Source organism: Meles meles, chromosome 2 (assembly GCF_922984935.1).
Source record: "Meles meles chromosome 2, mMelMel3.1 paternal haplotype, whole genome shotgun sequence".
NCBI lineage: Eukaryota > Metazoa > Chordata > Mammalia > Carnivora > Mustelidae > Meles > Meles meles.
The window spans coordinates 196,562,105-197,715,537 of NC_060067.1; the positions used below are offsets into that span (position 1 = coordinate 196,562,105).

The 1,153,433-nt window shown below is 41.0% G+C and overlaps 3 protein-coding genes and 2 pseudogenes across 6 annotated transcripts; 4 read left to right on the forward strand and 1 right to left on the reverse strand.

Moving 5' to 3' along the window:
- Window positions 1-48,608: 48,608 nt before the first annotated feature.
- LOC123937449 lies at window positions 48,609-48,988 on the forward strand (annotated as a pseudogene).
- Window positions 48,989-101,963: 52,975 nt separating this feature from the next.
- Window positions 101,964-126,273, forward strand: DCTD (dCMP deaminase). Its single transcript, XM_045998568.1, has 6 exons — window positions 101,964-102,077; window positions 103,610-103,724; window positions 104,103-104,238; window positions 122,191-122,307; window positions 123,648-123,744; window positions 125,001-126,273. Exons 2-6 carry the CDS (start codon window positions 103,617-103,619, stop codon window positions 125,077-125,079), a joined length of 537 nt encoding a protein of 178 aa, XP_045854524.1. The 5' UTR covers window positions 101,964-102,077; window positions 103,610-103,616; the 3' UTR covers window positions 125,080-126,273.
- Window positions 126,274-192,224: 65,951 nt separating this feature from the next.
- Window positions 192,225-790,613, reverse strand: TENM3 (teneurin transmembrane protein 3). Of its 4 annotated transcripts, XM_045997092.1 has the most exons (31): window positions 790,577-790,613; window positions 628,083-628,389; window positions 607,590-607,868; window positions 375,415-375,652; window positions 349,798-350,036; window positions 325,101-325,223; window positions 308,151-308,365; window positions 301,655-301,865; window positions 301,009-301,110; window positions 300,619-300,813; window positions 299,260-299,460; window positions 292,687-292,872; window positions 269,522-269,548; window positions 267,931-267,951; window positions 266,871-267,017; window positions 252,056-252,272; window positions 250,916-251,035; window positions 250,304-250,565; window positions 244,891-245,158; window positions 243,460-243,603; window positions 238,963-239,212; window positions 238,120-238,140; window positions 228,897-229,129; window positions 227,647-227,801; window positions 225,995-226,869; window positions 212,227-212,402; window positions 210,591-210,826; window positions 202,999-203,295; window positions 198,235-199,846; window positions 195,208-195,338; window positions 192,225-193,110 (listed from the first exon to the last, which is right to left on the reverse strand). In XM_045997092.1, exons 2-31 carry the CDS (start codon window positions 628,312-628,314, stop codon window positions 192,355-192,357), a joined length of 8,169 nt encoding a protein of 2,722 aa, XP_045853048.1. In that variant the 5' UTR covers window positions 628,315-628,389; window positions 790,577-790,613; the 3' UTR covers window positions 192,225-192,354. The 4 variants fall into 4 exon arrangements, with proteins under 4 accessions (XP_045853048.1, XP_045853051.1, XP_045853049.1 ...); XM_045997095.1 differs by lacking the exon at window positions 607,590-607,868; XM_045997093.1 differs by lacking the exons at window positions 267,931-267,951; window positions 269,522-269,548.
- LOC123936639 lies at window positions 391,207-392,805 on the forward strand (annotated as a pseudogene).
- LOC123936972 (basic salivary proline-rich protein 4-like) lies at window positions 775,180-792,305 on the forward strand. The gene is made up of 7 exons (XM_045997460.1): window positions 775,180-775,274; window positions 780,570-780,657; window positions 789,936-790,306; window positions 790,396-791,014; window positions 791,216-791,314; window positions 791,517-791,660; window positions 792,012-792,305. Exons 1-5 carry the CDS (start codon window positions 775,180-775,182, stop codon window positions 791,273-791,275), a joined length of 1,233 nt encoding a protein of 410 aa, XP_045853416.1. The 3' UTR covers window positions 791,276-791,314; window positions 791,517-791,660; window positions 792,012-792,305.
- Window positions 792,306-1,153,433: the final 361,128 nt, after the last annotated feature.

Genomic DNA, 1,153,433 nt, shown 5'->3' on the forward strand with positions numbered 1-1,153,433 from the left:
CGAAGGAATGCACCGTTGGCTCCCTCCCCTTGACCCCAAATAGCTCCCTGCGGCAGAACGCCTCGGGTTTTTAGAGTTTCGGGACGGGAAGGAGCTAGAGAGCGCTCCGCAACCTTCCCAACTTCTTGCCGACTTCTAGGGAAACCACAAGACTTTCGAGAGGAAAGGGGTGGGGGAAGCCAACAGCGAGGGCACAAAGGCTCCCCCGAGCCGCACCCTGGGCTACTTGGGAACCCGAGGGCAGTTCGGAGCGGTGGGAAAGTGTGTAAAGCACGGAAAGCGCTTGGAAGCCTGTCCGTGGCGTGTCCGGGGCGGTGTCGCCCCCGGGGCCTCTGCAGAGCGCCCGGCCCTCCATGACCTCAGCCCAGAGGCCACGGGCCTCGCGGCGGAAAGCGAAGGCGGGTCCAGCGGTCCCAGAGCGCCGAGACACGCCTGCCCCAGTCGCCTGCGGGGGAAACTCCAGCCTGACCCTGGGCGGCTACTGCTCCCTCTCCACCCTAGCTCCGCCCGCCACGCGGGCCACGGACTAGAAGGCACCGAGCCTCCCGCCCGGTCTGGCCGCTCCCCTCGGGGGGCCCAGGCCGGCCACCGGGGACCTACTGCCGCTGGCCTCCGTTGTAGGGGTTTAGGACAGCTGGACGTGGACTAATCCTGAAACCAGCCCCTTCCGCCCAGCGCCCGCCGCGGGAAGTTCCCCCACCCCGAACCCTGCTGTGGGCAAGAAGGTGTGGGCGACCACGCTGGAGGAACCCCCCTGCGGCCCAGAGGCCAGGCTTTCCTAGAACCTGGACTGAGTCTTAAATGGAATGTGGATCTCCCCATAGCCCACAAGCATTTCTTTATTCATCCCCAAGTGCTTCCTGGTGGGCACTGAGGAGGGGCTGGACTTCGGGCTCTGGGTAGGACAGTGCCCTGAGCAGTAGGACTGGCAGTGCTGGACACAGACCATTCAGTGCCCCCAGCCCCTTGTCTGGGAGGGCGCCTCCCAGCCCCAAAACCCCTCTCCAGCCTGGTGTACACCGTCCCCCATTCATATTCTTCTGGGTTACTAACAGCTTCTTTTATTTTATTTTATTTTTTAAGATTTTATTTATTTACTTGACAGAAAGAGATCACAAGTAGGCAGAGAGGCAGGCAGAGAGAGAGAGAGGGAAGCAGGCCCCGGGCTGAGCAGAGAGCCCGATGCGGGACTCGATCCCAGGACCCTGAGATCATGACCTGAGCCGAAGGCAGCGGCTCAACCACTGAGCCACCCAGGCGCCCCTAACAGCTTCTTTTAAAGTAAAATGCCGGCAGAAGGTCCCCAGCTCAGCCATTCACCTTTTGGTGTGAATTCGCTTAATCTTGCTGGCTAATGCATAATGACTTCCCCACCTTGTGCAGGACACAGCGTTGGACAGGGGCTTTCAGAGGGTTTGGAACAAAGTCGTTTCTCTGCCTGGATTCACAGACCCGCAGGGGAGGCAAGTGAGCTGGGATTCATCAGGGTGCCGCCCAGGGGGTTTTGGGTAGCTGCTGCCCAGGGGGTTTTGGGTAGCTGCTGCCCAGGGGGTTTTGGGTAGCTGCTGCCCAGGGGGGATGCGGAGTGTTTTGATACCCAGGCCATCAGGGCATCTGTGGTCAATCTCAAAGCTGGAGTGGGGAGGGCTTGGCTTGGAACAGCTTCACGGCAGGGACGGGACTTGTCTTCTCCGGTGAGAGTCTTAGAAGTTGTATTTGCACTTGGAGTAGTCTGCTCCAAGGCAGAAACTTCAACCAGGAGCTCTGGGGAGTTCAGTCCTCCGAAAGAGCAAACCAGAGGGAGCAAGAGGTGGGGAAGGGAGTCACCCAAGGAATTCACTTACTTTGTCCTTCTGGGTCTTCAACTCCCCTCCTGTCGCCCCAGCTAAGCTTGCCCTTAGCAAAGAGCACTCTCCATCTCCCGGTCCCTTGTTCTGCCCCACTCCGTTCATCAAGAGGTAATCACACAAGGCAACCTTCTCCAGTTCCCAGGGCGATGTGATGTATAACATCCTAGTGGGTAATCTTAAGGTTGAACTACCGAATGCTGTGAAAAAAACTAATCTCACACCAGTAAGGTGAGAAGGTGAAGGTGCTTTGTTTTGGACTGCTCTAAACTGGCTCACTTGCATGGCCAAATTTATATCACAGTGAACTAATAACATAATTCAGGGACGCCCGGGGGGCTCAGTTGGTTAAGTGGCTGCCTTGGGTTCAGGGCATGATCCCAAGGTCCTGGGATCCAGCCCTGCTCAGTGGGGAGTCTGCTTCTCCCTCTTCCCTCTCCCTCTGCTACTTCCTCGGCTTGTGCTCTCGCTCTTGCTCTCACTCTCACTCTCTCGCTCTTCCAAATAAATAAATAAATAAAATTTAAAAACAAAACAAAAGCCCCATCATTCAGCAACCCAGCCAAATCATCCTGGTTTTAGCCCTCATTCCAGTCTCCCCACCCACCCGTTAGAAAACATGAAAATGTCTGCATCCTACTATTAAAACAAACAAACAAGCAACCACTAACTTTGCTGTTGCCATAATTTAATTTGTTTCACTGGGTTGAATTACTGCCAAATACTTCTTGGTACAATTTCAAAGCTGATAAGCTTTCAGATAAATATTTTTACCCAAACTCCTAACACCGATGGGGGGGTCCAACATAGCACGCACAGCAGTAAATGGCATTTATTGTTCCATAAATCCTGGAACTTCAAAAAGGGATGCTGAACAGATAAACAAAACTCTAAGGCCATGAAGAGACAAGCTCGCTTCTTCTCTCCCACTGGTTGGCACAGGAAACATTTGGCCACACAAAAGCAGTTAAGATGACAAGCAAGTCACTGCTTTACAGATTCTGTCTTGATCGAGTTTGAACTCTGCTGTTCTGAGTTCACGCACTTACGCAGCACCATCTTTCCAGAGAATTCCTAGTGGTTAAGACAATGAAATTGTATCTGATCGATATTCACATCCATAAAAATAGTAGAAGTATAAAGATTACCCCTATTTGATAAACGGATACATTTAGATTTCATTTAGCTCTCTAGTTGATTATTGGCAAAGAAAGACAGTGTGGTCTGCTGTCCTGGATGGCCGATTTCCCTAGCTGAAGGATCCCTGCCCTAGCCACTGAAAGGTCTGTTCTCTGGAATTCATTTCCCTTTTCTCCTGGCTTTACATTCTTTCTGGTACTAATAGTCTAAGGGGATGAAACTGCTTTAAGCAAAACCCTCACTGTCAATGTCCGAATACTGCGGGGGGGGGGGGGGGTGGGGGGCAGGTAAATTAGTGATATGTAAAATGGAAGTATAGAGGGTGCAAATTATTTCAAAAGATAATTTCTTACGTCAACCCAAATTGAAAATATATATGCGGAGCGCCTATGTGGCTCCCTTGTTAAGCCGTCAGCTCAGGTCATGATCCCGGGGTCCTGGGATGGAGGCCAGCATCAGACTCTCTGCTCAGCGGGGAGCCCGCTTCTCCCTCTCCCACTCCCCCTGCTTGTGTTCCCACTCTTGCTGTGTCTCACTCTGTCAAATAAATAAAATCTTTAAAAAAAAAAAAAAGAATGCTTTCTTTTAAAAAAAGAAAATATATATGCTTTTATTCCAGCAATCCCAGTGCTGCAATTTTACCTACAAAGCTTTTTGGCTCAGGATAAGCAAAGATGTTCATTGCAGCATGTTTGACGATAACGAAACTGGGGAAGCCACCAGTGTCCATGATTAGGGGACTGATTAAATGAGTTACTGAACACCCATACTCTGCAGGCATTTAAAAGGCTGACTCAGGAGGTGGAGCATGAACTCTCAGTCTTAGAGTCATGAGTTCAAGTCCCATGCATGGGCATAGAGCCTACCTACAAATAAATAAAGAGCATTAGAAAACATATATGTGCTGATTTAAAAAACAACAACAACAAGATGTTCAAGATACATTAAGTGAAAAAAGCAAGGTGCAAGACGACACAGTACCCTGGACACTTCCTTAGTGTTAGAGGAAGAACTTTCTGAGTTCTCAGTAAAGTAAGGGAGTTTTTAGAGAGAACGGGGCTGTCTGGGTGGGGAGGGGCGTCCCATCAAAGAAGTACACATGAGGAAAATGATCATCAAAGAAACGGGATGGGGGGGGGGTGCCTGGGTGGCTCAGTGGGTTAAAGCCTCTGCCTTCAGCTCAGGTCATGATCCCAGGGTTCTGGGATCAAGCCCCGCATGGGGCTCTCTGCTCAGCGGGGAGCCTGCTCCCCCCCCCCGTCCCCCCCCCACTGCCTCTCTGCCTACTTGTGATCTCTCTCTCTCTTTGTCAAATAAATAAATAAAATCTTAAAAAAAATATTCTACTAAAAAAAAGAAATGGGATGGGGTAGAAAGGAGCGCCGACGTGACCCCAGAACAGTCCTGCAAGGCAAGGTCTGCTTGTGCAAAGAAACAAACGTGCAAGGCTCCAAAATGAATCTGGTGGGAAAGAGCCCACGACTGGCTGGAGCCACGGAGTTAGGAGGCCGGTGCGATAGTATAGGTATGAGAGAGATAAAGGTCTACATTAGAAATACTGCGAGGGGGTGGATGAAAAGAAATGATCTAGCAAGAATTTGCTGCTGATTAGATTAAGAAGGGCACAGGGACTAGACCAGAAGGAGGAGTCTGGTATGAGTCCAAGATTTTAGGCCGTTAAGAGAGACTCAAGTAGAGAAATAAACGAGGAAGTCCAAAGGGGGATCTGATAGGGGGGTTGTTTCTGGAAATTAGAGATACTCAACAGAAAGTGAAAGGTCAGGATTCAAGCTCAGACAAGAGGCCAGGACTGCAAATGTTTTTTGGGGAGTCCTCCTCCCTGAAAGTCTGTGGAGGGCGGGAGATTCAGGACTGAATTTGGGAAGGGAAACGTCGGTAAGATTTAAGTCACCCGTCTCTAATCCTATGCTTGGCCTCTCGCTCCTCAGTAATCTGATATGATTTAGTTTATCTCTTTGTAAAATGTGGTCTCCATTTTCCGGATGTGTGTAAGCATTCGTTACTAGCGTGTAAATCATCGCTGAGAGAATTCTTGTCGTAACCTTCATCGTTACGCCAGTCAATCAACTCACGTATGGGACAAGAGGAACAGGTTTTCAACATTTTAATACCCTCTGTTTCCTCAAGGAGCTCAGGGATTATATAAGCCGGAACTTCTTAATAAATAAAGAGAATGTTCCTTTTCTTCTGAATTAAACCAGTAGGGTTTTTGTTTTTTGTTCTTTGTGGGTTTTTTGTTGTTGTTGTTTTTGGTTTGGTTCAGCTACTCTGCCACTAAACTGACTGAAATAAATAACATCCCTATGACTGTGACTAGGTAACGCTAATCCACAATTCCTAAAATATATTGTCTAGACGGTTCTTAAGAAGACAGGCATATGGGCGCCTGGGTGGCTCAGTGGGTTAAGCCACTGCCTTCGGCTCAGGTCATGATCTCAGGATCCTGGGATCGAGTCCCGCATCAGGCTCTCTGCTCAGCAGGGAGCCTGCTTCCCTCTCTCTCTCTCTCTCTCTCTGCCTGCCTCTCTGCCTATTTGTGATCTCTCTGTCAAATAAATAAATAAAATCTTAAAAAAAAAAAAAAAAAAAAGAAGACAGGCATGTGATCTTTAAGAATTCCCAGTGATGGGGCGCCTGGGTGGCTCAGTGGGTTAAGCCCGTGCCTTCGGCTAAGGTCATGATTCCAGGGTTCTGGGATCGAGCCCCACATCGGGCTCCTCTCTGCTCAGCGACAAGCCTGCTTCCCCCACTCTTGCTCTCTCTGCCTGCCTCTCTGCCTACTTGTGATCTCTGCCTGTCAAATAAATAAAAATAAAAATAAAAAATTCCCAGTGCTAGGCCAAACCAGAAACCTGGATTACCATAACCACTTTCCCCTACAGCTAATTATATAACAACACCTTAGTTCAACAACCATCACTCCAGCTCAGTAGTAAGCAACATCAACCAGATTAAATTTTACCATGTTCACTGCAGATAGAAGCCTCACGCGGAGCAAGTTCGACGGTTGCTAAGAAGATATTGAACATAGAGAATCTCCATCTTATGATGGAAAGGAACAAAAGCCTAATGCCACATTTCTATGAATGAGGCCCTCAGAGGGTACCTCTTGCATAAATTGTGAGGTAGACTCCTAGAATGGGGTTTCATTTACATTCTTCCTTATATAATGAAATAAGGTTCTGTTTCCCTTTTACCACCTTTAATTTGCCCCCCCTCATCCAACTTTACTGTCAATGGAAAACAGCGTCTTTAAAAGGATGGATTCTATGTATCCTCTCATATGGAGAGAATTTTACGTCTCCCTTCCAACCCCTCTGAATTTTCCATTAAAATTTTTATTTCTGTGCAAATCAAGATCACAATGAGATGGTCACACTGGTCAGAATGGCTAGAATGAACAAATCAGGAAATGATAGATGTTGGTGAGGATACAGAGACAGGGGAACCCTCCGACACTGTTGGTGGGAATGCAAGCTGGTGTAGCCACTGTGGAAAAAGTACGGGGATTCCTCAAAGTTGAAAATAGAACTACCCAACAACCCAGCAAACGGCACTGCTGGGTATTTACCCTAAATATACAAATGTAGTGATCGAACGGGGCACGTACACCCCAATGTTTGTAGCAGCAATGTCCACAATAGCCAAATTGTGGAAAGAGTCCAGATGTCCATCAACAGATGAATGGATAAAGAAGATGTGGTGTATATATACAATGGAATATTACTCAGCCATCAAAAAAATGAAATCTTGCCATTTGCAAGGACGTGGATGGAACTAGAGGGCATAATGCTAAGTGAAATAAGGTAATCAGAAAAAGACAATTATCATAGGATCTCACTCATAGGTGGAATTTAAGAAACAAAACAGAGGATTGTAGGGGAAGGAAGGAAAAAAATAGAGCAAGATGAAATCAGAGAGGGAGACAAACCATAAGAGACTTTTACATATAGGAAACAAACTGAGTGTTGCTGGTGTTGGGGGTGGAGGGATGGGGTAACTAGGGGATGGGCATTAAGGAGGGCATCTGATGCAATGAGCACTGGGTGTTATATGCAACTGATGAATCACTGACCTCTATCTCCGAAACTAATAACACATTATCTGTTAATTAATTTAAATTAAATTTAAAAACAATTATTATTTCTAATTATTATCAGCCTGTCTCCCTCCTCATTCATCCTCTCTCTTCTTGGTTCTCTGATGTTGACCTCGAGGCTGTGAATTTGATTTTAAGAAATTTAGCTAAAATTGGGGTGCCTGGGGTGCCTGGGTGGCTCAGTGGGTTGAGCCTCTGCCTTCAGCTCAGGTTGTGATCTCAGGGTCCTGGGATTGAGCCCTACATCAGGCTTTCTGCTCAGTGGGGAGCCTGCTTCCCCCTTTCTCTCTTCTCCCTGCCCGCCTCTCTGCCTGCTTGTGATTTCTCTCTCTCTGTCAAATAAATAAACAAAAATCTTTAAAATTGGGGTGCCTTGGGGCTCCTGGGTGGCTCAGTTGTTGGGCGTCTGCCTTCTGCTCAGGTCATTACCCCAGGGTCCTGGGATTGAGCCCCATATTGGGCTCCCTGCTCAGCAGGAAGCCTGCTTCTCCCTCTCCCACTCCCCCTGGTTGTGTTCCCTCTCTCGCTCTCTCTCTCTCTCTCTGTCAAATAAATAAATAAACAAAATCTTTAAAATTGGGGTGCCTGTTTGGCTCAAGTGGGAAACCATGTGACTCTTGATCTTGGGGTCATGAGTTCAATCCCTACATGGGGTGTGGAGCCTACTTAAAAAAAAAAAAAAAGAAATTTAGCTATGGGGGTGCCTGGGTGGCTCAGTTGGTTAAGCATCAAGACTCTTGGTTTTGGCTCAGGTAGTGGTGTTAGGGCCAGGGGACCTAGCCCCAGTGTTCGGCTCTGCATTCAACCAGTCGTCAACTAGTCCCTCTCCCCGTTCCTACCCCTTGCTTGCGCACACGTGTGTTTTGTCTCTCTCTAAAATAAATAATCTTTTTTTTAAAAGAAACTTAACTACAATATAATCTTGTAAATGTGTCTTATTTGGGAATATTCAAATTGATTAGGTGGGAAAGAAGGTGGTCTATGGAATAAAACATGTTCAAAGAAACTGATGTTGCCCATAAACACATAGAAAGGTGCTCAACATCATTAGTAACCAATGAAATGAATATTCAAAAACACGAGATACTTACACAACTACCAGATTGGCAAAAATTTTGAAGTTTAATAATATCAAGTGTTGGGGCACCTGGGTGGCTCAGTGGGTTAAGCCTCTGCCTTCGGCTCAGGTCATGATCTCAGGGTCCTGGGATCGAGCCCCGCATCGGGCTCTCTGCTCCGCGGGGAGCCTGCTTCCTCCTCTCTCTCTGCCTGCTTCTCTGCCTACCTGTGATCTCTGTCTGTCAAATAAATAAATAAAAATCTAAAAAAAAAAAAAATAATAATAATATCAAGTGTTGGCAAGAATGTAGAGCATCAGGAATTCTCAGCAATGACAAACGGGAATATAAATGGGTGTAACCACAGTTTGGCTTTATCTAGGAAAACTGAGGATATCCACACCTTAGGACCTCGTGATTCTATTCCTAGTATACCCCTAGAGAAACACATACAGGGGCACCTGGCTGGCTCAGTTGGTTGAGCATCTGATTCTGATCCCAGCTCAGGTCGTGATCTCAAGGTTGTGAGTCTGAACCCCAAGTTGAGCTCCATGCTGGGTGTGGAGCCTCCTTAAAAAAGAGAGGGAGAGGGGCGCCTGGGTGGCTCAGTGGGTTAAAGCCTCTGCCTTTGGCTCAGGTCATGATCTCAGGGTCCTGGGATCGAGCCCCACATTGGGCTCTCTGCTCAGCAGAGAGCCCACTTCTCCCTCTCTCTCTCTGCCTGCCTTTCTGTCTACTTACGATCTCTCTGTCAAATAAATAAATAAAATCTTAAAAAAAAAAATAAAGTTCAGGGCACCTGGGTGGCTCAGTAGGTTAAGCTGCTGCCTTTGGCTCGGGTCGTGATCCCTGGGTCCTGGGATCGAGTCCCGCATCAGGCTCTCTGCTTCGGCGGAGAGCATGCTTCGCGCCCCACCCCCCGGCCTGCCTCTCTGCCTACTTGTGCTCTCTGTCAAATAAATAAATAAAATCTTAAAAAAATTGTTAAAAAAAAGAGTTTGTTAAAAAAATAAATAAAGTTCACAAAAACAAAGAAAACCAAGCTATACTGGTTAGAGATATATACAAAGAGGTAAAGTAAATAATTAACACAAAGGTCAAGATAGTGCTTACTTCTAAAGAGAAGAATGATGTTGAACTTGGGGAGGAGGACACGGGGAGGGGAATTCGAAAGATGTTTTGTTTTTTCACTTGTTTGCTTTATATTTACATTACATGTGCATGTTTTATGCACTTCTCTGTATGTTCGGTTTTTCTCCTTTTGTCTTTCTCTCTCTCTTTCTCTGTCTCTCTCACACTCACACATTTACACACACAGAAATACCATAGTTTGAAGAGTGAGGAATACCCACCACCCGCCCCAACACCTGGGAAACATGCTTTAATGAACAGGTGACAACATTACTTATAATTAGCGCATTTGTTGTGTGGATGCAAACGCCACCCTAAGGCTTATTCTTTCTAAAACAGACTAAGAGTTCCCTTGTTTGTTTATTCACAGATTTGGGGGACATACATACAAAGAGGATCCAATTACCGTAATTCCATAAAATTTAACTATGTCCTTCATATTACTATCCTGTGCCAGAACTTTTTAAAACTGTAATAAATTATGCACAACAGTAACTCTAAGCAAGGAATGCTTTCTCCACGTGCTAAACACTTTTGTTTTAAAACAGCATCAGTCGGTGACGCATCTGCCTTTGGCTCAGGTCATGATCCCAGAGTCCTGACGGGAGCGAAACTTCAGGGCGCCTGCGTGGCTCAGTGGGTTAAGCCTCTGCCTTTAGTTCAGGTCATAATCCCAGGCTCCTGGGACCCAGCCCCACATCAGGCTCCCTGGTTCCTGGGATGGCGTCCCGCATTGGGCTCCCTGCTCAGCAGGGAGTCTGCTTCTCCCTCTCCTACTCCCCTGCCTGTGCACGCTCTCTCTCTTCTGTCAAATAAATAAATAAAATCTTAAAAATAAATAAATAAATAAAAATAAATAAAATAGCATCTTATGGAGATCAGGTGGGGACACCCCACAAGGCCAGCACACAACCCGCCCCACCCCAGCGACATTGTGCCCATCAGCTTTTGTTGTCTTACCTTTCAGCTCACCTCACCTCTTTCTGCATAAAACATCCAAATCTCCTTTTCATGGAGTTGGCCAAAACATCCAGTTGCAGAAGAAAACAAATGCTTCTCTCACCCATTGAATGTTTAAGCACTTACTATGAACTAGGCTCTGAAGACTAAAAGGTGCGTAAGCGCCGGCTCCCTGCTGGACTGCAACGCTGATCCTCATAATTTGTATATTTCCATAGATTGCCCTGTCTATATGTCTTTCAATATCTGTCATTTTGGCAGTTTCATACAGTTATTGTAGTGGTTTTTTTTTTTAAGATTTTATTTATTTATTTGTCAGAGAGAGAGAGAGAGAGAACACACAAGCAGGCAGAGAGGCAGGCAGAGGCGGAGAGAGAAGCAGGCTCCCTGCTGAGCAAGGAGCCCGATGTGGGACTCGATCCCAGAACCCTGGGATCATGACCTGACCTGAAGGCAGCGGCCTAACTGACTGAGCCACCCAGGCATCCCAGTGTAGTGTTTTTAAAATAAGAAATCCCAAGCCATTTATTTCTTGAGACATACCTGAGAGAGTTAGACTTTCCTTTTAGTTTTGAAATATGGAAAAACTGCAGAAAATTGGAAGGACTAATGAGCATTTGTGTATCTGTCTTCCGGATTCTGCGGGAAATAATAACATTTTGCCACATCGTTTTTATTTGTCTATAGACGGAGTACAGACTTTCTTACTCAACATTTTGAAAGTAAATTACAAAGAGGACACTTGATTCCTAAATATTTCAATAGGTATCTCCTAAAAAAAAAAATGTTCTCCCATGTGACCACAGTATTGTTATCAAACCTAAAAGATTAAAATTAACATAATGAATTTTATTTAATATACAGTCAGTATTCAAATTTCCCCTGTTGCTCCAAGAGGGCCTCTCTAGCTGTTTATTATTGGATTCTTTGTTTAAAACAGGACGTGGTCAAGGACACCACATTGTGCTTAATTGTTCTGGCTGCTTAGTCTCCTTTCATCTCAAACGTCCCCTTGCTTCTTTTTTTTTTAATCTTTCATGACAAGGACAGAGAGCCTAAGCCAGCAGTTTTGCAAAACGTCTCACAATCTGGTTTTAGCTGAGCTTCCCGGGATTAGTTTCAGATTAAAATTCGTGTCAAGACAGCTTCACGGGGAGGTTTCAAACTTCCCACTCCCTCACGTGAGGAGGCACGTGTCTCGGGTTTTGTGCTGCCGTTGGTGGGACCCACTGCGTTCACTGAAAGTGGTAACTGACAGGTGCATCTGAGGCCGTCTGAAAGACTTTTCTCCTCCGTGCTTAACAGCTATCTCTGGGGCGATTCTTTGAGATTGCCTGAATATCCTTTTGCCAAAAGAATCTTTCACCGCTGGATTTGGCATTTTACTGAAGATCGTGCTTCCATACATCAATTATTACATTGATGGTTTTCCAAAATGATGGGTTTTTTCCCCCCACATGTAGCAGCCAGCATTTTTTTGTGAAGTGCTTTCCTTATCTCTTTTGCCCATTATTATTATTACTATCAGCATCATTATTATTATTTTAATAATCATTTGGAACCCATGGGATTATTTTTTATTCAGTGTGTCATACTCCATTATCATCATTTTTTATTGTGGTAAAATTTACCTAGCATAAAATTTATTACATTGACCATTTTTTTAAAAGATTTTACTTATTTGACAGAGAGAGAGAGATCACAAGTAAGCAGAGAAAGAGGGGGAAGCAGGCTCCCCGCTGAGCAGAGAGCCCAATGTAGGGCTTGATCCTAGGACCCTGAGATCATCCCAGGACCCTGAGATCATGACCTGAGCTGAAGGCAGCGGTTTAACCCACTGAGCCACCCAGGCACCCCTACATTTACCATTTTTAAAAATACAGTTCAGTGACATGAAACACACTCACACTGCTGTGCAACCATCACCAACATCCATCTCCAGAACTTTTTCATTTTCCACAAATGAACTAAGTACACATTACACATTAATGCCCCATTCTCCTCTTTGCCTAATTTCTGGTCAATGGTTGGTCATTCCTTCAGTCTGGCTCCCATGTCTTCTCATATATCCCCATTATTCTTCCAATGCGTTCAATGCTTTTTCTTCTTTTCTTTTTCTTTTTCCTTTCCTTTCTTTTCTTTTTCTTTTTCTTTTTCTTTTTTTTTTTTTTTGAGAGAGAGAAAGAGAGAACACGTGCATGTGAGTGAAGGGGAAAGGACAGAGGGAAAGAGAGAATCTTAAGCAGGCTCCCTGCCTGGCACAGTGCCCCACCTGGGACTCAATCTCATGACCTCAGCTGAAATCATGAGTAGGATGCTTAACCCCTTGAGCCACCCAGGTGTCCTTGAACACTTGTTTTCCAACACAAGAAGCTAATCCAGGCTTCTTTTAGGCTCTCCCTCTCCCTGAGCCAAAATCAGCTCTTTCTCCAAGGATCCCAGTTGCTCTTAATGGGGAGGTATGTAGAAACTGACATATGGGGGAAGTCACTGCTATTGGAGCACCACCCCAGCCCTCTTAGCAGACACGTGCACATGCCTAGCAAGAACTATACGTTTACTCGAATCCCTAAATTCTCATGCAATATTATCGGCTTCATTCCCATTTTGTTTCCTTTCCATGACTGTAACTCCCTTCTTCAACAGGGAGGAAGCTGACTCTCCTTATCCTTAAAGACACTATATTTTATTTTATTTTTTTAAGAGATTTTATTTATTTGACAGACAGAGATCACAAGTAGGCAGAGAGGCAGGCAGAGAGAGAGAGGAGGAAGCAGGGTCCCTGCTGAGCAGAGAGTCCGATGCGGGGCTTGATCCCAGGACCCCAGGACCATGACCTGAGCCGAAGGCAGAGGCTTTAACCCACTGAGCCACGCAGGAACTCTTGACTCTCCTTATCCTTAATGTATTCATGTATTTAACCAATACCACTGAAGTGAACCAACCCCAAATGCTGCCACTGTGCCTTCCCCAGGGAGATGCACACCCCATGCCTGACCCACCCCCTTCCAGAATCTTCCTTATCTGCTGTGGACCCCCACACACCACAGAGGCACCCTGCTCCCTCAAAAAATGGTCCTCTCATCTGCCTGGGTTCAGACACCCTGGGCTAGGCAACCCCTCCATGGGGACACTTTGTTCACCCTGTTTGTTTTACTCCCAACCCATGCACACTCTGTTCTTACCCCTCTTGGGCTCCAATACCCCACACCATGCTGCCCCTCTGTGTGGATGCCCTCATCACCCCGCTAAGGCTCTGGGCAGCATTTCTTAAACCTAAGAATTTCTTGGTGACCTTGTTAAAAATGCAGATTACCAGCTCCTGCTCCCAGACTCTGATTCAACCCGTTGAAATGAGACAGAAATCTACATCTTCTGCAGCAAGCCCCTCAGTTTCCTACTATAAAATCAGGGTTTTCCATTAAATCAGTGTTTCCAACTCTGCCTGATGGTGAGCATCACCTGGAACTCTTGATAAACATTGAGATGTGGCATCAGACTCTCCAGGGGAAGAAGGAAATGGAATCTGTATGTTTAATAGCACCTGCTTCTCTGGAATAAGTTCTGCGTTACTCCTTTGATTAAGTGAGTTTTGTAAATATTGCCCCAAACTACTCTGAATGATCTCTCTGGTTCTACAATATTTTGATTCTGCCTAATACAAAGTCCTTATTTAATTAGGAACCAATAGCCATGAACTTTAAAGGAAAAAGTGCGACCGTAGACAGAGCAGCTGTAATTCTCCAAGGGAATATATATGAATGATAGATTCAGAACTCATCTTTTACATCTTTGTCAAGGCTAAATATTTCAGATATTTTTACATTTTTAAAGAAACTGCCACTGCAAAGATTTAAGAGATTCCTTAAATGTCAAGGTTGCATGCTAATACTTCTGCACAGCTTTCTCGCTGGGGATATTAAAGTTATGGAACACTACATAATAAAATAAAAACTCCAGACCCAAAGGAAGATCAGCCTTCAGGTTAAAAAAAAAAAATGTCAACTTTCTCAGCAAAAAAGGAAATAAGTCCAGTTGAAAACAATAATAGTGACAAAAAGGGACTGAAAGTGGATCTCATGCTGCTGCACTAAAGGAATGATGTGTAATTTGGAGAAGTTATGGTTAAAGAGTCTGCCGCAGAGGAAGGCACTGATTCATATGGCGTGAATATTAAACTGTCAAAGATTTTCCATACCAAAATGATTTTTCTCTATGTATGGTACTGCTTTATGAACCCTGTTTGCCAACAGTTGTAAAGTTTAAAATCATCAGGTCACTGTTGGCTTTTGGATGTTTTGGTCAAATAAATCTTCCGCTGTAGACTTTCCGAAAAAGTTAACAATTACTGAGCCCTCCTGTGGGCCAGGCGCTAGCCCCGAGGGCTCCCCTCGCACAAAGTCACCTAATCCTTCCATTGGCCCTGTGGAATGTGTTCCAGCAGGACCCCTCTTGGAGAGGTGAGGAAACTGAGCACAGACCATTTCCTTGGATTGCACAGTCTTGAGGCTTTGTGAGGAAGCTGGGACTCAGAGGGAGGGAAATGGGCTCTGTCACCCAAACTCCTGGTGGTGTCCCAGGAGAGTAGGGGGGCTGGTCACTGTGGACAGTGATGAAGAGGACACTGCCTTTCTACTTTCTGTCCTCATTCAAAATTGAGTCATTATGGGGCACCTGGGCGGCTCAGTCTGTTAAGCATCTGCCTTCGGCTCAGGTCATGATCCCAGGATCCTGGGATCGAGTCCCACATCAGGGACTCTGCCACATCAGACTCTGCCATCGAGAGCCACATCAGGCTCCCAGCTCATCGGGGAGCCTGTTTCTCCTGCTCCCTCTGCTGCTCCCCATGTGCGCTCTCTCTCTCTCTGTCAAATAAATAAAATATTTTTTTTAAATCAAGATATTATTATTATTATTTTTTTAAGAGTTTATTTATTTGACAGATCACAAGTAGACAGAGAGGCAGGTAGGGGGAGAGAGAGAGGGAAGCAGGCTTCCCTGCTTCCGAGGAGAGCCGGATGCGGGGCTCGATCCCAGGAGGCTGGGATCATGACCTGAGCTGAAGGCAGAGGCTTAACCCACTGAGCCACCCAGGCACCCCAAGACATTATTATTAGCAAAGGTTTAGGTAGACCTGAGCTAGGTTTCTCACTGTCAAAACAAAACAAAACAAAACAAAAAAACAAAACAAAAACCAAAAACCAAAAACCAAACAAACAAACAAACAAAACTACAAATAAACAACGGAAAGTCTAGAATGAACCCTAGATAACTGATGGAAACATCAGTTTGAACTTGTACAAGTTTAATACAGGCAGATAGGCAGAGAGATAAATTGGAACTATGGATGTACCCACGGGTTTGTACGCACACATGTATTTCCTAACTTGTCTCATTAGAACACCTAGAAACAATGACACCACAGCAGCGAGGACCAGACCCAGCAGCAGGTCTTGGTTTCCAATACCATTCTCTATAAAAGAACCAGGAATCCTTGGAGAAATGGCCAATCCTAGAGCAAGAGCAGGAAAAAGCTAGGATGAGCCTGGAGCGTCTCGTAGTGCCAGAAAGTAATGAAATAAATAATCAAGAATAAAACAATGGGGATATATACACAGACAAGAGTCTATTGTTGTAATTGTGTTCCTTAGATCCCGCGTTTGTCTACTTGGCATCACGGGGCCACACAAATGGCCAAAATTGTTTCTAGCTCCCCTGTGATCCAGTTTTTGTGGGTGTTTTGAAATCATATTACAAACCCTCTAAACACTTCCCAGTCCATATCCCCAACCATCTCCTACACTGATTCACACACACTGAGAAGTCACTCTTCCCCAGCTCTGTACCAATGCAGGGCCAAGTCCCAGACACGGACAGCCCCTGGGGCTCAAAGCCTGCCTGAATTATTCAGATGAATCCGAAAGGGTTTGCCTTGCTTGGTCTTGCCTTCCCCTCTCTCCTGAGTTCACCTCCTGACTGAACCCGGGCTTCCCCCCGCAGCCCTGTGTGGGGTGGTGTGCCCCTTCCTCTTAGGAACTCTAAGTAACACATTCTTCTTTCCATGTCATTAACCTCTCCGTGTTGTCCCTTAGTCCCCCCCCCCCGGAAATGACAGTCTCACTGGTACATTTTAACACGCCAGCCTGGAAAAGCCTACGATGGCCAAAGGTGGAACAATTTGAGCAACCAAATGAATTACATGGTTTTGGATTACAACCCCCAATAAAATAAATATACATGAGTCCAATAATAAGTAAATGATCGAATAAATAAATGTGGAAACGGAACCCATTTTCTTCCCAGAACAATTCCAAATAATTTACACAGCTACTTCTCCCTCCAGGAGATGAAGCCCATTCTCCCCTCCCCCGCTTGAGTATGAGAAGGAGTCAGTGACTCGTTTTAAAAAACAGAGGAAGGAAAAATGTTAACTTCCTAGTGGAGAAAGCTGGCAACACAAAGTGATCGAGGTTAATATATTACTAGTGACGTCATATTGATAACATGTACCCTGATATGACGTCATAAGAAAGGCATTTCACCCTGCATTATGCTTCCCCCAAACCCCTAACCCCAGTCTAACCACGGGAAAGATTTTGAGGCATTCTCTGAAGCACGTCATGGAAGACAAGAAAAGATTGAGAAACAATCATAGACCAGAGTGGACTAAGGAGATACGATGACTAAAATGTATCTCAGGGCGCCTGGGTGGCTCAGTGGATTAAGCCTCTGCCTTTGGCTCAGGTCATGATCTCAGAGTCCTGGGATCGAGTCCCACATCAGGCCCTCTCCGCAGCAGGGAGCCTGCTTCCCTTCCTCTCCTCTCTGCCTGCCTCTCTGCCTACTTGTGATCTCTCTCCCTCTGTCAAATAAATACATAAATAAATCTTTAAAAAAAAAAAAGTATCTCGTTGGATTCTGGAACAGGAAAGTCATCGATGAAATCGGAACAAAGTCGGGAGTTTAGTGAACAGTAATGCTCCAGTGTTCATTTCAGAGCTTGACCGTGGTTTGATAAGATTTTCCACATCAGGGGAGACTGGGGGAAGTGTGTGTGTGAAGATTCTGTATAAGTTTTCTATATAGAAACCTAAAATCATTCCAAAGTGGAGAGCTGACAGAAAGAAAATTAGCTCAGATAAACCTAAGACAGCTTTTCTGTGAGATCATGTACTGTCCTGGGACAGGAAATCAGGCGATATTTCCCTTTATGGATATACAAGTTTTGTTGGTTTTTATTTTGGTAATCTCTATACCCAGCATGGGGCTCGGGCTCACAGCCCTGAGATCCAGAATCACATGCTTTACTGACGAGCCAGCAAGAGCTCTGAGATGTCTTTAAATATGCAAAGATAATCATTGCTTTTTACGGCAGGTAGGTGGATCTACCTGCATGAAAGGAGGCTACGCCATTTGTATCTCAAAATTTCTTCCAAGTCTATGATTCCAGCTTGATAAGAATTTAATTTAACGTAATTCATGCAATGTTGACTAGTAATCTATGAATGCCAGGAAATACCTGTCTTATGATCTATTTTGAAATATTATATATTTTGTGTATGACAATTTTTATTGTATTACACAATCAAACCTCTTGAAATAACATTTTGGGGGGACAAAAAAGAATAACTAGAATTTTTTAAAACTCACAGACAAAAATAGTTAAGTCCTATTAATGCTAAATAATTTTTCCTTAGAAAGATCCCAGTTTATGTCGATGAATAATGCCTTTCGAAAACCCAATATTCTTGAGTGTCTGTTTCGTGCAAAGTACCGTTCAGTACACATGGTGAGCTGGTGATAGTCACAGGTTAAATGCTTAAAAAATATAATTCTAAGACATCATACACTACATTATTCAAAGTATAAAAGGGAGGCGCGTATAAAAACCTATTTAAATATGTAGTACTACCCATCTGTGCACCATCTTTAGCTATACATTTTTGTTTGTTCTTTAAAGTTCAGTGTAATATAGAGGAAATAAAGTCCAGCCATTTGAACAGCCAAATAACAGATGAAAGAGATGGACTCTGAATTGCCAGAAAGGCCAGAAATTTCTCCCATTTTTGGCATGTCCATTGTAACTGGCATGACATGTCCATTCTTGGGACGCCTAGGTGGCTCCGTTGGTTAAGCATGTGCCTTAAGGCCAGATCATGATCCTGGGGTCCTGGGATCGAGTCCCATGTGAGGCTCCTTGCTCAGCGGGGAGCCTGCTTCTCCCACTGCCTGCTGCACCCCTGCTTGTGCTCTCTCTCTGACAAATAAATAAATAAAGTCTTGGGGCGCCTGGGTGGCTCAGTGGGTTAAGCCGCTGCCTTCGGCTCAGGTCATGATCTCAGGGTCCTGGGATCGAGTCCCACGTCGGGCTCTCTGCTCTGAAGGGAGCCTGCTTCCCTCTCACTCTCTCTGCCTTCCTCTCTGCCTACTTGTGATCTCTCTCTGTCAAAATAAATAAATAAAATCTTAAAAAAAAATAAAAAAAATAATAAATAAAGTCTTAAAAAAGAGAGAGAGAAAAAAGAAAAAAAGGTCCGTTCTTCTACCATTGTGGTTGAACGCTGCATAACCTTATGCTTTTTCATTCTATATACTGACCCATCAAAATGTACATCATGGATTATAGCATAATAATTTATAAAACACGCAGTTAAAAATAAATATGGGAGGGGCGCCTGGGTGGCTCAGTGGGTTAAAGTCTCTGCCTTCGGCTCAGGTCATGATCCCAGAGTCCTGGAATCGAGGCCGCATCGCGATCTCTGCTGGCAGGGAGCCCACTTCCCCTCTCTCTCTGTCTCTGCCTGCCTCTCTGCCTACTTGTGATCTCTGTCAAATAAATAAATAAATAAATCTTTAAAAATAAATAAATAAATATGGAAGATTGAGCCCCATAAAACTAATTGGGGCTCAATGGGCAGAGAAATTGCATACTGAAATATTCTTGACTTAAATGCATTCTCTGGAGCCGCGTATGAGCGAACTTTACTCTGGGTGGATTTCCGTCTCACTCGGTAAAGACGGGGCCTGTATTGATTTACTGCAGAAAGGTCGTCCATACCCACAGTAATTTTGTACACAAATACCTACCAGGCAATATACACGTGGTGTTTGCAAACACACAGTGAGAAGTCATGGCCAGTCAGATCTCTGCCGGCTTGGGAACTATCCGGCTGTTCCTTGTTTTTTGAGTGAGATAGCTACAAAGTTCACTCCTATGTTTTGCTTTGGTTTTTCAAAGAAAAAAAAAAAAATATCAGCCACAGGGGCTTTTAGCAGAGAGCTATGGGCCCCCTTTTGAAAAGTCCAAGGTGCAAGCTGGAAGACTCCCTACAAAGGGGTGAGGCAAACTCCCATCGATTGTCCAAGTCCAGCTTTGGGCTCCATCCAAGGGTTCCCGGAGGGTCAATGCCTTTGCTACCCTGGCTTCCTTGAGAATCGGTGACTCGCCGGCTGGAAGGGTCTGTCAACGTCCAGGACCGTTAGCCGGGACGTGCAGGAGCAGGGCCACGCAGGAGCAGGTGTAAGGCTCTGCTGGGGAACTGTGAAGAACGTCCCACCCCCTGCCACTCTGAGAGAAGGGTGGGAGCCTGTCACTCCGTCCCACCCCCTGCCACTTGCAGAGATGCACCTGCAGAGTCTGACCCCTGTACCAGAATCCGCCAAGTTTCTCCCCTTCCTCCTTCTTTTCCTTTCAGTAAATGTGGAACGGACGTGTGCCCGAGTGTGGAGAGATGCGCGTGTACCCCTTTTCCTCAATCTTTTCCAGACTGTATCCTTTTTGCGTACCGATGTCCAGCAACTTTTATTAGGAGCACGGGATGAAGCTGTAGCGACCCGAGAGGAAAGCCTAGACTTCTGGAGCCAGAAAGCTGGCTGGCTGCACGGCATACTGGTTGGATGACCCTAACAGTCACTTAACTTCGAGCTCCAAGGCCCCTGTTCCTTCTTCATGCAGCTGGAGTGAGCAGGGAGCTCCTGTGCCTAAATGCGTCTCACATGGGATTGTGCCGCAAGAATCGGTTCCCCTGCCCTCCTCGTCCTTTCTTCTCCAGCCTCTAACAGGCTTGTCTGTCTTTGCCCTCCCTCTCTCTGTCTTTAGCTCCTTACCCCGACAGGCCATTCGCATTATCTTGGAAGGACATTTTAAAATATTTGTCCTTACTAAATAAGTTTAATTTCTTTACGTTTCTAATTTAGAAATCTCACGATTTCAAGCCTTGCCCTATCTCTGACTATAGCTGTTTAAAAATTGTACTGGACTTTCTTTTTCCCAACATCTAAATCCTCTTCCTAAATTTGGGTATGGCCAGATGTGGGAGATTTGATGGAAGGCAGGGAATTCTTCCCGCCAGACAGACCAGGATAGGTCAATTTAGCCCAGCCAATCAGATGCTCCCGATGTGGTACTGCATTGGGTTCAGCCAATCAGATGCTCTGGTTGTGATACTGGATTGGGCTCTGCCAATCAGATGCTCCCACTGAGATGTGCCCTTCATCTCCCATTGAGAAGAACGAGTCAAGGAACTGAGAGAGCGCAGACAGCCGCAGCACGGTCTGCAGGTAGTCGAGGTCTGGAGCTGTGGGTGTCTTGTGCCTGTGATGGGCCAGGCGTTCATCAGGGGGCAGAGCCCGAGCCACAGATTCAGTTTTCACCGAAGAGTCCCCTTTCACCCTCAAGCAGTTAATTTCCTCCAGTTCCTTGCGGCTTCTGGTTCCAGGCTGCGCTTCTGGAGAGACACCTCCAGAGTGAAGCATTGCAAGACCTTTCTAGAGCCGTCCTCCGGGTTCTGGTGCCATTGCTCTGGGAATCTGTCTCCTACATCGGAGTGACAGGCTACCACCCTTCTCTCAGCAGCCCTCACTGAGCACTGCTGCTTGAAATTTCATTTTAGTCACCTGACTTTATTTCCTTTCTTCTCACATTTTTATTTCTGCATGTGCTCGTTGAGTGTGTGTGCGCGTGTGTTCTTGCACATCTCCCGTGTGCCTGTCTTACTGTTTCTATCGCATCAGTCTTCTCACGGTGAGGTCTGACTTGGAGCCGAAGGTCACACCGTCATCTCTGCTTAATAAACCAGTAAAGCCAACATCAACAGAAAACCCAGGATTAAAAGATACTTGTAGATCCTATAAATTTTAAAAAATACTTTAAGCAGATAAATGCGGTGTTGACTAGGTCCTCACTGCATTTTCTCGAACTTTCTGGGACTATGATTCCAAAGGTAAGAAGCACAAATTAAATAGATGCTCAATCATAGTAGATGTGGTAAGTTTGAAGTCAGAACAGCGGGGCTTCCTTTGTATTTTTCAATCTGGGGCATTGTAACCGTCTGTTAGTGACTGTTTCTTTTCCTCTCTTCGCAGATCGCTGCTCCTGAATTCACCTCCCCCTCAGAGAAAGCTGCCGCCAATGCTAGCTCAGAGGAAAACGCTTCTGCTGCACTTAGGGTTCGACAACATCTCTTCCTCTTCAGGTCTCTGCTGCTGCTGCTGCGAGCAAACTAAGACGTTTCCTGACCAAAATTCAACGTGTAGAAGCTAAGCTCATGGAATCTGACAAGACGTGTGACCTTGGGCCAGTTACTCTTGGCACCTCTGTTTCCTTCTCTGGAAAAAGAAGTGATTGTAATAGTGTCTACTTCGCTGTGTTGTTCAGATCAGTATAAACGGAATTAAAACACATGAAGTGGTCAGACTCGGTCCACATACGGCTTGTACTCAGTAAGGGTTAGCTGTGGTCATGGTGATGCATGTCCCTTAGTTCACCAGGGAGGAATTTTCAGATCTCACAGCTGGCTCTGGGCTGAATTGGGTCCCCCCCAAATTCATATGTGGAAGTCCTAACCCCCAGTGTCTCAAAATGTGACTGTATTTGCAGAAAGAGACTGTAAAGAGGTAATTAAGGTAAAATGAGGTCATGTGGACAGGCCCTAATTCAGTGTGACGGGTGTCCTGAAGGGAAGAGATCAGGACACACACAGAGACACAGACACAGACACACACACACACAGAGGAAAGGCCATGTGAAGAAGACACAGGGAGAAGATGGCCATCTACAAGCCAGGGAGAAAGGCCTTCAGAAGAAACCAACACTGCCAACACCACGATCTTGGACTTCAAGCTTTCAGAAAATACATTTCTCTCTCTCTTTTTAAAGATGATTTATTTATTTGAAAGAGAAAGAGCATAGAGGGAAAGTGAGAGGGAGAAGCAGACTCTCTGCTAAGCAGAGAGCCTGATGTGGGGCTGGATTCCAGGACCCTGAGATCATGACCTGAGCCAGACCCTTAACCCACTGAGCCACCCAGGCACCCAGAATATAAATTTCTGACATTTAAGTCATGTGGTCTGTGGGACTAATGTTTTGGTGCTTTCTTATGGTGTCCCTACCAAACGAATACACACCCACTGCTATCTCAAGTTCAAGCCTTGAAACTGGTTCCCACTCTGGATTGCCTGCCCTTGAACCCTGCGGATGGTCCCATTTCTGGGTGTTCAGGCCTTCCCCCTGGTTTTCAGCCACTCCTTTTGCCTCCAGAACATAAATGCTTTCCAGATTCTTCCTCTTGTTCTTCATTGTATATGTTTTCTTATATTTCCTTTCTGTTACCCATGTCCGTGGCCCTGATTGTGGCTTTTGTGCTGAAGAATTCTGAATCTGGAACCCTAGTTTCATCCCTCACCCCCGAGGTCTATGCAGACTTTCTAAAGGCCAGGACCACATCTTCACAGCTCGATCTTGCTAGCAACTCCATCAACCAGTCCATTGTCTTTTTTTTTTTTTTTTTAGTCCATTGTCTTTTTATCCACACTTTTCCCTCCCGTTTTCCCTCCCTCCCTTAAGGCTTCATTACCTTAAACTATGAAGTCACTCAAGCATCGTGAATTTCCTTCCTTCCTCATGCCTTGTCCCCAAGCCACAAAACCCATTGCCCACAGAGTCTCACTTACTTTTCACCTTCTCCTCATTCCCAGTCGCTATGCAAAGTCAGGACTCATCAGCCCCCGGTCCGATATTCTGCGTTACTTCCAAACTATTTTCCCTGCCTTCAGCTTCAGAATTCATTCTCCAAGGAACGCTTTTCCTAAAACACAAATGATATAATTTTTCTCTCAAAATATCTTAGTGGTTTTCTGTTGCTTAACTTAACAGATAAAGCCAATGTTACTTCCAATGGCATTCACGATTTCCTAGGATCTGTGAAACACCGTTTTTAACTTTAAAGGATATTTTAAAAAATGTTCACAAAATGGCCCAATATACTTTACACCGCCTCTATGTCAGACTATTTAGGAATTGGTATAGATTGTCGATCTTGCAAATAGCCATCATTTAAATGCTGCAAATATATTGCTCTTACCTTCTGCATATTATATAACTTCCCTTCAAAGTAGGTTCCGTATAGTAAGTAAAACAAAGGAAAATTCTGATATTTTTTATAAATGTTATTTTTAGCTTCATGGACGCTCATCCCACCTTTATTTCTTCCCTAGTTTTATGGAGATGTAATTGACATACAGCCTTGTATAAGTTTAAGGTGTGACATTACGGTGTGACTTGTATATATTGTGAAGTGACCGGTATAATAAGTTTGGTTGACATCCACCATCTCATAGGTACAAAAAAAAAAAAAAAAAAGAAAGAAAGAAAAAAATATTTCTTCTTGTGATGAGAACTTTTAGAATTTACTCTATCTTAACAGCTTTCCTATAATTATACAGTGTTAGCTATAATGTTGTACATTTATCCCTAGCACTTAATTAGCTTATATCCGGAAGTTTGTAACTTTTTTTAAAAAAAGAGTTTATTTATTTATTTGAGAGAGAGAGAGAGAGAGAGCGCAAGCAGAGGGCAGGAACAGAGGGTAAGGAAGAAACAGGCTCCCCGCTGAGCAGGGAGCCCGACAAGGACTCGATCTCAGGACCCTGAGATCATGACCCGAGCTGAAGGCAGATGCTTAACTGACTGAGCCACCCAGTTGCCCTGGTTGTACCTTTTTACCCACTTTGCCAGTACCCCCTCCTTCTCACCCCTGGTAACCACAAATCTGATCTCTTTGATTAGTTTTTTTGTCTGATTGCTTGGATTCCACATATAAAGTGAGATCATACACATACATCCATTCCTTTTTCCATTTATCCTTTGGTGACTACTCAGTGGTTCTCATGTTTTGGCCATTGGAAACGTTCATTGCCGCCGTGAGTGTGAGGGTAGATACTCTCCAACACAGAGTTTTCATTTCCTTTGGTTATATCCCCAGAAGTGGAGTTGTTGGATCATACAGTAGTTTCATTTTTAATTTTTTGAAGGACCTCAATACTGTTATCCACAGCGGCCGCACCAATTTTCATTCCCATCAACAGTGCCCAAGAGTTCTCTTCTTTCCACACTCTCCTCAACACTTGTCATCTCTTGTCTTTTTGAAGACGGCCATTCTCACAGGAGTGAGGTCATATCTCGTGGTTTTGATCCCACATTATCCACATTAATTTGTAGACCTGAGCATAATAATTGGGGTGCTTGCATCCCTCCTTCATCTTAGGCGTATTTATAAAACTTCAAGAATGCCATGGTCCTGTGTTCACTATCACAACGGTCACGGCCTAGTGTCATTCCTTAGAAAGTGTCAGGAGTACAAGACTCAAGCCCATTGCAACCAAATGCATTTCCAGTGAGGCTAATGACTCGTGCTTAAAAATTAGAATGATCGGGCGCCTGGGTGGCTCAGTGGGTTAAGCCGCTGCCTTCGGCTCAGGTCATGATCTCAGGGTCCTGGGATCGAGTCCCGCATCGGGCTCTCTGCTCGGCAGCGAGCCTGCTTCCCTCTCTCTCTCTCTGCCTGCCTCTCTGTCTACTTGTGATCTCTGTCTGTCAAATAAATAAATAAAATCTTTAAAAAAAAAAAAAAATTAGAATGATCGTGGGAAATCCCACACGGTAATGAAAAGGAAATGGCACCTCACTTCTATCTTGTTCTTGGGCATTCCAAGACCCATGGGTTCCCCATGGCAGGTGTTCAGCAGACAGAGAACTAATTCTTGGTGGAGAAGGATGGATCTGCGTGAAGAGGGAAATTTTGAAGTTTTCCCCACCTGGAGATAAACAGGTGCACTGACAGACACACTGTCAGCCACTGAGGCAGGAGAGGAAGGTTCTGGATCTTCAGTGTGCAGACCGCCCAAGGAGAGTGGCCCAAGTGGTCCCAATCTGGCAACCAGCACTTAGATAAATGAGAGATTAAAGACAAAAAAAGCTTATCTCTCAGTTGTCTCCTGTCCTCTTAAGGGTTTATTCAAACCTTCGTCAACACATTCTAAGACCACTTTGTTTTACTTTCTAACTTTATTTGCTTTAAACTTTTAAACTATTCTGCTATCATTCTCTAGCAATGGCAGAGAGGGTTTTTTTTTTTTTTTTTTTACCCCAAAGGGTTTCTTTGGGGAGCATTAAATATAGTTTTTAATCTGTTTCACTTGATTTTTATTTTAGTCATACCCACAGGTATATTCATGTATGAATCAGCCTGAAATAATGAAGCTTGAATAATTGTATTTTTTGGAAATAGGTCAGTTCACAGCTACCATTAGAAAGGTAACATCTTGAAGCAATCGTTCTTTCCTGAATGTCGGTTATTAAAACTGTTGCTATGTTACCCATTCCGTGTGTGTGTGTTTTAAGATTTTATTTTACTTTTTTAAGTTGTCTCTACACCCAACATGGGCCTTGAACTCACAATGCTGAGATCAAAAGTCACACGCTCCACAGACTGAGCCAGCCCAGGCGCCCCATTCCATGTGTTTTTAACGTGACACTAGTTTTTAGAAATGTAGAAATGTAGTTTTGGGGAGACAATTTTTGAAGAACAATAACCAGGTTAAAACATGTGCGGAGTTTGGGACCAAAATTCCATCTATAAGATTACTGCCGCTGTACTTCACTTGATTTGAGTGTCCATATGGGTTCTTCCCCAATTATGAACATTTGACTAATGAGCATCCTTAAACAGCAATTCTATATTTGTAGACTGGCCCTTCCCACCTGTGGGGAAGGGGGGTTTACCTGAGACACCTGAGGGGTCATGACATGATGCTGCCACCTGGCGGTCAATAGGGGTAACTTGCATTTACCCCCAAACTATTTTCTCCAGGGCCGCCTACACCCAGTTCCGTCCAATTTTGCTCTGTTCCATAAACAGTTGAGTTTCCGCTAGAACCAGGCATTGTGATAATTATCAGGTGCAGGCCTGCCCCTATATCCTTTACTTTTGCATTTTGCCTTTTGCAATTCAGTTTATTTAATCTCATGCAATTGCTTTCTTAGGAATAGTCTAATTTTCAGCCTTGGCCCTTCCTTCCTCCCTCAGTTCTCTTGTGGTTACCTGAGAAAGGGTTATTTACCTTCTTCTTTCTCAGGTTCCACCTGTTTACCAACAAGACACTAATCATGACTTAAAGCAAAAATGTTGTGTTGTTAGACATTGTTGCAGGAAAAAAGGAAATCACAAATTTTATGATTTTCCCATGAAACTCTCAAGCCCTCAAAGGGGCGCAGAGTTCCACAAAAGTCTTTTCTCACCTAATTGTGTTTGCATCACTTTTATCCACTGTTCCTGAGGCGCCAATATTGAAGAAAAAGATTTATCATTCTTCTCGTCCATTCTCGATTTTCTGGCAATAGTATACGCTGCTTTCCTTCCTTTCTCATCATAAGGCCGGACCATTTCAGCCTGTTGTGGGCTAAATTCGTTTTCTTGAGATCATTTCTAAGCATAGTAATCATTAATTAAACTATTTTTAGGGAAAATTCATTTTGAATTCAAACAGGTAAGTAAACCTTTAGAAAAGTAGAGCACGTCAACATGAGAATTCTCAGCAATTAAAAAGCAGAAATTATGGACTATTTTGTTTATAACATAAAAAATTTGTTATTTCATAGATTAATGTCTCACAGAATGTCTAAATAACATGATTACCTGGACGCATTTAAATTGTGATTGAATTGTAAAACATTTAGAAATCTAAGTAGTGATAAATCCAGTGAGGGTAAATACAGTCAGTAAGGACCAAAGAATTTAGTGAGAATTACACAATTTCAGAATTCCGAGAATTTCCTTAGTTCCACTAAGTGTGCATATGTCTGAAATATCCTTATTTGCAGTCAAAACAATGGCGAAGACTAATTATAAGAAATAGGTGAGCTTCAGATAAATTCCTAGAATTCCCAGTGGAATTGTTTAATCCAAGAGTGTGTGCATTTGTAATTTTGAGAGGTATTGCAAATTTCCCTCCACAGAGATCATTCCAGTTAGGCTTCTATCATTTTTTAAAAAAGATTTTATTTATTTACTTACTTATTTGAGAGAGAGAAAGAGAGTATGAATAGGGGGCGGGTCACAGGGAGAGGGGGAAGCAGGCACCCTGCTGAGCAGGGAACCTGATGAGAGGCTCGATCCCAGGACCCTGGGATCATGACCTGAGCCTAAGGCAGATGCTTTGCCAACTGAGTCACCCAGGTGCCCCATTTGTTTATTTGTTTAATTTCATTTATTTATGTGACACACACTCAGAGAGAGGCAGAGGCAGGCTTCCCAGTGATCAGGGAGCCCAATGCAGCTTTCCAACCCAGGACCCTGGGATCATGACCTGAGCTGAAGGCAGACGCTTAACCCACTGAGCCACCCGGAAGTCCCTGACTTACTGGTTTTATCCTCCTTTTCTAGACTCTCATTGAATATATAGTTGACCTTATTCTGCCTTCTGCATCTTTTGTTCTTTTTCTGGATTTTTTGTCTTCTGTGCTGCATTCTAGACTTCTTCTTCTACCTAACACCCAGTTTAGTAATTTTCTCTTTAGGTGTGTCTAGACCGCTATCAAACTATATTTGAGTAATTAATTTCAGCTATGGAGTTTTTCAATTTTAGTTCTGTTTTTGTTGTTGATGTAATGTTTATAGTTTCTGGTTCCCCGGAGATATTTTCAAGCCCCCCCCCCCCCCCATTTTTTCCTTCTGAATACCTAAAAGTACTTGTTCCATAGTCTGTGCTTGAGAATCCTAACACCTGCGCTGTCCGCCATGAAAATGCGCTTCGGACCTCTGGGTGGGGACCGCAAATGGTTTTCGGCGCCTGCTGCTGTACTCTGATGCTGGTCTCCGCATTCCCGCAGAGCACACGCTTCCCATAGGTTGCTCCCAGCTTGTGACCGAGCACAGCAAGAGCCCTGAGGGAATCCTGTTTCTGGGAGACACAGGACTCCTGGGACAGGTGACTCTGGCTTAAAGACCGCTCCTCCCCTCCCAACATTCTTACTGAGCTTCCTTAGAATTTCACTGTGGCTTAAGACTCTCCCACCTAACCTTTCTCCCCCTCTTCCTCCTTCCTGGAGGACAGAACTGCATTGTGGTATACCCCCCAATTCTTATTCCTTTTCCTTCACAGGCATTTCCCAGAAGACATTCTTGTCTTGGTCTTTGCTTTCTGGAGGATCTGGGCTAACACCAGTGGTATCAGGAATACTCCAAGACAATAGATGATGAATGGGAATTCGAGATCGTTCTGCAGGCAGTCAGGTGGGCCAGGAGGACACTCTCCCCATGGGTAGGTGGGGCCCAAGTAGTCCCTGGCACAAAATGGAGGCTTAGTTGCTAAAGATTTCATCAGTGGTGATCTGAAACACCGTCCCCGTGAAAGGGCTGCAGCAGGGATGAAGGGATTTGAGCAACATGGGGGGAGCTGTGCCCACCAAAACAGTTGGCTGTTTACTGCTAACTGTACTGACGTCCTACAGAGGGGTAATGAGAAACCAAGAGCCATTAACAAGCAGTTAATGGCTAAGTGTGAGCACTCGGTGGTAGCTTACAAAGGGGTCCTTCTCTCCTGCAGTGGGAGAGCAGGAAGTGAAGTATTGGGCTGAAGACAGAGATGTTGGACATGTTTGCATCTTCAGCCAAGGCAGACACAAAGGTTAGGGCCCTGTTGGGGAAAACCTGGGTCTCTGAAACATGGGACGGAGACATCTGAATGGATGCCCTGCAGCTGTTGGCTCTGGAACATTCTCCAGGCTGGCAGAGGTGGCCCACCCTCCCCTAGGAAGAGGTAGCACTTCTGTGATATTGGAAGACACTGCAAAGGCCTTTTCCCCCACGAGACAACCTGGGGAGTCCTGCCATCTCTCCTGGTCGCCCGTGTAAGAGCTAGAGTTAAAACACAGGGTAACTCAGCTGAAGACACACTGGGTATGATAAAGGATGAAAGAGACCATAGACTACCAGGATGACAAGAATTTGCCAGTATGGAGTCCTGGAAGTGAATTTTAAGGGTGATCAATCAAGACTAGTGCAATGGTGGGGTGCCTGGGTGGCTCAGTCATTTAAGCATCCAACTTCTGATCTCAATTTAGTTCTTGATCTCAGGGTCGGAAGTTCAAGCCCCACATCGGGCATCATCCTGGGCATGGAGTCTACTTAAAAACAAACAAACAAACAAAAAAACTAGTGCCATGTCATCCTGGATAAAGAATTTCTTTGGAGGTAAGATATAATACCCTGGCAAGGACCCCTGGCAATGGGGCAAACTCCTTGCTGGGATGGCTCTTGGAAGCCTGGAGAAAGGGTTGACAAAGACACAGCTGAGTGGAAATGCCTGGGTCACCCTGGCAATGGTAGAATCGAAGACATGTAAGTATGCTGGGATGGCCAGGTTATGTGAGGCCAGAAACCACTAACGGGTTATGTTCTACAAGAAAGCTTTCACCAAAGCCATTGAGATGAGCTCCAGAGAGGGGCTGGTAGGAAGTTCAACTGTGGCTCTCCTCTGCAGGCGGGGGCTGATGGGAGGAACTGAGCTCATTAACAGCCACGGAATGATTAATATCCCCCACAGCAATGGAGGCTAAGCAACAGCCCTTACACACCAGATGCCAAAGGGATACAATCACAGTGACCACTGAAAGGTTAGAGAGGAAAGTCAGAGGAGCAGGCCCCACCACAAGGATGTGGCAAGATGGCCGGTAAACTAAGCTGTCTGTGGTGCAAAAGAAGTGGGTAGAAAATACACAGGAGGAAGGGTGATAGGATTTCTAGGATTTCTAGGATTTCTAGGATTATTGGACTCAGGATCTGAGTTGACACTGATAACCCAAAGACTCAGAGGATCAGCATGCTCCTCCCCGACTGTTAGAATGTGGGTTGATAGGGCCAGGTGATAAATGGAGTCCTGGTTAAGGTCAAGTCCACAGTGATCTTGGGTCCATGAAACTTTCCAGTAGTCATTTCCCCAGTCCCTGAATGCATAATTGGAATCAACATACTTGGCAGTTGAAGTAACTTCCACGTTGGGTCCCTGGCCTGTGGGGCAGCAGTTATCAGAGTGGAGAAGGCTAAGCGGAAACCTCTGGAATGACTCCTCTCCCTGATCAAGGTAGAGAATAAAAACATCTCATATAATATTACAATGATGCGTTGCACTCGTCAGTAATTTCAATGCGATAGGATGAGCAAGAGGTCTCAGTAAGATACGTGTGATCTAGAGGGTGGGAAATGAACCCTATCTGTGCCCAAATTTTCTCCTTTTATGAGGATACAAGTCATATTGGATTACAGCCCACCCTACTACCCTACATGCTTCATATTACCTTAATTATCTCTTTAAAGACCCCATCTCCAAAACAGGGTTGTACTGGCATTAAGATAGACATTTAGAATAATGGCATAGACTAGGAAACCCAGAATAAGTCCTTACTTATTTAGTCAAATGATTTTTTGACAAGTGTGCCAAGATCATTCAATGAGAAAGTCTCTCATTCAACGAAAGTGTTTTCAACAAATGATGTTGGGGAAACTGGATCTCCACAAACAGCAACGTCAAACGGATCCTTACCTCACACCGCATAAAAAAACTAAGTCAAAATGGACCAAAGACCTAAACTTAAGACCCCAAACTATAAAACTCATAGAAGAAGAGAGGGGAAGAGTTCTTGACATTGGATTTGGCAATGACTTCTCAGATATGACACCAAAAATTCAGACCAAAAAAGGTAAAGTTAGATAAACTAGATTGCATCAAAATTAAAAGTTTCTGTGCATAAAGGACACAAATAACAGAAAGAAAGGCAACCTACATAATGGGAGAAATATTTGCATGTCAGATGTCTGGCTGAGGGGTTGATATCCAGAATATTTAAAGAACTCCTACAACACAACAAGAAAAACCAAACAAGCCAATTAGGACATAGAGGAAGAGCTTGAACAGATATTTCTCCAAAGAAGACACTCAAGTGGTCAATAAGTGCATGAAAAGGTGCTCAGCATCACTGATCATTGGAGAAATGCAAACCAAAACCCAGTGAGATCCTACCTCACACCCATCAAGGTGGCTCCTATAAAAAAAGAAAAAACACAAGTCTTAGCAAGGATGTGGAAAGATCGGAATGTTTGTGCAGTGTTGGTTGGAATGTCATATAGAGCAGTTGCTATGGGAAACTATATGGCAGGACCTCAAATACTTAGGACCACATATGTTGCAACAATTCTGCTTTTGTGCCTGTACCCAAAAGTAGCAAAAGCAGGGCCATGAAGAGATACTCACACACCCATGTTCACCGCGGTATTATTCACAATTGCCCAAAGATGGAGGCCACCCAAGTGTCCATCTGGGGATGAATGGGTAAACAGAATGTGGACTATCCACACAATGGGATATCATTCTGCCTTAAAAAGTCATGACCTTCTGACACCTGCTGTGACCCAAGGGAACACTGTGGACATCACGCTGAGTGAAATGAGCCTGTCACAGAAGGACAAATACTGTATGATTCCATTTATTTGTGATACCTCGAGTGGTCAAATTCACAGAGACAGAAGTCGAATGGTGGTTGTCAGGGACTCGGAGGAGAGGGGAATAAAGAATTATTATGTAATCGGTACAGCATTTCCATTTTGTAAGACAAAAAGTTTTCTGTAGGTGACAGGTGTTGATTCTGGTGTAATAACGGGGCTACCTTTGATGCCACTGGACTGTACTCCTAAAAATAGTTAGGACGGTGATTCCATGTCAGGTGTCTTATTCCACAATTTAAAAAGAAGAAGCAGATCACAAAATAATAACTACAGTAAAATTCCACTCATATAAAATTCAAAAAATATAAAACTATGCTTTTGTAGGAGGTATAACTGTAAAGAAAAGTGAGGAAATGATTCTTTTTTTAATGATTTTTTTTTTAAACTTTATTTATTTATTTATTTATTTGAGGGAAAGAGTGTGCAAGCGGGCAAGCAGGGAGAAAGGCAGAGGGAGAGGGAGAGAATCTCAAGCAGACTCTGCACTGAGCACAGAGCCCCACGCCGGGCTAAATCCCACAACCCTGAGATCACGACCGGAGCCAAAACCAACAGTTGGACCCCCAACCGACTGAGCCACCCAGGCACCCAGGAAATGATTCTTTAAAAGGTTAAGATAAATGCTTGTTTTTTCCACCAGGGATAGGAAGTGATGAGGGAGGGACTTTTGGGGGTGCTGCCTACGTTTATTTCTTGGTTCAGGTTGTTACCTGGATATTTGATTTATTACTGTCTCTAACGGCAGGTGAAGAACTTGACTGCTCTAGATTACTTTATCAGGCAGTAGTGTGGAAAAAGCAACTGATGGTTTGCCGGAAACCTCACAATCTTCCACCAAAACAGCTCTGGGATTTCTCCTTTCCATTCTCCCTGGTGGGTTTCAGCCTGCCTCATGCAAGCTTGGCCAGCCACGCCCTGGGGGAGGAGGTGGGAGAAGCCACCCGACCTCCAACACACTCGTCCTCAAACTGACCTGGGGCTTGATTTCTATCTCCTACCTCTTCACAACACGACTACATTTATAATTTTTCAGTTTTATTAAAAACATCGGGTGAGTTTTGGAGCCTTCATTCAGTTCAGTGTGGAAAAGAAAGATGTGCTTTAAAAATATCCAGCTCTCAACTCTGCTGTCAAAAGTTTCTGGAGACCCATCAGACATCATCCATATTACGGCTCCCAAGGACGTGATGACCACTCACTATGAGCCTTATCTAAGAGGAGCACGGTGATGGTGGGTGAGAAGGCATGACATGATTCGTTAGTAACCAAGCACCTCTTACACCCAAGAACTTCAAGTAGAAATAACTTCAGGTTCTCTTGAGTATGAAAGACAAAAGTAGGGGTGCCTGGGTGGCTCAGTTGGTTAAGCAACTGCCTTTTGCTCAGGTCATGATTCTAGAGTCCCAGGATCTAGTCCCACATTGGGCTCCCTGCTCAGTGGGGGGTCTGCTTCTCCCTCTGACCTCTCCCCTTTCATGCTCTCTCTCTCATTCTATCTCTCAAATAAATAGATAAAATCTTTAAAAAAAAAAAGACAAAAGTAATATACAGTATGTCTAAAGTGTTTCAGGGCTAGATGTTCACCCTGGGTGAGGAGTTGGGAGGCACTCAGGAAAATCAAGGTAAGTATTGAAGACTTGGAGGAAGTTATTGTCATAAAATATGGTGGAACAACAAGAGAAGAAGCAAATAAATCACGCTATTCTTGCTGGGCGATTCTTAGTGAATGAGTACAGCTACACAGATTTTTAACACATCGCTGTCTATAATTGAGATCAGGGAAGTAAAAGCTAAGAAAAGAGATATGAGGTTTTAATAACACAACAGGCATGATCTATTGGCTGTATAAAAATCCATCAAAATCCTAGAGGAGAACACAGGCAGTAACCTCTTTGACATTAGCCACAGCAACTTCTTTCTAGATACGTCTCCTGAGGCAAGGGAAACAAAAGCAAAAATAAACTATTGGGACTACATCAAGATAAAAACCTCCTTCACAGTGAAGGAAACAATCGACAAAACTAAAAGGCAACCTATGGGATGAGAGAAGATATTTGCAAATGACATATTTGATAAAGAGCATCCAAAATATATAAAGAACTTCTAAAACTTAACACCCCAAAACAAATAATTCAGTTAAAAAATAGGCAGAAAAGATGAATAGGCATTTTTCCAAAGAAGACATATAGATGGGCAAAAGACACATGAAAAGATGTTCAGTATCTCTCATCATCAGGGAAGTGCAAGTCTATTTTTTTTTTTTAAAGATTTTTATTTATTTGACCGAGAGAGAGAGAGAGAACAAGCAGGGGGAGAAGCAGCCAGAGGGAGAAGCAGGCTCCCTGCCGAGCAGGGAGCCCCATGTAGGGCTCCATCCCAGAACCCAGAGATCATGACCTAAGCCAAAGGCAGACGCTTCACCAACTGAGCCACCCAGGCACCCCAGGGAAATGCAAATCTAAACTATAATGAGGTGTCACCTCACAGCTGTCAGAATGGCTAAAATTAACAACACAGGAAACAATAGCTGTTGGCGAGGATGCGGAGAAAGGGGAACCCTCTTAACGCTGATGGTGGGAATGCAAGCTGGTGCAGCCACTGGGGAAAACAGTGTGGAGGTTCCTCAGAAAGTTGAAAATAGAACTACCCTATGACCCAGCAATCACAGATTTGAAGGGGCACCTGCACCCCTTTGTTTATAACATTACCAACAATAGCCAAACCATGGAGAGAGCCCAAATATCATCGACTGATGAATAGATAAAAAGGATGTGATATTTATCACATAAATATATATCACCTTATGTAAAGGTACACACACACAGGAATATTACTCGCCCATCAAAAGGAACGAAATCTTGCCATTTGCAACAATGTAAACTAGAGGGGATAATGCTAAGTGAAGTAAGTCAGCCAGAAAAGACAAATACCAAATGATTTCCCTCACATGTGGAATTTAAGAAACAAAACAGATGAACATATGGGAAATGAAAAAGAGGGCAGACCTGAAAACAGACTCTTAGCTCTAGGGAACAAACGGAGGGTTGCTGGAGGGAGCTGGGAGGGGGGATGGGCTGGGTGGGGGATGGGCACTAAGGAGGACACTGGCTGTGATGAGCACCTGGTGTGCTGTGTAAGCGATGAGTCTCTAATTGGAAGTGTAAACTGATGAAACAGAAAACAAACCACCGAGAAGATTCTAAAACCCGAAGCTGATTCAGTGCAAACACTAGCGAAATGGTAAAGTGTGCAAGCGAGGTGGAGCTGGAAAAGAACGAGATAAAACACCCACACAACACACGGGGACTAAAACGGAGATGCTGCTTGGGAGGAAAAAGAGATTCTGAAAGCCAGAGGAGAATGCTTGTCACAACGTGATGGCAATAAATAGGAAAACGGATAAAATGATTCCCAAAGTAAGTATAACTTATCGAAAGGGACTTGAAAAGCAACAGAGCCTGAATATATCAAGAATCCTGGAAGAATTTTATCAGTGGTTAAAAAAAATCAACCAGTCAACCTGCCCAGAAGTGCTCAGCGTATAACAAAGGATTACCTGGACATGAAAACTCTCTTATATTCTAATTTTTTAAAAAATTTGTTTATTTGAGAGAGAGAGTGAGAGAGAGCTCAAGCAGGGGGAGGGGCAAAGAAAGAGGGAGAAGCAGACTCCCCACTGTGAGCAGGAGGGGGGAAAAGGAGGGAGTGGGGTGTCTTGGGGTCTTGGTCCCAGGCCCCCAGGATCATGATCGGGGCTGAAGGCAGTTGCTTAACTGATGAGCCACTCAGGTGCCCCTAAAGAGTTTTTAAAAGAGACAAAAAAGGAATTCTCCCAATGAATACAATCTTGACCAGAACAGCGCAAAGGAAAGTTCTAAAGAACCTCATTTGTGAACAGTCACAAAAACCCTAAAAAGATTTTGGCAAACTGAGCACCAGCAATATATAAATAAAGGAATTTATCATGAACAATTGGATTTATTGCAGAGTGAGAAGAGAGCTTAAAATTAGAAAATTGTTTCTGTTCTTTGTCCCATTGGCAGATTAAAAGGGAAAAGAATGAGAGCATCTTGGAAAACACCGAAATAGCGTTTGATAAAATTCAGTGTCAATTCATGATAACATCTTGTTTTTCCTAATATAAGAATAGAAAAGAATTTCCTTAAGCTATTTTTCATTTTTCAAGGAAATGAAAAATCTGAAGTAAATTTGGCAAAATGTCAAATAAATCAGAGCACTGGGCCCATAGGTGACCGCACTGTAATTTCCTCAGCTTGGTTTTTTGTCTGTTTTGGTTTAGGATCATTTGGATGTTAAGTGGAAAAACAATTGAAATAATAAAGGAAGTAATGATGTAGAAAATTCACAGAATTGAGCCTGATAAAAGAACAGGTAATGAATAATCCCTAAGAAAATTTAAATAAATGAGAATAAGACAACATTTTTTTAAAAAGATTTTATTTATTTATTTGTCAGAGAGAGAGAGAGAAAGCACAGGCAGACAGAGTGGCAGGCAGAGGCAGAGGGAGAAACAGGCTCCCTGCCAAGCAAGGAGCCCGATGTGGGACTTGATCCCAGGACGCTGGGATCATGACCTGAGCCAAAGGCAGCCGCTTAACCAACTGAGCCACCCAGACATCCCTAAGACAACATTTTAAAAAAGATTTTATTTATTTGTTTGTGCAAGAGAGATTGAAAGAATGAGTGGAGAGGCAGAAGGAGAAGCAGACTCCCCACAGAGCAGGGATCCCGATGTGGGACTCGATCCCTGGACCCTGGGATCAGGGCCTGAGCTGAAGGCAGACAGACGCTTAACCAACTGAGCCACCCAGGCACTCCCAACACAATTATTTTTGTTACCACACTTTAGGTGGTGTCTTTGTCTGTTCAGGCCACTATAATAACTATCATGGACTGGGTGGCTTATAAACAACAGAAATTTATTGCTCAGAATTCTGGAGGCTGGCACCTGAGGTCCAGACACCGGCCGATTTGGTGTCCGATAAAAACCCGCTTTCTGATTCATAGCTGGCCATCTTTTCACCGGGCCCTCACAGGGTGGAAGAGGGTAAGGGACATTTGTGAGGTCTCTTTTATTTTCTTTTAATTTTTAAAAAGACTTTACTTATTTATTTGAGAGAGAAAGAGAGACAGATATCGACAGAGAGCACAAGCAGAGAAGAGAAGAAGCGGACTTTCTGGCCGATCAGGGAGCCCAGTGCAGGGCTCCATCCGTGGACCCCCGAGATCATGACCTGAGCCGAAGGCAGCCGCTTAACTGACTGAGCCACCCAGGCGCCCCTGTGGGGTCTTTTTATAAGGGCGTTAATCCCACTCACGAGGGGTTCAGCATCTCCCATAAGCCCCGACTTTGATACCATAATATCAGACATGGGTTTAAGCACTGAGCATTAGGCTTGAATATGGATTTCAGGGAGACATAAGCAGTCAGTCTGTTGCAAATGCTAGAGAATAAAAGGGTTCAAAGAACTGGCAGACAGAAAAAGAAGAGGTGAAAACCTAGAAAAAAAAACAGAAAAAAATAAGAGATAACAAAATAAGGCAATCTAGAGAAAAAGTAGAATAAAACAAAAGAGCAATTTGAATCCAGTCAAATAGATTTGTGGGAACACGTAAGTTACTTTTAAAAAGAATAAGAGTGGGGGAAACCTGTCAAGCTTGTTAATAGATTGAGCCAAACATTCCCCTTTGCTCCTCAGCTGCAGTGGAGAACTGACTGCTGTGCTCACACCATGGGTCCTTGGCAGTGACCTTGTGGTGGAGCCCAGGGCTATTAGCCAGGCACCACTGCCAAAGGTGGGGAGGGCAGGTGGCAGGCAGCTACCTGCTGGTTATAATTCGGGGGCAAAAGAACAGATGCGCTGACCCCCACAATATCATGCATGGCACAGCATTGCAAAGTAATGGTTTAAGAAAACAGTTCATAAAAAAGTGCTTATTACAAGGACTTGTAGATTTTAACAGGCTATCTCAGTGGCACTGCCATTATTGCAGGTAAGGTAACAGGTGTCGTAAGAACAAGCCAAGCGTCCGTTTTGCAATTACACTTTAGTAGGAGTTAGTACATACTAGTGCCTGTATTTATTCCTTCAACCCCAAATCTTTCCTGAGAGCCTGCTGGAGATGAAGGAGACGCAGTCTCTGCTCTTCTGGGGCTTGCCATATTTTAGGGGAGATGGGGCGCTTGTCTACACTACCAGGCAGACAGGGTTGAGCATGGTGAGCAGGAACTGCATTCTACGGGGTGGACCTTGGGCATCCACGGGCATCCAGAAAGGCTCTGAGGACAAGGTGACATCGCCCAGGGCCTTGAAGGACAGGGAACACTTGCATATGAATAGATGGAGAAAGGGTTCAGACCAAAAAAAAAAAAAAAAAAATTATCCGAATGTTTTTTTCACTTCACAGTTGGATAATTTGCCGGTCACTCATCCCTGGCTTGAGGAAATTGGACATGGGTCAGGTGCATTTGATTCGGAAAGAGGTGGCAAAGTCTGACTGGAGAACCCTTTGGGGAGCCCAGGACAATTAGGGTGAGCTGGAGAATCAAGGAGTCAGTACGCAGGTTCCAGTGAAACACCTGAGCCGGCCAGAGGTGGTCCTGGGGTTCCAGGATGCCCACAACCTTCCCTTCTCCTCTGGCTGCTGGCAATGTGTAAGCAGTAAACAAGAAGGGAGCCAAGCCAGCCCCTGGGCTCCAAGTACAGGGGAAAGGAGTGCGCCATCTCCCTTGTTCCAAGAAACTAATCTAGTCATACAGACTATCTCCATAGTCAAAAGCCACTTCACTTATTGATGAGTAATTGGAAAGATCTAGTAGAAATCTTTTCCTGGACAACTTCAGGATCTTCCACAATACAGAACCTCCTGTATTGAAATCACCAACATTCCTAACACTCTTTCCTATTCACACTCGCCGTTGACCATTTTGAAAGTCCTGTTTCCTAGTGAGCTGGGATAGCGAGGTCTCCCCATTGGGGCTACATGGTCAATGATAGCCAGGAATTTGCCCTGCTCCTGGGCTTCTAGAGAGTTCCATTGAGACGTCCGCTGCCCTCAAGAACAAATATGCCTAAAGCAATCAGGGCTCAAAGACTGACAATAGATTATGAATGAGTCTTTAAAGTTGCTCATGAAATTTTTGACAAGACAAGCTATATGAAGACGTTGGTCATTAGAAGACATTTTCAAGGTCTTTGGTGGCCCATGATCCAGAACCTGTTGCTTAAAATCCTTGGGCTGATTTGTGACAATGTGGACGGAACTAGAGGGTATCATGCTTAGTGAAATAAGTCAATCGGAGAAAGACAACTATCATATGATCTCCCTGATATGAGGAAGTAGAGATGCAACGTGAGGGGTTTGGGGGGTAGGAAAAGAATAAATGAAACAAGATGGGATCGGGAGGGAGACAAACCATAAGAGACTCTTAATCTCACAAAACAAACTGAGGGTTGTCGGGAGGTGGGGGGGAGGGGGGTCGTGAGAGGGTGGTGGGGTTATGGACATTGGGGAGGGTATGTGCTATGGTGAGTGCTGTGAAGTGTGTAAACCTGGCAATTCACAGACCTGTACCCCTGGGGCTAATAATACATTATATATTAAAATACATAAATAAATAAATATCCTTGGGCTGGCAGCATAACATCTCTGCAGAAAAGGGAACTCAAGCCCCACCCTAGACCCAGATTTCCAGGCAATTTGTACGCTCATTAAAGTCTGAGGAGCCCTGGTTTAAATCAAATTACAAAGGGAGTCATAAATCACTCTCCAAACTCCCAGTAAGATCCCCTAGTAGAAGGAAAGCCAAACACCACTCTTTCGTTGACTCTAATATTAATGTTGATACCAAACTGGTCAAGCAATATTCTAACTATTTTCCATGAATATACAAGATTCTCCTAGCTTCCTGGTTTTTCTTCAGTCCTCAGAAAAATTATTGAGGAAATTGAGTCTGTGTAGATTCAAATTAAGCTCTGGTTTGCAATATCCATGCTGTGAAAGTGTATCAAAAGTCAACAAAATACTTCTGATTGTATGATTATGGAGAGTAAAATAGTACCCTAAAAAGGCCTTAGCTTTCCACATCTCATTTTCCTCATTAAATGACTGGATGTTTGTGAATAAGTATCATTCTTATTTTTATGATCCAAAGACAGATAATTAATGAACTCTACTGATAACTATGGAATTTTAATATTTATAGACATCTGTCACTTTACATTTTAAGATGGTCTTACCATATGTGCTGCTTTCTTTTAATTCCAGTAATTAAAGTTTATGAACATATACTGTGAAAATGTAGCTGTGACATTGTGAAGTTGATTATCTGGAAGCTTTCCTACTGATAAACTGTCTATTTTTTAACAGGGAATTTTTACAAAGATGAAACTTGTCTTAGAATCTTGTTCCTTTTTTGTTAAAAAATTTGGTGTACACTTTTCAAGTCTCTTCAGCCTAAAAATATGCCCTATGGCCCTGGGTAGGTGGCTGCACTTAGATTTTACCTATGCTTGGTGTATTACTTACTATGTGAAATGTATCAGTAATTCTCCAGAACTTTTGTCAAATAAGGAAAGCTCGTCAATCCTAATCTTCAGTAACTTTTTAACTTTTACTTCCACTCTGAAGAGTTGAGAAACACAGGTTGAGATATGCCCTTCCAGCTGATTTTGTTGGCCACCAAACCCAGCATCCAATTCATTATTATCTGGTTTATGTGGGTAGAGTTGTTTTTCTCTTTTTGAGCTTGTCTTAAATATCACTGCAGATTGAATTTGAGTCTCCAAATCTAGATTGGATTTGAATCAACCCTTAAGTATTGAAAATAGTAGACACATTTGTATTTAAGCTTTAGCAGACAACAATTTCTAACTATTCTTTTTTAAATTTTTTTAGCGATTTCCAACTATTCTTGAAAAGTCTGTCTTTTGATGTAGGTGAGAGAAAAGAACTCAATCGGTAGACTAAATGTACAAATGGACAATGGCCAGACCATATGTGAAAATAAAATTGACTCAGAGCCAGCAGCAAGTAGCCCAGGAAGCCAGCCCCACCATAAGTAAGAGTCATAGGAAGTCAGACTACTATCTCTAGTAACAGTGCAGGAACTCTGTACCAATTAGTCTCAAATGGCCAAGACTTCCTAACCTATGCTTCCCCAATTCCTGTTCCTGCTTCCAACTTGAGACCAACCAGAGAAAGACCAACCAAATATGACCCCTAACCAAACACACCAAATGCCCTGCTTCTGGTCAACCCATCTCCAGCAGCCCCACGCCAAGCCTGAAACCTTCCATTCTTTCCACTATCAGGCTTTCCCAATCTTCCGCCTGCCGGTGAGTCTGCCAAAACTCCCTTGATATGGTAGGTTTGTAATAAATCGCCTTCACTTGTTCTCCTTTAGTATTTAGTTCTGCACGATCAATATAGTAAGTATATACTGAGTGTCCTCTATAGAGTATATTCTAAGAGTATATTCTAAGAGTCCTCTTAGAGTATATTCTGCTGGAGAAGACCTAAGATCTAGACTCAGCAGAGCAGACAATCTTGTCGGGAAGCTAATATAGCCAAATGATAATACGTAAAACTGAACAGTTTTAAAAAAACATTTTTTATTTAAATTCAATTAATTAACATATAATATATTATTCGTTTCAGAGGTTACATAACACCCAGTGCTTATTACATCCTGTGCCCTCCTTAATGTCCATCACCCAGTTATCCCACCCCCCACCATTCTCCCCTCCAGCAACCCTCAGTGTGTTTCCTATGGTTAGGAGTCTCTTATGGTTTGTCTCCCTCTCTGGTTTCATCTTGTTTCATCTTTTCCTCTCTTCCCCTATGATCCTCTGTTTTGTTTCTTAAATTCTACATATGAGTGAGATCATATGATAATTATCTTTCTCTGAATGACTTATTTCACTTAGCATAACACCCTCTAGTTCCACCAGTGTCCTTGCAAATGGCAAGATGTCATTTTTTTTGATGGCTAACATTCCACTGTATATATACCCCACATCTTCTTTATCCATTCATCTGTCAATGGACATCTAGGTTCTTTCCACAGTTTGGCTATTGTGGACATTGCTGCTATAAACATTGGGGTGCAGGTGCCTCTTCGGATCACTACATTTGTACCTTTAGGGTAAATCCCCAGTAGAGCAATTACTGGGTCATAGGGTAACTCTATTTTCAACTTCTTGAGAAACCTCCATAATATCTTCCAGAGTGGCTGCACCAGCTTGCATTCCCACCAACAGTGTAGGAGTGTTCTCCTTTCTCTATATCCTTGCCAAAACCTGTCATTTCCTGACTTGCTAATTTTAGCCATTCTGACCACGTAAGGTGGTATCTCATTGTGGTACAAAGCTGAACAGTTTTTGAGATAATAGTATAAAATCATGAGGCTGATTATCATAAACCACAAGTGATTTTTGCTATACCATGAACTCCTTTAGGGAGGACACCATGAGTTTATCATTTAACAAAATTCCCAGATTGGCTTAAGCAGAAACAGAAAGTTACTATTTTCTACAGGTGAGATGCCCAGTAGGGTATGGCTTCCAATGGACCTGACTGACAGAAGGAATGGTGTGGCAGGCTTCTCCTCTCTCCAGTTCTCCCCCTAGGTTGGTTCCTTTCTCAGGTGTTTATAGTGCGAACTCCTGATGCCAGTTCCCCAAAGCTCTGGTTTTCCCAACCCCGAGCTTGCAAGATGCTGCAAGCCTTCCATCCTTGGAGCCCAAATTCAATAAAGAGTGCAAGCCTCTCTTTCCAGAAGCTTCAGCCAAGTATCTTTCTGTCATCTTGGATCCTCTAGGGTTAAATCCCCAACCCTGAAGCAATCATGGGTCACATGGGGCAGGTGAGTGGAAAATGGCAATTGGCTTGAGCCTATGTAATCTCACTCTTGTCGTCAGAAGTGGGATCAGCCTCATGCAAAGCCTATAAACAGACTGCAGTAGAAGTGGTTTTTCAAAGGACGCTAAAGTCGTGTTTCCAGAATCAGAGAACACGGAGATGGGAAAATAAAGACTTGCATTCCTTTACTCAACAAAAAATTCTGAATCATACATACTTTTGATGTTCAGACAGGGTGCCAAGCTTTGAGGATTCAGAGACACACTGTTCCCACCACAGAGGAACCCATAATAATAGGGTGGAGGCAGAAAGAGAAGTATACAGATATAAGAGTATCATAAGCTCTGAAAGAGGTGTGCAGGGGGCTCTCTGGGAGGACAGTGAAGTGAAGTCATCTCTTCTAGGGCAGCAGTGAGAAGGAAGAGAAAGAGAAAGATGGAGGTGGGAAGGGGCGAGAGATGAAGAAAAGCTCTCAAAAAGAGGTGATGCCTGAGCTGAGTGTCATCTGCCTGGCATTGTTAGCCTGGCATGTGTGGGGCAAAGGCATTCTAAGGGGAGAGAGTGTCCTCAAATGCACCCAAATCTGAAGATGGGTGGCCCATTGAGGAACGTAAGTAGCTCAACATGACTATAGAGTGTGGTGAAGGAAAGGGGGGTTTGAAACCTGAATGAGTGAGCGGGACCCTCGCCATGGAAGGCCTTTCATACCCAGGGAGGAAGACTGGATTTTATTCCGATGGCAGAGCAAAGGCACTGAATGCTTTCTAGCAGGTTTATGTTTTAGAAAAATTACTCTGAAGAATAGACTGGGGGTGTGCTTTTGGGAAGTGGGGGGTGGGAAGGAAAAGAAGCAAAAGATGGGTAGAATCTGTTGTGGTCAGACAAGATGAGCACCTGAAATAGGTGAGTACCAAGAGAGATGGTGAGGAAGAGACAAATATAAGAAATAATGAAGAAGAAGGGACAACAGGAGAGTTCAGGGTATCTATGGCTTTGTATGGACCCATCCCCAAATGTTGTTGCCAAAATCAACAAACTGATTTTTTTTGTTGTTGTTGTTCAGTTTTGGTAGTTTGGGAAGTGGCTGGAGGACACAGATCATTTCTGTTCTACTTGGCCTCAGCTACAGTTCCTTGACTGAGGGCTGGAGAACCCACTTCCAAGGGGGCTTGCACCCATGGCTGATGGGTTAGTATGGGCTATCAGTTGGGTTGAGAGGTTGAATGTAAGACCAAGCAACCAACTTTTCTAGCTTGAGATGAAGTCGAGATGACACAGCCTTTGGTTCTATTCTTTCTGTGTTGGCACTCATGCTATATCCTCCTACTCTAAGCTCTGCCATGTTCTGATGCATCCTTTGACCCTATGGGATGGAGCATCTCCAAGGTAGGGGTCACTCTGTCCTCACTTGGAATGTCCAGAATCTGAAACCAACCTGATTCCTGGCAGGTAAGAATTTAAGGAGTTCCAGCCTGTTTAGATGGTCTAATATCTTCAATTCTTTTTATTGATCCATCCACGCATTCCAAAAAATACTTCTACTTGCCTTCATTTTGCCTAGTAATATATTTGGTAAGACCTTGCTGTGCTGACTTTTAACTTGATTCAGTAATTGATTCTTATATCTTACGCCCAAGGTTAACCTTGAATTCTACTCATACCCTGATTTCTAATTTCAAAGTTCCTTTTTCTTCTTTAACCCAGGATCCCAGTTCCCCTGAAATCCAGGCTTTATTTGCTCTTATCAATTGGGAATGGAGGGGAGTTCAAGTCCTGTTTCTTAAGCTCACGGGGTCTCAATTATGTCACATGATATTTAAGGTCCTCATGGTCTTTAAGCTTCTGTGAATCACTCACCACATGCTTTTCTTCAACTTTTGGCCTCTGCCCAGTTCTCCTGATGTTTGGCTGTCCCGGCTGCTTCCTAGATCTGTCTGCTCTGACAAAATTTACTCCAGTTCTCAGAAACTTGTGGTTTGGCCCACTTTCTTGGCTTATCCTGGATTCACATATGTTGGAGCTGTGGACACCTCTAGTCAGAAATGCTTCTTGCCTTTCCACATAAGGAAGTTATTCCAGCCCCCAAGTGGGGCCAAGTGGACGTGGGGAGATGCGTCATAAAGACAGTTCCCGCTCTTGAGGCTTATTTGACATAGGGAGAGAAACAGCACAACCCTCGTTAACATGCTGGGTAGAAAGAGCAAGGAGAGCCATGTCTCAGGAGCATGGGAGAGGCTTTCAAGGACATCAAGGAGGGCCAGCTAAAGCGATGGGAGACTTCTTTACCTCTTGTTGGGAACGGACCGCTCTGTTTCAGTGACTTGTCTTCCTAGAGCTTGTTTTCTTTCTTTCTTTCTTTTTTTTTTTTTTTAAGATTTCATTTATTTATTTGAGAGAGAGCAAGAGTGAGAGACCGCAGGCTGGGGGAGCAGCAGAGGGAGCAGGAGAAGCAGCCTCCCCGCTGTGCAGGGAGCCCGATGTGGGGCTAGACCCCAAGACCCTGGGATCATGACCTGAGTAGGAGGCAGAGGCCCAACTGCCTGAGCCACCCGGGCATCCCCTAGAGTTTGTTTTCACTTTCCTCACTCTTCTTTTTCCAGTGTTTCTTCTCTCTCGTCTGGGATGTCTTCCCTGTTCCTAGCTTACGGGTCAAACACAGACAAAGGTGCTCTGAGCTCAGAAACGAAGAGTTGCCAGCTTTTCCACAACACTGGTGTGTCTCTGAGTTCATAGACTCACACAGCTCAGCCAGGAAGCCAGGATTTAAGCTGGGATAGCCTTGGGGGTACAGTTTCAACCAGAAGGGGTCTTACTGGAGGCAACCAAGGTGGTTCCATGCTAAGTGAGCTGGGTCTGCAAATCTAAGGGGTGAGGAGAAGACAAAAATGACCAAAAAGGTAGGTTTGGGCAAAGGAGGAGGGCTAGCTTTCCAGAAACACAATGAATGGAGAATATATCCTAGACCCTCATTTTATGCTGGCTCACTGTGGAGAGAGCTCCCCTCGCGGAGTGATTCATGGACACTTCCATGTGTGCGTCAGGGACTGGGGCAGTGACTTCAAGAGATTTGACTTAAAGAGTGATCCCTCTGTATTTATGCTTTTGATGTACATTTCTGCTTTCCATCACACCCTGAAAGCCCATGGAGGAAGGCACCAGTCCTCTCTCTTTGTTTTCCAACATTTAACCCATTGCTCTCAACAGATAGTTCTTTTCTGTGATGTGAAAGAAAAGAACCAAGAAAAGTTGATTTGGTAGGAAAATAAATTCAGGGCTTCGCTAGGGAAGGAACAGGACCTTAAGGCTGATGATGGGGTAGATGTGCTGGAAAACTTTAAACAGTGATATTCCCCTGAAAGCTGCAGGACAGCAGAAGGAACACGCCCCCCCTCACCCTGTCTGGTTGGAAGACAGTAGGTCCCTTTGGCCTGAAGACTATGTGATAAGAAAGTGCCTTCTCAGAGAGAGAGAGCTTGTCTTCCTCAGGATCTGCTGCACTTTTTTCCTGACCACAAGATTCATAATTAGGGCCCAAAATTAGTGTGACTTGGGGTGAGCTAAACCTTCTAAGGGGAGAAAGGGATACTAGAGCAAAGCAAGTGTAGATCCTGGCTGATGCATCTAGGCAGGACCCATGATTCTGCCTGCGAGTGAACTGTGAGGGGCTGGGTTCATGGTGGGGGGGTGGGAAGCTGGCTAATGGGGAGTTTGTCAGAGTGGGAGCTCTCTCCCATCACTCAGGATTTAACTTCTTGGCAAGAGCCCTGGGAGTCGGGTCTACTACCCTGCTTGGATAGCTCTTAGCAACCTGGAGAAAGCATTGGCCTCTGTACAATGAACAAAGATGGCGGGACTGCCCGGGCTAACTCTGGAGGAAAGAATCAAAGACTGAGAGTAGTGGGTGTGCTAGAGAGGTCTCTTCTACAAGATCAGCTGACTGGGTTTCTTGGGAGGACACTTCATTTCTGAAAGGGGTAAGGAATGCAGGGGTGAGAGGCACCAGCACCAGCATCACTAACAGACTCAGCGGTGGCTCCTTCCGCAGGGCAGGGCTGACAGCTGGAGATGCAGTTACAGAGCTGCTCTCTCTGGTTGCAGTAAGGGTAATGGAATCTTCACAGTAGCAGAGACAGAACTTAATTGTCAGGAGTTAGATGACATGTTTGCTATAAGGACAGTAAGTGTGTAACGACAGCTGGAGTGGAGGGCTCCCAAGAGTGTAGTCTGTAATGGGGTCTGTGGCAGAGTCTATAGGGGACTCTAGAGTGGCTAATAGAATGTGGTGTTTCAGGGCAAGATAAGTGGGTCTTGCTTAATATACTCAAAGTCTTTGTACAATTTTTAAGCTTTAAAAAGAGATCAAGATCTGATGATCAGGAGGTCAAAGTCAGCCATCTCCCATGGAAAGTTACAACCTCTTGCCCAATTTCAAGATCTAAGCTGAGCTCAACCCAGAGCTCACTGTCTGAAGTAGAGACCAGGTCCCTGGCAGGAAGGCCCTGTGTGTACGGTATATCCTGCATGGGTTGTATGCTACTGATTCCCTCTATGCTTCCCTTGGAAACTATGGCCAACTATGTGGGCACCATACACTAGAAAAAGGGGGATATCTGGGTCTTTCCAGGGCTCCTGAGAATAACACTCGGGTTGACACTGATAGCCAGGGAGCCAAAGGTCACAGTAACCTCCCTGTTAGAGTCGAGAAATGTGGGGGTCAGAAAATAAAGTCCTTGATGAAGTCTGTCTCAATACATTGAGCCCCTGTGTCCTGCCCACCTGCTCACCTCCACCTTCCACCATGCAATGGTTGTTTCCTTGGTTCCAGGGTCCATAATCAGGTTAACTACAATTGGCAGCTGGTAGAATCCTCAGGACAGTTCCTTGACTGTGGAATAAGAACTATCATAGAAGGAAAGACCAAGTGGAAGCTCTTAAAACTACCCCTTCTGGCCACGAAAGTAAACACATATTTCAGAGAGATAGCAGAGATTAGTGCCACCCTTGAGGATTCACATAACTCAAAGTCTGACCAGACAATTCAAAATGGCGCCCTCCTTAGAACCCCACTTAACCCACCAGTCTAACCCCTGCGAAATCAGGATGGATCATAGCAGATGGTAGTGGACTATCACAAACCCAATTTTAGCTGTCATTCTGGATGTGGTATCTTTATGAAAGCAGCTTAACTCAGACTGGGAATATGGTGCGCAGCTCCTGACCTGAAAAGTATATTCTTTCACTACCTACCAGGAAGGAGGGCCAGTTCTCATTCCATGGGAACCAGAATATGCTCTCCCTGTCTTGCCCCCGACTATGCACCCACTCTAGTTTATTCTGATTAGATTTCAGCTTTTCAGGAATGGCAGTGAGTATTTGAAGACTGGTCAACTAGTTCCACATATTAAGATAGGATCAAGACCTAAAAAATAGGACAAGCTTTTTAGCTGGTCTATGTTCTCTGTTCTGTGGGCTGCAAACTCAAGAGGCTGTCACGGTCAAAGTCCTCAGGCTGAGACTTTCAACTTGGGAGGTGGTAGTAAATCTACTTCGATGAGTGGGGGAAAGCCCTCCCTCGGAAATTACGTGTTTCCAGAGTCTGCTCAAGGAATTATTGTTGTTTGTAGAGGGCATGATGGCTTCGAGATTACTTCAGGGAGTTGGAGCTCTGGCCATGCAGGGCCCACGGTCCCAGTGGAGTCGCTGCCGTGCACACCATGGCATCTGGAGGTGGTTTCTCACTAATGATGACCAGGCGACTGGGCTGGAGAGGGAGGTCATGATGGCTGCCAGAAAGGACTGGACCCATGCAATATGCTAACCCCAAGGGCAGCTGCAGGCACCAAGGAAGACCCCAATTTAGTCCCATCCATCAGCAACAAGTGAATAGTGGGTTCCATCTGCGAAGAGGGCAATAGTACCGTCATCGGGTTCTAGTTGCACAAAGGCAAGGTTCAGCAATGCCCTATCTGTGGAGCCCATTACACATGGGTGCCCCACCAGTTGACCCACTGAGCCTCAAAATGTGCTGTGAGGTTTCTTCTTTCCAATAACGACTGCCCATTGCATTGGCTCCTTCTCCCATATGATATATGAAATATATATTTCTTTGAAATTGCTGGTAATGAGTTGGTGGAAATTATAAAATGGTTGCTCAAGGTATTAATGAACTTAGGGAAATTGTCTAGAGACTTTGAAATCTTGTGTGATCTTCTTTCCTTAAATTACCTGTGTACCCCAGTGTGGAAAGGCGGTGTACACTCACGGTCATTTTATCCATGCTTTGTGCTGGCAATTTGAGGATATCTACATATTTCACATTTTCCTTCAACACTTAACTAAGGTAAAATGCATCTGTTTCCCAGAAACCGTTTCCCAGAAATAAGATAAGCAGTGGACAAAAACTAGCTAAATTGTCACTTAATTGGTTAAATCATCATTAAATAAACAAGAAAATGCCATTTTATGTAGTGTGGATTTTCAGAGATAAAGAGAATCAAAAGCCACAAAGAACGAGTTTCCCGTGGTTGGACAATGCATCTACCAGGGGCAGATTTGTGCTCTGTTCCTCAGAGCTCTTGTCCAACGGGAAAGAAAGAAATGTCTGCGAGCAGACAGACCTGGAAGGAATAACTCTCTCACTTTGTCTGCCATCGATCTTGTAGGATGTCCCCCAGTGGCCTCTGAACAAGGCATTTTGCCAAGAATTTTCCCCTTCCCCTGTAAGCATAACATCGACCATTAACTCGGAGGCTGGTTTTACGTTTCTTAATGGTTGTGTCCCTGACACCTGGGACTGTCACTGCTTCTTCTTTGCCTTTAGGGATAAAACTAAACAGCTCCATACTTAGAAAGCAATACTTTGCTTTTCTTCCAGAAAACCTTGTATGGATGCTCGAAAGGTCACTGGCTTCTTTGAAAATGATACAGAAGATTTGATGGCTTTGTGTTGTGCAACAAAATTTCAATGCAGACAGTGCACTAGGGACAAAGAATGAACAGATTACTAGTGGAACGAGTATTCAATTTTCAGATCTCATAATCCTAAGTTTTATTCACCCTTTTCTTTTTTTCAAGGCTTGTGTGAAGTCATGACCTTCACAGATCCACCTGTCCCACCATGCACAATTTCACACTCTATGTTCGCCCTGGAATCTTGTGCTGTCCCTGTAGGGACAATGTTGTTCTGAGTCGTCGTTTGTATGTTACTATTTCATTATGGTTTTTCTACTTCAATAAACCATTCTGAGTCACTAATCCACTTTTGTGCAATGGAGCTAAAATGCAACATGTGGGTAAAAACACAAAGGCATGTTTAATTAACCGAGTGGTACCATGTCAATGATTTGGAGGCCCGTAAGCCAGAAGGTGGTATTTCCTATTGACTGGGTGGTGTTCCCTCCGAAATGATCAACACAGTTTGTAGCACATGGGCAACCTCTAAACTCATAATATTTTTAGTACTTCATTGGCATTTCTGTGAACATCCTAGTTTAGCTTACATTTAAAATTTATGGCATGTATATGAACAAAATTGGTTTATAACTTTTCCTTTGCGGGCTGCTCGATAGACCACTAAGGATGACCTGTGGCCTGTGAGCCACACAGCTCTATGGTTTCTGCCTTTTCCATCCCAGAGATTATATCAGGACCTGCCTGTATTTTCAAAAGATTACTTTTCGTAGTTGCCTTTTTTACATTTAATTCTTCATTCTTGGACTTTATCCTGGCATATGAATAGATAGGAGGATACCTCCATGCCCAAAATGTTACCTTATTATCTTAGTATTATTGGTTAAATACTTTTCATTTTCTCCCCTTATTTCAAATGCCACACCTATCATATAGACTTTCTGAAATATCTCAGGCACAAATTCATGGGCTCCACTCGTAACAGTCCTGCACGTGGATCTTTCTTTGCTTTCTGTTGTGTTCATCAAGCATTCCTTTCTTACTCCTGTACCATACAGCCTTACGGAAGCTTAGTATGCTTTGATATTTGGTGGTGCAGGATTCACCTGATGTCTCTCCTATTTTAAAAATTGTATTGGCAAATTTTATTCTGTCCTAAGGGGAATGTATGCATGACTTAGTGGGGTTTTTTGTTGTTGTTGTTGTTTATTTGTTTGTTTTTGGTTTTAGTTTTTTTTTTCTAAAGATTTTATTTATTTATTTGACAGACAGAGATCACAGGTAGGTAGAGAGGCAGGCAGAGAGAGAGGAGGAAGCAGGCTCCCTGCTGAGCAGAGAGCCGGATGTGGGACTCAATCCCAGGACCCTGGGATCATGACCTGAGCTGAAGGCAGAGGCTTTAACCAACGGAGCCACCCAGGCGCCCCTGGTTTTAGTTTTTATTCACAAGGCTTTGGGATATGTGGGGAGCACTCTGAAGCTATAAGATTTTTTTTTTTTGGTCTTTTTCTTTTTAAAGATTGTATTTGTTTATTTAACAGAGAGAAAGTGAGAGAGCACAAGTAAGGGGAGCAGAGAGGGAGAAGGAAAAGCAGGCTCCCCACTGAGCAGAGAGCCCGATGCGGGGCTCCATCCCAGGACCCTGAGATCATGACCTGAGCCAAAGGGCAGACGCTTAACTGAAGGAGCCACCCGGGTGCCCTTCTCATAGTCTTATTATTACTACTCATAGGCATTCTATTAAATGAAATAAAAAGCATTATCTCATTTTTTGACATCTAAGGTGCTGTGTGATAGTGTTCCCAATAGGAAACACTATACGAACCCCTTCATACTGAGACTCTATTTTCCTAGTCTGGGAGGCTGAACATAAGGAACTCATGGAGACATCACCAATCATTGTTATGGGCCAATATTTTTTCCCCAGTTGACTGTGGAAACACTGCCACAATATGCAAATTAAAGCAATTAGGATTCAGACTACATTTCTGGGATGCCAAAACCGCAATCGGAGGGTAAAAATTCAGTCAACCAATCAGTTTCTTCGTCTCGGTGATTTTGAGCCATTTTTCACATCCTCGTCCCCTCCCCCACGCCCAGCTAAATTAACGAATCAGCCAGTTCCGTTTGGGCACAACTTCCAGGAGCACCGTATTAAAACCACACACCTAAGAGAACCTCTGGGTCTTCCCAAGCATCTGCACACTCTGCGCTGGAGTGTCAGAGCACGTGTCTCCCGGATCCAGGTGGTTCACGAAGCCTCTTGTGATGCAGTGATCTGCGGCAAAGGACCCACTGGTGGCTTCGCATTGTTCGTAGTTAATATGATTTGGCTTCTGTAATCAGAATTCGTAAAGCGAAAACGGAGCGGGTACTGTGGTTCATACTTGTGCCAGGTTAGGTTTCTCTGTGGACGTCAAGAGGCTTTTTTTAATGTTGTTTTATGATATTTGTAATTAGCCCTTGAGAAGAAAGACTCTTTCAGACTCTGCAATGATGCATTGCAGATTTCATTATAACAAATACCCATGACCCCTGGTGCCTAACTGTAAACAATGATAGTTACTAGCCTCATTAGGAGACTAGCAGATGGCTTATAAAGTCCTCACTGGAGTTTAAATCCATTGGTGGCTTGCGGTGCACAAATGTTTATCTTTAAACAGTATAAAATATGTCAGAAGGGGTCTGGGTTCTGTTTTCATTAGTATTAATGTATTCTGATCCTAGCAAGAAAAATTTCTTTGATGACATTTTTTGTTTGTTTGCTTGCTAGCCTACTCTGTGTGAAGTGATTCTCAGAATTCTTTTTTTTTCTGTTTTTTTTTTTTTACCTTTTAGAAGAACAAAAGTTTTGTTAACTTCACACTTTTGTCTTTCACTTATTTTACAAATCTTTGACACATTTCTACTATGCGCTGAGCTAAAACGTGAGCGGCACAATGATGAATACAACATTGTAGGTGCTCAATAAATACTTACTGAAAGAAACTGAAGTTAGAAGTTAGTTTTATTCTGGGGCGCCTGCGTGGCTCAGTGGGTTAAGCCTCTGCCTTCAGCTCAGGTCATGATCCCAGGCTCCTGGGATGGAGTCCTGCATTGGGCTCTTTGCTCAGTGGGGAGCCTGCTTCTCCCTCTGCCTCTCCCTGATAGCTTGTGCTCTCTCACTTTCTTTCTCTCTCTCTCTGTCAAGTAAATGAAATCTTTTAAAAAAAGAAGTTAGTTTTATTTTGTATAATAGTGCTTTCTAGCTAAATAGAACTTCAACACTCTTTTCTAGACATGGAGCATATTATTTTTGTCTACAAACATTTCTTTTAAACTACAAAATGTTAGAAATTGGAGAAGGTACCCCATGCTGAAGACCATTCTTGGTCCAATACATATGAAATTCTCAGGAACAATACCTACTCGGATAAGATAATAATAACAATGGTGAGACATTAATTAAGCATTTACTGTATGTTAGCATTTATCTGTGATAAGAACTTTAGTACCTCAATTCTGTAAAGTATAATCAATCCATGGTGATGGTCCTACTTTCCCATTTTATAGATAAGACTAAAGCTTAAAGATATTAATCAAGTTCCCCAAGTTCTTCCAGTGGAAGAGCCCAGAGTTAAATGGAGGCAATCTGATTCTAGACCCCATACAAATTTTAATCCTTATGCATTAATTGCAATAACTTTTACATCTAGACATCCACATGACTACAATGTCCATTCCTGGCCAGCCTCTATGCGGGGGCAGGGGGGTGGTTTCCTACATTTCTTAAGACTTAACTGTTCAGACTTTGAAGCCTGCCTGTTCCGTTAAATCTTGCCTCTGCCATTTAAAGCTGTGTGACTTTGGGCAAGTTACTTGACCTCATTGTGCCTTGTTTTCCTCATTTAGAAACTGGAGATAATTATAATACCCACTCCTAGTGTTGATGTGAGGATTCAATGACAATATAGGCAAAGCACATAAGACAGCGTGTGGCGCATAATACATGCTGTTATTATACATTTAGCTATCACCACTATTACCGTTACTGTGTTATTAAAGGGTCAGTCACTCCTAATTGAGCTCACGATGACCATATAGAGTCGCCCAATGTTGCAACTTCTGACTTTTAAAGATTTTACTTATTTATTTGTCAGAGAGAGAGGGAGAGAGAGCGAGTGAGCACAGGCAGAGTCAGAGGGAGAAGCAGGCTCCCTGCCGAGCGAGGAGCCCGATATGGGACTCGATCCCATGACGCTGGGATCATGACCTGAGCCGAAGGCAGCCGCTTCACCAACTGAACCACCCAGGCATCCCAACTTCTGACTTTTAAAGAGAAGTTGGGAATCTAGATTTTTTCTAGATGTGTGAGCTCTTCCTATTCTAAAAATGTCAGCTCCTAATGCAAACTTTCAATACTGTTGAGCGAGCCAGAGAAATTACGTCTGTGGGTCATAGTCAGCCCTCTGTGGCTGGGCTGTGATCTTTGGTGGAGGAATAGTAGTAGCAGAGACCCACAGAATGAAGGCCAGAGAATGCAGACATGGGGGTGGGGAGGATCTGAGCCACTTGGAATAGCCCAGCCACTAAGCATGTCTCTGGGAGACTGAGTCACTCAGCATCTAGTTGTATGGGCTTAACCTGGTACAACTGGCTTGATCCACTCTACCACATTTCTAGTCGGTAAGACTTCTATTAGGTGCCATATTCCTTACTTACCCTTCTTCTCTTAAAGGTGATCAATTTGAGTCAATTACTTAAAAATAAAGAAGAGTAAATCGAATGATGAAAGAAAGTTATAAGATTTCCATTTCCAGAAACAAAACTCCTTAATTTGTCCACAGAGAAGGTTCTGCTTGGAGTGACTAAACCAGTGTTCGAAATTTACTTGGAAACCCAAGGACCGTATGCCGATTTCCATTTCTATGATGTTATTCCCCAGTGCCTAGGCTCTGTCTTCCATGGGACCCCACTTATGTATTTTAAAAATACTATCTGAATTGAATTCTGTTCATCTGCCAGGTGTACCAGCCCCCGAGTCCTTCACCCCCTGGCTGACAGCAGTCACAGCCGAAGTCACTCTGGCCTCAACTCTGGCCCCCCGGGGCTGCTCCCAACACCTGTTCCAGCTGTTCTCATAGCTTCCCAGGGATGCATTCCAGCTGGCACAAATACCCTGAGATAGGAGCGTGGTTTGAAAAACTCAGTCATGGTTAATGACTATTCATGTTGACTTAAAGAATTGCATAAATAAAGGGATTCATAGGATTAAATAAAGAACACCGTGGGGTCAGAGGCATCATGAAAGGAAACAGAGTGATGTGTGTGTGCCAACCACACCTTTCCTCCATGGTATTGTGTCCAGGAAGGCTGCCTACACTTATCACTCAACAGGGACAAACCATGCACAGTGGATGCCAGTCTCCCTCTTCTCTGTTGAAGAACATCAAGCCCGGCATTGCGTTTTGATGTGAAATAACTTGTTCTTTTCATTGGTAAACTGATTTCATCCTTAATTGCCTACCACGTTCCAGGCACCATGGAGGCGGGGGCGACAAAGAATTTAACAGTGAGCAAGATACGGTCCCCGGAAGGGGAGGTAGACCAGTGAAATCACAATGCAGTGGGGTGAGGGCTAAGAGAGGGGGAAATCAGGGGAGGCTTCACAGAGGAAGAGGCATCCATCTCCTTTATCTTCCTGTGAAATCAGGATCTTCAAATGCAGCTAGCTCTGCTGGTCCGATGCGAAGGCAGAATGGCCAGCCCTGAGGTCTCCTGCAGCTGGGAGTCAGAACTCGAAGGAGGGATTCCCCGGGGAGGCAGTATGATGGAGCATCCTCCACCTCCCCAGGACAGGTGCTACCTCCGTGGCGTAGCGATGCGGGCCCCTGGGTCCCGCGTGCACCGGGGAGGGCATCTCACTTGCTTTTTCCCGACGCCCCTCTTCTTCCATCAGTCTCGCTTAGCTTTGTTCTCATGGCTGGCTGTTGTCCTGGACTCCCTTCTCTTTCCCCTTTTGCTTCCCTCTCCGTCGGGGCACACACTTGACTTCCTCGGGTGGAGCGTTCCCTTCTGTTTCAGGGTCTGGGGGTGGGGAAGGGGTTTTCGGGACCCGGGGTTGCGCGGCGGCTGCTCTTGGCTGCTCACACTCTGCCATCTTCAGGAGAGGGGCGGCCTTGCAAGGGGATGCCATGGGGTGTCTCGCCCGCAGGAGGAGGAGAAAACAAGCAAGCGTCCCAAGAACGGAGTCTGGCTTCAGGGCAAACGACTCACTTAATGGAAGAGGAAAGCCCTGTCTCTTAGGCATCTGTCCCGGCCTGTCTCGGTTCTGGGTGTGGAAGTGAAGGGTCAGAAATAACAAGGGCTCCCCAGCAGCCAAACGTCCAGCAGTTACACTGTTCAGACGGGAAGGGCTCCATGAATATGTCAGACTCAGAACACGGTGGGGCTGGCTTGCACTTGGAGAAATGAGCTACTATTTTGGACTAAGCCTCTTCTTAAAATAGGGAGGCCCACTGGCTGGGATTTGGAGAAAGACCACAGGTTCGCTTGAAGGTATAACGGTTCTGGCTTCCCAGCAAAATGCTGTGAGTGAGTGAGGATGGGGAGTGGGGGAGGGACGAGGGCTCGGGAGCTAATGACTTGAGTTGGAGGGAAAACAAGAATAAAAGACTTGGTATTCAATTTCCATTCCCTTGAAACCCACTGCCCTGTGGGAGCCATCCATAATTAATGATATTACCATGCAACAGTAGGACTATCTCGAGATATGCTAATATTGTGCGCTCTTTCATTTTTATGGCACTTTTTCAAGTATGCCAAAAAACATTAAAAGTTCATAAAAGAAAATAACTTGGCTTAATCATGACTGATCTCATACCTGAAAATGGTCCATGGTACCACAGGCTTACCAGCCATCTGCGCTCATTGGGACAGTCCCATTTTTCACTATCTGACTTCCCAGATGTCTGGACGTTCCAGATAAACCCTTGGGTTTGGGTATTGGCTTTTATCAGAAACAACTCTTGGGAGAATAAATTCAATTTGCTTCCAGAAATTCTCCAAGGAAGGAAATGGACGGCGGTAAATAAGACGCTGAATTTGCCAGCTGATGAGTATTTGTTGTATCAAGCAATACCGACTGACCTCTTGAGCTTAAAATTTCTCAAATTGCAGCTTACATAGAGCAGACCACACAACAGTTGAAGTCATATAGCTCCCACTGCTCAAGCCAACTGTGCCAAAGTTTTGCTGCTGGAAAGCAGGCAGGGCGCAAATCTTTCTACGCTTACACATTTGAGAGGGAAATAGGTTTCTAGACCTTTACATTTATTTTGTTTTTAAAAATGTTTTATTTATTTATTTGAGAGAGAGAGAGAGAGAGCATAAGCAGGGGAGAAGCAGAGGGAGAAGAAGGTTCCCTGCTGAGCAGGGAACCCGATGTGGGACTCGATCCCAGGACCTGAGGATCATGACCTGAGCCGAAGGCAGAGGGGCTTAACCCACTGAGCCTCCCGGGTGCCCCTGTTTCTAGTCCTTTAATAAATAATTCTAGATAGTATCTCTCTCAGCAAAAAAAAAAAATAAAAAAAATCAATAGGAAGCATAATGAGGAGGAAGCCATCACCTGACAAGGTTGAAAGGTAGATTGGATGAAGTCTGGGGCAGGTGGCATTTGCTCATGAAACACTCCCAGTGATCCCCTGCACACTCAGCCTCTGTGTACTTAGGGGGTAACCAGTTCTAGGCAGAAGTGAAGTGGATGAGTGTCCCTTCTGGGTGAGGGCTTTAAGAGTGAATGGGAATTTTCTGCTCTTTACCTCAGTGTTCCCAGAAGCCCCATGTGGGCTGAGGGAAACCAGCAATTTCTAGTGGCCTGACCCAATAATAAGGAGGACACCATTCTGGAGAGCCACCAGGCCCATAGTGGACTTCATGCGAACTGGAACTGAACCTTAATTAAACCCCAAGTCACCGAGATTTCAGGATTTCTTTGTTACCTCAGCGTATCATCACTTATATACACTGTAGACTAAAACAAAAACAAAACGACAAACCAGTAAGTATGTGTTGTGCCCCTGTTACATGCAGGGGGACGTAACAGTGAATTCTCTCCCTGGGGAGGGTTTTCTCCCTGGGAAACTGACTCACCAGTCACTCACTGTTCCCAGGGATGCCCAGACTCGGAGGGCTGGTGATAATCCAATTCAGGAAGATCTGTCACTCGCCACCCACTCTCATGGAGGAAGCATTGGCTCTGGTACCAGAACCTCAAATTAGCTTTTGATATTTCACGTCATTTAATTCTATCTATTTCCTTATTTAAAACAACTGTGACTTTCTTAGTTCTAAGCACACATGAAAGTACATTTTGTACTCGCTGGCAGGTTGGTATCTCTTGAAACACATCATTTGAAGTCATTCTAGATGCTTCGTTGTCTCCCCACATTAGGCTGCCATTAAGCCCTACTATTGTCATCACAAAACACCCAAAGCACCCCATCCTTGCTGTATCCCCACCAATGGGCTCAATTTAAAAACTCTGAATTTTGGGTGGATAGTACGGGTGACTGGGGCAGACCAGAGAAAGCCCGCCATCTTTGAAAATTTCATCTGAGAGGCTTGCTTGTTCGTAGAATTCTTGAGTCCTGTCCCCAGTGGAGCCTAGCCTCAGAAAGAAGGAACTCTATTTTGTTGGCCTCCTCACCGAGAAACCTCAAGTACAGACTAGTGAAACTTGACTGGGGAAGGAAAGTGGAGAGAAGCGAGAGATTAATGTATTCCATTTCTCAAGTGCAAAGAAATTTCAGGGAGCTGTAAAGTGTGAGTACATGTATAACTTTTTTTTTTTTAAGATTTTATTTACTTGACAGACAGAAATCACAAGTAGGCAGAGAGGCACGCAGAGAGAGAGAGAGAGAGGAGGAAGCAGGCTCCCTGCTGAGCAGAGAGCCCGATGTGGGACTCGATCCCAGGACCCTGGGATCATGACCTGAGCTGAAGGCAGAGGCTTAACCCACTGAGCCACCCAGGTGCCCCATGTATAACTTTTTATCTTCCCTCGATGTGTGATTAAGTTTACCAGCTCCGAGTAGTTAACATTTCCACACGAGCTGTGATAGCAACACCTTGTATGTTCATCTGCACATTGGTTTTCAATCTAGCGTTACCTCCAGAAAAAAGAACAAAATCTTACTAAAGAACACAAAATAGCCCCCGATCTAGCATATCTCCAGAAAAGAGAGTAAAATCTTATGAAAGAACATCAAATAGCACCCATACACCAGAATATGGTATTTTTGACAGAATATGATATTTTTGACAGAAACTAAAGGCAAGAGAGTGCTCATTGCTGTAACACACATCTCGCCATTCAGTTCTTCCTACAAACCCTGAAGGTGGAAATAATCCCTGTTTAATAGATGAGGGTACTGAGCCTTGAGAGAATATAGGGACTTCCTAAGTTCTCTCAGCTGGTCCCTTTAGGAAAGGGGAGAGCTGGGGGTCAGGTCCTGGTAGGCCACGGTGTGATGCCCCCCAGCTCATTCCGTCTTCAGACCTCACCCACAGCACCTGGCTCTCTAAAGGAGTGAGGGCATGCATTTTCCATGTGGGTGATCTTACCCCCAAGGGGGCAAAAATTGGTTCCTGGGAAGGGGCCGAAACCTTATTCTCCTGATAAAGCACAAATGTACATAAAATACAGACACAGGGATATCCAGTATACCTGTGCTTTTAAAAGTTCTTGGAGAGGGTGATTAGGAAAAAAGTGTCTAAAAAGGTGCCTTCTGGGGGGCAAAAAAAAAAAAAAAAGTCTAGAACACTGAACAAAGGGAGGAATTCTGAGAGGCATAGGAGGCTAGGGAAGCTGCCATTGTTGCACTTGGTGACCAGGGGCCATGATGGGGTGATGTTCTGGAGCCCCGGCTCCTCCTGCTCTTTCTCACCCTTTCTGAACATGAAGGCCAGAGAAGGCCCAGGCCAAAGCCAGTAACGAGAGTCTGTGGCTAGATCCCAACCCCGACCATTCCCTCTTCAACGTCTCCTGAGAACATCACTGGTGGATTTATCTCCCACACGGCAAGGGCAAAGGGCTTCAAAGAGAGGAACATACCTCCTTTCCGTAAGCAGTCTGGGGACACCTGAAGTGGGGAACCTCCCCACAGCAGAGATTCAAACCCTCCCAAGGATCCAATTCAGGGAGCCTCCAGGACAGGACCCCGTGTGGAAACTTCCAGCTGCTCTCGGGTCATTGGCACCAAGGGTGGGGTAGGCGGAAGTCTTCTCACCAACGAAACCCATCTTCAGGTCTACCTAAAGATTCCTCCACCAAAGTGGGATTTGAAGCTTTACCCCTGGGAGCTCGGGGATCTACCCTCTCACTCCTCCAGGAGACGGTGGAAGTGGTTTTAATGACTGCATTCTTCTGGGTCACTTCCTTGGCAGAGCAGAACTTAGGGCAGGCCCTCTCTGGACCATGGTCCTGCTCAGCTGTCACTTAAAAAATGATATCAGCTGTAGTCCTAGGAACAGTTAAAAGAAAAAAAGGCAAAAAACCGAAATCTTAAATCAGGGCTCCACTCTCTGTGCCTTCTCTGCCTCGTGACAGGGCACAATTGTTTTCTACCAACTTTTGTCTTTATCTTGGAGAAGGGAAAGGACTATTTAAGATGTTTAAATGCGAGATAAAGGAAGAGCTCTGTTAACGGTAGGAGGAAAACTATACATTTAGGTCACTCACTAACACGCTTAAAAAAAATGTCTCCAGTGACCATAAATAATTGGATTTCTTACAGGGGGCACACAATGCTTCAGATAACTTCTTTCCCCTTTATCTGGGTTTTTGATACCTGGTAGGAGGGAGTGGGGGAGAGGCACTTCCCAGCGGATGGAGGTAGATAAAAGGGAAAGATCTAGCAGTTGCTTTCATTACCGTGCTGTATCATTTACCTCAGCCAGGAGTCACTAACATGCCAGGTCACCCCCGAGGTCGAGGGCAAGACGAGGAGTTTACACAGCCACGCGGGGAGTTTGCTGGCTGGGGGCACACATCAAAGTGTGACAACAAACATGAGAAGAAGATTTGTTCGGGTACAGAGATCAAGATAACAGTGCCTTCCTTGTAATATTCTACCACTTTGGTGGAAGGGACGCTTTCTGCTTCAACATCAATTCTTTCCAAGCTTTTGAGGTTTAGTGAGATATCCTGTTTCTTTAGAAGGGAGCATTTCCTCATAATTTATTGTCTCACTAACGTCTTCCTCTGCACCAACTTCAAATCTGAAACAGAAATTTGCGAATTCGTTTTTTCACTGCGATGAAATACACGTAACACAAAGTTTATCATTTTGATCGTTTTTACAGATACGGTTGAGTCCTTTCACGGTCTTGGGCAACTGTCACCCCAGTCCATCTCTGGAACTTTCTATCTTCCTTCACTGACACCCATACCCCTTAAACAGAGCTCCCTCTTCCTTTCATAATCTCATCATCCCCCAGGGCCTGGTAACCACTGTTCTACGTTCTGTCTCTATAAATTTGACGAATCTAGGCGCCGTCCAGGACTTCTGATTCTGTGATGGGTTCGTTGGTTCAAAATGGCAGACATTTTGTGTTTGTGTTTTGTGTCTGGTGTTGCTTCACTTTCTATGATGAGTAGCAGTATGAGACTTCAAGCAATCTCAAATTTCTGCAATGATTAAGAAAACCAGCAAATTAATGTCGCAGCATTAGGGAGGTAATGGCAGGATGGATAATAGAACTCTTGCACAACCACTATTAAGGGGGCATTTAATCATGTTGCACTGAACTGTAAAATACAACAAGGTATATAAGAAACATATGGATAATTTAAAGACTAATGTCCCAATGGATCTGTCAGCCAAATGAAAAAATAGAACATTTCTTGTACTTTGGAAACCCCATGTGCCCTTCCTCCAACCCCTGCTACTGTCCCCAGGACTCATGGTTTGTAACCCTGGCTACACATTAGAATCAGCGGATGCCATTACACATTACTCATTAGAATGGGCAGATATGATACGATATGGTTAATATAATATAATATAATGTTTGATTTTAATATATATATATAACAGGCCTCAGAGGGTAAAACCCACTGTACTAAAGAGTTCTTTAACTTTTAACCTTAAAGATCTTTTAAAATGTAGCCTCTACAGGGCTTGCACATGCTTTGTAAGATTTCTCTGTACGTATATATTTTTGTTACTATAGTGAATGGTATTTTAGCTGATTGTCACCAGTATACATTGGCTTTTGTAGATGAATATTATCCAACAAACATGATATATACTTTTTTAAAATTTTTTTATTTTTAAGAATATTTATTGTTCAAATACTTGTTTGTTTGTTTTTTAAAGATTTATTTATTTATTTATTTGACAGAGAGAGAGATCAAAGTAGGCAGAGAGGCAGGCAGAGAGAGAGGAGGAAGCAGGCTCCCTGCGGAGCAGAGAGCCCGATGTGGGGCTCGATCCCAGGACCCTGAGATCATGACCTGAGCTGAAGGCAGCGGCTTAATCCACTGAGCCACCCAGGCGCCCCGATATATACTTTTATTAATTATGATTTATCTTCAGATCGCTGGGAGTTTTCTATGTGGATACTTGTATCATCTCTCAAGTAATGACAATTTTATTTCTTTCTGACCAGTTCTTCCATATTTTCCGGTTTTTTGGTTTTGTTTTTTGCTTTTCTTACTGTGTGGCTAGGCCTTTAAAATAATCTTAAAGAGAAAGAATGACATTTCTGATCTTCCAGAGAATCTTTTCAGCATTTCACAATTACATATGATGTTTTCTTAGGATTTTTTATTTTTATTTTTTGGAGGATGTCTTTCATAAAGGTTAAGAAAGTTGTTCTTTATTTTCAACTTCCTGAATTTTTATTATGAATGGACACTGAATGTCATCAAATGATTTTTCTGTATGATTCTCATTTTCTCCTTTGAAGATTTGTTATTATGGATAAATTAAATCAATTGGCCTTGAATTCTGAGGATTCACCCAGCAAGAATTTAATACATGGCTGCAATTGGTTTGCTTATATTTCGCTCAAAATTTTTATATCTCCACAGGCTAGACTCACAACCTCTGTTTCTATGCTCTGGAAGAAATGGAAATTATTTATTCCATGACTATTTTGGTAGAACTGAAACTAGTCTATTGAGTCTAGTGTTTGTGATGAGACTTTCAAACTGTAGATTTACTAATGGTTGAGATTTTTTTAAAGGGATGTTTATTAGTTTGTTAGAACTGCCATAACAAAGCACTACAGATCAAGTAGCTTAACTAACAGAAATTTATGTTGTCATAGTCCTGGAGGCCTGAAGGCCAAGATCCAGGTGTCAGCAAGGCTGGTTCCTTCTGAGGCCTCTCTCCTTGGCTCGTAGATGGCTGTCTCCTCCCTGTGTACTCACATCATCTTTCTTGTGTGTCTGTGTCCTAATCTCTTCTATTTTTAGAGTTATAGTTTTTTTCCCCCAGTCCCGTTTTTTGTATGTATGCATGTATATATTTAAATAGATTTTAAAGCTTATGTTCCATAATCCCGTATGAAAGGAAATTTAGGCAGTTTCTAATTTTCCGTATAATACATTTCATAGTAATTAACATAATTGGGGCACACGTGTAATATACATATATTTTAAAGTTTTTATTATTGGAGTATAGTTGACTAAGCCCCACTTCTTATAGAAAGACCTGTCTTGGGGCACCTGGGTGGCTCAGTCAGTTAAGTGTCTGACTCTTGGTTTGGGCTCAGGTCCTGATCTCAGAGACATGAGCTGGAGCCCCTCCCCCCACCCAGGCTCGCGTGCTCAGCCATCTTCTTCAAGAATCTCTCCCTCTGCCCCTCCCCCATAACTGGAACGTTCTCTCTCTCAAATAAGTAATCAAATCCTTTAAAAAAACCCCACCAGTCATATTGAAATATGACCTACCCTAATGATCTCATTTATACTTCATTATTTCTTTAAAGATCCTATCTCCAAACAGTAATATTTGAACATTTTGAGAGGGTTAAGTCTTCAGCACATGAATTTTTTTGGATGGGGTGGGAATACAATTCAGCTCGTAACAGGAATTTTTGTGTGTGGTATGAGTAAAGATTGAGTTTATTTTGTTTTCCATGTAGATAACTAGTTGTCCCAACACCATCTGTTGCAAAGACAATCCTTTCCCTCATTGAATTACTCGGGCACCTTTGTCAAAAAATTTGTTGATCATAAATACATGTGGCTCTAATTTTGGACTCTATGTCTGTAACATTGACCTGAATGTTTATCCTTGTACTGAAACCACACTTCCTTAACTACAGTAGTTTGACAGGAAACCTTGCAAATAGGTAGGTAAGTCCTCCAAATTTGTTCTTTTTCAAAATAGTTTCGGCTCTTCTAGGTCTTTTCATTTCCATATACATCTTAGAATCAGTTTTTCAGTTTCTACAAAAGAAGATTCTGCTGGGATTTTTACTAACATTGTATTGATCTACAGATCAGTTTGGGGAGAATTAACACACTAACAGTATCCAATCCAGTAACCAAGTATATCATTCCATTTATTATGTTCTCTAATTTTTATCAGTAGTGTTTTATAGACTTTTAATATGTATAAGGTATGTCTTGGATATATCTGTTAAATTTATCCATAAGTCTTTGGTGTCTCTATGCTAGTATAAATAGCCATTATCTTAACATTTCATTTCCAGTTGTTTATTGTGGTATAGAGATATAATTGCTTTTGATGTGTGGAGATCCCTTGTGACTCTCATACATTAACCAGTTGGTTGCAGTAGTATTTTTGCAAATTTCTTATTATGTGATTATGTTACCTACAAGTACAGAAAGTTTTACCTTCCCTTTTCAATCTATATGTGTTTCTTTTTTTTTTTTTTTTTTTTTTATGTGTTTCTTTTTCAATGCTCATTTTATTGCACTGGTTAGGACATCCAGAAGACTGTTGAATAGAAATGGTGAGAAAGGACATCTGAGAGAGGGCATCTTTGCCTGGTTCCTGATAAGGGGGAAGCCTTCAGTGTTTCACCGTTAAGTGTATCAGTGGAAATGCTTCTGTAGATACTGGGCCATTCCAGAAGTAGAATGGTCCATTCCACCATTTTCACTGTAGAGGATTTTACTGAGCCTTCTTTGTGGTTGTACATGATGATGTCAAATTAATAGTAAGTGTACAAATTTCTCATTTCGAAGAGACGTTATGACATTCTTCTTTTTTTTTAAATAAGGATTTTATTTTATTTTTTAAAGTAAACTCTACACCTAGCATGGTGCTCAAATTCACAACCCGAGACCAAGAGTCCCAGACTTCACCAACTGAGCGGCCAGATGCCCCGAAGTTACGACATTCTTAGAGAATATTTTCATAAACCTCATTGGGTCTTAGGTTCTAGAACTGCTCTGATAATCCTGTTATATAAAGACCTCTGGGCTGAGAGGATCCCAACTGGACATCACGGGAAAGATTCTGATGTTGAGAGTGGGTCAAGCTGGTGCACAGCGCTAGTGCAAAATTCTTCGACCTCGGTCTGTCATACTTAGGTCTACGTATTTACTCAGTGTTTAGTTTTCTCTTCTCAGGGTTAATTATTAATTTAATAATGGGTTTCTGGTGTGACTAACTACCAGTTAAAGAGAACGATCTTTGTAGTTCATGAATTTTCATGGACCTGCCTTTCACGTTATTCCATTCCAGACCAGATCCAGGTTTTAAAAAGACAATTTTTAGTGTTGATTAAACCTTATAAAAATGGTTTCTTATACAAATTTCCCTTTAATTCTTGAAAGAAGAAAAACCAATAAGGCTTTAAGATGCATGACTTTCCCAATTATTCTTCATTTATTCTGAAAATTAGATTGAGTTTGGTCTTCAGCCAGAATATATATAAAATATGTCCAGCAGACAGTGTCATTTACCTTTAAGGTGCTTATAGATCTTGGTTAGAGAAGATAACTGGGCTTACTGAGTGTTACACAGAAGAGCAAATTATTAAATTATTGCTTGCCAGGGTCCTTCTTTCATACCTTTTCTGGAGGAAAATTGTCAATTCAGAATTTCTCTTATGGGTCTCAGAGGCTAGTAACTTATTGAATGCAGAAAATGTCTTACTTTAAACTTATATGCAAGTGAAAAATCACCTCTTAAGAAGTCTCTAGTGTGATATAATGTGTGGCTTACACGATCGCTGTAGGTAGAGTTAGCTGTATTTATGGGGATGCCTGGACATACATTCTTGGACTTCTCCACATGTCTTCAAGAATTTTCTTCTGAGCCCAGTTCCTGGGGCTTTCTGTTTAGATGAAAGGAAGGATGAATATGTGCCCTTCACTGACAGCTGGAATTATTTGAATTTCAGTCTAAAATTTAGTCTAAAAAGCAAAATGTGCCTGCTTCTCACCTGAGCATTAGAAAAGACTGGAAGGCCCGGAGTGGGTAGCCATTTTGGGGAATTGAGGAATCGTATCTGTAGATCATTGCCTGAGGCAGGGAAACTGAGAATCTGGCTTTTCCTTGATAATTTTGACATCGTTGGTGCTACGGATATTTTTGGAATTCCACCATCTCTGATAGTCAAATCATGATTCGAGGTTACGGTTAGTTTATTTTTTTTTAATTATTTTTTGTTTTATATTCTTTTTTTTTTTTTTTAAGATTTTATCTTTAAGTAATCTCTACACGCAATGTGGGCCTGAAACTCACAACCTTGAGATCGAGAGTCACGTGGTCGGCCGCTGAGCCAACCAGGCGCCCCAAGGTTACTGTTTGTTTAGGGCACACAGGAAAAGGAGGCAAGATGAATTTTTGCTGTGTTTTTGATCCGCAACCGTAGAGCTCTGCGGTGAAACCGTACAGTCAGGCATTCATTTATGGAAAAACGTGCATCTAGCAGAAACTAATCCCTCTGTGATGTCATCTCCCCCCCCATAGAATATTAATACAGGAGATAAGGTTGCATATGGCTTTATATTGGATTCTATCTAAGCCTTTTCTGGTCCATAAACAAATAAAAAGGATTTTAGGACGGTAATGCAATTTTAGCAATCCTGGAAACTTTCTAGTAGTAAGAACCCACATTTGAAAGTACCCAGCCTTCTTGTCTCTGCTCAGATATTTTTAAAACAGTCCTCCCTGAAAATCTCAGATGGTTTCAAAATGCCTCTGGGCCTATGCCAAATGCTAGTGGGAAAACTGGAGGTTCCTTCACTTTTATGTGATAGAAAAAAGAAAACAAAAACCCCAAACATTAGGACTTCTTGTCAAGGGAAACTTGTCACGTGTGCAGGTGTGGTAGGAATTAGCTCAGTCAGCTTTGCACATATAGACCAAAATCTGCCCGTGGACACACAGAATTAAATAAAACAGTAAAAGAAGAAATATTGAGAACTAGAATCAATATTTACTTCACAAAGTAGATATGCTTGGAAAAATTAACTTTGGTCTTGTTGTCACAGTGAGAGTGACTGCTGCTTGCTTTTGGCTCTGTGGGAGAGCAGATCACAGGGTTGCAATTATGAGGAAATGTGCTTCCCTGAGATGTGTACGCATGCTAGGGTAGAAGACTGAAAGGGAACAGGGGGTGTCTGGGGGCCAGCCGGGTCCTTTGTCTCCTGGAGCAGCTGCTTCAAATCCTTCTGGCTTCCGAAGCGAATTTTCCTGCTGATTCATGAACATCGGAAGCCGTGGCTTCAGGGGAGGGATTTGTCTCTTCAAGCTGTACCTTAGATGAGAGAATGTCAGAAGAAGACAGAAGAACAGCTTTCATCCCCTTGTGATTCTAGAAACTACTACTTCTGTTAGGGTCCTATTACCTATGGCAGCAAAGGACACAGAACACGTACTGGCTCAGACAAGATAGCAATTCAAGTTGCCGTTCAGGGCATGTGTCCTGGGGTGGCAAGTGACTCCCTGCTGTATGCATGTTGCTCAAGAACCGGGGCTGACAGCCGCTCTACCATCTTCAGTAAATGACGTCCAAGGTCAGTATGGACTCTGCCATCTTGGCCAGCAGAATGGTGGAATGACAAGTTCACGGTTAGAGATCTTCTCTCAAGCAAGTGAGTAGAAAATTGTACTCATTAATTCTGATCTTGTTTCTTTAGCCAGAGCCGAGTCACTTGGGCACACCGAATTGAAGAAGGCTAGAAAAGGCCAACCCTAGCTCACATGGTCTCTTGAAAGTCTCTGCCCTGGGGCGCCTGGGTGGCTCAGTGTGTTAAAGCCTCTGCCTTTGGCTCAGGTCATGATCCCAGAGTCCTGGGATCGAGCCCCACATAGGGCTCTCTGCTCTGCAGGGAGACTGCTTCCCCCCTCTCTCTGCCTGTCTCTCTGCCTGCTTGTGATCTCTCTGTCAAATAAATAAATAAAATCTTTAAAAAAAAAAAAAGTCTCTGCCCTATACCTTAGGTCTGTGTATGGAAGGCTCTTCACAGAATTCTGCCTCTAAACCACGGCTGTCTCATCCCACTTCCACACACATGCATAGGCTACTGGAAACCCTAGATCTCTGGATCACAGAAACATGCTCTTTGTTTACTTAGAGAACATCTCAGCTCCAGTTCTTAGAAGATGCATCTGAAGTATTTAAGGGAAAAAAGGTCATGATGTTTGCAATAATTTTTTTTGTAACAGCTTTATGAAATACAATTCACCCATTTAAATTGGGTTCCTGGCTGGCTTAATCAGTAGAGCGTGCACCTTGTAATCTCAGGGCTGTGAGTTCAAGCCCCACGTTGGACATGGACATTTTCATCACCCCCCAAAAAAAGCCTTCAGCTGTCACATCCCAATCTCCACACCCCCTCCAGCTCTAGGCAACCACTAATCTACTTCTTGTCAGATCTACTTTTGATAGATGTCAGATAGACCGATAGATAGATACAACCAACGTGGTAGAATGTTAATAACTGGTGAATATAAGTGAAAGATACATAGGTGTTCATTGAACTGTTCCTTTAAAGATTTTCTAAGTTTGAAATATTTCAAAGTAAAAATCGAGGCATTGTATTTCATCAAGTTCAATGAATTCATAAAATCAACTGAGAGTCACAGAAAAGAATTTGATAACAGATCCATTTTATGACTTAAAAAATTTGGCAGTAACTCATAAGCTTGATACATCAGACAACTAATAATAATTTCTGTTCATCAAAATATCTTATTTAAAGAGTTTAAAAGGCTAGAGATACAGAAAAGCAACAGAATATATACACAATCATCCTATAAATCCATAAGAAAAAGCTAGATGATGCACTAGAAAAGTGAACAAAAGTTTTGAATAACAGTTTTACTCAGAAAGGGGATATTTCAGTACCCAATAAACATAAGAAAACAACCTCATTAGTTGTTGGTGACATGCAATTTGAAACCATAGTGGGACACAATTATAAACCACCAAAATGCTCAAATTAAAAACGCTGACACCAGCGTGGGTTGGTGAGGGCTGTCAGGTGGGGGTATGACTTGGTACAACCACTTTGGAAGACAGGCAGGCATTCAACATAAAGTTGAAATTATCTATAAGGACTATATGACCAATTTCCCTCTGATGTATGTTCAGTAACAAAAATTCAATGGAGGAAATTCAAAAGATCTAACTGCCTTTCCTAACTGATTCATGGATCAGGCAGCATCCTGTCTAGCAAGTAAAAGACTACAGAAAAGCAAAGGTTTTTAGAGGTAGCAAGGGAGTGGAAAAAGAGAAATGATTAGCCAAGAATCCATTGTTTTAGGCAAGGTTGTCTTCCCAAGGGGAACAGCAGGGGTCTGTTGGTAAATTTCTTAGTGCTGACCAAGAAGTCTCACGGTGACTGGTTAAAGGTTGCATTTTTGGTGGCGGTGGTGGTAGGGGGGGACTAAAACCATAGTTTGCTTAACTATTAAGTCTTGGTTTACTGACCTGGGACTTTACTGGATGCTGTTTTGGGCCGTGGTTCTCTTTTTAACAGGTATAGACCCAACAGAAAAAGCAGGGCCTTATGTATCAAAATATATCAACAATAATATCATGGCAGTCGGCAGCCCAAACTGGAAACAACCCAAAGCCCATCAGCAATAGCGCGGATAAATAAACTGTGGCCCTATTCTATATGACGAAATGCTACTGGTGATGAAAATGAACACACTGTTGTTCTAACAGCAGTGTGGATTCAGCCCAGACACACTGCTGAGTGGAAGAAGCCAAACTCAAAAGAATCTATCGGTCTACGTAAGCGTCTAGTGTCTGCGAATATACATGAGTCCGTTTAGAAGTTCAAATGTAGACAAAACAGATTTACGGTGTTAGAAGTCAGCGTGGTTGGTACCTTTGGAGTAGAAGGAAGGGATAGTGACTGAGTGAAGGCAGGTTAAAGGAGTTCTGGGGAACTAGTCATCCTTTATTGGGTGGAAATTCCATAGTTGTCTTCATTTGGTTTTCATTCGTCAAGATAAACACATGGGATTTGTACCCTTTTCTGTTTAATGCACATTGTTCTCGTGAGTACTTTCTATGCTCTACAACAACAGAAAGTATGGTATTTTAGAGCCGGGACTGAGGAACCGAGCAGAGTTTCAGCAGAAAAGACACAAATCAGTCACTACCAATGACCAAAGCCTCTACTGATTTCCTGTCATAGCTTCTTAACATTTTTTAAGGTTGTATTTTTTTTTTAATCTCCTCGGAAGTGAACAAACTTTTAAAAGGTTGAATCTGCTTACCTAAAGCTCTGAGATAATGACGAGTGTCACAGGTCCTCACTTCTGCTCTCACGTGCAGACACAGCGATCCCAGGGAAATATCTCCGAAGGGCTTTCTTTATCCTCCTCACTCTTTTTTTTTTGGAACTCTGGGTTACTTTTCAAATTTGCAAATGGCTGCTAAGCACATACGAGCGTTAAGTACATTAACATTCCTCAGAACAAATGTCGGAGTGAATACAAAACCTGTCCCCTTACCTAGAACATACGGTTTCAACAACAACAGTGGTAATTTTTCATGTACCAGAGATGAACAGTTTGGCTTGTGCCTTTTTTTTTTTTTTTTTAATGAATTCAATCTGTTCCTGGTCTCAAGCCTGTAGTATGTGTCTTTCTTTCTGAATGGCTCTCAAAAACGATATGATGATCTGTGGGTACTTCCTTTTACCACCGAGGGTACTAATCTTTTGGAAAACTTGGGAGCAGATGAAAGTATGTATTTCTTGGAGTGGAGATTACCGATGGGTAGGATCCCATTACAATGAGCTTCTGTGGCATTTTCTGTTGGCATTTCTTGTCCCAGTGGAAAGGCTTCCCACAACCTCCTGAAGGGAAATAAGGCAATGTGGGTTTTTTATGTACTTCAGAAAAGCAAATATTTTGTATTCCCAGCTTTGTAAAATGTCAGGTAGATGCATTCTTTTGCCAAAGAGGGTGGTTTTCTACATCAAAAGCTCAAGCTGTGTGTGTGTGTGTGAGTGCGTGCACACACACGCGTCTGTCTGTCCCCTAGCCTGTGGCTGTATAGATATGGGAACATCAATAAAAGGTGTATTTGTCGGGGCGCCTGGGTGGCTCAGTGGATTAAGCTGCTGCCTTCGGCTCAGGTCATGATCTCAGGGTCCTGGGATCGAGCCGCCCGTCGGGCTCTCTGCTCCGCAGGGAGCCTGCTTCCTCCTCTCTCTCTGCCTGCCTCTCTGCCTACTTGTGATCTCTCTCTCTCTCTGTCAAATAAATAAAATAAAAGCTTAAAAAAACAGGTGTATTTGTCTCACTAATTTGTTTTACAAACTATTTTAAAGTCTAATTAATTTAATCTAATTTTAAACCTAACAGATGCTACGTGCCATAAGGGCTGCATGACAAAATGCTATAAATGGTGCAATCGCTAATTTAAAGCAAGATTTTGTAAAAGTATCACATGTGGGATAAAACCACCAGGTGTCTTTTATTTTGGTAGCCGCTGTTTTTACTCAAAAGTCAGCCTACATGCAAAGAAAGGTCCTCACAAAGACTCATGTTTTATAAAACTGACCAAAATATTGATGGCATACCTCTGTTTGGCAGATGCTGGGAGCTTGGGAAGATGGCTGACCGGCGGGCCCGGAGCCCACCCCACCCCATATACATGGTAGACATCCTCCACGTCCAAGTTAATACACCAGAGGGCTAGCCAAAGACGGGCCGAATGAAGCATACGGAAATACCGCCACTTACTCCACGTACTTCTAACGCTGGTTTTACTCCGTCTTCAGAAAGCTATACATGGGGGCGCCTGGTGGCTCAGTCTTTAGGCTTCTGCCTTTGGCTCAGGTCATGATCCCCAGATCTCGGGATCGAGCCCCGCATCAGGGTCCCTGCTCAGCGGGGAGTCTGCCCCTCCCTCTCCATCTGCCTGTCCCCGCCCGCCATCTGCCTGTCCCCCAGTTCATGCTCTCTCTCTCTCAAATAAATAAATAAAACCTTATACAGAGTATGTTCGGAGGGGATGAGTATTGTGGAAAAAAGAAAAGGAGAAGAAAAACTAAAGCAGGGCCGGTGAGATGAGGAGTGCCCAGATGGGGAAGAGGGCAGGTGTGGGGTTAAGCAGAGTAGCTGGGAAAGGCAGGGCTGGCCAGGTGTGGTGGGACCTGAAGGTTGTACAAGATGGGGAGGACTTCCTCTTTAATAAACACACACAGAATTGTGAATAAAACCTTAGTCTTCCAGGGGAATATTTATGTAGACTTACAGGAGGACACCTGGGTGGCTCAGTTGGTTAAGGGCCAGCTGTCATCTCGGGTCATGAGCCCAGGGTCCTGGAATCGAGTCCTGCTTCAGGCTCCCTGCTCAGCGGGGAGTCTACTTCTCCCTCTGACCCTCTCCCCTTTCATGCTCTCTCTCTCACAACACACACACTCTCTCTCAAATAAATAACAATTTAAAAAAAATAAAGATCTTAAAAAAAAGAAAAGAAATTATTACAGGAAATTATTTTAGTTCCTATCTTCTGACTCAACAATTTATCAGAAATGTTTACACAGAAATGCTTCCTAATTATAAACCGCTGTCCCCTTCTCCACACTCTATGACTTCCAGCAGCTCCCAGCACACGCAGGGGCTGGTGCGAGGCACGGGTCCGGCGATGTAAGCTCGGTAGCTTCTTACGTAAATCTGCCTCTGCAGGTGTGCCTCACGAGGAAGGAGAGATTGTCCAGGACTAGAAAGAGGGGTGAGAGGTAGCTTACCTCGAGCCACTTCTCGCTCAGTATAAAGGGATCACGAGGTGCAGCGCCCAGGGGAGGGTTTCTTTCTCATCACTGTCTCTCAGGGCCGCCTCTGATTGGATCTTAGAGCAGCTCATAGCTCACATCAGTGTAGCACATAGACTCATCCCTGAACCAGGCCCTTTCTCCTTCTCGGTCAACCAGCTATAGGTTTGAGAGGAGGGCAGGGCAAAGATGCATGAGCTCCGTAGGGCTGCTGGAACACGATATCACAAACTGATGGGCTTAAAACAACAGAAGTTGTGCACTGTACAAGATGGTCGGGCCAATGGTCAGAATGGAGCTTGAAATGCAGACAGTGATGTTAGGGGTGCATCTGTACAAAGGGAGGACCTTTTTCTATTTGCACAAAGGCCAACAGAGGTTACCTAGGAGACATATAAGATACATTGTTATTTATTTTAAGACCGACTTTATCATTAGTAGAGCCTACATTAAGTTGATTGAAGGTCACCCAAAGATTTTATAGGTTTTATTTATTTATTTGTGTGTGTGTGGGGGGGTGGAGCATAAGCAGGGGGATAGGCAGAGGGAGAAACAAGCTTCCCGCTGAGCAGAGTGCCTGATGCAGGACTGGATTCCTGGACCCTGGGAATCATGATGCGAAACGAAGGCAGACACTTAACCAACTGAGCCACGAAGGCCTCCCCATCCAAAGATTTTATATCTTCAACATTCAAATTACTTTGTATCTTTGGAGTCACAGGGAGATCCAGGAAGCAGGAAGCAACATATCCAAGTTAAAAATCAGAAAGAAATTTGGAAAAAAACTTAAAAAATGAAAGAAATTTGGAGGATAAGACTCAACAGCAATAAAACGATTTAAGCATTGTGCCATTTGACTGATGAAAAATAAAAACACGTTTCAAAGTGCATCTTGAAAACAGGAGGGGAAGGGCCTGAAAAATTCCTGGTGCATTATAGCTGGGAAGTAGAAATTATTTTATCATAATTATTATTACCAACTATACATGTGTATGCTTTATTGACTGTTCCTTAACTTGTTGTTGCTTTTTATCTAATATTTATTACTTTTTTTGTGGATATAATACTACAGGGGCAGCTGGATGGCTCAGTCAGTTAAGCATCCAATTCTTGATTTTGGTTGGCTCAGGTCATGATCTCAGGGTTGTGAGATCAAACCCCGCCTTGGGCTCTGCACTGGTTAGGAAATCTGCTTAAGATTCTCTCTCTCTCTCCCCTTCAGCTCCTCTCTGACTCTTAAAAAAAGTACTTAGAGGGGCCTGAGTGTTTATTGGTTTACTTTTTCGAACATAAAAATTCACAAGGCTTTCACAAGTTTGAGTGTGATCCTTGCTCCACAATCTTATTTTTCCTTGTAAAGTTTTGTTTTATTCAACTACTTATCTTCTACTATAAGGATTTCCAGAAAAAAATACTATAGACTCTTCATTTATGCAGGCCTTTTTGTCAGTGGCAATAACGGTATACTTAGAGTCCCAAAACAGATTCCCTTGTTGTTGTTTTTTTTGTTGTTGTTTTATTTGTTTTTTGTTTTTTTCCAGCCAGCCTAGCTGGAAATTTCCACATATTCTTTGACATTTTTTTTTTCACTCCTAACATTTAAGATTCTTCTTTCACAACATCTTTTGCAATGGCTTCTTATTTCCCCAATGCCACCAGCCTACTGATATTTGGATTCTGGCAGTAACCTCCTAACTAGTTTCCCTAAGTTCAACATCTACTTTTTCTAATATCTGACCTTTATATTGTGCTTGGGTGGTTTTTCCTAAAATTCCCCTTTCATCATGCCTTCACTGTGCCCAAAATTTTCAGTGATGCTCCATCATCACCAGAAGCAATCTCAAAACTCATTTGACTATGTTCATATCAATAAAAGGATCTTGAGCATGCTTCTTTAATATATTTGTGTTTCTTTTAAAGATTTTATTTATTTGTCAGAGAGCGAGAGAGTACAAGCAGGCAGAGTGGCAGGCAGGCAGAGGCGGAGAGATAGCAGGCTCCCCGCTGAGCAGAGAGCCCGATACAGGACTTGACCCCAGGACCCTGGGATCATGACCTGAGCCAAAGGCAGCAGCTTAACCGACAGACCCACCCAGGCATCCCATATTGGTGTTTATTTTAAAATTAGACATGTGTGCTCCTGCCTATCCCTATATTTAAGAGATTTTTTAAAAGATTTTATTTATTTATTTGAAAAAGAGAGAGAGGGAGAGAGCACAAGTCGGGGGAGAGACAGAGGGAGAGAGAGAGAGGAGAGAGGAAGCTTGACTTGGGGCTTGATCGCAGGACCCTGGGATCATGACCTGAGCTGAAGGCAGACGCTTAACCGACTGAGCCACCCAGGTGCCCTTCCAATCATGTATTGAATACGTAATGAAACTAAACTTTTAAAATTTTTGGAAAAAAATTATAAATAAGAGTTCCAATAGTTTTCTTCTGGCATCCCAAAAGATCATTTAATGTGATTCTTTTTGGGCAACGGTGTGTAGGGAGAATTGAAAAAAATCAGAGAGGGGGCACCGCAGTGCTGTCCCGCATCTGTGGCGCTGCACCGTCATTGGACACCGCCACGTGATTGTTCTCCTGGCCTCTGGGTACTGGACATTCCTGTCTAACCTTTCCTCGCATTTACGAAACAAAAGGGACAGCCTGCTGTTACATGTAAATGATGAATCATGAAATTCTACACCTGAAACCAATTTGACCATATGTGTTAACTAACTAGAATTTAAAGAAACCCTTGAAATAAAAAAATGGGGGAGGGGTGTTGGGGAATGTTATGGACCATAATCTTAACAGGATTCTGGCTTCTAAAATGAGGAATTGGGATTCTCTGTCCTTCATGCTGAAGGAACAAAGTATCTCTTTCCCTTGGAAAGAAACAGACTGACAATGAAAAAAAAAATGGAGGTTTTAACTAAGTCTCCATGTTAGCTGAATGATTTCATTTTTCCATTAAAGAACACAGTCAAGGAAAATGTTAAAAGAAGATTCTAATCCTCATGTTTTCATAATTTTGTAGCTTCATAACCAAAAATAATTGGGAACAAGAGAAAGAATTGCTGCTGAAGGATGTTCAGTACAATGAAGTCGTACTGTGAGGTTCAGGAGTATGTTAGCAGGAACGTGAAGACTTTTGCGACTCTTGGCTATTAGAAGCAAGACTAAATTTCCGCCTTGAGGAAGATTCTGATGATCTATAAAATGTCACCTGATCTTGTCACAAATTAGTGGTTCATATGAAACTCATAAAGATGATAGAAGCGGTAGCGCTTGTTGTATAAATGATGAAAGAGAACTTCCTCTCCAAATTTTCAGCTAGCTACACTTCAGCTGGATGCAAATTAGAAACCCTAAGTGAGACCTAGAGTGTCAGAAAATAGGTTTCTCATGACAGTTAAAATGTACTGGGAATTCAGAACAACATCTGTTATTAATGGTTCTACCATAATGCCATTAGAGAATTTACAATCATTAGGGCAACATTCTGTAGACCATTTGAAAATTTGCTTTTTCCTTTCCATGGCCAGATCTGGGGTCACTTGATGCTGAGAAAAATGGATGTTTCATTGTATCACCACCAATATTCAATTTCAATGTCAACCATAATACTTGAATGACCCAATGCCCTGAAAGTCTTTGATACAAATTGTTAACATAGATTTCCATTTAATAAATGTTTGTTTGCAAGCATTACTTGCTGGGCCATGTGGATGTAGAGATTAAAAAGACAGACCTGACACTTAGGAATTTCACAACCCAGCGAAGGGCACAGACAAGAAGGTGAATGAGCATCGCTGTATTATATTGTCTGATAGCTGTATGAACAGAATAGTGTGTCGGCACACAAGCAGATACCTAATCAGACCGAACAGTCTTCTTAGATGAGATATTGCTTGAGCTCACTCCCTCAGGGACAGGAGGAGTCAGCGAAGAAGCAAATGGAAGAAAGTCACTCAGGGGAAAGATAGCAAGCGGTATGTGCGAAGGCAAAGAGTGAAGCAGTAGGGCAAGATTTGGAAATCAGGGGCACCTGGGTGGCTCAGTGGGTTAAGCCTCTGCTTTTGGCTCAGGTCATGATCTTAGGGTCCTGGGATCGAGGCCCCCACTTGGCTTTCTGCTCAGTGGGAGCCTGCTTCCCCCTTCCCCTCTGTCCGTCTCTCTGCCTACTTGTGATCTCTCTCGCGCTGTCAAATAAATAAATAAAATCTTTTTAAAAAATTGGAAATCAAATGCAGTTCACAATCATGGTGCAATGGGTATGAATGGGTGAAAGGTAAGACCAGAAAACACCTTGTAGATTATTCTAAGTATAGAATGTTCTGAGAAGTAAAGGGGAGGTATTCCTATGACTCACTCATATGTGGAATTTAAGAAACAAGTGAACAAAGAAAAAAGAGACAAACCAAGAAACAGACTCTTAATTATAGAGAACTGATGGTTACCAGAGAGGAGGTGGGTGGGGGGATGAGTGAAGTAGGTGATGGGTTTTAAGCAGTGCCCTTGTCATGGTGAACACTGGGTGCTGTATGGACCTGCTGAATCACGATACTGCGTGATTCTAATCACGATACTGCGTGAAACTAATACATAACACTGTAGTTCACTGGGATTAAAATAAAAAACTTAAAAAAAATAAAAAACTTAAAAAAAAACAAAGAAAGAAGAGGTATTCAAAGATTCTGAGCAGTGAAGGGACACGATATCATGTGCATATTAAGAAAATCCTCCTGAAAATAATGTAAGGAGTCGATTCACAAATGGTTCCTAAAGAAGTAGAAAATTTTGGAATATTACAGAAATATTAAGTCGTCAATGAAGTCATCAAAAGTGAACATGGAGGGGCTCCTGGTCAGTTAAGCATCTGCCTTTCGCTCTGGGCATGATCCCAGGGTCCTGGGGTTGAGTTCCGCATTGGGTTCCCTGATCAACACAGAGCCTGCTTCTCCCTCTCCCTGCTTGTGCTCTCTGGCTCTCTCTCTCTCTCTCTCTGTCAAATAAATAAATAAAATCTTTTAAAAAATGAAGATAGAGACTACAGAGGAACACTTAAAGGATATTTAGGCTATAGTTGCAATAGGATATATTAAACAATTTTAAGGCAAGGGAGAGAAAGAAGTCTCAGATAACCCCGAACATTTCACGTTGGGGAAAGGATAGCATCTGCTGAGCAAGGGAATGTAGACGGTGTAAGGTATTTGGGAGAAGGCTCGTATGCGTTTTAGACATGTGTTTGAGGTGCCCATGGATCACACACCGGCAAGAAAATATATCCTTGATTCTGCCGCAGTGGGTGAAAAGGCATGAGTGGGATCCCCAGAGAGAATGCAGAGCGAGGAGACAACTCGGGTAAAGTCTCTGGGGAAAGGTAGTGTTTAAGCAGGGACTGGAGGGACAGGAACCGTCAAGGGACAATACACTTGAGTAGGCAGAGCGATCGGAAGAAAAGGAAGAGACGGTGTCAGGGAAGCCGGTGGAGGGCAGTCTTCGAAAGGGGAGACGATCAAGAGTGAAGAGGAAGTCCGAAGAAATCTATCCCACACTTTCATCATTATTTTTGGACAAATCTAAATTTGCTTATTTATGTGTATAGGAACATAATTTTTTTCCTTATTTCGATTTTATTTTAGCTACTATATACAAAAACACATAAGTTTAAATTTAAATAAATTCCACAAAATACACATCATCACATTTTGTAGCTGTTACAGCTAATAATTACGGCCAGCAGTATCAAGATACATCTTCCCTCTTGTATTCTTCTGGAAATGCCAGAGGCATTTTTCCTGTTGTGCTTGAAGCGAAGCCTAGAACCATATAAAGCAACACTTCCTGAGATCCCCGAGTGGGAAATTTTGCTATAGAAATGAACTCTAATATATGACCGAATGGATTCTTTTGAGAGCTCCTTTATAATGCCATAATATAAGTCCTCGTACTCACAGGTTCAGTCATTAAGGTTTTTATATTTGTCATAATGTCAGAAATTACCCTGAGATGTCCAGAGAGTAGACAGACTTTGAATATGATGGGATCATATTCAGAGTTCTCGACACTGTCACATAAAACGTTGAACCTAAATAATTGAATGAGAAAAATACGTTTAAAAAGGTTTATTCCATCAGGTAAGGTCACCACAGTGTATAATAACCTCAAAAATGATGCTGAACCTGACTCTGGGATACAGGGTCTTCCAGGGCGAAAAGACAAGTTAATTGAAACGCAGAAAATTACTTGTCAGGTGTTGGGGCGCCTGGGAGGCTCAGTGGGTTAAAGCCTTTGCCTTCGGCTCGGGTCATGATCCCAGGGTCCTGGGATCGAACCCCGCATCGGGCTCTCTGCTCCACGGGGAGCCTGCTTCCTCCTCTCTCTCTGCCTGCCTCTCTGCCTAGTTGTGATTTCTTTCCGTCAAATAAATAAAATATTAAAAAAAATTACTTGTCAGGTGTTGTGTTCCCGTGTGTGTGTATGTGTTTGTGTGTGTGTTGGTTGTCTGCCCATTGGCTAGAGTCCTAACTCTTGGCCTTGCCTAGCGTAGGCCGAAATAGAAAAAGATGAAAGATTCGGTTCTGTGTTATTATGACATAGACATGAGCTAAGGAAAAGTTGTTATTGGAGAAGAAAGAAGGGATGACTAAGACGCAAATTCCTTGAGATAGGAATGGGAGAAAACACATGGGAGGATTAGCCATTGGTAAGAAAGGAGGCATTTCTTCAGTTGCTGACGGAAGGGACGGATGGCAACTCAGACGCAGGTAAGTTCGTAAATCTGAGGTTGGGAGGGTGAGAAAGTGATCAGCGGATAGCTCCTACTTTCTCAACCAAGTGTAAGGTAAGGTGGTGAAAGATTTGAGCAGGCAACAGGGAAGGGGGGAAGTTTAAGAGGAAAAAAAAAACAGGTCTCCTGGAAACAGGGACAGTCCTCTTATTAGCAAAAAAAAAAAAAAAAAAAAAAAAAAAAAAAGACACTGGTGTGGTAGGTTACAATGAAAGCCATCTGGGGTGTGGGATCATGAATTCTAAAGCAAAGCCAGTTTTCCCAGTTGTGTGTGTCTGGCAAAGTTCAACTGCCAGGGGGCAGTGTTGGGGCTGGTGGGCATCTCGGTCTGTTCAGAGAAGTGTGTTGGAGGGAGAGAGAGGCTAGGTGACTCCACTGACTGGCCATGGAGCGTAATCAGGAGAAAAAATATGAAGAAAGGGTAGATGTAGATGGAGGGGTCATGATAGATGTGAAATATGGTGGAAGTTCTCGGCCAAGTGTCATAGAAGATGGCAGGTCGGGGGTAGAGTATGTAATGTTTTGAAGGTGATACAAGTTTTGGTGATGTGTACCTGATCATGCAAGAGGACGACATTACTGGAATGGAGGAAAAGGCCATTCTTTGGCCATAGGAAGCCAAGGAAGTGATGGACCAGGGCGCTCGGTGGGTCATCCATGTAGATATTGAAGCTGTCAAGAAAGATCATGAGGGTTGGGGGAGAGGGACATATAAAGGAGAGAGCAGCATTCAGTGGAGGAGAGAGTGGTGCCAAGAGCTGCTGTGTGTCTCAAAGGAGGGAGGAGTGATGGTCTGGAGTTCAGAATCGTCGCCTTGTACATAGGAGCTCAAGGTCAGTTCAAGGTTTCAGTGACAAGGCAGGAAATGGGGCGAGAGCTTGCAAGAAAAGACTTAAGATGGGGGGAGAGTTTTGCTTATCATCGAATGAGGGTTCCAGAGAGCCAAGTGCATCATTCACAAGTAATATGTTGGTTTTATATTAATAATGTTTTCACTAATTAAAAAGAAATAAATTCTCATTTAGGAAAAAATTTAAACCATACAAAAGTATAAAAAAGACAGTAAAAATCATCAATAATCTGACCCATGCTGATAATCACTTTTAAATATTTTATTTATATCCTTCCAGTCTCCGTCCTGCACATGCGCACATGTGTATGTGCATGCATGCGTTCATTACCAAAACCGACGTCACATGACGCGTCTGATTGTGTGTCTTAAAGTCAGTGTAGCAGCAGAGTGCTTAAATACGTGGGCTCTGGAGTCAATCGACCTAAGTTCAAATGCAGGCTCTGCCATTTATTAGCTGTGTGATCTCAGCAAAGATTTTTAAATCTATGACTCAGTCTCCACACTCTTTTTTTTTTAAGATTTTATTTATTTATTTGACAGAGAGAGATCACAAGTAGGCAGAGAGGCAGGCAGAGAAAGAGAGAGAGGAGGAAGCAGGCTCCCTGCTGAGCAGAGAGCCAGATGTGGGACTCGATCCCAGGACCCTGAGATCATGACCTGAGCCAAAGGCAGAGGCTTTAACCCACCGAGCCACCCAGGCGCCCCCAGTCTCCACACTTCTAAGTGGAGATAATAGTAAATTAAATATTCCACCAGTTCATATGAGGATTAAATGAGATCATGTGTATACAGCAGTTTATCACAATGTCAGACACAGTGTAAGTACTCATCTTCTTTCTTTAAGATATAACGAAAATTTCTCATTCTATTAAATATCCTTCAATACAGGATTCATTCCCATTAGTATCCCGTTACATTTATGTACTCTATGTCCATTCCTTTTCGATCACAGTATAACGTAGGAACTAAGGCAGCATTGCCTGATGGCAGGCTCCAAAGTCAAAATGCTTGGGTTTAATTTCTGGCTCTGCTACTGACTATCCCTGTGACTTTGGGTGAGTTACTTAATTTCTATAATCTCAATTTTCTAACCTGTGAAATGGATATATTTCCCCTGAGTTGTTACGATATTTAACGGATACAATACATGTGAAATACTCAGTAAATCTTAGCATTGATGATGGTGGTGGTGGTTTCCAAATACTTAAGATGTTTCCAATGGATGCCAATTGCACCAGATTTTTTTATAATTTCTGGGGAGTAAGGTGAACTGAAAGTGTAGAGCTTATAGTGGCCAAGGGGGCGAGAAAAGGGGGGCTCTGGTTGGCCAATGGACAAAATATATTTCAAGATTCCAAATGGTGCAAATAAAGTAAAACTTGTAAGGTAATAACTAATGTCTTTTTTTTTAGTAAGACTGTTGAACCAAAGAAAAAGGTCAACCACTTCAAGAGAACATGTGATTTGTTTATTAAGTAACAAGACAGACTCCACAACAATCAATCTTGTTATTTTTGAGTCACACCTACAGTGTTTAGTCTCTTCTGGAAACAGGAAGCCCAAAGATTATGTCCCTTTATGATGAATAAAAGTACACACGTATCTATTAATATTCTCTTTGCCTTCGAGCTTTGATGCTAAAAATATGATGTCGCATATGTCGCACTGGTTTTCATGTGATCACTAAACTCATCATTTTCACCGACATAATCTTCTATTTGATGACTCGCGTGCTAATGAATTCCATACAATATCTGGTATTGTCAGAGAAAAATCCTTGTAGAACCTTCGTTATTATCTCAGCTGATGATGCGGGTCTGAATTCAAACATGGAATTTAGCTTCTTTTGAAGCCGTGTGAGATCTGTTTGCTTCACCTTCTGTCCCATGCACGAAGCAATTAGCTTTGGCTCCATCCATATAATACTTTCCTCTAACAGCTTACAAAAATTTGAGAAGAAAAATTATTCCAACTTTTTCAAACCAACTTTCAAAAATACTAAAATCATTGCCCCAGGAGTATCGAAAACGGCAGAAGGCATAACCACCCCAAGCACAACGCAACAGAGGAATTAGAAATTGTTACCTGTCTGGCAAATGTTGGTGCTAAATTGGGGGGCAGGGGGAGTACATGATGTTTTATCTCTTGATGGGAAGGATTGGTGCCTAATAATGAAGGCTGTGGCTACAGGAGGTGAGGGATTGGAATGGATTTTTCACTTCGTGTGAGCGACATTGAGATCCATTGCATTAACTGAAATAAAGGTACGTTTCCAGGTGGTGGGAGGAGCAAACACAGAGACAGGAGACTGCCCGTGAACCCACAGGGGTTGGCCACAGGATGGAGCCCCAGGAGGCCAGGGCCCCCAGACAGGCATGCCCTGTTGGGGGAGGAGCAGGGGAGCGTCGGGGGGGCAGGGAGGGCGTGTGACAGAGCTCTTCTCCGCAGAGTCCCCTCTGGAGAGTTAAATAGCCATCACAACAGTGGTCGCTGTACACTTTGTGACCCTCAGATCTATGATATTTATCTGTGAGGTTTTTTCCTTTTTCTCCCTTAAAACAAAAACCAGTCGTTCTGTGTTTTTTGGTTTCACCCATTTCTCTACCGGCACAATAGAAGAGGCAGGCTTTACACCCCTTGTACACAGACTACAGATAATGGCTTGTATTTGGAGACGTATCAGACGCCTGTTTGCCCACAGAACTGCTTCAGGTGTTGAGTAAACGAATGTGATGCTTCTGCTTCTCAACACACATATGTTTCCCACATCTTGTCTGAGCCTCAGAGCAGCCCTGTGAAGAAAGCAGGGCAAATATTTATGCCATTTTTCAGGAGAAGAAATTGGAACAGAAATGGAGAAACGGGAACAGGTTCCCAGGGTTATTGGGAGTGGGACTAGAATTTGACCCTTGCTGGCTTCTCTTTGGCCAGCTTCTCCTCATTCTGAGGAATCCAAAACACATCAGCAAGAATTGGGGGCACATCACCCTCCCCCGGACATCGCCAGGGCTTACCTGCTTCCTAAATAAGAGTCGCACACGTGTGGGCTTTGAGTCTGCACAGCAGAAGTTCTTAACCACGAGTCCACAGACCACGATGAGGCTTACAGATGGGCTTCTGGGAATGCTCCAGACTGTACGCAAACTGTTTCTGTGCATATTTTTCAGAGCTACCAGCGGATTCTCAAAGGGCCCATCAAATCACCCATCATCTGGGTCAATCTTACACCTGAGTCCAGACTTCTAGTCTTTTCTTCAGCAGAAGATGCAGGTTATTGGTGAAGTCCCATTACTTCAGTTACATGAGTTGTTTCTCTATGCCGCAAGCTTATTAGAATAAATACAAGAGACCCTCCTGGTGAACAGGAATTTGGAGATAAAGCCAGGGCTTGGCTTCCTAGAGGTTTGGCGGGAGTTGCTGCGTCTGATAGATGAATCAGGTCTCCAGGAAGAGGCTCAGATCGTCGGTATTAGTTCTTCGAGAGAGCCTGCCGAAGCTCCGGTTTCTGGGCAGGCATCCAGGGCTACCGACTGAGAACCACATGTGACTGATCCCACGGGAACGCACCCGGGCAAGCACCCCCCAGGTCAGCCGACACGACATGGCCAGCTTCCCCCGAACACCCTCCCAGGGACGATTCCCTCCCGTCTCTATGAAGCTGCTGCTAATTTTGCCTGTTTTTGAACTTTGTACAACTTGAAGGAGAGCCTATTATTTTGTGTTTGGTAGCGTCTGATTATCATCTGAAGCCACACCAGTTATCGCAGCGGAGATAATCTCATTTACTATAAGAATGGCTGGCATGGGACTTGGGAAGGCAAAAAGGGAAACCAAGGCATTGCGTGGGTGCACCAACTCAGGATGCGATTACCGCCTCTAGGACTGCGGGAGCCAAGACGACAAGTGGGGACTATTACCATTTAGAAGACCACGGGGCTGTGGGGTGACGCTCACGTCTCTGAGAGGATGCGGCGCTGCCCTCCTACGAGTCAAAACCCAAAGTGGAAACCCTTGGCAGGTGGGGTGCTGAGCAGGTCCCTGTCCTCTTCCAGCCTGGTGGGGGCCCTCTGGTGCCCCCTGGTGGCAGAGCCTGGCTGGGAGCCCGCTCGCGGAGCAAGGACGGGAGTCCCAGCCCGAGTCCTGGGAGCAGAGACTGGAAAGACCGGCTTGAAGGTGAAAGCCAACATCTAGACAACCTGCAGAGACCCTTATGCTCAAGGTCATGTTTGTGAGATCCATCCACGTTAGGAGCATCGACTGCACATTGTTGCGCAATAGAACTCTTTCATTGTCTAAAACAGAAACTCTGTATCCATTAAACACTCACCCGCCCCCCTTCTCACCCAGCCCTTGCAACCACCTTTCTACTCTTTCTGTGGTTTTGACTTTAGATACTTCCTGTGAATGGAATCATCCAGTCTGTGTCCTTTTGCGACTGAGTGATTTCACTTAGCATGATGTCCCAGAAGTTACTAATTTTAATTAAGTACGATGGATCACTTTCTCTTTGTGGTTAGTACTCTTCATGTCTTGTTTCAGACATTTTTTCCTCACGCAGGGTTATGAAGGTATTATCTTAAATTATCTTCTAAATCTGTGCTAATAGCCGTTGACCATACAGGTCTATTTAATTAAATTACATTGAAAATAGTTTCTCTCTCTCACTAACCACATTTCATGTGCTCAACAGCCACATGTGACTAGTGCCTAATGTATTGGACAGTGTAGAAAGTTCTATCGAGAAGTTTTATGGTTTACTTTTCACATTGGGTTCTGCTGTCCACCTGGAATTAATCTTTGCGTATGTGTTTGGTAGCGGTAAGTTTTAATTTTTTCCACATGCATCCCCAGTTAATTCAGCACTATTTATTTTCCCCCAAAATGCTCTGCAGTGGCTAACTTAGTAATTTATGAAGCCCCTATTTATCAGTGAACTTGTTTATGTATTCTCAATTCTGTTCCATTAACCCATTTGTCTCCCCTTGTGCTGATAAGTACCACATGATCTTAATTACCATTCTTTTTTTATTTATTTATTTATTTTTTATTTGACAGAGAGAAATCACAACTAGGCAGAGAGGCAGGCAGAGAGAGAGGAGGAAGCAGGCTCCCTGTGGAGCAGAGAGCCCGATGTGGGGCTCGATCCCAGGACCCTGGGATCATGACCTGAGCTAAAGACAGAGGCTTTAACCCACTGAGCCACCCAGGCGCCCCAATTAATTACCATTCTTAAATATGTGTTCACATCTGGTAAAACAACTCCTCTCAACTTGGTCTTCTTCAGCAATGTCTTGGCTCTTCCTGAACCGTTACATTTCTGTGCATACTTTTATTTTATTTTTCTTCATTTAAAACAATTGTGAGCTCACAGAAAAGTTTCAAACACAGAACAATCACTCTTTTTCTGAACCATTGGTGATTAAGTTGCCGCCCCACCCCTGAACACTTCGGTGAATTTCTACAAAGACACTCCCCCTGTAAAATCGACCCTCAATATCAGGAAATTGTGATTGACAGAGTTCCACCAATGAAACCTTAGATCCCATTCAAGTTGTCCCAAGGATTTAGTCTGGAGTCATATATAGCATTCAGTTTATGTGCCTTTAGTTCTTAATCTAGAACATTTCTCAGCCTTCCCTCAAATGTTGTGCCCTTGACACTTTCTGAAGATGAGAGGCCATTGAATTTATGGAATGTTCCCGCATCTGGGTTTGTTCATGATTGATCTTTATGAGATCCGGGTCATATGTCTTTGGCCGAACTATCACAGTGCCAATGCTGTGTTCTCCTTGAGTCTTCCCAAATGGTACATGAATTTGATTTGTGCCATTATTGGTCATATTAACTTTGAACCCTTGAGTATGGTGCTGTCTGCCAGTATTCTCCACTGTAAAGTTGGTTTTTTCCCCCCTTGGATTAAATATGCTTGGAGAAATTACTTTGAAGTTATGGAAATATCTCCTATCTCTATAAGCTTTCAATGATGAATGAAGAATTTATGTCAGGAAGAACTGATATTTTCCTGTTGTATTCAATGAGGTGGACTATGTTACTATCATTACTTATTTTGATGCTCAAATTATCACTGATTTGATTGGCTATAGAAAGTAACACAGATGTAAAGTGAATGTTGTATGTCTGTGTGTACGTATTCTCAAACCTTGTCATCTGGGAGGTTCTGGGAGCAGGCACACCCCGATAGCTTAGGCTCCAGTTGTGATAATTTCTTTTTTTTTTTTTTAAGATTTTATTTATTATTTATCAGAGAGAGAGTGCACAGGCATGCGGACTGGCAAGCAGAAGGAAAGGTAGAGGCAGTCTCCCTGCTGAACTAGAAGTCTGGCATGAGACTTGATCCCAGGACAGTGGGATCATGATCCGAGCCAAAGGCAGACACTTAACCAACTGAGCCACCCAGGCGTCCTTCCGGTTGTGATAATTTCCATATCTGTTTATATATTTAAAGTAATGAGGTCACAGTGATATCTTTAATTGATATGCAGGGTCCATCTAGTTTCCCCTTTCTCAACAGTGAGAAACCAGGCTCCTAGCATTTTTTTTTTAAGATTTTATTTATTTATTTGAGAGAGACAGAGAGAACATGAGCAGAGAGAGGGAGAAGCAGACTTTCCACTGAGTGGAGGGCCTGATGTGGGGCCCGATCCCAGGACCCTGAGATCATGACTTGAACTGAAGGCAGAGGCTTAATCGACTGAGCCACCCAGGCGCCCCTGTACTTTTGATATGCTTACTCATTTATCAGTCATTCAGTAAGTAAAAAATCTGTTATCCCTGTCAGCCTCCTCTCCTCTCCTCATGGGTGCATTCCTTACCTCACCTGGGTTTCAACACCTGTGCTGGGCCACCCACATACCTCCCTTCCCCTCAGCTGACACCCAATGCCAAGTGCCCCACTTTTCCGCAAGTGGTGGCTCTCTTGAGATCTAGCACACTGCCCTGAGGCTGCCCTTCCTCTCAGCCTGCAACTCCTGCATGGCCACGCTCCTCATCCTGCTTGGACTTTGACACCCCAAATGGGGGACCATCCCTCAGTGTGGATGTCCTCCTCACCCCATGCTTGTTAGAAAGGCTCTTGGTAATATGCTCATTATTTGTAAATTCTTCTGTACTTATTTGCATATCTATCATGCAATTCCAAAAGCAACATCATCCTATAGGTAAAGCACATTGGTGAAGCCATCCCTTTCCGCTCGGTGTTTCCTTCCCTTTGTGGGTAGCTTATTCACCTGTCGTCTTTTGGTCTGCTCAAGGTGTACCCCTGCCTGTTCAGGGCCAGAGGTTTCTGCCACCCCTACTGTGGCAGGTGGAAGGTAGAGGCATTGGGAAGCATGGGGCAGGGGGAGAGTGCTGACTTGGGGTCTCCTTACAGAGCTTAGTGGCCTCTCAATTACGAGAGTTCTCAAATCTTCTATTGACTGATCCCCCTGACCCATTTTCCCTGTTCCAGAAGGTGGCATCTTCATTCCACTCAGTTGCCCAAGACAGAAATCCGGGAGTCGTTCTTGATTCCTCACTCTCCCTAACTTCTTCACCTGATTCTTTAATTTTCCCTACAACGTCTACCTAAGATCTGTCCCTTTACCTCCACATCTTGTTGGACTCCAGTAACAGCCAACTGACTGGTCTCCTTCCATTCTGTTCTCGGTATAGCAGCTAAGTTCTCCTGCAGAAATGTACAGCAGACCATGCCATTCTCAGGTTTCAATTCCTTTCTTTGGGTTCCTACTGCATTCAGAATAATCGAATCTCATTACCATGGTCTGAGTACTGCCCCTCCTCTCCAACGTCATTGCCGTCATTGTATTTCTCCCCATATCCCAGATTCAGCTACTCCAGATACCAATTTGTTTCATTCCGGATATAGAGCAAGCTCTCTCCAGTCTCTGGGTGTTTAGAAGGAGTTCCCCCAATGGATGGGGACAATTCCCCCCAACCCCCACTGCACAGCTCTTCTCGTGGGTCATAATGATAAGTGAACTTACTTTCTTGTCCATTGTATCTCATCATAGTCCCACCTGGATGGATCTCCATAGGGGCAGAGAGCTGTCCGTTTTCCTCACCAGTGTATTCTAGATGCTGAGCACATAATTGATGCTTAATATGTATTTTTAGAAGGTGTGGTGAAATGGTACTGTGAAATACTGATTTGTACATTTTCCTGTCACTTCCTCTCCCCCCCAACAAACACACGTCTTTTATTTAATTTTTAATTTTTAAATTTAAATTCTATTAATTAACATAATGTATTATTAGTTTCAGAGATAGAGGTCAGTGATTCATCAGTTGCATATGACACCCAGTGCTCATTCCATCAGGTGCCCTCCTTAATGCCCGTCACCCAGTTACCTCATCCCCCCACCCAGCTCCACTCCAGCAGCCCTCAGTTTGTTTCCTATGCTTAAGAGTTTCTTATGGTTTGTCTCCGTTTCTGATTTCATCTTGCTTTATTTTTTCCTCTCTTCCCCTATGATCCCCTGTTTTGTTTCTCCAGTTCCACATATGAGTGAGATCATATGATAATCACCTTTCTCTGATTGACTTACTTTGCTTAGCATAACACACTTTAGTTCCATCCACAACATTGTAAATGGCAAGATTTTGGGTTTTTTGATGGCTAAGTAGTATTCCATTGTGTACACACACACACACACACACGTGTGTGTATATATATATACCACATCTTATTTATCCATTCATCTGTTGATGGACATCTGGACTCTTCTCATAGTTTGGCTGTTATGGATATTGCTGCTATAAACATTGGGGTGCAGGTGCCTCTTCAGATCACTACGTTTGTATCTTTTGGTTAAATACCTAGGAGTGAAATTTCTGGGTTGTAGGGTAGCTCTATTTTCAACTTCTTGAGGAACCTCCATGCTGTTTTCCAGAGTGGCTGCACCAGCTTGCATTCCCACCAACAGTGTAAGAGGGTTCTCCATCTCCGCATCCTCTCCAACATCTGTCATGTCCTGCTTGTTAATTGTAATCATTCTGACTGGTAGGAGGTGGTATCTCATTGTGGTTTTGATTGGTATTTCCTTGATACAGAGTGAGTTGAGCATTTTTTCCTGTGTCTCTTGGCCATTTGTACATCTTTTTTTTTTTTAAACATTTGTATGCCTTTTTAAAAAAATATTTTATTTGTGAATTCCTGTACAAGCTCTAGCAGTTTTGGAGTGGAGTCTTTGGGTTTTCCACATATAGTATCATATCATCTGCGAAGAGTGATAGTTTGACTTCTTCTTTGCCGATTTGGATGTCTTTAATTTCTTTTTGTTGTCCGATTGCTGAGGCTAGGACTTCGAGTACTATGTTGAATAGCAGTGGTGATAATGGACAGACATCCCTTCCGTGTTCCTGACTTTAGGGGAAAAGCTCTCAATTTTCCACATTGGGAATGATATTTGCTGCGGGCTTTTTGTAGATGGCTTTGATGATATTGAAGAATGCACCCTCTAGCCCTACACTGTAAAGAGTTATAATCAAGAAAGGATGCTGTACTTCATCAAATGCTTTTTCTGCATCTATTGAGAGGATCATATGGTTCTTGTCCTTTCTTTTATTAGTGTATTGTATCACATCGATTGATTTGCAGATGTTGAACCAACTTGTAGCCCCGGAATAAATCCCATTCGGCCAAGGTTAATAATCCTTTTAAGGTACTGTTGGATCCTATTGGCTAGTATCTTGGCGAGAATTTTAGCATCCATGTCCATCAGGGGTATTGGTCTGTAATTCTCCGTTATGGTGGGGTCGTTGGTTTTAGGATCAAGGTAATGCTGGCCTCACAGAAAGAGTTTGGAAGTTTTCCTTCCATTTCTATTTTTTGAAACAGTTTCAGAAGAATAGGTATTAATTCTTCTTTAAATACTTAGTAGAATTCCCCCTGGAAAGCCATCCAGCCCTAGACTCTTGTTTGTTGGGAGATTTTTGATCACAGGTTATGGGTGTGTTCAGGTTTCCTATTTCTTCCTGGTTAAGTTTTGGTAGTATATATATCTCTAGGAATGCATCCATTTCTTCCAGATTGCTTAATTTGTTGGCATATAGTTGTTTATAATACCTTCTTGTAATTGTTTGTATTTCTTTGGTGTTGGTTGTCATCTCTCCTCTTTCATTCATGATTTTATTTATTTAGGTCTTTCTCTTTCTTTTCTATGAGTCTGGCCAGGGGTTTATTGATCTTATTAACTCTTTCAATGAACCAGCTCCTAGTTTGGTTGATCAGTTCTACCATTCTTTTTGTATCTATTTCATTGACTTCTGCTCTAATCGTTATTAATTCTCTTCTCCTGCTGGGTCTAGGCTTTATTTCCTGTTCATTCTCCAGCTCCTTTAGGTATAGAGTTAGGCTGTGTATTCGAGACCTTTCTTTTTTCTCGAGAAAGGCCTGTATTGCTATACACTCCCTCCCTGGCTTTGCTGCATCCCAAAGGTTTTGAACAGTTGTGTTTTCATTTTAATTTGTTCCCATGAATTTTTAAAATTCTTCTTTAATTTCCTGGTTGACCCATTCATTCTTTAGGAGGATGCTCTTTAGCCTCCATGTATTTGAGTTCTTCCTAAATTTCCTCTTGTGACTGAGTTCAAGTTTTAAAGCACTGTGGTCTGAAAATGGGCAGGGAATAATCCTAGTCTTTTGGTACCAGCTAAGACCTGATTTGCGACCCAGTATGTGATCTATTCTGGAGGATATTCCATGTGCACTCGAGCAGAATGTGTATTCTGTTGCTTTAGGTTGGAATGCTCTGTATATACCTGTGAAGTCCATCTGGTCCAGTGAAACACACATCTTTTTTTTTTTTTAAAGGTTTTATTTGTTTATTTATTTGACAGGCAGAGATCACAAGTAGGCAGAGAGGCAGGCAGAGAGAGAGGGAGAAACAGGCTCCCCACTGAGCAGAGAGCCCGATGCGGGGCTCGATCCCAGGACCCTGGGATCATGACCTGAGCCGAAGGCAGAGGCTTTAACCCACTGAGCCACCCAGGTGCCCCGAAACACACATCTTTTAAAAAGTCACAGTCTCCTTCCCCAGTTACTCCTAGACCTGGGCCCTTCAGATTGTCAGGGCAAGGCTGCTGGGGAGGGAGAAAAGGGGAAAAAAGGAGATGTGAAGCTTCCAGAGCCAAGGTCCTGAGCTTGACAATAGATGCAGAAGACTTCTCACGAGAAAATTTACATTATCCCTTCGGGTGAAAAAAGGGTGTAAGGTAGGAGAGAACGTCATGTGGAAGGAATGCCAAGCACTGGAGGGGAAGGGAGTGAGCTATGCCCTATGAGTTAGTGTTCTGTACTTGCCACAGCTGTATGTTTATGCATTTGTGAGTTTGGAGTCTTGGAGATGGTGGACTCTTTGCCTGCTTTCTGGTGTGGCACAGGGACAGGAGCAGGGTCCTGGGTTGTCCAGCACAGGGCCAGCACGGTGGGGTTGCACAGCAGGAGGGACACGGGACTGCGCGATGTTGTCGAGCAAGGAGGCTCGAACAGTGCCCAGTGGGGCGAGGAAGCGGGAGCCACACAGAAAGACCCTCTCACTGGCGTGAGGAAGACCCAAGGCTCCTGGAGGCAGAGGAGACTTGCGTCTCCACTGAGGCCTAAGGGGATCTCCGCCCGCAACTGGAGACAAGAGGGAGCCACAGACCTCCGTGGGCAGATGCCCACCGAGGACCAAACACCTTTTCCTCTGAGGCTGCAAAGTTACCTTCCACGGAACATTTAGAAGGAGCCTTTGCTTCCTAGGCAGAAGGACAGGGAAGGAAATGTTGATTTGACTAATTTTAAGCCTTCAGTGACTAAGTCTACATTTCTTCCACTAGGCAACACGAGAGCTCAAGGCAGAGTGTAATCGAAATTCTAAAAATACCAGAAACCATACCTTTTGTTTTGTTCACCCAGGTTTTGTGGCTTGAAATTGTTGTTCAGACTGCAAGTGAGTTAATGCTGACACCTTTGCAGGCAGGAGACCTGGGCTCTGTGAGAGTCTCTCTCCTAGAAGCAACTCTTGCTGTGTGTGTTTGATGGCTAAAGGGGATTGGATATACACTTGTCAGTTTTTTGTTTCCAAGAATTTCTAATGAGTTCCCTATATGATATGACATCTTTTGAATTCAGGAACTGTGCCTTCTACGTGATTCGGAAATGTCCAGAAAATCTTCTGTAGAGGTCTTCCAAGAAGGCATGGGATGCATTTCTTCATGCCTACTCGGCTTCCCTCGATGCTTTTATTCTTCTTTTCTCTGTCTTTGTCTTGGGGTTTCCTAGAGTTTCTTTTTGATTCTTCTTTTTCTAAAGAAAAACAAAAACAAAAAAAAACCCCAAACAATAAATTTTACTCTGGTGTTGACAGCAGGAGGAGGTCTGAGGTGGTAGAAATGGAGACTCAGTTCAGCACTGACTGCAGACAGGCTGCTTTGCCTGCTGACACTCCCTCGCTTATGGATTGAGACTTGGTTTCCCCATCACAGGACTCAGCAAACTCTGGCCAGTGCACAACACTGCTCACCGTCTTCAGGTGTACCTGTTTTCCTATGGCCTATGAGCTAAGAACGGTTTTCACATTTTTAAATGGTTGAAACGAAACAAAAAGAAAACACAGTATTTTGAGACTTGTGAGAATTACATGAAATTCCCATTTCAGGGCCTATAAATTCGGTTCTATTGGAAAACAACCACTCTCATTTGTTTGCATACTGCCCGGGACCGATTCCATGCTGAAATAGCGGAATTATGGGCTCTACTCTCTGGCCTTTTATAAAAACGTTTGTTCACCTCTGCTTTATCTAGAAAAAAGGTGGATAAGGCCTCCTACATCAGAGGGTTGTTTTTGTGTGTGAGGATTAAATGAATACTAGAAATAAAATATGGGGTTGCACCTGGAATCCGCAGGTGCCTGAGAAATGATTCCCTTCCAGCAAGCCTGATAATTGAACCTTATCACATTCCGTAAAACGGTGACTTTTGCATTCGAGATGGTTCTGAAGCACGGCACGGAGCATTTGCTCAGCCAGATCCATGGACAAACGACATGTGCTTTGTATTCTGTGTAGAAATACCTTTCCTTAATGAACCTCCCAGAAGTGCACAAGGATTAATTTAAACCTAAACGCTTCCCCATTAATTTGATAAGCCTCTAATACACAGTATACAAATTACACAGCGGAGTTTAATAATTTAGAAGTGTTGTATGGGTTGCAACACAATAGTTGGAAAAGGCAAGTTTGCTTGTAAAACGTTCCCGCGGGTCCGGGAGATGCCAGTTGCACTAGAAAGGGTTTCTACCCTGCCTTTCCAAGACAACTGCAGATTTCTGTATCCTCTCCCCAAGTACGTCCTGCGTATCAGAAGTTTTATGAGCATCCGGCCACTAGAGAGCACTTTGAGACTAACAAAGCTGAGGCCGGGCACCGGGTCCTCCGTTTGAACCCCGTCCCCCGTCCCCCGTGGCGGTGGCCGTGGCCGAGGGGCCGTGTGCTTGCTCGCTGCGCCATCTAGCTACCCCGATGACTTACAAAGGGCCATCAAGGCTGATGGATGCATTTTGTGAAGCTTAGTGACCCGTGGTAGTGATAATGAAGTATTCTGCAGCCCAGATAACATTTTATTCTGTCACTTTGGTTTTCTGCCTCTAGTGACATCACCTAATTTGGACCTCTTTATGGCGTATTTCTAAGGCGAGGGTTTTAGCCAGGGTCCCAGTTCCCTTCTTGCACGGCCTCTTTTCTGTCAGATTGAATTTCTCTCAAAGAGAAAATATTGCTTGATATTGATTCCAGTGCACGAGATAATTTCAGGTTCTCGCTCGGCAGCTCGTCCCAAGCCCTGTTTAAAATCTCGAAGAGGTTTTCCAAGGCTAAGAGACACTGTTCAAAAGAGCAGTTCTTAAATGTGTTTAAAAGACCCTTGGCTACATTTTCTGATGTCTCATCAGCAGTTTGCACTGATACACTTTCCATTGTTATTACAACTGAACCATATCATAGGGAGTTGTACCAGCAAGACCATCAAGTTTTCTAAAAAGCTATAAAGCTTTGATGTTTTCTGGCCTATTTCTTACTGTGCTCTTAAAAATGTTTAGCTGCTGCTGAGCTAAATGTGTACCTCTAAAGGCGTATGCAGTGAAAAACTCTTCAAGCATCTCGGTGACGGCTGTAATATCTGTCTCTACAACGGGAGGAGGAGATTCTGTTTTCCGAGCATGGGGGGAGTTCTTTGTGGCATGCAGCGTGAATGAATACCACCGACCTTCGGCTGTGCTCGGGCCCGTCAGCGCTGGGGTCCGGCTGCGGACACAGAAGAAGAATGTACTTTCCTGGCCACTGCTTATGAGCCTTCTGCAAAGCCATTCCATTCTGGTGTTATTGTTTGCATCAAAGAGCAATCAAAAAGCATTAGTTCTAGCCCCGTTTCCTAAACCCATTGAGGTGTTTATAAGGATGGGTGTGCAGGGGACTTCTTTGATGTTTGCAAAATTCTAAATAACGTCTCCCTCTTTTGAATGACACTCGGCTTTCAAGTAAAGCATATTTCTGCATGTGAAATGTCGGCTCTAATAATAACCTGCTTAATGCGCCACTGAAATCACGAATAGAATTTGCCACCATTTTTTACAAAAGAGAAGTCCTTTGCTCTATCCGGGTGCCTGGCTTCGGGACCCCGGCTAGCACAGCGGCAGACTGTTGCAAACAAACGGACGGCTTCATAAGGAAATTACCTTCTAAAATGTAAACTTGCTATCTCCCCTTTTGCCAACACATACCATTTGCGAGAAGAGCAAGGGAGGGAATAGCCTATTAACAAAGACTCTCAAGAGAGAGATTCCTCTGGGTTTCACAGGGAGCCATGAATATGACAACATAAAGGAGTGGAAGGCAAAGATAAGGCATTTACATGGGGGTAAAAAGCATTATTGTGTAGATATTGTTGGTTCTCAGCAGCCAGACTTAGTTGTGAGTGATCCCTGTTTTCCCCAGGCCCAGGCACCTGGCCTGGCCATCCTGGAGGGTCTTCATCCCACCGGCGCTGGTCTATTTCTTGTGATGCTTTTTTTGCAGGGGGGGGGTTGGGGGGGCTGAAAGATAGTAGAACACTATCGAAGAGGCAATGTTATCCCTGGGATTTCAGCAAGGACCGAATTAAATAGTACAAAGCAGAAAGATTGTATGCTGTTGGTACGGATCTATTTTTGTTTGCCTGAAACTCCTTGGTTCTCGGGGGCTACGATTCTGTGGCAACATGGGACGACAATTAGGGCAAGCTCTTCTGCTCAAGGGTGAGATACAGAAGCTTCTCTATGTCTGTGCAAACTCTCGTTTTTTGGGGGGGGGCACCTGTGGATCTCGCACTTCTTCAAGCAAACAAACAAACAACAAAACCCAAACTGGGTTATACACAGAATATTGTACTAGACGGAAGTAATACGGAAGGAAACAGGGGTACCGCTGTGTCCATAAACCACCTGTTCAGTGGGCAGAAAGGGTTTTTCTTGAGCACGACAATTCATGTCCTACTTGGGGACAGCTCTTTTATTGCTGTCCTGCCCGCTGCTTCATCAGCGAATGTTGGTTAACCTGCGACGCGGTTTTTACCTCCTCTCTGGCAAACGCTCAGAGAAAACTGGTTCAGCTTTTTATTTTTGTAGCCGCGCGTCTTCTAGAGAGGCTCTCGACCACACCGGTGGTTCCATCCGTAGACTCTAAGACGGGGGACGGACGGTGTGGTGCGGAGGACGTCACGGCAGATCAGCTGTGTGAATGGGGGCATGCCAAGTAATCTTTCCGGGCCACTATTTCCTTATTTGTGAAAAGAAGGGGCTGGACTGCGTGATGGCCAAGGTCATTTCCAGCTCTGTCAATTCTATGTTTTTAAAAAATACTCGGATGCTGAAAGGAGAACATCTTCTTGGGTTTCCGGACAAAAGAGCCCAGGGTGTGCTCGTGCTTGACCTCCCACCACCTCCTGACTTTCTACTTTAATGAATCTGGGTTTATTCTTCAGTGAAATGGCTTGACTCCAGGAGCTCTCGGTGTGATTCTAACACCGTGGCTGTATTGATTTTTTTGCAGGCTAGTGGTTACCGTGACCACCAAACTATTCAATCTCTCTCCTTCTCACAAGGATGACTTCACGAGTGTCGTTCTACTCCCTTTGTTGGATATTTAACTCAGTCCAGGGCTAAGTTGAAGAGAGCATTGCCGTCAAATTCTCTCCAAATGCTTTGTGGCTGACAGCTCTCTACCTTGCCTCACCTCTGGGTCATCGATCGAACACTCGAGGCGACAGAGGTTGATAAAAAACGGGACTTTTGGAGGACTCTGACCTTGTTCTCGCCATGTTCTCCATCGTCTCCTGCATCAAAGTTTGGGATTTCTTACTGTGAACAGCGCTAATACTTATTCAGATGAGATAGGCTTTCTTCCTTATTTTGTTCGCAAGTGCAGAAGATAAAGTTTCATCTCCTAGCATTGATCTTAGTCATGGCTGGATCCTAGATGGTCCTTGCATGTACGTGTAATAGGGAGCTGCCTAAATACTCATTTAATTCTTGCTTTCTCGTTTTAAAGGTTTACCCTCCATGAGCTCTCTGGTTAGCTGGGGGAAGACACACCATGCCAAGCAGGTTATCATATAGCCATTGCCTCCCAAAAATAGTTCAACCGCGGCTTTCATTCACAATGGTTCTTGGCCACTCACCTTGTTACATTAGTTAGAATATACACGACAAATTGAGCCGAGACTTTGATGTCAATAAAGAATTCTACATCCAGCACCATAGTACCTTGCTGATTACTTTTCAGTAGAGTCTATGGTGACCCCCGAGCAGAGGGACAATTTAATGAGGTCGTTAATATTTCTATAAGACCAGAATCTGATAAATTCTCTTCTGGTAGGCACTTTTGCAGAACTAGCGTAAGTGACTGTTCCACACGAAGCATTATCTTTTCTTGTACAACACTGAAAGCTTACACGCTGCTTGACAAATTTGAATTTTAAAAAGTAGGAATGATTGGCACTTGGTAACTTACACAGAAATATAAAGTGGTACAAGAAAATTGCCCATTTCTTTTAGATTTACATTTTATGTATTTTTTTCTTTTAAGAAGTGATAAGACATGTAATTTCCATCAACTTCAACCAGTTATGTATGAAAGAGGCTACAAGTTCAGCTCTGTAGAGGAAAGGCAAGTCGTGGGGAAAGCTGACATAACCGCGAGAAAGCAGACAGCCTTCCCAGCTGCCTTTGAGATGGTTATTTGCAGGGTAAGACCAAGATCCTAAGACTGAGATACTCCATGACTTGAAAACAATTCTGCTTGCCCTTGCTTCCTGATCTACCAGCCCCAAGACGTCGTTTATCGAATGTCTTCCCAGGTCCATTAAACGTAAGGAGAAAAAGGAAGCAGATAATGAGATATAACTAGAGTTTACAGATGAAGACTTCTCTTTATGTGTTGGGTGCTCCAAAATTTTGGGCATAAGGCAGTTATTGTCTGTTCCTTAATTGGGTCCGCTAACGTGTACTGACATACAATCGCAAAGCATTCAGCTCTGGGTATTTGCCAAGTTAACGTCTCCTCCTTGAGCTTCATTATAATTTCGAAGATGTGTGGCAATAAAGATAATCGGGCCACCAACTAAGAGCAAAGATCTCATTTAGGAATCTTGAATTTTTAAACATATTTTTAAAAACGATTTTATTTATTTATCTGAGAGAGAGAGTAAGGGGAGGAGCAGAGGAGGAAGGAGAAGGCGTGGGAAAGAATCTCAGGCAGACTCTCTGCTCAGGTGGAGCCCGATGAAGGACTCGATCCCATGACCCCCGAGATCATGAGCTGAGACGAGACCAAGAGTCAGATGCTCAACCAACGGAGCCACCCAGGTGCCCCAGGAATCTTGAATTTTTTTTTTTTAATGTTTCAACCTTCAGTCTTTATGTCTTCCATTGTGAACTACTGACCTCATATTCTAACATATGTATAAATATATATATATATTTAAAAGATTTTATTTATTTATTTGACAGAGAGAGAGATCACAAGTAGGCAGAGAGGCAGGCAGAGAGAGAGAGGGAGAAGCAGGCTTCCCACTGAGCAGAGAGCCTGATGCGGCGCTCAATCCCAGGACCCTGAGATCATGACCTGTGCTGAAAGCAGAGGCTTTACCCACTGAGCCACCCAGGCACTCCTAGAAATACATATATAGATAAGAACACATATGTCAATTCTTTTCTAGAATTTTCATTGATTCCTTTTGTGGTTTACCAGGTATTCCGGTCATCCCTGTACTCAAGGTTTTTACAGTTCTCTCTAGTTTGGACTGCTTCGTGGAAATATAAACAATTATTCCTCTGAAACACAGAAATCTTGGTGCTTTGCCTCTAAGTGTGGTTGTGGAGCTATGAAAAGCAATTTTTGACCCTGGTGACTATTGGATTAAGAACCAAGATATTCCAACAGGAGACTTTGATCATAACATTTCTTGTGTTCACTGAGCTGGCAATGACGTTCATTTATTCAGCATTTGTTTGGAGGGGGAGAGGGGAGTAAGTCCGGTGAGGGCAAATGCTGGCTTATCTTGTTCAATGTTGGTATTTGCAATACTGAGCATGGAGAGTACTAAAAAAATGATTGAGTGACTTTGTAGATGAGGACACAAACACCCTGAGAATGTGAGTCTCTTCTGAAGGTCCTTTGGGTAGTAAGAAATGGAACTCGAGTTCAAACTTTGGTTTGAGTCCAAATGTGCCCTTCTCCTATTGACAACCCCTGATGCACACACCGGCTGCTCTCCAGGCGCCCTGGCTATTTCCGGGCTGCAGGTCACACCCTTTCCGGGGCAAGTGGTAAGCGGTATCGTGGTAGGACAGACATCCAAAGATGCCATCGCAGCCCCGTTGGAGGGAACCCCCAAAGAATCTCACCTTGACTTTGATTTTTTTCCATTGGGATCCCCCCACCTTCAAGGTCCTGAAATATATTCCAGGTTATGCTACAGATGAGGCATAGATATAACCCACCGTCTCATAAGCCGAGGAGCCAGGCCCAACCTGGGACGATGGTCCTTCCAGACGACTGCCTGTGTTCACCCCTAGGGGAAGCCCCCCTCTCCTTGCTCTTGATGGTGAAAACAGTGTGAGCCTCTGCGTCTGTGGTAGGTGGACAAAGACCCTCAGTTATAAACCAAAATACAAGGTATTAGCAAGAGAGACTTAACACTTACGCTCACACTTGGAGTTACAAGGTGTTAATGAGCAAGATAAACCAAAGAATGCATTTTTCTTCCTCCCCGGCTGCCTGGGTTGGCTGTGGGTGCCGAATAATGGAAACCTCAGGTTCTGAGACTATGAATCAGGAGGGTTTCCTGTATTATGAATGATGTCATCTCGTAAGATGAGAGACTTGCCGTGAAACGCAGGAACATTCAGGATAATGTGTTTGCAGCAAGCAGGATCTTGAATTTATTGCCGAGGGGAGTGTGTGAGCTGACCAAAATGGAGAATGATGAGAAGTAACTAAATTATGTATGACAGTCTTTACAGAGCAGAGGAAGGAAGAAAGCTTAATGATGTTGTGGTTGAAGGACCAGCAGCAACTGGTGATGTATTGGCTGGAGATTGGTAAGAAGAGAAATGGATCTATGAAGACTCAAAGACTATAGATGAGTGTGACAAAGACCAAGCAGCGAGTTTGGAAGGGGGAGGAGGGGAAACCAAGGGCTCCGTGCACAAGTGGCAACAAGCCAGCCAAGTAAAGTTAACTTGACATTAAAAATCATCATTTTAATCTATGTAGCTCTTTCAAGCCTGACTCTTAGCAAAGCAGAAAAAAAAAAAACAAACAACAAAACACTCTATAGTTAATGATGAAGTCTTTTTGTCTTTGATTTCCCGGCATCCACAAAACGCAGTACATAATTTAATTATTGACTCTACAAGCTGGACCATGGAGACGGAGAGTGATGTGTCTGCGGTGGTGAGAAATTAGATAGAACCAACTGTTTATTCTCATCATTCTTCCCCCGTTAGGCTAAATTAATGTAGTTAACAAGCTTTTGTTTGGATTAGTGGCTCAGATCTGGGATGTGCCGATCAGAACTCCTGATTATTACAGTAGCTATTATTTATGGAGTGCTGACGGTGTCCTCAAGCCCTGTGTGTGACAAAAGGTTCTTTTGTCATTCTCTACTCAGGAATCCATGTTCCGCCAGGACGAGGGGTTATAGGTTTGGATAGAATAATGAAGTTCGAGAAAATCTTTACTTCCTCCGGGCCTATGGCTTCAGAAATCTCCCTGATGGCCTTTCCTATTGACCTGCGCCCCCTTTCTCTGATTATTATTATTTTTTTTTTGTAATCAATTGTAACTGTGCGAAATTTTACACCTGGCCAACCCACCGGGGGAAGGCTGAGGGGGAAGGCTGTGTACACCGTGCTGGGGTTAGGAAGGGGTAGCAAGCTTTAGCGCACAGCTCTGGCCCTGGGCCATGCAAAGCACAAAATGCAAATGTAACTTCGAGACATTTGTGCCTCTAGGCCTAGCATCCGGCCCTACCCCTAGTGCAGGAAACTGTGACGCTCTCCCCATCCCCATTCCCCAGGACGCAGGGACACCGCAGGCCCATTCCAGAGCCCTAACCAGGTCTCCTCGCGTCCTGCCCGGTCCAGTTTCGCAGCACTAGACTCCTTCAGGTCGTCTTTTACTTGCTTCCAGAGAACAGAGATTTGCAGAGAAATCGTTAAGGGGACGGCAGATCCGGGGTGAGGGGTGAGGGTCGGGGTGAATGGTGGTAGAAAGACACGCCCCACCAACAACGAAAAGCACCCAACCCTCGGATTCACGGATCTGAAAGACGCAACGATGATCAAGTCAGAGCCCTGGGAGCCGCCACGAGCAGTCTGCGCGGGGCCCAGCACGGCGGCCTCGGGGGCGGCCTCCAGGGCATCCAGGAGCCTGCGCCCGGCCAGGATCAAATCCCAAACCATCCGCCTCAACAAAGGGAGGCAGCCAGCGCGGGAGGAGTCTTTCGGGCGCTGCTGGTCCTGGAGGTCCCCGGCCTGATCCCGGGTCGAGCGAACGGCGTGCCGGGCACCGGGAGGCGGAGGCGACCTCGCCCGGGAGTTCCCCGCCCGGTGCGCGCCCGCCGGGACCCCCTCCCTCGGGCGCGCGGCCACTCGGCCGCGGTCCCCTTCCGGCCCCGCGGCGGCCCCGCCTCTTCTCCCGACTTCCTTTCCCGGCGCGCGGCGGCGGCGGCGGGGCGGCGGGTGGCGGCCTGCGATCGCCCACCGGGAGCCGAGGACCAGCCGGGGCCAGCCCTGCGGTGCGGGTACGCGGCGTGCGCGCCACGCGGGGCGGCCCGAGCGCTGGGCGCGGGGGTGCTGGACGCCCGGCTCGCGGCGGGGGCTCGGGGCGGGGAAGCCCGAGGACACCCCCCCCACTTCCACCCCCCCCCGGGGCAACCTCCCGCGGGGCCCGCGAGCGCCGCCTGGGCGGGCCGGATACCTCGAGACTCGCTCCCTCCAGGAAGCCGGGGGAGGGTGGGAGCGGCGGGACTTCCTGCGCCCACGTGGAGGCTCGGGTTGCGTGGTTTGGCTCGGGTAGGACTCCGAGAGGTCTGGTGGGCGGAGGGGCCTGGGTTCTGTCTCGGCGGGTTACCAGGTGTGTCCCCCTGGAGTAAGTCCCTCCTGTTGCTGCGGCCGGGGTTCGGGGCTCCCCGGAGCGTTAAAGCTGAAGCTGGAGTAACCCCTCCCTTTCCCTCTCTGCGTCCCTCCCACCTCCTGTTTAGTGGCACGTACCGGGCACCCTACGGCGATTACGGACGCTAACCCTGGAGCCGGTGGTGAAACCTGTGCAGTCCAGCACGGCTGGGTGTTAAGAGGGCTTACAGAGTTTGGGCAGCAGAATCAGTGGATAATCATGGGTCCCAGTAGCGACTTTTTCACTGTCCCCCAGTCTGAGGCACTGACCCGCGCAAGCCAAGGACTAGAGCCTGAAGCCCAAGTGCCGGGAAGTTCACACATCCCTTCCGCCCAGATGCTCAAGAATGCTCGGGGATACCCACTCGGTTCTTGTGTTGCCCTCCTCCCTTGTGCTGTTTAGTTTCCCTTGAAAGGACCCCATCCCTTACTGGAAGTGTCAGGGGCTGGCCCTGTTGTAGATCAGCTTCTGCCTTGCCTCTAGAGTGAGCAGAGCCCAGGGTACTAAAACTGCCTCAGTTGTAGCACCTGACACTTTCCATCGTTTCTCCCCATTTGATTCATGCTCAGACGTGATGCTCGGGGTGATAACATCTGTTTTCATCTGGGGAAGCTAAGGGGAAGGAAAAGGAACAGACTATCTGGTTAACTTCAGAGCTGGGACAGCTCCAATGAAATTTGGCACGGATAATAATCCTGTGGGATTTAGGGGAGTCTGTGCAAGATGGGATGTTACTATCTTTTCTAGGAATGAAGCTTCAGTAAGTTGATGTGTATAACCCTTCACAGTGTCTGAAAGATAGCAGATGATCGATCATCCCTCCCTCCCCCTTGTGCTGGCTCTTATTTCCTAAGGGGGGGAGGTGACGGATGAGAACAATTTGTGGCCGGTTGACAAAAATCCTATGAGAAAGCAGTTCATAGATCTAATATTTGGGAATGCAGAACTCTACATGCCAAACCCAAACTTCTGGAGCAGTAACTTAACCTGATTTTTTTCTTAAGGCGAGACACTGTCTGGGACCCTGTGATCTGTGATTTCTGATGGGGTAAATGTCACAGAAATTGTCTGACTTTGCAGCTCCAAAGCTGACATGCGGTTGTGTTGATCTGGAAAGCCGGGGTACCAAAATGCTTTTCTGGACCGCTATTTTCCTTCCAGACCCAGCATGAGTGAAGTTCCCTGCAAAAAACGTGATGACTATTTGGAATGGCCTGAGTATTTCATGGCAGTGGCCTTCTTATCGGCACAGAGAAGCAAAGATCCAAATTCACAGGTAAGTGAGTTTTCTAGAATGTTTGGACACACAGAGACCGAAATAACCTGGAAATGAACAAATCACAGCCGGAAGCGGGTGCTTGGCAGCTTAAAGGCAGAGTAAATCTGTCTTTTGTGCTGAATCCTCAGGTGCTTACATTTTTCTCAGGCCACCATTCAAGCTTCTTGGACCCCCTCTGGGATTTGGGGGGTCTGCTTTCTTTGGCTTGTGGGAGCTGCCACTGAAAGCAAGCGAGGGGATAGAGAACCCTTCACACGCCTCCGGAAGCCGCATGCTCGCTTTGGAGCTCTGCCAGCTTCTGGTTTCATGCACTGCCTGTCCCCGGGCACACCAGCCTCGCCAGGTCACCAAGCCTTCCGGCACATTTCCCTGTAGGTTGGAGCCTGCATCGTGAATGCAGAAAACAAGATCGTGGGCATCGGGTATAATGGAATGCCGAACGGGTGCAGCGACGACCTGCTGCCTTGGAGGAGGACGGCAGAGAGCAGGCTGGACACCAAGTACCCTTACGGTAGGGCCTGGGCTGTGTTTCCTTCTGCTTTCGTTGTTTGGCCTTGCTGGTGCTTAAGTATGCTCTCTTTTTAGTCATCAACAGCTGGGCAAAAGAAAAATCCTATTCAACTACCTTAGCTTGCTGCCCCTGACCCTTTATGCTTCAGAGAGGGTCTGTGAATGGAAAGCATGTGAGTGGTCATGCAGCCTGGCCCGGAGCTCCAGGGGTCCACCGAGCTCTACAACCCCCACGTGTGGATGGCTGACGTCTCTGCGGAGGGCCTCAGCCCCTGGCTGGGGCGGGAGTGGGGTATGTCAGAGGACAGGTTGTTTCTTGGCTACCCAGAAGCAAAGCCAGCTAACCGAGGACTGGCCAGGGCTTCGCTCTGATGAGAAGCAGGGTTCCTTCAGCCCCCCTCCGGCCTACAGAGGAAATCTCAACTCATTTCTGAGAAGGAGGAAATGACTGTGGGCTGTGATGTGGGAAACAAAGGCAGAAGAGAAGTTAGTAAATTTCCTTATGACTTACAGCCCCTGATGAGTCCTTGAAACAGGCGGAGTGACCTTCCTCTAGAGACTCAGCTGCCTCCGTGATAATACTTTGCTAAGGGGCACAGGCAGTCCTAGCCCAACCCCAGGATCCTGTAAGTCTACTTTAATATATAAAAATTCCTTTGGAAATTTCCTGTATCTCTACCCTCCCCAAGGTACATGTTGGCAATTGTCCCCCAAGCATATGACCCTTTGATATACATCTGAAGGGTCTCATGACTAGAGTTTTATTAGCAATAAATGACCTTTTCCTAACAACAGCTAGCCCGCTCAAGCTCCTGGGAACCTTGCTTCCAAAATTCCTTAGAGACTAATGATGCTATCCCTAATCCCTTCCCAATTTGAAAATACATAATGGGCCACTCCTGTTGACCCAATGGCAGCTCTTTCTGCCCACAGGTCCTGTCCCCATGCCTTAACCTTTTTGCACCGAAGGCCTCCCAAGAATTTTTTCTTGGCCAACCGCTTCGAACCCTGACATCTTTCCCACATCAAGCCGGACATCCGGAAATGGATGGTTTGGCATCTTCTCCCTGTTCTGGGGGACGGGCTCTGTATTCCCAAGGCGGCTGGTAGTCAGACCCCAAGCCAGATGCATGGAACTGAAAACGTTTGGCCTGGCCAGCTCTGGTGTCCACCTTTGAACTAGGGAAAGGTGCTTCCTATAATTTGTTGAGTATCTGAGCCCCAAGAAGAACCACTTTAGTGATTGGGAGGGACAAGCCACAGCCTCACTTCACTTTAATTCCCTGGAGAAAATGCATTCCATGTTCTGAAAGAGGGAAATGGGGCTGCTTACTCTGGTTGCTGATTTTTCATAACACGAGGACCTGCGTTTCTGTATGGAAATGAACGGAGTGCCTCCGTTGGGAGTAAAGTAGACGAAGCCCATCCAAACGGGGAAGATTGGGCCTTTAGGAAACGAGGGTCGAGGAGTGATGTAAGATCTTTCTGCTTTGTTGACTCTTCTGTAGTAGGCTGGCCTCTGGGGTTTTCTCTAGAAGAATTCCAAGTCTACACTTAGCCGAATATATGTATTTTTACTAATGTTCCTGGACCTTAATCATGTTAAATAAGCCCCTTGAGTTTCTTTTTAAATTGCTTAGGGCAACTGCTCCGTTTCCTAAAGAAAAAGAAAGACTGCCTGGTGGTGGGGAGGGAACTGAGGATTGGGGGTGGTGTAGGGGTGTGGGGCTGCCCAGAGCTCTGGGTTTTCCAGGAATAAAACGTAGTTCGGTGATTAGGAGGATTTAATTGTCAGTTTCGTCCTTTTAACTCCAGCCCTGGCAGAAGTTAGAACCGTCTTCTCAGCCTTAGCGTTGTAGCTGAGTGGGGCTCCTGAAATGAATAACATGCTAACGTATTTTAGAAGCTTTCATGTCATCCTGATTGTGATTCTGTAAGCTTTCCATAGTAAGGAGGAAAGGAAACAATCTGTTCGCAGGTACACGGCGAAGGTAGTTTTGCACAGTACGGTTCAATGTCCCACGTAGAAACCACGAGAATGAAAAGGTCGATGTGTTTCCGGTCTACACTGAGACGAAGGACAACCATGGAGTTATTTCACCCAGTCCACACAGTGAACCCTCGGGTCTCCTGCTGAAGGGAGGAGTCTGTAGCTATCAGTCTTGTAAAAAGCAGAGGCTTCGTGTAAAAAGATTTCAGTGGTTGGACTGGCATAGACGGGTCCTCCTTGGTTCCTTAGCGGCTCTCCAGGCGGGATCTGTCCCTTCTTCTTCGGTCACTGTGAGCCCCGGGCAGACCATGGCAGTGACCTAGAGGCCAAAGGCTTTGCCGCCAGTAGGCGAGCCCTGACTTGGAGGTGTTCTCCAGTAGCTGATCCTGTTTGTTCTTAGACACTGCCTTTCCCCAGCTTGAAGGCAAATACTGTACAGAGCTCCTTTCCAAAAGGAATTAACAAAACAAAACCAAACCCATGGAGGCATTTGTCCAACTTCAATGATTTTTTTTTTTTTTAATGGCATAGTTGCTGAGTTTCAGAACACTGGTTGTCTGCATTATTTTGTACTCTCCATATGGTACTCTCGGTTTTCAAAGCTCTTTGACCTTGCTCATCAATTATTCATTTTACGTGTGGCTGTGCTAGAATGTAGACAATTTTCTTTCACTAGAGTAGACTTGTACTTTGATGCACCGTAAAAGTCATAGACGGTATTAAATGCTTTCTAAAAGGCATTTAGTATTACTGCCATCGTAATACACATAAAGATGGGCTTTAAGTCTCAATAATGATGACTAGTTTTTTTAAACTGTACACTCAGTCTTGTTTTATCAAGGGATTTCGGGCCACAGAGAAGCACATGTTTGGATCTCCTTGGAGGTGATCGAAATGTTTGGTGATAATTGGCCAAAATGCAAGTTTTTTTTTTTTCTTTTTTTACTTCCATGTTAAGATTAAATTAATTTGAAAAATCAGTGGTAATGTCTGGGATTGGGTGGGCTTGATTTGAACCATTTCTTTCTTCACCGACATTATCGGCAGCCGAGCTGCTGAGGAAGGATAGATGATGTGCTAATCCCCGTAAAGGAGCGTTAGGGATCATCCAGAGTTCTAGACCAGCCATTTCTTTGTTCTTGGAATACATGAGGATCCTCTCTCAAATGTCAGCAACACTTCCCAGACCCCAGTATAATGCTAGTTAAAACTCCCCCTCTCTTTCTTGGAGATGTAATTGACATGTAACATTTTATTAGATTTCGAGTGTTACAGTATAATGACTTGTTATTTGTACACATGGCAAAATGATGGCCATAAGAAGTCCAGTCGACATGGATCACCTTATGTCATTACAAAAAAATTGTGTGTGTGTGTGTGTGTGCGAGGAGAACTTTGAAGATCTGCTTTCCTAGCAATACAATACAATACAATACAATACAATACAATACAATACAAACTGCAATACAATACAATACAATACAATACAATACAAACTGCAATACCGTTTTCCTCACTGCAGTCACCATGCTGTATGCCATACTCCCCAGGACTTACTGATTTTATACCTGGAAGTTTGTACCTTTTGATCCCCTTCACTAGTTTCATCCGCTCCTACCCCCGACCCCGCCTCTTGTAACCACCACTCTGTTCTCCGCATCAGTGAGCTTTTTTTTTCTTTTAAGATTCCATACATACGTGAGAGCATTAGCTTCTCTTCTCTTCTCTCCTTTTCTTTTCTGAGAGAGAGAGCCTGTCGGAGAAGAGGGAGAGAAAAAACCTGAAGCAGGCTCCACACCCAGCATGGAGCCCCATGTGGGGCTCGATCTAATGACCCTGAGGTCATGACCTGAGCCAAATTCAAGATCTGCGGCCTCACTGACTGAGCCATCCAGGGGCCGCCATTGGCATATTTTGAATAAGACAATCCATGGTTGATAAAAGCTCCTTGATGCCAGTAACCCTTTGCATTACTCTGAGTTTTATGAACCAGCATTGGTGTTTGGAGAAGGCGTATAATGTCCCCACAATCTGGGGATCCTGCTTGGACCCCTTGGAGAACCGTAGTAGTACCTCGGGGTCCTGTGCCCACAGGGTCTGAGCCTGCCCATTTTTATGGATGGGAAAAGAAAGGCCCAGAAATATGACGTATCCTTCTTAATGCGACACAAGCAGGGAGACATCTCCGAACTCTGAGATTGGTGCCCTCCGCTACCCAACTGCCTTCCCCATGGGGTCAGGGAATTCAGCTTTTCTGAAAGGCTGCTTGGGTCGTAGCACAATGGAGCACCTGTTCTCTCCCCTTTGCACTGCACCCTTGAGCATGAAGAGGCTTAGGCGAAGTAAACCCCCACCCCCCGCCCTGAGCTCGGGGGCTTGCAGGGGGTGCCCTGACTTCCCACGGGGCGGCGTGCACGGGGCTTGCTTCAGTGCTTTCCCGACGTGGAGCTTGGGAGCCACATAAGTTTGGGTTTACCAGCAGCGTATACAACTTAAATCTCCTTGTTGATTCTGTTAAGTTTAGCGTCATTAGTTTTGATCAGCACTTTGTGGAGATGAGGGAAGCTTGGAATACTTGTAACATAATAGGAAGATGGAGCTTTTTCCGGGCCGTGTCTCTGGAGAGGCATTTTTAAAGGGTGTTTTTGTTCTTCCAACCTTGAGATCAAAACTTCATGAAACTATTTGATTATAATGTAGTATGAGTATGGAAAATGAAAATTCCCCCTGCCACAGAAACTGCCTTTTATCTCGTTCTTTTCCTGAAAAATCCAAAAGCTAGGGTGCTGTCAGTTACATGAAGTGGCAGGAAGAAGTCAGCGGTAAAAGTGACACCTTTTCACGTGAGTGACAATTAAAAAACCGGGAAGCAGCAGATTGATCTAATTTAACCGTATGAAAAAGCTTTGGAAGATTTTTATTTTTGGGAGGGAGTGGTTGCAAGCCTGGGATGAAGTATTCAGCTGACATACTGAGTTCCTTTCTCTTTGTGAAACTCATTAGAATGAAGCACATTTAATCAAAATACCAATTTTATAAAATGGAGGTAAAAATACTCGTGGTAATTCAGAGATCACACCCTCCTTGGGGCTCTGTAACCAATGTTGATGACATAGTTTGCAGACCAGGGAGCTGGAGTGGAATCAACCTCCTTCATCCTGGAGAGCTGTTGTTCAGAACTTGGCATTTTTTAAGTCGGGTTCCCTCTGCTCGTCCAGCTCGCCTGTGTTTTCCTGTCGTGCGGTTTCCTGTTGGTGAGGTCTATGTGGGTGAGCAGGCCTCTTTGCTTGGCCTCCTCTTCTGTCCCATCAATCCAGAAGCCCGGATGGCTTTGCCTGCTGTTTCCCACGTGCCCATCACAGGAGGACTGCGGGTTCTGATGTCCCAAGAGGGGTGGCAGCCTCATTCTTCATGCATCAGGCAGAAATGGAGACGTGGGGCTCCTTCCAGGGTCGGGTCGGTTCCCGTTTCTGCAGGAAAACTCGAAAAACGAGATAGCTCTGGGGAGAGCTCTGCTGGAATTCATTAAGGCATTCTGTTAGCCTGGCAACTTCCAACCGTTTTACCAGTGTGTGGTGGTGCTTCTGTAAATTTCATATTTAAATCTCATCTTTATTTTTTAGAGTTAGCATATTGCTAAGCATGCATAGATGTCATTTTAGCGACCACTTAGCCATTTACCTTACCCCCTTGAACACTGACATTTTCCTGACTGCCACGCACGTGATGTATTTCTTTGGCATCCAAAAGGTTAGTCTTGAGAAACTAATTTATCAAGAAGTTAGATGGCTGATCCTTCTTGAGCTGTAACTTCCTCAAAACTTGTAAGAGCTTCTTCGTAATTAAGATCAAATTTGTTCCTTCAGCCAGCTGAAATTGAACGCCCTCCGGTTTTGTTCGGCAGATCCGTGAGCTTGATGACTTGCTGTTTCTTTGGCTGCAGAATTCTAATTTCACTTGCAGATTCCTGCCGTCCCTCCCCTGCTCGGCCTCCTAGCAGTGGTGGTCCTGACGGTGTGCCTAAGGAAGACCTTTTATATAAAATAACGAATAAAATCAATGGGAAACCTTTAAGCAAGTTTATCCCAGGAAGAAAGAAAGTTCATTATTCTTATGAATCAAGGGGTGAACTCAAGTTTCATTGTTGATGCCTTAGACAGTCGGGGAAATTCAACAGCATATGTGTGAGCCTCCCCCCCCCCAGAAATTAACCAGCTTAATTTAAGAATATTTTATGATCAGGGATAACTGTTTATAAATAGTTTTTTTTTTTTTTTGTTCCACAGTAAATTTTATTTAGGAATGTATAAATAGTCTTAAGAAAAGAATAAATCACGATCAGGGAGGTTGATTTATTTGATTTTTATCTATGTGTTTTATTATTTTATTTTATTACTGATTATTATTTTTTAAGTTATCTCTACACCCAACGTGGGGCTCGAACTCATGACCCCCAGGTCAAAAGCTGTGTGTTCCATCAACTTAGCCAGCCAGGTGCCCTTTTGTCTACATATTTGAATCTTTAGATTCAGGGTTAATTGTTTTTGAAGAGCCAAAGACTACTGTTTCACTAGGAATGTCTAGAAAGCACATACAGAGAGTAGCAAGTTCTGAGAAGCATATGTAGAAAATCATATGTAGGAAAACCTAAAATGCTCATCTGTGAGGATCCAGCCTACTCATAAAAATACATTTGACTGGGTTTTATAAAGACCCAGTTGACTTCATGGAAATTTGTAATACAACCTTACCTAAGGAATCCAAGGGTAGTGATTTTCAAATTAACGAACAGGAAGTGAGCTCAAGTTCATCTTTGTACTATCTTTCAAAATAAAAGGTTTGTTGAGAAACTTAAGAGTATCAATAAAATTTCAGGGTCACATTCAACCCATTTTAGGTTTTAGGTATGTGAGCATGTTAATTTTCTGAGTGCAACTGGTTATTCCTTGTGGTAAATAGAACTTCTTTAATTTTTCAATTTTGTTAAGTCTTTGGCCTAGAACTTTGGGCTGCCATGCAGTGGGGGTGCAGAGAACAGCTGAAATGATGGGTTTTGTTAGTCTTTGTTCTGTTGATCTATTCTATATCTGTTTTTGCTGATTTGGGCCGATCGTCTCTGAAATCAGCCTGAATGACTAAGGTCTTATTTTGCATTGTTTTTCCAACATTCAACATTTTCAACATTTCAACATTAACTTTGTTAATAGTGGTAGAAAAGTAGAATATGTATATATTGTTTGTTCCTGGAAATACAGAATAAAACCGCGTTCCTGGAGATTTTTGCACATATTTATATTGTATAGGACCTTTTAAAATATTTGGATGAGATTTTATATATATGTCTTTAATATGCGTATTATCTAAGAAAGACCCTGCAGTGCTTAAAACATCAATGACCAGATTCCAGGGCAGAATCCCAGACAGGCTTCCGGAGCCTCAGGTCCAGGCGTGCTATGTTTGTACCCAGTGACTGTGGGCTTGCTAAACATAACGTGACATTTACTTCTCAATATCTTTTTGAAATAAATGATCACCGAGGACTCTATCCATGCTAGAATTCTAAGGAAAAATTAAACAATATGGCTTTTTTTAAAAAAAGATTTTATTTATTTATTTGACAGACAGAGATCACAAGTAGACAGAGAGAGAGGAGGAATCAGGCTCCCCGCTGACCAGGGAGGCCAATGCGGGGCTCGAGCTCAGGACCCTGGGTTCATGACCTGAGCCGAAGGCAGAGGCTTAATCCACTGAGCCACCGAGGCGCCCGTAAACAATATAGCTTTGATTGCATTTGATTAGGGCCTCATTTCTCTGCCTGTGGGGCTGAAGGGGGTTCCAACGCCATCCTGGGTGAAAGCTCCCGAGCTGTAAAAAGCTGTCGGTGGGGGCCCCTGGGAGAGCCCCTGGCATAGGGCTCTCTGCTCGGCAGGGAGTCTGCTTCCCCCCCCCCCCCAACCCTGCCTGCCTCTCTGCCTACTTGTGATCTCTCTCTGTCAAATAAATAAATAAAATCTTTAAAAAAAAAAAAGCTGTTGGTGGCAGTGACACAGAGAGGATATGCGCCTGTGCGTGTGGACGAATTACTACGGGAAGAAGCAGGCTGTATTCTCTCTGTCCTTCCAGTGGTCGAAACTTGTGCCAGTTCTAAGATGATTCCAAGTTGGACAGAGACAACGCACAAGCAGGAGGGGGTGGTTGAAGATACAGGTTACCCCACAAACATGGAGATTCATAGACATTGGATGAAAAAAGGTTGGAGGGTAGAAAAAGACACCACATCGAAGTCCAAGAAAATATATGAATAGAGGAGGCAGGTTAAGAACTCTAGGAGACGAGAGGGTGTTCTAAGACCAAACCAAAGGGAGAGGAAGGACTTCAGAAATCCTTTTGTGAATCAGTCAGCATGACAGTGTTTCCTGAAACATGGCATCGGGGAATCGTGGGTTGAGCAGGGAACGCTGGTGAAAGAAGGGAGTTAGAGCTCGAGGGAGCGCTCAGTCTTCCTCCTGCTCGTGCTCTCTGGAGGGTCGGTCCTGGCCAATTAGCAGAGGTGTAAATTTTATCTCTGTGCTTCTTCCAAATGATAGATGCCATAGTAAATTTAAAATATTGAATATGATAACCGAGCATGAATTTTTTAATTCTGCAATTAAAAGACTTTGTTCAAAACGCCATTAATTTTGAGTTTAGGTGAAAGAGGGAAGCGGAATTCCTCACTGTCGTTCCTCCTTCTGCAAGTGAGTTACAACTTTTTAGGAATTGAAATACGCACGGGCCCGCTCTTCTTTGATCCATTACAAGCTGTCTGTTGGTGGTGGGGGAGTTCTCAAGTCACATGCTTCCTTTTTAAAAATCATGACTGTATATTATATCACAATACAGTTTTCAGACGATGTTCACTTGTGGTCATTCGTTCACTTAGCATGTCCCATGCCAGGCACTCTGCAGTAGTGAGCGAAATGCACAAGGTCTGTGTTTTCAACTCAGACTCAGTGATGGAGGTAGACAGGAATGAAATCAACAGAGGCTGTTGAATCTTCCTTTCTGAGGAAGTGACTGTTGGGCTGAGACCTGAAGGACTGGATGGGTTCCCAAGAGGTCAAGGTGGGCTGGTCAGTATTTGGGGATGAGAAGGACATCCCTTGCGGAGAAGAGTGCTTAGTGCAAGCCCTTGGTCAAGAAGGTGCTTGGAGCATTATGTGGGAAGGAAAGGATTTGGCCCACGCTTAGTGGTGAAGGTCCAGGTCGGTCAAGGTCACGGTTGGAGTAATGAGATGAGGTTGGGGACTATAGGATAAGGAGTTTGGATTTACGAGATTGAGTTGGTGTGTAGGGAATGTGTGGATGGTTCCGGACAGGAGTGGAAAGAAGGATGGCAGCCCTGAAGTGACTGGCACGTGTGTTTCTCTGGTGGCAATGGTAGGAGTTTCGGAGATGGGTCTGGGGTGTATTCTAGAAGCAGCCTGAAGAGGGCTGGGTGATGGGGGGTCCTAGAGGGAGAGTGACTCCCGCAGGCAGTTCCAGCTTGAGCACCTCAGTTTGGGGGAAGATTTGGACCCTCAAATGTGGGGTGTCTGTGAGCCCTCCCTGTAGGGGTGTCACCTAGTCAGTTGGGTACGCGAGTGGGGACAGAAGTCTAGGTTGGGGACGTCTGTATGGGCATGTTTGGCATTCGGGTGACATTGGACCATGGAAATGGGTGAGGGGATGGAGGGACGGTGCAAAGGCTGGACTCTGGGCTGGTCTCTGAGGTCTGGCACGCTGAGAGGTTGGGTGGAGGAGGCAGACAAGGACGGAGCCCTCAGGGACCTCGGGGCATGCTCTAAGGAGGAGGAGGGAGCCGTCAGCCTCGGTAAAGGCTGCTGAGAGGTTTAAGAAGGGCAACAGTGTCCTCGGTGTTTAGCGACCTGGAGGTCATTACTGATGCTGCCGCGGGCAGTTCTGATGGCCTGGCAAACGGGAGAGCCAGCAGCAGGTGAGGGGACGGGCCGGCACAGAGAGATGGCTTTGGGCTGTGTGTGAAGACAGAGGGCAATCGCGTGATGGGACCAGGAGAAGGGTTTCTATGTCTGTAGGAGACTGAGGAATGCAGAAGGGGAGAAGGAGGAAGGTCTGCGACGGTGTGCGGGGATGGCCTCCCAGGCAGGTTCATTAGTGGTAGAAGAGGGTCACTAGGTTTTGGGGTAGGGGCTGGGGGGGCAACCGGCAGCCGGCGCAGAGGTCCGCAGAGTTGCAGGGGGGGTGTGATCCACGGCAGCCTCTCGGTGAAGGATGAGGCAAGGTTGTCGGCCGCAGGGAGGGAGGAGGAGCGTGAGCGGTCTTGGACACGGGGGAGTCGGGGAGGAGATTGCTGTGTGGAGTGGATAAGGCCTGCCAGAGTCACGTCCTAGAAAAGTAGGGCAGGGTCACGGCTCCTGTCTCATCTCAGAAACCGGAGGCAGGGGGGTTAAGCCCCATTTTCTACACGGCGAAACAGGATCAGTGAGTTGCCTGAGGCAGGCCCAGTAGAGCGGGAATTAATTAGAACACACACGTCCTGACTCGTCTTCCAGTGCTCGCTGCTCCGTCCCAGTTTACCCTTTGTAAGCTGTTAACGCCAGAGGGAAGCTTGGCGTCTTCATTGGGTGTATTTGCATTCCAAAGCTGTCGAGCCGCGATTCGTGTTCTGTTTCAATTCATGTTTCTGGAGTACGTCTCAGGCATCAAACACGCGTTTCACGTGAACGGTAGGAAGGGAGCCAGGCGCGGCTTACCCATCGAGGAAATGCAGCATTTCCACACCCTCCTCCCTCTGACCTGATTGTGTGCCCTCAGCACATAGGGAAGCAATGTAATTAGAGTTCTGGGGGCTTTATTGTCCATAATGGAAACACCACAGTCAGAAATCTCTTTAGCCCTAAGCACTACCATTGGGGCTAAGTAGTTCCCCCGGGTGCCATGCGTGGCAGCCGGCAGCCTTACTTAGCAAGAGGCAGAGAGGAAGGGGGCAGGGGATGGGGACCAGGGTAGGACAGAGAGAAAAAGAAACGTCTCTCCCACCGCCCAGCTGAGCAGCCCGGGGCTGCCGGGTCTCAGGTGAGCAGCCCGGGCCGGAGAGCTTAGGGAGCACGAGCACTGACCAGGTTGCAATTCTGTGCTGTTCTCTTCACGGACCGTAGTCACTGTAATGGGTCTTTTTCTCTCCCGTGTCACAGGCCAGGAGACTGAGGCTCCACAAGGGGGTTAGGGTCCTAGAACCAGCGGGTGGAGGACGCAGAGCCTGTGAGGAAGCAAGGGGAAGGCAGAGCCAGGCCCCAGGTGCCTTTCATCCAGCCCCGAGGAACGTCGGAGGAGTGGAGATGGGAAGTTCCAGCTGCCCCAGGTGGGGGCCGTAGGATTCGGGGCTTCACTCAGAGTCTGGAGGGTTTGGCCGTCTTCCGAGTGAGTGCCTCATCTCCGTCTTCCCGGGCCTGGCCAGAATGCCTTCCCGCTGTCATTTTCTTCTGCTACAGACCTCCTCTCTGGGCACAGTGCAGTAATGGAACAGACTCCGGACTTTTCCCAGGCACGGGGCTGGCTTCCTCTGCCTTATCGCTGGAAGCTGTGTCTATTTTCAGACTTATTTTCAGACCACAGACTTAACGAGGTCATCATCATCAACTCTCCACTGGGGTTGTGTGTCCCTCAAAGCCAGAAGGTTGTGAGGCCCAGTTCCTTCCGTCTTCCAGATAGAAAGACCACCCACTGCCCAGGGTGGGGCTGGGGGGGCAGCAGTGTCTGATTCTGAGCAGGTGGACGTGGTCAGGTGAGGCAGACGGGCTGGCCCCTGTCCTCCTCCACCTCTCAGCCCGTTTCCTGCCTCTTCCCGCTGCTTTACTTCTTCGCTGCTCCTTCTCTGTGTCTCTAGCCTCTTGCTTGGGGCTCAGGCATCTCCTGCCCGGCGGGGCCTGAGCTCCAGGACTGGGCTCCCCTGCTCCCGCAGCCCGAGTGCCCAGCCCTGTGAGTGCTCGGCCTGCGACCTGAACTCATCACTCCTTGTCTGTGGGACGCGCCTACAGATTAAAACTGTCTCCTCTTCCTTCTACGGCCCAGTGCAGAGGAATAGCTCTGCCTGAGAGGCCCTGAGAGTGAGATCTGCTTTGGAGCATGCCAGGAAGTGTCAGCGACGAAGACTGTAGCTGGGGGGGGGGGGGGTTGGGGGGGAGTTGGGGGGGGTTGGGGAAGCAGAGGCTGCACATGGTCGACGTGGTCCAGGGACGTGTGTGGATGGGATTGTCTCCAGGACGTGGTACGACTGTTGTTTCCAAGTCGTTTGTCCCTCCCTCTGCCCCCACCTTTAGCTCAAATCCTTTGAAAACTCAGATCCTGAGCTCTTTACAGATATGGAAAGTTCAGGAAGGGGAGATACGGTACTTGAGCTTTGACCTTGCCTGGGGACTACATTCTAGCAATGTTTTGGATTTGGGGGAAGCCGTAGTAGTGGACATTGATAAGGTTGGGGTAGTCCTCCAGGGGTGGTGGTGGGCTGGTGGGGGGCTTCAATGCAGAGGCCACTCTGCTGTTAAATTAGTGACTTGAAGGATAGGCACTTCAGAGGCTGGCAGTGATGTACGAGGCCCTGTCAGGACAGCTTTCAATAATTAAGAAAAAAGTAGTTGATATTCCATTTTAGCTCCCGAAGCCCTGGTTGCCTAAATGATCTGTTCCAGGAGCAAGTTCGCGCCCCACCCGTCCATGGACTTTTCGCATCGGTGGGGCTCGGAGCACAGGAAAGAGGGTGCCCGCGCCCCTGTAGAGAGACGCGCCGGATGCAGTGATTGACAGCTATAGGACCCCTTGTTTCAAGAGGTGATGATGAAAAGAATAGAACAGAAGTGGACTATCTTATAAAAATAAACTTCGAGTTATTTTTAGAAATGCACTGGGTCAACTTTGAACTCGGGCCCCCTGTGTCGTGTCTGTTATCAGTTGCAGGGTGAAGCCTCCCACCTTTCCTTTCTGGAAGGCCGTGAGCAGATGCTTCCCAGACCTTGAGTCCTGTCCCTCCCGCCTGTCAGCGAGTGAACCATCCGTGCTCTTCCCCGTGGGTGGCCACCCAGCCCACGAACCTTCAAGGTCAGGGGCAGAGGCGCGTTTCCCCAGAGACTTACCGGGGCTCCTGCAGTCCAGCCTGGAGATTGGCGGCAGAAGGCGGTGCAGAAACCGATCGTGTGACCCTCCGAGCCACCCCTCATTTAATAGGCTGCCCCACGTTTCAGGTCGCCCTTTGCAGAATACCCCTTGGGCCAGAAGAAGTCATTTCTACACGTAAAATTCTGTACCACTAAAAATGGGAGAGTTTTAACCAACACGGAGAGTTTCTGTAACTGGACAAGAACCTTAGTTTTCCTGAGTCCAAATTCTGTCAGGCCCAGTGGTTCTCAATCCCAGCCCAGTAGGTGAGGGGTAGAGGTGATGGGGAAGAGCCTCACTCCCACAGGAGGTGAGGGGTAGAACCACGTGTTACCCCTTAAATTATTTGTGCCATAGTTAGCCTTTGTTTAGCATTATTCAAGATTCTTTCTTTCTTTTTTTTGGTAAAACCTATTTAAGTAACCTTAATAACAGTGCTGTCTAAAATAGATGTTGTCTTAGTCTTGTATCAAATAAGATGGAAGTCAAATCTATAAAATGTTGAATCTCTTAAATCTAGCCAGGATGGAATATATCCTGTTAATTTGTCAAACTTTGAGAGAACCGCCTACCTGAGACAGTAAGGATTAATCAAGCCCTAGTAAGAGGGAATTTGAAAAATACAGTTTTCTAATTATACAATCTCTTCTCAGTGGTCCAAGGTTAATGCAGTTCTGAATTCTGACAGTTAGTAATAGAAGAGAAAAAAAAAGACCAAAGCATATGAATTGTCTTATAATTACCTGAAACAGAGGTTCTCCTTCTGGCAATCAAGAACTTTATATGCACGAATCTGATATTTTCAGCATTTGATTCTTTTCGTTTTAAACAATGGTGAGAATAATTGATAGATTTGGTGTCACTCTGCACTTACCAAATACACTTGTGGTACTTGGAGATGTCTTTTGGTCTTCGCTTAGTCATAGATGCGTAATTCTAGGTAGGTGATTGGCAAATGTGCCCAAAAGGGGACAATTTAGCTATCTTATGAATACTTCCTAGGGACTGTGTACATTTGAAATACCCTGTCCTATGCTTACTACAGGTATAAAAACTGTGTGCGTGTCACGGTCATGCACAGGACCACTCCTCGTTGGTCGGTTTTGGCTCTTATGTATTCGTAGCTCTTGCTCTGGTTCTCCCCGGGCGACACGGGAAAAATGCTAGCACTAGAAAAAGATAAATTTATTCCTTCATTTATTGCTGTCAGATATCTATGGAGTATTTATCATAGTGAGAAAAGTCACAGCGAAACCTCAGACCATCCAGCGCAGAGGCCTGCGGAGAGACACTGGGTTTTACTACATCGATTGACTTTCTGAGAATCTACAAATGCATGACGACTTAGGGGCTGCAGGAGAAAAATGAAAGAGCAGGACTGAACCTTGGAAGATCCCCCGAAAGGCGAGAGAAAGAAAAGGACCCACAGAAGAAGTAGGAGGCTCCACGGTGTCCGGCGCCCGAGAGGGTTTCGAGTGGAGAGCTGTTGCTAACTGGGGGCCCGGCGGGCAGGCGAATCCAAAGATTCACCCAGAGAGGCCCTGGGTTTGGGTGAAGATCAGGCCACCCAGGGGTAAGTGGGAGCTCGCTCCTACCAGCTCACCTGAGCAAACCCTGCGTCTCTCTTCCCAGCTCTCTGTCATGCCAGGACCTTGCAGCTGGCGTGTGGGAGTGGTCACACCGAAATCGGCAGATTTCGCCAATCAAGGCCTTTTCTTACCACCCCCCCATTGTTGTAAATATTAATAACATATTACAGAAGTCAACAGTTTTCCATAGTCATGCTTTTTTAAAAAGATTTACTTATTTTGAGAGAGAGAGAGAACGCACAGGCGGGGAGGGGCAGAGGGAGAGGGAGACTTAAGCAGACTCCATGCTGAGCGTGGAGCCCAACCCAGGGCTGGATCCCGTGACCCCGTGATCATGACCTGAGCCAAAACCAGGAGTCGAGGCTTAATCGACTGAGCCGCGCAGGTGCCCTAAAGTTACACACTTTTTATGTGGCGACCCAGCAAACAGTCACACCTGAAGCACGTGCGTGCATGCACACACACACACACACACTCACCCCTCAGACAGTTTTTAGGAACCGGACTTAACCTTTGCCATGTAGGACGCATTCTGATTTCATCTGTTTTCATTCCCCTGCGTTAAAAAGAGGGAAAAAGTTGTTTGTAACTCACTAAACTGATTTCTTGACCTACAGTTTGAAAAGTATTGGTTTAGCAAAAACCAGAGGTTGTAGATGCATGACAAAGTGAAGAGATGATTGTTTAAAAAATAAATCAGTCTTGTAGTTGGAGGCAGGACGATTTTGTCTTGAAAGGAAGAAGAAAAGAGATCTGAAATGCCGAGAAGATGGCGTCTTGAGAGTGGAGACCAGGGACATGCAGAATGGAGAGAGCCTGAGTCAGGAGGGGCTGGGCCAAGGCTGCCTCTTGCCCTTGGCCTTAGGAGAGAAGGCTCAGGATTTGCTGTCGAGAGCCTGTCTTGGAGAAGGTCAGCTATGCTAGAGGAAGGAGGGAGGAAACTGGACACACAATAGGAAAAAGCTGGGAATTAGATGACCTGGTATTTCAAAATTCATTTTTATTTAGTTAGTTGGAAACGCACTTTGTTGGAGTGGGAAATACAGGAAGGACACGCCTTGTTGAGGGTCACGTAGCTTCGAGCGGCAACTGGGCCTTGAGTACACTGTTTGCTAATTAACTGAATTTAAGTAAAAAAATAAAGATCAAAAGGAAGAACTTAAAACTTAAAAAAAAAGAGTCTCCCATGTGACCAACACTCGGTTGTTCATACAGCCCAGTAGGCCATGTTTCTAACACGAAGCTTTGTAGTTTTCTTCTTGTTTTGTAGCTAAGAGAACGGAATTCTGTTGATGATTCCAAGTTTTATTTCTATCCGCCGCCCTTAGTATGGTGATGTCAGATGGGGCCCAAGAGAATCGGTTTCACGTGGTAATTTTCATGAATGAATCCAGACCATACAATATTCAATTTTATCCCAAACTGCCTGGGATGAATCGGAGGAAGACAACCATTCTTAGAGATTCAAAAGAAGACAGTAGTAACGGTGAGTAACAGACTCAGAAACTGTAGTTCTGGACATTAATACCAACACCGTCAAAAAATATTTTCTGATGGGAAAGCCTCTTCTCAATATTTGAATTTAAGAGGACTTCCTGTATTTCCCAGCATCACCATCAACAACTGGAGTCTGCATCTCCTCCTTTATTCATTCAATAAATATTTAACCCCCATTATGTTCACGGCAGGGCATTAGACTTTGGGAAAGTTACATCTAATTGTTTTTAACAGGGAGCAAGTGTTAATCCCCGCTGGGGTACATCTTGGTCACCAGGGAAGTGGAGGGGGCTGAAGGGGGCCTCTCTTAGGCCAGTGTCCTCAACGCCACTGAGCTGGGGAGCCTTTCTGCTCTCTCCTGTCATCCCCAGGAGAGTGGCTCAGGTCTCTCTGTGGCCGGCCGGCGGGGACTATTCTCTGATGGGCTGTGATCTTAATAAAGGCTCATTGACTAAGCGAGTACATCAGGGTTACAATGTCCAAGAGCTGTGAATTTAAGCTACTCTTCATTTAAGGCTCCCGTGCTCCTAGAAGAAGCTGTTTAGGGCAGAAGGTTGGTCAGTTGGAGAGGATAGGGGTTGGGGGTCCCCTTGAGGCCCCCCATACTTATAATTCGGGCAGTTTTGTATGATTTGGACCACGGCCAGATTGTCATTACAACAAACATTGACTTTGGCATTGTGCGCTTACTATGTGTTAGATCTCTTGGGACTTACCAGAGGGTTCTGCAACCAAGTGTTTCTCCAATGTGTCTGTGCGTTGGAATCAGGCGGGAAATCTCTTAATCCCAGGCCACACCCCGGATGAGGGCGGATAGGTTTGCAAATCACTGCCAGGGAGAGGATAATAGAGTTTTAGCAATGCACCCAGAAACTTAAATACCAGTGCACCAGAGCAATAGGGCGGCCTCCCAGCGCAGGTAGGGGATTCCCAACTCAGACACAGCGGTGAGGACCACTGCCTTGAGAGGAGGAGCACCCTGGTGAGCTAGTTAGGGGGTGGGACACCTCACCAAAGCCCGCGAAGACGGCTGGGCTTACAGGTTTGCAAGAGAGGAGAGGAGGCTGCTCCTTTTGACTGCGTTCAGGCAGATCTGCGAGTGACCTCGGGTCACTCTTTGGGGATCATTGGTGGAATGGGCCATGATAGCAAGAACATGACTTTCCACTAAGTAGCGGAAGCTTTTTCTTACATCAGATGAACCACTGGTTGTCTGCCCGCATCCTTCTCGTGTGTATGGGGGCTGAGAGCTGAGAGGGGAGGGAAGTCCCTCGGGGTGGAAATGCTCTGCTTTACTTCCTGACTCTGCCGCTTGAGTTCGCACCCTGCCCTCTTCACGGTCACGGCCAAGATCCCCGCACGTGCGTACCCACATGCAAATGAGCCATTTTATGTGCGCCATCCCGTACCCCGGGGTCTTGTGGAGCCGTGAGCTATTGCCGTGCTCAGGGTGGGCGAAGATACTTGACCTTGGCCTCTCCTGGCTGCCGCCGCGAACGGTTTAGCGGCTACTCACCAACCTGTCGGACCGCAGTGGCCCTCGTTTGGTATTCTCAGTACTTCCTGTTTCCGGTCAGTTTTTAAGAAACCGAGTCTGTTATTCACGTTTTTGTTGTTGTTTTTGTTTTTTCCCAAAGAGGGGCGAGTGGAATGCTTCAGCCGCATCAGTCAGCTCCTCGGGAGCCGCGATGTTAAGTTCTTCTTTCCTTCTCTCTCAAACCCGCAGTGTGCCATGCCGAGCTGAACGCCATCATGAACAAGAACTCGGCCGACGTGAAGGGCTGCACGATGTATGTCGCCTTGTTCCCGTGTAATGAGTGTGCCAAGCTCATCATCCAGGCAGGTAGGAGTGGGCCCCCTCCCGTTTGTCACATCGGCACCGCCGCCTTCTCGGCACCGCAGACGGGCTTGATCTGAAATCGCTTTGTTTAGATCCAAATTAATTGCACTAGCAACTTTGCAAGGTATTTCCCGTGTTCTGTTTTTGACTGGTGCCAGGTCGTCTAAGACTAATTGTCCTCTGTGATTCTTAGCATGTTTTTAATTTAGTTTGCAACTTCTTAAACTGCCGGCTCCCGAGAAACAACACAGGCCGTGCATATAATTACTGCCAATTCACCGTTCTCCGGCACGTCGTGCATAGGTTAGGGGGAGGGAGAGAAATGAACTCTGTCAGAAGCAAGGTCAGCTGGGAGCCTGTATGAAATTTTAATTTTTATTAATATATGGTAGAGGTTTTAGGACCCAAACATATCTTTGCATATAAATGTCATCAGACTCGAATGGTACTACTGTAAGTTTTCCTTACATTACAGCTACCGTAAATCGACGCCGTTGTACTCTGAATATTTCACCTTTTTCATGCTGTCACATCGGAGATTCGGCTACACTTTGTCGCCATAAAACTCTCAGCTTGAGATTTAAAGACTTATCATGTTAGCCAGATGCGTGGTTTAAAGGGGCTGTTTATGAGGAGCCCGTGGGTCTCTGAGGGGAAGAGGTCCGGCAGCAGCCGAATCAGGGGCCGGCCCCTGGTGAAGAACTTCCTGGGCTCCTTCCTTGGTGGTGCACGACCCTCTGGGAGTTTTCCTCCCCTGGCTGGTACCCAGCTTCCCCGTAGTCCCTTCGGAGGCTGGTGGAGGACAGGGCGGTGTGTCCCCCCTGCCTCCCCCAGACTCTCGTCCCTCCAGTTAGCACTGCCCTGGGGGACAGGAAAAGAAAGCAGATCTGCTGTCGATGGAGCTGTCTGGAATGGTTCTTAGATCCATTTTCGGAAGCATGGAGGGCATTTACCTGAGATTTGTGCCAACACGCTCCACTCCCCTGCCCCCCAGCATCAGCCTCTTGTGTTACGAGTAGTCGCCTTGTGAATAAAGAAATCTGATTGCCCACTGTAAAGAAAATTTGTTAATCGGATCAAGGCTTGACTACTTGACATGTTTTCACTTGCATTTGTTTCAAAAAAAAAATCCATAAAGACCGGAGGGCAGATTAAAAATAATCTGTCGTCTGCTGCATCGGAAGGCGGCAGATACGGGTTGCGGTAAGTGGCCGTTGTGGGCGAGCAGGCTCAGGAGGGGTAATTCATCACGGACACTTCGGGCTCCGTCTGCCCCTGCGTGTCTGTCGCAGTAGCTCTGTGTGTCTGTACTAACGGGGCTTCTTCTGCTGTGGCCTTTGAAGGTATAAAAGAAGTTATTTTCATATCTGACAAATACCATGACAGCGATGAGATGACCGCCGCGAGGCGCCTGTTTGATATGGCTGGGGTGGCCTTCAGGTAAGTGGGAAGAGCTCGGGGAAAGGGTGGGCGGAGGCCGGATGAAGAAATGCATTTGACCTTGTCTGACATTTAGTTTCTCCTCGAGATGCCTGACTTCTACACCTGGAAGCATCTTCTTAGGTGCAGTGGGCTGTGGATCTCGAGGTGGTGTGGGGAGTGGGTTTTCGAGAGCAGTGACAGGCGCATCAGAAGATAATCTGACGGATGATACTGCGCTTAAATATTAGGAGCTTTCTGGGGCTTGGGCTAAATTACTCTAGTAGCGAGAAATTGTGAAATTCATAAGTTTCGTAATATTAGCATTAAACCTTGGTAAATTTTGTAAATGTAACAACTCTGACATTGGAAATTTAGGATGAAAGGAACCTGCTAGGTTGAAACACCAGGAATTCTTCTGACAGCAACATTTTAAATTGACGTCGGAAGTCATTTCGACTTTTACAGTTATCTTTGCTAGGCAAAGATTGGGAGCTATGTTCTCCCGGCACGTACTTTCAACCGTCTTCGATTCATGGTGGAAACTTCTTTGGGACTGAAAGCTTTCAAAGCATTTCCTTTACAGTATCTGAGCTCATCACTGGGGATAGGGTTTATACATAATGAATCTCCTGAACTGTTGTGCCTTCGGAGACTTTAAATCCAGATTATTTACATCATAATAACAATTAGGTATTAACTGTTGACTGTTTTTTTACAAGAATGCAAATAGTCCCCAAATATTTTTCTTTGAGCTGTTTTAGAGGCTACCTGAGTAAATTTTTACATCTGCCTTTTTTGAACGTGACTTTAAAAATTCCTCATCACTAAAGCTAATTTTTTCGTTTGTTTGTTTGTTTTGCTGTTTGTACAAGAGGCAAAAGAAAATTTACCTTTTTTTGCTTTCGAGCGATTCCAAGTTGGCTGCAGAAATTTCCTAGGAAGGAAGATAAATCTGTTGGGAAAGCTAGTAATCGGGTGTCATGTTGTGCGCTAACTTGTTAGAAATCCTTTGACTCCCTGATAATTCATGAAGTCAGCTAGCTGGAGAACATACAGACCCAGCCACCGCGTGCTTTTTTTTTTTTTTTTTTTGTCTTAGTCTTTTCGGGTTTGTGTTCCTCTCGGTATGGTGCACCATAATTGCCTCCTATAGAGATAAGATATCAAGCGAATCCCGGGAAATTTTTTTCCTCCCCACAGTTAAGCCAAAGTAAACAAATTGCTTTAACTACTCGCTGGATAATATCTTGATATATTTTGTTTCTTGTGTTTAGGAAGTTCACACCAAAGTGCAGCAAGATTGTCATTGACTTTGATTCAATTAACAGCAAACCGAGCCAGAAGCTTCAGTGAGTTACATCTCATTAAATCTCCAAAAGGTTGGGATTATCCTCTTCTAAGAAGCTGCTAATACCTTTCATCTTGAAGTTACACATAACTTTTTAATAGCCAGTACAGCAAAAGTAGACATCTGAAGGATGTAAAGCCTCGAATCTTCCCGACTGCCTCTCTGGTCACACGGATTCTGCATCTGTTTGGATTGTTGGTTTAGGGCTTAAAACCAAGGAGCGTGTAGACGCCTTGTCGCGCAGGGCTGGCCTGGGTCCCTCCTGCTTTGTTTCCTGGTTTGCTGGGTTGCTGGTGGCTTTGGACAGCCGCTCCTTGCTGCTATAGGTGCCGGGACGACAAATCAATAATTGTTGTGTTCCTGGTAGGATGAATGGACTCACTGGTTTGAACGTCTGGCCCAGATGAAGCATAACTAACGTGTAGTGCCCTTGAGTGGGGGGGAGGGGGAGTAGGATCCTTTCCACCATGCCATGCGGACGTATTGGCTTCAGGGCATTGAGAGAAACCACCAGCCTCCCACCCAAGCTCTTCTGGGAAGCCATGAGCACAGCTGAGCCCGGGCCACCTTCTCTGCCTCTGCAGTCCTGCTGCCCACGGGGGCGTGGCACGTTCTTCTTCTGGGAGCGGGGACCCGTGTTGGTTTGCACCGCACACGGAGCTTTTGCATTACTTTAGCTGAATAATGGGTTGTTCCTGGAGCAACAGAGACAGCCTGTCTCCCCTTGTCGACCCCCGAGACCACGGCTGGGGCATCAGGGTCACGTGGCTGGAAGTGGCACGTGCACCTGCTGCTTCTACCCTGCGGAGGCATCGATGCTCCTTCACGTGCCACGGTTCACGTCCAAGGCTGCTCGGCAGCCAGGGAGTCAAGGAGCTCCTGTCCTGTGAGTGAGACTTGAGGGAATTCAGACTTGAGGTTGAGTCCAGATCTGTGGGTAACGGGAGCTCCTGATGCTGCCGATACAGTGTCTTCACCTCTCCCGTGAGCCTCGTCTTTAATCTCCGATCATCTCCATTAAACGTGCTCAGTAGCTTTGTTGAGAAAATGGGTTCTTTATCCTAAAGATGATTACCGTTCTAAAGGGCTCTTCTGGTTTCATGAATTGTTATTTTGTCTCTGAGGTTTTGTGCTCTGTATTCTAGGGCGGTCTGTAATGTGGCTCCTCGCCGATATTATTAAAATCTTATTAAAATCTACCGCACGGAAGTATGTTCGTTTTTATATTTTCACTACAGGCTTAACTCTCCGTTTCTGTCACTTCTGTATTGTCCGTGGAACACATCACATGTTTTCATGCTCAGAGGACAGTTTGAGGGACAGGGGGTGGGTGCTTCTGCGGGGTTGATGGGTGACACGTCTCTAGGGACCAGGTTGAAGTCTCAGGTGTGGGCCATCTAATGGGACATCTCATCCCCGAGATGGGCCCCAGGCTTCCCCCTCCCATGACACTTCTGTCTTCTTATTCTCTTTCTAAATCTCTCTTTTCTTTCTCTCTCTTCTCTCCCCTCCAACCACTTGGCTCCCTGCTCTAAAATGCATAAGGCAGAAGGTATGTAGAAGAAAGAAATCGGTAAAGATACTTAAAGAAAGAAAATATATTAGGTTTTTATGTAGCTGCCCATTACGAGTCATGAGCCCTGTTAGCAAGGAGTGTGTAATTTTTATGTCACTTTCGTAAATACGTCTAAGGGCTAATTAGCCAGTAGTGCAGCTAATTTATTTCATGTTGGTACTATCTTACCTTGTGTCCCATTGGTTACATGGAATTTTAGCGGGGGAAAAAACGGTTATTTTTTTCCCTGTTGGGAGGAGCTGAACAAGGAAATATCTTCGCCAAGAAGGAAGTATGTCCACTCACATTTGGCGGTTGGGTTGTTTATGGGGGGATGATCCTCTCAGTGTGGGTATATAAGGCTTCCACACACACACACGCGTGCACACACACACACACACACACACACACACACACACACACGGTGGCTGGACTTGATTTCCTGAGGACGGGAGAGTAAGTAATTATGTCTTAGTTTCTGGTATCACTGCAGGAGTGGTGGGATCTTCCTATCCAGAGAATTCTGCAGATGCCACTGTTCCAGTTAATAGAGGTTTGCTTTGAACTATTGCCTTTGGGAGAAGCATTCCAGAAGGAAGGAGTTTAGAGCAGTCTTCTGCCTTGCAGGCATTACTAGATAATTGGGCAAAGGGAGACTCTATCTGAGAGCCGTGTTGCAACCTGTCACGGCTAATAAATGACAATAAGGAAACCATCTTTCACTGAACTGTTGGCACGAGAACGACATTTAAAAGGCAAAATTTGTGAGTGAAATGATGGGAGCTCCATTTCCCTGACACATTTCACGCTTTTCTTCTTCTTCTTCTTCTTTTTTTTTTTTTTTACAAGTCTGTCCTTAAAGATTTCAGAAGCCCAACAAGACCCACATATAAGCCATCTTTTCCTAAATGACAAATGAGGTAAATAAAGGGACAAGCGAATTGTAGAAGAATTGAGAGGAGCTTGAATAAAAATGTAGGCGTGGATGACCAGTGATCTAAACTTCCCGTGGGCCGGGCATAATTTCTGATCTTCCGACATCCATATCCACCCAAGGATTAAAAATATCTAGGTCGAAGAATGGATTGTTGCAGAAGGATGCAAGGATGCAGGGGAAGTAGTTTTATTGGTGACATTGATAAGAAGTTTCAATATTCGTAGTTCAGTTGTTTCTGTTTTTAAAGTAAGGTCACTTAAAAAATGGTGGTTTCAGCAAGTTATGGGCTGGGAGGCCTTGCCTAATACTCAGTGGGAAGACCAGAGCTCCAGGGGCCAGTGCCCCCTGATGAGCAGAATTACAGATCACATTGGCGGAGGCGGGCACAATATCCCTGGGCCCAGGACTTTTTGGATCCAGGATCACATTTACAGAAAAAGCTTGTCATATTTAGACCAATAGATGGGTGCCCATGAATTCTGAAAAGACCTAGAGCTAGCCCAATTTTTCCTTCATAACTGTTGGAAGGGTCTAAAGCCATTTCACCGTTAGAATATGTGCATCTTCATTCAAGTAGTTGTTGAATGTCTGCTGGGCCTGAGTTGGATTTTCTGGAGGTTTCCTAGTTTTCAGTTCGAGATGACCTCCATGGCTAGGTAACAATTGTTTGTTTGATGAAGCTCAACTTGGCTACCTTTTTTTGGGGGGGGAGGGCTGGTAATCAGATTCACCATTAGTTTCTGACTTAAGCAAAATGTCACCTCTAGAAGAAAACAGTATTTGGGCTCGTTTGTATTTTGAGTGATAAAGTAGTTCTACACCCTGACCCACTGAAGACTATTTTGATTAGAAGTTAAGAGTGGATATAAGGAGTAAATCCTTAAGCGGTGATGGAAGAAAATCTATTTCCTAAACAAGTTTTCTTATCCACATGTCCTTAATTACCACCGACCCTGTTACCAGCACAGGAACTTCCCCCATCGAAATATTTCTCATAATAGGTCTTAGCATGGACATTTTCTTTCTTTTTTAATTTTTTAAAAAAGATTTTATTTATTTATTTGACAGACAGAGAGCACAAGTAGGCAGAGAGGCAGGGGGAAGGGGGAGGGAAGCAGGCTCCCCGCCGAGCAGAGAGCCGGATGCGGGGCTCCATCCTAGGACCCTGAGATCATGACCTGAGCCGAAGGCAGAGGCTTAACCCACTGAGCCACCCAGGTGCCCCGGCATTGACATTTTCAACACTTTGCCACAATATACATAATCTGAAGAACACAGATATAATTTGATTTTTTTCAGGTAATGACGAGAAACGCAAAAGCTGACTTGACATACATCCACGTAAAACGTTTTCCTCTCACATGGAACTCAACGTATTGGTGAATCCAAAAGAACCGCTATACTCATTTTATGCAACGTGCTGTATTAGTATTTCCAAAGTTTGTTCCAACCCATTTCTTCTTTCGTGCTCTAAGACATCTTCATTATGTTGTTTGATGAGATGGAGCCACAAGAAGACAGACGTGCCCAAGGTCGGTTCGACGGCCAACCAGGCGGGTTTGTCATGTGGCTCTCAGACACGGGCCTTCGCCCACACTGAGGAGCCACTCAGGGGTCTGGTCTGGCCAGGCCAGCAGCCCGACCAGGTGAAACAATGCAGAGGGTGCCATCTTGCCGACCTGGCTCTGGCTACCTCTTTGCTAAGCTAGATAGAACACTGTCCATGTGCCTGTGCGCTTTCCCTGGGGTTGAGTGCTCTACTTTTAGTGTCCGTATCCTCTGAGTAAGGCCAGTGGGAAATGGACAGGGGGCAGAAGTGAATGTCTGCGGGTGTCTGGCTCTTCCTCCCTTTCCGAGGGCAGAGATGTTAAAAGATTTTAAAGGTCCTTTGTTAAATTAAATTGAGTTCAGTATTTCCAAAGAAAATGGGAAGAGGGGTCCTCTATTCTACCTGCTCACCACTCAGTCGTGGAATTCCTGAGCGGAGCCCATGGGGCTCACAGGCCTGGAGCTTGGGAAAGGCGCTGCCCCCGTTTGTGGTAGCCAATGGCCAAATCTCTTCTCTTCCACCCCGCGCTCCTTGAACCCCAGTCTATACCTTCGCTCGCCTGCTGCTATTCTGTTTTTAAATATGTTCCTTAATGTGGTATCATGCATGTAAAAGTACCATCTTCAGTGGTATTAAGTACATTCCTGTCTTGCAGCCATCACCACCATCCATCTCTAGAACTCCTTCCATCTTGCCACACTGAAGTTCCGTCGCCATTAAACAGCTAACTCCCCATTCCCCCTTCCTCTTAGCCCCCCGGGGCAACCATCGTTCTTCTTTCTGTCTCTGTGAATTCAGTGACCTTAGGTACATCATAAAAGTGGAATCATGCAGAATTTTCTCTTTGCGATTGGCTTATTTCACTTAGCCAGCAACGCCATCAGGGTTTATCCATGTTGGAGCGTGTGCCAGAACTTTCCTTTTGCAGGCCGAATAATATTCCATGGTATACCATATTTCATTTACCCATTCCTTTGTTGGCGGACACTTGGATTGTTTCCAGCTTTTGGCCAAATTTTCTCTTGAATGTTCCAGTGTTTCTTTACAACCTGGCATCGTCCACTTGGGCCCCTGAGTGCCTCCCTTCCTACACTAGTCACCTAAACATCCTGGAGGAGCTTATGTATATGTAGGCGTTGTTAGGGTCAATTTAATGTTAAATCCTGTTTAACTGTTAGGGCCTGCTTAGCCAGAGCGACTCCATATTGCCTCGGTAGCCATATTGTTGTTTACGTCCACGGACTTCATTCCGGGAATAAACGCACCAGTAGTTCCTGGTATGGTTCCGGGTATCGATTCCGGGAGTAAATGCCTTGATAATAGAAGTCACGTACCTTGGGTCTGCGGTTATGCCCTATAAAACCAGCCTGTGAGATCCGGAGGGGGTCGCTCTCTTTGGAGGCGGCCCTGGCTGGTCGCTTGGCATAGAATAAAGCTTCACATAACTTTCACTTTGTCTCAGTCTCGTTCCCCTGGCGGGTCAGTCTAACTTCTAATGCTTGGCATAGAATAAGACTTTGCATAACTTTCACTTTGGCTCAGTCTCTTTCCTTTGATAACGGACCCCAATATATATGTGTGCGTATATATGTACGTAATTGTGTATATATGTACTTTTTTAAAAAATCCTTGCTAAGAGGCCCTTAATATGCTTTCTTTGCCCTACATCTCTCGATCTGAGCTGGGATGTTGCCTTCTCCGTAAAGTCTCCCCAGGCCTTTCTCAGCTCAAAAGGACTTTTTTCTTTCAAATCCTGCAGTTATTGTCAGCAACAATCTTTCTGGCAATGAATCGTGTGCTGTTTTATGACATCTCTTCTGCTGTCTAGAACTGTTATTGAAACACTTCATTTAACTTCCCGCGTTGCTCTCTTCCCGCTCTAACTAGATGATTCACTCCCCTAGAGCAGGTGTTGTGTATCTTTGGGCCCCACGGCCGCCCCCGCCACGTGTTTGCACTGTACCTCACACACAAGTATGTAATACACACATTTAATACTTCTACTTAAAAGTTATGAACCTGATTGCACTTTAATTCGGGGAAGTAGCAGATCAAGAGCCAGCTTCCTAAATTATTTTTTCTGTACTGATTTCCTCGTGAATGTCTTACCAAAAAATGGTCTAAAAGAGTGTAAGAAATCTTCCTGCTAGCATCCAGGGTTAATGGGCACATTTATCTTTCAGGAGAGAAAGAAGGTTACTATTTAAATGTCTTATTTTTAACTTCAGCGTTTCAGATAAAGCATTCTTATATATGGTTTTGAATTAGGAATTTGGCAATAATACACACTCTTGGCAGAACACCCAGAGATGATGTTTCCATTTAAACCCATCTGATTAGAGGCCGTCTTGGCCTCTTCAGCTCTTAAATCACGACAGAATGCTTACTGTTGCGGGGGTTATTTTAACTTTTGTTAATGAAATTTGTTACATCCTCGGTATTGTTAAAAATGCCATTTGGCCCTCGTTTTTAATGGGCCTTTTGTTCCAGGACTGCTTTCTCCGCACAGCAGCTCGGGGTGTACAGCCTTTCCTACTTATTCTCCTGCCTCTTCCCCGTTTTCTCCTGAATAAGCAGGCATCGGGGGTGCGCGCAGACACCTCTGGAAGGGACAGACACCTCTCAGAGGCTTAAACAAATGGTATATTTTTTCCTCACATAATAAGAAATAACAGAAGTAAGCCTTCGGTGGAGCTGGTTCAGCCGCTCAGCAAAGACCCGGTTTTTGCTTTTGTTTTTTAATTTTATTTATTTATTTGACAGAGAGAGAGAGACCACAAGTAGGCAGAGAGAGAGGAAGGGAAGCAGGCTCCCCGCTGAGCAGAGAGCCCGATGGGGGACTCGATCCCAGGACCCTGAGATCTTGACCTGAGCCAAAGGCAGCGGCTTAATCCACTGAGCCACCCACGCGCCCCAAGACCCGGGTTTTTTAAAAATTTTCACTTGACTACCCTTAGCATTTTGACTTTAGGTTTGTTTGGTCAAGCTCCAGGGGTCTCCACTCCACCTGAGAACAAGAGGATGGGGGATGAGGTGGGCGGGTCCTTGTAGCAGGAAAGCAGAGACTTTCCCAGGAGCCTCTGCAGGCGTTCGCCGGTGTCTCATTGGTCGTGCGCAGGTCACGTGACCACCCTCTACCGCAAAGGGAGGCTGGCTGAGCCCTTGCGTTCCCGTGTCTACAGCGGAGGCTGCCAGGGAGGAGGGGCGTAGGGATGACGCTGGCCACGGTATACACCTTGCTTGGGAAATTGCATCTCAAATTACGCAGTTTACCTAGCTGTTTTTCACACCTTAGGTGCTAAAATATTTGTTGAGTTGGAGAGCGATATCTGGTTCTTGGGAATTTTGTGGACCTTTGTGCTGACTTTCAAAACTCCTGTATAAAAAAATGACTCATTTCTTAGCTGGGAGGAGCTATAAAAAACGCAGGTGCACCCGTGTGTGCACACACGTCCACACGGGCACGCACGCACACACACACACCCCATTTGAGGGCAAATTATAAAATGGAGTTTGTGCCCTAAATATTGTGTCTTTCTTAAGAATGGGGATATCTTTGTCTGTAACCACAATATATTTACGACGTCAGTACACTTAACATTGTTGTGATACTTTAACCATTCACATTCCAATATTGTCAGTTGGTTAAAATTTTTCTTTACAGCACAAAAGTACAAGATCAGTCTAGAGGTTGGAATTACATCCAGTTTCCCCGTCGCTTTAGCTTCTGTGACCTGGAACATTTCCATAGTGCCACTGCTTAAGAGAGCCCTTTCCTCCCGCTGTCTTCCACTAAGTTTCCTTAGAAGCAGCAGTTTTCAAACTTTTTGGTCTCAAGGCCCCTTTCCACTCTTAAAAGGCCCTTTTCCACTCCCTTTATTGGGCAAGATTAAAAACAAACAAACAAACAGAACACCAAGAAACAACTACTGGGCGAGATAAATAAGTCCTAAGGATACAATGCACAGCACGACCATAGGTAACGCTGCTGTATGATATATAAGAACGTTGCTAAGAGAGTAAATCCCAAGAGTTCTCATCAGAAGGGAAGAAAATTAGAATATTCCTTATTTAAAAAAAAAATGGACCCCAAAGCACTTTTGTTTATGTGGGTTATAGCTGTCGGTTTGTACCATGTTAGTGTAATCACAAATGAGTTTTCAAAATGTTTTAATTCATTTTAAATAACAATAACAAACCCTTTGTATGTTAACACAAATGCTTCTTTGAAAAACAACTATTTTCCAAAACAATAAATGATATTTAGGGAGAAGAGTAGCGCTGTCTTACAACTCTTTTTTAAAGAGTTTTAATAGAAAACAGATTCTCGTTTCTGTGAGTATTTGCTGTCTGGTGATATTTTAGTTGAAGCGTGTGAAGAAAATCTGGCTACTCACAGAAACATAGCTGGAAAAGGGAGGAGTATTTTAATAGCCTTTCAGAAAATGTAAATATTCTTTTTTTTTTTTAAGATTTTATTTATTTATTTATTTTTGAGAGAGAGCAAGAGAGATCACAGAGTGAGGGGGAGAGGGAGAAGTAGGCTCCCTGCTGAGCAGGGAACCTGATTCGGGGCTCGATCCCAGGACCCTGAGATCATGACCTGAGCTAAAGGCAGATCCTTAACTGACTGAGCCACCCCAGCACCCAGTAAATATTCTTTATACCCACACCACAATTTGATACATGGTACTTCCCTTAAGATGAGTTGCTATGTGAAATCCTAAACCGTTTCAGTGAACATTTCCTATTATCTGACACTAAAATCCAGTGGTCTATCTTCTACACTAAATCCATGTTTTACCGATGTGTGATACAACATTGGTCATTTGGAGAGGGCCGGTTCACTGAATTAGATAGATCTTCCAAATGTTAACACATTTCATTATACTGTATCCCCAAATCACGTTTATATAAATATCCCCGCTGATCTCGTTAGAAAAGTCTTTGAAGTATTGGGAAACTGTCAAGCTCACAGTGCCAGATACCAAATTTTCCAAAATTCTAACTTCATTTTATCTTCAAAGCTTGAGTTTTATCATTTCATTTGCCTTGAGGTGATAGGCTTACTTCATTCATTTTCAAGAAAACGTTTGTCGTATATGCAAACCTGAGTAACCACGGTCTGTCAGTCTTTCTGGTAAACATGTTCTGAGCCAAGAGGCTAGTTCAGCTTGCAACTCAAACAACTGAGCATGTGCTTTTCCTGGAAACAATCACGGACCACTACAGGTGCTTTGTGCCCACTCCCCATCTCATCCAGGGAATGTTAGAGAGACTCAAGGGTTAAGATTTAGTACAAATAATACTTTTTTTCAGGCTTTGCTAAGAACATTCTTAAGTGAAACGGGCCCATTTTCTCCTTTTCTCCTTCTTGTCTGCAGGGACACAGGTTGGCGCCCACCTTGATTCAGCAGCACTTTCCCCACCACTGCTTTGTCTCATCCATGTAAATATCAACACAGTGAAAAGGGAAAATCACATTTCATTTCAGTAGTGTAATGAAAATAGTTAAGACAATATGGAACCCCTGAGAGAGTCTGGAGGACCATGCTTTGAGAACCACTGCCCTCCATGACAACGGGCACTTGGAACTGTTTGCTGTTGGCTTGGCCCCTTCGTATTTATGCATTACTTGGCCTGGCGACATGGGCTGAGATGATTATTATTATTTTTTTTTTAAGAATTGATCTTTCTCCCCCTCACCTGTAATTTTATATCCTCTAATATCATAGTGAATATGCAAGATATGATTAATATCTTCACTTTAAGAGAAGAAAAAAAAAAAGACCAAACCTTGATATATACCAGGCTAGCTTGGTTTGCTGCAGTTCAACCAATGAAACAGTCCATGATGGTTTTGCAAATTAGAAAATCACATACTCTTTTCTAATTTAGTGCCCCTGTGTTCAAATGCTAATAAAAGATAGTGCATTGAATCAAGTAACAACATCGTATTTCAAGAGGATGGAGGTTTCCTCTGGAGCTTAGCAGCCATCCAGGCAGGCTGCTGGAAAGGTGGGCTCTGAGTTCTCAAAAAAACCTCAGTCCTCTCCTGGGGCCCTCTTCTTTCCTGCTTCCTTTTCACTGAGTGGGGCAATAGTTATTCTAACTCCAGATGAGGCTGATTGGCCATCTTCGAGGTGAAGTTAGGGCTTTTAATTATCTCTGGCAGCCCAAGAAGAGACGAAAAGCAACAGAGCCATCAACACTTGAACAACACGTGTCGGCGCTGATTAGCGCAGCTGGTTAGAGCGAGGACTAATGAGGCCGAGGTCACGGACGCAGCCCCGCAGCCCAGGTAGCCCCGCCGCCCTCCAAACGGCAGCACCCCCTGCCCCCCACCCCAGGCAGCTGCTTCACAGATGCTCACCGCCTTCTGGAAGGGGGCCAGGGAGCCAGGAGCCAGCAGACAGCAAGGGCTCCTTTTGTTTAAAACCAAACAAAATAAAAGCAGGTTCTCTAATGTACCACCCCCTGTGATCCCTCTCTAGGAATATCCGACTTAATTATTCAAATTTAATTTGTTAGCCATTTGGTGGTTAATTTTTTAAAAACCTAATGATTTATTAGCATTTTTATAACAAGCAACATTTAATATCTATTAATGAGAGTTCAAATGGATCAACTATTTAATTTCTTAATGAAATGAATCAGAAAAATATTACTTAGAAGAAATTCCATACTGTGAGATGTTCGCGGCATGCTTTGTGACCTTGATTCCCTCGTCCTACTGGAGGAGTCAGGAGTGGAGGGGAGCAGCGAGCGGATGCAGGGCCCCCCCGGCTCGCAGCGCTGGCATCTGAGAGGGAAACACCGGCTGGGGAAGGGCACAGTGCAACTCTCCTAACCGCCCCCCCCCCCCCGCCCCGACTAACCGCCCCCCCCCCGCCCCGACTTCACAGACTGACGCCCCTGACTCCGCGTCCGCTCACCTCCCTGTACCGCATCCCCGGGATGCTGAGTGAGGCAGCCTGGCCCCCCGTTACACCCAGGGCAGGTGGAAGGAAGGTGCGGTCCTGGGTGGGAAAAGTGCCTGGCAGGAATACGCATGCGCATGACTCCAGCCCTGTGCTGCTGGTGCAGGCAGGGCAAGGAGGAAGGGGGTGGAGATGCACCTCTGTCCGCCCTGGCACATTGTGATGAAATAACTACTAATATCTTTAAAAGCGGAAGGAAGCAGGGGCTGGGTTTGGAAATGCAGCTCTGGCTTGTGGCAGGCAGGAAAGAGGTACTGAGCCGCCGTGGGACAGGTGCGACCCCTCCCTCCCCGGTCTAGGGTTCTTTATCAAACAGCAGCGGCACCCCGATTTCAGAGCGGCACTGGGCATTCGTCCTGAGCGCTAGGCGTGTGGCTACAGAAAGGACTCACTGCGGAGCGTGCCTCCCCCATCTCAGAACACCTGGGTTAATCCCGTCTGCTCAGGTGCGAGGAGGGAGGGGCAGAGCGCCCAGGACAAGCAGGTGCAGGCCCGGGCCCCCGAGCTCCAGACGCCCCGTCATCCCCAGGTTTGCAGCCCGGATGTGGGTCTCCAGGGCAGAGCAGATTTTAAGAGTCAGTCCCTGGCCCCTCCCGGGAGGGGCAACATGCTGCCTTGGAAAGCCCAGTTTAATTAAGTAAAGGATTAGTGTTTCAGCCGCCGGTGGCCGTGGCCGTGAACTCAGGGCTTCCGAACTCTTGAGGTGCTTTGGCCCAGTTAGGAGGCCAGCTGGAACCTCGGTGTTACCTGCTGTCTGACCTCGTGCCAGCCTGCTTTAATGCCCTCACCCTGCCAAAGTGGGGTGATGTTTCAATTTCCAGCCTCAGGCAGTCAGGACTCTTAAGAGGCTTATTGTCTGGGAGTGGGCTTGCTGCCTGTTTGCTCGCTCCTCCTGCCTGTCCTCTCTTGGACACGACGGTGACATTGCTCACCGGCCAAGTGAGTTGTTAGTGTCCCTGGACAACGCTTGGCAGGGTTCCACCCTTTCGGGAATGGCAGCAGGTTTGCAGGGAAGATCTGAGGCTCTGGAAATGCAAGCGGGTCACCTGGACAGAGCACTCGTCTGCGAGTCCGCGCTGGGGGCTGCACCGCGAGGCGGGCACAGTTGTCGCCGGAGGACAGGAGAGTCCAAGCCTCTGGTCTTGCACTTTTTCACTGTGGGTAAGGGGCGTGCCCTTAAGGGGCCTCTTGGGGCTTGCACAGCTTGGGAGGTGGAACCAGGAGGAGAACACGGGCTTCCCAACTCAGAGGCGAGTGTCCTGGCGGGGAAACTGGGCTGTATTGTGCCTTGAAGCTGGCTCCGCGGCTGAAGCAGGCACGAGGGACCCGGTCTGGGGTTCTCCTCCACGGCTGCATATTCAGCCTCCCTTCTACCCTGTTCTTGATGCTCCAGTCTTGCTATTTTGTTTCTGGACACTCTCTCCCAGGTCAAGGCTGCTGCACTTGGAATTTCTCCTTCCTGCACGGGAACTGCCAACGCCACAATTAGCTCAGGTCCTCCTCCTCCGAGATGCCTACCCTGCCTCCCAGCCCTCCTCGCAACCCCACACCCCGTTTCTACTAGAGCACCCAACTGCCTTCTTTCCTCATTATTCTGTGTGTTGGCTTATTTTGTTTTCTACTTGTCTCCCCCAGAACAGCAGGGGCCAAGTCTCTCTTCTTCTCTGTTGACTCCCCAGTGCCTAGAACAGGGCCTGGGTGGGGAGCAGTTCTGAATAAAAAGGCTTTTTAAAAAAAAATTATTTATTTGTCAGAGAGCCAGGGAACACAAGCAGGAGGAACAGCAGGCAGAGGGAGAAGCAGGCTCCCCACTGAGCACGAAGCATGATAAGGGACTCAATCCCAAGACCTTGGGATCATGACCTGAGCTGAAGGCTCCTTAGGTGACGAAGCCCCAGCACTATGGCAGGGCCTGGAGAGGGGAACTGCCAGAGAGGGAGGCTACCTGTTCTCCAGGGACTGGGAATTCAGGCAGGTAACATGATTACCAGGACTGGGAAGGGCCAGAGTGTAACCCATACTAGTTGGGGCCCAGAGCTGAGAACTGGTTCTAAGACAACAGGATAGAGACATTTGCCAGTGATTCTTGGAGCTGCTGCTCAGGGGAAGGAAAGTAGAAGGGCTTAGACTCGGGATCCAGTCCCAGGAAGGCCAGGGGAGAGCTGATCACAACTGAGACCTGTACGGAGAAAAAAAAAAAAAAATTCTGATCATCTAACAACTTAAATACAACCATTTGCCACATAACAAACATTTGTTTCATTACACTGTTTTGGAATGGTGTGTCAGGAGAATACAAACCCCCCCTTTTTTTGCAATGAACAATTTTTCTCAATGACACAGAAGAAATGTTTTCTCAATGACACGGAAGACTAGTAAGTCAGCTTTCTGCTCCAGCCTCCTGGTGTGTGGCCTCTCAGGCAGAAGCCTCGGCAGGGGAACTAGAGTTCACTCCGTCCTGTCAATGCCCCCTCCCTGTTTTTGGATTTAAGCAAGGACACATGAGGCCAAACATATCAGAGACGATCAGCAGCAAGTCTCATGAAAATTGTTCCAAAGCCATGTTAAATATGGCTGCTGCTGGGGGTTCAGAGGAAGGGAGGAATGAATTGGTGGCCCAGGGGATTTGGGGGGGCAGCAAAAGAATTCCACGTGATACTGTGGGCTACGTGTCATTCTGTGTATGTCAATACACATAGAGCGTACAACACAGAGCGAGCCCTAAGGTAAGCCATAGGCTTCAGTTCATAATAATGTATCATTTGAAGAAAAACTGGGGAGAGGCAAGGCCAGTGTTTGGTGAAATTCAGCAGAAGGGCTTGGTAGTGAAATAAGCAAGGGGTGGTGAGTAGTTTTAAGGTTGAGGAAGAAATGGAAAAGAAAGATAGTTATTCCTGAAGGCCAGAAGGAGGGGGGAGATGGGGTCATATGGAGGGAGTCGTGGAGAGTAAGAAGTCAGGATGATGCTGATCAGGGTGTAGGAGCTTGTGCCAAGGGCAGGAAATGTTAGGAGGAGAGAGTGGCCAGTTTTCTAGAAGGAGCCAAATGGGGCCGATGGGGCCCCTGAGTGTTGCTATAACATTTGACTTGTGTCCTCTATCAAGAGAGTCATGTGCTAATCACAGCAGCCAAGAAATGAAAGGAACCCGACAGTCCATCAACAAAGAAACAAAACACGGATTATCCGTACGGTGGACTGTTACACAGTCCTAAAAAGGAAGAAAATCCCGATACTTGTAACCACGGATGAACCTTAGAGTGTTTTGCTAAGTGAAGTAAGCCAGTCACTAAAGGGGGAACACTGTACGGTTGTCTTTATACAAGCTCTCTAGAGTGGTTCAAAGTTACAGCGACAGAAAGTAGAACATGGTTCCCAGGAACTGTGACGGGGTTGGGGCAGGTGGTGATGAGAGCTGTTCAGCAGATACAGAGTTTCAGTCTAGCAAGATGAAAAGTTCGGGAGATTGGATTCAGTAATGTGAATGTATTACTGAATTGCATACTCAGAAATGATTAAGATGCTAAATTTTATGTTTTGTGTGTTTTAACACAATCCAGAACAAAAACAAAACTGGCCACCCCCCTCCACGTGCTGTCCTCAGGGGCCACAGAGAGGGTGAAATTTCTCCTCTGCTTGGGTAAAGTTCTGAGCCGCCCCACCTGACTTCGCCCCCATCCTTCCCCACACACACTCACTCCCCAGACATCCCTGCCCCCAACTCGAGAACACCCTTGCCCCCAGCCCAAGAAGTCAAAGAAACACGCATTCAGCACCCTGCCTCATGCCTCGGTTCCTCCAGACGCCACTTCTCCACCCGAGTGCCTTGGATGGTGTCAAGGGCACCTTTCTCGTTTTGCCCAGCTTCCGAGGACCCTGGGGGGCAGACACCTGCTATGACGCCCCTTCCCTCCCTGCCCCGGCCCCAGGGCCTTCCACCCAGGGCTTGGCCAGATGTCTCGCTCTCGTGGCAACTGTACGATCGTCACGGGGCTGTGCACGGGACCCGGGCTGGTTCTGGACCCCCAGGCTCCAGAGAATTCCAGGCAGAGCAGCTTTTCTATTATCACTTAGTAATTGGAGTTTTGCAGGCTTGGAATTACTGCTAATGGAAAGCAAATGGGCTAAGAATCAAGAAATAAGCACTTGAACAGCCAGCACCACGCAGTAAAGCGAAGAGGCTATTACGCCAGTTTATGTGGATAGAGAACATCGTTTGGAGGAGGAGTCACAAAAACCTCACCAGCCTGTAGAGGCGATGCCCCACTAAGCTTTTCGGTGGCTGGACCCTCCCTGCCCAGGGCAGCTAAGTGGCCGCCCAGGTAGGAAGCCCCCTCTGTAGCATGATTGCTGCCCAAGATCCAGGCCCTCCTCCATGGCAGGAGAGAGATTTAATTTTGTCTTCGCAATCTCCCTGGTACCCGAACCACAGAGAAGCTCTACCAACCCAAACCACCTTACCCACGTTCCCCCATAGACTTCCAGGCGATGGCAGGCCTGCGATGAGGCTTCTGGTGCCAAGAGCCCAGGACAGTGGCTCTTGACTCAAGGAGAACAAAGTGGCTGTAAAGAGTGACATTTCCCGGGGTTTCTGACCCCCGGTCTCCAAGCTCATCTTGCCCTTTCTCCTCCTTGCGGGGGGGGGTGGGGGGTGTCAGCCATCATCCGTTTTCTCCATGGATCATGCCACCCCCTTCCCGGTGCTAAAAGGCAATTTAGTACTCGGAAGCTCTGCCCCAACAGCGTTAGGTTATGACACGAGGAAATGGGAAGGAAAAAAAAAAAAAAACACCCTAGGTCCAAGCTCTGCCCTTCAGGTGTCCTCCTGAGACCACAGGCTGCCCTTGGCTCAGGACGGAGGGCTGTGCGTGGTTCTCGGGCTCAGCCAACAGGAGGAAAACTGAGCCAACCTCGCAGTTTGCAAAAGCCCGTGTGGAGATGCTTGCAAGTTCTCAAGTTCAAGTTGGCCTGTGGGTTCAGAGGCTCCGGGGGGTGACCACCCCGGGCGCGGGCAGGTGCCGGGGCTTCTCCCGACAGCCTCTGGGAGGGGACACAGGAGGGAACGCCGGCTCTACGACTTAGCCCCTCGGAAAGGTGCCTCCCCTCACCGGGGACTACCTCACTTAGCCATTAAATGTCACCAGCCCATTCGCACAGGGGAGAAAATCTACGTCGAGCAGTAAAAACGGCGATGAAATGGAAGAAGTTGTGAAATGACTTTTTTTTTCCAGCAGGTTTGTCATATCTCCTGCATGGAGGGAAATTGCTTTCTGTAAATCTGGGTCCAACAGAACAAAACACCTATTTCTTTCCAGTTGGGGGGACAGCCGTTCTCATCGGCATAATGAAGGTATTGTAAGCTGTGACTTTTACATAGTCTGAGGGAAACCGATCTGCATTCTTGACAGATAACGATCTTTCCGGGATGCGCTGTTCGTTTACGGCGGCGGGAGACCTCAATTAATTTATGAGTGGGGACCGCAGGATGTGACCCTGTGTGCGTAGTCTAGGTGGGGCTGTCCCTGTCTGAATTTATGTTCTGGTAATTTAAAAAGATTTATATTAAGCTTTTCTTTCATTTTGAGAGTAGATTAAAATTCTAATGGAAACCATTTGTATGCATTTGTTGAATTGAATAGTATTTATGGCTGTGTTAAGAAAATGCTGCAAAATTCTGCCGATAATAAAGTCAGTGAAGCAGGAATAAGTGTAAAAACAGGAAGGAAATACTCAGTAGAAGCCATACTGTATTATACAAGTGTAATGAGGGAGAGAAGCCGAGCAGAACGGGGCCGGGATTAGGCCCCCGAATGGGATAGTTTTCCTTGTTTAATGTAAGGTTTTTATAGTCCTTTTATGACTTAAAACCAAATTTAAAATTTGAAATAAGTCAGATTTGTCCTTGCAGACCCTATGGCCATTTGCCCTTTTCCCATCGTTCTTGAACCCCAGCCAGAGGCCGGTACCCACGGACAGGAAGGAAAGTCTAAGCCGTATTGCCGAGAAGATGCTGATCCTGGGGAAAGGAGACAGAGGGTAGCAAGTAAGGCACAAATCTGAGCTCAGGTGCATCGGGCAGGTGGAAAGGGAGCCCCAGCATGATGTGGGCAAGACCAGGAATGTCCCAGTGTGTGGATCTGTCCATGTTCCCAGGACCCACCTTCACTGCCACGGCCACTGGACCAGTGCCTGGATTGGAGAGCCACTGAGGTCCCCTCCACTGAGGTCCTCTCCACTGGCCAGGGCAAGTGGAGGGAACCTCAGTGGAGTGGAGGAGAGCCTCAGCTCTGTCACGGCCTTTCACTGGGCGGCTGGAGGAAGGAGTGCCAATGACACGATGTTCTTGGAACACAGCTAGGCAAAGGCTGTCAGAGAAGTCTCTCTTGTGTTACCCTTCCCCAGGGAAGGAAGCAGGTAGCATCTGGAAGCCCCTTACCTTGTGGGAGGGCAGAGAGGCTCGGCGTTCTGTCCACCTCCATCTCAGAGCCCAGAGAGAACTGCACGGGGGCCCTGATAGCACCTTGGAGTCAGGGGACCCCCAGCATGGAGGTTAACAGTGCTATGGGAGGAGAAAATGGAAATTTCCTGAGAGCCCGCGCCGCTCTCTTCCTGACTGGTTGTTTATTCTCCCCATCGTACGCATGTTCTTTAACAGCGCCGCACGGATGTCATAAAACGCCCTGCGAAGCATTAGAACAGAACTGTGCATTAGCAAATCCCACAGATGCAAAGAGGTACTGCTGTCAACAGAAGTCCGCATGGAAAAAATACGGAGTGTCTTAAGAAAGTCCTGTCTTTTCTCAAAATTGTGGCGAAGCTGGAAATGCAGGAGTTCTGGCCAAGGCATTTTGGGAGGCAAGTAACAACCCGGTACGGCCCCAAAGCACAGGCCCTCCCAGCTGCAGGAGTCTCCCCAGCCTCAGCGTCTGGCCCTTCCCTGCTGTTTAATGCGTGTCCTGTTTGTGAGCCAGGACATGGGTCTCACGGGTCAGCTGTGTACCCTCAGCCGCCAGCACGGTTCCTGGCACGCACGGCATTCTCCGTGTCTGTGGGGCTGACGAATATGTTCTTGGCCCCATTGGGGAGACAACACGCGACCAGGTTCCTGCGGGTAACAGGCCAGAGGCATAAGCCAGTAGGGAGTGTCGCGCTCCTCTCAGAGCCTCAACTTAAACTTCAAGCGACGGGTTGCAGGTCATCAAAATAAACTTCTCTATTGGCCGCCCCTGGCCTCTATGACAACACAGCTTTATAGAATTTAATGAAACTCCTCCAAGCCAATCGCTAGTTCTACACGGCTTCCCGGATTCGTCCTAGAAGGCGAGTGACGTTGTCATCTCTGTCACAGATGGGAAGAGAGCGGTGGGGAGGTCTCATACCTTGCTCGCTAGCCGTGGATTGCTAAGGGGGGGGCAGAGTTAGGGGTCACACTGGATTCTAAGTTGAGTTCTCTCTCTCTCGTTTCTTCACCGGCTCCGCGACCATTCAGTGGACCGTGCCTGGTGCTGTGCTGAATGGAGGAGGGGGTGGGGGGTGGTCATAGGACATTGACTCTGCCCTGCAGAGGGTCAAACGTGGTCACCCAGGACGCCAAGCATTATGGTGGTGGGGATATATGGAAGCGCTCGCGACCACACTAACCCACTGGGGTGGTGGTGGATGGAATCAGGGTTTCCAGAGGAGGGATCCTTGAACAAGTTCTTGGAAAATGAATTATTATTTATTTACTTGGCCAGGACAACCACAGGAATGCCGAGAGTGGTAAAATCTGTGCTCGAACATCACCTGATCAGGGGGGCTGTGCCTGACTCCCCCCTAGAAAGAAAAAACTCATTACCTTTCCTCCACAGCACTTTCAGCCTTTTATTTTTTGTTTGTTGGTTTGTTTTCCAGAACATTCGACCCATGCAGCACACCACATGTGGTAGGCTGAGTCCTGGTCGCCCCAAAGTGGTCATGTTCTAACCCTCGGAAGCTGTGACACCTTAGCTCATATGTAGAATGGACTTTGCCGATGTGATTAAATTAACCATCTTGAGATGGGGAGATGCGCCTGCATATCTGAGTGTGCCTGACACAAACATAACAGTCCTTGTTAGACCGACACAGACACACAGATGTTCAAAGACACAAGAGGATGCCCCCAAGCTGGCTTTGGAAATGGAGGAAACCACTAGAACACGGGAGGCAACCATCGCTGCTAGAAGCTAAAAAAGGCAGAGAAATAGACTCCTGCCTGGAGCCTCCAGAAGGAACCAGTCCTGCGGACGCCTTGATTTTAGTCTTTTTTTTTTTTTCTTTCAAGGATTTACTTATTTGAGAGAGAGTGAGAGTGCACCAAGAATGTGTTAGCAGGGAAGGGGCAGAGGGAGTGGGAGAGAGGAAAAATTGCAAGGAGACTCCTTGCCGAGGGTGGGGCCTGATGCGGGGTCGATCTCACAACCCGGAGATCATGACCTGAGCCAAAATCAACAGCTGGATGCTTAACCCACTGAGCCGCCCAGGCACCTGACGCCACTGTATTCTTAGTGCCTAGGACAGAGCCTGGCACAGGAATGGCCTCAGCAAGTGTTGGTTGAATGAACAAAGACACAGAGGGAGTGTGGGAAGAAGGACCAACGGGGTAGGGATGTGGAGAAGGCCCCAAGGTGGGAAAGGTCACGGTGTGCTCTGCAGTGGTGGCTGGGCTGAGACGGGACAGCTGGGGGCTTGGGAACATTGAAGGAACGAATTCTGTAGCATTGACTCTGCAGGGCAAGAACCAGAGAGGGGTTTTATATAGAATGGGGGCCTGATCATACTTGCTTATTGCTTTTTAAGTAATTTTGAAGTAATTTTCTCTGTTTATTGTTAATTATTGGAAATATATAGGAACATGGGCAAAAAAATAAAAATCACTCCCACTCTCACTTTGTAGAAATAGCCACTGTTAACGTTTTGGTGGGCACTCCTGTGTGTGTGTTTCTCTCTTCCAACATGAGATTATATTTTATACGCTGTTTTGGAACTGGTTTTTTTTTCCTGTAATGTGAGCTTCCCCATGTCATTATTCTTCTAAAAATACGGCATTTAATGACTGCATAATATTCTATTGCAACCACAACTAAATTTATTTTATTTATATAAATATACATATAAAGTTATTTAATGACTACATAGTATTCAATCATACACCCATAACTGATTTCCACTAACTGGACAGTTCTTTTATTTCCCCACTATTTTGTTATTAAAAGTAATACTAGTAGTGTCTGGCAGATAATGCGCATTTAATATTCTGGTTGAATACATGGATGAACGAATGGTCAGAGAACACTGTCATGCATACATCTATATCTCTCTCACTGGTTCTTTAGGAAAAAGATTCTTGTAACTCAAAGGGCTGGGTCAGAGGAGGTACTATTTTTTTAAATGGTTTCGATACATATTGGCCAAATTGCCTTTCAGAAATGTTATAAAAATTACAACCCCCCCCCGTAATATATAAATGCGTAATTTCACTGCATTGATGGGGGTATTGTCATTTTTTAAACCTTCCCTTGCATGTTAGAAAAGTTTCCATGGGGGCTGGAAGGTAGTCGTTAAGGGGTCTTGCGAAGTTCAGACAGGCAACGGTGAGACCCCCCCAGCATCAACCATGGAGGATCTATCCGCGAGGAGACAGCTTGGAGCATTCTGCAGGACACAGAATCAGTAGGACTTAAATACAGAAGGTTGTAAGGATGTTGGAATGAGTCTCAGGTTTCTGCCCCTGGCAGAGTGTTGTTTGGGATTCTGTGTTGCCAGTGACAAGAAAGAACTCTTATTGAGTTAACAAGGCTTATTATTTAAGGCTGTGAAGCAAATGACAGAATCAGAGCTAACACGCAAGGCTCCCCAAACACCAGGATCCCAGCACCATTCAGGCATCCAAGAAAAAGAAAAGAATGCAAAATACCTGCTCGGGATCCCACCCTCGGGGGTGCGTCACTTTTTGTATCCCATTGCTGAAGACTCCAGTTCCATGGAGAAGGGTTAATCTGGTCTACTTTGGGTCAACGATCCATTCTGTGGACAGAGGCAGAGGGACCCTTCCCTGGACAATCCTACCAGAAGACAGAGGGCTCTATAGAGCTCCCAGCAGAAGACCATTTCAATGAATGCCAGGCACGTAGAAGTTCATGGCTGACCTAGCCTTAGGGGAATGCGTTCATGGCAGCTGGCCAGAGCAAACCACAGCTCTGCTTCCTGCGTTTAACAATTCCTGCTCCTGTTTCAGTCTCTCATTGAACACCATAACTCCCTTCTAAGGAAACGAGATGGGCAGAGAGAGAGAGAGAACCCCCTTCTTGACCTTGTTGAGATCCTGGCTCAAATCTTTTGCCCTGTGACCTCTGGCAGCGAACAAACAGTCTTTACCGAACCCCAGTGTGGCAGTCAGCCGACCCCCAATACTTCATGGTCCTTCTGTCACACCACAAAGCCGTTTCGGAGAAGCAGCAGCTGCTCACGCAGAGACAACAGCCCCACTTGCACTGGGATGGAACTATGGGACTAGTTCTCGCCAATGGAAAAACCTGGAATAGTGGTTTTTAGAAGCAGATGTGCTTTCTCCACGCCCCCGACCCTTTTCGTTAGCTTCAAGCAGAAAGGACGTTTGAGCCACAAAATACAAGGATCCTGGGACACGGAGGGACCATGCATGGAAGCTGGCTGTCGACCAGGAGCCCCCACATTAAACTGTTATGTGAGTGAGAAGTAAATGTTGAAAATGTTATAACATTGAAATGTTGGGGTTTATTGTGACTCCCGCTAATTAATAACCTCATAAACACCTCTGGATACTTGTTTAATAAAAGGCTGAGAAAAATTAAAATGAGCAATAAGGCAAAAGAGTAGCATGATTCTTAAAAACATTGGAAATAATCCAATTCTCTTTCTGGGTAAGTACCCAAGAGAAAGGAAAACATGTGTCCACACGAAAGCTTGTGCATGAATGTTCATACAGCCTTACACATAATAGCCCCAAAGTGGAAACAACCCAGTGTCCATCAACTGATGAATGGATAAATAAAATGTGTTCTCCCCATACAATACGATCCAGCAATAAAAAGAAATTATGTATTGATCCGTGCTATAATATGGATAAACCTTGAAAACACTATGCTAAGTGAAAGAAGCCCGTTACAGAAGACCACATATGGTAGGAGCCCATTGTTAGGAATGCCCAAACCAGACAAATCTATCGACAGAAATAGTTTAGCGGTTGTGGGAGTGGGGGGCTGGGTTAGGAGGAAAAGGGGAGTGACTGCTAATGGGCAGGGAGTTCTTTCTGGAGGGATAAAACAGTGATGACACTGCTCGGAAATTGACAGCAGGTTTTTTCCCCCACTACTCTGAATATATTACAAGGCACAGAATTGGATGCTTCAAATAGGTGAGTTGTGTGGTATGCGAATGTATCTCACTAAAGCTCTTACTTTTGTAAAAAAGAGAGAAACAGGGGCGCCTGGGTGGCTCAGTGGGTTAGGCCGCTGCCTTTGGCTCGGGTCATGATCTCAGGGTCCTGAGATCGAGTCCCGCATTGGGCTCTCTGCTTGGCGGAGAGACTGCTTCCCTTCCTCTCTCTCTGCCTGCCTCTCTTGTGATTTCTCTCTGTCAAATAAATAAATAAAATCTTAAAAAAAAAAAGAGAGAGAGAAACAGGGAATAACCACACGATGAGGCCACCATGAGAAGAAACAACTCCACTGACAGCTCATCTTCTCCCGCCCCAGCAGCCCAGGGTCTCCCAGGGCAAAAAAGAGCCAAACGCCAGTTTCCAGAAGACAGAAGGGCCATCTCCCCGCTCCCTGTGAATAAGCCCAGGGCTCCCTTCACGCAGAGGGTGAAGACTCTGGTTTCCACAGGGTAGTCAGGCTTTGTTTCCAATTGATGTATGAATGTGAAGAGCTGACCAAAAGCCAATCCCGAAAGGGCTCTGGAGGACTGTTGATCTTTGCTGGCAAAAGTGTTACAAATAAAACGGCACCTGCAGAGACCCCTGGGCAGGGGCGGCGATGTAAAGATGCGTTGCGTTTGGCGGCATCCAGGGTGCTGTGTTGGCTCACGGAAGTGTGTAACCAGGTTAGAGACAGTTGAGCTGAGAGCAACTCAGACGCGCAAAACCATTCTGAAAAGCATAAAGCCCTCTCCGCTGTGAGCTTATTCCTGGGATGTGGGAACGTTATTTTCATTTGAATGGAAAGAGAAAAATAAACAAACAGAAAGAAACCGGAAAGGATTTTCAAGTATTTTACCGTGAATTTGTACTTTGAAAGGGAAGTAAGAAAACTGAATTCATAAATGACTGATTAAGAACATATCATTGTTTGCCAACAGAGACCCAAACCTGGCAAGTTGGGGTGCCTTAATCTGGGGGGGGAGGGGAGCTCTGCTGGTGCCAGTCATGAAATCAGGGACTCCTCAACCCTCTGTCGTCAAGCCTGCTTGGAGCCCTGAGCCTCAGTTTCCCTCCCGGGCAGCCTGTCACCCCTGGTTTCTGAAGCCCCGGGGAGAACCCTGCTGAAGACAGGCTTGTTTCAGAGAATTGCTGCTCAGTGTCAGACGTCCTCCCCTACCCCCTAGGTTCTGACTGAGGCTAAACGAGGAGACCAGAAGGATTTCTGGCGGAAGAGAGAGGCCTGCGGCACTGATAGGGAAATTCAAGTTAATGAAAGAGAAAAAAGACTGGCTTTGTTCTAAAAAGTACACGATTTTTAAAATTTTGTTGTCTTTCCTCTTGAGGGAACACTTCCTGCTGCCTTTCTTGGGGGAAGAATTCCTCTATTTTATTACGAAAGAAGGACGGAGCCGAAGACTGGTGGGCCTTCCCGTCCTGCTGCCACCTGGCAGGTCAGCGGTATTTTATGGATGAGGAGACTGGGACGGACATGTTTGTTAGCTCTCCCGGGGCCCCAAGTCAAACGCGGCTCCGACCTCCAAGTTCATTCTCTTCCCATCGCTCCCCGCAGCCTGCCCAGAAAAATGGCTTTCCCCTTGTCCCTCTTGTCCAGAAAAAATGAGTTTCCTTGTTTCCTCTGGATGGGAAATGGTGGGAATCAAATTACTATGTTCTAGCAGGAGTTCATATGCTGCCAGTTACACTATTATTTTTTTTAAGTTTCTTAATTTTTTTTTTTTTTTTTTTTTTTTTTTTTTTTTTTAGTAATCTCTCTGCCCAACGTGGGGCTCAAACTCACAACCCTGAGATCAAGAGTTGCATGCCCCTGGGGCACCTGGGTGGCTCAGTGGGTTAAAGCCTCTGCCTTCAGCTCGGGTCATGATCCCAGGGTCCTGGGATCGAGCCCCACATCGGGCTCTCTGCTCCGTGGGAAGCCTGCTTTCTCCTCTCCCTCTGCCTGCTTGTGATCTCTGTCTGTCAAATAAATAAATAAAATCTTAAAAAAAAAAAAAAAAAGAGTTGCATGCCCCTTCATCGAATTATTTTAATCCAGTCTCTCAGTCTCAGGCCTTGTGACTTCCGGAAACTTGATTTCTGGCTTCCTTTCTGCCGTGGGCTCAGAGTGAGGCTGGTGTCCGTGTTCCATGGTGACCTCAGACATGGAACCCAGCGGAAGCTGGAGGGAGGCTCTGGCATGGGATTCCAGCTCAACTCTTGCCATCCTGGGTCCTTGAGGGGATAGAGCACCAAGAGACATTTGAGATTTTTACAGGAAACCAGGAGCCCTGAGATGACTTTTCTCCAGTGGCTTCTCCAGGACATGAGTCTGTGTTAGAAGAACACGGGTCATTGGGAGCTTAGTCACCCGGTTTGAGCTGGTCCGTGTGCTAAACACAGGAATGGCTTCTCGTGCAATGAGACCCAGAGTATGACCAGCAGGTCTCTAAGGGTCTTTCCAGTCTTCGGCCCGTCCTCACACCACGTCTCCAGTGTGGCTGTTTCTTTGGTCTCTCTTAAGCCACTGAAGCCTGCTGTCGCCATAAACACTTAAAAAGTCTTTTTTTTTTTTTTAAGTGTGGTTTTAAAGCAGGGACTCTTCAACTTTTGGGGGGGCAAGGCACCCCTCTGGCAGGCAATGGGCCCTTTTTCAAAATAATATTCTTAAGTGCATAAAATAAAATCCATAGGATTACAAAGGAAAGCAGTCATATGGATAGACAGTTATCACGATATTTTAAACAACTCTTTTGGGATGGAGTAAATTCTTGTTTTTAATTAATGAGTTAGATAAGCTCCAGCCCAGGCTTAAAAACGATCTTCACTTTGAGGTTATGCAAAGGATAAATAGTATTTCGAGATCTCTGTAGCAACGCGCAACGGAATATGAACATGTCTGTGATTTCTGTTGGGATCAAACCACGACCACTGCCGATGCTCCCGTGGTTCAGGGCCCAGATGTGTCGTGAAAGGAAATGGGAAGTGGCAGCTGGGGGCTTGCGACCAGAAAGATGGTTTCCCTGCCCAAGTTGAGGGGTCCCCCTGAATTCACAGTCCTCCTTCCAGGAAAGGGAATGCCTAGCTTTTTTCCCCTCAGGATTCTTTAGGGAAACACTAATTGATTATTGTTGTTCTTGATTTTTGTTGTTGTTGTTGTTTTTTGTTGTTGTTTTGTTTTGTTTTCTTCTTCTTTTTTTCTTTCTTTCTTCTTCTTCTTTTTTTTTTTTTTTTTGGCCTTTTTAGTTATTTCAATGTCCCGATCACTTTGATTACTCTTGTTCATCCTCTCTGCCGTCTCAGATTCCTGCCTCAGTCTTTTGGATGCCTCCCCTTTTTTTAAAAATTTTTTTTTTAAGATTATATTTATCCATTTGACAGACAGAGATCACAAGCAGGCAGAGAGAGAGGAGAAAGCAGACCTCTGGCCAAGCAGAGAGCCCGATACGGGGCTTGATCCCACAACCCGGGACCATGACCCGAGCCGAAGGCAGAGGCTCTAACCCACTAAGCCACCCAGGTGCCCCTTGAATGCCTTCCTTTTTTTTTTTTTTTGGAACGCCTTCCTTTTTAAAACAATCTTGAATTGCGGTGTAAGGGACATTGTATTCGTTTCAGATGCACAATGTCATGAGTCAATATTTATATACGTTTCCTTAAAAAAAAAAAAGAAAAGCCTTTTACTTCTCTTGGTTCTGTAAACACAATAGGAAATCCTGAGAAATCTCTTGGAAATACAGAACAGGCAGAAGATGGGAGTCAGGAGGACCTTCGGGGTGTGTGTTAGGTAATCTCCCAGTAACGGGGTGCCCTGCGGTATCTCTGTGCCTCCCGCCAGTGTGTCCTCCTCAGCTTTCAGCTGCACTTGGTTCCTCCTTGTCCCTGACACCTGGGATATGGGCTCCTCCTGCCCTCTCGTGCCCCTCGTCTGGGAAATCAGGCAGTGGCCTCAACCATTTTTGCCTGTAGAGCCCCTAAAAGACTTCTGAAACACGATGTCATCTCTTTTTGGGATATGCATTTTTAGATAAACACCTCCAGATTTTCATGATACCTTTAAATCGTTCTGAAAGACTTATTTTCCTGCATCTAATGTATTGCCCACCTGGCTTTAAGACCTATTTTGTTAAAACCTTAGAGTTGTATGTTTTAGCTCCTCCGGTTCATGTAACCGAATGACAAAGCTCGTCCACATTTATCATTATTGGTGACCATCTCCGTTCTGAATGCGAATCCTGATGTGGCCGGGGCTCGGAGAGAGGCGAGCGGTATAGACGGTAGGTGGGGACAGACGGCGGGTGAAAGTGTGCAGCTGTTGTCGGGGTCCTTGCCCGGGGTTGGGGGTGTCTGTCTAAAGCTCTTTGCCATGCCCCCAGGGTGTCCTCGGGAACAGTGTAGTCCACAATTGTCCCCTTTTCTGGTGTCCTAGTGGCATTTACACTCAGGGGCAATCTAGAACAAGCAAGAGGAAAGCTTTACTCTGGCTCACAGCAAGGACAATTATGCGAAGGGAAGGGACGGTGTGGGGGGTACAGGGTGGGACCCCATGTTACGTGGGCACAGCGTGGGACCCATCAAGTTTGGGAAGTTGAGAACTAGAAATGGAATCCCTCAAAGAATCCACGTCCACTGAAAAGACGCTGTGAGTTTGATTTCTTTGAAGACTCACGAAATAAAGGAAAGGCTTCGTTCTGCGCTGGGTAACCTCTTTATGGCAGTCATGACGCAAGCCCGCTGCGCTTCCTCATGACTGGGAACCTACCAGGTGGCCGCACCGTCGTGGCTGTTGGGAGACACTGTGCCAGAGGACCGGTTTCCAGGCTGGTGGCAGGCAGGATGTGCGGGGTGGGGACCTGGCGTCCACGCGGAGACCTGAGGCATGGGATGAGTGAGTCAGAGGACAGGAGGGGGCGCTGGGGGTCGGAGAGCAGGCGAGGACCCCGTGGCTGGAGGAGACGGTGTGGCGAAGGATCGGTGGCCAGAGAGCCAACGCCGAGGCCCTGAGTCCCCATCGGCCTGGCCAGACAAAGAGCAGGAAATCATAAGGCAGGTTTCCTCGGCTGCCTGCCTTGCAGGGAAACGGAAAGATCGAGGCCACACGCTACAATGAGTGGCAAGTCTTGAATTACGATCCAGGCATGGCAGCTGGAAGGCGGCGCTGTGACCCCTCCACACCGGAGGTGCTCTTTATTCTCGCCGTTTTTGATTTCAAGGCATTTAATCATGGCCAGTTAATGAGGAATCTTAAGAGAGTGCAAGGTTGAATTCTCTCCACGTCAGAGAAGGAGGAGGTCAGGGTCCAATAAAACACGGCAGGGCAGTCCGTCTCAGATTCGCTCCAGCTTGGGGCGTCGGGGAGCCCTGAATTTCGGCCTCCCGGTGGGTGACCATAACCACACCTTTTCCCCCTTCTCCGTCCGGCCCCACAGTTTGACCAGATGCAGGCCACCCTGCCACCACTCGGAGCCTGTGGCCGGTCACCCGCCCCTTCGCCCAGGTGGCTGCAGCCTGGGGCTTTTCTTCTCGCTTTTGCTTTTCTTTCCAGAACTTGGCACAACAAAGCCGGTCCCAGGAGGAGAGCTCTTTCCCGGGATGAGGTTAAGATTTTTGGCTTAGTTTTAAATAACAATTTGCTTTGCCTCCCCACCGCCCCACTTTACAGAGATAAGTGAAAATCCCACAGGTGGGATTAGCTCTTGCCAAAAGGACAAGAGGGCCCAGGTCTTGCAGAGAAGGCAAGGAGGGGGCTGACCAAGGGGTGGTTACAAGTGGGGGGGGGTTGGTGGTGTGTGGGGGGGAGCTGAGCTTCTGGTCAAGGGCACAGACAGACTCTAGGGGAGCCGGGGCTCGGCAGGAGATGCTAGGAGGGCACCTGGAGAGTTGCTTGAGCAGACCATCTCCAGAGCACCAGCTCTTGCCATTTTGTCTCATAAAGGATGTCAGCTGGTGCCCAGCGTGCGCCGACTCTCCTTCCTGGTTTCCTGGATCAGCTGCCTTTTGGATGCGGGTGAGACCGAGAACGACCCAACTCCTGGAGGGTGTGCTCATCCGAGTGTGGCCGTCACAGCCACGCTCTGCCAGAACCGGTAGTTGGCTTGGGGGTCTGGGGAGGAGGCCTCCTTTTAGCCAGATAGAAGCATTTTTCTCCATTTGCCTTCTGAGTTGTGGGAGAGCCAGCCTGCCTTGCGGTAGCAGCCTGGCTGGGGCGGGCCACCTGCCGAGTCCTAATGGGGCTGCGGGGACATGCCTGCTGCAGGTGTGAGCCAGGCCCGGGGAAGAGAGATGGATGGCAGGGACTCCTGCCTCTCGCCTGCCCTCTGCTCTTCACTGCCATGTGCTCGCACATGGCCCTTTTACCCAGTGCTCCCCCCGGAGACAGCAGGTCCTGAAATAAAATATTCTACCAATCTCCTTGATGGGCCATCCTCCTTGCTCGTTCTTAAGACCGAGACGACGATCTCACAGCCCATAACGCAGACCATGTGCTCAATAACTATCTTTGAACAAATGAGTAGATTATAATAAATGGCCTTGTAGTATCAGATTGCTGGCCTCGGACTCAGTGCCTCAGAAGGTAAGGGCAACAATGTCTTTTTAATACGCTTGGTGAGCCCCTGGCACCCTGGAATAGAGCTTTTCTAAAATTTTTGATGATGATTGTTCATACCGGACCTGTGTGTTCTCATCTAAGGAACGATGGGGTCGTGGAGTTTGGAAGGTAAGAATTATGTGTATCCGTAAGGAAAATCAAGACAGAAAATCTGAAGTCAAAGCATCCTGGAAAATAAACCAGCCCAATACAATAGACCTCTTAACCTAGAAGACCCCTAGAGGACACACGATTTCCCTGTCCCAATGTATTGCTTTATATTAAAAAATTGAGCCAGAATATAGATGGGTTTCCAAGGGTTGCCTAAACAAAGTACCATGACTGAGGGGCTTAAACAAAAGAAGTATATTGTCTCACAGTTCTGGAAGCGAGAAATCGGAGATCAAGATGTGGGCATGTTTGGTTTCTTCTGAGGGCTGTGAGAGAGGCTCGGTTCTGGGTCTTTCCCTGGCTTCTGGGCATTGCTGGCCGCCTTTGGTGGTCCGCGGCCTGTAGAAGGCACACAGTGATCTCCGCCTTCATCTACCCGGTGGTGATTTCCCTGCATGTCTGGCTTGGTCCAGGTTACCCCTTCTAGAAGGTCCCCAGATTGGAGGACAGGACCACACCTTCCGGTCCCTTATCTTAGCCTTATCTCAGCTTAGCTGATGACATCTCCGCCAAGACCCGATTTCCAAATCAGGTCACCTTCGGGAGAAGTGGGCAGGGGGACGTCAGCATATGAACATGGGGGGGCGGGCACAGTCCTCCCGTGACGCAGTGTGCCCACGGCTCTGAGAAGGGGCAGCAAGAGAGACGTGTGACAGCAGCTGGGTGGGAAGGGTGATAGGGGAGGGGGACAGGAGGGAGAGGGAGCAGAGGGGCAGCGCGGTGTCCGGCAGAAGGTGGGCAGAGACGAGAGGGCCTGCCCTGTCTCAGGGCCTGCCTCTATGTTCATTCGTTCATTCATTCATTCATTCATTCACTCCTGAGTCCCTGCTGTTCGCTGGGCAATATACCAGACAGGGAGCAGGAAGTCCATTTCCTCAATGAGCTTCTAATTGAGCACATTTATTGGCTTTTACATTAGTTGAAGTTAAATAAAATTAAAAATCCAGTTCCTCAGTCTCACTGCGTGTATTTCGAGTGTGGGCAGCCCAGACACAGAGCAGCGGCAGAAGCCCAGAAGCTTCTCCTGGATGGGGAGGGGCCAGGGGTTGACGTGGGAACTGCGGAAGCCCGGGGGTTGGGGGTGCCAGGTGGGAAGAGGCTCCTGTCCTCCTCCCGTCCACTGCTCGGGGCACATGGAGGGGCAAGAATGTGAGGAAGGAGTGTGGCTGGTTCTAGAAGGCAGCAGTGAGTGGGGAGGGGAAGAGGTTGTAGGCAGGGCCCTAGCTCACGGAGAATGCTGGCCACAGGACTGAGCTGCTGGGGATTAGAGAACAGCGAGGAAACTAACATAGCCTGACGGCGCTTGGGGGAGGGGAGTAGCAGGCCACTAGGCTGGGTGGCAGGTCAGGCGACCTTGGAGAAGAGTCTACTCTGTCATCATTATTGGTGACGCTCCCGAAACGTCCCCAGAACCTCTGGTTCGGAGACAGAGGCCCCAGGCCGCGCAGACCGGGGGTGATGGGCACTGGCTGGAGGCTGTTGCCCCGAAGCCCCGGAGATCTGCTGTCTAGAAGGCTCCACCGGGCCAGAAGGGGCCGTGAGTCCTTTCCTCACGCTCCTGCAAGTGCTTCCAAATGGGCCGGCTTCTGAAGACAGGAGGAGAAGTCAACATAACCTAGGGAAGTGAGACAGACGTCTGATGAATGATAAGGTGTCTTTCAGCAATAACATGGATAACGTGCTTTTAGGGACGGAATGCAAGCGATTTTATGCATCTCCAGATGGGAGCCAGCACCGCAGACGAGACCTCGGGGATCACTCGGGCTCTGAAGCAGGGCGTGATGGCCAATGCCACCCCAGTATTGACAGAGGGAGCATCCGTGTGGCCGGGACGAACGGGGGTGACGCAGGATCACCAGGCAGCAAGCCACGGGCTGCGCGGACACAGCGGAGGCCAGGCTCGCTGACAGGGCTTCACGCCGCGCTTTGCTCTCTGAATTTTAAGAGCAATAAAGTAAAAACTGCAGCGAATCAAAAGCAGAAATAAGCGACGGGACAAAGGAGGTGGAAGTTGCTTTACTTGTAAAAGAGCCGTGAGAACTGCAGGACAGAGGGCCTGATTCTCCTGCTCTGTGGTCAACTTTCCCGTTCATCGCCATCTCCTGGGGGAGGGGTCGGCTGTGGGCCACCCGGCGGCAGAGAGGCCGGGCCTGGCCTGCACATGTCTGGCCCACGTATTTCCAAGTCCACAGATGATCTGACGTTCTCTTGAGACGCTCTCTGTTTTCATCACCAACACTTCGCACTAACATCCTATCCCTTCTCGCCTGGGAGGGCAGCACACCTTTCTCCTCCAGAATCCTCCTTTGCGTGCATGTTGGGGGAGCTCATTCAGGACACCTACTGGCCCCTCTCCACCCTGGACTCCCTCGGCCGTGGCCCAGGCTGGCGGGAAAATTTGGGACGCGCGGACTGCACACACTTGTCTCAGCTTTGCCCTTCTTCCTCTTGGGAGCATGGCCTGCAGGGGCACCAGTGCTCCCTGCTGATTCTCCAAGGGGCCAGCTCTTCCCTTCCATGGGGCTGGGGTGCTGAGCAATGGTGGGGCATCAGTAACAGGAAGCCCTCCGGCTCCTAGACCTAGCTTATCGGCAATGAGAATGAGAGTTTAGCCTCCAGCTGCCTCTCCACTGCTTGTTATCAAAGGACTCAGGAGTCAGGCAAGAAATAGGAATGCAGTTTTTTTTTTTTTTTTTAAGATTTTATTGATTTATTTGACAGAGAGAGATCACAAGTAGACAGAGAGGCAGGCAGAGAGAGAGAGAGAGGGAAGCAGGCTCGCTGCTGAGCAGAGAGCCCGATGCAGGACTCGATCCCAGGACCCTTAGATCATGACCCGAGCCGAAGGCAGAGGCTTAACCCACTAAGCCACCCAGGCGCTTCAGGAATGCAGTTTTGAGGGGGCTCTTCAAGACCCCAGCACCATGGGATCACAACGATCTCTCCACTCGTGCTCTCCCGGAATCCAGTCTCAGCACGGGTGGGAGCTTTCCAAAGCACAAATCAGAGAATGCTCCTTCTTACCTAAAATCCAGCACCGGCTTCTCACGGCAACTGGAGTAAAACCAAATTCCTGTCCGTGACCCCAGCACATGGACCCGGCCTCTGCTTTCGGGCCCTGGCACAGCTCCCTCTCCCGTTGCACTCAGGGCTCCTGCCGCAATCAGTACAAGGCTTGATAGGGCCCCCGGGAGTTGGCAGTGGCATTCCCACCGTCTGCAATATTCCTTCCGACAAGCCAGCCTCCCCAGAGAGCCTCCTCTCATCTCCTGCTGCAAACTCGTCGGCCCCGTCTCTTCCACAAGATCCTTCTTTTTTTTTTTTTTTTTTTTAAAGATTTTATTTATTAATTTTGACAGAGAGAGATCACAAGTAGGCAGAGAGGCAGGCAGAGAGAGTGAGAGGGAAGCAGGCTCCCTTCAGTGCAGAGAGCCCGATGCGGGGCTCGATCCCAGGACCCTGAGATCATGACCTGAGCTGAAGGCAGTGGCTTAAACCACTGAGCCACCCAGGCGCCCCCCACAAGATCCTTCTGATCCGTCCATAGTGATGAGGGAGCAGGAGGCTGGCTGAGGACAAAGCAAAAGCTGGCACCTTGCACCCCTCAGTAATATGTGTGACATTCCTCAGGCACCTCTAACTGCCCTAAAAGAAAAACAAATAGTTAATTTGCAGAGATCACAATCCTGCAAGACCGGAGTCTCCCTTGGTTTACCAATGTCCTAGAGATTTACAACAAAGAAGCTGTCTTAACAATAGCACAATTTCCAGAGGCAAATAACTCAGTTCCTCACGCCCTAAATAAAGTTAAATTTCTTCTAAACCCAAATCCCACTAACAAGGACACTTGATAGGAGAAATGTGAAACTATCTCTAGATCTCCAAGATAGTGTCTGAGAATCATTCCCAAGCATATGGCCCACTGATATACATCTAAAGTGTCTCACAAGAAGATTTTTACTACTAGTAATAAATAACCTTTCTCCCAACAATAGTTACGCCCTCAAGGTCCTGGAGACCTTGCTTCCAAAATTCCTTAGAGACTAACATCACCCCCTTTCTTCTCACCTACCCAACTCCTGTGTATATAATCAACCACTCCTCAGGATAGCAGGGCAGCAGCTCTTTCTGCCCACGGGTCCTGTCCCTGTGCTTTCATAAACCACCATTTTGCACCAAAGATGTCTCAAGAATTCTTTCTTGGTCATCGGCTCCAGACCTCAGCCCACTGAACCACACCTAGGTTCTAGAACTTCATCAACAGCGCCATAGCGTGCATCACTGATGACATCATCGGGGGTATTCCCAGGTATCCTCACTTTCTGTCTGTCTCCTTCACTAAGGGGGGCGCCTTCTGGTGCAGGGGTCCCGTCCTCTCCAATAGAGGAATTTGCGCACGTATGTGGCTTTTACATTAGCTGGGAGCAGGGCTCTGGTCCTCCCGATTCCCTCTGCAAGCGCAAAGCCTGGCACACAGCAGTCGCTCAGTAAGTCCCCCTGCGGTGAATGGAGGAGATGAGTGTCAGGGAGAAGCAGCGGGTCGCTAGGACCCACTCTGTACTGGGAACCAGGAGCAGGGGGCCTGGCTCTACGCCCGCTCACCACCAAGGAGCCTGCGCCCTCCTGCCGGTCTCTTACCTCTGAGTTTTCACTTCCTGTCTCTAACGAAGGAGGCTTCACTGGCCGCCTTGGGACAGTCTTGGAAAGGCCCGAGGTCCTCTGTGAGGAGCCTCCAGCTTCTTCAGAAATGCGCGCGCCCGGCTGGGCTGGGGGCTGGGGGCCCTCCCCGCTCCCTGCCCCCTGCTTCTCCGCGGGACTCAGTGGGCTGCTGAGTTCCTGAACTTGGAGGGGGGCTGGTGCCGGCCCCAATTTGCAGGCAAAGAAGATCATGAACAAAGCCGGGGGTGGGGGTAGGGGGTTCTTTCGGCCGCTGGGTCTTCGGCGGGGATTTTCTATTTCTTGGGCCTCCCGACTTTTCCCGACCTACAGGGTAAAACAAATCGCGTGCACAAATCACAGCTGCAGCCCGGCCGGAGGCTCGGCGGCGGAGCAGGCGCGATTTTGAATGGGGAGATTACAGTCGCGGCTAATGGAGCAGGAGCGAGAAACGCGTGTCCTGGGCCGGCAGCTCCGAGGGCCCCTTATCACCCTTGGAAAGCGTGTTCTTTTAATGCTAAACACAGTCAATTGCCAACTAGTAAAGTCGCGTTCAGGCCGGCCCCCCTCCGGTCGTCCGGTGACAGGCGGGCGCATTAACAAGTTTCTGCTCATTGTGAGTTTCCTCAGCAGCCCGAGTTGAGTCCGGAGTCCCGTTCCCGAGCCTTTATCTCCCTCGGTACCTTTCGTTGAACCGTGCAATAAAGTCTCCTTTTAGAAGTACAATGCGTTTCCCCCAACCCCATTCTTCTGGGGCTTTTATGATTCACAATTGACAAAGGCCTCCCTAATGGAAATGCAAATTTCCTACCTGTCAGAGACTGAGAATGCTTTCTGAAAACACTGGCTGGCGGCGGAAAGTACATTAGCATCTGCGTTTTATGGGGAGAGGAGCCACTTCCAAGGAACCTATGGGTCGCAAATGTTTATTTGGTGCCGGGATAGAAACCAGGTAGCCCTGGTTGTGTCTCTCCTGGGCAGACAGGACAGATCTCCGGGAGTTTCAAACTTCGTTACCCCTTTGGTTTCCACACCTGCGTTATTCCGATCTCAAAGAACCCTTTGATAAGGTCTTTGATCTGGGAACCTGGGAAGTGGGGTGTCCTGGATCTCCCCTCTGCTTTGCTGAGCGAAAGGCAGCAGAAGTCTAGCTGATGTGTGGCTCCCGAGGGACCGGTCACTGCTGAAGGGGATGTACACCTTTCTCATCACTGTCCGTTCTCTTTGTTTTCTTCTCTCCTTACTGCTTTGCTTTGTGTGTGTGTGTGTGTGTGAAACACAGTCTTTGCCTGGGATTTTAGCGGGGGGGCGGGGGGGAGATGGGGGGGAACATTTCCCGAGGAGCTGGGCTGGTGAGGGGGTGTGCCTGTGTTAGTTTGCTAGGGCCCTTGTAACAAAGCACCGCAGACCAGGGACTCCAACAACAGACCTTCATGGGCTCATCGTTCTGGAAGCTGGAAGCGAGAAAGCTAAGGTAACAGGAGAGCTGGCTTTTCTCTGGCTCGCAGACGACCATGTTCTCCCCGTGTCTTCCCATCATCCTCTCTTGGTGTCTGTCTCTGTGTCCATATTTCCTCGTCTTATACGGACACGGTCATGTCCGATCAGGGCCCGCCCGGAGGACCTCATTTTAACTTGATTCCCTCTGCCAAGACCCCATCTCCATAGAAGGTCCCGTTTTGAGGTAAGGGGGGGTGAGGACTCCACCATATGAACGCAGGATGGTGGAGGAAACACAATACAGCCCACCCACCACTGCCCTTCTGGAAGGGTCCATGGGCCCCCATCAGCCGAGTTCTGGCGGAAGGAGAGTGGGAAGAGACAAGACATCTGTGGACCACGCCCTGCCCTTGGCCCCCTGCTCCCTGTCACTGCACCCGTCAACGAAAAGACTGAAGCTTCCCAAGGACCCAGTTATGGCTTCTCCACCGTGGCCCAGCAGAAGTCCTAATGTTCAGCACAACATTTTAATTATTTTAAAAATGTACCCTCCGCACGAAGGCACCGCCGCAGAGAGCCTGACCAAAGGGACTTTCTCTGCAGAGGGCCCTTCTCTGAAGGAGTGCTGCCCTCGCTCAGGGAAGGCAGAGAGACCAGCGCTCCGGCACTGGCAGGGAAGCGAAGGCAGGAAATCCTCACACCCACTGGGTTGCTCCTCCCTGGTCTGAAGGGCTGCAGAGAGGTGGGACGTGGCTCACTGCCTGCTGCAGACAGCTAGGCTGGCCTCATGTGTCCTCAGGGCACAGGGCGGCCCGGGGGTTCTGACTCCAGCCCTGTAGTATCCTCTGAGGCCCAGTGATTTGTCAAAAATTGAAAGCAATGGAATAACCCGATGGGAAAAATGAACAGTATCTCATTTACTTGGCCATGCCCTCAGAGAAAAAGAGATCGTTCCCTTCCTTGAGCTCTGGAGTTTGCCTAGAGATAAGTAACAAAAATTCAAATTGGCTCTATTAATCCCTCCATGAATGAGGCAGCAGGTAGAGGGGAGCTCCAAAGGGCTACAGAAAAGGAGAGGTTTTTAAGGGTGAGAGAGAACCAAAAAAGAAAGGCAGGGGGGATATGATTTCCAAACAGTCCATCATTTTCAGTAAGGCTGCCTTCCTACGGGGAGCGGAAGGGTCTATCAGGAAACTTTCTAGTGCCACCAGGAAATTGCTCTGGCCCCTGGTTGAAGGTTGCATTTCTGGGGGCTGTGAAAGGGCAGTTAGGGGGCGCCTGGGTGGCTCAGTGGGTTAAGCCTCTGCCTTCAGCTCAGGTCATGTTCTTGGGGTCCTGGGATCGAGTCCCACCTCGGGCTCTCTGGTAGGCAGGGAGCCTGCTTCCCCGCCACCCCCCCCACGCCCCCTGCCTGCCTCTCTGCCTACTTGTGATCTCTTTCTGTCAAATAAATAAAATCTTAAAAAAAAAAAGGGCAGTTAGGTTATTTGCTGTCAAATAAATAAAATCTTAAAAAAAAAAGGGCAGTTAGGTTAGGTAGTAAGTCTCAGTTTGCTGACTTGGGGCTTTGATCCAAGTGACACCATTTTGGGGGTGTGTGCAGGTTGGGTGGGGGTTGGAGCTGCGGCTTGGGCTGGAGAGAGTGAAGAAGGGCGGTTCATTTAGACAGGGGGGATGGTAGGTGGCCAGTGAAGAGAAAGGCAGAGATCCCCATCCTACTCCCACCTGGAGCCTGAGGGCAGCAGGACCTCCCCTGGGAGGGGGCAGCAGAGACCTTAAGGGAGTGAGGGCCCGGAGTGGCCTTGGCAGGCTCTGGGATGATCTGGTGGTGATCTGGCTACCTGGTGGAGAGGAAGAGAGGAGCCACGGGCGTTTGGTTTGTCAGTGAATACACCTAAAGGGGCTGATTCCTGGATTTCATGAATCCCAAAGAAGGGCCCTCAGTTTCAGAAAATGACAGAGGTAGGAAGAATGGGTAGGGGTTTAGCCAGATCTATTGATATCGTGTTTTATTGATTTTTATCTTAATAGTATTTACCTTATAATATCAATTTTATCACATACAGTGTATTTATTATGTAACAACGACATGGCTAATAAAATGACACTGTATTTCCACACTTCAAATACAATAACAAAAATAAATGCACGCTGCTAAATAATGTATTTATTTTGATGGTATAATATTGCCCCCGCGGTGTTTTCACTACGGGGAATTTTGAACAAACACAGAAGGAAATGGAATTTTGAACAAACACAGAAGGAAATGGAACCGTGTGTGTTCTCAGCACATGGTGATGGCAAAAGTTTCTTTTCTGCTGGCTGTCTGCTCACTGGCCTCGGCTAGACTCTCTGAGCAAGGCAAGACCAAGGCCTTCTGGAACCTTCCACATTCGTGCCCGTGTGAGGATGAGGTCTCCTCTTCTGGCTTGGAAGAGCCAGACACAGACCTCTCCCCCACTTTCTGAACCTTAGGGTGTGGAGAGCAAGGTACCGACCTCCCTCCCGCCCCCCGGCACGTGCTTCTGGGAGTGGGTCAGCCGCACTTGGCCTTCACGGTCCAGACAGCGTGCGAGTGGCATGAATGTTAAATAGCCACAAAATTCCTGGCTTGGCTGGCCTTCGGACCTCCAGTGAAGAGGTCCCCAAGCAAAAAAGCTAGAGCTTTGGCAAAAAGTAAGCATTTTATTTGAATTATTCTCTCCGGTTCCCCCTTGACTTGAAGGTATGAGATCGGAACCGTTTCTTAACTGCTCACGTCTTTAATTCAAGCAGGTAAGAACAGGCCTAAACCAATTTGTCCACACCTTCTGGAAAACGTTGCAAGCATCCTACCCATTACAGAGCCTAATTTGTCTTCTTTCCTGACCTCCCCTATCAGGTGGTGTTTTATAATGAAAGCAAATCTCTAGCTGATTGTTGGCAGAACAGTTATTAGCAGGTCCCGAACCAATACACCAGCTGTACCCGGGGGCTGGGCAGAGTCCCTGCTCACGTCCCTTCAGGAAGGGGTTACCCTGAGACACGCATGAGAACATTCTGACGGCAGGATCGAATAACATTCTGGGCGAATCCAGCAAGAGATTCTCTGCTAAATGTCTTTGGGGTGGAGGGTTGGCCCCCAAAGGGAATTCCGAGGTTCCCAGACAGGCACAGCCCATTCGTACAAGTCCAGAAGACGGGTTTCTGGGCAACCGCACAGCCTCCACACCAGTAACTGCACACGTGGCAGTCATTTCTAGGACTCCAGCGCCAGCGATCGAACCCTGTGGTACAGAATTAACCAGAACATGGAGTCTCTGCCGCCGACGGGCTGACCCCTGAGGGCAGCTCCCTGAATGCCAACCAAGCTGTCCTGGAGAGTGGGTGAGAATTAATCCACACGTATATCGGCACCATCTTTACTGAGTGGTTTTAATATAAATGCTGGACACTGTCACTGTGTCAGAAAAGTATTCGTTGAATGAAAGAGTCAGTTTCCCATTTCTCATCATCAGAAGACCTCGGTCACAGGGCCGTTGGATGTTCAGAGGAGGAAGCGTGGTGGGCCACGGGCACCCTGCGCCATGAGGCAGGTGGTAGGGTATCTGTGTGGGTAGGATGCTGCTTCTGACCAGCAGAGACCCGGTTAGCCTCTCACGGGGAGCATTACAGGGAAACCCCTGGAAGTCCCTTCTCAGGTCTCCTATGTTTCCCTGGGGGGGGGGGGGTCTTTCTTCAACTCCTGGGCGAGGTGCCCTTGGTACAGACGTGCTAGGTGTTGAGAAAGTAAGAAGCAGAAGGAGCGAGAGGAGTCTGGGTGGTTAGAGAGCACAGAGTGAGCAAGGGAGGACCCGATGGCAGGTGGAGTGGTGGCCGGGCGGGGCTTCTTCCCGAGATATAATTGACAGACAGCACTGTGTAAATTCAAGGTGTACAAGGTATTGATTTGATACATTTGATACATGTGATACATTTACATATTTTGTTTTATTTTATTATTATTATTTTTTAATATTTTATTTATTTGACAGAGAGAAACCACAACTAGGCAGAGAGGCAGGCAGAGAGAGAGGAGGAAGCAGGCTCCCCATGGAGCAGAGAGCCCGACTCGGGGCTCGATCCCAGGACCCCGGGACCATGACCTGAGCGAAAGGCAGAGGCTCCAACCCACTGAGCCATCCAGGCGCCCCCATTTACATATTTATTTTTTATTTTTTTTTTTATTTATTTATGGGACAGACTGAGATCACAAGTAGGCAGAGAGGCAGGCAGAGAGAGAGGAGGGGAAGCAGGTTCCCCGCTGAGCAGACAGCCCATGCGGAGCTCAATCCCAGGACCCTGAGATCATGACCTGAGCTGAAGGCAGAGGCTTAACCCACTGAGCCACCCAGGCACCCCCCCATTTACATACTTTAATATGATTACCACTGTAGCGTCAGCTAACACCTCTCTCATGTCACATAATTATCGTTTCCTTTTTGTGGGGAGAACAATTAAGATTTAGTCTCTTAGCAACTTTGAAGTTTATAGTACAGTATTGTCTAGAATCACTCTGTGCATTAGCTCTCCGGGGTTCATTGATCTACTGGTTGTGGGTTTATACGCTTAAACCACATCTCCCCGAATCTTCAACCCTCCACCCCTACCCCCTGGTAATCACCATTCTACTCCCTGTTTTTTACCAGTTTGGCCTTTTTTTTTTTTTCCCCCTGATTCTACATGTAAGTGAGATCCTACAGTATTTTTCTTTCTCTGCCTGCTTGTCTCAGCATAATGTCCTCAGGGTATATCCATGTCACAGCCGGAGGATGTCCTTTGTCACGGCTGAGTAGTATTCCACTGTGTACACACTCCACCTCTCCTTTCTCCACCCGGCCTCTTCCATTCCTATTTCCGCAGGATGGAAGTGGGAGTTCCTTGACTTGGCTAAGAAGAGACGGTCCCCAGGCTCCTAACTTCTGAAACTGAATCCCTTTCCTTCCCCTTCCCTCCGCATCCCCTTGCTCATTCTCCCTACCAGCAACTTCCTTTCCCTGCCCTTTGTTCTTCTCCCTGCTTCCCTCCAACCTTCCCTCAGTTCTCGGTCCTCCCTTGATCAGAGAACTAATGAACTGGAATGGGGGCGTTCAGCCTGGTCAGGTGCAGCCTCGCCGGCGAGGACAGGTGGTCAATGAGATAGGAAAGAAGCAGGGCTCTGGTACCCCCTGTGTCTGTGGTTGTGTGGTTATCGATTTCATCGGTAACTATCACTTATGAATAATGTGGCTCTGGTGATGAACACATTTTGAAGGGGAAACAAACAGGGGACAATTGACTTGTTACTGAAAATTAATTAAAACTAGATTCCAGCCGAGGCAAAAAGGAGAAAAATGTCAGAATAATTTGGAGGCACGGTGAAGGTAAATCACAGAGCACTGGATTGAGCAGTGTGTTCGGTCATCATCATAAAGGAGAATCAACATGTCCTCGTTAGTGATTTTCAGACAGAGCTGGCTTGGGCTTCGGGAGCTCATCGAGACCAGATTCTTTTGGATCCTTAAGCTCGCCATGAAAGGATCAGCCAGGATCCCGTATATCTGCTTCAGCAGGGGGTACGACTGTTCCTCTCTTCCCAAATTAAAATAATAATAATAATAAAAAAAAAGAGTGCGTGTCTGTGTAGCTCTTCAGCCTCCTAAGCTGGGACGCTCATGAAGGTTGGCCTGCCCACCTTCCCCATCCCTTGAGAAAAGTCCGTTCTAGGGAAAGCCGAAACACAGGGTCAGGTGAAGCAAGATAAACATTTCTCATTTGGACTTGTCCTCTTTAGGTGATCTTTCAGAAGTCCCAGGGCCCTTGATAAATTCCTTCTCTAGCTCCCATTCCAGGAGCCACCGGAATGAGATAGAGAAAAACCATTGAGAGCAGAGGAATTTGGAGACACCTTTGTTTGTCAAGGTCAAGTGTTCATGGCTTTTCCCGCGTGCAAGGGGCCGGCTTGCTCAGCCTGGCCTCTGGGGCTGCGTTCTGGGTGGCATCTGAGTGAGCACAGGCAGGGACAGACCCTCTCCCTCCCTCCTTGGAAAGCAAGGGCGTTTCTGGTGTCCTAAGCCCTGGGCTCTGTCTTCCACTTTCCCACCTGTGTGGCAGCTGACATCGCCTCTGAACCGTTGGTTCCTTCTGTATACACCTGGGGGATGATCAAGGCATCTACTTCACAGGTTCATTTAGAAGTTAACTGTTAACATCCGTAGGAAGCATTTAGGACAACAATCCCCTTACAACAAGTGTGGAAATGCAACTGTTTCCCCTTACGCCCCACATAGTCTTAACGGAGCTGCACCCTTTGCCTTACAAGGTGGGATTATGCCTTGTATTGTTTTATTTCTCCATTCAAGCAGAAGTTTGGCACCCCGTCCCCTCCCCCACTCCCACCTGCTACACCCCACACATGTTTTTAGGTGTTGGGGCTGGGGCGGTGAAGAGAAAGACAAGCTCCCCTCCATCACGGTGCCGACGTGCCATTCGGTGAACAGGGCAAAGGACAGGCCAACACCAGACCCAACCCACGGGTTCCCGTGGGGACTGTATTAGCAACGAATTACAGCGCACTGGGCGGGTTAAAACAACTGAAATTTATTCTCTCCCCGTTCTGGAGCTTGACGTCTGAACAAGGTGGCCCCAGAGGCCGTGGGAAGGGTCCTTCCTTGCCTCTTCCGGCTTCTGCGAGCTGCCGGCCGTGCAGGGCGATCCTCCGCTTGGAGGTGCAAATCCCCAGCCTCTGCCGTGTCCTCCTTTGCGTTTATCCCGCTGCGTGTCTCTGTATGCAAAGTCCTCTGTCCTAATGAGGACACCAGCCCTGATCCGCGGTGCTGTCATCCTCACTGCAGTTCCCAGCAGGGCCAGTGACTGCTGTCACTGAAGGGTAGCTACTTCTTAGGGTAACTATTTTTTTTTTAAATTTTTAACTTTTTCAAAAATTGAGATCTAATTGGCATATGACATTATATTAGTTTTAGATGTATGATGTAACGATTTGATACATATGTATGTATCAAAATGGTCACCACATAAGTTTAGTTAATACCCACCGCCACACATGGTTGCACAGTTTTTCTCTTGTGATGAGAACTTGTGCGATGTCTCAGCAGCCTGCAAAAACACAAGACCTTGTTATTCACTGTCATGCTGTACACTGAAGTCCTAGGACTGACTTAAGTTCATAGCTTTTGGTCCCCTTCACTCATTTCACTCACCCTAGTAAAATTTCTTTTCAGAATTTATAATATATTTTTTTTAAAAGATTTTATTTACTTATTTGACAGACAGTTGGCAGAGAGGCAGGCAGAGACAGAGAGAGGAGGAAGCAGGCTCCCCGCTGAGCAGAGAGCCCGATGCGGGGCTCGATCCCAGGACCCTGGGATCATGACCTGAGCTGAAGGCAGAGGCTTTAACCCACTGAGTCACCCAGGCGCCCCAATAGAATACATTTCTTTATACATTGATTTTCTTTTTTTTGCCCCCAGATAGCAGGTTTCCATTCAAAGCTGGGACATCTCCACATAGACGACACGCTAAACCTGACCGGTAAACTTCAAAATATGTGTGTCAATTCTAAGAGCATTTGAAAGAATATCTCACGACCAATTAAACAGACTGTCTGGGGGTTGGGCCCCAACACGGGTGTCCTGAAAAGCCCCCCATGCAACGTCAGAACTGAGAACCCTAGTGTAACCCTCGATGCACGGTGGAATCCGAGAGATGCCTTATATGATGGTCTCAAATCACCTGGCCTCACCTGGGTCCCAGGGGATGGGTGATGGGGGTCGATGTGTGGGTCAGTGTGCAGCCTGGGCATTGGGCTTTCTCCAGCTCTCAGCTTCCTTCGGGCGTTTAGGGTGAAGCACGCAGAGTAAGGTAGAAAGTGGGTTGGAGGGGCCCCTGGGGGCTCAGTAGATAAAACGTTTGCCTTCGGCTCAGGTCATGATCCCAGAGTCCTGGGATCGAGTCCCATATCGGACTCTTTGCTCAGCGGGGAGTCTGCTTCTTCCTCTCTCTCCGCTGCTCCCCCTGCTTGTGCTCTCGCTCTGTCAAAGTAATAAATAAGATTGAAAGAAAGAAAGAAAGAAAGAAAGAAAGAAAGAAAGAAAGAAAACGAATGAACGGACTTTGGAAAGAGCCCGCATGATTCTAGGTGCCTGAGGCTTCGGAAACCAGAGGTCCCAGCCCCTGAGAGAGGAGCTGGAGAGAAAGGGGCTCTGAAAAGCAGGTGAGGGCCGTGGAGGGCATTGGTTCAGGCCAGGGAGCCCTGCGGCCAAGGTCCTGGCTCAGAGCTCAGTGCAGGGGCGCTGGCGAACCTCTTCAGCCCTGCTTTCCCATCTGGGAGAGGCAAACAGGAACAGCTCCATGCACAGTGTGCTATAAAACACAAACTCAAAACCGCCCAGAAAGCCTTTTGCACAGCGCCTGACCGCTGTAAGCAAGTTCTCAGTGACCGAAGGCCTGGCAAATTCCCTGGGATCACTTGTCATTCTCTTGGTGAGGCCCTGGGAGCTGCAGAACCGTAGTGGGGTCTCAGGGCACCATCGGCGCCCCCCCACTGGGCCCGGGTTGAGGGTCCTCCGAGGTGGACATCAGGTGAGTGACGGCCTTTCTGACCTTGCCAACGTCAATGCAGACCTCAAGGCCACACACAGCCTGGCTTTGCTGTCTATCTCCCACCGCGGAGACAGGTGAGCCAGCAGCCTCTGTCAACCCCAGGCCTGGCCAGTGGGCTCCCCCCTGCATGGACAGCTTGGCGATGGTGAAGAGGCCAGCCCTGCCCTCCGAAACATGGGGTGACGGGGCTGCGGAGACCTCCTTTTCTGAGCTCCACAGATGATAGGGTGCTCTCGGGGCCACCGCCGGCCAGGCAGGGAGGGCCGGGCTGCCTCTCAGAGCTGGTTCCAGTAATGTTAATAAAGTCCAGCTGTCTCTTCCCCCAGCACGTCCCATCTGTCTTCATTGAAGCATGCTCGCGGTAATTTCATTGTGGGGTTTTCCATTAAAAAGTTTGATTAATTCCATAAATATTAAAATAAGACAGATAATTAGAATCCAGGTACTCAGTGTTACACAAAGCAGTAAAGTCTGCACTAAATTATTATTATTAATAATAAGCACTCACGTAGCCCTGGTAATAAGTGCACAGAAAGAAAAAAAAAAGGGTCCACAATCAGTGTTATTAATATTGTCCCCCAGCCGGGTTGGAGGTGTGGTGGCAGGTCCCTGCGATGGGAGGATGGGGGGCGGAGGGAGTCGAGCCAGCCCTGACAGGTGGGGGGTGGGGTCTTGCCGATAGGTCAGGTCAGCACCTCCATTGACCAGTGACCAGGGACCCCCACGGCCTGAGTTCTCGCGCTCACTTCCCCGGCATCGGCTGCTTCTCATCCCCGGAGACCACATCTCCCACTCACTCCTGCCCCATCTCCTCCCTTGAGGGAGGGGGCCTGTGGCTTCCTGGACTCCCCTACCCTGCGGGGCCCGTGGCCGTGACCGCAAAGCGCTGCTCCCCTGGGTGCTTGCTTGAGAGACCGAGCTAGATAATAGGTGTCTCCGAGACTCTCTATAAATCACGTCGACAAGTTTAAACTATGAATCATTAAGGTAGAAGCGAGGGTACACCGAGTCGATACTGAGCAAAGGAAGGGGGAAACTCTCGGTCCGCCCGAGCCAAGTGCCCATTTCGTGGTGCTCAGTCGCGGCCGTAATTGTCTCACTAATCACTTGATGGTGGCCTTCCCGAGCGGCCACCTCGGAAGATGGGGTGTGGGCTGGGGTGGTGGAAAGTCCTGTTCTTATTTCCAATCGGAGGAGCGAGTCAACTATCCAGAACAGCTTTTCCTTTCCCTTTCCAGACACTTGGTAGAAACAAACAAAAAGGCTCTCTTAGCAGCTGAGCAAACAGCCTGACCTTTTAATGTCCGGGCGTCAGCATCTGTGCCTCAGGTGGACCCGTTCCCTCCTGCTGGGCGGGGCCGGAGGGTCGCTGATGCACCGATGGGACGTGGGGAGGGGCCCCCCGTGGAGGCGAGGTCCCCTCTGTGCACACAGCTGCTGTGTGGTTCATTGGGCAGAGGCGGAGGCCCTGGACAATCTGTTCCCTCCGGGAAGGTACCAGAATGGACCAGGAGACCGCTTCTCCGTTTCTGACCAGCACAGACTGAGGTGGATGCGGTTGGAGCCCTTGGGAGAAAACTCCAGTCTGCGCCGGGGGGTGCTGGAGGGCAGTGAGAAGTGTCCTGGGCATAGGAGGGAGGCAGCTGGCCCCAGGACAGGGGGTCTGGGTGGTGGGTGACTGGGCTTGAAGGCAGTGCCTGGGGGATGATTGCACAAGAGTGTGGACGTATGCACACCCCCAAACCCGGTGGTTAAAGATGGTAAATGTTATGTTATGTATATTTTACTACAATTTAGAAAAAAGTCATGCCAGGCCATATTGGCATCCAAGGTAAAAGGAAAAATACTGTTCCTGTCTTTGTTTTTATTATTTTAAAAAATATCTATTTATTTGAGAGAGAAAGAGTATGTGTGTGTGTGTGTGAGAGAGAGAGAGAGAGAGAGAGAGAGATAATGAGAGGGGGAGGGACAGGGCAGAGGGAGAAGCAGACTCCCGGCTGAGCAAGGAGCCTGACGTGGGGCCTTATCCCAGGACCCTGAGATCATGACCTGAATGGAAGGCAGAGGCTTAATCAACTGACCCACAAAGGTGTCCCCTGATCTTATCTTTATTTAAAGTTGTGGTATTTTGTTCATTTTTTTCATCATTGGATTTTTTCCATTAATCTGGTTTTTAAAAATTTTTTTGTCTTACAATCATATTGATCTTGATTCCTGAGTTTTGGGGCCGCCCCCTAAGTTTGCATCCTAACCCTGGTCCTGTGCTAGAGGGCTGGGACGTTCTCAGAGGTAGGCTTCTGAGGGCCCTTTGTGCCATGACACAAGAGTGGGGGAGGAGGGGAGAAGGGACCTAGGAAAGCCAGGATCACGGCACAGGGCATTCTGGGCATTCTCAGCTCACGGGTCAGATGAGAGCTGGCTTTGCACAAGCTTGTCCCACGATGTGAGCAGGTTCCAAGGTGTTTAAACGTCACATCGAGGGCATGAGTTCAGCAAGTTGAGTGAGATGGGACAAGGTCAAGCCTGACCCATTGCTTTGCAGGGTGTGTCGGAGCCCCAGACCTGTCCACACCTGCTTTTTCTCTAAGAGAAGGATCTCCAGGAGGGAAAAGGTGGACAGCACCTTGAGAAGGGAGAATAAGCTCTGAGATAGGGGAGGGAGGTGAAGGAAAGCTCCTACCTGCTCTTGATTGTGCTCTCCCTCTTGGGAAGCTGGGACGGAGCCGGCAGGACACCCCGAGCTGTGAAAGAGCCTCGGAGAACCTTCCCCGATAGACGTCTGGGTGGGACTGTGGCCGCTTGTCTCAGGTGGAAGAAAGAGAGGAAAGTGAGACAACCTTGTGGGTCCCAGTAAACTGCTAGAACACATCACTCTGGGTCTGTGATCCTCAAGAGAGGATGAATGTGGTAAAGGTCAGCACAAGGTCACCAAGGACAAAGCTGGCCTCATAAATCTGCATATTTCTAGGGCGATTAGCCTCAGAGATGAGACGTGTGTGGCAGTCGTCACGCATCCGAGCCATCCCAAGTGTCCCAAGTCTTCTCCTGCTCCCACATTTACCCCTCCTTCTTTAAAGCACCCTCTGGAATGATCTCATTAATTTCTCTACTTGTTAGTTGACTGCTCCCTCTCCTCTTCCCCTTTCCCATCAGTTTAAACTCCCCAAGAGAAGGGACATAATCCATCGTGCTCAATACAGTATCTCCAGCCCTTGGGACAGTGCCCAGCACATACTAAGAGTTCAGGAAGTAATCGATGAATGAATGCATGAATAAAAATGTGAAATTCAGCAAGGCTTTTGACCAATTTTCGTGTACGAGATGGGAAAGTAACCTGGAAGATACCACATTTATGTGGACAGTTAACTGACTGAACGAATATGGAGTGTTGCCTAATGGATTGTGGGGGTCTCTAGTGGGTTGTCACTGGGCTCTTGGCACCACCCAGTGACTGGTGCTTGGCATCTTGGGACGCCCTCTGAGTGTGGTATTCAGAGCAGAGCTAGTCCCATCACACTTAGGTTAGTGGGTCAAGTTTAACAGAGATTGATGACCCTTTTCAGTGGGTAGGTGTCCAGAGGAGAGTGGCGGATGAGGAACGGGAGAAGGGCAGGCTTGATGGGGGGATGGTGGCTGGAGTGGGTGTGGGGGGCAGCCAGGACAGCTTAGACCTTTGTGGAGGGGGGACTAAACTTATTCTGTGGGGCCCCAGGAGCCAAAGGAGGACCAGAGGTTAGAAGTTACAAGCTTTCTGGGTCAGTACAAGCCAGATGTTCCTAACCACTGAGGCTGGTCAGCATCGGATTAGGAGACCCCCTGGGGTTGAGAGAATCCTGGTCATTGGTGACATCCAGACTGGGGCTGCTCTGGCCAGGAGGTCACCCCTCTATGCCAGGTAGGGCTGATCCTTGCCTCCAAGGAAACTTGCAGGAACCTTGCAGATTTTTTCTTGCAGAATCGGTTTGGCTGGAGCCCACATCACCTGGCACAGGGTCCAGAGGAAGTCTCCTTGAACTTGGGCCATGGCACACCTGGTGGGGGAGGGGCATGGGGGGAGGGGGAGGGGGCTGGGCTTCACCTGACTGTTGAGCAACCTGTTTCTGACCGGAAATAGAGCACAGAGCAGGGGCGGATGCCGGCAGGCATCTGTGTGTTTTACTTTCTACTTCCTGGCAAGGTAGGCGGGTAGGATAGGAAGACAGAAAACAGAAATCTTGACTCTTTCCCTGTCCCTCTTCCTTCCCACTCCCCTTTCTCCTCCCTCCTTCCTTTGTTTTGTGTGCTTGTTCTTTTAATGAACAAAATGTTCTACAAACACAAGTATCTGGTCCAGGAAAATGAGCCTCATTTATGCGTGGGTTTAAATCTCTCCAACCAGAGAATTTTCTAGATTAAGTTTTCTGAGGAAATGGCTTTCTGGCAGAGAGGAGGGGAGGGTTTTGGGAGTTGGAGCAGAGTGAAGGAATTTGTAAGAGGAAAAAATATTACCTTTCTCATCAGTGGTTAAGGTCGTAATATAGCCCAGCAACCTGGATGTGGGCACTTGGGGCACCACAGCCCAGCGCCAGGCTGAGCTGCCACAGCGCCACTCCCTGGCCAACAAAGCTGAAGGACTCAGGTGCCCAGAGAGAGGCAGGTGTGGCATCAAGGCCCTGAGAGGGCACCCGTGCTCCTTATTTGCGGGAATCAGAAGATTAAGCCTGTCCTGGGTCTTTATCTAGTTTCTTTAAGACTTAATGCGTCCACCTGTACATCGGAACTGATGAGAGCACCTCCTTTCTAGGACCGTGATGGAGATGAACCGGGACAAGGAAAGTCCAGAGTGGAGTACCAGGCCTAGCCGCGCGGAAATGCCCACCGCGATCTTTTCTGCAGGAGGGAAGGTCGTCTGAGGAGTTTCGCCGGTCGCCACTAGGGGGAGCGCCGGCCCAGTCCCTGCCTCGGGTCCCCGGACCGGCGCGCTGTGCGTCCGCAGAACCGGGACAGCGGGGAGCCGCAGAGACAGAGGGGGTGGTGCGGGTGCCGGGACTAAATGCGGGTGGGAGGCCGGGGGCGTCCCGCGCTTTTGCAGAACCAGCTGGCGGCGACTGAAGGATTCAAGATGCAGGCGTCTCCTTGCCCCACCCCTGCCCCCCGCCCCCACTCCATGGCTCCAGCTGAGTGAGGACCGTGCTCTGTGCTCCCGGAGGACATCCCAAGACGGGGGACTTTTGCAATGACCTCAATCTATAGATTTTTTTTTTTAATAGAGAATTTTTTTTTTTTTTTTTTTTGACAGACAGAAATCACAATTAGGCAGAGAGGCAGAGAGAGAGGAGGAAGCAGGCTCCCCGCTGAGCAGAGAGCCCGGTGCAGGGCTCGATCCCAGGATCCTGGGATCATGACCTGAGCCAAAGGCAGAGGCTTTAACCCACTGAGCCACCCAGGCGCCCCTCAATCTATAGATTTGACTTGAAATGCATGTCTCCAGGGAGATATCTTCTGGTATGACTGTCTTTCTCAGGCTGCTCCCTGGGAGGTCATGCCAAGTGTTGGAAGCTGGAGCCCTTGTCCATGCAGCAAACGCTCTTGGCATTTACCTCTCTGACCCCACAGCCCGGCTCCTGTTCCCGGCTCTGTGCTGGGACTGCAGACCGCATGTCTCCTTGGCAGGCTGATTCCTGGTTCAGGAGAACCAGGGGCTGGGAAGGAGGAGGGAGAGGAGACTCCCTGTTTCTTGTTTGGTGACTGTTCCTATTGCTGTTGCTGGGGCAGTGGGATTCTGTCCCGTCCTGGGGGGAGCAGTGGCCCTTCTGCTGTGCCCTTCAGCCCTCGGGTCCCAGAACCAGCCTCCTGGCCTCCTTGGTGGTGGTGAGGGCAGCCAGTAGCTAGCTGGGCATCACTCCATCTGGGAGGTCTGTGTTCTTGCTCTGTGGGGGCCCTTATGTCGTTCCCCTACACAAGGGGGAAGTATCTGCTACCTATTATTATCTTTTGGGCACCAATGTCCCTCACCCTGTTTTTTTTCCCTTTCAGCAATCCATCACCCATGTAAGCCATTCTTATGTGAAAGTCCCTCTACGGAAGTCATGTTTCCTGAGTGGAACCTGCTGGGATTTTTGACTCTTGTAAATGGGGGTGTTTGGTGCCGAGGTTATGGCCTGAAGATCAGGGGGAGACTTCAGGCATGTGGGGGGTTACAAGATGGCAAGAGAGGAGCCCAGGGGAGAAAGGCATGGAGACACACCTGCCTTCCTTTGGAAATCGTGTCCAGGGTCAGAGGCGGCAAGTGGGGCAAATGCCCCAGTCAGGGGGCCCAGGAGCTGGTTTTTAAGGTCGTAAAATCCACTCCCCCAAGGGTATTCCTGTGTGCCACACGAAGAAAAAGGTGAGCCTAAGAAGAGAAAAGGCGGAGAAGAAGAAAGAGATGTACAAACCCTTCTTTTTTCCCTTTATCATCAACACAGCGAAGTAGAATACTGGGAGGCATCCTAGCTCTGGATCAGGGAAAGAGAGAGAGAAAAAAGTGGTTCGGGTCATGGGCTCCGTGGGGACAGCAAGGCCAGGCAGCTGCTGGGAGCGGTGAGTCTGGATGGACGGCCACACGGAAGATCTGGATTCCTAAGGGGCAAGTGGAAGAAGATGTCCAAGTCTAAGGGGATCTGAATGCTGGGGAAGAAGGCTGTAAGCCCAACTTTACTTTGAAATTTTGCTGTGGCATTGAACTCTCCTTCTGGATATAATAGGAAAAAAATACAATAGATTTTTTTTTTTTAATAGCCAGACACAAAATAATTTCTACCGCACATTTTCTGTGGTAGGTCATCCGGAATTCCTCTCTATTTATGTGAACAAAGAGATAGTGCCGGGGAAGGCTGGGGGCGGGGGCCACCTTCACCCCTCCGGGCTCAGCGCGAGGCGTTAGGCAGGCGATCTGATGAAACAGATGCGCCGAAGGGGACAGGTTTCGCGTGGCGCAGAGATGGTCTTTCCTGGAATCCCACGTTCTTGCTCACTGTTGAGGGATGTCCTGGAGAAGAAGCAAAGAAAGGAGACGTAAGAGCTTTTAGTCGTAGTCCTGGGGGGACTTAAGAGCCGAAAGGCCTGGGCCTCATTGCTCTAGGGAAGGGCAGGGCTGCTGCTGGGCAGGGCCCCCTTTAGCAGACCCCAGAAGTGCTCAGTGTGTCCAGGGTCAGGACAGTACAAACGGCAGCCCTTTAGGCAAATGGGTCACCGTTCAGGCCTATGTGGCGAGGGCAGGGCAGGGCCTCTGCCCCCATTCCCCCGCATCAGACGGAGCTCACTGTGCGCCTTCTGGATTACAACAAGGAATTGTCTTCCGTCTGGGCGGTGGACATGCAGGAGGGCCCTGTGTGGAGGGCAAAGGACCCCCAGAGCGACTCACCCAGTGGCCTATCCTGCGCCTTCTTCCACCTCCCCTGTCCCATGTCTGGCTTGTGACAAAGCTTCTCTCTGGTCTCCTGCTTCTCGTGTCCCGGCTGTCAGAGACGCTGGCCTCCTTGGGTGTCCTGGTCTTTCTGGCCTGAGCAGGGGTCTCCCTGGACTCGCCTCCCCACCCCCTGGGGAGGCGGTGTTGTCACTCCTCCATCTGAGAAGGAGCGTCTGTCCCTGTCCCTTGACTGAAGATGGGGCCCCAGTGGACACGTGTGAGCGGATCACTCGGACATGAGTTCCTCCTCTTTATACTGAAATCCTCGGTTCCTTCATGTGAACATTCATCACGTCCACATTGTGCCACTTCAGAAAAGATGCACAAATCACGGCACGGTAGGCTCTTGAGGCCAGAGTCCGTGGAAGGTGCTGGAATGCTCCGTGGAATCTGGGAGGATCGGAGCACCCTCAGTGCTTCAAAGACCCACGCCTTTGTTGTTGTTGCTGTTTTAAAGATTTATGCATTTATTTTTAGAGAGAGAAAGCACGAGAGCTCGAGGTAGTGGCAGGGAGGGGCAGAGGGAGAGAGAGAGAGTCTCCAACAGACTCCCCACCGAGTGTGGAGCCTGCCAAAGGGCTCGATCCCACAGCCCTGCGAGCGTGACCTGAGCTGAAAGCAACAGTTGGACATTTAACCACGTGGGCCCCAGAGACCTACCCCCTTGACTCTCTCAGTACCAAACAAAGCCATTCCCAGAGACCACATAAGGGAGGACTCGAGGCTTTGAATTCCCGCTTCTGTGAAGAACCCCGCGGGTGTGTAGGGGCGAGTGTCTCAGGCCGGGGGGATGGGACGAAGGATGTTTTGGGCAGACGGAGCTGATGGGGAGACAGCCTGAGCACTCCCACCCCTAAGAGAGGCGGCCAGGGGCCCAGGGCCAGAACGGTGCCATTGGCGCCATCTCCCCTGGCAGGGGCAGTGCGGCTTCAGAAGAGGCTGCCCGGCTGCTCTAGCAGGCTGCCCTGGGGCAAGGGGACATGCCAAGGGGAGGGAGGCATACGGGGCCCCTGAGAAAGAGCCGTCCACAGCGTGCGTGCACGCCTCTGTGCGCGTGTGCACCTGTGTGTGTGTGTGCGTGTACGTGTGTGTGCGTGTGTGTGTGCACGTGTGTGCGTGGTGGTTTGAATGCAGAAGCCACAGGCCGCTCTCTACCGTCTACTAGTCAGTACGGCTCCCCAGACCCTGGGCTCCATCAGTTGATTATGGGTCCCAGGTCAGCCAAGTGAGGGTTTCTCCACTCAGAAAGGCTCCGAATAATACGGGAAGCACCTCCGGCCCTTCTGGCAGCTCTGCGATGTTGTGCATTTTCACGGCACAGCCCAGGCCCAGACTCCCAGACCCTGGGCCTGGGGCGGCCCCCGTGGCAGGCCGTGCGGGCCAGCGGCTGGGCCTCTGGGGGTCCCGGGGACTCCGAGAAGCTTCCAGTCTGCTCCGCGGAACCCCGTGCAGCCCGATCCCATCTCTGAAGCTCCTTCGCCAGCTGCGGGCATTTCACTGGCCGGGCCCCGGCCCCTGCCAGAGTGAAGACCGAGGAGCCAGGGGCGGGGGACACTCATCCCGCACCGCCTGTACGCAGGTCAAGGGACAGTTTTTACCTTGGAGGGTGTTTCCTTTTCCTCCACAAGCCCTCAGCCTCTGGTCTTGCATGGCGTCAGGGACGAGCCCCGCAGCGGGCCCAGCGCAGGGGCACCGAGGCCAGGCCGGGCTTTTCTTGCGGCGACCTTGGTGGCAGGAGGCTCTTTCTCTGCCCGACTGGGTGTCGCTGCGGGTGGGCTCTTTGCAGGGGAGCAGAGAGGCAGGGAGCAGAGGGAACGTTCCCTCAGGCCAGAGGCCTTCCAGAGGGTCTGCTGCTGTGCTGCGAGGGGTGCAGGCTTTGCCTCAGGGACTCTGTGAGCGGCCGCGGGACGCTTGGGCTACAGCCGGTGTGACTGTCATCTGGATCTGAAGGTTTTCAGTGGGGGGAGGCCTGGGAATCCGAGCCAGCTTCCACCCGATCGAACCGGGTCCCCTCCCACTCCTGTCCCCTGGGAACCTCAGAATGGGACTGTGTTCGGAGACGGTCATCAAGTCCGGGGAGGTCCTACGGGGTGGGGGGGCGCAGTTGGGCCTACCTCCCGTGACAAGGGTCTTTCTAGGGTTGGGGGGACTCTGGGAGACACGCAGGGTGGGCACCCTGTGATGACCGAGACGGAGACTGGACGGAGGCTGCCATGAGCCAGGGGACCCCAGGGGCGGCCGGCAGCCCCCGGAAGCTGGAAGGAGCAGGGAGCGGAGGAGTCCCCCAGGGCGGTGGGAGAGGGCGAGACTCTGCGGGCACCCGGATGGCGGTTTGGGGCCTCGGGAAGGGCAAGAGGATGCACTTCTGCCGTTGAAGCCGTGAAGCCAGCCGGCTTGTGGTACTTCCTTGCGGAAGCCCCGGGAACCTAGCACATCCTCCCCCTCAGGGGAGGTTTGGGTCTGAGGATGGAGACACCGTCAGGGTTTTCCTTAGACTAGGGCTGCCCTATCTAGCATGCACAAAACAACAAAACAAAACAGGATACCCTGTTAAATGTGAAATTCAGATTAAGGACAAACACATTTTTTTAGTGTAAGTATGTCCCAGAGAGGGCATGGGGACATACTTATACTGACAATTATTTCTTACTGATTTGAAATTTTAGCTGGGAGTCCTATATTTTATTTTATTTTTTTAAAGATTTTATTTATTTGACAGAGATCACAAGCAGACAGAGAGGCAGGCAGAGAGAGAGGGGAAGCAGGCTCCCTGCTGAGCAGAGAGCCTGATGCGGGACACGATCCCAGGACCCTCGGATCATGACCTGAGCCAAAGGCCAGGCACCCTAGGAGTTCGATATTTTAAACTTTCTTTTCTTCATTCTTTCTTTCTTGCTTTTGCTTTATTTTTAAAAAGGTTTTATTTATTTGAGAGAGAGAGTGTGCGAGCATGACCGGGGCAGGAGTGTGAGGGGAGAGGGAGAGGGAGAGACAGACTTCCTGCTGAGCAAGGAGCCTGATGCAGGGCTCCATCCCAGGACCCTAGGACCATGGCAGACGCTTAACTCACGGAGCCACCCAGGCCCTGTGGGAATCCTGTATTTTACATGCCACTCCCTGCCCACTGTCCCTGCTTGCTGCCTCCCCAGACTGCCATTTCTCTGGGCCCTCAGCTCACAGAAGGGCCACCGGGACCTGCTCCGACCCGGGCCCAGGGAAGGACGAGGCAGGGGGCCAGTGAGGCCGGCGGAGCTGCCTCTAAGCCCATTCACGCTCCTCTCTCCTGGCTCCTGAGGCCTGCCAGCAGCCTGCAGTCTGAACATCATCTCTACCAGCTGGATGCGAGTCTGGCAGGATTGGAACATACGGGGGAGGCCCAGAGGGGAGCACAATGCCTGCCTCGGGGAGGCCTTCCAGCAGGAGGGAGCCAGCCTCCCCCTGACTCCTGCTGAGCGGCGCTTGGCATGAGCCTCTGTACTTCGATTTGCTCTCTCTTTTAAACGGTCTTCAATTCTCCTCCTGGGGAAGGGAGGAAACGGTGGGGGTGTGGAGTGAATCGGGGGCCCCGGGAGCCGTTGTGTGGAATTCTAAGGAACAGGGATTGTGAGACGAAGGCAGAAATGATGCAGGAGAGCTGGCAGTCCGGAGGGGGGGCGGCCGAGGGGGCCGAGGGGACACCGTGCGGGCTAGGGCCTGAGTGCTGGTGGCCCCATTCCAGGAGGGATGTGTGGGACATGGTAAGGGATTTGGGTATGGAGACAAGGGGACGCTGAGACAAGCCGGTCCTCCTGCTGTGAGCCAGGCCGGCTGCTTTAGAGAATAGCACTGGTGAGGAGAGGCGTGCTGGCACCGGGAGATGAGTGGGGACTCGTGGGTCCCCAGGAATCCCACTTGGGCCCTTGTGCAGGGAGGCAGGGCCTTAACTCTAGACGGAGAGTGGTTCCAGAGCCCTCGGGCTGGTTAGTCCCCTGGCTCCTGGGCCAGGGGCACTGAGGTTTGGCGAGGAGGTTTCTGGACGCTTCTACACAGAAGGGCCCGACAGCCGATTAGGTGGTTAATTCTTGCGTTGCTCGCTCGCCTAGGGACCGAGCTAATGGTGAGTCCCATGACCCACCCGACACAGCGGCGGCGGAGGCTGGTGACGACGAGCACACGGGTGACTTCCCCAAGGCCTGGGGTCCGGGGTCAGCAGCGCCATCACTACGGAGACGGCCTCCCACACCTGAAGCCACTTCCTGGGCCAGCTTCCCACGAAAGCTCTTTCAGCTTGTTCGCTCCCCTGTAAGGGCTGGCGATAACCAGATCGACCTTGGGTTTCAGGCCGGTTCTCTTGCTACAAAACAGGGTCCAGAGGCGAGGGCCTCAGGGCCTGGTGTCCGACCTGAATTCTCAGAATACGTCTTGAGTACTGAGTATTGAGCCATATTGAACCTTCATAGCGAATCTAGTTTAGATTTTGGTGTCAGAGCTGGTTGGGTTCAAGTAATTCTAGGGCTGACATCCAAGAGCTGTGTGACTTTGGACAAGTTAGTTTATCTTTCTGGGCCTCAGATTCTGGGGCTCAGAGAGGGGGACGATCATGGATCTGTCGCACAGGGCGCTCTGTGGAGGGGAGGTAAGCACGGCGTAGCATGCCGTGAGCACTCTTGAGGGTCTGGAGTTTGGGTTTTCACCCCCCAGTCTATCAGGTCACACCAGGGCTGTGTACCACGGAAGCCCGCTCTCTCCCTTCCTGATACCACAGGGGCTTAGAGAAGACCCCTCTCTCCGGAAAAGTCTGCAGAGATCCAAGGCCAACCCCGCCGGAAGGGTGAAGTGTGCAGAAATGGGGGAAAGGGGGATGGCGTCCCCACCTGGTACCCCATCTTCCCAAGGAGAGGGGCTACAGTGCAGGGAGGCGGAGGACAGATCCTGGGAAAGACCGCGTGGTGGTCAGCAGCAGAAGGAGGAGGACCCCCCGAGGGGCAGGGGATGGGGGAGTAGAAGGTCTGGGTGCCAGAGCACAGGAGGGGTTGAGGGAGGATGAGCTGATGGAAGGAACCAGCGCCTCAGGGGGCGGGGAGGGAAGGAGGGGCCTGGAAGGCAATGACCTTGGGGACCGGGAGGCTGGGCAGCTGTGGCAGCCGTAGGAGGAAGAGAGAGATTGTTCAGGAATGGACCTGACCTTGTGAGGCCGTGATTGGAAGCCCCCTTTTGGGAAACCTGGCCAGAAGGGACTGGAGGGGTGCAGGCAAGAACAGAAGGACCTGGGGCCAGAGTGAGGGGAAAACGGACCACGGGCTGGTATCTTGACTTTCATTATGGGGAAGACTTTCCTCTTTCGAGGGTCCCAACCCCAGGCTGGTGCCCCTGCCACGCAGTCGTCTTGCTGTGCCTGGTGCAACTTTGTGCCCTGAGCCCAGCCTGGATGGGAGAGGTTCCCTGCGGCCAGGCTGGTCCCTGCAATGCAGGAATTCAGTTGGCATAAAGACCCACAACTAGAAGCCACTGCAAACCTCAGGATGGGAGTTCCCAACGGTTCCTTGGGCTCCGGCCCGCTGCGGGGTCTTGCTGTGATGAGGGGCCCAGAGATGGAGATGGGGTGCGAGTCTCTGGGTCCAGGAGGCTCCTTATCCCAGTCTCACCCTGGCTCCCTCCAGCTAGGGAGGAATGAAGACTGGAGACTTGGGATTCCTGTTGGGGCCCTATGAGCCATGAGGGAGCCCATTCAGACCTGGGACAGGGGTCAGTCTTAAGTCAGTCCTGTGCTCAGAAGCCTCTAGGAGGCATCTCTGCCCTTCATGGGGCCAGCCAAGAGATGAGGAAGGAGGGAGCAACCCCGGGAGGCGCCAGGCCTGGGGAAAGACTCCTCCCCCACCCCTACCCATGGGAACCCATGGGTCCCAATATGCAGGTGGAGGCAAATGGGGCCGTTGGGTTGGTGTTTCTTGTGGAGCGTGGCTTTCTCATTCCTGGTGTCTCGGGGCCACAGGCACGACCCTGTCACCGGCTCCTGCTTCACTTTGACTCTTAATTAGTTCCTCAGTCATTTAGACCATTTCCTTCTACACCGTAAATGGCTGATGTTTTGAAATTTAAAGTTTATTTTTGAAATAAGGGCCAGTCTTCTGGAGGCGTCCTGGAGGTTTCCTGGAACGGCAGCTACTCCAGATTTCGGCATGCGTCTAGAACACAGACACGGGGGTGGCTTTTTGAACGCATGCTGTCCTGGGCCTCGTGGGGGCCAGGGAGCCAGACCTGCTCACAGCTTGGGTGCGTGCCTCCACCCAATTCTGACCTACCTGGGCGCCACTGAGCAGGGGCCAGGCCAGAGACGAGCGCGGTGCAGCGGGTAGCCAAGCCCCACGGGCTCAGAGGAGTGAAAGGGTGGGGATTCCTGGAAAATGGGAGAAAGTCCACTTAGCTGCGATTTGAGGATGTGTCCAGCACGCCCTGACCTGGGGAGGCCAGAGAGCGAGTGGGTGGGGATCCGAGGTGGCTTGGAGCCTCCGACATCAGGCTTGGAACTTGGATGGTACGTGCAGCAAGACGAGTGGGAAAGGGCACGGATTTTGTCTTGCGGCAGACCAGGCTTGCAGCCCTAACTCCTATAGCACCAGCCTTGGGGCGTGGGCCAGTGCCTAGCCCGGGGCAGGTGGGAAAAGCCTGGAAGGAAGCCCAGCTCTAGACTCTGGCCGTGGGGGCCTTCCCGGACCTTCACCACTGGAAGTGAATCTGGGGTTGTGCAGTCAGCAGCTCTGCCCAGTGGGGTTCTGACCCTGTGCTGCCCTAGAGCAGGGAGGGCCAGGAGCACTAGACTCTTGGGGCCGCCCTGCCCCCCCAGCATAGGCCACATCGAGCCCGGAACCTGGCTCAAGTTCTCGACACGTACCCATTCACCAGACTTCCCTGCAGCCCCACGGAGCCATGATCCCCAATTTACAAAACGGAAACCGCCGCGGAGAGCCCCAGTCTCTCATGCAGGTGTGCACAACTAGTACTCAGCAGAGCCGGGAGACCCCAGCAGACTGGATCCGGAGCTGCACCTTGACCTTCGCCTCCATCCACTCCGCGCCGCACACAGTTCTCCTGCCTGCCACTCGGCCCCGCCTCCCCCAGGAAGCTGCAGGCAGAACTGGGGTCTTTCCGGTGCTCCCAGCAATCCCCGCTCTGCTGAGAAAGAACCCGTGTCTGCCTCCCACCTGGGCGTGCAATTCCAGAGGACAGAGGCCTTTCTTTCCTGGGACCTTCTGTAGTGCCGGTCCCGTGTAGGACTCCTCCTTCGGTGGGAGCCGCTGGGCCTTTGTGTTGGTTTCAGGTGAGATCCACACGTAAAAACCATTGCAAACCATTGGGACGAGGGTGCTCAAAGCATCCTCAGGCTCCGGCCCCTTGCAGGGTCCCCTCTGGCTTTCAGTGGTGAGGTGCCCAGGGAGGGAGGAGGGATCCAGCATGGTGGGCCCTGGGGGCCGCTTATTCAAGCGGATGGCAGCATCTTCCTCCAGGCTCCCTCCCGACAGTGACATCCTACGCGACCTACCCAGCTGGCCAAGCCCTCTGTGGTGGCTGCTATCACCGGGGAGCAGAGGACGCATAACTGGGACAACCTGGGAGCCCCGAGGCTGTCCTGTCTGGGCTTTTGCTGCAATGAGAAACGAAGGTAGTCACCTACGTGTAGACTCTTCTGTATGAGCCGCGGAAAGGAGCGCCGTGGCTCCGGTTCTCTCTGTCTCTCTCAAGCAGCCAAGGACAAGGGAGGCCGGGAGGGAGTGGCTCAGGGGCACGGGTCTGGGCCCACTTTAAAGATGGGGAAGACTGAGGTGCAGAGCCCACAGGGGTCTCCTCCCTTGGAACGGGAGTTGCCTGCCGGGACTCAGAGGCGGCTTTCCGCTGCTGCGGGCCTTCTCCCAGCTGCACTGTCTCTCCAGGGAATTGCTAAGTTTGATTAACTAGAGCACTAATTGGCGGAGGCCGCAGAAAGAGCCCTGAGTTGTGGCGAGGCTGGTCCTGTTTCCCTGTGATTTACAAGAGCCGGTGAGTCTGCGTCCCCATCTTAACAAGCGGCAGAGGGATTGGGGAGGGGCCGCTTTCTAAGAATTCAGAGCCCTGGTTCTTCTCCCTCAGGGAGCATCGCGGCTCACGCGGGGGGCGGGGGCAGGTATGGGTGAGGGGGTGGGGGGATGGGGTTTGGCAGCGAGGTGTAGAGCAGGTTTATGAAACAGGGTCTCCTTATCTGGAGGGCTGGGTCTGCTCGCAGGGTGAGAACTTGATGTTTTAGGACTGGTTTCCAAGCAGCCCGCTGGTGTCAGAGCAGGGAGAAGGTGCTGGTCAGAGGCCCAGAGGGACCTTGCCGCATCTTCTTCTTCTTCTTGCCACATTCTTCTTCCCTGGTGACTCTGAGGGGGTGTGGGCTTCCCTGTGTGTGTGTGTGTGTGTGTGTGTGTATGTGTGTGTCTGTGTGTGTGAGAGAGAGAGAGAGAGAGAAAGAGAGAAAGATCTCATGCCTGACTCTGTGTCCCTATCACTCCAGCCCTCAAGGGGCAGGAAAGGGGCTTACCCTTATTGGTGAGTTGGGCAGAATGAACTTGGCACTCTTGGCTCATGGGGAGAGAAGGGTCCTAGCTGCCTCACCAGGAGGGCCCTGCCCGGGGCCAGGACTTCTCATGAATGGGAGGGACATTACCTACTTGTGGCACCTGGCTAGCAGTGTACTTTTCACGTGAAGCTACAGCCTCCAACTTGGTCTTAATCTAAGGAGATATTTTGGCTTTCATGTGCCAACGTTGGTCCTTTCACTTCCATGGAAACGTGGGTCGGGCAGAAGGGCTGTTGGTTTCCCACAGGCCTCCAAAATGATAGTGGGTTCTAGACGGACCGGTTCTGAAGGCGAGACGCCCCTTCAGAATGCCATTTACAAGTGGCATGCATTAGCTCCTCTGCGTGACAAGGAAGCAGGAGGCCGACTCCCCTTCTTTCCTCCCGCGCCTGCCACGGGGCTGGGCAGACGACGGAGATGGATGTCTCCATTGCAGAGGCCAAGATGAAGGCAGAAGCCCAGCCTGCTCAGGCCTCACCTGCCCTGTGAATCTGGAGCGAGTTCCCTTTTCCAGGCTGTCACTCAAGCACTTTCAGTGAGAGCCTGGCTCCCTCCAAAATAAAACACCGCCCTGAATTTCAATGACCCTCCTTCTGGGATCCCCAGCAACAGGACTGTTCCAACATGGAAAGTAAAAGGGAAACAGTGTGATAGTTCAGAAACCACTGTTTTCGGGGGCTGCAAGTCTCGCGTCGCCCGTGGACAGTTCCTGGGAGGGGGGGGGGTATTTTGATCTGCCCAGCAAGATGAACTTTGCTAAGTTTCTGCCTGGTGCAGAAGGAAATCTTGCCGGAGCAATTTTTGCAAGGACCAGGCCTCAGGGAGGGAGTGCGTGAAGCAGAAGTAATCGTCTGATGTGTGAGACTCTGGGCAGAGCCAAGATGGGGAAAGGGAGGATAATTGGGTTTGGCCTAACTGGGGAGCCGGGCCCAGGGAGGTGGGCGGGCGGCTCTGACTCGGTCGCGTTCTTCACCGACGACGCTCATCACTAGGGGGCGCTAGAGCCCCGCCCGAAAGTGCCCGGCCGGCGGCACCAACCTCCGGGGGAGGCCAGGCGAGAGCCCCTGGCCCCAGGTCCGCCCTAACCCGGACCCTCCTTGGGGTTTGAGGAGAAGAAAGCGTCCCAGAGGCCCTGCCCGCTGTGCCACTGGATGTTGGGATGGCTTTTCATTCCCGCAGGAGCCAGAGCCCTGGGGGTCAAGGGGGCGACAGGGACAGCCCCGAGATGGAGACGGAGGGGACTTGAGGGGAAAATGCTCTTCCCTCTGGTACCTCCCACGTGCCCCTTGCCTCCGGGCTCTGAGCCCCGAGCGTTTCTCTCCTGCTGGGTCACCCCTGCATCTTCTCTGTGTCACTCAGTGGCACTTGTCAATGCTTGGGCCAGAAGCATGAACTCCAACCCACCCCACGCCCCCATCCTCCCACCTGGCTGCAGGGTCAAAACTAGAAATAACGTCATAGTTGAAGTGAAGAGATTTTAAAAATCTGCTTGTTTATATAACCTTTTGTAAGTAAGTTGGGGACAAGCGACTCCAGTTTCCTGAGATGTCCTGGGTCATTATCTGAAGTCCATCTGGCCCACTGCGGACAGCGCTATGGTTTTCTTTCTGGGCCTCAGAAAGATGCATGTTTAGACACAACTTGAAGGGTTGCAACCCAGACAACTTCTACCAGGGTGAAGCCGGGTCGGGGGGCACAAAGAGCAGAGGGCCTCATGCGTGTAGAGACGGGAGTCCTGGGACGAATTCTGTAGCATGTCCTACAGACCCAGCAGACTAGAATCTCTAGAATCTCCCCGGCATTAATTCTGAAGGAAAACATTTGGGATAGGGCGGTTTCTGCACGTAGGCGAAGGCCCTTTCATCACTTCTGTGATAGGAAGTCCAGGTTGAAGGGGGCCTCCAGTGTGGGTCCCCCCCGGCCCGCCGCTGAGGGGCTCCAGCTTCAGCCTTTCTGGCACGGAAGTGGCCATTTTAACTCCTTGGGTATTTAGGCTCCACATTTAATGATTTCATTTCAACCCAGTCAGGGGACCGCTTGTAAATCCTGTCCGTCACATGCAGGGGAGAGTACGGAAATAGCCACTGTGGGTGGGATTCAGGAAATCCTTGCACACGTGTGGAAGGAGGCGATTTCCCTTCCTAAATGCAGGCTGGGTGCTTGCGGCTGGGCCCCGGCTCACAATTCACTCTATAAGCAGGAGGATGTAACTGAGCCAGTGTCTGGCCCTAGAAGTCACAATTTATGCTTCTAATTTTAATTTTCCTCAGCCTAGGTCCCCAAAGGATTGATTAAATTTGCTTCGTGGAACCCATTAACACTAAACTGAATAATGACACTATTCTAGGCTTTGAATCAGTTTCTAGTAAATTCTCTGCACACGGGGACTCTAGGAAGCCAGTATCCCTCCACAACGGAATTTTAAGTCAGTTCATGGATGAAAAGGTTTTTCTCAACTTACCTAAAAGGTATTAGTAATTAACTAATTACCAAGAGCCCACTATTGGCAGAGGTGGTGAATAGGAAACGGGAACTCTGGTAAGAGAAGGACATTCATTATGTGGTTTAAATTAGAAGGTAGAAAACTCGAATGGCTTATCGCTATCTCCTTGGTCCCCTGCATTAACGCTGTGGTTAAAAATAGGTCATGATGACTTATAACTAATTTTTATTTTTTCATTGGCTTCGTTGGATGACCACAGCCAGACGAATAGCTTATGGAAAATTGAGATAAATAGCCTTACATAGGCATATATGCAAATCAGTGGTCATTCTTTTAGAAGTCTTTTGAGAAATTACGAAGTCATTAATATTGCATGGCAGACTTTCTTATCGAAGACGAAGGGGCTGAGGGACCAGAAACATTGGCAGGCAGAGGGGAGCTCACGACACGTGCCCTGTTAGCGGGCCCGGGGGGTTTTTATATGATGAAAAATGTCATTGATGACTCTAAACTATGGCAGCTTTGGAAAGACTAAGCGAGGGAATGAGGGTGGAGTGGGGGCATCTCCAGTGCTTTCCTGGGTGGTGATCTCGGGAGACTGATGCCGTGGACTGCCTGGAAATCTTTCTCACCTTGGCCTGAGCAGCCTCTGTGACCTTGAAAAACATAGGTTTGTCTAAGTCCCTTTCAGGCTCTACTTCTAGAATGTGATGCATTTCCTGGACCGGGGTGCTGGAATGAGCTTGCTGCTCTCAGAGAAAGTGAGACGGAATCTGGGTATTTGTGAAAGGAGGAAGAGCTGAGTCCTCCTTCAAGGCCTGGGGGAGGGGCGCGCGCAGTTCTCTGCATTGCAGCGAGGGAGCTGCTGTGAGCCGCTGCCCCGGTGCTTTGCCCCAGACACGTGATATGGCTCACTGCCTTCCCTGCTTCCCTTTTTGGACTCCTCCGTTTCAAAAGCAGCTCAGACAGCTGTTTTGCTGTTCAGCAGGTGAGAGCAACAGCTTCATTTGGGAGCCGACCGAGATAAAAGGAAGAAAAGAACAGACGGTGAGCCGAGAGCAGGAGGCATGCTTAGTCTGGGTACCACGGGCAGGAGGCTCTCCTCCTCTTTGAAAGTGCTCGAGGGCTGGTGTTTCTAATCAGGGGCTGTGCTTATTTATGTCCAGGTTCACGTGCAAGTGTTAGGTAACGTGTGATGAATGTAAACAGGTGGATAGGAATTGCACAGATGCGCCAGCGGCATAGCCCAGACCCGGAAAATTCTTTCCCGGGTTACGATTTTTACCTACAGTGTTTCTCTCTGCGATTGTTCAGACACGGCTTTGGAGGAGAGGCTTGGAGAAAACGAAAGTCGGAATCCGCCTCGGTTTTTCTGGATTTCCTCGGTGGGAGCGCGTTAAAGTCTAATTTGAGGAGGGGGGGGGGGGGAGGAAAAAAAAAAGACCAGTTTGCCAAGTGGAGTGACCTGATTCTTGTTGGATCAACATGTTGTCACTACAAAGCAAGTGTGATGAAGCCCGCCTTTTCAGAGGAGAATCAAAGCCTTGCCTGCCAGCCTGGAAGTTGCTGACCTCAGCATCCCCCTCATCAGCCGGGCTGTATGTAGATGTAGACATCTCCAGGAGGCTGGGAGCCTATCAGGCCAAAACTGATTATCCTAATCAAGTGTTTTAATTAAGCACTGATTGCCAGGATCACAGGAACGAGGTCTGTTTTCGAGCAGTCATGGGCAGTATTTTTTTTTTCTCTCTTTTTAAAAATTCTTCTTTATGGGGGTCATGTTTGGCTTTGTGGGGGTATATTTAACGTTTTTTTAAAGCAAGCCACGGGAGGAGTCCCCTGTGAAGCGCACAAGGCAGAGCTGGCGCTGTGGCCAGTGGACACAGAAATTAAAAAAAAAAAAAAAAAGAAATGATACTACCGACTGGGTTGCCAATGAATCAGGACCCCCTACAAAGCATCTGTTTGCTTCATTTGCCCTAAAATACACGCTGGCTAGCCCACAATTAAAAAAAAAAATTTATAAACACACACACATTGGGTTGGCTTTTATTGGAATGCCTAGATGCAATCTATAGTCAAGGTATGGAAAATTCAGGTCACATAGAAAGTTAAGAAGGCAAATGAAAAGAACAATACAAATCAGACAAAATTTACATCTCAAAATATCATGAAAGCATTTTGACTGGCTTTGCCTAAAATACTTTGAATATCAATTTTTTTTGTAAGCTAATTCTTTCCATTATACAGTCCCCCACCCCCCCACCCCCAACTCTTAGAAAAAGGTCTTTTGTTTACATATTCCCCAAGGTCACTATTTCTTGTAAAAGCATGTCCAGATCACAAGTCTTTTTCGAAAGAAATAGGCTCGTTATACCTACTAACAAGACACTAATTGGGTTGATTTGACTTCATCTAAAATAAGCACCAAGAGATACCCCCAATCTGTTATTTTTCGGTGCCAGCCTTAAGGACCAGTCCATGTCGAGAAGAGGGTAGGATTATGATTTCACTTCTGTCACGTAGTACAAGCTTCTCATGGTCAATGCATCAGAAACATTTCTGAGAATTTAGACTCAGAGCCTATTTCAACCAAAAGTACTTAACAGCATGCTAAACAGTCCTGCAGAAATTCCATCGAACAGAACTGCAAACGCCTAAGGTAACAGTTAAAAAATAAAATGTAAAACAGAGCCATGTTTATGTGGTTTGAAATCTCATAGTTTTTTTTTTAAACCGGGGCTTCGTAATACTCGCCAAAGGATTTCCAGGATAAAAAATATTAATGCTAATCTGTGCTTTCATTCTAATAAAATATCAGCATTCATTAGAAGATTAATTACTTCGGTATGTTCTACCAAATACACAAAGACAGTAATAGCACTGATACTGTAAATTCAGTAGCTATTTTGAAACTTTCCCAGCCAATCTGTTTAATAAACACGCCTACTGTGCAATTTAGAGTATGTGATACATACAAAGCAGTTAGAAAATTATTTTCAATACATCACTTGAACCTTTATATTTACGACATGACATGTTCACTTGCTATATTTATCACCATTATACATAGAGGAAAACAGTGTGTACTATAGCTCAATGAACTGAGAAATATTTTTCTAAAAATATTTTTGTGGCTGAATTTAGTGCTCACGAAGAGAGATTTGCAGTAGCGGCTGGACCAACCCGGGAGTACAGATGGCCGCTGGGCCCGGGCCGGCTCGCGCGGGTGCGGGAGGGCACGGGTGGCATTTCACTTCCAGCTGGATCGGCCACCCCCGCACCCCCCAGTCTTTCCCGAGACAGAGGAGGCTGCCATTCAAACCAGCTCCCAGGACGGGTGGGGGCCCGTGGACTGACAGGAGCACTTCTCTCCCTTTTGTGTCCCTCTTGGTGACCTGACAGTCCACACCCAAGACTGGCAGAGGGACCCCGACCTTTCCCATCTGGCCCTCTTCCCGCTGCTCGGGTTCTGCTATCTTTCCTAGATCTTAAGACACACGTTTACGGTCATGACTACATCAGATCCTTTCCTTCTCATGCACGTTTCCTGGCGCATCTGATGTGGTCTCTTGTCTCCATCAGGAAATGGAGCTTCAAGGAATGGTTAACAGTAAAAACCCTGTGGTTAATTCTATCCACTCCCCTCGACTTTTAGGGGACGAGAGAGGACCTCTCCGGCCCAGTTATTATATTTTATTATTACTATCATTATTATTATTTCATATCTTCTGCTATATTCCACCAGCCTTAGTTTTCTACTGTGCCTCTCAGTTGATAAGGGTTGAGGACACTGGCCCGATGAAAAAGAGAAGAAAGAGAAAGGAGCAGTTCTCTGATCAGCCACCCACTTAGGATTGCACTGTCCTATCCATCTAGTGATAGAAAGTTGCACATTTTTTTTCCATCCTAATACAAAAATATTAACACTTCTGGACATTATAGGCATAAGTCGTTATATCTCTACAATATAATAATTTATACTGTACAGCTATAACAGATAACAAAAGGTGCAATCCTTTTAAAAAAATCACACAGTTCACATGTTTTTATCATTTTATTTTTAAGTATAAACTTTTTAAACACTTTACATAAATTAACTCCTCTGAGACTAATATTTGATGTACAGTAAATTGTAATTCATATAAAAATCCATAAACAACTTGTCTCACATAATTTACAAAAAAATCAGGGTTTCCTTTGCTTATCAGTGACAAGGATTCTATTTGCCAGTTTTTCCCCCCCAAGGCAAACCACGTTAGCATTGTAAAATCCATTATGAAATCCCCGCCAGAGCAGAACTCGCTTGTGCCAATGTCCTTTTACAAAGCAGCACAGGGAAAGCAGCTGGGTAGTCTACAAACAGTAATTTTGCCCCACATTTTAAAATTAACAGAGATATATATCACATCCTATGCAGAGAGACTACTTCTTGTAAGCAAAGGTCGACAATTCGGTCATATCTGGAAACACTGTATGCATTTTGTTTTTACCCTAGATACAGTGCCTCCAAGGAGCAGAGGGCCTCGTGCAACATGTTCAGGCCTTTTTTTTTTTTTTAATTTTCCTTTCTTTCATTTATTTATTTTTCCTCTTAATACTTCCAGTCCGACTGAGTGCAGCGATATGCATATGTAAACATATTCTTTAAAGCCGATCACCTTTAAGGTCATTCAGAAAAAAAGTTTTTTGTTTTTTTGTGGATTTTCTTCTTCGTCGTCTTCTCGTTCTGATAGCAGTCTGGTTCTCCCGGAAGGCTCTTCCGCGTCGGAGAGTCCGCTTCGGATTGTGCTCCAGAAAAATCCGAGCAGAGCAGAGGCGCGGGTGAGGCTCCGGAGGGACGCGGCGCCCCGCCCCCGGCCGGTCCGCCTGCCCGCGCGGGGTGGCCGCCTGTCCCGGGGCGCGGCCGCCGGCCCCGGGGGGTTACCTCTTGCCGATCTCGCTTTGTCGGAGGAACTGGATGTTGTTGGCGCTGTCCGCCAGCTCGGGGTACTGCTCCACCGAGAGTACGTAGTACCCGTCGTAGCCCTGCACCTTGCCGGCGCTCAGCAGCTGCCGCTTCTCGCCCTCCGTCCAGAGGCGCGCGCCCTCCTCGCCGTCGCGCACGCGCTGCTGCTCGCGCGCCCAGGCCCGCGCGAGGGCGCGCTGCCGCGCCTGCTCCAGGATGCGCGCCTTCTCCTCGTCCAGCGTCATGCCGTAGCGCACGTGCAGCGCCAGCGCGCCGAACTGCATCTCCACGTCGGCGAACCTGCGCGTCCTGCCGTTGACCACCGTGGTGGACTGCGACACGGTCACGTTGATGCCGTTCTCCAGCGCCTTGCGGCCGCTCGTCAGCCGCAGCGTGCCCAGGTCGCTCTCGGGCGTGCTGGTCTTGATGAAGTAGTGCGTGTCCTTGCCCTCGATGGTGAAGTGCAGGTTCTCCAGGTAGAAGGCGTTGTTGAGCACGGCCGCCACCTTGATGCAGTCCTCGTTGGCGATGTTGAGCACGTTGGTCTGCACGCGGCCCTGGCTCACGGCCAGCATGACGCCCTTGCCGATGAGCGACTTGACCGTGGCGAACCACAGCCACGACGGCGCGCCGCCGCCCTTGCGCCGGCTCACCTGCACCTCGGCCATCTTCCCCAGGGACAGGAAGGCCTGCGCTTGTCTCGCCACCTGCTGCTGGACTCCGAAAATGGGCTGAGAAGCAAACAGAGACGGGGTGGGGGCGGGAGGGACACGGTTTAGAGAACATCTGTAGCTCTTGGTTGCCCGGGAGCCAGGCTTCCTGGCAGCGCGCCCGGTCCTGACAACAACCCAAAAAGAGGGGTCTGGGGTGGGGGGACGTCTGTGGAGCGCTCCCAGGCATTTATTAAAAGCTCAGTGGGTTCTTTAGAGATGAAAGGGCTTAAAAACAACTCCGGGTGGAGGAAGGCACTCAAAGGTCCCTTCCCCTGAAGTTGATCCAAATCAGTTTTGAAACGGAAAAAGAGGTGACTTCATCATGTATTAGCTAAGAGCGTTTTAGTCTCTATCGTGGGCACAATATGGTTTCAGCTTTTCTTTTAGTGTCTGGATGCCCCTTTCCCACGCCTATCGCATTTGGGGAACCCCGTTCCTCAGGGTCACTGCGCTTTCTCCCTGGGAGCCCGGGGAGGAAGCGGCCAACACAAAGGTCTGAAAGGCTGGGGTGCTCAGCGCGGGACCACCGCGTCCTACTTCATGGGCTTTGAAATTCCTGTGCTTTCATTTAGGGAACCTCTGTCCTCTGTTCCAGCAAACACAGTTTTCAACTGCATTTCCCCAGTGCTACCTGCAGAAGCGGACTGTACAGGGCCCACGGCGCAGTGGGACAGCTGGAGGGGTGTGTTTATTACTTCAGGGAAACATTAACTTTTTGGAGACTTAGGGACGGTGGTCCATCGACGCTGGCAAATGCTTTGAATTGGGGGCGTCTGAACTCAGCCATTTCTTCTACTGCCAGATGTTTGTCTGGCCGGTGTTTCCCCCCCAAACATCTGTTTCATCTGCAGCACTGAAAGAAACATTTGTTTTTTCTGCACTTGGGGCGGCCTCCAGTGTCTAAGCTGTCCGACCCCGCGCTTCTCTTGACAGAGAACTTGAACCATATTTAGGAGCCTGCCTAGGAAGAAAGTTGGCAAGTCCATTTGTACAGTAAGACTTAAGCGTTCGCAGACATGTTGGAAAGTCAGACACAATTAGGATGCGCCTCTTCCGATGGCTTGGGAAACTTCGATGTGTCGTCATCACACTTTAGCAGTGTAGATATATTTGCAATTCGAAATGTGAAAATGGCTCCCAGACCTCGGAAACTTGACGGGTTTGGCTTCCTAAATGTAAAGGTGACATCTCGAAGAAGGAACTGTTTTATGTGAAGTATGAAACACCTACCAGAAAACAGAGGTATTGGCACTGAATACACTGTGTGTGTGTGTGTGTGTGCGTGCGTGTTTCAGCCATGATTGCTTTTCTCTTTGTAGTCACTGAAATTATAGGAAATTGCTCAAGGGGGGGGGGGATTAATCTTTCTAAGAAACTCTGCACTCTCTTCTCCTTATCATTACGGGGTAACCCAATTTCTTGATCTTTAATTATTCTTGCTCTTAGTTAGAAATTCTAGTGTTTTGTTGTACATTTCTTTCTGATCTCCGAAAGACGGGAATTAAAAGGGCCATTTTCTGAAATGGCAGCTTTGACTTTGCAATTTTCCATTCTTTTTCTTTTATTTTAGTTCTCAGAACAATTATAGGCCTCCTGAAATGTTATTTTCAGGAAAATTCTATAAACACCTAGTTGCAGATGGAGCTTTATCAGAGGACATTTTATTTTTATTTTCAATCTGTTCCCATGAAACACTGTTCAGATTTTAAAGGAGTTGAACTTTGCAGCATTGTTTGTGGGCTGCTCATTTGTAATACGAATCCCTGGCCCTCCCGTTTATTGTATCTTTGCCTTAAGGTCCCAAGGGCTGTAAATGTGCTTTCACAGGGGTTCTCTGTAGAAACCTTGTACTCCAAAACGAGCTCCCTCATTTTATTACCTTCTGATAATGTCTTTTTATGTTTTTATTAGCATCACTAAAAACAGATTTAAGCCTGTTTAACAGGCCCCTGGTTTGCTGCACAGAAGTGGGATGTTTTTCTAGCCTGAAAGAGTCGAAAAAATGGAAAACCGGTCTTTGGCCCAGCTTTCACAAGGGCAGTTTGATTAAATGGGTAAATACGCTACAGCTCAGCCATCGGTCACCTTTTCACCGTTTTGCTTTTTGTTTCTTACCGGTACGTCATCCCACTGCTGACTCTTCACCAGTTCGTAAGAAGGCTCGGTTAAATCAAATTTGGGAACAGGGAATCCAGGAATAGCATTGTGCAGATGGAAACCAAATGTCACCAGCCAGCTGTTAACATCTAGGAGAAGATTGTTCAAAACGAAAGGTGTTAAGAGTTATTCTGTGCTTTCATACGTTGAAATTCTTACCTTTAAAAAAACCCCAGTTCACAAACAATAGCCTGAAGAAGACCACATGTTTGCCTGCCTTCTCCGATTCTGATCCTGCTATTTCCAGACTTGAAGCCACCAGCCTCCATAACGGAGCGATGGCAAGGGCTACGGAAAACACAGTCTCGTAGCTACTCGCTGAGACTAGGCAGAGTGTCACACGTACGAGGTGGCATCCCGGGCTCGTAATACGTGATGAAAAGGGGGAATAACAATGCCCAGTAGCATGAAAGAGCGGCCGCCGAGGAAAACAGAGGGAATTGGTAGTTAGTCAAGACTGGTCTTAAATAGAAGTTGTGTGTTATTAGCTTTCAAAAGCGATTGCCCAAGGATATGCAGCTTCCACAACCCATTTTCTATTAATAAAAACCCTAAATTGAGAGAATTAAAATCAACAGTTGATTCTTAATCAAAGAGGAATGCTGAAAACTGGCAGAACTGGCCAAGGGCACAGAAGTCCGGATTACCATCAGCTCTGACTTCAAAGGCGCACTTGGGCACAGGTGGAGACAAACTTTTTGGGGAGAGAACCTGGAAACCTTTAAAATGGTATTTTAAAATATTGCCATGTGACTCCAAAAGCCATTAAGCTCAGAATAAGGCTTTTATTCTATTCTGAAGGTTATAATGTTACAGAACTACTCAACAGGCTTGCAGCTTTATGAGTACAGTTGGGTGTAGATTATTTTATATATTAAGCACATTGCTGGAAAATTTGAAATTGCATTTCACCTAATATATTTTATGCTGTTCCATCTCTCTTTTGATGTTTTTCAGAAAGTGCTGCTATGGCGTTCGCTGCAGTCCATGTTGCTAGGAGAGGATGGATTCAGGAGCTGTGGGCTTTCCTGCCTTTCAGGCAGCCCCTGTCAACACCTCTTAAATAACCAGTGGTAAACTGCTTGTCAGAATGATGGAGAGCCACTTGCTTCCTATTTCCTCCTCTAGGGCACAAACTCTCACCTCATCACCAGGCTGACAGGTCCTCTGTCCAAACATTATATGGCTATAGAACCAGTGGTATTCTCCCTCTTTTAAAAGGAGGGGTGGTGGTGGTGGGAGAGAGAAATCCCACGTTCATCACGTGGGTAGAGAGTGTTACTTCTTTGGGGGTGTGCGCGTGTGTGTGAGTGTATATAAGATTACTGGGGCCTTATGTTTTGGAGAAAATTCCCCTGAATGGTAGTGTTGGGGGCAAAGTTTCTCCTACTATGAATAATGTCTGTGTAACAGTAAAAACATACAATAAAATCACAGGGTCTTAAGTATGGAAAAGTATTGCCAAAATAATGGGACTCGGATGCCGACGTGTATTGAGAGAGCTGAAGGAGAACCCCATGAGGGTGTTGCTGAACCAGGATTGTGAAAAAGGCGAGTGTTAGCTGGTTCACAAGGAGGAGAGCTATGACAAGTTTTGGCAGTCTTGGAAAGCACGAAGCAGATGTGAAATGAACAGGGGGCAGCCTTTTGAGCTGTACCAAGAACTGAGAAAACAGGCATCTCAGTATGCCTCAAATACTGAGCAAGAAAACAGATAGCCTGAAGGGGCATCTAACACAAGCCAAAACAAAACAGAAAACCCCAAACCAAACTAAAACCAAAAAAAGAAAACAGGAAAGAACCTTCTTCCAGGAAGCATACACATGGCAGAGGAGTTCACATGATCGTCTAATTCAGGAAAGGAAGGTGGGATCAGAAGGATTCAGAATCCATTGAGTGCACAGTGAGCAGAGAAGTCAGGAGCCAAAGGGAATTAGAGCAGTGCCTGCAAAGACCTTGCCTTTCATCCTGGTGGTTTGGTGGTGGCAGAAGTGGGATGAGATGTTTCAGTCAGATCACGCCCGAAACTTGGCAAGATCTTATGACCCCCTATTGGCGGAAAAATTAGCGTGTCTATTAGTAGTGCCACCAAGCACAAACTGGTGCTCCAAATAGCTCGAAGACTGTAGTAAAAACAGAAACGGGACCTGCTGGCGAAGCAAGTGGTGGGAGAAACTCTTCCTTTATTCCCCTGAGGGGGGAGTTAGACATCCCAGGAATGAGATGGTGAATCACACTCTGTTGTGTTTCACGGTTCCTCCATTAGAACCTCACACATGTGTAAAAAAAACCCAACATTACACATATGTAAGGTAGTAATTAAAACAGAATTGCATATATATTATATCATTAAAGGAGACATTATTCTCCCCACTTCATTGTTAAGGGAACAGATTAAAAAAAGTTGTGACTATCTATAAAGCCACATGACTTAAACGAGAGTTGGGATCAGAATTCCAATTTGGGGGCTCCCAAGTTCATCCTGTTTTCTGCAGCCCCATGTCACCTCCCTTCCTTACAGGACTGGATTCCATATCATTTCAGAAAATTGTGGCCTTGGGCATTGGAGATAGAATAGGAAGTAACAAACGATGCCTCAGTTTCCCTTTCTGGTTTCTCTATGGTTCCAGAGAGAAGTAAACCCATTTAAAAGGCTAGGCATGGGGCACCTGGGGTGGCTCAGTGGGTTAAAGCCTCTGCCTTCGGCTCAGGTCATGATCTCAGGGTCCTGGGATAGAACTCCGCATTTGGCTCTCTGCTCAGCAGGGAGCCTGCTTCCCCCCCCACCCCCTGCCTCCTGCCTCTCTGCTTACTTGTGATCTCTGTCTGTCAAATAAATGGAATCTTTAAAAAAAAAATAAAAGGCTAGGCATTTGATTTTGCAAGAGTAAAGTGTAAGGCTAAAGAAAGCAACTCTAGTTATTGTGTGTATTCATATAAGGATTAAAGGAATTCTGCACTTGGAAAGGAAAGAAAAATGCTTACCTGTGATATAATCTTTCACATCATGGATTTTGCTTGCGGGGTTGTTATTCCTAAACATGTAGAGGTTAAAAGGAGCTGGGTCCTTCCCAATTCTCTTCCAGATTTCTATGTCAGGCGTTGTCCATCGTCCTGCCAAAATATCATAATCTCTTTCTCCAAAGTGGATTAATTTTGTGAGTGGGTCATATAAGCCACCATGAAATCCAATTACCAGTTGAAAGTCAATATTGGAGTCGAAATAGATTTCACCATATGCAGTATACTGAATCTGTTTCAGCATAAGCCCATTGCTACTGAAAACAGCCAATGGTGTCCCTGTGTTATCTGATGCAATGTAGAATTCATCCCCACTGCTGATTTCCATGGCAAAGAGATGTCCTTGGAGATCATAATAGAGAGAAGTGATTTCTGAACTCGAGTGGTTGTAGACATGAGTAATCCTCGTGGGATAAGTTAAGTCAGCATAAAAAAACTGCAGATGCTGTCCCAGACTGGTTTTGCTAGACACGCGCCTTCCCAGGCCATCATAACGATAGATCACTGTCCAGCCACTGCCTTTACTATAAACTCGAGTCAGAAGGCCCTTGGAGCTGTACTCGAAGATCTCTGTGCCTCTCTGACGCAGGAACCCATCCTCATCCAACCGATACTGAACATCCCCGAGGCGAGTGATCCTGTCTCGCAGGTCATAGCGAAGAGGTGTCAGACGCGCACTGTTACTTGGGTTCAGCAAATGGAGGTTTCCATTCAGGTCGTAGTTGTATCGCCACATGATCTTTTCATTTAGATAAACAGTCTGGAGCTGCCCGTCAACATCGTACTCATAAGCATACTTGGTAGTGTTGGCAAAGGGCCCTATTTTGATTTCTCTTTTGGTTACCCGACCCATGTTATCATACTGAATTGTAATCCAGTACATGAGTGACCTGAAAATCTCGTACTGAATCTCCTTGATGCGGCCATGGGCGTCAAAGTGCTTTGTGTACGTCATCACCGCTGTGGAGATGATCTGGTTAATATCATAATAGATAACTCCAAATTTTCCAAACTGCTCAACTTTGCCGGAAATGTCATCAAACTGATAGAGATCGATGGGCAGCGGTGTTTCATTGATGACCCCCTGCATGCTGGTCACTCGAAAGCTGTTGTCATAGCTGTAGTCGAACCTCGCATTGACCATCCCATCCTCGCTAAAGCGGAAAATCTGCCTGTCAATCAGGGGGCCGATTTGCCTGTACCTGATGGTGCAAATAAAACCATCGCTCTGGAGGTTGATGGTTTTGAGGACTCCCGCTGTCTCATCGTAGGTAAAACTGACTCTCGTGCTATCGTACAGGATCTCGGAGAGCCTGGTCTGCCTCCGGTACTTGAACAAGACCCTGCGGCTGGTCCCCAAGAAGGCCGTCTGCAGAAGCAGCCCCTCCTCGTTGTAGTCCGTGATGACCGAGGCATTGCTCTCGGGGGGGTTGTAGATGTTGCGGTAGTAGCCGATGGACCGCATGGTCTGCATGGTGTGGCGAGCCACGCTGGGCATGGTGATGGCGGACAGCCGGTCCCACATGTCGTATTCGAAGATGTACTGCCTCTGGCTGTGAAGCAGGAGGACCATGGACTGCGAAGACACAACAGACCGTTGTTCAGTATTTGTGACGCGGGGTGGGGGAGGGGCAGGCGCGGTGGGTCGGGGCTGGGGGGAAGCAAAAGCACATCCTGTGTGACCGCGAATACACAGAAACATTTCGCTCGAGAAAATGATTTTCACTTTAATGGAGTTCTCCTTGACCTTACATGTTGTTAACGAGCCCGGCCTGATTTGCTCAGATGCTTCATGGTGAGGGGCTCTGCAGTTAGTGGCTCAAGATCCATAAGGTGCCACTTGTCACGACTGTACCGTCGTTCTCCTAGGCGTCCACAGCCAAGCAGCAGACTGCCGATGGCTGGGGCTTAGTCCCAGGACAGGCCTGCACAAAGCTGCTCTAAAGACAATGTTTCAAGGAGAAAACATCACAGGGGCAAAGCAATCCTACCCATAAACAGCAATTATTTAGGAAGGTGGTTTTCCCCCCTCATTTGACTGAAGAGTCACTCAAATCATGTTTTAAATTTCCAGCATGTGGTGGGGGGGGGGTGTGCAAAGCATTGAAAATATTACTTTATGAAGAACTGACCCAAAATGAATAAAAAATGGATAATGTGCATATAAAGCACCAACGTCCACAAACATCGCTAAGTCACACGGTGAAGGAGAGCTGTAAAGGCCCTTAATTGAAATACGGATCTGGGTATGATTTTCTTGATTGGTTTGTTTGCAAATTCTTACCTGTCATCTGGAATGACAATAAAATCTACATTTTTGAAATTAGCGAGTACCAAATCTGATTCATGTCTTAGCTGGTGAAAGAATGGTTTCTGGGCTACATTCCACTTTGGTGCTAAATAACACAGTGAATAAATATATAAATTTATTTTTTATTTATTTATTTTTTTAAATATATAAATTTAAACAAGCTCTGCTTATTTTGCAAGGAAGAGCAGAAAGACATGAGACAATCATTTATTAGGGCAGCATGAGAGAAGTTCAACCCTGAGGCTCAATCGTGGATAATGTAGCTCAGTAGTAATACAGAGCATGGGCGATGCTCTCCTCTGCGGAAACTTCCCCCAAACCCCGTTAGACCAAATGCAATGATGGCATATCTGGGGCGATGGGTGTGTTAGGAGCCCTCCTGGGACTTAGCTTTGCTTTCACCAGAGAAACACATAACCCCTTGTCCAAGGCACATTCCCTTTCTCTCTACTGTCCACCATCTTTGAAAGTAGCCTGCATGACGAGTTCTGTAGTGTCTCCTCTGTGGGCCTAAGGGCAGTCTTTGGCTGCTAGCTGTGCAGTAGATGTCTTGAGAACCGTTCCTAATAGTTACCACTATGTCAAGGAAGATTTGGATTATGGCTGAATTCACAGGAATTAGTAGCAGTTGTGTAGTCATTTAAAATCACATCTGATGGTAGTAAAATGTTACTACTTCTTCTATGAAGAAGTCTGGGTTTAGGGTGCCTATCCTAGTAAGGGAATGGAAATGGTTTGGTGGATTTTAGGGATTTGAGAGACAGGATAAAAGCACTTGCTGGCTTTTCTGATCCCCACTGATACACGAATGTGACCTCAGTTACTGACGGTTTCTTCTCCTGTCAGTGGCTCTTATCAGGGCTGTGCTCTCTGTCTCCTTTTAAACATTTCCCCATAATCACGATCAATTTTTAGGGTCTGGGTATTTTTGTTACACATCTCTGGAATGTGCTTAATTAAGTACTTTGGGAAAAGTGTCTCAGGATAACGTGGGAACCCATTCCCCGTTTCTTCAGGAGGAAGCTGTCTCTAGGTTGGAGGGTGACGTGTTTTCCAGGCATGAGGACTGGCTCCCAGGCAGGTATGTGTGCGGGGCGGGGGGGGGGCTTCCTCTGTGGTCTCTCAAGAAATCACCGTTGGAGTAACTGTCGAGAGCGATGATTACCGAGGAGGGAAACTGTCATCTGGTGGGCCGGTCCACTCTCTCAAAGGAGAGTCTCTTCGAAGGGGAGCAAATGAGCACACGAGGTTTGCGAGCGAAGAGACCGGCAAGTAGGCGCCCGGCTGGAAGGGTTCCCGAGTTGGGAGGCATCCGTGGGGAGCCTTGACCCTGACACTGGTTCCAGAAGTCTAGTCTGGGTGGAGGCCGTCTAGAAGTAGCCGGAATGACTGCCGGGCAGCGGGGTGGGGTGTAGTCTGAGGAGAGTTGTGCAGAACGAGACGGCGTGAAGGGAGCATGACAGCAGCGCGGACTTGCGTGTCCGGGGGCACAGGTCACTCCGGCCGATGCGCACAAGGCTGGAGGCAGTGACCGCTGCGTTTGTGACTCGGGCTGCCGTGTGGCTGGTGGGCCCAGGTGCAACAGACATTGGAACTCAAAACAGAACCCTCCCTAGGACTCAAGTTTGTCTCAAGGGCAAACGAAACGTTCCACGAATTTGCTCTTTGGTGGATTTTGTTTTTTGCAGAAGGAAATTACAGGGAGGTGGCCCGTTCCCTGTCCCTTTACTGTGCTTTCATCCCTCTGTACCACAGTCACTGTCCCAAACCTCTCAAAGTGTGACTGAGGGTTTTGCACACGGGTAAGTTTAGGTCTTTTTTGGTATTGTGCTTAGTGCTTAAGGACGGAGGAAAGCCTGCCTGGGGAGGCTTACGCCTTTTATATGCACAAGAAAGGAGAGATGCCACAGAGTGCCCGAGATGCGGCTTTCTGAAAAATAGCCTCTTTTGGAATAACGCATAGATAGGATCTACACGCTTTTTGTGGTCATGCTGACGCTCTGCCGGCAACAGCACAGAACGGACACGTGAGCAGCGCCAACGTGAGGCTCTTTCTCAAATGAAAGAGCCAGCTCGGAGATGATTTACAAATGACTTACATGCTCAAGGTCTAATTTGTGAATGTTGTCGACGCAGAATCTTGGCAGGGGGACAGCGTTACTGCTTGTTTGTTGGCGGCATAAATCACTTAAAAGGGTCTCCAGTAGTAGAACTTAACTAAGGAGAAACTACTTCGCTAATGCAGAAATTCATCACCGCTGTACCAATGCGACTCACGTACTGATACTCAGAATCATAAATGGAGCCCCGTCACAGGCCCCCCCCCCACCGGTTCTCCTCCCCCGCGGGGCTCTGGGCGTCACTGAAAAAAGACTAGTCATCGCTCCCCTCCTCGGACTCTCACCGTGCAGGCATACCTTGTCCAAGTACGTGTAGCTCCACGTTTTACCATCAGCGAAGACCCGGGACACAATCCTCCCCTGGCCATCGTAGTCGACTTTCTCACTAGTCGTGCCCCGTTGGACACTGGCAATCTGGCCGGTGGACGAGTAGGTGACATTGACCGCCATCAGCTTGCTGCTGGGCAGCCAGAGAGTCGGGTGCCCTGACGTGTCGTAGGCAATCCTCAGCAGGAATTTACGGTGGTCATCATAGATCTTCTCTGTCTTTGTTGTTCGATCAAAGTCAACCGAAAGGAGGTTCCTGCCATTAACCTGTTACAACAGAAACAGGATGAGAGCGTAAGTCATGCCAGCCCCTTATTACTCTTCAGAGTCCCCGCTATTGTTTAAACACCATTTAAGATGATCGATTCTCTTTGTCAGTAAATTAATTTAGCAACTTCTTGGGTACAAGTGCAAGGCAGTAGATTAGCAGCTCCTTTAAAAGGTTTCATTAAGCAGAACGACAGCCTGGCATTTGTTCAAAACCTTTTCAATTAGATGCTGTAAACTTAAGCAACTGATAAGAAAAAATACCAAAACGCACTTGCTTTAAAGTTTGTTCGGAAGGTATGGAGGTGGTCAACATGACATCTCCGTAAATTACTCAAAGCCCCTCCCTCCACAAGACCCTGGAAAATAATTGCTCAGTAGATTAATCTTGGCTATATTAAATAAAAACAGTAAATGTGACTCCAGCCCTTTGAGGAACAGTTAAGTAGAAGCTGGAACCCACATTACTGTAAATTATTAATGTGTCTAAATAGCAGGAGGTCACAAACACGATCATTGCTTTTGGCCCCGTGCTGAAATGTCACACGTTTTTAGAATGCCTTTCCCTTTATAACATCTGGCCAACTGGCAGCGACCTCAGATGCTCCACTCCCCCATCTACAGGGTCCGACGTTTGTGCTCAGTGTACAGATCTACTGACGTGCTGCTGTAATCGGGTCTCCGTGTGGCTCTGTGCCATGTCCGGAATCTCTGACCACGTTTGGCGGTCGCCGCCTGGGATCCAAGGCACGCACAAACCAGCCCTTGGGACTGTGATGGGAATGTGGCTGCGGTTACCCTCTACTTTAGAAAACAGTCTGCGGGGTGTCGAGGACCCCCTAAGAGTGCATCTTCTGCAGCAAGACGGCCGCTTTTGGACGGCGATAGCCCGGACATAACAAAACGTGCCCTGCCTGTTGGACTGTTAAACATTAAATGGGAACGTCTGAATTTTCCATGACCACGTCTTCGCTAGAACTTTCAAAATGGACAGCTGCCGCTGATCGGTCACACACGCGTCGGCACGCACGCCACTTCTGCACCAACACCCACACCTACTCGTGTGTGCATACACAATGAGCCTGTGTATTTATGTAAACTCCGGGATGAAACCAGTCTGAGCATCTGATCGTTGACATTAACCCAGCCCCACGGAAAGAGACTCTTCGACCTTGAACTGTTCAGTTGGTGGCTCAAGGGGCGAATCGTAACGTCCAGCATCTGGGGAAAGGTATGGAAAGGTAAAGATACAACACAAAAAGTCATCCATGGAGTGAACTAGGTGAACTGCTTTTGGAGGAGAAGAGCACCCAGACACACAAATCACAGAAGGTGAGAAACGGTGGAGCCTCGGCGGCAATCCGGAGATCTCCACGTGCTGGTTCTGTTCGTGCGGATCCAGCTCCTTGCCGCAGCAGAACCTGGTGTGTAAGGCGTGTGTGCACTGCAGGGAGGAGCCCCGTCTCCGTCCCTGACAGGGTCTAGAGGTGGCAGGACTTTGGGGTTTGGCCCCTCGGAGGCTGTCTGTCCATCTGTGAGGTGCTCGGATGAGAACCTTCAGGCTGTGCCGGTGATGTATCGGCTGGATTCTGTCTGGCCGGCTCAAGGCCATCGGGGTTTCCGTTCTCCTGCGGGGAAACGCCCGCATGTTGGTCCCTGCCTCCTGTGGCTTCTGTGACGCTGCACGAGGTTACATTTGCATAATGCTTTGTGGACCTTGAAGCTACCGGCTAATGCTACAAATATCTGCTTTAAAGCCTGTAGGAGGGTTTGATTTGAGAGCGAATGAACTCAGTACTCCGCTGGCTGGGTCTGGTTCTTCACCTTCTTATCTTGGCACAAAACTTCTGATGCCTTAGGATGAGGTTTTGCACTAAATGGTTTCCTATGGTTCCGGAACGTATTTCTCTGATTGATTTAAAAAACAAAACAAAACAAAACAAAACAAAAAAGGCACAGCAACCTCTGAATGTTTAGGTGTTTCCCCCCTTTCCTCCTTCCGTAGGTTATTTCTGGCTGCACCCAGCCACGTCCGACTGCCTGTGCAGTTTCTGTGGACCTGTGTGGCCCACAGGACAGCCCCATCTGTTTGCATTTTACTTTGTATCATTTTAATTTGTATTTCAATTCTTTATTGCATTCCTTAACCACCCTTGCGCTCTGCGGTGCTGCCTCTGGTTAGAGCAGGAGCGATCTGGATGCAGGCCTGCGAGACTGTGGGGTATCAAAGGGAGCCAGGCAAAGAGCAGCCGGGGCCCTTCTTCCCACTGCCCGCACCCAGCCACCCCCCTCTTCCTCTGGTTCGTGGATATGGCTACACAACCCCAAAGCATCCAGGTGGCAATCACATGGTAGTCCCCGTGTGCCCCACCATACCCAACATGCTGCCATATGGAAACATCTAGAAGCATCGGGAGACGGAACATCTGCATACAAGTTTCAGTTTTTCTTTTCATCTAGACAGACGCCGGTGCAATGCCTTCCTTGCATCCTCAGACCGGAGCAATGAGGAAAGAATTAGCATGGGGCTGTGTTTCCCCCCGCATTCCCAACACGAGCCAAGATTTCAACCGTTCTGACTGTTTCCAGACACCAGTCGTTGTTATTGAATATGTAAAATTTCAAAGATACTAACAGATCTTTTGTTTCCTTTGTTCTTCTCATATTCGCCCAAACTTTCTCCTTCTGGTATTATAAACAAAGTGCAGAAGTCAAGGGACATTTCCACTCTAGGACACAGTTCTACTTAACTGTACCATGATGAAATTATGGCAACGTTTCTACCTGCCCTTTTTTTTTTGGACAATCATAAAGGACCAGCATTGTTCCATGTCCCAGTGGCCTTTTAATAAATAGTTTTAATATAAAAAATATCAATTTAAATTGAATAGTCTATCTAAGATGAAAAACCTTATATCAGACCATTACTGTATCTCCAGGTATATAAAAATGAGTCCAAATGCTATGTTTGGAGATGAGATCACCATCAAGTCTATGTGATACATAGCATTTTTTTTAAGCAAGCACGGAAAATCCCCCATTTTCTAAGATCACATCCAGCATGACTGTGAGGAAATCACAACGTCCGGGGACAGGGTTAGTGATCATCTTCCTTCCAGAATGCTTGAAAAACTGAGGCATAAAGATGTTAAAAAACATCTTTATGTTTAAAGACATCAAGTACCATTGGATTATATTCACGTATCCGGAATGTTTCGGGGGGAGGTGAGGAAGGGCTGGCTCATCACCCAGGACGCTCGGTGACAACTTCACGACGCCCCCGTGTCCCTGTTGGAACATCAGCTGGCTGCAGACTGTTTTGTGTCTCTCTGCATGTCAGCAATGACAGCATGGTACCGTCCCACTCCGGGCTGCGACGCTCGACTTCGAGTGACAAATAGCCCGTCAGGCAAACGTGGCTGGCAGAATTAGATTCAAGTATGCTCTCCCATGCGTGCGTGCTTTTATTTATTTTATTTTTTAATTTATTTGAGAGGGAGAGCCAGAGTGTGAGAGAGATAGCATGAGTGGGGGGAGGGGCAAAGGGAGAAGCAGACTGTCCGCTGAGCAGGGAGCCCTACAAGGGGCTTCATCTCAGGACCCAGGATCATGACCTGAGCTGAAGGCAGATGCTTACCGGACTGAGCCACCCAGGCGTCCCTGCATGTATGCCTTTAAACACAATTTTGACTTCCAAATTCTGAGAGTTTCTTTTTAAAGTGATTCACTATTTTTTTTTCCCTTTAAACATCTGAATTCTGGGCAAGTTTAGAAGATATATCTTTCTTTTTAGAATACCATTGCAGTTGTTTTGTTTTGTTTTTTGGTAATGGATGAAAGGCTGGTTCCAAAGTCCAGCACTGACAATAAATGAGGGATATTTACAAACGCAAGAGGCGGACAAACAATTTTTATGCCTGGGTCTTTTTTTTTTTTTTTTTAAACTTAGCCACAAACAAGCGAGCTCTGGAAACATCTAATCTTTAGTTTGCAATGTTTTCCCACATCTCTCCCGATTTCATTTGCTTGTGATTTCTGACTGTATTTCCCTTTCCCCTTAATGCACATTCCAGAGAAAATGCTCTCCACGTTGCTAGTTTCTTGTTAATTTTCCTTTTCTACACTTTGCTTTCAAGAACTTTTTAAACAACAGTATCCGGTGCCCTATTATGGCTACGTCATCTAGGGAGAGTGAGGTTTGTGTCCAGCAGTCAAACATTTGCAAGGATGGGCTCTTCATATCGCTTCTGCCTTGGATCGAGATGCAGTGAGATAACCCATATTAGAAGGCTGGCTTTTCCTCCTTCACTCACTGAATCAGTATTTGAGTGCCCACTCTGTGTCGGGCACCTCGCTGAATTTAGGCAAATACCTTAAAAATGAAAAGCAGCTTCTGCTAGGAAATCATATAAGGTAAGAGGGGGGATGTTCTCTATTTCAGGAAGGGGACAGACGCAGCTGAGCGGCTCTCCAGGCTGGTCCCGAGGGGCTCGTGGGCCTCGAGGGCCTTTGGTCCTCCCCCCTTCACTTCTCTTCCCTATTTGGGCAGACTCTGGTCCAATCCTTAAACCGGGTTTTCCCATCATCCCTCTCCCCCTAGAATTTCTCCTTTAGAACCACAGAGGAATGAAATTAGCAGTCAGAGCCGGCACATCCAATCTTATCTTGAGAGCAAGAAACCCTCCCTTGTGATCTTGGCATTGTCTCTCTGAGAGCAATCCCAGATGAGCCGGCAATCTCCTCCCAGCGTGGCTGAACAGGCCACTTGAAGCAGGACGTTCTCTGAAACAACTTACGAAGGCCTCGTGGTCCCGCTGTTTAGAAGGAACGAACACCCATGCCCCGGCGCTCTTATCTTTTCCTCTTCCCGCAAAGTGAGGTGTCTGTTTCGTTTTGAATCAGGCAGAGAACCAGAGACACGAGATAGGATTTCCTCTTTTCCGCTACTCTTCCTGATTTCTTTTAATGCCCAGAAAAGCCGTGTTACGAAGAAACAGAGGACACGCTTACACCTAGCTTGTCTCGAAGAAGAGAAGGCAGCTTATTCTGCGGTCAGTTTCCCGGCAAAGCATGTCCCATACTCTTGCCGTGTTTTCCTAACAAGTGTGCTAAGCGGCTCTTTCCTATCTCTATCTTCCCACTGCGCGGGTGTAAATGCCTAACGCACGTCCTGTGGTAGAGATTCTCCCGGTTAGGGAATACGTAATCATGCCTTTCAGTTGTGAAGTATTTTCACGTGTCTCATTTGATTCTGTGACAATTGTGTGACTGCAGGCAGGGCAGGGTATGCTGTATTTTACCCATTATGTGGATATGCTAGGAAGCCTATGTCTACGGCCAACATAATGTCATAACATTATGATATCATCGCAATATTATATTACTCGTATCCTATCTAGAGTATCATGATCTACATAAGGAAAATGAGGTTTCAGAGATGTTACGATTTTTCCCATAAGGTTTATTATTAACTCAAAATGGAGCCTGATCTAGAACCCACATTTTTGGAATTCGAGTCCGTGCTGTCTTCTCTGATGTGCGAGATAGGGGGCACAGGTGTGAGCAGTATCCTCATATCTTTTGGTGAAGGAAGTCCTGTGTCCGAGGGTACGTGTGTGTGTATGTGTGTGCGTGTGTGTGTGTGTGTGCGCGCGCGCGGGCACGAGTCCTCGTACATCATGACCATTACAGGGAGAGCTGGGTAAGATAAAGCCCGTGAACTAGCTTCCAGGTCGCAGTGGCCCAAGGAAGCAGGGTTCCTGGAAAGAAGCCATAGGCGGGGGCAGCCACCACGGATTCCTAGACCCGGCAGAGGGAAAGGCAGGGAGCGGGAGTCTACTTGGATGACAGACCAACCCTAGGAAAGGGATCTGAAACAAGTCAGCAGCTGGTTTTCTCTTCTGTCACTTTACCTTCAACTCTAAAGTTAATCTTCCCTCTAGGGTTCTCTTGCTTTTTCTCCTCACTTCTCTCTTGGCACAAGTCCCTCTCCAGCGTCCCCTCGCTCCTGTCTGCTGCAACTCCTGAGCCAGACGGCTTGGAGCTAGGCCACCCTGGCTCCCGTAGCCTGGGAGATGGGGGAGGTGGGAGCACGTAGCCCTGGTTCCAGAAGGTCATGCATTTAGAGTCCCAAACACCTGCCTTGAACTTGAAGTGAAATCAGAATGTAACCTGTAAGTTGGAGACAGACGCCATGTGACCCACTGATCGTTCATTCCTTTGTTTCTGTTTCTTGGAAACAGCCAGAGACAGCGTGCATTAGCTGTTTCTTACCCTGAAGGCGTGTCAAGGTAAATCATGTTGGCCTCTTATAATAATAATTCAGCCATTTTTTGGTGCAGGAGAAAGGATATTAATGGTATGCTCTGTGTTTTGTTCTCTCTCTCTTGATTTTCAGTCCTTTTTTTTTTTTTTAAATGGCAAAGGGAAGTAATTTTTGGAATATTTGTCTCCATTTATCTGATAAACTGAAATCTGTTTGCTAATAGAAAGAATGAATCAGGTTCAGTTTATAGGGTCTGAAGGTGGTTTCGTGGAACCTGTGTTTTAGTACCTAATCTATGTTCTCCACCCAATCGCTGTCATAAACCACAGCTTGCTTTCTCGATCTATTTGGCCCCCAATGTGAAAGGAAAAAAAAAACAAAAACAACACCCGACAAGGTAATGCGGAGAACATCTTGCAAAGATCAATGACACCAACACAATCAGAAATATCATTACATTTCTCATAAAGACAATATAAATCAATAGCAAGGAGGCAACAGGTTCTGTCATTGATATTCTTCCAAGTGTCCCAACTATACTCTAAAAATAATGAGGATGCAGAGAAAGACTCCGCCTTTCCATGGCCAGCCCATCTCTTAATGATCTGGAAAACTTTCAGTATTTAAGCCCACTCTCATTTACCCTCATCCCCACATTAGGAAGCTGTCCCTCCCTACTGAGAGGCTAAAGGAGAAGTAGATGATGATCGGGATAATATTAGCAAAACGACCATGGACTGACATCCAGGCTAGTTGGGATTGGGCTCCATGCAACTGCCTGATGTCTCAGGGAAGGGCTGATTTTTATATGTTGAGAAAAAGCCTTGCGACAACAGTCAGCTTTTATTCCGAATCATCTACTGGCCTGCCAGTTGCTATACCTGGTGCTGGCGGGGGATCTGCTGTCCCGCGTGTGGCTCTGGGCGGATGACGACAGTGAGGGACGAGCGCTAGGCACCCTCCCTTGGGGACACGGCATCCGCCCACGCGCACAGCGGGGCGGCGTCACCTGCGCTCTGACCCCGCTTACCCGAAGCTTCCGACCAAAGACGTTGACTTTCCCCTGGGCTTGCTCTTTCCGGAACCTCCACTCCACCAGATTTTGCCCGTTCTCTCCGGGAAGACTCATGTTCCGCTTGGCCACCGTGGGGTTCGCCGTGCCGGCCAGAACGTGTGGCTCCGTCTGGTAGTGCGAATCCAGGCCGCTGGCGTAGATGATTCTAAGTGAGCCGTCGTAACCGATCTGGTAGCTGTTTCTTAACTGATCTGAAAAACAAGGAGCGGAAAACAGAAGCTACAACTATGAATGAATCCCTCGGTGGGGGCGTGCAGTGACGGGACATTCCTGAAGTGTTGACCGAACTCCGCGTGCAGGGAAACTAAAAGTACCGAGTGATGTCCTTTTACAACGTATCACAGAAGTCAACAACTTTGATTTCTGGCGTTTTCGTGCTGTTAACAGAATGGGCGGGATAGTAAAGGCAGGCTTCAGGGGAATTTAAAATCCTTCTCCACTTCTTCCTCATTTGCCTGATGGAATAAATGAGGGGTCAGTCGGCACAGATGTGCAGGGCAAGTTCTGCCAAAAGGCACGTATGTGCTCCCTTGGGAGGCTGGTGTGTCTTCACTATTCCTGCCGGGTCTCAGAAGACGCCCATCCCTCTCTCGTTTATTAAACATCTTGTGCAAAGATTTCATACCCGTACATTGTATACCAAGAAGATGAGAGGATATTCCCCTGAAACTGACTTTTAAAAGTGAGCCATCTTCTACTTTGTATAAAACCCCCTCTTGCCTTCGGCTCAGGTCATGATCTCAGGGTCCTGGGATCGAGCCCCGCATTGGGCTCTCTGCTTAGCAGGGAGCCTGCTTCTCCCTCTCTCTGCCTGCTTCTCTGCCTACTTGTGACCTCTCTGTCAAATAAATAAATAAAATATTTAAAAAAAAAAGAGGTTTAGCCCATACTTGTTCATTATTCTTGGAGCTATGACATCACCATTGCAACAGTCACAGTACACAGGCTTTTCCAAGATTGTGTCAAAAAGGAATAGGGCAGGGGGTTCCATCATGAATATATTGGATATACACACCTATGGATGGGATGGCAAATAGGAAAGTCCAGATATTACATTAATGGGCACGCAGAATCTACTATTAAATTTCCAGGGGTCACGTCACACATGGACGGAAATCGCGTGCAAACTCGCAATGTGCTCTGTCTCAAATGCCTGCACTTCCGTGGCCACGAAGAGGACCCACTTCCCCAAACTGCAGCAGATGACTCAGAAAGGGTCTGATGGTTCACAATCCCAGGGTCCTGGAATCGAGCCCCGCATCGGGCTCTCTGCTTGGCAGGGAGCCTGCCTCCCCCCCCTCTCTGTGCCTGCCTCTCTGCCTAATTGTGATTTCTGTCTGTCAAATAAAGAAAATCTGATGCATGTGAAGTTGCAACGAAGTTGCTTTTAGAAGCGGCAGTATGCGTTGGGAGATCTGAGATATGCAAGTATCACGAAATGAACACTACTGGTAGACCCGGAACTGTTTCACCAACACCTCTAGAGGCTTATGTCTTCACCTTCCCTCTTCCAGCTCATCTTAGAAAATGGGGTCACTGCATTCTATGGGCATTTAAGGTTATCTGTTCCCGATCATGCTTTTGGGTTTACCTTGAACCATGGTGTAGAAGGAGTCGATGGAGGACAGGTTCGAAGTGATGCTGACATCCTCTTCACGGCTGGACGACTCGATGTCCACTGTGATAGCCTTGTCCATGTCCCCGTGCAGGTTCGTGACCACTCCGGTTGGAAACGTCACATTCGTCAGGCGACCTTCGCTGTCATAGCTACGTAAAAGAGGCATCGACCAGGCGTTAAAGAGCGAACGGCAGGCTCTCCTGACGTATGGATGTCAGGGGCGGCAATATCAGCCACGGAAATTTGGAAGAATATTTGCCTTTGTGCATGAGCCATGCAGAGTGAGGGCTTCAAACGCACTTTGAAGTGATCAAAAGCCTGTCTAACACAGAAAAACCTCACCACTGAGAGCTAGAGTAAACAGAAGAGCTCTCCACCTCCGCATCTTCTCTGAAGTGCAACCAAAGTCCTCCTGCACGTCTCATTTGCTGTTTCAAAGGGAACATGTTTACTGATATTAAATTCCTTAGTCTTTGCCATATTTTTTATGAAGTAGATTTAATTCACTGTTATACCAGTTTTTAAAGTTTTACTAACTTATGTCCTCCAGTGCGGTGTCCTAGGACTATATGGAATTTTGTAAAATGGTATATACACCTCGTATGCACTACGTAAGAATATCCTTGTCGTATCTTATGGCATCGCCAACAAATGAACATAATAAAGCCATTACAGATTTTCTTATGCCTCCACGTTGACAAACTTTATAATGGTAGAATGGGACCTAAATGTTGGCTGGTGGGGGGGTTCTGGGGGGAGGGTGATTCTCTCGTCTGGCCTGACGTTGTAAGGAAAGGATGAGGTCTTGAATGATGATTTATTATGTTTACTGAAATGCGATGTAGTATTTCCTGACATTTAATGATTAGTTGCTTTTCAATTATACACTTACTTTTTTAGCATGTAAATAGAAGTGGGAACATATAATTAAACGCCAGGATATCTTTTAAAAAGCTGTCCTATAATCATAATTATGCATCATAGACATAACATTTTAGTAAAGAATTGATTTTTGGGTGACTTTTCTATTTGTGGCAGCACCAGAGAAAATTTCAGAAACGATGGTGTGATTTGAAGAAAAAAAGGAAAAAAAAAACGTAGCAAATTCCAGACAGAACACAAGGCACTTCCTTGGGACAGCAGTACACATAGTAAGCCCGGATTCCAGCTTGGTCCCAAGGCTGCTTCATTAAGAAAAGGTCCAAACGAAATGAAATCTTGCACGATATCTTATTTACAATAAGCCCAGACGCAGAATGGTAGAGAAAGGGTCTTCTTAGCAAAAGAAGTTCCCAGCAGAGGGGAAAAAATGTGGGGAGGCTCCCAATGATCGGTGTAAATATGGGGCAACGGGGAATAAGGGTAGAAAAAAGAATTTAATGATATTTTGCAATAAAAGGAGAGGGTTTTAGAGGGTAAAAAAAAGTGGTTTTGGAAACTGTGGTTCATACTTAAGGACAAGATTCTAGGCAATGAAGGTAGAGAAGATTGAGCAAGGGCAGTGCCATGGCAGAGACAGGAAGGAAAGAAGGAGGAGGAGGAGAGAGACGATGTCTGCTGGGGGTCTGGTGAGGAGGTGATCCCATTAATTCCGGGGGGACAGCATCAGTTAGATGGAGGGTCTGACTGACCGGATCTGACAGTTTGCCGTGGTGCTTAGCCAACGGCCGTGCGGGCACTCAGGAAAGAACAAGCAAGCGAGGGAGAAGCAAAGAGAAAGGAAATGCACCGTTAAGTGTAATCATTGTTTGGGCCCATAAAAGGCAGAGCTGAAATTAAAAAAAGCAGCGTCCTTCCCCTCCCCACCAGCCCAAACGCCCCCAGCAGATGAAGACATCAATGAAAGAAATCCAACGTAGCTTATTGCTGTCATTGCTTTTTAAAAGAAATTACTGCTCTTGGAGAAACAAACAAGGTGTAGCTTTGTGTAGGCGGAATTATGGACAAAACCGGCTTAAGGCTCAGTCTTCACCTGAACGTAAATCTGGCGTCTCTTTACATTCCTCCCAGGCTATTGTGTCTTGAAGAAATTAGCATCCTTCCGAATGCTCCTCGGGAAAAGGCAGTCCCTCACTGCGTTCTCCCCCACTCCCCCTTCCCATTTTGCAGATGGAAAAATGAAAACATTCTGCACTTGGGGCCTGCATCAGGCTCCCATGGCATCCGATGACTAGACCATAATGGGGCTTCCATGTGCCGGACCCCAGGGCCATGATCCTTCCGTAAATCACAGAGGCAGCTGCTTTCTCCAGAGGGTGCTGCCTGCAAACACTTCACTGATTGCTTCTTGCTGCCGTCACTCCCCTTGCCCTTTCTGACCCCTTTGCTGGTTGATGTTTTCTAGATCCATTCTAATGGACGTGGGAAAGTCACCTTCCTGCTGCAGAAAGCATTTCTCCAACCTTGGCCTCTGCTCTTTCATTGGCTCCCCTGCCCCACCCCCTGTCCTGCTGGGCAGGCATTTCGAATCCCAGGATGCTGAGAACATGGGGACAAACCATGGGATTCTACACGTCCAGATTCTAACCTATTAGCCTTTGGTTCTCCGGAAAATACAAATGCAAGTAACCTTTGTAGGTGGGACACTCAACGACACAGGATTAAGCCGGGATCTCAGGGGCCCAACTTCCTGGTTGGGCCCCGAGAGTCCTGAATTTGTGCCTTCAGAGCAAGGGCTGGGTTGACAGGAAGGTGCAGGCAGGCTGGGGTGCTTGCACGAGGCAGGTCAGGACAGGTGCTCTGGTTGAAGGACCTCACCTGCCCAGGTCAGGCAGTAAGCGCTTCCCAGACTTGCCGGAAAAAAAAATCAGGGACCAACAGAGCATTTTTATCTAAAGAAGCAATACCCGTTATCCATCCTTTCATAAAGAAGAGGCCACTGAAGCAAACGATAGGAAGAAAGGACCTAACTCTGAGGGTGAGAGACGGTTGTTTAAAAGGAGGAAGTGAAGCTGGCTGAAAAAATTCTCCACATCGTTTGTTTTCTTTTTCTTTTTTTTTTTTTTCGTTTATGTTTTTCATTTCAGCGTGGATCACTGAAAAGTTTTCCCACAGATTAGCACCCAGGTCAGGAGAAACGAAAATAAGAGGGACGAGAGATCTTAACATCACCAGGGGACTCTGGAGAAGGGACTGAGAGAAAAGAAGTAGTCAAGGATGACTTTCAGAAACGGCCCATGAATCCTTTACCTTTTACCTATGGCAAGAGAGGAGGAACAATGCACCAGCCGATGTCCACCTGCCCTCCGGAAGGCTCGGAACCTCGTACTAAAGGAGGCCTTCCCCTCACATACATGCCTCGGGACAGATTCTCTGCTCCCGTGCAATGCTGTGGCTCAAGTTAATGTTGCTTGGCCTTGGTGGTGAACCAGCCAGGCCCAGCTTGTGTATCTGAGACATAGCTTTCTTTTATTAGCCGTTCGAATTTACAATGCAGTAGGCTCTAGGGAATTTGAATAGAACATCAACCTCATGCTCTCCATTCCACTCCTCTGGTCTTGGCCTCATGGCTTCAAATTCATAACACAGCACATTCTTTTAGCTCCCGATTGACCCCCTTCACAAAGGACTCTCCCCAGAAAAAGACAGACTCCCTCAGGCTCTTCACGACCTTCTGCTCTCTCGCTGATGGGATGCCCTTATTTGATGTTTATCTATTTGTTGGTCTTTAATTTTGATTGCATTTTTGCCTAGACTTGCTGTTTCAGCCTTTGTGGTATATTTTTAAAACTCTTTTTAAGTTTCCTAAGCAGCGGGATTATGGACCAATGCCCCAGAGAGTCAGAGCCTTGGCCCCTGTCATTTGAAATGCTGGATTTGTCCTGACCTGAAATTTCCCCTCTGCCCCTTGTAGAGAGAGGTTCCCTACTCTGCATTTTCCCTTCACCATCTCTCAGATACCTCCATCCCCATTCCCACAGCTGCCCTGGATATAAACGTGACTCTTCTTGCCCCCCTCACGTTCACAGATAGCAGATTGATCTTCTGGAACACCACTATGCTATACTTCCCTGCCCCTCTGTGGTTCCTCAACTGAGGGAAACATCGCCTGAGTCGCACTGTAGCCAACACAACATCAACACACTCTTCATACTGCAAATTCATTCCAGTGCAGACAGGGCGCCATTCTCGAAAACCTTTAAAACTCCACGACAAGATTATCTGTTGTTTTCCATGTTTCCCCATAAAATGGGAAAATGTCATGTTTTTACAAATTATCTCCTGCTTTTGAGAAAAATCTGTGTAATGAGAGTGGGGCTCTGGAGAAGCAAGTAAACCAGAGAAGAGAAGCGGTGGATTCAGCCTGGGCCTGAGTTAGTTGGTCTTTGTCAAAGAGGAGCCAAGCTGATGTGTTTACTCCTGTAGTGCTGGTCATGCCCCCTCCTGAACCTTTCCTCTCTTCGCCTGCAGAAGAGTGAAGCTTAACACGGACACTTTATACCCCCTGGTTTCTCCAGCCCGAAGTCGGCCTGCTCTGAGACCGTTGAGGCAGCAGGAGATGTTGGTCTGAGGGCATTCTGGGACCTCTGAAGGGGATAAATGTTCAAGTTAAGTCCGACTTAAGACTGGCCCTTCCCCATCTTTCCGGGGCCACCCGAGGACCAGTGTACTCTGGGGGGTGCTCAGTGAACCCACATTGTCTGGTTTCAGGCTTGTAACACAGCAAGTATGAAGGAGACTTACCTAGCCTGCCTTGCTCCTCTCTGTCCTCCCTGATACAGAGGGACAATGTTCTCTTGCAACCACTGGAGTTCCTTAGGTTCCAATTTCCATCCATAGTTCAACAGCCAGCACTCCCTGCTGCCCCCTAAAACTCCCCTTAATCTCGCCATCTGTTAGGGCAATACTTCTTTCCCACGACGCTAACGTGGTACAACATCTCATCGGCCGCTTCAGTGAAGGAGACCAAAATGACTAACCCTCTCACAGCAAAATGTGGGTGCGAATCCTTCCTTGCTCCTCATTCCTGGCAAAGGGCGTGCACAACAGCGAAAACAGCAGAACGGAGCCCGATCGAAACTTCGAATGGTGGGCTGATTAGGAACCCTAATAGCAAGACTGTGATTTGTCACACGAACATCCAGAGAACTTACATTGACCTATTCTAGAAATGAGTCTGAGGTTTAGACATTTTAACAATTATCTTGGAGACAAGCCGTAATTTCTTTCGAGTTCAGCAACGATATCATCAGTAAGAAATCCGTGCAAATCAGGCACTGGGGAGAAAAGTATTAATTCTCATGATTTCTTTCTTGAGTGCTGAGAGGATCTCAATGAATGGGGTGAGACCTGCACCAGCTGGAGAGGTGACTGACACCTGTTTACATTTCTTTGCTGCCAAGCTGTAGCTCAGTCACAGGTCTTTGCTGTTGGGGGTGAAATCGGACCAGTGCTTTGCTCCATTCAACCAGAAAAGGCAGTGGTTTGAAGTCGTGCCCGTATTCTCCTGTTCTAACAGCTCAGAAAACGAGTTCAGAGAAGCAGAGGCCTGGTGGACCTTTCCTTCCTCACCTCGCTGGTCCAGCCTTCTCTGTGAACACGGAGCCCAGGGATAGATGGTCACAGACGGGATATACTGTTCAGAGATAGAATCCAAGAAAAGGAACCCGATGTCTCTTTCCTCCCACAGCTATGAAGACCACACCAGGGAGTTGGGACAAGGAGATACCCCAGCTTTGAAATTCCTGTGCCTCGAGACAAAGGCATCCAAGTCAGGACAACCCAGAACTGGTTCTCTTTAGGTTGGAAAGATTCTCGATTGGCCATCATTGAGAGAAGGATCATATTTAAGTCCATTCTTAAAACAAACAAACAAGCAACCAACCCACCTTGGTTGTTTATTGACTGAGGAAGGTTGAGATAAGCAGGACTCCTTTGTTTAGAGAACAGGTCTCGGCTTGCTAGAGAGCGGATGTCAAGGGAAATGTGGGCTCCAGAGAATCTGGCAGCTTTGGCCACCAGCCTCCCTACCCTGAACCAATGCCCTCCACGGCCCTCACCTGCTTTTCCCAGCCCCTTTCTCCCCAGCTCCTCTCTCAGGGGCTGGGACCTCTGGCTTCCAAAGCGTCAAGCACCTAGAATCATGGGGGCCTTTTCCAAGGCATTTTCTTTCTTTCTTCCCTCCTTCCTTCCTTCTTTCCCTCCTTCCTTCCTTCTTCCCTCCCTCTCTCCCTCTCCCTTTCTTTCTTTTTTAGATTTTATTCATTCCTCTGACAGAGAGCACAGGGGGGCGGGCAGCAGAGGGAGAGGGAGAAGCAGACTCCCCTCAGAGAAGGGGCCCATCCCAGCACTTGGGGATCAGGACGTGAGCTCAAGGCAGATGCTTAAGGACAGAGCCCCCAGGAGCCTCTACCGTGAGGTCATCTTGAATTGCATATGCACTTACAGATTTGTACAGGGTGTTACCTTTCTCACTAGCTCTACATCACGAATAACCACTGCCTAAACTCATTCCTGGGGTCTTAAAGGGTTAGGATTCTGTCCTCCTGACGAGGCCCTGGTTCACGCCGGAAGTCATGTGACACTTCCGGATACGCAGCCGTTTTGTTTCCCGGGATTAGAACACTCTTGCAATCTTTCTTTTGTCACTTGGACTTTAAGGATCCAGTTTAAAAACCGCATCTGCGGGTAAAGAACTTTCTACCAATCCCTCCGGGCAGCCTTTGCTTTTGCCTTTACTAGAACTTGGCTCCTTTTTTCCTTTCCTGGAGCTGGAAATAGAAAGAAATTTCTTCTAGCTGATGCTTGCCTTATATTCACTAAGTACTTAAAAATTTATTGACTATTCCTTTAGATAAACTACAGTTTTTTTTTTTTTCAGCTTTTGCTGTTTATATACCGCTCTTCATTACAAGGCTCAGAGATGGGAAAATCTTAGTTTATACAAGACTTAAATTCTTAAAGTAGGTTTAAACTGAACGAAACCTAGTTTTTAGCCAGAGATACAATGTGGATTTCTTTACATTAACATTTTCTCAGAAGTTTATATATATTATATATATGTATATATACACAGATATTACACATATATATACACACACACACACATTATTTATGTTTGGGGGTCTCACTGTACAAACTACAAGATTTACCTAACTTCGGGATGAACCAAGGACTGGGAACTGTGTTTTGAAGTGTGTGCACGTGTACGACTGAGATGGGGTCGTGATGGAGGGGAGGGGGGCTATGTGAGGAGTTGGGGTGATCTGAAGCATGGGGATGGCACCCCCAATCATCTTATCTTCTTCACAGACTGCTTTCCCCAACCCTGGGAGCGCATTCACCACACGAGTTCTGCACCTGGAGCCCCTAGACATTCTGAAAGCATTCGAGGACCCTGGCTTACAGGCAAGGGGCTTTCTCTGGAAGGCTGGGGAACCAGGGTAGCCAGGGGTGAGGGGTGCTGAAGCTGCTTTTATTTCGGTATCATGGAGGAGCCAGAGATATTGGATAGTCTCTGGAAAATAGCCCTCTGTGGATCTTCGGTTCTGGGATTGTTAAAAAAAAACGAGCCGTTTGCTTTCACTGGTTGTCAATGAGCAATTTCTTGTCCTGTTATCCAACAAGCCTTTAAAACGGTTGGTGTATATAACACAGTCTTACAGTAAATCATTGGATAATCACTGTGTCAAAGGGGAGCTGTACACACACGGGGCTGTCAGATTTAGACAGTTATATAATTAAAGAGGGAACTCAACACTTTTGGAAGCTGCATTTACTCACTCTTGAACCATTACGGAGCAAGTTAGCACATCCAGAACATTAATTTGCTAAATGGAACACATTGAAAGGGTTACTGTAGCCTTGCAACCGTTGAAACACTGCAGATTATCCTGAGAAAAACTGGAGACATTTTCTATTATTTGTATGTCGAGATCTACTGAGAAAACTTGTATCAGTTTTTACTTGCTGCGATTGCTTCAAGTCCTATGAATAACACACAAATAACTCTATTTTCCTTTCTGTTTTCAAACCTGGACAGAAGGAACTATATCTTAAAACCAGATTGCAGGAGAAAACTGGAGTAAGTCACGTATTAATAAAAGCATTGCCTTCGTAGCGCTCAGGTTAATGTTTGAAACATACGGAACCTACTTTGTTCAATTGCCTGCATATTTTGCTTGTTTGTTTGTTTTTACTGGTGTCTCTGGGAATACACATTCTGGTTAAAAATTCAAAGCAAAATTACTAAACAGTTAAACAAAATAGCAAACATGGAAATCAACCGTAGTGTTTCCCCATGATCTTAAGTGCTCTGATAAAATCTCTTAAAAATCACCCTCCCAAGTCTTAAGTGTTTCCTTCCAGGAACAAAGGAAGCAGAGAACAGACAGAGGGTCGGAAGAGGGGAGGTGGGTGGGAGGATGGCAGAGCCGGGTGATGGGGATGGAGGGGGGCACCCATCCTGATGAGCACTGGGTGGTGCATGGAGTGTGGAATGACCCTCTTGCACCCACGTGCATCTGAAACTAAGATCACACGGTAGGCTGACCTCATGGAATGAAAAATAAAAACTTAAAAAAAAAAAGGAAGAAAAAGAAAAAAAGAAAATAAAGGGTGTGGGGGACACCTAGCACCATTTCTAGACACATATTTGTAAAATGGGCTTTGTTTTGAATGCAGTTTCTGGCAGGAAGAGCATGGCACCATGGTTTCCGGGTTTGAATGTTCAGGCTTGGATGTCAGCGGCTCATCCCAGGCAGGAAGACTGTCCCCATTTCCTGCTGTGGCAGATGCCTCTCCAGCGTCCTTGCCATCACAGGCTCCTGGGGTAACACATGTGAGGAGGGCACACCGCAGCATGGGTGTCAGGCTGTTTAGACAGGATTCGGTGTCAACGGGCACAGCTCATCTCTTCTAATTTGGAGTAACTCATCTCTTCTAATTTGGAGTCGTTGAGTTTTCCAGATCACCTGCGTTTTCCATGCACTAGTTGGAGTCCATCGTCCACCCTCTCTTTACCCTGCCTGTCCTCCCTCCTTGAGATCCCACGTGGACACTTTCCCAGAGTCTCAGAACTGATGTCAGGGGGAGTCATGGGTTTGCCATGGGTGCAGAGCTGAGTTCATTACCAAGAAATGGTTCAGAAGCTCATTCTGAATTTGCTAAACTTGGATGAGGGATGATAAAGCACTCGAATGAGAAGCTAGAGACCCATATGTACCTACATAAATATGTAAAAGCGGAAGCTCATTAATTTACTCTGTACATCTGAATGGAGCTCATGAACAAGCACGGGCAGCTCCACAAATAGAAAGTTCTAAATGATGAATAGATAAGGTTGGTGTGTGATGATGATAGAAAAGTTGATAGAAGATGACAGAAAGATTGCCACCAACCTGCTGATGTATCTGTACGTATCAGTCAGGACTCACAGCATTTAAAAAAAAAAAAGTGTCTTCTTTAACCAGACAGAAGAGCATCAGAAAGCTATGCCCAAACAGTTTGCCTTTTCTGGGGGTGAGCAAGCAGAGAACTGTGAAATGCCATTTACTAGTCAATAATTTATTCTATTGCCCCATTCAATACACCGGATTTGCTTTTGTGTGCATTCAAGTCTAAGAGCTGTGGTTTCGCTTTGGGTCTAAATGTTTCAAATAATACACTTTTAGTAGGTGAGATCTAATTGACCACCCTGAAATTATTCTAGCTAAGGAACTGTAACATGTGATCATTGTTTTTAAATGGTGTGAATACCAGCATGAAATGGTCCCTAATACTAAGGGAAGGGAGTAATGAGGCTTATCACAGTGTCCTCACACATTAGCTAGTTGGACATCCTTTGCACTGCTTGACAATTCAATGGAAGAGGAGATGTTGGACAGGAGGCTTATTCAATCAGTAGCACAGAGTTACTCAGTCCGTAAACAGATCAGTCTACCTCTGAGATTTCAAAGCTGAGTTACAAACCCTCTGGCAGTCTTCCTATCATCCCATTCAGTAGCACATCCAAGAATAATGGCCACTTCTCCAACAAGTCACAATAGGGACATAATCATGACAAAGAACAAGGAGGGAAACAGTTGCTAAGGAGAAAATGCTATCTCTAGTTTTGAGATGAAGGTTCTTGTACTTCGGAAACTATCTGTGTACCCTAAAAAAATCACCGTATTTTATGGGTGACTGATAAGAATCTCAGTTTGGGAACTGGGTTTTCTCTTCCTAGACTCATCCTTTCTGATTGCAGGTACAACAATATACCTCAAACGCACCTGCCTGGGACACATTCTCTGTCTTTACTCCAAGCCATCTCCTTAAGACCAACATCTCAGAAGGCAGTGCCATCAAGATGAAGACGTTTTCTCACTATTACACCAACTGAGGAAGTCCTGATTGTACAAAGCCAACGAAACTTGAGTAAACATGTCCTAGCAATATCAGCAACAAAGAATACAAATTGTTAATATTTTCAGCATTGACTCTTGGTGCAGAGAAGTCCAAACTATCTGAGAAAGTGACTGAGCAGAATTTATAGGGTACTCTTTCCATGAAGCCTGGGCAAGAGCTAGGGATGTGTTCTATCTGGCTCTTCTGTAGAAATAAACATTCATTTGTCTACACTGTTGGTTTCGCTCTCTATTCCTTCGACCAACAAATAGTTATTGGAAGAGTTCTGTATCCCTACAACATTCCAGGAGATGTGGGATCCACAAAGGTAATTAGTTTGCATTTTATAAAATGCTTTCACATTTTATTCTGTACTCACAGCAATACTGTGGCACATGACTGGTAAACTAAAGTTTGTACTGAGAAAAAATTAATAAAAGTAAAACATACAAGGCAAGTCATTGAGCTAATTCTCTTCTTAAAATGTCTTCGGTAGGCAGCACAGCGACTGTACTTTTATCAGTAGGCAAATTTATTGATGCTGGGTCTTCTGCCAGTTGTTTCTGTCCTAGAGAGCTTTTAATCTCAAGGCTTTTAAAGCAGTAGGCTAGAGAGAGAGCCGGGCATGTACAAGTGGGAATTTGGGCTGAAAAGTTTAATTTCTCTTTGCGAAAGAGGGATTTGTGCAGAAAGCTGATTATAAAGCCTGCAGCAGCTCTAGGGACTGGGCTCATGAAAGTCACAGAAAACAGTTGTTTTTCAGTTGGGAATGGTGATTCCCACCCCCCACCCCCGCCCCCAATCTCCTTGTGGTTTTCGTAGAACTCTGACCGTTGTCAAACTTCCAGTATCCCTTTCTTTATAAAGTCACCAAATATCCTTCTCAAGTCGAACTCAGACACGCAGTATTGCACAGATACCAAGGGGAATGTGACAGATACGACTGGTATTCTGGGAGTGCGCCTGCTCACCAAGATGGTGAACACGGAATATGTCTGACCGGGATTCAGACGCCCCTGCCGCCCCCCAGCACCTTCACCCAGTCACGTGTCCAAGCCAGGAGGTGGTGAGCAGAAATTCTCGTCAAGACTCTGCTGGAGAGGGGCTTCAGCTTGCCCATCCATAGCTGCAAATCAATGCACACAGAATGAGCTTCTCTCTCTCAGCAGAGAGGGTGGCCTGAAAATGGCCTTCCCCGCCCTTCTTCTGCGTGCTTACTTTGAATGCGTTTTAGAGTTTCTGAAGCTTAGACAGAAGGGGGCGGGGGGGGCCTTGCTCTTTCACAAGCCAAGTGTGAAAATGTATAGAAAGAAAAAAAAAAGATCACTTGTTATTCTGAGATGATGATTCTGAGTTACGTGGGTTAAGTGCCTTTTTTTCGTTCTGTCTCATACCGTAGCACACTGCTTTGTCAAAATGCAAAAGTGTTTCTTAGACATTTTTTTAGTCATGTCCTTTGCTGCAGACATCTAGAGAACATGTGATAAAAGCACATTTTTTTTTAAAAAAAAGCAATATTTCTGCTCATTTTATTACAAAAATGATTTTTCAAGTACTGGTTTATTAAAACACTCTATTCTCAAATTAGAACCCAAATGTCCATGTGAGTATATTATATGCATAAATATACACAGCTCTATATTTAGAAAAATATTTGCGTAATGCTTCTGGCATTAGTTGCCCTCATTTAACTTATTTAGCTGTGACTTAATAGTTCTACTTTAAACATGATGTGTAATGACTTTATATTGGTGAAGATGTGATTGTGAGGTATTTAAGTTAATCACAAATTTTATTCTTTAAAACAATGCTTGCCCCTTACAGTCACGAGACTGGCCTGCCAACTCTAACTCTACTTTCACTGCTGTGATGATTCTGAACTAAGTCTGGGGTTCTTGGAGAGTCTGTGAAGGGAGAAATAGGTCTTCTTTGTGTACCACACTTTATAAAAAAGGTAGAAATCCTAAATTTGTTTATACTAGTCCAGATCAACTCTGCCAAAGGAGTATATCCCTTTCTCTAATTTTCCAGACTTGATTAAAATGCATTCATAGATCACAAATAAACCACTGTATCAGCTGCAAGAAGTTCAGGTGTCAGCAGTCACCCACACGGTAAACTTCTATGCAGTGTCAATTCCCGGCAACAAGTAAGGACACATTCAAAAGTGGCCCACAGAGCAGAACTTGAGTCCTAGGCTGTACTAAAAACTTATTGCTCTATTTTTTTTCCTCCCTGCTTTTAACTAAACTGAAACCCTACCAATGCCACGATCATTTCCTAAAGGTCTTATTCTCGGAGCAGCTCTCCTGCCCAGTCTCATCTGATGGTAGCACTTTTCCTATACTCTTTTTTTTTTTTTTTTTTTTTTGCCTCTTTGGCAATATAGCCTGCTATCACTTTGAAAATGGTGCAAAGGAAGTGCTTTCCATTAACTTCCAATTTATTCCTTTCCTATTGTGATCCTAAAATGAGCAAAAGGAAAGCTAAGAACAGAATTTTAATGTAATTCAATTGAAAAGGTTTGTTCCTCTGACAAAATCATGCTGCTGGGTAACATTCATTTTATTAAAAGGGAATCTGTCAAAAAAGAAAAGCAATTCAAGCTACAGGAGAACTCAGCTTTATGTATAAGATTCATTCCAGAAAGGTTGTATGGAAAATATTTGTATATTGGATCATTTTTTTTTCCTACTGACTTTTATTATAATTTTAGAGGTGTACTCCTACAAAAAATACTTCTGCTTCAGCATATCATTGTAAAAATCACACCCAGGAACTCAATATTCATTTCAAGGACTATTTTGCATTTGTCAACATGCCATCTCTGTACATCTAATTTCCCCTTATGGTTTGTGTGATGTTAGTGAAGTGAAGAGTAATCGAAAATGATTTTACATATGCGTTCACTGCAAAGTACATATCCCATAAAATATACAATGGCTGATTCTCATTTCATTCTGATTGACCTCGCAAAATGTGGCTGTTCAAATAGCACACCGCCTGGGCCGCCGCTCACATATGTAGTAGGAGAATATAGTGGCAGCGTGAGCCTCATGCTTTTTCATGCACCTTCCACAGCAACCAGAATTTGCTGATTTGCATCTGGTGGAAAGGTCCTCTTGAGTGCAGTTTAGATTAGGTCTGTATGAAGCACAACATTAACCCTTAAGCCGAGGTACACTGACCGCGAGGCCAATGACACGGAAGCTTTTCAGAACTTCCCCATCGTATGGGTCCCTTCTTTTGTCTAATTTTGTCTTCTTTTTTGGAGAGCGAGGGATCCCCAAATTAGAGAAGCTCCAGGTCCCCCCAAACCTGGATCTCACAAGCCCTTTAGATTATATCATTATATTTAGACCACGTGACTCTATCACAGCATTTTATAAGCAGAGCAGAATTTGGGTATACTTACTCGAAAAACGTTGTCCATCCAGTCTCATCGCTCTTGGTGGCTAAAAGGCCACTATTGCCATGGTAAGTAAACAAAACTAATTCTAGTCCTTGAGCGGTCATGCTTTTCAGACATCCATTCGTTCCTATCGTCAACCATATCACTTGGTTATCTGGAGACACCACGCGTACTGGCATCCGATTTGGGTCCCGTCTAATTCTAAGAGTATTACCGCTGCTGTCTGTCACAGCGGTGATATCATTATCATTGCTGTAGCTAAAATTGTACAGGTAATCGCCAGTGACTAAACTTACAGTATATTGGTGAGTGCCATTGATGTCAAAGATATAGAGTTCCTGGTCAGTTGGAGAGGCAACTTCATAAAAGTTCATAGAGTTAAGGAAAGGCTTGTTCTTTGACACGGCCCGGATCCGAATGTTGCCCAGGTCCGCGATGTACAGGGTGCCATCTGGGGAGGCGGCCAGTGAGGACGGGGCACTGAGCTTGGCATCTTTGGCGTAGCCATCTCCGCTCTGGTAACAGTCACAGTTGGCATCATTTTTGCAGTCACACTCGGAAGGTATCCCCGCCACCAGCGAGATCTCCCCATCCGTGGTGACCTGCCTTATCCGGTTAATTTTCTTTTCATCGGTCTCGGTGATGTACAGGACCCCGCTGTAGGACACGGCGATGGCGGTGGCGGATTCAAGGGTCGTCTGGACCGCGTGCTTCCCCACGGAATATTCCACCCCTGGCACCTGGCAGTGCATGGGCCGTCCAGCAGCGATGCGCACTTGGCGGTTCTCTGTGATTTGCAGGACGACATTATTATCCAGGACATAAATAGAGTTATCCATGGGGTTAATGGCGAGGTCAGTGGGCCACTCCAGACGCACCTTTGGAGAGAAGAAACGGCCTGGTTAGTCAGTTTCTGCACCGCGGTTAATTTGCCGGAAGAGTGAATTAGACCGTTTAAGGAAATCACCCTTAATTTGATAAACTGTTTTAACATTGTTCCCTGGAATAGCTACTGTAAAGTAAACTTAAACATTTCGAGGGGAGACAAATGCAGGAAATAATGTTTTAGTTAAAAATGCAGCTTACTGGAAGACTTGCAAGTTACAGCCAAAAAGCAAGCTCTAAGCAGTGAGTTAATAGGTTTCAATGAGATATGAACACGTATGTTCCTTCGGCTGTAATAAGCATCAGACGTCGAGGCTTTCTAGGTTATGAATACATTAGTGTTCTATTGTGTTTTCAATCAGGCCAACAGGAAAGTCCCTCATTCTAAATACAAGTCCCTTGGGACTAATCATAGTGGGTTCTTTCTACTGCTTAAAGAGCTCGTGCAATCAAAAGATTAGAGATTTAAGCTGTTCTGTTCTTTCTGGAATATCTGCCTGCTGCTACTTTACTGGTATTTTATTTCGAATGCTTTAGCATTTCTTTGTGCTAATTGTTCCGTAATCTCACTGAATTCATCAAATGCAGAACCATAGAAGAAAATAACTTTTTATTAGCTCCTGAGATACATTTAAACGGAACAGCTTTAATACCACGAACGCCACACATGGTATATATGCAGTTTATTATGGGGCCATCCCAGACTATGGACTTAGTCAACCGAGACACCTAGAAGGGAAACAAACAATGCAGCTTAAGATTTTAGCTACCTGGCTGATGTGCATGCTGGTGTCACAAGTTAAAGGTCTGGCTGAAGTCAGATCGTTGGAGCCCAGGAGAGTTGATATGATCCCATTTTGATCAACTTTTCTGATCATGGTTCCGTCAACAAAGTAGATCAATCCATTCTTATCAATCGCCATTCCTTTTCCAAGAGAAGTAAATGTGACCAATTTTTTCAAATGAGGTGCATTTTTTTTGGCCCATGATTAAATTCAACGTTCAACCCCAGGGATAATATAGATGATAGGTAGCAGGTTAGATTGTAGATTGCAAATACATTAGGAAAAACCCAACAGAGTCATTTGTAACACACATTTACATAAAATGTAGAAAGGAAATAACTGAAATTTGTAAGAATCTCTACTTGGTGTATGAATCACATAGGTGCTCCTGTATCTTAAATATAAAATTGTAACTTCTGTGTAATGTTGTTGTCTATCAATTACAGAAACAGGTCAAAATCTCTTACTCTGAACTTAGAATAACTGTATTCTAACAAAAATAGATCTGAGCCAAGGTTAGTGTTTCATTGACCTTGTTACAATGAAATTTGCTATTATGAATAACTCAGTACAACAAATGCTTTTTTCCAGTCCTTATTCACATAACAGTTGCCAGCTATAATGAAAAAAAAAAAAAAAGCCCCAAACCAAAAACATTGTAATGAATGGCATAATACATGAGCACGGAGTCATTCCCAACTGGTTTAAAAGCTAGAAACCTTTATCACATAGAATTTTAGCCCTTGTTACCTCCAGAAATTCCTCACAGCAAGCATTTTTTCCCATGGCATAGAAACAAAAGTTTAATAGCTCCGAACTGGGTGAGGACTAATAGCGTTGCTTAGTGATGGTTTTTAAAGAAGCCTGGGACTCATTCATGACAAAGAGATTCCAGGACAATGAAAGAATCTGGACACTTCCTTGAAGTTTAACAGGATGTGACCTGAATAATATGGACTCGTTGCTTTCTTCTTTGGAAATGTGAAAAAAAAGAAATGGAATGATAAAAAAATGCCACGAACCCAATATTTACTGTAAAATCAACTTAGGATTCTAGCAGTTTCACACTACGTGGCTTTTCAAAACACTGGATGTGAAACCGCTTTCTAGAACACAGTTGAGCGTAAACCGTTAGACTCAGCATTAAACACAATCAGGCACTAACTGGGTTTTCTGTATATATATATATATTTTTTTTAATAAAAAGAAATCTTCAAATTGGTAAATGCCAGTACCTTTGGGACTCATGAGGGTTGCTTCAATGGCCTTCCCCCCATCTCCACATCTGGCTTCATCGAACGGAAGGCACTGCTCCCCTGTCCCAGCGACCACTTCAGCATTTTTAGTTAAATCTTTTGTACCCGTAAGTGACTTTGGGCGATAAATTCTGCGGGTGTTAGTGTCAGAAACATACAAATCTCCTGTGACTGGATCGGTTGCAAGGTAGTATCTGTGAGCGGGATTGCTGCTGTAAAAAAAGAAAAGGATCATACGTAAATATCACAAGACAGTTACCCCTAACACATGGGGGAGAATTAAGAGCCGAACAAAACAGATCTTGAGAAACTGATCATAAACCGTTATTAAAGACTGGAAAATGAACAGCATATTTAATAACGACTTCAAAGAATGACTGAGAAGAGTTGGAAGCGAGCTCTGATAGGACTCTCTTCCTCCCTTGCCTGTTGCAGAGGATTTAATTATTAAATTTATTAGCGCGGCCATCTTGAAAATAATTCCCTTTGGAAGGCAAGATGCTTTTAGCCTAAAATGAAGAGAGAAGCAAGTTCTCTAAATCCTTTTGGTTCAATGAGAAGCCGTTGATAAATTGCCCTCGAGTGACAGACATCAAGTTGATTCCATTGGAAGGGTGGCTCTGTCCAACTCCAGTGAAGGAGAAGGTACCACTGATTTCCCTCACTCCTTAGCACAGGGAATTCTCCTGTTTTGCTACAAATCCAAATTCCACGGACACCTGCCCGTCACAAAACGTAGAGTCATGTTTGTCCCGATCGCTCTATCATCATCCAGAACGGTGATCTGATGCAGTTACATTTGTCTTGAAGTAGGGGGTGAAATACTAAAATAAGGTCACTCATGTGGAGGGGGCCGTCTTAGTCGGGGGCCTCGTGCTGTGAACTGGAATGGCAAACCCATCAGTTCTACTTTTAAATTTGTAAATGAAGCTACTCTGAGACCCGTCTCTGAATTTGGTGAGATGTAGGCATTTGTTCACAAAACACAGTGCCTCAATTTTATACATACCAAGTAATGCAACTGTGAAATATTTTATGTCCTCTTGCCTGTAAAGAGTGGTAAGATGGACATCATCAAGGAATGGACGAATTATGACACTTAGTTGGAATTAGAAAGTTAATCTCTTGATAAACACGCAACACCACATTCTTAGGATTAACGTAATTTCGTACATGGTGCAAATAATGCCTTCTGGAAAAAAAATTCTAAAAATAGTTTAAATAATTTGGTGTCCCCATAAAGACGTCAACAGATAGGAATCTAACAGATTCCACATTATCTTCACCATACACTTGATTTTACTCTTTCTCTCACTCTCTCTACACACGCACATGTGTGCGCACACACAGACACACACACACACACACACACTCTTTTCTTGTTTCCATTTATTTTATATGTGAATATCTAAACGATGTAGTATAAATTGAATCATATGAAAATGTTGATTCTAAATAATGGTGTAGTAGTCTTTTTATTACTATTATGTTCTAATGAGACAATTCCCACTACTTAATGCTCTCCCTCTTAAGTGGTAAATACACGTACATTAGGGCCCCTTAAAATAGCAAGTTCTAAGTTTCACGAGTGGGCCTCACATTGGTGGGCGCCCCGCTGGACAGTCACATGTGGAATCTGCATGGAATCTTCTGGAAATCTGAAAAGGCCTATGGCTATGATGTGAATTTACAGGGAAACACTGAGACACACAAAGCCTTGAATACCTTCAGGGTTTGGGTCTCCTTTCTACTCTTCAATATTTTTTGGTGACAAGAGACACATTTGAACAAGACATATTTGAACAAGAAGTCTTGAGTGGGGGAACATGTATGAAAGCGTGAACAGTGAAACAAAGGATTCAAAGGATACAAGTCATCTGAGGTAAAACCATTTCAGACCTACTGGCTTTTAGCAAATGATCACCTTGCCAAGTTAAGTGTTATTATGTCACTATTCTAAATTGATGCCTGAAATTTTAAAGGCACAGAAATACTGGGTTCCATAATGTGGTAGACTGTTACTTGGTAATGAAGCAAAAAGCTACAACATATCGATATAGCCTTCAGGGCAACTTTAAGAGGTTATTTTCCCCCTACAAACAGCCCGGTATGGACAGAGCTGGTCTTTCCGATCTATGGCTGGTGACAGGGTTGCGACTCATTCAAACTGGGTCTATTTTGAGAGACACGATACCGTAGAGACTTCTCTAGTCTCTTTTGATCTCTCCAATTATACACTAATCACAAATAGTCAGATAGCTGGTTATGAAAACACACACACACACACACACACACACACACACACACACACTTCGTTTCCTTGTTGGTTGTGCATCTATGAGCATGACCTCTGGACCAGAATTTTGGGGTCTGAGTCCTAGCTTCCTCACTCATTAACGGTGTGATAACAACAATAATACACATTTCATGGGATGCTGACATGGTGACAGCAGCTAATACAGATACGATGCTTAGAACAGTGTCTAGAACATAATACATACTCAGTGAACATTAGCTATTCTGCACACTTGCTTCTGTCCTGCCCTCTCTCACACCGCTGTCTTTTGCCTTGTAACTCTCTATGGTAGAGAAGTGCTAGAATGACTGTTAACCGCTTCCACCAGGACTGGCTTTCTGAAAATGTTCCTAGGGAAAAAATGACTATCTCAACTTGGAGACGTTCACATTTGTTTCCTTGGTCCTGCTGTTATGCTAAGATCCTAAACTATTAAAACAATGCAGACCTCTTCTTTAAACACCCACTTGGAATTGCTTCTAGAGTAATGATGATAGAGGCAAATGAATAATGCAACCCAATGTAAATTCAGTCGGAGTTAGGTATTCATAGGAAATACCTTTATAAAGCCACAAGGTCACTTTCAAGAAAATAGTATCAAGAAGCCTCTCTTTCTTTCACACGTACAAAGGGTGGAAATGTACCATCTTCAGGAGAGCAAGCTGGGATCTCTTTTTTCTCAGTGTTGAAGTAATATCATCAATCGTTCCTCTGAATTTTCAAAGCCAGATGACTTGGTCTCCAAATGCATATGGTTTGGCTCAAGGACAAAGACCTTGTTTGGGGTACTCTGGGAATATTGAGTAATTTTTCAAGTGGAGGGTAATATGCCGAATTATTCATTTGAATGACACCCAAGCCCGGGATAGGGGGACTTAATCATGAAGTCCTTTTCACCCTCTTTACGAATCTTTTCTAAAATATCTGTTGAAAGGCTATTTGTGGAAAAATCCTTCAAGAGAAACTTCTAGGAGACAGTTTCAAAAATAAAGAATATTAATTCAATTTTTCAATCCAAAGATGTACAAAAACAACCCAAAACTCAGATCATGATCTTCCCATCTATTTAACCCACTTATAAACTGTGCAGAACTGTACAAAATGAAAAGGGAAAGGATTCTCCCTTGCCCCTTCTTATCTCTAATATTCCTTGATAAAAAAGCATATATCCTTTTATATTTTTTATTATGCTATAAATAGGTTCCTATTTATAGACACATATGTACTTTTGTGCAAAAGCTGTTCTGCATCTTGCCCTTTTAATTTCATAGTGTACAAGGGGGAATTTTAATACCAAGCTGTTCTAACTATATAAATCATGGCTTTACAACAAAGGAGAATAAAAACTTCAGGACTCTGATGAAGAATGATGTAAAGAAAGGGGTACCTGGATGGCTCAGTCAGTTAAGCATCTGACTCTTGATTTCAGCTCAGGTCATGATCTTAGGGTTGTGAGATTTAGCCCACATGGAGCTCTGTGCTCAGCAGGGAGTCTGCTTGAGATTCTCTCTCTGCCTCTCCTGCTGCCCCTCCTGCCATAGGCTTGTGTGCACTCTCTCCCAAAGAAATAAAATCTTAAAGAATGATATAAAAAATTACATGTGATTTTTCATGACGTGCCTCATTTTGAAAATAAAACAGCAGATTTTTGAGGTGGCTGCTTGAGCTATAGGACATGAGTCCAAAAAAAACAAAACAAAACAAAGAAAAAACAAAAAAAAACCCCCAAACCGGACATTCAAGTCCAAAGATTTGCTTTGCTTTTACTGACGTCAGTTTTATTCCAGTGGGATAGTAATAAGAGAATGTCCAAAGTGGGGCTTATATTTGCCATTTCCCATCCTGAAGCATCTCCTTCTTTGAAGACGCAGGAATGTCTCAGTCAAGCAACATATGTCTGCCAAATGAAAGCTCTAATTTTGCACACAACTCCATTGTCCAGAATAACAAATGTGGAGAAGTATGCGGTCTTGGAGAAGAGAGTTTACTTCTGGAAATATCCCCCCACAGAATGGCGGGGAATGAGAATTGGATGAGTTCTCTGCCATGCAGCCTAGCGTGGTGGATGAGAGCTGCTTCTGAGAGCCCAGCTCCTTCTAAATGAAAAGAGGGATCAGTACCAAAGCACTAAAGGGGTGGGGGGTGGTGGGAAGCGAGCTTGGAAACTTTCAGCTGACTGCACACAGAGAAGCTCTGACAATATATGGGATGGATCTGGGGTTCAAGGACACCTGATACAAGCAGAGCTTTCTGATAGCGGGCTAGCACTTGCACTCTGGCTTCCTGAAAAGCCAAAGCCCTTGAGAGGCTGGTGTGTGGGCACAAATGGGTGGTGAGTTCTCAGGTCAGTCATAGGTCTCTTGTGGATAACGGGAGGCTACATTGACCGAGGGCTGGAGCGTAGGGATGTACAACAGGGACGGTTTGTGGGAGTCTCTGTTCATCAGGAGAAGCCCCACGGTCTTCTTGTACAATTGATTGCGATTTTCATTTCAAAGAGGCTTAGGATAACATTAAGGTTTTGACTAAGGGTGGCAAGATCAAAGCAAGTCAAGAACCTTTAGTACTCAGCTCCTCCAAAGACTGACCCTGCCCTGCCTAGATGACCGTGATTCCCAAGCGAACTTCTCCACGGACACAGATTCAGTTGTAAACACAGACGAGATGTGCTTACTCATTCTGTCATCATCCAGCCTTCGTAGACTAGAGAGAGATTTGCGAAGAACAAGCTAAGGAAGAGATTTCATTAGCACTTTCATCTTTTTATTGGAAATTGTGCCAGAGCCCTTAGAACACAGAAAAGCGTAAATTATATTTATGGATAACAATAAAATGCCTCTTTTCTGGTGACTGAGACTTTTTATACTTGCAAGCAGGGCTTTGGGATGTGGTATTTCTGTGTCTGTTGGATTTTTAAATACGAAGTCAATAAGAAGTGCTGAATCAAGCTTTTATAATCTTGTATTTAAACTTTAATTGATTCAAGTTCACAGACCCATGATTGGCATTTTCTTTGATCTCTTAATTGGTAATATAAAATTTACAAAGTTGATTTTTAGTCTCACATATTTTATTGCCCCTTAACTGGCATCACTTAATTAATTTAAGTTCCTTTATTTTGGAATTTTAGACAATTGGAACAGAGATGAGCTAAAATGTGTTACCTACAAAAGGAGTTTGTAAGCAAACTCGTACTATAAACCTATAAGGGAGATGTTTAGCATAGCTACGAGATCTTAAAAATTTTAAGGATTCCAGATGCTTCCTTTTATGTAAAAAATTTTGTATGTTGATTGATTAGTATTTATATCCGTTCATTCAAGTATAGCTAGAGACTTTTTTTTGATATGATATCCTGGCAGTGCTTACTAAATTTGGTATGACACAATACTCTCGATTTTAAAATAAAAAGACTATGTGTTTTTATATTTATTTTGTTATTTAATACTTTCATTAGTTATGTCCCTCATTAGTCTAATTAATGAGACTCTTTAATAGTATACGAAACTAGTAAATGACCAGAATCATGCATTTTTTATACTACTTAATCATTAATTGCCTACACTGTTCATTTTTGTATATTTAGATGTATTTTCAATATCTTTTTCCTCCTATTATCTGTTCCTAAGCCCCTCATGACTTTGATGCTAGCCAGCACAGTGGGGATAAAGAGAAAGCCAACAGGATTCTATCAGCTATGATGAGGAAGAGAACATAGGCAAATAGGAAGAAGCACCTGAAAAGAATTTTATTTTTTTAAGCAAAATAGAGAAGCTCCAGTGAGTTGACATATCTTGCCTTTGTGAAGTCCATTTTGATGAATTAGTTATTGAGCAAAAGGAATCCCTATTTTTGTCCTTTCTTTTCTATCATCCTCTTCTTTATTACCCTTATATAGCATGTTCATTCTCTGCCTTCCTTTATTTTATGGGTGGATTTCCTTCCTCGCTAGCCATACTCTTTCAGGTACCTAGCATCTCATGGTTTCAGGCAACAGCTTTCTAACCGATTCTCAAGTCATCCTGAACACTGATATCAGACTCATCTTCCTCGAGGGCCATTTTGAGTATGCCGCCATCTTGTTCAAGGTCAGAAAATGGCTGTCCTACAGGACAGAAGAGCAATTCTTTAGAGCACTCAAGGCCCTGAGCAATCTGACCCTACCCTGACTTTTTACCTTTATCTCTTACTATTTCCCACATGGATCCCCTGCTCCACCCAGGTAAATCTGACTCCTCTTAGAATATGTCTTGCTCATGCCTTTCACAAACCCCAGTAACTTCCCTTGTTCTGTATTCTTTCTTCGCAGCTGCCTCCCACCTCTGCCTTTCTTCCTGTACTTCTGTTTAAACAGACTTCATTTTCAGACCTAGGTCAAATATCACCTTCCAGAGAATTTTCACTTACCACGCCCACATCCCCAGTAATCTTTTCCCCCATAGAATTCCTCTCACAGTATAAGCCCTGGATATAACAAAGTGCCAAAGAAGGATACTGATAATGTTACTTAGTTTGTTACTTATATATCTTGTTTCCCCTACTAGATTCTGAGAGCATGGATTTTCTTACATTATTATTTGTCAAACTGCCTAGTACATGGGAAGTGATCAGTCAACACTGATTTAACAAGCATAAATATCAATATAAAACCCAAACGGTGTATTTTACATGCATGGAGCAAAAGGAAATGCAGGAGCTCACACTTAGCCAGGATAACATACAGGGGAGAAAGGTTAAGGAGGATCATGAGAGAGGGAGCACAATGAGTATCACTGCCCGACACCAAGAGTTAGTACATAATGAGCTTGTATTAGAAAGTATTGTTAATAGTAATGGAGCTCTAACCTCTAATCAATGTAGTTTTTTTCCCCAGGGAGAGAGATTATAGCTCTAAGTAATTTATCCCATGATTGTGAAATAAATCTACCCACGGAATTATCCCACAGAATCCTAGCCATTTGGACGCATAAAAAACTGTGCGGTGTAGTGCAATGAACACGCTGTTCAGAGTGGTTCAAATCCCTGCTCCCCACTTCTCAGTTATGTGTCTTGGGGAAGAAAATGCTTCCCCTCCCCAAAGCTTCCTTGAGCTTCAGTGACCTCATCTGGAACCCCGAAGGACTACTGTTTGGATCTGCAATAAAGTATATAAAATGTCCGGCACGGAGCCTGGCAGGTAATGGCTGGTTTCTGGATTGTTCTTTCCGTATTGCCCCCAGCATTTTCACATTTAGTTGGTGTACGCACATGTGTGTCTTCCCTCTTTCCTCCACAGTTACCAAGAAGGCGAGGCCAGAAAAGTTTTGATATTTTGCTCTGGATTCTAATAGCAGAGCTTCGTGTGCTCAGCAGTCTGGAGAAATTTACTGTTAATCTTAGCACATGATGGAGCATAAGATCAATAGGGCATCTCGGGGAAAGGTCCTGGGGCCATGCCCGGTCATACGGATATACAGCAGCTACTCATCTTCCGGGGGAACCTTGTCTCTTATTCTCTCCTCGTCAATCTCTGCAACACTGTTCCAGTGGGTAATGCTGATGTGCTCATCTCAAGGATGTCACATAAACTATTTCTAATTTTTCCACCTGATATCATTTCATTAGATACTTTACTGGCCAAAAGAGATCCAGCAGGTGCAACAAGTCTAGCTTACTGGGTGAGCTTTACTTTAAAATATATTACTTTTTGGGGCACCTGGGTGGCTGAGTGGGTTAAGCCTCTGCCTTCGGCTCAGGTCATGATCCCAGGATCCTGGGATCGAGCCCCACATTGGGCTCTCTGCTCGGCAGGGAGCCTGCTTCCTCCTCTCTCTCTGCCTGCCTCTCTGCCTACTTGTGATCTCTCTCTGTCAAATAAATAAATAAAATCTTAAAAAAAATAAATTATATTACTTTTTTTCCTTTTTTGTTGCCCCGTGGGAAGTTTTTCCGTCAAAACAGTCTATACACAAGCAAATAAATAAATAAATGAGAAAAATTTTTTAAAGATTTTATTTATTTGACAGAGAGAGCAAGAGAGCACAAGCAAGGAGAACAGCAGAGGGAGAGGGGGAAGCAGGTTCCCGCTGAGCAGGGAGCCTGATGTAGGGCTGGATCCCAGGACCCAGGGAACCTGACCTGAGCTGAAGGCAGACCTTCTCTAGCTAAGGATACGTTGCAAGTAGAATCTGAAAAACTTCTGAGCTCACACACTTGTTTCAACTGTACTCATCCTAAGCTTTGAAGAAAGTCTTTTCCTTCATAATACTGTCCATGAAAACATTACTTCTTAAAACGCAAATCTAGTGACTCTCTCAGCTTGGGAAAATATAAACGACCGCAGTGATGAAATTTACCAGGGAGTTAACAAAGCCCAAGTATTAGGATTCCTTCGTACGGATCCTTGCAAGCCCAGCGAGGTCCCAGTGAACATGATCACATGATCTTACGTTTTTAAAAATTTGCCAAAGTAAAACATTTTTCAGATTCTTTTTCTTAAACAGAATCTCCCCAATTGAACAAGCTTTGGGCCCAATAAACCAGGATCTGCCCTGATTACTGGTCAAACTAAATGTGCCTTGAAGTCTCCTATTCTGCTTCAAATTTGGTTCTGTTCAAGACTGCTCAGATTACGTGAGCCAGTAACTGATGTTTAGACATATATTTGTTCTATGGACATGTTCCTTATAATATTTTTTTGTGACAAAATTTATTTTATTAACCAACTTGAAAATAGCTTTTCAGATTACACTGCAACATGCTACATACGAATGGTTCATTTAAGCAGTTTTCATTCCTTAGATGTTCTGTGATACTGAGTTTCCTCTCTCATGATGAAAGGTTCTTAGAAAACAATGTCAGAGAGTCACATCGACATGTAAAAAGGACATTTGAAAAGACACAGGAACCTTTTAGCAAGATGCTTACCTATGTCTAAAATCTTTATTTCTTGGTGGAAGCAGATAAAAAAGGTGGGGGGAAAAAAGCACAGTTAGAAAAAGTTTCTAAAATATAATGAGTTGCATACTGAGATTTTAATTATTTGAATGGAAAATTGCCAACTTAAGCAGAAATAACACTGGAAAGGAATTTTGTAAGCCAAGGCTTATCAAATAATTTGCAGAATAGGATGATTTTAATAATCACACTTAAATGAACAAGTCAAAGCAACGATTTGTAACTTTAACTTTTGGCATTATGGCTAATAGGTTAACCCAACTTGAAGATCCAATATTCTAATGGGAAGTTATAGTCTTAATATTATGTCTTGATACTGTAGGAAAATATTCTATCTCTTAATTTCAACCCACGTGACATTCTATATCAAGAAGTTATTCTAAAGAACTAAAGGGGTTTAAAAGTCATAGTTCTCTCCTATTGGAGCAAAGAAAATGCCCTGAAATCAGTAAGACATTTTCTATGTTGGGTGACTTTATACTCCTTTATACATTTATGGCATAGAATATACGTGTTGTGCTTTTCCTGACTTTAACCAAGAATCTGACTTCTTTTCAGAAGAATTTTAAACATTGGGAAGGTATACTTAAATAAATAAATTGGTCCATTAGACTAAACACTTTTTCTTATAACGGCATGCTCAGCTTTGGTAACAATCCTAAGTTAAGGGGGTGCCTGTCTGGCTCAGTTGGAGGACCACACAAGTCTTGATCTCTGGGTTGTAAGTTCGAGCCCCATGCTGGGTGCAGAGATTACTTAAAAATAAAATCTTAAAAAAAAACAAAACCAAAAACAAATTAAGGAAAGACATACCTTAGTTCTAAAACACTTGTTACATTTCCAGAAGGGAATATTCGCCGAACATAGTTGAAATCCCCTACATACAGGCTGCCATCGATCCCGCAAGCTAATGCAACTGGGGCTAACAATTTATTACCATCAGCCTGACCATTGCAACTTGGGCACGAGATGCTGCGCCTTCGGCCATTTCCCATGATGCTACTGACAACCGGAGGCTGCTGGGAGATGAACTGGTTTTCCCCATTGCCCTTGTACAGTATGCCTAGAAGACACAAAATGCACTTTTCTTGTAATACAAAGTAGACAGATGAAAAGTAAACATGCTCACTGTAGGTGTAATTATAATTCAGTGCTTTGTGGATATAGACTGGGAACACTTACTTCAAGTTCTCTCGGAAAGAACAAGAACTCTATTTATTTAACCCGGTGTAAAATATCATTTGGCAAAATACAAAGGATATATATGAAAAATGCTGTCTGTTATGCATGTAAGGGGAGGCTGGTGAAAGAAACAAGGGACTCGTCAGCAAAATTAAAAGCCCAAATTGTCGACATCGGTGGTTCTCAAACTTGGCTACACGGTGGGACAGACTGGGTCTGTTCCACTGACGCTTGGATCTCATCCTAGGAATTCCTGATTTAATTGGTCTGGGGGCAGACTTTTAGGAAAACATTCCAGATAGGGCGCCTGGATGGCTTAGGCAGTTGGGTGTCTTCCTTTGGCTGAGGTCATGATCTCAGGGTCCTGGGATCAAGCTCCATGTCAGGCTCCCTGCTCAGTGAGGAGTCTGCTGCTCCTGCTTCCTCTGCCCCGCCCCACTTGTGTGTGCGCGCTCTCTCTCTCTCTCTGCGAGAGAGAGCAAATAAATAAATAAACGAAAAAAATTTTTTTAAAGATTTTATTTATTTGACAGAGAGAGCAAGAGAGCACAAGCAAGGAGAACAGCAGAGGGAGAGGGAGAAGCAGGTTCCCGCTGAGTAGGGAGCCTGATATAGGGCTGGATCCCAGGACCCAGGGAACCTGACCTGAGCTGAAGGCAGACGCCCAACAGTCTGAGCAACCCAGGTGCCCCAATAAATAAAATCTTTAAAAAAAAAAAAACACCCCAAACCTCCAGATGACCCTAATGTGCAACCAAATTTGAGAACCATTCTACATGTTCTTCAGGGAATAGTAAGTTCTCCAATTGCTTAATGATGTTATACTATTATGTATTAATCCAACCAATAAAAATGTGCACCAGCAATATGAATTTCTTCCTTCTGAGTCTATCGCTGATTTTGAAAATGTTAAAATTACTTTATAGAAAATAAATTTAGACAGTAAGTGTCAAACCCCCTATATACTAGAAGAAGAAGAACATTCTTCTTGGTTCTCTGACACGAAGATGCATACACACACAGTTATTCAAAATTCCAAACATAGCAGAGCTGTTATGGTAGGGCAACTTATTATTTAAGGAGAATTCTGCTTTTCGGCATGCAAGTGCCAATCCTATTTAAGAAACAATGTCAGTTTGTGCCATTAGGGTCCTCAATGAAAATCTGAGAAAAAAAAATCCCAGAAGAATATTAAATATTTTCATAGTTAGAAACTGGATTTGAGTGTGATTCTAATTTTATTCACTCGCCATTATTATCTAGAGAGCAGATCAATGGTTTCATCCTGGCCTGAGGTGCCCTGGATGGTCAGCTGTCACTGTTCCATACATATTTCATGACACTTTGCAGAGGGCTATTATCTGTATAAACCGTCTGCTGCTTGGACTTTGGAGTTGTACGTATTATATATTTATTGAATGTTCTCTATTTCAAAGCAGTTCTTCAAGCCAATGCTTATACTTTTTAGCAGCCACACAGTTAAAAGAATCAATCCATGAAAGTACAAACAGGAAACTCAAGAATGCGTTTTTTTTCCTCCCACTTTGGGCTAATTTTAAAATGAAGAAGAGATCAGAATGATTATGTTCCTCTTATAGCTCAGCACATTTTTAGGTGGATTCTATGATTACTTTGAAATGCTTTTTGAGTGATGTAATAATCACAGAAAATTTACATAAAGAAGCCAAAGAAGATCAAATTTAAGGAAAAATAAGCCAAATAAGGCTGGATCGTAACATGTGAAAAGCCTTTTGCCTTGAATCTTCAAAGAATACATTAATGATACCTAAGATCCTTCTTTCTGTGATTATGTTATTTGACAATTATGGAACTCTATTTTCCTGGAAGGGCCAGGTCTGTAAGTTTCATGTGAAGAATGCCATAAGCCAGCCCACTGTTCTGCTCAGCCTGATTTATTCAGTCATTATTTTAAACAATTGGTCCTTCGTGATTCTCCTCTATTATGACGGAAGACAAAGACGAACGTTAGAATATTTACTTCCACGTTCCAGGCCTGCAAACACCTGTCACTGTCTCCATTTCGGCCTTCTCTTTGTCTTTAATACATTTCATAGCTCATCCCCCTTGTCACGATTACAAATCACTTTGTTTATTCAATTAGACACATGTCACTTTGAGAAGCCCCTCCTTGTCAAACGGTTCTTGGATAAAATTTGAAATCATAAGCAGTTTACCCCCTGAATTAGGTTACCTCACATTTTAAAACAACATATATTTTATAATTTATAGCACTTTGTGGAGGACAGAATTTGGGGTAGCCTAGCTTCTACAGCTGACCTGATATTTTAATAAAAGCAAATTATATTATTTTGGTAGAGGATGTGTGTGTGTGAGAGAGAGAGAGAGAGGGAGAGAGAATCTATAAATTTCTCAAATCCACCTGAATTCTGTTACTGTATCGTAACAGTGTAATTCACCACTGTTACAATGTGGGTTTACGGCATGGGTTTTCTGGAGCTCTCTGCCTGTTGACCCCCTACCAGCTCATAATCTCTTGGTGAAATCCTGGGGCTCTGAACTTGACCCTATATGCTCACGATAACTAAAATGTTTCTAGAGAGGTTCCCCTGGTTTGGTTTATAAAGAACTTCTGAAGGAATCTAGCAATATGTCAAATTGTGTGAAATATCATTCCCCATCATTTAATCAGGAGCAGCCAGGGGCACATTGGGCACGTGGCTTTGCATTTTGAAAGCCTGTGACTGTGCCTGGTGTTCCCAACATGACAGACGGAAATAGCACGGCTTCAGACCCCGCTGATGATTAGGGATAACATATGGAGCGTCCTTCTTGGTTAGGAGTCTCGCTTTTCCCAAGTGTGGCTCTAACTATGGGCTCTGCTCTCAACCTTCTGGCACACTCACTGAATGGCAACCCGATGTTCAGAATACAGCTGGACTGGGGGAAGAGCTCAGCCCTGCTGTAAGGTAGGAAATGGGTGGAGGGTTCTTCTCTATCGATTTGCTCAGTACTATTCTCCAGCACTGGCCTGGACACCACGGTACATTCATTACGTTTGGAAATTGAAAATGCACCCTCTCCAGCTCTGACAACAAAATTTATTTTTTTAAATAAAAAGAACAGATATCAAAGTAACATTAATCTGAAAAAGTGACCAACACTCATAAACATTTAGTTCTACTACGTGCTCAATTCAAAATTCCGAACCTTCCAAAAACCTTTGCGAAGTCAAAGCTAGAGAATTTGCCACGCCTGGGAAATCTCCTTTTGGAAAGGGATATTTGGCAAGGGAGGGTAGAGAGGTACTAGCAGGATATGGTTTAGGATGGGGGCTAGAGGAAGTCACCTTAAGGTTCTGCTTTTCTAGAAAAGTACTTAGGTGTAGGCGGCATGAGGGCAAAATGTCAGAACCACAGTGAGGACAACAAAGTTTGTTTAATATAAATAACATTCTTTATGAGATTACGCCGGTCAAGTTTTGTAAAATAATTTGTATCTTCTGTGATATATGAAATATGTGTTGTCAGAGGATATTCCTTTAGAGTGTAAGGTTTACTATGAGTAATCCCTCTCAATCCTTGCTTTCTTCTCAGATTATTCCTTTATTTTTCCTAATAATTACAAAGTAAGAGCATATGGAACCCAATCTGAGCAGGAGAACAATTTTTTTCTCACATATAATTTAAGAAGAACTGAAAAAAGTCTACCTGGTCAGAATAGGCTAATTACTTAAGGGTTAAGATCTATCAGAAATATTTTGGTAAAGTCACATGGATTTTTTTTCTTTACTTTAAAAAAAGTCCCCCTCCCTCCATGTTTGGTAAACCTTCCTAAAGCACTCTCAATCAACTCTGGGCTTACTATAGACACCCCTGGGTGAATCTGTGTGAAGACCACCACGTAGAGTACTTTCAGGGCAGCACCAAAGTCATTTAAATTCAAGCGGGAGAGCTACTTTGGTGATGAATTTATGACGGATTCAAAGTTCACATGAAGAAGATTAGGTTGTTCCCACCTCAGACTTGTAGAATCTTGAAAAATCTATCTTTATTTTTTCTACTAATTCTAATCCTACAGCATGCAGAAGACAAAATGTTGCCACAATCTATTCAAGGCAAGTGATATTAACTACAAACAAGAGCTCACCATTCTGAACGTCCAACACATGATGTTTATCTAATGTCCAACCACCCATGTTGGAAGCGTCTAATTCATAGCCTTGCAAAATGGCGGTCCTCTTTTCCCACAGAGTCAGGTCCAGACATGACTCGTATTCGTATCCAACCGACACTGGGATCAAGACAAAGCACAGTACATCTTCTCAACTACAGGCAGAAATGCATTTTATTATTTTGATAAAACTGCTTTTTTCCACAGTTGTGTTTTAAGACTCTATTTCCACTCATTTATGTGTGGAGATTATTTTTATATGAAAAGATCTGACCACATAAAAGGTGTTTTTCTAAGAAACTACCTTCAAATATTATTTTTCTATTGATTTGATCGGAAACTAGTATTTTTTTCCCCTCACACCATGTCTTTCCCAAGGGGTCACAGCACAACATGAAGACCAGACTGGGCACCTGGTTAAGTAATTAGATCTGATAAATCAGCCCCAGGTGGCGATCAGATGATAACAACTAAAAATTATATTTGCTATCTGAGTAATTAGAGCTGTTTTGTTTCCAAGAGTATTAAAAGTTGGGCAAAATGTTTATGACAAGTCAGGTTCAATACAGCAGAGAAGATAGTATGATCATGACGACATATTCCCATGTTACTACCAGGACTGAACGATAACGCTAGCAGTAAATTACTTTGAACAGGTCACCAATAAAAAGCTTCAGAGTTATTATGAAACATGGGTTTTGAGATTTAGAACAAAGTGGAAGGAGAAGCAGCAATTATCTGATTGATAGGAACTAAGTCGAACCCAAGTTATACATTAATTTCAGAATAAAATATCTAGAATATTCTCTGGTAAAAACTAATAGAACAAAAAGCATCCATTAGTTTTTGCTGGTCTCAACCTGAGCAGGAAGCTAGACCATATATATTTCAACACGCCAATCTCTGATCATGTTGTCCCATCATTCAGTAAACAATGGGTTTTTAAGAACGTCATTCTACCAAATTGATTCCTAGTTAAAAGAGCTGAAATATTTGGGCACAAATACTGTCTGTATCCTTTTGAATATCATTATGTGTTGAATCAACACTATTAGATACAGAAAACATTTAAAAAAGGGTAAAGAAAGCTAAGGAGATAAGGTTAGAAAAAAACAAAAGGTGAAAAAAGGAAGGAGGGACAGTAAGGAAAAATTGGAATCTCATTCAGAACATTTTCGAAGATAGAATTTCAGCCAGAAAAGAAGGGATATTTTCTCCTCATCACAGGGAATACATTCCCTTTTCCCATGGCAGGTCTCCACCAACCAGCTTATAATTCTCCAAGGTCGATCTTACTGTCTTCCTATCTGTTTATCCATTGACTTCCATGGGTGACAGTCGACTTCATGGGAGTTCTGACTTCAAGACAATTTTTTTTGACGCAGAATAGATCGATGTGGAACTTACCAACAGCTTCCGACAGACCATAGACCTTCTGGTTATAGGCGTCTGTTTTATCCCATATAAAAGTATAGGCCAGGTTTGGCGAGGCGGGAAACCACTTCTGAAAGAGTCTCCCTACCACAGCCACCATAAGGTGAACCTTCATTAAATTAAACGGTATGACGGACTGGGTCATGGTGATCTTGAGAACTGACTTATATCCCGCCGCTCTGGAGCTCAAGTAGGAAAGTTTCAAATCTGTTCCTGGAATGGTCGTTTCTTCATGGAGCACCTAGGTTTGCATAAAGTAGAAGCTTCAGACTTGGGTCACAGGTGAATCATTAGCTAACATAGATTTAAAGGAAATGAGCCCAGCAACTGAAATGGGACACCAAAGACACATCTGAGCTGTTACTTTATTCCATAATTAAAAATAACTCTGCTGCCAGCTCAGTTTTTCTCCTCCTCAAAGCTTCTTGTCACTCACTCGGAGTTCATCACACCTCAAGTGCTACTCCTCATACAGGACACAGAGCTGACACGCACGGACGTATTAGCTCAGAGTCACGGCAGATTCTCACTAACCCATCGTTCACCCCTGTCATCCTGGAGAATTCGAGCAGACATTTGTAAGATGGTTAGCCCAGAGCAGGGATGTGGTCTGGGCCAAAGTTCTGGCCTACGCCAGCTGGCTCATTTAGGGATTAAACCTGCGTCTGTGGCCTTGGCAGCTGAATGGTCACAGCCTAGAAAGACAGGAGTGGGAACAGAAAAGACCAATTCCATTGGGTTAAATTGTAGTGAATTCCATACCCACGCTGAAAGGTGATATGACAGCCGCATATTCTCATAATTAGTTAAATGCTGAGCGCGGACTCACTGCTGGTTTTTGATACGATGGTGGATGGACTAAGAGGTCAGAGCTGCATAAATTCTCCCGGAGAGAACAACTAATGAGTTATTGAACACACACAAGACCCTCAATGTATACTTCTTGAATTGAAACTCGACTGTGAAAAGTTAAAATAATCCCTGCCTAAGAATGCTCTCCTTTTTAGATTTTAAAAGATCATACTCTTAACCCCACAATTGACCCATCACTGCGACTGGCTCATTGAACGTCAACAAATTGGTATCGACCTATGCCAAAGCATTTTAGAAATGTTTAATTATTTTGAAAATTTTAATTATTTTGAAAATGTATTTGTGTAGCGTATAACGTCTTTCCCAACAGTGTAGATGCTAATGACCGCTGCTAAGCTCCTATTTGGCTAACAATGGTAGGTCTTCAGAGGTTTCCTACACTATGGATCTTGCAAAGCACAAGGCTGTCTAGGCTCAAGACTCTGCACCAAGAAGTCACCGATCTGTCCACCAAGAATTAAATAACATTCTTCAAGACTTCCCCATATTGGCTGACCAAGATTCATTATTCAGACTGTTAGAAAAATCTTAGCATAGCGATGTAGTGGTCAGTAGAATTCAGCTCCTCTTGCAAAGAACAGTTGGGATTGATGGGTTATTTGTCGTCTCCAAATTGCAATGACTATCGTCAGGCCCAGGATAGTGAGGTTGTAGTGGTCAGTCTGCACCAGAGAATGGGCTGAGCAAACCACCACTGTGGCCGGGGACCAGCGCTGGTGTCAAGAGTGGCGGAAGGCAGTCCCATGGATGAAGAAGGCATCGCTCTGCTCATAGCACCTGCTCACAACCGTGGGGTTTTCCTTATGGAACATGCGCACTGACATCAACCACAGAGACTCTGAAGCCAAATAGTTTACGGCCGTACGGAAACTTTCTAGAGCCGTTAGACTCACAGAGAACATTACATTTAAGATTGACAGCACTTTGGTGCGGCTGTAGGCTACAGAGTGAATAATGTAAATGGAACTCATTGTTCTTCCATCATTGGGGTGAAATATCAGTGGGTTGGCTTGAAAAATGGATTCCGTGACTCTTGAAATGGCTCTGAAAATGTAAGTGATTGAACCCTAAGGCATATAATTTATTTCCTCTTAATTTATTTTCAAAATACTTTCTCATAAATCTGATAGGTTTTCTATATGTAAGGCAGTCTTTCATTAACTGAATAGGTACTTCCTGTGATCTGGTAGGACCTGCTTCTCTAATTCGAAATATCATATGTTATCCCTGATTTTAATAACGGATTATTATCTTTGTCATCATTAAGCTACTTCCATGGAACAAATATCTGTAATTTAGTTCATTAAAACATGTGTTTCTCCTATGTAATTTAACTTGACCGTGTTATTTTGCATTAGTGGGAAAAGTACAGCCAGCCAGGGAGGAAAAATAAACATCAAGCCTATTTTTGCCAGCTGTGTGATCTGTAAGCCCCATTCTTCACCCCATTAAATATTCAGTTAGACACTATAATTAAAATAAAAAGGTAATAAAATATGAGACTTATTTTCTTTACTTTTGTTAGTTTTGTTTTGTTTTATAGTAAATTAATAAATATTTTATCTTATAATAAATAAAGTTACATATCCGGCCTTAAAAAAAAAAAGAAACTATATCTTGTCAATTCTACCTTCCAAATCTCAGTCTAATCTGTTCCCTCTTCTCCACTTCCACCACCATTGTGAGTGTTGGGCCCTCCCCATCTCGGTGCCAGATATGTACAGAAATACAGTGAGGAGTAGTCGGCTCACTGCTTTCTCTGTCTTCTTCTATCAATTACACATTTTGCCTCTTCAGTTAGCTTTAGAGAAATCCAGAAAAGGGGCCATGGGCCCCCTGGTTCCATATTGCGTAAAGAATTCAGTACCATTGTGTGGTATTTTGGGGCCACTCATAATCTAGCCTTAACCTGTCTCTTATATGCCCTATACTTAAGTAGCTCACCAGTTTTAATACGCTATCATTTGTTTTTACCACTGTGCGGTTGCTCTCACATTGTCTTCAATCTGGAATATCCTTTCCCCACTCTGAAGGCCAAGCTCCTCTGGGATGCTCTTTTTGGCTTCCTTAGGAATAGACCTCTCTTTTGAACATGCAGAGCTCTTCCTTCAAATCTGGATCACATTTAGAATGGTGGGAATCCATGTCTTTATTATTCTCTTTATCCTAGCAGAGTACCTCATACATGCTAGGCTCTTAGTAAATTTCTACTAAATGTCTGCAGACATTTGGTGGAATGGGGGAAAAAACCCCAACAAACCCTTCATGCATTCCTGGAACTGTTGACTATTTGAAACCTGTTTCAATGACTCAGTTTGCTAAAAATCTGCCACCTACAGACAGAGCCTTGAGGTTAAATCTATTTAAGGAGTGGCTAAGAAGTTCGGAGCTACTGCAAGATGGCCCCTGGGGAGGAAGTACTACATTGCACAAGGTTATAATGAATTTCCAAAAGCTTTGGCTCAAAGCTGGCTTGACTGTTACGCAGTAAATCATTGAGGTATCTCTTCCGCATTATATTCGCCTGTGAGAGTTCTTAACCTGTTATCCAAGACCTTCTTGGCTCATCTTCTCTGCTCTCTATCTGCACTCCTTTCCTAGGGGATCTCCTCCTATGCTTTCTATTTTTCTGTGTCACTAATGACCCTCAAGTTTACATTTTACTCCCAACCTCTGCCCTGGGCTCCGTTAGCACACATTCACTTCTTACCCCTTCGGCCCCAACTCCCTTTGTCCAATCCATCATCAGTTCTCCAGTTACTGAGACGGTCTCCTACCTGGTCTCCTTGTTTCTCCTTTGCCCCATATAGAATATTCTTAGTGTAGCAACTACAGTGTCCTTTTAAGAAGGAAAGCAGTAGAGGCGCCTGGGTGGCTCAGTTGGTTAAGGGTCTGATTCTTGGTTTTGGCTCAAGTCATGATTTTGTGGTTGTGGGATCGAGCCTCGCATTGGGCTCCATACTCAGTGAGGAGTATCGGCTTGAGATTCTCTCCCTCTCTTCTGCCCCGTGGCCCCTCCATCCTGCATGTGCATGCCCTCTCTCTCTCTCAAATAAATAAATAAAATCTTAAAAAAAAAAGGTGGCCAGGGTTTTCAGTGATTGGTGGTTTGTGTGTCACCCGTTCCCTCAAGCCACACCCGCCAGCCTCTGTGCCATTCTGTGAACAAGCCAAGCATGGCCTTTGCTCGGAGCTTCTGCACTTGCTCCCAGTGCTAACTGCGATATCCTTCTATTTTGGGATTTATTCTTTCATTTTCTTAATCTTTCTGTTGAAACATCAACTTATCAAAGAGGCCTTCCTGGACCACACTTTGCAAAATTGTACCTCCATCAGCTGACCGTGTTTTATCTTTGAAAAGTAAGTCGTATTCACAAGCCGACATACATTTGTACATTTGTTGTCTCTCTTCGCATTAGATCCAAAGCTCCTTGAGACCAAGGAGCTTTGGTCTGATCGGCTTACTGCTTCGCTCCATTCTAACAACGCCTGGTGTCAAATAAATATTTGAAGAGCGAATGGAACAAAGCTGATCTGTGCTGCTGTATTTTTAGAGCCGGCATATTTCTGGGGTGTCTGGGTGGCTCAGTTGGTGACGCAATCAACTTGATTTCGGCTCACGTCATGGTCTCGGGGTGGTGCAATGGAGCCCTGTGTCCAGCTCCGTGCTCACGCCCCTCCCCCCTGCTCAGCGTGTCTCTCTCACAGATAAATCTTTTTAAAAAATAAAGACTACATAGTTTTACTTAGCCATTTATGAATAAAGTCCAGTATTCTTGTACCTAATGCCCTATCTTTAAGACCTCAAGATTTTTCTAATTGGACAGAAAGAGGAAGGAAGACAATCTCCAGATATTTCAGAAGATAAAAGGAATAGTGAAAGTCTGGTTATTTTTAGAAAAGTTATATAGTTTTTCCCCCCTGAGGAGAACAGGCTTTATCATAAATTGTTAGAACGTAAGACTTAATACCAAGTGTTTTCAGATAAAAATGTCTTGAGAAAATTAATGAACATTCGCTGCTAAAAATCATCTTTTCTGAACACTTTTTTAACTTATAATTATAATTAAACAGTAAGTCATTGAGAGTAATGACCACGTATAACGGCACTCGTTACCACGTCAGTCAGGACATAAGGAGCATATTGGTATCAAAACCTTTTTCCAGTGAACGAGTGCATGAACGAAGATGTTATTAGCTGTTGAATTTACGCTGTTAGCTACAACTAAATAAATATATACAGACATAGTATAGCCTGAACAAAAAAGTATTTTGAATACATTTTTAAGAAATAACTAGATATCCTACTATAGTATTAACTATTCATGCACGCGTACACCCACACACACCCCCCCACACACAAACACACCCCTACATGCCCTACATTCTATGTTTCAGTCTGTGGAATGATTTAGGATAGTGCTGGAATTCTGTATTCTTTTTAAAGATTCTTTGGAAACCACATGATCTGAAAACAGTTTCCTTAAAAGTACTGCCTGCTAGAACATTCTACCTGTGTTTCGGGAATAATGGGGCTGTCTTCAGGAGAAGATCTGAAAAACGTAGATAAAGGAGAAGACACGATGATGGGATTTGGCCTCACAAATCCACTCAGATCACAGCTGGGAATGTCATTCTCTTCCTTCTTCATGACCAGGGTATCCATCACATAAAAGACATTCCATGGAATCCACACGGTATGATACTGAGTGAGGAATGGGGAGCGTTCAAAGACCAAAGTCAGAGAGGCCCCACCATTTGCCACCAAATCAAACCTAAGAAAAAACAAGATGACTTGATCAATTATCTGATCCCATACTGCTTCCGCTTTACAAAGAAAACCAACTTTTCTCCCAACCTATATAGGACAGAGTTGCAAATCTACAGGAATATTAAAGTGACTATTCGAGGAACAACCCAGATGCCTTTTACTAAGATTTACCAATTTATTAACATCTTTCCAAATTTGCTTTATCACTTGATCTTAGCCAAAAGGCCGAGAAGTGATCAAAATTGCTTTATCTGTCCACGGAAAATAAAACAGACTGGGAGATATAAGAATGCCCAGTTTTTATACTGAAAATGTTTCAAACAGAGGGAGTGCAGTGGGACTAACGTAACTCACATTCCATCCTGGCGGGTAATAGTGTATCCATATTCTGGGTAATGGAAGAACGAGACATTCACTCCAATAAGCGGAGTTCCATCAGCAGTTAGTACTTGGCCCCTGATGACGGATGCAAGGCTGTGGGAAAAGCAGAAGAATTAAAACGAACATTCGTCTTCTTGGGCCCGCGTTATCATGATTTAGAGATAATTCAACCTAAGCATAAAATAACACGGTCACACACACTTGTTATTCACAAAAACCAGACCTGAAGGAGTCCCAAGACAATGCCCCCTTTTAATTCAGCACAATTCACAGTCTCTAAATGCCTGGTGTTTACCCGGGGTTTTAATTTGTTGCAATCTGGGTTTTGGAGAGTTATCAAGACCCGTAATTTAGAGATGGATTTTTTAAAATTATAAAATGCGCTTTTTCATAAGTCATATATCTGGCGCTTACATGAAGAAAAGTATACCTTCCAATTAATTCCAAGGCAATCCGTAAATCTGCAGGGACCAAGAAGTATAAGATTTAAAGGGGCAATAAGGCACATTTGTGCAACAACTTTTAATCAACTGCTGGGTCTAACTGCATTAATGCTGTTAAATTACGGCAGATCCAGGAGTTCTAGTGTAAATCATCTTCTTTTACTCAGCGAGACACAAGACACCTGCTTTCACTTACTGGTTTATTTTCAGGTCATTACTGCTCTGTAAAGCACCAGTCAAACAGCTTATGCAATCTTATTGCCATGCCGTTAGCGGTTCCATTACATTAATTCATAATTTATATTATTTAGCGAGCTCAGCTAAAAAAAAAAAAAAAAGCTCACTTCTGTTTTGCCTTTTGGGGTCTTTTCACTGCTTCTCTTGAAACATTTCCAACTGTGCTAACAAAATCAACTAGTTAAATGAAAATTTATTGACTCCTTAATGGGATGTCCTGTTACCGCTCAGGTACTGAAATCGACAAAGTACGTGAACTGTGTCAAAAACGCCCGAGATGCAAAGTTTGCTGAGGAATTTGCCGAAAGAGGAAAAACTGCGTTGAAAGGGAAAGCTCGCTCGTCAAATTCACAGTCCTCAGCATTTCGTCTAACGTGCACGGAACTACTGGTGACATGGTTACAGATGGACGTGAAGGAGAAAAGGCATTAACCTCTTATTGAAAGGGCTCTCTCCGGGTATGACGTGGGTGCTATCAGACCCTATAAGAAAACTGATTCGGTCGTAGAAGGACTTGGCCGCTTGCTGCGAGGGGGACTGCAAGCTCTGGCTGATGACGTCCTGAGGGTCAGGCAGTCCGCGGCAGTAAGGCTGGTTTTGGCAGGAGCTTTGTAAGCAGCAGTCGGGGTCCATACAGTCAACGAGCCCATCTGCGGAGAGAAGTGCAAGCCGGTCAGAGAATTCCTCTTGGTACGCGTTTTGTTCGTTGGTTTGTTTTCTTTCAGATCCAGTGACTCTTCCTGGATTCTGAGAGTGATTTCTATGAGGCACGCTTTTTGGAAACAGATAAAATATTAATACAAGACTTGGCAGCCTCTTTCACGTGGAGTCAATGTTTGGATTGGAGACGACGGATTCTGAGCAAGAAATAAAAAATTGCTGATTGTAATAATCTATTAGGAGTAGGAAGGACTACAGATTTGTTTTGAGTCTAATTACGGATGCCTTCTCTATTGTAGAGAAAAATGCAGCCGGAGTTAACACAGGCAGCACCATGGGTCCGTGGTTTGGGACCTATGTAGGGTGAAGTTCTAAAATTGGGGGAAAGGTCAGGAAATGAATGTCTGTGAAGTGAAGCTAATACAATTCAAGGTACAATGGGTGAGATGAGCCAAACACTTTTCAAGAACATAGCTTTCCCCAGGAAGGTATGTTCCAGATAAAGTGAAGGCATTCCTCAAATGTTGAACAGGACCCTGAGCCCTTCATAGGACGGCCACGAAAATGGAGGTGTTACTTCAAAATGTTACAAATGTTAAGTGAGTCATTATACTGGAAATGACAAGAAGCCTACCACAAGAAAACTGACCTACAGTGCTGGTGACATGAAAAGTGCACTGGATAGAAAGAATCTGCTAGCGCCTTCTCCAGGAACATCAAAAGGAAACCACCTTCCACGGCCCATGTACGCGTTTTGTTCAAAACATATAAACCAACTCATTAGTGGACAAAAGTGTCAGGTTATAATGACTTAGTGGCATTATCCCTTAAGATCATTCTCTCACTGACCAGCTCATACATGGATTTTGATCTGCTTGGCAATGACTTTTCTCAGTATCGATTAATAAAAACATTAGTTTCTGAAGACTTTAAATCGTTCTTGAGAGACTGGACACATGGTCTTAAAATCTTCAAACCCAAGTCTCAAGCCTTAGTGTGACCTTATTATGGCAAACTCAGTTGAAAATATCTAGTTGACCTACATATTTTATTTACACAAGGGCTTTTCTAATAACTTCTATTTGGAAAAAAAAAAAAAAAAACACACACCGCACTAGCCACAAAGCTGTTTTGGCTTTAGGCCACTCTTATTAATAGAATATAAGTTTGCTGCTTTATTATCTGACAGCAAACCCAGATGCAAGAAAATAGACTAAATTGAGTTATGTTGTCCAGTCTAAAAGTAGGTCAGCAACAACACAGGTAAGGTCAGAAACAAGAGAGGAGAGGCCCTGGATCAGTGTCCTTAAGTCATTTTGCCCACCTGAAGCAGAATTGTAGTGAACACTTGTGAGTTCTCCCAAAACTCATTTCCTCTTCTTTGGGCAACAGCTGTACACTTTCATTTCCATATCCCCCCATCCCCACCGCTCGGCCTCTGTGCATTGTCCCCTTCATGTTTGGTTCAGAAGTGTCCATTTGACCCAACTTGTCTATGTGGAGTCAATTTCAGGAACCGTTTGAGATCCCTCTCTCGCCCCCAACAGTTGGAGCTGTAAGGCTGTGAGGTTGGGACTCCTGCCTCAATCCAGCTGCCCCTATAGGAGAACCTCCCAGGCAATGCAGCCATCGAAGAAGCAGAGCCAAGAGCTGGAGAGAAAACCAAGAGGTCACTGTGACATCTTTAGGGTTTTTGCAATAAGCTGAACCTGTGATCCTGGGCTTTTCAGTTGCAGAAGACAAGCCATTCTCTTCTTCCTTATACCTGTGTGGGTTTCTGTCACTTAATACCGAAAGAGACTTAGTTTATCTACCAACAACAACTAAAAATCCCTTCACTATTTCCCTTGTAGTTGAAAAATAAGCTTAATACATGAATACTTGAATTAAATTTAGGGTGCTGGACTCCTTTTACATTCATATTTTAATTTGTTACCAAAACGAGTCCAAATTTCTGACAGACAGATCTTCCTATATATTGTTTCCTTATGATAGTTACATAACTTTTATGTAGATGTCTGTTACATTTTTTAAAAAAATGTGTTAATTGGGGCACCTGGGTGGCTCAGTGGGTTAAGCCTCTGCCTTCGGCTCAGGTCATGATCTCAGAGTCCTGGGATCAAGCCCCACATCAGGCTCTGTGCTCAGTGAGGAGCCTGTTTCTTCCTCTCTCTCTGCCTGCCTCTCTGCCTACTTGTGACCTCTCTATCAAATAAATAAATAAAATATTTTAGAAAAATGTGTTAATTATTTGAAAGTGTAGTTTTATTCCTTTGATAAAAATTTAAATCATGTTTTAAGCAAATCAAATGAAACTAAGCTTTGAAATTTTATGTAAATTTATCAAAATACTACTTTCTTAGCCAAAAGGCCATGAGGATGAAAAATATCTCAATGTTTCTCCGTATTTCTGGAAAAAAGATAAAACTATGCTACAGGCTTACTTTTCACGAAGCTATAATAATGCAATACATTGTATTTTTTTCTCTCTCTCTCTCTGTCAAAGAAATAGAAATAGTTATTAAGACTAGGATTTTTAAAGTAGTAGACTATTGAACTAATGCTCCAGTATCATTTCTGGCTTCAAAAGAAACCAATTAAAAAATAAAACCCCTTCAGTAACAATCCGTGATTATATATCAAGACTATAAGGAATCTTCAATTATGTGTTTTAAGATATATTTAAGAGTTCTTACTCCATGACTTCTGAATGGGTGTGCATATGGTTGGGAGAATCATTTAACACAAATATTTTACATTCTTGCAGGTTTTCCCCTTACATTCATTCTTTAACCTAAATAGAAACTACTCACTAGAGAAAGATCTTCCAATTATTGTATTGTATTGTATTATATTTTATCTCTGTTAATCTTATAAATTAAAGGTTAGATGCCCTCGTCCTCTCCCCCCCAACCACGCCACAACTCCAGTATCTTCCTTTAGGCAATAGGTTGCCGAAGAGGAATGCTCTCATGTAGTCATTCATCTTTGTTAGTTTATAAAAAGCAAATGTACATCTGGCGTGTCGTCTGCGGGTCATAAGACTGCAAGAGATTGACACCTTCTGAACTAATCAGCTGGAAATGCATTTTTACAAGACTCTCTGCTAACATCAATCAGACAAAGAATCTCATTTTCAACAGCCAAGATGCAGGGACATACAGTTTGTTATTTTTCTGCAGAGTTTATCAGTAACTTGCCCAAGCAAGTGACGGATGGTTATGAATCTGGATCCCTATAACTTGAGAAAACATTTTTCATTCTTTGTGCTTACATAGCTAGGGCTACCTAATACAACTAACTTGATTACCCACTTGCTCAAATGTACATGGTAATAAAATTGTCTTTGTGGAAAAGCTTCCCCAAATCATTGAGATTCCTTTTAGTACCAGGGATATTCAGTTGGTTTAAATTTATATTGGTATAGACATCATATCTAATAGAATTAATCATGAAAAATCTAAAAAAAATCATAAATGCGCAAAACCTACTGAATAATAAATTCAGTGATCAGTTAAGAGCCTTTCTTTCTTTGCAATATGAGTGGTACTTTGATGGAAAGCAGATAATCTAGTGGATGCTTCCATCCACTCAATCCTGAACATTATAGCCCTAGTTATCATCCCAAAACAGGTTCTCATCTTACATTAGGCTTTCTGGGACTCTAACAGTGGTTGGCAAACTTACTTTGCAAAGGGCCAGGTAGTAAATAATTTCGACTGTGGGCCATGCAGTCTCTGTGGCGCCTTTCAACTCCACCTTTACAGAGCTAAATGTAGCTGTAGACATTATAGAAATGAATGGGTGTGTTCCAATAAAACTTTATTTACAAAAACAGCGTTCGCCCTAGAGGTCATAGCTTGCCATCTCTGGTCTTACTTTAATGTTTCTACCCTGTTCTCTTTCCTTGTATTCTTCCAATCATTCTTGACGTTGTTTCTGGCAATTCAGACAATGCATATTTTGCCAGATTATTAAAACTTCTGACTCCAGGTCTTCTCCTAGGTTATCCCTATGCTGGCTTTGATCTGCTTGTCAAAACTCACATGCTGCTTTCAAGTAGCTATGGATAGCTGAACCTGTTTTTCAAAACCTTAATTTACTGACTGGATAAAAAGTCATGCATTTTCTTTTTCTTTTAAGATTTTATTTATTTATTTGACAGACGGAGATCACAAGTAGGTAGAGAGGCAGGCAGAGAGAGAGAGAGAGGGGAGGAAGCAGGCTCCCTGCTGAGGAGAGAGCTCGATGTAGGCCTCAATCCCAGGACCCTGGGATCATGACCTGAGCTGAAGGTAGAGGCTTTAACCTACTGAGCCACCCAGGTGTCCTCATGCATTTTCTTTTAAGGTATTTTCTTTTTTTACTCAAAAGATAATTAAAGTCCACCACCCTTTCCCGCAGGATTTGGAAGCCCCTTTCCCCCATTCCAAGTTAGAGGTAGAGATAGAAATTCTGATGGAATAATTTATCTGTAGACTTCAGAATTTTCAAAGTGGAGAGGGAAACCTTTCATTACTTCTTAAAGTCACCATTCTGTGACATGCATGAAATTAATTTATTACTGAATAGGAATCATGTTTGACTTTCTATTCTTGTTTTTTTTGTGTGTGTATCTCTCTGTGGGTTTTATCTCTATGTTCACATATGTCTAGGTTAATCATTCTTCGCACTTCAGATCCACAAACTGCTTTCCAGATATTTCCATTTGGATATTATATGGGCACCGAAGGCTTAGTGGGGTCTAAAACACAGCATATCTAATTTCCTCTAAACATGTTGTTTTCTTCGGTATTTCCTAGTTGATGAATGGTTCCACCTTCTACCCATCAAGTCTCTCAAAGTAGAGACCTGAGTCTCTACTCATCCTTCTCTACTCATCTCTACTCATCCTACTGAGTCATCCTTGACTCCTCTCTTCCTTTTTCTCTCTACCTAATCAATTATCAGGTCCTTCTTTTCTTCACCTCAAATATCTCTTGAATCAGTCTCTTTCTTTCCATTTCACTGAAACCGCCCTTCAGGACACCATGCTCATCTCTCAACAAGATCTCTTCAATAGTTGGTTTCCTGGGTCTCAGCCTTGTCCCAACTACTCATCCTCTACACTTCCGGCAGAGTCATCTCTGTAGAAATCAGATGTGATGACTTCACTTCTCTAGCTAAGATACATCCTTTATTTGGCCTCTGCTGCCTTCTGAATGGTTAGAACTCTTTACGGTGGCTTTTAAAAGCTTTCATCATTATTGTTTCCTCTGCCTAGAGACCTCTAACCTGTTCTCCAACCCCCTACTCCCTGGACCCCCGGGCCCTCTCCCCGTTCCTTCAGCCAGCGGCTCAGGCAATGGCTCATGAAGGTCCTTGAGAGCTGAGTCTACCACCGCATCCCCAGTATCTAGTACACGTCTTGGCATGAAGTCAGTGTACTATGTATTTGTTGAAGGAATGGAAGAATGGATTCAGTTCCTAGACATAGTTGGATTGAAACAGATCAAAATGATGTCTTGAAGATGTAGCAAACACCCTCTTGGTTTTCTTTCCTTACCCTTCTCCAACACTCAGCACTGTGCTTACCCTGGAGTCTGGTTTCTTTTTCACCCCAACAGTTATTTCAAATGTTCTTGATTAACTGGACATGAACCAACCACACAATTATAAAAAAGCTTTAGAAGAAAGGATATGAAAGACTACATAATCTTACAAAGGGAAAAGGCCCTATTTCTTTTGGAAGACACACAACCCAGAGTTCCTGAAAAGATACGCCTTGTCAAAATTTATCTCATATCAATGAAAACTGCTGCATGTGAAAGACACATCAACAAAGTGAAAAGAGAAATGAAAACCTGGGACAAAATATCTACAACACGCCAACAGAGAATTAATAAGTAACATATATAAAGAAGTCCTAAAAATTAAAAGGAAAAGTCAGGCCACTAATAAGGGGGGGGGGGAAGGCAAGAGAAATAAACAATTAGCAAAAGAAGAAATACAAATGGCCAAGAAGCATATATAATGATTACCAATCGAATCAGTAGTTAGAGAAATGTAAACTAAAACAATTAAAATGGAATCATTTCCACCCGTCAAGCAATATTCCTACTTTTCACTTGTTGGACAATTTTGTTTGGGTAGGATGATTATGTACAGACTGCAGACATGGAGAAATTAAACACTCTTGTACTGATGAAGGGCATAGTGGTAAAACCATCTGCTGGGGGATTTGGCTATGAAAATTAAAAATTTAAATACCCCTTGACCTAAAAATTTCACTTCTTAAAATCTGTCTAAAAGAAATACTTGTGGGACGCCTGGGTGGCTCAGTTGGTTAAGTGGCTGCCTTCGGCTCAGGTCATGATCCCAGCGTCCTGGGATCGAGTCCCACATCGGGCTCCGTGCTCGGCGGGGAACCTGCTTCTCTCTCTGTCTCTGCCTGCCACTCTGTCTGCCTGTGCTCGCTCTCGCTCTCTCTCTCTCTCTCTGACAAATAAATAAATAAAAATCTTTAAAAAAAAATACTTGTACATTCACAGAAGGATTTATATGCAGATATACACAGAGACAGAAGGATGTACTACATATTTGTCTTACACTAAGAGCAAAAAAAGAAAAAAAGAAACAACCAGGTTATTATTAATAATTATTATTAATGTAGTAGTAAAATTAATGACTATATCTGCATTTCTATTATAAAATACGAGATAGACCTCTGTGTACTGGCTTGAAAAAAATCTCTAAAAAGATAGATTCTTTGGGGAAGTGTCTGTTCATATGGATGCTAACAGACACCTGAAAAAAACATTAACATCATTAGCTATCAGGGAAATTCAAATCTAAACCATACTGAGACACCATCTTACACCAGTTAGAATGGCAAAACTTGACAAGGCAAGAAACAACAAATGTTGGAGAGTTTATGGAGAACACTGGTGGTGGGAATGCAAGTTGGTGCAGCCACTTTGGAAAACAGTGTGGGGTTTCCTCAAAAAGTTAAAAATGGAGCTACCCTATAACTCAGCAATTGCACTACTGGGTATTTACCCCAAAGATACAGATGTAAAGAAGGACCACATGCACCCCAATGTTCACAGCAGGAATGTCCACAATCGCCAACTGTGGAAAGAGCCAAGATGCCCTTCGATGGACGAACGGATAAAGAAGATGTGGTCCATATACACAAGGGAGTATTATGCCTCCATCAGAAAGGATGAATACCCAACTTTTGTATCAACATGGATGGAACTGGAGGAGATTGTGCTGAGTGAAATAAATCAAACAAGGAAAGACAATTATCACATGGTTTCACTTATTTGTGGAGCATAAGGAATAGCATGGAGGACATTAGGAGGAGGAAGGGAAAGATAAGGCGGGGGAGAATCAGAGGGGGAGACGAACCATGAGAGAATATGGAAACAAACTGATAGTTTTAGAAGGGAGGAGGCTGGGGGATGGGTGAGCCTGGTGATGGGTATTAAGGAGGGCATGGATTGCATGGAGCACTGGGTGTTATATGGAAACAATGAATCATGGAACACGACATCAAAAACTAATGATGTACAGTATGGTAACAAGTGTAACATAATAATAATAATAAAAATAATAAAGATACATTCTTTGGCAGAATCAAATTTAGACAGCATCTATCCCATTTAAGTTTAGAAACATAAATGTGCCTATAAATTCATTAAGGAGGAGCAAAAACATACACAGCAAGTTGTTGATAGCAGTCAGCTCTTCGACAATGCGAACGCACTTTGTACACTGCGGCTACTGCTACCAACTCTCCCCATGAGTGCAGACCTCCGGAAGGCGGAGACACGTGGATCAAGGAGACCTGGATCCCGTGTCTGGCCCGTTTCTATATTCTGAAACCTCAAGTAGCAGCTACTGGTACTGGTTGTAAATTATAGAGAGGACATTTAATTCCAGCCTCTGTGGCTTTGACTTTTCTCTCCCTCTCAATCTTATCCCGGTATAGCAGTAAAACCCCGTGTTCCTTGTGTGCCACTGCGCAGCCACTGGGGTGCTTTGCATCGGAGGGCACAGGCTGGACTTCACTTTCTTTGAAAGCAATTGACATTGCTCTAAAAATTCTGTGCAGAGCAAAAGGGTTCAGAAGAACCCAGGTCTCTCCCCTAAAGTGGGAGCCTGTAGAGTCTTTCAAATGCGTAGTAATTTCCCCCCCAGATTATGATCTACCAGGAAAATATATTTTAATGCTCTGAGACTCTGAGTGCCACTCCTGTGTTCTGATACCTGGAATCTTTTCTTGCGAAGTGCTTATGATCTCTTATAATCCTTTTGTTCTTTTCTTTTCTCTTTTCCTTCTTTCCTCCCTCCTTTCCTTTTGCTGCTTCTTCCTCTTCTTCATCTTGTTTTTTAAGCTACCCCCCCCCCCGCCCGTGCCTTTCTTCCCAATTCTGGTACGCTCTATTTTATTTATTTAAATTTTATTTTAATATGTGTTTAGAGAACACAGTAATCCCATCTTCCTGCTAGAACTTTTTAAGGAATCTATTTTCCAACATTTCCTTATTTTCATCTGGTAATCTCCAAACTTAGATGGCCCTGCCCACTCGCCCTACTCATTCTGCTGCTTACATTAACATTTCATTCATTTTTCCACTTCTGGGTTTTACTGCTAGCGCACTCCCACATTTTCTTGCCGTCTGAAACTTCTGTTTGTGTTCTGTCTCCCTCTCTCTCCTGTTTTTATCTTTCTAATTTTCGAATAACCTCAGTTGAATTGTGCTTTTCCTCTATTGTCATTAGCCTCTACTTAAAAAAAAAAAGAAAGAAAAAGAAAAAGTCTGTTCTAGGTCCATTTTCCTGACATATCCCCACAAACTAACACTTCTGAAGGACAAAAAAAAACCCAAAAAACCAAAAACAACCCCCCCAAAACAACAAAAAAACCCCTACCACCACCAACAACAAAAACAACCAATAAACTAAAACAAAACAAAAAAAACCCGAACAACAAAAAACCAACCAAAAAATAAAAAACTATCTAATTACAAGTAAGATGTATCATTCCTGGCACTGTATTTTGGCATGTCCCTATTCTTGCATAAAGGTTAGTATTTTTGTGTCCTCAATTACCCAATCTCTAAAAGCGGACTTGAATCCCATGCGTTAAGAACCTACAGGGGAGCTCTCCATTGGAGGACCAGACAGGGGAAGCAAGATGTCAAAAGGCACTCTAACTAGGAAGATGGGAACATGGTAACAATGATAACATATATTGGAGAAATCATCTTGTTTATGTATTGAAAAAAAAATTTTTTTTTTTTTTAAAGTAGGCTCCACGCCCAGTGTAGAGACCAATGCAGGGCTTGAACTCACAACCCTGAGATCAAGACCTGAGCTGAGATCCAGAGTCGATGCTCAACTGATTGAGCCACCCAGACACCCCAAGAAACTGTCTTGATAATAAGCATCTTAAGTTGCTATAAAGGTAGAATTGCCTCTGGCAAGTTTTTGCATTTTGATACTTGCATAGTGGGGCCACCATATGGGGAGCTATTTAAAATCAAGAAACCCTCTACTGAATGAGATTCTCAGTGGGCACGCCACGCAAAAAAACAGCCATGCTTATAAAAGAATGTAGGGGGAACTGGAGAGTGCTTTGCCATCCTGGGGGTTGGAAAGCGTATGGAGGTTCGGCGCTGCTTTTCTTGTTCTCATGTGAGAAGGCTATAATTCTGGGGAAAAGAAGGAGAGAAGGAATAGAAGAAGATTTCCTCCTGAGAGTGACAGAAGTCTATGAGCTATACGAAGTTGTTATTGGATTATATTCTCTGGTCAGAACATAACTAAATGCTGTGAACAGCTATAATATTCCTGCGGTAGAATCTGTTTTTCTGCCTATCCTGCATCCATACCCCTTTCTTCTAGCGATAGAATGTCAACTGTTCTTTGGGCATGGGACATAATTCAAGCCGATGAGGGTCAGGCTCAGACCCAGGCTTCCTGCAACCATGGAGAAAGGCTGTCTCCTTGGACGGGGTTGTTAAGCTGTGCGATGTGAAGCCAAGCGGCTGGGGGTCATTCTGAGGAAGAGACAGGCAGAGAGAACAGTGCCACCGTGGAAGAAAGCAGAGCTGACAGATGAATTAACCCAGATTTCTGTTACCACTGTGGTAACACCTAGGCGCAGCTCTCTCTGTATTTTTCAGTTATATAAGCTAATAAGTTTTTCTTTTTTTAAAGCTTAAGACCGTTTGAATGGAATTGCTATTGTGCGCCACCAAAGAGTCTCTCCTGGTGAGAATAATAAACACTAGGGATGTCCTTGCGGAGGGGAGGCGGGAGCCCGCAGTTGGGCAAGCTGGGACACAGACGGGGCCATTTTCAGAAGCTGACTAAGGGGGACACTCGAGTAGATACAGAACGAGGCAGCTGAGGCTCACGGTCTGACACTCCAGTCCCAGTCACACTGTACTTAATGGTGACCAGTTCCCAGCTCTTGGCCTGCCTTTTCTCTGATCTTAGCAACTTCACCATCAGAGCGAGCACTGGAACATGAACAGGGAATGGCTTGGCCCAGAGGGAGGCTGACTTTGTAGGTGCAGAAGGAGTAGACGAAATATTGATAAGCCAGGGCTAGGCATGCTCTGCTGATTCTCTGCCCTGAAAGCTTTCTCAAGTAGGGCAGGATATGGTGAGGCTGGGACATGTCACACACAATTACCCAGTCTGGCAACTGACCATTCATTTCCAACTTCTGCTGTGTGATTTAAGCATCTTCTATTTCATTGCCTGCCTTTGTCCAGAGGCTCTGTGCCAACAGCCTCTGTTGGACCCCAGAGCTAGATTTGAGAAGCAGTTTGGGGAGGTATCTGGTTGATTCCATACAGAGTGGGGATCTTTGTCAGGGCCTTTACCGTGGGTCAAAGACTGCCCTCAGTTCTGAAATGCTGGTGACCCTGGGTACATGACAAATTTGTTTATTTGAGCCTCAAAGAAACAAGGCCCACCTGAACAGGAGTTGAGCATCGACTCTTGATCTCAGCTCAGCTCAGGTCTTGATCTCAGGGTTGTGAGTTCAAGCCCCGCATTGGTTCTACACTGGGTGTGGAGCCTACTTTAAAAAAAAAGGAGGGAGTGGCTGCCGATAAATTTCCCTATTGCATTTCACTGGTAGTCTCTTCCTTCCATGCCTCATACCAAATCCCTTCCTAAGACTGCCTTTTCTTACACATTTTAGAGACATGAAGGAGAAATGGGACTCCATGGTCAAAGAGGTGCACCTGTTCAGTGAGATGCAGATGTTGAGGATTTGTAGTCTTAGACAGTGGTGAGGAGGCAAGCCAGATTTGGTAAAGAGAAAGTACATTTTAGAGGGGAAGGAAGACACTTGGTCTAAGAAAAAAATATAATTATTTCCCCAAATATGATGTCCCTTCTAAAAATTTTTAATGTATCTTCTTCAGTTCTGGGGATAATAAGCAACTTTTTTTTTTTTTTAAAGATTTTATTTATTTAGGGCGCCTGGGTGGCTCAGTGGGTTAAGCCGCTGCCTTCGGCTCAGGTCATGATCTCGGGGTCCTGGGATCGAGTCCCGCATCGGGCTCTCTGCTCAGCAGGGAGCCTGCTTCCCTCTCTCTCTCTCTCTCTGCCTACCTCTCTGTCTACTTGTGATCTCTCTCTGTCAAATAAATAAATAAAATCTTTAAAAAAAAAGATTTTATTTATTTATTTGACACAGAGAGAGAGAGATCGATCACAAGTAGGCAGAGAGAGAGGCAGAGAGAGAGGGGGAAGCTGGCGAGAGCCCGATGCCAGGCTCCATCCCAGGACCCTGAGATCATGATCTAAGCCGAAGGCTCAGGCTTAACCCACTGAGCCACCCAGGTGCCCCTTATTTTTTTAAACAAAGATCTTGTTGTACAATGTTGCTCAGACGGGTCTAGTAGCTGTTTGAGTGACGTGCTAGTTAGGGCCAAATCAACCTCTTCATTTGTTCTTCCTCCCTTAGTCACTTAACATGTTAAACTACTTGGATACTTTCTGGCAATCTCACCATTTGACAACAAACTTCCTTTGAACAATGGTTCTATCCCAGCACAAATTAGCATATGTCATGAAATTTTAGGTATGGGCCTTAGTTTAAATATTCTGCTCTACTGACCTCATATAGGGACAACGGCAGCCTTAATGGCCAGATTACGTGCCTTGATTTGGGGTTTGGTGTAGAAAATACTGTCTTTATTCATACAGTCCATGCTTAAGTTCAAGCAACCCTCTAGCTTAGGTTATAAGGCACCAGGGTTATGATCTCAGGGTATAATAAAGCTGGCATTGAGATTCCTTCTCAGAAGATCAGCAAAATTAGGTTAGGGACAGGAATACAAATTATATGAGATTAAGGAAAGAATCCACAGGAGGTCTTCTATCTGCTCAGATTTCCCCTTGGAGAGTGGAGCCTGGAGATAGCATAGTTTCATGCTAATAAGAATAAACAAAGGGGGAACAGGCCAATTCACAGCTGATAAATTCGGAGGCAAGGGAAAACCCTCCTTAGCTGGTAACAACACTAAAGAGTTAATTAGCCCCTAAATTACTCCTCCACGTCTCTGCAGACCTGGCCCTGCAGTTTGCTTCCCTCTGAGAGAGTTTGTAACCTCCTCAATGTAATCTCCTTTCAGAAGACAAAATCTGGAATATACGATCAAGGAGGGAAAGAAGCTCCCCTTCCTCCCTAGGCAATAGAAAACAAAGGGGCAGGGGCTTCTTGGGTAAAAGCAATGAGGAAAGCTGCCATCTGGGCTGCGGTCGGAGAATTAATGCTGCCATTTCTACAAAGCGTGCAGTTAAGGGGCGGGGGTGGGGGTGGGTGGGTGTTGAGGCAACAAGGTATTACTAGTAGGAAAAGCTTTGAGGGCTAAGGACCACCATATCTATCAGGAGGAAAAGGCAAAGAAGCTTTGGCTCAAATTTGTGGCTCAGGTTTCCTGACAGCCCAAGTTTCAAAAAAAAAAAAAAAAAAATATATATATATATATATACATATATATATATGAAACTGAACAGTTTGTTATAAAGGGGAGAATGGCAGTGCGTTGTGTGGAAAATGACAGACATCTGGTTTGAAAAAGATGGTAGGCATATTCTGCGCATGTGCGTGCGGTGTAGTGTGTGCGCATGTGCGTGCGGGTGTAGTATGTGCGCATGTGCGTGCGGGTGTAGTATGTGCGCATGTGCATTGGTGGAATCGTTGTGGGGGGGATTGAGGGTTGGTTTTAGTCCCTCTGCTTCCCAAAGAACAGTAGTTAGATCCACTCTATGTAGGAAAGAAAAGACTGTTCATCTTCCCTGACAACCTCCTATGAATTTCAGCCAACTAAGACGAAAGCAAAAGGAAAAATGGGAGTCCAAGATGCTGCTACTAATGACATACTATTTGCCTGGCGATGTACTAAGTACAATGTACTAAGTACCGACATTCTCTCGCTTAGCCCTTTCAAAAACTCCTTTGTTCCTGTTTCATAGATGAAGCAATTGTGAAGTCACAAGGGTCCAAGGTAGGGTGAAGAACCGACTCCAACACCTGCACTCTTCACAACCCTATATGGCTCCTGTGGGCATTCCCAGAGAGCAGGTGGAACGAAGGAGGCAGGTGGGGAAACAGAGCAAGTGGCCACCGAGGCCCAGCGAGGAACTTTTTTTTTTTTTTTTTTAAAGAAGTTAGGGGTGAACAGTATCTCTGGTTTTGAAGAAGTGACTATGTTCACAAACCAAGGAACAGGGATCCACTTTAACCACCCTAAAGTTCAGGCATTGCTGGCGGCGAACATTTTCACCATTACAGGCCATGCTGAGACAAAACAGCTGACGGAAATGCTACCCAGTATCTTTTATTTTATTTTATTTATTTATTTGACAGAGATCACAAGTGGGTAGAGAGGCAGGCAGAGAGAGAGGAAGGGAAGCTTAGGAACTAAGTCCCTTGTAAAAACTCAGGCCTAAATGCACACCCCAACTGAGCAGCTACGAGGGACACCCATGTCATCACCAGAGAAGTAATCACCAGCTGCCCCTCTTTAATCTCTGAAATGAAACTGTGCACAACAGGAGGAGGAACTACTTCTTAACCATGGGGCCTACCCGGGGTGGGCTGTCCCAATCTTTCAGCAGGCTGTGACGTTTAGGATAAATAGACACCGGAGAACGGCTTCAAAGACGCCGTTTTCTTCACTATTTTTTTCCCACCCGTGCTTTCATCAGAAGAGCTTGGGAAATGCCCTGAAACGTTTGGAATGTTTAGGTATTAAAATACTGCTTTAGAGCTCCCAATTCACAGGGCCGTATATACCGGGATGTGGAGAATCGTCATCTGGAGATGAGGAAACGCGACGGAGGACAATGAACATTATACAGGAGCTGGATGACCTTGCCTTTTCCCTGAATGATAACGATCTTGCATTTGTTTCGGGGAAAATAGGGAGCAAAAATCACTCGATCAGCACTCACACATTTTTCATTCAGCCTAATCTAGGGGGATCAGATTTTCGGGGGCACCAGATAGCTTCGTAACGTACAAACCTGTGGTCTGGCACACACCTGTTGTTACAGCCAGCATTTCTTACCTCCTTCATTGTCCTTGCTGTCTGTGCAGAGAGTCTCCATGGCTACATCACATCCCGCTCCTCTCCACCCTGGCTGGCAAACACAATGCCAGCCGTTTTGGTCCAGGGTACATCTTCCGTTGCTGTTGCACAGCCCAGGACAACCCTCTGTCAAAGGAGACAAAGAAGGAAAACACAAGTGATTTGAGTATGGAACGTTTTCGCACCCAAAATAAACAAATAAGGGACACTTAGTGGGAACAGGCCTTTGTAAACAGCACAAATACTGTAATTGCACATGGATGGAAACAGCAACAGTCTCTAAGGAATCTAGTTCTTATCCAAGTGGCATCTTTGATTGGCCTGACCCTTGAGACACCACTTACCTGTGCAGGACAGAAATATATAGAACGATCCACTAACTAGCCGCGGGCCAGACAAAATTAACTTAATTTTTTTTTTTTTCTTGAGCAAAAGCAACAAGGTTGATTGGTGTGAAAGAGCATCTCGGCGAGATAATTTTAGAATCCCTGGTATTGATTTTTAATCAGTTGCAGACATCACTGGCCGCTCATTAGGACATGCCTTCTTAAAGCACCTTGTTGCTTTAAACAATTCCCTCTAAATTCAAAAGCGTGAAAGTGGCGATGAGGATGGGAACGATGTTAAAAAGAGAACGTTAATTTTATCTGGCCTCAGAGTTGCCGTACATTCATGTGAAATTACAGTGCATTAAGTAACTGCACAAAGTATAGGCCAGTCTTGATGACTATACTTTATGCCAAGAGTACATTCCTTTTCACAGAATAAGCAAAGCCCAGGAAATAGTGAAGCAGCTTAGCATCTATTCTAACAAACATCAGGATTCAGGCTGCATACGGATGGGACAGGACCGACAGGATTTCCAACTAAATGTAATAGCTGTGCATATTTGATTACTTAGGACGGACAAAATGAAATACCATAAGGACCACAATAAAACATTGATAGACTGAACAAAAACACGGTAGTGACGTGCTTCAAGACAGAGAGCGAAGAGTGATATTTTGTGACAATCTCCCTAAGGCTTTTATGCTGTTACCTTTATATCCTATCTTGTCTGCTTTTATGGGCAAGGAGGGAAAATTTGGGAAACGATTAAAATAATTTAATATATCCAAAATCTATAATTGTTTCAGTCTAACATGACATTAAAAAAAAAAACAATTTTTGCCACTTCCTGCTGATGATATCTGGCATGCAGCCAACATGGTCTGTTTATGAGGATGATACTCAGGTAGAGTTTGGTGTTCTAGTCTATGAGTGTGATGTGACGCTGTCAGAAACAAGGATATAGATGCTCCAAAATGGAATAAGAATAATTAGCTGTTAATCAGATCTCTTTGGACGCAATTCTTTATAATTTGATATAAAATACCTATGAGCCAAAAATATTTGCTAGAGCGACGGGGGTTTGTTATCCCGCTTCTTATAATCAGAATGCTACTCTTGTTTCGGTGACAAAATTGAAGGGAATGATCTATTTAAAGATGTTTATTTTATGTCGTTTTGAAAGAATTATTCATATATTGGCTTCCCCTCTTCCACTGTGGAACTTGAAAGGAAAATATCTCAAAGAGACGTTCTGTCTCTTAAGATTAGAGCTAGGAGAAAGAAGACTATTTTGACAGTCTCTTGTGGTAGGGGAAAATGAAATTATATTTATGGATACCATCAGGTCAGGATAAGATTAATTTTGCTGCTTCTTTTCTCTCAGACAATTACCATCTGTATCTATGGATTTTCAATACATTAAAGGTGAGTTTTCCTTCTGGATGTTTTTGTTTTGTTTTTCACGAAAAAGGAAGATTTAATCGCCCCACTGACAAAGAGGCATAGCAGCTGAATGCATGGACACGAGAGTTATTATACGAAAGCCTGGATATTGCCATGAATATTTTCATATTCTAATGAAAAGCACAAACAAGGAATAGAAAATAGGTAATCTGAGGAGAAAGGGAGAGGGAATTTTCTCTTCTGAAAAAACATTTTCCACCTATTTCTACGAGAACTGAAGAGACGAGAATCTGCTGTTTTCTGCTGAGCAATGTTATCATTTCTGTTTTGCAGAGTGCATGGTAATTTTGTTGTTTTTCAGAAAAGAACAGAACGGAAATTATGATATCACATATATTTTGAAACATTTAGAAGTAGCCAAAGAAGTTTCCATATAAGGATGAGACTTCTCTCAACAGATATTAACCAGAATCTTCTTTAGATTGACAATTTCTTATTCTGTGATAAGAGAGTGAGCATTGGTGATTCTTCAAGAGAGAATTTAAAGCTCATTAGCTGAATTGCCAACAATGAAGATCTTAAGGCAGAAAAATAAAAGTAAAATAAAATAAACAAAAAACAGCAAATGTACTGTTATCTTCAGTTTTTGGTTCCAGTGAAAACTAATGCTTTTACATAGGAATGAAATCTGTGATAACCCAAAATTATAAAAATGAGACACGGACATTGAAGTCTCGATACTTTAAATCCAAGGCATTTCACATAATGTAAGCCTGATTTATAATTTACAAAAATATGCATGAGAAACAGTCTATTTTCAAACCTAGAACAGTCTGATACACAGTTATATCGAGATATATAGGTAGATATGTCAACAAAGAGCGAGTATACAGTACCTTTAACTATCTTATCCAAATAGTGAGCTTGAGAAATTAAAAAGGAAAAAAGAACAGACAGACATTTCAGAAGTGTCACATGGGACAAGGAAATTTTCAGAATTTACATGCAAATCGAGTAGCCGCGGTGGACAGGAGACTCACATCACACGACAGAGATGCACTTCGTTATCTTCTAAAATGGCAATATAGTCCCGATTCAGTAAATGTGGTCATGATTCCAGGAAATACTCAGCATTTTCAAGAGCAGTGCACAGGGCAACTGACACTACCTTTCACAGATTATCTGGAACATACCCGCCCGAATCCTTCTGCAGATTATACTTTAATAGCCAAGCGGGACAAATGGAATCAATTCTTTTTACTAAAGAAGTAGGGAAATTTACAACGATGAGAGTTACAAATATACAAACTTTTTTTGGGGGGGGAGACGTAGAAAATCATGCTAATTTTTAAAAGTTTGCTTTTAATGAAGTAGTTTTGTAAGGGTTGCGTGGCTGAGGGCAAAAAGGACAACACGGAAGCCATGGAGGGACCGTGTTTGTGTGTTCTGATGCTATCTTTCTTCAACCCGAGAGAGAAACCCACCAAAATCCTGCTCCCCTCCCCTTCTGTCTTGAGCCACTTGTGTATTTACTTATTTATCAAACTTTAACGTCTCGTAAATAAGCAAAAAAGGGAAGTAATTAAGAATCTTGGAGTAAATGGAGCAAATTTAATACACTATAAAAAGGTATGCATAGATTCTATAGAGAACGATTACCCAGGGGCCCTTGACTATACGTCTGCTGGACGGCGGCGTATTGCGTAGGTAATCTATGATGAAATACAGACTCTCCTAAGATCCTGTTTCTTTTCAGGATTCGTCCTGGAGCAGCCACATTTCTCACAACGGTTCCCTAGGAACAGCCAGGATTAAGACCAAAGTCTCTTCCCGTACCTGTCCATTTAATCTTTCATGAAGTTACAAGCAGGCTATACCTTTCCTCTCGAACAGAGGCATCCATACCTCTCTCCCCTCGCTCAGTGCAGAGATGTTAATATACTCTAAATAAGCCTGAAATCTTCTTGCTTTGTCAAAACTCATACATCTTTAATGATCTAAAATTGTTTCTCAAAGATGCTTCTGTTGATAATTTTTCATTACTGACACATGCAAGTGATAGCCGAACTCGTCACAGAATGATTTAAACTTGAACCTGCAGTTCAGCCACTCAGGTCTGCATAAACAAAACCATAAAAGCTTCTGACACATCTGTACTGTGGATATAAAAGGCTTCTTCACGTTGCCACAGGATTCCGTTAGAGGCTCCTGAATTGCATTTAAACGTTAAGTGTTTACAACTAATTGACCATATATTGCAGGGGAAATTAAGGTGAAGAAGAAACACTCTTAGGTACGGCTCTGAAATGAGAACTTAATGAAAATAACTCTATTTTCAAACGTTAAAATAAAAATGTACTATGGTTTAACATCATGCATGCAATTTCTCAGTGATCCCTTATGAACATTATATAATCTAGTAGAGATTCCTAATAGCTCAAGTTGATGACCTAAACATAAACAGAGTGCCTTATTTAAAAAGGAGTTTCTGATCCAGACAGGGTAGTATTTTTGAAGGAATTCTTAATTCATAAAAATTAATCACACTGATCATAGTTGGAGAGCCTTTTCCTTTAACTTTGGGTCCACTTCAGTTAACACAACCAAAATAAGGAATGCAATTAATTCTGATCTGGATTAGTAGTTTTAAAGGAGGATTATTAGAAATAATCCAGCCCATTCTGTTATGTTAGCAAACAGAATCAATGACCCAAAACAGCGGCTGATTACAGGTAAAGATAGGTTTGTCATTGGGTCAGAAGAAAAACAAAAGTGGAGACGAAATTAGCAAATACATTTAAAATAGATAGCAGGTCAACATTTAGATAACACTTTAAATATTAAAAATATTGAACACAAATGTTGCAAACAGTTAAAACCAACCGGAAGAATAGGATTTGTACTGAGAAAGAGATACCAAGATTTCTGCATTTTATAGCATAGGGAGTAACTGATAGTTTCTTCCTTTCTTCCTTTCTTCCATCCTTCCTTCTCTCTCTCTCTCTCTCTTTTTTTTGAGGCTAATTGTTTCAAACCAAGACAGAAAGGGTTCAAAAAACACCATGTATATTTTGTCCTCGAAGATTAAAATTTCTGATAATACCACAAAAGCTTTGTTCTAGATGATAAAGATGCTAAAAGGAGATGTCAATAGATGAGGTTCAAATAATTATTAAGAATAATAATTGCAACAATAAAAACATCATTATATAAGCCACTACAGGAAATTATCAGAAAAATGCAGGCATGTTGCAAGAAGCCATTAGGAACAATAATCGTAAAAATAATAGAGCATATTTAAAAATTAATATACCTAACAATGGCTGAAATGCACATTAAGCTGCAAAAAAACTTCTCTGAAAACTAATGAGTGTGCTCTGACACTAAAACAAGGTCCTTCCTATTAGACCTACTCACCGAAAGTTTTAAATTTGCTTTATAGAAGAAAACTCTTAGAAACATCAGTTGCTACACATATAAAATGGAACCCCTTAAAAAAACTATTCTCCAGTAAAATGTGCTCATAAAACACTTTCCCTGGAGTTTCAATTCTTTATCTTTTAAAAAGACCCAGGTGGGACACAGGGGGTCGGTATTACCGTATTTCCTGTAAGAGAGTGATTCTTAATCCTTCCGGGGTCTCACATCTCTGAGAAAAGTGGTGAGAGCTAAGGACTTCCCCTGCCACCACCACCCGCAGGACACAATGCAGGTGTGTTCACAGCTCGAAATGCTGTCTGTGATTTCAGCTCTTCCATGGGCTCCGGTCCTACAAATTGCAGACTGTGAGCACCAGGCTGATGTATTAATGATCCCCAAATCTCTAGCTCTGGTCCGGGTCCAGACCAGATTCAGAAGAATGCAGGGGGAGCGCCTAGAGTACTCTGATCCTCGCTCTGCTCCCTGAAAATAACAATAAAGGCTTACTTTGTGTCAGATACTGCTCTGAACCCTCTCTAGCAGGCTCCCACTTAATCCTCCACACAACACTGATATAAATACAGTTGATACAGTGAATACAGATGGAGAGACTGAGGAGGGAGAGCCAGTGTATGTAAGGGCACCGACTCGGTCACGACACCTCTTCTTGCTCAGAGCTACTTTGGAATTATTTCTGACCTAACACAAATTTAAGTAGATAGCTACAAAGCCAGAGGACCGTTCTACTGTCGTCCTAGATGTCTTCTACATGGTTTCCATGGGAAATGGCCAGGTGGGTCTAACTGAAATTGCAGAATGCGGGTGAGTGTCTTTTAAATGTCGGAGCTAGTTCTTGGTCTGTATTATCTCTCTTCCAAAATACATTCAGACACACAGTCATCTCTAGAACCTAACGGATGAAATGACTGCTCGGGTTTCTAGCCCATGCGTTTGGAAGTCCATGGTCTACTTGCTGGTTCAGGTGGGCAAAGATTCCGTGCAACTGTCGATGGGGAAGAAAGTTTGGAAAGTTTGGGTCATCAAGAATATTTTTATTATACGAATAGCCCAGAGACCTCCTGTATCACCCAAGCAAATGGGAAGTACTGTTCCTTTTCACACACTCCCCTCTAGATTTTTCTTTTTAAAAAGAATTATTTCTTTTTTCAAAGCCTCTAATGCCCTTTATTCCCCTCTGTGTTTTAGGGAAGATGGGAGGAGATGGACACAAACTATTCTGCTCTCATTTGTACCCTGTAGTAAGGATCTGGAGTCCTGTAGGTGGGACCTTGGTCATATTTATCTTGAACAGTTTTTAATTCCTAGTACGTGCTCTAGAAAGGAAGAGTAACTTTTTGGAAAGTCTACCTACATATTGTTAGCTCATCTGCTGCTCTATCAAAATTATGGGCACCCACCTCCCTCCATGTCTTTTAGTTATCGGACTCTTTCCTTTTTTCTCACCGAGTCATTGTCATGGAAGAAGTCTAGGAGCATGAACACTAGGGTCAATGTGAAAGGAGAAGACAAGAATCTAGCTGTGACCAGTTCAATAAGAGATTCTGTAAAAGTCTAAGGCTTTCATGATATAGAGACATATGACTCTGAATGTGTGAATCGTCTCCATGAGAAGTATAAACTCCAAGGCCATGCTAATCCCTGTCTTCCCACTGCCTGGCTCATAAGGGAGTCTTAATATCTGCTGAATAAAATGATGAAATGTCCTTATTACATGTGTTGGAGCTTTTGAAGAAACTCTATGAATAACACAGAGGCTGCTCTTCAGAAGCACATGCCAGCAAAACCTCGTTCCCAAAATCCTTCTGCTCTCTTTCAAGCATCTGTTTCTTTCCCCTCTTTCAACCCATCCCTCCTAACTACATACAACAGTATTAACAATAACTACCGTTTATTGTTCTTACTAAGTGCTGAAAACGATGCTAAACATTTTACATGAGAAGGCTTAACTTTCACCACCTTATGGGGTAATAGGTACTTTGTTAACTTCCCTAGTTCACAAATGAAGAAAGAGGTAGTGGAATAACTTTTGGTCAAAATGCTAGGAAGCGGTAAAGCCAAAATTCCAACCAGGTAGTCTGTGACCAAAGTCCATGCAGTTAATAAATCAGCTATAGTCATAACTCAGAAGAATCACAACTATGTACCTATGTAAGGTAGACTAGAAGCATCATCTGTTTTTGGAATGGCCAATAAATTTACTTGAGTGCATGAAAAAATAAGATAAAAAATGTAGAAATCCTTAATTCAACTTTGAAAAAATAAGATGAAAAAAAAATGTAGAAATCCTTAATTCAAATTTGACAATTAAAGGGAGAAACCAGGAAGTAACATTAAAATCCAAACTAATTTAAAATATTAATCTATCGACACAGCTTCATAAATGTGAGAGTACCTTATGTAGACTAAAGAAAACTTTATGATAAGACCTGCTGTAACCGGGAATGCCCTGGTGGCTCAGTCAGTTAAATGGCTGCCTTCGGCTCAGGGTCCTGGGATGCAGCCCTGTATGGGGTTCCCCGCTCAGTGGGGAGCTTGCTTCTCCCTCTGCCTGCCACTCCCCCTGCTTGTGCTCTTTCTCTCTGACAAACAAATAAATAAAATCTTAAAAAAAAAAAAGAATTGCTGTAACCTGTTCTCAAAACCCAAAGTTTGGAAAACCAATAGGCAAGATATTAAAACTGAGAGGGGAAAACCAAGAAAAAATTAAAACAAGTGAGTTTGAAAAATAAAAGAACAGAAGTAGTTTCATTAAGGTATAAATTCTGCATAAGAGAAGTCTTTTGAGTGGTAGTCCCAAAAAAGGTTGCTCATTTAAAGAAGAGGTCAGAGGAGGATATATCTCTGCTTTGGGGAAGAACTGGGATATTTGGAGGGCTACACAGAATGGGATCAATGCCAAATTTGCTTTTCTTTTAGTGTCAAAAAAAAAAATTCTTAAAATCACAAAGAAGAAACAAGGCCAAACCAAGTCGGTTATATATCCATTAGACAGCTCACAAGGGAAAAATACAAATAGTTTATGTATACGTAGTTGCTGGTGTATATCGTTATGAACTACTCTATTCACATTGTTTCTACCATCGACAATATGATTGGTTGGAGCATGTTAAATAGTACAGTATTTTCACTGGGCCACTGAGTTCACGCCTACGTAGAGCCTAGACGCAGGCAAATAGCATGGAATCCAGAAGCTGGAAATGTTTCTCAGTTTAATTACAATAATAAAATCTTAGGGACCTGTCTTCAAGAGAGGATAATTCAATCAGATGAGTACATAATAAAACACAGACATAGTCTTTACTATGGCGATTACCGCAACGTCCTTGGAATCGAGGACAAATTTTTATTTAGCAGTGTGTGTTTCCTTATACTTTATAACCCAGACTTAAAAAATGATTCACATTAGTATCTCATTAAGGTTGTAAGTAGGTATCATTCTTAGATTATTCACTACCAGTTCCTGGAGGATGACAGGAAAGCAACAGTCTGCAAATAAGTACATATTAAATCCATTTATTCCAATCAGTAACTGTTCAAATCAGTGTGCACGCCGCACACCCATTGGTTTGATGTTCCTTAATTGGTACACACTGTCGATTACTGAATGCCTTCTCATAAAGGATTATGGCAGAGATCTAATTTTAAACGCCATAAAACAATTTACTTGGACCCCCCCACTTTAGGTTCTCCCTCCCCATAAGAATTCTCATTCTAAGATTAGAATAAAACATCTCAAATATTTCATCCTGTTTGGAAGAGTCACTGAATTTGAATTTTAACAACTAGAAAGTGAGGAAAACAGTCGGTGTGAGTGTGCGTGTGCTCACTTGTGTGCACGTGTTTTTGGAAGGGATTTTGCTCCCCTAATATGGGCAATACATTTTTGAAAACCTGTTTCGATCCAGCTTTTTTTTTTTTTGAAAATTTACATATTCTATTCCTTTTTATAGATGGGAAATTTGGTAAACAAATTATCTGTACAAATACATTGCTTCTTACAGGCGCCCTACCCCAGCAAAATACTGGATTTCAGTTTGGAACACTACCCTAAGACATTCCAAGGGAGTGAAAAAATATTTTCTTGATTTCTGTCAGTCCAGAAAAAAAGAGACTCATGGAAAAGATGCTATGAGATAAACCCCATTTCATCAAGCCTGCATTGCTGGAAAAGAGCCATTATAACCTACAAAGCTTTGTAAAGATAACCGATAGAAAAATATTTGGTATTCCCCCCTCAGTTTAGAATTCCGCGCCTCGCGGTGGACAACATGCACATAGTGGAAGGAGCCGCGGAAAACTCAGAATGCAGACAGCGCGCTGACTCCCTGACTTTGGCATGTCCACAGTCTACGCAAAGAGATGCGTGTTGTTCCGCGTGTGATACAGGGGCTCTGTGGTCTCTGCACGCGGTGTGATTTCATCCGCCGACCACGCACCTACACCTGTTGGTAGCGCACGTCTCCTTTAGATCTGCACTCTTGACAGAAGCATAACCTCATTCACTTGGATTTCCTAGACTTAAAAATCATCCGGTCCGTTTTGGCACCCTGATTTGGGAACTAAACTACCCGGAGGGGGCTCTTAACATTAACAGATAAAAAATTGTAACACAAACATTTTTTACATTAATGAATATTTGGATCTTTACATTGATAGGATTAACTTGGTTATGACTGTGATTAAAGTGATGTCTGTATAACACTAACAAGACTAGTGGGCAGGAAGCCATAACAATATGGCAACAATATGGCTTATGGGATGCCATAACAATAACCTACAGATCTGATCAATACCAGTGAGTAGCATTTCTGGGCTGCCCTCATTGCTTTTGCCTCTGTGTACAATTTAATATTTAAGAAAAATTTCTAGAATCAGACTTGTAAGTAATTACGTAAGATATATTGGGTCTTCCTCTTATTAGTTTTCTCCAAGACGCCAGGGAAGACCATAAACAGAACTGAACAATCTTTAACTCACCTAAGATAAACTGCAAGTTGTTTGGGGAAAAATAATAGATCGCTGGCTCTTTTCAAAGGCAAATTACGCAGAGAGTAATTTTTCTTTATTTGTGGGTGAGAGAAGAGTGTGTGCAGATGTTTACCTCTTGCATTTTGAGCACTCACTTTGCAGCTACTAATTACCTGTCTTCTATACACTGTTTTTCACCGGTCAATGTCCATATATGGTATGTAGCCTACTAATTTCAGCTGAGGAAAGAACTGGAGGCAAGTCTAAACTTTGGAAAGCAATGTATATGGCATTTTCAATAGTTTACAATTTTCTTAAATTTTTCACAGTACCAATTAGTTTCCCTTAAGTCATTTTTTTTTGTTGCTGCAATTGTTACTTTTATTTTGGCAAACCACGGGTCCTGTCATCAGCTAAAACTTAAATTTTGCTGAATAAATAAAATTTATTACTGAGACATCAATGACATTATTACTGCAGCAATTTCTATGAAAATTCAATCTTTTTGGACAGGTTCAAAGATATTAATTTCTCTTTATCCAGGAGAAAATTAATTTTTGCCTATTCCCCTATACACATACGTGCAAAAACAGTTTAAAGGAGACAGCATAGTCTAGCGCTCAAGAGGAAGGTATTGGGAATGGCTCCCGTGGGTTTTGGCTCTTACCAGCTGGGCAACCATAAAAAAATTAGGTAACTTCTCTGAGCATGGGTTCCTCCAATGGAGGTTTAATTTTACTTACTTATTTACAAAGGTTTTTACTTATTTATTTGAGAGACAGAGAGAGAGCGAGCCACACCTGTGCTTGTGAGCAGGGGTGGGGCAGAAGAACAGAGAATCTTTAAGCAGAGCAGGGAGCCTGGTGTGGGTCTCAATTTCATGACCCAGAGATCATGATCTGAGCAGAAATCAAGAGTTGGCTGCTTAACCGACTGAGCCACCCAGGTGCCCCTCAGTGGAGATTTTAAGAGATTCTATCTGCTGAGGTTGTGAGGATTAAATAAGTATTGTATGCAGGGAACACTGCATTGTGCCTTAGCGCATAGTAAACACTCAATAAATACTAAGTAGCATTAATTAATCTTATTAATAAGAGAGTTTAGAAAGGACCGATGCAGGAAGTAATTGGCATCTTTTTTTTTTTAGATTTTATTTATTTATTTTTATTTATTTGACAGAGATCACAAGTAGGCAGAGAGGCAGGCAGAGAGAGAGGGGGAAGCAGGCTCCCTGCTGTGCAGAAAGCCCGATGTGGGGCTCGATCCCAGGACCCTGAGATCATGACCTGAGCCGAAGGCAGAGGCTTTAACCCACTGAGCCACTCAGGCGCCCCAGTAATTGGCATCTTTTAAGAGACTCTGAAGAATGAAAGAAATCTCACTTTAATTGAAGGAGTTGGGAATTGCCAGTCGCTTTTCTCTTCAAAGTCATGAGGCCCACTCCACCGCAATAATGTCAGGATAAGCCTCCTTATTCTTTACCTCCTCCACATCATTTCCCTTTCATGGGAACATTCGTTATGTGAACTGGCTAATTCCCAGAGTGGGCATAACTCCACTCTCATATCAGAAGTTTTCTTCTTTTTTGTCTCCCATAAACCCTCTGCTAGTGTAGATGCACAGTTTCCAATCAAAATGTGACCCAGCTTTTCGGAATAAACATACCCCAACTTGTCCTTCTAGACTGTGCGTTCCCTCATTAGTAACTGTACTTGAGCAAGGCAAGTCCCTATGTCCTAACGGCGTATAGATATCTTTATAAATATCTATAAATACAAGTCTCTTTTTATGGGAACCACTTGGAAAGGAAGACACATAAATACCCTATTTGACATGCATTTCTCTATCCTTACATTGCAACTTTGCAGACAATTTTTCATTTTGTTCTTTGTTGTCAAGTGTGCCGAGACGATATGATGGACTTGTTGTAGCAGAATGCTGTTAAGTCTGGGGGTCACCATTGCTAAACACAGGAGGAAACCCACTCTCTGCTGAGCCGGTTCCCCGAACAGTTTGTGGTTGTTCCTGTGGGTGACATGCGGACACAGGAAATCCATGCAGTCACAGCAGACACACACGTAGGCTTGCAACTGCGTGGTTTGTCCCTATACTGATCACAGTTCAGAGGACAATGCTTGTGGGGGCAGGTATGTGTCATGAACTTACAGATACCTGTTTTTTTAATGGCAGGTATGTGGTGATTTTTTTTTTTTTCTCCACACACATCAATGCATTTGGAGTGGGTTACTCAAATGCATAATAATCACTCCTGGGGACTCATCTTAAAAGCCAAGAGTTGGGAGTGTGTGTGAAAAACATTATTTTACCCTTCATTGCTCATGGGGGGACTAATTAATGAATATCTAATGCCATTAATTCACAATTAGATCACTTATGTTTAACCACATGCTTTCTATGCATACATATATAAATATTACTTTTGAATAGAACGATAATCATTCAGCACCATAACAATTAAACAGCTGTAACCTGTCTCGTGTGTTAAGTGACAGAGCTGCAGGCAAGCTTCGTAAGCAGATGGTCTTACCCACCCATGCTCAATGTTAAAGACTTTTTAAAAAAAGAGATGTTGACAAATCAGAACAAGTAGGCATAGTTCTAATGCAAATCGGCCAATTTGCAATGTAGATTACCCTAAAAACTAATTTGGTGTACAGGAAAAAATTAAGCTCTGTTGTTAAAGGAAGACATTATAGTACATTTGGATATAGTAGATTCCCCACCAACATAATTATTTGCTAATTTCATTCAACCAACGGAGTTTAATGGAAAAGCAGCTGGCAAAGTATTCATATTTATGGACTTCCTTTGACTGCTCCTTAATTTATCCAAGGCACATGTCGGCTAAACCCTAGGAATAATAGCCATATTTCAGACAGCTGTTTCCCAGCTTCACGGAAGAGGCACTCGAACAGGAGAGGGTCAATGAACCCATCATGAAGAAGAGCAATAGAAAAAAATTGGCTCCAGTCACACCATAATCTGTGAATATAATATGTTAAATATGAAAAGAGAGAAGAGGCATGGCTTCTGTGTGGACTCACACCATAAACACGCTTGTATTTGAAAAAACTGGGAGGTGGAAAGGAACTGTTTTAAGATGGAAAAAGGCTATTTTCAACTTGTCACAGTCAAGGAATGACAGAGATAAATTCTGCCATTGTAAGGATATTAATGTACCGTTGCGGGAAGGAATCATAGCTCTTGAAATTGTGGGCTTCATTCTTCTACCCTTACATCAAAGGGGATGCAAAGTTCTGACTTTTTCTTTACTCCACTGCGGCAGGAAGGCCCTCTACATAGAACGGAAAGGACTGAAGAGCTGTGTGAACACCTCACTAGCTGGTTAGTCCTCCGCAGTCACCTGGCTTGACTTTTAAGGAGAATGGATGTATTTATAACCTGACCCTCCTTACAGTCTTTCTCTTCCTCGCTACCACTGTGAAACAGCTGACAGCATACTACTATGCACCCAGTTTCACTCCCGAATGCCTTGGACCCAAACCCCTCAATAAAAGCCTTCTGACGAACTTGGCAAGAATTGAAAGAATTGAAAGGAGAGTTTTCCATCTTTATTTCTAGTTAAATTGTATATCTTGTCCACTGAGCTTGAAAACCTCCATATAGTAGATTTTGGTGGAAATTCTGGTCTTAGATGGTTTTGAAGAGATGCAGATCAATGAGGTGTTCCAAGTGGAAAAAGACACTATAGTATACTAGTAAAGGAACACAATGGCAGGCGGTTAACAAAACAGTATGATATAATTTGACGTATGACTGGCTTTTCTTGATATCATGTCTCTCCATAAACTTTTAAAAGACAATTTAGGGGCTTGGTTGAGGGTTTGGTTGAGCACTGACTCTTGGTTTGGGCTCAGACCATGATCCAGGGTCATGAGATCAAGCCTCACATCCAGGCTCTGTGCTCAGTGGGGAGTCGCTTGAATTTCTCTCTCTCTCTCTCCCTCTGCCCCTCCTGCTTGTACTTTCTCTCTCTCTCTTTAAAATAAATAAATTTTAAAAAATCATTAAAAAAATTAAATTGACAAGATGAGAAATGAGATTTTAAAAAAGCAGAAGGAATTCCTAGGTATGGGTATATTCATACTCAAAAAATCTGTTATGGCATATAACATTTTAATTCAGACTAACAGATTCAAAAATTTCCCTGGCATAATAATTATAATGGATAAATCATTTCTCCAAGATGCAGAGCACCTACACAGTAAATTATTTGATGAGACTTAAAAAAAAAAAAAAAACTAGCTAGAAAACCAGTAAGTTCACTTGAAAAATAAACACAAGACAGTAAGAAAGGAAGAAATCGGGTTGATCAGTTCTAAAGAAATCAGGCATATTTCAATGATACCTTAGTGATCATAAAACAACAGGAACAATCAGCGTTTTCTTAGATGCTGCTGCAATTTGAGAAACATAACAGTGGATTTAATCCTCCATTTTTCCCCTGAACATACTGTCTTGATAGCCGGTGGCCATTACAGTGAGAGCCGAGCAGGAATCAACTTAATTTATAGCAGCTGTTGAGACCCACGTTCTATCACAGGAAGTAGATCGGGGGAAATCTGTACACAAATAATGACCATAGCATACAATTCATTATTGTATGACTCTAAAGTATGTGAAGCCCATTTTTTCTAAAGAACTCAAAATTCTCATCCTTGTAAGGCCATGTGTAAATCATCTATATGGAAAGATACATGTTAAATCCAAATACATTCACCCACAAAACAATTACTCCATTCAGAACTGAGTTTTAGAAATTAAAAAAAAAAAATAAAGTCCCTTTCCTGAAGTATAGAACACATTTAACATTTCCTGAAAGCGGATAACCATCACTGAGGTTTTACGTCTTGGGGATGTCGCTAGGTTGCTGCTTCTCTTCTCTGGGGATAAATTACAGCATGAAAGATGGGACAGAGCACAAGGGGGACTCAAATGCCGATGTCAACAGTAAAAGTTGTTTATGTCTACAACAGTTACTCCCGTTCTTAGGGGTAAAGAAACTGAAGTGTGGGGAAATAAATCATCAAGATGATGAGAGAACATTGATCAAAGTGGTCTGGGACTACGATTTCACTGATGGTCACACAGCAAATCAGGTGCAAGAGTTATATGAAGATTCGAATCCAAATCTTCTTGAGGATGTGTCGGACTGAAGGATGCAATTCTAAGGGGGCTCTTGAGATCTTACGAGACCTGCGTAGGCAGGTTAACAGAATGAGGATGGGATGCTACAAAGTTAAAGTTGCAAGGTGCTTCACAAAAACTTGGTAGAAGAGTCAAATTTTAACAACACTGAAGCTTTATAGGATACAGGTTGCTAAAGTGAGTAGAAATGAAGAGTGATGCAAAAACCTTCACACGCAGTACAGAAGATGAAACTATGACAGAAACATGGTCAAACTTTTTAAAGTTTCAAATTTCGACCACTAAATTCAATTTTTTTTTAAGATTTGTTTATTTTCGAGAGAGAGAGAAAGAGCGCACATGCATGCGTTAGTTGGGGGAAGGGCAGAGGGAGAGTGAGAGACTCTCAAGCAGACTCCCAGCTGAGTGTGGGCCTGATGCAGGGCTCCATCTCACGACCCTAGGATCATGACCCGAGCTGAAATCAAGAGTCGGAGGCTCAACTGACTGAACCACCCAGGCGACTCCACTAAACTCATTTCTGCTGGTTGATGACTCCTGTAACCTAAGCTCGGAGTGAAAGCCTCCTTCAGTCCCAAGCACCGAGCTGTCCCTGCTGCTGGCGCTGTCTGCCCCACATCAAACCCACAACATCCTGTCCTTTTATGCTGAACTTGGTGCACGTAAAGAAAACAAACTCCTGCAACAGGACAACTGACACAGTGCAGAGAAAAACCACCCAAAGCCTAGGGCAATTAAAATATCAAAACAGGTGCCGGGTGGCTCAGTGGGTTAGGCGTCTGTCTTTGGCTCAGGGCATGATCCTAGGGTCGCGGGATAGAGACCTGCATCCGGCTCCCTGCTCAGCGGGGAGCCTGCTTCTCCCTCTCTCTCTCTCTCTGCCCTTCCCCCCCCCACCTGTGGGCCTGTTTTCTCTCTCTGTCTAATCAATAAAAAAACAAAACTTCAAAAAAAAAATCAAACCAGCTATCATATTGTCACCAACATGTCCTTCTTCATCAGAATGAAGCAAAATGCAGCATCGATGAATTAACTAGTAAAATAAGCATTATCTCTGTGATAGTTTTAAAAAAGATTGGAACCGAGTAGAGAGAGCATTGACAACCCACTAGAGCCTCCCCCATCCAGAAAGGTCAAGTTTTGCCTCTTCAGAAGAGAGCAGAGGGCCTCATTTAAAAGAAGAAAAAGATCCCCAGGAGCACCCGGCTGGCTCAGTCCATGGAGCACACGACTCTTGGTCTCAGGTTTGTGAGTTCAAGCCCCACACTCGGTGTAGAGATTGCTTACAAAAATAAATAAAAATTTAAAAACCCAACCCATTCTGGGGGGATTACAGATTTAGATTACCACATCTAAACTGGGAACTGAATGCACAAGAAAATGAAAAAACAACCTTGGGAGGCCTCCATTGGGCACTAATTTCTCTCAAAGGGAAAAACAGACATCTAAAAATCAGCCTGGTTCTCAGATCATGGGTGATACACAATGAGCTCTGAGGGGGCTTTCAAGGTTCTCCCAGGAACTGCTATTCTCTTTGTCACATTCAATTACTTAGAGTCACTGGGCCTGCAGAGCGGAGAGGCTCTTAAGAACTTGCCTTTCTTGCATGCCCCATGGGAGGCTTTTCAGCCTCTCTGGATTTTTATTGCTAACCAAGTCAGCTTCGAAGAATTTCCTTCCAGTCCATTCTGTGCCAACACACTCCTGCTGACCTGCCCTCCACCATGTTGGATAGATCACGAGGCATCCCTGTCCTCACTGTCAGGGTGTCAGCACCTGGAGGGGAGTAGCAGTTCTGGAATCAGCAAGTAATCCTGTCTTTCTGTTGGCTAATTCCTCTGCACACAGGTACAACTCAGGAGGGAAGAATCAGTCACTGTCACCTCGCCATGAGTTCCAGTTCCCAACAATCACCGCAACAGTAAGAAACATCTAGATGGTGTTTACTTGTGCCAGGTCCTGTTCTAAGTGTTCTTGCACATGTTGGGAGTCCTTTCACACGCTCTGTGACCCTCTGAAGCTGTGCTGTTTTCGTTCCCACTTTATAGATGAGGAAACGGAAGCACAGAGGGTTTAAGCGGTTTCCCCAAGATCACACAGGGATCCAGTAATAGAGCTGGAAGAGAGGCAGACCCAGGTTTTGTGGGGTCTGAAAATTATATAGTGTGTGTGTGGGGGCCCTCATTAAGAAAAAGATTACCAAATTATGAATATGAAATTAGGTACAAGGTGAGGAGTTATTTAGAGGAAGAAATCACAGGGAATTATTTTTCAGCTGATAAATGCCAAAAATGTCAGGAAAGCACACAACATTTTTTATTAAGTGCCTGACACGTCTCTAATAAATGTTTTTCTTTCTATATTTTTGGGCAATATTTTTTCTTTCATTGCCTCTTTTAAGACAGTGATTTTGTAATATTTTTGTATAGAGAGAAAGCGAAGATAACTCAGCCTTTATTCAATGCCATTATTTAACATAGTTCTCATTACTGATAGCTTAGGGAAGTTTCATTGGGCTTCAGAATGTGTTATTATTGATGCCACGTTAATTTTTGGCCTTATTGCTAAGCTGGGAGGACTTTATTCTGTAATAAACAAATCTCAACTACTCTGAATAGATGACATTCATTAACTACTTTGTTGTGATAGCTTCATAGAATATTGTGAGTTTTAGATGATTTCACTCATATGTGGAATTTACGAAGCAAAACAGACCAACATAGGGGAAGGAATTAAAAAAAAAGAGAGAGGGAGGCAAAGTACAACAGACTCTTAACTACAGAGAACAAATGGAGGGTTTGTGGAGGGAGGTGGGTGGGGGATGGGCTCCATGGGGGATGGGCTTTAAGGAAGGCACACGGTGCGCTATGTATGTGATGAATCACTGAATTTTACTCCTGAAACCAATATTGTACTATATGCAACTAACCGGGATTTAAATAAAACCTGAAACAAAAACAAACACAAAAGAATATCAGGACTTTTATATCATCTTTGTCAACATCAGTATTCCACGTCATATAGACAAGAAATCTTCTGAGATGTTTCTATGATTCACAGCTACACTGCAGCGAGCAGCACGTGTGTGTGACTTCACACCCTGATGAACTCAATTTTGCAACACTGCTCCCAGGTTTGTGCCCTCAAAAATGCAAGAATTCGGATACATTGCTCAGAAAAGAAATAATGGTCATAAAGGAGAAAATCATGGCAAGTTTATTATTAACTAATTTCCATTCCCAAGTACATTTCTGACAGGAGAAAAGGTCCCTTTCGATGAGGTATTTTTCAATACATCTGATGGCAAGAGGAATTTTCCACAGACTAACTTCTGTTTCTGAATGATTCTTGTTTCTCCTCCGCTACCTATTTACTTCTGGTGCCGGGCTCCACAGGACAAATTCATAGCTTCACATAATCTCTGACCCTGGACTTCCTTTCACTAGGTGAGTTAGCAGGTGGTACAAATATCCCTGGGTGGCTGGTAATAACAACCACAAATAGCAATGATTTCACACCTCATAAATATATCCAATTAAATCTAAACTAAATGCATCCCCAGCCTGAAGTCTCCTTAGCTGAATCCTCAAAGTGCCCATAGTCACTCCAGGGCCATCCTATACAAGGAAAGGCGAGATGGAAAGGAAGTTGAAGAGCAAAAAAAATAAAAAAAAATAAAGGTCCTAACTGATTTGCAAGTTTTCGATGAACATGTGACCCTATAAACCCATGGTCCCCTTGTAAGATCTTAAAAGGGCTTGTGCAAGTGAGATGCTCTGACCTTTTCCAGTTTGACAATAAATAAGTCACGGGACCTGCCAGGGACCCAGGCAGCTGGCACAGGAGACCCTTGTTGAACGCCTACATCACTCTGACACATGTGAAGCCCAGCGTCTCCCAGAGCACTCATTTGCAGATGTAACGTGGTACACAGGATTCATTTAAGGGAGACTTAAAAAGTTTCAATAAAAATGTAAAAAGATAGTTTCTGTGTTATTAAAAATAGGATCCCCAACTTGGGACATCACAGAAGTTACAAAGAATATTGATTTTGTAATCTAAGTAAAGTATACATCAGAGTGGCCATTCCCTCCCACCCCCCACTGAATTGCCACTTATTTCTAAATTTAACAACAAAAATGCTATTCTTTCAGCATTATCCTGAATTAGAGGATAGAATTAGAACAACAAGGCTAAGCTCTGTCCACACTGGTAGAGTTTTGATCTTTCTCTGTTTTGCGCCCACATTGTTTGGTGGTTAACTCCCCCAGCTTTGTGTATTTCATCTTTAATTTCTAATCTTCTGCATCCCAAAGCCCAGAGCGACCACAGTATTTAATAGAGGGATGTGGAGTACTGTATGTCTAAGTTTTGTCTGAACAAACAAAGCATGCCTTTGTGATCACTAATGATCCCGTTTCCCAACAGTACTAAAGAATTAGAATAAAAACAAATAGCTCCTCTTTTGTAGCTTAAAGGAATTAGGATTTCCCCTAGGCCAAATTTCCATTTGAATTGCCTGAAAGTACATGAAAATCAATGTAGCTCAATAAACAACTCTGTGTTTGAGACAGCACTGGAAGACAGATCCCACAACAGACCAACTGATCTATCCTTTCGTCCATCTTCTTTCCTCCCTCCCTCCCTTCCGTCCTCTTCCTTTCTGAAGATAACCCCTCTCAAAACCCTCAACTCAAACATGGAAACTTCTGGTAAGCCATATTAGGTTACAACGAAATGTAAATTTCACGTTGGATGGCAATTTTCTTTTATTTACTTATTTTTAGACGTCTCGGCACCCAAAAAACATTGTGGTTGTGTCATTTATACTTCTAAAGACTCTTGTGCATTGGACACTAGTTGCTATGCATTTTCACAAGTGATCTACACTACAATAGCCTATTTGATTCTAACAACCGTATGGGGTACATAATATGATACAAGGACACATACTCAGAGAGGTTAAATGACTTGCCCAAGGTCATACTGATATAGTAGGCAGTTAGATATGTGCAAGAAACAAGTGCTTTCCTATGGAAACCAGGTTCCAAACAGCCAGCTGGGTCAGACCCCGGGGGACAGGTGTGCGGTCCCCCCTACGAATGACCATGATCCTACAGTTTCAACACCATGCCCCCATGGAGGAAGCCTGCCATGACAGTTCTGACAAGGACCAGAGAGGGCCAAAAGCTCTCCCTCTCGGCTGGTAGGAGGAGTCCCTTAGATGATTGGCTGTACCCTAGTCATGACTGACCCTAGCTATGACCCAGAACCTAACATAAAAAGGAAAGACAACCCTGAACCCCAATACAGCTGCCCCCTCAGGGCCTGCCACCTCTCCCATCTGGACAGTGTACTTCTGCTTAAATTGCTATTAAACCCTTGCTTGGTGAAGAGTTTGGCTCTGAATTCTTTCTTGGTCCAACTCAAGAACCAAGGCTGGGGAGCCAGGGGACTCAACCATTGGCAACACACTACGTAAATAATGGTGTGACCATGGTTCAAATTCCAAAAGCTCCTTTTTAGTTTCTTCTTTTTTTTTTCTCCCCCAAAAGCTCTTAAACATTAAAGTATTCTGCTTCAAAATCACATATGTTACATACTATTATAACGATGTTAAATTTGGGGGAAAAAAGCCAACTAGGGCTAGGAACAGTTAAGATACAAGTTACTTTGGATAAATTGGAGAGCTGACTTGAAAACACATCTTTTTCATTTCATACTTTTTCTCATTTATGTTACCATTAAATTGCATAAGAAATACCAAAACTCACAGATGAGCTGATCAATAATTGCCTAATGGATAAAGAAAGAAATTCACAAATGGAAAGTAACGGAGGCATGCAAATGCCACAGGAAAAAATCAAAAGCTAAATGAAACTGAGAATGAAAAGGGAATCCCCTGCTTAAATCTCATAATTTTCCAAATAAAGCAGAAATCATCAATAAATTCTGGAATTGTAAGAGACCTCTAGGGACCCTTCAGATAGGGATACTACTCAAGAGACTTAATGGATGGAAAAAGTTAAACAGAATTCCCCTCTTAAAAATACTCCCCAAACTAACAACAAAAACAAACAAAAACCCCAGTGTTTCACAACTAAATAATTATTGCCAAAGCTTATAGGGACCGAGATGAAAACATGTTTTTGGGATCTTGTTCCAGGATTTTAAATATGTCTTCCAACCTGAGGTTCTTCATTCTATCTAACCAGTATTTGAACAGCGTAAGCCCACGTTCTCCATTTCCGTCTGTGGGGAAATGGGAAATCCCAGTCAGCCTCCAGGAGACAATTCACCCAACCACAGAGAGAGCGGAGCCTTCCCTACATTGGTAAGAACCTCCATGGCAGCTAACAATCAAATGTGTTATCCAGGCCCCAGCCCTGCGCCACTCACCCCTTGGGGTCACAGTCTCGCCGGATGACCTCCAGGGCTCTCAGATACAACTGGGTGACTGTAGGGACAATCTCTTTTCAGCAACTGCTGCCAGGAAGAGTTCTTGGGGAAGCTACAGGTTAGTAACGCTCAAAATGTAGTAACTTAGGATCCATCCCTGCCCTGAATATTTAGCTGTATTGCACTCAAGAGCTGGGGATTCTGTGCACAAACATCTGTTCCGCAGAGGCCAGTGTGGCATCTGCCTTGCTTCCGTGGCTAATTAACTCCAGGCACAGGCCAGAGAGCAGTTTTCCTGTCTTTCTCACCAAGAAGAAGAACAGGGAGGGCTGAAGCAACTGAAGTTGCCTTTACATGGACACAGACTCTGGTTTCTGTTAGACACATGAACAGTGAACTTACTGAATTCGCCCAAGACACGCATCTCCCAGTTTGCAGACCTGCCCTTGATCGATACAGAACTGTTCTGGCTTGTTTACAGAGAGATGGCCACATCATATTCCAATGACATCAACTCCTATTTACAAAAGCACTTAATTACAGTTAATATGTTTTAACTTGTTTCTGGGTCCTCTCCCTATTCTTACATCTTTCCTGTCTCACGAGAAACAAAAATAGGAACGTGAGTGTGTAATCATTTGACCCTCCCATGGGTCAAAGGGTGACATCAGGCTAGTTGAGCAAACTATGCTGGTGCTATTACTATTAAACTATGGTAGTGATAATTGCTGGTGGTTAGTTGCTGGGGTTCAATCATGGAACGACCTTCTCTTTATTTACGAAAGGGTTCAACAGTCATAAATGCTTTTTGGGGAGGACGGGAGAAATATTTATTTTAATCATGATACGCTGAAAGTAGATGTCCCTTGGGGCACCTGCGTGGCTCAGTTTTTAAATGTCCGACCCTGGATTTCGGCTCCGGTCATGATCTCAGGATCATGAGATTGAGTCCTGCGTCAGGTTCCGCCCTGGGCATGGAGCCTGCTTGAGATTCTTTCTCTCCCTCTCCTTCTGCCCCCTCTCCCCTCCCCCTCTCTCTCTTTAAAAAAAAAAAAAAGATTTCCCTTTGCTGCATTTTCCATCTGCATGCACCACAAGTCAAAGTCTAGCCCCAGAAAGGAGAAGGACTTGGGACAATGAACTTGATGATTACTATGCCCAATTTGTTGAACACATGATTCAGAATAAGAGGAAAATATGGACACATTAATAAAAATATAAAGACGGAATCTTTTCAGATAGATAGAATGTTCAGTGAGCACTCCAAACTCACAGCCTATTTTACTATCAAAATGCCTATGGTTTTACGAAAGTGTGAATAGTTTATGAAGACAGTAAGATGACTAATGAAGAACAGTCTTTGCTTTCCATTGGGAACTTTTGTTTGCTTCTAACTGTTTAGTTTCTCCTCCATTTCTCTTCCAATTAACCTCCCTGTTTGTAGTCAATGAGATGGCACACAATTTGGGAGAAGACGAAAAATCTGCTGATTTAGGAGTATTCTTTCATAAAGTGGCTGCTGCTTTCAGCCAGATGTATGAGTGTTGAAACTGAGAGGAAATGCACCAACACTAACTATCCCAAAGGAGAAAATGTACTGTGGTTTCCTGGGTAGTTTAAACCTGTGGCTCACAAAGGTCTCCTTTTAAATGTCCCCTTAGGCTTCGCTGTGGACCTATACACAGATTGTAGAAAGCCAGAAAAAAGGAGTTGGATCCCTGCAAGCCAAAACTTGGAATACGTAGCTCTTATAGTCTAAAAGAGCAAAACAGTGATCTGAGGTTCTCTACGTCTTTTAAAGGGTCCACTCCGAAGATTCATTTTTAGACAAAGCAGGTCCTTTATTCCCACATGCTCTTATGGAGTGTCAGAGCAACAAAATAAAATAAAACAATAGAAAATGGAATTGTTAACAACCAGGGCAAGATATGCTAAATTGTTCAGAAAAAACCTGTTACTAACAAAACATCCTGTGTGATCCCAGACAACGGAGAAGTTGTCCAAGAAGAGCTCATCTATAGGAAACTAACCAGGTACTGTTGCCTCAGTCAGGGAGGACATCAACAGAATGATTTATTTAGTAACTGTTTGTGGGCAATTAAATTTGCCTACAGAAAACCTTACAGTACACTTCTTGCTTTTCCAAGCTATATATCCATCCACGTGTTTGCTGTTTTTCCTAGGGTTCACGTAGCCAAAAGTGTAACATTCCCTCCCCCACGCCCCTGCCCCAGCTAGAATCATTTTCTTTCTGAGGGGGATGCGGGTGGTGGGGTCATCCCCATTTGAGGGAGTATGATTAGAGGTCTCTCTCTCCTGCCCTGCCTCTGGTAATGTGGGCATCGTGGGATCTGGGGGCATGCAGCTGTTGGGTATCAGGAGTGTTGCATTATCTTGTGTCCACAGAAAGCGACCCAGATTGTGGTTGTCAACTTTTCCTGCTTTAGTGTAGTTCACAAGTGTGGTTCACATAAACAATAGGCAGTCACGGCCCTGGGTGGCTCTCTTAAGGCGTAGAGGAGGGGACCAGGTGAGAGTTGACACCAGGGGTCTGACCTGTAGAAGTCCACAGGGCTGGTGGTTAGCTGGCATCTAGAAGACTGGATGTTCTCTATAATGAGAGGGTGATTTTGCCTACGGGAGAATCCTTCCCTCAGAGGATCTGGGCTTTTGGTGGTTGTGGCTGACAGACGTGCCCTCTTAGAGCAGCTGTAATAAAAACCTCTCGGTCTCAAATGGGCTTCCCTCAACAGAAGCACGTGTTCCTCGCACACGTGTTGGTGTAGCTCACCGTGGGAGAAAGGTCCATGCTCCATGTGACTGCTCTTGGAGTAGTCAGGAATACAGGAAGCCTGTGCGTGGATTTCTCCAGACACCACCTGATGGAGGCTTTTTCCTTCCTGACAATTAATACAGTCATGAGCACAAGTGCTCTGAGTCTGTGAGCCCTTCTGTGGACCCTCACCTGGGGGGCGGGGGGAGATCACCGTCCTTAGAACAGAGGCCAGGAGTGTCAATAAGATTGGAAAGGACCTCACTTAAAGTTTTGTAAGGATGTGACAATTTATAAAATGTATGTGATTTCAACTTCCCCATGAAAAAATTCCTAGCTAGTCAGTTCCTGTAAGCAAGAAAATGAAGTACATAATACTTAGAGCTGCACCAGAAGAAGATAATCTTTCCAGATACTGAGACTCCCTCCAACAGTTTTACCAAATTATACCCTATGGACACAAAACACCATACCTCAGATTATGAAATTTTTGTGGGACTGTGTCATTTATACTGAACACTGTACACTTTCAAGGAAGTAAGGTAGACATTGATTACCTACGTTTGTTATGTTTTCTTTAATTAAATACTTAAATTTCAGTGACTCAAACAGTAAGAAAGCAAAGGCACTTTAGACCTTGGAAATACGATACTGTGTATGTTCTGGAAACTTCTGCCTCCATGCTAACTGCCTTTTATGTACTTTTATGTACCACCATTTTGATCTTAAACACTTATTTGTTTTATTTACCCTACAGAGTTTCACCAACATCATATCTGAAGAAGGGTTAGCATATAACTTTTAGAACATCTAGCCTTGTGCTCTTCATTCTACTTTACTTCTTGTGCTGCTACAAAATAAAGTCATAAAAAAAAAATCAAACCTCTTTTTCAAAGACCCAAATATATCGACAGGTGCTAAGATGGTTGGTGCTGGAATCTAGGGAAGCCAAAAAGGGCCCCCATGTGGCATCTCTTTTAAAGTGAAAAATATTGCTGTTATGCAATGGCCCTATGGAACACGGAAAACTAATATTCAATGAAAGCATCTTTATAGGAAACAAATGAAATCAGCTTCGGGTGAGTCCATTTTTGCGGCCATCACAAAACACAGTGAGTAAAAAAAATTCCTCTTACTTCGTACTTGTGACAGCTGCTCGAAAAAGAACGGAACTGCCTAGGCAACATGGGCTTCCTTGAAAAAGCAATTCAGGAAATCAGCTTTTCCAAGCGGGGGTGGGGAAACCTGCCCCAGCAACCCTGCCTGCTCAGGGCGGGGGGCGGGGCCTACCGATGGTGCAGTGCTCTCCGTTCCAGCCCTGGCTGCATTCGCACTTGCCGTCCTTGCAGGTGCCGTGCTCAGCGCAGCGCGGGTGGCAGGCCCTCTGGCTGCAGGCGGCGCCGGTCCAGCCCTCTTCACAGCGACAGGTGCCCCCCATGCACACTCCGTGCGAGCCACAGTCCACGGAGCAGATTTCTGCATGGAACAGAGGAAGCAGAGCAGGAAGGGCGGGGAGGGTATCGGGGAGGGAGAAAGGGTGTGGAGTAAGCGGGGCTCCATCTTCAACTCAAAAAACAGAACCATTGAAAAATACAAGAAAAATATTTATAGACTCAGTACGTTTTAGCATCGACTCGTAAGAAATATACATGGTAAAAGTTAACGTCTTCAGTCGTCATTTAATTTCAAAGGCTGCTGTGATTGGGCATAAAATATACAAGAGAATTTTGTTACAAACCCCTATTATATATGTGTGTGTGTATAAACACACACACAGATGTTACTAACAAAACAGAACACACCATTCACAAGGAGAGGAAAATACACAGGTCATATATCTCAGAGTATCGTTTGGCAGCTGAGGGCAAATGTATACATACAAACACATACATCAAGTTAATATAAAATTAATAGAATATTTCAGTGTTGAAGCATGTCTGGTATTTAACAGAAGTTGGGTTTCACCCCTATAGCAAGCATTGCAAAGGGGCTATTTCTACTCCTAATGTTTAAATTTCTAAAATATTCAGAAACTTTTAATTAAAAATAATCTTCTGTAGGACCCACATCGCTTGCTTCTGATACACACACATGCTGGTTAAATAAAAGAAATTGTTGTTCTTCCTATTCAGTAAATTTGTACTATGGAACAGATACAAACCACAATGGAAACCCAGTTTTAAAATATAGGTAACTACTAGTCTGTCACTGGAAAAAGTAGGTCTTGTGGGTACTAGAAATGACCAAAGGACTTCAAAACAGTAACAACAGTTTTGATCTCTAGAAAGAATTCAGAAGGATATTTTATATTTTACTTTTCACATATAAAGTTAAATAAAATCAATGACCTCTTTTTTTCTACCATTGTAAGACCACTGCGTGGTTCTGGTTTCCTTGAAAAAATAAAAATGCTGAACAATAAAAACCCGAAAGCATTTCTAACAACAGAAAATGGACTGCAGCCTTGTTTTTACAAGAAAAAACAGTAACTGTTTATATAATCACATGCTCCTGTTTTCCCTGCTCGCTGCCCAAGTAACATTTCTCAGACACGTTAATTCTGTCTCTCAGTCCTGCAGAATTTTAAACACTGTATCAAGGCACTGTGAGAGTTGTAATATATATTTTTTTAAAGATTTATTTGACAGAGATTACAAGTAGGCAGAGAGGCAGGCAGAGAGAGAGAGGAGGAAGCAGGCTCCCAACCAAGCAGAGAGCCCGACGTGGGGCTCGATCCCAGGACCCTGGGATCATGACCCGAGCCGAAGGCAGAGGCTTTAACCCGCTGAGCCACCCAGGCGCCCCTGTAATATTTCTTATAAACAACAGCCAGGACTATTAACTGGAAGAGAGTGGTACATGTTTTCTCATGCCACATTTTCCATCTCGTTTGAATTAAATTTTTGATTAAGAGATCCAAGATGGTGATTAACTTCAGACGCACAGAACTCAGCTCCAGAAGAGAGAGGTTTCTTTCTGAGGTACCCCTTTTATTCAATCTAATCAATTTTTCATTAGGGTGAAGGTGTTTATCAGCATTTAGCACACTAGCTTTGAGCAAGGTGCGTCAATCTTTGTAATGAACTTATTAATTAGAGTTAATTTAATTGAAGTGGAATTGAAGGGCTAATTAATGGACAAACTGCTGATGAAGATAGGGTAAAGCTCTGTTGCTTTTAAACCTCTAAATTTTCTGATGGAAATAATTCATTTCTTCTCTTTTTGCAGCTTAACCAAATGTTTCTGCAGGTGGAGAGTCTACTCTTATTGAATTTGGATATCTGAAGGTCATTTCCACAACAACAAAAGAGGCAGCTGGTAAAGTGTTTTGCTTTGGGATTCAGTTAGTTAGACATTCCTAATAATGCTGCTAGTAAACTTTCAGCCACAAATTAAGTGACCAGCGATGCTGTTATAAACTTCAAATGACAGCTGTGCCATAGGCGGATAAATTGCAGGCACACGAACCAGGATATTTTCAGAGGGCGAATAAATGCATATTTGGTATCTTCCCTGATAATTCCAAGTAAGTTTTCTGTCTTTCTGCAGCTACTAGCAAAGTTTAATAAAGTCCTTTTTTTCCCGCCCGCGCTTAATTAGTTTCTTCCAAGAAGAGTACTGTATTCATGATTCAACTCTCTATACTGAGAGTTTAATATGGTTTTCTCTTTGCACTGGGGGTGTAAAGATGCACAGGAAGAAGATCTTCGCCCACTATGTCTAGGCAGTCATTTTATATACCGGCAAAATTAGATTTGCAGCTGGCAAAGTAATTATATCAGCATGGAAAATAATCAGTCTCAATATGTAAAATAATGATAGGTGATTTGGGCAGTCAGTTTAATCTTTTAATTAACATCTATACTTTTTTTTTTTTTTTGCCATTCATGGCAGTACTATTTTATGAAGAAGACTGGATTATCTTCTAAAATTTTATTTTTAAATTTTTTTAAAGTAATCTTTATATGCAGTGGGCGGCTCAAACTCACAATCCCAAGATCCAAAGTTGCATGCTTCACTGACTGAGTCAGCTGGGGGCCCCAAGGCTGAATTGTCTTTTGAGCTACGGGGTCAATTACCAGATATCCTTTGTAAAATAATTCAGGTAATGTATTAAATAACATTATATGAAACAGAAAGGACTGTTTCATTATTTCTTTCCTACTCCAATAATTGTGGGAGACAAATTAGAATGGCAATATCTCAAATCAGTATTATTTTATAGCTAGTATTATTATGCTTATTTTACTGATGAAGGCATAAGAGACATGAACCAAGTAGCTTTACTATAAAAATAATAGTATCTATAAATTTTAATTGGATTTCTTTTTTTTTTTTTGGTGGGATGCATTTTTTTGTATAGAAGACAGAAAGGGAAATAAAAACTCAACAGAAATAATTAAATGCCTATTCTGATGCTTGTGATTATAAAATACATTTTTAAGAACAGAGGACAAACAAATTAATGTGTTATTTAAATAAGGCCTTGCACTTTTATGCTTGATCATGTTGGGCGGTGATGATTTCCTAGAACTCTTTAGTGAGGCATTCAAGATCCTCTATAATCCCACTCCTTAGTCTTCGTTTTCAGTCGTTTTCACTCTCATTTGTCCTGTACATGTTATTTCTTCTAGGGGTTATGAATTGTCTAACCAGTTTCTGGTTCTCCAAGCTCTTGTGAATCAACTCGTATTTCTACGAAGCAATAACAAACATAAACCTGTCTGCCTCCAAAAATGTATGGCCAAAAAAAGGAGGGAGGTAGAGGAAAGGGAAGGAAGAGAGGGAAGGAGGGAGATGAGGGAGGACGGAAGGGATGAGGGATGAGGGAAGGGAGGAAGGGAGAGAAGGAGAGAAACAGGGAGGAGGGAGGGAGGAGGGAAGGAAGCAGAGGGAGGAAGGGAGGGAGGGAGGAAGAAGGGGGGACAGAGGGAGGGAAAGAGGAAAAGAGGGAGGGAGGGAGAGAGGAAGGGGAGAAGGAAAGAGGGAAGGGAGGGAGAAAGGAGGAAGAGGGAGGGAGGAGAAATGAAAGTGATTATGTAAGGAAGAAAGTACATCACTTGTCCCTTTGTCCCTTTACCTAGGGTATCTACTTGGAGTGTCAACAGAAGTTTTGCATCAATATCTCAACTTAGCTTGTACACAACTGTCTTTAGTGTGGGCTTCCAGGACTCAGTCTGCAGTCGGTGAAGAACGGCACACACATCTCTCATGCCCACGAGGGTTCAGGGGGTAGCAGTCGTGTCATCCAAGTCTCTCAAAGTGCCAGGGAAGAGTGATTTGCAAAACACTAGTCTTTTTCTTCTTCTTAAAATAAGTGTGATAATTCACTGCCTAGCGGGATTTCTCTTAGGTTAATGCTGTTAGATTATACTAATAGATGAACTAATTTGAATTTCATAAATTTCACAATTGGGGGAACCATAACCAAGCAGTACTCTCATGTGGAAGCTCCTCCAAATCAATGAAGAATACGACGACAAACCGTAGAGGCTAAATTAGCCTACAGGATTCTACCTCCACAGCGACGACCATCATCACCATCACCACCACCGTTTCTACTAATGGGTTATACTTACCAAGTCCTTGCCATGTATAAGGCACTATTCTAAGTGCTTTTCACATAATTAACTCATTTCCGTCTTAGGACGATTGTATAAGGTAGTACTATTGTTGACCCCATGTTACGGGTAAAGAAACTGAGGCATGGAGAAGTATTTTAAATAGCTGATCGAATGCCATAGACCTAGGGAATGGCCAGCCCAAGACCTGAACCCAGGCTCCAGACTCCTTGCTCTTAACCACTCAGTTCTAAACAGGGCTTCAGAGAAGAAGGCATGGAGTGTGTATGGGCTAAAGGATAAAGAGCCACCCTTCCCTGAAGGCAGGACTCAACAGTGTTAAAGGGACCTGTCCTTCTGCTTTCTCCTTTCTCTCCCTTCCCCTCCTCTCCCTCTTCTGGTCCTCCTCCTCCACTTTCCCATACAGAAGCGATCCCCTCCTCCATGTCTTACCTGTCTCTCTCCATCACCTCCCCTGCATCCTGCCTGGTCCCTCACCCCCTCCCAGTTTCCCTGCCTTCTCCAGAGCCATGACCATTGCCCCAGCCCATCTTGGTTGCAGACATTGGGCTCTTCGCATCAACTCCTGTGCTGTATCTTCACCAAGCTCTGTCTAGTTCTCCTTTAAAATGGCCCTCAGATTCATCCTTTTCATGTCTATGAACTCCAAAGGAATTCACGCTCTCAGCACTTCACACCCAGGGAAAGCTCAGACTTGCCTTCCAGCCATCAAATTCTGACTCGTCACCCTCCCTGACATAGAATCAATTGGGGAGTTCTCACATAGGACTCTCATCACACTGGTGGGCGTGCATCCTCATGATGAGTGCGTTCTCTGTTGTCTGAACCATCATTGCTAAGCTACATTCCTCAGAACTGGGCCCCACCCAACCTTGGCCTCCAAATACTTTGTCTTGATTCTCCCGTGTAGGGAACATTATTCTCATAGTTGAATCTTTGTTGATGGTAGTCGTCATAGTAGTAATAATAGTAGCAGCAGTCGGGGTAGCAGCTATGTTTGGAATTTATTCTGGACTAAGCATCGTACTAAGTACTTTATATACTTTAATTCAAGCAATTCCCAAAGCATCTCTGTAAAGAAGGCCCTGATTAAATCCATTTAACAGATGGGTGAACTAAAACATACACTAGTCTGCCTAAGTCTGCACAGCTGTAAGAAGTAGAGGCTGGATGTGAACCCAAGCATCTGATCTCAGACTCTGCGCTCTGCAGTACTTTCTCGGGCTGCTTGCCTCGTCAGAAAATCTCTCCTCCTATATCCACGCTAACCGCTATCTTTACAAGAAGGCAATGAACGTGAATCAAAATCTCCTTGAAAACATTCAATGTGCATCAAGGCAGGAGCGCTCCTCTGAACGTTGATTTTATTTACATATTATTTCATGTGATATGCAATAAAAGATTAAACTGGGATGTATTGGCTTCTAAATATTTCATGTATGTTCAATCTCATCTCCCCAATTAAACTGTATGTAGTCTTCTAGATGAGAACAGAACCTTTTCACATTGTTGGAAGAATGTGGTCATGGAGTTATTTCATGGGCTACAACCAATATTTTTAAAAAAAATAGAATATACTTGGAGAAAAGTATCTGTGTGTACCACTTTGTAAAGCTTTGTTTCACTTATGTGGGTCTAGGTGTACGCACAGGAGGTCACAGTGTAAAACTGCTTGAGGCTGTAGGTCACGGTCAAGAATCTGAAAAAAAAAAGTCACTATCCTAGAGGGTAAGAATGATTCTTTACTCTCATGGGGCTCATCTCCATGCCATGCACAGAGCTACTACTCAGTAACAAACTGACTAATGGGAAAAAAATTACTACCTGCCATTTTTATTACAATCATACTATTATAATTAAAAAATAATTGGTGTCGGACCATTCTGCACATCCTAATATCTGTATCTGTATACTCTTTTGTGATCCTGCTTAGCCTTATGGCGTCAAATACTTTTTCAACTGAGGCTTCTCTGTTACGAGATAACGGGCGTTTTTAAGTCCCCATGCTCTACACAGGCCTTGAGAGTTAGGAAGACGGAGTGTTTTGCACAAATGAAATATTATTCTTCACCACGCTGCTAAAGGAGGAATTTTAATGACGAATTGACCTAGCCTGTTCCTTCTTATAAGGCAATGGAATTTCATTACTTGGAGCATGTATTTCTATAAATCATAACTTTAATAAAATCTATTAAATAAGTGTGTTTTTAGAAATTAAAATATCTTCATCTTTAGCTACACGATATTAAGCAGCCAATCATCCTGCTCTTATGCGCCTTACCGTTTGAGCAGTCTGGGCCAGTCCAGTTAGGGTCACAGGTACAGGACCCGCTCTCCTGAAGGTACGTTCCGTGACCAGAGCACTGGTCTGGACACATGGTCTTCACTAGTTCACAATTGCTACCGCCCCACCCCGGGCTGCAGTGACATTCCCCGTGGATACAAACGCCGTGATTGGAACATCCGGGGTCCAGACAGTCAGCTGCAGTAGACAGAAAAGAGAACAATTTCATAATTAAATCTAGAAGGTGTCTCACATATGTAGTGCATGCAGGATAAGGAATTAAAGCCCAGTCTGGTGTATATGAAACTTCTGGAGACTCAACGTTTTCCGTACCACTTGAAATGCAAAGGGATCATACAATGAGGCATTCAGGATCATGCCATTTAGGTAATGGAAACTCTTGCAAGGATACGTAATTCTCACGAATTACACACATATATGCTCCTGAGATTTCAGGCCATTGCTCTCTGTTCTGCTTAATCAGATAGTAATAAGTATTGGCTCCTCTGTAACGAAATTGTATGGGTTGACCTAATCCACAACCACTGAATCCCCGCAGCTGTGTGGGACCCTCAAACTGTTTGAGAAATAAATGAGTTGCATACTCTCTATCCTTCTTAATTCACTTTAATGTGCTTTAGATGACGAGATTTAATTTAGCAATTTGACTCAATAAAACTTTACACTTGTAGGGTCAATGGCCTGAAAATTTAATTCCAGAGACTTAATTGCATTACTTTCTGTGGGCAGATCAATAAAATCAATTTGATTGAAGAACAGAAATGGGGCTTTTCTGCTTTTGGAAGAAAACAATTCAACTGCACTTTACAGTATAGCATCTTGACGATCATGATTACATACAGTCATAGAACAAGCCCAGGGCGTACTTTTTTCCACTCGCGTATTATGTGAGTGAGTACATCTTCCTCAAGACGCCCAAATGCTAGACTTACAAGCTGGCGTCAGTGTGAAAAACTGTAAAAAACAAAAACAAAAACAAAAAACCCAAAACAAAAAAACAAACCAAAACAAACCTTAAAACACAAAAAAGCGAAGATAAAACAAAACAAAACAACAAGAGTCCACTGCTGGTTTCAAGACACATATATCTGCTTCTTTCCTCAGAGTGGGGGGGGAAAAAAGGACTGATTCACCCGACTGAAAGCAAAGGGGCTCTCTGGCATTTGCGCCTTTTATAGGTTAAAATGTGAACAAAACCATGCGGCCTTAACTAAGGAGATCCAAGCTGCTTTCAGGAGGAGGCGTGTGAGCACATGCACCCGCCTGAGCGAAGACTGCAAAGCTCATCTCCTTCGGAAGCCAAGCACGGGCTTCTGCAAACACTGGCACGTTTACCTTCTTCGCAGTTCTCTCCTTTGTACCCCGAGTTGCAGGCGCAGGAGCCCATGATGCAGATGCCACGCCCCCCGCACTGCGGGTCGATGCACTGCGTGGTGGGCACGTCGCACTCGGTGCCCTTCCAGCCGCTGAAGCAGAGGCAGCGGCCCTTGGAGTACTGCCCGTTGCCACTACACAACACCGGACAGGCTGCTGTGAAATAAGACAGGACAGAGGCATTAACGGCCACCTTCTCGGGCGAGACCCTGAGAGAAAGGCGACGCGTTGTCGGAACGAGGAGTTTGCAGGATTTCTCCCCGTTCCTTTCTGGGCTTGCTGATTTTCTGCATTCCTCATCTTTCTACAGCTTATTTCTAGTGGCTTAAGAAAAGGCTCTAACATGCATACCTCTGGAACAATCCGGACCTAAAAATCCCGGAAAACAATGGCAAGTTCCAGAAACACACTCTCCATTTCCATGGCAATTTCGTGGGCATTCCACCACTGACTCTGAAGAAAAGAGAGAAGAGGAACACTTAGGGTGCGGCTTGCTCCTCACACGAGGTGAACTGTGCCTCTTTGATCGTTTTAGCTTAGCATGGAAGGAATGATGGATGGCCCGCTCCATCACCAAAAAAAGGATTCATTGATCTCAGATTATTCGAGTAGTAAAAGCAAAGCACTACCATCTGAAATGCAGATTTTTTCTTATATTTTATTTTATTTTTTTATTATGTTCAGTTAGCCACTGTATAGCACCTAGTTTTTGATGTAGCGTTCAAAGTTTCATTAGTCAATTTTAATACCCAGTGCTCGTCACAAATGCAGATGTTTTTAACCATTTTCAAGAAGCACCGTGCTCCAGGATACTTCCAAAGAACAGGTCCTCCCAACGCTTCACAGGATGTCACATATTCATAAATAAACGATTTAAAAATATGTCTCACGTTTCAACCTAGGAGTCACTCCAATCAGAGAAGACAACCGAGTTTCCATTCGACACCCTGTTTAGGCTGCAGCCCGGGAAAAAGATGCCTTTGAAGACCGTTCTTACCTATGACGATGGTATTAAAAGACACCTGCTCCGCGTTCTTCCCATCATTGTAAAAAGCCAGATGCCAGATTCCGGAATCCAAGTACTGGATAAAGCCAGCCTCATGCAGACTGACGGATCTCGCCTGCCGCCCTGCCCTTTCGGGCTCTAGCAGATTCCGCTGCTCTCTTGCGATCAACCTGCTGCCATCCAGGAGCTCGACAAAGTCATACTGAGGGGCAGGACAAGGACAGAGGTTTAGTGCCTGGCCGCATTTCAGTTGTAGCTGCTTCTCGCTTTGTTTACTTATTTTATTTTATTTTTTTGTTCCAAAGACTCCCCTCTGCTCTGATAAACAGAATGTCAGGGGGTGCCTGGGTGGCTCAGTGGGTTAAAGCCTCTGCCTTCGGCTCAGGTCATGATCTCAGGATCCTCGGATCGAGCCCCACATCAGGCTCTCTGTTAAGCAGGGAGCCTGCTTCCATTCCTCTCTCTCTGCCTACTTGTGATCTCTCTCTCTCTGTGTCAAACGAATAAATAAAATCTTAAAAAAAAAAAAAAAGGCAACGTCAGGAAATGGTTCCTGATGGACAGGTCCCTCTACGCAGAGCATTTCCATCATCCTGATGATCTAACCACTAACCAGTGATAACCACCATGATCTAACCCTGCCCACTGCACACTGCTGCCGTGTACAAACTTCACAAACCATTTTCCCCTTAGTGGGTGATCGGTTTCCAGAGATAGAGCTAAACCTAGCAACTGATAAAGAGTTGGATGAGTGCAGGCCGTGTGTGGATACAACCATGAACCGGCAACATTTCAAATCTGGCAATCTAATTCTAGACCTGGAGATCCTCTCTTCAGGTCGTCTCCTACTTAATCTGTGTGCAGTGACAACTGTCACGATAAGCACTCTATCCTTACTGAATACTCAATACTGAACCCGAATCCTCGTAGCCACCTTTCTAGGATGGCGTTGGTATTTCCACTGTAAGGATGAAGTAAACCAACCCCTGAGGGGCTCGAGGAGGGTTCGATCCCTTGTAAGCGGTGGAGTTGGTTTGTAAGGAAGCTCAGGGCTTTCCTACCACTCACCGTGCTCCTCTCTGTGACCCTGATATTATCATCCCAGGCACCAGGGACAAACTCATGGCTTTGCCCTCAGTTATGGTGAAACTAAAAACCAGTATCAAGATGCCTGTACATCTCTGTACTGGCCAAAAAATTCAAGTCCAAAAAATTCACCACTCCCGATAATGCAACAACAGAGGCGTTCTGAGGGGATGGCTGGAACTCTGCCCAGTTCTTATTATGAAGTTGATGTCATTAAGCTTAATTTTTGGTTTAGTAAGATCAATCATGAGCACTGGGTAGCTAGAATGCAACTGGAGGATTTAAAGATAATTAAAAATACGGAAGGTGACTGGTAAGAGAAAGGCTCTGTAGCCAGAGATAACACAGTGAGTTTCAAAGAGGCTGCCAAGACTTTCCAACATGGTTTTAATAAACTTGTTGGACAAAAGTTCCTTAAAAGTGGAGTGATTCAGTTTCTATAGACTCTTACCCGGTTTTACTTTATTCCTAAGGGTGAAAAATACACTACAGTGAAATATATATATATAAGTTTATAGCACTATCTCTGTGAATCACCAATATTCTACTTTCTGAGAGATTTCTGAAATGGAATTTTATCAGAGCTCTGTTGGAAGAGAAGTTTATTATATGAATCCCTTAATACAATCAAATTGGAATAAAATCAGCCTTTGGGATTCCGAGATTCATGATTAAATGTGTCGCCACCGAAATGATCGCAGACTTCTAACGTTACTACTGGATAGAATTTAGAATATCTGATTCAGTTTCCAACATATTAAAGTTTTTATTTAAATGTAAAAGCATTTTTTGTTACTTTTTCGTGTAGTAAAACTATCTCATGACATCATGTAGCGATGAGAAATACACACACAAAAAAGTCATAACTCGGTTAGCATTCAGTAACTTTTTTTCATTTCTATCTTACAAGGATGAAAATAATCACTAGTGTGGATATTTCACCTGCAAAAATTTCACTGGAATTGTATTCCAAAATTATCAGAGGAAAATGAATGCAGCATTTTCTAAAGGTGACTGTATCTCAAATAAGCCATTCGTTTTTCTCATCAGGTTTAAATATTTATATTAGCATGGCAAAGAGGCAAGGAGAAGTTTCTTTTTATGGCTCCTTTGCATATAAACATTTTTCTCCTCTGATAGTAAACTCAGTAACTGAAAGACTGAAAGGGAGGAAACTTTGAGATTTAACTGGTCTTTCAAGCTCCCCACCTTCATTGTGGGAATCACCATTTGCATCATACTGTGAACAATAAAATGAGGCTGGGCTTGCAGGGTCTGGAGGGAGGGTAGTGGGGGGTAAGTGGGGGGACAGTAGGGGGGGTAGGCCATAGTGGCTGAGAATCTGCCTAGGCTCTCCTGGAGGGCATTTCACACTGGCCTTCAGGAGGGCTATTCAAATATGTGAAGACAAGTCCTCTATTTAACCCTAAGCCTATATCTACATTAAGTAAACAAATGATACAGAACAAAAATATTTAAAACCTTTGTTCTCCAGGTGTAAAGTATAAAGCAATCACTTATGAACAGACTTGGGCTACTGGCTTTACTCTGTAATGCCTGTTCATTACCTGGAGACATGGATTTTTTTTGTGGGGGCAAGTCTTAGGATCTTAAACTATTTTTCGGATAACATTCAGTCTTGCCACTTTCGGGAAGTGATCATGAAACAAAGGTTAGACTTGATAAAGCTATCCTACTGGTTCATTTCTGAGCAGTTATGCTATCTCCATATGCTTAACTCAATTCAGTTATTAAAAGGATGAGAATTAGGGCATCTGGGTGGCTCAGGTCATAATCTCAGGGTCCACATGGGCTCCCCACTCAGTGAGGAGTCTGATTCTCCCTCTCCCTCCGACTTGTTCACTCTCATAAATAAATAAATAAATAAATACATACATACATACATACATACATACATACATAAAATCTTTTAAAAAAGGATGAGAACTCAATCTATGAATACTTAGCTGTATTTCCTTTTGAAGATTTTATTTATTAATTTGAGAGAGAGAGAGATAGAGCGAGTGCATACTAGGAGGGGCAGAAGGACAAGCAGACTCCCTACTGAGTGGGGAGCCCAATAAGGGACTCGATCCCAGGACCCCGAGATCATGACCTGAGCCGAAGGCAGACGCTTAACACACTGAGGCCCTCAGGGGTCCCATTTTTAAATCAACTTTGTGGTGGTGGCATGGTCTTGCTGTAAATCATTGGCATACAGAGGAAGGAGAGATTTTAGACATCATCTGATCCAACGGTTTCATTTTCTGGACAGACACAGATGCAGAGAAGTGAAGTGATTTGTTCAGGGTCACAAGGTCACAGAGTGCTAGGGGTGTAGGCTTCCAGAACTCAGGTCTCTAGCTACCATTCGGAAGCAGCCTTCATGCAAACGTACTTAAACGATAGTCAGTACACTGTTAACTGTAAAGCGTTAAATTGCTTCCTCAGGCTTCTAACTGTCCAGGAGAATGAATTGGGCATCAGGGAGAAGAAAGTCAATTGATTCCTTGGCAACAATCAAATGGACAGTTTTATAAAGGGTCACAAAGACTTTCAAAACTCAAGTGACTATTCTGAATGGCTGGCCAATTTTAATTATTTCAGGTTGATTTATTTAACGTTCCCCAGAAACAGAGAAATGTTCAGTTTGGGCCGCTTTATAGCATATTTCATGTTTAAACATGGAACTCAGAAACAGTTGTTTGCTCTGCTGATCTTGAATAAACCAGAAGAAGGAACGCTAATAACTGTGGAGCTTCAGAAAAGCTGTCATCTAGTTAAACACATATATTGTGGTAGGAAGGAAAAGTGGATATCATGTATATTGTATTTAAATACCAGAAGAATTATGGGAAAACCTGAAACCGCACTTTTTATTTCCCTAATCTCATATGGTATATAGAACTTGGAAAGAGTCAACCCTAAATCTTTAAATAAATCTTTAAAGTACACAACAATTTTCTTTTGAATTTATTTTCTGGACTGTATAGATTCTGTGCTCACTGTTGCGCGTATTAGCTTTGGAGGTATGTTTCTTCAGTTACAAAAAAAGTGATTTAAACATGTATCTGGTTCCAGTGAAAAAGTTATTTTTCTCTGTTTCACCGGACTATTGATATAAACGCAATCTCTCTGCTTTCAGTGAAGTTAGAGAGATCGACTTCTACTTGAGACAATCTGGTTATTATTTCATGCTCTGTATCACCTACAACATAAACAGGTGTCAAACATAATTGCAATCAGAAGTTTAAACTGGACACGGGCACACAATGGGGAGTATTTATTTTTTGTTAAAGATTTTAAACTTACTTATTTGACAGAGAGAAAGAAAGCACAAGCAGGGGGAGCAGCAGGCAGATGGTGAGGGAGAAGCTGGCTTCCCACTGAGCAGGAAGCCTGATGTGGGGCTTGATCCCAGAACCCTGGGATCATGATCGGAGCCGAAGGCAGACGCTTAACCAACTGAGCCATCCAGGCGCCCCCGCAATGGGGAGTACTTAATGTTCAAGGATCAAAGACATTTACTTTAATAATGTAGATATGAAAAATGTTATCAGAAAAATGAATGTACCAAAGCATGATATTCAAAGATTTCATAGCCATATAATTTATATATGTATACGAAACTTTCTCTGATCTACAGTGACATAACATTTAAATTTCTTTCTCCTTTTTCTTTAAATAAAAGATATGATTCTTTTATTGGTATATGATCAATTTTTCTTTAGAACTTATATTCCTAGGTTATAGAAAAAGCATTTCTCAGAAAATTGCATACTCTAAAACACACCTGAAAATCCTCCAGTTTGCATCTCATAAATCAAATTAAAATCTGCATGGAATTCTATGGGTAAATAAACTGGTTATCAAGTATAACTTCAGGCTCACCAGACTGTCAGTGTTAATTAACCATCTATTACATTTTTGGAATTCCTGTGTGACTAACGTAATAGCTGACCCTAGGAAAAGTCCGAGCTCCAATGTTATAGTAGGTCATTCAAATAATTTCTCTTAGACATAACAGGACCTCTTTTTTTTTATTTTTAAGATTTTATTTATTGGGGCGCCTGGGTGGATCAGTGGGTTAAAACCTCTGCCTTCGGCTCAGGTCATGATCCCAGGGTCCTGGGATCCAGCCCCGCATCAGGCTCTCTGCTCTGCGGGGAACCTGCTTCCTCCTCTCTCTCTGCCTGCCTGTCTGCCTAGTTGTGATTTCTCTCTGTCAAATAAATAAAATATTTAAAAAAAGATTTTATTTATTTATTTGAGAGAGAGAGAGAGAGCAAAAGCAGGGGGAAAGAGAGGCAGAGGGAGAGAAAGAAGCAGGTTCCCCACTGAGCAGGGAGTCTGAACATGGGGCCCGATCCCAGGACCCGGAGATCGTGACCCAAATGGAAGACAGACGCCCAGATGACTGAGCCACCAAGGCACTAGAATAATGGGACCTCTTGGGGCGCCTGGGTGGCTCAGTGGTTTGGGCCTCTGCCTTCGGCTCAGGTCATGATCTCAGGGTCCTGGGATCGAGCCCCGCATCGGGCTCTCTGCTCAGGGGAGAGCCTGTTTCTCCCTCTCTCTCTGCCTGCCTCTCTGCCTACTTGTGACCTCTCTCTCTGTCAAATAAATAAATAAAATAAAAAAAAAAATGGGACCTCTTTTAAATCACAGTTTCCAACTTAAATACCCCGATCCAGTATTAGATTATGAAAAAGCCTACAGAATTACTGATAGCAGCTCTCTGTGACTGTTACTGTGACATAATTTTCATGCAAGCTGACTGACTTTAAAGGTCCTTGAATGTAGGACAGAAGGGTATTTGAGTTGTTTTGAGAACTACACGTAGATGATCAGCCTTTGTTATCTATGGAAATTCTCTTGCCCCTTTATCTGAGGAAATGGTGGTTTGAGTTGATAAAGTTCATATCATCCTATTTATGTTTATGTTCCCATAATTTCTTTCCTTGTATGTCTGGCATTAAGTAGAAAAAATACGATATATTTTCAACAGCATGAATACAATGTTTGAGATGAAAATACCATGTGCATCTATTACATGAAAAGAATAAGATCCTCTGAAATCCTCATAGAATCTTTGTAAACCACTTGGAAAATCCATGATGTTTTCCTAGGTGCTCAGATGATGTTCGATATTCATTCAGTTACTCACAAATTTTAGTACATTTTAGTCCATCAATAACGATTAACGCAAGTCAGGAAGAAAATGCCGTTCTTCCTACTAATTTGAAAACCTCAAGTGTAACCTACATTCAAAATTCTTTTCACTGTAAAAGATCAATACAAAAGTGGTCCAACAGTTAAACAGCTGAACTTCAGAAAGGGGATAACTTTTAAAATGCAAAGTAGCAGTTTGCATTTTATTGACAACAAAGCTTACTTTTACCTGAGTATGGGAAGGGGGTAAGCCTTTTCGGCCATATACTCCAATCAATGCATCCTTCTGAAGAGAGATATTGAATTTAAGAAACTGTGGCTGATCAATGAAGAGCTGGGATCTCCAGAAGACCCCAGGAGGAATCTCTTGAATCGCTCTTCGGCCAATATCAAGTTCTCCAGAATCTATGGTGTTATTTTCTTGGGTAAATCCACCTAATTTTCCTGAATGGAAGAGATCCGTTGAAAAACGATGAGAAATTAAAACAACAACAACCACAACAACCAACGCCCTCCCTTTCTCCCCCCTCCCCCCCAAAGCCTCAAACAACAAAACAGCTTTCAGCTTTCAGAAGTTCTTTTCACTAAATGCTCAGGCATTCTTTCTTCTGATAAATGAAAGGTTTCAATATAATTTTCACTTTAAAAGCTTTTCTGTGAGCTACTGTTGTTCAACGAATTCTGATTTAGCACATTCTTTAAGATATTTAAAGTAAAAATCCTTTGACTTCCCCCAAGGTATGCCTATTACTGAAACTCTTTTCACACCTACCGTCTTTCTGGATCACTTGAAATGTAATTATCTTACAAATATATGTCTTGTTATTTCTTGGGAGAGATTAAGTCTGTTACTAATCAGTCCTTCTAAACATACCATAGCACTGCAAAGTGTAAATTAAGGCAGAATGGATTATGGAGATCTCCAAATCAATCTTTAAGCAAACAACAAAACCAATCAATGGCACGGATTCATGTAGTTCCCTCTGAACTCTGCGTTAGATTGAATAAAAACTCAAGATGCTGGAAAGGAGTTAGAGAACGGGTAGTGGGGACATTAGGCGGGGGAGGGAGGGAGGGATAAGTTCAGAGTCTCTCAAAGATAGGGAAGCAGGCTGCCATAATGTTTCTCTTTCTTTTGGCCCTCACCTCAAACTCACTCATAGCCTCACCAAGCATACTTGCATTACCCCTTTCAATGACCTATAACCAAGAACAAAACCTCTGTCCTCCCTAAGTCCCTGCCAGTTCCTGATTTTAGGAAACAGATCCAAGACTCATATTTTTGGGTATGGCCCCTCCCCTCCCTCCCTCTTTGCTAAGGTTCTTTCTCACTGTTCTGACAGGGCATGTGATAGAGGCTTTACAATTTGCCTTAAATAGAAATAAAGCCACATTGTTTTTTATTCAGAGAAGGCCCATGAAGGCTGAGGGACAGGATGAAACTGGAAAATTATCCTCTGTCCATTCAAACTACTTAAAGTCACAAAGGTGACTTCCTATGATTTTTTTTAATGTTACTCTGAGTACGAATTTAGGTATTACAAAGTATTATGTAGGGTCAACTACAAAAGAGCCTCCAGAGTCGTCAAATGAAAATTTAAAGAGTTTAATTTCAATCACAGACTTGTGAACTATCTTACTCTAATGACAGGAGGACAGAGTTTTCTATTATGAAAAGTTATTAGTTTAACACTGAATCCATGTTTGAGCATTTACCAGGGACATACACGAGATAGAAATATAAACCAAAGAACAGAATCTTAGAGATTGTCTGCTTATCTACCCTGGCTTCCATGGTTTCTGCCATCAAGCAACTAATTATATTGCTGGGAAAACAACACCATGAATTTGATGAGCTTAAGGATGATCTAAAGCCGTATATAGTTACAGGTCAGAAGAAGGTTACGGTATCACTGTAGGCTAGTGGCTGAAAGTTCACAGAAGTGTTAAACTCCGAGGTAAACTTTGAAGGACAGGTAGGGTAAGGTTTTTGACTTGGTGTAAACATCATGATTAAAAACTTGAGAGTGCAGGGGTGCCTGGGTGGCTCAGTCAGTTAAGCGTCCGACTCTTGATTTTGACTCAGGTCATGGTCTCAGGGTCGTGAGATCGAGGCCCACGTCAGTCTCCATGGTCAGTGGGGAGTCTGCTTGAGATTCTCTCTCTCAAATAAATAAATAAATCTTTAAAACAAACAAACAAACCATGGATGTGTAATTGGCTATGTGCTGCAGTTATGGTGAAAAAAGAGATCCATATGGCTAGAAAAGAAGTTAGGAAAACTGGCTTTGGAGTCAGTCAAACTGGGTTTGAATCCAGGCTCTGTCAATAACTGGCTGGTGCTCTTAAGGAAAAAAAATTTTTTAAAGATTTTATTTACTTATTTGACAGACAGAGATCACAAGTAGGCAGAGAGGCAGACAGAGGGAAAGGGGGAAGTAGGCTCCCTGCTAAGCAGAGAGCCCGACGTGGGGCTCGATCCCAGGACCCTGAGATCATGACCTGAGCCGAAGGCAGAGGCTTAAGCCATGGAGCCACACAGGCGCCCTGCTCTTCAGGAAAATATTAAATCTCTGGTTCTAAACCTCATCTGTAAAATGGGGGTGATAACAATGCAATCACAGAACTATTGTATGAATTACATAAGGCAACGTATATAAAGCATTTGGCCATCAGTGTATACTGAGTGAATGGGAGACAGTAATGGGTTTGTCGTGGGAGTAACAGAAGATACGACTGGAAAGGGAGAATGAGATCAGTTTGTGGAAGGCCCTGAAGGCCAGCTTAACAGTCTGGTCTCCAACACGAAAGACACCTTTGCAAAGGCACCCAGATGGCCAACAGACACATGAAAAGATGCTCAACGTCACGTATCATTAGGGAAACGCAAATCAAAACCACAATGAGACATTATCTCACACCTGTCAGACTGGCTAAAATCGACAGTGCAAGAAACAACAGATGTTGGTGAGGACGTGAAAAAAAGGTGCCCTCCTGCACCGGGTGGGAGTGAGTGCAAAGTGGTGCAGCCACTCTGGAAAACGGTATGGAGGCTCCTCAGAAAATTAAAAATAAAATGATACTACGATCCAGTGATCACACTACTAGGTATTCACCCACGGAATACAGAAACAGTAAGTCGAAGGGATACACTCCTCCTGGCATTCACTGCAGCATTATTTACGATAGCCAAGTTACGGAAGGGGTCCAGGTGTCCACTGACCGATGACTGGGAAAAGAGAATGTGGTATACATACACAATGCAATTCCTATTCAGCCGTAAAAATAAGGAAATCTTCTCATTTGCAATGATGTGGATGGACCTAGAGAGTATCATGCTAAGTGAAATAGGTCAATCAGAGAAGGACAAATACCATAGGATTTCACTCTCACGTGGAATTTAAGAAATGAAACAAATGAGTAAAGTGGAAAAAGAAAGAGAGAGAGGGAAACAAACCAAGAGGCAGACTCTTTTTTTTTTAATTTCAATTTTAAGTTTGCACTCATTCTTCTCACCCCAACTTCATATTTCTTCCCTCTCTACTATCATTCGTTTCTTTCTTTCTTTTTTTTTTTAAAAGATTTTATTTATGTATTTGACAGAGATCACAAGTAGTCAGAGAGAGAAAGAGAGGAGGAGGCAGGCTCCCTGCCGAGCAGAGAGCCCAATGCGGGGCTCGATCCCAGGACCCTGGGATCATGATCCGAGCCAAAGGCAGAGGCTTTAACCCGCTGAGCCACCCAGGCGCCCCCCAAGAGGCAGACTCTTAACTCTAGAGAACAAACTGATGGTTATCAGCGGGGAGGGGGCTGGGGACTGGGGGAATAGGCGAGGGGTTAAGTGGTGGGGGGACACTTGTGATGAGTACCTGGAGATGTACGGAAGTGATGATTCAGTATATCGTACTCCTGAAACTAGTATTACACTGTATGTTAACTAACTGGAATTTAAATAAAGACTTAAAAAATAGATACTTGAATTTGACTTAATATGGGCAAATTGTATTTCAATGCCATAAAAGCACTTACTTTTCCTGTGTTGTGTGGTGTATGCCTCTGTGTGTGTGTGTGTGTGTGTGTGTGTGTACATGCAGGCACGTGTGTTTATCGTAGGAGAAACAGAATTCCAGATTACTAAGGAAAGTGCCTTGTGTGATCACAGAGGAGTATGGCAGATATCCAGGTTATGCCACTGGGGTCTAGAATAATTCAGAATGAACTCATGCTTATAGATAAATGTGAATTTGAAGTAGAGTACCCGTAAATGCTGGGATTGTCTTCTACCCGGCCTACCGTCTGCTACAAGGACAAGTGAACCCTTGGTTGCAAAGGAGTTATACGTTAAAGGGAGACCATTTGGCTGAAGGTGAGATGAAGTCATATTCAAGGACATTAAGGACACACAGTAGCCGCAGTCTCCCTGGCTTCACTTTCTGTTGCTTCAGCTACCTGACGTCGGCTGTGGTGTGAAGGCAGGTGATCCTCCTTCTGACGTATCCTCAGAAAGTCAAAAGTAGCCTAACACCACATCACAAGGCCCGCATGGTTTACCTCGCTTCATCTCTCCACAGGGGCATCCCCCCCCCCACCCCATTTACGGCAAACAGCAGGGTGAGTAAGGAGAGTGAGATATTCTGAGAGAGAGAGAGACCACCTTCACATAACTTTAATATATAGTATTGCTGTAACTATTCGATTTTGTGCTTACTTACTGTTGTTAACCTCTCATAGCACTTAATTTATAAATTAAACTTTATCCTGGGTAGGTACGTATAGGAAAAAGCACAGTATATATAAATTTCAGTAGGATCCGTGGCTTCAGGCATGCACTGGGGGTCTCGGAACGCCTACTCTGCAGCTGAGGGGGTCTACCACAGTGAGAAGCCTGGAAGTGGAGGGACGAGATGGGATATAGTTGCCAGAACCCGGGGATGAGGCAGGAGGGGCTGTACAAGGAAGCTTAACAAAACCTCATTATTTACAATCCCACCTCCTCTTTTCTCTTGATGTCCATAACCACGGCAGCTACCGGGCCTGCTTTTCTTTAACTAATAATATAATATTATGATATGCTCCAGGGAATAAAAATTAAAGGGGCGCCTGGGTGGCTTAGTGGGCTAAAGCCTCTGCCTTCAGCTTGGGTCATGGTCCCGGGGTCCTGGGATCGAGTCCCGCGTCGGGATCTCTGCTCAGTGGGGAATCTGCTTCCCCCCACCCCACTCCCTCTGCCTGCCTCTCTGCCTACTTGTGATCTCTGTCAGTCAAATAAATAAATAATGTTAAAAGAAATTAAAAATTGGTTTATAGTAATCCTTGTAATTTTTTATGTATTGGCTCATAGATTATACACCACATCATTCACTGAAATACCAAATATTTATTTTATGGCAGTAATACATATTCACTCTAGCAAAATTAGAACACAGAGCTAAAAACAAAGATTAAAAAAATATAATCCGACTACTCAGAGATTATGTTCATTTTCTCTCCAATCAGATATCTTTCTGATTCATATGGAATTTTAAATACCTGAGGCCAAATGTTACTATACATTTTGGATGTTTCTTTGCAATGACCACCTACATATGTCATAAATTAGTTTTGTTTGTTTGTTTTTATAAGGTTTCTTTCTTTTTTTTTTTTAAGATTATTTATTTATTTATTTGACAGACAGAGATCACAAGTAGTAGGCAGAGAGGCAGGCAGAGAGAGAGAGGAGGAAGCAGGCTCCCTGCTGAGCAGAGAGCCCGATGCGGGGCTCGATCCCAGGACCCTGGGATCATGACCTGAGCCGAAGGCAGAGGCTTTAACCCACTGAGCCACCCAGGCGCCCCTGTTTCTTTGTTTTTTAAAGACAGGGAGAGAGAGAGAATCTTAAGCAGGCTCTGTGCTCAGTGTGGAGGACATGGGACTTGATCTCACAGCCCTGAGGTCATGACCTGAGCTGAAATCAAGAGTTGGAGGCTCAACCAACAGAGCCATCCACGTGCCCCCAGAAATTAGTTTTTTTTTGTTTTCAAGATTTATTTATTTATTTATTTATTTGACACAGACAGAGAGAGAGAGAGAGACCAGAAATAGGCAGAGAGGCAGGCAGAGAGGGAGAGGCAAGCAGGCTCCCTGCTGAGCAGAGAGCCTGATGCAGGGCTCAATCCCAGGACGCTGAGACTGTGACCTGGGCGGAAGACAGAGACTTAACCCACTGAGCCACCCAGGTGCCCCCATAAATTAGTTTTTAATGAAAAGATTAAAGAGAGAAAAAGGAGAAATGGAGCTAACTTTATTGAAGACCTATGGTATGTTAAGTAGTTTCACCTAATTTATCTGTTTTGAATTTCAAAAAAAAATCCATGAGGTTGACATTATTTCGAGATGAAGAGACTAAGGCTCAGAGAAATAAATTACCTGCCCAAAGTGAGTGGTAGAATCAAGATTCAAAGTAGGGTCTGCAGAACTCCAAAACTGTGTGCCTTACATAGTCATCAGTAAAATCTTTGCTTTTTATTAAAAAAAATTATTTTAAATTATTAAGTTTTGAATTTGTCTAATTTATATAAAATCAGATGTGGTAACCCATTGAACCACACCAGAGACTCTGCTTGGGTTTCAGTTTTAGGATATAAAGTTACAGGTTTTTCTATACTTATTTCTTTTTTAAAAGATTTTCTTTATTTATTTGAAAGAGAGAGAGCAAGCACACGCAGGAGCAGGAAGCGGGGGAGGGGCAGAGGGAGAGGCAGAGGGAGAAGCAGACTCCCTGCTGAGCAGGGAGCCCCTACATGGGCTCAGATCCCAGGTCCCTGAGGTCACCACCGTAGCCCAAGGCATATGCCTAACCAACTGAGCCACCCAGATGCCCCTGGAGTTATTTCGATTAGAAAGAAATGCCCAGTTCTTATGAAATAAGCCCTGTCGTGGATACTGTAATGTGAAATTCCTTGAGTAATAATTTATACTCAATTCCTAACAGGTTCTTGTGTTTTGGTTGACTTCCACATGAAACTATTTTTAAAATACTGAATAAAGTAGTAGTCCTTTTCCCCACAAAGACTGGTTGGTACACATGTCATATTTACATAGGGAAGTGGTTCCCATTTGGTCGCACTCATCAAGTTCGTCCATCACTAAGGCTATCATTATACTTCATTGTTATTAGCAAGTCCTATTGTTATTTTCTGAAGCTTTCCTGATCTAATCCACTCAGTGGCGCTGATCCCATGCAGAGCTGCTATAAATGGTTTTTAGCAGCTGGAATAGCACATCCGGGCTCTGAATGCTGGTAGGCATAGAATGGTGCTCATCACAGAACCTTGTTTCCCCAGCCGTCATCCCCGCCCAAGCATTAGCTTTGGAAATAGTAATCAAGTTGTGACTTGCAGGGTCTCAGGTTTTGCTTTGTTGTTTTCTCCATATGCTGATTTCAAGGGGTTAAGGTTTTTCTCACAGAAATGATATGTGTGCCTACCGTTGTATCACTATGTGTGTTCACTTATCCAATTAGTCCCACAGCAATTAAACAGGTGGCTCCTTTTCTCAAAGAAGGTTCTTTCATTTGTGAGACAGAAGAACCAAGGTTGATTGGATGTGCCTGAATGGGGGCAGTAGGAGTTGAGATAATTTTTTTCTTGTCTCCCTGTAATGAAAAAGATTGACTAATCATAACATCATGGCATCTCAGAGTTCAAGTGCCCATGGAGGTCATTTTGTCCAGGAGTCTTCAAATAAGAGGAGTCATACTCCTAGGTATGAAGACTACATGAAGACTTTTTTTTCCTTCCTCCCTCGCTCATTCCTTCCCTTCTTCCTTACATATTTTGGGAATATTTTCAATGAGGAAAGTAGTAGTCTGTTTTAAGGGAATTAATTTCTAGAACCTCAACAATGCCCATATGTAGACTCTCTTTACAACAGAAGGGCATATCTCTCACATATTCAGAATCTTACTATGACACATTGTCTTGAGCATTTAAAGCTTCTAATGTGCCAAACAAAGGCAAACTTGAAAGTAGTTTGTTGACGAAGCCTCCTTTATTTGAGACACTATAATCCCAAGGGAGAGCTTTAGTGTCTTTCCCTGTCTTGCATGTATTTCTATCAAGGACAAAGTGTGGCATTAAGATCGGAATATTTAAGACTGTTGGTAGGTTGTGAAGTCCGAGACATCAAGAGGGAGAGAGAGGATGTGAGGGCGATCTGGCTGCGACATCTGTCACCCCATTGATCGCCAGGGTTGATTCGGCTGATCTGGCTGGCTAGGCGGGTGTCCCCTTCCTCCCTCACCGCTCCATGTGCGTCCCTCCCGAAGCTGCGCGCTCGGTCGAAGAGGACGACCTTCCCCGATAGAGGAGAGGACCGTTCTTCGGTCAAGGGTATACGAGTAGCTGCGCTCCCCTGCTAGAACCTCCAAACAAGCTCTCAAGAGGGAGAGAGAACATGTCTGTTTGGTGACCTCATTATCCATCCTAACCGCTGCCAGAGAACGCCTTCCACCGGCAGAAGTTTCATGACTATGAAGACAACATCCATAAGGTGAGAACTATTAAAGGCAGTGATGCCTTATTCAATCCAACTGCCAAACCTGTCTCTCTGCTATCGCCTTAGAGAAGGAATTCAGAGCTGTGACGACTGCGACAAAATGTATTATTACTTCATTTGAACTGAAGAAATCAGTCAGACTTTTTCTGACAGAAAGTTTCATTTTAATGAGTCCTAGCTCTGCCAGGAAATTATCCAGTATTTCCCACAAATTAAATGAGCCAATTAGAGGTATTTAAAACATATGCTACAACAAAAGCGTTCAAAAGACGCTGTAACAACAAAGGTAAATGAAAAATGAACAGAAGTTCCATTTTCCAAGCCATTCTGTGGATATCGGGTTAAACAGAGCCACTAAGTTAAAGAAAGAGTAACGGGTACAATTAGGAGTGTTTCGCTAAGCCTTGGGAATGCTCTTTACGGATATACTTAACAGAAGCTGAGAAATGGGTGGATTTGGAAGACTTGGGAACAAATACTTTTGAAAGCAGGTAGTTGGGGGCGCCTGGGTGGCTCAGTGGTTTAAGCCACTGCCTTCGGCTCAGGTCATGATCTCAGGGTTCCGGGATGGAGTCCCGCATCGGGCTCTCTGCTCGGCAGGGAGCCTGCTTCCCTCTCACTCTCTCTGCCTGCCTCTCTGCCTACTTGTGATCTCTCTCTGTCAAATAAATAAATAAAATCTTTAAAAAAAAAAAAAAGAGAAAGCAGGTAGTTGTCAGTTCTGTGCTTTCAGTAAGACTGACAAAGACAAGTGACGGAGCTGACGGCTTGCAGACCGCTAAACACACCTTTTAGAAATAGATCACGACGTGATTCTTGACATATGACTAATAAGGATTTCAAACAGTTGAACAGCATCACTCTAAAAAAATCCTTTCCTTCCCATCTGCTTATTTTGCAGCAAGATTTCTTATATTTATGTTTATAAAAAAAGAAACAGGAATAAAACTGATACTGAATCTTTTTCCTTTGCTTTTGTAATAATATCCATCCATGACTACCTGGACTATTTGGGAAAGCCCCCATTCACCTTACTCGGAGAGGTATTTTTCAATACATGTACACTTTTTATATTTAGTAGTTATAAAAATGGTTCACATAGCTATAGAATAATTAGGTTGATTTTAGTCAAATGGGTACAACTCATAATTATGAGCACAATTCCGTTTAAAAGAAAACAGGTTTTCAAAACATTTATGAGTCTTATGGTTGCAGGAAATACACTTTAATTTTAAATCTGTATTCCTATTTTGTCTCAAGGCCCAAGAACGAAATAGCTTGAAGATCACTCATCTAGTCTAGCTTTTCCTCTGAAATAGGACTCTTGCTTTAAAGTGCCCATCCAGTTCTATTTGTTTCTAATTGTTACACAATTTAGAATGAATATATTTTGGGGCGCCTGGGTGGCTCAGTCAGTTAAGCGTCTGCCTTCAGCTTAGGTCCTGATCTCAGGGCCCTGGGATTGAGCCCCGCATCAGGGTCCTTGCTCAGCAGGGGGGCCTGCCTCTCCCTCTCCCTTTACCCTTCCCCCCTGCTTGTGCTTGCTTGCTCTCTCTCTCCAATAAATAAATAAAATATTTAAAAAGAAAAAAGAATTAATTTGTTTTGAATTAAAGTCTTATAATGGATCTTTTCTAAAAGACAGATGCAGACCTGACCTCTTACTATAATCAGAGATGGAGTGGGACATGGCTGACTTTCCTTTACCTAAATCCGCTGACCCGGTGGCTTAGATTAGTGTAACGTTCTTGCAAAAGCCTCCAGTGTGAATGTCAGGGGACGATAGTCCTGTGAAGGGACTTTGTCTTTCTAAATTCTGTACTACGGCTTTTCAAGTCCCGGCTCCTCTCTCATTTGGCCAAGTCAAGTGTGGTCAATCCTGTTAGCGTTTTCAAATGCTCTTCATGGATTGGAACCACACCTGGAAGTCAGCGAGCCATTGACACAGTTTGATAAACTTGTAAATACTCGAGCAACCTTTTCCTCTGAAGCTCATCAGTCCTCCCAGATAAAAGCCAGGACACAGATGTCTTTCATCCTGTCCTGAATTCCAGAACACTTTGGCTTCAGAGGAAATAAAAGGAAGGCCAGTTCTGGTGCTCTCTGTCCTCCCTCACTGAGATCACTCCATCCTTAAGCCCCCGGAGCCTGAACCTGGGAATGATCATAGGAAACGGGAAGGTTGTTTGTAGGTTTTACTAAGAGGAAAAGGAGGAAAAATGGAGGAAAAAATAGAGAGGGCAACAGAGTGCCCTGTAGTTATTCTAAACTCAAAGCGTGTAGGTTAGGAATCAAACCAATTAAAGCCTTCACAGTAAGAGTGAGGTGTACCATGTCTTCTAACACAATAGGGTATCATCTTGAAGATTTTTTTCCAACATGTCCTGTTGCGTCTGAATGTGAGAGCCACTAGCAGTCTTTTTACCTACTAACTGTGAATTTCCCTTTCATCAGTAAGGATGTGTCACAACAGTGTGAACGTCTTAAAATATGGTTGTCAGAGCGTGAACACATAAAGAGGTCACATCCCTGAAATTATTGTTACTCCTCTCCTTCTTAGGTGATCCCCCATTTCTAGGCAAACACATCAGGAAAATTTTTTCCAAAAAGTTGGCATTTTTCAGGTACTGTATTAACCATGCCTTGAACTCTGAGATATTGTATAAATAATGATTTACCAACCCTAGACGTTATAAGGACAAAATGGAATATTGAAATTATACTCGTTATCAGGAGGTTTGGTATCTGTCTGAAAATTATTCTGTGATATCAGAAAAAGCACAGATGCTCAATACTAACTATTTTGCCATTCCAGATCATGACTTTGCTGCCTGCACAGGATGTGAGTAAACAAGCCCATAATTATTAAAATGGAAAGGCCGAAAAGAAATACAACTGTGAAAGTCTAACTCCATTGTTGAGGAGGGTGAATGACAGTATCATCTGAAGTCCTGCAGAGGCACAAATAATGATGTCAGGAAGAAAGGTTATGCATTTACAGACAATCAGTAGCCCACCCTCCAAGCCTATGACATCACTTTGGATTCATACCCTGACTCTGAGATCTCTAAGAGAACGTCTCTCTTTATAAACAACCGCATGCCGTAACTTAGCGTGATGGACAGACAGGGTTGCATCGCAAGTGAGGGGAATTGAAACAGAACTACTTTGCGAATACAGTTTAATGAACACAAATCTGTAGGGCACCTAGTTAAGGAACTATTGCACACTGCAACTCAAATTATATAAACTATACTGAAAAAAACGCAAGGCACCTGCGGCCCTTTTAGCCCATTTCTTCAAATCATAGGCGATCTTCAACTTGCTATAAAATTTAATTCTCTGAAATTGTCCAGTATTTGAGAAAATTCATACACAATGAACAATAATGTAAAGTTGAAAAGCACTGGAATTATTCTGTTTCAACAGGACGAATCATATATATATACACATACACATGTATGTATATATACGTACACACACATATATACATAGTTTTAAAATCTGTGCTCAGGAGTTGAAAAAATTTTTTGTTCATACATAATTGACACAAAACGTTACAATAGTTTCAAAGTACAGTGTGACAACCTGACACTTGTACCCAGCGTGGAGCAGTCACCACGGTGAGTCTCGTTGGCAGCCATCACCTCAAGTAATTACAACCTCCTTCTTGTGATGGGAACTTTTACGACCTACTCTCTTAGTGAGGGAGACAGACCATCAGAGACTCTGAACAACAGAGGACAGAGAACAAACTAACGGTTGATGGAGGGAGGTGGGTGGGGGTCTCTTGGAATGCTCCCTCTTGGGATACTTCTCTTCAGAACCAGCTGCTCTGCTCTGAGAAGTCCAAGCCCCATGGAATGTTCTGGTCAGCAGCCACAGTTGAGTTCCGGCCAACATACAGCAGTAAGTGCCAGCCATGAGAGCGAGCCACCTTGGACTTCTAGCTCAGTGGAGCTTTTAAACAGCCCCAGCTGACATCTGAAAGCAACCGCATGAAAACACCAAGCACAATCACCAGAATTTCCAAGTCCATGTCTAGAATCAGGAGAGCTTATACCAACTGTTCTCTTAAGCCACTGAATCTGGATGCAAGAATAAAGAACCAAGGTAGTCGATGGGCTCAGTTTTAGACCCGTGAAGTTTGAGGCACCTGGGAGACACCCTGATGGAGAAGTTCCAAAGGGACCTGGATGGATTTTGCATAGTTGTCTGGAGCTCAAAGGTAGAGAAATATCTATCTATATATATATCCATATATCAAATATACCTACATTGATTTGGGAGCACGCAGAATGTAACATAGCACAGAAAACGTGACCGAAGCCAGGAGAGCTGATAAGAGAACCCAGAGGAATTCTATTCCAAAAAAGAGCAGAGTTCTGAGTAGAGGCAATGGGGAGGGATCAGCAGGAGAAAGTTAAGTCAACAGATGAGTCAAGTTACTGCCAAAGAGTCAGGAAGAGAGCCAAGGTGAATGCGGTATCACAGAAGCTACGAGAAAAGAACATTTCCATTAGGAGGGTTAGGTTAACTATCATATGCTACCAAGAACTCAAAGATGATAAGGACGGAAGAGTCTTCATTGATGCTACCAAGGTAGCACGTGATAACCCCAGAAGATCAGTTTCAGTGCATGACGGTAGAGAACGAGCCATGAGAAAGGGGTATACGGAAGGTGAGGAAATGAATGTAATGAATACAGATGCTGTGCGCACGAAGGCTGGGTGTGACAGGAGAAGGGACAAATAGGGTAGAGCTGGACTAGGAGGGAGAGTCGAGGGATTTTGGGCTTTTTTTTTTTTTTAAGACGCTGAGAGGCCTCCGTAGGTTCTCATGTTCCCGGCAGGTGTCAACAGTGGGGAAATCTGGAAGACACAGAATGGGATCAAGAGTGCTCGTGGAAACACGAGCCTCGAATACAGGGCAAAGGGAGTGAACGTACAGATCCAGACACGCAGAGGAATGATTTGTTTACAAGAAATTAAGAGAACTTCCTGGGGAGGTTTCTACTTGTTGTTGAACAGAAGGGCCCATCTGTTGAGAGAGCTGGTTTCTGAGGACTGTGGGAAGATCTGGAACAAGGGTTGACAAGTGTGGATGGGAGTCTGCAAGGGGAGCGGAGTAGGGCGGCCAGACCCTTAGCAGTCACTGAGCTGGGCGATGGGTATTATGTACACGTGAGGAAATTGAGGCTCCAAGAGGTTAGGTAACTTGCTCAAGGTTACAAAGTAAATAAATGAAGGAGCTAGGAACTGAATACAGGCCTGGGTCATTCTTTCCAGTACATTACGCTAAGTGAATTCCTTGGTCCAGGGGAGTAATTGTAGTTTCTGGAAAGAGACAGGTATTAGAAGTTAAAAAACCTCATTCTCTTCTCTTCATCCACATTGTCCAACGTCCATCAATTTTGCCCGAGAGCCCACACTTCTGACACTTCGTCTCTAAAACTGGCAGTCATAGATGGTCTCATGGAACATAATAGAAATTGTTTTATATACTAAATACCACTTAGAAGCTTCTGTTTAAATGGGCTTACAAGCTAGCAGGGATTTTCCTGAAGTCTTAACCCTATGACTGTTCCTTAGCGTTGTACTTAGAAAATGAGAATAAAATAGGACTCATTCCTCATTTTGCATAAACAAAAGTAGTGTATTTAGGGGCTGTGACTCAGTTGTCATTATACTTAGCACAGTTAGATCTCCTAGTGAGCTTTGTTCAGAATTCTAAGGCTCTCCTAATGGTGGAAATCTCAAATTTCTAAAGAGATGATGTGATAGGCTTCTCTGGATACTTTAAAAGCTGACATCGTGGACGATGGTGAATGGACAGGGCAGACTCATCACAGAGGTTTAAAACCTGTGATTTTCAGGTACCTCTTCTGTCTTGTAAATACGGTCCCCTCCTGCCCCCCGAACCCCATGGCTGTAGGTATTTAAGAGATACATGGAAGTGTTTAAGAGATACTTGGAAAAATGGAAATAAGAATCCTCACAGTTTAGGGTTTTGGGGGAGGGTGATGCTGTTTGAGACATAATGAAGAAGACAAGTGACTACTAATTAGGTCCCACTTTGCAGACAAGGTGTGAGCCCAGAGCTAGCCTTCCTTTCCGTAAGGAGGAATGCCTATGAACGCCAGTCCAGCTGGTGGGCTGGAGCATCAGTTCTCCAGAGTACCTAACTCATCCTGGGGCATCTGGTGCCTGTTCCTTATGTGGGGAGCTTCTTTACAGGGCTAGGCTAGGCAGAAGGTTCTTTCCTTCCATGTATATATAGTCCTACAGCCTCACGTCAACTGTACACAGTGCATTCTGCGATCACGTCGGGGAACTTCAGTCTCTCCTAGAGGAGGGGACTTTCAGAGCAGTGCTATTGAAAGTGTGGGCCACCATCCTTTGTAAACAGTGAAATTCTGTGAGTAAGCGTCAACCAGTACTTGTTTAAATGGGAAACACAGCAGAGCAAGCACACCAGGGTGCATGTCACAAAATGAGGATAAGCACTATTTTGGGAAACGTATTTCAGACCAGTATGGGCATGGGACAGAGTGTGGATTTCTTACTGCAGTCACAGAGAAGAGTTCAAAACTCTATTCGCTCCGCAGAATTTCTGAAGCTGTATGTACTGATATTTTTTCTTTTTTAAAAGATTTTATTTATTTGACAGGGAGAAAGAGCACAAGCAGGGGGAGCAGCAGAGGGAGAAGGAGAAGCAGGCTCCCTGCTCGGCAGGGCTCGATCTCAGACCTTAGGATCATGACCTGAGCCGAAGGCAGATGCTTAACTGATTGAGCCACCCAGGTGCACCCCCCGACACACACACCATGATGTTCTTTCAAATGCCTGGAACTGCTATGATCTGAGATGGTTTATTCCAACAGTACCCTAAAATCTTCTTGCAGGATCTGAACCACGAAGCCCCTTGACCAAAGTTACAAAGTAAACAGGTGAAGAAGCTAGGATCTGAACGGAGGTTTATGTGAGCGGAGGACCACGGATTCAAGCAGAAGGATGCACTGCCCGGCAGAGTACCAGGGACCAGCACGCGGCTGGGGGAGCATCTCTCAATCCACAGCTCTCTTAGTATTATGCCGCTCAAGTATTGTGGAACTAATTAGCTGTGCTCTATTTTCATCCTCACCATGATAAAAGGCCAGGATGTTGTAAAAGAACACATGCCTACAAGAAGCCTTTCTCTTTTTAGACTAATTTCTTGAGTCTAAAAAAAAAAGTTCCTTCCACGTGTGGTTAGTACGTGCCATCGGGCTCTTTTCATAGAAACCATCCGCTTTAAGAGACAGGCTACATTTTAATCTCTAGAAGCCCAGAATAAACACTCTCCCTTTCTATGCCATCACTTGAGCGAATGGTTCATCTGTGTGTTATCAGTGTATAAAAAATTAAACAATTGTTTTCTTAGCTGCAATTTCCCCCGCCTACAGTTTTCATTCCTAATAGGTCACCAGCTTATAGTGCCATGGTACACGTGGAGTCTTACATCAAAAGGCTCCATACAGGTGTGGGGCAAAGGGTATTTATTACTACCATGAAAATTTAATGTCTTATAGAATTCCTCAGGCTCCCTGAGAAGGAAGAGAAATGCCATAAAGTATTGTTGTTAAAATAAAACAGAAGATGAGAAAACAGAGAACAGAAAAAGGATGAAGGCATTAGTCATGGTGAATGGGTACGTGTCCAATGGCAGCATATATAAAAATATAAATAAATAGATATTATGTTATTTATAAATACGCAATAGCTTCTTTCTAGTCTTGCAGAGAAACTAGCCACACGAGGACGGACATAATTGATGCCAAAGCAGAAAATAAATACATGAGATAGGAAAAAACAAACGGGGAAGAAAAGCTTGGGAAATGCTTAAAGGCAGACAATATATTTACGTAACCAAAAAAGGTATCTTGATCCGGTTGCTTTGAGATATAAAGTATTATGACATTTTGTAAAAAGTCAGAGATTGCCAAGTGTCAAAATACACACACACACACGTATCGAAATAATGGGCAGGTGTATATAATATAAATATATACATGCATATGTACATTTTCCTGGGTGTTTATATAGAAAAATGAAAGGAAGAATTTTCAGACTTCTTAAATTCTGTTTTTAATTCAGAACCAAATGACCTGAAAGTCTGTTAGCCCAAAGTGCAAACTGATGAAGGTTTACAGAAAGGACAAGCAGAAGAAAGGTCAATAAATTATAATCCTTTAATGTGTCTTGTATTTGAAAGCTTTTATAACAAAATTAATACAGTATTCCAACTCCATATGCTAGCTGAATGGAAAAAGCTTAGTACACCCAAGATACAATATATGAGATGGTATAGTGAATTATAGCCTATTTACAGACTAAAAATAAGACAAAATACACACTTAAAGAGGAAAAGGTGGAAAAGCCTAGCCATCAACTCAGAAGGCAGAAAATCGTCCTATTCCTATAGTAAAAAGGAGAACTTCCAATCTTTCAACTAAATGCATAAAAACCCCTCATTAAAAGATGACATCTGTATTTCAAAATCTTTTCCCTCTCCCAGATATAACTGGATGTGACATGGATAAAAATAAATTTATGGAAAAGAGATGTTAAAAGAAACACACAAGACACATAATTCTTTCTCTTACCATTGTCGCCAGAAGGTAATGATACCGTGTTTGTTGGCATAGTATCAGAATTCACTTTTCCATTCTCAAATGTGTCATTTTCAGTCTGCTGTAACTGCCAGTTGAGGCCAAAGAGATGCATTGCTGGGGGCAGAGAATACAAGTTGTTTAGAGGTCTGCAGTTTTTCGGCAGCATGGCAACTTGTAAACATGTTTATAACAAGATTCGAATGTGACGTGAAAATTTCCATGTTCTGAAATACCAGAGATAATTGCATATAAAAATTAGAAAGGAAACAGTTCCTCACACAAATACAGCATAGAGAGCAAGGCAGCCCAGGAGGCTCTTAGGAATGAATATTTTCTCTGCTCTGAGTCCCACTTCTCACTGTCATTTAGGTGAAGGGTAGAAGGCTCTGCAAACGGGGGCTTTGCTTGACCTCAGGCCACTTGCACACCTGTAACAGTTGCAACATCTGTACATTCTCGGGAAACATGATGCTGTTCATTGGGATTAAGGTGAAAAGTAACTACTGGTCTCCCAGACAAATCTGCTGGCCTATGAAATGATCAGAATGAATTTAGATGCACAAAATATGGTAATGTTTGAATATTCTAGACTTAAGATGAGTTTACGACATCCCATTTGTCAACGGTGCAGATGACGCAACATGCTGTGTGTCAGGTAATTTCATGAAGAGTTTCTGATGTGGGTATGATAATTTTAAAGATTTATAAAAGGCTTATAAATGTGTTGACTAGATTTCTTTATTTGCAACATTTAGAAAAGAGACAACCAAAAGACTTTATACATTTATAAATGTACTTAAAATTTTTAATATTTTTTTCTTAATGTATTTGAAATATTTACAAGAATAATCATTGTGATATTGACCACTAATCCCGAAGTAAACTTTCATTTGTGTTCCACAGAACACAGTTTCAGAATTCATCCCTGAGGAGGCTAAATATCCCTAGGGAAACCCAGGGATGAACATACCACCTTATCACAAAGATTTTTTTTTTTTTTGGACATTATTTCCCATTTCACCATATAGATGGTGAAGAAAGACATACAGAGAGGTGAAGAAAGACATAATGTTTAAGAAGTATTGTTAGAAACAGTGTGAAAATCTGTGTGAAACACTGCCAAAAGGAAGCCTTTATTAAATATGTAATATATATAGTAACAATTAAATGGTCAGTGTAAAGAGCAGGGGCATTAGACGGAGTTAGATTTTGGTTTAATCTTCAGTTTAGGATTTAACCTTGGACAAATGATGGAATATTATTAACATTAGTTTTACTAAAAAATGAGGTTGGTTAAACCCACCTTACTTCATTGATGTGAACTTCCTAGCAGGATAGGTCTATAACAGTGTGTTACTGAGAGCTGGTACATAGCAGGACCGTTCTTAGTACATAGGTACTCCATTATTTATTGGCTCCAGATTACTGAACTTCTTTTTAAAAAGATTTTATTTATTTATTTGACAGAGATCACAAGTAGGCAGAGTGGTGGGCAGAGAGAAGGGGGAACCAGGCTCCTTGCTGAGCAGAGAGCCCAATGTGGGGCTCGATCCCAGGACCCTGGGATCATGACCTGAGCCAAAGGCAGAGGCTTTAACCCACTGAACCACCCAGGCTCCCCGAACCGTTTCTTTTTAAAAAGATTTTATTTATAATGAATAATGTTACGCTGAAAAAAAATAAATTTATAAATTAAAAAAAAAGATTTTATTTATTTATGAGAGAAGGACAGAGAGAGAGGGAGGGAGGCAGGCAGGCAGAGGGAGAGGTAGGCTCCTCGGGGAGCAGGGCGCCTAAGACGAGGTTCGATCCCAGGACTCTGGGATCATGACCTGAGCTGAAGGTTGATGCTTAACCAACTGAGCCACCCAGGCGCCCCTAGATTACTGAACTATTTGAAGTCACCTAACCAGACCAGGCTACCTCTCAATAAATAGTTCCTTCTGTCTGTACAGCTCTTTGTCCACTGTAAAATGCCCATTCATTGCTCAGATGGTAGGTACCAATTTTGAGGGGGAGCCTTCCCTGACTGGTTAAGCATCTCTCCCAAGACTGTTTTCAGTCCGTTTTGTATCTCATTTACCTTACACAGTGCCCCATACCTCATAGGTCTTCATAAGTACTGTCAAGTAAATGAAATCTATGTTCTGATGTTTTCAGCTAAGAAAACACTGTTGTGGATAAAAATACAGTAATTTAAGGGAGAAGTTAATAAATATAAGACAAATAAGTAAATGGTCAAGAACAGAGTGCTATACTATTAATAAATAATGACTATATTAGTGTAGTAGTCTATGAAAAGCAGTTGATTGAAAGTCCACTAGAACTTTATATTATTAAAGTTTTTTTTAAAAAGGTTCAACAGTTTGAGGGTATTCTACATGTTTCACATTCATTTGTTAACGACTCCTGATATAAAATTATGCTATATAGTAAGAAGGAGCAAACCCAGATCCAAACATAGCTACATCTACCCTGTGTATTTTTAACAAATGTATATATTCCCCTTCTTAAATTATAATCTGGTAGCAGTTCCTTTCAAGCTCTGGTTTTTTAAGGATTAAGACAGAGCTTAGAGAATCCCTGAATTCACAAATTGTCAACTTGTAAGGAGTTCATATGTCATTTTGCATTAAATTACATAGTGTTTGAGTGGCAAAATGTCAGGAGATTTCTAAACATTTATCACTTCATACATTTTTCAAGGTTTTGGGTATTTCAGCAATTTTTGAATAAAATAATGGGAACTCATTCTACATACAGTACAAGCTTTGACAGACATACTTTGGCATAGCGATGATAAATATTCCGAAAGGGTCAAAGTTTCTACCCCAAATAATATATCACCATTGAGAGCTTTTATGTAACATGAAAAGTCTTCCCGAATGATAATTTGCTTATATTATTGGTTTTAATAGACTTTGGAGAAGAGAGATCACCCATGGGATGATCAGTATAGGTACTGATGTCAAATGTTAGAAAGTAAAGTTACGTTTCTGTCTGGAGAGTTATTTTATTTTACCTTATTTTATTTTTTTTGCCAGATGGGCAATAGATTTATTATATATATATTTTTCTTACAGTAAATCTCAATAAAATGAAATTCCAGTCTACTTAAGATGCTGTATAATGGGAACCACACCAAATAAAATTATATCTTGTTTAACATTGTATTGAAAACAGAGACCAACCAGTTGTCTGGTCTTGGGATAGTATGTACTTTGAAAATCTTGGCGTTTCGTATTTAGTTATGCTCTCACTCACTTGAGATTTTTCTACAAATATATTAGTAAAAGTGACTCCAAAAATGAGAGAGGGGGACACCGAGGGAGGCAGCAATCTCATAAAAGTCAAAAAATGCTAGAGAAATTACTGAGCAATTGGGCAACAGTGCCATATGGGAAGGTCTTGGCAGACAAAATAAGGGAAAATCAGTGAAATAAGACACACAGGTAAATGCAGAAGGATGAGCCCAATTCTTCAACGCCCCGAGGTGGGAAGCAAGATTTGAACCCATGGGAAAGCCTGTGGCGCCATTACTCATGAACGGTGAAAATCTGTCCTTGGTGTGTACACATGACTTAGTGCGTTGGGGAGAGAGTGCCAAGGAGTATCTACAGGGAGCTCTGTGCCCTTCGGAATCCCTCACCCCTCTGGGCACAGAGCTTGGGTGAGGGATATCGGCTGGTGGGAATGTTGTGTGCTAGAACATCACGACACAGTTTTGTTTTGTTTTGTTTTTTTTTTTGAGAAAACATTCATTAAACACTTACCATGTTATCAAATGTTGTTAGTGCTTTACCTGCTTTATTTTTAATCTTCATGAAGACTCCAATGAATATTATTATTACTTTTTTTTTTCTTCATTTTAAATCTGAGAACATTGAGGCTTTGGGGGGAAGTTAAGCTTTCAAGCAGGCACACAGTAGACCTTGCCCTTCAACCCAGACCTTCTGATCACAAAGGGCTTACCCCAATACCCCTGTCTGTTCTCTCAGGGGGCAGTGGAATGCGAAAATCCCTACTGAAGAAAGTGAAGTATACCTTTGGTGAGGGCCACAGGCTTGATGAGGGTTTTCTACCAGATCTAGAAAATGGAAGGCAGAGACAGTATTTGGTAGCGGAGGATGGGCAAAGATTCTTCTAAGTGACGTCTGTATAATCCAGGCACATCTTCCATACAAGAACTTTCCCACTGAATTCTCTTTTGTAGAAGAAAATTTTATAGCAGTATAATCATGAAAATCCACAACAGGCTATTTTGGTTAACTCTAAGAGTCTTTTTTATAAAAGATTTTATTTATTTCTTTGAGAGAGTGAGAGCGAGCATGGGCCGGAGGAGGTGCAGAGAGGGCAGGATAAGCGGACTCGGCACTGAGCTCCGTGGAGCCCGAAGCAGGGCTTGATCTCTCGATCCCGAGATCATGACTTGAGCCGAAAACAAGAGATCGGTGCTCAACCTACTGAGCCACCCAGGCACCCCTCCAGGAGGCTTGAAAACAACAATGTAAAAATTACGTGCGAACCCTATATGTGTGTATTTTAAAGTTATGGAAAGCATTCATGTAGAAATTTAATCTCAGAAAATCTGTTTCTGATACCATGTTTCATAGTTCCGTACTGTTATTTCCATGTATTTCTGGGTAATTATAACGAGGGCTGGGGGCTGGATTCGTATCTAAAATGTTATCCAAGGAAGAAAGGAATTTGTGAGTGACAGCAATAACAATGTATGTCCGCTCAAGTGTGTTTTTTACCTTTGAAGATACCTTGATTCTATGAGCTTGGCTTTTTTCTTTTTTTAAAGATTTATTTATTTTAGGAAGAGAGAGCACAAGTAGGAGGGGGAGAGGGACAGAGAATCTCAAGCACATTCTGCTCCTCGTCCAGAGCCCAGAGTCCAGAGTGGGGCTCGATCTCACGACCCTGAGATCATGACCAGAGCTGAAGCCAAGAGTCGGACACTTAACTGACTCAGCTGTCCAGGTGCCCCGAAGTCTAGTATCTTCTAATAATGTATTGTATGACAGGGGCCATCATCCCTGCTGTCCCAGTGAAATACAGGCAGACAGCAGGTTAGTGACCTACCCAATGCCTTTTAAAAAGTTAGTGTATAAAGAAGATAAAAAAAATAAATGAATAAATAAAGAAGATCAGATCTCTTGACTCGATTTCAGGATTCCTTTTCCTATACTGTGCTGTTGTCCTTCTTATTTCAATTCTTCTGAATCAAAATTTAAAGAAATTTAAAGAATTTTAACACAAATTGTGGATTTATTTCTTTTTTGACAGGAGCACATATCCAGTTGTTGGAATGGGCTTCTAAATACAAGACATTTACCCACTGAAAATAAGTGGCATTTTGCAAAATCATCTGCACGTTGCTATTTGGAATTCGAAATATATTTTCTTTATATTAAAAACCTCAGCCCCCAGTTGGTCTACAAAAGTCTATCTCTATATCCAATAGAAACATATATCTACCTAGCACCAAAAAGCATGAACAAGAATGTTCTTAGAGGCATTATTTGTAACAACCTCAAACTGGAAACCCAGATGTCTGCCAGCAGTAAAAAGGATAAACAAATTATAGTGTTTATCATGTATCGTACCGTATCATTATAGTCAACCCAGGAATTCCACAGACCAATGTAAGTGAATCAGGTATCGCCAGGTGCAATGACATGGATACAGGTCACAAACATAGTAAGAGTAAGAGAACCCATAAAAAAATGAATATTGTGTAAGTCAATGTGTATAGAGTTCAAAAGCAGGTAAAATTAACTGGTAGGAGGAACAGAAGTCACCAGAGGGGGACTAGGTAATGACTGGGAGAGACCACAGGGAGCTTCTGGAATGCTAGTAATACTTTCATTTTTCTATCTCGGCAGTGATTCCACTCGTGTGTTCACTTATGATCTGTATACTTTTCTAAATGTATATTACATTTAAATTAAAATAATTATTTAAAAGTAGGTCATCTAACACATGACATAATTAAAAGATGTATATTTTCACGTTCCCTACACCTTTTCCTGCAAGTGCTCATCCCTGTAAGGCTCCTAGGTGTTTCTCTAGGAAAGACACCGGTGTAGAAGGGCAAGTGACCCCACCAGATAGGAGATAGAGGGAAGAGCTAGGAAAGGCGTGCTTACTGCAAATCTTGGGTGTGAGACGGAAAACAATCTGATTAAACAAATTCACGTGTTGGGTTAATGACTGTCAGCTCCTGGCCCTCCCAGACTGATTCGGAGTTTAGAAACGTTATGGCTTGTCTTGGCGAGGATGTGGAGAGACGGCAAGCCTTGTGCACTGTTGACGAGACTGTGAAGTGTCAATTATTATGGAAAACACTAGAGTGGGTCCCCAAAAAATGCATAAATAAGGAAATAAAACTGGAACTACAATATGACCCAGAATCCCACTCCTGGATATACACTCAAAAGAACTGAAAGCAGGTCTCGAAGACCTATTTGCACAACCACAGTCATAGCAGCACTATTCATAAGAGTCAAGAGACAAAAGCAACCCAAATGTCCACCAGCAGAAGAATGGGTGAAGAAAAAACACAATGGACTATGACTCAGTCTGAAAAAGGAAGGGAGCCTTTGCCACAGGCTATAATATGGACGAACCCTGAGGACATGATGTTAAGGGAAATAAGCCAGTTGCCAGAAGACAAATCATATTTTGATTCCACTTACGTGGGGTATCTAAAGTAGTTCAAATTCCGAGGCAGGAAGAATGGTGGTTACCAGGAGGTCAGGGTAAGGGGAAATGTTTAAAAAGTGCAGTTTTCAGTTCTGTAAGATGGAAAAGTTGCAGAGATCTGTTGCACAACCGTGTGAATATATCACAGGGCTCATGAACTGGCCAGATTTGCTTGTCTACCATTTAAATCCTGCCCTCAATTTCCCTGCTCCCACGTCTTGGTTCCTGTCATTCCTGGCCTCTGGGATGCCACCCCGCACCACAAGTTCTGTCTGATGACATCTCCCAACACCTCGAAGTCCAGTTGAAATGACATTTGTTCACGAGGCCTTAGTGGAATGAGTGACTATCCTGTCGTACCAAAGCACTGGTAGTATTTTACCGAAACATCCCACTTTTTGTCTGAATAAATTTTTCACTTCCTGCCATTGTGAGGAGTGGGGAGTTATAAGAGAAGCAGAAATGGATCTTTGCAGTGAAGGGGTAGAACAGGCACGTCAAGGGAAAACAGAGAGCAGTTCGGAAAGAAAGAGACAAAATGATAGGATTTTAGCTATGAAAAAATCGGAGAGGATGGTTAAGGAAAAGGTTTAATGTATAATTTAGCTTTTTCAGTATTTTGCTGAAAGTTGATCTTGGAGGTCTGGATCTCTGCAGTCACATTGGTTCCTGAGAAACAGGTGACTAACAGAGCCCTGGAGACTGTTAACAGTAAGAAGACGACTTAGGGACACCTTGTATAATTCCTCCCTTTTTCTTGGGGCAGGAGAACATAGATTTCCAAGATAACTCCCAGTCCAAATGCTTTTCTTTATTTATTTTTAAAGAGAGTTTATTTATTTGTAAGAGACAGAGGGAGCAGGGGGAGTGGTGGGGAGAGGAGAAGCAGGCTCCCCGCTGAGCAAGGAGCCTGACTACGGGCTTGATCCCAAGACCTCAGAATCAGGACCTGAGCCGAAGGCAGACGATTAACCAACTGAACCACCCAGGGATCCCAGAACACTTTTAAATGAGTCGCAATATCTAACATTTTTTCATTGACAAACTTAATGAGCACACTTTTAATTCTATCACTCACGTTGATGATAAAAAATTATCATGATATCAACTCTAGAAATAACGCACGTGGATGTGAAGCCATAGGTCATTATCACAAACTATGTTACTAACAGCCAAACGGTCTACTTTACAGACTGTATCTTTCTAGACCGTCTCATGGTATTCTTGGATTCAACCAATCTGAAGATATTTACAAGGAAATATTTCTTATATAATTAAAAAAAATCATTCTAATCTCACTTAGATTTTTTCTGTAGGCTTTCCCAGTTAACGATGAGCAAAAAACGCCTCACTAATTGAAATAATTTGGGGACAATATGCTAGTGAAATTCCATGAGGACATTTTCTTTCCGACTCAAAGACCATCCCAGTGAAAGAAATTACAGCGTACAATCCTTTTACCGCTCAAGGCTGATGGAGATGAAATGAATCCTTGATATTCTAGGATTCCACCTCTTCCCTGCAGGGGGAAAAAAAAAGGGCATGCCATTGTTTTTAACCAATGTATGTTGGTTTGATACTTAAAAGCCAGCATGTGGAACACTTGAAACCAAAATGTGTAATTAAAGAAAATTATATACCACCAAGTAACAAGTTCAGTGCCATTTTTAGTTCTGTGTTGAGAGAAAAGATGCCAAATTTTGATCTTGTCTCTGGGGACCATGCCACTGAAGTTGCTATCACAGCTACTATTATTTCTCCTGGCATGCCTGTGTTCTTAGATACTGCCAAATATGGATGGGAAGGAGGGGTGGTGACAGCTGGTGACAGGGTCCAGCAATCTGCCAGAACCTTGGAGCAAATTACAGGGGATGTTGTGAAGCGAACACAGAAGCAGGCACCCTTGCCATCAGAAACCTGAATGTAGCTTATGCCATGAGAACCCTGACGAGTAACACTCTGAGGTTTTGGCAACCTGGAGTATGGTTCTTAGCATGCCTGCCATTATTGGCTAAATGCTGTTTAATATTACAAGATCAAGCAAACATTCTCAAAAAGGCAAAAAAAAAAAAAAAATCTGAGATCATATGAGAACCAGACTCTGGTAAGAAAAAATGGACTTAAAAAATATCATCCTGAAAATGTTTGCAGTGCTGTTTTGTGTTTGGCTCCAAAACCCAGAAAGTTCATCACAGAAGCAAGGGAAGGTCTAAAGCTTCCCCGTCTTGTAATTCACCTCACATCCACCATGGTCCATTTCCCTCAAAAGAATCTTTCTGAGAAAGATTCATTAGGAACATGTTATCAGGAGTTGCAGGAAAAGAAAATCAGAATCTGACCTTTTATAGTTAAAAGCCGAGTTTTCAACACAGATTGCCTGTGTGGCATCTCATAGAGCCTTTGTTGATATTAAAAGAGAACTGGGTCCCAGTCTCCGTTCTGGCTCAGACTAGCTGTGGGACCTTGGCAAGTCACTGGGCTTCTCTGAGGCTTCGAACTCCCGTTTATATAAATATCCAAAGAGCTTGCACAAAATGATCTCTAAGGTCTTTTCCAGATTTAAATTCTTTGGTATGTCAATATGTTTTCAAATAGAAATATTTAGGCTACATCACTGAGTAGAGGCAAAGACATCTGGCATCAATGTTATATCAACATATTGGAATACCAACGCTGTTGTTCCTTTTTCTAAAAATTTCAAAATAAAATAAAATTGCGCGGGGTCAAACGACCACTGTGGGCCACAATTCTTTTGGTATCTTGGGTTTAAAGGCAGAATTTTAGCATTTTAGGTTTCAATTTCATGAACATATAAATATACACAATGCGCATGTGCCGTGATTAGATTTTACAGACTAAAATAAGAAAAATACTCTTAAATATAGGACAATGATTTGATTTGATACATGCTTACAGAATACAGCTGGGTTTTCAATGTAAAATGAAAGCATCTCATGTAAAAATGCAGTTTGTAACTTGGACCCCTACTGGTCTAAACTGTCATTAGGAATACATAGTTTTCCATAAATTAGCTTTTGTTTTCGATTTCCTGCTGTGTTCATATACATGTTGACAGAGTGTGCGAGGCAATATTTTGACATTCTAATCCATTATTATTTGTTATTAGCCTTCAAGTCTAATATTACCCGAGCAGTCTATATCTTGCTGGCCAAAACACGGTCATTTTATTTATTTTTCTTTTATTTTTTCCAAATACGGTCATTTTAAAATCAATAATTTTCTGGCAAGCTTTCATATTAATATGTACTCAGCTGTCATTAAGGAGAATGGAATGATCTCAACAGGATGTTTTGATATGCAAAGGCACTAATAACACTTGAAGTAGCAGGTTTCTCTGAGTATTATAAGATAACATACTAAAACCATAGGTTTCATGTAAACAGTTTTTCTGGGGGGAGAGCAAAGGAGACAAGGAGTGGCTGCTGATATTTTATATATTCACACTGTGCATTTTTCCTTTCTATTCTTCTTTTTGGCATCATGTCATTAATGGGAGGGTAGAATCACTTTGGCTATTGAAATGTCTTGATGAGACAGTTATTTAGTTATGTAGATTTGCCAGAATATTTGACTCATATTCTTTTGCAAATTAATGTACATTAAAAATTCCACCTCTAAATTGCATTGCATTTTTTCTTTCTTCACTATGTAGGTTCAGCATCACACGTTGAAGGATGCTGTTGAGGAGTTATTCTAGCTGTCTGCTGATGGCCAGCGCAGAGGCTGACAGGGCTTATGAAAATCAAGTTGCTGTGTCTGTCACCCAGGGAATTAAGTCAGGTCTTCGAAAACAGGCTGTTTTCCTAATGTTTCATTAGTTTTTGCTCATGTCCAGGTTCTGTTCTGTGAACGAAAGAAGCATTTCCTCTGCAATCTCATGGAAAGAACAAAGTATTCACCATTATGATGAGCTGTCCAAAGAGGCCAGTCATTATCAATCAGCTTCGAGGTTAACAGTTGTCAACATTAAAGAATATGGCAAGAGGACCTATTTCAAGAACTTCCGAAATACACAATGAAATCATTTACATGATTTATGGACTATTCCCCACATGCCAATATACTGCCTTTGTGGTTGTCACCGAATGTATGTAACAGAAGATTCATTAGTGACAGTTATTAGCAGCTTTGCCATTGAAACCCCATGGATCTACTCATTATTCAAAAGCTGGTTGTACTGACTTAATTTTCATCTGGATTCTTTTCTTCCATAATAGCTTTAAGAGTTATCTCCTCTTTTTATGTAACAAATGTGTACATATGTTAATAATCTACTTAAACATAAAAATTTCTTTGGCTGGTTCTGGCTTTTTAAAAGTCAGATTGATCTATTTGAGAGAGAAAAATAAAAGAGAAACAGGAGGGGCAGAGAGAGAATCTCAAGGAAACTCCCTGTTTAGCATAGAACCATATGTGGGGCTTGAGCCCACAGCCGTGAGATCGTGACCTGAGCCAAAATCAAGAGGCGCACACTCAACTGACTGAACCACCCAAATGCCCTGGCTTGACTTCTTGAAAAAGTAGTAGAATAGATCTGAAAATTACAAGTTTTTGAAATTTTAAGACACTTTAATCTTCATTATTAAAAGATCCAACTATCAGGGACACGGAGATTTGTAGAGGAAAACTGGTGTATTAAAATATGGCAAAATCCATGGTTTGTTCCACATATGAGTGGAACAATGATATACATATGATAATTGTCTTTCTCTGCTTGACTTATTTCACTCGGCATAATCCCCTCCAGTTCCATCCATGTCATACAAATGGTGGGTATTCATCCTTTCTGATGGCTGAGTGATGTTCCATTGTATGTATGGACCACATCTTCGTTATCCATTTGTCTGTTGAAAAACATCTTGGTTCCTTCCACAGTTTGGCTATTGTGGGCATCGCTGCTGTGAACACTGGGTGTTATATGCAACTAATGTCATTGAACACTACATCAAATACTAATGATGTATTATAGGTTGGCTAATTGAACATAATAAAAAGTTAAAAAAAAAACCCCAAAAATGGCAAAATCCAGAAAAGCATCCGCTTCAAAACAGTCCACTTCTCCAAGAGGTTACATTTGCGAGGAAAAACATGATCTGGAAATGTGTGTGTACACATGTGCGCATGGTTCTCAGGTGGCAAATTTAAACACAATCAATGACCCTTAAGGAATCCAGATACAACCAGCTCATACAGTTCGCTGTTCACCATCCACTCATCAACAAAAATGGGGTCACAGTTTCCCTTCTCAAATTCTGTTGCATGGACTCCCACGCCTCACCACTTCCGGTATCTAGAACATAATGGTAACTTTGACGCATCTTATTGGTCTTCCTGGACCTGCTCGCATCATCACGCAGGTGGGAACAGATCCTCGGAAGCCAGTTTTTCAGCTGCTCTCTGTTAATCTGGGCCGATGCGGAGAGCAGGTTTCCTTAGTTATGAAATTCACTATTATTAATGGATATTTATGAATCATTTGTGGACATTTATTTCAAAGCAAAATACAAAAGAAGTTGTCATCTCTGATCCCCAGGATACTTGCTCAGACTGCCAACCTGCTTTTTTATTTGGTGATCTCACGATCCTCTCCTAGAAATAAGTGGCCCACTTTCCTGCTTTAAACATGCATTGCTTCTCTCTATGTGATTCTTTCCTAAGATCATAAAGACTTTCTCTGAAGTAGCAAAAAGCATCTAAAAATATCTTGACTCTAAAAATAAAAAATAATGGTAAAATTTGTGACTATTGAAGACGATTGACAAAATACGGGTTAGGTTTTATGTACAAATGCTATGTAACTCACATGGGCTCATGAACTACATCATGCAATTCAGTTATTAAACCACAAATGTAGTTAATGAAAAGATTAAGGATCTAGAATGAATTAAAGGCCCAGTTGAAGAGACCCATAGCATTTTCAGACTCCTTAGTAATGATTCCCGTACACGGTTTTTTTTTTAATGTACTTATCATCTTTATGATTTAATTGTGAACCATCTATTCCTTTTTATAACGAAATATTTTTACATTTACATGTTTTTTTTGGTGAGATGATTAGCTTAAACATTTAAATACATTTTAAAAGAAAATTTTATAGCACTATCTTAAAGGAAAAATCAACATTTCTTGATAAAAACAGAAGCCAACAGTAAGAATAAATGGAGTAAACTATAAGCAAAATTATTAAAATCTATGTAGAAACGATAGCCAGCAGAAGTGTTCTTTGTGAAGGAAGTATTAAAGAGATGGTTCATGACATACAAGCATCTACTGAGACCTTCCTCGTGACATAATCAGATACGATGGGGTAAGAAGACAAAGGGGAGTACAAGCCTCATTTTGTCCTTCAGTTTTATTGATTTTCCTTCCATTAAATCACCCTTAAATTTGAAATCCTTATGAGAAATAGGGCCCTATGATATAGTGGGGAAAAGTCCCAGGTCCAAGATAAAAATACCTAGATTATGGTCCCTGTTTAAATATATATGGGCTTTAACACAGGACAAGCCACCGATTCTTTACGCCAAAGACTTTTCTTTCTAGAAACTGTGGATAGTAATATTTGATATTTACTAGATTGTTATAAGGAATAATAATAGCAGCGAAAGCTAATTGAGCACTGACATTTTATCAGGTACATTCATTATTTTATTAAAGATTTCTAGGAGCTGTACTATGACTAATCCTGTCTACACTGATGAGGAAGCTCCAGTTTATGGAAGGTTAAGTACCCTACTCAAAATTACATGGCTAGTAAGTAACAGAGGTGGGATAGAAAACCCAAATCTTACTGCTTTGAGAGTGGGTCTGCACTTACAAACTGTTTTAAAAATATGTTGTAATGTAATGTTCTAAAAATGTCTGTTGTAATGTAATGTAATGTAAAAATATATTGTAATGCCAACAGGCAAATTAGACATAGTATTTTTCCATATAAGATCGTGAGATCACTGAGGTAAAGACTAGATCTTCCCTTTGTGAAATCAATGTTTAAGAGGGAAATTCAATAACTGTTAAGCTTAATGGAATTAAATTGACTGTGATACTGGTCATAATTACAAGGAAATGCCTATGAAAAAACAAATTAAAATATGCAAGATGCAAAATTACTTGCATCTTTTTTTTCTCAGAACGAAGCCCCCACCCCCCTTGGGGTACTTGGGTGGCTCAGTTGGTTAGGGGATTGACTTTTGGTTTGGCTTAGGCCATGATCTCAGGGTCCTGGGATTGAGCCTGGCCTGGGCCCCCCCCCCCCCCCCCACCGTGCTCAGCAGGGAGTCTGTTTAAAGGTTTTCTCTTTCTGCCCCTCCCCCTGCTGGTAAGCTGGCATGCTCTCTCTCTCTCAAATAAATACATAAATTAATAAATATGTTTTTCAAGTTTTATTTATTTATTTGAGAGAGAGAGAACAAACAGTGGGGAGGGGCAGAGGCAGAGGGAGAAGCAGACTCCCTGCTGAGCAGGGAGCCCAATGGGGGGCTCCATCCATGACTGTGGGATCATGACCTGAGCTGAATGCAGACACTTAACCGACTGGACCATCCAGTTGCCCCAGTAATAAATCTTTTTTTTTTTTTAAAAGAACGAAGGGCCTCATATTCTAGAATCAAATGTGGTGATTTTCAAGGCAGCCTTGGATGTCCTTCTACAGCTCTGGGAAATGTACAAGAATATGCGGAAGGCTTTCTCTTCTTCAGGGGCACAAAAAGGTCTATGAAAAGTGGTGAAGGGGACAAAAATTTCACTACTGAAGGCACAAAGGGAAAGATCAGTCTGCAGGTCAAATATTAGGGAGAAATGACAATTCCCGGATGAAGTCAGCCGACGTCATGGCGGGCCCGCTGATGAAGAGCCCATCAGGAGAGGAGCCCTGTTCTGTCTCTGGAACCCTGAGTAAGTCCCCAGGGAGGACATTCAACAGGTAAAGGAAAGATTCAGAGCTCTTATCTTCAAAGACACTGAATATTATCTCAAAAACCATCTTGGCATTATACAGAAATGGGTCTGGATAAAACAATGATTGTTCTTTGATTCTGTTTGGTATATGCTTAAAAAGCACAAAGGAAGGGTCTCGAAGTAATGCCTTTCAGGTCCAACTCAGCAATGGAAATTGGACAAGCTGAGCTCTTTGATTAGCAAATGCAGAGCAATGTGATTTTCACTTCCCAGCAACGTTTGAAATGTAAGAAATGTATGTTTCTTAAATTTCTTCAGAACAGATTAATAGAGTACTCACAAATGTTTATTAAGAACTGAGACACCGTTTCTTTTAACAGTTTTAAAACAATCTTCTGGGCATACTTGATAAACAAACTCTTCAAGTATATACGTTTGTTATCTACAATTAAGGGAAAGAAACAATCCAAAAGACCATAAATCAGAACAGACCATACATTTTTGTGACAATTTTAAATCCAGTTGCCCCAACTTTCCAAGTAATATTTCCTTCCCCTTCTAGGTGTTAACTACATGATGGGTTCCTAGCTATACTGACTCAACAAAGAAAACAAATGAATCTCATCACTTTTTTTCTCCCTCTCAGACACATCAAGATTTTATCTTTATTATATCCACAATATATTAGTTTTAATTTTCCTTAGAGTTGATTTTTTGGGGCCACATTTAGACTTATGTGGTCACACTTAAAATCTGTCCTAACATCAGCATGTGTCTAAACACATACTCCTACTTATCATTCAGGCTTTAGCAGGAAAACCTTTCTCTAATGCTCACACTCACTAAGTTCTGCCTTTTATGCAGTCCCCAGTCTCCTACATTTCTCCTTTTTAAATAGCCCTCATGATGACAATTAAATGCTCAGTTTCCATGCCCTGAGATAAAATCTCGAAGAGAGCGAGGGCTGTGTTATCTTGTTCACAGCTGTACCTGTCACAGTGGCTTAATAAATGAAAATTGAATGAATGATGGATGGATGAATGGACAGTCACTTCCTTCTCTGGTGTGACATTACAAAGCACTAACAAAGAAACCGTGGAACCTTAATTTCAAGGAAGAAAGACTAGGTGTGAGGAGTCGCAGACATTCTAACGGTATGCAGAAACAATAAATTAAAAGAGTGGATACATATGTGAGTTTTATTTTACCTGTTATACTATAGGATGAGACATTTGTTTGAATGTAGATTCAATAGAACTTACAGGTGTTACGATGAATTCCTTCCTAAAACTCCTAACCATCTATCAAGTTTGTAAAACATCGTATCTATGCCAGTTACTTTTCCTCTCATTCTTCTGTATGAAGATATTTCTCTCGGAACGTGCCGCTCTCAGTACCACTAATGTAAAAGCAAATGGCATATGCAACACCAATTAAATATTTATGCAATGTAGCACTGAAATGGTAAATATTGTATTATGCTTTCCACTTGTCATTAGGCAGGAGATGTTGCTACATTCCACAAAAATGATAGCCTAAAACACAGAAAACAGCACTGTATTTCACACAGAAGATATTTACATCTGGCAGGAACTGGAATTTAGATGGCTTTAAAGGTATTTCTTATTGTTGCTGTCTTTGGGTGTTTTTCAAGTCAGGGAGATCTTTATATTTGAATGGTAAAAACAGTCTGCGCAAACAGAGTGTTTCTCATATATTATTTACCCGAGCTGACCTCGTATCAAGTTAAGAGTAAAATAAATTATTTGGGGGAAGGAGAGGAGGAGCTTATTTCTGACATTTGTATTAATTTCTTGAAATCGGTGATTTCTCTTTTACGCATAGTAATAAACAATATGAGGATAAACTCCAAACCGAACATTTGTATATTGTGCTAATAAAAGCAACAAAAAATTATAATGTCCAAAAGTGCAGTATACAGCCTTTTTCTCACTTTAGGTTCAACTCAGAAAGTCCCTGATGCAACTATACAGGTTTGACTATAATGGAACTGAATTCCAAGTGACCTCTCAATCTTCGCTAGGTTCTTCTTTATCACATAGAAAACGAATATTTTCTATAAATTAACTAAATTCATATTTTCTATACATTTCTGCAGTTCAGACTGACAGTCAGGATAGAGTGAAAATATAACAAAAGAGCTAAACTCTCTGTGGATGCTGGAGAGCTACATATCTATATATAGATTTATATTGTGAATACACACACATATACACACATACACATATACACAAATGCATACACACATATATGGAAGCACAATTTCCCTCATACAAAGTGCTGTCCTCCATAAGGAAAAAAAAAACAAACACAACAATCTCGAAGGGGTTCTTAGATTTTTCCTTTTTTGAATTCACAGACTCACTGCAGAGTGCTGTGGTGATATGCTTTATCTTATTACTAGTTTCCTCTTCTTCTAGCGGTATAAACGTTCCATTCTAATCTTGCACTCACCACCGAATCAGGCATAAATAAGTTCTTTATTTCATGTGTCCAAGGAGAAAATAAAATATTGATATATTGATTTAAAATTTTTAGTTTATAAGTTTCAATCCTCTAAAAACAGGCAATATTTTTTTCTTCAATATGATGAAATCACATTAGTATTATTAAAAAGCTAGCATTCCATCTTGGGCAAAATGCATTTTCTGAAGGTAATGCAACCGGGAGTTAAGGGAAGAAGCCGTAGTGAAAAATGGTATGTAATTCATTGCTTGGTTATGTTCTATCACCCAATAAAACAGCACTTTTATTACAAAGACATGTCCAAAAAGAAAAAAGCATGTCACAACACATTTTATTTTGCCATATATATTTAAATCGTTGATTTTTCATGAAGCATAAAAGGCTGGCGTGTTTTTCCCTCTGACCCTGAGTTGCATATATATAGCTAGTACCGTAATCAATTTCAAGGTACACAGAGAGGTAAAATGTTCATAAAATGCAAATCGACACAGAAGTAGGACAGATAACTGCCATCGAATCAGAACTGCAATGAACCTAAATTCGACAGGTTATGTTTTGCTAGATCTAGGGAATGCTTATGTTGTTAAACAGCCTTTTTAGCAGACATGTGACAACATCTATTTTAGGAATCAGTTGGTAGCAGCTGTTCAAAGGAAATAAATAACGACACATGTATTTTTTAACCGAAAAGGAATATTGAAAATGCAAGTAGTTCTTTGCTTGACACCGTATGTCAGGAGTCCAGAAGAAAAACAATGCTGAGTTATTTCTTGTTATTAGGAAATAAGCTGACAAACCAGTCCCTTAGAAGTTAAGATATTTGTGGGATAGGGGCAGGGTGGGTTGGGGGGAGGACTATGGAGGGTTTGGAAGGGAAAGGGGAAGCGACTATACCCTTTTTGGAGGTGATGGAAATGTCTACAATTGAGTGTGGTGATTGTTGCAGAACTGCAAATGTTGACTCGTACACTTTAAATGGGTAAACTATATGAGATGTGGATTATAACCCAATAAAGCTGTTAGAGTTAAAAAAAAAAAAAGTGTTGTCCAAGGAATTATTTGTTGGGGTAAACCGGGCCAGAAAGTGAGAAAATATGTTAGCAAAGTGGAATGTGCTAAGATTTTTGTTTTCTCTCATTTTTCTCAAGTTTGAAGAACACGTGCAAATACTTTTGATGTTACTCTACAGGGGAACTGATTTGAATTTTCAGACTCTGCCTATAAGTATAGGGAAATGCTAATGAGATTAAATGGTGTCACTGGAAGTTTGACTTGATTTTGTTGCAGTTTTAAATGGGGCTAACATAATTATTCTGACATTTACTTTGACTTAATTATTTTTCAATAATGTTTACAATTTATGACAATATTTACGGGCAAATTCAGTGTGTGCAACGTCAAAATTTCAAGGTCAGCTCCCACCCAGGAAAAAGAGCATTCTGTGAGGAAAGAATAATCAAGGCTCCTACTCATTCCAAAACTGCACAGAAGCAAAAGTAACCAACAGACCATCCCTTTTTAAATCCACCCTTTGGTGTGTATTTGCTGGATATCAGCCCATCTTTTAATTTGCTAATTTTAGAACAGAAAAAAGAGGAATGAGTAAATTCAGGCTCAGAAAAAATGGCACAAGTATTCCTTTGGTCGGTCTGTATTACTAAATATTGTCATTGAGTCTCCTCTTGTGTTCAGTGGAATTTCCATTGTGTAGATACAGGCCAACTTAAAGATTAACACATTGAAGGAGGATTTTAATTGGGAGTTCAGTCATCTAAAGAAAGTTGTACTGTGACTCTGTCAGAAAGAAGCTGGGGCCATGTGTACATGCTTGGAACATTTGATTTTTTAAATTGGGCTATGATCAATGATGGCATATCTATTTTATTATCTATCAGCTATAACTTCTCAATTCTGTTCACTCTTCTATCCCAACAGTGTTTCATGATCTCCAACCTAGACTAGTTTTCTAATAGCTGGTCTATACCTATGCTGTTAAAATGGTAGCCACTAACCAAATGTAATGATCTGAAGGGGCACATTAGTTTTATAGCAGCAATGTCCACAATAGCCAAACTATGGAAAGAACTTAGATGTCCATCAACAGATGAATGGATAAAGAAGATGTGGTATATATATACAATGGAATACTATGCAGCCATCAAAAGAAATGAAATCTTGCCATTTGCAATGACATGGATGGAACTAGAGCGTATTATGCTAACTGAAATAAGTCAATCTGAGAAAGACAATTATTATATGATCTCATTGATATGAGGAATTCGAGAAACAAGAGAGAGGGTCATAGGGGAAGGGAGGGAAAAATGAAACAAGACGAAACCAGAGAGGGAGACAAACCATAAGAGACTCTTAATCTCAGGAAACAAACTGAGGGTTGCCGGAGGGGAGGAGGGCATAAGGGATGGAGGGCTGGGTGATGGACACTGGGGAGGGTGTGTGCTACGGTGAGTGCTGTGAATTGTGTAAGCCTGATAAATCACAGACCTGCACCTCTGAAACCAATAATACATTATATGTTAATAAAAAATATTTAAGGATTAAGTACTGAGTATGAGGGATATATATAAAGTACTAAAAAGTTCATTCAGTGATAAACATCTGATTAAAGAATAGGAGCCCCTGTAGGGAGAGGAGAAGTAAGAGAAGAAGGACTATTTCAACAACATTTATAATACTGCTTTCCTTAACCTGGGTAGTAGGTACATGAGCTTATATTCTGCTATTCTTTATACTTTGGATCTGTTAGAAACTCTCTATTATAAACTTCGAAAAATAAAAACAATTCTAAAAATTAAAAAAATGGTAGCCACTAGCCACATGAAGACATGGGGACAGAGGGAAAGAGAGAGAATCCCAAGCAGACTCCCTGCTTTGCACAGCGCCCCACTAGGGGCTGATCTCACAATCCTGAGACCATGACCATAGCTGAAATCAAGAGTCAGACCTCACCTGACCCATTCTGCCATCTAACCTTGTGAACTGAACTCTTCTTCATCTTTCAGGCACCACCTGCCAGATCAAGTCTTTCCCCAACATCTTCAGCCAGAGACCCACATTTCCCTTCCCTGCTCTTCTAGTTTTTGTTCCTAAGGCTCAAGTTGCTGTTGAAACTATGTACTCTTGAAAGTGTGTTCATGTGTGACACTTGACCATGAGCTTATGGGAAAAAGCGAATTTGAACCTCTAGCATCTATCAGAGTACCCAGAAAAAATGCTGATCTAAAAATAATTGTTGAAAAACCACAAAAGTACCAGAAGAAAATTTAAGTGAATTAAAAAAAAAATACTGTCTAGAGTGATTAAAGACTTTATAAGATATAATGTGACATTCAGAAATTATAGAGAGGGGCACCTTGGTGGTTCAGTCAGTTAAATGTCTCACTCTTGATTTTGGTTAAGGTCATGATCTTGGGGTCGTGAGATTGAGCCCCATGTCAGGCTCTGCGCTGAGGGTAGAACCTGATTGAGATCGTCTCTATCCCTCTGCCCTACCCTTTCTCCCCTCCCTCCTTCCCCCTGCCAGCTTGTGGGCTCACATGCTCTCTCTCTCAAAAAAAAAAAAAAAAGGAAAGAAAGAAATAAATTATAGGGGAAAACTGATAAATTTAATTACCTAAAAAAATTTGATATGGTATATGGCAAAACACTTATGAACAAAATTAATAACAGATTGGAAAATGTATAGCACATATGATAAATGATTCATATTCTAAATAAACACTGGCAAATTAAAAGGAAAAAAAGGAGAAAAGCCCCAGTAGAAAAATGGGAGAAACTAGGCCATTCTTTCTCTCTTTCTCTCTCTCTCTCTCTCTCACACACACACACACACACACAAACAAATAGAAATGGTCAGTATGTCTGAGAAAAGATACTCTGTAATAAATGAAAACAACAATAAAATGTTTTAGCCTGAGATTGTCAAGGGTCAAAAATCTTGATAGTAAGTAGCATTGGTAGTTGTGTAAACAGGGTAATTTGGAAATAGTCTGGCAAAATGTAAAACACACCCACTATTTTGGTACACCCTTTCAAAGGATTTATTCTGATAAAATATTTGATCAGCCAGAGGCACCTGGATGGCTGGGTCAGGTGAGGTCTGACTCTTGATTTCGGCTAAGGTCATGGTATCAGGATTGTGAGGTCAGCCTCTACTGGGGCTCTGTGCTCAGCAGGGAGTCTGCTCGGGATTCTCTCTCTCCCTCTGTCCCCACCCCCCCACCGCAAACTTGCATACACACTCACTCTCTCTCTAAAATAAATAAATAAATCTTTTAAAAATATTTGATCAGGGTGCCTGGGTGGCTCTGTCGTTGGGCGTCTGCCTTCAGCTCAGATCACGATCCCAGACTCCTGGGGTCGAGCGCCAGATCAGGATCCCTGCTCAGGGGGAAGCCTGCTTCTCCCTTTCCCACTCCCCCTGTTCATGTTCCCTCTCTCCCTCTCTGTCAAATAAATAAATAAAACCTTTAAAAAATAAATAAAAAATAAGAAATTTTGATCAACTGGACACACACACACGCATAAGAAAACGGTCACTGAATTTCTGGGAACTGGTTAAACACAACCACAGCCACTAAATAAAATCATACACATATGATGTTTCATAAGTGACAAGTGAGAAAGCCTCGTACTAAATGCATTAAAAATACGGAACTCCATATGCATGGACAAACATCTGGAAGGGTATACCCCAAGACGTTAATGAGTGGTTGCGCATGCAAGAAGTTCACAGTGACCTATAGGAATCTATTTTTTTCATCCTTTTTCACCCTTTCCTTGTTCTTTGAATGTTTGATAGGAATAGGAAAGACAAACAACAAAGCCTGTTCTCTGCCCCTACCTGCCTTCCTTTCAGAGGTTACTCACCTTGACTCTGCTGAGATAACTTTATCTTAGAGAAGAGACATGCTAATATTACATTCTCCTAACTTCTCACGACCTTCCTGGCAGGTGACAAAGAAAATTCTGGGACAGAATTAATTCCTCAAGCTTTCTCTTTTCTTTCTTTCTTAAGGCTCTGGCTTTATATTGACAGTCAATATGAGAAAAGGGACCTCTAAGGGAATGCGGAAAAAAAAAGCATAAGGACGGCTGTACTTTTGTTAAAGGTTGTGAGGTCAACCTGATGAGGACATCGGTCTCCCCATCGATTCTGGGGTTTATCAGACTGATCTAAGCCGGACAGGCAAAGGTCCCTGGTCTCCATCTATGCTGTACACCATGTCAATAGAAAAGGACAACCTTCCCTGATGAGGAGTGCCCTGTTCTTGTTTTCAAGGGTAAACACAGTCTCTTTGGCCTGAAAAGATGTATCATGCTAACTGATGAACAAATCCTTTACCTGATTTAAACCCAATGAAAAAATCATTGCCTTTGCATATTAGTAAGATTAGTAAGATTCAAGTACAGGAAGACCAGTGAAAATGGTAAGTGTATTTGGGCTTAATTAAAGCAATGGAAGTATGAGAAAATTCTTTGATGATAAAAGTAATTTTTGCCAGAGAACAGTTAAGTTCCAGCACAAGAACGAGATCATAACGAATGTTCGACAAGTATCTGTTGCACTGAGTATATTAACTATATAATTAGTGTGTTTCCATGTGGGGTGAGACAAAATCAGAGGGACAAATGGATGAAAGTGAGAAAAAGTTTGGAATCGTGGAATGAAGTACAATGGGCTGAGAAACAGGAAAACAGGCAGTTTGAAGAAAAGGAACATTTTGAGTGTTTACTCGAAGTCTAATACTCAGCTATATTCAGTAGGGGCCCTTGAAAGGAGGACAAGTCTCATAAATAACAGAGCTAATCTCACATTAAAATGCTATTTATCCCCGCTAATCACCCACTGTAAATAAAACTGCATGGTATCAAAGCTGATATTCCCAATATTGCACATCTGGTCGGCAATCAGAAAGGATGCCTGCCCACAGAGCAACAACACAGACACTGACTGCCAGCCCCACGGAGTTCTTGATCGCTCTGGCATGGACCGTGGTTAAAAAAAAAAAAAATCCCCTACAAATATGTATGCTTAATTTATTACATCCCATTTATGCCTCGTGCATTTCAGAACCTTTTAAAATTCTTTAGCAGCACGCTGCTGACAGATACAGATAATTTATACAATGAACGAGAAGAGAGTCTCTTAATGGCTAGGTATTTTCCAGCTCAATACTAGAACTCCATCTCCGAATACTGATTTTTTGTTGTGATAGTCCTCAGTTACCTTGAGTGTTACGAAAGAGCATAGCGATGGTTCACGAGCGCGGGATCTTGGCCAAGCGACAACCCTCGTGGTACTTGGTTAGAGCATTTTTACAAGGAGGGAGTTAACTCAGATTGAAAAACGACAAGAACGTCTCCTCTCAGATGGACGGCGGCGCTACGAGGTGGTGTATGAAGCCCAGTGACGGGGATAATGAGGTTTTCTCCAGATTCGGTGGGAAAGCGGGCCCCAATTCATTAGCGATGTCTGCCATGGCCAAAGGATCAGAAGTAATAGTATACAACAGGCCCCAGAATTGCCATCTCTGACTCAATTATCCCTAAAATTCCTTCATGCTTTACAATTCTATATTCCTCTTAAATGTTGTGGCTCAAAATGGTTATTTCACTTTCCAAAATACATCATTTACCAGGAGTATGGTAGCTAATGACAGAAACATGTTCACGGCAAAAGCACCATACGACTACACATATGGCTCCATAATACTCGTATTCGGGTCTAGAATTTCAGGGGCATCACAAATTGCATTGTAAACCTGAGGACGCATCACTGGTCGCGGCTCTTGTTGGGTAAACCGTATCACTTGTGATGAACCTTGGTGGACGCCATTAGCATTTCGTTGCGGTCATTTCTGGCATTTACAAAAGCCACTTCCAATAGTCCAAATGCTCATACATGTTACAAAGCAGTTAAAGAAAAGCACTATTTACAACTTCTGTTAGCAGCTCCCATCATTTGGGTTACTATGAAATGAAAACCATGATCAATATGACATCAGAAAAGATGAAAAATCCATATATATGAATGAGTATGTAAGTCATTCACTGTGTTACAGATGCACAGGTCTCTGGAGAGTGTGGCTGAGGCCAGGATGATGGTTCTGAGTGACGAGCTTTACACCGAGATAGCTGAGTTAGCAGAAAGGTGTGTAATCTAGTACAAGGAGCAGAGAGCTCCCCGTCGAATATGCATTGGAGGGGATTCATGCGTAACGTTCCTTCCTGCAAGTGCATGACTGACCTCATGTATAAGAGATGTCACGGACTTAGCCATGTTTCAAGAGGGATACGCTAAACACAAGTTCACATTCTAGTCTGCAACCAAGAATAGACCTTGATTTTTGGGCAAATGCAGCTTTTTTATTTATCCAAATTTGCCCAAAGATGACTGAAGATGCTCTGTGGATTGACAAGGTATTAACTAATCCCTCCTCCAGAAACTAAACCTCTTAATATCCTTCTGGGCCACCTAAATGGATAAAACCAGCAAGACCACAATATAACATCCCGACGTACAGACAAAGTAATTGTCAAACTGGATTCTTACCTATAAAATATGAGAGGAGTATTGCCAGGAGCACGGAGACCCCTACAGCGCACAGGGCAGTACATTTCCAGCTACAATACTTGGAAGACTTCTTGAATTTAAAAGCACTTCTTGATAGGGTGTTTCTAGGTAGTGGCCGAGTAGGCGGTGAATAAACAGAGCCAGAGGCCATCGTGTATCCTGGGGTTGCAGTGCTGAACAGTGGCGTTGTCCCTGTTCCTGTTTTGAATAGGAAATGCCTGTGGAACAGAAGAATCATCATCAGAAGACTCAGATATGCAAACATGTGGGAGACAGACACAGCTATCCATGAGCTCTTCCCTCTGTCTTCCATCTCTCTCATTACCTCATTACCTCTACTTAAAAATATTTGAAATTAAGGAAATATCTTAACCAACTCATAATGGTGACTCTGATGACACAAACTGACTTGTAAAGTACACAGAAGTATTGATGTATACCGATTATTACCGTCCCTTCAAGTAGATATCTTGAGATGCTCTAAGTTATTCTAATAGATGCTCTGAGTTATTCTAATCACACCATTTCTTGCCCAAAACCATTCAGGAACTTCCTTGTATGAACTGTACTAAGAACACAATCACATTCCACTTAAGACAAATCACATCACTTTAAAGCCACATATGTATTTACGACTACGTGAGACCATGTACTCGTATAAACACAAGGATGCATGTTCACGTTGATGTTGTGCAGCCAGATTTATTTTTCTGGAAGTCCACGGAAACATTCTAACCCCAGTCTGCTCTCTCACTAACAAGCACTATCAAGCTTGGCCACAGGCAGCTGGTCAGGTCTCAAGGGATGCAAACCGATTTTATTTTTAGCTTATGTCAAACATAACCGGGGAAGGGGGAGAAAGAGGAAGGAATCGCAGAACACTTCTAAAACCAACCTAAATAAATGAAGGGGTCAGTGAAGCAGGTTTTAGATCAAATACAGAAACAGTCTCTAACAACTGAGCTGGATGGCAGTGGAGGAAATTACCTCTAGAAGCTGTACATTTTGAAAATGTATAAGCAGAAACTACATGATCACATGACAAGAGTGCTGTGTAAGAAATTCTCCAGAAGGGGACCTGGGTGGCTCAGTGGGTTAAAGCCTCTGCCTTCGGCTCAGGTCATGATCCCAGGGTCCTGGGATCGAGCCCCTCATCGGGCTCTCTGCTCAGCGGGAAGCCTGCTTCCTCCTCTCTCTCTCTGCCTGCCTCTCTGCCTACTTGTGATCTCTGTCTGTCAAATAAATAAATAAAATCTTAAAAAAAAAAGGAAATTCTCCAGGAAAGACAGTTAATATAGATTCCTATTAACAATCAAAGTCCCCAAATTAAAGAAAAAAAAGCGCCATGTTTTTCATGGTTTATATTTCCTGTTATACCAATAAGTTACTGTGAATTCACTGTGTGTCCTAACGCGTATTATTATTTTCTCTAATAACATGTCCAATGAGGTCAACAGACTGTGTTCTCTCTTATGTATTCAGGAGGTTATGGGTATTCCATATTGGAATATTCCACTATGGTACAATACAGTTTCTGTGAAAGATGACCATAGATGGTACATAGTTGAATATTTTTAAATTTTACTGCTGATGTCCTTATTTTAATGTATTAGAGAATAAACTGAATATATCAAATAACTTAAGGGGTTCACAGGGCAGAACTCGGAAGCTAGACTACCGAGATTCAAATCCTGATTCACTGCTGACTGTGTATATGTCCTTGGGGAAGTTACTTTATCTCTTTGTGCCTTGGTTTCTTCATCTGTAAAATGGAGACAGTAATAGCTTCTACCCTTCAGGTTTGCTGTGAGGCTCAAAGGAGTTCATATGTGCGGTCAAGTGCTTGGAACATGGCAAGCACAGCAGCAGTGTTAGATAAATAAAAGAGCCAGATTCATGAGTTTATGTTCATTACTGCTTATGAATATTGTTGCGAAGGCTAATCAGGTCCTTAAGTCACAAAGAATCCATTTCTAAAAAAGTACTAAGTGACTAACTGTGTCGCTGGAGTCGAAATAGCGCAAAAGTCACGAAAGTTTGCCTAACACAAGTATAGTGGGAAGAATTCTGCAGTAGAGATCAGATCTGAGTTTAAGTTTTTGGTTGATCATTTCCTACATACGTGATTGTAGGAAGCCTCAGTTTTGTTCTTCATCTGTAAAATGGAGCTAATGATTTGCTTACCTCACAGGGTTGTAAACCCATTAATGAATCTAAAAACGCTTTGTCGGGGTGCATGAGGGGCTCAATTGGTTAAGCATCTGCCTTTGGCTCAGGTCATGATCTCCAGGTCTTGAGATCGAGCCCCATTGGGTTCCCTGCTCAGTGGGGAGCCTGCTTCTCCCTCTGCTGCTCCCCCTGCTTGTGCTCTGTGTTAAATAAATAAATAAAATCTTTTAAAAAATACTGTGTCAGAAACACAGTTAGAACAGATGCAAATGATCAATTGCTACTTCTGTAAATTATACTAGTAACTGTACTGTGAGTCTCTTTTCCAATGTGGAGGTACTCAGCAGGGCAAAGTTTAAAGTTTATAGTCTGAATTAAATGTTACATTGGAAATTGCCTTTTTAAAATCTCCTACCATATCCCTATTCAGCCCCATCATTAAGAACGTGGGCCCTGGATCGAGACTGGGTTGAAATCCAGGCTTTACCTATGATGAGCTGGATGATATCTGGTGAATGACTCAAATTTTCTGCATCTTGGTTGTATCATCCATAAAATGGGAATATGAGTAGTAGTTACCGTGTAGACAACTGTATGACGGTTCAATGGAAGTAACACACATGCCGTGTTTCTATCCGTACCTAAAACAAGCTAAGGGTTCAACAAGCATTAGCTATTTGTCTTTCCAGAGTCACAGACTGCATATTCCAAAAGACCAAAAAGGATCATCTGGGGCCTTCACATTCCAATTCAATAGGTAACAACCTCTAAAACCGATGTTTGTAGAATGAATCCCCAGTTCTACAAACGTGATACAGGAAGTTCTACACATGGGCAGGAATTCCAGAGAAGATGGATTGAACCAGACCAAGCAGGAACCTGATCATTCAGACGAGCTGTGAACCACCTCTTACTGTAAAGGACCGAACAGGAAACACTGCAGCCCTTTCTGGCCGTGCCCGCTCAGGACAGCTGCCATAGATCATACAAAAATGACCGTGTGGGGCTGTATTCAAAGAAAACTTTGCTTATGGACACCGAGATATTAATTTCATAGAATTTTCCATGTCATGTCATGAAGTATTCTTTCTCTTTTTTCCCCAGTCAGTTGAAGTGTAAAAACCATTTCTAGTTCATGATCACCACAAAAACAGATGACAGGCTGGCTTTGACCTGTAGGTGGTAGTGGGTCCCCTGATTTGACTTTTTTCTTTTTCTTTTTTTTTTTTAGGATTGTGCACGAAGAGTGAGCAAGATGTTCAGGAGCCCAGAGGAAGAAACGATTTCCTCGAAGCCATCAGAGAGGATTTAACCAGGCAGCCTGGAGAATGCATATGCACGTTTCTTGGGGAAGACGACAGTCCCAGGCAGCGGACACAGACTGGTCACTCTCCATCACACCCATACTGTCACGCTCTCTTTCTTCAAAGTGCTTCTTATAATCAGTTCTTATTTATCGACTTGCATGGGGGGGGGCGGTTAAAGTTGTACAGTACTCTTTATTTATTAAAAAAAAATTTTTTTTTGACAGACAGAGATCAGAAGTAGGCAGAGAGGCAGGCAGAGAGAGGGGGGATACAGGCTCTCCGCTGAGCAGAGAGCTTGGTGCAGGGCTCGATCCCAGGACCCTGAGATCATGACCTGAGCCGAAGGCAATGGTTTAACCCACTGTGCCTCCCAGGCGCCCCATACAGTACTCTTTAAAGTGAGTTTTTCCTCCTGAAATTCTTCCCCCTCAACCCTCTCCGCTGTCTGTGCTCTACACTTCACTTCTCTCAATTCCAGTTGGCTGCTTCACTGCATTGACCCCAGGAGAGAGGAGACAAAATGAGAAGCAGAAAGAGCCCGGGGCCCCAGCTGGTTTCCTACAGCCCCATCTACTGGGGTACAGCCATAATGTCGGGGAGAAATTCGAGGTGAGACGGAAGGGGTTACCCTCCAGATGAGGAGGGAAATCCTGCAGGAAGGGAGCTGATAAAACACTGGGTGTGGTGCAAAAACAATGAACACTGTTACACTGAAAATAAAGAAATAAACAAACAAACAAACAAACAAAAAAACCCAGAGGCTTCAACAAGGCCCAGGGAGAGACGCCTGCCCCCCGCTTCGTAGGCAGCATCTTGGGGAGCTGCCATGACTCCAGAGAGGGATGAGGCTCTCTACTACTCCCACGCCACGCATGGGGGTACAGAAATAGTGCTACCTGATGAAATTATGGACAGAAACAAGCCGCATTTGAATAGCAACCATCATGGCGGCCCATGGCCAAAGGCAGATTCCATTCCCTTGCCTTAGTCTTCGGTACCATGAAGAACCGCTGGGGAAAAGCAACATAGAGAGGATTTGGGATGTGACCAAAATGTGTGAGAGATACAAAATTTAAGAGATTAAAGGTTTGCCTTAGATTAGAAAAATCTGTCTACTTATTATCTAGGAGGAGGGAAACGGGGAGAGGTTGGATGAAAGCAGATTCCCCATGTCTCAGAAACATGGGCCCTGCTTCTGGCCTCCCTGGTGTTGGAGAAGTGGAGACCACAGAGCGTGTCCACAGAACCTGATGGAAACAGAAACCTGTACCCTAAATGTCAGACAGAGGCCTCAGGAGGCCTCTGGGTCCCAAAGACCAAACAGACAGGTAGAGCACGGAGGTGTCTCCATTGGGGAGAGCTTCCCTGAGATTTTGGTGTCTCAGCAACATTTGTAAGAAGGAGAATTACTGGGGCACCTGGGTGACTCAGTGGGTTAAGCATCTGCCTTCAGCTCAGGTCATGATCTCGGTGTCCTGGGATCGAGCCCCACATCGGGCTCTCTGCTCAGCGGGGAGCCTGCTTCCCTCTCCCCCTCTGCCTGCCTCTCTGCCTACTTGTGATCTCTCTCTGTCAAACAAATAAATAAAATCTTTAAAAAAAAAAAAAAGAAGGAGAATGACTTCTGTGGCTTCAAGAGTAGCTTGGACATCGCAGAGTGTCCCACTAGGCCTGAAGAGGCCACACAGGTGGGAATGAAGGTTGTCCTGGCAGCGATGTAGCCATCAACAGTGAAGGAACAGATAGTTGTGTGCGGGACTCCACCACGATCAAACGAAGAAACAGACCAGCGGGCTCTGAAATTCCGCCATCTGAAAAGCATCCCACGAGTTTTCTGAGGAGAGAATTATTTTATCACCGAATTCACCATCCAGAAACATCTTTCCATGTGTCACTCCGGCCTCTCCGCGTCCCGTGACTCTCTGCCAGGTCATTCCAGCCTCAGGAACATGCTTCTCATGTATATATATAAAAAAAATCCTGCCAGAATTACTATCAAAACCAGACGGTTTTGACCCGGCATCCACATGAGGTTTGGAGAAGAAAGGGAGAGATTTTCTTTACTTCTCAGACCGTATTTGGGAATGAAAAAAGCGAATCCTGTGAGAATATCCCCCATTGTATTCGGCAATAAAGCAGCAGCTTCTTTTTTAACACAGAGCACACGGGCGCAGGCTGATTCGGTTCTGATGTGTCTAATGATGCCCTGCGTGTCGCCTGCCTCCAGTCCCTCCGCGCTCGGGGCCGCCGCTTCACTCTGGTGATGAACTAGAGAGGCGCACTTGAAGACAGACTATCAGAGACTGAGATGAGGAAAATCAATTTCAAAGCCCCGAAGACGGCTGGTGCAGGAGGTCACTGAACACTAACCGTTGCTTTGTGGCTTCGGAATCTTGAGGGGGGGGGGATTCTATTGAACAACAACAACAACAAGCAGACGAGGGCTGGGGAACTCGACCGCCATATCCCCCGCGTAGCCACGCCACCGGCCACGGAAACAATTACTCTGGATTAAGCACAATTAATAACTGCTCCTTTTCCTTCTGAAGTTGAAAGAGCTGTTTCTTTGTGGATCTGCCTTCAGGACCAACCAGCCTTTTCATTTCAGCTTCTGCCTTCTGTCCTGGCTTCTATTTCTCACCAAGCCTGGGAAGGAGCTTTCTATGGGTCATGCCACAAATTTTAAATTAGGAAGGACAGGACTGAATCCCTCCATTCTTTCCTGCTGTCCCCATTCAGACTTTTGGGTCACTGTTAGTAACTCTATCCTGTAGGTTTCTCTGAGGGACTCAGGGGTAATTTTCAATGACTCTTCTGGCCTGCCGGTCCTGTGCAGTCCCCTATCCCCCAGTAGTCCCCCTACCAGAGAACCTTGCATTCTTTCCTTTATGGCCTGCCTGCCTTCCTGTCTTCCTTCACTCCCTCCTTCCTTCCCTTCCCTCCCTCCTTCCTTGTATCCTTCTCTCCCACCTTACCTTCCCTCTCTCATTCCTTCCCTTCCCTTCCCTTGCCCTCCCCTCCTTCTTCCTTCCTTCCTTCCTTCCTTCCCTCCCCTCTCCCTGTCTTTTCCCTTCCCTTTCCCCTTTCCTTCCTGTATGATTTTCTGTGGGGTTGAGAAGTTCTTCTGAGCCCTTACACTTCAACTTCCTCTTCTGAATCTATTTGGCAGAGGCAAAGGTGAGGCGAAAGTAACATTTTCATTCCACGTTTTCTACTCTCAAATGAAACGTCATGGTTTAAATGCTAGATCTGCACAGTGTCCTGAACGACTTCTAAACCTCCAGCCCTAATTCCTACCCGCTCTTCTCTCAGGCCTCTGACTGCTGCCTCTTGTCCTTTGTTTTGCTTTCTTCCCCCCATTTCTTCACAGGGATGTTTCATTCTTTAGAAACTCTTCACTTATGATTGGTTTTGTCTTTCAGAATAATAAACTACAAAACTTACAATCATAAAATTTTTAATGGCAAAATAATCAGATTTTTGAAGTAAATTTAAATGTCCTTTTACATATGATATGATATGATGTTATATGATAGATCAACATCTCATCTCATCAATGCTCATTTGATAAGATCCTGACATCGAGTACAAAATTAAATAAGTTATAATATATAATTAAATTGTAAGCTCACAAAAAATTATAAGATTCCAAGAGTCACTAGGAAACAAATGGGTTCATACTAGTCTTTTGTTTAGAACATTAATATAATCATGTTATTCCTCTAATATCAAGAGCCCGGTTTCATAAGTTGCAAATTTCAGGGACCAAAATGAAAAGCATCCTTAGAAAATATACTGCGTTCCTCAAAGTGGTTTGAGTCATTTCCTCAATGGAGCGCTATGAGAGAAAATAAGAGTCAAAGAGAAAGTGTGCAACCACTGAATGAAATTTTAATTAGATCAACTTCATAGCTGGCTGTCTTCATACAAAAGAGGTTTCTTTTCTTCAATATTTTATACAGTGTTAAAAACCTTTCTAGAGATTAGCAAACAGAGCAAATGACTAAAAAGAGCGTCACAGTGTTCAATGCTGTCCCTGTGGCAGAGCTGAAACCTTTATTAGTGACCTACGAACACCTGGAATATTATTTCTTTTGTGTATAATCTATTACGTCTTATGGGGGGAAAGACACTACTGCCCTGGAGATGTGATGGTTCTCTTGCTCCTCTCAAATTCTTGGTTGAACAAAGAGAATGAACTACTTTAAACTTAACAAGAACCGCTTACATAAAACGTCTTGATGTGTCCTGCTTTCGACTTACGTTTCTAGGCAAATTAATAAAATGTTTCCCTGAACACAGACTGCTTCCTTCAAATGAGGGGCTCTCATTTCAAAGACAGTGTGCCAATGAGAAGAAAGACTGACTATATTTGGTCACATTGACAACCTTTTCAAAATCCAAAGTTCTCACTTAAGAGCTGAGGGAATTTTAAGGGACAGGTTCCTTTTCCTTCAGGCAAAATACAACTTTCTGGATTTAAGAGGCTTATTAAAGGTCTCACAAGATTTCCTCAACATCAAACGACTCTTCTAAAATGATATTTTCAGATCTAAAGCAAATGAATGCCACACTTACGGATTAAATTTACCTGGAAATATATGAAGCTAAAATTAACCACTGAGTTCAAAATAGTTTTAGTCACTTGATGATGCCAAAACAATGGGCGAGTTGCCTAGAAATCATTCTAAGACAAAAATTTGCAAAAACTGTCAAAATATATAAAATTTAATGGTTGTGCATTATCTTCCTTCCATATTGCTCATTACCACTTATTTAATTGCTTGCAGTCTATAATTAAGAATATACTGATTGGGCACCTGGGTGGCTCAGTGGGTTAAGCCGCTGCCTTCGGCTCAGGTCACGATCTCAGGGTCCTGGGATCGAGTCCCGCGTCGGGCTCTCTCCTCAGCGGGGAGCCTGCTTCCCTCTCTCTTTCTCTCTCTCTGCCTGCCTCTCTATCTACTTGTGATCTCTCTCTGTCAAATAAATAAATAAAATCTTTAAAAAAAAAAAGAATATACTGATTAAATACCACAGGAGTTGAAACAGCCTCCAGTATTAATCAGTATATATTTGAAAAACACGATTTACCTGAACCGGGAGAGTAACCACTATCCAAACACTCTGAAAACTTCCAGATAACCTGTGGTTCATTATCACAGTCTTCCGAATTTTCACTCCCAGATCCTGAATTTTAAGTTCCAAAGCCAACTGGATGATCTTTTAAATGTATATTTAGCACTGTGTTTATAACTAATTAAAAAAGACTGAAAGAGCAGTTTACTCAAATGATGTACTTTCGATAATAATGCAGGGAAATAAAAAAAAAATAATGCAGCGAAATACAAAATTTCTGGCAGCTATGAAATAAGAAAACTAAAGAAAGCAGAAGCCTGAACAGAAAATTACCTGTTCTTATTCAAGACCGGGTTCCTGCTTGTTGTCTTTACTTCTTAGCAACTGGTTCTCGATAGGTATCCAAAACCATTTAGTACAGTTACTGACTGGGTTTCGATACCTAGCTATTTGGGAAAGATCTCTCCATCTGTTGAGGATGCTGGCCCTCGTAAGCTCTGGGAGAATGCAGAGGCTGCTGTGAATATTCAGGAAGAAGCCCACCCACACTAGCAGCAGAGGAAGGCTCTAAAAGGTGTTCGGCACCTCCGTTCTTTAACCAGAAAACACTGCAACCAGATTGATGATGGATCACAGGTTTTGGTAAGGCCTGGGGAGCTTAGGTAGCCACTGACAGAAGAAAATCTACCAGGAGTCCATGCCCTACATTACAGCAGCGGTCCTCAAACTTGGGCTCACATCAGAGTCCCATGGAGGGCTTATTAAACCAGAAGATCTCGGTGCAACTCCCAGCTGATACTGCCAGTCCAGAGACCACAGTTTGAGAACCACTACAGTAATGTGTTGGCGTACTGGGTTTTTAGCTTCAGTTTCACTCAAGACTCTCATCAAGATTCTCTAACAAATCAGAAAATCATTCAAAAGATTCCTGCTTATTAGAAAGTTACGGCTGGGAGCTCACCTCAAGGAGTCAACTTAGAATGAATGGAATTTTTACAGTGGGAGGCTCAATCCACTTGACCCCAGCATCAAATGGCTTCAACATTTTTCCTTGTTCTACATCATTTCACTCTTAATTTTTTACTTCCTGAGCAGGGAGCCTGATGTGGGGCTCGATTCCAGGACCCTGGGATTGTGACCTGAGTTGAAGCAGTCGCTTAACCAAATGAGCCACCCAGGTGCGGCTACTTTCAAGTATCTATCATGTTTATTGGGCTTTATGTCTAAATGAGACACCAGCATCTGTTCTCTTTTGGTTCTTTGTCTCCTACACTATCCGTATTTCCACGTGACTATAAGACATTCACCAAAACAATATCTCACTCCACAAGTCTCTTCTTTCGGGGGTTCTCTTTCTGTATTTCGTCGAACTTAATACTTGGATATATAAGTCATGGAGAAGTCTAGCTGATAACTCACCATGGGTATTTACAACTTCCCAAAGGTTCCTTCCTACAGAAAATGCTATTTCTTTACCCTTAAACTTTCTAGCTAGAATTGTTTTTATACATTCTTCTTTCCTCTATAATCTTGGCTTCAATTTACAACCTATATTAAAATTTTTAGGAGGAAAAAAGCTACCTCTCATCCTTCTCTTTATCTGTTAAGAGAGACTTCTGGAAAACTCGGTTATAAATATCTTTAAGGCACCAAACACACATACATGCATACACATAAACATAACCTCTTTACCCCTTTACGCATCTGTTATATTGAGGAGAAGGGAAAGAAATAGAAATATTTCCTGCACAAATGCCTTCTCCTTCACTTTTCTCCTTCTTTGAAGCTGCTGAGGAACAGGAGTGACAATCAAAGTGGCATTCTTAGTACTGGCCAGAGTGAAGGCACACTCACACCCCACACCCCAACCAAGGCTGTAATCCCGGCAGCTTCAGATCGACAAGGGAACAGGATGAAAAAAAAAAACAAAACAAAAAACAGAGCTACCCTATGACCCTGTAATTGCACTACTGGGTATTTACCCCAAAGATACAGATGTAGTGAAAAGAAGGGCCATGTGTACCCCAATGTTCATAGCAGCAATAGCCACAATCGCCAAACTATGGAAAGAGCCAAGATGCCCTTCAAGAGACAAATGGATAAAGAAGATATGGTCCATATATACAATGGAATATTATGCAGCCATCAGAAAGGATGAATACCCAACTTTTGTATCAACATGGACGGGATTGGAGGAGATTATGCTGAGTGAAATAAGTCAAGCAGAGAAAGTCAATTTTATGGTTTCACTTACTTGTGGAGCATAAGGAATAACACAGAGGACAATAGGAGACAGAAAGGAAAAGTGAATTGGGGGAAATCGGAGGGGTAGATGAAGCATGAGAGACTGTGGACTCTGAGAAACAGACTGAGGGTTTTGGAGGGGAGGGGGCTGGACGGATGGGTAAGCCTGGTGGTGGGTATTAAGGAGGGCACAGACTGCATGGAGCACTGTGTGTGGTGCATAAACAATGAAACTTGGAACACTGAAAAAATTAAAAAAAAAATAAAGTTCATGCATAGAAAAAAATCCTCTTACTAAGGTTCAGAGGGAGAATTCGAGCATACTTGAAACAAAACAAAACAAAACAACCACCCATACTGAATCCTCATTATTAGAGTTAAAGACAAAGTTTTTTCTCTTATTCTTTTGATATTATTTTCAAACATGTTTTCAAGGGTGGGAGCAGGAGAACTGAGAAGAGTACTCACCCAGATGAGGGAAGTATAGAGTACTTAGAGGTTTTAATTAACTTCAATTAAACTTAATTTATTTAATTGCTTCAATAACTACTGTGGTCACAACAGTAGTCAACAAAAGCTGTAACTAAAAATAAAAACTAGCAAACGAGATCTCAAAACTGAAAGGGCTTGTGTCAAGCACTGATATAAAGGGAAACAGTTAAGAAGTAATAAAACTTACCTAGAGTGAGCCAATAATAGACTGAACTTTAGTATTTTTCTTTTTTGTGTTTTGATAATTTAATCTCTGAGAATTTTGAAATGGGCGAGTCCAAACACAGGTGTATGTGTGCGCGTGTGTAAATTTTGTAAGAATTGGCCAGGGTTGGTTCAAAATGGATTAATTATTTTTTTTAAAGTTTTTACTTATTTGATAGAGAGATTACAAGTAGGCAGAGCAGCAGCCAGAGAGACAGGAAAGCAGGCTCCCTGCTGAGCAGAGAGCCCGATGCGGGGCTCGATCCCAGGACCCTGGGATCATGACCTGAACTGAAGGCAGAGGATTAACCCACTGGGCCACCCAGGTGCCCCTGGATTAATTATTTTGCCTCTAATATAAAGGTACTATTACTATAAACTTAATTGAAAATGTTATAGTAAGTAATATACTATGCATCCCTGAATTGTAAAAAGAAAATGTTTTTAGAGCCCTACTGATTAAAATGCCTTTTCTTTTAAGTCAGGGGTGGGAGGTTGGGGGAACAGGTGGTGGGTAATAGGGAGGGCACGTTTTGCATGGAGCACTGGGTGTGGTGCAAAAACAATGAATACTGTTACGCTGAAAAAATAAATAAAATGGAAAAAAAAATAAAAAAATGCCTTTTCTTTTATTACCTCTACATTAATTATGATATGCATTTTAAAGAAAAATATTTTAAATAAGAAAATTATACACCCCCAAGTGAGTAATCAACATTAGAATATGAATTATGTGTTTCGATGTACAAACAAAAGGACAAATATGTAATGATTCTAGCTGTGACACAGTGAGTCGGTAAGACTGATAAACTGCGTCTTCATGCTGATAGCGTGTTGCGGTCTCAAATCTATTACACTTTTGAATTGATGTGCTATTATCTTTGGACAACTTCCACACCAGGAGGTGATCCCAGTAAGAAAAATGTCTTAAATGAAAAGCTTATAAACAAGATACATTTCACTGCTGTTACCTGAATTAATATGAGCTATTAGTGGTGGTACAAAACAGGGCTTTGCGACAAAATCTGTTTTTTATATTTTACCCAAAAATTCCACAGTACAAGCATATGAATAATTATATATTTTAGCAATTGCCACTGTATCAATTTGCAATTATACTGCATACACAGACATGTTTATGGAAAGTACAGCGTCGATTTCTGAAAACTGGGAAGAAAAATTCTAGAGTATTCATGTGATCTGTGGGAAGAGCATTTTAGTGAATTCATATTTATTTTTCAGTATTAGGTGAGAAACTTAATACGATATAAAATTTATGTATAACCACAGCTTTATAGAAATATATAGGGTTATAATAGGAAGCAAACTATTTTTATTAAGACTTATGTAAACACAGACATATCTATAATCAAGCACTAAATCATGTTACAGAGTTTGGGAGGATTAGGATTGGAACAACAGGTTAAATACGCAGATTTTTTTCTTTCTTTCTTTCTTTTTTTCCTTTTACTATTACCAAGAAGGCTAAAATAGGCTCACAGTCTTTGTTCAAATTTTAGTTATTATAATGGTGTAGTCATAGCCTCAAATGCACAAATCTATATCAGATTTTTCCTACATGTTTTAAGATTATCAATTACAGCAACTGTTGGCATTTACATACTAAATATATTAAAATTAAAATGGGAATGAAAAAGAACGTCTTAAAATTCCTATGTGCTATTTGAACAAGATTTTAATTATTAATTCATTCAATTATTGATGACCATCTATGCTTAGAACTGCTCAGAGTTTCTAAATAAGTTTGAGAAGGAAGTACGATCTAGATAAAGACAAGAATTTCAAGTGTAGATGTAAGTTTACAAAGAATAGAAGAATTATAGGATTGTAAGATACTGAAGATGTACCTTATTCAATCACATACTAGTGAACCGTAAGTAGCTAAGAAAACAAAACATAAAGCAACCAATCCAAAGAGAGGAATGCATTTTAAATAAACCTTAATGAGCACCTATTTACTCTGCACAAGGAAACTATTCTGATTTTAACTTCACAAAATCCCCACTCTGTGTGTGTGTGTAATAAAATTTCCTTTCTTAAAATGAGAAACTGAGCCTTAATTTGTCAGAATTTATATAGAGGCAAGGGTAGGTCTTTTGGGCCCTAAAATTTATTCTTAACGAGTTCATTATACAGTAGTAGTTTCTATATGAGATATGTATCTTAACTCACGAATAAAACACACTTCCATTTGGACTTACCTCCTGTCTAAAGAATAAGAAAGATACTAAACTTTAATAATATGCAATACTGTGACCATCGTGAAAGCTGCTTTCAGTCCTTTCATGGAAAAGGCACGGATGTCTGTGAGGGATTCCGTGAGAGAAGGACGAGCTCACCTAGTAGACGAGTTGACAGCAACTTCTGCTGCTTGTTTGTGATTAACTAAATACAAGACTCTTGCCAATACTTTGGGATGAGCTGTGCAGCGATTCTGAAAATCTTTTTTAACCACATCAAGGTTTAGCCAGCTAGCTCATGGCAAAGTACCCGAAAGAGTTATAGACCTTAAAAGTGAGTTAAATTTGATGACCTTTTCTGGGAGGACAAGGGGCTGTCAACAGCATGCTACCAAGAATATATTTTTGAAAAAAATTATTAATCTGTCCCTTCAGGTAAAGTAGTATTCAAGCACAAGGAAGGAAATATTGCTTCTTTAAAGAAACTCTTAGTTCAGACAGGATTTTTTAAAAGTCACATTTGGAAATATTCCCATCAATATATTATTTTGTTGCCAAGAACAATGATTGCCATCTATAACAATTTTTATTTTTCTAAACTGCTTAAACGTCTTCAAAACATGGTATGTTAGTGAGTTTGGTCCTTGTTTATTTAAAGACGTGCAAATGTAACAACTTCTAATTAGTTTGCTAGAACATCAGAGACATTAGTCAGGTTTCAGCAGATACTAGATGATCCTACTTGGAATCTAAAAAAAGTCCAACTCATAGAACCAGAGAGCAGAATGGTGGTTGCCAGGGGGTGCTTAGGGGTGGGGGAATTGGGGAGATGTTTGTCAAAGGGTATAAACTTCTAGTTATAAGATGAGTAAGTGCTGGTGATCTAATGTACAGCCAGGTGATTACAGTTATTAACATTATATTGGATACCTGAAATTTGCTGAGAGGAGACCTTGAGTGCTCTCACCACACAGACAGACAGACACACACACACAAAAGATACACCCAGGTGAGGGGATGGATATATTAATTATTTTACAATGTGTGTGTATGTCTGTGTGTGTGTATGTATGTATATATGTATATACATATGTACATATATACAGTGTATATATATTTTAATGTTCAGGTTCAATGTTATACCTTAAAAAATCAAACTGTGCAATCTAAATTGTATATATTTTTATTTGTCAAAAGGAAGTTCATATAGTTGTTAGGTCAAAAACATTTATGTAGAGTTAAAATTTGACATGTGATTATCTTATAAATATATACTTAATAAATATTTATTAAACAAAATTAAGTGACAGACTGAAAGAAAATAAAATTATTTAGCAATGCTGTTTATTTCATTTCATCCTTTCAAATTTTAGTTTTATATACGTATGATAACGTGCATAAGATTAGTACATTGCTACAGCTGTACAATTAATAACTGAATAAATACATGTATTTTGGGGTTGAGTGCTTTTATTTTCTCTCATACGTAATTAACAAAATAGAGCCACTATAAGAAGGAAAGGAATTAATTTCGAACCTGGGATCTAGCGGAGCGCTGCCGCCAACCAGTCACGTGACCTTGGGCAGATTACTAAAATCTCAACGGGCTCTATATGTTTATAAAAAAAAAAATTGGAAGGGGAGGCGAACCGTAAGACTATGGACTCTGAAAAACAACCCGAGGGTTTTGAAGGGGTGGGGGTGGGAGGTTGGGTGAACCAGGTGGTGGGTAATAGGGAGGGCACGTATTGCATGGAGCACTGGGTGTGGTGCAAAAACAATGAATACTGTTACGCTGAAAAAATAAATAAATTAAAGAAAAAGAAGGAAAAAAAAAAAAGAAGGTAAGATCGGGTAATTGCCAAAATTTACTCCAACTGTGAATTTGTTCTGGAATGTAGTCCATATAGTTCTCAAAAGTAGTCGCCACTGCTCCCCGTCCTCTGTCACAACCTTGAGTTTTTCACACTGGTACATTGTGAGACGTTCATAAATACCCACTAAACGAGGGAAAGCATTCAGGATTCATTTTGTGAAATATCACTATCCCACCATGATCTCAGATAATCTCCTCCCCTTAAAATCACTGCTCCTTTTCTGTTTCTTCCTCTCTCTCTGCCTGCCTCTCTGACTACTTGTGACTTCTCTCTCTCTGTCAAATAAATAAATAAAATATTAAAAAAAAAAAAAAGATCACTGCTCCTTTTTTTCTAAAGCAAACCCTGTCTATGAAATTTACTTCATAGCTGAGCTCCTGTAGGAAGCCACCCCAATTAAACAGGAAAAATACTGGTATTCTCAGTCAAAAAATACCTATTTCTGAAGTTGAAAAGGCTATCTAATTATTCACAAAAATTAATCCACATGCCAATTCTTGTTAGCTGTCACTGCCTTTCCTTTACCAAGCCTTTATTGCTTTCCAAGTTATTATTCATCCTTCTAAATATGGAATTGATTATTTTTCTCTTAACTGTATAGCAGAGTAAAAGAATAAAGAAAAGCAAAGAAATGAAAGTACTACTTTGCAATGACATTTCAACAAATCCTTATAAAATCTTTAAGAAGTATTACCAGACCCATTTTATGAAAAAAAAAAAGATAAAAATATATGAGTAATCTGCCTAAGGTTACATAGCTAGTAGAATGTTAAGATTTTAACCCAGATTTGTCCCCAAACCATTGCTTTTTTCTACCCCTTTTCTGCCATGAGCAGAAAGAAGCACTATCATAGTAGTGCAGGGTGTGATTGGAACAAGATGACTTCTACTGGTAATATTCCAAGTGGTTCACAATACGAGGTGAGACGCTAAGAAATCATAAAGAGGGTCACTGTAGAATCAGAGGGGTTATCAAATAAAATTTATTAAGCTTAGCTGGTTAATTGCATGTCCAAGAATGTAATCTTGCAGGCAAAGGAGAAAGTATTCTGAAAATGGTTTAATAGAAAACAGACCTCACCTCAGGTTTGAAGAAAGAAATACAAAAGGCAAAACTTTGTCAAGGGAAAAATGAAGAAATACAGGAAGTGAGAAACAATGTTAATCAGTGATATAAACAGGATGAAATTTTAGAGCAAAACACAGTTTTAAAACTGGACAGAGGGGCACATGGGTGGCTCAGTGGGCTAAAGCCTCTGCCTTCGGCTCACATCATGATCCCAGGGTCTTGGGATCGAGCCCTGCATCGGGCTCTCTGCTCTGCAGGGAGCCTGCTTCCTCCTCTCTCTCTGCCTGCCTCTCTGCCTAGTTCTGATTTCTGTCAAATAAATAAAATATTTAAAAAAAATAAATAAAATAAAACTGGACAGAAATTAATTCTAGGATAAAGATAAAAATCCCCCTGTAGTAGTGATGTTAGGCAGAGATAACACACACAAAGACACAGACACACACACGCGCACACACACACGCATGAAAACACGCATGCGCCCATACACAAGAGGATTGAAACGTTTTCACAGACAATATTAGGGAAGAGTAAAAGGATTTTAAAAAATGCTCACAAAATGGTTGCCGAAGAAGAGGAACAGGAAAAGAGGTGCCTCAAAAATGAGCATGTCATGCTCAGAAAAAGATAAGGATTAAATCACAGTCATTAGCCATGACCAGAGTAACGGCACAGATGGCCTTATACTTTGATCATGTTCAGAGAAGTGACTAGAAATGTGTTAGAAGTAAGTAAGAATTCATTTTCCTAGGTACTAGGGAAATTAAGGTTATCATGTGTGAATATTTTATACAGATTGCTGGTTATCCAAAACCAAACATTATCAGAGTATACAGTAATTGCATTTTGTTGGAATTATGCTTTCAAAAATCACTTAAGGTCTATAGCAAATAATTAATGCATGCTTTCTTGGTGTCTTAATTGCTATTATAAAGAAACTGGTTCACCTCAATTAAACAACATAACACACCTACTCCATTGTACAGTATCTTCATCATGCTCAAAAGACACCTAAAGCTTTAAACACCTTAAGTAAAACTGAGGTCTAACTCCTGACTGATGGGGAGACAATGCATCTATCAAGGCTTGGACTGATTCATTCCAAACATTTACTGCCTTACTTAATTAAATGTTTCAGGAATATGACTAGTTGCCTTTCATTACAATTAAAATTTTTTTTTTCCTTCTCAGGAATGAAATGAGCAGACCTGGGGTTCCTACCTGCAAAAATTCACCTTTTTTCTGTTGAACAACGGAAAGAGTGAAAGAAGCGAGAGAGTTTATTCTGATAGATCTGTGGCTGCAGGCTTGACCTACCTACCCATGGAGATAAATTAGACTGTGACTCTTCCAGTCAGGACAAACACTTTTCTTGTCCGTTGGAGAGAAGAGAGCTTCCTGATGATAAATGGTGTTTACATTTATTCAACTGTTAACTAATTAGGTTATCTTATCCTATGCAATGGTTGTTCTTATTATTTGGTCGTATTTTAAAACCATTTATGGAGCACCTATCATTTGCCAGGTACTTTACTTAACATTATTTCATTAAAGTCACAACGCTCTTTTCAGTACGTAGTACTGTGGCCTTGGAGATCGACCTGAGGTTGTCATAACATGTAGATGATCATATGGATTATTTAAATGATGGATCCAGGATGAAAACCCCGGTCAGACTGCAAAACACAGACTCTTGTTTATGCTGCTGAGCTGTGTTTGTGTCTGAGCTTACGGGTACAGCTGGACAAGACGGTGACAGATTGGACGATGTCCCCTAGCCTATCTACAAACAGATTATTCCTAACTTTCTTTTCTCCTGGAATTCTGCTTCATTTGAAAATGTTTGTGCAGGGGCGCCTGGGTGGTATAGTCATTTAAGCAGAGGACCCTTGGTTTCAGCTCAGGTCATGATCTCCACATTATGAGATCAAACCCGGAGTTAGAGCCCAACTCCCTCCGCTTGAGTATCTCTCTCCCTCTCCCTCCCCCTCCCGCGCCTCCCACTTGTGCTCTCTCTCTGAAACAAATAAATACATCTTTAAAAAAAAGAAAGAAAGAAAATGTTTGTGCCAAGGGATGTCCTGAAGTGTGACCACCACCTGCTGCCCCTCTCCCCCGTCCAGCACTCGCATCCTCCTGGGGGGGCTTAACCCAATCTTAGGGAGAATAGAGACGGGACAGAGAAAGCACAGGAGAAGCATCCGATGGGCATCGCCCAACCACAGGGCTTAGCGGGGTGGGGGTGGGGGGCGGTGCAACACCCGGAGTCCTGGGCTTGCGCACAGTGAGGCTTCATGATGGAACTGGAGGAAACCGTTCCAGCAGTTTTCTGCCCACCTCTCAAGAAGAGGAAGAGAAGGGGCGCCTGGGTGGCTCAGTGGGTTAAGTCTCTGCCTTTGGTTCAGGTCATGATCTCAGGGTCCTGGCATCGAGCCCTGCATTGGGCTCTCTGCTCTGTGGGGAGCCTGCTTCTCTCTCTCTCTCTGTTTGCCTCTCTGCCTACTTGTGATCTCTCTCTCTGTCAAATAAATAAATAAAATCTTTAAAAAAAAAAGAGGAAGAGAAAATGTATTATTTTATTGTTGTAACTGTCTAGGGCTTCTCCTACCCTGTCCTCAAAGAATCTATGCCCCATTCAAAACTGGCAGAGCCTTCTCACTCAATGTCAAGTTTTTATTACAGATTAGTTTTTCTGTAAAACCACTCTGAGAAGAAAAAAAAGATATTTAAAAATAAAACTACTAGGTTTTATTCAGGAGTGTACATCAATATTGACTCCTGGGAAGGACCTCCATTTTAGAGCTTCTGTCAATCCCCAGCCTACTTTTCCATTTAAGTTATCAGCACAATATTTGCTAAGCAAGCAACCTGAGGCAGGTGCATTACAATTAGGTAATAATAATCTCACTTTAAAAATCACACTTTTTGGACGTCTGGGTGGCTCAGTCGGTTAAGCGTCTGTCTTCAGCTTAGGTCATGATCCCAGCGTCCTGGGATGGAGTCCCACATAGGGCTCCCTGCTCAGCAGGGAACCTGTTTCTCCTTCTCCCTCTGCCTCCTCCCTCAAATAAATACCATCTTAAAAAATAAATAAAAATCATGCTTTTGCTTTTCCCTTATTTTATATCTCATATCTCATATCTTAATCTCATACTTTATTTTAGAATGAGGTTTCTATTTCAGTACAGCCGAAGAGCTTTGAAAACAAAAATTTTACTAGCTAGAGAGCTAGAGACACATAGTTGTTCCTTCCTTCAGCAAATTCAGGATCAAATTTTACTTTTGTTTTACATTTTTAGTGATTATGTGATTTACCTTTAAATCTAACATTTTACATTTAAAATTCAAAATTTGAACTTCTTGAACAAAATTTCGTTTGCTATATTAGCCTCAATATATGTTCTCTCTTGTCCTTTTGGTATTGTGAGAAGAAAATAAAAAAAAATATTTTATGTATTATTTTAAGAACCACATATTTAGAGAAAAACAGAAGCTTTTTCTGTGAAGGGGGTGACAAAGGGTTAAATATTTGCTACAAGTTGGCATAGAAACTAGAAAAGTTCAAGTTGAGAGTCAACCAATGACTGTATTCCAACCAATAGCTGTTTTTCTGCTTCCCCTCTCATTTGTTTTTTTTTTCTCTGATTTATCTTAGGCATAAGTTAATATGCAACTTTACTTGTGGGAATAATACTTCGTTGGGTAATAGTATGTCCCTCTGTGTCTGGTATAGTCTCAGTTTACAAACCTGTAAAAGTTCTAGTGCAATTGTATTTATGACCCTTTCTCTTTTATTTTGATTATTTTAATATTTTTTAAGGATATTATTTATTTGTCAGAGAGAGAGAGAATGTGCGTGTGCCTGTATGAGCACGGGGAGGGGTAGAAGGAGAAGCAGGCTTCCCACTTAGCAAGGTGCCCGATGCTGGATTGGATCCCAGGACCCCCAGATCATGACCTGAGTCAAGGGCAGACACTTAACTGACTGAGCCACCCAGGTGTCCCAAGTTCTTATAACCTTTTCACTCTTAGACTGTCTGGTTTGATGATAAATTAAATGGTTAGCACCGCACTTAGACACTGAATTGGGACAATAGCTTCCTGAATTAATCTCATCTTAATGAGACAAAAGTTTTTATGCCACAAATTGAAATGAGCCTTAAATATAAACATCACCAGGCATGTCCTTATACATCATACCTCCTTCTTCCTCTTTCCTATTACTCTTTTTTTTGGGTGTGGGGGAGAGATTTTATTTATTTATTTGTCAGAGATAGAGTGAGAGAGCACAAGCAGGGGGAGTGGCAGGCAGGAGAAGCAGACTCCTCGCTGAGCAGCGAACCTGACTCAGGGCTTGATCCCAGGACCCTGGGACCACGACCTGAGCCGAAGGCAGACGCTTAACCTACTGAGCCACCCAGGTGTCCCTTCTGCCTGTCACTCTTACAAATGCACATGTGTCCCTTCACAGGGTCTTTTAAGAAATACTGTAAGTTCCTAAAGGTGAACTATTTCAAGAGATCGAGAATCCAGTTGATTTTTACTATTCATTGGCATGTAATTTTAGATGGGTTAACAGGGTCTGCTGTTGTTGTTGTCTGTTTTTAACAGAGACGGTGAGACTCTCAAAGATTCATTAAGAATTTCTCAGCCCAGGCCCAGATCCAATTTTGACACTGGTGTTCAGTAACCTCAGCCTCATTTTTGCACCTCTTTCCACACTCTGTGATATCTCCTCCGTCCCCCAAATTGTCTTTAACAAAAGGATATGGCATCATCCGTAAACTTAAGTCACTGGATTACCTCCCCAGGGATATTTTATTTAAAGCTCTATCTGCAATTATGGAGCATCTAACTACTTACTATCTTGTTAAATGTAGTTGGTTATCAGCATGCTGGAGAGGGTACCATTTTTCACCAGGAAAGCTTTCCCTGGTATGATAGTGCCACAACGTGAAGGTTGCTGCCTAGGTTTCGAATAGGAAAGGATGACTGATAACTGAAACCTGTACTGATGTCTTGCCTTTCCCTAGAACCATTTAGAGTTCAGTAGGTAATACTTCCGTTTAGGTCTTTTTTTTTTTTTTTTTTTAAGATATAGCAATTGATCTCACATTAAAGCAGCCCAGGACATTTCAATATTTAAATAAAAATGCAATAATAAAGAGGTAATTTAATATGCAATATCATACATTAATAATTAGCAAAGCATTACTGCACTGCAAGGTAAAGAGCTAGGGGAACATAACTAATGAACTATCAATGCCAAAGTGGACTTCATAATAAAATAAGACTTTAATAAATCTTTTATTAAATGGCTACAAATGAACCATTTTGTTAACATCTAATAGGAAACTACTAAGCTACTTAATTCACATATATAAATGAAGAACCTGCAGGCAATTAACTTCACAATTGCGGAAGGTCAGGGCTCCCAGTGAGAGTTGCCGTTCCTTCCACCTTTCAGGGCTGCTGCTGCACTGGGTCGAGGCCCAGCTTTTCCTCAGCGGCTCTGTACTCTAGCAGCAACTCTGACCATGCTCTGAAGCAGCCGAAGTATAAAATAAACAGAGGATGACCTACAGGCTAGCAAGTGACCTAAAACTAAATCATACAAAGCATAAGAAATATTGAGTGCCAAGAAAAGGAATCTGGAAGGAAAACTATAAGCGAGGATTGGTATTATAGAAGGGTGCTGAGTGGTATTTATTGAAGATGATAACATAATAAGGAAATGCTTAGAAACTGCAAATGCTTGTCCGGGTCTGGATGTGACTCTAGGAGATCTGAAACTCACTAGAGATTATAGACCAGAAAGGCTCTATTTACCGAGTGGAAATGTACAAGTACACAATAATATCGATTGTCTCCAGCAGCAGCAAATGTTAAATTCATTAGACAAAGGAAATAAACATTGTTATGGAAGCAAGAAACTGCTGGTGAAAAAAATAAGTGCTTTTAATAAATCAGACCAGAAACTGCACTGAAACAGGACAAGGTGCGAAATCTTTGATGTCTTCTCTACCAATTCGCATAGACTAAGTCTACAAATTACCAAGAGTTTCGTGGATTATTACGGGCCAATCTGCCAGCAGCCATTATCAATGTACGCTGGAAGGAGAAGAGGGTTGGGGACAAAGAAAGTGCACACATTCTTACATGCACAGTATGGAATCTCAGGCTTCATACCTTATACCCTTTAAATGACGGTTCGAGAAAAGCGAGAGTCTGTAAAATGAGTGTATGTGTAAAGAGAAATAATTGCCAAAGATGAAACTGTGCCCCAGATTAAAAACCAGTCAACGGCAGACACACGTCTGGATGAAGTTGTTAATGTAGCTGAAACAGAGCCTGAGAATCATACTCAATAGGGAACCTTAACTAAAAAAGGAAAAAATCAATGATAAATAAGACCAGTTCTTCACCTCAAGAGGTTCCAACCAAGGGAGACTATTAAAGAAACCATAGTAGCCTCTGTCGGTACAGTGTGAGATTTTCACATCGCTGCTTGGGTTGATACACAGAGTGCGTGGCAAGCGGAAATACTTTTTAGCAATATTTTAAGAGGTGGACACCTGAAAACAGAGAGACAACAAAACTAGACGACGGAGTGAAAGTTTTTACATTTTTTGGATTCCTTATTCTTCATATACACGTTAGTGAGATTATAGCAACTGGCAGGCTTTCCTTTCTATGTCAGTTCATAAAACTAAAAATTACAATTCCATGGATGGTTCACTAATAGCATCGCTTTGAAATGGAATTTCAAATCATCCTGAGAGTGATCTCTTTCACAGTCTGAATACAGAGAAATCAGCCACAACTACACATATGGCTAGAATGGGTTGTCCTCTAAACAACTATTTTCTCTCCTAATTGTCCCACCAACCAAAATTCACAAGTACAATATGAGGGATAACAAGAACACATCTTCCCCCAAGATGCGTCCAAATATCTCCACTAGAAGACATGGCTTCAAGAAATACCAACTCTCATACAGACACAGTTGTTGAGGCTTCTGAACTATGTAACATTCCTAAAATGAAACCCGTTTCTACTGACTGAACTCGACATATTTCATACATATTTGTCAGAACAATTATTGTCAACTACAATGCAATTATCCATATTCAATTTGATGACTCAACTGGAAAATTACTTTTTTCCTAGTAAAATTTTTCCAAATGACAATAGTGAATCAGTGTTGATGAGTTGTTCGGTGTGTGCTAATTAATGGCAGTGGGTAAATTTAGTTCTGTGCTAATAACCTCAGGAAAGAAAAAAAGATCTGTAGATATGACTCTTTGTCTTAAGTGAAGAAATCTCCTGTTTGCCTACTTCTTCCTTACTTCCTCTTTCTGATCTCTTCCACACGAGTGCTCAATAATACAAAATAAACAGTAAAAGTCAACTAGTCTTGGCTCACACTATAGATCAAACAAACAAACAAAAAAACAAGAATTCCTTGGAACCATGTTCTTAGGTCAAGAGTAAAAGAAAAGAAAAAGAAAAATTTTTGTTGTTGACAACTAACTGTGAGGGGACCTCCTGCTAACTCATCTTCGGGAAGAATTGGTTTAGATCACGCATTTAAAGGCAAAAAAAAAAAATCATGATTTATTTGTTGTGAAACCTGTTTCTTCATCCAGAAGCTAATTTCAATGCTGACATTAGCCAGGGGCTCTTTGGGACAGGGCATTTTGGGGGGCATACTCCCCAGAGTCTTCTATTTTCTGGATTTTATGTGGTGATGATTCTTTTTCTCTGAGCCTAATGGAAGCCTAGGGCAGAAAAGAAATAAATGCTGCGAGGAATGTTAGGGGGACTTTGTCATAAGGTTGTCAATCGGAAGCCAGTGAGGAAGGACACCACCCCTAGCTCGTGCAGTACATGGTATAAAGAAGACATTGACGGTCAAGGTTCTGTCTGAAGAAAGAAGGAACATTTTTTTTGTGCTGAGAGATATTTACGAACGCAAGGGATTAACTCAAAACTTGTTCTACACTAGTTCTGTACGTTCGTCCGAGTGGTTTACTCCCTGTGGGCCAAACCGTGTTAGAAGTCTTAACTTAAGGATCTCACTGAAACACCTGGATGTGTACAGAGAGAGGACACGAAGCTGGGGAAGCCTCTGCAACACAAGACTGAGAGCAGTCCATGGGCCATCACACAGAAATGGGTCAAAATGACTGTGTATTGTGACAGAATAGGAGTTTCACGGTTTACAACAGAGGATGGGAGTTTCAGGAGTTAGAGATCTCAGTTCATCATAAGGAAGAATATTACCATCTAATATTATTGTCCAAGAACGAGGGGGATGTCTTAGGAAATAATGCTGAAAGGAAGCTTAGAGAGTAGGTCCCATCTCCCGTCTATGGCAAGAAACTAAAACATCTTCCACAAACGGTCATCTGACTTGTGCTTCACTATTCTGCTCAGGAATCCTCTATGATTTTAGGATGTCAAGGACAGAACGTGTCCTGTGAAAGGAAAGATGTCTTAGAACCAAGTGTCTGTTAACCATGTTCATCGAATCAAATGACCTATGGGACCCAGAATCACACCCTCGACCTCCATCTTTTTCTCGACGTGTCTGATGATTTTGTAGATAAGTGAAAAAAAAAAAAAAAAACAGTAGCAAGGCAGAGTTTCACTAAAGGCATTCGTTCTCGTGTCTTGTAGCCTACACAATGTGTGAAAAGGATGAGAATGTTCACCGGGCTGGCAAGTTAAATATGACCAGTACCCTGGCGCTGTTCTCAGTGAAGACAAAACACAGAGTATGTAAGTATGGTAAATTTGTTCACAAGAAGAGGCTGAGACTAGTTTATCTTTACATGCGAGACCTTAATCTACATGGCTGGCTGACTCTGGTACGGTGGCCATTCTCCGAGCGGACATGTGGCGCAGCCCTACCAGCCCGATGATCTGGGAGTCTCCCGCAGAGGACTCACCTGCTTTCCAGTGGTACATTACTGCCAAGGACCCAGCTGTCTTGCAGCTGGACGGACTCGGGTGTGGTTTGCAGCTCGGCGGGCAAAGCAGCCGGCGGGGCCGGACTCTGGTTCCTTCTATTGGTCAGGGAGTTTCTGTTGAGAGAAGTGATGGACGGATGGTGTTGGGCGGGGTGCTGTTTATGGGGTGGTGGCAAAGGCCGCAGAGGGGGCTGGTCTTGGTTGTTTGCAGGTTGCTCTGTAAAAAGAAAAAGAAACTCATTATATATTTATCTTGATATATGTATATGTACCTACGTAGCTACACACACCATCAATTTCTTGGGGGACCCACTGCAGATGAATCAGAATTAAAAATTGCATTGAAATCCATAACCTAATAAATTTGCATATTATTCTATTAAGCGGGTGTTCAGTGACATTCTCTAAGAGCAAGTTTACCCTTGATACACGAAGTACTAATTAATATACAACAGATGGTAAAATTGGTTTTGGTTTTAATTTGTTTCAGGTTTTTTTTTTCATCTGGTTTTATTAACACCTACAGAAAACAGTATCTGACAGGTCCCCTAATGTGCCTTTCGACTTCAGCTTTTTTTAACAAACCAACCCTGAAATTAAATGGGTAATTTCCATGGAACACAAAGGTTTTCGAAATGCATATAATCCCTATAATTATTTAATGGAGTTTTTTTAAGCTTTATTTAACTGCAATAAATTATTACAAGCTAGTTGCTAAACAGCAGTAGACTACTCTAGTTTAGTGCATTTCAAATAAGGCAGATCTGCGTTATGATCGGCTAATAGACGCTAAGTATTCTTTAGCAGAAGGTCACTCTGTGAAGCAGATGTTGTTTCATGGATATTTAACAGACTGAATCACATCTGATTACGACGTCAGAAGACTCATATACTTAATGACCGTTACATCCATTAGAACACACACAGAACAGATTTTCCAATTTCACAGCATGCAGTATAACCACATTTTAGAGGAAGTCATAGGTGACCAGAGCGACTCACGCCACTATGTCAGTGGTACAAATATTGTGTTCGAAACCACGATCGTAAGGGATCCAGCAACTTCCAAATATGAACACAATGCTAGGTCATAGCCGTGGAGAAAATCTCTAAGGCTTAATAAGTCGTAAGTTAAAAGTTACAAATTAATGTAACATGAGACTGACTTTTCAATCTCATTGCCTGCCTCTGGACATGCTAGAATTCACAAACATCACATTTGAACAGACAGACAGACGACTCCTTAATTTAATGCTAAACTTATTATGGTTCCAAACATAGGAGATGTCAATTTTCGACCAAAGGCAGTTCAAAGTGCAATATAAATTTAAAGTGATGTATTAAATCATGCTATTAATATAAATGCACGTATTAAAAGAGAATAGGAAACACAGGGGCTATCTTTCATTTGCAGCGTGAACTCCAGCAGCAATTGTTATGCCAAATAGAGTCTAACACTGTAATTCTGATTGCATGAAATGAATACTTGATATGTAATAACGTGAACATGTATTATCAAACCTCTTTACAGGGCACAATAATTAAAATAACTCCTCCCATAGCACATAATATCAGTAATTACAGTGTATTTCTAATGGTCTCTAACAATCCATATAATATCACTTAACAACTAATAATTTCTTACTCTTGAGATGAGGGACAGAGACAATATCTAAGCATACGAAATGAAGCTACTTTCTTGCACAGTCTCTATTCTTGAGGATCCCTATACTAGAAACTTCAGAAATCTTGCTTGGTCCATTATTTTGGTGCTCACGAAAAATTAAAAGAATATCTACATCTCCATTAAATTAAAGGTACCCTTGGAGGTAATGAGAGGGCTAAACTAGCACATACAGTTTTAATTGTGTTAGAAGAAAAGAGTTTAAAACTCAAAGAAGATTTAGTATTCAGGTATCATATGATTAATTGTGTCTTTTCCAGCATTAGTGCATATGATTAGAATATCTATGGATGTCTTTGAGGAGCATTTCGAAAGCTGCTTTTATAAATATATACATACGTGTATATGTATCTATGTATATACATATATATGTATGTATGCATGTATATGTTTATTTTACAAAAAGCCAAGGGCCTTACTAGGTTAGTGTCAATGCAAAGGGAACAAAGAAATGATCAAAACATTTCAAAGGGAGAAGTATTAAGACCGAGTCTAAAAAGAAGCAGGGGTATATGTCAAATGACGCCATGTTTTTAAGCATGGCTCCATGAAAGAATGGAACTATATTATACATATGATGTATAAATTATGTATTGGATATTATACTAACTAGAGGAGAGAGCAGTGTGGAGTAGCGGTTGATACCAAATTTAATTTCTAACTCTGTGAGGCATCACCATAGTGAGCCTCAGTTTTCTCATTTGTAATGTGGAAAATAATACCGTCCCATGTAGGTATTAGTTTAATTTTAGGACTCAGTGAAATGAACTCATTTATTCATTCGATTACCTGCTGAGTCACGCAGCCCACAAACATTTATTAAGCCTCTATGTTCCAAAGATACGCTAAGTCAACAAGTGAAAGTACTATGTAATGGTGAAAACATCATGGATATTAAGGTTGTTCTTGAAGATGAAATGATTTTAAGATCTATTGCCATCATCACATATTTAAATATGTGGAATTTAAGATTCATATTCTTGGGGTGCCTGGGTGGCTCAGTCAGTTAAGCGGCCAACTCTTGGTCTCGGCTCAGGTCATGAAGTCAGGGTTCTGAGATCAAACCCCACATTGGACTCCGCGCTCAGCGGGGAGTCCGCTTGAAGATTCTTGCTCTCCCTCTGCCCACCCCTCTCCCCCACTCACACATGTGCTCCCTCTCTAAAATAAATAAATCTTTAAAAAAAGGATTCTTATGGGGCGCCTAGGTGGCTCAGTGGGTTAAAGCCTCTGCCTTCGGCTCAGGTCATGATCCCAGGGTCCTGGGATTGAGCCCCACATCCGGCTCTCTGCTCAGCAGGGAGCCTGCTCCCTCCCCTCTCTCTGCCTGCCTCTCTGCCTACTCGTGATCTCTGTCAAATAAATAAATAAAATCTTAAAAAGGATTCTTAAACGGTGAGAACAAACTTCCATTTAAGGTTTCAAAACTAATTAGCACTATGGTGGCCTTCTCTAGGTTCGCTCATTCATTTGGCAAGCCTCCATGAAGAACTTATGATGAACAAGACATCATGCAAAGATCCATGCCCTTGTCCATAGCAGCAATGTCCAAAATAACCAAACTATGGAAAGAACCTAGATGTCCATGAACAGATGAATGGATAAAGAAGATGTGGTATATGTCTACAATGGAATACTATGCAGCCATCAAAAAACCTGAAGTCTTGCCATTTGCCATGACGTGGATGGAACTAGAAGGTATTATGCTAAGTGAAATAAGTCAATCAGAGAAAGACAATTATCATATGATCCCCCTGATATGAAGAATTTGAGAGGCAATGGTGGGGGATTTAGGGGAAGGGAGGGAAAATATGAAACAAGCTGGGATCTGGAGGGAGACAAACCATAAGAGACTCTTAACCTCACAAAACAAATTGAGGTTTGCTGCGGGGGCAGTGGTATGAGGGAGAGGGTGGTTGGGTTATGGACATTGGGGAGCGTATGTGCTATGGTGAGTGCTGTGAAGTGTGTAAGCCTGACGATTCACAGACCTGTACCCCTGGGGATACTAATATGTTATATGTTAATAAAAATTAAAAATTAAAAAAAAAGATCCATGCCCTTTTCAATTGTTTATCCAGGTGATTTCAGCACAATGTGTTCTGTCTGCTGGGACCTCTTTTGATCTGAGTACATAATCATGAGGTCTTCCTATAAAACAAATCCAGATAATGAAAGCTAGATTCACTCTAAAATTTGATGGAAGAGAATAAATGCAGAGCCTGAGTGAGATGGGATGGATGACCAGAAATTTAAATTCTGCAGCCGTTCACAGAGGCAAAATCCGAGGATTCCCTTAGAGGTGCACGCTGCCTCTAGGGATTTGGGCTTATAGGATGTAAGAAGTAGTGGAAATAGTATCTATACCCACTTATTCAAGACAGCATAAATTTATCAAGCATAACAAGATAAAAGAAAATTAAACATAGCCTGAAAGGAAGAAAGAGAGAATAACAGAAAATAAAGTGGGAAAGATAACATAAAGCCAGATCTAAAGCCAATGGACAAAATGCCGTTGTATAGTTCTGTACATTTTTAAAGCAGGATACAAATCTGGCTCTAAATTATTTATCGAGTTGTCAACGCAAAAAGGGAAACATGATCAGTTACCTGATTTGGGATGTTTTTAAGATCACAAGGTTTGCTTGAGAAAAGCATTAACCATTACTGGTATTGAAAAGAGAGAGAAAATTTTCTTCTAAGTCCGCAGGGTAAGAAAAACTGAATATCCAGGAAAAATTTTATGACTTGGGTTCAAAATGCACACAAAGAGGGGTGCCTGGATGGCTCAGCCAGTTAACCATCCAACTCTTGACATGAAAAATTAAAAGAGTATCTACATCTCCGTTAAATTAGAGGTACCTTTGCAGGTAATGAGAGGGTTAATCTCAGGGTCATAATCTCGGGGTTGTGGAGCCTGCTTAAGATTCTCTCTCTCCTGCTCCCTCTGCCCCTCCCCTACTAAAACAAACAAACAAACAAAAAATGGATACAAAGAAACAGAATAGGGTCAGATTTGGAGACAAGCACTTAAAATCTAATACTTGTGACCAGATCTCCATTAAGACCAACCAAAACACCAACTGTGGCCTTTGCTTTAGGCTGATGTATTGATACAAGATTCCTGTAGATTTGAGAAAGTTGTGGATACAACAACTCTGAGTCATAGAGGGGACAATTAAACCTCAGAGTTACCAGGTTTAATGTCCCTGAGGCATAGCTCTGAACATGTCATTTTCCTTAGAAACTCCAAAGGGCTTCCTCATACCTATAAAACATAAAATGCACTTTCTGAAGGCAAATGTCATATTTTCCTGAGTTAGTCCTCAAAATAGTTTTGCAGATGTTCCCCCATATATCTTGTTCTCGTCAAGCTTGCTGTACCCAGTGTATACACCTTTCCACAAAAGCATATTTGCTTCTAACTGGAAAGACATTATCCTCCATTTTTCTCTATCCAAACCTTACGTACTTCAAGCTCTAAGAAAGAGGACATTCCTGTTTTCTTCAAGTAGAAATCAGTTATTTCTTCCCTGAGTCTTAAAGTATTTTATCTGAGCCTTTTTCATAGCTCTTTTCACCTCCCCTGTCACAATTAATTATATAGGTCTCATGTCTCCTATTAGACTCAATATGGGCAGGATCCACATCGAATTCACCTATGGGTAGATATGTGATCCGTAAATAAATATTTATTCACTCAATCTATATTTGATGAATACTTTGTGAAAAATTCAATGAAGAGAACGTTGAGTTGGTAAAGTGCAGAGCCTGCCCATAGGACCTTTAATTGCAAGGTCATTTGCAATGTGCCTTAGCTCCTCAATTCTTAGACCCTGAAAGGCAGGGACTCTAACTTACATTTCTTTGGACTTTACAATATCTTTATTCAGCCTTGTACTTCAAAGACTCCTAGAAATGTGCTGACTGATCAGTAACAATTAGGCAATAATGGCACCTTCAGGCCTCATCCCATACAGGCAGGGTGCCATGTTACTTCCCCCAGACTTCAGGTTTTGGGAATATTTCTCCGGAACCGTACCAGGGGTTCCAGTAGTTAAAATCTACTTTTTAAGATGTGAAAATAAGGGGCACCTGGGTGGCTCAGCGGGTTAAAGCCTCTGCCTTCAGCTCGGGTCATGATCCCAGGGTCCTGGGATTGAGTCCCGCGTCGGGCTCTCTGCTTGGCTGGGAGCCTGCTTCCTCCTCTCTCTCTCTCTCTGCCTGCCACTCTGCCTACCTGTAATCTCTATCTGTCAAATAAATAAATCTTTAAAAAAAAAAAAAAGATGTGAAAATAATGAGAAGAGTACCTAAAATAAATATGAATATATAAAATACAAACCTATAAGATCTGAGACAATAAAAATACAGATATATTACAGCTTTACCCAATACAGTTATGTCTTCCTTGTATTTTATGTTGAAAATGGAACTACCCTATGACCCAACAATTGCACTACTGGGTATTTACCCTAAAGATACAAACGTAGTGATCCAAAGGGGCACGTGTACCCGAATGTTTATAGCAGCAATGTCTACAATAGCCAAACTATGGAAAGAACCTAGATGTCCATCAACAGATGAATGGATAAAGAAGACGTGGTGTATATACACAATGGAATACTATGCAGCCATCAAAAGAAATGAAATCTTGCCATTTGCGACGATGTGGATGGAACTAGAGGGTATCATGCTTAGTGAAATAAGTCAATTGGAGAAAGACAGCTATCATATGATCTCCCTGATATGAGGACATGGAGAAGCAACATGGGGGGTTAGGGGGATGGGAGAAGAATAAATGAAACAAGATGGGATTGGGAGGGAGACAAACCATAAATGACTCTTAATCTCAGAAAACAAACTGGGGGTTGCTGGGGGGAGGTGGGGTTGGGAGAGGGGGAGGGGGTTATGGACATTGGGGAGGGTATGTGCTATCGTGAGTGCTGTGAAGTGTGTAAACCTGGGGATAAAAATACATTATATGTTTATAAAAAAAAAAATTGGAGGGGGAGGCGAACCATAAGAGACTATGGACTCTGAAAAACAACCTGAGGGTTTTGAAGAGTCAGGTGTGGGAGGTTGGGGGAACAGATGGTGGGTAATAGGGAGGGCACAAAGTTTTGCATGGAGCACTGGGTGTTGTGCAAAAACAATGAATACTGTTACGCTGAAAAAATAAATAAATTAAAAATAAAATTTAAAAATAAAATTTTCTCATTATGCTTAGTAGAAATTATTATACTCGGTGAGAGTCTTTACCCACCACACTCCTTCTTTCTACCTTTTGTCAAGTTCTTATTGCTGATGTAACTACAGGACAGCCTAGCAGCTGCTTGTTTTTATTTGGTAAACATAAGTGATAGCAGATGATTTTTATTTTTATTTTTTAAAAAAAATTTAAAAGATTTTATTCATTTGAGACAGAGAGAGAGAGAGAGAAAAGGAAAGAGCACGAGTGGTAGGGAGGAGTAGAGAGAGAAGAAACGGACACCTCACTAGCAGGGAGCCAGACACGGCACTCGGTCTTAAGAGTCTGAGATCATGACCTAAGCTGAAAGCAGGTGCTTAACCGACTGAGCCACCCAGACGTCGCTACAGCAGATAATTTTATTTTTTTTATTTTTTAAAGATTTTATATATTTATTTGACAGAGAGAGAGAGACAGGGTGAGAGGGAACACAAGCAGGGGGAGTGGGAGAGGGAGAAGCAGGTGAGCCCGAAGCGGGGTCTGATCCCAGGACTCTGGGATCATGATCTGAGCCGAGGGAAGACGCTTAACGAATGAGCCACCCAGGTGCCCCAGCTCACATAACATTAATGATAAGTATTAGATAGGTAAGACTTTGGTCATTTTGCTCAGCCCTCTGTCAACAAAGAATGTATAGCCCAACAGTGTCATTTAAGGTTGTCACCTCAAAGCCACTGACATGCGGTAATGACTTGGTTCAATGGCATGCACAGAGTAGGGTGTGTTGAGAAATCATCAAAGTGTTAGGAGCCACAGAAACTCTCTGATAATGGGGCAGATTCCAGTTGAAGCAACCTATAAAACCCCAATTCTAAGCAAACGTAAGGCATGTTGACAGCACTCTGCAGGGGGATGAAAAAGTTGTGACAATGTCTCTGTAACAGCAACGAGGCTATTATGATCACTGAGGTGAAAGGCAGGATAGAGAAAATGACAATAATGTGGATATTTATTTTTCAGTGGCCCTATTTTCTTAAGTTATATATCTCTCTGAGCTTCATTTATTTTGTAGTGCTTAGTTAAAGGATCTGAAAGATATAGAAAATAATAAATAGTAACTTATTCAGGGTAGAAAAGAAAGAACTTCCTTCAGGGAAGAACATCATGAGGGAAAACAGTACAGCTGACCCCGGAACACAGGGGTTAGGGGCACAGACCCCCTGAGCAGTAAAAAACCTCGAGTATAACTTGTGACTCCCCAATACACTTAATTACTAATAGCCTGCTGTTGACCAGAAGTCTTACCAATAACATAAACAGCTGATGAACACATATTTTGTATCTTATATGTATTATGTATTATATTCTTATAAGAAAGAGAATTAGAAAAAAGAAATCATAAAAAAGGGAAAATACAGTTACAACACTGGGTTGTATTTATTGAAAAAAAAAAAAACAAACCCACGTCTGAATGGACCCACACCGTTCAGACCCACGTTGTTCATGGACCAAGTATAAGCGAGAAGCCTCTTAGCAATCGATACCATTACCACGAGACGCAAGGACACACAGTCAAGTATGTCCGAATGGGAAAAGTTTTTCCTTTAATAGGTACCAAAGCAAGAATCGGAAACATCCTAAGAATCAGAAATAAACTCACGTGGTGTCAGTTCCCACGGAAGAGGGAATTTTATCTCACAGTTGTGAAGTCAACCTGAGTCTCTTTTTCCCATGTTGTGTGACCACAGAACCAAGTCAAGAATTTTTAAAAGGTGGTGTGGGAGACGCCTGGTTTTTTTGAAAACGTATCTGGTCATATTCACAGTTCCATTTATGTGTATGTATGTGTGTGTTTGTGTGTGTGTGTGTGTGTGTGTATTTTTAAATTAAAAGCAGTTTCTAGACCGTTATATCGAATTCAGCCCCAGTTCCTCTCTGCTTTATGGCCTTGGGCTGTGGCCTTTGCGGAACACAGTGGAAATGAACTCCCAAGTGCAAAAGCTGGGGGATTAAAGCATGCTTGTGTGCATGCCCGTGTGCCTGCTCCCCCCAACCCCCCGGCCTACTTGTGATCTCTGTCTGTCAAATAAATAAATACAATTTTTAAAAAATAATATGGCACCATGTAAAAATTTCCATCACTTAACATTTCACTTGTCATGTCACTTAAACATTTCACACAGCTACATGCAAATCAAATGAAAGTTTAAAATGTGCTTTAAAAACCATAAAATACTATATAAATAAACAGTATTGTTCTTATCACCTTCAGGAGCAGACAACTGATTGCAAGATAACTTATATAAAGATATTTGAGTATGAAAACCTTAGAGACAGAAGATACAAAAGAAAGACTTGCACTGTCCAGAGGGTATAATTTCAGTGAGCACAGATGAACCGATTTACTGTACTTACTGAGTTAGTGAGAATTTGGTTTGTTTCCTTAGGGTGATACCTTGAAATGAGGATTAGACGAAAGATTTAAAGACTTTAAATCTTTGCATTCTTGTCCTTTGAGAGTTCCCTGTGCTTTCTATTTCAAACCATGTGACCATCTGGATGACCCATCAATTCCCTTGCCACAAAATGCGGGAAGTTCTGGGTAAAATATAATAAATACCTTTTGGATTGATTCATTCAGTATAAGTATGGAGTGTCTAACAGGTACCAGGCTCTGTTCCAGGTGCTGAGGATGTAACAGGAAACTAAACAGCCAATGGTCTTATCCTACCACTCAACTTATATTTAGGTTAATATAACTGAATTAGAAAGAAAGAATAGGCCAGAAACCAAAGGGAGAGAAAAACTGTTCAGAGCAGGTGATCTGGGGAGATCTTCCTGTCTCTGTAAACTTTGTAACCTCCAATGAAGAAACAAGAGATAACACGTCAATTGTTACCGAGACACCTATGTATATGAGACCTTGGAAGCGCCATACCTGCAGTCTAAGAGTAGACTCAAAATTCTCACTGCAAATGGAACAAAAAGGAATCTTGCTGTGTTTCTTAATCCCTGCATGGGGAAGAAATTGACTCCTGAAAATTTTAACCACTGGCTTAGGCTTCCCTAGGGTTGTCATATGAGGTTGAAGCTTATGCTCTGAACAGAGTTCTGGAACCTCAAGCCAATAAATTAGTATTAAAAGTGCAATGCTCCTCCCTGGGGGACCGGGCAGAAATAAATGCAAAACTTCTTTAAAAGAATATGCTCTCAACTGAAGTCACAAAGGATTTCCACAAATAAAACTTCTTTAAAAGAATATGCTCTCAACTGAAGTCACAAAGGATTTCCACAAATAAAGCACAGCTCTCAATAAATTTACAGTCTGAAGTTACAAAATTTAAGAGGAAACAATCCACATTGAGCCAAAATCTATAGACAAAATAGACAGCAGAACAGATCTCCCCCAAAACTTCAGATAATATAACCATCAGATAAAACCTAAGTATGTTTAGAATGATCAAAGACTTAAAAGAAATGAAAACCATATGAATAAGACAGTACGAGAAAAAGGAATTTCAAAAAAGTAGAATGTGGATAAATAGGAAGAAATGCAGCCATTGAAATCAGACACTTACTGGATAGTTTAAAGAGTATATTAGACACAACTGTAAAGAGTACCAGCGAATTGGAAAAGAAATCTGAGGAAATCACTCAGATGGCATCAGAAAGATGAAGAGTGATTAAATATGAAAGAGTAGGTCTAAGACAAAAGAAGACATGATAAAGGAGTGCAATATATATCCAGAGAGAGTTGCAGAAGGCAAGAACAGAGCTTTCTTGAGAGTTAAACAGCTTTTCCCAAATTTCCTAATACCACGTTTATGGCTGTCATATTATACAGAACATGGACTTACTCATCTCCTTCTTGTTTCATATAAATTATCTCTGCTATTGTCTTCTTTGTTATTGGATGGCAGTTTTGGGGGGTTATATTTTATAAAAGGAAACTTCTTTTTTTTTTTTTTTTTTTTTTTTTTTTTAAAGATTTATTTATTTGACAGAGAGAAATCACAAGAGAGGCAGGCAGAGAGAGAGAGGAAGGGAAGCAGGCTCTCCGCTGAGCAGAGAGCCTGATGTGGGACTCGATCCCAGGACCCCGAGATCATGACCCGAGCTGAAGGCAGCGGCTTAACCCACTGAGCCACCCAGGCGCCCCAAAAGGAAACTTCTTTTAAATGGCTGTAACTTCTCTTTGAAGATATTCTGACTTCTATGGTTACTGTTCAAAAACGTGCAGCTAATCTAAAAAGTTAAGCACCCTAACTTACTTCAGGGGATGGAAACAAATGTAAATGTCTACCTTCTCCTTGTTAAAACAGTTCATCTTTTACTATACTTAACCCTAGTAATGCCACAGATTTATCCTCTATGGAATTCTTAGTTTTACATATCAATTTCTCACAGAAACATACATAAAATTTATCTATTATACATGCATAGAAACCTGGATAAAAATACCTTCAAAATGTCTCAGTATATGTTTCAAGCTATTCTTCTACCCATTTTAAAATACTTTCCTTTTTAAGAATAATGCTTTTTAAGAGAATAAGTAAAATGGGAAGAAGCTATCCCCATCTTGACAATAAAGAATTGTTGACATAAAATCAATAAATACTTCTCTCCTCTCTCATTACCTAATGAGCATTTGATTTTAGTGCAATTAAATTTTATTGACTTTAAATGGAGTACATGATATGATATAAATAAAGCACATACTTGTAATATGGATAAGGATGGGCTAGAAGGCAACTAAAAGCTATTACACTGTAACAAATGGCTTTAAAGAATAAGAAAAGTACCACGAATATTCCAAATAATGCAAATTTGCTATGCCTTTCAGATAATATATTCTTTGTCACAAAGATGTCTTGTACAGAAGAAAGCACTAAAAAAGGAAACAGGAGACATAGGATTTTATGCTAGTTTTACCTAAACGTAACCTCATATGAAATCAACTAACTTCTGGGGCTCAGTTTTCTCTTCTGTAAAAAAAAAAAAAATATGGTGTTTGGGGGCATGGTGGGCTCAGGCAATGAATTCTGAAGTCTTTTAGCTCTAAAATTCTTCTAGGTATTACATACTATTTTCTTGAAACACATTAAATTATGTTATGAATATTCAAATTTTAAGGTAATGAAAAGCCCCATATTATCTTCAGTTATAAGTATAAAACATTAAAGGGACATACAGTAAAAAAATTACTTTATTTCGATTTAAGTATTATGAGAACCTGACCATATTAATTCATGGCACAAATATCTTACCATATTATCTTGTTACAAATATTAAAAATATTGTTTATTTTTAAAATAAACCATTCTGTATTACACATATTTAACTAGTAACATCTTAAGGTACATATAGTCAAAATCACTTTGTATCAAACTTAAATTTATTTCAGATTTTGATATTAAAATTGCTTATGGAAACAACTGAAAAAAATAAAAGCCAGCATGAAACTTTCAAACTTAAAAGAAAACTAACCAGTCTCTTAAAAATTACGATGGCAATTATAATACATTTTAAAAACTATAGTTAATCAATTTTAGGAAAAAAAGATTCGGTTTTGAATCTTGAAACCTTTCTCTGATTTTTCTTTTTTGAATATTTCAGCAACTATAGGAAACATAAGTGATCAAGAAACACTCAGAAAGTATCCAATAACACTGCTGATCTCATTCCCCCCCAAATACTAACTTTGCCATTGACTTATCCCCTAGCGTATTATTTGATCTAGTATTTGTTATCTGCAATTTATTGAGTCCACATTATCTACAAATGCCTTTCACTGAAACAGAATACAATTTTTTAAGTTTCCTTCCAATCACATGATGGTGTCCAGGCAGAGAAGTGTGTTACCGCAAACATTAAATATTATGTAGATGCAAAATCTTCAACAGAACCCATGGTATCCTTCCCCTTCTTGGGATGTGCAATGAGGGTGATCTGTTAGGTGGAAACCATGCAATGATGCTCTTTGATCAAAAGGGAAATAGTTACAGTTTAAGCTGACACTTGCATATTTAGTGAATGCCCTTCCCTGTTAATAATTTTGGGGTAGTTTTTTGTGTGTATGCAGCACTAAAAGCCTCTTCCCAACGTGTATTTTTCCGCTGCTGTAATGACCTAGCACCAACAGAAAGAATGGTGCAGCGAAAAGAACTGCAAAGTACTACAGAAATGCAAGGTACTATTGTTTAGTAGATTAATGATCTGGACTTCCTGAGGCTTTGTTGTGCCTTTTAAAATAGTAGTAAGCATGGCTTTTTGGAGCTGGAAGGCTCGGACTTTATATAGGATGCTAATTGCCAATAGAAACCTTCCTCTCACAACAGAGGTTCAAAAGAAAGCAGGTGCCTAAGATACTCTTCCACGGATCTTCTGATCTTTCCTTTCATGAATCCACAAGCATTTTCGGACCAGTTTATTAAAATTTTCCGTTGAAGAGATAAATGAATTTACAGCGGAGAAGAGTAAAAACGAGTTGGTATAGTAGTGTGCTCAGGCTGCCTTAACAAAATACTACAGATTGGGGGACTTAAAAAATGGAAATTTGCTTTCCAACAGTTCTGGGGCTAGGAGTTCAAGATCATGGCACGGCAGAGTCAGTTTCTAGTGAGGGTTCTCTTCCTGGCTCGCAGACAGCTGCTTTCTCCCTGTGTCTCACTGGGCAGAGCTGGCTAGCTCTCTAGTCTTTCTCCTTAGAAAAACACCAAGTGTTTGGAATCAAGGCCTCACCCTTACTATCTCACCTAACCTTAAGTACCTCTTTAGACTTAACCTATCGCCAAATACAGTCACACGAGGGGGTGGTTTACAGCTTCAACATAGGAATCTGGGGAGAAACCAACATTCAGTCTGTAACACCCGGGTTCAAGTTCCCTGTCTAAAATTTAGCAACTGTAGTTTGAGCAAATCAATTTCCTGTTTTAACTTCTCTGATTCCTCATCTGTACAATGGGATTAATAATCACTCTTATATGGAGGATTCAAAGAGATAATGTATATTAAAGTATTTTTATAAACTGTGAAATATTATTTTAACGTAAGGTCTTATTTTCCAGACTTTCACCATTTATTCAAATAAAGCAATAAGAATATTTTTATCATATATATTATACATATTTATATATATAAATAAATATAATTTTTTTGCCAAAGAAGATGTTTATATATAGTGAGCATATCCAAAAGATAATTTCTTAATTTCTTTCTATAAAAAAATCTTTAAAAACATTGTTTTCATTTTTAAACTTATTAAGGCAAATACAACTTAAATTTCTTTTTAAAGCTTTAATTTATTTATTTATTTATTTATTTGACAGAGCACAACCACAGGGAGCAGCAGAGGGAGAGGGAGAAGCAAGCTCTCCCCTGAGCAGGAAGCCTGACAAGGGGCTTGATCCTGGGACCCTGGGATCATGACCGGAGCTGAAGACAGATGCCTCAATGCCTAGGCCACCCAGACCCCCCCTAAATAAAGTATCTGCCAATATTATTTAGAGTGTTTGTTGAGGATAATGTATCACTAGCATAGAAGATGGAACGAAAGTACATTATTACCGAAATAATTCCATGTGTGTGCAGAGAGGCTAAAATGTGCTTCGGTCCTGGGTAATGAACCCATACTTGCAGGTACTGAGTTCGTACTCTTCGCATTTAAAGCAACACACAAGAAAATGATGCTCCCACCGACACATGTGCCAATGTAGAAATGAATGAAACAACTTTGTGTTTTATGGCATTTACTTTGAAAATCTGATTAAGATAAATGTCTTTAGCTCCTAATTCTTCAATGTCACGTTGTCATAGTTCCCATCAGCAAGATGTTTTAAAGGCTTTCGATTAATATTGCATGCCAGAACTGAAATTACATCCTTTGTCGTTTAGTTCCTAATGGTGCAAGTGATATGTATCAAGTAGTGTTTTATGAAGCGTGCGTGATTTTTATTGTAGGCTGTTTTCACAAATCTTTTTCAGGTTTCGGAAAGACTGCTTAGGGTTTCCAATACATAGGCCGTTCTGTTGAAAATCATGAAGATTCTTAAAACAGAGGTGAAAACTGTATTATTAGAATTTACTTATCGATAAAAAATTCTCCTACCCGAATCTGTTGTGCTTCCATTTTCACAGTCTTGAATACGTTCGCTTTTTCCCAAATATTTTACTAAATCACTTCTTCTAATATTCGCAAAATAGGTGCCAAATACACATCACTCACAAAAACCTTCATCCGTGAGCACGTGCCTTATCTGCCTAGTAAGGAAAATACGTAGCAGGTGGACGTAGTATATATTGACTATTGAAGGCTAACTGGGTTTGTGCTGCAAAAGCATGAATTTTATTTTTTATATATAATTACGAATTTAACAGAAATTAGCATCCTGACATGAATTTCAAAGTTTCTAAAACTCAGTCTTATCATATAGAATTCACTTTCATTTATTAAAGACCCAGTGTCATAATGTAATCTTCATTATATATAATCCAGAAGACTACAACTGAAAAAAAGAAATTCTTATATTTGATAAATATATATCAACGTATGTACACTCCTTGCATCCCCCTTTAACCTATTCTATTCTTTCAGCCTTGGTTACCTTTATCTATAAAATTACGGGATAGATCATGCTTTCTAATACCTTTTCCCAGTTTAAATAAAAATTTCACAGTTCTAGAGCATTGTGTGTGTGTGTGTGTGTGTGTGTGTGTGTGTGTGTGTGTGTGTGTGTCTGTACATGTGCACATACACACAGTTTAAAGCTCTGGATGCTGACTTCAAGTATCAAATGCTGTTATGCTTTATCACTTTGTATTTTGTGAAATATAAATTACTCAAGGTTTTGGGCATTCTGCAGGCCTGATCCCGTCCTCTTCCTCTGCTGTGTCAGCTATGGTGGCTGTAAAGACCCTGAACTCCAAGGCCAAGGTGCCTGAGCCCAGGCAGCACACGCAGTTAACATCAGCACAGCCCAGGGGATGCGGGACGCTCTGAGAACCAACTTGGGGCCTAATGGTGCCAGGAAAATGCCCGTTTCTAGAGACATCAAGCTTACTAAATATGACAACATGCTGCTTCCTAAAACACGAATTGGCCATCCAACAGCCTCCTTAATAGCCCACGTAACAACAGCCCTGGATGACACGAGTGGCGACTGTACCATTTCCAGCGTTCTACTCATTGGAGAGCTGATCGAACAGGTAGATGTCTACATTTCTGAAGGTCTTCATCGCAGAACAACAACACACAGATTTGAGTCTGCAAAGGTACAGGTACCTCAGCTTTTGGAAGAAGTCAAAGTTAGCAAATAGATGGACAGGGACAGCACTTAACAGGTGTCTTGGCCAGAATCTCTCTCTGTACTAATGTACTGAAGTCCTAACAGAGGTTGTGGCGGCCTCCATTTTGGCTGTTACAAAACAAGATGAACCTATTGACCTTTTCATGGCTGAGATGATAGACATGAAACATAAATCTGAAACGAATACAAGCTTACTCAGAGATCTTGTTTTGGACCAAAGGGCATGGCGTCCTGATGTGAAGAAAAGAGTAGAAGATTCTTATGTCCTCATACGTGCAATGTGTTTTCAGAATATGAAAAAAAAAAAAGAAGAAGAAGAAGAAGAAGAAGCAGAGTCTGGCTTTTTTTAAGCAAGAATTCAGAAGAGAGAGAAACTAGTAAAAGCTGAAAGAAAATTCATTGAGGATACAATTAAAAACATGATAGAACTGAAAAAAGAAAGTCTGTGGTGATTCAAAGATCTGTTATTTAATGAAAAGGGAACTGACCCTTTTCCTTAGATGCTCTTGCAAAAAAAAAAAAAAAAGGTGTAACAGCTCTGTGCAGAGCTAAAAAGAGAAGTATAGAAAGGCTGACTCTTGCTCGTGGTGGGGTAGCCGTAAATTCTTTTGATGACCTAAATCCTGATTGTTTGGGACGTGCAGGTTTCATCTGAGTATATATTGGGAAAGGTGACCTTCAGTAAGAAATGTAACAATCCCTGCTCTGTCACATGACTGGTCAAAGGACCAAGTAAGCACATCCTCACTCAAATCAAGGATGCAATGAGATGGCTGGAGGACTGTTAAAAATGCTATGACTGATATCTGGGTGGTTCCAGGTGCTGAGCAGCGGAGCTGGCAATGGGAGAAGCCCCGATTACAAGTCCAGTCAAGGGCAGGGCCCAACTTGGAGTTCAAGCATTCGCGAATGCGTTGCTCATTATTCCCATGGTTCTTGCTCAGCACTCTGGTCTTGACTTTCCAGAAATACTAATTGAAATTAAAGTGAAAGCAGAACATTCAGAATCAGGCCAACTTGTTGGAGGTGCGCACTTAAACAGAGGTGAGCCGATGGCAGCCGCAGACGTTAGCCTATGGCGTAACCACTGTGGGAAGAAGCCCCTCCTTCATTCCTGCACCATGATGGCCGCCAACACTCTCCCAGTTGATGAGACCGAGCAGGCTGCAATGAGTTCTCTAGAAGGCTGAACTGAAGCTTTACCTGTACCATCTGACTCATGAAGACTCTACGCAGTGCTCTTAAGAATGGAGCTATGGAATTTTTGTCCAAGCTTCAAATGATTTTCAAAGGCATTTCCCACACAAAGGAGAAAACACTGACTCCTATTCACATCCTTATGTTCTGGAATTATAATCACAGCATTTTAAAAATTGCACTGCATGTACATACAGTAAGCAGGCCATTTTTTTTTTCCAAGAAGCAGGATGCTTGCCTATAGCTTCCACGATCTAAAACTGCGTGTTAGATAAGCATATGTGATCTAACTTGTTATTAGTATTCCTCCAAAAACAAAACAAAACAATCTCCTAAAGATAAAACAACTGACCAAAGACATTATAAAGGACATTATAAAGGGCTTATTCTGGGATGTGTCTCCCTCGGGCTATATCTCCGTCTTTGATGTAAGATAAAGCTGGCTACCTTTCTCCTGAGTTAGTTGTGGTCTTCAGGGATCTCACAGACATGTGGCTTTTGCCAACTATATGTCTGTTATAAAGGAGAATAAAAATATTAACATGAAGATCAACAGTCTTATCCAGCATTGCCCAGCACATTCATCTTGTTTGGATAATTGCACATTTAAAATTAGAGTCTACTTATCTGGTTCTAGACATTAGGGAATAACGCACATGGAAGAGGTTTTTCAAATTCTAATTCCCCACGGCAGATCACTGCAATTCTCATTAATTCTATAAGGAAGAGCTTGCCTCTCCTTCAATGTTTACTTGAATTTTTTCTGCCGTATGTGGTTCACAGAAGGAATGGCAATAGTTCACTTTAAAAACATTCTCTCCATTAGCGAGAATCGATTTTCTAAAGCATTCCAACACATCCATATCCAGTCTATAACAATTCCTTTAACCCCTGATATTCACAAATCTGTGTGCCTAAAAGAAAATGTTCTTCACTACAAAAAAGAAACAAGGAAAAACAAAGAAAAAGGAACTACATGTTTCTCTACTTTTTTTTTTTTTTGCTAACCGTAACTAAATTGCTTTACCCAGTAATTTCACAAAGAAGTTATAAATCTAAAAGGGAGTTATAAATCTAAAAGGGAGTTTTTAAAAAAATCTAGGCTTAATGTAACTTTATAGACCCAAATGCAACAGTGGGGGGCACAATGGGAGGGAGAAATCTACAGAAGAAATTTTATACTCATTAAAGTTTATGAAATTCATTGGGCTATGTACTCACATACATTATTATTTTATTTACTCTCAGAGCCACCATAGGCTGTTGGTATTATTCCTATTTCATAAGCAAGAAAAGAAAGTTCTGAGAAATTAAGAACTCTGGCAATGGTCAGGGAAAAAGACTGAAGCTTTCCGTACTAATTTATACAGGGATAATTATTTTTGTCAGTTTTGATGTAGACACGTTGTCAAGAAGAAAATGAAGATGAAATGTTAGCTTTAAGACAGTACTGCTGACGAAGGAAACATTGGCCTTAAACAATACATTAGACCAGATGTACTTCTCAGCTATATACACGTTCCATCCCCAAACTGCAGAATGCACATTGTTCTCAGTGCATATGGAACATTCTCCAGGATAGAGCACGTTAGGCCACAAACCAAGGCTCAATAAATTCAAGAAGACTGAAATCCTATCAAGCTTCTTCTTTAACCACAATGGTATGACACTAGAAATCAATTACAAGAAGAAAGCTGGAAAAATCACAAAAATGTAAAAATCAGATAACCAATGAGTAAATGAATAAATCAAATAAGAAATAAACAAATACCTAGAGACATAACAAACATATACAACTTACCAAAATTTGGGATGCACCTAAAGTGGTTCTAAGAGGAAAGATCAAAGTTATACAGGCTTACCTCAAAAACAAACAAACAAACAAAAAAAACCCAAAAAATAAGAAAAATCTCAATTTAACTTTAAACATGAAAGAGCTAGGAAAAGAACAAACAAAAACCCTAGTCAACAGAAAAAAGGACATAACAAAGATCAATGAAACTAAGACCTGGTTCCTTGAAAAGATAAACAAAACTGACAAGCCTTTAGACCAAGAAAAAAAGAGAGAGTTTTCTAATAAAGTCAGAAATGAAAGAGAAGTTACAACTGAAACCACAGAAATAGAAATGATCATTTGAGAATACCACAGATAATTAGACACCAACAAATCAGACAACCTAGGAGAAATGAATACATTTTAAAAACATACAATCTTCCAAGACTGAGTCATGAAGAAACAGAAAATCTGAAGAGATTGATTACTAGTAAAGAGATTAAATTAGGAATCAAAAACCTCCTGACAAACAAAAGGTCCAGGACCAAATGGCTTCACCAGTAAATTTTACCAAACATTCAAAGAAGATTTAATACCTATCCTTCTAAACTCTTCCAAAATATTAAAAAAGAGGGAACACTTCCAAATTCATTTTATGAAACCAACATCACCCTGATACAAAACCAGATAAGGACCCCACTAAAGAAGAAAATTACAGGCCAATATCACTGACAAACACAGATAAAAATTCTCAACAAAATATTAGGAAACTTCATTCAATAATACATTAAAGGATTGTGTGCCATGATTAAGTGGAATTTATTCTAGGAATGAGGGTTGGTTCAACATCATATTTGTAAGTCAATTAATGTGATATAGCCCATCAACAAAACAAATAATCAAAACCATATGATCACCTCACTAGACACAGAAAGTCTTGATGAAATTCAATATCCATTTATGATAAAAACTCAACCAACTGGGTATAGAGGGAATATACTTCAATATAATAAAGGCTACATATGACAAACTCAAAGTTATTCATACTACTCAACACCATACTTAATGGTAAAAACCAGAAAGCGCTCCAAGATCAGAAGCAAGATAAGGACGCCCACTCTCATCATTTTTATTCAACAAAGTATTGGAACTCCTAGCCACAATAATTAGGCAAGAAAAAGAAATAAAATGGCATCCAAATTGGAAAGGAATTAGTAAAACTGTCATTATTTGCAAATGGCATGATACTATATATGGAAAATCTTTAAGATGCCACCAAAAAAAAAAAAAAAAAGTTACAATAAGTAAATTCAGTAAATTAGCAGGACTCAAAATCAACGTACAGTAATCTGTAGCATTTATATAACTAATAGGTGAAAGACCTGTACACTGAAAACTAAAAAAAAACTGATGAAAGAAACTGAAGACATAAATAAATGAAAAGATTCTATGCTCATGATTAGAAGAATTCATATTGTTAAAATGTCCATCACACCCAAAGCAATTTACAGATTCAAAGCAATTCCCATCAAAACTCTAATGGCATTTCTCACAGAACTAGAACAAGTAATTCTAAAATTTTTATGGAACCATGAAAGATCCTGAAAAGCCAAAGCAATCTTGAGAGAGACTAACAGAACTGGAGGCATTATGTTCCCTGATTTTAAACTATACCATGAGTCAAAACAGTATGGTATTGGTATAAAAACAGACAGATCTGTGGAATGGAACTAAATTAAACCCACACATATATCAACAATTAATTTATGACAGAGGAGCCAAGAACGTACAATGGAGATAGGACAGCCTCTTCAATAATGGTGTTGAAAAAACTGGACAGCCACATGACAAAGAATGAAAATGGACCACTATCTTACACCACACACAAAAATTAATTCAAATGGATTAAAGACTTGTAAGACCCAAAACCACAGAATTCCTAAAGGAAAACACTCAACATCGGTCTTAGCAATATTTTGTGGATCTGACTCCAAAGGCAAGGGAAAGGAAAGCAAAAATAAATAAATGGGAATACATCAAACTAAAAAGCTTCTGCACAGTGAAAGAGACCACCATCAAAATGAAAAGGCAGCCTGCTGAAGGAGAGATTTTTGCAAATCATGTATCTGACAAGGCATTAATTTCCAAAATACACACAAAATCCATGCCACCGAATAACAACAAAACAACCTGTTTAAAAAATGGGACAGAGGAAATAAACATTTTTCCAAAGAATACATACTCAAGTGTTAGCAAGGATATAGAGAATAGGAACGCTTGTACACTGCTGGTGGCAATGTAAATTGGTACAGACACTGTGGAAAACAGTATGAAGTTTCCTCAAAAAATCACGAAAAAAACTACAATGTGATCCAGCCAAGAACTAGAAACAACCTAAATGTCCATCAGAATATGAATGAATAAGGAAGAAGTGGGGTGTGTGTGTATGTGTGTGTGTGAGAGAGAGAGAGAGAGATGGAATGGAATGGAATATTACTCAGCCATAAAAAAGAACAAACTCTTGCCATTTACAACAATATCAATGGACTTTGAAGGTATTTCACTAAGTGAAGTAAGTCAGATGGAGAAAGAAAAATACAGGGGCGCCTGGGTGGCTCAGTGGGTTAAAGCCTTTGCCTTCAGCTCAGGTCATGATCCCAGGGTCCTGGGATGGAGCCCCACATCGGACTCTCTGCTCAGCAGGAAGCCTGCTTCCCCCTCTCTCTCTGACTGCCTCTCTGCCTACTTGTGATCTCGGTCTGTCAAATTAATAAATAAAATCTTTTTTAAAAAAAAGAAAGAAAAATACAGTATGATTTCACTTATATGTGTGATCCAAAAAACCCAAAATGAACAAACAAAACAAAACCCTGTAGATATAGAGAAAAGATTGGGGTTACAGGTGGGGAAAAAGGAAAAGGATAAGTGAAATGGATGAAGGGGATCAACTCTACGGTAGAGAAGGATAACTAGGCTTTTAAATGGTGACCACTTTGTAGGGCAGACAGCTATTGAATTGGAATGTTGAACCCCTGAAACTTACATATTGTTACATATCAATTGTGCTGCCATTAAAAAAAAAAGTACTGTAGAAATTCAGTTTTATTTTATTTCAACTTTCTAGAAATTCAACTTTAAATGAAGAAATACTTGCTTTATTTTGAGTCCGGGGTTGGAGTGCCATCTAGTTAAGGCAGAGCTGGAGACCACATTCCAGCAGTGATAGCGAAAGCCTTGTTTTAGTACAGGGAAAGTGCACAGCCTTTTAAACGGGGAATGCAGATAAAAAATAATTTGGATGTTATTTTCCAGTTTCATAAAGAGTTCAACATCTTTCAGATGTAGACAGCATTCTGTCTCATTTTTAAATTTTTCTGAAGCCAGTTCATTTCTTTCTGACAGTGAGAAACAAAGATATATTAAGTTAAAAAATTTTTTTCTAAAAGTACTTATTCAAAAAAAAAATCACACCACAAAATCTGAGATATAATTGCTTTTCTTCTTGTCCTTATAATACATTTTGGGGTTGGGAGGTTATCTTACAAACTCACAATAGTCGCTAATGTAAGCATGAAATATTTTTCCTAACGTGCTTAAGGGATTACCAGAGTTATCAAATCAAACAGTACTACAAAGCACAATCCCATAGGCTCATCTTTGATTATCACCACAATTTACAGACAAATATTTGAGACAGCATTATTAAAAGTTAATGGCCTTCTGGTTTATAAAGAACTGTTAACTCCTTAACTCCTTGTCTTCATTATATACTGCCACGGTTTATATTGTAGTGAGGACATCAAACTAGGGTCAGTTTCTTAGATTAAACAACACAATATCTGCTTCCCTTATAATTTCTTACCTCTTAACCTATCATGTTAAAATACTGAGTAACTCTAATGGTTTTTACCTTACATACATTATAAAAACAGAGTATGAGAATAAAGGCACAATTTATATTTAATGATCGGCTTTCTGCAAGCCAATGCAATTAGATGTAGCGCACCTTAAAACGATCATATGATCAAAAGATCTTCGCCAAAATCAAGTGATAAGGCGGATGCACGGAAACACATACGCAAATGAGAAGGTAGTCGAACAAAGAATGCTAACTAACTTTCAAACAACAGAGATCATGAAGTCCAAGTTAGGGGTAACACATCACCATGCACCCCAAAACGAAAAGCGACCCCCGAAACACTTTAGATTCAAAACCGTGCCACACGTAATCAGCAATCAAAGCAATCAAAGCGAAGCCATCGGGTTGAAGCGGTAAACATTTTGCCCTATCGCAAAGTCGTGAGGCAGGTAAGTCCCCAGATGAGGCTGTGATGTCTGCCATGCCTTCATTCCGGCCTGGAGCTCACAAAGCCCTAGCATAATGAAAACACATTCTGATTTCAAGGCAAGTCAGAAATACGAACTTTCAGAACCGGGTTGAGCTAATGGAGCTATCAAATAGGGAAGTTACACTCACAGTGAAACGGTCACAAAATGATCTCGTTTTCATCCTAATTGGGGGGAAAAAATTCTTTGTGAAGAACCCCGTACCTGTTGTTGGTAAAAGAGGCTCACAACAAAAGAGGAAGGGAAAGTAAAACAAAACAAAACAAAACAAAATCAGTGTTTGCAAGGGTTATTTCTTCAAAGAATTACAGCTGAGGTCAGAGATAATGTGGTACAGGAGGAGACGGTGAACTTAGTTAAGTACCTTCCTTTAAGTGCTTTATTCCCTTTCATTTAGAATACAGAAAAGAGTCAGAACAAGACAAAAGACAAGGAAAGAACCAAATTTCCAAAATAGCATTACGCTACATTATTAATAGTGTCGTACTAAGAGAAATGACAGCTCTCAATAGAGTACTTTTGTCTCTACTTACTTTAATTAAACTCCCTAGGCTTTAAAGTGAATTTGAACTTTTCTTTTAAACAGAAAAAAAAATCATCAAGACCGATTAAGATTTGATTTCTGTCCTCTAATGGTCCTCAAGCATAGTTATATCCTATTCAAAGGGAGGAAAACAGCAAATAGCAAAACAAACCCCATCCTGTAATTTTCTTCAAAGAACTAGGATTTCAGCCTCTGCTCCTCTGCCTTCTTACAGGTAAATTAGTTCCTAGTGTGTCTCCTCTTTTCTAACAAGCACCGATCCATTAAATTTGAAATGAGAATTACAACAAAATTATACTAGTATGAGTGTTTCAATTAACTTTGTCTATACCAGACTTCCTTAACAACTTTGCTTCAGAATAAACCAATGTGATTAAAAAAAAAAATCACTGTAAAGTGTGATCCCTGAAGACTAATGTAGATAGCACATCTATATGGTGGCGGGGCGGGAGGCGGGGAGAAATTTTCAAATCTGTGGACACGACTTTAAAAAGCCACTGTAGGCCAACACAATGCCATCATTCATACCTTAACACGCCTTAAAGGACTCATATTTTGTCCTCTCCAATTGCCAATCTGCCCAAACTAAAGTCATCCCACTCCTTCCATATCCCTGCCCAACCCATCACCCCTTTCTCAACCATTTTCACTTTTCCACTGAAATCATTACTTTGTACTCGAAAGTTCGGTGACATTTTTGACTTATTACCCTCTTTGATCCTCTGTATTCAAGCATCAACAAATCTGTTGTTAGCTGATTATAAAAATGTACCTTGATTATATGTACCCTCCACTGGATTCCCATTGCCTCACTTATCTGGACCCCTATCATCTCTCCCTCTCTACCCCTCATTTATTAAATAAAAACCCTTGTCTGCTGACTCAGTATAAGCCCTGTAAAAAATTGTACATTGACATCTTTGTCTGTTGACTCTCTCCACGTGTCTATCCTGCCTACAACAGACAACTTCGTTTTCATAAAACGAATTCTTCTTGAATCAGCAATGGTTCACTGCTGCCAAACCACAAGTTCAAATTTTATTTCCCCAATAGTGTTCAAGACCTGTGGAATACAGAAGGAGAAGACAGGTTGATAGGTCTGATGGAGCTTATGCTCTTTGGAGCAACTAGACCATACATCTCAGGCAAGCACAAAAAAATAATTTTAAAAATTCAAATTATATGAGGAAAGCAATTCAGGAAGCCTTTGCTTTGTGCTGGGCTTAATTTGGAAGGCTTTAAGCGTAGGCTACACCTTCGATACACCAAAAGGAGAAGCAAAGATATAGGTAAGTCAATGGGGCCATAAGACCAAGAGGTAAGCAATGATACTGGTTTGGAAAGCAACTGAAGAGAGAGTTCTGGGTAGACCAACAGTGGGACCAGCTGATGACTTTAAAATCCAAGCAGGAGAATTTTTATTTGATCTGGTAATGCTATGCAGAGGCCCGCTGCAAGGGATTTATTATGAGAAAAGAAGTGGAAGGAAGATTAACCTGGGTGCCTGTCGAGGGTCCAGGGATCTTGGGACAGTATCTGGCTGTAAAGTGATGACTATCTTTTTAATTGTGGGAGTGGAATAGACTCATTTGGTAATGGTTCATTTGCTCATTCCATACATATTTACTGGACAACTGCCACAGCATGAGGGATGTATCAGTTTAAAAGAAATTAGGTTTCAGCCATGTTGATAATGGTTTTGAAATGTTTCCATATTAGGATAATTTGTTAAGATACCTTATAGGTTGCTGAATCTTTGAGGAATTGTAAGGATAGCCGAAACTGGAAAAAAAAGAGTTGTGTTACTTATGTGCATGATAATCATAGCTGTTAGTGTTTAAAACAGAGTATATTCTCCCAACTTATATGATATTTTTTAAAATTTTATTTATTTATTTGACAGAGAGAGATCACAAGTAGGCAGAGAGGCAGGCAGAGGGGGAGGGGAAGCAGGCTCCCCGCTGAGCAGAGAGCCCGATGCGGGGCTCTATCCCAGGACCCTAAGATCACGACCCGAGCTGAAGGCAGAAGCCTTAACCCACTGAGCCCTCCAGGCGCCCCTATAGTATTTTTTTCTTCCAGATTCGTTAATTATGCTGTTAAGGTAGTTGACCATCTTGATGAGGACTCCACTGCTGTTTCTGAAATGAACTGTCACAGTTTCCTAGGAACCTACTGAATGGTTAGAAATTCCTTTTAGATATTCATCCCTTCACTACAGAAATACCACAGAAAGGGGTCTTCCTTTAAATCCTCAATATCTTTAGAGATGCCTCCCGGGCTGATATTCCAACTAATCCCAATGAGTAAGACACAAATTATCTCCTTTATTGATTGATTGATTGATTCATTCAATAATTCATACAAGACATATACACTGGATACCTGCAGTATTTTACGTACCTGCCGAGTGCTAGCAATTCAAAGTTGAGTTAAACAGATTCTTTCCTGCCCTTCCGGCACTCCCACTGCATCTGATTCTCAATCTTTTTTTCTATTATACCATATTGTCCTCTCACTCTTGGGTATAAACATACAAAGAGATCAAATATTATCTGGCAAATAATCTAAGAGATGAAATATGTTCAAATCTGAAAGATTCACACAAGGCTTTCCTGATTAAAATAATGCTTGAGTTGTCCCGAGGAATGCGTATTTTGGGCAGAGAAGGCTTCAGGGCAGCTGGGAAAGAAGCAAAAGCAAGAAGATGGCACGCGGCACAATCAAGCCATGGTTCAGACTGACTGACCCATAAAGGGTGTGGGCAGATGCTGGGATAGTGCAGAGGAAGGGCAAACGACTTAGTAAATGACGTTGGAAATGCTGGAAGGAAAAAGATTTTTGACCTGTTTTGGCTTGCCTTTTGGGTATAGAATTCACACACGTACTGTACGAGCAACACAGAGCTGCTGAATGGTTTTAAGCAAATGCATGACAAGGTCCGGGGTGCGTGCTATGTCATTCTGGTAGCAGCGTGGGGATGAGCGAGTGAGTGGGTTTGTGTGTGTGTTGTGTGTGCATGAGTGCTGAGTGAGGAAGGGGAGTAGACAGTTGCAGTATTGCACAGAGTAACTACACCAAAGCCCTCAATGGGGATAAAAATGTAGGCCCACATTCGGGGAGATAATGAAGAGGAAGAGTAAACTGATTACGTTAGCAACAGATTAAATGAAGGATAGGGTAAAACAGAGGGCTGTGCACGGGATTTTCAAAACCTTCTCAGAAATGTCTTTCACCTTTTGCAATCACTCAGAATCGTGCAATCTCATCATGTTAACCCTAGTTGGCTCTCACCACTCTAATCATTCTGGAAATCTACCCAGAACGGCTTTATATTTCTGCTAAATTGTGGGCATTAACATTTTTTTCTCACCAGTGCCTCGTAGTGTTTCTATTCCATCTTCTTTGAAATTTCAAAGTCTTTATAACTCTCCATGGTGCGGAGGAAAACTTAATACTTATGTCTCTGTAAAGCATATTCTTCTCTTTTATACCCCACCTTCAAGGTGTTGTTCCACAGAAGCGACTTGCATTAAAAAGACATAAGGAGGTGGAAGGAAAAAGAATCATATGGGAAGAAAGCAACCGGAATCAGTGGAAACTGAAGGTGATTTTTGAAAACGATACTCATGACGTGGCAGGGTGGAGGGAAAGAAAAAGTTAACAAAAAAGTCTACGGAATAAATACTGAAATCCTGTAGAGTGGATTTTCTTTGAAATTGTCTGAAACATAAGCCTGAGTGCACTCTTACTTGAAGTTAGACTCCACTTGTGGTAATGCTTTATCAAACCCTGGAAATGAAAGTAATTGAACTGAGCCTGAACTCTTGCAGAAGATGTTCAATCCTTGGACATAAGGGATAAAAAGAAAGGGAAGCACAGAAAGTGGCTATTTTTCAACTTCGACTCTTACTCCTGAACTGATTACTACATTACAGATGAGAATTTTAGGATAGAAATTCTATGTTAGAACTTCCTTTAATACAGTTGCTCTGCCTAAAAAGGATTTCTTACTTTTCTAGGTCAAACAACTTTTTTTTTTCCTATGTAAAACAACTTTAACTCATTTTGACTTCCCAAAATGCAGAAACATGGTACTCAAGAAGTGCTTTATAGAATATTTAAAATAAATGTGTGTATGTCTACTGTATGTATAAATATTTATGTAAATTAAGGAAATCATGAAGACAGAGATACACTGCAAATGAAAGCATTATAAATATATGATTTACTTTTGTTACCATTTTTTTTGGAAAGGAGTAGCATATAAAATATTAAAAGCTCCTGTCTTTTTTTGAACCAGAAGGCTGCAAACTGCAAGTCTGCCTTTTCTAAATAAAGTTTCAAAAGAACACCGTCACACCCACTTGTTTACGTTTGACTGCTTTTCACACTGTAATGAATTTGAGCAGTTGCCCCATCATGCCCCCATAAAAAGGCTAACGTAGTCACCATCTGGCTCTTGAAAATTACTAATCACTTTTTTTTTTTTACTGAAATTTTAAGACAGTTGTAGATTCACATGCAGTTTTAAGAAATAATCCATGGAGGGGAGCCTGGGTGGCTCAGTCAGTTTGGTGTCTGCCTTCAGCTCAGGTCATGATCCCAGGGTCCCTGGACTGAGCCCTCCCTCTCCTTCTGCTCCCCGCCCCCCCAGACTTGTGCACACACATGCTCTTTCTTTCTCTCAAGTAAATAAATAAAATCAATGAAAAAAAAGAAGAAAATAGTACAGAGAGGTATGTGTACACTCTGCTTGATTTCACCCAATGGTAACATCTTGCAAAACTTACACCAGATATTGACATTGATATAATCCACTTTTCTTAGTCAGATTTCCCTAGTTTTACGTGTGTATACAGTTTTTCTCCATTTCTATACTGATCAATTTTAAACATAAATCTGTTAATTGCTTCCTCAATAATAAGAACTTTTTCTTATCCTTTGTTTATAAGGTAAAAATTGCAGTTTAAAACCAACTATTATAAAGTTCATGTTAGCTTGAAATTTAGCAGCAGTTGGTGAGATAACCTATAAAGATAGCCAGATTTCAGGTCTATCTGCAAAGTTATTTTTAAAAAAGGAAACATATGCTCGACATCTATGAGCAGAATAAACTTTTTTACCATCTGCAATTGTATTGTAAAGATTCTCTTTTTTGAAATAAGTTTTATTGAGAAGTTTACCTTCTTACTACCCAATCTGGTGGGGAGGAGGGAGGGTTTGAGGGCCAGTGGCAGGATAGAGGAAGAGAAAGAGGAACAAAATGTAACCAAATTTAGATTATTTGTCAGTTAAATATTTGCTTAATTGTCAGTTAAAATTAAAACTTTATCTATGTGTATCATCTGAAATTATGATCAAGAAGACAAAGATACTATATTTTACTCTGTGTTTCATTTGAGTTAAAATATACAATAGATGGGTGCCTGGGTGGCTCAGTCAGTTGGGTGTCTGACTCATGTTTTCAGCTCCCGTCATGGTCTTGGGGTCCTGGGATCAAGCCCCACCCACATCAGGCTTTGTGCTCAGTGTGGAGTCGGCTTATCCCACTCATTCCTCTCTATCTCTAGAATAAATAAATAAAATCTTCGAAAAAATACAATAGAGAACACCTACGAATGGCTCAATGAAATGCTTTAACATTTTAAATATTCTTTCTATGGTAGCTCAGAAAAATTATTTTGCTTAAACATGCTTCCTTCATTTCTAAAGCAAAGAACTAATGAAGCAAAAGTTACAAAAATACAATTTAGTAGAGATAGCAATAAATAAATGCATGAAGTAATGCATACCAAATGAAAACAATCCATAAGTTAAACCCTTCTTATGAGTACCCTTTCTGGAAGAAAGTAAAAGATAAATAATAAATAATAAAGCGGTGGTAAATTGCAATTCTGATAAGAGTAGAAATCTACACATTATGGGGAACAATTTGACATGACTGGTCATTTTAAAAGATTTTAAAAAGGCATATGAAAGAACATAAATTTCCAGCCTCACATGACAAATCTAAATTGTCAAGGTTATGGGACTTTGGATAAACTGAAACAAGGGCAGAAGGCAGAATGTTCAAGAACTACGTTTTTGTGAGTTAAAATACTTTTCTGTGGGCGCCTGGGTGGCTCAGTGGGTTAGGCCCCTGTCTTCAGCTCAGGTCATGATCTCAGGGTCCTGGGATCGAGTCCCACATCAGGCTCTCTGCTCAGCGGAGAGAGCTGCTTCTCTCTACCTGCCTCTCTTGTGATTTCTCTCTGTCAAATAAATAAATAAAATCTTTAAAAAAAAAAACAACTTTTCTGTGCTTGAAATGAAATGGGAAATATTTTGAGATAAGGCCTTTTTTTTTCTTTTGAGCTAAAGGCCTTTAAGAATTAATTTTAGTTGTTGGTATTTTATTGTAGTTAATTAATTTATTTTTATTCCTGAACCAAAAAAAAAATATGTTTTCAGCTGTGTAAACATAAGTAGTAATAAATCATGAGAAATGTAAGAAGAACTTCTGTTTAAGTACAATCATTTTGATAATGTGTGAAATATGAAGATGGGTATTTTACCTTCGTAATAAATAAAACATTATAACCTTTGGGAATATCTAGAAGTAAACTATAAACAAACTTTCTTTTAAATATGAAATCATACAAAAAATCCATTTTTTTTTCCTTTTTTATTATTTATTTTATTTTTTTCTAAACATATATTTTTAGCCCCAGTGGTACAGGTCTGTGAATCGCCAGGTTTACACACTTCGCAGCACTCACCACAGCACACAGCCCCCACCCCCAATGTCCATAACCCCACCACCCTCTCCTGACCCCCCTCCCCCCAGGAAAATAGAACACTGAAGCTTTATATTAAAATCCAATTCCAATATAAAGCTTCAGTGTTCTATTTTCCTATATCTGCTTCTCTAAGACCCATCGAAATTCTTGAGTAAGTCTTCAGAAATTTCAATGGATACAGGGCTTGGACGTCATAAATACCTATGACATTCATTAATAAACAACTACTTCCAGTGTCTTTTAAATCCACAAAAGGAGTCTCCTTAACTGAACTTGAACTTGAGGTCTTCTACCTATCTCTTGAGATAACAGTTGGGCTAAATTTAGGAAGAGTCTTGGGTCACTGAGAATAGGTACACCCATCTGCAAATAAGTAGGCTTCTCAATGCTGACTTTGTCACAAGGTCAACTCTATTGTTTAAAACACAAATATATGGGATTTTCCATATTTCTTTTCACTTTTATTAGATCCCTGTTTCTTTTCATAAATAGTTGCTTATGATGGCATCTACAGAACTTCATCGTTGTATTATTGTGATGCTTTACCAAAAATGGGATTCAGAGACTTGTTTCCCACTCAAAAAGCTTCCTGAAATATTTATTTAGAGGAATATAGTTGAAAATGACAGACTTTTGACAAAAACATTTTATAGACATTTCTTCAAAATTAATATTTTAAATGGATTTGATAAATTTATGTGGTCAGTATCAAAACCACGTTTAGTTCATCAATACATGCCTACATTACTGGCCATATTCCAAAAAATCTTATTATGCAGGTGGGTCCTTCTACACAAATCTCAACAACACATATATGCAAAAACTAAGCAATGTCTTTGGGATCCAGTCAACTTGGGTTTGAAACTCTGAGTTTCATTTTTCTAACGTAGAAAATGTGGTGTGACAGCTACTACTATGGAGGTGCCAGGCAGAAGGAAACTCAATGAAATAATATCTGTCATAATTAGTCATTGATAGCAGATGAGCAATAAATAATAGCTTTTTAATTACTGTTTGACCCAAGCAGATCAGCAAAGCCATGTGTTAGAACAGAGGCGAACAATATGAAACCCTCACTACTTCCCCTCCCATTCCCTCAGGCCCACTCTAGGTCTGTGACCTTAACAGATATCATTAATGTAAATGGCACTCTTGGCCCCCCCAACAAGGCCCGAAAAATTTCTCAAAACCCTGAATCAGGAGGTTACCAACAATGAATGTGAATTTGAACCTCTTTATCAAACCTAGGGACAACTATTTCCAATGTCTTTTAAATCCACTAAAAGGAGTCTCCTTAACTTGAACATCTTCTGGTTTTTCTACCTATTTCTTGAGATACCAGTTGGGCTAAATTTAGGAAGAGTCACAGGTCACCGAGAATAAGTATACCCGTCTGCAAATAAGTAGGCTTCTCAGTGCTGACTTTGTTACAAGGTTAACACTATTGTTGGAATTATTCAAAGGTACTGAGTTTCTGAAGGTACTACTAATGAAAGGAAGGCCAGATGGTGTTGGAATAAGTAACTCGGTGCCCCCCAAATACTATATTTATATATTTATTTAAATGCTACCTTTGGCATTTAAATACATGCTCCTCCAGATGGACAGCTACTTACGTCCAATCTGATAGGTAATCTTTACAACAATGTTCTCATTTTAAGTCTAATCTTTAGCTTCTGGCTGTTCATAAAATATGCTATAGTTGCAAATCTACCACCCACTCCAGAGTCGGTCCAAAGTCTTTGTTTCATAACAGTTCGTATCATTCCTAATTGCTCTGTGCCAATGGTCTTTGGTTTTTGTTCTGCAACAGTTTATATTTACCTCACATTGCTTGAAAATTTGCAGTCCTATGTGTTAATTATATACAAGGAGGGGGGGAATATGCATTCTTAAAATGTGCATACCGATGGTTTCTTATTGAGTTACTTTATAGCGGAAATTTATATTGTCTAAAACCTGGGCCATATTGCCAAACAGTCTCACTAGGAAAAACAAACCAAAATAACTAGAGTTCTTTGTTAACTGGCATTTTCCCTGTTCTTCAATTTTTGAAAGACAAGAAGACAGAGAGAAAACAAAATACAAAGCCTGCTTCCCTGTAATAATTCAGATTTATCTTCAGAGCACGTGCCTTTACTCCTATAAGACAGTAATAAACAGCTACCATCTCTTGTTGACTATAAGCATTGTCCTTCGCACATGTTTGTTTGTAGAAAATGGTACAGATTTTGTAATCTTGCATTTAGTTAACAGTCATCCCCCCACCCCGAAATGAACCTCACCATTTCTGATTACCGGATCCTGGGTTAGTCAGTTCTTACAGGAAATTATAATGACGGCACACACAGCATTCCCGAAATGTGACTCAGGGTAAACACACCTATCACTACTTAGAGAAGCCACGCTATCAATTGCTTCCTAAATTTTGAAATAATTTAGATCCACCACTGGTATGGGTTTGAATCCTGATTCTACCGCTTCCAGCTGACTGATCTTTGGCTAATTTAGCCTTGCTGGGTCTTAATTTCTCACATGTTTGCACACGTTAAAATGATTTAATATATGACAAGTGCCTGGAACTCAATATGTGGTATTATTCTCCTTCTTCCTAAACTTCCAAATCCGATTCTCTTTTTCCCTTGTGTTTTCTCTAATGTCAAATATGGCATCTCATCCCAACCAATACTACCCAAGTTAGAAATCTTAGAGCAATCTCTGATTTGTCTCACTCCATAAGCCAGGCACTGCGAAATGCAATCACTAACCAAGCCAGTCAACTCTGTCCTGAGAAATAAGGCTTGAATTTCACTGCTCCTCTTTTTCCCTACTGCCATGGTCCTTGGAAAGACATTCATCATCATTTGCTTTGATTATGGAAATTGTTACTTCTCTCCATGCCTCAAGGCCAGCACTGTCCAAAAGAAATATAAGTGAGTGATATATATAATTTTACATTATCTATTGGTTAAAGAAAGAAAAAAGAAGCAAGTGGAGTTAATTTTAATAATACATTCCATTGAACCCAATGTATCCTCTCTGCACCTTCTCTACTGGGGAAAACTCAACTCACTCTTGGACGCAGATCCAAACCTCACCTCACGGAGAGGATTTCTAGAAAGACACAAAGAGCCAAGACTCCAACTGTCCCCCTGCCTTCCTAAGTGGAAGTGACCTAATTTATTTACCCCTAATCACAAAATTATACCGACTGGTTCCACAGTCACACTGTCTGCTTCAGCACCACTTATAAAAACTTGTGTTTTCTCTTGTGGACTTCCGGTCACATTCCTTAAAGGAGCCCCCCCACCCCCCAAGCGTTTTTTGTTTTGTTTTGTTTTAATCTCCCCATCTAATCACTCGTGCATCAAGCTCAGGGGAATGACTTTGGTATCTTACTTTTTTCTAAGATTTGAACCATCACATTTTTCTACCATTCTCCTCCCTGTTCACAGCTCAGAATTTCATGATATGGGTTCATTACATTTTTATTATCTACGTTTTTATGGAGGTTGAATGAACATACAACAAAGTGCACAGACCCGAAGTGTGCAGTTCAACAAGTCTGGCAATTGTGCACCGCCATCTATAGCCACCACCTAAAGCAAGACGTGAAAAGTTTCCTTCACCCAGAAAGTTCCCTCTTTGCCCCTTTCAGGTCATTTCCATCTTCCTCCCCACCCCACTCCAGGCAGCCACTGTCTGAGACCTGTCATCCTCTATTTTGTGTGTGTTCTCAGGTTTTATTCATATTCATGTAATTGGAATGATACAGGACATACTTTTTCATGTCTGGCTTCTTTGGCTTAGCATGTTTTTTTTTTTTTGGTTTTGTTTTGTTTTTTGTTTTCTCTTTGGAGACAGAGCACACGTGCTTGCAGTGGGAGGGGCAGGGGAAAAGGGAGAAGAATCCCAAGCAGACTCTACACTGAGCACAGAGCCCAACACCGGGCTCGATCTCACAATCCTGAGATCATGACATGAACCAAAATCAAGAGCCAGACATCTAACCAACTGAGCCATCTCAGCGCCCCCTAATCACGTTTCTAAGATGCATTCATCATGTTGTGAAAGCAGTGGTTTGTTCTTTTTTTATTGCTTAGTGGTATTACATGCTATGAATATACCACAACCTAGTCTCCTTTTGATGGACACTGAACGTATTTCTGGTTTTAGGGTATTATGAATGAGGCTGCTATAAACATTTTTGTACGAGTCTTTTTAAACATACGTTTTCATGTCTGGCTTTGGTAAGTATCTACAAGGGCGATTCCTGGGTCAGAGGGTGGATGTTTAGCTCACAAACAGCTAGCCGTCAGATGGTTCTCGAAGGTTTCTGTGTCATAGGAAATCCTCCACAGTGGTGTATGCCAGCTCCAGCCATATCATAGGCTACCTGAGACTGGGGTCACCAGCCTCTTGGGTGTTAGTGGGGTAACGTTACTCAGACCTTCTCCATCTTCCTACGTCACTCCCCAGTGGTTGCGAAGGATAGGCAGTCCTGTTCTTCCTCACTCTGCTTTTATTCTTAACCTTCTCCAGACTCCTCTCAGACACCTCGTCATTAATCATTGTCTCTCTTCTGCAGCCTCTGGTGTTCGTCTTCCCTGGATCCTTACTTTCCAACTCACTGCGCTGTGCTTCCAATATCAAGATGGGTAAGGGTCGAGTCAAGGGGGTTTATTATGGGATGCTGCTGCAGTAATTCAGGTAAGACATGATGGTGGCTTACAGGAGTGTGAAAGTGGTGAAAAGTAGTAAATTCTCAATGTATTTTGAAGGTAGAGTGGACAGGATTTGCTGGTGGTCTATACGCGCAGCAACTCCCATAACTGCGCGTACAGTTTTTGTCGTTCCAAAACTCTACTGCTGACTTCTAAAACCAGTAGGACAATAGTGAATTTGAATCCTTCTGTTCAAGCTAACTCTCCAACCTGACGAGTTCTTTTGATTTAAGTCATTCTCTCAATAAATACTGTCTGAGTACTGACTACGTATGCACCAGGCACTGTTCTAGGCATGTAGATTACTTCTGTGAACAAAACAGAGTAAATCTCTTTTTGAGGATTACGTCCTTTTGAGGGGAGAGGTAAGTAATAAATATAATTAAAAAGCAAACTGCATGGTAACATGGTAGGCAACAGGTGCTTTAGAGAAATAAAAGTAGGGGGTGCCTGGGTGGCTCAAGTCATTAAGGGTCTATCTTTGGCTCAGGTCAGGATCCCAGGGTCCTGAGATCCAGCCCCTCATTGGTATCTCCATCAAATAAATAAATAAAATCTTTAAAAAAAAAAAAAAAGAAAGAAGAAAAGTAGGTTAGGGAGACTCTAGAATGGGGCATGGGGGAAGGGGCTGTCATTTTAAACAGGGACAGCAGGGTAAGCCTCATTGAGCCAAGACTGAATGAAAGAGATGAGAGAGTTACACAGGAGGAAATCTGGCTGAAGAGGGTTCCATGCAAGTACTGACTGGTACAAAGTCATGCCTGGTGTATTCCAGGAAGAGGAGAAAGATCCTCATGCCTAGGACAGTACAAGCCTGGGGGAAGAGGAGAGAAGTGATTCAGAGAGATAGCGGGAGACCAATGACATGGGACCTGGTCAGCCATTATAAAGTCGAGCTTTTACTCTGAGTGAAATGGGGAGCCAGTAGAGAGTTTTGAGATTAGTGACATAACCTAACATATATTTTAAAAGACGCTTCTCTGGCCATTGTGTTGACAACAGACGGGTGAAGGGGGTGTCATGCGTGAAAGCATAAAGACCACAGAGGAAAATTCTGCATAAATCCAGATGCAAGATTCTGCATAAATAAATCCAGCTGCTGGCTGAGGCTAACGTGTTAGCAACAGAGAAGATAGGAAATTGTTGGATTCTGAGTATATTTTGCCAGCAGAGCCAACCTACTCAAAATCTTAATATACAAGTCATTCCATCACAAAAAAGTAAATCTTGATGAGCAATCACCATTTTCAGTTTCACTCCCTAAATTTAGATTTCAAGAGCACAGACTAGATCGTGTCTCTGATATTTACCCCTTTATTGAAAAGTTATTATAATTTTATTTTCCTTTTCATGTACTTCTTATAGTAGGAAGTAATAGTAATACACAGCTTCATTTCTTTCATACATCTTTAGGGGGAAAAAAAACTTTCATCACAGTAAGAAGACTTTGATCTTTTTAAGTCTTAAAATATGTCACTGCATCTACCAGCAAATTTAACTATAGAAAAGGACAGTGCCCAAGTAAGCAGGTGATTGTACAGCTACTATAAAAGGGTTCTTAAAAATGTCTGACATCCACTATTTGAGAAAAGAACTCTTGATCCAAAGATTGTTCACTGTGAGGACATGAGAGTGTATTTCAAACAGGATATAGCTTTGTAACTCTACATCAACAGTCAGTCCACAGGCTACCTACAAAGGGTGGGCACCCATTTTGCCACATGCAAGAGCTTACAGGCTAGCTCCAAAGTTTGCCAATCTGCCCCAGTACATTATGCTCTGGGAGAAAGAAACAGTAAACATGACACCAGCATGATAATTCAGTGTTGTGATCTATTTGGAAGTAGCCAAGATTTGACTTTCATATTCAATCATTCACAAGCTGTCCTGTGGGAGGGGGGAAGTTCCAGGCATCAGTTTCACTTTTTGTTCATTTCCCCAGCCATGTGCTACATCAGGGTAAGATTTTATTCCATGGTTACAAAAAGTCAGGAAGCCAACACCAATGAGAAGCCTTCAACACAATGAAAGCCTCTGATGAGATGGCCCAGCTCACGGCAAGTAGGTCTCTGGGCAATGCTACCGCATCATGTTACAAACAGAAAAAAAAATCTGTTCACTTGTCTGAATTTGTTTTTCACGGACTCCAAATATCATATGGACATTAAAACATCTCTGACTCAGCACTATAAGGGACAAAAGCCAACACATACTAGGGCCAAGAAAAGCAGCCCTGGGGTATCCTAGCACCCATCCAAGTAACACATAATTGGTAGCAGAGGTGATTCGCAGAGACACGGTGAATCAGAGAAAGACACCCTGTCTGGCCTTTTACAGAACATTTCAGAAGCAAAACAATCAAATGAGGAATGCTTTCAGCAACAATGGCGCACCAAGTAAATGAGTTCCTTTGATCGGAGTGCTGGAACGAGGTTAACTGAATCCTCTACAAGCTATTCAAATATGCAATAATTAAGGGGCCCTTCACGTTTACTTCAACAGCTGGGCTCAAGTTGAAAAAGAAGATAGAGTTTCAATCCTCCATGCTAATGATTATTTAACAGATGTGAAAATCCCACTGTTCTCTCTCTCCTTTCCTCCTTAAAGAATGCCCCAAAGAATTTTCGTTAAAGCAGAATAATCTAGATGTCTAATCCGTTTATGTATGGCAAGGAGGAAATGTGTTTTCTGAGTATTTTACTTAAGAGAGTAATCTGGGTGCATAAAGGGGCACTATAAAAACAGACACTGTGACCTAAGACAGAAAGTTTGAAAACATACTTAAAAATGAAAGTTGGTAGGAAAGGATGCTGATTTCGAAGGTGATAATTTAAAATCATTTCTTGAGATATCCGGCTTTAAGACTTTTCTTTTAAAAATTCTATTGTTGAATAACCAACGCAGCTGTAACACTACATCACACTCTCAGAGAGGACTACTGGATATTCTTAAGAAATTCCACTACAGAAACCCTTGATTATTTGTGATAAGTGGGTATGGATATGATTAAAAGTTACATACAATTTCATTTGTAGCTTCAGTCTTCACAGCCAAGACACCTATCACAAGACAAGAAGCAGGTGATTTATTACTTTCTAAACTTTTCCTGATTTTATGATCTTGGAGGTCAAAATTAAAATTTGGACAGTAGGATAAACAAGCAAGACTCTGATTTTGCCAGGAACATCTCTTACAATTTAGTCCTATTCCTTTAGGATGTGCACTTTATAAATTGTGCAGTACAGTGTCTTTACTAATGATATAAATGCACATATTAATAAAAACCATATTGCTTCATTCTACCGATGGCTTAATTACATATGAACACCAATGAAAACGGGAGCTTTTTGTACACTGTGGGTGAAAACTCAAACCGACTGGTACATATTTCCAATACAGGGGATAAATAAGATCGCACATACTCTCTTAAGTTATTTATACTCTCATGCTGGAATGTGCTGTTCAAAAACAACAGCTATAAAAGCAAAAGAGGGAATAAATGTATAGATTTAAAAATTATCCTGGCATAGAAATATTTGACATTTCTGTGAAGCCAAAAGAAGAAACAGATGTTCTCTCGTTGCAAAGAGTTACTATAGATCACCTACCAGATGGAGACGTATTGATGCTCTCCTTTACAGATTTTAAAACTGGAACCAAAGTCATACTGTAATGATTGGGTATTTTAAGCATTTATTATTATTAACCCATGAAACAAGCAGGTACTTTGTGTTTACTCTGTGTCAAGAACTGTGGTGATTTTGGGGCACCAGGGTGGCTCGGTCGGTTAAGTGTCTGCCTTCCGCTCAGGTCATGACGCCAGGGTCCTGGGATTGAGCCCGCATCAAGCTCCCTGCTCAGCGGGGAACCTACTTTTCCCTTTCCCAGTCCCCCTGCTTGTGTTCCCTCTCTCGCTGTCTCTCTGTCAAATAAATAAATAAAATCTTTAAAACTATATATATATATAAAAGGAAAACTGAACTCATGCCATGTGGAAGTTAACGGGAGACATTCGGTACAGCAATTAGAAGGAAACTTCTAACATTTGAAGCTTGCCAAAAATAGGGACAGGCTGCCTCGTAGAGTAGCTAATCCCTATTCCACGGTTAAAGAGAGAGTTGGAAAATCAGATGCCAGGAATCTTCCAGAACAGATTCCTGAGCTCTCAGAGGAGCTGCCTGTGAGGCTCTTTAAATTCGAAGGTCCTTATGATGATATGATCTGGGCCATGTTTTATTCAAATCAGTTGGTGTGAGGAATGCGTCGGAGCTGGAATGGACAGCAGCAGGGAAGGCTACGGCAGTAGTTGAAACACAAAACCACGAAGACCAGAATGGAGGACATGCCTCTGGGAATGGTAGGATGGACATCGCTATTTCAATGGAAAAAATCAATCAAAAAAGGAACCTTGGAAATGCTTTTTAATCAATAAGGGCTTAGAGAAATACGATGCATTAAGACATTTTTAACAGCTTCTTTCCTAGCATGTGCCTTACACACTGAAGACACTGGTTCCGCATTTGCCTCCCATTTTTTATTTGTCCAAGATTAAAGATATTTATAATTTGTGTGAATGACTTGTTTCTTCATCTGTTAAAATGGGGATAATAGTGACTGCCCTAGCTAGGTCATGGTATTGCAGTAAGGATCACCTGATATGAAACTTATGGAAGTGGTTAACTTTTTATTTAAAACGGTTGCTTGGGACTCCTGGTGGATCAGTCGGTTAAGCGTCTGCCTTCGGCTCAGGTCATGATCCTTGGGTCCTGGGATTGAGTCCCGTGTTGGGCTTCCTGCTTGGTAGGGAATCTGCTTCTCCCTCTCCCTCTGCTGTTCCCCCTGCTTGTGCTTGCTCTCTCTGACAAATAAATAAAATTTAAAAAAAAAATAAAAGGGATACTTATGAATTTTAAATGTTATAGAACTATATAAAGCAGGAAGTGAAAGTCCTCCCTTCCCTGCTCTAATCTTAAATTCTGAAAATAAGCAGTTGTACCAGAGTAATATTTTGAAACATTAATCAAAGTTCCCTACCAACACCACCACTCACTGCCTTTGCCCTCTGTATCTTTCTCAATACTCTGTGACTACATGGTACCCTAGAAGAAAATCTGTTAAAGAAGCAGCAGAGTATATATAAATAAATTCTTGATCTCTTGAGTTTTGAAAGCTTAGATTTATGCAAGAAATGGAAAGGTTCTGGAAAGATTCCTGGATATGTAGAGCCAGTTTTTCCAGCACCCAACCCTCTAAGCTACCCCACAGTATTTGACTAAGATTGCATGATGGAAGGAGAAGAAAATCTGGAAGGTGTTCATGCACAAGAAGGACTCTACTCAATGCCAACCCCTACCATGCTGGATAGAGCAGAAACAAAACATGGACCCAAGAGTAACAAGATTTTGCCCTTCCCCCAGCATGGTGAATGTGTATGAGACTAATGATGGTTGCATTGGGTATTAAAGCAGATGAAACCAAGGCAGCCTCCAACAGACAACCCATGCCTGCCCTCTGTCCCCACCATGCCCACTGTGTCACCTGGGGAAGCCACACCTTTTCTGTAAATCAAAAGGGCTACAGAAACCACTGAGAGAGGGTCAGAATTTTTATTTTTATTTATTTTTATTTTTTTAAAGATTATTTATTTATTTGACAGACAGAGATCACAAGTAGGCAGAGAGGCAGGCAGAGGGGGAGGGAGAAGCAGGCTCCCTTCTGAGCAGAGAGTCCAATGCAGGGCTTGATCCCAGGACCCTGAGATCATGACCTGAGCCGAAGGCAGAGGCTTTAACCCACTGAGCCACCCAGGTGCCCCCAGATTTTGTATTTTTATAATGTATTTTATTAATTTATTTAGAGCAAGGGGAAGAGAGAGTGCAAGTTGGGGGAGGGGGAGAAAGAGAAAGAGAGAGAGAGAATCCTCAGGCAGACTCCCTGCTGAGCATGGAGCCCAACTCGGGGCTCCATCCCACAACCCTGAAATCAAGAGCTGGACATTCAAAGGACTGAGCCGCCAAGGAGCTCCACAGGCCAGTATTTTTAAAGGTGCTATGGTTAGTATGGACTGTTGAGGCAGCCATGATTATAATATGAGCAGAGATACTGACAGACTTCAATTGATGAAGCGTGAAATAAGACCAGATGTTTAGAACTGCATTGGTCTGCTGAGGCTGCTGTAACAAAAGACCTCAGACCAGGGGGCTTAAGCAACAGACATTTATTTCTCCCAGTTCCAGAGGGCAGGAAGTCCAAGATCAAAGTGCTGGCCACTTGGGTTCTTGACGAGGGCCCTCTTCTTGGCCCCTGTTTTGTAGACAGCTGCCTTCTTGCTGTCAAATGACAGAGAAGGCTCTGAGGTCTCTTCTTATAAGGACACTAATCCCATCATGAGACCTCCACCCTCATGGCCCCAACTAAACCTAAATATCTTCCAAAAGCCTCATCTCCAAATATCATCACTTTGGGATTAGGGCTTCAACAGCATGGATTTCAGGGACACAGCTCAATCCATAGCACTCAGCATCATGTGATATCAGTATAATCCTATTCCTAAAATGGGATTAGGAAACTGGCAAGAAACCTTGATTTGACTATGTCTGTGAAAAGTTTCTATCACCTGGTAGAATGGAAGCTCAAAATGAAAACTTATTTAAAAGAATAAAGACAGTTATGTTTCTTATGTAGCCTTATTTGCCTGGATGCATTGTACCCAGATGTTTTTGGAAAATGCAATCAATCGGGACACCTGGGTGGCTCAGTCGGTTAAGTGTCTGCCTTATGTTTCGGTTATAATCCTGGGGTCCTGGGATTGAGCCTCACAGTGGACTCCCTGCTCAGTGGGCAGTCTGCTTCTCCCTCTCCATCTGCTCCTGTTTGTGTGCTCTCTTGCTCACTCACGCTATCTCTCGAATAAACAGAATCTTTAAAAAAAAAAAAAGCAATCAATTTTCATATTGAGCTTCTGCAAACTGCTTTTTTATCCATTGTATGACAGATTATAGGTGTCTTTTCAAGTTAGTGTGTATATATACACACACACTGGTTTATATACCTACAGAGATGTACACAATAATCTTACAGATGTATATTTTTTAAAGTTCTTTTTAAAATAATTGAATATTATTGTTACACAGCATGAATTCTGTTTTTGGTGGGCATTAAGACTTCCAAAGTCTCTCTAGAAACTCCAATCACTTCTATAACTATTTCTCTAGGATACATCCAGACAAATAAGATACCGAGTTGACAGTGCACCCACATAAACAATTTTGATAGGTACTGACAAAACAGTTTCTCATTAGTCTCATTTTTGCATCATAAAACATCACACGCTCAATATAAATACTAGGGAAAGACAGAACTACAGAAAAGTAAAGAACATCAGAAAAAGAAGAGAACAAAAATCATCTGTAACCCATACACCCATGGGCAGTCTTATTTATTTCTTCCCTGTCTTCTTTTTCTTATACGGATATAGTCACAACCGAGATCACACTATATAGTTCTGTTTTGTTATTTTCCGTGTATCCTCATGTTGTAAGCATTTTCCTATGTCACTGAATATTTTGAAGAATTTTTTAAACTATCATGAACTATGGAGCTAGTTAACCCCTTTACTTTTAAAACTCCCACAGACCTGTACCCCTGGGGCTAAAACTACATTATATGTTTATAAAAAATTAAAAAATTAATTAATTAAAACCCCTTTACTTAGGGATCACTGATACAGCATAAAATTTGGAATTTTGAAACTTGAACTGATAAATTCAACAATTTTTAAGAAATTGCCAGAATTTTATACCCATCGGCCCAGTCGAGAACATTTCCCTCAATGTTTTGAGTGCATCTCATGCACTGAGTTATTAACACCTCTCTGGCTCCGAATTGTGCCCACCACATTTCTTCCCATTTGTAGGCAGTGACAGCAAAGACCAGAAGTTACAGCCATATAGAAGAGTCCCTCACATTCAACCATGCTGTCTTTATACAGGACCAGATCCTTGCACTCACATGGAGACAGACGCACCCTATCCTACGCCACTCAAAAATTCGGATTTTATACCAAATGGAGAGACTATCTCCAAAGCATTGTCTTCGATGACAAGTTGTATCTTTGCCCCTTTATTGTTCCTGTAGAATGTGATTCTTTTATAGGGTTGTTGTTTAATATTTTCTTTTCCTTCTCTTTTTCACATGAGCAGGATGTATTCATTTAGGCCCTACCGCCTTGTCTCCCGCGTTGGTACCATCATAACCGCTGCCAGAGATATGTGGTGCTGGCCCTTGGGAAGAGGAGAAGCAGCAGGAAACAGATGTGATACTTGTCAGTTTTATTCCTGCTGCTCCCAAGAAGGAAGTCCTTTGTTCAAGAACAGAGCAGGCATGACCACCCACTGATGGCATTAACCAGTAGGAAAGAAGGAGCGAAATCGCCTTTGCTTCCCTTGAAAATCTCTCTTCCTTAGCAGAGTGACGGCATTAGCTTCACTCTGTTGGTCTGCCGGCATTACTAGGAAATCACTGTTGGCAGGAGAAGCAGCAAAGGAAGAGAACTCTGGCGAATAACCCAAGTTTTGAAATATTAAATGGCTGAATCACCTTCAAAGCTGAATTCGTTCTCAAATGAATGATTAGTGAAAAAATCTGAAAAATATCATGGAATATATAGGGTCATACCAACTGTTTTTCTTAAACGTGTTCAGTCTTTCAGCTTCCCTTTCTGGGTTGTAACAAATAGAAGTGTTTGTGATGACACGGGAGAGTGTGTGTTTGCACTGAAATACTTTTGGAATTGTCATTCTAATACCAGGCTCTTGTGTATTGCAGGGTCTGCCAGGAAGAAGGCTGTGTGTGTGTGTGTGTGTGTGTGTGTGTGTGTGTGTGTGTGTGTAGTGTAGTGTACCGTGGGGTTAGTTACTCTTGATACATTGTAGGAGGAATCTCAATTCCCCATTTCCCAAATTAAATGTCAATAAAAGCATGTGCTTTAAAGCAATTCCGAATGCAATAAAGCTTAAAGTGACCAGTGGAGTTAAAAATACTTTACAGAAAGAATACAGCGAAGCTTGGGCATTAAAAAGATCAATAGAAAATCTTGAAGTTTATTATAGGGTACTTGCATTTTTTCCCCTCCTTTTGGGCCACCGTATTCGCATTTTCTGGCTTTGCCCTGAGAAGGTAATCCTAGCAAAGCAGGTAAACAATTTCAGAAGGACAAAAGTTTGAATTCTAAATAGAACAAAGGATCTTTTGATGAGTGGTTAGTATTTTATTGTAATTAAACAAAAGTAGCATGATCTGAGTAAGGCCTAAAGCACAAGAACCTCCTCATTTCTATGGCAACAAGAAAATGACTCCTTTCAGAGGTTTTAGGGAACTCTTTGCCTTCTACCCTTTTTGACTCATTTAAATAATGCAATCCTGTGTACTGGATTATTCTTGAGAATAATTAATATATACATATAAATTGCTTTTAAGATACAAGTTAATGTAAGCACCATGAAAACGTTTCACTAGGTTGACACAAGGGGGGTTGATTTTCGGAAAACACAACTAAAATACTAAGAAGGAAAAAAAAAGAAAAGAGAAAGAGAATAGAAAAGGAAGAGAGTCATGTTAAAGGATAATCTAACTTGATTGGAGACTCAGTGGTCACCCCTGACACGCTGGAGAATTATGATGCCAAGCGAATGGCATTAAATTCCAAGACTCATTGATTATGCTTTAAATAACCATAACGGTGGATCAGCCTGGATCTTTGAATTATTCTTATACATTATAATTTTGGAAATGATACTTTTCACTAGTGAAACTATCAATTTTACCCTCTTTAGAATTATAATGTCTCAAATAAGAAAACATTAGGCTTTAAAGCGTCTCTGGAAGGAGCATAAAAACTGATTTATATCTAAGGACAAATCAGGACAAGGGGTCTGAGAGCTGAGGCTACAGAAATACAGAATTACTGTTTACATTAGGAGAAATACTTCAATGGGTGCCATTTTGTACCATGTTATAATAAGATTAAAACTATTACTTCTGTTTGTTGCGTTGATGAGATTAATATCAACTGTAGGGACTGAGGAACCATGGGCCTCAGAGGCTTTTTAAAAGTTTACAATCCCAATCTACTTCCTCTTTCTCAATTGATATAAAATATCAGCAAAGCTGAAAGATTTGCCATTTTTATCACCTTCATCTAGAGTGCCTGCTGGCAAATCGGCAGCATGTCAGAAATGGGTGAGGAACATGAAGATACACAAGTGTGAATTTCATGGAGCCTGATGCTCCTACCATGCCGTATATTTTTGGCCACTAAAACACTGTGGTACTTAGCTTCAACACCCCATGTCGTGCATCTCATCCCAGTAGCAATTACAGCTAGAGTCCAACTGTAAAATCCTGATGGAGATGCTGTGCAAATTTAAGAAACCAAAAATACAATTCATTGGGAGTGCTTCACTTGTTTTCTGAAGCAGTTACCCTACCGGCAGATGCTGATGGGGCAGGGCTAGTCCCTTTCTCTCCTCTTCTGCACTCCAAGGAGGGCAAACCACTGGAAAGTAGCCCAGAAACTCCAACTGACCTCAGATGCCACTGACACACTTTCTCGATATATTCATGGGAAATCAGATTGTGGCCATAGACAAAAACACATCAAGGTAAAGAGGCAAAACCTACCAAGCCCATCCACAAGTTCTCTTTCTAATGACTCTCGAGGGGAAAAAAAATGTAATCAATCCAATCAAACCAGAGGGAAACTAGGATTGCAACTCTGCAACTGGCAGGTAATCACTGGAAATTTTCATAGCTATATATAATTTACCCAGAAAAAAATAAGTAGCTACGTGAACGGAAGGTGCAGACATCTAGGTAAAAGTGTTTCTGAAGCACAGGAAGCCTTTCATGCCCAAGCAGACCTGAGGGACTGGATCAACGCAGAACTGATTCTGATTCTCAGCCAAGTGGTGACAGTGCAGCCCGGAGGCTGGGGCGTGGCAGGGGTGAGTAGAGTGCAGGTGGGTGTGAGGTGGGGGAGAAGGGTGTGGAACGCATCTGTCTGCCCTGGGGTGTGATTCAAACCTTCAGGGTGGGGAAAAGGGTGACTAGGAAGTTAGAACTCCAACTCCTATAATTTTGTGCCTTCTGGATTCTCTTTGCCTATGAGTGGATGGAGACCACGGGCAGATTAAACGGAGCAGGGGAACAAATCTATCCATGAGGGAAACTGTTAACACCAGGATTAATAAGGCCTTGGTTAGGGTTTTTTTGTGAATGATGACTTGTTTGTCAGTTAAAATGAGATAACTGTCCTTTATTAAAAGAAATGAGTATTTGAAAAAAATTTTTTAAAGATTTTATTTATTTATTTTACACAGAGAGAGAGAGAGAGAGAGATCGCAAGTAGGCAGAGAGGCAGGCAGAGAGGCAGGCAGAGGGGGAGGGGGAAGCAGGCTCCCCGCTGAGCAGAGAGCCCAATGCATGTCTCGATCCTAGGACCCTGAGATCATGACCTGAGCTGAGGCAGAAGCTTAACCCACTGAGCCACCCAGGCGCCCAGTATTTGAAATACATTGATTAGGAACTGGACCCTAGTTCATTCAACAAAATGCAAATAAAGACACAATAGCAGAAATTCAGATACTTATTAATTTACTTAAAAAAGACACTGACATTAAGGGAGCTTAGCCTGCTTGGTTCACCCAAACAGGTGATATCAGTTGGCATTTGCGCAGTCAACAGGATCCCATTTAATAAATGTGCTAATCATTTTGTACAGATTTGATAATGATTTTTGAGATTTGATAATGATTTTTGAAATTTGATCTGACTAGTATAAACAACTAATTTATAAACAGATAGTCATTAGAGATAATGTTGAGTAGAAATGAGAGATGTCCTTTCATTTTACAATTACGTGACATTTTATAATTTTAAGGTCTCTTCGGGGCCCCTACTCCCACAAAGACAGATACGGAAACTGGGAATCCTGTAGAAAGGAGAAAATGTCTGGCAACTGTATTTGGCAACTCATTCTTAGCACACATTAGATGCATGATAAAACTTGGCTGTAGGAATTATCATTCATTCTTGATTAAATTTATACTGATTCTAGGCTCCCCTAAGGTACCATCTTGCTTTGCCTTGCCTGTGTACTAGGTGCTTTCTGATGAAGTAAGGGGCCACAATGGGGATGCAATTTTGCCTAATTCAGCCTAAGTCAGGTTATTAATGTTTCTGCAGGTTTATCAGGTAGACCCTTCTCTGCTTATTGTTTATATAATAACATGGGGCTGGTGTGGTCAACACTTGACCCTGTTGAAGCAGATCATCCTCATTTCAATCATTGTCTTGCAACATAATGCGCATGCTCAGGATCTCCAAATTAATTCAACAAAGTGTTGGCCATAGGGGCGGGGGGAAGGGGAAGGAGATGTTTGTACATGGAGAACCTTCAATGTCAATACTTGAGCAAGTAAAACTTTTACAGCTGGGTCATCCTTCTCTACATAGAAAACTTTTAGCAATTATTTAGAAGAGAAAAACTTAACTTTAATAAATAGGACAATGTATGCTTATGAATTCTAATGAGCAAATGATTTTACTAATTACTTTGTTGCATTCGATTTGGAATCCTCTGCATAGCTGAGTTTGTAATGCAATAAACTATTTCTGAAAGGTCTGTTTACTCCACTGCAAGTTACAAGGAAAACTCTTTCCTTAAAGGATTTGTCTCTTTGAAATGCACAAAGTGGCAAAAAGCCAAGGGAAGCTGGTGCTTGAGCGACCAGGACTGAGCAGTGCCTGTGTGCATTTCAGTCTCAGCCAACCGAGTAAATGTTATTGGAGCTTTTGTGCCATAAAATTGCTGCTTTCATGCCCACTGCATCCGACAATAGGAATCCTTGGTCTACTAGGAAGGAGGGCGGTTGCGGTGCCTTCCTGCCAGATTTCTACATTCCTCAGAAGAGGGTGGAGGAGAGGGGGAAAAAAAGAGGCTGCTCTGAATGGTCTGGGGACCATGAGGCTGACCTCTGCGATGCATCTGTACAGAGAAAGAGACGATGCAGAAAAAAAAAAATCCCTACTACTTTTTTGCATTAAGCATTTGTTAAAAAAAAAAAAAAACAAACAAAAACCCATTCAAGAGAGTCCTGGATTATGTGAATTAAATTTTTAAATTTAATTTGCAGAAAATTATGTAAAACTATTAATATTTTACAAGTAAAAATCAAATGACTATATTGAATTTGGAAGGGAAAAAGTCTAAAACTCATATAGCGTTGTTGTTACTATCCGCATTTGTTTTTCTGAGCTACTAAATTTCCCTTGACATGCTGTTTACTTGAATGGTTGTTTGGTTTACGCTAGTATTTTATTTATTAGGACATTCATTCAATACTTACTTATTGAGCACCTACTATGAATCAGGCAGGAAATTATTTCTAGTGTTGCGATTTTAAATGTGCTATAAACCCCAAACCTATGTTGAAGCCCCAAGCCATAGAGACAGTTGTTTTTCTTTAAAAAGAAGGAAAATCATTTTTTAAAAGCATCCACTAGGACAACCAGGCAACTAAATTCTTTTTTTCAGAATTATACTAACATAATGTCTACAACATAAGCATGATATTTTAAATAAGCTTTAAATAGCAGTACAGCTAAGGGGGGGAAACAAGTCAGACAATATTTCTTGATTTAAGAAGGAAAGGAAGAGAGGTTGTCAGTGGTTACAACACAGTTAAACTTACACCTGATAGGGAAACAATACAGAATGATTTGGAATCACTTGCCTCATTCAGTGATAGGCTAACTCTATCAGAATGCTTTGTTATGTTAATTAGGCACTTACTTCGCATTTACCGCCTATTTTCAGCAGGTACTCACACCGCCAATACCGGGAGCGACATCACCACGTTCACTGCTGGTTTTGGAAGACCCGGGATATGAAGGCATCATACGCTTGAGGCATTAAAAAACAAAGAGAACCGCAACAACTGGGCCTCCCTATTCTCTCTTTGCCCTAACCTTTTAAGCTGTTCCCTGCTTTGACTTTAGGAAGAGTGAAGAAAAAGAGACACATAAATCATGACAAAGGAAAAAGGAAAGCTTAGAAGGAAAGAGAGCAGCAGAAATGGAATTCAAGCTGCAAAGAGACAAATCAGACAAGGCTCCTGGTCTCCCAAGCGCTCTTGATACGCTGAAATGGGCTTTGTTTCTGATTTCTTTTCATTATTTTGTTCTCCCTGGCTTTAAGATACATCTGCATTTTAACTGCCACTTCATAATCCTATGACCTTGGGCAAGTTATTTAACCTTTCAATGCTACAGATGCTTCATCTGTACATTAGGGTTAATGATACTACCTCCTCAGGCTCCTCAGGGCTATGAAAATTAAATTAAATATCTCTCTCTCTCACACACACACACACACACACACACACTCTCTCTCTCTCTCTCTCTCTCTCTCTCTCTGCCAGGCACATACTGGCTTGCTCATAGTAGGCACCCAATAATTACTGGTTTCCTTTTCCCCCTTTTCTTGGTGCATTCACATTACCGACAAACATGGAAAGTCACCAAAGCTAAGTAAAAACATATACACACATACATATAAAATAATAAGTCTGACATTTCTCCTCTCAGTAATGCTTTTAAAATAATTCCTGTTCGAAAAAGCAAAGAAACAGTAAAATTTATCATCACCATGGGTGTCTGAAAGTCAGATGAAGAATTAAGCTGACCTCCCAAATTATCCCCCCTAATTGTGGAGGTTTCTGAATTTTATTTTTTTTACCGCTCGTGATTTTTTGTTAATGGCACATTTCAGAGTAGCTCGGATGAGACATGAATGGGTTTAGGGTCAACTGTGTACAGTTATCCAGAACTAAGTTTTTGCATCCTAACCTCATTGATATTTAGAGATAATCGTATCCTTTAGTTGAAGACGTGCTCTTTAAAAATTTAAGTAGACATCACTTCCCCTACAGAATCAATTATGCCCTTTCTAGATTCTTTTGGATTTCACATTCTCTTATTACATGTTAATGGGACCGTATCTTTGGATGTCATCATGTCTCCAGCACGTTATACTTTTGGCAAGTTAGCCCACCTGGGAGATAGTCTCCTTGCGGAAGGAATCATTTGCTCTTCCCAACGCCTTGATCTGTGACTAGGATGAAATCATTGCTAGAGATAGAAACGCAGCTAATGACAGAGGTGTAGGGGACATTTTTCTCTGAGAGCGGAGAAGTCCACATTCATAACTGGGGGTCAGAACCAGTCTTTATCAGTAAGGGAAAAAAAAGCAGAAAAAATATACTTCTTGGCAAAAATATGGATTACAAGGATAATGCAGTTCAACTAACTGTTCAACCTCACTAAAAAAATTGATTTTTGCAAGTCAGTGGTTAGATGTGATGAGGACAGTAATTACTTCTTGGCAAAAGTTAGGATATGTAATAAAACTGAGCAAATATGTATTTTTCATATATTAGAAGTAGAGTACAAACGGCTTTGACATTGCAACTAAGGAATAAAAGCACAAAAGGAAAGATCAATCAAATCAAAGATCAAGAAGAGATTTTCAAAAATCAGCTAGTCATCAGAAAACCCTTGTTATGTTTAAAACATTCCTTCACTCTCCCAAAGCACTGCAGAGGGAAAATGAATCGCTTTTTACCCTAAGGGATCTTCACCTCCCCCAGGCTAATTTTTTTGTCAGGCACCACAGCAGTATGGACATCAGTGCCTACGAATGGCCACAAGTAATATGATACAGAAGGTTTTTAGGACAAAATAAAAGCTGAGACCCCGTCTTAAACAAATTACTGCATATTAGACGCCAGGGGCTGTATGGTAAGGATGCGTAAGACACGCAATTGTTCATTTGGCAAAGAGGAAAGATTGAGTCTCATCCTTTCTGGAAATTTGGCACCCGTCAAAGGGCTTAAAATCCGATGCTTTGCAAGAAGTTAAATCACAAAGGCAATGGACATTAACTCCCCATTTTCTTTGAAGGGTGAGATCCTAACCCAAGTTATCAAGCTATTGTCATCTGAAAAATGCTTTTTAGAAAAAACCACAGCAAGAACAACTCTCGACCCTAAATGAGAGGCATTACCTCTTCCGGCACACATCTTCCCAAGCAAAATGCAATCTGGGCAAGAAGTGAGAAAATACTGTTTAAAAAAGAAACTGTAATCATTAAAAGGATCAAAATCGTGCCCCTAAGTTTGCCCAGAGTAAATGAGTTTCAATTTTCTAAATGATGTGTTAAGATGATATAAGTGAATTAAGATTTACTTCTTGTAACAGGGCTGCCCTTGCTGTGACCATTTGGGTTTTTTTTTATTGATTCACTGTCACCTACATCCCAGAACCAATTGTTTGCTTTCTCCCTAGTCAGGCTGTATGGTTTTCTGAATGACTGTGGAGAATGTTCTTCTGTGGCTGATCCTGAAATTCAGTCAAGACTCAGGGAAGGGCACCTGGGTCGCTCAGTGGGTTAAGCCTCTACCTTCAGCTCAGGTCATGATCTCAGGGTCCTGGGATCAAGCCCCGCATCGGGATCTTTGCTCAGCGCGGAGCTTGATTCCCCCTCCTTTCTGCCTGCCTCTCTGCTTACTTGTGATCTCTCTCTCTCTCTCTGTTAAATAAATAAATAAAATCTTAAAAAAAAAAAAAAGACTCAACTTAGGGAAACAACAGATATCTTACAGAAATGTAAAGTGTCTTTTAAAAAAGGTCCAGAGTACATTTAGTTAGTAGGGCCCATATGAAAATAACAGTTATTTTACAGTCGAATCCTCTTCTTCCTTTTCCCACCCTTGGCCAACACTACACCAGGTGGTCATCAACCATACACTTCAAAAACGATTAATACATTTCCCTTTAGCTCTCTCTCCTCTCTACTAAATAATTCAACTCTTGAGATTTTTTTTTTTCACATACATCTCATTTTGTATTCCTCTAATTAGCTTCATGGCCCTCAGAATGCTCGTCGAGTTTCAGAATGGTACGGCAAAACCGAACTCTGAGAAAGGTCCAACCAATGTAAAATAAAATGGTTCAAATATTGAACCGCCAGACTAAGAGATCCTTGAGAGCAGAAACCTGGTCTTGTGTACCTTTGCAGTATCTGAAACATAGCAGTTTCCAATAAATGATGCATTAATGTGTGTGCAATCACTGGAGCTCAAAACGTCCCCCACTATTGGAAAGCAAATTGAGAGTTATTTCTTTGTTGTTATTTTTAAGCGATGGTGGGAAAAAGGAAAAATGCTAACACTGGAAAAACTGCTGGCAAGGCCCAAGCTGGTAAAGTCTTGTCATTCTCAAATGTCACGTCTCATCTAGCTTTAAATACAGTAAAAGAGGCAACCTTGGAATGTTTCTGCATGATTATCCAATTTTACTAGTCTGCATAATGGATGGGGGGGGTCGCCTTAAGTCAGCTAAAATTACAACGATGTTTTCAGTTGAGTCTTATTCAAGTATATGTATATTATTAATTTTATTCTTATGTTATGAATATGACTATTCGTCTTTTTGTATATTTTTAATAGATTTAATGCACTTTAGCAATACTATTTCCAGTTGTCAGATTGGAAAGGTATTTCTTCAAGAAAATTCACTTAATTTTTTTTAAACTTATTATTTTTTACTATTATGCAAATTCACTCTAGTTGAGTATGTATTTCCGAAGTCTGCTGAGCTATCCCAGAACCCCTGTCCTTCCATTTTTACAAAAATGATGAGTAGCATGAACAGAATACGGTCAGCATCAGAAAAATTAGCCTGAGTGCTCTGTTTAGCAGAAGAGGGAAGCTTTAGCGTTTTTGTCTTATTGATGGCAGAGGGAGGTACGATTATACATGAAGATTTAACAGAAGCTACTTAAACCAGTTTCCAACTGGCTCACTCCCTAAAGCACCACTCAGCCCTTGCAGAAGCTGAAATGAATATTTTTCCTTCCAGTCCCCACACCTCAGGACACGTTTTCATCCAGTAAATACTTATTCGGTAACTAACTACTGTATGTTAAACACTATATTAGGGACTGGGCTTACAAAGATAGAAACCTTTTATTTTTGCCTCAAACAGTTCACATTAAGCAAGGGCAGATTTCTAGTAAGAGAAGATCCTCCATATATCCTGAGTGTTAGAGATATTAATAACCTGTCTCTAGGGATGAAAAGCCAGGAAATCTGAAATAAACATTTTTTTTTTGAAATAAACATTTTAAGCAACTGTCACTGGCTAACAATTAAAGCCAGAAGAAGGCTTCACAGAGCGGAATCAAGAACAAGCCCACCAGATGTTGAAATTATTAACATCTGTACGAGACGTTACCACCTGAGAGAAAAGACACAGATTAATTGGAATAGGAAAGGGAACAAGGAAGTAGGAGTTATTTCAGGGACTGTGACCCCAGTGTTTATTTTTGGTAAAAATAGAGAAGCTATAATTTAGCAGTATATGGTATTATTCGGTGGATAAGCCCTCAACAGAGAGCTCTATAAGAACAGATACTTTTCATTTACTTTGTGAATCAGAGTGACTCAGATTCTTAAATTTTATATTTAAATTTATAAATCCATTTACATACACACATACATACATGCATACATACATATGAATTTTCCTAGGAATTACTGTTTCCCAATGTGAATCCCACACTAACCATTAATGCTGACTTTCTTAAACTTAAAATTTTAAAATAATTTTATGATCATCTTCGATCATTTTTAAAGGTTACTCTTTATTAAAATAGGTGTGGGGTTTGAGTGGAATTTTTATAAGGCCTTTTACTATATTCATATACAAAGAGGACTCTGATACAATACTCTAATCCCAGAGAGGGATTCCGCCTTCATTTCCTATGTAAGAAAAGCAAACAATGTAATTCCTAAATGAAACCAAAATTTCTTACTTTCTCTGCCTACATAGCTTTCTCTCTGATCGGATGAAATTAAAAGGAGGAAAAAAAGCGGATCTATAATGAGATTGCAAAGCTGCTTCTTCCAGAACCCTCTTTCTGTCTGTCCTTAATGCCCTAAGGTTTTTAGCCATACTTGACAGATTACAAGTATCCAGTTTCTTTATACCATCTGAAAGACCGATTCTTCTAAACAAGAATGCCTGATATGTTCAAAAGAAAATACCTCTGAAAGGATCTCAAAGGTGCAGAAAATTAAGCGAGGAAAAGACTTCAAAAGGAGGCTTCTGGGTGTCAAGTGCCACCTCCGGACGCTGACCCAAACAATGGGGGGACCGCTCCCTTACGTGGGTCTCAGATGCAGACAAGCCTAACACCGGCTTCTGTTCCTCCAGGAGAACTTACCTAACACGCAGTCCTGATCCGAAGAAAGCGAGAAGCCAAACACTTAAAGAGTTCTGAAATCCCCCAAGATGAGCCGGAAAACTCAAACAACACACTCGTTCTTATCCAGGGGGATTGTTACGCTCTTACAGACTTCATCTTAGAGCGGTAACTACTCCACCCGGCTTTGATTGGAGAGGAACTAAAAGAAAATGCTTTATTTTTAAAACGCGAGTTTCTAAACCATGATCTGCCTTTGAACAGAATTAATTCTTTGGAGTCAACTTCTCTGGTCTATAATTACTATGCTGACATTTTACTGGATTGTAACATCTATGCACACACCCTTGTCATCTCCCTCTCTCCCTTCCCCTCTCTTTCTGTCTCTGTGTCGATCTGTCTCTCTCTCATACACATGAACCAGAATAACACACTGCTCCGGAAGAATTAAGTTTTTCTTTTCTTTTTTTTTAAAGATTTTGTTTACTTAGTTGACAGAGAGAGAGAGACAGCAAGAGAGGGAACACAAGCAGGGGCAGTGGGAGAGGGAGAAGCAGGCTTCCCGCTGAGTAGGGAGCCCAATGCAGAACTTGATCCCAGGACCCTGAGATCAAGACCTGAGCCGAAGGCAGATGCTTAACCGACTGAGCCACCCAGGTACCCCAAGAATTAAAATTTTCTGCAATGTCACTGGACATTAAGAATTCTATCCGGGACAGACTTTCTTTTAACTTCTACTTTACCTTACCTCCTCTCCTGCTCATTTAGGTAAATTACTACTGTTTGTAAAAGAGGCGGGAAAAAAACAAAAACAAAAACAAACCCACATCATCTGTGTTTTTCACTTTGTAAAAGCAAATGACAGGTCCTCTAGAAAATATCATAAAGCAACCATGAGAGTAAGCATCCAGTTGCCATGGTGGGGGGGTGTGGGGTGCAGGGATGGGCTTAGAAGGGGAGACAGCAGAAGAACAAAATAACTTAAGAGTTAGAAGAATTTCAGGCAGGGCTGATGCCTCTTTAAAAAAAAAAAAAAAAAACAAGGTTGGCACCTGATGGGGAATGCTGTGTTAAGAGAGATTCCCAGGCTGCCTAGGAAAGTCTGCCATGATCCATTACTGGTATCTGCTATAAGCCCTCGAGGCGGGCCCACTGGCATGTACCGCACACATCTTGCCATCTACTACGGAGAACGCTGAAACAGGCAGCGAACCACAGAATGTCCAAAGCCCCACCCACCCCAGAGGATCTCCCCAGCATAGAGATAGGGCCCTGAAGGTCAGTGTACTTCCGGTTTTTCACTCAACAGTGTTAGCAACCTGTGCCGGAGTTGTTACATTAGAGTCTGTGTTCCAAAGACGGACAGTCTTCAAGTTCCTAAAACTCGTGTGTCTACTCTGAATATCGCACATCTGAAGGCATCTCCTGTTTTCCTCAAATGAGAGCAAAACCCGGGTTTGGACTCAAAGAATTCTCCACGGTGAGTCATGGTGGGTCTCCTATTCCAATTCGATATGGGAAGGACATTTTTTGTTGAGGGAGATGGCAAAAAATGTAGTAAAAGATGAAAACGGCTTATGTGGCTATGCTATAAAGACTTATTTCTTTTCAACCCCTTAATATCTATGTCGACAAAATATTGCTAGGATCTTTATATAAAGAGATGTCAAGTAACAAGTTTAAAATAAGATTTTGGTTTCTTACATGTTATGAAAAACAGAGAATTTAGTCAAACTAGGAACAAGCTATCATCTTGCAATGCAATGGCTCTTCAGTGGAAAGTGTACCAATCCACAGGACACAGGGGCCGGTCATGTACTAAGCTCTGGCATCAAAATGTCCTGAATGAAACCAGCACTTAGCAACCACCTTTGGTTGTCATGGAGATGGATAATGGAGGAAGGGAATGTGTAGATTTGATAACTGATGGACCAGATAAAGATGACATAGAAGGAACTAGGGGAAAAGAACTAAAAACTAAAATATGGGTGAGGATATCATAGTTGGAAAGCGCACAGGATCACCATTTTATTTTGAAGGAATGTTACTCATTAGCATATAATAATAGTGAATTTGCATTCATGATAATATACAAACAGTTTATCGAATAGTTAAAAAGCATAATGAGAGAAAGTAACTACAATATAGTTTAGGAATAAATTTATAAAGCTTTATACTCTACTTTCTATTGACAGCAAACCCAAGAAAATCTAAAATTAAGACCTTACAGCATATTCCAGACCGAGAAGAAAGAATTATTTCAAAACAAACACAGGGGCGCCTGGGTGGCTCAGTGGGTTAAAGCCTCTGCCTTCGGCTCAGGTCATGATCTCAGAGTCCTGGGATCGAGCCCCGCATCGGGCTCTCCGCTCAGCGGGGAGCCTGCTTCCCTTCCTCTCTCTCTCTGCCTGCCTCTCTGCCTACTTGTGATCTCTGTCAAATAAAGTCTTTAAAAAAACAAACAAACACATACATCTGAACCATTCCTCTGATTTACCATAATTCTGATGTACTAAACAGGCAGGCAGATGTAATAATAACTATAGTCAGGCTCCCTGCTTGTTCATAAGAATTTACCACAAGAGGTAGATCAAGAAATGGGAGAGGAGATATTCATTTTGTAAAAATAAGCGTATTCAAGATTTAGAAAACTAACACATGGGATTAGTTCAGCAGGAATCAAGTAGATCAGATATTACGAATATAAACATGTTGCAAACCTACAGCTAAAGACTTTAAGTCCTATGTTTTCAGATATTTATTAAGATATGTTTTAACTCCTATGTATTCAGATTCTACTATTCGTATCTTTTGAGGTCATCTCCACCAACCAGAGGAAAGGGCATGTGTAGCATCTGTCCAAAAACAGATACCTCGTGGACATTCCTTAGATCACCCATATGTAACTCATCCATTTTCTGGATGACCTGTGGACAGACTAAATCTCTGGTGGGTTTCCCTATTCTTTGCAAAGCAAATCTCTGTCAGTTCTCCAGACAGTGTAGGTTTTCAGAGAATAAAAATGTGTTTTAATTAACTGAAGCAAAACATAAATAAGAAGGTAAACGTTCTATTTGTCCAATGATTCGACAAATATTTGTAGAGCACCCGCCATGGTCCCGCCATGGTACTAGGAACTAGGTGTACAGTAGTGAACAAAACAGACCCGTCCCCTCCTGCCAAGAGTTTTCAATTTTTCTAGAAAGAAAAATGAATAAGATAAAAGTAAACAAATAATAAATCGTTATGAAAAGAGACAACAGGACAAAGAAATGGAGGACAAGTGGAGGGACCCCATTTAAAACAGTGAGGCAAGTCCTCTCCTCATTGCGGAGCTGACATTAAGCTGAGATCTAAAGACAGAGGAAGAGAAGCCATACTGAGCCAGAGAGGCGGAGTCTTCCAGGAAGAGGAAACCGAATATGTAGTTGAACTGTTGGCAAGTTTCAAAACCAAAAGGAGGTCATGCAAATCAGAGATGTTAAGTGTCATCTTGGAAACCTCCTTTTCCTTTGCTCTTGCATTCAGTCTAGATGGATACCATCTCGTAAATATCTTGCCCCTACTTCTATTCATCTTTCTTTGCAGTCACCAATTTGTTCCACATTGTAGTCAAAGTAATAATTCAAAATACTAATCTGGTCATACATATCCTTCTAAGCCCCAGCACCTGTTGTTTTTTGGCTAAAGAGCCAAATCCTCAGACACAGCTTACTCCCTTCTGCTGTGTTCCAGCCATGTTATTATTTCTCAGTTTCAAACATGTCCTATCCCCTCCTGCTACCTCTGTGTATGTTTTACCCCTTACCGGTAGTTCCCTTCCTTTTTTTCCCCACTCCTGTGCCCCATGTGTGTTCTACTCATGCTTCAAATCTCAGGGTGGGTGGCAGTTTCTTGAGTAAGTCCCATCCCAGTCGTGACTTTACATCTGTTTCCATGATCACGTCACGGAGAGGCCTTGTAAGATTAGAAGTTCCCCAAGGTATGGGACCCTTTTCTGAATTTGCTTACTTGTGTATTCTCAGCATTTAGCAGAATGTCTCATGCTTCTAGGCACTCCATAAAAACTTGTTCATGAAATTGTTTCACCAAATTTTTCCTGGGCAGACTTTTGGCCAAACAGGCCCTATTTCTGCCCATTACAGTCTATTGCTCTCATTGCCAAAGTAAAGGACAGGCATCTACCTGTCTGACATGCGAATTAAAAAAAAAAAAAATACTGTCCAAAAGTTTATCCTGGACCAGTTAATTTCTATATTTTAATATTCACATGTCAGACACTACCAGCATTTTTACTCCTGTTCAAAAAGAAGAGTCAAAAGGGAAAGTGCTTTACAGAAGCCTCACTTTCATGAAAAATAGCTCAGCCTCTGGGAAGATTACAAACAATGCACTCCCTAAAATAGTGGTCAGCAAGCAGCAAGATAAGACCCAATGCTTTCACCGTAAAACAAGTGTGCTCAGTTTGCTTTTGTGCACAGAGAACAGCGTGTTGGGCACTGGGAAACTGAAGACACCAGAGCATAAAACAGAACAGAGACGCAAACACATCCATGGACGTCCAATACAAAATCAACGTTACGTAACTACACAAGGCTCTGGAATTAAGCACAAATGCGGAATGTAGAATTCCTAGAGATAATACAGGAACAGCACAGGAGGAAAGTTTTGAACAAAGGCAAAAAACAAAAAAGAAAACGGTCTTCTGTGGAGGAGAAAGGAAGGCATTCTTCATGAGAGCAGAAAGGGTTTGGAGTACAGAGGCCAAGAAGGAGCAGAGAGCAAACTGCCTGAGCAGGGAATGGTTGACCTGATGGAAACTGAGAATTTGGTACAGCGGGGAATGGACCGTGAATGCACAAAGATAAAGTAGCTGGTGTGAGCAATTGGTAAAAGGCTTCAGTGTTTGTAATTAGACAATGGAACTAGACAAGAGAGAGCTTACACAGAAGACAAAGGATCCAGGGATGCTACGATAGTGAGAATTTCCACTCTGCAATTACAGATTTCGGTTCATGGTGGTCCATGGGAGACCGTCCTTTCGAAAACTGACTTAAGACACCAACGCTGGCACGCTTTGATGTATGCATGAGCTTCACAGGATATTGAGAAAATGCGAGAAGGATGATATGGGAAAGGTCTAGAAATGAGACAAAATATGCTTTTTTTTTAGATTAAAAAAAAATTTTTTTAAAGTAATCTTTATGCCCAACATGGGGCTTGAACTCACAACCCCAAGATGAAGAGTCACACGCTCTACCAATTGAGCCAGCCAGGAACCCCAAAATGAGATAACTTTTTTTTTTTTAAGGTTTTATTTGTCAGAGAGCGAGCGAGAGAGAGCACGCACAAGCAGCAGGAGGGGCAGGCAGAGGGAGCAGCAGGGAGAGGGAGGAGCAGGCTCCAGTTGAGCAGAGAACCTGATGCGGGACTTGATCCCAGGACCCTGGGATCATAACCTGAGCCAAAGGCCGGTTAACTGACTGAGCCACCCAGGCATCCCCCAAAATGAGATACTCTTAAAGAGATGGCAGAACTGGAACTCACACGCTTCTCCAACCATACTGTACTTCCTTAGGAATTTTACTTCTTCCTAACCGAAACACACAGTTAACTGTATTTATGTCTTTCATTCTCCTGGACTCTCCTTCATGGCATCCGGTACGTTGATATTTTGCCAACCATCAGGCTCTTAGTGAATAATCATTGAATGCATAAAACACAAACTAGCAGGGACAAAAAAAAGATGTTCCTTGACATACAATGAGAGGTTAGTCACGACATTCCACCTAACGAATAAATGAAATAGCTAGTAGGTCACGTGAGCTCAACCTCAGCTTTCGGACAGCAGAAGAGGCAATGTTCAGGTGTATGGATGAACAGCAGTGACTTCACAGAAACTTTCACCACGAGCTGGCAGAGGCAGGCTCCCTGAAAAGGAATCCAGCCCAAAATAATACGGAATGTTCATGTGTGCATGGGGTTCTTCAAAGTCGTCGGAGCAGGAAAACCCGGGAGCTGCGCGTAAAGAGGAATAGCAGTTACTTCTTATTTTTTTAGCAAGTTGGTGGGGGTTTACTTCTTGGCAGAAGGAAAGAAACAAAACGTGCACGCTTTCCCTGGCAGCCAGGATTTGGTCCTCTGACCCACTTGTGGGCTCTCATCAGCCATTAAGGAACCTCACTGGATTTCTAACTGGGCTCTCGCTGAGGTAAAAAGCATGGCGTGCCTACTGGCAGCTCTTCTGCTCAGATGCCCAGCGGACGCATCAGTCGTGACATCCCCATTCAGTGGCCTCGCTATCCCACTGTTAGAACACGACCACCCTGATAGAAGAAAGACTCGAGAGGCTATTTGGATGATAATTTTGTAAGAATGGCTCATAAACCTCAACCCATTTTTTTTCCCCCTGGACAGTACACCCGCAGACTCTGGGACTCTGGGTGCCCCATCATAATTACCAACGACGAACTTGATCTCACCAGGAGAAAAGCTTGCTCTAAACAGGAAATAAAGGTAGCAATGATAATAACAATAGAAACAACAGCAGTTAACCCACCTGAACCTGATGTAAATAAAAACACACCACATTGGCTTGTGTCTATGTATTGGACGGAGCTCTTCACTGTTACGAGGTCAACACGCTATTTTAGGAAAAGGGATAATTATAGCAAATACTTGCATGGTGGTCATTGTTCCAAGTGACTTACATATATTAACGTATTTTAACTCATTCAACTGTCACATTAAACAGGATAGGTAGAGGTAGGTACTATTATTATTAACATATAAAAATATATATTGTAATTATGGCTCATAACATAATTATGGATCAGATGCCATTAAATAAAAATGTGAAAAAAACTGTACAGATTTATAAGCATAAATCTTTGGCCTACATATTTGAAGAAATATTTGATAAACAAAATAAAATGGCAACAAGTTACACTCCCTTGAGAGACTGTTGAAATCAGATTCTCTCCTCTGCTCATATCCTGGCCTAAACAGTAGTCTGTCTTTGTTCCAGAGTGTATGCAAAGAATACAGTAACCGTAAATTCTTCTTAAAATATAGAAATACCAATAAGAGTTTCAGGACAAATATCAAAATTCACCCAAATACGTACATGGGGGATAGTTGGAAATAGCAAGTACCTAATCCCACTGAGAATTTATTTTCCAGAGGAAAAGTAGAAGCTTTTCTATTTGAAACTCTCTAGAGGATTTTCTAAGGCAGGGCTAATAATTTAAGGGAAATTTATAACTTGGTTGCTGTTTTCCCATAATACTCCATACTATCCTTTCCAGATACATATATTCTGAGGCTCATGGGCCAGTCTGGAGGAGAAGGGAGAAACTTACAATACCAGAGGACTCCTGGCTCTGTGAATATGTCAAAGAAGTCCGCTATAAAACAAAAACCATCCACCAAGGTTCAACTTGCCTGGACAAGTGAACGACACGGATATCCCAGGGGCTAGACAGTATATGAGGGAAAAGGACCCATTTTGTTTTCTGGCACGTCTCTAACAATGTATCATTGAGAGACCAGTTACTGTCCCACTTCCGTGTTTAGTTAATTCAATTACAACTGGAAAACACATGCTGTACTCTCTGCCCAAACCAACATTTCTAAGTCCTCTCCCAGTTATACTCTCCGTCGCATTTGGTACAAAACCTGACTTTTGTACAATGTACTATACTGAGCGTGATCATAGGATTTCTCTTCCAGACTAGAAAACTTGTAGGAATGAAAGAGGGTGTTAGTAGTAATTATGCCAAGGCTACGAGTGTGCGTAGGTACTGTCTGGGGAAAGCCGGTATGAGGGCGTGGCCCCAAGATCCTTGCACACTAGTGTCCTTCCTCAATTCCCCACATTTACCTTGGGCTTTCACCTCTCTGCCTCCTGCGTAAATAGAACTCACCGTCAATACTGCCCTTGCACAAGACAAAAAGATTTAAACTGAATACCTGTTCAGCCATTTACTACATAATCCTGGGCAAGTTATTCAATCTCTGTGAATTTGTGTTCTGGAATGCTGTAGAGTTGATTCTATCTCCATCACTTGTTTTCTCTGCTTTCTTGGAGAATTTATTTAGTGTATCTAAAAAATAGCTTCCTCGGCCACAAAATGAGGGAAATAATGCTACTTCCTGGGTTTTGGGAAAGAATGTACAGAATAATGAACGCCAGGGACTAACCATTAACCACGTGTAGCTATGTACTACACGTTGACTATCTCCAACTAGGTTTTAAAACTCAGCAAATTTAAACTATAGACTGTCACTAATCTAATAGTTTCGTATTTTTCTAGCCTTGTTTTCTGCTTTGCACATTACTTTGGCAACAACAAACACGCTTTACAGAACCATCAGCCCTCTGCCCTTTGTGGCTCAACTTTGTGCCTTGATACTGTCCTCTGTGGTAGAAATGCCCGTTGCCCTTGGATGCCTCCCGTTCCTGTTGTAAGACTCACTCACCTTCATTTTCTGCAGATAATTTTCTTTATGCCTTCCAAGCTGAGCTGGGTTTCCCTCTCTGACCTTTCTGAACAGCTGGGCATATTTCTGTTAGGACACTTTCATATGCCCAGTGGTGCTGTTAGAAGTTGGGTGTCATAATTAATCATCTTCCCAACCAAACTTCAGGTTCTTTGATGCTTTTTATTCATCTTCGTATTCCTAGAGTACAGGGCACACAGATGGCTCGGAAGGTATCTATTGCATAAATGACTGAGTGAGCTAGTCATATATTACTCTTGTATTACTCACAGCCCTCAACATAATGTTACACACACAGTGACGACTTGGGAAATACTTCGTGCTCATAAATTATCAGACTGTAACAAATCAATGAAAAGATATCCTTTTATGTGAAAAAACTAGTCCTTCAGGAATCAAGTATTCTTTCCAAGTGAGTGGTAATGGTTTCCCCTGGCTACCTGGAAAAAGATAATTACAGAGATACAGAGATAATTTTAAGAAGTGACTGCAGGTCCCTATTCAGGAGAAAGTAAGGAATGCTCCTGAAAAATTAAGAGATGTATTAGAAATTCTTATTTTTTAAAAGATTTTACCCATTTATTTGACACAGAGAGAGACACAGCGAGAGAGAGAGAACCCAAACAGGAGGAGTGGGAGAGGGACAAGCAGACTCTCCACTGAGCAGGGAGCCCAATGCGCGGCCAGATCCCAGGAACCTGGGATCATGACTCATGACCTGAGCCGAAGGCAGACGCCCCACGACTGAGCCGCCCAGATGCCCCAAGAGTTGTATTAGAATTTGTGGTAAAAACACACCCACAGGGGAACTGATAGTGTAGACATTGTAAAAAGGCAAGATTCCCGCCCCCACACACGTTTACCTGCTACACTTTCATGAGACATAATTCTTTCCAGTGCTCAAATACTTAAGAGAGACACATTAATATGACTCCCTAGTACTCAGATCATAATCAGGGAATCACTTGTGCCCTCAGAAAGTAATGCCCTTCTTGTGCACCGTGCAGGATGTATTATCCCCATCAGAATCGTTCTCCCATTTCACAGAGCGAGCACCAATACTTTAAATCCCCTTAGAAGGCTTGTGAGAGAACTTGCCATACTTTTCAGTGAGCTTATAAGATGCATGAAAAATAAAAAAACAGCATCCAGTATTTCATTTTTAAGGCAAAGGACAATCACAGAAAGGGAAACATTTAATCTAATGAGACGGATCTGGTCGTAAGACGGTAGTAAACTGCTCAGTCTGTTGGTGCATTATTAACTCTTTCTGGTCACTTGGGTGACATTTTGAGGACTGTACTAAAAGAGGTAATTTACTAAATGGTACCCCAATGGCCGGAAAGAGTTAATGTGGTAATCAAAAATGAGCAATTTACTTCTCATCAACTAATCATGCTCAGTAAAATTTTTATTAAAATGCCTCTGATACTGTTCAACTGAAATTTTAATTGAAAAACTGGAAGCCATCGAGCTGAAAATACGGTAGGATGGATATTACGACCGATGAATCCAAGAAAAGTAATAGCACAGCTAACTGAAGACCGACAATAATAAAACAACAACTATTACTGCAATTATTAGCACCAGTACAAATACCGCCACTACTACTGAATGCCTGCTGTGTGCCGGCCACTGTCCTGGGCACTGTGTGTATCTCCCTAACACTTCAAAACGGTGGGTTTTATTAGCACAAATGGAGGTATAAAGAGGTAACCAGTAGCTGAGCCTTAACCAGAAACCCGGTTTGTCACGTATCTCAATCTATGGTTATTAAAATAAATAAATTATTTATTATTATTCAATTATGAAATATTAAATAAATGATTAAAATTATATGCCAGACTGCCTTCCAATATACAAAGACAACAATTGTGGCTTACTTAGCTCTTCGAATGACCTAGAATAGGCTGGAAACAGTTTATTACTCAAACGTCCATTCCAGAGAAATTCTGATTAGTCTTAGTGACAACAATGCTTATATTTTTCCTGGGCTTTGTCCCATGTACAAAAATGAGGTAGCAGAGCAGGCCTGGGACAGCCCCCCTTAGAAAGGGCTGCTCGGGGGCGCCTGGGCGGCTCCGTGGGTTAAAGCCTCTGCTTTCAGCTCAGGTCAAGATCTCAGGGTCTTGGGATCGAGCCCTACATCGGGCTCTCTGCTTGGCGGGGATCCTGCTTCCCTTCCTCTCTCTGCCTGCCTCTCTGTCTACTTGTGATCTCAGTCTGTAAAATAAATAAATAAAGATCTTTAAAAAAAAAAGAAAAAGAAAAAGAAAAAGAAAGAAAGAAAGAAAGGGCTGCTCAGAGGTTTGGCCTCTGGCTGGCATCTGGGGAGTGAGATTTCGGAAGGGTTCCCGGCATTTCCCAGACAGAAAAGAGTAGCTCACTGTGCTGAAACTGCTTTATGGGAACGGTGTGGTTTATTCTGCATACCTGCTTCCCTTCTGGGAGTCTGGAATTTTGGTACAGGCCTGGCCCAGAGTGCCTACACATGACTAGCCTCCAGTAAGTCCTGAACACGAAGTCTCTCGTGAGCTTCCCTGGCAAGAAAACTTTCACACGTGTTGTCGTAACTCATCCCCGCGGAAATGTGTGTCCTGCGTGCCTTGGCTAGGAGAGAATTCCTGGGAGCTTGTGCCTGATTTCCTCTGGACTTCACCCCAAGTGCCTTTTCCCTTTGTCTTTGCTTTGGATCTTTTCACCCTAAGACATCTTAGTTGTGGGGATGTCTAGGTACTGGCAAATCATCTAATCTAGGGGTGGTCTAAGGGACCTCTGACACAGTCGGCTTTTACTTTATGGTCCCTGTGAACATAAATAATAACACTGCCTTGATAAAAGCTAGAAAGCTAAGATTTGTAGTACACCTAGAGAGAGCAAGGGTTCAGGTGCTTGGGATTACAAATTTTAGTATTTTAACTTCCTTCCATGGCCCATTTTCTCTCTTCTTGTCTTTTTATTTGCTTTTGGACCTAATATTTTGGCAGTTAAAATAATTTTAGTTATTTATAATAATAAAATAATAGCTAACATTTCTTATTGGATGTCTCAGAAGACTTTATACAAGTGAATCCTTCCCCCTGACATACTTTCCTGGTGCCCTGATAGCACGGTCTTCCTGTTTCCTTCTTACCCCATCTCTGTCCCTGGCTAGGCTGCCTCTATCCCCTCACAGGCATTGGCTCCAAGACCACTTATTTTCTCTCCTACTTCTACTCTCTCCATAAGTGTTCTCACTTAGTCCACCTGCTTCAGAAAATTCTCCCTTGAGCTCCAGATTACCATTCACCTGTGCATTTGCCATCTCTCTTGGATCTCTAACACATCTGAAACTTGGTAAGTCCAAATCAGTTACAACACTGTAATTTCCCCATCCCACCCCCACACTACCTTGTGGTCCACCAGTCTTCTTGATCTCAGGAAGTGTCACCGACTGCCACTGAGTATAAGAGCAAAGAATCGGGGACACCTTCCCGACTCTTTCCTTTCCCTCAACCTTCCATCCACAGGGAATCCATAAGCAAGTCCTGCCAATTCTGCGTCCCAAATAGATCCACTTCTCTACATCTACACTCTAGACCGGTGGTTCTCAGTGGAGGAAGGGGAGCACTGCTGTCCCTTCAGGGGACATTTGACAATGTCTGGAGATATTTTTGGTTGTCATGACTAGGAGGATAGGTAGAGGTCAGAGATGCTGCTAAACATCCTATGCATAGGACAACACCCCACAAATACTAGTGTGGCCCCAAATATCAAGAGTGCTAAGGCTGACGATCCCTGCTGGCGACCGAGCCATCTAGACCGCTGCCATGCTGATTTGCTTCGCTTCTAATCGATGCTTCTGGGTCTATTTTACATATCCTTCTGAACTGCCATCAATCCTGGAACAGGACAGAGTATAAGTAAAGTTGAGTCCTATCAACAGGGAAAGGGCGAGTGGAACCAAAATCTGTAGTGTTTCTAAAGCTATCCACTGGAGAGGCAGCCAGTTGAAAAAGTATGACATGCGTCAGATTTAGAGATGGCTTCAGTGACCAAAAGAAAATATGAGACTGCTATCCTCGTTTGTCTGAGTAATATTTTTTGCCTAGCATTCATATCTACCAGTGGTTGAAGTGGTAGATGAAGAAAAAAAAAAGTTAGGAAAAAAGTTACTCATCTGATATGGGTAAGTCTGTGAACACGTGATAACACCGGCCACACCTCTAACTTTGAAACAGAGGAAATCTCTACTGACCAATCTGAAATTCCCACTTATCTCAAGAAGGGATTTTCCTTCCCTGGTTGATATTAGGATATCTTGCTTAGGTACATACCAAACTAAACACATACGGCCAACTAATGACGTAAAATCCTACTGATACGCAGGACAGAGCAAAGGCTTAAAATAGTGTTTGTCTCTCACTGTAATCTAATTTAGATCAGGCACCTGTGCAGATGCCCATTTTTGTGCTCTTCACCGGTGGGGTAATTGTTGACTTACTCTGTTCCCCGATTACGCAAGAAGCCATGAGTGTGAGGTCGGTGGGAAACCTGGATTTTATAGTCAGGAAACTTTGGCCCATAAATCGGTACTGAACAAGTATTTATTAAATATTTGAAATATATACGATTACATGAGCAAGCACATGAACGCACAGATGGATAAGAAACAGGGCAGTGCTCAAAGCTAATGGCAGGGGAAAGGTCTGTGTGCCTTCGGGACTCTCTAGGCTCCTGAAGCAAATGGGACGGATTGGGAAAAATGTTTATGACTCTAGCACAAAGGGAAGAAGAACGAAACGGGGCCCCAAACTCATCCTGGTGCGGAGACCTAGATAAGCAGGAAAAGTCAGTGCAGCATGGCAGAGAGAAGAGGTCCGTCATCTCAAGCGTGTGTCCCTTATTATACCCTCACAAGTTCCCAAGGAGTAAGAAAGTTAGTGCTTCATAACAGATCTGTTGGGAGATTTTTATTTACTCACAAGTACTTAAGACTTACCCACATAAACCACAAAATAAGCCATAAAGAAAATCCTTGGAGGAGAAAATGGTATTTAAATTTTTGTTCATTTCAGGGTTCCTCTCTAGAACACCAATTTTTCTAGTGCTCTTCTCCAGGCCTCCTAATCCTTGCAAGTTCAATTGCTGCACTGACCTCAATATGTCGCGCACTTCCCCCTTCTGTAAGAAAACACAAGGAATTGGCATCTACCCTCAAATCACTTCAGAACTATGGGAATCGAAATTGGCAAGCTCAGGCACCAAGGTGAGTTTCAGGTGCCAGCCCAGCAATCAGAAAAACTTTGTCACTGGAGCTAAACACTGATGCAGTTAAGCAGGGCACAATCATACACTAAGTATTCAGGGTAGAGGGTAGATATGAATGCCAGACAGCTATGATCAAAGTAAAATCCTTGAGGTAATCTAACTTCACGATCTGAATGATTCATATTGTGACAAAATTGGTTTTACCATTAACACATCATTTCCCATAATAAACTATTGTTGTAAGAAAAGAAACATTTTGGCATGAATAAATGGGGCCCTCATTTGTCCCTGCCTTCTGGGTTAAGGTCTTTGCTCATGAATAAGTAGTTCCTTTTCCCCATCTCCCCCTCACCCCCACACATAAATAGATCAAAGAAAATGTTTGGGTGTTTTTTTTTTCTTCAGAATTCTGTGATTTGGTTAAAAGGCTTACAATACTTCTGTGGTTTTCTTTATTGAAACCATCCTAGAAGCAGGCACTGGAGAAACCCTTGTTGGCTACAGAGAATATGACACCAGGTGGGGACTAGGAGTTCTCAAATCTTGCTAAGTTTTCAAGATTCACTGTGAACATAAAAATACAGAAAACTAGGGTTGGAAGAAATCTTTAAAGTTTTGGCCTAAGGCCTTATATGTAAGAGGGAGATATCAAAGCTTAGAGACTTTCAACAACTTACCCCAAATCACACAACTACTCCATTTCCTCTGTGACGTCATGGATTGGAACCTCAATCAACCATTGTTAATTACATCTTGTATGGGGTAAAAGGCTACATTACATGTACATGGCTCCTTTTGTTTAATACCAACAGGTACTAGCTCCCCTTAATCCACATAATTAAACACCATCTTTTGCACTTGTAACAAAATCACAAGATTTCTCCTCATTTAAAGCCTAATGATCCACCTGAACCACGTCTGATCATCTGTAATTAAGTATAACACATGGTGACGATCATGTCACAATTTACTTTTCCACCAGCAGGGTCTTTTGACGTCAATTTAAAAAAAAAAAAATGGGGGCACCTGGGTGGCTCAGTGGGTTAAAGCCTCTGCCTTTCGCTCAGGTCATGATCCCAGGATCCTGGGATCGAGCCCCGCATTGGGCTCTCTGCTGGGCAGGGAGCCTGCTTCCTCCTCTCTCTCTCTCTCTCTCTCTGCCTGCCTCTCTCTCTCCCTACTTGTGATCTCTATCTGTCAAATAAATAAAAAAAATAAAATCTTAAAAAAAAAAAAATGGCCATTTCACTGGGGCACCTGGGTGGCTCAGTGAGTTAAAGCCTCTGCCTTAGGCTCAGGTCATGATCCCAGAGTCTTGGGATCGAGCCCCACATTGGGCTCTCTGCTCAGCACAGAGCCGCCTTCCCCCATCCCCCTGCCTGCCTCTCTGCCTGCTTGTAATCTCTGCCTGTCAAGTAAATAAATAAAATCCTTAAAGAAAAAATGGCCATTTCAGAAAGTTAAAGCAAAACACAAGTATTTTTTCAAAATTGAAGGAAATAATGCAGGTAATGGCAAAGATAGGACAAGAAGTGGTTTCCTAACCTTGTACTCCACTGTTAATAGCTCCTGACTCCTTTAATTGAAATACCTGCTTTCAAATCTAACACTACGGACAATATGTTATATCTCTAAAGAAAAACAATATAATTATCCAAATTTCATATGTCAGAATGTATTAGACACAGCAGCAAATCTCACATATTATTAGGAGCTCAGGAAAATTCAATAAACTCGAGGAGGAAAAAGGGCTAATTAGTCTCAGGAAGATAAAAGATAGACAAGTTACCACTTCAACCATTTTATACAGAGTTGATTATAAAGTGAGGACCATCCCCAGACAGATCAGAGTCTGAAGATGAATCAAACGCAGTCCACCATGTCAGCGTAAGACCTGACCAAGTCAGGGAACTATCTGTATGTTCTACGAATAAACATGTGTGGCCTTGCAAGTTAGAAAGTAAAAGGGTTGAGAGCCATGCCCAGCTACCGAGGCTCTGAGCACAGACCGTTTAGTCACTCATTCAAGTGCTCGCCGTGCCAGGCTGGGGATGGAGAGGCGAACAAGACGGTCGCAGCTCTACCTTCACGGAGTTTACGTGCCAGTGAGGTGCAGACCCTAAACAGAATGATATTCTTCCTTCCCACTCTTTCCTTCCTCGATGTCACGAGAATGTGTTAACAGCCATGTCAGGGGATGGGTTCCCATTGGAGGAAGGAGAGAGAGTTGTATGTTTGACTCAGGCAAAAGGAAAGTGAAAAGAGAAGAAGGCATGCCAAACAACGGGACCGACTGTCAGAGGTACCGAGGGGATCACAAACACAGTGGCAGTGGTGCCCAGATGGCTCACTGGGTTAAGCATCTGCCTTTGGCTCAGGTCATCATCCCAAGTCCTGGGACTGAGCCCCACATCAGGCTCCCTGCTCCAAGGGGAGCCCGCTTCTCCCTCTCTCTCTGCCTGCCATTCCTTCTGCTTGTGCTCTCTCTCTGTCAAACAAATACATACAATCTTTAAAAAAGAAAAAAGAAAAGAAACCACAGTGGCTAGTGCCAAAGATGGACAGAGACGGCCTCTGCCAAGTGGACAGATGCACCAGAAAGGGGGCAGATAGAATAGGGACAGGTGTGTCAGGGGCTGAAAATGGCGGGAAATAAGTCAAATCAATCATGAGTCATTCCATGTTTTTCCTGGTTATGTCCTTTCACGTGGTTTCAACATTTTCCAGATTCTTTATCAAAATGTCCTCATTTTTATAGAAGTCCTACTGGCTTCACCACTCAAGCAGGGTTGTTAATTGACAAGATTTTTTGGAACTATAAACTTCAGCGGGATGGTGGGGACACAGTGAATTACAAGCATGGAGGCACAGGAGACTGGCCTGATGTGTAGAACTCTTCCAGGTACAGAAATTCCTTGATGTAACTGATAGAAGGCAGATGTTAGTGGGCTGGGCAGAAATAAATACAGCTCTACACTACTCCATAGCAGTATTCCAGTTTTATCCAAAGAGATATGCTTTGCTTCATTAGGAATTGAATTTTTAAAAAGTAGAAAATACAAAGGAGAGAAAGCATCATGTAGTGGAAAGTGGCTGCTCCTTGAAGTAAGCCAGGCAACTGATTCTGTGTTTTGGCAGCTTAAATTATGTTATCTTGGGCAAATAATCTAACTCACACCTCTAAGCCTCCATACTCTAATCTGTAAAATTGGAGACAGTAATACGTATCCAACAGCATGGCTGTAATGGTTAACTTTATGTCTGGAACCGGTAGCTACTACAGATTCTGTTTTGGTTTTCAGTGTTAAAATACCATCTTTTAATTTACAATGGGAGTCTGCTTTGTAAAGTAAGGTCAGTTCTTTTGCAAATTTTTGGATCACCGTGCATTGGCTCTTCACCCAAGTAAGAGGCGGAGTCAACGAGTGGAAAGTAGTTAAGGGTCCAGTAGTAACAAATCAAGGACCTCCTAATGTGACTATGTAAATTACTGAACTTCTCCTGGGTCTTGGGTTTTGGTTGGTTGGTTTGTATGGAATCTGATTCCCTCTTGTTTTAGGAAGCTATGATGCAAAGTCTGGACTTAAATACAGTGTTTGTTTGTTTTTTAAGATATTATTTTTATTTGACAAAGACACAGCAAGAGAGGAAACACAAGCAGGGGGGATAGAAGAGGGAGAAGCAGGCTTCCCATGAGTAGGGAGCCCGATGTGGGGCTCAATCCCAGGACCCTGGGATCATGACCTGAACTGAAGGCAGACGCTTAACCAACTGAGCCACCCAGGTGCTCCTGGCTTGGTTTTAAACGAGATTCATCAGTATGCAGGTAATTGAGTCATTATTCTGAATTACCTGAAAGATGTCATTCCGGCTTTCAAAGAAAGATTCTAGACTCACCATATGAAATGGTAATATAGGCAAGTATTTTGCAAAATAATAAATTGCATAATTGGACTTCTGCTTCCCTGTTAGGGGCATGTTCTTCCCCTTGTCTAAATAAATCTAAGTAATTACTGCGTCTTATACAACTGAACTGTAAACATAAAAGGGTAATGACTTCATCCAAATCATAGCAGGGTGATGGATAACAAAAGCGGTAGGAAGCAAGGATCTGACAAGGACTGCAGGAACACTCGGATTTCTAGGTGTTCTACTTATTTTTATCTCTACAGCAAATTCTTCCCTCTAAATTGGTTACTCTCCCTTGCAGGTTATTATACGAACAAGGAAAGTAATATGCCCTAGAATATTTAGGTGATACCATAAAAGAAATGAAGAGAGTAAAATGCATTATTTCTATTCTCTCCAAATATCCAGTCTGGCTCTCCCTATGAGAATTATTTTTTTTAAAGATTTTATTTATTTACTTGACACAGAGAGATCACAAGTAGGCCAACCAGCAGGCAGAGGGTGGGGAGGAGGGGGAAGCAGGCTCCCCAGTGAGCAGAGAGCCTGATGTAGGGCTCGATCCCAGGACCCTGAAATCATGACCTGAGCTGAAGGCAGAGGCTTAACCCACTGAGCCATCCAGGTGACCCGAGAATTATTTTTATGGGAGAAAGTAGGGAGTGTTGGCTCCACTCAAGTGTGCTGTCAATGATACAAAGAAAATGTCTCAACCAAAACCAGAGCCAATCACAGGAGGCATAGAAAGATACACTTTTATGAACACCAACATTTTCACAATGTCTAAAATTTCCTCCTGGGACAAAAAAAAAAAGAATGCCATAATTGTAATACATCAATCAAGAACAGGATTGTATTATGTTAGGTAGTTAAGGAATAGCAGGATGGCAATTATTTTCTCAGTACCCACTAATTTACCATGAAAATAGGGAAGGGGAGTTCGCCCCACCATCACACTATGCATAAAGGAACTTTACCTGTTCCAAAAGGTTATAATTGGTTAAGATAAGGCAGGACAAAGCAGCAATAATTACCATTGACAGGGTGAACACGGAAAGGGAAAATAGTGAGCCTCCATCCGAATTACAACCTCAAGATGGGAGCATTCCTCCTATGTGTGTGTAGGTCTGGATTAAGATGGGAAATCTCAATAACGTCTTACTCAAAATGCATCTAAAATCTGGGTAACAGGCTCAACAAATAAATACAGAATTATTTAAAGTTTATTTTCCCCCTTCTGTATAAAATATTCCTAGCCACTAGTTCGTGATAGCTAATTGGAGTTAGAACTTCATAGGAGTCTCTTTTCTAAGTGATTTTTCCAGAGAGGAAGTGAACACTATCTCACCTTTGATCTAAGTCACTTTTGTGCAAAAAGTTCTTTTGTGAACATAGAAGGACAATCCTGACTCTAATCAATCAGAGAGGAAAAAAGAAAAGATTAAATCTTCTTAGATCCTAACTTTTGCAATTAAGAATTATTATCATCCAATTCAGAAAACAAACGTAGAAAAAAAAAAAAAACCACCCTACAGGGGGAGCAACATTCAGAATACTCCTAGTAGGCATGAAAAGGAATAGGGAGTTATTAAAAAAAAATTAGTGAATGCGTTTAAATATTTTTATGATATTCATTCAATTAAATAGAAGTGACTATTACGCTTTTAATTATGAGTCTATTTTATGTTACCGACCCCCCATTTGCCACCCCACCTGTAGGACTTGGCACTGGTATTTCTCTCTCTGCTGGAGATTGTAGCCTTCTGCAGCCAACCTGGGGCGACAGTTATCTCTTAATTAAAACTCTACATGCAAATATAGCGGTATTAAATCGTGCTGGTGCAAAAGCACATACAAAGCAAGATCATTTATAATCCTTATACAATCCTTTTCATCTAGTGTTTTCATACCGGGGACGACGACTACAGTCAGTAGGAAACTTTCCCTTAGGGAAAATCTGCATAGCCAATTCTCTGTACATATATATTAAGGAATAAGACTGTATAGATCTTCCTATCGTCCTGTCACTTCTCTGAAGAATGGTGAGTTGTGTTTCCCTGCGAGAGACAACGCTTTGAAATATGTGGAATGTTCTACAGAGCGCACGATACTTCCCTTCATAACTGATGGTGGTGACCCATTTAACCTTGAATTGTGAAATATATTTTCTAAGTTTTAGATACTTCAAGTGCTAATGAACTGTCATTACCTTTCTGATGCAAATCTGAAATAAAAAATGAAAGCCACCTTTAACAGGCTTCTGTACCATTATTATTTATGTACAGAAGGAGTACATCACTTTGACATATATTTGAACTTGGAGATTTTCTATTATTCCCTAGAAAGCTAAGAGCAAAAAAATTCTATAAAGCTGCAATAGCAAGGGAATTCACCTGGTTATCAATTACCATTAGAAAAAATAATTAGAACTATGGCCCAGGAGAAAAGGAAAGAGCTGATGTATGAATTTCATGGTACTATAATTATTTTTCTTTTAAGCCATTTTGTTATAAAAATAATAAATCACATACTCTCTAGTAGACACAAAGCCTATGCTAACTTGTCCAAATCTGATTCATAAAGAAGGAAATTTACTTCTAGGGGAAAAAGTGTGTGTTTATTTTGAAATGCTAACATCTGTTGTGCAATAAAAAGCAGCAACAAACTGTCATGTCGACTCATACGTGCGGCACGAGTAATTAGGTGCGTAACTTTTTTTGTGTTTGTTTTTTGAAGAAACGAGTATGTGAAACAAGCTACTCTCAGCTAAAGTCAAAAGCAAATACTCCAACTTAGTAATATATATTTCGAAATCAAAGCCATATGGAACATTCTAAGGGTAAAACATCCTAACCACACATCTCAGGTACTCTGAAGAACTGTGTCTCTCTCCTTTGAGGGAAATGAACTTGCTAGTGCACAGACCGCATTTGCTACCCATGATGGACTGTTTTCTTAACTTTGTTTTCAGATTGTTTGTTGCTAGCAATATAGAAACACAATTGATTTTTGTATACTGATCTTTTTTTAAAAGATTTTATTTAGTTATTTATTTGACAGAGATCACAAGTAGGCAGAGAGGCAGGCAGAGGGGGAGGGAGAAGCAGGCTCCCTGCAGAGCAGAGAGCCCGATGTAGGGCTTGATCCCAAGACCCTGGGATCATGACCTGTGCCAAAGGCAGAGGCTTAACCCACTGAGCCACCCAGGCACCCCTTGTATGTTGATCTTAATGTCTTATGACCTTGCTCAATTCTTACTAATTCTAGAAAAATTATGAAAGATTCCTTTAAGATCTATACACAAGATCCACAAAGGTTTGGTTCTTTTCCTCCTATCTGCATGCCTGATTTCTTTTTCTTGCCTACTTCATGTGACAAGAATTATCTCTAAAGTGGTTATCTACATTCCTGGTGGTAACTGCAAGTATTAACAGCCAAAACCAACTATAACCAGCATTCTCTGCCCACCTCTTGAATATATTCTAGAAAAAATTTATAATCAACCCTACAAACATCGGCAACTACTTAGAAATCCCCAAATTTAGTTTTTTCCAAATAAAACTCTTCATAAAAATGTACATCTTCAGGCCTTATTGAGTTTTTTTTTCTCCCCACCCCCCATGTTTAATGCTTTCTTTAATGTACTACTATGAGTCGTCTTTTAATTTTTCTGGTAAAGATTTTTTCAGGAGAGGCACTGCAGTATCATAGAAAGAACACAGGCTTTGGAGGCAAACGGATTTGGAGTCACAAAGACATGGGGTTTGAATTCAACTTCTTCACATTAAAAAATGTTAACATCTCAGGCAAATGTTTTAAGCTCATCGGGGGTTACTTTCTCTAGCCCTGCAAACATTGCTTGACATATTGGAATAAACTGTAGATGGACAGAACAACTGACATCTTCACACTAACAAAAGGGAAATATCTAAAAATATTCATAGTGGTTCTTTCTGGGTAGTGGAATGGGAGTTTTGTTTTCTTTCTTGTTTTTCTCATTCTCCTCAATCTTATAGAAATATATGTGAACCAACATATAATTTTAATGTTAGTAGCACAGTAAGTAAAAAGAACTAGGAAAAATTGATTATAATATATAATTGATTTTAGTATGTCCAAAATAAAACTTCAGCATGGTATCAGTATATAGAAATAATTGATATATTTATGTTCTTTTTCTTTGGCATGAAAGCTTCAACATCCAGGGTTTATTTCACACTTGGGGTTCATCTCAGTGCAGCCTAGCCACGATTCAGAGCACCAGAGTGCCAGAGGCGGACAGCGGATGCTATATTAGACCGTGGAACGGAGGGACTAGAGAGGAAGAGGGGCAAGTTCCAGATTTTGCTCCGTCTTACTTTTCCTCAAAAAACATACGATGAGAATGAGAGAAAAGTTCCAGCATAATGCCCAGTACACAGCAGGTGCTAAAGAAGCTACAGTTAATATTAGTTGTTTTTCTGAATAGTTTTGGGATTCTCACATAGTCTTTGATTTCATTCTGTGTTACTGTATTTGTTTTCTACTGCTGAGTAACAATTTGTCATGAAATCCTGGCTCCTAAAACAACAATGTATTACCTCCCAGGCACAGATTAACTGGGTCTTCTACTCAGGATCTCACCAGGTTGAAATCAAGGTGTCAGCCAAGCTCTTGTGCTTATTGAGTTCAAGGTCGCCTTCCAAGCTCATCAAGGTTGTTGGCCAACCTTGCAGCTACAGGATGGAGGCCCTGAGCCCCTGGATGTTTCCTCTCTCTGTAGGAAGTTCAGGACATTGCTGTTTGCTTTAACTCTAAGGCTTCCTGGAGAGGATCTGCTGCATCGATCTTTTTAAGGGCTCTCCTAATTAGGTAAGGCCCACCCAGGATCATCTCGCATCAGATTAAGGATTAGTCAACTAATAAGGGACTGCAGTTACATCTGCAAAATCCCTTTGCCACATAGTGTAAGATAATCATAGGAATGATGTTTCATCATATTTTAGATCTCATTCACGCTTGGGAGAAGCTGATACAGAATAGGCACAGCGAGGGGTGGGAATCTTGAGTGTCACAGAATTCTGCCTAACACTGTCACCTTCTAGTATTCTGGCCATTGTTTCCCGACCATCTGAGTGTTTCCCGTGTACCTGATTCAAATAATATTTCCAAGTGTTATTATTACTACGAGGTCCCAGTAACACAGTGAACACACTTTCTTCCTGCCTTTCACTTTTTGGATCTATGTCTATGCATCAGAAATAGAGGCTTCCAAGGCTTGTGAATCCAAAAGAACAAGAAAAAGGAAGGACAAAAGATCAAGGATCTGGGGCGTCTTTATCAAGTAATGACATTGCTAAACCCAGTAGAGACAGGCCACTAGTCTGGAGACCTGAGGATTACCTGTATTTATTTGATAGCAGATTTTTTAAAAAAGATGTTATGTATTTGAGAGAGAGAGAGCGTGTGAACACAAGCAGGAAGGAGGGGCAGAGGGAAAGGAGAAGCAGACTCCCCACTGAGCAGAGAGCCCAACATAGGGCTGGATCCCAGGACCCCTGGATCATGACCTGAGTTGAAGGCAGATGCTTAACTGACTGAGCCAGCCCGGAGTCCCTTATTTCCACGCAGATATACATGCAGTGTTCTCTTGTAAGGTATTTGTCCTGGTGCATTCACAGGATTTCAGATTTTCAGGGTACTGTGGATATTTGCGGCATATACTTTGAAATGACTGAAAACAAATGTTAGGTCTAAGTATATAAATAAGGCACACAGAGTGGCTAAACATCAGTCTTTTCTCCTAGACCCACATAAGGCTTACTTTCAATCTACTATGTCGTGATGAACCCTGTTTATTACTTTTTTAATATATCTTGTTTTTCAAAACAGAGTAACAGAGAGACCACAGAAAAGAGGAAGACTCTGCTGGATTTCAACACTACTGACAAGCTCTGAGATTTCCAAAAATGATGACACTCTGGAAACTTTTTCCTTATTTTTAAACTAGGGTTTTGGCAGCTCCCACCAGTTTGTCTAACTCATATTTTTAAAATGTTTCTTGTTTGGGGTTTGGACATTTCTTTGCTTCTGGGCTGCATGTTAAAGTGGCGGAAAGAACTTTAAAAATGTTAAGTCCATATTCCATTCTCGTTTTTCTTTTAAAAACCTAAGAGTCATTTACCTGCCTCATATTTCAAAATCCAGTAGGAATTACCTATCTTGGAATTCTTCTCTTTCTGATGTAAAATGCACTCTATTCTTCCTACTTCGATGAGAGTGAACCAGAGGAAACCCAGAGAAAACATATACTAGTCACTTCTCACATTTTCCCCTAGGATCTACGTTAACCCTACATAATATTTTTCATCTGCTTAGATATCACAGACTTTTTGAAGTCATGCTCAAAAGAGTCCTGCAAAACTTTTCTATCACTAATACATAATACGGGAAGTAGAGTCATCTCTAAAAAAGTTCACAGTAACTCTGATAAAGAACTCGAGGGAAAAAAAAAAGGTCCATATGACTACTGTGGGATTCAGGAAGAGGATGAACCAGCCTCCCCCAGAATTTGCTGTTCTAAGCAACTATGCCAGGAGCAGTGTTTGGGCAGATCCAACACTGATAATCACATTACTATTACTTTACATTAATTTTTTTTAAATTTATTAAAGTAAGGCTACACTCCTAATCTCATTGAATAATAACCACAGTCCTGGGATATAGGAAGTCTGGTTATTTTCCATCCAATTTAAAGATGAGATTGGCTTGCTTGAGGTGGTCCACAACTGGCCATTCTAGACTGAGAACCCTGTGGCGATTTCCCGCAGCTCGCATTGCTTCATGGGTCCACTCTCCCACAACAAACCATGTGGAGAGTTTTAGCCAACTCTGTGCTCTTGATCACAGCCGACCAACTGTGTATTTAAATTCGTGGTGAAATGAACAGGATTATGTTAGACTTTTGCATCAACATGCTTTTCTGCCTGAGTCAACAATCAACGTTTTGCTCTGGCATGACTGATGGATACACCTTTAAACAGGACATTCATGCAGGGTGCATGCATGTTTACTAAAGAATTGCTGCTTCTTCTTCTTTTTCTTTTTTTTTTTTTAAAGATTTTATTTACTTGTCAGAGAAAGCACTTGTGAGAGGAAGAGCACTAGCTGCAGAGGGGTAGAGGGAGAAGCAGGCTCCCCACTGAGCAAGGAGCCTGATGTGAGCTTGATCCCAAGACCCTGGGATCATGACGTGAACTGAAGGAAGACACTTAACCCACTGAGCCACCCAGGAGTCCCCAGAATTGCTTCTTTAAGCTGCATGTAGAATAGAAAAATTTTCTGTTTAAAACATTAAGAAGTTTACAGAGCAGGTTCTACTTAAAACTTTTTAATCAGTATTAGAGTCTGCTGTAAGACAGGAAAGATCACAAACTCACAGAATGGTAAATAACTTCCAGTAGTAATTTATCATTTCTTCGAGGCGACTGATTCTAAATCATCCGAAGTATATATTAATAATATGCATCTCAGAAAGCCTATTCAATCTCCATGAAACCTCATTCCTATGCTTAACAAAGCTTATACTCATTAAGTCTCTCCAAACCAATTTACATTGAAGGGATTATATATATGTTAATTATTAACAAAATATATAATCATGTGCACATATTTACATACATATATACTCAAATACATATTAAATATATACTAATTAATTCTCAATTAATGTTAATTAAAGATATTCTTTGATCTTTCTTAATCTGAGCTATAGCTATTACATGGTTCTTGTTATGAGTTTTAGGTTGTCCATTTTTAAGCTAAATAATTGAATGGTTACAGTCTTATTCTAGTCGTTCCTATTACCTTTCTGCCTGTTGGCCACTTTCATTTATTTCCTCTTAAACCCTACAAATTCTTCTTTCAAAACTTCCAGCAAACATTTATTCAGTCTTAAACATGAATCCCTGGCAAACAAACCAGCCAGTTTCAAGGATTTCACTTTAACCCTCTCTCTGCCCTTCTTAGTTACTTTTATTCGTATACATATCATTTATTACATATACATTTCCATCCTTTTCAAGCTCTCTGAAAGAGAAGTCTAACTTCTTTACCTGCCATTGCAAATTCCTCTCCCAAGCATATTCTACTAAAACTGTTTTCTCACTTATCCCCCGTGACATCTTACGCTGCAAATCTAATCTAGGCATTCTCCAGATTATTTGTGTCATCAGCCTTTGTTACTGTTGATTATTGCCTCCTTAAAACGTTTTCCTTTCTTGCTTTCTCAGCCTTATTCTCTACTGACTCTACTATTAAGATTTACTATTCTTTCCCACTTTCTTTCGTTGCCTCTTCTTTCTCTATTAGCTTTAAAATTTTTAAATGGTTTGCTTTTTTTTTTTTTAAGAGAGAGAGAGTGCAAGTTGGGTAACAGGCAGAGGGAGAGGGAAAAGAATCCTACGGAGTCTGACACGGGGCTCCATCTATGGCCCTTGATCCCCGAACCCTGAGATCATGACCTGAAGCGAAATCAAGAGTCAGATGCTTAACTGACTGAGCCACCCGGGTGCCCGAAATGTTTTCTATTCTATAGAGATATAATCTGGGAAATTTTCTAGTTCCCCACATTGGCCCTTACAAAATGTCCCATTGCTTCAGCTAACATCAGTAAATTTATGACTTCCAAATCTCTCCAAGTCTAAGTTTCTTTTATGCTCTGGACAAAGGTTTTCTAAAGAGTGGGCTGTGATGTTTCAGTCATTCATGAATTCAGTTTACTGGCTTACAACATGTATTTCAAAAGGAAACAAAACGGATGGCACAGACAGAAACCATTCAGAGTGCATCACACAAAGAAAGGGGCACCGTTTTGTGAAAGAGGAAATCACATCTTTGCATAGTATCAGATATAAAATATATTTGTTACTGCGTGTCACGGTCATATAAGATTCAGGACACATCTTTATAAATACCTGCTAGATATGTTTACATGGATGTCTTTCAAGCACCTACATGTCACAAGTTCCCAACCAAAATCATAATCTTTCCCTCTCAAAACTTGTAGTTTCTCACTTTGCACAATTAATACCATCAAGCTAGAAGTCTGTAATCACCTGCTCCATTTCTTTATTCCTCGCATCCTATCACCGTCAAAACCTAGAATTCTGACTCCTGAACATCTCTCAATCTTCCTCTCTATCCCCATTTTCACTGCTTTCATGTAGACCCACAACATCTTGTTTTAAACTAGAGAGGACTTCTGGAATATTCAAGTTATAGTACGGCCAACAGATGAGGAGACTATTGTAATTGAAAAGACAGTTGTAGTGTGCAGTTCCCACGTGGAGGGGACATGCCACATGACATGGGGCCCTGGGGGAGGAGTAGGGGAGAGCAACTGAGTCATTCGGGAGGTGGAAAGAGCGGGGACCTGGGAACGAGGGCCTTCACTGTGGTTTCTACAGAAAGGAATGGGCAAAGCAGGTAAACAAGGCTTATGATTGTAGTTGGAATAATTTCAGCAGGCTCTGGGGGCATCGGGGCTGTCTCTAGCTACTATTATCTGGCCAGGGGTGATCAGGGCAGGTGAATAATGGCCCTGAGAGTGAGAGCCGAATGGAAAAACATCCTCCTGGGCCAGATTGCTTCCTATCTCTAGGAACTAGCTAACCCTGGGAGGAGCAGTCCCTCTAGGACAGCAAGGCCCCAGATGTCAAGCATCAGAATATGGAAAATAAAAGACCTGGTTAATTCACATTTGCCACCATCACCTGAATTATTGTTATAATGGTCTAACCTATCTCCCTATTACCAAACTCTCTTACCACAAATTATCTTTCTAAAAGCCAGATCCAATCACACATCTACAGAAAACTCTTAAGTAATGCCCCCTGGCCAGGACCTATAAAATGAAATCCAAAGGTTTCTTTTTCCATTCAGGATCCTTAAAGAGCTAGGCCCTACATTTTTTCCTAGCCTCTCCCATCTCACCCTGCAAATTGATTGGAAGGAAAAAAATGTCCATCATTCCATCATCAACACATCATATTATTTTCAATTTCCTATGTATGTTCCCTTCTAATTCTTTACCAAGTGTAAATTTAATTTTTCCATGCTTTCAATAAAAACAGCTCCAAGGTTATGTTTGTTAGTTATCCAACGTAAACTTTCATGATGCTAATAGGGCTGTTGTATTTACCTCGTTTACTTATTTATTTTTTATTGAGGTATCACAGACATAACCTCTTATTAGTTCAGGCGCACAAAGGTAACGATTCGATATTTGTATATGTTGTGAAATGATCACCACAGAAAGCCCATTACCCACTTAAAGCCCATCACCACCCACAGGTACAAAATTTTCTTTTTCAGGATGAGAACTTTCAAGATCCATTCTCCTAGCTACTCTCAAATATGCAATAAGTATTATTAACAAAGTCACTGTGACTTACTTACCTTTCAACAGCAGGAAAATGTTGCGGTAAGTTTACCATACTTCACCAGATTACTCCATCACGTTCAGGTTGAAAGTGGAAAGGGAAAGGCTTCTGTGACCCTATCCTATCTCACTTTTAAAAAAAAAATTTTTTTTTTAATTTATTTATTTGACAGGGAAAGAGACACACGACGGGGAGTTGGAGAGGGAGAAGCAGGCTTCCCGCTGAGCAGAGAACCCAAAGTGGGGCTCGATCCCAGGACTCTGGGATCATGACCTGAGCCGAAGACAGACGCTTAATGACTGAGCCACCCAGGTGCCCCCCATCTCACTTCTTATTTTACTTGGATTATTCACAAATTATGCTGACTGTTAATATTGGGCCAACCAGAATAGTACTTTGATGGCTTTGGACTCAAAAGGGCCAAAATACTTTCTAAAAGGATAGGATGTTCTAGTCCATTAGAAATTCATTCTGTATGTATTAACCTGTCCTATGTGCTAAAATAGTGCTAAGCCAGACACACAAATAAACTGGACAGTATTTCTATCCTAAAGGAATCGACCTACCACTGCATTTCTACAAACTACTAGTGTAGCAATATTAGAGCAACCCAAGAGAGATTGGATTATTTCATTGTAGATTAGAAAGGTGAGGCTCGTAGAGATGCAGTTGCCTGATTAAACAGAGGCAGTTCCTGGACCAGGCTACCAGAATCTTGACATCTCTGCCAATATTCTCATACTTTCAGAGTTTTTCTTCTTTTTATAAGAGTAATAATCACTCTTTCATATATGCAAAGTAATAATCAAATCTTTTGGAAGCCTTAAAAACAATGCTGTTCTGACTTCATCAAATACTTAAATATCTTAATGCTCCTAATGGTGATATGTGATCACTTCCATAGTAAGGTAACGTGAGCTGCTTCGCATAATGGATAAGATGAAATATTAGTGGTGTCACATAATAGTAGTTTTTCTTTTTCTTTCCTTCCCCCCCCCAAGATTTTATTTATTTATTTGACAGAGAGAGCGCACAAGCAGGGGGAGTGGGAGAGGGAGAAGCAAGGAGCCCAACATGGACTTGATCCCAAGACCCCAGATCGTGGACTGAGACAAAGGCAGATGCTTAACCATCGGAGCCACCCAGGCACTGTTCTTTTTCTTTCTAACAGTAGCTCAGTGCTGGTGTTTCTCTGCAGGGTGGTCTTCCATGGGATCCCTCAGAGACCTGAGTTCCTTCTGTCTTGTGACTCTATCATCCGCTGTGATTCTTGAAGCCCTGTGCTTGTAGCAAGCAGAAGGAAAAAGAGACCCTGGGGAGACACAGTCTCGGCCTGGTCCATCACATCTACTCACTGCAGAGAAGTGGGCATCTGTCCTTGTCTAGATGCCCAGGGGTGAGGGAGGCTGGGAGACATGGTCGAGCCCAGTAAGGTAGGGAGGAGCCTCTGGTGAACACACACCAGCCCCAGTGTAGGTTCGTTTTCTTCATCACAGGGGATGGATGAGAGTTACCGGCTGATGTGCCTTCGGTGTTGACGGCTGATCTCTCTGGGTTCCAATCATGGAGTCATATAGCCACAATATGGAACTTAGTCATTTTTCTAAGTTTATTTTCCTCTTCGAATAATAATTGACTCTTGGATGATTGGAAGGTTTAGTAATGTTATCATGCCTGTAAAGCACTTTACAAAGACCTGGCCCTTTGTAACTAATCAATATATATTAATGTTTTTCTACCCTAATCCTTCATTATTCCTATGCTCATTATTTCTTTTTATCTTTCAGGGCTGGAGTTAAAAAAAAAAAACTGAACAATTTGAAAACATACGTGATTGCTTTTCATCCACATAGAGGTGTTACGTTCTCGAAATTTCAGTGAGAATAAAAACCAAAACTGACAAAAGAACAAAAAGAACAGAAGGAGTGGGAACCTTATTACTGAGGTAAATAAAGAATTCCTACTCGATACGGGAATGCTCTTCAGAAACCTCCCCGGAAGAAAGCTGATGTTAAATGTATTCTCTATTCATCTTTTCAGGTGAAGCAGAAAGTCCAGGCAATTTTAACAGCTTGAGTATTCTCAACATAATACTAAGAAATGACCAATTTAATTATTGTTACTGCTTCCATGATTTTACGAAATGTTAACTGTGCAAAGTGGAGTAAGTATATATTTCCATCTAATTACATTTCAGCATATTCAGGACAGTGCTATGCACGGGGGGTTGGTTTAAAAGGCTCAAAACACATTTATTTATATTAATTCATGGATAGTCTCTGTCTTTCCATAAAGCATGGATTGGTCTAGGACTTTCTTTTGTCTGAATTACAAGCCAGTAAGTTAGCCTGTCGCTGTCATGAATGTGGACAGAAGACACAAGACTCCTGGGTCAGGCAAAGAATTTTATGGTTTATGGCACAGCAAGCAACTGCAGTGTCAGTACGTGTTAGCTCCTTTGGCCCCCAAGTTCAAGGGCCCAGACAGATGCTGTGTGCACAGTGGGTTTGTTTCAGAGATGAGCACTGGGCCAGAGCATCCATTGTTTTATAGTAACAGGTAAGCAAGCCTGCTCTTGGTTAACATCTCAGCCCTCAAAGTTTCTTTTGTTGTTGTTAAAGATTTTATTTACTTATTGATGAGAGAGAGAGAGAGAGAGGGCAGCAGCAGGCAGAGGGAGAGGGAGAAGCAGGCTCCCCACTGAGCAAGGATCCCAATGCAGGACTCAATCCCAGAACTCTGGGATCATGACCTGAGCTGAAGGCAGACACTTAATGGACTGAGCTGCCCAGGTGCCCCATCCCTCAAGGTTTCTTGCTATGAACACAACCCTGAGAAATGTCCTGGGTAATGAACAGACGGAGCCTTACATTTTTGGTTTAGCAGCAAGAATGTGCAGAGCTGCCAGGGACCCTGGAAGATGACCTCTCCTTACACGAATCCGAGGTGGCTTATAAGACAAAATATATAAGAAGATTTAAAAAATGGACTTGTTGCAAAAGAGAAGTATCTCAGTGAATATAATACTGCAGGGCAAGTTACATAGGAGTGTAAATATGTAGAAATGGTTATCAAAGATTCTCTACAATTACTAAAGATAGGCCAGTAAGTCAGCCCTGCACTTCTGAGTGGGAAGAACAAAGAGAGAAATGTCACTGATTTTAAGACTCACATTATCCATAAATTAAGTATAATTCAATGCTAAATTGATGCTACAAATGACATGTGCAAGAAGATTTAAGAGCATAAAGTTGTCAAAAAGAGCTGGAATCATGGGGCACCTGGGTGGCTCAGTGGTTAAGCCGCTGCCTTCGGCTCAGGTCATGATCTCAGGGTCCTGGGATCGAACCCCGCATCGGGCTCTCTGCTCAGCGGGAAAACTGCTTCTCCTTTTCCCACTCCCCCTGCTTGTTATGTTCCCTCTCCTGCTATCTCTCTCTCTCTCTCTCTGTTCAAATAAATAAAATCTTTAAAAACAAAAACAAAAACTGGAATCCTCAGAAAATTCATCAATCCTGGAGTCTGATCCTTAAAGGATAACGAGGATTTCAAAACCGAGGGTTATAGACACGGATGGAAATGGAGGGTATTATGATAAGCAAAGTAAGCCAGTCAGAGAAAGACAAATACACAGAGGGTTTGTTCGCTCATATGTGGAATTTAAGAAACAAAACTGATGGACATAAGGGAAGGGAAGTCATAATAAAACAAGATAAAAACAGAGAGGGAGACACACCATAGGAGACTCAAATCTAGGGAACAAGCTGAGGGTTGCTGGAGGGGTGGGGGGGACTGGGGTACCCTGCTGACGGGCATTAAGGACGGCACTTGACGGAAAGAGCACTGGGTGTTGTGTGCAACTGATGGATCTCTAAATTCTACCACTGAAACTAATACACTCTACGTTCATTAAATTGAATTTAAATTAAAGAAAAAAAGAGAAACTGAAGGTTCTAGTGAAAAGTCTCTTAGGCAAGTGGGACATGATGTGATCCTACGGGGAAAGGAACCAGGTGAAGCACAGAGTTGTCTTTGGACCCAAGAGCACAAGTCTGGGGAGCTAGAGTGGACCTGGAACTAGAAAGGCCGGGACCCAGGGAGACATTTAGTATCCATGGAGAAGGGAAAAGGCCACTCTTGTGATTTTCTAAGCAGCACAGTGATTGACAAAGCGGTTTTTAAGCCAGATTAATACAGCTGCTTTATTAGGGGGGATAAAAAATAAACCAACTGGAAGGACTGTGCTCACGGTGGTGGCAATGAACTAGAGATGAGAAGATAATTAGAAGAGATCATTTGAAGAAAATTTTAGAGGCTTTGGTAAAAGTGCAACAAGGTTTTAAGCGGCACAAGTGTTTATGGCCTTCTGGCTTGAGTTCAGAAATTATCCTAGGTCTGAAATATACGCTCTAGATCTGTATCTCCTCAAGGTGAGTTTTTCAGTTTCTCTCCCCTGGTGGATTTAATTCTCTCCTTGATTACGTACATGGTATTCGTTCGTGAGAAATATTCAGTGTCTTCTGACAACAGTGTTGAGATGAATTCCACAAGTGCAAATAAAATTCTATGCAGTATTTCCCTCAAATATCTTAGAAAACGAAATCATGATAAGGCTAGTCCATGTGTTATTACTGGAGCATCACATAAATGTGCAAGAAGGACGATTAATAAAGAAATATCAATGCTTAGTACATTACTGTGATTTATGTTATATAGGATATCCTATATTCTTACAGTGCTTATTACGGTCTTCTTGTTAAGAAAGGCAAAACTGCTTAAAACAGACATCGGACCTCCCACAAGAATCTATAACTAGAAATTACAAACAAAAAAAGGAGGGGGGGAAGCCACTGAAACGGAGATAAACGCATTGAGGAGAGAGCGACTCTCCCTCCGAGTGTGCGGGGCTCACTGCCAGCAAAGGTAATTTTCATTAAATTCAGGGAGAGATACATTTGTGCTGGACTGCAGGATGGGCGCCTACATGCTTTACTACAACACAAAGGATCCCTGCCAGATTATCACAGTCATTTTCATCCATGTGCAGCAGAGTGAGTATGTTAAATAACTGATAATTCTGTCTAATTGAGTCACATCACAATTTACATGTGCATCAGAAGGCAACGTTAGGGAATTAACAATAAATAATTATTGACTCTTACTTCATCCTGCCACATTTTTACAAGCAAAAGAAAATTTACTAGGTGTTGATGTCTCATTATAGCTGGCATGTAATTTATTTCTCTGTTGGAGCTGAGTTTATCAACTGTTTCTGTCCATGCAGAGAAAATGTTCCCACCTAAGAAACCAATACAAGAACACAGGCAGGAAGCTGGAAAGCTTAATTGAAAGTCTAAGTTAGGTTGTCACTTTGATTCAAAGAAAAGAAGAAAGGACCTGGTTTCATCATTTCTTATTCACCTGCACGAAGTCTGACTAATTGTATACGGTCAGCACACAGTCTAGCAAGATACAGTGTATCCGAATATACTGTTCGACAATCTGTTAGAAGATAAGGATCCCATAGTATCATTTATTTGTGGTATATGAAAGTAAACTATACTGATTTGTTATAAAGAAAGATCAATGAAGTTGAAATAATAATCATAGTAACAATATTTACAAAGCGGACTTTCAGTCATTGTTGACAGCAGGTCGGGGTTCAGGTTGCTATGCCTAATTTGTGAATATCGTATTATTGGTGCTCACTGGCCAAATGAGATTTACAGCTTCACAGTCACAATGAGCAAACTTACCGAAAGAGTTATTTGAAGGAAAGAGATATATTATGAAAATCTCAAACGAAAGAAAACATTCCTTCTAAATATCTGAAACCAAAGTCCATAGGAGCTACTCCACAAATTATTCATAACAGAAAATGCAAGCCAGCCCTTCAAAGACCATCAACAACCCCAACAATACTAATGATAGCTAACATGTATTGTACATTTACCGAGAGCTGGCATTGTCAATATCATATATGATAGTTTGTCCGCATAACGTCTCGGGGAAGGAATATATTAGCCCCCATTTTACACAGAGAAAACTGAGGTCTCACGGGGTTTAATAAACAGCTTCAGAACAATCAGCTACTTCGTGTCTGAACCAGGGTTTCAACACAGGAAAGCTGACACCAGAACCCACAGTATTAACCACACAGTTGTCAAAAACCATCCACTCCAGGGCACAGGGAAGCACAAGTCTCTGTGACCAAACTGGAGTTTGGGACAAAAGTTCTAATTACAACTGAGGTGTATGAAATAATCAGTGCACAATATATAAGAAGGTAACAAACATAAAGATATGACTATTAAGGCAATATGCTTCCTTGATAAGTTTCTCATGTTTCTATTTGCCATAATCTGGCAAAGGAGAAGACAATAACTACACAGAAGACATTCAAAGAAATGGGTTTGGAAGAACTACATTTCAAAAGTGAGAATTTCCCAGATACTTGATTAAATATTTTGCAAAGTGTCTCCTTCCCCAAATTGAAATTTATAAACTTCTACTTTCAAAATGTCTCCCATAAAAAGGGCATGGCGTGGGTAATTTACCGTGTTCTCCCTTCCACGGAAAAACATTCTCCTTCGGCATCCTGCTTCAGCAGCTCTCTGGACGAGACTGAACGAAGAAAATCCAGCCCTTATACATTGATTTGTAGGAAAAGCTGGTGCAATTACCTAGGAAATACTGACCCCTGAAAAATCAAACTGGGGACTTGATTCCGTTCTTAAACATGTAAGTCCACAGTAACTGATTTTTAAAGACACTTGGCAATGAGTTTCTGCAACAGAGAAAAGGCACACGAGCAACAGTACTTGGATGAGAAAGAAAAAAGAAGACAGCGGAGCTGATCAATTTCTCCGAGATCTTGAGACCTAATGTTTTTTAATATTATGTATCAATTTTTAGACATAGTGACAGAAGAGGGGAAAAGGACGTGAGAAAAATGTTAGCATAATTCTACAGTCTTTACATTTTGAATAAGTCAGTCCTTTATTTCATCACATTTTAGTGTGTTTTTTTTCTTGGTGGTAACCTACAAACTTAATACGAATGGAGAGTAGCTTTTCAATTTCAGATGTTGATTCCAGTGTGTCTCTTAGGACTGTGACCTACTTTAGAGCTCTACTTTTTGCAATATGCAACCTGACTTCAAAAGAGGTTTTACAGATCATGAATATGACAGATAAGATGTTCCAAAGTATTTGCCTATGAAGATTAAACACAGATAAACTTAACCAGCCCATTTCCACTACGATCGGGGCAATAAAGGCCAGCCATCCCTAAGACAGGAACAATCAATGAACTAACTGACAACGTACTTTCAAGCACAGGTAAGGAAATTAAAAAAGATGACATGGGCTTCTCCCATGGAAGGTTTGGTATCCAGTCCAAACGTACCTCCTTAAACTTTGATCATTCTTTTACTGTAGTCTTTTGTGTACAAATCTCACAGTTCATATAATGAAATCTACTTTATAAATACACTTGGAGTACAGGTACTTATATTATATCCCAGCCAGAATGTAAAATATTGGAAATATCTGAGGGCAGGCATTCAGATTATGATCACTTTTCACTTTCCTATGGCACATAAGATAGAGATGTATAAATCCTACCACACGCACACACGCACACACTCCACACAAATGTTATTACCTAATTAAGAAGGCCGAAAGAAGCTGCCAACAGACTGTTTTTTAAGCATCCACCTTGTACCAGGCCAGTGCTTTATCTTTTGACTCTTCCCACACACTGTTGTCCACTATTGCTCTGTCATTTTGATGTTCATGCACCCATTTTACAGATGGAGATATTTAGCGGAAGGTGAAGAAAGATTAAGCTTCAGGTTTTCCAATTCCCAAACATGCACTTTTTCAACATTACTGTATTATCTCTAAATATGGAATGTGTTTCAAATATCACAGGTACCTAAAAACAAAAACCAAAACGGAAGGGCCTTGACGGGTATCTGTCCGTGTGGTTTCAGGATCTTACGGGCCCAGCGAAAGGAATGTAAAGAACACGCATCATGATAATGCTCAACCAAGACTTTTCTGGGGCTCTGTCTTCCTGAGGTTTTAGTAAAATCTGCTCCTTTCTAGACCAGACTGTTGTATTTCTCTTCATTAGTAATTATCTCCAGCCCTTTCCACTTAAAACATTCTGGGATTTTACTATGTGAAGCATCATCTTTTGAGTTTATTTCATAATCAACGTCTACCTTCCTTAGAGAAATTTAATGCTTTGGTTTAATAAGAAGAAACACAAAATCTGTCTCCTTCTACCTTGTCATGTAAGGTATATTTCAGTACGCACAAGATGACAAGGCCAAAGGAATGATTTAGTAGAGTCCGTGATAATGTCATGGGGAAACGAGAGTAAGATTTGGAGTGTGAAAATAAAAGCAGAAGAGGTAATAAGGGCACAAAAATAAAGTAAATAGACTTAAGAAAAACCATATAATAATTTAGGCATTTAAATAAGGATTTTCCTTTCCAAGTAAGCACTTTGGAGTGCTATCAGGCAGTTCTGAGAACTGTATCACACAATTTTAGGTATGATACAGATTTTCATCTTTGCAGAATGGATTTTATTTTGGGGAGTAAACACATTATTTGGAGTACACAAATGCTAGAGAACGTAGATGTTCATATGGAGTTAACATTGCCTATTAGAAATAAGAGGCAGATACATGGTAACAATACTTTTTAAATATGACTTGTGAGCTGTCTCTAAAGGTATTTCTACAGGAGGAGTTTCAAAATGTTTCGATCGATATTGATGATATTGGTATATGTTTATGGCTCCCTTGACAGTCAACAAACAGGTATTACCGGTGTCATAAAGAAACAAGTTTCATCAGTCTCACGTATGAATTAAGGGAGTAAGATCACCATCGCAATATCACTAGGCTGAGTTGGAAAAGAATATTTAGCAGGTTGATACCCAAGTATCTGTTGTACAGGGGCCCGGGCTGGGGTGGGGGCGGTGGATGGGGGGGGGCGGGCAGGCAACAGTGCATGTAGGATGCACTGAAGTGCCGTCGGAAGCAATGACGAATCACTGATGGGAAATGACAGACAGGCTGGTGTAGCGCTACAAGGAGTGGGGGAGGGGTGCTTTCGCATTTATAAGGTTAGAAGCATGCCAAAAATAGCAAATGGGTCCTTGGAATGGAGATTACAAATGTCATATGTGTTCAGTATAAAAATGTTCTTGATCACACACTGGCCCCCTCATTCACCCCCACGCAAGGACTAATTCACTTTCCAGCAAGGGGACCCTTACGTGCCTTTTTGAAATGAAGGACAAGCAGGAATCACCTATTCCCAGGGAGCGGCATCAGAACCAAACCTTATCTTGTCATAGTTATTAAGTTAGGCAGTTAATTTACTCTAGTATTTAGAGAGGACAGGAGACTATGTTACCTTTATCTTAAGAAAACATCCCAATCAAATCTGTAACTGGAGGTCAGTGTGTATGAAGGCTAGAATGTTGAATCAAGAGTCTTTTCTTTATTTAATCAATATTTAAGAAGTCAGATTTCTAGCTAAGGGTGGCTAATTTGATAAAAAGGTATTTATCTCCTTTAAAATAAGAGTGAAAGTATAAATCACCAAGTCAAAGAGAATGGAGGCAGAGAAACCAGTGGATGAGTTTTGTCAACAAACTGTTGAGATTTGGTAAAAGATTTCAAAGGATCCAGGAGCTCCAAAGAAGGGGTCTCTAGATATTTGTAGCACTTTTGAGTTCTTTCTGTGTGTCAGGCACTGTTTTGGGCACTGAGGAAACAGTAAGGAACAAAAGAGAAAATTTCTACCCTCATAGAGATATTCTAGCTGGGGAAGTCAATTGAAACAAAATATGTAAATTATATCATATGTTGGATGGTATAAAGTGCTGTGGAGGAAAGGAAGTCGGGGAAGGGTAAGAGGAAATGGGAGAACAATAAAATTTTCGATAAGGTGGAGTCAGAGAAGGCATCACAGAGATGATGTTATTTAGACAAAGCCTTGAAAGAAGTGAGGGAATGAGTCGTGTTGTTACCTGGAATGTAGCAGATTAAATTAACTGTTCGCAATTATATCTTCTCTCCTGGCCTCATCACATTTCCTTGATATACTGATCTGGGGTCTATGTCAGTTGCTTTGACCTATGGAATATGAACTTACGTGAGGCATGTCACATCTGAGCAGAAGCTTTGAATGCACCTGCCAATTTTGGCTCTGTCCTCCCTTGCATTTTTGCCCTTTACCATAAACCACATACCCTAGAGAGATTGCCTGGACCTTAAAACGAGGTGTGTAGAGCTGAGCCCAGCCAATCCCAGGAGAGCCACTGCCAATCTATAAACCTTCAAGTAATACAAGTTCTTGATATTTGAGAACTGTTTGTTGGGGGAGTGTAAATGTAGTAAATGCATTCTAGGCAGTGGAGACAGGAAATGCAAAGGCCCTGAGGTAGGAGTATGCCTAATTTATATAAGAAACGGCAAAGGAGCACCCCAAATGGGAGCAGCTTCCCCTTCCTTGGGCCTAGAAATTCATTTTAACACTGTTCAAAATCATTTCCTCCTCTAGGTAAGCTCCAAAATTCAGATTTTTTACTCTTTTGTTCACTGTTATATCCCTAGTGCCTACTAACAGCATCTGGCTTACAGCAGACTAGACATTTTAAAGAAAAATGAATAAAGGAATGAATGAAAAAAAAAAAAACAGCAAAAAGCCAGTGAAACTGAAGAGGAATAAGTGAGGGGCAGAGTCTGCCACTGAATCCACTGAGGCAAAGAGAAGAAAGTTGATTCAGTCCTTACCCAAGGGAAGATAAAGACTGGGAAGACCCAGGCAAGACTAATGGAGAAGACATTTGGGACAGAACACTGGAAAACAAGCTCCAAGTCTAAATGCATAACCAGTCAGGCCGCACCCCACCCCATGGAAAGATTCCCAACAGCCAACGGTACACACTCTCCCCAGCTCCCACCCTTATCAGGAAACTAAAGGCATATTCTCTGGAGAAAGAGAATGGGGAAGACTTGGGGCATCAGACATGATGGGAGACAGAGGTGAGATGGGGTGTCAAATCTAAAACGGATGGCATCTCTAAAGACCAGTGGGACTCATAAGCTTCTTTCTCAATCTCGGCACAGAAACATTAGCAGCTCGGCTATATACCCGTAAGACAAGAGAGCAGAAGATCCTTTTAAAGAGAAATGAACCAGTTTTAGCTAAACTATGTTCATTTGAACATATGCAAAAAGAAAAAAAGAGAAGGTGACTTTCATCCAATCATAAAACAGAAAGTGCACCAGTTAAAACCACCAACCCATATCTCTTAGGCAGTTTGGGCCACTCTATCAAAAATACCACAGACTGAGTGGCTTAAACAACAAAAATCTTAGGAGGTTAGAAGTCCAAGATCCAAGTGTCTGATGAGAGCTTACTTCCTAGTTTGCAGATGACTGTGTTCTCACTGTTTTCTCACAAGGACCTCAGAGGTCCCATGGCTCCTGACTTCCTTCCAGAAGCCATACCTCCAAACCCCATCAGATTGGGGGTTAGGATTTCAAGAGAAGAATCTGGAAGGGAAACATTCAGTGCATGACACCCAGCCCACTGAGTTTACACTAAGTCTTTGGTACCTCATGATTTAACACGTATGAATCATCAAAGATCACCCGAAATAAAAATCTTAATATGAACAAAAGACGCCCAAATTAATGGATAATGCAGGGGACGGAACAAATTAAAATGAACAACCAAATATTTTAACAATCAAAGAGTTAAGACACTACATCACAATACAGAACCAGTGTGTTATGATAAATAAGCAAAAAAATATGAACGAGCTCTTGGAAATTGAAAGGATGAAGTCAAAATAAGAGAAAATGCAATAGAAAGATTAGAAGCAAAAGCTGAGAAATTTCTGAGAATGAAGAGCAAAAAACTTGAAGAGAGAAAATGTGAAAGAACAGAGAAGATTGGAAAATCAACAAAAGGGATTTAGTATCCACTGAAAAAGAGGGCTCAAAAGAGAAAACTGAAATGGAAGGTGGGGAATTCTCAAAGAAAGATTCTGAGGAAATTCATCATAACAGAGTCTCCAAATTTAAAAGACCCACAGAGTGAGTAAAAAGCACAGTGAATGAAACACGTGAACACACATACACGCACATACCACAAAGCACATTATCACAAAATGTCATAAATCCAGGGACAAAGTTACCATTCTAGAAACTTCTAGCAGGAATGGGGTGGGGTAGAAATGGAATCTGATCAAAGAAGAATGAGAATGGCACTGCAGGTCTCAACAGCAATGGCTGGATAGAAGACAATGAAGCAAGGTCATCCCCATTCTGAGAGCAAATGATTTTCAACCGAAAATTCTACAAGAGCTGTATATGTTCATGAATATGAAGGCAGAGAAAAGGAAATGTTCAGATATGTAAGTACTCAAGGAATTTACTTCCCTGCACTGAATCTTAGGACTTTGAGAATACACTCAAGCAAAAGAAGAAAAGAGAAAAAAGCTGTATTGGAGAATACATGTCATCAGCACACAATTTGTGGTTCTAAATTAACAATATGTACCAAATGGGGTGCCTGGATGGCTCAGTAGGTTGAAGCCTCTGCCTTCGGCTCAGGTTATGATCCCAGGGTCCTGGGATCAAGGCCTGCATGGCTCAGCGGGGAGCCTGTTTCCCCTCTCCCTCTGCCTGCCTCTCTGCCTACTTGTGATCTCTGTCTGTCAAATAAATAAATAAATAATCTTTAAACAAACAAACAAACAAAAAACCAATATGTACCGAATGACTAAATTCAAACAGTGCTATAACTATGTTGGGAAGAATGGAGAAAAAAATAAGTGGACAAACTGCCAGAGGAATGTGTCCTCATGTCATAAGATGTGAACAGGTAATACCTAAAACTGATAAATTAAGAAATAATGGATATGATCTAGTCACATAGTTTTAACTTCCAAATAAACCGCCAGAAGTGTTAAGAGTATCTGCTTTTGGGTCTGGAAATGGGGTGAGGTGAGCCATTACCATTCTTCATGACAGATCTTTCAGCACTATTGAATTTTTAACTATGTATCTAAATTATTTATATTAAAAATAATTTATGGAAGAACAAATATTCTAAAATATAATCCAACTTAGTTTTGTAACAGCCCCTGGATATTTATAAAGTCTGCGTAAATCAGCCTATTACTGCACCTGTGGTGTCTTATAATAAGATAAACTGCAAAGGTTAATGGTATGTGATATGGTGTTCAACAAAAATCCTTTGCTTTGAGACACAACTTGAGTTTTGTACTCTCAATTTCTCTTTCAAACTGGATTTTTCTATTGAATTTTCCACTTCTTACTCCCTATTTATAGATTGATTTAATCTTGGTGATCAGTCTGGCTGTAGTAAGCATGTTACTTAAACTACCACTACACTTGGTAAGTCTGTATTCTTTGGCTCTTACTGCTAAGACATATATTTGCTTGGCAGAACTTTTCTGAGGTGACAGAATTGATTAAATCATCTGATTCCAGTGCTTCATGGCTTTTTCTTCACTGCTTACATGTATGAACAGTAGGTGCTCATCATTCTAAAAAACTTGGAGTCATCAGATAAATCAAAGATAAAATAAAAAAATAAAACCTCCCAACTCTCTTCATCCATAAATATATATGGTTATAACTTTGGGTGTTCCCTTTCAGATGCTTCCTGTTCAAATATACACTGCATATATATTAAATAGGAACATACTACCTGTGTTCTTCTATAACCTATTTTTCTACTTAGTCTATCATAAATTCTATCAATAATTATTAGAGATCATAGAGCTCTAATCAGTACCTTCAAATATTATGGGATGTTCAACTTCGTACTTTAAGCAATCCCCTAGTGCTGGCCATTGAAGGGTTTTTTTTTTGACATTACAAATGATACTGATAAATGTTATTGTATATACACACATACACGAAAACCTTTCCAAATTGTTCACTTAGAATTTCAAATATAAATTTCTAAACCAAATGATATATACTTAAACAAAATTTAAAACATATGCTGCTAAGCTACATTCCTTGAACTGTTGACCAGGAAATACTCCCACCAGAAGTATATGACAGTAACATTAATAAGCTTTTAAAATCTTTGCCAAAGTGAGAAATGAAATAAGATGCTACACTTTTATTACAAAGTCATTGATCATTAATAATGCTGAACATTTTTTCACGGTTATTAGTTAGCCATGTCACCTTTTATAAACTTACCTTTTTCTCTTGTGTCTCTTTTTTTATTGACTTGTAAGAACTCTTTATATATGAAGAATATCAAGCCTCTGTCATATTTGTAAATAATTAACTCATTTACTTGCATCCTTCCAAAGCTTCTTTTTCACATGTAGTCTCTGGATGGAGAATTCATGATGAAAATTTAAAGCTTTCTTGTCAGTACACAAAGCTATTTTGCAAAGTTTGGAGTTGGATACCGTTGACTTGTGCCTTTGATGATTAGTTAGTGAAACATATGATTGAACATGGCTGCTATATTAACCTAGGTCTGTGCACTCAGGGCAGTAGGTCACAAACCTCCTTTGCCATTTGATGCCCGTTTTTCCTAGTTGACAAACCTACCTGGCATAAGATTTTCAGGATGAACCATAATTTGGGAACCAGAAAGGAAAAGAGGGGGGAAAAAAAGGAAGTGGACTGTACATCTAGCTTCAGGAGTAAAAATTAAAAACAATTATTGGGACTGGCACAATAAGAAATAAGGTGGTACTAGCTTACTCCTTAGCCACTGGTTTAAAAAACAAACAAGGATGCAGTTGGGGGTAAGGAGAAATGGAGTATGGGGAAGGAAGGGTCAATACATGAGGCATGCAACGTTTACAGTACAGATAAGATAAAAATGAGTTATCATCATGTAAGAGTCCTCTTTAATCTTCAATACAATTGGCAACACACGTTTTTTAAAGATGGTCTTTGGAACATGATACCTTCTCAATATTTAAAATAATTCAATGACTCTCTGATAAAACCCAGGGATTCACTTTATTATGTCTTAGCGACTTGAGTATTTACTTCCTGGATTCCATGCATCTCGTAGCGGCTTCAGACACAGACCAGAAGGACTTCTGACACTCAGGAACAATATTTTGATGGTTATGTAAACCAGAAGTCGTATAAGGGCCTTATTTTAAAATTATTTTTTACTCCTTTGGATTCTGGCCCTGCTGCTATTTAAAGAGGTACACGTTGGAAAAAGCTTTTCTAAGACTCCCCTTAAAAATACATAGACATTTTATGATGGCATTTGTTACTCAAGGCTTATGAATCCAGCATTATTACAGTCTGTCAAAGGTTTAAAGAAGAAAATAATATATCTTGGGAAAAGGGCAGTAGAGATTTTAGTAGTTGGGAATCAGGCCTGCAGCTGGGCTTATAAAATTATCAGTTAGTCAGTAAACTCTAACCTGCAGATCTGAGAGTCCTTTCACCAGCTGCCTGTTTTTTCCAGTTCTGTGAGCAGTGAGAGTTCTAGAACTTGTTAATACTGGAGGCTTAAGGAGTTGTCTTGAAGATGCATTTGCTCTGAAAGCACACCTTTTCCTTACACTATTTATTTGTAATGACTCTGGGGCAAGTAAGGATGATGACAGGAAAAGAACGGGCAACGAGCGGTGCTGAGAGGAACATACAAATAGGACATGGGAGAAGAGAAAGGAGAGGCAAAGGCTTTCCTTCCTTAATATTTCATCTTTGTGTTTATACTGACGCCAAATCCATGGGCCACAGAGTACAGGCAGGCAGGCTTCACTGAGAAACTGGAATGATACTGACCTGGGTTCACATACTGGTTAGTTACATCAGTGCTCTGAGCCTGGGAAAGTAATTTGTCTTCACTTTCGTGAGACTCTGTTGTGCCATCTGAGAAGTGGGACTGACACCTCAGAGAGTAACTGTGAAAATTAAATGTCATGGTATTTTTTTTTCAACCGAGGCTCTAATTTATGTTCTTCCCTATTACCCTACATGTTAAGACGGAATTCTTTTACCTCCAACTTTAAATGACATTCTTCAGATCATCCTACTTTAAAATAGCCTCAGCCCTCCATCTACTTCTTCATGACCAAATGGTTTCATCACTGAGTCAAGGGGTTTATGCTCCTATCACTGTGCATAAACAGTACAGAGTTTTTACTTGGCACACCGAGGGACCATACATTGTGCCAAGGAAAAACTCTGTACTTCCACTTTCAAGCTTCTATAAGGTCTATCCCACAAAGCACCTACACATTTTGATAAATGCTTAATATTACTTAAGACGCCTTCGCTCTTTGAGGAAATTTGCCTATGGCCAAGTTCATACAGATATTGCTTTATAAACCATCTTGCGCACTGTGCTGAAATCTAGAATTTTTAAAATGTCTTTTAACATATTTCTGAGAAACGAATTGTTTAACAGAGTTTGAGGGTGCAAAGAAAGCCACTGATTAAGCTAATGGGAGGAAAGTTTTAGCAAGATAACGCCAGATTTGGTACCACCTCAGGGAAACGTAATTAAAATGATCAGAAGAGATCGTGACACGGTTAACTGGGCACGCAGAACGGCATAAACAGTCCACAGTGTAGAAAAATTTCTCAAGAAGGGAGGATAAATGATGAGGAATAGTTTCGCTAACAGCCCTTAATTGCTAAGCTAACTTTATCGTGTGTCCATTATGATAATCAACATGAAAAATACTTACATCCTGAAGCTTTAGTAGATAATACAGAAGGAGATAACCTGAGTCAGCACCTTCCTTCTAAGAAGCCTATGGTTCACATACCCTATGGTCTCACAAACTCTGGACTGAGAATCTCAACTCTTATGACTCTGAGCTGTCCTGTAGAGATGAAGACAAAAACCACCAAGATGAAAAAAAACAAAACCCGCACAACCCCCTACTTCATTTAACAGGAAAAGTATCATATGCACGGATGATTAAACCAGCTTCAAACCACCGCTTCTTCACCCTTCCTGAACCTGAGTGTTTGTTGCTCGACTGCTGATACAAGAAGTATCTTTACAAAGATTCCTTCTCTGGCACAGTTCTATGTGCAGAGCTCTTTGAAATTCCCACTGTATCTATACACATCTATGTTTAAGTGCCTACCTCTGATTGCCTTTTTATGAAGACTAAAACTTCACTGACTGCTAATGGTCAATGCACCTGCTAACTGTGTCTAATTGTATCAGACGCATAAAATTGCTGCCTGTATTTTTCAAGTTCGGTTGCCTATGGTCAGTCCTCTAATATTAGAAATGCAATTCCAGAGTTCAGTGCCTGTTTGAATTGATCAGGAAAATTGCTACTTGTACGAACATTCAATTTCATACCTTTAACCACTAAACTGCTATGTGAGACTCCATATTTTTAAGAAACTAGTTTTTTTAAAAGGTGTTAAAAGACATACCTACAGCCAAAGAATTTTCATTTTGTTATTCGGCATTCCAGCAAAAGTAAGTTTCTAGAACGTGGTATGGTTGAAAATATTTCAAAATAGCTGTAAATACACTTCTCTTGGTATACTTTAATAGAACATGTAATTGCCTTTTGAAAACCCAGAGTTCAAAACCACTTGTTAATTCCCAAACAGTACTAAGTCCACATTTTTTCTTGATTCTGTTGAATTCTACAATATACCTCATTAGAAAATTCAGAGAGCATTCAGGATGGGTTTTGATCCAAAATTAGCCATTACTCATTAATGATTTTAGCTACTTGTTTGCAAAACGAAGCCCTCTTCTAGTTACTTTATCCCAGGAATTGCTTCAGATCCTAACAACTTAGCCTCGACTCGTCCTATCTTCCAAGTTTTATGACAAATCATAAGGCACACTCAGCAGGACCTGCTCTGTGAAAATAAGTAGTCATGCCTACATTTTTAAGTCTCAAGCTACAACTAAGGAAGAAAAAGTAAATAAAAGCAAGTAGCTATGTATGCACTTAAATTTACAAGGACTGTAACGAGCAGAAATCAATCAAATTTCTCTCCAGAAACAATCTCTGTTTCCTTACAAAGCACACAATCACTTGAGCTAAACAGACAGCAAATGGGAAAAGACACACACATCAACTAAAGGCCGATATTCCACAACAGGAAACAACAGTCCTTGTTCATAGGTGTCTAAAATCATTTTTCCCCCTCTGAGAAAAATATACTCTTTCTGTGGCTTGAATAAATTCCTGTACATCATTTATGTAAAAGGGGGTAAGGGGAAGGCGGACACATAGCATTCCTAGTCTCTAAATAAATTAGCTCTGTTTAAAAGGGCAAGACTAATTCACTACTTTATGGCGGCTTCCATTAAGCTAGAAGAGTAATATCAAACCAGTCTGGACTACCGGCAGACTATGAATAAAGCAAGAACGCTGTGACTGGCCCCTTTAAAAAAGGGGTCTGGACATACACACAAACTTTAATTCCATCATGCAATAAGAAAACGCTGAATAAATTAACTTTTTCAAAAGGGCCATTATACCTTAGTTCCTCATTACAGATCTCATTACAGACTGTCTTTATAATGCTCACCTGACAATATCATGTAAAATGCTTAGCTTCTAAGGTCAGTCTAAATAAGAGAACAATTCTCCTATTTATAGTGAAGGATGAACTTTTCTCATTTAGATGTTTAAGCAGCTAACCCCTGAGTTTAATGTAATTAGGGAAGGGATATTCAATTTACAGTATCCACAAGTAATGATAATTAAATTGATCCAAAAAAGCTGTTGGTAAGCATAAGATACCTTTGTAATTACATCCCGTTTTCAAAATGACTTTAGTGCTGTGAACTTGAAGCATTTCAGCAAATGAAGGCCAATACACATAAAACGAAAACTACAGTAGCTTAAAAGCTAAGCTGTTTGACATAATGAGCAGCACGACCAGAGGGAAATCTCGAAAACATTCTATAACTCACCACGACAGCCTATGCTTTCTCCTTTCCTCTCACAAACATCCATTAAAAATAGGCAAGACAGTCTTCATTTTTCATCGAATTCTTCATTAACAGTCTTTTTTTTTTTTTTTTTGCACTTTTAAAGGAAACCAAAGAGCCCGTTCTCCTTATTTCTCTATTATTAAACTGGCTAGCCGTAAGCTTCGGTTTTGTGTTTATTTGAGAGAACCGACGAGAGCTACGAATATGAAACCATTTTCCCCGTGAGTCCTGAGGATTAGCTAGGTCAGCATTCCACCAGGACCAAGGTGAAAAATAAACAAATAACCATGTTCACAGCAGCTGCAGCGATCAGTCTCCGGAAAATTATTCAGGCATTATGAGAAAGACGATATTAAATGCTGCCACTTGCAGCTTCACGGCTCTCTGAATATTCACATCAGAAAGGAATGAGCACTTAAGGGGTATCATCAGAGAGCTTGCCCATTTGAGTATCTTCCATTAAGTTTTTGTCTTAAAGGAGGAAGGCGGGAACCTCTGCCTGACAGGCAAAAGGCTTGTCATAATTCATTACTATCACAGCTCTGCTCAGGTTGCCTTCCACGAGCCGGGCAAGACGCCTATGGAAAAGCGCTGAGCATACAACTTCTCCAAAGATGCTCTTTGCAATAAACGTGGGACCACTCGGTTGTACGTGTTGGAGGCTGAGGACCTTAGAGCACTACTTCCTGGGAGAACGGTGATCTAATAAACATCATCGCACCTTTGTATAAGCCGGGAGTTTCTGTATCGAGTTCCAAAAGGACGGGTAAGAGGCATATTCGGGATGCTGCCCAAACAGGGAAGTTATGAGTTCCTGGTACAATTCAAGTACACCTTCCGGTAAAGGACGGGGTGTAATGGATTTGTGTCTCAGGAAGAAATGACCGGTCTTTAAAAAATGACAGAAATCACAAAGAATAGAATTCTCTATGTTGCCATGTCTTCTGACCAATAAAATTATTTCAAGGGAGTGTAAAGAAATACCAATTCTACATCATTTCAATTCAACAAACAACTTACTATAAAAATGAATTCTGTAACAAAAACCATGCTGTGTTATCCATTTAGGTTTTCGGAATAGAGTATCATATACTGATTTTTTTTTTTCATTGTCCTCCTCCATTTTCTTGCTTAACACTCCAAGGAACCAAGAATCTGGTATTTACTCTGTTTTGTTTACAGGGTAAAAAGTAGGGAACTGTTACAATGAAAGAGCGTCTGCAAATCAGCACACAGTGGTGTATCAAGTTACAGAAATGGCAGCAGAAAAAGAGTATAATAAAGACCCATGTTCCAGTTTTATTAATTTTACTTTACTAACTTAAAAGCGACTAACGAGTTATTTCTTGGGGCGCCTGGATAGCTAAGTCGTTAAGTGCCTGCCTTCGGCTCAGGTCATGATCCCAGAGTCCTGGGATCAAGTCCCGCATCAGGCTCCCTGCTTGGCGGGTAGCCTGCTTCTCCCTCTCCCACTCCCTCTGCTTGTGTTCCCTCTCTCACTGTGTCTCTCCCTGTCAAATAAATGAATGAAACCCTTAAAAAAAAAAAAACCAAACTTATCTCTTTACTATCGAGCAAACAATAACACTAGAGACATGTAAGTTCTATATTTTTAAACATCAGTATCACTTTTATAATTTTAATACACATGATCCTGGTTAGTGAACCAATTACAGAATTTCTTTCTCGTAATTGTTACTATTTTAACTTAATTTTAAGCTTGAATGTTAAATACGATAATATCTATTATTTAAAGGGTGCACAATCAACACTTAGCATTAATGTATATAACGATCACAAAATGAAGGTACAATCTAACAGACTGAACAGAAATCAATAATGGTATTTAATGACTTCACGAGGAAAATGAATGACCCTCGCACCCTTAATGGATTAATGTCAGTTATGAGCAGAACAACATCGCGCAATGCTGATACACGCTACTCAGAGTGCTATCACTTTTCACAGGAGTGCCTTAAAGCCTTATCAAAGGAAATTGTGTTTTAATGCTATTTCAGATGCCATTTTTGAGAGGATTTTTACAATCCCATTTCATAAAGCATAAAGCATGCTCTGAATTGTTACAAGGAGCTTTTGTCATTGGCACACGCACCCGGTCACCCTTTGAAAGCTTTCCAACAAAACGAAATCTTAAACATATAAAAAGGATCACAACTTATAGTATTAGTCAAACAACTAGGATGTTGTAGTTTGTCTTCTCGGGGTACCTATTCCCTTACTGTTCCTCCAGAATGTTCTTCCATTCTCCCCCCACCCCGCAGATAAGGAAAACAGCCTATGCTACCTACATGCATTGTGTCTGATTCCAGAAAACAAGATACAGGTTCTGCACTTATAAACGGCTTCACGATCAAAACATAGGCCAACGAAGGCCTCGCCAATCACCTGATATTGAGCTCTTAATTTGTAAAGTCATCAAATTTTCTAGGAAGTTGATACAAGGATGCAGATCTCCTTTCCTTATGCCATAAAATTATAGGAAAACATAAATTACTCCTATTCATTTCTTTAGGAGATGCTCATAGTGCTGAGTTATCACTTGCAAGTAGTTTGGCTTTTGTCTGTAAAAAAAAGAAAACTCTGGCCAGCCTCAGATAAAGATTGAATAAATAGGCAGGATTTGGGATTTTTAATTTCTATTGAGTATTTGAAACCATCACTAATAGGAATAACGATGGACACTCACATGCTGGAACTCAGAGTAATTATTATTATTTTCCCCGGCATGATTTAAAATTTGCTTCTGACCGATTCAGCAGTCCTCGTGAAAACTTCCAGTAACCTCTCTGAAGATCTGGCACCGTTAAGAAGTTCAAAATAGGAGCAAATGTGCAACGACGTACAGAAGCTAGTACAGTGATTTCTAAAAATAGTGGGGGTTTCAGGCTTTCAGTGGCTTAGGATTTTCACGAAACGAAACTGAAGAATTCTTAAGATAGAACCAGGAAGCTGTAGCTAAAGATTCCTGACTGACATGAATATTACTTCCTTTATCCCAAAGGATATAATAACTTCTCGAGTAAATGTAGCATTATAATTAGTTATAATTGACTTCGCCTTTTAATTTTTAAGGCAATCTATAAATTATGGATTGTTGTGTCAACTGGAAGACAGTTTTTGACACCGTACCGTATATCTCATTATTGTAATCAAAACCAAGTTCCTTATCAGGATAACTTCACAGTCTGCTAGATTTTCAAATTATTTCAGGAAATGTTAGCTTTATATTACCGAACCACTCCGCACGGTTTTAACATATGCTGCCATGATTCCAGTGTGGCTCCCTATACTACAGGAATTTGTAGTACCATTAGGAATTGCAGGAGAATTATTAGAAATATAAGCTTTTAAGGATATATCCTGCCCGTACTGTCCCTTGTTTTGAGAACCACACTATCTGGGATACCACTTTTTTTTTGCTCCATCCTCTGCCCTGGGTCCATCTTCCTTCAGCTCATCACACCTGCTGAGTAAATGCAGTCCACTGACATTCCTTGCAAATTAATGGAATGCCAGCCTCTACCTCTTCTTCTCAGCCACTCAGCAGGGGCACTTTCTCTGGAACATTGGGAATCAGCGAAGCAACTGAAAGGGAAGGATTTATTTCTCTCTTTCCAATTACTGTTCTGCACCCCAGTCCCTTCCTTCTTGCTTTACACCAATGTCCACAGCAGCACCCGCTGACAGCGTAATGCAATCCTCTCGCAACCTTCCCCACGTCAAAAGTGGATTCTGTAGGTGTCCCACATTAAAATCTATGGTACACAATTTAAAGTGGCCAAAAAGCACTCCCCCGAGACTTATCATCAACTGAGTATAATTCACCTCTAAAAGAAAACGACGGGGAAAAAATTACACAATTTTTACTAACATGTTTCACAAATTTAAGATGTATAAAATACACCGATGAAAATATAAGTAAGAATACATACCAAAAACTAACAAAGCATCATGTTGTAGGAGTTAATTAAAAAAAAAAAAAATTCAGGATCTGAGAATAGATTAGAGGCATGTACCAGGATATGAAACATTATCAAAATGGTACAGGAAAATATCAGGCCATCAAAATGTCTCTAGCTAATACGTTTGATTATGAGTTGTAACAACTTCTTCATATATATGGAAGAAATATATATGGGGATGTATATTTATATACACACATTTTACTGAAAATTTTTTAAAGATTTTATTTATTTATTTATTTGAGAGAGAGAGAGAGAGCAAGCACGAGAGTGAAAGCGTGCATGAGCCCGGGTCAGGGAGAGGGAGAAGAGAGAGAGAGATAATCCCAACAGATTCTGCACTGATTTTGGAGCCTGAATTGGGGCTCAGTCTCACAACTCTGAAACCGTGACCTGAGCCGAAATCAAGAGCCAGCTACTAAATCAACTGAGACACCCCTGACATTCTTAATGTAACAAAATTAAGCAGATAGAGTTGTTTCAAAATATGGGGGATATACATGTAGTGAAATCCATTCCTCATCTGACCAACATTCTTTGTGTCCCAAACTGAACAAGCAAATATCTCCCAAAGTTTACATAAAAATATTAGTCTTTTAATCATTGTTGTAGGTAGCTTTTTGCCTTAGGGCTTATTTTGTTAATTAGAAAACACACTGACCACCCTATTGCATTCAAAGACAAACCTCTTTGAAGATCTTTCTTCGGTTCTTAAAAACTAGAGCAGGCTTCAACATCACTTAGCACCAGGGAAATACAAATCAAAACCACAATGAGATATCACCTCACACCAGTCAGAATGGCTAAAATTAACAAGTCAGGAAATGACAGATGCTGGCGAGGATGCGGAGAAAGGGGAACCCTCCTACACTGTTGGTGGGAATGCAAGCTGGTGCAACCACTCTGGAAAACAGCATGAAAGTTCCTCAAAATGTTGAAAATAGAACTACCCTATGACCCAGCAATTGCACTACTGGGTATTTACCCTAAAGATACAAACGTAGTGATCCAAAGGGGCACGTGCACCTGAATGTTTATAGCAGCAATGTCCACAATAGCCAAACTATGGAAAGAACCTTGATGTCCATCAACAGATGAATGGATAAAGAAGATGTGGTACATATATACAATGGAATACTATGCAGCCATCAAAAGAAATGAAATCCTGCCATTTGCAATGACATGGATGGAACTAGAGGGTATCATGCTGAGTGAAACAAGTCAATCAGAGAAAGACAATTATCATATGATCTCCCGGATATGAGGAATTTGAGAGGCAGGGTGGGGGATTGTGGGGGAGTAGGGAGGGAAAAAATGAAACAAGATGGGATCGCGAGGGAGACAAACCATAAGAGACTCTTAATCTCACAAAACATACTGAGGGTTGTTGGGGGTAGGAGGGGAGGGATAGGGCGTCTGGGTGATGGACATTGGGCAGGCTATGTGCTATGGTGAGTGCTGTGAATTGTGTAAGCCTGATGATTCACAGACCTGTACCCCTGGGGATAATAATACATTGTATGTTAATTAAAAACAAACAAACAAACAAAAAATCCCCTAGAGCAGGCTTACTAGTCTCACAACGGAGATCAGCAAAATTTAAAGTGCCTTTTGAATCGTTAAGAATATTCTGAAGTTGTAGATGCGAACTGCCACACACACACACCTACACGTGTTAAAGACTTCATCTTTTCTCTCGAAACCGTTCCTGCCACTGCTGTGTGCACTATACTGGCAAGTTAAGAGGACAAATGAGAAAAGCACAAGTAGGCATGAGCTGAAACTACAGTGGGCAGGAAAGGTTCAGGAAACTGTCGGTTTGCGGCTCAGGGTCAGTTGAGTGCTGGTGCTCCAAGACCAAGAGCTCCCACGTTCAAGTTCACGAGGATGGCTGAGATTCAGCTAGAGTTGCTGCGGAGTCCTTTGTTTTTGTAAGAAATGTGCCTAGGGACAATCTAAGAAACCCCATCATTCACAAAATCATTACAAATGTATTTCTTTAGGTATAATTAAAATAAATAATGGAGAAATTCAACCTCACACAATACTCCAAACACAATCCATCCCATCTTCCTTTCCACCAAATCAAAAATTACAGCCAATTTCCCCCCCATAATCCGATGTCTTTATGTACCAAGTACAATATGAGAATATGACGTACTCAGTTGGTTAAATGTCTGACTCTTGATCTTGGGGTCATGAGATCAAGCCCCACATCAGACTCCACACTTGGTGGGTGTCTGCTCAGGATTCTCTCTCTCCCTCTGCCCCTTCCCCTATTCCTGCTCTCTCTCATATAAATACATAACTGTTTTTAAAAATATATTGAGGTTTTTACCAAACACAGTGTTTAAAAATAACAGAGACCATAGAGAGTTACTGATAAATTACCAATAACTAAAGAGCAAGTAGTTTAACCTTATTTTACAGATGATAAAGACAAAACAAAATACACTTGGCCCAAGGCTGCACAGCTAGATGGTAGCAAAGTCGAGTGGAAACCTCCACCGTATATTTCACACACAAATTCCACGTTAATGCTTGTGAGACACTGCTACCATTCATTTTTTCACTTGGGTCCCACTGCTTACAGCAAAGTTCACATTCTTAACCCTGAGTTCAAGGTCTTCCACAATCTGGTCCCGAACTTACTTTTTACTAAGTTCTTATGAAACTGAACTACTCACTAGATCCCTGACCCTTTCTTCTGGGGCCTTCCTCTCATTTTTGGAATACTCTTCCATTTTTTCTTGCTATCTAAGTTATTCCCACCTTGATGCGTGTCTCCACGGAAGTCTTTCCTGATCTTCTTAGCCAAGCCTTATACTCTCCCAGACTGAATGTGGTCTCCACCTCACATAATTTATCATTTCCTACTTTGATAATATGACCTACATGTTCGGGGCTTCCCTATAATACTGTAACTTCTATCCAATCCGTACTCATCAGTCAAGAGCGATACACCTTTTAAAAAGAGGTATCAGACCATGTCAACCCATTTCAACTCAAATCCACTCACTGAAACTCTCAACGCCCCCAACCCTAACCTTTCCTACCTCGCCCACCTCACTGCATACCATTCCCTGCTGGCCTCCGTTCTGATCCTTAACAGGAAGGAGTCCTTCCTCATTCCAGGCCTTCATATACGCTGTGGTCTCCTGCTCTGAACACCCGTCTCCCAGATCTTGGCATGTCCCGTCCGTCCTCATCTCTCAGTCCAACGTTGCAACCTCACGGAGGAATTTCCTGACCACTCCATCCTTCCGTGAGCTCTCCCGTGGCTCCCTTCTGTGTCACTGCTTCACTTCCTTCACTGCCCCTCCCTCCCCCCCCCCCCCGTCACCGTGGTGTATTCCTCCTTACATAACTACTTTATTATCTGATTGCAGACCTGGAATATACACTTCCGTGACGGCAGAAACTTAGTCTGTCATGGTCAATGATAAATTACCAGTAACTAGCACTGAGCAAACACTCAAGAGACTGTGTTGGATAAATGAAGTAATGACATTTTCTCACTACCTCCCACCCCTCTTGGCATTGTATTCCATGTACATCGGCGAGGAAAATAAATATTTGTGTCATGAAGGAAGAAGAAAAAAAGAGAAAGGAAGAGGCCAATCATTCTAGTTTACTACCTTCTCTTCCAGTGCATCTTCTATTAGGTATAGTTTCTTTCCCATGACATAGTTAATGACCAAAAACATTTATCAAATTGTATTTTTAAAGAAAGATACAAAATTTTTTTTTTAAGATTTTATTTACTTGACAGCACAAGATCACAAGTAGGCAGAGACGCAGGCAGAGAGAGAGAGAAGGGGAAGCAGACTCCCCGCTGAGCAGAGAGCCCGATGTGGGGCTTGATCCCAGGACCCTGAGATCATGACCTTCGGCAGAGGCTTAACCCACTGAGCCACCCAGGTGCCCCCAAATAATTTTTTTAAAGATTTTATGTATTTAACAGAGATCACAAGTAGGCAGAGAGGCAGGGAGAGAGAGGGGGGAAGCAGGCTCCCCGCTGAGCAGAGACCCCGATGTGGGGGGCTCAGTCCCAGGACCTTGGGATCACGACCTGAGCCAAAGGCAGAGGTTTAACCCACTGAGCCACCCAGGTGCCCCCCAAAATAATTTTTTTAAAAGAATTAAAAAACTCTCTAAAATCAGAAACAAGGAAGGAAAGAAGGAAGGAAGGGAACAAAAATAAGGACAGAATGAGGCAATGTTTTGCTCAGGGAACACGTATTGCTATCTTTACTGCAAATATTTTGGATAATTTGTAAGCGGTAAGCAAAGGTTTTGTGAAATTATGTTAGTCTGTTACATGTGACGAGCAAACCATCAATCATTCCAACAGCATGGTGTTCTTACTCACACTTAACTCAATAAAGGTTGGTTTTTCTTTCCATTAAAGTCTAAATATTTTATACATGCCCACTATGTGACCTGGCATATTCTCCCCCACCCTGCAAATTCACAAAAACCCTGGTTATTTCACAGTTCACACTTACAGAAAGACACAATACTGGTTTGGAACTTTCTACTCTACACCACTTTAACTCCTAGTAATATCTCTCTGGTAAATATAATTATGAACATGCAGCTTTAGAAATCTTGTAAACATAAAAGATTACGGAATGAATGAAATCATTTTGCAAGGATGTATTTTCCCTTGGTTTATTAGAGCACATTATACAATGTAGTACACTTTTCACAAAGTTTTACACTTTCAAAATAAAATTGTGACTCCTAGAGTCATTTTAGTGTTCACCTACCAATTTTAGAGGCCACCATCACCTTAAAGATGAAACTCTGTCCACTGCACAGAACAGAAACTACCCAGAATTCCGAACATATGATGTTCATATTAGATCCACGAAAGCGTGTACACTTTTAAGAGTACGTAATCACTTTCCAAAAAGTAATCCAAAATTCACTTAAAAAGAATAAAAAATGATCTTTCAACTGGTTGAAGAACATTTATATAATCAGAGTCATTTAAAAGTGAAGATGAAATGAAATTTTTTTTTTTTTTAAGCTGTTAGGGCTCATTCCTTCAATTCCTCATTTCCTGCTACCTCTCCTCATCCCCTGTCCACCCCCTACCTCCCTGGGTGGTCAAAGACTTCCAGAACTTCCACATCATCAGTAATTTCTGGTTCCCCATGCATTCCATTATATATTACATGCCTTTATGCAGTCTCCATGCAGAGTAAAAAACGATAGAGGTAAACACACAAAATGACGACAAGAGTAACCAGCATTTACAATGCAAAGGCACTTAACATTCTATCAGGGGGCTTTTAGCACAGAGATACTCTGACATCAGATGAGAGGAACGCACAAGTACATTTGGACACTGGTTTGCAGCAGCCCTATCCCTCTTCTCCATCGTATCTCATATCCCAGTGATTCTTCAAATCCTAGAAACCATGCGTACTCAGGAAGCTACAGGAAACATCCCATAAGGGTTTCCTTTAGCCCTGCTGACGTCTGGACCAAAGTTAGGGTATGGGGTGAGGTGCAGCACTGGACAAATTACAGAGAGGAGGACAGCAAGAAGACAGAGGCCATGTGCCTGATCGTGGAATTTAGTTTTTTGTTTGGCTTTGGTTTTGCCTGGAACTGGATCTCTTCCGAGGTGCGCTAACACCATTTGGAAGACCTCAAGGGACCAAATTTGCCATGAAACCATTTGAGGAATTTCAACAGTTTAGAAGGCAGGGCAGTCTGCACAAACGGTAGCCCTTAAAAATGAGACAAGCCCGGCAGCAACGGGCAGTTCCCCAAGAAATAATATACTAAAATACTGTTTGTTACATTGGCTTCCAAAAAACCAAAAAGATGAGTCATATCAAATTACATCTCACTTTATGGCCTTATGCTCACTCTTCACCTCTGGAGTCAATGATCAAGTACAGACAATTTTAGGGAGATGCTAGCGAAACATTTATTTATAGTTAACTTGAATCACTTTCTTGTTGCCTGGTCAGGACTGAAATTAGGTGTCACTGCATATATTATTGGACAGATCTGCTGGATTTATATATGATTTTTTTTGTTTGTTCGGGGCTATAAAGAAAAGATATAATTTGTGTAGTCATCTGAAATGTTCATTTCCATAAAGTTGCATCAGGCAAAGGGCCCTTTATCACTCTCATTTTAAAAATTAACCAGTTAATACTGTTTAAGATACAAATGAAGTCCTAAGATATTCCTCTTACAATTCCAATATCAGCAGTTTTGGTAAAACACTTGTAATTAAGAAAATTTGTTACAGAGTTCCTCCTAAAAATATAAACGTGGTCAATGTGATGAAAGCCCTTTACATAGCCATTACCAAAAAATACTGATTTATATATACTATACACTATACTTTATTTATATACTATATTTATATTTATATACTATACTGTTTATATACTATATCCAAACTCTTTCTGAGTCTGAAAAAAATAATTTTAACTGTATTTATAGCATATGAGAAATAAAATATGTTCCTGAAAGTATTTGAATTATTGATATAAAAACTATAAAAAACAGATATTTGAATCAATATAAAATACTATGAAAAAATAGTACTTAAAAGTATTACTTACCTTTCTTAGTTAAAATGAAACCTAAAACTTCTAATTTATGGCTTAAAAGAGAGTATCTGTGGTAGTTAGATAACTTAATTTATCACTACATTTTTAATAATAACAATGCATTATCAACCCTACTGAATAAAAAGTTAATTTTCACTGATAAGTTTTAAAATAAATAATGCAAAGATCATAAAAACGGCAGTAGATTTTCAGATTAATAGCAAAGCACACAATTACCCATGACTCAAATAAGGAGCAATTTGCAAAAATTGTAATACATTTGAAAATGGCTACATACCCAGAAATAATACATGAAGATTTTATCATTATTACTTCGTTAAAAACGTGGTATTTCCTAAATCTCATGACCTACTAAATTTTAACAAACATTCTCGTCTGTAGGTATGCGATCAGATAAAATGAATCCTATTCAAAGAGCACATTCTAGCAGCTAACAACTTTCTTTCATTCTCTCTCTAAGCATGAAAATCACCATGTAGAAAAAATAAGGTAAAATGTTATCACTATTTTAACAGCTGGGACAAGGGAAGACAAAGCAAGTAAACCAAGCCTTTAAGCTTCTACAGAAAGGGTTCACTCCATCACTATGAGAAGTAGCAGTAACGATTAAAAGCATTAACCCTTAAACCACACTGCCTGGGCTCGAGTTCCAGCTCCCCACCTCTGTGACCCTAAACCAGTTACTTAATCTCTTTGTGCCTCAGTTTCCTGTACAGTAGATGAGGAAAACAGTACCTATTTCATAGGGCCGATGTAAAGACTAAATATATTAATCTTCATAGGGTACTTAGAATAGTATGTGGCACATTCACATTATCGTTTATTTTCTACTCTAAGTCAGGTGTGCTGCTGGAACTAAATTGCCAACAGGACAAACATGGACTCATGAGCTCATGGAGTTCTTAACAGGTGTACTGATGGGCACACTGACAATCTTCTCACATCGCTATGTGTTTCTACGTATATGTCGTTGAGGTATATGGGGTGTTACTGAGTACAGCACATGACACACTGTTCCTTTTGTTATCCGAAGTTCCACCTCTGATTTCCACAAACAATGGTCTGATCCCCTCCATGACAAGTGGAGTCTAAGTGGCCGTAATGTCAAAGGAACTGAGCTGCTGATCCCTTAGGCTTATTAAACGGTATTCACTTACAAACTAACCTCAAGCAGCTGGCTCCCAACTGCCCTTCAATATGGCATAAAGCGTTGGTATTAAATAAGGGCTCTGAAAAATTTTAACTGTTACACATATACACACACACTCTACAGTCCAAATGTACTATTTATTCCTATCATCTCCTATTTCTACTGCAAAGACATATTTCTAATGCTGCATGGAGACCACCACAATGCTATTATCCCACTTGAAAATGTCATCATCAGATAAAGCAAGTAAACAATATTGTGTTTTGGGAATCCATATATAACACACATTAACGAGTCCTGCTTTAAAAAACTGAACATGAAATCACGGTGATGTACTCATTCATAAAGAAAAAAGTTACCTGAAGAAGAAAAAAGCACCTTCTTTTTCCTGTATGTGATCCTAAAATAATGTAAGAATTTGGATGATGTTCTTATTGTCAATGAAAACTTGGAAGCATATGACATGTAAAGCCAAAACAATTTAAAAATATTGAATTTAGAGATGAATCTAAAATCCTACTGTGAGTCATATCTTGAAAATCTGCATAAGTATCTGCTTCCTTGGATCCTTTTTATTTTAATAAAATGACCTCTTTTAAGTACACGGTAGTATGTTACAAAGAAGGCATCCTATGGGAGAAGACCATAAAAATAGATAATATTCCTGTGTAATACCTACTTGTGGTTTCTGAAAGGAGCTGACATGAATGTATACTTCTCAAATAATGTGACTCTCTCAGAAGCAACGCTACCCTCCCACATAAAAGATAATGGCCTATATGTAGCTATTTTTATAGGTTAGCAATGAAAATCATGCTGAAATTACAAAAAATTAAGAAAGGCTATCATCCTAATTGACAATGTAGTGAAGATTCTTTTTCTGCAATGTCAAAATTTAATCATATTACTATTTCAACAATAATATTTGCAGGATTAGACTCAGTATTTTTTAAAAATTGCCGTTGGTTGTGGTTTCTTCACATTATCGTCTCTCCATGTTATTGGGAAAAAACAAAATCAGTGTGTATTACTCTGTTCATAAGAATACATACTAAATCTGCAATGTAGATTTAGGCATATTAATGATTGAGTTCACTTTGTCATTATTTTGAAAGAAGTCATAAAACCAAAAGCATTATTTTAACAAAAAATGTGTATTTAACATAAAACAATAGTTATCCTCCCAAACCCAGTTTCCAGGGAGGGCTTCTAGTTCAGGACATCCACAAGAAAACCAATTTATATGATTTTTGGTAAGATAGAAATATATTTCTGCTAGTTCATGTGCCATATTTCATAAAATTCAGTGTAAAATTTGCAAACTTATAAAATTATTTCAAAAAGGTGTAAAATTTGACAAAATTTATAATTGGTGGCTTTTGTTTTTTGGTCAAAAGAACAACAGTAATGTATAAACTTAATTTACATTGCATTTTAAAAGTATTTCATTAAGATATAGTATCTGGATTTACTAAAATGCTGTGAATTGTGCAAGACAAATTTGCTTCTTTGCTGTGCTGGGTCTTCCTCTCATCAAAATAACCATGGAGAGGAAAGAATAAACAAAAAAAGCAAATATCACTTCTTAAATTCTGATATAAAGTTAAAAAAAATCACTGAGTTCTTTTAAAAATAAATTATACTTTGAAACAGAATAAACTATCATTTAAAAAATACCCAACATAAGTACAAAGTTGAAGATTTACCCAGTATAATGAATCTTTAGCACAAAATTTTGTTTATAAAGACCACAGAAAACTAATCTGAGGAATATTTATTATATAAGAATTTAGGAAAAGTCAAGGTAAAGGAGAAGAGATACTTAAGCGTCTTTTTTACTGTTAAAGAGTAAAAGATGAAGGAAAATTTAAATTTATATCGGGATTTTTTTGTTTCCTTGTTTATTGTTACATTTAAAACTTTAGCAAATCTTAGCCTCCTCTGAATATATTTTTTCAGCCTCTATTTTAAACTACATTTAAATCTGGGTTTAGAAAATCTTAGCCTCTCTTTGAATTATTTTTCAGGGTTTGTTTATAAATACTCCATTACTCACTTTGACAAAACAAAATTTCTCAATTCAAAAGCCCCAGGAAGGGGCGCCTAGGTGGCTCAGTGGGTTAAGGCCTCTGCCTTCAGCTCAGGTCATGCATGGTCTCAGGGTCCTGGAATCAAGGCCCATCGGGCTCTTGGCAGGGAGCCTGCTTCCCCCTCCCTCTCTCTGCCTGCCTCTCTGCCTACTTGTGATCTCTGTCAAATAAATAAATAAAATCTTAAAAAAAAAAAAAGCCCCAGGAAATAGAGAATTCTTAAAGGTGATTATATTAAAACAAACAAAACTACTCTTCAAAAAGATTAATATTTAAAGACAGAAAAGAAAATTATGTTTCCTTCAAAATCAATAAAATGACAGTATATACCTCAAAGTCACTCCTTGAATACCCAGTTTTCCCCTCTCCGAAATAATTACCTGAAAAGATGTCAGCTGACATCTAACATATTAAAAGAACCATACTTGAGTCATTGTGCAAGAATTCATTTTGCATCTGGGAATCCACCACACAAATCCAGACTTAAAAAAAAAAAAGCCTACAAAAATTGCGCCAAGGATTTAAGTGTCTGGTTTTTCCAAAATGTATAAAAAAAAAGAAAAATGTCACAACTAATTGTTTGTTATGGTTGATTTGCGTGTTTTCAAAGATACAAATTTCTGAACACAATTAGAACCAAAGCTTTTAACTTTTCACCTGTACTAACACAGCTTTTTAGATTATAAATATATAAGTGTATATACATTTATAATCTAATATATATATATGTTCATATGCATTAAAACAACTTTGTTACTTAAGGACTTCAAATAAACTCAAAACCTATATTTCAAAATGCTTTTTTCCCACTTTAGCAGAAAGGAAATGATGATTTTGAAAAATACCATTAGGATGCTGGCCTGCTTATAGTTCCAGGAAATTCTGGCGAACAATTAACTACACCAACAGCTCTTCTAGCTTCCACTGCGAACAGCTTTACTCCGAGACTGAAATCCGTGATGTGCTGTCACATTAGTGAATACTCTGCATTCTGCCTAAGATTTTATTTTTGAATTATTACTGGTTTTTGTTTTATTTCTAGTACCACTTTCACAAAGAAGATGAGCATGATGAAAATAGGGGAATCTTCTACACAGGTTAGAGGGAGTAAAAATGTGATGGTTTGAAAACCAGCTTAAAAATTCTGTAGTAATAGAGAGAATATTTCTCAAAACGGAATAACTGCTGATAAGATTTTTGAAAATATATGGAAATACTTCCCCATGCTATCAATCATATCTAAAAAAGAATGAGACGTAGACTCTGTTTAAAAAAAAATCCAAAAAAAAATCACTATACCCTGTCTTTATCTTCTCTCTTTATATTTATTTTCTAAACGTACAGGCAAATATCAGGAGAAAAGCTTTTTTATAATTCTTCCCATTTATTTATCCTCAAAGAATTAATACCAACAACACCATAAGACAGTTTCTTATGTACTGCAAATCCTAAATCAATATGTTGGTATTTCTATCGGAAGAAAATGATACCCTATTTAGAGATCAAAAATGTTTACTTCTAATTTTGGAGTTAGGTAGAATTCTCCACGGAATGGAAAATGACAAAAAGCAATTTATCAGTAGACACATAAAGTAAACCTATTTCTTTCAAGCATGGACTCCTGTGTTTATTTATAAAAAATGAGAGTACAGTAAAAATAATATTTTCAACACTACAAATGAAGATTATTACCTCAATTTCTGAAGAAATGCCTCCCTCAATGCTTTCTTCAAACATTCAAATCCCAGCTTAATAAAAACAAATGGCATTCCTCATTTCTTCAAAATTGCACATTTGATATCATAAGCTTTGCTTTTTTTAACAAGACACTAACACTTTCAAATTTAGTAATTAAGTATTCATAAGCCTGAGTTTAGACGGTAGTGTTCTGGGGATGATGGGCTGACTATGATAAATATATTTATAACTTTCAAACTAATGAATTTAAAGACATAAAAATAAAACAAATAAGAAGGTAAGCTAAAATAATATAAAATCCCTAAAAGTGGTCTTTGTTACGTCACAAGACTAAATAAATGATAAATGCGTGTAGTACCAATGGAAAATTTTAGTATTTCTATCACTCAGTAATTCTATCCACTTCTGAGTTTGAAAACAGTAACAGTCAAAATTATAACGAGTTTTACATTTTCCAGCTAAAAATGTACATTTTCATGTCTAACAAATTAAACTGGACACTTACTATATGAAGTTATTAAAGAATATGGGTAAGTGCTGAAACTTTTACTTTCTAACTCCACTTTCCAATAAAATTGGAAGATATTTTAGAAGACAAATATTCCTTTAAGTAAAATATGTTAGTAAATAAAATGTGGCAAACTAGAATCTAACCAATAAAATTTAGTCAACAACCATCAACCACGAAGGTTTCCTATTCCTTCAATAAGCCCAAACATTAATAAAACAAAGAATATTTTAAAACACAAATTTCTAGAAATTCTACATGATTAAATAACATTTGGTCTAGAATCATAACAAATTTAATATCACTAACAAAAAAGGGGAGATTTTAAATTACAATCTATGAAGGTATACAGATAAGCTTTACTCAGGGTTATGTATGTTCTTTCCGATTAGACATCTAGATAAAATTTTCAGAGTTGAGAGTCTTGAACAACGGTAGAAAAAATATTTTTTAAAATTTCTACAATGACGTTTATTAACATCAATTTTTTTACTGCCCTCTAGTGGAGAAGAGTCAAGTCACTGTATGGTCAAAGCTAGGATTAGGAAAACATGACAGGGGCTACAGAAAGATCTTAACAAACAGAACAGTAAAATTTTACACCACAGGTGATACTTTCTTCCCAGAGATTAATTATTAAATAAAATAAAACTCTATGTATGAAAGTCAAATTCTATTTGCTAAAAAAATTACAAGAATTTCATGAGCAGCAGCATGAATAAAGTCACAACATTGTACATCAACCATTAAATACAGTGAGCTGGTCAAAAAATGAAAAAAAAAATCAGTCAATTTTTTCTACATGACATTAGAGAGTACTTTCCCAATTCTTTAATTTTACTGGACTGGCTATTTTTAGACCTTAGAGACGACCCTACAAAAGTTACTTTTAATGTTCTCTAAAATGTTAAATTCTTAAACAAATTAAAAGTGTGAAGAAAATTCCACAAAACCAAGTCAACTACATTAATATCCAGCTCTGTGCATGAAAGACATTTTATGAAGTAGATTTTAGGCAACAGTTATACCATGTATAAAATTTACAATAGGAAGGATATAAAAGTATATATAATTTTAAACTAAATTAACTTTTGTTTTTTACCAAATTGGCCCTCTTTACGTATTTTCCAGAGCATCTGCATAATTTTATTACTTTGCTTTATTTTTCAATATTCATTTTCCATAACCAGAAATAATGGTATTTTTAGGATACAAATAAAACCATTATGATTATTAAAATAATTACTGAAAAAGTATTAGATGGACTGTGATCTTCTGTACCTCAGATATAAAATCTGCCAAACAGCTTTCCTGTATCAAAAAAAAAGCATAATCTTGGAAATGTATGTAATTTATTCACATGACTTGTCTTAGAGGAAAATTGTAGAATTCAAGAGAGAAATAACCTAAAAGAAAGAACAAAAACCTCTAAACCTCGACAGAAAAGCTATGGTAGGACAGATACAAGAGGCAGGAAGGATAGGCCCTATGCTTATCCTTTCTTCTCAGTATCTCACCTTCAGGAGCCCTATGATCACGGGAAATAAACTGTGTCATGTGCTTGATGATTTTTGTGTATTTATTTGTTTTTACACAATGTAAACAGTGCCTGCAAACCATGGCCACCAGACCTTTCTTTCTAGGAATTTCAATAAATGTTTAAGGCTGGTTATGTCAAAATGTGGAAGAAAAGTGTCTTCACACTTTCATCTGCGCCCAAACATGAAAACCATCAGGAGGTCCAAGAGGCTTTTTCTACATGGGAAGTGGCACAATCTTTAACAGCTCTCTAGTCTTTTCAAAGGTTCAAGTGTAAAGTGCTTAAAGATTTTCATCAAATGGAAAATTTTGAATGAAAATGAACATTTTAAAAGCACTGCCTTAAGCAATTCTAGCAATAAATACAGCAGACAAGGACACAAATTTAAAAAAAAATTAAAGAATATTAGCCATGGCACAATCCTTGAAATTAATATTTAAAGTAAAAAATATCCTACAGAAATATCTGCCTCATTCCCATTCCACTACAGACAGCAGCTGTCTTCTGGTGTGGAGAACCTTCTGGACAGTCTGACACTCACATTCTAATTGAGTTCTAATACATGTTCAGAAATGGAGCAAGACTGCTTTCAAAAAACCAGTTTATTCTTCAGATGCAAGTTTTCTAAGACGTCTCCCAGAATTAAGAAATTAGGAAAATATATCTCTATAGCTCTAATTTAATTACACTTAATCTTTGAGAAGAAAGAGTAGATAGAAATCAGTTGGCAGTCAAATCTGGACAGCAGAGAGGGACGAGTGACAAGAAACGAGCAATGAGTAGCTGAAAGGGCAGAGATGCATCAAGGACCATTTTGCTCTCTCTTTACAGAAATTTTGGAAAAATAATTTAATTTCAACCCTACGTTCACTTTCTAAGACTCGGTATATAGCAAATTTTAAACAGCTGTAAGAGTAATGAAGAAGGGGCGCCTGAGTGGCTCAGAGGGTTAAGCCTCTGCCCTTGGCTCAGGTCATGATCCCAGGGTCCTGGGATCAAGCCCTGCATCGTCCTCTCTGCTCAGCAGGGAGCCTGCTTCCCTCTCTCACTCTCTGCCTGCCTTGCTGCCTACTTATGATCTCTGCCTGTCAAATAAATAAAATCTTAAAAAAAAGAGTAATGAAGAAAAATGAGTGCTCACACTATCATGTAAATAGGTTCACTGAGCTAACACTCACTGTTATCTTATAATCAGAAACATAAAAAAGTATATAAACATAATAAGTGTGGGGCGCCTGGGTGGCTCAGTGGGTTAAGGCCTCTGCCTTTGGCTCAGGTCATGGTCCCAGTGTTCTGGGATCGAGCCCCGCATCGGGCTCTCTGCTCAACAGGGAGCCTGCTTCCTCCTCTCTCTCTCTCTCTGCCTGCTTCTCTGCTTATTTGTGATCTCTGTTAAATAAATAAATAAAATCTTAAAAAGAAAACATAATAAGTGTTACTAATATCTTTGCCACCAAATCTTATGCTAATCAAACATGTAAGCTGCAAATGTGATATTTGCAGAAATGTGGCTTTAGAAATGGTATCCATCTGAAACAGCTTAAACTTTCAGAAAGAGACATTGTAACCTTTCTGAAGATTTGAGCAGGTGTCGAAGCCACCATCAGTAATGACTTAGGGAGAGCCAACTGGAAAGCTGATACTTTCCAGCTTCTCCCATCAGCTGTATGCTCTGGTAACATTTAAAACATCTGATGTTCCAGACTACACACTTCCTGGGAAGTGTAGTTCAGTTTCACTGTCAGACCCAAAAGTTCACTTATACAGTTGACACGAGGTTACTTAAGGAAAGGAGCACATTCCAAGTATTAAATCAGCACAATAAAAACTTAAGAAATTAAACATGCTCGTGCAAGGGTGCACGTAGTTTCAAAGATTTAGAAGACTACAATGGGCAGCTGAAATTTTATGTTTTTAATACCACCCTTTGCCTTAAAAATGAACATTTTCTATATCTCAAAAAAATTTTTTTGTATTAAAAACAAACACTCTTCTGACATCAAGGAAGTGCACAAGTTGGTCTTAAAAACTTTATTTCTTCACCAGCTTTTCCTCTTTGCCAAGGAGACAGTTCAACTTCAAACCAGACACATGAACCACTGTCATCTGTTTTTATTAACATGGGACTAAAAAAGGAAAACCTGTTTTTAAATTTGAAAAAGGGGGGCAGAGAGGATAAAGGTTTGGTAAAGACTAAAGTAGCTTTACATAAATGTATTCATTTTAAACACCCACTAAAAATCTCTGTGGTGTTTCAGCCATTACAAGAGACTTCACCTAATCAAGTGTAGGTCACTTTGGAATGAGTCAAGTAATATCACCAAGGACCCAGCTGGGAATGGTAAATGCCATTTTTAGAAAGCAAAGAGGCTCCACCTAGGGCTTTCCCCCAAAATCCAGTCTAAGTAATTTACATGAAATGGTACCATCCCGTGTATTCCACTGAAGCTGGAGTGTATTCAAAGGTGCAGGAACACGGAGTGCAAATTGTGATTAGGACAGTACCTACAAAACTTGAATTCTCTTTTGGAATCCAATTATCATAGTCACTTGAGGGATACTCAATTATTATTTATCTAATAAAGATGGAGATGGACATATCTGAGTGATTGTTCAACAGAGACAGATATTAAAGCCATCTGTGACTACAGAAAGGTAAAAACGTCTGATGAATTAGTCAGTGAAGATAAAATCCCTGAGGGTGGGCTTGCTACTACTTGTCATTTACATAAGTTAAATTTATGAAGAGAATAACGAAGCATGCATATGTATGTACAAAGAGATGTTAGGGTTTCTAATGATATAAGCCACTGAAGTATCAATCTTGGGAGAACTGCAGAATACTTTGCGTACTTCCTCTGGTGCTATGGCATTTCAGTCTAATGTTGAACATATAAAAACATAGCCTCTATCATAAATGTGATTTGTTCTCTGAAGCTTCTGCCTCGTAATTTTACAGAATATTTAAACTTGCATAAAACTAAAGCAAAAAAAAAAAAAAGGGGGGACCAGTTTTAAATACGTAATATGCATAAGTGGTAGACATAGCCATTTTCCGTCCCTTTGTCCAGGACACTGAATTTACTTATATTGAAAAATCTCAGACAGATTTTTAAGACAATAGAATTTTCCAATAACTAACTTTCAAATAAGATGGTAACTGAAGGGACTCCTGGATGGCTCAGTCCATTAAGTGCTTGCCTTCGGCTCGGGTCATGATCGCAGGGGCGTGGGATCGCATCCCATATTTGGCTCTCTGCTTTTCCCTCTCCTAATAACAACTGAAATGGCTAACAGACATAAAGTCAGGAGATAATCTAGCATTGAAGGAGCCCATCGCATTAAAAAACAAACAAACAGGGGCGCCTGGGTGGCTCAGTGGTTTAAGCCTCTGCCTTCGGCTTGGTTCATGGTCTCAGGGTCCTGGGATCGAGCCCCGCATCGGGCGCTCTGCTCGGTGGGGAGCCTGTTTCTCCCTCTCTCTCTGCCTGCCTCTCTGCCTACTTGTGACCTCTCTCTCTGTCAAATAAATAGATAAAATATTTTAAAAAAAATAAAAAAAATAAAAAACAAACAAACAAAAAACAGTAGGGGCATGTCAGCTAGTTCTGTGGTAGCTGCGACCACTTAAGAAGATTCTTCCGATGAATTTGCACTGCCCATCCTGAGAAAACTCTGCAGAGTCAGAGGACTCAGGGGAAATCCTCATGAAACTGGCTCACATCCCCTCCAGTGAAGAGCCGAGGTGTGTAGTTGGGGGTAAATCTAGGAGAAATGGAACATGACTCGCAACCCATTTTATTCATGAGGGCCAACAGTACAAAAGCAGCAGCTACAATGGGAAGGTTAGTAAAGCTGGAGGCACACATCGACCAGGAAAGTTCAATTAAAAAGAAAGCAGGGGATACAGTATTAATATCAGATAAGGTAATAATCTCTGATATAAAAAAGCATTAATTTGGATTAAAAGGATCTATTAAGGTGGCAATCGACAATGAAGATAGAGTAGGCATGACGAACTCTGTAGCAAATAAAGCAGAAAGTAAGAAACTCATTAAAAAATGAACAGAAACAAAACTATAGTGGAAGACTTTAAAAATTTAACGGGTCTTTTAAGTAGATGAAAAAGTCAACAGACTTCAGAAGGATATTGGAGATTTCAGTCAGTGATTCTCAACCAGGGAAGTCCCACTTGCCTGAGAATGGTTGAGAAGGTGGTGTGGGGAGGGGGAGGTAACTAGGTCACCGCCACGAAATCTGTTTTGCATTTATAGACAAGAGTTAAGAACACTAGGTATCTTAAAACTCAAAGGACAGTTGCTCAAAAAAAAAAAAAAAAAAAAAAAAAAGACTTATCTCATCCACAATGCTAAAGAGAACTCCACTGGAATTATACTCAGTCATCTAAATAACAAATTTGAATTTGCTTTGGTAGATACAGAGCAAATGTCAATACCCACAAATAAAGAATACACTTTTTAAGGAATAAAATCACTCATGGGGTGCCTAGGTGGCTCAGTCAGTTAAACATCAGACTCTTGATTTTGGCTCAGGTCCTGACTTCAGGATCCGGAGACTGAGTTCTCCGTCAGGCTCCATGCTGGGTGTGGAGCCTGCTTAAGATTCTCTCTCTCCCTCTTCCTTGGCCCCTCTCCCTCCCTTCTTCTCCCCCTCCCAAAATCATTCATAAAAACATAATATATATTTTATCAAAGGTCTTCAAGTTGTGGTATCTGTAATTCTGGGAGTAAGAAAAGTCAGTCTAAGAGATATGCATGCCTGAGTACCTTCAAAGGAGTCTATTTCAGGCCTTGATACTGATTTGCCTGTAGATATAACTGCAGGAGAAATTTTCCTTTCCTACCTACACTCAAAACCAGAAAGACACCTATCCAAAATCTTACCATGGGGGAATACCCCAATATATACTACAGAGCAGCAAACTAAAGAGCAATGAACAACTAAGTGTACCCTGATAAACGAAGCATTACAAACACTTCACACCCCATTTCGACAGGAGATACATTTCCAAAAGAATTTCATTTTTATGGTCAATCATTTTTTAAATCAAGTACACATATTTGTTTTTAGATAGTGTGTACTGATTATATTAAAAGCTGAAAGGACAAATTTTATTCCTAGCTCTTAGAATCTTGTGGCCATAGAAAACTATTTTAGTTCAAATTTTTATTTATGTATGACTGCAAATAAAGGTCTTTCAAGAATAATGTTATTTATGAAGTACAAGTAAATTGCATTAAAATAAAATATTCCTGGGAAAGTGGAATGAAAATAAGTCTCGAAGAGAACATAATAGTTTTTAACCAATTGCCAGTTTCTTAATTTATTTGTAAATAAATGATGGTGAGCACAAAACTGTTAAGGACATTTGTTGTTTATTATTAGTAATGCACACTTAAAATTGTGATGTAAATAGTTTTATTCAAAATATCAATATTTGTCATACATGGAAATTAGCTCTTTGCAACTATTCTTACTTGTGATGAAAAACATTAGATTTTAACTAAAAAATGTGTGAGGGGGTATTTAGTTTTTCAAAATTCTTTTAGTGAGAATGGACTCCAAAAGTTTGAAGACTATTCTAAAAAAATGCAACGAAAATCTCAATTAATCTTTTAAAAGCTTTTAAAAGCTGACATTCTCCAAGTCACATTATCTGATTTCAATGGCTTAGAAAATAAATCTAGAAAAATAAAATCTGCAGTCACAAAATGTACAAAGAATAATGATTTATTTTTTAAATTATTTTTTTATTTTTTAAGATTTTATTTATTTGACAGAGAGAGATACAGTGGGAGAGGGAATACAAGCAGGGGGAGTGGGAGAGGGAGAAGCAGGCTTCCTGCTGAGCAGGGAGCCCGATGCAGGGCTGCATCCCAGGACCCTGAGATCATGACCTGAGCTGAAGGCAGACACTTAATGACTGAACCACCCAGGCACCCCAAGAATAATGATACCTGCACCTGGAATAGGGACAAAGCTGTACTTGCCAGCATATTAATAGCCATAATTATGTCCAAGGAAAACAAGCAAAGGGAATCAATTATATTGAGCAGAGGTTACTTAAATTAGAAAAGAGGGAAAAGAAAAACAGTTATAAATCATGGGATGTGAGATTTGAAAAAACTATGTTACAGAGACGTACTGCTAGTGTAAGGAGGAAAAAAACCCTGAAAACAGAAATACAGAAACTTTAGGATAAGCAAAAGGGAGTTACAATTATATTTAGTCAAAATAATATAAAAAACTCAAGGTTCTAGAAAGAATGGAGGACTCAGCCTCTATACTTTATGCACAAGGCAAAAAAAAAAATCCCTTGAAATTTCTAAAATTAAAGAATTAACTCAAGAAAACCAGCCCCCCACCTCCAACCTGGGTTTCTTTAGTAATTAAAATAAATTACTTTCAGGGAAAGTTTAATTGGAAAAAATGATAGAGAGGAAGGGTCCAGACAACCGTGTCCCACTAAAATGAAATTTGACTATCTTAATCATGTCTGGTTCTTAATAACAATTTAATGAAGTTTCAAAATAAGGGTGGACTTCCGAATATAATTTTAAGAAACTGGGGGAATAAGGTGCACCCAGGTGGCTCAGTCAGTTAAGTGTCTGCCTTTAGCTCAGGTCAAGATCCTGGGGTCCTGGGAAGGAGCCTGATTGGGCCTCCCTGCTCAGTGGGGAGGCTGATTCTCCCTCTCTTTCTCTGCTCCTCCCCACCACTCATACTCTCTTGCTCATTTGCTCCTGAATAAATAAATAAACAAAATCTTTTAAAAAATAAAGAAAATAGGAGAATAAGACATGATGTACTGTGGTATCATAAGGAATATTGCTTAAATCATCTATTCAACTATGATTATCTCAATTTCATTTTTATTTCTTAAATACTTATTTTTAGAAGTAAGCTACTCAATTTATAATAGACATATAAAAGTAACAATATATTTATTTTTATATATATGAGAAAGCTCATCCAATAGAGACAATATACAGTGGCAAATTTGCTCTCCTAAGAGTAGAAGGCCGTTTTAAGATGTTTTTAGATAGTCTGAATGCTCTTGAGTTATCCCCATTATGGTCAAGTTTTTATTATACTGAGGATAATTAAGCATGTTTTAGATCATCTTTATTTTCCTCCCTGTGGCTCTCCAGCTTTTGGTCATTTCACTGCTCATTAAAATTTGCACAAAAAAATGGTCAGTGAAACAAACCCAAATAAAATTCAAGGCAAGTATAATTCTATTCTTATTGACAGATATGGCAAATCCTGTTACTGAAGGATTTCTACACCAGAAGAACAATATCAATCTCATTTACATGACTTAAAATATTGCTCTAAATTTAATTTACTTAAGACACTGTAATTGTCTTATTCAGATGGAAAAACTTTCAGGGCTTTGCAACCAAATGTGCTGCAGTTTACCTGGGGTAGGTTATGGGGAGTTTTGCTTTGACCGACCCACTCCCCTGGTGAAGAGCTTAGAGAGCCCCTGAATAATGGGTACACACCAGAGCAAATCTCGAAGGGCAAACCCTCACCTGGTGTTTGCAGAAGCTCCAAAGCGTTGGTAGTGTTACCAATGGATTTTATTTTCACTTTCCGCAAAGATTAACCAAGGATCCTTTCAATTTCCTAGGACCCTTTCTCCTCTTTGCAGTCATTAAGGTTTGCTGTTCCCTTTCCTTTCCCCACATTGAAATTATCTCTATACATCTTCTTCTATTGTGTCCTACAGGAAATGGTAAGGTTGAAGTCCAAATATTTAATCAAAGGAGCCATGTTCCTGGCATTCGGGACAGAGAATGAGTATTATAGAATTGGAGTTTTTTTCTTCCTTTCTTTTTCTTTTCTTTCTTTTTTTTTTTTTTAAACAGTTGTTCTTCTGTTATACTCTGGGTTAAACAAGATTTTATGGGTTATCCTGCGAACCTTAAGGTATTGTGAGGAAATAGTTTTCGAGTTCCAAGCACAGTTTTAAAACAGAGATTTAAATAAAATAAGGGTTGTCCTGGGCGCTTGAGTGGCTCAGTGGGTTAAGCTGCTGCCTTCCACTCAGGTCATGATATCAGGGTCCTGGGATCGAGTCCCGCATCGGGCTCTCTACTCAGCAGGGAGCCTGCTTCCCTCTCTCTCTCTCTGCCTGCCTCTCTGTCTACTTGTGATCTCTCTCTGTCAAATAAATAAAAAAAATCTTTAAAAAAAAATAAGGGTTGTCCTCATTTGTTTTAAATAGTGTTTGATTATCAAATTTATAACACAGCACTTATAGATTATTCTTACCGGTTAATAAATAAGTCACTTAGGACAATATAACCAGATAAATGACTTCAGGGGCCCAGCATGAAACTAGTTCCAATAGTATATAAAAAACTTCCAGACTTTTTAATGATGACCTTACCCGAGGGATAAGTTAATATTCACAGCCACCTGAGATTCTTTCCAACTCTACGATTCTATTACTCATTTCTAAAAATGGCCCAGTCCCAGCTGGATATTTTGTAATTAAAAAATTCAAATTTATAGGAACTCTTCCTAATGTCTGGGGATATCTGACACAACAGAAGGAAAAAAACATTATTAAAATCACTCCTTTATATTTAATATAAAGCGGGATTTTACATATATATTACACAGATAGAAAGATAGCTATTTTATTTTCTCTAAGACCGATGCAATTATTTTAACAAAACAATGGTCCAAGGGAGGGAATACTAGATAAGAGTCAAGAACTGGCTTCTGGTTCTCTTTCCACCAATACCTACCGATGTCCACAGTCAAATTTCTTAAATTCTCTGGGTCTTGATTTTCTCATGATCTCTGTAAGTCCTTCACTATCTACAGTTACAGTTACATAATTCTTTTGAACTGTAACACATGAAATATGAATTAGGTGAATTGGAAATGGGGCAATTAAGGCTTTAATTTTATTTTACTACTGTAAAATTATGAAATTGGGGCACATGGTAGCAGAACTTAACACAACAAAACAGAAAAATCTCAGCTTGTTTCTTTATTCTAGTTTTAAGAATTCATTTATGCAGAAACTCAGATGCTTATCCATATTCAAGAAAAAAAATTATTAGAAACAATGATTCCACTGGAGATTTTGTACAAATAAACACAAACTTTAAAAAAAAATTACTTGCTGACTCTTCTGGCTGACTGTGTGAAAGAAACCCTAAAATCATCTCATCATTACTGATTTACAGGTCTTTGCATTAAATCATTTATTGTAAATATCCACACTGAGATTAGTTTTTTCTCCCAAAGTAATTGGCCAGTAGCTTAAAACACAGATAAATTAGTGACTATTATTACGGAAACAAAGAAGAGATAATGTTAATATGCTAATTATAACACAAACACACACACAAGATTTTGTTTGTTTTCAATTCACTTAAAGACTCCTGGGAAATAATTAAAGAACTTGTGTCTATGAAACCTAATAAGAGTACTGAAGGAGGATCTAATAAAATTAATACATCAAATTCAGTTATTTATTTCTAAACAAACCAATAAAACTGGAAAAGGAGATTGTAAAAAAAAAATGCATTATTTTCATTATCAGGAACATTTCCATGTAGGTATAGGGAAAGAACACAGTTCTGGTTCATGATAACGTATACTTGGAAAATAGGGATGCTATGTGTTACTTTAAATCAAAGTACAGTAAAAGAATTTCAGAGCTGAAAGAATCACTGAGTTCTTCTATTCCAAACTAAACCTTTTTAAAAGTCTTTTGAGTCATAATTTAGGATTTTGTTATCCAACCCAAATTATGCAGTAGGCAGCAGGGCGTAGACTAGAACCCACATCCCCAGGCCTGGTCTGGTACACCTTGCCCTAAACTTCATGGCCCACGTGAAGAGAGATCTTCAGTTGCCAAATAGCCTGGGGATCTTAATACTATAAGAAAAGCAAATTAACAAAGTAACTTGGTTTTGAACAAAGTGTGAGAAACCAGGTACTTAATGAAATAAATGACAGCGTTAACATTCTTTGCCTTTTATTTATTGCGTCTGAGCTCTGAAGTATTTTGAACTGGCCTTTTAAAAATAAATGTAATGACTATTTGATATTATTAGGTTTAGTTTAGTAAGTCAGACCATCACTCCTTCCTCCTTCTCCTGTAAGACTGGTGGAACTTAAGAGGCATGACTTGGGGCTCCCTGACTTCCTTAGACAGCAGCGTACTTCAAGTTCATTTCAAGGAAGATCCTGTCAATTCCCACAACGGAGGAGGTAAACTGAGCAACAGCGTGAGGAACGAGTATCCAACCCAAATCTTCCCAGGCCAGTCATTTTTGGAATATCCTCTAAGGAAAAATATTCCGCAGTAAGATTCAGATATACTTTCATATGGCAAAATATACTTGATAGAAAAATCTGTTGGGGCGCCTGGGTGGCTCAGTGGTTAAGCCTCTGCTTTCTGTTCAGGTCATGGTCTCAGGGTCCTGGAATTGAGCCTCACGTTGGGCTCACTGCTCAGCCGGGAGCCTGCTTCCCCCCTCTCTCTGCCTGCCTCTCTGCCTACTTGTGATCTCTCCGTCAAATAAATAAATAAAATTTTTTTTAAAAAAGAAAATCTGTCAATTATTTGTTTAAAATTTATATGGTTGTATAAAATCAATTGCAATTGTAGATGGCATGTAGACAAGAAAGACAGGGAAAGGTGTGTGATTTAAAACCTATGGTTCTCCCCCAACCAGCTTCTGGGCTGACGTTAAGTTGTAGGCAAGTCACACCTGGGGAAAACATGTTTGTACTTCAGAAATGCGGAAATGTAGTAAAAACATCCCACCAGTTGGAGAGAAAGCTGAGTGACTGTCCAACAACATAAGTAGATACTCTTTCATGTCTAAATGAGAAATCTCAGTAGGTAAACCCCATTGATAAACACTGAAATTTGTTTGATTTGTTGATTCAGAACTTCCTATTCTCCACCCATATTCTACACCCCTTCCTACTCTCCATCCCTCACCTCCCCAAAAAGGCAGGGACCACTCTAACATTCTAAGATTGGGTATTTACAGGGAGAGTGTTCACAGAGAAGGGTTTAGGCCATACCCCCACGGTGTTCTGTTTTATATATATACTCTCCTGTTGGCAGGGCTGACCTGCACCAGAATTATAAGCCAGGTATGGCGTCAGCACCAAGGCTCTAACCTCGTCTGCAGACCCCTAGTCCACTACCCTGAAACGGTCTTTCCTATCTAATTAACCAACAGCCGCTCCCAGGAAAGGATCCCATCCATCACTCCGTGGGGATATAACACTTTAGACTTCACTGTATCATTTATTGTCTTGAAAGATGATGATAAACCTCTTGAAATTCCTGACCTAGATATCTATTCATTCTCCCAGAGAACCATTTCAAGCGTTTATTAAAATATGGTTGATATTTTAAAACAATTTCCTGTTATGTATGGATATTTCAATTTTGCAACCTAAATGGAAAGCCAAGGGTGATTTTTTTTTTAAGATTTATTTATTTATTTGACAGAGAGAGACACAGGGAGAGAGGGAACACAAGCAGGGCGAGTGGGAGAGGGAGAAGCAGGCTTCCCGCTGAGCAGGGAGCCCCATGCGGGGCTCGATCCCAGGACCCCAGGATCATGACCTGAGTCAAAGGCAGACGCCTAACAACTGAGCCACCCAAGTGTCCCCCAAGGGTGATTTTTAAAATAAATTACAAATAAACTTTGTTCATTTATAAAGTTCATTTATTATACCACTTATTTTTTTCATTAAAAAACAGTTTATAAGTTTAAAATGTAGAAGGAAATTGGGAGGCACAAGACCATACCCACATAATATTTATTAAAAATAATAACTACAGCATATACCATAAAGCTAAATTTACACATAGAAAGTTTATAATTCTATTTTCTGAGTGCTGTACCTGTAGTATGACAGTCTAAATAGCATTTTGTTTCTTCTTAGATTTTCAAATTCTGAAAATAAACAAGAAGCATGGAAACTGAATTTTCATTTCCCCTATGACCGAAGAGTAAACACTCAGTATTCTATAGTTCTCTTATTATAGTTTCCCATAATGCGAGACTCAGGAGAAAGAGATCAGGTTAGTTTTGGCAGATACAAAATAATTTTTTTTTAAAGATTTTACTTATTTATTTATTTTGAGAGGGGATAACAGGCAGAGGAGAGAGAGAGAATCTCAAGCAGACTTCATGCTGAGCACGACCCTGATGCAGGACTTGATCTTACCACCCTGAGATCATGAGCTAAGCTGAAATCAAGAGTTGGATGCTTGACCCACAGAGCCACCCAGGTGCTCCAGCTGATAAAATATCTTTAAAAGAATAAGAGTACGAAGGTGTGATGGCTCAATTGTAACTTACCTAAACCCATTAAGAAATGAGAAAGCAAATAACTGAGGCTAGCAAAGAAAACCATTTTTTAACCTATTTCTTCTATGCTACTTTCTATCCGTCTGTAGTAGCTTGAATAGTGTCTCTCCAAAATGCATGTCCACCCAGAACCTCAGAATGCAGCCTTATTTGGCAATTAGGCCTCTATAGATATAATCAGATAAGATGAAGTCTTTTTTTCTTTTTTAAGGTTTTATTTATTTATTTGACAGAGAGCAAGAGAATGAACACAAGCAGGGGGAGTGGGAAAGGGAGAAGCAGGCCTGCTTCTCGCTGAGCAGAGAGCTCAATCTGCGGGGCTCAATCCCAGGACTCTGGGATTATGACCGAGCTGAAGGCAGACCCTTAGCCAACTCAGCCACCCAGGAGCCCCATAGTTAAGACGAAGTCTTACTGCATTGGGGTAGGCCCCAAATCCACCAAGAACTGGTGTCACTGTAAGATAAATAACAAGATGAGGAGGGGACAGAAGGAAGACAGCCATGTGACAGACTGTGATTAGATCACTAGCCAACACTGCCTGGACCCCGGAAGCTGGAAGAGGCAAGGAAGGCTCTTCCGTGGAGCCTTCAGGCCAAGCATGGCCTGCCGGCACTGTGACCTTGGACTTCTAGCCTCCCAAATTACAAGAGAACACATTTTTGTTGTTTTAAGCCACCAGGTTTATAATAATTTGTTAAAGTAGCTCTAGGGAATAAAACATCCTCAAACGCCTAAGAAACCGCCAATGAATGAAGCATCACATCTTTCTTGGGCCAGTACAGTGCCTTGTTTTTGGTTCTCATCTATTTTTTGGTGATTTACACTAAAATGTGAGCTTAGCCATCAGCCTAATAGTCTAGTACAATCACTCAAAATGGTATCATATTTTGGTTTCGACTTCCAGGAATGATTTAGCTTGGTCTATGTTTAATAAAGTTTAATGGACGGGGCGCCTGGGTGGCTCAGTGGGTTAAAGCCTCTGCCTTCGGCTCAGGTCATGATCTCAGGGTCCTGGGATCGAGCCCCGCATCGGGCTCTCTGCTCAGCAGGGAGCCTGCTTCCTCCTCTCTCTCTGCCTGCTTCTCTACCTACTTGTGATCTCCTTCTGTCAAATAAATAAAAAAAAAATAAAATAAAATAAAATAAAGTTTAATACAGAAATGAGGTCTGGATCTACCTCTATTTCCATAAAAAACAGAACAGAACATTCTCAGAAAAAATTTAAAAACAAAAACCATTTTATTTTACAAGAAACCGGTCAATACATATTAATGTGTTATAAGCATTAGAGGGTTATAAGAACCATTGTTTTATTTACTTTCCTAGTGAATTTCTTCTATCTTATATTAATTAAGGACTGATGCCAAGCATATAATAGGTACTCAATAAGTATTTAAAGATTTTTATTTATTTATTTGGCAGACAGAGATCACAAGTAGGCAGAGAGGTAGGCAGAGAGAGAAAAAGAGAGAGGAGGAAGCAGACTCTCTGCTGAGCAGAGAGCCCGATGCGGGGCTCAATCCCAGGACCCTGGGATCATGATCGGAGCCAAAGACAGAGGCTTTAACCCACTGAGCCACCCAGGGGCCCCTCAATAAGTATTTCTTAAATTAGAGTGAATACTCGAGCAGTAGACTACTGTTAATAAACCCCTGGGGACAGCGATTTCGAATTCCCTAACACTTCTTTAAGATATTTATTTGCCCCCCCAAAAACATTTTAGTGTTTTATTTTACTAGTTTGTATAAAACCACTGCAAGCACTTGTTTTACTATGAACCTCTTTGCTTAAGAAAGACTTAAGTATTAGAAAATAACTTTAATGGGTTATGTAGATATTTTACTCAACTCTCCTAAGAGTTTTTAATCAATATGCTCTCCCCCTTGCCCTACCCTCCAAAAAATTTCAATAGCATTAGGAAGAAATTCTGTCTCTCAAATATGCCAGGGGACACTCAGAGTCTAAAAACAGAGTAAATTCAGGGAGTGAGTATAAAAAAAAAAAATACACAAGGTTAGGCAGATAACATTGAGCACTGGGGGGAGGAGGAGTATATTAAAAAAGCTTCAAATCAACAAACAAAAAATACGAATATATTAATCTTACCTATATACATGATGACATTAAATGATTATAAAGTAGTAAGATTATTAAGTAAAAACAGAATTATGGTTCTGTCACAGAATTCACCTGAAACATATTATTACTTGGAAATTATCTTTCTATGGCACAAAAAGCCTAAAGGCTTTTATTCTGTAATTTTATAACTTTAAAATTTCTAAATCAGTATCATGGAAAACTACACGTTACTGCCACATTCGGCGTAAGCTTGGTTCATATTTTAGTACTTTTAACTCATTTGGAGATTAAATTTACTGTAAAATTTTCTTTAAAAAGTTTTAAATCTGGCAAGTGTAGTAATATCAGAACTCCTCTGAATCACAGATGAACATTTTGTATTTTACGAAACTCATTATTTCATGAGTACAGTATTTCTAGCTTTTATCCTTTCAACGGTGAGGAAAACATCTCTAAATCTAAAGGTTAATGATTTGCTGACAATTATAAATGTTTATAAAAGAGTGGCAATTTCTTGGTCTATTTAAGAACATTTATTCCTTAATATTTTATTAATCACAGTAAGAGCCTCTGTTACATTTAATGAATAGCACTTTTTTCAGGAAAAGACTTACACAAATAAGCTACTTGGGCTAACGTACTCCACCAAACGCACTATTTGACTAAAGTACAGCAATATGCTGGCGACAGCTGCAATGTCTAATACTCTGAGAAAAATTCAGATAATAGCGGGTCACCTTGCCGTTTTTGCAAAGACTTCATTCAATAATATTCTTTACGTGTGATCGTATTTCAAGGTGGTCTCACAGAATCTGATGGAAACCCTGTGAATTTCTTTCCTTTTGCTTTTAAGTGACAAAATGATAACCTCTCCCTCCCCTTTTTTGAACTCATAGGACAATTGCTTTCATATAAACTAGAAACCCTTAAACATTTCATTTCACTGTTTTTTCCAATTACTACAAAAATATCAAGTAAATGTAAGTGGTCCTTTTCCAGCCTGACAAAACTAATTTCAATCGTGTGTTTGGAACTTCTCAAGAACATGGACTGAAAGACATACGTGAAGATTAGGCAGTCAATCAACAAGCTTCTTGCTCAGACAAAGGTGTTCGGGGAGGGGAAGGCTGCTGTAAAGTGAAACAGCAAACTAACCAAACCCCAAACAGAAGACATAGTCTCTAACCTTGAGTTTGCCACCCGCAGAAAGCAACAGAATAAACAGCTTAACCCAGTTATATCAGGACGTGAAGAAAACTGAGGAAGAGCCCAGGGGAGGATGTAATGAGTACATAAGACATGAGATAGTTTGCAATCATTTTTTGGGAAAAATGATTGAGAACTTAAGAGCTGATAAGGAAGAAAGGAGAAGCTACACAGAAGGAAATGACCCGTATGACAGCTTAGCACGTCACACTCAAAAGAACACCAAACTTGGCGTCCGCTGCAATTTCTAGTCCTGGATCTCACTATCAGCCGTGTAAACTCAGTAAAGTTACTTATTTTTTTTTTGCATCTTGATGTCCTCATTCATTCAGTTCAAGAAGGAGTCACTCAGCACCAAGTGCCCGTAAGGGCCAGGCAGAGTTCTAGACCCTGATGATATCAAATTTCACAGAAGTTCCTGCCTTTGTGCAGCTTACGTTGATAAACTATAAAATTAAAGACATTGAAGAGAAAGTCATGGGGGCACCTTGGTGGCTCAGTGTGTTAAAGCCTCTGCCTTTGGTTCAGGTCATGATCTCAGGGTCCTGGGATTGAGCTTGGCATCAAGCATCCGGCTCTCTGCTCAGGGAGCCTACCCTCGCCCCCCCGACCCCCGCCAACCACCTGCCTCTCTGCCTACTTGTGATTTTTCTCTCTCTCTGTGTCAAATAAAAAGCCATGAATTGAAAATGCTGCTAGGAAAAATCATCGTTGTTTTCTCTCTCTGTCATCTTCTTTTTGCCATTCAATGACAACAGAGATCTTCCCCCAAACACGCTCTGTTCTATCACTGTGTTCTATGCCAGATCCCCAGCAGACCCCAGAGGGACACCTGAATCCTTTTATCTGAGATTCAAGGTCTTCCATGTCCTGGCTTCCACCAACTTTTTTAGCCCTTATCTTCCAAAATTCTCTTTCATGAACTTCATACTCCAAGTAGATTATTTGATATTTTTTCAAATATAATTTTCACGTTTCAATTTCTGCAACTTTGTTCATGTGCCTCCCTCTGCCTAGAATGCCTCCTCTCTGTTACTTGTCCATAATCCTACCCCTTCCTCCATTGGGCTCAGTATTTTCTTGATATGGTTCTATGAGTATGGCACTATTTTCTGAGTAGGAGAGGGAGAAGCGAGAGAGGATCCCTGAGAAAGATAATTTGTCTTTTTGGATTAAAGAGAAAGTTAAAGGCAGGGAGAGATACTATAAAACATGACTGTGGGGCGCCTGGGTGGCTCAGTGGATTAAGCCGCTGCCTTTGGCTCAGGTCATGATCTCAGGGTTCTGGGATCGAGTCCCGCATCGGGCTCTCCGCTCTGCTCCCATCTCTCTCGCCCTTCCCTTGGTCTGCAGACCCCTGCTCCATGTGACTGCCCTTTATCCCTCCCGGGCCCACGGCCTCAGTATCTTCCTGTGAGCTTCCCTCACCACCTCAAACATGTTAGCCTATAGGAAAAGCAGGCTTATTTTCATGGCTGACATCTATTTTGGCAATGTGAATCAGGGGCTCAGACACTGACCTTGGACTGGATTATGACTGACTAAATCATTAAAAAAAAATGTAACTGAGGAATTCTCCTAAACAGAGCACATATATATACACACATATAATTTTATTCTTGGTGAATTTAAGAAAGAGAGAAACAGCAAGTGGTCTCCTTTCAACGAGCTACCACATTCGAGTTTGAAGTGTACCCTAGGAACTTAGAGGCAGGTGTCTTGGTATTGGTAATTGACATATTCCTGGAAATGGTGGGTCAGAAAAGAATTTTACAAAATACATACAACGAGATGTTCTTTTAAATAAAAGATACTATCAGTTGTCTTTCTCTACAAATACACTTTAAAAATCTTTAATATTGAATTCTATCCATGTTCTGCCTCCATGCAAGTAGGAAGATACTACACCTTTACAATTCTAATGCCTACTTCTTGAGAAACTGAGGCACTACTGAAATAAATATTTTAATAAGCATTTTAATATACCAGGTGTTTATACTGATATCTGAGCATGAAAGTAAATAAATTTTTTTCAATTTATAAAAGACCTGGCACCTGAATCTCTTATTCCTAACTGGAAGCATAAAAAGAAAGATTGAGCTTAGCTTTCTGTAGGAAATGTAATATGCATGAAATTTAAATATACTTTAAAGAAATCAAACATATTATCAGACACTCACAGACCTTAGTAGTTTAAAAAAAATCTCAGAACCATTTAAAATAAACAACTGTACATTAAAATCAACTATAAAGCTTTAGTTTCTAAATTTTGATATTTAGTTGTCCTGCCCACTGAGGACACCATTTGTGGGCTCAGTAAAGGGGCTCCAATGTGATGTCACTCAACTCTTAAAAGTACCAGAATTCCCCCAGATGAGCGGTATTGCCTTCAAAGGGCCATCTCAGGGGTTATCCTCTTTTTTCTCTTTTGAGAAGGACTCACGGAATATATTTAACTGTGCTAATACTTTCTCTCTGAATATAGATCTAATTTTATGAAATAGCCAAACGTTGGTTAGTTGAGCCTGGGAAGGAAGTAAACAACCAAACTAGTCAAATTGGTATTTGATCAAAATGAGCCATGCTTATATGACAAGTGCTATTCTTATCTGTGTCTTGCAAATAAACTCCATTTCGAAAGAGTAGTCCCAGAGAAGTTTGGTTAAGGTATTATGATGGGAATGTGGGAAGAGTAACTATCTATTTACAACGAGGACAACCTACCTTCACTTTCAGGATCTGAAACTATAGACCAAATTAGCAAGCATCCATGGCCCATAGCAATTAGCCACCTCCCTGGAAGCTGGCTTCCCTTCCCTCACAGTTCCTCTGCAGAGGATGCTTTCCCTTTCTATTCCTTAGGCAAGCTGAATTAACCAAAGAAGCCAGGGCAGAGCCCCCAAATCCCTAACCAATGACACCTTCACAAAAAATGCAAATACACGCACAGAAGAAGCAGGTCACGTACACAAAAATAAGCTAACCCTGTAGAACAATATGTTAAAACTTACTATATATTTTATCGTGCATAATGTTTTCTAACCATTTTAAGGTTTTTTCCCAATAATTTTGAATCCATTGAAGAAATTTTACAGAACCTCTACTAGATTCCATAGTTTGAAGCCATTGATCTGGTTTATCTCTTTTCACAAGAACAATTCCAACTCAAGCAACTTTTCTAAGGTCACACAACCAGATAATAGTTTAAATGCTAATTTGTTTGACTCCTAAGCAGAAGTTCTTAGCAGACCAAAACTATGAAAAAAACAAGGCCACCGACAGATAAGCCTTGGGCACAAAGGAGTAAATACAAATATAATTTATCATTTTGCCAGGTTCAATAAATACCATTTTGATGTGTTAATAGCCTTTAACAGTGAAGGCATTAGCCATCAATTAAATAAACAAACCATTAAATTGGGAATAGAAGTGTCAATAAAGGCATAATCTACTAATTTTCTAATCAATGATGCTAATCATTGCTGGATATTAATCAAGGAGTGGACATTAGCCATAGCATAGATAATCACTTATGATTATGGTTCACTAAAAAATCTAAATAATATCAAAAACAGAGTACAATACTAAACACATGTCCCCTCAGTAAGTACTTGTTGGTAAATTAAATGCTTTGTCTTGAACAAATGGAAATATTTGCAACATTCATTGATTACAGCATGTACAGAAGGTTAGAAACAAGCATATTTCTCTCCCACAACAGTAAAGAGAACTTACATGTGAAGTAAAGTTAGGACTAAAGTCAAAACAAAACCCAATCTGACTTAAACTGCAGGCAGAATTCAGTCATGAAGGATAAAACTTTGAAATTAGGACCAACCTGCCCTTGTACTTAAATAAATGAAAAACCTTACACCAATTAATTTTTTTAAGACTCAATTTTCTCATCTATAAAATAGGGAGTAAGAATATTTAGTTCATAAACTGCCTGCTACATCTTGGGTTTTATTTAACATGCCATAACAATAGTTTCTAATGTAAAACGCAGACTGGAAGTCAGGGGCTCTGGGGCCCAGGTACTTCTTAAGGGAGGGATGTGGTGTCCTTCCGTCATTCCCAAGGGAGGCAGGAACTTGCCTTACGTATGTGCTTTACCTCTAATCAGCAACTCACCTGTTTTATGCCTCAGTTTCCCCATCTTTAAAATGGAGATTCTACGAGTATTGAACTTCATGAGTTTTTCTGAAGATGAGATAAAATACCTGTACAAAGGGTTCAGCACGGACACTAGCACTTAGTAAATACTTAATAAACGTTGGCTATTATTAGGCTTTGCTTCTCCAGTTTATAAAATGCATAGTGTGGATTGGGGGATCTCGAGCTTCTCTTCGGTTCTGAAAATGCCTAATCATACTCACTTTCACAGAAATTAGTAAAACTGGTATTTAAAAACTTGTGGGTATTTTTCCTCCTATGTCAAGGAAGATGAGGCAAGGAAGCAGAATTGTGGGGGTTCCTTTCCACCACTCCCCATCTATTAACCCTCTGATGACAAAAACCCTGAAGCTATACTAGTTCTTCTTTCAATCAATCATATTTAAAAATATGTCTTCCCTACATTAGTCACTTAGAAGAGTCTTATTAGATATCACATTTGCCAGTTTAAAAAAAGATTAGAATCACAGACATCTTTATCGATGTTTAATTTCAAATGTATTTATGTACACAGTGTCAGTATTTGTTTCTTAGTGTTATGATTCAATGAACTATTGGCTCCTTTTAAAAGTCCTTGACTGTGGAAATTAACATTTTGCTTCGCCTAAACACCTGACGCCTATTGGAACCCTACTACCCCCAAATCTCACCTGACCATAAATGCAAAGAAATGAAAGTATTAAGCCAAAAAAGCTTTCCCGAGAGGCCAAAACTAATAACGCTAATAAAAGTAGCTCTGAGAATAGTCTTTGCTCACGAGCTTCCTCTTCCTATTTTATGCAAAAATTATAACAACAAAATAACCTTGGCTGTTTAATGACGGGGTAATGAGAAGTGAAAGTAGGCAGCGTGACAAGAGAGAAAAATGGAAAACCTATCTGAAAAATTACACCTGTCTTGGAGCTGCACGTGGATTTTACCAATTCTTACAAGAAGGAAGGTGATATCTGGACCAGGTCTGGAATCACACAGTATCCCGTTCAGATCACCGTTTTGCCATATAAGACCTGTGTAACCTTGAATTAACGTAACCTCTCTTAAGTAACAGTTTTCCCGTCAGTAAGAAGGAGAAACCCCTTCTAAAAGGGAGGTTGAGAGAGTAAAGTGAACTGATACGGCTAAAACGCTGTGCATAGTAAGGGCTCCAGAATGATACATAAAGCTAATATTAAGCAGCAGCATTATCTGGTGTCTTAGACTGGGAATACTTAGCCCTCACCAGCTCCCGGGTAAATTACTGTACTGGGACATGGAACAATAGAACTGATTTTCGTGATGAGGAGCTTCCGTTCCCGAGAAGTTAAATTATAATGAATATATTTTGTTCTACACGTAGTCAGCCAACCCTTGTTGGATGACTCCTGTCTTCTCAGCATTGCGGTTAGTGCTGGCATGCAAAGATGCACAAGACACGGCTGTGACCTGAAAGAACTTGTCCCCCTAGTCGGGGAGAGAGAACCCTAAACAAACGATGACAGCGCAGTGTCTGAAGCAGGGTACAGAAACGTGCACCGGGGGCCACGGAAGTGCTAGAAGCCAGCTCTGCTGGACACAGTCGGTCAAGGCTTCAGACACAAGATGCCACAGAAGTTGGTTCTTGAAAGATCTGTGACAGGGTAAGAAATGGGCTAAATAGCACGGGCTGAGGGAAAATGTTGAAATATGGGTGCAGAGGTGTGAACCCACAGGAGAAATGGAGGGAGAGGTGGGATTGTGAAAACTCTGATGAAACAGACTAAAGAATTTGCACTTGACCCGAAAAATATAATGAAGACGTGACACAGGGCGGCGCGATGGTCAGAGCTGTGGCTCAGGATGACAGCTACAATGACTGTTGGGAAGCTGGATAAAAGAAGAGACAGAGGTGGGCAGACCAGGTTAGGGCTAGCAAAAGAATGTAAGGACCAGAGGAAAAGAGCCTGAACTTCCGCCCCAACAGTGGGAAGATTCAGGGGCGAGGGGGGAGTTTGTAATTTCTTTCAAACATATTTCAATTCAGTATGTTTGTTTTTAAAGTCCTTAAAGTACTAAATCCCTGGCGGTCCACAAAACCTGACTCTCCTGTCATAACTCTTTGTGGGCGATTTTGAGTTCCTTAGATTTTACTGTTACATAATTCATAGCAAGATGATAAGGCGATATCTCTGATAAGGTCTGAAATAGTATTTTAGGTATTTTGACAACGGGCCAATTTTTTTTTCTTTCTTCTGATAAGATCTATACTTCATTCTGATTAAATATAAGAAAAGAGAAGTCAGTAAAAAGTAAAGCCCAGGCTGAACTCCAGTCAGTAAAGTTTGACAGCCTCGCCTAGGAAAACAAAAATCGTATATGTAGCACTTAACTGCCCTAACTGGGGTTTCCTGAAAGGTTAGATCTTATACTGTGTTTAATGAAACTCTTCCTATTATTGGATAATACTTGTTCAGATTTTGAAGCAAGAATTTCATTTTAATGGCATTGAAATAAAATACCTCACAAGGGACGTATTGACCATGAAGTTCAGAAATATAAACTATAAATCTTTTGGTTTTAACTTTTTAAGCAAAGTGATGACTCTAGACAGCAAGCAACAGAACTATTAAAAGTTGAATAACCTTCAAGTAAACATACTTAGGCACTTGTTAAAACAAACATTATTCCCAATGCTAAAATTGAGGCTGGCAATTCTCCCCTCTTAATAGCTTAAAACCGGTTTCAAAAGTAGCAGGATAGCAGCTTCTTTGCAAAGAGACTAATCATCAGGATTAAAAGATCCTTAAAAGCAAATACAGAATGGTCAGTCGGCCTGATCACCTTAATTTTTAATAAAGGAATATCTTTAGATGTACGCATGTATGAAACAAACTTCGGAAGGAGAATCTCCGGTCATGAAAAAGAAACTAATTTTAATGTTCACCTTCACGCTGATGATTCAGAATTGCAGGCAATAATATTTGAAAACAGAAAAAAAAGGAAATATGATAACGCAGTATCAAACAATCTGTCAGTGATAAAACAAGTGGGGTGGTTGTCATAAAGTAGCCAAATGGCTTTTTCCACCTCCATCAAGGTCACTTTACTGATGATGGGCTCAATAAGATGATAATGCATTTAACCACTTTCCTTGCATCTGACTTCGACCTCACAAATCCAAATGGCCCTGTTTAACTACCCTGGCCTTTCAGCATTTCCCTGAACAAAGATAATTAAGGAGATGTACTGCCCCCTACTATCACAGGAATTGAAAGACAAATAAACTTTTAAGAGCACAGCCAGGTGTCTCTTCCACTAATGCACAACTTTTAAGCAGGAGGTAAAATGAAATAATGGTTAAATAATTATAAAAGGTTAACAATGTTAAATTTGTTATATACGGTAATTGTTTTCCTTAAAAGAAAATGCATGAAAAAGAGTTCCAGGCTACATTTTACAGGTCTCTAGACAGCAGGTCGCCCCCCTCTCTCTTTCTTCTGGAAAGAGTAGGAAGACTATGGAGAAAAGGTACCGTGAAGAACCATGAAAAAAATGCATGAAAACTCCCACACATCATTTTAATTTTAAAAATTATATATGTAAATACATAGATATATATCTATCTGAATTGTTTTTCCATATTAGTTCTATATTAGTCATTTTGGTAGGCTCTCTAATCCATTCTGCCTTGGAAATGTACAAAACAAGATGTTTATGGGAAACAGTATTTAATGTTAAGAGAGGGAAATAACTCTTAAAATAACTCTTTCTCTTTTAAATACTGTAGTACGTGGCTTCCCAAATCTTATTATTATTTAGATGTGATGTACGCTCAAATATCTGTGTGTACTTTTCAATTTTTATTCTTCCCTTGTGAAATGAATTTATTGTCAGGAATACGCACACCATCAATTATTCCTAGGATACCAAAGAGGTAGTTATTCTCACCCTACTGTAGTAAAAATTAAGACTAGATATTTCAAAACTTTAACACACAGGATTTGTAACGGAATGGGTAGGTTTGTAACTAAAATCAACATACACATTTTAAGACAACTGGTTTCTTAGATATTAAAATATATTGCTAAATAAATCTGCTAAAAACATATATAATCAAATAACTGGTACACATCAAATTATCACTCTCTACGGGGAAAATTTTTTTGGACGTATCAAAAAACAATACATTCCCAATACCTAAGCTCACACAGGTTAAAAGGCCTTAGACATAATTGAGTATTACAATAACTTTTTATTTAAGACCAACTATTATCAGAGGCATATTATTTTCATTTATTCTGTATTATTTATTACTAGAGAACTCTGCAATGTCAAACAGTCTGATAGAAGTTCTAATGGAAAACACCTTATTTAAAGAAAGAATTGCTATTTTGGCTTTAAAATATTCACTACTTGAGGATATAGAATCGCTTCTATATGATTACAGCCAAAATAGCACTTAGGATTGATAACTTAACATCTATATTTATATGCTGAGACTCTTTCAAATCAATGTGATACTGCAAAATCATGCTAAGTAACCCTCATGGAAAACTGTGGGAACCTTAACCCCCTTGCTCTTCCGTCCTCTTCCTCTAGCCTTCCCATCCTTCCCTTCCCTTTCTCTCTGCCTACAAGTTCCACCATGTTTATTTGTGACTGCTCTTGGAAGAGCTAAAAATCAGGCCACTGCAAGGTCTAACTCTTTCAACACTCACAGCTATGACTTAGGTTTTTAGCCAAAATCGTGCAGAAGTTCTGATCTAACCCAGAAGGGTACAGCTTACATGATGGTCAACAAACTACCGGCTGTAATCACTTCCTTTTTGACTTGGACATATCACTGGATCTCCTTCATGGAACCAAATTCACAACATCCAAACAGCCTTAAGGAAGAATATCCTACTTCTCAAGAGGTTGGCACGAAAGCACTCACATCCAGGAGAAGATAGAGTGACTTCAGCCACACTTTAAACTACCCATGTGCTAGGCCTGGGCGTATACATACATATATTTGCACAGAGAATAAGAAATCCATAGTAAAGCAATAATTGATTAGTGTAAAATGTAAACTTTTTTAATACGAGGAAAAGTTAATAAAAATTACTCATTTAGAAAAAGATTTAAAACAATGTCCTATATTTAGCTTTTACATCTGGATCATTAGAAAGGTGGTTAAAAGGCTCTATTCACAATTGTTTAAAGTCCAAAAAACAAAATAAATTATAAACATAAAGAGACTGATGTTCCAAAGCCCAATCTCTTAATTGCTGATCAGAGCTGAAAATAGATCTTTTTTCCTCCACTAATTGAATGAGTCTTGTTAAACCTTTTCAAATGCACTTTAGAAAACGCAAGAATACAGCTTAGAACAGGTTCTTTAATTTGGGTCATTTTCTGTTACTTGCAGTAGTGACGGGTGCTTAGCAACGCTGTTCTGGTGGCCCTTTTAAGGAAATGAATACCTGGAATACAGCATTTTAATCTATTTTATGGCATTAATTATCAAGATCACTGTATTTGAGACAGTGCCTCCTTTGCCATTTTCCTACGTTATGAAAGAAAGGAGTCCCGAGATTAATTGAATGTATCATTTCAGATGACAGAAAATCCTGTGGCACCCCCTTTTCCAAGTAAGAAAAAAATAAGGACATAACTAATAGTAAATAGAAGTCACAGAGAGGGTTAGTTTAAGTATTTAGAAAAGGATCGTCCACGGAAAATCAGGAGTTCCATATTAAGTCAGTTTCATTTTTCTAAGTCTTTAAGAGGAATTCAATTCTATGATGCTACACATTAGGTCACTGATATCTAGGAAACGTGATGCGACACAGCCAACATGGAATCAGATTTTATTTGGTACTTAAAGATTCGCAGAAGGTTTTAAATATCGATTTTATGGAAGAGGACTTGTACATGAGAATCATTAACAAGAATATCATTTAAGTTATGACCGAGTTACTCACTTTATGTTTATTTTCACAAGCCCAAATGATCAACTACCAGGAAGACAAGGAAGCAAGGTAAAATAGAAAGCCACCAAGTAGTTTTTAAGAAATAGAAGTACCATGTTCCACTCTGTCAATACGTCCATTCACCTATTATTGGTAATCAGCACAACAGGTTCAAGAAACTAGTAATTAAAAAAACATTTGGAACACTTCCTTCTATTTTTCTCTGATCTCAGTTATCATTGTTAGAAGTACAACTCTCCCAACTTTTACCTCCTGATCACACAATTCATTTTAGATTTCCTGGGCTGGAGAAGGAAGGTGATACTCTCCCCTATCACCATTCCTGTCTGTGTTCACAGCTAATAAGACATCAAGTGACTCCCTCTTTGTCTAGACTGTACCCTAATTTCAATCTTTAATGGCCAATTTTTTAAAGCCTTTAACACTCAGCCTCCAAAGATGAGAAAGAAACCAGCTTAACAACCTGAAATCTTATTTTTAAAGTTCCAGAGTACTGGTTACTATATAATCAGCATCTCTTTAAATTAAACATATTTCATACTTGACGTTAAATTTATCACCAAATTGTGTAAATCACAGCCTAAAATGAGTAACACCAAAATGTCACAAGTTTTTTCACCGCTTAAGACAAATGGACATTGCCTGGGGCTTGGGGGTTTTGAAGAGTACGGTTGCATTTTAATGCCCGGGAATTCGCTGGAGGGAAAAAAAAAAAAACAAAACCCTAAATGTGTGGTACAGACAGTATATGCTGCACTAAACTGTTCTCCTCCCGAGAGGGAGGCTTACTAAGTTAGCTGTATTTCCAAAATGCCTCCTCTGGATCTTTTCTGTCCTTTCTTAAGGACTACTTTAACAATTAGCACACAGAGGTCTCTGCATAAAGCTCTGAAACATTTAAAACCAGAGAACAAAAGGTTTATTTTAAAAATGAAAACCCTGGCTTGTACAACTCCAGACGTGAATCTGCTTTCAATTACTGAAAGTATTTCCACTTCAGTGGAAAGGGATCAAATCTTCAACTACACCATCTTAAGGCACTGAATTTGATTATATTAGGCTTTCAGAAGACAGAATGACTTTGTGACACAGGCGCACATATATTCTGTCCCTATAACTTCTGAGATACTCCAGAGAGATAGAGACGCCAGCACGGAAAAGGGAGGAAATGTGACTTCTCCTTCTGAGGGCTGCCACACAGCTTTGTTTTATTTTATGCAAAGACACACATACATGGTAAAAAAAAAAAAAAATGGTTTTTACTTTCAAAGACAGTGCACACGTTTCCCCCCAATCACCCCCCCAACCCCCAACTCTTTTTCCCGGAGTAACCTGCGTGGAAGGACCACGGCAAAGTTGGATCTCTTTTAGAGACGCTGCTGGATACAACCCTCTCCTGGCAAAAATCACACGCTAAGTATTTCGCAGGAGGAAAACCGCTCTTTCAATTAGCGCGATTATTTTGTACCTCTTTCCCCATTAAGCAATCAGGATGATGGATTTTAGTTCATGGAACCAGAGGGCTGGTTAATTGAAGCTCAACGCAGACCTTAAAACATAGCCAAGACACACACGATCAAAAATCGCGACTGCTCACATTTGCTCCCAACGAATTCGGCAAGATACGTCTCAAAAGTCCCGGAAGGCAGGGCACAACCCGCTTTCCCTCCCGGATCAGGACCGTCCACGACCCCCCCCAAAAAATCCGCCTCATTAAAAATACCGGGAACAAAAGACTCCATTCTCCCCGCGGCTACCTGCACCGCTCCGAGGGACGACGAGTCCTCGAGAAAGTTCAGCCTTCGCCTCCCCTCAGCCCTTCCATGTGGTCCCTCAGGGGTTAAAAAGCCACCTCATTTCTGATGCTAATGTTGCCTCGGCGGCGATTCTAACCCGCGCCGAGCCTCCTCCCATTCCGACACCGCCGGGGAGAAAGCGGGGCCGCCGCCGCCGCCGCCGCCGCGGTCCCTGGGTGCGGGCGAGCGAGCGAGCAAGCGAGCGACCCCGTCGCGCGAGGAGCCGCTCCGAGAGCCGCGCCGGGAGCCGCGTGAGGAACCGCGTGGGGAACCGCGCGGGGAGCTGCGCTCCGCCCGTCCGCCCAGGCCCCGGCCGCCGCCACCGCCGCCGCCGCCGCTCACCCACCTTGCCGCGGCGCGCCCTCGCTGTGGCCGTGCGGAGCCGAGCCCGGCGCTGCCAAGTTGCCTCGGTCTGGAGCGTATCATGTTACAGCGCCGGGCTCGGGGCTCCGGCTGCGAGCGGCAGCCAGACATGATAGGCTGAGGCTCCTCTGTTTACACCCGGCCGCGGAGGGGGCGGCGGCGGCGCTTAACCCCTTCGCGCCGGGCCGGGCCGCCGCCGCCACCGCCGCCGCGGCGACTCGAGGCGGCCCGGAGCGGCCGCCGCCTTCTCACCCCTCCTTCCACACAGACACGCGCGGGCACGCACGCACGGACACACACAGACACACACACACACACACACGGGGGGGCATTTTAACAGCCGTGCACCAAACGAAGAGTGTGAAAACTGCACCAAAAACTGGTCACAGGCATGCTTTAAAGACCCTGCTAGGAGGCATTCCACACACACACACACACACGCAGGCCATAAAACATGGGTGTTCTCTAAAGTGGCTTTTCGGGTTGCTGTAGATTTTTCAGAATAGGTTTTCTCCAGAAGCACTACTTTGCCGTGCTCACAAAAGAGCCTCTTCCCCGGCGCGTGAATGAATCCCGACCCCCGAGCCGCCACCATTCATGCACCAGCCCCCGCCGGGCCGCGGGCCGAGCGCGCAGGGGAGTGCGGGCCACGCGGCCCCCGCCTCGGCGCGACTCGGGGCTGGAGCTCGCAGGACGCGCCGCGCGGCAGAGGTGGGTGCCTCGGCGGCGGGAGGGCTCGGGGAGCCGGGCCTGAAGACGGGCGCCGGCGGGGCGCGCGCTGCTCGCGTGGGTGCCGCGGCCGGACGCGGCGGGGACCCGCTCAGCCCCGCTCGGCCCCCGGGGCTCGCCCGCCGCAGTAGGCCGGTGGCTGCGCCGCGCGCCCCTCCTCCGGCCGCAGCTGCCGACCCCCGCGGACGCCGCGGAGAGAGCCGGGCCGGCGCTCCGGGGAGGGAAGGAGGTCCCCGGGGTTGCGGGCGTGTGCTCCGGGGGCCGGAGCCAACTCTAGGGGATGTGCCAGGGCTGGGCACCCCCGACCTGGAACAGCTCATGGGGTGCTCTAACTCGCTTTACTTTGACATGGAAGATACTTCAGGATTGCAGCACTTCCACACGTTTTTATTTAAAAATGGTCTTTCCCCCTCCCTCTGCACATCCACTTTTATCATTATTTTTGCACTGCCTCCAGTCCCACGTCCCCCCTCCTTTTAATTTTTTTTTTTCTAGAACATTCCATCTCCCTCAGCTTTTTCCTCCATTAAACTGAGACCTGAATGACTGTGTGTTCCTGAGTTTGGGGAGCCGGCGTGCTTTCTTCCAATTCCTCCTGGCCCCTCAAAGTATTTGTATAAATAAAGAAAGAAAACAAGCAGCACTTTACATTACAATATTCATATCAGTCAGCACACCTTTCTACTATTAGCTGTCATTCCACGTGAACAAACTGTCTTCTAAATACAGGCTTAAACTGAAAAATTAATACTTTAAGAAATCGTCAGCGTTCTCCACTTATCAATAAGTTCCAGTAATGAATGTATTCTTACCTCAATCCGTGATTGAAAAACCGTAATTTCCTTTTCCTCTTTAGCATTCTCCCTCTACCTTGACTTTTGTCACTCTTCACATCTAACGCTACATACAGTAATGTGAACACAGCTCATCTGCCTCTTGGATACTTTTCCTTCTCTGTTTTCATTACCATCAAACACAGCCATCATCATACATGGAAATGTCTGATGTTACCCAACGTTGAAGTCAAGTCTCTAGCCTATAGTGTTCTCTCCTTTCAGTAATAATGGCTTCTCTAAAATCCTGACTCACAAGCATTCTGTTACAACATGATTATGACAACCACCATGTGTGTTCTTCCCTGAATGGTCAATATGTTCACCCCTTAATTAGGACATTAGTAAGCTCTCCCGGAAATCCTTTAAACATTTCTTTGACACAGTCTTAATTTCCAAGTTATTTCAGGGTTTTGGAACTCTCTTTAGTAAAATTGGGTCAAAAAATAGAACAATAGATATTTTGTGGGGCACCAAAAAGACTTTTAAGCTCTTAAGCAAGTATCTCCTTAAGTCTTAATAGTTTGAACGTGATCGTCTCACAGATCACTGTGATGTGTGTGACTCTTCTGGTGGGGGGGGGGGGGGCTTAAATAATTGCAAATAAACGCTATAACTATTTAAGCTGAAATATGAAGAGGGTGTTGTTCAGTTGGACTCTTAGAAGAACGAAATACGTAAAACATCGCACAGTTGGAATTTTTTAGTATCTGCAGGTCTTGTCCATGTTTCAGAAACGTACCACTGGATCTTCTATGACACACATTAGCAGATGTGGATTTGAATTAGAACATTAAAGGACAGAAAGGCGAACCTCTAATGGGAAGAAAGAAAGGTTTTAAAATCTTAAATCACTGTTTGGGTCAAGATGAATCTCAAGAAGACTGATACTTGGCATACTCATTTCCCCAGATAAATGGTATGTAAATTGGTCACTGATTGATAGCATTTATTAAAATTCCAATTTAAAATGCTAATTAAGCAATGCCCATTTATACATATCAGATACAGGTTAGGTAAATTTTTATATTGGACTACATTGGAATATTCTACATACACATCTACTTGTACCTTTTCTGAAAACAAAAACTAATTATTTCCAAATTGCACAAAGACAGTATCCCTTGAGAATAATCAAGGGCTTACTCTGAACGCAGCTGAGCAGCGGTAGGAGCCCATGGAGAAGAAGAGGAAGAGATATGGTTTTAAACAGTTTTTATTGCTGGGGCGCCTGGGTGGCTCAGTGGGTTAAAGCCTCTGCCTTCGGCTCAGGTCATGATCCCGGGGTCCTGGGATGGAGCGCCCCATTGGGCTCTCTGCTAGGCGGGGGGCCTGCTTCCTCCTCTCTCTCTTTCTGCCTGCCTCTCTCCCTACTTGTGATCTCTACCTGTCAAATAAATAAATAAAATCTTAAAAAAATAAAATAAAAAAAATAAACAGTTTTTATCGCTGAAAAGTGAAGGATGGCTTCCACATATATCTTCCCAAGAAAAGACACAAAGTTTTGTGGCCACCCCCATCCATACAGTAAATCACTGCCCTCTTGTAAATAAAGGAGTCTGCTGGAGAGTTCTATAGAGACATGTAATAAGGCACACATTAAATTTCTACTTTCATCTACTACAGTTTGCCATATTGATGATATCAGGAATAATGAGCATTATGGATACTGCCTTTTATAGCTTAAGCATTTCTTGTCTAAGATCTGCAGAATTCCCCACAGTTCCATGAGCAGACACTATTAAATATGTTGAATTATGTGGCTATTTTATGTTGTGAATAAATAACCACATGAAATCATACTTGTGCTATTAAATGAATTTTACTTATAACTGAATTCACTTCTTTAGGCATAAAAGCCTAATGACTGCACACCACAAGGAAGATTTTTAAAAATGCATGAACCAAACCAAATCAAAGCAAATTGTATTAAAAAAAAATAAAAGTCCATGAATGAGCTGTTACTTCAGACTGGCACCAACTTAGTTTTAATATTAAGAATTCTTCTGACCTCTCTCTACTTAAGCCAAAAACCTTGGGGAACAAAAAATCAGCTTAACCAAAACTAGGATCATTACCTTTCCCGCTGATGATTAAGTACCGAATCCATACTGTTAGAGATGCTAGTACAAAATCAAAATCTAACACTTTTCGCTCTACTGAACATAATGACTATGATAACCACGAACACCGAGCACTTTATACGAGTGTCACTATATTGAGCATTTAACACATTTTTATTTCTCTAAGCAAGCCCGTATGAAAAAGTAATATTGTTATCCCATTTTACAGATGAGGAAACTGGACCTAAGGTTAATAATGGTCCAATAGTTAGAGACTACCACAGCTTAAATTCAGCCCCGGGTGTCCTGAGCTTGATGCTTAAGCCGTTTGACTTAAATACTTAGTATTTAGTCGTTAAAACTGGTATTAGGCGTGTAGTTCATTTTCGAAATCAAACGTGTCAGGATAACAACACCAAGGATTTGAAAACATGATATTCAATTCTAAAACCGATTATTTGTGGAATTAGGAGGAGGAAAAAGGAAGAGACACGGTTTTCCCTGTGTTTTGAAGTTAACCTTAATAGTTAAGGTTACTAGTAGTACACAGACGAGTATTCTCTGCAAGTTGGAAGCTTATACAGGAGTAAAACAGTTAATAACCATTCCTGATTGAGGAATTGGCATAGGTCAATTTCTATCTGTCACTCTAGAATTTAGTTTATCTAAATGGACCTTGTTAAAAATTACACATTTATTTGTAAACAGTTTTTTTCTTTTTTAAATACACAAGTATGTCAAAGACACTGTTTATGTCATCAGAATTACAGCACACTGCCATCAATTGGTACATAATAATTGTATAATTACTTTGATACATGCTGTGAATAAAATTTTAGATTTCATCTTCTGTTTCCCAAAGTGTTATTTTGTCAGGAGCAAGAAAGTCTCTAACAGCTATGTGGACTCTGTTAGAAGATGACATAAAACTGTATTTAAAATCATATTTCTGGGTCCTTTTCCCAATAAAGTTCAATTATCATTTACACTGGAACCAAAATAAAAGCTTGAGGAAAAGGCTCATCATAAAGTCCAATTCATAATTTTCACAGATGTTTACAGTAAATCTAAAAGGATAGTATAATATTAGGTGACTCTTTGATTTAACCTACAGAAAAATCCACCCACAATATAGCTTTCAAGTTCACAACTCTCTGCAATGACCCATATCCCAAATCTTTCTATCAGGTAACTTTTCTGCGTTATTTGTAAAGATGTTATCTCACCCAAAACACAAGTGCCTTCTGAAATCTGATACTATGTGAAGACCTGAGGCTCTTTCTTGAGATCTCCAATCATGTTTGCTGTGTGACAAAAGAACTGATTCTTATTTTTGTCCTAATTCAGGTGACCTTGGGCAGGAGCATGCTGGGTCCTCCAAAGCCTGGGCAGGCAGGGAGGAGGAGGAAGCAAGATCTGGGAGTGTGTGATGAGGTCTGGACTCCTTGCAGGGGGCAATCAAGCAATGCACTGTATCCAAAAGGCTTAGTGAGCTTCAGCTCTGTGCTGGCAAGTATCCAAGTGGGAGGGAAGGGGGTGAGGAAGGGAGATCATTCCTCTCTAGTGGTGAGAGCGAGACAGGGGGCAAGAGGGCAGAGCTTCAAGAGAAATCCAGATGGTCAGCAAGAGTTAGCAGGGGGTACATATGCCAGGGACTGGGCATACAGCAAGAGCCAAGGACCCAAGTCAAACCACCAAATGTCCAAAGGCAATGTTAGGAGGGAGTCTGTATGGAGTAGTGCGTAGAAACCTAGTTCCATGTATAAACGGCCGTGACTGGGGAAGCCCAGGAGAGGCCGAGATAGAGTGCTACTCATCCTTGGCTGGTTGGATACCAGGGCTGCAAGAAGCAAGACTAATTCCCAGGCCCACCCAGGGATGGCAGTATTTGTCCATGCTTGGCAATTTACTGGGTTCAACTTTTTTTTATGTTTTGAAAATGAGAATACATGTAGGGTAGAGGGCTCTTTGAATGTATTCTTTGATGGACCATGTGTTAAGAAACGGAAAGGTGATAAAGAAAAATGATAGAATTATTTTAATTGCAGTCATTTTGTCAACCTGATCTCTGTTTCCAACCATCATGCCATTTACCCAACCCCAAAGAATACTGTAGCGTTAGTTCTCAAAAACACATTCTCCGTTGAACGTTAAAAAGCTAGGCAATATATCTTTGAAATTAAATATCTTACTATGAATACTTCGTCTTCTTTGTTCAGGCATCAAGAATTAGGTATTCATTGATGTTTTTAGGTGTGTAGTTTTCCATAGGAGTGAGTAGCTAATCACAGGTCAAATCCTTTACACAGTGGACACAGCATAGAATCAAACAAACTTCTACAGTCATTCTTGAAAATTTATCACGTAAACCCGTATTAAGATCATTTTTGCAGATAGCTTATTTAACAAGTCTTTATTGACATACGAATCTAGATAATAATGTATTATTTTCAGAGGGTTCATGACATAGTCACATGCAACACATCTTTCATGATTTTTTTTCTATTTTGTGAACATAAATCATGTCTAAGCACATATTTTTATATGTCATTTTGGATGTAGGTATATGCCTGATCCCTTTGTTTTCACCTGGCCAAGGTCTGCTTGTTCATGATGGTTTGGAAGGCTGTTCTTCCAAGTAGTCTTTTCCTGACCCACCAAGAATTTAAGAGTTCCCCCCTCTGAGTTCCCATTGAACTCTGTAAATATCCTTTTCATCATACTATATTCTGCTGCCTGTCCACTTGTCTGTAAGTCCCTCCAGACCATAAACACAGGAGGGCAGGAACCACTTCTCTGCTGATTCCCCAGCACTTAGCATAGTGTCTTGTCCTAGAGACATTAAAGAAATACTGGTTGAGGAACGGGTAGATGGAGACATCATGAGAAACAAACAGTCCCGATTGAAGAAACTGCTTGCTAAAGAAAACAAGTCTATCATCTGTATTTATCACACTGTTTTGTAATTATTTGGTTCTCTGTCTCTGTCTCTCTCTCACACACACCCCCTTAATCTAAGGCAACCTAACCTAATCCACATTTTGAGGCTCCTAGCACCACTGATAGTTTGAGATCACTATTTTTTAAAACTATAAATATACACTTTTTCATTATAAGATCATGGAATTATAAAACTGGATACAAACTTAGGATGGGATCTAACTCGGTCATACCCTTCTGGATCCCCAGACACAGAAGAGCCCATTTTTTAGGGGTTTTTAACCCCTACCCTCCCAGGTCCATTTCAAGTGATACATTAAAACATTTCACATTGTTTACTATGAGCAAATTCTATTTTGAGAGTCTCTAAATCTCTAAAGCCACAGTTTATGCCCAAATGCTCTCGCTCGGTCTTCAGCAGAAACAAGGAACAGCTGGTCACCATTTTCTTTTTCTTTTTTTTTTTTTTAAAGATTTTATTTATTTATGTGTGTGTGTGTGAGAGAGAGAGAGCATGAGAAGTGGGAGGGTCAGAGGGAGAAGCAGACTCCCTGCAGATCAGGGAGTCTGATGCGGAACTCGATCCTGAGACTCTGGGATCATGACCTGAGCGGAAGGCAGTGGCTTAACCAACTGAGCCACCCAGGCGTCCCTGGTCACCATTTTCTCCCTAAGTGCCCTTCATATTCTTGAAGTTGACTGTTCTTAAGTCTCCCCTTAAGATACACATTGTCAGGCTAAATAATCATGATTATTTTTATTTGACTTTATTTTACCCGTTCCTCATGGGTCGAATGTTCATCTCTTCCAGCATCTTACAGGCTGTTCTCTGAACCTCCTTCACAGGACGTGGGGGGTGGGGAGCTGCAGAGAACCACGTTGACTAGCTTATCAGACTCTAGATTTGCAGATCAAGGCCCAGAAAGCAGGGGAAGAGAGTGAAGCAAGCATTTCATATTTTAAATATGCCAGCAAGGGGTTCAGAGGTTGGAGAGAAGGGAATTAGTTCTGCAATGTGCATTTACTAACCCATTCCTTCACCCTGATATTTCTGGAAATAGATGAGATGAGAGGTGCTGAGCGAATGCAATCATGGGCATTGTCTCCATCCAGGGGGCACTGAGTGAGACAGAAGGCAAGGTCTAGGAAATCGGAGAGAGTCAAGAGTGTAGCACAACAAAGAAACCCCAGAAGAGAGGTTTCGAGACTCCAGGCAGAGAACAAGGAGGGCGATGGTTAACAAAGTCCCATGTCACAGATTAATAATTACGCCTGAATTTGGCAGGAAGCAGCAATTTGTGGCCTAAAGGGGAAAGACTGTCTAGTAGAGTAATGGGGTGAAAGTCAGATTTAAAAGCAAGATGGTGGGGAAACGGAGACAGCTTGTCTGCAAACGAGTGTTTTTCTTCAAAATTCTTAGATTTGAACTCGACTTACATTTATTGAACGCCTATTATGTGCCTGGAACACCTTAGGTGTTTGCACAGGAGATGCCTTCTTTAATCCTCCCCAGGGCAAGAGGAGTTTAAACTTAGTGTAGAAAACTGTATTTCCACTACTTAAAATACTCTGTAGGGAAAAATATACTGGTTCTTTTAGGCAAATTTCTACCTGAGGTCTCTCTCGGTCTGTAAAAAGCCAACATGCTTCTCCCGTCTTGTTGTGGGGAGGGAGGGCTTCGGCAGCATAAGGGAAATCATGCAAAGATACCCATGGGGCAGAACTGAGTTTTCTAAAAAAGTGGGAGGGGAGTACGAAGTAAAAAACAGCCTGAATCGGAGTGTTCCTCCTCTTGGGGCCGTCAGCTTCTGAGTGATATAGCAAGCTTCAGGGACTGTCTCTTTCTTTAGAAAACTGGTGCAAAAGGAATGAGGTCTTTCCAGAGGTCTAGAGTAGTTGAAAAGTAAAATAAGGACATCTCTTCAGCCGATGCTGAGCAAGGGAAATGCACAAGTCAAGAGATCCTGATCACTAAGGCAAGTGTCCAGGTGAAGATATCAGCAGGAGACTATACAGGCATTTGAATGCCCACCCTCCTCAGGGGCAATTTGATTTTGACACAGAAACTACTGTGAAAATACAAAGAGCTCTGTGTTATTTCTGGCCAAAGGCCTTTGCAAGACTTTCAACAAAAGTTCTGTACAATGTGATCATTCAAATGAATTCTAAAGATTAAGGCAGAACAAGTTAGAGTATTTTAGAATTAATTTCATAATATTACTCATTAGATCAATATATCACTGTGTCACTTCAGCTAGAGTTTCAGCTCTAGTGCAGAGGATAGAAGCAGCTAGTATAAGCAGAAAGGCCCGCCTGGTTAGATACAAGTCTCTGTTGATTAACTGTATCTTTTTTGGTTGTATTCTAGTATGGATGTGGGGTGAAATTTACCATCAAGGAATTTCTGGCAGGGTTTCAGAAAGATGGTTAGAATGAGGAATTTTCTGACTGGCAAAGAACAGTTAGATTACGTTGTGATTAACAGGAATTTATGATTAGGGAGAGAGGTCCTAAATTATACTGTGGCATTTATTCCATAAAAAACTTATTCTATTGCTTGGTGATTATTTCAAGCAATTTTAATAAAAACATGTAGTGTCATAATCAGGGTCAGGAAAATTCACGGCTGTAATTCAGATAAGCAGGTATCTTCAGATTACTTGAATAGGCACCACGGAAACTGGTAATAAAATGGGCTCGCTGCAGAGAGAGAGAACCCAAACGGAACAAAGAGGCTTCAACAGTTGGTACATTGAAACCCGGGAGGAGACATCACAGCCTGCCCTTCAAGGATTCTCTACAAATTCTCTAGGAATCAGGAAATCTGACGTCCAGACAGGACTGTTCCGATAGGCTGTGTGACCTTACTAAGCCTTCACTGATCTGCGCCTCAATTTTTCCCTCTCAAAAAGGAAATCGTTCAGGTCTTTTGAATCCTTTAAGGGGACAAGCCATTTCTTCGAATTTCTTTGATGTCTTAGGATCCTAGTTTTCAGTTATTGGATATCTGGATTCTTGCATTTTCTTAACGTTTCTTCTGTTTCCACTCTGCCTTTCCACTCTCCTGATTGTTTCCTTGGCTGTCCATCCAATATCAATTTACAGATCAAACTTTTGTTTATTTCTTTGGAAGACTAAGTTCAAGGGCCCACTGGGTCATTTACAAATGCTGACTTCTTAAGGCAGATGTGATTTAGAAAGCAGGTGTTTTCATTTTTATTCGACTCCACATATGAACATCCCTTGTGTTGTGATCCTGGCCACATTCCAATGCATGTAAGAGGTGGAAGGTTCTTTCTTTCCTAAGAACATGGAGGATTTTATTTTTCAGAAGCCAAGAGAGGTGACAAGCTGTATGTGAGTTATATTATTATATGTTTGTTTTTATATTGTCGGTGGCAATCATGCGTGTTTATTCTTTTTAGCTAAGATTTCTGTATCTTGCAAGATCTCCTTCTTCTAATGCCTCTGTGTTCTATCGACAACTTCAAGTTCATTGTCCTACAAGTAGGAGGATCTTTGTAAGTGTAGTTAGTATCACCACCAGTTTCCGGTCTTGAAGAGATCACACAACATCACCAAATGTTAGGACCCAGGAGAAACTTGGAGCTTATTACTCAAACCTCTCACCTTCTCACAAGGCAACTGGCTTATATAACCCTAAAAAACAGACATCTCTCCTATTTACCACTGATCCTAATAATTGTTAGCATGACCCTGCACCCAGCTCATACTTCCTTAAGCAAAGAAGTGTTATCATTTTCCTGAAAGCATCTGTTCGATAGAAAATGAAGAATGTCCGTGACCTTCAGTCAAACATGAAATTGCCCAACCCCCTCTGGTTAATGTGAAATTTAATTAATGTTGTAACTAGCTGGAGAAAAAAAAAAATCTTTTCCTGAGCCTAGAATTAGAACATTTATAATTTTCTACTTCTTTTTTTTTTACTTCTAAAGGATCAAGAAGACTTTCCAAAGAGTAAAATACAAATCAATATTCAATTTTCCTCCAATTATGAAGAAATAAACCAACTTCAGGTCTTTCTTATATCTGTACTGCCTGTGAATTTGCTGCTTTTATACCCTTGTGAGAGACTAACTAAGGATCACTATCCTCTGCAGAGACAGCAACTACAAATGCCTAAAAGGGGAATATTTGAAAATTCTTAAATTCATTCTTCTGCCTTTTCCCCTATCCTATTTCAAATCAATTTCCTATTTTCTCACATTCCTCCCGGCTGGCAGCTGCTCCTTCTGGGCCTTTATCTGGCCCGAGGAAGAACGGCAGGCAAGCGGTTGCCTGGCAGTGGATGCCAGCCCTGTTCCCAGTCTGGAGACAGAATGTCTAATCTCCATATTACAAGCAGCTTCCAATGGCCCCGTCTTAAAAAGCATCATCACACTTAGGTCCACAGGCTGGGGTCCCCTGTCTTTCTCTTCAATGGGAATTAAAAATGTTTTTTTTTTCTTGGAATAAAGACTCTTATGAAAAAGGAAAACAATAACAATATTCAACTTGCAAATCAAGTCACTGAAGAAAAAAATGCACCAACAGTAACAATATTCAACTTGCAAATCAAGTCACTGAAGAAAAAAAAAATGCACCTGCATTGTAAATACTGAAGAAAGGAAGAAGTCATGTAATAAACACTATTTGTAGACTGTCTGAAGCCGTACAATTGAAGTAAAATAGCTTTCTCCGGCGCCTGGATGGCTCAGTGGGTTAGGTGTTTGCCTTCGTCTCAGGTCATGATCTTAGAGTCCTGGGATCAGGCCCCCCCCACTGGGCTTCCTGCTCACTGGGGAGCCTGCTTCTCCCTCTCGATCTGCCTGCTGATCCCCTTGTTTGTACTCTCTCTCTCTCTCTCTATCAAATAAATAAATAAATAACCTTCAGAAAGATAAATAGCTTTCTCTGGTGGCCTGACAGGGAGAATGGACTCTTCCGAACAAATCCGTAACTTCCATAAAACTGTGAAACTGGCAAAGACCACCCTCAAGGACCATGAAAAGATTTCCCCACCCACCGCCACCCTCGAAGAGCCGGCTACATCAGTGGAAATGGCACCTAGCCTTCTTGATGTGTCTGACTCGGTCATCAGACTCTTCTCGGTATATATCCAGAATTAGATTTTTGTAGACTTCAAAGATACCCCTCAGTAGAACAACTCGCCACCACCTCCCCACTCCCGGCAATCCCCACGGAAATGCCACACATCTTCTCTGTCTCCAGCGTCTGACAGATCTCTGCCAAAGGGGGTGCCCAGACCTTCAGTACAGTGGCTGGGGCTGCTTTCACCTTTCCTAGTGGTCCCGCCCCGCAGGGATGCCTGCCTGGTATTCTTGGTAAGGACTGCCCAGTCCTCTCATTGCACTTTCTTTCCACACAGACTTCTAAGCATCTCTCCCTTTTTTTTTTTTCCTTTTGTAGTGTATGGCAAAAGAAAAAACAATCATCTGGTCTAATCTCTGGGATATAGTTTTTATAAAGTCAAGGAAAATGGCAGAAAAGCAACTTACAAATAAAATAAACGGACATTATTCTTCTAGTTGAATGCAATAAAGCATAATCATAAAGTTCTCACTGCAGTACGGGCCACTTATTTCCTGAAACCAGACTCCTGACTTTCCCGTTTCCTCCGAAAGCTCTGGACGCCAAGGTCATGTCCTTTCCCGGTTCACCGTGTCCAGGCGGAAGTTGCTATAACGCTCCTGTTTTCACAGGTGCCTCCTCTTCTCTCACACCCTTGTGTTTTTTTTTTTTTTTCTTTCCACTGAGCTTTCCTTTATTCCAAGTCTCATTTCATTACCTCTGTCCTAGGATGTGTCAATAACTCTGATACGGCCTCTGCGTCCCCACTCCAAACCATATTCCAGGGAAGCCTTCCTAATGACTTCCTTGCAAATGCTTCCCCCATGCTCAGACCCTCACTGGCTGCCTACTGACTACAGAATCAGTCCAATCCTCGGTCTGTTACCTAAGAGGACTTACCTAAGAGCCTTGGTAACCTGGTTTTTCTCAAACATAACCTTCCCCTTTCTGCCACTTGCGAGTCACATCGCTCCCCCTGCCCAGACTCTCTCCCCTCCACCTCCCTGCATCTCCACTTCCCTGCCCCCCATCCCTTTCCTTCATCTCTGACTTGCACAATCATTGCCATCTCTCAAGGCCTAATTCACAAATGATGTTATTCCATGATTTCAATTTCCTGCCAGGCTCATAGCCAATCACTTAATGTCTTCAATAGGATGTCCTATGGGCATCTTAAATAGAACATGTTCAAAGCTAAAATAATCATCTGCCAGAGACTTCTATGGCTTCTGCATTCCCTGGTGTCAGTGAGTGAAACCTCTGCGTCCCCTCCCCTCTGCCCCGAATGCCCAAGAATGAAACCTGGATGCCACTGTTTTGTCGTCTGTCCGCCCAGTCCCCCACATCACACGGCGCCAGCGGCCTTCTGTCATCTTTGCTGCTTCCGTCGATATAGTCACTGCCTTCCTTAATGAAATCCGCATTTTCCACCTGGATACAGGATCATACCTGCCTCCATTCTTGGCTTCTCCCAACACATTCTTTCCACAACAGTCCGATCTCTCAAAATGAGACATAGAACCATATTGATTTCCTGACTGAAAAATGTTAAATGGCTCCCCACTGCCATTGAGGTAATTTCCAAATTCCTTGCTAGGGTTTATAAGATCCTTTGGGAATGAGCCTCTCCTGGCAGTTTTTACTATCGTTATGGTTTCTGGCACTTCGCAAGGGCTATTCCTTCTCCTTGGAAAGGCATTCTTCCTCCGCTCCCTCCTCTTTGTCCTTCATGTCCCAGCTCAGAGACCTCCTCCTTCTGTCCTGAAAGTCTCCTGTCCCCTCATGGCTAGATGTCACTGGATCATTGCAAATTCACTATGCTAAGAAAATATAGCAATGACAGCATTTACTACATTGTACCTATTGTTGTAATATACTTCCTGTTGTTCAATATGATTAGCTTAATGTTGGTTAAATGAAAGAACGGATATATAAAGTATTTCACTTGACTATTGCCAAACATAAAGACTTTACATGGTAGAGAAAATTTTAATAAAAATATATCACGTTGTGCACACATCCAGGTGGATACCCAATAAAATAGTAAACATGAAACATATTTTGAATCCCAACCTACCTCAAATGTCCTTTTACTCAATTTTTGCATGCAGAAATTTTATCTGTCCTTTGGCATTTAATGTCATTTTCTTCTCAAAGCCCTCCTTGACCAATTAGTTGACATTAATCTCTTCCTCTCTGTATTCCCCTGGCTCTTCCTTTCTGATTGTATTACCGCGTAATTCCCTGTACTTGCTGTGGCTCTCTCATAGGCAATTCTAATGCAACATATCCAAAGTCAAACATATTACATGTCACACTCACGCCCAAAGCCATTCCTCCCTCTTGTCCTTCGTATTTCAATTCGTATGTTTCCCCCCGTAGTTGACCAAGGTAAAGTTTTGCCTTTTCCTCAACTCCAGCAGAGTCCATCACCATATCCTCTTGCTTCTACTACTTACATAGGTCTTCAATCTCAGCCCCCCCTTATTTTTTTGTTCCTGCAACTGCTGTCCAGATTTAGATCCTAATCATCTTATGCCTGGATTTTTACAATAGCATCCTAAGTATTCTCTCCCTCCTCATCCCTTCACCTTATCAGCACCCTCTTTCCACTCCTGCCACAGTTACCTTTTAATAACACAAATCTGCTTGTGTCTCTACTTTGTTTCCTACAAAGCCAAATTTAACCTCCTCAGCAGGACACCTTAAGCCTTTTGTAACAGGTCCTGGGCCTTTCTTCTTAACTTTCATTTGCTGTTTTTCTTCAACCTACCCCAGAATCTTCCTTTATAAAATATGTTATCTATTGCTCCTCAAAATATACTTTGCCTTTTTGCAGAGTAAGGGGTCTACACACATTCTTGTATACATTAACTAGCAAATTCAAATAAATCAAACGTTTCCTCTACCTGCCACTTTTTGTTACGAAACAGACCAGAGCCATAGCTGCATCATCTCCCTCTATGATAGATGCATGGAGACCTAATGAAAACTAGAAACCATGGGCCTCGGAGTCAGACAGCTCTGAGTTCAAATTCTGCCTTTGCCTTACTTTCCCTTATTAGATGCCTGATCTTAGGGAAATTACCGGACATTTCTGAGTCTAAGCAATGTATATAAAATAAAAATAATGTAATTCCTAAGTTATTGGCTGGCTGTGAAATTAAATGAGATAATTACTGAAACATAACTATCATAGAACTGAAATACAGTAGAACCTCAAGGCAGGGTCCACATCTCATTCATTGTTCAAGCCCCCACAGTACTTAGTATGTGTATACACCGAATACAGTTGATTTATCTGAACTGAATTTGTGGCAAATTTTCAATTACCATGGCTAACACAACTGTAGCTGTTAGAAGATCACTTGGTTCTACAGTAATAAAGATTTAGAAATTTTCCAAACGTCAAAACTGATAATTTGAATTTGATTTAAATTGTTAAAACAGAGTAGTTTTACTCCTTGGCACTACTGGAAATATTAATTCAATCAGTCACTTTAGGCAATAAATTACTTAAAAATTAATGTTGCATCTAAAGAGTTTAAAATATAGGTGCGATATGAGTAAAATCAAGTATTTAATTATTTCTAGTTTTATCAAACTCATGTAGAGCAATATCGAAGAAATTGCTCATACAATTTATATATGTGCATGCAAATAGATTTCGTATTCAAAGGTAGTACAATTAAGCACTGCTTTAAAAGTTATAAAAATTAATTAATTTTGATGGACACACAAAAAAATTAAAGTTAGTTCTTAATATCCAAGAATGTCAAATAACACTCAATAGTCCCATATCCCTATTCCAATTAGGGAACTGGAAAAGGATTTTGAGACAGAGGTAGCACCATTATTTCTGACACAAATTAGCTATGTGTGAATTGGCAAATATTGAGTTTTGGAAGAGGCAAAGATTATTTTCCTGTTTTTAGAATAGCGATAGTCATAAAATCCCCAGATACATTTCCCCAAAGAAAATAATGGAGTTGGCTAGAGTCTTTGGAAAGAAGTAGCCTCAGGATCTGTTGGGTCAAAAGACAGAATGTAGGGGCGCCTGGGTGGCTCAGTGGATTAAGCCGCTGCCTTCGGCTCAGGTCATGATCTCAGGGTCCTGGGATCGAGCCCCGCATTGGGCTCTCCCGCATCGGGCTCTCTGTTCCGCAGGGAGCCTGCTTCCTCCTCTCTCTCTCTGCCTGCCTCTCTGCCTACTTGTGATCTCTGTCAAATAAATAAATAAAATCTTTAAAAAAAACAAAAAAAAAAACACAAAACAAACAAACAAAAAGACAGAATGTATTTCCTAGCCCTGAAAAACTGGACCTTGCTCTCAGTATGTCACACACACCTGCACACAGATTAAACAGTATTCATCTGTTGGGCTTACTGGACCAGAGAAGCACTTCCGCCAGCATAATCTTCACAGAAAGAATTAGTGACCATCAGAGAGATAAGAAAAATAAAAATACGAATTACTTCCTCATGATCTTGTTGCTAGTATTTACTTCCTCTTGGAGAAATTAAAACATCGGGTGAGAAAAATTGAGCAAAGTAAAATATTGTTAAAATTCATCATATATTTTTAGAAATATCTCTTTTTATTCTAATGTATGGATTTATCATAAGTCACAACGCCTTCCAAAAGCCCCCTTTTTTTGGATCCCCTGCTTGGCTTCATGGTATCACCCGTGCGATCCCAGTTTCAATTAACTGACTGAATCAGTAGATGACCCAAAGAAAGCCAACTATCAGCAAGGCCAGAGTCCATATAATGGTCTGCCATGATAGGTCTACCCAATATGGCTGTGCTGTCTACGGGATGGAGACTATTCTCCAGCACGTAGATTCTGTCTTTGGGAAGCTGGATCTGGAGATAAAATGGGAGAACATCTATCAGCAACAGAGGCAGAAGCAGAAGGAAAAAACCTGTGACCTGACCAAGTAATCATAAATAGGGGGATCTGGATATGGCTACGGATATCTCTTAACACCTATTCCACTCCCCGAAAACCCAACTGAACACTTGCTGATGAGTCGTGATGAGCATTCGTTTCTTCCAGGCATACTGAATTGGGTCTCTGTTTTTCTCTTCCTTTGCCAAGTCTCTATAATAATTCTTTATCGCCTAGGTAACCCGAGTAACTCTAAATCCTTACATTCCACAAGCCCCTCATGTAGTCTCCATCAACACTCCGACTCCGGGTTGGTTTCCTCCATATCTTGGGTCCGTTAATATTTACTCACAAAAACTGAACTCACAAGAAATGTCTCTTTAAAAACGTGTTGTATTTATAGCAAATACATTAGCATGCTTTTTTTTAATTGCCAAAATGTTTTGAATAATCACCCGTCAATCACATTTCCCTTTTGTAGGAACAGAAAGGTCAGCAAGTTGGCAAAAAAAAAAAAAAAAGTGCCAGCTCTGGCTAGGGTTTTGGTAGGTGGGACAAAAAGTCACTTCTCATGTACACAGCTGCGTGTAATGAATGCAACATGTTTGAGGCCTATTCTTGGATCAGTTCCCCTACATTTTAAATTCAACTTTTCTTGGCAAGATTTCTGGGGCCATACTGTGTATGTGTCTGAATTCCTTCAGCCAAAACCTCTTAATATGAAAATTCAGCACTATTGCATTTTGTGTAGATGTCATGACTCAAAATCCAGTCTGTTTTATGTACCATATGAATCAGGACGGACCTCTGTATTACTATTGACTTATTTTTAGCACAAAGTGATATTTATCTATGTCATTTTCTATGGCCGTGGATAAAAATGGGCACATATATTATCCTGGAGACTTAACAGTTTATAAGGAATATGTACAGGGGGAAAACATTTTTAAGTGAATTAACAGAAAATACATAAAACCAAAAAAAAAAAAAAAAAAAAAAAAGAAAATACATAAAACCAAAACCACAGCCTAACTTTTGCCTTAATGAGTAGCAATTCTGTTGCAGAAAAAAAGAGCCAGAAAGGTCCGTCCAGGGGAATCCAGCTTCCTCTCTCTCCCAAAGGAGAAGTTCCTCTCAAAATACGACTACCCCTCCATAAAACACACAAAAAGCCCCCTCTTGCTTGTTTAAAGCTTCTCCTCTGTGTTCTGGAACGAAAGCTATATTTTAAAAAATAAATTTTCAGAAAGACTGCAAATGTTATCTCAATTATTAATGTATTTGGAAGCCTAAGTGTTAAAACAAAAGTTAAGACATTGACTTTAATGGGTATAAGGAAAAAGATGAATATTTTCCCAAGCACAAAAAAAACCCTATGATGTTTTAAGTTAAAATTTATGAAGCTGAAAATTCTTATTGAGAAGATCTCTAGAACTCACCCAGCATATAAAGAATTTGAATATCAAATCTAAACATTAACACAAAAAGATTTTGAAAACAAGCTAGAAATCATGAACAGATGCCTCAGCGTGGAAGAAAATTAGAAATACAAATATGCAAAACCGAAAGGCAAATATTTTGGAAACATGTTTGGAAATTCAATATTTTTCAACAGATAATGAACATTGAGGTATTATATTTTCTGTCTGAAAGACTGGCCATTATTCTATACATTTGATAAACACTCTTACTATTTTGGAATATACTTATCAAGGTATTAACTTTAGATTCAGAATCATGTAAAGTTTAAAAATACTTGTCAGGGGACTCGTGTGTGGCTCAGTCAGTTAAGTGTCTGCTTTGGCTCTGGTCATGATTCTGGGGCCCTGGGATCGAGCCCTGCGCTGGGCTCCCTGCTCAGTGGAGAGCCTGCTTCACCTTCTCCCTCTGCCTGCTGCTCCCCCTGCTTGTGCTCTCTCTGTCACTATCACTCTCTGTCAAATAAATCAATAAAATCTACAAAAAATTTTAAAAAATACGTCTGGTGAGATAATGCGATAATCACATGTTTTTATATAATATTAGTTAAGGAGAATGAGAGAATGACCTGGGCCCTAAAGAAATTAGGGCATTGAAGTAAGAGCTAACAATTATGGAATTCAATCAGTTTACTGAGAAATACATTCATAACTAAAGTAATCCCTATTTGGTTTTAACTTGTGGTAAAAACTATTCTAAGTTGAGGGGCGCCTGGGTGGCTCAGTGGGTTAAAGCCTCTGCCTTCGGCTCAGGTCATGATCCCGGGGTCTTGGGATCGAGCCCCACATCGGGCTCTCTGCTCAGCAGGGAGCTTGCTTCTCCCTCTCTCTCTCTCTCTCTGCCTGCCTCTCTGCCTGCTTGTGATCTCTGTCTGTCAAATAAATAAATAAAATCTTAAAAAAAAAAAACTATTCTAAGTTGATAACACAATCAAGATGATTTAAAAAAAAAATCATTCACTCCTTTTTTATTCATATTTCTGCAAAGTGTCCATAATGGAATGACTGTCCTCAGTTGCTGTCTTTGGTCATCTTACTAGTTTTCAGTTTGTTTCTCTGATCTTATAATCTTTCTAGAGTAGGGTATCTGTTCTTCATTGGGGTTTCAAAATCAAAGATTCAAAGCTACACGGCACACTGGGAAGTGGAGCAGAGCAAGCCACCCCAAAATGTGTCACTTTGGCATGTGGATTATTTTGATCAGAAGTTAATCAGGACATAGCAGACTCAGGACAAATTTTCCTTCTCCCTTACCCACCTAAATTCAAAGCCCCAGGCCTCTCTCCTATCCTTAGCTCAGGATGGCATATAAGTCTCAATGGTCTGACTTGACTTTCCGTCTCGTATCTTTGGGGCTCCCGTAGATACGAAATAAAATTTGTTTCTCTCCTACTCATGTGTCTTATGCCAATTTAATTATTAGACCAGCCAAAGGACCTAGAAGGGTGGGAAGAGAATTTTCCAGCCCAGACAACTGTATTCTCAGCGGTTCCCTGAGGTGTGAGTGGAGGAGATACCCATACAACTAGTTACTTTCTCAAGTAAATCCATTATTTGTCACAAGGGAATACTGTAAAATATTCAGGAGAACAGGACTATGGTCCCTATGTAAATACTGGCACTGCTTTGAGTCAAAAGAGACATTTACTCCCAAACCAAATTATATTTGGACAATTTTGGAAAGGAAAGTACAGTAAACCATTGCAGAAATTCTAGTATGTTCAATTTGCACTTTGTTTTTGATGCAATTTTTGGTCACAAATTCAGTTGAGTTCATTCAGCAAAACGGGGCCGGCTCTTTTGATAGGAAGGATGGAAGCACAGGGTTTCAGAGATGAACGGGAGATCCATCAGATTATGACGAGCCATCCTCGTGGGCACTCTGAAACATCTGGGTTTCATTAGACTCCAGAAAACGCAGTTCATACCACAATGAAAAAATTTCCCCCAACCTCTCTCCCTTTTTAATGGAATGTTTTACCAAGCTTTGTTTTATGTGTTTGACAGAAAATAAATTACTAAGATATAAGAAATCATCTGAAGATTTGCAATCCTTACAGGAAAGGCTAATATGAGTTAGACAGGATCAACATTTCGGATATGTAAAAAATATGAATGCTTCCAGTAGTGGTCTTAAGCAAGCAGAATAATTTGGGTTGTTCAACTCTTTTTTTGTTGTTTGTTTTAAGAAATAAAAACAACAAACATCTTCCTCAATTGCTCCAGAGACTATAATTGTGTTCAACATAATCCCCCAAATTATACAAAATGTTGTTGATTTTCTGAAGTCAGTGTTTAAACAGCACAACAGTGAGTATGGAGTGAAAAACAAAGAGTTAACGAAAAGTAAAAAGTCATATGGTTATCTCCTTGGATGACTTTCTTCATTAAAAAAAGTCAACTAATATAAGAAATGGATATTCTCAAAAAAATCTGAAGACTCAAATGTGCAAACACTAAATTTTGATGAGCCATCCCAGAAATCTTTTGTATCTATATTATGCTATATCATCATAGAGAATAGTCACTTTTTATATAATATTTCTATATTCATTTGGGGCATACCTAGTGAGGTTCGGTATAATTTTAAGAGATAAGGTCAGCAAAAATTTAATTAGCTCACAAAAATTGCACTTTTCTCTACATTACTCTTTCCCCTTTTAGATTCCTCTTTAATTTTTATTGTTTAAAAAAAAAAAACAACAGATCTAGGGATTGTGGTGAGGAGGAGGGTAATACTCTATCCTGCCCCAGCAAACACACTCACTTTTCTATGGAATTAACTTAAAAAAGAAGTCAATTTCGTGTATCTTAGGCTGATTGCTTCATTTTCGTCCAAGGGTCATTTCTTTTAAGGGTGGTGAGATGGCAAGATTTGTGCAAAATCCTCAGATAAAACACAGGCTTTGAACATTCTTACATTAAATTTTTTTGGCCATGTATATTTTTTTAAAAATCAGGCCTAAACCAGAGATGACAGCATTTAAACAGTCAAAATTTTAAAAGGCAGAAAAAACTGGGGAAAAAAAACCCAAACAGCCCAAAATCAACAGGGAAAATAATTTCCTTCAATATTTGCTTTCTAGGGGGTAAACACTGGAAAGAAAGTGACTTTAACTGAAAGCCTGAAATCTGAGAAAGATGAAAATGCAAACTGCCATTAAAAATTTATTAAAATAGTTTCCACACAGTAATTTCTAAGAAACATTCTGTTTATATTTTTGCTTTTGCAAGGTTTTTTTTTTTTTTAAAAAGCTCCTAGTTGAATTGTCACATGTGCTTTTAAACATTTTAGTTAGCTCTTTCTATTTGATTGTAGGCAATCATATTACAGCCAAAGAAAATACAGGGAACTTTGCTCTGGTCAATCCTGTGAAACAGAATAGAGTGACTCCTTGTGGCTTGTTCACCTGTAGGATTTCTCTCCCTCCCAAATGTTTTATTTATTTATTTATTCATGCATTCATTCGTATTATTTTTAATATACATATTTAAGATTTTATTTATTTATTTGTCAGAGAGAACAAGATCAAGCAGGGGGAGCAGCAGGCAGAGAGAGAAGTAGGTCCTGCAGGGAGACCAGTGTGGGACTTGATCTTAGGACTCTGGGATCATGACCTAAGCTGAAGGCAGATGCTTAACTGACTGAGCCACCCAGGCATCCCTCCAAGTGTTTTATTTAAATATTAATATGCTCATATGAGTGAAACCACTTTTTCAAAAGTATATTATATTTGTGGGGCACTGATAGCCCTACCTTAATTATTTCTTTGAGTAATAGAAAATGTAAGATAAAGGGATGGAAATTTATTATATATATTTTTAAAGATTTTACTTATTTATTTGAAAGAGAGAGTAAGACTGAGAGAGAGAGAGAGCATGCAAGCTGGGGGAGAGGCAGAGAAAAAGACGCTCCCCGTTGAGCAGGGAGCCCAATGTGGGGTTCCATCCCAGGACCCTGGGATCATGATCTGAGCCAAAGGCAGACACCTAACTAACAGAGCCCCCCAGGTGCCCTGGGATGGAACTTTACATTTCTTTTTTCCTTAATTAGAATCTGGTAAAATAAGGACTAAAGTCAAAGCAAGGTATGCATTTAATACTCACAGAACTTAAGTAAAGCTATAATGCATCCAAATGTCTTTCTTTGTGCCTCATAAGTAGCCCAGTAGAATATATATATATATTTTTTTAAGATTTTATTTATTTATTTGACAGAGAGAGACCACAAGTAGACAGAGAGGCAGGCAGAGAGAGAGAGAGGGAAGCAGGCTCCCTGACAAGCAGAGAGCCCGATGCGGGACTAGATCCCAGGACCCTGAGATCATGACCCAAGTCGAAGGCAGCGGCTTAACCCACTGAGCCACCCAGGCGCCTCCATTAGAATATATTAAAACTATTCTAAATCCTAAAATACAGCTTCTTAGCAACTGCCAAAAACATTCTCTCAAAAATTAAACCTATTATTGTTATGGTTGATAATAAACAGGTGTTTCTTGTTTCTTGTTTTAAAAATAAACTGGCCGTCTTGTAGTCTGGGATATTAACATACGAAGCTCTGCATCTATTTCAGAAAACAAGAGTATTTTGCAGTAACATTGTTCCCTCACGTAGTGCTGATTTCGAACTTTGGATTTACCATTTCACTGGGCTTTGTTGACTCCATTTCTAAAGCACAATTTTTCCGAACAGAATATCCTTAACGCAGCGCATCGCCAAATAGTCTGAAAGAATAATATGGCCATATCGACGACAGCTGTGAAAACTTTATACTGTGGATTTCATATACCCGGAGCTATTTGGGACTAAACTTTACCTTCAGCAAACATCAGGTGATCTGGAAGAGAGAGTTTTCAGGATGGGGAGGTGTCACGAATATTTTCTTTTCTGTCCACCTCTCTTCTCAGAGTCCGACAGAGAAAATATTTTATAACACCTGAGCAGAACGCTGAAAATAAAGTGATAGGAAAGAACTTTCCTAAAAACTCACACACACACATGTGTGTGTTTGCACAGAGGGAACAGGAAACGCGATGCCAGCAGGCAGGAGATGTGGACAGATTCTGGAAGGTGGAAAACAAATGAACAGTTGAAACCTGGCAAGGCCAGGTGACGGAGTTAAGGCAAGCAGTTTCAGCAGAAAGGAAAACTAACCAGGGCAAGCGGATTCCTGTTCTAGAACCTCCGAGAGGCGTGGCAAAGAGACTCCTCGTGCTCCCGAGTTCAGTTAATTACAGAAAATTAATTTTTAAAGTATCTTTCTGATCACACTTTAAAGGCTATCTACCATTTGTTTGGCAAATATGAAAAGGAGTCCCCAAACTGGGTCAAATAACGAAGGCAGTAACAAGTCAACAGCAAGGAGCTTGGAGTGAGACCAGTTGTCATCTGCTAGCTCTGTACCTTCACAACTTCCACATCCTGTGCCTCAGTTGCCTCATCTGTAAAATGGGGGTGACAATAATAATACCCACTTCCTAGAGTCACTGTCAGTATTAACTGAGCTACTATATATGTAGCATTCTTAGAATGGCCCATGGCAATTATTCGTGATCATTTTTTTCATAAAGCTGTGAGAGTCACTGTAAAAGCAGTAAAATTAAAAAAAATTTTTTTTTTTTTTGGTTCGCATACATTTACCACATTCTTTCCAAGAAGGTTGATTCCAATATGCGGTGAATTGAATGGCAAGTCGACTCTAATTTCAAGTTCTTTCTCCAGAAGGGACGATTTCCAGGTCTCCAGTAAATCCGGAGAGAATTCTTAAATTGGTTTCTTGGGACCTTTCCTGCTCAGTGATGCCCTAATTTACACTTCATAATTTGCAGCCTGCACGTGAGGCATTCTTGAACAGTCTGAACTGAAAAGAAATTCTGATCATAATTAATTTTTAAGGCAGCAGGGAGTTGGTTATGAGGTTACCGGAAGCCAACAACAGAAGCTGCAATGTCAGTGTGACAACAGGTCAAAACAAGTCAGTTCTGCCTTCCGTGTCAGCACGGAAGGAACGGGTTTGGTTTCAAAAAGATGCAACTTCATTTCATGAGGCCGTTTTCAAAGCACTACAGATCACTGCTTGCTTGGCTCTGGCAGCTTCTAACATTACAATTTACACTCTTCTAAAGGGAATCCTTTTTTTTTTTTTTTTTTTTTTAAAGCCTAGCTATCCATTGATAAATAAGCACCTTCATGGCATTATAAAAATTTGCATGGCTTCAGAAGTGTTTTTGGACAGAGGAGGGCATTTGCATGACAAATAGTTTTTACACAGACAGAAAGGAAGACTGAGCTTGGAGATGAGGGGTGTTTTACCACAAGCATTTAAGAAGATATCTTAAAACACTTTCTTCCTAACCACAGTGGGATTCATTTCCCAGGGCAATTGCCAACAACAGAGCAGCAGAGTTGCAAAGCTGGCATTTAAATGTGACCTTCAGCTGATGGTAATCCAGAAGGATGAGCTCCAGCAGGAGCCTGGGAATTCCAGGAGGGCCACTGTGCCCACCCCCTCTCCCCCCCAGGTCAGGGTTGAGAAGATGTGGGCTAGCTGGTTTGGAGCGAGTTAAGTTGCAAATCAAGAATTCAATATTCCCTGCTGATTAGAAAGAGCTTTGATTGTTTCTTCTGCCTTTTTTTTTTTTTTTTTTTTTTTGGGCATAGCTCATTTCATTGTATTTTCTTTTGTTTTAAAAGAATCTTAATAAGCATTAAAAATAGACCTGATCCATATGAATGTGAGAGCAGAAATCTGAATTTTCTTTGATTCATTCTTTGTCACATTTTGCCTTCTTGCTTGCCCTCCTTGCCCTTAAGAGGAAGATAGTCATGGCTTGAGGCTAAACATTCACTAACAGGAGTTCTTTGGGAAGCATTGTTCAGAGGATATATGGCCATGAGTGGGAACTCAGACTTCACAGCTCTTACTTAGCTCCTGTTTCAAAGCTATACAGAAAAGCAGGCAAGAAGGGGGTGGGGGGACACTGTGATCTGGAAGGGCGATTCTGTTGTGCCAGGGCTCAGGTCTCTTCCTGGCTTGACCACCAGCTGCAGTAAGTGACCTTGTAGAATCCTCCCCCTCTCTCAGTTGTCACTTGCTTTGGGAATAGTACGTTCTCGAATGACTTTTTCTCAGGGTGGCCCCAAGTCTCAAACAACCTTTTCTCTTGGCCGCGAGACCATGAAATCATAAAGGATGACGATAATGAAGATGAAGAGAAAATGGGTGAGGATCCAGTGACTCACAGAAATTGGGAACTGACCTAGTCTCACAGTGAACATTTTCTTTGGGGAGTATCACTTCTCTGTATGCATTTCAGAATTACCTTCTGAAAGCTGTTCTACAAGCTGTTCGGCGATGAGACCTTTTCAATCTCTGGGAAAACTAGATTCACTTCGATGGCGTTATACTTTTTTTTTTTTTGTCTTGCACTTATGTCAATTTCTGGCCGTGAGGACAACCTAGAGGCTGAGCATGGGGCTTCCAGAATGGACTGATGGGAAGATATAAGAAAACTCACCTATTCACACTGACATGTGTCTTCTCAGTGGGTCAAATAAAAAACAATTTCAAACTGTCCATTTATCACTGGTTTGCTAGTACAACTCTGACCCAGCACATCTTTATAACAGTCACTGCCTGGGACATAACTATAGTTTGGTATCTATCCATTTATCAATCCTCACATGAACATTGGCGTGATACAATCCTATCCACAAGATACTGTCCCCAAAGCCGTCACAGTGACACTAAATTTTCATTTAATTGCTCCGAGCCTAATCTCTTGCAACTGATTTATCTTAGTAAGTCTTACTGTGGAGTAATTTTACGTATGCTCCCCTTTTTAATTTTGTAATGGCTCTAGCAATTTCCAGGCAAAACTCATCATTTCACAGAAAAGTCCCAAAGATCATGCCTCCCAAATTAGGGGCCATATGTGGCAATAATAAATCTTCCCCCGTACAGCGTATGTGTGTGTTGAGAGAGAGAAAGAGATCTGTATGAATGGATTATTCGGCATGGGTGACTGAGTTCAAGCATATAGTATACAGGTCCCAGTGCCCGAACCAAGTCAACTGCAGTCCATTTCCTAGACACAAAAAAATTGAGGTAATGCAAAATTTCAGCCATCTTAGAACTGGAAAACAGAACATCAAATCTGTATTTGTGAGATTTAGAAATCCATCCAAAATAGAAGAGCGCATCGCAAACCAGGGCAACATCACAGCAAGCAGACTTGCCCAAATCTCATTTCTACCGTTTATTGGATGGCTACAACCAGACACATTTCTTAACCTTTTCATACATCAGTTTTCTTATCTGAAAAATGTGGCTAAGAGCTAGCACAACAGACTCGGGCAGTACTAATCCGCTGTGATGGTTACTACGAAGAGTAAGAATCTTAAATACATAAACACATTCATACATAGAAGGTCCTCATCATTCCGAATTTTCAGCACTGAGGACAGATTTTCTCAGACTATTTTTAAGAAATCGTCTTCTGTATATAATCTCCTTGTAACTTCCATGCCTACCCTCTGAGGACAGATGTGCTACAGATGTGAGGACTGAGAGAGATGGGGCATTGCCCTTGGCCAGGCCAGTCAGATCACCCTTGGGACCTGCCCCCAGATTGCCATCCTTTGAACTCTTAACGTCCTCAGTTCCTGTCTCCACTTGGGTCCCCCACACTGGAACTAGGTTACAGACTCCTATCCCCGGCCCCAACAATCACTCAGGCTGGGTTACTTCTGTGTGTGTGCACCCCTAACAACTTCCAGTAGCCTGCTTTCCAGATAAGTGCAGAGCATTATGAATTCTAGGCTTCAACAGATAAAAGTTCCTCAAGAACCAGCTCCGTCGCATTGCCTTCTATCTCCTTGACGCGTTATTCTCGCTTGTTACTTGAAAAGAAAAGTAACAGGGCTCCTAAAAGGACTGCCTAGCTTTCTGGACCAGATGCCCCATCTACCGCCATCCCAGCATCCTACACATTTGGATTGGAATGTTTTCCTACTTTTTTGATCTGCTTTTGTTCACCACTATTTTTGAAAACATCTGCTCCCAAGGCAGAGCGTAGAGCAAATTTTTGTTTTTATGTTAGCCCCTGTATGATCAAATGTTTTGGAAATAATAGTATCATGTTTCATTTTTATTACAATGTAGGGCCAAATTATGTTTTTCCCCCCAAATTAGGAATATTAATACACATCTCCAAGCATAAATTCAACTTTTTACATGTAAATCTTTATTTTGGGGAGATGCACAGGTATCAGACATGGGGTTAAAACATGAAAAATGTCTTCGATCATCTACATTTCCTAAGAGCTGTGTTAAAAACATAAACAAAACAGTAAAATGATTGACTCTGTCTGGATTTTCTTCGGCTCTGTCCTAGAGCATGGATTTTAATTCTTTACTAAACTTGTGTGAAAATATGTAACTATCATTTAGGAAAAAAATAATCTCTCTTTTCCATGCTGCTATCTATTTTTTATCTTTGCTTCCTCATCCTCCAGGATGCCAATGTGATAATTTTTCCCCTTAAAGTGGTTTTTAGGCCTCTATGAGATAAGTCCTTTTCTGGCATTGATTATTATTAGCTACAGGATAATCTATTTTATAAACGTGTTTTCTATCACGGGTCTACACACCGATAATAACAACCTACAAAAAACGAATGTAAGCAAAATACCAACGAAAATATGCAATGTAGAAATATACCATTCACAACAGTAGAAGGGCAGGGTCAGGTTTTGCATTGGTGATAAGAGCTTTTATGTTTATCGGGACATTAATGTTAGAAATTATGGATTGATGAGGAAACTGAAGATTTATTCGCTATTATTTTTTTCCATTCTGCATATTATTTTGGACATGGAGCTTCAATACCTCAGAATTAAGCATTTTGTCATTCACATTAACAATATGCCGAGTGACAAAATTTTGATCAAAACATAATATTGATGTAGACAGTACAGCAGACAATGTATTACTGTGAAATTAAAAAAAATTGGATCACGGGCTTAGGTATTTCTTGATTAATACAATCATTTCCATGTTATTAGTAGGGAAGAACATTTATGACAAAATGCTTTGCATCACTGTATAGACAAATTTATTATTTTACAGCAAATTCTACCTAGAAACAATTTTGTTACAGTTACTCAGGGAAATCAGTTGTGACCTTCGAAACAGTAGTGACTTGGTCACATGCATATCTTTAGTAATCTGATTTAAATCATGAGTTATTAACCTCAACTGAACTCAGAAGTAAAATCTCATATATACCTTGAAAAATCGTAGTGAATCAGAAGAAATGTTAAACTGTAATAAAAACAATCATGAGACAGCCAGATCATGAAAAATTGCTTGATTCGAAGAACTTTTAAAGGTTAGAGCTCTATTAGAGGTTTTAAAAAAAGAAAGAAGTATGGGAGGAAAAATACAAGGAAGAAAAGAGATTAATAGGCTCACTGCCTCCTTCTTGTTTTATTATGGTCCCCCTTTTTTTTTTTCCTGAGAGGTTACCGCTTTTGCAGCTGGTCAGAAATATCACATTCCTTGATGTCTCAGAAGGTTTTCTGTGACTAAGCTTGACCAGGCTTTAACTTGAATAGCATAACACGCAGCTGTTGAAAATAAAAACACATTGTGGATACGCGAACGGAGACACCCAGTAAGAGACAGGGACCATCTCTGGGGGTGGGAGTGGAGACTGCCCATTTCCTAGAATCCTCAATATTCACAAATATTCTGGTAACTAACCATAGGGATTCTGAAACATAGGCTCTAGGTGCATTTTAGTTGAGACAACTTCTTGGTACTTATGCAAAGACAGTTACAAGTTTTATTTTTAATTAATTTAACATATGGTACATTGGGAAGGTAGGGGGATTGGATTTATTATAAGGTGTCTCGGGGAGATGTGCGTGCCACACAGCTCTTTTTTTTAATATTTTTTAAAAATATTTTATTAATTTGACAGAGAGAAATCACAACTAGGCAGAGAGGCAGGCAGAGAGAGGAGGAAGCAGGCTCCCCGCGGAGTAGAGAGCCCGATGCGGGGCTCAATCCCAGGATGCTGGGATCATGACCTGAGCCGAAGGCAGAGGCTTTAACCCACTGAGCCACCCAGGCGCCCCTCCACACAGCTCTTTTTAAATGACTACAGGTAGCCAGTATAGCTATACTACACAACGTGGGGAAAAAGTATATCAGAAAAGATTTAAAAACCTGTATCTAAATTATATGTCAATTTTTACCTTGAAATAATTTTTTTTCTAAGATTTTATTTTGAAGTCATCTCTATACCCAAGGGGGGGTGAGGGGGACGGCATTTGAACCTACAACCGTGAAATCAAGAGTCACGTGCTCTACCCACTGAGCCAGCCAAGGCGCCCCATCTTGAAATAATTTTTAACAATTTCAGTAAGCAACAATTTATTTTATCTTGATGTATTTTAAGCTTTTTCTGTTTTTTGATATATTGGTGACTTGGTATGCTAAAAAATGCTTGTACGTGATTGTTTATTCGCTGTCATATATGAAAATAGGTAAATGATACTTCTAGGCTAATGAACCTTATTTCACATTAGTTTAAAATTTTTATGTGCAATTTTTTTTGTTTCCATCTTTGTCTGTTTTTCTTTTCACGCCAAATGAATACATGAATATATGAAAGTTGATTTCTAGTAAAAAATGTTCAAACCTGGCTGCCAGTCAAAGTGTTCATGTATATAAATCATAGATGTATATTAGTCTTTTCCAATTTCAGAGCAAAATAATTTCTGAGTACTAATTTTGGTCATAACATTATATGTTTCTTGAAGATACGAAAGTCAAACTGACTTCCTTCCTCCTGCCAAAAAATCTATAGCACATTTCCGACATTTGAAATGCTACATTCCCTTTTGGAATCAAAGACAACGGTGCCAGAATGATGAGACAACCAAGCATTCGAATGTGCCATGAGGCTTGAAATTCGCTGTGGTCAGAAAGCACCGTTAAAGAAACAAGGAAAAGCTGACCTTTCTTCTCCCTCCTGTTAAAGGTCCATCTGAAATTCCATAGGCTTCACAGGTGTAATGCGCATAAAAATATTTTAAAATATTATGCTGATTAATAGCATGTCACCAATTAGTGTTCAAGGCAGGAATTTTACCCACTCTTTTCAACAACAACAAAGGCTGAAAACTAGCAGAGTAGCACAAATGAAGTCACTGAAAATTGTCTTCATCTGTCAGTCCCAGTAATAAAAGTATTTTTTTAAATTAAATCTAAAGCTGAGATTTATATTACATACATTTTTTTCTCTACATGAGTTTGGGTCCTACATTTATCTTCAGGTAGATGCCTGGGTGTGTGTGCCTGTGTGTTGTGAACAATCATTTCATATATTATGTACACAGCAAAGCTTTTAAATAACTTCACAAGAGATTTCTGAGAAATTTTAGGAGAATTTATCTCACACAGTTCTTCAGGCTAGTTCAGTATTATACATGTTCTAGATGAACTGCATTTCTATGTAAGTGCAGAATCAGAATTCCTATTTCGAAGAATCATTTCAAACCATTGCCTCAAACAGAAACTGCTATGGTAGTTTCTGGAAAACGTAGTTACATCCTTTTAAAAATTAATGCTCATTTTTCTTTTCTCCTGCACACACATTACAGAATTACTAGATTACTAAGAACTAATTTTTCTGTAAACCAAAGGATTTATTCCATTCTCGTGATAAAAATGTTAGGTTTCACTGAACTCTAATTCTAAAGAAATTAAGCTCAGTATCTACCTCCAAATGATCCAAAATAATTTGAAAAATGAAACGACATATACAATCAGGGATACATTTGGACAGAAATACAGATAGGGAAGAGCATGTACTGATAGCAAAATAAATCCTGATTTGTTCTGGTCTATATCCAGAAAGCCCAATCCCTACAATTAGGCACAAAATTGGATTAGGAGCTTCTTAGTAATTATAGCAAAAATTAAAATAGTTATGTGGTATCAACTTTAGGGAAGAAAAAAATCAAATTTATTTGCAAAGGTAAATTTTTCTAGGAACTAAACTCAGGAAGGACTATATTGAGCTCTGTGTGTATAAAATAATGAGGAAAATCTTCAAGTATAATCTTAGAGCTTCCATGATTATCTCAACACACTATATATCAACCTCAGTATGTTTTTGTGTTAATGAAGTAAATTACATTCTTATTGACACTATTACCTACTTGATTTAAGAGATTATTATAAGCAGGGGTGCTTGAGTGGCTCAGTTGGTTGGTGACTGACTCTTGATTTCAGTTCAGGTCATGATCTCAGGGTTGGGAGATTAAGCCCACCATCAAGCCCTGGGTCACATTCCACACTCAGCATGGAGTCTGCTTGAGATTCTCTCTCTCTCTCTGCCCCTCCTCCGTTCAAGCTCTCACTTGCTTTCTCTAAAATAAATAAATAAAGATCTTAAAAACCAAAGAATGATGTTTACAGGAATGAGTCCCCAATTTTGTTGAAATATCCTTTAGGACAGGAATGTTTTGGATCTACACCCTGGGCAGTGTTTGTTAAATGGGAGATTACATATCCCTTTCCATTAGGAGCTTGAATTAAATACCCTGAATTGTAGTTTAGCTGGGAATAGAAATCACTTATTTTTTTTTCTATATCTCAAAGTGTTTTGGAAAAAGCTTTTGCTTTTTACTAACGCTCATGATAAGACTTCTGTTTGAGAATTATTCCTTTGGAGATGAACTTTTTTTCATAAGTTACATTAATATTTTTCTCTCTATCCTTAACATTCCATATTATCATACCAAAAGTGTCCCCCCCCCCCCCTTGCTCTGCACAGGGTGTGTTCAATCAGTCCTGAATATTCGTGTCATTCTTCAGTTCTGGAAAATCCTTAGCCACTATCTCCTAGAATGCTGCTTCTCTTCTGTTTCTTTCATTCTTTTTCTGATATTCCTTTAACTTGTATTTTGTAGCCTATCGTTTCATCTTCCATGTTTCTTAATTTGCTCTTCCATATTTTTTTAATCTTTTTATTTCTGGTTGAATTTCTTCATACTATCTTCCAGTTCCCTAATGTAGTTTCCAACTACATTGAAACTAGAATTTACCTTATCTATTTTTTAATTAAAAATGTTTAAAATTTTATTTTAAATAAGTTCCATGCGCAATGTGGTGCTTGACATGACCTTGAGATCAAGAGTTGTATGCTCTACTGACTGAGCCAGCCAGTACCTTGAAATTTATCTATTAGTGTTTTTAATTTTAAGGAACATAACTTTCAGAATTTTTGGTAATACTTTTTCACATATTCTACTCTTGTTTCATTTCTATTTTGTTTTCATAGTTTCTTATTCTTTATGCATATTATTCCTTCTCTTACCATTTTCAATATAATAAACATATTTAGTTCAAATTATTTTCATTTCATACGCAGTGAACTCATCCCCTAAACATTAATTTCATTGCTTTCTTGGCATTAATTTTGCTTCTATATTTTGGAATTTTGATTTTCATACTCATTTGGAAGAGTATTTTATATATTCTCTGACTCTGTCTCTTTTCAGAGTCAGTCATCTCTTTCTGTTTCCTGGTATTTTCGTTGCCTTTACTTAGCTATTTGCACCTCTGGTCCAGAACCAGATCAGGAAGGTGGAGTCTTTGATCTGTCATGCAGCTGGAGGTATTGCACGTACAGTGTCCAAGTCAGGGAGTACCTTGGCTCAGCTCTTCACTAGCAGGCTGCAAATGCTCTATCCAGCTACCCTCAGATTCTCTGCTTTCTCGGGAGCAATTTATAGACCTTGTTTTCCAGCTTCCTTTCACTACTTTTCAGCTCCAGCTCAGTCCCTGGTTTCAAGCACAGAGGCTGGCTTGGGTCCAGGCCTTTGATGGGGCACTTTTAGCCCCACTTATTCTGTAGGAGACAGACTCCCGTCTGCTTCCGACGGCTTTCCTACCCAAACTCCAGTAGACTCTCACTTTGGCTTCACTTACTGATGCATTTCTATTATTTTTCTCACCCACAGAGATGTATCTCTTGTTTTTGGTTACAGATACAGCTTCATTTTTATCCCTTTTTATATTTTATCAGTTTTGATGTTTAGAATCCAGGAGGCAATAAGGAATGTGTGAGTGGGGGGAGGGGAGCGGAGGTCAACAAATGAACACGTGTCATCTTCGCAGGAAATCCTCATTGACTCCTGAACTCCAACGCCAAGATATTAACATAACGGATTCTGAGGGCCATGTCTCCTCTTGGAGTCTGATTTTGGAGAAGGAACAGCAACTCACTACCCCACTCCTTCATTAGCTAAACCAAGGATCCCAGAGCATTTGCACTGAAATCACCTGAAACACCCATTTAAAAATGCACCTTCTTGGGCCCGTCTCCACATTTACCATATGGGAATGTCTGAGGTTGGAGTTTGTCTGCATTTTTAACTGCACGTTAGCTGTTTCCTCTGCAAACTGAAGTTCTGAGTGTCAGTGCACACCCAGGAACCCACTCATCATAAAATCCTGTTTCTGAGTCTCTTCCAGCGGCAGTCTCCTCCGATCCCAAGACGGACAGTGAAGGTGTGTAATACAATGATCTGCTACCTTCTGGACTATACAGGAAAGTAAACACTTAGGCGAAAACCCTCCACAAAGTATCTTAAATTCAAGAAAGTATGCTAGAATGGTTATCTTGTTAGTTACTATCAAGAAGTTACTTGCTGCGTAATGGCCATGATGCCTACCTGGTAACCTACAAGGTATCGGGCGGCTGGAGAGTGAAGAAAGTCAGGAGAGACGATCTTTGCAGAACGGCTCTTAACCACTGGAGCAGGGCTTAGGGATAAGTCCGTGTATCAAGCCGCTACAGCGGACAGCGGCTCATGGCAGGTTAATGCCTGGTTTTAACTCCCTCCTTTACACCTGCCTTTGAGCTCATCGAGGCAATGACAAGGGAAGAAACACGAATCAAATTTAAAAAAAAAAATGATGTCAGACACCCGTCCCACACACATTAATGTACAAGTAGAAGGCATTTTTGAGAAGAAAGGAGGAAGTACTCCAAATATACTTGAGTTCAAATAGAGTGATTGAGAAACAATGCTTTCCTCTCTCCCACTGGTGGTGCGATATATCGTACCCCAAATGAAGGCTGAAGCTTATACCCACATATTTCCCTAAGCTGGGAAAACTTCTCCGGTTCATCTTCACTCATGTGATTTTCATTTGCGGTCCTCACTTTTTAAAGACAAATTCTCCTTTTGTCCTTTCCCCACTGTGAGTCCCTCCCTCCTCACTGTGTCTTAATTTTCACGTGGTGCAGACACTTACAAAGCTTCCAAGAAGGATGTGAGTCCCATTAAGGACAGCAGTGCATTGTAACTGGAAAGTCACAAAGTTATTTTACATGAGAAAAAAAAAATCCTTTAAAAACATCTGTGTGGCAATGTGCCAGCCGAGAGCTAATCATTAGCTAGGCCCAGTGAAGAGAAACTGTGTGTTTCTCCAAAGACAGGGAAAGCTGACTCCTTCTCTCAAGGTTCTGGTGCCCTCCTTCATAGATGTCATGGGTCCAGACACGAGGGCAGTCAGGACCGTGTACCCAGCTCGTCAGAAGCCTCTCTGAGGATGTCGCACCATTTTCAAAACAAGAAAAACCAGTGATGCCCGATTGTTATCTACTTGGACCACGTCGTCATTAATGTCATCTTCATGATTGATACCTTCCCAGAGCCCATGGCTTTTGTGTTCTGCATGAGATACTGTGGGGATTTTAAATAGCAGGACACGACCCTTGCGAGCTTAAAATTATAAAACACAATATGGCAATCAGAGAGATGTTTTTGAGGACATGTCAATAAGCAGAGAAAGTGTCCCCAATTTTTTTTTCCGCATCTTGTAATAGTCTCATGACGGTATTGTCCTCAGGGGGGACTTAGATGTAGACAACGGTGAAGCCCCCTCTCTCGTCAGTATAACCACCCACGTGAGCGGGTGGCTGAGACAGAGTCTTCCTCATCCGACTCTGAAGGGAGAGATGTGACTAACGGGATCTTACAACCAGCGCACGCACGGGAAGGGGTGAGTTATTCGTGCTCTGGAATATCCAGCCCTTGTCCTGGATTTGCTCCCAACAGGGAAAATGACTGCCGCCAAAGCTCCTGGGGCTATTTCAGTTAACATGAGACCAGGAGGCCCCTGTTTTGGCTGCTGGGATGAAAGAAAATATGCTCCCTGTAACTCAGACTGGACGAGAAACGGTATTTTCTCCTAGAAATTGTGTTATGACAGGCGTATTGCATTTCTCACTTTTCTGGGATACTGTGTAATCCTAAGAGATGATCTCCCGGAGATGCCAGGTGCCCCCATCGGATAAAAGCCAGCCTGGGGCTGGGAGACGAGACCAAAAATGTCCAGATGGGGCAACACGGCCAGTGGGGCCTAGCTCTTGCCTGCACAGACAAGGTCACCAGCAAAGCAAGTCCAATATTAAAAGCGGACGTTGCTAGGGGCCATATCTATTCGTCTGGATGCCTTACTTTTCCTGCCTCTCAGTTTGGTGTGTTCACCTCACTTGTCAGACTGCCCCAGCTCCAATGAACCAAGTTTTAGTTCCCGGCATCCTCCGCCAGCTGGCTGTGTGCACCTGATTCCTTGAAAGGCTTTGGTTATTGGGAACCTACCTCTTTGTGGCTTTAAGGACTTAACCCAACCAAGATTGAGGCTTCATTTCCATAAACAGTGCCCGTACTACTAACTTTGTAAGAGGGAGGCTGCTAAGAAGCATCCAGTTTTAGTCCTGTGATAGGCTTTTTTTTTTTTTTTTTTTTTTTTTTTTTGAGGATTTCATTGTGAATAACACCAGCCAGGAGACGGCCGTGGTTTCCTTGGGAAGAATGCCTCTTCCATGAATGGATGAATTCTATTTCATCCACACTGAGCCCGCTGAATTTTCATAAGAAAAGAGTGGAATATAAAAGATTATTCTTTATTTTAAACTTCTCAACTGGGGAGGTTCAATTTGGTTTTAAGAAAAAGAGTTGAAGGGTTCCGCAATGCTAACCAACCAGCTCCGAGAGCCTTATCTTCAATCCAGGACCCCTCCTCCCCCAGGTTCTCCTGTCAAGAGTCCTTTTGTTTTCTCTCTTTGAGAAGTACGCAGAGGATAGGTATTTGCAATTGCTCCCAATGTTTTCTCTAGGACAACGCAATCTTCCCAGTCAATGCTCTTTCATACCTTTACCCTGAACTCATGGGAATCTGACATATATTTCTGCCCGTATTTTATTTACAGTCCGTGGTCACAGAAGGGAGTGTCTACTAAGGAACTTGGATCAAGGGCCTCTGGGAGAAATGGCTGATAAATTAGTATCTTTTTTGAGAAGGAAAAGTTTAAATAGAACCAAGTTAATATTTATCTCCATTCTTACAATGATTGACTAACAACAGGACCTGAAAAGGACAGCTCCCCGGTCAATATCATATCTCCCACTACACACTGGGGTGTTAGGTTATAGCCCTGTTTGCCTTTTCCCATGGTGAGTTGATGATTATACTTCTAGATGGTTCTTACTAAGTCAGTGAGTCAGGATTACAGATGAGTTCATCTCTGAAGAAAGAAATGACAGGTACATTTGAACTCGGTAGTTCAGGTTTATGAAAATGTGCAGGAGTTTGCTATAAACACTTGAGAAAATCTCCGGGTTATTCATAGCAATTACTTGCATACTAATTTTGAAAGAGAATTTTTTAAAGCATTGGTATTACCATTCTAGTACTAGATAATACTCTTTGACAAAGTAGAATAAGATCTGGGAATGAAGAGTAAGATTTTTAGTACAGCAGAAAGCGACAGAGGTAGCATGGAAAACCAGATCATTGGCTGCCAATCTATTACGATGTCTTTTTGAAATGATGCAATATATTTTGAACAAATGTCAATTTCATTATTGAAACTTTTAAAATTCAGAGTCATTCTTTATAGCTTAAAATGTTCCATCCTAAGTCTTCCTTCTTGTTGAAGGTCAGTATGTAACAAAATTCATTCATTCATTCACCCAACAATTATTTAAGGTCCCAGGTCCCAACGCCAAAGTCATTCAGGTTACGATGTCATAAAAAGTAACAAACAATGTGACATTTTCTACCTTGTAGGAATGACATTATTTAACAGATCTGAACTACTTACTACTAGCTTTTTCTTCGTAGAGGTTTCAAGGGTCACACTTCCCTATAATATGCTATTTTGACATATTTGGATAAATTTAGTTGTTAGAAAATGAAGCAGCTGACCCTGAGAATCTCTATTCATCTTTAAATGGATACATCTTGGTTGTATTAAAATTCAACCGAAAAGGGTAAGATCCAACCTCCAAATAAAAAATTAGGTTTCTAAACTCATAACCAAAAGTTTATTTATCCCTCTTCATATTATTGCATTTATTTTATGTGAAACTGGCTTTTATGTTAGAATTCTATCCACCAGGACTGGATTGAGATATTCATGAAATGAGTATAAAGCAATAAAACTGATTTCCAGAGGCCACATATCAAAAATCAATCCTCTCATTTTATAGCCACGCCATGGACAGAAAGTTACTCAAATCACCTCCTTATAATTCTAATCAGTACAAATGGAAAGAAAGCAAACAGTATTCTGGATATAAAGGTTATCACCCTTTTGTTGCCTGCTGTACATCTAAGTTTGTTTCATTGCTTTCCTTTGTCCTAATAATCTGAAGATAGCAAATTGCTTGTCACGAACAGGGCAAAAATTAAACATCTGAAATGTAATTAATGAAACATCATTTCAGTCTATTTTTGTTAGTGGAAACAGAGACAAAAATTAAAATGTGCTTCTGCAATGTTGTCTTTTAACTTTAAAACACTGTCTTCGACATTTCTATCTCCGTAAGCTCCTGAGGAGGTTATAATGAATCTGATGTCCAGACAATGATGAGAAGTAACCTTTAAAGCATCTTGTTTTAAAACTAAGAATGGTGCTTATTAACTATCTGAAAAATCGGACAGGTTTAGAAACTGAGGAAAGAGAACCAAGCCCCAGGTTTTCAGTCACCGGTATATGCCAAGTTCCTTAAGGATGGAGACGATGTTCCCCATCCCTCTGGCACCTTCTTGAGTGCCCAGCATTGTGCTGGGCACTCAGCACACATCCCCTCTCTTCCTGACAAATGCACGATGACCAGAGCACTCTCATCCCTATAGAGAGGGAAAGCGGATGAGACCATGAAGACAGTCAGTCCTCGAGTTGGCCACTCCCTCCCTCATACAACATGGACTCCGAGCACATCAGGAGACATTCAGGAGAGCCGAGCGAAGTGTGGGACGGAGATCAGGAAGGTCAGCTTCCAGAAAGGAGGACGGGAGCAGATTTTACCTTCTGAGAGACCATTGTAAAAGACGGAGCCTATTGGTGAGGAGTTGCGAATAGCTACACCCAATCCTTGTTTTTTCAGGTCTGGAGGCTGGGTTTGAGTCCTCATACCAAGAGCCAGTAGGAAAGTAATGAAAGTGGTGCCGTGTTAAAATAAACATCACCCGTGGCACCTTTCAGCTGCCTTCCTGTGTGTCTCTCTTCCATTTATGAAGAGCACTGCCTTCCATGGGCAGGTGTCAGCCCTGGGACTGGTGGTGATGAAGAACGCATTCGAGGAGAGGCCAGTGACTATGGGCCGCCACCTTGGCCTTGCCCTCCGCTGACAGCTCCGTGGTTACACTTCTCAGGTGCCTTGGATGGAGAGCTGTATCTTCTAATCAACAGCAAGCTTACATTGATGGGATTTCCGCAGTGTCATCTTGTTTGAATACAATGTGATAGGATGCATTAATTAATAAATGTGCTTTATTTACACGCTGCGGTTTGGGGCCTCTTGAACTCAGAATTCAGAGACAGGAAGCATGTGCCTCACGTTAGCAAAGCCTTGATGTTTTTAATCAGCCTGGGAGAGTGGAAACACTACTGTCTTCCCAGCTCCCGGTTCTCAGCACTCTGATTAGGCATCCGCTGTCAACTCCGTTTGTACTTGATCCACAAAAAGAGTTGCATCGTGATATTCTCTTCCAATTCTGGCAAGATTTATTGATGGCTTGGATGTCTCAGTTAGTTTGCTTCTATTAAAAACTCAAATTTGTTTTTTGAAGTGATGAATTACTTCATTCGCAGGTGTAGTTTTCATATTCCAAAATAATATTTCTGACCTTGGGAAAGACTTAGATGGAACACTCTCCGTTAAATCTTCATAGATCTTTTTTTCACGTTTTGGTTATGCACAAAAAAATCTGTTTCAACCGTCGTATTTAACAGGCCTCGTGACACCTTATTGCCCCCAATAATACACGGGTTGTCTTTATTCCTATTTTGCCAGATGAGAGGGGAAGCAAAATTTCAGAAAACTTTTGTTTTTAATCAGACTGTGTTCATGGTGATTGAAAAAAAACGGACTAGAAAATTCTCAGCACAAACCCAAGTTTTTGTCACTAATTAAGAAAATAAACTCTACATAAAAAGAACCTACTTTTAAACTGTATCATGCTTTGCAAGGGTATCCTATTGTCCCATGGAGTAAGAATATTCCTGTCTTCGTAAAGATCCGCAACCATTTCTAGAAAAACAGACGAGAGATAATCCTTTCCGAAGAATAGATACACTTCAACTTAATTTAGTCCAATGTTTCAACTCCATTTCACTCTCCCATTCATCAGATAGGATGTCCCTAACTGCCTGAAATTCTTCAGGACAAAACATCATATGGGGTATATCCTATTCTTGCATTTGTACTTATAGTTAAGATACAGTGCCTCGTGCCTGTGGCAAGTTACAAGGAATGACAGCCAGAGGTCTTCCAAAACAGATACACAATCTTTTATTTATTACAGACCTTTGTATTGTTACCGTTGTACCATCATTATATTTCAAAATAATTCTTTGTGCTCTATTTGTTTGAACTATGAAAGTATAGTCATTGCGCCTTCGTAAATATGTCTTACTAGAGAAATCTTATTCTTGGCCGATCAACCTGAGGACTTACATGTAGATTTCACTTGACTGAACTGCCATTTTTGCCAAATTGTGTCTGAATGATAGGAATGGTGGATAGCCTGGCTTCAGAAACGCTCGGGATTACCCTCGTGTCGGGACTTGGAAACAACATATAGACGGCGGTCAAAGCAAGAATATAAAAATATCTAAAAATAATTTTGAATTAATTGAATTATGACCACTGATATTTAAAAGACAAACCAACTTTGGGACATAAATAGATTTCCATCCTGATTATATGTTTCCTTTTGTGCTCAATTCAAATTTGTCAGAGAAATGACCAAAAAAAAAAAAAAATCTATTTCCTTGAAGGAAAATTTTATGTTTTAAATAAATTTCCTTTTTCAGGGCTTCATTATCTTTTAAGTTATACTCAAATATCATATAGCTTACAATAAACTGAGTTGTCTCACAAAACACTCCCTTGGTTCATCAAAATCAATGAATACAATTTCTTTCCTATCTCTTTGCGCACATCATCAGTGTAGAACAAGAAAATCCTAGGCAGGCTCAGCAAACAGGAAGTTCTACCCCAACAAAATTCCGATGAAAATCAAACCAACTCCCTCCCTCTTTCAAAAAGGAGGTGAAGTATATTAAATTTTCTTTTAAGCTCCTTGGAATATTTTCATTATGTCCACATTGATTTATTTCCAGCCACAGATGTGTACATGTTTATCTTTACGGCTGGTTGTGTCTACGTTGGCCCACTAGTGTCAATGGGAAAGCAAGACGCTTTGAAAAGCTGCACCGACTTTGTTTTTACTGGAATAGTAGCCAGTTGGGGTATACAGTTTTGAGGCACGTGGATCGACCAGACCCCAAACCTGGACAATGAGGAAGTACACATTTTTGCAAAGACGGTATTTTGCTCGTTAAGTCAGAAACAATTAAAATAAAGGTCTTTCCTCCTAGAGTTTTAAATGAAGCAGTTGAGACAAGTCCCCGTGCATCTGATATCCCAACACAGAGTGAGTGAGAGGAGCAGCTCCTGAGTTCGGAGATGGAGACTTGCCGGTCCCCGGAACTGTGGGCAGCTCTCAAATGGCCTTTCACACCGTGTACGAAATGCTAACCGATATCTGTGCTCCCTGCTGTCTCCTGATTCTCGCGTCTCTCCCAGCTGTGAGTTCTGACCACTGTCTTTGTTAATGAACATCTATAAACTCTGCTTAGCACAGAGAAGAAGACTTACAGGGAAGAGGGCTTGCATACAGAGTGATCTCCAAGGGGAAATGGTAACAATGGGCCACCCTATCCCCTTCCCATCCACTTCCTTTCCTGTCCCTTATTAGCTTTCTATCCGAAACTATTATTGATAACAGAATAAAGAAAACAATTAATGTGATTCTTAAACGAATGACTGAAACTTTGAACCCCCAAAGAGCAGAAAAACCAACTCTGCTAAGCTCCATCATTAAAGGAAATCTAGGTTTGTGGCCATTTATAGCAGATTCATGGAAGAGAAATTCATGTTATAAAAATCAGAGAATCTGTGACTCAGTGTTTTACTTAATAGTCACACTCATCTGCAGCCCGGAATACACACACACACACACACACACACACACACACACACCCCTAAAAACCATTTTGATAAAGCAGATGTTGAATGTTCTCAGTGGAAAATGACTGAAGGCTTGCACCATGGAATTATTATAAAATACCACACATCTGGTACAAAATTTGGCCTTATATCAAAAGTCATTTAGGACAAAAATGAGCAAGGAGACTTCTGGCCTCATGAAAGTCTGATCTTAGAGTTTCTAGAATGACTTCAACTCCCAAGTTCTTTCTTTACTAAATAGAATTTATGTCATGAAGAAACAGTAGGTTTCTCCAAACCACCAAACAAATACTTAGGACATTAAGATTGGACAGCTTCAAGCTATTGTTTCAAAGAAAATACAGTGATGTAAAATTATAGGAGGCAATGTGGTTCCATGGGAAACACACCGAAAGAACGTAGAACACTTACAAATGACCTTTTCATTCATGAAAAGCTGAGGTCTCAAAGGAACTCTGGAATAACTTGCATATGAGTTTATCACTAATCTATCATCAGGAAAAAACTCCAGGCTGAGAGAGAGCCCTGCTAATGTATTCTGAGTCCACTGGAGCAGAAGCAGGAATGTTCTGGAGGTAATATTTCTCTCCATCGCTACAATCATCTGCCCGTCATGGGTCACAACCACTACGTACCATCAGCAGAGGGTTGTTCCGCGTTTATATTTATCAAAAGTCAAATCTTAAAGCTGCCAATTCCTTGCTTTCTTTCCACACTGAGAGTACAATGTGAGTCCTGAATTAACTTGATAAATAAAAATAACAGGCTATTTCTCCATGACCCTTTCTCCGTAAACATCTCTCCAAGGAGGCCATGATTTTATAGTGGAAAAAGAAAAACTTTAGGTAATGAAGTAGCACTACTAAGAATGGATTGGAAAACTCCTGGCGTACCCTTAATTGGAAAAACAGAGCTTAAAAAATATGTTTGTATTGTGATTTTTTTTTCTTGAGATTCATTTCAAATACACGATTTTGCTATTTATTATACTTTGTTAGATTGCTAAATTGTTACAAGTTTATCCATCTTCTGAATTTTATTTTTCTCATCCACAAAGATGTTATATCTTAAAAATAACTTCAAAGTTATATGTAATATGCTAGCTTTACAATATCAACAGTACTTGGAAATAAATGAAATGTGCCTTATTTAGCCAACACACAGTGTTTTATCGATACACAAACAGAAAAATGTCATGTAATGAGATGATTAAGAAAAACATGAGCTTTGTGTCTTAAAGGTTATCCATTTTAGGTTACAGTAATTGATCCCAGTCACTTCAAATGTTTAAAACATTCCAAACCCTCAGCCAAATGTTGAAGAAACAACTCTGCCAGAATTTCAGTAGAGAAAATTTTAGAAGGCTGTTCAAATCCAAAGAAAAGGAAAAATATATATTATTGCTGAAAGTTGTACGTGTGTTCTGCTTTCCAATGAAAACCATAGCCAAATAAGCTTTCATTAAATTGGAACAAGATGACAAATACTAAAGCTGAAAATGCATACAGTAAATTGAAACATTAAACATTACATAAGGTCTCTAATGTGTAACCAAAAAAAAAAAATTTTGAGACAGAAAATAAAAGAAAATATTTTCAATATCTTAACGGCTGTCTCCTCTTTCCCCCAAGACACACAAGTAAAATAGGTAATGGCCTTTGAAACCAAACTTCAGTTTTAAAACAGCAAAGAAGGAATGCTGGTTGATCAAAATTTCACTAGCGAGATGCTCACATGTAGGCATCTTTACAGCGGTTGCAAGCGTGGCCTATCTGGAGAGCCTTCGCCCTTAGTCAGGTGGAGTGACAGACTGTCAGAGACTCACTCGCCATGAACTTCACCTCCACAGCAATAACACACTGTACATAAACCCACGGACTGGCAGGCAAGCCATGATCTTACTGAGTAACAGTTTGGGCTACGTTTTCCATCGTCTGTGAAGGTTAGAACAAAAACTGAACAAGTAGTGTGTTGCACAGCTCCAATGGGCCGGGGCACAATACAGAGATTGCAGGGGAAACCTGTTTTTGTCTTGGTCTGTGGGAACAAGCGGATTTGCAGAATGTTCCTCTGACCGGGTAGTTGACAGATCACCCATCGCTAAGACTGAGAGAACTCGCAGCTAATTTTCACACGTTTAAAAAAAAAATTATATATATATATATATATATTTATATATCTATATCCTTGTGAACAAATTGTGCTAGTTACAAAGCATGCTGTTGCCTGTCACCACGTGAGGCTGATTCAAAGGGAACCAGGGTGGCCAACATCTGTCCAGTGGTTTCCACGCTGAGGAAAGACTTAACGTGTTTAGAATTCAGTTAGAGGAGGCTCTACAAAGAAACAGAGTCTTGGCTATTTTGAAGATTCCCCCCCGCACCCCCCCCACCGCCAAAAGACCAGCTTAAGTATTCCAAAACAGTGTCCATTCGTTCCTACCCCAAATATTTCACCAATAGTATTTGCTCGTATAATTCTTAATTTAACCAAGGTGTGAATTTGGCATTTGAGGTCCACTAATTCTTACAGGTGCCACTTAGCACGTAAATTATAGGCAATGATTTACAAACTTACTCGCCAGAGCCTCCGAAAGTGCACAGGGTAGCTCAGGAGCCTGACGGGTCCTGTATTGATCCATCAGAAGACCAAGTCCGGGACTGGGCAGGGTGTAAACGTGGGTAGGCAATCAATAAGTCCTTGCCGGATTATGCTGAGTGAACGGAACTGAATTGGATGGAACCGGAGAGCGGGCAACTACCTGTTTAATTAACTCCCAAATGACAGGCCATGACTTTGGCCTTATTCTTGGGAGAATAATATAAGAATATTATTCTTATTCCAAGGTGTCGTCCCCTTTAAAGAGGCGCTTCCCCCATGCTTTCTGGAGAGAAGATAATGCCTTCTTCTTTACCCCCAAGAAAGACATCCAGCTTTCGCTGCAGATGTACCTGGTTATACCGGCTCTTAGCTAAACACAAATTGAAAATGTAACGTGTTACCTTTCCTCCAGCTTTCCAGCAGCTTTGATAACCCCACTGCAAGCCTGTAGACAGATGGTACTCAGCTCCTCTTTGCATGTGGCTCGTTTCGGGAACCCAGCACAGTGAGCAAGATAGAAAGATCAGCGGGAGACGCGGTCGCTTTCCCCGGACCCTCAGCTCTCAGAGTCAATCAGGTTTAAGTCAGCCAGCAACACCTCTGAATGCGCGCTCTGTGGGGTCCACGGGAGCGTATTCCCACTGGCCCCAAGAGAGGGGTGGGTGTCTGGCGTGTGTGTGTGTGTCCCTGATTCTGTCCATGCATCTCTTTTCTCCTCAGAGCAACAGGGCATGTGATCCAGAGCCTAAAGTCTGTCCTGGGTCTGGAATCAATCTCACCCTTAGTAAGAAGGAGCTCAGTGTGCTCTAGTTTAATATGGAAAGGATTCAGTGACAAATGCCCTCCGTGCTAGGTCCGACCATGCATTTCTCTTTCCATTAAACGGGCTTCTGCCTCTCTCCTGAGACAAAGGGTCCCAGTAACTAGAGTCACTTTATTTGAATTTCTATTTTCACAGGCTGGTCAGGGCACCCGTGTCTCCAGGACTGAAAGTCCTTCTCTTAATATGAAATGCCAGATGTCCCTGAAACAGGGAACAAAAGCCTGCTCACACAGGTTGCCATATGTAAAAAACCTAAAGGAAATCACAGCGGGGCCTGGCATAGAGATCCATTTCATACTTATGAACTCGCAGAAAAAGGAGAGCACAGATTTGGAGCAGTGGTTCTCAAAGCATGGTCCCCAGAGCAAAGGCACCAGCATGCTCGCAGCTTCCCTATCCCAGACTCTTTTAAGGCAGAGACCTGGGGGATGGGTCTGGTTTCAACACCCCTCCAGGTGATTCACACACTCTCTGAAGTTGAATACAAGGATTTAGGGTATGATTTTGTGAGGGATTCCAACTCTACTTCTTGCTTCGGTAAATTCTGAGCAAGCGCCATTCTAACTTTCTTCAAACTTAGATAACTCATTTATAAAGTAGAAACAAAATGTCCCTCACAGGTCAGTACAAATGCTTCATATGATGCACACAGTCAGAATTCAACTACGTTCTCTACTCCTAGACTCTCCATTCATTGCCTTTTACAGATCACTCCCCATGACCTTGTGCTTGATTTTTTTTTTTTTATTAAGTCAAAATTACTTGTTAACTGTCTTCATATTCTGCTCACACTATCTTTCTTGGATCGAGTCAGGGTCTTGGTGGGTCTTGTTTCTGGTCTAGACCCTTCTTGGTTTTCCCCTGCCTGACACATTTCACCCTTCCACTCTGAAGTCATAACATATAACGATGTGTGCTGTTGTGTTTGAGTATACATGCGATTTAAGGATTCCTGAATTCTATAATCTCAGGGTTTTTCATTTGCATACTGACTCAAGAATTTGCTTCTTTTATAAAATCCAACTTAGACTAGGTTGGATTAAGAAGTCATAGGCATATCCAAACTCTCTTTTATTAAAAAAAATCCAAGCAGAAGATTTTATAGGGAAGCAATAATTAATGTGAAATAATTTATAACATGTCAATTAAAAATGTACGATATTTATAATGATAGTTATTTTTGCTTATTTACCTTGAGTTAGCCCCATTTCAGGGATAACAAAACCAAGGCACAGGGTGTTTTAACAACTAGAGGAACGTCTCAGAGCTAACTCAGGGCTGACGCCAAAGACTGTTCTTCTATTGCCTTGAGAAATGTTTTCAGGTTTCATCATAACAAGGAAACCTTACTTAGACCCTCATGCGCTACAAAGATGTGGATAAATTGGAAGGAGGCCAGAGATAAATCCAGGTGATGAAAGAAGCAGTATGAATGACTTATGAGAAAATGAGAAAAATCCAAATGTGCTTAGGCTGAGGGGAAAAAAAAATGACATAACTGTTTATAGAGCAAAATGGAATTATTATAATGATTTAAAATAGCCTATCTAGGGAAAATGAATAAGCTGGTTCAAAGAAAAGAACATTTTAGTGAAAAATTTCCCCTTCCCTAACCACCCCCAAACAATGTACCTTGAAGAACTTTCGGATTTTTGCAACTTTAGAAAGAAGAGAAGAATTATCATCTGGGGCATTTCAGACAATCCAGATAAATGTGGGAGAAAAAGATTCTGCCCAGGCAAAGAGACACTGAATGACTTCTTGGTTCTTGTCAAAGGTTGATTTTTATGTTTTATAAAGAAAACATTTTTATTTTTAAAAAGCACATGCATTCCTCCTTCAAGCCTCTTGGGTCTCTTGGTTAAATAACATAGTTTTAACCCTTAATATCTTCATTTCCCTTTTAAAGGGCTTAGAATGTAGGCAATCCCCAAACTGTATAAGGAAAGTAATAATTAAACTAAATATTTTAAGTCTAATATCTTAGGCTAAAAGGAAGTTTGATATTCTTGGTCTAATTAGTTTTACTAGACAGAATATTACTTTAGTATTTTCATTCAGCATATTTAGCAAAATTTTACCCAAAGCAATGTTTATTTTTCAATCCTCTATTATTTAATACTCCCCCCACCAAAGCATTTTAAAGCTTTTAAAATATACTTTCATCTTTTGGTAACAAACATTGGTTGTGATAATGTGTTATTAAGTCTCTCTAGCTAAGTCTGCTAATGGGTTAATTTTCTGAAAGAACCAGGCAGTGTGAAGGCTCAGTGTTATTCTTAAAATGCTTAGTATTATCCATTTGTTTCAGAAGTGTCATATCAGGGACAAATCAATGTGTTAAGAATTGTCTGATAATATTGTTGAGGGATTAATCTCACAGACTAGATCATCAGCACGATTATCTTTCGCATTCTGTGTGCACACGGTTCCATTTTAAGCATGAAAAGCCTTCTAATGCCCAACGATGAGAGCCTATATATGGAATGATCTGCCACCATTCGATATTTAATCCTGCAATTGAAGCCACTGAAGGGATATAGCAAAGTAACAAGATGAATGAATCGTGACCTCGAACTTGCAAAAAGACAACCCAAACAATTTATCTTTCTGGCCCGTACAGCATTTTTTATCCAATATTCCTATCACTTCTCCTCAGTCTGGGAATTGAGGATTGATCAATGCCACATTAGCAAATACGTGAAATGAGAGTTGGGAATGGAGGCAAGCCATTGTTCATGCTTTAAGAATATTCTGGTTCAATTTAGTTTATCTGAAGTCTAAAATCAAGAACTCGTAATTAAAAATCAATCTGATTCTCTCGACTAGATTTTCACTGGAAGCCACTGGAGAAAGGATGGCATGAGGCAATCCAGGGTCTATGAAAACTATATAAACAACGAAAACAAACAAATAAAACCCCTTAGAACTTCACGCTTCAGAGCTTACACAGAATGCTCTTAAATTGCACAACTCTCAAATGCAGTAAAACCACACTTTGGTTATTAAGAGGATAAATTCCACCCCGATTCATTGGTTAATTGCTTATTACCACATCACTTCAGTGTGTGATCCTACGTTTCTTATACGCTAAGTGGGGTCGACCAACGCATACGTGGTCAGCGCTAATTCATGTAAGGTTTGGCTTCTGCGTGCATCTGTATTTCAGTTGTGCAAGGCTGGTCTTAGTTTTGTAGTTACGTGTGGCGGGGGGCAAGGGAGGGTGGTAAATTAACATGGTTTTCCCCTCTTGCTAATCAAATTCCCATAATAAAAAACATTCTCAGATTTCTTCTCTACAGAAATAAATACAAACATAAACGAGGCACCTCAAGAGAAACTCGAGGATTGTTCCGTTAGGTCACAGGCCAAGCACAGCACTGGTGGATAACTTAGAGGCACTGGTGACCTGCCTAGTGACGACGCCGTGGGTTCTGACATAGCCCCAGGGTGGTGTTGGTTTATTCTATTACTAAATTCTGTTTTGAATCACCAGGTACTACCTACAAGTTATTCTTCCCTGGGATTACAACGATAAAATTGTAATTATTCTCTGCCCTGATGTGTGGTTTCTGGCTAGTGCATAAGAGCTCTAAATGACTCATGCGTCATAATTTCAAGCTGGCCACATTTCAATTGGTATCTATTATATCCAATAGTTTTGAGATACGGAAGGAAACTGTTAATGCATATCAGAGGTATCATTATTATTATGAACGTGCCAGCAGTCCTCCGTGATAAAGTGTCATTGACTTCCTGCCAGCTCTCATGGATTGGTGACATTTTGTTAACCAGTCTACTAAAAAAAAATCTATAACAGGATATTAGATGGTATTTAAAAATAATATCAAAGCAAGGGATCACGGCAAAGGAATCGTGTATCTTAAAAAATTGAAAACTGCAAAGTTCATTAGCTATGTTTGTCTATGGCTACCCTGTGTAATTTAATTGTTGTGCTGATTATAAAGTCTAAGATAAAAAAATTATTTTCTTGGCAGCAGATACGTGTTAAATAAATTAGACTTGTGTGATGATCATTTCTATATTTTGATTACATAATATTTGCAACATTTCCAACCACCTTTTTTTTTCTTCACTCTCCAGATTCCTCTTCTCCTGCCTCTTACTTTAATTTTAGGTATGTCTAAGGATGCGTAGATTTACGGCTTGTGAATAGAGGCAGGACCATTCAGAGCATTTTGCTTTTTGTTATATTTATTTATTTTTAAAAAGATTTTATTTATTCATTTGACAGACAGAGATCACAGGTAGGCAGAGGGGCAGGCAGAGAGAGAGGAGGAAGCAGGCTCCCGGCCAAGCAGAGAGCCTGACGTGGGGCTCAATCCCAGGACCACAACCCGAGTCGAAGGCAGAGGCTTTAACCCACTGAGCCACCCAGGCGCCCCTGCTTTTTGTTTTAAAAACAGCATTAGTCCATCACGTCCTTCTTGAAGTAATACAGCTCTCAGATGACAGGTAATATTGAACCAAAAGCTCTCTTTGCTGATGACTTGTCAACAAGTGCGGGAAAATAAGTAGGATGAGGATTCAGATGTGGAGATTTAAGGAAACGAATGTGCCACTTAAAAAGATGTCTTTTGTTATTTTTTTAACAATGAGTCACACGCATATGGGTGATGGGGAGGGACCTCATGAAGAGCAGCCCTCAGATAGCGTCCTAAAGAATAAACCCACCAAGACGAACCGGCCCTGCTCATCCTTTACTCCTTCTTCCCCATCGGTTCTTTGACTTCAGCCCACAGGGACAGTCACAGATCCTACAGATCCTCAAAAAAACCAATTTCTGTCCTTTTTAGGTCCTCGCCCTTTGATGCTATACCCCAAGTACCTCTTCCCATTCATTATTAACTTCTTTTAAAAATAGCCAGGACTAGGGTGCCTGGGGGGCTCAGTGGGTTAAGCCTCTGCCTTCAGCTCAGGTCATGATCCCAGGGTCCTGGGATTGAGCCCTACATCGGGCTCTCTGCTCAGTGGGGAGAAGCTTCCCCTCTCTCTCTGCCTGCCTCTCTGCCTACTTGTGATCTCTGTCTGTCAAATAAATAAATAAAATCTTTAAAAACATAGCTAGGGCAGCTTTTTCTAGTTTTCTTATTGTTTCCTCACGCGTCCCCTGCATTCTAGACCTATTTCCTCAAGAAATTAATTTCTCTCTTAATTGGTTAACATGCACTCTCTTTAAGTCTGTCGCCAATTCTATGCTGCTCCTTGCCTGTTGCCTTTTCTCTTTCACCTCTCCCTCCAGATGCAGTACTCCTCTAGGTTTGGTGTCTTGGGAGACCCTCTGTCTCCTTCCTTCCGTTCTCAGGGCTCCCTGCGGAGCTCTAGCTCATGCCACACAGTTTCACCGCCATCCCTAGTCTTCATTGCCAGCCCCTGTCCCCCAACATTTCTCTCCTGAGCATGCGTTCTGCTCTTCCAAATTGCTGGTCATGGACCAGTGGCGGGACACACCACGTAGCCCAACGTATATTCCTTTTTTTTTTTTTTTTAAGATTTTTTTTATTTATTTATTTGACAGAGAGATCACAAGTAGGCAGAGAGGCAGGCAGAGAGAGAGGAGGAAGCAGGCTCCCTGCAGAGCAGAGAGCCCGATGCGGGGCTCGATCCCAGAACCCTGAGATCACGACCTGAGCCGAAGGCAGCGGCTTAATCCACTGAGCCACCCAGGCGCCCCCCAACGTATATTTCAAGTCACATGTAACGAGACCCATTCACGTACCAATGTGGGGAGAGCTTACCGTATGTTGCATCTTGCCAAAATGATCTCCAGTTGGGTGGTAAAGTGAAAGATGGTGAGTGAATCAACATTTACTGTTTCGCAGCTAGAAACTATTCAACAGATTTCAGTTCTTCCCTCTCTCCAGCGATTCTAGATGTGTTAATGCCTCTCATTAATGACCTCATCTCAGGATGATGGAGCAGGTGGTTATAATGACATAAGGCAGCCTTGAGGAGGAATTACCCTTCACTATTTAAATCCTATAGCCTTTACACTGAAAATGTGATTGAAACAAAACAAAACAAAACACTTCAGATAAAAGAACACGATAGATAAAGCAGTCATTCAATTTGGTATACCAGTAACCTGAGAATATTTGTAGTTGAATTACAGGTACAGTTAGCTAAAGGCAGGGAAAGCTCTGGTCAGATCCTATTCTCCCGAGCATCCCTTTTAAAATCGAGGAACAAAACATTTGAGTAATTTGTTCAACATCTGCCTGAAATTGCTTTAAATTAAATATTATGCCATGTGTCCTCACTGTACTTCAAAAGTCAGTTTTGGGGTCCAGTTTGTAGAGGAAGAGGCCAATCATTAAGAGGATAAGTTCAGAAACATAAAGGACATTTTTCTACTTAGGTAATAAACATTTATGAAGTGCCAAGTAGTTTTTCAGTGTAGGCAGTTGCCTGTTCTTTTATCCCTGCCATTTACAAACAGAGTAAACAACGTATACGATGCATTGGACTTGACCTTTGAGTAAAAGATGCTACAAGTTGAATAATCATTAAATGCCATTACAGTTATTGAATCTGCTCAGTTACTGAAAATGAATGTTGCCTTTTAATTCTGCATTAGTCTGGGCGGTGAGGCAACGGGGCGGTACCACCAGTCCTAACAGCTCCACAGGCATGTTACTCGCGTAGACTTCTGTCTTATTTGACTGTGTCTATGCAGGGCCTAAAAATGGAAACTCAACTGTTATTTGATGAAAAAAAAAACACAAGTGGAATGGGTCCTCCTAGAATGTTTAGGACATCTGGGTTTGACTTTAACCATGGAGATTTATTAAATATGCAACTCGTACAGGTTAATTTACTTCTCCAGATCTCAGCTTCCTAATCTGTAAGAGGAGGCTTCTCCTTATTCCTTCGAATGGTCATAAGCACCGTGTGATGGCCCATGATATACACGAAAATATTCTGTAGGCTGGAGAACAGCTTACAGACACAGATATTGCTATTTTCATTATGACTCTAACACAAAAGTCTCTTTTTAAGTGATTGATTTTCCACGCCAAAATAAGTTTCACCAAGTTGTGTAAAGACCATTATATAATGACATGCAATTAGGAAAGGGACAAGAAGCACGGAAAAGGAGGATTCGGGTGTGGAATTAGCAGCATCTCTTAAAACTGACGAAGCGAAGAAACACCTACCATCCGTAGGATATCATGTTGGGCCATGCGGGAGTCAATGGGCTAATCCCGCAGTGGACATCATCATGGCCTTCTGATCCCCTACTGGACAGAAGTAACAGTAGCCATCAGCCTACAAAATAGGCTTTGGAAGGGTCATCAACAAGTCAAAGCAGGCCAAAGCGATATTCATTTTTGAAGAGGATCAATAAAAGCCGCGTGGCGAAAAGTCACTTTTGAAGTAGTCTGAGAACACGGACAAGATTTGGAATGGGTGGAGGCATGGCGACCGCTGACCACCTCCATCCCCTGCCCCCAAACGTCAGGCTGAAGGGACAGCAGTGCGCAAGGCAGGAGGTGGGAGAGCAGGTCACCGGAGCGCACAGGCGACTCAGACACATCACAAAGCCGGCTGCAACTGCATTTTACCATCATTACGTCACTACCCCGCGGATGGTATTGTTGGCAGCTTCCAAAGCAACCCTGCAGCCCTGCTTTACAAGATGATCATTCTGTGCCGCTTTCCAACCAGGTAAACCAACAAGAGCCCTCAGAGGGGTCCTCACCGACAGCAACACCCACAACGCAAAGGCCACCGCTCTCTTCGAGAATGTGCTCTGCTAAGTTCCTCATATTCATAATGTTCTGTGACTCAACAGCATCACACAGATAAAGCCCAGAGGAAATGCAGCAGTTAATAAATTATTAAGCTGCTTTCCTTTAAAACATCGGGACTGGGCAGTACAAAGACTAGCCATGGTCTGTCAAATGCAAACGGATCTGTAAATCTCAAAAAGAAGAATTATCCGAGCTCAGAACAGCTGGCCCTGCAGATCCCACAGCCCACCTGGGATCCCCTCACTGCAGCCTGTCACTCTTAAAGAGTTTATGAAACATAAGACCAGACCGAGGGAGCTGGGCTCTGGGCACCCTCGAAGGATTTACCTTATGCTTCGTAAAATGACTTTTAAAGAGTCATCCCCTGAAACGCAGCTTTGAAACGACAACATTGCGCTTGTACAGGAAGCCCTTAATTGATACTGGTGACTTGCTCCTTATAACAGGATGCACGACCAAACACATTTCTACTTTGTCATCTGGCTTGTTAGTTCGTTTCCGATTCCGTTTCTTGTGCCACATACACGGAGCTAAAGCCCCTGATTCTTAACATTATGACGTGTGATTTATTTTTTTTTTCCGACAGATAAAATGGGATCAGAATTCCTTGAGATCCATTTCGCAGCCGAGTTTCCATGGCCTGGACATCGCTCCTTACACTCTTTATTTCATCGCCCAGACCCAAATCGGCTCACTTGGCAGAAATGGTTACAACAGGGGTCTGGCTCCCATCGGCTGTTTGTGCAGTTTCTGAGCCGAGTTTGTGGGGCAGTGGGGCAGGTGGGAAGGCCAGCTGGGTGAGGGGATCAGATTAGTTGAAACACAAAACTAGTACTTTCATCTATTCCTCCCTCTCTCCCCGACGTGGGCAACCATACTTACAGTCAACATGAAAAGCTGGAAAACATCCCAATTTCATTTATATGGGGACAGAGATTTGACATGTTAATGATGTGGGATGTACTGAGAACAGCATCTTCCTTCCTTCTTCATTTATGACTTTAGACATTTCCATAGGGACGTTACGATATAATTTACGTTGGAAATTTCAGTTACGAGAGGGAACAGATTTAATAACACTGACTAGGGACTGCAGGGCCAAGAAGGTCTTAAAGCAACCTCTACCTAGAGCTTCCTTTTCATCCATCTTCGTGCCGGCTATCAGTCTGGTCTGGTAGCAGGTCAGCTGCTTTTTGTCATAGATTCCTAATCCTTTCAAGATGGCTCTTGGGTTTGGGATACAGATAAATGTTTCCGAGAAAATGGGGGTGGCTATAGAGAGTTTCACATTCAATTTCATTTATGATTTAAGCTTTAGATTTAAAAGCATGATAACACAACAAAATAATAGCAAATTTCCAGATGGTCTATGAAGGTGATCTTCTACCAAATGTCTTGGGTGGGGGGAAATTACATTGAAAACAATATGTGTAATAAAATAAAATAAAATAAAACAATACTCATGTGGTCAAGTTAGTAGGACGAGTATAGATTCTGTAGGTGCTTGAAAGTCAGGCAGAGCATTTCATACTCATGGTGTGAGAGAACTAGGGATGGTTCAAAGTTGCTGTGTGATCTACTGCGAAGTACCTAGACCTGTTTACCCCTCAAGTCTCTACCTATCAACACACTTCCCAAGATTGCTTGAAGATTTAATGGGATAGTGTATTGATGTATGTATGGAACAGCTCCAAACATATTTACTGCTTTCCTACAGCTATTATTAGCATCATCAGAGGATTGCTTTTAGGACAATAACATAATAGAAACAGGTTTCAGGATGCTCAGTTTGGCCATGGGAGAGGATTGAGAGGGAAGGTCCTTAAGTTAAGGAGACCAGGTATGAAGCAGTTTCTGGATCCCAGAGAAATGGTGAGGGAGCTGTGAGCTAGGGTGGGAGCAGCCAGAATGGAGGGGAAGAGGCCATCATGGGGAAAGGAAAATAACCCAACATATCCGGGTGGTTGAGAACATCAGAGTTCCCAAAAGTTAATCAGCTCCTCATAATTTTGAAAGCCTAATCACCATTTGGGCAAAGAGATGTGTGTTCACAGATTTGCATAACCACATGGAGAAGAAAAATCCCAAAGCAAGATGGAATTATTTTTTTTAAAGATTTTATTCATTTTGAGAGAGAGAGAGCGAGTGAGCACGTGAATGCCAGTGGGGGTGAGGGTGTGGGGGGAGAGCCAGATGGAGAGAGAACCCTGAAACAGACTCCCGCTGACCACAGAGCCCTACATGGGGCTTGATCCCGGGACCCCGCGATTAGTGACCTGAGCTGAAATTAAGAGTCGAACGCTCAACCTACTGAGCCATCCAGGCGCTCCAAGATGGGATTATTTGTGTGTGTGTGTGTGTGTGTGTGTGTGTGTGTGTGTGGCTGGGTGTGTGTTTAATTCCCAGTTATTATCCCCTAGAAATTAGAATTCTATTTCATATATCGTTTCCAACAAATAGAAGGTAAAAAATTCTACCCCTTCTGTGTTAACAGTACCCAGACCTTCTTGTGAGATTGTTTTGTGAGAACCTATTGGAATAAATTGGCTTTTCACAATTATTAGGCTCCAAACCATATCTGTGCTAGGTTTACTAAACCTTTAATGCCAAAGGCACACAGATACTTTTGTGAATTCTGATTGGTTGCACGAATGAGTCTCTCCAAACAGCAACTCATTGTTATGTTAGTCTTTATCTTCAATAAGACACCTGGGTATCAGTTCAGTTCCTTCACAAGGAAGCCACGGAAAAAATTATAACATGAATGATAACTTATTCTCTTAAGAGACAAAAAACTATCTCCTGAAATAATTTAAAAATAGACACCCCTTTTAAAAAAGAGAGACTTAAAAATAAGTCTCTGCCTTTGGCTCATGTCATGATCTCAGGGTCCTGGGATCAAGCCCCACATTGGGCTCTCTGCTCAGCGGGGAGCCTGCTTCCCTTCCTCTCTCTCTCTCTGCCTGCCTCTCTGCCTACTTGTGATTTCTCTCTGTCAAATGAATAAATAAAATCTTAAAAAAAAATAGACACCCCTCATCTACTACGAGTTTAAAGGAACTCTCAATTTATTTCTGTTACTTGTTGGAATGACGTATCTTAGAGGTGGACGACAGGATAAACAAATTCTTAAAAATTTTGCATTTTTTTATATTTCAGTGACCATTTCGCTTTTACCTTTTTAAAAAATCGCTTCTAACAAAAGCGCCTCCTGAATGCTACCACCAAGTACTCTTAGGGACTTTTCTTGCAAACAGTAATAATAGCAGTGTCTTATTTTTGTAAGACTCACAGGAGAACTTCCATTCACCAGATTTACCTTGTCAGAGTCCGGGCTCCTAAATTCCACATTCTCCACTCCATGTTCTGGGTGAATTCTGAATTCCACTTTGGAAAGCAGAAAGGTTTTTCTATCCTGGATGCTTGATGAGGTCCTGGTACTTAAAATAGGGCCAGCTAATTGAATATACATAAAAATGAGCCTAGGGGGGGCGCCTGGGTGGCTCAGTGGATTAAGCCACTGCCTTCGGCTCCGGTCATGATCTCAGGGTCCTGGGATCCAGCCCCATGTCAGGCTCTCTGCTCCGCAGGAAGCCTGCTTCCTCCTCTCTCTCTGCCTGCCTCTCTGCCTAGTTGTGATTTCTCTCTGTTAAATAAATAAAATATATATAAAAAAAAAAATGAGCCTAGGGGGCGCCTGGGTGGCTCAGTGGGTTGGGGCCCCTGCCTTCCGCTCAGGTCATGAACCCAAGGTCCTAGGATCGAACCCCACATCTGGGGATCTCTGCTCAGCAGGGAGCCTGCTTCCTCCTCCCTCTCTCTCTGCCTGCCTCTCTGCCTACTTGTGATCTCTGCCTGTCAGGTAAATAAATAAAATCTTAAAAAAAAAAATGAGCCTAAAACTAAAGAACAGTTGGCTACCCCTCTTAGGAAACTCCTCTCTTTGGGGTTGTCCATCTCTGTTTTACATTTCCTTGCACTGAGCCCGGGATGCTAACTTCTCCAATAGAAAATTCCTAAAACTGTCTTAGAGGCCAGGAACTTACTCACCTTAGAGACTCAATCCTAGTCTTAAGCCTTGTACCGAATAAAGTGGAGGTGGCGGGGTGGGGCGGGGTGGGGCGGGGGGGGAGGCGGGGGAGGCTGAAAAGAAACGTGGAATGTAGGCAAGAGGGGATAAAGGGGAAGGAGAAAAAAGAAGAGTCATGGAACCCCTCTGACAAAAGAAAGAGTCATTAGAGGAGGGAGCAGGCAGGAAGTCGGGGAGACAAGGAGGTCTCAGGTTGCAGAAAGAGGCTAACTTGTGTTTTGGAGCGCCCGTGAATATCCACTCCCCATCTCCTACATTCTGGCACTCCAGCAAAGAAAACACAACTATTTCAATTTCCGCGGTGTTTTTAAACGTCAGTGGAAAGGAGCTCAAGCAGCGCCTTTATCCTACTTATTTTCTAGCTTGTTCAAGGGCGACTTTAGTACAAATTGTTTTTGGGGCAATAAATATAAGACAAACGTCTTTCTTTGTTTATGCTCTTTGTTTGTAAACACACATAACAATAAAATTCTCCAGAGACATGTGCCTGCACTGACCTCTCCAAACTTCTTTCCGGGTAATGGTCCTAAATGAAGAACAGTTTATACTTTCAAGAAGAAGAAAAAAAAAAAAAGTGAACGGCACAAGATGTTTTTAAAGAAAACTCTGACTGCCAATTTTTGAGTATAAATTTTTCGAAGTATTAACTCCCTTCCCTTACAGTTTTGGCTCTGAATAAAATGTCATATGTGAGTAGTGTATGTTTCTTCATTTGATAAGATCTGCTTCGCAGGGTGAGTGTGAAAGATGTGAGCATCATTATTAAGCCCTTTCCCAAGGCTTTCTCCAGCCCCTCCCCACCCTGCACATATCCGTCTTCAGTGAAGCCCGAAGGCCAGACTCCCCAGGCCGGTACAGGAAGCTCGCAGAATGCTGAGGACAGAAGGCAGGAGGGGGGGTAAGGAAATGAGCGGAAAAGCGTGCAAACACGGTGTTGCAACCAGCGGGGCCCTAATTAGTTGAATTCTAGATGCACGTTCTCAGGACAAAACTGCTCCTAACTTGTCCTCCTGACAAAGACTCCATTGGACCACACCTTCCTCAGGTTCCCTTGAGCCTGACTCCCCTTCCCATGCCTGTTGAGCTCACTCTCCATGTCTGATTAAATTCTGTGTCCCTGCCTTTGATCTATGAGTCCTTGGTCTGCCTTCAGCAAGAACCCCATTCGGTCAGTTTAGCAAGAACCCTCCTGCTCTTGGTGCCTCCTCTCGGTAATTTTCCATCCACCCCACATCCCCGTGCCCACTAACCTGCTCCCCCCCTCTAAATCCCTCTGTGTTCTTGTGCTGGGAGCGGAGCCCAAGCACAGCCCTTCAGTAACCTGACACCCATGGCGGTTGTCCTGAATAAAGTCTTACCTACCTTTTTTTTTTTTTTAAAGATTATTTATTTATTTATTTGACAGAGAGGGAGAGAGAAAGAGAGAGCACAAGTAAGCAGAACAGCAGGCAGAGAGGCAGGCAGAGAGAGAGGGGGAAGCAGGCTCCCCACTGAGCAGAGAGCCCGATGTGGGGCTCGATCCCAGGACCCTGAGATCATGACCTGAGCCAAAGACAGAGGCCCAACCCGCTGAGCCACCCAGGTGCCCCTTTCCTTACCCTTTTAAGTGTCAGGATAATTTTTCCCTTAACGTCACCCGCATGTGGTCGCAGACAAGCAGCCAGATTCCAGATCAGGAACTGGCAAGGTGAGAAGCACTGCAAGAGTGTCAGGCAGGGCCCAACAACCAGGGGTCAAGATGTCACCCGGGTGTGGCATCGGGTGACCTGAAGAGGGTGAGCTCACGAGTCAGCATCAGAAGCATGGTCAAGGTAAAGGGTGCGTGGGAAAAGGATTTTTAAAAAAAAAATTTTTTTAAAGAATTTATTTATTTATTTGACAGACAAAGATCACAAGTAGGCAGAGAGGCAGGCAGAGAGAGAGAGAGGGGGAAGCAGGCTCCCTGTTGAGCAGAAAGCCCGACTCGGGGCTGGATCCCAGGACCTTGGGATCATGACCTGAGCCAAAGGCAGACGCTTAACCCACTAAGCCATCCAGGGGCCCCGTGGGAAAAGGTTTTTAAAGATCGTTTGGATTTGCAGCTTACGGCTTCAACCGCTGCCTGCCTTTTGATGCTCAGAGTTGATGTGGCTAAAGGATGAGGCCAGTATCTGGATCATGGTTGGGGAAGGGGTGGAAATCTAAGAGGCAACCTCAGTCCAGAAGACCTGAATCCTATGAAGGAGGGGGCTGATCATGAACTTGGAAAGTGAAAAAGCTACAACACGAATGAATTCTTCCTGAATATGTCTTGCCTAAGTGTTGCTCCCCCATCATGACCGAGAAAGACACTGAGGTTGGCTGGGAATAACATTGCTCAGTGGAGCTGTGTTGAATGTGAAATACGCAACAAGATGACTGGGTATAATTGGAAAATATGCAGAAAACATGAAGTCATGAAAAAATATCAGATAATCCAAGTCAGTTCAATTAATTAGCCATCTAGTTTAATGTGACTAAAACCAAGATAAATGACTAAGGTACAGTTTCTTTGAGAATTAGTTCCTTTTTTCCCTTGTAAACGAGGAGGAAAGTGGTCTAAGCCACTAAGAGCTAATTCAGATTTCATTCTTTACCTACTTTCATCTAAATATGATCCTATCTTTATAACAAAATTCTTTGGCTCTTTTAAAGGTCTACAGTCAGTCAAATCCATACATTTAACAGACTATCATATAATTCCTTCTTCAGTAAATTCTGTCACAGCCTTATCCTATGACGTCTCCTTGCTATCTTGACTCCAAAAGCAAGATGCTGATTCTAATTCTAGGCTTGCAATATCAAAACTATTCACTCCACACCTTTACTTCTTGGCAAAAAAATGAACAAAATATGAATACAAACACTTCTTCCCTTTGGATAAATGTTATTTATTTATTAGGAAAACAATGGCCACAGAACCTTGTATGGAATTTTCTATCTCTAGTCAACCCTCAGTCCTAAAAACAAGAGAAAGTCCACTGTTCTTATGCTTCCCCCAAATCATTATTTCTCCTCCAATGGTTACAGATCCTTTTCCATCCCAGTACCTGAGCCATCTTAGTGCCCTGAGTCTTTTGTCCGCGTCCCCTTGGCTCCTAATCCTTACATGTTGAAGAGCTATGACTGGAATGGCCAGGCAGAGCTAGGGATACACGCCGGGGATCAATTTATCTCTGGCAAGAGAACTGACTAATAGGGCTTTTTTCTGTCTCTAATTTCTGTGATTTCCCTTTGTCAGGGAGATTCCCAGACCGATTCTTTCCTAGCTGTCAAAAGCACCTGCTCTCACTCCTCAGCTCCGTACGGGTCAGGCTCTCCTACAGCTGTCTGATCTTGTCCCTGGTCAGAACACATGCCTCCCTCCAGAAAGCCACATTTATAGAAAGGCGGCAGCACAAGGAGACTTCTGGTCAACCTCGGCCCTTGGTTGAGCCTAGCGGGAGTAAGACCGGCTGCCCATGCCACAAGTGTGGCCACCTCCTCATCAATTTCCCCCATGCTCTGGGGGCCAAATGAGAAGAGGTTCGGTACAAGGTCAAGAAGGCAGAGAGGGCATGCGGTAGAGACTTTCAAGAAGATTTTACTAAATTATTCTGGGATGTCAGCCAAATCCTGGGTTAACCTCAGTTGCGTCACTGGTAAACGAATCACCCTTCTGCTGAAATGGGAAAGCAAGATGTGGCCTCAGTTACATTTTGGGAAATTGGTGAGTTTTGCAAGCTGCGTAAACTCCCACAGTTGGAAGACAAAATTTAACAACGTTTCTGAATACCTTTCCCTCTGTTAGTTTATTTTTCATCTGTAGTTCAAGGCATTTGTCGTGCTACGATTCAAAACCAGTCAGTGTCATCAGCAGCATACGTGTCTGCTCTACACAGGCGTAACTGATACATAACAGAACACACATGCAATTACTATACGGCGTCTATTAGTTCAAGCCAAATCCACATGTTTATTGCATGCTTAAACAATGCTAGGTACGGGACTAGCCCCTGGGGATGTGACTGGAAGCAAAGGGGACATGGTACCTGTCCTCATGTTGTTTTTGGTCTCATGGAGCCCTTTCATACAGTTTCTCCCTTCTCTTCCCTTTCCCTTCATTCCAGTTGTACCTTAAGTAGTCCTTGTGGGTGTCATTGTCCCAGTTCTTTCTTTGAGGTAGCGAACAGGCACCCAGTACTGACTATATATGCCAACCTCCCTAGTGACACGTTTTACATGGATCTTCTAATTTACTCTGCTTGACAAACTTGTGATGTCGGTACCACTATTAACCCCATTTAGAGATGAGGAAATGGAGTCATGCATGGATAAAGACAACTGTCTAAGGCCACAAAACCAGTCAGTGGTGGAAGTGGAAGGTGGGACTCGAACGTGGCTTCAGAGCCTGACTCTACCCATTGCACCATCTGGGTACACAACCCTCTTACAAAGTTCTGTCATTGGCGTTCTCCTTCCTACACCTTATACACTCGGCGGACATACACATGAAGCATAGCTCTGTGTCATTCTCCTCCTTGATACCTTCATCGATTCTCTACTAGTTACCGAATTACATACAAAGGTCTCACAGTAGCATAAAAAGCCACGTTTGGTCTTCAACCAACCTGGGCAGTTTTTGGCCCATGCCCCGTGGGTTGTGATACTCAGGGAATTTAAGTATTCACTCTTACCCCCAAATAGTCAGCTTTCCCCTGTCCCACTTGTAGCCCTATTTTTAGGTTCTTCTCTTTCCCGGAATCGTCCTTCTAGCTTCTGGGCATGTGACACCTTCACCCTTGGATTTTTTTTAAATGAAGGTCCACATGGATGCTCTGTCCTCCTGCTTAGAATCCCCAAATGCTTTGTAGGTGCCTGGTAAGGCATGTGGCTTCTGCCAGGCGCTCAGTTATTTGCCGAGTCCCAGGGGAAGCAGTGTGTGAGCGCGCGGAGCTCGGCTCTGAAATGAGATTGGCCTGACAGCGATTCTGGCTCTTGGAATTTTTAGTGCTGAGATCTTAGGTAAGTTATAGCACATGTCTCCCTGCTCAAAACCCTTTTGTGGCTTCCCATTGCTCCTTGGGCGAAGACAGACTTCTGGAAAGCAACATAACTTTTAAAAAATTCAAATTCTTTTAAAATCCAACCTATGCTTCCTTACACCACACACGAAAATAGACTCAAAATGAATGAAGGACCTCAATGTGAGAAAGGAATCCATCAAAATCCTTGAGGAGAACACAGGCAGCAACCTCTTTGACCTCAGCCGCAGCAACATCTTCCTAGGAACATTGGCAAAGGCAAGGGAAGCAAGGGCAAAAATGAACTATTGGGATTTCATCAAGATGAAAAATTTTTGCACAGCAAAGGAAACAGTTAACAAAACCAAAAGACAACTGAGAGAATGGGGGAAGATATTTGCAAATGACATATCAGATAAAGGGCTAGTGTCCAAAATCTAAAAGGAACTTAGCAAACTCAACACCCAAAGAACAAACAATCCAATCAAGAAATGGGCAGTGGACATGAACAGACATTTCTGCAAAGAAGACATCCAGATGGCCAACAGACACATGAAAAAGTGCTCCACATCACTCGGCATCAGGGAAATACAAATCAAAACCACAATGAGATATCACCTCACACCAGCCAGAATGGCTAAAATTAACAAGTCAGGAAATGACAGATGCTGGTGAGGATGCGGAGAAAGGGGAACCCTCCTACATTGTTGGTGGGAATGCAAGCTGGTGCAACCACTCTGGAAAACAGCATGGAGGTTCCTCAAAATGTTGAAAATAGAACTACCCTATGACCCAGCAATTGCACTATTGGGTATTTACCTTAAAGATACAAACGTAGTGATCTAAAGGGGCACGTGCACATGTTTATAGCAGCAATGTCTACAATAGCCAAACTATGGAAAGAACCTAGATGTCCATCAACAGATGACTGGATAAAGAAGATGTGGTATATATACACAATGGAATACTATGCAGTCATCAAAAGAAATGAAATCTTGCCATTTGCGATGACGTGGATGGAACTAGAGGGTATCATGCTTAGTGAAATAAGTCAATCGGAGAAAGACAACTATCATATGATCTCCCTGATATGAGGATGTGGAGAGGCAACATGGGGGGTTAGGGGGATAGGAGAATAAATGAAACAAGATGGGATTGGGAGGGAGACAAACCATAAGTGACTCTTAATCTCACAAAACAAACTGAGGGTTGTTGGGGGGAGGGGGGTTGGGAGAAGGGGAGGGGGGTTATGGACATGGGGAGGGTATGTGCTATGGTGAGTGCTGTGAAGTGTGTAAACCTGGTGATTCACAGACCTGTACCCCTGGGGATAAAAAATACATTATATGTTTATAAAAAAATAAGAAATAAATAAAAAATTAAATAAAACATCCAATCTACAAAACCCAACTCTCCTCTCCAACCTTCCTTCAAAAGTCAGCCAATCTTCTTGACCAATAATTTACCCTTCTGTGGGTCTGCTTTCGGTTTCTCAAATGTCCCAGCGAGCTTCTGCATAATTTGGGCCAGTACCAGGCCCTCCTTCTCCCTGACCCCTCCCGCAGGGTCATTGGATCTGTTTGTTCTGATCCCTCACGTCCCCAGATTTACATTTGTCCATTTTTCAGAAGAGACTTCCTTGACCATCTGATCCAAAGACAGCCCTCCCCTCTCTACCCTGGAAGCTCGTTTTCACTGAAGCCAGCTTCTTTCCTCATGTGGGGTATGATTTCACATTTGTGGGTTTCTGTGTCAGGTCAGTTTCTGCCACTGGAGGTGGAAGACACCTGTAAGGACAGGGGACATCCCCGCTGGCTTCATCACGCCATCTCCCGTGCCCTGCGCTCTGGCCCACGTAGATGCTCAAGGCAAAGAATTACAGTTCTCTTCCCCTCTGTTTTCTCATTTATACAGCAGGGAGAGCACAACCACCCAAGCTCACTGCTTTTAAGAAGCTGAGCACAGAGTCTGCACAGCATCGGAGACTGGTAACTGGCAGCTACCCCCACTTCCATTCCAAGCCACGGTCCCCCTGGGAAACTGCCTTCTCTCTGCATCCTTGATACAATCCAGCACAGTGTTTTGGGGGGGTATCGTGGGCACCCAGCACAGTTTGCTTTCATTGAATTAAGCCTGCCGTCTGAAATCACAACTTCTCGTTTTTGCCAAATTTGCTCCATTTGACTCACACGCGCAGCAAGCTGCTTCTCCGTGTTCGCAGAACAGAACATCCAGTCCGACTCGGCTGTTGTGATCCAGCTAAGTGAGTGCACACACAGGAGTGTACAACAATAACACCAGCACCACCGGGTCCTCTTGCGGTCACACACTGTGAAGAATTTCCCTTGGGACATTGTCTTTCTAATTAAAACTTGAAAATCGTATGCGTCCATCTGATCGCACACGTACATGATTTGTTCGATTTGCACCGTTTGTTCTGCACACATATTGTATCACAGACAAGCAAACAATGAAAATATTTGGGTCAAAAATAAACCGTGCTTATATCCGAATTCAAAATTCAATTGTTGAACAACACGTAGTTGTTGAACAAAGAGAGTTTGAGAATTTTTGCGAAGTAGGTCAAGTGTAGGATTCCTGAACGAGAACACAATTGTTTTAATCTTCCTGTAGGGATCATTAGCAAGCTGTCCGGGAGACAGGGGGAGCGCGAAACGAAAAATGTGTTGTAGGTGGTGTGACCATTTAATTTAATGACCAAACTGAGATATTTTTAAGAGGGAGAGGGGGCGGTAGTGATTACATTGGGGTAATACACATAAACCTGGACTGTTGCAGGGTCTTATCTCATCTGCTGGATTTGTCAAAAACTCAATTCTAAATACACATCACCAACAAAAACTAAGGTTTTTCTTTTCCCCCTCAATCCACCTGTGTCTAGCATTTTCAACTGTTATTGTCTTCATTTATTTTTAATGATGCAATATTAGGATATCATTCAGGATAAGATAATATCCGCATAATATCTGAGTCACCCCAGATGAGGTTCACAGAAAAATTTTTTTTCTATGAACCCAAACCCACCTGGACACAGTGGAGGAGAGGGTGCCAAGCCCCACCCCCCACCCCAACCTTGTAATTTTGGGCCCTGACTCTGATTGAGCTAGTTCCCTGCCCACCGCACCCCCCCCACCACCGCCACCGCCACCGCCCCCGTTGCCATTACGGTGCCATGGGACTCCTAACATCATTGTCTTTCTCATCTACCAAACAAATCTTCTGTCTGGATTCGCATTTTCAAAACATGTCGGCTCATTACATTTATTGCATTTTAAATGATATTTAAAATTGAGGTAAATAATTTAAAGAGAAAACATCAAGGGCTTGAAATGAATATCTTTAAATATAATGCAATCAGGTAGGTATTTCTGCGGCGTTTGGTGACATTAATGTGGTGATACTGACTAACCGCTGACAATTAGTCAGAAGATAGAACAGAGGTCTTGCAAGAAAATTACTCCCAGGTGACAAAATATTGAAAATTCAATTATACTCTGTTTATTATAGGCTTATATTAGCAACTATATTCCTAATAAAGACCTTGATAATAAACAAATTAATGGGAACACAGGGGAGTACTTTTAGAAATATTTTTTCTCCATATAGTGATCTACGATATTGATTTCTAAAGTGCTCCAAATGACACTGTAAAGCTCGCTAAAGGAAATTCTTCACATAAATTATATGAGAACGTATGACATATTAAAGTACTCAAGATTATGAAAATAACTTTAATATATAATGACAATGTACAATAAATTTAATGTTTAAACTTTCAAGTTCTGCGAGTGTATAAATCATCTAGAAAAGAAAACCCAGTGAATGCAAATAAGAAGGATCCACAATAAGGGGAACACAAATGGTCTGAATTCTAATTAAAACAGTATGTCATGGAAGTCAAGGCATTCATTCTCCTTTGTACAAATGTGATTTTAAAAACATCTGCAGCATTAAACTCTTTATGAGATATTTTTACAGGTCAGAGTGTATAAATATGCACTTCCCTACTAAGATCCCAATGTTTGTCTGCATAGAGCTAAGTTTTTCCCTTTATTCCTCCCAACATTTTCTAACATAATGCCTAGTTCAATGGAAACTCCATTCATTCATTTGTTCATTCATTCATTCATTCGTTCAGTTGTTGCAAAAATTTAAGCAGGCACTTATCTTGGGTGTAGTTCTATTGCTACAGGATCCCTAGAAGAGATTTAGAAGCTGAGTTCCTTTTCCCTAGACACCTACGACCCAGAGTAGGAAAGTTAAGACACACAGATAATCTTAAAATATTGTAGCAAATGTTAAATGTCATGGAAAAACTAGAGCGAAAAGACACAATGGGATTTAGAAGCGGGCCAGCCCAGGTAGCCTCTGGGTTATTAGAATGACTAACAGAAAGACGTACTTTAACAGAAAGAGCCTTGAAAGATGGGCAAGAATTTGATCACGAAAGAGGAGCTCCGAGGGTTTTGTCGATTGTCAAGCATGGCATGATCAAGGCAAAGAGGCAAGAAAGCACTTGGTGTCATAAAAGAAAAGTCCTTTACGATGTTTACTATGTTTTCACAAGGAACCTCAAGGAAAGAGGAAGATAAGATTATCTGCTCCTTAAATAACAGAAAAGATAAGCTCAGAGAATTTAAGTCTTCGTAAGAAGGTTGACTCAACTTCTATACTGTTTCTCTGGTGAATAGACATTTTTTTGGAGCCAGGAATCAAGAGAATTGGAGGAAAGAAATAAAGATTTTTAGATGCAAGGAAAGGACAAAAGAAAAACAGACATGTGAATGAGAGCCTTGAAATGAATACATTGTTTGAGTTCGATGAAAGGATATGGAGAGGGAAAGATTTCAAGTAGAGAAGACAAAGTAATAAGCTTGAAATTTCAGAAGTGATTTTTAAGTGATAAGTGGGAATAAAAAATAGAAAACCGAGTTCTACTTTGGGAAATCATTTTCAGTGCCATAATGAAAAAATACATAATGCACGGCCTGTGAGTCCATAAAGTTTAAAAGATTTTTATAACGGCTTGTATTTGCAAAATTCTTTTAACCATTTCCATTGTAAAAGAGAGACTATGTTTAGTTCACAGCTCATATTTGCAGCTGTAGTTAGCAACATGATTTTAATTAAGTAGCAAGAGAACAGGAAGGTTCTTAGAGAAGTATTAGGAGGCCAAAGAAAAAGCAGAATTCAAAATCTTGTGAAACAAGAAAGGATTTGGAAACACCATTAGCAAAACAAAAACAAAAACAAAACAAAACATTTTGCTAAGGGGATAACCTTCAGGAGGAAAAAGGAACATGTGAACAATGTATTGACTGAAATAATGAGAAATGAATACGGAAATATTAAAAGAGACAAACATGACTGAGGAGGTCTGAAATGTACAAATACTCTGGCTCTTGGTAGAGTCATTTCTAAAATACTCTTCAATATACACTCTGGTAATTCTTGTGTTTTCAGCCCGTGGCCCCTGGAGAGTCAGGAGTGATGCTTTGGCTGCTTTGGCTGAATAAATATGTGAAAAACAGAGTAATAGAAATGTGGACAATGATATTTTCACATCGTGGAGGAATCTGAGGTTAAACTTCAAAAAATGTTGTGTAGCTGGCAAGAGAGAATCCGAGACGTCTAGAAGACAACCTCTCGGTGGGGAAGTGAGGATACCAACGGCTCCCAAACACGCATCCAGTGAGCCGGCCAGAAGCAACGTCCTTCAGGTCTTACCGCAGAGGCTTCCAAGAAAAGGCTGATGAACTTGTTCAGGGAGATGGGGGTCAAATGGCAGCTGCAGTGGGTTTGCCTGTTGGGCCCATAACCGAAGAGGGGCTTTTCTGTCTTAATTTTGAAGACGCAAACAAAAATGACAGCTGTCCCTCGTGCGAGTACTAAAGCTACTGAAGGGGAGGGATTCCTGCCTTTTCAGGGAGTGGTGGTCCGAGAGGTGATGGGTACACACCATTGCCAGCACCCTCAAACTGGACAGTGCTGTGCTGATTGAATAATCAAGGAAGCAAGTAATTATGAGATTTGGTCCACATTAGTGTTGCCTCCAAATGCCTCATTTTTTTCATTTAGCATGGGACAGAGTATCACTATTTATTATATATAATTTGAGATCCTTGTACTTTTAGTTACCCTAATCACATGAGCTGTGTTCAAATGCATCACAAATGCTTACAGTCTTTTGCACGTCTCTTGTGTTTTACTGCTAAAAAATAATAATAATAATGAAGCCCTTATCTGTTTTATTGATCAAATGTCTGTTTGCAAACAAAATACCTTTGGAAGAACATATTTTCCAGGTGAACTACGGAAGAAATAGAAATAATTAAAATTCATTAAAAGCATAATAAACGATTTGCAGTTATTAACGGTGAAAACTGCTCTGTCAAGGGTTCCTAAAAATTCTGTAAAGATGTCGGTGTCCTACTTAATATAGAAAATATGCAAAGTATAGTTAAAAGACTCCTGGTTTATGTTTTTCGTAACATAATGAATCTGTTGACAGTATGTATATTGCTGTTATTTATAATCCTGTAGTGACAGGAAAATGTCACCAATTACTGGCTACAATGACAGAATACAATTTATTCCTAATGATTTATACCTGTTAGGAAAAAACAAGTAGACTATTAAAAGACAGCTACCATTCTAGTCCCCAGTAGCAGGTTTCCAACCGGAAGTATGTTTGCAAAAGATAACAAGTTATTTTTTTTTAAAGATTTTATTTATTTATTTGACAGAGAGAAATCACAAGAGAGGCAGGCAGAGAGAGAGAGGGGGAAGCAGGCTTCCCACTGAGCAGAGAGCCCGATGTGGGACTCGATCCCAGGACCCTGAGATCATGACCTGAGCTGAAGGCAGCGGCTTAACCCACTGAGCCACCCAGGCGCCCAACAAGTTATTTTTTTTAATGACTGCTTATGTAATTTACCTATATAACACCTTACGCTGCAAACTAAAGTGAGGTATTCTAGATATGTTGTTTAAAAAAGATATAATTAAAAGATCATGTTTGAGGAGCAGGCTTTCACCAACACACACACTGGATTCGCTTTTAAACCTAGATCTCTTGAAAGCTGCATTGACTTTCCGAGTGTGGGAAAGATTTGAAAAGGTACGAAGTCAGCCCTTTAAACGGGTATTCACGGCTCATCCTGGCTTATTAGGAACTGCAGGTTGAAAGTAACATGCATTTGAAACTCCAGTTACAAAGAAATTTAGAGATGACAGGAGAGACGAAAAAGTGGGACATTTTAAGCAGGAGAGTTAAACTGCACATTATAATACATAGTTAATAGATTATTAAGATGCGCCAATGTGAGAAGAGAGTTGTAAGAAAGTTCTGATCCAATACTCTATAGTAGGAAATTAGATCTGGAAAATAAGAGCTTTATGCAAAATTCTAAAGAAATCCAGAGTTGAAATTACAAAGAAATTGATGAAATGTTTACAAAGATATTTATATGGAAAGGAAAAGTGATGGGTAACGGATTTTTTCCACGGGTACAATAACATCATGGTAATACTTAGATCAGAGTTGAATAAAAACATACTAAATGGGGATTTAACCACTGAAAACATTATTTTGAGGACAGACATCATGCTTTTTAGCAAACTGTTGATATATATCATAGGCACTAAAAATAACTTTGAGCAGAAATGTGGTTCACTGCCTTTAAAAAAGCAAGAGAAAGCGTGTGTGTGTGTGTGTGTGTGTGTGTGTGTGTGTGTGTGTGTGTTTTGAGGTCCGTAGAAATGAAGGAGAGGGGCGCCTGGGTGGCTCAGTGGGTTGAAGCCTCTGCCTTTGGCTCAGGTCATGATCCCAGAGTCCTGGGATCGAGCCCTTCATCGGGCTCTCTGATAGGCAGGGAGCCTGCTTCCCCCTCTCTCTCTGCCTGCCTCTCTGCCTACTTGTGATCTCTGTCTGTCAAATAAATAAATAAAATCTTAAAAAAAAAAAGAAATGAAGGAGATATGATGAATTGGGAAAAAGCTCAGTGAGTAATGAAAATGATTAGGGCTAGGTGGTAGGATCAATTTATCACAAGGAATGAATATTGGGCCTAATTAGTTTTGAGAAAAGAAGGACAACAGTCTTGTTTCTCAAGTGTAAGAAGGCTTATGACATGAAGCTGAGCAGTGAGATTTTTCTATTTCAATCCAAGAACTTAGGATAAAATCAGGGAAAAAATTTCCAGCAAAACACAGATATGAGCAAATTCCAGAAAATCACGATATCTAGTTCAGTCATGTTTCTCTAGGCTGCCTTACTGAGAATAGAACTTATGTCTCATAAGGTCTCTGTCAGACTTATGATTATGATATTCGATTATCTGGCAGGTCCTTTAGCAACGTAAAACAGAGTTGATTTGCACAGATCATCGACCCTAGAAACAAGCTGATTATCACACGAACATTCATCCAGTGAAATAGGAACCTGAACCATATTGTGTTTTGAGAGTCTACCGCGTCTTAAGAAAGACAGATAATAATACATGGGGGAATATGGGGGTAGGAATGACTCATACATGGAAACCAAATATGGCCATAGTCAAAACAAAACAGTATACTTCAAACCAGATCTTCCTCTTTAAAAAGTAGAGGAGAAAGAGGAAGAGAAAATGTTGCCTATTTTTTGTTGGTTAAAACTGGATGATTATCTTTTTAAAAAAGGTTTATTGAAATATTTAGATAATGTCAGTCATTTTTCATCCAACAATAAACATTAAGAACCTCCTTGTTAGGTATAGCAAGGTATTTAAAATTGTTTTTTCCTAATATCACTACTAAGCAAATTTTCTAAACTTATATAATAAAATACCATAGAAATTCTTAGTGTTTATTTTGATAAGACTCTTAGCACTGAAACAAATTTATTTTAAGAATCTGAAATGACTGAGTAATATAGATGGAATGTTAGTCAAAACAAAACAAAAGATAATAAAACTTTGTAAGCCATAATGTATATTATATTAGTTCAAGGGTCATAGTTCCATTCTTTGTAGACAGAATACTTCTCAGAGACATGCACACAAGCAAAGGAAGCTTGGATTATATTTGATTGATGCAAATAATAAATCTAATTTTTCTTGCTACTTTACATGGTTTATTAGATTTTTATGCTTCGTATCATCACTCTACTGGATCTATCCTAACCCAAGATGACTTCTCTCCCTTGAGGGAAATCCTCAAGAGAAAACATTGCAATATTAGCTCTGTAATGTTAACCGAAGATAAAATAATGCAGATTTTTAAAAATTATTTAATAAGAAGGTATAGTTTGAAGAAACTTACCCAAAGACACTGGGTAAGTGGTCCAAGGTCAAGCAATGACTTAATTATGGAGCCAGAATAAGAAATCAGATGTCTGCACTTCTAATCAAGTGTCATTATCACTGCGCCTATGAAACTCTTGTCTAAATATAGAATGATGTCTTAAACTAAGAAGTGAGAAATAAATTCAACTACACAGAAGCTCATGGTGACACGGAAGATATTTACATTGGCAGGATACATTTTTTCCCTGCTCTTTGAAAAGTAAGTGATCCGAGGGACCTACACTCTACCATTGTCTGGTATTGATACAGTCCACTCATGTATTACAGTGAGGTTGAGAATTCAACAGTGGCTTTATGTTGTGGCTTTGTCATTTAATTTCTGTGAGACCTTAGCCAGATATATGGATTCTCTAAGCCTTAATTTTCTTTCCTTTTTATTTATTTATTTAAAAAATATTTATTTAATTTTCATTCCATTTTATTTCCATAAAATAGAGACAACATGGCTAAACCAAGAGGGCAGTAGATTGGGTATAATAGGTGCTCAATAAAAACCAAATATCTATCTCTGTCTCTTCCTACATCCTTATCAAACTTCAACTCTGCCATTTGGATTTTCATATACTGATTTTTCTAAAGGAAAATAAAAAAAGTTCATATTCCAAATCCTTACAACCATCATTGGAAACGTCTCTATTACAAAATGATTGTTTTTGAAATGTTTCTGTAGAGTAACAGCACTTTCTATAGGAAGTCAAAAAATTTTGTAGAGAATACAAACTGCTCCATCAAGGAATAACGTCTGATAATGAAACCAGGATTAGTTGGGGTGAGGGGATTTTTACAGCTGAAAATTTCTAATTAAAATAGAATAAGAAATGGATCTCATGGAAAGGGCTGCCCTAAACTCTCACCCTTTCTGATATTTCTTCAGGAAAAGATATCTTGCCTGACAGCTGTCAACTATCGATGAGCTGCATTCAGTACAAACAACCTGAAATATGGGGAAAAGCAACCCAAACTCATGGGTCTAGAGCATCCATATTCTTATCTCTTAATCTACAAACTTGCACCTCCAAATAGTTTGTTTCTCAGTACTTTTTATCCTTCTAGAGATCAGTCTTGGAATAGGTAAAAATATGGCAACACTTTAAAGAAACATTGTAGTCTATCTTTCCCCTCGGATCCTCTGCGTCCATCTCTTAATATTTTGAGAGAAAATACGAGTACGCTCAATGCGTTAAGAGTGAAAGCAGGAAGTTGACATCTAGACGCTTCAAGATGCAAATGTGAACCATAGGAACTGCTGGAATTCAAATCCTTTGTCTTTCCAGCATGGAAGGGTCACTGGCCAAGTATTAGGGCATCTGCTGTGCCTTTATCAAGCTATCTCCAGAACTCAAACATCCTGATTTACAATCTATATCAGAATTGAGGTTCCAGGTGGAAGAGGAGTACTGTTTACTATGAATAACCTTGCAGCCTTCTTCCTTGCCTCCTCCTGACACAGATCCCAGGCTTCTCCGGCAGTTCCCATGGAAAATGGATCAGTTGCAAAACTCTCGTCATGGCTGTGGTGAAGATAAACACACCACCAAGAGCACAGGAAGTCTATTTCATGTCGTGATGGTTTTGAGATCTAGCAGGAAGCACTGAAATATAGGGGATAAAATATTCTCAGACTCTGGTCTTCAGTTGCTGAGCTTCTTCCTCTAGTAGCAAATTAGTGCATCCCAGCGGAATGTCATGGTGGGATGATCTTGTTGGACACCGAGCAATAACTGAATGTTCTGGTCTGAAGGATGACTTATGAAATACGAAGAAATAACTTTCTCTTTGAGTCTGAACTAGTTCTATTCTTATTCACTGTCCATCTTGTTTTCTAATGAAACCACTTCATATTCCTTTCAACACACATTTATTTTTAGTTTTCAAGAACATCTTTTACGCACTGTTGACTGTTTCCCAAACTGTAGCGTGAACTCTTCTTCATTGTGATTTTATGTAATTGTTTAGATGAAAGTCTATTTTATTGATCTATGGCCTTTCCCCTTGTACTCTGATACCAACCTTCTCTCTGGTTCTGTGCTCACAAGCTTGGAGTCATGTGTGGCTCCTTATCTTTCTATCTCATATTGCAAAGCCCCGTCAACAGCACTATACAACTTGTTCCTTCTTCCTTGCTCACAATAACCCCTTCCTCGTTCGTATGGGATCATGGCTCATCAGTTCCAAGTTCACCTTCATATCATCTGTCCATCATGTCTCAGCTCTGCTTTAGGACATGGACTGGCCAGACTATCCACAGCGACAAGCTTAGACCTTCAGCGTGACATTTACAGTTCCTCATAAATCGATTCCATTTCTCTGTCAAGGTTAATCTCCATTGCTTCCCAAGAGGATTCTTCTAGAATGGGGTGGCCTCCCTAGGATGTTACCATTATTTCCCCTTATTGCTTCCAAGCATTTCCTCAAGTTGTCCCGACTGTAAGCAGGTGCACTCTTCTGCTGCCCTTAAACATGTTTCACCACTTTCCAAGTCCTGCTGAAATTCTAAAAATCCTGTAAAATCTTTCCTTTTCTGAATCATCATTGCTTTCTCTTTCCAATGTGCAGTATATCGAGGGAAACCATCTAGCTGCTTCGCCTTCTGATTGTTTCCTCTTTGTAAAGCCCTGTATCTCCAAGTCGATAAGCCTGACAGCGAAGGATATATTTTACTCCCCTCCCCAAAATCTCTCAAAATGTTTCATATAAGGATGTTCACAAAATAGAATAAATCCTAACTGTTTACACGATGAATGCTTGATTTTTTAAATGAAAAATAGACCTTAGCAACTGTTTGCGACTTTATATATAACTCCCGTAAGCCTATCTCACTCTGTTTTTCTACTATTGCATTTTTTGCAATGCATAAAGGTTACCTACTGTGCTGCTAGTAGCTGATTGTGTATTCCTGAGAATTCCTGTTTCTTTTCGGTTGTTAGCATTCTAGATCTCTCAAAAACTACAAACCTGAATTTAGTATCGAAAAACTACTATTGGTGTATTTCATAAATCTTTTTCGATTTCATTGCAAAGATTTAACAGCACAATTTTTATTGATATCTCATTGCCAAAACTGAAGTATAGTAGGATATATTTATTAGACATTATGAAACATCTCCTAATTAAATTAAATGACACTTAGAAAAATGAGTTGTGAAGAAAATAATTTTAAATCCCTATACTGCAGACTATGTTGGCAAAATTTAGAAGGAGTAAATGTAAATAAAATGAAAGAAATCTTTTTAAAAAGAAAACATGAATGACAATTTGCTCTAGGGATAAAGTCAACATTTCTAGTCATAAAAAAGGTCACAAGTAGATAATATAACTGAATACATTTAAAAAAGATTTCTTAAAAAAATTCCTTATATAAATGATATCTTAAAATCAAACAAAGGAAAATATCTGTTAAAGATTGAGATCTAAATATTTCAAAGGAGACAAAGAATTATTAAGATTCTTATTATATGAAAGCATTTGCAATTCAATAAGAAAAAAATATGATATCTATATGTCTGTATCTTCTGCATCCGAATGCAGATTTTCTTGGCACCTAGAAGCTCTAAGAAAGAGTACACAGCTACTGAAGCAAGGCGGTGTCTTGCTAGACTGGAGGATCTTACATTTGATGCATGAAGCTCGCATCTCTATTCATTGCTGCTGTGCAGCTTATCCGCACATCTACGAGCAGAAGATCTGCATTTAAGCAGATAATTACACATATCGGGTCCTCTTATCACCAAACCTGTCTCATCAAGGCTCCGTGGATATAAGGGGGAACAAGCAGTGGTAGTATCATGGTGTCTCTGAATTCCACTGTCCCTTCATTTCTCTTAGATCCCAGAAAACCCATTTCTTCATTTACCCCCAAAGAATGATGGACAAAGGACATGAGTTGGCATTTCACAAATGAAGAAATGCGAACCGTACACACACATACACAGGAAAATATATTCAACCCATCAATCACGTGAACATAAATTACAACAACAGTAAGATACTATGTTTTATCCATCCAGGTTGCCAAACTTGTAAAGCTTGTCAACATTTGCTGTCAATGGCTTGTGGGAAAAGACACTTTTTTTTTGGTACTTCTGGTGGGAGTGTAAATGGATACAAGTGTTTTTTGCAGGGCGCTTTGACAGGGTATATCAAAAGCTTTAAATTGTCTGTACCCTTTGGCTCTGATGTTCCACTTCCAAGAATTTATCCGAAGGTAATAACAGAGTTAGGGGCAAAGATTTAGCTACTAGGATAGTTAACCACAACACAATTTATAATAGTGAAAATTCAAACAAACTACATGTCCAAAAGTAGCAGATATGTTAAGCAAATCATGATAAAGCACAGCACAGCATGGAAAAATATTATGTTGTAGAAGAATGTCTGATAACATGGGGAAGTTTAGGGCAAAACATAAATTGTGGTTTTAATTTTTAAACCCGTAGAATAGGATAAAAACGTAAATGCCAAAATAGAAACCAGTGAATACTCTGTCTGCTTTTCCGCAGCGTCCAATGGACATGTAATGCTTAGTAATTAACAAGATACACTCAAGGCATGAATTTAAACACTCAGATAATATTTTACACTTGCTTGTTGGATCTAAAGTTCTATTTTTAATCACTTTTATCATTTCATCTAATTTTATTTATTTTTATCTGTAATAACCTATCATTTCACTTAGATTATTGAGACAGGACAGTGCAAACAATGATTGAAACCTTAAAAAATTCAAATGATTACCTGAATGCCTACACTTTTTTTTAAAATAGGTTCATTCAAACACTGAATAAGCAACTATAGGCACAATTTGTAGCCCGCAATCTGTACAGTGGTAGCCCAGTCACAGCAGATGAGACACGGCCCATTATAAGGGAATGTTTCCTACTTGTTTTCTACAGCAACTGACATTTCACTCAAGCACTTTCAAATCCCCTAGGAATCTCCAGCTGCTGTATGTCAAAAATTTAAGATCTCTCTTTGTGAACTTCAACACCTCCATAAAAACCAGAGGGAAGGGCAAGTCTATTTCCTGCAGATTACTTTGATATTAACCAATTAGAGGCAAATCAATTTATTCAGTTTAGTCTGAGTAATCATTTCGCAGAGTCGTGGTCTTCTAAACTGTAATATACAGATAAAAACGACCACTCCCGCTTCTTATAGAGCATTTCTGTTTCTCTGGGACATATCACTCATGATATGGTTTTCTAGCCCCACTCCCTTTGTGTGTGTGTGTGTGTGTGTGTTTTCTTTCAAAGTTTTTATGTATTTATTTGGCAGAGAGAGAGAGAGCACCAATAGCAGAGCAGTAGGCAGAGAGGGAGGGAGAAGCAGGCTCCCCACAGTACAGGGAAGCCGATGCAGGGCTTGATTCCACGACCCTGGGACTATGACCTAAGCCGAAGGCAGACGGTCAACCAACTGAGACACCCGGGCACCCCTGTAATTTTTTTAATTGACGTTGATAAGGCCTTGACAGTATTCATTAATAATAAAATCCGGTTTTATAATTTTCTGTTCATGAACATGCATTTTGTTTTTAAGCAAAGGACAGGAAAGAAAAGAAAGAAGTTACCTAGGCATCTGGAGGAGTATTGAGAACATTCCTGTTAGCTCAGGCTCCAAAGTCAACAACTACCTGTTTTACCTGTTTTTCATAGGATTCTGGATGTGCTTTTTTTTTTTTAAATAAAACTATTTGAAATAAAAAACCAATTTTGAACAAAAATGTACTTTCCCCCAACCCTTTTGCTGACATGGGCTTTCAATTCCATCAAATATCATCAACTTACAGTGCTCTGACTGACTATTTGCTATGATTTCAATCCATACTGATAGAATTTTACCTTTTTAAAGTATAGCTTTTCTATAACAAATGCTAAAGTTATATGCACACAAATTTTTAAGATGAAAAGTACCTTAAGAGACAAAAAGTTTTGAGGGATTCGCAGTTATACACTATTAATGTTCCTGAATCTGCTCTCTTTTCTCTTTCTTGTTCCTGGATGGCTTCTGCCTTTTCTTTTATAATAATGCTGAAATGTTGTCTAATATAAAAATACTCTTGTCCCTGTGTGTCTCAGGAGTTAGTAGCCTCCCTCCCTCCTGTCTTAGTTGGGCTTTGGAAAGAATAATCCACACTTGTTCGTGCCATATTTTTAGGTTTCTCTTCATTTGCCCAAATCCACTGATAAATATAAAAAAAAAATTCAGTATACTAAATCATCCTTCAAGTTACCCTGTAAATAATGTATAAGTTTTTCACATTTAGACTTGTATGTGTGCATAATGTTAACAACTTATTAACTTGATTATTATATATCAAGGATTATTATAACGTGCGAATATTCTTTAAATAGCACCAAAAAAAAAAAAAAAAAAAGCCACACCACTCAGTTTCTCTTCAAACACTTGAATACCCTCAGAATGGCAAATACACTATGGTTCTATGGCCCTAACACTTAATTTTTCTATTTCAGTGATAATTACATCAATAAACCTGATTCAGCATTCGCTGCTGTTCAATTCATTAATTAAAACAATTTTACTGCTACCACTGTGATTTTTCAAGGATATCAAAAACACATTCAAAAATCAAAATAGCATACATCATCAGTTTTGATATGTGCATAGAATGCTTCACTTTGATTTCAGCTCCACAATTAAGAGAACATTTAGAATATAAAGAGAGAGAGCCTATACTCTTTATACTTTGAACAAAAATACTTAGAATACAAATTGAATTTTGTAGAAATGGCAATATTCATGTGAAGAGAAGCAAACTGCAGAGAGGTTCTAAAAATCCTCTTAGGAGGGGAAATATAAGTGTATATAAATACCTAAATGATAACAACAAAGGCAGTGAATTTTATAGTCTCCTTAATTCCAGTTTTATAAAGCTAAATTAAAAAAAATTAATTTAAGTCATAGTTTACTGTGCTTGAGTGACCTGCAACGTATCCATGAAATAAATATATTTCATTCTCAAATGACATATGGAAGCTTTTGTTAAGAGAATGACAAGTTGCTATTAAACCATAAATGTATACACAACCAGGCAACATAATTATTTTTATATATTAGAAGCTATTTGACTGCATTCTGCAAAGCAGCACTCGAATTCTGAGCTCGATTTAGCAAGCATACAATGTCTTACTTTTGCTGTTTCTGGCATCCCAGACCACCTAAAACATAAAATATAATTTATAACAACAGAGCACGCCAAAAGTGACCATTACATGCCAGAAGAGAGCCCATAATGGAATTTATATACAAGTTAGGGTTTAGTATGTGTAATAGAATCTCATAAAATCAGAATAACACTGAGACATCATTTATTTCTTGCAGCAATGGAATTCCTTCTTAATTCTTTTTTTTTTTTTTTTTAAGATTTTACTTATTTATTTGACAGAGACACAGCAAGAGAGGGCACACAAGCAGGGAGAGAGGCAGGCTTCCCACCAAGCTGGGAGCACGATGTGGAGCCGGAAGTGGGCCTCGATCCCAGGACCCCAGGATCATGACCTGAGCCAAAGGCAGATGCTTAACAACTAAGTCACCCAGGCGCTCCCCTCCCTTAATTCTTACAGTCAATTTCCAAAGTAAGCTGAAAAGCTCATGGATAAAGTTGAAGTCATGGAATTAAGGTAGGCAAAATCATACACCTCTCTTCAAATGATCTTCAGAAAACTCAAAGAGCCCCTTTTTGAAAAGAACCAGGCGAGAAATGGTATCTGCGGCGTTGCTGAAAGCATCACAATTACATGACGTAATGGGATACTCCAATGGCATTCAAGAGTTTCTCCCAAACTACTCCAGAATTTAATCAGTAATACTAAGTACTCAGTACTCAGAATTTAATCAGAAGAGCAACCCTTCTCTTACCTAAAGCAGTCTCTCAGAAAAAGCAGAGAGTACGTCGCCCACTCTTTAACAGAATATATTTGGCCTGACACGGCAACTTGGATTGCCAAACAGCAAAAAGTTTTCTGCTGAAAGATTGGTTTAAACATTATCCCTGCAACAGTTCATCAAATTGGCTTAAGAAGTGTATCTTTAAAAAAAAAAGAAGTGTATCTTTTTCCTTTTAAAGTATAATAACTCAACTTTTAGACTTCATCTATACTGAAAGCAGACTTCGAAAACAGTATTTCAAAGGACAAGTAAATCAGCTCCTTGAAATGTGTTAGCTGTACAAAGCGAATATCTATCACACCTAAAAATATTGCTCTTTACTGTTACACCCTCTTTGTCTGTCAAATTGGCCCTTAATACTGTAGTATCGTGCACAATTAGTGTGGCATTAGCGGGGTCCTACAACAGGTATGTCGCTAAGACCTCAGGTGAGAAATAAAGTCTTCCAGGAATGATTTATTTTATCGTGTGAACTGATGAGCATCAGTTAAATTGCATTTTAATTGACTGGCTGTCTAAGTAACATGCCTTTGAGGGAAACACTACTTTTGAAAATTCCTTTGGCCAGAAGGGGAAGGAGCATGCCGAAGTCTTTGAAGTCTACAGTCATCAGACTAATTATCAGCACCATTCAATGTACATTCACTTAATTACAGTAAATTAAAAAGGATGTGGGGTTTGGGAGAAAAATAAAAGAGTCAATAAATGGTGACAGAAATTCCAGACTATGCAAATTATCAGTGCCTTTTCTGGAGATCACTAGTTCCCTCTCATCTTGCACATATAAAACCAATGCAGACAGAGGGAGAGTAAGAAGGAGTTGGGGAGGGGTGAGAGAAGGAGGAGAGACGAGCTGTGGGCCAAAATTATGTCAGTACTTGATATTGTTTACCTAACTTCACCTTCATTGCCACTTACAAAGGAGATGTGATTTCCCGCTTTTTACAGATGCTGAGAAGAGCACACGCTTCTTTGGAAGTGACTAGGTTCTAGACACTGTTCTAAGCACATTATAGATCTGAACTCATTCAATGCTCACAATGACCTTATAAGGACTGTATTCTACCTACTCTTTTCTCTACTTTACCTTGTGGAAACTGCAGCACAGGAAAGTTAAGTTACTTGCCCAAGGTCACACAGGAGGTGGTGGGACCAAATCAAACCCAGGAGATCTGCGCCCCCCCCCCCCACGTTCTCGTCTACTGCCCCTAGCAGGCGCTTTCGAGGTCTGCAGTCATGATGAGGCAGAAGGGGAGTGCCCTTCCTGGTCTGCCCAACTTCCAAGGTCATGGCTTTCCAAGAGGCATAAGATTGTGGAGACAGGGAGAGGGGGGCCAGATGAGGACCCCCGGCAGGGGAGCATCACATCGCTGGGACTGCTGTACATCCGACAAAGCAGCAAGGAGAATGGAAAAGTTGGGAACTCGAGCTCTGGGTGTTTCAGTAGCCAACAGCCTCAGAGGCTGAATGAAAAGACCTAAACCCTGAGCGGGCTGATTGTAAACCCAGGCACCTTTCACGATACCACAGCGTTGGGTGACAAAGAATGTTAATATGTTTTGGCTTCTTCTGGGAAATGCACAAACATTTTTAAAGCTTAAAGGTTGATGTCTTGAAAAAAAAATCTTTTGTTTCTGACATTTAAATGGACAGTTGGAATTCAGATCAGATGACTTGCAGAGCTGCAGAGTGGAAATACAGCCAGAGATCTTTTAACGATACATCAGAGACAGGAAAGATGCTTAAAGCAACCACGGGCATACTGGTAATTCTACCTTTGATTAGGGCAGCTCAACGTGGTTATTTCATAACCTTCCAACAGCTCAACAGAACTTCCGCTTCCTACGTGACCACAACCTCCGCTCTCTGCCCTGGTGCACCGCAGCTGACCAAGAAGGACGACGGCCACCATAGCAAGCACAGTGTCAGGAAGGGACTTCTCCCAGATTCTGCACTCAGAACAAGATTAACGTTTGGAATCCCATACGAAACCCAATAGACGGGAAACATTTGTTCTTCAACACGCTCTGTAACTTCAAGCCCCCACGGCTGGTGAAGAGTTAGTTTTGCAAAAGTATACATTTTATCACTTGTTTTACGTCTCTGCTAACATGGAGATGTGTGACATGGTCTGAATGTTCTTGTATTCTTGCGGGATGCTTGCGCCATCAAAATTTCATTAGCCTCACAGCCGTGCTAGGGCCTTCTAAACCTGAACTGTTGGCCTCTTTATCAATAAATAAATGAAACCTAATCCCTTTTAGTGACTAAACTCTTCTTTGAAGTTCTAACTAGAACATTGGGCGCTCGGCTCGCATAATTTTACAAATGTTGAATAACATTTCTTTTTCTGGGGAAAACAGCCTTATTCACAGTTATTTCAAATGATGAAAACAGTCAACGAGAACTCCCATGCTAAACCGGAGAAAAACAAGTCGGTGTCTGGTTCCTAAATTAGTTTCATTTTGGTGAGTTATTTCACACATGTTCTTCTTGTTTCGACCTAGAGGGATATAATGGAACTTCCAAGGACACGTTTGAAGCTTGGACAACAGTGAATGATATTAGACAATTAAACTAATGAAAGGCAAAGGGAAATATCACTGGGAAATCAATAGTCTTTCAAACTTAGAGAGCAACGAAAAATAACTGAGGACAGATTTGAATTATTTTAGTAATTTTATATTAGAAATATTTGACTAGAAGTAGTCATAGTAAAAAAAAAGTAATAGTTTTGGGATTATTGCTTTGAAAGATGTTAGAAGACCATGTATAGGATTACAAATTTTAGTGTTTCCTGTAACCCAGTTTAAGAAAAACCATAGTTTTTATATCAGAAAAAAAATCCTCAATGCTCTTGTTTCACTCCACAATTCAGTAAGTCTGCTAAAGATTTCAGAAAATTATGCCTTTCCACCTCTTAATGCAATTACTTACTGTTAATGGACTCTTGCTCATTCTGACTAATCACAGAAAATTCAGAACAAATAAACTAATCTGAAATGTTCCTACAGTCATACATCCTAAATCCATGCGATAGCCAATGTTCATTAAGAGACCATATCCATATCTATTTTATTTCCTCTTTTGTTTTCTTCCCTTGGCTGACCTCATTGGGAGTTCCTGGACCATCAAAATGTTTTTTTAAAAAACAACCACAGCCAAACCTTGGGGAAAAGAGTAAACACAAGTTTAAGTCATCACTTGCCCAGCTCCACAAACATTGTTTTTGACACTTTATACTCTTAACTTGGCTGACCTGTTTACTCTCAACAAATGCTACCAAATGTTCTGAATTTTAAGGCAGGGCCCTTGACACCCTCTTCCTGTCTCTCTTCATTCTGCTGCATAATCACTACCTGGAGAAGGGAAAGAGCACACCTTTTCTTGCCTTCACATCTCTCTATGAACAAGGTCTATGCAATCCAGGGGGAAGCAGTTCCTCGTCTGGGTAATGATAATCCATGCAAATGGTGAGAGCCAATGGTGGGAGAAACTCAGACTTCCTATCCTCCTTTCTACCAGTTAGTTATCGTATACCATTACCTTGAAGTTGACAATTTGCTAAGTTTTAGATTTTCCTAAAAGAAAAAAAAAAAGGTCTGTTTTGGGGCATTCACTGTGGGATAGCTTTAACAGATATAGAATCTTAAAAATCATTACCTTCATTTTACCACTACAGATACAATAACAGGATACATTTGTTATTAGGGAGAAGTAAGACTTGCTACAAAGGTCGTGGGCGGAAAGAACAAGTTGACCTGGTGTGAGAAAATATGTAATGGATACCGGTACGGATATGATGTGGAGAATCAGAACCGAATGCCTTCTCTTGCTGCCTTCTACTCTTTTCTATAACTACCATAAATTTTATCACATATTTTAGGGAAGTCAAATGCACCGAGCGCTACATTTGAAGAAAACCATGGTCCCTGAAGGTTTGGATAGATGGGAAACAAAACTGACACCAAATCTTACGCATTTAAGGTTAGTAACTTCTGAATCCACAATGAAAACTGATATAAATACAGGTTTTACTGAGGCGAATGGATTAGCTCAGGGAAATGCTGGCAATCTCATCTGAAGACTCATTTTGTCAGAGAGAACTGTCCTTGTTTCCTGTGTGGGGTTGGAAGGAAGCCAGCGTCCAGCTAGAACGGACACTTCCAAAATGAACACATCGAGTGCATATTATTAATTGATCTTGGTTTTGGTTTAATGCACTAAAGTATTCTAACATAAGAGAAGACACTGTTTTAGTTGGTTTAAATTAGTCTTTTTTTCATGACTAGAAAGGACAGTCATACTGGGAAGCAATAGGTACCACTTTATACTACGACTTGGCTAAAACTGAAGGCTGAATGGACCTGCTTTCCTATTGCAAAGCCAAGTTGACAAAGTTGCTCAATAAATAACACAAATGAAATCCCGTCGGGGAAACAACCATCTTTCTTTTCAAATGTCATGCAAATCTTCCATTTTAATTTTCTCCTTGCTTCTTGATGCTGCATATACACAGAGCATCAATAACTAGATTGAAGTCGCAAGTGCAATGTTAATATTAAATGTTGAGGGAGAAATGTCCTTTCGTTTCTGGTATGTTGGTACTGATGCTCCAGTGCTTCTTAGAAGCAATATTGACTAAAAATGAACTTTCCTTTGAAATCTATTATTGCATATAAATGACCTGTTTTTATGAACCTGCATTAGCTGTAAGAAAAAAGTCCCACTAATTCATAAAGATATCTTTCTTACGGTATGTAAAGTTGCTATTTAGCTAGCCTAAACTCTGATTTTTGTGCGTAGACTTAATTGCGTAATATTTCAGTCCCCAAAGTGCATTGAAACCATACTCGCCCTCTTTACCAAACTTCCATTGACTCTCATCGGCTAGCGAGTTTAAAGCATGATCAAATTTGTTCTTTCATCACTTGAGCCCTGTTAATAAACTATTCTGTTTGCTCCCTCATCCATTCTAAGATTCTGCAGCTTCTCTGGCCCATCTTCAGGACGCATCCACAAAGACATCTCTGATCACCCGTTGGCTCTGGGGTAAACTTTTTCACCGCTGGCTTGGCTACTTCACAGAGGGTACAAGGTGACATGGTCCCAGAGAAGTCAGAGAAGTCAAAGCTAATCTTTTTATTTTTTTTCTGTACATAATCAAACTGTTTTTCAAAACTATAGCTAACACATCATAGATCGCTTGCATAATTTAACAATCTGATGTCGAATATTGATTTTTTTTCAGGAAAAAAATAAATGCACAATTCAAGGACATGTCTTGAGTTCTACTGCATCAAAAAGGAAAAAGAGAAGAAGAAGAAAGAAAGAGAAGGAAGAAGGGGAGGAGAGAAGAAAGGAAGAGAAGCAGGCGCCCACGGTCAGCGAGAGCAGACAAAAGCACTGAAGGGCAATGTGATAGAGCAAAGAACAGGGCACTTACCGCTCTCACTGTCGGACTTGTTCTCGTGCTCCGTGTCTGTCAGGGTGAGGGCTGAGTTGGACCGACTTGACAGGCAGGAGCTGCGGCCCGATTTGACCCCCCTGCCCCAAAGTCTCATGGCATGCTCTGGGGACATCACTGCTTCATTTTCCGTATCCGCATCGGACCCTGCACTGATAGAGTAACCTCTGTGAGGAAGCCCCATTTCCGCACAAAATGCCAGTCCTCTTCGAGTTGCTGGTTCACAAACTCCTAACTGCCTTAGGGTAAAATTCTGTCCTAATTAGGGGGAAAAAAAGATAACAACTAGTGAGTATATGTTTCATTTTTTTTTTTTTTTTAAGAAATCTTCCTAAAATAAACACTCAAGCATTTCGGTTTTCCAGTTACGGGCCCCAGGGTTTGACATCAGCCTCACGTGGCATATGGTCAAGGGGGCACAGGTCAGGGAGGCTGGGGAGGGGGGGCTCCTCGGCTGATCTCCCACACACCCCCACTGAGAGCTCTTCTGTTGACCACTTCAGCCCATAAGGACCTTGAGAGAGAGGGGCGAGCCAAGGAACGTGGACCATGACAACTCAATCCAGAGAAAGGACTGGTTATCAAGGATAGAATTTCATTCAGCCACTCGTGAAGCAATGGAAATTGTCAGTCATTTCCTGGGTCTTGGCTCTAGTCCTAAACGATGGTTTTTTCCCACCTAGATGTCACTCCCTCGGTAGAGAAAAGAGAGTAAGTTACTTGGTAAGTAGAAACAGGGGCTTGGAGAGTCCTTATTACATCTTGCCCCTGTAAGTTAGCTATGAGCATAAACACATATCCTGTGCATGTGCATACATTCACTACGTCTTGGAGTGGAATATCTTGAAAATCTCCAGACATCTGACTTTCTAGACATTTTGCTTTAACAAACACCTGGAAACATCTGTATTGACCAGAGTAAACCAATTTTTTGCAAATAAAATGTACTCTAAAGATAAAGCCGGAGTAATATGTATTTAAAAATTAATGATAAAATCAAGTTCCCTGAAAAATAAATGCCCGTGAACCCTACAGGCCTGTACAAATACATTGGAGCTTAATAAAACTCATGGCAAGGCAATAACTTCAAGTCAAAGTATTTAAATTAGGTGACACTCGAAAATGACTCCTCTGATTAATGATTTTGTCAATCGTGTGTTTATTCGTGAAATTTCACATATATTTTATCATACTATGGATGAGAAGAGAGAGAAATGTGTTTGCTCATCCAGTGCAGATATATATGGCTCTTCCTTTCTTGTATCTTGTTGACATGACGGAGTCTGAGTTTTAGGGACCAACCAGAGTCAAAGTATGTGGAGAGAACAACAGTTCACAAAGACCGATTCAGATGCTGTCATATAATACCAACCTTTTAAGAATATGAAGCATTTATATCCCTCACAGTTTTCATTTCCCTACTTCTATCTCTTCAATCTATGAACATTTTAAAGTTAATTGGCTGGTGTGAGATGTAACATACATCATATTTTTTTTTCAAAAGAGGGTATCATAAATTATTTGTGATAATACAATAACACGTGAAATCTTTTAAGAAATGAGTCAAATATAATGCACGATAGTGTATGTATTTGGTTGTAAAGATATCAGTAGCCTTCAGGTCCCAGCACATTTTAACTAGTGTGGTTCATTGCTTTATTGCTGTGGTCGTATCAGAAGTTGGAATCAGCTTTATCTTGGTCAGACTTCCAAATGGGTTTTGACAAGGACACTCATAAATAATGAAAATCAGTTGCTACAATTAGCTACAAATCAAACTGCTTATCAGAGAGATTGGAATAAGTATCTGAACCAAAAAATATGTCAGAAAAAAAAAAGGAGGAAGAAAGAACCCACGGAAGAGTGGAAAAGTGGGCGAGTTTGATGAATTAAGGCGTAATGTTATCAGTGGTTTTTCAACAATGAGCGTAGCTTGTACTCACGAAAGTAAATCCAGAAAAGGTCAATGTCACGGACAGGTAATGGAGCAGTGGCAGAAGAACCTACCCACTCTTCCTGACACATCACATTTTAAATGGGGAGAGGGTGGGGAGAGGTCTAAAACTGTTACATAGCACCATTAAACACGGTGACTTTTCAAAACAAGAATACTAAATAATTGTTAGGGGGTGAAAAGGGATGATAAGACCCTCTGCATCTCTCCTCTACTTTGGGAGGTGTCCACTGGAGAATAAAAATAAGAGGGAGGTTAAAAGCAGTTGAAAACTCCTTTCTAATCTCTGAAATGCAACTGAAAACATCTTCCACATTATCGACTTCTACACTGTTAATATCTTGATGCAGAAATCTATGAGGTGAGGGACAGCGGAAAGCTATCTATCTCCAGTATCTGTTATCCAGGTATGTAAACATGGTTCACTTTGCACATCAGTATATCCAAGGCACTGTCCCTGTGAACCCATACGTGTACCCCGAACTCCTTCAACATCTGACCCTCTGAAATCAATGTCTCCCAATAATTCAAAACTCTCATGGGCTCTTCCTGAAATGCAAGCTGGAAAACAGGCAGAAACAGAGGAGCCCCTGCTAGACTGCTTTCCTGGCTTCAAAGTTGGCTTTCATTTCCTCTAGGAAAGAACATTAAACCCCACCTCCACTCTAGCTTTGCTCAAGTCCCTTGACTCTTCTATTTTTTCATCCAGGGCTCTGGTGACTTGGTTTAAGAGATCCTTTCTGTAAATGTGACTGCCATAAAGCAAGGCTAATGAGAACGGCTTACAAAATAAACACCTGGACAAATGTAATTAACAATCATAGAGAAATGTACAATTGGACCATGAGCAGAGGATCATTTCCAAATAATTTTAGAACACCGCTTCACCACCAACACTGACATTTCCATTTCCTTCATTCAAAAATGTCTCTAGCCCAGACCTGCCTCAGAGCGTCGGCCCTATTGTTGCCAATTCCCCTCTTCGGTTTTAAGGATTCTCGCTCATGGGATCCCTTGTTTTAAGGCAAACACCCCTGGGGAGATCTAGCGATCAAATGAGAATAAATTAGTTCTAGCGCGTTATTTCCCACAATCTATCAGTGTTAGCAAGATGGGCCGTACTTACGGAAAACAAATGCGGTTTCGACAAACAGGGAGAATAGAGAGAAGAAAGGTTTCTGACTCGGGGAAGAGAGACAGCTGCTAGAGGTATCATGGAGGTGGGAGGGCTAGGCTGGGGGATCCCTCCTCGGGAAGGCTTCAGGGCAATGTAGAAATGTGCAAAGAGAAGGGCAGAAACGATGCTTCTGGAACTAGCAAAAAACGTGACCATTTTGCTTTGGCTTCAAAAAACACAAGAATTAAGGATACATTTATTCTTATTTTCCAGGGTTCCTCAGATTGTGTTCTTTGCACTGGTTCTAGCTGGTTCTTAATTTCCTTCTCTGCCTTTTAGAATCTTTACGTTAATTCTATTGAGCTGAAACTGGTGAAATAAATATTTATCTCCTACACATTGAATTTTGGTAACCTTGGCAGTGGGGCCAACCCAGAGATTCCCACTACGATTTGAAGCATTACCCAAACAATAAATTGCAGCCAGAATAAAGTATACCTAAGCACGAGAGTCATTGTGATTATAAGGCAAGGTTAGCTTGGATTGGATTAGGCATTTGAGTTTTATGACACTCATAAATTTGAAAATCTATGAAAAAACTGAATCAACACAATGTAGGCAGGTTGTATCACTAAAAAAAAAAAAAAAAAAAAAAAAAAGTTCACACTTTCAAAAAGGGAGGGAAGTTCTGTGACCAAGTGGGCAGGACCAGATAAGAACAAATGTTTCAGGTTCAGGCTGGCACGGAGCAAAGCTACCCCTTCAGGAAAAGAAAGGGATGGAAAGAAATGGTTTAGCTACTTGGCCTTTTTCTCACACCGCATCTGTAACCTGGTCAGAGCCAGGAAGAATTTTTCAAAGCTCAAGGCCAAGGGATGTTCTCCAGGAAGGAAGACATCCATTATCTCTGTGTGAGTGGAAAAAAAACAGACTGTACTTTTGGGTGGTCCAGTTCTGAACTCGGATTCTCTTCCCGTCCAGAGTCTAGAATTCTCTAGATTTTGCTTCTCTCTCTCTCCCTTGTTTTTTTTTTTTTAAACAGATTTATTGAGACATAACTCATAAACCATATATTGTGTCCATTTAAAACGTGCAAGTTGGGTGGCTGGGTGGCTCAGTGGATTAAGTCTCTGCCTTCGGCTCAGATCATGATCTCAGGGTCCTGGGATCGAGCCCTGCATCGTGCTCTCTGCTTGGCAGGGAGCCTGCTTCTTCCTCTCTCTCTGCCTGCCTGTTTGCCTACTTGTGATCTCTCTCTGTCAAATAAATAAATAAAATCCTTAAAAAATAAAATAAAAGGTGAAAGTCAATGGTTTTTAGTATATGCCTTATGGTGTGTAATTATCACCACAACTTTAGGACAAGCTTATCGCCCCCCAAAGAAACCTTATACCCATTTACAGTCACTCCCATCGTCCCCCTTACCCACTCGTCCTCGCCCTAGCCCTAGGCAACCACAGATCAACTCTCTGTACTACAGATTTGTCTGTTCTGAGCATTTCAAATAAAAGAGACCCTACAGTGTGTGGACATCTGTGACTGGCTTCTTTCATTTAGCTTTCAAGGTTCATTCATACTGTAGTATATATTAGTATTTCATTTTTAGGGTCAAATAGTATACACTGGGATGGAATATATCTAGAATAGGGAAGGTCTGACTCCACATGGCTCTCAGATCATGCCCACAGGCCCGAGATAACCTCTGGACTTCAGGGGCTGAATTCTGCCTCCTTCTGATGTTAAGTCTCCATCCCACAATGGACATGGGCAAATGTTACATCTACGTTACATCTGTATCTTTCCTCAGGGATAACCTGAAGCTTCCCTGCAGCTCTTTTTCATCAATGTAGATGTAATCTCAACCCCTGTGATTATAAAAAACCTGTTCTGTCCCAACAGATTGTAGCTTGCTGTCCCATCTCCTCCTCTGGCTGCCTCTGTAATGGACAGTTTGCTTGCTACACACCCGATGTCTCCATGGCTGGTTTTGCTGCCCATCAGGCACATGGACTTGGGTTCAGTTACCTATCCACTCATCAGTTAATGGACGTTTGAGTTGTTTCTACTTTTTGGTTATCATGAAATACTGTTAGGAATATTTCTCCATATATGTCTTTGTGAGACGCATTGTTGAGTCATAGTGTAGCGCTAGGTGTTATCTTTGGAAACCCTGCCCAGCCTATTATCCACAATGACTGCACCATATTACATTCCCACCCCAGTGTATGGGGGGGTCCTATTTCCGCGTATCTTCCCCAGGACATGTTATTATCGGTAGATTCCTGTATTACACTGCAAGTTTGCAATGGGGAGCTGGGATGTAGATCGGTGGTATTGAAATTTTGGGGACAAACTAAGAACTTTTGTTCCTTTCAAACAGTAGTTGATTCTGGGGGCATGCTCTGTGAATTATTATGATTCTATGCTATTATTTTTTCTTTGCTTTCTATTATGCTGATTTAGTCTTTGAAAATGGTTTTCTATCAAAATGAAAACCACTCTTTAGCTCAGAGAGTCCACCCTTGAGACCTTGAGACCTGCTCTTAAACATACATAGACCAATAATGATTCCCATGGCACTGTTGCAAAAATTAACATAACTGGAATGCTTACCAGAAGGGAATGGCTGAATACATTATATGTAGCCCATTCAACGGAACATTATGTGGCTAGCATCAACAGTGAGTCTGGACCTATATCTTTGGATCTGGAGGGAAGCCCATTATATATATTTTAAGCAAAAAAAAAAAAAAAAAAAAAGAAAAGAAAACCCCCCCCCCACACACACACACAAGTTGCAGAATGGTGTGTACAGTCTGATTCTATTTTTGGAAACTAAGAGAGAGAACCAACACATTATGTGAGTGCTTATGGTTTTGAGTGTGAATGACGGTGAAGAAGGCAAGAAAACTGTTGTGATGATCATTTCGAGGGACTGTAAGTGAAGGAAATTAGTGATTTTCTATTTTATAGTTTTGAAATTTTACTTTGCATGATAATTTCCTTAATTTAAAAAATAGAGTAAAGAAGAATTAGAGCCTGTCTCCTTAAAAAAAAAGCAAATGTATGGTTTTTTTAAATTTGCTCTTTAATAGTTCCTATTCAATAATTAGAATTTTAACTTACTAGCTTCTCTCGGAGAAGCTGTCTTTTAAATATCCTTCCTCATTAATTGTAAATAAGTGAAGTTCTGTAAGAAACATTGGAGCCATGTTTGTCTCTCATTTCCTTTTTGCCCTTTCTTTTGACATACAAGGCTTTCTGAAAAGGAGAATACTCGTCCATTTCTTCTGTAATAGCAGCGCCCAAAACTGAGTTTGGGAAATAGATAGAAGAATCAATATACATTCAATAGACAGAAATAAAATAACCTATAACTCTCTTTAAATATTTTCCTTGGTTGTTGTGAGTTTGGATGGATTATCCCTTCTCAGGCACGGAGTGATGTTCCTCCAAGGGCAGGGCAGAACACAAAACTACAAACTGGGCAAATATTTCTTACTTGATGCTTGCGGAATTAATGTTCCCACCACCTTATCCGGAGTTCCCTTTTTTGCTGTGTTTGCAAAATGATAAGAAGATCATACAACAATAGAAATGTATGTAACTTTTTCCCCTTTGAGCCTAATGCATATTTTATGGGATAATCCAAACACTTTCACCTTCTTAAGCTAAATTTGTCACCGTTTGAATAAAATACCCATCCTTGAACACGCAACAGAAATTTCAATGATGTATACATCTCAACTTATGAGGCCCTACACAAAACTGCATTCTAAGAATTAACTTCAAATCCCGCTAAATACCTTAACTGCCCCACCCATGTTATGCTGTATGTAAAATACAAATACCTTTCAGAGCTTGCTCCCTTTATCTGTTACTGTGATATTAACATCCATCCCCACAGACGGAAAATCTCAAATTCTTCGAAGACAGAGAACTCGACCACTGTATGTGATAATTATAATCCGGTTTATTACTCAAAACTCGAGGCTAATGGAAGCCATTGCAGGGTGCCCCGATGGCATTCATCCTGAACTCGGTTGGGAAGGTCATCTCTGTGCCAGTGAGGACAGGAGGCAGAGACACCACCGTGAACTTGGGGAGGAGAGTGGGAAGGGAACACCCCAAGTAGGTGTATAGGCAGAGAAAGCTGGGTTAGAACGAATGGCCCAGAGAAGCCACATTTTCTTCAAGAGAAGATCTGGAAAGCTCCAGGGGAGGGCAAACCCAGAAACTGAATAGGAAACTTGTTGGCTCAAATCAGAAACGCGGGGTCACGAATCTGCTGACCTCTAAGGAAGGAGCATCTCCGTAAGCCTGAATCACAAAGGATTTCCGTGTCCACCACAAAATAGTGCCACTTGGATACCAGTGGCCATTTGTAATTAGGGAAATAACCTTCCAACTGGTTTTTATCAAAAGCATTCTGAAATGAATTTGCTTCTTATTTTCGTGTAGTGATTATTTCTTTGGAACAATTCAGGACCTGGGGATGATCGCATGGCCCCCGCCTATCTGCTGGTGTCCGAGTCAAACGGAGTAGGTGTTGGTATAAATATGCATCTGGCCGGGCGTGAAGCAGCAGGTGCTTAATAATTGCTACCGAAGGCACCACAGTGATTCACAATGTGGATCCAGAACAGGCCACGTGATGGGGACCGGATACAACGTTAGCAGGAAGCCGGGGGGCTCAAGACAGCAGACCAATAAAGGCGGAGGCAGGGGCAAGGATTACCCCCACTGTGGCCGGAGGAGGGCTGTAAGCTCCATCTATCTACTCACACCTTCTGGTAGGTAATCTACAAAGCAGGTTGGCCAGCCGAGTCTGAACGGAGCACTTGCCTCCTTAACAGCCCAAATTAGTTAACAATCGGTTAGGCAGGGGGGCTAAAAGAGGGAGCTCGGAGGAAAACATGAACATGGAGTGATGATAAACTGAAGCTATTTAACGTGTGTCTTTAAGTACAGAAATGGAAGGTTGAGTAAACATGACCGTCTCAATCCTTTAATCCTGCCGCTGACATTTATAGTGACTGAGAAGGATTAATCATTTTGATCTCTAAATGAATCATTTTAAGTAGTTAATATTTAAAAGTAATAAACTTTGGAGTTGTGGTAATTAGCCTGGTGGATCTGATTAATGCTTCGGGTTTTTGTCTTTCTTCATAAAATCCTACTCTCACAAAGGAAACAAAAAAGTTTTCTCGGCACCAGTAAGTATTTCAGAAAAGGGGTTTCGGATTCCTTTCATTTTTGTGTGATGACAGAGGTGAGGGGAACACTGGGGAAATGAAAAGTTTGGGGTATAACTGGAAATTCATAGCAGCAGAAAGTGCTGAATGGTAAGACCATATGGTCATATTTCTTTTGAAGTCTAGGATCAGTTCCCATTATTCACTATAATGGCATCCAAGACTAAACTAAATCTCGGGCTTTAAAATTAAAAGCATTTTGCTCTTGGCTCTCATATCTTCCTCTTTCACAATTTCCAACATGCTGGAATGTTTAATATATTTTCAACATAATGCAAAAAACACAAATAAATAAAATAAAAAGAAGAGGAGGAAGGAAAAAAAATGAATGCATTCCACTTCACTCCCAAAGCAGGATAAAATGGTATAGAAAGACACATAATTGGTATCTTGAAGTCACAGTTAATACTATTTTTACATCTGCCCGATGCTATTAATGACATTCTAAAATGATATGTACAACCTTCATGTTCTACATCTAAGAAATATGAATCTAATTCTTTTGACCTCTCTGGAACATACAGCACACAGAAAGATTTTTAAATTATTTATCATTTTCGTAATATTTTAGCACTAAAACCGCTTCCCTCCCCCAAAGTAATCTATATCTAAGAGCTAAAAATGGGCCTTTTTCTATTTGGAAATTGATGAAAATGTTTTAAAGGCACGGTCCCTCCCCTTTGCCACCAACTCTTCATTCTCTCCCTCAGCACAATCCTGGATATGTTGTGGATGCTATTATCCTAATGGGCAAAATGTCTTTATCCAGCAAAACATTAGAGTGCAATGCCAGCAAAATTTGTTTTTAAGAGGATTGTGGTTATGGTTCAGTTGAGACAATGTGCCTCTGCCCAGGACCCAGTGCAATCTCACCCCCTGGCTGAAGCTGGATGAAAGGAAGAAGATAAACCCTAAACCTTCCATATTCGGCTACATGTGCGGCCAGCTTCCTTCCTTTCTTCCTTCCTTCCTTCTTTCTCGCTCTCTCTCTCACCAGTTCTATGAATGGATTTTTGTTGTGTTTACTTTATATATCTTTATCAATACTTTTGAGTAAGATTTTGATTAAAGCAATTTGTAAATTGCTCTTGGGGGGGGGGGGCTTCTTCCTAAGCCCCGTCTTCAGAATTGTCTAGAAAGTCTTCACTTTAGGAATGCATTGTCTTCACAAGTTCTCAGGGATCAGTACAGTGGACCCTCGAATAACACAGGCTTGAACTGCTTGGGTCCACTTATATGTGGATTTTTTTTTAATATGGTACAGTCCTAGAAAAGTATTTTCTCTTCTTTAGGATTTTCTTAATAGCATTTTCTTTGCTCTAGTTCACGTTAAGAATATGGAATATAATACACATAACATACAAGCATACAAGTATATGTTAATTGACTATGTTACTGGTAAGGCTTCTGGTCAACAGTTGTCTCTTGGTAGTTTAGTTCTGGAGGAGTCAAAACTTAGACGTGGATTCTCAACTGTGTGGGGTGTCAAGGTCCCCAACACCCACATTGTTCAAGGGTCTCCTGGGTATATTTTCCCATGACATCCACACACAGGAAGCCACGATGGGACGTGTAAGTCTATTAAGTTATCTGTATCTGAGGAACTGGATTAACAGCCCAACAGAGCATGACATTCAGCGAAGGAGGCTGTCTCCTTGAAAAAATGTGTTCAGGATTCCAACAGGGAAAACCTCTCACCACCAGAGCCTCTTCCATTAATTTTCTGCTTTCCAAGGTGGGAGGAAATCCCCAGGCATCCCACTCGTAGTCACGTGGTACACAAATGCTCAGTGATGGAAGCCAGGACGCGAGCTGTGCAGCGGGGGTACGGGAGCTGGGATTAGCTACTGCCTTTCTCAGACCAACAGGAAAACAGATCACCTTTCCATGTGTTTACTGACCACTTGAATTTGTTCTTCTGTGAACCATTTATTCATGCCATTTCCCACTGGATTGTCTTTCTGTTTTCAATCTGCCAAAGTTACTCTTAGTGTATCGTATGGAGAGACCTTATATCTGTCACATGAGTTGTAATCATAAGCCCCAATATGGCAGTTTTGTTTATGGTATTTTCATTCACATGTAGATGGTTTTAAGTTAAAACAAAATTAATCATTCAAGCTTTTCTTCCTGGGTTTTCCGTTTCTTTCTTTCTTCCTTTCTCCCTTCCTTTCTTTCTTTTTTTTTTTTTTTAAAGATTTTATTTATTTATTTGACAGACAGAGATCACAAGCAAGCAGGGGTGGGGGGAAGCAGGCTCTGATGTGGGGCTCCATCCCAGGACCCTGGGATCATGACCTGAGCTGAAAGCAGAGGCTTTATCCCACTGAGCCACCCAGGCGCCCCAGGTTTTCTGTTTCTGTTAGAAGGGTCTCCCCTATTATCAAGAGGTACACGTAGTCTTTGGGGCAGGCTGTGTGGATTCACAACCACTTTTTCCTTGCTTTCCTCTGTTATAAAAGCTGGAAAGCAAAAATAGTATATGTTCCCTCTTCTCATGCCGCTAAGCGTAGCCAAGTATAACAGTTCTGAAAAAAGAGATGTAGGAAGACGTCTCTGGGGAGTAAAAAGAAACAGTCCAGAGTAGAGAAGGCCTTCTCACCTTCGTTTACTCTGTTTCAGCCAGGAATTTTGAAAATGCTGCAAACATCTGGGGAGCCACAGGACAAAGGCCACATGCCAAGGATGGCGGAAGGAACCTGGGTTCTGGGTGGCATCTTCAGATACTGAACAGTCTATACCCCTGGACTTCTTGTTTTGTCAGGAAAGAATTAATGGTTCGATGTCTAAGCCATTGTTTTGGGAACTTCCTGCTACTCGCGGGTCAAGTCGTTCCTCCTTTATTCCGTCGTTCACATTAACTTCCAGAATTTTTTTTTTTTTGCTTTACTTTTTACATTTGTCTTTAATCCATCTTCACTTATTTTTGAATATGCTGAGAGATATGCGTCCAATTTTACATTCTTCCAGACGGATAGCCAGTTGTGCCAGCACCATTTATCAAATCCCACTGAACAGAAAAACCATTTTCTGGTTTGTGCTAAATTTCCCTATATACGAGGATCTATGTTTGAAATTTTCGTCTGTTGCACTGACAGGCTTGTCTTTATTTATGCCGATATCACACAGATGCGATTACAGTGCCTCCTAGTATTGTTCAAAAGGTATTGGTTCAGGTCATTTTGTCCTCATTATTTGCCTTTTAAATATATTTTGGGCTATTTTCAGGTGTGTTCCTCCATGTGAAATTTAAGACCCCTTCTCCAATTAAAAAATAAACCTTGACTTCCACACATGTGTTTCGGGAGAAGTGATACTCTTAGGATATCAGTCTTCCCCCCTACAAACATTGACTGTCTTCCCATTTATTTGGATCTTGTTTTATGTCTTCCAGTAACATTTTATAGATTCTTTCATATTAGGTCCCACACCACTCTTATAAAATTTATTCTGAAGAGTTTTACAGTGTTTGTTGCTGTTGGGATAGGAAGTGTTTTTCTGACTTCTAAATCTAGCCAATTTTTACTTAATAATTACTTAAAAATAGTATTTAACACGCACCCGGCATTTTCCTAAACAGTTTACATATATTAATTCATTTCATTCTCAACGAACTATAGATTGAAAACTAAACCAAGTTCTACAATAGAAGAAAACGGAAGCATAGAGAAATTCAGTAACTGACCCAAGCCAGTGGCTCGGCCAAGACGCGGTTCACTTGCCACTTGGCTAATAAATGGCAGATCTGGGGCTCAAACACAAGTCACCTGGATTCAGAACCTATACTCTTAATTATTATACAAATATTATATATTTGTATATATATGTATATATGTATATATATTTGTATATATGTATATATATATTTGTATATATATGTATAAACAAAAATAGACATACAAAAATTATTATACAAAACCTATACTCTCAATTACTGTGCTATATGAACTATGATGTCTATATATTTATCCTGTCTTGATCCAAGTACCAATTTGCTTCAAACTATATATTTTTAATATATTTATTAAATTATATATTTATATATAATTTATAGATATATAATAATTATATATCTATATTATAATATATATAGACATATATAATTTATATATATAATTATATATCTATATATAGATATATAATTTATATATATATATATCTAATATATATTAGAAATAAACTATATATTTCTATTAATTATATAGAAATATAATTTCTATTAATTATATAATAAGTGTATACATATAGGTAAGTGTATACAAAACACATAGGTTTTGTATGTATACACTTATTATATAATTAATAGAAGTGCTGATTTTAACTTTTTCCAAAATAGAAATCAATGATTTAATTTTCTTCACTTACTGCAATTGCTAGAACATCTAAAACAATTTTCAATATTGATTGTGGGAGAGTACGTGAGCCTTTCTCATGTTCCTGATTTTAGTTCAAATGGTCCTAGGATCTCACCAATTAGAAAAGTGTTTAATTTTTTTTTGATTGATCTTCTTATACATGACTAAGATATTTACATGTTTTTATGGTTCTTGTTTTACTTAATGAGTTTAACTTTAATAAGGAATGATTTCTAAATTTTATCCCAAAACTTTTCATCATTTATGGATAAGATCATATTTTTCTACTCTGATTTATTAACCCAATTATGTCAATAGACTTCCTAACACTGAAAAATCCTCACATTATACCAAGGATTAGTAACTACTCGGTTATTAATTGGGCCTAGACCATTATCCTTTTGATACATTGCTCAAGTCTTACATGTGAATAGTTACCTAGACTAATTTTTACACATATATTGAGAATTAATTGTGGTATAAATAGTCTTTCTTATGTACTACTTTAATCAAGTTAGTATTAAGGTTATTAAGGTTATGTTAGCTTCATAATATGAATTTCAGTACTTTCGATCTTTCGTGGGTCTGTTTGTGTACGTGTGTGGTGTTAAATAGCTTTTTGAACTTTGGATTGAGCTACGCTTTGAAGGTTTTATAAAATTCACCTAGAAACATGAAATTCACCCAAAGTTACTGTTTCCTTGCTATCGTTGCCCTTTCAGCCACTTTTCTAATCTCTTCCGAGATAATTGGTCTTGACAAGTTTTTTCTCCCTGTTTTGAAATAGTTTGGGGGTCAATCATATTTTGCTAAGGAAAAATAAATTCCTCTAGATTTAAACTGTTGTGTGGAACAGTCCCTTAGTTGTTACATGGTCTCCAGTATCTCTATTTTTGTTCTCATTATTTTTTAATTGGGATCACCAGGGGCTTTCTATTTCCTTGGTCTTTTTAAAGAATCAGCTTTTTTGTTTATTTTTAATTTCAGTTTCATCTTGACTCTCTCCCTCCTCCATTTCCTTTGGTTTATTTTTCTGATATTTTACCCATTTCTTAGCACGTAGAGCAAATTCCTCTTTGTTGCCTTTTATTCATTAAATAAACTCTTTCACAATATATTTTTCCTATGATTATGGCTTTCTCTGTCTCCCATAAGTTTTGAAAGCAGAACGTTCTTCTCCTTGCTTTCTATTGCTTCTTATCATAATCTAGGGTTGCCATAATCCATGGAAGGAAAGAGTTTTTGTTTGTTTTTCTTTTGGTTCTTTATTTCAAATTCTACTGAATTATATGATCAAATGTTTTGACTTAAAAAATCTCTACCTTTCTGATTTTTTTTGATGGTTCTTTTTGTGGCTAAAAGCACAATCGGTTTCTGCCAGTATTCCATGGAATTATGAAAATCTGTATCCCTTCCATGTCTGTACATAGACCTTAGCTGAAAATTTTTATTAATATTATATAATCGTTCCCTTATTTTTGTAAACTTTTAGATTGGATGCTGAAGATGCTGAACCAAAATCTCCCCCAATAAATGTAGTTTAACAACCATTCTTCTCTAATAGTTTTTGCTTTACAAACTTAGCTACTACATTATTTAATGTGTGCAGTTGAAAAGTAAGCATCCTTCAGTCTTGTGCAGAAAGACATTTGCTCTGTGGTCCTCTTTATCCTGTTGGGCGTTTCTAATAGTAAATTCTGCTGTTCCTACTATTATTACCACCATTCTCGCTCTCCTTTTGTTTTGGTTGGTATGTACTGGATCCTTCTTTATCTCTTAATTCTCAACCATTCTTTGGCCATCTTAAGTCCATTTATTATAAATGCCAATAACTTACATGCCAGTGGAATAGTTCTGTTTGTGTCAAAATTCAGTGCATTTACATTTCATGTAATATGTAATATAGCAGATTTGCCTGCTTTCATCTTGTTTTACGGTTATTCATGATTTTACTTGTTTCCTCTTTTTCCTTGGAACAGTTTTTGCTAAATTGATCAGATTGCTATTCATTCCCTTTTCCCCCTTGCTAATTAGGTAGGTCTATTGTACTTTTCTCATTCCGCTAATGATTACCTCCCTTTCCCGACATTCATATTCAAATACATGGTTTTCCTTGTTATATGAATGCAAGGTAGCAATTATTTCCCTCCATTAAAACTCTACTCCATGACTGTTTCTCCCTCTCCCTCTTTAGGTGAGATTTTGGAATACATTTACTTTGCTCCAGCTCCTGGGTGTTGCCAAGACAAGCGATCAGTTTTAGCTCTAGTCTTTTTTTAAGGTCTCCCTTGTAGTGCTTCTTGTACATTGCTGGCCGCTCTGCCATCATCGTTTGGGAATTGTCCACATACGTACTGCGAAGTTGACTGCTCACCACTGTTTTCCCCTCCTCTACATGGGCTGTGATTCTGATTCAGTCCGTATCGCTTTCTTAAATCCTTCCTTAGATGATGTACATTGCTGAGAAGGTCTTTGCTGGTCCCTAACTATTTTGCATTTAGTCTGAGATGAATGATGTCTTCCCTGCACAGAGGATCCCTGGGTTGTGGTTCTTTACTCTTCGCAGAAGGGATTGTATTGCCTCCTACTTTCATTGTTGTGGATGAGAAATTCATTGTCTTTTTGTTTCTTTTCTAAGCAACAAGAAAGGTAACTTGTTTTTTTCTCTATAGGATCTTATAAAGTATCTTTCTCTCGAATGTTACAAAATTTCTCTAGGAAGGGTTTGGGGGGTGGTATGTGTATGTGTACATCTGTGTTTTCTTTTTAATCTTACTTGGAACTTTGTTTCTTGTTTTGAGTTATTTCTTCTACTTGGTCTTTAAAACTATTTACTTGGATTTCATCAATGACCACATACTCTTCTTCAACGAATCTATTACATTTTTTTCATTTGTAAATGATGGCTCCTGACCCATCATTTGGTGGTGGTGGCTGGTTTTGTTGTTGCAGCCTTTTTCCTACGTGGATTTCTGTAAGCATTCTTCTACTTTTTTTCATCTGGATTCAAGTTCTCCTCTTCGATCTCCATTGCCCATTTTCATTAGCGATTTCCTGATTTGTTTGTCTTGCTTTGCATCCTGTCCCACTTTCTGTCTTTTGGGTGCCATTAAGCACATCCCAGCTTTCCTCGGGCATCTTAGCAGTAAGTCCTATTAGACCTTAGAGACATCTCTTTCTCCTCCCTCTTTCCTTGGCTGGCACTCTCCCAATATCAGAGTGGAGAAAGGGGCCAAGGACCCCAGCTACTCCCGTAAGGCAACCTTCACTCCCGGAGGGACCATGGGGAGGGAGGTCAGCCTCTCCCTGGTGCCGCAAAGTCACAACCCTTCACCCCAGGGCTGCATCCCATTTTGAGCTCTTGTCTGACCCAAAGGGGGAAAAAAAAACTGCCTGCCTCAACTTTGTCCTTCAGGGCCCTGTAGAATTCTAGATCTCAGTGGCACCCTGGATCACTGCTCAGCTTGGAGGAAGAAAGGAGTTGGCTGGGGTATAGGCAGAGGAGGCATCATTCAAACCCCATCATGCTGCATTCCTGGGCACATATTTACAGGAAAACTTGGACTCTTCCTCTAACGTTCTTTTGTTTCACAAAAGAGGGTTATGCTTGGTAAGAAAGAGTATTTGTAGAAAAGATGGACTCAGGATGCAGCCCAGTAAGCAGGTGCAGCAGTGAAAAATCACGGTCTGTGGGATCTATTGCACTTGAACTGGTTTAAGACCAGCAATGTGATGAGGGGCGAGGCAGAAGCCATGTTTATGAGAGCCGGGGACAGTGGGGCGCTGCTCACAATGACAAGGAGGAAGAGAAGAAAAATCCCAGAGCAGCAGGAAGGAAAAAGAAGAGTTTCTGGGGCTGGAAGCAAGCTGTCAGGGAAGACCTGCGGTGAGCCACACTGAGACCTTGATGAGTGGTCATCTTTGTCAATCTGCCCTTCTCCTTCCCTTTCCTACTTTGCAAATTCGTGTTCTAGTTTGATGTCAGGTATGTATACATACAGACATAACGCTATCTGTTTTTCAGATATAAAAATGGGTAACTTTCCTCCCCGCTGCCATTCTATAAATGGAGAGTAAGCGGTGGTCTTTTCATTTTAAAATTCTGCAGTTCACCACCCAACACCAATTACTGACTGATTGACTGACTGGTAAATGTCTCGGGTTAAGACTGTCTCAAGGATGATCTTTTCAGGCTCATGGTTCTGGGGAACAAAAGCGTTCTTATTTCCAGACATCACCTTGTTTCCAAAATCACCCTCATGGACAACACCCCTTGTTGGAGTTGATAAGCATTTTCATTTGGTTAAGGACACTATGAACAATGTATATAGTAGTGCAGAGAAAAAAAAAAGATCTTTTATTTTATCACTTCTCTAAAACTGTGGGATGATCTTCTGCAGCGGTTTCATGAGAAATATGTCTTAGACCTGACAGGATAAATTCTCTTCAAAGATGAATCAAAGAAAATAGTATCCAAGAATGCAAACCAAGCCATTGTTACCCTAACCCCATCACACCTACAGAGAGTTCCACAGCTGCTAGAACAACTATTTCCATCACCGAATAAACCACAAGAAGAGATTGAAAAAAAGAGAGAGACAGAGTGAGAGACCTTTGTGAGATCCAGCCAGATTACACATTATTGTGAAAATGAAATCATATCTAGCTTTACGGTATCTAAACAGACCATGTAATTGATGAGAGTCACCTGCCAGTCAGGAAAGCCACACACACACACACACACACACACACACACACACACACACACACAGATTAAAATCAAGTTTGATGATAGCCCACAAAACTGGGCAAGAAACATAAAAACATCGTATTTCTAGATTTGAATTCTCCATGTAATTGCATTAGCAGGGGTTTGTTTCTACCTAGCCCTTCCTCTGGCTGGAGCAGCTTTTCCTGTGTCATTCACAGGATAAGTGGATGGAGAATTGACAAGTTGTTTTAAAACTCCATGGACAAGCTAAATTAGCATGATTCTTTGGAATTGTTTCAAAGATCTCTGGCTACTAGCAATAGTTTTCTATTTATTTATTTATTTATATTTTTTTATATTTATTATTTATTTATTTATTATTTATTTATTTATTATTTATTATTTATTTATTATATATATTATTTATATTTATTATATATTTATTTATTTATAGTTTTCTATTTATTTATTTCTATTTATTTCATCTTTCATTTTTATTACGTGTATGATGTCAGGAGCTGTGGCAGGAAGCACATTTTGTCAATTAAATAATTAATCCCACAGCATAATAGTCAGTGAGGAAAAATTGACATTTGTCAGGTTCAAAGAAAATGAAAGCCTGGGAGGATATTTCATTATGCTTGCTTGAGAAAAACAATCTGATCGCAGCCTTTCCTTAGTCATTTCCCTGCTACACTTGCTGCTCCTGCTACACACATCCCCTGTATGGAACCGCAGGAGAGACAAAGTATCTGCAAATCGCCCTCCCCCTGGCCCTCCCACTCCCCCCACCTGGTCACAAATAATCGTATCAATCTTATTTCCTAAAGATGTCTCCCTGTTTCTCTCTATCCACCCCAGCAAAACTGACCAGAATTGACACCGACCAAGCAAAGGGCGCTTCTTCCATGGAATTGCCCGTTTTTCTGCTGTGGTCCCTGCCCAGAGAGGTCGGAAGCCGAGCGCTAGGACAGGTTCAAGTCCCAGCTCAGCTGTTGTCAACCTTGGGGTGTCAGACCTCTTCATCTGGGAAAGGAGGGCACTACTGGGAGCCCCCCCCATCTGGGGGGGTCAGATGATCGTGCACATAACCTGGTTAGCGCCACGTCTGGAGCCCACTAAGGAATCAGCACGTGTTGGCTGTTCAGAGCAGGACATTCCATGTCTGTTTTTAATACGGCCTGATTTATGATCGTGTCAGGTGGATGGCAGCCCCGTCACACTCCTGCTTTTCCTTTCTCTCCTGCCCTGAAAACTCTTCTCCCTGCCCCCTCCAGCTGCTCCAGACAAGGGGCCTCCCTCTGCTGCCTCGCTCACTCCCTCTTTCCTCCACGCCCCCCCCCCCCTTTTTCTCCCCTCCTTGGCTGGCAAGAAGCTGAGTGATGGTACTCTTTGGGCCCCCAAGAACTTCGGTTCCAGGGTTTCCACAGATGGTCCCGCCGTGTCATCAACCACAGTCTGTGCTGGATTAGCACTGCCTAGGAGGTGAAAATTTCAGCTTGCTATTTTTAACCCGTTTAAGCATCCCTTGTGCTGCCAAAACTAAATGCTTGCTTGGGGTGGAGATGAGCCTCCACGCATCACGCCACATGTGCGGAGTTTTTTTTTTTTTTTTTTTTTTTTCTTCTAATGGTATCCCACGATGCATTTTTTTTTTTCCAAGAGGGCACTATGCAGTTGTTTTTGTTACAAAAAGCAAGGCTTCACACTGGGTTCAGATTGCATGCATTTCACAGTACCTATGCGTTTTCAAATGTGCCCTGATAATCTCTGCCAGCTGTGTAGACAATATGAAAGAAAAAAAAAAATCAGGTTTGGAATTACAAGACGTGGTACAATGACTTCAAGTCCCTTGGCTTACCCAGAGAATGTATCTCGGATATGTGTTTTAGATTGTCCCTTAAAAACTGGATTTAAAAATGTTAAGCTATTTTGTCCCCTTTCATAAACTATGATACCTGTAATATTAGTAAGACCTGCTTTGTTGGGGGGGAAGTCTCTCTTTAGCAAATCAAATGAGTCTTTGAGGTAAACTGGTTTGGGTGAGTGAACGCTATTTCAGTCTCATTAGGATGGCTCTTTCCACAAAGTAGAGAAGAAAAGAACCATGGAAAATTTCCAAAGTTTTGAATGATTTATTGCTTTATTACTTTTTCTTAAATTTGTTCCTGCTCAATATCAAACTGTTAGTCACACTGTTTGTAAGGTGACTGGAAAAGAATGACTATATTCTTTACATTTGAAGTTTAATTTATTTTTCCTCATTTCCTGATTAAATGAGCTAAGGGATGCTAAGTTCTGTGCAAACTGATGAAGCAAGTTAAATGTAAGAGGACTTTATCTTTATTAGGAGTAATCTTGCCCCCATCTCAAAAATGTATTAGAAGAAACAACATAGAACTATGGACGCCACGTTTAAAATAAGCTATTGTCTGAACGTGTGGAAATTGGTAGGTCTAAGATTATGAAGTAGAATTACGAAGTCATTACTCCACTGGTAGAATATGCAGGCAGCAAACAGGGCATAAAAAAATGGTCAACAAATACATGCAAATGACCAAACCCTCATGGATTATGAGAAGACAGGATGTTTTAAGGTATAACTTCAATGTTCTAGATTGCCTCTTGTAGTAGGCTCTTGTCTTCAGAGCCAGACGGGCTGCGTGGATCATGAGATCATTCAGAATAAGGTTCTTCCTTTCTAATGAGTTAACAGGGCTTTTCCCATCATTGTTCCTCCCCCCGGGTATCAGTTCCAACTGTAGAAACAATGCGTGTGACACCTTCATGAGATGGAGACCTGGGTGTCCAGTTTATGCACACACGGGGGCCGTGAGCAGAATCGCAAAGCTCACGCACGAACTGTGTACAGTGATTCCCCATGTGTCAGCCCCCTTATCTGGGGTCAGTGTGCCTGTGGGTGGTCTTCTATCTTTACTCTGGAATACGAGGTGACCATCTCATAACTCAAAAATCTGAATCAGTGATAACCAGTGAACTTGGAAAATTATCATGTAAAAGCAACAACTACAAGCTGGCGCCATTGGAGAGCTCCATGTTTTATGAGGACCATGACCTACCTTGTCTGGTGTATTCGTCTGCCTCTCTGTGAACCAAATCCTTTACTCTGTTTCCGTAAAGCAGCCGCGAGGAATCATGATCAAAAGCTTTCAGGGTTTCACTGGAACTGTAAGACTTCTGTGTGGGTACCCTACACTCTTCATTGTCCGCTGACGAATTTGTGTACCGCCGTTCTTTCTCTCGTCGGCTCTTGGTCAGCGAGCAGTAAGGCCTACGTTCTTTCACATCCATACTTCATTCCTTCTGGGCACACATCAGTCCTGCTTGGCACAAATTACACTCAGGGTTCAACTCTCATTGGCCTCTCTGCAAAGATAAAAGGTTTGCATAATGTCAGCATAACCTTCATCAAAAAACGGACTACCTTACATCCTTCTCAATCTGGAAAATGGTGGAAAGTAATACTGTCGTCTATCTAGAAAACTTGCTTTTGACAGCAATAAAAAAAGAAAATTTGTGAAATCACTGTAAAATAGCCTGTATGACCAGGAAGTAAGGAATACTTTCTGAGAGTTATGGACACTTGCTAAAGCTAGTATAACTGATTTTTCACATTAATACAAAACATTAATCTCAAGATCAGATTTCAATACAGAAGCCAGCTCAAAGTAGGCCTCGATATGTTGGTTGAATTTTCCATGATGGGGCAATTTTCTCTTACCGCATTTTCTCCATTCACAAATAAATTCCTTTTCTTTTTCTTACAAAAATGTATACTATTTTATTTCTTTTGGTTTTTTTTAAAAGGGCAGGAGCAAATTGGGAGATTCTTGGAAGAGAAACTTTGTCAAATACCTTGGACATTCTATTAATTTTTTGCAAAGACTTTTTCTTCTGCTGGCATAATTTTCATGTTTCAAGGACCTAAACATCTTCAACTATGGAAAAAGCAGATCCTTCTCTCCTATTCCTCTCCTAAAAATGCATTTTCCTTTCTAGAAAATGAATTTAATCTGCTCTATCCCAGGGGTGCTGGGTTGGCTCAGTCAGTTACGCATCTGCTTTGGGCTCAGGTCATGATCCTGGGGTCCCAGGATGGAGTCTACATCCGGCTCCCTGCTCAGTGGGGGGGCCTGCTTTTCCCTTTCCCCCTCCTTTGCCCCCTTCAAGCTCATATGTGTTTGCTCTTTCTTTCTCAAATAAATAAATGAAATCTAAAAAAGAAAGAAAGAAAGAAAGAAATCCCGTGCTTTTCTCATTTTAAGGCAATTCAAGTAGCTAATTTGATGGGGTAGTTTTTCCAACTTCCGGTGACAAGATTAAGTAACAAGGAGGAAGGTGAATTATGTTTCTTTGCTTTGCAATAGCCTTTTTCCTGATTTTCTCAATGGACAGGGGTCAAAGTGACTACGCCTAAGGAGGGATGGTGGTCCAGGGCTAGTCAGCATTTCATTTTTAAATTTTTTTTAAAGTTTATTTATTTAAGTAATCTCTACACCCACCGTGGGCTTAAACTCAAGACCCTGAGATCCTGAGTCCACCTCCTCTGAGTCAGCCTAGCACGCCTACTCTGCATTTTAAATGATCCTCCTTTGACTTTTTTTCTTTCTCATTTGATCTTTCTCTTAAATCTGAAGGTCCCCAAAGGCCTTCAGTGTTTGCTCCCACTCCAATCCTTTCCTAAACCCACTTGTTACTGGAATGATTCCATAATCAACTTGAAACAAATGATTTCTGGTGGCCCCAGATCTTCTCTTTGGTTCCACATCCATAGGGCTGTGACTTCTTTTTAGATATTTTCTCCCATGGAGAATCCTTCTCCCAAGGAATTTCTCCCCCTTTCTTGATCCTTGGCTATCATCATACCCATCACGCCTCTCCTTACTGTGCTTTCAACATGATGTCTCAGTGCTGACTCAGACTCTCCCACATGGGTTCAGTTTACATCTATGCTGCCGACAACTCTCGGTTCTGTCTGAGCAACATCATGAGTCCTTTACCTTTCACTTTCCGACTTCTGCCTTCCATACAGCTATAAGGAGAGTGGTGAAATTCTGAGCTGGAATGATCACAGAGCTCCAGAGCCTATGCTCGGAAAAGCCGGATGGCTCCTCCTGCTATCTCTTGAACCAAACTGTATCTTCTATTTCTACTGTCCATGAAGGTGCCTTCACATGGGCTTCCACATTTCTCCACTACTGACCTGAGCCGGGCTGTTAAGTGTAGTTGCTAATATTTACCTTGGCTATTGAAACACATCTTGACTTCCCTGCCCTTTTCTGATTTTCCATGAATCTGATTAAATTTTTTTTTAATTTTATTTATTTGACAGAGAGAAATCACAACTAGGCAGAGAGGCAGGCAGAGAGAGGAAGAACCAGGCTCCCTGTGGAGCAGAGAGCCCGATGTGGGGCTCGATCCCAGGACTCTGGGATCATGACCTGAGCCAAAGGCAGAGGCTTTAACCCATTGAGCCACCCAGGCGCCCCGAATCTGATTAAATTTTTAAAAACTAGGATTTTTATCCTGACCTCTTCTGATTCATTACCCCATTATTCTCTTAACGCATTCTTCCAATAGCTCTTAATAGAAATTGAATTTCTTTTATTGTAGCTCTCCTTTGAGTTTAAAATAAATAATTTCAAGATACAGTAGTAACAGGGCATAGTTCTATATGACATGGTTAAAACAACACACCGATTCACCCTCTTTGTTCCAGGGAAAACAAAAGTTACTTTCGGTCAGTATTTATTGAAGGACTGTTATGTATTCGGCTCTCTTCCACGTGCTGAGGACACACCATTAAATGAAACAATGTCCCTGCACTCATGGGGCATACACGTAGTGGGGAGAATCAGGGACATTCTTTCTAACAGAGTCAATGTGTGTGTGTGAGTTCAAGAAAAATCTTGATCTCTTTGGAGAAAGGCCATATCAACTCTTGTAACTAAATGATTATTATTTTTTCTTTTTTTTTTAAATTTATTGATTTGACAGACAGAAATGAAGAGTAGGCAGAGAGAGAGGGGGAAGCAGGCTCCCAGCCAAGCATGGGGCCCGATGTGGGGCTCGATCCCAGGACCCTGGGATCATGACCCGAGCTGAAGGCAGAGGCTTTAACCCACTGAGCCACCCAGGCGCCCCACTAAATGATTATTGAAAAGCTTTCGGTTGGGGTGTTTGGGTGGCTCAGTTGGTTGTGTGTCTGCTTTCGCTTAGGTCATGATCCTGGAGTCTCAGGATCCAGCCCTGCATCGGGCTCCCTGCTCAGCAGGGAGTCTGCTTCTCCATCTCCCTCTGCCCCTCCCCTGATCATGTTCTCTCTCTCTCTCTCTCTCTCTTGCTTGCTAACTCTCCCTCAAATAAATAAATAAAATCTTATTTATTAAAAAAAAAAAGCTTTCCATTGACCAGATAAATACCTTAGTTCAAGCATTCTTAGTAATAGAACTTCGGTTTTGAAATTATTATAAAATTTCCAGCTCTTGCCTTGAGTTGACATCTATTTTAAAATAGTGTGCTGAATATACACATACGTATGCATTTTATGCTTTAAAAATGGACTGATTGAAAAAACAAACAAAAAACCCCAAAACCAGCCAACCAAACAAACAAAAAAATGGACTGATTGAGGCCAGAGGAAATTGCCTTTTTTTTTTTCTTTCTTCCACTGTAATTTTGCTTCAGTTAGACCAGGCTCTGGTAAACTCTAGTATACCAGCCAAATCTCACCTATCACCTCTTTCTGTAAATCAAGTGGTTTTTAAAAAAAAAATTATTTATTTGACAGACAGAGATCTCAAGTAGGCAGAGAGGCAAGCAGAGAGAGGAGGAAGCAGGCTCCCCACTGAGCAAAGAGCCCGATGTGGGGCTCAATCCCGGGACCCTGGGATCATGACCTGAGCCGAAGGCAGAGGCTTAACCCACTGAGCCACCAAGGTGTCCCTGTAAATAAAGTTTTATTGGAACATAGTACATGTATTTATTTATGTATTGTCTTTGGCTGTGCTCATGTTACAAAGGCAGAGTTGAATGCTTGCCACGGAGACTGCAGTGAACTGAATTGTGTCTCTCAAAGAGATACATCAAAGTCTTAATGCCTAGTACCTGTGAATGTGACCTTATGACATTTATAGTGGCAAGTGAGCAAGCATGCAGTTAGACTAGATTAGGGTGGGTCCTGAATCAAATGATGTCAGTAGACCTAAGTCTAACGGTGTCTTTCTAAGAGACAAGAGAAGAAGATTTGGATACAGACACATACAGACAAATAGGAGAGAGACAAGGACCAGACTCTTCCCAAGAATTTCAGAGAAAGCACGGCACTGCCCATACCTTCATTTTCATACTTCTTGCCTCCAGAACTGAAAAGATAAACTTCTGTTGTTTTAAGCCACTGAGTTTGGGGTAGTTTATTATCACAGCTCTAGGAAACTAATGCAGAGACCTGCCGGCCTGCAAAGTTTAAACTCTTTACTGCCTGGACCTTTGTAGAAAAAATGATCACTGTCTGCATTAGATCATTCATATTTCCATTCTATCTTTAATTGTCCCTTTGCATTTTAGAATGCAAAATGTATTCTCTATTATACAACCCACGATATAATTTCACGATCTTGCAAATTAGATAATAAGTTCTTTAACGTGGCGATACAAATATATATCATCAATAGTAAATATGCATCCCTATGGTGATGTTACCAATGTTTATAAATCAGAATCAATAAAATGCTAATAAAAGATAATTTTAGGTATTCTTGAGCTTTATAGAATATCTCTGGCCACAAATATATTACTTTTCTTTATCTGGGAAGCAATTTTGAAGGGCCATGATAAATCGAGATGTAGTATTCAAATATACCATCAAAGACAGAGACATTTTGATCTTAGTGTTTCCAAACAATAAAAAGTCTTTTGCATCTCTCTCCCCATTTTTGCTCATAGTTCAGACTCTTCAAGGATTTAATCTACACTGTAATGTTTGCAACCACTGTAATGCTTCTGATGGAAGTCAATGAGTTCAATATGACTTCAAACGGCAGTTTTCTGCATTATCTTCTGCTCTCACAGCTAAAGATTTGAAGGTTAAAAAATGCAGCTGCTTAAGTAGGGCTAAATCGAAGCATTTTGATGGTGATTGTACAGTCCTACACAGGAAAAGTTTCACTGTGCACATACTTAGCATAAAGCATTTAATGGACAGGATCTTAGCTGCAACAGTGGGCAAGGCCTTTGAAAAAAATAAAGGAAAAACTATCAGAAATAAAGTGGACCAAAAAGCTCTCATTCAACTTGCTATAGCATGTATATAACTGGTTTGGTTGACTTTCCTTAGCTCCTTGAAAAACAACCCAGTTACTGACTACAGCACACCTCTGGAAAACATGGCTGGTCTTAAAGCAAATTCCATTATTGGGTTACTATTTTTTTTCTCAAATTTTTTCTGCAAAGTATTTGGTTGACTAAATGAATGGGCAGGACACCAGATTTAGGGTAATCATATTGTCTATTTCAGACATTTTAGTTAAAACTGCTTTGAAACTTGGCCACAGACCTTAACAAGTTTTACCCTGTTTCATAACGTGTTCCTAATTCCAAAGAAACATTTTTTAATTGCACTTTTAGCAAGTTATCTGATTTTAATTGGACTTTGTGTATCTTTAAAATCCTTCAGCCAATGATTACAATGTATCCAGCTTATAACAAACATCCCTAGAATCATCTGTACTTCAAAAATTCAATGAACTTGGGGCGCCTGGGTGGCTCAGTGGGTTAAGCCTCTGCCTTCGGTTCAGGTCATGATCTCAGGGTCCTGGGATCAAGGCCCGCATCCAGGATCTCTGCTCAGCAGGGAGCTTGCTTCCCCTTCTCCCTCTGCCTGCTTCTTTGCCTACTTGTGATCTCTTTCTCTCTGTCAAATAAATAAATAAAATCTTTTTAAAAAATTCAGTGAACTTATGTGTCTATCTAGCAACTGAAATAAAAACAAATACCCAAACCCGAGGATTAAGTAAGCCATTGGTCAAATTCCCTCATGCTCCCACTGTTAGTTATTTTCTGTAAGAATTAAAAATTCCCGAATGTCGCTTTGAGTATCTTCTGCCCAGACCGTCCTCCTATGTTTGTAATAGTTTGAAAAAGCTCATCCAAAAGAATAAGCAGACTTCAGAAAAACACTCATTTACTCAAGTGTATTTTAGATTACAGATCTAAATTACGCTATTTGTACACAATGCCAAGAAAATTTTACCTTTCGTAGTCACAATTCATATTTTCCCTAGTACGTTAGTATTTATGATTTATTACCAATTATGTTAATCAAATAATAAGTACAACTTTGCACACCCATAAGAATCTCTAAGTATTTCCTTTATTGAAGAGCTAGATTAAAGCCAATTGAGCACAAGAGGAAATCAATTGCTATTGTTAATTTTAGATGAAATCTCATTTCCTGCAGCAAATTTACAAAGCAAAGAATTAAAACAATTAAGTACAAAAATAAAATCATACTATGATGATTTCTTTGTAATGCTCAATTCAAGCACAACTAAAATTTGAGGTTACAGGTTTAAATAGAGGAATACAAGTGAATTAAGGTATCTTGTTTGAAGCACAAAGTTAAAACACAAAGGGGTGCCTGGGTGGCTCAGTGGGTTAAGCCTTTGCCTTCAGCTCAGGTCATGATCTCAGGGTCCTGGGATCAAGCCCTACATTGGGCTCTCTGCTCAGCAGGGAGCCTGCTTCCCCTCCTCTCTCTCTGCCTGCCTCTCTGCCTACTTGTGATCTCTGTCTGTCAAATAAATAAATAAAATCTTAAAAAAATAATAAAACACAAACAAACCTGTGAAAGGAAATATGACAAAAGAGAAATCTACTTGGAGTAACAAAAATTATGCTTGTTGAGAAGACATAGGGACAGAAAAATAATTATAGTAAATAATTACTGATTGAGAAGATTAAAACAAGGCAAGTTTCTTTCCTTCTTCCTTTCTTTTTAAAAAATATTTATTTATTTATTTGAAAGAGAGACAGAGAGACAGAGAGAGAGCACAAGTGGGGGAAAGGGGAGAAAAAGAGAGAGAAAAGCCTCAAGCAGGCTCCCCGCTGAGCACAGAGCCCAACACAGGGCTCCATCTCACAACCTCAAGATCATGACCTGACCCAAAATCAAGAGTCAGGTGCTTAACCAACTGAGCCACCCAGGTGCCTCAAGGCAAGTGTCTTTCTTTAGACATGACATTTGATAACAATAATAAATAAAGAGAGCTGCATGGAGAAAGAACTCTGGAAGACTGCAGAGGAGACTCCTTGAGAATTCAGCAGAGTACTAATCAGCATGTGTGTGTGAGACAACAGCAGGCCAGAGAATGAGCCATCTGGAAAGATTGTAACAGAGTTTCTCAACCTCCACATTATCAACATTTTATATGGAAACATTCCTCTTTTGGGGGCTACCCTCTAGTGGGATGTTCAGCAGCACTCCTAGCTGCTACCCAGTAGGTATCAGCAGCCCTCCCAGGCATGACAACAAAAAATAGTTCAGACACTGGAGGCGAAATTGCCCTTCTAAAGGACCCCCAAATTATAAGAAACAGTATCCAGAGCTCACACAAAGACAAGAGCAGTGTATATTCTCACTAGCCAGATTGGAAAATCCACCTAATTTATTAGGTAATGTACTCAGAAAGGCCTTACTTCGGTTGTGGGGAACAATTTAGCACTAAACTAAACATGGTTTTGGTCTCATTTGAAGCCTAAAGGCAGGGCCAGAAAGGATCAAACTGTTTTCAAGTAGCTTAACTATTCTATAACAAAGCTGAAGAATGTTGCAGGAATACAAAAATATCCAGCACTCAACAAGGTAAAATTTACAATGTCTGTTATACAACCAAAGATTTCTAGTGTGCCAAGAAGCAGGAAAATGATGAGGGGTAAAAATCAGTCTGCTGAAACAGATTCAGAACTGACACAGGTATTAGAACAAATAGGTAAGGACATCAAAACAGCTATTATAACTGAATTACATACATTCAAAAAATTAAGTGGAGACAGTGAAGATATAACAAGGAGACACACGTCAAACTTCTAGAGATGAAACTACACTGAGATGTCTGAGATGTCTGAGATGGAAAATACACTGGATGTCTGAGATGGAAAATACACTGGATGGGATGAATGAAGATTCATAGTGTCAAAGAAAAGGGAAACGGACTTAAAGATAGAGTAATAGAAATGGAACAGAACGAAGCTCAGAGAAAGAGAATAAATACATAATTACATCATCAGTGAGATGTGGGATTACTTTCAGTGGCCAACATAGATGTAATTGGAGTCCCTGAAGAAGAAAACAGGAAGTGAACAGAAGAAATTTGGAGAAATAGTAACTGAAAAATTCTCAAATTCGATAAACACTATTAGCCCAAAGATTCCCAGAAACTCAGCAAACACCAAATTTGATAAACGCTAAGCCTACAGATTCCCAGAAGCTCAGCAAACACCAAATTTGATAAACACGATAAGCCTACAGATTCCCAGAGGCTCAGCAAACATCAGATTCGATAAACACTAAGCCTACAGATTCCCAGAAGCTCAGCAAACACCAAATTTGATAAACATGATAAGCCTACAGATTCCCAGTGGCTCAGCAAATACCAAGCACAAGAAACAGAAAGAAAGTTATACCAAGACATTTGGTTGTAATCAAAATTATATATGTTTATGAAAAAACAAAAAGAGTAATAAAGAGAAAGTCTTAAAAGCAGACCCAGGAAAAAGGCACATTACATACAGAGTTTCCTGTTGGAAGTAATGTCAATGAGAAGACAGTAGAGTAAAATCTTTAAAATGCTGAAAGAAAAAAAAAGCCCTGTCACTCTAAAATTCTATACTTAATGAAAATATCTTTCAAAAATAAAGGCAAAATGTCTACCATTTCTAACATACAAAAGTTGACCACCAGTAGACTCTCATTACAAGAAATGTAAAGGAAGCCATTTAGGTGGAAGAAAAAGAACGTCAGTTAGAAATACGGATCCAGGGGCGCCTGGGTGGCTCAGTGGTTTAAGTCTCTGCCTTTGGCTCAGGTCATGATCTCAGGGTCCTGGGATCGAGCCCCGCATTAGGCTCTCTGCTCAGTGGGGAGCCTGTTTCTCCCTCTCTCTCTGCCTGCCTCTCTGCCTACTTGCGACCTCTCTCTCTGTCAAATAAATAGATAAAATATTAAAAAAAGAAAAAAGAGAAATACAGATCCACGCAAAGGAATGAACAGCACTGGGATGTGGCAACTATGTGGTTACATGTACGATATTTTTCTTATTATTTAAATCTCTTTAAAAGATAGAAGGCTGGTTGCATAAAAATCATAACAGTATATTGTGAATTTTATAACAAAGGTGTAAGTAAAGCATACTATAACAGCACTGTAAAGGAAGGTGGGGGAACAAGAGTATACTATTGTTAGTTCTTTATACTATATATGAAGTGGCAAAATATCACCTCAATAGATATTGTGTTATAGCAAAGGCATATACTTTAAGCCCTAAAGCTACTACTAAAAAACCAAAAAAACAAAAAACTGAGAGTCGGCTAATCCAAAGGAGGTAGGAGAAGAGGAACAAAGAATATATGGGGCAAAATAAATACAAATAACAAGCTGACAGACTTAAATCTAATGAGGTCAATGATCACCTCAAATGTAAATGGTCTAAACACCTTACGCAACGCAAAAAGTTTCATTCTGGTTAAAAAAAAAATTATGTGCGGCTTCTAAGTAATGTTCTTAAACATAACAAATAGGTTAAAAGTAAATGGATGGAAAAAGAGAAACCTAAGTGTCACAACAATCACATTAACTATAAAAATAAATGATCTACACACACGAGTTAAAAGGCAGAGATTGTCAGACTGAATGAAAAAGCAAGACAAAACCAGCTGGAGGAATGCGTGGCAGCAAGTCAAAAGAATGGGACAGATCTACGTGCGTTAGCATAGAATTGTGCACAAGGACTAGTGTTCTTTCATCTTTTTGTTCACTCATCATACATGTCAGACATGGCAGAGGCACTGGGAATGTAGAGACGAACAAGACACAGTCTCTACCCTCTTTCAATTTGAGTATGCAGAGGGGGGTGGGGAGGTTAAATAATTAATCACACGTATAAATATGCAATTAAATGTGTAAGAAAAACTGAAAAAAAATTGCAAGTTGTAAAGAGAGAGAGCGGAAGGTATGGTCTGTTTGCGACTGAGAGCCAAAGAAGACCTTAAATGACATTTAGGTTGAGGCACATAGGATCGACAGGATTTACCTGGTAACAAGCATGTGTGTCACAGGAGGGGGTTGAGAGCATTAAGAGGCCTGGCTGAGAGAGGAACCTGCTCAAACACCTGCCTGCAGACCGAGGAGAGCTTGGTGGACAAATACCAACTGGGCTGGGGGCACCGTGAGTGAGCAGACATGAGTCCAGAGGAAACTTTCAGGCGGAGGCAGAGCCTTAGCACACATGCCAAGCAGCCTTGTCCACAGTGTATCCAAAATGGTGCCCACCGCAGAGTGTGAAATGGGACACTGACCTGCTCAATCAGATTTACAATGGGGCGAGATCCCTCGGCTAAACAGTAGAGGACATGGAAGTGGGAGGTCTGGAGCGGAAGCAGGGAAGCTTGTTGGCAGATTTTTGCGTAAATCCAGGCAAGAGAATGCTAGCTTGGACTAGAGAACTGGAAAGGATGGTCAAGATTTGGAGAAGCGGCCGGATGTGAGAAATAGAAGGGGCATCGGCAAGACGTGGGATGGGCGGAAACAAGTGAGGAAGAGGGACGAGCTGGGAATGACTGGCAGGTTGCTGGCTTGAGCATTTGGCAGAGAGGGATAGGTCTGGAATACACAGAGAAGGCCATCCCTCAACACGACCCAGTGCACTGGCCATCCCAACCCTTTTCTTTCATTTAAAACGTTTCATTTTCTTTCATTTAAAACACGTATTAAGCAGTAATATTCAGAAACTAGAGGATACAGATAAGTGCCCCGCCTCCAAAAGAAAACACATTAAAATTACTACCTTCTTAACATTTTCAGGCTTTTTCTATGTGTGTGTACATGTGTTTGTATGAATATGTGTGTGTCTCATATATATGCAATATACATATAATATTTGATCTTGTAACTCATTTCAACTTGACATTGTGAACACTTTCACGTAAGTAAAGATATATTTATGCCCACTTTAAAAATAATAGATTGGAAGGTTGCAGTTTTAAAACTCAAAATTATTCTCCATGATTTATCAAGGATAGCAAATATGCAAACTTAGAAAATGAAGCAAATAGGAATAATGTACTAAAATAGCTACTGAATAAGTGTGAATACCGAGAAATTTCTAATTGGAAAATATATAGAACAGTGCCTTAGGCTATAAGAAAAGTGGCTTAAACCTCATCAAATCATTAAAAATTCTTTTAAAATTATTTATAGAGAGAAGGAAACAGAAACTGAAAATGATCAAAAAAGAAAAAAATATGGATAATGAGGCTCATTCGCGCAGTAATGTAAAGTAAGAATATTATTCTATGATTTAAAAATAAATAAACAATTCGCTTGTATAGTTTGAAATTAAAAGTGATTCTGTTCTTCCTGATAACAATTATGGACAAGAGGAATAGAATAGTAATGCATATTAATACAGTTATGTGGTCTATGGTCACGACTGCACCAGTCATGGTAGGGAAAAGGCCATAATCTCCATACTTCACACAGATGGGAAAAGGCACGAGGATCCAATACGGTGGAGCTCAATGCAGCTTCTCCACCTTGCGGGCCCTGAGGGTAAAGAGTAAATAATATCTCTCGATTTGTCTGCCCACCTGGATATCCATCATCTCTAAGTGTTTTTATGATGTTTTAAACCAGAACTCTGAATATAGAGGCCGCCGACGTATTCGTCTGTGTTGCAGCATGAGCCAGGCCTTTGAAAGTCTTGCCAGCAATCCTTTCTGGTTAGAGTAAAAAAATCAAGGAAACAGTTACCCGTCATGTGGGTCAAATGGGCTCAAGTATACAGTAAGTTAAAGCAACAACAACAACAACAACAACAAGACAACTTTGCTAGCACTCAATGCATTGTTCTGATTGCACTGGGTCACAGACTGTCATTCCACCTTGCTACGAGCACACTCACCTCTGGACACGCCGGCCACAGGCAAACCCACAATAAAACCAAGAACCACCACTTAGAGAACACTTTTTTATGCTACAAATATGCAGCGCATTTCTACATTTGACAACAGCCCATCAAGTTCGTGTGATTTATCCATTTATGGATGGGCAAATGTGGGAAATGAATAAAAAATTCCAGGCCAGACAACCAGCACCTGGTGGGGCCGGGCACTGCTATCCTCATACTTGGGTCTTCCATTTACTTCGTCGAAAGGCTGCCAAACCGGAAGTCCTGAGAAGCATCAACTGCAAACCCAAACCTTTCGTCACAATGAGAGAAAAATAAGCAAACTTTCTAGATGGCTTAACAACTACGGCTCATGATATCAGAAAAGGGACTCAAAAATGGGTATTAGTGACCGGGTGACGTTTGGGAATGCTATAGAAAACTGGACAAGCTTCTTAAATGAAGACTGATATTATTTCCCTAAGTGCTGAGCATATTCCTCTCTTGAAGAGTGGACATAAAAGCTCCTTGATGAATTATTAATTTCATTCTTGATTATTTATTGAGTGCTTAAGATAGGCCAGGTGCTTTACATATATGACCTCCCTTAATCCTCACAACAAGCTTGCTAGGTATTTCCATAAGAGAGAAGGAAGGCCCAGAGACATTAATTGACTTGTCCAAGGTCATGGAGCCTGGACGTAGGCTAGTGGAACTTGAACGCCTTTTGGTGTAATTCCAGACCTGTACTCTTAAGCATTAGATGGTACTTCCAAACCTTGGCACAAATGAGGGGGTTTAAGCATCACAAAAACAAATTTTTAAAAAGATAAAACAAAAAACACAGAAGGATAAAGAGAGTAGAAAGAGAGAGAGAGAGAGAGATGACAGTAGTTTGACAACCTGTGTCAGGAAGCCACAAGATCCGGGATTAAGAAAGCCAATGGAGGCTGCCATGTTGAAAAGACCAAAATAAATAATTTGCAGAGATCACAGTACTGGGGATGCAAAAGTGAAAGCCAAATGAAATTCACCGGAGGAGTAAGAAAGGTGGAAAATTCAAGACCAACCTGAAAAGATAAAATATATTGCGCACATTTTCAAACTTGTCTTCAACGAAAGACAACTTAAGGAAGAAATAAATGATCCCTCCTTGTGATACTATGTGTTTCTTGGGGGACTCAGCCACCGTTCCCTTGGCTTGTCTCCCAGCCCACATGGTTCAGTTCCCAGAGGAGGAGGCTCTCCTACATCACAGCCAGTGTGGCCATACGGATTTTTTTTGGCATGCCTTGTATTTTTCTGCATAAACGCTCCCCTCGGGGGTTGGTTTCTGGAGGTCCAGGTGGAGCGGACCACGTCCTGGGGTCTGGGACCTGCCTGTCAGGGATCTCAGGGACTGGATGATGAATGAACACATGACCTGATCCGTGCCAGGAAGGTTAGCTCAAGGACACGCACTGAAACTCCTGGCCCCGCCTACTCAGAACCAGCAACTGTGGAGTCGCTCGCGTGGGAGGATGAAACGTGGGACATGTGCACATTTTTGTCACCATGGGAGGAAGCGTGCCTGCCGCTGAAGTCTGCGTAGAAGAAAACAGACCTCAGAGAGAGCAAGAGAGAAATACAATTGTGAACCAACAAATTCTTACCCAGGGTGTTCTAGCTAAAAAGATCGATACAGCCACACCTGGGAGGGCAGGTGTTTTGATCAGACAGATCTGTGTTAAAGTCTTGCTGTACAATTTACAACATACGTGTCTTAGGACCTTGGGCGCATTACTTAAACTCTCTGAGATGTAGTTTCCTGTATTTCGTTCTCTAAAATGCGGATGACATTATCTTTCTTAGGAAAGGATTATGAAGAGCAAATGAGATCAAGTCTTAAAAGCATTTAGCGCTGTGATTGGCATATAATATAATGTCTGCTTGATAAGGGCCAGTTATCATAATTAAATTCCAAAACACTGCCCAGTGTCCAAGAACAGTGGCCAGTATGGTGAGGCTTTTCTGGGGAAACTGGGATGGTAAGGGCTCCATTCAACAAAGTTGAGACCAAGGGGTGATGCTCTCCCTGTCGCCAAAACAGCATTTTGCTAAATGTTTGAGTGGAATGTGGGGTTTGGATTTTTGTGAGCTTATTTTAAAATTCTATGCCATCCAATGAGGAAAAAAAAATAGTTCCCACACTGATAATTTCAAAATGACTCCATCTATATTGTTATCCAAATATTTATGTCTCGGTAGCGGAAAGCAGTAGGCGAACACTGGGAAAACTTTCCAGAGGAGCCATGAAACTGATTAAGAGTTTCAGGACTGAAAGAGCTATGTGAGGTTTATTTTAGTAACAACTAGGTGGAGACCTGATAACTACCCACAAGGACTTGGAGAATGAAGGCTAACTGCGGTTATTCGTGCCTCTGTAACCCACAGGCAAAATTACTGTAATAAACATATCTTCTGTCTGCTGCCTGGCAGCTAGTTTTTGTCTCAGTCTGAAAACCACCAAACCAGCCAAATGGCACCTTCTTCACAGACCTCCGGGGAGCAGGAAACCCTGGTTCAATGCTGGAGGTGAGGGTCTCACGCAACTTGGCATCTCCCTGTGGAGCGAGGAGGGACATGTGGACAGAGATCCCCAAACTCCACTTCCTCCTTAAAGGGGGGGAAGATCTCAGGGGATAGGTTACTTCCAGAACTGCTTCAGGGGTTCAAAGTACGTTTGGGTGCAGTCCTCATATCCAGAGTGCCCGGAGAACTAGGTAAGCCCTCTTCGCTTGTTATGGATACTGTAGAGGCTGCGTCCGATTTGGACGCAACCTCTGTGGCTGTGGGAAAAAGAACCAACTTTTTTTTTTTTTTTTTTTTTTTTAAGAGAGAGAGCTAGAGCAGCTGGGGAGGGGCAGGCGGAGAGAGAAAGAGAAAGTTTCCCAAGCTGGATCCAGGCCCAGCATGGAATCCAGTGTGGGGCTTGACCTCATGACCCTGAAATTATGACCTGAGCCGAAATCAAGATTTGAACACCCAACCAGCTGAGCCACCCATGTGTACCAAGAACCAAGATTTTTATAGCCTGTCTGGCAAGTGGTCTGTGCACCTTCCTAGAAGATTCAATTCTTCACTATTTTTCTTCTCTGGTGTTTATTGTCCATTCTTATTTTTTAATGCAATGCTCTCAGGGTATGTAAATACATATACCTTGACTTGGTATAGGCTCACATAGAAATGTAATGTTTTGACATCTCAAGTTCACCTTAATCTTAAAATGTGTATGTATCATATACTCAAATATTTTGACTTTGTATAAATGCTGCTAAATAGTCTGGTGAAAAAAGGAAAAGTGTATCCAGTTCGTCAGCTGTTCTGATTTCCAGAATGTTCTATATCACAAAGACAAATAAGTGCATAATTTATAATGTTTATAAAACAATGTTATGAGTCAGGTACACATGGCTTGGCCCAGGCCTACCTCTGTCAGGGGCACCTGGGTGAGTGAGGGTCTACCCTCCAGTGCAGGACCAACATTGCTCAGCCCAGCAGTGGGCAAAGTCTCCAATGAGGGGGGCCGTGTCTGCTGAAAGGAAGCCCCTTGCCATAATTACCACAACAGTTCTGGACTAAGTGGCTCAATCAAAAACATCTTTTTTGTTCCATGCTGTCACTAGGGTTAAAGCTATCAGCCAAGGCACAGGGTTAAAATGGACCTAGGCAGCAGATAAAATTGTTGCCTTCTCAGATGTCTGCTGAAGTCAGATTCTTTCAACTCTCTTCCTGACCACAAAAGGGCACTGCGTGCCAGAGCGTTCCAACAGGCACACAAAGAAATTCAGTTTCCTTGGTTTCTCATTGACTACCTGCCACCCAGGGAAGCTGGACTCCTGCCATGCTGTTCCACACCTTGATGGTATGTTCTAGACCATCGTGAAAAACCACACTTTCAAGGTAAGATAGTAAATTGTGGCTACTCAATGAACGTTAAACCACAGGAACAATTTGGACTCGGTCAATTTGGTCCATGTTTTCTGGAAAGAAAGGTATTATGAAAATGCAGCAGTCACTGTTGAGAAAATATGATCTAATTTTGGCTACTGAGGCTTTGCTTTAAAATAACTTAACTTGCTATTCATGTCATCACAAAATAGTTATGATATTAGTTAATAATTATGGTTATAATCCATATGCCAGGAGGACTTCGAAATTAACTTGGATGGAACATTGAGGAAAGAATTCTCACTTATGAAAACGTCTTCCTCAGGTGAGGTCTGCTATTTTTCCCCAACATCTTCCCAAATGGGCCCGGGCACTTCTGTCCCAGACTAAGGACAGCACTTCTGCGACTGGGAAGTATATTATTTTTATACTCATTTAATTTTTTGGTCCCTCTACTTCTAACCACCAGCAGGGAGCCAATTAGCTCTGAATATTATTTTGCATAATGGACACCTGTCACCTATGAACCGGACTGAGCCTACTAACTTAATTTCACGTGGATCGCCAAGGAGCAATGACTACCAGTTATCACCAGTTAGGTGGCCTTCCTTTGCCCTCCCCCCACCGTCTTCCCCCTTGGCAACCACCAGCACCCTCTGTGTATCCACAGGCAATGTTAATACCACTCTGGCAAGAAGAAATGGAGAACACAGAGATTTCCATGATGATTTGTGGAATATGGCCGCATCTCGTTGGGTTACTTCTACAGTAGATAGTATAAACATGTAATGCGGAATATATTTTAATTGCTGTGATGTAAATGAGACTTTGGGGTCATGTTACAGAGTGTTAACTGAAAGACCCAGCTATGACTTTAGCATGCCTGCAGGCCTTTTAAATTGTTATGGGAAATTGCAGCATTCAATTGAGTAGTTTCAACACTGAGGTCCCCTAAGGCTTATTACAGTTTGGCAACATGATGCCAATTTCAACTAATGTACATAATGCTTTTTTCCTCTCATACTTTATCCACAGAGCCTTTCTAGTACGTACAACTTGAAAATCATGAAACACGAGGCAGACACAATTGAGGCGATTGACCGTTATGTTATTGGCAGAAATCCTCGGGTACTACGGGACTTTGCTCAGATGAGGTTCAGACACTCATGAGTATCAAAATGCTGGCCAGATAATCATATAGAAATAAATAGAAAGTATTCAAATTATTATAACTTAATTTCCCATTAAAATATTTTGTTATACACCACTCATGAAAACTATACCCAGATAATTCAACTCAAGAAGAGATACAAGCAGTAACTATCTGGAAGATTAACTCCTGATTATAAGATCCTTATAAAATATATTGGCAATTTATAAACATTTTCATTTATGCTGATAGTATGTTGGCTCTGAAATTCTGGTTCCTTAATTGTGAGCCACGAAAAACAAGATGTATGTTTGCGGTAAGTAGGCTTACTGTCATGGCAGAGGTAGGCGAGGGGACCCTGGTCTAGAAGAACCCGATTCCCTACTTCTTGACTGGACTGAGCCCTTCTTGTGATATCGCTGAGCAGATGGTACAGCATTCTTCACAGAGAGGGCAGGAGATGGGCTCAAAGTGGTCACTATCCCCCTAATGGCTTGGATCATACCCCCTAGGGTCAGATCTGCAGAACATGGGGAGTTTGGGTTTGCACTTTTCATACTCTGAGGTGAGTCATCCTTCCATCTCAGGCAAAGGCAGAAAGGCAGGAAGGCGTAGCTTTGCAGAAGCAAAGGCGTATAACAGAGAAACAGAACTAGGGCACAAATTTAAAGCACCGAGTTCACAAATTGTAGCATTAGAGGATAAACCACAGCTAAGATGTTAGTAAACAGAATACCGTCAAATGACAGATTCTGAATAATATAACCCTTGCCCTTCCCCAATGGCTCATTGCAAGAACACTTTATTGGTTTGATCACACCTAATTTTCCAGTTCAGCAAATTCTCCACAACACTGTTCCTGGAAGACTTTGAAACACTAAACATTTGGTGGCATCTTGAAAGGAATAGAAGAGTCACAACACTGAAAAACCATCCGCAATTATAATGTAATTATTCCCACAGCGAATCAATGCTTTCCAGTGTCAATGAAGGGATACAAGTAGTCTTGGTTAAGCACACACTTCATTCCCGGACCCTTCAGAACCTGCTACTTGTTAACCATCTATTGCTTTTTGAGGAGAGCTGTTTATGGCCCCGCCCATATCCTCTTCCATACTTTCAGCATAGAACCTTGTCATGTTTCAGGAAATGCATAATAATTCCTGGAGAGTGCGGCAATGGGATACTTAGGGCTAGTCAAGCGTGCTCGCAACCAGCTCAGTTTTCTGGATGTTGGATCCAGTCAAACCGTGTTTTCTTGGTGCAGAAAAAAAACCCCCAACAAACAAACAAAAAACCTTGACAAAACGATCTCAACTTGATGGCACCCCTTACTCATGCACAGGGTATGAGGAAGCCAAGGCACAGTGTGGAATGTTACTGTAGGATGAGAGTAGATTTGTATAACCGTGCAAGGTCTCTGGTCTGTGTCTGTGCACACCAGCATTGAGCTACGTCATTCCTGTTCCAGATGGAGCGCAGTTTGGGTTTTAACAGCCGAGTGGTGGGGAAAGCACTGACTGTAGCTGAAGTCTTCCTGGGCCACCATTTTCTATGAGACTACTCCACACGCTTCTCTATTCTCTACTCCAAAATTCATCATCACCTCATTTGGAAAACCCTCCCAGATGTTATATCTACTTTGGTATCTTCCACGAAGAAGGTCTTCAGGAATCAATAATGTTTCCTGATTTACGTGAACTTGTATGCCCCAAAGGAGACAATAAAGCTAATATTAGTAAAAAAAATAAATTATCTTAAAAGAGAGAAGATCATATAATATTGTCTTCAGGGCATCTCTCGCTTGCCACTCACTACTAGATTTAGTTCATTTGCTTTGCGTATTTTTTTTTCACTATCTCCCCAAGAGTCTTCATGTTCTATTTCAAATTTTCCTCTTGAATAATAGGAATGTGATGATCTGGAAGGGAAGCTATTATAACAAAATCATGTTATAATATTCATATGTCTCCATGTCTCTTATTTTGATAAAATTTAGATCTGGAAGAATAATGGTGGCACAGAGTACTCATTGTGATCATACAATATAAAAGCAAAAGTAGAAACTTTCAAATTAAAAATTAAACCATTAAAAACTGCAATATACAGTGAACCTCAGGATTCCATAATCATGAGCTACCTAAGAGAGTTGCCAAGTACAGACTCAAAGAAGTTTACTGTACTTAGTTAAAACGTATTGAGACGTATTGAAACGTAATGTTCATTTTTCATGATTATCTCATTTAACGTGTATAACTATCTTATGAGGTGGGTTCTTTTTTTTTTTTTTTTTTTTAAGGGAAGGAGAGAGTGTGTGAAGAGGGGTAGGACAGAGCGAGAGGGAGAGGGAGAAAGAACTTTAAGCAGACTTCTAGCTGATCACGGAGCCCCACGTGGGGCTCGATCCCAGAACCCTGAGATCACCATCTGAACAGGAACCAAGAGTTGTACTGTTAACAGAATGTGCTGCCCAGGCATTCTGGGGTGGATTCTTTTATTAACCTTCTTTTACAGAGAAGGAAACCTAGACTCAGAGAAATTAAGCAACTCACCCAAGGTCACTCAACTGCTAAGCAGCACCGCTAGGGCTCAAACCCAGATCCGTGTGCCATAAAACCCACACACTGGACCCTGACACTGTGTTGACTTGCGGGCCGTGTACACGCAGTCACAGGAGGGAAAATAAAATGGCAGATAGTATCACATCTCGTGTTGTATTACAAACGCTTTAGAGGCAAAGGGGATCATCCGCAGAAATCACAGAACTATTACTCTTACGTCATAATATTGTTCAGTGGGCCTTTGGTAAAATTCTGACACCTGATCGTGCCCAGTGGAGCAATCAGTCAGTGGTGCGTCTCAGCCTAGTAACCAAGGTGTGAAGTCACAGCGTTGGAAACGCCAACGCTCAAACATTAGAGCTGGTGCAAATCATTTCGGCTATTAATTTTCACACGAAGTGGTGACGAAAAGTACATATACTAATTTCAACAAGGTATGTTTAAAGGAAAAACAAGTTCTACCCGTAGTTTATGGCGGAGTTTATGAGAGAAGCAGGTTTCACGAGCAAAATTAAGATAGGTTCCCGTCCCCAAGAATGCCGCAATTCACATAACTAATCACCCATAAAACCTATTACAAACAAACACTAAGAAAAACTCAAAAAGCATATAAAAGTGATGAAATTTCCACTTCAATGACTGATAAAGTGAGACATATCAAAAATCAACTGAGCTGGAAAAATGACATACTGTGAAGAGGTGCTTACGATGAAATGTGGTCAGGATCCTCCATTAGTCAAAGTGATGAGTCTCGGTATATGGAAATTTCGGGTTCTCATACCTGCCCCATTCTTAATGACAGAAGTGTGTCTCCTCACATAGAAATTAGAAAGAATGCTTCCAAAGCCAACGCTCGCCGGGAAGAAACGATCTGTCAGAGGCACCGCTCTTAATCCGAGCCTTAAGAAAGGCAGCGCTCTCCTTCCCTCTTAGAATTAGGGAAGACACGAATTTATCACATGCCCTTTAAATACCGGTTTCAGAAGTGGTTTCTTGCCTTCGAGTCTTATTTAATTTTATTATTATTTATTTATTTTATGTATTTTATGTATTTTATTTTATTTTTTCTTATAGTTGCTTTGGGCCGGCCCTAATCAGTGATGTTGCTCTTTAACTTTTGAAGGAAAAGACATACGGGTTTTATCTGCATACTGCAGATGTACAAAAGAAAATCAGTTGGCACAGACGACCAAATATCCCACGCTATATATCTTAACTTTTAAAAGGGTTATGGGGGACTCTCGGCAAAGCAGAGTTGTGTCCCGAAGAGCGGGGGAAGCTCCATGAACGTTTGCTGGATAAATATGAGAGAATGACCCCGACAAAGAATGACCCACAGGGGATACCTGCTTTCACATCTGGATCCCAGGAAGCAGCTTTTGCCTGACCTTCGCCTCCCACAGACAGCAACACAAAACTGAAATGCTAACTCATTGGAACAAAGAAAAGGCTATTTGAATCAGGCACGTTAAAAAAAAGAAGAAGAGGAAGAAGAAGAAGCTGGGTGTGGGCATTAAAATGGGAAACGGCCAAGGGAAATAGTCTGTGGGAGAATTCTAATGAAGGGTCCCTCCCCATCTCCCCAGATGGAGTTTCTTCTTTGCAAAATTTTTGGCAAAAGAATCATTTCTTCCAGGAAGAATTTTTTTTTTAAAGATTTTATTTATTTATTTGACAGAGAGAGAGGTCACAAGTAGGCAGAGAGGCAGGCAGAGAGAGAGGAGGAAGCAGGCTCCCTGCAGAGCAGAGAGCCCGATGCGGGGCTCGATCCCAGGACCCTGAGATCATGACCTGAGCCGAAGGCAGCGGCTTAATCCACTGAGCCACCCAGGCGCCCCTTCCAGGAAGAATTTTTGAATTGTTCAGAGTCTAAGAGACTCGGCTGGTAGGGCTGATAAAACCATTCACTGGCCTTTAAAAGACATGTATCATTCAAATGAATACTTCTTTTTTTTTTCTTAAAGATTTTTATTCTTATTTATTTAGTTGACAGAGAGAAAGAGTGTGCCCACAAGCAGGGTGGGGTGTGGAGGGAGAGGGAGAAGCAGGCTTCCCACTGAGCAGGGAGCCCAATGCAGGGTCTCGATCCCAGGACCCCGGGATCATGATCTGAGCTGAAGGCAGACCCTTAACTGACTGAGCAACCCAGGCACCCACAAATGAATTCTTTTAGGCCAGGATCTTTTGTATATTAAAGCCCCAAAAGCCTATTAGCATGCACGGAGGAAGCCTGGTGATGTAAAGCTTCCCTAGACGCAGAACTCGACCTACCCGCTGGCTGGCATTCTTGGTGTAGACCCACAAACACCCTCTCCTTAGGGCTGCATGCTAAACTGATTTCTGGTGCTGCAAGGCAGCTAGGTTGTCCCCAAAAAGGCAAATTGCATTTTATGGCTGTCTATGCTCAACTCGCTCTTGCTACGGTATTCGTTCTGTCACTTCAAAAGAAGCATCTTTTTTTTTTTTTTTTAACTATGTCATCTGCAGAAAGCCAGTGGTGTGTTCTATTGCAGATAGTGTCACAAGGGGTTCCTCTCCTCTGATGCTTCTTAGGGTGGGAATTTTCAAGATGCTCTTAAACGTACATTTCTTTTTCATTTAATTGATTATTCATGAGTTAAATATAATTAAAGAAAAAAATCCGAAATTGACAGTAATATTTTTCTTGCTAACCTCAATTAACTTCAGCCTCTCTTCGAAATCTCATCATGCTACCTGTCAAAACCATACCTGGCACAGAATGGGAGGGAATGCAAGCTAGTAAGACGGGGAGAGAGATATTATTTTCATACATATGGGTTTAAAAGCGCAAGCCGTCATGAAGATGAATTAAAAATCCGGTTGCAACTGTAGGGAAAGGAAGGAAGAAATTTGGGGAGTCCATGGGGTGGGACTTCGTTGCACATGGTAGAATCTGCCTGATTGAAAAGTTCCTGCCAAAGTGAACGACGTTTGTGAAAGCCAAAGGAAATGTAGGGAACCATGAATGAAGACACGTATGTGGCCCATTAATTCCCCTCGCTACTGAGAGTCAGCCTGTCCGGGATGCAACCCCTCCTAATTTTGCTTTCAAATGGATACATATTTTTCTTTATAAAGGATAGTTTTATGACTTACAAGGCACAGAAAACTCATAAATGAAAGGAATACCTAATTTTTTTTTCTAAAAAAACACAGCTGGCTGTAAATGCCAGGCTGAGAGAGAGCAAAGGTCATTTCAGCACAAACCGAAGTCAATTATTCTATAATCTATCATTATATGGAATTGTTTATCAAATGGAAAAGCCTGTCATCAGGTTTCTATCCTTTTTCTGAAATTTCACTGTTTCTCCCAAGTCGAGGGAGAGCTTGTGGGCAAAAGGGAAGCTTTGGCTTTTTTATTATTATGCCTCCAGAAGTGAAGTTCTAGAAATCATGCATTGCAAATACACCAAAACAGCCAGAGAATTCTGTATGTAAAGTGTAAAGAGACTCCCTCTTGGTATGTACACCCATGAAACCTCAATGAAAAACCATAAAATTAATAATATTATTGACCTACGCACACAGTACCAACTATAAGATGGGAGAAAATTTATCTCAACGTCAGGAGCGCTGATCCCTCGACCCTCATTTCTTTCTTTCTTTCTTTCTTTCTTTCTTTCTTTCTTTCTTTCTTTCTTTCTTTCTTTCTTAAGACTTGTTTATTTATTTGACAGAGAGAGACACAGGGAGAGAGGGAACACAAGCTGGGAGTGTGAGAGAGGGAGAAGCAGGCTTCCTGCTGAGCAGGGAGCCCATTGCAGGGCTCGATCCCAGGACCTTGGGCTCATGACCTGAGTCAAAAGCAGAAAACAACTTAACAGTGGCTTAACAACTGAGCCACCCAGGCACCCCACTGACCCCCATTTCTAAGACCAAAAACAGGCACAAGTCCTGATCACTGTGTCCATTTCACTCTCACTATTAAAATTCTCAAGGTGTGTAAGTCTACTGTCAGATCTGTGACTTGGTAATACATATCCAATGTCTTATTGTCTTTGTTTGTTAAAATGGGGGGGGGAGGGCAATCAGATCCCATAATTCAAAATATAGAAAAGATCAAGTCAAGGTAATTTGCCCCTTTCAACCAAATGGATCTAGAAGTCAACTGTCATTTTTAGTAGAGTTTTTCTCCCTTCCTTCCTCCCTTTCTTTTCTTTCTGAAAGGAATCTATTTTGGCAAACAACAGCCTACTTAAATATGGCAAATCCTCTTGGTCCATACCAGTATGGGACAGAATCGCCCTGCTTATAAGGTGATGGAGAGCACGCCCTAATAACACTCTGGAGCCTGGCTTTTTACCACCCTCCCTGCCAACCCACTATCCTCCACATCCTCAGCCATCAGCCATTGTTTTCAGTCATGGGACCACAGCAGGCAACTCTAGTTACTTGTCTTCTCTCTAAAATGGGAGATAATAACATCTTGCCTGTCTGGAAGTAAAGGGTTGGTTTAAATTATCCTGAGGTTCCCGCTAACTCTAAAATCTATAATTCAGAGATTTCTCAAAGACACCATTCATTCCTAAATTCTATGACCTTGATACACAGTCAAATGTCAACCTCCCTGTGTAACATGAGTGAATATTAGCAGCCTTGTGTGTGTGGTCATCTGTTTTCCTTTTTCCCAAGGTTTTGTTTGTTTATCTCCTTATCTCCTACTCTAAAACAAATTAATTGAAGAACCCCGTGTTCTTCAATTAGAGTAATGCAGGCTTCCTTTTCCTTTGTATGGCTTATTCCATATTGATTCTCCCAAGTCGTAAGAGGTAAAGCTTTGCTGCAGCCTTTCAAAAAGGGGTCAATCAAGAAGACTCAATTTCAAACCCAGCTTTACCAAGAGATGTACAAATGCCCTTGTTTGAATCTTTTTCATTTTTCAGCAGAACGGGGGTTAATAAGTAGGAGCACTAGTTCAACTGAAAATTTGCCACAGATTATCAGATAATCTGGTTTTTTTTTTTTTTAAGGTCCCATTGTTCTTTCTGTCCTGAATAAGCTCCAGCCAGTGGTTTTTCCAGCCCTTCCTCCCTCTCCGCTTCTCTTAATTTCCAGAAGCCAATTCTGTGACTGGCCAGCCCACCGTCTTCTCCTGATGGATTCCCCGCATTTGCTCTTTGAGGTCAGACTCCACCTTTCAGCTCTTGGTCCCCCCGCCATATGCCTCAAAACCTCACTATGTAATTCCGAGATTGAATTTCCTGAACAATATTTAGCTCTCCTGATCTGAGCTCTGTTTTTATTTATTTAATGTGTCACGGAGAGTTTCCTTCCTTTGTACTCTAATTACCTTAGGGCAAGCAACAAGCAATCAACGTTAACATGTGAAAATGCACCTCCTCGCCGGTGGGGAAGAAGTGTCCCAGCAGAAAAACACACGACGGGGCAACATGCGTCCCACGGTAGGTGACACACCCAAGGGCAGAGAGGTTCACATATCTGCATTTGCAGCGTCTCCACTGGACAGTTTCTCTCCTTGAGAGATCTTGGGAGTGTCTGCCATGGCGTCTGAGGCCCTTCTGAGGAGATTCTAGCGAGTTCATGTTTTAGGCATTCAAGTTACTTTTCAAAGATCTATGATGTGCCGGGCACTGTGCTAGGTACAGTCCCAGAATAGTGGAGAACAGAGACACAAAGAAACAGACAAGTAAATGATTATAAATTGTGGGATGGGAGGGTTCCTGGGAACACACCAGGTCACTAAAACATAGAATAAGGAGGCAGGAAGGCGAGCTGGAGAACATGGTTCTCGCTGAAGGGAGTGACACTTCGTCTGACATTGGCAAGGCGCAGCGCACCCCCATTCACAGGCTGAGAAGGCAGGGAGCTGAGGCGTCAAGGCGCCTAGAGAGAATCCATGCACAGGACACGCGGGGGAGGCGCAGGGACCGAGGAGAAGAGAGGAGGATTATGAGAGTCTTGCAGTGAGAGTGGGAAGGGGAAGGCAGGAAATGACTCACTCAAACTGTCCCAGCAACTGAGACACAGTAATCAGCCGTGTGCTGGCATCTTGGGTGTTTTCGAAGGACCCTCCCACTTTCTCCGAGGCCTCGTTGCCCTAAAGCCTATTTCTACACTCCCCGGAATCACACAACCAACCACAGTTAAGGAGGCGATCTGACCCCATCTGGATTTGCCTCCTAAGAGAGCCTCAACAACACAAACAAGGAGCTTCAACACTATGGAGAGCTACTGTTCGTGCACGGTCAGTAGGTGGTCCTGGGAATTCAAGCAGGTGTGTCCTGAAACAAGGCAGCTTGGCGGGGCTGGGACACTGAAGATCCAGGGACACATCAGCCTTTTTCTCTAAGAGGTAATGAAGACGGGACCAGAAACCACAAGTTGGCAAGCTACCATTTTCACCTCGTATTGTGGAAAGGAAGGACAAAAATAAAACAATCCATTCACGTAAAAGCAGTATATTTACTTCAAAGATCAAGACAGTTCACAGAAGACGAATGTATTTATCTCTATTACCCGCATAATTGTGTCAATGTTCTATTTCCGTATTGGGTTAAACCATATGAAATACCAATATTCGATTGTTATTGATCTATGAAAATGGTGATGCCACTGGGTTTGATGGATAGTAGTGCAAACTGTCCAACAGAACTCTCTGATACACTTGTCTTGGGTTTCCATTCTGAATCCCAGTTGGATTCTCTGAATTGGAGCTCTTCACCAGGAGAGAGAAGACAGACAGAACCCAGCATGTATGGGTGATCACCACCTGCCATGAACCACGTTGGGTTCTCTCTGCACACTGTCTTCTTCCTGCCTCACGATGACATAAACAGTATTATCACTGGTGCCTTGCAGTTAAGATTCAAAGGGAATAACAATATAATATTGTGTCGAATGAGAATAATATGTGACCCATCCTCCCTCACTTATGTACGTCTCTGATTTCTCCTCTCTCCTTCGTCTCCTTTCCCTTCCAAATAAATGGAAGTTTTTATTTCCCAGGAGGACATTCTACCAAAATCAGAGCTAAAGAAAGAAGGACAGCACAGAAAATTAAGAGCAAATAAGCATGAGCACGTTGTTTCTAGGAAAATGAGATTTTTTAAAAATCCCATAATATTTTTAAAGAAGTGTTTTTGACAAAGAGTAAGTAAGATATCATAGTCAAACTCAGCAATTTAAATAAGTCGACTCTTTGGGCATGCAGCGGCACCAAATACATTAACTGATCCCCAAAACAAAGAGGTATACACTTGAACCACGAGTCTATGCCCATCTAGAAACCCAACTGTCTCCTCTCTGACAAACTCCACAATTAGCATGCAGTGAATCTTTTGGTAGACCAAGGATTATAAACATCTGATTATAAACATTTCTGCTTCAGAAATTTCTTGCGTGATGTATAGCTTGTTGATAAACCAAAATAACCCATAGGCTTCAAGTACAATTGAAAAAAAATCCCTTCATGATTTATTTTGCATCTTTATTAAAAAAAAATCAACTTTGATCAGACACCTTACAAGAGCTTCCATTTATTTAACAGTGAGACAGTTTTGGATAAAATGAAATATGACAGGATGCTGATCATTTCATAATCATTTAAAAAAATTATTGTATGTATCTATGAACCCAAATCACTTAGAAGGACAACCTTGCTTTGCTTGTCCTCAGCTGGTCTGGTCCCCTACTGCAATTTTCAGGGGCTGACAGCTAAAACATCACGGTAAACAGTTACGGCCTCCCTTGTGAATGCCTTGTCCAGATGTCATGCTTATTTCTTCCACGAGGCAAAACATAAAGATAAAAACTCGAATAGCATATGAAATGAAAAATAACCGGCTGAAAGGTTTAATCACAATTTTTACTGCTTTTTGTCGTATTATTTGTTTTGCTTTTGCATATAGGCTGTTTTCTGAGGCCTTGCTCTATTAAGATCGCTGTTTTTGCTAGAAGACTTAGAGTCTTAAAATATGAGGGCTGGAAAAGCAAATACCCCACTTGTTTCCATACGTATTCTGGAGTGAACGCAGTACTATGCCTAATATCATCAGTAACATGCCTCACTTTTTCTTATCTTTCCAGGAAATTTAATTAATTTAAATATTACAGGAATGTATGTAAAATCGGTTAGCATTCGCATAAAATAATTCTCTTAATCCATCCCTCAAAATGGAATGAAAAATGCCAATTCTTTGTTAAGAATATCAAACCGCAACCCCTGCCTCTGTCTTATCTCTCCACGTGTTAAGAACAAGGGACCTTCAGATGCATTAAAAAACAAGAAAAGATGCAAGGAGTGTAAATAAATGTTGCATCTAGGAAGGGCTTGAACAAAACGATCAATAATGAGCATATAAATTTTAAGTGCCCATGTTCTTATTTTCAGGAATTCTGAGTCACAGCTTTAAAAAAGAGCAGCTTATACGTTTTTAGGTTGAGTCTGTCCGAGAGAATCCCCTGTTCGAATGGAAAGTCTTAGAAAACGCAAGGCAGCGGTCAGTAACACATAAGCTTTGGGGTTGGATTCCCAGAGCATTTCCTTAATTTGGATCTCGCTGGAATGTACGACTTCGCTTCTAGCTCAGGGGCACTGGGGAACAAAACGGCCTTTCTGTCTGTTCACAGAGAGGACCACAGCGAGACACGACCAGCCCGGCTTTCAAAGCTGCTGCTAACGCTGACCTTCTTGCTTTGGCCAGTGTCTGCCTCTTGTCAGTTCAGGGCTGCAACACAAACGCTTCTATCTTTCCAGTTTTAAAAAAAACCAAACCAAAACCAAAACAAAACCCCAAATCCCAGAAAAAACAGAATCTGTTTAGGGATTTAAATGAGATGAAACCACCGGAGTGAATGTTGACGATTTCAGGGTAGCTAGGGTAGCCGCTGTGGGGGTAGGTCTACCAATGTTCTAATTTTGCCACGAGGAAGCCTCAGACCTTCTCCACCTCAGCCGTGGAAGGCTGATTCTAAGAAAAGAAAGCACTTCACAGCAACCGCTGAAGATTCACAGTATTAGCAGAAAACCTCTAAGATGGGATGACATTTTTTTTTTTTCTCAACTCTGCCAGCTGTCAGAGGCGGAGGGAGTAGGACTCATATGGAGGACACGGGCAATGCTGACTCCAAACTCTGAACTCCTCTGCTGGGGGAAATCCGTAGGTTCACCCAAGCTTGGGATGGCCTGGGAAGCAGGGGGCACAGGAAAGCTCCAAGCCCCCCAAAACGTCTCCCCACACATCCCACTAATTGTCGAGGCATTTGGGTTAACAAGCTCCTCTTTTAAAATACAAATGCCCCCCGGGGGGGTTAAGCCTCATTCATACCTCAGTGCGAATTAGTTTAATTAGATAATCAGATCTAATTAATTGAGGGCTCAGGGAAAGAGAGTTTTGATTGAGGTGGGCCAAAGGGAGGAAAAATTTGGAAGGGACTCCAGGTGGGGGCCTCTGAAGAACGCGGGAGTGGGTTACAGGATGTCGGGGTCCAGAAAGGGACGTGCGCGGGTGTCACGGGCAAACTTCGTCTGCTGTTCTCCTTGGTCCAGAGTCTTAGGGATATAAACTTGGGAGAAGACCTTTGCCTATCACGATACACCTGTCTCGCCCCCTGGTTAAAGGCGTCAGGATTCAATGGAAGGTGGCAAGCCTTATCTTTGTCCAGTTGGGACTCCCTGGGTCTGGCCAACGTCCATAACTCAAGAAAGGAAGAAAGAGAGGGAGGAAGAGAGAGGTGTCCTTCCATCGTCCTCACTCTCCGCGAGTCGCCCACCGTGATCTCCAGGTATCCCTGAGTGGAAGCAAGCCCAAGCACCAGCATCCGCAGCCAGGTGCCCTCTGAAAATGGGCCGCTCTACGCTGCTGCCTCTGTTTACCAAATCTGACTTGTCGGGAGGTTGCTGCCCAATCCCCCAGGACGGTCCCTTGCCCCTCACACCTCAAGACACCCATGGGGCAGTATACCTTTCGTATCCTGATGGTGCAATTCCTTGGCTCTGAGCTCCTAAGGAAATGACGTAGGTATTAGGGAGCCCCGCCCCACCGCGTCCCTGTGCTCCCGGCTGCACCTCCCGGCTGTGGGCTACCGCGGAGCACTCCCCCAGGCCCACCTGGCCCCCAGCGACGCTCCCTGCGTGCGTCACACTGGAACCACACGGGTTGTCTGTTCATCTGTTCTCAAGTCCGTTGCAAGTTCTTTAAGGGCAGGGAGCAAATCACCTGTGTATTACATCCTCTGACCCTATAGCGCATAGCAAGCGCTCAGTGCCTATTTTCAGGGAGAAAGAGAGAAAAGATCAAAGCAGGAAGCATTTCCCCAGAGGACCAAGCAGATCTGTGATCTCAAAGGAACTGTGACAAAAACGTGTCTGTTTGAATCGGTGGCTGATGCAGACACAGTCCTTTCCTAACAATACGAAAAGTAGCCACAGAACACGAACATTTGGTCACAGCGGAAAAAATCTAACACAAAATATTTCAGGGAAACATCTCCGCTCTTTGGCTGGATCCTAGCAGATGAAAATCGAGCTCTGGGGGATACACAATTTTATTATCAAGAGGTGCACTTCTTCTCGTTTTTTTAAAGGGGAATTTTACATAGAAAACATCCTCTACGTGTGTGTCAGGGTAGGACACTATGATCAGAAGGTTCCCACAATGCCACAACAAATGACCACCTTTCTGCAAACGGCTCTATGCTTTTGTTTTTCTAGAAGCTTAGCTGCAGGTATCAATATGGTCACCTTCTAAGACCTTACATTCTTACCAAACATCTTTATAGCTGCATATTTTTTTTTATCAGAAGAAATGTAACAGTGCCAATTGTTCCTTAGCTTTGTAGGTTGTCCCATAAACAACAGAAGGTACTCGTATGTCAAAAACAGCTTTTTCATGGGCTGGAAAAGGAAGATGAGCAGAAAAAATATCTTGGGGAAAACTTTTTTATGGGTTCTTATCTGAGACGTCCAAGTTTTAGTAAGATTGCTAAGAAAATCACTCTAGGTGAGAATAATACACATGTGAGTCATGGAATGTAATTTGAGCTCTGGTTGCGTTTGGGAGTAGAGAGAGCCCGGAGGGAACATTCCCTGTGAACATGACCTCTCTGGGCTGCCTCTGACTGGGTGGCGTCTTGGTGCCCGGGGCTTTGCTCCTCAGTCTCTTGAGGAATGTCTGTGTTCACCCATCCCATGTTCAGAGAAGACAGCAGGGTGAGGAAAGGATGTCTATTCTGAAGTTGGACCGGTCTCTCTTTCATTCATGGTTCTGACAACGAATTAGCTGTGTGACCTAAGGCAAGTTGTACAACCTCTCTGAGATAACTTCCTCAACTATAAAATAGGGGTGATAATATCACCAAGCCTTGCTATCGGCTGTGATGAATTAAATGGGGGAACAGGTGCAAGCGTCCCACACTGGGTCTGGCACATGGCAGATACTCTCACTGCTCAAGCCCATGTTCACTTCGTTCTTGTCTCTTATTTCCCATTGTCTCCTGGCACTTAGTCTCTGTGCTGTTCTAACTGCTCTCAAACAAAGACTGTGTATCCCCAACGTGACCAGGTTTTCTCATATTTTCTTTCCTGGTCTCCTACTTGGAATACCTTCTTTTAGGAAGTTCTGGAAAATAACCTGGAGTCAAGGACAGATGGTGTTCAGGGATGTGCATGCTTGTGTTCACCTGCATACGGGAACGTACCCCGGTCAACGCAACCATGGAGTCCACCTTCTAGGACTCTCTTACGGGTCAGAGAGTCTGTGAAAGAAAACTAGTCATTCAAAGGCTTTTTTTGGACTTAAAACTAGAAAAAAAAAAAAACCTATAGTTTTAGTTTGGTTTGATGAGCATCTAACTTCTAGCAGTAGTTCTAGGAATTCTAAAGACAGGCTAGTGGCTGAATTGAGTTGTCCCAAGGACATGGAATATACAGTCATTTTCCCACAATTTCAGGGTTCCTATGCTAGGCTCTGCTGCCAGGTCCAGGTTTCTGGAGCTGCCCTGAAAAGCAGCTGTAGGGGAGAAAACAGGTAACGCTACAGCTGATGATTCATTCGCTTCCTTTCCTCTCTTCCTTCCTTCCTTCCATTAACAAGCACTCCCTGCACACTTACCACGTACCACGTCCTGTGGTTGGATCTGGGGATACATACATGACATTGTCCCTCTGGTTTAGATCCCAGTCAATCCAAGGAAATAAACGGATAACCGATCAGTTAAAGTACATAGTGACCGACGGCTGTAAGGAAAGGCATCGCCCTCTAGTTCAGGAAATCTCAGAAACAAGGGTCTGTGTGCCGGTCAGAATTGCTGAGATGAGGTTCTGGATGAACAGTTCAAGGAAGAATGTATCTCCCCTCTCAGGAGACCATGCCATGAGAAGGTCTAGGACGTGTCTCCTGAAGGGACACCCGTCACAGAAAGACTATCACTGCCAGTTGTTGTTAGTAAGAGAACCATCAAAAGCCATCCAAGAGGATTGCAATTTCACCCATTTCAGGAAAAGTCAGAGGAGAGAGCAGAAATCTCTAATACCAGCAACTTGGTATTTGAAAGCCCGGCCCCGTGGACACGCCCCTTGCCAATTCCACAATTCTGCCCGCGTTGCAGGCATCACCTGTCTTACCCACCCAAACCTTCCCAGCCTCCGCCACCCGTTCTTTCTGTCGACTGCCATGTGGTCTTTCCCAGCTCCTTTGGCTTAAAATGTCAGTTCCCTCATTCACCTCCGAGCTCTTGCATCCTGTAACTCGTGCTGACCTGTGGCCACACGTTGCCTTAAGATGTAGCCGATAACTTCTTAAGGACAAGAACCTGGACTTCTACTGTCCCTGTGTACCTCACTGTGCCAGGCACAGAGTAGAGCCCAGATAGATGAGTGTGGAAATAAATGGCTGAACATTCATGTCTTTGCAAAAAACACACACCTACGCACACATAACAAAAAATTAAATAGGAAACATAATTATATTTATGATACAAAGGTTAATTCGTTGTACTGAATTCCAGCATGAACAGACATGCCCACCAAACTCCTCAAGTATCTACAAACAAGTACTGACTTAAGTATAGTGAATTTTCCACTAGTTAACAATCAAATATGAGCTATGCTTAGCCCAAAGCCTGTATTTAAGCTACAGGGAAGAGCTATAACAACATCCCAAGAGCTGGGAACTGGGAACCTGAGACTCAGCCTGAACATTGACGGGGAAGACGGCAGGATACAATATTTCTCTAGAAGCCCCCAATTAGAAAACGATGAACAAAGGACTTGAGATTTAAGATGAGAAAAATATTTATCATTTTCCAAGTAGCTCTTTCATGAAAAACAAGTTATAATATTAAAATCTACAGTTAAAAAAATAAAAATAAAGAAATTAAAAATTTAAAAAAATTTAAAAAAAATGAAATCTACGAAGTCATTTAATTAAAAGACTGGGAGTCTTCTTTGGATCAGGTAGGTCTATAATCCACTCTAACTCCCACACTCCCGAAATCAGAGCACAGGGACACAGACAGAACACTCGCCTTTCTACAGAAAACTATTTATTGCCCCGATCATATTTTTTGTCTGATATAAAAATGGTCATGACTATTGGATTGAGTGGAGTCAGAGGAGACTCTTTTGTGGGGTTGGGTAGAACCCAATTTGGGTAGAATAAATTTGGTTTGTTCCACAACAACCAAATGCTGGCCTTATTTTTTCAAAACTAAATTTAGGAATTGGAACCTAATATATATATATTTATATATATTTATATTTATATATATTTATATATATTTATATATTTATATATATATATATTTATATATATATATATATACACACACACATATTCATAAATATATTTATATACTTATATCTATTTATAAATGAAGACCCCATGGTGAAGCCAGAGAACAAGGAGGTAATTACTAGTGACAGTGAAATGAATGAAAACAGTGATCAAGATTACTTTGTAAGGGAACGTTTGATCTGTTCTTGTCCGACGAAACACTATCATTTTGAAGCTCTTCTATTCACCCTAATAAAAGGATTGTATGGAGAGAAGGATACATAGTTTAAAATAGTCTTTGCACCAAAAAAAAAAGAAAAAAAAAACCCATGCTAATTCTAAATTTAGAAGAGAATCTGGAACACAGGGACATGATATGCTTTATTGAAATGCTTATTCTGACATTATTGGTGGAGATAGAAGATTCAGGACCAAACCAAGTGATTTGTGGGGGGGGCAATATAAGTATTTTAGCTATTTATTCCGTAAGTAAAATGACTTTTGACATTGTAAGTCAATCTTTATAAAATGTATTAAAATAGAAAAACCCCGACATTTTATAATATGCAGTAAATATTATTAAAATGTCTTTCTTCAAGTCTTGACATTTAAAAGTAATTCTGATCTTAAATTTTAATTCTATACATAAGCACCAACAGTGCTTTAGTTATGTCATGGAAATTTTAAAATGCCATCAATATTACGATTTTTTTGAAAGCAAAATCTAAATATTTTTCAGTTTGAAAAGAAAAATCCCAAATGAACTTTAAAGGCACTTCTAAAAATCATACCACTTAAGCCCATAAAGTTAAAATCCATGGTAACCTTCAAGATAATCTAAACTTAAAATGGTAACTAGTTTTAAGTAAAGGCTACCTTCATAAATGCCAGATAAGTGAATAGAATAAAATTGTTCACAAAAGCATACCGTTTCCATCTGAAATGGCTGAAACTATAAAAGACTGCATGACTATTACGTTACAAACTTCATTTAAAAAAATTGCACTTAGTAACTATGAGAAGAATACTTTCTTTTATGCTGGAAATCGTATTCAACCTGCTACTAATAAGAAAAGATCATTTCCATAAAATGTGAGACCCCCTCGGTGTTCAGAGGTTCTGCTGTGTTACATGGGGGACTCACTCCCCAGACAATTACCTGCGGAAACAGCAAATCCTCTCCCTAGAGTGTCTTTGTTCCTTTACTCTGCATTTCCAAAAATCTATGCTAAATATTAACTTGTGCCTCTTTGACCCAGATTCCCAAAAAAGGTATCAAACAGGGGAAAAGATTTTTCATGGGGTCCATGCCACCCAAATTCCCCAAGATGGTTTTAAGAAAAGATTCCTTTGATGGTTAATAGAATCAGACATTTGGACTAAAATAGTCCTGTCTCTCTCCTCTTTTGCCGCCACCACTGCTAACAATTATAAGCTTTCAATGCTCTGAATAATTCACAATCTCATCTGTTCTACTCAGTGTAAAGACAATGTTGAGAGGACAAGGTCACTTTTTTTCCCCTTCCCGACTACTGACTTTTCCAACCCGACACCAGTCTGATTGCATGATCTACCTAGTGTTTGACACGCTTCCCCTGATAGTTTCTTAACAGCCGTTAGTCTATTTAGCTTAGGGTAGGAAAAATAATAAGCGTGCAATGGAGTGTCAGATTTCTTCCACAGTCATAAACACAGGCTCGGCGTTTTCCTATTCATTTTACCTCGATGTACTTAAAACACCCCGGCATACCTTTTGGTGGTACCATCAACCAATACCGATCCACAAATATTATAAAATACCAGGCTACCTGGACATTCATGGTGTTCCACATCTCGCGTGCAATGTTTCCAAAAATCAAAATGATAACAAGCTGTTTATGGGAGATTAACACCTGTGAATATGTTCCTCTGGGTCATCTGGAAAATCTTGCAAATTTGGAATCAGGCACCCTATAATCTTGGAGTGGAAAGGAAAAGTCGCAATCTGGCCATGTTCAACTTTCATTCATTCATTTCCACCTGAAAATGATACTGATCCGCGGGCAGAGGCACATTTTTGTAACCCTGAAATACAACTCTAACCTAAGTGTTCAATTTTTTTTTTTTTTACTTTAATTAAACTCTCTCATGCCTTATAAATTCAGACTCGGTAAAGGGAAAATATTTTTAAAGTTCTTAAAAGGGAACAGCCATACAGTAAACACTTGATGCAGAAACACGACCTTGCAAAGTAATGCCCATAACTCCCTCCAAGAACGCAGTATGTACGACAAAGTGTCAGAAGACCAGCATTCTGGGACATCTCTGGGTTAATATTTCTTACACTGCTTGAAAACAATTCCTCTGTCTTCTTTTTTATTGTAAAAGATCTCAAACATATTAAAAAAAAAGAAAAAACAAAAACGGACAATGAACCACCATATACCCACCACCTACATTCAGAAATTACTTTCCTATTCCTTTCTTTTCCCTTAAGTAATTCACAGCAAATCTCAGAGAACCTTTATTTCACCACATGTACCTCTGTATTAAAGCATTCATTTGTTTTTCTTCATTCCTGTTAATTATGGAGAAGGCAAACTGGCTGGTGCGATTTCTTATTCCAAATTACTCAGGAGTTAGCAGGGTGCGTGTTACTACTTCCTTCTTAGGGGCGAGCCAGAAATGTTTACAGATGCATCTTGATCCTGGAGAGTCTACTGAGAATCAAGAATGAACTACTACGTCTAAATTAATCCAAAGAACTGTGTACAGATAGTACAACCTTCACTATTTTAATGTCAACCGACCAGAGACTATGCAGAATGAGGAACACAGGTCATTTATAACAATGTAACCATGACAGATAATTGCGACAAAGCAAGGCACACATCATATGGAAATAAAGCCCCCCTCTGTTTTAACTACCATTGTAAACTCTAAAGAAAGTGCAGATCAATAAATGTGCTTTATTTATATAATTTGCATTTTTTGACAAGAAGGAACCTGTAAAATTATGATACAAGTAAAAATAAACTTTTAGAAGAAGACAAAGGAAAAGATTTGTTGTTGCTATTTAATTCTTTTTTTTTTTTTTTAAAGATTTTATTTATTTGACAGGGAGAGAGCGCAAGCATGAGCAGGGGGAAGGGCAGAGGCAGAGGGAGAAGCAAGCTCCCCTCTAAGCAGGGAGCCTGATGTGAGGCTGAGCCCCAGGACCCTGGGATCATGACCTGAGCAGAAGGCAGATGCTTAGCCGACTGAGCCACCCAGGCGCTCCACTATTTAATTCTTTAAAATGCAATAAATAAATTCTAAACCTATCAAAATAGGAAACCCACAGCTTACTCGATTATCCAAGTACTAGGCGGTTTTTTCATTGTTATAAATTGTCAGTAGATTGACAAAGTGGAAGCAATTCTATTTTATTCTTTGTTTAAAATAATAGTTCGGGAAATATATGACTGATGTAAGCAGATGCCAGGAGATATTTGACTATGAATTTTTATCCAGTTTCTTTTATAGTTTTATGACAAAAATTTCAGGTCCCAGACAAAGAAAAGAACATCCGTGCTCCACACCTACTTTTCATTTCCTGATGACAGATAAGTACTTTGGATTGTCATATTTACATGTTATTAACACACTGAAACTACTCTTGAAAAAAAAATAATGCAAACCTCGGGATAGAAGGATAATGAAAAACTTTATCTTTGCTTTTTAACACAGCACACGAAGACAAAGAACATACTAATACAATGGAGAAACCAGGGAACTCAGGATAAAAATATAAACCCTGACAGCTCTCCTTGAAATAACTTAGCAGTGACCTTGAAGATGCCGGTCCCTCCAAAACGGCTTAGGAATGGACATGTCCATAGAAGCAGACTGCACTGTGAGACCTATGGACTTCTCAACTTCAAGTCTACCGGTATCTGGATTATAAAGCATTTTATTGCTGTAAAGCCAAACTTTTCTTGTTGATTTCTGAAAAGCTGGCAATAATAAAAACTTGGTTGTTGGATAATGATTAACACACTCCTGATAAGAATTAAATTTTAAAACGACAATGTGCTATTATAACATCTTAGAAACTTGGCACATCAGAGTTATAATTAAATGTGTTGGTTTCTGTGTCTGCATAGGAAGATATTCAAGGTGAATGGAGAATCCAGTAGTACTGTTTTCTTTTCAGTGTTGGGTTGTCTTCAGTTTAATATTGGAAAGAGTTTATCATGGCCAAAAGGTCGTATTTTTTGTTTATGTCCAATCTATGGGAATATCTTCAAATATATCTGTTATTAAAGTGATAATTACATAGCTAATATGGTAAGAAAATTCATGTTACTAGAGTATTAAATATCTCGCAATTGCAGGAAACTCTACCAATCTGCCCCAGTTAATCATCAGAGACAGAGTGACCAGAAGTGCCAGATTGCCTGGGATGGTCCCTATTAAAGAAAAAAAATGACAATTGTATACCTCAAAGACCTGGAAGAGACTAGAAGTTATCTCCTACCCAATGAGTTTTTTACTTTATTAAAAAGGAACAGGAGGGAGCGCCTGGGTGGCTCAGTGGGTTAAAGCCTCTGCCTTCAGCTTGGGCCATGATTCCAGGGTCCTAGGATCAAGCCCCACATCCGGCTTTCTGCTCAGTGGGGAGCCTGCTTCCTCCTCTCTCTCTCTCTCTCTCTCTGCCTGCCTCTCTGCCACCTTGTGATCTGTATCTGTCAGATAAATAAATAAAATATTTAAAAAAAATAAATAAAAATTAAAAAGGAACAGGACGGGTATACAGGAGAAATTACCCAAGACAGATGAGGGCTGACAATCACTCCTACCTTCCAGAACGATCTCAGTTTAGATGGAGAAGATCGACCTGGCCTACTGGTTGACAAACACTGCTCTTTGGGGCTCCTTGGAGAATTTCTTGGAAATGTCTTAAAGGCTGCTGGGCAAAGAGGTGAGCTTTTCACTCCCACTTAAGAAAGACCCTCCACTCTTCTCTCTCTCTCTCTCTGTCCTTCCACTCTTCTCAGTTTTTCACCAAGTTTTCAAAGATTCTGTGGCTAAAAGAGATTGAAAATCCCCCTTTTTAGACATGACCCCCAGAGAAATCAAGTTACAAGACGGTTCGACCTGCCAGCTTCGTGGCCACAGCTGAAGCCAGCAAGAGGTGTCTGGATGGTGCTTATTTTTCCAAACCCTGCTGACTCACAGCGCGATGTGGCTACCGGAATAAGGCTTCTGATGCACAACATGAAAGGGAGCAGAAAAGTTTATTTTTATGCAGTGAGTCAGGTTCATACTTGGTAAGAATAGATTTTCCATAAAAATAGAAATTATCTATTCTAAAATTGAAGAGAAACTCCATTCTGTGCAAGAGAGGCAGCCTCAGTGTTCTTGTCTGCTTTTTTCAAGAATATAATACCTTGGGGACCATGACTTCTGGGGGACAAGATGGACCAACTAGAAGCAATGTGCCCCTTCCCCCTAAGACTAAACCTGCAGAGAGGCTTTATAAAATAAAAATTTTACATTAAGTGAGGTGTGTGTGTGTGTGTGCACACACACACATATATGTATATATAGATGGTCATTCACCTAGAGGCCACTGCTCAGTGCACACAGGTCTGGATAACCTGCACAGGCACACTGGGGCCCCGGCATCACGGAAGCTGCATTTGTTCTCTGCACGAACCTAGGTGGTAAAAGGACCAGCCCATCTCGGAGAAGGTGACTGGAAGAAATTTCTGCCCATAGGCCCGTGGTCTGGGTGCAGGGGTGCTCCATATGACAGGCAGAGAAAGAATCTTCTAGAAAGAGAGGAATCTGAAATCTCTGCAAATTCCATGTGTTGAGGCTACCTATTTACGGCCTTGTCAACCCTGGACTGAGATATCAAATAAAAATGGATATGAAAGCCTAAAGGCCCAGCAGGGCCAAAATGTGAAAGTATTCCCCAGGGACACTGCAGGCTGCCCAGAGCGTCTGGAGTTCTGGCTGAAGACGAGTCTTATCAAGCATATGGGCAAAAAGACTGCTAGGAGCAGCCACAATGGGCAGAGAGCACTCTCTAAGGACAGAAAAAGAAAAGCATCCAAAAGAGAATTAAAAAAAAAAAAAAAAAAAAAGGAACGAAAGGAAACAGGGACTACGTAAGTGGCTCATAAACATTACATACATCCATATTTTCTGCTCTCATTTTCTTTTCTCTATTTAAAAATTATGTAAACAGGAGTATCTGACTTGATAGATGGCTGGCTTTGTGAATTGAGCAAGGCTTCCAAGATGGCTTATTCATTTATCTCGTCTCACGGCACAGAGCCCCACATCACACAGGGGAAAACAGGCACTGCCCTCGAAATCTCCTATACAGGTAATGAATTTCATTGTGCTTCTAAGGTATGGAGAGTACCGATCCCCATTTTATCCTAAGGATGACACTAATAATAATTCCAAGCAATCACATCATAAGCAGTAACTCTATTTATATGCACACACCTATATATGTATAATCTGTCCCATTCAACAGGAATATTTTTGAAATCCAACCAGAAAAGAAAAAGAAAAAGAAAAAGAAACAAATACGTGACTCTGCGCAAAGCGTTAGAGCAAATAAGGAAACTGTAGATCATTAAAGACAAGGCAGTAATTTTAGTAACTCCTGTGGGTTTTCTTATTCCAGCTAAGCATCTCTAAACGGTTGGTTTGTGCACTGCCGTGTGGAGGCTTCCTTATTCTTTGGTCTCGTAGCAGATCTCGCCCAGGCCCTTGTGTCCCAACTGCTCTGCTCCAGTCCCCTCCTCCCTGTGTTTGTCCCCTGGGGGTTCGTTCATAGCCTCCCCTCTGCGGCACTCATGGACCGTGCTGTTGGTTTTAGCACAAAAACACAGAGCATGCCGGGCATGACACAGGGGTTTGTCTGAAATCTCTTTTTATCCCCCAAACCCACACCAGCACCACGCGGCACACAGTTGGTGCTCAACCAATTTCCATCTCTATTGATGACACGCCAGCTCCACTGTACTAGCCTGTTGCATTAAATTAATCAAATCATGAAATGTCACAGAGGGACGGGGCTGATTCCAGCTCCTTCTCTTTGCACCCGGGGAGCGGGGGGGGGTCCTTCTGGCCCCGGGAGGGGTCAGACGACAATCCAGCCAGGGGCAGAGTTGGGTCCAGGACACTTGGCTCCCAGGCGCATCTCCTGTCCCTTACACAGCCCCCCTCTCATCATCGGAATAACAAAAGCAAACATTGATTGGGGCTCACGGTGGCCCATGCACCCAAGAGATGGTGATTAATGTAATCCCCATTTCACCGGCGAGGAGACAGAAACTCAGAGAGGCTACGTGGCACAGACCACCCAGCTGCTCTGAGCTTCTTACTGGTAGCTCTGGTCCTTCCTTCCTCCTCACTTCCGGAGGAAAAATGTAAATGGCAGAAGAGGAAGGAAGAAGGAAGAGACAAGTCTGAGACCTGACGAAGGAGAACCACAGAAACAGGGAAGGCGGCAGAGGGAGTCCCCTAGCTCCCTGCACGTCCTCTCCCTAAGTAGCACACGTAATGTAAGTAATTTTGCACGAACTGTTTCGATAGGGGGGCCTCTTCTAAATACTTCCTCGGGGGCCTGGACTTTGAAATTGCCTGTGGAGCAGCATCTATGGCGAGAGCTGGGCCGCTTGGTATAAAAGAAGGAAAAAAGCAGTGATGTTACTGGCGAGGAGAGCAGTTTTGCCTTCGGCAGTTGGACCTGTTGGGGAACTGGGACTCTAGTCTCCTTTGTCACCCCTTCATAAGGCAGCACCGTGTGGCTCTGATAACTCATCTGTCCCCGGGAGATGTCTAGGCAAATGACTCAGCCAACAGGGTCTGCAGGATTCTGAACGAAGAGTAGCTATAAAAATAAACAATGATAACAGCACTCTTTTTTTTCTGAACAGCAAGCCTATTATCTTGTCTACCTTTGAGCAGCTCGCAGCCCAAAAGGTAATGCATAATTTTATTTTTTTAACAGTTGTCATATGAGAGAGTGCTTGGAAGTACCTGATTTCCCTGTAACAGATGGAAAAGGGAACAATAAAATTTTTTTTTTAAAAAAACAACAAACCGCCCTCCCCTCCCCCCATCCCCCAACCCTTCTACCTCCCCGAACATACTTGCCTAACATACGGTTTCTCTGAAATGAGATATTTTCACCCCAGGAAAATCTGTGGATTTGGTTAACATTGCTATCTAATCTTGCTCTGAATATTCAACATAAATTAATCCCACCAAGCTCCATCTTATTCTGACCACATTGCAGATTTTTAAAATTTATTATTGCCTCTTTTATGCTTTCTCTTTAAACATTCCCCAGTTATGGGGGCGCCTGGGTGGCTCAGTGGGTTAAAGCCTCTGCCTTCAGCTCACGTCATGATCCCAGGGCTCTCTGCTCAGCGGGGAGCCTGCTTCCTCCTTTCTCTCTGTCTGCCTCTCTGCCTACTTGTGAACTCTGTCTCTGTTGAATAAATAAATAAAAAAAAAAATCTTTAAAAAAAATTAGAAAAAAAACCCACAAAAAACAAAAAGCATTCCCCAGTTATGGGGCCTGACCTCCCAGTGAAGCTATGTTTTTTTTTAAATTTCCGTTTTAGGGGCGCCTGGGTGGCTCAGTGGGTTGGGCCTCTGCCTTCGGCTCAGGTCATGATCCTGGGGTCCTGGGATTGAGCCCCACATCGGGTTCTCTGCTCGGCGGGGAGCCTACTTCCTCCTCTCTCTCTCTGCCTGCCTCTCTGCCTACTTGTGATATCTCTCTCTGACAAATAAATTAATAAAATCTTTAAAAAAAAATAAAATTTCCGTTTTATTTTCAAGTCAGGACATTTTGTCCCGACACAGACCTGAGAGGCCACTGCCAAATAGGTCCTTTATAAACGCTTCTTGCTCTTCCTATCCTGTTCTTCGTAATAATGGTAAATGAAATTAACCCAGCTCTGTTTAACAAAGTGCTGCTGTCACCAACATAGAACTCAGTTCCTTTCCTTTTATTTAAGACACTGCCTGCATAGCAGAGAGGTATCGAAGCTTGCCAAGTGGAAAGGTCTGTAGCTACATACAGACTATACTAAATATGTCACTTTGAAAGATAATGAGCAGATAAACAACGGAAAATCAAACAACGGAAAATCAGATAACCTAAGAAAACTCAGCTGACAATTTTCATTGAAACATTCTTTTCTCTAGGCAAACAACAAAGCTAAATGCTGTACATTATTTAAAAATTGGACAGCAGCACTTAAAAATATGGCAGTGATTAATTCCCTTGCAGTGGGAAAATACCTTTGACGATTTTATTGAGAATTTGTTTATACTATTTACTGATTTTTGGCATTTAAACAAATGATCCACTATGCAATTTTTTCCCCCCAGAGAGGGTAGCATTCTAGTGAAAGGACTGCTGAAACCTTATTCTCTTTTCAACATATTATCACAAATGTTTATCTCGGAGAGAGCTAAGGGGCAAATATCCTGAACAGAGTTCTACCCTTTGAAATGTTAAAACATGATGTCACATATGGTTACCTGATAACTACTTCAGCTTACTTGAATTCCATTCTTTCCATTTGATAAAAGGTCAATAAGGAACATCTGGGTTTGACCATAAAGGGCAAAATACCCTTACGCCCCATGCTTAAATGGGAAATGATGTGTCCGCCTAGTGATGCTGGCCCTTCCGCGCCAGGAAAACAACAAAGGCCAGCAGTTCTCGGAGGCTCTGTGGGCTAGCTGGTGCCCCGTCCACAAGGCCCCCTCCCTAAATCCTTGGATACCTGGGAATTTTCTTCTTATTCTGGACTCAGTACATATTCACATTCTCAAAGAGGCTTTGCTTGATCAGCCAATTTAAGTAGCTTCTTTACAACTCCAACACATAACATTTTTTTTAAAGAATGTATTTATTTATTTGAGAGAGAGCGAGAGCATGAGCAGAGGGAGCAGAGGAAGAGGGAGGGAGAGTCTCTGCGGACTTTGTGCTGACTAGAGAGTCTTATGCGGGACTCGATCTCACGACCATGAGATCATGACCTGGGCTGAAACCAAGAGTCAGAGGCTCAACTGACTGGGCCACCCAGGTGCCCCACATAACAGCTTTTTAAAAATAGCTCTTAATAGACATATCTCCAAAGAAGACACACAGATGGCCAACAGACATATGAAAAGATGCTCAACCTTACTAACCATCAGGAAAATGTAAATCAAAACCACAGTAAGATATTACCTCACGCCAGTAAGAATGGCTAAAATAAGAAAGACAAGAAATAGCAAGTGTTGGTGAGGATGTGGAGAAAAAGGAAGCCTTGTGCATGGCTGGAGGGAATGTAAGTTGGTGCAGCCACTGTGGAAAACAGTATAGAAATTCTTCAAACAATTAGAAATACAATTACCATATGATCCAGTAACTCCACATCTGTGTATCTACCTGAAGGAAATAAAAACACTAATTCGAAAAGATATGTGTACCTCTTTTTTATTTTTGCAGCATTATTTACAATAGCCAAGATATGGAAAGAAAGCAAGTGTCCATCGGTATCTGAATGGATAATGAAGATGTGGTAAGTGTACACAATGGAGTGTTACTCAGACGTGAAAAAGAATGAGATCTTGCTATTCAGGACAACATGAATGGTCCTGGATGGTATTATACTAAGTGAAATAAGTTAGACAGAGATAGGTACCACAGGATTTCACTTATATGTGGAATCCAAAACAAAACAAATGAATAAACAAAAACCAAAACAGACTCATAAATGCAGAGAACAACTGGGAGTTGCCACAGGGAATGGGTTGGGGGGAAATGGGCAAAAAAGGTGAAAGGGATTGAAGGGTGCAGACTTCTAGTTATAAAATAAATAAGTCACGAGAATGTAATATACAGCATAGGGAATATAGTCAATGATATTGTAGTAACTTTGTATGGTGACAGATGGTAACTATACTTATTATGGTGAACATTTCACATTATGTATAATTGTTGAATCACTGTGTTGTACACTTCAAACTAATGCAATATTATATGACAACTACACCTCCATTAAAAATAAAAACAAAAATAAAATGACTCTTATTACCTTCTGAAATTATCTTGTTGTCTCATCTGTTTACTTCCTTACTACCCCAGCAAAACACACATGCCATGAGAATAGAGACCTTATTTCCATTTTATTCCCAGGGCCTAGGACACTGCTTGCCACAATATAGATGTACAATCAAAATCTGTGAATGAACGCATAGGCCATTTGAAAAAGTCAAGTAGTATCTCCACAGATCTCGGGGTGGGAGGAGATTACAATATGACAGGTGCTGGGAATATGATGTAATCTCCGCCCTTGAAGAGTTTCCAGGCTGTCTGAGAGATGCCTAATTCACGCCCAGTATCATGACCCACTCCTGCCCCTCTTCAGTCTTTCCTGCTCAGCAGGGAGAATGTCCAAGAACGGTCCTCCAGCCAGGTTCTGGGCAGATGGCACACAGCAGGGAACCCTTCACCGTTACACGACACAACAATGAAAACCAACCAATGAACAACGAATAAGGTAAAATAAAGTAAAAGAAATCAACGATCAAATCAATAAAAAAAAACCTGAACAAACCAATAAGGGACCACTTGACATAAACTCTGAAATAGTCCTTTAACCTCAGGATATCCCACCTATTAGTGTATTTTAAAACGAATCATTATCGTGCGGGTGTGTGGGTGGCTCAGCTGCTTAAGCGTTTGACTCTTGGCTTTGGCTCAGGTCAAGATCTCAGGGTTCTGTGTCCCGCTCCACGCTCAGTGGGGAGTCTGCTTGAGGATCTTCTCTCTCTCCTTCTGCCCCTCCCCCCACTCAGTATCTCTCTCTCTCTCTCTCTCAAATTAAAAAAAAAAAAAAATCTTAAAAAACCAACCAAACAAAACAAACCCTAATCCCTATCCTGCAAGTTTCAGAGCCCAAGGACAATGTCAAAAAATTTTGCTTTTCCTTCCATAGAATTTCTATGTACCAAAGCTCAGGGTATGTATGCACAGGGGGCTGCTGTTAAGCAAGCCTGCTTTTGGAGGTGGCCTAGGAGGTAGGCGAGGGGAACAGCATGTTCCTCCTAACTTCCCTACTTTCCCTCCCAAAACAGGGCCTCTGTCTACTCTGCCTTCACATAATCTTCCCCGAAAGCGGCGAATCTGTCCAGATCTTGTTCTTGCTTGCTGTGTCAAGGAGTACGTCCCTTCTTAGTTCATAAGGATCAGTATATACAAAGATCTCTATGCTCAGGATTGACTCCTTTCTGCTTTCTGAGGAGACGCTCCTCGTCCTTGCCTCTAGTTTCTTTCCTTATGACACTAAACAGAAATAAGAAGATTACAATTTAAAACCCAGACGAGCTTGTAGGAATTACCACCAACTCATACCATTGTCTTAGTTCAGTTTTTCCAGAAGCTCCTTCGAGGACTGACAGTGTCATGCCAGCATTCCCCACATCTTTCCTTCCAGATTGTTCTTCTCAGTAATTCCGGCCTCTAGCAAGACGGCCCCCCATACCCTTCTTCCGCATTCTTATTGACTCTTGCTCAAACACGTCCGTCTTTGCAGGAAAGAACAGCTGTTCGCACACCCCAGAAGATGCTCTTCTCATTTAAAGCCTTAACAGCAGGAACATCCTTCCTAGAAAGATAACTATTTTTTACGCTTTAATCTTTAGATGACAAAGCTCCTTAATTAAATTAAACCAAAATATTTTCGTAAAGCTCAAATTCCGAGCTGGCATTCCTTCACAATTCTCAATTTGCACAGTCTCTTTGTCCGTGGAAAACAAGGTATTCACTGTTTGAAATTGCCTGGTGTTGAATGTGGCCTCCTCCTCGAGTCTGAATCGGGGAAAGCCAGACTCCGGGAGAGCTTTTGTCCCAAGTTTTCTTTAATTGTTTTGCACCTGCCGTCGACCAGAATGTACGCGTTTTCTCCCCCTCGCAATCAACATGTACTATTGAAATGTGGTACGATCGATACCGCCTTCCCGGAAGATGTTAGAGAGAATAAAGATATCGAGTTTAAGGGAAACAAAGCCGGGACTGGTACCCATATCCTGTTATTGATGCGCTCCCTGGAGTAAAGAACAGCATGTTCTGGTCACAGTTCTTGGGGCTCCCCGCCCCGCCTGAATTATCTGTCTTTCAAAAATCGGCCAGGTAGGGCTTCCCATGGGAACCGCCACGAACCCTGGAGCCAAACAGGGGGGCTCAGCCCCACCCCCGAACCCCCAGGGCTACCCTGTTTATGAGCTTCGATATCACAGGCGGAAGCCTGCACCTTCTCAGCCCCAACTTCTTCAGATGCGAGAGAGGATGTCTCTCTCGGGGATGCTACGGGGTCAAGCGAGAGAGCACAGGGCCCGGCACCTGGTCTCTGCTCAGCAAGTGTTAGTTACTCTGTTATTATGTCCGGAAGATGTTTCTGTCCCCCCCACCCCCGAGGATACTGTGCTGCCCATTCTCCCCCATCCCCATCCTGGTTAATGCCACCTTCATTCCCCCTACCCGGATCACGACCCTCCTGAACCCTCCAAGTGACCATGAATCCCCTTTTACGCACTGCAATCAGATCTGTGCGGGACCCTCCCGGGTCCTATAAGGGGCTGCTGCTGCCTCCGACCTCTGTTCCTGCTCTGTTCCCCTAGCTCACGCACTGCGCTCCTCTCCAAGTCAGGAAGGATCCTGGCCCAGCGGGCTTCTCTGCCTTCACTGCACGGGCATGCCCAAGCTGAGGTTTCTGACCACCCCATCTGAAGGTCCCCGCCCTCTCCCCTCTTGCTCCCTCTCCCAGCGCTCTGTCTCGCTCCCAGGGCTCATCACCAGCTGAAGCCATTACATCATGTGTGCTCTTGTATACTGAGTTTTCCCCGACCTGGACAACAAACTCTATCGGGACAGGTGCCCTATCTGTCTCGTTAACTGTCAGAGCCCCCAGGAGTTCAAGAAATACTCCCCGGGGAAATGCACATTTACGTTTACGTGACGAAGAGTAACCATTAAAGCAGTTAGAACGTGTCGTCCTAGACTGCACACAGAGCTTAAATGGCTTGTCCGTGCCAGAGAATACTGCGTGAGATGGACAGGAGTTCTGAGCGTTTACATATTGGTTATAGTTCTGTTTTGGCCTTGGCTCTCCAAGGGCCCAGCTATGGCTTTCCTCATGCCGGCCTCTAGCAGATTTGCCTTGGTCTCATTTTATTTGCTTCTTTCCCTGGTGAGTCTGGTGCAAGTCTCTTATCTCTTTGTCCGAGTGGGGGTAAGTCACTGAGCGACGCATATTGGCCATATGTTACTGGTTTACAGTAATATGGTGGGGGGCTATTTGTAGACTCCTGGGCCATCTCTTCTACTCATTTCCCGACATGAATGTCGTGCAGATAAAGGAGTTGTTATTGTGGGAAGAAACATGGATGAAATATCTTCGTCTAGCCATCCTTGGCCAAAATAAGTCTACTCCATACAGGACAAGCCTACACCTTGACGGGGTAGATAGGGAAACGGGTAGACCCACATTTTGGCTATGTTCCTCAAACAAGAATTCATCTCATACTTTTATATCTTTGCTGATGGGACTTTCTGAAAACAGGTCCCCTCTAATCAGCTTCCACCGGTCTAGTGGTCACAAAGACTCAGCCAGGGCACAGCTGTACTCTACACTCACACACCCTTAGTGAATTTACCTGGTAAATCCCCAGGGCATCTGTTCCTACAGGAAAAAAAAATTAAAAATAAAAAAATCATCTCAGAGCTGAGATTAGACTTTTAGACCCTCCTGAGCGATAATCCTCACTCCGACATTGACTTTCTTTGTGGGGTTTGGCAAATCAGTTTTTTTTTTTCCCCTCTATAATACAGGGATAATAATGCTTTAGTCAAATGGATGCTGTGAGAATTAATTACTGTTGTACAATGTACTGGAGATGGGAAGTCCTGTGAAAATATTGCCACTGCTTATGGGATTGAGGTCCAAAGACACGGCATCACACACAGCAAAGAAATCAAGACATCTCAAAATCCCTACTGTTTCCCTCTCTCACAGTGCCCTCCTTCTTAATGCAGGTGAAAAGCAGGCAACACAGTTTCAAGGACATGTCCCCTTCTTCTGTGACAGGAATTGAAATGCACCCATGGACCTACCCGTATGTGCCGTGTCGGGCCTCCTCGAGGCTCTTTTGCGAGCACTGCAAGGGGCCAAAAGGAGAGCTTTTGTTTCCTATGCAATTCTTTTGACCCCGAACCAGGGTCTTTTCAAATCAACAGATGCCTTCAAGAGCAAGTTTTAAGGGAAGGTCTTTTCAACAGCACTTATGAAGGCGGTGTTCAGACTCCGGACTCTCAAGAAAGAAGAGCGAGTCTTGCGTAAGGTGATAATGAACGGGTTAAAAAGACTGAGCCCCATTTTAAGGAAACGCGATTCTGTACAGCAAACACTAGGAGCCAGCAAGATGCGCGTTGTCTTCGCATAAGGAATTTCGACCTCCTGAACTACAGTTTTAAAACGGTCAGAGATAAGAGAGTGCAGGCCTTGGAGGAATTAAGGAAGGGAGAAGCTTGATCCTTTTCTCTTAAACTAAAATAAAGCAATAGAATGAAAAACACGACCTATGATTCACGTTTATGTCTTTTTTTTTTTTTTTTTTTTTTGTAACAGAGTTATGTCAATCAAGTCAGGATCCATGAGGTAGGTCCCACGTAGGGATAATACCATCCTCAGAGAGGTTTCATGGTAGTGCCATAGAGATTGCGATGCCGAAATGGCCTCCAAGAATAGGAAGCGTTAAGAGTATTCCTGATTATAGAGTCTGTCTTTAGAGGGTTCAGATCATAAGTAGAACAGACTTTAACCCATAGACTCTATATGAGCATTTCCTGAAAGTGAGGGTCTGGGGTGTGAGGTTTGGTCTTCTGTCTATGTCCTTCAACCCTGGTTCCCTGTGTTGTTTACTCATTCATTCATTCATGGAAACTTTTGTTTACTCATTCATTCATTCATTCATGGAAACTTTTGAAAGTGCTTTTCCTGAGCGAAAGGGTAGAGATTAGATACTCTTTGAGGGTCCCTTCTATTTCATTTTTTTACAAAGATTTTATCTATTTATTTGTCAGAGAGGAGGAGAGAGAGCACAAGCCAGGGGAGGAGCAGGCAGAGGGAGAAGCAGGCTTCCCACTGAGCAAGGAGCCCAATGTGGGACTTGATCCCAGGACCCTGAGATCATGACCTGAGCAGAAGGCAGACACCTAACCGACTGAGCCACCTACGAGTCCCTTCAATTTCAACTTGCAAGGCTCAGTTCCCCAGTTTCTAACCTCAGATGGGGAGGAGGATAAAGGAAAATGGAAGACCACAGTGGAGGTCTGTCTGACTTTGTATTCATAAGGGGGTAAGGGCTGCAAGAGGAAGGTCTCGTTCTCTGGCACCTGTGCTGGTCTCTGCTTGGGGAACCTCTATATCACCCCCTGTCCTAGCCCTTGAATCCACTCCAGATCATTGGGAGAGTCACAGCCATGCACGATACTTCCATTTTCCCTTTGCCGAGTATCTCTGAATCTTCACATTTCCACTTTGTGGAAATGAATCATTTTCCTTTAACTTCTCCCTCCTCTCTTCTTTGCTTGCCCTTCGGGTGCCTGAACCCTCCCGGGGACTGAGCGGTCTGGGCTGTGACATGACCTGTCCATCAGTACTCTGATTCTTTACTCACAGAGACATGGCTGCAGATTGATGCAGACACCTCCAAATATCCCCACGACCATGGAAGTAACAATCACCTCTCAGACCTGTCAAAAATGAGCATTACCAAACTCTGTCCATTTCACGATCTCTGCATTGACATTCTGAGTTCTTTGAATTAAAAAGAAAAAAAAGGACAATAAAGTTTGAATATATTCACCATCTCTGTAGAGTAAGCAAATAGCTTTTGACATTTTAATAAAATTGCCTAATTAAACCCTTTAAATTTCATTTCGTTGTGTCATTTAGTTATTACAAATGCCATGTAGGCATGAGATTATCAGGTATGGCACTTAATTGCTGTAAAAAAAAAGGTAGTTCCTCATTATTTATCTTCACTTGTATCAATCACTTGGAAGCAGAGTGTTCATGCCTACCCCCCTTTTTTCTTTTCTTACAAAAGATGCATTGATTCCAGAATAATATGTGGTTGGGCTTGTGATTTTGGCAATTTTTATTCAGAAAAGTGACTAGAACAACTTGGGGATCGTCAAAATCAATTATGGGAGTTCTCAAAGGAATCAATTATGGGAGTTCTCAAAGTTCTCTTCTCCGGCCTCGGCGGGGGGGCTGGTGACAACAACCCATCGTAATCAGGAAGACGGTGTCATTTGTGATCACACACATCAGAAGTCACTCCCGTGTTTACACCAACATATGGGTCACCTGTGAGTTAGGTGAGTGGGAGCACCGCTCAAGTGGTCTTGGTGGGGGGAGGGCTGCCCCCAATTCGGACTAGGCTGCTTTTATAGCAGCCTTCTTCAGAACAAGTCTTTGCACATAATCCCCGAAGCTGATATCCTATTCTCTTACTGTCTCCTCTCCTCTCTGATGAAAAAAAGGCATTCTTTTAGAAGTAGATTTGTTATTTGAAAAACCCAAAAGTTTAGAGTTAAGTCCCATGAAGTAAATCTGTAACTGAAAACACCGAGGTACAAACACTGGGTCATCACATTCATCAGATGGAGTTCCTGTGTGTCACCTAATCTGGCGGTGACGGAGAAGACTGTCACCATCACGGCGCCGATACAATGGTCACTCCCCAAAGGTGATGATTTTCTGAAGGGCTATGTTCATTTTCGTGCTGGAATTCTGGAAGATTTTGTTAAAAAATATGTAGATGCTTCGAATTACAACTCACTAGATGACAATGCTGAGTATTTCACTAGCTGGCCACGACGAAAGTCCCGATCAATGTCTATCTAGTGCTTTAGCCCATGCTCCATATGGGACTACTTTACAAATCCATGAATTAAGCTCTGGATAACAAATATTGTTTACTACTTCCTGGCATCAGAATAACCATTATGATCCGGGAACTGGATCATAATGAATGGATCATAATCCATTGAATCCAATCCACTGAATGGATCATAATCATTCAGTTACTAATATTATATTTTGAGTTCAGCCTCTTCATTCACTTTCCTAGGTGGTTGATAATTTGTCAGTAAAAGCTACACTTACTTCAAGAGTAACTGTGTGTATAAGAAACAACCTTTATTTGCAAAGCACAGGGTTTTTTTTGTTTGTTTGTTTTGTTTTTTAGTTTTTAATAGAACCATTTCAGAATTGGGGATAAACTGTCAAAAACAAACAAAAGCATTTTTTAAAAAGCTGTTATTATAGGCAGTCCTCCTAATTATGTAATTTTATAGTATCTAAACTTAAGCACTTTTTAGTAGGCAATACATTTATTACATGAGGATATGAAGTTGGCTATGTGAAACTGTTTTAACACCAATTTGCCTGTTCTTTTTCATATTACCAACGAATATAGTAGAAAAAAGGAACTAAAGGGGCACCTGGGTGGTTCAGTTGGTCAAGCGTCTGCCTTCAGCTCAGGTCGTGATCTCTCCAGTCCTGGGATCGAGCCCTGCTATGGGCTTCCTGCTCAGCAGGGAGCCTTCTTCTCTCTCTCTCTCTCCCTCTGCCCCTTCCCACTTCTCATTCTCTGTCTCTCTCAAGTAAATAAACAAAATCTTAAAAAGAAAGAAAAAATGAAAAAAAGGAACTAAAACAATAACTTCCTTAAAATATTCTTAAAAACTTATAACTTGCAAAATTTGAAAGTGGCTCCCTAGAATGTTCCATAAATTATCTGTAGAAAGCAAGCTTCACAGTCAGATCCCCATGACCTTATCCCGTAGCCAGGGTCCCCAGAATCAGAGCATACACATCTATGCATAGGAAACCCCGTCTATTACTTGGCTTTAATCTTCTCCGATAGTTCCGATAGTTCCTCGCTGTCTTCTAGCTTGGGGTGCTACTGAACTGTAAAAAACGTAACTAGATTTATAGAGAAAGGTATCTGCCTTCTCTAATTACTAATGCATTTAAAAGCTAGCTGTTAGTCTCCCACACGGATTCAAAGCCAACCAACAGAAAGCACAACATTGCGAAAATAGACTTTGCGATACCCACATGAGGTTAGTAAGCATTTTCAGCGCTGAGTTTCTGGAGCCATTTCCAGACAACCAAAGCTTTGTCCTTCACAGATTGATGTTGATGGTACAAACGCTCTCCGAGAAGAGAGGGCAGGTTTCTTCTTTGTTAGAACCTCCTCTCCAAAATCCTGACATGAGTCTAATAGGTAGTCACTGCAGGGTCTTATACAAAAAACGTTGTGTAGGATGGTCATAGGATTGAAAGAGTTGCCTTTTTACGAGGCGGGGCTAAAGCGTCAAACATTTGGATCCTGGCAAGGAACAAGCAAAACTCAGAAGATCCTATTCTGACTTCTTACACAACAATACCTTTTTCTTTGAATTGCAAATTCGCCTTTGGCCAGTATTCCTTCTTTTTTTTCTTTTGCTGTATTTTTTTTTTTTTCAGTAAAAACGGTTTTCCTGCACACACTGAGCAGTTGAAAGTACATGGTCATTGGATACCTACATGAAAAGTGCAGTGAACTTTTCTACAGAGTCGCTCTTTTTGCATTTATGAGATACAAAAATTGAATCTGCGTTTCCCCATGAGTACTTCTTTTGGATATAAGCTATCAATTGTCTAATGAAGTCATATAAATCTCTTAAGATATTTCATATAAAGTACTTGGTGAGTTTTAGCAAACAGTATATTAAATTAAATTCAGTAATATGCTCGGAAACCAGAATAACACACACATAGCAGGATTTCACTTAGATTAAAAAGCACACAACACACATACGTGTTGTATATGCATAGAAAGGACTGGAAGCATAGACCACACACTATGTGTTATTCTATGTAGTGCATGCATTTGTTTATGGACTGTGTTTTCCATGGGGTATGTGTATGCTACACAGTATGGGCCATTCTTTCTACATTTATACTCTATACTCCTGAGTTCTGCAAACATTTTATAATCAGGATATACTAATATGTTGCTCGATTCGTAATAACAGAAAAATCAATCCGGCAACAACACTGATTGGTGGGTGGGGGAATGGAGCACCGTACAAACGGCAAAGTTTTCTTCCTTCTCCGCTAGACATAGCAACATATAAAGGGTAGTAGTTTGGGGACAAGACGAACAGGTTGTTTTTGTTTTTTTTCTTCTAAAGGAATTCACTTTTTTTTTAAAGATTTTATTTATTTATTTGACAGACAGACATCACAAGTAGGCAGAGAGGCAGGCAGAAAGAGAGGGGGAAGCAGGCTCCCCACTGAGCAGAGAGCCCGATGCGGGGCTCGATCCCAGGACCCTGGGATCATGACCTGAGCCGAAGGCAGAGGCTTAACCCACTGAGCCACCTAGGCGCCCCAAGACGAACAGGTTTGAATCTCAGTTCCATCATATCATAGTTTTATGACCTTATGTGTTTGCTTTGAATACAAATTTCTCATCAGTAAAATGAGAGTAGTGATACCCATCTCCAAGGGCTGCAATTAAACAAGACCGTATGCATCGGAGATCCATTGCACATCCTTTTGGCCTTGGTGGTGGCTGTACTGTTCCGTCACCAATCATGCCTCATCCCTGGGTTTTTGCAAGTTAGTTACAACCATAGCAATGCACCCTTGGGCCATGTTAATGCCCAGTGTACTGTGTCCTCTCAATGTTCACGCTTCTGTCATTTCAAATACTACAGTCTCCAAATTCACTTTTGTGAGTGTCCTTTATTCCAATAAACCAGTTGTTTCAGACATTACAGGCATGGCTCCTTCCAAGGAATCACTGTCCACAGTGTCCTCTAGGTTTGGAAGGCAATCATGATCAGATCCATGGATGGGCCTTACCTTACAGGATTGTGTAACTTACAAAAATACAAATGTACACAACACACACACACACATATACATGCATATATATGTATGTATGTATGTGTGTATGTATGGACACTCAAATGCCACATATGAACGCAGACAGGACCATTAAGCAGAGGTTCTCAAAATGTGGTCACAGATCAGGGGGTTCAACATTACCTGAGAACTTGTTCGAAATGCAAATTCTTGAACCTCAGTCTAGATCTACTAAATCAGAGTCTGAGGTTGACCAGCACCCTTGACTAGCTCTTCAAGTGATTCTGGGCATGCCCATGTCTGAGAACTGCTGCCGAATGTAACAACCGTTATGCCCCATAGTAGCTACGAACTGCAAAGAACCCTTGAATAAATTCAGAACCTTTCTTGACACCATTTCTACTCCAAGGGAGCTCTCTGTGAAGCTGAGAGAAAAACATGGCATGGGGCAGGGTGTGGGGGGGGGGGGTAGCTTTTATATATATATATTTTTAAATATATATTTTCATATATTTTATATATATATACATATATATATTTAAAGCAGTGTTTGAAAGAAGAAGAAAAGAGTAAGCTAAAAATATTGATCCAACAGAATTTGGCCTACAACTATTTCCATTTAATTTGGCTTTCTATGGGGCTATATTACAAATGGAAATGCTCCAACCACAGCTGAAATCTTGTTCTACATGGAAACCAGACTACCCAAGTTCATAAGAATTTTAAAATAAACACCTGAAATAAAATCTATAATCGCAGCACCATGGTCTTTTTTTTTTTTTTTTTTTAGATAAGTGAAACAAAGACCAAAGGCCACTTTACAAGAGAAAAGCAGAAAAGCAAAATTACAGACGATTACGTTAACCCACTCTTCAATGTTGAGATTCTTCATGGGCAATATATTACACTTTTGAGAGCTGGAGAATCTTGAGGAGGAGAGGAATGCATTTTCCGTTTAAAGTGTTATCTACAGGCTACAGCAGCAAATGCGTACTCAAATAATTTCAACTGCTAACGTACATAACTTGCAGTGGGGTCATTAGCTTCAGTATATGACTGGGTAGTTCGGATGAGTTCAGAGGAAAGTCTTGAGGTTATTAAAGCATTCCTGACTATGACATCATCTGCCACTCACACCTTACCTGGAAATAGCCCCACACTTAAGACAGCCTGAAATGGAACCCATAATATATTCTAATTTGATCCATTCTTCTTTATAGCTATGGCCAAAGGGGAAAAAGACAATTATCTCTTGCATTTTATTCTTATAACTTTTGGGAAGAAATCATTTAGAATGATCAGAATAACCTCGAGAAGCCCTAGAAGGGAAGAGGCATTGGTTTCTGTACCATTTGCGGGATGACTGGAGCCACGCATCTGTCCAGCAGACAGTGCAGCGTGGGTAGGACCCCAGAGGGCTTGGTATGCCCTTAATGGACACTGCAGGAACACTAAAACCCATGTTTTCTAACAGAATAGATGAAGTCCTAGAATGGTGTAGAAAGGACAGCAAAGAAGGAATGTACGAAGGGGGCGTGGGGGTATGGGAACCAAGACATGGTGTGGTGGACAGTCTATACCCAACGACTTCAAAATACAACCTGTCAGTCCTTCTGTCTTATAATTTAGGTGGGAAAAACAGTAGTAACAATGAAAAAACCCAGATTTTAGAACTGGCTGCGAAAGAACGGGTCTGATGGGGCTTATTCTCGGGATCCATCCTCTCCCACAAACAAGGAGGTCCAGTCCTGGCCTGTGGTGTGTTCGCTCCAAGGCTCACGCTGGCCCTTGGAAGACACACTTCTTCGAGACTCGCTGCAGCTTCACACCGATCCCTGACTCAGACCCAGACCCCTGAGTCTGCAGGAGGAGCCGGCAAATCTGGAGTCACAGAATCTCTACTGCGAAGTATAAAATATAAAATTCTCCAGGAATCTGGATTTAATTTCTTTTCCAATACGATGCTGGGTGAGGCAACAAACAGGAAGGCAGGGCCAGGCCCTGGTACAGGTCCTAGGTTAATTGCCTTATAATAATGAGCTCTTTTCTTTCACTGTTGATCAGATTTCTTCCTAAACACAGTTAATGATCTCTTCTATTAAACATCTGAAAATGTTTATGAGGTTTGTGCTTTGGGGGTACATTATGATGATGGGTTTATAGAGCTCCCATAGACTCAAACTATCTTAGGAGATTTACCCAATAAAAGAGACATCGATCTGGCTAACATGCAGAAGGGAGAGCCAACAGGGTCCCCCGGGGCTGTCATCCTTGCCAAATGACACAAAAATTAAGCTCTAAAATTTAAATTATATGCAACTCCTAAAGTTTAGGACAAAAATGGATTCCACTGTGTTGCATTCAAACAGAAGATAGTTGCCAGTGTTTGGAGAGTATTCAGTCTTTTGTTAAACTGATGGAAGTGTCCTATAGACGGTCTATTGCCCCGCACATATTTAAATATACACAGACAATCTGTAAACACAGCGCCCAGACCCCGAGTGTTGGGTTCACTGTGTTTTTGCTGACTGTGATAACCTCGCTCTTCGCTTCCTTCTGAGCAATGGGTTCTGATGCATTTGGTGTGACCTCCACTACTGGCTGGATTGTTTTAGTCATGTGTCCCGGGAAATCTGAAACCCAATACAGGAACCGAAATCCCAAAGTTAAAGAAAATAATGGGTCGTGACCAAAGAAAGAAAAGGCATTTTATGCACATCTGAATTCCTCCAGCTTAATATGTTTAAATGAAAAAAATTTGCACTTCAAAAGGATTACTACTTTCAGTGGAACATCTACCTAAATAACGGAAATTCTGCTCTGTTAACCAAAGCTTTCTGCCACTTATAAAGACCTAAAAGGATAAGAAACATTGCCAGTCTTCCTCGAGGCATCCGTACTTGAACAGTACTAAATACCAGGAGAACAACTTTCCAATCTAGATCTTCTTTTTTTTATAAGATTTTATTTATTTATTTGACAGACAGAGATCACAAGCAGGCAGAGAGGCAGACAGAGGAGGTGGGGGAAGCAGGCACCCAGCTGAGCAGAGAGCCCGATGTGGAGCTCGATCCCAGCACCCTGAGATCATGATCTGAGCTGAAGGCAGTGGCTTAACCCACTGAGCCACCCAGGCGCCCCAATCTAGTTCTGAAGCAGACCGATATTCTTGTGAAATGTGCTTATCTTATTCTTTTAAACATTCCTAAATGAGAAAGTTTTTTTGATCATGTTTTCCAGCTTCAATAACGACCAAAGAAGAAGAAGAAAGAAGGAGGAGACGGCGAAGAAGGAGAAGATGATGAAAGTTCTCAAGAAAGAGAGAACAGGAAGGGCTGAAGGTGATGTGGTTCACAGGGTCATCTGGGGCCGGTAAGAAGGCATCCAAAATCCATCCCTGGCTTTCCCCAGAACACAGGAGAGCCCTTTGTTTTACAACACATTTGTTAACTACACACAGAGGTATTAAACCTTGGGTTTTTTGCTTATGAGTGAACATGCTCCACCAGAAAGAACGTGCATTGGCCCCGAGAAACGTGTTTCACTATGATCCAGTAATTCAAACTTCCTTTTCCAGGCAGGAGTAGGACGACAGGGAAAGGTTCAGAGGGGGGTGGCCCTGCCAATGAGCCTACAGCCTGACCGGAGGAAGCCGAGTGGGGCTAACAGCAAACACAAATGCACAAAATGTACCCATCTGTTGTCAAGGCAGCTAAGTGACTTGTCATTTCAAGAAGACTCAGACATGTCCACTCTTTTTGTAAAGTGTATTTAATTTTTTTAATTTTAAAAAAATTTCTGAATTTTTAATTAACACATAATGTATTGTTTTTTTCGGGGTGAGGTCTGTAATTCATCAGTCTTACACAACTCACAGCACTCATTTAAAAAAAAAAAAAACCAAAAAGCATTGGCTAGGTGGGGGACACCTCCTATCTCAACTTTGAGGGAAATGTCACATCTTCTTCAATCTCTCTGTTAAGTATTAACCTGGTTTAAACAAAATAGATTAGATCATGGTGATTAATCGTAAAAAATTAAATATGTGCTTCCATTTAAAAAAAGATAATATCATTTACTTTTCAGAGCCTGAAGACTGTGGGGAGGAAAGAGCAGGAACTGAACTGAAGAAAACAAATAAGGGGAGTCTCATGCTTTTTGGGATCAATGAAAATGTTTCTTCGTCTCAGATATTGGAATTGTGCCTTTGGTAGAAAGTGGTCTATTTAGCCTGAAGCCGGAGAAATTTTGAATAATCCCACCAACTTCTCTGTCTGGTTCTTACTTGGAATAAGGCATCAAAAAGACAGCAGTGACTTCAGGTGTCCATAGGCCATATTAAACCCTAGAGTTAAACGTGTGACCCATGAGAGATGAAAGGCTTTATTAGCAAGAAAATAAAAATCACTTCATCTTTCCAAAGGTTACATGGGATCTGGAAGCAGTGGTGATAAGGAAGTAAATAGCCCAGGCTTTTAAAGTCAGGGATCTGAGTCCAAATTCTTGCTGTACAGATTCTGTGACTTGGGACAGACCTCTGCCCTACAACAACTGGGTTTCCTCATGCGCCACACAAAGGGTAACTATTGTTCCAACGCGCAAGGATTTCTGAGCTGTGATTCACACTGAGACACACGGCCAAGCTCCGGGCACTTAGTACACACTGAGTAAATGCCATTTTGATTCCTTTTATTAGGGAGGCGTCATTTTATGGATAAAATGTCTCAGCAAAAGTACTGAGCCCAAAGGTACGCCTGAGCCTTCGTACAGTAATTAAGTCCATTTAAACATGCAGGTGAATTCTGTGGCTAGAATCAGCCTTCACCTAACAGTGATCTTGAAAAACAACAAAAATAACCCTGAAGGTCTATGGAGAAAATTTTAGTGGAAAAGGATCTTATTTAAAAGTCAGTTGCTCAATAACTAGAAAGTCAGTAGCTTTGTTTATAGCATTCTTTATTTTAATATTCATGTATTTAAAGTATGCTGATTTGCCAACTGCACACTAAATCACATCGTTATTTAAATTTTTTTTCCCTTCCAAATCTCCATGAAAGCAATTTCTACTTTCACAGCAGTATACATCTGATGGAGAGATTTTAGAGGTCTTAAAAGCTTTGCACTTCATACTTGTTTGACTTAGAAGGAGCATAATAAAAGAAAGTTGTCTCTTTACTTAAATAATTAAGAGTGATTGACTAGTCTGGGCTCCTGACATTATCAGCAATCACATATTTTAATTCAAATGCAAGTATTCCAATTAATGTACTGAAATGAATAAAATATCACTAAAAGAAATCATTCCCATTGATTGATCTCATTCCCAGTGACCAATAATTTTCTGTCCCATACCCATTTTAATATGAGAGTATCTTTATGTATACGATATAAACTGTGTCAGTATATATTATGAACACAAACAGATTTCTCCTCCTTAAAGAAGATAAAACTTTGCCTTGGGGGAAAAATAGGATTCTAGTGAATCCTATTAATAATAAAGGATTACTATATAGTTGTGATTACTATACGATCAAGCTCTTCGTTGTATATCTAAAATTCAGAGTTGTAACAAGGTGAGTCTTATTATACTGGAACAGAAGGCCCATCCAGTGTGGAAAAGCATAGGAATGGAGCCTTTTGTCTCCACACTTTTCCACGTTAACAGTAAAGACAACTTCTCAGGATGACCGTCTCAGTGGAAGAGGTTTTTTTTTTTGATTCCCAAACCGACACCCCAGGAGAAGAATCACCAGGAAACTCAGATCCCAAAATAAGGCCACAGGTCTGTGGAAATGTAAATACCTTTTTGACTATGGACATCAGGGAGAAACTTGTGACTTGATGGAAAAAGTCCTCATTCTAAGCAAACCTGTTGTTCTCTTCTAGGGACCTTTAGGTACTAAGGTAATCATAGGTAAACAAACGTCTGTTTGTAGAGCTGATTATGACGCCCAGCTAAAAATTCTGCTGGAGATAAGTGGGCTCTGGCATAAGAAATTGAACCAATGAATTGTTCTGCGTATGCTCTCCTGAAGACTGTCTGAGAATTCCTACAATGAATGTTTTTCAGTGTTGTTCAATAGAGATAAAATGTGTCTCAGCAGAAATCTCAACGTTCTTATTTTAAAAGAGTAGATCTTCAATAGTCTGGAAAAACTCAGCCAGAATGACTAATTACCTCAAAGGCAGCTTCGTTTTCACTGTTAGCTAGAAAACATTCACGTGCAAGAATTTTTCATCTGCCCAAACCTGAATCGAATTTACTAGCAATTTCTTCAACAGGCAGTATGTTGAAGTAAAAAGTGTAGGGTTTGAGAAGGGAAAACCTGTGTTCAAATCTGATTCAGTCCTTCAAGAATTGTGTCCCTCAAGGCAAGTCACAACGTTTCTGTTTCTCTTTCTTTTTTTTTTTTTTAGATTTTATTTATTTTTATTTGACAGATAGAGATCACAAGTAGGGAGAGAGGCAGGCAGAGAGAGAGAGAGAGGAGGAAGTAGGCTCCCTGCCAAGCAGAGAGCCCCATGTGGGGCTCGATCCCAGGACCCTGGGATCATGACCTGAGCGAAAGGCAGAGGCTTTAACCCACTGAGCCACCCAGGCGCCCCTCTGTTTCTCTTTCTATTGAGTTTGCTCACCTATCAACTGGGAATAAGGTGGCCTACTGGGTTGGGTAAAATCAAACATGTAACAGTTGGAAAAGGACTAGAACAGTGCCAAGCACTTTGCAGTGTGATCACAAATTATTGCTAAAAGTCAACGTGCTCATTAAAATAATGGGTCATGGGGCGCCTGGGTGGCTCAGTAGGTTAAAGCCTCTGCCTTCAGCTCAGGTCATGATCCCAGGGTCCTGGGATCGAGCCCCGCATCGGGAATCTCTGCTCAGCAGCAAGCCTGCTTCCCTCCCTCTCTCTGCCTGCCTCTCTGCCTACTTGTGATCTCTGTCTGCCAAATAAATTAAAAAAAAAAAAAGGGTCACAATTGCTCAACATATTTATAACGTCTCCGTACAAGACTCATCCTACAGAGTACCTCTGTCGTGCCCTTCCAGGGGAGGTGGACATTTTCCATCTACTGGCTGTACGCTCTGCTCTGGCCAAGACGTGAGCAGAAGTGGGACAGTCTGTGTCCCAGTATAAGCTTTAAGAGCCATTGCATGGTCTGCCATTTTTCTTGTTCTCTGCTGGGAGAGCAGCATGCCGGAGAGATGAGCTTGTCCTGGTATGGAGACAGCACAGAGAAGCACTAAAGCCACCCCAGTACGTCATGTAATATGAGTTAAAAAAAAAACCAAAAACCAAACCTCTGTTCTTATAAGCCACTATTGCATAGTTGTTTGCTCCCATAGCAAACGTACAGCAAAAGCTCGTTACTCATCCAATGGCGTTACTGCCCGTGCTAGGCAGCTGTGGGGCACTGAGGAAAGCACCGGCCTTCAAATCAGGAAACCTAAATCCAACTTCATCAACAGAGCCCCACCTCTCCCCTTGGACAACCACAGTGTCACAGTGTCGTGGGTTGGAGCCTGTGTTCCGTCCACTACTAGCTGCGCACTTATGGGCAAGTGATTCTTAGCTCTGAGTCTCAATTTCTTTATCTGCGATGTGGGGATAATACTATCTGCCTCACCGGGTTGTTGCAAAACGTAGAGGAGCCAACACATGGGAGCTTTTCAGAGGAGAGTCTGCACGTGGTAAACACGCAGCACAGGTTAATTACACTATTGTTTTATTACTATTATTATTATCCCTTTTTTGTAGTTTTGGGGAGGCTTCGAGCTACAAGTGTTTGGGAAAGCACTTTGTTAATCACACAGCGCTACATGGACACACATCGCCCATAGGATTCCAAGGAACCACTCAGCATCCCCTCATTCCCGAGCTTCCGGAGTTAGGAGGAACATTACGCGAGCAGGGAGCTTCCCTTGCTGGTTCACAGTTCTATCCCAAGCCCTCCAACACCGGCACGTCGCTGGCTAGTAAGTTTTCCCCGAATGAATGAAGGAAAATCACGGCCTCCTTTGCAATCCCTTCAATGCCGATGCTGCCTTTAAATTATATTCTTCCTGGGGCGCCTGGGTGGCTCAGTGGATTAAGCCGCTGCCTTCGGCCTTGGGCTCAGGTCATGATCTCAGGGTCCTGGGATCGAGCCCCTCATCGGGCTCTCTGCTCCGCAGGGAGCCTGCTTCCTCCTCTCTCTCTGCCTGCCTCTCTGCCGACTTGTGATCTCTCTCTCTGTCAAATGAATAAATAAAATCTTTAAAAAAAAAAAAGAAGCTTGATGCTGCTATAAATCATATTCTTCCTGATGGGGTCTCGGTCAGTGCCATAAATTGAGGCTTTCTATATCCAAACTTATTTCAGGTACTGGGTATATTTAACCATCTCCCTAAATTACCCAACTCACTAGATCTATGTTAAATAAAAATACCACGTGTCATCCCTTCTCAGCAGAGATCAGAATAATTGGTGGTATGCATTAGAAGAATCACCTCAAATTAAAGAACATACTGTAATAATGTCTTTGATCCATGTACAATAGCGTACATGTCAACATTTTTTATACTTGAATTATGAAACTAGTCTAAGAGTTTCAGTGGTTTTTTTTTTTTTTCTTTGACAGTAAGGCTAAGACTATTGAAATAATACTTTTTTTTAAAGGGGGTGATGGCATATTTTCAAGGCAAATTTTAACTAATAAAGTGTCACGAATAAAATTTATGTGAAATTCTTGATATTATGAAAATAATGTGAAATTTACTTCATATGTGCTTGGTTAAAAGGCTAAAGGCAATTATAAATGCTGCATTTAAGATCAACCTTTAAAACCCCCACATTTAAGAGCCAAAATGATCAGAAAACCCCTGTAAGTTAAATAAGATTTCTGATACTATTTTCAAGCAGGAACAGTGTCTTTGTCTATAGCTTCAGGAAACACAGGAGAATTTGCTTTGTGTGGCTTTGAGGACTGGAGAGTAAGAGTATTTGCCACAGTTTGAGAGGTTAGTTTTGAAGACTTCCCAACCAAGTTAACAAATTTTTTCCCCCCCATTTTTTTTTTTTTAGTATTGAAAACAATTCTGATTTTACCCTTATCACTAAATTATAGAATCCCCGAATTAGATGTGTTCTTGGGGGTCACCAGGTCTGTCCTTGGACCAGTCATTGCTGCATTTTGGCTGTCTGTCTCTTTAGCACACATTTACTAAGCACGACCTGCCGAGCACCGTGCTGGAGTGACACCACACGGACCGAATGTAAGAATTACTGGCCTTAAAACCTCATGCCCAGCCTTGCCTGACAACAGTTTGTGACGAAACACCAACAGTTTTGTGAGGCTGCTTGTTGCACTTTTGGATAAGGCTGAGGGGTCCTGTCCTCCTTATATGGGGTAGAGTTCTGCTGTGCGATGGCCCCATCCGGGGGCCCCAGGTTACCCTCAGCAGCCGCCACCCACGCAGTCTTCCAACAGAAACTTGGCAAATGCTCCGAGACCTTTTTGTGGCTCTTCTCGCCACTCTTCCCCTTTCAAGAGAACGATCCCTGGCAAATTTTAATGAAGACATAATGCATCAAGCTTTTGTACCTTCTCATCATTTTTGTGTTCACTTCCATAGATCAGTCCTTGCTGGGGCACCTCAGCCGTGACCAGCACACAGGGAAGAGCGCACTGTCTTCCCCGTTCCAACGTCTATCCTATCAAACCACCGTCTCCCCGCTCCAACATCTATCAAACCACCGTCTCCCCGTTCCAACATCTACCAAACTACCGTCTCCCCGCTCCAACAACTATCCTATCAAACCACCGTCTCCCCGCTCCAACATCTATCCTATCAAACCACGGTCTCCCTGCTCCCTGAATTTGAGCTGTTACTGTTCTGTTCTTCAAAAAACACCATTTTTTTCTTTTTAAACTTGTGAGTCTTTATAGTTGCCCATTTCTGTGTCTTCCCATAGCTTCTCATATGGCTGGTTCTTTCTCCTCCTTCAAGCTCCCACGTACACATCACCCCTTAAGAGAGGTGTCCCTCATGATCCTGACCGATTGACTTGTCTATTCCAGTAACTATCTTATGACTCCATTTTCTTTTCTTCTTCCTTTTTTTTCTTCCGTAAAGGATTTATTTCTTTATTTTGAGAGAGAGAAAGAGTGGGAGGGACCGAAGGAGAGAGAGAATCCCAAGCAGACTCCCCCATGAGCACAGAGCTCCATGGGGGGCTCAATCTCATGACCCCAAGATCATAACCTGAGCTGAAAGTAAGAGTTGGAAACACAGCCAACTGAGACACTCAGGTGCCCCAATCTCTGTTTTATTTTCAATTAACACTTCCCGTTCTCTGAACTTACCCTGCTTATTTGTTTACTTACTTATTGGCCATTTCCTCTGAAAGGAAGTTTATTTATTCCCACACTGCCAGAACCTAGAATAATACCAGGCAAAAATGGAAGAAAGGGCAGGAGGGAACTGACTCTGCCCCAGGCCTGTACAGATCCGTGTCACTATATGTTTTATGAATACAGTCAAGACTGGCACTCGGGGAACACTCAGTCGGTTAAGTGTCTGCCTTCAGCTCAGCGCATGATCCCGGGGTCCTGGGATTGAGCCCCATATCGGGCTTCCTGCTCAGAGGGGAGTCTGCTTCCCCCCCTCTCCTTCTGCCCACTCCCCTTGTGCTCTCTCTCTCTTTCTCTCAAATAAATAAACAAAATCTTAAAAAAAGAAATGACTGGCACTCAGACCACATTGGTTTTTCAACTGTCTGAGGGCAAGAAAACCACTCCTTTTTCGTATGTGGATGAGACACATTCTTACCTGATATGCTTGTGCTGGTGACTTCTAGAGGAGGGCTGAAATTGTTAGATTCAGCCCCTTAGCCCAGCTCCGTTCTGATTCTCTCACCCAACACTGTTATCTCTACCTATCTCCTTCCAACGAAGACTTTGATAATTACAACATATATGCCCATTTCCACCACATGGACTCTTTTACAAGCTAAGCATGCATTGTGTCCACTTATGTGGACATAGACTAACTGTACCGAAAATGTTATTCTGGGGGGTTAATGTCGCCCATAGCATGAGTCTGATCCATAAACACTGTTAGGCTTTCTTTCTGTTTTCTCCTCCTTTTCTTCTTTGTCTCCTTCTCCCTCTAATTCTTTCTCTCCCTATTCCTTAGGGCTGCTGGTGGTATTTGGAAACCCTGCTGGTGATCCTGGGGTTAAATATTCACTGACACCTAGATTACTGTGCGTGTGTCAATGACACATCTCCTAGGAACGTAGTTGCAGGTGTTTATGAGATACACATACCCACAGGCGGTACCCTGTACTATAATGGTTACCATCGCTGACACAAGTTTGCTGTTATAATAACTGCTGTTCTTTGTAACATGAGCGAGGGCACAGGGCATGCAGGAAAAGGCGTTCCTGGTAACTATAGACTATCTAACGGTAGCTCCTCCAGGAAACTGTTACGTTAATATGGAACAGAAATTAGAAATTGCTTTCCCAAATTCTTGGGTTTCTTAATTACCACGGTTCTATAAAATCAAGGAGGGTAGTTATTACTCTACTGGTTCGACTGATCGATGATGGAAAAGTTAAGGGACCAGCTCAGAGTCCTAAAGCAAATTCAGTGTTGACGGGACACCAGCAGCCTCTCGGTCCCTCTCTCCCATGTGTGGCTGGCCCCAGAGTTTCCCTTCCTGGGGCCACGTCCCTTACCAGCATCTCAGACTACCTATTTCTAGCAGACTGTCCCAGGGAATGCAGTCTTCACATTCATCTACAGTGCCTAGATAACATCTGGATCGCTGAAGCTCAGAAAGACCACAGCTGCTCAACAGAGAAATAAATTGGGCTGATGCACTGCACATTGGGAGATGTGACTGAATTTAAAGAAAAGTACCGCATGCTCGAAAAGCAAAAGGAAATCAAAACAAAATCTGCAGTGAGACCGGAATTCTGGGGGACGCTACCTCAGAGAGGACAACAGACTAGGGAGGGCTCGCTCTCTCAAGAGAGCTCTGCTGCTGGAAACAACTCTATCTGTTCCTTGAAGTTGTTTTTCGGAACAAAGACCACGGATGAAGTAAACTCATCCAATGACCCACTTCTGGGTGAAAAGAGAATGATTTCAGTATGCCACACACTGTCCATATCCCCACAGCAATTGATCTCTACTCATTAAATGGAACAACAGTGTGAAAGTTGGTGGCTCGGTTTTGTTTTTGCTTTCTTTTAAATGGTTCTGAAGACCCCCGTCTCACTCCCCAAACACTGGAGAGAATATGGTATCATTTAAGGGGACTAAAGACATTCGTTGATTATAGAACGCAGACGTTCACATAGAATGAGATTCTGGAAATTTAATTTTGTGAAGAAATGCAAGCTGATCATTAATTTAATTAGAACATAAATAACATCAAGCATACTTAATGTGGTTCAGTGTGATTTGATTTGCAAGAAGATATATTACTATGAGAAATCAAGTGATATTTGCCACCCCTCAGAAAACTTAGTAGTAGTAGAAGTTTCCCGAATGGCTTGTATATTGTGGGGCTACACTGATATTGGTCTTCTCTCTCCGTGTTACTCACCAAGAGGTTACACCAATCTTCAACAAGCCCAGTGGAGCTCCTGAACCACTTGACGGAGGAGCTTGGATCCAGGGATTCAAGAGGACCATGTCTTCGCCTTCATAATCTCCTTTTCTCCATCAGTCTAGAGCCAAGCCAATTGCCAAAGCTAACATATGTTCCAGTGGCAGAATGGGAAGCAGACATAAAAGCTAAATTGGAGGCCATATAAATAAATGTGCCTGATTATAAGCACTAGTCGTCTGCCTGGCACTCCTGTTCCAGTACAACACTTATTACTCAGACACGTATGGCTCATTCTAACAATTCCATTGGTCAAGATAATAATTTTTTAAAAAAGTGAAATCAGCCCAAACCAAACCAGTTAAAACCATTTCTTGACTGTCTTGACCACCATGCTCTAGTACTCTTGGTTGTATATTATACTAGAAAAGACAGATGGTTTCATTCTGGAAAGGGTCTTTGAGTTTGCACATGGAGAAGAAAGTCAGCCACGAGTGGCCTGCCTTTCTTTGATTTCCTTATCTAAGTTCTGAAAACTCAACTAATAAAAAGAAAAACAAGATCTCAAGTAAACAGGCATATATTGTAAATTATTTTGCTGAGGTGAATATCAAGTTTACATTTTACAGAAGGAAGCACCCCTTGCTGAATTCGTTAACAGTATTTTTGATTTGTACTTCATTTTAAATATCTTCATGAAATATCTTCATTGAAAAACCACCCTTCCCCTTGACTTCCATGCCCTAACACTACCCAAATTCCCCCCCACACCACCACCCTGACATCTCTGTTTCCCTCCCAGTGTGCTCTGTAGATGTCTTGGCCCGTCCAGCATTCCGAATTTTTACACTTGATCCTCTCCCCATCTCCTCCTCTCCTTCCATTCGTGGTGTCTCATTCATGTCCTCAATTCCCAAATGTACACAGGTGACTCAGCAATATGTCCTTCACTTACCCTTAGTTCCGTCAGCTCCTCCAAGCCTCCAGACCCAACTGAAGGCCTACTTGACATATGTTCTTGGAGATTTCAAAGACATCTCAATCTCAACCTACATAAAGTTGAACTCATGGAGTCCTTCCTAAGTCAGTGACGGATGCCAGCAACAAGTTGTACAAGTCAGAAGCCTAGGGGTTATCTCCGTGACCTCCTTCCCTTACCCTTCACTTCCACTACGTCATCAACTCTGGTCAAGTTTGTCACGTAAATATTTCTTTAACCAGTCACTTTTCTCCGTCTCTGATAACCACTACCCAAATACAAGCCAACGTCACCTCTCACCTGGACAGCGAGGGGGGAAGGAGCCGGGGCAGAAGTCAGAGAGAAAATGGTCAGGCAGGAGAACCAAGAAAAGTTTTAAGAAGACAAACTGATGGAAAGGGCCTGGGACCAACAGTGGAAACTATGTTTTAGATCAGGACTGAAAAGAGGCCACTGGATTTAGGAATGAGGAGGTCACCAGGGACCACTGAGGCCTCAGAAGAAAAGTAGAAGTGGAGGTAAAATTACAATGGGGAAATGTAATAATAAAGTACAAACTAGGGGCGCCTGGGTGGCTCAGTGGGTTAAAGCCTCTGCCTTCGGATCAGGTCGTGATCTCAGGGTCCTGGGATCGAGCCCCGCATTGGGCTCTCTGCTCCACGGGGAGCCTGCTTCCCTTCCTCTCTCTCTGCCTGCCTCTCTGCCTACTTGTGATTTCTCTCTGTCAAATAAATAAAATATTAAAAAAATAAATAAAGTACAAACTATCCTTTCAAAACAATGTGGCTCTGAAATGAACGCGACAGGTATTTTGGGGGACGCAGAGTTGAAGGTGTGTTTTTCCAAAGGATGACTGAGATTTGTGCATTTTATAACCTGACAGGGAAAGGAAACTATGAAGCCATGAGCGTGGGGGAGAAATCACAGGGCAAGTATCCACGAGTATCCAGACGAAGCAGAGGGAGTCCCATCTGGAACGCCAGGAAGACAGAGTATGACTAAAGAACGGATGAAGGGCTATCTTTTTTTTTTTATAAAGAGATGAAAACAAACGGAGTAAATGTCTCTCATTTTCAGTGAATCAGAAGGAAACATGATCAGAAATGGTAAAGAAAGCTGTTAGAAGAGATCCAAATGTTTGGATAATGAATTGATACAACATGCATTGCTTGAGAGTCTACTATGGGCTGAGCCCTGGGTGGTAAACCAGAGAGAAGCCCCTGCCATTCCCACGAAGATCGCAACTCTCCAGGGGCTAAGAGTTCAGCCCGTGTTAAGTCACCAAGGAAGGGCACATATTCAGGGAACTGCGTGGAAAGAAAACCTTCAAACCAGATGCCCAAAGCCTCAAAGATGAACAAGGGGATGATCCTGAGGTTGGTAGATGATGACGGGAAGTGGACTTCAAAGCAGGAAGGAATACTGAACCGGGGCTGGGAGAATAATTCTGTGAAGGTCACGGTGAAAGTGTCCCACCACCCAAAGGGCTCAGAAGCCAAATGTGAGGGGCTGTCAGGGGGGCTGGTTTCTAAACCACGGGACAGGGGATTGATTCATCTCACAAGCAGGCAAACAGGTGGCCTCTGGAGTTGCAGAGTCTGTGGGGAAATTATTGTACCTGCACTCAAGGCTCTAGGATGCACAGGGAAACCCAGGAAGCTGCCCCCAGGGCGACTGGCACAAAAGGAGATCCCCCCATCCCCATCGGCCCTCCCCCGCCAGCGGGGGGGGGGGGGGCTACCAGACACAACCCTGCAGGGCTTGCTGCTGGATCTGATGGTAATCCCCCACCTGTTCCCAGTTCATACGAGATAACTTGAGGAAAAGCGGAGGTATTTTCACTCTGAGATTAGTATGCTGATGACACATGGTCTCCATCTCCCCTTTTATCTCTAATCCTGACACCACAATTTCACAATTTATTCAGCGTCTGAGGGGCCCACAGGGGACTGGGATCAAAGTCAGCTAGAAAAGGATTAATCCAGATAGGACAGAGGTTATGATGATAGTCAGGAGAAAATATTTAAAGAATGCGGCGAGTGTGCTTCTGCGTGGTCACTCCTATGAACAGAGCTCTCTCCAGCTTCCCTGGTTCCTTTGGGCGTCCCAGGCCACATCCATGACAAGCCTGACACAAGGGGGCCTATTTATAGGGCCAAACCCAGAGTCTGTGACAGTGACTCTCGCTTTGGAAGCTCTTGGTGGCTGAGGCTGCCCTGGGTCTTGTTAAAGAATACACTTAAGGCAAGACCTCCCCTGCTTCCAGAATGTTCCCTCACTGAAGTCATCAGCAAAGCCAGAAATACTTCTCCATTTCCCCTCGGTTTCACACTCTACAACTGTTACGATACAATCGCTTTTTTCCAACCGTTTTAATTAATGTTGTTTTGTGAAATTTCTTCTGAGTCTATTTCTCTGGGAAATTTAATTTTAGAAAGCCAAAACGTGTCAAGCAATCTAAAATTAATTACCCTATTTTTACCCTTTGAAAGTAGTGAACTATTCATCAGTTTTTGGTTTTCCTTTATAATCAGATATGCGGAATGATTTTTTCCCATTAAACCTCTCAAGGATTATCTGGGATATAATATCGCCGTAAACAGAAAGCATGAGATATTAGTGTCCTTCCTCCTCGTGCCTCCTCTGTCTCTGTTTGGGTTTAAATCTTTTCAATCTAATTTTTAACTATTTTCTAATTTCTCTTTCCAGGAAAAAGCTCCACAAAGTAAATCTTTTTTTTTTTTTTCACTGCACGATAAACTTAACTCTTGAGGAAACCACTTATTTGTATGACACAAATATCAAAGTTTTTGCAGGATACTGAATGTTAGACTGACTATAGTATGTAATAAGTTTTTGTCAATTTTAAGAAACTAAACAAAAGGGGCGCCTGGGTGGCTCAGTGGTTTGGGCCGCTGCCTTCGGCTCAGGTCGTGGTCTCGGGGTCCTGGGATCGAGTCCCGCGTTGGGCTCTCTGCTCGGCGGGGAGCCTGCTTCCCTCTCACTCTCTCTGCCTGCCTCTCTGCCTGCTTGTGATCTCTCTCTGTCAAATAAATAAAAAAAAAATCTTAAAAAAAAAAAAGAAACTAAACAAAAATATCGTTTACTAAGAACGGAAAGAATCCAACACTGAAAGGAGCAGCGGTCGTAATATTACAGGAGATTACAAGGGAGATTTTTCAAGAACCACATACACCTCAGAATATTCTCAGAGAGTTGTTTTTTGTTTCGTTTTGTTTTTAGCAGAAAGAGCATTTATCTCGAAGAAAGAGTTGTTCAACAATTACGACCTCGGTCCTTTATCTCTGTCTCTTTTCTCTTGTTTGTTTTTGGCATAAAAAGACTCTGACGATGGTATGAGGCACTAGACTAAGTAAGTGAATAAAAAAGAGGAGGAGAAAAACTACTTTTGCTTGAATTTAAAAAAAAACCCTAATAGTTTTCATAATGCTATCATCATCATCATCTAAAATTATAACAGTTGAAAGTTACAAATGGAAAGATGATTCAGTCCTTACAGGTAGGTCAGGTCCCTATTAATGTAACAGCAATAATGGAAACATTCATTCACTTATTTACTCATTTAATACGTAGTTGTTGAGGGCTACTGTGTGTCTGTCATTGTCCCGGCCTCTGAGGGATTCAACCCAGAAAGAAAGCTCCTGCCCTAATGAGTCACAGGTGAGCGAGGGATTCAGATCGACCAGACGGGAAAACACAAAAGACTTTCAGAGAGGGACGAGGAACTAAAGCTATGGAAGGGGCCAGCGGCTGGGAGACCAGGACAGGATGCTGAGGACTACATGGGAGCTGGGACTTGAAAGATGGTATGGAGCCAGCCGTGGGAAAGTTCTAGGCAGAGGGAAGAGCAACCACAAGGGTCTTAAGGAAAGAACGAGTTCTTGAAATTCCTCCTTTGGTACTTGGTTGCTGGAGCACTTTTGAGAAGTCATTTTGATACAGAATCCCTACATGGCAGGTTAGAGTTTGGGGTTCATATGGTCCCAGAATCTCAATTCTAAGGATAAAGCAGCCAAGAAACAAAGAAGGGTTGGAGGTTATTTACAATTTGGTAGCTTCTGAGTCTTCCTTCTTGCCCACGCTCATTCACTCAATCATTTATTTTTTTCCCCAACTTTTTTTTTTTGAGGATTTATTTATTTATGGGGTGGGGGCTGAGACGGGGAGGGGCAGAGAGAGAGGGAGAGAGCAACTGTATCAGACTATATACTCAGTCCCATGTGGGCTCCATGAGGTCAAAACCAAGACCAAGAGTTGGACGCTGAACCACCCAGGTGAACCCCCAAGTTCTTTAAAGTAAGACTATCGACCAAGTCACCTATAGTCATACTATATGGAAAACATAAGAAATCTGTATATTCCAATAGGGGTAACTGGTATTTCCACATGTATCTGCCATCTCTTGGTTTGAATGCCATAGACTGGACTTGGGACTTTTCCAAAATTCCTTTCTGGTTTTATGGCAGGTCCCTAATCTCCTATCTATATTCTAAAATCTGGAAAGCTCTGGAAACAGGATGAGGGAAACTCATTTCATGACAAAACAACCTACACTGCCTTATAGTCTTTATTTATCACACTAACTTTGCATGTTCATGAGTTTTGTGGAAGAAATATTAATTATGTTTTACTGTTGGAGGAGGCCCCCGATTTCATTATTTGTGCTAAATAATAGACAATTCACTTTTCTAGAATCCCAAAGTCCTGAGTTTGAAGGAGTTTTGGCTTAAGGCATTCTGCAAGGAACCTCAGGCCTTAATACTATATCCAGAACTCATAGCATGGTCAACAGGTACTGCTACCCCTTTATTAACGACTATTAAAATTACACTGCCACACGTTCGAGTGCCCATGGCTGTCTGTCGCCATCGCAAACCCTTCTGGACTTCACATTTTACTTCATCAAAAAGGTTTCTTCTTTCTTCATACCAGAACGACCAAAAGACCTCGTGAAACTATTTCACATATAAATGATCTGACTCATAAATATTTTACATGTAAATTTCATGTAAATAATAAAATTATTTAAAATTGAACTGGGGGATAAAAAGTTTGGATGGCCCATTATAAAAATCACATGAAAGAGAAGTAATTGCCTATGCATAAACATATCATAAAAGGGAATCAGGCATTTCACATAGCTGAAGTCACTGTTTATGAGAATTAATGTCCGTATTACGAATAGGCAGATGGTCTGCTTAAGCAAACATATTATAGTTTGGCATTTCTTATCAACCGCACTGATTTAGGAGTAATAAGAGTAACCGAGGGCAGATTTGCAGCCAACTGTCCATTGAAACATTCCTTAAACATGTCATTCCAGAGTGTTGATTTCAGAAATATGACGTCTTATTCAGTGTAAAGCATGAACGTTTAGATCACTATGCATCCCTTGTTTGGTATCTTTAAAAAACAGCCACAAAATCTGCATAAATTTTTGCTCCCAGAGAAAACAATATATAACATATTGAAGCTTATAAGTTGGTTAAAGTATTGAGCGAAAGGGGATTATGCTAGAGTTTCTTCCTTTATTCACCAACAGTGCCCCCTTATTACGTATTTCTACGATGAGCCAAGGTCAATGCAAATTTGATTGTGTCACCTGTCTGTATTGAACCCCTCAGAGCTTCTCTTTGCCTTTGGGACAAAGTTCCCCCAAAGAGGAAGCTCCATAAGGATAGAGAATTTTCTAGAACCTGTTGTTCATGGTTCTATCCTTGGTGATGAGGGGAGAGCTTGCACATACTAGGTTCTCAACAGGAACCTAGAATTCTTTCTTGAATGCTTCAGTACAGAAAGCAGTCCCTGCGTTAGCCCCTTCCACATTTCCCCCTGCCCCGTGGTAGAGCCCGATGGTTCCCTTTGCCTACAGTGTCTTCCTCACAACCCATTCCCCATTTCATCAATTATGTTTTGTCTTCACGCCTGTCCCTGGGGTCTTCCTTGAAACCCAAACCATGGTTCACTTCCTGTGTTGCCATTTTCTGCTCTATTCCTGACCTTTCCTACTGAAATATTCGTGACATTTACGATGACCTACTCCACCTCTGATTTCCCCACAAAATTGTAAGCCTAAGGAGGACAGGGACCACGCTGATCTCAGCACGCAGGAGGAGTTCAACACACACATGCTGAAGGAATGAAAGCATGGATCAGCCTTCATTCCCCCTCTGGCACCCGGGCCTGTGTACCTAACCAGGAGGAGTGTTGTGTACACTTGCCCATGAGAGAGAGACGGCTGTGTGCGTGTGTGCTTGGTTCCAGGACAGACGCCCTCTCTGCAAGTCTGGCCCCTGTCGCTCTAACCCCAAATCCTGGAGCACATCGAGGCCAGTTCTTTTGCCCTTTAGAAGCAGCGGAATGCGCAGAACTCAGAATTTGTGCGCAAATCACCAGATAACATTTCTCTTCATTAACACTGGCGATCTGCCTATTGTAATCTTCCTGAAGAACCGCGGCTGGGAAGGTAGCTTTCCCTGCAAGGCCCATATAAAGACCACGTGTAACCAGGTATATTTTGAGATATTTGAGATCACAGATTCAGAGAACATTTTTAACCGATTACTATTTTTTTCCTATTCAGGACCATATGCTTTCAATCCAGAATCATTACTGTGCCCCGGGGGCATTTTAGAGTTATAATAAGAGCAGGTGTTTGTGTGCCGACAAGTGTGGGACAGGCCTCCGGGGATACTCACCGAATGAGGGCCACTGGCCTCCGGTGAGGTCAGGACATGGGGGTGGGGGGAGGGGAGGAGAGGTTTGACGTATCGGTAAGTGCTTCTCATGGCCCTCCACGGCAGCACTCTGCTGGGCTGCGAGTGACCTCTTGTCTAAGAATGTCCTTCCCATGCCTGTTCTCATGCATCCTTTAAAACTCAGGCTGATTTTACTTCCTCCAGCAAGTGTCCCCAATCCCATCTTCCCATAAACTGGTTTCTCCCACTCACTTCCAGCCACACTCAGAAACGCATCTCTGCCGGTGCATTTTGAGGCTCTATGATCATTCCCTCCGTGCCTGGGTCACTGACACGTTCTTGACACCACAGACTGTGTCCCACTCATATTTTCAACGCCAGCATTTAACACGGTACGTGACACATGGTAGGCTTGTTGGCGGAGAGAACGAAATGAATGTTGTCGCTGCTTTACTCCCCATGAAAATGACCGGTAGCAGTGAGATGTGGGCTGGAGGCCATGCCGTGGCTAAGCTGTCCCTGCAGGGCTGATCCCATGTGAAACGTGGGCCACTGGCTCTGAGGGGGTAGGCACAGCTTTGTGGGAGGCTCTGCCTGTAGTCTCACCTCTGAGACAGAGGTTGGAGAAAAATATGGGCTTGTGCAGTCCAAGGGCTGCTGAAGCAGAAAGAACGGACAGGTCCCATGGACCAAGAGGAGGGCTTTCCCCGTGAACTCAGATGTTTCTACATTGGTCAGAAACCCTACACCAGATCTGTCCCTGTGGCTACCCAGACTCATGAAAGTAATCAGCCACCCATGTCACAACTCCCCACGTCCAAAGGGAAATCGTGAGAACAAAATGAGAGGCCTGGAGAATGGAAAAGCTGGAAAGCGTAAAGAGTGGGTTTAGCAAGATAAAACAGTGGCAGATAGCTGGAGCAAAAGCCCATGCTTACATCCAAGAGAACACGAGAGATTTCCACCAGAAGCCCTATACCTGCAGCTTCTGAAGTTGGAGATGTAGGTCCCTCTCGGAGTGATCCTTTATTTGCTCAGTGGAAAAAAATTGGGAGTATCCTGTCACCTAGGGTATTGTCATTTGGCAAAAGAATCTACCCAGGTTCCTCCTGATACATTTGGAAGATAGAAATGCTGAAATATCTGTCGATCATTAACCGTGATGATGACCTGCCCATGTGTCAAATATACAGCCAAAGAATAAATGAAATATAGGCTAGAGAAAGAATCCAAAATTCTGTGAATTTTGAAGAGCTTCCAGAACGTCCTCTTCCATAAGAAACATAACATTTCCAAAGTGTATCATACTGCCAAAAAAAAAAAAAAAAGTATTGAATACAGGCAGACCACCACTTACGAACAGGTTGTATTTCAGAAGTTTGTTTTTGAGGCAGTCCTAGAAGAATTTGGAACGCGCATTTCCCACTGAAATTGTAACATACGCGATAGTCAGTTTCCGGCGTCACGTCAGGGAGTGGGGCACATGGCAAACCAGGGGCCAGCCACATGGAACAATGCCACCATGGGGGCGTGTGTGCCCATTACATTGTCTCCAGCTGGACAAGGGGTGGGAGGCACGGCAAGTTCCCTGCGGCCGTGTGAGGTCCTCGTACTCCTAGTCTGCCGAGCCAGTAAAGGTAGGGATGCTTCAGGTCTCTGGCCGCTGTTTTTCGATGCTGATGCTTTCTTAAGTGGGTTATTTTTGTTGGAGCTGCTAAGGGGGCATATCAGAGGTACTCCTCCCCCTGGAAGCCCCTCTTTGGCATATTTCTGAGGCTACGATGTAGAGTATCTCTAACGTGTCCTTAATGACTCACCCCAAACAGTCTATTGGATGTACAGAATAGGTATACAACAGACCTTTTCTTAAAGTTCTGATAATAGTGGTGGCAGGTCCTGGGGTATTTCTTCCCTCCCTTCCTGGACTTTCTCAGCCTGCAATGAAGGAGGGGTTCTTTCCAATGCTGGGACCAGGTGAGATGCAAGAGCTCCGGTTCGGAAGAAAAGTAGAATTCTAAGCTCCTTCCGCCATAGGGTAGGGGAGTTATGAAGCCAGTTGCCGGAATGGACCTTTGAATATCAACTCCCAATGATTCATTTCCCAAGACCCCAACACAACGATGATGACAAGCTAAAAGAGAATCCCAAATTCTCCTGAAGAGTTAGTGGAAAGTTTAGGCAAGGGATTTGAAATGCATATCACAGACACATTAAAAAAAACAAAAACAAAAACAAAAAAAAACACAAAAACCTATGCAAGCCAGGCAGGGCTGTGGCCCATTTAATCTCCAAGGTGCTTTCCAGTCATTATAGTTTCTCCTGCAGATTCGGATCCCACCCAGATCTTTTGAAATTGCTGGGAGAGCCCGGGCATCATTTGGTCATGTCCTGGGAGCCTGCTGCGGCCCCGAGCCCCAGTGCGTCCGAGGCTTGGAATGTCGGTGATGTACAAACATACCAGCTGTTCCAGGAGTCCAGCCCTGGTACAAAGAGCACGGAGTTGTTGGCAACCTTCAGCCACACGTGATTGCTATTCTAGGAGGAGAACCACTCCTGAACAGCTGAGAGGTCCTCATGGAGCGAGAGCCAGGAACATTCCTGCCCTGGGCATCACCCTTTGGCCAAAGCCTCTCTCTACCACCCCTCAGCACTCACTCCACTTTTTAGGGTTGTGAACAGCTGCCCGTGAAACATGAACCTGAGCCACTGAACACAGAGGTCCAGAGTTGCCTGTACTCAAGTAAAAAAAGCTTATCACAAAGTTGGGCTGGTCTGTATTTGATAATAGACACAATTATGAATGGGAGAAGAGGTTGTGGGCCCAAAGGTAACCAAACAGTCCTTGTTGGTGGGTTACCAACCAGCAGGAAGCCCCCCACCTGGGGGGGTCATCTCAGTTGATAATCAAAGTTCTTCTACCCCAACTCTTGGTTCCAAGGCCAACACCTTGTGGTTCAGTAAGGACCGGACCAGCATAAGTCAGGTCCTTTCTTTGGAGAATCACATATTAGGTGAGTGGAGACAATACCGAGGAGTGCAAAGAAAGACGATGGAGCTCGGGGAATTGAAATCAGAAAAACATTTCTGGAATCTTCTGGGAGGAAAGAAGTATAGTGAGAAAAGAAGAAGCGACTCAGGGGCTATTGTGATCCTGCAACACAGGAGTTCCTAGTGGCCAACTCGCTCCTTTTTCCAGCACAGAACAGCCTTGGGTCTGGGGCCTGGGAGCCACTGAGTATTAGAGACCCCCCCCAAGTCTGGTCCACAAAAGACTGTCATCATGCGGGGGCTAAATCCCAAGGCAGGCCTGCAGCCCCTCCTTTGCTGGGAAACGTGCCTCTTCGTTTGCTAGGATTCTGGGCGAGCAGGAGCTAGAAGGTGGGGCATATTATTTGAGGAGCCACGTTCCATACAGCTGTTGTTTTCAGAGCACAAATCTGAAAAAATTGAGATAACACAAGCGACAGAAAAAAAGGCTCAAAAACATTTCCCTCTTTGACACAGATACGTGGAAAGCAGGATGGGAGAGCTTACGTTAGGAAGGTAGGACAGCCTCGCTGGCGGAGGATGGAGGCTGGTGGAAGTGTTAAAGTTGTACTAGAAGGAAACACCAGGCAGAGCCTCTTTCTCTCCTGGAATGCCAGTCCCGCCACAGCCGTGCCTGTCTGACCTAGAAAGGAGCTTGCCCCATAGCAGGCATTTCAATAAATATTTCCCTCATCAGGAACTTAAACAGGTTTCAGAAGGATGTCCTATGAGGAGTGGAAGAAACGCTGTCGCCCCTCCACCCCATCCTGGGCTCGCCGGCTGCTCAGCTAGAGGTAACAGACCAGGATTCAACAGAATAGTTACCGTGGTCTCTTCTGACTGTGATTTGCAAGAATGTTTTGCTGGCCTAGGTGTGAAGAGCTTGGAGGAAGACGTGCACGGGGCCATTTTGCCCTCCATGGGGCCGCGTTTGGAGCTGGAACCATGTCCCCGAATAGTAGTTATTCAGAGATCAGGTACACAGTGTTCTTTACCCCAGTGTCTGGGAAGAAATTTTTTTTAGTAGCTCCAAGCAAGCAGGGGACATGAAACTTCTCTGTCTGCTTATATCTAATTAACGTTTAGTGAGTCTCTGGCTATTTAAAATAGGGAAATAATGCATATTTATTCACACATGCTTTGAGATCTGTGGATAAAAATGCTATATTACTACTAACCACAATGAATGCACATACTTTAAATATAATTATCAATTACCAGCTACCACCTGTTGAGATAACTAACTACAGGGCCTTTAAATACCATCTTTCCAAATTTTAGAATTGGAAACATTCTTCAGTGTTATAGGCACTATATTCAACCAATTCATTAAGGAAATTCTTTGTTACTCTTATTATGACTTATGTATCAGCAAGAGGAATGGAAATGAAGCTCCATGAATTTCTAAAATGCCTGAGGGCCTATAGTTAGGGTCTGATCTTACAAAGTCATCTTTCAAAACTCTTTTAAGATGCACTTAACGTCATCTCTATAGTCTAAGGTCGTCCTGCTGCATTTTAAAAACAAAATTTTGCCCTCTTGGCAAATCAAATATTAAGTGGTTAGGGTGCACACGAAGAAAGGTGCATTTTTACAAATACAAAGCCCGTTGTGCAAATCAGTTCATAAACCATGCATAAATAGAAGGTATTATGTTACTCTTTCACACTTGGGACCATAGATTGAAGCTAAAACTGTAAGACTCTGCTTATAGATGGGCAATTATTACAGGGCTTTTATTCTGCAAAAGCTATTAACATTTTTATAGCATAAGCAAAGTTATTACAAACAACCTCTAAAACGTGAAGAATGATTTTCCTGAAACTCCTCCCAAACCCTCGCTTCAACATAAGGCACGATATTTGTTTACTGAAAAGGAAAAAAAAAAAAAGTAAGTAGGTTAGAGCTGCGATAAAAATGCTGCTGGCATCAAGTCAAGGAAGGCTCAGTGAAACTCCAGCGAGCTGTTCTCTGCAGCGTGTTTTGGAAGGGCAGGGAAACAGAACAGAAAGCCAATCAATCCACTTGGGTGTTCAAGTCATCAGCGACATTACTAAAAACTTATTTACACAAACTGGCCCCCTCTGTGTTGCCAGTCCCTAAGCCAGCAGGGGGCTGGGGCACGGGGCGGGGGGGGGGGGGGGGGGCGCACTCAGGGCAGTCAGCGCCGTCTACCAGCTCACCTGAAGATAGTTTGACCGTGACCGCTGGGACACGCGCCACCAGGGCATGCCTGCCCAATTGCTCTTGAAGCTTCTACATGACAAAGGAGAAGGCAATCAGTGCCTCCGTGCTAAAGGCTGCAAAGGCACTTCATCTCTCAGAACGAGTCAGAGGCAGAAATCCCACCAGCATGCTGGGAGTGAAAGCTGAATTTCTATAGTCTGCTCCTGTGGCTCAAAAGCTTGATAATTCACTCCCCCCCCCACCCCCACCCCCCCGCAAATAGCTGGGAGTTAAAGAATACATTCTCTATGAATTCTTAATGACCTTTCTTGAAGCTGTGTTGTCACAGAGGGAAGAGACACCTGATAAGTGGCTAATTTATCTGCCTAAGACACCCATTAGCAGCGGCAAGGTGGACTCCGTTTCCCACGCTCATCTCGGAACCAGTAGGTGCTGGCTCGCACTTGCAGAGGCACTGGGAGAGAAAGCGATAGGTGGGATGGAAAGGGAAAGAGCTATTCTTAAAGACTCGGTGGTCCAATTTGCAATATGCAGCCTCTGAGTCACAGAGCGGAGAGTTGCGATGGGTCTTCCATAAATCCACGTCGACCTTCACTCATTCTCCAGGCAGCGCTAAGTCAAGTGATTTTCTCATAGGAAACAGCAGGAACTATGGTGGAAAGGAGGTGCCTCTTTGCTAACCTGCCCATTCTCCCAGAATACTGAGACACTCACCTTACCCTTAATATGCTTTCCTTTAATGATAATTTCAAAAGCCCTGAATCTCGGGGCTAATGTAACAAGAAAAAGTAGATTTAAAAGTGCCGAAAAGGAATTTTCTACCGGGACAGGAGTGGTCTGGATGCGTGACTATTTTTTTCCTTGCCTTGAAGCCATGAGAAAAAGGAATATTTCGAGAGGACAACAAAATGGAAAAGAAAATCAACAAAATTGCACACAGATACAAAGGAAACGTGAGACTGGAGGTCGTGTTCCAAGTGTCTAGTTTCACATGAAGCTGTCGCTTCTCACTCAAAGATCAGGTGCTGATGGGGGAAACTGTAGTGATCCTTGACACCAACAATTCAGAAAAGATCAGGGAGCTGTAAATGTGAGGCCAAGAGTGGTCATATTACCTGAAGGTACGATGGGACCGTGAAGTCACAGGGCCCTGTGGTCATGTGACTATAACCCAGCCTCCTGGGTACCAGGACGGTATAGACCTACACTCGGGGATGGGAAAGTACAGCCAGAGAAAGCAGTGGGGAATCCAGACAAAGAGGACCGCATTGCCCACTCTTTGAGGTCCCATGAGAGAAGTCAAGCTCACCAAAGGCAAAGTGGGGAAGTTTAAAGAAAAAGTCACTATGCCCCTGTTCCATGAAGTGTCTCCACCTCAGTCCTCTTACGCGGTAACTGAATTTCCAAATTTGAAGGGATAGAGGTTATCAGAAGAGGAAAGAATAAGCACAACAGCAGGAACTACGGTGGAAAGGGTGACGTAAGACAGAATGGTTTAAGCTGCCATTACGTAACTGCTGGAAGAGTCTAGTAACTCTTGCAGAGATGCATTATGACCAAAGACAGTACCATCCCCGCAGTAGAACAATCCAGTACGTAACCAAGGTGGAGGGTGGCTCAGCCTCTCCATCCTTTGATTCCCAAAAAGGGCTTGGTGATTTTCAAGACTCACAGCTATACTGTATGTCATGTAGTGACTTACGCATCTACTCAAACCTGCTCATACCTGGCTTGCTTCCGGTTTTAGCGTTACTTTCGTTTTTCTCAATATCTTTGTTCTTGATGAACCAAGATGAAGAAGCCTATCTGGGCATCGTTGAAACAGAAGTTCATTCAATTCCATTAGTCATCTTTCTTGCACGGTTTTGGTGCCTAGATTGAGGCCATCAGGAGGAAAATTGATCCCGTGCCCTTGAACTCCTGTCTCTTTCAAGGGTTGGCTCGCCACGCACTCCTTTCCTCCTCTGCAAAGTCTCCCAGGAACTCAGTCCTATTAGCTGCCACCTTCCCTACTTTTCAAATTTCCTATCTCTTGGCTGAGCTGTGGAGGAGGACGTCCTACCCAGCTTTGCTGTCTTTGCTGTCTCTGAAAATATGCACACACGCCTTTCTCATGGAAAGACTATACTCAGAAAGAAGGAAACGGATGGAATAACAAAAACCACAAACAAGAGGAAGTTCTAAAGTTTCTGGTATATTACAAAATACTCAGGGCCATCGTGCTTGATCTGTATTTCCTGATGATTCTTTCTTAGATGGCATTTCACGGTCTCTGGTAAGTGGTGCCCATTACTACGTGGAGCAGCTTAGCTCTGTGATGGTGGATTTAAATGTCGCCCCTGCTGCCATCGAGCACATTCTGAGCCCTGAGAGACCCTATGTTCTGACCTTCACTCTGTGCACGGCCCAGCCCTTGGTCAGACTCACGGATGTCTCGGGTAAGAGAGCCATGACTTCCAAAGCTTTTCCCCGTGTGGTGCATCTCTTCATTGGCTTTGGAGACCCCTCACACGTCCCTAGTTGGCTCTTTCAAGTCCCACCATTGTCTGTGGTTCCTCTTTCTGGAAGGAAGATCTTTCCTTCCAAAGACCCCAAGATTTTCCCCCTGGGCATCAGATCATTTTGTGTTCATCTCCAGGCCTCTACTCTACTCTTTATTGACTTCCCGGTGGTTCCATCTCTAGGAGGTCCTACCCATTCCACACACTGTAGAGAGTCCACTGATTTACCTTTGGAGGATTCAGTACCAGTTACCCTGGCATATTCTCTCTCTCTCGATGAAGCTTGGCTGTTTTTTTCTGTGGTCCTCTAGGATCCCGGTGACCACTCCATGTTGAGGCCCAACCTCAAGGGCCTCATGCCTGAAGCTAACATTCTGGTGTCCAGAGACAAGGCCGCGCCTCCCCTCCCCCCATCACTGATCTTTCCCATGTTTAGAAGTCCCTCTCTGTGATGAAACCAAGTAATATCTGTTCTCAGGGGCCATTTCTGTACTTAAAAGCTAGATATACCTTAGGACCAAAACAATAATCACTGTTGTTATGTACCAAGTAGGCAAACAGGTTATACCAGGCATTAAGCTACATGATTTTCAGAGTTTGTTTTCTTCAACCCATAACTCGACAACCCACTCGACTCAACCTCCAAGATGGTATCTGCAACTCCCTCTTGAGGTAAGAAGTCAGGAGGGAGAAAGGAAATGCCCTCTGAAAGGTTTCTCAATGAGTAGGGATGTCTGACTCCAAAGCAGATGTTCTTAATTTCTGTGCCCTGCTGCCTTCTGGAAGAAACAAACAACCTCAGCAGGATGTGGGTTGTTGTGAAGGGTACACATAGCTCCTGACATCTCCCCTGTCTTACCTGGGGCCAGGAAGTGGTATATTTTTATGCCCAATTTTACAGTGTAAAATTGTTTAACGTATGTGTGTAAATAAAACAATTTTAGAATACCGATAAAATGTAAAAATTGAGACACACAATTTTCACCTCTGACACAGGTGGGCAAAGGCTTGTTTTACTGGGGGGACTACTTCTCACAGAGTGTTCTAGGCTACAAGGTACATTAAACAACCGTTAAACAATTCATGCCCGGAAAAGAATTTTTTCCCCTTTTGAGAACTTCATCCAGAAAGTCTGGAAACTCTCCCTGGTAAAAAAGCAAACCAGGAGTTCCTTTTCCACTCGTTGTCTAATTTTGCCACTTTTATTCTTATTCAAGAGACTATTCAGCTAGAAAAAAAACCCCGATAAATGATTTCAAGGACGTCGTATGCCCATCAGAAATGAAAACTGTGACAAGCGGTTGTCTCGTATTTCAATGACAATATTAAAGAATTTACCCAGAGATACTTAACATCTTTTAGAAAGCAGCTTGATTTATGAGTTAATAATATATATTGTGGAGTACATAAAATAAGTCACGCTATAATCGTTTTTCAACAAAAATTCTCTCAAGTTTTGGATTCGAAAAAAGGAAAATCTTGGAAGGACGTTTTAACCATCTTTCTCCCGTTGCCTCCAGTCACATACAGTCACAACAGATCACTTTAATTGGATTGAAATGATCTGTTGGACATTCCACTGCTTCTACGAACACACTGAGGGCAATCACTTAGCTGCCAAGTGGTATCTAGAAATGCTAGTAATTTACCCGTCGATTCAATTTCTTTCTTTCTTTCTTTTCTTTTCTTTTTTTTTGTAACCAATGTATCTTCATTTGTGGCGGCGTTCTATGCCATATTCTATGCTTACATTCATACACACACATACCCAAACACATGCTTTCGGGGTTCTAGAAACATCCAGAGCAAAGGGTGAGTATGAAGATTTACTCACAGCACTTAACCTCTGAGCCCATGTGTTTCCAATCATGGCAGGGAGATAATACTTGCTAACTTTTTTTTTTTTAAAAATAAAGATATATTTATTTGAGAGAGAGTGTGCCTGGGGAGAGGGGCAGAGTGAATCTCAAGCAAACTCCCCCTGCTGAGCACAGAGCCTGACAACATCGCAGGGCTGGATGTCAAGACCCCAAGACCACGACCTGAGTCGAGACCAAGAGTTGGACGCTGAGCCAACTGCACCATCCAGGCGCCTCGATACCCGCTAACTTTTAAGAGGCTTTTTTGCTTTGGGGAACAAATAGACTCATGCCAGGGGTGTCAAAGCATGTCATAAACTGGAAGGTGGAAGCATGTAATAAAACATACACATTTATAATAATAATAATAATAATAATAACAATAATATTAATTCTGCGGCTTTTTTCAATACCAGCATAGGCAAAGCAGGAAAGTGTCATTAAACATGGTACCTATAACATATTTTTGTTGTATTTTAAACCTAGTATTGATTTTCTATGTACATTTCCCTTTTGAGAGAAAAGACATGATTCATGGTGGCAGAGTAGATAGGACTAGAACCTAGGTTGGCAGGAAAAGTGATATTAACAGGGATTAGCTTGTTTTTACTAAAGCAAGGAAGGCATTGCGCTCTTTCCATCTCATTTTTCCCTCATACTCTCCCAGAGGTATTTATTCCATTCTTTTCCTGGTCTCTCGTACCCCTGTCTGCTGCTCCATGCTTGGGAATATTGCTCAGATCGTCAAAATCCCCTTGCCATTTCTGGAGGTCATGCTGTTTGGGATCACCCCTTGGGGGGAGGTCTGGAAGATCAACAGAGTCTCCCCCTGTCCAAAGGGTGACTGTTCCAGAGGATCTCCTGGGGGTGAGCTGGTGATCACTGTGGGCGACACCAGGAGCAGGCTGGTGTAACGATGCCTCACAGCTCCGCCAACCCAAATCCATGCTGTCACGTGAGAAACTTCTCCAGAACAGGTATAGAATTGTAGAAGACCCTCCTCCTATCCCACTGCAAATTAACATATATTAATAAAGAAAAAGTAAAGAGCTCAAAGTTAAGATGCCTGCATGGCTCAGTTCGTTAAGCATCTGCCTTTGGCTCAGGTCATGATCCTAGAGTCCTGGGATCAAGTCCCTCCTCGGGTTCCTCGCTCAATGGGGAGCCTGCTTCTCCCTCTCCCTCTGCTGCTCCTTCTGCTTCCGCTCTCTTGCTCACCCTCTCTCTCAAATAAATAAATAAAATCTCTAAAAAAGAGCTGAAAGTCAGAAAGAATGGGAAAGATAAAAGAAAAAATTCTTAATAAAACTAAAATATGAAAAAAAATAAAACTAAGATATGTAATTTGCCCCTGAAAATAAAAGCTCATCATGATGTGTGATTCCATCCCCACCCCCCCTTTAGAGGAAACAAACCCACTTTGCAGTGATGAAATAATCTCTAGGTGCCTTAGGAGGTTCCTTTATCCATCCTTTGGTGAATTTGTCTGTGTTCATGTATGAACACATTTCCCCCGTACTTCCAAATACAGAGGACTGGGAAAGAAAAAAAAAAACAAATGAACAAGCAAAATACACAGGTAGGCACGCGCCCACATACACACTGACCAATTCCCTGTGCATGAGTTTGGTGGTTGTTTGGAAACGTGGGGAAGAAGGAGTTAAGGGGGGTTTGGTGATAGCGTCTGTGCAGATACTTTTGTGCATCTCAATGAGCTTTAAAGACCTCCATGCTTCACTGGCTCTTGTTAAAAACATACTGAATTGGACATGACAACCTGTGGGTTAGTTTACACCACAGTCTAAAATTTGGGAAATTCAGTTTAGAAATTTGATCAATATTCATGCCATCTCACATCATAATTCAATTGGCAAAAATGCCGTAGAAAACTCCCCAGGGCCGTCCTGAAGAACAACTTACATTCTGGTGCTTCAACATGGGTAAACCTCCTGCTTGGAAGCACGGGTGGGGGTTGATGGAAGCCTTGAACTTTAACAAGGGTTTCCAGGTGATTTGATTGAGGGGTTAACTCTGATAGAACAGAAATGAGCAAATTAAAATGAATATGCCAAGGCAAAAACTCAAGATGCTTTGAAAAAAAAAAAAAAAAAAAAAAAAAAAAAAAAAAAAAAAAACTCTCTACGAGAACTCTCCCCCAAAAGCATAAAGAACTGTCAAAATAGGATCTTGCTTAAAATGCAAAAGGTATTTTCAAAGCAGGGATAACATTTGCATACAATATGTGCTGAAGACTGATGATATGCTGAAAATGTCTTACTCCTAGATTGAGTCTATATGACATCAAATGCCAGGATAAAGAAAAAAGAAAAAAAGGATTGAAAATTTAAGATTCGAAAATATTTCTTGACGTCTTTCTCTAATTAAACATTTACCTAAATGTTAAACTTCTTTATGGCATCGTGACCCTGTGAAAATAGAGTAAGCATTGAAAAGGGGTCGAACTGGTATTAATTATATAAAACGCTGTTTGCAAGATAGCAACATAATACAGTTTCAACTCTTAGACTGCCCGTGCCATTGTGACCTGAGCTCTGGTGTTTTTATTCTAGAATCTTCTCCCCTGTGGCCCACCACCAGCTTTGCTAGGGCCATCTTTTATCAGTCCTTAGATAATCTCTTCATTTGGGGATAGCAACACAGTGCTGAGGCCACTTTTCTAAAGTTCAATTTCAATAAAGTTTCTGGTCTTTAAAAAATAAATGTCATAGCAAATTCTTACAAAGATCAAATATTCCAGTATTATTCACCTGGTTCTCTGAGCTTAAAGTGGCTAACTTTTAGCAGGGGGACCCTTAAAGGGAACATTGCTTGTTTAGGGCATGGAACAAAGCCACAGTGTCCTTTCCCCAACACCCCCCCCCCACCTCTTATTTTGATAAAATCAGTGCAAATGAAATCAAGAACTGTTTAAAAATGTTAACATTTTTCTGCAGCAGTATAACTGGATTTGAGCTCAGGTATTTAAGGACAGACAGAACAATCATGCCTTTCATCAAGAATTCTGAGATTCTGAGAATCTGAGATTCTTCAGAAAGAATCTGAATTCTTTATGAAGAATAAATCTTCATTATTTTTGATTAAGTGGAGGGGTAAAACAAAACCCTGCTAGAAAATTCATAGAGAAACTAAAGCTCTTTATAGTACTGTCGCTGTGATGATTCTGGTGGATAAAACATCCGAAGAACAAATAACCCAATCAAAAAATGGGCAGAGAACATGAACAGACATTTCAGCGAAGAAGACATCCACATGGCCAACAGACACATGAAAAAGTGCTCAACATCGCTTGGCATCAGGGAAATACAAATCAAAACCACAGTGAAATACCACCTCACACCAGTCAGAATGGCTAAAATTAACGAGTCAGGAAATGACAGATGCTGGCAAGGATGCGGAGAAAGGGGAACCCTCCTACACTGTTGGTGGGAATGCAAGCTGGTGCAACCACTCCAGAAAAACAGCATGGAGGTTCCTCAGAAAGTTGAAAATAGAACAACTATATGGCCCAGCAATCGCACTACCTAAAGATACAGACGCAGTGATCTGAAGGGGCATGTGCACCAAAATGTTTATAGCAGCAATGTCCACAATAGCCAAACTAGGGAAAGAACCTTGATATCCATCAACAGATGAATGGATAAAGAAGAGGTAGTATAGTGGTGTATAAACACACACACACACACGCACACACACACAGGAAAACTATGCAGCCATCAAAAGAAATGAAATCTTGCCATTTGTAATGACGAGAACTAGAGGGTATCATGTTTAGTGAAATAAGTCAATTAGAGAAAGACAATCATCATATGATCTCCCTGATATCAGGAATTTGAGAGGCAGAGTAGGGGATTGGGGGGTTAGGAAGGAAAAAATGAAACAAGATGGGATCGGGAGGGAGACAAACCATAAGAGACTCTTAATCTCACAAAACAAACTGAGGGTTGCTGGGGGGAGGAAGGGGTATGGAGAGGGTGGCTGGGTTATGGACATTGGGGAGGGTATGTGCTATGGTGAGTGCTGTGAAGTGTGTAAACCTGGCGATTCACAGACCTGTACCCCTGGGGCAAATAATAAATTATGTGTTGATATTTTAAAAATCCACTGGCATTTTTCTAATCAGCAAAGAGAGGTTTTTCTCAGTCTCTTAAGCTAGAATCCCAAATTTCTTCTACATAACACTTATAACATATAATAATAACTTGAATATGATGAATATATTCATCATATGATGACCTTTGTATAGCTGTACACTAGTATTTTATTTATTTATTTACTTTTTAAAGATTTTATTTATTTATTTGACAGAGAGAGATCAAAAGTAGACAGAGAGGCAGGCCGAGAGAGAGAGAGAGGGAAGCAGGCTCGTTGCTGAGCAGAGAGCCCGATGCGGGACTCCATCCCAGGACCCTGAGATCATGACCTGAGCCAAAGGCAGTGGCTTAACCCACTGAGCCACCCAGGCGCCCTACACTAGTATTTTATATCACACTCTATTCATTACCAGTTACTAAAGAAAATCCCCAAACCAGAAAAAGTATGATCTTCGTAAACCCATAAAATGTACACTCTATCAGATGCCAGCTATTAACTAATTATAAAAAAGATCAGATCATGTAATCATAAAACTGCTATTTTTACCTAGGCTTTCAACTGGTAAGTAAATATTTCTACCTGTCAAGGGATCTCTGGCTAGCAGGTGGCACGGACCTTTTCCAGAGTGCTGTACTATCCATCTGTGGGGACGCTGGTTCCAGGTCTGTCCTCCCACATTTGGATACTGCTTGGAAGGGCAGCCCACTGCACAACCCCAGAGGAGATTGTAGTAAGAGTAAAAGGGTGAGGAAAAGGTCCAGCTCTCAGGGCCCTCAATGTTCAGCATTAGAGAGCTGAGACCAGTCACTGCCCTTCTCTCTCAAGCAGAGTTTTTGTAAGTCACCAAAATGGAAGATGCTTCTAAGGACCAAAGGCCATACCTGTTTTCATTTAATACAGCCAAATTTAAACTTGAGCTATGCAAAACGTTTTCCAGAAAATAGAAAATGCTGTACATACAGAGAAATATTAAGGATTCCATCTACGGTACAACAACCCTTGACAAATAATTAAAAAATCATTTTCCAAATCAGAAATTTCTTCCTTTCTTTCTTTTTTCAAGGAGATGGAGCAGACTTCACCATTAGACTGACAGGCAAACTTGATCAATGCCAATTTGCATGAGTTTGTAGCGTAAACTGAAACAATTATTTTAAACCATCCCTCGGATATTTTAAAATCGGATTTTAAAACAGCAGACTCATATGTGTTTTCTTAGATTGGATTTTTACTGCCAGTACTTGAAGCTTTCAGATTTTAACTCCTAATATGTGATTTTGAGCAAATGCATTTATGGACAATATTCAAACTAATAGAAATGAATTGTTTTTCTTCATTTTCAATTACTTAGTTCCTACTCAAAATTTGTCATAGTTTTTTAAAAATTACAATGGCGCATATGAAATATGCCCGCATGAAATGAATTTTAACATATCTTGAATCACCTTTTTTATTAATATCAGTACGCCTTCACACTAATCAAGGCGCTGGTACTGCCAAATTTTAATGACTTCTTTTCTTCTCGTGCATTACGTTTGCAAATATATTAGGTGCTCCCTCCGTGTATTTAGCAGTTAAGTGTAGGGAAGGGTTAAATTAATTACCATTCCTTAATTAGGTTGTGTAACATGAAATTGCCAATAACTGAACATTTTTTGACCTCCCAAAATAGCACTCTCATACGGCTTCATATAATTGGGCAGAACGTTTGTATGAAGGAGTAAAGGTTGTGGGCTTTGAGGTCGCTTAGTGAATGACCTCTCTAAGCCTCAATTTCTGTGCTTGTACGAGGGGGTGGATGATACCCACTCACCAGGGTCATTAGGTCATTTAAATGAGATAATGCATGAAATTTGGACAATGACTAACACCCAATAAGGTACTACAAATTCTTGCAAAAACTAGAAGGGCAGCAGTAGCCTATATAACACAGTCAATCATAATTACAATGAAAATATCTTTAAAGGATTACTAGGTTCATCAAAACAGCAAACATCCTTTCTTCCACGTGCCCAAGATACAGCTGTAATGATATAAAACCTTCAGGCCGTTTTCTCTCACCACTGTGTGGAGTAGGACAGACTGATTGTTCAAAATCCAAGTCTGGGGTCAGATATATTGGAACTGGGGGTCCTGCTGTGCTGCTTATAACCTATGTGACTTGGGGCAACTAACTTGGTTGTTCATAAAAATAGGACTTATTACACATAAGAAAATACACCTAAAGCACTAACTTTCTCTGCAGTGGGCAATGTTGTATGAAATAAACATCACCCATTACTTAAGTTTTCATGATCATTATCATGATGGCCGTCTTACCCAAGTCCTTTATCCGTGGCTGAATTCCAAGTAAACAATTTTATCCTTCCTGACATGCTTTCCATATTTAATTGAAATCTTTATTTTTGTCAGGCAAAATATCTTTCTCTTCATGGGGTTTTAATACCTGTAACATTATTAGTCATTTTTTTCTATCCCAAAGATATAAAGAATAATTTAAAAGGGAAATCCCAAATAATATCATAAAATAATAGTAGTCATCCTGTGAATAGGTTAAAAGCCCCAAATAAGGCCAGACCATCCAAGTCTCAATTCTACCTTGTTTGGTTCTGTAGCCTTGGGCAAATTATTTAATATCTCCGTGCCTCCGATTCCCCATCTTTAAATGGGTGTAACGGTGCCACCCATATCACAGGAGTGTTTCCAGGTTTAAAAGCATTACTGAGCTTTCTCTGCAGTGGGCAATTGCTACATAGTATTTTATGTAGTATTTTATCCATTCACCTATTGATGGACACTTGGGCTGCTTTCATAGTTTGGCTCTTGTAAGTAATGTTGAAATAAATATAGGGGTGCATATACCTTTGAATTAGTATTATTGTATTTTGGGGATAAAAACCCAGTAGTATGATTAATAAGATTGTAGGGTAATTCTATGTAACTTTTTGAGGAACGTCATACTGTCTTCCACAGTGGCGGCATGAGTCTGTACTGCATGAGGGTTCCTTTTACTCCACATCCTCGCCAACACTGGTTCTTGTGTTTTTGATTTTAGCCATGCTCACAGGTGGGAAGTGATTTCCACCATCAGAAAGAATGAAATCTCGCCATCTGCAAGGACACGGATGGCTCTACAGAGCATTATGCTAAGTGAAATAATTCATCAGGGAAAGACAAATACATATGATTTCACTCGAATGGGGAAAGAAAAATAAAAGAGCGAAGGGGAAAAAGAGAGAGAGAGGTGAACCAAGAAACAGATTCCTAACTCTAGAAAACAAACTGATGATCGATTACCAGAGGGGAGGCGGGTGATGGGATGGGCAGAACAGGTGATGGGATTCATTCAGGAGGGCTCTTGTGAAGAGGACGGGGTGTTGTATGGAAGTACTGAATCACTAAATTGTACACCGGAAACTAATATTACACCGTACGTTAACTACCTGGAATTAAAACAAAAAATAATTTTAAAATTATGAGAATAAAAGCATTAATACAAGTAAAGTGTTTAGAGCAAGTAGCTGCCACATGGTAAGCCCTCCATGAATGTGAATTATTCTTCTCATAGGCACTAGTCAGGCAAGTGTTCATTAAACGGTTTTCTTTAAAAATACTCAGACACCATAATCATATTTAATATGTACTTTGGATACTCTGATCTGACATAGTGCATCACACATAGGCCACTATCTTTGCTGGGACAGTGCTATTCAGATAATCACTTTGCTGAAAAGTCATGAATAGAAATGATGGTAAAACAAAAATAATGTACTTACACTTGGATTTTGGAATTTACCCTCGAAACAGTTTGAATCACACCCATTCTCATTCTATAAACACTTTGGTTAGAAAGATGGTCACTGGAGTTCTTTAAGGACATGTGAGCCTGCCATTTTTCTAGAAAAGACCTAAGTCATTTACAGGATTCAAAGTATGTCAGCATTGCCTGAAAACTGGGACTAAATGCTATTACCAGGGGTCGACACTCGGTTCAACACACTGATCTCCAACTCCATGCCCCGCACGATCCTAGGAGCTAGGAATTCAATGGTCATTAAGAAAGATTTGGTCTACTCTCAGAGAACTTCCAGTAAATATTGTCTAAATTACAACAGCGTTCCTAGCAAGGTATATCCCCTTCTTCCAAAGAGAATGAGGCCCGTATCTACAAAATCCTTCCTTTTCCTCTTCAGGTACCACTGATGATGGAGACAGCGTGGCCAAACAGAGGGGTATTATTTGCACTGCACAGGGACTGAGGTCAGGATGAGTCACGCTGTCCGAGAATGGCCACGGGGATCGAGGACAACAGCACATTGGACCGTGAATTGGTTGACCGTGACAGCAGACCTGCAAGGACTGGTGGGAAGGTCTGGTGAGAATGGAATGAGCTGAAATTAGGCCACACCGCCTGGAAGGCAACTGAGCTTTCCCCTGGTAACCGCTCGGTCTTTCTTACGCATGCGCAGTCATTCGAACCCAAAACGGAAGTGCCGGGAGGTTGTGACGTCAGGAATCTTTCTGTCTCCTTTGTGATGTGGTCTGACTTAGCTGGGAACCTCGTGTTTTGAGGCCCCTGTGCTGGCAATCATTTCTGGTTGGTAAATACAAGGACAGATACACAGGGAAGTTGCACTGTTTTGTAATGACTGCATGCACGTTGTACACCAGCCTTTGGCGAAATCAACTGGGGGGGGGAAAAAGCAAAAGCAAAAGCAAACAAAAACAAAAACAAAAACAAAAAAAAAGGATTTTCAGCAGAGAACAGGAGATTCTCCGGAGACTCTGAGACCACCCACGGGGTGGAGGGGGATGGAGCAGCGTCCTTTTCCCCAGCTCTGGCTTTCCTTTCCTCAGTCACAATTGGATGTTCATTTCCAGTTAATGTTTTATTACTTGCAAAACTGAATTTTAATTGGGGATTCGTGGAGACAGTAGAGCCCTCATCTTAAAAAGGTATCTAGAGATCAGTGGAATTTGAGAACTGATTGCAAGTCAGAAGAAAACTAAGTGGGATAGCACCCTTGCAGTCCAAGATTTCTCTGTTGATATAGTCAAGGTATGGATACCAAAATCTGAGCGGGAACTGCAGTCTCCCCCCAAATTCAAGGAAAAGCCTGTTGTCACTTTTGTGCCTCAGGGCTGTAGAATCTACAGATTCCCATGACCCTACCCTCCGCATACTGTGATTCAAATATTCTGTCCATGACTGCTACTCTTATAAAAAAAAAGAATATGTAAAGATCTTTTTAATACATTTTGATTGGCTTTAGGAAGCTAGGCAACTCTTTCCTCTTCTTTTCAAATCATCTACATTGAAAAAAGTCCCCTTTTAAAGCAGAACAACAGAACACCTCTCTCTGACCTCCGTGCATCCTTTTTTCAAAACTAGAGAGTGAAGTTCATTTCGTCAGTGAAGAGGGAGCTCACCACAATTCAGCTATAACTGCCTCATTCTGGAGGCATCATATTTTCTTTCTCTCTCTCTCCTTTTTTTTTTTTTTAATAAAGATTGAGTCAGTCACTTGCACAACACTTTGCCTTTAATGACATTTGTTCTAAGGAGTCAACTAGACCAACTACTTGTCCTTGTCCACTATTAAAGCGCCTGAAAATACCATTTACAATCTGGCTGTCCCGGTGACAGGGCTGGCACTCTGCTCTTCACTTACACTCTAGCTGGGAGCGTTTCTTCAGAAGTTTCTGATGTGTTCTTTGGCTTTGGCGTTTCACGCCTGTACTCATGACAAATGATGAAGGTCTGGCAGACACCCTCCTTATCTCTGGCTGTAATTTCATTTGTGTACCATGATTTAGGAAAAGGCTGGCATAAGAGAAAATGAACGTATTTGTTTCGGTCCCAAGAATGTGGATAAATTAGGAAAATCTACAATGCGTTCTTTATGGACTGATAGCATCTCGTCTACTCGAGCTCTACAGATGAAATTTAATTGTAAGAAAGACTGCCCTTTGGTCATAAAATGTGATTATGTGAACAGTATAACCCCCGCCCAAATCTGCGAAAATGTCAGTGCGCTGTTTACCTCATTTCTACTAAGCCTTATAAAAACCGAGGAGAACTCCTTCACGTGGGGTGTTTTTTAAAAATTAATATGCTAAATAAAATATCAGCTCCTGAAAAGGAGGTTAATTGTGGGCATCCACAAAGGTAGCACTCAATATGTGTTTTGTTCAAGAAGGGAAGGTAACCAAGTCTTCGTGTTTGAAGCCACGATAGCCATTCAACTTCCCCAAATTTACAAAAGACGCAGCTAAACTACAGATCAGGTGTCAGGCCAATGAAATCTACTGGTTATGTTACAGTGAGATTTATTTCACTTTCTTGAAGATCACAAAATAAGTGCATATTTAAGAAACACTAGGGTCAAGAAACTAGAGTTATATCTCTTATTTCCAACAAGTGATGTATGACGCTTCCCTAATACATTCATATTTTCATGTAGATTTAAACCCTAGCTCCCTAAGCTGCACATATTTCTTCCTCTTATTTAAGAAAAGCTGCGTTTCCTATCTCTAGACAATGGCCAAAAAATATAGACTAATTTTTAAATTCTATTATCGTAGTGGGGTTTGTTGTTGCTTGGAATTTGGGCATGCAAATAGAGTTTAAGAAGCAGTGTTTCTATTACTGAGATGACATTAAATATGCCTTCCTATGGATTGTGCTGTATCATTTAGTAGCTCTTCCTAATGAGACATTCACAAGCAGCTCTCAAAAGGCAATAAATCACCATTGCATTGAATTGAATCGTGATAATAATTAAGCACATTCAAAACAACCGTGTTTGTTATGAATTATGAAAAGCCTATCTTAATTTCTTTACACCTTTTCAGGGATAATAGCTTTATTCTGAGGATAAAAATAGTTGTAACCAAATCTTTTCCATATAATGAGAAAAAAAAGGATGACTACATTGCTACGGAACGTATTAGTGGGTGGCATGGTAATTCGTGCAATTTTTTTTCTCCGTATTGCTTTTTATCCCATGTTTTATCACTCATCTATAACATTTGAACTGACTCATAGGTTATATGATATCCTGAAATATGGTACAACTATAAGACTAAATGCACTCTGCTTTATTCAATTACTTAATAAGTTCTCAGAAGTTCTTTAGAAGCTTAACAGAATATCCACTTATAACAGGACTGCCAATTACAGGGAAGATCTGGTTTTCCTACAATAGGAAATAGTCACCCAACTCAACTTACAGACAAATGCTTTTAACTCCTAATCAATGTGCAAATCCTCTCGTGGAATGCCAGCATGCTTAAAATCTGTAACATCAAGCAAAAATACAAGAGAAAGTAGAATGGACAGCGTGTTGATAGTCACAATGTGACCTCAACATCAGACTTCGTTTCTTTTATTCTTTGGGTAAAGAAAAAGATTATTGCCTCCCTATTGTCCACGTTGCCTTGAGTCTCTCTGGCATTTTTCGTCACCCAAGACAATGAGAGAGAACATCTATTCGTGACTGACGATCTTTTGCCCCACTAGTTCTATCTTTGGGACGTCAAAATTGATTTTCTTCCACTTGTCACATGAAAATCTCAACTCCGTCCTTTCTGTTATGCTCTCAAAGAGTTCAGTGGTGTGGAGATCAAAGGATTAGGAAGCGTGCCTTTAAGGGAAGTGAGCAGCACGAGAAGGCTTTGTGGAGGCGGTTCTGAGCATTTTATGTAAGCAATCTATTTCAGCTTCAGAGCACTGGCTAAGTGGGTGAACCACATGTAAAGTGCTCACTTGACATAAGTTTTTTTTTTTTCTTTCTTTCCTTCTTCTTTTTTTAATTTTTTTTTTTTTTTACAGTAGCTGAGATAAAGACAACCTCCAAGGGCTGTCCTTTTATTCTTAGTCAGAGTCCCGGGTACCGGAGCAGAGGGAGCCACCAGACTCCTGAGGAGTGCCCAGGAGCATACTTGCTGTCCCTGCAATATTTGTGGCTGCTCTGCTCTCCTTTATGTTGTTTGTTCCACTGGCCTCCTGATGCTCCGGGTATCTGATGTCTAGCTCTGGAAGCAGTGTGGGAGCCACGTGGTAGTCCAGTCTGGACTTGAACAGCAAAGGGACACATCGCTGCAGGTTCCCAGGGAGCCAAGCACAGCTCAGCATCAGTCTGGTTTCACTTGAAAAATGTGCAGACCTTCTGTAACTGCTGTGAAGGAGACGAGGGAATCCCCATGCACTTCTCTCTCCCCTTCCATATCTGAGAGTAGCCTAATCATGAGAATTAAGAAAATACATATTTATTCATAGCGGTGGAGAGACGTGGATGAGGTTTAGTTAACTGTGCTTTTTAGTTTAATAAGTGCCTGTGAGAGCTTCCATTTGCTGTGATTCGTATGTACTTGCAAGCTTTACGTACAATAATCCATTTAATCCTAGCAACCGACCTCCTGGTACCTGTTCTATCTTCAGTTTACAAGTAGGTAAACGGAGGCCCTGAAGGATGAAGGAATTTGCGCAGAATCCCATCATAAATAAAGAACCAACTTTCACAGAATTCAAAACAATGAACACATGTGTTTGAAACAAAATGAATTTCCTTCAGTAAATTAGAAAGCCCTTCCAGAGATCTACTGCCTTTGCCTCATCATGAGGAAATTAAATGTTTTCAGCGTTGCCAAAAAAATTAATTTTAGTGCACGTTCCTGATGCAAGGATTATGGATCTTCTGAAATATTAATGGGCTGAATTATTTGATAAAAATGATTTTTTTAATAAGGGGCAGTAGATTTAATTTCTGAATAATCTACCAAGTCTAAAGTGGTTAACATAGGGGGTTTAGCTGCATATACACATCAAGTTTTTTTTTTTTTCAAATTCAGTTTCAGAATATAGTGTATATTCTAGATATATTCCTGTATAAAATTAAGCAATTTTCAAATAGAAAAGAGAACCTCTGCATAAATATAAGACATACTGTGGTGGTTAATATTTCATTATGGCATAATTAATCATAGAAGCTCATATGAATCTAATTTATTAATGTTCTCCCCAAAAATGCCATCTTTGATTTCCACCAGAAAAAAAAAAAGACAAAAGTATAAAAACAATGCTATATTTACACTCCTCGTGAATGAGAGCCATAATTTCCTTTGTGGGTTCCAATGGTCTCGTGGATATTATCTCTGCCCTTTAAAAGAATCCTGATTCAGGGCACCTGGGAGGCTCAGGTCATGATCCCAGGGTCCTGGTATCGAGCCCCACATTGGGCTCTCTGCTCAGCCAGAAGCCTGCTTCTCCCTCTCCCACTCCCCCTGCTTGTGTTCCCTCTTTCACTGTGTCTCCTTCTGTCAAATAAGTAAATAAATCTTAAAAAAAAAAAAGAAAAAAGAATCCTGGCTCTTGTCCTTACCCCAGGTGGAAAAACTAACTTCAAGCGGGCCAGTGTTTGTGGGCCAGTGTTCAGTGTTGCTGGCATGTCACTGAGGATGGGATTATAAATCCAGAAGAGAGAAGAAAAAAGGGCCATGATAGTAGAAGACCAGTGTTGACCATGGTTGGTCCTGTCTGACTCCCCACATGTCACCCTACTTACTGGTGGTCACTGAGGAAGTGGGTGGCTTAGAGACCCCGAGTGGGTGCTCTGGGATCATGTGTGGATCATGTGCAGGTAAGACGAGATGCCCTACACAAAACCACAGTCCTTCCCTATCTGGCCAGGCCATTCTTTTTGCTAGGACCACAGTCTATGGCATGGGATGTCTAGATGAGGAAAGAGCATGGGTGTAAGTGTGGGGTAGAGGTGGGGGAAAGAGCCAGATCTGCTTGGAAGAATAATGAGTGCAGTCTGGGGACCAATGGGGCATCGGTTCAGAAACAGAAGCTCTGGTACCAACCAGGTAGTAAGGGGCCTTATTAGGTACTAAGCTTGATGAACAAAGATCTTTAGACAACTCCTATGACAATAATACATAAAATAAAATTAGAGAGGGAGAAAAATGGAGCAAGACTTCTTTTTAAAATTGTGTGCAAACCCATGACGTCATAGAAATTAGATGACCCCCAGTAAACATACATATAAAATACACATCATCACAATATTACATCAGGTAAGAAATATAAAATAATTAAAATAACCAAATAAAATATTTGAAGGACTGGGATGGCAAAGACAGAATGGGGGGAGAGTGAAGAATAATTATAAAGTTTTCAGGTTTTGAGATGAAAAAAAATCACAGGAAAGCAACTGATTGGAATGGGTTAGGTGGGAAGACACGTGTGTTGAAGGGACTTTTTTTTTCTTTTTTCTTTTCCAGTTTTGATAAGTTGAATTAGAGATAACTGCTTCAAATTCAAGTAAAGTTGGTTTTTTTTTGTTGTTGTTTGTTTTGTTTTTGGTTTTGGTTTTGGTTCTGGTTTTGGTTTGTTTTTCTTCTCAGACCACTGCAAATGAGATGTTTTGCAGGTGAGGGGGCAGAGCTGAAGTTACAGATATGCAGTTGACCTACAAAGTGAACCCGGACAGCGGGAGAGTGGGCAGGGTTGCATAGGAAAGAGAAGCCAGTAGAGACATGGGGGGTGGGGAGGAGAAGCCAGTAGAGACATGGGGGCGTGGGGAGGAGAAGCCAGTAGAGACGTGGGGGAGTGGGGAGGAGAAGCCAGTAGAGACATGGGGGGTGGAGAGGAGAAGCCAGTAGAGACATGGGGGCTGGAGAGGAGAAGCCAGTAGAGACATGGGGGGTGGAGAGGAGAAGCCAGTAGAGACATGGGGGGGATGGGGAGGAGAAGCCAGTAGAGACATGGGGGGGTGGGGAGGAGGAAGCACTGCACTTTGGGCCTGGAACAGTGGGGGAGGGGAAGACCTGAAGGAAGCAGAAGGATCTGTGACAGGGGACGGGGAAGGAGGCAGGCTAGGGTGCTGGCAGACGACAGCTGTGCAGGAGTCTATGTGTCTCGAGTAACCAGGGCACAGAGAAGTCACAGACTGAGATGCGAATTAGTTCATTCTGCCCCTCCTGCTCCCAGGGAGACTTTACTCACCCAGTTTTCATCAACTGAGAAATAGAGATCTGGTCTTGGACCTCACGTTCTTTTGAGTACTTAACACACATTAGGACGTGCAGGGGCAGATACTTTCATGAGTTCAAATGTTCCAGAGTCCAGGTACCTCTCAGGTCCCTCAACTCTGGCCCCAAGCAAGGACCTGTTCATCTCCCACCGTCTTCAGCCCAGTCCGTACTCCCTGCAGAGGGTTAAGACACGTTTCCAAAATGACTAACAGTGTCTGAAGAAATCATCTACAGGATCAGGGAACACTCCTTTCAAGGGATACCATGACAGGAATCCAACAAAGAGGAGCTAATTGACAGAGGGAGGGTTTACAACCAGTGTCAACGACATGGAGAGACTTGGGGCAACAAAGATAAGGATTTGCAAATTTAGGGTAAAGTTTTGTTAGAGTGGTGAGGACAAGAACTACATTGTAGGAGGATGTGAAAAGCATATTGGTGGTGTAGACGATGAGCATGGAAAGCACATTTGCAGTGTCTAGCTTCGAATGGCGGTCATGGGATGGTAGCTGGAGTACAGTAGGGCCCAAATCATGTTTGTTTTTTAAATTGGGGAAGCTGCCATAGCAATATTTTTCTAGATGTGTCTCCAGAAGCAAGGGAAACAAAAGTAAAATAAATTATTGAGACACTTTTAAAATAAATCCTTCTGCACAATGAAGGAAACAATCAACAAAACTAAAAGACAACCTAACGAATGGGAGAAGATATCTGCAAAGGGCATATCCGATAAAGGGTTAGTATATCCAAAATATAAAAGAATCTACACGACTCAACACCAAGAAAACAATAACCCAATTAAAATGAGCAGAAGACTTGAACATTCTCCAAAGAAGACATCCTGACGGCCAACAGACACATGAAAAGAGGCTCAACATCACTTATCATCTGGGAAATATAAATTGAAACCACAGTGAGCTATCATCCCACACCTGTCAGAATGGCGAAAATGAAAACACAAGAAAAAATAAGTGTTGGTGAGGATGTGAAGGAAAAGGAACTCTCGTGTACTGTTGGTGGGAATGCAAACTGGTGCAGCCACTGTGAAAACAGTATGGAGGGTCCTCAAGAAATTAAAAAGAGAACTACCACACGACCCAGTGATTCTACTACTGGGTATTTACCCAGTGAATACAAAACCGTTAATTTGAAAAGATATATGCATCCCTATGTTTATTGTAGTATTATTCACAATAGTTATGGAAGCAGCCTGAGTGTCTATCGCTAGATGAATACATAAAGAAGAAATGACATATAGACACAATGGAATATTACTCAGTCATAAAAAATTAAAAAAATAAAATAAAAATAAAAAATTTTTATTCTCATTTGCAACAACATGTATGGATCTAGAGTATAATACTAAGTGAAATAAGTCCATCAGAGAGAGACAAATACTGTATGATTACCTCCATGAGTGGAATTTAAAAAACAAAGCAAACAGACAAAAGAAAAAAGGGCAGACCAAAAAACAGATTCTTAACTATAGAGATCAAACTGATGATTACCAGAGGGGAGGTGGTGGTGGGGTGATGGGTGATGACGATTCAGGTACATTCATCGTAATGAACGTTGAGTAACGTATAGAACTGTTGAATCACTAGACTGTGTATCCGAAATGAATATAACACTGCATGTCAAGTATACCGAGCTTTTTTTAAAAGGACGGGGAAGTGGGAGCTGAGCCAGTTTGAAGCCTGAAGGAAAGGAGTCTATGGGAAGTGCAAGCTCCATTTCCTAAAGAGAGGGGATAGACTTTGCCAACTCAACCAGGATTGCTAGAGCAAGAAGGAAAGGCAGACTCAGATGAGCTTGAGAACATGCAGTGAGACCCAAGGACCAGCATGTTTAATAAACCCATTCAGTCATGGGTCACCGGATGGTCCCCAGACTGCGCTTTAAGAAATACCACCTCCTAGAGGGGTCAACACACTACAGTCTCAGGGTAAACCCAGCCTGCTGTCTACTTCTGTATGGCCCTTGAGGTAGGGATGGCTTTTACAGCAGGCATTGCAATAGTTTTGAGGTTAGAGGATACCGACTTTGAATCCCAAAGCAAAATGCTAACTCCTCAAAAGACCCCATTCTTCCTGATAGTAGACCTGTATTTCAAAGAGTGTGCTTTATTTTTATTACCGTATTTTGAATTTTGTCAAAAAAAATTTGTGGAACTTCATTTTCTCTCTTGTTTAGTACCTCCATACTCTCCTTGATTTGGAATCTTGACACACAAAACCTAAAATATTTACACTGTGGCTCTTTTCAAAAACAGCCTTGCAGCCACGATGAGAAGTAACTTTTACTCTGGAGACCAGAGCAACCACAGGCAGATTTACAGAAAATGAACAATGGGTAGATTCACAGAAAATGATGTGATAGGTACATTCAGATTTGGCATCGGGCTTCTTAATAATGTGATTGCTGCGGGTTTATCTAGTGCTTTTTATTTTGAAAAGGCAAGTTCTTTCACTTCTCACAAATATTTAACATCATAAAGCATTCATAAAGTACAAAGTCTGTTGCTGGAAAAAGTCATGTTAGACTGCTTAAGCAGCCTGCATTATTAAAAAAGACCTACTGTAGACAGGAAAAAAACATCTTTTGCAACGCAAAGGTTTTTAAAGCACTTGAGCCTGGCTGTTTTGGGGAGACACTCTGATATCCCACTGCAAGGGTATTCTCTTGCAAATCGTGGCAGAAGTAGCATTTTTAACCAGATGAGCGTTTAGAAATAAGAGCCACCACTTAAACTGCTGGGGAGGGATGTCGGGCACAGCTGTGATGCCTCTTATGCTGAAAGGAGGGGCCAAAGGCAAAGCTTTGGGTAGAACATAGTGCTATACACAAGAGGAAATGTGAAAATGGTGACAAGAATAAATTCCCTTTTTTTCCAGAAAAGTAGCCTGTTTAGCCCCCCCCCCCCCCCGTTAATACACTGAAATTACCTCTGATCATATTTTTCCGATCCTTAACATACTGCGGAATTCTTCAGACATCCTAAATCTGCTTCAATAATGGTTCCTCGAAAGGCTAATAGAACTCCTTGGTTATTTTTGAACTGTACCCTGTGCGATGTGTAAGTTACCTACACGGGCAGTTTCAGCTGTAATAGGTACTTCCAAGAAAACCACCAGGAACATGGCTATAATGGATCCTTTTGTGTGGACTGCGGGGCGGAGGGGGGTGGGGAGCAGGGTGTGTGGGGGGGGTAAGGTGGGGGTTGGGCGGTGATGCTCACCTTGCACATAAATGCCCGAGTACTGTTTATATAAAGAAAACACTTATGTTAAAAAAGGAAGTAAATAACTTAATTTGTAAGTCTAAAAAGCTCCCAGCTTAGTTATAAAATATGACATACCAAGTGAACCTCGAGCTGCTTAAATAAGTGTTTTGCATTTTCCAGCAGGCTGAACTATGAAAAGCAACAAGAGGACATTCTCCCCCTGGAAGATAATCACTTTTATTGTTGCCAGGTCAAAGATTCAGATTCCACAGAGCAACCTCTGACTAAAGAACAGCAAGTCCTTTCAAGTCAGAAGGTCCAATATGGAGCCCCCTCGGAAGCGGAGCATAATAGTCCTAAAATAACAAGCAAACGTGTAGCTTTCTTAATTTGCCCGGCTGGGTTCCCGTAATAAGTACTTAACCACGGTGGGCTCCGAGCAGCTCAGCAGACATCAACAAGACCATTTGCCAGATGATTTAGCAAACAAATTTCTGAGAGTCTCACACTTAGGCTGAGTGCATAACAGGAGAAAACATGCAGGAGAGATCACAATAGGAGAGAGGAGTTCGATGAATTTAAAGAGAAAATAGAGGGAGATGGAGAATTTTGAGGCCGAGGGAACTTAGGCAGATACGCCAAATTCTCCTTCTGGAAAGAGGTTCCCCAGACGAGTACTCAGGAACTTCTACTAATTTTGTACTCCTTGAGCAAGTAAGCCTTCCAGGGAAGGAAGAAAAGAGCAGAAATCACGAGATTTTGGAGCATTCGTAACTGACATGCGGCCAGGACAGAACTCGAAAGTCTCCACAAATATTTGCTGAATGAATGAATCCGCATCTATGATAAGGTAAACAGCTTCCACCAAAAGAATGAGGGCGGATTCTCAATGAAAAGAGGGGTTAGGGACGGGGGTTAGGCATTCATAAATGAATCACTCTCCAGGGTCTAGAATTCAAGGCTTGAACACTGGAAGAGGGAGACATTTTCTAGAATCACAAGGAAGCAGGCTCCTGGCTTTTTCTCACAGGCCTGGGCCAAAAGGGAGTCCACGATGCTTCTAAAGCAGGGAGAACCCTTACCCTTTTAAGAGTGAGAGCACACGGAGAGGAAAGCAGTCAACAGGAAAACAAAACTTACAAGGAGCAGGGCTGGGCCTCTCTAATCCTAAAGCATTAGGAGCCCAGGCAATCTGAGGAGCTAGGGGAATCATTCCATCATGTTATATCACAATGAAATTGGGCTCTACTTTCTGAGGAAACATTTTTAAACACGAACACAGACATTCTAAATGTGCAAAAAGTTCAAGCAAACATTTTTATGACACCCCTATATTCATTTGGCCCATTTTTTTTTCATTTTATGTATTCCTCCTTTCAATGAATTGTCCAAATCAATGAGTTGATTTAAGTCTTTTGGCCGGCCTCAGAGAAGAATGAACCCAAGGCGGTCCACGTTTTGAACGTGAAGCCTGACTTCTCAGTATCAATTGTCAGTTTGTTTAACTTGGCAATATTCTACCTAATGTACGTGAACTCGCACAAGGGTACGAAGGGAGCTTTCCGAACCCGGTGTGCGCTGAGGGCACGCACATCTACTCTGCGGGGTCTCCCCAGAGCTCGCAGGGGGACAATTTACATGGCGCCCGAGGGCAGTCAAATGAGACAAGAATTTGCAAATAGATAAATAACAACAACAACAAAAAAATCAAACTGTTCATGGCATGTCTACATGAAAACAATGTGTCAAGGGCACAATGAACATAAGTGAGGCTTTAGAACAAGTCAGGTTGCCAGCTGTAGCTTGGTGATTTGGGGAGGCCCAGGGTAACACCCATGAGGAGAAGGCGGGGAGTAGATCAGGCCTAGAAATTCTCACTGCACCCAGGGAGGGGGGGGTAGAGGTGCAGGTGGGGGCCAAAGGAGATAGAGTCCCAGTGAATTCACAACAGGGTGCCGGGGTCCTGGGACCTGCCACACGGAGAGGGGACCCATCAGATGCACGAGTGAGAGGTGGGCTGGATTGGGGAGGTTAGTGGCAAACAGCTGTGATTAGTGGTTTCAGTGGTTTATTAGTCGAATGCAAAGGACCATTTAGCTTATGTGAACTGTTCCAGTTGGGGCAGCAGTATTCCACAAAGGAAGGAGCCCTTGTGAAATGCATATGGTTAGCAAGAGGATAGGAGCAGAAAAGCTAGAGGAGAGTTTACATTTGTTTTGCAAACCCTGGCCAGTGTGCTCTCAGAATCCCAGCTTAAGTCAGAATTCAGTTATCCAAAGAGTGGTACAGAATTATATGCAAAATGTATTTTACTGTGGATGGGTTTTGTTTTTGTTTTTTTTCCAAATCCAGGGGAGCTAAAGAGAACGAGCGAGAGCAGGAATCCTATGGGACTAGGAATCAGCTGACCCCAAGCTGCTGAAAACTGTAGAGTCACAAATCTTGCTTGGAAATGGGGAACAATACGGGCTCAACTTCCATGAATATCTTCTGTGAATTTATTTATTTACTTTTTTAAAGGTCTTATTTATTATTTTTACAGACAGAGATCAGAAGCAGGCAGAGAGAGGGAGGAAGCAGGCTCCCTGCTGAGCAGAGAGCCAGAAGCAATGTGGGGCTGGATCCCAGGACCCTGGGATCTTGACCTGAGCAGAAGGCAGAGGCTTAACCCACTGAGCCACCCAGGCGCCCCTCTGAATTTACTTTTTAGAGAAATCTCTCACCAGGTTATTTAATACAAACATAAATATTTGGGTGAAGAAACAGTAGTTTTACTGTTAACTGGACAGAGAGTTTTGCCTTTCTTTTTTTTTTTTTTTTGTAGGATTCTTTCCAATTTGCATTTAATTACTATTTTCCACGAAAGCAAATTTAATTCTTGACTTCTGTATAAGCCTTACAGGAAGACATTTTTGGGAATCCGCAAAAGCCGCTTAATGTGTCTGTTATTAAAATAATGGCCAGGAAAGTCAGTGGATGAATGGAAAGACGGTAATGTGTTGATTACGTTGAGTCATCAAGCAGAACAGGTTGGGACGCAATGATTGAGAGAAGCCGAGTCAAAAAGACATGGCGAATTAAGACACAGACGTGTGCACAGTGTCTAACAAAATCCTGCAAGGAAGCTCAAACGGGATCATATATTTACTTCAAGTGTATTTTCAAGATGAACTCATTCTGAATTACCACTCTCCCCCCCCCCAAAAAAAAGTAAATAAAATAAAATAAGCAGAGTATGAATCAGTTTGGTGTAATTGCTTTCACAGGTTTTCGGCTTGTTGTATCATCTGCACTTAAAATGATGCTCTTAAACATTCTGAAAATATTTTAACTCCTATGTGAGCCTAACGATAACCCCCTGCCAGTTAGCATTAGCACAACACCCTCTAAAATCTGTATCAGGCTGAACCCCTTTCATTCCCACACCCTATCTCTGCATTCCTTACTTTCGTCATCATAGTGAGGCTCAAAATCTCACCAGACACTTTGACTCTTTTTTCTTTCTTTTGTCCCCACAACGCACTAATCACCGAGTCCACTCGATTTAGCTCCTTCGATCCACTGCCTCTATCCGTCTCTATCAGTGCGACGATGCTTGCTTAGTGTTGAACCATGAGAGCAACAGCTTCTGCACTTCCTCCCTCCTTGGATGCATTTTGCACCTTGGATTAAATTAATTCTCTTGAAACACTTCTCATTTTTTCTGCCATTCCCCTGCTCTAAAACTTCTCATGACCTCAGGAGGTCTTTTGGGCTTCCACCATATTCGGGAGGGAGGCCTCAGGCCATATGCCCGGGCAATGGTGAAATTGAGCAGCAGATGTCCTTCCGGAGGGGCTAGCAGGCTGTGCCCGCAGCGAGAGGCCACCTGCCAAAGACACTCTACCGGCACAGGAACCGCAGCAAATGCGTCCAATGCAGCCACTGAAGCCCATGCTCTCAGGCTAAGGGCACGGTGAGTTCTGAAGGAAGGAGGACCAAGGCACAGCAAAGCTGGGAGATGTGGGCTCTGTCTGAAGAGCAGCCTCTCTCCAAGCCAAGTCTGTTGGCTAAAACTCTTGGCCCCAGAAACAGTAGCACAAGTCTCCCAATTTGCCCTTGTCATTTATTGAAGACCTTTCGGCAGCTCTCAGGGCTCCCAAACCATGAGGCAGTTGTCCTGTGTTCTTTGGGAGATTTCCTTCCACTCCCTTCCCCTCTCCCTGCCTGCAAGGTTGGGAGGGGATGTGTGCAAAGGAACCCAGTACTCAGTGTCTTTCTCTACAATGCCCTACACCCTAGCCACGCTTAGTCAAACCTACCTGTCGCCTTGGGAGTTGGGGGCTATGTTGTTCATGGTTAGGTGGCGGGGGGAGGAGGAGGGACAAGACATTATATTTGCACCTGTTTCCATAATGACGTCACTACCTCCCAAGGCTTAGGAAAGTCATGTAGGTTTTCCCACCCACCCTCTTCTTCTTCAAACCCCCTTGATCTCTCATCTCATTGACTGGGCTCTACATGCGTGCCCGCTCTGGGCCTGCCACCCGCACTTGCTGTCTGCCTGCCGGCCTGGGGGTCCGCCCATTAGCATCCTCTCTGTCCTTCAGCTCCCATGCCCCACACCCAAGCAGAGCCCAAGGCCACAGTGGAGAAGGCAGGACTGAATACCTAGTTTAAAAAAAAAGTACCGTTCACACGCCTTAGCTGTGTATCCAAAGTTCACCAGGGACTTCCAACTGCTTTAAAAAAAATTTTAATTTCCCCTTCGCAACCCCCTTGCCAGACACCCAAGTTTCTGTCAAACAGAGCTTTCAAATTCAGATGGATCCTTCCGCTGGAATCAGTTCTGGGTCTGGCTTCACTTGGAACCCAGCACGTGTGACACGGACAATTGTTTCCATTGAGGGATGAATGGATGGAGGAACATATGAATGCACAATGAATGAATGTTTCCCCACAAACCAAGTGTTTCTGTTTACACAGGGTAAGTAGAGGCACAGTTCCTTTTCCAAGACTGGAGATGAGTTTTGGAGACTGGGTAGACACACCAAATTCCCACCAAAGGTCTTCAAATGCATAGTTATTATTCGATTTCCTAAAACACCCTTGGGCGTTTTCACTCAATTATAGCGCCTAAATTGGTAAGACATTATGCCTCATACCGATGGACCCGATCGCACGTTTTGGAATTCCGAAGCCATAGTTTCTGAGATAAATCCACTTTTTATCAGAGAGTTCGATGATGAGATGCCTTGTACACTTGTTTCCCAGAGTCGGGGAGTGCTTCCAGTGGTGACATGGCTGTCCCCTCCAGAGCGCCAGCCCCTCCCTCGGACACCCTCCTGTTGCTCACATCGGCAAGCTGCTGCCCTCGCTCCCGGACCTTGGGCGCCCTTCCTTCCGTCCCCAGTTGGCCCCACATTTCAGCTCTGAATCACCAGCTCACAACCCCTGCCCCGACGCCCTATTTGGGACAAGCATCTCTGGCTGACCTCAGCCCTCTCCCCTGTACACAGTCCTGGAATATTTACCCTCCGCTCCCAGACGCTGCTCTGTCAAATGACATTAGTCATGCCTCTGTCTCGGGAATGTCAATCTTAATTGAAAATGTGTCAGTTTTACTAACATAAACACCGAGATAGCTTAATCCAGCTTCATTGTTATCAGCCAACTGTTTGTTTTTCCTTAGAAACTGGAGATGTTCTTTAACTCCAAAAGAAAAGTTGCAGTGATTATAGATTTAAGAGGTTCCGTGAGTGAGACAGTATGTCTCGCAGTAAAGGAACTGGCGAGATACTTTTGCAACCGTACTCTTCGGCTGTTTAAAGTTGTGGTTGTCTCTTCTTTCATTACAAAGGAACTCTAGTTTCTAACGGTATTCTTCTTGGCTGGTTCTGTTTGTAGGCACTGCTCATTACATAAAAATTAACATTACATATGGAATCCAGGCTACTGGAAGGAACAGTGCACATTTTTAATTTTTCTCTATTTGTCTGTATTCTTCTAATCTACCATGCCAGGAGCAAATTTTCTGTGATATGTGTTTTTCCTTATAGGAGAAGCTTCGAGTACAAAAAAAAGAGCATCCTTCTGTAGAGAATAACTTAGCCAAGGACACTGTGCTCCATCTTTCTGATGAAATACATATTTCCCATTAAAAGGCAAATCTGTCATTTTAAAAGGTTGAATTGGATGTACTTTAAAAATAATTCCAGCTGGTTAAAATGAGAGCATTGAAAAAAAGCTCAATAAGAATGTTCTCTTGGTCTGTAGTATTTTCATTTTCCTGAAGTGTGAATTGGATATATTTTCTTTTATTTTAAACCTTTTATCCTCAGTGTTTGAATGAGTGGAACAAGTTTTAAAGATGAACTGGGTTCAATAATACTATTGCTAATACTTCAAGTTTCTATTTCTGTACTATTATCTCTAGGGGGGGAAGAAAAGGACTATTTGACCTGATCCTTTTTGCCTGATCATGCAGGAAATGTTGGTATTTTCATACATTGTTTTGTCCCACATGCATCATTTCTAGACCTTGTATAGCTCTTCCTTTGACATCTTTGTCTGTTTAATATAATATTTTCATAAACTAAAATCTAATTACATCCTGGAGAAATGGAGGCAAAGTATAAGTATATATACCTTAAACTATGTAACGCTGTTCTATAAAACCCATCTATGTTTACATTACGTACACGCACACATACACTAGTAATATCCAACCAGCGATTTGAGGTTCACACCTCGATTCTCACCCTCATAGTCAACTTGGATGCTGAGCTGTTATTTGTTACTTTTTCCAACAAAACAAACAGAAACCTAAACACACATAGTTTTCCACCAATTTTCAACTCATTTAAAGCTTTATCTAGGCACATGTAAATTTTCTTCACTAACCATTGTCGATTTTTGCTTGTAGGTTATTGAATAATGAGATGTGCAGCCTTCTTCCTCCAGCCCTGATGGACCACCATCAATTAACCACACGGTTGTTTCTGAAGTTTATGGTGAAGTTTTTATGGGCTAGCTTTCTCCTCGGTGTGCCAGTGCTTCCTGAACTACACTTAAATTTTTCACGTAAATGTCGGTAACGTGCACTTTCATAGAGTTTTCAAAATGAGATGAACACAGAAGTAGGCAAGGGCCCCCATCTTCTTGTACCTTTTCGGAACTTAGGACTCTGGTTTCTTCCTCCTGGATTCGATTCCCCTCTCTCCTTCAGTCTAACTTTTTACCACCTCCCCTGGTGCCCATAGGTTCTATCTTAGACCATGTTCACACCGCTCTCAAATCACATTTTTATCAGGACTCCTTTTCTTCTTTTTTCTCTGTCCTTCCTTGTTGGGTCTTCAGTGTCCTCACAATCTGTCCCCAACTGAGTCACTGAAAACATCCTCGCTTCTACTCTGCACCCATGACACCTGCCTGCCTCTGTCACTCGAATCTGTCCCCACTGTCCTTGGGGTTGTTGCTGGCTTCATTCCTCCTGACTCTCACCCGTGGCCACAAGCCATTTATATTTCATGCTATTTGTCTTCCTTTGCTCACCAAAGGGGCAGGCTGTCAGCAACACTCCCTCACAGCTCCCACCAACACCTGAAAGGGCTAGTTGGGTCAAAGCCAACCCAGCCCCCTGCTGACCTGGCTGGCTTTGGCACTCCATCTGGGTGCCCTTCCTTCTCATGTCCTTGACTTCACATATGGCCTCCCCTCCTCTTGCCCTCCAACAGTGCCCCTCTTCCCTTAGTAAAAGTAATCTGATCACCTGATTAAAGTAACTCACACTAAGGTGTACATGACTGATAGGCTGATAAGCCATCTCTACGGGAAGTCCTTTTTGGGGACTGATTAGAGGAAATGAATCTCTGACCTATAGAATGTATGGGGTAACATTCAGAGATCAGGAATCTACTCTGGGCTTCTGGCTGGTTCTTTATCTCCTTGCCAAATAGGAGACTGGCTTTATTTACCAAGCCAGCACTGCATTGCTGAGAAAGGCCACCCCAGATTATACGCAAGTATGTAGCTGCTCTAAATATGTTAGATGAAATAATTAAATGAAGGTTATCGTCACCATTTCAACCATTCATATGCAAAAGATACTTCCTTTTACCACAGTACCCACCGATGGCCCTTCAAAACCTTATAGGGGGTTACCTGAGCTGCAACTTATTATCTCCCTTTGCCATACCATGTTGAGATAATTATTCATGGAGCATTTATTACGTAGTTAAGGCAGTGGTTGGGAGACTCTTCTTTATCCTCTGAATAATATCCTTTGGGATATTATGAAATGAACTCTTTGGAGGTATAAAGCTCTTGTACGAATGGGGAGTGTAACCCCAAGAACAGAGTTGGCTGTTCCCAATTCCTACCTCTCCTGGCCAGAGAGGGTCATGGGACACAGTCTTTAACCCACGGGTAGAGAAATTACTTGGCTCTGAGCCTCAATGCAGGAGAGGCTTGAGGAAGTAGTGATATGGTGCCTACCACAGCCCACATAAATTCACTCCTTCTACCCTCTTGCTTCAGTGGGAGTCTGTTAAAAAGTTTATAGAAAACAAAAATAAGAAAAACAGGGCTCGCCATTTGTATAGGAAACAGATTCTCAAGGAAAGCAGTAGGAGGCAGAATCGGAAAGCTCCTGGAAGGAATCAAAGCGACTGACTTGTGACACGTTTGCACTAACTGCACGACGGCTTCTGAGGATGGAAAAATGGCGGCGGAGGGTAGAGAAGGGAAAGACGGACTTCCAGGAGCCAGGCGTGGAGTCCTTTTCCGCCGTACAGCTGACCGGAACTGATACTCAGCATTTCACAGTGAGAGAAGCAGAAACACAAAGGCCCAAGGCAAGTAGGATATTTGGTTTTAAAGAAGTGATGCGCTAAAGGGTTTTTGTTTTGGTGCAGAGACATGAGACTAACAAGGTTTGAGTGTCGTACACACTTCCTGGCATGTTTCTTTGAAATGTGTAGGAAATATATATGAAAGAGTCTTCAGGGACCACAATTGTCCTTTGAAAGTAACAGTTGAGCTAAAAAGGGACTGCTAGAAATCTTTAGCAGAAGGAGGAATGAGCCCTCTGTTCTTTTTCCAGCCTGAGTCACTTCAGTACTGGGGGACTCCGGTCCAGATGGAACTTTCCATACCAGACAGTACGATGACAATGAAACAGAGATGGGCCAGCTTACCTCCTGTCTTCACAGCCCTTGCTCATACTGATCCCTGAGATGGGGCTCATCCTTCCCATTTGGTTTATTTCCTGCCTCCCAGATAAGGTCTGGCCAATTCCTGACCCTCTGAATTGGTAATCCTACCATGACTTTCTGGACGCCACACCATCCACTTGTCCTACAACTGACCTGCTTCAGGTCTTCCTGAGGTACCTGAATGTTACTCCTATTTTATTTTTTTAAGATTTTATCTATTTATTTGAAAGAGAGAGAGAGAGAGAGCGGGCATGAGCAGGGGAGAGGGGCAGAGGGAGAGGGAGAAGCAGGCTCCCCACTGAGGAGGGAGCCTGATGCGGGGCTCGCTCCCAGGACTGGGACCATGACCTGAGCCAAAGGTAGACACTTAACTGACTGAGCCACCCAGGTGCCCCTGAATGTTACGTCTAGTAAATAGATGATCTTCAGCAGCTCTGTGCAAAAAGTCTTCACTTTGGCTCTGAGCCTCAAGGCAGAAGAGACTTGGGGAAATAGTGACGTGGTGCCTACCACAGCCCAAGTAAATCCACTCCTTCTAGGGGATGCCACGAGAAAGAACACACTGTTCCCTAGCAGGAAGAAATCTTAGGAGGCTCCAAGCAGAGAGACACCAGAGAAGTGGAGCCCAAACAGGATTGTTAGCTCTTTTCTGGAGTTCAATCCAAGATAAGCTCTCTTTCTCGGGCAGTTAATCTTGGCCCTGAAAAGAAGTTGCCAGAAGGGTTATTGATTTCAAAGCTACAAGCTCCTTGCAGGAGTTGAGGTCTAGCCAGGGCCTTGGGTAGGTTTTCAAGGTTAGAGATTTTTCTGAGCATATAAAGGAGAACCACGATTTCCTTCATAAATAGTAATAATTAGTGTTTGAATTTAAGTGAGTTGATGCTTACAACAAACGCTAATCTTTTTTTTTTTTTTTTGGCATTTGCCTTTCTTTTACAGTGTTTTTACACAGCATAGTGACACATTAATTTAGGGTTATGATTAGTAATTAATATGCAAAATGCAGTGAAGCTGTATTTATACTGTTATTTCAGGAGTTTTAAAAATATTTTCTAAAAGCCACGCTTTGGTGTGGTGTATTCTCTCCAATCCAATTGGAAAGGATGGGTTGACCAGATGACCCTCCCCAACAACCAGGGCCCAGCCGTCTAGAAGAGAGCTATCACTGACACCGTAGGGGGCAGGAAGAGACAATTTTCATGGGGTTTTCCTTGCAAATCAAACCCTTCTAAGAGGTGGCAGGTACCATAAAAAATAATGTATCAGAGATGGCTCATGTTATGTTGACCCCTTCAAAAAGAAACAAAATATCTCCTATGTGCCTTGTTTGAGCACAACTATTAAAAAGAAGTCCTGAATATATAAATGTGTATGTGTAATCACATTAGTTACATTATTTTTCATCTGCCTTGCAATTATAACCACAGTCTAAAGCGACTGTATCTATCATGAATCGTCCCAGGGTAAAAAATAAATTTCTTCACAACAGAAAACTTTTAGGAAAAAAAAAAAAAGAAAAAGAAAAAGAAAAAAAAACACGCATAACCAGCCTAACCTTTAAAGGTCACTCAGGAACTAAAATCTTTATTTGAATTCATTATGAAATCAATGGAACCTTTGGTTAGATTCATGTAATTATAAATAACACAGAAGACTACAAGGAGGAAAAAAAATGTTTTAGTCATAAATCTTTCATAACTTCTGAAACTTCACTTCTCATTATCACATGGTTACATTTTCCACACCCAAGCAAGACTATTGTGCAATTGTGGATTATTTGGTCTGGCTAGCTGGCATACGGCCCAAGCTTTTATGAGTTAAAAAAAGATCATATAATCTGTCCTTTGATATTTAGGTTCATGTTTTTAGCAAGCCTGTATCTTTGCCAAGCAATGCATATTGAGTTAAAATCTTCCCCTTCACACGCACCGCAGAAGGAGTCATAGGTAAACCAAAAGCACGGGGAAAGGCATTTATTTCTCTTTCTCAAAAAACAGAGCAAATCCCAGTGTCAGAATATATCCTGGTAACTGCACCAGTTCCAGCAGGGGAAATGCCAATGGCCTGGCAACCCGACACGCATCGGTATACCCCAGCAAGCCTGCCGCAGTGATTTTCAGCAGCATTCGGTTTAGTTACCCATCAGAAGGATCACTTAACAATTCTGCTCAGAAACAACGAGGACAAAAACCCTCTCGGATCAAGGATACCGTTTGATTTGCCTTCACTAATAAGTGCCATAAATTATTTACAGAACTTCAAAGTCTTGAAACTGGTGAAACACACCCGGGCAAAAGTAGAATTTGTTTGTTTATTATCAATTATTTACACAGTATGTTTTACAATATCTGATGTGTAGAAAAGGCATAATCCTGAGGAATGGCATACAATAAAATGTATATTATGTTAATTCTGTGAAAGCTTAACATGGGCTCTCAAGTTGTAGAGGCTTTCTTATGCAGTATTTATAAAGGCTTCAGTAACTATCTCAATAATGCTAAACTCTAAAAAAAAATCCTAAAACATATATTTATTGATAAAGTCTAGGTAAGTGAGAATCTCTACACACACAATTTCTTGCATAACCATTGCAAGGGGATGTCAAACCTATGACAAGACGGGGACTTCGAGACAAGACGGGATTCTTGCCCGACTAATAAAATATTTGTAACACGGGGTCACACACAATAGATGAATCAAATCCACATCTACCCAAATAGGTCAGCCAAAAAATAAACATGTCAATCTTTTTTAATCAAGCTGGCACTTCAAATCTAATATAGTAATTATAGATGAAAATGTTGTTCAGATTAAGAGCTACACCCCTGGGACGTAGAGAATGTGTGCCAGGATGCTATTGTTTTTAATGTGCCTCCGGTCAAATGTGGTAAACTTCACACTTTTAACCAGTGTTGTTTGTAATAGATTGAATGAAACAGGTCTACAAAAGAATCAATAAATGTAAAGACTGGAAAGAATTAGAGAGGCTTGCAGACTTGTACCTATTGTCTGGGGGAATTAGATGTCAGTTTCAGTATTATAACTTTGACAAAGGTTTCCGGGCTTTAATTTACTAGAACGTATAATGGGCAAAGAAGGGGCCGGGAAACAAGGTCGGTCTGAATACATTATTTAACAAACACTTTAATGAAGGTTACACACTTTTTTTTTTTAAATACTGCTGACATATTCTTCCCATTCATTTTTCAGAACCTTGTTTATCAATGAAACACTCTTCTCTAAGAACAGTCTCCAAGGTTGCCCACATTCCAAGCCCGTGGTGGGGTACTTAATGGCGAGGAGCACACTTGTGGGCACAGACATTGCTTGCCTTTAGTGTCGTGATGAAAGGAGGACTGGAACCCTAGTGCTGAAGTTAGCAAGCAAACAAAAACATGGTAATGATACGAGGATTAGGTGAGTAATTCTTTGTTTCGTACCTATGCTTCAATAGAATGAGATTTCACAGGAATTCTGTCTGTTTTTCTAGTGACGGAGAAAAGTTTTGGAACGCTTGGCAGCTGGCGTACAGAAGAAAGATCCAGGGCCTTTTTACTCATTTACTTTTTTTTCTTTTAACCTAAATCCATGGACTTAACCGTGCTTAGCTCACAAAGTGGTTGCTCTGTCCTTATACACATCCCAGATGCAATTTAGATAGGTTACACCCCCCCCCACACTTATCTTGGGAGAGGAGAAAACATTCCATTAATCAAAAACTAATGCAGAAACCCCCTTGGGAATAAATGGAAACCGCATGGCAAAGTGAGAATTAGTGTTTTCTGTAAAACATGGAAGAATGACATGTCAGAAAAGTAGCCAAAGTAGCCAGAGAATAATCAACAGATTGCTGGCCAAAAATGACTTGGATCTCCGCTAACTTGTCTGTATGCCCATTGGTAATGAAAGGCACAAATCTTCTTGAAGTAAATAACCTTGTCTGTGTTCCACAGGGCTCTGACTTGACTTCCAGCAAATGTCAGCCTACCCATTGATAAATAAATAGTTAAGGAAGTGCCCAAAAGCCATACCTTTGAAGGGGGAAGTGGGAGACAGAAAGACATTCCTTGTCTTCTAAGAGTTTACAATCTAATAAAATGTCTTTCAGGGACTCTAGAGCAGGGTGGAAAACCTTTCCTAGGTAAAGACCCAGAGAATTAGTTAGGCTTAGTGGTCCGAAGGACTGTCACAACAATAACAGCTCTGACATGGGACACAAAGCAGCCATGAGTAAGATACAAACAAACGGAGGTGGTTATGTTCCTGTAAAATTAGTCAGGAAAGCTAAAATTGGAATTTCGTGTGATTTTCCTATGTCACAAAATATGATCATTCTTACGATTTCTTTTCATCTATTTAAAAATGAAAACTGATCCTTCACTCGGAGGCCGTATCCAACAGGTGGAGGGCCTGATTGGATCTGTGGGTCACTGCTTGCTGAACATTTCCCTAAAATAATTATGTAATACCATAATGATTTCTTGGCTCATACAATCATAACACTGCAAGTGTAAGCCATCAGGGATACAAAGGTAGATTTAATATAGTCTAATATAAAAGGCCATTATCTCTTTGAAGGCGATACGATTATTCTGGGGGCAACCCTGCAAATAGAACCCCAATACAAAAAGGGCTTTGGCTTTTTGGCATATAGCAGAGTCCCTGGCATGCAGTGTGAGTATTCAGGCTCAAGTTCAGCACAAGAGGCTGGAAATCCATACTGATTTCCACCAAAACTGGGAAGCATCTATGGTCACCATGATGTAGAGGTACACTGACAGGAACTGTCTCTATAGTCTAGGTTTCCAACCATCCTAAAAGGATAAACAGATACTTGTTTCAATAATTCTAGATAAACCAACTGCACGAAGTGTGGCCATTGAGTTATAATATGTGCTGGGAAAGGATAATTCCCAGTGGGATGATCTGTCCCTGCATTTTAAGGGAGGCTGCCCTTGAGACCATCTGGTGACCAAGGGCATGCTCCTGAATGGAGATGATGACAAAGGGTAGTCTTAGCAGAGGAAGGAGGTTGAGAAAAAGCAAAGGAATGGGGAGCACACAGTTGTGAGGGGTCAAGGAAGACTCAGAGCACCTCTTGGTTGTAGGCAAGAAATAAGGATGGATTCTTTAATAAGAGGACTTTGAACACTACCCAGAAAATTTGGACTCAATTTTTATGCAAATGAATGCCAAGCTCTTCTTATACAAATGAAATTTCAGGAAAGTTGAAATCTTTTTTGTAACCCAAGTTCAGTAATACTCTAATCACAAAACGAAAACTTTCATAAAATAATTTAACACCATACATTTATTTCTAATGTCCTTCTGGTACTGCTCTGAATAAAAATCAACTTGGCTTTTATAACACACAATTAAAACAGTTGAATGAGGTGTTGGGGGATTCCTGAATAGGGCCCAGCATAGAGCAGGTGCTCAATAAATAGGTAAATAATTTTACATGACCTTTCCCATCTATGCCAATGTCAGGCAAATGAAATAAAGCCTAATTTTGAAGTTCAGAAGAAACTAAAAGAAATCCTTCGATATGATATGAAAATCTTGGAACCTCAAATAAACCCTATTCTCAACACATTGATTTGGATAGGCAAAATGTGAGTTATCCCATGGTTACCTCATTGATGATATCACCCTTAACTTTCAAAGAACAATTTCATTTAGTAAGACGTGGCATGTGAAAAAAAAAAAGGCTTAGAAACAGAACTGACATTTAAACTTGCCACCTTCAGGTAACTTTAATTCTCAAATATCCACTGGTCTATTTATTGTCATCACAGTACAGTTATCAATGGATTATTGGCTTCAGCTGGCTGGTGAACCTTATTAGAGCATTGTGCTATAATAAACCATAGGAAATGACATGTTTTAGAGGACGTCCGATTCTAACTCTGCTGAATGAGGGGCCAGGAATTTTAGTTGTGTTCCCATGTTACCTATTGCAAGCTTTCAGAGGTCAGGTGTACATGCGAAACAGTGAATATTTGTTCAAGTGTCTGTGTGCTGATTTGTGACACTGTTTTCTGTGCTTATCTGAGTTACTGATATACCCAGAGCTATACTAGAAATACTTACGAATGTCTGTACTGTCAGCGCAAATTAATTTGGGAAGTATTTGTTGAGTCTATTCTAGGTGTCTAGAATTAATGCTTAGGGGAAATAAAATTTAAGGAGTCAAGTGAGGGAATGACAAGTTTCTTTTTCTTGAAATTTGCGACTACACTCAATTTTTATTAAGATGTGTATATGCATGCAATGTTATACTTATAGAAAAAAGAAAATGGGATACAGAACCCAAAGCATAGTATTTGTTAATATTCCCATCTCATTAGTCATTTTTAGTGATTTTTTTTCAAAGGAAACTACAAAACAGTTTTTAAGAATAACTAAAGTCTTTAAAAGAAAACACCCTCAGGGTAAAACCCCCCAAAAGTGAACCCGAGAAGGTAAGATACTCACTTTCCTGGCTCATAAATCTGACTCTGAGTAGGGGACAAAATTCTGGATGGAGAGGACTTTAGCGTCACTCGGTTCTCAGTAGGGCCCCCGAAAGGATGAGCCCACGTGTGGGCTGTGTGAGCACACTCACGCAGGCTGGCATGCGCGTGCACACACAACACGCACATACCGCCATGTGTGCACGCACTCCAACCGAATTCCAGGCACGACTAATGATGCCTCTTCACAAACTGCAATTCACACTCTTTTGGAAGTATTCCAGACCACGAAATGCACCAGCTTCTGAGACATGTGGGGGGCGATCTGAAACCATGTTTATGCAGACCTACGCCTAGAAAATCCTCTGTAATGAGTCAGGGGCAAGCCTGAGACTTCTGTGCCACACGCACAATCGGTCTTCTCATCTCCAGGTCACAGGCTGCAAAGTCCCCAGGTCTGGCTTTCTAGTGGGTCTTCTTCCTCAACTTTTGACTTTCTTATCTACATACATCTAAAAAATATCTACACCTTGGTGTGTCTGGTTGTGTTTAATAATAGGGGTGTAGTGTCTCACGTTAAAATCTCCCACTCATCATGGAGTCTGTGCATCATACAACTTTGTTGTTGTTGTTGTTGTATGAGACAAAATGTAAAGCATTGATGTATGGTGACATGTGAACGATCACACCCATTAATCCAGATAAACCCCACCAGGCAGGATGTAAACAGTCCTCCAGTACCAGGGAAAAGGAGGGCCACCAAGAATTGCACATCAAAGTCACCTGTTAAAGTCTAGCATGTGAAAAAGATGAACAGCATGATATCTCACAATAAATTTTGGTGGCTTTCAAACATACGTGACAGAACTATATCAGTTTCAATGTTTTGATTTTTTTTTTCATATAAAAAGATGCTCAACTGACTTTCGTTCTCGCAGTCTTACGGCTTTTCCTTAAATATGCCTTACCATATAAATACTGAACATAATCCTCTCTTAATGATTGTATCCAGTGTTTGAAAAGCTGCCGAGGGATTAGCAATTAAGTTCCAGTTTCACATGGGCATGACATATGGACACGTGACAAGCAAAGCTGGCGTGAGGCAATCAGCAAATAGTCATTCGGCAAATAGTCATTGCACGTCTAGAATACTCAGCGGGACCGGGTGCTTTGGAGAAGACTGTTGGCTTGCCCGAGAAGGCCTGATCATTAGAGGACTCACGTATCATATCACGCTTTCCTCTTTGCAATGACTTAGTTCCGACACCCTGACCATTTGATATTGTCAAGTCATTACCCTTTCTTGTCACTTTTGCTTTTTCTAATCGCTCATTTAGTTATAGGCAAAAGCACAGCTGCTCACAAAGTCATACTCAATCCAGTGCGAAGAGCTACCCCTGGCCATTCTTTGCAACTTGTAAGTGATACCCACCTAGAGTAGGTTACACACCTCTGGGGACAAGCACAAGATTTTACTAGGGCATTCAATGTCCTGAGAGATGCGGAGCCATTTCTGGGCTTTTAACTTAATGCTGGAAGGTGACCTGAATACTAATAAAAATCTGAAGGTATCCTGAGACTTTCGAAGAGGCATCTAAAGCTCTCATCTACAAAAATGGAAACTGAGGCCCAATGAGTTTAATCGGCTTAGCTAAGAACATACATTTAGTGACGAATTCTGAGTTAGAATGCAGTTTTCCTGACTCTCAAAAAGTCCTTCAACTTATTTATCTAAGTTTTAAAATACCTATAAGAAATCCCGTGAGGCAGAAGGAAAAAAAAAAAACATATTTTTTTCACACATATACATTACGCGTGACATAGAACATGTATATAATACGTGCTTACATTTGGTTGTATCTCATTTCACCTCTCCTAAGTTATCAAGGCTTTTACAATTATATTTTAAAACAAACTTTCAGAGTTAAACATTTAAGTATTATATTACAGTACAAAAAAGCCTTGGAAACACAAGCTTAATTTTTGGTGCTGTTTCGCATAGGTTGTTGTTAACATGCCACAAGCTGTAGACACTTAAAAATACTGTTTAATTTTCTTTAATCCATTTCGTTTTATGGATCTAAAATGGCCATCAGACAATAATACAGCAGTTTCCATAAGGAATAAATTGTTACTGCTTGACAAAAAACTCTTTTTATGCTAGAAGAGGGAAATATAAAAATGTCTTTTTCATATAATTATATTAAAAAATGTGTTAGTATGTTCTCTCATATTACAGCTGTTGGAACTTTTTTTTTAAGCCCCTGACTTAAGAGCTTTCCTTTCCTTCCTCATTTTTTCCTAATTAATTTCTGTTCAACCAAAGAATTCTTTCCTTTTATGGCTTCTTTGTAAAATGAGCAAGCCCATTTCTGAGCTCTACTCCTCATATAAATCAATAAATCAATCAATAAATCAATCAAATAAGGCAGGCACAGAAGGTAAAAAATGTTTCTAAGAAGGGAACCATTTAGGTATTACTCCTCATTTGAGGGGAGTTGACAAATAATTATGATCCTCTAGAAACATGTAAGTCTTCTGCTCTTCAAAGAGGGACACAGTGTCCAGAAACAGAAATGTAACCATTTCTAGATATTAACAGCTTCACAAACTTTGTCTTATAGGGAAGCATCTGCTGTTAATAAATTTACTATATGACTTCTGATAACAACCTTGCTTTTGTTTATAATTATTCACTAAAGTGTTAAAAAAAAAACCTAGAATGAATTTAGGATGTCATTTCTTCAGAAGATTTCTATTCTTGTATTCTCTAGTATTTATTTTAGATTTTAGATTATAGTTTAAATATCCAGAATTAATGAGGTTTCCTTGTGTACTTTGCAAAGTTTACAGACCATTACTTTTAATCTCTTTTTTCTTTTTATGCTTTGAATAACTGCTTTTCTTTTTAAAGAATAAGGGAGGAAAAATCTGTTTAATTAAATAATATAGTCAAACAACTGCTCTTTTTATACTGCAATTGCTTCACTATTGAAAAAAAGGCAAGGCATAAAACTCAACTAATTAATTTTATTAAAGATTTGAAGAAGCAGTCCTATCTTTGCCAATACCTCCTACCTTCATCCTCACACCAAGTGCTTAGATATTAGAAAATCTGGAGAAACGAGATGCCTAACACAAATTATTCAACAGGGTAAAATTCTATATAAATATATACAATATTTATGAGATACATTAGTATATTTCCTACCCAAGCTATTTAAGCTCATATAAACAGAATTAAAAAAAAAAAATCTCACTGGCATGAATCAGCACTCAGTTAACACAAACGTAGTGATCAGTATCGATCAAGATGTCAATAAATTGGCCGCATTGAGATCTACTCCTTCCGTGCATGTATGTGCGGTTTAGCTTTACTTACATAAGCAATAGGCAATAAATGTAACAAGTTTCAGAGAAGTAATTTGTTATTAAAAACAGCAAGTGATCTCCAATTATTAAAATATAAGTCTGTTTTTCTGCAGCATAAATTCAACAGTATCGATCAGTAAATATTAGAAGTTATTGTTTGAAATAGGCAGATTTGTAGAAGGAATAATCAAAACAATGTACATATTTTCAAGTGATAATAAATCAATTTTGTTACAATATTATCCCTTGCGCACTTAAACCTACCAACTTTGCCGACCTTTAACACATACTGACAGAAAGTTAACACAAGTCTTCCATATCTTACAGACTATCCACACACACACACACACGCGTGCGCACACATAGGAAATTTGATCATCGTAATACTTGAGGTCAGAAGCACCATCTAACAAAGAAAGTTTTTCTTTTCTTTGAATTAATTGCATCATTTTCCCATTTCAGCTCCCATATATAAAGGAAGCTTAACTGTGTGCTTACAATTATAGTTCAGGCTAAACTCCATTACTTTAATTATCTTACAATGAACAGAAAAATCTAATGTACGGTAAATGTAGCTCTCTTAATAGAAAAGCAGATTTTAAAGGCATTTCCTTTTTCAAAAGAAGCTGGACACACTCTAGACAGGTTTTGTATTTTCTGTATACAACTGGTGTTTCATTTTGAATTACTCGAGCACACTGCAAAGCGTACACACTATAACAAGAGGTCAAGTTTCACTCAGTGAATCGATCCAATATGAGAAGCAGAAATTTCCACGGAGGGAAGGAAATTGCCTTAAAGTCTGTTGGCATCATTTGGTTTCAGCCTCTCGCCCTGAGTGCTGGGACCAAACACGTACAGTGTTCCAACTCTGCCCCGCGCTACTTTGCAGAGCAGGAGCCTTTAAGGGCTGTTAGAAAGAGTAAGGGGGGAATTGTCACTGATGAGCTCGCTCTCTGTCTGGTGAGACTACCCAGGAAAGACTAACAGGACCGGGATGGCTAAAAGGCCTTTGTTGTCTAGGTAAGAAAAGGAAGGTTGTTTCATTTTGTTTTCCTTTTTGATTTCTTTACTCAAATGCTGACCTCAAATTCAGAAAAGCCAAAGATTCAGTGTGACTCACACAGACTTCGATCAGCTTCCCAATATAGTCTAAATAACAGATCATTGTAAAAAAAAAAAAATGTAAAACAGTTTCCGTTCAAACAGGGCGAAGTGTTTGGAAAGAACTCTCTGTTTCTGCGACCATGCCATCCACTTCAACCTTTGTGCGGGGGCTGATCAGAAACCAAAGATGGCAGCGAAGTTCATGGAGGTGAGGAAATGAGTTATTCTGCTTCAAGGACCAGATAGATGCAACAAAGAGTAAATGAAATGATATCGAGACTGCTGGAAGATACGGGGCCCCTGGGTGGCACAATCAGTTGAGTGTCCGACTTTTGATCTCAGCCCAGGTCTTGATCTTGCGGTTGTGAGTTCAAGGGTTGGGCTGGGCTCTGTGTGAGGCAAGGAGCCTACTTAAAAAAAAAAAGCGGGGGGGGCGCCTGGGTGGCTCAGTGGGTTGAAGCCTCTGCCTTCAGCTCAGGTAATGATCTCAGGGTCCTGGGATCAACCCCCTGCATCGGGCTCTCTGCTCAGCGGGGAGCCTGTTTCCCCCCCACCTCTCTCTGCCTGCCTCTCTGCCTACTTGTGATCTCTGTCAAATAAACAAATAACATATTTAAAAACAAAAATAAAACAACAACAACAACAAAAACCAAAAAGAGGGGCGCCTGCATGGCTCAGTCAGTTAAGTGGCTGCTTTCAGCTCAGGTCATGATCCCAGGGTCTTGGGATTGGGCCCCATGAGGGGCTCCTTGCTCAGCAGGGAGCCTGCTTCTCCCTCTCCTTCTGCCTGCCTGCCTGCTGCTCCCCCTTCTGTGTTCTCTCTCTCATGATCTCTCTCTGTGTCAAATAAATAAAATAAAATAAAATAAAGGAAGAAAAAGAAAAGGAAAAAAACTGATGGAAGACAGACCAAGACATATTTGCGATCCTTCTTTTGACAGCTTCTGTCTTTCCAAAAATCTGAATGGAATAGTTTCCACATGACTATAACACACTTAATTTTAAATCAAGAGAGAAAAGAGATTAATATTTCCATTCACTGAGACCAGATCATTTCTTCCCTGCGAGGATTAGTCAGAAAGTTCAATCCATACTTCCTCCAAAAGAAGACAAAGAATACTGGGTAATATAGAGACAAATAATGGAAATAGACCAGCTCTGTTTATTCTGAAAAGGTTTGTTTAAATCTTCAAATACATTTTAATCTCTCAGACACTAAAAATCTGCATCAAAGCCATAAGAAATTGACTCCTTTTCTAAAATATATTCAACCATACATCCCTTTATTGTCATAATGCTATTTTCAGCATCATCGGATATGTTTTTTTTAAAGTGCTTACATCTTTGATATAATGGTCATTTTTAGGGATTTTTGGTGCTTTTGTATGATCTTATCTTGCTTCTATAGTCAGTTGTAAACTCTTTAAGGAAAGAAACAACCCACATTAAGTCCCCAGGGGCCCGGTGGAGTGATTTGCATACTCAGTAAAAGGATTTGATTAACTTCTATCCCAGAAATTTCAGTCTTAAAAACCTGGGGATCCACTGGGAATGCACTTGTAATAACCTTCTAGTACAGCCTCTTTAAAAATCTTTGTTGTACAAAAATATTCTGCTTGTCTAACCTAAAGCACTCTTGTAATTTCAAACCATTTCTTACAATATTGAACTTTTTGAAGTTGGGGAATCAAACTGCTGGTCAGCATTTTACAAAATTTATGAAACATTTATTTTGGAATAATAAAATAGGCAGAACTACCAGTCTGTATCAAGATGAAACCTTATAACTATTGGTTTTTTTAATATAAACATAGCAAACTACATTTTTAGTTTTAATATAGAATATATTTTCAACTTTACTATAAACTTGGATACTGGAGGATACTAAGGTGTTTGTTATTTATTCTCCACAAAAGATCAAGTACACTAGATCACTTGAATAAAAAAAAAGAAACAAATATTTAAAATAAATGCATGTTGTAGTAATTATGATCTAGATAAGGTTTGCTGCTTTAAAAAAAAAAAAACAACCTACAATCTTAGCATGCTTCTACTCAGGGCGGTTCTGTAAATATGCCCATGGTTCAGGACATGGTAGAAATGAAAATGCTGATAAAAAATGGACATATGTTATCTGGTCTCTCAGTATGTTAAACTTCAGCTGAAATAACTAGAAAAGAAGGAAAGGAAATTATCCTTCCCCAATCCATTTCTTATCATTCTTGGAGACTTCCCCTGAGTTCATGGGAGTAGAAATTATTTCTATCAAAGTAGTTCTTGGTTCCTCAACTGCATATTAATGAATTATAATCAAGGTCCTTTCCTCAAGCAAGAAATATAGACAAGGACCTCTAGCTCCATCCTTTCTGAGCACAAAAGCACTGAATCCTTTAAATAAGAAGCTGGTTAAAAACAATGCAGTGCCTCCTAGATGGGTTCTCTGGTGATGAAGGTAGCGTTTGATTATTTCTCAGGAAATTCTGGTTTCGTCCAAACTGCAGTTCCAATCTTTGAAAACTGACTTCACCCTTAATTTTCTGCAATGCCACACTATTTCAGTGGTTAATATAAGTTAACTATTCAAGTTCCATCTAATATTCTCATCAAACTCCCCACAGGAAGAAAGACTCAATTCTACAAACATGTTTTTATTCATCCAGTCTTATTTTTCTATAGATTATAAAAACAAACCAACCCAACATTTAATTCAGATTCCACAGCTTTTTGGCATTTCCTATAGCGATTGCTATTATTTCTTTCTTAGTCTCCTGAAGTGAAAACATTTTGGAGAAAACAAGAAGTCACACACCATGAGGCAAATTGCTTCTAGTTGGGTTTAAGTTAAACATGTCCTGTTTAGAGATGCGATTGCATCACCGATTCCTCTTTTCTTTTTACTTTCCGCTAATCATTTAAAACCTCGAAAATGTTGATCATGATACTTAGGTAAAAAAAAAAAAATTGAAAGAAAATGTTTAGGAGACTATAATTGGTAAAATTGAAGAACAAAGAGACTATCTCTTCAAAGAATCCTGAAAGAGTTGCCCTGAAGTCAGATGAAGTCCACCAAATGAGCTAACCTCTGGTGGGAAACCTCCAGAAGTCTGACTCCGAACAGCGAGTTTGTCCCTGCAGGTATGATGAAATCTAATATTTACGTGTAACGAATCACAACATATGTAGTTTTAAGTTATCCCATTCTGGAGCACACTTATTTGATTATCTTTGGAGTTCAGTCTTTGGTTTGTCCTAATTAAAATAATTCCATTAAAAAGAAACATGTATGCAAGGGTGAAAAAGGGTTTGGCTTGGGTCCTCCTCAGCTCATCGGAGCAGATGAGTGATATGTCGGGTTGACATTATTCTGCCTGTTTGTTCGCAACATTTGGATAATCTGAGAACCCAGATTGAAGATAACTAACCATGTGCCTTCCAGGGTCTTTTCACATGTATGATCTCACTTCGGTCTTCCAATGATCCTAGCAGGTAGGTATTTTACAGAGGTGGGACTCAGGCTCATAGATGTTACCTGCCTAAGAACACACAGGTTAAATAATACAGCTGAGCTCAGAACGCACCCAGGGGTCTCCGTTCATGGTGCTCCTGAAGATCATGGTTTTTGTCTGCTTCAGTAGGTGAGCTCATACTGTTTGCCATTTGGAAGAACTAAATCACCAAGAGATGCACATTATCTGAAAAATAAACCTGTCGGTCTAGGAATACATTGTTCCTATGCCAAGGACTTGCCACAACAAAATTTTCTATGATTAGTGATTATCTTATGATTAGTGATGGTCCCTTTTTCCCCCTTGGTAACCTTTATTCTACCTCCTGGAATGTCCACACAGACTCCTAGAAATCCGTGCCTTTGTGTTTTCTGTACTGTATCACCCTGAAGTTATTCTCTCCTTCACACAGGACAAATTTCAATATTTAACAGTTTAAAGCTTAGAAATAAGTGACCGGAAGATATTTCATATAAGTGATCAGGAGATATTAACATTTTAATAAGGAGTAGTTCATTCACCCAAAATAGGAATGACATTCTATTGGGATAATTCAGGCATCACAAACTAATACAAGTGGTTCTGAAAGGAAGGAGTTGCCCTTCAAATGATATCATATATTAAAAAAAAAAACAAACCCAGCCATTTATTGTTAGAACCAAGTCTAGAATTTTCATATCCTTTCTCATTGCTGAACTAGGAGTGTACCAATACCCAATTGTACAATGCAATATTTTTCATCAGAAATCATTCTTCAAAAGGAGAAACTGCATTTTATACATGTCTGCTAGAATCTCCTCAAATCTGTCAGATAACTGTTTACATCTGAGCACACAGACATGAGACCTCGATTTACATTCTAAAGACAAAGCACATGCTACCCAGTTAAATCTCTAATTTTTTTTTAACAACCAAATTAAAACAAACAAGCAAAAACATCGGCCAAAATCATAATGGGACATTTACAACTGATTTATTTTTAATGAAATGATATTGGTGATTGAGTATGCATTGTATATATTTTTACACTTGTCAAAGGTGATAGGAAAATAAAGCAATGTTGAGCATAAATAATCTGACACAATCTGACCAACATACTGTAAACAGTTTCCTTAAATTTATAAAGATGGTCTATGCATAAATGAAGGAGTCCATTTAACTACACTGACCTATTGGCTCGGCTGAAAACCGGTTATTTCTTTTTAAGTAAACGCCCTCCACAGGGTCAAACTATTGGAATTTTATATTATATTCTGGAATTTCCTTCCAGAATATTACATTCTGCTACTTTACTTTTTTTCTTAACAGGTTTGATTAACTTTATAAAGAGGTGGTCAAATGCTGACCATATTAGAGGTTTGGTTTTGATCTCCTCGCTAATACTGGTTTTGTTAAGAAGTTGAGCTCCGTGGCTCCCGCAGAGAAAAAAGAGGAAAACAATTAAAGACTCCCACAGGAGGTCCCATCTTTCAGCAGAAGATTTGGGGAACATTCTCATTCATATCCAGTCCCAGCCAAATGCCTTTTAAGGGTGTTAGTTTAGTGAGCCATAGCAGGCTTTGGTTTTCTATTATTTCTTATTGTTAGGTTCAAGGTTCAAGGGGAATCGTAAAGGAAGAAATGAAATAGTCCTGATTAGTTTATGTATACAGAATACTTGATTGCAATTCCTGAAAAAGTTGTCTTATTCTTTCAAAATCTTAATTGCTTTGTTACTTTCTCTGGTTGCCGGGTTTTGATTTGTTTCAATGTCACAAAGCTAGCTTGTTCATATACCCATGCAGATTAAAAAAATGAGGTTATCTCTAACAAATTAAAAAAAATTCCTCAAGAAGTTTTCTGAGACAGATGATAGTCCCTACGTGGAACAATAGCAGAAAATAAAATAAAATAAAATAAAAATAAAAATAAAACAATTTATGTGTTCCATGAAGATGAACAACGAGATTTCATTAAAATGAAAGAAACTGAAATTAAGTGTAATTTAACAAGCCTAAGTTCCTAATAAGAATACTTGTGGGAAAAAATACCTGCTATCAAGGAGGACAATACGAAGTAATTTATATGTTACATGCCTACTGCATCATATTGAGATGAAAAAGCCTGGACATTATTCACATACAACGACTTGATGAAACGTATTCAACTTAAAGAAGTATAAAAAAAAAAATGCTCTCTGTACCCTGTAGCATCTGGAGATGCTATAAAGGAAGACGAACGAGAAGACTTAATCACCGCGTAAATGTACGTTAAAGAAAGATGTCAAAGTGGGATCTCAAACAGATAAGTGAAGTATAGCAACAGATAAACATCACATTAACTCGACGCTTGGGGAAAAACACAGGCAAGCGATGCAGACGCACGGGTGAGATTATCATTCTCCATCAACGTGTAACTCAATCTCAACATTTTCAAGTTCAAATCATTTGGTAGAAACCAAGGAAAAAGCAAGCATTAAAATGTTACAAACGAAAACAAACTTTGCAAAGCCACATGTTCCTAATTCAAAGTTCCCATTATTCCTAGAAGAAAATCCTTCATTGTTTTCGTTTTTTGTTGTTTTTTACCCTGAAAGCAGGTTTTATCCAAATTTCTAGTGTGCATGCAACTGTAACTATTAAGGACCCCAGTCCCACAAATACTTAAGGAAATACTTAGAACAAGCTGTAATTTAGTGAAGTGGATTCCTGCCCATAATACGAAGCTGAGACTATCTAACCTTCTGGGGAGGAGAACACAAAAGTGGATCTGAATGTGAGGTCTGAAATAATGACAAAGGTTAAGGTTTTCTGACTAAGCCACAAACATGCGCAAAACTCAAGTGAAAGCCTAAAATTAAAGAAACATTTTATCCCACAATATTCAATGTGACTCACTGGGTTTTAAAAAGAAACAGTATTTAGGAGATGGAGATCCCATTTAAAAATTTTATATTTCACACAAACACATAGACGCACAAAGACGCTTTTTGAACTTGAAAGTTGAATCAGAGGATTAAGTAAATGTATTCTGTGAGAAGGAAGTGATGATTTCAGAGCGGAGAGTACTTTGAGGTTTGCAGTACATTTGGTTGTTCTGTTGTATAAATTACCATGCTGTATTTCATAGTAATGAAATGTTTAATAGCAGACACGGATTCTTAAAAAGTCCTGTTCTATTACATGTTGTTATTATACAGCATTTGTCCCGAGGAGTGGATACAGCAGTTGAATTAAGAAGTGCCTCTGCATTATCATTCTTTCATTCCAGCTGTGGGACGTAGGGATATTTTAAAATTAATTCAAGGGACAAACAAGAGCGCGCACTGCTGACCCACTCTGGGTTGGGTTCATCTTGGCCACACATTCCAAGTGAGTTTAAATGAACAGGCATTATGTAAATAAGCATTGCTAAATAAAAGGCAGCCCTCGTGTATTAATCCAAAGCCTGGGGTGCTTTTAGAGCAGGCTGGAGACAATCCCAGACACCTGGCTTTTGAAAGACCACCAAGAGAATAAGTAAAAGGGGTCCTTAAAAGCAGTTTGAAATTAAATCTAACTTAAATGCAAGATCTAGATATGCTCTTGCTCAGCGTTTTTTTAAAGATTTATTCTAGTTCCTTAATACAAAAATTCTCACCTTGCAGACACTGAACTGTTCTTGAATCAGTGAATATTTAAGAATTAAAATCCTATCAAGAACACGGCTGAGAACAAATGATTACACTTACTGTTATAAAATACAAACAATGATACATTTCCTTCATTCCAGTACTGACTTTCACTTGTAACTATTTGGAACGAAAAAGTTACAGGTATGTGTACATGAAGTATCATCGCCTGTGTAAAAAGCTGATCTATGGAAATTAACTAGAAAAAGAAATTTAGAAAGTCTAATTGGTCCCAGGATAAAATACGTAACCATAATTGTTTGGGAAAAGAGGAAAGCTTCACAGATACTATAGGAAAATGATTATGAAATTGGTTTTTTTTTTTTCAGAGAAACAAGTAATGAGCTCAACTTATTAGTGTTTTTAAACCACTTAACGAACATATTCCATAGCTAACAAAATTAGCGTTATTAAATTTAGAAGGGAAGCACACGTGTTATGAGGAATTAGAAGACCTACAGAAAGAGAATTCCTGAACATGTAAGACATGGATTTTATGCAGAGTTAGGATGTCTATGTGTAGGTTCATATTTCTTTAATTCTATTAAACTTTTCCTTGGGGGAGAGCTATTGTCACATTGTTTGAATCACGACAAAAGCCACGGAGAAGATCAACAGTGCCGTGAAGGTAATGAACTTCCGTTGGCCTCTGTGGAGCTGGTTGTAAAATTTATAAGGAAAGTTCTACCCCTGGCCTGCATAATTTTTTGGAGAGGCAGTAGAAATTGATGCCATCTATCTAAAAGAATAAAAGTGGGCAATTTAGTTATCTGAATGTTCTCAGCCTCCACAAATCTTGGAGACATTTGGGCTTATGAAAGGCACAGAAGTTGAAGGTATGGATGTGTGATCCCATCATCTGTTTGCTGAGTAGCTGGTATGGATGAAATACGGTGTTCTGTTCTGTAGGATGAGAGAGAATTACAAATCACCATTCGTGGCCACGGAGTACTTGTGATCTATTAGGAAGACACACACATTCTGTATACATTAAGCACTTAAAAGGTGTTTTAACAGGCGCTAACTCTCCTCAGAGCAAAAACTTTATGCCCAAGTGTGTAAAATACTGTACATAAGTCTTTTGCCCATAGACTAAATCCTATGACTTCTCCGGAATAGTTTAATTGTTGGCTCATCTGAACCTCAAAACTTTCCATTAGCAACATCAGCTTAAATATTTATAAGAGTAGAATAAGGGGCACCTGGGTGGCTCAGTGGGTTAAGCATCTGCCTTCAGCTCAGATCATGGTCCCAGGGTCATGGGATCAAGCCCCGCATCAGGCTCCTTACTCAGTGGAGAGCCTGCTTCCCCCTCTCCCTCTGCCTGCTGTTCCCCCTGCTTGTGCTCCCTCCCTCTCTCACCCTCTCTCTCTCTCTCTCTGTCAAATGAATAAATGCAATATTAAAGAGTAGAACAAAAGAAAACATTTAAGCCTAATACTTTTTAATTTTAACAAAAGAAATATCATCTCTAATTTCAATCATGTTTTGGAATCACCTAATTTGAGAACTTCCAGAACAAGCAGAAAATATCCCCAAATACAAGGAATTAGAAGCATCAGCTTGGCTGAAGCCACAGAATAGTGGGTGGAAACGGGGCCTGGAGACGTGATTCTCTGAGCAGCTCCAAGTGTAATGTTGAGTGGGAACTCCAGAGTCAGCTGGGCCGAGGAATTTGTTAGATCTATTTTCACACCGAGTACAGGGAAGTGTTGAGGACTCCTTCATCTGGCTCAGTTTGGGATCCTCCCAAATGCACATCAAAATCAATTAAATGTATCATTGAGTCTCAGTGCCTTAATCTGATGATGGGATGGTAATATCTCATCCAAGGCCAAAGGAAACAATGAGCCTTTATTAAGCACCACCTGAACACCAGCATCGGTCACGCTGAATGAACATGGGATAGAATCCCCTGCTCCTGGCTTGACCTCGGGGCGGGGCGGGGTGGGGCGGAGGGGGATGTCTCTCACGGACCTTATGTCACTCATGATTGATTCTCATAGGTCACCTCTTCTGGGAAAAAACTTTGAAGTAATCATTTGTAAAATCTGAATATCCCTCCTGCCCATCTCAACAGGCTTCAATAAAACGGTGTATTTTATCTTAAAAATATACATGTGGAAAGAGTTCCGCCAACTCTAAAACACGATTCAAAGGTCGGAGGCCGTTTTAACGACTAATGGTAACAGTTTAAAACTCGTGATTCTAAAAAAATCACTTTCCAACCAAAGAACACTTGATGTATTCACTTCTATAATATTAATAAAAATAGTTAGCATTCACTTCTATAATATTAATAAAAACAGTTAACACTTATTCAGCATTAACTCTGTGCCAGCCATGATTATAATCTCTTTACATGTATGAAGTCATTAAGCCTCACTACAAACCTGTGGGGTAGGTAGGTACTATTATTAGTACCTTGAACTACAGAAAGTATGTTATTTGCCCAAAGTCACATAGGCAGTAAGTGACAGATCTGTAATTCAAATGCCCACACTCTTCACTCCTGTCTATACGACCTCTCCCGTGTGTCATTTGCAGGATCCTTCATTCTCTCACCATGTGTTACATTCCTACTGGAAACTAGGCTCTATGCTAAGCATCCTGTCTTTTGTGAGTGACGATGCTGATCTAATAGTACGTGGTCACACAGAATGACACTTCTCCTACGCATTTCCTCAGACCTAACCATGAGCTACAACATCTAACGCGTTTAAGGCGTTGCTAATTTAGGCAAACTAAATCATTCACGGTGCAACACACAAAGGTTGAAGCAGTCCTATAGCAATTCGCTAACTGTCGGACAGGGAGTCATTTCAGTTGTATAGACAAAACCGTATTCTCAGAGCCACGGAGGCAACCCTCCCGAGTTCCAGAGGCATCCGTGTGCACTTATGTGCTGTAAGACACGCAAAGGCGTGTTGGATTTGTTTAGAAGATGGTTAACTCATTTTCAACTCTAGGGGCTCTGCAGACCAACAACACTGCCTTTCCCCACACTGCGCTCATGAAGACAGACTTGGCTAAGCCTTACAGAGGCAATCACTGTCCATGGACACACCGTTCCGGCACCATATGTTCTTACACCAGGACAGAAATTGACAGTCAAACAGCTAACAGCTTTCCTGTGCTGCCAGTGTCTCTTTGGCAGAGGAAAAAGTAGGAGGGTCTCCTCTCAAGTTATTTTCAGATGTTTTAAATAGGCCATACTCCTGTGGGCCTCTTTCTTCTGGTGGCACTTCTGTGCGAGCACTCGGAGGGATTTTTGCCTTGATTTTAGAATTAGGCAGTGGAGTAAGAAAAGAGCAGAATTAAAAAAAAAAAAAAGACAGGGTGTGAAATATTTCTGTATGTTCACTAGCAAATAGACTTTTTGTGGTTTGCAAATATGTGTGTGTGTCTATGTATATGCATATGTACACGTTTATATACACATACATATATTTAAATTAGGCAGACCCAGGACCTGAAATAAACAAGGTAAAAAAGGAACATGCCTGTAAAGTGTGAGCATCAGTAACTCAATACAACATCAGGGCTTGACCAGAGGCTCGTGATAGCCTTCAAAAAAAATACCATAGTGGGTTGTGAAGAGTCATTCATAAAATTAATACCTAGCGAAAAGATAAAACATATGCGATCATATTACCTGCCTTAAAACGCATTTTCTGAAACACTGTTACGTGCCAGATTCTTCCTGGACAAATTTAATCCTCCCATCTTGCAAACCCAGAGAATAGACTGCAAGCTCGTTACACTGTTTGCTGTTTTTAAAGGTTTTTTTTTTTCTACTTATAGTTAGTATGTAACAAATTGAATATCCAACTGAAATAATGAAAGTGTCAATACTTGTAATAAAACTTTTGTAAAAAAAAAAGAAATTAAAAAATGAAAATGAGTAGAATGAAAATGTTTTTCTTTTTTTTTTTTCCTCCCTCCCTTTAGACATTCTTTCAATTAGAAAGGAGACCAAACTTAAATTATAGCTACCAATTAATTTTTCTGCTCTGGAAAGTGAAATAAGCATCTTTCATTAAATTGAATATTAAAGCTCATTGGTTATACAAGGAAACTCCAGATTAATGGACTAGAGTTCTTCCGTTTCAATTATTTTCTCTACTTCCTAATTTCAGTTCTACTGCCCCCCTCTCCCTGGTGGGGCTCAATCTGACTCTTATTGCCCCAAAGTATTTAACAGACTCTCTCCACTACTTTGGATCAATCCCGTAATCTAAGTTGGAAGGCTACAACCTCTTTGATAAAAAGGGTGTGTGTGTGTGTGCACACACGCACGAGATTTAGTAGTCATGAAGGCTTTCTTTAGATGAATTCATAAGATGAAGAAGGAGAAGAAAAAATACAAAAAGAATTTCGGCTATGGAATGAAAGTAGGCAGTTATCCAGAACTTTTGCTCTGCAGCTGTATACATTTACATATGTTTCAAGATTCCCAAAAGAATATGGACAGGAATTAAGAAATCAGTTCTAATTTTATACTGTATGTAAATTAAATTTCTAATATGACATATAAGTTTGCTTTTATTTTCCAAAAACCTATTAATTTAGGAAACAATTCTTACTCTTATAGATATTACCCTTGGCATCAAAGTTGATTTAGTTAATGGGTCAAGAAATATTTCCTGAGACAACATAATTTGGTCATTAAGATAAACTAGATACACAGACCACAGTCTCTGAGTAAATTAATCTTTATTTCTGAGTTATCAATTTGCATGAGGTTTCCTTCTCAAATGATGCTTTATGATTTGCAAAAAAGCAACTATAACATGGTAATAAAAACAGTCATATATATATATATATACATATGTGTGTGTATATATATATATTTATATATATATTTATGTATATAAAATATATATATTTATGATTTGCAAAAAAGCAACTATAACATGGTAATAAAAACAGTCATATAGGGGCGCCTGGGTGGCTCAGTGGGTTAAGGCCTCTGCCTTTCGCTCAGGTCATGATCCCGGGGTTCTGGGATCGAGCCCCGCGTCGGGCTCTCTGCTTGGCAGGAAGCCTGCTTCCTCCTCTCTCTCTCTCTGCCTGCCTCTCTCCCTACTTATGATCTCTATCTGTCAAATAAATAAAATCTTTAAAAAAAAAAACAAAACAGTCATATATATATTTATATACATATGTGTGTGTGTGTATATATATATATATATATATATATATTTAGTACCACCAAAGAAGGAATCTGAAAGTCAAGATTTATGAGATCTAATGTTAAAGAACTTGATCAGTACTCCAGACACGGCCAAGGAGAACTAACTGTCCACACATTATTTTTAAACCTCACAGATACTCCACTCGCTAAGCCATCACCTTGCTTTCACTGTTGACTTCATGTTACAGGCTCATATAGGACACTCCCCTACTTCCCATATTCCACATCTCATGGTCACCCACTGGTCCTTGAGTCCACAGGCAGAAGATACCTCTTTCCTCCTAATCAAGTAGGAAGGCTCTCGTCCAAACTTCTTCTTTAGAGCCTTTCCATATTATCTCTCAATCTCCCTGCTTTGAAATTTCCTGGTCACGCAGGCCAATGTCGGTGCCTATGGCTTGACGCATTTCCAGACTCTACAGACATGACTTCCATTCCCAAGATTGGCTCTTCACCTTTTCATGGCTCCCTCCTTGAAGGCTTTACTTAAATGTTAGTCCCTACACTCTCATTTTTATCTCTTTCCAGAGACATGTTCATCTCAGTGTTTAACCGGGTCTTACTTCTAAATGCATTTCACGAAAACTTCTGATGTTGTTTTCCCCAAACTCTTGTCATGAATTTTCAGACCTTCCTGGATTTTTACTCTCATTTTCCCACCGCCAACTGCCAAGGCTGGAGGGCAGAAGCCAGGTCTGCCTTGACACTTCGGTTCTGAGCCATAAGTGTTCCAAGTGCTGCTCATAGGTGCAGAATCCTTCTGTGCGTTTGAATATTTTAAATGCTCTTATCATTCTCCATGCTTATCGGATAGAACCATGAAAGTCTGAGAGTCAGATTACCAATAGAAATAACTTTTCTTTATTACTCCTTTCCTTCCGTCCGCCCCCCCCCCCCCTTTTTTAACACCTACTTTCAGGACCTAGGACAAAATCTACAAATCTTCTTGGGATTCTTTTTCGTCCCTCTTCACGTGGTCACAAAGTCTAGACAACTGTGCGTGTTTATTCATGTTGCTGTTCCAGACAGAATTATTAAATTATTAAATTAAAATATAATTTAGTAAATTATAAAATTTTTAAATTCTAAATATTAAATTCAGGGCAGAATTATTAAGTTATTTGCCCCATCAGGCAAGTCCACTTCATAATAGAGGAGTGAAGATTCTCTGGTAGAGAATGTAGTAGATAGTTCAGGTAAAATATTCAACAAAACACTAGAGTCATTACATTGGGTTTGGGCTCTGCTTATATATTTTAATACAAGGTCTTCACCACCTTGCATATTTCTATTCCTTATTGTTCCTAACATGGGTCTTTGCACATAGTAGGACTTGGTAACTTAATGAACTTAGGAAGATTTTTAAAATTTACCTAGTAACTTTATGATTATCATTTTGTCAGGGTTTTTGTTTTGGGTTTTTTTTTTTTTTTTTTGCGGGTTCCTTGATTGTCAGTGCCTAAAGTAATCAATAAAATTTTTTTGAACACGGGTTATTCCCCAATATAATTTAGTAAACTGATCATTTGTTTAGTAAACAATATCTTGTCCATTTGATTTCCACAGCCAGGGAAATGATCCAGCCAGTTTCTATAAGGTTGATTACCAAACTAAAAATGAGTGGTAACTCTATTCAGAAATAGCCTAAAGCAACAATCCAACTTCATATTTTATTAATCTTTCTCATTTGACACCTAATTATATATTACTGTTTATTGCAAACTTTAACAGGCATGTCTTATCATTCTGAAGACTGTCCACTGATGGAGGGTTTCCCTCTTAGCTTTCTTTCCATCTCCTCTCAGTTCTGTACTGTGTATCTACTAGGTCTGTAGTAAATACTTCTTGCATAAATACTCAGCATTATACAAAATCAACATGTTAATATAAATTCAACATAAATATAAATTCATATTTTTTAAAAACTGAAATGAAATCCTATGTAAAAGATATATATCATGACAGACATTCACAAGGGTCTAAATAAATATTTATAATGGTATACTATAAAAGCCAATTTAGATGTCTTAGTTAATATTTTTAATTATGTCTGTTCATGAATATTTTATTTCAAATCATTTCTTTCTCCTTGCCAAATGGAAATGATCATAAGGCCTCTTTTGAAGTCAAAGTAAACCTTTGCTAATAAAATAGAATGGCAAAGAAAAATTATCAAAGAAAGAGCAAGTTTTAACATTTTCTGTATATTTTTAGTAAACCTAAGTTCTGCTCATAAAAATCAGTAAGCTACAAAAATTCATCTTAAACTGTTTAATAGCCATGTAATACCAACTCATATGCTTTCACTAGGACTTTACTATTTACAATATATGCTGTTTCTTAAATTTTTCATTTTTTAAAATGTTTTAAAGTGAAACAGACAAGGGACGAGAGAAACATGATCTTTGGTGTGGAAAACACAGTTGTATCTGGGTTGTAAATTTTAAGTTAAAAGTAACAATTACTTTGCGGAAAATTAAAAAAAAAAAAAGCTGCTTAACATAACTTGGAAACCAGAAGTGAAATAGAACTTGGATCATAACAAGAAAGAAGTTTCCCATTAGAAAAAGGGATTGAAAGAAGTAGAAAAATGCCCTAAATAAATATCATCAGCCCCGAATTTAGTCCAGGACTCTGAAAGACTACTTAAACAGAATATTATCTATGTAATGCAGAGAGACATTACATTTTAAAATTTATTAAGTTCACTGATTTAAAAAGTTTGTGTAGGTTTATTTATATAGCGTATTTTTACATAGTAGTATTGTTGGCTGAAAAATACTTTGCATCCTGTTGAAAGTAGGCTAGGCAATACTGATATGTAAAATTTTCTAGACACTTTTTAGATCTCAATGAACTAAAGGTAATTTTCAAGTTGTTTGTGTTTTTTTTTTTTTTATAAAGCTGCCTTGATTTATAATGGGCATGTTGAACCTGATGATCACTCTACGACAGCTTTTACATAAATAACATCGAATTTTGTTATGCAAGTTGTAGATAGTATATTTTTAAAAGTAAGAAACATCAGAAGTTTCATTAGATTGCCTTAAATTGGTAAAAAACCCACTTTAAGATATTTTATGTACTAGCTCCACACGACACACGTACATAATCACTGAAATTTTACTTTGCCACTTAACATTTTCCGTAATTTGTCTAATGAAATTAGCTAATGTGATTTTATTATTGCTATTTCTGTTATAAATCTTACAGATGTTTTTTTCTTAACTTGGAAAAAGATCAAAATACTTGCAGATTTCAGATTGCTATTAGACGTAATAATTATACACTAAACTAATTACCACTAAACCAGAACCTGACTTACAACTAATTAAATTTTATTACATCAACATAGAGCCTAGACTTCCAATTTAACACAGGGCACAACGATAAACACAGGAGTCTATCAGACTGCCTATTTATTTCAAGTAAAATGTCCAGGTCAGATTTATAAAGTTTGAACCTGGCAGGACTTGTAGACTAATTTGTCAGTTTCACAAATGTACTAATTTGTTGACTTCTAAGGAAAGGGAAAGGTGCTACAAAGTGAACACACCAGAATAAGCCAAATAATGCACACAATAGCTCAATGCACAATACACCCACATTATTATGTCATGGAAAAAAGGCAGTTCAGTTCAGACATGCATTTGGCTTGTGACATTATTTAATCATTTCTGAGATTACTGACATACAACACGGCTGGGTCTTGGTTCTGTGTAAGGCAGAAATAAAAACATGCCTGTTACCGTGGAGGAATGCAAGAAGCATGAAGTGCAGAATCCTTAGTTGAGATGAAAGTACCCAATTGTTTACTGTAAAAGGAGCCAGTGCGGGTTCAACGGCAACACCAACTGCAACCCAGAATTCATCTCCATATAGTGGATACAGAATCTCCATTTATTTTTCATGAAACTACTTTTAAATTTGTCATTTGCAACAACTGGAAAGTAAAATAGATTCACTTTATAAACTTTAATTTTATAAAAAATGTTTACTTTCTACCAGATGGTAAGATTAAATTACATAAACACTGTCAGCAAGTTGAATCCTCAGATGTATTCATTCCCACCACAGAAGCTTCAAAACCTGTCTATAATTTTGTTACTGATGTTTAGAAACAGCTGTAGCTGACATAGCTACATGTTATATATGTCAGCTTTAAAGGATTAAATATTCTTAACCCCCAATGGAGAGGTCTTTTGCTGTAAACAAACGCTCGTGTAAATTACACCGGAAGTTGTAATTGCAGTAGAGAAAGCTCACACTAGATATTTGATAAACAAAATGATCAAGGATCATTAAGTTTTTCACTATGACAGGAAATTCTGTTTGATTGGGGCAAGAGAACGATTTTAAATTCACCGTACTTTCTCATAATATAAGATAAATCCTCCTCTAAAAAGCCCCTCACATATATCTTCATTAATATTTTAGATGGTAGTAAATTATATATTTTTCTCTTCAGAAGAATTCAATCTGCCTCAAGAGGATTTTTTTTTCCTGGTGTAGATTTTTACTTGACTTTTTGGGAGAATCCTGGTGTCTCTTCCATTAGAGTTTAAAATGATCTTTACAATAAGTGTCCCAAAATGCTGGTAAAGTCAGCAGGGTTTTCTGACATGCTGCACTGTGAATTTTGTGTCAGTTCATCTAAGAGAACAGAATTAACCAACCTAACTAGCTAGACTGCAGGCTTCGAAATCACTTGATTTATGAATTAATCTAATCTAATTTTCAAGAAGTGTTGATTAATGGCAGTCAAATGTACAGATCTTTGGAGATGATATTCATCAACACAAAAGTACACACACACACACACTCACACTCACACACACACACACACACACCCATTCCCCTCCTCCCCCACATATAATTCTCGTTTTTAAACTTTAATCACTGTGGACTTTATGAATAATTTTAAACCTATAAATATACATATAAATTAATGTTTTTTTGTTTTAAAGATTTTATTTACTTATTTGACAGACAGAGACTACAAGCAGGCAGAGAGGCAGGCAGAGAGAGGAGGAAGCAGGCTCCCTGCTGAGCAGAGAGCCCGGTGCAGGGCTTGATCCCAGGTCCCTGGGATACGGCCTGAGCCGAAGGCAGAGGCTTTAACCCACTGAGCCACCCAGGCGCCCCATAAATTAATGTTCTGAAAAAATTGGGAAGATACGATAAATAACGATACACAGTATGTTCTTTTTTTGGAACGCATAGTAAATGAAGAGTGGCCCACATAAATGGAAAAGATAAAATAGGCTGATTGATTAGTGGCAATAAAAGAAGAAACCAGGGGGCGCCTGGGTGGCTCAGTGGGTTGGGCCGCTGCCTTAGGCTTGGGTCATGATCTCAGGGTTCTGGGATCGAGTCCCGCATCGGGCTCTCTGCTTAGCAGGGAACTTGCTTCCTCCTCTCTCTCTGCCTGCCTCTCTATCTACTTGTGATCTCTCTCTGTCAAATAAATAAATAAAATCTTTTAAAAAAAAGAAGAATTCAGTGTAGAGAAGAGAATTCCACACAAATTACCAAAATTAGAAAAAGCGCTTACCCATAGAATCCACACTGCATTTAAAATTACATTTTACATACAGTATAATGACTTTATGAAGGTGACTTTTTTTTTTCTTGGTTAATCGCAATATGCTAACAACAGAGACATTCATGGATACTGAAAAAGCTGGATGTGGTTAGCTTCACGTGTGGCTTCTGAATCTCGTCTCATTTGTAAGTCTAACTGTAATCTCTAGCTGAGAGGTGCAACAGCATCAGTGGAAATTCAAGCTTGTCCCTTGTCCTACATACCATTATAATAATATCCAAACTCAATGCCATGACTGAATGTCCTCTCTCATAAAACAGGAGAGGTTGCCCAAGGGAAGTAACAAGTCATTTCTTTGAAAGACACAGGTAAAACCCAGAGTTCTTTTTTCCACAGGGTGTCACTCCCATTCTCAATCAAATTCTACCACTGATACACTTTCTGAATCTACTTATATACTTAGACTGTGAATTAGGATAACCCGTGTATTGCGGCGAGACACTTAACAGAAAAAGGAGACTAAGTTCTGATTTAATACAAAGGAAAATATTTATTTCAACTGTACTACTCATTGGACTTTCTAATTATGTGAAACTTATACTTTCAGGCATAATAGGGTGAAACAAACTTTTTCTGGTTTTTAAAAGGAAAAAAGGCATCCTTTCTGATAAATGTCTTCATTTTGTACTACCAGATGTCTTTCCGTATCCTCTCCCGCTTCCTAATTTTATTTTTGTAAGTGTGAGAACAGTGAAAATGCCAGCCATTGTAGTCAGTCAGCTTGGGCCCCAGCAAAGATTGCAGAATGAGATTAGTTATCTTAGTGGCTTTACATAAATACTGAACTCCAAGTACACTTGGCTTCTTGGGATCCAGTTAGGCACAGAGCACACTGAAACCCACATTTGACTAGTTCCCTCTTATAAGCAGCTCCCTCTAATATCCCCATTTTATTTTATTTTTGAAGATTTTATGTATTTATTTGACAGAGAGCACAAGCAGAGGGAGGGGCAGAGGGAGAGGGAAAAGCAGACTCCCCGCGGAGCAAGGAGCCTGATATGGGACTTGATCCCAGGACCCTGGGATCATGACCTGAGCTGAAGGCAGACACTTAATGACTGAGCCGCCCAGGCGTCCCTAATGACCCCATTTTAATTCCAGCACAGAATATCATCCACAAAACAAATTAAGCTAAAGTTAGAACATAGTTTGCTCTTTCTCTTTACTTGGATGTGATTTTCTCAGTCTTAAACTAGAATTTAACAATTACGCTCAATAATCACGCAGGAGTATATATCTGGATTTTTTTAAAAAGGGGTAGCAGAAATGTGGTTAGAAATCAATCCCCAAGTCCATTATAAAACTACTCAAAGGTATTACTTCCGTACTCGAGGCGTTTCTGCTGAATGTTTTGTGGTTTGGGGGTGCACTGCCACAGCGTCCCCTGGCAGCTTCAAATGCTGGCAAAATCTCTTCCAGTCTATGACGCCACTAAGGAGGATATTCCGAGATTCACAAGAAAGGCTGGACTCTGGGGTGTCATCGTGGATATCGTGATCCCTCCGTGTCAGCGCAGAAGCCGGGTCAGGGGGCTGGGTTGGAGCCCCTTCCCTTTCTCCTTAGTGACAGCATCAGCGCTGAAGCCCCCAGGAGCGACTTACAAAAAGGGACATGTGATGTTGTCTGCCTTTTGAGTTTCCCATGGACAGCCGCAACTGCCGGAAGAAACGGTGTTTCAGAACCTGCTGTCTTCCCAGGCCTGTGGAGAGACACCTTGCAGAGCAACTCCACTAAATTTGGGGATCCTTACCAAGGGGACAGCGGAGGACTGGTCAATAAACACATGCATACGTTTAAGAAGTCGCTTGTACACCTGCTGTGGCCCCCACTCCACAGACTGAGTGGAAGCGAAAGTTACTCTGGGCATTTTCATTTCTTTTCAGTTTGCCACATCTACAGCAATGGGATACGACATTTAGGGAAGACGAGGCAGCGGTCAGAACATTTCCTCAAAGCCTCAGAGCTTCTGATGGAAAGTGGGTTTTCTAAGTCGTCTAAGAAAACATCTGCTTCCCCGGCTCCTTCTACTTAAGGACAGAGCATGTGAGGACATCTGGGTGGCTCAGTCGTTAAGCGTCTGCCTTTGGCTCAGGTCTTGATGTCAGGGTCCTGGGATCGAGTCCTGCATTGGGCTCCCTGCTCAGCAGGGAGCCTGCTTCTCCCTCTCCCTCTGCCACTCCCCCTGCTTGCGCATACTCTCTCTCTTTCTCTCCCTGTTAAATAAATAGATAAAATCTTTAAAAGGTCAGAACCTGTGCATCTATGCCTCAGCTGATCACGTGACTCAAGGCAGCCCACTAGAGGGGCAAGAGTGAGATGGGACAGATCAGAAAAATTTGCTGGTATGTCCAATCGTAGAGGCAGTCACAGATTAAAAGACAGATGTTGGCTCATTAACCCGAAGTCTTTGCCATGTGACCAGCGGTCATCAGTCAGATAAAAAGGTATTATCGAGTAACTTTTCAAGCCTCAGCAGCTTTCTGAATATAATGCACAATCTCAGCCCTAATGGGTCTTACAACATTGGAATGGAAATCCTAAAATAATGAACTAAGTCTTGACCTTATCACTGCTCCCCTGCATGCTCCTAAGTTCTAAGACAAAAATGAGCCATGTCTGAGTTTCCCTGGAGGAGAGGGTATTTGAGATGGCACCTGACGGAGTCAAAGCAGTGGTTTCTCAAGCCTGACTATGTGTTAGAAACACCGGGGAGGCTTTTTAAAGTTACTGATCAGGACTAATCGCTCACTCCAGAAATTCTGAATTAATTAGTCCGGGATGAAATCCTGGCAATGGCATTTTTGGGGGGCCCCCTAGGTGATTCTAAAATGTGGTTGTGGTGGAAAAGTACTGAATAAACCAAATGTAGATGGGGATATCCTGTTTTCCAACACGAGAAAGAAGAGAATAGTAAATAACAGCATGGCATAGCCTCCATGTTCAGATGGTTAAAAGCTTTTGGAGAAAAGAATACAGAGACTCTAGAATTAGTGGTCTGAAGACAGGTTTTACAATCCTGAATCTTTCATTCATTTGCTTCTTCAACTAATGGATATTTATAAAGGCTGTGTCTGAGGGATCATGCACATCACCGATAAAACGAAGGGGAGCGAAGCCGATGACGTCCCCAGCTTTATGGGATTTACAGCGAAGTGTAAAAGGAAGATGTAAAAGGGGTTTTGTGTTACACATTGTTTTAAACAAGGAATAATAGGATCCTTTTGCCTGCTTAAAAAATCACTCTGGCTGTGATATGGAGAGTGAGTTGGAGAGAGGTCCAGACCGAATGCCGGTGGATCAGTTAGAAGCTAATGTGGTAGTCCAGTCCGAATGTCATGGGCACTTGGATGGGCATGGCAGTGGTGGAGACAAAAAAAAAATGTAGATGGTTTCAAGGAGGTATTCAGAAAGTAAACAAACAAACAAACCAAAGAGTAAAGTAGGTATTGCGATATACGGGATGGGATAAAGGAAACAGCCAAGGGTGTAATCAAGATTTCTGGCTTGATGACTTGATGGATCCGTGTGTCATTCACTGAGTCTGAGCTGGGGTTTTCAGGGAAAGGTCACAAGATCACGTCCAATGTTATTGTTAGGGGCAATGGCAACATCCAAGAGTCTATGTCAGATGGTTCCGTGTACCTAGGAAAACCTCAGGAATCTGTTGGCCCAGGGCAGTTCATACCGGTTGTCCTGGCTTCCTGACATTTTGTGCCCACTTTCGCTTCAAGCATCCCCACTTGGATGACAGATTATAAGCCCCCCATACCCTAGATACACAGATCTTGAGCTAAGAGGAGAGGTTAGAGTGGCATATCTGTCAACTGTCTTGCCTATGGGTGATCACTGAAGCCCTGGGAATCTATGACGTCACAGGGGGTTGGGAGAGTGGTCACAAGGAGGACAGCAGAAGGTGTAATGGCTAATTTCTGAGACACTCCCATATATGCAGACCAGCCAGAAGAGGACAAGACACTAACTCAATAAAGAGAGACTTGCTAAGATGCAGGGAACAACGTGCCGCAGAGCAAAGGGAAGCTCAAGCTTATCAGGGGATGCCACTAAGGTCAAAGGCAAGGACAACTAGCAGTGCACATTGGGTATGGCTCCTTTCTTCTCCCAGCCTCTGTTTTGTCCCATTTTAAAATCAGGGGCTTCATCTGTATGATCTTTGAAATTCCTTCCTACTCCTGCAACATTTTCATTCTAATAAACTAGAAGACAGTACAGAATGAGCTAAATGACAAACAGGTAGTGAAATACCATGATACAGTATAGGAGAGAGGGGGAGAGAGAGAGACAGAGACAGAGATGAGCAATTAATTCTACCGAGAGGATCAAGAACGATTTCACAGAGAATATTTAACCTGGCACAGGGAGGGAAAGACTTGTCTGGTGCACGGGGAGCCAGTCAGCACATCAACCTGTAAAAGCATGTTGTGCATGAGAAACCTACTGGGAGGTGACCTTTGCAGGGTCTGGGCTAGAACACGAAAAAATATACCCCAACAATCACACTAAGGAGTTTGGGCTTCACCCTACAGACAAAGGGGGGCCACCGTGAGTTCATGAGCTAAGGACATGACCAGATCAGGATATCAGGAAGAATATTCCCTAGGGGCAATCTAGAAAAATGGATGGGAGCAACGTGAATTGGGTGGCAGGAAGCCCAGTTAGAGGACATCATTCATTATCAAGATGAGGGATGATGAGAGCCCAAATTAGGAAATTGGCAGTGGATGGAAAGGAGCAGGGGCACTGAAACTCCACAGCAGGAGAATCAGCAGGATCTGATGACGGGTCAGACGTGAGTGGGGAGCAATGGGGCCATCCTGAAGATGGCTCTTCGACTTCTAGCTTGTGTGACCAAAGATGGCACAGATACAGAAGGGGCAGCGTTAGTCCTCAAGCCTGAGAGAAGAGCCACCAAGAATACTGTCCTGGAAATGAGGAAGTTGAAGTGCTGGAGAACGGTTCCCACCCTACACATTCCTCTCCCTTCCTTGAGTTCCTGTGGGGTGGACAGCTCACGTGACGCCTTCAGATTCCACTCCAGCTCCATGTTGTCAGGACTCTCATCTAATTCGTGCCTGTTTCTTCGGGGCTTCTGAAATCTACATCCTATTCATTTTTGCATCCCTTCCTCACAAAGCCTAAACCAATGTTAGACCCATAACAGATGCTTAATAAATGATAATGTAATAAAGAAATCAGAGCTCAAAAAAGAACACAGAAGCCACCTTCCCTTGCAGCCAAGGAACATTTCAGACACATTTTTTGTCTGAAATGTTGAATTTTTTGAAAAATGTTTGAAATTTGCTTTTCAGCAAAACATTGAGAAATCCACTGGGCTAACTAATATGCTAGTGGATATGTTTTGTATCCCATCTATTTGAAAGAAACAAACAAGATATATCCAAATGCTAAGTAATTCTGTTAGTTAAATGGAAACATTTTCATTATGCCCTGCTTTGTTTTGTAATTATTTCTACTTAATATATCAGTAGGTTTTAAATTTGAGCACAAAATTTCCATGAAAACTTGCCTAGCAACTCTAAGTATTACAATTCATATATAATATATAAAATAATTTATAAATATATAATGCATATATATACCATTTATCTATTTATATAGCTTATTTTTATTATATTTGCCTATTATTTATATAACTCATACTATTTATTATTCTTCTATGTATATTTTTGTATACATATATAATTCTAACAGTCATGTGGGAAAATGACAATTTTCATTTTAAAAATATGAACCAGAATATACTTAAAATGCTGACCCTGTCAAAGTGGGTTTTTTTCCCTTACAAAATAGCCTAGTTATCTGACATCATTAAGGAATGTGTCTTTGAATACCTTTTAGAGATGAGTCTTATACTGCTTGAAATGCCAAAAATCTTTTCATCCTTTTCATGTAAATGTTTGGAAAATATCACAGACATTGCCCTCCTTTCTTTAAGTGACTCTGTACCATCCTGATGAGCATTCAGGACTCGAATCAGTGCCCTTGTGTGTGCTGCGCTCTGGCCGAGCCCTTGCCCGTGTGACTTTCCTGGTTAGCCACAGCCCCCTACCGGAGCAGGGTATCTCCACTCCTCCTCCCCCTGAATTTGCCACTTCTAATCGGTAACTTGGCAAGCCAGAGAATCAGTGCTGTTAAAAATTGTCCACTAATTAAGAGAGATCTTCTAGGTGACAGTCCAAGTAAAGAGAAGGAGCCCTGTGACTGCGGTTGGTTCTTCTTCGCTAATTTAGAGAGCTACAATGGCAGCGGTCCGGCTGCCGGATCAGCACGCGCTCCTCTCTCCACACACACCTCTGCGCATGCACGGGATGTCCCATGACACTCCGGTGACTAGGTAATCCCTCTCCGTGCTGCAGCTCTTTCAGATTCACACCCTCTCAACCCCCGCAACTGGGTATGTCAGCACCCCGATTTTTGGATGAAGACTAAAGGAACAAAGGGGCCCGATGGGGCTTGATTTGGGTCTTCCAATTTGATTCCAAAACTCAAATGAAGCCCTGTGCTAGTGAGCACCACATTCACCATCAGGAGCCAGTGACAGCCACTCCAGGGACAGCAATCACGCCACCGTGGTATCTTCAGCGTGCAGGGCTTGGTACCAGGCTCTTGACCACGGCAGCAACGCCACCACTGTTATTGCCAATCCTGTTGTTCAGATAGGGAACTGAGGCTCAGAGACGGGGTGGGTTTACCCAAGGTCACCCAGGAGATCAATGACAGAAATGGGATTTGAGCAGCCTTCTCTAGTTCCAAAGCCCAACTCAGCCAGCACGAAACAATGAACAATAGTGTGCCAAGGGAACTGAAGTGTTCTTTTTTATCCAATTAATGTAATGGGAATGACCTAATCCAATATGTCCTCTTTAACATCGAATTTTCCTCTCCTATAGAACATAGTATCTGGATTCAGGGAATATTCAAATGCAGGTAGAAAAATAGATTAGCTATAGCTTGCATATTGGAGTTCCCCGAAAGTACAGGTGTATGAGAGGTATCAAGAGGTTGGTACATTCAGTCCCTGGTGGGCAGAGGAGGGAGACAGGGAGAGAAGGCTCTGAAGGATCTGAGGGAAAAGTCAGAAGGATGGCTTATAACTGCTACTGTCACTTAACCCTTTCCTGACTTAGCATGAATAATGCTTCTAGAAGGCTTGCTGGCAACCTGAGTTTCTGTTTTCAAGCCGGAAAAAGTGTACTACACACTGCAAACATTTTTTTTCCCTCCAAAATGGGTAGAAGAGGATGACATTTAAGATAATCCACAATCTGGGCCCAAGCTCTCTCTCCAAGCTCCTCACAGGTTTTTCCATGGGGGATCCTCTGCTCCCTTCCTGCCGCTCACCCACGATCTCCTGCAGATCTCTGCATCTCTATCACAGGTTGCAAACTGGTGGCCCAACTGCCAAAACCAGCCTGCTGACGTGTTTTGTTTTATCTGTGTGTTTTGTGCGTTGCCATTTTTTTTTTAAATGAGCCAACATTTAAAAATCTAGAGATTTCACATAATTCATATTCTGGCATTTCTTGCAAATTCTTGCAATCTGGCAACACTGTTTCACCCCCCACGTGGCGACAACCAGTCTAGAGGTGTGCCGTGGAGTCTCCTTTTGGACGAAGCTTGTGTCCTGCCATGCCCGATTCCCATCACCCCAGGTCTCTGCCTCTAAGGTGACACCAACATTATTTATTATCAAACTAGCTCTGCTGTTTTTCTAATGGTATAGAAACAGTTCTCTGAGTGCATGTCTCTTTCAAAAGTGGAAAAATGAAAGACAAAGAGAACTACATATTTTAGGAACGAGGGAAGAACGTGTATCTGTGTAGGAGCACAAATGTGATGGGAAACTAACAGTCAGTTTCATTCATCCCCCCCCTTACCCACTGGCGCTGTCCTCACCTATTTGCCAATTTGGCTCGCCCTGGCCGATTGCTGTTGCTCATTTGGTTTCCCTGTCTTGGAATCCCCTTACCTCTCCATGTCAACTGTTAATTTTTTCAGAGAACTATTGTCTACAGCCCTATCTCCTGTTCTCATTTAAATGCCAACAACTTATTGTGGGTACCACAGACTTAACATGAATCAGAGGCAATCTTAAAATGACAGAATATATACTCTGAGAATTTGAGTGGTCCTAGGGGATGACCTAAGTCTAGGGACCACAAACATTTTGTAGGAAGGAGCTCTTCTTCAGTGAGGACACCTGCCACAGACATGGAGTAAAGGAACATTTCATTCCCACATCACTTATTTCCTGATGGGCCGGGCACTGTGCTGGAAACTAGCTATGCTGAGAATGGGAGAGAAGGGCCTCCGCCTTTGCAGCACTTTTGTGGATAAGCTTGCAACAAACATTTTGCCGAGTTATTCCACAGGGAAGGAGGCAAATGGCCACTCTTTGCTCTTCCCGGGTCGCTGGCACTTCATGACCCTTCTTGTCGGGCGTCTACCGCCATGCCTGCGTGGGAGAAGTGTAAGGCCTGAGTTCTGATTCACTGGGCTGTCTATCCTTTTAAAGACTTGTGAGCCCCAGGGCACTTCTGTTGTTTGTCAGTAGTTACTGCCTCATGTCCCTTCCAACGTCCATGGAGTTTCAAGGCTCTGCTAATGTCTGTAGGTTGCAGGCAAGCTATGTGTTGAAAGCCTTAGATGCTGTGCTCCCTTCAGTTCTCTGCCACTTCAAAGACCCACGGGCTATTAGAGTATGATGTGACCAAAGCAGTAATTCTTCTAGTACCTCTCTCAGCTTTCTTAATAACCCTAATAACTATCTCTTATCTCTTACATCATGCCTCACCTAGAAGTGAAAACTTCCTAGGGGTCTGAGATCGTGTCTCGTTCCTTCTAATCTTCCCTAGGACACAGTCGCTTGGACACAGAACACTGACGAAACACTTGGGGTTTGATTTAAATGAAAAGGGAAAATGCCTGTGGAAGTAAGGCACACATTAAGAAGAAAGTTGGATGTTCAAATCTGTGCAGAGCTCTACTACATCTATATACACTCATAATTTTTATAGGAACAATGGCAGCAGTTCGCTATTAATTTCTATTACATTAAATATAAAAGGGGAAAATTTTCAAGCTTTGACGGGTAAGTAGTACATTTCCTCCTCTATACAATTCTCAAAAGCTTTCTGGAAGCTAAAGTGCTTTTGGCTATTTTGGCTTTACATTTTGAAGACCCTCTCCCCTGATCAAGACGCTTACATGAAAAGCAGCAAAAACATAATGAACCACGTGTAGGCCTATCTTTTCCAAATGAAACCTGATTTATCCCACTTCCTGTCCTCCCCTCCCTGCTCTCCAAAGAATTTTTATCAGGCAACAGATATTCTCTAGAATCTTAAATGAGAGGAAAACAAAAATAATTGTGTTTCTATGCAACATCTTTGACACCTTCCTAAAAGTAGTATTGAACTGAGTCATCTTCGACACTTTTCTAATCACAGAAAGTACCTTTACTTATTCCTAGAGATAGCCAATCCTGCTGTCTACAGAGATGGAAACATTCTGATAGTACGAAAGAGAGATATTATAAATAATGAAGATGGGGTGTCCTTAAAAGTTGACACACTTCACATTTCTTAGGGTTTATATATAGCTAGTTTCCAGTGTTGTTCTATAAATAATATTAATGCATGTGAATATGTTGAATTTTCTCCAGAAAGCACTCTCTGTAATTTCTGCAGGGTTATATCACTGTACATTTGTTAAGTGCCCATGTGACATCAATCATTCTCCAACTTGGCACATTCAAATAAATGCAAGAGATTAATAAATTTCTCTCTACAATGTCATCTTCTAATGGGTTTTTAAGAAGTGAAAAAAAACCTATCATATTTTGCTTAGAGTTTAAATTATGACCATCACTGTAGACATGTGACCCAAAGAAATGTGGAAACCACTCAATTCGGTGGTACTTAACTCCATAAAAAGGTACTTGTTGTTGAGAAATTATTAAATTTTCAGTGATTTTTATTGCCGAACATCACTGAAGCCAAAGTTGCTGTGTTTTCATTTTTGTAATTCTTCCTCGTAACCGCTGACATAATGATTTGAAAACAAACAGAATCACCCATGCACCTGTACACAGCCCATCCTGCTGCCCTTTCATCTTCCTTTATAAGCATTTATAGGAAGTGAGGTGCACAAAACACATGTATTTGTAATTATACTTGCAAAAAAAAAAAATCCTCTAACAGCTGTGGACACAGCAAAGATTAGAATCTGATAGTGGCTTAGAATAATGAAGAAAGAGATTGTAAGGGTTCAGCTACAGAGCCGATGAAAGAGAAATAAAAAAGCCCCTGCTCTTCAAAATCCTTAATCTGTATTACTTTTACATGTGAAATTAAAACACATATATTCCAAAAAGTAAAAACAGGAAACATAATGACTAATATTTTTCAACCAATTATTTTGCAGTGTGTTAAACCCTATGTTTTCCTAAAAATAACAAATTTGAAATTTGGACAAATATTCTATAAAACATTTTAAGGTCTTAATTAAACTCTTCTAAAAATCTTTTTTTCTTTTTTTATTATTTTTATTAACATATAATGTATTTTTATTCCCAGGGGTACAGGTCTGTGAATCATCAGGCTTACACACTTCACAGCACTCACCATAGCACATACCCTCTCCAATGTCCATAACCCCACTCCCCTCTCCTGACCCCCCTCCTCCCAACAACCCTCAGTTTGTTTTGTGAGATTAAGAGTCTCTTATGGTTTGTCTCCCTCCTGATCCCATCTTGTTTCATTTTTCCTTCCCTTATAAAGTACTTGAAACTTGGTTACATCTAGCTAGTTTCTAGATAGTACTCTTTATTTTTTAACCTCATATTTATACTAATTATAAAACCCTAGAATCTTTTATGAAGGTTTACATAATCAATTGTTTTATTAAAGTGATCATCAAAGGTGATTTTTGAAAATAGGTTTTCATAAATCTGTTCAACATAATATTTAAAAATAAAACCAAGTTTTTAGATTCATATGTCTTTCACAATGGATATACATTTCTGCACGTATCAAAGTTTAAGAGGCTAATAACTCAGAACAAGGACATTAACATTACAGAGTCATCTTCTGAAGTTTATATAGTACGATTCAGTGAAAGTATACAAAAACTAGAATGATTTAAATTGTAAAACCATTTACTTCCACACTTTGCAATTTTTATAGTAAACTTTGCTGTTTTTTTTTTTTAACTTTTAAAAGCTAGTAGGCTCAGGAAGAAGAACTGTTTATTAAGGGAAACTAGTTGTATAATAAATTATGCTTTTTTATGTGGCATCTGCAGTTAAAGTGTCTTAATTAACCAATATTTGATAACTGATTATTTAATAGCATGAGTTGAGCATTTCATTTTTAATATCTTTTTGATTAAAAAAATCTCCCTAGAACATGATACATTTTTTTTTATCATACTCTTAATGCTCTGCAAGCAATTACTCATTCTGATGGGAATATAATCACATAACAAAATATTCATTTTTTTTTTAAACTTATGACCAAAGCATGCTATGATAGGCTCACTTTTTGCATACATGTTCAGAGAAAATTAATAATATGTGATGGCTTCATTTTTGTATGCTGTTTTTTCTGTCACAATTTGCTTTCAATAGCACGAACACAGAAAAGCTCCTAAGGAACTTTAGTCAGGCCACAGACTCTGCAGATGGGACTGAGGACACAAACCACTTAAATGACGGGGTACCCCACAAGAATCAATTCACTTGATTCACTTGTCAGCTGGCTTCATTGTCTTGCATCAAATGATTAACCTCTGGATTTTAGGAGTTGGATCTATTAATGCCTAAAATGTATATTTAGACTAAAATTCTACATACATATTAGATTTAGGAGAGGAAGCAATTAACTTATTCAAGGAAATGAAATGATGGCCAAGCCAGTCCAGTGCTACTTGATAAAACCATTGTGTAACACATTCTGGGATCACAGATTTAGGGGAGAATGCATAATCCTTCATCAAAGAGTGCCAGCTTATCCACAAAGCTTCCTACTCCTGATGGGATATTCTTTTAAAAGTAATAACGAGGACTTAAAAACTATGTAACACTCTTCTACCAAAATTAGCCATTTATACCAATGCTTCTTAATCCTAAAAGAATCAGAACCTCACCCAGAAAGGCTTGAGAAACTTTCCTTTGGGGGGAAAAAATACATACTGTGGACTAATAATTGACCTCTATTCCCAAGTCAAATGTTTATGTTCTAGACTTAAAATTAAGTGATAATACCACAGAAGATACATTTTTTTTGAAAAAAGGTAAAAGCAAGATAACAATAACAACAACAACAAAAATGAAGCAGTCCCTCGAAGACTTACACTGATAACAATTTCCAAGACTGCGAACTACTAGTACTTTGTTTTCAACATTTAAAAATTTTAATGTGAATTATAGCCTTTTCAAAGCTCAAATGGTAATTACACAACCAATTCATATACCTTGTATCACATTTAAATGAAATACGTGATACATTAATGATTTGTTTTAAGTAATTCAAAATTACCCTTTGCTGAGAGCTTCATATGAAATTCGCCAACTTGATATGTTAAAACCCCTATCTGAAGTATAATACAGTTTTAAAAGCTACTTTCATCAGAGAATGTGAGCAGAATTAACTGATGGCATCTCTTAAAACAAGCACTCGATCCTCTTCTTCAGATCTCTCCTTTGTCAAAATCTCAGAAAACACCTGCACAGTGGGGATGAAGTATGTCATTGCAAAGTGCAGATTTTACATAAAACTTGAAGCCAAAGAGATTAGACTTTTGCCATGGCTATACTGACTGAGGGCTGACTCAACTTGCTCACATCATACTTACATGAAATGCAAGATACTATGGATTTTATTGAGATCACTTTAAACCAGAATACCAATAAATGATGTATCTTAAAATGTAACTTTCATTTTACAAATGCATTCCTGCTGTGTGACTTAAAGAAAATAATATCAATACGTCATTCATCTTTCAGTTTTGTAATAAATAACTTTTTGGTGATCTGTGTGGATACTGCAAACATATATATTAATGAATAGTCTCCCAGTGTTTAGACAATGTAACATGGGATATTCATTAAAGTGTTCCTATGAGTTCTAGAACACCAGATTTACCTAATGATCTTAATTCCTATTAGGCTCTTTAAAAACTTACACTGGACAAAAATTATATTGGAGTTAGTGTATGTTTTGATTACTAATATTTTTGGATTTCTTAATTGTGGACTATAGAGCACAATATCCATTTAAATAAAAATATGAAGTCCTAATTAGTGGAACCATGTAAAAGATAAAAGCGGTAACTACATGATTTGAATTACTGAGATCTAAGTATTTACATCATCAGCAAAACAGTATTTGAATTTGAACATATAAAATGAAGATTTCCATTTGACGCTGCATCTTTAACTATAATGCACTGTGCTTCAAATCCTATATGAATAATTTTACATTTATTTAAGTTTTATAGCCTTATTACCCATATTTTTTTCCTTCAAAAGGATGACACTGAACATATACTATACCACCTAATATCATACAAATTAAAACATAAATTAAGAAATTATGTCATGATCAAAACACAAGATAGGAAACATTTAAAAAGTTTTCTTATCTGCCACACATGTGACATTTAAAATTAACAACAAAGAAAGAAATCTTTTTGGCAAATTAACTTAACATGCCAATATTGTTTATAAAATTTTTTGGAATGCCAGGTTCTCATTCAGAGAATGTATACTCTAGGGCAAAAGTAACCGGGCAAGGGAGAATTTTGTTTCATTTAATTTTCCAATCACCGGAAATGCAAAATAGGCTACCCCATTTCTCTTTTGGCAAGAAGTTACAGGGCAGCATAAAAATTACTCTGAAAGTGAGGACTTAATTCTGATTTGACAGCACATATGAACTATAAGAAAAAATTACAATTTTTGTTTAAATTGAAACTTATTTTAAATGTTAAATATGCTAGCAGCTTCATTAGAGAAAGACTGGTTGAAAATTAAGATCGAAATATCCACTTAGAAATATATTACAGATAGAAAACGTCTGTTCCCTTTTAATTTGAATGATAACATTCTGGCAGAAGTTCTCCTCGACCTTCGCCCCTTTCTGAACTCAAATTCATAGACAGCTTTGTAAGGCAACAAACATTTTTTTGCTGGAACGTACGATTCTTTTCGAGAGCTTTCTACCTCTCTAGAAATGTTTCTTAAGGAGAGCATGAAGAGGATTAATATTTTAGTTAATTTGATTGTGTCAAGTTATTCTCCAAACTATTATTGATGGTATCATAAAATCCAGCAATATTGCTGGAGGAAGAATGTCTCATTTTTGTGACAATCAAGAGACAAAATATGGTTGTATGATAGCTCTTATTCCTTTTCGATATTATACCAAATCACTTTTCTATATTTATTTAAATTAATTACGACTTGCAGTATTTTTGTCGACATTTGTTATCCTTATCAGTACACAAAATTTAACTGAAAAAGTTTACATTTTAAATATTTCACTTTTGGTTATAAACATAGAAAAAGGTAATAACACTGTTTAAGATGTTTTTTTGTTATTCTTCAGAGGAAAAAAGAAGTCAGATTTGCTCTTCAAGAACTATAGGTCTGACAGCTTTCTTTAGCTGGAAGTTATGATAAATTCTGAAAGAAATAAAATTTACAGCTGTCAGCCTGTGCCAGCTTTTTTTTTTTTTGAGAAGAGCTATGCAAAAAAGGACCAGTCCCTTGCCAATTTTTTCCACCTACATGTTGACAAATTTCAAATTCTCTGATAAAGGTATTAGCATAGATGTCACATTTTAAAAGAGCATTTGGTAGACGGAGAATAAACAAGTACACTTCTCAGTAGGATCACTTTCCTAATTACCGAAATAAACATATCCCAATATTAATATATTTGCAAGTGCTTCACGCAAACCCGTTAATATACTTCATGCATGTCTCATGTAAATTAAGTTAATTCCAGTCCTGTCTCATCACTCTCTGCATAACATACCTTCCAACGTGCTGTCCCAGCATTTTAGCTCTCCTAAGGAAGCTCTCTAGTATGGAAGCCAAATGCTGGCCACAATAGGGATGCTCGAGCTTCCTGGGGGAAGGAAGGACCTCTCTTAGGAAACGTCCCTGTAATCAAAAAGACACCTCACTTCCTCACAATGATGGTGGGTCCACAGTCCTAATCGTAAAATATTAGTTGAGTTTAACTGAACTTGAGATGAAATAACCCATTCTTATTAAACAATAGCTTTTCTTTTTTCCTTCTTTCTTTCTTTCCTTTTTTTTCCTGGAAAGAGCAGGAACCACGAATTCATGTCATCCTACTATTCAGATGTGGTTCAGGCTGAAGGCAGATAGTCATTACCAAGCTGTTATTTCTTTCTAAATCATGGCAATCTGAAGAGAAATTATCACAAGACTCTGGCAAGTGTAACTAATAATCGAAGAAATGACAGAATGACAAAAATATATTGATTATGAGCTTTATCTTCAAAGATCAGTGACCTTGGAAGTCGCCTCATAAACGATACTTAAAGTAATCAGAGTGTTTGTTGTTAAGTCTCTATATAAATCTGAGAATTATAAAGTTATAATTTGGTGTTCAGTCCCATACGCAAAGAAAACATACTTATAAAATAAAACTGTTAACACATTTTCTTTTCTCTGTCAATATGAAGAACCATATACCACATTTGGAATTTCTTGGATTAATTTTTAAAAAACTAATGATGCTCATATTCTTGGATCTAAAATGCAAATACTTAAAAGTGAAAAAAATTCAGAAGTTAATTTTCTCCTGTACTTACCCAATTAACTTGCACTGACCAAATGTGCCCCTTATAGATCGCTTTTCCTGTCAAAAGCACTGCTACACACAGAAAATTTTCAAAGAACTATCACTCTTTATAAAGGATTTTCATATTCATATTCTCTCCTCTTCCTCCTCTTCACTTCTTCCTCTTCCTCTCTTTCTCTCTCTGTATCTCCCATTGGTTTGGAGGCAGAAACCCAGTAGACCCACTTATAAAAGAGCCGCTTATTATTAAATAACATGACCCCGCCCCAGGGCAAACCAAATCACAGCAGCCCACTGCTCCCCAACTTCTGTAATTGAAGTAAAAAGTCTTCCACCATACTGGAAATCACTTTGCCATCAAAGAGCATCTCATGGTAACTTTTATATAATTGACCATGAAAATACAAGTGTGAATATAAGCACTTGTTTTTCTCAAAACACTTCATTTTCAAAAGGGATAATCATTTTTTTTTTTTTTTTGGATGTTCCACAAGAAGGCAGAGAGGACTGCAGATGTGGGGAAGACGACTTTTTTTTTTTTTTAATTTCAATAGGCAATATTGGGGGTCCTGCCTTTAGTCTTTTTTTTTCCCCATTTTATTTATTTTTTTCAGCGTAACAGTATTCATTCTTTTTGCACAACACCCAGTGCTCCATGCAAAACGTGCCCTTGGGGAAGACGACTTTTAAAACTGCCATCTCTCCATTAGTGATCATCCACTCCTTAACTCACAGGAAAGACTACAGCCATAGTTTGGGGATGTGATACACTACCCTACAGACGCTCCTGAAACATTAAAGCCATCTATTGATGTCTTGGAACTCAGTTAAGACTGCCACCTATCACAAACTTCTTTGAAAAGTCAAAGCCAGTTCTGGACTGCCAGGGTACCCATGGAGTAGTAAAGACTCCTTTTTATTATTACTATAATAATAATTGCTATAATTATTATTATATGATATGGTTTCAATCATATATTCATATGGCTTGTGAGTACGTTCTAGGATACTGACATTAATTTGCTAAAATAGAAAGAAGAAGGTTTCAGTAGATTACTATCTTTTACAGGAATTCTACAGAGCTGTTCTAACTGCCCAGTCACCTGAGTTGTTTAATCAAAATCATAAAAACAAAACAAAACAAACCTACGTTCCTTCCAGTGATGGAATCCTATTACGGTTTAGGTGTTTGAAACACCTATACATCTTTGAGCATATTTCTGCATTTTGAAAGTTTATATTCTAATGGGTGGCTAAGATGATGCTTTGAAAATGGCATTTTTAAGTACATTATTTTGGCATTTCAAACTATTTTAAATGAATGTTCTTAACTGGAACAGCACTAATTCAGTGTACATAATCTAGCATTACAGTGAAGACAATTAAAATATAATAAATATATTTCCTACCGAGTCTATTTCTTCTTGAAAGCAGAAAACGACGTCACTGTGAGAACTTCATATTCACTATAAAGCACTTACATCTGTATTTAAAAATCCTATAGGTGGTGGCTATATTAGAAGACTTATCTATATTAATCTTATATTTTGTGCTTTTAATATTTTATTTTATTGAGACTATAAGCACACATCACAGTAAGCCATGCAATATGGGCCAAAGTCCAAGAAAATCTTCATGTGGTCTTTTGGAAAAGAATAAAATGATGGTAAAGTTGAGACCAGACACAACTAAGGTACAAATGCAAACATCACCATAGGGATGATAATATTCACCATCCTTCCAGGTTTCCAAAGAGGATAAAGAATTACCTCCCTAGGTATTACCTTTCATTGTCAAGATTATCCCTACCACCTTCTAAAATGAAGTTATAACACATGTGTGAGATTAGATCTATAATTCTAAGAATTCCTTGAAAAACTCAACTAGAATAAAAGAGAAATCACCTCAATGTATAATGTTTATCATTTATGACTCCGAAAGACCAGAAAGCCCTTTGATGAACAAGGAAATACACCTGAGGCATATTGTATTTGGAGGAAAAAAAGGCTATTGCAGTTGAATATGTATTAATGAATTGCTTCCTCGTGGTTTATAGAATTCTTAGAGAAAGTTCAAATTAAGTCCCCAAAAGGATGTTTTAATTATAAGGAGCAATATTTTAAAACTCATACAAGCCATCACACTTGTTCGGAAACAAATGACTTCTCAAGATGTAGGAGTATTACTGTCAATCACCAACAAGTTAATTCTACATAATAAGGTAGGTTTGGATGCAGACTGACCCACTGTGGAATGCTGTGTCTAAAATTGATTACAACAGCACTCAAAATGAATGTAGCCCTCTAAACCACTTCTTTGCTCAGAAACATTAATCTCAATTAGAAGGAGAGCTTCATAATGGTAATGCTTAGTATAAAAAAGTATGAAATAAATCAGTTTTTATAAGACACAACAATTAATCAGTTCTGAAACTTAGAAGTTTTTTTTTTAGTTAAAAATGTCCATCAGGATTCTTAAAACATCCAAAAATAAGGGTTTGAATGTGTCCTAAAAGAAGCTTACATGACATAATTTTTAAGACTCAGTTATTAAAACTTTTAAGTACCATAACATTATTATGCCAGCTTTTCAGTACACTTCTTTATTTTGAGTGGGTGTTAAATTCTTCTCCAGACTATCATTCCACTTTATAAAACAAATATGGACACTGGCTTTAACTGAAAATTCAAAGGAATATATAATGGATGTAGATCGGAGTAAAAGTTTAATAGCAAATTACTGTATTCTTTACTCATATTCTCAATCGAAGTAATGAGAGTATGTTCTGAAGGTCAAAATAGACATTTGGCTATCAAATGAAACATTGGGTAGATAAACAATGTGTCAATGGACATGCCTAACAGGTTTCTACAACATATCTTCAGGAAAGGGGCAGATGCTTGTGATTAACACTGTTGAATACAATTGATTCACATAAGAATAATACCTTGAAAACATTCCTTATTTGCCCAGAAATAAAATTTTAAAGGCATAAATAGAGCGTAATAAAAAGGAGGTAATGTGTTTATTAAAATGATCAATATTAATAAGCAAATAAAGTTGTCTTTATAACGCTTTTATATTAGACACTGACAGTCTTCAGGACTGACTTCCCACTACCACTGTAGGAAGGACAAACTTGAGTGTTTCCAAACATGCTTTCACAGCTCTTGGGAAAACATCGTTTTTTGTACATCAAGCTCAAAGTTGATCAAGTATTCCTGATAGGTCATTCTACTCACAACGATAGCCATACACTTTTGCCTGGTTTCTTATTTGCTTGACCCTCTACAAAGGAAATAATTTTAACTCTTGGCTTTCAGAAGCAAAGCTAAGGAAGAGGAGCTTGAACTTGTAACTGGATTATTACTGTTTAGCTGGGCTTTCTTTCCGAATAAATTTAAAACTTTTCACTCTATTTAGGTGCTTTCTTCTATTCAATGATAAGCATCTTTATCTTTCTTTGTCTTCACCCTAATAAAGCAGGTTCTCTTTTCTAACCAAAAGACTCACGACACGCCTACAAGATCATAGTAAGAAAAGCCTCTATAATTTACCTAAAGCATTTCTTTCTAGAAAATAAACTCGGCCATGCAAAATGACTCAATTTGGAAAAAAAAGTAGTCAGAATTCTACTATAATTTTATCTGCTTTATTTTACATAATTAAGAAATCCTCATTACGGTCAATATTCAATGAGTCGCTAACATTAATGCTGTTGGTACAGGATACTAATGTATTTTTCAAATATATAAGCAGTGGCTTAGTTATTAGTACATAAATACATTTTCAAGAAAATTGTGTAGTATATGTAAAAATATACCTGTTTTGCTTAAAGGAACTACTTTCTCTCATAATATATATTCTTTTTTAAATTGTCTAAAATAAAATATATAGACCACTAGTAAAAAAGACTATCTTTGAGTAAGAAGAATACTAAAATTCAAACAAGAAAAAAGGCAAATTGCTAAGGAAAATGCAACAGGAAGAGAGATACATTCAATCCTGAAATACACAATAGAATAACTTAAACTCATTACAAACCCTTATCTTTGAAGAATTTAGGAATAATTTGTGAATGCCACGACATTTTAAAGTGGGATTAGCAAGTCTTATTACTGAACTAACCTCTCACTCTTAGAGCAAGAATTAGATATTTGCTCTGCATTTGGAATCACATATCGAAAGTTTCAAGGCTCTTACAAGAATTTCATATCTTAAGAAATAAAAGCTAGAAGTTTTAGATCATTAAGAATGTATTAAGGAGTGCACAAAGCAAGATCTTTGGTGTACTGGCAAAATTTTTGTTTCAACTGAAATATTAAAATCTATAATGAGTTTTCAGTTATAGTCTCTTAATTCTAAACTCTGTTCCTAACATACTAGGATAGACCACAAATACTTTTCCAGGCAGGCACGGGGGAGGGGGGGGGTTATGCACCGCATTCTAAACAAATTCACTAGGAGAATCAAACCACAAGTTCTGCTCAGTTGCAATACCACCTTTCCGGGTCCCCTTCCAGGCTTTCCAAAGATGCTAGCCCTGTCTTTTTGTTTTGTATTGTTTTTGACAACAGAGAGGAAAGGTAATGCCTGAACATATTTCTATTTCTGCTGAAAAGACCACCCAGTGGATTCTGCCAGAGCCTACAGATGTCTGACAAATACATTGTCAGAAGATAAGAAATCAGAGTATTATGAAGACACAGTCCTGATCTCCGGAATCCCAGCTGTCTGGGGCCCTGTTTAAAAAAAAAAAAAAAAAAAACAACTGCTTGGACTGCCCTCACCCTTTCACTTCCACAGCACTTACCCGAAAGTACCTGGAAACTTTTCTCTAGCTTTAGGCGATCATGCCGTCAGAAAGCAAACGTATCCGCTGTCTTGCACGGCGGAATTACCTGTTACCCTTCCTCCTCAGGAAGAATTAGTAGCAGGTTCCCATTAGGACTCCTTTAGAGGTGAGGCGATAAGAATGGAATCCAAACCGCATCCTAAGGTGTTCGGTAGAGATCAGACCCGGACCCCCTCAACCTAAAACACTGGGAGCTTCTTCCAATGGGTTGTAAAACACGACCCAGTCTGAGACTGAGTTGAAGATCTCCTAAATCCGTCATTTTTCACACGCCCGGTTCAGGGTACTTGTTTGTTTCCAGCCCCATCCAGAGTTTCCAGATGAAGTTTCAGTCGAGCTCTACCACTCCCCACGCCACCGCGGCCCCTTTGCCGTCCTCCTCCATCCCCAACTCGGCTCCCCGGCAGTTGGAGACGCCGCGTTTTCACCTCCCCCGGAAAGTGGTGACATTTCAGGGCTTCCCGCTCGCTGGAAGCCCCGAAGGATCTTCTCAGACACCTTCTCGAGGACGCGGCGCCCCGCCACCAAACTGGGGAACCCCCGATCCGAGCCGGGCCAGCTGGACTCCCTGCCCCCACTGAGCGCCCGGCCCCCGGGCTGCCTTTCTCGGGGAGCCCGCGAGCCCGGGGCTCCCCGGAACCGCGGCGCCGCGCCCGGCTCCTCGCGGGCCAAGTTCCCACCTGAGCCGGCAGCCCGAGGTGTCAGACGCGAGGGAGGGGCGGGGACCGAGAGGCCGGGAGCGGGGAGGCCGGACCGGGGAGACCGCGCGCCGGCGAGACGGATGCTCCCGGGCCCCCCCGGCCGGCCAACCTGCTGCCGCCTCCCGAGCCGCCGTCCGCGCCGGCTCCCGCCCGCCCGCCCTCCCGCTCCCGGCGCCGCGCGGCCCGGGCACTAGGACCCCAGAAAGGAAGGAGGGCGCGCCGGCGGCGGCGCCGCACTTACCGCGCTCGGCTCGCCGCGCCGCCGCCTCGCTCCCCGGCCGCAGCCGCCGCGTCCACCCGAGCAGCGCGCACACACAGCACTTGGCCAAATTCAAAGGAGCCGGGCGCGGGGGAGGGGGCCCCGCCGAGGGAGCGGAGCGTGGGAGCTGGGGGTGCGGGAGGGGGGCCGGGAGGGGGCGAGAGCGGCAAGTGTTACAACTTCCTTCCCTGCCCACCGCCCGGCCGCGGCGGGCGAGGGACGCGGCGAGGGGAGGGCAGCGCGCGCCGGAGCGCCAATGAGTTCACTTTCTTTTTCTCCCCCGCGCTCTCCCCCTCTCCCTTCCCGCCGGCCCCTCTAAGCCTCCCGCTCGGCCCGAGAGGCCGGGCCGGAGTTTTCGGTTCTCGGCGGGGGCGCCGGAGGACGGCGGCGGTGAGGGAGGAGGAAGAGGAGGAGGAAAAGGTGAGGAGGCGAGCAGGGCGCCGTGCCGGGGAGCAGCATCCAGGACCTTAGTTGTGTGACGGGGAGACGCGCTGGGCCGAGTGTGCCCGAGACACTGGCGCGTACACGTGTCCGTGTGTGTGTGTGTGTGTGTGTGTGTGTGTGCGCGCGCGCGCGCGAGTGTGTGCGAGAGGAGAGGAGCCTACCATGCGCTTCCCCCAGTGCAGATCGCGGGAGAGCCCAATCACAAGGCGAGCTGGACCGGGCTGTGATCATTTATAATCCTGGACTCCTCCGCTCCGCCACTTGTCAAGATGACAGGTACTTTATTTCTTCTTCTTCTTTATTCAAAAAAAGAGATTCCCGGTTTACTGCCTTTTTCTGTCAAATGGGATTTGCCGGACTGAACCACGTTCGCCACCCCTCCCTTCTTCCCTCCTCCCGGCCGCGTCGGGGACGGGAAAGCTCCAAGGCTCCCATGCTGTGACCAATCAGTGCATCTACTACTCTTGCCGTGATTTAGGGGTCATCCATGAATAACACTTCACGCTGATGAATGGCTCTTGCCGGCTTTCGGCTCTGATGAGGGGTCTGCCCGCCGCTGATTGCAAACACTAATGAACTTACAGCGCCATTTGAAATTCACACGCACCTACAAAGTGCGGGGGTACGTGCTTGCTGGGGGGGTATGCCCCTTTCTTCTCTGGGTCGCGGGCCGGGGAGGGGGGGTGGGTGAGGGGGGGAGGGACAGGAGGAGAGGGCGGGTAATTGCTTTGGACCAAAGTGGAAACACTTCTCTGTGTAATCAAACCTTTAACCTTCTTAGAAAACTACTTTTCTTGATCTTTCATAGGGTGGGCATTTCAGGTCAGCTGAGTCACCCCAAGAGGTAGGAGTGCAAGACACTGCCGGGAAGATGGATTCCGAGGCAGAAGGGTGTAATTAAGGATTTCCACTCTCGGTAGGCGGCCCGTCCTTTACAAGAGCCTCTGAAAATGACCTGCACCTTCCCTTCCAGAGTGTCCTCTCGTCCGAAACTGAAAAGCGCAAATGACCTTCGCACGCGGAAAGGGGCTCTGAACACCAAGATTCCTTGCAAGACCCAGCTCGGGGCTGGCGGAGAACAAGTGTCCACCCTCCGGTTCAAGCACCGGGATCTCCCCAACAAGCGCGCACTGGCCGGACCGCGGGGTGGGGGCGGGAGTTCCGGAGTCCTCCACAGCCTCCACACCCCGCATTCTCGACCCCCCCAACCCCGTTATCCCCTCGATTAGCAGCCAAACGCTCCCTCTGCCTCTGCTGTAGGAGGAAAATAAAAGTTTACTGCTCTCCACGAGACGCTGCCTACTTTGTACTCACTTAAGTTCCCCTCCCCGTTCCCGACCCCCCAGCCCCAGCTGGCCCCGCACAAAGGAAGCCCCCCGAGGCAGTTTCAAGTTCGTCTGCTCAGGAGGTTTGGAATGTCCAATCCGCGACCTTCGCGGAGCCGCCCTCCGGCTCTTCGCCGCTCTGGAACCTGTTTCGCATCCAGAGGCAGCAGGGCTAGGGCGTGCGCGCTTGGGAAGGACCAGTGCGCTGGGCTCCTCTTCGCGCGCCCTAGCGTACGGCACACCCGCACCCCGTAGCTCTGAATGAGTGCCCCAGGCCTTAACGGGCCGCTGGCAAACTTGACCTAGGAAGCGTGGCAGAGGAACTAGCGAGCTCCCAGCCTTCTCACGCCATCTTCCACTTTTCAACTTGGGAGCAGAGGATTCCAGCGACCTGCACCTAACGGGGACTCGGACTGGAAGGAAACACACCTGTATTTGTTACTACGTGCAGAACAAGAAACAGACTAGGCACTTTGAAAACAAGAGCAATGGCCCCTAGGAAAAGCCTGAGGCTTCATGATAGAGTTTCTCCAAAGTTTTGGAGAGAACTGACAAGGGGAGTCCCTGAACTTGAATTAGTGTGCCCAGCCCCCTAACCTGAGCCTCCGAAGTTGTTAAATGACCAAATGCGGTCCACCTACTCGTTAAGAAATAACGGTAATTCATGACCACCACGACCCCACTTCCCGGGACGCCAGTGACGCTAAGAACTACAGGCACATTGATGAGGCAAGAATGTAGAGTCGCCCTGGGGTCTCTTTCCTGCTTTGCGTGTTTCACACTTGGAAAAAAAAATAATAATAGGGCAGTGGAGGCAAACGAATGATTATTCCCCTCTCATTCCAGCCATCTTCATTGTCTTAAGAAAACTTCTGAATTGTGGGGGGTATACTTCAGATTTACTTGACAGGCACACTAACTACTTAAAATTTGCATCCCTGATCAAAGGGAAACTTGAAGGATATTTCGTCAATTACCCCTGTGGCCCAGTTCCCAGAAAAACATCTCAAGTGTTCGAAACTTTCCTAAGTGTCCATGTAACACTGCCCCCCTTGCTCTTTTGTACCTTACTATCTAGGAATACACACACCAAAGAGATAAGACGCATCCTAAAGAGGCCAGAACAGAAGAACTAAATTGCTGGTAGAACAGGCAGGAGGTGGGGTCGGGCTGGGGGTTGGAGGAGTGGCATGTTTCTTCTTTTCAACTCTTTTCTCTTTTCAGCCCTCATTATAGCTAAAGCTGGTAATGAGCATAGGAAACAATAGAACTCATAAAATTTAGAAATGGTAATAAATCTTGAAGCTTGTCTCTAGCCCAGCTCCCTGTTACATGATATTCAAAGTTTTTCAGTGTGTGATGTTGAACATTCACACTAGTTGTATGCGATACAGGCAGAAGCCTCTAGAACTCCTTCAGACCCCCCCTTGCACCCTAAGCCAGGCATCACTGGGGGAACAAAATGTGCTGGGTGTTCTCAACCACCAACCGCGTGCAGATGGTAAGCCCGACAAGCAGGCAGTTTATGTGTGTCAAGTTTTAGGTTCCGCGGGGTTCCCCCCCTTCCCCTCACTAACAAAGAAGTTCCATCATTTGAGGTCCTTAGGAAAAGCTGATGTTGTACAGTGTCCAACAATACCAGACGCTTTCTCCTCCGAATGCATCCTTGGAAAGCAGAGAGGCAGCTTGCTACGTGACCATCAGGCTTTTTGCCTCGCTGAGCTGCTGTCGCGGGAGGCCGGGAATGGGGCTAGATCACAGGGCACACCAGGTGCCCTGGGCTGCGATGAAAACTCAAGCGGGAGAAGAAATGCAGGACGGGGCTGCCTGTTTTTGCAAACCTCTGGCCGCTCACAACAAACTCTGCCAGGCGCGGCTGGTGACTTTGCCGCGTTAAGGCAGCCGGTCGTGCCCAGGATCATGGGGCCGAGCTGGCGGCATGGCCCTCCCGTGGGGCCCCCTTGCCACAGTGATACGCAGCTCTCCAGAAAAAAAGGAAAAAAACAAACAAAAAACCAACGTTGCCGGGCTCCCCTTGCAGCCTCCGCCCCCACACCTGCAAGTGCACGCCCAGCGGCCCTTGCAAACCTCTCCAGTTCGCTAGGGGGGAAGATAAAGGATCCTACCACTCTGGGATTAGGAAGAAACTGGCTGTGCCCTTGGGACTAAGGTGGGGTGGGAAAGGGACCTGCTCTTTGCCCTGCTGAGATCGCTGGGCCCACAGCCCCTGCTCTGTGGGGCTCCATCAATCCCCCGTTACCAGGGTCGCCCCCCACTTGCAGGCGATGCCCATCCATTTTAGTCAGCATCACGGACGCCTTCCCAGGAGGCTGATGTTTTGGGGACTGTCAGTTTCCTCCTCCTGTCCTCAAGGTCCAGCCTGAAGCTGCCAAAGAGGCTGGGTGGCAGCTGTTCCCGCCTCCCTCCCGTGGGGCGCAGCCGGTCTCCACTGCTACTTCCTCCTTAGACAGGAGGGGCTTTCAGGCGTGCAGAAGGGGGGCACCGGGTCAGGCAGGTAGGAGGCTCTCCAAGGAGGCTCCTGGGCACCGCTCCACTTCATGGGCATTCTTTGGACTTATTACATCAGCTCTAGCAAACTGAGGCCCAAATGGCCTGACTTGTAGGGCTCAAATCCAGCTCCAACCTCTCTGGACAAGGAAAGGCCAGGTGGGGGGGGGTGGGTGGCGAGAATGACTGAGGGAGCCACAGTGTGGACACTTAGACCTTCACTTTGACCCTTTAAAAAAATCAGGCAAGCCAATAGTCTATACTTCCAAAAGTGACTGTCTCAACAGAGAACAATGAGCGATGAGCAGTTTAAAACAGAGGCTGAAGGCTGGCAGCTGGGGGAAGAGGGTGAGTCCTAGGCACTTGGAGCGCTGCAGGTTCAACAAAGCACGTTGCAGGTGGCAGACCCTTAACCTAGAGCAATTTCCAGCAGTAGAACTTAACTTTGACACAGAAGTCTCTCCAGTAGCTCTAAAGTCATTATCGGGTGTTCCTTGTTTCTTCCCCTGGGAAAATAAGCAACTTATTTCCCTTGGCTGCTAGGTGGAGGGAAACGGTAAAACAAATATTCTAACTTGATTGCTGATCAAGTCATAAAGTTAAATGACTACGGGTGGTGGGAAATATGCTTTCACTACCTTCATTAGAGCATGGTAGGCCTCTCTCAATGCACGTGCATTTGCGAACTACCCAGGGAACGGGTGATCAGGCGAACTGAACTTGAAATGGGGCCCTGTTTTCCCAGGACATTGGTTTGTGTTCCGCCGCCTAAACAGAGCCTCCTGGTGGCTCCCACCTTTGGTGAAAAGGCACCTGGCAGCCCAAACCACCTGCTTACTTGGTTTTGCTTCAGTCATGTAGAAAACCCAGTTCCTTGAAGGATTTTGAACACAGTAGCATCTTCTCACATGGGGCACTTTCAATTTTGGTTTAAGTCCGCATACGTGTTTAGAACATGCCACATCATTCCGCACTGAATGATTAAAAAACCTTTATAGCTCTTGTTAGCATGAAATGCCCTTTACAACCTGTCATATTTTCTATGGACAGCTTTTTGATAAGCAGTATATATACTATGCTTATGGTATGCAGTATAGACAGTGTTTGGTGTATTTAAGTTAGACAATAGCTGCTGGCAAGGTTTATAAAAATTCAGGACAGAGGACAATTTTGTTTATAATAGGATGCCCTTTAAACGTTTCAGGATCCCGTCTAGAAGTTCACTTGTAGACGTAGATTAAACACTTGGCACCAAGTGACTACTTTGACTTGCAGACTCGCGGAGCACCTTCTCATTTCCTGGAAGTTTCCTACTCTCTCCTCCCTTTGCGAACTCCTGAGTCTGGGATGTCCTGTACTCTCAGCCTCTGGAACACTTGCTTATTAGCGCACCCAGTAACGGTACCTCCTTCCCTTGGAAGAGCGTCCATAGTATTTTCTGCATGTAATAAAGGATGGCTGTTTTATTATATGGGCCTTTTGCTCTTTCAAACCACGGGGCCTGGCACAAAGGGCTGACACCCAGAAGATGTTCATCAAATGGTTGTTGAATGAATGAGTGAATGCATAAATAAAATATTTTCACCCTATTCCGTCATTCGACTTTTTAAAAAAATAAGTCATCAATAAAATTGACTTTGAGAATATACTTATTAAGTACACTTTCTCCTTTTCTGCCCATCCATTTTTTTAATGGCACATCATTGAAAAATTCTAGCCATGATATCCAGCCACATCAGTTCACCCCTGAACTTGGTTGACTTCTTAGACACACAGTTTGAAATAAAGGCAAAATTAATGGGGAAAAGCAAAGCGATCACATTTTGTGTTCCTCTTTTTCAGCAAGACGTAGCCATATACGGAAATTTGGAAAAATGTATAGTATGCACCTATCAAAAGCAGATACTCTAAGTATTTTCTATTAAATATGATACTGTGATGCCCTTATTGTTTACCAAATTCCTTTGGACGTTTAATGGTCAGAAGTGTAGAGCCTAAGATGACTGCTTTTCATTTCTTCAAGACAAGGGTTCAGCTGGTATTGGGGAAACAATCTGTGTTTGTTCCTGTCTGCTCAGGAGGACTGTTTCTAATTGATCTGGCATGGAATTTAGTTGGTGATGTGTATGTAGCAACCAAAGCGCAGAGCCTGTATGCTTTGTAAAGTGATAACCATATGGGCCTTATTTGAAACATTTGAGGATTTTCGACATTAACCTGGGTTAAATTGAGCTATAAATTCAACTCAAATGTATACGTCCTGACAAATTCATCATCACTTTGGATAGATCCAATCTGTGCTCCCCTCAGATTAATAAAGACAATGACCGCTTATCACAAATGTGGAGAGGTTCCTTGTGATAAACTGCCCTAATGTTGTACTTTGTACTGTTTAAATGCAAATTGCCCATATTAAGCGGACGTTTTCTGCTGCTATCACTTTCAGTAGAATGGAAATGTTTAAAAATGATCTCTGGGTAAAGAAAAAGATATATAGTCAAACCGATTTCCTCTTACACAATTTTCAAGTGCACTTTGCCACCGTCATGAAGATTTAATTAAGCAAGCTCAGCTATGGTAAAAAGCAAAGCGGCTGGAAGTTACTACTGACGGAAACGTATTCAGGACTTATCCAAAATAATTTATTTGCTATTCCTCATTTAGGGATCCGCACAATCACGGGAGGTTCAAAACACAATCGAATTCTAGAGCTTCCTTCTCCTGTTTTTGAATATCAAATTTCGAGCTCACACTTTGTTACAGATAATAGTACTGAGTTATGGATGTTGATGGTCCTTCCCTTGCAGCTTTAAATTGCCTTGAAAAAGATACAGTTTCTTTAATTAAAAAAGCTGCACAGAACTAATCCCTCTAGCTGAAAAAAGAAAAGTTTTAAGCAATCTCTTTCTGCTCTGAGAGAGAAAGGCAGACAATACCATAACAGATCAGAAACATAAGCTACAGTGTGCAGCCAGGAGCACAGCAGGAAACTGAATACGGCTCTGACTGTGTCATTTTTTAATCCCCCATCCCAGTTTTCCCCGTCTGACCTCATGCTGAGATGAAGTTATCACAGAAGACAGCTTTACTCTCACCAATGAATCCAACCCTGGATCTGTATTATCCTTAGCAGATCAAAACACCGCTTTCATCAAATAGCATTATCTGCATAAAAGGCATGCAATTGCCCGATAATTTCACCCAAACTATGCTATTCATTGAAAGGACAAGAAGAGAAATGTAATTCATTCCTTTTTGGGGGGTGGCAGAGAAGAAGTGAGACCTGGGGGAGGGCAGAGTCTAGAGAAGCTCACTTGCCCCCTTCACTCATGGGAACTTTTCTGTTTTGAACACAAAATCCCAAGAAGGGGTTCGTTTAAAAGTCCCCCTTCCCCTGTGCCTGAAGATTAATTGTTGGAGCAATTTGGTGCAGTTTGAGTGACAAAAGTGTAAGTTGTGTAGAAAACTGGCAGTGAGAGATTACAAAGCTTGCTGATGTCATTAGCCATGCTTCCCTGAACCCCAATAAAAACATCATATCCAGTAAAATTGGAGAAGCATAAGAATTAGCTGAACAATTGGATGAGGTTTAACACAACATTATGTGTAGAGGGGGTTCTTACTGGAAGATCTTTCTATGCATTACGAGAAGTTTGAATCCTGAGATTGGGAAAACAAAGACGTATTCCACAATTTGGGGTTGATATTGTGAAGAACGTTTTTTAAAATCTTAGGAGTAAAGACTAGCTTTTTTTTTTTTTTTTGATTTAGAAAATACTTAGCCTCCTTCAGACTTTTCTCCCCATTTTTATGTTTAAACAGTGTTCTCATTTGCATTGTAGATTATATAAAATGTTATAATGGGCTTCTCTTTAATGGATCCTAACTCTTTATTGAATGACATCAGTTGTTTTGCTCAAGGTATCATGATAGGTTAGAGCAATCAGACAAAACCATTTATGTCAAGTAAATGGAATTACTAAGAAGTACTGAAACTCTGCTGTGGGTGTGGGTGACCTATTAGGTGTACATTAATATCCTTATGCGATGCATTATTCACCATAATTTTAGTGATTTAGCTTGAAAATGTAAATCATCTGTTCAGTCCTTTCTGAATTTACCCTGTAAATTGACCCTGTAAGAAATCCAGCTTAATCCCTACCTTCCGTCACCCAGACAACATCTACACACAAAAATGTGTAAGACAAACAATCAGAAGTGCTTGAAAAAAACAAAAAAGAACAACATTCAAATGCTTCAAACTGGAGGCAAGGAGTACTCCTGGGAATTCATCAGGCAGGTGAAGGGGCAAGAATTTTCCCTTGAAAGAAAGACACTGGCTCTGCAAGAAATTAATCATGGCACTATTATTTGTCATCATTGGCATTTTAATTACATGTATGTATTCTCCAGAGCATTTAGGTATAATTAATAAATAGGTATTTTTTCCACACCACCTTCCTCCAACTACAACCCAATACAGAAGTGCTCCAAGGCTAAACGTCTAGGTGGGTATATGGTCAGCTCAGTAGGAAAGTTCACATTCATGTTTCCAAAATACAGCTTCATGACATACAAATTATCTTAAATGTAATGTGATTAAGCATTAAACTATGGCATTTCCTTGAATTTAATGACAGTACTATTTTCATGTCAAACTTGATTACAAGAACCAGCTTTCAGAGGGAACTGTTTAAAATCCCAAATCATTCACAGATCATTTAGGGTTCAGGCTCACAAAACTTCTTGTCTGTGAAATATCAGCTAAAGACATGTAAGCAGAGAGGCGAGGCTCACATTTTTGCGTGTGTGTGTGTATGTGTGTGTGTTTGACTGGTTTCAGAAGTCCCATTTCTGTCTGAAAAATCCAGGAAGGAAAACTGTTTACATCACTGACGCTGCTGCTACTCTTGACGGGCCCGCTTATGATGCCGTTCGTGTTCAAGACCCTCTCTTCTCAAAATAACAAGGCCTATCATGGACCATTGTACTCACTGGAAACGGAGCTCGTGAGACACATGGCTTGCTTAAGACTTCAGAAAATTTAAATCCACACAGGATTTTGGTATTTTGTGTCTTCTTGATTTTCACTCCAAGTCCGTGTTTGACTCAGAACTGATTTCTCTAAGACTGCAACAGGATCATCCATAAACCCAGATTTCCCAATTAGATCAAATTCACATGAGTCTCTGTCTGGAAGGCTAAGCAATCATCTTCATGTGTAGTGAAATTGTTGATGTGTTGGTGTGGTTGTTTTAAAGCCGACACCTGAGATAACATTACTTTCAGAGCACCAGCTTCCCAAATGGGGCATGGAAAGGTATTCGTAGCAACATTTTAGGTATTCTTCCGGCTGAAAGTTCAGTGTACTTGGCTTACACTACATTAAGACAGCAACCCCTGGTTTGCTCTGTGGTGTGATAAATCCCTAAGAGAGGAGAGCTGTAGATTAAGGCCATGAAATGTCTAAAGGACTCGGACTGGAATAAGCCAGTTCTGACACGTCATGAGATCTGAGTTTTCATCTCTCAGAGGAAGATGTAGCTCTGGGTTTTGGTTTGGTTTAGGGAAAAATGGAGGAAGCCAGGCATTTTTCAGGCAGATGGGGAGAAGAGTCCAGGCTGGCCATTGGACCATCCAAATTTCTCTCTGTTTACCTAACACTTTTTTCCTAGCCCTTGCCTCCAAATCCACCAGTTTTAATCCACAAAATCTATGAAAGGCCTGGATGTACCTTTCCCTCTTTTATCCGTGGATAAGATATCTAGGAGGGGAAAAAAAGTAGGCCATGAGAAGATTACGAGCTAAGAGTCTCTAAAGAGGGAGGAATTGGCAGAGAGAGAATCTGAGTTAGGGGAGAAAGAAGGGAGAACCAGCTTAAACTGAAGATAAACCACAAGGATGCTGAAACGAAGAGAGGGTGTGTGTGAGATTTGTAGGTTAGAGTCCTGGTTTAATGATCCTGGTTGAATAGAGTTCTGCATTCACCTCTGGTGTATTTATACTGATGAGTGAGTCCTGGAAACTTGCCACAAGAGTTTATAGTGTTACTTAGAAGCTACATTTAAATCAGGCCATGGTATGAGTAATATTTATTTTCAAAATTATTAGAAATCAAACTTTATTATACTCTGAAGTAGATTTTGGTAATAAAGAGGTTCTATACTAAACTGTGAAGATTATCTTGATAATAAACATGGTGACTAAAATCTACAGTAGCCCTAGATCAACAGTATTCTAATTGCGACCTTTAGACTACCTGTATCAGAATCACCTGGAGTTCTTAATAACATTCACATTTCCAGGTCCTACCTCAGCTCTATGGAATCAGAATGTCTAAGGATGCAACCATTAAGTTAGCAATTTTTTTTTAAAGATTTTATTATTTATTTGACAGAGAGAGAGAGATCACAAGTAGACAGAGAGGCAGGCAGAGAGAGAGAGGAGAAAGCAGGCTCCATGCTGAGCAGAGAGCCCGATGTGGGACTCGATCCCAGGACCCTGGGATCATGACCTGAGCCGAAGGCAGCGGCTTTAACCCACTGAGCCAGCCAGGCGCCCCAAGTTAGCAATTTTAACAAGGCTTCCAGAACATTCCTATTTGCAGGGAGGTTTGAGAAGTATTGCCCTGGGCTCAATATTTTGCATAAAGCAAATAGATATTTCAGTTTTTATCAGAAGCCTATTAAAGAGAGGTTGTTGCAAATAAATGTAGTTGAATTATTTTCAAAAGTGACACATTTCCATTTAAGGAAGAAACCAAAATTCACAATATTAGAGAAGGTTAGAACATGTGTCTAAAGAAATTCCAGCTGAACATTCAGTGACACTTCAAAATTAGATCTTGAATCATTCTTTCTAAGAGTAGTAAAATCAATAAGTTGTAAATTCAAATGGAATTTTCAATTCTTTCTGTAGTTGGATTATTGGGTACAAATTTTTGCTGACTATATTGTTCAATAGCATAAGTATGAGACCAAACTTATATAGATTTTGAATGAAACATTAGATATGTATTAATTCTATTTATTACTGGAAATTAAACAATTCTTTGTGTGAGATGGTATAAGAACTGACTAAACATGTGTAGCTTTCAACTAATTTAAAATATAAATACATACAATTAAAAAAAAATTAAGAGCAAGGAGAAAAATGTCAGATGGCAAACCAGGTTGTTCCTGATATCACCCCCTCACAAGAAGAACAACTAACATCTACTCTAGAACAACACATCACTGACTAAATTCTAGAACATGGAGGGAGGGGGTAAGGCTGAGCGCATTTAATAAGCACGACCAGAGAATGCAGGAAACCACAGAGCTCATTCTTCTGCCTCATTTGGGTAGGGAACTAACATGGCAGTCCTATTCAACTCTTCTCAGCCTGTGGCACCCCCAAAACTCCATCCTCAGAGCTTCAACAGTTCCTTGCCCCAAAATAGACCATAACTGCGGGCCCTACTGGCCCAAGGGTATTACCGCTAGACACACCTAGAATCCAAAATGAGGCTTACTGGTGAAGGACTGTTCCATCAAGGAAAACCTGTAAAGTCTGGAAGAGGAGCCCCATTACTCAAATGCATAGATAACCAATGTTAGGAATCTAATATCATAAAAAGTCAGGTAAATATGATATGAAAGGAAGCTAATAAAGCTCCAATAATTGACCTTAGAGTAATGGAGATCTACAAATTGTCAGAAAAGGAATTCAGAATAATCTTCTCAAAGAAATTTAGTGCATTGCAAGAAAATACAGAGACACAATTGAAAGAAATTAGGAAAACAGCACATAAAATGAGAAGTTCAACAAGGAAATAGCAACCATCCAGAACACACATGCACACACACACGCATAGGAATCCTAAAGTTGAAAAGTATGATAACTGAACTGAGAAATTCAACAGTGAGTTTTAAAGGTAGACTCAACATGCAGAGTGACCTGGATGGTAAGGCATTAGAAATTCCCCAATCAGAGGAACAAAAATAGGAAACAATGAAAAAGAGTGAAGAAAGCATATGGATTATGGGGCACAATGAAAAGGAACAGTATTCACATGAAGGGAATTCCAGAGGAAGAAGAGAAAGGGATGGAGAGATATTTAAAATAATGGGGGATGCCTGGGTGGTTCAGTCGTTAAGTCTCTGCCTTTGGCTAGGGTCATGATCCCAGGGTTCTGGGATCAAGCCCCACATCTAGTCCCTCATCAAGCCCTGCATTGGGCTCCCTGCTTGGCAGGAAGCCCGTTTCTCCCTCTCCCACTTTCCCTGCCTGTGTTCCCTCTCTAGATGTGTCTCCCTCTGTCAAATAAATAAATAAAATCTTTAAAAAAATAAATTAAAAAAAAATAATGGCTGAGAATTTCTTGAACCTGGGGAGAGAAAGGGACATCCAGACCCATGCGGCCCTACAGACCCCAAGTAGATTGAACCCAAATAGAGCTACACTGAGACATATTATAATTAAATTTTCAAAGATCAAAAACAAAGAAAGAATTTTAAGAGCATCAAAAGAAAAGAGAGAAGTTACATAGAAGGGAGCCCTCATAAGACTGCCAGTAGATTTCTAAGCAGAAACTTTTCAGTCCAGGAGAGAATGGGATGATATATTCAAAGTATTGAAAGAAAGTAACTGTCAACCAAGAATCCTATACCTGGCGAAGCTGTCCTTCAGAACCAAAGGAGGGATAAAGACTTTCCCAAACAAACAAAAGCTGAGGGAGTTCCTTATCACCAGTCCTGCCTTACAAGAAATGCTAAGAAGAATTCTTTGGGTGGAAGCAAAAGAATGCTGTAATTAACATCATAACGCCCCAAAAAGGTAGTATAAATCTCCCACATATTGATAAATATATCGTAATAGATTGTGGAATATAGTAATAGTGGTGCATAAATCTCTTACTACTCTAATTTAAAAGGTAAAAAAAGAATGTAATAAAATAATTATAATTACTATAACCTATTATTCGTTTCACAGTATAAAATAGTAATAGCCTAAAATTGTAACAGTAATAACCTAAAATGTGAGGGGGAGAAGTAAAAGGGTGAAATTCATAATTTCTGTTGTTGTAAAGTTGTTATCAGTTAAAGTCGGGTGTTATAAGTTCAAGATATTTTATGTAAGTCTCATGGTAACCCCAAGGGAAAATCTTATAGTTATTATACAAAAAATAAACAAACAAACAAAACCATGACAAAAAAGTCAAAGCAGGATAAGAAATAGGGAACCACGAATATACAAAACAACCAGAAAGCAATTAAGAAAATAACAATAGTAAGTAATTACTTTAACCACAAATGGATTAAATTCTACAATTAAGAGACACAGAGTAACTTAACAGATTAAAAAAAATCCAACAACATGTTATATACAAGATACTTTAACCTTAAAGACATGTAGACTGACTGTGAAGAAGTAGGAAAGTGCACCTCAAGCAAATGGGAACTAAAAAAAGCCAGGGTAGCCATCCTTATTTCTGACAAAATAGACTTTAAACTAAAGATGGTAAAAAGAGACAAAGAAGGTCATTAAAAAATGTTTAAAAAATGGTATCAAGGGGATATAAGAATTGTAAATATTTATGTGCCCAACATTGGAGGAAGAGGGTCAAAAAGTACAAACTTCCAGTTTTAAGGTAAATAAGTACTAGGGACAGGTTGTACAGCATAATGACTATAGCTAACACTGCAATGCGACATGTACGGGAAAGTTAAGAGAGTAATTCATCAGAGTTCTCATCACCAGGGAAAAAATTCCTTTTTCCTTTTTTTTTTTCTTTGTGTTGTATCTATATGAGAAGATGAATGTTGGCTAAACATACTGTGCTAACCCTCTCACAATATATGCAGATCAAATCAAACCATGCTGTATACCTTAATGGCACACATTGTTATATACATCGGTTAGTTTTCAAGGAAACTGGGTGGAAAAATTAAAAGCTTCATCTAGAAGCTATGCATGTGAAGGTCAGCATCCCACACTATTTCTAGGACAGTTTTCAGAAGTACTGTTCCCATCAAAAGTCTTTACATTTTCATGTATATCATTATTTTCTTTTTTCTTTTTTTTTATATATCATTATTTTCACTTGCCGGCCCCACTTCCTTCTCTGAAGAAGTGCTATTAATATTTGAAGGATGTGATGTTGCTCCCCCTTCCATTACAAATTTAAAGTCCTTATAGTAGGGAGTGGGGAAAACATTAAAAATAAGTCTTTTTATGTTGTCATCACTATAATTATCGCTAGTATACCTGGTTCTCTCCCTCCTCTGCCTCCTCCTCCTGACCCACTGTGCCTGCATACATTCAGATATTGTGCTGAGCGTGTATGATGCGTGATTTCATGTAATCCCCATAGCAACTTCAAAACTAGTCCCTATTGTCCCCCCATTTTAAAGAGGAGAACATTGAGTAGTAAGCAATTTTTCCAGTGTAAGTGGAAGAGCTGGGATTAATAAGCTTGATTCCAGACCCCAAACTCTTAATACCAACATACAATTCCTCTTTATCAGATAGAAATAGAATCACGGGGTGCCTGGGTGGCTCATGGGTGAAAGCCTATGCCTTTGGCTCAGGTCATGATCTCAGGGTCCTGGGATCAGCCCTGCATCAGGCTCTCTGCTAAGCAGGGAGCCTGCTTCCCCCTCTCTCTCTATTTGCCTCTCTGCCTACTTGTGATCTCTCTCTCTCTCTGTCAAATGAATAAATACAATCTTAAAAAAAAAAGATAGAAATAGAATCAGTTCTGATCATGTTAGTTTACCTTTTATTATATTTTATTTTAAGTAGGCTCCATGCCCAATGTGGGGCTTGAACTCATGACCCTGAGATCAACAGCCAGATGTTCAACTAACTGAGCCCCGAATTAGTTTACCTTTTATACACGTATATAAAATTGTATAGTGACAGAAATAGAAACTTGAGTTTAATGAGAGAGAATTATCTCTTTTAAAAAAACATGACATGACCCTAATGAGAATTTCACAAAGGTGACGTCTTTTTGTGGTTTGAGTCTGTTTTTGAGAAAAGTTACTTATTTCACAATGTGAAAAAATTCAACTTGACAAATCCTTAGGCCTTGTTCCACAGCAAGATTATTCATCCTTCCATATTTTATGTGTTGTACAGATTTAAAATAAAATTGCCCTAACTAGAACATTTTTCACAATTCCCCTACCTATTTCTCTAAATAAAATTACTGCAACCATCAGCACATTATTTTAAAATGATGGTTTAAGGCTAAAATGGAAAAGATTTCAGTTCCAGAATGATGGTTCTCTCTTCAGTCATCTATGCAGGATAGAGTTAAGTCAGTTTTAAGGAGTGGATATAGTTTTGGGATAATAAACATTTGTGACTCTGATACAACATTTTCAGGAAGGCTGTTGCTGTTCCAATGGCCTTTAGCTTGCAGAAGTTGATAATCCTCTTTAAAGGACAGCAAAGTTAAGCAGAGTGAATTGTAAGCTTGCTGCTCCTTGAAATTACAAATCATTGAAAAACTGTCCGTGAGAACACCTTAGGGACTAAATGTGGATAATAATGGTTTATATGTGGTTGCAAAACAATAATGAACCTGTCTAATCAATTGTTCTGAATAGCAATAGATCACAGTGGAAAGAAAAATACACATCCTTATTGACCCCTTGTGCATTCTGTTAGTTTTTATTCTTGTGACTTTCGAACAGTTTCCTTTTATATTTAATCATGCAGTAACAGATTAACCCCCAAATTGTTCCCCGTAGCACTTCCTAAAAGCAGAATTTAATATAAACAACTAAAACTGGAGTAGAAAATAAACCCATGACCTTTGCTTCTTTATGGATATAATATCATATGATGGGAGAGTCATTTTAGAAAGAACTTAGTAAAAGAACAAACATTAATTGGAAGAGAAGTGAACCATGGCCTGTCTTACTCTTTAATTTTGATTATCTTCATAATGATGCATATTAGTACAGATAAACATATTTTGTTGTGATCTGTAATTACTGATAAACTATTATATGATTGTACTGGGCACATTAGCTTCACATGTTATGGACATGCCGTATGTTCAGAGTTAAACTGTAGAAAAATAACTATCTGGGCTCTTCACTCCCTCAACCCCCACCACCTTTAGATTTTATGTTTATGTTAACACATTCACGTAACAGAGAACTAGTGAAAGGGTTAGACTGGTTTATGAAGACGATCGTGGCCAAAAAATCCACTGGACACACCAACGATCTCTATCATCACCGACACACTGAACTGTTTGTCAAATAACAATTTCCTTTCATCCTGAGTTAAACTGACCACACAGGAAGTTATAGGAAGTAACAGGAAGTCCTCTCTCTCTCTGCTGATGGCATAAGGTTTTATGAGAATCCAATGAAATAGCAATTTTAAGTTTTACAGGGTTCAAGTTTATTATTAATATCTTTCATTTATTAAGAAATTTTTCTTTCATTCAACTCATGTAACAAAAACCAAAATAAAGTATTTTAGTCAGAGAGTTACCATAATAATTTGTGTGAAGTGATGCTACTATCTATCAGCTTTGTCTTAAACATTTATTTAACACCATGTGCACAGATCCAAAGGTGCAAAACCAAGCATACAGGATTGAGAAACTGGTCCTCTCTTCTTGTAATACATTATGTTATTATGTAATACATTATGTTGGACCCTTTGTGCTCATTCCGCAACTCCTTTTGATTAGTGATGAAAATGTGCACCTGCGTGAGTTTAGTGTCTTGTAGAGAAGTACACTTCTCAAAGAGTGGCCTATGTAGCATTTCATAGGATGCCTTAATTTATTACACTATTACTCAAACACCTGTACTCCATTTTGGTGACAGTTAACACTGTCTGGTTGAGTATTTATCAGTTAGAAAAAGAAATGTGATTTGCATGTATGTGACTCCAATCCATTTAATCTTACTGGTATTGCTCTGCTATGGGCTATCTTTTTTGGTATCAAATTTTGGTGAGAATACCAGTAAAGGAATTTGTTTCATGTTTACTTAAACAACTGCTTTGCAGGGTCGCCTGGGTGGCTCAGTTGTTAGGCGTCCACCTTCGGCTCAGATCATGATCCCGGGGTCCCGGGATCAAGCCCTGCATCGGGCACCTTGCTTAGTGGGAAGCTTGCTTCTTCCTCTCCCACTCCCACTGCTTGTGTTCCCCCTCTCTCTGTGTCTCTCTCTCTGTCAAATAAATGAATCAAATCTTAAAAAAAAAAAAAAAACTGCTTCGCAGTTTAGTATTTTAATTCAGCTAAATCTTTAGCTAGAAGTACCATCACTTCTCTAATTTTGATAACTAACTTGTCACCAAATATAAAAAAATCTGAATTCCAATTAAATTGTATTTATTAAAATTGTATTTATTAAAATTATTTTTATAAATATGATTTCTCATTCCTCTCTCTCTTTTTGAAGTATATTTAAGAAAAAAGTTTGTTCTCTTAAACTTAGAAAAACAATGCAATCTAATTGCAGTGGTGAACTATTCTGATTATGGTTTTATTTCCTTAAAATATTATGGATACATTAGAAATTTTACCATAGGACCAATAGTAGCTAAGTCAATATAAATGTGAATATTTGAAGATACCCAAAAATATGCATATATATCCATGTGTGTGTATCTATCTTTGCGTAAGGATAGATAAATAGATAGATAATATGTTTATATGTACATTTCTAGAATAGTTTTATATTAACCTTTTAACCTTTGTTTTAAAATAAATTAAGCTAGCCCAGTCTCTTGGCAGCATTTAATCTTTTAAGGAAGATGCTTTAAAAATGCTACAATTAAGAATCTTTGGGATTTCCCTAATACATATCTGCATGTATAAAAATGCAACATAGAAAATTGTCAATCTGATTTCTTTGTAGATCTCGATTGTTGACTTTTTTTTTCAGCAAATATAAGTTAAAATACTGACATTTATGTGAGATCCTCTCATTGATTACCCTTTTCCAGTCGTCTGTTCTTTTATATCCACAGTTTTTAATTTCTGGGTTTTTCCTAATGGTTGGTATATTATTTTCTTTCAAACAAGGTGGTTCTGCTGATGTGTTTGATCATTTCAGTTACTCTATTTTGGAATCTTTTGGTCACACACAATATTATGCGTCTTAGACTTTGATTCTTTTTCATTCAAGAAGCAAGAATTCTGAAGTGAATTATGGTAAATATTTGACCATACAGATTTGTGGGGCTCTAAAAATACTTATGTCCTTGTTTACCTTTCCTTTGTATTACACTTTATGGAATATAAGTAGATTTCCACATTTGTAACATAAATGTCCTAAGATCAGATTATTTATGCTTAACAAAATATATCCACTGCTTACTGCTTTGTTTGACTATTTACCTTAGCAACCTTTTTTTCACATGGTATTTATTATGTGAATTCAAAATGACTGATGGTTATATACTTTGTGGAATGTTAGCTGTCTACCACCTGGGACTATAACCCTTATTCTCATCTTTTCCACAATCTGTTGTCACAGATCTTTCTGGGTAATCTCAAATTAAAGCATTTTCCTACCACAGGACCTGTTGCAATTTTTTTAGTAATGTGAATAATTGTGATGACAGAGTTAATTTATGTATGAAAATATGAGGGAAAAAGTCATTACACTTAATTCTAATTAATTGTTAATTTTATGAACTGGATGGTAAGTGCTAATGAATTTTATAATCTCAAATCAAACCTAATTTCTCCAGCTGATCTTATCAGTTCTTCAAGGTTTAAAATAGTGTGAGAGATGAATTGAAAAGTAACAATTACCTGATGATAAATTTAGAAGAACAGTCAATTCAAGGCATATATATGCTTTACATCAAGATTTCCAAAATTCTGAAATTTACTAAATAGATTCCTATTGTTACACCATAGGGTAATGTCTCATTCTGGATACACAGAAGGAGAAAAGTAAGTTCATGTAGAATTGTTCTCATTAAAGAAAACTTGAATCTCAACAGGCAGAAAGAAACAAATAAAGGGATATTTAAAGATGGTGGAAAAGATAAAAGTACATCAAAATGCAAATTTTATTAATGGCCCTCTGCTAATAGCATAACTATAGTCGGTAACTGAAAAATATCTGCATAGAAGAAAAACAATAAATAAATAACAATCATTATAATAGGGAAAAGAATTATCATATAGAATAGAGCTTTTGAGAATTTTTCTACAATTTTCTTCAATGGCACTTTCGACCTAAGTGCTAACTTAGGGATAACTAAGGGATTATTAATAATACCACTTGGTAATACAGACTGATGAACTGTATTATAAAACATTACTGTAACACTAAGTAAACCTATAATTCTTCATATTATATATTAATGGTTTCAAGTCACCGTGATATATATATACATGGATATGTGTGTATATGTATGCTTAACTTTCTGCTTAAAGCTGCCTGAACTTTCTAAAAACAAATTAATTTTTTTCACTGAGGGCAAATATTCGTTTAATAACTTATAGTTGATTTATTTATTATACATATCCTACCTACTTTGTATTCAATTTTCTTACTATTCAAATTTGGTCATAGGAAGATATACTTTAGCAAAAGAAAACTAAGAAAAGCAAGAGTATTACAGTTGTTTTTTCCATCCCAAGTTAATATCCTTTTCTGAATATTATAGTTCGTGTGCTATATAGACTATGTAATATTTAAAACCAAATTTCAAAAGCCCTGCTTACTCGATGACTTCGCTTTTGAAAAAGAATATTTCAGTAAACTTTGTCCTGCTTCTGGAGAACAGAGCTCCTTTTTAAAATGCAGCGAATAGTTTCAGCATGATCTTTTCCTTTATGTTTTATTTAAAATGTTAATGGAGTAAATCCACAATTCACATAATTTATTTTGAAACACTTTTGTTCAGAATAATGCATTGTAAGAACAGTGATATACAGGCAAGTTCCCTTAAAGAACATGCATCAATTCAGCTCCCTTTTGAAGCATATTGCAAATGCCCTCTAACAGGGCACACAACATTACATAAATCATCTTATATGAAAAATTAACATGACATCAAATATTTATAAATATTAATGTGTATGTTAATATAACCAAAGCTGTAACAAACAATCATAACCTTGCCAAGTTTCCTAGGACAGGCGCCGCTGATAATGATATCCATTATCTCTGGAGGAACGCACAATTATGAAAGTTATACACAGGATGCTATGTTCTTAGCTGCTTTTAAATTTATCCATTAAATGTCTACCTTATATATACATTAACCCTTTGGGCACACACTCTTAAGAAACAGAAAGGCAGCTTGTATGGGTAAATATTTCTGAAATCATTTTTATTTAATCATGTACATGGGAAGTCCCTGATTTTTCACGATTTTATACATCACTGCAGTACAGGGTATCTTCAAATAAATTCCCTTGCATTGATTTCATTAATACATGTTCATTGCTACATACGCATTTAAATGCATGTATGCTGTGCCTTGTTTGAGAAAGATACCCTTGGTGAAGAGGGATTGGTGATCTGTGGCTCTGAAATGTGGTATGCCAGCTGGACTCTGCCCAGGAAAGCTCTCTTTAGAAACCTCTGTATGGAGAATGTGGTGGGAGTGGTGAGTTCTCCGGCCTCCCCATGCCCCAGGGTGTCAAGTCTATAGGCAGAGTTTTTGATCAGATCTTATGGGTCATGGGTATGGCCAGTCAGGCAAAGTTTTGTTTGGGATTCTTTTTGCAGATTCAACTCTATGGTTAATTTTGTCCATGGACATTAAAACAAAGTGATTTCAGAGGAAAGGAAAAAAAAGCCGCCATTTAATCTATGTGCATAAAAGGTTCAGTCTCAGCCAAACGATTTTCATGGGCAAAGCAAGAAGATTAACTTTATTTTAGGATAAATATACTTTCAGGTTGAATATGTTTTGCTTCCCTGAAAGAGAGTTCAGAAAGAAGTCTCCTGAATCCACCGGACTAACCTGTGCCCAATCTAGGACATTCTTCGTTTTAAAGCACCTGCCTTTGATTTCCAGTCCGATTCCTTGATATGGCACATAGACATTTTGTGTGTGTGCGGTATTGGACTCTAGAGAGAATCCGCTCAATGTCACTTACGATGGGATGAGTTCGGCCGTGAGTCGCTGCAGGAGTACGGACCCGTGTTTTCATTTTGAAGTTTTGTGTCTGGCTCCTGGGTCTGGGTTTGAGTTCGGGGTGGTTTTACTCAGGGTAACAATGCTGACTCAACATATTTTACTTTCTGTAAAGCTAACTATGGAATGAGTAATGTCTCAATTGGTCAAAAATGCCACTGTAAATTAGCTTACAATGAAAGGTGCGTTTTATTGTAAATCTTTAAAAATGTAATTGACTTTAGATGGTATGTGAAGCCCCGTACACATTCGGTACTAGTTACTTAATCAGGTAAGAGATCAATATTGAGCAGGTATCATTCTTAAATGGGCCAGAATTTTGAATGGGATGCAAAGAAAAAGGGTGAATTTGCAGACTAGACCTTACTGTGTCACTTAGTTATCAAACATTTCTTTAGACCTAGTCTTTCACAGCCCCCAAAATATGGTATCATATTTCACTATTGGCCATTTTACCCTTTCATTATCAAATCACATATTTTTGTTCATTATCCTAAAAATGTAGTTATTTCTTCCATCTTAAAAAAATCAAAACAACAAAAGTCCTATCTTGATTCCCCTGCTAGCTGTTGCCTCTTCTTAATTAAATTAATTAATTAATTTATTAATAGTCTCTCTGTAGGAAAAACCCTTACGGGATTGCCCGCTTGATGTCTCCAAATCTTCTACTTTATCTTCCTTAAATGCAATCAAGCCTTCATTCTTGCCGTTTCAGGAAACCCATCTAGTCAAGGTGACCAAAGATCTCCACCTTGCTGAATCCCAAGGTCAATTCTCAGTCTTTGTTGAGCTAAGTCCTACTGAAGCATTTCCAATGGTACACCACTTTCCTTCCTTGACAGATTTTCCTCTTTCAGGATACCATCTTCTCATGATTTTTTCCTACTTCCCAGGCCAGTCCACTTCAGGCTCCCTCACTGATTCTTACTCCCAACCTTTTAATCTTGGAGTATGCCAGGGCCCCATCCTTCTCTCTCTTTCTTTATTGCTCTAGACTCATATCCATGGGGAACTCTCCAGTCTCAAGGCTTTAGTACAACTGATAGGCTGACCTTTCCCACGTGGATATTTCTAGTCCAGATCTTTCTCTCCCTCTCTCTCCCCCCCCCTTCCCTCCCCTGCCTCCTTAAAATTCAGATTTATAGATGTAATTATCTACTCACCATTTTTAGTTCGTTGCCTAAATAGGTAATTTCAAATAAATATGTGTAAAGCTGAACTCCTGAACTATAAAATCTACTTCCACAGTCGTTCCCAGCTCAGCCAAGGGCATTTCCAACACTTTCAGTGACTCTAGCCAAACCTTTGGGAGTCATTTTGTACTCCTCTCCCTCTCTCTCTCCTCCTCCTCTAGCCTATAAGGAAATAATCCGTAGTTCTACCTTAAAAAATAGATCCAGGTTTTGACCTATTCTACACTTTCCCTGTTACCCTGAGCTACAATAATCTGTTGCCTGTTATTATAATAGCCTCCTCACTATTCTTTGGTATCTACACTTGCCGCTTACTGTCAGTTCTCAACCCAGCTGCCAGAGTGACTCTCTGAGAGTATATGTCAGATAATATGTCTTTTGCAAAGTCCTGTGGATGCTTCTACATGTTACTCAGCACAAAAGCCACATCCCAGTAATGACCTTCAAGGACCTGCATGATCTGAACCCCTGTTACCTCTCTGATTTCAACTTCTAGAACATCCCTAGTCTTGCTGTTCCTTAAACTCACCAGGCATGCTGGCACTCTTCACTTGTTAGAACCCATTTGACTGACACCCTCCCTTCTTTTTATCACTTCCTTGAAGTTTTTATTCATATTTTGTTTTCTCAACTAGGCTTTGACGCCCTGTTTAAAACCGCAAATCATTCTTCCCTTAACCACTGGTACTTTTGATCTCACTTACTCTGCTCTGTTGTACATATATTCTTTTCATCACCTTCTTACTTTATAATATTCCAGATAATTTGTCTATTTGTTATATATATGTGTGGTGTATATATATATGTGTGTGTATATATATACGTATATATATATACACACACACACACACCACACATCATATATGTTTATTTTTTTAGGTCACCTCTGCAAAAATATAAGGACAATGAGGATAGAGATCTTTGTTATCTTCACAAGAGTATCCTAAACATCCAGAAAGGAGACTGGCACAGAGCAGGTACACAATACATATTTGTTGGGTGAATTGATTATTATCATAGATCTATTAATTCAACACAATCCCAGTCAAAATCCCAGCAAGTGATTTGTGGATATTGACAAACTGATCCTAAAGTTTATGTGGAAAGACAAAAGACTCAGAATAATCAACACAATATTTGAAGGAGAAGAAACACACTTGGAAGACTGACCCTACCCAACTTCAAGTTTTATTAAAAAGCAATAGTAATCAAGACACTCTGGTCTTAAAAATGGAGAAATAGATCAATGGGAACAGAATACAAAGTTCAGAAATCCATGTAAATATAATTATCTGGTCCTCAACAAAGGAACAAAAGCAGTAAAATGGAGCAAAGATAGTTTTTTCACCAAATGGTGCTTGGACAACTAAATATCCACATACAAAAAGATGAATCTAGATACAGTCCCACATCTTTCATAAAAATTGACTCAAAATGGATATAGACCTAAATGTAAAACACAGAACTACAGAAGTTTGTACGGAAGTACAAAAGATAACACAGTAGAAACCCAAATGAACTTGCATACAAAAATGGTGACTTTTTAGATATAACACCAAAAATATGGTCCATAAATAAAATAATTAATAAGCCAAATTTCATTAAAATGAGGGAAAAAAACTTGTGCTCTGTGGGAGGGGGGAACTTGTACTCTGTACATCAAGTAAGTGAGGAGTCTAGCCACAGACTGGGAGAAAATATTGCAAAAGACAAGTCCATAAAAGACTGTTAATCCAAAATGTAGAAAGAACTCTTAAAACTCAACAATAAGAGAATAACCAAATTCAAAACTGGGCAAAAAACCTGAACAGATACCTCACAAAAGAAGATGTACAGATGGCAAGTAAACACATGAAATGATGTTCCACATCACTTATCTTTAGAGAATTTCAGGGGCATCTGGGTGGCTCAGTAGGTTAAGTGATTGACTCTTGATTTAGGCTTAGGTCATGATCTCCATGCTCAGTGGAGAGGTTGCTTATCCCTCTCCCTTTCCTTCCTTCTCTCCCCACTTGCTCACCCACAGTGTTTCTCAAATAAATAAGTAAATCTTAAAAAGAAAGAAAGGAAAATCACTAATTAAAATAATAGTGATATACCACTACTTACCTATGAGAATGGCTAAAATCCAAAACACTGATAATACCAAATGCTGGTGAGGATGTCAAGCAACGGGAGCTTTCACTTATTCTCGTTCTCATTAAGACTAATTTTACTTAGTAAGAATGTATATTATTTATGCATCAATTATATACTTTTATTTAGTTTTTATTTTATTATTTATTATCTATTTATTTTATTATTATTAATTTATTTATTACATTTATTTAGAGGTGTATATTTCTTACCAAGAATCACTTATTTTACATATGCCTATATCACATAAGTAGTCTTTAGTGTCGCGTTATTGCAATTTTCCCTTTCTCAATCCCACCCCAAATTTACGCTGTATCTCGTGTATGGAATTCAATGGTACGGCAATTTGGACTACCATCAAGGGAAAAAGAAAGGAAAGAGTGGGGGAAGGGAGGAGAAGGAATTGTTTTAACTGGTTCAAAAGTTCCCAGGCTAAATTTTATGCATTCCACTCAGAAGAACTTTTAAAGTTCTTTCTCAGCAACTGCTTTAACTTTGCATATATTTTTAATAATCTTGGTTATATGGGTTTGAAAGCTGTAGTGGTTTAGGTCTACCTATAGGCATTGAAAAGAAAAACACTGATCAAAAGCAATATTAAAAGGAGACAGTTCTTCTAAAAAGCTGGTTGTCTGACTTTAGGTAATATAAAAGGCAACTATCTGGACATTCTTCAGTATCTCACAAGAGCACCATTGTGCAATAGTTATAATGATGGTACTGCATTCCCAGGAAAAAGGTACATTGTGTATACATATCAGTACATTCTGGTTAGTAAATTTGGAAACAGTTCATTTAGAGAAATCCCCATCAAAATAGTTAAAAGTAGCCAGAGTGAATCACTTCTTGATGTCTTCAGAGTGCAAAAATTTAACTTTTACTCATTCTCCCCTTTTCCTTCACCATCTCTCCCTCTATGTCTCTCTCCCTCCTTCCTCTTCTACACCCGTGTGCACTCGCACGCACTCACACACACACACCCACACACATTTTATTTTATTTATAATACTTACTTGATGTTTGACTTGTTTCAGATTAATTTTGCCAAGATGGTGGGCTTATATTTAAGAAAATACAAATTTAATAAGAATTTACTTCCTTGAAAGTAGTCTAATATTCTTATTTATATATTAAAAGATGCCTTGGTGTATCTTCATTATTCATTTAAGTCCAGTCAACTCTCAATTATCTCTGGTAATAGAGAGTAAGGACAGAAGGAACAGATAGAGTCTATTCCTAGTCCCAAAACACAACTTTCAATCTCTTCTCTATGAGTTCTGTATGAGACAGCAATACATCCCTTTCCCCTTCTTTGTAGACTCATTTTAATTGTAGAATGACCTTAAGAAAAACAACCCAAGAGAGAAAAAAGAAGCAAAGTACAAGATGATCTTAAATCCTTTCCTAAAATGAAGATAACAAATGAAATCTCTAATGATTTATCAAAGAAAATAAACTGGGATGATTTTTCAAATACTGTCTCTGGAAGTATGGGTCACTTCTAGATAGAAGTTGACTGCTCTTTATTAAACTCTGCCAACTATTTTGCAAATCATAAAATCATCCTAAAAGCCAGCTTCTTATAAGACAAGCATAAATGTGTCTTAACCTTGAGCACAAGAGTTAAATTTTAAAACATGAATATCATTATATGTTTTATGATCTGCAGATGAAGGAGACAAGCAATTCTCTATTTAATAACATTGTTAAAATAGAATTAACAAAGTCTTACAAACATGTCATCCAGACTGTCATTATTAGAACAGGCTTTCAAGCCTTTCCTTAACTAGCAATAATATTGGCCTATTTACGAAGTGTGAACAGCATTTATCCAACGAGGAATCAATATCAAGCTGAAATTCCAAGGTATTAACAGCTAATCCTAAAAAACATCACTCAGTGGAGATTCTGGGATGGTGATTAACATAAAAGCAAAAACGAAAGGATTGTTTAAAACAGATATGCTCAAATTTGTATACAGTTTTTATGTTTGATAATTACTGAACACTGAGGAAAATGGGAACCAGAACTAGCTTCCCCCTCTCAAAAATTTTCTTTAAATAAAGAGTAAGATAAAATCCTTTCAGGCACATAGAAAAGCACACTATTGTTTAATACCTATTGTGCTGTGGGATGTCAATAATCATTGATTATTTTCTTTGTGAAGATCCAATGAAATCCTATGAACTAGCATTAACTTTGATGCTACAAAGGGTCACAATATTTTAAAGCACTGTTATTGATGGTGAATTTTTAAAAAAATTATTATTCATCTGAAGAACCTAGTCAGATGAGTACTGTGTGCAAAACTGTGTTTCCCATCAGGTGATCAAGTTGGGTAAGAGGGGCTAAGTCTGTGAATGTACTTTAAGAAACTCTCCCAAAGAGATGGGGTGCCTGGGTGGCTCAGTGGGTTAAGCCACTGCCTTCAGCTCAGGTCATGATCTCAGGGTCCTGGGATCGAGTCCCGTGTCGGGCTCTCTGCTCAGCAGGGAGGCTGCTTCCCTCTCTCTCTCTCTGCCTGCCTCTCTATCTACTTGTGATCTCTCTCTGTCAAATAAATAAATAAAATATTAAAAAAAAAAAAAGAAACTCTCCTAAAGAGAGTGCAAGGCAGCTCCCCTGCATAGGAAATTCGAACTCTATCGGGGCTCATGTCAATAGAAAGTCAAATATTTAAAAGAAAGGAGAATAATGTAGTCATTTTATTGATGTAAACTGGAAGAAAGAAAAAGAGGCATGGCATTGTATATCATGGATAGAATTTTCTAGCTTTATAGACAGAACTTTTAGAACAGAGAAACTATATTATTTTTTTATTCAGCCTAAGGCCTGTATGGTCTGGGAGACAAGATGAATTAAATGCTGATTCTATTTACACAGAGTGTTAATTGGTCTTTCCTCTATTACTATACCTTCTTGAAGCTTTCTGTTATACCAAAGTGAACTTGGATCTTCTGACCTATCTTGAGTTCTGCCAAGACATCTTCTATCAGGGACTCTCCCAAACTCATTCTATAAAGCCACCATTATCCCAAGTCAGATAGCGACACTATAAGTAAAGAAAACTATAGGCCCTGATGAATATAGATGCAAAAATTCTCAACAAAATGCTTCTAAATTCAAGAATCCATTAAAAGAACCACACACCATGAACCACACACCATGATCATACACCTGAGATACAAGGATGGTTCAACACACACAAATCAAAAAATACGATATGTCACATTAACAGAATGAAAGATAAAAACTATATGACCATCTCAATAGATGCAGAGAAACACTGGACAAAATTCAACATTATTTCATGATAAGAACTCTCAAAAAATTGATAAAAACTCTCAAATGGACCTCAACATAACATAAGCCATATATGACTAGCCCACAGCTAAATCACACTCAAAGGTCCCCTAAGATTGGGGGGGGGGGGGAACTAAGTATGTTCACTCATACCATTCCTATTCAACTCAACATAGCACTGGAAGTTGTAGTTAGTCAATAAAATCAGTGAACAAAAAGACATAAAGCATCCAGATTGGAAAGGAAGGAATATAATAGTCTATGTTTGCAGATGACCTGATTTTATGCATAGGAAACCTTAAAGATGCCAAAAAAGTGTTAGGATTCATAAGCCGATTCAGTGAAGTTCCCTGATACAAAATTAATATACAAAGATTAGTTGCATTTCTATGTATTAACAACATACTCTCTGAAAAAAATAAATACATTCACAATAGCATCAAAAACAGTAAAATACTTGTGAATAAACTTAATCAAGAAGGCGAAATTCTGTACACTAAAAATGATGACATGGGTGAAAGAAATGGAAGAAGATGCAAATAAATGGAAATATATCCCATGTTCATGAGGTGGAAGAATTAATACTTTTAAAATATCCATACTATTCAAAGCCACCTATAGATTCAATGTAAGCCCTATCAAAATTCTGATGGCACTTCTTACAGAAATAAAAAATATCCTAAAGTTTATATGGAACCACAAAAGACCCTGGATCGGTCTTGAAAATGAAAAACAAAGTTAGAAGCATCACAATTGCTGATTTCAAACTATAATGCAAAGTTATAGTGAACAAAATAGTATAGTGCTGGCATAAAACAGACAAATGGGCCAATGAAACAGGGTCAGGAGCCCAGAAATAACCCAAATGTATACGGTCAAATAATAATTTTTATTTATTTATTTGACAGAGAGAGAGAGAGATCATAAGTAGGCAGAGAGGCAGGCAGAGAGAGAGGGAGAAGGCTCCCTGCTGAGCAGAGAGCCCAATGCGGGTCAGGATCCCAGGACCCTGAAAACATGACCTGAGCTGAAAGCAGAGGCTTAACCCACTGAACCACCCAGGCAGCCAGTCAACTAATAATTGACAAGAAAGCCAAGAATACTCAGTGCGGAAAGATAGTTCTTCTTAAATGGTGTCTCAAGGCTGGAAATCCACATGGAGAAAAATGATAGGGGGAAAAAGTTTAGGGAAAAAGGTCCCTGACGTTGGTCTTGGCAAAGATTTTTAGATACAATATCAGAAGGACAAGTAACAAAAACAAAAATAAGTAAGTGGAACTACATACATCTAACTGCAAACTTATCCACAGCTCAAGAAGTAATCAACAACCACTACAAAAACAAAGTAACCTACAGAATGGGAGGAGATACCTACATCCCCATGTTCACTGTAGCATTATTTACAGTAGCAAGATATGGAAGCAATCTTTGCCTGCTGATGGATGAAAAGGTGAAGAAACTACAGTGTGTATATATATGAATATGATTATCATTTAGCCATAGAAAAGAAGGAAATCTTCCTATTTACAAAAACAGGGTTGGACTTTGTGGGCGTTAGGCCAAGTGAATTAAGTCAGACAGAGAAATTCAAATCCCGTATCATCTCACTTAAATGTGAAATCTTAAAAAAACTAAACTCATAGAAACAGAGAGTAGATTAGTGGTTGCCAGGGGCAATGGGTGGGGGTTGAGGGGAAATGAATGATGATGATCTAAGGACACAAACATCTAGTTATAAGGTGAGTGAGTTCTAGAGATACAATGTATATCGTGGTAATTATAGTTAGGAATAGTACATACTTGAAAGTTGCTAAGCAAACAAAGTTCTCCCTGCACAAAAGAAGTATTGCTATGGGAGGTCATGGATGTGTCAGTTAATCTCACTGTGGTCATCATTTTGCAATATTTATGTACATCAAATCATGCTATGCACCTTAAAATTACACAATGTTATACGTCAATTATATCTCAATGTTGAAAACAAACAGAAGACTTTCCATTAAGAAAAGAGAACAAATCCACGGCAGCCTCCTTGAAATGGGGAAACTGACTTTAGGGAATGGTAGCAGAATCCCAAAGACACGTTGGAAAAAAGCTTCTTTGTCATATATCCATAGAAGCATATCTATTTGGGAGGTCAACATCTGTCTCAAAACATATTATCTTTCTATCACGCAAGTGTCTGTAAACACTTTCTCTCTGTTCTTGAACATGACCATCCCTATTCAATTGAGTGGATGCCGTTTAAAAAGGTGTTCTGCAGTTGGCTTTCAAGAATCTGGCCATTCTAGACAAAAAGGCACCAGAGGAGTCCTTATGATTTATCATGTCTATGATCCATGAATTAAAAGGCCTTGGTGAGTGAGACCATTATGGTTTATTGCTTCTGGGAGCTGAGCTCTACAGAGAATACAAAGAGAAGCTGGCATTACGGCCTGAAATGATAAAAATTCCTAAATGCTGATTTACCTGTCAGACTAAATTTGCTCTGGAAGAATGCTAATTAAAAACAAACAAACAAACAAGAAAACTTGTAAATATAGGGTCCTTTTATTCCAAAAATTTCAATGAAAATCTATATAATTTCCTATGAAACTATGAGGAAAATTTTACATAACCTTTTGCATTCCATTATTGATTGATGTATTTTAGATCACAAAAAGTTGAGAATGCCTACAAAAAATTATATAGAAGAATGCAATATGCTAACAATATCACTTTCATTTCTTAGTTGGTTAAAGAGCCCAGAAAGTGTAGGTTTTCACAAAAATCATAGTCTGAGTTGCTTTCTCTAAATAAGTTAGAATGGTCTTAGAGTTGCTCTAGTTTGGATCATCTGTTCGGTCCTTGGATTCAGCCCTGTCTCTTCAGGCAAGCCCAAATCTAAATTAGGCCAAATTGCTGGTGTCTGTCCAATCTTTTCACATCTTTAGCAAATTCCACTATTTTCGTTTGAAAGTACATCAGGCGTCATACTAACATCCCATATGGGAAGATTTTTCTTATCACATTAATCCCCCTGCCAAAATTGAAAGCCCCATTCCTTAATTCTGGATTAGGCTTTCTAGATCCTAGAAGAGCTGCTCAAATTATGCCTTCTTGAACAGAGATCAGCAAACTTTTCCTATAAAGGGCCAGATAGTAAATCACTTTTGTCTTTGCAGGCTATGGGATCTCTACAGTGACTAGTCCACTCTGCCATCAGAAATTGAGAACCATCCTAGATAACATATAAATGAGGGAACATAGCTGTATTCCAACAAAATTATACTCATGGTTACCAAAAGTTGAATTTCAGATAATTTTTACATGTCATAAAATTTTCTTTCTTTCTTACTAACCTCCACCATTCCAAAATGTAAAATCTATTCTTCTCCAGGGACTTTACAAGAACAGGTGGCACACTGGATTTGGTCCCTGGGTGATAGTTTCCCAACTCCTATTCTTGAAGATGAAGTTACAGTGAGTTCCAAGCCTCAACTACTTACGTTATTTGAGGGGGAAAGGTTATTAATTGTAATTCGGCTTCCTTTGTAAATCATCAACACATTATATAGAGCACTTTCTGTAACAAGGTCTTGAGGATAAGGGAGGAGTGAAAATCCGACCTCAATATCATGTCCTGACTTTCTGTCACATAACCAAGCATCTGAGAGGAGCAGATGTGGACCTGTGCTAGGCTACATTACTGGAGACACACCAGGGAAGCAACAGTGTATCCCTTTTCACCTTGTCTATACACTGAAATGCACTGATTAACTTATCAGTTCTTTTCCCCAAAATTCTAATTAATTACAGTTGCTTTTATAGTGTGTGAGTTTAAGTTTAGTATTTTTTTTATGTTATGTTAATCACCAATCGGTACATCATTAGTTCTTGATGTTGTGTTCCAGGATTCATTGTTTGCATATAATACCCAGTGCTCCATGCAATCCGTACCCTCCTTAATACCCATCACCAGGCTCACTCATCCCTCAACCCCTCTAAAACCCTCAGTTCGTTTCCCAGAGTCCATAGTCTCTCATGGTTCATCTCCCCCTCTGATTTCCCCCTCTTCTGTTTTCCCTTCCTCCCCACAATGTCCTCCACGCTATTCCTTAGTGAATTAGTGAAACCATATGATAGGTTTACTATGTTTTTTCCTGTTGTGGTAAGAATGTATTAGTACTTATTTGTCTACATTGTCCAAACCTCACTGATGCCACATAAATTATAGCATAATCACTATATTTGCAACAATCTGATATGAAAGGCTTCCTTGTCAAAATATTGGTAAAATTATTCAATATTCCATTTACTAAATGGGTATTTTGCAGAACTGGACCTAATAGGTTGCGGTCTAATATATCGGGGCCTAATGTAGCAATTAACTTCAGATTCTAAAGTTACTAAGACAGGCTTGTTAATGAAATATTACTATGAGAAATCTTAGTAGACAATAAATACTTAGGTATAACAAGTTGAATTAAGTATAATCACTAATATGCTTCTTTGGTGATAAACTCTCTATTTCATGATGCTAATATGAAAACAAAACAAGAATATTCCTTAGTTAAAATGATTAATAACGATGGTCCCTAGGTTGCTTAATAAAAAGCACAGAAAGACTTCAGAGGTTGTATTTTGAGTCATACTAGTGGTTCTAACTTCCATCCCACACCCTCTTAGTTTTCTCTTTAATCCCTTTTGAATAGCAATTGGTCAACATATTTGGAATTATGGTCTATGGTCTACCCATTCCTCCCTATACTAGCCTACAAGCTCGTGGGAGGGAGGGCATTGGTCTTACCCATTTCATACTCCCAGGACTGAGCACAATGCCTACACTGGGGAAATGCTTGATGCGTTTTTGTAGAATGAGTGAATTGCATTACCTTGCAAGTACCCGTGTCCGGATGAATCACAAGACCAGCTTATATATATTTCTCGATTCTACCTTTTGATAGAGGAAACAGCGATCCCGATTCAGTCGCTCTGGCCTAAAAGCGTCCGTGAAACAAAGGACAAATTCCCCTCTATCTCCCATTCCCTCATGAGAGTCTTACCATCAAAGCTTTATAAGACAGGTGTGTCAAAGATTCTAAATGTGAGTCGCCACAACCATAGACATCTTTGCAGCAGGTAACAAATTTCCTGTAACTTCTGACCAGCCTGTGGGTTAGGAGGGAGAAGTGGAAGGCAGAGGGGGCCCAGGGCAGCTCTGCAGTGCTGAGACCAGAAGCTTTCCTCTCAGCTGCCGGGCCTCAAGAGAGTCAAGCTCTTGGAGGGGTTAATGCACGGAATCAAAAGCTAGGTCACTTGTTTTCCTCGTACTATATAGGAGGTGCTTCTCTGATGGTGATAAAGTACAGAAAATGTCAAAACAAATGCAAAGTGACTTCAATAACTTTGATTTATGCTCCTTGAAAATGCTAAGCATTTCCTTGTGATGCACTTACCTATCTAAAAAATGGGTAAAGTAACGATTGAATTATTCTAAGGGCTGCACAACTATTTGGGAACAAGTCCTTTAGTTATATACCGTCACTCTGCCTGAACCTGATCTTGAAATTAAGCATCATAAGGAGAATATCTAAGCCTACTCAGTAAATCAAGAAACTTCTTATCAGATTTTCTTCAACTCACTCAGAAAATATCATTAACAGAAAAGAGAGAGAAAAAAAAAAGAAGAAGAAGAAGAAAGAAAAAAAAAAAGAAAAGAAAAGCTAAGGCTATGATTTCACTGACTTCTCAGATGGGCTTATCCTTCGTTGGAATAACAAGCTGTTCAACTCAAAGGGACAATATTTCTATTTCTTGTTCAGTGAGGAAAGGTCCCTTCAAGTAGAATGTATTTCAGATGACTACAAACTAGACAGAGAGGGTCAAAAATTGGGGTGAGCTGAGAAGTGTGGTTTGAGTCCCTGCTCTGCACCAGTAAGCCTTAGCTTAACCCTTGTGACTACATTGTAACAGGTCCTTGGACAGACTCTGTCTTCATCCTAGGATGTTTTCTCACCCTTGCTGGCCCCATGATCTGGACGACAGTTCTGGTTTTCTCTCTGCACAGAGTAAGCCAACTCTGGCAGTTTCCCACAGCTGATACTACCACCAGCAAACTTTTACAAAGCCCTTATTAAGTGCCAAGCATCAAACATGCGGAGATCTGGATCTGATATTGGATATTTTTATTAACTAGCCCTGAAAGCTCTAAAAAACCCATTTTATGTCTTGCCTGGTGGGTTGACACCACACAGAAGAAACAAAATCCGAGCAAACGTCTCAGTGACCTCAGGTGAAAGGTTCAACTACAGGAACTTTATTTTAGATGGCCAAAGAGTTTCTCCAAAGTCAAAAAAGTCTAACTCCAGAGGGAAGGTGGAAGTTACTGTTTGCGGGTTTTTTGCAAAGGAGGTGGGGTTATGCATAAAGAGTATAGCCTTGTCCTAGAGGAAGTCTGTCTTTTGCCTGGGAACCTTGGGCTGGCAGATAGTAACAATCTGATTTAGCTGGGAGCTGACTATACCTTAGGGCAACCAGAAAGACCACCTAGGTGACTTAGGTGAGAGTTTTGGGTCAGTATACTTGGAGACTGGGATCAACCATGCGGGGAAATCGGTATTACCTACATAACCGAGCTCCAATACAAACTTTGAACAATGAGGCTTGGGTGACCTTCCTTGGTTGGCAGGACCCATGTGAACTGTCACATGTCAATCCTGGGGAATCCTGACTCTATGGAGAGAGGACCATGAAAGCACCTTGCTTGGTACTTCCTCAGCCTCTGCCCTATGCACTCTTCCTTTGGCTGATTTTGATCTCTATCCTTCCTCGTAACAAACCATAACTGGGTTTTTGCTACTGTTTAAGTATAAAAGTTTCCAGTGAGTTCTGTGAGTCCTTCTAGGGAATTATCAAAAGTGACAGTGGTTTGGGGAACCCCCTGAACAGATAATTGGTGTCAGAAGTGAGGGTAGTCTTGTGTTCAGCGTTCCTTTTCAACCTGTCATTGATCAAAACTCTTCCCAGTGGGCCCAGATTCGACCCCCAGGATCAGAAGTCCCTGGGACGACTGTCTAAAATGCAGCTTCCCGTTGCTACTTAAACCTCTGGAATCAGAAGGGGGTTGGTTGGGGACCTGCATTATTAGCAAGTTTTCCGGGTCTCTCCGCAGCTGAGTGCCACTGTTCTAGAGAGTGAGGAAGCAACCTTACAAGAAATTAACCGGACGCACTCCAACGAGGATGCCAGAAGATCCTAGGAAGAGGGACTCCCAGCATCTTCACCTGTTCAGTTTCCTGGGTCATGTCACTGCTTGGAAAAGAAATAATTCAACGTATAAAAGAAGAGCTAAAAGTGATGACCCTGGGTGATCTGGTGGAAAGGTTCCAGGAAAGAGTTCATTCCTTTCTCAGCGCTCTGGCTTTTCTTCGCAGAAAAGCAGGACAGTCACTTTCTAGGTCCCAGGAAAGCAGTGACCTCCATGTAGCGGGGAGATACTAAGCAAAAATAGAAGGAGCTGGACCCTGCTTTCAGGGATCGGACTGACTCATAAACACCTGGTTTCACTGGGGTTTCTGGTTTCCCACCAGAACACACTGGTTCAGGAAGAATCGGGGTTCCAGCCAATAACGTGCAGGCACTGGCTCACAACACGTTTGGGAGCCTATTGTGCGTGTGTATCTTTTGTATATGGTGCGTATATTTCCCAATCTCCTGTTCAGTGACATCACATGGATGGTTGACGGTGGTCATGGTGGGAATATTAACACCATACAAATGGGCAAATTGTACACAGTCAGGCCCAACCCCACTGGTTATTAAATATTTCCCAGCACTTCACCAGTGCAAGCCTGGGCTGGTGCCAAAGGGAGGCAGTGACATTTTCCCATCCTCCGACAGGCATCAGGTGAGACAGCCCTGATGTACTCTCAAAACCCGGAATCTGACTCCAGAAGAATGCAGAATGCAGTGTCTGCAAACAGAAAGGATGCCTGCCACCATAAAGGTCGTTTGCATATCTGTGTCACTCTGGGAAAGACAGGGCTCATCTTAATTTTATGAGTGACATTACAGAAAACTTGAAAGGGGTCATTTGGATATCAAGTATTATTTGTCACTCAGTATTCTTATAACCATTATTATAATGGGACAGCCATAATCATTTAAAAAGAGCCTTAACAGTTAGCCTTTGATTTCAAAGGCTGTAGTTTTTCTGAAGTTGATTGAAGGGGATTCCTTTCTTTTGGCTTTGCTGTCAGCAGAATAAAGGCCCTCCTGGAAGAATGTGATAAGTGATGGGTAGCCTTGGATGGCAGGTCTTTGGGAGGTGAGTTTTGTCTAATAGTGAAGATGTAAGTGAGCCAAGGGTTGTGTGTTCACTGGGTGTTCCATTCTATTTCATCTCTCATTGTAAGTTAGAAGTTTGAGTTAAGAAATTTCATTATCGGGGTGATTGAATTCAAAACTAATGCTGTCAGATAAATGTACAATATTTTTATCCTTAATTATGATCTTACAGGTGAAATGTAAGAAAAATTGATTTCTGCCCTTATTCTTACCAGATTTTAGTATCTAAAATATTTATCCAATGCCTCGGGCAATATTAAATGTGTGTCTTACTTGGCTTTACATTTTAATTCTCTGAAATGAATTCACTAGGCAAATTTATATGACCAGGGAATTTTGAGATGGTGAGCCTACTTCTTACAAATTGTTCAGACTAATATATGTATTTATAAAAATTTTACAAATATCATCAGTCGAGTCTAATCCTATGTTAGCCTCTCGTCTCTTGTGAAATATGTTTTTGAAGTATTTCAACTTTTAGACTTGTGAAAGGAGGTTTCTTTTGGAAATTCCTTATTTTTAACTGAAAAAATGCCCAAACTCATAATTTTTCATAAAGCTAATATCACTTTAACTCTGTCTCCTTAAATGGCCACTCCTAATATGGTTTTTCTGGTGTAAAAGATAATGCCCCTGAGAGGATAGGGAACATTTATTGAGCACTTACTGAGTGGGAGATGTTCTCCGAAGGACTTGATGTAGCTTATCTCAGTTAATCCTCCCACTAACCCTTGGAGATAAGGACAGTTCTGAACACAGTTTTCAGATAAGGGGACTTGCAGTTTACAGAGGCTAAGAAATTGGCCAAGGTCAAACAAGTTCTGAGAGGCGGAGGCAGGCCCAACCTAGACAGTCTGATACCCAAGCCTGTGCTTTTAACTCTCTTCCTACTTGGTCTCAGACTCCAGACAGTATGGCACAAGGGGGATCCCAGAATTGATTCACCATATACATGTGATTCTGACACAATTTTAGCTCACTCTGAGGAATTTCTAGGAAGGATCTCCCCTGTATCATTTGCTAAAATAAGATGAAATTCCTAAAAAGAGCATTGTGAGTCTTGGCCGTGATGTTAGACGAGTCATTCCAAACACTCAGATAGCAATTTCTGTCTCCTAATTGTTGGTAGTGATTGATTGTTGGATGGATCAATCGAACAAGTCTAGCAAATCAATTGCATCGTTCTCATGGATTTCCGATCTCGGGAGGACACACAGGAGAACCACTCCCAATACAAGTGGTCTGATTGTGACAGTCAAAACTGGTTTCACCTTTCCAGAGCACCAACAGGCTATGACTCTTCTATTTTAAAATTTATTCATTAAATACTATTATGCCTATTATGAATAGTATTATTTATGACTTTTATTTTAATGAACTCCTAGAGCCCCCATGCTCTCTAGCTGAAAGTTCAAGGTTTCCTTCCATAGCCCACTCCCTAGATCTCCTTAAAGTCTTGGGCACCTGCACCGCTATGTCCCACTGATGGTTATATTCACTTACTTCATACCCATCTGTTGAGTGTCAGATATTGTTCCTGAGTGTATGGTGCTGTACTAGGTTGCCTGGGCCACAAGACACTTTTAGCCTCTGCTCAGACTCTGTGAGAACTAGCTCCCCACCCCAGGAATGCCTGGGCCTTAGAGTTGAGCTCTGGATATACCTGCCAAGTTGCTTCTACATTTGAGTTTTCCTTTGGGTCACAGTGTATAAGGGTACATATGTGAACCCAACCCCAACTGCCAGATTCTACCCATGACAGTCTCAACTATTCTGGTTGATGTATGCTCCCATAACAAAGGTCTGGAGGGTTGGGTTAAGGTCAGATGGTGGGAGGGCAGCATTCTATGGAAAAGGTCCTAGACTTTGGGCTTTACTCTATATGTGGTGGATATAGTCATCGATGATTTGGAGTAGGGGATCTGTATGAAGAAAGGCATGTTTAGATAATTTAAACGGAAGTTGTAAGATCTTGGTTGGGAGCACTGGAATGGAAAGGAAGAGATAGTATATGATCCTTAATTTCAGAGAAGTGGTGAACATTTTACCAACCTCTGCAATCATGCACTCAAATCAGACATTACTATGGTGGTCGTGGTGGAAGAGGCAGGGGAATCTGGGGTCAGAGAAGAGAACTAAAGCCAAGTTATATGTTAGACTTTTCCATGTTACCGGAAACAGAGCTGTTCTTAACTTATCCCCAGTTGACTTGGAGTTTATTACATGGAAACAGAAAAAAGACAGAAGACTGTCTGCCATAGTTAACCACTGTACAACCACTGTAGAGTAACTCTTACTCTACCCTTATGGGACAAGGGTAAGAACTGTTTTGTGCTCCTCTACAATTATGGAACCTCAACTTCTCTTACTTTCTCTTCCACTGTTCCTCCTGCTGGCAGGCCATCCTGCCTCTGCTCTGCTCTCTGTGTCAGAGCTTCTGTTTGCTCAAGAATGCCACTGCCTTACTGCTTCTGGATTTTTCTTTAAATTCACCTGTCTATCCTCTAGGCCAGGAGTCACTAAACTTTTTTTCTAAAAGGTATAGATTTTATTTTATTTTTTTAATATATTTTTTTAATTTATTTGACAGAGAGAGATCACAAGTAGATAGGCAGGCAGAGAGAGAGAGAGGGAAGCAGGCTCCCTGCGCCCGATGCGGGACTCGATCCCAGGACCCCGAGATCATGACCTGAGCTGAAGGCAGCGGCTTAACCCACTGAGCCACCCAGGCTCCCCTAAAAGGTATAGATTTTAAACTTGATGAGCCACATGGTCTCTATTGCAACCATTCAACTGTCACGGTGGCACAAAAGCAGCCACAGATGACATGTCAACAGATGGGCACAGCTGTGTACTGATAAAACTTTATTTATACAGAGACATGTCAATTTCATGCATATGAGTTTAACACATCACAAGCTATTACCCTTCACATATATTTTTTAATCATTTAACTATATAAAAATGATTCTTAACTTGTGGCCCAAATATAAACTGGTGGTATGGCTCAATATGGCCGGAGGGCTGTCCTCTGTCTATCCTTGCTCTGTATCCTTCTTGAATCCACATTCCTGTTTAACCCACTGGTTTAACTAGTGATCATGATTAGGGTCTTGGGCTCTGATGTTGAATTGCTTGAATTTTAATTCCAGATTCTAGCACTTATTTAGCTGTACAATCTAAAGCAAGTTATTTAAATTTTCTGGGCTTCATTTTTTTCTTATGTAAAATGAGGATCGTGTTAACACTAATTCTGTGGGCTGGTGTCACAGAGTAAACACTCAGGAGGTATTAGGTGTCACAGTGGTGACTCTCAGGGCTCTCCAACAGGTGCGTCCTATGAATTTAAGCAATATAGGCCCAGGAGAGAAAGACCTTGGTCTATCTTTTTCACTGCTCTATTGCATGGTATTGGGAACTTGGGAGATGTAAGTTGAACTGAACCATATATCCTTAGTTCTAGCAACTGTGAGCAGGGCAGCAGAGACCCATGAAACAAAGCAAAGTGATCTACATATAAATCGTATGAGAAGGGGTGTGTGGGCAGACAAGTACTCAAGCCATCATGCTGTGGTCTATGAGCATGACTAATATTCATTGATCATCTAATATAATAAGGAAGGGGGAAAAACACTTCAGAAAATGGAGCATATGGAGGTATGGAAGGGGTAGAGTTATTGACGTTGACTTAAAATTATGTTAGCAAGAGAAGTAACAGCAAAACAGAGCTGCTCTGAGGACTTTTTAAGTTTTAAATTTTTTTCTTTATGAAATGAAACAGAGACACAGAAAACACACAAATCAAATGCATGACTCAATAAATCATTTGAAGGTGAACACCATTGAGGTCAAGAAATGGAACACTAACAGCCCCTTTACCCCCTAGGTCAAGAAATGGAACACTACCAGCCCTTCCATGAGAACCGTCCCAATCATAGTACCCTCTCTTCCACCATAAGTCACTATTACCCTGACTTTAATACTAATCTCTCCCTAGAGCTTTCTTTTCATAGTTTTATCTCGCTCATGTGCATTCCTAGAAATTGTAGCTTAGAATTCCCCATTAAAAAAATGATATGTCTTTAAAATCACTTTTAATCTGTAGGTTTCTCCTAGCTCCCTTTCATTTTCTTACACTTTATTGAAAAACGTGGGCTGTTTAACCTGTAGAGTTTTCCGTCGTCTGCATTTTGCTGATTTGATACTCTTGGTGGCGTTCAACATGTTCCTCTGTTTTTTGAATTTCCTACAATTTGGCAGCTGAATGCAGAGACTGGATCAGACCCAGGTTCGATCCCTCTGGCAAGACTAAAGGTGTCTCTTTATATACTCTAGTGTTCCTTCTAGTTTAGTCATCATTTCCATAATGATTTTTGGCAAGACCACATGAGGCACATAATGTCTGGTTCTCTCACTTTTTGTGATCTTAGCAGCCAATGATACCAAATGCCCATATATACTCATTCATTCACGAAGGCTGCAAAAATAGTGCTAGCCTATCATTTTGTTTCATTTATTAGTTAGAATACTTACATAAATAGATACTTCTCTTCATCTGCTGTTTAGCTACCCAGTGGATTCTTTCATATATTATTTTTCAAGATAATGATTTAATTCCTTATCTTCTGAAGAAAACCAATGCTTTTTTTTAAAATGATCATAAACTCATAAATTTAAACAAATCATATGAGTTTAAATCTATCACAATGATTATCATTATTGGAGTTCAATTTGTCCAGTCTTTGGCTGGTGGGGCCTCTTTGCTGGCCCTTGAATCCTTTTGACATGACCATAGTAGTCTTTGATAACTTCTGGTTGTCTCCTATTATAAGATATTCCAGGTTTCTTCTCCCTAGCCAATGGTCCCAGAAATTCTAGATTCTTTTAGTGAGAAGAGGTATTCAAAGCCACAAGGTGCTCATTGCTATTGAGTTGGTCCCTGTTTCCAGTCCTTTTTTGTGTACAAAACTAGGAAACAGACATAGACATTTAAAGATAAAATATTTTATGAATTCCTATTTATACCTTAATTCATACTTGAGATTACAGAGCTTGTGTTTCCTTATTATATCAATATCTCTTCTTTCCTTTCATCGGTATCTGTTGATGATACCTTATTTCCCTTTTTAAAGACCTTGAATTTTAATTCTTAAGGACAGAAGAAATAACAAAATTAGAAAATCCTGTAATCGAGTACCTGTTTTTATCTCATCATATACACAACAGTCCCAAAATAACAACACATATATCACCTCTAATGGGATTACTGAAAATTAAAAAACAACAACAACATTTTTTTGCATATGTTCTCCCAATACTCCCCCCACTTTTTAATAGTCGTGTCTACATTGTCAGAGCACATAACCATTATGCAATACACTCTCTGCCTTTTAACCCTCATTTCCTCTTACTTTTCCAGGTAAATATATATTTAATGCTTACCACTAGCCCTTAAGTTAATGTCTCTCTAGGCATAAGCTCATTCTCTCCACTTGATTCTTCAGGAAGGGCTCATGGGAACAATATTCCTTGAGTTCTTGCAAGCTGATAACAGGTTAAGCATGCCCTTTATACTTGAAAGGCAGTTTTGGTAGATCTCAAATCCTTGGGTCACACTTTCTTTCCTTGAATATTTTAAATATGCTACTCTAATTTCTTCTGGCATAAAGCATTGCTGTTGAAAGTCTGATGGTAACCTAATTTTCTTTTCCTTCTAAGTCAGGATTTTTTTTTTCTAAGATGCCCAAAGGATTTTTCTCTTTATATTTACAGTTCAGTAATTTTGCTAAACTCTGTGGTGATGTTGGTCATTCTGGATTTTCAGGAATGCAGTGGACATTGTCCAGATGCAGTTCTAAATTATGATTTCAGGAAACTGCTCTTGGTTAGTGTTTTCTGTATTTATTCTATTTTCTTGTTTGCTTCCTCAGAAACTTCCTCTTGACCATTTGCTTGATCTCCTTTTCTTCTCTTCAGTATTGATCATCTTCTCCTGAATCCCTTTTCGTCTATCTTTTCATTTCTTTTTGATGTTTCAAAATTCCTCTTTTCCCCTTTTGATTTATCCTGAAACACAGTCTATTGTGTTGATAAGCTCTCGTGTTCCTTTTGGTTGAGTCTTCATTTGTTATGATTTTCACTTTAATTTAGCATTCTTGCCTGAAGTCTGCCAACTCTTTTCTGAGATTTTCTGGTTCTGAGTTGTGTTTGTTCACGTACTGCAGCCTTTCCTTAATGTCTCTTAGTTTATTTTGAAAGAGCATGTTGCTGGTGGGATCGTTTTCGAGGACACATCCTTCCAGTGTGTCTTTGTCTGTTGAGATGTTATTCTGCTGCTCGTTCTCTTCTTTCTCTCATTATAACACTATGTGGGATTTAACCTTGATACGTTTCTGTCGTGTATTTCTATCTGAAATTAGTTTTCTTGAACTTCAAGAAGGAGGCTGCATTCAAGGAAGCTTTTCTAATTTCACAGAGCTCCCTCTTCTGTTGCTTTTCTGTAAAAGTATGGTGGCTGGCTTTCTCAGAGGTCCTGGCTCTCTTCTCACCTTGCTCCGGTTCTGGGCATTTCCTTGACTTCATCTCTTCCATCCCTTTCCTGCTCCTTTTGGATCCTACCCCAGGCGTTTCTACTCTGAAGGGGTCCGCCGGGGCTGCATTGTGCCTTCTGTGAGCCCTAGGCCTTGGTGGGTCCCTTTCTCCACTAAAAATGTCAAAAATTATATTTTACAGTTGTGTTGATATGAAGATAAATATCTTAAGACATTTTCTTTGACCTAAAAGCACATTTTTTTTTCCTTCTGATCTTAAAGAAATACAAACATTCCATGGGTCCCTAAAAGGACAGTGGGCCCTTGGCACAACGCCTACTGGCTGGCTGGATGACTTGGCCCTGGAGGGGCCTTGTCCTGGAAGAGGGCCCTTGTGGGTCATTGGTGAGCCTTCCTAGTGACCAGATCGTGCAACTCCTTGCAGTCTATGGGAGCTCCTCCCTGTCACCTGATGTCAGATTGTGCAAAACTCTCCCAGTTTTAGCTGCTCCTTTCACAGTGGTCTGCCATGCTTTCCAGTGAATACAAGTTGACACATTGGCTATCATGGAGTTCCCATGTTCTCAGGTTCCCCGGATGCTGCCCTGTCAGGGCACTCTGCTCCTTCTCTGCAGACTAGGATGCTGCAGGTCCTTGTCTGTCGAGGGCTTGACCCCACTGGCTTCTACGGCAGTGTGCGTGGGATAACTCATCAGCCAGCTCGGCACTAAAGGCCCAGGGATTTTTGGTTTTGCTATCTAGTTATTCTACCTGCTTTTACGTGTGGATTTAAACAGCCTGAAAAACTGTACCACTACTGCCATCCTTCTCTCAGAGCTTTTAATAAACTTCCAAACTCAATAATTGAGAAGAACCTCCTCACTTGCCAATAAATCCAGAGGAAGGCTCTATGGTTCTGCAATATGCCCTCCTTTCTAAAATTCTGACAATATGGATTGATTTGGAGTTAACCAGCAGACTTTAAGACGCAAGGATCTTTGAAATGGTTATGGGAGAGTAATCAGTTAATTCCTCACGTGCAGTGAATTGCTTTCGGAGAACTTGTCTTTCCTATCCGCAGAGTGGCATTAAGAGTTGAGGGCAAGGGGGAGACTAGAGACCATTCTGAAGTTGGGACATCTGGCAGAGATCCAGCCTCTGGGTACACAGTGGACAAGGGATGGGGATTTCGGGATAGGCATGGATTAACTAGACGGACTTTATGTACTTTAAATTTTGCCTATCATCCACCAGACTTCTGAGTGCCCCACATACTTGAAAAGCCTTTACGCGGACCCAGAGGGCTTCCACCTTAACCTTGACTTGCAGTGAATTATATTACTAAATATTTTGTACTGACTGAAGATTGCATTTCCACCCCTGGGAGTTGGAGCGGTCATTGCCTAAATCACCCAGCGGGCAGAGAAACTCTCACAATGCATAGAGGCCAGCTTATTCTTGATGTTTTGTGCCTGTTCAAAAAATGCAGTCATCTATTTAACTCGCCCACTGCCAGGCGGGATGACTGATGTGGAACTATAAACCTGCCACGACCTGTCTTTTAAAGAACAAAATCAAGACTGAGCAGGTTGTTTCCGTCACAATGCATGCTGGGTATGTACCGGGCGGCGTATTTGGCTCCGGGCCTCCAGCGCCTTCCGCATTTTTGCTTTGTGGCTCCGGGTGTGGGAGTCTACAAACTACAATTCCCACAATGCCTTGCACTTGGCTTCCCGTAGGGTTCCACAAATGGTGGACAACTGGAAGGCAGGAGAGAGGGGAAAACAAAACAAAACAAACACTGGCCTCTGATCCCAGATCCTGTTAGCACCAACCCAGTAGAAGAAGAAAGCTGCGGCTCCAGCCTCCAGCTTCCTTTGGCCCTATCGGATCAGCCATGCCAAGCCCTTCAGAGGTACCATTGCCAGAGCTATTTGCTCTTTGCTGGTGGAACCACCACTCTACTCGTTTACCTCAGGGGTGTGAACACCTCCTGTGCAGAGCCCCTCCTTTCAGCTGCTAGGTTGCAGAAATGTCACCTCTTCCCTTGGGTCCCCTAGCTTAGGGCTGCAAATTTTTTTGTGCAGTTACTGTCGCCCAGAGGAACCCAGCCCTAGGGGCTCTGGTTGTTTCTAGTGGTTGCTGTTGTTCAGGTTATCTCCCAGTATTCCCTTCTTCGCTTTTCATCCTTCTCTAATTCCTAGTACAGCATTTCTTCAGTTCTAAATACCCAGTATACTCTTTGTTCTCTTGACCGGTTATTTGAACTCGTTTTGCAAGATCTCCTGGTTTTCCAGCTGCTTTTCTCAAACTGGTCCTTCACACTTTCCTGCCTTGCCTTTCACAGACTAGGATTTATGCACTTCATTTTCCCCCATTCTGATACTTGGGCAACCGATGTGTGTTTAGTGAGAGCTTTTATAGATGGGTATCTGAATACTAAAATCTGTTCTTACAAAGGGAGATTATAATTTTATAACTCAGTACACTTAAATCATCTTAACATACTCAAACCATTATGCTAAGACAATTAGATTTAGGATAACAATGCTATTTTAAAGAAGTTGATAAAATCACCTAATAGAAATCAGCTAAATCAGATAAAATCAGCTAATTAGAATTAATAGGGGATCTGATTCCCACAATGAAGGCACGCACACACACACAAAATATAAATACGCACATATGTATACATATTATTTGTGTGTGTATGTATGTGTGTGTATGTGTATACACACACATATATATTTCTTGTCTGCCTGGGATGAGTTATTGGAGTCCTGCCAAGGGCACGGTATGACCTGCCAACCTCTGTATGGCTTTCTCAGGTTTTAGGACTCTACTTCAAGAATTTATGATCTCCTCAGCTTTATTCACTCTTAGATCTTGTTTTGTTGGTGAAAGGCATACCCAGGGAACTTTATTCAGTTGGAGGGGCTGCTAATTGATTTAAAAAAATGCATTTTGTCCCTGGTCACTAATTGACTGATGGAACAGCTGTTGGTCTGACAAAAAGCAGTCTGGAAAGCAGTTCCCACTATGGGGTGGTCTGTTGCTAAACATTATTGCTTTTGCTGTCCATTGCAAAAGCATACCCTTACATATTCCCAGGGATGGGGGGTAGTGTTTCATTTAAAAGTATTTTTTCACTGTCTTTAAAATAGAGACAGTCACCTTGAGCAATCATTAGGAAAAAGTGAATTAACCTTAGATATTATATAAAGAATTTAAAGTTTGTTATCACTGAGCATTTCTTAGTTTAAAAGCATGAGCTTGATTATCAAATAAATAATTCTTCAGATCCTGAAAATCTTAAACTAATTAGTTTTCAGCTGGTTAATAATGAAAATGATTTTTTTTTGTTGTAACCCAGTGTCAGATAGACTGAGTCAAAATTGCCTTTATAAATACAATAACATATTAAAAGTATTAAATTTTACTCTGAAATAATAAGCTGTTTTTTTTCTCAAAGGTACTTATAGCTAATACTGTATGTGGCTTTAAATGTACTATATATGGTTTCTATTTGGTAGCTTTGGCTAAAAACTCTTTATAAGTTAGTGTGACATTAGATAATTAAATGTTTCATATTGATTTATGAAAATAAAACTTCATATGCAAGTAGTATCAAATTGAAGGGTATAATTATAAATTAAGCAAAATTTTATATTTTGGAGACCATGGAATGAAGTAAAACCAATAGCCTAGCATCCTGAAGTAACAGAGTGATTATATATGTACATTTTAGTAGCTAAAAGGTTAAGAAGCAGAAAAATTTTGTGTTTTGCAGTATGAGAGCATCATAGTCTCATTTAAAACATGCATGTTTTAAACAGTCAATGAAGTCTCACCAGGCATTAGCCTCTTGCAAACTCTTGTGATTAGCAGGGAATGTGGGTCAATGTGAGTGTCTTAGTTGATTATCAGTTGATTTTTTTAAAGATTTCATTTATTTATTTGATAGACAGAGATAACAAGTAAGCAGAGAGGTAGGCAGAGAGAGAGAGAGAAGCAGGATCCCCGCTGAGCAGAGAGCCTGATGGGAGACTTGACCCCAGGACCCTGAGATCATGACCTGAGCTGAAGGCAGAGGCTTAACCGACTGAGCCACCCAGGCGCCCCGTCAGTTGATTTTTAGTTCCTTTTTAGTTCCTGTGGTCATAGCTGTAGAGACTCATGTTGGGGTAACCGAGGCTAATCTGTGAATGTCTATTTTTCTCTTGCCTGGAATTTTTTTGTAGTTTTTTTTTTTTTTTTTTTTGGTTTGTTTGTTTTGTTTTGTTTCATTTATTTATTTATTTATGATTCCTAAGTAAGCTATGACTGGACCAGGAGCCATTTCTGGTAATGGGTCATATACTCCGTATCTATGTGATAGGACCTTGACAAAGCCATCTAAAGTCTTTGTGCTTAAGCTTACTTGTTTGTGAGAGGCGTTCTGTCTCTCCCTCCCTCTCTTTATATTAAAGGTTTTAATATTTTTAAAGCAGTGAATGTTGACATTCAAATGCACTCTTACAGAAAAGCCCAGTTCTTTACTATAACAAATGCAATGATGTGAACTTTCTCTTTTGAAGCGGTAGACAAGCCTGGGTGTGCCTTAAATTCTGCCCATGTCCCTTTATCTGCCTTCTTGCCTCTTAGTGGTCCCTGGGGTACCTGATAAGTCAGACAATCTACATGTTCCCTTCCAATGATAAGATTGAGTTTCAGCTTAAATCTGATCCAGAAAACCCTATGGTAATTTTCATATTCATAACAAAAGTCATTTGTAAATATCAGGTTTAAAGTATTCAGCATCAACCCATTATAGAAAAATACACTATATATATTTTGTCCTGATTTGCTGGTGTAAAATTATTTTTAGGATCGTGTATATACACATATATCTTCAGGTATGTGTCTATAACTACAGGGGGATAGAAAGAAGATAATAAGATCGTATGAAATGGTTCAGAATCTGACAATGCAATTCAGTTCAGTTCCATTCGGTGAGCATTTATGGAGTACCTACTGTGCAAAAGCTACTGTGCAAAACTGTATACAAGGCTCCCAAGGGTTACAGAGATGAATGGCAGACTCCTTCCTCAATTTATTTTTGAAGCATTCCCTGTCAGAGATTTTAACTTTTTAATACATTTTTAAGCATAAGAAGTGCAAGGTACCTAGGGAAACATTGGCTTAAAGGACATAGAATAAATAAATCAATAAATAAATGACATTGAAGAGGTCAAACATCTTGTGGCCATGGATGGGCAATGTAGATCAAGGGTCAAGTAAAATTGTCCCTGAATGGAGAGCTATTTTGTCCTTCTTGTTTATTCATGGCGATCCATCTATACTAATGGATTTAGCATGAAAGGAAGTAAGGTGGGGGTCGGAAAGAGTCACTAAATCTCAGACTTCCATCCTTCATTAATTAATGCTTTTCTTCAACCAGTGCATGTTGGCACAACATAGCCTAAAAGCTTAATACAAGAAAAATAGTTCTGAGGCTTCCTTATCATATATTCATTGGCACCAAGCACCAAATGGTTACATATTGTATCATGACCTTCATTTTTATCCAATGAAGAGGAATTTCCTTTCAGTTAAGAGTAGGTGACAGTCATCATTTTGTGTGTTTCCCCCAAAGGGTATTTTTTAAAATCTTAAATGATTTCCCCATGTACTGATCCACAATATCCTTAAATGAAAACAGACTTAGTTTACAGAACTGATTTCATAAATCAGCATAAAATAAGCATTTTTAAAAATCCATACAGTTTCATTGTATTCTTTGAATTCAATCATGGGAGCTATAATCCTATAGCTCAGGAGCATGAACGTCCTGTAGACATGAGGAAATTTGGAATGTGTTTGAGTGACTCACTGAGAGGATTCATGACTCTGTCTACAGGTTAACAATTCTGCCCTGAATTTCTTTGTGAAACACAAGCTAAAGAGAAAGGGTTGTGTTATATTTCTTCCTTGGGCCAAATGCACTTTGGTAGAACTCAAAATATTAGAATACTCTTAGAAATAAAAAACCAAGGCTCACGGAGGTTGTATGACTTGTTCACAAATTCTCAGGGAGTAAGTGGCCAACCTGGTAAATTCCAAGACCTTTTGCCTTTCAGGGCAGTAGTCTTTATATTTAGAAGACATTTCTTAAATTCCCCAGAGCCATAGTTTGTGATTTAGAGGCCCATTTTATCTCTGAGAGCGCTCAGACCCAAAACAAAGGAAGAGAGTAAGAAGGTTTTCACAACTATAACCTAATCCTACTGCGGTTTGTTGCTGAAACCTTACCTGTAAACCACCACTTAATCTTCCTGACTCTCCAGTACACTAAACCTAGTTGATGCTAGAAAAAAATGAATGAACAAACCAACTAACCAAACAAACCCAAGATAAAACAAAAACCCAACAACCGAAACTAAGACAAAAGGCCATCCTATAAAAAGCACATGAAATGAATTTGAAAGACAACGACTGAATATATATTTCAGATCTTTCCAATTTTCTTCCTCAGCCAGAGCTGCTTTGTGGTTGTCCCATGCAGTATTAAAGGACTGCGCGTGACCGTAGGTAGACTCGTGCACCAGGAAGAGGAGACATGGAAAGTAGCAAATTTTTCTCTCCCCTTCTTCTTTTCTTTTTAAATTTAAGAGATTTTTAGAATTTGCAAATGTTAGTCCTTGCATAATGGCATCTTCCCTAGCGTCCTGCAGGGTTGGGACCCTGAGGAGGGATGTGCGTGAGTGTGTGATGTGTGTGTGTGTGTGTGTGTGTGTGTGTGTGCGTGTGCACGCAGTGTCTGGGAGATGTCCTGTCTGGGTGTGTCACAGTATGTATGTGACTCCAGAACAGGCTTCTCTGGGAAGCCTGAGTCAGAGTCAGACAAAAGACAATTCTTGCTCTATGTCTTATTTTAATAGTTAAATACTTACATCTACATTATTTCTCCCCAAAAACACAAACCCCCCAACTACCGTTGCTTTTTTTTTTTTTAGGTAGGCTCTACACCCAGTTTGGGGTTTGAACTCAGGACCCAGAGATGAAGTCACATGATCTACTGACTGAGCCGCCAGGCTCCCCTCGACCACCTTAGCTTTTGATGCCAACCCATTTCGAAGGAGGAACAACTATTTAGAAGCTGCTATGCTATTCAAACTTATAAGCTATTATTTGGATTACCCGTTTCAATTTAGAGTAATTCCTCGAAATTCAAGAGAAAAGTTTGCTAAATGTGAGAGAGGTTAGAAAGGGTTGGGGGATGATTTTTCAAAGTTCATATTTCTTTTTACTTTTAGGGGATAAAAGCACACAAAGCATAAAAAGAGAAATGGTTTTTAATACTAAGTAGAAAAAGGCAATATATATGTGCGAAATGGATGCTTCATCTGAATTAGTATTTACATGTTTTGTAAGCTCAAATAATATATGTTTTTCATTATTTTTGTAAAATTAAAGAATGGGCATTCAGCTATCTTTAAATTTTCATATTGCTCACGCTAGTTTAGGCATGCCGGATCATTTTGGTGTAATAAATTCCTATGCAGTTATTGCACGGATACTAAAAGACATTGCAATATTTTTCTCTTAAACGTAAATTGAGGAAAAAATATTAATAGATAGTTACATTTTTATGTTAGCCATTATTAGAATTTACTAATGAGCAATCTGACATGCTATTTCCTATTGCCTTAATATGTTATATATTATAAAATGTTTTTCTACATTATAGGCGTTAATTGCATAATGTGAAAAAAATTCTTTGCAGTTCCGCGTGATTTATGGGCCTGCCACTGGTGACTAGGTGTGGGAGAACTTTGGCTTTTGTGGGCTTGTGGGGGAACGGATGTGTGAAAAGTTGAGGGAAGCCCAATTAGAGAAAGGCAGTGAGAAAAATTTTACAAAATCCATCCTGCTGAGAGGCAGGCATTTTTTCTGGATGACAAATGTCTGGAGTTCTCAGTTTTACAAAAAAGGAGTGCTCACCCCTGGCCTCCTCTCCTTTTGTCATGTAGGTAACCTAAGCTGGGGAAAAAGACCATCTGGAAGGAATGCTGCGGTTTCACAGAGCCTACGGTTCTCTACTTCTTCCTCTTCCTCCCTTGTTGTGGACAGCAGTGTTCAGAGGACAGATTTTGGAAAACTGTCTTAGGAGATAAATCCTCAGGCAGTTACCGTGTATTGGTATTTTGGATGCTTCTGTGCATTTCTGTCCTGCCGGGAAAGGGGCTGATGGGCTCTTTGTGAACCGCTGAGCTTCGAGAAGGCTTTTATCTTCCACTCAGTGTTAATTGAGGAATTTATGGGATTTTGCCACCTTGAGAGGTAAGTTAGACATAAATGCCATGTGATTTATATGTGAACGATTTTTCATTGTGTATTGACATAAATCTTATTAGCACCCTACACGTCGCAGATACCATGGTCAACTGAAGAAATTCCTCACCAGTTTTCCTTGTGAGAAATACAGTGCATTCTTCATGTCATTAATGCTACTCTATACTTAAACTGGATCATAGGGTGATCACCTTGAGTGGCATTCTTTCAGTTGTTCTGGGTGAAAAAAGCAAGGCTTAATAAGGAGAGAGACAGATATTTTGCAGCTTTAATTGTCCTAAAAGAGGTACAATATTCGTATCCCGTTAATGGGTGCGGAACAGCGATCCTAAAAAATAAATCTATGACCGAACACTACTTTTAAAAGGCATCTTCTTGACAAGCACCAAATGAACCCGATCTCGAAAAATCTAATCTGAAGGCAAAACAGATTTGTTAGTGTGATTATTAAAACAATTGCCACCTTCTGGTGTAAAGTGATGTCAACAGTGTGCAATCAAATAATGCCCTTTGCTTTGGTACAGTCAAGCTCTCAAAGCTACCGTGAAATAGGATTGGACGGGACCTTTCATTTCATATGAGAATTAATTCTCTAAATGCAGTGGAGAGGAGGCAGCTTATTTTTTTCCCCCAGCAAGCAGCTAGAAACAAGTCGGCGGGAGACCATATTTTTTCTTATTCATCTCTTAGTGTGTGCATGTATATGTTACCAAGTATTATGGCAATTAATTTATTCTTTACCTAGAGTTGCATCAGAAAAGAAAAAAAAACACGGCAGAATTTCCCCAAAGCTTTTCTGACTAAAAAAAAAAAAAATTATGGTTCTCCATCGAAATTGTTTATGAAAGATGAATTAAAGGTCACGTTTCTTCAATTACACACAAGCTTCCCAGCTGCCTTGGCATTCTGGGCTTACTGCAAGTCTCCTCAGAGAAAGCCAGACACATGTAATTTGTGGTAAACCTCAGTAATGAAGGCTTTCTCCTCTTCTCAACAAAGTTAAGTTAGTAGCCACATAAGAAAGAAACGCCACGTCTCTTCCCTTTTTGAATATCCTGCATTGGCTATAAGAAGTATCTTGAAAGTAACAATTGTACAGCATAGTACCTCGGATTTAAGAACTGTAAGACTGTTGGATGGTGACAGATGGCGGCTACACTTGTGATGAGCCTAGCAAAATGTATAGAGTTGTTGAATCATTGTGTCCTACACCTGGAACATTATGTCAACTGTACTCCAAGAAATATTTCTAAAAACAACAACAAAAGAATTTACCAGCCTAAAATGAATTCAGAGTTGAGGATCAAATATTAATTAAGTGATTTTCTAGGTAAAGTTCTGTCTTTGGCATCCCACCAAATTATCGTCGGTGTAAAATCTGTTAACTATGTCTTTAATTTTTAAATTGCACACATTCACCACTTCTTGAACTTCTATAGTTAATAAAGCAAATATGAGACTTAAAAAAAAATAAAAGATTGGGTAATCAATAACAGATTTCTTCTCCATCAGATTATATTTTTTCATGTATGAAATTCTTGTTTGATTTTTCAATTATTCAAAATGTCAGAATGATAGATACAAGAGAGTAACCAACTAACTAGGGAAATCTCTGCCTAATAATATTCAATATAAAGATTCAGAATGATGTTTCATGATGGATTAAACTTTCTCCTGTTCTGCCTCATTAGGGTTCTCCCAATTTGACCCAATCCAAACTTATTACTTAATATATATCTAACAGTAAAATTACATAAATGTTCACTAGTACAATAGATGCTAAATGAGCAGTTTCAGATAATTTAATTAAGTTGTAGGTCTTCTAATATAATTCCGTAAGTATGTGAACTTTTAACTTGCGTTAACTCAATTTCCTTATGCTTTCATTTACCATTTGTTGGGGACATTACAGTGATTAGCCAAAGTCCTTCCAGCTCCTAATGTTCTCCATAAATTTTGATTTAAATTGACTGTCACTTTCTCACTATAATAAACTTGATATTTGACATCTCAAAAAAGAGAACAGGTCTAGTATATTACTTTGTCAAAAAGTAGACATATTTTTCTCTATTGCACAAAATCCGCATAAAATTCACCTTAATAAAATCCATTAAGCTTAAGTCAGAATGAGGTGGGTTGAGTACTGCATATTCATGGGGCTTGTTTATGCTTTAGAATTTCTTGAAAAACACAAGTTCCTGTGTGCCCTTGGCATTGAAAACTCACAGAAGATCATGTTCCCATCCAATTGTTGCATATCTGGAGGCAGTCAATGTTCAGCTACTGGTTGTGTGGCATTCAGGAGCCCTTGATAGTGAGACTGGCCAGTAACTGCTGTAGATTTCATTGGAGGTCAAAGACAAGATTTGCCGGACCAGCTCAACTCGGATGCACCCCCCCTCACTTTTCCAGATAATGAAAGGGGGAAGTGATCTAACTGTGCTTTAGAAATTTTCAGTGCATATATTTGTTTTTGAACACAGCCCTAAAAAAGCATGAAATTATGTTTCCACAAATAGAGATTTGCCCCTAACAAATGACATGGAGGACATTGGGAGATGGAGAGGAGAAGAAAGTTGAGGGAAATTGGAAGGGGAGGCGAACCATAAGAGACTATGGACTCTGAAAAACAACCTGAGGGTTTTGAAGGGGTGGGGGTGGGAGGTTGGGGGAACCAGGTGGTGGGTAATAGGGAGGGCACGTATTGCATGGAGCACTGGGTGTTTTGCAAAAACAATGAATACTGTTTTGCTGAGAAAATAAATAAATTTAATAAAAAAAATAGAAATTTGCCCCAAACTCTCTTTCATTCCAACAAAATGACAGAGCCAATAAGGTTTCATTTTTGTCAATTACTGTCTTTGAAGTCATCAAGGACAGACCAAAAATAGAGGCCCCAGTTCAGTGTAGAATGACCGGGAAGAGTCAGGCATGGAAACAGGTGTGTTTTCCGGGTCGAATGCTAGAATTTCTGCACTGGATGGATCAAGAGTCTGTAGGCAGCCAGAGCTACTTAAAAGTATCAAGAAGGCTTAGAGATAATTGCATGCAAGGGGCAAGGAATGTCAGTCCCTCTGGCTAACGATTCCCATAAACCACCGCTTTTACAATGTGCTTGGCATCAGTCTTCCCTGGAGCCTGCCTTCTTTAAATTACTTTTTGTCCAAAAAAATGTAACACGCCAGTATGGAGCCTTTCTGACACCTATGCAAGATGAATATGACTTTAGGTACTAGTGAGGTTAACTAATAATGTTTATTGGGAGCTTCCTATATACGAAGAATTTATAAGCACTTTTTTCATCTATTTGGGTAAGGACTCTAGAGTTAGTAACTATTAGGATCCCTGTTTTATAAATGGGACACCCGAGGCACCGTGAGATTAATTAAATTACCCAAGGTGGCAATGCCAGGCAGTCCAATTTGGAGTCAAGGTTCTCAGTCATTACACTAATTTGGCCTTATAATGATCCCTTTTCACCTACTGGATGGCATTATGGTGAGACTCCCATGCATATCTATATCTATATATATATATATCTATATATATATATATGCATACTGAATGCTGTATCTTAAGATGTGTATTTTTTACAACACAAGTAGTGCATGATTGTCAGAAATTTAGATGATGTTGGTAATCCCAAAGAGGAGAATAAAAATTGTTACTAATTTCACTACCCAGCAGTGACTCCTTTTAGGAATTTACTTTATAGTCTTCAGTCCCTTCTCTATACCTCTCGGAAGACTAAAATTTTATTTATTTTTAAAAAAGATTATTTATTTGACAGACAGCACAAGCAAGGGGGGCAGCAGGCCGAGGGAGAGGGAGAAGGAAGCTCCCCACTGAGCAGGGAGCCCAACACGGGGCTCGATCCCAGGACCTGAGTGGAAGGCAGCCGCTTAACCATCTGAGCCACCCGGGTGGCCCAATGATGACTAAAAATGTAATCATACTAGGCATATTCCTTTATTATCTAGTATTTGATTTAATAAACTATCATGAACATCTTCCAGGGTCTTGAAATCTATTTCTTAACCTCTTCTGAAATGGCTGTATACTTGAATATTTTGATCTGGAGAAAGTCAAGGTACAACACTTAATGGCCTCAATCTGAATTTCACATCTGGTCTCAGGTAGAACAATTGTACCTCTTTATTTCAAGAGAGTTTTAAAATGGGGGTTTTCCAGAGGTGTGAGTTGATCAGAGGAATATCGCAAGGACACGTATAGTGCACACACACACACATACACATAAATAATCACTACTCAAGGTTATACAGAGAATTTTTTTCCCTCAGTAATTTTTTGCATGGAAAGACAAGGGGATATATTACATGTAACAGTTTTGTAAATGCGCACTCCTTGGTAACTGGATAAAATAATTGGCTAAGAATGAAGTAACATGAGGCCTTGGAAGCAAGGAGTAAAGGATTCTTGACCTCCCATCGAGAGCCTTGGTCACTCAAGTTTCTTTGGCTTTCCTGCCTGACTGTGCCTGAGGGTACAAGGCAGAGGTGACCTCTTTACAGGGGCCTCCCTGGTCAGATGCAATCAGATTGACTGAAAGCTCTCGGAGAACTGAACAGAATTCTCTCCACGCCGGCTGGAGCAATGACTCACGAAGAGTCACTCTGCACTATTAGCGGACAACCATTTCAACATCTCATTTAAAACTGCAGCGAGCTGAGCTGGCTTTTGAATTATGCATTAATCTAAGCTTCCAAATATAGGTTTGGTGGAGTACTTCAGCTGAATGTCTCTGAAACATGTGTCTGCATATCACTGCTCTCGCTCCCTTATTTGCTAGTCCCGTTGTCATTTTCTATTACATTTTACTCTTGACTCTGGCATTCTAGCACCCTGTGTTGACTTCGGTACTAAACCACCCTCCACATCTTAGCCTTGCTCCTCAGTCTTTGTCTTGAGCCACAGAAGCTGTTAAGATCTCACCGTCTTCGTCAAAGAACATGAACTCTGGCTGCAGCCATGCTGAAACCGCACATGGGGACCCACTGTCCGGTGGGAACACTTAGCTCTATCCAGTCTCAGAGTCTCAGTGACACTCTCACTAATAACAATCACTAACGGAAGTGGTGGTACCCATCGCAATCTCCAGATTCCTCAAGATCAGCGTTTATCACACTCCATGGGGGCTTAGATGTTGATGCCAAGAGTAGGTCTCAGTGCCTACATCTCTTTCCAATACAACCTTCTGGTTCCTCCTCATCACCTTTTCCTCCCTTTGTTTCTGCAACAAATATTGAATATCAACCAAGTCTTATTAAAGTTGCCTCCTAAATACCTCAGTTATCCACGGGAATCAAGTGAGATTGAGACCTCACCCCAGCTGGCCTCTGTCTCCGTCTGTAGCTGAGTCTCTCTGAGTTATAGCTGCACTGCCCAGCACTTCCTGGGATGTGCATGTTCCCTCCCACCCAGAATCTTGGTTTTCTTCTGGAATATTTTCCAGACCTTCTTTCCTTTTATCTAATTTTTATTCATTCTTCAGATCCCACTAGAAAACAAGCTGGAAGAAGGCAGGAACCTCTGTCCATTTAGATCACTACTGTATTCCAAGTGCTTTGAATAGTGCCCAACACATAACAGGCACTGATTAAATATTGTCTGAATAAGCGAGTTCCGACTCGAGCATGACGTCCCCGGGGAAGACTTCCCTGCCCTTCATTCTGCCTCTACCCCAGGATTTGCTCCGTTTCTTTAGGAAATATTGTTATAAAGCCAGGCACTTTGTTTCGGAGCATTTGTCTTCATTATGATCATGTAATCATTAGTTCACTAGACTTCGACTTCCAGGGGAACAAGGACTCTTTCCATTCTGCTTAATTTTGTGTCTGCGCCACATACCGTACTGATCTAAAAATATGTGTTGAATGAATAAATGAATGAACAGCGACAAGAACACCATATTAGGCATTTTAGCAATCCTAAGAAAAATTGGGTAAGGTCTTATTCTCTAGAAGCTTATAATTTATGTGAGGGAGAAAAAAAAGACAAAAATACACAAGTAGGTGGCAGTGCAAGATGATGGATTGACTCAGAATTTTAGAACAAAGGACCCTAGAAAAAATATAGATCAACCCTCACTCATCATAGCAGCATTAAGTGACTATCACACAGCGATCGTGACAGTCACATGAAGTATCTGGGTAACAAGTACTTGAGAGTTTCAGAAATGAAAAATATTGCCATGTCCTTGAGTGGCAAGCAAAGATTTTAAAAGAAGTAAACTCGAATTGAGTTTTGAAGGATTCGGCTCTTTAACAAACATTTATTAAGTATCTATTATATAACAACAAGACTAAGACATAGTCCTTGCCCAGGTAGATTAGGGGTTGGCAAACTGTGAACCTCAGAACAAAGCCAGCTACTGTTTTTGTAAATAAAGCTTTATGGGAACACAGTCACATCCGTTTACATCCAACTTGTCTATGGCTGCTTTCCTACACGACAGCAGAACTGGGTAGTTGCAACAGAAATCACATGGCTCACAAAATGGAAAAGAAAATATTTACTATTTGGCTCTTTACAGAAGAGGCTTGCTTACTGCTGAGTTAAAATCCCCAGGTTGAGTGGGAGAGACAGCCACAAAACACCAAAAATTGTATGAGATATGGGCTGAGTAGAGCTATGTTGAGAGTTATTGAAGAGGAAGAGCTTAATCAGGAAAGGGAGCCCAGGGGTATGAGTGAGGCCTTGAAGGATTGGGTGATCTGTAGGGAACTGATTATAAAGAAATAAGAAGGAAAAAAGGAAACACCAAGAGCCAAGGTAAGAATACAGTAATGGACAGATCTCACTTGGCAGGGGGATGCACATAACTTCCAGTTGGGATCCCAGGTTCCCATTGGGAAATGCAGCGTGAAAACTTCATTGAATGAGGCTAGGGGAACTATATAGAGAAAACTGAGTGTAAGGCTGAAACGTTTGCAATTCACCATAAAAGTAATGACGGGATTCTTATTTAGGGCAATGATACGAAGGAAAGAGAATAGATTATTAGAGTCTGCGTCTGATGACTTGGATGGGGAGGGAGACCACAGAGGACGACGGAAGAAATGAGAAATCTGAGAGTGAATTTCACCTACAGACAGGTCTTTGACCACTTGGCATTTGAACATTAAAAAAATAATAATAATAACTACACATCTGTGAAAAGACATTTTACCAAAAAAGGCAGCTTTCTATGGTTTCTTAAAATAATGGAACATCTGGCAACACCAGGTCTGCGGTACGGGGTGAGGCTGGCTGGAGCAGGCCCCACTTAATCCAGTGACACAACCCCTGTGGGCACTGGGACTCATGGCGCCAGTCCTTGCCATGTGAAGTTTGACATGAACTTTGACAAAGTCTTTAACTGGAACAGAGCCAACACATTCACGTCTCACTTTCTGCCCTGAACTCGTATCTACTGCCTGTTCTTCCTGAAGCTTTCTGAAGGTTCAGAAAGATGCTGGGGATTTCTGAGCCCTTTCTCCCTCCCTCCCTCTCCCTGGAATACAGTTTCCACCAACTTCTTTTTGCATAAAGAACCACAACAATTTCATTCATGCTTTCTGGTACAGCTTTTTTTTTTTTTTAATTAAATTTCCTTCTTCCAGTTTCACTAAGAAATAATTGACTGCATAAGTAATCACTGTGTACGTTTAAGGCATATAGCATGATGGCTTGATTTCTGCATATTGTGAAATGATAACCACAGCAGGTTCTGCTAACATCTGTCCTCTCATATAAGTACAATAAAAAGAAAATAAAGATGAAAAGAATAAAAGGAAGAAATTATCTTCTTGATGAGAAGCCTCAGGATTTACACTTTCACTTTCCCATATATCACTGGGAGGTGTTGGCTGTAGTCCTCGTGCTATACATTATATCCCTAACACATATTTATTTTGAAAGCGAAAACTTGTACCTTTTGACTCCCTTCCTCCAATTCCCCCAACCACCACCCTCTGCTTCTGGTAACTACAAGTCTGATCTCTTTTTCTATGAGTTGTTTGTTCATTTGTTCTAGATTCCACATATAAGTGAGATCATACAGTATTTGTCCTTCTCTGTCTGACATCTTTTACTGAGCATAATGACCTTGAGATCCATCCATTTTGTCGCAAGTGGTAGGATTTCTTCATTTTCTATGGTGGAATAATATTGAATAGTATTGTACTATATACACACACACAGACACACACACAATTGATACATATATACAAACTGGAGATGTGTGTGTATAAATTGTCTCTCTCCCTCTGATCCTCCAATATATCAATATATATTGCTATATATCTCTCTCTATAAAATATATATCAATATCAATTTATTTATATATATATTTCTCAATTGCTTCCTTTTTTAAGGTTTATTTATTTATTTCAGAGAGAGAAATGAGCTGACTGAGCTACCCAGGCACCCCTATATACCACAACTTCTTTATGCATTTATCCATCAATGGGCACTTACATCATTTCCATGTCTTGACTATTGTAAATATGCTGCTGTGAATATGGGGATGCAGATGTCTTTTTGAATTAGGGTTTTTGTTATCTTTGGGTATAGTCCTGGAGGTATAATTGCTGAATGATACGGTAGCTCTGTTTCTAATTTTTTGAGGATTCTCCACAATGTTTTCGATACCAGCTGTACCAGTTTATAATCCCACCTACAGCACACATCCATCCCTGTGGTGTTCATCTCTTGTCTTTTTGATAACGGCCATTCCAACAGGAGTGAGGTGGTATTTCATTGTGGTTTTAATTTGCATCTTCCCAATGACTAGTGATGTTGAACATCTTTTCATGTACCTATGGGCCTTTTATATAACGATCTTCCTTGGAGAAATGTCTATTTAGGTCCTTTGCCCATTTTTAAAATTTGGTTATTTGCTTTTGCTGTTGAGTTTTATGAATTTTTTAATGTTTTGCATATTAATCCCTTACCAGATATATGGTTTGCAAATACTTTTTCTCATTCTGTAGGTTACTTTTAACTTTTTTAAAAAAGGTTTTATTTATTTTAAGGATAGAGAGAAAGTGTGTGTGAGTTGGGGGAAGAGCAGAGGGAGAGAGACAAGTAGACTCTTGCACTGACAGAGCCTGAAATGGGGCTCAATTCTAGGACCCTGAGATCATGACCTGAGCTGAAATTAAGAGTTGGCCGCTTAACCAACTGAGCCACCCAGGCACCCTGCCTTTTCACTTTTTTGATCATTTCTTTTGCTGTACCAGAATCTTTAGTTTGATGTAGTCTTAGTTTTTATTTTTGGCTTTGTTGCTAGGGCTTTATGTGTGATATCCAAAATATCACACACCCAAGACCCATATCAAGGAGATTTGTTCATTGTTTTCTTTTAGGAATTTTATGTTTTTGGTTCTTACATTTAATTTTTTAATCCATTTTGAGTTAATTGTTGTGAGAAATGTAAGACAGGGGTCTAGTTTCATTCTTTTACATGTGAAGATCCAATTATCCCAGCATCATTTATTATAGAAACTGTCTTTTCTCTTTTAAGTATTCTTGGCCCCCTTGTCAGATATTATATATATGCTTGGAGATATATGTATCTCCAAATACATAGATAAATATCTATCTATATCTATAGCTATAGAATATCTATATTCTATAGATATAATATATATAGAATATAGAATAATATTGAATAATATTGTACTATGTATATACAATTGATACATATATATACACTGGAGATATATGTGTGTGTGTGTGTGTGTGTGTGTGTATAAATTGTCCCTCTCCCTAGATTTATTTCTGGGATTTATTTATTTATTGGATTTATTTCTGGGCTATTGATTCTGTTCCATTAGTCTATTTGTCTGTTTTTATGCCAGTACTACTGTTTTGAAGACTACAGGTTTAGAGTATAGCTTGAAATCAGAAAGTCTGAGACCTCCTGCTTTGTTCTTTTTTGGGGGATTTCTTTAGTTATTTGAAGTCTTCTGAGGTTTCATATAAATTTTAGTAGTACTTTTTCTACTTATGTTAAAAATACCATTGCAATATCAATGGCATTGTGTTGAACCTATAAATGGCTTTTGGTAGTATTAACATTTTAACAATATTAATTCTTCAATTCCATGAACATGGGATACCTTTCTATTCCTTCTATTTCTTTCACCAACATCTTGTAGTTTTTCATGTAGAGAGCTCCTTAATTAAATTTATCCTAAGTATTCATTGTTTTTGAAGCTATTATAAATGGGATATATTTAGTTATATTTTTTTTTCAGAAATTTCATTGTTATTGTACAGAAATGCTACTGATTTTTGCATGTTAATTTTGTACCTTATAATTTTAATGAATTCACTGATTATATCTAACAATTTTTTGGTTGAGTGTTTAGTATTTTCTATATATAACATCATGTCATCTGCAAATACAGAATTTTTGCTTCTCCCTTTCCAAATCTGATACCTTTTATTTCTTCTTCTTGCCTGACTGCTCTAACTAGGACTTCCAGTACTATGTTGAATGGGAGTAGTGAGAGTGGGAACTCTTGTCTTCTTCCTAATCGTAGAGGAAAGTTTGAACCTTTCACCACTAACTGTAATGTTAACTATGGGGTTGTCATATGGCCTTTATTATGTTGAGATAATGAGATATGTTCCTTCTGTGCCTAATTTGTTAAGAGTTTTTATCATGCATGAATGTTGAATTTTGTCAAAAGATTTTTCTGCATCTATTGAGATGATCATGTGATTCTTTTCTTTTATTCCATTAATATGCTGTATCACATTGCTTGATTTATGTATGTTGAACCATCCTTGCATCCCAGAGGTACATACCTTTTGATCATGGTGAATGATTCTTAGAATGTGCTGCTAAATGTGGCTTGCTAGTATTTTACTGAGAATTTTCATATCTATATTAATCAGGGATATTGGTGTATACTTTTCTGGTTGTGTCGTTTTCTGGTATTGGTATCAGGGTGATACTGGTCTTGTAAATGAGTTTGAAAGTGTTTCCTCTTCAATTTTTTAAGAGTTTAGAAAGATTGATGTCAATTCATCTTTAAATATTTGGTAAACTTCATCAGTGAAGCAATCTGGTCCTGAGTTTTCTTCATAGGGAGATTTTTGATTACTGATTCAATCTTCTTATTAATAATTGGTCTATTCAGATTTTCTATTTTATCTTGATTCAGTCCTGACATGTATATTCCTAAGAATTTTTTCCAGTTCTTCTAGGTTGTCCAGTTTATTGCATAGAGTTGTTCATAGTAGCCTCTTATGATCCTTTCTATTTCTGTGATATACATTTTAATGTCTTCTCTTTCATTTATAATTTTATTGATTTAGGTACTCTTTCTTTTTTTCTTCATCTAACTAGGAATTTGTCCATTTTGTTTATCTTTTCAAAGAACCAGTTCCTAGTTTTGTTAATCTTTTCTATTTTTCTGTTCTCTCATTTCTTTCTTTCTTTTTATAAAGATTTTATTTACTTGACAGACAGAGATCACAAGTAGATAGAGAGGCAGGCAGAGAGAGAGAGAGAGAGAGAGAGGAGGAAGCAGGCCTCCCACTAAGCCTGACATGGGACTTGATCCCAGGACCCTGGGATCGTGACCTGAGTTGAATGCAGAGGTTTATTTTTTTTTAAGATTTTATTTATTTATTTCACAGACAGAGATCACAAGTAGGCAGAGAGGCAGGCAGAGAGAGAGGAGGAAGCAGGCTCCCTGCTGAGCAGAGCGCCTGATGCGGGGCTCGATCCCAGGACCCTGGGATCATGACCTGAGCCAAAGGCAGAGGCTTTAACCCACTGAACCACCCAGGTGCCCCAATTTCTATCTTCTTGATTTTACTAAGTCTTGTTTTGTGGCCTAACATAGGTCTACCCTGGAAAATGTTCCATGAATTCTTGAGAAGAATGTCTATTCTGCTTTTGTTAGATAGAATGTTTTGTATCTGTTTGTTGGGTCATTAGTGTTGCTCAGATTCACTGTTTCCTTGTTGCTTCTCTGTCTGGAATTTTTATCCATTGCTGAGAATGGGGTATTAAATTACTTAACTATTATTAACTGTTTATTTCTCCTTGTAGTCTGTTAGTTTTTGCTTTATATATTTAGATGCTCTGATTCTGCATGCATAAATGTTTATAATTATTATATCTCCTTGATGTATTGATGTTTTATCATTATATACTGACTTTCTTTGTCTCTTTTACTATTTTTAGTTCAAAGTCTATTTTGTATAAATGGAGACATTCCTGCTTTTTTTTTTTTTTCTTTTCCTTTTGGTCTCCATTTGCTTGAAATACATTTTTCTGTTCCTTTACTCTCAGCCTACACGTATCTTTAAAGCTAAAGTAAATCTTTTGTAGGTAGCATATATTGAATCTTATTTTATTATTCATTACGCAGTTCTGTGTCTTTTGATTACAGAATTTAAGTCTTTTTTTTTTTTAAAGATTTTATTTATTTATTTGAGAGAGAGACAGTGAGAGAGAGCATGAGCGAGGAAAAGGTCGGAGAGAGAAGCAGACTCCCCGTGGAGCTGGGAGCCTGATGTGGGACTCGATACCGGGACTCTGGGATCATGACCTGAGCTGAAGGCAGTCGTCCAACCAAATGAGCCACCCAGGCGTCCCCAGAATTTAAGTCTTTTATGTTTAAAGCATTTACTGAGAGATAAGGACTTGCTATTGCCATCTTCTTAATTGTTTTCTGGTTATTTTGTAAGTCGATTGTTTCTTATCCTCCTGTCTTTTTTTGCATGTTTTGATGTCTTTTGGTATCAGTATGCTTTGATTTCTTTATCATGTTCTTTTCTGTAATTACCACAAAATTTTTCCTTATGGTCACCACGAGGCTTACAAAAATATACTAAACTTATAGCACCCTATTTTTTCCTGGTAATTAACTTCAACAGAATTAGTATATTTTATCATTTTTCCCCTCTGTCTCAAATCCTAGGTTATTGTTGTTATAATATACATATTTTTTATATAGTGTAACTAATAACAGATTATTTTAATTATGGTTATTTTTGCTATACCCTTAAAAAAACTTCTAAATTAGAGTTGTGAGTTATTATCATATTACAGAATCTAACTATGACTATTTACCATTTTCTGTAAGATTTATGTTCCTTTTTTTCATTTTTATGATGTTAATTAGCATTTTTTAAATTGTTAATTAGCATTTTATGTCCACTTAAATGACTGCCTTTATTTTTTAAATTTTTTTTAATTTTTAAAAAGATTTTATTTATTTATTAGACAGACAATGAGAGACAGCAAGAGAGGGAATATAAGCAGGGGGAATAGGAGAGGGAGAAGCCGGCTTCCCATGGTGCAGAGAGCCGAATGCAGGGCTCAATCCCAGGACCCTGGGATCAGGAACTGAGCTAAAAGCAGATGCTTAATTGACTTAGCCACCCGGCACCCCTTAAAGAGTCCCCTTTAGCATTTCTTGTAAGGTAGGTCTCAGGGCAATGAACTTTCTCAGCTTTTGTTTGTTTGAAAGTCTTTATTCCCCCTTTGTTTCTCAGTAACAACTTCATCAGGTATAGAATTCTTGGTTGATAGTTATTTTCTTCTAATACTTTGAGTATATCATCCCATTTTCTCCTGGACTGAAAAGTTTCTGCTTAGAAATCTACCAGTATCCTTATGGGGGCTCCCATGTATATAACTTCTCCCTTTCTTTTGGTGCTCTTAGAATTCTTTGTTTGTCTTTGACCTTTGACAATTTAATTACAATATGTCTCAGTGTAGCCCTATTTGGGTCCAACCTATTTGGGGTCTTTTGGGACTCATGGGTCTAGATATCCCTTTCTCTTCCCAGGTTCTAGAAATTCTCAACCATTATTACTTTAAATATACTTTCTTCCTCTGTAATTCCCATAGTGAATATTGTTCCTTTTCATTGTGTCCCATAATCCAGTAGACTTCCTTCATTCTTTTTCATTCTTTTCTATTTTTGCTATTCTGACCAGGTGATTTCTAATGTCCCATCCTCCAGGTTACTGATTTTTCTATGTAGTTGAGTCTACCTTTGAAATGCTCTGTTAAACTGTAAATTTTACAGTTCATGTTATTACATTTTCAAGTCTATGATTTTGGGGTCTTTTTGGTTTGTTTTTTTAATCATTGCTATTTCATTATTGAACTACTCACTTTGTTTATGCATTGTTTTCTTAATTTCTTGAGTTATCGTCTGTTTTCTGGTAGTTCACTAACCTTCCTTAAGAGGATTATTACCAGTTCTTTGTCTGACAGTTCATAAATCTCCATTTCTTTATGGTCAGTTACTGGAGCCTTATTAGTTTCCTTTGGTGTTGTCATATTTACCTGATTTTTCATGATTCTTGACTCTTTATACTGGTATCTGTGCATTTGAGTAATGGGGCTCCTCTCCTAGACTTTACAGGTTTGCCGTGGCAGAGACATTTCTTCACTAGTCAGCTTAGTTTGGGTTTTGGGGTGTGTCTGCTGGTAATATCCTTGGGCAGGTGGTACTTGCCATTATGGTCTATTTTGAAGTAATGGAACTTTGAGCTCTGAAGATGGGAGGGGTATATGCTACTAGCTGACAGCAATTGGATGGGATTGCTGGCTTGCTTTCCTATCCAAGTGAGGCTGAAGGATGGGCTTCATGGTTCCTTGGATTCTCTGTCAGACTTACTAGAGGCAGGGGACTGAGGACTATATTCCCTACTAAATGGGACTAAAAATTAGCTTCTCTACTTCAGCAGGGTAGCAGGATGGGACCCAGGGCCTGAACAGCTTATTGTTTGTGAACCTGGAATCTCTGGTTGGGTGAGGTCACTGGTTTTGCTCTGCAGCTGGGGATCACAGGCTGTGTTCTCTGTTCAGGTACCACCATCCATAGCACTGCCATCTGGGCCATGCAGCTTCCTCTGTGCTTGGGTTAGGTTCCCGTGTTGAACAGACTGAGGGCTGTATTTAGCAATAAGTAGGGCTATGATTAAAATGCCCTGCCCAGGCACAGTGAAAAAAGCAGCACTAAAACTGGTAAAACTCTTTGTTTGTTGTCTTAACTCAAGCTGACCTGCACCCCAAATTCCTTGGTCAAAAAGGGCCACTGATTCACTTTGCAAACTCTTGGCTCTGTCTTTCTTTCTTTCAGCTCAAGCACTGCTGGGCTATGCAGCTTTCAGCAGCCCTTTTGGTCACATAGGTCAGAAGACACTCTCTACATCAGGTGGGACTATGTCTCAGTTCACTTACCTGGGCAGGAGGTAGAGGGGTTGCTCTCAGTACTCTCTAAACAGGCTCTCTCATTTCATTAATTTTTAAAATTCATCCTTAAACAAGAACTATTCCTCTAAGAAAGTTTTTTAAAGAGGGTGGCTTGTGGCACATTCCCTCCAAAGTTATTTAGGATCCTTCATATGATGTTTTCTCCCTTTGCCTGGCTGTTAGGCTACAGTGCATTTCAGTATAACTTTTAGTGATATGTGATTCCAAGGGAAGGAAATGCTATAAATGGCAGTTAATCAGCACTTATGCTGAACTGGGGTACTTCCCTGTTACCCCTCCCTGGGACACTGAACTTAACCACTGATGCACTGTTTCATAACTAGGTAGCAGATCCCATGTTGGATCCCGCTGAGCCAGTGTTACAGGCACACGTCTACGTGTAAAGCCTGCTTGTGATCCGCTCACATGTGTTTTATGTTTCCAGAAAAAAATGATTTGGCCCTGGTAGAGCAGTTTAGGCCAGAATTTTATGTCAAAAGCAGGCTGTTACAGAGTTGGGATCCTGCCAGATGACTTAATAACTAATTTTTAGTGTTTTATAAAAATGCATATTACAGCATTTCTCAGCTGTTGAGTACCAAAGACTTTGGGCAAGGTCTCAGCTTAGTTGGAAAAGAATAGCCACTGACCTGATTCCATGACCTTAACTTTCCCCTGTCTCGTCTGCAGAGTGAATGGGTTGAGATGGAGCATCCTACATGTTCTGTGGCAACGGTGAGTGAATACACGGGTTGTGGACCTGCGTCTGTTCCCCGGGAACCCAGGTCTTCATGACGTCTGAGCCACAGTGCATGGACCAAAAAGCTGTTGAAAGCCCCAATTTCTCCCCTGAGTAAGGATTTCAATGGGGCAAGACTGAGTGCTTATACAGAAAGCCTGTGTGATGAGAAAAATGCAGGCTTTGACTTCAGACGCATGGAGGTCCCTATTCGAGCTCTTCAGCCTCATGATGTTTATTCAATTTCTTTGCCTTTCGGTCTCCTCTTCCGCTAACAAGTCTGATACTCAGTGCATTAATCTGCTTGGGCTGCCCCAAACGAAAGACCACATGCTGGGTGGTTTAAATAACAGGAATCTACTTTCTCACAGTTCTGGAGTCTAGGAGTCCAAGATCAAAGGTTGGTTTCTGATGAGGCCTTATTTCCTGGCTTGCAGATGGTCACCTTCTCACGACAACTACATCCTCACATCACCTTTCTTCCATGCATATTATGGAGAATGATGTCTGGCATCTCTCCTTCTTTTAAGGTCACCAGTCCCATGAGATTAGGGCCCCACCTTTATGACCTTATTGCAGCTCGGTTACGTCCCAGAAGGCCCTATCTCCAAACACAGTCACTTTGAAGGTTAAGGCTTCAACATATGACATCTTGGGGGACACAGTTCAGTCCTCAACACCTCTCCTGGAGTGTTGTTGTGGAGATGACACAGAGCAAAATGAGGTGGCATCTGCAAAGGCCCTGACGGAGTTCCCGGCCCCTGCACAGCCCCATCCAGAAGCACATGCACACCCCAAAGGACATATTCCCTTGAGAAAGCATTTGCCCTCATATATACCTAAGACAAGAAAATAAGCAGCAATCAATAAATTTTACTATGCAAATTACCTGATTGTGCCCATAATAGGGTGTGTATTTCTTTAAACGTTATTGAAAATCATTTTCTTCTTGGTTTATTATCAATAATTAGACATTTATTCAGCTTCTAGACTTAGATCATTTTTCCAAGCCAAGCAAAATTTATTGCGTAGAGGGATGCTGTCCAGTCCGTGCCCATCCCTCTGCAGTAGACAGCTCTTATTTCTATAGCTAGTACTCTGTTAGCAGGCACCAACTGATGGTTGTCCGCCCAACTGGAGAGGGTAGCCAAGTCATCAGCTCATCTGAGGCCTGCTACCTGATTTTAGGAACAAGATCTATGCTATTGTTTTCCAGGAGTAATAATGGAAACAATTAAAGCCAGTATGTCAACATTTCTTTCTTTGTCTACAGAGACACACACACAGAGAGAGAGAGATTGAGAGAGAGATCCTAGATCAGCTTGAAAGGCCAGATAGGTGAAAATTATCCCAAAGGCAGTTAAGTAGCAAAGAATATCTTCATAGAAAGAAAGGCATTAAAGTCAGATAACTGGGGAGCCAGAAATGTCTTTAGGCTGTGTATGGATAACCAGACAATGATCGTATTGTCTATCATTTTTGGTGAAATGAACTCCTAACGATTAAGACAATTTTTCTGCAATGTGTTGATATTGGCTCAAACATTAAGGTTCTTCTGACTTCTAAATAATACAAAAAAACCCCTCATTTGAATATGATTTAGCTTTCTGTAGCCATAAAATCACATTTTAAAAGTACTGAAGTCTAATAATTAGGCAAAATAAGAAATGATTAAGAAGAGACATCAACCGTGTTCACTGTTTAAGTCTAGAATAATGTTGACTATGCATGATTAGTCAGGATCTGGGAGGCGGCTAACCAGGTATTAGAATAATTACAATTGTTTACATCTGGAGATGCCTTGAGCCTTTCCTGAAATAACTCAGAAACCCTGATCTTCAGGGTAGATTTATTAGTACCGAGCAATGTGTCAGGCGCTGGATAAAAGGAGAACACGTTTTGAGAGTAAAGCAGCCGTCTACATTCATATGTCAATACTCATTGAATAGTAGGGTCTTCCTGAATTTATATTTGCAGAGTTTTCTTTTTCTCTTGGGAAAAAGAGACCCATGCTTTGCCCAACTGAAGTTGCCAGCAGCTGGCTTTGAAAGGGGATCCCGAGATTTCTGGGTTCAGCACCAAGAGGAGGTTGGAGCACTGGCTGAAATTAAAGCAAAAAGAGGTCCTAGGTTCAAGTCCTCGGACGAAGCCGAGAGCAAACCTCGCCAATGAAAAACAAGCGATGGGGGCTTGTCTCCGAGAAACTGGATTCAGGAGCTGATGGGCAGAGCGGGGAAAAGGAAGCGCTTGTCTCAGGTCACAGAATGGGAGCACGCCCTGACACGCCTGACTCCGAGTCTGTGACTGGACTCTACCTTCCAGATGATGCATTCCATCGTCACTGAGATCCAAAGGAACAAGCATCATTTCTCAGAAAGTACTTGAACACCAGTTACATATTATTTGTGCTTGTCTAAAAGTTTTTATGTAAGTTTCCGCTTAGTTAACATACAGTGTAATATTAGTTAGCGCCTAAAGTGCTTGGAGTCAAGGGGGAAGGAACGGGAGCATAACCAGGAACAGTGGATAGTCCCTGCCCACAGCTGTAGCCTGTCTTCCCTGGTGGCCTGCCCTCTGAGATTCAATCATCCCAATTTTCTTGCAGTCTCATGATAGAGCGGGCCATGTCCTGCCTCTGTATCTCCACACAGTCTTTTTTTTTTTTTTTTAAGATTTATTTATTTGACAGATAGAGATTACAAGTAGGCAGAGAGGCAGGCAGAGAGAGAGAGAGGAGGAAGCAGGCTCCCAGCCAAGCAGAGAGCCCAATGCGGGGCTCGATCCCAGGACCCTGGGATCATGACCTGAGCTGAAGGCAGAGGCTTTAACCCGCTGAGCCACCCAGGCGCCCCTCCACGCAGTCTTGAAGCCTCTGCCTAGCAACCTTCTCAGCTTCCTTCTTGCCTTAACAAACTCTGATTTAAACTTCTCCTTCAGTATGAACTCTGGGAAGCCTTTCTCTGACATTCCAGTTTGATGTCAGTGATCCTGAATTTTACTGGGGGTGTGTTACAATGCCTTGCATGACAAAGGTCTGTTTAACAGGCTATCTTTTTTTTTTTTTTAATTTCTTTTCAGCGTAACAGTATTCATTGTTTTTGCACCACCTCAGTGCTCCATGCAACACGTGCCCTCCCTAATACCCACCAACTTGTTCCCCCAACCTCCCACCCCCCACCCCTTCAAGACCCTCAGGTTGTTTCTCAGAGTCCATAGTGTCTCATGGTTCACCTCCCCTTCCAATTTCCCTCAACTCCCTCTCCTCTCCATCTCCCCATGTCCTCCATGTTCTTTGTTATGCTCCACAAATAAGTGAGACCATATGATACTTGACTCTCTCTGCTTGACTTATTTCGCTCAGCATAATCTCTTCCAGTCCCGTCCATGTTGCTACAAAAGTTGGGTATTCGTCCTTTCTGATGGAGGCATAATACTCCATTGTGTATATGGATCACATCTTCCTTATCTATTCGTCCGTTGAAGGGCATCTCGGTTCTTTCCACAGTTTGGCGACCGTGGCCATTGCTGCTATAAACATTGGGGTACAGATGGCCCTTCTTTTCACTACATCTGTATCTTTGGGGTAAATACCCAGTAGTGCAATTGCAGGGTCATAGAGAAGCTCTATTTTTAATTTCTTGAGGAATCTCCACACTTTAACAGGCTATCTTTACCCTAAAGCATAAGGGGCAGAAACTCCTCCTTTCTCTGCGGTCCCAGTGTCTGGTATGTAAGGAGGTAGGGGGCCTCTCAGGATCTGGAGCAGAGGGAGGGTTGTCACTACGTGTCTGCACGCATGGATGGATTTCTCTGAGATTTTGGGAGTACGAGCAAACAACTCACATTCAGCTGGTATATAATGCAGCTGGCAAACCTCGGATATAAACAGTTTGCACACTGGATGGGTAAACAAATCTGGGGTACCTATTTAAATCGAGGCCCCCAAAGGAGGCATTAGTGATATATGGCAGAGAGGGGCTGGGAGGAATTCCTGGAAATTTGGTTCTAATCATGTCCTTCCTGCGCGTCTCCTCCAATTACAGTGAGCAAGATAAAGGCCCGGGAAAGAGGACACTGAAAATGGTTGAATTCATTTTATGATGTTATGATACAAAACAGTGTAATATAATATCAAAATACTGTGTGATGGAATGCTGATATTTCAATGCCATAACTGAAATTGGAATATTCAGCTCCCTATGAAACAAATTATATTTTTGCTGCCTCATTTGTTATTTTTTCCCAAAGTTATCTCTGCAAAGTCTTTAAATCCATTTTTTACTTGGCCTATTATTACTAGGTCCATCACCGACATGGAACTAGTTACTTGACTTTATTACTTTTAACTGCACTCATGAAGTTTTTTTTTTCTTTTAAGTTCTTCTTGCGCTCATTGTAAGTTGAGATTTTCTAATTCTGTATTTCATTTCATTTTGTGATTTATTTCATTTTTTCTATCATATTCTTTTAATTTTTAAATCTAATTTCCATGTGGGGGCTTGTATAAAAATCTAACACCTATTCATTTCTATTGATTTACAACATTGATTTCGGTATACTATAAAATGTTCATTTTTAATGTTTGTACTCATAGATAATGCATATCATCAAGTTTTAATCTAAATCATTAATACATTTATTCATCTTTAACTACCAAAGTTCTTCATGTTTATAGATTATTACTCAAATGTTTTGTAAGCTTCATTAAAATGTGTCGTCGGAAATATGTTTTTATTTACAACATCTTTGTGTGTATGTGTGGGTTAAAAAAGACCTATTACCAAAATCTTTTAGGACAACTTAGAATAAAAAGGAAAGTAGAATTTACGCTGTTATTCACAAGTTACTTAAATATTCTTTTGAGAAGATAACGCTGGAGCCTGTTTTCATCAATAAAGGAAAAATATTATAGTTACTGATTTTTTTTTTCATTTATCAGTTGCATATAGACGGTGTCATTGCATAATGAAAACTTTCCTTAATTCTCATCTTAGGGACCAAAAGACTTTTATTGCTTAGTAAAAGCAATTTAGGTTTTTAAAAAATGTGATTCATAATGAAACTGTACATAGAAATCTTTTTTTTATGTTAAAAGATAAAGCTTCTTTTATTCTCATTTCTAGAGAAATAAGTCCCACTGCCTTTCTCAAATTCTGAGTTTTGCACAAGTGCAAAATTGTACAAGTGTGACCTTGAGATGAATGTTTGGATGTCATTGCCCAGCTCACCCTCAGCCCCAAGTCCTTTAGAAAGGTGTTTTTTTCTTCTAAAGCAGAGAGTTTGGCGGGATGCACAGAGGCTTTGGGGTTAGACGGAGGTGCGTTCAAATCACTTCTCTGCCACCCACCACTGGCAACTGCTGAAACTCTCTGTCCCTCAACGCCTGGTGAAAGTGGTGATACCGTCCCTGCCCACCTCAAGGAATCATTTTCTTGCTGGAGGAGGTTCTCCAGAAACTGCTCGTTCCTCTCCTGGCAGTCCACCAACGCCATGTAAATCACAATAGCAATGATCAAGGTAATGTCACAGACCAGAAGGAAAAAAACAAACCAAACCAAACCCTAAAATGCAGTCCTAAATAGAGAAATCAGACTGTCAGTTAGCGGTAACACAAACTCCTTAAACATAATTAAAACATATTTAAAACTAAGTAGATTAAAATCATCCTACACTGCAGAGACCAGGAATGCTGAGTCTCTAAGCCGTGGGAGGGAGGCTCACCACTTCGAAGGGCCTTGGAGAAATCACCAATATCCCAGCTCCGGAGAGTCGGTACCATCTCAGGAGGCAGAATTAGGTTTTTCCAGGTAACTCAGAGCTCTTGAAAGCCCACTGGGGGTTTCCTCTATCCTTTGCAACTCCTGGGATTTAACACAGGCAGGAATATTCTTTTTTTCGTTATTCCTTTGGGTTGTATCTTCAAAGCTTTGGTTGGGCACATGACATGTCGATGATAATGCCCGCCATAGTGGCTTTGTCACCAAACTCAGTAAATAAGCGTCCCCTCCGCTGCGACACGCTGGACCCTGGGTGGGTGTTGTGGGGGCAGGGCGAACTTCTTTCTGGCTACGAGTAAGCTGCTGGAGGCTGCTGCCGCCCCCCACCATCAGGTCCCTTAGTGAAGCCTTGCCGCTGGTGAGGGGGGTCCCTGTGCTAGATGTCATATCTAACTCCTGCCATTGTGACTCGGCGTCACTCAGCGACCAACAGATCAGGTGATACCTCTGAAAGCTCCCAGACAGAATGTTGCTAGACTGTGTCATCCCTGAAATCTTACTGTCCTCCTTTCAGGTCTGAAAAGCTGCAGATGTGCAGGGAGGATGGAAGACAGAGAAGAAAGACAGAAAGGGCAGATCGGAGATAAGGAGGTTCCCAGGGCAGAGAGACCCACCTTGTGGGTCCCAGAAGAGCCTCGCCCAGGAAAGGGGATATCAAAGCGCCCCCGGAAAACGGGGCTGGCTCTGCTAACGTGTCCTCTGTCTTGAAGCACGTGTTTTTACTATCATCCTCATTTTAACACATGCAAAAAAGAAACAAAGAGACATTACAACAGCCCTAGATAGTCAGAACTTCCGCAGTCTTTATTCTTAAATTTATTTCCTAATGGATTTGGCTGACATCACAGATCTTGGCTGCAGTGGGACCCAGACCAGAATCCAAACCTCTTTATTATTCTTGTCGTTGTCACTATCATTGATCTTGTTATAACTGGGTCCTCTTTGTAGGCTGCTTGCTGTTTTCTTTGCAGTAGGCTGAGTACTTTTGACACAGAATAATGTCTGAGTTGGATCATTACTTCTCCAAAGAAGATACGCAAATGGACAAAGTGTATGGGAAAAGATGCTCAACATCGTTAGTTACCAGGGAAACGCAACTGAAATCCACAATGAGAAACCACCGTACACCCACTTTTATGGCTATTATACACAAAAAAGAGGGGAAAAGTGTTGACGTGGATGTGGAGAAACTGGAATTTTGGGCATGCGGTTGAAGTATAAAGTGGTGTAAGTTGCCTTGTTTCTTGAGAAGTTAAACATGGAATTAGGCATTTCACTCCTGGGTACATCCCCCTAACTAAAAACAGGTACTGAAACAAATGCTTGCACACCCATGTTCACACCAGCACCATTCCCAACAACAAAATGGTAGAAACAACCTGAATGTTCCTTAACAGACAAATGGATAAACAAGATGTGGTATATACATTCAATGGACTATTATTCGTTAGCCATAAAAAGAATAAAATCTGGATATATCTTATAATGTGGCTTAACTTCAGAAATATTACACCGAGTAGAAGAAGCCATACACAAGGGTCATATAATATATGATTCCATTTATATGAAATATTCAGAAGAACTAAATCTGTAGAGACAGAAAACAGATGAGGGGGTCCCGGGGGTCAGGGGAAAAGGGGTAATGGGGAGTAAACAAAAGGGATACAGGCTTTTTTTGGGGGTAATGAAAATGCTTTGGAACTACATAGAACTGCGGGTCACACACCATTGTGAATGCCCTCAATGCCGTCGAATTAGTCACTAATGAAGCGTTGGACACGATATCAAACACTAACGATGTACTATGTTGGCGAACTGAACATAATAAAAAATGGTTCATTTTATATGATGTGAATTTCGCCTCTATTAAAAAAGAACGTTTGGAAACATTTGATCGATATGATACACCTGTGATGCAGCCACTAATTCCCCCATTTTTCAGATGCATTCTTCCCACGGACATTCGGCTCCAACCAAATCAACGAAGCGCCATGTGCTTTCCCAGACTCCCCTGCTCTATCCACACCGCTGTGCCCTATGGCTGCCTACTTAGTCACTCTGCCAGTCTCTCTCCCTGCCCTGGGCTCTCCTCCAGGAGGCCACGTCAACCTGCCACAGTCACTATGTTTCCCAAGTAACACTCCCCTTGACATCTCCTCTCCAATCCAAGAAAATCCAAAATTGTGAGTGGGTCCCCAATACCGTACAGTTCTCCAATGGAGTCAAATTTTCTTTGTCTGGCTTTCAACATTGTCTTTTGTGTTTTAGACTCATTTCCCTGGACTGAAGCTAAATCGGATCTATTCTACTTTATTTTCCCTTCAAATAGTACCCATTACACAATGGGTAACATTTGGTGGAGAATTATTTTATGCCAGGCCCATCTCTCTTAACTTTTGTAATGCTAGACCAGCCAAGTATCACACAAGTAAGGAAATGGAACCCAGAGAGAGTAAAAGTTGTGTAACTGGTGAAGATCAGAGTCAGGATTTGAACCCAGGTCTGCATGGTGTCCAATCCTGTGGTTTTAGGTATTCATTTTGATTTTGCCCTAGCCTTGCCGTGCGTTGCCTCGCTGCTCCTCTCCTCTCCTCTCCTCTCCTTTTTCCCTAAGTTCTTCTCCTCCATTGTATCCCTAATGCCCCAAGAATGGCTTCCTTCACTCTCCTGCTTTTCTCCAACAAATAACCCTGACTTCCCCTCAGAAGGGTCTTCCCTTCGTTGGAATGCAAATGTTTTCTGTCTCGCTGGCATTTATCTTTCTTTTGTTCCAAGCATCTCACTATGAACTCTGTGAGGGTACTAAGGAGGGCAAGGGACCGTGTCTAACACTTGTATCTCTGATCTTGTCTAGCGTAATAACTTGTTCACAGTGGTTCAGTAATTATTTGTTCAAAGATTCCTATAAATTACCTGCCAGGAGAAACATTTTTTTTTTTTTTATACAGAGTTGTTTGCTAAGACTTCTTCATGAAATTGTTTTTATCTCCTCAGTCTTTTATGAAATGTAATTGGTGATGCTTTGGTAGCATTAAACAAATAGGGTGAACATTAGCAAAATATTCTTAATTTTAACATATGGCTAAGGTGCTTAAAATATTTAGTGCTAAAACTTATTTTTATCCAAGTGCTTACTTGAACCAACATTGAGACTAAAGGGAAAAGAAATTACTCTTTGTAAATCTGTTACTTTAAACCTCTTATTCTCATGAGTTTTGTGATAGGTCCATATAGAGAAATTAATTTACAGAAATAGTCAGCAGAACTGCTAAAAAATGCAAGCATGGACCACTATGCACTTTTTCCTTTGTGTGACTTCTGCATATTTCAATATTCAATTCATCACCTTTAAGATGTTCAAATTCACCAGCTGTAAGAATACTTATCAGATTATAGAGGAACACTAAAAATAAAACTGATGTTATTGAAAATAAATGAGTCAGCACATTCTTAGCTGAATTGTTTTCTCATGTGACCCATACTACTTAACTCACTTTTTCTTTGTGATTGTTCATTTATCATATCAAAAGTTGCTCTGGACATCTGCTTCTTTGAGTACAAAAACACAGGCTTGTTGAAAAATGTTCAGTAGAAGAATAAAATAACTCTCTGGTTTACAAAAGCAAGACATTAATGAGGCCAGTTACTATGGGTTTAGCTAAAGATCCTTTTTTGCTTTTTTTTTTCCCTAAGACACGAAGGAAGCTATATAATTTTCAATGTCAGTGCAGCCTGTTGGCCAAAACAAAAAATTTCATTTACATACAGCTCATAATACTAAACTTCCAAAAGCCCTTCAGCTTAGTTTTGACCAGAGGATATTTTTGATAGACCTCGTCTCAAAATCACTCAGAGTCCAAAGTGTCTATGCAAAACCATTAATCTCAGAATGTGTCTAAACACCAACCTTCAGACAGGCTGCAATTTACCGTTCTCTGTGACAGACAAATAGCTAGGGGAATGCTGCCATCTAACCTGGGTGCTTTCTTTAGTCGTCATGGAAAGAAAGGTTTTTTTCATACTGCCTTGTCATAAAAAGACTACAAAATCCATCAACACGGTATAACTTTACATATAAAAGTAATACTATGAATAGATATTTCAGTCATCATGTGAAAAATAAACAAGACAGTCTTTAAATCAATGTCATTCACAAGGAATCAGCGTGGACATGTATTGACTGATTTTATAGCGAAAATGGGAAATGTATGTAAATTTGACTGTTCTATTTTGACATGGATGCTTTCGGCTATATCTTTAACCTATACACACTGATACCAAACTGTTAAGGAGTCTCGTGTACAAAACTTGGGTTAGTCCTCTTTATAGATGTTTTGGACACTCCTATCTTAGTGCTGTTATGGGACGCATATTCTAGAAAATACAGGTTCGCCCGAAAGACTGGCATACTTTAGGTTAGGCGATCAGACACATGCTGGTAGTCCCAGTGGAGTGGATTGAAAAGGTAACCCCTGAAATATGTACCTAGGATATGTATTGGAAAAATATTAAAAGCCTCAGCAAGACAGACAGTTATGTTTTTAATTTTTTTTTTCCCTTGGGGTAGGGGCACATACCATGAGATCTATCCTCTTAACAAGATTTTAAGCATCTAATGCGGTACTGTTGACCAACAGGATCATCAAATGCTTCATCTTTCATTTTATTTTTTCTGTGAAAAGCAAATCTGAGTAAGAAGAAAATTAGCTGCGACCGATTTTGCATAACCCAGCGGCAATTATTAAATACATACAAATGTGGATACTTCGGGCAGCATTTCCTGAAATATTTGGAGGAGGATATAATCACATTAGACTCTCATCACGTCTTGCAATAGGACTTATTTGTACAGTACTGAGGGTAATCAAAACTGATGTGTGAAATTCACACAAGGTCTGTGGTGACATCCCGGAAAGAAAAAAAATACAAAAACAACTTCGGAGTCTTTTAAATAACTTTACAGTGTTGTGTTGTTGTTGTTGTTGTTGTTGTTGTTGTTGTTTAAGTGAATGGAAGGCAGAAGTGCACCAGGATGGAAATTGTGTGGCTAAGAGAAGAGATCCCCCCCCCCCTCAGGACTGGGTCTGTACCGGTCTTGCACATCAGTTGAGACAACGCTCTCTATCCTTAGGTCACTGATCTTTGTGAGGAGCCCGCTTTCCCATCAGTAGCAACAGGAAAGCTGTACAAGAAACTAGAGGTGGCCAAGATAAGTCAAGGGACAAAAATCAGCTCCAACGCCATCACAAACCGTTTCCTGGCTTTTTCCTGAAAGGACTTCCGGTCAGCAATTCAGCGCGACCCACATATAGGCATTTTGTAGAAAATGACATTTTTATTGAATCATGCAAGTGAACTCTCCTTTGGTGAGTTTTACCTGAGAGACAAAATTTGAGCTCCATCCTGAAATTTCAGAGACAGGTGACACATCGAGATATGTGGCCCATTTATTTGCCCTCTAACAGTGAGCAAACAAATACATTTCAGTGTCATCGATTACAGGTGCCACATATCTGAGGTGACGTGCAACTAGGCAACACATGCTTCTTAATTTCTAAGTATAGGTGACATAATATTTCAAGGTCATTGTTTGGGGATTTTAATTTCGAAGCAAGTGAACATCAGAAATTTTCTTTTTTCAGAAACATTCATTTAGCTTATGTCAGCGATTTTAACTTCATAATGTCTTAAAATTCACCTTCAGTGTGTGTGGGTGTGTAGCAAATTGAACTTTTATAATTTGGGATTTGCTATAGAAAATGTGCTTGGGTGATTGTTTTAGGCACCTCACAAACTATCCCTAAGAAAATGCCATAGCACTTGTATTGGAAACATTTTCCTTAAAATGAGTCTGTGCATTTATCCATAATCCCTTATACTTTCAGTTGAACCTCTCTTCCAATAGGGAACCAAAACATGTTCCCACTTTACATAAAATTACCTTAATATTTATTTTAGAAATGTTACCAAAATTTTAAAAAAGCAATATAACAAAACGCATTTGTGATTCTCTTTGAGCATTTGGGTAAAACTGGTTAGGAATTTCGACATTGATTTCCTTTAGGTGATAGGGTTTGCTTCAACTACTGTAACAATTCAAATCTTTTTGATAAGGGCAAGGCAAAGCTTAAAGAAATCAATATGATAATCAGTGTACTAAAGCTTACTGTTCTGGAAAATCAAGGGGATCATACGTTGAAGACATATGGGTTAAATTTATACCTGCAGCATGAAGATTGCATTTATTTGCTTATAAAATGGACCATGTTTTCTGTTTTCATCTTTTGCTACTGCTGCTGGTGTTACACACACACCCAGCACGCACCGCCTACCTCTCTCCTTTTTTTGCTTCAGTCCCGCTCCAGACACTCAGTGTCTGACTCTGGATACTATTTCTGATCCTTGGCCAGCTCTAGTTTCCCAGAAAAGAGCACTGAAGAGCTAAGATTTCTTCCCCCAAATTATTGTTTTAGCTCCTTCAAAAATAGGAAAAGGAAACCTATTTCAAATTTCTATCATCTGCTTTTCTTAGACCCCAGAGCATCTTAATCATTTTACTTCTTCGATGATTAAAATGTTGTCCTTCATAAACGGAAAGGAAAATTTTACTAATCGTAAATGAGGAGCTTAAAGTCATTTCTTAGGGAATGAGAAACTAACTAAAAATCGGTTTGGTAAAAAGATTGATATATTTCTTAGAGGTTGAGATATAACTGAAGAGTTGGATCACAGATACATAAAGATAGCGGTAGGAGAACATATTTATCAGTTTTATTATAGTTTTCACTTCTTTATTTAAAAAGTGCAAGAACACACTGACTAGTGCCCAGTTTGCTTTTGTATTCAAAAGATGGTGTTTTTTTCTCCCTATTTTTTACTTTCTATATCTGGGACCCGTTTTATGCCCAGCAAGAATCCAAAAACCAATCCTGGGTTTTATGAAATATATTAATTACTAAATTGGATGAAATAAAGCAGGGTCAATATGTGACCTAAAATCTTATTCTTTCGCTAAAAAGACCCACACAGTTTTGACAGGTATCAATTTCTCCCCAAATTAAGAATGAGCAAAGCCCGAAGGCCTTAGAACTTGTTCTATGACTTTATTATGCATGAAACCCAGTCCTGGGCTTTGGGTAAGATGGCTCTTTCGAATATTTAACAGGGTCGGTGACATCATATCTTTTAAAATGAATTAAAAAAAAAAAAAAGATTCATAGGCGCTATCCCTGAAAACTCCAGGCTTTTACCTGGGACATAAAGGTGTCATGTTTCTTGGCAGAAACCCTCCAACAGGATTTCCAGCTTGTCTTGGGTTCCTCTGAGGGGAGATCGTCCTGCTCATTAGGGTGAAATTCATTCCGACCTGTCTGATCACCTAATGAGGCTAGTCGGGCGCAAGTAGGGAGAGAACCACCAACAACCAGAGGTCACACGAGAGATTCGGTTCCGGTTGGATGGAACCTCTTCATTTTCTTTCTTTCTGTACCTCCTTTCAATCTCCACCTCTGTCTCCTCTGTCCACCCGCCCCACCCCCCACCCTCTTAAGCAACGTCTCCACTTCAGCCTTCAAATATTTGATTCCTCTCCTGTCCATTCCCAGCCTCTGAGGTTCAGGCTTTATTCTCCTTCAGGATCATTCCTCCTCTAAACACTTACCATCCGATGCGCTGGGTAAAGAGAATTCCCAGCAGTAGATTTTACAATGAAAGATAAAGTGTTGAGCATCTGAGTGTTTGTAGGTGTTGGCGTCTGAACCCACAGTGCCTCCTGTTGACAACGGTGCCCATCACTAGGGGCGTCCGAAATCTCTCTATTCTGTGCAGCCCTCAGAAATCAGCTGCGTCTGATTGTTCTTTCAGATCAAATGCGGTAGGAAGACAAAGTAAGCTGAGCTTGTTCGTTCCATCTGGACTTTGTTGTTGAAAGGGGAGGAATCCCACTAGGACCCCTAACTCACTTTTAGATATTAACCAAACTTTTGTGAGAATTCCTATTCTTCCTCCCAGCCCTACCTCCCTCTCCCCACAACCCCTCACCCCTCTGCGCGCTGTCAGTTCTCCAACTGGGGCTGAATGGAATGTCTTTGCTCCTCTAAAGTGTCATTCTATGCTGCTAAGCATTAACAGTATCTAACGCCAAGGCACCACACAGATAAAAGAAACTAAAGGACATTTGCTGTTCCGAGAGTGTGCAGCATGTGGCTACCTGCATTTAGCTTAGAAAAGGAGAATTTCCCTTTCTTAAGAAGGATCCCTGCAAATTTTCTCCCACCGGTCTAGGAGCTCATGTCATGGAGCCTTTTGAGACGTTGCTTATAGTGTGCAAAACGCAAAAGACTTGGGGGGGGGGGGCAGACGAGAAGGACAGCAGCCAAAGCTGGCCTGTTTTATTAGGAGCTAACTCTGTTGCTAAGAAGATAAATGATCTTCTGAAGAAAGATGTGGCCAAGTGCCTGCCATTGAAAACAGCAAGGAAAATAACAGTGTAGTTGGGACGCCTCTTAAAATGTATTTCTTGTTGGACATAGGAAGTCATTTTCCATCAAATTGGAACGTATCATAATGTAACATGTCAAAGACATTGTTAAAAAACAAACAAATTGGAATTGAGCTGCCGCACCGTCAGTCTTAGATCTCTCAGTCGGTTTCACACATTAAGACGGTCGAACACGCCGAGCTTATAAATTCTCCTGGTGGAGAGGTTTTTGGAGAATTTCACAAAACTCAGTGGGATCTTGGTGGGGATACTGACATTTACCACTGAGTTCTTTAATGACAGCTAAACAAGAGAACACCACTCCTAATTTACTCAAGTAGAATTCAATATCATAACAAGGCAATTGCTGAACACGGTTCTTTTATGAAACTAACTTTCGTGCTCTGGTTTTTAACTCTTTTATTTACCAGTGACTTCGATTTGCTTTCCAGAGCCGGCATTCTTATCCCAGGAGTGAGTTTTCTTCTATCCTTTTCCTGTTTTCGTCACTTTCTGCTCTCATTGCGTACGTGTGCATAGATATATATACATACACACCTTATAACACATTAATAATCCATATATTTTACATTTCAAGTATAACACTTGTCCCAATCCAGCATTCCAACTGAAGTCCTATGGGTTTATGGCTCCTGCCCATGCATCCCCCAGTCCTATGTCCCTGTGGTCACCAGAGTGGCAAACAGCTTTCCACTTTTCGATTCTACAAGACATTCCTGTCTATGCCTCTAGTTGGCAAAGATGGTGGGATAAACCATCAGGTAGTTAGTGCTATTGACTACAGGGATGGAGGAAGGAGCGCGTCACCTGCTAGCCCTGTATGGAAAGCCTCCCTGCCCCTGCTGGTTGTTGAAAGCCCGCTCTGCCCGACCACCTTTCGGAATGTAATGTTGATGGGCGTGGAAGAGCGGACAGAAAGACGCAAGGGTCATCCTTGCTCCGCTGGGGCAGGCTTCAAAAGTGAATTCGATATGCATGCTGCCCTCAAGGGTAAGACAAATGACCTTAGTCTGAGGCAGAAAATGAGACCTGTCACAAGAGAGGGGCAGATGGGGAAGATGGGGATTCCAGGAAGAACTGTTTCCAGCTCCAAGGGCCCGAAAGGGCAGGTCGGTGGTGAGAAAAAGCATCATCAAAGAGACTTGAAGCCTTGCTGTCCTTTGCCCTGGGAGGCTCCTAACCTACAAGTCTCTCATAGTTTCAGTTCTCAGCTCGAATGACTCTCAAAGATTGTTCATGACTTCTCCTTCTAAGTAAGATTCTCCTGTTATTTTCTGTCATGGGAGCCTCTCAGTGTCCCTCCTTTGCAAATACTGAATTACATTATTTGTTTTATATAAAGTCATTGCTAATGAACTTAAACTCTTCAAGGGATGTTGACTCTCAGTCACCTCTGTATTTCTGGTGCTGAACAATTTGACACTTAGTAGACACATAAGAAATATTTCTTGAGAGAAAGAGTGAATGAATCAGATGGACTGGGTTACATAGAGGTAGGAGGAAGTAGGGGAGAAGGGAGAGGACATTCCTGGCAGAGCAAATGGTAAGCGTTTCTAATACAGAGTCGGGACAATGGTTCAGCTTGGCTGAAACACATGGTGGATGAAAATGAATAATGAGAAAGAAAATCTGAAAAGGTTAACCGGAATCAAAATGCTGGGATACAGATTTTGCACTTTACTCTTCAGGTAACTGATAGTTTTTGAGTGGGAGGCTGATGTTATTGCCCCTAGAACACCTTAGCTCCTCAACCCACAGACTTTGAAGGAGGAGCATTTCTTTGCTTTAAGTAGATCTGGGGTCAAAGCTGTGAGCCTTTGGCCAGACCCATGGACCTCAGAGAGAGTGAGCTGGAGCTGTCAGGGATCTTGGATTTAGACTGAAATGAGTTCCAATGAGTTGCTGAGTCCTATAGTGTGAAGGTTCATCAGGCCAAGCCCAGCATCTGAGATCAATTCAAGTCAACAGATTAAATGCCTCTAGGGTGTGCTTAACCCTGTGGTGAAATACAAAATAAATCAAAAGGGTTCCCCAGCCTTGAAGAGCAGGAGAGAGCTATCTCTGACGGAATTGCTCTAAGTGACCTCCCCACTTGAAGGTGTGAAAGGGAATCAGGCAAAGTTCAGGTACCCAGGACCCCTCCCTGAAGAGCACGCTCTGTGGAGTGACCCGGTTACTCCGGGATCCAGGAACTAGTTTGGTCCCACCGCAGATCCCCATGGCCATGTGCCTGGCCTGGTCCAGACAGACCCCAAGAGACGGCATCAAAGAGCCTAGGCGACGAGTCAGCTGCCCAGGGCTCTAGATCTGTTACTAAGAAACCACGTTTCACTGGGCAAGTTGTTTTAATGATCAGCATGCCTTACCATTGCCAAACTCAGGCATTTGTTAATTTATCAGCTATTTGCTATGTATCCACTAAATGCCAAGCCCAGTGCTGAAAGAGGCCCAACTTTCCTGGGCTCACAGGAGAAACAAATGACATAATGGATAGGAAATGTATTCTCCAACCATAAATCCCTGTATAGTGTGAATTATTTTAAGTTGGTAGGCGAGCTTGCAAAGCTGCCCAAAGAAGTCTGGGAATATTTCCGAAATGCCATCAGTAAGTCAAGTTCTTGAGACCTAAAAGACAACGAAATACACAAACACACAAGTTGCTTAGAAAAATCTATTTGCATTATAATGTCCTAATGGAACCAGTCTGATCACCATGTGTACAAATATTGATTTGGGGAAATGAGTCCATATCCCCATTTTTGGTTTACAGAAGCACATGTTCCCAATGGTCCTTCTGTCCTCATTTCCCATCTGCCAAGACCATGTGGGGACTCAGGAGCCCACAGGAGAGAACCGAGCGTGGGGAAGGTTGAGCAGGGTGAAGGAATATGGTGCCAAGGGTTCTTGTGACGAGGGCGAATGGAGGGGATCTCAGAGCAGGAGCTCTGAGGTGAAGGTCCGAATGGAAGCACGGGACAAAGAAGCATGGTTGGCAGCTATGAACCTAAGAAGAAAAGGTGAATCTTTGCTGCCAATAAACAGGCAGCAATGGCTGGGGAGCCTTTAACAACGCAGCTGGTCCTTGAGAAATGAGGCCTCTTAATTGAGCTCTACTGTTAGCCACCATTGTCTGGAAGCCCATGCTCCATCTGTTGACTGGAACCGCCTGCCCACCTCCCCAGCCCCACAGAGCCTGCCTTCTGGGTTTACTACCTCTCTCTCTTCTCTATCTCTTTGACAATTCACTCTTCCTTCTAATGACACAACCAAAATCTACCTGGATTCGCTATTTAATTGGGGTGCAAGTTCCTTCATAAGGGGTAGATGAACATCAGGCGTCTCCATGAGGAAACTTCGTTGTTTGCAATCAGTGACTTAAGAAGGGATATGAACTTCAGCTGGGTCTTCTCTGCCTCGGTAGTACTGACATTATTTTTGGAGTGGGGGTGGGATGGGGGGCTGTCCTGTGCATTGTTGGGTGTTTAACAGCAACCCTGGCCTCTACCTACTAGATGCCAGGAGCATCGACTCCCCAGTGGTGACACGCAAAAATGTCTCCTGATACTGCAAAATGGCGCCATGAGGGGCAAACCAGTCCTGGGCTGAGGACACTTACCTAGTCTAACAATTCGAAACAACACTTTAGATCAACCCTCAGTGCTTTATCTGGGACATGACATGCTCCTGAGGTTAACGAAATTATTCCAATGATCTTAAGCACTCAAAAGTATTTCAACCTTAACATTTTGAACTATTTAATTGTATTATACAGAGCCACATTTACCATAACTGTACATTACTTGTTCACACAATATCCCATTTGTTCCTCAGAAGCAGGCACTTAGGAAATATTTGTTAAGTGAGTAAATGATAGTATTTAAGAACAGGAAAATGCCTCGTTTGTTTTTCACTCTGGCCCCAGACATCTTCAAAAATACTTTCTTAAATGGCAGAAGGGCAAGCATGAACTAAGGATACAACAGAGTGTGGGCATTTCGGGTCCCCTACCTGCCACTAGAATGTTCACTGGCTTCAGCCTGTGATCTCTGGAGACCATTTGAATGAATATCCCTGTGACAAATACTTTACACAACAGAATTTTCTTGAAGAAATTCTGCACTAATCTTCCTTTTCCTCTTAATTCCCATGGCATGTCATGTGGACTTCTGTGTCACGAATCACTTTATTTGATGTGTTTTGCTTATGGCTTATTTCCTTTAAGAGACTGGGAGCTCTTTGTGGGTCAGATATATGTTTGATTCATTTTCTGTATCTCTCTAAGGCCCTAGCACAATGCCACACAAAAATAAATAGATATATATTTAAGGGTGTGACCCTGTCTTTAAGGACTCAATTTTTGTCCTGAGCCATTTTTTTCCCCCAAACACAGGCCAGACAAAACCCGCACTTACCAAAGACTGAGTTTTAATACTTCTAGTCTGGAAGGACCAGCATTAAGTTCTTCATTGTTCCTTGACTTATACATGATACTCCCCAAGAGATACTTCTGCATAACCACAGGTCTCCCACGTAAACTAAGATACTGTCATCTATTATTTGCACTCAAATTCTTCTTAGATTTCCCTTTTTCCCCTTCTTTTTAAGAAAGTGAGTTTTTTTTTTCTTTTAAGTGATCTCTATGCCCAACGTGGACTCGAACTCACAACCCAAGATCAAGAATCCTATACTCTGCTGACTCAGCCAGCCAGGCGCCCTCCCTCCCGATCCCCATCCTGCCATTTTCCTCCTCAGCAGTGATCAACTCTCTTTTTGAGTATCATTTCATCTGGATTTTGAACTTCAGCATTTAATGTAATTGTGATCTGAAAAATCCATCAGGAATAGGGATATGGTTCACACAAGTGCATTATACTCTCATGCTTTGCACACTGAACTTCCTCGCTAAATCTGATGGGTAGTGCTCCAATGGGAGTGGAGCTCATGGGAGGCAATTTCAAGAGGCATCAGGTTGCTGTCTGCTCTGCAGAGAAGAAGAGCCCAAGGCCTCCTCTGCCTACCTCCCCTGTCCCTTCCCAGGACAGAGGAAAGGAACTCTTCAAACCTGTGACAAACCCTACGAAGGGAGGTCTTCAGGTCAAAAGCTGATACAGAAGAGGGAGTCCTGATGCGGAGCTTTCTTTGCACATCTCATTCTCTGGAGAAAGGCCTGTTCCACTTTGTATAAATCTACTCTAAGAACGTGCTCACACCAAAGAACGTTTGTTCATGAAGTGTGTCAATGGCAAGCAACTGATCAGAGGGAAGGGATGGTAGGTAGATCTGTAGCTGGACATAGAAACAGACACACATAGAAGCCAGCTGACAAATTGCCCCGTCCCCACTGCAGAAGCTCTCCTTGAGCAACTCGGAGAAATACCAGCTAACGACTGACTCCCCCATGCTATCAGGTCAGAAGGATGTGAGAGCCCAAATATAATAAAAAAAAAAGGAAAATCACAGCAAAATGTACTAAGTTGGTCCTAAGGAGTGACAGAAAGCTCCCCTAACTGACCACATCAGAGGAGGGTTTGAACTTCTTGCATGAAAACAACTTGGCGTTCCTGGTGATAATTCCATTTACAATGAGGTTTTACTCTAAGTGTTGAAGAAGAATAGAAACGCTATTTTTGAATAAATGCCTTGCAACATGCAGGCAGTGTTTTCAAAAGTATCACCTGTTCCCCTTTTAGAAAGACAGGCTGCTGCTCTGCTGGAAAAGTGAGATTGGCTCTTATGAAATTTTTTCAATAAACAGTGTCTGGGAGAGATTTTTTTTTTTTGGCACTTGAATGATATATGTGTAAAAAGAAGAAAAGTTTCCTTTATAGAGGTACAAAAAACATATATATCTCTTACCCTGAACATGTTATTCGATTGAAGTCATCTTTGTTAATTCAGCTGAGTTTTATTATGTTCACAAAGTTGATTTTTTAAAAATTTGTGACATTTGACTCTTCTAAGAATTTGGTCTAGTGGCACAATCACTGTTAGTCTCATCTAGATGTCACAAATCAACAAGGTGGGTAATATCTATGTGTTTGGCTAAAGTAAAAATCCCAATATCTGTGAACTAAAGAAATCCTATTTATCTTCGGAGGAATGAGTAAGGAGAAAAAGAGGAAGAGAAGTAGGTGGGAATCTAGGAAATCAGTAGTTTACTTACGTATTCACCTCTACTTGTAATACTAACGAATTAAAAACTCTGTGTTATTATGTAACAATTCCTTGCTGGACTGCCACATTTTTTAAGATTTTATTTATTTATTTGACAGACAGAGATCACAAGTAGGCAGAGAGGCAGGCAGAGAGAGAGGGGGAAGCAGGTTCCCCGCTGAGCAGAGAGCCCCATGCAGGACTCGATCCCAAAACCCTGGGATCATGACCTGAGCCGAAAGCAGAGGCTTTAACCCGCTGAGCCACCCAGACGCCCCTGGACTGCCACATTTTATCATAGTTTAGTATTCATCATAATTTAAATTCTGTAATATCTAAACTAGCACAATAAGGAACTTCACTAAAATTGGGGGTGGAAACAGGAAAAATTACCTTCAGCTTATAACATTTAAAATGATTACATGAATTCTTATATGATCAACTACTGATGAATTATCAGGGGGTGGTGAGGATGTCTATTTAGGTCATAACTGGATGGCAACCACAATCTCATGTGGGACATCCCTTGGGGCCACCACTGGCTGCATGGATCTCGGGCTCCTTTGGATGACATTTCTTACACGGTTGTGCTCACTAAGCAAAAACAAATAGGTTATGCTTAGAAATAACTCCATAATGGTAAAGGAGGTGCGCAAGACGAAGGAAAGAGGATGCCCTTTCTAATCAGGCTCAGTCTGGAGACACACAGAGCTGAGGGATGGGCAACAATGCACAAATGCAATGCTGAAATCCAAAACAGTCAAGGTCAAGTAACTGTGAGTGGTTGCCTCCGCTCAAGGTTAAGGATATTAGTCTTTGTTATTAGAATCTGTCTCTAAGAGACCATCGAGTCTATTATTTCCCAGGAAAATGGCTGGTTCACTTATTCTTCCATTGAGCACATACTTAAGGAACTTTTACTACATACTTGACATTGTACTCTTGCAGAGCTGGGGAGGGAGCAGCAAACGGAACAGTCGCCGCCTTTTTAGTAGTGGTGTTGTCTGAGGCTACACATGGAAGCTTAGTTTGCTGCTATCCCTTCTCACCCTCCTATTTATCAGGCTTATTTACTTCTGGTAATCTTCCATAAAGCAGAGCTTTCTATTCCAGACCTCACAAGAAGGATGACTTCGAGAGAACACTGGCAATTGGCTACATTTCCTGGAGGTAAAACTTTCAACATTCATTGGCCTTCCCTAAATCTTCTCATTGCAGCTGATGAGAGAGGTAGACTGTAGTTTCTTTGAACTGTGGCTGCTCTACCAAAAATAGAATAGAATAAAATAAAATATTCTCAGCAGTGCCTATTTCCATAGTTTTCTTCCACTCATCCAATTTAGAATTCCACCCCTGCTCTGTCAATAAAATATGATAAAATATAAGAACATTAAAATTATCTGCACTCTATCCCTTAATGAATGGGTCTTGGGAAAGGAAGTTCAAAATAGAAACCCGTTTGTTATGGAATAGGGTGTCTTTGTGAAATAATTAACCCTCAATAACAATAGGTCCAACTTACTGGGTATTACACTATATACAGGAATCTTAGTTTGATATACACAGCTATCTTAGTATAGTAATTAAATTTTGTCTTCATAAAATAATGGTAGAGAGGTTTATTATTCCCATTTTGCTGATTAAGAAACTGAGGAAGTGAGAAATGAATTAGTATTGCCCAGTTTTCCAGGTTAGGAAGTGATACAGTAAGAATTTAGATCTACATTATTCAGTTCCAAGGCCCATTCTGTCTCCATTATAGCCAACAGCCCCTCCCCCCATGTAGTATTGAACTTATTTGTTTTTACTGATTAGAAAACTGAAGGCAAAAAAGTAGCACCACTTAGAGAAAACACACACACACACACAATTGTCCATAGAATCCCTGAAGATAAATTTTACCTGATTCTTGGATTAATAGACAGAAGACTTGTTTCCCTTTGGACCTCTTGCTTTGCTCCTCCCCTAACTGTTCGGTGCTGATGACATTTTAAAGGATCATTTGTTTACTTGTAACACTTTACAGTATGGTCCCTATCAATGTCCAGTCATGATCACAATGTGCTTTCTAAAGGGCCTTGAAATCGCTACTGACTTTTAAAACTCTGTGAGGGCAATGCTTTACCTCTGATATAAAACTCAACCAAAATAATAAACTTCAGCATCGTACTTTTTCGCACATTTTAAAGTGAGGTTGTAATGACTTCTCTGCATTCAACAGTCATTTCTGCCATTTCTGCTGTTTCTTCCCTGGGACAGTCCCAACAAACCCTTTTGCTCACTACCTTCTTAATATATAGAGTGAATTGCTTTGCAATTTGAATTCATGATTTAAAAAAAGCAGTGACCTAAAAAGAGGAATTTTTTTCCTCTAAACTTCTTGTCTTTTGTTCTTATTCCCCCACAGGTTATACATTTTTGTAAAAAAACCCATTCGTGCCCCTTAGAATTTTTCTTTTTTTTTTTTTTTTAAAGATTTTATTTATTTGACAGACAGAGATCACAAGTAGGCAGAGAGAGAGGAGGAAGCAGGCTCCCTGCTGAGCAGAGAGCCCAATGCGGGGCTCGATCCCAGGACCCTGGGATCATGACCTGAGCCGAAGGCAGAGGCTTAACCCACTGAGCCATCCAGGCACCCCAGAATTTTTCTTTTTTTAATTGAGGCAAAGTATCACGTTGGCTCTGTGATGGAACACAGACCTGGACATGATACATCAGACCCTATCCTATAAGTCAAATGCAAATGTGAATGGTCAAAACACCTGCCCGGTCTACATTCCCTTGGGCATAGGCTTCCCCAAACTCTGCAATCAGACTGGCAGCCTCAGAAAGCTGCATCATTCTTCTTTACATCTCAGGCCAAACAGGTGGCCTTGAACCACACAGCTTATGTCCAGGCTCAGAGAGAACCTTGCTTATTCAGGAGGAAGGGACCAAGAAGCACAGTGGAAAATTACCACGGTGTCTCAGATTTAAAATCCTAACTTTCCCGTTGCACCAAACGCTGTGTCTGCAAAATAACGAAACACCCAGATGAGAAGTAAAATCTGTAGTCAGCCATTCTGATTTTTGATCCACGAGACAGCAAACATAGGGGCACTTATAATCATCAGACGTGCTTACAGTGTCGTTGGACATGGCTAATTTATACTGTTGCTTTCCTCTCTCCCAATTCTTTGATTATCTGCCAGATAGTAACATAATCTGCTCCCAATCCCAGCGGCGGCAGAGAGGGACATTTCAGTTTGGGGATTTTTGCGGGTTCTTTGCTTTTCCCTTTCCCTTTTAGTCAACGTTGACCCGGCAGAAAAAATAAAGGATAAAAATTTTATACAAGTCAAAGGCTGTGCAATTTTGGGTTTAATTTTACAAAGGCCTGGAAAAGGGTGGAGTTTGCTGACTAAAATCGAGAGCTCTGCCTTATCCGTGGACTTCAATTACTTACGATGTTCCCTTTCTCCACTTCCAAAACAGACCGCATAACATTTTACACATTTTCCATTCTTCCTACCAATTCTTTTATTTATTTATTTTTAAAAAGATTTTATTTATTTGACAGAGAGAGAGATCACAAGTAGACAGAGAGGCAGGCAGAGGGACAGGGGGAAGCAGGCTCCCCGCTGAGCAGAGAGCCAGATCCCAGGACCCTGAATTACCACCTGAGCGGAAGGCAGAGGTTTAACCCACTGAGCCACCCAGGCGTCCCCCGACTTTTTTAAACAACAGCAGGATTCTATGTGGGATAAGTAGCCCTAGGAGTTATTTATTTATTTATTTATTTCAAAACACTATTTGGTAATGTTTTACATTTAGGCAATGCCTCTGAGTATTCATTAGGCTGACTTCAAATGTCTGGGTCACCTTAGGAAACTGACAGCAGATTTACAATCACACTGAAAAAATTCTAGAATGGCCTAAAAGCACACTCACTGTAACTCATCTAAATCAGACCAAGCCAACCCAAAGATAACAGATAACAGGTGACCGATAATAGGTAATATTCCTAGATCGTAGAGTTTGGAGAGAACTCCTTTAGGGTTGTTTTGCTTTGTTTACTTTTGTTGGGATGTCTTTCTCGCATTAGAAAATGTTGTCCTGCCTGACGGAGAAAGAGTTTGGGCGTCCGTGAGCACTAACTGTGGTTCCTTCGACAGGATATATGCTGACAGGTGTGTTTGGAAGGCAGCAGGCTACCTGCACAGCAACAACCGTCTCATGCAAAAGCTATCATTTGCTGTGTTATCTCAGAGGAGCACTAAAACATTCAAGTTTATGTATTAGCTATTAAAGACTAAATGGTTGTCCTAGAGAACCTCCCAGTATGGGCAGAGTGCTTTTCATGAATTGACAAGAGAGGAGTGCGAAGAGAGGGTACTTAAAAGACAAGAGGAGGTTGACGTGTTTTATTACAGCGGCATTCAGAGAGAGCACCTTTTCTAAGGTGAAATGCTGGAGAGCCCAAGGACCCTCATCAACAATGGGTTGCAGAGAACCAAGTCTTGCTTTTGCTCTGGATACGGACTTAGATTTTTTTTTTAAAGATTTTATTTATTTATTTGACAGACAGATCACAAGTAGGCAGAGAGGCAGGCAGAGAGAGAGGAAAGCAGGCTCCCTGCTGAGCAGAGAGCCCAATGCCGGGCTCGATTCTAGGACCTTGGAATCATGACCTGAGCCGAAGGCAGGGGCTTTAACCCACTGAGCCACCCAGGTGCCCCCAGACTGAGATTTTTTTAGGAGAAAACACACAGGTGATTACCTTTCGGCCTAGAGTGCCTGAAATGAGGGGTGTGGCCCCCATAAGTAAGAGGAGCTGTGCACCTAACTCCTAGGACCCTTCAGTGAGAATTTATCCTAAAAATTTAATTTATTTGACATCTATTCTAAAACCATACAGAGAGGCTTTTCACAGTGTGTGCCTTTGGCATGATTCACATTTGACCAAAAGGAAAAGTCAGGGGGAGGATTTGAGGAAAGTACCCGCAAAGCAACTTAGAGAAATCACTTCTCATCCAGGCGATACACGAGGTACATACATTTCTAGGATTTTCTTTTCCACAGACTGTGGCAAAATCCGATGTCCAAATTCTTTGAGAGGCTCTTAAAACTGAGGAAGTTTCTGAGGGTAAATGACAAGTCTGTTTCGTATGAACTGTTTTATCTTAACAGGGAAATCTCACCATTTCCCAAATTGAGATCAGGGGAAGAGAGACAGCCGGCATGCGGGAGCCGGCACACTGCCCAGCCACTCTCTCCAGAGCTTCATTTTAGTTTCTGCTAATTACCCACTGAGTTTGTAACGATGTGTATACATGCGAGGATTTTTCTGAAGGGCTCTCCTGTCACTTTTCCCGGGGATGCCTTTAGGGGGAAAGGTAAGAAGTCCAGGCCCAAGAGGATTACCCAGAAATGCTACTGTTCTATGTTAACAACTAAACCACAATTTGGTTCTTAAAAACCCATCGTCCTCCATTCTCTTTGTCCTTCCACAAGCTCAAGACCCAAATCCTCTTTTGGAAGTACTGAATGTGTGTCAACTTTTAATGTGGGAAAGAAAAAAAAAAAGATGGTTTGTTTTAGATATAAAATTAAGACAAATCTAGTCACCTGGGAGACACATCACGGTGACTGTCACAGACCCTCAGAAGTAGGCACTTCACCTTTGAACTTCTGCCATGACTTCTTTTTTCATCTTAAAAAAGAACCAAATATTGTCTTTGAATGAAGAGCATCAAAAAGATATATGCTCGAGTCAGTTTTTTTTTGACGTAAACATGTTATCGTTCTTAGATAGTTGTATTTCTTTTCTTTTTTTTTTTTAAGATTTTATTTATTCACCTGACAGAGATCACAAGTAGGCAGAGAGGCAGGCAGAGAGAGGAGGAAGCAGGCTCCCCGCCGAGCTGAGAGCCCGATGTGGGGCTCAATCCCAGGACCCTGAGATCATGACCACCCGAGCTGAAGGCAGAGGCTTTAATCCACTGAGCCACCCAGGCGCCCCAGATATTTTTATTTCATAATTATTTCACAACTTCAAAAGTCCTGCCCTCCATGAAGAACTTATCACTGAATTTTATATTACAAGAAGAAAAATAAAAACATCAATCAGAAGAAGGAAAGGAAACTCAACGAACTTCTCCCATTAAGCCAGAAGAGCCACTTGGCGATAGGTTTTCTCTGGGAAACCAGATCTTACAGGTACACTACTATCCACACATCCTGAGCAGGACACTTCTCAGGTTTTCTGTTGTAAATTCTTTTATAGCTTCCTGGTAGAAGACAGTTTTCATTTTGTGGAAACCCCTCAGAATATGGTTTTAAATGAATCCATTCGCAAGGTTCAAAAGATTTAAACTACTAGACCATGACTACCATTGAGAAGAGGCACTGAGCTATATCAAGGACAGAAAGAGAGAGGAAAAAAAAACAGGTACAAGTTTAATTCTCTAAGGTTGCCATGTAAGTGCTGCTCAGAAAAGATTAAGACTTCCTGAGAACAAGAGAGCTCCCAAACACATCACTTACAAAGTGGGGAAAACACACACATGTTCTATAATCCATTGTGTCTGGTCAATTCCATCTCGGTAGAAAATTCCCTCTAGTTAAAATGTAGAGATTCTGTATTTTAGAATGTCCTCATTCATCTAATTTTCCACAGTTTAAACAAACAAAAAAAGGACTGACTGTAGAAATGTCATTGTTTTTCGTATTATAGAAAGAATATGAAAGTCAGATTAATCACATTTTTTAGAAACATTTTCCTCAAGCTGATTCACGAAAGTTAATAGCTTAAGAAATGAGCTACAGGGCACAGTGCAGCATAGCGAAAGTGTATCTTGACAAGACAAACAAGTTGTATATTTAAAGAAGCCTTTTTGTCTCATTTGGTAGGCCTGGGACTTACCTTCTCTTCTTCTTTAAAGAGATGTTTAGTTGTCTTGGCTGTGTAGAAATTCCAAATTCCTTTGTCTTAGAAGGGCAGGAATTCTAGAATAAAATAAATAAAATATATAAACAGAAAGAAAACTTGATCTGAAGTTTTATATAAATAATTTCAGTTCTGAAACTCTTTAAATATTAAGACATGCATCATAACAAAGAAATGCTGCTGATTTATAACAATTAAACATAAACAATATTAATTATCATAAAAAGAATGTGTGGCTATCCTAGTAGTGTGTTAAGCTAAAGTTTATTTCATGTATTCATGTAATCCTTTTGCTTTTTTTTTGTAGTAAAAGTATGAAATTTATGACATATTTATCTTGACGAAGAGTGAAATGTTTATGAATTTACCTGCGATCTGCCACCTATCTTGTTTAAAGCCCCTCCCAGCTCGTCTCTGCTGCTAGTTCTGATTACAGGGTTGTAAGAGTTATGTCAAAAGTAGGAGATAGTTTTAGTCACATCGTATTCCCAGAGCTCAGGATTACATTTATTACTGTGTGAATTTACAAATACTTGTTTCTGGGTCTGCTGAAGGAAAAAAAAAATGTGTGAGTTTGTTTTTGCTTTATTTAGTCATTTTAAAGAGCAATCACAGAGAAAATGAATCCATTGCTTGAGTTTCTTATTTTAGCATTACACGGTCCTTTACAAAGTTTCCAAGCATCAAACAGTCCAATTCTCTGTTTCCTTTCTTTCCCTTTTTCTCACCCTAAACTAAACAACAAAAAATAAAAATAAAACCAACTAAACAAATAAAAGACATGGAGGGTTTAAGATAGGCAAAGATAAGTTACAGATTACTTTTAGGATTTCATCTTGTTAACTAAGAGAGAATTGATATAATCATGGGGAAAAGAGAAGTGGAGAGACAGAACAAGTTTTACAGAAAGCTGGTATTTGTTTGTTTGTTTAAATATACTGAGGGGCCAGATCAATGTCTAGTTCATATATTAGCTGAAAAGTTAGGTTATAAAGGTGGGAGTCTTGGAACAGATGTAACTCTTCAAGTGGTGGGGAGAGGTTGGTCTACACTTGGGAAATACCTACTAACAGAGTGTTAGGGGGTGTGTGTGTGTGTGTGTGTGTGTGTGTGTGTGCGTGTGTGTGTGTGTGTGTGTGTGTGTGTGTGTGTGTTAGGGGGCGGAGGGATGAAGAACAAGCCATAAAGGAGACAAGAGAACTGGGAAAGAGGAAGGGGCTTAGGATCAAGGAGTCACCTTGGAGGCGTGGAGCAAATGTCCTGAGAAGAAGTAATTGGTCCACAGTTTTAAGTACTACAGGTGGATTTGAAAGGATGAGAACTGGCTGAAGATGATAGGATTTTGGAAAAACATGTGTGACTTAGGAGACAGGTATTTTGGTCAGAGAGAGGGTACAACAGCCAGTTAATATGAAGAGGAAAGCCAGATTATGACAGGAATGGAAAAAAAAAGTATGGTACAGTTGATGGAAATGGTGCTTTGGTGGTCATTTTGCTTTGGGCTGTTTAAAGGATGGGATCATCCTGGGCACGCTAATGAAACAGAATTGAAGACCGACGATGAAGGAAAGGCTGCAGGAGCTAGAGAAAGGGGAGGTGGGTGTGTGCGCGTGTGGGGGAGAGCAGTTCGGGATACATGTGGGCCGGAAGTCTGGCTGTGAAGGGGGAGGGACGCCATGCCATTTGATTTAAGGCAGGAAGGAGAAAGTCATTTGTGACTTGAGAAATTGTGAAATATGAAACAGGACTGGAGAGGCTGCTGGGGCAATATAGTCAGGTGTTAAAAATAAATGAACAAACAAGTTTGAGAGGGAATCCAGGGCAATTAAATAGGATAGGGTTATCCTGGACCTCAGGGGAAGATTTTCATGATTTTCCCAAGAAACCGCATGAGGCATCATCTGAGAAAATCAAAGGTGAGGCTAACCCAAGGTTGGGGACCTACTTGACAAAACAAAAAAAACAAACAAACAATAACAACAAACCGGGGAAGTCAAGGAGCTGTACAAAACGTGGAAGAAAGTACAGGACTGGATGACTTAGAGACTGGGCTGGGTGTTTCAATTAGTTAACCAAGCCCTTTCTTGTCTTCCTCCCTCCTCTCTCCCCTTCCCTGCCTCTCTCCTTCTTTCCTCCCCTCCCCTTCTCTTCCCTTACCTCTTTCTTTCTCTTTCCCCTTCCTTCCTGCCTTCCTCCCTTCCCTTCTTTCCTCCTTTCCTCCTCCCTCCCTTTCTTCCCCCTTCCTTCCTCTTTCTTTTTTTCTTTTCTTTTTCTCTCTTTCTTCCTCTTTGATATTTACTGAGTCCTTTCTTTCTTTTAGGCATTGCTCTAGGCACCAGATAAGAAAGAACAGGGGATGAGATAACATCTTAGCATATTTTCACCACAATCATGTCAGCAACATTCATCTCATATATGTGTGTCATTAATGTAAGTGTATAATACGTCTGTATAAACGTCCATATATAAAATAGCATTATGCGCATTTGGGTTCTCTCTCATGTAATTCATCTCATCTTTTCTCACACTGTGGGTGTCACTATAGGTCCTCAGTATCTTTATTTCGAAACCTTCGTATCCTACAGACTGACTGCTGTGTATGTGAGAAGCTGTTTGACAGCAGCGTCGCTGTGGCAGGGCAAATGACTGCTGTAGATGAGCCCAAGTGAAGGGAGCCTTCGATAAAGTATCAAGGGGTGTGGGGTGAGAAGGCATCCTGAAATCAGAAATAGATTTTTGAGCACAGAAAAGTAATTTAGCTCTGCTGTGCGGTAATCTATGCCTAAAAATTCTTATTCTTTTATTGAAAGAAAAAAAACCAAACCAAACCAAACCAAACCAAAACAAAACCCAAATCATCTTTTATCCAGGCAAAGAGGATTCCAGCATCAGATGGAATTAATGTGGGAGCCGCTGTGCTGTGTGGAGAGAGTGAGTGGGGGAGCGAGCGCTGGACGCTGGGTGGTTCAGAGGACGGCAAAGGGCTCCCAAGGAGCAGGATGTTAAGGAAGCTTTCTAGGGATTCTCGAAAGTCGGATTTGGACTTCATCTTTCAAAATGTGTATTTTAGTTTCCTCTGGGCAGTTTACAGCTCTGCATGGGTCTTGAACCCAAGTGCGGGCAGATGCTTCCCGTGTCTCTAGGGTGGCAGGAGGCTTGCGAGAGAGCACACAGGTAGGTAAGGGGCCCAGCAGGGCTGCCGGCTGGGCTCAGACCATCAGCTCCAGGGCTGACGCCTGACGCTCTCACGGCACCAGCCACTTAACAGTGACCTCTTTGGTGCTACTTCCTTCACCTCCCATCTACAGAAGGCTAAAGATGCCGGTTCTGAAACCGAACGGCTTGTGAAGGCGCCTCAGCTTGGCCATGTGACAGCGGTGCCTGGAGGACCTTGAGCAAGACACTCCATTTCTCTGTGCTCGAACTGCATCATCTTTAAAATGGGAATAAAAGGACACATTCCCTTGGCTTTGTCATGAGGATAAAGAGGGTTAATATTTGTAAAGCACTTCGAGTGCGAATACTTTGAGATACCTTTAGATTCTAAATTGTAATCATTATTTATATCTCTACATTGAAATACAAGTTTTGTCTTCCGTGAGATGATCGTTTTTTACAGACTAGGAACAGAATCTTGATTAGTGATGGAAAGTTTCAATAGGTATTGATCAAGGAACGTTTGAGATTGGTTGGAATCAAAATGAAACTACTGATATCCTTCCAGAAACAACTACCTTCTCAATTAGTGTAGAGCATCCTGAAACACACAATACAGGATAGAACACTTGTGGGGAGAAGGCTCATGCAAAAATCAGGTAAAACAGAGAAAGTATAACGATGGTTTGTGTCATTAGGTTTTGTCTTGTAGGTGATCAAACATTTCTTAAATCTTCAGTGTTCTTATGTGGTTAATATGCCCTATACTCCCCACTGGCTTCAATTTTTTCCTTGAAACAAAGTACAATGAGCATAACAATAAGAGGCAGATTCTTTCTCTATTAATTGATTAGCTGAACACCATAGGAAAGAGATCTTTGCAAACAGCATTGAGATCCACCAATGCAGAGACAAATAACAACATTCAAAGACAGTGGCTGCCTTGCCTACACGTGGCGTCTCACTCCTGCAAAGAAATGATTAAAGCCCCATTCTGCGGCTATCAGGCAATTATCTACTATGAAACTACAACGGATAGAAAACTTCAGTAATGTAATTCAGAGAAGACCCTTAAAACTGTACTTACACAATGTTTAATAGAGACATTTGGAGATGGGGAGAGTTGGAAGTATTTATAATTCAACAGAATGACAGTATGTAGAACTCTGTTCATCTTATTTTCATTTTTTTTTCCTAACTGATCACTGTAGATAAACATTTGGAAGACTGTTTATGAACTACATAACATGCAAGAGGAGGGGGGCATCTTAGGAGATTCGAGCCATCTTTAGTACAGTGAGAAATCAGCTGGCCAACACCACACTGAGGTCTGTTGACTGTCAAAACCACTGCAAAAAGCAAAGTGAGCCTGTTATAAAAAATACCAGCAGGATAAACAAATTAGCTCAATAAAGCTGTGGCCAAGCAGTATTGAAGAAATGTGTTTCTGGTCAGCAAAATTAATAGTATTTTTTGTCTTCACCATTTTAATATCAGAAACACATTAAAAAAAAAAGCAAGGGTGGCAGATCCTCTAAAAACTGTTTTAAAAATTGGTTCAAGTGGTCTTTGCATGCTGGGAAGCTAACACTAGGTAACTGAAATGCTAGCCTCTTATTTATTCATTTGCTCGGTAGGCATGATGGTATGACATCTATGGCCAAGCTCTGCTTTAGGTTTTAGCGACATAAAGATGCACTAAATCTGACATGGCCACAGTCCTCATGCAGCTGAGATGGATACAAACTCCGCCATCACAGAACTGCAGCTGGAGACATACAGCAAGGAAGGGTAAGTGCTGTGGGACCACTTGGCAGAAAGACTCAAGAAGCTCAGAGAAGGTTCTGTGAGGAAGCTGGTAGGAGTTACCTGAACCCAATGGAACAAGAGTGAGAAATGGGAGTGGAGAGTTTTCTGGACAGAAGGAATCACTTGTACAAAGGCCCTGTGATGGAAGGAAGGGTGAGTATGAAGACTTGAGAGAAGGTCAATGTCGGGGGACTCAGGTGGGACCGCAGGGAGCTGGGGGGCCACAAGAGGGCCAGACCGCACAAGGTAGGGTACCATAAGAATTTAGTTTTTAACCTGATTCCAATGGGAATTTTCCAAGAGCTGTAAGTAGGAGGTGTCATGGTCCTATTTGTGTTTGAGAGTATTAGTCTGGCTATAGCTCGGAGGACTGGCAACCACAGCAGCAGCTAGAGCAGAAGAAAGAGAACCATAAAAACGAGAGACACCCTTACGGACAGAAAACATGAAAAGGATTCAGGTGAAATTGAGAGGTGAGATTAACAACAGTCAATAGGTAATGTCACACCCGGGTGCATGTGCAGAATTTTCAGAGTCGTTAATTCTGTGTGGTGAATTCCAGATTTCATCGTTTCATGAATGCTAAAGTTTCAAAAACTAAAGTGTGTTGCCCATCCTGAGGATAAATACTAGTACTAAAATGGCATGTAAGATTTTTTTAAAAAATGCTATTGATTTTGCTGATTAAAATAAGATTCCTTCTCAGTTACAACTTCACTGAACTAAGTTGTTTACCTTGCTGATTTTTTTTTTAAGATTTTTTTTTTTATTTGACAGACAGAGATCACGAGTAGGCAGAGAGAGAGGAGGAAGCAGACTCCCTGCTGAGCAGAGAGCCCAATGTGGGGCTCGATCCCAGAACTCTGGGATCATGACCTGAGCCGAAAGCAGAGGCTTTAACCCACTGAGCCACCCATGTGCCTGTCTGCTAGTTTGGGTTGTCTTACCATGCCTTCAAGTCCATGAAATGCACTAGTAATAAAATGTAAACTTTGACCTCAGTATGCAAAACAAAATAATTTAAATAAAAAAACAAAATAATTTAAATAAAAATAAATTTTAAAATCTCTGGAGTGATTCCTGATAGAAACAAATCTTCCGGTTTCATGATATTTGAGACTTTTCAACATGTTATTGTAGGATATTTCACTATGTTACAAGGGTGTATGAAACATGTTTTCTGTTGAAAATGAAGTTACCATTTAGACTATGCAGGGAAACTGCTAACCAGCTCCAAAGTGACCATTTATCTAAAATAAAGCAAGCAAGCACTTGGAGATTAGGGATGATCCAACTCAACCTCCATTTTCTATTACTCATCTTTGAAACTTGTATTAGTTTCCTCTAATTTTATGACGTTAAATATATTCTACTCCATTATATTTCCCTTTCACAACTCTCGTTTTTCATACAAATACAAGAATAACAAGAAGACTTTTGCAGTGTTCCACGTGCATCTCATAGTTTCACGAATAAAAAACGGAAGTTCATTTTAAAAATTAGCGACAGCAAGATTTAGCTACCCTAAACATTTTGGGTAGAAAGCTGAGTATAAATAAGTACACCATACATCACTTATTTGAAGGCAGAGTATAAATAAAGACCACACACATAAATGTAACACAAACAACACTATCCAGTTCCACTCCACTCCCAGAATAGGTAGAAAAGAATTCTATTCTTTCGTATTTGAATTGCTACAGTGTCTTAACTTTTCTTTCCTTCTCTCTACCCCCATTATTAAATTTCTGCTGCTTGGAAGTATTTAAGATAGACATCAAAAATATTCACTGTCTGGTAAGCAAAACAAATACAAAATACAACAATATCTGGTTTATTTATTGATTTTTTTTGTTTAAAAAAAAGCATAGCTTCTTAAAAAAACATTTCTCTTAGAATCCTGATTCTGCATTTTCTTTCTGACCAGTAGTGAATCTTTAGAATGACTGCTTTGCCCCCCAGAGCTATAGTTTACATTCCCTGTTTATCCTTCAGTATTAACCACACAAAGAATGACATGTGTAATAAGAGAATGCCATTGTAATGTTCTCTTACGGTGGGTGAAATGATGTGACAGTCCCATAGCCGTAAAGAATTGGTCCCCTCTATACGAAGTGACTCTATTTTATTTTATTTTTAGATTTTTATTTATTTATTTGACAGAGAGAGAGAGAGAGATCACAAGCAGGCAGAGAGGCAGAGGCAGAGGGTGGGGGGGGGGGGTAAAGCAGGCTCCCTGCTGAGCAGAGAGCCCCCGATGCTGGGCTCGATCCCAGGACCCTGAGATCATGACCTGAGCCGAAGACAGAGGCTTGAACCCACGGAGCCACTCAGGTGCCCTGAAGTGTCTCTATTTTAGACTCAGAGTTCTGTGACCTCCACGGGACCTGGAATGCTTCTAAGTTATTTTTTTATTAGTGCATGTTATTCACGAGAGCATGACAACAAAGAGACACAATGACAATGACTTTTGATACAGATGATAATTTATGCTACTGGAAATGATGTAAGTGAGAAAACATTTCTTTGATCTTTAAAAATAAGCTCCCTTTGTGGCCTCCTGTCCACAGACTACTCCCCGGTCATGAAATGTTCAAAACAAACACAAACAAATGAACAAGCCTTTTTGCCAGATTCCAGGTAGAAAAACCTGCTGAGAGACAATTTTCTGTACGCAGGGGGCCAACGATCGGTTGCACACACTTAAATTCACCGGTGCCATAAACCAGAAGGGGTCAATCAGAAGTTCCTCCGTGTGATATAATCTATGTTCAACATTTTTCTGATAATCAGGGTAGTTCTATATCTCTTCGGACAAGAAAACACAAATGTGTCTGTCTCCAGGATGGCAGGAAAAACCTATCATAATTCTACCGAGGCAAACTCAACACGCAAATGGTCTTAAGTCAATATTTCCCCTCTGTGGGCATTCTCGGATTCATCAAGCTTCCACAAAGATAAAATATTAAAAAATAAATAGGAGCCACTCCAAACCCCGAGTCTTTCAAATAACAAAGCTGTTGGGGATCTTTCAATGATGTGTAGAACACATCGCAGTTATTGGTCAGTGGAAGTCGGAGGAAAAAAAAAGTTAAAAAGAGAAATATTTTTTAAAAAAAGAGAGAAAAAACCATATTTTCTTACTTAAATAAATGCAAGTCAGGAGGAACTTTCATGGCATGCTTTCAGTGCCATTTCAAAGCTCCAAATAGCCTAAAACAAATAAACCACCTCATTTTGACCTAGATTACTGTTTAAACAAAGGTACATATTCTTAATTTACATGAAAAGCAATTAGGTCTGCTGCTGACAGCACTGTGAAAAATGTCTCTGCTCAGGGCAAGCTTTTATATTTGGGGGAAAAAAATTAAAAAGCTAGAAGAGGGTCTTTTTTTGGTTTTGTTTTTTGTTTTCTGGTGGCCCGCCCCTTCCCCCAAGCCCCAGCTAGTATCTGCTGTGCCACAAATGCTATTAACATTGCTGAACTAATTTGTGTGAAGAATTACTATTCCTTCATACACGTTTAAAGTATGTTGAAAATTATTTTCTGATTCATACTCTGAGCCCAAATTTCGACTTTTCATATTGCGTTTGATAGTTAAGAAATGGCTTGAAGATGGTCCCATTGTTTTTCTTCTCTGGAATGCTTTGTGAACAAGGTATACTTAGAAAGGAAAAAAAAAAAATGAATTGGGAAGAGCATGGTAGGAATTTGGTTCTTATTTATATTTATTAAAATATGAATTTGTTAGCCTAAACATATTTTTAGAGTATGTGTATTCACCTGTGGAGACTAATGTTTAGGAATTCAGTAAGTGGTACTTTTCTCTCTTTTCCTTTGGGACTTTTTAATTTTTCTTGTTAGAAAGATGATACCTGTTCTTTCTTTTCAATAAATAAACATTTAAGGGAGAAAGTGAAAGATTGACTATGCTTAACATTTGGATATTATATTTTCTCATTTATATTGATTTCATTCACCAAATACTCATTGTTCACCTCTTGTCTGCCAGGAGACTCCTAGGTGATAGGAACATAATGGTGAACAAGGCAAGGCTCTCATAGGCCAAGGAGTCTAGAAGAACATGAAACCACTAGATAAATACATGAGAATTACACCTTTTGGTAAGTTATTTTTTCCAGGAAGAGAATGGGGTTTTATGGGAGGGTATCATAGAGGGTCTGTTCTAATCTTGGGTGCATTTTCAAGTTTTTCCGAGGAGGCTGAAGCAGAGCTGTGGGGAAGAAGGGCAATAAGTGGGGAAGAGGACAGGCCTGTGGGAAGATCTTGGAGCAGAAGCTGCTATGGGGTCAGGCCCGGGCAGGACTGACTGGGGAGGAGGACATGGCCCCGGGTGAGGCTGGAGCGTGGGGGAGGAGCCCTGCCCCCATTGAGCCTCGAGACCCACTGTGAAAATTATATTTGTGTGTCATGCTGGGAGTGACGAAAACCACTGGAGGATTTTGAAGCTGGTAAAAAACACGATTCAATCCCAATGATCACTGTAAGCTGTTGCTTCTAAAACACAGTTACATATGTTCGAGCTGTCCCCACAGCTGTCCTCTCCCCTTCACCAGACGTTTCATGGCAGAGCAGAAGCTATGGATACTTTTGTAATGGAGCTGGTCAGAGAGCCTTAGTTCTCTGAAATGATAGAAACACCCCAATTTGTTGGCTCCCTTCAGGCCTCTGGGTCTTATACAACAAAGTAAAAAAACCAAAACTGAATAAAAACAAAAACAAAACCAAACTCCCCATCCCTCCCCAAACCCAAAAAACACTAAATATTTTTTTCTACTGTAATATTTCCAAAAGAAATGAGGTCAACACTACAGGTCAGTTCCAGTCTGGAAGCTAAATGCCTACTTTATTTCGTTTGTCAGTCTTGCTTCGTTGTTGTACCCTTTCACAACAGAATGGGTACATGCAAGCAAGATGTTTCAGTGAGAAACACTGCGGCAACTGGTCTACCTAGTTGAACTAGACTTGGTGGCAGCAGAGTGTAGTGAAGTGAAGGTTCTGTGTGTTTAGCAGAGGAGGAAGTACCCATGCAGTGAACTGTATAGCTCGTCTTCCTGCCTCATCTCACTCCCCTGCATGGGACATGAGAACACAGAGAAGCAGCTCTTGCCAAAGGCACTGGACCTGGTGAAGCAGCCCCTGGGACACGGGCAGCATAGGGTTAACATGACTCAGAGGGGATCTGCTATTTCTTTGTTCAGTTGGATATGAATCTGGAACGAGGGGGCAGATCTCCAAACCACAGGGGCGGGGGTGGCCACCACTAGGACAATAGGGTGTTGTGCAGACCAAGAAACACCCAATATCCACAGAACACTACAGCATGAGAGGATTTTGAGAAGTGCAAAGGGAAAGACCACTTTTATCATTAATGAGGCAGCTGCCTTGGACAATGGGACCACGGGATCCAAATGGAACCATGGGATCCAAATTCCATGAGCTCCTTTCCTACAGTCCTTGCTGAGAGACACCTTTGACCTTGTTGGCTTTTGGCAGTTTGGGGCGGTTGTGGATGTTTAGAACATGATCTGAACATGGCCAGTTACTCTTTGGGCCCTCCTAGGGGAACTTCCTTTGTCTTTCATGATAAACAATGGAACAAAATCCACACAGGATCGCCGTAGGGATAATATATACCATCTGGCATAAGATGACTGCTCAGCAAATATTAGCTGCCGTTAGATCTCAAGGTCTGTGGTAAAATATGATTTCTCTGTTTGTTTGTTTGTTTCCTGTTTATACAACTATGTGATAGGAAGCACAAAACTGTTCCATCAATCTTCTTTGTAAAGGATGTAGAAACTGAAAGGGAATTATGAACCAGGCAACAGAAGATTTCATCCAAGTAGGTAAATATTATCCTCATTACACAAAAGTCAGAGTGATGCTGGGGACTCAAGTAACTTGTCAAGGAATGCCCGAGTTTAAGGTTGGAATGCTGGCTTTCCTAGCTCCTACGAACACTGTTCGATAAAGGGTCTCTGAGGCGAAAAATCCCCATCCATTCAAATCATTTCAAACATTCCAAATGATTACAACTCAGCCACATTTTTCCCCATTCAGCTCACATTTCTTGTTAAACAAATAGTTAAGGGAAAAACAAAACAAAAACACAACTACACGTCTGTGTGATGGTGGCCATGGCTCATCAGGGTGGCTGGAAGGCTCAGGATTCTGGGCAGAAATTCACAAGGTGACCAGGAGAAAGCTAACAGGTTGATCTCATACCACATACATTAATTAGTATTGAAAACCAAAAGAATCATCTCCTACCAGAACAGAACTAAATGGTCCTTTCTCTGGGTGTACGAACCAAATAACTACTCATTCGGAATTAGAAGTTCTCTAACCCCAGATGTTATAACGCCATTTCCAGCTCTTGGGAAGTAAACAACGTATCTTCCTGTGTCACCATAAATTTCGTGTGGTTGGCACTATCATTTGATATAACATCATAAGCTCCTTACCTTAGTCAGAAGCTTTAAGACCTTCATTCTGTTTTCTCTTCCTCTAAAGACATCACAAATAAATCAAAAATTGTGCCTCTAGTTCGTAATAGAGCAAGAGAAAATCGTCTCAGTCCTTCTCTTGGAAAATGCTGCAGGTCTCTTAAGAAGTTCCAGTTGGGTCTCTCATGGCATTTTGTTATGCAGATTCATACGATGGTAATTTACAGGCTTCTACCACTCCCTGCATATGGTCCTCATACAAAGCATGCAACAACTCAAAGAAAAAGGCCTTAACAAGCTGGCGTCACTATTTTATTCTGTGGGAGCCACATTTCTTAACTCCTAGCTAAGTAAGTGGTGTGTGTATCTGGATTTTATATGTTGCTACAATGAAACTTCCTAATAAAGAGTTTTTAAGTGAAGAAATGAGTCTCCGAAATCATATTCTCCTTTCAAAACAGGCTGGATGTTGCATCCCAGCAGAAACAACCCTACCTCCTTCAACACAGACCTTTACAACACCCATCGTCATTGCCATATAGAATGCGATCCCCGAAAAAGTCCATTTTATTTTACACACCAGAAAGCTAATTTTCACCAAGTGTGATAGAAGATTAAAGACAGACAAACCTCTCTACTAACCAAGTTCATAATCTACCAAGCTTCTCTCTGCGCTCATACGGTATTTAGGCAGGACTGGCTAGAACAGGGCTTCACCCATTAGTGCCTGTTCTAGCTGGGAGGTCCGGGGACTGGCTGAGGACGGCAGCAGGGGGCACTGGCCAGGGAGGGAGGGGCTGGGGAAGCAGGGCTGTCCATGAGGGAGACTGGCTGAAGGCAGCCAATTCCAGAACTTGCTCTCTAAAATCTATCTAAAATCCCTGGGCCACCTAATTTTGCATATCAACTTGTCTATATTTGGGATACGTATTAATTACAAGGCAAACAGTGAGGGCATATTTAGAGGAATTTTATCCCGTTCGGTAAATGAATTCCTGAGAAAATCCAGAAAAAATTTGAAATGGCCCAAATTATAAATGCTATATTTTATATTTAAATTATTCTAAATTATAGGCTAATTCATACACTGGCATTACAAATTATTTCTTTTTACATAAATATCTGCTGGAAAACAATCTGAAATACATATAAAAAACAAATTTCAAGATAATTTTTTAAAAAGGAATAAAGCATCTTTTTATATGCTAATGACCTGTGTTCCTTGGCAAAAAAAAAAAAAAAGTTTTTGCTTGATGATATTATTATTTAAAGATATTATGGATATACTTGGGACTCAATCACATATTCCTAAAGCTATTTTAGGCAAGTAGAAGTTGCCTGTGGAGAATGTTGGAGACATAAGCTTGGCCAGTGGATCTTACCACACTCTCTAGTTAGACCTCCATGCTGGAATTGCTCTCAAGTCTTCCCCTGAAGTCAAGGGTCTTCCCAGAGACCACACAGACCAGACCTGAAGAGCTTTGTACAGGACATCAGTGGGGCTGAACACAAAGCAGTTGTGAAAACTGCCTTTAAAAATATGGTATTAAGTAAAAATATAAAAACAAAACCACCCCAAGCTAACCAAGGTAGTAAGAGCAAATACCGTATTTCTCTGAGAGGATTTAGAACTAAGTACATTTTTTATAAATAGGGCAAAGAGTTTTACTGCCAGTAAAGCTTCCCTGGGTCAGATAACCTCAAGTGGTCTCGATTATAGTATGAGAAATTCAAGAAATTTGTTACAGAGAAAGAAAAACAGAGGAATGGATGTCATAATATTTTGTTTCATGTAGCATATTTCTACACAGTCCCTTACTTATCTCCGTCATCTGTGTGGTATCACTTGGAAGCATAAATGTCTCTAAAACAGGGGGGAAGAAAAAACATACCCCGAAGGAAACTGAATCATCAGGGAGGGATCCTTAACCACTCAGGTATTTTGAGTGGCTGAAAATATCAGGCTCCCAACATCATCAATTAAAGACTAACTGATTTATGAAAATTTTTACTGACACATGCTGAGGAACATCCAAGATTTTTACAGAACAACTCGGTGTTTTTAAAGACCATGCAAGTTTGCTCTAACATATTAGGGGCAAGGTAAGATTAACACAGTCATCTTAAAATGTGAGACTCAGAACGAGAAAAGCACAGCAAAGAAAGAACGGGGGTTTCAGAACACCTGTGAAGTTTGGTGATAGCTGCCATTTTATGAATCTAGTAAGAAGTCCAAATGGAGAAAAACAAAGATGTTCAGGACGCTATTTTTAAGTGTGACTTTTCTTTTTTCCACTGCTATTAACATTCTAACAAGAGGTAAGGGGTTTAAGGATTGTAAGACCACCTGGATGCCATTATGTAGAGTTGAGTTCTCAGTCATCGCTGACAACTAAATGGCCTTTGCAGGAGAGTGGGGGCAGTTGGGGGCGGTCCCCGGGGAGACCTGTGCTCCCACACGGCCCCCCTTGAGACCGCTCCCACCTCAGCTGACCCTACAGAGCTCGTGGGTTATAGTGACAGAGAAGAAAGAAAAAAGTAGAGCGGCATTTAATTCCCTTGAATTCCTTTTCACAAAGTGGTATGTCCTGCGTCCCTGAATTAAAATCCTCAGTCTCATTTTGATTATTTGTAAAAAAAAAAAAAAAAAAAAATGCTTCCTGGCAGACGACTCTTAGAAGTATAGCCAGGACTGGCTTGTTGGGCTTGATGAACTTTACCATTAATTAAACATTTTGTTAATCTCTCCACATGTCAGTTGGAGAGGCTGACCCCTTTGAGATGGGTCTCAGATCCCAGGGCCTGTCCTCTGGAGCTCAGAGACTTCTAGAGAGCCCGCAGCCCCTGGTGCACCTCATTAGGGCTGGCTGCCTGGAGTCGAGCGAGGCTAAACGCCTCCCCAGTGCCTCATCCGCAGGCTGCAACCTATTTGTTTTGTTTCTCATCTCAGGATCAGCCTGCCTGTGCCTTCCAACATGACAATTAGCTAATTTAATAAATCTAATTTAGTCTAATGTGCTGCTGTGAGAACCATAGGAGGGGCCCTCTCGTCACCTCTAGGTCCTTTCTTTCCCTGCTAGCGTCCTCTTTTCCTCATAAAAACCTCTCAATTTCCATAGTAAGTTTCTGGAGAAAATAAGCTTATCTTTATTTCTGAAATGGCAAAGAAATTCCTTTTTTTTTTCCTTTTTGGGGGGTCCAGGCTGGAGGTGCCTGGCTGGGATGCTGTGATGAGAATGGTGACATCTAGTTGGGGCCTTTTGGGAAAGGGTTTTTTGATTGATTATTGACGTCCCAGTAGGTCGAGAATGGAGACCTTGGGTTTGCTCCCCTGGGTGTCTCCGATCGAACAGGAGGTTAATGGCAGCTAGCTGCAGTGTGTTAGCGTATTAGCTCCCAATTTTACTAATTTTAGGGTAACCAGAGTTTTCAAAATTATATATAGAATACTTGACTCACAGAGAAAGATTAGGTCTATCATTAAAAATGAAAATGCAATTTTAGACAAAATTTGACTTCGACTGGTCAAATTCAGAGTGCTCAGTTAATTGTATCCCTGGTATTCATAGTTGATGATCCAACAGATTCTCCTTGAATCTCATCGCTTTTCTTCCCAGAGGTGTCGCTTTGGGTTCTCCACTGGTCCCTGGAAGTCCTTGAGCTGCTGATGTTAGCATCAGAGGGGAGAAGGAGGCCTGGAGTAAAGTGGCCCAGAAGAACAAGGGATGGGATTAAAAAAAGAAGAAAAATCTACGAAATGAGGACAAGTGTTCAATGAACACAAAGTAGTAAAACTGGTATTTTATTTTAATGGAGCTGAGGGGCTCCATCAGTTGGGCATCTGACTCTTGATGTTGGCACAGGTCATGATCTCTGAGTTGTGGGACTGAGCTCTGCACTGGGCATGGAGCCAGCTTAAGGCTCTCTCTCTCCCTTCCCCTCCCCCTGCTCATGTACACACACTCTTTCTCCCTCTGAAACAAAAACAAAACAAAACAAAAACAAAAAACCCAAAACCCTGATGTATCTCCGTAATTGCAATCTCTGATGGCAATTGCCATGTGCGTTGAACAAACACTGACAAGACAAAGGCCGCCCATGCGAACTAGGCTGGAGGAGGGCACTTATTTGACTGTAGAAGCTCTAGCATATCTATTGGGGGGGAAAACCCGTGTTATTATTGCAGTCATGAGCTGGATCATGTAACAGAAAGGAGAATATGATTTTATTATCTCAAAAAGAAACAGAGAAACTTGCAAATCATTTATCTGAGAAGGCATTAAGATCCAAAATACATAAGCAACTCATACAACTCAATAGCAAAAAAAAAAAAAAAAAAATCCAATTTAAAAAATGGACAGAAGATCCAAATAGAAAATTTTCAAAGACATCCAGATGGCCACCAGACACATGAAAAGGTGCTCAACATCACTCATCACCAGGGAAATGCAACATAAACCACAACGAGATATCACCTCCCACCTGTTAGAATGACTTTTATCAAAAGGAAATAACCAGTGTTGATGAAGATGTGGAGAAAAGGAAATTCTTGTAGGGTGTTGGTGGGAAGGTAAATTAGGGTAGCCAACTATGAAAAACATTATGGAGGGTCATCAAAATAGAACATGATCTAGCAATCCCTTTCTGGGTATTCATCTGAAGAAAATGAAAACATATCTGTGCCCCCATGTTCACTGTGGTATCACTTACAAAAGGCAAGACATGGTGTCCATTAATGGATGGATGGATAAAGAAAATGTGGTCTATTTATATAATGGATTATGATTTAGCCATAAAAGTAATGAAATCTTGCCAGTTGTGACAAAAGGGATGGACCTTGAGGGTGTATGCTAAGTGAAATAATTCAGACAGATACTGTAAGGCCTCATTTATATTTGGAATCTCAAAAGTACAAAATGCAACAGAAAACCAAGCTCATAGATACGGAGAACAGATTGGTGATTTCCAGACCCTGGGGCTGGAGGGTAGTGAAATGGATGAAAGGGGTCAAAAAGTACAAACTTTCAATTTTAAAATACAATGTACAGCACCGTGAGGCTAGTTAATAATACTGTAGTGCATTCTTGAAAGTTGCTCAGCGAGTAGATCTTAAAAGTTCTCATCACAAGAAAAAAAAAATGTTTATGGTGATGGATGTTAACTAGATTCACGGTTGGTGATCATTCTGTAGTGGATACAAATACTGAATCTTTGTGTCAAATACCTAAAACCAATATAATGTTACATGTCAATTAGAAAAACATTGAAAAACCAAACCACACCAAACCAAAGCTTCATGTGAGTAACAAGTAGCAATCTGGGATAAGGGAAGTACTGGGTTCAAGAATGAGATGCAATTCTTTGGATACTGTTTCCAAATCAAACCAACTCCTTATCTCTTTGCATACCCACCATTTATAAGGAAAGAAAAGTGAAGTAGTTTGATAGGAGGAATCAGTAAATTGGTGGGAGGGTTTTCTGATAGGCTAAAAAATGCCTAAAATACCTTAAAGATACAAGGTGAAACTGCTCTCACCATATACTGAATCTGTAAGAAGAAACCGTGTGTATGTGCTAGGGGGAAACTCATGAAAAGAAAGCACACACAAAAAACAAGACAGATTTTTCAATCAGTCACAAAAATAATTAAAGCAGTCCTATATCTCCTTACAGTTATTCCCAATAGTCTCTAAATATAGCAAAGGTCCTTCCTCTACATGCCATGATCCTTATAAGAATAATCCTTCGACCACGGGGAGGGGGCCACGGTGGCCACTATTTTACAGTGGGTTATCCTAATGTTGACCTGAGGGGAGGGGGTTTTGCAGGGGGTAAGAAATTACTGAGAATTTAAAAATGTCCCTCCAAATGTTATCTGCACATATTCCTGGGCATGGCCCATGAAATTTGAGTTGATTGCCTGTTGTTTTTTTCTTAGGTTTTAGTAAAATTTTTGGCTTCCAGAATGCCTTGAGGCCTATGTCTGATACCCATGGCATGCCAGATAATTCCATTATTCTTTACATCTATTCCTTAGGTACAGGATGCACAGTTTTCTGGTAATGTGTTCTTTCTATGCCCCATAACTATACTGCCCTTTGCTGAAACATGAGCTGATTTCTGAAACACAAGGAAACGTTAATTATTGAGTGATTACTGAGGATTTGTGTAAAAGAGTCCAGGAGAGGGAACATGCTAGAGAAAAAGATGGTATTTTAAGAGTAGGGGACTGAAAAAGGCCAAGATGATCATTCTGATGATCTAATGTTGTGTAACAAATCACTCCATAAATTCATAGCATAAAACAACCATGTGTTAATGTTCATGAATTTGGGGGGTCAAAATTTTGGACAGGACACAGTAGAGATGGCTTGTCTCTGCTCTGTGATCTCTGGGGCTTTAGCTGGTAGACCTGAAGGAAAATAGAATAACCTGAGGGCCTGTGACTCATGTACTTGGGAGTTAATGCTGGCCGTTCGCCTCATGTCTTAGTTCCTCTTCAATCTAGCCCTGTCCATGAAGTCTCTTTGGAGGGACTGGGTTTGTATCTCCCAGTGGGGAGCTGGATGGGAACGGCATTCCTTTAAAATGACCTAGCTTTGAAGGTCACACAGCATCACATCTGCCTTCGTCTATTATTTGCAACAGCTACAAGCCTGCTCAAGTGCCAAGAAAAGTGAAGAGACCCTATGTCTTGATGGAGAAGGGCAGAGAAGGGCAAGGTTCTAGAACAGCTTGGGTCTAGAGAGAGTAGAGGGGCTACTTTTGGAAGACAATGTAGCAGCAAATTGAAGTGCAGGGAGCCACAGGAAAAGTGGCTCAAAAGGAAGCTACTACAAAGGTAGGCAGGGGTCAGATGGTTCAGAATACGGTGTAGGACATTAAGAATGTCAGTCTTCTTTCTAAAGCACATGGAAAGTCATCAGGAAGTTAAAACAAGTGAATATCAAACTATGGTCTGTTACAGCATAGAGAATGGGTCAGAGAAAAGCAAAATTGGGTACAAGGAGCCCAGTTAGGAAACTCTGGGGACAAACAAGGCAAGGTACAAGGGTGCTTGGACCAGGGGTGTGGCAAGATATAAGGAGCAGTGAATGGATTAAGGAAATGCATGAGTAAGAGGGTTGTATAAACTATGCTTCCCAGTATCTGGGGTGGGCAACTCTGAAGGCGGTGGTGTTGGTCCTGGGGGAAGGGAAAAATGGAAGAATATATTGAGCTTGAAGGGAGAGTTCATGGGCTCACTTTTGAGCCTCTGAGAGGGAAGAATGGACACATGTGAGTGCAAGGTGGGATACTTGGGGCTGGACTACCAAGAAGAGGCCAGGGTTGGAGACACCCATTTGAGACATGAAGGTAGAAATAGTAATTGTAGCTGCTGGCATGGAGAAGACTTTCTTGGGCCAGTACAAACATTTTGTATAGGAGGTCAGCTGCATTTGGAAAGATAGTTCTGTGAAGCAGCTATAAGACATAGGAAAGAGACAAGAGAGAAACTGAGCAGAGCGGTGTCATGGAAGCCAGAGAAGGGAGTGCTGGAGGCAGGTCACCGCTGATGGGCTATAATGCATAAAGAGCTCACATCATGCGTGCTCTAAACATGCTCACTTAATGACCTCTGGGATGCAAGTTCAACTTCTCAGCATGAGATACAGAAACTTGGTTAATGAATTAGAGCTTTTATTGCTGTTTTTATTTTTTTAAACAATATTTATTTATTTATTTGAGAGAGAGTGTGGAAGAGAGAACAGAGGGAGAGGGAGAAGCAGACTCCCTGCTGAGCAGGGAGCCCGACATGGGGCTTGATCCCAGGATCCTGGGATTATGACCTGAGCTGAAGGCAGATGCTTAACTGACTGAGCCACCCAGGTACCCCTCATTGCTGTTTTTAATTTTTCTAATATTTTACACAAAAAATAGAAGAGGAATTACTTTAAAAGGTATGGATTTCATAAAGCATACTATGATACTATGCTATGTGAAAGGTCTTCCATTATAGGCAACAGGAAGTAAGAGAATGTTTCAATGTTGAGTATCAGGTCTTTCCTCAGGAACTTAACCAACCAGTACTAATCTTTTCTTTTAAAAGTTAGGTTTTCACTACTTGATTTGAGCCTACAACACTTTATATAACACATCAGTTGATAGATGTTTATTTTTAAACTGTAAATTCCTGTATATGTTGAAATATGTGTAATGATGGGTGTAACACACGTCAACATTTATTCTCCAACCCTATTCTGACAATTATTCTAAAACACATTTCTACTTCCAGTTGGTCAATTTTTAATATACTTGCATCTCTATATGTGTATGTTTACATATATATATATTTGTATGCATGCAGAGAAAATAGTAAGCATAACGTGACTGTTGTCTTTTTCAGAATGAAATCCAATTCAGTGATTCAAAATTGAAGAGAAGAACAAAGTAATACTTCATTATGCTTTTACAAAGAGCTATATTTTAACAAGACTGGAACATTTTTAACATAAGCCAACCACAATATGGTTATAGATCCAATATTCCTCATATCTCTTTACTTACAAAAAAGAATGTCCTTTTCCACTGGCGTTAAAATAATGAGAATAAGAAAACAAGCTAAGTTTTAAAAGGTCTGACTTCTTTTTTCAGTATTCATGAATGGATTAACTAAATAAAACCATATGTTATCTTTAAAATGCTTATTGGAACAGCAAACATGTGTATTGGGAAATATTTTTTAAACTCAAGGATCCAGAAGGGTAAAAGTAGTTTTAAGAGAATTGCACATAGCAATAAAAGGGAGTAGGATTATAAATCTAATCATTGCTTTATAAAAAGTTGGAGCAGTTGGCACATGTAGTGGCCGATAAACATTAGTGGGATATAATTGCCCTTGTCAGCCTCAAGTACACAATGACTAAATAACAAGAAAACAAAGTCAATATGTCAATTGTGCACATAACAGTAATGTGTCTACTGCACCCAAAAAAGAAAAAAAAAAGAAAATCATTACAGAAAAGCCTATAATCTTATCTTCATTTTACTTAATTTAAAATATATTCTTATAATTAACCAGGACATATTTTGTCAAAATAATTAATATGTGTGTATGTTTAGTTAGTTTTAAATGGGTGACCCATGGGTAAAATATGTTAGGTCTAATTTTATTTCCAAACCCCTATACTGAGTTATCTAATTTCAGGGGATTTGGAAGGAAGCACTGGTCTTGGGCTTAGATCACAGTCTTCTAAACTACAGGAAAATGTTGGTAGCCCACCTGCTTACGATAATTGATACATAATATTCTTTTCCAAGAACCCTGATAAGATGGACATGAAATATAATTGTAGTTAGAGAGATGCTGAACTACCAGAAGGTGAATGCGGGTACTGAGTCATCAAGAATACCTGCTGATTCCCAGGTAGATTTGCTACTTAACGGATTCCCACGTAGATTTGCTACTTAACTGACCAGAATGCTGTGCAACTGCTATTTGTATTTTAAAAATGCCCATTATTCAAATCACCAGCAGCCATCCAATTATAAAGAAATAACCAATGTATCCCACTTGAACAAGTATAATTTGGCAACTGATCCAGTGACAAAGTTTATATCAAAAATGAAATCTGTTGACATTGGTGTTGGACTCAATGTCACGGTCTACGTCATAAGAAAGGCAAAGTCAAGAGTCAAGGCCAAAATGAGCTTCTGTGAGAAGGCTGGGTGTTAAGAGACGATAGGAAAGCCAGCAAATATTGTGTTGCTTTCGGGAAAAGCACGCAAGAGTTTAGTTGTGAGGGTAAGTCCTCAGGAAGGACAGGTGCCTCGTCACCTCCAGGCATGAAGAACAAAAAGCTCCAATTCAAAGACCATGACTGCTGTCAGTGATGAGGTTTTACCCAACAGAAGAAGCCCTTTCTCTCTCTACCTCCAGGGACTATCCGAACCCCTCATCTTCATCACCTTGAACCCACTTCATGCACAGCTTCCTCTCCTTCAGAGTTAGTGAAATATCGGAAAATGAGCTGAAGTCAATGCGCTTTCTCTCTATGGAAACTTGGTCTATTTTAAAAGAGTTTGTTTTTGGCAGGGATCTAGCAGAAGGATGTTGAGGTTGCTTTTTGAGACATTTATATGTTTTCCTAATGTAAAAGAAATGTTATTAACTTTTTTCCTCAAGAAGTCCCAAACCCAGAGAGGCAAGACAACAAGTTCAATTGGAATCTGGGAAAACATTAGTGCTATTTAAAGCCTTTGCAAAAAGTCCCTTTATTGGTATGTGAATTTTATACTATTATAAACTTTATTCAGGGTTTTATGCTGAATGATCTATGAATTTATAAAGTCACAAATGCTGAGCCAATTGTCTAATCTAACTAGCATTTTCTTCTTCGTTTCAGTCATACTCTGTGTCTTGCACATAGAAAAAACCCACATAAATAGTGCTGGGAAGAGGCTGTTTTCCAACTTTTATATGTTGTTTATATCCCTGAATTTTTAATGAGTATATACGTATATACTAACATTCTTTTAAGAAACCCAATGCACTTTAGAGACATACCTCTACATTCTCAAAGTACATGAGTTACTCTTCACATAGTCGCCATGGTGATTATATTTTTTTCAAAAGGGGAAAATAGGGCATAGTTGATGGGGCTGGAACTTACTGTTCTACCCTATTGGTCTGCAAGTCATTTATAGCTTTTAAAAGAATCAGCTTTCACATGAGAAAGGGCTGATTTCCCGTCTCGTTTGGTTCGTTCCTGCCCAGTAACTTGGTGTGACACGTCACATTCAAGCTGAGGCAGGTTCCATGTGGCAGACGGGGACGCTGACACCCGGAGTCCACTCGTGTTCAGCATCCACAGCATAAACAGAGAACAAGAAACAGAGACGGCTTCTTTGGAGGCCAAGACAAATGATAGTTTCACAGGACCACCCATACTCGTTAACTATGTTGTTTCCTCAAGATGCAGCCAATGTAATTTTTTAAAAAAGCTATATTCAGAAGCATCAAGGTCCATTAAGCTAGGGGAAATATTTTATCTTTAAACTACCTAATGCCGACCTGGTTGACCACAAACAGGTTATATAACAGGATGAAAGTGAGACATTCTAGGTACGGGTTTCAATACAAACACTGTGGTGGGTTGTGGTAAGGGTGGTAATTCTGAAGCTTTGGAACAAATAAGATTTTCTGGTTTGTTCTTTCGCTGGAAATATTTTTTAAAAAATTAAAAGAAAGAAAAAAAGAAGTCTCTCTCTCTCTGCTTTGGCCAGTCCTCAGATGACTTTGATTAATTCTTCAAAGCATTCCTGACCCTGCTCTTGTTTTCAACTTTCCTGTTCAAAATTGTTATCTTAGGTTTTCCTTATTATGCAATCAGTCACCCCTTTTCGACGTCTTCTCTTTAATCAAGGCAAGATAATGGCCTTTTGGACTTGATAGATCTCTCTAACAGAGTCTAACCTATCACTGATTTTCCTTTACACTTTTCTCCAGCCCAGGAAATGATACCTTTTCTATCCTTCCCAGATCAGCTGTAGACTCTTGTTTCCTGAGAGGGAGCAAGAAATTCTTTAGACTTTTAAAAATATACTGTTTCTCATGTATTTATCCTAATGTCACATTTGTACTGTTTTAAACAGTCCAAGAGTTGCCTATGACAAAGCACACGCTAATGCCCAGACCTCGAGGGCTCCTAATAAATAATCCATCGAACCAAATACCTCGGACAGCAGTAACACCTCAAAGCAAGAGGAAATGCTTGAAAATGTGAATGAGACCAGTGGAGATCACCTTATAAATCTCTGACACAGGCACATCAAGGAGAGCGCTCCCCTAGAAAGTGATTCTACCGCACGAGAACACTTTTCCTTTCTAAGGACAGGTTTTCAGTTCTTAGGGAGAACTGATTTTTGGCCAGAGAAGGGCTGTGGTGATCAAGGAAGTCCCGGTGGTATAATTTTAGCTTTTGCAGAATTTTCCATTGCTTATTTTCAGCACTACTGCTATTTCATCATTTCAATGACTGCTCCCCCAACACTGACTGATGATTTTATTGAATGCAGAAGGGGTTGAGTTGGATTATATTTCACTGAACATCTCCACAGCCTGTGTAAAAACAGTCTCTGCAAATGAAATAATCCCATCTAATTGACCACAGTGAAAGAGAAAAAACACAATGCATTGGTGTGAGATAGACAACACCAAGCAAAAGCACAGACCGACTAAGTTTTCACCACATTAAAATCTCTGAACTTTAGAGATGATACTGCCCATCCCCTGGATTACAAGGACTACGGATTAGGAGTTTTGCAGGCTTGGAAGCTACGGTTTCTTAGTATTTTATATTTAACATAAAGGTTAAACTCATTAAATACTTAATAAGCATAAAGTTTCTAGGAGTTAATGAACCACTGCTCCTTTCCATAATGAATTTATATCAAAATTGGAGGACTCGCGTTTAAGTTGAAAATGAATTCCTTATTACTCCCATAGTGGATAAAGCATTGTCCTATTAGCGTTTCCATAACACAAAACATCTTTATTAGACTTTGTTGTCATGTAGACATATGGATCAGTTGTGTTTTGAAGAGGGATATAGGTTATTTTTATATTGAAGAATATTGGAGGTTTTTTTCCTTCATTCTACTTCTGATGTTTTGTATGACATTTAGTAACTCATGCCATATTGTCATTTTCATATGCTAATAGAAACTCATATTATTTCTGGAACACTCTGACGCTGACTCTATTCCATGCAAGGACTATATTCTCATTGCTTCACAAGTTTTGTATACGTGTAACATTCTCTCATCTCTGCAAAGTCACTGAAAAGAATCAATAACAAGGCAGGCTCTGGGGCAATGTCCAGAAAGTGCCTGGCCCAAATGAATCAGAGCAGGAAATACCTTGGGTCAACCTCAGAATTTTGCCCATCTGTCCTGGTTCCTTTTTACCATCTACATGGTTTGGGGGATCCAAAAGTTATACATGGGTTTCTGACTGCGTGGTGGTGATGGGGGTGTTGACGCCCGTAACCCTTACATTTTTCAAGGGTCAACTGTATTTATTAGACATCCTTGTCCAAGTTCTCATGCCCTGGAACACTGTCTAGCCCTTAAGTTCTGACTTTTTCTTTTCATGCTCGCCTCATTATTCACAAAGTCTGATTTTGGTAGGAGGGCATACAGAACGGTAAATGAAATCAAGCATATCCTCTACTAGGATGAGACACAAGATTGTCGGTGCTAGAAGAATCTGGCAATTGTTACAGGGGCTCAAAACCTAAGCTTAAAGGGAAGGACTCAGGAGATCAAAATGAAGCCTTTGTATAAGAATCAGAATAGCGACGAGCATTTAACCATGAGTCAAGAGCTCTGCTAGATGCTTTCCACACAGTAGTTTTAATTTTTCAAAAGTGGGTGAAGAATGGTCTATTACAATCATCTTACCTTTGAAAGAACTGAAGTTCAGAGAGGTTAAATATTGTTTCCAAGCTCACAGACTAATAATTGATGGAGTTGGGAATCTAATCAGGTCAGTCTGATGGAAAGCTTATGTTCTAAATGGTATTGTATGCTCCCTCAAGATTCCTCTAGAAGGCTCAAGGCTTTTGACAATTAAAAAAAAAAAGGCAAGAAAACTGTTATTGGACTATAGTAGAGGTCCTAACAAGGGTAGGCTAATGATGATTGAGGGCCTGGTGAGTTCTGAGCTATGTCACTGAGATCACATAGAGGAACTGATCTCACCATCCAAGGTGGGATTGTGTTGGCAGGCCTGGTTTAAGTAGTTTCCCAGAACCTTGGCTGTCTAGGAATTACTAAATAGGGAACCAGGCAGTTAGTTATACATCATGAATAAGAGAAAGGTTATCCAGTTAGCCTAATTAGGTACTATTCGGTGTTGACGCTTAGCTGAGGTCTAGGGAAATAATGTCTTTTTCTTGGATATCCTGGGGTCAGGGATGAATTTAGGTATAGGAGAGGACATTGTCAAATTGCTCAGGTTTTGGAGCTTCATACTTTTATTTTTCAATTTTTAATGTTGGCCTCTGCAGATGATGTTCATCTGAATGCTACTTGTAAGAGTAATCCCTCCTAGGTTGGCAAAATCTTTATCGTAGGGCCCAAATCACTCCCAGTTAACACACGGATCAATAGGCAATCATCAGCTAATAAAAACTTTTGTATTCTGTGCATGATTTTCAAAAGGGTCGTAAGTGTGGAAATGATAATGAGTCTCATCAGATGTTCGTGAGAAAAAACCGAAGATATGTTCTACAGCTCTTTAGCTATTTAAAGAATTTTAGTGGCAAACAGCAATATTCCTCAAAGAACTGTTGTAGAAACCAGTTATTATTTTGCCTACCTATTCCTTTAACTAGAAGCATCAGTAAGGATCTTCTTGCCCTGATGAGATCTTAGAAAGCTTTTCCAATGGAAGAGCAGAATGTCCACGCAAGTTCATTTAACTGTTTAAGTGAGATCATAAGTCTTATTCTTGCAGCAATCAAAGTGGTTTGACTTTCGTTTTTGTCTGTGTGAGTGCATCTGAAATTCATTAGTTCCTTTTTATTAGTTAGTCATGAAAGTAAGTTCCAAAGGAGTAGACGTTACTGTCTCCATTTTACAGATAAACAAACTGAGGAACATAGTGCTTATGAATTCTGTTGTTTTACATAATACATCTCTACCACAGCTTATACTAAAATTCCCAGCAAGACACCCTTCAGGCTGTGGATTACCTCAGGGAGACGCTCTGTCACTGACCTGACTTCCATGCACTTGGCAAACATGGCCTTATCCTCTTCTTCTCCTCTTGGCATTGTGATAGGGTCTTTCATGCAAAGGAACCAGTCTTCCACAAAAAGCTCTACAACTAGGCATCCATATTCCCCTTTAGAGACTTTGAGGCCAAGAATAGTCTCATGATATCAAACAGAAACCTTCCCGTGGACAGCACTTTAGGAACGTTAAGCATATATAAAGATGCCCATGCCCACTCACCCCATTTAGCTGGTTCATGGTTTTCTTTTTGCTTGAAAGGCATCGCTCTGACACAGGCAGCCACTGTCTTACCCACCAAGGATTGAATTGTGAAATAACCTATCAAGAAAGAATGGCTACTGCCCGCTTTGCCCCACCTGGCACCAATACAGGCTTATTATTCAGAAATCGAATGGAGATGTTTGACAATTTGTGATGCTGGAGGTGAAATGAGTGAAAACAATTAGAGATGATGCGCATAGTAGGTGAGACGTAGCTCTATCATTACCCCAGCCTCTTCCCCAAATCTATATCCAGTCTTCACCACGGTGTTTTATTTCACTATCATAACGGTGAAAATTCCATCAAATAATGATGTCTTTGCATCAGAACTTACCAGTTACAAAGACGACTTCCAGGACCAAGACTCATTCCTTCATGGTGGGTTACCCCAGCAAAATCCAGTCCAAACCTGCACCTTTAGGTGTCTTCTCTGGCAACACCACCATTGTATACTATTTTCCAGACCACTCCACAAACCAAGTGGCCATTCTTTTTTTTTTTTTTTTTTTTTTTGGCCATTCTTGATCCCATATCCAGTACGTCATCAAGTACTATTAATTTCTGTGTGTTCTTCTTCAAAATACACCCAGCGCTGACCACTTCTGAGCACCGCTGGAGTGACCTTGATCTAAGTCACAGTTGTCTTAGCATGAATTTTCCATCCTTCTCTGAACTGTTTTCTCCTAGTCCATTCTCCATTGAACAGACAGAACAATGAGGCAAAAGCAAATCAAACCAGGTCAGGAGCTCTTCCCAAAAACCGCTCTCATGGCGACCAAAACTCCTCTCCCCACTCGATTTCCTCCCTCTGGCCCCTTTCACTCTCTGCTTCAGCCCCACTGGCTTTCTCTTTGTTTCTTAAAGTGATAGACTCTTTCACATCTTGCCTGGTGTTTTCTGCCCGTAAGCCCCTTGCCCCAGTCTTCAGATGGCTGTTGCCTTCCTTCACTCAATCTCAGCTCAAACTTTACCAGGGGAAGTGGGCTTCCCTCCCTCTCCTCCTGCTCTCCTACCCCATCAGTCATCCTACCTTTTATTTTCTGCATAGCTCTAACCATTCCCTGTCTGCTTCTTTGTTTCTACGCTTACTTCTCTGACCACAGGAGAAGGTAACGGCAGCAGTTTCGTGTGTTTACCACCGTGTCCCTGATTTCTCCAATGGAGCCTGATGTGTTTTAAGTGCTCGGCAAACAGAGGTCCACTCTCACAGTGCTTTCCTCTTGATACCCAGCTGTGATTGGCTACCCCAGGTAACTGAGTTTGCCTGAGGAAGAAGGAAGTCCAGTGTTGAGTATGGAACTCTTCAGGGAGGAAAGGAAAGCCAGAGGTGTCACTGAGGGGACCAAGCACAGTCTCAGTCTACAGAAACATTTGGTACCTGTAAATCCCATTATTTTTAATTTTGAGCCACACCTGAGTTAAGGATGAAGCCCTGCTGTCGAATCCTAAAATAGGTGACTATTTTATCATCTATAAAGTGGACAGATCTATACGATCTATCTCATAGGACTGTCAATGGGAATAAAAACTGACCACAGAGGCTAATCTATAGCAAGTGCTCAATTAAAAAAAAAGGAGAACAAAAACCAAAACACAAAACAAAACCAAAAAAACCACCTTCTCTCCTACCCCACTCACCCACCACACACAAAAACACAGATGATTGCTTTTAAGAATTCAATTATATCCAGGGTTAATTAAGCTTCAGCCCACCATTTAAAATAGTTTCTACGGGGAATTATACACCTGAACGACCAGGTTCCATATAAATGCCTTTTGGAATACAACCTGGTTGCAATGTGAGAACTACTTGTAATGAAAAATGTCTGTGCTACATTTTGTCTCTAAGCTGATTCTATGAATCCACCTCCTCACCGTGCTGTTTCTCTAGCACTCATCCATTGTTACCGAACAATTGCCTCGGAGTGTATGCTCACTGTACAATGGGATAAAGGCAGATGTGTAATTCATTCTACTTTTCTTAGAAACAAGAAACTAAATATAAACAAGAGTAATTCAATTCCGATGAATAGTCATCACTATGCTTTATAATCCAACTGAGAAAAAAGGAATGCAGAAAAAACTTGTTACATTCAAATTGTATCTGAAAGCCTTATGCGATAGGGCTGTGAAGAAGCATTACATCCTAATTTATTCTACTTTCTGTTATTTACTCTGTTTGTCGTTAGCTAAACATTCTTAACTTGTGAAAGCTGCTTTAATCTCGGAGACTAACAGTTAAAGGATGAGGCACGCAATTGAGTTTTTGCTTCTTTGAGTTTCGGTGATTTCTTAATTCTTTCTTTTAGTTGCACGAAAATGTTTAATTTATAGATTTTTATCGGTACACCTATCGGCTGCCTCAAGAAAATAATCCAAGCCTTATAGAGAACAAATTGAGTTCACCAAAAAAAAAACAAAAACAAAAACAAACAAACAACAGAGGTTGCTTTTTCAGGAAGCTCCTAAATGATTCTGTAATACTATTCTGAGACTATCTTTTTATTGACAAATATTTGAAGAAATATGTTTCTCTGTGTTGAGAATAAAACAATGCATGTAAACTTTGTGACTTATTTTAAATAATTCTGCATTTTAACAACATTCTTACTGTATTTCCTTCTTAGTCAAGTATATCTGAATAATTTAATTTTTAGTCCTTTGATTATCCATATAACTGTCCAACTTACACTCTTTACGTGGAGAATTCCTGAAACAAACTCACCTGAACTAATATGATAATTATTTTATTGTTTATTGTGGAACAATGCGCTTTTGATTTTAAATAAATTCTATGATTTTATTGTCATCTTACAATTTTAAGAGGATGTGGTTTTATACAGTTTACTTCATGGTGACAGCAAAAATTGATATACTAAAGAACTGAAAAGTAGCCTAAAACCAGAAAATGACTGTAAGAATATAATGAATGTTTCATGATGTAAAGTCACATATACAAACTCAAAGTTACACACATCCATCAAATAGAGAAAAAAAGCACACCACTCTTAATATTACCCCTTCTTCCTCCGAGTTTCATCAGGGGACTTTGCTGAACCTTCTAAATTACTTGCATATATATATATGTATATATAAAATCTGTCCTCAGAGAGCCAACTGGAAAAATTTTTAATTATATGTTTTGCTCTTTTCATATAGATAATTATTTTTCTTTATGAGAGTTCAGTGTTAGAAAATTTTACAGATAAGATAAGCAATATAAGAACTAATGTAATTATTTTCATAGATAATTTTAAATAAATATATAAATAATAAAAAATATATAAATAAATAAAAATAAATAAATAAAGATTTTAAATAAATATCTTTAAATTTCGAGGTATGAGGCATGAATGGGTGTGGGGGAAAAAAAAAGAGTTTCTTATTTTCTATGCCTCCTGGCTTAAATGCAAAACACAGGCATTGGTTCATGGTAATTCTTATGACTGCTTTGAGGAGTCACAAATGACTGTGTTTCTGAAACCAGTTCATTAGTTTATCTAATTTATTATGTCCATACAGAAATGCCTTGCTACAGCAGAAACAGCGAAGCTGTTCTTTCATATTTAACTACTAATTAATTAGCAAGAATTCAAGTTGCTCATGATTACTACAACAGCAGTATAGTTTTTATGTTTGATAAGCTACATCATCTAATATTTCGAAGAAAGATGCTATTTAAGTTGGTGAGTCCAGCTTATCGCAAAGTATACTGACCCCTTAATAGGAACATAATGAGTGAAGTTAGCATCTGTACCTCCGAAATAAAAACTTAACATCAACATGCCTATTAACAAAATGAGAAAAAAACTAATTAAAGCAAATTAGCCTAATGTGCACATGCTGGATAAGACAGATTACTTCTAAAAATCCGAGAAGATAATGGTACCCATATGGGATATGTTTTTGGCATTTTTCATATAAATTGGACAGTTTTAGAGGATAAATATGGTACAAAAGTCCTTACAGGCAATTATGTCTTTACAATGCTGGTGGCTGACATCATAAAAGTATAATTTTAATTGCTATTAATTGCATTAAGTCTACTCTTATTGAATACTTAATGCTATCTCTGAACAGTAGTACTAATTTATATACTTTAATGAAGCTTCATGGTAGAAGTTGGGAATTATAGAGCTACTTAAACTATGTCTTAAATAGTACATTTTATCTGTCAAGAAGTTCTAGAAATAGAGGCATTTCGTTGGATTTTTTTCCCCTTTAAAACCAGGTTTTGCATTTACCCCACTTTTTTTTTGTTGTTTTGATAAAGTGATGTTGCCAGTTTGTTGTTTTTGTAAGATACTTATTGAAAAATGCTTCTAGGGGTGTTTACTACACATTTAAAGCAGCTGCTGGCTCTCCGATGTGTCATGTGGTGAAATATATGGGATAAAACCCCGAGATTATGAACTCACAGTATTATTTAGCTGCTGTCATTCCAGGCATCTGATCTTCAGAAGGAAAGAGTCGTTTATGACATAGAAAAGGTAAAGCGAATCAGAGTATACACTATCCTAAAAGGCGCAAAAGATTTTGAATAAAGCCACAAGAGAAATAACCCTATAAACGCTGTATCTCTCAGTTGGCATTTGTAGTAATTCCTCCAAGGCCGCTAGTTATTGGAGGTCTCTGCTGTTCGTGGGATTTGCATTATTAAATTATGAAAAATTCATTTGTCTCCATCAGTGCTAGTTTCAATATTTGTGGATTAGTAATCTGGCTGGTCGCACTAATGGGAGAAAGCATCCATTATGTTCTTTTCAATCTGTTTTCATGTGCGTTTATTCAAAACACGCTATTTGAAATCTCAAAGACACCCTACCTGGGCTGAACGGTATGCAAGAGAAGTCTTCGCCCTCAGATACCGAGACTTTTGGTAAATTCTAGCCTGTTAATTCTGCTCAGAGAGGCATGCTTAATAAAGTGAAAAGCACAAATGTCAGGTAAAATATGCCATGTACTTTTCTATGCCCTATCGATTTTTCCTATAATTAAAGTGATGAACACACATGGTTTGGTCATAATGAAGCCAGGTCTCCTTTTGAGAATTTTTTAAAGGTTTAGCAAAGTTTATTTCAGCCTGTTGCCTTTTAGTAGAATATCTTTGTTCAGACTTCCCCAGGGACATCTGAGTAAAAGACAGGACTGTGATGGAGTAAGGCAAAGGATTTTAGAAGTCTGCAAGAGTTTCAGATTCCTTGGGTTTGTTCGGTTCCACTGCCCAGAAAAAGAGGGGTTGGGCTAAAATTGCCGGAAATGGGCGCTGCCATTCCTGTCTGGCATCATGGCCGGCACCAGAAGTCACTCCCCTCAGTGCGATGTTGCCCATTTCTACCCTCAACCTAACTCTGACGGCTGCTTTAGATTTCAATCTCTTTATTCATTCTTTTCATGCTGAGAATGTCAACCAATTAGTGCTACTTTACGTAATGCTTTTCACGAGACTGACACCAGTCCATAAGGAATTCGACTGAGACCACCAACCCATTTCACATGGGCCAATGAGTAGCCATTGGACGGTGACAACTTTTGATCACAACCTGTGTTTGGGTTCAAACCAATTACTTAATGGCGACAGGTTCCATGCCACCCGATTAAGCCTGTGTGTCATTCGGGGACCGAGATTAATTAAAACAACAACTAGGCGGAAACCTTTTACATAACTTCTTTCCACTGCTCTGCCCACCAGGATCACTGAAATGGAAGAGGCAAGCTAGTGCAAGTCAATATCAAGGCTGAGAGTGGTTTCGTCGTTTTGTTTTGTCTTTTTTTTTTTTGCTTCTGTGTGCCTGTGGAAGAGAAAAGGTCAGTCAACTCTGAAAGAGAGCACAGAAAGTGCCCTCTCAATTTTTCATTAGGAAGAAATTAAGAGGCGATCTTCTTCTTCTTATATGAGAAAATATTTGGCAGAATGGTTCATTTAATTTGTATGTATTTTTCCTTAAAATTATTTCCTAATTAGGGAAGCAACTCACGCTTAATGCTGCAGTTTCAGAAAATACAGAAACGCCTCGCCCAAATGCTTAAATCCCAGCGCAGAGATAACAAATTATTGTTAACAATTTGCTGACTATTCTTCTCGTTTATTTTATTCCTACACGCTCTCACCGCATGGAATTGTTTTCTACTGCTCTATTGTCTGCTTGCGTCCCTCAGTAAATATTTTGTTCACCTGTTTCCTATCAATGATGCTAACCGACGACACAGGTATTTTTGCTTCTAGTCCTTTTTTTTTTTTTCCTTTTATTCAAATGGTCTACTTGCCACTCTCAGGGTAGGAGGCAAGGAGCGCCACAGCTCGGTTCTGATATTTATTTATTATTATAAGTTTTCAATTTTCAGGTTCCTTTCATTGTAAACGGCAGGGAGTAGGCTGTGGGTGGGCTGCTGTGAACAGTACCATCTCCTGATGAAGCCTCCTTCATGCCCAGTATGACGACACAATATTAACCCAACGGGGAAGAGCAAGTTCAGTGGGATTTTTGTACACAGTTCCCCCTGTGGTTTTAGAATGATCCTGCATCACTCCTGTAGCATCAAGTGCCTGGATGCGAGGAAGGTAATATTTTTAGGTTCAAAGTAACATAGCCTTGGTTTCTGTAAATCTGTTGGTTGAGATGTGCTATTCACCTATCCAATCTGAGTGCCTAGGCGGGATTGCTATGCAAGCCATCAAGATCAGGGCCAAGTGCAAAAGGAGTAGAATTTCCAAAAAGAGAGGACGGGCGAGAGATGTCCTTATCATTAAAGGGGGTTCCACCACCTCGGAAACACCCTCAAATTAGGAAAGCTGAGATGGGTAGTCTTAGGATACTGGTATGTCTTTGGCAGGGAAAGGCGTCTTTGGCGTGTCAGTTCAGTACCGATAAACTTGTCCCAATGTACTCAAGACAGGACACTATAAAACATAGGAGCAGATTCCCTTTTGGGTGTCTAATAAATAATCAGACCTTATGCACTATGAGCAGAGTTGTGTGACCGTGAGCAACTCACTTAACATCCTTGTATTTAAGTTCCCGCCTTCCTAAACTGGGAGTAATTGCAGTACCACTGTAGAAGGAGACTATGTGATTTGAGTGCAGAGTTTTTGAAGGATTGCATTAGGCAAAGGCAGCGGGTGTGGGAAGAGCTGTTGCGGAGCAAAAGCCCCGGAGAAGTGAACGACTGCAGCTTACTGGAGGGTTAGCAAAAACTGATGGCTAAGGGGCTGCCAAGAGGAGGACGATGATTAGAAATGGAAGAATTTAAGCCGCTCTATTCTGGCATGAGGAGGGAACCAAGCTATGGTAATAATGGCACAGCAGGAAACATGATACAGGCAACATAAAATAAAGCACGCGGAATTAGAGAACATTAGAAGTTCAAGAAGTAAAAAGATACGAGAGCGAAGGAAGGAGTCAGATGAAATGAGATAGGAAGGCTGCAGATACCCGGGGCATGAGGACAAGAAGCAAGGGAGAGATCCTATTTCTTTTGGAAATTGGGCTGGGAGTTCTAATTTCTTTTGACTCTCATTTTTTTGAAAAAAAATTGATTTCCTTGTTTAACCCCCCTACCCCCGTTTAATTACTGACCTACCCCGTTTCCATTTCCTGCTTGCCTAGGTCAACAGCCTCTTCCACTTTTTTCCATTTTCTGTTCCTCCTGCATTTGTTGGTCAGTGCCTTACCCCATGAACTCCTCTTCCCGCCCTCGTTATGTTTGCTCGAACCCTGTCACTCACCCAGAGAAAAATGTGGTTTTTGTTTTTTGTTTTTTTTCTCAGCAATGTTAAGCCAAAGGGAACTAGCAACGTGTACCTCGGCTATGGCATTTTCTGTATGCTGTTGTCCGACAGAAATTTTGAAAGAGAACTAAACTAAAGGTGATTCTGCCAGAGTTTTGCATTTTCCGTGGCGAGCTGGGGGACGATGCTGTACGCATGTCTAGAGAGCGAGTTTCAGTTCTTGAGGTTTTAATTGTGACCCGTGGCCAACCGGATCAAGTGAATAATGCGCAAGTCTCTGTAAAAGGATTGTCAACCAGAGAAACTGGGGAGCACGATTCCTTTGAATTTGTATCAAACTGAGAAAAAGATTGTTTAGCCTTACAGTCAGGTATACTGCAGGATAAAGGGGGGAATGGTCTTTTATCCCTCTCTCAGGGGCTCCATTGGTTTTCATTCTTATGGGACGCCCTAACACAATTGCAAGCAAAGCTTTGCTCGCGTTTCCTGATTGCCAGGGGCTTGGGACAGTGGGAAGAGCAGGAGGTTCGGAGTTGGGCAGCCTAGATTCAAATCCCGCCTCTGCCACCTACTAACTTCATGACCTCGGTAAGAGAATAGATGGCCGCATGGCCAGAAGGGGAGATTGAGGCCAAGGGCAAAACAGGAAGCATTAGAAAAGGGTTCTGGTTAGAGTTTGATGAATTTTGTTTTACCGTAAGTCGGTTTTGATATTCTGTTGGGACATCCAGGAAGAGATATTTTAATCCAAGATATGGGCATTGGAAAAGCTTTGGATGAAAACTAAACCTACCCATTTCTCCATCATTGCATTGTGACTGCTCTTCATAGTTTGATGAATTTCTTTATACAATTTATAAAATTTTTCCTCGTTAAATACTATACAATAAACACCTTTTGGTGTCTCTAGATGAGTATCTGTAGTATTATTTAAAGGTTGCATGTAACTTCTCATATTCCCCATTAAATCAAAGGAGGTCCTGAAGCTCTAGGTGTGATCCAGGAGAAAACAGGCAGAGGGAGAACATGGGTGATAGGAAAAGGAGCTGCGAAGGAGGGCTGGGAGAAGACACACTTGGAGCAAGATAGAGACCAAACCCTGCAGAGTGCTGTAGGTTGGGATGAACGTTTAGGAAATCTTAGGGGGCTCGTGGAGACCCATGCTGAGGAAAACCACTCCCAGGTTTGGACCTGAGGATGTTACTAATGGTTTTTGGAAAAACAGTCGCATTGGGGGTTGGGGACAAATGAGGTCCTGAACATGTTGTCAGTGACACCACAGAGCCAGGACACTCGGAGGACACTAAACATGCTGGAGAAATAAGATCAAGATGAAACAAAATCGGGAATGCAGCATGGAGTGAGGTCAAAGGCACACATAAAAAAAGTTGGGTTCAGCAAGCAGTGGGACATTTCGTTCCTCAAGGGTAAAAGAAGGAGAGAGGGTGAGCTGAAATGAATATTGGAATTTGGAATGCAGAAGGGGAGATGAGGGCAATCTGCTGGCTTCATGTTGTCTGTACAGTAGAGGGCGGACCGCCTAGGGCTGGCAGACAGGTGAGTGAAGAGCCACGTGAAACAGGCGCTGGGAAACCGCAAAGCGAAACCAACAGTCGTTCAGCGAATCAGAGTCCTAACAGGATGACGTCAATTTGCAGCCCGTCCAATCAGTGCGTTTTGATTTTGGCTACGGAATCCTGTCTTGGGTAGAGCCAGAACTACTGGGTCAGTCCTAGATTCAGGCACGTGAAAAATGCCTGAAAGATGAAAGCAGGTAATTAGAGGCAGGTGGAGAAAGAGAAGAGACCTTAACTGGAAAAGCGAGGGGGAAAGGATTAATTTATACGCTGCAGTTGCTTTTAACACACACACAGAAACATTGTATCACACACAAAGTTGTAAGATAGATACACGATGGAGTGTTATTCACATTATAATAGAATTCTTTATGCTACAGAAAAAAAAAACCCAAAACCCTCCTTTCTCTCCCTTAGCCCGTTGTTTAAATACAATTTGCCTGACAAAAAATTCAATTGGCAAGCATTTTTTTTCTGAGACACGCCTATTACCCAAAGTGAGGTGTCCTCCCATTGTTCTGCTTATGCAGAAATGAAAGCAAAGATGGGTAGTGTGTAGATGTAGGACTTAGATCATCAGTTTCTTTGCCGGCTCTGCCTGCGGATGTGGTTTGCAGCGAGCCGTTTAAACTCTGATCCATTCCCCTCATTCATAAAACCAAGAGAATGATCTCTGCCTGTTTCAGAGATGAGGATTATTTTACCTAGTGATGATTAATGACCTGATACCAGTACAGCAGTCTCAGCTTCTTGCAGATAAAAAAGTAGGTGTCCCGAGATTCCTGTATTAGTTCATTGTTTTCCTCCATGGGAACCTTAGTCAACTTACTCCAGCAAAAATCTGGGATGTTTCCAGGGGGCCTGTGATGTTCTGGGGGGCATGGGATTTTAAAATGTGTCTGACATTTTTTTTCTTTCATGAATGTTACTGTGTCAAATGATGCAATTATAAAAAAACATTCTTCTTCTCTAATGAAATTTTTCAGAGCAGCAAAGTGCACATTTTATGTATCGTGTTACCATTCTGAAAGAAATGAGCTGTAGTTCAGGTAAAGAGCCAGTGAATGAGCATCTCTTTTCTCTTTTCTTAAAGTCTCTATCAATGTGTTGTACACCCCCCCCCCACCCCCAACTTAATGACACTCATGGCTGGTCAGTGCGACCATTGTGAAGTGGTCATTTTTCCCCCCTGCATAATTCTATTTCTCAGTTTTCCTGTTTATAAGGTTTCTCCCTAATCATCTCTCTAGTGAATTATTTTTACTTTCACACTGTAGTATACACATTTAGAGTCAAAATCATTTATTTCTTTTAAAGGGACACACACCTTGACTCCTTTTCAGGCAGAAAGCAAATCACAAACTCCTATATGCTTTTGGCATTCCTTTTAAATTTGCATCTTGGTGCATAAATGTCACAGTAATCCCAAATATTGCTACTCCACAATCTACTAGAGATTACTTTGCTTTAGAACAAGCTACTCTGCTTCTTTTGGCTTTAGGTTAATGGGCAAAAATATATGGTTTATTATCCTTTGCAAAAGGTGTTTTTTTTTTTTTTTCAAATACTCAATGAAAGGAAACACATATACACACCAATTGAGCAAATGACGCAGAATGCATGATTCAAAGCAAGCTGGAACAACTCTCAAGAATTCCAGAGAGGAGAAAGAAAGTTAATTTTTCTTTCTTTGTGCAAATGTCTAAAAATCCGCAAAACAGAAAATAATGCCATTTCTGCCTTCATTTATTTTATAGGACTATTATAGGCGTACTTTTTTTCCTGTTAATTGCCTTGGATTTCACGGTTAAAGAAACATGCATATACATGCTCCGATAAATTTGGTGCATACATTTATTTACTTGTATTTGTATTAAATATAACGTGTGAGCAGTAGAATGAATCCAAAGGAGGAAACAGTGGCCCAAGGGCTGTCAGGAACGAAGTGATGCTGTGTAACTGTTCTGAGATCAGAGGAAAATGCAAAGAACCGCAGAGGATTAAAGGAACTCCAGGAAGCTTTAGGAGACCCATAGTAAAAAGGGACAGAGAGAAGCAGGGGTGGGTAGAATAAGTGCAGCAACAGGGAACATTATTCCATCACCGAAAAGGCAGAATAACACTTAAAATATAGGGAAGAATTTATACTCACAAACACTAGCATAATCAGAGTGAAAAAAATTATTTCTCTTTTCAAGAAGTAGAAGACAAGGGGGCATCTTATTACATGTTTTAAAAACATCTCGTTGGGTTTTTATTTTTTATTTTTATTTTTATTTATTTATTTATCTTTTACTTCACAGATACAGAGCACAAAGATTTGGGATATTGAGAAGAGTATTAGATTAAAACTGAATTCAGCTGTGTCTTGTAGAACTTTTTTGTTTCAAGTAGATATAAAGAATAAACATTATTTTAACTGAAAAAAACAATCAATCCCAGTGGATATAGACTTGTCAGTGAAATAGAACATCATGAAGGAAATATTGTTGATAAATAACAGGAAATGTTTTAAAAAATTGAACCCTCCTAAATTACAACCTCTGTGTATGTTTGTAACTACTGTCCTTAATAAGTCTATTGAAAAGGTAAAATAAACTTTGACCTCAACAGGGAGCCAAAATGAAAACAAAACAAAAAACATACAAACAAACAAAAAATTCAAAGACTTAGCAACCCTACATGTTTTAAGGAAATGGACAAAATACTAGTAAAAATGATCACACGTTTCTGTTGCTGAGATGGAAGATGTTGTGAATATAACCACTTGAGATGTACAAGCAATTATATGCTAAGTCTTGGATTTCACTCATCCTGGGAAAGGATATGATTATCGTGGCGGTTAAAAGCTATCTGGAAAGTGTATCCCATCAAATCTTGTTCGTTTGTGTGTATCCCTTTCCTTAGGTCACAAGTTCTTTCCATGTGAGTGTTCCCACTCTTCCTATAATGCACTGTCCATGGTGCTGGGCAGAGAACATGCAGAAGGGATTTAAAAAAAAAAATTAGTATCTACTGAGATGCTTCTGTTGACATCTGAGCATTCCTGAACATGTACACTGATGCGCTCTGGCTGAGAACAACTTGGCATTGATTCATGTGTGAATGTCTTCCGATTCTCCTATTCTTTATCAAGCAGCCTTGTGTTAAAGTGTTCTGGTATGCTGAGAGGCAAAATACTACAAATCTCCAGAATGACCCCTTCCAGAGCAGAAATAAAGACTGCTCCCAAATCCACTAGTTTCACGGTATCACTTCAGCCCTCTAAACCCCCAGCCTTTGGGGAGGGAAGGTAAAATTAAAATAAAGTAGTTTGCTTTGGCAACTCAAGGCATCTAAGTTGATTTCTTGCAACATCTTTTCGTGTAGTCCTACGGAAACAGATTACCGAAGGAAAATGTGGCAGTAGGTGCACATTTTTTAAATGAAAGAAATTGTTCCCCAGAACTTTTCAATAAGAGAAAGCATGTGACCTCCTTTCTGTGAGACCCACAGTACAGTAAACAATTGAATCCATATTCAGCCAGATGCTTCCAGTGTGTAAATTACTCCCTGGGTAAATGTTAGGCACTTTTGGAGCCGCATTAACTCTTTCAGGCTTCGAGTATGCAATTTAGTAAATTACCACTGCCTGTACGTAATGGGGCTCCAGGGACCGAAAAAGATTAATGTAGCTCTAGAAGTGCCCAAGTTCCTCTCTGGGAGAGCATCTGACTGAATGGAAGGAACTCGCGTCTAATCATTCTTTGTAAAAGAAGGTATTCTTTACAATTCTTTAAAATAAAGTTACCTTCATTTTCAATGTTACCCATTCCCTCCCCAAAGCATACATACTAAGGACTTGAATTTTTTTTTTTTTTCCCTATTGGAGACAAGGTTTATTTTTGGAAAAATTTTCTCTGACCCCCTTTCCTGTAAAAAAAAAAAAAATCACAGTAACTATTAGCTCTTGTTCAACGTGGTCTTTTTGTCATTTTGGCACAGTTGATTTCATTCTGCTTAATCGCTTCCCTGAAATTCCCTCCCCTGAAATCATCCCTTACTGCTTTTCCTATTACTTCTTTGATAGCCATCGTCTTTCTTTCATATTGTTTTCTCTTCTATCCCCACTGATATTTATTATGGACCCCAACTTGGCTCCCTCCTGGTATCTGTACCCACAGGGCTTTATTGATCTCTTCGAAGTTCAGGGTCTTATGTGGGTGTGATCCGCTCCTCCAGGCAACCATCCCGCTTTGTGCCATCTCAAATTCAATTTAAGTCTATGGGTTATCTTCAATTGGGTATCTCACCACCGGTCCAGCACATAATGAAAACACAGAGCCTCTCTCATGGATCAACTCATCACGTCTCATCTTCTCCAGCCACGGGGCACCTGTCAGAAGCCTAAAGCAGTTGCCACACTGATAATAAAACTAAACCTTTCTTTGCCTCATAAAGCCAGCTGGTCAAGGACTTGCTACTTTTTCTCACATTTTTTTTTCTTTGCCCACCCTCATGATGACCTCTCATGAAGGTCCCCCATTCCTCTCTCATTCAATGTCACTTTTGACTCTTTTTATTGACTCCCTTTTCATGTCTGATGACAAATTCTCATTTTGGCTGACCATTTCTCCAAAAGCCAACCAAATTCCAACTTCCTGACTAAAGGGGAGTGAGTTAATACTTCTTTTCTATCTACTTTGATGAAATAATTGTTTCTTTACACAGATTTAAACATTGAGAAGCTTACATAATATTCGTGTAATCTGTCTATAATCTTTGTCTTTGATACCTTCATGTGTTGGTATCAATAGATTTGGATATTCCTGCTGGCTTTATTATGTCGATTTTTTAAAGCACAGAAATCACACATGTTACATCTTCATAACAGTTATTCGTTACATAGGCTGTCAAGTCTCCCTGTTGATGAGCTCAGCACTACATGACGGACCCGAAAGCAAACAGAAGAACCAAAATGTGCATAGAGCATGCAAGGAAACAGAATGTGTAGTGTGCCTAGGGGCAAAATTGGTGCTGACAGTGACAGGAACAGTGCAAGGTGGAGAGGCATGATGGTAGAAATGAGTATGGCACATACTAGACCATAGGGGCCATGGGCCTCCTCTTAGACAATGATGGGACTTATTCAATTCCCATCCATGTTTACCTTGTTTCTCCATGTTCTGTAAGGCATAGTTCAGTAGATTTCTTTGGAGCATATTTAATTCATTAGAGTAAAAACAATTTTGAAAGAAAACAATAGGGCTGAGTTTTAAGATTTTATAAAGATGAGAGCCAAAATCAAATGTTGTCAAATGTTGTCTTATATACCAGCAAAGGAATTACCACACCTAATTCAAGGTAAGCATTTTCATTTCTATTCTAGTCATTGTTCAATAGCTAGTGGGCACTTTAGGTTTAAAATTAGACATATGGATAAAGAGTTGTGATTTTTACGATTCTGTGACTTAACATGGGTAAGTTGATTTGGCCCAACTCTACCATTCAGTAAGGATTCCAAGTGGGATTATGGGACATGGAACTATTAGACTGAGCATATGAGATTGCCACCGTTCAACTATTTTGATCTCCAAATAGCAATTTCACAGGGTTCAAATTAAACACTTTAAATAATTATGTTTGGATGTGAAATTTATTTTATAGATGTAGTTTTGTTCCAGCCCTTGTCTGGGCTCTCCTTCCAGATTCTAATTTCCCAGAGGAAATAGGACCATGGAGGAAGAGTTTCCAGTGTGAGAAAGATGAGTTATGTGGAAAACAACCTTTCAAACAAGGAGATGTGTTACCCCCCCAGAGGAGACTCCATTTATCTGAGAGATAACTGCTTACATACATAGACCCCAGATGATCCTAGGGATAAAAAAATATTGCATTTAACATTGAGAAGTGGATACCCCTCCTTCCCTATTTTTAAACTCAAGACTTAGTCCTGTAGGGGCAGCTGGGTAGCTCAGTTGGTTAGACCATGCCTTTGGCTCAGGTCATGTTCTTGGGGTCCTGGGATCAAGCCACATGTCAGGCTCCCTGCCCAGTGGGGAGTCTGTTTCTCCCTCTCCCTCTGACCCTTTCCCTCCACCACAGCTCATGCCCTCTTTCTCTTTTTCTCTCTCTCAAATAAATAAATAAAACCTTAAGGAGAAAAAAAAAAAAAAAGACTTAGTCCTTTAAACCAAAGAAGTTGCCACCTTTGAGGTAAAGCTTTGGTAAGAGAGATCCGGGACATCAGGGAAGGAGGCTTTCTGTTTCTGTTTCTGTTTGTTTCTGTTTCTGTTTGTGGCCAAGGCAACTTTCTTCAAAAAGGGTTCAATCTGCCTGGTTTCCCAAGTCCTTTTCAGATCCTGGTTGTAACTGGTAGACCTGCTAGCCCCATAGAACCCCAGCCATAACTGTCAGGGAACTCGTCCTTTGGCATGGGTCAGGAGTAAGAAAAGAAAAAGAAAGAAAGAAAAAGAAGGATTGCAAGGGGAGGAGGAGAGACCACCCATCTCAGTTTTAAATCTGGGTCTGTCTTGTCTAGCTGTGTGATATTGAACAAATCATTTGACTTCTCTGAGCCTCCCTTTTCTTAGAAGGCACAATTTGCCACTCCTCTCTCACAGACCATTGGGCTGAGTGAGGACACGTAAGAGTGCTTTGTGCACTGTGCGTTGCTCAAGGGCTGTGCCAGTGCTGAATACCATGATTTCACCAAAAGCCTGACAAACAACAACACTGATTCCCAAACAGGCGACCCTGGTCCCTCCCAGCCTATGCCTGGGCCAAATGTTCCCCCTGTTCCCCATCCCGTCTCCAGAGCAGCATGGCTAGAATGAAGATTTTACCACCTCTCTCAGATTTTCCCCTTCTCTGTACCTTACTTTTTCTACTCTATGAAGTGTTTTACTTGAGCCATATTTTTTTTTCTACTTTAGAAAGCCAATAAGAATTAATCAATCAGTAATTGTGTTGATGGGGAAAAAACCAATAAAAGTAGAACCATAAGAGGAGTTGAACCTAATAACTTTGAAATATAAAGGGGAAGCTTTATCCATGGGAATTTACAGATATTATTTGGCCACCAGACGGCTTCCATATTTCTTCATTACTGCAATACAAACATAAGAAATATGGAGGAAAAAAACTCTATATAAGCGCTATAAATTTTGAGCTGAATTCCCTAGTCCGTACCATGGTAGTCATCCAAGGAATCTTTTTATATATATATAAAAGCAGGCTTAATTTAGTGTATATTTTGCTTTTTCAACAAAAAATGTGGAAGAGTTTTAAGCTTAAAAAACCTCCTTACAAATATATGTCCGATTTCTCCTTGTACAAATAAGTATCAAAATTTTTTTATTTGACAAATGAATCTACTGTTTTCAAAGTCTCCCCAGTCCCAAATTCTCAATTTTGTAGCCCCTCATTCATCATGCCTCTTCTCCAAGGTCTTTCTCGATCCTTTCAAACAGAAAAAGGGGCCACGATTCCTGCTTCCCTCCCCCCCTCCTTGTGCTTTATTAGACACTTTAACCCTTTCAGGTAGTGAAGTGTCCTTTTGTTGTTGAGTTTTACCTGAACCTTCCTTCTAGGCTCTGGAGTCTTTCTTGCCATTTGAAAAGAAACCTCAGTCAGAAAGTCCCTTTCCTGGTCATAATGGATCCTTCCATGTCCTGTAGCCCTTCCACAAGCTGTTGCTCCAGCTGGAAATACTGGTGAGAAGGTGGGCAAATTGCTGGTTTCATGGAGGCTCAGTTTCCCTTCAAGTACAAAACATTCAAGTAGAAGATGCCCCAGACCCCTTCTAGCCCTACTGTTTTAGGATCCTATGTGTGCTGACTTAATGGTCTCTTCCGGCTCCTTGAAAATGACTCATTCCATCCACTTTCGCTCTCCATGATGAGGCTTCGAGGCTTCATCTACTGTCACGCGTCCTTACAGATCTTGTGACAGCGACGTGATGCGTTTCTCTTTCCTGAGACTTTACCTGGATGATCTGTGGCCTCTTCATTGTCACGTGACTCCCCAGGCCACTCTCCTGGATTTCAGTATTGTCTTTGATGCTGATTGTTTTGAACCTCCATCCTCTTCAACCGGTTCCTGATTCTCTGATGATCATTTTCAGTATGAATTTACACAGATATTCCTCGTGATCCCACCCCTGATGATAAGGGCGGAGGCGTGGGGGAAGACAAAGGGGCAGCTCTAGGTGAGATAGGAAGGAAGACAATCCTTTACGTCCTTGGCCCTGTGGAACATCACCAGCAGGTGCTCTGTTTTTCTGACTCTCCTAAACCTGACCTTTCCACCTGATGCCCGAGTACCTTGGGCTCTCCCAGGGCTGCCTTTTACCGCTTTCACATTTACATGACAACTTATCCTCTCAAAACTTCCTTTCCTATTTAGTAAAACACCTTTAATGCAGCCTTTCAAATCTGTCTCTCCATTTTTCCAAATGAACAATTCCCCTAATTAGATTAATTAATCTATGCTAATGCTAAGGAAAGAGTCACATTCACTGTGAGATGACAGAAGGGAGATGGGCTCTGAATACAGAAAATCTTAGGTTCAAATCCTCTCCCTGCTACTTAGGAGCAGTGGGACTTTTAGCAAGGTGTCTTAATTCGCAGGCAATGATGCAGGGTTTGCCATATACCAGGACTGTTCAAAGCACCTTAAAAATGATTCATTTCTTAAGAGTCTTAATTTATCTACATATGTAATCATACCAATCCTACAAGGTAGATATTGTCGCCATTCAGCAGTTGAGGAAACTGAGGAACAGAGAGGTAAAGTATCTTGCACAAGATGGCGGGGCTAATGAGGGAGGAGAAAGCAGGCCCTCCAGAGTCTGTTCTGAAGCATATTACCATTCTGCCTCGGCGCTCCCGCGGGCTCATCTGAACAGAGGAGGATAACATTTTCTGAGTTGTGCTGGAGGAATTAGAGATACTGTGTCTACAACATGTGGCCCCGGGCCTGCTCCTTCATGGGCTCCCAAGTAATATCTTCCTTGCTTTTGCTACTACTGCTCACCCTTCCTCAGACACCTTTGCTGGCTCCTTCTCTTCTCTCCTGCTTTGACTTTGAAGTGTCCAAGGGCTCAGTCCGTAGCTTAGTTTTAGCTCATCCAGGATCATGACTTTAAGTCGACTCCATCTCTACGCTAACAATACCTGAATTCTCATCTTCAGCCCAGATTTGTCTCTTGAGTCTTTATCCACGTTGACATCACCGCCTGCTTGCCATCACCACTTGATTTCTCGTAACACCTCAGGCTGACTCTAGGCCACACACAGCCTTCCGCATGTCAGGTGACGTCAACACCATCCTTTCAGTGGGTTGGTGCCAAACTCTTGAATCCATCCTCCATTACGGCAGAATTGTGACCGCCACCCCCAAAGGTGCTGGAGTTCTAATCCCCAGTATCTGCAGATGGGACCTTACCTAAGTATAGGGTTTTTGCAGATGACGACATTAAAATGCGATTGGAGTGAGCCCTATTCTAATATGGCTGGTAGCCTTACAAAAGGGGAAGTTGGACACAGAGAGGCCTGTATGTAACTGTAGACAATGTGAAGACACAGGAACACAGGCAGAGTGCCTGAGGCTACTAGAAGCTCAGAACAGATGTCCCTCAGAGACCTACGAAGGCATCAACCCTACTGACACCCGAATCTCAGATTTCCAGCCTCCAGAACTGTGAGACACACATCTTGTAGCACTCTGTCAAGGCAGCCCTAGGAAACTGATATGGCCTCGATTTCTTTCTCTGTCTTGCATTCCACATACAACTTCCAGCTCACCTCCTTGGTTCTACCTTCCATTTATATCCACAATTGGAATTCCTCTCATGTCTTCCTTTGCTACCCGAACCCCATCCCACTGGATCAATGTTACAGCCTCCCAACTAGTCTCCCCACTTTTACCCTGTCTCCCTGACAGTCGAGAGTAGCCAGCATTTATATTCCTTTTTTTTTTTCCTTAGGAAAATATTTTATTTATTTATGTGGCAGAGAGACACAGCGAGAGAGGGAACACAAACAGGGGGAGTGGGAGAGAGAGAAGCAGGCTTCCCGCTGAGCAGGGAGCCCGATGCAGGGCTTGATCTCAGGATCCTGGGATCATGACTTGAGCCAAAGGCAGATGCTTAATGATTGAGCCACCAGGTGCCCCCAGAATTTATATTCCTAAAATGGAAGTAAAGTAATGTCACTTATTTCTCAAAATGGCCCAGAGTTTGTCACTGGCATTAAGTTATTCCACTCAGTAAACAGCCCATGGTCTCATGGTTGATTTGACCCCCAACCCCCTTATTTCTCTCACCTCACCACCGCTCTCCCTCTTGCTCACTCTGCTTTAGCCTCATCCACTTGGTTTTTGTACTTGAACATGCCAGGTCTTGAAGAGGACCTGGAATCCCAGCTCCCAGCTGCGTAGTGCTCAGGTCAAGGCTGTGCTCCCCCTTAGCCAGGGACTGAGCAAGCCCGGAGTTTGGGAGCCAGACATTTCTTCTGCATGTGTGACTTTTTTCATGAGCAGCGTGTGCTTGGGGGCTCCCCACTAATGGCACTGCAACTCCTCAGAGCTGTAGTGTTCTCTGACGCTCTTGGTAACTGTCTTCCTTCCTTCAGGGCAGCACTGTGGCGGGAAGGTTCTCCCTTCTTCCTCTTGCCTAGCCTCACCTTTACTCTTCACAGGAGCTTCCCTCTCTGTTCCTGCGTCTCCTCTCCCCAGAAGGCTTGCCCTCTAGCTGTTACAGCTCTTCATTCTAGTTTTGCCCAGAAGATGTTTCTCAACCTGGACTACCGCCGAAGGGCTGATTCATATCTTAGGGTCTGCTTAACACTTGCCCTCCAGTCAGGGATGGTTCTGTGGCAAAACTAATTTCTCTTCTTATAAACAGCAGGTGAATCAATTAATGTGTATAACAATGTGTACTTGATATGCTCTTAATCCACAGACTTAGTTGAGCACAGACCCCTGTATTTCCTTATTTTCTCTATATCAACTTAATTCTGAATTCAACATGTTATTCCTGGGATCAGGAGACTGGATCACGGTCAAGATCATGTTAAGGACTTGGGTCCCACAATGCAGGAAAGTGCTGGAGTGGATCCTGCAATCCCTGGGCTCTCGTCTTGGATAATCCCCGGGCTGCAAGGTCTTCTTTTACTCAGGTCAATGGGATATAGAGTTTGAGAATTTTAAGGGAGACTGGAATTCATTGCTAAAGGTTTAGCCTCACTCAAAGTGTCATCCAGCCACCCTCTCTAGGATCTTTCTGGGCAACCCCAACTAAGATTTCTAACATTTCAAAAAACTATTCTGCTTCTAACAATGGAATGATGTGTTTGCCTTCTTTATTATAGAGAGATTATGCCATTTTCCTTCTCTACAAAGTCTCTGGAGAATGATTTCCCATGTCTTTTATCTCCACTTCCTCTATAGCATGAAGACAGAGAGAGAGGGAAAAAAAATGCTAGTTTGCTAAGTAATCTTTCCAGATGGAACCAGAAGTCACCTACCAATATGGCGGCACAGAACCTGGCTGCTTTTTTCTATGATCTAATTAATTCAATTATATCAGACATATATGATTCTCAGCAACTATGTCATCTCCCCACCCCTCGACATTCTGCATTATTAAGGGATAAGAGGATGGGGTCCTCTTCTCCACGGGTCTTGTTAAGTTAGTACATAGTAGCTCTCTTGACCTGGTCAAGCATTACCAACCTTGAGCTTATTTGGCTTCTTCTTCTTTTTTTTTAAAAGATTTTATTTATTTATTTGACACACAGAGATCACAAGTAGGCAGAGAGGCAGGCAGAGAGAGAGGGGGAAGCAGGCTCCCTACTGAGCAGAGAGCTTGATGCGGGGCTCGATCCCAGGACCCTGAGATCATGACCTGAGCCGAAGGCAGAGGCTTTAACCCACTGAGCCACCCAGGCGCCCCTGGCTTCTTGATAAAGGGAGAAAGAAGGCCTTTTTTGATAAAAAGAATATTGATAGAATGTAAAAAGTCAAAAGGTTTAAACACAGATATAGTTTTGCCACAGCTAGTACAAAGAAAAGATTTGGGGGAAGCATCGCGGACAGGTTGGAGAGGCAGACACAGAAAAAGGATCCTGAATGAGGAATGACGAAAAGACTGAGTGGCCAGAGGTTCACAGCAGACAGCTTGGTGGGAGCAACAGAAAAACAGGCGAGAGAGGGGACTCTGGTGCCTCACCAGAGACCACACGTGCCAGTCAGAGAAGTTTGGGTTGATTCATAGGCAGTAACAAAAGCTCTGTAAATCCTGGCCACAAGCGTGTTGCGCTGTACAGAGGTTGGTGCAAGCAGGAAGAGGAGACCACAGATGACTGTGATCAACCAGGTGGAGGTAAGCAGCCCTGACCATGAAGGGCCTCTGGGAGATGATAAAGGACCAAGAGCAGAATGAACTGGGAAAGAAAGGGAATTTGCATGAATAGCAAAGCAGGCAGGGCCTGGGAGGCCAGGTAGAGCTCCCTCCCCCCAACCCCAAGTGGAATAACAAGCACTGACAGCTTTTTTGGAGACTCACTCCATGAAGATACCGACCGTGTATTCGCTGCCGCAGCTGTTATTGTTGGGATTATTATTGGTCGATTTCATGATTTAGGTCAAGGCAATGAGAAACCCAGCCTATCTGTAAAGGGTGAAAGGGTTTCATGGCTGCCAGTAAGAGGTAGTGCCCCTGCCCCGCCCACACCCTTTGGGTGCCCAAAGTTCCTGCACTGGGTTATCTTACTGAGCTGGCACCTATGGGCCTGAGGGCTCTGCTTGGAGGCAGGGGTGTGGCAGGGAAACGTGCTGGATCACAAATCCATGGAGTTAATGACAGATGGGAACTGGTAGATAAATCCTCTGGCTTTCTCGCCCCTCGTGTGGGACAGCTCGAAACACACACAGCCTCGTGGAGGCAGAGTTTCGCAGTAGAGGTCCATGCCTGGCATCCAGGGCACCCAAGATAGTCAAGTTAACCTCCTCTTTAATGTGCCTTCCCCCTTGCCTTATCTCAATTTCCCACCCCCTTGCAGGGCTTCCTGGGATCACTTCCCAATTAAACCACTCGCCTCAGGAACTGCATCGATGGAACCCCAGCCAGAAGATGCCACACAATTGCAAGTACTTATGACAACCAGATTCCATTAGGACAAATGTCCCGCCTTGCTGGCCCTGGTCACAGCCAGATCACACGCCTTCTGCCTTCCATGACAGTAGCCTTAGAATCTCTCTCTTTCCTTTTTCTTTTTTTTTTTTTAAAGATTTTATTTATTTGTCAGAGAAAGAGAGAGAGCAGAAGCAGGGGGAGCGGCAGGCAGAGGGAGAAGCAGGCTCTCTGCTGAGCGAGGAGCCCGATGTAGGACTCAATACCAGGACCCTGGGATCATGACCTGAGCTGAAGGCAGCAGCTTAACCGACTGAGCCACCTGGGTGTCCTGCCTCAAAATGTCTTAAACCAGTTTCCCCAAACCATCTTATTTTCATATCTGATGGCTCACTCGCTCCACTATTACTGTTTTTGTTTTTGGTAGAGGAGTGAAAGGGGAGCTTAGCCCCTCAGTAAATTTTCTCTCTCCTTTGAAAATGGGGGACAGCTGCTGGGGAGGAACCTGTAGGTGGCTTCCTTCCTTTTCCTCGTCTGTACCTCCAGGATAACCCCTGAGACTTCCACAGTTGAACTTCCTAACTGGGTTACACTGAATAAGTCACTTCTTCCTTCTTAGTTTCAGGAGTTCTGCATTGGGTCTTGCCCTGGGGAATAGATAAAGGGCGAAGGAAAAAGGAGAGGGTTGGCTGGAAATAGTCAATAACACAAGCGATGGATGTGGGGATGATACAATTATTAATTGTTTTAAAAACAACTCTATCTGCTGCTTATGTTAACCTTTGCTAAGTCTGTTAGATATTTATGACCATAATTGCATGCAAATAGCCATGAATTTTTCCAGATGGGCTGCATCATGATTTTGGAGGAGGATGATATTTTGTGGTTGTTATTTTTCACTCTCTCCTCTTCCTTGACCCTTGTTTATTCCTTTAACAAATATTTTTTGAGTGCCTCCTACAGGTCAGGCACCCCGCCAGGTGCAGGAAATAAAGTAGGAAATCCTAATCCCTGTCCTCATGGGGCATGATTTCTTCTTTCCAACTGCATTCCTTATCTGAAAATATTACCTGCAGTGTTGGCTAATAAATGCTCATTCTCTGACAATCTCTCTCTCCCTCTTTTTTTATTTTATTTTTTTAAATCTCCTGAATATCATTTAAAAATTGCCAATAAGGAACCTGTAGGATAAACACATCTTTTACGCCCTCCCCTCCAACACACATCATTTTTGGCATTTACTACAGGACATACGTTTGCAGCTTACCAAAAATAGTGTTTATTTTTATTTACTTGAAAATCCTCAAATGCACGCTATAGATCAAACCCAGAGTTATTCTTTCGGCTGAAGAGGCAGATCCCGGTTTGAGCGGTCAGAAGCAGACAAGTCTCAGGAACGCCGAGACAGAATGCATGTGAAGAGGAGATGAAGGAGCGCCCACGGGGCTCTGTAACTCTGATTAAGTGGGCCCCTGAAATAACTTTAAAATGTAGACTTTAAAAGATATATCATACGATCACATAAAGGAGGTGGTTATGAATCACCGATGGTGGAAAAATTCTCAAGGAGAGTTCTAAAAACTGCTTGATGTTAAGCAGATGCATTATCCTTTGGATTGAACCACAGGAAGTGAAAGTTTTAAGATGATAGACAAAAGAGTATTTTTTTTTCTTTTATCTTGATGGTTGGGATAAAGTTTCTGCCAGAAAGTCTAAAGTCAGCAATGATAAAAAATAATTTCCGGTGGTTTAAAAAACTTAATCATATCGTGGTGTAGCCTTTTAGTAAATATGCTATGGAAATTGACAGTGAATTCCCATTAATTATAATTCAGTTTTAAATATATTAGAAATTCCATGTATAGCCATTATTTATTTACATATTTTAACGCTCGTTCTTATTTAAATGACTACTGGTAATTTCATTTTATGAATCAATAAAATCAGAATTTATGCCTAGAAGAAGACTATTTAGCTTTTGTAATAAGCAAACATTTGAGATGAAGGTGTTATCTGAAAGCTATCAATTGTGGCTCAGAGATTTGTTTTCAGAATTATTCTAAGTGGAACGAATGAGGGGCTGTCTTTGAAAGTGATTTCATTATTAAAATCAGGCACAAAGAAACTCAATACTATTTATTTCTCTAAACCTTGTTTACTTGAATCTCGCTAATAACTAAAGAACACAGCTTAATTTATCTTTAATTTAAATCAGGCAACAAATTAACAAATTAAACAGTGAGTTTCTTAATTGTTTTTTGTCAGGTGGCATCCAAACTTGCAAAATATTTACCCACCTGAGTGAGATTTCTACATAGTGAGAAAAAGACCTTCCACTTTAATGTAATTACTGAAATAATAGCACCTTACTTGGTTTGGTGCAGACCAATTAATTATGTATTTTAACACTATAGATTTTAGTGTCATTGTTGTGAAACACTGGTAGATTTAATTTAGAAAAAAAATGCTTCCTTTTTTTAAAGATTTAATTAATTTATTTATTTGACACAGAGAGAGACAGAGAGAGATCACAAGTAGGCAGAGGGGGAGGGGGAAGCAGGCTCTCCGCTGAGCAGAGAGGCTGATCCCAGGACCCTGAGACCATGACCTGAGCCGAAGGCAGAGGCTTAACCCACTGAGCCACCCAGGTGCCACAAAAAGTTGCTTCTTACTTTGTGTTTGAGGTATCCTGAACTCATTGATCTTCATTGCATTTAACATCCCTCATGTGGGAGATAACACGGGTAATACGGTTAACACTCAAGGCATGTGATACACATAAATACGTCACACGTCATGCATGTCATGGTGGCAAAAAGTTGAGAAAGGCTGATGACTCATATACTATCATATTTTACGGTCAGTATGTATCGGTATTCTAATTTTAAAGGGGAAGGCCCAGAAACTCAGAAATGCTAAATAATTTGACGCATATCACAAGATAGGAAAAGAGGTTAAAGTAGAACTTTCCAATTAGTTCACCATAAAATCTTTGAACAAGTCAAAATATTTGCACCAACTCTATAAAACATGAATGTCTTGAGACACCTGTGGGCCTCAGTTGATTGAGTGACCGATTCTTGATGTCCGCTCAGGTCATGATCTCAGGGTCATGAGATCAAGCCCTGAGTTTAGTTTTTTGCACAGAAGGGAGTCTGCTTGAGATTCTCTCCCTTCTTCCCTCTTCCACACACTCTTTTGACCTCTCTCTCTAAAACAAAGCTCAAAAAAAAAAAAAAAAAAGAATGCCTTTAAAAATTTTTAGTAATCAAGTTTCCAATTGATTATCAATAGACACCAACTTTAGTAAACATTTATAGCATGTTTAGCAGCAGAACAATGCACTCAGTTGGATTTTCTGGATCCTGTAACTTTTCATTCCCTGTTTTGAAGTTAAAAAATGTATAAACTATATCAAGTTTTCAAAAGATTTATGTGCAAAAATATATGAATGTGTATTTGTGCTTGTGGTACGTGTGTGTGTAATGATTCCAATCATTACACATGTGATTTTTTTACATGTGACTTTTTAAATCACAGTAAGAACACTTAACAGGAGATTTACTCCCTTAACCAAATTTTAGTGCACAATACAGTATTGATACCTACAGACACAATGTTGTACAGCAGAGCTCTGGAACTTATAATCTTATATATCTGAAATTTTGTTAAATTGTTTTGTTAAATTGAATTGTTAAATTGTTAAATTTTGTTAAATTGAAAAAAACTACGCTGAATTAATAACTAGGATTACCTGTGGGTGATGTATTGTCCATTTATTATTATTGGCCATTCTCCCTTTCATTAAAAAAACAAGCTGTATTCCCTCTGGTTTTCTTTTTGGTTAATTCCAAAATTAGCATTCTAGATGCTTTTCATCAATGAGTTTATTTGTTTTTTTTTTTTAACGAGCCAAGCAAAAATGCTTGATGCAAACCAAGAAAGGAAAGAAATAGATCCTATATTTTCTTGCCATTGGCAGAGGAGCCATCAATGGTTTAAGAGATTCCTAACCCAGAGGTCTTCACTACATCTCAAAAGTAGGTACCCCCACCTGGCAATAGCCAATGACATGAGTCCCAAATATTAGTTCTGCATTAGATATTCTCCCTTTGGGCTCACTCAGGTATGGCTGGACAGGACCTATTGTGGAAAACCAAGCCTGGAACTTGCCAGCCAAGAAGGGTTCTATAAGTTCTGGGCAACCACTTTCCCCTGTAGGAGATGAAGAAGGCTTTAGTCCAGGAGATATCTTCAGAAAGTATGGCATCAAGAGATCTCAGACCAGGCAAACAGATTCTCAGGTGAGTAAAGGGGTTTGATACTCTCTATCCATCCTTACAGACTGGGGGAGAGAGGAAACAGTGATCCTCTGATAATGCCAGGACCTGCAGGAAATCTGTCAGCATGGAGCAAGGCTCAAACCAATGGATTAGAATTAGGGGACGGGGGAGATAAGGCACATCCCTGCCTATAGAGAGGATGAGTTTGGGCTTTACAACCAGGCAGAAGTCCAATGATATCAAGTGAAGTGCTTGGACCAGGGCAGACTGGCAGCCCAAAGTGGCTACATCTTGTAGTTTTGAGCTGGCCGGTTGAACTGAGTATCCCCAGCTTCGCCAGTGGCTCTGAGTAGGAAGACTCTGGCTTCACCTTATTTACTAAGCACCTTATTTACTGATTACAAATCTCCGAAATTCGAGTTCGTGCTATGGCACAGGCGAATATGTTAGAGATTTTAACCTGACTCTCTTATTCCTCCTAGGAAGAGACCACCAAATCAGCATCAGCAAGGTCCATGCCAGCAATGAAACATGGTGACAAGGAAGGAAATGCCTTCTGTCCCATAGAGAGTGAGCATGGGAAAGGGAAGTCTTGCTTCAAGACCAGATTTGCTTTATGGCTAAATAAAAAATAGAGTTTAAATTGCTTCTAGAAATTGAATATTCTCTAAAAATAATAGTAGTAAATAGCATTTATTGGGTCATTACTTGAGTCTCCTTCACATTCTTGGCACTGCTCTGAGTATGTTGTACACGTAATGCACAGACTCTGCAACAGTACTGAAAAGTAAATACTATGATCACAATTTTACAGGCGAGGGACAGGTCATGGGACAGTCCGGGGGCATGCTGGACTAATATGAAAGCCCCATCCTCTCTGTGCGCAGAGCCTGTCTATCGGTAACGTGGCTTTTAGTGTCTCAAACGAAACTGCAAAATTGAGGAAAAGCATGGCATTCACAAATAGACAAATTATTTCTGAATTGTAGATACTGGATAAGCAAGGAGTGGAAGAAAGCTTTTCACATATAGTACCTCCTACTTAAATAGCATTTTTTTTTTTTTTTTTTTTTCCCTTTTTATTTATTTATTTTTTTTTCAGCGTAACAGTATTCATTCTTTTTGCACAACACCCAGTGCTCCATGCAAAACGTGCCCTCCCCATCACCCACCACCTGTTCCCCCAACCTCCCACCCCTGACCCTTCAAAACCCTCAGGTTGTTTTTCAGAGTCCATAGTCTCTTATGGTTCGCCTCCCCTCCCCAATGTCCATAGCCCGCACCCCCTCTCCCAATCCCACCTCCCCCCAGCAACCCCCAGTTTGTTTTGTGAGATTAAGAGTCATTTATGGTTTGTCTCCCTTTTTAAAAAGTCTATCTATATCCGTATATCTATATATGGATTGGTGTGGTAACACAGTGAGAGTGAGAGAGAGAGAGACAGGATTCTGTCTTCACAGGGAGTTCCACAGGGGCCAAAGAAACAATATTGTGTTCCTAAAAGCTCTAATATGTGGCACAGGTGGGTCAAAAAAGAGTCTTCATCAGTCAAGTAACGATAATGTTTTGCTACTTCTGTGTCTGGTGGCACCTTAGGGCCGGGAGTCAATTTGCTAGCTATTGTGGAAAGGGCCTCACCCATTTAAGAGATGGACTTGTTCTTATTCTCTCAGAGATTAGGTTAGTGTTAGTCTACAATGCCGTAAATTGTATTTGAAACAAGCATTTATTTCATTCTCTAAGCCTTTACTAATTCTTTGCCAGAACCTTACACTTGCCCTTGGGCCTTCTGGGAGATCAGCTTATTTCAGCTCCCATTTTATTCTTCTGGATCGGCTTGATTTGGAGAAGACAGAAAACACCAAGTAAAATCTTGAGTGGATTTCTCAGCTGTCTGCCTGCTGGACTTTTATATAAAGAGAGAAATAGGTTTCAACATTAGCTGTGGTCTTCTGAGATAACCTAATAGAGGAAATCTGTGGAGAGTCCCAAAAAGAACTTCGTAATAGGGAGGTAAAGAAAAGTACTCCACCATATGGCCCTTTACCACGTAGCTAGAGGACAGACTCATGACGGGAACATGAGTTTTTTCTTTTTAATCCCCACCATCTGAAATTGAACAAGACAGAGATCTTTTTGATATCTGCTGGAGAAATCTCCTCGCTAATCCATTCCCCTCAACCCTTCGGAGGCGCCATGATACCTCACCAGGTCTGTGACTTCCTTTGGTGGCCAAGTTACTTACCTGGAAAGAGGGGCATGGCTGGTAGTTTAGAGTCAAACTGAGATGCAGGTTTTTTAATGAATTGATAAAAAGATGACAGATTCTAAAAGTCACTATTTTGTAACACCCAATGGAATCCCGGGTAGGCAATAATCAACCAAGGATACTAGGAACTCTGGGTAAAAAGACAAGGGCGTTGATAACAGATGGATTGATAACAGATGGATCATGCATTAGGCAATAGAACCCGCTGATCCCGCCAGGGGTGGCCAACTGTGTGGAATTTCTTGCCTTTCAAAACAAACAAACAAACAAACAAAATCTTGAATCTCAGCAGCAAATAAATGACATTAAGAAGGAAGGAGATTATCACAGAATAACAAAATACAGGATGAAAAAATATATACCGTTTGGATCCTGATTTAAACAAACTGAGAAGAGACATTTTTGAGACAGTCAGAGAAATTTCCGCATGGCCAGAAGGTTAGCTGGTACTAGACACCTATCTAGTGTAAGCTGTGATAGTGGCCTGGTGGTATTCTAGAAAACGAAGGAGTAACGTAGTAATTAAGTGTCTTTATTGACACGTTAAAGTATTTGGGAATGAAATGATTCGCTTTAAAGTTCTTCAGCAATAAAAACATAATAAATAAGTAATGGGGAGGGAATCAATGAAATGAGACTTGCAAAATACACTCTCTACTGTTGTATGTACTTGAGAATGTCCATAACAAAAGCTAAAACATTCTGGGCTTTCATTGTCTTGTTCAAAGCACTCACTCCTGAAAGAAGTCCGGTGGCCTCTTATCCATAAAGAGAAGCAGGGAGATGAAGGCCCCAGTGCTCAGAATGCGACTTATGTGATTGCCTTTTTTTTTTTTTTTTGAAACTAAGAAGTAACATGTCACTTTTTCCTCCAAAGGCAGGTGCCGGTTATAGCCTGTTTACCTATGTAAATGGATCAATTTTCATAGTTTTATAATTAAGATTTTTTTCAAGAGGAAACTTGCATCAGGAAATATTTAAGACATTTAACAGAAAAAAAAGGTAAGATTTTTAAGTTTGAGAATTTTACTTTTTAACTTTTTTTTTCTTTTTTTTTTTAAAGATTTTATTTATTTATTTGACAGAGAGAGAGATCACAAGTAGGCAGAGAGGCAGGCAGAGAGAGAGGAGGAAGCAGGCTCCCTGCGGAGCAGAGAGCCCGATGCGGGGCTTGATGCGGGGCTTGATCCCAGGACCCTGAGATCATGACCTGAGCGGAAGGCAGCGGCTTAATCCACTGAGCCACCCAGGCGCCCCTACTTTTTAACTTTTATGTTCTGGCCCTCAATCCCCAAAGAACCACTCACTATTCACAGGTTTCACTGGCATACAGACTTCAGGTCGTTAGGACAAAGCCTCAATCAAGGTCATTGATACAAAGACCCTACTGAGCATTTTGCATGAAGGTGGTGTTTTGCTTTCCAGATGGAAAATCCTGAAATCCCCAGATCAATGCAAATCTCATTCTCCATTCTCTTTCCCTTTCGGTTTTAATTTTCCTGTTTGTTTTTCTCAGTGTCTGCCCCTGTATCTATGTTTACTCTCCCACCTGTGGCAAATACATGTTTTAGAGCTGAGTTCCTGCTGGCGCTTGTCCTTTGTTGACAACATTCGGCCGCGCCGCATGCACAAATCAGAGCATATAACTGTGTGTTGGGGGGGTGGGGCAGCGGGGGATAAACTCCATCAACATAGTCACAACTGGGTATCAGAATGGCTATTGTTTTCCGGGGACATTAAGGAACTTCAAAGAGAACTGAGGGACGAGGAGAGGAGGAACAGAGTTGAGGAGGGATGGCCGGGTTGGGAGGAGGCGTTGTCACTATCCAGACGCATACACGACAAGAGCAAACACAGCGAGACTTGGCTTCAGACGGAATGTGTGTGAAAAGCTCATTCAAGCTCGAGCCATCTGACACACGCAAACAAAAGTAGCTGCCACTAGACAGATTTAGTTGCTTACTGGAGATTGAAGTTCTGAAAGCTTTGTAAAATTACCCCGCATCTATCTGACACCCCACGTCCCTATCTTACTTTGTTGGTGGACCGGCCATTTCCTGAGAGACTATGGCTGGGCGCCTGTCAGAGCAAATGCCTCTGTGGCCAACCCCCTCGGGCAGGAGATACTTCTGTTTTTCTGAAACCAGCCGGTCAGAGGCCCCAATCAGTCTATTTTTCCCCCCAAGGTATGTATCTTGCCCTTTAATCTTAGGAGGCTTTTTAGGAGAGACCTCATAAAATCAAAAGGTCATTGCTTTAATCTGAATCAATTCAATAGAAAATTTCAGAAGAGGTCAGCTTTTCTCTGGCTTTCTTGGATTTAGTGTCTTTTTCTTAAATTGAGTATAAAACACCCCATAAAACATAACAGAAGAGAGAGTTGGGCACTCAGCCTTGACCCACGTCTTTTAAGGGTCAACTTCCTAGTGTTAACTATCCGAAATTAATTACTCATAACACATAGGACTCTTTATAAATTCTGTGTGAATACCTAAAGTGATCATTTTTCTTTGCACCTGCTTATACAACAAGCATCCATTAAGTTTTAATTATCTCTTCTCATGAGCCTTTCATCTTTGTGTTCCATCCACTGCTAGAGGCCTTTGAAGATGGAAATTTGGGATTTCATATGTGCTGTTCATTGAAGGACTTACTTTAGGCCATATAAGTTCAGAGCTTGTTGATTGAAGCTACGCCGCCAACACAACCCCAAAATTCCACTTCTCTCTGAACTGAAACTACTATATTTTCTTAGGGAATCGGGGACAAATTTGGCCTGCAGTGTCTATATCCCTTCTAGAATGGAAACCTTATGGGGAGATCAAAGTTTAAAAGCAGCTTGCTTTGTTCTGGGCAAATTGCGCTTTGAAATTTAACATAAAGAAATATTGCTGTGTGTAAGCACTGGCTCTCCAGAATTATATAACAGACTAGAAGGGAGAGAAAGAATTGGGGTGGGGGTGTAGAGTCTAGAAAACAAGAATTTGCATTTAGAATCTTCTTTATATTCAAGTAGCCATTGATTTATTTTAATATATTGCTTGTCTTCCTGAAATATAGCATTGTTTTGAATTTTATTTGTTTATAGCTATTGAAGGATGGGGTTCCCCATCTGCTTGAGACAGCTCTCGAACAAGTGGTATGACCAAATCTAATTATTTCTCTTGCTACAGCGGTAATATGCTGTATCTTCAGAAGAAATCGATTCTAAAATGTATTCAAAGAAACCAGCTCACCATCCACGTCAAAGCATTCAATAAAATAAACTTTGCTGTCTGGAAAAGACTTGAGAGACATTAAAAATCGAGGGCCAGGATAAAGGGGTAGAACCGGGCTCATTTGAGTTGCCGTAACAATTCAATATCAAAGAAAATCACTAATCACTCAGTAGACAGATGTACGTTCACTTAAAAATTTTCACGTACCATTTATTTAGTTTTATTTCATTTCCTTGAGTCTATGTGTTGATAAGGAAATTGGTATTTGAGTGCTGGCATTTGAATTTTGAGATGCTAAAACCTGGCAAGAACATAGTACCTTTTATTTTAAGCTCCACTCAAGCGTCTTACGTACAATTAGCTGTGACTGTAAGCTTTCCTTGGAGGCGGAGAGCAAGCGGCTAATTTGTGTGTGCGTGCGTGTGTGGGCACATGTGTGTGTCAGTGCACGTGCGTGCATGTTTAAAGGCGATCATCTTGCCCTATGATTTGGGCCGGTTTGTTTGGTCACATGTAAGATAATGGACTCTTAAGCTGTACAGCTGGATATTGTCTGGCGCGGATACAACCTGTTTAATCAAAACCAAATTCCTTTCCTTAATCCATTCAGCTGGGAAGCAAACTTTCCTGCATGACCTCTACTTCCAGCAACAGATACAGTAATACGAAAACTGCTACCACCAGCAGACTGACACCTTGATTGCAGGAAACAGGTAGGGCAGATGCTAAGTCACAGTAGGAAAGGCAGAGGGACCAGATCTGCTTATCCATCTCACAAGCACTTTACTCAACTATTTGCTGTTAATAAAATTCTGGAATTTGGATTTTGGCTGACATTTTCAAGCTTCATTTATATGACAAAAATGATTTGGATGCATTAAAATTAGGATGGAAGAGGCAATTAGAATAACTTAAAATACAGTAGGAGTATTTTATTTTAGGTGTCTTGCCTATGCCTAATTTATGTTAGTTAGTCAGTTATACGCACACAGAGATTGGAATACTACCTAGTAGAGGGGAACCCACCTCTAAACGGTCTTTTGCAAAGTGGTAACACAGTTACTGTAAAAATCTTTCTCTAAGCATAGCAGCAAACTAGTGTTTTTCCTCCTTTATTCCTTTCATCTTTTTGTGTCTCTCTTCCTCCCGTTCCCAATCTCTCCGATCTGTCCCCGGTTTTGGTTTCACATTTTCACTTACGCTGAATAAGAATTTTGGCTTACAATTAAAATTTTATCTTTCCAAATGCAATGTTAACAGGTCACCATTAATAAGAAAAAGTGAAATTTACCAGGGGGTAGCCAAGCCTAGAGCGAGCAAGATTTTTCCTCTTTCAAAGCAATCTTCCAGAAGCTGTATGAACCAACCTTTTGAAATATCCCAAATAACAGATTTTATAGGAAATCCTATAGAGACAATATACTTTTACTGTTCAACTCTGTTGAAAAAAACTTCCAAAAATCTATTTTAAAATTATATTTGGTAACCTGAAAAGTAGGTTCTTTCCACCACCCAGATTTCTGAGTGCAATAATCCACAGTCATTTTAAGTTATAGAATAATCAAAGGCACCCTATAAAACAATTGGAAATAGTTCCATAGTCCCCCTGAAGTCTGGCTTGTAAACGTGGTGCCTTTACCTTTCTTCTCTTCTGCTGCTCAGTGCTAGCACAGAAGTGAGGATCCAAGGTGAGAGCCGGCGTCAGGCAACGTTAAGCAATGTGCACAGTGGTTCCAATTATTTTAAGGTAGTATGTGCCCCATGGATAATTGGTTACGCATTTACTTATTCCTAATTTGGGTCTCACTGTTCCTAAGTAGCTTCATCATACCCTCTCTGAGCAGGCCCTTTGCACCCCTGGGCTACATCAGACATCTAAACTCATCTATTCACGAGTGCATTGTTACCATTAGCAATGTACAATGGCTGTCACTGGGCTCTGGGATCAGCAGGTGGTATTCTGCATGACCAAGGTTGCTGGAGAGATAACGCAAAAATAATCTTCCGGGAAAAATAAAAGAAAATTTGTAATGAAACCAGTACTCTAAAAAAATACGTGTTCAAGTAAGCTTAAAAGCCCATTTATTATACTTTTGTTCCAAAAAAGTATCTGTAATCATTTTATGAGCAGCTGATGACTTGAAACCAAGACTGTCTGTTATAGTTATAGTATACACAAAATTATAGATGTTGGGACATGTCGCCATTGTTCTACCCAGAGAGTATCAACCCTCTTTATTTAAAGGCCAGTATATCCCCGGGCAAACTGAGTTTCCATGCTCAGTTGATTCAGAGCCTATTTTAAGCAAACGCTGTCGACTATGTCAAAATGTATACTGATTTTGTGATATACATAGTTTTCCAAAGGACGGAGTGAGATCACCAGTCTCAATCCATTTGTGACTTGACTTAGATTTAAAGTTGCCCTCAAGAAATAGCTAGCTGGTATAGAAGTGCACTGAAATATTTTACACTGAGATAACTTTCTCCCTATCCTTCAGTTTTCTGACCGTGAGTCACGAAAATGGTCTAGAAAAATTGAAAAAAAAAAACAAAAACCTCTATTATTGAAAGAATTCATTCTATTAGTAAAAGCAAAACAGCCTACTTATAATCAACAATACCATTTTGAGTACTTTGTTCTCTTTGACGTTTTCTAAAAGAATAACTCTCCCTACATTAATCCTATAATAGACAGAAAGAGTATGAAGTGCAAGAAAATACACAAAGTGCCTTATAATCCCTATTTTTCTTTAAAAAAGATGTCAAAGATAAATCTAAATGTGGTTTAAATATACACTTTGCTTCAAATGTTTAGGAAATGATGCCTAACACAGAGAAAAATAAAGCCATTAATTTTCCATTTGCATTACTTGCCCTTGAACTTTATTTGACATTTCTCATTTGCTTTTGCAATATAAAGTCCAAGATTCCAGTTTAAAGGATGTAAATGTTAGGTTTTGGTTTTGTTTTTGCATTTTTAGGGTACAGGCACTCATTTTTCTTAATGCCCCCTTGATATGGACAATTTAAGTACTAATTTAAGTTGTATGTGGCTCACATCTATTACCTATCCAAACTCCATATAGCTCTACTTCTAAAGGCTTTTTAAAAATTCTATTTGGACCATTTTACCTGAGAATATATCATCCACCATGTAAAATTTGTGGTCTGAATTAATTTTTTTTCCTCGCAACTTTCTGTTGGAATAGAGTTCCTCCTCACCCCTCCATGAAAAGGGAGGGAAGAGTACAGATGCGGTATAAGGCGCTCATCTACAGGTAATGTACGAACAAAGGCAATGGCGTTTGTGGCTTTAATGGAAGCCTGGATTTATCAAATTCACTAACAATTTAAATTTAAGCATCTCATTTTATTCCTTTCTCTCTCTCTCCCAGCTCCCTACCTTATTCTGTCCTCCCCCTCCTTCTTCCTTCAAGCACCCTAAACAGTTCCTGTTGTAATAGGGACTGTGTGAGACATGGGAGCCACAGGGTTATCAAAACAGAGGCTTCCCCCACCTCGGGGATCTTGTCATTCAATGAGAAAGATGGACGGTCAATAGATACTCATAAAGTCCTACAATTACAAGGGGGGGGGCAAGAGTCAGAGTGAAAATCGCAGGGACCTGGAGTGAGTAGACCAGGACAACCGGTTTAGGTCAAGAGTCGAGGAAGGGCTTCTCTGAGGAAGGATGTCTCAGTGTAGTGCATTACTACCAAATGACAATAACAAGAATATTTTGAGGATATAATATGTGCAGGTTTCTATGCTGAGTTCTAACGTTAAAATTGATAATGGCCAAAAAGCAGACCCAAACAAACAAATAAACGAAAAACAAAAAAAGCAAAGCTCTGATTCTTACCCTCAAAGATCTTTATGGTTATACATGGGTAGTAGAACCTTAATAATGGATCAGTGTATTGTTTCTCTAAGCAGAGCTTTTCTAAACACCTTCATATTCAGTCTTCTGCTTAACTGTACATTAAACCTGTGCATTGAGTAGGTAACGGGTAGTCGTTTGTCTCATCAATATTGATTTTCTATTCTGTGTCATAACATGTATTCCTCTGGATTCTGGAAATATGATACTGAAGGGGAGTCTGCTGCTGGCTTCTATAATGTACAATCTAAAAGACATGCAAGTGGGAGGGATGTACATTAGCCAAATTTCCTCTTGGGAATAAGTTCAGGGTGGTTTGGAGCACATGGGAGGCCCACACATTCTTGGCTTGAGGTCAGGAGAGACATCCTGTGAGGCAGTTACCAGAAGACTCATTCTAGAGGAGCAGAAACTGGAGCCCAGGAATGACAGAGGACTTGCCCAGTTTCAAATTATTTAAACATTTTTATCTGAGACAGAAGGAATCAAGTATTCTTTACTCAGATCACGACTGTCTTATTGGTATCATTAATCTAATCTTAATCTAGGATGATAGTTGCATTCCAGTTTACGTAGTCTTACAAACTATAAGTCATCTGGAAAGGCAGATTCTTAATTTTTGATGACAGAGTCCCAAAAACAAAAATAAAAGGAAACAAAAAGACCTGTAAACCTAACATCCAGCTTTGAACTTTTTCGCACACCAACTTTCTCCACCAGAGGATTTAATGATCCCAGCAAGCTACCCGTTTTGGGGAAGATGGAATCAGGACAGGAAGGAGTTTGTGACCATATTCAGAAATAAAGGAAGACAACTTTCATTTAAAAATTCTTATTTAAGTATAATCTTTAAGTATAATTTACATTCTCTAATAGCATAAAAGAAAGCCTGAAATTTGCAAAGGAATTTCACTCAATGGTGCTTCCTTATGGAGTTTCAGCAAAGAGGGTTAATTTCTTCTAAAGGACTTCATAATATGATAGGAAAAATTATCAGAGATAATGAGGAGAAAATGGCATTGCAATCCCAGAAGAAAAACACCTTAAAAGAGATTCAGAAATTCAGCACAATCTGGAGTTAGAATCCCAGTTGGGATTGGTATTTTTGCAATGCATTAAAACGTCCTTGATTAGTGCATTAAGCCACGAGGCTGACTTCGTCGATCATTCTCCACCAAAACCCACATTTTTAAATAACAGTATGCCGCTGGACCCAAATTCAGTGGTTTCCCAGAGACCAGTTTTTACTGTCAGATGTTAATAAACCAGTGCAGCACAGCCAGGTGGTTTAGATGTGCCGGGATTGTTAGGATGTTCAGGGTGGTTCATCACCATTGTAAATGACAGAGTTCACAGCAATGATAAATGCCTCCCGCCTGCTGATATACGGGCACATTTAAACTATGTTGCATGACTATTCTGTCTCTTTAAAAAAGAAGGAAATTAAGCTTCAAGTTTAATTAAACATTATTTTAAACATTGGGTTTTGGTCTATAAAATTCACCCTGTGATTCTTCCAAGTTCTTTCCTTGAGAAAATAGATTGCACGTTTCATTGGGATTTGACCTTTATTAATCCTGTACTTTGTGATCCACCCCCTTGCTGAAATAGTCTTATCAAAAGGAATGCAAGCTATGGGCTAAGATAACAATCGGTCATTAACTTCTGTGTGTAATGCTGGCTGTGGTCCATGGGCAAGGAATTCAAAACCCATTGTACGCAGTAATGTCCAGGGCTTAGTGCTCTATGGCCGAGAGACAAAATAAACTATGCAGAACAGCATCTTTACACAGTCTACGTGGATTTACACTAGAGCAAACGGTCTGAAACATTCATAATGCAGTGTGTGTGCTGGCATCCAGTCCTGCCGTGTCAGATGACATGGGAGGTAGGTCATTCCGGCAATGCCAAGTGAAGGAAATAAGGGCAAAATGTTACTTTCCAAATATCACTCTTTCAGTAAGAATGATTTAGAAAGCTATGCTATCACTAAACATTGAAAAGAAACTGACTAGCTGTTTCTGCCGTTTTAGACATTACCCTAGAACTCTAGCTCCTCTTTAAGCGATTGGACTACTTTCTAAATAAGAGAAGGATTTGAATTAGTAAATATGTGTGGCCTGTTGTTCTGAAATGTATGTAGTCCAGGTAAGTATAATATATGTGCAGGGTTATTCATCAAGCAAATGCCTGTAGCATCTGAAATCTATTATACAGTGTCGAATTTTTTTTTTTTTCTTGGCCAAGACCAAGAACATAAGTTTTAGCTTTGGGAATCTGAAGAATGCCACATGACGATTTCTTTACATGTGTGCAATCAACCAAAGAAACATTCTGTAAGCCCCTGGCGCAGCGAGGATGATCCTATGTTTTTTAGTACCCTTTTCAGATTCAAGATGACTGTGCTAATTTTTGAACACTTTCCATTCATCTAACATTCACTGAATACCTATTATGTGCTGGGTTCTCTTCTAGATATTCAGAATATAGTAGGGAATCAAATTGTAAAAAAAAACAAAATAAAAACCCAAACCAGAAACCAAACAAAGACCAACACAAAAACCCATCTGCCTTTATGAAAAATACATTACAAAGGTACAGATAGACCATGAGACATGGGCATGCAACTTTTGTCATTCATGGGTGTCCAGTGGAAACTGAAGAAACTTATGGGATATTATAATAACATAAATATTGTTCTTATATTTTAGTTACTGAGAGATACTGATGCTTGACATATCATTCCACCTTTTTTGATTCCTTCCATTCTAGTCTCCACAGAAATGGTTTTAGTCTACATCATTGTAGTAGCCTCCTGATCAGGTACCACCTAACCCTTTCTTGATTCAAACTCACTTATAAAATTAATTTAATTAAAGAGTTAATTATTCAGTGATGAGTATACACAAGACGGCTCTGAATTAATCTTCTTAAAATACCCTTCTTATCATGGTAGCCATGAGGTAAGCTGTTGTCCGCTGCCTTGGGATTCAAACTAATCTGCTAAATTTAGTATTCATGCCCCTTCATAATTGCACCCATGTGGTCTTTCCAAACTCTAACCCTTCCACCTCCCACATCATATTGTCTGTATAGTAAGACCATCCTTTCTTTCATTAGCTCCTTTCCCCATGCTTGGATCCACCTCCAGGATCCTACCACAGAAGCCCTCACTGGCTGATCAGAGGACTTCGGTTCTTTGTACTTGCTATTCTTCTGCTTGGGACGGTCTGACAGATATCCTCCCAGATCATTCTTTTCAAGTGTCGGCCCAGATGTCCCTTGTTCAGAGAGGCTTGGGCCTCAGGCTCACATCCATTTAATTATCTACCATCTCTGTGATAGGGAAGGGCAAAGAAGGAGGTGAGAAAAGAAACTAGAAATGTGTGCAAAGAAATGAAATTCTTCCCTCTCCTCCCCAATGGGATAATTAGTAGAAACTCCTTATCTGGAAATGTGAGTAATAAGAATTCCTTCGAATCTGGGATTTATTAATATCCTAGGATAAGAAAACTGTGACTTTTGAGTTTGGTCTACTCAAAATCTGTGAGACAAATTTCTCAGTTAACAGTTAAGAAGATTAAAAAAGTCTCATCCAATATTTATCTGTAATGTTTAAACTAAAAATACCAACCTAAGAAACAGATCTATACACACATGGTCAACTGACTTTCAACAAAGGTGTGGAGGTAATCCAATGGGGAAAGAATACTTTTTTCAATAGGGTGCTAGAAAAATTGCATACCCTTATGGAAAAAAAATATATATACATATATAACCATAATGGATAAGCAAAAATTAACTCAAAGTAGAGTATAGACATTAAAAAAAAAATAAAAATTCAAACTATAAAACTTGTGGAAGGAAATATAGAGAATCTTCACAACTGTGTGATAGGTAAATATTTTTTAGGACACAAAAGGAAGAAACCATAAAGGAAAAGAAATTAGACTTTGTCAAAGTTAACATTCAACAAAACTAATCATTAAGAAAATTGAAAGTTAAGGGCACCTGGGTGGCTCAGTGGGTTAAAGCCTCTGACTTTGGCTCAGGTCATGATCCCAGGGTCCTGGGATTGAGCCCCCATCGGGCTCTCTGCTCTGTGGGGAGCCTGCTTCCTCCTCTCTCTCTACCTGTCTCTCTGCCTCCTTGTGATCTGTCTGTCAAATAAATAAATAAAATCTTAAAAAAAAAAGAAAATGCATAAAAAATTAAATATTCTTTTAAAAAAATCTTAAAAAAAGAAAGAAAATTGAAAGTTAAGCCCATAACCAAGGATTAGTATTCAGTAGACTATATAACAAATGCTTTTTTTAAAAAAATAATATTTTATTCATTTATTTGACAGAGAGAGCGAGAGAGAGGGAACACAAGCAGGGCAAGTGGGAGAGGGAGAAGCAGGCTTCCTGCTGAGCAGAGAGCCTGATGTGTGGCTCGATCCCAGGACCCCAGGATCATGACCTGAGCTGAAGGCAAACTCTTAACAGCTGAGCCACCCAGGCACCCCACAAATGCTTTCAACTTACTAATAAGGGACAAAGAATTAAAAAAAAGGGGGGGGAAACAAAAGATGTGAATGGACATTTGCAAATATACAAATAGCCAGTGAACACAAGAAAAAAACCCCAAATCCCCTCAATATCCTTAGTCATCAGAGAGAAGCAAATTAAAGCCACAATGAAATACCACTGGATAAATTATTAGAATGGCTGAAATGAAAAAGATTGACCAAATACTGAAGACAAATACTATAGGATCTCACTTATATGTGGAATCTAAAACAAAGAAACAAATTAAGCTCAAGGATACAGAAGAGATTTGTGGTTGTCAGAGGTGCAGGTGGGGAGTGGTGAAATGGGCAAAGGGAGTTGAAAGGTACAAACTTCTGGTAATAACATACATAAACCAGGGGGATGTGATGTACAGCATGGTAGCTATAGTTAAAAATACTGTATTGCACATTTGAATGTCGCTAAAAGAGTAAATCTTAGAAATTGTCTTCACAAGAAAAAATATTCTGTGGCTAAGTATGATGGTGGATGTCATCAAGACTTATGGTGGCAGCCATTTTGAATATATACAAATACTTGAATCATTATTTTGTGTACTTGAAACTAATGTAATGTTGTAGGTCTATTATACCTTAAAAAAAAGTTATCAAAAAAAAAAAAAAAAGACTAACCATACCAAGTGTTGGTAAGATGTGAAACACCTGGAACTCTTACAGAATGCAGGTGGGAAGGCAAAGTGGTACAACTACTTCAGGAAACACATCACCAGTTTCTTATAGAATTGACTTAGACTTACTCTATGACTCAATAACTCCACCTCTAGGAATACCATACAGAAGTGAAAATGTATATCCTTACAAAGACTTCTACACAAAGGATCGTAGCAGCTCTATTCACAATAGTTTAAACTGGAAACAACGGACTATCCATCAGCCGGTAAAAGGGTAAACAAATTGTGTTATATGTTCAGTGGAATAATACTCAGCAATGAAAAGGAATGAGATACCGACATACAACTCCATGGACATACAAGTATATAAACAGTGTAAGTCCATTTTCATAATAGTTTAGAAAAGGACCGTCCATTGTGACAGAAGGCAGATGAATGGCTGTCTGCACAGAGAAGGCTGGAATTCACTGGGAAGGATCCAATGAAAACAATTTTGGAGAGGATGAAATGTGTTACACCTTGACTATGGTAGTGGTTATATGGCGTACAAATGTGCCAGAATTCACTGAAATATACACTTAAATAAGTGAATTTTATTGTATGTAAATTATACCTCAATAAATTTGAATAAAAAATTTTTAAACAATACAAACCTGAGTTTGTTTTGCCATTTGTGGTTTAAAAATTTCTTCACATTCCTTATTTTTTTACCTTAGACATGTGGGGCTAAATATGAAAAGGTATTGTTTTGTTGCCATTTTGCTGCATCTATCTCCCTGGGGGTACTTATGTATGGTGCCCTGGCTTTGCAAAGATGATGATGATGATGATGATGATGATGATGATGAAGAAGAAGAAGAAGAACAACAACAACAACAACAACAACAACAACAAAACCCCACATACTGTTAAGAGCCTCCACCTCAAGGGGTTATATTGAGGATAAAATTTGATAGTAGATACAACATACTTAGGGTAATATCTAATGATTAGTAAATACAAAATTCAAAATGGCAACTACCTTTATTAATCTGATGTCACTCATTATACTTCAGTATCTTTATAGGTCACATTAAGATAAAAGTAAAATCTAAAAAAAAAAGATTAAAGTAAAATGTACTTTCAAGGTTGTTATGTGCATCAAATGAATTCAAGTAAGTTATTTGTGTGAAATCAGGAGCATTAGTAGCCCCCATGGGGCCATGGCGAGTGGGAATGTGGGATGGATGTCATCATGGCCCAGGGCAGAAGAACCTTTTCAGGTAGTAGGAAGACTTGACAGTGCTCACGAGGTCTGTTCCCCAGCTGAGAAGCCTACGTTAGGACGGTAAGGGCTCTGCTGGCCGATTGTTCACTTTGTGCCAACACAACTGATTCCCAAACTAGAAGTCTTTCTCTAGAAAAAAATCTAGAAACTTGTATCTTGATCCCAGATATCCTTTGCACTATATCTTGGCTGAATTGAAAGTAAACCAAAGTGGAAACAACTTCAACCAAGTCTGAGTCCCTTCTTTTTAGTCCTTTGTAAGATGGCCCAGCTCAAGACCTAACATCTTCTTTCTTGGCTTCCTGATCTCGGTGTCCATCATTTTATACAGTTTTGTCTTCTCATTCTCTGTCTGTGGAGAGCCTACTCTCAGGAACACGAGAACATAATTTAATTGTTGCTGCTCTGGATTTTCTTGGCTTAATGTGTTGTGCGGTAATTCAATTACCAGTGTCAGGCAGGTAGAAGCCTTCCTTGGTCTATTCATTTACTTAGGAGGAGAAAGAAGAAACTGAATTTTCAGGTCTACCTTAAATGGTGCATGGCTTTGCAACAATTTTCAGATAAGGCTCTTATTCATTATACAAACAAAGAAAGCACAACCTCTATGATTTAGAAAAAGAAGAAAAAGACCCCAATTTAGAAACACATGGTAATTTAGTTCTAAAAGAAAGGCAATACAAATAGCTTTATAATAATGTAAAACTGTGTCCATAGATCACATCCCTAATTACTTTTATGAGTTTAAAAGCTTGCTTTACTCAGGATAGGTGTTATGACAAGGATAGAATAAACCACGGTTCTTTATAAAGTCTGATTCTGTGACTAAAATACCATACAATACAATATGGTAATATTGTAGACTTTCTAGTAAATATTTCTTGGAATGAAAAACTAAATCCTACTAGACAAGCAACAGGCATTTTAAAAAACCCTGTAATATATAAAGAAAATTTCCTACCCCTTGAATTCTTTCACCATAGCTTTACAGTTTCCCATTATACTTTTTTCCTGAACTATTAAAATCAGAATAGGCATCCTTTCTTCTTGTGGATACATTCTCTCCCTGGTTTTCTCTCTTGCTTATTTTCTAATACATGTTATTATAATTAACAAAAGGACATAAAAGTTTGGTGATAAAAAATGTACTTTTAATTACACAATGAGCAAAATGCACTTAAATGTGGATGGTGAAGAGACACCTTGTTTAAGCTTAAACGCATTCATTTCTGTGCTTAACAAAGCAGAGGGACACTGGGTTCTATAGAACGATCAGAAATGCTTTAGGCTGCCACAGTGCTGAGTATAAATTTCAAATATGGACTTTGTCAGTCCTCCTTTATTTTGACTGCAGAATGAACTGCAAGTCTTAATGCCAGTTGACAACTACACGGTACTCACCCACTAAGTGTCAACCTCTGTCAACATGTCACATACAAAAACTGGTAGGTTGTATAATTCAGGTCTGTACACCCATGCTAAAGCTCCTGTTTCTAGCACTTGTGATTATGCTATAGAAGATATTAGGTCTTTTCTCTTTGCAACCCTGATTTTGAGACAGGTCCAGTGTTAACCAAAAAAAAAAAAAAAAAAAAAAAAAAAAAGGATGTTACCATGTTTATACAAGGTTTTGTTCAATGAACCTGGAATGGAAAAAAAAAATGCCTGACCTTCAAGTAAGAAATATATTTAACAATAAGGAGTACTAGGTGCAAAACATATTTTTAAGCAACCAACGTGGGAAGCAATAAAGAAATCTGGGATCCAAAGCTGACCTATGGCTATATTACATAATCTCTTGAGGTAGTATGAAGAAAATTCCAGATGCTGAAGAAAATGGGTACACTGTTAGTGTCTGTTAGTAACAGAGAATGAATACAGTGTATTCTCAACTGCTACAGTATTTAACTTCATTCCTTCCAGAAAGTTTTGTAGAGTGCCTACTATGCTTTGTACCATGTCCAGGCTTCTGGGTCAACAGCAGAAACCCAGACAGAGTACTCTCCTCATGCGGGATACATCCTACTGGGGGCAGATGGTTGCCAACAAGTGGTTAAGTGTGTACTTGTTATGAGGCTATGTACCATTTAGCCAAGTACGACAGAGAAAAACAGAGTAAGGAAACAGGGAGGAAGGTCAGGGGAACAGTGCATAGAAAGGCTTCGAGACCTGGGTGGCTCAGTGGGTTAAGCCTCTGCCTTTGGCTCCGGTCATGATCTCAGGGTCCTGAAATCAAGACCCCCATCGGGCTCTCTGCTCAGTGGGGAGCCTGCTTCCCTTCCTCTCTTCCTGCCTCTCAGCCTACTGTGATCTCTGTCTGTCAAATAAATAAATAAATTCTTAAATAGAAAGAAAGGCTTCGAGACCAGAGAGGACTGGCATGCCCACAGGACCCCCCCCAACCCCCCCCCCCCCCCGGGAGGCGCTGTACCAGAAAGATGTAGACTGAGAAGGAGATTTGAAGTGCGCCAGTCCAGAGGTTGCGGTTGGGGGTGTGGTCTACCTTGAGGACCACCGTGCCGGCGTGCACTCTGAATGAGCTAGCCAGCCAGTGAAGGCAGTAAGAAGAGAACGACAGACTTTGACTTTCATATTAAAAGGGATATTGTGGTCTTTACGTGGCGGTAGAGAGCAGTCGCAGTTACGGCTGTTAACAAGAATCAGGGTGAGACAGACGTTGACTTGAACCGGGGTGGGAGAGGGGCCGGGGAACCAAAGTGGTCTGATTTCACATTTCTTCTAAGGAAAGTAACAGGACGTGCTGATGGGTTAGATACGGGCCATGTGACAAAGAGAGGAGATGAGGATGACCCCAGGTTTTGGGTTTTATTCATAAGCCGGATCTTCAACAGCAGCTCTGTCTTTTGATCCCCCGTCTTCCACCTTAAAGGCAAGCATGAATAAAAGCGCTCTCCAGCCTCCATCTCTTGCAGTTGTTCTATTAAGAAGATGATGGACAGAGTACATCTAGTGACTAGAAATAAATCCAGTTTGTATTTAATTCATTGGAGAAATTGTTCATGAACAGTTACCCTTCTCTACATCCTGCATGTAATGCTGACAAGTTCAATTTCTGCTTGAGTTAATGGCCACATAAATGTCTTTTACACGAGTTAAGGTTGCTTGGAGGCAGGAAGGATTTCTAATTTTTTTTCTTCCCTATGTTTTGCATTGCTAGATAGGATTTCTCAAACTTGCTGTTTAAGGTCTAGCCTCCCCTTTGTACTGGCGGGTAAATCTAATTAACATTAATGAGAGTTCTGTGCACATATTGACAGGATAATAGACCTTTTAGGATGGTTCCTCCCCTCGCGTGCTACCACTCCCCCACCGCATACTAGCTGATTATTTCATTAGGCAGCAATATAAACCCATGCAGGAGAACGCACCCTTGGTGGAAATTAAATGGAAAAATCTGCATCCATCTACACTTTCACTCGCATTAGGGTGAGGAGAGTGTGGGGCACAGCACAGCCACCAGAGAGTCGAGGTCTCTCGAGAGGAAGCTTTTATAGTTTTCTCAAGTCCACTCAGAGTTGCGCACTTACCTACGGTTGTTTAGAAAAATTGACGGTGATCATTACATCTAATTCTAATTTTCACGACTCTCAGCAAATTGATAGAGAATTGAGGGGGATATCAGCAAGACCTGGGCAACTTCTTAGGTTGGGCACTTATAATTAACAGACCGGTGAGATGTATTCCTAGTCTATGAAACAACTACGGGAATGATACAGACATTAGTGTGGGCTCTAGAAATAAAGGATTCGCTTTTTTTTTTTTTTAAGCTTTTATTTATTTATTTGACAGACAGAGATCACAAGTAGGCAGAGAAACAGGGAGAGAGAGAGGAGGAAGCAGGCTCCCCGATGAACAGAGAGCCCGATGCAGGGCTCGACCCCAGGACCCTGAGACCATGACCTGAGCTGAAGGCAGAGGCTTAACCCACTGAACCACCCAGGTGCCCCCAAGGATTCGCTTTTTTTTTTTAAGGTAATCATTTACCAGATGCCTATATCAGCTGATCAATGTGTCTAAGCATTTCTTTATTCTTAAGGTTACAAGCAACCGAATTCAATTTATACCCTTTATCCTATTCAAATGTTCTGCATACGATTAATGGAAGCATTGTACTCTACTTTTTCCCCCCCTTGTGCATCAAATTTGGCAAATGGAGAAGTTCATATTCTTCTTACCACTGAAGTATATTTTGGAACATTCACAGAAGCTGGAATAAATTATTGTAGGCTTGAAGGCAGATTAGTGGAGCTGGTTATGTTACTTCAGTTACCAAGTAAAACTGTGCCTCCGTGAGCTGTTAGGTAGGATGAGCGGTGAGTGCTCACTTTCCTTTAGTAAGGCTGGCTCAGAAAAGAAGATGGGATTGCAAATTGTGAAGGTTTTTTTTTTTTTCTTCCCAAAACTTGAGAGGCTGTGAGTCTCGTGGGAAAAGTGTGATATACTAGCAATGTTGAAAGCTGGCAGGTTTGTGGGAATCCAAACTTTTCGTCTTTTGGGTGGCATCGGTTAAATCCATCAGTTAAGTGAGCTTGACCCATTTAGCCATGCAACAGCTAAACCCTTAATCCTAACAGATTCATTTTACAGTTCAGATTTTGCCAGTGATACTGCACTAATTCAGACCCAAAGGTCAACATGTTAGAGCGAAAAGGGCGTTTTTATTTTTCCCTTTTTTTTTCTCCTCTCGAGAACTTTAGGAGCAAAGAATTCCCATCAAAACAGGTGCAAAGATCCCTAAAACCTCATTATTTTCTATCCCATTCACTGACCTCACATTGCTTCAGTTTTATAAATACTGTTTTCCAAACATACCAAGAGATGCCTAATACGGAAAGAAGAAAATGGTGATACCATTCAGCATTTTGTTGTCTTAGTATACCATCTTTAAAAATATGAATGAGTTAATAAAAAGAAGTAAGGAGAAATAAAGGAAACAGGTCATAGAAGTACTGGTGCTCACATAGGTCTCTGAACCAAAAACATTCATGGAAAATATTTAGCTTGTGGTTCAAAAAACTTGACTATTAAAACAATAAACATTTGTCTTTTATAATGGGATTGAAAATGTTCAATAAAAGACTATGTATTCAATTTTTTTTGTAAGGAAGAGCAGACCTTGTCTCAATTGTATAATACCTCCTTGTGCATAGACATCAATTATTCTAAAAGTATGTTCGCATACATGTCTTGTGATTCCCACAATGTATTCATATTTATTGCCTCTGTGCCTGACTCACAGTAGACACCTAGTCAACATCTCTTGTGAAAACAAATAATCATCTTGCAAGCAATGAATTTTCTGAAGTCACAAGATGGTAAGTGACTTACATAGGATTCAAACTCTGTGTTTCTGATGCCAACCACGGTGCTCACTATACTTCATATACAATAAAAGAATTATGACTTAGATATTTCATTCTATGCAAATTAACATGTAGGTATATTAAGACCTAAGAACCTTGGGATGGATTTTATTTGAGGTTTCTTCTGACCTGATGATCCTTTTTTGTATTTACTGTTTGCTCAGTCTTCTCAGGATAAATCAAAATGTTCATCGTCATTAGCCATCAGAGAGATTCAAATCAAAACCACATTGAGATACCACCTTACACCAGTTAGAATGGCCAAAATTAGCAAGACAGGAAACAACGTGTGTTGGAGAGGATGTGGAGAAAGGGGGACCCTCTTACACTGTTGGTGAGAATGCAAGTTGGTGCAGCCACTTTGGAGAACAGTGTGGAGATTCCTCAGGAAATTAAGAATAGAGCTTCCCTATGACCCTGCCATTGCACTACTGGGTATTTACCCCAACGATACAGATGTAGTGAAAAGAAGGGCCAAAGTTCATAGCAGCAATGGCCACAGTCGCCAAACTGTGGAAAGAACCAAGATGCCCTTTGACAGACGAATGGTTAAGGAAGATGTGGTCCATATACACGATGGAGTATTATGCTTCCATCAGAAAGGATGAATACCCAACTTCTGTATCAACATGACGGGACTGGAGGAGATTATACTGAGTGAAATAAGTTAAGCAGAGAGAGTCAATTATCATATGGTTTCACTTACTTGTGGAGCGTAAGGAATAACACGGAAGACATGGGAAGATGGAGAGGAGAAGGGAGTTGGGGGAAATCGGAGGCAGAAACAGACCATAAGAGACTGTGGACTCTGAGAAACAAACTGAGGGTTTTGGAGAGGAGGGGATGTGGGGTTGGGTGAGCCTGGTGGTGGGTATTAAGGAGGGCACATATTGCATGGAGCACTGGGTGTGGTGCATAAACAATGAATTCTGGAACATTGAAAAAAATAAAATTAAATTAAATTAAAAAAAACTAATGATGTACCATATGGTGACTCACATAACATAATAAAAAATTTTTTTAAAATGTATGCCACAGAATTTCCTTATCAAACATTATTCATTTATTTTTTAAAAAATTTTAAGATTTGGGGCGCCTGGGTGGCTCAGTGGGTTAAGCCTCTGCCTTCGGCTCGGGTCCTGAGATCGAGTCCCGCATCGGGCTCTCTGCTTGGTGGGGAGCCTGCTTCCTCCTCTCTCTCTCTCTGCCTGTGCCTCTGCCTACTTGTGATCTCTGTCTGTCAAATAAATAAATTTAAAAAAATTAATATTTTATTTTCAAGGAATCTCTACAGCCAACGTGGGGCTCAAACTCACAACCCCCGGGGTCAAGGTGAACTAAAGCTCTACTGAGTGAGCTAGCCAGATGCCCCCAAACATGGTTCATTTAGAATAGAGGTCCACTCTTTCCTTTTTTCTTCTACTGTTCGTGCATTTAAATTTTTTTTTTTTTTTTTTTTTTTTTTTTTTTTTACCTCCCAGCTATGTATAAGCCACTACAACAAGGGCTTAAGGGAGACATAAAGATGAACTGGACATAGCACTTGGCCTTGCTTTCAACCCAGAGGCAGAGTTCAGAATACACACTAATCATAATACAGAACTGAACGTGACCTGTAATGAGGCGGGGTTGGATGCATCGCTGCAGTGATCCAGCCATGTCCCAGGTGGCCAGGGAAGGTGTTGACGAAAGTGATGGCATTCAAGCCAGGCCGTGAAAGACAAGTAGGTTCTGATAAACACAGAAGTGGTGACAATTTTTCTCTCACATTGCCATAAGGTAAAAAGGAAGGTAAAGATCAAAAGATTAAAAAAAGATCCATTTTTGATGAGAGTGTACTTTTATATGGGCATTTTTAGGCACAGTTGATGTGAGGGTAAACTGATAGAGTCTTTTGGAGAGAAATTTAGCAGCTGCTGATAAAAGCTAAAATACATACCAACCTGTCTTAGTGATTCATTCCTTGGAATGTATTCTAGAAGTATACTCCAATGGGTATGTGAGGGCATATAAATATAAATATTTAAAATACAAATATTTTAAAATTATAAATATTTAAAAATTTAAAATTTAAAAAATTTAAAAATATTTTAATATAAAAACCACCTATAGAAATGACTGTTAAGTGAATTGTATTATTACAAAGAATGAATATATACAACATAAAATTATCTTTAAGACGAACAGGAGAAAGTCTGAGCTTAGAAGAGGAAGCCTATTCCTACATAGAACACAGAAAGATCACACCTACGAAACAACGATGACAAAATATGCATATGTTGTCTGGACTGCATGGCGTACGTACAAGCACACGCATGCGTGGATGTAGACATGGGTGTAGGACAGATTGCTTGCTGTTTACTAACCGAACTGATTACCTTCCTTTGGGAACAAGTCAAGAGCTTCTGTTTCGCCTGTTGGAGTTTTCTTCCCTGATATCACGTATGTATTTTGCAGATCATTAAATAAATAAAAACTAAAATGTCAATGCTCTGTCGATGGGAGAATAGAACCTCGCCGTCTTCACAGAGCTGCTTGATTCCACTCTGCCTCCTGCCCCACAGGTAAGCAGTTTTGACCAAGTTACCTGATTATAGAAGCTGGAGTCTCAGATTACTCCTGGAGTCTCGGTCAGGCAGTCTGAGCTTAAATTCGGGACAGCAGGACCAGACTATTGACATGATTCAGTTACACTTGTAGTTAAGGTCCTCATCCTTTAAGTACTCTCATGCCAACTCACAGCATGAATGAGGAAAGAAAAGTCTTCCCAACCATAATCCCACTCCTATGTCTCCAAACGCTCTAAGCTGCCATCTTGTTTTTTAGATGAAAACAGAAATCTTCCGTTTACTGTTCTCCATGCTGCTCTGAATTATTTTAGTTCTCTCTTCCCGGTGAGTCTCAGACAGTGTTGCCCCCTTTTTTTTTCTTCTTCTAGGAATATTACTGCCTATGGAGGTGAGCTCCATCAGCCCGTTCTTAACTCTTAATTTTAAATTTAGTTGCCTTCTGTACCTTGTACATCCTCCCAAAATACTAAGTTGCTTATCTTTCACTACTTAAATAAGCCATTCAATTTCCCTTTCTCAAAATTATCGCTTTCCAAAACTGGAAGTGAAATAAATGGTAATCTCCCTCTGATTGAATCACATTAAGGTTGTTATCAGTAGGGGAATAAATGCAAAAACTCTCTTACCAACAATATATTATGTCAAATCAATGATAGTGTTTTCCCTGAGATGCAAACATGTTTCAGTCACCTGACAAATAAATGGGCTGTTTAAATAGACGGTTCCATGAGGAATTTTTCAGTAAGGATTTCGTTTTGGACGGAAGAGAAAGAGAAGCCAACACTTGAATGTACGTGATAGAAAGGGGAGGCAGGAACAGCAGCATAGTATCTGTCTCGTACTGGGACCCAGATTCTACCTGCAAACGCTTAGAAGGGTGGGCTTTGGCAAAAAGTCAGGTGGCTATGAATGTGAGGGTCACTCTGAGTCACAGGAACACAAAAGACAGTGCAGCAGAGAGTGAGTGGGAGGGGGCTGCTGCCTCCTGAGAGAGGAACATGAAGGCTCTAGCATGAGCTAGAAATTCTGTAAGAGCCACCACCCCAATTATTCAATTGTTTAATCTAACAAGTTTCTCCAGAGCCCACAGTCTCTGGCTACGGAGGGGATCCCAACAACCATAACCACTCAAACTCTCCCTTTCCTCAAGGGCCATCCCCAGGGCCATCACAGGGCAGAACTGGAGGGCTACTTTATATCCCCCAATGCCTTGAAACAAATGGGTCATGTGCAGTGCACAGAACTGGACAAAGTTCTGTGGGATCAGATTTCTTAGTGAGCATAAGAGAGACTCAACTTGGGATCTTCCGTTCCCCATTTGAAGAACATTTTATCGGAGGCTGAGGTTCTGTGTGATGGACTTGAGGAAAGGGAGAGTTTGAGTGGTTATGGTTGTTGGGATCCCCTCCGTAGCCAGAGACTGTGGGCTCTGGAGAAACTTGTTAGATTAAACAATTGAATAATTGGGGTAGTGGCTCTTACAGAATTTCAGCTGATCAGGTGACAATAAAATTGAACCAAGGTTGACTCTCAGTTATAAAGCCTTTACGTATTTGTTTGTTTGCTCCTACAGTGTGTAAAACAGTATTTTTCAGCCTTTAACTCCAGATCCTGGGAAGGTAATCCCCAGAATGTGTTTATCTACCAAAGAAATAGATAAATAAATAGATTTGATTAATAATGGCTTATACACACCACTATTTTTCAAATACATATTGAATTTACATTGAAATGAAAATTCAACTACCACAATTACTGAATTCATAGTAATTTTTTTTCCTAAGGCTTTTCATAACTAACGAATGCTAGAAGAATAATCTTTGGAGCCAGAGGCAATTTTTGACAACATTTTGGACTATCCAAATGAACCCAATCTCTTGCTGTAATCTTTGCTTGTAATCTGATTGGCTAAGGGCTGGAAATAATTGACAAGTTGGGACAATCTAAGATAGATCTCTTTCTTTTTCTCTCCCCAACTTTATTGAGGTATAATTGACAAAACATTATATATTTAAAGTGTACAACCTGATGATTTTATATGATTTTATATACATATATATGTGTGTATACACACACACACATATATATGATTCACATAATTAATTAACATATCCACCACCTCACATAGTCAGTTTTTTAGGTTTAGGATCTACTGTCAGCAAATTTCAAGTATACAATACAGTATCATTAGCTATCATCATCATTCTATATACATTAGATCCTCAAAACTTATACCTGAAAATTTATACAGACAGGTCCTTTAAAATAATTTCCAAGACAAGGCAAACATAGTATCGTCCAGCTCTCGGTATAATTGATAACCTTCTCATTAATCTTTAAATATTTTATGCTTAAATACACAGGGTTTTACAATTTACTCAAGATCCAGGACTCTCCCTCTTTCAGGATGTAAAATCTCCTGCATACCAAAAACCTTACTTCAGTCTACAGATTTTATTTGTTGACTTCCACAAAAACTTATCCAAAAGATGTTTTTGGACATCTTTGGATTCCAATATCCAAAAATATTGGAATCACAATTCTTACAGCTGTAATATATGTGATTCCTTGAACATGCCCAAACTGTCTTCCTAATTTCTAGAAAATAAACACCGGTATCAACATTATTAACCTATTTTCAAAGGTACGTATTTAATGATTTTCTTATTGTAATTAAATTTTGAAGTGCCTGGAACTAATTAAAACTAGGCAACTATAATCCTAAATACCTTCACAATGTGTGTTTTATTTTGCATCAGAATGAGCACATGAAATTAACTTTCAGTCTTAAAAATATTTTTTTCCCAATTCAATCTTCTTTCAAGAACAAAACAGTCTAAATACACGTTAAGAAAGCTCTGTGTAGTTTTGAATAATTTAATGACCAAATATTTTTCCAAGTCTTTTAGCCCTTTGAGGTAGTGCTTTTCCTTGAGCTCTTTATCTAGTTGTAATAAATGACAATATGAGTTATGAGTAGAGAACAATAAGAAAATTCACTAATGCGGGGCGCCTGGGTGGCTCAGTGGGTTAAAGCCTCTGCCTTCGGCTCAGGTCATGTCCCAGGGTCCTGGGATCGAGCCCCACATTGGGCTCTCTGCCTGGCGGGGAGCCTGTTTCCTCCTCTCTCTCTGCCTGCCTCTCTGCCTACTGTAATTTCTGCTGTCAAATAAATAAATAAAATCTTTAAAAAAAAAGAAAATTCACTAATTCTGTCTGATATTTGGCTGATACACATACATGTGAACTGTACTGGTGGTTAAAATATTGAAAGTCTTGGGAACTGGCTGATACATGGCCACCACCCTGGTCCTTCCCTCAGGAATCCCAGACTTCCCTACAATCCAGAATTACAGAGTGCTTGATGCACTAATATTTTATGGACTCAAGAGGCCTAAAGATTTAGAGTCATACAGACTTATAAATATGAATTATATTTAGTAACTTCTAAGTCCAAGTGGGTGGGAATTTTGGATAAAAGCTAACTAAAACTTAAAAAAATAAACCACATACAGATCAAAAGAAAGAATAAGTAATTTCCAGGTTATTTAAAAAAAAAAAGGGAGAAAAGGACCTTAACTGGACACTGAAGTCCTCTGGGGAGTATCAAGCACACATTGGCAGATTGGCATTTAGAGAATGAGATGGACTGTCCACAGAAAGTCACGATTTTGATGTGGTCACTGTCCTCACACTGAAAAGGGAAGGAAACCAAGATCACTACCTAAAGCAGGACACTGGGAAGACTGCCCTTTTGTGAAATAGTCTACAAAAATGTTTCCCATTCTCCAATAAGGGGCAAAGCAATCTGTTGTCTTGCTGGTGGTCTGGTGGAAAAATCTTCTGTGAGAAATTTTAACTCCAGTCTTCCTCGAAGTGCAGGTGTGGGGGTCAGATTGAAAATATTTACTCAGGGTATGGAAGTTCCAATTCCAATACATGAGATATGAACTGAAAGACTCATCTCAGATGTGTAAAGCCCCTGAAGCCTTCAGTGATACAAAGGTCAAACCAAACCTACAGAATAATTTCCACCATCCAGGTCCAAGGGACAACTATGCTCTTGATGACCTCAGAACAATGACAACAAAGAAACTGTCAAAGAAATCATTCACAATGAGGTAGGGTGGTCAGAGGTAAGGAAAAGGAAAAATGAGCATCTCAAGGAACAGATAATGGAATGCTAAGAAAACAGAAAATAATTTTGGTTAGAACAACTAAAGTGATAAATAATAGAACACATTGATCTACAAAAAGAATGGATGGATCTAAAACATCAAATATAACATTTATAAGTGAAAGTTATGGTCATTGAGATTAAAAGTAAATGAGCTGAATAGCAGAGGAGGCCACAGGTAGAAAGAACTGTAATTTAAAAGACATATTTAAGGAAGTCATCCAGAATGCAGTGCGGAGAAATCAAGAAGTGATAAAATATGGAAGGAAGCATAACAGATACAGAAACTTGTAATACAAGTTCTGGAAAGAGAGTAGAGAATGGGGAAGAGGTGATATCTGAGTGATATTTGTTATAGATATTCCAGAATTTAAAGATAGGAGTTCTCAGATTATAGAAATTAACACTGATGTAGGGATGTACATAAGGCACGCTCATCCATGTCTAATGGGAATGTAAGTTTTTACAAGCTCCTTACAGAGGCTATTTGCGATGTCTGTACTTCTGATTCTGCTGCTCACTGCCTATCATACTGTCTTTCAAATCTTGGGCAATGGTAACTCCATCCCTCTGGTTAATCAGGCCAATGGCCATGGAGTCATACTTGAGTTCTCTCTTTCTCTATATCCAACCCATGTGAAAATTTGGATGGGTCCATCTTCAACACATATCCAGAGTCTGACTGCTTCCTAACACCAACACTACCGCCCTCCCTGTTTTGAGACCTCATCAACTCTTATGTGGGTTACTGTAATACTCCCCACATAGATTTCGTTAATCCTGCCTTATTATTAACACAGGCAGCCCAAATGACTTTTTAAAAATAAGAGTTGTACCATGTCACTCCTGGGCTTAACACTCCCTTGTGGCTCCCCATTTCACTCAGACTAAAAGCAAAGCCCTACAATGACCTATGAGGTCATTCAATAACCTTTAAGGCAGTTACCTCTCTGACCTCCTTTCTTTCACTCTATTTGTGTCCTACACGCTGGCCTTGGACGCTGGCTATCAACAGGTCTTTGCACTCTTCCCTCTGAAATCTACATGGTTCACTTCTTCACCTTTTTTAAGACTTTGCACAAATGTCACTTTTTCAGTGACGCTACCATATATAAAATTGTAGCCCTACTCGCATGTCCTGCGGCGGTGTTCCCAATACGCTACACCTGGCTTTATTTTTAGAGGGCTTACCTTTTTCAATATACTATATAATTCATTCATTATGATCATTATTTATTATCTGTCTTCTCCTATCAGAATGTGCATTCTACTGGACAGGAATTGTTTTGTTCAGTACAACAGTACTCAACACATAGTAAACACTCAATTGACTGAATCAATAGTTCTGAAAAGCTAAATATATGCATGCCATACAGCTCGGTTGTTTAGAAGACATCTGTATTTTCCCATATGTTTGAAGCATTTCACTAGTAAAACTCATTTAAATTCCATAAGTTAAAAAATATTAATGTTCACATCACGAGGAAGGGGGAATTGAATACTTTATATTCTTAAAAGGAACATGCCAACTGCACATTATGAAAACCAAACAACGTGTGTATTCAGGGACATTCTATTTTAACTGAGTGTATTTCAAAATTATTATTAACATTATTTTTTATTGATGGCTTCCTTTCAAAACAGGGCAACAGAAATCCCCACGAAATCTAAGCTAGGACATAAAGAACATCTACATGAGATGTGCAGCTCTGCTCAGGTTCCTGCAGTTTTCAATTCTTCTTTCCTTAGTCAACTGCCTGCCATTTATTTTGAAAGTGTTTATTATTGAGGTCAAGGAAAAGGGAAGAAGTATTTTGAATATAACTGGAAGCACTGAGATGAAATACTGGTTGGTGAGGACTTTAGATTTTGTAAATTACTAAAGCAATGCCAAGACCCTAAAAGAGTCACCATGGGGGGTCCTGCTGGTACCTCTCTACCCTGGGTTCCCTATTTAAGCTGAGTGTCCGGTCACCTTGACCAGCCACATTCTGTACTTCCTCTCTCTTCCCTTATATATCTCATCCGAGAATAGACAACATCTCTACCCTCATAGCTCCACTGAGGTTGGGGAGCTTAAAAACAAGGGGGGAAATGAAGAAATACATAGGCACCCTATAAAAAGCATAAAACAATTTTGCTTTTAGAGTATGAGTTTCTCATCTTGCCATTTTTGCTCTCTCCTTGGCTTAGAGGCACTCCTGGCTATAAGAAAATACAGGAAGATGAACACGGTCACAGCTTTTCCTCTGGGCTCTTATTTCCATCCTCCTGGTCTATTCCTCATGGAGGATATGACTTCATAATCTCCAGGAGATTTTCCTAGGACTACTTCCAGCTTTTTGGTGAACACACAAGCTATATGCCTACTCTAGAGCACACTCAAGTGGCTGATACCAGAAATGAGCCTCCTGGACCCCGATCCAGGGACACAGGATGGCCCTTCCGCAGAACCAGTGTTCTAGCCACACCTTAGTATAATAAAACACCATAAAGTACACAAAAAAGCAGCAATGAAAGAAGGGGTTTTCTTTCATGTGCAGAAACATAGTTTTTTTTTCTTACACTTTAAGTGTGGAAATGCCCACGACTATTTTTCTAATGATTGTGGTTATCTTCATTTACTCAGTACCATTTCTTTCTCTTATGTCACTTATTAACCCCTAGAAAATAGAGTTGTCTGTGTAGCATGTTCTAAAAATGCAGGCTGAATCAAAAGAAAAAAAATCTGTTCTTTAGTGCTAACATACAATTTCCAGCAAAAAAGAAAAAAAAACTAGGACAATGCACCATTTATGTTTTATATTGCAGTAGGATTTCAAGCCTTTTCCAACAGCTCTTTCACAAAATTGATAGATTATTCTTCCTATTAAAAGAGTCTTTTATTCTGGGTGCCAGACCCGGTTCTCAGGTTGAAATATTGCTTTAGCCTCTTTGCTACCACAGTGGCATTTCACTGCTGAATAAAATTACAAATTGTGTCCCCGATTCTCCAGGGCACAGAGGAGTCTCAAAAGGCTTGAAATGTGCACGAAGGGGGATACGTTTGTTTGTTATTCCTAAAGAGACCTGATAAGATTCCATGAACCCATGAAAATTTCTATCTGGTTGTAGGTTGCATAGAGAGAGTTGGGTGAGTTTGTGAAATGTGCGTTCTAGGCTCGCATTGGCCAGGTGGCCTGGTCACTTGAGTAATAGAGGACAAGAACATATAAGAACAGTTAGCATTTACTGAGTGTTTATAAGTACACTGGTACTAACTCTGCCCTGGTCAGCTATTCTACACAGTAGGGATTATTACCTCTGTTTGAAAATGAGGACAGTAAAGGAGGATAGAGAGATTAATTTTCCCAGCTAATAGGAGACGTGGTTAGAGTTAGAGTCCAGACATTTCCAGTTCCAAAGGTTATTCTGGAAAAGAGATGATGTCCTCCAAGTCACCTTAACTTTGTGTACCTTAGTTTTCCCCCCTATTTAGGGAGGGCGTTAGGTAACATGGCATCTAAGGCGCCTTCTACCTGTAAGATGGTACCAAGTCCAGCATACAAACAGTGCCTCGTGCTTAGATCCAAGCTTAGATCCAAGTCAGGATTCACTTGCGTTTTCTTATTCATACAACCAGAGTCAAAGCACGCTAGGAGCTGGAAGTTAACAAGGGGCAAGACTCTTGCACGTGCTCCAGCTGCTGTCCGCAATGGTTTTCCCACATGGAGGAGATCATTCAAAGGCATCCCTTCCTGCTCACATGAGAACCACATCTTACACGAGGCCGGGGTCTTTTCATGGGGGGCGGAGGCAGTCTGAAGAGGCTCCTTTCAACTTCCATTTTGGGAGAAAGGTGACCAGGACAAGCGAGAAGCCAAGTTTAAGACTAAAGGTGACATTGACATCAGAATTCATAATCCTTCTCTTCTGCGCTGATTTTGAGGTCTTGAGAGGTAAGTATATAATGAGAATTCCAAGAAAATTCTCTTGTCATAGGGCTAAGAGAAAAGAAACAGCCCCAGAACCAAAGAGGCCCAAAGGGAGGAGTTAGCAGAAAGACCTTCCCTCAGTGATGATAACGGCTGCCCATGCTCCTCAGTGTTCTTCCAGCAAACCCCAGACCAATCCCCATCTCCCACTCACTGCTCTCCCCAAGCATGTGTGGGAGTCTTCCACTCTGATCTCTACTCTTCCCAGCCTCATCTAAGTCGCCGTCATCCCAGTGTCCTGCTTCTAGTCTTCCCGCCCCATCTGGCCGAAAGCCAACTCTTTGAAATAGAAGCTGGGTTATGCCACTCAGGTGGAAAGACCATGAATGGTTTCCCAGGGGCCAGGGATACAAAATGAGTTATTCTCTTGGCTTATGAGGTGGTGTGGTGCGGTGAAGTCCACCTTCCTAACCTCACCCCGGGCCAGCTCTGCTCTCTAGCCACAATGGCCTTCTTTCTGTTCTTTGAATAGTCTAGGTTTTTTCCACCATCAAAACTTTGCACAGGCTAGCCCCCCTGCTTGTGGAGCATAACAAATGACATGGAGACATTGGGAGATGGAGAGGAGAAGGAAGTTGAGGGAAATTGGAAGGGGAGGCAAACCATAAGAGACTATGGACTCTGAAAAACAACCTGAGGGTTTTGAAGGGGCGGGGGTGGGAGGTTGGGGGAACAGGTGGTGGGTAATAGCGAGGGCACGTATTGCATGGAGCACTGGGTGTGGTGCAAAAACAATGAATACTGTTACACTGAAAAAATAAATAAATTTAAAAAGACAAAAAAAACCAAAAACCCAAACAAACAAAAAAAGAAGTCTCTCATGCCTGCTTTTCCCCTATCTGCCTCTTTCTTATCCTATAGATCTCAGGTTAAATGGCACCTGTTCCAAAAGTGACATTCAGGCCACCCTATGTAATGAGATGTCATTCCCCCACATGCTACCTTCTTATAACAATAAACTGCTGTTTCTTGTTTTCTTCATTGTACTTATTGCAAATTGTTTTATTATTTATGACCTCTGTGGGGGGGAGAAACTTTTTTTTTTTCCTTTCTTCTTTTCACCTTTGTGCCTGGAGCCTGGTATGGGCCCCAAGAATTATCTTGGCCTGCCTGCCTCCTCTTCTGCTGGGCTCACCCTGTGCTTTCCCTGGGTTTTGGCTTAGAAGTCACTTCTTCACAGAGCACTTCCCTGACCCCAGACTAAGTCAGATCCCTGTTCTTTGTTTCCATAATCCTCTGGACAGTCACTGCCATATTGTTCACCACATTTCACGGTCATGATTGCTGTGCTTGTCCTCCTTGATATCCTCCAAGATTATTATCGGTAGTGATACGTGTTCATCCCCAGATCACGGGTACCAATGTCATACTTGACACATAGTGAGAAATCAGGAAATGAATATTAGAAAGAAATGGTCCATGAGACAGAGTGTGGAAGTTGGAAGAGAAAAAAGGGTTTCATAATGTTTTTAAAGTAACTGACTAACTTACTAATCCACTAATTAATTCAGATGTGAACTATTGATGGCCACTTTCTCACCCTGATTCCTAGTCACGCAAGATACAACACTTAGCACTGAGCAACATTTAGTCACGCAACAAACACCTACGGATACGCACATACTGATTAGCTATATGGGCCTGGCCCAAGATACCTGCTGAGGATATGAACAGGAATGAGATATAGTAGGGAGAAGAGACGTGTTTATGAACATTTATGCTAAAAGGCAAAAGGGTACCTGGCATATGACTGGCATGAAACAAATGTATTTAGAACCCAGAGCAAATACGGAAAGGGATGGTTATGGAAATGGCATGTGTTGCAGTCTTAAAGGATGGGGACATTTCTATAAGGTCAGATGCAGGTAGAGTGTAATCCAAGGAAATGTAAAGGTACCGGCATGGAGGAGGGGTTACCAGAGAAGGGCAGTGAGGGCTGGCTGGGACGCAGGGGTTTTGCAGACCATGGGCTGTAAGTCTGGAAGGGAAGGCGAAGGCACCAGATGTTGGAGCGCCCTGCATGCTGAGATAAGCATGTGGGACTGTACTCAGCAGAGAAAGGAACCTTCTAGCAGGTTTGAAGTTGAGCAGGTTTGAAGCCCATACCACCTGGCTGGAGGTGCTTTGGGAGACAAATACAATAGTGGAGCTGGAGAGGGAGACACGACATTGCATTTGAGAGGCTTACATTGGAGGCACGAGGGATCAAGGGCTCTCTCCAGAAAGAAGCAACCAGAATGGGAAAGAAAGGAAGAATGAGAGATTCTCCAAGGCACACTATGGTAGCTCCTAGCTCTTGGGACAGAGCTCAGAGCAAGAGGGAGAGACAAAATGAATGCAATATTAATACACTGTACTGTGTGCTTGCCGACATTACTCTAATTCACACTATTTCTCTAACGTGGGTACTATTATTTAGTTATTTTTTTTGATTTTAGATTTAGATTTTATTTATTTGACAGAGATCACAAGTAGGCAGAGAGGCAGGCAGAGAGAGAGGTGGAAGCAGGCTGCCTGCTGAGCAGAGAGCCTGATGTGGGGCCATTATTATCCCTACTTTTACTACTTCCCTACTTACCTACTGATAGGAAAATCGAAACACATAAAGGTTTAGGGATTGCCCAAGGTCACATAGCTTTTTAGTTAAACATTTGTCAGTGAGAAAGTGTGGCATATTATCTTGTTCTTTTTGTTTGTTTGTTTTAAACTTATCTACCATGCGGAGAAGTCATGATATTTCTGTTAGTTCTTTCTTATTTATAAAATGACACTAATAATTCCAAAGATTTCTTTTCTGGGCATATTATCAAATTTAAAAAGCAATGATAAATCCTTATAATTCCACAGAGTCACAGTGTTGTTATTAATAAGTTGTCTTTTGATTTATACTTCATTTTGCATCTTGAAAATCCCAATAAAACAAATGGGAAATGAAATGTCAAGAAAGTGACTTAGAGTCTCCTAATTCACTGAGTAATACTTACATGCAATTAAGAAGTTTTCCCCAAAGATAAGGGAAGTCCTTTCATAGATTTCTTAGAAAGGAAGCAGAACCCAACAAAGCCTTTTCTGTTTCATCAAAATATAGAAATTAAGCAAGTTAAATTGATTTCATCTAATATCATATCAACCTAAGACAAATGGGTTTTTAATATTTTAAAAATCAACCCATTATTTCTGATGCTTATACTACTTCAAAGTAAAATAAATATAAATTAAAATGTACAATTTAGTCCTTTCTCTTCTGACACTTGAACACCCAAGATTCTAATGATTTTGAAATGATTCTAATGAAAACAACACTCTCACTAACTTCATACCATTAGAAGCCACCTTACGTCTGTATCTTTCAGCATTAAAAAACAAAAAAGAAAAAGGAAGAATCTACCTCATATAACCTCTTACTGATAAATTATTTTAAAATTTGAAGTGATGGTGAAAATCCTTTTTTTTAACCTTGGTCCATCTTTTATTTCCTGTGTTTTATAGTAGACAAATCATTTATTTTCTCATTCAACTGCCATCCATAACAATAATTTAAAACCAGCTAATAAACATTATGGTTTGTTAGAACTGCTACCGATTAAATCTTAAGTGTCTAATACATACAAATATAAACAGAATGTAATTAGAGCTATTTAAAGAACCCATTTTTAACTTAGATTAACCATACTTTCCATTTGCTGAGGATAAACACTCATAAATGAAACCCATTGCTGAGCAAGAAGCAATTACTTCAGTTTAAAATATTAATATGCACCGCCTTTTAAAAAGCTATGGAAAATCATTTATGTACTGCGCTGAACAGACTCAAGTCATACCCAAAAGGAAGAATGGGGTACATTCTGCGTCCTAATTGAGAAGCAATCAACTGAGGTATGGCGTGTCCTTACCCTTCATAAGGCCCATTAAACTCTTTGCTTCCATTAGTGCAGATTTCCAACCTCATATTCCTAAATATGTTTAAGTATGATTTAAAACCACACATACACAGACTCAGAAAGAAAGGGGGATTTTGCTGTTGAAAAATCAACTCAATCAACCTGTTTCAAAGAGCAAGGGAGACACATTTATAATCTAAACTAATAACTCGCTGGAGCATATTGAATACAGACAGTCTGGAAGAGAAGGAAATGCCGACAGTCCACAAATCTGAATTGCACATTTCTTGCCTAAAAATACACAAAAAATATATTGAGTCCAATTGAATGCAGCTAGCTAATCAATTCCGAAGTATATTTTGTGACATCAGGAGGCTGACACACACAGCTTGGTTTGGGCTAGAATTCTATTTAGTGTGGTTAAATGTATGCATTTTTAGCTGCTGCTATGAGTTAACCATGGGTCAAATCCAGTTACAATGAGCACCATTATCACCAAAGGCTTCCAAGCCAGTCCCCAAAGTCCTCAGAATAGGGCTTTGTTGATTTCATCACAGTGATACTACTCATGGAAGAGCCCAGACAGACCTATGAACGAACCCTTGGGTGCCTGAATGGCCACAGTCCTTGGAATCATTGACTTGGTCTCTGAATATAAAATGATGCCGGGCGGGGAAGTGGGTGTTTTCAAGAGCAACAGACAAAAATCCCCAATACAGACTTGCCCCATTAATGGTTCGTACCTGCCGACAGCTGTGCATGTAGTTGGGGTATAGAAGCCGATGAATTCAGAAGATGATTGGCAGTTTTGGTGATACGGCTTGAGATGTCAATGGCATTTATGACTGTAGCATTTTATCGTTTGATTCAATGTACAACATTATAGCCAGTTATTTTAATTCTGAGTTAAAGAAAGCTCCGTTTTCACTAAAGATATGGAAGGGCCACAGGTTTAAGGGCTGGAACGAAAAGAAAATTCTTAGCAGGGTTGTTTTGAAGTTGGCCTTATGTTAAACAACCATGCAAGGGACACTTGTTTTTGGTGTCCGTCTCCATTCTTCCCAACGGTTTTCTATTCCATCCTGGTACACAGAGACTTCGTGGCGCCCTCTGGGCTCCTAGAGACCTCTAGCATACATCCTCCTTTTGCTATTGTGCCCAGAACTCCCTGCTATCATCCTTCTCTTCTTTGTTTCCTGACTGGGTTTATCCTCTGTCTCTTACTTACCTTTCTGCCTGATACTAGCTCATCTAAAAAATGAATTCCCCTGAATTCAGGAATAAGGACCAATGATTCATGTTTCAACCATGGTACATGGCATATTTGCATTTACAGAAACTTTCTGGGCAAATGCCTAACCCAAAGCACTGTTTTCCATTAGTAGAAATGGCAGGTTGGTCCAACATTTCCAGAGGAGATGTTGAAGCTTGAAGACCTTTCAAAACACGTCGTACAGGTGGCTGCATATTCTATGGAACATTGAGAGCCAGTCATGCATCTTTCATTAGTCATCTTTAAGTACAGTGGCCAAGTCATGTCACTTTGGCTTATAGCTATTTCATGCCAAAGCAAGGCTTTTAAGAAACTTGCAAAAAAATTCAAAATAGTGACTTTATTAAACTAAAATTACACAATCTTTCCCAATTTTCAGGAACAAAGAAGATTCAACTGACTGAGTTTTTCACTGTTGAACCTACAAAGTAGAGTAACTTGAAAACTGTAAGCTCATTTTGGAACATCATGATAAGCATGCATCCTGGCCCCCTCTCTCTGGCACCATCCACCCCAACACAAAAAGAGATTACTAGATAAAATGCAGATCGGAATGCCAAGATTAAATCGAAACAGAGACTTATCAATGTTAGTAACTCAAGGAGGAAGTAGGCTGTACTCCATAATTTTATAAAATTTTACAACTCACCAACTAAATAGCCTAAATTAGTTGACTTTATTGTTTGGTAAATGCTTGATAGCCAATAGATTTAATACATTGTTAATTATCCTATTCTCCTTAAAATAGTATTTTCATTTTTATAACCAAGAATATTTAGAGGCTAATTAGAAATCCAGTAATGTGAATTGTAAATTATGTGTAATTACAATAAAACTACTGAGGAATAACACACATTACTTATAAATTGTAACACTGTGATAAATTAAAGCAATTACAGGTAAACCAATAATGTTCTTTAATTAAGTAGTTATGAATGAGAATTTGTGCTTTGCATTTACAATAACCTATAAGATTGGGGATTGCAGTTACAGCTTATGCAGAAATCGATTGCACTCTGCTGTGATCCTCTGCTAAGAATAACTTCTAAGTTCGTTACTGTCATTATGCCATTATCACGTAAAAACACCCAGGATTGTTAAATGTAAAGTATGCTGACAACCAATCAACCGTGTTTCTTAATATAATTATAATTATGTCACTATCTCTTCTTAGGCTCTCAGGAATCTGACAAAAAGTTCATATTTCCACAAGTCTTCAGTATTGGTTGCAAAGGAATAGGAGATGCTTTGTTGTAAGTTTATTGAGAATACTATCATGTCTGACGTTAATAAGGCCATTCATCCTCATAATTATCCTACAGCAGCCTGCCGCTTATAAGACAGCAGGAATAGTTGTGTATCGCCGCATCTGCTTATTATGTTATAGATTGTGTTCATGTTGAAGTGACTCCTCGACATGTACAAGTTGCAACCAATGTCACAGGATGAATAGAGACCAACAGATCATCTTTCTGTCCTTAACGCAAGTCATGTGTATTTGTGTGGGAGTGTGTGAACAGGTTTCTGGAGGAGAGAGAACTAACAGAAGTTGGTGGAAGGGGTAGCAGCTGGAAAGTCCAGATGATAAGTACATGCTGATCTGAATTTAGAATATCTTGAGGCTTACTTTAAAGATGAATATTTAAAGGATGAGTACTACAGAAACAAACAAGTAAAAAGAGGGCTTTGACTTACCCAGGTATACAAGTTATGAATTTGTTTGAGGGATTAACAGTTACAGGGTCCCAAAAATTAACGACAGTTTAGATTAGCAACATAAGAGCATTGCAAATATAATATTTTGAATACCTTCAAATGATACACCCAGCCAGGGAAAGCCAGCAGAGACCACACATCAGTGATGATTTACCCCACTTGTAAACTAATAAGTTTGCCTGTTAACGCCTCATGGAAGCTGGCAGAAGACACAGGACACCCATGTCAGTGATTCTTTCACTACATGGACAGAAAGCAGTGAGAGCATCATCAAGTTTGTGCTGGTTTCCCTCATCCTTGCATAGGGGTGCTGTGGAAGGGCCCAGCCCAATGCCCTACACATAGTGGGTTTGCATCACAGCTGAAGAACACTGTGCTTGGGGGAATGCATCATTTTTATAGCAAGCAGTAAGCAAATCTTTCTTGGTTTCAGAAGCAGACATTACATCATCTCTTAAGGCTGCTGTCTGTAAACATGACCTTGAGAAATGGCCCCAGTAGAGAGCAGTCAGGGCTTTGCCTAATTGACAAAGTCAGTAAGATATGTGCGAGCCTAGAGACCTGTGGAAGATAATCAGTATAGACATATGCAAGACCTTGATAGGCAACTAGGTAGAAAGACAGCCTTCATCCACTGGTTTCAAGTTCAATATTTTGTCCCCAGGACCATGGTTACCTTCATGTGTTTAATAGCATTCAAAATAACACAAGAAACTCCTGGAGAACTATTGTTTGATCTACCTCTTCTCTGCATTACTATTCAAGTGATTGGCTTCTAGTCTGTTATTACTCTGAAACTACGTACTCATATCATTTCATCTCCTGGTTTCAGTTCACTTCTCTTAACTATTTAACTTTAGAATCCTACTCTTACTGAAACAGTGGTTTGATATGCTTCTTCCCACGTTGACTTACTTGGTATATTTAATTGTGGCAGCTGATAAGGGAGCTTGGTAGACCATTATATCCATATTTCTTCTTTTTTTTTTTTTTTTTTTTTTTTAAGATTTTATTTGTTTATTTGACAGACAGAGACCACAAGCAGGCAGAGAGGCAGGCAGAGAGAGGGGAGGAAGCAGGCTCCCCGCCGAGCAGAGAGTCCGACGCGGGGCTCGATCCCAGGACCCCGGGATCACGACCTGAGAGCCGAAGGCAGAGGCTTTAACCCACTGAGCCACCCAGGCGCCCCCTATATCCATATTTCTTAAAGAAGAAGCAAAATACACACAGCCATAATGCATTTTTATTCTCACATCCAAAGACAATCTCCAGCTTTTAATTAGTTATGCAGAGTGACCTACTGAAATATTTGGGTAATGGGCCACACCTTGGTGTACCCACAGAATTCCTATGTCAAAGGCTACAATAATCTGTAATCAGTGCCCAGCTCTCTTCTAATCCTTTATCCTTTTGCATAAAAATGTTGTCACTCTCTGCAATACACACTCATTTTTTTGCTTTGAAATAATTTTCTGTACTCCATGATGAAAAGACTTGGCTACATCTCATGTAGTATACCTTCACTAGATGAGTGGGACTAGGAAGGGCACTGAAAGAAAACGTTATAATTTCCTTCTCTGGTCACCTTTCAACCTATGCTCAGCAAGGCCATATTTCTAGGACTTGGGCTGAAATTTCAAGTAATTTTGTACCTTTTATGATTACTCCCAGATAATAGATGAATAATCCCTTATGCAAGGCTTTAAAAAGTTGAATTTGGTGTAAAATCAAAACCTCAAATCTATCTAACTTAATCTTTACCACACCCACATGCACACGTGTGCGCACATGCGCGCGCGCACACACACACACCCTTGGGGACTATTGGAAGGTCTAAAGTTGGAGTAGGGGGCCTAGAAGGCTCCTTCCCTGCTCCTCACCTTATCTCCTTCCAGCCCCCTGCTGCTGGGAGGGCCCCTGTTGAAGGGTACACAGTTCACTTTTCCATTCAAGCATTTCTGTCTAGTTGGCTGCCTGGTTGGTCAATCCCAAACCTCTCAATCTTTAGGCCATTCCTAGAAAAAGTCAGACTTCAGGCCCTGGGTACCTTGAACACCAGGAGACACAGCCTCAACTTTTTGGGTGACTGTCCTTAAGTTCCACTCAAGCAGATTCAGTTTATGAAAAACACTCCCCTTCTGAGTATCATGGTACCCACAGCTTACCAACTTCCCAAAGGAATTCTTAACCTCTCTAATCTGGTCAATCTTCAACTTCTCTCTTACACACTTAAGGGGGCTGCATGTGTACAGCATTGATTTCAGGGTTTTTTGGGGGGAGGGATGTCTAATCAGTACAAGCAGAGGAAATATGTTTATTAACTCATTAAAGCTTTTTTTTGGTCTTTAATTTTTTTTATAAATTATTATTTATTTCTTATTATATTGCAAGCTTTTTGAGAAAGTGAGGGGACACTTCTTTTACTTTATTTTCTGGATCAGTGGATTCAATCTGTCAATTTCTATGCCTTCAGAGAGAGAGGAGTGATAAGATATATGAATAAATGAGGCAACCAGAAATGAGGGAATGAGAGGTATTGAGGTTATTTTTTTTTTAGAGAAGCCAAGAATCTAGAATTTTATGGAACTGATTGATTCATTAATTGAAAACATATAGACACCTTAAAGTCAGGTCTGCATAAAGCCAAGAATAATCAGTACTTTTAATTTATTATGAAAAAAATCCCTCCACTCTTGGGGATAAGGAAAATAATAATGAAATGTTTCACCTTCTAAACTTGTTGTGGTTAAACTTCAATTAATTTAAATAATGGGATGTACTTAACAAATTTTTTCAGCTGAAAAGATAATCTTGTGGACGATGAGCGCATATTGCAGAGGATGACAAAATTTTCATGAAAGAGGATAAATGAAAGGATTAATTTATTCTTTTCTTACTGTTTAAACTATGAACAAATTTAAAAAATATGTTTACCTTCTGTTTCAAGAAAGTCAGTTTCTAAGTAAACAATGTCTCAACAGTTTGAATTGTTCCAACTGTTCTCTAAAAGTTGAGAAAAAACTATTAAATATTTATCATCTTATATTGTGTTATTTACTGTTATGATGAATATGCAAATTTTATTAATGCTATTCAGAAAGCCATGAAAAAATTATAATTCATGAATGAAAAATTAAATGTAACAAGCTAGTTGGAAAAAAATTAACCTACATGTGAAATACATTGTCTGGTGCTTTCATGTGAGTAAATAAGGCCATGGAAGATTTTAGGGACAAGGAACTGATGAAAGTGACAAGTAGGAAGATAGCCTAGGGAAAATATTTATTATTTTCAGGAGAGCAAAATAAAGGAATCGTCCAGAAGTGTTAGAGCCTGAGATGCTATGTAAGGGGAAGTGCTGAGGTGGTGTCTTTACCAGACACCACTCCCCCTGCAGGGGAGGGGCAAGTGGTGTTGCTGGTGTGGGGCCCCCCTCCCCTCCCTCACCCCAGCCAGCTGCCCAGGAAGGAAACTTTCTACCTACTGCTGCTTTCCTGCTCTTTTGGATATTATCTCCAGGACACAGATGAGAAAAAGAGCAATTATATTTCATCAAATACCTACCACTGGAAATTTTCTGGGTTTCATTTAGAAGTAAAACAATAAAACAGAAAGGCTAAAATTAGTATATCTTATGTGCTATTGATAATAGGTGTCATGCCCCTGGTCTACCTGTCTGGATTTTGCCTTACCTCACTCTACTTCTCCTTGTTCCACACATACAGGCTTCAAAGAGATAATATAATACACTCATATATACTGTTTACTCTTTATTTTCTGCAAAATGAGGCAAACTCCATGAATATAGGGATCTTTGCTTTGTTCACTGACATTCAAGTACCCAGAAGACTGCCTGGCATAGGTTCTCAATAAATATTTATATAAAGTTCTAGAAAAGATATGCAGGAAAAAAAGAACTGGACTATTCAGAGATTTTGTAGAGCTGAGAAAGGATTTTTTCAAAATCAGGCAAGTTTGGAAAATAATGGAACTTAAGTATTATATTGAACATAAAATGTTAATATTATATTAAATATTAAATATTTAGGGACACCTGGGTGGCTCACGTGGTTAAGCATCTGCCTTTGGCTCAGGTCATGATCTCAGGATCCTGGGATCGAGCCCTGCATCGGGCTCTCTGCTCAGCAGGAAGTCTGCTGCTTCTTTTCTTTCTGCTCCTCCCCCATTCTTGTTCTCTTTCACGCTGACAAATAAATAAAATCTCTATAAAAATATTAAATATTTATTATTAAATATACCTATAGGGTCCCCAAAATTATTTAGACATAATCCATCTTATTAATCTCCAACTTCTATTGCTTCTAATCCTAAAATACCTGGCAAACATGCGTCTCTTTTTCTATGTGTATCACATCTCTAATAACCCTTCTGGTTTTTTTTTTCCCTCTCTAGTCCTTACATCAAATAAATCATCTCCAATGATCTAATTGATCCAATTTATGTATTTCTCTCCTATGTTAGATCTGGGGGTTTTACACAGTCCCTGCTTTTGTTGAATTTATAATTTAATTTTGGATACAGGTGTTAAATAAGTAATGACCCACATATCTATAGAATTACAATTGTAATTTGGTGTTGGAAAATAGTATAAATAGAGAACTAATCTAGCCTAGAATCTCAGAGAAGAATCTTTTCCTGAGAACGTGAGGGACAAGATGAAATTTGAGAAAGAGAGAGAGAGAGGGAACATATGCTGAAACTCTGAGAAATGGAACTGGTAGAGCGTCATGATTTATACCTGGGGTGTTAGGTGGAAGCCAGATGATATGTGATTGAGGGTCCAGATGCAGATTTTAAGTATTACTCTAATACCAAGGAGAAACTGCCATACTGTTTTACTGGGTGAAGAAACTTGATCCAATCTATAAAATCACAGTGACTCTTGGACTTTTCTTCAAGCCTCAATGGCTCCCTATTGCCCACTGAGTATAGCTCTTAGTAACACCTCAGCTGTAATGAAAAACCGTACACCTTGGACATTGTCATTAATGTGAGCCTTTTCCTGCTTCTACACGCTGGACTAGCTCTGGCTCCCAGGACCACCTGCCTGCCCCTCAGTCTTTGACCCATATTTTCTTTCTTCATCTCTCTTCTCTACCCCTTTCCTTCTCTTCCCTTATTTATTATGGAATGCTTTTTCCACAAACATGCTTCTCAATGGCATATGTTCCACCTAAACTTTTAAGCTCAAATCAATTATTGCATTATCTTCAATTATGTGTGAATCACCCCATAGCATGCGTATTTTACTGCATGGCATAGTGATTTTCTTTTTTATACCTAAGCTCCATTAAAATATCTTTTCCCTAAGGACTATACCTAATTCTGCTTTGGTACTTCATCGGAAATACACAATACTGAACACTAGTAGCACGTGCTTCATGAATATTCATAAAATAAATTAACTAATGTTTTCTTCCTGAATCTAAGGAAAAGTGCTGAAAATACTCAGAAAATGACTATACACCTCGAAACATAATAGGTACCTTTTTTCTCTTAGTTCAAATGGTGAATGTAGTAAAAGAAATGATTATATTCACACAAGCAGCATTCTGGTTTCATTTGCCTTCAAACAAACCCAGTGTGGACTCATTGTAGTTTATTTTAAGTCTGCCTTCTAATAATCTAAAAAGCCTTGTTCTCCTGATAGCCTATGATGCACCCAACCAGGGCCAATTTTTCTGCATATCTATAGAAAAAGCATGAGCCTTGGAGGAAAGAACCCTGGGTTCAAATTTTAGCTCTGTGATTATGACCAGGTTCTAAACAACATGGGGAGTTTGGGGGATAGGAGAAGAATAAATGAAACAAGATGGGATTGGGAGGGAGACAAACCATAAATGACTCTTAATCTCACAAAATAAACCGGGGGTTGCTGGAGGGAGGTGGGGTTGGGAGAGGGGGAGGGGGTTATGGACATTGGGGACGGTATGTGCTATGGTGAGTGCTGTGAAGTGTGTAAACCTGGTGATTCACAGACCTGTACCCCTGGGGATAAAAATACGTTACATGTTTATAAAAAATAATAATAATAAAAAAAATCCTTTGGGTTGGTCCTATCATCTGTAGAGAGGTTACAGGGTTTATAATGATAAATGTTGACCACAGGTAACTAAAGCACCTATCACAGTACTTGATACATCATTTCACTGATGGACCCCTGCTCATGGTCCCCTCCTTCAGGTGAAAAGGTGTCTTTCTCTCTCTCCAAGAGTTACTTGAATATCTACATTATTTATGTGACACATCCTGATTTCTTTAGGACATAACTCCATTAGTTATCTCCTCCTTTCCCTTTACCTACTCCTCCTTCTGCCTTACTCTCAAACATGTTCAGCTCTTCCTACCCTGCATTTTAGTAGCTACTTACATCTTCCTTCTTTCCTTCATTTAAAAGCAATGAAAACTAACAGTGCTAGGTTCTAGACTCTAAGAATGAATATGACACGGTTTTTAACTATACCACAGTAGAGGAGACAAGGTGTGTGATCAAATCATTGTTCAATAAATGTGATCTAACAGTATAGGTGGGACCCCTGAAAAGGCCTATGGAAGCACTGAAGTGAGGAATCTGTTCTGCCTGGAGGGCTTCAGCAAGGAGATGACCAAGGTAGACCATGAGGCTGCTGGGAGACAAACAAACAACAACAACAACAAAAACCCCCACCAGCATTAGCAAAGGTAAGAAGCATAAACAGTTGACACCTGTTTAAGAAGGGAAAACAACAAGCAGCTGATTCAGCAAATGGTGTCAGTTTAGTGAGGCTCCAGCTGGAAGAGCCGCGAAGTCTGTAGGCCATGGAAGCCATTGAAAAATATTCACCCAAGTAATGATATCACTAAATTTGGATATTAGAAAAATAACTTTGGATAGAAAGAAGGATAGTTGATAAGGGAAAGGTTGGAGTAGGAAGCCCTGTTGGAAGGTTATTTCAACAGACATGGTTGAGATGCTCTTTGCTCTTGCTGCCACCATTTTCTCAAACCAATTACTCCCCACAGAGAGAATTCAGTGGTTTTTCCTTAAATTTCAATCTCTCCTGTGTGTATCATTATTTTAAACCTTGAGTGATCTAGTTGTTCTCACCGTTCCTTTCTGTCCTGGCGACTGTGTTATTACCTGGGCTCATTGTCCCTACATTCCTGATTCCTTGACTCCTCGGCTGCTGCTTCTCACTCTTGACCCAATGATATGGTCTGTTTTCTTAGCCTTTCTGTGTTAACCTGCATATTCTCCTATCCTCATCCATGTGTTCAAGTATCATTTCTAAGCAGAGAAAAATCAATTCCAAACATACAATCCCAGCCGTGTTACTGATTTTGAGCTCCACTGATATATTTCTATAGGTCTGCTGGATATTTCTGCATAGAAGCTCCACCAACGCAACAAATTCAACATGTACATGTCCTTCAGACTCAGATTTCCTTGTGCCTTCTCTAACACCTCATTTACCAACATGAGGTTCAAAACCATATTTTGAGCTATGCCTCTTATTTTTCTTCTTATTCTCTTTCTCACTAACCTTTAAGTCTAATGTTGTCTTTTCCTGAGCAACAGTTCTTTAATCACTCCATTCTGTCCCGTCCCCACTGCTACTGTTCTAGGTCCAAACTTTGTTTCTTGGATTATTTTAATAGACTTCTTCCAGAACGCCCTCTTTCCAAACCACTTTGTAATCATCACAAGAATAATCTTCCAAAAGTGCCCATTATAATCACATTGGTCCCTGATCAAAATATTGAATGACTCTCACTCTCTGCTCAATTAAAATATAAATTCCTTAGCCTGACAGCCCCAAACCCTTAAGAGTCTGATTTCTTATTATATTTCTTACACTTTAGCCATTTTGGACTATTTCCTGTCTCCCAAATATGTTTTGTACTATTTTATTTCTATGACTTTGCTTATGTTATTTTCTTTACCTTTCCATTCCAACATCATTAATATCTGTCGAAAACCTTAATATACTTCAGGGCTTAGTAGAGTACACTTCTCAATGATATTGTCTCTGACCACTTCCACGCAAAGTCTATTGCTCTCACTGTTATCTGCACAGCAATGTTGAGTCCACTGCCCTACATCACTTTTGTTGCATTTTGCTTCCTATTAGGGAAATTGGTGCATGTACATCATATCCATAGCTAGATTTAAAGCATCATGAGGAAAGCATTTATGAGGCCCGAGGATCCAGATGGCCTCATGAGGTTTGGAGGCCCATTATGCTAGAATCCTGCCATGTAAATTTCTCCAACCAAGTTTTCTCTTTCTCTTGACTTTTCCTCTTTGTGCGCATTCCTGAAAGCACTGTTGTGGGACTCGAGCAGATATCTCTGGGGCTCAAAATCACCATAGTTTATGTCATAGCTTTCCAAAAGCCCGCTTTTGTGACTAAATGACCTTGGTGCTTGGCCTTGGCCCACCTCCATCTCTGTTCTCATTATAGCACTAAGTTGCTTCGCTTTGTAGACAGCATCTCTGGTGTGTGATTCTGAAATGTAGTTGAGGTACAAAGACTCTGTGTCCTTTTTGGGTCTCAGCAAAGTGCTTTATTCATGGTAGGCCATAACTATCTGCTGAATGACTAGCAATTCATCTAATCTGATTTCGGTACAAATACTGGTATTTGTATGTTATTTGTATATTTTAATATACATAATTATTGGAACATTAGCACGTCTTTTCTGCCCATTTTAATGGCTCATTACCTGTTATAGCATGTAATATCCTGGTTTATATAAGAACAGCTGTGTCTAATATATTCCTGTAAATCATTCCCGTTCATTTTCATAAGGATATTAGACTCAGCAAATATGTGTCATGTGGATTTTTATGTGCCGGTCTCTGAACATCACAAAAACTTCCCAGAGCCAGAGATAACTGCCCTGAATCAGCTGTTCCCAAGTTTACTTTTAACCATTGCTCAAATTAGATATCTATGAGCTCCCCTTAGAGTCCAATCCCAGGCTGCCAGCTGCTCCAGATGTAAGAGGCTTTTATAGCCTTCAAACACATTTTATCTGTCATCATTTTCATCAACAGGAATATCTTTCCCTCTATTCTCTTTCATAGAACCTGGTAAACAAGGAAAGAGAAAAGCTTGCCTTTATTGTAACTCCAAAGATGTCCGTGTGGGAGAAAAAAAGCACAGTGTGTCTTTCTCTGCGTCTCTTTCTATGCATTTCTTCAAAGGCCTACCGGCCACCACCTTAACCCATCTGTTGGATTAATCCATCCAATTTTTCAAATGACCTTTTCTTTGGAATTCATTGAAAATTCAGTTTGAGGTGACAGAAAGAGATGAAGAACCTAGCGAGGGATACGTTTTCATTTTGTTTCTATGCTTACTAATCAAGTGTCTTCACTGAATTCCCCATTTTTTCTCATCCATAAAATGGACATTGATTCTGAGAGGATCAGAGATTTAAAATGATAATAAGGCCTCTCTTTAAATAAAATAAATTGCAAATGGGTTTGCATACCCTTTGATCCCAGTCACAGAGCTGGGATATACGCACCCAAGTTTGCCAAGATAAAAGTGAAACGCGTTCACCGTGGTATTGTTCATAGTAACAAACAACTGGAAAGAACTACGGGGCTTATTAGAAAGGTTTTGGATGGAAACTGCGGAAGAGCCATACAATGAGAATACTATGGAGCCGCTCTTTACAAGTTGTGTGGTTTTGCACAGCTTTCCAGGAAATATTTCCAAGACGTGGAACTAAGAGTAAAAAAAGGAAAGGCAGAGGGAAAGAGACCTTATGTAGTCCTATACACTACCTAGACATTATACACTGTAAAAAAAAAAAAAAAAAAATCTGTGCACACATGCCGGGTTCGCACAGACAATTTGGACTAAAACAGAAGACTGATAAAATGACCAATTTGGGGTTGAAAAACTGAGGCGAGGGAAGTGTTGCCGCTACACGTTGCACCTTTTTACCCATTTGGGGTTTTATTTTCTTTATAAAATAGCGAGTGTTGTGTGAATAATATAAAATGGGACTTTTTGCTTATCCTTTGTATATGTTTAAGAAACAAAATACCTATCATCTAAGAACTAATACTTATTATCTAAAGATAGGTGGAAGAAATTTTATAAAATTTCAATGCCTATATTGACATGAAAGATTATTTTACCACACAAATAATATCAAAATTCAGCAGCAGACTCTAAAAATTAAGTCTAGAGGATGTGTTGCTTGTAAAAACGTGGTATCGAACAGGTTAATGTTATTGGGGATTGGGTCATGGGGAGAATTTTCATGTAATTTTTTTTTTTTCCTTTTGAGCACCTATTTCTTTTCCCCTTTGCCTTCAAAACCTACTTTTCAGGCACAGAAGGCACATTGAATTATAATTCATTGAATTATACTGGTTTTTAAAATCTGAAAAATGGTCACCAGGTCATACATGAATTAATAGGGCAGAATATGGGAGCATTCTCCCTAGTTAAGAAGTGCATGCAGAGCTGGAATAATAAAGCCCAGTCATAGGATTCTGGAAGCCAAAAGAGGCCTCAACGTCTACCCCTTGAGTTTTTTGATAGGATAGTTGGACCCAGGGAACTTTGATGATTTGTCAAGGTGAACGAGATGGGCTGAATGTGGTCTATGTCTCTGACTGCCCCATGTCAGTATAATACATTGTCTATGTGAAATGAGTTCTGCACTCTCACTAGGAGGTTTTGGGGAAATCAAATTTTGAGTTGCATCATTAAAGAAAGTGACTGTCTTCCTTCATGAGCATGAACTACACATCTGGCGTTGTGATCAGCTACCTGCCTGATCTAGTCCCCACGATAATTGTATACGGTATTTATTTCGTGAATAAGGAAACTCTGACATTAAATGCTTTACACAGAGACACAGTTTGTACGTAGCAGCACTGAATTTAAACCCAAGTCTGACTCCCTCGTTGCTGATGGCCTCGATAATATGACCAAGGTTATATAAGTGGAGATAAAAAGGTGTATAGAGGACACAGCCAATGGAAGTCCTGTTAAAGTGGTAGAAAAAGCTCCTCTAGGTACTAGTAGTCAGGTAGTGAGAAATGAAGCCAGAAAGGAAATGCAGAACTCAAGTCAGAAAACCAAACAGATAAAAATTCCCTGTACACACTATTGAGCTGGCTCACAGACGTTATGTCCAAATACTGCAATACCGGTAACCAAACAGTGGGAGTGTTAACAAAATCCTTTACATCTGCTTGCATGCCTTTCCCCACAGATCAAGTCTGTAACCCTCTTTAAGGTTAATAGCTCTGCTTTTGAGGTGTATTGGTTTCCTCGCCTTTTAAGGGTCATGCAAATAACTGCGATGACCTAATCTATCACCTACACTGGGTAACACTATCTTTTACTTTAAACGGAAAACGAAGCTCTCTGCAAAGCTCAAAAATGCATCTTGGAATCTGTGCAGGATGAAAAAGCATTTTTTGCAAAGTGACAGGTTTAATTTGGTTGAACCTGTTAGCGTCTGTTCTTGAAAACTAAGCCCTGAAATTTCCTATTTATGCTCCTAAATTCAGAAGAGTCTAAAATGTCACTTTTATTATTCCTTATATTAGAGTCCTTAAAATTAAAAACATTCATCAGAAAATGGCTGTCTTCAAAATATATCGTCCAATATGGAATGTAAATATTAAATTTAAATATTTTAAAATTAAATTATTATTTAATTTATAATTGCAGGAGCACAGCGTCGTTAGGCTATGTGGGTGGACAGATCTGGTCACGTGCAGAAATATGTACCCCAGCATCTCTCTGAAAGCCACACTCCAGACACCTTCAGCTCCTGGCCTGAAGAGAGGAAGGTTACGGAGAGCTGGGGAAAGACCATTACTGCTGGACATTCCAATCAGTTCCTGATGCCTAGAAGTCACTTTCAAGAAATGGGCCCAAAGAATTTTCAAAGCTGTCTCCACGTCTCCAACACAATGAGAATCAACTTAGTTTTTTAACATAAAACTTGTAAATAAGTGCACGGAGGAAGGGATGACACAAATGTGGTCCCCCCTCCAACCCCCGTGGGGTATGAAACAGAAACATACAAAGATTTTAAGTAGAACTTGCACGGCTTAATGTCCTAGTCCTAGAATGTAGTTGCAATCAAGAACCTAAAAAAAATACACTTTATCTTCAAAAGACGGTGACAGAATCATTCTGTGCAAGCATTTGATTTTCTGTACGTTTCAAATATTTTCTGCGATGCCAGTTCCAGTGTGTAATTAAGATTCTGGAAATGCGTATATGCCTCCTGTGTTTTGGAGCTTTACATGTAACTGATGATGGGATCCGAAACTTGCAACACTGATGTCAGCATCTTTCCTACAAAGCAGGATCTGTTCAGACAGTACCTGTTCTGTGATTCTCTGACCTCCCCCAGATGGGAGTAATGCCCCTTCCTAAAGCTTCGAGACTTGATGGTCCCATATGGCAATGGCGTTACCTTGTGTCAGCCTCTCCCTCCTTATCACATGTCTGTGACGACGTCCTGTGTATTCTCTCTTCCCCCGTCCTATCCCCACCTCTCAACCCTCAGCTCTAATACCCAGCACAGAACTTTGGGCAGGATGTCCATCTAGGGGGTCTGAGGGCTGAACATGACCTACAGATAGGCTTTGTGCAGTCTCAGGGGCTTGAGAGTGTTCAACAACCATATACAACTTCAGGAAATTTCATTGAAAAATAGAGATTTCTCCTTTTCTTTTGAGAAAGTGGGAAATCGGGCAGCCCTGGATGCAGACTCATTCACCCTACAATTGGCTAGGGCCAAGCCACTTCCTCCTTGAGGATGTGTCTGTGTGCTGCCTTCCCTGCTTGCTGTTGAAACCTGCTTTGAAGCATCATCGTGAATTCATGACTGTTTCTTTTTTTGCCCCCATGGCAGAGGAATATTTATCTGTGCCCAGATCTCTATCAAAAGTGAGCTGACAAAGGAAAGCAAGAAGGCCACTCGGTGGTTTCCAACATGGATTGGCCTTTGCAGGCATTTGAGTCTGGGTTTTGTGTTAAAGTAGGAAACTGAAGTACACAGTCTGTGTCGCCCTGGGTAGCCTTTGGATTTTATACCTGTTTTATCACTTATTAACTGTGAAGTCCATACTTCTTGTCCCTTATCTCAGAAATGGAAGTAATCCCAGGTAGTTTCCTTTGAGGATTAAGTAAGGCAAGTAAATAATAAATACTTAGCCCATTATCTGCAGCAGAGCGAGCACATAGTAAATGATAGATATTGTGACTCCCCTGACCATGTTTAAAGTCGAGAAATTCTTTTGAACTGATCTCTCACACAAGTGATCTTAACCAGCAGCATAGGTGAGATTTGCCCAGCTGGCTGGAACTCATGAATTAATACTGTGAGTCACTAATTTAATACATATTTAATAGACAATGACTGTGTACCTGGTATTATTCTAGACATTTGGTATTTATACTGTAAACAAAGCAGACCTATCCCCTGTTCTAATGGAGCTTACATACTGGAAGCAGAGACAATAAATACTAAACAAACAAACAAACAAACAAACAACGATGTAATATTATGCCAGGAACAATATGTGTTGTAGAAAGTAAGGCAAGGCAAAGGTGCAGAGAAAAAAGGGAGGCGAGTACTCTTTCATATAGTGGACTACAGAGGGGGTTTCAAGCAGGGAGATGATTCAGGGGAGACGAGAGCCACAGGGGCCCTTGAGGCGAGAGCTTTGCTGGCAACAGGAGCAGAGTCCCCAAAGTGGAGTGTGCAGGGCCCTGTGATCAATTATAAGGAGACCAGTAAGTGAGAGACAGCTGGAGATTTTTCCAGGAGCCATACTGTGTCGTAGGCCTTAGGAGAACACTTAGGTACTAACTATGATCAGAAGACCCTGGAGTATTTCAACTGCATAATTTACAAGATCTGTTTTGTCCTAAAAGCTGTGGTATGGATCACAGGTGGTGGGGAAACACAAGATCAATCAGGAGTGTGTTGCCATAGACCGTGTGAGGGCTCCTGGTGGCTTGAGCTGGAGACAGTGGCAGTAGAGGGTGTGAGATGGGTTGGGTTACTAAGGCAGCCCCTTTGCTGGGAAATACAGGTTATATGCAAAAGAAAAGAGCAAATGGTGCCCCTTGGGTTTTTGACTCAAGAAACTCGCTGGATGGAGATGCGATTTACTGAGATCTAGAACACTGGAAGTGTGCCAAGTGTTCGAAGTGGGGTGGGATGGATATCAGGAGTTCATTTTAGATACATTAGGTTTTAGATGCCCAAAGAACACCTGAGAGGAGATGTTGGATAGGCAGTTATCTAGAAGTCTGGAGTTCCAGGAGAGATCAGGGCTAGAGATGGATATAAATCTGGAAATCATTACCTTATAGAGATGGCATTTAAAGTCATGGAATTGGTTGAAATCCTATAAAATGAAAAAGAAGAGGCATGAGCCCTGAGCCCTGAGCTTCTTGAGCTGTTTGTGGTCAGGCTTAAAATGAAGAGCCATGAGATGAGATGAGAAGGACTGGCCAGTGTAGCTGGAGGAAACCCTGGTTTTTGGCCATCAGCTGGACCACAGATTGTGTTCATATCCTCAGAGGTGAGGAAGGCAGGCTTGTCCTCCATGGTCATGTAATTTTAGACAAAACAGCATTTTCGATATGAAAGGACCCTAGCAGTAATATTTTGCAGACCCTGTACTTTATAGAAGTTGGCACTGGGATGTGGGAGGGTTAATCACCCAAAATCATGTAGTAATTGGTTTTAGTCGATTAGGGAATCATGCTTTCAATTGGAGGGATAAAATACCGGGCCAGAGGCAAGTACCCCACAGTGAAGTTGGAATTGTTAACAGTCGCTCCCATCTCTGGGCAGGAAAGGGAGGGACCAGGAACAGTCACCAGCATCTGATGTGGACCTTTTTCTCAGAAACACTCCTTCCCAATGATCAGCCATAGCAACCTTGTATGAAGCTATTTTGGTAGCATGATACAATTCAGACAGGGGTCAGCTGCTAAGGAGGAAGATAAATGTGCTTTCCTCCAAGATTTTTACTCTTCCAATCGGTAGAAGAGGTGAACGATCTAGAGCAACTCTACGTTTTCACATAAAAAATAATTCAGAAGTTAGGTTTTTAAAAAATCAGGAATAAAGCAGACCCTAAAGCAAGCAACGTGGTTTCTTCCATAAGAGAGTACAGTGAACAGTACTCACTAGCACAGAACTTGGCATTCAATTAATGTTTACTGAGTAGATTAGTGCCTTCCGCTTCTTCTCGGTAAGAGACCACTAATGGGATAAAACAACCAAACTGTGACAGAACATAAGGATTTTTCCAAGAATTTCAAATTAAGAAGTTATATTCATGCGGGTGATGCTGAGAACAATTATTATTGTAAAACAGAATTTTCTCATATATTCCATGACAAATAACTTCTTTCCATTTATCTTCAATCTATCACACTGTATCCCATAAAAATCCCCCTGTCCTCCTGGAGCACATACTTTGAAAATCTAAATATGCGTGTGGCCACATCATAGAGCAGGGATGTTGGGCTTGAAAGCCAATGACACTCACAGAAACAGTTTATTTGGGGATCATTTGTAGTATTTTAGTGTATTTTTTTCCTTTTCTCTCTTTTATTTATTTATTAATTTGGTTTGTTTCATTGTTGTTTGTTTTCGTTTACTGGTTTTGGTTTCTTTGGCCATAGTTGCTCTTTACACTGAAGTCCCTTAAATTTTTAATTCTGACACAAAGGCAATCTTCCTTTCTCACATTGGACAATGATTTTAAAAATGTGGCTATAAAAATCTAAGTTAGTCCCTGAACATCAAACAGATCTAAATTGTCAAAAAGGAAGAAATGAAACATCTGAGACTTTGAAAAATGACAGCCTATCCAAATTATGTCTGTGTGTGTGTGTGTGTGTGTGTGTACATACATACTCCTTCACACACACACACACAGTTACCTCTTCATCTAGAACATATGGACTTACAGATTTTTATGCCAAGCCAAACGTTTCTGTCTGGCATCATATGGCTCAAATATGATTCAAACCATCCAGGCCTGTGACACGCTTCTTTGTTATGTATTATCTGAATCACGTGAGTGAGAATTCCCATTAGAGCAGGAGGAAAAAAAGAACGGCTATAATGATCCATTTGCAGTTTGTTTTAGGGAAGTGAAAGATGAGAAAACTTGATGGAAACATAAAAATTCACTTTATAATAATAATTGGATGATTCTTACATAACCAGTAGTTTTGGTGGGATTTTATACTTTAATTCATGACTTTTCACAAAATAAGATGCAAAAGTGGGAAAACATCGTGGTAAAATTCTATGATTTTAAATATAGCGGGCAGCTGGAAAGGGTGTAAACGCGTGTGATGCTGTGAGGAGTGTGTAAGGAGCTTTCAGCTGTGAGTATTTTTGGTAAATATTTGCAAGTCATCGAGAGGATGTACACTGGGAGAAAGATCACAAAGTGTATAGAGTCTCACGCTGAATAGGCAGATTCCATGGGAAATCTCGCGAATAATTCTTATAGGCAAGATGGGAGACTCACCTGAAGAATTTCTGGCTAACCCAGATTCCTCTTACTTTCACTTGGCAGTTCAGGTATTGAATTTAGCCTCAAAAGTGGATCATATTCTCAGGGGCCCCAAAGAACAGCTTAAGAGGTCGGTTTTGGTTTTTGTTTTTTTTTTGTTTTGTTTTGTGTTCTTTTGTTTTGTTTTGAGGTGGGTTTTATTTTTATTTTTGTTTTAGTTGTTGTTTTCTCGGCAACAAAGGAATTTAAACTTCTGTTCCCAGATTTTTACTAGGGTGGCACAGACAGTGGACGTGGTCACTCAATGAATAAACTCACCAGATCCCTTCGTCCATGGTATCCCATCCCATCCCATCATTTTGATTCATCATTACAGACAGATGCATATACTTCTGGCACAGACGTAGAATATAGATGTGACTCCTTACAACAGTACACGTTGGGTTTTTGTTTGTTTGTTTTGTTTTGTTATAAGAGTGTTGCGATTTGGCGGGGGAAGCTTAGTGTCACATTCTTCCGGTCTCTCGTCATGATTAGGACAGGATGTTGCAAGTCAACGTCCCTGGTCTCCTCTTTGCACTTCAAAATTGAGTTCCAGTCTCAATTGTGCACTCTCACAAGAGTTATTACCCAGTCTCCTGGCAGCATATGGCTCTCTGAACCGGCGTCAGTGCACACCAGGCAATGCACTCATCACGGCTAACTCTCCGCCATTTTGAAATGTTATCAACATCCAACCCTATTTATAATTTGAATGGATATCCACAGAGTTGCACTCTGCTACCTGGAATAGAAACTATTCTGATGGCATTGTGCATTTATGTATGTTAAAGAAAAATATGGGCAAATACGATATTGTCATTGTAAATTTTCTTCCAATTGGTTTTCTACCACTCTCCTGAGTAATAATGATAGATAGAAAATGGCTAATGATCAGGCTCAAAATAGCAACCCTAACATTGCTTTGAGGGAGTCTGATGCCTTTAATTTTTACTCTTCTTTCTACTTTCTTCCAACTTGCCCTCCTAGTGCTCGCTTCGGCAGCACATATACCAACTTGCCCTCCTATAGAGAGGGTTTGCTAGTTATTTTTCCAAATTAATGAAAGCAATTTTTACTGTGATCTCTGACATGTTAAGAGTGTTTTGAATGAATCTCTATGACCATAGAAATGAGAAATAACTGGTGGCCTATAAGAAGGGAATTATTTGAAAGAAATTCAAAAACAGGAAAGCCTGCTTGCCATGGAGAATCTGATGGGAGACGAGTACGTTTGCATACATGGGCAGGTGCAGAAAAGCTCAGGCAGAAATAGATGCACACTTACTGAGGTGATTTGCCACTTGAGAATAAAGATACCGGCAATATTTCGATATTTACTTCTGCTCCCAGTAATACTACTGGAAGCTTTTCATTCTCCAGGGGAAAGCCAGGGAGCACACCTTTCCTGTGCTGAAATGATGGAGAAGGACCAAAGCTTATTCTCTGTTGCACTTCACACGGAGTGCTTTACACACAGCAGAAGCCCAATTAATGCTCGTGGAATTGAATGTATTGACTTGCACTGGAGGGAAGAGGGGACTCAAGGGATTTGGGGGCTCTAAGGGTATACTGCAAGAGGGTCAGTTTCAGGTAGAGACTGAAATTTTCAGTCTCTGGATTTGTCTGTTGTGAGTTGGAAATATGTATCTTGAATGGAAACAAATAACACATCTACATATTGGAACTGCTGACATCTGGTATCATCCGTGAGATAGCGTGGGCCATTTATTCACGTCATGTGAAAGAATCGTCTACACTATTGTAATACATCTCGAGCTGCTATTTATTTTCCTTTAGATTTTCATGAATTTTTGAAAGAAGGAAACCAGGTAAAGTGATAGAAAATGGCATCTTTTTCAGTTAGTTACTGAAAAAAAGTTTATCTACTATAACTGAAGTTTAAGTTAAGCAATATTTAAATTTAGATTAATCTAAACAGCCAAGATATTTTTGGCATTGGCAATTGAAGCTTCTTTAAGATGTTCTCATGAATCCATTAAGAATTAAGGTCTTCCTCAAATTTTGAAGATAAACTCATATTGGGGTTACGATGAAGTGTCAAAAAATTCAGCATGAAAGTTGTTTTCATGAACTTATGAGTGTCTGAGAACACATCTGTGTGCTAAATCAACTAGAGAAATAAATACTACAACCAATATAAAATGAAGTGTTGGAAAATCTGTTCTAAAATTTTGAAAATGAGGACTATTTCAACAATAAAATATACAGGGCAATTGATGAGATACTTTTAGAATCCTATTTAAAAAAATAATTGGAAAAATTTGTTTAAACCAGTTTTGTTGGTTTTATTTTACTTTTGTATACATGATACCACGTATTTTTCTTTCTGTGTTTCTCAATTCCTGCAATTCTTAACTACTCCTTTATTTTCACCTGTAAGCAAATAACTACAAAAAACAAATACAAAACAAAAAACCAGAACACAACACAACAGAGTTGCTTTACCTAAGTCTCAAGGACACAAAGATAATATATTTCTCAATATTTGATTTTTTACTTCTCAGATAACATGTGGACCTAGGACTAGTCTTTTATTAAATCTAGTACTTTTAGTGAAAAAAAAAAACAAACAGTAGTTTTTGTGAACTGAGGAGGGATCTATAAAAAATAACTTACAGAAACTTAACATTTTCTCTGACAAAAAAATCGCCGAATAATTTGTGTTATTTTAATATCAAATCTTTGGAAATAGTCAACATGAATATTTAAATATGTAAAACACAAAAATCTCTGTTAAAATGTATCAATACAGTAAGGTAAAAATGTTTTTTGATTAAAAAATAATACAAAAGTTAAATGATCCAGTAAATATCATCTCCTATTTAGTGACTGCTTCATCTTTTCAGCTGAGTGTTCTTTCTTTTGAACCAGTAGACAACAAAATTATCGAGTGACAATATCTTCAGAATGCTATTTTTATTGAAAACAATGTGAATAAAACATATTTAGGGGTGACTATTTTGCAATATTATAGAAGCTGAAAGTTTGGGCACTTGGAACAGGATACACCTGATGGATGAAAAATACGAAGGGAGGGCTATTTCCTTGGCAAATATTTAGGAAGAGATCTGGCCTGACATCGTTTGGGTTATATTGAAACCTTAGGTGACCTAATTAAGAAAGAAGAATGTCAGGAAGCTTAGTGAGTGGGAAGATATTGAGTTTGCTGAGTAGAAATACACAGCAAAGTGGATTTCAGTGAGACTAGAAAATATTGTAGGGGTTATGAAAACTTGCATAAGCAAAGATGATAGGTCTTACAACCTTCACCTATGTTAATAATCAGAGGAAATTTAAGCAATGGACGAATAAACCATCAACAGACATTTGCAGTGATGAGCAAAAATGTGGAACAAAACAGGGAAAACCCGAAAATAAAACACAGAAATGGATAACTGTTATATTATCTGTTGCTAAAACTTCCACAAATGGGGTGTGTGTGTGTGTGTGTGTGTGTATGCACGTGCGCTCGTGTGTTTAACCACAGACATATTGGCTTATCCACTACCACTTTTCCAAAGATTATATTTAAAAACAAGTGATGAAGTAACACTACGCTATTTTTAGTATAAACTGTTCCTTTTCCATTTTCTCTTCTCAATGAAGTCGGATTGCAGGAAGTCAATAGGGCTGTTTCACTTGATCTTATCAGGCTATGGCAGATGTTGCGAGAATTTTCTAATGGCACCTGTGTTGCTGACTGCAGTTGTTAGAGATGGATTTGTTGATGAGTCATACGGCTACTAAGTTGCTCGAATATGATGAGAGCACTGGTGAATATTTTGAAGGTAGAAGAGTCCATGAGGGAAAGCAAGTCTTTTAAGCCCATTTTAGATGGAAGCGTAACTATTTATGTATTGAATAAGGTGAAGAAAAGAAGACTGAAAAGGCAGGCAAAGACCGAGTATATTTCATGATCAGTGTAATGCCAAAAGCATTTGAAGATGCCATCCGTCCAGTTATTAAATACAGTTATTAAATATGTTCTTTAACAACTCTATCAGTAGCTTTGACAGCACAGAGGTTTGCCTCGCCCAAGAGTGATTCTGCAAACACTTGACGTTGAAAGAAGAGAAAGTTCAGTGTTTCCAGTGACCGCCAATATTTCCAGATGTAGATAATAAGCTTTTTGAATCAAAGTCCTTGATCAAAGTTTTGAATTTTGTTCTCAAAGCAGAAGCGGACCCGTGGGAAAATCACAGTGCTTCTAAATTTTAATTGAGAGTTGGTATCCTAGGAATGCCTAGTTCAAAGGTGGAAACTATCACCTTTGGTCATTACGAAACTGGTTCAGAAGAGACTGATTGGACGTACTTGCTTACAAATGTGTTCCTGGCTACACAGCCAGGAAGAATGATAGAGACGCTCTTCCTTCGACCAAGAATACGTTTCGCGCTCTTCAGTATGTCTTTACCTCTGTGTCAAAGCTGAAGTAAATGAGGGATCGATCAAGGAGGGGGTGAACACCGGAATATGCCAGGAAGAACCTTTCCAATTAAACATGGCATTTGTGGCAAAATAATTCATCTGCAATGTGGAGTTTACACATGGAAATTCGGGGGTATAGCTCTGGGGACAGAACTTGTAAACATGGAGTCAGCCAGCTTTGAAATTGGAGGCTGAAAGAGAGAAGGAACTAGGAGCCCGAGTGAAACCCGATGTTGAACTGGGATTTTTCGGGAAGGGGCTATCAGGGTGAAAAGGAGAGATCTTTCTCAGCCTGTGAGGAATCATAAAGCTGCCCAAGGCAGGGAACAGGAAGTTTGCATTTCTGAAGGATGAATTCCAAGAAGAGTGTTTCCCTGTGTGGAGTTGGACCTTGGGTTTTCTCATATTGGTGTTTACCAGTTGGAACCCATCCTGCAACAGGCTTGTGACTCCGCAAATTGTTACCACCAGGCAGGGCCTTTGCGATGAATCAACACCCAGCTGCATGAAAGGGAATGGGTGTAACATCCAGGCTAAGCCCAGCAAAGGGCCTGGAGAGCTGGTGTCTATTTGCAGGTAACACTCCTGCAGAAAACCTGAGCCTGCCGCTGTGACAACAAAAAAGAAGGAGCTGGAAACCATAAACCCCGGTCCTCCAGTTTCATGAAATACATCCCACCATCCCATAAACTTGCCCACTTTTAAAGAAACAGCCCCAGCCTCTTTGCCCCTCACTAAGAATCTTCACGCTTCATGTGTGTGTGTTTAGCATGTCCGATGGCTCCAGAATGTTCGCACTTAAATGTTGCCATCTGGCTTCGAGATACATCTGGGAAAATGTTGGAGCTGCTGTTTTCCAATATGAAAAGCAGAAGCTAAATTTTAATTGTTAGAAATATCAGGGTGTTTTTGAGAACACTGTTCTCTCCTTCAGCAAAACTTTCCAATTCTTTTAAAACTTCTTCCCATGCTATCTCAGAAACACGAATTTTAATTTTAAAAGGGATCATGATGAGCTTATTCAACACTTTCATTTTATAGGCAATGAAATGGAAGTCTAGAGGGATTAAGTGACTTGCCTTAGGTCATTTTCATAAAAATGGGGAAAAAAAGTCTTGAACTAATTCTCTAAATTTTAGATTGAGTGCAAAAAAAAAAAAAAAAAAAAGGGAGAAAGAGAGAGAGAGAGAAGACCATTTCTGTATTCACTTCCTAACAAATCATTCACTCCATCTCTCAGAGTTCAAGGTTTTCTCTCTCCCGATGCCCAATGTTCCTGTGTCCCAGAACTGGACTGTTAAGTGGAAGGGGGAGGGAAGCCTATTGAAGAGTAGAGACTAAAAGTAGTGCCTGCATTTTAAACACAACACAAATAATAGTAGCAAAATGATTGGTGGGGCAGGGGAAGTCCAACGTAAGCTTATGAAGTACAACTACCTTTAAACAAGCTGAAGAAAGCAAGGCTATGTTATAGGCTTTCGCTAACTTTAAAAAAGTTCGAGGCGGGTATAGTGAGAGAGAGAGAGAAAGAGAAGACATACACCAAGAATACAGTTGGAGAATATTGCATACATATAAACAAAATATTGCATGCCTGCAAAGGTAAGTGTGTAGTAAATGAATGTGTTTAGGCTTTGTTACATTGCTGGTGTCTGGTGAGTCAATATTTGTAAATGGAATAGCTAATAAATAGTAAATTAATAATAATAGCAAATTAATAGGGATTAAGAAGGACATTTATTATAGAGTGGCCTAAGCCTTTTTGCAATGTTTAAATTTATAAAAATGCTAATTTGGGGTAGGTTCTCACTAAAAGACACAAAGCAGCCAATTGTCACATGGTTGTAAAAGGCAACCATGTTATTTCTACTGATAGGAAATGAAATCTAACAGAGTTAATAAGTATTTACTCATTTAATGGTTTATGTTAACGTGTTAAATCTCACCTCCTGCTTATTAGAATGAAATGAACACATTATTAGAAATCACATTTTAAAAAAATCACATTTTAGGTCAGGCAGAATAAACACAGAAGTATTTGCAGGCGGGCTTTCTAAAGGAGATATCAGTGCAAACGAATGATTCAAGTTGACAATGGGATTGTACAAAGGGCCCTAATTAGTGTCCGTGTTTATGAACATTAGCCCGTTTGTACACCATGTGCTTAAATATGCATGCGGAACAACAAGAGACACCAGTAATTGGACGCAAATGATGTTTAGATACCTACTCTGTGGTATCTGTGTTTTCTGACATATCATTGCATCTTAAGCTCGGAAAAGTTCTAATTTCCTTTTTTTGGGTGTGTGTGTGTGTGTGTGTGTGTTTTACTGTCACTGCCTTGGCGACAGTTTGCTCGGCAAAGCCCCTAACCGGATCTCTGATAAAAGCAACTATTTACAAAACATCAAATCTTCTTCTGCAGCGCTGGATTAAGGATTCTAACCTTAAAAATAACTTCTCCTTCCAAACACCCCTTCTCTTTGTAAATACGATAGACGGATGGCTATTTTGCTCATGTTCCCTGACAGTAGTAAGATAACGTCACTCTTCAAATAAGTTCTTGCTTATTGGTTACCTTTTGATGGGCTTATCGGCTGCCAGCAAATAATGGATAACTTTTCGGGGAAGCCGGTCATGCCAGGCCTATAAATGAGACCATCCCTGTGTGGAGTCTGAGTATGACAGGTGAATCTCCAAGGCATGGACATCTGACAGAATTAGAACTATCCTAATGCTTGTGTCTGTCTCCTTAGCCCTCCTATGTTTAGGGTATAAAGTAACACATCTTTGGATACCTGGGTGGCTCAGTCGGTTAAGCGTCTGCCTTCGGCTCAGGTCATGATCCCAGGATCCTGGGATCCAGTCCCACATGGGGCTCCTTGCTCAGCAGGGAGTCTGCTTCTCCTTCTGCCACTCCCCCTGTTCGTGTGCTCTCTCTCTCTCTCTGATAGATAAAATCTTTTTTAAGAAAGTAAAAGAATACTTCTCAATATGATGACCAGTCCACATATGGGCTTAAAAGGTGATGTTACTATGTCATTAGAAACTTTGGTAATACACCATTGTGTTATATCCAGTTAACTAATTAAGATCAGCTCGTTAGCCAAAAACATTAGAAATTATAGTCCGTGGCATGTTCTTTGCAGGTTTTCCAATTTAAAAACTATCTTTCTGATCTGTTAAAACACATTTTTTTTAACTTCTGTAAGATATATACAGGATTAATGAGCCTGCTTTTTTTCCTCCTACATATAAAACATAACATGTTATGTCTGATGCTTGTTTAGGTATTTTTATGAGCAATAAAAATGCTTTGCTCCATGTGTAGTACTCTACGACACATATTTTAGAAATGTGTGGAAAACATACATTATTTCAAAAGTTTTAGTGACACATCAGGAGGGTTGAACTATCTTGTGTTGTTGAAACATTTGAACTTAACGATTGTGCTTTCTTATTCTGATTAAGGCTTTATCAATCCTAATGCAAATCAAATGTAGAAACGGGCCAAGATATTAGCAAAAGCATTTTCCTTTTGTGTTCTCAAGAACACTTCATCTGAGATTGGTAGTTTCAAAAAAATCATAGATATAAATTTCAATGAATTTTATATAAACAAAACTGAGGAGGCAAAAATCTTTGTATTCATTGACCCACTATTGGGAGCCCACAAAATACCCGACAGGTATGGAGAGGAATGGAGAAGTAAATTAAGTTCTGCCCTCACATTTTCCCCAATACATCCTAGATGTCTATAATTCATTATCTACATTACAGTGGGATAATGGTCAAGTCTGCTCTACAGGTGTGCAATTTTTACGGGCAGAAAAACATGCAATTTTTACGGGCAGAAAACATGAGATGAGTTCAGAGTGTAGTTTAATGAGCAAGACCACAGTTCTTTTTATTTGCTAGAGTTACGTGAGAATGTAGACATTAATTCTTCCATTTACAGAACATCTTTTTTTTTGGTCATGTGAAATTCATTTTTATTCAGTCTTTTTAATTTAAGCATGCTTCAATGTATTTATAATAAATGAGGGTACATATAAACCTTCCAGAACATCTCTGGGAATACAGAATTATATTAATAACACTCTTAATGTCATTTATTTGACATGGGATCTGATTATGCCATTAAAGACCTAGTTCCTCTGATACTCACACAGGGATTAGAAATAACTGAATTGGGGAAACATCCCAGAAACTAGGAATAGTTATTTTTAAATTTAATGGTAGAATTCACACTTTTAAAATGGTACAATTCACAGTTTCTCCTCTTTAGGAATGCTAAATCTTGTTTGAGAGGAAAGTCATATATTCATGATGACTTAGAAAACAATTTGGAAGCAAATATAAAATTTATAGAGAGTTTCAGCCTGTATGTGTCATTCTGAAATAATTCAGAAGATGAAAAAAATCACTGTGGGCTGGTGTTAGTTTAGGCAACGTTTGTAGGGAAGGCAAATGGTGTGAGTGTTAAAAATTGTGCAGGATTGTTTTGAGTCGAAGGAAGAACAGAAACAAAGGTCAACGTAAGCACGCCATAGCACAAAGTGTTCTCTGAGCGTCACGCAAAAGCAAGAAGCTACAGGTTGAACACGGTTAAGATTGAAAAGGTAGAATGGGGTCAGTTCAGACAGATCTCTAATGCTGGATTATGGATTTTATCTTTGCTCTATCTGCAAATGAACTCTAGGCTAACCTGGTTAGGCAGCAAGAAGTAAAGTGGTAACCCCCAGAAACGAGGTCATCAGCTAGTAAGAAGGAGAAATGAGGTGATGATGATTCAAATTAGAAAAGCAGGGAGGAAGAAACAACCTTAGAACTTTATGGAGGTCATACTTTAGGACTTAGTGGCTAACTAGGTGTGGGGTGAGGGAGATACAATACAGAGAACTTGAAATCATGCAGCTCAGGGAAGCAGGTAACATGGGAGCCATGGATAGGAACAGCAGGGTAGATTAGGGCTGCATTCTTGGTTATGGCATGCCCTGGAGCTCGACTTCACAAACACGGCCACCTGGTTGGACATGATCTGTGAACAACTGGAAATAAATTAAGAATAAAGGCTTGAACAAGAACTGCAATTTAATAATAGTCACCTAGGTTGCCTGCCATTGAGACGGTAAGAGTGGATTAGCAATCTAAGAAATTGGATAAGGACAAAAAAAAAAAGTAGGGAGCAGAAATGGAAACTCTGGGAATTTTATAAAAGACATCTAGCAGAAGGAGAAGCAAAGAAGGAAATAAATAGAAAATAAGAAAACTATTGGAAGATCTAAGGGAAAGGAAGGAGGAGATTGCTAAGGGGAGGATCGACCTGTGCAAAGCCGCAGAGGTAGAGGGAGGAGAGTATAAGGAGAGACCATCTGGATTTAAGCATCTTTATTCTACAGGGCTTGTAAAAAATTAGATTAAAGGGGCTGATTCAGGAGGGATCACTTAGCACAAATGTTAGTTTCTTAAAATGGCAAGGTTTCAATTTATACTTTAGATGCATTTTCCTCCTATTAGGGCATGAGTAACCAACTCATTTCTGTTTCTTACTGGAATATAGCAGTTTAGCTGAACTAATTTAAGTTTTTGAGCTTATGAACAGCTGCAACTTTGTATTTAAATTTCATCTGCTCTCTGTCCTACTTAATGTTCCAGTAACAATCCATCTTACTTTCAAGTCTGAAAATTTCATAAGGGTATTGACCACCCACAGAGAGTATGCCTTCAAAAGGGAAAGCCCTTTAAGAGCTGTGTTGAGTGAAGCAAAAATGCTTAGATTGTAGTCAATACTATTAGAACCGAACTGGGATAAGAGTGCAGTGATTCAGAAGAATTAGTTCCATTATTTTTACTGATGCTTCAGGAAAGCGATAGCATCCAGGAAAACAATAGAATTTAGAGCATCGTGGTGGACATTGGGATCCTAGGCTCTACAGTGAAGCGTTCCCACTACAGAATTTCAGCAAAAGTGCAGTTAAACACGTAGCACTGAAAACTGTACCAACTCTTCAGACACTGAAGATTTCTCAGATAAATGGCCCAGGTTCCCTTGACTAAGAATAAAGGCAGGACTATATTCTACCTGGTTTATAACAGAGACTTCAGACAAGAATTGATTTTTTTGTAATAATAGAGTGGGCCATGGGTTGGTCTAACATATTAGGATAGATGGCTTGAGTTTAATCATCTTAAATGCAGAAATTAAAAAAAACCTCGTAATGAATATTGATATTTAAGTACCTCTTATTTTCAACATAAATCTTGTATGTAAGACACTGAGATTACAACTGATGTCTTTTCCTTCTTCCCACGGAACAGCTTGTATTTAAGTAGTCTTTCTTTTCTTTGAAAAATCTGATTCCTATCCATAAATATTTCAAAATCAGGAGAGTGCTCCTTTAAATTAAGTCTGTTCCCAAAGTGACCCATATCTGGCCATCAGGTAACCTGTATCAGGTAGGACCACATGTTCACAATCAACCCCAGCATGCACCCTTTGGGCTGATAACTAAAATGTGACAATTCTGATAATTAAACCACCTAAAGCCAGCGGCTGTCTTGCATTAATTCAAAGCAGCTTAAGGTGAAACTCAGCGAACTATCCAATTACCCGAGTCATGGCATATACGCTCTCAACCATGTTGGCGTGGCTTTCCTCAGATACACTAGACCTGATATCTGACAAAAAACTGTAATTTAAACAAATAAAGGGGGTAGCGGATGGATGGTAGCCTGTTTAATCTAACCGTGAGTTTTTCCGAAGACTTCCCTTGATTAGCAAGGCTGAGTAGGTCAGAGGATGACATTTTCCAATCAACCTAACATTCATGGAGAAATTATATTTTCCTGTATCATTCGTTAAGAGCTAGTGGAGTTCAGATTTTTGGGGCATATGGAAAATCCCAATTAATTAAAATAATGAGGAAGAAAAATAAAAGCAAATTACCTTTATGCTGGAGTATAATTTTAACATTTATGTACATAGATTCCACCAGCAGTGAAGGAAGTTAAGGAACCCAGCCCTCTTCCAAAATGCAACCAGAAAACACTGCAATGGGAAGCTTAGTTCCAAAAATTATAGCCTTAAATATCTTTGTTGTTTAAAACACAGTCAAGAGGAACATCATTAATTTCAGGATAAATTTCTAACTATTACATAGTCAATGAATTGTTCACATCTCTTCTCTACCATCACTACCACCATGATTAAATAGCATTGACTGTGTGCCAACAAATGCCCCAAATGCATATCATGTAAAGACAGTGAATTTGATTTGATTTGAATTTGTCCTTTTAAACTGGCCTCTCTCAGACAGCAGGGCTGGGAAACGACAAACCACAGCTGAGCCTGATCTGGGAAACTGTTTAGGATTGTTATGTGACTTCGATAGCTTGCTTTTTTCCTCACATCTGCCTATATTGTGTGTATGTCCCAGGCATGAGCTAGCTTAATGTCAAATATCTGAGGTCCTCCCATCAATGGAGGATGCGTGGTAGTTGAAAAGAGAGTGATCTGAATTCAAGATTTTTGTACCCATATAGTAGCCTATTCTAGGTTGTTCCCAATTTCAAAGCTGCACCTTATCTTCAAAAAGCCCAGGGGTATAAACCATCAAGAGCATTGTGGAATCTGAGAAGCTGATCAGAGAGTGTGCCCAGCAGACCTGGAATTTTTTAGCAAATTATATTGAAGGAAAGCAAATGTCCTCAGACATACTTGAAGCGGTAGGAGGCATAATTTAAGGGGTGACTCCAGGAAGCATCCTTTCCAGTGCAGACTGGATAGAAAGGCATTACACAAGAAGGACAATGAAGACAAGTAAAATGAAAAATGAGAACCTGTACAGAACTAGGATCGACCTGTAGCCATCTAGGTTAAAGAGATCACAAATTTCCCAATGAAAAGAAATAGAAATATTCACTAGAAACAATGTATTCTGTTGAGTATACCATTATGCTTATGTTAATAACCCATGAAACCATAATTAGCTATTAGCCCATCCTGTGTATGTTAAGTTCTTTTTCTAGCTGACAAATGTCCTTAAAGAAAAAAAAAAAGCCAGGTAAATACTTGGAACAATACCTATTTAAATTGGGTAGATCTAAACAGAATTGAAGTTTCAAGTCTGGCGTCCAGAATAGACAGTCTATTTTCATAGTGTCCACCATCACTGAGTCTATCAGACTGGCACTTAGGGTAAATAAGGCAAGCAGGAAGAAAAACTTTTCAAGTGTAGTGGGTAAGAACTCATGAAATAAATCAGGAAAGTATTTAAAGTATTTGCTGGGTTCTTAAGTGCCAAATTTCTTCAAGGTAGCTATTTTCTCTACTTTCCAGATTTTATTTACATTGGCTCAATGGAAAACTTTCCTCATAGTAAAGGACATTCAAGCAGGTGTCAGGCATTAAGAATAATGTCAGATATTAATTACCCAATTTAGAAATATCACTGAATTCAAATGGAATTAAACTGAAGTGCAACTGATCATTAGCCGAAAGTTTATTAGTAAGGTGTAATAGCAAACAAACTGGTAACAATGTGAGATTTTTAAACCATTTTTTTATTACGTTGAAGTTTTGATCTGAATATGAAATGAAGACATGTGAAATTAGAAAAAAAAATAGAAAATTAGAAAAAAAATTTAGGAAAACTTATCTAAGATATTTTCCTTAACAATGGTAATGGAGAGCTCACTATTCATATTAAGTACATGTCCATAAGGTGCTTGATTTGTATCATATATATTAGATGTACAGAGTATATGTGTTATTAATGCCATGAATTAAAGAATGCTCTCCAAAATCCAAAAACCCAAGAATTAAGATAAAAAAAACTCTAAGAATTTAAATGATTGAAATGCATTTAGTTAATGCATTTACATGTAGTAGACTAACGTTTCTTTCAAATGTTTGCTTCAAAACTAGGATACATTTGTATTTGATTTTATATCTAGCTACTTCCAAAATTGTTAATGAAACATAATGAAGCAAAAGTTATATGAGCGAATGTCTGAAGAAATTTCTTTACAGGTTGTTCTAGCTATTGAAGTATTCATAGAAAAGAAGACGTGATTCAAAAATAGATATAAATGACTATAGTTTCAAATCCATATTTAGAAATATAAAAAACTTAATTTCATTAAGTTCTTCAAATATTTTATCTCTAAGAAGGGCTCAGTGAAAAGATATGTCCTATTATTATGTTAGCAGATTATAAAGTGGGTATAACTAATAAAAATGTTTTATAAACAGTAATTTCTGAAATGTTGAATTTTTGAATTAGCATTCAATGTGTATTTCATAGTTTCAACTTGATTTAAGACATTGCTATTTGATACAAGCCTTGGTTTCTATACATTGTTTTTACTTGAATCAAGTAGAATGGACATACATGACTGATTTCTTTTCATGCCCAAGAAATGGTAATGTTGCTTAAATTCTAATCATGGTTTAAAAACCTTGAACCTCTGTACTCTTAAAACTTTGTAAAGTTTCTTCTGAGACTGTAGGAATTAATAGAAGATTTCAGTATCCAGAGCTCATGGACATTCTCAGGAAGGGAGTAGCTATTCAGATCAAGGGGAAACAAAATACAAAATTGCAATGCTTACAAATTACACAAAGGGCAACATGAAAATATTTGATAATTGTATTGATCAATTAGGAGTTCTCAGGAGGATGTCACATGAAACACATTAGATACCAAGATCTAGAAAGTTTGGGATTTAAAAATAAACAAACAAACAAAAATAGAATCTTAACTTTTGTTCACAGAATCCAGAGGAAGACTTGCTTACAATGCAAGTTCTAAGTCTGTGATACTGTGATATAAGAAATATATCTTTGATTTTTGTCCCCGCTTCCTGGCACAGAGCTCCTAAAACACTTGTAATTTCTTGAGCGATAGGAGTAAGGAGCATCTTGTGTGATTTATAATTAGCCCATTTCAACCATATCTCAGTTGATGTTAATGAGATAACTGGTTGCTGAAAGCCTCTAGGTAGCTTCAGGATGGAGGCTGGTTGGAACAGACTGTATGATTAGGGGACTGGCACTCTCTGCTACAAACCCTCATCTCTGGGGAGAGGGGAAGGACTGTGAATTGAGTTAATCACCAACTGCCAATGATGTAATTGACCATGCCTGCATAATGGAACCTCGATAAAAACCCTAAACAGTGGGGTTCAGAGCGGTTCCGGGTCGGTGCCTGCATTTATGTACCGGGAGGGTGGTGCACCCCACACTCCACAAGGACAGACCTTCCTGCCCTAGGACCCTTCTGGGTCTCACCCTATATACCCCTTCAGCTAGCTTTTCATCTGTATCCTTTATAATATCCTTTATAATAAGCCAGTAAAGTAAATAAAGTGTTATAGCAAATTGTCAAATCTGAGGAAAGGGTCATGGGAAACCCTGCCTCGTAGCAAGTTGGACAGAGCGTGGGTAACCTGGGGACCCACTAATTGTGATTGGCATGTCAAGCTGGGAAGAGTCTTATGGGACTGAATGCTTAACCAGAGAGGGGTCTGCACCTACTCTGGGTAGATAGTGTCAGAAATGAGTTACATTGTAAGGTACGCAGTGGCTATCCACAGAGAACTGGAGAATTGTTTGGTGTGCAAAGCCCACACACTTAGTGTGAGAAGCATTGCGAGTAGAGAAATGGTGTTTTCTTTTAAAGTCAAATTATACTAGATAAGGAAATAATATCAAAGTAAAATCTCAGGGTAAATGAAAATAATTGGAACAATGATTTGTAATGTGGGGGTACTTAAGAGATTGGCAACTTTTCCTATTATTTTGACAACTCAAGGAAAAAACAGGGGAAAACCTTAAGACTGAAAAGGTGAACTTATATTTTTTTAAAAGGAAGGATACAATGGAATATTACTCAGCCATCAAAAGAAACGAAACTCTGATATGTACTGCAATATGAATGACTCTTGAAAAAATTATGCTAAGTGTAATAAGCCAATCACAAAAGCAGAAAATTTCATGATTCCATTTACATGAGGTATATGGAAGTGGGAAATTTATCGAGACAGGAAGTTGAATATTAGTTACTACTGGCTGGTACGAGGGGGAATGGAAAGTTACTGTTTCATGGGCATGGAGTTTCTGTTTGGGATGGAAAAAAAAAAGTTCTGGAAATAGTGGCGATGGTGATACAACATTGTGAATGTACTTGACGCCAATGTATTGTACACTTAAAATGGTTAAAATGGTTTATGGTGACTAACAGAACACTATATGTATATATATATTAAAAATAGTTAAAATAGTAAGTTTGATACTGTATATATTTTACCACAATAGAAAGTTAATTTTTTTAAAAGAAAGGGGAATTCTTATAAATTACAGTCAGTTAATCTTGTTATTCCTATTTTCAAGACAAGCAACTTTGAACTAATTGGGTTAGCCAAATGACTACGTGGTTACCTGGGAAGCAAGGTTTTCTGCAGGATGCCCAATTGGTAAATAAAATGATCAGTATGCCATAAAGAAATAATCAATTCATCTAAAATTAAATGTAAATAATGAGGTGGTTCCACAGGATTTTGACTGAAGAACACACAACTCTTTACTGTGTTTATCAACATGTGTTATTTCCCCCGAGGGGCCAGTGTGCTTCCTCCTATCCATTAATGAGAACTTACCACTGAACATGCTTCTGTTTGTTTCCTCTGGCTACCAGAAAGCTCACACGAAGTATGTCCAGCAACCAGACTCATCTTATGATTGGCATATTTATATTCTCCTTGTCCCTGGTACTAATCTTCTATCCCTATTTATAGCTTATTTCACTGCCGGTTTTCAAAAAATTGGATATTGTCTCAAATTCTTTGTGAAATGAGACAGGTTGTAAAAAATAACAAGGCAGTTGGATCCGTGGCATGGAATCTAATATTACTGGCATGCTTATCACATTTGCAGAGCACGCCTAAATGGGTGATTTGGATGAGTTGGTGAACCTGTCTTCAAGTCAATGGAACACACACACACACACGTGCACACGCACAGACAAACACAGGCGCTTGGTCCAACCTTCTGTGTCCATTCCCTCCGCACTACCCTCAGAGAACTCACAATCTGGGTAGAAAAACAGCCTTCTTACTCATTATTTGAAATGTTAGATGAACTAGAGCCCTTGTTAAACAAAATAACTGGAAAGCACAAATGCTTATGCATACAAATGAACCACCACCACCAACAACAAAAAACAAGCCATAACTTTGAATAGGGGCAGAATCTCCAGGGGTGTGCATAAGTTTTTTAAAAGACTTCAAGTTTAAAAATGGTTGATTAACAATGTGTGGGGTGGATCACTGTTCATTTTCACTTTGGTTCTTGTTTTGAAATCATTCCACACCCTGTTTCTCTTAACCATACATTTTGAGGGCTGATTCAATCTAGTATTTTAAGTAATTACCTTAATGCTCATGACTTCAAGCTATAAGGCCCATTTTCAACTTTTACTAACCTATTGGACCACTTTGGAAGAAAGCATTGGACTGGGTGACCGGTTAAATTATGACTTAAGTCCTTTCTAAAACAGAAGTCTATAATGATACGGGAATACAAAATTTTCGAATTAGAGGAGAACAGAAATAATTGGTTCTATTCCTCTCATCTTACAAGTGAGGTCTTTGACATTAAGTGTCCAAGTTGCTATCATTGTCACTAGGGACAAGGTCAGGATTGCCCACCTTTGTCATCCCTGCTGGGCTACGATGTACTGGAGAATTGGCTCCATCGTTTACGCATCTTCAAACCCCAGTCCTGAGAGGAGGACCTAAGTGCCCAACTATACACAGGTCCCTTGTTAGGGATATTTCTCTATTCTAGAAAGCTTAAATTGAAATTCCAACACTGAGAAATAAAGACTCACCCTTTCATTTCTCATTTCATATTTCTTTTCTGGAGAAACCCAAGAGTACACAAAGTGATGAGGAACAAAGGTAATGAATGAATTCCCAGGCCCCATGTAGAGGAATAATTAATCCATTTGCTTCTCATTTTGATTCTGTACCTCCCTTAAAATTTATTATTAGAATTGAGCAGATGCCCTCTACAAAGGGTTTTCCTCATAATGAAGTCAGAGCCTGGAGAGTCCGGGTACTACTGCCTGACTCTGCAGGCAAACAGGGGGACTGCGAGAGTCCTTGAAAACATATGTTCTTTCAAGTAAAACCTTGAACTTCAAGAATTAACTCAAAATCACACTAGAGTCTTTTCACCCTGCAATTTTTGACTTTCTGAACTGTATGCATATTTCCCGTCCATCAAAAGTACACAAAACCGTAGAAGTTACACAAATATGGAATAATTTAGAAGATAATTTTAATTGGCAAGAATGTCATCAAAGCCTGAAACCAAAAATTTAGGTGACTTTCATGGTCTAGAGGCCTGGCAAGGAGATGAATATAGGAATCATTCCGGTTATATGTTAGAATTCCTGCAATCACTTCATTTGGCTGCTGGAGTCAGAAAACACAGGCTGCTCAAGGGTTAATATCTATTAGTAAGTTTTTCCTGTATTGTCTGGGACACAGTTCTACAAGGCACAGGAAACACACCTAGACCTAGTTATATTTCATTGACTTGTCCCACTTTTAATATGTGCTACTAATGCTAATAAAAGTAAAGCAAAATAAACTAAGGGGGTCAGAAATTAAGACCAGGTGAATACATGTCAGGATCTAGAATAATGCTTCATAAATAGTATGTGGTCAATAAATACTACCCCCTCTTTCTGGCTTCAGATATCACTTTTCCCTGGTATAATATTTATTCATAACCCTTTTGTATCTTCTGGACTAATATATTAATTGTTGTTGTTATTATTATTATTATTAAGTGGGCTACATGCTGTGGGGCTTGAAGTCATGACCCTGAGATCAAGACTGAGCTGAAATCAAGAGTTGGACACTTAACTGACTGATCCGCATAGGTGCCCCGGGACTAATGTATGTATGTATGTATGTATGTATGTATTTATTCATTTATTTATAATATTTTATTTATTTATTTGACAGACAGAGATCACAAGTAGGCAGAGAGGCAGGCAGAGAGAGAGGAGGAAGCAGGCTCCCCACTGAGCAGAGAGCCCGATGCGGGGCTCAATCCCAGGACCCCAAGATCATGACCTGAGCCGAAGGCAGAGGCCCTAACTCACTGAGCCACCCAGGTGCCCCTGGACTAATGTATTTAAACTGACTCTTTTTACGTTCCTGTTTTCTTTAACTTCTTTCTGTTAATGACTTCTACTGAGTTTCCTTCTCCTTATTGGGGTCAGGTTCAGAAAACTAGGAAGAAGTAACGTCAGCGATGTTAAAAACGTCATGTCCCCAAGCAGTACCCCACCCTGTGCTACCCTTCTAAATGTGTGGTCAAGGCATAACTCCTCCTGGGAATGTGGAGCCAAAGTAAACCCATTAAATGGGTTATCCTTATCCTTAAATGGGGAGAGTAGGGAGGATGTTCACATCTGGGATTTCCCCTCGAATTAGAGCTTCTAGTTCAAGGCTGTTGTATCATATACCAACTAGTTCAATGAGTCAATCTCATCACATACCCAAATTAGCTTGAGTAAAATATAACAGAATGACAAAATTAAATAAACGAAACATGACTTACGTTTCAGAGCTAGAAGACTTGATCTGACGCTAGTCTTTATTAGACCTCTTTAGGTGGGCTCTGGAAGTTGGCCAGAGAAAGAGATGTGCTCAATGCTTTGTAGATTTTACTGACTTGGTCAAGAGAGGAAGGGCTTGCCGCACTACATGGAACTCCTTTGTGAGTTTATATAACATTTTACTGAAGCAAGGGTTCTTTCAAAGTCTAGGAGATATATCTCACTAAGTAATTTTTCTCCCAGTGCCTACTCCGTACCAGGCACTCTTACTGTTGAGAACAATTTGTCTGACATTCTATGACCTTAAAAAAAAATTACTTTTCCTTCTGCTATCTTGCTAAAAGTTGGATAATAAACATGAATACAATACATTGCCACTGTTTATTTCTACATCATCTTTTATGCCAGTCAGAATGATAAACTAATTGTTATTGAATTTACAATCACATTTTAATTCCCCAATATATTTTCTTGTCTTTAAACATTTTTTCTAGTAATAATTATTAATATTTGCCTAACATTTGAAATCATTTTCTATTAGTTACCCTCCCACATCTTTCTATGAAGCCCAGAATTTTAAGTCCATTCTGTAAAGAAATAAGACCAGAATCATGCTTGTAGTTTATCATTGGCTATCAAATTTGCTAACTTCTTTAGTTGGAAAGGAGAGAAGGAGTGGAGGAAGGTGCCTTTGGCTGGTATAGGTCAGGAATCAACATGAGGCAGCGTTTAACAACGTTTCAATTATGAAGTGAATGAATAATATTATGAAGTCTCATGAAAATTATAATAAATTTTTTCAGAGAACAGGAAGGGCAATGCAAATGAAAATCCCATAATATTTATCCCATCCCCATTGACTCTGTAAGAGTTGAATTTTGAAAAATTTACTTAGACACACTAAAAAAGTTCACTTATTTTATTTTTAAAGTCCAAGCTGAACACATGAAAAAAAACTTATTTTTTCTTCAGTATGTGCAAGAAGGCATGGTGCAGGAGCCGAGATTTGACAGATCACTCTGGAATGTGCACTCAACTATGTGCCACAAGAGTGTCCACGAATTTTATAAGAGGGACTCAGACTAAGGGGTGTCCGCTAAGCATCAAAGAATCACATCTGGGGTTTCCGCGTAGTGATCTCTAACACAAAACGAATCCGACGAGTATAAGATATTTTAAAGAAAAAGCAAAACTTATCTCATTACCATTGGTACTGTCACCCACGAGAACTTAAAAATAGTGTCTTCACAGATTTGAAGTACCGCAGGTACTAAATGCATTCCAGTGGGAATGGATTAGGAGCAATGTCTTCACTTGGCACTTCGTTTTCTAACTCAGCAGCCGTTCAACATTCTCTCAGTTCTCCCTCATTTCTACTGGACTGTCCGTATTGCTGAGAGAAATGGGGAATTTACATTCCTCCAAACCAGTTAAGAGGGTCACTGAAAACATTTTAATGCGGTTGGAGGTAATCTGTTTTACTGAAAATTCTGCAGAGAACTTTTTTTCCTCTTTCCCTGTGATGTACAAAGACAGTAGTTCATTGTGCAAATTGCACAGAACATTATTCTTTTGAATGTAGGTCAGCAGACAGTGTTGATTTCTGCAGCCTGGCCCTTATATTTCTGTATATGTAATAGTTACATGGGAACAGTCCCGCTTTCCCATGGCAGAGAGATGGTTAATGGGACAACCACAGAGTATCATGGAACTGCCCAACACAGGGGCCCCATTTTCATCCAAGACTAAGTGAGGAGAGCTGATTCTTCTTGTGGAAAGGGAGGAGAGGAGCACCTGGGTGGCTCCGTGGGTTAAGGGACTGACTCTTGATTTCGGCTCAGGTCATGATCTCAGGGTTGTGAGATCAAGCCCCACACTGGGCTCAGAGGGGAGTCTTCGAGATTCTCTTTCTCTCTCTCTCTCCCTCTGCCCCTCCCCAACTCGTTTTCCCTCTCTCTCTTCCTCTCTCTCTCTCTCTCTCTCTCTATATATATATATAAATCTCTCTTTTTTTAAAGATTTTATTTATTTATTTGGCACAGAGAGAGAGAGAGATCACAAGTAAGCAAAGAGGTAGGCAGAGAGATAGACAGAGAGGAAGGGAAGCAGGCTCCCTGCTGAGCAGAGAGCCCTATGCGGGGCTCGATCCCAGGACCCTGAGATCATGACCTGAGCTGAAGGCAGAGCCTTTAACCCACTGAGCCACCCAGGCACCCCTCTTTTTTTTTTTTTAAGGGGGGAGGCTCTAGAACCACCCTTCCACCAGCGTGACAGAAGCAACACGGAGGGCGACATAGAAACAGATTCACCGAAAAGTGCTCAGAAGAGAAAGTCATCCCTTGTCAAGAGGTAAATAAGAAACGTAACATATGATAAAGTATTAGGGGAAAAAAGCTTCCTTGGGGCTATGTTTGAGGTATACACACAGCATTTATAAATGTGGAAAAACAGAATCATCTACAAATAATAATAAGGATCACAAGCAGAAAATCATGCCGGAGCAGAATGACATGTCGCATTGGGAAAATAAATGATCGGCAGAGTAGGTCAACACAGAGATCTACATTTTGATTAGACGAGACTATCCTTAATAGACTGCTAAGCATTCCCTCCAATTCCTTGGTTTTCTTCCTCTTCCCCCTTTGCCCCCTCATCTCCTTTCCTCTTTCTTTCTATTAACCTAACTACACAATCTCTTACCTATATACCTACCTATCTATCCATCCACTCAAATACACCGACGCTCCTTTGCACAGGTTAACTACACGTTCCGAACATCTACCCTTCTCCTTCACCATTTTCAAGGACTTTTTTCATGATCCGCATAAGATCGAGGAACTAATGTGGGTGGCCAAAAGCACATCGTAACAATTCGGGTGCCTGGAACTGATCAACCCCACAAGAGATAATCCTTCCCTTCAGGACCCTAAGTCAGCCCAGACTCATTTCGACTGACAGGTGCCACAATTTGCACCATGGACATTAAAAATGTTTAGCAGGAATGACAAAAACTGTGATATGCTTACCTTAGGCATCAGTGATCTCCTTCCTCTCCTTAACAAAAACCCCACTGCTCACTTAAGGCTAGGCAATTCCGCTCACACCTAAAAGATGTGTTTGCAGTAGATGTGTTGATGTGACTAGTGGTTGGGTCACTCATATACCACATAAGTAAAGTTTTACTTCCTTGAAGCCTTCTTAAAGGAAGCACTGACAACTTTCTTTGTCCTTCCACTTATTGTAGGCTAGGGAGAGAGATGTGATGACTGGAGCTCTCATTGCCATTTTGGACCTGATCCAATACCCCACCGGCAGAAGGGCGAAGGCTTATGAAACACCCAAATGGCACCATGAAGCTGCCATAGCCTGGGACTTACAGTAAGTGCAAAAGTACATCCCTGGAGAGGTAAGTCACAATTTTTTTGGCAATCTCTTACCTGACCATGAACAAAATACTGATAAAGTAGGTAAAAGTAAACATGAAAAACTAAATAAGGTACTAATTAACAGAATTTCAGTGCTGCTTATTTTTTTCTGTTAGTATGAAACCAAATATAACTATAAAAGAGAAAAGCATCTGTTCTAATTAGTTTTTTTTTAACCTTTTTTTTTCATATCTGTGTATGTTGCTTGGCTTTAATAAAAATTATATTCCATTTAAATTTGTTACTATTCAATAGTATTTTCATCATGAATTACTATTATGCATGACTTCCATGCCTCGACTCAAGTCCCATTTTATGTTGATGTTATACTTTTTAAATCTTTTTTAAGATTTTATATATTTATTTGAGAGAGAGAGCATGTGAGAAAGATAAGGCATGAGCAAGGGGGAGGGGTGGAGGGAGAGGCTGGACTGAGCAGCTATCCTGATGAGGGACTCCATCCCAGGACTCTGGGATCGTGATCCGAGTTGAAGGCAGATGCTAACTGACTGAACCACCCAGGTGTTCAATGTTGACGTTTTAGAAGACAATTGCTTTTTTCCTCCTCCAAACCCAAAGAGCACTTAGGTGTACATATCATTCTTTTGACACATCAACATTAACTAGATTATAAACTCATGGAAGACAAGATCTTAGTATTTCACGTGGCTCATAGGGAGGTGATTTATACACAGTGGGTTTTAAATGTTATTGGTATAAATGGTTGTTTATCTGTCCTATGTAAAATATAATTTCCATTAAATCTTAGAAAGGCTAGCCTTATTTTTAATAATGGAACTATTTATTTCACCAGTTTCCTTCACAATTCCAACTGTCTCCAAAGGATGAAAAACAAAGGTCTAAAATACATGACCTTGTAAATCAAGGAGAACAAAATCTATGAATATCTGAAATCCTAAAACTTTTAAATGCTATTAATAAAGACATCAAAATTCTGTTTAACATACTTTGCATCTCTAATGTTCTTAACAAAACATGCATTTCAAGCAGAAGTTTTAAGGGTTTTAAATCACAGATTTTCACAGCATTTCCTTCCGGCAGCTGATGAAAATTGGATAATATACAATCAGAACACTTTTTCTACACATTTTAAATTGATTGAAAAATAGAAACAGATTTAACATTCAAAAAAAACACATTTGCAACCGTTATATAAAAATGGTCTGATCTGATTTAGTAGATACTAGGTATAGAAACTTGGAGCTGAGAGCATTCTTTGGGATGTTTTAAAACAGAGGGAACGTTTTACAGCACCCAAGCTGCTGCTCTCTCAAAAGAAGTGCCTCTGACTAACAGTTTGAGTCTTCTGAAAGGACTATCGTAAAAGAAAACCTTCCAGTTAATGAAAGGCATTTTCCATATATCATTGTAGGTACCGGCCTGACATTAAATCGGTTATGAAGAGTTTTCAGTATAAAAACATAAAAATAATAAATTGCTGAACAGGAGACAGAGGAAATACAACACATTTGCATAAGATTTGAAAGTTCAGCATGTATTACCATCTTCAATATGATATATAACTTGGCAATTGAAAAATTACTAGGTGACTATACAGGTTGTCAGTCTGCATTAACTAGGTGTGTATTCTAAGAAAATAAATAATGAACAAAAGTACCTACCTTACATCATGTTTACTAAGCTATAAAGGCATTGACTACATGTCCAGAAATGCAGTCCAGAGAACATGATCGTCTTAAATAAGAGGAATCATATTTATAGCCAGAAAGATCACATTTACTCTCAAATACTGCTTGACTCAAGTAATTCATTCTTTTCCAAATATAAGGTAAATATAGGACATTTTTCTCTGCATAATTTGTTTCTCTTTCTTTTCTGTACGGTGTTTGGGCATATCCAAGTTCCTATGTGTTTTTCAGAAGGCCAGGTCACAACAGCTAAAATGTAAATGACTGTTAGAGGAACTGAGACGAGAGATTTGAGCAGAAAGAGTCTTAACTCCTCCTCCCTCAAGCACTTCAATGTCCCTGTCTGTTATCATTCTGGTACCAAGCCAGGGCTCTAGACACTGGGTCCATGGAGTTAATCTAACCAACCATGTGAGTAAGAGAAACCTTCTATCTTTGAATAATAAAAAAGCCTCTAAAAAGAAAAAAAAAATTGTGAGTAAATAGGATACATTTTGCTTATGTAAGAAATATTCTAATAAAAGTATGGTTTGTATTATGAAGCTTTCTTCTCAAAACACATTTTGACCACATTTGAAATTTGAATCACAAAGCACTAGTGAGTAGAAAGAGAGGAAGGTCGCATGCAAACTTACATATTAGTTTAAAAAAAAATCCTAAAAGAAATAACAACATTAAATTCAGGGAAGGTAAGCTACATGATAAAAATGGTTATATAATAAAGAAAGTTAGCTCATATAGGATTCTCACTCTAAATATTACTATTATTAATATTTATAAATATAGTAGCCAATTTATTACCCAAACTAGAATATTTTGGGGAGTCAAATGGGGAACTATTAGTAATAGGCATTACCTGGGAAAATGTGAAGAAAACCAGGAGATATGTTCACTCTTTATAAAAGATGGGAGGGTACTTCATTTGGCTGGAGTTAAAGACCATGAGATGTCCTTAAACTCTACCAAATGAAAACAGATTCATTGCAATTATTTTGTCTATTGTGGAAAATTATAATGGATTATTAGAACTTCCACACATGGCCATGACCAAATAATGGGAACTGGGCATCCTCTTTCACCCTAAACAACAAAGAAACCGAACAGAATATATAAAACAACTGTTTTGAGGCAATGGACAACAGGCAGTAGAGGACTGTGATCTTTGAGACACAGGAAGTCCATAAAGGAAACTCAGTGTTCATTGTGGCTATCTGCCCTATGGCAGTGTGCAGAATGCATATAGGGAAGTAGAGCCAAAGTAGAGCACTGTGTTATCATTCGTCAGAGTAGGCAGAGGTCAGAGTTCAGGACAACAGAAACATCTAGAAACTTGCATGATAGGGTACAAGAAAGGAGTATGCTCCTGGGTAGGATGAAGAGAAACAAAGAGTGAAAGTCTGTATGGAGATTCTCTGGGGGTCTTTGGTAAGGATCGGGTTGCACATACAGGGGATAACAATCCAGATGGTGGAGCAGAGTGGGCTCTTTACTGGGAGGCTGAGAGCTAATACCTCTGTTGATCTCTTTTATCTGTGGTCATGCAGGATTGAGAGTTGTTAAAGCCAACTGAGTCTGAGTGGTAAGAATACACTGAGTATTTCAAAGCACTGAATTGAAATTATAGACAGGCTACAAACTGAGAGTAAAGATGAAGACTTAGAGTAAAGGATATGCCCTAAGAGAAGTAACACCCTAACAAAAAATAAAGTCATCCTGACAGTTTTAAAATAATCTTTCTTAGCTATCTACCAAAACAAAACTCAACACCTTTAAAGAATGATAACATAAACCAGATTCCTCTGTAATTCTTTATGACAAATACCAGTAGTGTTCAGAGTATAATTAAAAATTACTGTAAATGTGGAAAAGCAGAAGAATGTGACCCATAAGCAAGAGGAAAAGCAAGCAATCAAAATATACCCCATTTGGTTTAGATACCAAAGTGAGCAGACAATGACCTGAACCAGTTATTTTAAACATGCTCAAGGACTTAAATGAAAATAGGTACACAATGATTAAACACATGGAGGACTATCAGTAGAGAACAGAATATCTAAGTACTTTTGTAAGTAGAAAAGTAAAATATCTAAAGTGAAAATCCACTGGATAGCCTTAGCAGAATATTGGAGACTGAAGAATAAAGGGTTGGTAAACTTGAAAAGAGATCAAAGGATATTACCCAATCTCAAGAACACAGAGGAAAAAAAAAAAAAGATTAAAAATAAGTGAATAGATATCCATGGGCAATTTTTAAAAATCAGTCTTAACCTAAAGCTCACACTTTGTACAAAAAATAACTCAAAATGGATCAGAGATTTAAATGTAAAATATAAAAGTGTAACATTTCTAGAAAAAAAGAAAAAGAACAACATAGAAAAAAAGTCTGGGAACTAAAACTAGGTGAAGAATTCTTACATTTGACCCCCAAAGCATTTCCCATAAAAGGAAAAGTTGCTAACTCTGACCTCATGAAAATGAGAAATTTTGCTCATGAAAAACTCTTTTAGGAGAATTACAGAAAATATTTGCAAATCACATATCAACAAAGAACTTGTATCTAGAATATATTGATTCCTCTCAGAAATGCATTAAAAAACAAACCAATCCAATAAGTAAATAGGCAAAAGAGAGGAAAAAAAATATTTCACCAAAGATGAATATGCCTAGAATATAACCACATAAATGGATGTTTAATATCATTAGCTATTTTGGAAACACAAATTACTATCATAATGAGGTATCATTATAGACTTATCAGAATGGCTAAAATAAAATATTGATAATGCCAAATGCTGAGAAGGATGTAAAAAAAATGTACCATTCATACACTGCTAGTGGGAATGTAAAATACTATAACCAATTTGGAAAATAGCTTGACATTTTCTCTTTTTTTTAATTTAAATTCAATGAGCCAACATATAGTACATCATTAATTTCAGATATAGTGTACAGTAATTCATGAGTTGCATATAACACCCAGTGCTCATCACATTATGTGCTTCCTTAATGCCCAAGCCCCACTTGCCCCAAACCCCCACTTCCCCTTCCACAGTCCTTAATTTGTTTCCCAGAGTCCAGTGTCTCTCATGGTTTGTCTCCCTCTCTGATTTCTTCCCATTCAGTTTTTCCTCCCCTCCCCCATGATCCTCTGCACTATTTCTTATATTCCACACATGAGTGAAACCCTATGATAATTGTCTTTCTCTGATTGACTTATTTCACTTAGCATAATACCTTCCAGTTCCAACTATGTTGATGTAAGTGGTAGGTATTCATCCTTTCTGATGGCTGAGTAATATTCCATTGTATATATGGACCACATCTTCTTTATCCACTCCTCTGTTGAAAGACATCTTATCTCCTTCCACAGTTTGGCTATTGTGGGCATTGCTGCTATGAACATTGGGGTGCAGGTGTCCCTTCTTTTCAGTACATCTGTATCTTTGGGGTAAATACCCAGTAGTGCAATTGCTGAATTGTAGGTCCTATTTTTAATTTCTTGAGGAAACTCGATACTCTTCCAGAGTACCTGTATTTGACATTTTCTTTTAACATTAAACATGCATATACCAGACAACCTATCAACTGCACTTTTAGGATTTTATCACAGAGAAGTATATTTTTATGAGAAATTTGTACATAAGTGTTCATATGAGCTTTAGTAGTTTCCAAACTGGAAACTGTCCTTCAAAGGATAAGTGGTTAAACAAATTGTGGTACATTCATGACATGGAATACCACTCAGCAATACAAGGAAAGGATTCTTGATACATACAATAACTTGGATGAACCTCAAAGGAATTATGGTAGGAAAAATGTCAAAGTTAGCATACTATATGATGCCATTTATATGAAATTCTTTAGATAACAAAATTATGGAGACCAAGTACAGTTTAGTTGCTGCCAGGGGTTAGGAATGGGGGAGGATGGGTGTAGGTATCAACAGGTGAAATAAAGGATCCTTGTATTTTTAAGTACTTGTAATTTTAATTGCTAGTATAGTTCTGTATATTGGTTGTAGAGGTAGGTACACAAAGTTATACAAGTGATGAAATTGCACAGAACTAATGACACACACATACATACAAATGAGTGCATACCTAACTAGTGAATAAGTTCTATGGATTATACCAGTATCAGTTTTCTAGCTTTGATACTGCAATATAGTTATGCAAGCTGCAAACACAGGCAAGGTTGGATTAAGGGTTCACAGACCTCCATGTACATTTCTTTGAAACCTTCTATGAATCTCTAATATTTCAAAATTTTAAAAAGTCAAAAATATAAAATAAATGAACACACTGTTAGTAAACTAGAGGAAAATATCAACTAATCCAACATACATTTCATTGAAGTTCAGAGGAGAGAGGAGAAAATATTTGAAAACAAGGAAAAAGTATTTAACACACTAATGAACTAACATTCTAATTTTTAGATCCAAGAAGTTCAGCAAAAACCACACAGGAAATACAAACAAAAAGAAAAACAAAAACAGAAACAAGAAAAAAGGTACCTAGTTATATCAGGGCTGAAAACCAAGGATAAAGAGAAAATCCTGACATTAGTACAAAGAGTAAAAGACTCATTACATATAAAGCAATGGTTCTTAACTGGGGACAGTTTTGTCGCCTGGAGAAATCTGGCCATTTCTGGAAACATATTTGATTTTCATAACTAGGAGTGGTTGTAGGGTGCTAATGGCAACTAGTCTGTAAGGCCGGAAATGCTGTCAACCTTCATACAATGCTTAGGGAAGCCACCCACCACAAAGAATTGTGTGGCTTACCATATGTAAAGAGCTAACCTGAGAAATCTTGTTATAAGGAAATAATAATGGGAATGATGGCCAACTTCAGATCAGAAGCAATGGAAACCAAAAGATGATTCAATGATACCTTTAAAGTGACAGAAAAAGGAAAAAATCTCTCAACCCAGAATTCTATGTCCAGTGATAAATAAATAAATAAATAAATAAATAAGAGGAAAAAAAATCTTTTAAAATAGAGTAAAGATTTTCAGATAACTGAAAGCTGAGAAAATTTGTCACTAGCAAACCTGCCTTGCCAGAAATGCTACAGAAATATCTTCAGGCTAAAGGGAAATGATACCAGATGGAAAGTTGATCTATGGAAAGGAATGAAGAATATGCAAAATGATAAATATATGGGGAGGTATATATGTTATATTTCATACATATATTGACATACTATATGCTATAATTTTAATAATTATATATTATTGCATATAATTATATATGCATATGTGTACATATGTATGATAGACATATACACACAAACACACACTCTTTTTTTCCTTCTCTTAGTATTATGGGTTGAACTAAAGCTCCCCAAATTCATATGTTGAGGTCCTAACCCTCAGCATCTGTGAATTTGACCTTATTTGGAAATTGGGTCTTTGCAGTTTTGTCATATTTAGACAAGATCAATAGGCTGGACCTGATTCCAGTACGACTGATGTTCATCCAAAAAGGGGAAACCAGGATGCAGAGACATGCGTCTGGGCACAAGGAGAACACCCTGTGAAGACTGGAATTCTGTTGCCACAAGCCCAGGAGTTAGCAGAAGCTTGGGGACAGACCTGCGACAGAGCATCCCCAGCACCTATCGGGAGCATGGCCCTACTCTCACCTAGAGCTGGGATTTGTTGGCTAACGGAACTGGGAGACAATACATTGATTTTGTTTAAGCCACTCAGCCTGCAGCTTGTTATGCCACCCTACTACCAAACTAATACACTTCGTTCTCTAAACAACAGACCGTTTATGGCAAAAAAATAATATGACATTGCCGTGTCTTCATATGTGTAGAACTAAAATGTATGATAAAAAAACAGTACAAAGATGAGGGTTCAAATGAAATGTTTTCTAGTGTTTTAAAATGTTTTTCAAAGCATACTAAGTAGATTGTCATAAGACTGCATGTTGTAAACACTTAAAAAGCTATCTTAGGTACAACTAAAGGGCCTGAATGAAGGAATTAAAGTGGCTATTGAAAAAAATTTTTTGATTAGGGGCTCGTGAGTGGCGCACTTGATGAATCGCAGACTTCTGGTTTCAGCTCATATCATGATCTCATGGTTGTGAGACTGAGCCCCATCTCGAGCTCCATACTCAGTGCAAAGCATGCTTGAGATTCTCTCTCCTTCTCCCTCAGGCTCTCTCTCTCAAATAAATAAATAAATCTTAAAAAAAATTTTTTTTGATTAATCCCCAAAGAAAGAAATGAGGAACTGAAGAATAAATACCAAATGCAATAAATAGCAAAACTGTAGATTTAAATTGCAACAATTTATTATATGCAATGAGCTGAACCCTCCAATTATAAGGCATACCAGCAAAATACAAGAAAGAAGTATATATTATCTCAAGAAAGTCACCTTCATCACAAGATACGGATAGATTGAAAGTAAAAGACTAGGAAAAGATACACCATGTAAACAATAGGCAAAAGTAGGTGATAGAGCTCTATCTGTATCAGACAAAGCAGACACGAAGATAGAGAATGTTGCAAGTGAAAGAATATTTCATAAATAGAAGCCCTGATTCTTTAGGAACTTACAATAACCTTAACAACAGGCATATGTGTATGCAGGTAACAACAGAGCTTCAATAATGCGTGAAATCAAAATGTTGACAGAACAACAGAGAAACTGATAAGTCTATATTCATAGTTAGAGACTGTTGGGACCTCTTTCTCAGTATTTTATAGAATGCATAGATTAAAAAAAAAATGTTAGGATAAAGAGAATTTCAACCACATGACCAAACAAATTGAAGAAGTTTATATTTATATAACACAACACTCAACAATTTCATAGTATGCATTTCTTTCAAACGCACTTAGGACATTCACCAAGATAGCCATTATGATGTAATCAGCTACAAAATAAAATGTCTCAACAATTTCAAAAGATGGAAATCTCACAAAATACAACTCTAAAGAGAGAGAGATTAAATTAGAATAAGAGATCTAAAAAAATCTCTAAGTATTTAGAATTAAAACAACACCCTTCTAAATAATCTGCAGTAAATCATAAAGGAAATCAGAGGATATTTGCAACTAAATGATAATGAAAATATCATGAATAAGAATTGGGATGCAGTGAAAGTAAAGATTCAAAGGAAATTTGTAGCTTTATAATATTTATATAGGAAAAGAAGAATGATTTAAAGATATAATCCAAGTTACTGTCATAAGTATTTGGAAAAAGAAGATCAAATTAAAATGAAAAGAAAAAAACAGTAAAAATAAAAATTAATCACATTTTAAAAGGACAGAAAATTAACAACCCAAAAGTTGGTACTTAGAAAAGACTAATAAATTTAATAGAACTCAGCAGAACTGATCAAGAAAAATATTTAAAAAACACAAATTAGCAATGTCAGGAATGACAGAAGAAATATGACTACAAATGATACAGAAACTTAAAGGATAATAAAGGAATATTATGAACATTTGTGGGAAACTGACAGCTTATAAAAAATAAATATCTTGAAAAATTCAATTTAGCAAAATTAACATAAAAATGAAAAAATGTAAAAGCTCTGTATCTCTTAAAGAATTAAATTTGTAATTACAAATTTCCCCAGTAAGAAAACTTCAAGCTGAGATCGATTGTCTGGTGAATTCTATCAAGTTTTATGGATAATGAATCTAGAAAAGTTATAAGAAAACATAAGAGGAGGGAATACTTAGATACCTTTTAGCTCATTTAATGAGGTCAGCAGTAGCCTAAAAATAAAACCTGACAAAAATATTTCAAGAAAAGAAGAGGCCAATGTCCTCCAGAATATAGAGCTAGGTAACTTCTATGAACAAAATGTCAAATCAAATCCAAGATTACATAAAATGGTCATACGTTACAACAAAGTGGGGATTTATACTGGGGATGAAAAAAGGGTTTAGGAATTACAAGATCAATTCAATCCACCAAATCATCAGGAAAGGAAGGAAGGTCACATAGTCATTTCAATATGTGTAGGAAGAAATTCATTTGACAAAATTCAACACCTATTCATTATAAAGAACACTTAAACTTGGATCAGACAAAACTTCTTTAGTCTGAAAAAGCACCTACAAAAAGCCTAAAGTTAACATCACACTTATTGATAAAAAATTGAAAACTTTCCTTTTGAGGCCAGGAACAGGCAAAGATGTCTGTTCTCACCTTCTATGTCATATGGCTTGGGTAGCCCAAATTAACACAATAAAAAAGAGAAAGACATAAAAGGCATAAAGATTGGAAAAGGTGAAGTAAAAGTCTTTATTCATTGACAAAGTGACAATTTACATAAAAATCCAGAGGAGCTTGCCGAAAAATTACTAGGAGCAGTAAGGCAATTTGAATGATTGCAGGATATAAAGTCAAAAAATCAGTGGTATTTCTGCATAATGGCAGCAAGTGATGAAATGGAAAATGTGAAATTTTAAATGTGGTTTATAATAGCACAAAAAGCAAAATATTTAAGAATAAGCTTTACAAATATGTGAAAACTCTACAGTGAAAAGCATAATGTGTTTTTTAAAAAAGAAAAAGATCTAAGTAGAGAGTTACTGTGTTCATGTATTGGAGGACTCAACATTTTTAAAATAGTTATTTCTCTTCAAATTGAACTATAGACTTGATGCAATCTAATCAAAATCTCAACAGGACTTTTTGATTTTCTCTTCACTTTTTCCTTCCTTCCTTCCTTCCTTTCTTCCTTCTTTCCTTCTTCCCTCCCTGCCTCCTCCCCTCCCTCTTTCTTTCTTTCTTTCTTTCCCTTTTCCCTCTTTTTTAATACAAATCTTCTAGTTCATTCTAAAATATAAATGGAAATATAAAGGACTAAAGTAGCTAAAACATCTTGAAAAGGATAACACAGTTGGAGGACTGACATTACCTGATTTCAAGACTACATTGTTCAAGATAGAATGGTAGTGGTATAGAGATAATGAAACAGATCAATAAAATAAAATAAGCAGTTCAGAAACAGATATGATCTATTAGTTTTCACTAGGTGCCAAAGAGATTCAATTTGGGAAGGAATGATTTTTTCAATAAATTGTGCTGGAATAATTGCAATAAAAATGTGAAAAGAATGCATCTCAACCCCTACCTCAAACCACGCACAAAATTAATTCAATATCATAAATCCAAATGTAAGAACCAAGCTTTAATGATTTCAGACTTGATGTTGGCAAATGTTTCTTAGAGAGAACACAGAAAGCACTAACCATAAAAGAAAAAAATGACTAATTCATCAAAATAAAAACACTTATTTATCAAAAGAGATAGTTAAGGAGATAAACAAGCCACAGACTGAGTGAAAAGATTCACTGTATATAAAATCTAACGAAAGTCTTATCTCCAAATTATTTTTTAAAAACTCCCACAAATCAGGAAAACACAGCAAATGGGCAAATAAGTCAAATAGACCCTTCAAAGGAAAACGAGATATATAGATGTCTAACAAACACAAAAATATCCGTACACCACTAATCACAAAGGTAATTCAGATTAAAGCCACAGTGAGATCACAAAAAGCTAAAATCCAGACGACTAATAACATCAAATGTTGGTAAAGATTTGGGACAAATGGACCTCTAATGCATCTCTGGTGGGAGTGGGAAATGGGACAACGACTTTGAAGCATTGTTGAGGGGTCCATTCTAAGGTTAAACATACACCTGCTCCATGACCCAGAAATCCACTCTTTGATATTATTCCAAGAGAAATGAATACATATGGCCACAAAAGACTTGTACAGAAATGTCTGTAACAGCTGTATTCATAATATGTAAAACCTGGAAACAACCTGAATGCCCAATGAGAAAATAATAAAAATAAATATGGCAGTATATTAATTTAATGAAATACTATTGAAGAGTAAAGAAAAAAGAAGGCTGAACTTAAAACTACTTTTAAACTAAGCAACAGCGATGAGACTCAAAAATACCACACTGAATAAAAGAAGCTAGAAGCAGAAAAGCACACATTGCATGACCACATTTAAATGAAGTTCAAGGGTAGGCAAAAACTCATCTCCAGATAGAAAATTACTGGTGAGGGAGAGTGGTTACGGACTGACCCTGTCTTGATGACAGAAAGAACTCCTTGTTTTTCACACTTAATGCATATTAATCACTGAATGGAATATATGCCAAGCTATTTTTGTAATTCCCAACATTTTAAAAAGTTGAGATATTACTGCGTTGCATCTTTTGATGCTGATTTAATCTTGCAACTCTGTAAATACTTTATAACATACATATTCTTTAAAATAAATAGAAGAACCACTGAAGAGTTTTAAATAAGATAGTTAGGAAATATTGCTTTAAATGTGTCTCTTCTATGCAAAATGCACATAATTAAAGAGAATTAAGTGCATGTTCAAGAACAGGTTGAGGTGATAGAGGTATATAGGAGACTACAGATCTCTCTAAACTGGAGAGTATCTTCAAAAGTTAGGAAAGGGTCAAGAAGTTTCTCGGATAAAAGATAAATAGCATATAATGGACAAAATTTGATAAAATATGCAGATAATTAATGACACTAAATGTAAAAACCAAAGATGATTTGAATTATAGAAGTCATTTTTTAAAACAGCACCAGTTGCCTTGAAATGAAAATTAAGTAGGGCAAGTCACAACATTTAATATATTATATATTAATAATTAATTTTTATTAGTATACTAATAATTAATAAATTATTATATATTTCAGTATTCAAGAAATCAAGCAGTGAGAGTTTTTTGGGAAAAGTAGGCTAGGTAGAAACTCTAATATTTTTGTCTCCAGGATCTTGACCAATAAATTACTATCTAAGCCATTAAGTGAAACATTTGGAGTGTTAATGTTTAATTACTATTTCTTGGGAGAATGCCTCAAAATTAACAGAGATTAGGAGGCTTTTAGCAAGGGCTTCCCTTGAATAGATAACTGGAGAGGCAGTTACCTCTCTTGAAATAAATGTGATTCCATTTCTCATTTATTATCCTAAATACAATAACGCCTTTAACAAATGTGACATTAAGCCTTTAGCTGATCTAAGTGTACCTCTACCTATTTTCTTGGTTCCTTTGTGAAACTGCAAGATCTTCATCATACATTAATTATCAATTTAAATCAGTCAATGCTAAAAGAAAATCTTTTGCTCTAATTATAAACGACAGTTACTGTAAACATTTGACGTGATGAATATCTTTCCTGATCTTGGGCAGGCTATAATTTATTAAGCATACATACAAGGAAAAACCCGAGTGGAGTGCTTAATCAGCAGTGACCCACAATTAAAACAGGTGATATTTGCTAGGTTTAAGAATAAAAGCAATATGACTCCAAATAGCTGTCAAATCATCTGGAAAAACAGCTGTTACATAAATAGAAAAATCACTCAGCCTTCCTGCTCACTTCTTCAATTTTTTCTTTATTTTTAAGCCATTTAAAAAGATAGTCCCTTTATTCACATAACATTAACAAACAGGGGAAACTAATTCGCAGTGTTGGAAGTCATGAGGGTAATTAACTGTGGTGAGTGGGGATAGGGGAAAGTGGGGAGACAGGGAACCTTTAAAAGGGCACGGGGTTGTAGGCATCTACTGGGTTGCTTGTAACACTGTTTCTTAGCTCTGTCCTGTTTTATGGATGTGCTCACGTTGTGAAAATTCACTGAGCTGTGGACTTAACAACCTGCACATTTTTCTGAATGTTATACTTCAATACAATTTACACAAACACATCAATTCTTCCCCAAACTATGTGGAATCACTTCAACATTGTGTCAGAAATGAAAGGCTGTATGCTAGTGTCTGTGAAAGACAATAATTTTCTTGCAAACTTTCCTCATCAATTCTATTCTCCAAGAAAATACAGCAGAATATTTTTAAACATTTATAAAACAGAGCTTTAAGCAAAATAGAGGCACAACATTAGCTTTTGATTACAGATTTAAAATTTAAAGGCTACTTACCAAAAAAGTGTATTCTTCAATTTTGTATCAGATCACTCATTAGCGTTACTAAGCAAAGACGCTGGTTGTCTTACAAACCTGGAGAAACAGTACAAATAGAAACACTGCTATACTCTATTTATTTTACTATCACTGTATACATCATACTATAATGTGTGTGTCTCCATAACTATAAAATGATAACTCATTCATGTAACTGTTCATGTAACAAGCAATTGCTAAGTATCTTTGTATGTACCAGGAGGTACAGGAGAAATCAGGCAAATAAAGAAGTATAAAAATATGTGCCAAATTTGTGAATACCATTAAAGAGGAATAGATCAAATGTTATGGGAATCAGGAGGTTACTTCCAAGAGGGAGGATGGGTAAAGATTTCTGGAGGGGTTGGGGCTTCAGCTGCTCCTCAAGAAAAAATCTGATTTCTTAAAGATGGTGGGCAGGAGCTGGAACAGGGAAGAAAGGTTGGGGAGGGCAATCCAGGCAAATGAGACAAAATGACCAAGTGGGGGAGTTTGAACATAATGGAAAAGGGGATGGAGAGCTGAATGCTTTCAGTTTCACTGGGGAACATTTTCAGAGGACTTGGAATCAGTGAAGTTCTGGGTCTAGAGGTTGTCACGTTCAGTGACCGAGGCACCAGCTAGGCTCAGGGATTCAGGACAAGCCAATACAAAAGATTATTACAGTGTGTAGTGTAGCTGTAGTGAGAGTTTGTAGCAGAGGAACCAAACAGGTCCAGCAGACAGGGGAAAGAAGTTATGAATCTCAGAGAAGTGATCACGAAAGCAATGGAGTTAGATGCGGTCACCCTGGAGGGTTAGAGTCTGAAGAGGGAGGGATAGGGACAGACTCGGTTACATTTACCAGAAAGGAAAAGGTAAGTGAGGAAGCAATCAGAGGAAAGCACGAGGCTCCCAGGAGTCTGGCATTTGGAAAGATGAGGGAGAAAAATGTAATGGAGGACACTATGCTCAAGAACAGAGTGCTTTGAAATTCAATCAGGACTAATGCTAAAAATGGTTTATTTCCTTTGTTTGTTGACTTGGTTAGGTGCAAGGTATTTACGGTTGACAACAAACATTGGGGGGCGATGGAAGCTGACCTGCTATTTGGCCATTGTGCACAAACATCAGCACCAATTTTTATAGCGAATATCTTGATTTGTGCCTGAGCCACACCAATTGTTAAAAATTTGGAAATCACCTTGCACGAGGGCATAATCTGCTCTGGTAGGTAGTTATTTCTATGAAATGGCACTCTTACATTTTCTTAGCACATCAAGGATCTCTGCAAATGATTATATTCAGTAGATAAGGGTCCCTAAAGGTGATTGAGGTGTTTTTTCCTCCCCCAGCACGGTGACTCTTGCCAACAACTTGGATATGTGTGGACATGGAACCCCAGAGACAACCACAGAGCGATGAGTTCATATTTATTGAACATATTAGTACTGTTTCATGAGCATTAATTAATTAATTAAGATTTTATTTATTTATTTGACAGAGACAGTACAAGCCGGGGGAGCTGCAGGTGAAGGAGGAGGGGGGAGCAGACTCCCCACTGAGCAGGGAGCTCAATGCAGGGCTCGATCCCTGGACCCTGAGATCATGCCTTGAGCAGAAGGCAAAGGCTTAATCTACTGAGCCACCCAAGCGCCCCACTGATTATTAATCTAATCTCCATAACAACCTTATAAACAAGCACTATTTTTTATCCAAATATTACAGAAGAGGTAACTGAACATGAGAAGACTTAGGTAATTTGCCAAAGGTCACTCTTCCCAAAGCCAACGCTGATCAGTGCTTTTTCTCCTGGTCGGAGTCGGAAGTCCTGTTCACGGATTCTCATGATTTCTACGTAATTCTCCAACTGAGACTCAAGTCCCATACTAGGGTGCCATGTTGGGCATGTTGGCACACTCTGAGCTGGAACACGTAAGAGGTGGATTCCTGTTAGATTTCTTTATAGTCTCTATGACCTTGATGCAAAATTGGGTTTTTATGCTGTGGAACACTCAGGCCCATGGCTTGTGTTTTACAGTTCAAGTAGCCGATGCTCGGTTTCTTCAGGTCCTGGTTATCGTTCTAAAGCCATGCTGATTAAATACTCTTTTCTAGTTATCTTTTTTTTTTTTTTAAAGATTTTATTTATTTGACAGAGAGAAATCACAGAGAGGCAGGCAGAGAGAGAGGAAGGGAAGCAGGCTCTCCGCTGAGCAGAGAGCCCGATGTGGGACTCGATCCCAGGACCCTGAGATCATGACCTGAGCCGAAGGCAGCGGCTTAACCCACTGAGCCACCCAGGTGCCCATCTTTTCTAGTTATCTTATTGGCTCTGTACGTTTTATCATCTGGCCCAAGAATCCAGTCATATCATCTAAGATTATTTCTCTGAGAAAATTCCATGGGTTCTTATTTATTTGCTCATGGAAGAAATGCTTCTTGCACATCAGCTATGTCCCTGGCACTGTATCAGACAGATACTGTTCATCCGATGCTGAGAAAAACAAGTATGGTGACGGGCGTAAAGGCGCCAGCTGCAAAGACACTTTCCAATCGCATGAGTATTCTAGTGGACTGTTGACTATTTTTCTCCACACCTGACCTGAACAATCACACAGACAGCAGTGGGTAGCGGAGAAGGACATGAGCTCATGAGCACATGGCACATGTATTGTGTCAGGCATGGGTAGATGCTGCGCACATGCCATGTGCTTCATCCCCACACAGTTCTGTGAAGCTGCTGATGCTTTCCCTTCTTGGAAGCCTAACTTGGTTGAGTCTGAAGAAGAGGCTTTCTGCCTAAGAGCACGATGGCACTTGTTTGTCATGCTGTCCCTATCTGGCTGTGTCCCTGAGTCAGTTGCACTGTCTGTAACCTCTGTCACTTTCCTCTTTCATTGAGATTCCTTTATTATGCCCAAAGGGTATCACTGGCTCTTTACACTTAGTGGCCCGTATAGACAGACTGTCAGAGGTATTGGCCAACTATGTTTGAAGGAGATTTTACTATTTGTGGTTGCTACGACTTCTGAAAAATACAAATATGTATCTTTTAATATTGATGGTGGTTACCATTGAATTTTTCAACATGTAATTTGTATTTACTCAAACATCATATTAAGCATTATCAGTTAAGATGCCTGTCAATATCAAGGTAAACATGATGGCTTTTGGTTGTATTTGTTTAACTTTGATATACTAATAATATCCTTCATTGCTTATAATTATATAATTTTAGAGAATATATACAGTTCTAGCACTTAATATCACTGCTGCACCATAGTTCTCTCTCCTAAAAAGCAGCCTCTCCATCAGGTTGATCTTGAACATTATGCAATGATTCAGGATTTAATCTTCCCGGGGTTCACAGGTCAGCGTAATTCATTTAAAAATAATCATTCCTGAAGTTATCAATTGTAAACATGTGGCTTCGGTGAGTTCTCATTGTCTTAAAATTATAGGATTTTTGTTAAGTGTAATGATAGGCCAAAAGACAACCCAAGGAAGCATCTGTAAAATAAATAACTCAAGAGTGGGACGGTTGGTGTGATTGTTCCATCACACAAATTATGAATTAGACGGACATACACCTGATCACCATAGAGTTAATCATGAGGGTGTTAGAAACTTCTAGACTGACTGTGACGTGGGTGACTTATCCAGAGTTTATAGTTAACAACCTCGATTTCTTGAAAATTACAGAAGATAGAAATAGCATGTTAATTTATGGGGAGTAATTATTGACGGGTGCTACTGAGGTTAGCCACGTAATCAAGATTATGGTTTCCAAATATCAAGTGAATTAAAATAATCATTTACTATTAACTTTACTCTTGCAAAAACTATTTTGGCTTTCGGTAATTTTAAATGCTTCACAAGTATTTAGAAGATAACCGAGATCTAGGGATTTTAAAAAGTGGATTTAGCACATATAACTTAGAGAAATACATACCCTGTGCAGATTTATAAACAGTGGAAACCAAACTGATTATTTTAAATGGCCTTGAATTTATGAATTCATACGTTAATGATTTAATTTTTCTACATGTTGAGTTTTTTTCCAATCAAGCCTCCTTAAATATATATTTGGGAAGATTCTGATAAGAATCATAATACAAACAGAAGAAGAATGAAGTAAGCAGATTTCTAAAGCTCTACAAACCTAGGGACATGTATCATATCTGAAGATCACAGAAAAAAAGTGTCTATGATGAAAACAGACAGGGTGGAAAGAAATGGTTATTTCTGTCAGTGCTAAAAAGCTTAGAGAGTCACTGATTAAGGTCACTGCCAATTTTATCAATGAGGAAAGTGCTTTAGCAAGGCTTCAACCCCTTATTTTTACCGTCTTCTGTGTAAGCATGTGGATGACGTTTCTGTCAGGGTGTCCAAGATCAAACACAAACAGCATTCAGGGTCAACTAAACTAGAATTTTTATCAGAATGTCTAGACTGTCTAAAACCTACTCCAAATAATGCATTTTATGTCTTCCTGACCCCTTGTCTCCTTCAAAGCCATCATCATGAAGAACAACAAAAAAAGGGAAGAGGAAGGAAAGAAGGAAGGAAAAAAGAACTAATAACCATATTAACATTTGTCCTTGGCTTCTCTGGAAATAAAATCTATAAAGTTCAAGACAAATCTTTCCTTTAAACATTTATCAATAGACTAACAACAACCACTGACAACAGTAAGATCAAAATCCCAAGTTCCAATCTGATATCCAAACAACACATTGCTCATCAATGACCAACACAGCCTACCCTATATAGCTCGGGTGAGATCTATGAAGTCATATTTCCAACCGTAAGCTCCCCCTAAGGATGAAAGATGCATGTAAACGGACGCTGGTAGTACGTGAGTAAATGTAATGGGAAATTATAACAGGACAAAAAAAAGAGTAACGTCACATTAGAACACACTTTAAATCACTTTGTACAGATAGTTTGACATGTTCAGACAAACAGATGTCGTCAGAGCCCAACTGAGTCATAGGATCAACTCACTATAGAGCAAGGGAAGAACAATACATGGGAAAAGTAGCCCAATAGTTTGGCATTGATAATTCAAAGTCTTGGGAGAAGGATGATGCCTCCTGAAAAACACCGACTTGAATAAATTAGAGTATATTGCCGCAGTTACACAATCTGCACCCTGAGATTCCCCATCTGGAATACAGGGCTCTAGGATCTCACACTTCAAACCTATCAAGGCAGTTTACCCACCATCTTGAATCGTCTTGATACATCTTCCTCTTATCAGACCTTCCTCAATTTTATTTGCTCCTGATCAATATCTTGGCTGATTTGACAGTGACGATATGGCTGTTCACTTTAATCGTTCCCCGCACTGGTTCCCCAGTTTGTGGCCTAATTAGGGTCCAATTATAAGATTTTTTTTTTTAAGGTCTGACATATCTCTGTGGCTTACTAAGATACAACTTTCTCTCTCTCTTTTTTCTCATTCTTTTTCTTTTCTTTCTTTCTCACTCCCCCACCCCACCCCACCCCACCCTTTTTTTTCCTTTTTGGTAGCCTGGGGCTTTCAACTTTATAGTCGTTAGCACCCAAGACAACGAGGATGAAAATGCAATCTCTATCTGGGAAAACCTCAAATTCTATTGCTCACTACCAGTGAGTTGATTTGGGGACCCTAAAGCTCAAAGCACACCCTAAGGGCTTCTGTGGAACTTCAAAGTTCAGCCTGATGGATAGAAAACTCATCTTTGACTTCTAGAGTTAAATAACATGCAATATCATAGAGATTAATGGATACGCACTAGTATTTGCTGAGTTGCTAGAAGGTACTACTCATAAACTAATATTAGCATGTTACCAGAATTACTAGAGAACTCTAAATTAGTATTCCAAAAAACCATCTGACTGCAACCCACTGCCTTGCAACGCTCCTGCAATTCATTTTCACATGAAAATTGTTAGAATTCCTGAGATCTGGAAAGGGACATGCGGTTCATACTGTTAATACTACTGTTTTGAACTGGTCTTGATTGCGCACAAATATATATATGAGTTAATGTATTTGTAATATTACTGACTTGATATTTGTTCATCATTTGCTTTGTTGTATAATTGCTATGTTAGTAATATGTTAATTGTTATTTTGCCCTTCTCCACTATTTATTATTATTATTATTACTGTTATTACTATTATTATTATTAAGTCTTTTTCCTCTAAAGAGTAGAAATAGATTGGGATATATAAATCCTTAAATAAACCACGGTCTAAAGCTTTGAGCACCACTTCCATAAAAGGATGGAAGTGAGGGTGGAAAATGTTTCATGAGTAGGGACTTAAAATAACAATTCTTGTTCATGTCTGGGTACTTGTAGATGCCTGGATCCAGGAGAGACCCCCAGGGGGGCTAGGCACCCGAGGAACGATGTCAAGGGCAGTCGATCACTTGATGTCTTGCCCAGGGTCAGCCTTGTTTGTACATCACAGAGAGCCAAAATTTGTTTCAATTTTGCCTTCTTAACTAGGTATCATGAGGACCATTTTGCCCATAATTTGTTTTTGCCTAACATTACTAGAAATTCATTTTCTACTCAGAATGTAAATTATGTTTCCTATTTGTCCTCAAACCAATGTAGCATTTCTTCATGCTTTTTATGCATGATATTTACTGTGTCTTTGACATTTTTATTTTGTAGTCAGTATTAATAAATCTTCATGAAAGTAACAGAGTCATTGTGATTGTGTTAAAAATGCATTGCTTACAGTTCTTTGAAGAAGTACGAATATTCAGCTAAAAAGACAAACAATCAAACAAAAGAAAAAAACACTGTCATAGAAGGAATTTAATTCATCTTTGCATTGGTGAAATTAATATTTTTAGCTGAACGATTAATTTTTTCCTGACCTCCATTCTTTTCAGCTTCTAAAAGTGTGAAACCAGGGTTAAAGTAGTATCTAAAAAATGTCATCTAGACAACAATGTATCTAAATCAGCCCATAAATACAGTTATGTAGTTTTCCATAAAAATATAAAAAACTTATCAACATTTTTCATGACATATTTCCGAACTACATTATTCACGTGAACATTTTTCCTGGTGTCTGAGCTAAATTTCTTTTGTTTGTACCTGTTCTTAACTCTACAATAACTTGATTGGGAACTGAGATGTTCTTCTGATGAGACATACTTCTCTACAAACAAATGTAATTTATTTAAGTTCCTTTTCGTGTTTCTTATGTTTTATTTCTCTGGAAACAGAGGTCTACTGTTCCAAACTGGGAAAGGTAATTCAGTAATCAAAATAATCAGGTAATGATAATAAAAGAAAAATAATCCAGTTGGTATCTAATGTAATGAAGCAACAATTTTTAAAAAAATCAATTTTATTCCATTTTATTTGAGAAAAATGTGTAAAAAGTTATCAACTATAGTGCCTGTTGTATCATAAGGTCCCCCAAAATGCTTCATTTTTTTCCCCCTTTGTGACTTGCTTCTCAGAGCAGTTTGGTTTATGACAAAGCTTCGCATTTACATACGTATGTACATGTAGATATTTTCTGCAAGGAGGCATTTCTGTTTATGAAGTTTGAAAGAGGCTCAGATTGGAATGACAAAAAGAAAACATGGGTATTGGCAAAAAAAAAAGATGGAAAAGGGAAATTGAAAAATTTTTTTAGTGACTTATCAGAAAAAATGAAATGATTCATTAGAAATTTAAATGTTTTACTGCACTTCACAAGAAATATAGTAGTATATTGCAAACTAACATTAGCTTGTGGTCTTCCATGATCCTAAGCTCTTTTACATGCAGTTCTTCCCAGTCTGCTATTTATAGAGGAGTGTGAGTATGTGTGTGTGTGTGTGTGCACGCGTGTATGTGTGTGTGAGTGTGTGTGTAAGGAATTTGTGTAATTAAAGGACAGTGCCCTGGTCCTTTTAACACTGAATTATGTATCTACTTTCTAAGGAATCCTTTTAAGGGACTTTGCTTTTAAACACCTTATCAAATAACATCACTTTCTATGAAAAATTCTTACACATTAACACACAATGTAATAGTTTTCACCCAAAAAAAAGATAAATCAATATTGAAGAGGTTGACCAGGCATCAGAAGACTGGGTCATGGATTCAATTTCTGGGCACGTTTTTCACAGAGGCTCAAAGCAAAGTATAAATATCGCACTGGCAAACTGCAAATTAGTCTTCTTTTTGTCCATGAAATGCCTCTATATTAATCAGATGTTAACAGAGGAACTCATAGAAGGGATAATTTCACTGCTTTCTTTAACTGATAGACCAGGTAGTTAAAAGAAAAAGAAAAGAAACAGAAGCAAAAGAAACAGATATGACTCATGGTACAAAATATATTCTTCCATTAAACAAACCCGTCGTCAAGCTAACCAAATAAAACTGTGATGTGAACTGTTGTCAATAATGTTAGTTATGGGGCGCCTGGGTGGCTCAGTGGGTTAAGCCTCTGCCTTCAGCTCAGGTCATGATCTCAGGGTCCTGGGATCGAGCCCCGCATCGGGCTCTCTGCTCGGGGGGGGGGGGGGGCTGCTTCCCCCTCTCTCTCTGGCTGCCTCTTGCCTACTTGTGATCTTTGTCTGTCAAATAAATAAATAAATAAATAAAATCTTTTTAAAAAATGTTAGTTATGTAGCTATATTATAAAGACTTTTGGACCAGTCATAGATTACGGAATTACTAGAAGCATAGAAGAAAAAAAAAAAAGAAAGGAAAACCTGAATAAGTCAGTAGTGACTGAAACACTCAGCAAGTTCCAGCTCTGCTAGGAATAGTGTCCACATAATGAATATTTCAGGTGCATCTTGAGATGCTTGTATTTTTCAAAGACAAGTAGACAGGATGCATTTCACATTTGTTAAAGACTTCTGATTGGCATATATGTTGAAAGTCTGCCTCAAGATTGAAAGGCGGAATGTTCCTCAAAAGCCATAGCTATGAAATATTTATTCCCCTTTCTTTCATAGAAAAGAATGAGTTGACTCTGTGACATAAATCTCTACTAATACCAACAAAATTACACATCTTCTGTTAAATGATTATTCTTAGAAGGTGAACCGGGTCGTGTTTGTTGGAGATGATCATAGTAGAATAATGTAAGTATTGTTTACAGTGTTCTTGTGAGAGAACAGAAAGAATGCTTGTATTTTCAAGCATTTGAGTAAGATCTCCAGGTATAAAGTCTGCCAAAGATTGCTAAAGAAAGACAATACAGGACACGTTTTTTTCTGGGAGTGTTTAGTTTCTTTTTAATTTTAAAATTACATTTTTGTCAATATCAACCTCTGCTTGTGAGAACCTTTTATATATAAAAATTCTGGAGCTATACCTTTGAGTATCCTTTTTATTAAGCAAGGCAAAGACTTGTGTGTCTCCAAATATTACTCAAATCTCCAAAGCCAGCTGAATAAATAAACATTATGTGATCTGTAGCCCAAAAGTCTGCAAATGACTCTATATGATGTTTTAAAAAAAAAGCTATGATTCCTTCTAAGTATTTCTTGGAGCCAATGATCAGCAGTTTTGTTTAAGTTCTCAGCCCCCTGAGCCTCCATAAAAATAACTTTGAAATATTATATTATGTGTGAAAATTTTACACACATGCACATTTAAAATCAGCAGGCAGGCCCTCTGCCCTTCCTCAACCTGATAATCAACCATAGTGCCTACTCAAACATGGAAAAAATAAAAGATTCAGAACTCTAAAGCACATAATCTCAGTGCCATTTAGAACCATGTGTATTTCTGAAATCCTCTATTACTGCAAATCTCTTGGTTGTATTTTCCATGGAATTGTCTGTTTCTCATTATCAAAGTCTAAAGAAATTTGATACAGTCATGTAACACTTGGTGATGGAGTGTTAGAGAAATGCATTCCAAAGTGTTCAGCTTATCTTTTCTTTCCAATGCAGTAACTACTGTCTGACTTTCCTCCCCTGGAGAAGCCAGTTGGGAGGTGAAAAAAAAAAAAAATCAAACCAAAGTAAATTAAGCAATGGCCCCGTGCCTAAATCAATCACAGACATCAGCTTTTAAACAATGAATTGTAGTTAACAGGAGCGGGTGCAACATTCTCATGGAGAATTCTTACTCAGTAAAGTCACCTTCTGCTTGTAGAATGTGTACCATGCTATTCTTCGAACCAAGTTTGTCCGAATAAGTTGATATGGGCAAAATCTAAGGTTTGGAAAGCTTGTAACTCTAAGAGTCTAAGAAAGCTACTGGCCTCAGTAAATCAGATTATGAACTCCCAGAGATGGAGTATGGTTCATTATATTCTCAGTATGGCCAGAACTCAAGGACAAAGTGTCATCCTTCCCCAAGAGTCAAGATACTAGGGAAAAGAAAGTCTGGCAGGGGCAGGGGGGAAGATATGTAATTAATAGTCTGAAAGGAAGTATGTTCTAGTCTAACAGGTGATTTTGTTTTGTTTTGTTTTGCTTGTTTGGGTTTTTTTCTGCTTCTGGAAGCCAGTTCAGTTATTCAGATATTACACAAATAGTGTTTCAGGCGACTCTAGTTGCACGTCTGATGAATTAAGACAGAAGTCTGTTTTTGCAATTTAAGAATTTAAAAAGCATTGTAGTTAAGATACCCGGCAAAGACATGCTGGGATAATTGGTTGTCAAAGTATATTGGTACCACTGACTAGTCTTAAAATAGCAGGAAACACAGCTGAACACTGGAAAGGAAATCGCTATTTCACTTTTTCAAATAAAACATATTGCACCTCTGAGTTCACAATGGGATATTTGTTGAGAGCCTGTAATTAACTCGTAATGATGAGAACCGCAGTAATAAACATTTCCTTAGCAAAACATTCACTTGTTTTCATAATTTCCCACTCTTTTACTATTTCCTTGTCAGTTCTTAGTTAGCTTGTCAATATTAATCAAGAAAAGAATGGAGAAAAGGGTGAATAATTTTTCTAGAAGGGGGGATATTCATTTTAATTATATAGAAAGAACATTTTTTTGATAAAAACCAGCACATCATCAGGGAATTCACACAGTCTAAGCACAAATCAGGAGGCTTTTTTACACACTCATAAAATTAGTCTACTTTGAAAGCCTAGAAGCCTAGAACCAACAAAAGCAAAACACGGCTCTTCACCAGCTCGCCTACAGCAGTGGCCTCCAGATCGGCTCCCGTCCTGTCTACCTGGGGATGACTGTCACACTAATCTTCCCAAATACCTTTTTGGCATGTCCCTCCTTGGCTCAAAATCCTTCAATAGCTGTTCAATACCAACAGTACAAAGTCCACATTCCTTGGCCAGGCATTAAGGCCCCTCTACAATCTGCTTCCAACTTTCTTTTCTGGCCTCATTTCCCACTCTTCCCTTATAATGTGGTGGGCCACGTGAATTCTCTGCTCCAGACGACTCAGTTGCCTTGGAAAAGACGCTATGCTTCCTTCTTTTCCTGTTATTTTCTCAGCTGTTCACTGCCTAAGGAGCTCCCCTCGCCCATTTCTCAGCTTGACTTGGTTGCATCCTCTAGCACGGCCTTGGATCACAACGTGCACGGTCAGCTCAGGGTACCTGGTCAGCCCCTACAGACAGCATCTGTGGGAGACTGAAGGCTCCTTGTGAGCAGGCATCGATGGTGTACTTCTTCATAGAGCCTATGTGTCTCCCACATTCTCAGCACAGTATCTGGCAAAGTATGGGGGCTCTCGATAAGAAGCTACTGACACATGCAGCGTTTCATGGCATCTGATCAGTCTCACCAGTGTCTTTCAGAAGTAGCCAGTTTCATGACCAAAATACAGGATCCCCACGCTCTCAAGTTTTCCTCCAACTTCTCCGAAGTAAGAATAAGGCAGAAAATAGAGGACATAAATCTTTCCAAGTATTTGGGCTCACGTTGTGAAAAATCTAAGTAGAAATTACTGCATATTAAAATATATGCCCCAATTAAACACTTCTAATGAATTACTTTATGAATAATAAGAATAAACACTTTAGATATTCCAAAGTAGTTGAGTACACCATGCAATCAGAATTACTGGCTTGTTTCAGCTCTTGATACCATAGTCAGGCTGGAGGAGAGGACTCTTGTTACAACTGCCTAATTGGGCCCATTGTTTCCATCCATCCTTCTTAGAGCACACAGAGCCTTATTTCTCTAATGCAAATCACATCATGTCCTGCCTCTCCTTCAAACCTGCATATGGCTTCCCCATCACGCCTGAGTCCAAATCCAATCCTTTTCCATGACTTACAAGATGAGATCTCACCCTTCACTCTCCCTCCCCTCATCTACCACCCTCCAGCCACACTGGCTTTCTTTCTGTTCCCCCATCTTTGCATTTACAGCTGCTCTGACCTACACATTGTGCTCCTTTATCTTTTCCTGGCAGATCCCTATGGCGCGCTCAAACGTTCCAGCTCTATAGGGCCTCTCTTACCACCAAACTAAATTCAGTGTTTCCCATTTCCTGACCACTTTCTGTATCTCATCCATGCTCCCTCTCTCTCTCTCTCTTTTTTAATAGCCCCTACTAGTGTCTGAAATAATCTTATTCTGTTCTTTACTTGCCTGTTATCTATTGCCTTCCACTGGAAGCAGATACCCCGAGTCGGGGGCGATGTCTGTTTGGTCACCATTGTGTCCCCCAGAAAATGACTTGGTGCAGAGTGTATGGTGAATTATTATCTGTCAAGTGACTAAACTTCCTTGAAGGAATACAGCTCGTTAAGTGATAGAACTAGCTGAGACCCAAGTCTGTGCATCTCTCGGACCAAGATGGCACTCCCCACACTCTGTCTAGTGCTGACCCTGCCACAAATATCTGCCTCGCCATCCTTACTGCTGAATGCTAACCTGCTCTGGTGTACACAGAGGCCTTAGATTTAAGCTGAAGATACCAGAGAAAGTCAGTGTGCCTGTCTGTCTTGGAAGATGAGCTTGGCCCAGGCATTCTGACAGAACTGTGAGCCAGACCTTGTCGCACTCTAGGAAGTCATCAGTGTCAGCTGGAGGGGATATCATATGCTATTAAGGGGACACTTACTTACAAATTTGTTAAAAGAAAAAAAAAAGGTGTTTATCCCCAATGTGTACCAATGTGTAAGGCACGGAGAATGGAGAGAATGGGTAAAAGCAGTAACATACGAAGTACGCGAAAGACGTTAAGTCAACACCGTGCATTCATTCATTAGCTATTGGACGGAATAGCCAAAGACAACAACAAAATCACAAAACAGGTTGATAAAGACGACGGTGTTGTTGACAGAGCTAGGACACTGAGAGAGGAGAGGAGGTGTAGCTGAGGAAGCCAGGGAACGTCCTCAGCCTTGATGTAGACTTACAGGTTTCAGCGTGCTCTTGGTGCTCACAAAAGATTTGTCCAGTGTTCTCATTTCCCTTTGGGAAATGCATGTTCTTTAGGAGGAAGGAGAAAGCGGAGGTAGGGATAACTGTTAATTCCTTAAGGTCTGAGGCCCTGTCTGCAAATTCCATTTATTCTTTGTTTCTTTTTTTGTTAATTTAATTTTTTTTCAGTGTTCAAAATTCATTGTTTATGCACCACACCCAGTGCTCCATGTAGTACATGGTCTCCACAATACCCACCACCAGACTCACACCCCCACCATCCTCCCCTCCAAAACCCTCAGCTTGTTTCTCAGAGTCCACAGTCTCTCACGGTTTGTCTCCGCCTCCGATTTCCCCCAACTCACTTCTCTCCATCTCCCAATGTCTTTTTTTGCTCCCTCTTCCCTTTCTTCCTCCCCTCCCTCCCCCTTCTTCCTTCCCTTCCTTCCTTCCTACCTTCCATTTTCCTCCCTTTCTCTTTCTTTTTCCATAGCAATTCATATGTGGCTATTTATATGAGAAACTATTCATAAATGCCAGACGCATAAAGATTCCAAAAGCAAAATTTAACTAGACCCTGTACCTTCACTGCAACCCATACCCCAAGGAGATTTGCAAAGCTGAAGAACAATGACCTTAAAGTCAAACCGTCCTGCCTCCTACACTTCTGTAACCTCAGGCGTTTGCGATTCACTTTCCTCATTTGAAAAATGAGGCTAAGCCAATGTCTGCAGGGATCTTGTGAGAGTTACAGAAAAATAACATACTCGGGACGTTTACCGGGATGCTTGAATCATAACTGATGCTTAATAAGTGATAAATCTTTACTAGCATTCATTTGCAATTCTACCTGTTTTGGCTTTACCCATTTAGAGAAGTATGTATCGCTCTTAAACTTGAACTAGTAATCTTATCTTTATGAGAAACCATCTCTTATGTGCCTAATTGCACATCGTATTTTGAAAGTAAAACTATAAAGTTAAGGAGTAATGTTACTACTACGAAACATCTTCTGGGAGACACAGAAAGCATGCAGTCTAGAGGGATGTGACAATTGAAACACAACATTTTACCTCCACCTTACTTGCATTGGCCAATTTATACAGATGTTACTATTTTTTTTCTCTCCAAAACACATTGTTATCAGTTTTACCTCACAAAACACAAGTGAACTCAATGCTTCTGTGTTTATTTTCTATTGTATTTCTCCACATCAGCCTGTCTATCCAAACCAAAGTATGTACTCAGTAAATTATTTCATTTGTCTGGTAGAGATGTAAGAGAAAAGAGAAAAGGCGCTCTTAAAAGCAAAGCAAAAACAAAGAAAACCAAACAAAAAACAGTCTTGCTTATATTCACACCAGATCTCCATCCTAGCTAAAGTACAATCTACCACCTCTAATGTTATTCTGAGAAGGTGGCCTTCTGGGAACAAAGTGTCCTTCTACCAGTTCTTCAGTAGCTATCATGGACAATGACCATTTTGTGATACTTAATAAATGATGACTAACTTAAAAATTAGATAGATACAGAAAAGCACCACAGGGATTGAGTCACCAGGCCCTTCTCAAGGCCTAAAATTCCTTGAGGTGTTGAGTGTGTTGGAAAAAGAGTAATGAAACACTACTTCTCAGACAAAGACACGCAAATTATGCTTCCTGCTACAGAGATGGTTTTAAAGATGTAAATGCCTATTATGTCATGATTCTGCAACAATTTATTTGCAATTTAACAGCAGAGTAAAGTCCAACATTACCATTTATTGCCAATTGGAAAGGGGAAAAAATGGGAAACTCAGTGTCTAGGGAGGGATTCTATAGTTCGGCACATTTGCTGGTTCTTAAATTAAACTGCTTTTCTGAACGAGTTTGTGTACAAGTGTGTGGTCGCCCAATGTTCTCCGGACTAATTTGGATTGCTGGAGGCCATGGAATCATTGAGTGGTTCCATTCATGAGCAGCAGATGATGCATGACAAAGCCGTAATGCTCTTAGGAGGAAGTTAGCTAGAAGAGAGCTGTTCTCTACCAGAGGGGGTTTTGATAAAACTTCCATCCAGGCTACAAATTGTAGACATTGATTTGAAATAAATTGTGACTGATGATCAGTCGATGACGATTTCCATAATCATTATGCCGTCAGTAATTTATCAAGGTAATGATATTTGTGTCCCTGATGCCACATTCATCCTGTACTGAGGGACTGAAGAACATGCTGTGATTTTTAAAAGCCCTTATTAAGAGCGGACTGGTTGGGTTATCCTTCCAACTGTAATCAGTGGGATGGTTAAAAGTGAATAAAACATTTAAAAAACCCTGCTAGGTTTGGAATAAAATTCTTTTGACAAAACCTTCTATAGTAAGGAGACAGAGATCTTATGCTTACAGCGTTTTAATTAAATCTCCTTTATCAAGATTGTTCAGTGTCGTTTGCCAGTATGACTTGGAAAGAGATATTACAGTGTGCTGAGCAGACCAATCTGCCAGAGAACCCTCTCTTAACCCTCCTGGACCACTTTCCCCCAGTAGACTTCTGTTCCTCTCAGACTGCAGTTAAATCTTCCCAAGCATGATTTTTAGCATGTACATAGTCAACATGTATGTTCATATCCTGCATTTACTCTGGCGAGAGACAAAATTAATGAGCAATATTGCCATCCTCAGGGGGGCAAAAAAAACAAACCAACAACCACCACAACAGCTAATGACATTAAAACACTAAATGTCATCAGTATCTCTTCACCAAAAGTGAAACTGAGCGGAGAAAGTCAACGACAGGGATGTAATTAACAAAATTAACAAACATGTTTTCAGATTGCTGTTATGAAGTGAATTATGATTAGATTGCAAATGTTATGGGAACATTTATTTATTTATTTATTTATTTATTTATTTATTTTGTAGGCCATGGTTTAAATATCCATAAGCCAACGTAGCCTCAAGAATTTTATGAATAGTTCTCTTTTGACATCTTCAAAGCATAAGTTAGTGTAAAACAGTTCTTTGGTGGGAATCAGAAAATAGAGTATTTTAGATACTTGTTTGAAAAACTCTACTCAGTTCATGGAGGTATATGTTCCTGTTCCTCAGAAGAGATCGGGCATATAACAAACACATGGTCAGGAGGTCTGTATTTAAAGATCAGATAAACAATAAAGTTACTTGACATCAAATACATAAATTTCAGTTTTTCTAAAAGCTAAAAAGGTATGTAGACACGACTACTACCTACAAACTTCCATTGTTTTTGAGGTGTTCTATCTTCACTCGTCTAAATTAATCACTTTGGTTCTATGATCTCAGCTCTAGATACATCTGGGTACTGCCTGGGTTGGCTTCTTGGCTTCACATGTTCCTCTAACAGCAACCAGGCCATAGGAGATGAAACTGCTTCACTTCCAGGGGCAATATAATTTGGAAACTAAATACTTTTGGATGTGTGGAATGGAATGAAAGAGGAAACTGAAAATAAGGTGGCATACTTAAGAGCTATTTCCAAAGAAAGGTAATTTGAGCTGTGGCTTAAAAAAAAAAAAACTTAAAAAAAAATCAAGGATGCCCTATTAGGGTAATAGGGAAATGTGAAGAAAAATATGTTGCCGATTATATTTTCAATATTTTGACATGAAAACTTAAGACATAGAACATACAGAATATACCCCGAAAGCAACAACTCACCTTTAAAAAAAAAAAAAAAACACAAAAACACTTAAGGAGAATAACTGTATTCATGTAAACCCTGGTTTTTATTATAGTGACATGCTTTGCAGATTTGTAAGCATAATAACTGAAAATGTTAAAACTCACAATATACCAAGCATTACTACACTGTAGAAATACGGATTTTTGTTAAACTTTGAAAACAAGTTTTGAGAAATAAAGCTTCCTGTATAGCTTTTTCAAACAAATGCCACTTAAAAATACTTTAAATGTCATCTGAAAAAAGTAAATACCAAAATTTATTTCTAGACACACTTCATACAAAAATGTATCAAGCTTCTATTAAAGAATGATTTACATCTAATAAAGATGATTTATTCTGTGCTATTAAAATTTTATCTTGTTCATCAAGCCATATTGACTAACAAAGTACAGTTGAAGCTGTTAGAAATATATTTGTAATCCTTACTTAAACAAGGAAGGGGTTACACTGAGAAGCAAGAAGAAATGAGAATTAGGGCTAAGAGGGAAGTGGAAAGAAATAAAAATAATAAAAAAGAAATCTTGCCGTTTCCAACATCACGGATGGACCTGAAAGGCATCAGGCTACCTGACATAAATCAGAGAAAGACACCGAATGATTTCCCTTACCTACAGAATCTAAAACACACAAAAAGAAAAGCGAACAGAAACGGATTTGTACATATGGAGAACAAACTGGTGGTTGCCAGGGGGAGGTGGGCGGGGAGACAGGCACAACAGGTGAAGGGAAGAAAGAGCGTCGAAACCTCTGGTTATAAAACAGAAGAGTCACAGTAATGCACAGAGGAATGCACAGCACAGGGAAAGTAGTCAATGGCACTGTAGGAACTTTGTACAGTCACAGATGGAAACTACACTTACGTGGCAGTCGTTTCGTAGTGTATCGAAATATGGAACTAAGATACACACCTAAAATTAACAGGATCGTGTACGTCAATTATACCTTGGTCAAAACTTAAAATTAAATAAAAATAAAGATGAAAAGAGAGCATGAAGGGACAAAGAAGTTAAACTGACAAAATGGGAAAATAAGGGAAGAGGAGGGAGAGGGAGAGAGAAGAGGGAGAGAAAGAAAAAGCAAGGAAAGGAAAAAGGGGAATGAAATTTGAGAAGACACCCTTCATTAATGAAATGATAAGGGAGGTGGGTGGGGAGGTACTTCTAATCTCAGTACGCAGACTAGCCCAAAATAGCAGCTTTGCCTTGCCAACCACCCCCTTCCTCTTAAGAAGGAGCAACATTTATTTCAGTATTTCCTGCAAGTCATGGTGAAACTAGAGAGATTACCTTTGTGTCTATCAACAGATCATAATGGGTATTTCAGAATGTTCAAAGATAATTCAGAAGAATTCCAACAATGTCTGTGTAATGTCATACAAAAGGACCTGGGAAAACTCAGCATACATCAACTTGAATCATGACACCATATTCCATTAGCTTGCTTTTGCTTTGACTTTTTAAGTGGCTTTTAAAAACATTTTTGAATTTTTAAACACATTAAAGAAACACTATAATGCTTTTTAGTGTATGCGTATGTAAAGTACATTTTTTTTTCCCTGCAGCATAATTGAAATCTAATTAATCATTTTCTCTGGAGAATTTTTTTTTTTAAAGACAGCTATTGTGACAACAATAGAAAAATGACTTTGCTCATCACCACTGAAAATGTTTCAGCAGGGGCAACAATGTAATTTTGTGAAAGCTTGTACACATTTTTATTATTTATGTTCACACAATTTACATAAGAAAGTAACCATCCAACTGAGATGCCTGGGACTCTTAGATCTTTCTCAGGCTTTATTTCTTTATCTTTTAAAACAAAAATCTGATTTATCAGCTATTTCAACTATATTGGTTTCTTTCCCATTCATGAGTTAGGGGAATGATGTCCCCCCGTTAGTTATAGACTCAAATATTAAGCATCTTTCTCATGACAGTTTCAGTGTTGATTTAATTATCTAGAAGACCCCCTCCCTTACCGTGGTTGACAAATGAATGTTTGTTCATAATGTTTATGAGTGAACTGTAAATTTTAGTACCACATGGTTATTTTCTGCTTATCCATCTGGAGCTCACAAAACAAATGGATGTGTGGGTTGTTCTAGATGGGTAAACCAGCTGACTCATAAAGGAATCTGTGGTCTTCCACTTGCCTTGTGTCCTCCGCTCATACAGCCCCTAACAGCAGACTGTGCCCTCCACCAACATTCCTGTGTCAACGTGGTTCAGGGATCCCGTGTTATTCTAGGTCCCTGAAACTCTGTTTTGCACTTGAAAATTAACTTTGGAGACTCAGGGCTGACACTAATTCATCAGGTCACTGTTTTCCATCGCAAACCTATTCTTAAGTCCCTCTATTTTTTTCCCTCCTTAAACAGATTTATTCTTTTGGGTTTGGGTATTTCCAATATTTGTTATATTATTATTCTTATCATCACCAAGAATCCTGGTAATAAACATCCTGGTATTCCATTTGCTAGGATTGTTGGGTTGGTTTGATGATTGGCATATGGCACGGTAGAGCACTCAGCTTTCCACTGATGCCCAGTATTAGTATAGCCAAGTAGAACACTGTTTTGGCATTAAAAATAACTGAGTTATAAATCGAGTACCCACTTATGCTCCATATTGTACTGCAATGAGGTTATTCATAAAACTATTAGCATGTAAACTTTTTTATGAATTCACATTTATGCTGTGCCTCATTGATAGGATCTAAAGACTGATTTTACTTCTGGCTTCACTACCCAACCACCTCACAGCAAGGTTCTCCATGTCTCCATTTCTTCATTTGTGAAGGGAGAGTCACTAGATGGCCCATGAATCTTCCAGCTTAAATGTTCAGCCCATATGGGCCCCGTATGCTGGAGTTTAGTGTTAGGGCTTCCTGGGAGGACATTACAGACATTGGCAGATCGTGGTCTTCCTTAGTTCACTTCAATTTTAAGGAAAGCTTCTAAATTGCATAATTTCTAAAAAGAGGAATACATTGATTTGTCCCCTGGCAATAAAAGGAATAAACTGCATAATTTTAAAAGCACTCATATATTCCATATAGTTTTGTGCATCTGACTAGCAATGCCTGGAAAAAACTAAAACAACTAAGTCTAGGTTCAAACAATATTTACTTTTAAGTAAGGACTGAAACTGCAAAGTTATTTTTTTTTTTTAGTCTTGGAAAGAAAAGTTCTCTAACTACACATACACTGGAATAGAACTTTCTGGCTTAACCATTATAGTCTAATATAGGATTTCTTTCAAGTTTATTTATAATTTTTGAAGGAAGCAATTATGATAATTTTTGAAGGAAATCTTATTTTGGGCTCTCATTTATTTTTTATTCTTCACTTATAATTTTATTTTTAAATTTTATTTTACTATGGTAAGAACACATAACAGAAGACCCACCCTCTTGACAAAATTCTATGTGTGCAACACAGTAGTGTAAATTACAGGCACAATGCTGTATAGCAGATCTCTGGAACTTATTCATCTTGCCTAACTATAACATGCCCTTTGATTAGAAAGCTCTCCTTCTAATCAAATCTCATTGGCATCCCATTCTTGGTTTTGGCTCCAGTTGCCATCTGAGGGTTGTGAGATCAAGCCCCTAGTTGGGCTCTGTGCTGGACGCAGAGTCGGCTTGAGATCCTCTTCTTCTCCCTCTGACCCTCCTGCTTGCATGCTTTCTCTCTCTCTCTATCTCAAATAAATAAATAAATCTTTAAAAAAAAAAAAGTTCTCCTTTCTCCCCTCCCCTTGCCCCAGATATTCCACTCTTGGATTCTACCATTTTGACTATTCAAAATACCCCATACAGGTAAAATCATGTAGTATTTGTCTTTCCAAGACTGGCTTAACTAACATTACTTTACATAATTCCTCAAGGTTTGTCCATGTTGTCACAAAGCGCAGAATTTTGGGGCTCTAATTTTTAGGCTTAGAAAGTTAATAGTCCTTGTTAATATCACATATGTGTGTATACATGCACACACATACATACATACATCTGTTAGTATATCTACCAAAAATGCCAGTCTTGTTTATATCCTATATATTCTGTATATCTATAAATATACAAACGTCTTTTTTTTTTTTAAGATTTTATTTATTTGTCAGACAGAGAGAGCACAAGCAGGGGGAGTGGCAGGCAGAGGGAGAAGCAGATTCCCTGCTGAGCAAGGAGCCCCAGGTGGGACTCGATCCCAGGACCCCGGGATCAGACCTGAGCTGAACGCAGAGGCTTAACCCACTGAGCCACTCAGGCACCACAGTATACATGCATCCTATTTATAAACACATTTTCTGTCTAATATACAGTGTATTCATATATGTGTCATAAGCAATACAATTACTTCACCCAATAAAGTGGGGAAAAAAGAACAAGTAAATGCAAGATTTTGATTACTAAGTAGATATAGCTTTTTCTGAAAAAATATGGGTCATATAAAGCCCATGAGTAGGGTAGTTTGGGGAACAGACTGAAGAGAAATCAGTGCAAATGATACCTGGTCAAATTAAATTTATCCCTTAAGCTTTCATTTGATTATGTCACAATATCTATTTTTGCTTAAAAGTTACTGTATCTTAGTAGCAAGACAGGTTTCCTTTTTTTTTTTTAATTTAACCTGTTAAAATTACCTTAATGCTAAAGGTTTAGGTATGTAAAGCTGTGAAATTACTAATTCGCTGTATTCCCTGTTATAATGCATTCCATATGGATAGGATTTTCATATCTAAAATATATCCATATGGAAATACTGGAGCCATGAATTTCCTCCTGATGTAGCACGAAGCTTCCAGCTGCTGGTGTTCTGAAAGCAGCATTGTCTCACCACAGGAGAGCAAGGACACTGCAAACCCCACTGTTGCTGTACCATGGGTTGGAGGACCTCAAGAGGGGAGGGCAGTTCCTATTTTTGCTGCTGTAAACAAAACTTATTTTTTGGTTTCAGCTTTCATTTTGGTAGAAACAGTGTGACTGTTCTTTGAAAAAGAATAATAATAATTACATAGCCTGCAATTTACCAGTTCTGTATTTCAGTGCATTGGTGCACTAGAATATAGTTGGTTAAAGTGTGGCCCATGTTCCAGAAGCATCAGAGACATGGTGGTGGTGGTTGGAATACAGGTTCCTGGGCTCCAAGCCCAGGATCACAGCAGAGATTAGGTGTGAAGTTTCTCCTTGTAGGCCCCCAGCATCCAGCCCTGAGCCCAACAAACAGGCTCATATAAATACATGTTCAGAGAATTAATTAATGAACACTAAAGAAGAAGAAACATTACTCTCTAGTAAAGAGAAAAACCCAAGTGAGCAAAAATGTAAACCCCGAGCAAAATTGTCATCTTACTCTTAATAACCTTCAAGATTATTGAGACCAAATAATTCAAAGGAAATTCTTACTAAATCTTTAAGTTGAGTCAGTGGGAAAATTAGACTTATTTTATAATAATCCACCCCGGGGACAACCTTAGAAAGACATAAAGTATTCTTTTAAACAATCTAATTCTTTCTAGACGTTCTCTTGGTAGCATCCCTGCGGAGAAGTTTAAATCCTCAGCAATATTCTGTACTTTTCCAAAGCTAGAGTTTAAAAATGTAATATAGCATTTAAAAAATTCATAATACTTGTATATATGTGTTCAAAAATTACATGTAGGCAAGTTTCAGGTGACTCGGGAGTTCTGGGCAACAAACAGTTCTAACATTTTGAAATTATTTATAGAAAATCCTATAGTCAGGAAAGCAGTAAGAATAGCAGGAGAAAGAGATTGGAATACAGTAAAAAAATAAAATAAAATAAAAGTAAGAAAATGCCTTTAAATGTAAAAACTGAACAATATAGTAGATGAAAGAGAGGATGCATGTGAGAAGGAGAGTTTGTAAGAATTTTTCAGAAATGATGAAAAACCTTAGCATAAAGAGGAAAGACGAGACTCAGAAAGTTGGGAAGCAAGGAAGTGGAGGAAGTGTAATATGCCAGCAGGATAGAGCAAGAAAGCTGAGCCACTGAATTATCCTTCCCTAAGTGAAGCACTTGTGGCCTCTTCCTGCTTGACTAGGGACCAGGAACGCAGGGTGGAATGAGCAGTGCTTTGCAGTAGACTCGGAATGGTTTATCTTCATGGTGGGACTAACTGAATTTCTTGCTGTCACAAGTCCTGTTTTTAGGACTGGAGCATTAATAAACACATGAACCCAGGCAGGTCTTACCAAGCACGAGGTCCTAAGATCAAAGCCAGTGCAAATTCTGTACCTGGACCTATATATCCACCCATGCACTTGATAGATAAAAATGGCAAGATAAATGTGCTAGGTAGGGGGGTTTCTCAAACATTTAATTTGACAACATATCTGTATTTTTGTATCTGTATAAATGCACATGTTTGTGTAACAGATATGAGACATATTTCCTTCCCCATCCGCTAACATTTCAGTCTAAAAATACAAAGATATATCTAGCAGATTCCATGTTCCAACATTTAAAACAAGCACTATAATGGTAGGTAAGTACTAAAAAAAAAAAAAGAAAAAATTGTAAGTATTCTATGCATTTACTGGCTAATAGCAAAATTGGACCAAAGCATCTCACTCATCACTAGCATTTCATAATTCAGATGCAAAATATAACCATATATCTTGCATCTGAATTATGAACATACAGCCATTAAATACTCATGTTAAAATATTTAAAATATTTAAAAATGCTGTTTACTAAAAAATAGTCCCAAGGACAGCATTTATGTCTAGAAAACAACTCCTTAAACAAATTCAATGCAGTAGTATATTTAATTGATTTACGCTTTAAGTGTACAAATTTATAAACAATGTAGAAGACATATTGATCCCCAATACTTAAATATCACATTGCATGAATAACGAATGATATAAAATATGCAAAATAATAGTACATTAGCCTAAATAACACTAATAAATTGCAAAGCTTAGCATGAAATTGAAAATCACTAATGGAACATTGTGCAGTTTGTTCATGCAACAAGCAGAGACTCATACATAATGTAAGAGTACAACTGTTAGCAGCAGGCTCAGGGAGGGCAATTTAAACGTGTTTTTATGGATAGGCTAGATTGATCTGGGAAGTGGTTCCCGAGGAGATTCCACTTACCCCGAAGAGCATCTTGGGAGATTGTCATGATTTTCCATCTGTGTCTGAAACTCACACTGGTTAGATAACTTGTACTCTTCATAACAAGTTTTATGACTCAAAAAAGTAGACCTAATTTGAAGCAGTTATATAAAATCACTGGTAATAATGGTCCTTTGATCTGAGGTTTTCTTCCATAGCACATTTCTTTTTGGTATTCAAGTGTTATGCACTTTAATTAAAAAAACAACAACAAAAAAAGTCTCCTTCATCGGGCAGACAGCGCCTAATGTGATGAAAGCTAACAACATGCCTAAAAGACTCAACTTTCCTAGTATACTGGATCCTCATCCTGACAAAAGTCAATGTCATATGGAAGTTGGTATATGACAAGGGCTACCTTGGACCCCATCCAAGGGAAGTGAGTTATTGAACAAATCAGAAGGAACTTGTTAGGACTATGTTTTATCCATAAGTTGGTCCCTAGACATGGAGATTGATGATAACATTATTAAGTAAAGCTCTAGTGTTTTCTACTTTCATTTTTTACCTTAATATCACCTCTAAATTTAATTGGTATTTCAAAAGAGAATATAGTTTGAATTGGAACATTTTGTATCTAAAGGTGAGTGTAAGGATGAGAGTTTGAAGGTGATATGAAGTTGTCAAAAGTCATAAAGCTGCTACTAATTTCAAGATAAAAATAAATTGCGTTACTGAAGGAAAAGCTTAGCTAATACAACAGGGAATATAATAACGAGTTCACCGAATATAGTCCCTAAAAGTGAAGAGAAGATTTTAGTCAAAGGAACTTAGAGAAGATGGAATCTGTTTGTAACAGAACACTCGGGGGATGTAGAATAAGTAAAAATAGAGTTTTGTCCTTCACTCCGCTCTATCCTCAATGGTTCATTTATGAGCTTCCTTCTGAATTGTGATCCTGTGGGCTCATTTAAGAATCAGGAAAAGATGCAAGTAGCATTCTTTGTCCATCTGTTGTACTGTCTATGATACATTAGTGATCAATAATATCAACACAAACAATTTCAATGTTAACATTTCCTTGAAAAGGAGAATTTGAAGTGTACTTCATACCTGCTAGGCAACTCACCTTAGAGATACCTGGATTTGGTCTATCATAAAACAATTGTGATTACACTCTGGTGACCTCTTCACGTCTTAAGCTAATTGACCCAGCTATGGAACGCTCAGTCAGAGAACACCTGCTTCGTGCATGATTCACTACTCCTGAGTATTAAATAGTAAATAGTTTAGCCAAAAGGGAGTTGCAGGGAAATATTTATTATGGGATGCAAATATTAAGTGTGAAAAGATTTTTATAAAACTCATATATGGGGAATTGGTTAGTTATGCACTTAAATCATGCTAATTATAAAGCTGTTATAAGAATAAAACAAGAAAATAAATTAAGCAGCCTTATTTAGAAGTAAATGCTTAGGATGGAATAGAAGTTTAGAGTAAAATAGTTATTAGTAAAATGAAACTTTAATATGACCACTTGCAAAGGGTAAAAGTACTTTCTTTCCCCCTTGATTTTCACAAATAATAAAAGAAAAATAATATTTCAAATTTTCAGTCTTTCTATTCTGGAAAATCATGGATGATCTTACAATGCTTCTTAGCTATTATTTGATTATTTTTGTAGTTTAAAAATAATTACATTTAACTAAATTATTTATTTGTGTATTAATAAATTAAAAAATATTATCAGCAAAAGACATTCTTGTAATGTTGCATGTCATTAACAGTCTCCAAGTCAGAAAAAAACCTTCATAAATAGAAATTAGTAAACATGTCTGTAGATATGAAAGATGAAGAAAAAAATCACATGTGTCACTAAATATGTCCCTAATACATTGAAACTGAAGGTTACTTTATCTATAACAATGCTCTGTCAGCTGATTTGGATCCCTAGGTTTCAACAGTTAAACTCAGTCTGATGCTAACATTTTATAAATGTCAATTTTTGGTTTCTTTTCATGTTGAATAGCACATGAACTAACTGATACATTGACAGAATTTTTTTGACTTTTTCAAGAAGTCCACGAATCTATGAAGCTCTGTGTTTCATTTTTTGGTATTTTCACAATAAATGGACAAAGAAAACAACTGGAACATATTATTACTGCTTTAAATGGCACTTAAATGCTCTATCTCAAATGACGTAGTATTAAAGGGTATTTCAAAATGCCAAAAATATAAAAGAATTGAAGCACTAAAAAAAACTATAAGGAATGGAAAGCATGTATGTTCTAGAAAAATACATTTATAAAACCAAATCTGTATTTCTAAAACAAATGTTGGCATGCAATCCTCAAACTTTATGACACATAGAAACAAAGTACACTATTATTTTTAAAATGTAGATTTTAGGGACACCTGGGTGGCTCAGTTGGTTAAGGGACTGACTCTTGATTTTGACTCAAGTCATGCTCTCAGGGTCCTAGAATCCAGCTGCATCAGGGAGTTTACTGCAGGACACCCCTCTCTCCCTCTGCCCTTTCCCCTACTTACAACTCTCTCTCTCTCTCAAAATAAATAAATAAATCTTTAAAAGAAACAGGGAATATAGGCATCACTAAAGGGATTCTGATTCAGCAAATTTGAGGAGGGTCCTAGAATTGTGCATCTTTAAATTACCTCTTCAAGATTCTCAGATGCAGCTGACTTCTGCATATACTTTGAGAAATGCAATCTTTAAAATGTGAATATTTATACAATCAAAGAAGAGGTATTACAAATTGCTCCCCCCTGAATTTTAACTTGTTTTTAAGATATACAATGTTTTTGATCATTATTAAGAAAAAGAAAAATCTACATTTTAAGACCTGCAATGTCAAGTAGTAGGAGGTAATTACAGAGACAAAAATTCTCAAGTGAAAATAGACTTCAGCCCTTAGATAAGTATATCTACATACCATAAGAAGAATCTATTCTAATTCTACTCTTGTTTAGAGCCTCTCTAAATTTGCTATAAAAACTGATTGAACTAAAGTGCCCATTAAACTATAAATCATTGGCATTATCTAAGACAACATGGATTCTCAGAAAAGAAAATTAAAATAACAATAATAGCAAACAAGGAAATAAATCTTCTCAATTATAGTCATTCCAGAAAGTGTCCAAGCTAGAGACTGAGTGAAGGTGAAAATCAGAAAAGTAAGCAAAGCATTAAAGCATGCTCTTGCCTGAGGGAGTTTATGTCAAAATTGTGACCTTGAGATTTGTGATCTAATTTCCAGAAGCAGAGGTGTTCTGAGCCCAAGGCTCACCTACACTATAGATTCTAATAGGAAATCTTCCTCCATCCACGAACCTGGATATCTTCAGCAGAAAGGGAAATGATCCTGTGGGCTCATTTAAGAATCAGGAAAAAATAATAATAATAATAACCCCAGCCCAGGAGACTTCAAGCAAAACTGTGCATATGAGAACTAGGAATTATGTAGGAGTAAGGTGGGAAACCTATCCTGGTAGTTCATAATCAGAAGAAAGACCTCACCAATGTTTGCAGTCCGAAAATCCATAATTCATAATTTTGAGGCTTACTCAAAAGCTTCAAAATGAGAATTTAGTTTAGAATAGATTTAGACTTAGAGTATTCCAATAGCAATTAGTCATTTTGGAGAAATCTAGTGCTTTGCTTTATTTATTTATTTTTCATTTATTTGACAAAGAGAGAGAGAGAGAGAGACAGAGACAGTGAGAGGGGGAACAAAAGCAGGGGGAGTGGGAGAGGGAGAAGCAGGCTTCCTGCTGAGCAGGGAGCCCAATACAGGGCTCAATTCCAGGACCCTGGACTCATGACCTGAGCTGAAGGCAGACACGTAATGACTGAGCCACGGAGGCCCCCCAACATTTTTTTTAAGAAATCTATTTTAATGTTCAAAACATAGCTACAAATTAAAAAAAAAAATTCACAATCCAAAAAGTAAAAACAACAAACAGATAAAGATGAAACACATAAGAAAGAAAAATAAGACACCACAAGCAAGAGCCAGTAAAGGTAATAGACAGAAGATTCAGACCATAAAATATTCAAATATCAGAATTATTAGCCTCAGAATACCAAATACATATGCTTAAAATGTCTCAAGAAATCAAAAAGAAAACTAGTGAAGAAAAGAACTCTTAACACTGAGTGCAATAACTGAAATTTAAAAAAAATTAGATGATTAACAATAGTCTAGATACAACCAAAGAGAGAATAGGTGACTTGGAAATAGAACTAAAGAATATAAAATTATATAATATTATATATAATTATTACATATATTATTATATGTATATATAATTGTCTTTTAGATAGGAATCCTCCTTGAGACATAAGACTGTGAAAATATGAAAGAGAAGTTTAGAGATGTTGAGAATAGAGTTAGCAGGTCTAACATCTTGATGTTTCAGAAGAAGAGGAAAAGAAAGAAGGTTGCTAATGCAGGATCTGAAGAAATCAAGGCTGAGAGTTTTTCAAACCTATTAGGAAGCTATCAATCTGCTGATTACAGAATTCCAGTGAATAACCAGTAGTGTTAATAAGAAGAAATCTATATCTCCACATGCCAATGTGAAATTATAAAATACCAAAGACAAAAAGAAGATCTTAAATATAGCCAGAGAGAAAAGACAAGCTCCATAGAAATCAGAGTTAGAATAACCTGTGAATTTTCATCAGAAACAATACACTAGACAGTGATATAATATCTTTACTGTGAGTAGAGGAAAACAAAACAAAACAAAACCTTCTCAATCTAAAATTCTAGGTTTTGGGGGCACCTGGGTGGCTCAGTCGCTTAAGCATTGAACTCTTATTCTCGGCTCAGGTCACGGTCTCAGGGTTGTCAGACTGAGACCCGCATTGGGCTCTGAGCTCAGCAGGGAGTCTGCTTGAGATTCTCTCCCTTCCTCTCCCTCTGCCCCTTCTTTATCTCTCTGTCTCAAAAATAAAAAGTAAAATAAAATTCTAGTTTTAAATAAAAACTGAGATGAAATAAAGATTTCCAAACAAAAAAATGAGTTTTCCATCTGCATACCTCAACAGAAGTAATTCTACAAGTGAATTATTTATATAACATATATAATTATATGTCTGTATGTATATATATATGTGTGTATGCATGTATATGCACGGCTATATATTCATACTGACATATGTATGTGTGTATATATACTCACATATGTATCTGCACACACATATACATACATACACACAGAGAAAAAGAAATGCTACAGCTGGTAAATCTGGGAAAGATGCATGAGAGATCTTTGTAGTTTTCAATGTTTACATTAGAAAAGAAGAAAGACTAAGAACTAACGAATCAAACATGCATTTTTAAGAAGATGTAGAAAGAACAATGAAATAAGAAAAACATAAAGAACTCAATAAAGATAAGAGCAGAAATAATGAAATTAAGAAAAAATCAAAGAGAGGGACCCCATTATTTTCTTTAAAAAACTAATAAAACTGTCAAACTTCAGAGGATTTTTTCAGCATAAAAAATGAAAGAGAAAATAAATAACAAAATTTAAAAATAAGAAAGATACAAATATTCAATGCACCTGAATAAATTATGCCAATGATTCTGACAATTCGTGAAATGAAAAAATTCCTAATATATAACTTATCATTCTAAGCTGAGAAAGAAAAGAAAATCTTAGTAACATTGTCTTGTAAGAAAAGTAATCTGCACTTAAACATCTTCTCACTAATAAAAGTGATAGACCTAGGCCTACTCTTTTATATATATATTTGCTCTACCACCCATTCAAATAACAGACAACACCTATCCTGTACAATTTATTCCAGAACATAGAGAGGGGAAATTATGAAACCCATTTTATGAAGCTCCAGATCCTTGATTCCAAAACCTGCCCCCAAAAGTATAATATCGGGTCAGTTCCACTCACTAATATAGATGCAAAAGGCATCAAGCAGTGTAGACAAAAGTACCTCTTATGACAAACTGGGGTTCTTTTTAGAAACACAAATGTAGCAGAGGCTTCTAATGTTCACTCTTACCAGGTTCCCCACTTCTTTTTGGGCACACAGCAGAAATTTCATTTCCCTACGCTCACATAAGTAGTTTAGGCAAAGTGCTGTGGGAAGAAGTAACATGAACCTCTTCTTGGCTAGAGCATGGAATTACCAAAGAAAGATCTTTTGATGCTCTGTTCTTGTTCATTGATGATTATGGAAGCATGAGTCAAGATGGTTCATACACCAGCTCAGGGTATATTTACCTGAGTAAATATTTAGAATATAAATATTTAGGTATTTAGAATAAGACCAAAATCAACACAGGTCCCTTGTTAAAACCTGTTGGACATGTAACAGTCATTGTTTTAATTGAGATTTTAGAGATGCTTAGTCTAATGCAGCATAGTCTAATCTGTAATGACTGGTACAATATGGCTGATTAAACATTAGAAAATCTACTAATGTAATTCATCACATTCTCAGATTAAGGAGAACAATAATAAACTTAACAGATGCAAAAACAAGTGCCTGTGACAAAATTGAATAACGATTCATGATAAAACAAACAAAATAAACAAACAATTCCTAAAAACTTGGAGAAGAACCTTTAAGAAAAAAATGGTACTATACAAAAATAATGAAACATGGAAAATATTCTTTTTCAGCCCACTCTTTATGGGTGGCTACCAAAACCACTTTCATTCAACATTATGTTGGAAGTTGTAGATGGTCCAGTAAGACAAGAAAGAAAAACTAGTTTAAAAGTTGTAAAAACAAACAAATCTGTTCCTACTAATGAATTATATGATTGTCTGTATTTCCTCTAATGTCAACTATTAGAATAAACAGGAGGTTTTAGTCAGGTCACCAGAAGGTGAGCTATTATATAAGATTATGTGCATTTTTTATATTACAGCAAGTAGAAACTGAATTTAAAATATGCCATTCACAACAGCATCAAAAACTTATAATTCTTAAGAAAAAAATAATAAAATACATGTAAAACTTACAGAAAAAATACAAAATGTTATCGAAATTTATGAAAATGTCCTAAATGAATGTAGAGATAGACTACATTTATAGATCAGTTAAAATCAGTGTCTTAAAGATGTCAGTTTTCCTTCAAACTAAATTATGGATTTAGTTTGAATTCCCCTCTCCCAAAGAACAATGTTTATTTTATAACTTGACAAATCAATTCTAAAATTATACGGAAGTGAAAAGTTCCAACAATAGCTAAAACAAACAAACAAAGAAACAAACAAAAAACCTTCAAGAGAACAGGGTTGGAGCAGATCACGAAGCTAGAATATTAAGGTATTGTAATACTGGCACTAAATAACCCAGAACAGAGGCATATATAGATGAGCGACTGACAAATGACAAGGTAGTATTGGGAATCAATGAGGGAAGGATGGCCTTTCAATACATGGTATTGTGGTAACTTATTCACATGAAAAAGTAATTAGACCCATCCCTCAAATACAGCACATGGAATCCAATTCCAGACTGATGAGAGATCTAAATATATTTATGCCATTTATTACTATAAAAATTTAAAATGGCGGTGGTGCGTTATACCTGGCCTTGACGTGAAGTTAGGAGTTGGGAGTGGTATATAGGTGTGAAATTATAAATGACTATTATTTTATCTTAAATACAGAGAAGTATGTCAACTCAGCCACTAAGAATAAGAGTATTGCGACGAGAATTAGTATTACTTAGGGCATTCCGAAAGGGAAGGTGGGGTATATGTGTATGAAAACCGAGTGTAACAAAAGTGATTACGATGGTAGGAAAAGACGTCCAAGAATCCATTTTGTCCCCAAGTGGTTCACAGTCCCTCAGATACTACCCATGAAACTTAACTGGCTATTGTTATCACCACCGTCATCCTCCATCCTCCATGGGAGGGGAGTTAGTCAAATGTAGTTACAAAAGTCAAAAAGTCTGAGGTTTTGGAATCACCTAGAATCGATCCTGGAAAATATAACCTCACACAGACTCCTTTTTGAGGAAAAAAAAAAAAATGAATCCATTGTTTTGAATTCTTAATCAGACAATTAACCGAGTGTAATTACTGGCTACTGAATAAGATAACTTGTAGTATTTATAACAATTACAAGACCATCCTTTTAATCCTTTTAATTATGTACCTTAATGGTCTTAGTAGTGATAACTAGAAAACAACAATGTTTGGTAAACATGCAGGTCTCATCACGCTCTTCATTAAACCGGTGTAGTATTAGATCATCAGATCTGCCAAATTTTAGCTGAATAGGCAGTATTCTTTCCTGGATCACAGAAAAACATCTTGAAACGCATACTAAGCAAACTGAAACTCATTACGCTGGTCACCAACAGTGGTTGACTTTGCTCATCACCTAGAGGAAGTCATCTTTCTTTGATCACTTGAGTCTCATTATTCATATAATTACTGTAATCATTCTGACACTAATGACTGTTGAAGTCTAAATGTGTGAAATTAACCCACTAACAAGCATAAATATGTGTCCACGAAAGGACAGTATACAAAACGGGAAATGAAACTTTGGTATTCTGTTAAAAAGGAGAAATTAGGACCTAAGATGACAATTATCAGTAGGGTATGTGTATGACCAGTGAATCTAAGCATAGTGTGACCCTGGTTAAATTCATTTATACAATTAATCCATATGGCGGTGAATACTCATAGTACATATAACTCTTCTCTAACGGATCAAATTGGAAAATCTAGCTCAGTTTCTTGAATCCAAAATAAATTAATTCACAAAGGTGACCTAATATGCTGACACATTTTAAAATTTGAGGGTGACCTGGTTCTGACAAGCCACCCCACTGATCACCAGTGTTTTTTCAACTGATCTTACTGGCTTGCTGGGTGTCCCCTTTCTCCTCCACAGTTTAAGGTCTGTCCTTCCTGAAACAGAATGCTTGGTCAAAAAGATACTTAAAAAAAAAAAAAATACATTATAGAACTTTCTGTGTTGATTTCTATGTTGATTTCTGTTTAGGTAAACATCGAAATTCTGGTTTATCTGAATTGAAAAATGACGCTGGGAAATGAATAACAGGAGCAAGAAATCATTTTCTTTAGAGTTTTTCTTTAAAAAAAAGTCTATTTCTGGGCCAACCCCCCAAATCCGTCCCCATCAGGCTAGCTGAGAGATGGTACGCAGCCCTTGTTCTCTGCTCAAAGGATAACCACCTGCTGGACTTTTGAACCTGCCTCATAAAAAGCAGCCTGTGTATGAGCACCTGACAGGATCCCTTACAGGTTGGCTTAGAGGCCAACTCCCCCCCGCCCTCCCATGCCAAGGCTGAGGGCAGGAACTTGAGTTTGTCCTGGGGAGGCGGGATCCCAGGTGCAGGTGCACGCCAGCGGGACGCTTCTCGCACGCCAGTTGGCGCCTAGGAGTCCAGATACACACTTGCTGTGATTCTGAGCCTTCCCACCGCCCACATGCCTTCCGTGGCGAGCCCCCTAGACGACGGGTGATTAGGGCCATATTTAAAAAGGTTTGTGACTGACAGGACAGGAAAACAATGCATTTAAAATCACGGCACAACTCTTCTATACAGATTTAATCGAAAAGTTGGGCATCTCTCTTTAGCCTAAAACAAACAAACACGACATGGGAATATGTTATTGAAAATGCCATATGTCTGAGCTGGAGACTAAAATGTTTGATTCAGTAAGAAGTTGTAGAGGAACCACCGGGAGTGAGGCGGGAGGGGTGAACACGATGGGCAGATACAAACCCTCGTCTCTCCAGCCCTAGTTTGTTCTGGCATGTTTACTTGTAAGTTTGGTCTTCCTCCTGCCGCAGGTGTGAATCTAAAACGCATGCCGGGGGTAACAGAGTTGGCCTTTTACTTAAAACATCTAAAGCAGGGGTGCCTGGGTGGCTCAGGTCATGAACCCAGGGTCCTAAGATCGAGCCCCGCATTGGCCTCCCTGATCAGCGGGGAGCCTGCTTCCTCCTCTCTCTCTGCCTACTTGTGATCTCTGTCTGTCAAATAAATAAATAAAATCTTAAAAAAAAAAAATCTAAAGCAGACTTTTAAAAAAAAATTCCCGTATTTTAACATTCTCAAGTTGGAGTTGCCTTAGTGAGTTAGACAGACTTTTTTTTTTTTCTTCTTTTTTTTAAAATATTTTATTTATTTATTTGACAGAGAGAGAGATGTCACAAGTAGTCAGAGAGGCAGGCAGAGAGAGAGAGGGAGAAACAGGCTCCTCACTGAGCCGAGAGCCCGATGCGGGGCTCGATCCCAGGACCCTGAGATCATGACCTGAGCCGAAGGCAGAGGCCCAAACCACTGAGCCACCCAGGCGCCCCTAGACAGACTTTTTAAACCAAGTTTTAATAAGTTCTTCACCAGGTGCCTGGGGCTGTGTTAGGGGTCAGGGAGATAAAGAGAGGAGGACCCCCCCCCCCCCCAGCCCTTGAGAAGCAAAGAGCCTACGGAAGAAAGAGACAGATAACCCAGTCATTCCGATCTAATTAAATGCTCGGTCAGTGCAAGTTGTTAAGAACATCACTAATTGTGTCAGGGAGAGCAAGAAAAAGTTCCAAAAGGAGTAGACCCGCACAGAAGATCAGCGGGGAGAGTGAAATGAAATGCATGAAGGTGTAAAAACAGATTTTCCTTCCTGTTAGGAGTGTGAATGTGTCATGCTTGAATGTAAAAAGGACAGAGACTTCGGAGACCTGGAGTCATGCAGGGAGGGCCTGGAAAACTTGTAAATGAGTTTGATTTTTATCTTCCATCTAGATAGGAACTGATCGGAGGTTTGGAGCACGGGAATGCCAAGGTCCGCTTTTTTCCCCCTCTTTTAATGACGTAACTCTGCATTTTTTGGGCTAATGTGAACAGAATAGAGGCAAAGTCCAGTCAGGAAGTCACTACAGTAGCCCAGGTGAACAGTAATAAGTGGAAGCTTGGGTTAAACCAGTGAGCTTCGGGATGAAGAGAACTAGGGAAGGTAGAGGAAATGGATTAGTTAGCTAGAACACAGGATCTGATCACTGGTTTGAGGCCTGAGAGGCGAGGGAGGGCGGTGCGAGCTTTAGGAATCTCTGATAGGCTCTCCTGGAGTTGTCACCTACGGTTGGGAAGTTCATCCCTACGCCAAACTGCACCCTCTTTTGATCTCATTTAAGACTTGGATGAATTCCCTGGAGAAACAGAAAACAGTCACTCCGCATGCTCAGCAGGACCGGCTGAATAATTGAAGACATTTACTGCATCTGTTTTGGACTTTCTCTTGTCTAGATAATGTCATCTCAATGCCTTCGAAGCTAGGGTAGTTAGTGTACTGAATTCATTTTGTTCTTTGTTTCAATGCGTGTTGCATATCCACAACAGTTTTTCAAATATCCCGTTCAAATTTGGAATGATTGTCTCTCAAGCTAATTTGAAGACCTTCTTCCTTTTTGGCATCACTGTGACTGGGAAAACTCTGATGTTAGAGGGACCAATATTCATTGCCCACTGGACAGCTCTGCCTCTCTTCAGGCACTGACCCACCTGGGTGGACTGTCCCATTAATCTAAGAGTAATCCCATCCCAATGGCCAGTGGTTGGTCAGGGTCCAAGAGCACAGATGAGGTTTTCTAGGGGCAGCTGGGAAAGTTCTTGGCTTCTCTGAGAGAAATAACAAGTCTCTTAGTGTTTTTATGGATGATACTTCATAGGCATGGAGGTAGGTAAGTCATAGATACGAAGCCTAGAAATAGCCAGTTCACTCTTGTCCTAAGAAAGAAGCTGGTTTATGGAGGCAAGGAGAGCTTAGAGGATTGTGGACAGATGCACCCAGAACTACTAGGCTAATGGAACACTGGCACTCTACCCTTACTTCTGTGCTGCTACTTGGGGAACCAATTGGTTTTCTTGGGTCTTAAGCCAGTTACAGTTAGGTTCTCTAGCAGGCAGCTGGAAGAAACCATACTACTGCGTCCTGTATTCTCATGGATATATGATGATGTCAGACTTCCTTTTCTTAATTTTTTTCTTAACAAAGACCCCATTATCAGCCTCCTATTTCATTGCTTCTAAATGTTTACAGCTTTATTTTAATCCGCCATGTACTCAGCACTCTGGGACCCACTATGGAGAACACAAGCGAAGTTGAAAGCCATGGTTTCTAGTCTGAGTTCATAATGTCATTTGGAAGACAAGATCCACACGTCTTGAACAACGTACACTTTGCAGATGGCATAAGTCAAGTCATGGCTGCCCAGAGACGGATGGGATCCATGTGGAAGGACTGGCCCTGGGATGCTGGTTAGATTTTGGTCAGGTAAGATACTGGATGGTATTTCAGTGAAGGGAGAAAGAGAAACAAAAGCTGGTTATATTTTTGAAGAAGTTGGGTAGGTGGACTTGTCTAGAGTGGTACCTACCCCCTGGTGGGGTGGTGGGCAGAAAGACGAGGTTGAAGGAAGGTCTTGAAAACTAGGCAGGGAAGTTAAGCCATCATATGATCAGAGAGTATAAAAAAGTACATCAAGTCTCCCTCCCACATATTGTCAATAGTTTCCTATTGTTTCCTCAAATTCCTCTATACCATGAATGGCCTGAGAGCAGGAGCCAAGTCCTAATCACCTTTGTGTATATATATGGTCTGAATGACCTTTGTGTACATACATACACACACACACACACACACACACACACACACACACACACACACATTTGTATACGTTGCCCATGCTCTATGTGTCCCCAGCACAGAGTATGCTGGGTTAGCTCTGGGATTGTTTTAGACTTCGTTTATCACTCCTGGTAAATAACTTGTCTCTCCCTGTAAAATCATCTTGGTAGTCTCTGTTTTATCCTTTGTGTAACTGATTAAATATTGGCTCGTTTCCGGACCAGCAATACCACTTGATAAGTTCAACCAGCCCAGCTGAATCTGTTCTCTACAAAGCTTTGTTCTTCCTTACCCAATGCCCTGTGACTGATGTGCTTGAAAGCAGATTTTTATGATATTTTCCCATATTTTTCAAAATATGGAAATTAAGACCAGTGATCTTTGAAGAAGACTGGGATATCTTATTTTAATTTTTTGACCCTAGAGATAATGTTCCTTTCTGTCTAGCCTTATACAACTCTCAAAAATAAGCTTTACTGGCACATTAGGCACACGTTAATTAAAATGGTGGGTTTATACTTTAAGGGTCGAAGAATGGATGGCAACAATATTCAATGATAAACCATTTGGATTTTCTAACTTCTGTAGAAGAAAACCAAACTGGAGAAATAAAAATTCTGTGACAATCAAAGATGGACCCATCAGAATTAACAACTGTACATAATAAAAATCACCTCGTAAATTCACAATCTTTAAACTTAAGTTGGGAAAAAGTAGAGAATCTAATCATAGGTGCTTAAACGATGTGGTGGGCAAGGGATAAGGATGAGAGAAATATCTCTAAGTCACAATAAATCTATTTTTAAATAATATGCAAGAGTTTTTTAAAAAGGTTTTTTCCTGCTTAACTTATATCATTTATATTGAGTCAGAAAAACATTTTTATAGATTGTGAAAAAGCATTTTGGGGGGGAGAGAGAGGAAAGATTTTTAAGAATAATTTTTATTCCCATTAGGCTAACATCTAATTGGGATTGTAAGTGAATGAGAATTTATGGGGAGAAAAAAGTCCCCCAGAATTTAGGAAAAAAATTTGGGAAAATAGTAAAAAAGTAATAATAATAATGAAAAATAAAAATAAGTAAAAAGTAATAATAATAATAAAATGTAATAATAATAATAGTAATAATTATTACTATTATACTATTATTATTTATTATTTTATTATTAATTATTATTATATTAATCATTACTATTACAAAAGTAATAATAAAAACAAAAAATAAAATAATAATAATAGAAATAATAAAAAATAAAAATAAGTAAAAAATCTAATCAGTGTGGAAAAGCTTAAAATCTATAGGAATGGCCTTCCCTGGGAACACCTGGATGATAAGATCACCCAAGAAGTCTTTCCTGGACTATTAAGAATTTAGGTATTTTAATTTTGGAACACTGAAAAAATAAATTTAAATTAAAAAAAAAAAGAAGCTACAAAAAAAAAAAAGAATTAAGGTATTTTAGTCCATTTGGGAAAGGCAAAGTCATTAAACATTTGTTCCATGCTTCCTATGTGGCAGGCACCATGCAAGGCAATTTATATAATAACGTGATCTCATTCTACCCTTATCTTTTTATTCTGAGGCAATATTATTTTTCCTAATTTATAGATGAGACAACTGAGATTAGAGAGGGTGAAAGAATGCAATGTATGCTAGACGCCGTGGTTCTCACTGGAAAAAACCCACCACTCCAGCACAGAACTCTTGGACGGTTTGTACAGACAGCCTTCTTTGAGGACCAAGATGCTCATCCACATTCTCCCATGGCACACTCTGCTCACACTTGTGAGAAGGTGTCCTCAGGGTCGGAATTACCAGCATAATAGTCTCTCTTCCGTTAGGACATGGAAGGAAAGGATTGAGTCTTGGTCCCCATGGGCCCTAGAAACATACCCCAAGACAATGATTCCATGTAAATCCTTTCCTTGGAAGGTGAGTAGGCCACTGGAAAGTAAGGAAGGCATTGTGACCAGTAACAGGCGCATTAGCTAGCTAGCTACCACTGTGGGTGACTGGAGCATACTCATGCTGGGGGACCTCTGGGAGCCAATGCCCAACACACAAGTCCATTATACAACCCACCCCTCCTCACCCCACCCCCACTTTCCACTGGGAATCGTTGGACGGTTGCTCTTGTGTGATAAGGATCACAGCTGCTGGCATTTGGAAGTGGGAGGACGGTAAGACCAGAGTCTGAAGTGGTAAGGGTAAAGAGATAGGGTGGGTCGCTACAAAATCCTCCACACTTAGCACGAGGCCAACTGCGTGGTAGGTATGTAATGAACCTTCGTTGAGTGAGACTGTCATTCTGATTGATATGTCGGTATTTGTGCATGTGGCTAAAGTGACCAACTTTAGGCCAACTGACAAAATAGAGTTTCTAGATATTTAAAGTGTAGGACAAAACCCTAAACAATTGTGATTTTGACCTACAAACTGTCTGAAACCAGTGGTTGAAATTCCCCTTTACCGGCTATTCAGCCTCATCAATTGTTTCTCTTTTGTTGCATTTATCTCATGTGTCGGTACCCATCACACACAAAATTTTAGATAGAAACATATGGCTTCGTGTCCTGACTTACTCCAGAAACAGGTCCATGTCAGGAGCCCTATGAGCTGGGAGGGATCTGGAGTGGCTGTCGGGACAGCACGAGTTTCAGAAGCAAACACAGAAATAATTCACCCTGGAATGATCTGATTATAGAGAACAATCCAAGGGGAATCAAGAATTTACGATATGAATTCAAAAACCCTATTTAAGATAAGGTGATTGTTTTGTGTTTGAATGCGTGTACACGCACCTATGTGAATATGTGTGTGTGTGTGTGTGTGTGTGTGTTATTTAAGCTGTTATTTCACGGAACAATGTATGAGGTGAATAAGGAAGAAGAACTGGGGAGGGAGACCGCACCTCACTGTGTGTGCAGAGACCAGATGGTATCACCACCACCATAGCCCCTTCAGGGACAGGGTGGAATTATACGAGGACCAAGGATTTGAAATTAAATGTCCCAAGTTCAAACCTTGTTTTGTCAGTTATTAAGTGTGTAAACCTGGGCAAGACACTTGAACTCTTGGAGATTTAATTTCTGCATCACTCAAATAGGCTAATAATAGCTACTTCATAGGGATATGTCAAGGACTCATGCAAATAATGGGCTTTGTAAACCCTGGAACACAATACAACTATCATCAGTATGAGAAGAAATGCCATTCAGTATCTTCCGAATACCAGAGAAAACCAAAAGAGTTTTCCTGGTATAGGAGCCTTTGCCTGGACCATGCAGAGGGTCCATTCACCAGGAAGAGTGGACAGGACTGCATCCTTGGCACTTAGGAAACTCATCAATGACCATATCATGGCAGGAGTGGCTTTACCCTAGATTGTTCTCTTGAAACCAAACCATTAACCAGGAGACTGCAAATAAATTTGCTTTAGTCAGAGAAAATATCTCTGCCCCCTCCTCCCAAAAAAAAGGTTCAAGGCCCAGATCTAAGCTCCCAGAAAACTGATTTCCAAGCAAACAGCACTCTCTTTCCTTCTGGAAGCCCGAGTTGGGGTATCAATACTGCGGTTGATACTCGTTACAGGAAAGTAAAAAGAAGGGATCTCTTTGTTCTTTTAATTAATTGCTTATTATTGCTGCTCCAAAAGTAAACTCTCCTGTCTTCCTGTCTTGTTTTCAGGCATGATAACAGTCAACGTGCAAAGAGCTGGTCTGCTTGGTGACAGCGCTCTCACATTTGCTCTCTCCACGAAAGGCTTCAATGCCTGGTTGGGCCTTGTCCCATTCTCCAGTTATTTCATTTGGGTTGTTTCATTGCCTGGTTAAGATTTTTCTCGTCCCTGGGGCGAGACACTCTGCCACGGGGCTTCCTCCATCAGCTGCAAAGTCAGGGGAGGCGTGGGTCCCTCGGCGGGTCCTCACTGGAGAGCTAATGTTTCCAGACAGTCACTGTTGTAGAGGCAGGGGCTGCAGAGATCTTTGCTCTAACGGACGAGACTTCCTAGAGGAGGAAGCACCTAGAGTCTTAGCACCTCAACAAAGGTGGTGCTAAGTGAGCATTGTATGGGGCAAACGTGTCCCAGTGCAAGTAAAGCTTCTGTATGAGCTCCTTTGAGACCCCTCTGGTGGTCGAGGGGGCAGTGTTTGCTTCCAGCTCTGCAGAGGGCTCCCAGCTGCTTGTGAGAAGAACGCAGCCAAACTTGAACCCTATACAGTTTATTTCTCCTTTGCAAATACGTTGTGTCCTGAATTAACAGGGAGAGGGCAAAAAGGTCTGACAAAATCCTGTATTTGAAGACTCACCAGTGCTGATTTTAAGAAGTTATCCTGGTCTCCCAGGGTCTTATTACACCTGTCAATTAGTGCTGGGATGATTGAGGTGATATTCTGTTTGCAGATAGGGACTTGCTAGTGACCAATTAGGCAGAGTCAGCCCGGAAGACTAATCACAGCTTTGCCATTTCCACAAGGCCTTCCTATCTATGACCTTGTTTGTCTTCATTCTACCCCAGATCTTGGAAAGGAGGGGAGAGAGGCATTCCTGTTTTATAGGAGCTGCTCGTCCAATGTTTCCCAGCTGGGAAATGACAGGGATGGGATCAGAGCCAGGCCTCCAGATTCCAAACTTTATCCCATTTCTATAACATCATGCTATCCTGGGAAGAGAGAAGGGTCTAGGAACAGCTCAAATTTTCCATTTCCAGTGAAGATGAGCAATGGAATTTGTGAATTTGACCTTCCTGTAGAGCAGTGGTTCTCAACTTTGCTTGCACATAAAATCATCTGGGAGCTTCTAAATAATACTTTCGCTGGGACTCCACCCCAAGCCAATTAAGTCCAAATCTCTGGGGTGGGCCTAGGCATCTGTATTTTTCAAAAGCTCCCAGGTGCCTCTCATGTGTAGCTAGGATGAGATTCACTGCTTTGGAATCATAGTCCACAAAACACTGATTGCATTTTTCCAATTTCAAACCACGCTGGGAGTATAGTAATAAAAAATCTTAATAGCAACTTTACTAACAGCCTCAGAAGATCGGCCCTGGCCTTGGTTCTTAGTAGGGATTCAAATTTATCCAAAGGTGGACTGACAGATGAGATGCGAAGGAAATACTTTTATAGCTTGGATCTGTAACAGGAGAGCTGTCAACTCAGAAACTTTGTGGGTTAAATAAATTACATCCCTGATCCCTTCACACCTTTTAATTACCTTACCTTCATAGTTTTACTACTGATGACCAGAAAATTAACATGTATCATTGATAATGCTCTCAACATGTAAACATTGTTTCTCTTTATTAAATAACTAGTGGTTGATTTTCCCCTGCTTATTTTTTTCCAAATAATAATAGATACCTTTTTTCATTTCAAGGTTAATTTAACAATTAGCTTTTGCTCACATCCCATTCTTTACAAGTTAAAGCTTCGTAAGAATATGTATATATAACTGGAATGCTTTTATTTTATTTTTTTATAATTAACCTATTACCACCAAATTCGTGTTGGGTATTTACACGAAAAATTCCCTTTCTGTTACTTTAATTGTATCTCTTATTATGGAACTCTTTAAAATACTCATTAATTGGCAAGCTTAAGGTGTCAATCTCTGTCCTAGGTTCTGGGATAACACGTAGGCTTTTGCTATGGATATCTCCTTATGAGAGGGAAATGCTATGATGCGGATATCAGAAAGGAGGCATGAAGAAGGGGAGCCCGGGTGGCCCAGTTGGTTAAACCTCTGCCTCTTGATTTCAGCTCAGGTCATGATCTTAGGGTCCTGAGACAGAGCCTTGAATGGAGCCTTGTACTTAGCACAGAGTCTGCTTAAGAATTCTCTCTCTCCTTCTGCCCCCCCAACATTTCTCTCCCTGACCCCGTCACTTAAATAAATAAGTAAATAAATAGGAGTGTAGAAGACAAAGACATTAAGGAGGACTTGATTTTTCATTGAGTCTGTACAAGCCCTCTCTTAATTAAGAGCCTACTTTTGGTCTTGAAAGTCCAAATCAAGACATTCTTTGAGGTGTAACGTGTATGTTTTCCATACTTTATGCTAAAAAAGGAAGTTTATGAGTCCTTTAGTTCTTTTTGAAAACACTTACCAAGTTAACTCTGTGTTTTATAGTTGGAGCTAGTCCTGTCAATAAAATACGATATTACATTTGCTGAACTAGATTTCCTTTCAGAAGATTTTCCCGAATACCTAACCACCAAGTTGATAATACCTTTTCCTATCTGCTTCACTTGATGCTACAACCTGGAACCCCTTTCCAAACCTTTGTATGTCAATTTATATACCAATATAATGGTGGATAAATACCTGATTTCATTTTCTCATATTTTTGGAGAAAAGGCTATTAATACAACTCATCTGAATTTTTTATTTTATTTAATGTTTTAAATTCAAAAATAACATCTATACACCCAAAGTGGATCTCAAACTTACACCCCCAAGATCAAGAGATGCACACTCTACTGACTTAACCGGCCAGGTACCCCTGAATTTTTAAAATAAGAGTTTCATAGTTCTAGTCAGATACTACAGATTCTTAGGCTAATTACACATAGGAAAGTGAACTATTAAGACCACTGAAGTCATTTCGGAGAATTAAATTAAAGATGTGACAGGTAGCCCATAGCTTCACATAACCATCAATTAAATGGACTCTATACGCCCGGTGACTAAGGCTATTCTCAAATGTCAGTGAGTGCCCAGTGGTCTTAATGCATTGTAACCTACTGGCCTGAAATTTTTAACGTCCGTTCCTAAGCAATCTACTTCCTGTCAGAGCCTGGGAGGCCACTAACAATGGAGTCCCGTGAGATAGGGGATTGTTTTCCATTAATTTTGATTTTCCCCATTGTTACAGGGGCTTTGAATATTAAGTCTTGGCCTGAGCAGCAGCTCATGCTGTTACGACTTAGCCATTTTTCACTTTTCCCCCTCCTGACATATAAAAATGGCAAGAAATGGCATTTGAGTGCGTATACTTTTCTGGTTGTACAATCAAGAGAGTTGGGATTATGGTTTCACGTTGTGCTATATCGTATTCAAAAAATGTTTGCTGAGGGACTGCTCTTAGCAATGTGTATATAGGGGTAATATCCTCTCGGCACTCTTAATGGATTATGTTATTAGAAAAATAGGAAAAAGTCACAGACAGACGCCCTTTGTAAAGTTAAGCAGGAAGCTCAGCAGAAACTCTGTCTTTAAATGCCTTCCTATATCTGTATCTTTTCAAAATGCAACAATCTTTAAAATGATGTTGTTTCACCCTATACACAAAAGCCATCGCTTCAAAAGCCTTTGATTAATTTGAGCACAATCAAGGGCATACGAGATAGCTGCCATTCAGTGAGCCAAAGCAATCCAATGCCAACTGCAATAAACCCATCAAGCTGTCATCGAGTCAAGCTGTGAGAAAGAGGACGATTACAAGCAATAGTTTCCTTCAGTGGTTTCATAATTTCAATTTTTTTTGTTACATTTCCAGATTTCCAATAGTTTTAGTAAGAATGCTTTAGTAGAGAAATATTTTCCCCAGGAGTTACTATCAACAACTTAGTATAGTGTATTGGTTTTTTTCCCCATCATTGATTCAAGTATAGAAGCTCATCAGGCAAGAAATATTGTGATTACAAGTCGTATATAAATTATTTAAAGGGGTCCAGCCAATCAAAACAGAGATCTAAGTGGCTATTTTCCTCTTGATGCCTTTGTGACTCCTACTCAAAAAGCAAATTCTTGATTGATAGAATAGTTTTGAAGTTACTTCAAAAAGACCATTCTTTTGGATGGGAGGAGGGTCTCGATACGAATGGTTCACATCCTTCAACAATAACTCTTTCATGACAACTTTACAGAGGAGAGAGAGAGAAAAAGACACCAAAATAACACCAAGCAGGGGAGTAGGGGGCGGGTGTGGAGACAAGGATGGAAGGGAAGACATTAGTTAAGGTCCATCCTGGAAAAAAGAACACTCAAGCATTTGATGTGTCTTCACTTATTCCAGCTCTGGCTAAAGAAAGTGATCACTGTTGACTAACCTGTTTGCTAAACACTCTCATTCCATAGCCAGATTTCGTTCATGCCTTCCAAATATTTAGCACAAAGTCGCCATCTTGCTTGACTTCATCATTTGAATATCACCTCTAAGAGGCAAAATGCTCCTTGCTCGCTTTTCACCTACCTCAATTCAATCCCACTACTGTCTCTTGAGGCTTTTCTCTTTCTTTTTCATTTTCTTTTTCTTTTTTTTTTTTACCTTTTCTTAGATGGTATATCTTTTGCTTCAATAATTACAAGCAATTATATGTCAACTAAAGCAAATAATGATAGAGTAATTCATTTTATACAGAATTAGGGGAAATATATTTTCTTGAATCACATAGGAGAGCTAGAACTCCCTCTTTTATTTCCCAAATGTAAGCACAGAAAACCTGGAAATCCCCAAGACCTCAAGTTGTCTTCCAAAATTGCCAGAGCAGTACATGTCTTCCATGCAAAAGCACATTACAGAAAATCATTACCTTCTCCTCAAAGGACATCCTGCGAGTGTCAAACCTAGTTCTCATTCGTTAGGCAGTATAATCAGGATAGGAAACTGCATATCCTAACTCAGGTCCACAGGGGAAAAGTGAAAAACTATGTTAGACAGTCCTTCTGAACAACCTGGAGAATGAATAGACTAGTTTGATAAAAGCTTTATTTACATCTTAGTTTTTGTAAGGGTTCAATTCAACCAATACACTAAGTTTTGAAATTACAAAAATGTAGGGATTACAAATCTTAATGACGTGCAGCGTCTTCCTTTAAATAAATCCCTTCCTCTCAAAGCTTATAATAGACTGTAAAATCCCCCATTTTTGTGACTCTAACTTCAAATACTTCACCAGAAACACCCCAATCAGTTATGCAGTCTCTATTGCAAAGTTTGAGGAGTTTAAAGTATCAAAAATAAACAAGAGGTAATAAACCCATTATGAAGGCATTTTAGCTTGGCAAGTGATTTATCTCTTTTCCTTTATCGGCTTAGGGCTTTTATTTTACCGTGTGAGCAAATTTCCACCGACAAGTAATTTTTGGCAAACAGCCGGAAATGAAGGGTGAAAGATTTTCTAGGATATCAAAGACCTGAAGAAACAGACAAACAAACAAAATACCAACAACACAAAAACCTGACAGAGTAACGTTTATGGTTTCAAAACAGTACATACACCTTCTGTACATGTCCTTTCTATTTCCCAAAGACAATCTCTCTTGGTTTTCAGCTCTAATTACATAATGGGATATGTAGAATAATTCTGACCAAAAACAACTTTCTGTATGAGATGCATAAGAATAATTCTGAGCAGAGAATTCAATGAAAAGGTAGGAACATTGTCTATTCTTATCCTGTGCTTTCAAACCTTCTCCTGATGATAATACAGTGTAACTGAGCATGAATTGAACCCACAAAGGCTTGTATGTCATAGGCGCTTATGTGGAAACTCTGTGATACTGTACCCGTGTGAGGTACTGTCATTATCCATTGGTGTTCGGCCAAATCTTCTAAGTCATTTAGACATAGTAGGCCTTCAAGAGATGAATTTCATTACAGAGGTTTATCACTGTAGTCTCTGTAAGTTATTTTTGTTTCAACACATACATATGTTATTCCATGTAAGCTCTTTGTGAAATAGCTGTCTAAATATCTCACACGGAAACCACTCTTTGGCAAATAGAACAAGGCTGCTACAAACAGGTAAATTGTGCCACAAATTCATTTATTCACCCAATTTATAAGTATTTACTCAGTGTTCAGTAGTACTAAGCACTCTCCTAGGTGCTGTGGCATTTTAAAGAATAATTAAGACAGACTTGTGTCTTCAAGGAATTTAATTATAGACAAACGATTATAATGTGGGATATAAGATGAGAATGGTGACAAGATGCTAAAGGGAATCCAAAGAAGAAGAGATGGTTTCCTTCTAGCAGATTCTTGGAGGGCTTTAAGGAGCTGGTGGCATTTCAGCCAGGCCTGGAGGGATGGGAAGGGAAAGAGAATTCCTAGATACTACCTGGTTTAGATGTAAAGCCACCAAAGGAAGAAAGCACAGAATTTTTTGAAGAACAAAAGGGTATTCAGGTTGGCAAGTGCAAGAGGAGAGAAGGGAAGTTATGGGAGGCTAGACCACAAACAGCACTCTAAACATTGCCATCTGTCTGGCTGGTGTGGACCAATCTGAATTTCCTCAAGGAACATTCTATATGACTGACAGGACTGCCCAACCTGGAAACTTGAAACAAAGATGACGATTCTATGGCTATTTATATTGCATTTTTTTTCTTTTAACATTTTAAAATATGCACTTCTATCTATTTTTGGAATCTGCGTTGTGTTGAATAGGGTATAAAATCCTACAGGAGGGAGGAATCAAAAAAAGGTAATGATATAAAATACAGAAAGGAAAAACATGATCCACTTAACCGCATATGCTGACACGGGCATTCCAGAAAATACTAAACCGATAAAAATAAAAATAAAAAAAGACACAAACACCCTGTTCTCTTCTCCAGCTCTGGCACATAAGAAAGGGGTATTGTTTCACAGAACAACACCCCAAGGTTCCCATTAGAACATGAAAATATTCACAGCAGTGGTGTTTTTGCCACGGGATGATAAGTTTCCTTGCCAATATTTAAGTTACTATGCTTTTGTGAGCAAAGGCACATGGTGTAAAGGAAATGGTATAATCAAAGCTGATGTTGAAGAGTAAAGGTATTTTGTCCCAAATGACTGTTTTTAGAACACTTGTCCTTAATTGTGCTGATTACCACTAATCATTGCAACCAAGGAAATATGAAATGTTTTTATACTTAATCTATTGTGAAAGTGTCTGCTGAAATAAAAATAGCCCAAATTAATGGTGGTTTGTTTTCTTTTTACTTCTTAATTTAATAAGATTAACATTTATTTACCCCATTAGTCAAAAACTAAATCAAATTGTTCTGGGAAATAAATCACTTGACCCATGGTAGGTACTCTTCCCAAACCCATTCTATATCGAAAGCACAGCCAATTGTAGTGATCTCAGAGTGACGAGTTATAAGCTACTTTAGCCTTCTTCTGTAGATGCCCCACCCTCCTGCTGGACAACTGCAAGCTTTACACACCTAGAGAGTCACACATCTACTGGGCACAAACATAGGTAAAACCTATTTTCATAAATATGCTTCATATAAAAATTAACTTGCTCAAGAATTGCATTCATCAATGAATATTTTTCAGTGTTGCCATTTGTAGAGGCTGGGAATTTTTTTTTAATATACAATATTAATCCAAATTCTGTTTTTGTTGATATAAGTTCCAGGAACCATAGTTATTTCTAGATGGCAAAAGTGAATCTCCAGGGAAATTTATCAATGACCTCAATAGAGTGTCAATGGAATTATGCCATATCTTTCTCAGTGGCTAGAGAAGTACAATGGCAAAAAAAACCCTCTTCTTTGCCCTGTTCTTTCTCCTTTTTGAGGCCTGAAATATATTGTCTAAGTAACAGGACTTCCATTTTTCTGTGAACTTATCAGCTTGTTTAATTTACCCGCGTGAAGCCAGTAGTTGAATGTCACTTTGGATGGGAACAGATCTGGAATGTAAATAACTTGAGAATGGCCAGACCCACCACTTACAGGAGGTGGTTTGGATCGATCTGGAAGGTAGTTCCAGAATGCAATACCACTAGGTGTGCAACTAACATCAGAAGGCATCTCACAGAAGGTGACAATAGGTACAGTCAGGCAGGCAGGTGAGTCCTTCAGTGGCTACTGCCATGGGCAAGTGGAAGTCCAGAGCCAGATGACTGTCATTAAAGGTAAATTCTAGTAACAGGTAGGGAAGATCGAACCATGGACATAGAACTTTAGGGAGAAGAGTCCCCTATCAGCGAGGGTTCAACCAGAGAAACAGAACCAGCAGGAGACATAAATGAAGAGATTGCTCTCCAGGAACAGTCTTATGTGATTGTGAGGGTTGGCTAAGTGAGTCCGAATTCTGTAGTCCTGTCACAGCAAGGGAACAGTCAGACACAAACTGACACTGCACTCCACCAGCCAAAGTTCTGGAGAGTCGCAATTCTATTTTTAAGTCTTTCATCTGATCAAATAAGGATCACTCGGATTATCTCGGAAAATCTCCCATACTTTTTAAACTAGATGATTATAGACTTTAATCACATCTACAAAGTATCTTCAAAGCGATGCCTAGAATAGTGTATGAATGAATAACGGGGGAGTAAAATCCAGCCCAAAATGATAGTCACGATTCATGTCTGCAGAACTGAGAAAGGCAAGGCGGGATACCCTACTCCTAGAGAAACAGCACAACGAGGCTAAAACAATGTGTAACTTTTACCAAGTCTGTTTGGTTTTTACTGTTTGTTACTGTTTGTTACTGTTTGGTTTTACTATTGAGTTAAGGATAAAGTTATTGGGACTAGAAAATGAAGACAGAGGGTCAAAAACCCGTTATCAAGACCAGAGAGACCAGCAACAAACCACTACAAATCATGAAACATCATAAAACTCCAGCCTGTGGGAATGTTTTGTCCCCGAGTCTTCATCTGCAGGTGTGGCTTAAAAAGTACGATCCAGAGGGGCAAGAAGATCTTAGGAGTGGGGCAGTAGACCTGGACCAGGGGCAATTTTATGTCACCACCTCTCCACAGGGGACACTTGGCAGTATCTGGAGACATTTTGGTCAGACAGATCGAGGGAGGTGTGTGCTACTGACATGTAGTAATTAGAGACCAGGGATGCTGATGAAAATTCCTATAATGCACGGTATTAGCCCCCACAATAAAGAATCATTCAGCTTCAATAAGCTCAGGTTGCAGACCCTAGAATACAATGAATACAGGCAGAATGTGCTTGATTTTCAGTCTAAATGAATTCCCAACTTTTATATGACTATGGACTTTCTATGGAGGTTATGCAGAAGAAAGAAGATGAGGAGGAAAGAAGCAGCCGTAGCCCTCTGTTTTCTCTGGAGGCAATGTGGCAGAGTGGAGGAAGCATGAATTCAGAGTGAGAGAGTCCTAAATTCAGAGCCAACTCCGACATCTACCTCCCCTGTGAACCTCAGGCAAGGTGCTTCATCTTTTGGAGCCTCAGTAAACTTATCTATAAAATGAGGAAAATACCTTTCTCAGCCTGTTATTGAAAGACTTTGTGAGATGACCAGATAAATATTATTCTTACCCCAAGAAAACATTTAGAAATAACACAGTCAAGAGAGGATATGTGAAGTAATGATGCTATTACTGTCCAGAAGGGATTTGGCTTTAGAAATCTTTCTTGGACTCTACAAGACTCATTGAAGGAAGAGGTGGGTGGGAAGAGAGGGGAAGGGGAGCCAAGGAGGACTGTGGTGGATAAAGGATGGGTGGCACTACCATGACCTGAGATACAAAATCCACCAAGAGGATCCAGTTTGTGGGGAAAGAGGATGAAATGAGTTTCAGACACATAATGTCTTGGGTGCCTTCAGGACAGATGAATGGAGACAGTGGGATATCAATGTTCCATGTTTATTATTCCACTGAAACTCTGATCCTCATCACAATCTGATGAAACCAACTGGCTTTATTACCTATATTCCTTCTATGAAAACGTTGAGGCTCAGAGAGGCTAAGTGAATTATTCAAGACCGTGAAGACCATAGAGAGTAGCCATTCTTCTTGATTCCAACTCTCAATAATAGATGTTAGAAAAGAAAGTGCTGGCTGTGAGATTGGCAAACAAGTAGGGATATGCATTTATTTTAGTGGTTTTTGTCTGTGAGGGGTTGCACCTGCTCCTCAGAGGTTGTGGAGGTTTGGGAAGAGTGGAACATTCAGGAAGGCTCTGGGGATGAATGTAGCCAAACTACCTGGAGAGGTCATCATGGATTGGTGAGGACACTGTAAGTGGAAATGCTTTACAGATCGTTAACTACATGAACAAAGGGGATGAGAGCAACTTGAATAAAAAATATTAGCATGCATTGCCAATTCAAAAAAAAATTGCAATAAAGATAAGTCATCTGTGAAATGATAATGCAAATCAATGGAAAGATATGAATGAACAAATTTTGATTTACTCGTAACTTTTTAGGAATGGATTTATTGAGACACATTTTAATCTCAGAACATTGATGTTATTTCACTCCAATAGCAATGTAAGGCATGCCGTTCTGAGGAAGAACTCTGAAAAGCCTGGGTGTTCACAGGTTTGTTTTTCACAGTTGAAATGTTTCTGAAGACTTATTTTTGGACGTGAGACACATATTCAAAAGTGCACTAAAGAGACAAGTTTGATTTTCAATTCAGAATTTCTGGATCTGAAATTCTGAAATTTTCATTTGAGAACCCCCTGCCCCCCCCCCACTCTGTTTAGTTCCTGGGAGAAGGACAAACTTCCGTCTCCCGAGCAGGGGTGTGGTCAGAGGACCTCCTGCTCCTGGCGAGGAGCACAACACCTTCAAGACTCTTAAGACCCAACTCCGAGAAGAGACAGACTATGTTTCTAATAGTCTTCCAGATTCTTCTAACATCTCCACTGTTCCAGTTCACTGCATTTGGGGGGGTAAAGTAGGTAATTTCTATTTTGTTGTTGTTATCATGTATGTCCGCTATGCTTTCAGGTTATGGCCAAAGTTGAATGTTGTATTCCTTTACCATTTTACCCCATCCCTTCTGCATCTCTGGTTATGCCTCTGATTCCTAACCACCATTAGTCATGTTTTCTTCTTTCTCTTTTCTTAAGTTTCCTAATCAGATAGCTCTCATCTTGTATAGGTCTTTCAAGATTTAATTATACTCTCTAGACTTTTGGTAAATTTCATTAGCACTAGTTTTTAATCACCATCACATTTCTCTTCGTTTCTTTTTCTTTGTACTTTCGTCTTTCCTAAACTTTTGCAGTTTGCCTGTTTTTAAAAGTCCCCCTCCCTCCTTCCATCTTTCCTTCTTTCTTTCCCTTTTCTTTTCTCTTATGTTTATCCTCTGATTACAAATGTTGCTAGGTCCCAAATGTTTTATATGATGAAGGCCAAGATATTTTTTGGGGGGGGGAGACATTTTTGGGGAGGTCATCTTTTTGTAAACTGTTTTATAATTTTATCTGATTATGAGCAGAAAAAGTTACCCATTTAATCTCTACTTTGAAAGATGTGTTAAGGCTTTTTTTGTTTGTTTTGTCCAAATAAACAACGAATTTTTATAATTGTTTCATATAAACATATACACACATACATATAAGAACATATATATTTAAAAGCATACCTTTTTATTTGAGGAATTCTGAATGTATCTCTTAAATAAAGCTCATTGGTAGTATTACTCATCTCTTGTGTCTTTGCTCAGTTTTTGTTTACTTGATCTTTCAGTACAGAAAGATATATATTTTAAAATGTTCACGAAGCTTATGTTTTTATCAAGTTATGCTTGCATTTCTAAAGTTTTTTTCTGTCTGCTTACGGATTTGGGTCTATACTGGTTTATGGCCAGTAGTTTATGTTTTGTCTTTATAAATTACATATTACATTGTATCTTTTCATGACACCCTCTGTCTTGAAGTCCCCTGCTCCCCATGTATCATTAATAATTCCACTCTTGCTTTTTTTTAATGTCTAGTGTGCACTGCCTTTTATTTAATTCCAGATTGTTTTTTCACTGTTTTAAATGTTTCCTTTTTCTTTGGGGGGGGAGGGACAAAGGGTGAAGGTGAGAGAGAATCTTACACAGTTTCCACACCCAGCGAGCAGTCTCCACACCCAGCGGGCGTGTAGCCAGAGGCAGGGCTCAATCTCAGGACCCTGAGATCAAGACCTGTGCTGAACCAAGAGTCAGACGCTTAAGTGACTGAGCCACCCAGGGGCCCCTAAATGTGTTTCCTACAAGTAGCATAAAGTTGAATTGTCTTTCTTAACCTTCTCTAAAGCCTCTGGATTTTAATGGGACGTGTTCCTTTATGCATGTCTGGTACAGTAATTGAGACACTCGATTTTGTTCTTTCATTTCTCTAGATGTGAGTATAATGCAAAATATACTAGCATAAATATATAAATATACATAATAACTTTTGCATAAATTTATTCTCAGTATTCACTTTGTATTTCTTCTTTCTCAGCTTTTCAGGTTTCATCAAGTTATTATTTTTTTTCTCCAGCTTTTCCCTTATTAATTGGAAGTTCTCATTCTCTGTTCCCTTAAAAGTTGCTTTCCCTTCCTTAACACTTAGGCAGAACCATATTTATCTACTGTTCTTCGAAAACAAGACAATAACTACTCCCCTCACCTCCCACCACCTCTGTGAGATAAAGCTTGTAGAATCTTCTCTCCCTTCTTCCCCTCCTTAACATCCTCTCCCCCCAGTAGAGACACACCCAAATTGTACGTTTTGTGGGATTTTTTTTTCATACTTCTTTCCTACATTGATTCCTTTTTCCTTTTCTGGAATACCACTTGTGGACATTTTGATCTTGCTGGATCTCTTTCCTGTTCTCTTATCTTTTTCTTCCTGTTTTCATTCCTGTACAGTGGATCTGGGCTTATGATTAAAAAAAAGAAAGAAAGAAAAGAAATACCTTTCCTTAAGTGCACAAATTTGGGTGTCAATTTTATCTTTCTCTTCTTCAAAGACTTATTTGTTTCAGAGCCAGAGAGCAGGAAGGCAGGGGAAGGGGCAGAGGGATAGAGAGAGGGAGAGAAGTAGACTTCTCAGGGAGCATGGAGCCCTTTGAGGGACTTGAAGGGGAGCATGACTGGAGGCTGGATCTTAGGACCCTGAGGTCATGGCCCTAGGAACATGACCTGAGCTGAAACAAAGAATCAGATACTCAACCGACTGAGCCCCCCAGGCCCCCCTAAGTTTCTCCTTTTCAACCAACCTACTGGATTTTAAAGTCATAACCTTCATATGTGTTTTGCAGTCAGTGTGTATTGTTGTGTTTGTTACTGTGTTTGGTTCTTAATTGCTAATATTATGATACCATGTGTCCACAAGCCCAGCATCGGCTGGATATGGGAAAGGCAGAGAAACTGGCCTTCAGAGTAAAGAGAAAGTGGCCTGTTAAGGCCAGGACACTATCTCCCAGAATCTTCTCTACATGATGTTTTTGAAGACATATACAAATATGTTCTTTCAAAAAGACTTTGGGTTGATCTTTCAAAATGACTTACTATTTGTGTTGATCTCTGCACAAGTATAAATTACCAGCACAACTAATTTTGACCATAGAAGCTTTGGCATAGCATCAGGAAGATATAAATAATGAGTTAAAATTTTCCTAGAGTTAAAAGCAGCAGTAGGAAGATGGCGGAGAAGTAGCAGGCTGAGACTACATCAGGTAGCAGGAGATCAGCTCGATAGCTTATCTAAACATTGCAAACACCTACAAATCCAACAGGAGATCGAAGAGAAGAAGAACAGTAACTCTAGAAACAGAAAATCAACCACTTTCTGAAAGGTAGGACTGGCGGAGAAGTGAATCTAAAACGATGGGAAGATAGACCGCGGGGGGAGGGGCCGACTCCCGGCAAGCGGCGGAGGAACGGAGCACAAAATCAGGACTTTTAAAAGTCTGTTCCACTGAGAGACATTGCTCCAGAGGCTAAACCGGGGTGAAGCCGACGCGGGGTCAGTGTGGCCCCAGGTCCCGCAGGGTCACAGAAGGATCGGGGGTGTCGGAGTGTCGCAGAGCTCGCAGGTATTAGAACAGAGAAGCTGGCTACAGAGACAGAGCCGAGGACTGAACTCTCAGCTCGGGGTTACCTTGAACTGGTCGCGGGCTGGGTGAGCTCAGAGCGCGGCTAGAGGCTGGGGATACAGGAGTGATTGGGTGCTGTCCTCTGGGGGCGCACTGAGGAGAGGGGCCCCAGGCTCTCGGCTCCTCCGGGCCGGAGACTAGGAGGCCGCCATTTTCATTCCCGTCCTCCGGAACTCTACGGAAAGCGTTCAGGGAACAGAAGCTCCCAAAAGCGAACCCGAGCTGATTACTCAGTCCGGCCCCCGGTAAGGGCGGTGCAATCCCACCTCGGGCAAAGATACTTGAGAGTCAGTACAACAGGCCGCTCCCCCAGAAGATCAACAAAATATCCAGCCAGGACGAAGTTCATCTATCAAGGAAAGCAGGTTCAGTTCCTAAGACAGCAGCGCAATTCCAGAGGAGGAGAAAGCAAAGCACGGAACTCATGGCTTTCTCCCCATGATTCTTTAGTCTTGTGGCTAATTCAATTTTTTTTCTTTTTTCAATTTTTTTTCTTTTTTTCTTTTTTCTTCTTCTGCTAAATTTTTTTTAAAACTTTTACCCTTTTCTTTTTTAACGTTTTTTTGACTAGTTTATCTAAATATATATATTTTTTCTTTCTTTTTTATATTTTTTCTTTATTTGTTTTATTTTTAAAATTTTTTCCTTTTTTTTTTCTGAACCTCTTTTTATCCCCTTTCTCCCCCCCACAATTTGGGGTCTCTTCTGATTTGGTTAGAGTGCATTTTTCTGGGGTCTTTGCACCCTTTTAGTATTTTATTTAATCTTTCATATCCTCTTATCTGGACAAAATGACAAGGCGGAAAAAATCACCACAAACAAAAGAACAAGAGACAGTACCGAAGGCTAGGGACCTAATCAACACAGACATTGGTAATATGTCAGAACAAGAGTTCAGAATGACGATTCTGAACATTCTAGCCGGGCTCGAAAAAGGCATGGAAGATATTAGAGAAACCCTCTCTGGAGATATAAAAGCCCTTTCTGGAGAAATTAAAGAACTAAAATCTAACCAAGTAGAAATCAAAAAAGCTATTAATGAGGTGCAATCAAAAATGGAGGCTCTCACTGCTAGGATCAATGAGGCAGAAGAAAGAATTAGTGATATAGAAGACCAAATGACAGAGAATAAAGAAGCCGAGCAAAAGAGGGACAAACAGCTATTGGACCACGAGGGGAGAATTCGAGAGACAAGTGACACCATAAGACGAAACAACATTAGAAAATTTGGGATTCCAGAAGAAGAAGAAAGAGAGAGGGGAGCAGAAGGTCTATTGGAGAGAATCATTGGAGAGAATTTCCCTAATATGGCAAAGGGAACAAGCATCAAAATCCAGGAGATGCAGAGAACCCCCCTCAAAGTCAACAAGAATAGGTCCACACCCTGTCACCTAATAGTAAAATTGACAAGTCTTAGTGACAAAGAGAAAATCCTGAAAGCAGCCCGGGAAAAGAAGTCTATAACATACAATGGTAAAAATATTAGATTGGCAGCAGACTTATCCACAGAGACCTGGCAGGCCAGGAAGAGCTGGCATGATATATTCAGAGCACTAAACGAGAAAAACATGCAGCCAAGAATACTCTATCCAGCTAGGCTATCATTGAAAATAGAAGGAGAGATAAAAAGCTTCCAGGACAAACAAAAACTGAAAGAATTTGCAAACACCAAACCAGCTCTACAGGAAATATTGAAAGGGGTCCTCTAAGCAAAGAGAGAGCCTAAAAATAGTAGATCAGAAAGGTACAGAGACAATATACAGTAACAGTCATCTTACAGGCTAATAATGGCACTAAATTCATATCTCTCAAGAGTTACCCTGAATGTTAATGGGCTAAATGCCCCAATCAAAAGACACAGGGTGTCTGAATGGATAAAAAACCCAAACCCATCTGTATGTTGCCTACAAGAAACTCATTTTAGACGCGAAGACACCTCCAGATTTAAAGTGAGGGGGTGGAAAACAATGTACCATGCTAATGGGCATCAGAAGAAAGCTGGGGTGGCAATCCTTATATCAGATCAATTAGATTTTAAGCCAAAGACTATAATAAGAGATGAGGAAGGACACTATATCCTACTCAAAGGGTCTGCCCAACAAGAAGATCTAACAATTTTAAATATCTATGCCCCTAACGTGGGAGCAGCCAACTATATAAACCAATTAATAACAAAATCAAAGAAACACATCAATAATAATACAATAATAGTAGAGGACTTTAACACTCCCCTCACTGAAATGGACAGATCATCCAAGCAAAAGATCAACAAGGAAATAAAGGCCTTAAATGACACACTGGACCAGATGGACATCACAGATATATTCAGAACATTTCATCCCAAAGCAACAGAATACACATTCTTCTCTAGTGCACATGGAACCTTCTCCAGAATAGATCACATCCTGGGTCACAAATCAGGTCTCAACCGGTATCAAAAGATTAGGATCATTCCCTGCATATTTTCAGACCATAATGCTCTAAAGCTAGAACTCAATCACAAGAGGAAAGCTGGAAAGAACCCAAATACATGGAGACTAAACAGCATCCTTCTAAAGAATGAATGGGTCAACCAGGAAATTAAAGAAGAATTGAAAAAATTCATGGAAACAAATGATAATGAAAACACAACGGTTCAAAATCTGTGGGACACAGCAAAGGCAGTCCTGAGAGGAAAATATATAGCGGTACAAGCCTTTCTCAAGAAACAAGAAAGGTCTCAAGTACACAACCTAACCCTACACGTAAAGGAGCTGGAGAAAGAACAAGAAAGAAACCCTAAACCCAGCAGGAGAAGAGAAATCATAAAGATCAGAGCAGAAATCAATGAAATAGAAACCAAAAAAACAATAGAAAAAATCAATGAAACTAGGAGTTGGTTCTTTGAAAGAATCAATAAGATTGATAAACCCCTGGCCAGACTCATCAAAAAGAAAAGAGAAAGGACCCAAATAAATAAAATCTGAATGAAAGAGGAGAGATCACAACTAACACCAAAGAAATACAGACAATTATAAGAACATACTATGAGCAACTCTACGCCAACAAATTCGACAATCTGGAAGAAATGGATGCATTCCTAGAGACATATAAACTACCACAACTGAACCAGGAAGAAATAGAAAACCTGAACAGGCCCATCACCAGTAAGGAGATTGAAACAGTCATCAAAAATCTCCAAACAAACAAAAGCCCAGGGCCAGACGGCTTCCCAGGGGAATTCTACCAAACATTTAAAGAAGAACTAATTCCTATTCTCCTGAAACTGTTCCAAAAAATAGAAATGGAAGGAAAACTTCCAAACTCATTTTATGAGGCCAGCATCACCTTGATCCCAAAACCAGACAAGGATCCCACCAAAAAAGAGAACTATAGACCAATATCCTTGATGAACACAGATGCAAAAATTCTCACCAAAATACTAGCCAATAGGATTCAACAGTACATTAAAAGGATTATTCATCACGATCAAGTGGGATTTATTCCAGGGCTGCAGGGTTGGTTCAACATCCGCCAATCAATCAATGTGATAGAACACATTAATAAAAGAAAGAACAAGAACCATATGATACTCTCAATAGATGCTGAAAAAGCATTTGACAAAGTACAGCATCCCTTCCTGATCAAAACTCTTCAAAGTGTAGGGATAGAGGGCACATACCTCAATATTATCAAAGCCATCTATGAAAAACCCACCGCAAATATCATTCTCAATGGAGAAAAACTGAAAGCTTTTCCATTAAGGTCAGGAACACGGCAGGGATGTCCATTATCACCACTGCTATTCAACATAGTACTAGAAGTCCTAGCCTCAGCAATCAGACAACAAAAAGAAATTAAAGGCATCCAAATTGGCAAAGAAGAAGTCAAACTATCACTCTTCGCAGATGATATGATACTATATGTGAAAAACCCAAAAGACTCCACTCCAAAACTGCTAGAACTTGTACAGGAATTCAGTAAAGTGTCAGGATATAAAATCAATGCACAGAAATCAGTTGCATTTCTGTACACCAACAACAAGACAGAAGAAAGAGAAATTAAGGAGTCAATCCCATTTACAATTGCACTCAAAACTATAAGATACCTAGGAATAGACCTAACCAAAGAGGCTAAGAATCTATACGCAGAAAACTATAAAGTACTCATGAAAGAAATTGAGGAAGACACAAAGAAATGGAAAAATGTCCCATGCTCCTGGATTGGAAGAATAAATATTGTGAAAATGTCCATGCTACCTAAAGCAATCTACACATTTAATGCAATCCCTATCAAAATACCATCCATTTTTTTCAAAGAAATGGAACAAATAATCCTCAAATTTATATGGAACCAGAAAAGACCTCGAATAGCCAAAGGAATATTGAAAAAGAAAGCCAAAGTTGGTGGCATCACAATTCCGGACTTCAAGCTCTATTACAAAGCCGTCATCATCAAGACAGCATGGTACTGGCACAAAAACAGACACGTAGATCAGTGGAACAGAATAGAGAGCCCAGAAATAGACCCTCAACTCTATGGTCAATTAGTCTTCGACAAAGCAGGAAAGAATGTCCAATGGAAAAAAGACAGCCTCTTCAAAAAATGGTGCTGGGAAAATTGGACAGCCACATGCAGAAAAATGAAATTGGACCACTTCCTTACACCACACACAAAAATAGACTCAAAATGGATGAAGGACCTCAATGTGAGAAAGGAATCCATCATAATCCTTGAGGAGAATGCAGGCAGCAACCTCTTCGATCTCAGCCGCAGCAACATCTTCCTAGGAACAACGGCAAACGCAAGGGAAGCAAGGGCAAAAATGAATGGGATTTCATCAAGATCAAAAGCTTTTGCACAGCAAAGGAAACAGTTAACAAAACCAAAAGACAACTGACAGAATGGGAGAAGATATTTGCAAACGACATATCAGATAAAGGGCTAGTATCCAAAATCTATAAGGAACTTAGCAAACTCAACACCCAAAGAACAAACAATCCAATCAAGAAATGGGCAGAGGACATGAACAGACATTTCTGCAAAGAAGACATCCAGATGGCCAACAGACACATGAAAAAGTGCTCCACGTCACTCGGCATCAGGGAAATACAAATCAAAACCACAATGAGATATCACCTCACACCAGTCAGAATGGCTAAAATGAACAAGTCAGGAAATGACAGATGCTGGCGAGCATGTGGAGAAAGGGGAACCCTCCTACACTGTTGGTGGGAATGCAAGCTGGTGCAACCACTCTGGAAAACAGCATGGAGGTTCCTCAAAATGTTGAAAATAGAACTACCCTATGACCCAGCAATTGCACTACTGGTTATTTACCCTAAAGATACAGACGCAGTGATGTGAAGGGGCACGTGTACCCGAATGTTTATAGCAGCAATGTCTACAATAGCCAAACTATGGAAAGAACCTAGATGTCCATCAACAGATGACTGGATAAAGAAGATGTGGTATATATACACAATGGAATACTATGCAGCCATCGAAAGAAATGAAATCTTGCCATTTGCGACGACGTGGATGGAACTAGAGTGTATCATGCTTAGTGAAATAAGTCAATCGGAGAAAGACAACTATCATATGATCTCCCTGATATGAGGACATGGAGAAGCAACATGGGGGGCTAGGGGGATAGGAGAAGAATAAATGAAACAAGATGGGATTGGGAGGGAGACAAACCATAAATGACTCTTAATCTCACAAAACAAACTGGGGGTTGCTGGGGGGAAGTGGGGTTTGGAGAGGGGGAGGGGATTATGGACATTGGGGAGGGTATGTGCTATCGTGAGTGCTGTGAAGTGTGTAAACCTGGCGATTCACAGACCTGTACCCCTGGGGATAAAAATACATTACATGTTGATAAAAAAAAAAAAATTGGAAGGGGAGGCGAACCATAAGAGACTATGGACTCTGAAAAACAACCTGAGGGTTTTGAAGGGTCAGGGGTGGGAGGTTGGGGGAACAGGTGGTGGGTAATAGGGAGGGCACGTTTTGCATGGAGCACTGGGTGTTGTGCAACAACAATGAATACTGTTATGCTGCAAAAATAAATAAATTTTAAAAAAGCAGCAGTAGGAAAAAACTAATAAAATAATATTTTACTTATGGTAGTTTTTTCATCTTTAGAACAGTAACTTGAAATTCCCTATTTATTCTCTAGGATATTAAAAAAAGGAGTCAGTATTTCTATAGTTTTCATCATATTTCAAAGCTTGATAAATGTCACCAGCTCTATGGAGAAATTTTCAGGATACTTAAACTTAGCCGAAGTGGTTGGTCTGAGTTATGTCATTTTGACCTAGACCTCTTAGTTCCTAGTGGCTAAAATGAACAGAAAGAGAGAAAGAAACAAAAACGGGGTTCACTCCAGCGAGACACATTATTTTTAAGGGAAGGGAAGTCAACCATCATCAACAAACAATATTTGTCCTGAGCATTAAATATTCATGCTTAACCACCCTCTCCCGAGTTTTCTACAAGAAATTCCAAGTCCATATATTTATGACAATGAAATCCACAGCATTCTTCAGGCCAACTTAACTCATAAATCGTTTTCTTGACTTTGAAAGTACTTTCAGAACTTTCACATACATTTATTCCCAAAGAACTTTTTGGCCAAAATGTTGGAACTAGTGCATCTAGAAAGATACAGCCTTAATTATCACTTCTGTGGGGGCATAATTGAGAAGAACTATATGATATATTTTCTCCATCCTATCTGAAACAGGTATACATAAAAAATGTAACAGTGAATGTGTATGAAATATTCACAAGATACATAAATAAGGATAATTAGCAAAAAGGGTATTCAACTCTTGGGGTAGAAAAATAGCCTGTCAAGTGATTCTTTCACTTTTGAAGGCTGTTCTAAAATATTCCGTGGTGCATATTCATATAGTTATAGGAAGGACATTTGGTTTGGCAGACAAATTACTTGAGTCAAAATAATCCAACCTACTCCAACTTCCTAACTGCTTGCTGCATTATCTCCATATGGTGCTTCTGCTAGTCTTCCAAAATCAAGTCATCCAGATTTGGATACACTTTCTTCCTCTCTTTCCTCCTAACTCACCCTTCCTCTTGCAGTCTCTCCATGTACTGATAAACCCATCTAGTCACCCAAACCGGAAAAGCGGGAAACCTACCTCATCTTCCTCCATTCTGTAATTCCAGTCCCATGGGACCACTTGCCTGTCCCTGAACATCCTAAGTTCCTGGCTTTGTGTATACTCTTCTTTAACCGAGACTTTTCTAAAAACATTTCACTTGAGCAAATACTGCTCCCTCTTCAAATCTTACTTCCAGTGCCACCGACCCTGCATTGGTGTCTTTGAGTTTCCTAATCAAAATTCCACACTTCTGCTGCCGTACTTCCATGGGCCCTTGTTAATGTATCATAACTCTTTTTGTCTACATCTTACTCACTTTACATGTACGCATCTATCTATCTCTTATGGGATCATAAGTTGCAGTGTTCAGCGGTAGGTTCTCAATGAGCTTTTGATTCTCAAAGTCTAAGTACAGGGCCTTATATAAGTAACATAACAATCAACAAAAGGTGTGTTGATTCTAAACCTATTATGGTGCAAACATACCCTTTTTTCCCCCTGAAATCCAGAATTTGTGAGATGTCTAATAATTTTTTTTAAAGATTTTATTTATTTATTTGACAGAGATCACAAGTAGGCAGAGAGGCAGGCAGAGAGAGAGAGAGGGAAGCAGACTCCCTGCTGAGCAGAGAGCCCGATGTGGGGCTCGATCCCAGGACCCTGAGATCATGACCTGAGCTGAAGGCAGAGGCTTAACCCACTGAGTCAGCCAGGTGCCCCATAATTTTGGATTTTTAAGACAGAGGGAGAAGGAGACTTAGATTTGTCCCCTCCTCACTAAGTGCCAGCTCTGCCAGCCACCTGATTTCATGTTTGTTTGGCAACAATCTTGCATAGTGGTTATTGTTAGTCCCACTTCGTCTTGTAGGTACTGGGGGTCACAGTTTAAGTCACATGCCAAAGGTCAAGGTACCATTAAATACACCAAGAGATTTTGAACTTGCCTCTGTTTGGCTTTAAAGGGCACTGCTTCTCTACCATACTCTACAACCATGGATCCTGTGCTTGTTTCTTTTCACGTGAATCATCCTTTCGCCATCCCTCTTCTTCCCCTGAGCCTGGTGATGGAGGCCCTTTAATCTATTTCTTCTTCATCCTTCTTTGTATCCGTTTCCTATTGCTGCTGTAACAAATTACCACCAACTTAATAGCTGAAACAACACAAATTTATCTTTATATTTCTGGAGGTTCAAAATTCACAATGAATTTTAAGGAGCTAAAATCAAGGTGTCGGCAAGGCTGATGCCTTCGGGAAGCTCCAAGGGACACTCTGCTCTTTGGCTCGTCCGGCTTCTGCAGGATCAGGACCGTATCACTCCAGTCACTGCTTTGCCAACGCAGGGCCTTCTGCTGCCTTTCACCTTCCTGCCTCCCTCTTAATAAGAATCCTCCTGATTACACTGGGGCCACCTGCATAATCTGGGATAATCTCCACATTTTAAGATTCTTAATTTAATCACATCTGCAAAGTCCCTTTTGCCGTCCATGTAAGGTAGCATTTGCAAACTCCTGGTATTAGCGTATGGGCAGCTTTGGGGGTTATTCAACCTACCACAACCTTATAATTGAAATGTGTATTAGTAAAATAAGACCTTTCCTCCATGTAGTAGTGCAGGAAGCTAATTGGTCAATAATGGGGTTGAACCAGGAATTTCCAGCTCTGTAAGTAGCATGGTAAAGCCAGTGGCCACAAACGGAGACACTTCTTTAAACAGACATCTAAACTCTGGATAATCGTGAAATATATACGCAAGAACCGCTGACTCCATAAAACTCAAAATCAACTTGATGCTACTTGTGTAGTGGCATATAAGTGGTCTAAAACCTCCATAGTCACTATGCTTTAGAAAATAAATTTATGTTATTGAATTCATTCTGCTATGTCGTGGTGGGTTTTTTTTTTTTTTTTAATTTAAATAAAGGCCCTATGGTCAAAATTCTGCACAAGAAGGCTCACTTTTCCTCTAAGTACATGTATTGTGTTTCTAACTTTGTCTCCTACTCATCTGAATGGTAAAAGGCTCTCTTGAAGTTCTTTCTTTGTTAGCTTCTTCAAGTGAACTAATCATCGGAGCCACTCCTGTGATAGAACAGCAGCTAAAAGACTCAAATGTCAAGATGTTTTTATCAGTCACATCAACAGTAACTTTCAGATTGAATAGTTCTCTGGTTTATATCACATTTTCAGTATGGATTTTTTTTTCCCTTTCTAAAATAGAAATTGCTTGGATGCTAATAATATAAACTACCTTGTCCAATTCTTCACCCATCTCATCTAGAACACCTCTCCCCTGTTAGTGAAAAAGGATGATGGGACATATTATCCTGTCCCTGATGAAGACCCATTAGCCTTGAGAAGCAGATATACCCCCTTGCGTGCATCTACTATGTGATTGTAATAGAATTCCATTCTGTAGCTCATGGAAAAAGAAGTGTTTTAGAGCCAATCTACGTGTGTTTTCAAATTTCATACCAATATACATTCAGCTTCTGAGCTGTTCACTTGCCTGCTGGCATGTATCCCATTTTCACATGCAATTTCTTTATGAATATAAAGGGAATATTTGAAGGGAATATGTAGGCATATTGAAGGGAATATGTAGGCAGACATCTAGCTGTTTAGGAAAATAAATTTATATATTTTGAGCATGTGCTTTGCTGTGGATGCAGGACAAAATAAATAGCTAGACCTTTCAGACCACCAGCGAGGCTTTATTTTCCAAGGTTGATTATAGAAAGGAATATTCTTCTCCATGCCTTCCAACCTAAATGCTTCTATTAGGTATTTTTCTTCACTATTTAAATATTGCTCCGCTCCATAATCAGGAATATAATGACCTATCTAAAATGCCATATGTCATCAAACTATTTGGCAGCACAAACCTATTTGAGACCCATTATTGAGTGACAGCAGTGTATACTTGAATAAATAAACTTCATTATCTATATGCTCAAATCCATGAACAACTGTGAATGAAGAGATAGAGGATATCGATTTTGCGATGGTCCTTCACTGCAATGTAGGTGGCATTACATCAGCTCACAATTTCAATGGTCTGCTGCAGTTTAGAAATAAAAAATCGTTATCTGGAAACCTCTCAAATCAACAGAAATGTAATCAATTTTTTATCTGTGGTTAGGCAGTGGAAGTCAGTGGTGGATTTTCTGTCCTCAGTGCTCTCGTCCTCTTGTTAAAATATTTAGGGAGCCCCCATGGGAAATACTATACCTAGATTGAACCTGTTTACATTAGGAAGTGAAAAATCTGCTCTTTGTGTCCGTAAGCCACAGACGCATTCTTGTCTTATACAGTCACTGTCCCCGGGGGGTTCTGGGGTATGGTTCTCCTCTGGTTACTGAACACCCTTTTACTGCATGACTGAAGCCAGAGGGACTTAATATTTCACCCTTGATTATTATTTTAATTCAGCATACAATTTTACATCATGTAGCCTTACCTCCCGTTCCAGTGGGGACATACTAATTTGACATCAAGCAATATTCTCACTAATGGTATTTTGACGATTATGAGAGGAAAACAATACTATGCCGAAAAACAGAATAAAGGCGTTCCCAGGATTGGCAACGTGTCTCAGGTAAGTAAGTGCCACATTTAAGGAATTATTTGTTTTTAATTTTTGTTTACTCATTTATCCACACGTATTATTAAGGATATGCTTCTGTCGAAACGTAGTCACAGAGAGGGGAGGGTGATGGATTTACATCTTCTCTTACCCAGGAGTTTACAATTTATCTAATAAGAGGAAAGAGATGTGCTTACAAATCACTGTAGTGCAGGGCAGAAAATAGCAAATAGCTTAGTAGAGTTGTAAGTAAAGAACTATCAGTTTTCTGGGATAGAGTACCTTCAGAAAAAGAATGGGAATCAGAGAAGGCTTCCGAAAGGAGGGGCATTGGTGATGACGTTAACTGAATACTGCACAGTCACCGACTGGTACCCGCACTGTGTGTCTGGCAGGGCTGGACAAGAGGGCAGTCCCGCAGGGGAGAAAGGCCTTAGCTAAGACTCAGCATAAAAAACCTGATGAATTACAAATAAGTCTATGAGGACTCACAGGGTTTGATGAGCATGTCGAACCCGAGGACCTAATTTAAGGATTCTCTGATTATGTGGTGGTAAGTTTGGGTGTGTGGATAGCCAGAAGTAGAAGAGATTGATAGCAAAGTGGAAGAAAGGACGGGTAGAATTAAGATCCACTTTGTCCCAGAACACATGTACAAGGTGGTTGCCGTGATCACCATAAACAGGGCTCTCCGGAGCTTCGGTGAATCATGTCATTCTTGACTCAGCATAAGAACTTATTGTTCTGGAAAGCAGGACTGAAAAGAGGGAAAGTGAATGCCTCATTATTTGTCCCCAAAGATAGGCCTAGCATTATATCAGGTTTTGAACATGGATTATCTCATTTAACACATAATGTTCTTATCTTGTAGATTAGAGAAATAAGATTTCAAAAGCTGAATGAGTTCCCTAAAATACTACTACAGGTACACAGCAGTTGCATTGCGAAAATGAGAGGGTATCTGATATTTAGGCCGGATTATAACCTGGGGGAATCACTCTTAACTTTACTCTTAAAGATTATAAAGAAATTAGGCTATGCTTCAAAAGATGAAGATCTGGATAAGCACAGGGTCAGGGTTGGTTAGAAATTATTCAGATACTTTCACATCAACATAAACATATCAATGAAATTTGGAGAAAGGAAACAAGCCATGAGAGGGCGCGAAATGCAAAATTCACAAACACACAAACTTCTGACTCCATATTGCATCGGAATACAGCCCCAACTCCACCACACTCCACAGCAGAGCTCCCCCAAGCGTCTACTTCCAGTGGATTATAAGTGCCCAATGAGATATTTATGGTCTCAGCTCCCAGAGTGGAGAGAACTTGGTGGATAAAGGGTTTGTCTGTAAGGAACAGCTGAACGTCGAAAACACAGAATCTCTGAATAGAACCTCAGAACTCAAGCTTCTCTGGGGACCAGGACTCTCTTCCCTGAAGAGATGACCTTTCAGCTGGCATTTGGACGAAGGACGAAGAGGAAGGAAGGTGATGGGGGTGGGGGAGGGCAGTGGTATGGGGGAGGGCCACAGAGGAGCCTTCCATGCTAGGGGACTATGAGTAGAGTAAAAGTCTGTGGCAAGAGGCTTCCATGGCAGGGGGGTTCAAAATGGCCAGTGGGGTCTGTACTATACTCTTGAAAGGAGAGTAGAGGGGGTTGGGTGGGGAGCAGGGGCTGTTGTGAAGGATGAAAGGATTTGGGTCTTTACCTTAATAGCCATGGGAAGCCATTGAGTCAGTGAAGGTTTTAATGGAGGGTGGGGTTGATATGACCAGATTTTTATTTAGAAATAACTCTGTGAAGAAAGTATAAATATAAGGGGAGTCTTTTAGAGAGGGCCACTCTAGGTCCAGATTTAGGCTACATGATGGCAGCATCATTAGAGAGAAACATACATTTTTGAGGGTGCCTAGGAGGTTGGAAGGCGGTCTCTGGGACTATAAGGGAGGAACACAAATCCTTCTCTCACCCCAAAGTTCAGTTCAAATGGTCTTAATTTGTTGAACCACTCTCCATGGATCTGCCTGTCCGATATTGGTTTCGACCTCCCTGGAATTGCTTTTCTCTGAATCTGCATCCCTACAGGATGTCCCTACAGGATGTCCATTCTCCAAGTCCCAGATTCACTGTCACTTCTCCGTGAAATCTTACTGAATCTGAAGTAATTCCTCCCTTCTTTTGCTCAGCTTTAATGTTCCACATAGCTCTGTTTGCATATTCTTCACATTTCCCCCCCGTATTATCATTTGTGTGTCTGTCTCCCTCCTCTGTAGTGCGCATAGAGGAGATCTTATATTTTAGTTATCTATGCCAAAGCTTGCAACCAGTTGCAGATGGACTGTGGCAGGATTTGATTTTTTTAAAAATATTATTTATTTGAAAGAGAGAGCACAAGCAAGGGGAAAGGCAGAAGGAGAGAAAAGCAGAATTCCCCCTAAACAGGAAGCCCAATGTGGGGCTAGATCCCAGGACACTAGGATCATGACCCAAGCTAAAGGCAGATGCTTAATCAACTGAGCCACCCAGGCAACCGCCCCCCTACCCCAAGTAGTTGATTTTGACGCTACTGAAGTTTTTGTATTATTTCCCAATTGGTTCCACCTAAGAACTCAGGTTTTCAACTTCTCTGGAGAAGCAAAGGCTCAACCATCAGCTAGAGTAGCCGTCTGCCTTGTGATCTCCCACCTTGCTATACCTTATTGTCTATTAATTTACATTAATAGCCTGGGATGCAAGTGTTTGAATTTGGGATCCTGGCTCTAAAATTCCTGCTGGATTTAACCAACAATTGTGTGTTGAGTTACTTAATCCAGGACTGACTGTTTAGGTCATCTGAGGGAAAATTTGTCAAATATCACTTCAGGGTTATTATCTTCCCTTAATGGTGGTGCCTTTAACTAGAGGAAGGAGGGGCATGTAGGCAAAACCTGATAGGACTTCTATGTCCTTAGTCTAAACCTCAATTTCCAGTGTAAAGGCACATAAATGTATGTGAGGAAGGAACAGAAGGCCGGGTAAAATCTTGATTGAATTAGCATAGCGCTTGCTTGCTTTGCAACTTTTTGGGTATGTATGGTAAACATGAGGTAGGAGGCTGGATTCCACCTGATGGGGATTGTGTTGTAGCAAACTTGCTACAGTAGAGTTGGCATGGCTTACACACCTGGTGTTGGTTTGAGAGTTGGAATATCTTACAATTGTGTGTAATCACTGGTTTTAGTGAAGGCGACTTGACAGTTTGGGATTCTTCCTAACACATATCTGTAACGATGAAACAAGGATGTATCATTCTTAATTCCTTGCGCTCCAGTGTTATAAAAAGAACCTCCCTTCTAATGATATGCTCATCCAAATGACTCAGATTTAACACCATCCATTGATGGATGAGGAAAGTAAAAATAAAACCCCCTAAAATGGAGTAATTACAGAGGGATTTAAAAAAATTCTTTGACATTCCTGTGTATTAAGCATCCTTTCCCGTTAAAAAGATAAACTGAGGCATATTAAATGCGTAAGTTTCTAAGAATTTGAGCGGCAGCAAACCATAAGTGGTTGTTCCAGGGACAGGACCCAGGGGAAACACTTACGTCGCAGGGAAGATGTGGAAGAAACAAGGAAATTATTTGATTGGATGCAGCTTAAGTGTTTGTCTTCTTTGGAAAAACCTAGTTGGCTGCTTGTGATTGATTGACTTTACGTTTTTATCTCTTAACCTTGAAGTTTTGCAGTTTAAGTTTTGGTTCTCCAGCGGGGGTGGTGGAGAGAATTTAAATCTTATAAATCGCGTTTCTGAATCTTTGGGAAACTTGGTGTTTTCTAAAAATGGAACTATTAAGAGTTCAAATGATAAAAATAGGTAGCTACAGCATCTGACTTCTCACAGATATATAAACAGATAATTAAATAGGGAAGATTTAAAAAAAAATCAACAAAGTTTGAGTACCTCACTGACAATGCGGAGACCAGGGGAAAAAAATGCATCAAGACAGAGACTCAAAAACAATATCAAAAGGTAAAACGTTTTTGAGTGCTTGATCATGGAACATTTGAAGTTTCCTTGCAAACTCAAACCTAGCTATTCAAAATAAACATTTCCAACTTCTATTCCGAAGGTCTGTTCTTTTTTTTTTTCTCCTCTCAGACTATTACTTGGCTCCGAAGACTGTGAACATGATAAGAAGTATTGTGTTACAACGTCTTCCATGGACACAACAGATTTTATAGGCGAGAGGAGATTCCGGCAAGTGGAAAGTTATGGCAAAATCTTTATATCCTGTGAGGTTACATAATTCTTTCCGTAACGTCCTGGCTGCAGACATTTATATAACTTGTCCAGCTTCAACACTGTCTCAGAGTTCATCTGAAAAGAACACAATGGCCATAATAGTACCCATTATAGCCGCTATTCTTCTCAATTGTAAGGGCACAGTGAAATCGTGGGGACGAAGCTGTGCCTTGATTGGCTATTAAATTGCGATCAATGAAAAGTATTTGTGCCATAATTTTGCAACCACGCAAGAACAGGCTATCCTGGTGGTAATTCAGCATGTATATACTATCAAAACTAAAGTCACTTACATAACTAAACTAAATTTTCTTTAAGACAACATTGGGGAGGGGAGGCGAACCATAAGAGACTATGGACTCTGAAAAACAACCTGAGGGTTTTGAAGGGTCAGGGGTGGGAGGTTGGGGGAACAGGTGGTGGGTGATGGGGAGGGCACGTTTTGCATGGAGCACTGGGTGTTGTGCAAAAAGAATGAATACTGTTACGCTGAAAAAATTAATAAAAAGGGAAAAAAAAAAAAGACAACAGGGTACAATAGACATTATATTAAAAAAAAAAAATCTGGGCATTTTTCTGTCTCCTGGTTAGAAAGAAAGAACAGATGAACAAGGAAAAAGTCCAAATATGAATGGTGACTTGTTTCTATTTTATCATGTTGCAGAGAAAACCGATGCTACTCTTCTACTCTTCCCTTTTAATAGTAAATGAAAATACAAAGAAACAGGTAGTAAATATTTTAGGCTTTCTGGGTCATAGTCACTGCCATATATATTTTTTCTTTTTCTTTTTTTTTTTACCCACAACCCTTTAAAAAATGTAAAAACCAGGCCATGGGCCAACCGCTTGGCTGTGTGCCATCAGCAGACCCCTGATTTATATGAATGCTTACAGTGGTGAATTTTAATAAAAGTCTCTTTTAATCTCCTATACATCACCCGTCCCCATCCACCTGGAGCGATGATCTGGAGGGGTATCCCTAGCTTTACACCGAGGCTTGAAAACAGCACCCAGGGCCATCTCCATGAAACAAGGCTGGGAAACAAATGCAGGCCAGAGTGCTTTTCTTATTGTGCATATCTGCAGAATTTCTCGGCTTCGCAAAACCTGTCACTGTTTATCTTTCTCAGCCTTGTAACGGGTCTTCGAGAAAACAAAACAAACAAAAATCTTAAAAGATTTCTTCCCAAAAGCCCACCAAAAAGTTGAGAACACTCCCTTCCAGACACACACACACACATTACTTGATGACTGCTAATGACGGCGTGCCAAGCCAGCCTGTCTACCGTAATTACCTCCTTGTCCAAAAGAGCCCTATGGGAAGCTGCGTTTCACTGTAACCTTCAACTACTTCTTCTCCCCTCTCAGCTGCTTCCCAACTCACCATAACACAATTACTCAGATATCTTGCTGTTATTTTCTTCTTGGCAGCGCTTACACTTAAGAGGCATTTTTTTAAGTGTTGCTATACTGAGTTGCCACATTCTGGTTATGCCATCTTGTCTTTAACATTCAAAGAGCACGCTCACATTTTAGTCACAGGGATAAAAGCACCAAAAGGTGACACTTACTGAGCACCTACTATATGCTAGGTAGTGTCCTAAGTGCTTTGTATAAATAACTCATATAGTCTTCACAGCAACCGTAAGACATAGGTACTATTATTTCCATTTCACAGAAAAGGAAGCGAGGGGCAAAGATTGATGATGATCACTTGAATTTTTCCTTCGACTCCATACTATAGCTAAGTTATTCTCTTCAAAGAAATTTCTTATTTCCCCAAAGCTCAACGCCTGCTCTGGCTGGGCTGGTGGTGTTTGTATGCTTGTTTCCGAAGAGTTTTGGCCATAAGTTGCTCAACTAATGATCATGGTACCACCTACATAGACTATAAAGATATCCTCATGAGGGGCGCCTGGGTGGCTCAGTGGGTTAAGCCTCTGCCTTCAGCTCAGGTCATGATCTCAGGGTCCTGGGATCAAGCCCCACATCGGGCTCTTTGCTCAGCAGGGAGCCTGCTTCCCCCCCTTCTCTCTCTGCCTGCCTCTCTGCCTACTTGTGATCTATCAAATAAATAAAATCTTTAAAAAAAATATATCCTCGTGATATCGTTATAGGACCCTGAGTTTGCAAACAGGTGGCTCCCATCTGAATCTAGCCCACACTGCTGTTATTGCTGTTGTTTTGAATAACTACATATATTTTCACAGGAAAAATCTTAATTCTTGGCTCTTCTTAAAGTATCAGAAGATCTTGAAAACCTGGACTTACGTTCTAGCAGAACGATAACTGGCTCAAACGTCAGTTGCCTCTATCCTGGGCAAGTGCTTTCCAGTTTGCCTGTCTCCCCAGACCATACTACTCATTGGCATTATCTACCTCGCTCCGAGCCTTTTGAATTTGCAGCTCCTAATAGACATATTGCTGCCGACTTGGTTCACCCAAATAAAGCACACTGTGTTGTGATTCTTCTGGAAAATCTATAGACACAGCCAAAGCATGCCATGTTAGAGACTTGAATCCTAGTAGTATAATTTAATAACCTCCCCCATGCTTTCCTTGGTCCTCATCTATTATTATCCTAGGCATTTGCCAGCTAAGGAAGCATTTGGTAGTGTCTTAATGTACCAGACCCTTCCCATTCCTGTGCTGTTCTGAAGAGCTATGTCAGCTTTCTTATTGCTTACATGACTTAGGTAATACATGTCTGTTGGATATTTTCTGGTATATTTTATGAAAGTTTATAAAAGTAATTGTCAGAAATGATCATGCTTTGATTAAATAAATATGCTATTGAGGACTTAGGTACACAATTTAAATATGGCATGAATAATTTGTTAGCCTATCTGTCAACCTATTTCAATAGCTTTAAATTGTAGATACATTTGTGGAAGCAGAATCCTATTTTGCAAATTTGACAGCAGTAGCTGTTTCCTGAATGTATTTGACATTATTTTCTACATTGTTTTATGCCAATAACATTTACTACAAACAGCTTATTACTTTATTGCTGAAAATGGCAACGTGTATTTATTTAGCTTTTTATTTTAGAAGCAGCAGGCTATCACTCGCTTTATTAATCAGATCCAACCTTGAGGATTATAGCCACCGGTTTCAAGATTATCTAATTGCTGCTGCTCAAAAGCTGAGAAATCAGTAATGCACTTACACTATCTCTCTTGAGGAATTATTGTTCCTAAGGATTCTGGATTTGCTATTGGGAGGAGAGAGGTTTCCAGTTTTTCTATATATTCTATTCTGCTCTCCTCTATATAACATAGGGATTCCATTGCAAATAGTGCATAAGTGACTTTCTTTTTTAAAAATATTTTATTTATTTGACAGAGAGAAATCACAACTAGGCAGAGAGGCAGGCAGAGAGAGAGGAGGAAGCAGGCTTCCTGCAGAGCAGAGAGCCCGATGTGGGGCTCGATCCCAGGACCCTGGGACCATGACCTGAGCTGAAGGCAGAGGCTTTAACCCACTGAGCCACCCAGGTGCCCCCATAAGTGACTTTCTAAATTTTGCTTTAGCGGGTTACCCCCGTGAAAAGGCTCAGGCTGACCTTTAGGCATCACAGCTTCTTCCTCCAGTTCTTACTATTTAGAAAGATTTTCTTTCCTTGTATTTCCAGGGATCTCCCTGGCAGGCACTGTTACATTTCTTATAAAATTAAAACTACATTTGTTAACTCACACACCATTGTTTTTATTAGCCCAGCAAAAAAGTCAATATTTCTAATTTGTTGCCTCTGGATCCGTGCCAGTCTTGATGTATAATAACAGCCCAACAAGGCAACATAATATACATTAACCCAAATCTATAAAGAAGGGAAATGAAAGTCAAAATAATAGTAATAAAAAAAAAATTACTTGGGAGCCGGAACGTGAAGTAACCTGAAACAACACAGTTACATCAGTGTGAATTGATTTCTACTTGTGAAAAAGAACGCACCTCCAAACCTTCAGAATTCAGAAGAGAGGATAAACATTTATTTAGCGTTTTTTTCCTGCAAACCCATAAGGGTCTTTTCCCAAACACTGTGACACTACCCCAGCTGTGCTGGGAGAAGCCTATAGGAAGTCAGGAAGAGTTGGATTCCAGCTCGGGCTCAGCTGTGGTTATGACTCAAGACGCATTGCTTGGCTCTGCCTGAGTCCCCTCATTGATGGAAGGGAGGCTTGGTTAAAGAATTAGCTCTTCTACGATCGGCTCCTAAGTTCTAGAATTCTGATACCTAAGAGTCAAAACAAAGAAAAAAAAACCTGTATACACACTCCTATTTTAATATACACGTGAACATACTCCTTTACAGAAAGGAAAGAGACTGGGAAAGAAAGAATCGAAAAATGCAGATTCTCTCATACTTCTCCTATTTCCCAGGTGAACCATAAAAGTCTCCCAGAGAACATACATAGAGAAAGCTGGCTCCCAATTTACCCCCACAGTCGCAGAACACAGGAAGGGGCTGATGCCTCGTAGTCCTGCCTGTTCTCAAAACAGCATCAAGGTGACACTATGATTGTGCCAGAGAGAAGCCCCCACGTGACAGCACGATGTACGGCGGCGACAGAGTGTTCACTGGCATCCTGGTTCTTCCTAGTGCTCCTTCATTAAAAATAAATGACCGCTGAAATGCCTATGGCGATGAGTTGAAAACACATATTCAGACATTTCAGATACTCTGTTTTCTTTCTTGTTCCCAGTTACCTCTGCAAATGTTACTTGTGCGTGCTCACGAACGAAATACAAGGTTACAGTTTGTTGGATACACCTGTGATGGGGGAACACAGGCAGAGGGCGTCAGAGCTAAATGCATCTATTTATATCCACGCACACATATACATATATGTATATGTTTTGCGAAAGGACTGAATTAGCCAGGCCGATAGTCTAATGTACTAAATCAGAAATCAAAAGCAAGCAGAGGGAAAAGGAGAGGAAGTAGAAGGTGGGTCAGTTTGGATCAAAGGGCAAGGAGTCCAAGACCCCTTCTCTGTTCTCCTGGGGCGCCCCTTTTGCCATTATGTGCTAGGTACTCTCTTCTTTCCCGCAGTCCAACACTTTGAAAGGGATGTTGACCATGGAGAGCAATGGGGTCACATCATCAGTAGCAAGGTAAGCTTCATAGAATTCTTTTAGGATTGGGAGGAAGGGAGCAGGAAAAAGGGAAAAAAAGATAAAAACAGACTTACAAAGAAAAGGGGCGGGAACATATTTGGAGACAGTGAAAGCCTGCGGGGCTGGGCACTATGGGGCCCGGAGGGGGACGGCCCACACTCTGGCTCACACAGCAAGACAGCGGCAGGCGGGGCAGGGCCTCCAACTCGGCCCAGGATGGAGAACTGGCTGTGGAACGCCCCCCGGGCACCATCATCTCAAATACAGGAAACCCCTGAATGAAAGCAGTGTAACTACTGAAAATCATTTCACAGAATCACAAAAGGCTGTCTCCAGATTTGCCCTTACAGGATGGCCAAGTTCCTTAAGATAAAGGAGTTAGAGGGGAGCCTGGAGAGGGACTGGCAAACGAGGTGAAGGGGGGTGGGAGGTACAGGCTTCCGGTTGCGCAATGAGTTAAGTCCCAGAGTAGAAGGCACAGCAGAGGGAACACCGTCAATGGCATAGTGACAGTGTTGCGTGGCGACAGATAGTAGCTACACTTGTGAACACAGTGTCATGCACAAACTTCTCGAATCAATATGTGGTACCCGAAGCTAATGAACACCGTGTGTCTGCTACACTCACATGAAAAGTGAAAGATTTTAAGGGCGCCTGTGTGGCTCAGTGGGTTAAAGCCTCTGCCTTCGGCTCAGGTTCATGATCTCAGGGTCCTGGGATCGAGCCCCGCATCGGGCTCTCTGCTCAGCGGGGAGCCTGCTTCCTCCTCCGCTCTCTCTGCCTGCCTCTCTGCCTCCTTATGATCTCTGTCTGTCAAATAAATAAATAAATAAAATCTTAAAAAAAAAATCTTTTAAAAAATTAAAAAATAAATGATTTTAAAGTGGCATAATATCTTTGAGTAAGACCAGCTGGAGTGGTTGTTGAATAATGGCCTTTTAGAATGAAAAAGGATAAATATCATAGCTGTGGCTGTCAGTTTCCACCCTGCGTCATTGGTCCAGGTGGCTTCCAAACTGGTCGTGTCCTTGACTTATGGACTCGCTCCTACCATGTGTCTAGGTGGCATCATATTTGAACCCCTCCCCTCCCCCTCATGCTCACGTAGTTAGTAATCTTGTTGATTTACTCATGTCATCCCACTTTTCTAGCGCAGGAGTTTGTTTCCTTTGTTCTAACCTATCACAATAGCCATCAGTGCGGTGCCCGCTGCCCAGAAGCCCTTCAGGGCAATGTCTACAATCTAAGTCCTATATAAGCTTCAAGGGTCTCCTTAATACTATCTCATCCATTATTCCTGCTGAACCCCCAGATGAAAGTAACCATTCTTCCACTGAACACCACCAATTTTCATCTCTGTCGTTCCTGAAGTATTTATCCTTTTTTTTTTTTTTTTAAGATTTTATTTGTTTATTTGAGAGAAAGGGAAAGAGATCACAGAGAGAGAAGGAGAGGGAAAAGCAGACTCCCCTCTGGGCAGGGATCCCAACTTGGGGCTGATCCCAGGCCCTGAGATCACAGCCTGAGCCGAAGGCAGCCGCTTAACCGACTGAACCACCCAAGCACCCCATTTATCCTTTTCTACTTTGCATGGCGGTATTTAAGAATGTGCCCTCCAGTGAAAGGAGGGTACTTGTTTGAGTCATTTGTTATCTTCTTTGCTTAGGTCCTGGATATAGGGACTAATATTTATTTCTGATACATTCAGAAATATATGCATTTCTCTATTTTTTTAAGATTTTATTTATTTGAGAAAGAGAGGGAGAGGGTGCCCAAGCAGAGGGGAGGGGCAGAGGAAGAGAGAAGCAGATTCCCCACTGAACAGGCAGCTTGATGCAGAGCTCGATCCTGGGACTCCAGAATCATGACGTGAGCCCAAAGCAGATGCTTAACCGACTAAGCCACCCAGAAGCCCCCTGAAACGTATGCATTTCTATAAAGACTACATCAGAGAAATTACTGGAGCATATGTGACAATTAGAAATTGGAACTCATTGCTGTTTTAATATTAACATAGTCTTGATTCGCTCTATAGCTGGCCTTTGCATCTCTCTGCCGTCCATTAGGACACGGAACCATTTCTGACTCCTCCACTTCTCTCACTGCCGAAATCCAGTCAATTGTCAAATACTTCCAATTATCCCCCAACCCCTTTTCTTCTCACTTTCAGACTTCTACCATCTTTTGCATATGCTTATAGAGGACCTCCTCTTGGGTCCCCCTTCTTCAGTGCTTTGCTCATTGAATTCATTCTCTGCAGAGGCACCAAATTGATCTACTGAAAACACAAACCTCACCCATGTCATAGTGAAGGTATTTTTTTTTCCCAATAGCTTCTGACCATCTTAAGGTATTTTTACATGGCTTATAGTATCCTCTTTGATGGACACCTTGTCTACCTCTCCAAATTCATTTCCAAATTCTATTCTTTATACATGCACCATGCTGATTATTTATTTTTTTTAAGATTTTATTTGACAGACAGAGAGAGAGAGAGACAACACAGGCAGGGGGAGCAGCAGACAGAAGGAGAAGCAGGCTCCCCCCCACTGAGCAGGGAGCCAGATGCAGGGCTCGATCCCAGGACCTTGGGGTCATGACCTGAGCCGAAGGCGGACGCTTAATCGACTGAGCCACCCAGGCACCCCATGCCTTGACAATCTTCTCACACCTTCCCCTGCTCTGAGTGCCTGACTACAAATGGTCTACATATGGCTAACTTCTATAAAGAATCCTAGCTTTTACAAAGCTATTCTTACATACCTTCTCTCCTGCATTCGTCAAGACTTCAGACTCCCAAGCGGTCCTCTCTTAACGACTTCCTGTACACAAATCCATCACGGCATATATCCCGTTTGTTATAATTACCTGCCTAGAAATCTGTCACTGGGCTCTTTGATGATATGCTTATGTCTCTGAATACCTAAGACTCAGTGAAGTGTCCATACACAATGCCTTACCTAACAGGTGCTCAGTGAGGTTTCAGTGAATGAGTGAAGGCTAATGTGGTATTGTATGAATATAAGCTATCTAAACAGTGACAGCCAAACATAACTTTTATCTTGGGGAACAAGCAAACACTGATAAGACTAACCTAAAATAATTAGCAAATGGAGCAAATTCATATGGCTCAAACCAGCCCCACTGGGGTTCCTGGAGTTTAAGGTATGTGTGGTGGGTGGCAAGTGGACAGGGCGAGCTCAGACTGGAAAGTTGGACGGGGGCCAGGTAAGGGTCACCAAAGGATTCCAAACAGGAAGGAACACAGTAGGTTTGCATTTTATTCCTATTGATCTTGTATCTGTTTGGAAGATGAATCCAAGGGGGGAAACTAAAAGCAGACAGATCCACTGGGTCAGAAATGAGGAATGTCTATATTATAGTAGTGATGGTGGAAAAGAGAAAGGGAGTGGTTTTGGGAAATATTTAGGGGTAAAATTGATAGGAATTATTGATTTGGGAAGTGAAGTGTGCATATACATGTGTATTTATGTATTATTTTTCTTTTGAGTTATCTATCGGTTGAGGACACCTTTGCTTTTTACCACTGATATGACCCCGTTGCAGCAAGCACCTGGTGATGGTTCAGGAGCTCAGCAAATGGCATCAGCCATGCCCCCCGAGAGCTGGTTGGACGCAACACATCACAAAGTGTTCATTTAGGTCAAAGTGAGCATTCAAAGACAAAGAAACAGGGGCACCGGGGTGCCTCAGTCTGTTAAGGGTCCGACTAGTGATTTTGGCTTAGATCATGATCTCATGGGTTATGGGTTGGAGTCCTGTGTAGGCTCCATGCTTGGGAGAGCGGGGGACATGAATCTGCTTGGGATTCTGTTCCTCTGCCTTTCCTCCCACGCATGCAGACATGTTCATGTGCTCTCTCTGTCTCTCTAAAATAAATAAATAACTTAAACAAACAAACAAACAAAAAAGCAGAGACAAAGAACCAATAGCAAGCACGTAGTGTAGTAGTAACTCTTACCCAAACTCCAGAACAACCAACAATGTAAGGAATTACAAGTCATCGTCGCTATTGTTAATTTAGATGTTAACTACAGGATAGGTTGCCAACCCAAGTTATTTTGCAAGCGGGAGAGTCTCTCCTTGGAATCCTCGGACTAATGAAGTTGGGAGTTGGGTGGGGATAAGCATGACAGCCTAGGAGAAGCTCCTGAGGTACCTTGAACCACCATTTAACAAATCACTGAGGATGATTTTAGGTTTCATTTTCTCCATGTGATTTTCTAAAATGAACGAAATTTCCTTTATCCCACCCGACCTAAAGAGAACTAGAGCATTCGTCAAAGTACCGCATGCATAAAGAAACTCTCATTTTTGCATTTATTTTGAGAGTAACTAAAAGTATTGACTCAAGATGTGTAATATACGTGGCCAAGGGGTCTGTGTGGTGCCGAGGATATCGCTAAGTTTATTTTTTGATGCTGCTTGTGTACTAATATTGAAATAAATCAAAATGTTTTTGGATGTGGCCAGGTATCATGAGTGGGAAAATGCTAAAACAATAGGAGGCATATAAAGTAATAAAAAAGGACTACGGGACCAGCCTTAATCATAATCTAAATAATGGGAAATACAATAAAACAAATGAACTGAAAACACTGAAAATACTCAACAGCATTTCAATTGAAAGAGGCAAGTATTACATTTTCTAAAATGATGTGAGCGTTCTCCTGATTCAGACACTAATGCAAGCACAGCATTTTCTTCTTTGTATGTATGGGAAAGCCAGCCCTTTTGAGAGTTAGAATAGCTTTCAAGACTCCTGATTTAAATTTCAAACTCTTGATCATAGCTGGGGAGCAAAGGTTTTTATCTTGGAATTGGAAATTGAGTTCTTTAGCTCTATACCAAGTGATAATATTAAGCATTTTGTTGTATCCACCATGCAAGCCAAGTTCCCCACTGTGCCTTCAAAGCCACAGTGAATGAACCATATTTGGATTTGCTTATCAGGAAGAGACATTTAAAAAGACAATACACTTGTCCTGCAAGACTGAGGCTCCTGATGCTTTTAGATAGGCCTGTGGAGAGCTGCAAAGTGGGCCCTAAAATCAGGCTGACATGGTCTCTTAACAAGCTTCAGTATGCTCAGCGAGTCTGTGGTGTCCCCCACAGGGCTGCTGATGGCAGCCATCATAATTAGGACACATGAATCAGAAACACCAGGTGAAGATTTTGCCTTAGAAGAAAGAAAAGGCAGATGGAGGGAATTACCATGCCCTTTGACTATTAAGCTCTTTCATGCAGCGGGATCGCTGGCCGGCCCGGCTGCATGAATGAGTCTGAAGGGCAGTTTACAGAGTCTCGGCCCTTCCTACAACCAAGCTTCAAAGTGGTAAAAGGAGCAGAAAATCTCTTCCCCGTCAATTCATTGACAGAAGTAAAACCTCAGCTTTTCTCTCAACATTTGGTAAAAACAGGTAAACCGTTGGTCTTCTTTCTCTGTGTGTGTTTTTGTGTGGGTTTTGTGTGTGTGTGTGTGTGTGTGTGTGTGTGTGTGTGTGTGTTTTATGTGGAAAATGACTTGGCAATCTTTTTACAGGAACAAAACCTCTATAACTTTAAGGGATATGACCTTGAAAGAGATTTGCTGAACTTTAATATGACTGGATTTTTTCCAACCTTTATGGGCTCTTGATTTTAAAATCTGCCTCACAAAAGCTCTGCCAGGAAAGCTGTTATTATAGAGATGCTTCTCAATAGGGAGAAGTGGGTTAATTGCATGCTCTCCAGTAAAATAAAGGAGGGTTTTGAAAACAAGTGCAAAATTGACAAAATGTACCGCGTTGCTCTTATGGAAAAGGAAAAAAAAAAAAAAAAAAAAAAACAGAAGGGAGAAACATTTGAAATGGCAAAATGTCCTACATGAATAGATGCTATAAAACTTGTTGGAAGAGGCTATGAGGGATTTCAGATTTCTCATAAACAATTGCCCATCTGACATTGATAGGAATACAGAAATCCATTAGCAATTAAATTTTCAAATGTAATTGTATGCTAAAAAATATTTTTTTCCTCTCTCAACTTGTGTTGACAGGATCTAGTTTAACACCACAATCTAGACTTATTTACGACTGTATCTTCTTTTCCACTGGAATGCTCTTGAGAGTTGGTAAACATAACTCACAATGAAGAGATTACCAGTAAATTGTGAATCTGTTGGGAGGATTTCCTTTTGGCATTCTGTGACTTTTATGGCAATTTAAATTCCTATTTTCTTTTTCTGGTCAAAATTAAAGCTGCCAAACACACCAGGATTTTTTGTTTCCCTATTTATAAGCAGCTGAAATGGTTTTCTTCTAATAAAGTTTATCTTTAGAGTACTCCCTTGATTGTAGCAATGTTAAAAGAAAAATTACATGAGACTGTATCAATAGCTCAAAGGATAACATCACTTAATAAAGAGAACTATTTTCAGATTATTTTGATATAAAGTTACATATCTGAATGTGTTTAATATATATAAGCCAAAATTCGATAGGCAACAGTATCCAGAAACACTGTTATCATACAGACTAATAGAGATCTTTACTGAATCCATCAAAGAAATTACAGAGAAAATTGCATTTCTGTCCACATGTCCCAAGAGTGGCCATCCCTGGAGGACCCGTGCCTTAATTTCGCCTATTAAGTAAATGAATATTCTCGAGAATCCACAGAGTCAAGCAAAAACACAACAGTGCCCATTGCCTACTTTTATTTTAGTATTAGTCAGACTAGACATTTCTCTGTCTGATTTGAGCTTCATTTGGAAGCAATTAACTATTTTATATTAGATATAATAAGGGTCTCTAGTGCATGGACCACATTTGCCGACATCAGTTGTTTAAGGCTTAATTGAGTAAAATTGCGTTCACACTCAACATAGCTCCCAATGATAACCAAGTCCTTCGTGTTCAATGCTGTTTCTACTCCCCTTTCCCACAGCATCTTAGGCAGGCGAAGAGGTGAAGAGGTAAAAGGTAGGCCAAGACTACTAACTGCTCTTATTTTTATCTTCCTCTTCTGAGATTTATGTTTGAGCATCCAAATGGCCAGAATTCATGTAAAGTAAAACAGTTCACATGATGTGTACAGATACCTCCCCGGATGCCCGACTTGATCGCCATGTTTCACTTTCAAAAATCATGATTTGTGTTATTTGTGGTTCGTAATTCCATTTCTGCTATTATGAACAAATCAAAGGAGGGTAAAAACTGAAAAAAAATATTTTAAATTTTCATTATTTCATTAAATGGGAAAAATTCTGACACATTTTTAAAAGTATTTGGAAAAGATATCTTATAAATGTGGCAATACAAAGAATAAAGACCCAGATATAAAGAGAGCAGAAGCTTGAGGGGCTGAGAGAGGCCCATGTTTCTTATAAGGAACTATGCTGGGGACATCATTCTTTTGTTTATTTTTTTTTTAATTTTTTAAGATTTTATTTATTTGAGAGAGAGAGAGAGAGAATGTGGGCATGAGTGGGGGGGAGGGGCAAAGGGAGAAAGAGACTCCCCACTGAGCAGGGAGCCCCATGCGAGGCTCCATCCCAGGACCCCGAGATCATAAACTGAGCCCACAGCAGACACTTAACCAACTGAGCCATCCAGGTGCCCCAACACGGCTCTTTGATTCGAGGTGATTTGCCCACTCTGCAGCTTATCTTGCTTATCGAGCTCCTAAGCTTTAATAACTGCCCAAGGAAACTGGTTTCCTAACTTTTTTGGCTTTTCAGTGTATTCTGGACACGCTTCTATGAACACATTTATCATGTGGCCACACACTCTTCTCTTAATCGTTGTGTTCACGAGACTCTTAGTTGCCAGAGGCCAACAGTCAGGTTTTACTCATACTTGAGCCCCAGATACGAGTAAAGGATCTGACACAGAGCATGTAAAAGAGAATCACTTGCCTGTAAGAATGAGTAGAAATGCTTACTGAGGAAGAGCCTCCATGACCACTGAAGGCGGCTTCCGTCACCTCACTCCGTGAGCACAAAGTAAGAAACGTACAGTCCAGCCTGGGACCGCTTCTTGATCTTGGACGCCTCCAACTGTTTTACTGTCCTTGCCTAAAAAATGTTGAGGATGAACTCAGAAAGCCTCATTTCCCCTGAGTCTGGATTGAAATGTCTGTGATGGGACTGGATGAGCTTCCTTCCAATAGCTTCACATCTCCATTAAGAAATTTCTTGCTTCGGGGCGCCTGGGTGGCTCAGTGGGTTAAGCCTCTGCCTTGGCTCAGGTCATGATCTCAGGGTCCTGGGATCAAGCCCTGCATCAGGCTCTCTGCTCAGCGGGGAGCCTGCTTCCCCCTCTCTTTCTCTGCCTGCCTCTCTGCCAACTTGTGATCTCTCTCTCTGTCAAATAAATAAACAAAATTCTTAAAAAAAAAAAAAAGAAAGAAATTTCTTGCTTCTTTCTATACATCGGCATGTATTCCTGCTTCCTCTCCTATCCTTTAAGACAGAAGCCATACTTTATAACTTTAGTCGTCTGGGCTTTAGCCATGGGGGAAGTGTGACAAGCAATGCTAATTGATAGTATGTACAATGCATGTATTACATTTAGAGTTATGTCTGTAAAGCACCACACTGCAGACGCTACAGGAAAATATTCTTAGTAGCAACTTTCCCTTTAATGCTTAGCAAATCAAATTGTTCTCAGTACGTGGCATACCGTGAGCTACTTCATACACCAGCTGGCCAGCATTCGAACAGGGTGCAGACCTTGCCTGGACACCTAAACACCAGAATTAAGGACCGTTGGACTCTGCCAGGTGTGGAGCTGGTACCCTCACTCCGCTCGTGCTAAGCAGATGTGATCTGATCAAAACTAAGAGATCAGAGGCGGTTTCTGCATGACACCAAGAAAGCTCGGCGAGGCAGTCGTGGTGATTGAGCCAGATGGCTTCAGTTTTGATCCCAGCTCCTCCCCTTACTAACTGGGTTTCTTTAGGCAAATTCTCCATCCACCCAGTTGGAGTATTAATAGTCACTGATCTCATCAGGTTGTTGTGATGGTTACATAAGGAGACACGTGTGAAGTGCCTGGATCAGTGCTTGGCGAATGCTTTTCAAGTGGTTCCCTTCATAATGAGGAGGAAAAGGAAAGATTTGCCATTCATGAAGCTCTCACGCTCTACCCAGTGCTAAGTACTTAATATACATTATTCATAATAATCACCCAAGATCAGAAGAGGATATGCGGACAATCGGGATTCCGATTCACATCTACATCATGCCCTCATCAGGTCTTTCTTTAATTGAAAGGGGACATGAGAACTTCCTGTGTGGCAAAGGTAGCTAGCTGATTTTTGAGAACATTCCCCAATATGTAGAAAGCCTTTTTTTGGTCAATGGAAAGCTGAAAGCAGACTCATCCTTGTGTAGTTTTGTGATAATTTGTGGTTGTCAGAAAGCACGTGGGCTACTGGTACCATGTGACTTTGCAAGGCAGGCCTCATGGGTGCAGGTAACTCTGTAAAGGTTTTGAAGGACCAAAATCAAGAGTTATTATCAGATTTTTTTCTCTTTGAGACAGAGGATTTCTTTGAGATTTCAACTGGTGTATCATTGTCCTCATGGTTTGGCATAAGTATGGAATCACAAAAATGACATGAGAATATCCAAGTTTTTCTTTTTTCTTTCCTCTCTTAATAATTACCATTCCTTATGATTTGACCTAAGTATGGGGTCACAGATTGGTATAATGATATCAGATAGAGGTTTTTTGTTTTTTTTTTTCCTTATACTAATGAGAGCTTCACACCCTCCATGGTATTAGCTCATATTCAGACATGGCTTCATTTATTTGTGAGAACATTTAAGTCATACTTGTTAAGGTCAATGGTTCCCCCACTCCTACAATAAGACCCTGGAAGTCTATTCCACTTGACTCCGAAACAGGACATGTGTGATCTGTGCATATATTTCTACATATTCATTATGATAATATATGTCGATTCAAGATCACATTTAAACCAAGTTTTGGGGTTCCTGGGTCATTAAGTGCCTTCAGCTTGGGTCATGATCTCAGGGTCCTGGGATTGAGCTCCATGTCTGGCTCCTGGCTCAGTGTGGGGTCTAATTCTCCCTCTGCCCCTCCGCCTCTCCCCACTCATGCCCTGTCTCTCTCTCTTTCTCTCTCTGTCTGAAATGAGTAAATAAAAATCTTTTAAAAATTTAAAAATAAATAAACGAAGTTTTGTATGTATGCCACAGTCGGTTTACCTCTTGCTGGACCTGAACAAAGCCCAGTGGAACATTAGGAGACGGTTTGAAAGTATCATTCACCTGCTGGTGCAGGCAGGGTCTGACCTTGACCATTGGCCCTACCAAAGGATTGCCATAACATGCTTTCTGGGTTCATTTATTAAGCTTTCTAAAATACTTCCTTTAGCTTCAGATAAACTAACATATACTATCATCTGCCCACAGATTTCCTTATTATTGTTTTTCTGCCTTTTCGTTTACTATTCAGAATATTCTCTGAGCTCCCACTTCATGTGCATTGCCTAATTCAGTATTCAGCTCAGAACTCACCTCTCCTCTTAAGTGTTTTCTGACTAATTCCTCTTAACTTTTGTCACTCACCACTTGGTCACATCCTCTCTGCATTTCCATACTCATTTTATGCTTTATCATGAAATATTATGAATACATTTATTTGTACTTTCATTAAATTATTTCAGGAGTGCATGTCATTTTTCCAAACACATTTTAAGTTTTTAAAGGCCAGATGATGTCTTTCAACTCTATCATAAAACAACTTATCTCTCACATCTTAAATCCCATTATGATACTCCTTACACACTCGGCAGTAAGTGTTAGTTGAATAAACTTAAAAATGGCTATGGGGCAACAGGATAGAGTATATGTACTTTCTAATCATGGATTATCACAATAGGGTGATTATGATTATGATTATGATCTTGGCCAAATAATAAAGCCTTCATGAGAAACTAGTAAGAAATGATTATCTAAAATAAGGACAGGGAAAAATCCTCCCCATTTGAGAAATTAAAAAAAAGAAGAAGAAGTAGAAGAAGAAGGAGGAGGAGGAGGAAAAAAAATTTTTTTGAGAGATTGAAAATTTGAAAAACAATGAATTTGATGCCCATGAATCCACAGCAGGAAATCATGGGAAGAGAAAAAAACAGAAATAATTGGACAGCTTTCCAATTCATTCAATGAGTCTAGAATAACTACAAAAGAAAAACACAACAGAGGAAAAAAAAAACCCTGAAAACCATTCGAATTGGCTAAAAGGGAAAACCGACCATTGGTGAAATGGGAAAAGCTGGAAGGTGAAAGTGAGAAGGCAGATTTTCCTCTCTAAAGTGCATCCCGGAGAGGCAGTGAGAACAGATGCAAATGGGCTGGTGGGTTCCAGCTTGTCCTTATTCTATCCAAATCCCCTCAGATCTACTTGTTACCCGCCCCTGTAGAGCAGACCCATTCCAGCAAGCGGATATGCCTGCTTGGGGGATATAATGCCCCTGCCTCATTCCTAGAAAAACCCCTTATTCTGTAATACTTGGTAGTTCTGCTTCCCTGATTGAATCCTGGACTCAGACCCTCAGGATAGACCTAAGGGCAGACTTTCTGGGAGAAGTTCTTAGATAGAAAAGAAAACGTTAAGGAACAGAGGTAATTTTATTCGGAGAATGGATGTTGCTTACATGCACTGGATTTCTTTTTACAGCAAGAATAGTGAACTAAACTTTATGATCTGGCTCAAAGCGAAGATTCTGACAATGTTTTTCTTGCTTCACTAAGGATGCTTGAGCAGAGGAAGAAAAGACTTATTTCTGGATCGGATTGTGACTTCCAAGTCAAAACTGCCTAGTGGAGTGGAAGCAATGGGGACTCCAGCAGAAAGTGGCTATTCCATGATGAAAACACCTCGTAAGCCAAGGAAACGGGGCAAGATCAGATGCGTGGCAGAAATGGCAGGGGAACTTTTTATTTTTATTGCTTCGATAAAAATGTTGACAAGCTTTTCTATTCTGAGTCCCTGAAAGAGTCAACAGACCAAAGGAAGGAAACCTTTCAAGAATAGAATTGTCGGGACGCCTGGGTGGCTCAGTTGGTTAAGCAGCTGCCTTCGGTTCAGGTCATGATCCTAGTGTCCTGGGATCGAGTCCCATATCGGGCTCCTTGCTCGGCAGGGAGCCTGCTTCTCCCTCTGCTTCTGCCTACCTCTCTGCCTACTTGTGATCTTTCTCTGTCTCTCTCTCTGACAAATAAATAAATAAAATCTTTTAAAAAAAAAAAGAATAGAATTGTCTTACTAGAATGACCCACTGTACATTTCTTACAGCAAAATCACTAATAGTAACATTAAGTGCCAATGCATTAGTAAATGTTGATTTAAACTAAGAATAAGAAATAAGATTGGACACTATCCTTTTCCTGCATTGAGGCACTGTGGTTTTTAGCATTTTACTAAATTTCTTGGAGACTCACATTCTGCATCTGTAAGTAAAGAGGGTAATGTCTATGTAGTAGAAATTTCGTCAGCATTGAGTTAGGTAGTTTATATGAAAATACTTTAAAATTGTATGATAAGCTTTATAAACAAGCACTATTAAGGAAAACATTATGCTAAATAGGGCATGCAAGTTGTAAGAAGATAGATTTTCTTCATGGGTTTATTATCTGTTTCAATGAAAAACAAAGAAATGTACTTCTTGAAATGTACCTGAAATAAAATAAAAGTATAATGTATGTTGTTGCAGAAATGCTTTTTTTTTTTCCCTTCCCCCTCCCTGTTTTCTCTCTCTCTCTTTTGGTTTGGCTCCTGTGTAGAGAAGAACTGCTTTAGAGAGAGCTTAGTTTCAGCATAAGTGAAGAGAAAGTAAAAGGAAGTTTAACTGTATGATTTTTAAAAAATATTTTATTCATTTATTTGACAGAGAGAGAGGTCACAAGTAGGCAGAGAGGCGGGCAGAGAGAGAGGGAGAAACAGGCTCCCCACTGAGCAGAGAGCCCGATGCGGGGCTCCATCCCAGGACCCTGAGATCTTGACCTGAGCTGAAGGCAGAGACTTAAACCACTGAGCCACACAGGCGCCCCTTAACTGTATGATTTTTAAGCCAATTCTCCCACCCCAAATGCATTGTGTTTTAGGGTATGGAATAATTTGCTAGGGAGATTATGCATGAGCTACTGGTAGTCTCTTAGGGACCAAGGGGAAGTATAGAATGGAACCACTATCATGATTTCCAAAGTGAGGAAGAAGGATTTCTCAAACTATAGATATCAGTTTGATATAAATCATCTAACAATTTCTATATGGCATTATTAGAGTACATTCAGTGATTTCTAAGAAATCAAAGCAATTAGTAATAGGAATCAGCACATGTTTATCCAAAATAAGTGTGGAGTTACTAGATGTAGACACTTGTCAATTTTTAAAGATTTATTTATTTTATTTTAGAGAGATACGGGGAAGAGAGAAACGGAGCAAGTACATAAGCAAATAAATAGGGGGTGGGGCAGAGAGAGAGAGAATCCCAAGCAGATTCCCTGTGGAGCCTGTCATGGGGCCCATCCCAGGACCCTGAGATCAAGACCTGAGCCAAAATCAGGAGTCATATGCTTAACCAACTAAGCCACCCAAGTGCCCCAAACTAGTTAATTAATTATTAATTAAATTGTTAAAAATCAAGACACCTGGGGCAGCCTTGCAAAGCAATCTTGGTGACAGCATGGAGGAAAGGTAGGCTCGGTAACAAAAGGGTGGCAGTGAACAATGACCAAATTCCAAAATAAGACTGAAAGATGGTTCTGTATCCCGTATAAAGAGGAATCCAGAGCAGGTGCATGGCCTTTGCCTTTGGTCCTTCCTGTCTGATGGCTTGTCAATAACTTGGTAGGAAACATAGTTGGTATGCTTATTCAATTTCCCCATATTGTTAAATCAAATTAATACATGGCCAATTCACAAAGTATAGAAAAATATATTAAGCACTTGAGATTTGGGGGCTGTAACCAATATTATAAAATCTAATTGAGATACATATATATAAAATCCTCTGCTTGAAGACAAGAAACCCACTCCAACACAAAAATTACACCCATCATCAATAAAGCAACAAAAAATCAACCACAGAAGCAACTGTATAGATTAAGGTGGGGAAATTGTTCCTAAAAATAATCTTAATAAGAGTTTTGGTAATAGAGGTAAGAGTTCTAGTCATAATATCCTAAAACCTTGTGATCTAGAACAGAAGGCAACTTCAGTTTGAGGCCTCTTGTATGGCACACACACGTGAGAAACTTGGACCAGATGGCCTTTAAGGTATATCTAAAGTCTCAGTTCTATAAATTTATAAATAGGTCTGTCCTAAAGGATCACTGAAACCCTTGCTATCAACTGTAGCAAATACTAATACTGGGATGTAGAAATATGAGCCTATTTTATAAAGCAACAGCTTTCACTACACTGGTATTGACTATATCCTTGAGAGTTCCATGACTCCATTAAGTAAAGTGAAACGGATGATTTTGGTCTATCTGATGTTGAAGCATTAAAGGAAATACTCCTTGGGCTAAGGAGTTTTTGAGGGAAGGCTAAGGAGCTGAGGTTTAACCTGAAGAAGCAGAGTGTGGATCCCACTTCACGGCGATAATCAGGTACTCACAGGAAATCGTGCGGGTGCTGGTGAGCAGATGTTTTTTGTGTTAGATGAGAGCAGAACAGTAGAAAAGGATTTAGAGTAATGTGGGAGCAATTTTTTTGTTGTTGCTGGTGTTTTGTTTTGTTTTGGGGCTGCCCTATGTCCCTAAGTGTCTTTGAGATCATGAAATATGTTACCAGGGAATGTTGACTAATCTACTTATCTGAAAGTTTTAAGAAAAACTGTGGGGTGTTCTCTGCCAGATATAAGTGCCGTTCTAGATGACCGCCTGATATTTCCTACTCTATTAGCCTAGGATAAGGTGACAATTCAGATAACATATGGAATCCAAAGTAGGGCCATCTTGAAAAATAGCCGAGATTTGTGGTAGACTAGCTGATGGTGGTGTGATCTCATTTGGTTTCTCAACATTTTTCAGGACACTGATTGTCTAATTCTAGTATCTGAGAAACGGTTTGCTCCCCTAAAGGTCAAAATGGAGTATATTTTTACATAACTCGAAAAAGCAGGGATTATAATGATAAAATATGTCTCAGTGAACAGTACAAGGAGTTGCTTCTGCATTTTAATTCATATAACACATTAAGAAATTTTTTAAGATCAAAGTATTATATCAGGCACCCTCCTCACATATTTGAGAAGAAGCTAGAGTGACATCACTGAATTTTTTTCCTGTAAGTCCACACAGTTTGAAGTGTTTCCTATTTTCACAATTATTATTTGCTCCAGCTATATGGTAAATTACTTTCTTAGCATAATACCTGTTACACACAGTACATGCTCTGCCATTTACTTAATTAATGTGATCTTAAAAGGAAATCTCAGTGCCTGTGTAAAAATGTCCATTACAATTGAATGCTTGGCTATGCTCTTCTGCCTTAAAGAACACAGAGAAACTATTTTAGAACCTGAGTCTAGATGTCTTGGGGAGGAACAGGTTCTGGCCAAAATGATCGAAACATCTTTACAATTTGAGAGAACTGTGCATATGTGGTCCTTCCTGCTGTACCTGAAAGTCTGGCTTTGCAAATGGGTTCCTCAAGAATGGCATCATGAGGGGCACCGGGAGCTTGTTAGAAATGCAGAATCTCAGAACTTCTGAAAAGAGTCTGCATTTAAAAAAGACACCCAGTTGCTTGGGATGCACATTTATGTTTCAGAAGCATCACGATAAGGAACTCTTAGGAGTCGGGGAGGGTTAGTTTTCAGTCAAAGAAGGGCTGGGAGGCAGAATGAGCCTCAGAGCATCTCTGAAAAGGAAGGTCTGTATTTTTCTATGGGAGGGAGGGATCCATACTTTTCCTATCATTGATGTTGGCTACCAGTAAAGCTCACTTGGGAGAGTCTCATGTACTTCGAACCATTTTAACCAAGGATGCTAGTGTTCACCCCTTGGGAATCAGTGGCCAAATTATATATGATGTATATTATAACACATAATGTGTAACAGTTACATTTCCAGTTGCATCACATACTACACTTTGGCTAATGTGCAGATCTGCCTCCTCTCCATCACCCTCCATTCCCCAAAGACCACTCAAAATATTCTCTATTTCTCCTCTATGTGCCTTGTCCTTGTCTTCCCATTTTGGGGTTCCTTTCTCCTTCTCTATCTCTGTGGAAATTCCCCACAACTTTAAAGCCACACATTAAAGTATATTGCCGCCATAAAACCTTCCCTAAGCAGAATCAGTGGCATCCCACCAGGCATTCCCATAACACGTCGTTCTTTACATTTGCAAATTTTAAGAGCTCTGATGCTCCAGGCACAGATGCTTAAATATTAAACATAGATGTCATGTTTTCCCTTAGTTTGTGCTCTGTAAATTTAATTGATGTTTATTAACTCAATAATTATGATTATTCTCTTCCAGAACGGGGTAGAGTAGATGATTAGACAAGGAATAGTAACATCCAACTCCTCCCGTAATTATGTCTGTGAATGATAGTGCAGTTTGATTATATCTCACTGCCAATACAATTGACTGATGATGGGGGGGAAAATCCAATGAGTTAGATATTCGAAGTTACACAGGAATGATCCGAACCAATTCAACTATTTATATCTGGATATGAATATACCTAATAGGTTTATGTAGGATCTAACACTTTAATCCATTGGTGAATTACCAGATTTTAGACTCAAAATGTTTTAATAATAATTACAAGTAATTTTTATTAAATGCTAACTATAACCTAAATGCATAACAAGCTTCATGATTTAACTGCACAAGGGAGAAACTATTATTATTTTCATTGTGAAGACGATAGCGTGAAGGTTTAGAGAGGTGAGGTGCCCAGGGCCACACATTAAAGCAAGTGGTTTACTCAAGATAAAACCTAGACTGTGTGATTCTCATGTCTAAATTTTAAATAGCAAAATCTCCTCATTGTATGTAGAAACTGAAACCCGGAGGGCTTAATATCTAAGATTATGTGTTGTTAGTGATGGACTAAGGCTTAATTTATGTTACAAGACTGTAAGCCCTATGCTTTCTCCAGGAGATTCTTCACAAGGGTTGAGCTAGAATGTTTGCATTAATATCTTTTAAAGATAATGACTAAAGCTGACTTAAATGAGCTCCTTAAAATGGTGGCTACTCTATAAAATCCAATCAAACTATTATCAATTTCATAATGAAATTCCCATATCAAAAAGCTTAGATAAGCACCCCTTGCTAAAAGAGGAGAAAGCACTTGAAAACATGAACTAAGTTATAATGAAGGTCATTTCCTTGAAAGCTTTCAAACACGCACAACAAAACAAAATTTCTAAGTCATGATTCAAAAAAAGGAAAGACATGGAGATAAAGTGAATGAGAGGGATGGCAAGACGGGTCTTGTCTTCTCTAGACATTTTATGTTTTCATGTTGTTCTCATGTTTTAATTGCCCATAAGATTGTGAAAACATCTATGCCCATAAATATTTTATGTCTCTCGCTATCACATCATAATAAATCACTTGATATTTGTGTCTTTGATAGGAGTGTTACCAATGTAATAAAAGCACACTTATAAATAACTTTTGGTTTGATGGAAAAAAGACACAGTATTTTCTACTATACATTGCTAGTGATATTGCAACATAATACAATGCGAGTGAGGTAGAAAAAAAAATTCTATAGTGAGTACTGCGTTTAATTTACCGAGTGTTTGGTACATACTTCTTACTACTAAAGTATTACATTTTTTACCTTCAAAGAATCAGAAGTATTTTTGTACAAAAACTAATGAGTAAAGAATCTGAATATTTTAAAAAGGGTCATTTAAACACATAATAATTAAAACTGTAAAGCAGAGTTTCTCAACTTACTATTGATGTTTTGGATGGATAATTTAATGTGAGGAGCTGTTTGTGAATTACAGGATATTTAGCATCATTTCTGGCCTCTACCTGCTAGATTCAGCAGCACACAGAAAACATCTATCTCAGTTGTGACAATCAAAAATGTCTCCAGACATTGGGAACATTTCCTGGGGCACAAAATTCCCCCTGGTTGAGGCGTGCTTTAAAGTGATAGCCTACAAGATCAAATAATTGTACTTTATGTTCTCTGTCCAAAACTCTGTTAAATAATCTTCAAAGTGACTAGTTTTTGATATTCAAGTCTGCAGGTCGAGGGACCGAAGATTAAATGAGCTTCTCCAGAGTTTCCCACTGAATGAGCTTTTGTCGTCTACATTTAGGAAGACTGTTATTTGTCAATATGCATTAATTTAAATTTATAATCCACTACACACACAGATTTTTCTTAAATCATAAATACCTTCTCATGCACTTATTTCTCTTAATCTTTTTAATTAGGTCAATATGACTTTCCCTTTCTCATCTAAATTGATAGGCTATATAAAATATGCCTTAAAGATAAGCAGATTTGAATTAGCAAAAAAAAAAAAAAATTACGATCTCTCTGAAAAACAAACACCTATCTTGGTGTTTCCCAAAACAGCATCTATGGACCATCTAACTCAGGATTTCCCGAGATGCCTGTTAATATCATGGATAATTGGTCCTTTCCTCAGATCTATTGAGTGACTTTCTCTGAAACTTAGCTTACTAAGACCCACACATGCAATAGTCATGGACATAGGCCATAAACACAAGAAAAGCAATGTATTTATTTTTACTTTTATTTAAAAAAATTATTTATTCATGAAAGAGAGAGAGAGAGAGAGGCAGGGGGAGAAGCAGGTTCACCAAGTGACTGACAAGGAGCCCGATTCAGGACTTGATCCCAAGACCCCAGGATCACTACCTAAGTTGAAGGCAGACACCCAACCAACTGAGCCACCCAGGCACCCAAGCAATTTGTTTCTGAAATTATTCATTCAATGAAAATTGTACTGCATCTACTTTTTTGGACCCAATCTGATTCTAACATATTTTAGCTACTTTATGCTGATTAATAATAAGCACTTAAGATCTTTCATCAGAATTTGCCAAATTTTAAGATAGGTGTCCTTGAGAAAGTGAAGCCTGTGTCTACCTTGCTGGTTCAGACAGAAGAATAAACACTAGAGGTCACATCAACCCCAGGCATGGTTTGACCAGCCAAGGAACATAGAGCACCAGGCTCAAGGGATGTTTGATTATCAGTCAAAGGACCCTACAGAACAAGTAGTTAATCAGCACTATCCTAGAATCATCAAATGTTCCTAATAAAATCTCCAACATAGGTGTGTCTGGGTGGCTCAGTCAGTAGTGTCTGACTCTTGGCCTCAGCTCAGGTCTTGATCTCAGGGTCGTGAGTTCAAGCCCCTTAAGAAAAAATATTCCAATATAAAGAATAAAAATATTTTTCAGATTCCAAGTCTCTTACGATGGAAAAGACCTCCAAGGGACCAGACAAAGTTGTACTAGAACACCCACTAGTGTGACCTCATGGGCCTCTAATCAATGGTGTATACCTTCGCAGAAGACCCCTACCCCAAAGTTTGCCCTTAATTTGTTAATTTGTTTATATATGTTTGTTAATTTGTTAATTTGTTATTTTGTTTATATATATATTTATATATGTTAATTTGTTAATATAATATGAATTTTTTCTTTTGTGAAAAAAAGCTATGACAAATGAAACCTTAATTTGAATTTGTCTAAAAACCCTCACCATCAGGGAGTGCAGGATTTTCCAGCATCAGCTCTCTGCTTTCTGGCACCACACCAGTATATAGCCTTTGTTCACCGCAAAAGCTCGGCATCAGATTTTATTGAGTTGTTGGGCACAGGGTAGATGAACTCTCATTTAGTTCACTTACAGAAGGCTACTCTTGTCAGATAACATTTGAACTAAAAGTCTACTGATCTGTTTAAGCTCCCCAATGGACAATAGTGTAATTGCTTGTCTATGAAAATTTATGCAACTGACTTACATTAAACCAGTAATTACCTTTTATTTAAAAATCCTCAGTTGAAAATTCAAAGAAACCAAGAATGCCAAGTCCCAATATCCGTAGTTTCTCTTTCCATGTCACATTTCCAATTTTAAGTTATTTCAGATACTCGTGCACCAAACTCGATTTTGCTAACTATAATTTTAATGTTTACGTAAAATTTTTAAAAGACATATTTTAATGCGTGGGTGGTTCCATTTATCTCTCTTAAGTAAAAGAGCAAGACAATAATTACTGTCTCACACCCAAACGCAACAACTTCTAGGTGGCTCTGAGGAAGAGGAAGAGAGTGTGCTTTTCCCCTTTTTCCTCTTTAATCCAAGTCTAGAAAAATGTACCCTGTGTACTATAATAAATTGTAAAAACCCAGATAACCTACATAGTCTTTTTGCTAAGACTGGTGAAAATAATAAGAGGGAGAGAATAATTTTAATCCAGTAAGGGCAGGCACAAAACTGAAGTCAGGAATATGGACAGACTAGGGGTGCCTGGGTGGCTCAGTGGGTTAAGCCTCTGCCTTCGGCTCAGGTCATGATCCCAGGATCCTGGGATCGAGCCCCGCATCTGCCTCTTTGCCTACTTGTGATCTCTGTCAAATAAAATAAATAAAATCTTAAAAAAACATATGGACAGACTAAATAATATGTCAGAATATACAGTGTTTCAATACTACTTCCCACTGGAGTCACCATACTCATTTTAGCCTTTGTTCTACAATTAAACGTATTAACTGAACATACTTAAAAGATGTTAAAAAAAATGTCCATCATCAATTTTTTGTTCATGTTTACCCAGTTACTTCTTGGTTGTATTAAACCTATCTTCAATTAGTTTGTAAGGAAAGGTTAATGAGTATAGTATTCTCTAAATTCTTATAATTTAAGACTGCTTTTCTATAGTCTAGAAAAAATATAGAAATTAATATTCTTCCAAGTTTGCCTTGATATAAAAATCCTTTTTCATACTTTTCTTTGAATTACTTGAAAATGTTGCTCTTGAGTACTAAGGTGCTATCTGAATATTTGTATCCATATAAATTTGACTCTTTTTTTCCTGGATGATTTGGAGACTTTTCTTTTCTTTCTTTCTTCCTTTTTTTTTAAATCTTTAAAGTCTAGAATGCTAGAATATGTTTTGGAGTCGATCAATTCATGGCAATTTTCCCAGGAATATACAGTGAGTCTTTCAGTCTAGTAGGGTTCAGGTTTCTTTAATTCCCAGGGATGTTTTCTCAGATTGTAGTTATAAATATCATCTGTTCCACTATTATATTTTTCTTATTGATCTCCTTCAATTATATATATATTGGACTTCTTTTCTTACCTTCTGCTTCAGCTACTTTCTCTCCCTCTCTCTTCTTTTTTCTTTATTTCAACTTTATCTTATTGGTTATTTTCCTGACTACCTTTGCTGTCCTTCATTAAATTTTCATTTGGATATATCCTTCCTTATTTTTAAGATATTTTTAATATATTTCCTGAATTTAATCAACCTTCACTGCATTTTTTTCCCATTTCTAGTTTTAATTTCTGAATTTCTGATTCCACTTTTAAAAGTATCTCCAAATTCTTGTGTGGTATTCTACTTTTTTTTTTTTCTTTGAATACCTGTGTATCTCATGGCAGGGCTCCTAGTTCAAGGGCACCCTCTTCTAACAGTTTAGTGTTTGTTTTTTTTTTTCTTTTCACTTATGTTTCTGAGTAATTGTTCATTCCCCTCTGAATTCCATCATTCCCAGTCTTCTAAGGGGCACTACTCCTTTTCCTATTCATCTCCTGTTGTGTTAGAAGAAATACATTTTCAAGGTTGGTAGTTTTGCTCTGCTGACTCTTAAGCATCTTCCTTATAACTACTGCCGCTGTGATCCACCCCATTCCAGACCTGTGTTTACTATTTTGGCAACTAGTATTGGACTTTCTGGAGAGTGATCTTGTCTGTCCTGCTTCTCTTTCTGGTTGAGTTACTTAAGTGCTCCCCCGTTCTCCATATCCACCAGCTTGTCACAATGGCAGAAACTCTGTTGGAATTTGGTACTTATTTCTGTCTAGGTCCCCCTAATTTCTTTTCCCTTCTTTTCTTTTTCCTTTCTTTTCTTTTTTACTTTCTTTTCTTCTTTTTCTTTTTCTTCTCCTTTTTTCCCTTTACTTCTCTTTGTTTTGTTTTCTCCTTTCACTCTCTCTCCCTCTGTTTTAAAAGAGGACTTATGGAGAGCAAGGCAGCTGCCCCTATCCTCCCGGGGAGCAGTGTTTCATGAGGAATTAGGATAATTCCCGTCTTGCTAATACAGGAAACAACGTGTGTTGGAGAGGTTGTGGAGAAAGGGGAACCCTATTACACTGTTGGTGGGAATGCAAGTTGGTGCAGCCACTCTGGAGAACAGTGTGGAGATGCCTCAAGAAATTAAAAATAGAGCTTCCCTATGACCCTGCAATTGCACTGCTGGGTATTTACCCCAAAGATACAGATGTAGTGAAAAGAAGAGCCATCTGTACCCCAATGTTTATAGTAGCAATGGCCACGGTCGCCAAAGTGTGGAAAGAACCAAGATGCCCTTCAACAGATGAATGGATAAGGAAGATGTGGTCCATATACACGATGGAGTATTATGCCTCCATCAGAAAGGATGAATACCCAACTTTTGTAGCAACATGGACAGGACTGGAGGATATTATGCTGAGCGAAATAAGTCAAGCAGAGAGAGTCAAGTATCATATGGTTTCACTTATTTGTGGAGCATAACAAATAACATGGAGGACATGGGGAGATGGAGGAGAAGGAAGTTGAGGGAAATTGGAAGGGGAGGTGAACCATGAGAGACTATGGACTCTGAAAAAGAACCTGAGGGTTTTGAAGGGGCAGGGGGTGGGAGTTTGGGGGAACCAGGTGGTGGGTATTATGGAGGGCACGTACGGCATGGAGCACCGGGTGTGGTGCAAAAACAATGAGTACTGTTACGCTGAAAATTAAAAAAAGAATTAGGATAATTCCCTAAGTCCAGGCATGGTGGCACATGGTGGTAAAAATGAGGGGTCCCTGAAATGGGAAGAGACTTAAAAGCACCAATTCATTTACGCACGTTGGCCCTTTCCACCAGGATTCTATTTCCCACACTTCTTTCTGATATCAACGAGGTGGGTCAGTCTTATTTCAGAAGGAAAACTACCCTTTTAACAAAATCTTCCTTTCCCCTTCTTCTTTCTGCAGATCTGCATTTTTTTCCAATTGTCCACGTAATTTAACATTTCATATATCCCAAATCTACATAATATATACACGAAACTACATTAGTCTGTCTTCAATGTCTTTACGTTATAGCAAATAGTCACAGAAACAACAGCATCTCTTTTCCTTTCTAAACCCTTTCCCTCTAAGACTACAGCTGTATATCATTCTGGCAGTGATGTTTAGGGGTTTAATCTGAACATAATTTCACATCCTCCACAGTGAGGATAAGTGTGTATCTATTGTATCTCATTATTTATGTGCTTCTCAGTTCTTACTGATGGGGGGAAAAGGCTTAACAATATATTATGATGACTTGACTAGAGAAGAGACAGCTCTTTTCTTCCCCAAAGTCATTGAAAACAGTTTGCTTCTTCTTGAATCAACATTTGTGAAGTCATCTAGTGTTATTTTATGCATGGCAACCTATTGAATCCTTCTTTTTCTGTCATTCAAGGAGTCAGAGATTCATGTACGATTGTTCTTGTAATCATTCATATCAATGGAGTAATTTTTGAATGCTTATTTTCTTTCAAATGAGAAATAAAGAAATAGTTTTATAAAGTAAGAAATAATTCCATATTTTTCATTATCCTACTTGAAGGACTTTACATCATAGATGCTGCTTTTTATGTTTATACATGTTAACTCTACACATAAATAAATACTACCCACTTTCCAAGAGATCAATCCTCATAACCAAATAACAAAGCAAAAGTCAAGAGAAAATGAAGGACAGTATAACACAAAATAAAAGGTTGTGGAACAAGGGGGACATAAAGCTCAGACAATCTCTCTGAATCAGACGGGACAGGATAAATTTAAAAATTGCTCATTCTGCTTTTCCTCAAAAAGAAAGACCTAAGCAAATTTAACTTGGCAAATCATTCTTAAGAAGCGTGATGATTCTGGGTCATGTCCAAAAGTCACATATTTATACTCATTCTCTAATAATTAATAAGAATTGTAAATAAATACGAAATAACCATCTGCCCATAGTTTGGTTGCTATAAGATAATTCTGAAAATTAAGTAGAGAATATAAATAAGTTACAGTGATTTACCAGCCACATGTCCATGGAATAACCAGATAAAGTATCAACTCTAAAATAACTACTCAGGGGCACCTGGGTGGCTCAGTGGGTTAAAGCCTCTGCCTTCGGCTCGGGTCATGATCCTGGGGTCCTGGGATTGAGCCCCTCATCGGGCTCTCTGCTCAGCAGGAAGTCTGCTTCCCCCTTCTCTCTGCCTGCCTCTCTGCCTACTTGTGATCTCTGTCAAATAAATAAATAAATAAATCTTTAAAAAAAATAAATAAAGTAACTACTCAAAGCTTAGACATTCAGAAATTAATGGTCTTCTTTGGTGGTTGTTCCATGAAACCATTGAGAATTGCTATTGCTTACAGTTCCATGATAGGATATTCTGTGTCCCTAAGTCATATTTTTAAAAAGGGCAGTAACATAATTAAGTATAAGCAGGTAAATCAAGGGAATGAATGAAAAAGACTTCAGAGGTTACTCATTTTACCATTTTTGCCATCCCTTAAGGGACAGAGTTCTCTCTTCTCCTGTTTCTCTTTCTTAGTCTATGTTTTATAATTATTAAAACATTTTTAATTTGTTATATAATATGAATTTTTTTCTTTTGTTAAAAAAAAAAAGCTATGACAAATGAAACCTTAATTTGAATTTTCCACTTGAAAAATCTTTCTTTTAGAGGAGTAGAATGTTATAATATAGCCCTGAGTTAAATTAAAATTGTTCCACTACATGTACACTGTTCTATAAGCAAGGAAAAAGAATAATAACAATTATTCATTTATATTTTTCAGTTGGACAAATCAGCTCTAGGCAACAAATAAATGTTGGCTCTATAGAAAGTCATAATCAAAATGATCTATAACAGTTCTGCCAGTGTGCAGGTCAACATACTCTCTGTGTTCACAAAAGCTTCCACAATTTAATAAGAACCCAAATTAAAGTTCCCAAATAAAGCATTCCCAGAATAAACAGTAACCTGATTTTGCCAAATAATTTTGACTCTGGTTTTGAATTAACTTGAGTTAACGCCAAAAGGGATATGAATCATCTAAGACAGAGGGTGTCAGTCTTTTTCTGTAAATGGCCAGACGGCAAATATTTTAGGCTTCACAGGCCACACACTGTGTCTGTCGGAAGGTGTAGCCAACGGAGCAGCCGTAGGTAATCTCAGTGAGAGTGGGGACAATGACACTTGAATTCCATATAATTTTCACAAGTCACAAAATGTTATTCTTCCTTTAATTTTCTTTCAATCATATAAAAATGTAAAAACAATTCTTAAATCGTCAGCAACAACAACAACAAAAGAGGCGGCGGGCCAGGTTTGGCCCAAGGACTGGAGTTTGTTGACCTTATCTAGGAAGTTACGTTAATTATCTTATGAGCATGGGATAAATATTATGTGGATGGTTATGATGACAAAGAAAATGGTAAACTGATGGTGATAACTGAGAAAGTGATTGGTATGAACACTAGGACCGATCCAATGTATTCGTCATTGGAACACATCGCAAGATGTGTTTTAAGAGTCTTTAAGACCATATAGACCCTAACACAAAGGTCAAATTTCCCGAGGTCACACTATGATCCCTTTGATAGAAATTTCTTATTTTTTTATCATGACATTTTAATTCTCCACAGTGGTCCACCCTCCTATTTTCATATCAAATATAAATGGATGTCATCATTCATAATTATCATCATCGACTGGCCAAGATTTTGCAACAGAATGTATTCTACGTTTGTCATATTTGTTCCACAGGTTTTCAGTTATATTGTTTCCATTTGATGAATTCTTTTCCACTGAAAGTCAAATACAGTTTGCTAGTGAACATAATTAATTTAATTTTCTAGGCTACCGTTGTCTCTAATACGCATACAGTAAGGCAGAACTTTTGGTATCTACCTGTAATTGTACCTGTACCTGAAATTCTCCCAAGTAATACCAACCTTCCCCACCTTAATTCAAAAGCAACTGAACTTGGGCGCCTGGGTGGCTCAGTGGGTTAAAGCCTCCGCCTTCGGCTTGGGTCATGATCTCAGGGTTGGGTGATTGAACCCCACATCGGGCTCTCTGCTCAGCAGGGAGCCTGCTTCCCCCTCCCCCTCTGCCTGCCTCTCTGCCTACTTGTGATCTCTCTCTCTCTCTGTCAAATAAATAAAATTAAAAATCTTTTAAAAAAAAAGCAACTGAACTTAAGTGAGAATTTGGCGTCGCATGTTTAGTTATACCATTCTTCAGCTGCTGTACTCTATTGGTAGCTGATTCGAGCTGCAAAAGTCACTGGTAAGGAAGTGGGCTTGATCGTGGGATGAATATTTAGGTCATTTTGCACTATCACCATACCAGTTTTGAGGCTATGAAGAAAGATACAGAATTTTTTTGTCCCTCCCTACTCCCCACCCAGGGGACTAGGGAAGCTGGACTTCAGCTCATGTGAAACTCAAAGCAATGTCTGTAGTTGGCATAAAATGGAGCTGATCTGGCTGCCTAAGGCAAAACAGTCCTCCCAAACCAACTGCTACGATGTCGGAGTCTCAAACCATCCAGTTTGGCTTCACGCTGGCCTTTTCTAATAGAAGGAAGCAGTAATGGAAATTCATTAAACACCAGTGCCCCTAAAAAAACGGTTTGGGGTGTGGAGTGGAGAAATGGGAGGAAGCCCAGATGATATTTAGAAGAATATATGTGCCCTCGAGACCCTTTGTCTCATCCATGTACTCAGTCGTGTTATTCACACTGTGCTGCTATCTGCCTGGCAGTGAGGAAGAGATGGTCTAGGACCAAGAAGTCTACTTCTACCACCAACAATCTAGCTCCATCTGTAGAAAATTCCACCCATTAGACCTGAAGATTTTTACTTTTCACTTCATTACAGGATGACCTGGGAGGCATTTTCAAACTGTGCTCTCATAGGATTGTAAGATAAAATGCATAGTGAGATCAGATGCTAACTGGAGGGTCCTGTGTTCCTCAGGTGTGCTGGTAAACAAGAATTTCTTGCAAGAGCTTATCATCCAATGATCCCAGGTAGACTCACAAAGTGGCCACTAAAACTTGTCTGCTACCAATGAAAGGGAAGATACTATAGTGAAGAATTACAATATCCTAGAAATATTCTCTTGAATTGATATTTAAGATGATGAGTGACATATTCCAAATGTCAAAATGTATTGGACAATTGCATTCATGCTTTCAATTTAAACCCTATGTGCCAGAGAATCTACTAGGCATTTTGAAAAAGATTATCTCTAATCTTTCCCAAATATAGAAATATAACATATATACCCAATGCTTAGGAATACTTGACAGGAAGCAGCATGTGATTGGAAACATTTTAGTAGATCATACTTAGACCGTGAGGATTTTTTCAAGCATAATTGTGAGTGATGGGTATAATAAAATCGTTATAATATGGATTTGGTATTTAAAAAAAACAGTTTTTAGATGTGATCTTAGAATTCCATATACATTTTTAGATATATACATTTAATTGAATATGATTATGGAAAGAAGAAGACTTTAAAATCAAGTTTCAATAGATCATTTTTTTCTCTTACTCTATTATTAGTGATAAAGACTTAGAAAATACGGGATTCCTCCATTTTGTTTCGATAGCAGACTGTGCGCACAAATTACCAGTGCTTTATGCCACTGTGCACGAATGAATGACCCAACAACGGATGCAATCCTACACATTTGTCTATGCTGGACCTCATTCCTGAATGTCACTACTCCAACCTGTGATTTACTTTACATGGCAGTTATGAGAGATGATTCATCTCCCTTGTATGAACACATTTTTATTTTAGCCATCAATAACCATGACAATAATAATACACTGTAAGACTGATAATGATGAAGTTGTTTTTTTTTTCCCCAACCAGCTTGGTGTAATTGATAGTAAAAATTAAAAAAAAAAATCAATAAAACTGTGAACTCTTGCCTTGACTAAGCAATCGATGACATAGAGATGTTTAGAGTAATTTGGTTAAAATATAGACAACTAAACTAATTATGAATGATTGTTCATAGACCAGACTTAGCAAAAATGTTATTCATTGTGTGTACATATACACACATGCACCCACACACACACCTTATATTTATGAATTTCTCTAGCTATATATAGAAACATAATAAAACTTAATGGAAGGGGAAAAAATGAAAGGAAGTATAACCACTCACATGGGTCAAAATCTTGGGTAAAAAAGGTAGGAAAATGTGAGAAGAGATAATCATCATCAACCAAACAATGGACAATCATGGGCTGGTAAGTCATAAGAAATAAAAGTTAGTTGGTTAATTTTGCCATCTCCTACTTATCATCAAACTTCGTGGTAGTGACTAGGAAGTCCCATCTCCTTCCTTGGAGGTATAAAATAACTTCTGGAATTGGACTGATTAAAATTTTTAGGTCACACGTCACACTATCATAACCTTAATGGATCCAACTTAGGAGAAATTAAATTACAAATAATATATACTTAAAAGGTATAAAATTAATCCTGTGTTAACAGTGGGGAAATAATCCAATTGTGGTCTATTAAATTCAACATAGATATACCTAAGTGACTAGATTAGTACAAATAAAGGGAATTAGGGACAATATTTAGAAATTTTATTAGCAATTTAAAAACAATAGAATGGTGAGTGAAAAGTGTCATGTGTTAAGAGGAACAAGTGTAGCATATTTAATTGCTAAATTACCTTTCATCTTAGTTTTGGGATACTTTTTTGATCCTTGAATTAATTACAATAGTTTTTTTTTTTAAATCGATAGGTGGAGATTTTGCTGTTGTTGGAGGAAGGGGAGATCTGTTGATGACTTTTGGTTTTACTGGGTTATGGTCAGAAAATATTATCTGTAAATCTCTATGTTTTGAAATTTGTAAAAGTGTGTTTGGATCATTTCATGAGTAGTTTTTCACATTTTTTTGTGGACCAAGAAAACAAAAAACCAAAACAACATATAGATTCTCTGTGGTCAGCAAGATGTGTTTTAAGAGTCTCTGAGATGATACAGACTCTAGAGCCAGAACAGCTGGGTTAAATCCTGCTTTAAAAGTCTTCTCTGGGGAGTGCCTGGGTGGCTCAGTCCCTAAGCATTAGCCTACGGCTCGGGTCAAGATCCCAGGGCTCCCAGTTCAGTGGGAAGCCTGCTTCTCCCTCTCCCCTTTCCCCTGCTTCAACCTCTCCCATTCCCTCTGTTTCTCCCTCTCCCACTGCCCCTGCTTGTGTTCCCTCTTTTGCTGTGTCTCTGTCAAATAAATAAATAAAGGAAATCTTTTAAGAAGATAAAAATAAAAAATAAACGAAACTCCTCTCTGCCAGGGAGCCCAAGCAAGCTACCTGTTGGTACCTCAATTTCCTTATCTGTAAAAGGTTGTTATGAGAATTACATGAATTGATACGTCCAACTCTGGAACAGTACCTTGCACATAAAAGCATGATGTCAGGGTTTATTAAATATCTAGCAGTTTAGCCCTCTGCTGTCTATTCACACACATATACACATAAGTATCGGCTGATCGTATTATTCAGATCCTTGTTTGTTTGTTTTCACTCTAATTATAACGCTTTCAGAATTTTGCAAACCAATTCTCCATTATCATTTGGTTTTACCCAAATGCATTTCTAGGAGTTTTTGTATTATGTAGTCACAGCTACCTTTCAGGGCACAAAAAAGTTTATAATTCCTCATTTGCCTATGAACACAAAGTTTCCTATTACCTTCTACAATACTTTTGTTCTGTTTAATGGGTAGAGCCTGAAATCCCACTTTAGATGATATCAGTAAGGCAACCCCAACTTTTGTTTTTATTCTACATTTATGAGGCCCATCTTATTTATGGTTATATTTCCAAATATTTTAAAAAAATATTTTAGATGACTTCTTTATAAGCAGTTGGATTTTGACTTTCATCCCAGCTTGAAAGCCTTGGCTCTCTACTGGAACCTTAACACTCTCAGTTACTGTTACAGGGATGACTTAATTCCATTCCCTTACAGGGATGACTTAATTCCATTCCTTCCTTGAACAAACTATTAACTGATATTATACCTGGCTTAGTTATCATTTTCTTTCCTCATTTTCCTCATTCTTCCATCTGCCGGCTTAATCAACTTTCTTCTAAGTCATTTTGTATTCTTCATTCACCTTCCCCAAGAAATGAGAATTCTGCCAGGCGACTCTCAAGGCAGTGGACTTTAAGTGGTTAAAATGTATTTCAGATATTTAAGAGCTGCTGGTTGAAGATTTTTAAATCAAAGAATGAAAACGAAAAGAAACATTTAAAACAAATTTGCACATTAGGAGTGTTATTTTTAACAATGGAAAAAATTGTTATTCTTTTTTTAAATGTTTTTTCCTAAAAATAGAAATTTGGTAGAAAACACAGTTAGTTTGGTGGGCGGGGGAAGGCTTCTTTAGAAAAGTGGAGTTCCAGGGAGTGGTGAATATTTTTTTTAAAACCAGTAAAATCAAGAAGAAACAGAACCACGTGTCCCTAAACGCACTCTCTCTAAGACCACAGCTAGGTGCTGGCTTCTAGTCACCTCCTCAGACTAACGACATCCGAGGACAGAAAGCTCGCTGTGGAATAATTACAAGGCTGCACTTAGCTCAAAGTTGGGCCTACAAAAATTGCTGTGGCTCTTTTACTTATTAATCTATTCCGTTTTACAGAGCTCAATTATCCAGTAAACACAACATTTCAGCACCGCTTCAAAAGCTAATTAGTTCAGGCCCTTCGGAAAACCTCACCCATTCTGGTTCTTCCCATCATTCTGTGTCTGCGGCTCTGCTCAAAGTTCCCAGGCTGAGGAAATGGAAACCGTTCCAGAAATTCATAAACGCCTCTGATCTGCGTTCCCTCTTCACGTGATCCGTAGACTGTGTGATTTTCAAATTAAATCCATTTAAAAAGTTAAGTCCATTCGTGGTTAGAGATCCTTGTTAAGCTAGGGAGTCTCTCCCCGCCCTCCCTCAAAAGATGTACAAAATCTTTAAAATGTCCTCATACTGGTGGGCCTTCTGTTCTTTCTCCACTCTGTGTCCCCACAGGAGCTCATTGGGAGGTAAATGAATGCAAAAGATTCTCACTAGGCATTTTTATTCAAGTCCATCTCTCGCCACATTCTGGAGAACACTCGAGAAGGAAGCTGGGGAGCGGTAGTAAAAACAGTAGCAAGCTGTCAGTGGTGCAGTTTGTCATTGTTCCACAGACAAAAGGCAGACTGTCACAATAAACAGCATTTATTCCTTTCATATTTGCGGCTGAGGGCTGGAGAAGGGGCGGTGTCACTGGTCGTAATTGTAGAACACATAAATAATCATGGTAGCTTGCAAATCATAGATCAAAGGAAACAGAGGGAGTTGGCAGGGACGAAGGCAGGAAAACAGATATTCCGGCACAAGCTAATTTACTACCCTTTTTAAAAAAATATGTTCTCCTTCCCACGCGTAGAAGTGGAATGATTCTGTTTGCCTCTGCTGCTGCAGGTGAGGAAGATGAAACTTCCAAACCTGAGGTCGGATGAATTATTTTAGGTACATAAGTGCGTGGAGATGATTTTTCATTCGAGGGGTGATAAATTCACAGTCATTACTTTTACTAACGAGCTGTAAGTGGTAACCTTTTTGCTTACTCTGAGCCTCCCTGTGCTGAGCACACCGGCTTGTTAAAGCCTAGAGGGAGGCACTCGTGGGGTCTCTTAGATCACAGTTCTTAGAGAGAAAGCCGGATCTTCGGATCTGGGAATTCCTAGCTGATGTGACACCTGGCCGAACCGACCTCCTCAGAGGTAAGACACCTAGCACCCTGAAGACTGCAGCCTTGAATCACACCTTCTCTATTGGACTCCCGTAAACATGAAAAATATGACAGGGTGCAAGGCTAAAATTGAGCCCGTGTCTGACAGAGAGACCGTGGGTAACCTTCTCCTTCCCTTCAACCTGTGGAAACGCAATGGGCGAATTCCCATAGGATGATAGAGGCTGAGAAACTTTCCCCATGTTATTACAACGTTGAAAGGTTTCTCATTTATTGCTGGTGAAAAGTGTCTGTTGTGGCTTCTAATAAAAACCTGTGAAACCACACGGGTGTAAGGCAATTTTTTTTCCCAACTTTTCAAGAAACTGGTGGCAACGCTAAGTTCACTGTTTTAGCTTTGGGTGTGAAGTATTTCACCCTATTTGTGATGGCAGGTTTACATCTGTGCTGCGACCTATTCTTACAACAACATAATTGGAACTAGACTTCACACATGGACAGGCTTTCTCTTTGTGGATGGCATGCCAGGGCTCCGAACACGGAACGTGATAAACTACATGTGAATTACGTATCAGGAGAGGACTGTGAGCACGTCCACATGGGTGGTGTGATGGTCGCTTAGCACTTTTCCAAAAGAAGGTAGGCTTTCTTTAACAAAGCAAGTGGACAATACCCAGAGCACAGAGAGAGAGAAAGAGAGGGAGAGAGAGGGCAGTCAGGATGATAACTGCGGGAGGCCCTCGACAGGGACAAGAACGTGGAGTTCACTGGGAAGGCATCTGGGCCATCAGCATTTGAATCGTCAGGATGCAAACTTTGCTGGTGGTTAGCCCCAGCATTTGCTCTTGGACAGAAGTTTTGATGGTTGCCTCGCTCACAGCAAACTGCCACTGTGGTTCGTTCTGCTCCAATGCTACTTGACTGTCACAGGCTGTCAGGAGGCAAGAAAGCTTTCAACCTAACCCCGTCCGACAGGGTTTCATCATTCCTATTACCCCTGTTGCCTGCGCGGGCCACCTTGACGCACACAGCGTGCAATCCTACCCTCCCCAGGCACTCGCTTCACAGGTGTCCACCGGGCTTTTAGCAACAGAGTGGCAAACTACGTTATTTCGATAAAATAAAAATCAGAGAAATTAATTTTTTTTTTGCTAAAGCAATAGGCTGAGATGGGTCCATTAGGAACCAAGCCAAGACGGAAAAAGGAGGCTGCTTTGTCCTCCCTGTTCAAACTGTGGCTGCTTGTCTCCTTATTTGTGAATTTATTGGAGAAGGAGACCAGGAACACCTCGATTCCACGAGGACAACGCCTCAGAAGAAAAGTGGTGACTTCTTGATTACAGAGAGCATTTGGGAAAAGACATTAGCAGTTTTGCCCCGACGCACCCCTTGTCTGGGCTAGCCTCACCTCCGCGGACTTGCTTTTCTGATCTGGGAAATAAGGAGAGGCCCACGCTCTGGTCAGGGACCAGAGGCACTCATGGAGGACCAGTCAGAGATCGGGCATGTCATCACCTCTTTCCCAGGAAAGGTCTCTCCACTGTCGCCGATGAGGTGACAGACACCGGGGATTGCAACCGCTCTGCTTTTTGCTCATTGAGAGACTGAGATCAGGGGCAGTATTTCCCTCCACAGGAAGAGGAATCCAAACGGCCTTGCCTACACTAGTGCACTAGTAATGAACTCATCGAGGTCCAACAAACCTTGCCTGCTATTTACCCTTGCAAGGATCCACAAAAAACGAGGAGGGCAGAGAGAGCTTATCACTATGGGGTCAAGTGACAGAATTCACCCATTGACGTCACTTGGCCATGTGTTTGTGGATCTCTTTTGGACCACCTGTTTAGGTTCAGTTTTGCTCAATTTTGGCCAATAAGCTGATTTAAGATAACAACTATAACTAACTTGTCTGATTTCTGAATAGCCACTTCAACTTCTTATGTTCAGATTCAAACCAGCTAACACAGGGTATACTCGATTTTTTTTAAAGGGCTGACTCAGGCTTCTTAGCATTCAAGGGTATGATGGATTTATGACTAGAATAATCTGAGTTCTTTCCCTACAATCGTGTTATATTGGAAAATATTTTTTCATTTATAATTTTTTGAGTAAAAAAAGTAAGACTATAAAAAGGGAAACCGTTTTCATGAAATGAATACCTCCCAAGTTTAAAATGAACACAATTAAAAAAAAAATAATGAACTGAATACTCTGCAAATAACTGAACTGTGAAAACTAGGTATAAGATTAGGAGGAATTTTCCCCCTTTTAATTAGTATCAGCATAAAAAGCATGAAAAAAACAACTGGTGTCTGAGATGTGTGGACGATGAAGGACATCATTGCTCTACTTTACTGGCATCTTCGTGAGAGAATTGTCCAAGCAACTGTCCCTGAGCTGAACTTGAAAACTGAAGCAGGAGAAACTGGGAAGTGCTCACTGGCAACCAAGAGATACCCTGGCTTGCATTTGAGAGCTGACTGTCTAAATCTAACAAGTCCATGACCTTGATAATGCCTTTGGAAAGGCAACAACAATCAACATTAGAGAATAACCTGTTGGCCCATGTAATTAGTATTTTAGTTTTCTGGGGGCTACAGGCTAGATTAATTAAGGATCTTGACTAATAATGGAATATAAATGTCAGGCATGAATCGCTGTGGGACCAGTAGAAACCCTTTGGGACACCTGGGTGGCTCCAGGCGGTTGGGTGTCTGACTCTTGACCTTAGCTCAGGTCTTGAACTCAAGGTTGTGAATTTAAGCCCAGTGTGGAGCCTACTCAAACCAACCAACCAACCAACCAACCCAACAAACAAACAACAAAAACCAGGGATGCCTGGGTGGTTCAGTCGGTTAATGGTCCACCTTCAGCTCAGGTCATGATCCCAGGGTCCTGGGGAGTCCCACATCAGGCTCCTTGTTCAGCAGGAAGTCTGCTTCTCCCTCTGCCTGCCCCTCTGCCTACCTGTGCTCGCTCACTCTCTGACAAATAAATAAATAAAATTAAAAAACACAACTCCTTAAAATTGTCTAGTTCTTAATTATAAATCATGACTCTGGTCCTGCTTGCCGGCCATCCATGGCCCTCCAGTTTGACGCTGCCTACCTTCCTAGCTTTGCTCTGACCACCTCCCAGCCACAATCCTCATGTTTTACCAGACTGGCTTAGTCCTTATGTATTAAATAAGCTTGGTGAATTCATGTGGTTACTCTTTTGTTAATGATCTTTTCTCTTGGAATGTCCTTCTCTCTTCACCCTTTGAAACGATACCCATCTCCTAAAGGCAGTTTTCACAATCTTTTTAATCCACAAAAACTTTTCTCATTTCTCCACCCAAATATTTTTCTCTCTACTGATCTTTTAAAGTATGTTATCAGCACTTTTACAAAAACAGTTTACTTTGCATCAATCTTTATCTATTGTGTTATAAGCAACTCGAGAAAGATTGTGTGATTTTATATGTACGTGTATGTAATAATATATACGTAATATATAATATATATGATAATTATATATGCACACATACACATATGCAAATCACAAGAAATATACAACACAATCGGGTAAGTAATAGGCATTCAATAAATGATGAATTGTTATCATCTTTTCCTTTTGGTTAAAACTAGCACAGATAACTTCAACGTTGCTTTTGTCAAATGCGCTGTTGGGATTGTTGGTATTGTTACTAGACTGAAGATTTGTGATTAATAAACTGATTTATACCTTGAAAAGTAGCTTACTATCTGCCAATGTAACTACATCTGTAAAGAGTGTTTTACAAGGGACAGACTGGGTCAGTTTTATGTGGCCGCTTCCCGTCCCCACATTGTTTCGCTACATGAACAAATCAAGCCTCATTAAACGCCCACCTCCCATTAATTGAAGAACCTTCCCCCACATCATCCCTTGACAGAGGAATCCCGGGCATCATTTTGATGAGCACGTACTTAACAGAGCATCTCTTCTGTACCTAGTACTCTGTGTTGGGATGATTTCCCGCGAAGTCTCAAAGCCCCTCTACCATCTGCTTGTGCAAAGTCAAAAACAAACAAAACCACAGGCAAATAAAAAATCAGCTCCTCCAACATGTCTTTTGGGACCTAAAATTTTGTCATACGCCACTAACATGGTCCGCGGTGTCATTTCCGCAGCGTCTCTTTGCTGCCGATGGTCACCGAAGTCGGTGTGAGTGATTCACCAGCAGTCTTCATGTGAGAACAACGGTGCACGCCCAAGCACCCACCTGAACAAATGTTTTTATATCCTGAATGCAGGATAAATCCATCTTTTTTTTTTCATTTTTATAAAACAACTGTGGGTATTATCCAAAAATAGCTGACTGTTAACTAGACAACTAGCCAGATCTATAATGCCCCACGCGGACTTGGGCTGTTGCGTCTCCATCTGTAGCACCGGCTGCCTGCCTGTTTTGAATTACGGAGAGCTGGGAGGGGAATCCAAGAGATAAGGTTTCGGTGGCATAGGTTGTCCCTGCGCTCCCTTTCATGGGGGAGATATTCTTCTCTTTTATGCTTTGACCATGGCTGATGGTAGAGGATTCCAACCAGCCTTTTCTCTTTCCATGTGTTTCTGCGTGAAGAACACCTGACCTAGAGTTCCCTGAGCATCAGGGGCAAATCCGATTACCTTCACGTGTCCTAATGCTATTTGTACACAAGTATTTTTGTTCCTTCCTGTCCTTTGTGTCTTATTTTTTTTTCATACTTGAAAAATTGGGGATTTTTATTTCCTTTAGACAAACAGTATCCCACTTATTAAGCAGAGAAATGCCTCTGCAAGATGAATCGTGATCCCATAGTTCCACATCAGATGTTCGCTTTCAGCCATGAACTCTAAATCTCTATCATGTGAGTGGCAGCAGGTAAAGGTTTTAAACTCTTTCCAGCTGATGGAATAAGTCTTGTCAGTTATGAAACTGCCACTGAGCTATTTTTAGGGTCTTATTTTTTTTAGTACTTTTTTTTTTCTTGGTTATATTGTATGCCATGATTTGAAAGATAGGATTTCTTTTTTCTATCTTAGAAGCAGGGCTAGAAATTTCTAGCAATGGTTGACCTTAGTTTTTCATAATTTTGCTTTCTGTTCCATGCTGGCTATGCAGCAGGGGTTTGAGAAAATAGAGCTGGGGGTCTGTTGTCATAATTCTCATGGCAAAAACTAAAACGATACCATTATAATGCGAGATAGTATGGATTCCTTTTCCTAGTTTGGTCTTGATTGGTACATACATCGCACTTTCAATCCAAATGCAGTGACCTCGACAACTCATGCAATGAGTGACCTTGTCAGAAATGAGGACTCACGTCCTTTCCCGCTGAGCTGCTATGGTGGACGGAATCAAAGGTGGGTATGGTCTGAGGTCGTCGGTATCAGAAGTAACTGCCTATACAGGAGAGCGGTTAGGAATGGGAATCCCGGTGGCTGCTTTCTAAGTCAAAGACCTTAGAAACAGTAACTCGGGGGAAGAAAATTGAAACAAAAAGCAGGGGAGTCGTGTTAGGAAATGCAATAGGGGTCAAGGGGATGGAGTACAAAAACCATGGAAATATACCTGGTGGGAAGGGGTGGGTTCAGACACATGCAAAAACCCTTCCATCCTGCCTCTGTGTCTTCTTTTTTATCTGCACTTAATGGAGAGGATAGTCTTTATTTTCACCCCAAGTAATCAAACCCCCCAACCCTACTCCAATGCACAAACAAGGGGAGATACCAGTTCATCGAAATGGACCACAAGTAAATGTGGGTGAGAGTTAGGAATTCTCCTGCTCTGTGGCTAGAAATCATGGGGCCTTTTCGTTGAACTGTTGGTTCTTCACACAATGAACTTGGTGCCTATGCTTGTTAATTCTCCACTGACTTCTGCTGTTGCACTTCTGAAAATGTGTAAGGGTTCTGGAGCAGAAAGAGGGTATGTAGCAACGTGCGAGGAGAAAAATTCCTAGAATGGTCACTAGAAGGAATGTAGTAGTCTTGGATCGCTGACTGGTGAATGAGTTTGGTTTTTTGTTTTTGTTTTTGTTTTCTTTAGAAGACCTTAGTAATGGCTAAATTTAATTTAAAAAAACACAAAAGACAAAAAACAAAACAAAACAAAACCCAACATTCTAACTTCAGCAGGAGACAATATGGTTCACTGGAAATAATTCTGGTTTTCAAATCATAGTCTAGCGTCAAAAGACTGGATCCATTGCTTACTTAATGAGGAACCCTATGAACTTGTGTCTCGGTCTCTAAATAAACGCTAATGCTGCAATGTTATTGTAAATATTAATGAGACAATGATGCAGAGTCCCTAACATTGAGCCTCTTACAAAATAAGTACTAAGAATTTATCCTAATAAACATAAAGCTACAGGAAACAATTGTGATCATCCTACTAGGTGGTATGGCCAGCAGAAACAAACATTTGGTGCCCGTTTGAATAAGCTTGTAGGCCTAAATGACAACCAACTAGGGAGATGATTATATTCATAAGTTATTACATCCTAAAATATCTTAAAATAACTAAGTCTATGTAGAAATAGATACAGCCTACGTCAAGGACATGACAGTATAAAAATTAAAACATAGTAATTGATTACCTTTTTTCTTAAAAAGACATAAGTGTTCTTCATTTACCCTTGTTGCAAGTTAATGGTATAATTTTCCAGTATCGTCACCTAAAGGTAACTCTCAGGATGGCTGTTATGCTTTTTAAAAGCCACCCATTATATGAGTTGCCCAAAACTGACCCAAGTAACCCTGGAAAAGGGCTGAAAGGAAGCTGTGGTCTCCTATTTCAAGATTATAAAGTAAAATCCTTTTGAGATGGATCTCCAGAAAAGGATCAGTTGAAGTCATTGAGTAGAAAAGTCAATCTTGCCTAATTCCGTTAAAACAAAAACAAACAAACATATAAAGAATGAGTTTTATTTAACCATTGTGATAGACCTATGGACCTACTAGTGTAGTACTAGTACTAGTACTACTTCAGTACCAGTACTACTACTACTTCAGTACCAGTACTAGTACTACTTCGGTACTAGTACTACTACTAGTTCAGTACTAGAACTACTACTAGTTCAGTTCTGAATATAAAAGTTTTTCTGGCTTTTCCCACCTCTTTCGTTATTTAAGATACATACTAGGCAGCTAATAAGACAAGGTCCATCCTTGCCTGAAGAACTCATAATTCTATTCCTTTTCTTAGGGTTCTTCTACCCCAGCATGTCAAAAGTGTGCTCTCAAGCCACGTTCCATTACCTGAGGGCCTGTCTGTCGACCAGTAGGTATCTTGCCCACATTTCATGCTGGACATTTTCTTGTCGCATATCTATTACAACATTCCTTTCTTGTGTCTCATTTCCCTCTCTGCTTTCTGTCATGGACTAAAACAAATATAGATAAACAATCTACTAATTTATCAAATGGATAGATTAAGGGATTAATAACTGATAACTGGGTTCTCCATCATGGCTTTGGAAGGGATTTTATTTTAATAAAAGACCGAGACACAAACACGAGTCCAGAGGAGTAAATATTAATGGTCCTGTGATAAGATATTAAGGGATATATTTTGGGCAGGTGGGTGTTTCCAGAACCCTTCAAAAATACGTTATATTTGATCTGTATATTAAGCTATCTAAGGTTATTGCACTTACAGAAAGAGATCAAATGTGATGATAAAATGTACTAAATTAAAGGAAAACCTGAGACAAAATTAACGGTCTCAGGTTGTAAAATATAACATCCATCTTGCGATATTCACAAAAGAAGTCGCACTTGTTAACCCCTCAACTATTATAAAAGTATACAATATTAGCAATAGGAGTACAAAATATAATAACTTTAAAAGGAAGTAGTCTTTTGAAACACTGCTCTACAGATGAAAAGCAAGTAGACTTTCTCTTTATTACAGTTACATACTGACCCTCAAACATTTTTTCTTTTGAATGGGTAGAAATGAATTTTCTTTTTTAAAAAAGGAGTGTTTCAAACAATGTGTTTTCTTGTGATAAGAGATCTGTTTTAATGTCTTTACAAAAGAGGACCTTCAAAATGGTATGTTAAGGGGGAAAGCCTTAGGATCACAAATCACACTGACTTTAAAAGGACCCAAAATTCTATAAAATTGCTCCACCCCTTGTCAAGTTCTTTCAGAGAAATGCACTTTTTCTTTCATGGAAGATTTATGTTAAACTTATTTGTTAGTTAACACTGCTTTGAAAAGGAAAAAGAAAAAAAACAAGAACAAAAACAAAAACGAAAAGGCCCCCTCTTAAAACTTCTCAACACTTAGCTCCCACCATTTGTTTTCTAATCATAGAGGGAAATGTCAAATTAACGTATCATCTTCCTAGGAATCATGTCTGTAAAAATATTGTGTGGAGAGTAACAAATGACGAAGCTAATTTTACTGGATTGTCTTGCTATATTCCATCCCTCCCTGAAATAAATGGTTTTTTTTTTAGCTTCTTAATTTAACCACATTGCAACAGATAGTCTCTAACATAGAATTTAATACATTCAATATATCTTTTATTTTCCAAAATTATTTGAAAAATAATTTAGAAATCTTCTACAAAGTTCTAGATTTAAACTACAGTGTAATAATTTATGCTTGGTCTATGCAGGGACACCTGGCCCTTGGTCTCTTGTCTAACAATGCACTAGACAAGAATTACTACTTCATAATTCATACCCTGTCATGTCTTATTGCTTAATTAAAGCACAACCTTCCTCTACATGACAAGCAATTGGACTGTTAACATTATAGATGATTATCCAACCCAGCATATTTTATTTTTACAACTTACTCTTTTTATGTACACATGATGCTCATTTCAGGTACACTTACTTCTGAAAATATGAAAGATCTGTTTCTTTACTAACTTTCTGGCTACCGTACAAATTACCACTTGCAAAAACACAGGCAAAATATTGCATGTTAGAAATTAGTAATTTAGGTGTTGAAATAACAGTCTGATAGCTATAAAGCAAATTAATGCATGAATTTGAGGGCCTCTGGGTATAATAGTTTCTTGTCTCCGTTCTATTTTTGATCAGGTAAACATTAAGAATGCTGCTTATGTGCCCTTACTTGTAAAACAAATTTAAATAAATAAATGTGTAGGCTTTATATAAGAAAACCTTAAAACTCTTCTGAAGAACTCAGAATAAGCAAATGATAAAAACTAACATGCACATGAGTAAGAAAAGTGCATAGCACAAAAGTATTGATTTTTCTCAAATGTACCTATGAATTTAACAAAACTTCAATAAAAATTTAAAAATCAACAATGTTTTTAATATAGCAAAGTGATACTAAAGGTTTTGGGTTAAAAATCTTCTGCCTATAGCTACCATGTAATTTTTTTGGGGGGGGTCCTATTTATAGCAAAATTCCTTCAGCGTAGTCTATAGAGAATACTTTCAATTTCTCTCCTTTCATTCTCTTAAGCCAGCTTCAGTTACATTTTCTCTCCTGCCGTACCACCAATGCCCAACATTGCTAATGCCATCTAATCGTCATGTTCCTTGATGTGAGGATGACATTTTACAAATGGCTTCCACCAGGCTTCTAGGAAACCATCTTTTTCCGGTTCCCTCCCCCTTCACTGACTATACTTCAGAATCTTGACTTCTAAACATTGGGGTGCCCATGTCTAAGACTTTGACGCTCCTTTCTGCTTCAACCCACAACTGCTCCCTCAGTGACTTCCCCCAGTTTGGTGAGTTAAATACCTTCTTTATGCTGGAAATTTCTAAAGTCCTATTCTAACCAAGATCTAAAGAACAGATTCTTGCATTAATGCTGTTCTCCTAGCATTTCCAACTGGACACTTCAAAGTAAGTGGGTCCCAAACAGAACCCTACCAACTTTTTCCTGCTACTCTTCCCCACCTTAATAAACTACGACCCCATCTTTCTACTTGCTCAGACCAAAAACTCTGGAGTCATCTCTGACTCTTCTCAATCTCTCATTTCATAGGAAACCCATCAGAAAATCCTGTCTGTGTTACCTCCAGAATATATTTGGAATGTGAAACCACACATCTTCACTGCCTCCTTTTCCATCCTTGTCCAAGCCACCCTCATCTTTGCGTGGATGATTCTAATGAGTGCACCTGCGGTGGCCCTTTGTCCTCTTCTGTCTATTCTCAGCACAGGATCCAGGACTGTCCTTGTAAAACATATCTGGCCATGCCATCTTCCTCCTCAAAATCTCCCAATATTATTCCACATCCAGAGCACAAACACACAACACGCACATACACACACACAGAACAAAAAATGAAGAACAAAAAACGATACTTGAAAAGCTTGCATCTTACACAGATTAAAAGTTAAAGTCGATTAGTAACCTCTAGCCTCTGTCTCTATGACTCTCCTATGCACTCCCTCTCCTGCCTGCACTTCTGCTTTCCTGCTTTTAGTCCCTTCGTGCCACTTGCGTCCACCAGGAGTGTCCTTTCTCAAAGCTTTGCTCAAGTTCTTCTCTCTGCCCAGAACTCTCCCCAGCTGCCTGCAGAGGCCTTTCCCTCATCTCCTTCGACTCTTTGCTCAAGTATCACTTTCCAATAAAACCCTTCTTATTTACAAAAGTGTCCAAGTGACACAAGGGAAGTGTCCAAGCATCCTTCCCTGATCTATTTTTCTTCAGAGTACTTATCGCTATTTCTTTTTTTTTTTTAAGATTATTTATTTATTTATTTGACATGGAGAGATCACAAGTAGGCAGAGAGGCAGGCAGAGAGGCAGGCAGAGAGAGAAGGAGAAGCAGGCTCCCCGCTGAGCAGAGAGCCCGATGTGGGGGCCGATCCCAGGACCCTGGGATCATGACCCGAGCTGAAGGCAGCAGCCTAACCCACTGAGCCACCCAGGTGCCCCCGTATCGCTATTTTTCTGTCTCTGTCTCTGTCTCTGTCTCTCTCTCTCTCTCTCTCACACACACACACACACACACAAACAAACATGTATTCCATTTACAATCTATTTTTCCACTCAAGAATTCATGACCTATGAGGGCCAGGATTTTTTTTTTTTTCTAATCTGTTTTGCTTATGGTTACAACATCAGCACTAAAAATAGCGCTTGGTACCTAAAAATCCATGAGTAAAAGCTTGTAGAGTGGATGCATAAATGATATGCAGATAATTAAAGGAATATGCATTTATGTGGAAGAAATATTAAGACATTATAACTAGCAATTACTTTAGAGGGGAGAGACTTTTATAAATGTCTCTTTTTTCTATCGCTAGTTTTTGTTATCTAAAATTATAACACAAAACTATGTTGGCATTGACATTATGAGATATTATATCATATTTGTTGGCTTTTTCCTTTATACTCTGTCTTTTCAAAAAAATCTAACAAATTTTATTTTACATAAATCCACAAAACCTTTAAAAATGTTGCAGTTACAAACAAGTGATTCACCCAGAGACCAAACAGTGGTAGAATAATGAGTTGCCCAGCTAAATGAATAGGCCCACATCTAAAGAATGACATGAATTCCAAATGAGGGAAGAAGTCTAAGAAGTTTATCCACCTGCTGAAGCAATAAGTATATGGTAAGAGTTCTGTTTTGAAGATAAGAGAAGAGTTTACTGAGGTTTTATTTTACTGTACATAGTACAGTAGTAGAGGGTCAACAACACGTCTCTTGTTACGTCCGTTCATGTATCAAATAATAAGAGTATGACTGGGAAGCAATATAGCAACTGGAAACTTGGATCTCACAGTCCGCGTTCAGAAACAGGGCAGAGTAAGAGCTGATTTTATTAGCTTGAGTGATAGGCTATTATATTAATGGACCCATTCCAGGCAGGGTGGCCCTGGTGCACCATCGTGCTGACTGTGCTCCATTTCATAATGACTTACGGTTTTCTGTCAGGCATCATCAGCACTTTGATGACCCAACATATATGAAGAAAAACGTTGATACTAATTCTGGCACATTTTACTCGTTTCAATCCAAAGGTATTGTTAATGTTAGGATTAAAGTATGTTGAGTTTTTTGCGAATTGCATTAAAAATATGGAAATTCAAGTAGGACTATCTGCCAACTGAGGAACATATGGTTACTTTTTCTACTAATAAATATTTCTACAGATAGGAGACTAATGAAGCACACAGAGATACTGCCTTTTCATGATTATTAAAGACATAGATTCTCAAGAGAGAGGAATAGATTAAGGTTATTTCAAGCACAACTTCATAGAAAACTACCTTAAGTACTTGACCTTGCTTAGCACATATCATATGATGAAAGAATGGGACATAAACACGTAATTACAGAAAAATCAAAACAAACACCCCGATATTTTTGAAGTACATGCTTCACACTCATTACACCGAAATAATTTTTTAATCAGAAAACGTTATATAACTTCTACTTCAATGGCCTTGATGCTTGATATTTTGGTCCTTTTAGCCACCAAATAATAAAAGGATCTTACAGTCAAGAAGATGTTCCATTTTTATTCAATTTCAGTCTTAGCAAGATAGTCTTGATGTTAAGAGCATTTTTTTTTTTTTTTTTTTTTTTTACGAGATTATAAGCTCAGGATTTTCTGATCTTTCTCAGTTTTTCTCCACTTCAGGTTTTCTCCCAGGTAATAGTATAGCTATTTGATAGAAATGTAGCCATCCTAGGACTTTCTTTTTAAGTGGGGCTCCACATTTTTCAGTTTCAAACAGTAGGCACAACAAAGTGCACTGGAACGGAAAGAGAGAAAGTGCAGGGCCAACATGTTCTCCCGAATGTTTTAGGAACACAAAGTCTTAGAAGGATTCTTTTTGATTTTTGGGACTAGAACACGATGGCCCCCCTAAATATTTTCTGAATCCAGTCCCGTTTCCTTTTATCACTTATTTTTTCTACTTTTGCCAGTATACCGACTTGGGGGCTATGTTTAGGTTTGGCACTTTATTTATTTATTTCTAAAATCCACTTCAGCATTTCTATTGTTTGGATTTTCGGTCCCTTCTGTTCTCACTGTTTGCTTTTCTACTTCTACTCATTCTGGTGTATCCATTTTATGCTTAATAATTTCTCAATCTAGGCTTTTTCTGGTCTTCATCCTTTTGCCTTGCATTTAAAATTTTACACAGGTCCTATTTATATTTTGTCTGAATGACACATATATTTTCAGTGACACCTTTCAAGTAAATTATTCAATATCCTAAATTTTCTATATTATTCATATAGTCCTTGGAAATAATTAAGATGGTGAGTTTTTCATAATTATTGAGACAGTTTAAAAAATTTGTGCATAAAAATTTAAGATGTAAGTAGAGACATTTAATATGGTATAATTTTCTTCATTTCTATCAAATAGCCCTGTCTCTTAATTTTACTTTGGACTAAAAAGCCATCTAGGTTATACCAGGTGGTTTATTAGATTTTATGAAAGTCAGAGCCTCAGAATACCTATAATAGCATAAAAGAAATAGATGAACTGAAAACCTCAGAATGAAATAAACATCAAAGAAACATTTCAGTATGGTCTTTTGTAAGGCTAGGGATTAGGTGTGCTTACAATTAGGTACATTTCTGAAAACCAAACTCAAGGACTAAGATTGGGTTTGATTTCAAACAATCCCTCCATAGCATATGCGTTGGTTGCTACGCAACACAATTTAATATCAACAAATGATGCCAAGTGATTTTTGCATACTGTAATTGGCTTGAGAGTTTTGCTCCTTGAAAATTGCAAAGAGAACATGGTGATTTAAATTTAAATGGCTATGTTAAAAATGCTAATTTTTATAATTAAAAAAAAAAACTACAACACAAAACCTACATCTTAAAACTGAAGAAAAGAACTGCCTTCTGTGATAATAAATGTGCAACAGTCTGGAAAGTTTCTCTTCCACCCTTTGGGAAAGCATAGAACATATTGAAATAACTTTTTATGCTGGTCTACTCACCTAGCTTCTCTGATGAGTTGGCTGTGGAAAGCCTGTATGGAGGCAGAGCTCAATTAGTGTAATTTATGTATCCTTGGACGTCAATCATTCCTGTTGAGAGGTGGGACTCGTAAGCTCTCAGTGCATTAATTAAGAGCTCATCTCAACAGAGCCATCTTTCTACCTAAGGACCAAAAAGAAAGTTTTAATTAGATTTTTAAAAGCAAGTATGTCATATATGAAAGCAAGGGTAGTTCTTTAGCTGATATGCGAAGCAACAACTGGAAAGGGGTATTCCAAACAATCCAAAGGGCACACATTTTCAATCATCTGCAATGTTATGAGTAAAGGGGGGAGGGGAAGCATCCATCTCAAACCTTGGTCTTGGCCCTCGGAAATCACTTCGCGGAAGTAACTCAAGTTTTGACTGTGTTGTTTCATTGCCAACATAATTATTGGACCCCTGTCTAATTATTGATGCAGAGCTGATGCTGATCAAGTGGAATTAACAACGTTGAGGACAGACAGTGTTTCTCTCTGATGGCTGGCTTTTTGTTCCAGGCTGGCTTTGGACTGAATATGCAGTGGGCAATACAATGCAAGTTCAGCAAAACCGAGTGAGGGAACTTGCACAACACATCAATTTCATTGGTTCGGTGATGGAGTGAGAGTGCCATTGTTCACGGACCTAAAAATGCAGGGACTCGAGAGAGGTAAAAACTAGTGGGGCTCACTGGTGCCAGCTGCTTGAGAGAGGCTGTTCTCTTTGGAATGGCTTGTGTGAGGCCATCAAACATCCTCCTTAGGGCTCACTTGGGAAATAATAGATACATTATTGATTAAAATATTTATAAATTAAGGGAGGGAAACAAATTTTAAAAGCTAGTTCGAAATCTAGAAGGGAAATATATCTACTAATAGCTATTAACCCCTCCCTCATCATAATTAAGGTGGGGAGGTCAGGATGTGTGCTCAGGAGAACAAAACCAAAGGAGTTTGCCAATGTCGAGAAAAAAATCAAATAGCGAGAACAAAAGGACAAAAACAACAACAGAACAATAGAAACACCATCGTAAGTCACAGATATAACGAATACACTATCCAAACTGAAATATTCCAAAAGTTCAGTCCCAGAAAAAGTAGGGATGCATACTTCGTGCTTTCAGAAAGGTTATAGACAATGGGGGAAATTTAGCCCAAGCACAAGGAGCACAAAGTAAATGATGCAATAATTATAAGGCGACTTCTAACAGGGACGACTGGCACGAGGGGCCAACGCCTCCAAACACAAGGGAAGCTCTGCTCTCCCGCTCAACGTAACAGAAACTGTGCTCAGTGTTTTCCCATCGCTCTTGTATTTCATGTCGTTTTTCTAAGGGAGGGTGTTTAGAAAATCCAGTTAGCGTATATGCTATAAATTTACCCCCTAACTAGCGTACTTGACACGGACTGAATAACAGCAACATACCTGACAAAAGAAACTATAGATTTTATAGGTAGACGGTTTATGCGGTATGTTTGTAAATGATAGTATATGAGGAAACCATGACTGTATAGACAATGTGTCGGAAGAATAAAGCTGGAAAATTGTAACTCATCATTTATGTTAATGTTCATAAAGATATTTTATACTCCTCTCTCTACTCTTTCCTCTCACATATTTTCCTAGCTATTTTGCCTCATTTATTGCACTGTATAATGTTTATCGCTTAATACGTAGAGCGGTACTCCCCAGATACAAGTTGGCAGTCTTGCTGGTTACACCAATCTTGTGCGTCTGAAAAATTTATGTAATACAACATTCCACATTTGAGTACCGTTTTTGTGTCCTTCGATGCATCTTTTTATTTGCATTTAAACCAGCTTATATTACTAAGCAAAATTACTTCTTTAGTATACTAATGGATGTCTAAATGGTAATATTCATATACATAGTTTTGTGTTTTATGACTGCAATTTGTGTACCTCAGGACTCTGTTTTCCCAACAATGTTTAAATTCGTTTTCTGACTGACTGAGGACAGAACATGTTAAAGTTAATGAATATTTAGTACAATTGTTTTCAAAGAAGAAATATATCATGATATATTTTTTTCCATGAGCTGTCAGCTTTTTTTTGCAACCCCTCCCCCCCAATTAGTTACAATTAGTTTTGTGATCTGAAAGCACCTTTAACAACACTGACCATGGTAACTTTGTGGTACCTTCCCTGTGAGTTTCAGTGGGCTGTGTTTTGTTTCTTAAGAGCCTGGTGGAAGGAACAGGCTTCAGAGCAGGTAGTAAATTTTTGTGCTTTTAGCCAAAGATTTGAATTTTCCTACTACTTAATTTGCAGCTTTGAAAGAACCCAACTTTATGTTGCTGGAGGTAGAAGGAAGCCTTTCCCTAAATGAAATTTCCTTGTTTTTCTATAAGCCATTTTCTCCATGTAATGGCACCTGTTGAATCAGCTAAATCAGAAGACCAGCTCCCATTGTAACTGGAACAATGGATCCATATTATCCTTTGTGCTTTGCTCTGAAATGGCTGGCCTTGGTGCAATGACCTTCCAAGGAAGAAGCCCTGATCTGCATTTGGAGAATGACAGCTGAAATGGAAGACCCAGGTTCATCTCCCGCCCTACCCTATTGTAAGAAATTACATCATTTTCGCAGATTCTGACTTTGTCACTCCACCACGTCATTTCCCGAGACTCTCCTATCCTCAGAGAATGATTCTGTGTTACCAACCGTACACGTCTAATTTTTTCCCTTTAGTGGCCGCCATGACAGCAGCAGGACAAGAAAATACATGGCTTTTTTCTCCTCTGAAGGTTTTGATGAGCCTCCCCTATTTCTGGCAGGGGTCACTGAAAAGTGTAATTTGA

Bases quoted from the DNA above. Each gene is read 5' to 3' on its own strand.
- DCTD (XM_045998568.1), top strand. From the start codon at position 103,617: ATGAGTGAAGTTCCCTGCAAAAAACGTGATGACTATTTGGAATGGCCT. The intron at 122,308-123,647 runs GTAGGAGTGGGC...TGGCCTTTGAAG, and splicing joins CAAGCTCATCATCCAGGCAG to GTATAAAAGAAGTTATTTTC. The intron at 123,745-125,000 runs GTAAGTGGGAAG...TCTTGTGTTTAG, and splicing joins ATGGCTGGGGTGGCCTTCAG to GAAGTTCACACCAAAGTGCA.
- TENM3 (XM_045997092.1), bottom strand. From the start codon at position 628,314: ATGGATGTGAAAGAACGTAGGCCTTACTGCTCGCTGACCAAGAGCCGA. The intron at 251,036-252,055 runs GTTAATGCCTTT...CTTTTCCCACAG, and splicing joins GAGAGCCCTTTCAATAAGAG to CCTTGCATCCGTCATCAGGG. The intron at 199,847-202,998 runs GTATGCCTGCAC...GTGTCTTCGCAG, and splicing joins GCTACACGTACTTGGACAAG to TCCATGGTCCTCCTGCTTCA.
- LOC123936972 (XM_045997460.1), top strand. From the start codon at position 775,180: ATGGCAGCGGTCCGGCTGCCGGATCAGCACGCGCTCCTCTCTCCACAC. The intron at 780,658-789,935 runs GTACCCCACAAG...GTTTGTTTCCAG, and splicing joins CAAACCACTTAAATGACGGG to CCCCATCCAGAGTTTCCAGA. The intron at 790,307-790,395 runs GTTCCCACCTGA...CGGACCGGGGAG, and splicing joins CCCGGCTCCTCGCGGGCCAA to ACCGCGCGCCGGCGAGACGG.